This window comes from Lemur catta, chromosome 7 (assembly GCF_020740605.2).
Source record: "Lemur catta isolate mLemCat1 chromosome 7, mLemCat1.pri, whole genome shotgun sequence".
Taxonomy (NCBI): domain Eukaryota; kingdom Metazoa; phylum Chordata; class Mammalia; order Primates; family Lemuridae; genus Lemur; species Lemur catta.
The window spans coordinates 74119625-75273057 of NC_059134.1; the positions used below are offsets into that span (position 1 = coordinate 74119625).

At 38.6% G+C, this 1153433-nt stretch overlaps 3 protein-coding genes and 2 pseudogenes across 6 annotated transcripts; 2 read left to right on the plus strand and 3 right to left on the minus strand.

The window, feature by feature from the left end:
- Positions 1 to 22475: 22475 nt before the first annotated feature.
- LOC123641675 (periphilin-1-like) lies at positions 22476 to 23597 on the minus strand. Of its 2 annotated transcripts, XM_045556569.1 has the most exons (2): positions 23507 to 23597; positions 22476 to 23341 (listed from the first exon to the last, which is right to left on the minus strand). In XM_045556569.1, exons 1-2 carry the CDS (start codon positions 23595 to 23597, stop codon positions 22476 to 22478), a joined length of 957 nt encoding a protein of 318 aa, XP_045412525.1. The 2 variants fall into 2 exon arrangements, with proteins under 2 accessions (XP_045412525.1, XP_045412524.1); XM_045556568.1 differs by having other exon boundaries at positions 22476 to 23597.
- Positions 23598 to 49890: 26293 nt separating this feature from the next.
- On the plus strand, positions 49891 to 101188 carry SLC6A5 (solute carrier family 6 member 5). Its single transcript, XM_045556570.1, has 16 exons — positions 49891 to 50166; positions 51599 to 52132; positions 54790 to 54928; positions 57582 to 57713; positions 58045 to 58218; positions 64313 to 64454; positions 66149 to 66281; positions 74546 to 74680; positions 75836 to 75939; positions 78365 to 78489; positions 83530 to 83642; positions 84410 to 84541; positions 85489 to 85588; positions 94214 to 94314; positions 98550 to 98717; positions 100984 to 101188. Exons 1-16 carry the CDS (start codon positions 50164 to 50166, stop codon positions 101137 to 101139), a joined length of 2391 nt encoding a protein of 796 aa, XP_045412526.1. The 5' UTR covers positions 49891 to 50163; the 3' UTR covers positions 101140 to 101188.
- Positions 69226 to 71777, minus strand: LOC123641126 (annotated as a pseudogene).
- A 14736-nt stretch (positions 101189 to 115924) lies between the features above and the next one.
- On the plus strand, positions 115925 to 830893 carry NELL1 (neural EGFL like 1). Of its 3 annotated transcripts, XM_045557684.1 has the most exons (20): positions 115925 to 116127; positions 124193 to 124321; positions 188339 to 188489; positions 231038 to 231208; positions 269144 to 269240; positions 280630 to 280702; positions 281341 to 281423; positions 289390 to 289524; positions 290499 to 290601; positions 299712 to 299785; positions 308784 to 308883; positions 324829 to 324957; positions 465724 to 465849; positions 569682 to 569804; positions 677249 to 677344; positions 794924 to 795064; positions 816115 to 816308; positions 826256 to 826432; positions 828645 to 828869; positions 830420 to 830893. In XM_045557684.1, exons 1-20 carry the CDS (start codon positions 116073 to 116075, stop codon positions 830468 to 830470), a joined length of 2433 nt encoding a protein of 810 aa, XP_045413640.1. In that variant the 5' UTR covers positions 115925 to 116072; the 3' UTR covers positions 830471 to 830893. The 3 variants fall into 3 exon arrangements, with proteins under 3 accessions (XP_045413640.1, XP_045413642.1, XP_045413641.1); XM_045557686.1 differs by lacking the exon at positions 231038 to 231208 and having other exon boundaries at positions 115933 to 116127; positions 830420 to 830779; XM_045557685.1 differs by lacking the exon at positions 794924 to 795064 and having other exon boundaries at positions 116016 to 116127; positions 830420 to 830748.
- A 237565-nt stretch (positions 830894 to 1068458) lies between these two features.
- LOC123642084 lies at positions 1068459 to 1068804 on the minus strand (annotated as a pseudogene).
- Between the last annotated feature and the right edge of the window lie 84629 nt (positions 1068805 to 1153433).

Consider the following 1153433-nt stretch of genomic DNA (forward strand, 5'->3'; position numbering starts at 1 on the left):
CTAGTTGGAGGTCCTTGGACAAAATATTCTTCCGGTCTTCATTTCCTCTGAGCTATAAAACAGAAATAATAATACCTATTTCATATGGTCATTGCAAGGATTAAATGAGTTCATATATTTGTGTAAAGTGCAATGCCAGGCACTTAGTGCTATGTGAGTATAATCTATTATCACTGTTGTTATTCTCATACTATTCAGTCTCCCGCTCAATCGTGCCAGTCTCCCGGACTCTCAGTTTTCCTATCAAGCTGTACCAAAGAAGGCACAATGACGGAAAGGAAGGAGTGCTTGACATTCCTTCCTGAGTTGAAAGTGTTTCCAGCCACACTGGAAAGATTTAGAATTGCCATTTTCTTTCTGGAACCTACCAACTGGGACTGTAATTTTACATGTGAATACGTTTAAAGAAAGATCCCATTCACTAGAAATCATTTAGATGTCCCACAGCACTGGTTAGAGAGGAATTTATTCTTGGCATCAAGAAAATAATGGTGATTTTGTAGCAGGCCTCTCTTCCTTCTGAGTCAGCATCATTAGGGGCAGGAACTGACGTCCTTCACAGCAGTTGAGTCAGACTCCGACTGCCCAAGCCGTCTCACATCCATGGTTTTTCCCAGTCAAATGAAGGGCACGAACCCCTCCAATGCCTTGTCTTCTTGCCAACTCAGCTAATTGTATTCTGCCTTAGGAGAGGGGATGTTGGTGAGGCCACAGCATACGGAATTCCACAAGAGTTAAGAAGAAGAGCCAGCTGTGACTTCATCCTAGTTTTGTGAAAATCCGATTTTATTTGAAAAAGAGAAATTTTAGGTAGAAGACATGAAGAGGTCATTTACAAAAAGGAATATAAAAGGCCAACAAACATAAAATATTTCCTAACCTCATTTGTAATAAAAAAAATCATAAAAATCAAGATATCACATTTCTTCTATCAGGATGGGCAAAGATTTCTTTTTTTAATTGACAAAACCTAGCAATGGCAACAGATGAAAACAGCACTCTCTTACACAATTTCTAGAACTGTACAATCTTTTTGGAGCACTGCTAGACAACGTGCGTCAGTATGTGAAATGCATATGCCCTTTGATGTAGTAATTTGACTTTAGAAATTTATCCCAAGATAATTGGACAAGTAGACAAAGTATATGTTCAAAGAGGTTCAAAATGGTTCCTAACAATAAAATATTGGAAACAAAACTAAGTATCTGTGTGGTAGACTGAACTGTTGGTCTCAATTCTTCACCATAGTGTATACTCACATGTCCTTATCATAAGCAAAATCTGTTTCCCCATTCCTTGACTTTGGACTTGGCCATATGTTGTTCTTTGACCAACAATGTATGGACAGAAGTGACATTAAGCCTAGACCTTAAGCCTAGACCTTAAGAGACCTCAAGTGTTTCTGCTTTTCCTCTTGTGTTCATTCCTATATTCTTTTTTTTTTTTTTTTTTTTTTTTTTTTTGAGACAGAGTTTCACTCTGTTGCCCGGGCTAGAGTGAGTGCCGTGGCATCAGCCTAGCTCACAGCAACCTCAGACTCCTGGGCTCAAGCGATCCTACTGCCTCAGCCTCCCTAGTAGCTGGGACTACAGGCATGCGCCACCATGCCCGGCTAATTTTTTGTATATATATTTTTAGTTGGCCAGATAATTTCTTTCTATTTTTAGTAGAGACGGGGTCTCACTCTTGCTCAGGCTGGTCTCGAACTCCTGACCTCAAGCGATCCACCCGCCTCGGCCTCCCAGAGCTAGGATTACAGGCGTGAGCCACCGCGCCCGGCCCATTCCTATATTCTTCATAAGAAAAGCATGCCCCAGTCGGCCCCTTGGTCCCAGAAAGAGGATGAGAGACACAGGGAGGAGAGTCAGCCTTCTCAGCCTATACACAGAGCAGCTATGAGCTGAAGCTGAACTGCCCAGCTGAGGCTAGCCTAGGTCAGCCAAACTCCAGCCAATCTGAAGACATGTAATATATATAGATATATAGATCTGTATATATGTAAGTAACATTTTTAAAAATTGTCTTAAGCTACTAAGTTACTAACTCTGGGGGCAATTTGTTGTGCAGCAGTAGTTAACCAATAAAGTCCATCAGTATTATATGTAATACCATACTAAGCATATCAAATGATGATATGACCAATATTTACTGATATGGAAAGATGTCTATCTATTCAATATTGTTAAGTGAAAAAAATCAGGTTTCAGAATACCAACCTATCTAGGTACAACTACATATACAAACATATACACACAGAAATGAGGCTATATTATAGTGGTTATTTCTACATAGTGGGAATCAGCAGAATCAGCAAAAATATTATTTTCTTTTTTCTGTAGTTTATGTATTGTTTTGATTTCATTTTTCAAAGACCATCTTTTTTTATAATTGGAGGTATGGCAATGATTATGATATGTTTCGAGAAAATAAAGACTAGCCTTTTGGGAATAAAGAGAAATGCAGTTAGAAAAAGAGGAGCTCAGATTATAGGAAGCCTTAAAGGTGGATAGAGTTCAGATGTGATGTATACAGAAACAGAAATAGACATAATAGAAGTTAGTGGTGATTCATGCTTACTCTGAGCACTCTGGTGAGTCCACTGTCTCCTTTAGTCCTCATAGCAACCCTGTGAGGTCATAATTTCAACTGTCCTTATTTTGCAGAAAAAGAAACTGAGGTTCAGAGGGGATAAATAATTTGCAGTAGATCATATAGCTTGGATTTGAACCCAGGTCTGTCTGACACCAGAATCCATCTTCTTGTCAGTACACACGCTTATTCCCATTGCATGGCTTTGAGCAGAGAGTGTGACATGAAGGAGTGTCAGAGAGGCACGAGGTGTGGAATCCAAATACCTGAGCTCTTACAACATGAGAGGTTGTGGATGAAGGTCAGGTGGGGGCATTACAGCACAGAGGACAGGCCACAGAACCAGTCAGTATCAGAGGTCAAATCCTACCTTTGCCCTTAGTAGTTGAGTAATCACACACCAGTCACTTAGCCTTCTAACTCTGGCACATCCTTCCATGAAAACATAGAATAAATAATAAATACCTCCTTCACAGTTGTGAGAATCACTTCAGTGCCTGGAAAGTCAGCTACCAACAAATACTTATGAATATTTTAATATAAGTCAAGCACTTTGGAAACTGCAAAATGCTAATCAGATACTAATAATTGCGATCCAGGGCTTTAGTGAACACAGCATTTAGGGGAGATTGATCAAGTGGGCTGAGAAAAGATTGGTGTCAACTGAGATACTGCATGCCTTACCCAAGAGTGCCCTCAGGAGAGCCTTGGCTAGGGACTGGCTATGGGAATACCTGGTCAGGCAGGGCAGATGTTCCAATGGAAGAATCCACAGGACTTGGTGACTTGCTGGTACCTGGAGATGAATAAATATGACAAGTTCAAAGGTCACTAAGTTTTCAAATACTTCACTAGTGATTCATCAGAAATGTGTTGGAAAATCAGGGAAAAAACCCTATAAAGGATTTGTTCATTTATTAATTTAGCCACAAGTATTTATTGAGTGGCTACTATGTACCTTGCACTGGGATATATTCAAGCAGATTACAGTGTGTGGTAGTGGGGGGACAAATCTTAATGATCACACAAATAAATTTTAAATACACTTGTGATAAATGCAAAAATAAGAAGTATGTGGGATTATGGAAGCACAGAATAGGAAAATGTTTACCGAGAAAGTGATGTTTTAGCTGAAAGCTAAGGATGAATAAAAATGTAAACAGAGATTAGTATCAGGTTAATTTGCAGATGTATGGATCAGCCTTCTGAGAGGCAATTTATTTATTTATATTTTATTTATTTTATTTTTTGAGACAGAGTCTCACTCCATTGCCCTGAGTAGAGTGCCGTGGCGTTAGCCTAGCTCAAGCAACTTCAAATTCCTGGGCTCAAGTGATCCTCCTGCCTCAGCCTCCCAAGTAGCTGGGACTACAGGTGCACACCATGACACCAGCTAATTTTTCTATTTTTAGTAGAGACGGAGTCTCCCTGTTGCTCAGGCTGCTCTCGAACTCCTGAGCTCAAGCAATCCTCCCGCCTTGGCCTCCCAGAGTGCTAGGATTACAGGTGTGAGCCACCTCGCCTGGCCTGAGAGGCAATTTATATTTAGCCATGTAAATCAGAGGGTCTCAAACTTGAGTGTGCATCTGAATCATATGGAAGACTTGTTAGAACACTGATTGCTGGGCGTTCCCCCCAAATTTTCTGATTCAGCAGGTCTGGGGTGGGGCCCAAGAATGTGCATTGTAACAAGTTCCCAGATGACAACCGCTGCTGCCCTGGGGCCACACTTTGAGAACCACTGCTCTAAATGAATACCCTCAATACCTTTTGCCAACCAATAGAACTAAACATGAGCAACGTCCAACAAATGTTTCCTAGGTTGCTCACCACAAAAATCAATTTCCAAAGTCTTTTGGTTGAAATGTTTTTGCACTAGGTTGAATGTTAACATTACATGTTCGACCTTTCAATCCTTATTGAAAAAAACAAAAACAAAAACAAAAAAACACCACTGTAATTGTAGAATTGCCCTGCAGTTAGCTTTGGGTGAACGAATGTCAAAGCACTGTAAACAACACTAATGGGATCTTTGAAGGGAAAAGTGAGTGTCTGGCCTTCCAGCCTACAGCAGAACACAGAGTACTGTTTTGGCAGCAGCACTGACCCAGGATGTGCTGATCCTGTAATTTAAAGTATGAGAATTCTGTTCCTTGGATGTTGGGGAAAAGGGAACCTGCTAACCAGCAATTGCTAATATATTTTAACACTTTAAAAGCCCATTTTTAAAATGATCCCAGTAATGCATGAATATATTGCCCTTCTAAATAAATTAAAGTAGTATAGATAAGACTGAGCCTCCCAACACTAATTCTATCCCCTTCCGCAGAAATAATCTATGATGCCCACTTGGTGTTTATGTTTCCAGACACTCTTTTATGCAGTTTCTAGGAGAACAATCGGTTATTGTTTCATACAACGGTTATCATACTCTATGTATTGTTCCACAATTTACTTTTTTCCACTCATCAGTAAATCTTACCATGTCAGTACATAACTCCACCACAGTCTCCTTAATTTTTTTGCATATAATTGCATAACACAGAACAAGGTTTATTTACAGAAAGACATTTAAGCTATTTCCTCCTCTCCCACTTTATTTTTCAGTGATCACACGCAATGCTGGAGCAAACATTCTTGTCTGTGCTTTCCTGTAGGCAGGTGTGAGAGCTCTTCTAAGGCACACAGTAAGAAAAATAACCACTGAGTTTCTGGCATTTGAATATTTTACATCTTAACAGATAATGCCAAATTGTCCTACCCCCACTGACAAGGTTACTGCTTCCTATTTGCCAATAATTGGTATTACCAAATATCTGTTGCCAATCTAGAAGTAAAAAATAGCATTTCATTCACGTTTTAATCTTCATTTTCTTCATTACTAGTGAATTTAAACATGTTTTCATATTTTTATTGTTCATTTATATTTTCTTTGCTGTGAATTGCCTAGTCGTGATCTGCTGCTCATTCTTGTTTTTTATTTTTATTTATTTATTTTCTTAGAGACAAGGTCTCTCTCTGTCACCCAGGCTGGAGTGTAGTGGCACAATCATAGCTCACTGTAACCTTGAACACCCAGGCTCAAGCGATCTTCCTGCCTCAGCCTCCTGAGTAGCTGGGACTATAGGCGCATGCCTCCACTACACCTGGCTAATTTTTATTATTATTATTCTTTGTTGTAGAGACAGGGTCTTGCTATGTTGCCCAGGCTGGTCTCGAACTCCTGGCCTCAAGAGATCCTCCTGCCTCAGCCTCCTAAAGTTCTGGGATTATAGGTGTGAGCCTCCGCACCTGGCCTCATCCTTGTTCTTTGTGTAGACCAGACACTAATCTTTTCTTCTTTGTGTGTGGTGCAAATACTGTCCCCCAGGTGTTTTTATTTTAACTTTGTTTATGTTTTTATCATGGAAAACATTTTAAATTTGGAAATATTTCAACTTATCAATCTTTTCCATTTAAGGGTTTTACTATCTGTGTCTTAAGAGGACCGTTTACAACTTCAACTACTTTGGACCCACTTACGTGAATTCTGTTTAAAATCACTAAGTTTCCTAGGCAGATATGGTCTTACAGATGCTGTAGCCTAATCATTTCATTTTACAGATGGGGAAACTGAGGCAAAAACAGGGAATGTGGTAGGTAATGCTAATATAACTCCTGCCCACCCACTCCCCCACCCCCAGAGCTGAGTCACAGAGGAGCCAGCCCTCGAATCCAGGTTTTCAAATTCTGAAGAAGAGGACTCTGAATCCCTTCCTGATGCCTCCACTGTGACTTTGAACAAGACAACACAAGTGCATCTGATTTGGAGAAAGGTCTCCTAGGGTTGGCACTAGAGGCCAGAAAGTCAAAGGACTTGGGACGATGCACCCCCTTCCCCAGAGCCAGGCTGCCTATTCACTCCCCCATGAGGTGGCAGCATGACCGCTCTACACACAAGCTCTAGGACCGTAAGGCGGTAATGTGCTGCCTCAGTTTCCTCATCTGCCCTGTAGAGATCAATAATAACATAACACAAAGGGATGTCGTGAATTTAAATGAAAGGATTTCTTTATAAGGACTTAGCATATATGCCCAAAAGCATTTGCTATTATTTATTAGTAGCAATAACAAAAAAAAAATCATTGTTCTTGCTTCATTCTAAAAAATTCTGTAACTTGTGTTTCTGAGGCCTCACAAGCTCATGGGTTTTGGGCACCTCTTGCCGACCCCTCCAAATCCTCCCAGGCCACCTCATACTCCAGGCACTGTGTGGCAACCAGTTCGTCACAGGCATCAGCCAGCCTGGAGCAGGTGCACCTGTCAGTGTCTCCCCTGGACCACCCCTTGTACCTGTCACTTCCTGCCCAGGCCGCCTCTGACAGGCGGGGACACCTGAGACCCTACAGGAAGTGTGGGGTCATCACTGACGAACAGGAAACTAAAGCCAATGGATAAATGCTTCCCCTTTTCATCCTCTGCATGCCATTAGGCTCCCAGAAACTCCCAGGAATCGAGGGGTGGCCAATCCACACCACACCCTTGCAGAGATTCCTCATTCTATGTTTCACTGCCCCTTGTCTCCCCCTCCTCTCCCCAAGATCACATTCCCAAGTAAACTGCCCCCTGGAAGCTTTTATCTCAAGCTCTGCTCTCAGGGAACCCAGGTTAAGATCTAATGGCTTAGTAGCAACCCAGTTGTCACATGTCCATGTCTCCAACACAGGACCTCGGCCTCAACCCCCTAACTCAGCCTCCCTATTTCTAGAGATCTCACAGCCAGCTCACCTGTTCTTTGCTTTGGCACCCTCACCGATTGTCACTGCTTGAGAAGGCACTTAAGGTGCTGTCCTATCCCTTCAGATCCTGCCTGTGCCCTGCTAAGGACACATTCCTCCTCCAGGCACCCTCTTCCATGTTCCCAAACCTGCAGTCCTGTGGAATCCAGGCAGCATCACAATCCGGAGCACTCCCTGAGTGAAGCCACAGGACAACACTAGAGCATGCAGGAAGGAGGCATGGCCCCCTCTACCCTCTCTTGTCACCTGGTCCCTTAAGCAGGCTGCTCATGCCCCCAGGTCTCACATAGGCCTCCATGAAAACAACTCCTGCAGCCTCTGCCTGTCCTCCATAGGGTTGAGACACCAGTTTGTGAGACTAGGCTGGGGACCAAGAGCTGAGCTGACCCCCCCCTTCTATCCTCCCTGCCCTGCCTTTCCCCCTCAACTCCAGCCAAATGGAGCTTTTCAGTATGAGGCAACCCAGCTCATCCATTAGCCACACATACCCGAATCTCACTTTAGATTAGCTCAGTTTCCCAATGTACTTAAAGGGTACAGGGCCCCCATGAATTCTGCTGCTGATGTCTGTACTTCAGAAAGAAATCTTTCTCGCTTACCCTGAAACATAACCTGGCAATTTGCATTCACCCCTCAGAACTTAGCTCAGCTGTTGTGGCCCCCAAAGTCTTCCCTGCACCCCTCTCCAGGCAACGTTGGGAGCTCCTTTGAAATCCTCGGTACAGGATTGTAACTCCTATCTTACCACGTTGCAAACTCACAACACTGACACTTCCATTAGGCTGGCTGAGTCTTGCTTGTCTTTAAATGCCCAGTTTCCAGCCTGGCACGTCTAGGCACTCGAAACATGTTTGTCAAGTGAATAAATGAATCAAGGAGACATTGAAACTATCCTAACAGATGGGTTCAGCCTTAGATTGGCTTAAAAAGGCACGTTCACACAGATGCACCTAAACGCGTGCTTGTTGACTGTTGGTCCCCTCTGCTAGAATATATGTAACGTGACAACAAAGACACCGTCCTGTTTACTGCTGTTCCTCCCTGCCTAGAACATAGCTTAGCATAGACAGTCCCTCAATCAATATGCACTGAATAAATGAATGAAATACAGGTATATTTCTACCTCTCTTCTCTTTGGAGACACTGACTTGATATTCTGGGTGTTTTTCCCTTCCTGGGGAAGGGAAGAGCACGGATCTAAACTGTCTTCCCCTTCCCCAAAGAATGGCATGCTGTGGACGCATTTTGCAGATGCCAGCTGAGCCTCAGTGTCAGGCAGGCCAGAGAACCAGGGTGCGCAGTCCCCCAGAGTCACAGTGCTCTGGATGGGCTGAGGGCAGGCGAGAGCTCAGCCACTGAACTGAAACTGCAGGGCACAAGGTGGAGGGCATTATGACATTTTTCTTTTGATTTATTGCTTTTGTAAGAAGTGGCCCATGTAATCAGAGAATTATGAAGATAATGTACAAATCACTACAAATTCTGTAATCCTGAGGAATCACGGTTAACATCATGATAAATATTCTTGCAGACATTTCTCTGTGCACGTGCAGACACACACGTGTGTGGGTGTTAGGTTACATTCAGCTATGAGTGACAAAAACCCAAAATAACTGTGATGTCACCATGCCAGAAGCTCATTTCTCTCTCACAAGAAAGTCAGGGTGGAGAGTCGGGACTAGCAAGGCTCTACGTGGTATTAGTCACCCAGGGTCCATCTCGTTGCTAAATTGTAGTGTCCACCTCATGGTCCAAAGGACAGCATCTGCATTCTAGAAAACAGAGAGGAAGGAACAAGAGAAGACAGAGAGAGACAGAGGCAACAGGAATGCACATTGCTCTTAAAGAAGCTTCCACGTAATATTTCTGCTTATGTCCCATTGGCCTGAACTAAGTTACGTGGCCACACCAGCTGCAAGGGACTTGGGAAATGTAGTCCTAGTCCTGGCAGCCATGTGCCCAGCTAAAAATTATATTACCATGAGAGGAGGCGAAATGGATACCAGGCGGTGTCTGACAGTCTCTGTCACCGTGTTACACAATGTTACATAATAGGATCACAGAACAGTATAACATAGTGACAAAAACCACAAGCTCGGAAGATAATTACGGGTTGAAATCTGGTTTAGAGACTTACTCTTCAGTTTACTTTTCTGTAAATTAGGGATTACAGCAGAACAAACCTATTTCATAGGATTGTTTTGAAGACTGAATGAGCCAATGGATGTAAAAGGGTTTAGCATGGTGCCCGACAGTGAGACAGTAAGCTCTCAGTAAAATGAGCATTTATATTTGCTGCTTTTTTTTTTTAACACTCAGCAATACAGCATGGACAAGGTTCTATGTCATCATGTGTAGCTCTCCTTATACTACTATCCTTTTTAATGGCTACATAGCGTTCCATTGTGTGGACAGAACATAATTTATTAGTCCACCATTGATCACCATCATAGGTTGTTCTTACTTTTTTGCCATTAACATCAACATCATTTTGTACTTGCATGATTATCTCCTTAGAGGTAAACTCTTAGCTGTGGGATAGCTGGGCCAAACTTATGCATATTTTACATGCAGTGATATTTTGCAAACTTGGACAAACAGCTCGCTTCTGAGGACACTGGAGCATTCCATTTTAACTCACAGTTTTTGAGCACCCACTGTGTGCTGAGCCTTGTGCGAGTTGCTACAGAAGATCCAGAGATACACAAGACATGTCCTGCAATTGGGGAGGAAATAACCACCAGGGGGCTGTGAATACAAAGTTCAGGATGCTGTGAGTGCTGATGGCCAGGGGCTTGATCCAGGGTGGGAGTCTGGGAAGGTCTCCCTCAGGAAGTGCTATTTTACCTGGAAACTGAGGCCCAAAACATGTGCAGATGGGGTGAGGAGGGGAGGATTGGAGAAGAAAAGCGTATTCTAGGAAGAGGGAATGTGTACAGAGAAGTATGGTGTCATGGCTGAGAGCATGCGTTCTGGAGCCTGGGTGTCTAGGCCCAAATCGTGGCTCTGCCCCTGCCACTGCTACCTGAGAATGACTTCTCTGTGCCTCAGTTTCCTCACCTTTGCAATGGGATGATAGGAATAACAGGATCATTGTGAGGTCTGAATAAGTTAATGCACAGAAGCACTCAGACAAGATCCTGGCAGACAGAAAGCACACCGTGTCAGCTAAGGTCAATACTTTCCTCTTCCTGCCTCTGCTTCAAAGTCTTAACCCAAGACTGTGAGAGCTCAGCAGTCAGCATCAAAGTGTCCCCTCATTTCCCCTAAAGGATTCCTCATTCGCTCATTCAGTGAGTGTTACTGAACACCTCCCGGGCAGATGGTGGTGAGCAAACTAGTCCCAGGCTCAGGCTTCTAGGTCTAGTGGTGGGAAATATCTTAAATTAAAAATCCAACACAAAAAGGAGGCCAGTTACCTACAAAACAATCTGTGCCATGTAGAAAAGCGCAGGGTGAACTGTGCGAGTCTCTCAGGGGCATGTCCAAGCGGACATGACAAAGACAATGACAAAGAAGCCCTGACTTGGGGCATTAGGAGGTTTCACCCAAGTGAAGGGGGGTGAGGGTGGGGTGAGCCGGGCAGAGGAGCAGCTGTGGAGGGAACCCGAGCAGGGAAGGTTCAGAACTGGAGGAGATGAGAGACGGCTGCTGTGCAGGGAGGGCCATGGGGGCAGTGGGTGAGGGGCGAGGGCAGAGGTGAGGCGTGGAGGCCGGCAGGGGTATGGCCCATGGGATCAAGAGCTCTTAAACAGGATCCTGGACTCTAAAGCTGAGTACGGAGACCGAGGCCCATCACAAATACCTTCATGGCCCCTCCAAGGTCTTCGTTTTTGCTAACCAAAAGGTGTTTCTCTGCTAATCAGTCGTTCCTCAAAACTTTCCTTGGACTTGGCTCCCAAACAATCTTGTGACTCAGAAGAAAAGTCCTCCACGCCAGCCCTTGTTTCAGGAAAGAAACAGCATGTACTGAACACCTATTACGGGCCAAGGAATGTCCTGAGCCTCTCACCCTTCTTACCTCATTTACTGCCCACTAATCTATGAGGTAAGTAGTATTAACTTTCTTTTGGATAAGTAAGAAAACAGAGACTCAGAGAGCACAGACAACTTCCCCAAAGTCGCATGGCTATCAAATAGCGGAGTCAGGTCTCTGAGCTCAGAGTCCTGATCACTGTCTCCCTACGGGTCAGACCACAGGACGGTCGTGTTCTGTTTTACCTGGGCTTGTTAGAATCTCAGGAAGCCACCTCACGGTGCAGAGCGATACGGTCTCAGGCAGCAGCAAGCTGAACATCACAGAAAGCTCTCTTCAGCCGAGTGTGGAGTTCATTAAGCTGCAGGGAGCTCTTAGTATCTGCAGCATTTCAAGGCAGCTCTGTGCCGCCTGAATAAAGGAAAGAACTAACATGCAGCCCTAAAAAGGTGAATGAAAGTCTTTGCTAACTAAATACTGCAGAGAAGTATCTTCCCCATTTGGCTGCAATTACCTTGCTCCCAAGTTACATCATTGCTAGTGAAATGATCAACAAAATAATGGTAATGATACCGATGGTAAATTAAATGGAAATAAAAGGAGCTCGGCGTACTGTTCAATTTCCCACTTGGGGACCACTCCTAAGTCGTGTGCTTCAGCTTCCCACTGGGAATTTCCACATGTAAATAAATATGCCTGATTGAAACTGCAAACTTCAATGTCTTATACGTGGCAAATGCTAAAATCTGAGCTTGGGATGGCTCCCCTCCTATCCCACGTCGAGTTCCCAAGGCTAATGTCAGTGAAGATGGATGCCCGCCCCCCATGAAATGTTCTGATGAATTATGTAAATAGAGACAAACACCTTATAAGACTGACCTCTGCCACCGAATTTGACATCCTCTTGCCCTAGCCAAACCAAGTGGAAAATTGGATTTAAAGAAAAAGCATCAGGACTTCATTACAACCCAGATGCTTTGTGGTGTCTGGATTCTGACCACCGCAAATCAACACAACCCCACCGAGAGAAATTACCCGCAGATGTGACAAGGGATGGCCATGGCAAGTGGGGTCCAATTCATGTCATCAGCAGGTTCTTATCTTCCAGAAGCCCTTTATCAGGATTTCAGTGACAATTGTTCATTTTTCTCATAGGATGCCCTACAAAGAGAGTGAGAGCCCTGGGTTTAAAACTTAGCTTTGCCTCTTATTAGCTGTGTGATTTTGGATGTGTTACTTAAAAAGCTTTCCGAGCACCCAGTTCCTCATCCTAAAACAAGGTTAACAATAGTACCTATTTACTAGGTAGCTTTGAGAAACAGGCAGAGAGTGCATGGAAAAGTAGCATAGTGCCTTGCCCAGACTTACTGCTCAAGAAAGGGGAACTGTTCTTATCGCTATTAGCCTCAAATTAAAGGTTGATTCTATTTCACAATGAATATAAATTGGGTTTTAGACTCATTTTTTAATATGACTTGAGATCCTCTTTGGTCTCGAAATTATATTGATTTTAGGCTGTACAAAATGAAGTTGGGTTTTAAAAAATTACTGGTCTGCCACTTATTAGCAATGTAATTTGGAGCAAATCCTACCTTTTCTGGATCTTAGTGTCCTTGTTGGTTTAAATGAAATAGTCTGAGCTAAAACTATAAGACTCTCATAAGAAACACAGGAACAAATTTTCCTAATTATTAACTAGGCAATGATTTTCTTAGCTATGATAAATGTGCAAGTGATAAAAAGAGAAGATAGACAAGTTGGACTTTATCAGAATTAAAAACATATGCTTCAAAGGATACCATCAAGAAAATGAAAAGACAACTCACATGATGGCAGAAAATATTGCAAGTCATAGATCCTGATAAGGGACTTGAATCTAGAATACATAAAAAACACTTACAACTGAATAGCAAAAAGACAAGCAATCCAAGTTTTAACATGGGCAAAAGATTTGAATTGACATTCCTCCAAAGAGACACAAATGACCAATAAGCACATGGAAAGATTCTTGGTACCATTAACCACCAGGGAAATACAAATCAAAGCCATAATGAAATAGCACTGCATCATACCCACCAGAGTGACGATAATAAACAAGACAATAACTGTTGGTGAGAACATGGAAAAATTGGAACCCTCATGCTTTGCTCGTGTAAGTGTAAAATGGTGCAGCCACTTTGGAAAACAGTTTGGCAGTTCCTTCCAGGATGAACATAAAGTTACTACATGATCCAGAAATTCTACCCCTGATAACCTAGAGAAATGAAAATATGTTCACATGAAAACTTGTCCTTGAATGTTCACAGGAGCATTATGCATGATAGCCAAAAAGTGGAAATGCCAATAACTGAAGATGAACCTGGAAAATATTAGTCCAAGTGAAAGAAGCCAGTCACAAATGAACAAATGTGAGTCCATTTTTATGAAATGCTGAGAATCAGCAAATCTCTAGAGACAGAGAGTAGCTCAGTCATTGCCTAAGGCCAGGGAGAAGGGTGGAGAAGAAATGCGGAGTGACAGCTGATGAGTATCCGGTTTCTTTTTAGGGTGATGTAAATGATTTAAAATTAGATTATGGTGATGGTTGGCCAACTCTGCAAATATACTAAAAGACCATTGAATTGTATACTTACAAAAAAGGAAATGGTCTAGACAAGATGAAATCTATGTGGATCTTTCCCAAGTTAACACTATGAAATAGAAGCACATCTTGAAACGGGATGGGGCTGTGCAGAAGAATGGCTCTGTCCACATTAGAGCACAACGAAGGGAAAGGAATCGGGCAATTTAGCTGGTATACAGTTCTATTACAATACAAGATTTCTATTATTATAATTCTATTATAAAAACCAGCTATTTCATAAAGTAGCTGCTGCACATGCAAATTGGTAGCTGAGTACTTAGTAACCACGGCATTTGGTGGGATGCTGAGCTGTCCCTGGTCCTGTTCTGAGCACTTTCTATGGATCTCTTTTAATCCTCACAACAGCTCTCTGAAGCTTCAGATGAGAAACTGAGGCTGAGGGCCAGATGCAAACGCAGGCAGCTTGACTCCAAGGCCCGTGCTCACGACCGCCTGCTACACTGCCTTGCTTTCTCTATACACCTACCGGGGGCAAAGTGCGTGCTTAATCAGCAGTAGCAAATAACTAAGTTAAAAATAACTTCATCGTTTCTTGCTCTGTTTCTTAAGAGCAAGAGGTGTGATCATCTCATTTTTTTTTTTAAAGCCCTGAATTCAGCTTTTCTTCTGCACAGGCAGGCACTGCCATTTATTTGCGTGCAAGGCACACACTCCTGGCTTCCTGGGGCTAGATGTGCTCCTCTTATCTGAGCCAGGCTGACTGGCTGTTTTCTTTCTCTTTTGTAAATGTCTGTGATCCAGCAGCTTCCCAGCAGGCCCCTGGAGCTCTGGATTGCTCCATACCTGAGAAATTTGTTACAGAAGCCCAAAAGAAGGCAGATTTCAAAGTGTGCACTGTTTGTTTTTCTTCTCACCTCCCGCCATAATGCTTTGTTTGCAACACAGTAATTGTTCCACAGCCAGTGATTGCTCCATCATAAACACAAGAATATGACTCTGGGAGCGTAGTGAGCAGTACAAGACGACAGATTGTTCAGGCGCGGCCGTTCCAGCAGGCTGATACTAACGTCACAGCCCGTGCTGTTCCGTGCCCGCCTCTGCCCGCCCCTCCTCTTCCCGCCCACACTGGCTGACCAGCCCTTACTCTGCTGTCAAGCTGGGGCCCAGGCCGAGGCCCAAACCCAAAGGAAGCTGCACAGAAACATCCAGATGCTGCTTATAGCTGAGAAACCTCAGTCTAGCTTTGGAGCTTGCCATGGGGATAAGGAAGGTCAGTGTCCAGCCCTGGGCAAGAACTGCCAGGCTCTGTATGGGCACCTGGGCCCGCACCCCATGGTGCAGAATATACCTGTGTGGGATGCCTGTGGGCACCAAGTCTCTGTGAACACTCAGCCTGCCATGCAGGCCTCGTGAGTTGTCTGTGGCTACCTGGGCTCCGTGCAGGCCTTGGGGCCATATAGATGCCTGGGCCTCTCTGTGGGCACCTCGGCCTATGGCCATGCTGGATCTCCACGCGCCTACAGGTGATGCCTTGATAACGCCGTGGCCTGTGAGAGGACGCTGGGGCTGCAGTCTGGGCTCCAGCCTCCCAGAGGCCTTTAATCCCCTGCCGTTCTAGAAAAGAATGAAGAGATTCCTCCCAGCCCTGGGATCATCCAAAACCTTGGAAGGGAGGTTGGTCTGGCACGTGGTGGCAGGCGGATGGTGAAATCCATGCAGAGAAAGTCAGCTTTCCTTTCAAGAAAAGAGGCCTTCTCCCCCAAGGGCCAGGCCTCAGCAGAAATACCCCAAACCTTTTCTCTGTCCTCTTTCTCTTCCATGGCTCTTCTCCCTCCCGCCCAGCCCTGCCTCTCTCCTCTCTTGGTTGGAAACCCCTCTCCCATCTTGTCTTTCCTTTCTGCCTTAGTCCATTTGTGTTGCTAGAAAGGAGTACCTGAGACTGGGTAGTTTATGGAGAAAAGAGGTTTATTTGCTCACAGTTCTGCAGGCTGTATGAGAAGCATGGTGCTGGCATCTGCTCAGCTTCTGGTGGGGTCCTCAGGCTGCTTCCACTCCTGCAGATGGTGAAGGGGGGCAGGTGCGTGTGCAGAGATCGCGTGGTGAGAGAGGAGGAGGGAGGGGTGTGGGAGAGCACCAGGCTCTTTTTAACAGCCAGCTTTCAAGGGGACTAAGAAGAGTGAGAACTCACTCACCCCAACGGAGGGCGTTAACCTTTTCATTAGGGATCTGTCCCCATGACCCAAACACCTCCTATCAGGGCCCAAGTCCAACACTGGGGGCAAATTTCATCATGAGGTCTGGGGGAACAAATATCCAAATAGTAGTACTCTCCTTCCCTCTTTTCTCCTTTTTCTTCTCTTCCTTCCCTTCCTCACCCCATTGCCAGTCTGTCCCCATGTCTATGTCTTCTGCTATCTGTTTTCCCTCTCTTTCTCTGAGTCCACTTCCTCTCACGTCTGCCAAGGCTCCTCTCCAGGCTGCCCAGCAGGCCCAGGAGCACACACAGGACCACTGTCATGGCTGCCCCGGCAAGGTGAGGCCACTGCCCCGCACACATGGTGGTGTGACCGGTCGGCAGGGCCCAGTGCACTTTTGGACCTGTAGGCACCAGGGGCCCCTTTGGAAGCGCACTTCCTTTGCAGATAACTAGCACTTGCATGAAGGAATTGCCAAGCTCTGAGTTTGAAAAGAAGGGAAATCTTGAACCTAAAACTGGGGTGGTACGATGACCTCACCTTGGGTAGCAAAACACCAGCCTTGAACACTGATCCCACCTCATCCTCCAACACACGCTGCCCTCCTCCCAGGGTTGGCGGGGAGGGGATGCTGAGTGCAACCTCCAGGTTCCTGTCTACAAATGATTTACCCCAGAGGGCTGTAGGGCCACGCTCACTCAGCACACCACACCTCCCTACATCACTAGCTGGATCTCCAGGCTCAGATTTACCGCTCTCAGAAGTGTTCCTCTCTTCCTCATCTGGCCATGCATTCCGGAGAGTAGGAAGAGCCCAGCTTGCCATGCAGAGCCAGATCAAGGGGCAAATCAACTGTCTCCAATCCCTACAACAAGGGGCAAGAAAGCACCATGAAACTTGATGGGACAGAGATAATTTCCTTTTTCAGGACTCCACTGGGGGAGTAACATAGACATGCTTTGATAAACCACTTTAAGTGGGTGGAGGTGGTGAGAACTCCCAGGCACCTTTGCTGGAGTAACAGCAGGGGAGTGCTGCCCCCTCACCTGGGAAGCGGGGTCAGCTCCTTTGGAGGGGAGGCAGGTCTGGGCCAGAGCTGACCACTTGGGCAAAGAAGGTGAGACACTGAGCCCCTCCCTGTCCTCCTCCTCAGTCTTTGCCTTATGGGGTTCAGTCTGTAAATGACTACAGAATATCTGATTGAGGCGGCAACTAATTATCAGGCTCCCGGGATCCCCCAGACCTCAGTCCCCCGTCCCCATGCCCTCAGCCAGGCCTCCCTTTCTGCATTTGAAGAAAGTGGGGCTGGACTTCATGGGTCTGACCTGCAGTGTCAGTCTGAGTCTGTGCTGTGATTCACTCTGAAACCACAGCCGAGTGCTAGAATTGGAAGCTCTTCCTGTACATTTTTGTGATGGTTCTCTTGGGTTTGTTTATCCCTCCATCTCTCTGACTCTGGCCTAAAAGAACTAGGCCACGATCTAATGATCAAAGCAACTGGTGCAAGACAATTGGTTTGATTTGCTGTTGGCTTCAAATCTGGATTATCAGTTGCCTTTCTAATTAAGCCTCTCTGAGCACAGGATTTAAAAACTCACAGGTATCAGGGCCCTTAAAATCACCAGTCCTTCCTGGTCTGTCTCAAGACTCGTTTTCTACAAAAAATATTTTATAACACCCTCTTTACTGTCCTGAAATTCATAAATAATGTAAGCCACCTTATGCACATGATTTTTAAAAATTATTATAATGTTCTCATTATATAGGAGACATAAAAAGTAATTCATTGTAAAATAACACATTTTTAATATGGAAATGTTTGGGTGCAGCCCAACTAGAGACATAATAGTCAAAAGCCTGCATCTACATACAGAATCATGTATATTCCTATACATAGAATCATCCGCATGATGTAGATACCTATCCATAGAATCATATACAAGATTCTGTGACTATGCGAGCTCCAAATGCACATGGACACAGGAGTGTTGTGTTGGTGACTCAGATACCATGAGCAGTGTTGGTTTTTCAAAATGGGTTCCCAAAGAGTTTAAACAGCTCTTGGTCTAAAAAAAGAAAAAAGTAATCCATCAATTTCACCTCTACGTATATGCCCAAGAGAAATGAAAGTATATGCCCACACAAAGGCTTGTACAAGAATGTTCACAGGAGCATTATTCCTGAGAGCCAAAACCTGGAAGCAATCCAAATGGCCATCGCCTGGTAAATGGATAAGCACATGTGGCACACAGCTGTGGAACACTGTTCAGTGATAACAAGAAACCACCTAACAACACATGGTACGACATGGATGAACCTCAAAAACAGTCTGCCAAGTGAAAGAAGAGAGACACAAGAGACCATATATCAAATGATTCTATCCATGTAAAATTTCTAGAAAAGACAAATCCATAGACACAGCAAGCAGATCAGTGGTTGCCCGGTTGGGGGTGGGAGCGGGAACAGACTGCACACGGGCACAAGGAAGCTGCTGAGAGTCATGGGTGTGTCTGGAACTGGACTGTGCTGACAGTTACTGAATTGATTAAACACTGTATCGCTTAAAAACAAGTGAATTTTAGGGTATGTAAATCATACCTCAATAAAACTGAAAAGCTATGTGTCCCCCTTGATGTACATGGCAATTCCATTTTCAAAAGTTCCACGTACCTTGGTAATGTAAAAGACAACTCGTGTTCATATTTAAAGCAGAGCTAGTTCTTAGCTGACCAGAGACAGATAATTATTAGCAAGTTTTTTGCCCATGTGAGTGCCCAGTAGCACATGTGACAGTTGTGTAGGATGTGGGACGGTTCTTCACTGTGGGGAACTGTCCTGTGTATTGTAGGATTGTCTAGCAGCCCTGTCTCCTGCCCGCTGAATGCTAAAAGCAACCTCCAGTCATTGTGACACTGAAAAATGCCCCCACAGATTTCCCAATCACCCCTAGGAAGTGGTTTCTCCCCCACTGAGAATCCCCTGATATGGTCCAAGAGCACATGGGGAAACGGATGTCAGGTGAGGGGCAGAGGTGCTGGGGGTCACAGTGAGCCAGTGCTCACCTAGATTGAGCCCAGACGTCCTAAGTCACAGTTCAGAGCTCCCTGGCCCATTGCAGGCCTTTTCATCCCTGCTTTTCTTCCTCTCCAGACTTCTCCATCATTCTTGTACCAGACATGCAAACAGCTCAATATCATTCAGAGTTCTGGAAAAGGCAGGCAGGAGGCCAGAACTTGTTGGTGTTATGCTGACACACGAAAGCCACTCTCAGGGGATTCTGCGAGTCCCAAATATGAAGCTGTGGTGAGTGTATGGGCCCAGGGATGTCACATACCCACCATGCAGGCTGCAGTTCCAAGCTCTCCTCCCCTGGCAGACAGTGGTAGTTGACAATGGTGCACATCCCTTCTGAGATTAGATGCAGACTCTGCCTCCTTCTCCTCCCATGGCAGCCATTGTCAATTACCTGAAATTTGCAGAAGAGACAAAGTTACCATCCCGGGGTGCTAGGTCCAAAGAAAGGAAACAGGCTGGGTGCATGTCAGAGACAAAGGACCAACATTAGTCCAGAAAGTTCACCCAGGAGAGGAGGAGAAGGCCTCAGGGTGTGATAAACAAAGGAACAAAAATGAACGACCAGATGAGGACATTGGAAACAGAGTTCCAGGCGTTAGTTCAGACAGATGGGTCCTCCGAGAGCAGATGCTCAGAAGAATGACCACTGGTAGAAGGACAGGGACTGTCTCTCCTGGTTTTATTGCTACCTCTCATCAGAGCCCAAGCAGGTATGTGCTGCTCCCCAAAGAGAGGTTAGAATCCGCAGGCCTCTGAAGCTGAACTCACAGCAAGGGCTTTTTGGAGAATCCTTGACCCTCATTAAAGGAGTTTAACCTGGGCCCAAGGTGTTCCCCAGCACAGCTGGGAGTGGTCACAAGAACAGGTTTCTCTCAGAGGCAACCTGGAGAGACTTACATAATGTCTAGGATTTGAGACACTAGACTCTAGTGGCCAAGTGCACAGACTTTGGAGTGAGACAGACATGCATTTGGATCCCACCGTTACCAATTACTAGCTTTGTGATTTTGAGCAAGTTGCTTCTCTGAGGTCGTTTTTCCCATCTCTCCACGGGACTCACAGGGTGTTGTGAGGATTATACGAACGCAAATTCATTTGGGTCTTCATCATCCATTCACCTCTTCCCCCATTTGAAAGTAGCCGTGCAGTTTAGTCAGGACAGCCTGCATCCCGAGCTCCAGGGATAGGCCAGGGTTGATCTAACCAATCAGGATACTCCCGGCCCTGTTGCTACGTGGATTTGTGCGGGGATGAGTTACCTAGGCTGTGCCAGTCAACATGTGAATTTCTCCTGGTTAGTTCAATTTGGTTCAGTCCGAGTAAAGCTCAGAAATGTTTGACGTTAGAGTGTGCACTTCTCCCCTTTCTCTTTCTGTCCCCCTTCCCCTCCTCCGCTTCCTCTTAACTATGAATGAGGAATCATGTGGCCACTGGGTCTGCCAGCAGCTGTTTTGCATCCATGAGTAGCCAGCCCCAGAAATGCCAACACCTGGAATAGGGCAGCACCAATCACAGAGAAACCAAGTCAGAGCCCTCATCAAGCCTTACCCTGTCCGTAGATGTTTTAAGCAAACTCTGAGTTGGGCTTTGTCTTATTTAAAACATAAAGAGTTAGCACGCGTAAGTCTTTAATAAATGCAAGCAATCAAAACTGTTAGCATGATAACCAAGGGGATTAAGTGAAGCCCAAAAGAGGGTTCGACGTTTTCAACACACGATACAGCAACAACTTCCTAATGGTATTCATTTATTTCACCAATTCAAACAAATTAATTCAACAAATAATTACGGAGTTTCTACTACATGACAAGCCCTGTGCTAAGTGCAGGGTTATGGTGGTGAGTTGGACAGACATGGTGCTGCCCCCTCAGAGCTTATCATCTAGAAATTACCTAAGACATCAAAGTGTGGTGAGTATCAAGATAGGGGAACTCTAGCAGGAATGGCTAAATGTACTGACCCACTGGTTAAAAAGCCTCATTCCATCCCCACACTTGGGAGATCTCCTTGCTAAGCTGAAAAGGGAAGCCTGCATGCTCACAAATATGGGCATGTTTAAAAGGAAAACCTTGCAAAATGATAATGCATGCAGAAAATCCATATCAAAGTCATATGATTTTCAGCGTGACATCAGGATTTACTGTTATTTCTTTCTGCCTCACACCACTGCAGTCAGGTATACCTTCTTCACCTTCCTCTACCTCCTCACCTTCCTCTACCTCCTCACCTTCATCTGTCCCTCAAGGCCCTCGCAGAAACTCCGTAAGAGGCTCGCTGGCCAAGGGAGATGCTTACTTTCTTCCTCCTGGGACCCTGACTCTGTTTTCCTTGACATCTCACCCTTTGTTACTTGTTTAGTTACTCTGGTTCTCCCGGCTTCCAACTGCCCACTCTTCCAGCTGACCATCACCTTGTCTCGCCCTGCAGGGTGCGAGCTCTTTTAGTTTGTACTTATCTCTATGATTTTCAACCTATTACTCTATCCTAAAGGCTCTCTTTATACCTGCCTATATTCCCACTTGCCTACAGGTGGCAAGGATTTTGAAGATAATTCAGTTAATTCCTGGCCTTCAGCCTAGATGTGCCTGGTATCTAAATAAATTCCTATATTAACATAATGGGGATAGTGTCTTCTCCTGACTCAAAAGCTTTATTGCAAAACAGAAAAAAAAATGCTGCATTGCTATCTCATCTTCCCCAGGCTTGCCTTTTCTTTTATTACATATTTTTTTTCTCTCTGGTACCAAAGTATTCAGTTTATTATGACAGTACACTTTAACATATTAAAAGTCACAAAACCTAAGAAAAGCAAACAAGTCAATAAAATCACAACTCAGAATCCTAACAGTTTCACATGGTACCATTCACTATGAAATGCAAAAAGACTACTAATGTTTAAGTGGAATGATCTCTAGCCTGTAAATTACACTCCAGTGACCAAATGATTATATACTTGGAAGACTACAGAACATGAGTAGGCAAACAGAAAGCTGTTCTTCTGGACTGCTTTTTCAAAGCTTGAAAAATTAATTGACCCATCATTTTAGGGGGTGAAGTGGGGGGTGGGCGGGAAGATGTGTATGAATTAGGAGGCTTTACATGTAGGGAAAAAAATCTAAAATATTTTAAACAGACTATTTTAAATGTTTATTTGATATTGGAAGTGTGGTCAACTATCAAAGTATTTCTCTTCATCACAAAAATTCCATATATTAAGGATTTATGCAATCCAGGGGGATGGGGAATCTAGAAACTTTTTTTTTGCCTGAGCAAGAAATCTAAAAATGCTCTCCAAAATCTTGAGTGGAAGTATCATACTCTGCAATAAAATGCTGGAGTTCCTCAACACACCGCTCACCTATTTCATGTAAATTCTGCCTCAATGCAAACTGTATAGACTTTTCTAATGAAGGATCTTTTTCAATCAGCATTTTCACCACCATCCCGAAAGTTTCACAGTCTTGTCGGTAAACCTGTTCAATCTCTTTGGTTTTTGATGCTATTGCTTTAGAGCGACTGGTTAGCTGACTGTCTTCAAATAACTCTATGCCATCTGTTGCATTTGACTCAGGTTCTTCTGGCTGGTCAATGTATGATGGTGCCGTGGATCCCGCCTCATCCTCAGAAATTTCAGCCAAGTTACTTTCATCTGCCCTCTCTAGCTTTTCAGCAGCCCGCTTGCTTGCAGCCTCAGCAAGCTCTTTTTCAGTTAGCCTACTGGGTTTGTCTAACAACTTTGATGGTGGAACTGCTGAAGAACTTGAGGGTGAAGTATCTCTTGATGTTTTCAAAGACTGTACAGGCCTCTCTTTATCTGTTTTTGGCTTTCTGTTATTCTGCCATTTGTAGGAGGCACCAGCAGGCATGGACTTTCTATACTGAGACTGGTGGAAAGAGTATGGTTTGCTTCTTTCTGGAGAGTAGGTTCTACTACTGACATTGGAGCCAGATCTGCAGTGTGGAGAATTCTTTCGGCCTACAGGTGATTCTCTGAAAAGCCGATTATCCCTTTTATGAGGAGACCAGTATGTCACATAATGGGAGTAGAAGATTTTTCTTCTAAAGCCATCTCTCATGTCCCTGTATTCAGGCTGTCGGCTTGCAGAATGATCATCTCTTGCCCATCTATAACCAGATTCATCTCCTCTGTGAGGTGGACCACTTCTTCGATCATGAGAAAAACTGTGGCCCTTGTCATATTCTCGGTGATCAACGTGGCTATCATATCTATTGTAGCTTCCTTCCCCAGATCTGTCTAGCAGTGGTGGTTTCTGTGGCACAACATTAACTACTCTATGGTAGCCATCACTGGGGTGACTTCGAGCAGGCACTCGTTCTTTTGGAAGCCTTTCATAGTCATATCGTCCCTCAGACCACATTTCATCTCTTCTATAAACCATGCAAATCCTCCCTGTAGGGCGATGGGGAGAGCTGTTTTCCAGGAGTGGTCTCACTTGAGGCATTCTGCTACAATGCCACCCAGGAAAGGTACGGCTGCTGGCCATTGTGCACTGCAGGAACCTGGTGCCGGAGAAGGGACCTATTACATATTTTTAAAGCAAAAAATAACACACATGTAAGTGGACAATTCAAACAGTATAGCATTTGGTAAAGTAGAACATAAAAGCTTCCCATCCACTTTCCCCCAGGCCCTCTCCCCAGAGGCAACCATGCTTCCACTTGGATGTGCAGCCTTCACCCGAGGGGAGTCATGTGGGCTCTCAAGGCAGGACACCTGGATTCAAACCCCAGCTCTACCACTAATTAGCTGTAGACTTTGAGCAATCCAGCTAACCTCCTTATGCCTTAGTATATCTATCTATACAAGTAAAATAACAACAGGACCTACTCATAGGGTTACAGTGGGGAAACAACCAAAAATTATAAGTAAAGACTCAGAACAGTGATTGGCACTTGGTTAAATGCTTAATAAAAGTAAATTATTATTTACCTAATTTTTAGCAACAGCTGTATAAAGTTCCAGAGTGCAGATCTCTTTTACTTATAATCCATGTGGTTTATAGATTCACTGACCACCTACTCCAAATTTATGACCCAATACCAAGAATGAGTATTTGAAGTTGGGGCCACCTGGAAAATCCAAAATGTATGGTTTTGGTTTTCTTATTTGGAATCTAGTAACATTGCTCATTAAAGCTTCCTGGTGGCGTTCACATGCTGGCTAGAATGTTCTGTAAGAGACTATTTTCTGGCAAGGGCCACTTCATTCTTCAACACATACCAGGCACCATTTCTTTCCTCCCAATTTCTGAGTTTTGGGTAGCCGGTACCTTGGATGATGAACTCTGCCGTGAGCTAAGATTACTACCAATTAGAACAAGAGCAGTTTTTCTCTTTGCTTTTCAACGTGTTCAGCTGGCAACACTCTGACTTCCTAGCAGGTTAAAGTGACCACAAAGTGCAACTGTTTGAATAGTTCTCTTTCCCGCAGAAAAAGAAAAAGCAGCAACCCAGACCAGATGGAGCTAAATTGAACACACTTTTCTCGGCACTTAATTTCCCTTACACAGAGCACAAAAGGCCTTCTGGGAATACTTCCCAAGCAGCGCCTGGTGTTTTAACCATTCGACAGCCGTTAGCCACATTGAGCCCCACGGGGCTCAGCTCCCCACTCACCACCGAGGAGCCCAATCAGAACCACCACTTACCCTGGTAATATGTCCTGTAAAGTAGCATCAACCAATAAAAACAGACCACAAGCAATGCTCACCACTGTGCTCGGCAGAGCCTTGATTTGTAGATGCAGGTGAGGAAAAAAAAAAAAGAGAGAAAGCTCTAATATAGCCCGTTGGAAGCAAATTTTCCATCCGCCCCAGTTAAGATGTCCACTTCTTTGTTGTCCCCTCTTGTTAGTGGTGCTATCCATTAGCAATTGTGGGGTTAAGGGCAGATCAATGGGGGATGGAGTTCTCAGACATTCTTTTTCACCTCTTGTATTCAATCAACTGTCAGACCGAGTCTACTCTGTGATGGGTCTTTCATCCATCCTAACGTTAGCATCTCCTTGTCTATTTTCTAGTTCAACAAAGTGTATTGGGAATAGTGGGGACTTTGTTGACACTCAGGCAACAGCACAAATCCTAACAATGCTATTTCCTAATCATATGACCTTCAGCCTCACTGAGTCTTGTTGGTCTCATCTGTTAAAAGGGGAAACCGATGCCTAATGCATAGTACTATTGTACTATTGTAAAGATTAAATGAGAGCTGAATTGCAAGTGCCCAGCAATGTTGATAGCCTAGTAGGTGCTCAATATATATCTGTTGGACAGATGAGAGGGAAGTGAATGGAGACTTCCAGTTAAATGTGATGGAACTGACATGTACATTTACTTTTACTCAAGATCACACTAAAATAATAAAGGGATTAAAAAAACAAGTCTAAACCAACAAGGACACACAGATAAAAACAACACAGCCTTGCTCTGTGTGATTATGAATGCAAAGCAAACAAAAGAGAAAGCTTCGACATAACACCTCCATATCAGTTACCACTTGTTGCACAAAAACTACCTTAAAGTTTAATGTCTTAAAACAAAAATCATTTTATTTGCTTGCTATTGTGTGAGCCAGTAATTTGGGCTGGGCTCAGGCAGCTGGGCCTGCTATGTTATCAACTGAGCTCACTCACTTGCAGTCAGCCGGCCCTGGTAAGACTGGGGTCTGGGCTCTGCTGGGATGGTTTGGCTTCTCTCTCCACGTGGTCTCTCTGCATCCAGGAGGCTAGCCCTTGCTTCTTCACTTGGTGGTCTCAGGTTTCTATCAGTCAGAGAATCAATGCCAATGCAGAAGCCTCTGCCCACTTCACATTTAGTAATATCCCAACTCGCATGACCAAGCTCAACGTGGGAGGGAGACACACAAGTTCATAGATAACCTTGATTCATTGGGGGACATTTCTACTTACAATCTACCACGACCTCTGAAGTACACTTACTCATTTCACCGTCTTTCTCAATTAAGACAATCACATCTCTGTTGCCTCCTGTTGATTGAGCTTTCCAGCAGTGCTGAGTCAAAAATAAATCAAAAAAGATGAAAATAAGTGGGCAAGTGAAACTGACTTGGCAGACCAGAGAAAATGGAAACCAAAGCCTGAAGTGGGGAAAACCAAGAAAGCTGTTAGTTCATGCAATAGAACCGTAGAGATTCAGAAATTAAAGGCACCAAGTACATCTGAAATTCACAGTGCAGCTGGGGCTAATAACAGAGGAATCAGCTGAAAGGTTGTGTAAGAGGCACTATCTTGACCCTCCACATCTTCATTCCTGCCCCAAACAATTAAGTGAATATCCTTCTCATATCCCAGAGCCTGCAGGTGTTCTCTGTGGGGATGCCAAACAATGAGGACTCTTCTCTTGGGATACCAGGCACAGCTAACAGTGGGGGCACCACACTGAATAAGGGGGATTACACAATTGACAGTAAGAGAACAATGGTGAGAAAATTAGATGATTCCACAACTGGCTAATAGGAATTCCAGAAAGAAAGGACAGCAAAAAAAAAAAAAAAAAAAATAGTGAAGAAATTATCAAACACTTCAATCAATTCCAATAAAATTTCCCAGAACTGAAGGAAATTAGTTCTGGGAACTAATTCATTCTGAAAAATGAATGTTTTAAAAAAGAAAAAAAGGAGAAAACAGAACTAAGGGAAACTATTGTGAAATTCCAGGGTAACAGAGAAAATCCTAAAAGTAGCCAGAGAGAAAAGATCAAACAAACAAAAAACAACAAAAATAGGTCATATAAAAAGATTCAGAAACCCACATGCCATCAGACTTACTGGCCACACTGGGTGCTAGAAGACAACGGAGCAATGCCTTCAAAATGCTGAGGGAAATGATTTCCATACGGGAATGCCACACTCTGCCAAACTATATCGTGATGATAGGCTAAGGATATTTCAGATATTAAAGATATGGGCTGGGTGTGGTGGCTCACGCCTGTAATCCTAGCACTCTGGGAGGCCGAGGCTGGAGGATCACTTGAACTCAGGAGTTTGAGACCAGCCTGAGCAAGAGTGAGATCCCATCTCTACTGAAAGAAAAATTAGCCGGGCATGGTGGTGTGCCCCTGTAGTCCCAGCTACTCAGGAGGCCGAGGCAGGTGAATCGCTTCAGCCCAGGAGTTTGAGGTTGCTGTGAGCTAGGCTGATGCCACAGCACTCTAGCCCAGGTGACAGAGTGAGACTGTGTCTCAAAAAAAAAAAAAAAGTCTGAAAAGTTTTACCTTATATGCGTCCTTCCTTTGGAAGTTGTTACTGAGTGGCCAGAAAAATAGGAAGACATGAAAACCAAAAAACAGGGTATGCCCATTGTTATCTTACTGTCTTGCAGTTGCAAACGCACACGTCTATACTCTGCTGTGGGATGCTGGGGCTCAGACTCTGAAAATCTGTCTTCACCTTGGCTGGCTGGTTCCCTGTTAAGCTCTGCTAATGGAGAGGGCAGCTGCTTAAGGGAGATCGCAGAGCTGCAGAAGGGAGAAGGGACTTGCTCCTTCCGGTTTGCTCGCTGTCTACTTGCATTTCTGAGAGCATCACGTGGGCAACTCTTCTTCCGCCAACAGAAATGGTTCCTTCTTATAGAAACAGCTGAATCCAGTTTGCAGTTTTACCAACACTTCTAGAATCAACTTGCTGTGTTCTCCAGAGATACCAGCACCAACTAAGTCCCCCCGTCCCACTCTCTGGTCTGTTAAAATGCCTGGCATAGTTTCTGAAGCCTGACTGATATATAGGGATATTGTTTTATCCTGTAAAAACAAGAACTCTAAGGATGATGGTCGAGGGAGATCTGGTAGATTGCTTGAATTGATAGCCCCCGTTGGTGACCTTCCTGTATGTGTGTTCTTTTCAGATTCTTCCATTAAGACATGGAGTCTATTCTTGTACGCTTTGATTCTCAGCTGGCCTTGTGACTTGTTTGGCCAATAGGAAGTCACAGAAGTCACAGTGAGCCAGTTTCAAGCCTAGCCTCGAAAGGCCTTGGATGTTTACTTTCCTGGTCTTGGATCCTTGTCTACACCACAAAGTCTAGGCTGACCTACTGGAGCATAAGAAATCATGAGACGTGCCATCCAATAGCCAGCTCTCCCCATCCCCAAGCAGAGCTGCTTACCTGAGCTGCAGTTAACGTCAGATTTCTGAGGGAGTTCAGCCAAGACCAGGAGGACCATCTAGTTGTCCTCAGCCCAAATTGCCAACCTGCAGAATTGTAAGCTAAATAAATGATTGTTTTTAATTGCTAGATCTTAGGGTGGTTGGTTATGCAGAAAAGCTAACTGATACACGGGCCTAGAGAGCAACCAGTGCATACCTTGGAGCAGAGGGATTGAGAGCTCACAGATGGAGGTATTCAAGAAAAAAATGGTAGCATTAGATAAGCTGATGCGTTTGAATATATTGAAAGAATATTTACATTTTTAGTGAAGAGTTAAGTAATGGTTTACTTTAGAGTCACAGAAAGCTAGGCAATTTATTATCAAAAGCATTGCACAAGAATGAAAATGTAATCATAATGTTCTAAATGTCTCACCTGTGAATAGTATTCACATGGCCATAATGAAGCAAACACTGAATATTGTTTTAACCTCAAATTATGACATAATGATATTGGGAGGCTCAGAGGAGGGGATTTGTGTGTACATGCGTGATGGAAGGTGAGGTGGTGAAACTGGAGAAACCTAAATCCTATCTTCTGTAGTTAGAAGTCAAGAAATAGAACAATCATGTCAGTTAGAAACATGGAGATAAACATCAGAAGAAACAGCTCAGAGATTAAGTAGATGCCCCTGTGGAGTAGCAATTGTTAGTGGAGTGAATGAGGGCAAAGGCTAGTGGCTTCTTACTGTAAACCTTGTGGAATTTGATATGACCTATGTATATGTATAACAGACAGAAATAAAATTCAAATTAATAAAAAATTAATGGGCCCAGCATGGTGGCTCACATCTGTAATCCTAGTGCTTTCGGAGGCCAAGGTGGGAGGATCGTTTGAGGCCAGGAGTTCGAGACTAGCCTGGGCAACATAACAAGCCCTGTCTCTTAAAATAATTAGCCAGGTGTGGTGGCACGTGCCTGTAGTCCCACCACTGGGAGGCTGAGGCAGGAGGATCACTTGAGCTCAGGAGTTTGAGGTTACAGTGAATTATGATTGTGCCACTGCACTCCGGCCTGGGTGACAGAGCAAGACCCTGTCCACCCCCCCCAAAAAAAGAATGGACTCTATGGATTTCCTTCTGTAGTAATTGCCAACTTGCTACTGTGAACTTGAAACCCAAGGCTTGATTTCAGCAGTCATGTCTTTTCATGGTGCTGTTTTTACTAGTGCAAATGCAGGCAATATTCATCAGTAATTCTCATCAAGCCGCTCGGGCCCTCCCTCCCAAATGCAATCATCGGGTCTGATTCTACCTCCTAAAAATGGCGATCACTGCTCTCCATCACCATGCTCCTGTGAGAGCTCAACACACCGGCATCCTGCACCTGGACCACTACAGCATCTTCCCAACTAGTTTTCCTACCTCTCGTCTTTCTTATTCCCTCCAAACATTCCTCACAGAGCTGCCAGGATACCAGGATGACCTTTAAGTACAAGTCATCTCCAGGTCATTGCCCTATCTAAAATCCTTTTTGATTTCCCTTGGTCTTTAGGTCACAGTATAAACTTGGGACAGCAGGCACAGCCCTTCGTGCTCTGGGCTCCCTGTCCCTTTCCTGCCTCATTTCTTGCCATCTGTCAAGCTTGTCTCCAGCTATACTCAGCCTCTTCCCACTCCTCATTTTTTTCATGCTCTGGTTTTCTGCCAAGTTTTTGCACGTGTGATTCCCTCTGCCTGCAACATCATTCTCTGTTCTGGCAGACACTGTTGGTTGTCTACTCAAAATTCACTCTTTCTTTCCTTTTGCCAACTGAATCCTGGAAATCCCTTGGTCTCAAAGAAGGTGGGTGCAAGGCCTCGTCCAAAGGTGGGCGTATAACCCAGTTCTGGCTGATGATTTGTAAAAGGAAGTCATTATGGGACACCTGGGAAGATTTCCCCTTCCTGATAAGGAAGGTGTGCAAGCAAGAACTCTCAGCCCCATGCTCCTCTTGCTTTCTCCCCAAGAAACTGGTTGTGAGACCTGGACTTGCCATAAACCAATAGGAGAAAGGAAAGGGATGTTGAGCAGAACCTTGACTTCTTAGGTTCTCTGGACCAATGCTAGAAACTGCTTCCCACCAGACATTTTGTTTTGTAGAAGAATAACCCCTTCTTTGTTTATGCCACTGTTGGCTAGGTTTCTGTTACTTGCAGCTGAACGCAGTTATGCTGGATACACCCACCTTTCCCAGGCTAAATCCTGTTTGTCCTGCAGGACTCAGCAAAATTACCACCTGAACTGGAGTAGAGAACTCTGTTCCTCCAACGCATGCACCTGGAGCTTCCTTCGCTCTAGCTAGCTAAAGGCGCTAGCTTTGAAGCCAGACTGCCTAGGTTCACAGCCCAGCTCTACTACCTACTAATTGGTGACCTTGAGCAAGTTACATAGCCTCTCTCTGCCTCAGTTTCCTTATTTTTTAAATGGAGATGAGAATATTATCAACCTTATCTAATTGTCAGGGATTAAATAACTTAACGTATATAATGTACTTTATACCTGGCTCCTAATAATCATTCAATTAATGTTTACTGTTATTAACATGAGCTTCATCATACTCTTATCACAATAGCCTATTAGTCCTCCTCCATGGTAGATCATAAACTTAATGAGGGGAGAAGCTGCATCTGTCTAGTTTATTGCTATACACTCAGGAATACCTGGCCTAGAGATATGCCCAGTAAATGTTTATTGAATGAATAAAGATATTATCACATAATGTGAGCAGTACATGAAAAGTAAAACAAGTTAAACATTAACCCAATTGGAAAGGAGTTTTTTTTTTTCACATAAAGCCAATGAAGGGAGCTAATAATCAGCAACTTAGTGAGTTCTGTAAGGCTACTGCAGGAAAATTCCCATTGTTGGCTCAAAGAACAAAATACCCATGTGCTTATAAGGCCCCGGGCTAGACAGATTCACTCAATCAAGAAGAAAACCACCCAATCAGCCAAAAGATATTCCACAGTCAGTGCTGGGCCAAATGTCCATAAGCATTTTACCTTGGCCTTGTCCAAATCTGGCCTTCTAGAGATGGAGTCTGTAATCAAAGACAGGTTGTGGAAAACAGCAATGAATCAAAGCGTGCCCATTCGAGATAGCCATTCCTCTAGCATCTTCCTTGTTTCATTTGGATTGATGGTGCTTTTTCTTGCCACTCATGGTCAGCAGGGCAAGTTCCACTCTCTGGGCTGTCAACACATGCTTATGCCTCACTTAGTTGGAACCTCATGACAAAGTTAGCGTGTGTGTGTGTGTGTGTGTGTGTGTGTGTGCAAGGAAGGAAAATGTAGTCCAAGAATGATTGCATACCAGTGTTTTCTGGTGAGTGTGTAGTTTTATTCCCTCCTGTCTGACAGGTAAGACAGGGCAGAGTGCTTCCTGGGTCTTCAGAAAGCTTCTACCATCGATCTTCATGATAATTCACTTTCTTATCTCTTTCCTTTCCTTTCACCTTGAGCAATTATGGCATCTTTCTCTGCAGAAGCTCAGTAATTGGGAAACTGATTTACGAATCTGGTAACTTTTGATTCCCTAAAGATATTTTTTCCTTATCACACACAGAGAAAAAAGAAAGAGAAGAGAAAGAAAAAAAAACTATGTATTTTAGTGATATCTAGAAGGATGAAAATTGATTTTATTTAATATTCCCACTTTTACCTTTCAAGAACTTGAAGAAGGGCACAGAAATTTGATCATTTAGATAATTCAGGGCTAAAGCCATATCAATGACTTTTAAAATGTATTTTCAACAGACTTGTGGTCTCTGCATAGACTTTAAAGTACCTTTGCAAGAGGGTGTCAGCTTCAGGGATTACTCCATAATGAAGAGAAGTAATGATAATAACAATAACAACAACAATAATAATATTGGTAACAGCTCCCATTTACCAAGGATTGTACTAAGCACATTACTTCATTCACTGCCACCAAATCCATGAGGTAGGTTCTATTATTATCTCATTTTCAAAAAAGTAAACTAAAGCTTAGATCAAACACAATTTGCCAGAGATCATGGAGCTGGTAAGTAGAACTGGGACCCCAAACTAGTCTAACTCTAAAGCCCATGCTGTAAACCACTGTGCGAACTCACATAACATGGTGACCAGTGTAAGAACCACCTTTAGAGGTTATGTGGACCCATTTCAAAACTGCCCTCAGTTTTCTCAGGGCTTTGCCCATCTAAGTGCTCATGATTTGAGAAGCCTAGTTTTGATCAATGAGGTAGCCACAAATAAAGAGTATAGGCAGGGGTACAAAGTACAGTTGGTACATGTACTTTGTTTGCTCCAGAGGTATTCTTAAAGACAATGTAATTAGGCAGGTATTATATTTATCAGCACTTATTTTGGGGGCACCTCATACATTTATTTCACCCATCTGGCCACTGGAGGCATTCCAATTTGCAGTTCCTATTTCAGAGCTGGAAGGAGATTCAAGAGATTATTTAGTCTGATGCTTTCATTTCACTGGTTTTTGCTGGTTAGTTTATTTATATGTTATGCTATTGTTTCCTTGTGCATGTTATGTCTAAGCATCTATATATCAGCTAACTTTCCCCAAGTTATGTTTCAGTGACAAACAATCCATCAGTCTTAGCGGCTTACAACAATAAAGTTTTATTTCTTGCTTAGATTACATATCCTTTAGGGCTTGGCTGTGGCTCTGCTCTGTGTTCTCTTCACTTGGGAATATAAGGTGAAGGGGCAGCTCCTGTATGGGATATATATACTACTCTCAGGGCAGAAGGAAAAGAGAGACAGAAGAACCATTTGATGCCTTTAAGGATTCTGCTTGGAAGTAACAGGTCACTTCCTCTCACATTTTATTGGGCAAAGCATGTCCCATGGCAGAGCCTGATGTCAATGGTATATGAAGTATCATTCTCTGTAGGACAAAAAGCTTGCAGAGGGGCAGCTAATAGTTTGAGCAAAAAAACCAATTTCCTGAATCTACTTCCTCCCAGTCTTTTTGTTAAAAATTTTTTTTATCTGATCACCTAATTAATACATGCTCACTATAAAAACTTAAAAAATACAGAAAATGTGAAGAGGTGAAACAAAATTCAGCCCATCTCTCTTGTCTTCACAGTTACCCATTGTTAATATTCACACTATTGCCTTCCAGTCCTTGTCCTGAGTAAGTTTTCTCCTTGCATAATAAGATCATACTGTAGGTTTTTATTGCTTAACACTGAAACTTAAGTATTTTCCATATCATTAAAAATGGCTTTATAATACTTTATTCTATGGCTGTATACCTTAAATTACTTGATTTCCCCGTTTCTAAGTTTTGTTATAGATTATGTATCCTTGTGCATAAAATTATGTTTACATTTTGGTGCATCCTATTTATTAGAAGAGACACGTAGAAGATTAACCGCATTCATTTTTCACATGAAAACCCAGTAGTCAAGGAAGAAGTGTGCTGAAATATAATATGGTCAAAAGGCAAACAAATACCAAAAGAGATTTAGAAAGGAACTACTACAGAATTTAATTATGCCGCTCTTCTCCAGCCTTTGCCTGAGCCTTGCAAGGCAGGGTGATGTCAACACCAGCCATCAATATGAGAGCTTCCCTTTGTTTCTAACCTTCCATGATAATTAAATTCTAAAATCTTCATTAAACAAATATGCCCCCAAACCCTAGACTTAATTATACTCCCTAGTAACTGAGAATATAGGGTGGAAAAAAATGAATATCTGGTTTCTTACTATGTGTGGTGGGGAGTTTGGTATACAAAATATATATTTAAAGAAATTTCAAGATTTGCCTGAGGGGGTCAAGGCATTAGCTTATTTGAAATATTAAAGACATGATAAAACCTCTCAGGGTATATTAGGGTTCTGCAGAGAAGCAGAACCAATAAAATATATAGAAAGAGATTTATTATGAGGGATTGGATCATGTGATTATGGAGGCTAAGAAGTTCTACAACACGCCATCTACAAGTTGGAGGCCCAGAAAAGCCAATGGTGTAGTTCCTGTCCAAGTCGGAAGGCCTGAGAACCAGTAGCACTGATGTCCAAGGGCAGGAGAAGATGGATGGTCCAACTCAAGCAGAGAGAGTAAAGTCACCCTACCTCCCCACTTTTGTTCTATTCAGACCCTTAATGGATTGGATGGTACCCACCCAGAATGGTAAAGGCAGATCTTCACTCAGTCTACTGATTCAAATGCTAATCCCTACTAGAAACACACTCACAGAAATGATGTTTTACCAGCTATCTGGGCATTCCTTAGCCCAATCAAGTTGATGCATAAAATCAACCATTGTACAGGGCAAACAATGATAGTTGCAGTCTACTTCTTACCCCTGTCATGTGGAAGTAAGTGGTCATGTGCTAAGTTGGGAAGGGCATGACATGGGTGAGAAGGAACCTAAGAAGCTCTTGTACTTTGGGATTTGCAAAATCTTTGACTACCTCTTGGAGTCAGTCCTGGACTGGGATGTTATGGTGGTGCTAAGGATGCCATGTGGCCAATAAAATCTCCCAAGATCTTGCCAAACAGCTGAAGTTTTCTAACTTAAATTATATTGTCCTCCAGAGTCTAGAGCCCACAGCCTTAGTTGTTGGGGTGGGGTGAGGAATGGGTCTGGGACCTCAAAACAGAATGGCCTTCCTAAAGGCACAGAGCTAGTCAAATGGGTCAATTATCTCATTTCTTCTTCTATTTGCCTATATATCCCCCCCTTCCAAGTGGCTGTGTTGGATATTCCAGCCCATATAATTCCCTAGCTTCCTTAGACACTTGTTACTCAAAACTATTCCATGAAACCCTATTGCCATGAGATCTAGGCCAGTTTCCTTAAACGGGCAGAAAGAATACTCCCTCACCTGGCATCACCTGTGTTCCCAGGAAATCAGAATATAAATACAGGCTTGAGAAGGGGCTATGGTGAATTCTAGAATTATAAGGAGAACTAGATTAATAAACATAACAGAAGCTACTAATAAGATACTTACAGGTCACTGGGCACAGATGTCCCCACAGGTTGGTCAGGCGGTGCTTTGTCTTCGCTTTGGTGCTTTGGCACCAAACCACCATGTAGAACTCCAGTAAGCTTGACAGGGCCCCGTGGGGGGCTCCCCTGAGCTACAGAGGCCCCCTTGGCCTGCTGTGCCTTTTCCCCAGTGCCCAAACATCAATCTTCAATCCTTCAGTGGGACTTCATGACCCCAAATGACCAGGCCAAAGAAGAGAACATACATTTGTTGATTTATTTAGGCCACCAAATTCCACCCCTAAAAAAAGTGACCCTGTGATTGACGTGGAATCTAAACAATCCAGATCTGTATGCTTCTATTGGGATGGAGTAAAAAGGAAGAAAGTGGGCAGGACTTCCATTTTTAGACACCGATGCTTAGAAAACTGGGTGCTATAGAATCACAGGAACCCTGTGTATGGGGCTTCATGAGCTACCTCTCCTCTCGAAACCACTCTTGCTCTGTTGACAGCTATGGTTGCTGGGTACTCAGACACCACTCCTCTTCTTTTAGTAAAAACACCCCAATTTTCCCTTCAGAAACCACCACTTATTCCCTCTGGCAAGAAGTTGCTGAAGAAGAAATAGTGTCCTACGGGCCACATTCTCGCCATCCTTGATGCAATTCAACCTCACTTCACTCTATTTTATGGATGAGGAAACTAAAAAATAATAGACAACATTTATGGGAGGCAACATGTATAGGATAATTTTGAGATGGTGAGATTTTCCTGGATTACCTAGGGGGTCCCTAAATGCAATCACATATGTCCTTTTAAGAGGGTGGCAGACTGGGATTTTTCACACACAGAGGAGAGGTGTGTGAAAATAGAAGCAGAGATTGGAGTGATGCGGCCCCAAGCCAAGGAATGCTGGCTGCCAGAAGTTAGAAGAGGCAAGGAACGGCTCCACCCCTAGAGCCACTGGAGGGAGCACAGCCCTGTGAACACCTTGTTTTTTGATCCAGTGAGACCGATTTTGGACTTCAGGCATCCAGAACTGTGGGAGATTAAACTTCTGTCCATTTAAACCACCAAGTTTATGGGTAATGTGTTACAGCAGCACTCCACTTCCAGGAACCAAAATCTGTATGAGTTTCTCATGGGGTCGCTGGGAGAATTAGATGAGTTAAAACATGTGAAGTGCTTAGAACAGTGCTTGGAACAGTAGCCTCAGAGCATACTTGGAAGCAGGCGGTTGGTTTGAAGGCAGCACATGCAGTGAAGCAGTGCAAGCTGTGGGATGTCAGCCTGCTTTGGCGTCCCAGCTCTGTGTTGCCCCAGGTAACTCATTCAACCTCTCTGAGACTGTTTCTTGGTCTGAAAACACCACCTGCCTTGAGGCTATGGATCTAAAGTGCCAAACTTGGTATCTAGACCCTGGCAGGCATGCAAAGAGCCGGTCTCATTACAGGTGGGATATAGTTGATAAGCACATACTCTGCTCTGCCTCGGGGAGCCCAGCTAAACAGCTACCCAGTGTATTGGGGTAGTGGTGGTGACTCAAGCGCTGCCCTCAATCTGAGACAGATGCTTCTTTCTGCACGTGTGTGACCTTGGCAGGTCAGGCTGACAGAAAGTGGCTTTCAAGAAAAATGGGTCGTTAGTCTTCCAGTCAATCTGGGTGGCAGAGGATCCTTTAACTGGTTGCATGGACATTGCCTCAGTTTGACAAATGGCTTCTTGCTCCCCCCTGGGGCGGGGTCAGTTCGATGTGTTGCGGAAGGCCTGGTGTGTTAGATAGGGTAAAGTCTAAACTGCTGTAACAAAGAGACCCCAAGTGACAACAGCTTAGACTAGATAAGAGTTTATTTCTCTTTTATGTTGTAGTTAGGAGAGAAGAAGGAATGGGCTGGTGGGTGGGCAGCCCTGCCATTCTTAACACACACTCTGATGTGTAGGTCCAAAGCGGTGCTTCAGCATTCCTCGTCCCCCAGCCAACAGGAAGTGGGGGAAACACATGCTCACCAGGAAGCGGGGGTCGGGGGGGATGCGGGGGACATATGCTCAAGCTTTTTAAGGGCAAGACCCTGAGGACACACATCATTTTCGTTCATATCCTATTGGCCGGAACTCAGTGACAAGGTCTTGCCTACCTGTAAGGAAGGCTTAGACATGTCATCTTTAGCTGGATTGCCATGTGTCCAGCTAAACTCAGTTGTTATGGAGGAAGAAGAGAACAAATGATGGGGAATGCAGCTAGCAGACTGTCACACTGGTGCATGGGATCTTTTTCTCATTTTGGGCCCTATGAGTGGCCCTATCCTTAGCGAAGTGACCTTTTTGATTATGCTCTTTTTCAAGAAACACCCACCTCCCCCCTGCAACACACACACATACAAGGACATCTGAATAATTCAAAACAGATCTGTAGGGCTCAGGTCTATGAACAGTGGGGTAGTTGAGATCCAAGTTCTTAGGACTGCATGGTATTTCACAATTTACCCAGCTCTCTCCATTCCATTATCTTATTTCATCTTACCCTCTGCTCTGAAAGTTAGGCACGGCAAGATTTATGATCTCCATTTTACCCATGTGAAAACTGAATCTCAGAGAAGGTAGTAATTTGTCCAAGGTCACCTGATACCTCATTTAGGGCTATTTCCATTCAGAGCCAGGGAAAAAGACTAGAAATTGGAACTCAATTCAATTGGAACAAATTCATTCATTCCTATTAGCAATTCTAGGAACGTGGTGATTGAACGTAGTTGAAAACCAGGAGAGAAAGTGTGCTTTTCTCAGGCATCTTCCCACCTTCTAGCACCTCTCCTCTGACCCCTCTGAACTCCAGGTGTGTCGTGTTCTTGTCTGGCAGCCAATATTTCTCTACAGTTGAAGACTTCCACAAAAATGGCCTGTGGTACAAAACCATCTCTCCATTTCTCTCTTCACTAACTAAGGATTTTGTTCATGGATACTGCAAATGTCACCTAGGTGTAAAAAGAAAAGCAATGTAATAAAGTTTGCACCAGGATGAAAATGTGTAATTAGTTATTCTAGGAGTAGGTTAAATTATAAAAACACCGTGGTTGGGATAATAAAGAGATTTTGAATAGGTGGAAGTTCAGAGTGGGGATGGCAGAGTAAAAATTTTTGTGTTTGGAAAGGTCTTTTGGCACAAAGCACTCCATCCATTGCAGCTTTGCCTGGTGGGAAAGTGTGCCTTGAAATAAGCTTAAAGGATCATAGCTGCAAGATAACATTAGTTAATCACCCACTATGTCTCAGACTTTCTCCTGGGCACATTACCTGCATGACCTGATTGAAGACTCATAGCAGTGCTGTCAGTAAGGGGTGATGGTTCCCATCTTATAGAAAATAACAATAACAGCTACATTTCGTTTAACATATATTAGGCATAAGATAAGATATGAAATTTTACAAGATTAAATAAATTGACCAAGACCATATAGCTTGTAATAAGAAATGGAATTCAAACCCTAAGCTCTATGATTGATTCAAAGTTGGTGCTCTTTTTAACGTAGCTTCCTCTGATGCCTGAAGTTCTACCACTAAAACTTTTTTCTCTGGGCAGAGGCACTGCTGGGGATTTCATATATCCATCCTCCCAGTCCTCCTTTAATCAACCATCACTTAGTAGAAAAACAAAGATTAAAAAGGCTGAATGCGGTAGCTCATGCCTGTAATCCTAGCATTCTGGGAGGCCGAGGCTGGAGGATCACTTGAGATCAGGAGTTGAGACCAGCCTGAACAAGAGCAAGACCCAGTCTCTACTAAAAATAGAAAAAACTAGCCTGGTGTGATGATGCGTGCCTGTAGTCCCAGCTATTTGGGAGGCTGAGGCAGGAGAATTGTTTTAAGCCCAGGAGTTTGAGGTTGCTGTGAGCTGGGCTGATGCCACGGCACTCTAGCCCTGGTGACAGAGTGAGACTGTCTCAAAAAAATATGTATTGATTGATGTGTTTTATCCACTGTTGACCCCTTGAACAATGAGGGAATTAGGGGCATCAATCCTCTGTGCAGTTGAAAATTCCAGTATAACTTTTGACTTCCCCAAAACTTAACTACTAATAGCCTACTACTGACCAGAAGCCTTGCCAATAACATAAACAGTTTATTAACACATATTTTGTATGTCATATGTATTGTATACTGTATTCTTATAATAAAGTGAGATGGAGAAAAGAAAATGGTATTAAGAAAATCATAAGGAAGAAAAAATGTATTTATTCTTCATTAGGTGGAAGTAGATCATCATAAAGGTTTTCATCCTCATCATCTTCATGCTGAGTAGGCTGAGGAGGAGGAGGAAGGGTTGATCTTGCTGTCTCAGCAGTGGCAGAGGTGGAAGAGGTGGAGGAGGTAGAAGGGAGGCAAGAGAGGCAGGTGCACTCAGCATAACTTTTATGGAAAAAAAAATCTGCATACAAGTGGACCTGCACAGTTCAAACCAGTGTTGTTCAAGGGACAACTGTATTTTTATGATATATATATTCGTATAAAGTGTTCCCTACATATGAAAGTGTTTGCTAAATATTGTTAAGTAAAAAATGAAATTATAAAATATATGGATTCCAGTATGATCCCAGTTTATGATGAAAAATGTATAAATAGACATAATCTGGAAGGATAATTATCAGTGATTATAACCTTATAATAGGATTAAAGTTTGGAATTGAATGTCTTATTTATTTTTATTATTTATTGTTTTGTGTGTCCATTACCCCTTCCTACACGTACTCTGATAACTGATTTACTACTCTACCCTCGATTTGGGAAGCTGCTTCCATTTCTCCAAATGTTTTTATAAATTTAAATTTTATTTTATATTTTAGAGCCAGGGTCTCACACTGTCACCCAGGCTGGAGTTCAGTGGCATGACTATAGCTCACTGCAACCTCAAACTCCTGGGCTCAAGAGATCCTCCCACCTCAGCCTCTTGAGTAGCTGGGACTATGTATCACCACATTCCAGCTTGTGCGGTTTTGATGAAGCTTCCGTTCACAGCATGCGCCCCACAATGCCTAAGAAATGACATGTGGCCAGGCTTGGACTAATCAAGGCACTGTGTGATTGGTCTAAGGAGTGGGGAAGAAACAAAAGGTGAGTGTAGCGGCTGCTATCAGTGCCCCACCCCCAGTCTCTTGGGCCCACCTGAGTTCACCTGCGGTCATGTTGGACAATTTCTGGCATGCTGATATCTTCCCACCTCAAGCAACCACGTCTTTCTATTTCTCTACCTGAGACCTTTTCCCAGTGCCATGGAAACGTGCTCAGCCCAGCTGCAGAGTGCCCACAAGTGCTGAGGATCTAACACTCTCAGAGACAATCTTTGGCCAATCAGGGTTGGGATTTTGTGGACAAATTGCCCCCTAGCCTGCCTGTCCCCTGGAGGGAAAATTCTGACATGTGTTCCATATGGTACCTCAGAGGGACCCTAGTGGGCCCGAACTCCAGTTGTTCACTCATTAACACACTCTTTACTGACTCTCCTCACTTCCCTTGCTTTCTCACTGGTGCTTCCTGGGACTTCCTCCCAAATAATCTACCTGCATCAAAAGCCTTGACTCCTTTCCCAGAACTTCCCAACTGGAGTAGAGATGTACTATTTCCCCTTGGATTATGATCTATAAGCATGGAAAACCAGAGCTCGGGGTGGCATGATTATCTGCAGCATAAGAGTCTGAAAATGTGTGACATAAAACACCTGAGGCCAAGACTCAGAGAGAGGATCCTGCTGCTGTGGGCAGCCTACCCCTGAAGTCAGCTGCATTTTGACCTTGACCTATTCATTACTTAGCACCTTGACCTTCAGCTAGTTTTGAGTTGGGTTTCTTTGTGTCCCTTGCAAACAAAAGAGTCATGGGTTTATTTTTTTCTTTTTGCTTATTTTTTTCTATAATGTAATACAAAAGACATTGTAATGCCGAAAAATTACAGAATACAGTTCTAAGTAAAAAGAAACATTCTAGACATCGTCGACAGTGTCACCTTGAATTGCCTATGGGGGGAGGCATGGTCCACCTTTTTCTCTTAATATCAGTGAAACCAGGCCTTCGTGAAACAATGGGCTCATTGAACCATGCGTCGTCACAGGCAATCACACTCCCCAAATGCTCCCACCGTGGGGAATGACAGAGGGTCCTTCCTTTGTCAGCTCCACCAATCACCCAGACTCAAAGAATGGTTTGGATGTAGCTTCTCATTTGGCCCCAAAGCTGTGCCCAAGTTAATGACGTGGAAAAGCATGTCATCATCCCTATAATCTGCAGAAAACAGAGAGAGCCCCAAATCAGGCCTTTCCACTGCAGAGGAAGCGTTCACGAATCCTGCATGTGTTGACAATGTTTGTATTATTTCCCACAACTGTTTAATTAAATCTTGTATGAACAGATGGGCTTATTTGTTTGGTCCTAATAGTTGTAAGATTTGGATATTGTGCATACTGACAATTACTAATATTTGTATTTACCAAGTAATATTCTTTCCATAAAACTTCCTTGATGCTAAAGTGAAAACTGGTTTAATCTTTATGGAAACATACTATAGCTTTTTCCTTGGATCCTTAATATCTTTTTGTAGCCAGAGGTGTTCACAGATTGCTGGGCATCATTGGGAAGAGGAATGAAAACAAACCACAAAGCACTGTCACCCTCTGCTCAGAGCTTGGGTACATCTGAGTACACAGCTCCATGTCTGTGTTTTGAGGCAGACATCAGAAATACTAGGCCAGATAAGATGGCTCCAATTCTCAAAAATGTGCAGTTTTCCATGTGTAGGAATCTACATTAAGAATCCAAATTACAGATGTGCAAAGATATGTACAGAGAGAAAGATGTAGAATGCAGTACTATTTATTTAAAGAAATTGGAAAAATTCAAATGTATAATAGCTGATCATTACACAAATTGTGGTATATTCATACCATGAAAAGCTATGCAATTAAAAATGATCATGTAGATTTCATGGCAATGAAGCAGAGCTATATCAACAATATACAATTAGTGAAAACAGGCAGATTACAAAGACTGTGAATAGCATGATCTCAATTTTATAAAAAGAAAAACTATGTCTCTATACATAAAGTCTACAACACCTTATACCAAAATGTTAATAGGATACATTTTTGGGTAGGTAGAAATATATATATTTATGTTTTTCTTTGAGCTTTTCCAAATTTTCCATATTAAATGCATATTATCTTTATGATCAGAAAAAAAATCAAAATGAAAACTATTAAAAATAAAAAAATGTGGTTTAGCAAAGACAGTAAGGTGACATATAAGAAACTAAGAGGATATTCTATGATTTTTTTAAGTCCCTTGTCCAAAAATACTAAGTATCTACTGAATGTTGGTACAAGTTGGAAATACAGGGGCTTTTAAAAAAGTCATACTCTTCTGCCTTTGAAGGCTTCACAATTTAGAACAGCACTGTACAGTGGAATTTTCTGCAGTGACAGAAATGTTCTCCTCACTGTCCAATATAAGTAGCTGCTGGGCACTAAGAATCCAGTTAGCATGACTGAAGAATGCAATTTTGCATTTAATTTTATTTCAATTAATTTAAAGGTTAGTAGCCACGTGTGATTATTGGCTTCTGTAGTAGAAAAGAAACACATGGAAATAAATAATTTCAATCTAGGTGCTGGAGAAGCACAGAAAATTGAGATATTACCTCTCTTCCTAAAAATCCTCTGAGAGGAGACATATTTTGGGCAAAGAGTCTTAAGGTATAGGTAGGAATTCACTCTGGGGGAAAGAGCATTTCAGGCAGGTTCAAAGGTACAGGGTTATGCTTGGGCCTGGCATTTTCAGAGGGGGTAAAAAGACCAAAAAAAAAAAAAAATTGCACAAAAAGAAAAACCTGATGAAGTTCATGTCCCATCAAGAAAGATGGGCAGAATAATGTCCTTAAAATGGCCTATTAAGAAAAGTCAAATAAATAAATAAATAAATAAAATAAAAAGGAAGACGGGCAGATGAAATAAAGATTTGGCTGTCAAACCAGGAATATGAAGATGTATGGAAAGGAGTCATCTGGCTACATCTCCAAGGGTATGTGTCAGATTTCAGGTCATAATTTTCAAATCCGGTATCTCAAGATAGGAGGGGCTCTCACTCTGTGCCAAGCACTGTGGTCCAAGCCTTTATACACTTTTTATTATTTAATCACCAAGGAAGCTCCATTTTACTGAAAAGGAAGTGAGGCTCTGAAGACAAGGAACTGCCCAAGAACACACAGCTAACAAGTGCCTGAACTTGGTTCAAACTCATGACTCATGTCTAATTCTAAAGCCCTATTTTTACTGTGTCATGTTACCTTCCACCCAGGAAGATGTTTAGAATGAAATAGAAACACTCTGAAATAGAATGTAGACCCTAAGAGGTAATTTTAAAAGATTTATAGATCCTTTCCAAGCTCTAATGATGACATCCCAAAAGACAACTACCATAATGATTAACTAACTCTGGGTTGTCTGTCAAAGATGGTAGACTGAGCTGAACTCTTCCAGGCTGTTGTTTGATGTGGTCTCAGCCTGTATTGAATGCTGCAGATTATTAGAACCAACAGTCCCAAATTTGATGCCAATGTCCATGGCTCCAATTCCCAATTTACAAGGGTGCCAAGCCAGTGACAAAATCACGAGGTCCTGAATCTTATCAATGCTGTCCAGGAGTTCCCTACTGGTATAAAGTGTCTTCAATTTTTCAGGCCCTGCCTTGTTCCTCACCATTGTACCTTTCTGAATCTTCTTCACATTCTGTTCAACATCCTTGGTTAACTCCATAAACCACCTATAGAGTGAAACTTCCCAACATCTGTTTCGCTCTACTTGTGGGAATTCCTGCTAGGTTTGCCTGATGTTGAACTCAAATCCCTCCCCACCCTTAACTAGGACAGCAAGAGAAGACTGGGGGGGAAAGGAACATTTAAGAGAGGAAAAAGAGAGAATCTTATTTACCAACACTGCAGACACAAAATATCAATTCTCTTATACCCCATGTATTCAAAATTTCCTATTTCCAACAATAAATATATTTGAGACCTGACCTCTCTTACAAGGCTTAGTATTTTGGGATTTAGGAACTCTGAGTAGATGGATAAACACAGAAGACTTAGACTCAGAAGGGGATTACTAAGTAGTTAGACCAAACAAAGGCACCAAGTAAAGCAGGGCTACCAAAAGAATGAAAGGAAAAGGGAACAGAGGAAAGAGGTGAACATATCATGTATATCAGACAAGCAATCATGTTGTCATTATGGACACATTAGACATCAGAAATTTTCAGTTTAGTATCATTTTAATTTAAATTATTTTAGAGTTTAGTGTACATTACAAGATGGGGGAGGGGACAGCAAAGCAGCATCCTATTTTCCAAGACTGTGTCCTCTGAAGGTCTTAATTATGCCCTGGTTCCACCCCAGCAGAGCTAGGAGATAGATACACGAGGACTTCAGGAAGCAGGATTAGCCAAATATTGGTAGCTCGGATCCTTAATTAACTGAATTCATTTTTCAGAGCTCTACTCCTCTGAGAAAGACAGTAAATAGGTATAGGGATAATATTTCCTAATGAAAGGAGCCTGTCTGGTGACTATTCTCATTACCTACGGCAGTAGATTTTAGTGTTGCCTTTTTTTCTTTAAAAATTTTTTACATATTTTTTACATAAATTAATAAATAGGGATATTACAACCATTTTTTGAAAAAGTATAATATTTTTCACCTTTTTTCTCTTTTTGCTTGGCTCTTCCCCCATCTCCTCTCCACTCAGCTCTCATCAATGCCCTAGCAGTAATCTTAGTTGCTAGCTACTGTATGTGCTTCCACATTTTACTAGAATACACACACACACACACACACACACACACACACACACACACACACACACAGACACACACGCAGGGTTTTGGTTACTGTTTATTTTACAAAATTAGGATAGTATTATATACACTTTAATGTATCTGGCTTTTTTCAATACCACATAAAAATCTCTCCAATCTCTGTATGGCTCTAATTCATTCTTTTTAACAGCTAGAAATCATTCCATACGTAGATACACGAATGATCGAATGTGGATATTTCTTTTTTTTCCCCCTAGGCTTTCACTTTATCAACTATGCTATAATGGACACTCTTGCTCTGTGTTTTTCTTTTTTTTTTTTAAATTTCTTTGAGATAGATTCCTAAGATTGGGATTGCTGGATCAAAGGATAGCATAGTTTTTGTTTTTGTTTTGTTTTTTTAAGAAGAGGTGCTGCTAGACTTTGTTTCTAATTTGCCAGTGACCTTGAGCACTCACTTTTCCTTCCTGGACTTGGACCTTTGTTTTCTCACTGGTACAGCAGGCATGTGGCACTGCAGATGACCTTGAATGTCCTTTTCAGCTTGTCCTAAACTTCTCTGTTTCTGCACCAGCACCCATTGCCCTGTGTTTTGCTGCAGTCAAGTGAGAATTGTCACTACTGCTGACTCAGGAACAAGCGGCCTGCCTGTCTGAGTCTTGGAATTTTGCACCTACATTTGCACACAGACTAGTTACTTAGCTGCACCACTGATTTCCAAGTATGGACTCTTCTGAAATGCTATGGTGGAGGGAAGCTTGTCTTGATTAGTTCATGTCTCCCTGATACTCCAGGTCCAGATAAGAAGTGACAGTGAGGCTGATTACAAAACTCCAGGCTTCTGTCCTTTATGTTGACATCTACCTTGATCCAAACAAAAAGGTGCCTCAGGACAAACTTACAGCAGCTTCTGTGTTTGAGCACTTTTCCAGGATGCTCCTAATTTTCTTATTAAGTGAACAAACCAGTGGAGAAGGGGAAAATGTTGCACAATGCTTACCTACTTTTTAAGGTTTTCTATTCTGTGTATGTCTACCCATACTGAACCTTCTGGACTAGGGAGAGACAACTGTTTTATTTGCTAAGTCTGAGGGGCTTCAAACACATGATTCATCGATTGAATAATAACAATACCTTACTGAAAGCATACCAAGTAGCCAACCTAAATCTAGGCACTTTGCATGAATTTTTTTCATTTATTCCTCAAGCTACCCTTAAGGTAGGTTAATTCTTATTATCCTTATTTTACAGATCGGGAATTTTCCCCAAGGTCACAGAGCTAGGAGGTGGTGCAGTCTGTCTGCAGAACCCACATTCTTAGCACAGAACAATACTGCAATGGAACTGGGCAGTAGCAGACTAGTGGGACAAAATACTGCATGGCTTCCTGACTATCGCCAATGTCACCTGAAACCCACACTGAGCCCTCACATCCATCGCTATATAAGTTTTAGGCGTTAAAGGCTCCCATATTAACGGCTAAACACAGACACGGGCGCTCAGTATTTCTCCTGTGGTGGGGTAGACCGGGGCTCCAATCCTGGCTCTGCCCGCTCACCCTGGGCACATTTCTGTACCTTTTTGTCAAATCGAGCTAGCTGCTGTTTCTCCAATGCCGCCCTGAGGACCAGAGGAGGCTGGTGTCACAGGCGCCGGGCTAACACCAGGGCAGGAGCTCCTAAGACACGGGTTCCTTTCCCTCCTCTCTCCTTCCCTAGTGCGCAGGAGGGCAGCGACCTGAACGCGCGAGGCCGCCCTCTGGGCCCTCTCCTGTCTGGGTTGCAGTTTGCCTTTCGTGTCTTGGCACAAACACTGGCGTCATGGCTGTCACAGGATGGCCTCTTTTTCGGTAGGCTACCCCCATACAGCCGGGTGGACACGAGTTTTCAAAAACAGCTATTTATTTGCTTATCTGCAAGGAAGGAGTGTGTGGGGGGGACAAAGTGATCGAGGAGAAAATCAATTACTATTTTTCATCTTTGACAAAGTAATTAAGGCCGTAGTGACTGGCTAATTCCGACCGAATGGCTGCGCGGTGATGGATGCGGATTTACGGCCTCCTCGGCTGCGGCGCGCAGGGCCGATTATCACTCCCAACAGGCGGCGGCGGAGGGCGGGGGCGGAGGCCCGCGCGGAGAGGACGTGCCTTTTCTCTTCTTCTTCTTCTTTTTTTTTTTAAATACTGCGGCTCCATCCTCTGCACTTCGCAGGCGCTGACACACGCTCATACGCACGACGAGCCACCCCAGGGCCCGGCCTCCTGCCTCGCACGCCCGCTCTCGCCCTCGAACCCCAGCCCTCCCGGCCTGCTGTTGCTCTCGCTCCGCCCCGGAGTTGGCCTCACAGCGACCCTTCTAGGCCCCTCGGCCCCAGACCCTCCCTCCAATCTCCACGTGGCCCCTCCTCTGGAATCTTGCGACTGAAAGTGGGGTGAGGTGGAGAGCCCCCGGCAGAGTCTCCGCCGGCCCCCCGCCCAGCCTTCCCCGCGCGTCACCCGCCTCCGCAGAGCCTGACGCGCAGCGGGCCCCACGCGGGAACCCAAGTGCGCACTTGGTTGGGGAGGGCCAGCGGGCGAAACGTCAGGCCTGGGGACTGAGCGGGGGCACTGGGCGTCACTCATGCCCAGGGCCGCAGCTGGGGGAGGTGAGAGGGCCGGCAGGGCTCTGTCGCCCCTGCGCAGTCCTCCCCTCCCGCCCTGGCCGGGAACCTCTGTGCGCCCCGGAACGCCAGGGCGCGGGGTGAACCTCTCACTTGGCCCTGCGGGGCGGGAGGGGGCTGTGCAAATGCAAATTGGGAAACTAGCCAGAACCTTCCGTAGTCGTGACTATCTCTCGTGGAAGTCGGCTCAGGGAACCGCAGAGGGAGGCCTACACGGACCTATCGAAGCGCATCGTGTTTCCGCTTGGGTCCGACCGCTCGCTGAAGCCAGGGTCTGGCAGGCTTGCCCTCTACAGTTCTCGCATCTGAGTCTGGCTGCTTCTTGGAAATCGGGGTCTGTTTCGGAATAAGCATCTGACAGATTCCCTTCGGCCTCCCCCATAGCACCAAGAGCCTAAGAAGTGCTTCCCAGCGCCAGTCAGGGAGCAAGCGCTTTTGCGGGATTCTGAGCCTCATCCACTCACCCCACCCTCCTCCAACCAGAGTCCACCACAGCCTCACCCCGGCCCCCTTAGCCTCCTCCTCAACCTCGCTCGGTTTCCCTATGAGCGAGTCCCGGGGAGAGCGCGACTGACCCCAGCGACAGACAGCCTTGTGGGAGGTGGTTGGGATCTTCTCCAGGATTTGAAACCTACTTTCCGAGCCTCAGTTTCCCCAGAGGTTGTTGCCAAGGCTAGATGGGATAATTTATGGAAAGCCCTCGCACAATGGTTCAATACTGAGATCTCGCATAAAAAGTGGCCGGAAACCCGAAAGTCAGCTCGGAAGGAAGGTTTCCCCAGGGATCCTATCCATCCTGCCCCCACCCAAAATAATGCAAACCAGGTGTCCCCAGCCAGCTGCCCTCGGAGGGCCGGGCGGGAGAGCCAGCAAGCGGAGGCATCCGAGCACTCTCCGGCATCTCAGGAGCGGGCGGGAGCGGGCGGGAGGGGACGGGAGGGGGCTCTGCAGTGCCCCCGGCGCCCGCCGCAATCTGCCGCCGCAGCCTCCGCCTGAGGCCGCGGTGGCATTGTCCTCCCACCGCCGCGTGGGGACTGCCCAGCCGAGTGCGACGGCGCGGACCCCGAGGCAGTGCGCAGGGTTGCCGGCAGCAGGGAAGGGAAAAAGTGCTTTCCGTAGCTCCTTATCCCCGAGGCCAGGGGTTCCCCGCTAGACAGGCAAGATAGAAGGGAAACATTTTGCTGAGAATCCCCTTCTAGTTTCCAAAGTACATCTTTGTGAAGATGTTTTCCCTTTCTTGTGATTTATAGCCATTGCTTTGTACCAACGGAACAGTCATCTTTTTATCGCCACGGCCACCCCCAACCCCATCCCCGCCGCAGTAGGGTTGTACATCTTCCAGCGGCTTCTCCGATGGCCACCCCTGCCCCCTGGTTGCTGGGGATCTCGATTTAGAGGGTCTCAAACGTCCCACGTCTCCAAATCAGGCCTGGCTCTGCTGAGGTTTTATTCACTAGGCTATGATGGAAGAATGGGTTTCCTTTGACTTTGAAAGTGGCCTGAGAACCAGATCAGTTTTGAAAATAATTTCTTTTTTATTTCTCTAAAACATTTTCAGAAGAGCTTAAAAAAATACAACAAAAACAGTCAATTATAGTCGGGATTTTTTTCTTGATTTTGTTAACAGATAAAATAGGAACGCAAATACTAGATCGCAATTTTTAAGCGAAAAATCCAGGATCCCTCCCAGACTGGTTATCTGGGAGGGCAGGGATGTGGGAATCAAGTCCACAAGCACACAAAGGTGGGCACACCCTTGTAAAGGCAGGACCCGGTGCCTGCACCAGTCGTCACAGAGCTGGGGGGCTACGTGCAGACCCTCACTCGCTTTCAGGGTAATATTGCAGAATCCCTGAAGACTGGGGGAGACAGCAATGAAATCTAGTGGAAAAGAAAGATACTACAGTGATTTAAACACCCCTCCACTCCAGCCCAATCCACCCTGTTGGCGGCTGCGCCTTGCCTTGGGTGCAGTGGGACGTGTCCCTCCCATGTTTCCCTTAATTAGGGGGAGGCAAACTTCTGTCCTCCCCTCCCGCTGGTTTCGGTTTAGTAATCAGACCCACATGAGTCACGCCAAATACGCAGCCCCCTCCCGCCCGAGGGACAACTGGCCAGCGTACGCAAGGCTGTTGTCCCTTTAAAACTCGAATCCAAGGGGGTAATGATTTATCAAACTTGTATTATCAAGAAAATGTCAAACCAAGGGCACCTTGCTTTGCGCTGACGCAAACCTGGCCTTTCCCAAGGAGATATAGAAAGCGCCTCTCCTGCCGGAGCCAAACCCAGTCTTGTCAATAGCGGGTTTTACCCTCTACCGGTTCAATCTGTTGCCTGTGTTCGACATGGTGAGTGTTTGCTTTTGTTCTTTCAAGAGGAAAGGGGGCTGCGGGGATAGGGAGGGCAGATTCGTTTTGGATATTTCTTTTTGAAATGTCTGTGCATTGGGGGAGGCAGGCCGAGGAGGACAATTCTCGCAGCCATAGGTATCTGTACTTGTGACTGTTACCTGAGGTCAGAAAGAGGTTTCCTAAGCCATAGAGCTGAGAGGTTGGCTGGAGCTCCCAGAGATCCGATTCTGGGTACTGTCCTCGGTGCTGAAAAGCCAGGTGCCAGTGCAGAGGCGAGTTGCTCTGGGTCCCAGAGGCTATTGAGACAAGAATGCTGGCTGGTGCCGAGGTACCTAGATTTGTTACAAATTAAGGAGTTCTGTTCTGTGCATTTGTGAAAGGGGTTTAGACGAGAGGTGTGCAGTTGAGGTGAAAGTAATAGGATTATTCTTACAGTATAATAATAATTATTGGTGCTAATGTTTAGGAAGCCCTGAAAGATAACTTGAGGGGAGAAAGCGAATGGAAAAACCACCGCTGGCAGTTGTTTTCATTTGAAAGTCAATTGGGAGAAAGCAAATGAAAATTAGTTTTGAGTTTTTGTCTTCAAGCAAGAAGAGGGTTGTAGAGGATATTAGATTCCTGTTAATAGTTATGCTAAAAAAAAAAGGAAAGAAAGAAAGAAAAGAAAACCAACCAACCAACCAAACAAACAAAAAACTTTGCATGTTCTTCTACATGTCTGGGAATCAGGAAGTGATGAAGGTTGTGTAAGATAACAAACCCAGTTACTACCTTGTGTGTTAAGTGGTATATTACTGTTGTCATGGGTTTCTGTTGTTGTTGTTGTTGATGATATTTTGATCGTGATTCTTATCCTTGTCTTTGCTGCCTTGCGGGAGGAGGTGGGTTTTGGAGCGCTGAGACTCGCACAACCGATTTGGCCTCAAGCGCTGGCAGGTGCCAGGGCATCAGCTTTGTGGCCACAGCTTGTCTATGGGGGAAAGAAAGAAAAAAGGCAATGTGCATTGTTGAATGACAAAGGAAATGGGGCGGAAAATTAAAGAATCTTTCTACAATGGTGATGGGGACGCGGGCACCCCACAGCTGCGATGTGAAATCCAAAGAGGGAAGGGAGCTCATGACTCTGGGGCTATTTCCACCCTCCTCCTTTACCCCTCCAAAATACATTTCTGCCTCTTTTCTTAGTTCTTCCTCCACCAGGGAAGGACTATTAGCTTCTTTATGTCACCTGGTTATCGATGAGAAGGGCAAATTGAGAAACGCTAATTAGTCTTTATTGGGGAAAAAATTCAGATCCGTATTTGCTCCCCCAGATATTGTGTCTGGATCTGAGTCGTGAACGTCTCCGTATGTAGGTACAGGTATTTTTTTTTTCTTTAATGCTGCCGTGACTTTGTTTTGCACGGACTTGACATTGTGTTTGCAGGATTGCAGCGCTCCCAGGGAAATGAATAAACAACCAGCCAACAGCCTGGAGGCGGCGGCGGTGCCGGGCCACTCGGATGGTCCATGCGCTCCCAGGACGAGCCCGGAGCAGGAGCTTCCCGCCGCCGCCGCGCCGCCGCCACGTGTGCCCAGGTCCGCTTCCACCGGCGCCCAAACTTTCCAGTCCGCCGACGCGCGAGCCCGCGAGGCTGATCCGCCAGGAGTGGGGTCTTGCAAACTCAGTAGCCCGCGGGCGCAAGCGGTCTCGGCTGCTCTGCGGGACTTGAGCGAGGCACACGGCGCGCAGGCGGTCCCCTATTCTGGGGCCGCCGGGCCCGGCAACGCGCTGCACTGTAAGATCCCGGCTCTGCGCGGCCCGGAGGGGGATGCGAACGTGAGTGTGGGCAAGGGCACGCTGGAGCGGAACAATACCCCTGCCGTGGGCTGGGTGAACATGAGCCAGAGCACCGTGGTGCTGGGCACGGATGGAATCACCTCGGTGCTCCCGGGCAGCGTGGCCACCGCCACCACTCAGGTAAGCAGGTTGCATTCGGACCGCGCCGTGTCCTGCCCTTCAGCCGCGCGCAGGAGGCGAGCCGGGCCAGGCCGTGGCGGGTGCACGTGTGCTGATGGGGAAACCGGTTGGCAGTGCCAGGTGATGGATGCGGGAGGCAGCTTTGGGGCTTCAGAAGCTCGCACTGCGCTGGGGTCGCCAGTTCAGGGCGTGAGGGCTGCAGTGACCCTGCCAGGGGGGCCACCACCTGCCCCTTCCCAGCCTCCGTAGTAGCGAGAACCTGGGTGCAGATTCATTAAACAGCTGAGGCAGATAGATTCCGCTCCTTTATGCAGACAGACTCGCCTTGCTGCCCATGACTGAGCCTTTTCTCTTTTTAAAAAAGTCCTATTTTTTTTTTTTAGAAGGAAAATACAGAAAAAAGTCGGATGGTGGTGGTGGGTGGGGAGCAAGGATAAGCTGAAGTTCTATAGCCTTTCCACTGCCAGTTACCATTTATCGCATAACCCATTTGCTGAGAAGTGGGTTTACATGAGGCTACTGAAGCTTAAGCTTCAGGGCCTGTCGTTTGCCTGGGCCCTTCCAAAATCAGTATCTGATTTTGCCATCATAATTTTGTATTTTTTTCCCTAAAATGGACATCCCTCAATTGTATAAGCTTCAGGCCCTACCAACCTGGATCCACACTTGCATTCGATCCTTTACTACTCAACCAGAGGCAGGAAAAACCCACAGAGTAAATCTCAATCCCTGGGCTATGGATAAAGGCATGGATAAAGGCAACTTTGCCGGTGGCCCCTTCCCCTACATTGGCTTTTGTTTTCTTCCATTTCCCTCAAGTCTTTCTCCTTCCTTCTCTGATCTCTTCTTTCTTCCATCCTGTTCCATCTTCCCTGTAGCTCTCCCCCCCCCCCCATTTCCTGCCCTTCTACTACTTCCTTTCCTGCCCTGGGTTTGGGGGCTAGGTATGCATCCAGCAGTGGGGGCCTGAATCAGAATATGTGCCTGTGTGAGATTTAGGATTTATGCAGTCCTTCTGGCCTTAGTCACTCTAGTGTTTGTACACACACACACACACACACACACACACACACAAACACACATTCATGCTTATCCACAAGCCCACATAGCAGGGACTCAGCTGTCAGAATAACTAGAAATAAACATAAACTTAGACTTTCCCACTTGTCCTTGCTCTTGGGGTCCACTGCTGGAGCATTTGTCTGTGTGTATAAACTGCCTCTGACAGCATGTACCCAAGAATGTGATCCCAGCTGGAGTAGAAAATTTGTTTCACTTGTCCTGCTTCACCTCCGCACTGCGGCAAAAGGAGCTGGAATTCCCACCCTCTGCAGCCCTGGAAGGTGGGGTTAGGCATGGGGGTGGTATGTGTGTGGGAGGAGTGTAGGGAGGATGTAAAGATGTTCAGGTCCCTGAAAGTTCTTATTTTCAGCCCTGCTCATCTTTCTGATTGGGCTTTTCTGACATCCACCTTGGCCCTCTTCGTCTCTCCCCAAGACTTCTTTTCCCGACAGCTGCTGCTTTATCCTCTGTGGCCTGTAGAGAAGTGTGGAACGTAGCAGGTTGCTACAATAGGTGAAGGATGACTGAGGAGGTGGAAACTGAATAGTGGCCTAAGCCCCTGGAAGCTTTGTGCAGTGTCCAGGGGTCAAGAACCTTTTCAAAGTTCATCTGAGGTGGCCAAAGCCCCAGCTTTTTTTGCTTAGTAGTGAGGCATTCCAGCACCAGGCACTGCCCCAAGAAAGCATCTTAGTGTGAGCGTGGAGAAGCGAGTCCCAAAGATTCATAGACTGCTGGAGCTAGCAGGTGCCTCAGGGGACAGTTACCCTAAACCTCCCCTTTTACAGATGGGACATAGAGGCTCTGAGAGAGCAAGTGGCTTGCATGAGGTTATCCAGTAGTAAAGTTCAGGCCAGAAGTCAAGGTTTTAGATGGCCTGGCTCTAAACTATATTTACTTTTTTTGTTCTCTTTTTTGTTTCACCCCCAAATCTCCCTCCTGCCCATCTCCCTTGCCCCAGTGCTGAAGGATGCCCCCCTTAAATTAGCTGGTGAGGCAGGTTCTGCCTGTAGGCTTTGGTGGAGGAAGTGAGGCAGGGGCTCTGGCTGGCTTCGGCATTGCAGCTCTCTTTCTGGCCTTGGCACACACTCTGAAGCAAACAAGGGCTGATGAAGGGATGTGGTGGGGTTTTCCTTGGGGGGGGGGGGATCGATTGGTTAAGAACCTGCTTGCTGGGATCTCTGGGCATGACACTGGGGGCCTGCTTGCCAAATGAACTCTCGGTGAAGGGTTGGGGATGGAAGGACCTGCTTGCAATCAACTTACAGGTTCAAGGTTTGGGGAGAGCTGCTTGCTGGTGTACCCTGACTGTCAGATTTGGGAAAGAGGGGCTCCTGGGTCTGTTTAAGATGTGTCTTCAGGTCAGGATTGGGGGCCTGCTTGCTGAAAGATTCTCAGTGCAGGGTTGAGGGGTGAGAGCCCTGCTTGTAGATGCATCCTTTCTTTAGAATTGGGGTCCTGCTTGCCGATGCATCCTCGGTTGAAAAGTGGGGGCCTGCTTGCTGGGAAGGACCCTTAGCCGGGGAGAGGGGTGGAAGGGGCCTGCTTGTGGACCTACCCGGGGGCTGTTATCCGACAATGTGCTTTTCCGCCCCCAGGAGGACGAGCAAGGGGATGAGAATAAGGCCCGAGGGAACTGGTCCAGCAAACTGGACTTCATCCTGTCCATGGTGGGGTATGCAGTGGGGCTGGGCAATGTCTGGAGGTTTCCCTACCTGGCCTTCCAGAACGGGGGAGGTATGGCTTTTCCGCTCTTTCCGCCTGCGGCGCGGTGGGGCGGGCACTTGAGGGTTGGGGGGACCCGGAGCTCTCCGGCAGGGCAGCCTCCTCACACTCCGGCCCCAGACCCTTTAGGCGTAAAGCAAAGCCTGAGGGCAGGAGGGATCGTAGTAATCATTTGGTCTAGACCCAGGAGGCTCTTATCTAGAGACAGGGTTGCAGGTGAGGAGTGGGGCCCCATGATTCCCCCAGTGGCCCAGTTTAGGGGGCTGGGCCAAGTGAGCATTAACGCCGGGAAGTTCGGTCTCTAGTGGTCAGGTATTCAGAAAGCCGAGGCTCTCCACGCACCCACTCGACTTTAGAGCCAGTAGCAGTGCAGTCCTGAAGGCCTGAATTGAGAATTATAACCTGGAAATCCCAGCCTTCCTAGGAGACTGACAATGGGCGCTCAGGTGCTTCGGAAGGCAGGATGCAGGGGAGCTAGGAGGTGCAAGGAGGGAGGGGCTGAGGGTTGTGCTCCCAGAAAACTCTCAGAGGCACCGTTCCCCCAGCCTTCTTGGTCAGAAGCAGGGCATATTTTGATTTTAGTAAAATCATTTAGCAAAAAGAGTTTTCCGTTCATTTGTCCTACCTGCGTGGTAGGCGCTGCTTTTGAAGGAAAACAATTTCAGAGGTGGGAAGGACTCCAGTTAGGCATGCACCAGCTGCCGAGCCACTGGGATCCACTGCCCCTCTTGTGCACCCACCCAGGAGGGACCCCACACATTCAGGATCCCTTCTGCCCTTCCAGACAGACGTTGAGGTGCCCGCCATTGGCTAATTGACAAGTCATCCTCTAGGAATAGGGGTTTGCACCTAGAGCTCTCTCCTGCATCTTCTAAACTGGACCAAAAGGGCAAGCAATGCACCCCCTCGCTTCATAGGTCAGGCAGCTTCAGGGTTTTTGTTTTTTGTCTCTTGGGTCAGCTTCAGGAGGAATTTGGTGCCCTGGAACAGACAGGTGCTTCACCACCGACCTGTCCCCTCCTCCCATTTCCAAATTAGGACACGTTGACAAGTACTTATGAGGACTGCAGAGCGTTTGCAATTTGGGGTGTCCTGAAAACAGAAGAACATGTGCTGGCCAGGCGAATATACGCACCCCAGCTGGGTTTCCGTTTGGTTTTCCTTAGGGAGTTCTCAGACCAGGGTGCTATCGTGAGGCTTCCAGGGACTGGGAAGAGGGTGGGTACCCGGAATGTAGGGTGGGGGTGGGCCTGAAGCGGTTCCAGTGAAGCGGGGTTGGCCCGCGAAAGTGCCCGCGCTTTGCTTACGCGGGATCTGGGAAGAGCGGGGCTCAGTGAGCGACCAAGCAGTCCTGTCCGGTCAGGTCCCGGCTCTGGGCGGGTGGATCCAGGCGCGGGGAGGGGGAGGCAGCCTTTTCCGCACTGCGGCTCTGGGGCCCAGCAGCCCTCAGCCCTCAGCGCGGGGTAGAGCGCTCGCCCCCTCTTCCCAGGAGCGGAAGAGGAGGGTTGCACAATCCCCATCTTTCTCAAAACCCCCCTCACGACAGGATAAAGCAGAGTACCCGGTTTTGCTGCTGCTGGGCCTTCCTGGCTTGGAGAGGCCTAGGCGGGAAGGCCCTTCCCCCAAAACGGCAAGTGGGCAGAAGGGTGAGCTACAGGGCATTGGACAGAGGAAAAATCCGCTTCCTTTCTGCTGAGCCCCGCATTCTGGGGTTCTGGCATCTCTAGTCCCCAAATGGACTCTGATCCATGCAAGAGCACTTCCTGGTCAAACCGTTTTCATAGATCATGGTAATTCGCCAAGCTCCTCCCAAATAATCTCAAAGACTGTTGAAGGGAATGAACCCCAGAGAACCGGCAGCAAGTCTGTGGAGGCCTACCAGGTACTATTATCTGAACTGGGCATTCTGGGGGATAAAGAGATGAAGGGTACATTTTGTCAGGTACGCATAGACTAGAAAAGGCACCCACGTCGATATTACCAAGTCATCAGTACCTGGGGCCAGGTACCGTGGGAGGACAGAGAAGGCAGACTTCCTGGAGGAGGAAGCATTTGAGGAGACCTTGAAGGATGGAAGGGAGTGGGAAGCTGAGATGTGCGTGATGGGGTATGGGATGTGGGAGAGGGATGAGTTCCCCCCGCTGACTGTCTGGCAGCACAGGCCCAACCCTGGTTGGCAGAAGGTGTGCTGGTAACTTACTGTGGGTGGGGGGCTCTGCAGTCTAACTTAGAAGATTTTAGCTCCTTGGAGGGCCGAGGCTCTGATGAGATTTCACCACTCTGAATCCAGTAGTGAGTCAAAGGCATGGATTGATTGAGCCCTGGAAGGGCATAATTTTGGGAAATTGAAGTGCTATAATAAGAAAAGTAAAGAAGAGAAGAGAAAGAATAAAATTCCACCAGCACATAATCCCTAGTGACCCGTCCAGTGGAAAATCGAAACAAGGAGTGTATTTGCATGAGTACCCTTACATTTGTTGGAAGAGGGCTCCTAAATGTCCCGGGTGTCTGTTGTTGAGCCTGAATATCAAATGCTTCTTCAGAAAAGGAGCTAAATTGTCCCTGGTTCAATGAGAGGGAGCCTGGCCCCCAACCCAGAGGGTTAAGGGGGGCCAGAGCCCAGCTGTTGCCTCCCAGGGCTCTCACTTCCCACTCTCTTTCCAAGGTGCTTTCCTCATCCCTTACCTGATGATGCTGGCTCTGGCCGGATTGCCTATCTTCTTCTTAGAGGTGTCGCTGGGCCAGTTTGCCAGCCAGGGGCCAGTGTCTGTGTGGAAGGCCATTCCAGCTCTGCAAGGTGAGTCCAGCCTGCCTCCCAGCCTCCTCAGGCCCTTACCCAGCCCTCTCTGGCACCATGGGGCACCCAGGGAGGGAGACCCGCTTTTGTGTTCAGTAGAACTCACTCCTTCCTTTATTTGATCCTTCTGAAGAATGGCCTAAGGTCATCTCTGGCATTGTTGAGCTCCGGGGAGAATGCCTCAATATCCCCTGTAGACATAGACTCACTCCACTATTAGCACATCCATCAGTACAAGAGGTCCGAGACCTAGGTCCCCACACTGTGCCCATCTGTAAGAATTCCACAGGATCTGGGATGGAATGAATCCCCGGAATTTTTGCTTCCACAGGCTGTGGCATCGCGATGCTGATCATCTCTGTCCTAATAGCCATATACTACAATGTGATTATTTGCTACACACTTTTCTACCTATTTGCCTCCTTTGCATCTGTGCTGCCCTGGGGCTCCTGCAACAACCCTTGGAACACACCAGAATGCAAAGATAAAACCAAACTTTTATTAGGTAAGTTCAGAAATACCTGCTTTAGGTGTGTGTATTCTGAACCATTCATTCATTCATTCATTTGACAAAATTAATTGAGCACGTATCATGCATGCCAGGACCTATACTAGGTGCAAGGGGCACAGAGATTAAATCAAACACCAAACATACTTAATTTTAACATTTAAGGAGCTTATGGGCCAGAGGAGGGGTAATCACATTTTTGTTTGCTCATGAATAGATGGAATATTTGTTAAAATGCAGATTCATAGGTCCACCAGACAGTCTGATTTATTGATTTGAGAGGGACCAGAAAACTTGCATTTTAATAAAGCTCTCTAGAATCTTATCTTGTTTCACAGTGTGTTTCTTGGACTAGTAGCAGCATCACTTGGGAGGTGGTTAGAAGGTCCACCATAGCTTTCATTAATGAGAATTTGCATTTTAGCTAGATTTTCGGGTGACTTGTTTGCATGGTACAATTTGCAATGTGATGCTCTAGGTACTAGAGTCTAAGGAGAGTGATCCTGGGGCCAAACTGACAAATACTGCTCAGTGCACAAGGTGACTATGAGAGCAGACCCTTAGATGTGTACCTCTGACAGACATGTGCCTAATGTCATGCCTGCAAGAGAGCAAGTCTATTGGGGAGTCAGAGTGTCCCTGGAACATGTTTCAGATGTGAAGTAGATTGGGACTTGAGGACTTGGGGGAAAATGTCAGCTTCGTGGGTTAAGGGCAGGAGAGTGAATGTGAAAAAGAGTAGCACAGATATGTCACAAAGGCTTTCCTGGTCTATAAGATATCTTTCCCCCTGGCTGGATGTGTGTCGGGGTTAAGTAACTTCTTTCTGGGTCTCAGTTTTCCTCACCTGAAAATAGAAAGAATATTCTTCACCCTGTGGACCTTATGGGATTGCTGTAAGAAGAAAAGAAGTGAGGGGTACGATATAGTTGCAGGAGTAGAAAACTCTCCTACAAATAGAAGGTGCTAGTATCAGTCACTTTGGAAAGCTCTGGTCATTTTAATGGGGAAACAAGTAGTTTCTTCTTTCCCCAGTAGATCTGTTAATTCTTAAGCTGGGTCTGTGCTGAGGTCAGCTTTCCGTGGTCTGTCTATGATCAGCTCGTGGTGTTGCCCTGCAAAGCCAGCTTTCTCCCTGGCAGTCTGCACATTGCAGGACTAGCACGTGATTTAGCCCACTGAGCATGTTAAGGACAAAAGATGAATTCTTCCCTTCCACATCTCCAGGGAGATGCAATTCTTTTCTACATTTTCTATCATGTACACATATTTGTTTTATAGTCTATATGTACGTGTGTATTTGTTTTTAAAGCAAGCTGAGCATGTTGACTGGGCCAGGTGTGTGGGTGGAGGTTCAAGATGCAGAGAAGCCCCTGCCCTGGTTTCTAGCCCTGCTCATAACCACCTAGGAAACATGAAAGGCAGAGTAAAGACGTTACACAGCTAAGCTTCTGGTTGACTGGTGCACACCATAAAAACTATGCAAGCTCTGCGCACAAAGAGACAATGGACATTTTTCACTCTGATTATTCCCTGGGAGTGTATGGACAGGCTGGGAAGATCCTAGCTTTCATAGCCAGTGCTTTAATTTAATTTTTTTTTTTTTGGTAAAAAAATGAGGTGTCAGTCCCCACACTTTTTGTGCAGCCCCTCCATTTGTCATTCTCTGTGTTATCTGCACCTGAGCATGTCCTGCTTTGGGGTCCAGGCTATGTATTGTGGGAGTATTGGTTCTTTGGGGTTCTGGAGTGCCTTAGACAGAAAAGGTGATGATGGTGGCCTGACTTGTGGAGACACAGGCAGCTTTAGAGCCTCACTGCTCTGCTGGACAAATTGGGAGTCCAGACAATGGATATTCCCAAGCTGTCTCCCAAATGGATATTCTGAGTGAGCTTGCTTAGGAGGTGGACTTCCTCTCCCCAGCAGTGTTCCACCAGTGACCTCTCAGGCTCACCTGCTCCCTCCCAGCCCAAACCCTGTGACAGCTGGGCAAAAGGACTCATCCCAGGAGAGAGGGGATAAATGGCCCACCATTGCCACCTTCCGTCACAGCAGAGATGTTTATGTCATGCCCTTCTCAGGGGTGCCAGGGACATATAACTGGGAGCTCTACTTCACCAGGGAGATGTTAGGGCGCCGTACCCACTCCAGCCCCAGAGGGGAGCCCTGGGCCCCTCTGCAGGTAGGGTCCGTTTGCCACCTTTCTAAGGTGCATTTGTAGGAGAGACTGTCTTCTTTAGGGTGACTCAACCCTCATGGAGAACGACTAATTTATGCCCTGCCAAGTGAGACCAGCGCCTGTTTTGTGAAAGTAGGAGCTAGCTGGGTCTCATAAAATGGGAACAACATAAATACCATTTCTATTTCTGGAATGGCTTAATTTTCATTAGAACTTTAATTAAATGATTCCTTCTCTCCCTGGTCTTTCATGTGCTTTCATTTATTAATAATTGCCTGAGTAAAGAGAATCCCATTCCAACAGCTTCCAATTTAGCACGATCATTATCTCTGTTCTTTGTTCGGGGTTGCTGGGCCGGAGAGCGCTCCGATAAGGCCCATCGTGCCTTCGCTGGCAGAGCTGCAGGCGCCGAGCGCTGGGAAGCGTGCTCCTGCCGCCCCGTGGTGGGCAGCGATATTGCAGGAGGCCTGGGGATGCGAGGAGCCCGCCAGCGGCGCGCGGGGGAGCCCTGCCGCAGTGCCGCAGGGACGGTGACCTTGTGCCGCTGCCGCGGGCAGTGACCACAGACATCCAGAGACGCTCTCTAGGGAAGCTGCCCGCTTGCTTCACAGTGGCGATTTGGGAAGCAAGCTATTTGGCGTTTGCTCTTGTGTTCGTGATCTCTTCAGTCTTAGGGAGGTGGATGCACTTTTGGAAAGGGCGAGAAATTACTTCCGTGCTTCCGTACAGAAAAGGGCTACGCGTGGTTCTTTAATTGCCTTCATTCAGGTCGCTGCTGGGGGAAACAAAAGCTTCCTCCGTAAACGTTTGATAGCTACTGGGTGGGAATCCTCCTGAAACTCTCTTGCTTGATTAGACTAAAGAAGATACTATTTAATAGGAAGGTAGAGATTCTCAACCTGGGGAGATTTTACAGGGGACGTTTGGCAATGTTCAGAGACATTTTTGGTTTTTGCATTTTGGGGCGGGGGTGGGGCGGGAGTGTGGATGGTCTTGGCATTTAGCGGGTGGAGGTCAGGGATGCTGCTAAATATCCCGCAATGCACAGGACAGTCCCACAACAAAGAATTATCTGACCCCAAATGTCATTAGCACCCCTGTGGAAAAAAACAGGTCTAAAGTCCCAGCACTCTGGGAGGCTGAGGCTGGAGGGTAGCTTGAGCTCAGGAGTTTGAGACCAGCCTGAGCAAGAATAAGACACATCTCTACTAAAAATAGAAAATTAGCCAGGCGTGGTGGTGCGTGCCTGTAGTCCCGGCTACTCGGGAGGCTGAGGCAAGAGGATCGCTGAGCCCAGGAGTTTGAGGTTGCTGTGAGCTATGGTGACGCCACTGCACTCTACCTGGGGCGACAGAGTGCGACAAATAAAAACTAATTGAGGGGAAGAGATTCTTATGATTGTTGTTTTAATTTTTACCCAATATTCTGAGAAGTTCTGGGGGATGTGTGGGAGGCAGTAGGTAATTCACGGCAGGCAAGTGGGCTTGTGAGAGATGATGTTGAGGACTAGAGATGCTCACTCCCTAAAAAGGTACAACAATGATGATTGAGTTGTGGCTAAAATTTATTGAGTGCCAACCATGTGCTGGGCATCTTGTGAAGTTTTTTCATTAATGGTCTAATGTAATTTGATCCTTGCAATAACCTTGTGAACAACTCTTACCAGAAAATGGAGGCTTGGACAGATAAAGGAACTTGTTCAAGCTCTCAGGGCTGGGATCATTCCCGAACCCTGCAGTTCCACGGAAGGCATAAATTGGGAGTCTATGCACTGGATCTAGGCTGCATGTGCTTTTTTGTTGTTGTTCATGGTAGCTAAAAAAATTTAACTGATTTACAACATTTTAAAATGGAGAGATTTCATGTAAATATCCAGATTCTCTGCCTCTTTTGCCATGACATCTGGAAAAGCATGGTGCTGGTTGGCTGCAATGCTCTCTGGTTTGCTGTAGTCCCCCCTCTGCCTATTACCCTCCACTTTATGCCTTCCTTATTTTGTCACCAGCCCGGCCTCTGCAGGTGTTTGAGTTCATGATCTCTGCTCTCTATTTCGCAATAGAGTGATTAAGAGCATGGACTCCAAAGAGAGAGTGCTTGTTTGCATCCTGGGTTGATATATGACCTTGGCAAACAGTTGTATCTCCCTGTGCCACAGTTTCTTTATCTGCAACACAGAGATAATGACAGTAACAATCTCATAGGGGAGGTGTGAGGCTTAACTTAATCAATGCATATAAAGCACTTAAAACAGTGTCTTAGACATGGTAAGTACTGTGTGTTAGTTGTTGCTGTTATTATTATACTTTGCTCCTTTACAAAATAGTATCCTTTGGGATTAGTCCTGGTGGACTCTTTATTTAAAATATCTGCCAGTTTATATGTATTTGTAAGGTTGTTAGGGAGGCATTGTGATATAGTCAGAAAGACTTCAGATTCTTCGTATTTAAAATGCAGATAAGGCTGGGCGCGGTGGCTCACGCCTGTAATCCTAGCACTTGGGAGGCTGAGGCGGGCGGATTGTTTGAGCTCAGGAGTTCCAGACCAGCCTGAGCAAGAGTGAGACCCCGTCTCTACCAAAAATAGAAAGAAATTATATGGACAGCTAAAAATATATATAGAAAAATTAGCCGGGCATGGTGGCACATGCCTGTAGTCCCAGCTACTCGGGAAGGCAGAAGGATCGCTTGAGCCCAGGAGTTTGAGGTTGCTTTGAGCTAGGCTGATGCCACAGCACTCACTCTAGCTCAGGCAACAGAGTGAGACTCTGTCTCAAAATAAAATAAAATGCAGATAATAATATGTACCTCCTGGGTTTTATGAGGATTTCATGAGATGATAATTATTAAAGTGTCTAACACAGCACCTGACGTGCTAAGACTCAAGAGGTTAATTCCCTTTCCCCATCCTAGCCTAGGTCAGGCCTTCTCAACCTTGGTACTGTTGACATTTTGGTCCCCTAGATGCGATAACTGAAAATGTCTCCACACATCGCTGAATGTCTCCTGGGGAGAAAATTTGTCCCCAGTTGAGTACCACAGTGTTGAGTCCTGTCGTAGGCTCACCAGCACACAGTGTGGCTGCTGCCTCCGCTAACCCACATGAGAATGGAAGGCACGTGGCACATGTATGTTACTTACCGTATGTCGGCCATGGTGCCGGCCGTGGGTCCAAGGTGAACTTACTCGTAAGTCTTCTGTAGCAGTAACCCTGCAAGAGCTTTGTTTCTCTAATTAAATTCTCTAAACTCATTTCTGCAATTCATTTGTTTTCTGTAGAGTTGTAAAGATATGGGTTTGAATCCTGATTCTCTTTCTCGTTAGCTGCCTGACTTCAGTAGAATTACTTAACCTCGTTAAGCCTGTTTCTTTATTTTAAAAATGGAGGTAATAATACCTCATGCGTAGGCTGATATGAGGATTAAATAAGATAATACATTTGAAGAGCTACCCGCCATGTAGACAGTGCTCCATAAATCTGAGCCTTTGTTGTCTGTACAAGGTGCTGCTATGGGGACTGGGGGTTCTGTTGAAGGAAACATGATTCTGTGGCTCTTCTACATCTGGCTTTGCTCAGTTAATATTTTTTATATTTTTTAAAATTGATATATTACAGTTGTATGCATTTTTTTGGTACATGTGATATTTTGATACCTGTATATAATGTGTAATGATCAAATCAGGATAATTGGGACATCCATCATCTCACATATTTATCCTTTCTTTGTGTTGGGAACATTACAATTCTTTCTTCTTGCTGTTTGGAAATATGTAATAAATTATTGTTAATCAGTTGATACTTTCCCAAAGTTACTCTCCAACATTTTTTGCTTTTTGTTTTTAAACTGGCAGAGAGAGACCCGTGTATATTTTCTGCACAGATTTCACTGTTTCTGTACTATCCTCTCCTAAACAGATTCCTGTGTTATCAGTGACCATCCCAAAATACAGATCAAGAACTCAACTTTCTGCATGACTGCCTATCCCAACTTGACAATGGTTAATTTCACCAGCCAGGCCAATAAGACGTTTGTCAGTGGAAGTGAAGAGTATTTCAAGTAAGATGGCTTTTTCTTCTTTCTAAAAGAAATCCAGTGAATTAATAAACATTCCATTTGCAGAAGTGTGGGTGGCCCGAGGGATGGGATCAGGGAGGAAGATTTTTTTCCTGGGTTGGCTACCAAGAGCAGATTGTTGTGCCTTGTGGGCCCAGAAAGGAGAGTTAGCAGGCAGGAACAGAACCAGCGCCACTGTGATTCAAGATGCCAATGAAAAACATTTCAAAAGCTTGACCCAAGGTGATCTAAGCAGACCTCAGTTAACCAGAAGACTTTTTTTCCATCTACATGGGACTTCAAGGATGAAATCTGATCACAGAATTTGTGCAGTTAGGTATACTGGAAAATGATTTGCAAACCTGCTTTTGGTGGTCTTTACTAATGCTCTGGGGCCATTCTTAATTTCTAAGAAGAAACGTCATCAGGAGTTTCTTGGGACTTGTCTGAGGTCCCTCATTGAAGCATGGAACAGTGGAGATGGCCAGGGTATTGTGGAATTGTTGACTAAGTGGTTTACCCATTTGGGGGGTGGGACATGGGGAAGGTCCATTTCATTGCTTGGGAAATATGGTCCCCATGTTTTTTGCCTTGGAGCCAAGTTTTGCCTTAGAGCCAAGGTCAGTCCCAGCTTGGTCAGTCCTACTCAACTCTGAGGCCAAGTTGTGCCAGGGTTTGGGACTGAAGGAGGCTCTGTCCGCAGAGAGACAGCTCGGCCATCCTTGGTCTGAAAAGCATGGTTGTGTCTTGCCAGACAGTCTCTCAAGGTCACCGGCTAGACCAGGAGTGGGGCCGTTGCCTCCATTTACCTTTACAGGTCAGGACTTTCTGGGGTGTCATTTCTGCCATCCTTTGGAGTCTGGATTCTGTCTCACTCTTTGTTCAGGTCACAGAAAAATGCCAACCTGCAACTACAGCAGTTTCATACAGGATGCATGGCTAGATGGTTGCAGAGTTAAAGGGATTGTCTGAACCTGTTCCCAGGCACTGTCCCTGAAGCTGCCTCCTGTCCCCAGGGACGAGGCTGCCCTGTTAGCCATCCGGCCAGGCTCTATGACTCCTCATCATCTATACAAGTTGCCGACAGCGGCTGCAGATGATTCCGTTTGCAGCTGCTCACCTATCTTGGCAGGCATTCCTTGAACAAGGTGTAGGTGGCCCTACTTTTGCATTTTAGCTAGCCTCGGCCTCAGGATGTGCCCAACACAACTTGAAATAAAATCCAGAGCTGCATTTTTAGTCATTTAGCATATGCAGTTTCCACTATGTCCTAATTTTTTAAATTTACAATCATACAAATACTTTCAGAATACATTTTTGTAAAAGAATAGAGCAATACAGAAAACACACAAAAATTATCCTTGACAGTTTAGAGTTTCTGTTGCATTTCTCCTGGGGCAGCTCTAGGTGACAATGAAGCTGGCAGTCTTGTGCAGAAGCTTGCCTGGGGCCATGAGTGGCCTCCCAGCACATAATAAAAATCCAGGTGGTGTCTCTGCAGACAGCTGTGGGCGAGAGCTCGACCAGGAAATCCCCCATGGCCTAATCTGATCGGGTCCCTGATGGGGAGCGGGGGTGTTGCTGGGGATTTGTTCAAGCCTCCTGGTTCTGCTGGGGGATTCAAACCTGCAGGCTGTCATCTTCCTCTCTCCTTTCCCTCTCTCCTCCCTTCCTTCCCCTCTCTTTCTGATTCTCAGATACTTTGTGCTGAAGATTTCTGCAGGGATTGAATATCCAGGCGAGATCAGGTGGCCACTAGCCTTCTGCCTCTTCCTGGCTTGGGTAATTGTGTACGCGTCCTTGGCTAAAGGAATCAAGACTTCAGGAAAAGTAAGAACTGGATTTATCTAAGTAAAAGAAAGCTCAGGGGTGCTGAGGTGTGGTTGCATCATGGAGTAGGCAGAGCACTGGGAAGAGAGTCAGGAGCCGTGGGTCCTAACTCTGACTGCCCTGGGAGCAGTGGGGGGGATGTGGGCCAGTGACTTCACCGCCATCTGTAAAATGGGATAATAACAGCTTTCTTGCAGGGCTGTCTTAAGGGTTGAATGAAATAAATGTATACAGGGCTCCCAAGGGATGGTGAGGGTACAGTGATTAGTTTCCTTGCTTTCCTCTCGGGGGCTGTCACTCATTCAGCAGAAGGAACCTCCATGATGTCATTCAGTCACTCTCCCTAAACTCTAGAATTCGTGCTGTTGGCTTTTTGCCTCTTGGTCTGCCTGCCAGGTCAGTTATTGCTTCTGCTAAGAAGCTGGATAAACCTCAACGTGGTGGAGTAGATTCCTTCTCCTTGCTCCTGGCCACTGTGTTCTTGGTGTTCTCGTTTTTCTTTCCACCCCCATCCCGACACTCTTCCACCCAACGTGCTGCCAACACTAAAGAAGGACAGTCCTGCCCGTGGGATTTTGGCTGAGCAAATACTTGGCTGGGCCCTTTGGAGATGGTGAAACTCCCACCCAAGCTCAGTTCCGAGCCACAGGTGAAGCGTCCAGGGAACCTCAGGCCACACTGGGCATTGTTGTAAGAGTCACGGTAGCATTTCCCCATCTTCCTGCTGCCTTAGGAAAGCCCTGCTGAAGGGTTATCCAGTCACCCCGATGACAGCCAGTACTATTTCATCAACCCAAGAGGCATTTTCATGTTTCAGGGTGAAAATGAAAATGTCTTTAAGAACCAAGGAATGAGGATGTACTGGTGGACTTTGAGACCGTATGTTGTGGGGTTGAGATTTGGGCTAGTTGCCCAGGCCAGGGCTTACTGTGGTTACATTACAACGAACCAACCTCAGAAGGATCAGGCCTTATGCGGAGAGTGGTCCATGCCACCTTCCATGCTCAGGCTTGTCACACCCCCACCAGGCACCCAGACCTGGCGCCCATCAGCCGCTAGACTGATCTGTCTTCTCTCTGGGCCCATGGACATGCTCATGGGTGCCTTTTGATGACAGCTATTACTGGTGCTTTCTGGGTAATCTATTTAATAGTCCCACAGGCACTTGAGTGGTGGACTCTGGCAGGTGTATCAGGGTTACCTGACGCAGGTGGTACACCTTAAATCACATGCTGTGGGAGAATGAAGCCAGCTAGAGAGAACCAGACTGAGAGTGAGGAGCCCCGGGTTCCTGTCCTCAGGGACTTGCCAGGGTGTTTGCTGTGTAGGAACAGCTCCCCTTGGGCCATGAAACTTGGCTGAGCTTCCAATCTGCTCTTATCTTTAATTTGGTTTTGGTTCACCCATAAATAAAAAGCAAATTATCTTCTTTTAGTTATTTCAGGTGTCCTCAGTTTCCTCCTTTCTAAGGTGAAGGTGATTGGACTGGGTGATGTCTACGGCCCTCTAGTTCTAACGTTGTTCTGTTTGAACACTTGCTGGGTGAGTTGGGGGGGCCACTTTTATGCTCTGACCTCAGTTTCCCCCTCTGTAAAATGAGAGCTGGGATGAAGTGACCCCGAGGACCCTGATGACTCTGAGTGAGTACTATGAGGCTGGATTGATTGTATTTCTAAAGCTGCGGGGAGATGAGGAAATATTAACATGATCCTTATCGCCATGCCCAGTGTGGCCTGAGGTTCCCTGGACTCCTTGCTTTCTGTGGCTTGGAACTGAGCTTGGGTGGGAGTTTCAGCACCTCCAAAGGGCCCAGCCAAGCAATTGCTCAACAGGACTAGCCAGGTATTTGCTCAGCCAAAATCCCACTGGTAGGACTGTCACGTGTGGCTAGGGATGGAGACAAGGTGACCTCAGTCATAATCTAAGTGACCAGACAGGTATCTAGTGGGACAGGCTGGAAGGTGTGACTGGCAGGAGAAGAGATGATAGATAAAGAGGGTGAGAACGTGTCCTTCTTGGTGGCATGAGGAAGGATGGCCTGGTGGCTCTCGAGTCAGACCAATCTGAAATCCTGGCTTTATCATTTTCTGCTTGTGTAACTCTGGATGCATCTATGGAACCTTTGGAACCCATTTCCTACTTTGTAAATTAGGGATAATAGTACATAGCCCATAGGATGCTGTAAGGATTCCATGAGACATACCTATCATATGGTCAGCTCTTAATTCACCTTAGCTCCTTTCAATTTTATTCTTATGAATGACTGGCATATTGACTGGGTATCATGCCACTTTGACATCTTGAGAACCGTGGCTTTGATGGGGAAATGGGAAGAGAAGGGGAGCTTTGTTGAACACTTTATGTACCAGGCACTGTGCTAACTGCTTCACGTGCATTAGTTTATTCAATTTTCACAACAACCTGCCAGGTGAGTATATTTATTCCCACTTTATAGATAGAGAAACTGAGGCCCATCATTGCTGAGTAAATTGCCTGAAGTCACACAACCCTTAAGTGGCAGTGGTGGGATTTGAATCCAGGTGTTTTGCTTTAAAGCCTAGACAATTTCTACTGTGTGAAGTTCTCTCCCAGGGAGGGGCTGCTAGGAATAGGTAGGAAATGCAGAATCGTGCAGCCATCACTTGCATGTAATATAGTGGGGGTCATAGTCCCCCATGGGAATCAGGACCCCTGCATTCCTACCCAGTCTCTGTTGTCCTTTGCTGTGTGACTTTGGGCAAGTCACAGGATGCATCAGAGTCTCATTTTCTCCATTTGCAAAATCAAAGGTTAGAATTAACGTTTTTATTTCTTTTTTTTTTTCCCAATGAGTTTTTATTAGTAGTTAAGTCATGATTCAGGGTCCCAGCGTGGCGATCACTGTGTACTCAGGTCTCCCTTTGCTACCCTGGGAAAAGGGCAGAGAAGGTGGGGTGCAGCCAGTTCAGATCTTCCCAGGAAACATGCCTTCTGCCCGGTGGGTCGTCCCAGGCTGAGACCCAGGATATGGGGCAGAGGGACTTGTATACACGCCGGTACTGTTCACACACACAGATATCACCCCCTTTAGCCGTCATTGCCTTCTTGCAGTGGTGGAAGTCTAGGTAGTTCTGCCAGCAGTTCCTGCTCTGGTTCTGGTTTGGGAAGCGGCTGTCAAAAGGGTCAGTCTTGTAGTTCTTGATTTTGGTCTTGGTGTCTTCTCCACGGTGCTGACTCCTGAAGGCAAAAGGAGCGGTTGTGGGCAGGGCTTCCAGGAGGCCTACAGACACCCCTGAGGTATCTCGCAGCTCAATGTGACCCTCAGCAAAGACAAGAATTAATGTTTTCTAAGATTACTTTTAGCTCTATTAGTCTGTGCTTTTTTGGAATGGTGCTTTTCTTTCCGCTGATTTAGAATTTAATCCTTGGTGCCAGATTTTATAGGCATCCTGGAATAGGGAGTTTTGAACAGGTAAGTTTTTCTTTTAGATCTGCCCACTTATCTCTCTGCTTCATTGAGAAAGGTTTCCAACTAGAAATCAACGACTAGTTTTTTAAAATGAGGAATACCACCCAAAATAATGAATCACAATTTACTATCCTGCCCTGGGCCCTGCAGACATTAACCATGGAGCATTATTTAGGAGCCAAGGTGAATGCACTGCTGAAGCTGCTTATTATGACAAACTCCTTTGGGATTGAAATCACACGAACGTTGTCATTTCTATGCAAAAGAGATGTCTTCCTTCTCCTGCAGCAAGATAAGCTCAGTTCCTCTTGTTCAGGGTCTGAGGAGACAGGTAGGCTGGTTACTTCTCCTGAGACTGAAGCCTTTGGGCGGCTAGAATTCCAGAGGCAGGGTGACTAGCACGCAGCCAGAAGGTCACATGCAGCCCACCTGACTTCAGGGGCTCCTCTGCCTGCGAGTTATGGCAGCAAAGCAAAGCTAACCTAATTAGTTCGTGCTGCCTGGAGGGACCTAACCACCTGTCCAGAGCTCCCATGGTGAGGAGGATGCCTCGAGGTGTCAGGCCAACAGGCTTGGATCAGCAAGTCATTGTCACTCCTGCCAAGTGTAATTCTTTACTGTTCAAGTTTAACTCCTCTGACAGTACATGTTGAAACAGGTGCATTCTAAAGCCCCCCCCCCCCCCCACGACTCAAGGGAACTAGCTGGACATAAAGCCTCTGTGTACACCTGACACACATTCAAAGCCTCCTGAAGATTTGTGAGCCATACTATTGGCCCTCTCAGTTCGACCGTCTACAGGGTGAATGCGAACCAGTGCCTCGGGTGCAACATTTAGAGAGGCACTCACTCTCAGGTTCGTCGTGCAAGTGCAGGGGTGCACCCAAGAGTGGACAGCTCCTTAAATTCTGCACCCGAGGTGCCTCATTTGCCTTACCCATGTCCTGGCCCTGCCGTACACATTTCTGATGGCGTGGCCCATAGAATGACTTTACTGGAAAGTATGGCTTTGGAGTGGGAAAGCTTCAGGTCTGGAACTTGGCTCAGGCTGGGAGACCTTGACTTAATCCCTTGTGAGACGTTTAACTTGAGCTTCCGTTTCCTTCTCTTCAAAATGGCACTAGTATTTCTGGTCCATAGAGGGAGCTCCAGGCATGGTGGTGTCTAAACAGTCTCCACAGTCAGATGGGAACAGTTGTCTCAGCTGGTTAGACGGGGACCAGCCTTGGAGATTTCTCCTGCAGGTCACTGCCGTCTAGGTCATCTCCCCTCCCTCACCTCTTCCTGCCATCCTCACTTCCCTCCAGCCCAGGTGGTCAGGGGATGGAAAGGACACTCCTTAGTTGTCCCCCTCTGTGCTATCTTGGTGGGGGTAGGAAGTCAAACTGGTTAGGGCCATGTCTGCCCCTGTAGCATCTCCTGTCCCCCACCCCATTTGAGAGCTAGGAGGCCATCCCTGTGATGTCATCGGCCCTTGGGTTTCATAGTGCTGTGTGTGGAGGGGTCTCACTTCCCCTCAGACTTTAAGGGGAAGGAGAGAAGCACCTTTGGCAGAAATAGGAAGGAGCTGGCTGCAGCTCCCTCCCCTCAATCCCTAGCAATGCAAGTCCCTCAGGACAAGGCGGGAGGAGGGACTCCTGCCTGTGGGGCAGGGGAGGGGCATCCTGGTCCGTTGTGGAGCCATGGAGAGAAAAGGGGGCAGCCCGTGCCCGGGTCTCCATCCAGAAAGAGGGAGTGCGGCCTGGAGTCGTTTGGTTCAGAGACAGAAGTGACTTCCCCCTTTCAGTTAGGGTCCACGCCACCGTTTCAGTTGCTGAGGCTCCAGGCTTGGGAGTCGTCCCTTACTCCTCCCTTGTTCTCACACCCCACAGTAAGTCTGTCAGGAGATCCTGGTGGCTCTTCTTAAACATATATCTGGTAACTGACCGATTCTCACCGGCTGTGCCGACAACACCCTGGATGGAGCTGTCCCCATCCCTCGCCTGGTCGCTGCTGCGGCCTCCACACAGCTCCCCCTGCCTCTCCCTTGAGCCCTGTGGCGTACTCATGACGGAGCAATCGGATGATGCTGTTCAAATGTTAGATTGTGTTACTCCTCAGCCCAAATCCCTGCCGTAGCCCCCATTTCCCACAGGGTAGGCTCTGTGGGGTCTGCCCCTCCCTGCCCGCACCTCGCCGACCTCCTCTCCTGCCTGCGCCCCTCTCTGGCCGGGCCAGCCTCCTTGCTGTTCCTAGGAGTCAGGCACACTCCCTGCTTTCCCTTCTTAGGCCCATTATTCCAGCTGTTCCCTCCTCTGGAATGTTCTCCCAGATATTCAGTTGGCTCATGTTCACTTTCTTGGAGTGCTGGCCAACGTTTCAATGAGGCCTTTCCAGCCATCCTCCCCAGCACGCCCATTCCCTTTACCTGGCTGTAATTTTTCTTTTTTCTTTTTTTTTTATTCTTATTTCAGCATATTGTGGGGGTACAAAAGTTTAGGTTACGTATATTGCCCTTGCCCTCTCACCCCCCGAGTCAGAGCTTCAAACGTGTCCATCCCCTAGACATCGCACTCATTATGTATGTATACACCCCTCCCCTCCCCCACCCACATCTGCCCGACGATCAATGTTGTTCCTAAATGTGCTCTTAGGTGATGACCAGTGAAACCAATTTGATGGTGATAATTTTTCTTTTTTCTAATGCATCTATCACCTTCTAATATACCGCAAATAATATTATGATTATTGCTGGTTGTCTATATCCCTAGCTAGAATGTAAGTCACTATTCTGGGCAGGGGTCTTTATTTTGTTTACTAATATGTCCCAAATGCTTGACTGTACCTGGCACATATTAGGTGCTCTGAATATGTATGTAATTATGTATAGAAATAAGTATATTTATTTGAATAAATGAAGTGACCCCAAGAGTTATATCTAATCTCAACTCTAACCTTTCCCAGCTCATCCCTCCCCAACAAGCTCCTGAATCTGTCCTCATCCCCTGAACCCAGCGTCTGCCACTCCCTGCCAGGCTGGAGCCCCCTGCCAGGCACTTGAATCTGTGCAGCCAGCGTGTGGCGGGGGCTCTGTGTCCCTCTCAGTTGCCCAGGATGGAGGACTGCAGGTGGGAATGGAGGCGGCTCTGAACCAACAGTGCTCACCCCGTGGATCAGAGAGGGCTTTAGAGGGCCAGCTGGGAGCTTAACCCCGTCCGTCCAAATGTCTGTCAATGTGCTTTTGGGGATGTAGCCCCCTTGAGAGCTGGGAGTTGTCAGTGTTATTACATCGAGGACTGGCAAGTCCTAGGCCACACTGTGAAGTGGCACTTCTGTTTCCCGTGCTCCCAGGCCTGTGCCACTTTGCATGGACCGTAACATTGTTCTCTTCCAACAGCCTTGTTGGAATCTACTGTTGTTATTGCTGCTTTGCAGGTGTGAGACTCAGAGACTCAGAGAGGAAAAGTCACTTCCCAAGGTGACCCAGCTCATCGGTGCTGGAGTCAGGATTTGGATGCAGGCCCTGGGACTGCAGAGCCTGTGCTTTCACAGTCTGCTCTTCCCCCAAACCCTGGTCCCCAGCCCTTCCTTCACCCTGAGGCTTGATGGACAGGAAAGGGAGGAAAGGAGCTCCCAGCCATCCCCATCCGACCAGCCCCGAGTTCTGCTGATGTTACCTCCTAGACATTTCTGGACTCTGGTCCCTCCCTCTCTACCAGCTACCAGGAGCACCCTCTGGTTGGCACTCAAGGCCTCTTCTGACGTGGTCTCCTCTCATGGTCTCTAGCCTCCCCTCCCACCACACTTGGCCTTGACTTTATGCTGTTCTGATAGTGAGTGGTGCTCTGCTCTCACACACCTGCCCTGCCCACGTGCTTCCTTCACCTCCCACCTTGCCACACCTCCTTTAGGTTGCACTTGTTCTCCAAGATCCAGCTCAGGTGTCATCTCCACGAACCTTTTAGTAAGTTCCCAGGTTGGGCCTAGAGCCCTCTCCTGGACTTCTGAGGTGTCCTATGTGTAACCGCTTAGCCCATGATTCAGACATTGTCTCTGGGTCCTCTGGGTTAGGAGTCCCTTCATCTTTGTGCAGCTGATGCCTGGCACAACGCCCAGCTCATAGGAAGCCCTCCATGAATTCTTATTGAACTTGGCATTTAATGACCATCTGTTATAAATTAGGCACCATGCTAGGTGCTATCCATGCCTTAGGCCACTTAATCTTCATGATTATTTGTGAGAAAGGTATTATCCCCAGGTGCAGAAACTGAGATTCAGAGAGCTCAATGGCTCGTCTAAGGTCACACAGCTACTCAGTGCTGGAGGTGCAGTTTTATTTGAACATAAATGTGTCCAGTTCTAAGATCACAGTCTTTCACTTCACTGGCTGTCTCACTTAGGTGTGTGTATAAGCAGGGGTGGAAGGAGTAAGCTAAAAGGATTCATCTCTAATGATGGAATTTTGGGCCTCCACCAGGGCAGGGGCTGGATTTCTTGGGGAGAGAGGCAGTAACCCCCTCCCTGCCTCTGTGGTTCCTTAAGGGGCTGCGCACTGGTCGGTGGGGCAGGGTGACACCTTCCCCCCAGCCTTCTGGCTGTAGGCTGACTTGCTCCGTGGCCTCTCCCCAGAGGCTTTATTTCTGGCTCTCTTTGACTCACCTTTGGCCCCAGTGCCCTCCCAGCCCCGGCAGAGTTTGGGAGAGCTGCCCTCACGTCCTCATTGTTGGGCACTGGTGCCTGGGGGGTAGGTCCTGCTCTTGCCTCCAGTGCTGCTCCTTCTGCAAGGGCACATTCTGCAGGTCTGCTTCTTCCAGCCCCTCTGCCATGGCTTTTCTAGGTGGTATACTTCACGGCCACCTTCCCGTACGTCGTGCTCGTGATCCTCCTCATCCGAGGGGTCACCCTGCCTGGAGCTGGAGCCGGGATCTGGTACTTCATCACACCGAAGTGGGAGAAGCTCACGGATGCCACGGTGGGCTTCTGATTTTATTAATATTTACAACAGGCCCCGGGGTGGGGTGAGCGGCACTCAGGGACGGGGCGTGCTCTGCGATGCTGTTTGGCGGAAGGGGTCAGACGTCCTCCCCTGGGGAATCTCAGTGTGTGCTTTTACAAGGGCCTGATGATCTCGGTACATTCTGCACTCGGGAAATATTTAATGAGAAGTGGGCAGCCGAGGGTTTTCAGATTCCTGGAATAGTTGTCCTACATCTGGGGTTGCAGTGGAAGCTGAAAATGAAGAATGAAATCCTCTTAATAGCTTTGGGCCACTTCACACCACTTATCTGTTACTAATTATAGCGTGTTGGAAGTGGAGTCTTGCTGGTTGGAAAATAACAGCACACAGGTAAACCATAATCGGTGTTATTTTAAAGGGCTTAGACACATCTGAATGCTTCTTGGACTCCCACACAGGGCCGGCATACACTTGAACTTTCTCTTTGCATGTTCTATATGGCCACGTCTTACTCTAAAATTCCCAATCCCAAAACCTCTCAATGAGGGGGTGATTGTTGAACGAGAACTAAATTTTCTCACCTTAAAGGAAACTCTACTTTTCCAGAATATGTTAAGAACACATAGCTAGGATTGAATTTGATTGCACGTAACAGAAAATCTCCACTTCATGGCAGGTAGGATGTGGCACCATGAAGTCCACTCTACGGTGGCACAGAGATCATTTTACTAAGAATAGGGGCTACAGAAATTTCAGATTTTTAATAGCAGTTGTAATCTGTAGGAATGTCAGTTAAAAAGGGTTTTTGTTTTATATCCATGAATATATTTTGCTGTTATGCACTATTTTTTGAGAGCGTATTGACCTAAAGAAAGGGCTCTCCCGTCTGTTTAGCTTTACATGAGAGAAAACATAAGCATGAAATGTGTGTGTAGTTTATTGAGTTCCTCACCTTTGATTAGAGGGAGTTAAAATCTCCCAGGTAATTTACCGCCCCTTTGGCTTCCAGGACAAGTGAGTTATGTTTCTCATTTTCGTTGCTGTCCAAAGTCATCTCCTCCCTGATGCCTTTCCCTGGGAAGATGATGTGGTGTTAAGTGTGTGAGCCTCCCCTCCCCTGGGGCCAGTCTCCTTCAGTGACCTTGAATCTCCTCTCCTTTCGCCTCCCAGGTGTGGAAAGATGCTGCCACTCAGATTTTCTTCTCTTTATCTGCTGCATGGGGCGGCTTGATCACTCTCTCTTCTTACAACAAATTCCACAACAACTGTTACAGGTAAGTGGAGGCGCTTCCAAGATCCTAGGTAGCTGGTTAGCAGAACCAGGGTCGGAGACAGAACAGTGGACTAAGTTATCAAGCACCTGAGGCCACCTCCTCACGCTTCACCTCAGGTAAAGCCAACGATTTGCTTCTGGCCTGGGGGAAACCACCTGCTAGGGCATAGCCCTGTCTTCTGGAGGCCTGGACCCTAAATTATATTTATGCCTCTGACACATGGTGGGGACTCAGTGGCTATTTATAGGATGGAAGTGACCTCTCCATGGGATGGGGGTCGCTGTGCAGCAGCTGTGTGTGTCCTGTGATAGTCACATGTGAGCTACCTAGTCCATGGATACACCTGTATGGTAGTCACTTATAACATATGGTCATGTGGTCACTTGACAAAGATTTTTCAACACAGTGCAATAGAAAGAACACCTTGGATTCAGACAGACCTGCATTTGATATGACTTTACTACGTACTACAATTCCAAGACATGGGTGAGATACTTTGCTTCCCTGAGCCTCTGTTTTCTTGCCTATAAAATACAGATTATAATATTTTTTGAGGGGTAAGAGACGATGTATGCAAATTTCTCAGGGCAATATTTCATACATAGTAGGCACTCAGTAAGTGGCAGCTGCCATTATTATTTTAAAAATAATGTATGAGATATTTTGTGAACCAAGAGAGACACAGAAAGGTTCAAAATGTCCCTGTCCTCAAATAGTTTACTATCTAGGTGAAGAGGTGCAAAATCACTGGTGTGGTTCTGGGTTCAGATTGTTAGTCACACTCAAAAGACACAACAGGCTTATTGAAGAAAGTTCACTCAATTTTGAGAAAGGATATGGAAAAGGGGGCACAGCCTCATGCCTAGCAACAGGACCCTGGAGCCCTCAGGCACCCCGCCTCTGTTTCCAATGCCCTGAGCACTCCACACTGCCCATTTGGGAGTGAAGGATGGTGATGAGAGCTAGTCACATTAGAACAAGGGATGTCCTTTGGCTTAAATACCTCTGATCACCTGGCACCTGGCAGCCCAGCTCCCATGTTTAGGGCACCTGCAGCTCAGATATTTTAGCTTATGCATTGAGCAATCCTAGCAACCAGGATCAACAATTAGTCCATGGCAGCCACAAGAATCTGTTCATTAACCTGATACTGCAAGAACTGTGACTGAGAGTCAAACTTTCCTCAAGCATTTCTGAAATTAGAGGAAAAGATTACAGTCAAGCTGTGGCCTGGGATGCTTGTGATGGCCTCACAGAATGAGAGTTGTGCTGGGCTGAATTTCAGCAGGTGCAGGAGGGAGGCACGCATCTCCGGCAGCAGAGAGAGCCCGCGTTGCGGAGGAGCAGGATGAGTGTGATAGGTGTGTGTGGAGGGAGGCAGGTAAATGGGATTGCAGCAGCAGGTGTGTGCACGTGGGGCCAGAAGGAAATGGGGCCTGACAGTCAGCTGAGGCCAGACTGGAGAGAGCCTTCGTATTAGTTTGCTAGAGCTACTGTAACAAACACCACAGACTTGGTGGCTTACACGATAGAAATGTATTGTTTCACAGTTTTGAAGCAACTAAAAGATGCTGAAGTCCAAGATCAAAGTGTTGACAGGGATGGTTTCTTCTGAGGCCCCTCTCCTGGGCTTGTAGATGGCCGTCTTCTCTCTTTGTCTTCACGTGGTCTCCCTCTGTGTGTGGCCGTGTTCTCATCTCCTCTTCTTATAAAGGCACCAGCCGTCTTGGACTAGGACTCAATCTAATAACCTTATTTTAACTTAGTTAGCTCTTTAAAGACCCTGTCTCCAAATACGGTTACATTCAGAGGTCCTGGGGATTAGGACTTCAGTGTATGAATTCTGGGGAGGGCACAGCTCAGCCCATAATTCAGTGTCTGTGGGGGGCTCGCTCTCTGCTTCAGAGATGGTGCCTTGTTGCTGTGTCCTCACACGGCAGAGGAGGCAGACACGCCCCCTTCAGCCTCCTTTATGAGGGCACTACCCCCATTCCTGAGGACAGAGCCCTCATGACTTCCCCAAAGGCCCCCCTCTTAATACTATGGGATTAGTACATTGGGGATTAAATTTTAACACATGAATTTGGGGGGAACATGAACACTCAGGCCATAGCAGGTGAGTTGAGACCCAGTCCTACAGCATGCGGAGCCAGAGCTTTGGCCCAGAGGCCCTGGATCAGGGCAGTTAGGGGAAATCTTTTTGAGCCTTTTGATGGTTTTTAAATGAGCTCACAGAGGAGTCTGTGGTCAGGACTGCTTGTTTCTGTCCTTTGGTGGATACATTTTTAGAAATGGATGTGTACATGCATGCACACACATACACATGTGCACACAAACACATGGGAACATATTTGTGTGTCCTTCCCCTTGTCCCTTCCCACTCACAAAGCACACCTAATGGGGAACTCTGGTCTCTTCCTTCCAGGGACACTCTGATTGTAACCTGCACCAACAGTGCCACGAGCATTTTTGCTGGCTTCGTCATCTTCTCCGTCATCGGCTTCATGGCCAATGAACGCAAAGTCAACATTGAGAATGTGGCGGATCAAGGTACAGGACAGTTGTCACCCTGCTGTTGCAGGGCAGGTTCCAGGCACACCTCACAACCTCCTAATTTATGCTTCCCTGGGAAGGTGGCCTTCTGGAACAGGATGGAGAGTGGAGGAACCCAGGTCCCCCTTTGCAGGGGAACCGAGACAGGCTCAAGTAGGACACTGCAGGATTAGGGCTGGCGGGTCTCTCACCAGAGGGATTGCTTTAAAAGCCCCCCTTCCCCCTGCCCTCTCCTCTCCTTCCTCTTCCCTGGGCCCTCTCCAGCTCCAGCCTGAATAAGTAAGGTCTGTCCCTGTTACACCTTTTAGCTACGAGTAGTGGATTCGTTAGGATTCATTAGGCAAACCTCGCCCCTGGAGCAGGTGTGGGCACAGTCTGCCGCAGGATGACATTCCTAGCAGAGGGCCCTGTCGAAACCAAGGCTTAATAAGAGCACTGGCTTCAGAGGAGCCTTTTCCTTACGAAGCACTTTTCTGATTATTAGGTCAAATGTGCTTTCGGGGCCTTCTGCTTAGTTAGCATGCGGACCTGCAGTTTTTTCCGCAGTGGTTTGACGAGTTGGAGAGTGGTGGGTGGGTGCAGAGGCACGTGGAATAAACGTTTACTCTCTACCCAAGTGATCCTTTTATTAATGGCTAACATTTGTATAGTACTTTTGAGTTTACAAAGAGCTTTCATTTTTATCTCATTTAATCCATATTTCTAGGACAGCATTTTGCAGAGAGAGAATGTTTAAGATTTTTATTTAACTCTTCATTTCCACCCAGCCTGGTTCCACAGAGGGTTCAGGTATTTCGTAGTTTTCAGTGATCGAGGGACTTCCCCGTGGCTGTTGCTTACTGTTAGGATCTCATTCTCTGTGTGGGGACCGTGCCCCGTGCCGTGTGGCACTACTGGGGCCCTAGACAATCCAGAGGTGGACCTGTGAGAGGCTTGTCTGGGCAGTTTTCTTTCTTCAAGGAGCTCACTGCAATTCTCAGACAATGGCTTAGATGCAGGGAGAGAGTTAAGTCCTGGAAATGTCACCTTTTTGGTGGGCTGCTAAGATCTCTTCTGGCTCCCCAAGGATAATTAATTACTGCTTCAGCTCATGCTGATGGGGCACCAGGGGTCTCAAAGAGTTAAGGAGCCAGCATGTTCCAGGGGTGTAATTATCTCTCCCTGGAGAGAGTGTGAAACCCTGAGGGGTGTTTGGTTCTGCAGCGGTGCACTGAATTAGAGGGGCCCCAGGAGATGAGCGAATGCCCCTCCCTGGTTGAGAATTCTCCAACACCCTGGGAGGCAGGGAGGGACCAGAGAGGGTGAGAAGGCTCTGTCCTCGGGGGGGCCTGAACCACCCCCAGCTGTCCTGTAACCTCATTTCCTCCCAGCAGAGAGGCTGGAGCAGATAGGTTCTGCTCCACTTTCTAGCAGATCTGAGGCATTTTGTTATTTTTTGTGGCATTACCGAGCCCCTTGGGAACCAGTGGCCAAGCTGCTAGAGATAGTGATTCCTGAGATGTGGGCCAGGTTAGTCAACTATTCTGAACTCTTTTCTGCTGCAGGAAAGGGATTTGGGGGGAGATGTTGCTAAAACACAAACAGAACTTTTTTTATCCTGCATGTAAAAAACAGCCAAACATTTGCCTGTGTTTCCCTTTGAAATTTCTCCTTTCTGGCATTTTTTTTACTTCCTCTGATTTTAACAAGAAGAGCACTTCTAACAGGTTCTAAGCTGTCATGCTAATACCTGGTCTCCGGCACATGGACGGTGGGGCTCATTCCCCACGGGAGAGGGAGCTGTGGCCTGTGAGATCTTCTCCCAGAGCCCTTGGGAAACTATTCCGGCTCATCTGAACTCACGTATATTCTTACATGTGCTTTGCAGGCTTGTCTTATTTCCCCCAGTATAACGGGGGCTCTGCAGAGTACAGGACAGAGATTTGGGGTCAGGCCTGCATTAAATCCCAGCCCCACTCCCTCCTAGCTGGGCGACACTGGCAGATAGACATCCAGGACAGTTTTGCTGACCCAACATTGGTAACTAAGTTTTGGTCTTTAGTCAAAACCAGGTTTTCCTTAATGACCTATCACTGTTCTGTTTACTTTGCCACTCCCTTCTAAGGGAGGCATCTCTGTCAAAATTGTCACCCCAAATCTCAGCCTTATTAGAATTTTGGGGGGCTGAGGACAGGATTGGTGATGGGACCACGCTGTCCTCTGCTTTCATGGTAGGCATACAGAAGGGGCATGGTCTTTTCAGGGACCTACTCCAGAAAAGCAGCTTCCAGGGAATCCAGCCTTTCGGAGCCATCTTCCAGGCATCTGCCTTGCTGCCTGTGGAGCAGTGACTCGTGTTCAGAATCTAGCCTGAAACCACCAAAAGAGCCCAGAATGACTGGGCTAGACCAGAGTGGATAAACACAAATGTGCACGTTCTATTTAGCGTTCCCAAGTGCAGGTTGGTAGCTCTCAGTTAACCAGACAACTAGGAAGCACTGCCTTGGTTCTCTCACCTTCTTATAGTTCAGAGACTCTGCTGATCCACATGAGCACCCGGGCAGGACTGACGTGCCCTCCATCCAGCCGTCTGCCTATCGCCTGTAACCCCACCTTTCCGCCCAAAGGTGTAGAAGCCCCAGGTGGCGAGTGCTCAGAGAACCCCTCCATGTACCATAGTCATCATGGCAGTGGCCACCCAGGCTGCGCTGTGGGTCTTGATCTGTTGCATGGACCAGAGCCCCCTGCAGTGTCTTTAGCAGTGCTGTCGGATGAAGGAGGCTGTCACTGTGGCTCTCTGGGAGCGCTGTCCGAGTGGCTGACATGCAGAGCCCCTTTGATTCCCTCTCCTGAAAGAGCAATAATGCTCTTTGTTTTCTGAGTTCCTGCCATGTCCCAGCATTGTTCTAAGCCCTTTCTTTGTAGTAACACATTTAATTCTCACAGAGACTCTATGAAAGGCGGCACTATTATTATCTCCATTGTGTAGCTAAGGAAACTAAAGTTTGTCCAGAGAGAACAAGTGACTCACCTAAGGTCCACAGCTCGTAAGAGGCACAGCCTGCTTTTGAGTCCATGGGGAACGGGGCTGTAGTCCAGCCACGGGGCTGTACTGCCTCCAGAGGCAGAGGAGAGACTCAGGACTTGGCCTCCAGCAGATGGGCCATACATGCTTTTAAATATCCGACAATGTTATTCACTAGATGCCTCCACTCCCCATCCACCGTGGATAAGTGGCGTTAGCTGTAATGTAGCTTGAAAATGATGCCTTCACCTGGGTACTTTAGGGAGGCAGCTGAAATGGAAGCAGGCTGAATATTTTGAAATCACTTCCTCCCCCTAAAAAAGCCGTGAAGCCCAAAGGGTCAAATCCTGTTAAAGCGAGTGGCTGAGGTCCTCTGGTGGTAGCCATTCAAGACTTTGTAGGCTTTATGGGCCCGACTGTCGCCAGAGCATTGAACTGACTTCCTTGTTGTTCTGCATTCGAGACCTATTTTGAACTGTAGTTTAATGCAGACTTTTATGGTTCACATAGGGAGCCTTCAGAGGCTGGCTCTACGGTCTGTTCAATAAATGCATAAAGAGGGGGTATCTGAGGCATTGGAGGCTTTACATTTTAAATACCCTGAGGCCCTAGGCAGCATTAGGAACTAACAACCCGATAAATTCCAGTTGGGAAAAGTGCTGCTATGCTTGAGTTATAAAAACTGTAGGTGCTGCGGTTTCTGGTTTGCAGATGCGTGCTGGCTGTGGATCACCCAGTGCTCACGTTTACTCGTCTCTGCCCTTTTTCATTTAGTTTTCCACTTACAAGGAAATTCACAACTGCCCCATCTTTAGCCATCTTTGGTTACAGTAATCTTCCCAGTGAGGCCACGAGGCAGGTAGCAATGGCTGGCAGGGCTCCATGACAGCAGAGACAACTGCAGCTCAGACAACCCCCGCCAGGGCCACACGAAGTGTTCTAGAGAAAAGCTGAATCAGAATCGCTAGCTTCCACGTGCATAAACCACTCATAATACAAATTAATATTCTGTGAATGTTGATGATGGGGGAGGCACTGGGGCTTAGCGTTTTACTGTGTTTTCTCATCGATTCCTTATAACCACCTAGTGAGGCACTATTATAATCCCCATTTTACAGATGGACAAAATTGAGGCTTATAGACATTAAATAACTTGTTTAGGGCTGCACAGCTGGTAAGTCATGGAATCTGGATTGGGACCAGATCTGTCTGACCCTTAGAGACCAAACTCTCTTAACCCCTACACCATGCTTCACTGCCCCCTGCCCCCAACTCAGTACCTGTGTACTGTTGTGCCCCATCTTTACCACATAGGGCAAGATCCTGAAAGAGTTAGATTTATGTTTTGTGTGCATGGCTTCTCCTGGAGGGCTGAATAGGAGGAAGAGTAGTTAAAGGGAGAAACAATATCATTCTGGTCATGTTCTACCTTTTAGAACAGCGATTCTGAACCTTGAATCCTTATTCTATTGACATTGGGATGGGGAACTCTTTGTTGGCAGGAGCTGTTTTGTGCATCGCAGAAAGATAGCAGCATCCCTGGCCTCTACCCACTAGATGTCAGTAATCATCCCACCCCTACACCAGTTGTGAGAATAAAAAATATCTCCAGACATCGCCAAATATCCCCTGGGGGACAAAATCACCCCTGGTTGGGAACCACTGCTCTAGAGGGTAATTATTGTATTCTCCCTTAACTCAACCAAAACGTCAGTGATGGAGTTTCTCATGTCATGTGCGTGGGACACAGCCTGGCTGTAGAGACAAGTAGGGCTGGCTCTGAGTCTCTGCTTTGACACTATTTTTGAGCCTCTCCTGCGAATTTCTCCAGCTGTAGACCTAATTCTGATCCTTCTCTTGTAGGAGCCTAAGGTCTAATTGAGGAAATGATGATGATTTAAAAAATAACCAACAGTGGAGGCAGCATATAATAAGTGATATACCAGGATCTCCATGGGGAGCAGGCCCTGTGGGCTCTGGGAAGAGGGCCCTGGAGCTGGGCCTGCCTATAATCCCCTGTCTTGTTCTTTCAGGGCCAGGAATTGCATTTGTGGTTTACCCAGAAGCCTTAACCAGGCTGCCCCTCTCTCCGTTCTGGGCCATCATCTTTTTCCTGATGCTCCTCACTCTTGGACTTGACACTATGGTGAGCCCCTTGTTCCCCATCGATCCATGTCCCAGGCTCCTTCTGAGGACCCCCCTCTCCTGGGTCCTGGGTCCTGGGTCCTAGGTCTAGGCCTTGACAAAGGGATGGGCTTCGGGGGGCCCAAACCTTTCCTCTGAGCCATGTGAGGGGGTGAGGTGCCTGTGGAGGGCTCAGGGTAACCCTGTATTGCGGGTGCTCATGGGGTGCAGAGGAGCCAGCCTCTCTCCCTGTTTCCTCTCTCTGCTCTCTGTGCCAGGTTTGAGCCTGTGCTACTTCCTGCTTTGGCATCATTTTGCCAAAGCAAATTCTGTGGGGCTGGCAAAGGGAGAATAATATGTAGTCAATTTTAGGAAAATTGTTGTGGTGCTGAGACTACTACAAATCATGCTGACAGGTGCTCAGAGTTTAGTTGTTGGGTGCAAAGAGGGTTTTCCTCAAGTAGAAGATCAAATGCAAGGTAAATTGGAGGAGAGGAATTTACATCTCATGAATACAAAGTGAGGCTTAAAATGTCCTGATGGCTGAATATGAGTGCAATCTCTGGGGAAGTAGTTTCTAAAGCTCATATCCTGCTTGGGTCCTGGCAGGCCTGTGAGTTGAACCCCAATGAGGACTTTTAGACACATCAAGGGGATGCTGACCTAAAAAAACACCAAACCTAATATTAAATACAAATACACTTTCCTGGTTGGGAGATGCAAACGGCTTTTTGGAGCCTCTGGGTGGGACGGTTTGACTCAGGCACCCACTTCCTGACACCGTTGCAGTTTGCCACCATCGAGACCATTGTGACCTCCATCTCGGATGAGTTCCCCAAGCACCTGCGCACACACAAGCCGGTCTTCACTCTGGGCTGCTGCATTTGTTTCTTTATCATGGGCTTTCCAATGATCACCCAGGTAAGCTGCATGCTGGGACAGGCCCGGTGTGGGGGGCTGATGGCTACCTGTCTTTTCCCCGCTTGGCTCTGAGACCATGGCCAAATCATTGCCATTTCCATGTAGATGGCACCAGCTCATCAGGGACTCCGACTGCAGAGGGAAATATGTCATCCTGGCTACCAGTGGTGCTTCTAGCATCTTCGTAATTGAGATGTAGCCTTCTTGAGCCAACAAGGCAGGTGTGTCCTACTTTAAGAAAATAGGATACATGAAAATCCAAGTTTTCCAACCAGATAAATTTCCAGGTGATTACTCATTACGTATGAGTCTGCAGCCACTTGAGTTCCTTCTAGTCCTGAACGTTTTGTTAAATTGAGTGTTAGCTCACTCAGTGTATGTATTGCTTTTGCTGTCTCTGTGACCTTGAGCAAGTAACTATTCTGGGCCTTAGTTTCTTCATTTGTGAAATGATGGATTATAATGAGACAGTCTCTAAGCCTCATCTATTGTAGGGAGGCTTAAAGAGTAAGGTAGAGCTACATGGGGATGTGTGAAAAATGCCCAGAGACACCTCAAGGTCATATGAAGGTAAATTAAATACAGATTCATGGGTGAAAATGATCATCTATTGCTTAAAGCAAAAAAAATAAAGCAATCTGGCTGCTTTCACATACACATCGTCAGATGCTGGCCTTTGCCTTTGAAGAAGAAGATGTTAAATCACTTTTTAATGCTTGTTCTATTGATTAGCTCAGAGTCTGCTGGGGGACAACTTTGCTTAAATGGCAAGGCCTGTGGTTTACATCCTGACCCAGGTGTAGGTCACTGCCACCGAGAGGAGGGGCGATCCTTTGACCCCTGTGTGCACCTGACTCTTCCCAAGATGGGGCGGGTCGGCTGTCAGAATGAGAAGAGAGCCCAGCGGTCGGGCCCATTTGATGTTGGCTGTTTCTCTCTCCCCTTAGGGTGGCATTTACATGTTCCAGCTTGTGGACACATATGCTGCCTCCTATGCCCTCGTCATCATTGCCATTTTTGAGCTCGTGGGGATCTCCTATGTGTACGGTAAGGGAATCACCGTGTCTGCCGCTGAGGTAGAACTTCAGTGCTGGTAAGGCATTCGTGGCAGGCAGGTTTTCCATATCGAATAAGACAATGAAAGGATTCAATTGCAGCCATTCAGGGAACATAAGAGAGCTGCACCTTTGTTTCCAAGCTTGCCTCAGGACCACTGTGATCCAGATTTAATAGAGAAATAGAAGGTGGCTGATGGTGAAACTCCTAGGAGTTGGACAGCCCTTTGGCTATTGTCTGGCATGTGACAGTTAATGCCTTGGACGATGGCCAGATGAGGGAAGAAGAGGGCTACCTTGCAGGGGTGAGATTATTTCTTGGTCTTGGTAGCTGCAGTGTTCATGTGGCTTGAGGTGAGGGATAGCTTCCTTGCTAGCCCCGGGGACAATAGTAAGAACAGAGACCACTCGGCTCACAGATTTTTAGGAAACTTTATTATTAATAGCATTGTGGGAGACTGATACAATATCTCAATCTCAGATTTTCCTAGGAATAGACTTTCAGTTCTCTTACAGTTTATCCTTCCTATCATCATTAGAGCAGCCTGAATCACGTAATCAGTGGTGCCACTACCAGGAACAACAGGAATGGAGAGCTGGCAGATGCCATCCGTGCCCTTTGCACAGAGCTGTCTGTCCTTGGGCTTCCCCCAGGGTATCTCCCGGCCCCTTGTATGCACTGCCAGTCATCAGTACAAGGAAGTCCTGCTTGATTTAAGGCACTACCAACTTCTTTGTGCCTGGAAGTCTGCTCAGAACTGTCCCCAGGCCTCCCTAATATATACAAGGCCACCATAGCAAATGTCAGGAAGGTGAAAACTTCCAGGTCAGACTATCTAACTGTATTTCAAATCCCCAAAGAGATAGCAACATGCTCTAAACTAAAAGGAAATGCAGGGTTCCACTTGGAATGCAGGGTATGAGTGAGGAACAAATGTACCATCCAGAGCCCAAAGGGAGAGGTGTCCAGGCCAGAGAGGTCTGCAGAGCTCTGCTCTTTACCTGAGGGCCCAGCAAAGCTCACCCTAACCACCAGGTATCCTTGATAGTATCCTTGTTAGCCTCCCACCCAACAGGTGCTTCACAGTGTCTTACTGTCCTAGATAACTTATTAAAATGAATCAAGATGTAAAAAGGAAACCTCCTATGTAAACCTCCTGGTACACTAGAAGCAGGATGACACTGTAGTCAGTTTTCAGCATTAGCAGAAGGAGAATTTGTCCCAGACTGGAGATCATATCCCTACTGCAGGGAGAGTTTAGTTCCTGGCAAGAGAAGTGGGCAGGCATGCCAGCTTTCCTGATGAGACCAGAGACCAAGCTGCCAGCACATTTGGCTGAAAAGACAGCCTGGACCCTGCGTGATGCTGCATTGGAGACCTGCTGCCGGGGTTAGGGTGAGGCTTCGAAGTGCTGTCTACCTGAGCAGAGAGTGGCAGAAACCCAGTGAAATCCACCACAGTGAATCTTAACTTTGTGCCCAGATACAAAAATCCTTTCCAAGAGAGGCCTCCAAGGTCTTTCTTTGGCAGCTCGAGCCCTCGTGGGTCCACATGTGAGCTGATGTCGCCAGATGGTCTCTTGGCATAGTCAGGAAAGCACATTATTTGTAGCACTGGCCCATGTGCCAGTAGCCATCTCATTTACCTCTTCCCTTACCTGTATCCGAATTGCTAATTGCCACAAAAGGCACATTTGCATGGTTCTTTCCTGTAAAACAGGGCTGTTTAGTGTGGTTTAAAAGCAGCATTAAAACAGAAACCTTTTAATGTTAAATATTTCTGTTCTTAGAAGTTAAATAGCTTCTGCCACCCTTGGCCCCATATAAATCTAGTGGTAGATTTCTTAGTTCTGAAGAAAAAAATAAATCCTGAGTCCTTTCATCCCTGGGATAAGCTAATTTTCCTGAGGACCACCCAGGAAATCCTCTGCTCTCTAAGAGTAATGATGTTGGGCTGGGTTGACCCCGTGCTGGGCTCAGGTTGAACTTCTGCAGTGGGTGTGAATGTCTGATTTGGATCTGGATAGAATTTTAAGAAGTGAATCTCAGGAAGAAACAGTTGAAATAACCTAACATAATTGTTAGTGATGCAAAGAAAAGCCTGTACAAATATGGAAATCATACCACAGAGTACAGTGCATTCTTTATTGAGGTGATGAGACCCCAAACCAGTGCAAGGTTTGTTTAAGGTAGTTGAACATGAATCTGTGAAGGGTGAAAAGGAACCTGACTCCCCTGCTGCATTCCCTTCTTGGCCACAGAATTAAAAAAGTAAGAAAGTGAATTGCAGAGATTTGTGTTTTTCTTCTTGTTTCTAATAACCTCTAGATTCTAGAGGATATCATTTAAATATTTGAAATATGGTAGGTATAATTTTCAAGTTTTATCACTAGATTGAAATAGCTGATTGAAGTTCTTAAGTCAACATGCCTCCCTGGCCAGTAGCCAGGTTCAAGGTATCCAGGTTTAAAAGTGGAACTCCTTGAGTTTGGTGTAGAAGTGATGATCTCTTTAACAGACCTAAGTAGAGTCGCTTTGAAAGTGTTTGCATTTTCCTGGGAGACAATGTAGGGGCCTTCTGGCTGGGGGAACAATGTGATTGAATGGCCACCACCAAGACCTCCTGCCTGCTAACTGCTTGGTTTTCCATTGGACATTTTCCCCAATCTCGATATGTGAAATGGTCTTGATCTGTTGTCCACATCAGTCAGTTACTTGTTTCACATTCTACCTCCTAGACTGCCTCTCTCTCCACATGCTTGTGAGAGATGTTAGGCTCACATCAGGCAAGGCCTTTAGATGATGGAATATGTCTATCTTCAGTTCTTGTTGCTCATCCTGCTGGCTGAACTCAGCAGGTTTTTTTTTTTTTTTGATCCACCACAGCATTTGAATTTTTTTAGCAAGGTTTTTTAAGCACAAAAGAAAACAAAACAAAAATTAAAAAAAAACAACAACAACAGCAAAACAAAAATCCCTCCAGAGTGCAACATATGTAAGCTTAATTTTTTCTGCATGAGTCCCCTCCCTGAGCTCCATTTTCAATTACGTTGTTGGCTGAAATGTCACTGTATACACCTCCCACTTCAGGGTGCAGGCTTCCCCAGCTCCATTTGCTGGGACTCAGTAAATATAATATTATGAATGAGAGGCTTTAGTTCATGAACTCACAGGGTAAATGTATGTGAGTAAATGAACAGGTATTTATCAAGTGCTTACTGTATGCCCTGTGGGCTCCTAGGAAAGAGGAGAGGGGCAGGGGTAGTTTCCCTTATTCATAGAACTTGTCAACTGGCCACTAGGGAGGAGCAAATGCACTGAAAACACTAAGAAGGTCAGTGCTAAACTGTGCATCCGAAGGTGTGGCCCTGTTGCTGCCCAGAGATAAAGGAGGGCCAAGAATAGTCAGGAAAACCTTGAGATGGAGGCATATCAGAGATAAAAGAATATAAAAGAAATAAACACTGAGACTTAGTGAGTGTTAAGCTGAGTTTATTGCCAACCAAGGCAGGGAAAACCTAAGTCAACACAGAGGGTTTTGTTCTCAGAAACGGAGCCTTCACATGAACTGTCAAAGAATGATTTGAGGATTTACTTGTCTGTAGGTACACACAGAACTGGAGACATAATCTGTGGGATATAGGACCAAATGAAAATGTGGAGTCCCTTGTTAAAAAATTATTAAGAATTTCAAGATGGTGACTGGAGAGCACTAAAGAGGTGTGGCGCCCCTCTGAGCACGGGGCGCTGGCTGTGTGGCTGCACAGCTGTCACGCCAGGAAGCTGGCCCTGGCCACACCAGAGGGAGGTGTTTGGAGTTTGGCGTTTGTTGTGGGCTGATTTCTGAGCCTCCAATCTGTTGAGTCCAGACTAGTAGGACTAGTAGCCATGAGTTCACCACCTTTTTTCTTTTTTCCCTGCTGTTCTTCTGCTAATTCAGACTAGTCTTTAAGAAGGAACTGATCAGATCCCTTCTGGGTCCTGACTACTTGCTGTCTTAGCCCTCCAGGCTCAAGGTCATGCAGCAGGGAAGCTTCTTTCATGCACATTCTCCAGGTTCCAGGAACAATTCCTTTATCATGAGTTAGGCCTTGAAGGCAAGATGGATTTGGGTTGGTGGAAAGGTTGGAGCAGACCGGGGAAGCTGTATAAACAGAGGCCTAAGGTGAAAATAGTCATTGACTCAGAAAGGGAGTCAGGTGGGGAAATGGGTATGGGCCAGGGCATGGGAGGGCTGGGGCTGGATGGGAGCTGGGCTGAGGCTGGAGGGACTGGAGAGCTTCATGCAGCAGTGGGCACGGGGTAGCCAGGTTGCCTTGTGGCTCCCAGCTGGTGCCCCTGAGCTGTGTCTGCAGGGCCAGCCTCCAAGTTGGCTGAACAGACGGAACAACTGTAGGATCTGGAGCCGGTGAAGAGGCCAGGTGTCTAGAGCCCTAGTGTGAGGCCTGGGGCAGGGAAGTGACTTTCTGGGGTCTGAACTGGCCCTGGAACCCAAGCCTTTTCACTCTCAGGCCCAGAGCTACTCTGCATCAAGCTGCCTCTTGCTGAAGTCTGAGCACCCATCATACATCCCTGCTGACAGGTTGGGGTCCAGCTCTTTGTCCCCTCTGAGAAACTTGAGCACTTTTAATGCCATCCCCCTCCTCCCATAGGAGGCTGTCTGCATGTCTTCCCCAGGTCTAACCTTGAGCCCTGTCGTAGCCCTGTGCCCATCCAGCCACATGCCCCCACCTCTTGGGGATGGGTTAGTGGACAGGAACAACTTGGCAACAGGATTGATGCTGATAATAGAAATGTTTAGAATTTTTTTTTCCTAAAGAACTGAGGCCTACTTTTGGTGTTTCGTAAATGTTTTTGAGGGCCTTAGCTTTGATTTCTATTTATTTGGTTCTCTCCCCTCACATATGCCTGGAAGGCCTAGTATCCAGAGGCTACTCATTTGAAAGTGTTTGATAAAATCTACAGGAAACAAACAAGCAAGCAAATCCAGCAATCCCACTACTGGGTATCTAGCCAAAGGCAAAGAAGTCATTTTATAAAAAAGATGCCTGCACCCAAATGTTTATCACAGCATAATTCATAATAGCAAAGATATGGAATCAACCTAACTGCCTGTCAACTGATGAGTGGATAAAGAAAATGTGGTATTTATATACCATGGAATACTACTCAGCCATAAAATGGAAAGAAATAATGTCTTTTGCAGGAACTTGGATGGAAGTGGAGACCATTATCCTAAGTGAACTATCTCAGGAATGGAAAAACAGATACTGCATGTTCTCACTTATAAGTGGGAGATAAACAAAGGATATATATGGTCATAAAAAGCAGTAATAGAAGCCAGGCGTGGTGGCTCACACCTATAATCCTAGCACTCTGGGAGGCAGAGGCGGGCGGATTGTTTGAATTCAGGAGTTCGAGACCAGCCTGAGCAAGAGCGAGACCCCGTCTCAACTAAAAATAGAAAGAAATTATATGGACAGCTAAAAAAATATAAATAGAAAAAATTAGCTGGGCATGGTGGCACATGCCTGTAGTCCCAGCTACTCGGGAGGCTGGCAGTAGGATCCCTTAAGCCCAGGAGTTTGAGGTTGCTGTGAGCTAGGCTGACGCCATGGCACTCTAGCCAGGACAACAGAGTGAGACTCTGTCTCAAAAAAAAAAAGCAGTAATAGACATGGGAAACTAAGAATGGGGAGGGTAGGATGGGGGTGAGGGATAAAAATCTACCTATTTAATATAATGTACACTATTCTGGTGACGGGTGCACTGAAATCTCTGACTTTAGCATAATACGATTTACCCACATAACAGAAACACTTGTACCCCCTAAATTTTTTGAAAAACCAAAACAAAACAACTGGTCGGGTCCACTGCCCAAAGCATGCAGTTCTCATCTATAGACCCAAGAAAGCAACCTGGAGTCTCCCTGCATTGTGGAGTGACCTCTCCAAAAACGCCCTACGAGCTCATTTGGCCCAGTCCTCCCGATGAACCAGCAGAGGCTCAGAGAGGGAGAGCGCCTTACGTAAGGCCACACATGGAATTAGAGGCAGAGCTGGAGTTGGACGCTTGGACCCCGGCTCCCAGGCCGTGCCCTTTCTGCTGTACCACCCCTGTGGTCGGCCACTATCACGTTTAAAGTAGAGCAGGAAGCTCAGCTGCAGCCTGAGAAATTTTCGAGTGAGTTGAGAAAGGTTGCCTTTGGCAAATCCCAGTCACTGTTCCCAGCACAGCCTACCCTATAGTGACCTTGAGGCCTGGCTGTCGTCTGTGATGGCTACTGCCAGGGGGCCTCACAGTCGGGAGGGCTGGCTGGTTCTCTTCTGGGTTTGAGCTTGGCAGGAAGTAGGAGCTGAGGGCTGTGAAAACCATTATTTTGATCGTGGTGGCTAGAGTGGACTTTTTGGGGTAAACTTTAACGTTGAAGTATAACATACGTACATTATAAATTAGTTTTTATTCATTTATGTATTTATTTTTTGTTGGATAGTGACAAACGATAATTGTATATCTTAATATTTATGGGGTACAAAGTGATGCTATGATATATGTATACAGTGGGGAATGATTGACTCAAGCTAATTTACATATCCATGATCTCAAATACTTAGCATTTATTTCTCCTGAGATTTTGTTCCCTTTGACCAACATCTCCTCATTCCCCCAATTCTCCAGTCTCTGGTAACCACCGTTCTGTTCTCTGCTTCTATGTGTTTGATTTTTTTTTTTTAGAGTGCACATATAAGTGAGAGCATGTGGTATTTGTCGTTCTGTGCCTGGCTTTTTTGACTTACCGTAATGTCCTCCAGGTTCATCCATGTCACAAATGACATAATTTCTCTCTTTTTAAAGACTGAGTAGTATTCCACTGTGTACACACCATGTTTTACCCACTTATCTGCTGAGAGACACGTAGCTTCAGTCCATTGATGCTGCAGTGAACATGGTGGTGCAGATATGTTTTCAACATACTGATTTCAAATCCAGTCATGGGATAATTGGATCCCATTACTGGGTAACTCTATTTTTAGTTTGCTGCAGAAACTCTATACTGTTTTCCATAATGGCTGTATCAATTTACATTCCCCACCAATAGTGTACTAGGGTTCTCTTTTCTCCATAAAGAGCACTATCTTGAATGTACAGCTCTATGAATTTCCACCCCCATGTAATGAGCACCCAGATCAAAATATAGAACATTATCAGGGCCATTTTTTAAGGGGCTGAGTTGAACTATTCTGTTCCCGGGAAGGGACACCATAGTCTTTGCTTTCTGCCCCGGAAAGAGATTGTCTTCTTGAATCACATCCATCCCTCCCCACTTCCACGTAGCAGACAGCAGGTGCTGAGAACACAGGACCAGGAAGGATAAGTCTAGACCGGGGAGGGGGCAGTGTGTGTGGGGGGCACTGGTCAGGTAAAGGCAGCTGGTACAGATGGCAGGTGGGGAGGTGGTGGCAGAAGAGGATGAGGTGGCAAGTGAAGGCAGAAAGAGGAGCACCTGGAGACTGACTTCACCTGCTCTGTGTGGAGCTCAGGGCAAAGGACCCAGAAATCCAAGGGAGCTGAGAGCCTGAGAACAGGGGGAGAAAGTGGCCAAGGTCTAGAAGGAAGGCTGGAGGATGTGCAGGGGAGTATCCTCAATGGGAGGAGTTGGCAGTCAGCCCCTCTTGACCCGCAGGTACCCACTTTTCACATAATGACCCTGAGGATGAAGGAGTGATGAGTATTTAAGCTGAGACTATATTTAAGTCAGAACTGCTGACTACAAAGGAGCTTAAACTCGGGGACTTTTCAGGTCTCTTCAGTGTATTCAACCCCACAGTTCTGAGAAAGCCACACTTCTGATGAGCTCAGGAAAGAATGCAAGAAACCGCCCAATCCTAAAACATTCCTCAATGGCTTTTTCTTTCAAGGAGTGGTATAAAAAACCTTCCTAAACCAAGAAGGTGCAGGGGTGGTGGTTATGTAGGGCCATGAGGACAACCATCTTCTCTGCTTTTTACTTTAGTGAAGTTGATGAGTGATCTCGTAGACAGCAATCCTCTGAGTTACAACAAAGTGGGGGATGGCCACTTGGAATTTATGCTGGTTTTTACCTGCCATTATCATCTTGCACAGCACAAAGAAAGGACCCACTGGAAGAGAGATCTTGGGAGGGTAGGGGACAAAAACCAGTGTACAGTGACTCTCGCTCTAAATCCCAAATATAAATTTCAGAATACACTCCGCTATTGACTACAGTCTCCATTGGTTTTGCCAGAGTTGTCACTAAGCACATAAGGCTGTGCGTGTGAGGATGCCAGGTGGTGGCAGTGCTGAGACGCCTGGGCCAAACTGGAACTGAGCTTTGTAGATGTCACCGTGGGCTAACATTTTTGAACTTCACTGCAGAGAATATTTAATATCTATTTGAATGTTCACTTTGCCCTAATCTTCCCGGCAGCGAGTCATTTGCCTGATGGTTCCCTGCATAATAGGGGTCATGCTGATACCAGGCTGGGGCCATCCCTGGCCAATGGCACTTGAGTGAGGGGCTCTGGTGCCTGCCCTTGCTGTCACCTCACACCCTGCCTGTGTGCCTCATACTTGGTCTCTGCTTGTCTATTTGCAGGCTTGCAAAGGTTCTGTGAAGACATAGAGATGATGATTGGATTTCAGCCTAACATTTTCTGGAAAGTCTGCTGGGCATTTGTAACCCCAACCATTTTAACTGTAAGGATTGCATGCTTTATTGTGCAGATAGCACCTTGCATGGGTATGTGGTGTTTTACATTTGAACACAATGTGTGCCTACACGTGAGCCTGGGAGCTGGTGGGATAGGCATTATTCTTGTCTTTTAGATGAGGAAACTGAGGTTCAGAGAGGTGAAAAGACTTGCCTAAAGGTGCCTAGCTGGTCAGGTGCAGAGTTAAGAGTCATGCACAGGTCTTTGGAGCAACCCTATGGAACATTTCCCATTATATCAGTCTGTCTTATGTACTGATAGCAGATTACAAATACAGCCAACATTTCCCATGTGCTAACCACGTTCCAGGCTCTAATCATGGCACTTTATACATATTGTCTCATCTCTCCCTTACAGCAGCTCTGCAAGGTAGGCATTATAATTATCTCCATTTTACAGATGAGGAAACTGAGGCCCAGAGAGTATGTGACTTGCCTTACGTTGCACACCTAATAATTAGCAGTAGCCTGGATTCAAACCCAGGTAGTCTGGCTCCAGAACTCATGCTCTGAATTGCTACTTAATACAGCTGGTCTATAAGTAACATAGCAATTATTAGACTTTTATTGCTTTTGAGGATTATCTTATCATCCTCAAGTGTGATGATGACATTTTGGGATCATCTTACACTCATCTTCTTAAAGATCAGAGCCTTGCATGTGTCAGTAAATCTGCAGAGGGACTTCATGTTTTGTCACCTTTGTTATTGTGCCATAAGCTGCCAATGATGCACAGTCAAGCACAGCAATTGGTAAAGATCTTGCCTTTCCTCTCTTTTCTGACTTGTCACCTTGGCAAGGCTGGAGGAAGTTGGCTACAATTCTTGCTGGACCCAGTAGGTGGCACTAGAAACTAGATTAAGACCTCTGTTTTGCTACACGGGTAGCAGTTTTTCTAAAGGGAAACAAGATAGGATATAATTGCAAAGAAAAAATATATTTGCTTTCTTTTCTTTTCTTTTCTTTTCTTTTCTTTTCTTTTCTTTTCTTTTCTTTTCTTTTCTTTTCTTTTCTTTTCTTTTCTTTTCTTTTCTTTTCTTTTCTTTTCTTTCTTTCTTCCTTCCTTCCTTCCTTCCTTCCTTCCTTCCTTCCTTCTTTCCTTCTTTCCTTCCTTCTTTCCTTGCTTCCTCCCTCCCTTCCTCCCTTCCTTTTTCTTTCTTTTTTAATTTTGCTGTCATAGCATGAGTTTTAATCAAAACACCTCAATTTCTTCCTGAAAAGGTCGAGGAACTAGCTAAGCATTTAGCTCCCTCTGCATTGACATGCATATCATATCGACACCCACATCTGTACCCATATTTTAGAGACTGTAGTTTGTCTGAAAATACCCACCAGATTTGGGGCATGAGAGTTGAAAAGGATTAAGATAGGCTTTCAGTCTCTTGAACTCAGGACTGGAATGTGTATGAAGAACTCGAATGTATGTAATTGGTGGGAAGAAAACATCTGCCGAGCGCCTTCTGCTGACTCTCAGGCCTCTGTGTTCCCTGTGTCTGAGCTTTGCCACTTCCCTGGTTATGACTGCACATGATGTACACATGGTTTGGCTGACATCAAAGTTAACATCTGTTCTAGAGTCTATCTTCCTTTTCCTTCTGTTCTAGAAGATATTGAGCTTCAGGGAATTTTATTATATTTTGCAGAAACATATCACATAGTAATTAATCAGCACTACTATTTGCTGAGGTCTGTTATGAGACAGGCACTTTACAGATATTGTTTCTAAAGCTTACGGCCACTCTGCCTGCTGGAGGGGTCTTTCCGCAGTTTACAGATGTGTGCACTGAGGCTTGGAGAGGTTAAGGAACTTGCCCAAGGCCATGAAGTTTGCAGGTGGTGGAGCCAAGAATTGAATCTAGGGCTCTCTAGGCTTCAAGCCCATGCTTTAATATATTTTTAAAAACCCAGTGCTTGCACCTCCAAGTGGGAGTTTGGCCGGTTTTGGATTAAAATAGTCCTAATCTTCTTTATGAGCAGAATATCAGGGAAGAGGAATTCTAGGCACTTGCTGTGTTTTTCGAGAAATTCCTCAACTGCTATACTTTCCTTGGTTTCCATTATAAAACTTAGGTTAGAAAGTTGTGGAGAGGTCCCAGCAAATATCCGGACCTGGATTCCCTTCTTTGTTTTTTGGGAGCTAAGGACAATTAGAAGTGGTCAGTTCCATCATCATCATCATCATCATCAAATGATGAGTCTTTCTTCAGCACCTTCTTTGGCTACCACCAGCAAAAACTGTAGGTGGTCCTGACTCAGTAGCTAAATTATCATTTCTCATGGCCAGTCCATCTGAGAGCAGGGTTTTATCAAAGTTGACTTGGCAGAGGGAAATTTATGGCAAAGAACAAGTTTGGACAGATAAGTTTGATGTGATTTTTGTGCAACTGGAAATGGATGTCAAAGGATGAAGCCCAACACTTATTTTTTGCCATTTGCCCTTCTATAAAATGGATATTTTTGGTGTGCTGGAATAGGCTACGATTATGGGTTTAAATTACTTTGCAGCCCCTGAAATGAAATTGATCATTTTTATATGTGCCTTTGTGGATTTATAGAGCTATAAATATTCTCCATGCAATTACTGTGTACATAGTCAGATCACGTTACTGAGTTATGCATGCACAAAAGCAGATGTATTCCTGTTTATATAGTAAATGAAATGGAGCAGTTTACCATAATTACATTAGGTCATACTTCCAATAGACTGGTTAATAAAGCTTATAACTCTGGGGGCAAATGTTTAAAAAGGGGCCTAGAGTAGACGTCTCTTTCCGTAGAAGCCTCTTTTCAACAGTTGTCTTTGGGCTCATATTGCTTGGAATTGATATATTGAATTATTGTTGCATTGAAATTGTCACTTGCCCCAGCAGCCTGGGCTTTGCAGCAATAATATAGATGCTTTACATTCCTATGGTGCTTCATGCCTTTCCAAGACACTTTCATATATTATCTTTCCTGACATAATTCCTTCCAATCATTTTTTGGGCAGTTACTTTATGGCTTAAGATGGGAGGAGTGAGGTGGGGAGGGGGGAAGGACTTATGTGAGCAAATTGTTCTAGGCTGATGCTGCTATACGCAGGGTTAATACAGGGAGCCGCACAATTTTCAGGGAAATTCCCCCATCTCCCCACAAAGGCTCGACTAGACAGGTTAGAACCCTGGCTCCATCTTTTTAGCTGCCTCTGTTTTCAGCGCGTGCGTTCCCTCGCTCCTCTTCAGCCGCACTGGCCACGTCTTCAGAGGGGTCCTCACGGCTGGTGCCAGACCAAGTGTGCAGTGAGGGGAGATAACGGGCAGAAAATACATATGTCATGACCTCTCCTACAATTTAGGGGGGGACTCTTGAGTAAATACCAGACTATTGTTCCCAGAAAACCCCTGTGTTGTACACACGGAGTGAAATCTATCCATTTTATAGCAGAGAAGTCTGAGACATAGAGGTCCCTCAGCTAATTAGTGGCAGAGCCAAGATTAGCATGCCAGTCCCGGGCTCGCAGCTCACCAGTTGGTGACGACGCCTGTTCACCTCGAGTCATTCGAGAGGGAGCTGTGCATCCCTTCGCTTTGTCCCCCAGCTTATTATAGGACCAAGCGTCTGGCTCAGTCACTGCCTGGGGACGGCTCTGGGTCTCACTCCGCCAGCTTTAGAGGCAGCTCCTGGATGTGGGCTATGCCCCGTTCAAGGGGAAAGCAAAGTAGATTCAACTTTTTAAAAAATGAACATATATAAACTATATGGGCTTATATAGTTTAAATATATAAAATATATGGGTTTCTTTCTTAAACAAAAATATATAAAATATACGGATATCTTTCTTATAACAAAAGCTTGATTATCCATTATGTAAAGTAAAGAAAGACAACTGCTTAAAAACACCCACCATCCCCCCTTCTACCTCCACACATTGGTCCCCTTGGCGTAGATCGTTTAAGTGTGTCTCCTCCGCCCGTCTGTATGTATTCACGCGAATGCCTATGCAGTGCTCAGTTCCCATGGGACAGCAAGTGCAGGGTCAGCAGCTAAGTGTGTGTCATCTTCATCTCTTTGAAATTCAATTTCTTCATTTGAAAAATGGATTAATAATAATACTACCCTTTCATGGGCATAAAATGAGCTAATAGATACAAAAGCATCACATTCATAACGGGGTTTGATCTTGTGGAATCAATGAATAATTCATATCACCGCCCTAATATGTGCGTTTCTCTTTTCTTTCCAGTTTATCCTTTGCTTCAGCTTTTACCAGTGGGAGCCCATGACCTACGGCTCTTACCGCTACCCCAACTGGTCCATGGTGCTCGGATGGCTAATGCTGGCCTGTTCCGTTATCTGGATCCCAATTATGTTCGTGATAAAAATGCACCTGGCCCCTGGCAGATTTATTGAGGTAATTCCATCTACTCCTTTCCCCTGCCGTCTTCTCCCAAGGGAGAGCCCCTGAAAGCTCTGCACGTTAAAAAAACAAAAGATTCGGTAAACTTATTCAAGAGGGAGACTCGGTGATTAAGTGATTACAGTTGCCGCCGTTTCTATTAAACCCATTTTTATTATGTATTATTCCTCTAATGGAGGGGCTCAGCCAATCTGCAAGTGGAGCTGTGATTATGCTATGCCTTAGTGTGGTGACAGCTCTGGGGAATAAATGATCAGAGCGTCTCCTCTTTCCTGGCGTGCCCTCCTCCTCTCCCCTCATCCTCAGCTTAAATCTCAGTGTTTGATTTTTAACCACACATCACATTCCTCCTTTCCCGATGTTCTTCTCTGTCCAAGCCTCCTTTCTCCCAAATATCTATTACTATTACACCTAACATTACTATAACTTCCTGTTGTGCCTGTGTTGGAGATAGTTGAGGGATCCAAGCTTTTTAAAATGTCACTATTCCTGTAGAATATAAAGAGAGTTTCAGGTCATGGCTGGTGTGAGCTGAGACTTGTCTTTCTAGATCAGGTAAGCCCTTGCTGGACCCATTTCTTATTTCTAATGCAAAGAATCTCCACCCTCACTCCAGAGTGGATGGGAAGGGGACTGCCACTTGTGCTACCAGCGAAGTGTGGTCAGGCTTTTGTTATTTATGAGAAGTCACTTGCTCAGGGATGCCAGGAATCGCTCAGCCCTGCCTCTGTCTTGAAGATCCACGGATCTGGCATTTTGGACTGAACCAGTGCTCCTTAGGGGTTGGCCCAGGGCCAAGCAGCAGCACCCTCACCCGAGAGCTTGTTGGAAATGCAAACGATCAGACTCCAGGCAGCTCCACTGAACCAGGATTTTGGGGAAGTAGGACCTTGGCATCTGTAGTTTAACAAGCTCTCCAGGTGACTCTGATGCACGCTCAAGTTTGAGAAGCATCGGACTAGATCAAGGTGACAGAGGGCAGAGAAGAGAAGCTCTATGGGCTTTGCTCTTGGTCAGCCAGGCTGAAAAAGGAAGAGGCCTCTGGAACATCCCACTGAGGGCCCAGAAGGGAGGAGTGGGATGGGAACCTGGTGCCTGAGTATGTGCACGACACAGGTGTCCACGTGGCAAGGAGGTAGCTTTTGTTTTCACTGGACTAACGACAGAGACAGTGTAAAGGTGAGGTATAGCAGTCTTCTTACCGAAGCTGTATTCCAGTTTCCATCCTCAGGAAATTCTGTTTGTCATCCCCTTGAGGTAAGTGACTTTGGCCTGACCGAGCCCCAGGGACGGCTCGCTTCCGCCCCAGATACACCTCCCCTGCAACTGACCCAGAAATCTCTCTCCCTCGGAACAGATCCTGGGTTAGCCTCTGCTACTTTAGTTGTAGGATGAAATTTTCTAAACTGATGAGTCGGCCGTATAAATTTATTATGGTTGATGTGGGATACAAAGGTTGCAAATTGATGATTAAGGAGAGATTAAACCAACAGCTCAAGAACCGGCTTCCCTTTAATAGGTAATAAACATATAATTGTTCCCTCTTATGTAGTCGGAAATATGTTTTCTTTCCTTTTGCTGGAAAATGTTCCAGTCAAATTATGTTTTCCATAAAAATTTCATTTGAAGGATTAGAGATCCCATTATTTTGAGCTCACCTGCAGGAACCCACGTTACCGAACCATGTCAGAGGTATATGTTTTGTCAACAGATAATTAAAATCTTTGCTCACTCTTGGCAATGTACCTTGGGGTTACGTTCCCCTGCCCCCCCCCCCCCCCGTCATTTATATACTTTTGGGAAATATGCTAAACAAAATCCAATTATTTTGATGTAGCAACCCACTGTTGAGACGACAGACAAAAGTAATTGAGCCCATGTCTTTTGCAGACTGTGTTTGGCAGTGGAGAGAGAAGCTTGCAGATTCTCTTCATTTGAAGGGAAAAAAACATATAATTAAAATCTGGGCCCTTTATCCTCTATTAATCTTGTGCAAAGCGAACAGGGAGCCGTTGTAATATTGCTTGCAGAGTGATGTAAATAATTTCCAGTGAACCAAACTGAGTGTTCTCTTCACTGTCCCTGGCCTAATTAATTAATAGCGACTGATTTTCCTAACTGCCTCTCTTGGTAGGGGGCCTCTTGGCTCAAGTGGGGGCTCTGGCAAAAGTGGTCACCGGCAGTGTGGGGATGGGTGGGTCTCCTAGTGGAGGAAGGTGCATTGCGTCTGTGACCCTGTGTTTCTTTGGTTTCTTTGCAGAGGCTGAAGTTGGTGTGCTCGCCACAGCCGGACTGGGGCCCCTTCTTGGCGCAGCACCGCGGGGAGCGTTACAAGAACATGATCGACCCCTTGGGAACCTCTTCCTTGGGACTCAAACTGCCAGTGAAGGATTTGGAACTGGGCACCCAGTGCTAGTCCAGGGGTGTGGGATGGTCCAAACTCGATCCTGTTTGTCCTCTCTGCCTCCTCCTAACATTTTCCCCGGCTTTCCTCCCATTTTCTTCCTCTTTCTACCCACATCTCGGTTCACATCCATACATGAGAGTGGCTATGTAGAAAAGTAGGCCGTAGTGTCACATGTCATGGTGAAGAGCTAGACAGGCCCCTGGAGCGAGCGCTGTTTCCTGTGTCCATGGTGTCCTGGTGTCCGTGTTGGGTCGGGTTGGTCTCCTGAGCACGTTTCACCCTGCAGGGCGGATCAACTAGGTGAGTGCTGATAGGTAGGCGTGGTGTGGTCAGTAGAGAAGAGTCCACTGTGTGCTGTCATGGGGGTGCCAGCAAGGCATCCACAGAATGGCAGAGTTGCAAGACTAATTTGGGCTTGTCAGCATTTAGAACCGAGCTGAGCAATGTAGTGATTACATTCAGACACAAAAATTCAAGGCAAGGTATATTCAGAGGGTCAGCAGTGGTCAGAAAATGTTTTGGATGAAAGACAAGGCTGGTAGATTTGGACACCACTGAGGTGGTTAAGTTTCTATTTCTGGTCACAATTGGGCATCTGTTTCCTTCATTTGGAGCAACCGTCTCAAGTGTACCATGAACGCAGATGCTTCACTTTCTGCACACTCTGAGTCTGAGTGAAGTGTTAGCTCTCTTCCCTTTGCTTTTTTTTTTTTTTAATAACTACATTTGTGAGTTGTTTTGGTTATTTCTTCCACCCCTGCACGAGAAGCCATCATATAATTTGTGCCTAATTTTGTACATTCATAGTAGAGCTCTATTTTAGTTTCTACATGACATTTAGCACCATGGTTCAATGTTATGATCCTGCATTTCTTCTCCTCTAAATGTCTTTCTATAAGCTGTAGATATGTTGTCTTTCCACCTCTGGGAAAACAAAGCTTACCCCGATTCTGTCTATATATTATATATATGGGACACACACTCTTAAAGACAGAGAACTTCACAATTTTTACTCAACTTTTTCATTCACAGTAAATGCCAATTGTGGTCACAGAAATCAAAGAAATGGAGAGTTTAATAGAAAGCAACCACACTATCCACTGCACTGGTAGTACATTTTAGGTCATTGTATTTACAGGAATTTTCTGATAAATACAGCTTAGGTAAGTAGCAAGTGAGCCAATTAAGACTATAGCTTTTAAGACTACATTTAGCCAATTCAATTTTAAGAGTTCCCTATTCACAGTAGTCATTATAACTGCACTCTAATGAGAGCGAATCATACGTCTGCAGAGATTGGTGAAGCCGTAACCTTTATTATCTTGTATCCTGAACATGCATATGTGAAATTTTAAAAATGTGATATGTGTTCATGTAGTGTGTACTCGTAGTGGTGTTTTCTGTCCATGTAAATATCTTATGAATTACTATAGAGATGGTGAGTTTAGAATAGTGTAGCCTGTTTTGTTTTTTTCTTACAGTAATAGTATCTAAACCTAAAATTGTTTCCTTTAGGGGAGGCCATTTCAATCATTTTCTTATTCATTTGTCTTCATATTACAGGGTCTCAGGCAAAGTTTTCAGTTCAAATCTTGTACATTGACGTGATATTTTCATCCTGTTTAACAGCAATGAAACCCAACAACAGACCTTAATGTAACATTTGAGAAAATTACTTCATCTGTAAAAAAAAAACAAAAGTCTCTCCTCATTTTACTGAGCTCTCCCTTTTCCAAGGCAAAGATCATTGCCATTTGGCAACGCTGATGTGAACTTCCAGTTTTCAAGATTAGCTTGTGAAAGGTTTTAGAAAAGGAAACAAAGATGGGTTTTGAACTTTAGGTTTGCATGTCTTTTGTCTGCAGTGTATGGGTTGTTTGTCCTCCTCTTTGTTCTCCTATTTTCCCTGTCCCCCAAAGCTAGAACTTGCTAGAAACTATCCCAGAGACTAAACCCTGAGCTTCCCCTGAACTTAGCTTTAGGAAGTTGAGCTATAGTCTCACCTGTCCCAGTGTTTCCCACCATGATCTGTCTGCCATTAACACAGGTTTCCCCAAGAAAGCCATCCAGATGAGAAAAGCCCCCATTACTGTGGCAGATGTCACAAAAGGGTACTGAAAATTAGCCTCTCCAGTGGCTATGTGGTGGAGTGAGAGCGGTGGGGAGGAATAATTTAGGCCCGGAAATTATCCGCAGCCTTTCCAATTTGAAGGTTGAAGAAAAGAGCTTAAATCAATTAGCATTCTCTCACGGGACTGGTATGTTTGTGTCGGGATGAGTGGTTTTTGGCTTTCCTCTCGCCTCTTGGCTAAAAGTCGAGTCTGATGCTGGCCACCAACCCAATTTCTGCTAATTATTGCTGTTGTGATTAAAAGAAGTGGGAGGAGACCCCATGGTTGCTGCCAGGTTTGTTTTGTACAAACTTAATTGTAAGAATGGAGATCTTCTCACTAGCTGGCGTGTTTTGTATTTGGGGGGGGGGATCTACATTTGTGTTAATTAGGATTTGTCTGAGTAAGGCTTAGGAGGTGCTCCCTGAGCAGCTGTTTTTTTTTAAATTCCCTTTCCCTGCAATTTCCAAGTTTTATATAAAATTTACTTAAAGGGATACACTCAGGTGAAAGGTTTGAAACTTACCTGGAAATGGTTACCTTGTAGAATGAGACTTGTCCATTTCCACAGCCACGTTCAACTCTGAGGCTTTCCCTGGCAGGGGTACATTCATTCAGTGTCGAGCTGTTCCCAGTCATCGTGTATGCCATGCTACGCCTCCCGTGGGTTTAGCTGGGATGCTGAGAGCTGAGATGCATACGACCAGATGGATTGTTTCCATGCTATTAAAATGCACAGGCAATTGGAAGAAAAACAATGAATGAATAAAAGTAAAATGAATAGCATTGTCATAAACTGCCACCTGAGATTTTCCCTTCAAACTGGGGAAGAAACTGAGTTGCTGGTTCACTGTGCAGAATGGTGGGGCATTTTTTACTTGTGAGATTAGTTCATAACACCAACAAATGCCAGAAACTCATTCAGAGAAAAAAAAAAAAAGCCATATGTGAAAAACAGTAACCCTGTAATATCCTTAAAAGAGAAAAAAATGTATATTTCTTAACAATTGGTGTTGTGGCTTCTTATGCAAATGTTTGTCTTGCATAGTAGTAACTTTTATTCTCCTTAGGGCTGTGTTTGTCATGTACAAGTGTGTCTGATTCTGGTCTTTTGTTGTTGTTTCTTTTTCCTTTATATTTATTTATTGCATGAAGTCTGTGGTCAGTGCTAAATCTTGATGACCTCAATGTCTTTAAATTTCCAATGTGTTTTTAATACGTAAAAATTGTAATCAACTTGTATTTCAGTGAGCAGCACTTTAACAATAATGACCTTTAAATAGATAAGATTTGGGTTGTCTGTATGCTAATATTGCATTGGAGTTGAGTTTTCCTTTAATTAAGTTCTTATTGTCACCTACGTGTTACTCAGTGCTTCCTATCCTTTACCAACAGCATGGTTTTCCCATGCCTGAAAGTAAGATTTTCTTCCCTCTTTGTTCCTTTGGCTGCAGGTGATCGTCCTCTTCCTAGAGGCTGGCACAATGACTGTGATGGCAAGGTCAGACCGCTATTGTTGTGCCTGGATTTGGGTTTGCAACAGGTTTCTTTGAGACAGAGGACTCGAGAGAGGACATGCTGTGTGGCGTGCAGGTTGTCTTGTAGAGACAAAAGGCTAAGAGATGAACATGTCCTCCTCTGTCACAATGGGTGTCACACAGACAGCTAGGTTGGGGGCAAAAACCAAGTAATTTGGTCTGGATTCCTATTTTCCCACTAGAATTTGTAAAAGTGAAGCTTCCTGTCTTTTCCAGAGTTTGCATCAATTGTCCCGAAAGGCCAGGTAATTTTGAAATGTGGTCTTTGCTCAGGTCGCCTCTGAGCAGCCTGCAGCCAAAGAGAAAGTGTTTTCAGATTGGGTATTCGTCACCTCTGAAAAGCAAGCAGTGGTTTGAGCTGCCTGCCATGGATTAAATACATCTTCAGGTAACCATTTGCCTTATAGGTGTATTTTATTGTTAGGATGATACTTAGTAATTGACTACAAATTGTTTTGTCTCTCATTTGTTAGTCTTTTTTTGCACTTTATTATGGACCTATCAAGGAATAGGTTAATTCTTACATTGTGTACTTAGCTAATGTCCTAAATGCTGGCATCTTATGTGGGTATTGTTGCCCATGAATAAATATATGTTCCCTAATCAGGTCCTTATATTTTTTCATTAACTGTACATGAAGAAAATATGTTAAAATGATGCATCATATATATATCTTATAGAGTACATATTATATAATGTGTATTATTCATTTAAGAAGTCATTATTCTTGAGGCCCTACCTCAAATTTTGTATTTATGTGTACAAATGCAATTTATTGTATTATATATTTGCCTATTATATACTGATATAAATTAGAATTTATCCTAATAATGTATGAGTTCACAAAACCCTAAATAAACGTCGGTGTTTAAAACATAACCGTTACAGTATTGTGTCTGTTCCAAACCCGTTACCCACCAGCTTGCTTTCTTAACAAATGGCCCTCAGGTATCCCCAAGATTGATCTGTTTTATTGTGAGAAACCTGGAAGAGCCATGGAAAACTGCCCTCCTGGGAAAATGAGATACTGTGCTGCCGTAGAAACAAATATCAATTAAGTTGTTATTTTCTTAACCATCAGAATGCACTACTCTTTGCTGAATTATTAATTGCCCTCATGGGTTGGGAGACAGACAGATTGAGGCGGGGAGGAGAGAAGGAAGAGAGAGAGAAAGAGAGAATCTGAGGAGATCTGAGATCTGGACAGAGGGACTGGATGAGTTAAATCCTGTGTGTGCTTTAATGATCGTTTTGTCAGTCTTCAATTCAGTAAACAGTTATGTAGTTCCTACATTGTGCTAGGCCCCAGGCAAAACTGAATAAAACAGTCCCAGATATCAAGGAATTCAGAGCCTAGAAGAAGGACTACCCATATTAAACAAACAAACACATAATAAACAAATGCTATTCTTTTCATTTTGAGTGGGTAGAGCCCCCAGGTTCCCTGCCCAGAGATGGGGCCCCTGAGATCCTGCGTCATGGTCTCTCCTGTCTGATCATGTTAACCCAGAAGCTTGGACTTTGTTCTCCTTAAAAGAGCATAACACACTCATGCTCTGCCTCCGTCCTCAGCTTCAGTGTTGAAAGGCTACAGGGATGATCTGCCCCACCCCTCAGTGGGAAAAGAAATGCCTTCTTCTCAAGCTGATGCGGAAATGCACATGCCAAGAACACAGGTGTCCAGCCTGCAGTCATGCTCCAGCCTGGGAAAGGTATGGTAATGAGATCTACACATACACTCAGGACTAGCCATAAACCTGCACTTCAGCAGCTGCACAGAGCAGCAAACACCAAACTCGGTGTAATGTCTTGTCTTCCCAGCAATGATGCTCCTGCAAGGGCAGGAAGTGCACTCTGTGGGATCAGAGCTCCGTGCTGGCTCATCACCCTCTATCTCCTTCCTGTGATTCCTTTGCTCATTGTGTGTGTGTATTTTAACTTTTTATTTTGAAAATTCTAAGGCATACATAAAATTGGAGAGAATAGAATGATGAACTGCCATGTCCACATCTCACATTTCCAACTATTATGGACTCATGTCCAAGTTTATTTCATTTATTCCTGTCCCCATCCTGAAACTCTGCTTCCTTGGAGCATTTCAAAGCAGATCCCAGATACTGTGGAATTTCAGTTGCAAATGCTCTGTTGTGTTTTTATAACCCTTCTAAATAAATAGTCTTTCCCTAGATGGGGATAAGGACAAATGTGGGAAGCTTAGAGTTCACACATCTATAGTAAAACCAAGCTACTCTGGGCTGTTTGAAAGGAGAAGTGCAGGATCTGTCTGGAAGGAGCTTAATGTGTTCTCTGCTCTGAGAACTAGCCTGGCTTCCTCCAGCCAATCGTTCGTCTTGTTTGCAGTTGTTTGGCAACTATCCCTCCCCCTGGACTTTGCTGTTATTTTCATAGCCAGCTTACTCCTGCTTCCTTGGATTGTTCTCCTTTGTCCATGCTTCCTACCCCCTTTGCCTAGGTGTCTCTCCTGCAACCAGAAATTCAGAATCTCACAGCTACAAGACAGAACTCCAAGATCACTTATTTCAGTATATCAGCAACATGAATTCTTTCACGACAGTCTGTTTTGTGGGAATTGGCTTTATGAAGAGATGCATGTGGGAGGAGTTGTAGCTGTCTAAAGGATTCACTGTAAGGATCCTTTGCAATAGCAAACTTCTCGAGTGCCTTTAAAATGGCTCAACTTTACAAAAATCGGATTTAAATCTCTGATTTACATATTCTACTGTGTGATTTGGGCCACTTCTTTCTTGCCTTTTATTGTAATTTGTCATTTTATGATCATTTTGCTATCTAGTGGTCCCCAACGTTTTTGGCACCAGGGACTGTTTTCATGGAAGACAATTTTTTCCTGGGACTAGGGGCGGGAGGATAGTTTCAGGTGATTCAAGTGCATCACATTTATTGTGCACTTATTTCTGTTATTGTTACATTGTAATAAAAAATGAAATAATTATACAACTCACCATAGGTTGGGGACCCCTGAACCCATCCCCAGCCCCTTTTCCAGGAAACTTCTTCCTATAGAAAACTTGGAGGGTTAGGAGAAAATAATGGCTGAAGTATAGTGCAAATCAACATTGAAACAGAATCACATTTTCACCATTTATTGATTCATTCACTCATTTATTTTTATACAATGTCTTAATTATGTGTATGTTTCTAGAACCTAACAGTTTGTGGCATATAGCAGATACTCCATAAATGCATTTTTAAAAATTGAATGAATAAATGTTAAGTATTGGCTCTGTAGAAGGAACAGAGCTCAGTGTTATTATAGTGTGCAAGGAAAACACGAGTCAGACTAGGTCTCTTCCTCCAGGTCTCTCATTGCGGAGGGTACTTAAGGCATAACACACACGTTGCCATAACGTGGAAAGTACCAAGTGCCACCAAAGGGGAGCAGAAGAAGATATTCCTTCTGGATGAGAGCACTATGCAGCACTTCATAAAATAGGGCATTGGTACGTGGGAAGATTTTGACCATCAGGAAGGTATTAGGATGGGCTTTCCAGGTGGATGAATGTAAAGAAGTGACAACGGGGGTGGGGGGTAAGACAGGAAAGCATGGATGATGGAAAAACTTGGAAAGTGTAATATATGCTGATGTGAAGTGAGAATTGAGGCTGAAAGTGGTTAGGACTTGACGGTCAAGTCCTTTGGTGCCAAGAGGAGTTCAGACATGAAGTGACAGGCCACAGAGAGCCACTGAAGGTTATTGAATAGCGGAGAGGTATTTCCTGGCAGAGGCAGCTATGATGCCAGAGACTAAGTACCCTCCTTGGGTCAAGTGCCAGCTCTGTCCCTTATTAACACAATCTCATATATAAAATTGGAATAATTATACCCATCTCACATAGTTGCTATGAGGATTAAATTAAAATTTGTAGGTGAAATTGTTTTCTCAACAGTAATACCCCACTAAACGTTAGAGATTTACTGTTAGAGTCAGATCTGTATGTTTGGGAAACTAACCCAGTTGCATGTCGAGGATGGACTGGAGTGGAGGAGAGAGCTGAGGCTAGCACTGGTGTGACTGGGTGAGAAACCAGCTTTCTGAAACCATTTGGCGTGAATGTCAAGACATCAGGCCACACATGTAAGGGTCTTCTGGTGGTGAAACTCCTTTCTGATCCTGTGACTGGCACCATTGAGGTTTGTATTTAAAAATTTGAGCAATCAGCATGGACATGACACCAACCAACAGCAGAGGTTTGGCAGTGAGGCCGAGCAGAGCACCATCCTGGTGACTCTCGTCCACCAAGTGTTGTCATGTGAGTTTCCGGATCATGGCAAAGTCAGGGAGTCTAGGAGAGATGCTGGGGCTCGTGGGGTCTTTGAGGTGGGCTCTGGGGCCTCAGGATAGCCTGGATATTTTGGTCCCATAACTTGATTCTTTCTACCTTCTCCTTTCAATCAGGAAACAGTGGCTGAGGGATTCTGTGATTATGGGGGATACTCATTCGCACAATTTGTTTCAAGGCTTCCTGCCGTCTCTGTCACGTGGCCCTCACTGCTGGTATTCAGGAGAGATGTATAGAGAGAGGTTGGGGCCCTACCTACCAGGCTGTACAAATTTGATCTTTCTTGCTTAGGAGTTTGAGATAGACCATATTTAAAAAATGGCTCTGATTCACTAGCTGAAAAGAGGAGAGCATGGGTAAGCACAGGCCATGACAATCTTGAAGTGCAGCTCTTCTCTTTTCTTGCCTTCCTGTGAGTGCTTCTTATTTCTACAGACAGTGCCTTAGGGTGAGGGTAGGAATTAGGAATTACAGTGCACTTGTGCTAGGCCAGTACAGTTATTTTACAAAGTTGCTATGTTGTGAGGGAGTATGCTACTGAGTTTCTGTTCTTCCCTTCCTCAGTGACATCTCTGACTTTAGCCAGGCTTGGTGCCACCCAGCCCAAACATGGCATTTCCTGGTTCCCTTGCAGCTAGGTTTGGTAGATTGACCTGGCTCCATTCCTCTATCTCACCCTAAATCATACCCTTGCTCTATCTTTATCGTGGGTGGGTTGTACTTCTCACTGTGACTTTGGGCTTGGCCATGCATCCGTGCTTTGGGCCACTAGCATGTGAGCAGAAGTGGCAGTGTGCCTATTTTGAGTCTAGACCGTAAGAGGCCTCACCTATTTCCACTGGTTCTTTGGTGCCTCTTTGGGCCATGAGACGAACAGGTCTTGGCTAGCCCATAACCCAAGGAAGATGAAAGGGACATGTGACAGAGTCATTCAACTGAAACACAGACTTGTAATGAGAAGTAAAATCAGCCTAGTCACTACAGCTTAAAGCAAAATTGCCTGTCTGAGACCAGCCTGGATGAGCTGAACCACAGCCAACCTGCAGATATGTGCTTAGAGTTGTATGCCACTGAAATGTTGTTGTTTGTTATGCAGTAATAGGTAATAGATACATAAGGAGTGGCCATGTGACTAGGTTCTGCCTAAATATAAGTGGAAGTGATATGTGGGACTCCTAGGCATGCTCTTTCCTTTCTCTTCATTCTTTTCCACATTTTGCTGTCTGGAATGTGGATGTAATGGCTGGAGTACCAGCAGCTACACTGAACCATGAGGACAAGAACTACATTCTAGGGATGATAGAAAAGGGATCTGGAAAGAGCCTCTGGGTCCCTGAGGACTTTACAGAGCTACCAAATTAACCCTGGACTGTCCAACTTTAGAATTCTTGTACCTACAAGAGTATTAAACACCTCAGTTATTTAAGTTACTATCATTTGGGAGTTTTCCTGTTATATGAAGCCAGACAGAATCCTTACTAACACAGGAAGTAAAATGAACTGGGATGACTAGAAGGAGATCCAGGGAGCCACTGGAAAATGTGGGCGAATTTAATGTCGCTGGGCAAGGAGAATTATTTTTGGATTGTGACCCTGGAAAGTAGTCTAAAAGCACTGGAAATGACCATTTCTATTTCACATAAATGAGCAAGGCCAGTGAGTGTTGTGAATTAGTGTGATAGGTTTCTGCCTAAAGTAACTGGAGCAGATTCTCTCTGTTCAGAAAGATCTCTCTCATTCCACTGCATCATCCTGTGACCTATCATTCCTCCAACAGGCAAATATTCTTGGGTTGACAAGTCTGCTCATGGTAGCTATACTTTAATGAGGAATGTTCTATTTTTCCTAACTCAGTGTAAGTTGAAAAGGATGCTTTCCTCCTACTTTTCCTGCAGAGCGATGGTAACAGCACTGAGCACGTAGGACTTCTGATATGAATAAAGGATCATTTTAAGGCCTGGAAAAGAAAGCCTGGGTGAATGCTTTGTGGGCAGTCTAGAGTCCCTGGATGATAGAAGGAGTCTTTATGGAAGAAAGTTTGAAAGTTGGTCAAGGGGATTTTCTCCTCCCTACACTTTTGGTTCCCATGGTGAGGGATTTTTCTTAAATACTCCTGGACTTTTATCCCACTCTCTGCTCTCTCAATCTCTTGTGGAAGAGGTGCCAGCCATTGCTCCTCATTTCTCAGTGAGATCTCTCTTGCTATCTTTCTTCATCCAGATCAGCAGGGCAGGTGGCTGTGGCCCAACCTGCCCCAGGTGGAGGTCTATGCTAGAGCAAGGGCAGGTGGCCAGTCTATTTTGGCTTTCACATAAAGCTTTGCTCTTCCAGCATTAATAAAGGCGATGCTTTCACCTACTGCTGACTCACATGTCTTATTTCTCAATTGGTTTAGAACTCAGGCAGGGAATTAGGCTGCTATGTGTTGTTCTCCTACAAAACCTCAACAAGGAGACTGACTCTGCAGGCTTCATCCCAGGAGAAGCAGTATAGCTTAATAATTCAGTGCAGACACTCAGCAGTCACTCTGGTTTTGAAGCTTTACTCAGCCACTTACTTGGCCAATGGTTCAGTTTCCATATCTGTAAAATAGGTATAACAATGCCACCTACCTAATTGGGTTGTTTTGAAGAGTAAATGAGTTAATTCTTAGACAGCACTTAGAGTAGTAACCTGCACACAGTTATACTTAATAACATAGCCAACACCATTCTGGCCGGGCTGGAGTGAGGCTAGGTCTCCCTGAGGACAATGTGCCTGATTCTTTTCTTGCCTATTGGGATGGACAACATGTGCTGACGTTAACACTTAATAAAACCCGGATACTTGCACACCTTGGTTCTTGTCATCAGAAACTTGAAACTTGGCCAAGATTATTGATGCTATGGATTAGAATGGTTTCATTTATCTACATGTTCATAGATTCTTTTACCTATTTTTCTATAGATCTATATCCAGCTTTGTTCTAAAAAGCGTTCAAAGCTATAAGACAGAAGGATGATAGTTCATTTAGCAAAATGTAGGTCCCTCTAATTTGCATGCCACTGAAGTTGATCGTGGTAATTAGAATAGACAACATAGTTTTCATATAGAGTTTATATATTCATATAGAAACAGAAGTCATGCATCAATACGTTCATTCAACCTCTCCTTATAAATGGACATGCATTTCAGGAAATGAAAATATCCACCCAGTCAGGCTCGCACACTTGCAGAGAGTAGTGGAGCTGTTAGGAAACTGGGTGTTTTTGTACTTTTCTAGGCTCTGCCAGCAAATTGGCACTTGTGTTAGTTTCCTACGGCTGCCATAACAAAGCACTGCAAACTGGAAGAATTAAAGCAACACAAACATCACCATTCTGGAGATTAGAGGTCTGAACTCAAGGGTTGGCAGGGCCATGTTCCCTCTGAAGCTTCTAGGGGAGGGTCCTTCCTTGCCTCTCCCAGCTTCTGGTGGCCCCATTCACTCCTTGACTTGCAGCTTGTCTTAGTCCCTTTCTGTTGCTTATAACAGAATACTTGAAACTGAGTAATTTATGAAGAAAAGAAATTTATTTATTACAGTTATGGAGGCTGAAGAGTCTCAGGACAAGGGGCTGAATCTGGTAAGAGCCTTTTTGCTGGTGGGGACGCTGAAGGATCCCAAGTTGGTGCAGAGTATCATGTGGCCAGGTGGCTGAGCATGCTAACGTGCTCACTCAGGTCTCTCTTCCTCTTCTTATAAAGTCACCAGTTCCACTCCCATGATAACCCACTCATCCATTATCCTGTTAATCCATGAAGAGAGTAATCCATGCCTGAAGGCAGAGCCCTTATGAACCAATCATCTCTTAAGTGGCCCACATCTCAATTGTGCCACATTGTATATCTTCTGTGGAGAAATGTCTATTCAGATCCTTTGCCCATTTTTAAATTATCTTGTATTATTTATTTATGATTATATTATTTTTGTTGTCTTGTATTATTTAGTTACAATAGATTTTTTAGTAGATAGAAGTCCCAATCAGATGTGTCTTACAAAAATTGTTTCCCATTCTCTGGGTTGTCTTTTTACTTTTTTGATGATAGTCTTTAAAGCATAAATATTTTTAATTTCGATGGTGTGGCCATAGTACAGTAAAGATGCCTAATAGATAGTTGGGCATGTAAGTCTGCAGTTCAAAAGAGAAGCTGGGGCTGGAGATACATATTTGAGAGTCATCTATGTAATAGGTTGAGCATGAAAGGGAATAGGTGTTTCAGGAAAAGAAGAAGTCTTAGAACTGAACCTTGAGGCTCTCCAACATTCAGAGGTCAGGAAGAAAAGGCAGAGGGGTGACCAAAGGAAGCTACTGGCTCCTGGAGAACCCATGGATATAGGCCATCCTGAAGGGCAGGGTGGATTTGGGTATGGTGTTGGGTGAGCCAAGTCTTGTTGTTGCCTCCACTGTACATAGGTCTCACTGCCATGTCCCACCATCAAGCATGTACACAGCCATGTGTCCATTATCACTGCAGAAATTTGCTGGGCCTATTCTATGAAGATTACCTTAGCCTAACAGGCCCACACACTCAAAATCCCCACTCAAGGAATGCAGTTATAGGAGGAGATTGAAATACTTAGATATCTAGGAAAGATTTATGACCTTGTTGAGATTAACTCTTGTTACTGTTAATGGATGTTATGCTGCAAAGCTATGACAGAACATATGTCTTGCTTTATTTTTTAATGGAACAAGCTAAAAGCCCCATCCCACAGGACCAGCTAATTACACAGAGACTTTAAGGATAGAGAGCTCTAAAGACCTTACCCAGACCACCTTTTCCCCTTGCTGGGGTCACTGCGACTTTTAAGGATTCTGGGATTTCTGAGATCAATCAAAGGGCCTTGGAAACAATAGCCCAAAGCCACTCAAGGCTGCTGCTGCTGCTGCTGCTACTGAGGGGTCCTTAAAGACTGCAGAGGCTAGAGAGGATATGGCTCTCCTAACACAACATGGTGTACAGTGTCCTTCTCCGCTAGGCCCAACTGGACTTGGGAAATCCTATTTTCTGCCAGGTGTGTGAATTTAACGTTAGCTTTAAATGCAACATGCTCCAGGAGGAAGGAAAAAGCCCTGACTCTGTAATGAAAATACAGAGTCAAGGCAGGCAGATGCCCTTTGGGCCTGAGTTGAGGCATCAGTTGAGCCTTGCATCAGTTTACCTCTTAATCTTTCAGTTCAACTTCTGGGTTGCACAGTTCTCTTCTTGAGCTGGAATTTGCCTGCTTGTTCATTTCCTTTTTCATCCGCCAAAGGACAACAATGTAAAGGCCCAAGTGGGACAGTGGCTTGCATACAGAAATATCCAGAAAAATAGGGCAGAGACTGGAAGAGCTTGTAGGTAAAACCTTCTCTCTTAACAAGCTGTACTGCTACTTTGGTGACCTTCCCTGGAGCTCCTGGGGGTCAAAGCTGAGTAGGGGTTAAGGATATGGGAAGTGAGAGGGAGTGCAAGAAGTGAGAAGGGCAGGTCCTTATTAAGGTGAAGAGGGTGCTGAAACATTGGAATCGGTTTCCCGGAAGTGAGGGAGAGCTGTTTCCAGAAGTTCCCTTTATCTTTTCTGGGATCCCTGTTGTGAGTATCAAAGGGGCTTGGAGAGAGTGGACAGAGTGAGCAAGCTGGGGGGCTTTAAATTAGGTGGGGCTCGTTTGGTATAAATCAGAGGTTCTGTCATTTCTGATTCCGTGACTCTACATTTCAATTATAAATAACATTCTTGGATGTTAGTGGGACGAATAGGAAGTGGGACAGAGGTCTCAAACCTGGGAGATTTCCACAGGTAAGATCAGTCTGGAAAGTGTGACAGAGAGGGTGGAGGACCCCTCCTCTTCTTGCCCACTAGTGGAAAACAGAGCCCAGCTTTTCTCTCTAGAGAAGGTGCTGGGAGTTGCGGAGGGTGGGGGCTGCGGGTGGAGGTCCCCAGGAACTGCTGGAGAGCCTGGAATGTGACTATGAAAGAATAGTGTGCTTTTGACAAAACCATCAAGAAAGTCACCCAAAAAAAAGAAAAAAAGAAAAAAAAAAGATGTTTAGGAATTACCCCTAAGTGGCAGCATTTGCCCTGTAGAATGAGGTTTGCAAGTAGATTACCCAAACCCCAACTGTAGCTCGCTCCGGCGAGAACCTCTCTTCCTGCACCCAAAAAAAGAGTGTGCCCAGTCGTAGGGTTCAGCAGGAGAGGGGAGTAGAAGGTACAGGTGGTGAGCGGGGGCTCAGCCATCATGCCCCTGAGGCCCCTCTCCAGCCCTCCGCAGCCAGTTGCCAGAGCGAATCCCGAGTAATTGTTTTCCGAGGCGAGGCCGTGCGCGCTCGGCGGCGCCGCCTCGGTCTCGCTTTCCCAGAGGGGAAAACCCACCCGCGAGGGCTCGGCGGCTTTTCGACTCCGCGGGGACGAACTGTGGCAACTTGGGCAGCCCCCACCGCGGCGCCGAGGCAGCGACGGCAACGGCGGCAGAGGCGGCTCGGCAGGGCTGGGGCGCGTGAAGCCGTGGGGGCGCCTTGCGCCTCCGGCTCCTCCCTTTCGCCCGCGGGTCCCGGGACTCCGACTCCGGTGCTCCAGGTGGCAGCGGCTGCCGCACCTGCAGCCTCGGTGCTCGCAGCTCCGCGGGCGAGGGAGGCGAACTGAACCGGCCCCCAGCGCGGAGCAACCTGCCGGAGTGGCGGCGCCCCGCGATCTGGCCCCAGCTCCGAGTCGAGCGCAGCCGCAGCGGGGGCCGGGGCCCGAGTCGGGCGCTGCCGCCGCTCGCGGTGGGGGGCGGGCTGGGGGCGGGGCGGCCGGGGCTGCCTTCCCGGGCGCGATCCCCGAGCTCGGCACCCGGCGCAGCCGAGCCACCTCCCCCGCCGCCCGCTAGCAAGTTTGGCGGCTCTGAGCCCGGCGCGCCTCGGGATCCAGGCTTATTTGTTTCCACCTGGCTTCGGTGCACCCTGCTTGGCGGGGACCCTCGGGAGCGATGCCGATGGATGTGATTTTAGTTGTGTGGTTCTGTGTGTGCACCGCCAGGACAGGTAAGCACAGCTGGGAGGTTGGAGGGATCGGGGAAAGGGGGCAGCCTCGTTGCTTTGCTTAGAGCCCACACCGGCGTGGGGAGACCTGGAGCCGAGCTCTGCCCTGGTCTGGGGAAGGGCAGTATCGTGCATTGCTCATTTGGATCTCTCTGCCCTGCACGGTGAGAAGCGGGACTCACAGGCTAGATGTCCCCATGAGTGCCCCTTCCCGGGGGACGCGGCCTCAGGGACGCAGGAGTGAGGGGCGCGGCCGAGCGGGCGCACCCTCTTGCTGGCAATAACCAGCTTCCAGGTCCCAGGGAGTCGAAACCCGCAGCAGGGCGGGCGTGCAGCCCACGTCTCGGAACTTGAAAGGTGCGGTGGAAGCCGCCCTCCCCGACTCCCGCTGGGCCGGGAAGGGGTAGCCGCGGGAGTCGCATCGCGGAGGCAGCGCTTCCGGCCGGCGGGCGCGGCTCGGACTCGGGAGGGCGCGGCGCGGCGCGGCGCGGGGAGAGGGCTGCGGGGGAACCCCGGGATCCCGCGATCTCTTGTCCCTTCCTGACTCTCCCCAGGAGAACTCCAGGAGTATTCTCCCCCGCCCGCTCCCCGCCCCCAGGGGCTGGGAGAACAATTGTGGTGGGGGGGAGGATTGGAACAGTGGAGACAACCTGGGGAAATTTTCTTAAGCTCCAAATCAATTTTCCCTTGCTATAATCGCAGGCTTCGGGGTGAGAGGGGAAGCAAGGATAACGCATAATTGTCTGAAGTCTCCGCTTCGTTCTGCCTCCGGAGACGCAGTTGTGAGGACTCTAAGCGCATCTTCTTCCTTCTGCTTCCACCGGCTCCCCTGCCCCCCAGTCCCCTGCGGTTCGGACACTGCCTTGCAGCTGCCTTCTTCTAGGGGCTAGTAGTAGATGCAGGGAGACTGGGGTAAGGTGGGGTGGGGTAGGGTAGGAAATTGGCAAAAATAAGGCTTGCCGATTGCTATTGCCGGGGCTGTTGGAGATTTTCAATCCTTCGCCAGCCACCCTCGGTACGCGCTGCCGACTTTGCACCCCAGAATCTATGTGTGGTCATTCCCTCCGCCTTTAGCGGCTCCCCTTTACAATCCTCATTTCCCTTCTCTAGAGACATAGCCTCCACCCCAGACCAGGGAGCAAGTTTATCGGCAGAGGGCTGGGGAGGGGCGCCGGTCCTTGGTTGGCTCAAAAGTTCCCTCTGCTTGCGCCCAGACGCCCCTCTTTGGCAGTTAGCCCGCGTGAGGATCCAAGAGTTGGGCGACCAGGAGCTTGCAGCTGTCCCTTTCCATGTCCCCAGGACTGAGCGGGCAGCGGCTTTCCTCTGCTTAACCCCAGAGCGTAGCGTATGGATTTCTCCAGGGACAAAAGAAACCTCCATTCCATTCCTTATCTCCATCTGAGCTTCCCAGGCTGCGGAGACGCCAAGGCTCAGACTAGCCTAGAATACTTGCTTCTTGAGTTCAGGTTCATTGGGATGGGTTAGTCTTTTAAGACCGAGAACACGCTGGAAGGAATGCGCCCCAGGAAGATCAGATCAGGAGATTCTAGTGCAGAGTGGGCTACCCGCCCTGAGCGTGGAGAATCTGGTGCCGTTGGGCGTCTTACAAGGGAACAGAAGACAGGGAGAAACTAGACCGGGAGGAGGCAGCCCTTCGGTCAGTTCGCATCCTCAAGTGCATATCACTATCGAATATGCCTAAATCCTTTTTTTCTCATTACTCCATTGAAAAGTTGCCCAAAGTGCCTTTACCCAGAAATGGAACGTGTTTCCAGGGCTCCTTGCTTGTGGTGGGGATCTTCAAGAACACGGTCGTTTCCCCCTTTCCACCCCGAACCTCCATTAAATCTTGTAAAAATTGGTTGTGGGGGAAGATGCATTCGTATATTTATTCATTCAACAAACAGTTGAGGGTCTCGCTGGGTGCCAGGGTTACTCATGCAAGAAAATGACTTGGTCCTTGACTTCTAGGCACTTCCTGCTTAGCTGAGAATCTAGATAGAAACTGGAAAACATTCTTATTTTACAGATTGATGGGGGAGGAGAGGTAGGAGTGTACGTTGGCATGAAGGAAATACAGAGGAGGGAAGGTGTGAATTAATTCCGGGGAGGGGTGGTGGTCAGGGAAGGCTTTACTTAGGAGGTGACAGTTGAGAGTTGTGCATTGAAGGCTTTGTAGGAAGTTTTCCAGGTGGACAAAGTGGGAAAGCATTCCAGGCAGAGGGAACAGCTTGTGCAAAGGCAGGGAAGCATGGAAGGATCTGGCCCGTTGGTTGTGGCTGTTGCCTAGGGAGCTTGGCTTTTCAGTGCCACTTGGCACTACTTGAACGCTAGAGACACCATATTTCTTCTACTAAAATTATCAGAATAATCAGAGAGACAGGGGTGGAGGGGACATTATCTCCCAATTTGTACACTTAAAATTTCTGGTAGCTTGAGTGGGTATAAACTGTAGTTTTCTGGGGGCAGCGCCTTTGATTTTGCCCGGGAATCACCCTTTCCACGTCATACATTCATCCTCTTCTTAGGTAACAAAGGCTGGCTGGTTGTTTCCTTTATCAGGATCCAAACAAGCCACTTGGAAAGTTTCTCTTTGTCAAGTGGGACAATTGTTGTGTGGGCTGTTAACAGTCTTAGATGAAATAAACATGTGGTTCACTGAGTGAGCTGCTCAGATATCACTGCCTTGTAATGGAAATGAATAGATGATATCAGGCACATTTTAATTAAAGCAAGACTGCAGTGCAGAAACAGTTACATATGAAAAGATCGAATGATAAGTGTCATAAGGAAGCTGCTTAAATTGCTCCTTGTTCAGAGAATTTGTTTTAGAGTGCACAGCAGAGTCAAGATAGGAGGTGCTCTTCTCTAGTTCTTGTTATTTCTGGTTGCAAAATAATTCTGGGATTTCCAGGTATACACTAATAACGAAAACTTAGAAGGCTGCAATAATAGCAGCGATAAGACACTATCCTCATGAGTTTTCTCCAATGTCTTGGAAGTATGAATAATATAAAGCTTGGTGATTGTCATCCCTCCCATTGCTTTCCAGTTTGTTTTGGTCACCAGGGTAAGGGGTGAAGGCAGTAGCTGTAATTCCAAAGCCTTAAGGCACCCAGTGAATGCCTTTTGCTGCCACCTGCTGGAAAGGAGAGATTTTCTTTTTGAAGCAATTCCCAGGTGGTTTTTTAATTATGAATTGAATAATGGAGCTGTGGAGATGAGCCCCCAGCCTCCAGAGATCATGTAAAATGTCGAAAAGCTTAGAACAGGTATAGGGCATATTCTTCAAAAAAACTGCTTTTGGAGTATTAAGAAACTTTGTAGGAGCCCAGGGGCCCAAATCTGATTAAGTGGTTGTGAAATCTTGTGGTTGATGAGGTTTTGGAGCATCTTTCTAGCATCATTTTACTCTGCATGGACCAGAGGAAAACAGCTTCCACCGTGGACAATGAGCCAGATTAGATTTGAAGTGAGCCAGGCCCAGGAGCATTTGCTTGGGTGCCTCGGGCCAGACCTGGAAGGTGGAGCAGTAGGCTTTGGGCCCCAGCACTCCCTGGACGGGGCCAGCAGGGCCACCAGCAGTAGCAGCAGCAGCAGCAGCAGCAGGTATCCTGGTTAGGGTGGAAGTTCTGGATCTCAGAGTCAGGCCTCAAGTGCCTCTGTGACATTGATATGCTGCCTTCCAGGTTTTTAAAATATTTTCTTCCCAGGAACTTTTTATCTCGCTTAATTCTAATTCCTAGCTCCAGCCATTTGTAGAGCCATTATGTCCAAAGTAGAAAACTTTAATAGAGTTTCCTAGGAAAAGGGCAGGAGCTCCATGCTTGGACAAGAAGCAGAAACATTAAAATAAATTATTTTTTTTTTATGGAACCAATACTCTCACACTACATAGGGTTCAGGAGAGGCCATGTAAATGCTGCCTTATTAATAGATTTTCTGATTCCCTAGGCTGTGTGCAAAATGCTGTCCTTTACACATCCTGCTATTGGCACAAGGCATTTTCCTCCTGAAGGGGACCAATTAAAGGGAGAGAAGAAAACCGTATCCAGAAGCCTAATTGATTTCTTTTCTCTTGTTCAGTTTTTATGGGGTGTTTTCACAATAAGAGCAATACAGTTATTGTAAAGCCAGAGAAGCTCCTTCACTTGCAAGTTGTGGGCAGGGGGTAGAGGAGTGAATATAGATTTAATATACGGATTTCACAAACAAACCCAGGATGAGAGGCTCTTCAAGGTCAATTGGGCATGGAGAAGGAATGGGAGGGAGAGGGCTGTCACCTTTTGTATGATTCTAGTGGCATTGGGGACCAGGGAGCTGGAATGGCCTGGAGAACAGCCTTATCAAAGACAGATGGAGCAAACCCCAGCTGGGCACCAACTGTGTGCCAGACTGAGCTCTTGGAATGTTCATAGGGTTACCACTGACACCTCAAGTCTGGGAGGCAGGTATTATCATTCCCATTATATGAATGAGGAAACTGAGGCTCTGAGAAGCAAAGTGAATTTTCCAAGGGCCCAGAATTAGTAGGGGGAAGAGACAGATGAAACTGGCTCTTAATTTAGTGTCATTTCCACAATGCTTTCTGGATTGAGTGTGCTGTGTTCTGATTTAGGGGTGGGGATCCAAGGACACCGCTGGGGTGTTCTGCCAGTTCTACAGTCTGTTTGGGTGCTTTTTAGGCGTGTCCAGTTGCAGGGTCCCTGGTCTGGGAGATTTGAATATCTTCAGGATGACTATCATAGAAGGTCTTTAGTTCCTTCATCAGTTAATATTGCCACAATAATGTTGCATAATAAACAACCCAAAACTCAGTGGCTTGAAGCAATAATCATTTATTTTGGTCCACATGTCTGTAGGTTGGTCTGGCGGTTGGTTCATCTAGGCCAGCTTTAAGCTTGGTTCCAAAATCAGGTAGGGTGCCTGCTCCACATGTCTCAGTCTCCTAGGGCCAGTGGGTCAGCAGGGCCATATTCTTCTCATTGTGATGCAGAAGTGCAAGAGAACAAACCCTACCTTACAAGCACATTCAAGCCTCTGCTTGTGTAATGTCACTAACATCCCAATGGCCAAAACAAGTTACATGGATGAACTCAAAGTCAAGAGATGGGGAGGTTTACTCCGATTCAGGTGGAAGGAGCTGTAAAGCCACACAGCAAAGGCTGTAGATGTAGGAGGGATAAACATTTGAGGCCAATAATTCGGTTAACCACAGTCTTTAGAAAGTTTCCTTGGCCTTCATGCTATCCTGTCCTCTCATGGATACTGTTCTGAAATCATTGTACCCAAAGCAATAATCATGCACTCCATCATTAGGTAATTAATCAGTTCCTAAATTCAGAGCCTGCCATATGTCCACCTTGTGCGTGGCACTGATGCTACAGGGATGCTTCCTTCCTCTTGCGTCCAGCCAAAGGCACATTCCCCAGGCCACTTTCCAAATTTCTGGCCCAAGAAAGAGCAAGTTGGTGGTCCTCTGAGATTTAATTTCTGCCATATAGATGTAGAACACTATAGATCAAACTGAAATATTAGTTCCTTGCCTGTCTTTCCAAGGTGATCACAGAACTGCTAGCATCTGAGCTTACTTGGTGAAAAACATCACCAGTTTCAACAACAAGCTCATGGTGCTGGGTGGGGCTTGCTTGGGGTAATAGAAGCTCATCTAGCTCAGCTTTTCTTTGCACAGAGTTGGCACTTGATCAGTCTTTGTGAATTCAAGTTGGGTGTGGGATAAGCAGTATCAGGCCGGAAGGATGGAAACTTAAAGTTAGATCATATTTGAATTGTAAATCAAAGCTTATCTCATCCCCCTTTTCCCACCCAAAATACAAACCTGAAAACCCTCCATGATATCCCACTAGAATTAGAGTAACATCCTAGCTCCATGTGGTGGGTCACAGGTCTTATATTATCTAGTCCTTGCCCACCCCTTGGCCTCATGTTCTACTACTCTCCCCTGGCCCATTGTGTTCCAGCCACACCAGCCTTTTCTCTGTTCCTTGAATACTCTAAGCTTGTTTCTTGTTTGCATTCATGGTTCTCTGCATGTGGAAAGATCCTCTTCCTCCATTTTTCTCTTTCTAGTCATGCAGGGGTCAGCTCAAAAGAACCTTCCCTAACCCCCCTTTCAAAAGGAGGGCCCTAGAGTCAGGCATGATGGCGCAAGCCTGTGGTTCCAGCTACTGGGGGGGGCTGAGGTGGGAGGATCACTGGAGCCCAGGAGTTCAAGGCTGCAGTGAGCGTGATTGTGCCATTGCACTACAGGCTGGGTGACAGCAACAGAGTGAGACCCTGTCTGAAAGAAAGAAAGAAAGAAAGAAAGTATGGCCCCCATCCAAGTTGTTTTCTATCCCATAACTCTGTTTTAGTTTCCTCACAGCACTTATTGCCATTTCAAATTATCTTATTTATTTGTTTGTTTATTTTTTGTCCCCTCCCCACTTCCCCCTCCGCGGCCCAGCCAGGAATGCAAACCCCATGAGCACATCTCCGGTGCCTAGCAATGTGTATGTTACACAGTAAGCACTCACTGTTGCCTGTTGAAAAATGACTAAACGAATGAATGCAGAGTTAATGGAAGGAGGAGCTATGTTTGGGTAAACCAGTCCCATAACTGGCTGCATCAGAAAGGAGAAAACTTAGACCTTCAGGTCAGGGGACAAGGGGAAGCCTGAGAAAAACTAAGAAGGCAGTTATATGCACTGTGCCTTCAATTTAACCTTTTGTCTGCCTTGGCAATGACAGGTTTCTGCTCCAAAGAGAACTTCCTGACCAACCTTCTGTTAGCAGAAGCCTAGACTGTGGCAGCTGTTCCTGTTTCCTAATAGGGAAAGAGTGAGGAGAGGGTAGATTTCCTTCCCCAGGTCTGCGGGGCCAGGGTGAAGGTGGGAGGACAGGTGAGGTTGTGATAGCGCATGATGTCTGGCTGAACATTCACTTGGTGGGCGCAAGCTCTCCACATCTTGCCTTGGCGACCACATTACCATCAGGCGAAAGTTGGCTGCTGTTGCTGATTAAAACATTTCCAACTGCACAATCGGAATTGCGCCATTGAGATGCTAAGTGTAGATAGACAAAGCCTTTACAAATGGCTTAAGCACAGTCCTTTTAGAGTGATCTCTAGATTTATTAATACATATATGGTTGGAAATCACTTTGCAATCATGAATGAATCATTCCACAGAGCACCCCCTGGATAAGAGCCATCCTGAGGGATTTGCCTTTCTCAGACGAGAGTAGGAAGCTCAGGGCCTTGTTTCTCTGTACTAAGATTCTCTAACAAGGGTTGTCCCAGTATCTAACTTTCCATTCAGGAATCCCTGTGGATGGAAATATACATCCATTATTCCAGGGATTTTCTGTCCTGGCCAGTCCCTCTTCTACCTCTGTCCCTGTCATTTCCTTCCTCCTTATCACAGGTGGGCACTCTGTGAAGGTGTTTACTGGTGGTGTCAGATTTTGCTACTGCATCTGTCTTTGAGGCAGGTAGGTCAGGGCCACAATCCTGTATCCACAGTCCCCGAATTTGTAAAAGCTTTGAAACCCAAAGTTTCTTCATGACACTCAGCAAAACCTATCCTGAGGTGAACTCATGTGGTGGCAAAACTTGACCTAAACTGGTGTGAGCCTATGTAAGGTCTTTATGTATGCCAATTAGAGGAATATGTCATAGTTTTTGCTCCAGAAATATTGTATTTGATTATGGGGTGCCGATTTAGACTTTACTGAAGGTGTTCCATAAAATGTAGCATATAGGCTATAAACATTTCTAACATATGATGCATTTTGAATCCTGAAATATATTTAGCCCCAAGGGTTTTGGATGAGGAATTATCGGTCTATAATGGGAAGTGGGAATGGGAGAGGTACCAAGAAACTACAATATCAGTGGGGTGATGGAGCAAAGAGTTGCTCTTCCTTCCCTTCCAGGGAGAGAGACTCCCCGGGCACTCATCATTGGCTTCCTTGTATTCCCTGCCACTCTCTGCCTCCGTAATCCCGGCTCTGTGTTGCTACTAGCAGTCTTCATTTTAAGCCAAAACAGCTCTTTGTTCCTTTCCAGTGGTGGGCTTTGGGATGGATCCTGACCTTCAGATGGATATCATCACCGAGCTTGACCTGGTGAATACCACCCTTGGAGTCACTCAGGTGTCCGGGATGCACAATGCCAGCAAAGCATTTTTATTTCAAGGTAAAGTCACCTCCTCCGTTGCATGAGGGCAGAGGTTGGGGACAAGGGTCTGTCTGGGGAGGGTTCATCTGGTGTATGTTTGTCTGGGGATCAGTTTTGCTGTTTCTCTTGAGTTATCGTCCTACATGTTCAGATATGCAGTGGGTATGCTAAGAGTAGGAGGGAGGCATTAGAGGGCATGGTAGTAAAATATTTCCTTGACAGTTTTGGTGGGGATCTAAAGTGGAATGAATTTACAAAACCCTAGGAAGCCATTGGCTAGTCATATTATTTTTACAGGCTATTTCTCTAGCTATTATCTATATCTTTACCTGTGCCTATTCCTATGCCTATATCTATATTGCTTTTGTCTAAGGGGTAGGCCGTGAGCACAGAGAATGTCCATTATGGCTGCATTCTCTTCAGGGTACAGCTTACTTGGTTATGCCCAGTATACAATGGACTGTAATTCAGCAAATCATTCAGCAAGCATTTATAGAAGCAGTATGGTGGGGTTTTGTCCATTATCTGTTGCTTATTACAGAACATCTGAAACTGGGTGATTTATTTAAAGAACAGGAATTTATTTCTTGTAGGTATGGAGGCTGAGAAGTCCAAGGTCAAGGGGCTGCATCTGGTGAGGGCACTCTTGCTGGTGGGGGCTCTCTGCAGAGTGCCTGGGTAGTGCAGAACATTGCATGGTGAGGATGCTGAGTGTGCTCACTCAAGTCTCTCTTTGTCTTCTTATAAAGCCACCAGTCCCACTCCCATGACAATCCATTAACCCATTAATCCATGAATCCATGAATGGGTTTACTTTAGTCATGAGGGTAGAGCCTCATGACCCAGTTACTTCTTATTGCATTGGGGACTAAATCACCACCTTATTGCATTGGGGCTTGAATTTCAACATGAGTTTTGGAGAGGACAAATATTCAAACCATAGCACAAGGGCTCTGGAGCCCTACTGCCTGGGATCAAATTCCAGCCCTGCCACTTATTGATTTTGAGACTTTGGGCAATAACTTAGTCTGACTGTGCCTCAGTGTCCTCATCTAAAATAACATAACCTACCTCATGATATTATAAGGATCAGAGGAGCTAATCTATTAAACTGTTTAGAACAGTGCCTGGTACATAGTAAATGCTCAGTAAGTACTAGTTATCATTATGGAATTCCTACTGTATATCAGACAACATGCTAATAACAGGGTTACCACTAAGAGTAAATAAGATAGATGCAGCCCTTGATCTAAAATATAATGAAGGAAACAGTGATTACCCAAGTAATTATTGAGTAACAGTTGCTACATTTACAATGAAGGGATGTATACGCTGCCAAATAAGAGTAGTCTAGGGACATCTGATTTAATGAGAGCTGGAGATGGTGGTAGTCAGGGAAAGGCTACCTTGAAACAGTATATCTTAGCCTGTTTGTGCTGCAAATTATCACAGACTGGGTAATTTATAAACAATAAGAATTTATTTGTCACATTTCTGGAGGCTGGGAAGTCCAAGATCAAGGCATCAGCAGATTCCATGTCTGGTGAGCATTGGCTGTCTCTGTTTCCAAGGTGACACTTTGTTGCTGTACCCTCTGGAGGGGATGTGTGCTGTCTCCTCGCATGGTGGAAGGGATGGAAGGGCAAGAAAAGGACTGACTAGTTCCCTTGAGCCCCCTTTTAAGGGCACTAATCATCCATTCCTGAGGGCAGAGCCCCCATGACTTACTCACCTCCTAAAAGCCCCACCTCTGGATACTGTTGCACTGAGGATTAAATTTCAACATGAATTTTGAAGGGACACAAATATTCAAATCATAGCAAAGTGATATGTCAGCAGAGACTTGAAAAATGAGTAGAAAGCCTGGTGTAGGAAAGGGTAGGGCTCAGAGCATTCTGGGCTGAGGAAATAGTATGTATAAAGGTCTTAAGGCAAAAACCCACTAAAAGACATGTAGCATGGCTGAAGGGTGGTGAGTGGCTGACGAGGTAGACAGGAGCTAGTTACATCAGACCCTGTTGGCAGAGCTGATGCTCTGCTGATATGCATGGGTTTGAGGGTACTGATGATTTCTGACCTTTCTTATAGGTAAGAGACCATGTCCTTGTGGTTAACTGTTGTAAATACTACTCTTGCCTGTGGGCCATGGTAATGGCTTTGTATTTTACTCTCAGAGAAGTGGGAGCCTTTAAGCAGGGGAGTGTACTGATCAGATATGGTAGCAAGGCAGCCTAGACATTTCTCTAAGAAAATGCTTGGCAGGGTTCCTTTAACTCAGCCTTTTATGAAGATGACAAAAGAATTATTTTAGAAGGACTGAACCAACATTATAGAATGAGATTTACTGTGTAGATAACAAGCCTTGTTAATTATATGTAGCAAATCTATGGATATTACGTAATGATAGACAATAAGACTATGGATATGTTAATTTCCACTTCTTACTAAGGAATTGGTGAAGTATAGAAGTGTGGTATGGTTAAAAGAATACAGACTGGATCACTTTCCTTTTTGCATTGTGCAAAGTCTGCTCAGTCGCTGTTGAGAGTCCGTGCCATTCTTGACCTGAGCAAAGCTGCTGACACTTTGTCAACAGAGTTGCTGTGGAAACTTGTCTGATCGTAAGCTTCAGAAGGGCAGGAGTCCTGCAGATCTTGATACTTCTGGATCCCCAGGGCCAAATATTGTGCATGAAACATAGTAGATGGTTAATAAACATGTTGAATTGAATCAAAATTTCCTCTGTCCAATGTACCCTATAAAAGGCCTGCTGCTTGCTTTACTTGCTATTAATTAATTAACTAATTAATTAATTCCATAAGTGTGGGCCTGCTGGCTGGAACTCGGCTCTCTAATCTGTGTGCTCTCTGTTTTGGCAACTGCCTCTGGGATATGTGCCAGGCTGCAACCACTAGGAGGGATTTTCAGCTTCTTTGGTAGGAAGGGTAACTTCATTATGGGACTTGAGGAGGCCTTTCCCTTATGTCCTTACCCCCTGTGATTATATTTGGCCCACCTGGATAATCCAGGATAATCTCCCCATCTCAAGATCTGTAATTTAATCATATCTGCAAAGTCCCTTCTACCAGGTAATACAACATATTCATGGGTTCTGGTGATTAACACCTGTACATCTCTTAGGAGCCATTATTCTGCTCACCACAAAGTCTGCCCTCTGGCCCCCAAAAGATTCATGTCTATCCTGCCTACAAAATGCATTCACCCCATGTCAATATCTCCAAAAGTCTTAACTTATTATAGTGACAGATCAAAGTTTAAAATATCTTCTAATTTCAGCTGAAAAATTCTAAATCTCATTATCTAAAATAATCTAAATCAGGTATGGGTGAGACTCTAGGCATTATCTACTTTGGGAAAATTTTTCTCTGTATCTGTGGACCTGTGAAACTAGAAAACAAGTAATCTGCTTCCAAAATTCAATGGTAGGACAGGTATAGGATACCAGTGATAGACATTCTTGTTCAAAAGGAAGGAAATGGAAAGAAAAAAGAGGTCCCTGGTCCCAAACAACCTTGAAATCCAGCAATGTAAACTCCATTGGTTTTCAAGTCTTGGAAATAATGCTCTGTGGTCTTGGCTCTGCCTTCTGGGCTTGTGGCTCATTCCTCTGAGACATCCTTCCTTTCTCATGAGGATACCATGTGTTTCAAGTTGAGTAATTTTGTCAGCCTGTTTCTTGCCTGTAGAATTTTGGGGATTTGTCAGCCTGCTTTCATTTTGTGCTTTCCCAGTCTCCTTCCATCCAAATTGGCAGTGTTTCCATTGGTATAATATTTTCAAGAACCTTGAAGGCCTCCTGTCCATTAGACAAGAGGATCAGCCACAGATCTTAGATAATCCCGTGTGTATTCCTGACTACCACTGACGTGGCTGAGGGAATCCACGAGTCACACACCTGATCTCTACAAAGAGGCCTCTGGATGGTTGAATATTCTGATCTTCTGATCCTTTCATGGCACTAGCAAAAGGTTCAGCCACACATTGGCTCTAGAGCAGGCTTTCCTGACAATGAATCTCCTTTTATTGTCTTTTGCAATCTGGACAGGCTGAGAATTCCCTGAATCATCAAGCCCTGATTCCTTTTTGCTTAACAGCTTTTCTTTCCTCTCTCTTCTCTCAAATGTTACTGTAAGCAGCAAGAAGAAACCAGGCTACCCCTTCAACACTTTGCTTGGAAATCTTCTTACCTAAATAAATATCCAAGTTTATTGTTTGCAAGTTTTGTTTTCTGCATAACTACAGGAAAAATTCAACTCAGCTTTCTGCCACTGTATAACAAATTGGCTTTTTGTACCATGCTCCCCTCAATTTTTCCAGGCTCTACCTATTATCCAATTCCAGAGCCTCTTCCTCATTTTTAGGTTTTTGTTACAGCAGCACCCTACTTCCAGGTACATAAAATCTGTGTTAGTTTCCTATTGCTGCTGTAACAAATTACCATAAATTTAGTGCTTTCAAACAAATTTATCATTTTGCAGTTCTGGAGGTCGTAAGTTCAAAATGAGCTTTATGGGGCTAAAATCAAAGTGTTATTGGGACCACCCAGATAATCTAAGATAAGATTCTCATCTCAAGATCCATAATTTGATTACATCTACAAAATCTCTTTTGCCATGTAAGATAACATATTTGCACGTTCTGGTATTTAAAATATGCACATCCTTTGAAAGCCACTATTCTGTCTACCATAGGATGGCTAACCATTGTTGGGCAGAAATATGAACATAATTATGTTTTCTGAGTACTCCAATTAAATCCTCCTTTCTAGTGCAGTACTGTTCAATTGAAATATATTGTGAGCTGCATCTTTATTTTTCAATTTTGTAGAGGCCACATTAAAGAGTAAAAAGAAACAGCTAAAATTAATTATACATCTTATTTGACCCAATATATCAAAAATATTACCATTTCAACATGTGGTCAACACAAAAAATTATTATAAGATATTTACATTTTATTTTACAAAGTCTTCAAAATTAATTTGTATTTTATACTTAAAACACATCTCAATTGCTTGCTGAATTTTCATTTGTTGTAATTGACACATATTTAGATTTTATGAAATTTAAAGTTGAAAAAGTAGATTCACCAAATTATGGACCTAATTAATTATTAGATTAAAAAATTTAAGCAGGTTTATTGAGGCATAACTGAATTATAATAAACTGTGCATGTTCAGAGTGTACAGCTTGGTAATTTTGATAAATACACTGATGCGACCATCACCATAATCAAGAAAAATGAACATAGTTATCACCTCAAAAAGTTTACTTTCTTTCCTGTTATAATCCCTCTTACCTACCTCTACCAACCTCTGTCTCTAACTATGATTCTACTTTCTCTCACTATAGATTAATTCATATTTTCTAGAAGTTTATATAAATACAATCATATAACATGTCACTTTTTTGTCTGGATTCTTTTACTCATTATTGTTACTTTGAGATTTTTACATGTTGTAGCATGTAAAGTGCTTTACTTATAGGCAGTGTATAGTTGGGTCTTACTTTTTTTTTTCTTTTAACTAGTAAGATAATCTATGCCTTTTCATCAGTGTATTTAGACTATTTACATTTAATATGATTATTGACATGGTCATGTTTAAATTTATTTTCTTGCTATTTGTTTTCTACCTGTCCCACGTATGCTTTGTTCCCTGTTCCCTATTTCTCTTTTCTTTTGGATTAATTGAATTTTTTGAGTATTCCATTATATCTTTTCTGTTGGCTTATTAGCTATAACTCTTTGTTTTGTAATTTTAGTGGTTGCTTCAGAGTGTATAGCATACATCTTTAAATTATCACAATCTACCTTCAAGTGATATTATACTGCTTTATGTGTATTATAAAAACATTTCAAAGTATACTTTTCTCCTCTTGACCTTTGTACTACTGTTGACATAGATTTTTACTTTTACTTATGTTTTAAACTCTAGACTGCATTATTTTTATTTAATCAATTATCTTTTAAACAGATTTAGATGGTAAAATCAATTATATGTTTACACATGTGGTTTTTATTTTCTGTGCTCTTCATTCCCATGTGTAAATCTATATTTCTATCTGGTATCATTTTCATCCAGCCCTGATAGACTTTTTCTTAACATTTCTTATAGTGCAGATCTGCTGGTGATGAATTCCTTCAGGTTTTGTATGTCTGAAAAAGCCTTTATTTTGCTTTCATTTTTGAAATATATTTTTTGCTGAATATAAAATTCTGGGTTGACAGTTTCCTTTTTTGCATATTTTAATGATGTCTTTTCATTTGCATTGTTTCTGACAAGAAATCTGTTGTCATCTTATCTTTGTTCCTCTGTAGGTAATATAAGTATTTTTTCTTGCTCTTAAGACTTTCTCTTTATCACTGATTTTGAGCAATTCTATTATGATGTACCTTGGTGTAGTTTTTGTCTTGTTTTTTGTGTATAAGATTTATTGAGCTTCATCAAATTTGGAAAAATTTGGCCATTATGTCTTTAAATATTTTTTGTGTTCCTTCTTTCTTCTTCAGGGACTCCAACTACATGTATATTGGGTTGCTTAAAGTTGTTTTATGGCTCACTGATATTCTGTTCATTTAAAAAATTACTATTCCCTTTTCTTTCTGTGTATAATCTTTAATCATTTCTATTGCTATGCCTTCAAGATCACTAAATTTTCTTCTGTATTGTCTGTTGTTAGTATCACTCTGTGTATTTTTTATCTCATATATTATAGTTTTATTTCTGTAAGTTCAGTTTGGCTGTTAAAAATGTTCCATGTCTCCACCTAATTCTTTGAGTATATAGAATACACTTCTAATAACTGTTTTAATGTTGTTAACTGAAAATTCTAATAATTATATCAGTGCTGGGTCAATTTTGATTGATTTTTTTCCTCATTACCTCTTCTTTGCATACCTCTTAATTTTTGATTGAATGCCAGTCATTGTGAATTTTATCTTGTTTGGTACTGGGTTGTTTTTGTATTCTTACATTCTTGAGTTTTGTTCTAGGACATAGTTAAGTTGCTGGGAACCAATTCAATCCTTTTAAATCCTACTTTTAAGGTTTGTTAGATGGGCCCAGAGAAATGCTAGTGCTGATAGGTAGAGCAGAACTAACTATTCCCCATCACTGAGGCGACATCCTTCCGTGTACTCTACCCAATGTCCAATGAGTCATGGGGCTTTCCAGTTGACTGGTGGGATTAGGCACTATTTCTGGTTCTTGTGTACATTGGATGCTCTTGCCTTTTGGGTGGTTCTTTTTTGTCCTTGGATAATTTTCTCACATGCATGTATTGATCGGTACTCAGGTGAGTACTGATTTTGAGGTAGATCTATATTTCTCTCTTTGTGCTGCTGTCTTCTTACATGTATTCTGTCCTGTGAAATCTAGGTGCCTTGGTCTGCCCAGATTCTTGGCTTCCCTTCCTCAACTCAGGGAACTGCTGGACTCTGCCTGAGTTTCCCCTTCCTATGCCACAGCCTGGAAACTGTCTCAGAGCAATAAGCCGGGGTAATTGTAGGGCTCATCTCTTTTGTAGCTCACCTCCCAAGGATCAGTGCCCTTCATTGGCTGATGTCTAGTGTCTTGAAAATGGCTGTTCCTTCAAACACTCACTTTAAATCTACATTCAAATTGATTAAAATTATATGAAATTAAAAATTCATTTCCTCTGCCACACTAGCCATATTTCATGTGCTCATTCATATAGCATGTGTCTAGGGGTTGCCATATTGGCCAGTGCAAGTTGGAGAGGCTCAGAGATTTTACTATTTCACCAGAGGTCAGTTAATATGGGCAGGCTTCAAAATCCCATTTTTCAAGGTTAATGCATGATAGTAATGAACAAGCAACTTAAGTGCTCTACCTCAAAGTACCTCCATTTACTCATTGATAAAATGGGGTTAATAATAGTATCTACTATATGTGGTTGTATGTATATGAAATAAATTAATACATATAAAGTGCTAGAACTGTACTTGGTACATGGTGAGTTCTCATTAAACATGAGTCCATGCATTTTAAAGTAATAGGCTTTAGCTTTATCCCCCTTATGTGTGTCATCTACATTGTATGTTATTAATGTCAGATTGTAGCCTGCAGAGGTGGTTTAGGATAGTGGAAAAAGCAGATTGGGGAGGGGCAGAAGATGGGATTTATCACTTTGCATTCTAATTTATTTCATCCTCACTACAACCATATAAGGTAGGTATTATTATTACCCTCTTTTGTCAATGAGCAAATGGAAGCACTTTGAGACAGTACTAAGGATGCCAGTGGATATGTCTCTTAATGTCCAAAGCTTCAGTCTTCTTGCCTGGAAACAGGATGAATACAGATAATGATTGTTAAGAATTAAATGACAGTACATGGGAAAACACTTTCATAAGTGCAAAGTGTAAAAACCTGGTTCATTATTCTTTTCTTCATTTATTTTTATTTCTTCTAATATTTTACCATTCTATGTCCAGTTGTGAGGGGATGTGTGTTAAGGGAATGAAAATATTCATTTCAGTGCTAGACTGTTAATAATATTGATACATTTAAGTAGAAAGCTCATTTAACTGGAAGCACTCCTACAGTACCAACTCTAAAGCTTGCTAGAATTTATTTAGGAACTAGACAGCTTTTTAGTGTTATTTTTGTTATTGCTGTCCTTGTATAAGTGCAAAGAATAAGTAAGATTTTCATTTTCTTCTTGCCTGAAACAAATTATATTTTTTTTAGGGATTAGGGATGGTGTGGGAAGGAGAATGAGTGGCTATGTGTAAGGCTGGCATAGATCTTCTCTAAGCTGCAAAACATCCTAAATACCAGCATGAGATTTTCAAAAATCATTTTGGAATACCTCTGCTTTGCCTTGAGTGGGACTTGGAGAAGAGAGTTTGAAACTATACTTTTCCCTGACTGACAGTGTCTTAGTGTTAAGTAGTTGGGAGAATGTGTCACTGGTGTTTCATTTATACAAGTGAATTAGAATATGCATGAATGCAAATTCTTTAGTATGTTGCTTTTTTTGCCTGCCAGGAAAGTGCTACCTTTCAGGAGTTGTTTCAGAAGAGTTTCTAAAGAAAGAATAGATAGTATCTTTCAAGTAGCTTGTTTTATGTGACAAGACAGAACAAAAGCTAATGTAGGCTATTTTGAGGGGAAGATTCAGAAATTTAGCACCTATTTGCATCCTAGCCTTTGAGCTAGATGTTGTGGAAGACACAGACAATAAGGCAAAGATTGCAGCCTCAGCGAGGTTACAGTTTGGACGGGCAAATGCACCATGACCTCAGACGCTCTAATGCAGAGGAAAAGAGAATAGGTTTGCAGTCAAATGTGCATAAAGTCCTAAAAATGTTCAAGGAAGAAATTTCTTCTCACTGGATTATCTGGGAAAGGGATTTTAGGGGAGGTGGCATCTGAACCAAATCGTAAGAGATGTATAAGAATTAAATATGTGGTTTCTGTTTCATAGGAGCACTGCCCGTGCGTAATCATTTTCACAAAACGGTGCTTGAGGTTTGAGCTATAGCTCTTAATACTTAGAAAATTTGAGTAAGATGCAGTTACCCAAAGGGTTTGTTTAATGCTGATCTTCCAGATTTCCTGCCACCCACTATTGCCCAAGTCTGAATTGTTTTTTCTGTTGATTGGATGCGCCTAGTCACTAATTACCTCTGGGAGCATTTACGAGTCAGCCTCACTTTGAGTGGAGTGATTTAGTGTAACTTTGCATTCAATCAATTAGTAGAGTGATTCAATTCACATACCAGTATCTCCCAAATATATGCATTTTTGGTCTTGCCAAATAAAACCTCAAGCAAGCTGCAAGAGTGGGGTGGGTTTTCAAGTCCCTCTCTGGGGCAGATTAACACCTGCACTGGCTTATTCTGGAAAATCATTAAATGACTATGTGACTAAATGTATATCATTGAGCAAATAAACTCTGTATTTATCGCCCAAATCTGCAAACTTCTAACATCTGCACTAAAATCTATTCTCTCAGTCATACTTCTCCCATCAAATAGTACGTTAAGGAAAGCAACGATGGAGAGAGACGGCAGAGAATGCAAAATGATAAGAATTCTTTTAGAAACTATTAGGTAGATGAGCCAATTTCATATGAACAAGTTAACCTTGGGCAAATTGCTTTACCTCTTGCAATTTGTTTCCTCTTCAGACATTGAGTAATGATGGTACTGTCTACAGTACAAGATATTTTTCAGGATTAATTTAGATTATATAAATTGGTTGTGAGAAAAAGAAATTTAAATGTTAATTAATATCATTATTAAAATATATATTAGAAAATATACATTTTTCACTAAATAAATATTTAGCAAGTGTCTACTTTGTGCTAGGCACTCTTTAAAGCATGAGGGATATAGCAGTGAACAAATGAAAGACAATAAACTAATGAGTTAGCATATGTTTAGTTTACGTAACTTTTAAAAATTCATGTATTTACATTAGGAAAATATTTCTATTTTTTCTCTCAAGGAGTATGTATTTGAAATTATCCACTGTATTTAATTCCTAATGAGGATGGATAACTGTCATCTAAACTAGATTTTTTTTTTAAAAAAGAATGATCTCAAATACCTAAAATTTGTCATTTAATCCTTCCACTGGCTTTCCTGTATGTACTATTTTCATATTCATTATCCAGATGAGGAAACTGAGACCTGGGGAATTCCAGAAACTCATCTGTGATCACTGATTATCTGCTGGGGCAGACTTGGGATTTGAACTCAGGAGTCTGTACCTGCAGAGTCTGTGTCTTAGCCCCATTCCACTTCATGGCTGTTTCCACTACTTTATGAGCATGGGAATGAATAAGTGCAATGTGATAGAGATATAGCTTCTCTTAAGACACCAAAGGACATCTGCCAAAATACCTTTTGACAGGTATTTGAGATTAACCGGGACAGATGGTTGTCTTGTTAGTTGGTGAATTCCATTTAATGAAATTTTCATGATTCTTTCACTCAGAGGAGCCTACTGAATACCTGCAGATGAATACCTGGTAATCTGTTTTGGCTACTTAAGGAGAACCTGCAAGAACATCAGAATTAACCACGAGGCTACACTTTAATAGGTATCCATTTTAAAATGTAGTCTCTGTGGCCATTTGGCTAGGGTTTTCTTGAGAGAGCATTGTGGGAAAATAATTAGATCTGCATTGACTATGGTGCTCTCTGATAAATGCTTTGATTCTTAATTGGGATTTATTTTAACATATTGGGACTGAACTTTTTTTCTGTGGGAACACATCTCTAAAATTAGAATGTAAATCAGTGGAAAAATATGATTTGATATGCAAATATTTTATTTAAATACCACTTTTCATAGATGCAGCCAATGAATGAAGCGAAGCCAAGATGGAATGATAAGCTAGGCTGGCTCCATTCTCAGGCTTTATAGTCTGTTAAAAAAAATAAAGCACACACACCTCCTAGCAGCAGGGGGTTGCAGAGCAGGCGTGGGGGCCATGAGCCTGGAGACCCAGGACCTAGCCCTGGCTCTTTCACTGTTGACCCCTGGGTCTGTCACTTAACTTCTGTCCTCAGCTCTCAGTCATAGGATTTTTAGCTTGACAAGGAACTAGTTTACAAAACAAAAGAAAAATACACACAAGCACAAAGGATAATACAAGCAACAACCCTGTAGCTGTCCCCTAGAATCAACACATATTCACATTTTGTCATATTTGCTTTGAACTTTTAAAAAGTAATTACAAAATTGGCCGGGTGTGGTGGCTCACGCCTATAATCCTAGCACTATGGGAGGCCGAGGTGGGTGGATCCCTCGAGGTCAGGAGTTCAAGACCAGCCTGAGCAAGAGCAAGACCCCGTCTCTACTAAAAATAGAAAGAAATTATCTGGCCAACTGAAAATATATATAGAAAAAAATTAGCAGGGCATAGTGGCGCATGCCTGTAGTCCCAGCTACTCGGGAGGCTGAGGCAGTAGGATTCCTTAAAGCCTAGGAGTTTGAGGTTGCTGTGAGCTAGGCTGATGCCATGGCACTCACTCTAGCCCAGGCAACAGAGCGAGACTCTGTCTCAAAAAAAAAAAAAAAGTAATTACAAAATAAATGGAAGTCCCTATGTTCCCCTCCCAGTCCCTTTCCTCTGTCAGTCTCCCTAGAGGCCACCACTAATGTGGTAGGAGTATCTAGTCCATGTGATATGTATATGTGTGTGTATGCTTATATATTAGCACATTTATATACTTACATGTGTCCATGTACATGATAGATAATAGACAGGGCATATATGTTGTGGCAAAATGTAACGCCTTTGGAGCAAGACTGCCTAGGTTTAAATCCCAGCTATGACTCTCACTAGCTGTGTTATCTTGGGCAAGTTCTTTAACTTCTCTGCCTCATTTTTCCCACTTGTAATATGGGTAAGTAAAACCTCTATCTCAAATCATTGTTCTGTGGATTAAGCTAGTTGATTTATACAATATATTAGAACATCGTTGGGTATGTAGCAAACATTCAATGAATGTAAGCTATTGCTTTGTGTAGTTTACACAATTATATAAATGGTATAATACAGTATGGATCTTTCTGAAACTTATCATTTCACTCACCATTATTCTTTTGAAGACATTTAGATCTAGTTCATTAGTTTGAACTGCTGCATAATACTGCAATGTATTCATTCATTTGCCTGTTAATGGAAACTTGGCTTAGTTCAGATTTTTGACTAACACTACTGCAATGTACATCTTTGTTCATGCCTCCTTGTTCATGGTTCTGAGATTCTTAAGACACATACTTCATCATAGAGGGGACTCTTTAAGAGAGTACTTAATTGTTTAGCAAGTCATTAGTCCAGTCCTATGCCTGATCACCTCCATTGATGAAGACAGCACTACATCATGAGGTGGCAAATATTATTTTTGGATGACTCTGTTATAAATAATTTGAAGGAGGACTAATTTTGGTTTGATGTAATACCCTTCCATTGGTGCCACCTAAATCACTCCAGTCACACTGGCCACCTTTTGGCTCCTCGAATACTCCAAGATTTTCCCTGACCCATGTCATCATTCCTGTTTGCCTTTTGCCTAGAAGACGTCCTTGTTTCTGCACTTGCTATATCAGGTTATTATTCATCCTCTGGTTTTAGCTCACATGTCACTTTCTCAGGGACCATCTTATCTTTGAGGATCCCTCATTTTCTTATCAATCACTACTTCCTGTTGTTTAGTCCTTCAGAGTTCTTATCATAAATTGAAATTACATATTTCTTTTTTTCCTTTAATTGTTTTTTGTTCCCCAGTAAATTGAAAATACTCTGTAACTCAACTTGTATCATTTTCCACCATAAATTAGTACCCAGTACGACACCTGGCACTCAGTTCAAGTTCTAGTGTAGCCCTGTCACAATTTTAATTAGTAATAAACTTTTTGCAGACCAAGACCACAAAGAGGTTTGTTTGTTTGTTTTTCACTTGTTTCTGCTAAACTCCGACTTCTCTCCCTTTTGAGTTCATGCTCTTGGTTTCTTGGACCTGCATTTATGTCCTTCTGTTCATTACCATTAAATTTCATTACTACCTATAAAAGGAGAGGGTTGGATTAAATCACCAAGGTCACTTGCTGCTTTTAAAATTGAAATTTAAAATTTGAAAATTGAAAGTTCCAATAGAACTTTCTGTGATGATGGAAGTGCCAGTGTCCAGTCCTGTGGGCACAAGCCACTACTGAGCAATTAAAATGTGACTAGTGTAACTGCGGAGCTGGATTTTTAAATTTTATATAATTTTAATTATGTTAAGTTTAAATTTAAGTAGCCACATGTGTCTAGTGGCTGCTGTATTGAGCAGTACAGTTTCCGAATTTTAAAAGATGAAATGCATGTCTAGCACATGGGGAGAAACCACCATGTGGATAAGACAGCCTGTTCAGAGTCAAGATTCATTTATTCAGGGTTCTTTCATTTATTTATAAGATTTTTTTCTTTATTTTCTTTCACTGAGTATAAGCTGTGTGCTAGGCACAAAACTGGGTCCTGGGGACATAGCTTTGAAGAAGACAGTCATGGTCCTTGTTCTCATGGGGCTTCCTGTCTGGTGCGGTGATCCTCCGCCTTGGTTGCATATTCGAATCAATAGGGGAACTTTAAAAAATTCTGATGCTGAGGACTCACCTCAGAGATTGTGATTTATTTGATCTAATGTGGAGCTCAAGACTTGGATAGGCTTATAAAAACACCACTGGTGACTTTAAGTGGCAGCCAGGGTTTAGAGTCTCTGGTGTAGGGGAAAGTAGGTGCCTTTCTTGGTAAATAACTGGAGAGAGTCATGTTTAAAGTTCTACTTTGGTGGGGAGTTTCCTGCACATTCCCAAGTACTCTACTTGATACCCTGACATGGCTCAATCCTCCCTCCTCAAGAAGGAAAGACTTTAACTGCCTGAAACATGGTGGTCCATGAAATCAATTAGACGGTCTTACTTGTATAAGGGTGTCAAACCTGCAAACAAGTCATCAAAATAAACTGTGAGCTCTGTCTCCTGGCAAAATGTATTACTGGTCTTCAAGTTAGATTTCTGTGCCCAGTACTTTTCTCCTCTGTAGTCTTGGTCAGTCTAGATTCTGGAACTGGAGATGCTAGAACTCAGCCCCAGCGGGATGAGAAGCATGAGGAGACAGATGTTTATGAGGCAGAAGGAAAATTGACTTAGACCTTTCAAAGAGGAGGAATTTATGGTTGTGACATTCAATATAGGCTGGGTTGTACTGTGGCTGATAGCAGCAAGGGCTGATGTCTCTCTGCATGTTGATTACGGGACAGCTGGGGCTTCTTGAGCATGGTGACAGAGCATCCTTTATGTAGCACCTTGCTGGTGTTCTGACCGAGGGAAAAGGGAGCATGGTGAAGCATGAGCTGGCCTGTGACACTTCTGTCAGGAGTACATCCCTTTTGCTCTAAGCAAGTTCCATGGCCAAGAAAGGAAGTGGCCTCCCCAGGAAAAGGCAGCAGATATTTGTGAATGATAATACAGTTTACTGTAGTCTTCCCTTCTCATTGCAAATATTTGGTTCAATCTCCTTTTGACTCACAAAATACACTCTCCTCTTGTCTCTCTCTAGGGAGGGACACAGATGTCCCATCTAGTCATGGCAATAGAATCAAAGCTCAGGATACTGGGCTGGGTCTTGACATCGGGTATTTATCTGAATCCTCTTACTTCAGATACCCATGGACTAAAAAGGCAAATTATCTGCTTCTCATACACGCAGTATGAAATGTTAGAAGTGGGAGGGGCCGGATAAATCAAATAAATCCTTTTTTGTCTTTGGGAAAGGGGAACAGTGGAAGATATACAATGATTACTTCTAGAGCAATTTTGGGATTTGGTGGGACAGATGTGACAAGGACCCCTTACCTTAGGGGATTGGGCATGTTCTTTTGCTTCCTGGAAGTAGATCTCCAGTCTGTTGTTTTCTATGCCTCTTGGTTTCATGTTCTTGGGGGTCCTTCCTTTTCCATTATATTCTCTTGCAGCTAAAAAACTCTATCAATCCACTTTTTACCCATGGAAGGTTGGAAACCTGAGGGTTATTTTGTTTCCTAAATAGTCACAGTCTCTTTTAACTAAGATAGTGTAGTCCTTTGACTATAAAACAAGAATAAAATTTGGTCACTTTAATCATCTATTTAATTTCAGTCGGCTTTATGTACCAAGAGCCGCACTCATGGTTAACTTTGATTACCTTGAACCTATTAGGCTTTCATGCAAGAGTCAGAAGAAGCCCTTAGTCTCCTTCCTCATTTTGTTCAACGGAAAGGATTCCTTGGTACTACCTTAATTTGTTCAGATATTTTAGCAATGGGTGGGGTGTCTGACCCCTCCATGTCATCCTTGCCTCAAGGGCAAGTTTTAATTGGACTGTGCAAAGTCTTTCTTAGTTTTATCTTTTCTTGTCAGAGATGAGAAAAAGTTGTCGCTTTCAACCCTGCAAGTCCTGGACTTTCTGAACTCTTTATTTCATTTGCATTTACAAGGTGGCCAATTCTTTTCTGCTCTCATCTTTTATTAGTTTGCAGGGGCTACTGTAATAAAGTAGCATTGACTGGGTGGCTTAAACAATGGAAATTTATTCTCTCCAGTTCTGGATGCTAGAAATCCAAAGTCAAGGTGATGGCGAGGCTGGTTCCTTGTAAGAGCTGTGAGGGTGTCTATTCCAGGCATATCTCCTTGGCTGGTACATGGCTGTCTTCTCTCTTCAAATCATTTTCCGTCTATGTACATCTCTGTATCCAAATTTCCCCCTTTTATAAGGACACTAGTCATATTGGATTGGAGCTCATCCTAACAATCTCATTTTAGCTTCATTTCTTCTGTAAAGACCCTATCTCCAAATAAGGTCACATTGTGAGTTACCAGGGATTAGGGCTTCAGCATAAGAATTTTTTAGGTGAGGCACAATTCAATGCCCAACACATCTTTTTCTTCTAGTTCTTGCCAAATGCAGCCAATATTAATCAAGACACACTACTAACTTTCTGTTTTCTGAGTTCATCAGGTACATTTTTCTCTTCCAATTTATTTCAGATGACAGCTTTACTAAATGTTTCATCCCTGTAAAATGTGAATCAACATCAGTCTAGGCTCCAATAATACCATTTCCTTTCTGCCCACTGCCTGGCCCCAGAAGCCAATGCAACATATATTTAGTTTATTTGCTGTTGTGTTGTGGTGGCAGCATCCTGCTTCCTGTTCCAATTTCTGTATCAACAGGAAGCTGGATGTTGCTGCAATAACCCTCAAATATCAGTGACTTAGAATATCAAGAGTTTATTTCTTGCTGATGACACAGGTTCATCATGAATTGACTACCTTTCTCCTTTGCATTTTTCTCCCTCTGGGACCCAGTGCAACTGCTATTCTGGCTCTCCAAGCTACTGCTCGTACGTGATATGTATCACTCTGCTTGAATCTCATTGGCCAAAGTAAGTGTTATGGTCAAGCCTTAAGTTAAAGGAGATAGAAAGTAAAATTCTCTTCCTGGTAGGGGCAGCAAATATTTGTGAGCACTGTTAGTTATAGTCTAGCACAATAGACTAATATGTTTAGAAAAGTTCAAGGAGATAGTAGAATTTGACAGCTTGGGACTAGGTGGTTGGGTAGACTAGAGCAAGGGGTAAAGAGAAGGACTTTGGCTTTGGTACTGAGATATAACTGTAGTTAACACCAGAAGAATCTATTCTTTATCAAAAGCCTAACAGGTTAATATATTAGGGCTGGAAGAGTCCTCAGAGCAGGGCATTGTTGGTGCTGGCTTTGTATTCCAGGACTTCAAGTTGCAGCTCTGCCACTTAGTAGCTGTGTGATTTTTGTCAAGTTACTTGACCTCTCTGAATCTCTGTTTCCCTTCTGTCAAATGGGATAGTGGTTTTATTCACCTTATCTCTCCATACAGTAATTGTATAACCTTGGGCAAGTTACTTATATATACTTCAGTTTCCTCATCTCTCATGCTGAGATAATACTAGTGCCTATTTTATAGGGTTGTTACAAGGATTTAGTGATTTAAAACATTTAAGCCAGTGCTTGTGGTAAATGCTCAATAAATGGTAATTGTTCTTGTTGTAGTTAGCTGAGGTAAAGCTTTTAGCACAGTGCCCGAGACACAGAGCACACAATAAATATGAGATCGTCACTTTCTGCACTAACACTTTCTTGAGGGCTGCAAGTCTAAGCAGTCAGAGACAGGGAAATAAAGCAGAGAAGGAGAATTCAGTACCAAGCAGGCCACAGGTTCCTGGCAGGCTGATTGCTCAGTTTCCTGGGATGTTTTCATACATGCCATATATATAACTGCATCTCCAAACAGTCCATGGCAGTAAGGGAGAAAAATTTATCTGTTGACTCCCAATTCTCATTGGTCCAAATTCCTTCCAGGAAGCATCCACTTTCCCAGACTTCTGGGTTGTGTGTGCATGAATGTCATGTGTATCCTGAGATATCTCCTGTCTCAGTGACATCGGGAAAGCCTCAGAGCCTGAGATGAAGGTAGATGGCATGGTGGTTGGTGAGGAACTGTTGGAGCACACATATGAGCAATAAGAGTATCTGGAAAGTCTCTAAGGCAGACTATAAGTCCGTGTTGGTGTTGGTGGCAGCAGCAATTTGGCTGTTTCACTGTGGGAATTGTGATGCTAGGACCCTCTCTGGCCTGAAAGCATAGCAAATGCTTGTATATATAAACATAGTCACCTTTTGGCCCAATTTTCTCACTTTACAGGTGAGGAAACTGATGCCAAAGTGGGAAAAGATTTATTTAGGGTTATAGAGCTAAACCCTTTTATTCTGTTAATTGCAGAATAAAAATTAGAATCCAGGCCTCATGAAGAGTTAGTTTTGAAGTTTCCTGATCTTTAGACTGCTAGTTCAGTTCTATCTCATCTCACTTCCTCTCTCCATCCATCCATCCATCCATCCATCCATCCATCCATCCATCCATCCATCCATCCATCCATCCATCTCTATGCTTGAGGACCTCCCTTATATATGGTGCTGCGCCGGGCTGGCATTTCCCACAAAAGAATGAGGCACTAGGAGAGAAGAAGAACTGCGAGGTACTCCTTTTGCCTAACTTTATGGCCTCTTCTGCTGTGGCGGTTGGGAAGACAAGCTGTCTGTGGAGCCAAGCCAATGGGGAGGAAATTGGATGCACTCAGGATGTCTGATAGGTAGAATGACTGAGGTTGTCTGGGCCAAAGGAAAGGGAAAGCAGCTGTTCTGTCTCTGGCTTGAGCTCCAGTATGTTGGCAGCAGCTCTGAAATGCAGGGAGAAGATGGATATCCACAGAGGACTCCTGGCTCCTCGAATCCCATAGGATCTCAGACACAGCTTCCCCACTGAAACAAATCATCAAAGAGGCCGATGGCTCACTAACTGCAAAGCGGCATGTAGGACTTGTGAATTACAGGCAGGTCCAAGTTATGATTCCTGTCCTTTAGGAAATGAAAGTTTAGTTGGAAGATAAGCAAATATGTAAAAGATTATTAGTACTATACTATTAAGTTAATAGCTAACAGTATTGTGCTTGGCTAAGAGACACCTGTTTTATCTCAGAGATCTTTTCTTAGAGTCCACGGAAAAGCATCAGTGAACCTGTAGACCCCCTGAAATTGCATGCAAACTTTGCATGTGTATGCATTTTACTGGGGAAGGGGTCGATTCTTGCATCGTATTCTCAAAGACGTGTGCAGTCTTTTACAAATTGAAGCACTCTATTGTGTTTCATCCTCCCAGCAGCCTCATTTTTCTCATGAGAAAAGCCAAGACCCAGAGAGGTTAAGTGGCAGAATCATACTTGAACCCAGAACTCTTAGAGCCCGAACCCTGGGCTTGACCCATCTTGCTATGGTGCACTTCCACAGTATTAGTAAGGGGAGACTGAGGCAAGCAGTGGTTGGCCCCTTCCCCCAGCTTTGATTTGTGCCCAGGAATGGGGAATGAGTGCTTCAGGGGGAAGGCCAGTGACAGTGAGACTTGGGGTCATTCAGCCTTGAGAGCAGCAGACTGAAGGTGGCAATGCTTCCTGGCAGGGCAAGGCCCGGACGATGGCAGGAGGTTGGCCTTGACTTCATAGAGGCAATGGCGCATGCGTAGCTGCATGGGGAGTGTAGCTGACACCTAAGGAAGATCTTCTTGGCTTCAGAGTGGCTCACTGAGGGGGCAGTTAAGTCTCCTGAGCAGTCACACTTGGATCAGTCATGAATAGGTCCATCTAAAATCAGGGGAAGGATACATACACCACTGAAGGCTTCCTTTAGTCATAGTTTTTCTCTGTGGTTTTAAATGCACTTTATTCTCCTGATATCCAGAGACCAGCGGAGAGTTAATTGGTGTGTGTAAGTCTGAATTCTCTGATATCCTCAGCCACAGCCCCGCCAGGGGCGATTGACACCTACACCACTTAACTTTGCTCTTCACCTTGAGAAACACAGCTCTGCAGACACCTGAGGAGGTCTGCACCTCCACGAGGCACCCAGGGCTTCAGATGCTCTGTGAGTGCCTTTACACCTTGACAAGCTGCAAGGCTTTAATAGGCTTAAAGCACTTTGGAAATGACCTGTTGAGGTTCTGTTGCACAAATTAAGACCACATGGGAAATCATTATGTTGGGTTTACTTGGCTGATGGCTGTGGTGGAATGAAAGGAGAGGGAGCAGGAGCCTCTGCTTGTAGCAAGAGAGAACTGGCATTAGGTTAGGGTAGAGGGGGCCTCGCTGTGAGTGTGCATGTAGTAGGTGTGAGTGCACATCTGTGGCTCTGTGTGTGTGAACATAGGCATGGGTGTGCGTGTGGGGATGTGCCCACGTATGGGGCTTTTGGGGCTGTGTGTGAATAGTAATTAAGACCTGGGTTTAAATGCCAGACTCACCATTTACAAGCCGGGTAGGTTAGTTAATTGACCTCTCTGCATGCATTTTCTCATCTGTCAAGTAAGAATAACAATAACCACCTCACAAAGTTACCATAAGGAGCAAAAGAAAAACCATGTCTGAGAAATGCTAAGCATGTGCCTGGGATTAGCAGGTGTTGAGTAAAGGTCTGCAGTTACTGTCGTTTGTCATGGGAGCAGGTGTGGCCCTGTGCCCGTGGTAAGGGTGTGCATATGTGTGTGCACACGCCTTAGCTGTCTTAGACTCTCTAACAGGATTCCCTTCCTGCAAAATCTCTGGTGTGCTCTCCACACCAGCTTTTCTAGAGAAGCACTTCACAGTGAGGGCTCTCTGATGCAGTCCTGGGGGGCTTGCTCGGGGATCTCACGCTGCCTTTTGGAGTCTTTGTTCTCACCAGCCATTACTCTCCAAGTCCTTCCCCTGTGTCTTTGGTGGAGGGAGGAAGTGTCCCAGAGGAATGGGGGATCTGATGTACACTGGGCCCACCTGCTACCACCTGAGACCTGGACCCAAGTTTGCCCTTTCCTCCTGCCTATTCCCTCTTCATTCCTGTGCTTAGTGGGTCTGAATAAATGGGAGAGGGTATTTGAGTTCCTCTTGTGTTAAGTTCCACCTTTCATCCTCTCTTCAGCTTTTCATGGTAGGTTTTGCCATGTTTTCTCTATTTGGAGATGCATATTTTGCCTTTTAAGATGACGTATCTTACAGTCATTGTATACATGTAATCACTGAAGGTTGCATTTCTTATCCCTAAGGCTTTTACCAAAATAATGGTACATGTTAGAATGGATGGCTTCTTAGACCTCCTTCTCGGTACTCATAAGCTTATATTTCGAAGATTTGTTTCTAGGACTGTTTCCCCAACTAAATTGGGAGCAGCTCCAGGTGGGAGGGCCTGGGCCTGGCTGAGCAGTGGCAGGTGCATGGTAGGTGCTCTATGCCAGCTGGTGTGAATGAGCGTGTTGATGAGGCACAGCTCCTCATTGGGGGAGACCACAGGCCTCAGGTGCCTCTTTTAGCACGTGGCTTTGTCCTTTTATTCTGCATTCACAGTTTGGGGTCTTGCTATAGCTGCGCTGCTAAGATTACTACCAAAAGAGTGTAGCTGGGGAGGAAATGCAGGTATGTGTGTAAGAATGAGCCCTGTGGCGCATTACTCGTATTCCCAAATGACTTTCAGGTGGTGAGTGCTGTTGGGGGGATGAGGATTCCGGAGTCATTTGTGGCTGGCAGGACCTGGGAGGATCTGCAGCAAGAGTGGAAGAATGAGTAGAGCTGGGTTAGGCTGAGAGGTGGGGGCAGGTGTATGAGGTGTGGGGTGGGGGGATATACAGATATACTGTCAAGGGACAGTGTAGTTGCCAGTTTGGCTTGAGTAATGAGCTCATGTCAGAGGACAGAAAAGCCTGGGAAGGGAGGTTGGGGCTTAGCTGTGCACAGCTTTGGATACAAAGCTCAGGGGCTTATCCTGGGGAAAGCATGGGCTTTGGTATCATTTGGACCTGAGCTCATTCATGAACATTCATTAATTCTTTCAATAAGGCATTTGTTGAAGTGCCAGGTACCATTCCAAGTGCCAGGGATACAGTGGGGAACACAAAGACCAGCCTCTACACTGGTAGGACTTATAATACATTCTAGCAGATTCAAACCCTAGCTTTGTTATTTGCTAGCTGAGTAAATGTAAACAAGTTACTTAACCTTCCTAGGTCTCAGTTTCTTCATCTATAGACTAGGGATAGTCATAGGTAAATGAACTAATGTAATCAAAGTGCTTGATAGACAGCTGGTATCCAACAGTGTCAGCTCTTGCTTTCCTCTTCCTCCTTGCTATCTCCCTTCCCCCACCTTCCTTCCATAGGGAGGTGTCTCATTGGCTCTGCTGTACACCTGCTACTCCAAGAGAAGAGCACAGCAGCTACAGTTTAGCCATCTCCAGAGGCACTTGCCTGGTGTATTTGCCTTTTGGAAGTGACTGCATATTGAGACAGATCAAGGAAGTTCCTCAGTAACAGAAATTAACCTGTAGGTGCTTGGAAGCGTCTCCCGGATAACTGCAAATTCAGAGTATGGTCTCAGCTCAAGCTGGATCATGCCTAGAGAGACCCTAGATTAGGAGCTCAGGCTGGGAGGGGCAGGAACAGGTGGAGATAGGAAGCAGAATCAAAGGAGGGGAGATGGGAGACAAGAAGAGATAAAGGGAGCCCCAGGTCCAGTGGGGGACTCTGATGGGTAGGGCTGCACCCTATGCGGAAGTTTACTTTTGTGTCTTGTATTTGTTGAGTGCCTACCCCACGCCTGCCACTGTCCAGTTGTTGAGGCTATGGCTGTGAACCAGAGAACAGATTCCCTGATGGAGCTTGTATAGAGTCAGAGCAGATAGATGATAAACACAGAAACAAATAAACTGCAAGATAATTTTGAATAGAGACAAGGAACATTCACTTATTTCTTCAATTAACAAAATTTGTCTACTCTTGACTAATTATTCTTCTAGATGACAGAGGGCCAGGAAGAAAGTTTATTTGAAGGGAGGCTAAGAGAGAAAGGAAGGTAATGAAACAGAGACAGCAAGTATAGCTGTTTGTGGGCTTTTTTTTTTTTTTTTTTTAATAAAGAGGCAGGTGCTGGAACATGACTTGGGGTCTAGGGAGTTTTTTTTTAAGGTCAGACATATTGTAACATTTGGTGGGACTGTAAAGAATGGTGCAGGAGAGAGGGGGCTGGTAGCAGGAGGCAGTCCTTGAGTAGGAGCGAGGGGCGGGGATCCCATGCGTGAGTGGAGGGACTCATTCATCTAGGAGCAGGGTGAGCTGATCCTTGGCACCAGGAGGGAAGGCAGAGAATGATGAATACAGGCCCCTGAGCTTGGCAGATCTGAAGGTGCAAAGACGCGCTAGTTCTCTGTTTTCTCAGTGCAATAAGAAGTCATCAACTGAGGGCAAACAGGGGTGGAGGTCTGAGGTGAGAGAAGAAGGTGTGAAATAGAAGAAAATAAATGTGGCGATGTGATGGAGTGTGCCTTCTCTCGAGCTGTCTGTGCCCTCACTGGGGGCAGTGAGAGGGCAGGGCAAGGGTCATGGCTGCTTCCACGTGGTCTCCTCATCTTGCCCGAGCAGCCGCAGAAACCCCTGGCTGAGGACAGCCTGTCCACACCAGATGTGGCACTGCATGGAAGAGAGTCAGGCACCCCTCACCGTGGTCTGGGATGATCTTTAAGCTCCAGAACCAGCCTGGCTTTTCCTCTTACCCAGAAAGGACAGTGGTCTGCTCGGTACCATGGGATTTCTCAGGTCTCCTCTCTATGGCCCTTTGTCTAACATACAGCATTAATTTATATATTTTATAGAACATTCTGTATTTATTTTTCAGATTACAAAGTTCTTTATTTTTACCATAGCCAGAGAAACATTTCTAAAATGTTTAAAGAAAAAGTTACTAATTCCTGGACCCCTTTCCCCTACCTTACACCTCCCCTCCCCAGTGGGGTATCACCTTCTCCCCTACTATTACTTTTTATTTTCCTACTCTTATTTTTATTATCTGCCCCCCCCCCCCCCCCCCCCGCCCCCAGTTCCAGAGCCCATGCAGGCTCTGGAGTCTGATAGCCTGGTTTGAGTCTCAGCAGCCCCAATTTGTTATTTTGGCTCTAATGTTCTCCTTTAAAGAGGAACTGGGCTGGGCACAGTGGCTCATACCTATAATCCCAACACTTTAGGAGGCTGATGGGGGAGGATCTCTTGAGGCCAGGAGTTTGAGACCAACCTAGGCAACATAGTGAGATGCTATCTCTACAGCAAAAATGTAAAGAGTTAGCTGAGTTTGGTAGCACATGCCTGTAGTCCCAGGTACTCAGGAGGCTGAGGCAAGAGGATCTGTAGCTTAGTAACGGTTAATAAATGAAGTAATGAAAAGCATCCAGAATTGTCTGTGATGCAGTGTGAGAAAATGTAATATAGAGGATTGTAAGATCACAGCAAATATTTCTGCTGAGGGCTGGAGGAGGGGTGTGTGTATGCTTTTCTGGGAAACATTCCGGAAGAGGATGCTCCAGGCCTTGGCGAGGGGGGCTTTTCCTCAGGTTGAGGGGAGGCAGGAGGCATTCCAGGCAGAGGGGCAGTGCTTCGCAGGGGGCCTGGCACACGAAGAGCTGAGGGACTTAGCGAGTGAGTGGGAAGGGCCTTGAGGTGCTGTCAGGTTGCTGGGTTTTCTGGGGCGTGGGGAGTGCAGATGATGGAGAACCACTGCTGTTAAAACCAGGAGCGCTGCAGCTTAGACACAGGTGTCCTGGGAGAGACGGGTATGAGCTGCTGTGAAACCAAAATCTGGGTCACTTGGCTGCTTATATTCATCCTAGAAAATTTGATGTTTTCAAAGAGGCATTTTCTTTTTTTCCTTTTGTTCTTTTCTGATGAAATTGAATAACAGTCTGGGCTCTGGACTTGGACCAAGATTCAAGTGCCAGCTTGGCCATCACTAGCTTCATGACCTTAGACCATGTCCCCGTTTGTAAAGTGGGGGAAATACCCTATTTCCCAGGGTAGTGTGCATCCCTAATGAGGTAGTGTCTGGAGAAGACCTTTGCAAACTTGTTAAGATTAGAAGCATAGGGCTTATTTGTTTATTCCTTGGAGGTGGCGGTGCACTTGATCTTTAACCCCAGGAAATGGAGCCAGACTTTGCTTAAATAAAGTGTATTCCCTGAAAGTAGATTCCTGCTGGAGGAGCAAGTCACTGAGATAAAAGACCTGGGAGCAGAGGTGCAAATAGGGCTCTTTTAGCACCTTAGAGTTGAGCTGTCCAAGATAATTGCCACAAACTATGTGTGGCTATTTAAATTTAAATTAATTAAAATGAAATAAAGTTAAAAATTCAGCTCCAGTTGCACTAGCAACATTTCCAGTGCTGGTAGTCATGCTGTATTGGCTACTGTGTTGGACAGCACAGCTGTCATTGTAGAAAGTGCCGCTGGACCCACTGTCTGACAAGGAGCGGGGAACGAGGCCGCACGGATCAGCAGAGCCCTAATAAGATCATAGTGGCTTGGCAACACCTTCCAGGGCCCCTGACATTGCATAGCAATGCCTGCAGAGGAGAGTGCCCTTGGGTAAAAATGAACTTACGAACTGTCAGTGTCACTACGTCCGCTGTGCCGTATTTGGGCGTGGGCAGGACACACACTATGTTGCCAGGTTGCTTCTTGGGAGCCAAATGCTCAGTGTAAATGGATGCTGTCTCTTGGCTTCCTGCTGTGCTTTGTAGCTCTTAACCACTCCCAGCAGACAATAACTCAGTTGCTTGCCTGCCTGTATTTACATTTTCTGTCAAGGCAGAGAGAGTGGGAGCTGCGGCATGGTAAAAGCACTTCACCATTTCTGTCACTCCCTTGACAGTGTCTTCTCAGAAACCTTGGAAAGTGAAAGTGATGTGGGCCCTTGCTCACAAGCTCAACTGATGCGCAGTGGGATGCGGGTGGGATTCAGCTGGGTAATTGCCAGTCATGTTAATGGACATGTTCCCCCACCCCCTTGCCATTTCCCGGGCACACAGAGAGAAAGTGACCTCTCCCCACTTTCTGCGAGGCTCCCAAGAAGGTGTGCTCGATGTACAACAGGGAATGCAATGAGAAAGGAAGTTGGGAAATGGCCCAGAAAACTCCAGTGGTTCTGGAGGGGAGGTTTTTAAAGGATTCACCCAGAGACAGGTAACAGAATAAAGAGACAGCAACCCATATATACCACCCACAAGCACCAACATTATACTAGGAGGAAGATTCAGAGAATGAACTATTCATTCCCTCAAACAATATTTATTGAGCAACTACTGTTTGCCATGTACTATTCTAGGTGCCAAAGCTACAGCAGTGACCAATACTCCCCTGTCTCTGTGGAATTAGTATTTCAGTGAGGGAAGAAGAGCTAACACTTACTCAATGCTAACTACATGCCAGGGCACTATTCTAGCCCACCCAGTCCTCATAACAACCCTATGAGATGCACACTGACCATCCAACTTGTCCAAGGTCACTCACATGGAAATGGCAGAACTGGTCCTGGCTGTCTGGCTTCCCAGTCCATACTCGCGATCTCACCCTGCACTTGACCCTCACTCCCCACACTGGGAAGGGAGAAGGTCTTCCTGGATGAAGAAAGACTGAGCAGTCCCTGCCAGCTCGGGGAGCAGGAAACCCATGTTATGACAGGCGACTCTGTAGTTGGCCTTGCATTTCCCTGGTCCTAGGCTCTTGCTCTTCTCCTTGGGCCATTTTCCAAACCTGCAGAATCTTGAAGCTCTCTTAGCCTTGTGATAGCATTTAGGGCACAGCAACTTCCATGGCTACCCCTGGCCATGCAACCCCTTAGATCTAGGAATCCTTCCTCCTTGGTTTTCAATGGAAAATCCTTTTGACAGATCCCCACTGTTGCTGGTGTCCGAGGTTGTAGCATTTGATTGTTTTGGGCTCAAGTCATTTTTCTGTTTCAGTGATATTAGGAGTATTCTTTTTCTAGCATGTTCTTGCTTGCAGAAAAGGCATCTGAATATACTTTTTCTAATATTTTATTTTCAATTCCCTCTGACGGTCCCTTCCTGCTTTTTTGGTAAGTTTAACTTATTTTTTAAACGGCTTCAACCTGCTCTGTTGATTCCTTCTCTGCCACTGTTAGGCCTGACACTATTTACTGGTCCTGAGTTCCCCCCTCCTTTTCTTCTTTCTCTTTCCCCTTTTCTTGTTATGACTTGAAGACAAACACCAATTTTTAAGCTGATTCCAATCCTCCCTTGGTTTCTGATGTTCTCATTCCAAAGCCCAAATAGTAGCTTTCTGTGCACTTATGAATTCCTGAAGCCTCCTTGCCTCCTCATGTTGTTTTTCCCTCTGCCTTGAAGCAAGTCTGATTCCTAGTTCATGTTCCAGAAACAGACCTTTTATCTTTCCCTCATAGATCCTGGGCTTCTGCTACTGCCATTTGGTGTTTCTTCTATTGCAACTTAAGGAAGTGTCACATTGCATCACCTGGCAGAAGGGCTTCCGTTCCCCTCTCATTGCTCACAGATGATGCCATCTTCCCACTGTGATTGAATTGACTCCAGATCTCTCAAGTCCACAAGCATAATTAGGACTTATTTAATATCTCTGATTAGGATAAAAAGGGCAGAGGCATCTTGAATCCTCCCTGTGAAGCCACCAAGAACATCAGAGTCCTTCTTGTCATCTCTGTTAATATTCCTAAGAACTTGGGGCTTCCTTCCTTAGAGAGTGACTGTTGGCAGTGGTGGGTACTTCAGAGAAAATGTGAACGAGCCACCCAAACCCACCAAGGTTAGTTCTGCCATGGAACACTCCAAGTCTTGTATAAACCTCTTTTGATTGTTCAGAATTCTGGTACTGTGTTCATGGAGATTACATGGGGTATTTGTCCAGGGAACTGACAAACACACAATTCTGTGCTCAATCAGCCACCCCTTCCTGCAAAGTCCCAAGGGAAATATATGCTGTAGTAATGCTGCTCAAACTTCAATGTGCATATGAACCTTCTGGGAATCTTGTTAACATGTGGATCTAATTCAGTAGATCAGGCATTGCGCATTGCTAACAAGTTTGCAAAAGACACTATTCTGCAGGTCAATGGACCACACTTTGACCAAAAGGGCTAGAGGACAAGGAGCCCATAAAGAAGCATTTTTATTATTAGTTGGGACTTTGTTCCTAAGCTCTGGTGCATTCCTCTACTGAGGCAGACTTTGCAGTAGGAAGGACTTCTTTTTCCCAGGGGAGACTGTTGTTTCCATCTAGGCACCAGCTGGGCTCTTGCTTGGGTCTGTTGGGGATGAAGAGCCATGGAGAACACACTGTAGCAAGCTGGAGAAGGTGCTGGCCATATCTTACCTTAATGGTCATAGGCAAGGAAGGAAGTTCAAAGAGGGAGTAATGGGAAACCAAGAGGGAAATGACTTTAAATCCTTCCAAGCAAAAGTAAACACCCCCAGTGCCTTTCCTCTAGACTCAAGGATCTCGGCTCCCGCAGGCTTAGCTATTACTTTGTCTTATGGCACATTGCAAACTCTGCTCCTTGGTATCTCCAATCCATAGCTGTGCTGGTTTTTGGAGGTGGAAGAGGTATGGGGATAAAAGAGCTCTTTGTACGCTGTTCTTTCTACCTAGATTATCTCTGCATCTACATCTCCATTAGATATGTACATTGGGTGATCTACACTGAACTAATGTAGATTCCTAACCAGTCTGTAGTCAAAGAGCTTGAAAAGCTTGTAGAAACCATTAAATCCAGTGACTCTGAAACTTTTCTCACTAAAACCTACTTATACAGGGCACAATACCCATGGCTCACGTGCCAAACCTATTCCTACTTTCTAGAGGTGAGTTGTTATAACAGTGAAATATTACTGTTCAAAGTTTTCCTTGTCCTTTTTTTATTTGCTTTTGTAATTAGTTGTGTATCTTCTTTAGCAATCACTCAAAGCTATGAATGAATCACACTGGAGCCACGATTCTTCTCTTGATTTCCTGCTATCATCCTTGCTTACTTTTCCTCTTGCCTCACAGACCCGTATTTCCCTGTAACCTTGGCTGGCTTGTCCTCAGCTGCTGTACCTCCAAATGTCGGACTGAGCTCTGAGATATCTTTTCCACCTCTCAGATGATCTTGGGTCTCATGGCTTCAAATATCATCTGAACACTGAGTATACTCACATTTATATTTCTGGCTCACAGCACTTCCCTGAAAGGCAGAATTGAATATCTAACCACCTAGTTAGCATCTCAAACATAAGATGCCAGAACTGCCCATTCTCCCCATCTCCCCACTCTGGGCATCTTTTGCCCTAATCCCAAGCATTCCCATCTCAGTAAATAGCTCTATTTTCTACCCAGATGTTTAGGCTCCAAACTTAGGGAACCATCCTTAAACACTCTTATCTTTATATCTCTAATCCAGTCCATTTAATTAGTACCATCTCCTCTACCTCCAAAATATATCTTCAATTAGATAATGTCTCACCATTTCCATAGCCACAACCTTACTCCTGGCTACTGTCATTTCTTGTTCAGAATATCATGATAGCTTCCTGTAGCTGGTATCCTATCATCCACTTACACACCTCTGCAGTCCATCCTACATACAACAGTCAGTGTTACTGTTATGCTTAGAACTCTTCCATAACTTACCAATATGCTTAAATTAAAATCCAAACTAAAGAACTTTCTTGTAAAGCTTTACCTTATGTGACTCCTTCCTATCTCATCCATATTACTACTCATCTTCCTTACTCACGATAATCGCACCAATCTTCTCTCTGTCTGAACATGCTATATCAGTCAGCTATTGCTGTATAATAAACTACTCCAAAACTCAGGAGCATGCAGTGACAAGCATTTATTCTCCCTTTTATAGGACTGCAAGTTGACTGAATCAGCTAATCTAGGCTGAGTTCAACTGGGAAGTTCTGCTTCAAGCTGAAAATACAGTTGGGCTTAGCTCTTTATAGTAGCATAGGCTCCAGTCTGCTCCATGCATGGTCATTATGGAACCCAGAATGAAGGGGCAGCAGCTACTCAGGGCAGGCTCTTCCACTTGCAAGGCAGTAGCCCAAGAGGACATGCTTATTGCACAGGTACATTTTAAGCCTTTGCTCCTGTCACCTCTGCTATACTCCATTGCCCAAAGCAAAGTCACGTGGCCAAAGTCAACATCGGGGGCAAGGTAGTGTATCCTGCCCACAGGGGGAGGAGAATGAGAATGGGATGACAATCCAGACCATGACACATTCCAAGCTTGTGCCTGCCTCAGAACCTGTTTTCCTTGCTGGTCTCTCTGCCTGCCATGGAGTCACCCAGATCTTCACCAGCCTGCTCCTCATTACTGAGACTTACATGTCACTTCCCCAGAGAAGTCTTTGAAGATCCTTTGCCTTGGCAAAGAAACCTCCTCATTCACTCTCTACCACATTACCCTATTTTATATTTTCTATCACACATTTTTGAATCTAATTCTTTTTTTTTGTTAGAGTTTGAAGGTTTTTTTTATTCTAAAACATTGAGATATAATTGACATACCATAAAATTCTTACATGCTTGAAAGCCCAGCTACTGAAAATTATAGGTCTTAAATACTGTGGATCCAAGTAAGTACCACCACATATGGTAGGGTTCACCAAATGACACACTGCAATCTAAATTGATGATTATGGAGCTTATTAGCATTAATTTATAAGCAGTCATAACAGTAACTGAAAGCTACAATCAACTGAAGATAGCAATGATATTGATATCAGTGTATTCTTCCTAAAAATGTGGGCCTTATAACCCTCTGCACGTGTTCATGCAAAGTAGGAGCTTTGAATATTCCCAAGTAGTTGAGTCCTGAATAAACTAGAAACACACTAATTTTAGTTGACTGTTAATAAATTATAGTAACCTACTTTTTTACTAATAAGTAACCTTTAATTGTACACAAAAAATAAAACTTAGGAATGAGATGCCATTTACTCATACAATTAATAAAAAGACCTTTATTTTTCAGTCAACTTTGAGACCCATCAAGAGAAAGTTTATGGTCTGCTACTGGTCAGTGGGCCATATTTTTGAAGAATTAATAATCTGATGCAATGGCATTATCTTCTAGATGAGGAAGACATTGAGGCTCAAAGCAGGGAAATGACCTGTCTAAGAACACATGGTGTGTCAGTCCATTTTGCATTGCTATAAAGGAATACCTGAGCCTGGGTAATTTATAAAGAAAAGAGGTTTATTTGGTTCATGATTCTTCAGGCTGACCAAGAAGCATGGCGCCAGCATCTGCTTCTTGTGGGGGCTTCAGAGAGCTTCCAATCAAAGTAGCAGGTGAAGGAGGAGCAGGCATGTCACATGGTGAGAGGAGGAGCAAGAGAGGGAGGAGGAGGTGTCAGGCTCTTTTAAACGACCAGCTCTCATGTGAGCTAATAAAGCGAGAACTCACTCATTATTGCGGGGAGGACACCAAGCCATTCTTGAGGGATCCACCCCCATGACCAAAACACCTCCCACCAGGCCCCACATTCAACACTGGAGATCAAATTTCAACATGAGATTTGGAGGGGCCAAAGACCCAAACCACATTCCATGGGAAGTAGTGGCTGAACTATGAACTTTTATTCTGGTCCTCTGACTCTGAGCTCAGCGTTCCTTCTGCTCTTCCATGCTGGACTTCTGTGCAAAGTGAGAATGTCTTCACAAGCAAGAAGAATTTCTTACTTGTCTAAAAGTCTGTTAACTCTTAATTATTTTACTAATAATGAGACTGTGAGCAGCTAAGGACAGATATTATCCTGTGTAGCAGGAGAGGAAACAGATATTGAGTTTCAGAGTGCTAGTCAGAGACAGAGCGGCACTAGTATCCATGCCTTTTGGGTTAGGGAAGGCTTTTCTGGTCATTTGGATGGTGGCCACAGGTAGTGGGTGTCTTTCGGCAGTGTCGGTTGGTACAGGGAGAAGCACAAAGTGTGTAGGACCTTTGATCTTACTCCTTACAATAGTTCACAGAATGATGTTCTTTGGGAGTCAAACGAAGGTCTCCAAGTTTTTCAAGAACTTTAAGGCAGCATGAACAAGTGGAAAGATATAGTTTGGAGTTAGATTTAGGTTCAAATCCTTCTGCTTACTTAATAGGTCAGTAATATTAGGCAAATGGCTTAACCACTGTAACCTCAGACTTCCAATCTGTACAATGGAGATATTAATACCCAACCCCCTTCAGGTATGTAGGAAGCAATTGAAATACGTGGCATGTAGTAGGCATTAATAGTGTTATTATTATTTAACATGGTATTGAACATTACCCTTTTCTGATTATATCATGTTTGCAAAGTGTGGTTTTCAGATAAAGGACACCAAAGGTGAAATTTTATTTACATGGTATATTCTAGATCATTTTTAGACCTGTTTTATTAGTGCACTCACCATTGTTTACATTATTTATTTCTCTTAAGTGGTTTTGGTAAGTTGAAATCCAGGAAGTGTAACATATACATCTTCCAGGGTGGTTTGTTCCTGGTTCTATACCATTGTACTCTGAAGGATGGAAAGAACCTTGAAAAATCTTTGGCCCATCCCCATGACTGAAGCTAACACCTTGCTCACACCTTTCCAGGCAGATTAAAAAAACTTCTCATGTTCTTTGCTCTCTAAAGGAGAAGTCTTCAGTGGTGACTCCTCAGTCGACTGTTGGTCTGCTTTCCTTTGAAAAGACAGATGTGTCTTATTTACAATACATGTCTGACTTCCTCCTTACACAACACCTGGCACCTTTATAACAATAATTTTGTGGAACAATTGAATATTGCCTCAGAGTGATGGGTTGTGCTGACCAGGAGGGCAATTGAATGTGTTTAAATAGTAAGAAAATGTTAAGTAGTCTTGGTGAGCAATGTACTGGCTTTGAGGTTCTGTGTATAAAAAGCTATCAGTATGTGGTCATGTATGTTTGGGGATATTTTAATGATATGTTAGTAAAAACAGAACATGCTGAATCTTTTGCAGTAAGCATCTAAACATTATTTCTTCAGCAAGAAGAACATGTCTTGGTCAGCAAGGTCCTATGTAGCCCAAGCATGATGAAAAGGAAGAACTGTTGAATGTGGCATCCTTTCATTCAAAAGAGAGAGAAGGAACTGAGATGGAATTTGGAAGGTGTCTTAGTCTATTTTCTGTTGCTTATAACAGAATATCCAAAATTGGGTAATTTATAAAGAAAGGAGTTTATTTCTTATAGTTAAGGAGGCTGAGCACTCCGTGACATAGGGGCTGCATCTGTTGAGCACCTCGTTGCTGGTGGGGACTCTGCAGGGTCCTGAGGGAGCACAGGGCATCGCATGACAAGGGGGCTGAGCATGCTAGCTCAGATCTCTCTTCCTCTTCTTATAAAGCCACCAGTCCTACTCCCTTGACAGCCCATTGATCCATTAACCCATTAATCCATTAATCCCTGAATGGATTAATCTATTCATGAGGGCAGAACCCCCATTGCCCAGTTCCCTCTTTAGGCCCCACCTCTCAATACTGCCACATTGGGGATTAAATTTCAATATGAGTTTTGGAGGGGACAAATATTCGAATCACAGCAGAACGCATTTACACAGAGAACAATACCTGAGGTTATATGATCGTATGGAGAGAAAAGTGATCTGGATGTTAGAGGAAAACCTGAGTCTGTGAGCTCTAGACCTTCTTGAGCATGGCAGCTGTGTGTGGTTTCCCTTGCTTGTGTAGTTGGGACCCACATGTCAGTAACTCTATGCCTTCATCTGTCCTGTCTATTGACATCACTGCATAAAGGAAAGGCTGGCCTTGGAGGTGGTGGAATTTATGCTCTTAGTGGCTTTGTGATTGGTTAGATAGCTAAGCCCACTTGCTCTCCTTTATCCTTGCCATAGCCAAAAAGGGTTGAGCTTCTACTGAGGGTTGCTTGCATGTATTATGGTTCATTTTTTTGTCAAGTAGTATTCCATGGTATGAATATATTGTTTTGGGTAAATATCTAGGAGTGCAATTGCTGGGCCCAAAGGGTAGGTAAAACTTTATAAGAAGCCATGAAAGATTTCTCCAAAGTGGTTGTTCATTTTACAAGCCCATCAGGAATGTGTGAGAATTCTAATTGCTATACACCCTCACCAACATTTAGTTTTGTCAGTTCCTTTGATTTTAGCATTCTAATGTGTCCTTAGCAGTATCTCATTGTGGTTTTAATTTGCATTTCCCTGATAAGTAATGATGTTTAGCATCTTTTCATGTATGTTTTGTTTACATTCCTATATCTTTGTGAAGAGTGTGTTTAAGTCTTTTACTCATTATTATTATTTAAAAAAATCATTTACTTGTAGAAGTTCTTTATATATTCTGGCTACAAGTTCTTTGTCAGATTTATGAATTGAGAGTATTTTTCTACCAGTTTCTGGCTTATCTATTCATATTCTTGCTTGTGTTTTTCATGAGCATAAATTTTAAATTTTGATGAGGTCCAGTGTATAATTATTTTTTTTCTTTTGTGGTTGGCGTTTTGTATTTTGTCTAAGAAATCTTTGCCTACTCTAAAGTTATGAAGAAATTTTATCTTCTAGAAATTTATGGTCCCAGCTTTTATGATTAGTTTATGATGCATCTAGAATTAATTTTTGTGTGTTGTGTGAGACAAAGGTTGAGGTTCATTTTTTTATTATTATTATTATTTTTTTTTATTTCAGCTCATCATGGGGGTACATAAGTTTAGGTCATATACATTGTCCATGTCCTGCCCATCCCCCCCATTTTTTAAAATACAAGTCTCCACATGTTCTGGTACGTTGTGCTTCAGATACTTTTGTTTTCCTATCTTTTTGACTTGGTGACTTTGTCAAAAATCATTTGACTGTGTTTATGTGTCTATTTCTGTATTTTCCATTCTGTTCCACAGATCTATGGCTTTATCCTTATGGTAATACCATATTGTTGGTTATTGCAGTTTTATGGTGAGTCTTGAAATCAGGCAGTATAAGAATTTCTTTTTTTATGACTGCTTGGCTATTCTAGATCCTTTTCCATTTAAATTTACATTTTAGAATCAATTGTCAATTTCTTCAAAAAATCCTACTGGGATTTTGATTTGTATTAAATCTCTGTAAGAATCTGAGATAATGCATATTTTAAAAATATTTAGTTTCACATGACTCAGTCCATGAACATTGTATATAACTTTATGAATTTAGATTTCCTTAATATTTCTCAGCAGTATTTTGTAGTTTTTATTATAGAGGTTTGCATATCCTTTGTTGGATTTATTCTTTGATTTTAGACTTTTAATGCTAATTTAAATGGTATTACATTTAACTTTCATTTTTAATTGTTTGTTACTATTCTATATAATTGTAATTAATTTTTATGTGTTGGCCATTTATTTTGAGACCATGCTAAATCCACTTGTTCTGGTAGGTTTTTTTGTTTTTTTTTGCAGTTCTATGAGGTTTTCTTCATTTAGAATCATGTCATCTGTGAATAATGGCAGTTTTACTTCTTTCTAATCTTTTGTATTTTATTTATTTCTTGCTATATTGCACTGTTTAGAACTTTCAGTACAATGCTGAATAGAAATTATGCTGAATGTTTTTGTTCCAATCTTTGTTGAAAATATTCAATATTTTATCATTAAGTCTGATGTTACCTGTAGGTTTTTTTTTTGTAGACGTCCAGTATCAGAATAAAGAGTTGTCATGTAATCCTAGTTTTGCTGAGAGTTTTTTTTTCTTTTAAAACATTATGAATGGTGCATTTTTTCAAATGTCTTTTCTGCATCTATTGAGAATACCTGGCACCAACTCCAGCTTTAGTCAGCTTTGGGAGCAGCCAATTCAACAGCAGCAACTGTGGGAGGGTAAAATTTTTAAACATCTTTTGTAAAGATGATGAAGAAATACTGGTTTTTCTTTGAGAATTTTCTCTATTAAATAAAATTATAACTAGTAAGAACACAAAATTATTATTCACCCAAATTATTGTCCTTTAAGCAGAAAATTTCAGAGATATGTCAGATATGTCCTATGTACCAGAAATTACCATGAATTTAAGATCTTATCATTAACTATGTTTGGGGGAAGTAGAAGAAAAAGGAAAAAAAGTGGGCACCAGGTTTTAAAGAGAAGGTATAAGGTTAACAGATGACACAGAGACACTTTTTCTCATTTGATTCAATTGTTCTTCCTAGAAGAATGATCTTAATATAGGACAGTGTGGAGCAAATAGGAGAAAGAGAAAATTAAAGTCCAATTTGGTTATAACATAGAAGGAGAGCTTCAAAGTGCTTTAAACTAGCCCTGAGTCCAGATGAATCTCATCCAAAGAAATAGAACAAACTTAGTTTTGATCATCAGACTTCTGTCCTATAATCTTAGGAAAATCATGGAGAATGAGGGAGGTGCTGAGGGTTTCTACATTATCCATCCTTATTATTATATTTTTAATGGAGAAATTTGTATTCCAAAAAGCGTAGCCTAGGCTAGTGATCTTTTTGGCAAAATTGTGAATTTTTAAAAAATTAAACAGATGGGAACATTAGAAGAGAAATGATTGACTCCCCTGGAGCTAGTTCAAGAACATAGTCAAATATCATTTTTTTTCTCATGGCTTCTTGGACCCTGAAAGGTAGAATCAGTGCAGTTTGGTCTTTGTGCTCCTACATTAATCATACTTGACTAGCTGTGACCACACATCTTCTTGTAATTTGTGTCCTTAGAAGTCTGTGTCCTTCACTAGACTACCTCTTCAAAGGCCAGGGCCAAGTCTATTCTCTGTTGTGTCTCTGAGTTTAGTACAGTGGCTGGCACTGTGAAGGTGTGTAATAAATGTTTGTGTGGCGAATGAAATGACAGAACTCACCAAACTCACATTCTTAAATGAATCTTATGTAGCAGCCAAACCTTTTTGCTTGCAAAAGATCAATAGCCAAGTCAAAGTGGCTTAAGTAAAAAGGAGAAATTTAATTGGCTCATGTAACCAAAGTTAGTGGTAGAAGTAACCTGAGTCCTCCTGGATTAAGGTGCTCCAATGATATCATCATGGCATTAATCTCACTTTCTCTCCATTTCTTCACTCTGTTGTTTTGGGCTGGCTGTATTTAGGGAGCAAAGTGACTCCAGGCTTGTATCATATTCTCTCAGGAATTGCAATGGGAAGATGCCTCTTTTTATCAATAAGTAGAACAAAACTTCTGGAACTGTGTCTCATTGGTTTGTCATGGGGCATATACCCATCCTTAAGCCAAAACTGTGATCAGGAGGATGGATGGTGCTGATTGATCAGACCTGGGCCCCATGCCTATCCCTGCAGCTGTGGGGAGGAGTCAATACCTGCACCATATGGACTCAAAGAGGCTGAGTGGTGGTTCTCTAAAGGAAAACCAGGGTGCAGTTACCAAGAGAAGGGGGGGAGTACATGACTAACAGGAAAAATAAAATGCAAGTACCTCCAAGTTTTGGGCTAGTTCATCCATTGTCTCACAGACAAGTTCACTTTGATTTCAACAGGGCCTTTGACAGTTTCTCAGGACAATCTTTGGGTAAGATGGTTCAATGTGAACTTGTTGATAATATAGTTAGGCAGATTTATAGTTTGCTGAGCAAACACAGCCTAAAAGCGTTCATTTATGAATTGATGTTGACCTGAAGGATGATCCCCAGGGCCATGCTTTGTAGTTTTGTATATAATCCTTTCCAGGATGGTATTTCCCATCAGACATTTGCATGAAAACATCACAGGTATATTTATCAAATCTTTAGGTCAACTGTTCCTAGAATATTGATAAAGTTGTAGAAAAAATTTAGGAAATGAGGCAGGGTTTCCAACTTTTGATTTTTTTCAAGTAAGGATGTAAATATATTAATTATCATCTGTTAATGTCACCAATACTTTACTAAGACAAGACATTTTAATCCTAAGAAAAGGATAGGTATTATGTCATAGGAAAAGACAACTCTTCTTCAAGAAGGATAATTGGCTGACTTATACTGACATTAAAATAAAATAAAGTAATGGATGTGACACAAACGATTACAACATAAAAATTCAATTTTTGAAATTACAATGAATCTAATTTCTGTAATTTTCTTTCTATAGATTTGTCATTTTGGAGATTTATATTTGACAGTGCATTGTAGCATGGCACTTTAATGTCAGCCTGCGAACTCATTGTTTTTTAGACTTAGTGGAAAGTTCAGGTTCACATAGCTCTGCTGACAAAATAGAAGAAACACACTCTAAATGTCGTTGCATTCAATTCAAATATTTTACATTATAGTGAGAGTGGTTGGGAAACAACTCTCCTACCCCCAAGCCATATACACGTACATCTCTGGCCTGACACATCTCAGCTGTTTCTGCTGCCTTCTTTTCCTCACTGGGCAGGGGAGAAGCTGTGGCATCTGGCAGTGAGGTGTGCAGGAGAGATGATGGGGGGTGCTCTCATCTAGCGGGCTGATCTCACCTGGGGAGCTTAGGTAAAGACCTGGATCATCTTGGTTGAAGCAGGCGGGAGACTAGCTGCAAACCGGCAGCTACTCCTATCAGCCCAGAACCTGTTTGCAGTCCCCTATTTGGGAGCTGCTGCTGGAAGTGATGAAAAGCTGGGACAAAACTTCCTTTACTGAATGTTAGAAACAAGCCTTTCAGTATCTCCGTGGGTTGTAACCAGGAACTGAGACTGACAGGATGGAATTTCATAGGGATTAATATAAAGTCCTTCCCAGTGGCCCAGAGCCTCAGCTGCACAAGAACAAGCCTATCTTGAGAGCAATTCATGTGAAAAAGGCCTGGGGTTTTTAATTGACTCAAGTTTAATACTATCCAGAAGAGCCTATGCCATCTATCTTAGGCCACCTTAATAGGGACACAATGTCCAGGTCAGGGTATATAGTGCAACTGTTATACCCCAGGGAGATAATAGTTGCACTACAGCAGGGTAATTGACATTTTGGACCAGATATTTCTTTTTTGAGGGAGGTTTCTTGTACTTTCTGTAATAGCAGCACCCTTGGCCTCTACCCGCTAACTGTCAGTAGCACTCCCTGCCCCTAGCTGTGGCAATCAAAAATACTTCCAGACATTGCCAAATGGCCCCTGTGCGAGGGGGACAAAATGCTCCCAGTTAAGAACCATTTTACTGGATTCTACTCTGCATATGCCATGGTGGAGCTTGTATTCAGTTCTGGGCTTTCCATTTTGTCAGGACATTCACAAACTGGATTAAGTCCAGAGGAATTGGGTAGACGAAGGCGAGGTGTATAAACACCATATGATTAATATATGGGGCTGTTTAGACTGGAAGAGTCTAAACTCTGGTGGTGGTGGTGGTGGTAGAGCTGTATGTTGGGGAAGGATAGCCCAGCTTTAAATCCATCCCTCTCTTTCTCCTCCTTTCTCTTGCAACATTTTTTTTTCTCTGTAACTCGGTCTCTTTTTCCTTTTCCTGCTTTCTCTCTTCTTGGGCTTCATTTTCCTTTCCACTCAGTTTTTTTTTCCCGTGATTTTTTTATTGTGATAAAATATATATAACATAAAATCTTCCATTTTAACCATTTTAAGGGTACAATTCAGTGACATTAATTACATCCACAGTATTATGCAACCATTGCCACCATTTTCAAAGTTTTTCATCACCTCAAACAGAATCCCCACTCAGTTTTGTCTCCCCGTCCCATCACTGGGCACAGAGGGACCACTCTTAGCTGCTATAATCCCCCACCCTGGATAAATCCTACTATCCATGCTCAGCAGGGATGGCGAGACTTGGCTGAGTACAGCTCTTCACATTTCTATCAGCCAGTCTCAGCTGGGCTCTTACTGTTTCCCTTTGGCAGTAATATACTCTGAATGCCTTCCGACCCTATGCTCAAGCACAGCTGGTCCAAACCATTCCATTTTTCTTATTTGTCCCACCCTATTATCTTCCTCTTATACTACCTATAACCTTGTCTTTATCTCACTAAAAATTTAGGTTATCTAAAATGAACTTGCTAAGCTCTAAGCTCTTCTTTCCTCTACAATTTCACCCTATCATCACCTGCCCTTTCCTCCTTCAGGCTCAGCCTCTGTGCGCCCTGTGATCTTCTTCCTTTCCAACACTAACATTCCACCTGAGCCTGTAGAACCTGGCTTGAGAGCTGTGCTCTCCCTTTCTTGCACTTTTGGTATATTCCTTCTGTTTCCTCTTAATGTGCTGCGTTAGTCAGCTCAGGCTGCCATAGCAAAATACCACAGACTGGGTGGCTTAAACAACAGAAATTTATTTTCTCATAGTTCTGGAGGCTGGGAAGTCCAAGATCAGGGTAGGTTCTGCTGAGGGCCTTCTTCCTGGCTTGCAGATGGCCTCCTCCTTGCTGTATCCTCACGTGGCAGAGAGAGAGGGGGGCAAGCTCTCTGGTCCCTTCTTATTAGGGTGCTAATCCCATTATGAGGATCCAACCCTCATGACCTTACCTAAACCTAACTGCCTCCCAAAGGCCTCATCTCTAAATACCATCACGTTGAATGGGGCTTCAACATATGAATTTTTTTGGGGGAGGGACACACAATTCATTCCATAGTACATGACCATCTCTCTCTCTCTCTCCTAAAATACAAAAAAACCCTTCAGCTTGATACCCCTCATACCATACTAATCTCCCTCTTTTCCAGCCATCCCCCAAGCTGCTGCAGCCAGCATTGTCCTCCCACAGGACCCATCATGGTGTTGCCCTACTCGGGATGTGGCCTGATGAATCCAAATTCTTTAGCATGACATTTGAGACCTTGCATGAATCTGGCTCCAACCCATCTTTCTCTTCTCATCTTCCACTGCATAACTTTCCTTATTCTAAGCTCTGCCTCGCCTACTGCTGACCCTTGAGTGTTTGTTGCACTTTTGGTGTATTGTCATCCGGAGACGTCCTTGTCTCCATTTCAGTTCCTTTAACTTTCTTAATATGTGTCATTTTTTCTTGACCCATCCTAGATGACCTCAGTTAGAAATACATGGGTTCTTTCTCCTGGAGGATGCAGCATATTCTTTAAAATTCTATTTAATCTACATTTATTCCACCTTCTTTTGCAGTTTTTCATCGCTCTGGTCATCTCTGTTAGGGTATAAACTTCCTGAGAGCGGGAACTCTATCCGTTCAAACTTGGTTCTCCCCCAGGGCTTTGCACACTTGAGATCAGCTTGAGAGTTAGAGCTGCTCAACAATGGAGGTTTAACAGAGATAGTGAGTCCCTGTCCCTGAAAGTATTCAAAGAAAAGTTGAGAAGAACATCTCTCAGAAGTATTATAATGAGAATTCCTGAATTAGTGGGAGTTTAGGTTAGAGGTCCTTTAAGGTGGGGTTTCTCTTTCTCAGCACTATTGACATTTGGGACTGGGTAATTTTTTGTTGTGGGGGGCTGTCCTGCACATTGTAGGATGTTTAGCAGCGTCCTGAACCTCCACCCACTAGATGCCAGTATCACCTCTAAGTTGCAGCAATCAAAAATGTCTCCAGACATTGCCAGATGTTACTGGGGGCAAGATTGCCCCAGTTGAAAAGGACTGTTTTAGGGTCCCTTCTATCAGTGAGAATCTGTAATATTTTGTTCTATTTTTTTTTTTAGGTAACAAGGACCTCATATTTGATAGAAGTTCCTTAGGTTGGGAGAATGGAGGGAGGGATGAGAAGGAAGTGATCTTTATTGAGCCTACCATATGCCATGACAATCTGTGAGGTGGGGAGTCTCACCTGGATTTTGCAGATGAGGAACTTGAGGCTCAGAGAAGTTATACCGTTGGTAAGTAGCACAGCTGGGCCTCAAATGTGGACCTGCCTGACAAGCTTTGTCTTCCTCCACCTGCTTCCCTCTTGCTCTTATCTAAGTGTGGCTCACATGGCCTTTACCTTAATTCTTACATCCCCTACCTCCCTCTCTGAGCCTCACATTCACAATTTAAGAGTGTTTCAATATTTGCTTCCTGTGACTTTCCATAGAACTTTGGCTCAGTGATCCCCTGTAGGGCTGACCTAGAGTCTCAGATATTCAGAGCATCCATGGTCTTCATGGAAGAAAACCACATAAAAATGCCTTGACACCTGTACATTCCTATTTAATGCTGTTAATAATGGCCTGTTTTAAGTGAGACACAATCTCACCCGGATTCACAAACCTGTAAATGCCAAAGGAACCACAGTATTGCTCATAACCACAAAACATCTATTCTTGTTCCATTCTGTCCAAGCAGAACCAGTAGTTTTCTGTGAAGCATCTTAGGAACCCAAGTCTTTTTTTTTTAGGTTCCCTCTAGGGCATCTGATCACTCATTCTGATAGCTTCATCCACCACTGGGCAGGTGGATCTTTTCTTCTCTACCCTGGCCAGTTCAAGAAGCTGCTGGAAGGAGATTTGTCACTGCCAGGGCTGATAGAACCCCGTATGAATCACCACTTCTGTCCAGGGGGCTGTGCCTGCTGATCCCCCAGAGATGCAGGTCTTTAGGGAGACTGTAGGGACTTGCTCTAGTTGGAGACAGAGATGTTCTCCCTGCTTTGGCCAGAGCCCTTTGGAGGAGCAGAGTGTTCCTGGGTCCAAGGGGGAGACGGACTCTTATTCCAATTACTCCACCCTTTGTTTCCTGGCTCCTCATTATCCCTGCTTTGCCCAGAATCCAGAAAATCTCTTAAGGAAATATCCTTTCTCCTGTGTGTTCTTGTTCCTCCAAACATAGAAGCTCAAATCCTGCCCAAGGGCCTGGGGAGGAGAGAGCAGACATCATTCTCTCCCTACAAGCTGTCATCATAACAAAAAAGGAAACACTCCTTTCCCTCTTCCCAGTTGCCAGACAAAAGTCCCAGGATATACAACGGCTGTGTGGGATGGGGAGAAAGGTTGCCTATACCTGTAGCATCTGTGCCTCAACTCAGCCAGCCAGCATGCCCTTTTACACATATAAAAAGAGGAGATTCAATACTTGAATTGAGAAATGCCATTTTCTGTACCATCCGTGCAAGCTGTAGACTGGAGTGTATGTAGCTATAATGTTGTTCTCAGGTGTGTTTGACTTATCCTTTTGGTTGACTTGACAAGTGTGGTGGGTTCAGTTCTCTGCTGTTCAGCCTATATGTGATCAGCCACACCTACAGTTGTGATTGGAGAGCTCCAGAATTATTTGAGTACATACTAGTACTTGCACAAATGCAGATTAGTTTCATGTCTCAGACGATGAGTCCCTAGACTTTTGCTGGGAAAAGTGGATCTAAAGAGTGTTGTAGTTTCTTTGCCCTCAAATTCGTGGGTAGAAGAAGGTGGCAAATGGAGTGTGGAAGGTAATGCCCAGCCAGTGGAGGAGAGAGGGAATGGTTGATTGATTAGGGCTCACAATGATAGAAGTCAGCTCCCAGATCTATGAGGCAAGACCTAGAGATTTGACATTTGGAACCCTGTGACCTAAAAACAAGACTGCTCAGGATTTCAAGCATCATTGGCATAGGTGTACATGCAGCTGGTTTGCAAATCTTTTTATCTTCTTTGTTTCTTTTTACCACTAAACCTGAAGTATGGTACCTAATCCCACTTGGCAGTGTCTATTACAGATTTGAATGCCACTGCCAAATTCTCCAGTGTCATATAGCTCCTTTGAAAACTGGGATCTGATATAAGGAAGGCTCTGCCCCACACCTCCAAATGGACAGCTAGATCTTCAGAGTGCCAAAAACTATTGTGTTCTGTGCTGTGGGAATAAAAATTAGCTCTTTTTCCTGAGTGTTCAAGCTGCTGCCTTATTTATCTGCCAAAAATTCAGGCTCCTCTTGCTGTCCAAACTGTGTGTGTGAGGGTGTGTGTGAGGGTGTGAAGAGGTGGTAGAGGAAGAATTTTATTTTGCATCTGCACATAAGTATTGTTGGATTGCCCGGTGTCATGAAATGTCAGTCAGTGGCAAGGTACGGTTTAATGCAACATGTCATTAGGTTGGCAAGGTGACTAAATTCTCCCCCTGAGGAACTGCAGCCTCAATATAGTAGCCATTCACTCGGGCTTCGGGCTTTGTCCTAGTGGGTTGAAGGAGTCACAGTTCAAGACCATCCTGGTGTCTTGGAGTACCTGGGTGAAGATTAAAAAAATATGCAGTGTTGGATATTTCCAAAAATAGTTATCACTGTGCATCTGCACAGTAAACACAAGAAAACAACAACATATGCTTAAGCTTTTCCCGACGATACTATGGTTTATTTTCTTGAGGAGTGTCAGAAATGTTTTGTAGTCTCAGCTTAATCTTAGATTTGTTTGTAAAGCTCCATAGACAAACCCACAACTCTGGAAGTTTGGCAAATTGCTCAGTCCAGGGGATCTAAATCTCGACTCTTCATTCTTCAAGTTCTAAGCAAGGAATGACTTTAAAATGCCTTTCTGCTTTTACATATTTTGAAACAAACTCTAGGAAAAAAAATTGTATTTGGAAGGAAACTTGGATGCCAGTTGGTTTTGTGTGTGGTAGAACAAGATGCTTGTCAGTTTGCTTTAAAAAAATGAAACCTCAAACCTTGAAGTCTGACATCCCTGGGGCCATTTGATAAATGCTGATGGTTTTGCAGAGCCACACGTTACTTTCCTCTCCTTTTCACATTTATTTCTTTGAAAGACATACTAGAGCCTGGACTTTGAAGGGACCAGGCAGCCTTTGCTGAGGAAAGAAAACTTCTTGAAAGAGAATCTTGTGAGTGCTTTAAGTATCTTGCTAGGTAGGCGCAATCATGTGAATGATTTTTCCGATGTAAAGTTGCTTACTTTGTGGGTTAGTTTGTGGTCTGATTGTGTCTCTGAGTCAATCGTTTGATATGTTGTTTCCAGCCAGTTTCATATTGAGCAAAGTGCCCTTTGGTTTTCTGATTTGTTCCATAATTGTTTAGAAATGTGCTCATTAAAAGACAAAGTAAACACGGTTCAGGTGTTGTGCTGAAGGCAGGCATTGCCGGGTGGCGGGAGGGGGACGTTGGAGGTGGGAGAACACACGTGGTCCTTCTTTTAGATGAAAGCCCATCCCAGAAACAAAGGCTGTTGCAATATAAAAGCTCTTTGTACACCAAGCACGTCTGCTGTTACGGATGAACCCTCTCCAATGGCTGCTATCAAACTTGTCATATTTTATTCATGAGTTGTGGTGTGCCTGGATGAAATAAGAAAAGCAAAGCTCGAAATCATAATTATGGCATAAAAAAGATAAAATAGTTATTATTGTGACATTTTTGAAGAATTTTTAAATCTCCCCGATAATTCATTTGAAAAAGTTGCACGGAGCGACTGGGTGTGTGGCACGTATTCATGCTGGTTGGAGGCTCCTGGGCTCCACGACGCCCAGAGCCACGGTGACAGACTCCAGGCGCACAGTGAATAAGAGCATAATTAAGGCGAGGGCTACAGCAGTACTTACACATAAATAGGGACGCTGACAGGCGTCTGTGCATTTATCAAGCTCACATTACTCTGTGGTTGATCATAATATTGCACTCTTGTTTATTTTTGTCTTTTTTATAGAACGTGGGGTCTGGATCATTTGGTATCATTTGCTATGGGCGTTTCTGGGAAATAGTGGCAGGAAAAGCCCACTTAAAAGTATACCTACACCTACAGATGTTATGGGCCAGCAACAAAAGGTTGAAAGAAACTCATCCTGTTGGTTTATATCATGAATCTGAAAAAGTAAGCTGAAACACTTTTTAAAAAAGATATATCTCCCAGCGCTCTGGAAGGCCGAGGCGGGAGGACCATTTGAGGTCAGGAGTTCTGAGACCAGCCTGAGCAAGAGCGAGACCCTGTCTCTAATAAAAAAAGTAGAAAGAAATTACCCGGACAACTAAAAATATGTAGAAAAAGCCGGGCATGGTGGCATGTGCCTGTAATCCCAGCTACTCGGGAGGCTGAGGCAGGAGGATCGCTTGAGCCCAGGAGTTTGAGGTTGCTGCGAGCTGGGCTGACGCCACGGCACTCACTCTAGCCCGGGCAACAGAGTGAGACTCTGTCTCAAAAAAAAAAAAAAAAAAAAAGCTGATTGTTGTTCCATAGCTTCCTCTGCTGACACAGGGCTTAGTGGCTTCTCGTTTATTAACAAATTTATCTGGAGACACCTGTCAAACCACACCAGCCTTATGCTGGCGGCCTTCCCCATCTCTGGGGATTTGGTGTGAGTTTGTTTTTGGCATACTGGTGTCTGTCCACCTGTTCTCACTGCTAAACCATAAGCCACTTGAGAAGGCTGGGGGGCAAGCCCTGTCATTGTAGCTGCCGCCTGTGTCCAGTCTGCATGGGGTCATCCTACCTGGCACTCAGGCCTGGGGGAAAGTGAAGGTGGCATTTTTAATCCTGGTCATGTACATCAGTGGTCCCCAACCTTTTTGGCACCAGGGGCCGGTTTCATGGAAGATAAGTTTTCCATGGACAGGGGTCGGGGGGTGGGTATCACCACCTTAGCTCCACCTCAGATCATCAGGCGTTAGATTCTCATACGGAGCTGCGCAACCTAGATTCCTCACACGCGCAGTTTACAGTAGGGGTCGGGCTTCTGTGAGCATCTAATGATGCCACTGATCTGACGGGAGGCGGAGCTCGGGCCGCGACATGAGCGATGGGGAGCAGCTGTAAATGCAGGTGAGGTTTCGCTCACTCATCTCCTGCCGTGGGCCCAGTTCCTAACAGGCCACAGACAGGTATAGGTCTGTGGCTCGGGGGTTGGGGACTGCAGATGTACATGGTCATGTGCATTTGTTGTGTGGATTCCGTGGCAGAAGGATCGTTGTTCTCATTAGTCACTGTTCTAGGGAGGAAATACCAATGTTCAGAGGGATTAACTGATGACCCAGATATTATCGTTAGGATGTTAAATGTCGCTCAGAGATGCTAAGTGTCAGGATTCATGGTGGATGCTAGGTCTTCTGATCCCAAATTCTACTTCCACACGGGGTAGTGTTTCCCAACCCTTTTCAAATCATGGCGCATAAGGAAAATGGCTATATTTGTACATTACATTGGGGAAAAGAGAAGTGACTTTGTGCCAAAAGCACTCTGCCTGGCCATCCTAAGGGCTGAGAGGATTCATATGTCAGTGATTACCAGGGCCCTGGCACATCTGCTGAGAAGCACCAGGCTGAGCCTGGAGAACCTGGGAGGTCCGGGGAACACAGGCATGGGCTGGGAAGCCCTGGGGGAGGCCAGGAAGGACCTGGGAGGGCAGGGAGCGGAGGGGGTTTGTGTAGGGCCTGGGTGTGTGCAGTATTAGCACAAGCGAGACATGTGTTAGGGGGGATGTGGTGCGATGTGCTATGTTTCCTCAACCTCAGCATTCACTGCCTTGTTGCCTGTGGGAACATGGGCCCTGTGTTGCCCCGTCACCTAATTTTTTACTGGAGATTTGAATTTTTATAAGAAATCTTTCAACTTTTATACTGTATTCTATTGATCCTAACACACTTATTCACGTTGGTATAATTATGTAATAAATTATATAAGTTATAATTAATGGTGTCTTTTATAATGGGCAGCTTTTGTTTCTTTCTTAGGGTGTGTAGAATCATGTTGTGTCTTATAATCTATGGCACCTTGAACTTGACACAGTGTGGTCTGCTGCTTGGGAAGGTGGTGCATAGCACAGGGCCTACACCGAGTGCTGAGGCTGCTTCTGGCCCAAGGCTGGTCACTGTGCCACTCTGATGTGGAGCCAGGACACCAAGCAAGACCCAATGTCTGCCTGTGGCTGCACATCATATTCATTTGGAACATTTAAATGCTGACACCTGGGCTCCAACCCAGACTCTCTTTTTCTGAGTCTCTGTGGATGAGGAATACAAATCATATTTTTAAAAAGTTTACCTATGTGATTCTGATGCAAAATGAGTGCTGAGAATCACGCAGCTGAAGGAAGCTGTGAGGAAGAAAAGGTGAAATGTTGAGTCTGGTTCCACAAAAGACTGAGAGAGGAAAGAAAAGTCCCAACTCCTGGAGGAGCTAGAGATGAGAATCAGGTACCTGTTGATTTTGTTGATCAAAGTCTCCCAGTCAAGGAATGTGGATTGGGAGCTTCTGTTTAAACTGAAATGAGGCAGATATAGGACAAATTACAATGCTACTACTGTATACTTCAGGCATTGTACTTGCATGGTAAATTCAGGCAGAACCTACAGACAGTTTCAAAAGGCTTCCATTTCTGGGTTTGTACAGGTTCAGAATGGGTGACTAAGGGAAACTTACAATCATCCATCCATTTCTCCAGTATCCTGCAATACCTGCTCTCTGTGTTGTGTGTGTGGCACTGGGCACCAGAGCACAGTGGGGAGCTTCCATGCAACCCCACACCAGGACGAGCTCAAAGAAGGAAAAGCCCTGGGAATGTGGGCCAGGAGATCCACTGTAGCTGGATATTGGGGTCTTAGGAAATGACATTTCAGCTGAAGCCTGAGTGATGAATGGGAGGTAGCCAGGTATGGAGTGGGCATGAGGGTGTTCCAGGCAGAGCAATGCCCTGACCAGAGGCCTTAAGGTAAGAAGGACATTGTGTGTTAGTTGATGGAATGAACCTAAGGAAGGCCAGAGTATCTGGAGAGCCATAAAGGAGGGAGGGAGGCAGGGAGGGAGGAGGTAGGAGATGGGCCTGGTGAGAGCTACAGGATCTCATTGTACAGGGTTTTCTTGGTCACATTAGTGGGACTGAATTTTCTTTTTTTCTATTTTGGGTGGGACAGTAGCTGAACCTGCAGCAACTTTGGCTTTCACTGTTTCCTCTTTAGCTTTTTAAACTTATATACCAGGTATGTGTTTGGCTCCATGAGGAAGGATACCAGATTTTCTGTAAGCTCCCATATAGCATTAAAGTTTGAGGCCTGGAAGTAGTGAGACATAAACATGGGTTCCCAGAGGGGATTGAATTTTTATTAAATTAATTTTTATTTTTAATTGTGGGTAGAAAACGTAAAATTTGCCACCTCAACCATGTCTAAGTGCAGTTCAGTAGTGTTAAGTATATTCATGTTGTATCACAGCTCTCCGGAAGTTTTTTATCTTGCAACACTGAAAGTCTATACCGATTAAATAACTCCCTATTTTAGAGGGATTCAATTTTGTCTTATGGGCAATTGGGGGCCAATGAAGGGTTTTGAGCAAGGCAGTGACGTATGTGACCATGTGCGACACAAGTATGTACCAGGTGCTGCAGGAACAGGGAGAGCTGCATCTAACCCATTCCAGGGAGTAAGGAAGGTGCAGGCAGTCATCTCTGTACTTCAGGATTGAGGTTGAAGAAGATCCTGCCCTGGGTCCCCTGTCAAAGCCCAAATGCTGGGGTGGATGGCAGTGATAGTACAGCATTTTATGGGAGTGAGAAGAGAAAACATTACCATGTGAAGTCAGGTCATGTCCACTCTGAACTGTAGCCAACGTGGCAGCAGGGAATGCAGCCAGGAGGTGCCTCAGAGGGGAAGGTCCCCACCCTACTAGACAGGAGCCGCATGTTTTATTGGAAAGGTGAGACACAGAGAGGTTGGTATTCAGGGCTTGGCAGAGTTTTCCCCAGCAACTGGTTTTTAGTTGCATACTTTATGCATAAGCTAGCCACAGCATCCTTTTTGGCATTTCATTTAAATAGAAGATCTCACCATAATTAAAGAACTATCCAAAGCCTCTAGTGTGTGCTGGGGACAGGGCAAGGTTGGGAGGGCAGCTTCCTGGACTCCTGCTTTGAGTTTCTCTTTTTTCAACATATGCCTTTGAAATCTTTTCTTTCTCAATCTTTGCATGATTGGATGGAGGAAAATCATTTCTTTTTTTGAGCTCTTACATTTAAAGGAGGCTTTAAAGCTCATTGATGTATTGATCAATCAGGAGAGTTTAATATGCTATTAATATCTATCTTGTGCTGGCAACTGTTGTGGGTCTTGATTGTGAAAGAATGATATGACAGACACTCTGCCCTTGAGGGGTCCTTGGTTTAAGTACAGCAAGGAGAGAACCAGGAATATATTATATTCATTTGTTCATTTATTCATTCTTTCATGCACTCAACAAATATTTGTTGCACACCCATGTGACAGGCACTGTTCTGAGTATTAATCACGCAGAACAGAAAGCACAGTGTCTGTCCACAGGAAGCCTGCATTCCAGCAGAGGTGGCCAATCACGATAAACAAGTATATTAATACATAACTTTAGATAGTGCTATATACTATGAAGGGAATACAAGAGCAGTACTGTAGAAATAAAGAGACGGAGAGACTTAGGGAGAGGGTTGACTTTACATAGGATTGTTGGGGAAGGCTTCCCTGCAGAGGTGATATTTCAGCGGATCCCCAAATCAGGAGTCAGCCATGCAAGGATGATATTATTAATGATCACTTACATTATTAATGATGAACACTTTTCATATGCTAGGCACTATTCTAAATTCCTTGTATTCATTAACTCATTTAATTTTTATAACAAGCTTGCGACAGAGGTGGGTATTAGGAGCCCCATTATACAGAAAGGTCTCCAGAGGCACAGAAAGGGAAATGGAGGTTAAATCGCTTGGCTAAGGTTAAAGGTCCAGTAAGTGGCAAAGCTGAGAGTTGAATCCAGGCTGTTTTGCTCCAGAGCCCACATTCTTGATGCAGCTGGCCAAAAGGCCTTTAGGATCAAACAAGTTTAAGGGGAACAAGGTTGGCCAGTGTGGGTACCAGGTACCAGAGAAGGCCAGGCAGCATCACCAGGGCCAAATCCTATGGGATCTTTCAGGGCATGGCAAGGGGTTGGGGTTTTATTCGTATTGCAGCGGGTGGTGTGGTAGGCTGTGTACACTGCCACCCCCCAGATGTCCATATCCTAATCTCCATAACCTGTGACGATGTTACTGTAAATGGTGAACAGGATTCCCAGATGTGATTAAGCTCTGGATCTCGAGGTGGGAAGATTATCCTGGATTACCCAGGTGGGCCAGTGCAAGTACAAAGGTCCTTGTAGGAGGGAAGCAGGGAAGTGAGGTAGAGAAGTGATGTGATGATGGAAGCAGAGATGGTAAGGTGCTTCAGGTGTTGACAATGGAGGAAGGAGAAAGAGCCAAGGAAAGCTGAAAAGGTGAGGAAAGAGATTGTCCCCTAGAGCTTCCCAAGAGTATGGGCCTGTCCACATGTTGCGTTTTGTCCAATGAAACCTACTTCATCTTTCTGACCTCCAGAACTGTAAAATAATAAAATTGTGTTGCCTTAAGCCACTAAGTTTGCAGCAATTTGTTACAGCAGCCATAGGAAACTCATACAGGCAGCTTTTTGAGGATTTTAAGTAAGGGATTGAGATATTGTGATTTAAGTTTGAAAAAGATCTCCCTGATTTTCTGATTGCTATGTGGGATAGAGAGAGAAAATGAGAAGGAGGGGAGAGGGAAAGGGAGGGCAGGGGAGGAGAGGGGAGGAGAGATGAGTGGAAGCAAGTTGACAGTTGGCAGCTGGTGCATTATTATAGTCAGAGAGAACTGAGGGTCATGGTGGTGATGGACGTGGAGCTAGGGGCTTGCTGATGGACGGATGTTCTTCGAGGTACTCTGACAAATTAGACAGTGGGCCAGAGGAGGGCACAATGAAGGAGCCTCAAGATGGCCTGAGAGGTAGGAGGAAGACTGGAAGAATGCAGTGTCAAAAGGGCAGAGTCCTTCAAAAAGAGGGAGAAGTCACCCTCTGGCCATTGGATTTGGCACAATGTAGAGTATAAGATTTGTCAGAGTGCAGGTATTGCTCAGTACAGCTAAAAATCCTGGCTAGATATCTCTTTCCAGACTGAGCCTGTCTCATTCACCATGGTACAGAGCCTGCTGCAGAGAACGTACTCCACAGATATGTGTTTGAATGGGGGGGGGGGTGATTGAATTTTGGAGTCGAGAGGGAAAATCACCCTCAGCTCTGGTGCTAGAGCTTTGTGGAGTTAGAGGAATCGGATTGAGCCTTGATAGCTGGGCAGGACTCGGACAAGTATGGAGAAGGCGGCTGGAACTCCGGGAAGGAGAAGAGTTGAGATTACATCTTCCTGGAGCCTCTCACTTGTGCCGGGCTGGGCTCTGCTCCAGCCCCTTCTCATGCCTTGCACTCAGAGAGCTCACGTATAGCCTCACTGGTGATGCACAAGGATGAACTTGGTGTGGATGGGTCCGGGAGCTGAAAAGCATATCTGTTGTCTGAGTTAGATCATACTCAAGTAGAAAAGACTGCTTGGGAACCTACCGGGCATCCTTTGAAATGAATAATCATGAAGACCCAATTTAATGCACTGAAGGAGTAATTCACTGAAAACTGACTCAGCGTTGTTACCCTAGGACATGCAAGGGCCAAATTATTTGCAACGATGATCAAAGACCAATTTTCCCCTCAACAATTTCATTTATTTACAAAAAGCTTCTGTAAATGGGGATTGAAATTTTAGCCTTTGGTTGTGGCTCTTGTTTGAAAGGGCTGAGGTGGGAGACTGAGAAAGATCCTGCTGCCAGATCGCAACTGGCTCTGAGCTCAAGGAGCAAGCAGCATTTCCAGTGATTCATTTTAAGGGTGACTTTAATGTTTAATACATTCAAAATAAAATCCCTAAAGAGGAGGTTAGTTTTCAAAGAAGAACAGCAAATCTGCAAAAAAAAAAAAAAAAAAAAAAAAAACCCACACTCACAGCCTCCTTTCTGAGCAGATGCACACATTTCTTGGAGCTTCGGTCGAAAGCCTGGAGTTTCAGTGACCTGTTCCCTGTCCAGAAAGCTTCACTGTCCCTCCTTAGCACAAGGCTGAAGAGCCAATAACTGCACAGTTTCCCCGGGAACCTGAAAGCACCACACCCCGTGGCCATTGCAGATAGATAAATAGTGAGGGAGACCACTCCAGCAGTGACTCCAGAACTAATTAGCTAACAAGGCGTGTAATTAGATTAATGCACGTGATCTAAGAGCGGATGATGTGCTTTTTAGGACAGTGAAAATAAAGGAACTGAAAGGAAAGCATTACATTGGGGAGTTCCAAATTATTATTCCTGTCAGAAATAGCAGGCAGGGGGATGGGGCGGTGGTGAACAATGAGGGTGCCTATTCATCACTTAGTTCCTGCTGGTTTACCTGGGACTAATGGTGCTTTATGACTCCTCTCTCTTGTAAGATTTCTTTTTTTCCTCCTTCCTGTAGCAAGGTGAGAGGCTCCTGCACTGTTTACTTGGCATACATAATAGCCAGGCCTGCCCTTATCTAATAGGCTGGTTATTTCTGGAAGGATCCCTCTAGCTTCCCTCTCTCTCTCTTTTAGCCCATTTGGAGAGAAAGAAATGACACGTTTGAAGCTCGCTAAGCTCCAAGTCCGCAGGCACAGGCATCTGCCTTGCAGAGTCCCCGCCACCTGCAGTATTGAGTCATGTCCCTCACCTCTGACCACTGGGACCCCAATAAGGCAGACTTTACCTCTCACCCTCCACTCACTCCCTACTTCTCATTCATTCCTTCACCTCTGTCTGAGCTCATGCTGCCCTGTTGGTCCCCAAGTGTCAAATTTGTGCAGTTTCTGGGGTGAAATATTGCTGAGGCCACCAAAGTCATTTCTCACTGAGCCTCTGACAGTTGGCTAATTAATATGATTTTGGTTATTGCAGCCTATGTTGAAGTTGGACCAATTTCCCTGGGGTGGGAAGTCAGACATTAATCCACTAAACCAACTAAATTACTTGTGTGCGTGAGAGAAGACAATTTCATCAGGAGTATTTTCCTGTGGTTTGACATATCGCTTTGCAGGCTGTGGACTTTTAAGAGCACTTTCTCGTCTGATGACAGGGGAGCCTGGATTCCTGATAGAAAAGTTATGTGATTAAGATACCCCAAGATACCTCTAAGCTCTAAACACACGCTTACAGCTGTTTGCATATCACAGGGAGGGCAGGAAGCTCGGAAAAAAAATTAGCCAGTGCTGTCTTCTGTCAGGCTGAATACAAGCTTATCCAGAAGAGTGTGGCTTTCTGCCTCTCTATGCCACAACTGTCTTTTTGCCCACAGAGCCATGGGAGCTTACTTTTGAAACATTAGCTGTTCATCCTAGTAATTGCTCCATCCTCTAATTTAATGAAAACCCATTAAACCGAAACAATAATTAAAATGAGACATCATCTCCGTAGGAGGTTTGCATATTAAAATCACTGTGCATTTCAATGCAGGCAGATTTTTATTCTTGAAAAACAGCATTTGAAGCAACATGTAAAAGTGATTTATAATGAATAATCATAAATTAGAGAGCTTGGCAGTTGAACATAATGCCCTACTGTTTACTATTGAATCTGAGTAGATGTGGTAAGGTCGAGGCCAACACAGCATTTCAAATGTCTCTTTCATGCCTGAGAATTAGGACTGCACAAAAGGGAGCTAATTATAATTAGGTCAGCCCACCGCTCCAAACTTTTTCAGCAGGTTAGAGATTGTACCCCCAATATATGGAGCAGTTTAGGCTCTTGGAGGGGGGTATTCCTTAGTTAGGGGAGACCGGGCATTGGAGTGGATTGGAGAAGTTTAATGATTCTCTAATGGGGATTAGAGAAGCCCGGCAGAAATATACAGAAAGAGCTGCAAAGTTGAAGTCAGAAGATACATCCTTGCTACTTGCTAAAGGTGGGATCATGGGTACGTCACTTACCTTCTACGAACCAGAGATTCCTTAGCTTTAAAGTGAGGCCATTAACACCTATCAATGGGTTTTTATGAATATGAAATGTGATCATGCATATGAACATGCTTGGAAAATCTTAAAGCTCAGACTTTAGTGTGTAGATTTCTGGGCTTTCTTTTCAAAGCTTCTCAGAATTGTCCTAAGGAGTGCACTAGCTATATATTAATACCAGGCACTTTCCATTATTCTTTTATTCATTTCTTACTGAACTCTGAAAAGTGGGTGTTACAGATGAGGCAACTCAAGAATAAAGAAAGGAAACTGAATTATCCAAGGTCTCACAGCAGAGTGCTTGGCAGAGCTGGGATTCAGACACTGGTTTGTGTGAGACAATAGATGGTGCTGAGGGGCACTGGGGCCTTGTGGTTGGACTTAGACAGACCTGAGTTTGGATTCCAGCTAGAATACTCAGTAAAATACTTCTTGATTCTTTGTACCTCATCTATAAAGTGGAGATAGCAACACTGACATCACTAGCCTGTTGTGAGGATTAAATTAGCACAATTAAAGTCCTTAGTGTGACATCTAGCAGAAATTAGAGGCTGGACCTAGATTGGAGTGGCTGGAAGCCCCATGGGCTCTGCCCAGTTTTCAACTTTTAAACAGAAGAGAGTTTATAGAACTGACCAATAACCATGTCTCCCCTGCTCACCTGCCCGATGCCTTCCTGCTGGGCCACAGTTATAACTAACCATACATTTGGCCTTTACTTCAGCCCCAGCTACAGCGCCAAAGCTCCCATGGCATGCTGGTTGCTGGCACAGCTTGGTCCCCTACCCACTCTACAGGGCCTAGTGCTTGCCCCGATTGTATTCCAAATAAACTAATTATTGTCATGTGCTTCTTACGTGGCAGACACTGTTTTGATAGTTTAATATGTACTAATTGTTTTAACCTTCATACTATCCCCATGGAGCAGATGCAATTTTATTCCCATTTTACAGATGAGGAAGCTGAGGCACAGAGAGATTAACTTGCCCAGGGTCACGCATCTGAAGAGAGGTGAAGCTGGAATATGAACCGAGTAGTCAGGCTTCAGAGTCTGAGCTCTTAACCACTACTCTACACTGCCCTCTTGCCAGAAGATCAAGTCCCTACGGAGACTCTCTGGTCCTGCTCCAGGTTATTCCAGACTGTGATGCCTTCTAAGCACACCCATTTTTCTGTCTCTGAGCTGAACACCTGTTCACTTATGTTCGTGTCTTTATTGCTAGACTCTGAGCCCCTTGTGGGTAGAAGATGTGTCATGGTCAGTTTTGTGTCCACAGTGCCTGGTTCAGAGGGGTGCTCAGTAAAGGTTTTTAAAGTAAAGAATGAATGAATGGATGGATGAGTTGGAAGAGAGCAGGGACAAGGCCTGCCCTCATGTCTTTAGAAGAACCTGGAGAGCATCCGTTGCTGGCCACAATGTTCTTGCTTGCACCCAGCAATATTTTGTACATGGAGTTTTGTACACAATGTGCCAAGAACACCTTTAGGGTTCTGACCATCAGTGTGGATTAAAATGACACCTGAGGGGGCTTGGCTGCCAGTTATTGTCAAAAGACACCTGCTGTCCCCGCTGACTTAAGAACATATACTTAGGTGACTGAAAGCCAGGTGACTGGTGCTTATTTTCTTGTTTGGTAGGATGCCCTTCTTGTTTCTCTCCTGTTTATAGAGCGTACTCTTATATTTTACCCTAAAAATTGTTGTTTCCTTATAACTCTTAGAGAAGATTTGGAAAATTCAGACATGTGGAAAGAAGAAAAGTTTCGCCCATGTTAGTTCCCAACTGCTAATGTTTTGATCAAAACATCAAAGGCCGTTCCTATCTGTCTGTTATGCGTCACTAAAGAAATTTTATATCTACTTGATATAATGCTGCACATACAATCGTGTACCTATTTGATAGTATTGCCTAGACATTGCCTGTGTTACTTTAATACCTTTGGTATCATTGTGTTATCACACATAATTTTCCATTGCGTGTATATATCCTAATTTACTTAACCACTCTCTGTTGGATAGCTTCCTTGCTGTATGATGCTGTCTTAATCATACTAGAAAAATCTTTTCACCAGCCTTTTGCTTTTTGCTCTCCTGTCTTGTGATTCAGATGGAGCTGGCATTCATACTGTACCTCTGTCTCTATGCCTGTGTTTCTAATTGAGGCGGGGGTGGAGGGACGGGGATGAGAGGTGTCCTTGAGCGTTGGTGGGTTCGCAGTGGCAGTGTGGGGCGGCAGCCTAAAGAGAAGGAGTGGCTACACTGTTAATTTCTTAGCGACAGAGGGCATGTATTGATTTTCCTTACTGGTTACTGTCAAACATTTATAAGAACTCAGCTGCCTTACAGTGCCTACCTAATTAGTAAAATTATGGGGGTGCCGGAATCTCTTTTGATTGAGTCACATAGTAATTACAAAAAATTGATTAATACCATGTGTCGCAGGATTCCTTAGGTGTAGTCCCTTAACAGAGGAGTTGGGGGTGCTCAGCTGGCTTTATTATTCCGTAGGCAGCTCATTTTTTAAATGTACTTTTTCTCAACAGGTTTGAGTTATATATGAGTGTCTTTGGTAAACCTCCTTTCTTATATTGTGTTCCAGATTTTGGAGTCAAGGTGTCATTTATTAACAGTAATGCAACAAACATTTGAGGCTCTACCATGGTTGGTACCCAAAAAAGAGGGAAAGAAGACAGAGGTCTCTGCAGATGGGAATGTACCAAGTGGGGGAGGAACATGCCCCCTGGGAAGAAGGGAACTGAGGCCCATGGTGCTGGGAGGCAGGAGTGAGGTCAGTGGGAGAGAGGACAGTGTGGAGCATGAAAAACAAGCGGAGGTACCAGGTGAAGGCTGTGGAATGTCATGATTGACTTTGCTGAGGCAAGAGTCAATTTCATCTCACTCACTTGGCATGTGACCTTGGGCAAGCCATGAAACTTCTTTGTGCCTCAGTATTGTTACCTGTAAAATGGGGGGATGTTGGTATTTATATGGGATTTATATTCATATGGGATATACAAATAGATTGTTCATTCATTTATTCAACAAATACTTTCTATTTGAATACAAAGTACCAGATCCTGGTTATATGACAGCGATTTGTCCCCTTTTCACATGCATCAAGCACTGAGATTACACATATTGTCAAGTGGCGGTTGTAGCTCAGTTAGGAGTGTGGCTCCTAGAACTACCTTGCAGAGTTGGAATCTGAGCACTGTGGCTTCCTAGCCCCGTGTCCTTTAGAGCATTATTTAAATTCTGTAAGCCTTAGTTTTCTCATCTGTGAAGCAGGAATTACAATAATGCCTCCCCCTAAAGTTATCATGAGATATATGTGCAAAGCATTAACTCTGAACTTGGCACTGAAATAAGATGTAGCTGTTTGCTTTTTGCCGTTCTGGCTTCTGGAGCCAATGGAGGTGTAATGGAATGTTATTATGAACTTGTTAGTGGAGATGGAAATTCTTTGCACCTTAACTGGAAGTCTCCTGGTGTCCCCACTACTTTCTGCTTGTGATTTCTGCTTTTCTGAAAGCTGCCAGGATCAATAACATCTGGCATTCTCAAGGAAGGGCCGTAAGACCTAACAGTGGAATACATGCCTCTCTCCCTTCTTCCTACACCAGGAATTGCCCCATGGATGATGGTTCTCAATTAAAAAATTTCCTCTGCACTTAGATATGAAAAGCCAACTGCTATTTCAAATAACCAGGTGTTGCTTTACCTTTTGGGGCCATTCTTACCATGAGCTCAAGTGGGACTCAGGCTAGAAGGATGTGCCATCTGTATGAGGAATTTGCCATGTTTTGAGGTTCTCAGTGTATTTATTAAAATGTTGCCTGAATTCTCCATCCATCAAGGCTGAGGCAGGCTGCCATGGCGTGTTTGTTTTTACATATTTCTGCCTGCTACTGCTTTTGCTACCTCAATCCACCGATCCCTAGCCGGTGCACTGGTGGGATTTTGCTTTGTGCTCATCTGGTACCCCTGGGCTAGTTGGGGGCCTGAGAATTCCCTCCAATATTAGGGTAAGTAGATGCTTTCCCTGTTAAACTTTTAGTGGGAGATATGCTTGCAGAGAAAGAAAAATGCCAGGGTAATGTAAAGCACGTGAGTGTTCACATCTGAACAGTGATCTTTCAATGAATGCCCTCTTCTCCCTCTCTCCTGCCAGGTAAATGCTTATTCATCTTTTTAGAGTCAGGTTCAATGACACATCCTCCAAGATGTCATTCCTCATCTCCATGGGCCTCCTCTGTTTTTTGTGACCTGCCCCATTCTGTACCCGTTGTCACAAGGAAGCTGTCTTGCTTCTGTATCTATCTTCCAGGGCAGAAACTATATTTTTACTTTCATTTTCCCAATGCCAAGCACAGTGCCTGGCACAAAGGAAGCACAGGTATATGCTTGTTGACAATGAAATTCACCCAACACCCTCACCCTGTATGTCAGGGAAGAGGGAAATGAAGTTGCTTTTACTTGAGGCAGAGAAGAGTGTGTGAATACTGTCATGTAATTTCTTCCCTTTTCCACTTTCCCATCTCCTGCCTTCACCCAACACTTTTTCTGCTGATGTTTAATCATCACATTAGCATTTTTAGTCTTTCTTTAAAAATGACTAGGTAGAGCCATTATATCCTAGGAAAGGAAAAGCACTTAACCCTTGCTGCTGAGTTAGCACTTCTTAACTAGATCATGCAAAACCTCTGAGTATTTGCAACGACATTCTTTTTTCCCCCTTTTAAAAATGTAAAATGTTCACCTTAAGTGGTTGTTGTGTGGGAAATTACCTTGATGCAATGGTAGCCTCCAAGTCCATTTCCATAGGTCATGAAATGGAAAGTCTCACAGACAGATCAAATTCAGATTTATCACCCACCTGGCTCATTCAATCAATCTAAAACACCCAGGAGGAAGTAGGAGAAAGAGATGCAGTAGGTTAACATGTGTAGGATTGGGTGCAAGCAGGCAGAAGGGCTAACTCACCCGATTCTTGAGTTATGCATTGCTCATATGTTCAGTTTTTCTCTCTCTGCTGCATCAGCTTCCCTGATGATGGTGTAGTTATGAGGGCTGGAGCTGAGGTTAACAAAAGGGGGCAGGGAGGGTTCAGCAGATGAGCGGTTCCTGGAGCCCACGTGCTTTCTCTATTGGAAATACTCAGGGGCAAGTAATCCTGGCCACAGCTGTAATTCACCAGTTAATTTGGTGAGCAGTGATGGGCTTTATTAGCCTTTCTTGGGGAGAGTACACGTGGGGCCAGAACGGGAATGAAATGGACGCCAGCAATGGGTGTTGGTTTTAGTGATGGCATAGCTGTCAGTCTGAAGGTGGTATGATTTGTACATTGTGACGTGGTCCTCCCACCCCATTCTATTTGTAAGTAACAGTCCTATTCAATACATTTTGTCTGTGTTCAACACACTTATGTGCCATTTATTCGGTCTATGTTTAACACGTTTCACTGGTTTCTAACTTGCTATCTGTATTTAACACTTCTTATGAGCTTTATCCATCCCATTTGTTTTTCTTGTTCTCTCTAGCAGAATTGAATATCCTTAATATAGCAAACACAGTTTATAGTGGTTGAATATGGAAGTATGGTACTCACTATAGGTTCTCATAATTGGTTTTCATTGGGTGCTCTTTTAATGCCAGGAAAAAAGCAGGCTGCTGCAAAGTAGGTGACATATCACTATTTTCAGTAATTGACAACTTTATGTTTTATGTTGGTTTGGAAAACCAGCAGAGGACAAAAATCTTAGAATCTGGATGTTTTATAGATGGAAATTACCCTCAGTGCCCTCTTTTGCTATGCGGCTAGGAGCAGGATCAAGTGATTAACAGAAATGAAATGTCGGGGCTAGGAAAGAACTTGGAGATCATGGAATTCATTCCTCTCAATATTCAGATGTGGAGTGTGAGGTTCAGAGAGGTAAGGTGTCTTATCCAAGGTCACACAGCTAGTTATCTGCAAAACTTAGGGTAGTCTTAGTCCTTTGAAACCTGGTCCAGTGTTCTTGCCTGTATATTGTAAGAAGTGGAATTACTTTCTTGTGTTTTTTTAGCGCTGAATTTTGGTAAACATTTACTTGAAAACAGGGCTTTTCTGAAAATGAGAATGTACATAAAGTTTCCATGTATCAAAACAGCTGTTTCTTGCATTTCACTCTGGTAAGTACTTCAATGTGCCAATCATTTGTGAAGAGAAATGAGAAAAGGCAGCATGAGAAATGTTCAGTTTTCTGGAAGGGCTGAGTGAGCAGAAGCGTGGTAGGACTGGATCAGACTGTTAGGTGGGGTATTTTGCAAAGAGGAGGAGCTTATTTAGCACCAAACATCATTTAAAAAAAAAATTTGTTAGCCACTGGCATTTGAGAAGGACCCATTTATCCTCCTGGTCTTTCAAATGGTATCATACTATATTCTGACTGTCACATATGTGGTTACTTGAAATAACAACATAAATGAGAAAAATAAATGGAAGATACATTAATTAATTTAATGCATCTGTATTGGATGCCTGTTTTGTGCCAGACGTAACTGGGGTTACAGCAATGAATATAGACGTATGTCTGCCTGCCTGGAACTTACGGGCTAGTGGGGAAAGAAAGGAAATAACACGAAGCAAGATTGTGATAAGTGATATAAGGAAATAATAAACTGATCATGATACATATGTTAGGATACGTTATAGGGAGAAGATAACCAGGGTGGTGTGTTAGAGAGACATTAATGGAAAGCCTGCTTTGGAGAGAGTGGCCAGGAGGTTGCCTTTGCAGCGAGAGCCGGAGGAGGAGAAGTCAGGCACATTAAGGGGTAGGAGAGAGAAGCGCCCTGTGGGAAGAGGGATCTTGGTGTGCTCCTCTGGTCACCAAGGAGAAGAGTGTGAAAGGGGGTGGGAGAAGGCAAGAATCAGTTTGTGTGTGACTTTGCAGTTCATGCTAAAGGGACTGGATTTTATCCTATGAGCAATGGGAAGCCATTGGAGCCTTTTAATCAGGAGGCTGAAATGATTCGGTCTAATGCTTTAAAAAGAGCATTTTGGCTGCTGCGTGGAGAATGGGGAAGAAAAGGCAGTGGAGAAGCAGGGAAACCAGTTAGGAAACCACTGGAGATGTCTTAGGCAGCAATGAAGTGGTTTGGGCAAGAGTTGTAAGAGTGGGGTTGGGAAGAAATGGACAGATTCTAGATATGGGAACCTGCATGACTTGCTCTTAGATTGGATATGGAGAATGGAAAAATGGGAAGACTCAAGGGCAGGTTCTAGTTTTTTTGGCTTGAGGAACTGAGTGCTGCCATTTACTAAGACTGGGAACTCTGCACATACACTTTGAAATGTGTATTAGGCATTCACATGGAGATATTAAATAGGAAATTGAATATATGAAGCTACTGCTTAAGAGAGAGTTTGGGAGGGTGCAGATATAAATTTGGAGATCATTGGCCATGGGGCTGGATGATATCACCCAGGGAGAGCTGAGTGAGAGATGAGGATATCTGCTACAATATTCATACCCATTTCCTCCTGCAGGCATTGATGATCGATCATGGCCCTCTGTTTTTTGGGACCAAACTTCAGAATCTTGAAATAAGCTCTCCAGGCAGCCACTACCCATCAGTTGATTCCTAATTGTTCAGTAAAGAAGGAAAAAGGAAAAAGAAATAAACATATAATCTCAACTGTATTTTGCTGGCACTAAATTTCAGGTGGAATTTATTAGGAGGATTTTTGTCTAGCAGTAATGATGGTAAAAATAATATTAACAAACATTTGCTAATACTCTCTTGTTTACAGAGTGGTATGCTCATACATTTAATACAGTTTGAATACCATCCTGGAAAGCGTTTGGCTGGGATTTTGAGGAAGGTATAGAAGCATTCTTTAAGTGGCTGTCTCTTGTCTCAGCCCTTGATGAAAGCTGACAACATGCCACTTAACAGTAAAGTAGGGAAGGCCTTTGGGCAGAAAAGCAAGCATGTGCAGGTAGGTTTTATGGTGGTAGAGTGGTCTGCCTGGGTTGGGTGGCTCCTTGGTGGCTCCTTGGTGGCTCCATGGTGGACAAAGCCAGCTTTGCTTTCTGCCATCCATAGCCTGGCCTCTTACAGCTGGGAAAAGACTCTGGTGGTCTTTTCTGTGCTACAAACCTGAAGCTGTTATTCAAAGAATTATAGAAGGCTAAGGTGGGAAGGCTCTAGACCACCTAGTCCACTCCCTCATTATGTAGATGAGAAGACTGAGCCCGAAGGTCAAGAATTCAAGGATTTGTTTTTCAGAAGTCACTCTTTAGGATGAGATTCTTCAATGTCCGTGAACAAAATCTGTGATGTTGTTTGGGCAGTGCAGCCTTTGACATTACGTTTTTCAAAGGCTTCTCATGCAGTCCTGAAGAAATAACCTAGTGCTTATCAGACAGTCAGGGGAGGTCGTCAGGATGTGAGAGGGGACCACCAAACACACCTTTGGTGTTCATTTATCATCCTCTGAATAATCTTCTCTAACTTTGCTCCCTCAGTGCCCTTTTCTGATGCCAGGAAATGTAGTGCAAAATAATGAGATAACACCCAGTTTATCATGACAAAAGTGAGTCTGAGTATGGAATGATGAATGTCTCTCATTATGCTGATGTTGGAGAAAGAAACATTCCTATCCAGGGGCAGGATTAGCTGGACTCACACACCTCTAGGCCTGCCAAAGCGGCCTCGACTTTAATAAATATTTCATGAGCAAAGTCATCCGTTGCATGTTTACAGAGAAATTCCAGGCACGCTTATGGATCACAAACATGCCTTGTATTTATTCTTTAAGCAAAGGCAGAGTTGTCTGCCATTATTAACGCTAGTAAATCTCTGCTAGGTACAAGGCAAGGACAGGTTTCCTATATGCATTGTGGGGAGAAGGAAGCCGGGTCTATGGGGAAAGTGAAATTGGAGGCTGCTGACTGGCATTTGGGTCCTGTTAGACCCGGGACTCTCTGAATTTAGGACCCCATTTATCCGACTGCCTCTCACCTTATTTACAGCAACTTAATCTGTTTGCAGCAAACTGAATTGCTCCAGTGTCCTGTCAAATTTCCTGTCAGAAAGTCACTGTCTGGCCAATTGTAAACTTGTCAAAGTGACAAGTGGGCACGGTGACATGGGTAGCATTTCTGGGATTTGCATTGAATGAATGCAGCTGTAGGGAGTGGTGAGTGGTGCCTGAAATGAAAACTACTGACGGGAGGGGAAAATGAAAAGTGCAGTCTGGATGCTTCTGACAGGACATTTTTAACTGGATCTTTCCTCCTTTTCCTTCTCGTGTTCCTTTTCCTCTTTTTCCCTTCTGCATTTCTTCTCTATTCTTCTCCTTGCTTTTCTCTTCTCCTTTTTCTCTTCTTACTGTTTTTCCTGCTCTTCGTTCTTGACTCCTAGATATAGACAGAGAGATCCATGCAGCCCCTCATGTGAGTGAGAAATTAATTCAGCTGTTCCGGAACAAGAGCGAATTCACCCTTTTGGCCACGGTACAGCAGAAGCCATCGACTTCAGGAGTAATACTGTCCATTCGAGAGCTGGAACACAGGTAAGGAAGCTCTTTCTGTTTTTGAAAATCTCCTCAGAGTTAATGGACTATACAGAATGCCTTGGAGTTTAGAGGTTGTAGCCCCATGAAAACATTCAGCTAGCTGAGGTCTTGTTTCTGTTGAACACATTAGTGAATTTACTTTGCATTAAGAATTTACTTTGGGCAAAGTAGCTTTCCTGTTTGCTCTCCAAGGACCACTCTTGAGTATCTTTCTTGCTTTCTTGCCTGTCTTCTGTTAGACTTTTTTTGTATCAGGCTATGTTCTATCCATCATATTTAGGTCATCAAGCAAGTTAATGGCTTATATTTAACAGCCTTCAATAAGCATTTATTATGTATTTATGTGGGAATTGTACCTGACACTGGAAATATTAAGGTAAAGAGTACGGACTTTTTTTAAAATAATTTTTTTAAAATTTCAGATTATTACGGGGGTACAAATGCTTTGGATACATAAATTGCTTTTGCACTGCCTGAGTCCGAGCTACAAGTGTGCCCATCCCCCAGGCAGCGCCTACCACATCTGTTAGGTGTGAATTTACCCATCCCCACCTATCCCCTCCCACCTGCCTGACACCCTGTGAATGTTCCTTCCCATATGTGCACATTAGTGTCAATCAATTAGTACCAATTTAATGGTGAGTACATGTGGTGTTTGTTTTTCCATTCTTGTGATACTTCACTTAGAAGAATGGGCTCCAGCTCCATCTAGTATAATACAATAGGTAGTTCATAATTTTTTTTTTTATGGTTGAGTAGTATACCACGGTATACATATACCACATTTTGTTAATCCACTCAAATATTGATGGGTACAAATATTGATGTTGTTTTCACATCTTTGCAATTGTGGATTGTGCTGCTATAAACATTCGAGTGTAGACATCTTTTTACTGAATGTCTTTTTTTTCTTTGGGTAGATACCCAGTAATGGGATTGCTGGATCAAATGGTAGTTCTACTTTTAGTTCTTTGAAGTATCTCCATGCTATTTTCTGTAGAGGTTGTACTAGTTTGCAGTCCCACCAGCAGTGTATGAATGTTCCTATCTCTCTGCATCCATGCTAACATTTGTTGTTTTGGGACTTTTTGGTACAAGCCATTATCACTAGAGTTAAGTGATATCTCTTTGTGGTTTTGATTTGCATTTCCCTGATGATTAGAGATGTTGAGCATTTTTTCATATGTTTCTTCGAACATTAGTCTATCTTGTTTTGAAAAGTTTCTGTTCATGTTGTTTGCCCACTTTTTAATGGGGTTGTTTGATTTTTTTTTCTTGCTGATTTTCCTGAGTTCTATATAGACTCTAGTTATCAGCCGTTTATCAGATGTATAGCATGTAAATATTTTCCCCCATTCTATAGGTTGTCTATTCACTCTAGTGATAGTTTCTTTGGCTGTGCAGAAGCTTTTTAATGTGATCAGGTCACATTTATTTATATTTGTTGTTGCTGTGATTGTCTTAGGGGTCTTCTTCATAAATTCTTTGCCTAGGCTGATATCTATAAGAGTTTTTCCAACATTTTCTTCTAGAATTCTTACAGTTTCATGCCTTAGGTTTAAGTTTGTTATCCGTCGTGAGTTGATTTTTGTGAGTGGTAAGAGGTGCAGATCCTGTTTCAGTCTTCTACATGTGGGTATCCAATTTTCCCAGCACCATTTATTGAATAGGGGTTCTTTTCCCCAGTGTATGTTTTTGTTTGCTTTGTCAAAGATCCCAGAGGAGCAAGATGGTGGACCAAAGACACCACCAGCCAGAGTACAGAATTTTTATTCCAAGGATTACCTAAGCTGATAGGGAAGATAGACAAATAAATATCATAAAGTATTATAGATGCAATGCTAGAGATTGTATTCATGGATTAAAGGTAAGAGGGGTCAATTCTACTAAGGGTTGTGATAGCAAGAAAAGGCTTCAGAAAGGATAGTGGCTGTTTAAGGAAAAAAAAAAGTGAGTAGATATTGATAGGCTGAATGGAAAGGAGAAAAAGTGAGTAGATATTTGACAGGTTGAATGGTAAGGAGTAAGGGGTGGAAAGAACAACATTCTAAAAAGAGTTTGCTGAGATTTTAAGAAGGAACAGTTGGGTGGGTAAGTGGTTGAAACATAAAAGTATATGTGGGGAAAGGATGAGAGCTCGGTGCGGGCAGCAAGGGGTGGTCTTATAGAGTTAGGTAGAAGCCAGATCATTGTGAAGCTTCAAGGCAATGTTGGAAACTTGGACTAAAGTCCCCATAGGTAGTGAGGTTTTAAATTTAAGAAAGCTCACTTTATTATTGAGTTCAACACTGTTTATGTAGGGTTCTAAGTTTGAGGAAGATCACTCTATTATGGAATTCAAATTAATCATTACTAGGTAACTGAAACAATTTTAATTTTTAATACCAGCTTCCTCTATATTTGTCCACTGAAAATATTTATGAAGCACCTACTCTGTTCTAGGTGGTAGGCCAAGTTTTGTGGGAAAATCAAAGAAACAAAATCATCTCAGGACTCACAGCAGAGTTTGGCAATGTGGGAAGCAAGACCACATAAAAAGCTAAAGAATAAAAAAATAGCTAGCAATAAATAATATAAGAGTGTTATGAGGAAGTGTGTAAGTAATTTCAAAATTATGTAAGGATGTGAAATTCACTGAATTCAGTACATTAGGTCAGCAGTTAAGGAAGACCACATAGAGAGAATGAATATTCTTAAAGAGTGGGCAGAATTTCAGCAGGTAAGGGAAGAAGGGAGTATCAAGCAGGAACAACAATGTGTGCAGTCATAGAGGTGAGGAAATATGGGGAAATGCAACTCTGGGGGCAGGGGGAAGGGAAGAGCGACAGTGAACAGACCAATGTTGCTGGAGCAGAGGATCTTTCCAGGCAGACTTTTGGCAGTTGTGAGGATCAACAGCTGTCTCTTTTTTAATGGTTAGGTTTGCTCTTAGCTTCAAAGGGATGTGATGGACCCTTATCCTTTTGGGGGATGTTGTCAGCATTATAAGCTATAAGCTGGCTGTTTGTGGGTCTGTGAGAGATATGGGTTAGTTTAAAGATATTCTATATGCCAAGCAAAGGTACAGGCCCTTGTTTTCCAGTGGTTGGGTGTCAAGCCAAGTCTCAGCTTCGCAATTGTGGAAAGGCTGTGTCCTTGCCTCATTGGCCTTGTGGGGTTGGGTGTGAGAGCCTCCTTAGTATGAGAGCCACACAAATTCCCAAGAGTATAATGTAGATCTTCAGGTACTTCTCAATAAAGGCAGAGGAGAGCTTTCCAAAGCAGGTGAGAAGCATGTGGAATGGCTGCTATTATAGTAGAAAGAATATAGGCTTTAGAGCTGGACTAATGGAGGTTAGAGTTCCAGTTCTAGCTTTGTGACACCAGCTATTTAATGTCTTCGAACCTCAATTTCCTTGTCTGTAAAATGTGGGTAATAACCTATTTTTCAGGGTTGCTGTAAGGATGAAAAAAGATAGTACATGGTGAGTGGTCATCACTTAACATGCATACATTTCTTCTCTTAGCCTAAGTATGTCTTGAAACTGTCTTTGATGGGTCTCTCTTTTGGATTTTTTAAAAAAATCTTAGTTTAGGAAAGATTTTAAAAAACCTTTAGTATTGCCACATAGAGTCATGCAAGGCTGCCTTCTTTTACATCCCTTGTAGGTTTCTAATAGAACCTGAGGATGATTGAACAGAGAGTCATCTGGTCATTTTTCATTGTAATAGAAAAACCTCAGGTCTTCACTCATTAACGAAATAAATATGAAGAAATAGAAACTAGATACCTTCCGCCTCTGGATTTTATGGTGCCTTGATCCATGTTTGTGTAGTCTAAGCAAGGAGGTCTGAAAGACTGAATCTGTAATGCATTGATTCTGGGTAACACAGGAGACCTGGAACCATTTCTACTCTTAAGGACATAAAATCTGGTTAAGGAGACCAAGAATGCAAGAAAATAGAGAGGAATATATGATAGTATATATTTAGGAATTAGGCTATTTACATTACTCCCCCCCCAAAGTGTTTCCATTTGTAATAAGTGAGAATCTTTCATCATTTTCAGGTTGCTCTCATTATTTATCATGATAAATGTCTAGAGGAGCAAATTGTCCTGTAGACATTTGGCATGGACATTTTACCAGGTATATAAGATGACCAAGGATTTAGGGCTCTTCTTTATTCAATAGCAGAGGATCCAGTTATCTATCTGGTGGATAGACTGTTGGCGGCAACATCAGACACCTAGCTTATTTTTGTGAGTCTCTCTTATGTGATTCTGATTGTATCACTTATGACAAAGATGAATTAAATATGTATTTACCCAAATTGGGATATGATGGGCATTTTAGATTCCTAGACAGTTTTTAATTTTTCTAGTTCAGTAGTTTTCAGTATATTCACAGAGTTGTGCTACCACAATCAATTTTAGAAATTTTCATTACCTCCAAAATAAATCCCACACCTTTTATCTGTTAACTCCAATTTCCCTATAATCCCCCTAGCCTTAGGCAACCACTAATCTAGTTTCTGTCAATATAGATTTGCCTATTCTGGTCACTGCATATAAGTGAAATCATATGTTATGTGGTCCTTTGTGACTGGCTTCTCTCACTTAGAATAATGTTTCAAGGTTCATTCATGTTGTAGCTCAGTAGTTTATTTTTATTGTAGAATAATATTATATTGTTTGAATATGACACATTATATTCATCCATTCATCAGTTGGTGGAGATTTGAATTATTTCCACTTTTTGGCTATTATGAATAATGATGCTATGAACCTCATGTACAAGTTTGTGTGAACATATGTTTTCATTCTCTTAGGTATATGTCTAGGACTGGAATTACTAGATTGCGTGGGAAGTCTATATTTAACTGAGGAACTGCCAGACGGTTTTCCAAAGTGACTGCACAATTTTACATTCCCACTAGCAGTGTACGACAGTTTTAATTTCTCCACATCTTTGTCAACACTAGTTATTATCTTTCTTTTTGATTATAGGCATCCTAATGAGTATGAAGTGACATCCCATTGTGGTTTTGAATTGCATTTGCCTGATGGCAAAAGACGTTGATTATCTTTTCATGTGCTTATTGGCCATTTGTATATCTTCTTTGGGGAAATGTCTGTTCAGATCATTTGCCTAGTTTTCATTGGGTTATTTGTCTTTTTATAATTGATTTGTAATAATTCTTTATAGTATAGATACATGTCCCTTATCAGATATATGATTTACAATTTTTCCCCATTCTGTGGGTGGTCTTTTCGTTTTCCTGGTGGTATCCTTTAAGCATAAAAGTTTTAAAATTTGATGATATTCAGTTTGTTTTTTTCATTTGTTGTTTGTGCTTTTGGTGTCATATCTAAGAAACCATTGCCTAATCCAAGGCTATGAAGATTTACTCCTACAATTTCTTCTAAAAGTTTTATAGATTTAGCCCTTACATTTAGCTCTTAGGTATATTTTGGGTTAATTTTTATATATGGTGTGAGATAGGGGTCCAACTTGATTCTTTTGCAAATGGATATCCAGTTGTACCATTACTATTTGTTGAAGACTGTTTTTCCCTCAGTGAATTGTCTTGGTATCCTTGTTGGAGCTCAATTGACCATAAAGTGTGAAGATTTATTGCTGGACTCTCATTTCTATTTCAGTGATCTATATGTCTATCCATATGGCAGTGCTGTTTTGATTATTGCAGCTTTGTATTAATTTTTGGAAATTGGAAAATATGAGTCCCTCTGCTTTGTTCTTCTTTTCAAGATTGTTTTGGCTAGTCCTGTTGAATTTCTATGTGAATTTTAGGACCAATTTGTCAATTTCTGCCAAGAAGTCGGTTTGGATTTTGATAGGGATTGCATTGAATTTGGCAACCAATTTGGGGGAGTATTGCCATCATCACAGTATCAAATTGTCTAATCCATGAACATGGAGTATCTTTCTATTTATTTAGGCTTTCTTTAATTTCTTTCAAAATTTTTTATTTTTTTGGTGTTCAGAGTGTAAGTTTCTCATGGCTCTTGTTGATTTATTCCCAAGTATTTTATTTTTTTTTGATGCTATTGTAAATTGAATTATTTTCTTAATTTCATTTTCTGGTTGTTCATTGCTACTGCATATAAATACTACTGATTTTTGCATATTTATCTTATATCCTGTAACTTTGTTAACCTAAATTATTTGTCCTAATTGTTTTCTAGTGAATTCCTTAGGATTTTTCCATTCAAGATAATGTTATCTGCAAATAGAGATAACTTTATTTCTTCCTGTCCTACCTGGATGCCTTTTATTTATTTCTTTGTCTTGCCTAATTGCCATGTCTGGAACGTCAGTACAATGTTGAACAGAAGTGGTGACAGCAGACATCCTTGTATCGTTCCTGATCTTAAAGGGAAAGCTTTCAGTTTGACCATGAAGTATGTTAGCTGTGAGTTTTTATAGATATTGGAGAAGTTCTCTTCTTTTTCAGTTTAGGAAGTTCATTTCTATCCGTAGTTTGTTCAGTGTTTGTATTATGAAGGGGTATTAAATTTCTTCACATGCTATTCTGCATCTATTGAGGTGATAATGTGATTTTTATCCTTTATTCTATTGCTGTGGTATATTACACTAATTTATTTTTGGCTTGCATTCCTGGGATAAATTTTACTTGGTTATATTGTATAATCCTTTTTCTATGTTATGGATTTGATTTGATAGTATAACATTGAGGATTTTTGTATCTATATTCATAGGAGAGATATTGATCTGTAGGTTTTTTTCCTTTGATGGTTTATTCTGGTTTTGGTATCAGAGATTTAGCTGATTTTTAAGCTATGTGGAATAACTTTTTAAAAGCCAACATTTGCTGATTGCATACCATGTACCAAAAATTAATTTTTTAAGCATGATCCCCTTTGTGTCAGGTATAAAATTTTATAATTTGAAAATATTGAAGATTTTTCCATTATCAATTTTTAATATTTATATCAGCTATTTCTTTTTCATGTTTTATGATATTGGCTAGAATATCCACAACAGTGGTGAATAACATGTAAGCAGATTAAAGGTCTTTATTAAAATAAAGAAGAAGATAGCAAACAAATCTTTTTTATTTCTGACTTTAATATATTCCTTTTATCTGTTTAATATAATGTCTGGTAATAGTTTCTAATCTCTATCTCTATCTATTCATCTAGTCGTCATGTAAAGGAAATTCCTCTTATTCCTGACTTACTGAAAGATGAAAAAATCAGGAGTAGCTGTTAAATTTTATTAAATATCTCTTCAGTATGCATTTTGTGATAATTTTGTGTTTTTCCCCTTTTATCTATTAACATAAGTAATTACGTTAATGGAATCCATAATGTTGAACTATTTCTGAAATTCTTGAATAAACTTACATTAACTGATGTTTTATTTAGAATTTTTGCATCATTAAATAGTAGTAGCAATAGCCATATTAATAAAAATAGTGGTAGCATCTAACATTAGTTTTGAATAAATGTTAGGCATTGTTTTAAATACTGTACACTAAACTCATTAAACACTTATATGTTTTAACTCATTAGTGAGATACAATAGATTTTTCTGTGTATGTAAGTTAATGTGAGGCTTTTTGAAATTTTTTAATGTTCTGGACTGGTTTAAAAATATAGGCCATACCTTTTCTATAAATGTTTCTGATAGAATGAGCCTGAAAATAATTAGATATAAATGTAATTAGATATAAATAATTAGATGTACATGTAATTAGAAAAGTACAGAAAATATTTTGTTGAGCGAAAAGTACAGAAAATATTTGGGCTGATAATTTGTTTTGGGGGAAGCTGGTAAATTTTTTATTATTGAGAATGTTCGTTTTCTGTTTTTATTATGGAATGGTTCTATCTAATTAATTTTAAACTCGCCTTAGGATCAATTTATGTTTCTTAGAGAATCATATTTCATTGAGGGTGTCATTTTTGGGCAAATAGTTGGCCATTATGGTCTCTTTCGCTTAATAAAATTTTTATATTTGTGGTTTTATCTTCTTTCATTTCTAACATGAGATATATGTGTTTTATTCTTCTTTTCTTGGCCAGGCTCATCATGGGATTGTGTAATTTATTGGTCTTTTTAATGAAACAGTTCTTAGTTTTATTGATCAAGTCTACTGTTATTCATTTCAAATTTATTGATTTCTGCTTCTTACCTTCTTTTGGATCATCTTTATTGGTATTTTTGCTAACTTCTTCAATGTTTAGTTCATTTGTTTTCAGTATTTTCTGTTTACTAGTAAAATCACTGAAGGCTTTATATTTCCTTGTGGGTATTGCTTTGACCATAGCCTACTGATCTTGCTATATACTGTGTTTGTTTTTTGTGCTTCTCTACAGTTCTTAATTTCAGTTTAACTTCCTCTTTAACCCTAGTTAAAGGAGTGTTTAAAAATTCTAAAGAGATTAAATTAAAAATATATAATGGATAATTTCTGCTTTTATTAATTGAGATCATAAAATATGTGTTGTAAGATTTTTGAGTTTGCAGAAATTTTTTTCTGCTCATCTTTTTCATGCTCAGTATTTTTAATTTTATGGGGTACATTTTAAATTCATGGGTAGTTTTTGAATGTGTATACTTATATATAGGCACACCACTTTATATTTAACACCTTTCAGTTGTGTTATTTAACTTCTATGTGTATTTATTCATTGCTCCATCTATGACACTCTGAGAAAGATAGGTTCATAGCTTCTGTTGTAATTATAATTTTGTCATAGTCTCCTTGGATAGGATTAAAGGTCAGGCCTGGAAATGTCATGCATTAACCTGTATCCCATTTTATTAACTAGTACTGGGAAATTCAGTCTAGCATCATGTCCCAAATGGGAGAACATAGGTATTAGAATAACTTGGAAGTCTCTGTCTTGATTGGTTGGGATGTTTCCTATTTAGTCTACACACAAATACATGAAAGTAGCATAGGTAAGATACTGCCTCATGTGAGAGTTTCTCCAAGTAATACTCTTAGGCACATAGTATGCACTCAATAAATAAGTGTTAAATGAATAAATGATTCATTTTCTCTGTCTCTGGTTGGAGCTGCTCAGCATTTTCATGGCTAGTTTCAAAGATTCACATGGAATATATTGTACCAGGTACAGGTGTTGCCTTGGGTGTGCTATATGTAGGAGGCTGCACAGGATAGTGAAAAGGGCAAAGGTTTTAGTATCTGGAGACTGAACTGAATAATACTTTGTGATTTGGGGGAGGATTAGAAGTACTTATAAAACACCTAGCATAGTGCTTGGCACACAAAGGAAACTCCAGTTTAAAAAGCCGTGATGATGATGATGATGATGATGATGATAATGATGAAGAAGAAGAAGAAGAAGAAGAAGAAGAAATTTGATGCTGAGGGGAGAATGAGTGCTGAGGAGTGGACAGATGAAAGAAGTCATTTTTCCCTAGTTCAGTGGTTAAAGGAAAAATGACTGTCACCCCAATCTTCTGGTAATGTTCAATTTCACCTTTGCTGATAAAGCACTTTGGTGGAAACAGCATTCTGGATCTGAGGTGTACACCCTCCCCAGCCATCACATGCACCACAGGAAGTAATCGTCTACTGCCTTTTCCAAAGCTTGTCAGCCAGAGAAACTTCATTTACTGCTTTGCAAATCATTGTTTCTAATTTCTGCTGGGCTTCCGCCTACTTTCAGGCAAGGCCATTATTGAATTAATGGCAGAAGAGTTCACGCAGTGGCTGAGTTCCCTTCTGGCCAAAGGCAGGCATCTCTCTCACCTGATGGGAACCCAGTAGCCAGAGGTAGAACTTTTGGGAGATTGTGATTCTTTAAACCCCAAGTGAACTTCTTGGCAAAGCAATATCTGGAAACTCCCTAGGTAACTGAGCCAATTGAGTTCCCATGGATATCTTAAGTGGATAGATAAAATGAAATGGAAAACTTAAATATAAAGACTATTGAAAATGTACCTGGAGGTAGTAATTGAAATAGGCTCTTTTATGTAATGGAATGGGTACTCTGTTATTAATTCTAATCTATATTTCTAATGTGATAAATTCTTTTTACAGTGCCAACAGAGCACATTGGAAGAGCAACAAAGATGAATCTGTCTTGCTGAACTATCTTAATGGCATTTCAGATTTAATGTTTATTTTTTCTGATTCAAATGTGTTAATATAGAGCTTTGTTAAAGTGGAAAGCTTAATTAATGCAGATTAAATCTAATTGAATGTTCTGCCAGTATTTGCAACTCTGTAAGATATAATGGTAAATCTTCTGTTTTTCAGTTTTTTCCCTAAATTATAGATAAAATTAAATCTAAGCATAATTAGATGGAAAGCTGAAAGCTAGGGGTCTCAGAAAAAGCTTCCTGCAGAATAGTTCTATGAGGAGTTGAAGAGGACACGTTTGGCTTTCTAAGAAGCCATCTCCTTTTTTTAAACAAAAATTTTGTATTTAAAATGATACTTTTCAGGTTTCTGAGTTCTCATAGTGAAAAGAACTTTTCACTGTGATGCCAGATAGACCCGGGTTCAGTTTCTGGCTCTATCAGTTATTAGATGTGTGAACTTTTGCAGTTGTCCTTAATTTGCCTCAGCCTCCGTGTCTCTTCATGAAGGTATTGATTACTGCAACATGGAGTTATTGGGAGAATTCTCATATATCAAGGTACTCAGTAGATGTCATTTCCCTCCCTCTCCTTGTGGCTTCTTTAGATATTTCTAACTCTTCCCACCATTTGAAATTGTCACTAGATTTTCACATCAAGAGATTGTTACAGATTATCCAAAACAACGAGTTGTCCAAATAGAATGTATTCTGTAATTTCTAAGCAACAAGTTTAGCTTCCTAATTATGGATAATTTAAGCTAATATTTAAATTATTTTGTACTTTCATGTAATTTATTGAAGAACGGTGGGTCAGAGGAAAGGGGAGAAAATTCCAGAAGTGTGTTACATTGTTTGGTGAAGCCAGACCAAGAGAAAGCTTTTTCCTTGGGCGATTAACAGTGCATTTCCAGGAATTCAACCTCTTATATAAAATGAACAGTTTATTTTTTTCCTCCATGAGATATAACATAAGGCCTATGTTATAAAAGAAGTAGATATTTTCAATTGTTAAATTACTTTCATTTGGGAAGGAATAGAGCAAACTGGAGTCTTGCCCTAAAACCAGTCTATGCATACTGCTTTTGAAGTATGCAAACAAGTCTCTACATTTCAAATAAATATAGGGAGCCTATAATTAGAGAAACTTTAGACTTAGAACTATGCTCCTGATGGACTGTAAGCTCCCTTTTCAACAATATTCAGGGAATATTAATGCAAACCTACCAAATGCTGTGTGGTGACAGATGCTGGGCTGCAATTTTGAGGCATACGGGAGTGAAGACAAACATCACCGAGTATGGTTAGTGCACTGGTAGGAGGAATGTAAAGAGCAGGGCACCTTACCTCAACCACAAGGAGGTTCAAAGTCTTCCCACTGAGAGTTATACTTACTAGGCTAAGTAGAAACCAGCCAAGAAAAGAGTAATGGAAGAGGGTTCTGGATGCAGGATGAGTGAAGGGGTGAGAGATGTGAGAGATCATGGTGCATTAAAAGAACTGAAGAAAAATATAATGGTGTTGATGAGTAGGGAGAGCATAGGTATGGAAGCATACCTGTGGTTGACAAGAAGTCAACCTGGCGAGGCAGGCAGGAAGCCAGATTATAAATGGCTTTGTAAGCAATGCACAGGGATTTAACTTTTATACCAAGGGTGGTGGAATCCATGGAGGGGATTTAAGTGCAGGTGTGGTGGCATGATTATATTTATGTTTTAGAAAGATCACACTGGCTGCTTAGTGAAAAATGGCAGGGAGAGGGAAAAACTGGAGACAGAAAGCCAGTGAGGAGGTTGCTCCAGTTTTCTAGAATCTAGATCCTAGATAAGAGGACAGAGTGCTGGACTAGGTCAGATAACAGTGGGTGCAGATGGAGAGAAGTTGGTTAATTCAGGAGTGGACTCTATGCAGTTCTATATGGGATACTGGGAGGTGGAGAGGGAGGAATCAACAGTGATGCCCAGGGTTCTGGCTTGAGCTACTGGGAGTTACTATTCCCTGGGCAGGTAGGGTGGGGTGCAGAATATCTTTTTCAAAAAAATCATTGTGTTGTGCATGCCATATGGCACAATTCCTTGTATTTATTTTGTCCAAGTTTTTAGTTGAATAAATTAGTAAAAAATATAGAAATGCAGAAAATGGTAATAATGGATGAGAAATATTCCCCAGCAAATGAGATTACTTACCTCTTGATGGAGGCTTCTTCTTGAAGAAGGCAAATGGTTAAAGCTGAAAATGTGTGCCATCTAGAGATGCTTCCAAGTGCTAAGAGACAAGACACCTGGATCCTGAGGTTCTACCATTTTTATCTTTACCCCAGCAGAGGGTAGACATAGCTTCTAATGGATATATATTTGAAGAGCAAGACGATGGCTAGTTAGGTGTTTACTGGAAAGTAGTAATGTTAGGCAGAAGTGAAAATGAATGGAAGGATCTGATGTCAAGAACATGCTAATTAAGTAAAATTTAAATCTCTGTCAGAAGAAATGAAGCTGTTCAGATGACATTTGACCTTAATTGAAGACAAGAAGATCACAGAAATAGAGTATAATGCTTTGGGCAAATTGCTCATGCTTGTATATATGCATATTAGGTTTTGGATTGCCTCTGTTTGAGAAATGAGAAAACAGCTAATGTAGCCATTAACCTTTACTTTTTTAGTATAAAAGTCACAATTTCATTAATATTTATGCATAAAATCATTTAAGTCCAATGGAATTCTCCTAGAGAATTTTAAAAAACAGTCTTCTTTGACATCCTTTGGAATTAGTTGTGAAACACTTGCATTTTGGGGTAACACGCATGCACTCCTTTGGTTCTGAGTGAGAACTGTGGACAGATGTGCCCTGTCATTGGTGAAAGATTGATTTAATCCCCTGATGAACTGAGTTCTGGTGAAAGGCACCCCAGACAATCAGAACACTGATGAGGGCAGTGCAGGGACAGTGATGTTGGGCCAGGAGTCAGAAGACATGGGCTCAAGGCTCGGCTCTGTCAGTGAATACCCATGAGACTGGGCAGGCTCCTCACTGCACCTTGGTTTACTTATCTGTCAAATTAGAATCCATTCATTATTCATCAGATACTAGTCTGTTTCAGACACTTATCTGTGGGCTAAGAACATTGGTGAATTCTTCAGTGCTCAAGAGGGTGTGCAAGGGGCCCGTCCTCAGGAACTTGCATTCCTAGAGGGGCAAGTTAGATGATAAATATGGACAAAATTAAACCTAATGATAAGCGTCAAGGAAGAAAATAAAACAGAGGGGTGAGTGATAGGTCAGTAGAGAATAGAGGCCAGAAAGGGTGGGGCATAAGAACTGAATCTAAGAAAGAGCCACCCATGAGGAAATCAGAAAAATGAGTGCTCCAAATAGATGAGACAGTACATACAAAGGCCCTGTGGCAGGATCTAGTGTGTTGTGTTTAGGGGACGAACCAAGAGCTAGTGCATTTGGAACTTTGTAAATTGAGGGTGATGAGTAGGAGTGGGTCTAGATGAGGAGATGCTGACAATAATAGCTGCCTTGATGATTTCACAGTGTGAGAGAGAGTGTATCATAAATGACAAAGTATTTATACAAAGTCATGTTATCTCAGGACAAAAATCACTTGTCCAATGCAGGCTATAGTGCATAGAAAGCTTATTCATCCATGTAAACTTTTCCTTGGAAATCAAAATAATTTTATAATTTATAAAACTCCAGCAATTGCATAATTTTCTGATAGAGCAAATGAAACTCAGTTTTTTTAAAGAAAACTTTATGGTTTCCCCTTCCCTCTTTTAATTGATTGCATTGGTTGCAAATAATAGCTTGGCAGTACACTATTATGTCCCCATAATAATTAAAAATAAAAAATTTAAAAAATGAAAAAAAAACCTACCATGAGATATCATCTCATCCTAGTTAAAATGGCTCTTATCAAAAAGACAGACAATAACAAATGCTGGTGAGGATGTGGAGAAAGGGGAACCCTCACACACTGTTGGTGGGAATGTAAATTAGTGCCACCACTATGGAGGTTCCCTAGAAAGCTAAAAATATGATTACCATATGACCCAGCAATCCCACTGATAGGTATATATACAAAAGAAGGGAATTTAGTATATCAAAAAGATACCTACATTTCCATATTATTGCAGTACTATTCACAATAACCAAGATTTGGAATCAACCTAAGTGTTCATCAACAGATGAATGAATAGAGAAATTGTGGTATATATACACAATAGAATATTATATAATCACAAAGAGAATGAAATCCTGCCATTTGCAACAACATGGATGGACCTGGGGAACATTATGTTAAGTGAAATAAGCCAAGCACAGAAAGACAAATCTCTCATGTTCTCATTCTTATGTGGGAGCCAAATATTAAAAACAATTCATCTCCTGGCGACAGAGAATAGAGTGATGGTTACCAGAGGCTGGGAAGGATAGTGGGGGGACAAGGGGATAAATTTGGAATGGTTAATAGGTGCAAAAATATAGTTGGGTAGATAGAATGAACAATATTTGATAGCACAACAAAGTGACTGCAATCAACAATAAGTTAGGGAATACTTTAAAATCACTAAAAGAGTGGAATTGGAATGTTCCTAACTAACACAAAGACATGATGAATGCCTGATGTGGTGGATACCCCAGTTACCCTGATGTGATTAATTCACATTGTATGACTATATCAAAACATCACATGTGCCCTATAAATATGTACAACTATTATGTACCCATAATAATTAAAAATTATAATAATAGCTTGGTAGGAGTGAATTGGCAATTCACCATCCTAAGTATTATCAGTTCACCTGGAGATCACCAGAATTAGTCTAGCCAATAATAGCCTTTCCTGAAAGGTGAGTTTCTCATCTCTAAGAAGATGGGTGTGGCATGGAAGTGGGGAAGTATGTGGTGTGTGAGAGTGAGAGACCATGAGAGGTTCATGTGGCTGGAATGCAGCCTGAAGGGCAGGAAATACAAAGAGATGGGGCTGGTGCTGTTGGCAGGTTCCCAGTGATTAGCAGCCTTGCAGGATTTAGTGAGCAGCAACTTTAGCTTTTAGGATAAAGTGCTTTATTTGGCTGTAATGGCTTCCACAGTATCCTTCCACAATTTTTTAAAGTCATGAATTAGTTGCCAACATTTAAAAATTGAGTAATTTGGCCTAAAAATCCAGCTTTCCAGCTTGTCATGAGAAACAGGCATGCATTCTTCAGATTGTCACAGTCCCTGGCTTTCTCAGTTGTGTTTCTAGGAATTGCTGTCCTTTCCCGCTGTGTGCTACCACTGTGAGGCCATGTGTTGGATGCTGGTTTTTTATTATTATTATTTTTAATTAATGTAAAGTGAGGAGACAGTGAAATTCTTATACCTGTATCTTTATTAAAAGAAGAAAGCTAAAGAGACTTAAAGGGATGCTTGTTTCAAGAAAAATACTTTAGACTTTCTGCCTACTTTAGTCATGTAAGATAGCTAACTGGCTCCTGTAGCCACTGAGTTTTTGACTCCCTCTTAAGGTTATATGGACAGAAAATGGCAAAGCCTGAATGGAAAGCCAAGTCTAATGACTTTGAAATAAGATTGGAAGAGCACTTAAGGATTTTGACCAATGAATAGAGGTTGGGGTATTGGTAAAGTATTTTTTAAAAAATAGGTTGATTATTGTTATAATTATATGTGAATAAATGTTATTTAAATTAAGTTATGATTTACATGTAATAATTGTACATGTTTATGGGATAAAAATGTTAGGATTGTTTTTTCTATTTCTGTGAAGAATGTAATTGGTATTTTGGTAGGGATTGCATTGAATATGTAGATCACTTTGAGTAATATGGACATTTTAATAATAATTTTTCTAATTCATGCGCATGGGATATCTTTCCATTTTTTTGTGCTCTCTTCAATTTCTTTCATCAATGTTTTATAGTTTTCATTATAGAGATCTTTCATCTCCTTGGTTAACCTTATTCCTAGGTATTTTTTTTGTAGCTATTGTAAATGGGATTGTTTTTTTGATTTCTTTTTCAAATAATTTGCTATTGGGGTATAGAAATGCTACTGATTTTTTCCTGTTGGTTTTGTATCTTGCAACATTACTGAACTTGTTTATTAGTTCTAATAGTTTTTTGGTGGAGTCTTTGGGGTTTTCTATATTTAAGATCATGTCTGCAAATGGGCAATTTGACTTCTTCATTTCTTTTCTTTTTTTTGGAATATTTAGTTTATTTTTTAAAATCTGAGATAAAAATTAAAAGCAAAAGTGTCTAGGGGAAGGTTATCAGAAGAGAAGCACCAAAATAACTTGGTGAATTTCTATTTTGGATGCCCTTTATATCTTTCTCTTGTCTTATTGTTTTGGCTAGGACTTCTAGGACTATGTTGAATAAAAGTAGTAAAAGTGGGCATCTCTGCCTTTTTCCATACCTTAGAGAGAAAGCTTCCAGCTTTTCCTCATTTGGTATGATGTTAGCTGTGGGTTTGTTATATATGACCTTTATTATGTTGAGTATGTTACCCAATTTGTTGAGACTTTCTATCATGAAGGATTGTTGAATTTTATCAAATGTTCCTTCTTCATATATTAAGATGATCATATGGTTTTGGTCCTTCATTCTGTTCATAAGATGTATCAAGTTTTTTGATTGGCATATGTTGAACCATCCTTGCACCCCTGGTTCTCTTGATTATGATTAATTATCTTTTTGATGTGCTGTTGGATTCAGTTTGCTAGTATTCTACTGAGGATTTTTGCATCTATGTTCCTCAGGGATAGTGGCTTATAGTTTTCTTTTTTGTTGTGTCCATGTCTGACTTTGGTATTGTGGTAATGCTGGCCTTGTAGAATGAGTTTGGAAGAATTCCTTCTCATTCAATTTTTTGGAATAATTTGAAATGAATTCTCATTAGTTTTTCTTTAAACAGTAGAGTGACATGGTAAGGTGGATGCTTTTAGAAAGCATTTTTAGGTGGTGGTTTCAGGGATGCATTTACTATGCTGGCATTTTTGTTGCCAATTAAAGGGGTAGGCCAGTTTAGAAATCGTAGTTTGAATTAGGTGCTCTTCAAATTTAGAAAGGATTAAAGACATACAAGAGCAAAGAGATGGAACTAGCTAAAAGTTTCATGGATTCCATACCTCATACCTTCCAAACAGGGCTTATTTTTGAACTTTCATTAGATTGTTTTCCTCAAGTTACCCCAAGCGCATTTCATTTTTCCTATGGCCATAGTGGCAATATTTTTGGGGAACAGATAGTCTGATAAGGGATTTTAGTCTGACTTCAGAGGTAATTCTTAGTCCAGAAGGTAGGGTTTAGTCCCTGAAACCGTGGAATCCTTGAGATGTGTTGATGACTGACTGGGTAACAGGACAATAAATCATCCTAGGATAACTGTCCTTGAAAATCTGTGTAGTCATTGTTGGTTTAGCAGAATTGCCTCTGTAGAAATAGTTAGTAGATATACATGATGAGTTTGAAGAGAATGTGAAAATAACCATTGCTGGCTCCTTTGTCTCCTTTAGTTTTGCCCTGATTTAATTCTGGATACTCAGCTCTCAGCTTTGGGAATGTGGAATAATTTTTCTCTTCTTGAGTGTTTTATGTATACACACACACACACACACACACACACACACACACACACACACACACACACGCAAGTGCGTGCATGCGCACAGACACACACACACATATATATATCTCCATTGTCTCGAGTTTATCTTGATTCAAACCAGTAAGAAGTAGGAATGCCCCATAGCTGTTTCTAGAATTCAAAACATGATTATGTACTTTTTTAAAAGAGCAAATTAATTCATTTTGTACTTTTTGACTTTAGCATTGTTTACAGATGAATTTGGGCTACAAACTAGGGCTGTTGGTCAGGCTACCCGCTTTCAGGATGAATTTGCATGGCTCTTGAAACACTGAAAAGGGAGGCAAATTTGATTGATAGGTAGGATATGCCAGCTATTTTACCTTCATTGTCTTATTTTGTCCTTATCAAAACCAAGATATGATAGGTAATTTCTTTTTCTCTTTGGAATCAGGAAACTGCTGTTCAGAGAAGTTGAACAATTTGTCAAGTGTTATGCAGATAGAAAATGGCAGAGCCACAATGCAAAGCTAAGTCTGAAGAATTTGAAATCAGGTTGAAAGAGTGCTCAAGGATTTTGACCAATGAGCTATCTTTAAATATCATTTTCCATCTCTTACCTCTAGTATCCTTTATGGGAGTATTTACAGTTTTGCTGAGTTAGACATGTAGAGATTGGCATAATTCCAGCCTGACTCAGGCCACCTATCATTGGCTTGTGGGAAGGTTTCTCCAAGGACCACTGGACATGTAAGATACCCTTGGAAAATAAGAGTTATAAGCTTACATGAACTTGGGAAACATGATACTATCTCTCTTTCTTGGAAAATTGCAATAAATCTTAGCATATTAAAGACTCTTTAAAATCATGTAATGAAGCACTAGGCACTGTGCTTGGCACTTCATATGCATGGTTGGATTTAATTCTTACGAAGTGAGGAGGTATTGTCCCCACTTTATGGGCGGGAAAATTGAAGCATAGATTACTGGTTGCTTTGTTGAGAGTCATCCAGCTAGTAAAATGATGGGACTCAGAGTCAAACCCAGGTGTCTGGTTCCTCAGCACATTTTCTTTTTTAAAAAAATTCTTAAAAATTTTAACATATTATGGGGGTACAAATGTTTAGGTTACATATATTGCCTTTGCCCCACCTGAGTCAGAGCTTCAAGCATGTCCATCCCCTACATGGTGCACACCGTACCCATTAGGTGTGAATATACCCATCTTCTTCTCCCCCCTCCCATCTGGCCGAACCCAATGAATGTTAATACTGTATGTGCACTTAAGTGTTGATCACTTAATACCAGTTTGATGGTGAGTACATGCGGTGCTTGTTTTTGCATTCTTGCCTCAGCACATTTTCTTAACCAGTGTATTGTATTGGATCTTTAAACTTACTTACCCAGCATTTTCCAAACTTATTTTTGTCATGCCATGCATTGGGGGGCATTTTAAAATACCATTTGGTTAAATTAGTCTGCTGACAAACACTGGGAAATGCTGCATGTACAGAATTGATTCAAGGCCATGCTGTGCTTCCAGTCTAGAAAAAAGCAGCCTCAAAGAGTCTTATAGCCCTGAACATAGTGAAATAGGTGAGGTTGTCAGAGAACAGGCAGTGAGAGCCACGCAAGGCTTGGGGGTAGGGGTGGGGGGTTGAACCCAGCTAAAATGTTTCGTTTGTGATTGGCATTTGTACTTTGCCTTTTTGAGGTCATTGATGAGACATATGCTGAAAGAGGCTGTTGTTTAAATGCTTCAGAGGTGTCCAGTGTCTGCCTAGGCCCTGTGGTACAGTGAGGGCAATGCCTGGGAGTGCTCTACCTGTCAAAGTTCAGACGCAGAAAGAGGAGCTCTAGCTGCAATGCAACTCTAGTTGTAATGTCTGCTTCTGAATTGTTAGATGAGACTTTTTAAATTGCAGAAAAGTTTCAGATGAGGGTAAGATAAATCACTCCTGAGCTGTCTAGTCAATGAAAAATATTAATACAACGTGCAGCCTTTATTGATGTTAAGTTTCCCTCCCTTAAGCCAGTGTGGATTCCACATGTGAGTGGGTTGGCTAGTTAAAATTCAGACACCTTAAACTTGAAGAAAACCATGAGAATTTATAGGAATCTTTTCCCACTTCTTTTTGCAAAGGATCTGAAATATGGTAAGTACAGCATCTCTGGGTGTTGAAAATAATGTCATTTTTCATCTTTCAGAGTATCTTGGGGACACTTAGGGTTATTTACTATGTCTGTATGGTGCCCAAGGGACAAAGAGGTAATCCACCTGATCTCTGGAGCTCCTTTCAGGCAAACTGTTTAGGAAGATGTGTAGTGGGTTTTATTGGAGGGTGAGATGAAGTTCTCAATCTAGACTGTAGTGGCAACAGAACTTGGACCCTATGTCAGTTTTGAAGCCTGTTTTGATTGCCCCAAAATTGTGGCTACAGGAATTTTAGGAACCTTTTTCAATGCTGACTCTTGGCACTTTGTTTTTGCACTAGAATTGTTTTTGGACTAGAATTGTTGCTTATTCTTGTGCTTGGAGAACAGTGATGTTTCTGATTAAAGCCTGATATAAGGTATATACCACAGGCATATACAGAATTTATGAGGTCAAACCTTCCCTGAGAAAGATTAGTAGAAGGTAGATAGTCCTGTATGCCTGTGGCCAGTTTAGGGTCTTCTATTTTTTCTGTTCTGTTCTCCTCTTATTAAATACCTTTTAGAAACCAGGTGTTGTGCTAGGAGCTGGGGAGATTGATATGTGTCCTTGGAGAAGACAGATCACTCAACAGTTACAGAACACCATGAAATGTGTTATGAAAGGGGTGAAGCATATCATGTTGCACCTTTGCTCAGCACCCTTCAATTGCTTCCTCACCAATTCAGGGTAGAATCAAAGGCCTAACCATGGCTACAAGTCTATGTGATCTGGCCCCTGCCTGCCCCTGTGACTTCATCTCCTGTGCCTCCTACATTGTCACTCAGCTCAGCCACACTGTCCTCTCTGTTGTTTCACAAATACGTCCAGCTCCCTATTGCCTCTGCTCCAAGGCCTTTCCATTTATTTCCCTTATCCAAGAATATAGACTCATGCCTTACTTCATTCAGATATCCTTTCACATATTCACACCATATTAGAGAAGCCTTTCCTGATAGCCCTCTCTAGGACAGCCTCCTCTCTACCCCTTCCCTATTTGATCCCCATTACCCTGCTATATGTTTCATAAACTTGTCATCTAATGCAACATATATTTATTTGGTTTACCCTGCTTTTCTGTTAGATAAGCAGCTCAAGCACAAAATCTTCATTTGTTTTGTTCATTGTTTTATCCCAAGTATTTAAACAATGCCTGGCACCTCATAGTTGCCCAATCAATATTTATCCTATTGAAATACGGAAAAGCAAGCCACTAACTCTTCCATAAAGTCAAGGGAGGCTTTATAGAGAAGATGGCATTTAAACTGGGGCTTGAAGCATGAGTAAGAGTTTGCCAGGTGGAGGATGTGTGGTTTGGAGAGGTAGGGGGAAGGAGAGAAGGATGAAGGGTATTTCTGGGCATGACAACATAAGCAAAGGCGTGGTGCATTACTCCTCCCCTCCCTCTATCCCTACCACTCCTCCAGCTGTCTCTAGATTACAAATTACTAGCTAGCATCATTTCTGGGAGAGTTTACCAGTGAGCCTCTTGTTCTCAGGCTCCCACACTGCAGTAAGATGTGTCAAGTGCCTGATTAAGCTTAAGTATGATTATGATGAGGTTGGGGAAGGTGTGGATGTATTCATTCTTCTGAAATGAGTATTATCAGCTCATAACCAGCTCCTTCGATGAAGCACACGGGGGTTTCATGTGCTGGCAGAGGGACTGTAAAACATCTTGAATTGATTGTAGGGTAATAATGTCCATCTCCAAAAGGACCTGTTATTATTGTAAAATGTCCAACTGTTTTCATACATTTAAAACCCAGGATGAAGTTAGATCTCCACTTGGGGCTTTTTCTCACTCTGACACTTTAGAATTTTAATTGAGCCTCAGCAGCTAGATCTTTAAAATGAGATAATGTTCAAACACTGTAATTAAATTTTTAAGAAGGGCAGCAATAACTTATATACCAACAGGCTCAGCTTGGGTTCTGTAGCGATTCACGTGTTGCTTAATCTCAATATCAGGGCTGCTCTCTTGTTTGTTCATTTGTGTGGTACTGAGGAACATTTTCTTAGCAAATGCATATGAGCCATCAGAAAGCTCTTATTTAATACCCGCAAAGAGACGAGTTGAGGGTCTCTCTAGCTCCCCTGGGTAGGCAGTAGTAATAGGTCCAGTTGTTTTCTATTTTCCTCTTCTCTTTTAAGAGGCTTCTACCAAGGATATTAAAGTGCTTAATCAGGCCACTGTGTTTAGTCAGGTTCATACTGAGACCATGGGTGGCTCCAAGTCAGAACTTAGAGAGCCTTGCCAGGCTAGGGGTGGCCAGGAATGAGCTGGCGGTGCAGACGGGCTGGCGTTGGGGAGCACACACAGGATGGATAAGCAGGCAAGGCTGTGGCTTGGCAGCCAGGCAGAGCGACTCCAGGAGATACACAGAAGTTGAAGAGGTAAGCTCAAGCCAGTGGCTTGGTAAACTGGTGTAATCAGGATGCAGGGAGCACTTGGGTGATAAACATTAAGTCCTCACAGAAAGAAATCAGACTGTAAGACTATGGCAGACAAGCCATTAGCAACCAGCTGATTTAATCTTTTATCCTCAGGCTCTAGCAGGGCATGACATGGCATAAATGCCTAATATATGTTGGTTGAATTAATGAGATACACTTTTCTTTTTTTCTGAGATAGGAAACCTTTTTGCTAGAGCAGGAGTTACCCTCAGGGCAGGTCTGTCCAGGCTCTGCAGGTGTGGACAGGTGAAACATTTCAGAGAGAGATTAATGGACTTATCTGTTTAAAATGAGAAGTGTCAAGCTGGATTTTCAGGCCGATTTGGACAGTTCCCCGGTGTCAGAGGTGGCAAGGTTGTTCTTGCCGTCCTTCGTGTGGATGCTGGAGCTGACTCTGGAAGGGTGGGTGTGAGTTGCCAGGCACCCAGGAGTGGAAGAGCATTCTAGGCACAGGGCACAGTGGTTACAAACGCAGGGTGGGAAGATGAAGGTTGGAGATGAGGCTGGAAGGTTAGAGGTGGTCAGATCATGAGGAGTTTTATGTGACTGGCTTTCCTTAAAGACCTTGCACTTGCAGTAATATATGTTGAATGAATGAATGACATCTTCATGTAGGCAGTAGGGAGTAGAGAGGCTTAATGCAGGTCTAGTTTGCGGTGTGGAGGATGCCACCTGGGGGTGCATCCGAGGGCTTGACCTGGAAAGCTGGAGAGGACCGTTTTGCCAGGGACATGGGCTGTAAGAGATCTGTGAAGGAACAGACTAAACAGAAGAGAACACAAGGTCTGGGAGGGATAGTGGCTACAGCAGGACTGTAGGGAGGGTCCCACAGAGACATTGAGGCCTTTTCCACACATGCATCCACATCGCCCTCAACTTTTGGCTGCAGAAGATATGGTTGAATATTTTAATTGCTTGGGGAGCTTTTAAAATAAACAGATTCAAGTAGACCTACCATTTGATCCAGCAATCCCATTATTGGGCATATACCCAGAAGAACAAAAGTCATTCTTTAACAAAGACACCTGTACCCGAATGTTTATAGCAGCACAATTCACAATCGCAAAGATGTGGAAACAACCCAAGTGCCCATCAATCCACGAATGGATTAGTAAACTGTGGTATATGTATACCGTGGAGTACTACTCAGCTATAAGAAATAACGATGATACGACATCTCTTTGGTTCTCCTGGAGAGAGCTGGAACCCATTATATTAAGTGAAGTATCCAAAGAATGGAAAACCAAGCATCACATGTACTCACCAGAAAACTGGTTTCCCTGATCATCACCTAAATGCACATCGGGGAAGGGTACCAACTGGATATCAGACTGAGACGGGGGGTGGGGGGGGATGGGTGTATGCCTACATGATGAGTGCGTTGCGCACCCTCTGGGGAATGGTCATGCTTGAAGGTGCTGACTCGGGGAGGTGGGGGGGGAGGGGATGGAGGTATGACTACATGGTGAGTGCCAGGCGCACTGTCTGGAGAATGGACACGCTTGAGGGTCTGACTCGGGGGGATGGGCGGGACATGGACAATGTATATAACCTGAACTTATGTACCCCCATGATGAGCTGAAATAAAAAAAAATATGATTTTGGAAATTGTCATAAATCTTGTGAATCTGAAGCCTTGGGAATTTGGCCCAGAAATGCCAGTTTTAAATAAGTTTCCAGGTGATTCTAATGCATTCTGCAGACAAGTATGTGGGGATCCCTGCAAGGCAACTATGCCATATGCTGTCTCTCGAAAACGCTATGGAGAAGAAACAGCCACCCCGCCATAGCTGGAAGGCATGCCAGGGCTCATGTAAATCCTTCAGAAATATCCCTGCACCTTCCCATAAGGGAATACCAAGGAATCTGTATTGATTAGGACGTAGGATTGACTGCTGAAACAAAGACTAAAATAACAGTGGCTTAAATGTGATGAAAGGGTAATTCTCTTTCATGCGGCAGTTTGAATGTACGTAGTCCAGAGTTTACGTGACAACTTCCCAGGGTTGAGAAACTGGGCTGTCCTATATTATGGCCCTGCAGTTTCTAAGGTGTTGCCCTCTGCCCACGGCCCATGATGGTTCACTCCCATGCCCATGCTAAGCCAGCATGAAGGAGCACAAGGAGCAGTAGAGAGCATGCTCCTTGCACACATAACTTTCACTCACATCCTGCTGGCCAGAGCTTGATCACATGGCCACACCTAGCTATAAGGGAGGTGGGTAATGCGGCCTTTATTCTGGATGGCTATGTGCTTCACTAAGATTCCATTACTAAAGGAAGGAGGGGAGAGTGCACGTTGTGGGGACAGCCAGCATTCTCTGTCTCCAACAGTCCTTCAGATTTTTTCTGAGAGTGTCCTGGACTCCTCTCTGGGCACATGTGTGTGAATCCCAGGAGAATTAATTTTTATTGCACAATTCTGGATGAGGAGTTGGTTGGGGGATTGATATCCCTCCAGGAAAATCACCCAAAGGCTGACTGTAGAAGCTGGATTTCTCTGAAGTTCTTACCATAAAATTCCTGCAAGCAAGAAAGTATTTGACTAATACAGCTTAAATTTGTGCATGTGCACATGACTTTTGCACAGGGGAAAGGGACAGAAGGGGGGATCAGTAGAGAGATTATATGTAGCTGAGTAGAGGGGAAGGAAATCAGCAGTTGCTGAGGGTATGCTTTTGTGTGTTAAATGCTTTCCATATGGGATAGCACATTATCCACTGGAAGATCTGAATTTCAGACCGGGCTATATTGCTTACTGGCAGTTAATTGAATGATAATAATGCTGAGAGATTTGTGCTGGAATTGTCAAGAAACAGCCCTGGTTTGGGGGTGGGAGTGCAGAAAGAAGGAACCATGGCTTGGTTTATCTGAGTCTCAATGTTTCCATGTGCAAGATGGGGATTCTAGTGGTGCCTGTGAAGATGTGAACATTAACATATAATTTCTAATTCCATGGACCCCCATGGCCTATGATATGAAGAGCCTAGGTGACCAATGTCAAAATAAAATTATGTTTTCATTCATGTGATGACTTAAATTCAAATGAGACAACTTTAAAACCGTAGACACTGTAAGTGCTCATTATTGTGTTATCAAATGAAGTGGCAGGAAGCAAGGGCTTTCTCTGTGGTTTGGAGGGATTCTTGGGGCTTATAATAGGGGGCTGTTTTCTCATTGACAGTTTTAGCTAGTGATGTACCATATTTGTTGATTGCTCACATAAAAGACCAGTGCAGATATTTCTGGCTAGGCATTTGTCCCAGGTAGCTCTTCTAGTGGAAAGACAGAGACTCAGGCTCTGTCCACTTTATCATTCTTCCATCTTCAACATGTGGTGCTCAAGGTTTCTCTGGAGATTGTCTCCATTCCAGCAACCAGAAAGAGAAGGATTTCATGTTGGAGGTTTAGGGCTAGCCTTGGCAGCAGCACACATATACCAAGTACTTCGGCTTCCATTCCAATGCTGGAGCTCCAGCACGTGGCCACACCTGATAGCAACAGAGGCTGAGAAATGAGTCCTAGCTTTGTGCCAGGGAGAAAGTGAATGGGTTTGGTGAGGAGCTGGCATTCTCTTCCATGCTGACTTAATATGTGCCGTCTTTCTTACTTTGGAAAACACATGTTTTCTGTGGGGAGAGTGATAAAGTTGTGAGAGATTCTGTTTAAGTGACTTCCATCTGTTGTGATGGGTCCATACATTAAGAACATCTAAGTCCCAGAGGGAGCTTTGCCAACAGCTCTTGCCTCTATGCCACACAGTGCCAACAGTTTCAGTATCTCTTTTTTGGTGCCAGAAACTTCATGTCCTCTACAACATCCTAGATGCAGTATCATGGAACAGAAAGAACATCGTTAGGTTTATATAAACTTGTGTTCAAATCTTGGATCCGCCACTTACAGGCTGTGTTCTCTTAGTCAGATCACTTTATATCTTTGAACTTCAGTTTCTTCACCTGTAAACAAGGTATAATAATACCTGCCTAATGGGCATATTCTGAGATTTTTAAGACAATGTCTGGCACATAGTAGGCACTAATAATTGGTAACTATTTTTATTATTATTTAGATTCTGTGCTTTCTATTCTCAGTCCAAAGGTCATGGTTTAAAATTTTCTGAATATCTTGTTTACCTTGCATGTTCTACTCTTAGAATAGCTATTAAAATCAGTCATATTTGAAACCTAGTCTCTACATCTAACTTGCAAACACTAGAGACCCAGACAAGAATTAGTGATGGAACCCCTCCCCCCCAAGTTTGTCATTACCTTAATGACTGATACAAGGAGCCATTTTCTGGGCACTTTACTAAGGTTAAAATTAGGGAACTTGTACATACTCAATTCTTGCTGGGGGTGGCTGGAGGTGAGGGCTTTATGGAACTGTCTTGGGGTTCCTCTTCCCCAGTAATTGGTGATCTACTATATTCTGCCCTCTGTGTGCCTTCAGGCCTTCTTGTTCTCAGATACCCACGCAATCTCATGCAGGATGGGAGAACTCTTAATTTCTTTTTTGTGCTCCCTGATCTCTTTGTCATCATTTTTTTCTTTCCAGAAAGTTTCCTCTAGTCAGTTTTAGTGTCTCACTTTCTAACTATTCTTAAGGTTTCACTTTTCTGCAACTGTATGACAGATGGAAGGTGGATTTCACAATTGGAACCAGGGTGAGTTGATGGCTTCCCTTGATTTATTGTAAGAATGATCCAATGCCTGGGGGGCATGAGAAGGAGAAGCCTTGAGCCAAGGCTTGGTTGCAGAAATCTGATTCAAGAGAGTATGTCCAGAGGATCCAGTCTTTGCTTTTCTGCAAGTATAAAAAAATATCCTAGACTTTTCCATGGGGACATCAACCACTAGTGTGGCTTCCTTGGCTTGACTTCTTAGGGGAGGAAACTAATTTGCTTTTTAACTTTTACTTTGGAACAAATTTTAAACTTGGAAGGAAGTTGCAAATATGATGTGACTATCAAATATGATAGTCTTGTATATCCTTCACCCAGCTTCTTCTAATGTTAACATCTTACATTACCTTGATAAATTTATCAACACAAGGAAATTAGCATTGCTACAGGGCCATTGACCAAATTACACACCTAATTTGAATTTTCCCAGTTTTTCCACTGATACTGTTTTTTGTTTTTCTGCTTCAGAATCTTGTCTGGGATCCTGCGTTGCATTTAGTTATTATTTCTTCTTAATCTCCAAAATGTGACGATTTCTCAGACTTTCCTTGTCTTTCATGACTTTGACACTTTTGAAGAGTATGGCCCGTTATTTTGTAGAATGTTCCTCAGTTTGAGTTTCTGACATCTTCTCATGATTGAGTCATGCGTTTTTGGCAAGGATATCATCAAAGCCATGTTGTCTTTTTGTCATGCATCATGTCAAAGGATTTCTGATGTCAATATATATTATTACTGGTGATGCTAACCATGATCACTTGGTTAAGGTGGAGCCTACCAGGTTTCTTCACTGTAAAGTTTCCATATTTCCTTTTATAATTAAAGGAAGCAATACTTTATAATAAGGTCTTTTCCAGGCTTCAAATGAGAAACTGCTTTTGAACCACTGGAGTGCGAAGATGTGCTCCTGTGGGCCTGTTTGTGGAAGAAGGAGGGGGGATGGAGAGCCACAGCTCAGTGACATCTGGTCCTACTCCACCCATTGCTCACATTCTTTCTTCATCTCACTCATCTAACTTCTTTGTGGTTTAAGTAGGCCAGCAGAAGTTGTTTTGATATTTCATTGTAAGGTCTTCTGTTAAAGGAAGACCTTAGCATGAAATAGTTTTTCTGGGCCTCCTAGTGAGATAGAAAGGGAGGAACTCTTTTCTTAAGAATGCATTTCCAATAGGCAGGGATGTACTTTATGTGATCGTAAAATTTTTGATATTGAAAACAATTATTTCATCATTGTCTTCATCTGTTTTGTGTTGCTGTAACAGAATATTGAGGCTCAGTAATTTATAAAAGCAAAGATTTATTTGGCTTTTGGTGAGGGTTTTCCTGCCGCATCATACCATGGCAGAAGGTCAAAGGGCAAGCAGATATGAGTGAAGAGGTATCAAACAGGGGGAGGAAACTTATTTTGTAACACCTGCTCTCATGGGAACTAATGCATCCATCTGGGACCTACCTAATCCATTCCTGTGGGAACTTATGCAGTCTCTGGATAGCAAGATCTCACTACTGTGAGAACAGCACGAACTCATTCATGAGGGATCTGCCCACATGACCCAAACACTTCCCACTTCCCAACATCACTACATTGGGGATCAAATATTAACAACATGAGTTTTGGTGGGTACAAACCATAGCAATCATCTTATTAAAAGACTTGACTTTTGATGTTTTCTTAGTATTTGAAAACCATTGCCCAGCAAACTGTAACAGTTTCAAACTCTAAGAACATAGGAGTAACAAGTTTCTGATATTTTCGTGCATCTTCTTATCTAAGACTAGAAAATACCTTCTAATATCCAGTAAATTTCAACTCCATTCCAACCCGCACATCTTAACAGCTGTACTCATCTTGTAAGCCCTTGCAGCTGGTAGTGTGGCCTGCAGATCAGCAGCAACAGTAGCACCTGGGGCCAATTAGAAGTGCAGTAGCTGAGACCGCAGCCCAGACTTTCTGAATCAGAGCCTCCATTTTAACAAGATGACTCACATGCCCCCTAAACTTTGAAGCACGCTTTAAAAGAACACTGCATTCAGCGTAGCTCTGCCTCCTAGATACCTGGATGTCCTGAGATGATCAGAGATTAGACAAAGGCAGCTTCATGACGACGGTAGCCAGGAAGCTTCTTTAGCCCTTACCAGGTATGGTGGAGATGGGGAATATAACAAGATTTCTAGCAGGGCAGGATAAATTGATTAATTTTGAAGCCCACAAGTTCTTTTGGAAGGTGGGAGGGACTCTGGGTATACCAGCTTCCTAAGGTTCCATTGACTGTGAGAGAAAGCCCTGCAGCCTAGAGCCTTCTCACCTACCTTGTGAACTGCTAGAGACTGGGCTTAGGGCCTGAAAGTTTGCCCAAAATACATTATTCTAAAATCAATTTACCCAATGGCCAGTTTATGTAATGGTAATCTCCCCTTATAGTACCACTCACATAAAATTCATGTTTGTGAAATTTATAAGAATTTGCATGTGAGAGGAAGGTAAATTGGTTTTAGTCAAATTTGGTTTTAGATAAAGCTGCTTTAGGCAAATGTTAACTTACATATATTAGCCCTAGGCAAATTGATTTTAGATGAATTCACCTGATCCAGGTGTCCTCTCCTGAGGCAGGAACAGGGCGAGTGGCAATAACTTGTTTTTTGGGACTGTTTGGTCATTATTTCCACTAGCAGTGATACTGACTGCAGAGGAGGCTCTGTAATGGCAAATGGGTTGGGTGGGAGTTTGTTACACTTGCCTTATTAGTGGCCTCCTGAGAGATTTGCCATATAGCCCTCACCTGTTTTAGGATTTTACTATGAAGAAATGTTAACACTTAGGTCTACCTGGGCCCCATCTTATAGGCTCATTCCTAATCACGGTTCTTCTCACTGACCCTGCACTCTCATGAGAGATTATTTGCAATGCTCATGTTTAGCCTGTGCTTATCATCCTGGGTGGCTTTATCCCAGTAGGACTTAAACTGATCCAGGCTTTATCACAGAACTGTGTTCCTTTCCTATACAGTATTTACCTGTTTTCAATTTTACATTTATTAGTGTGATTATTTTGTTAACACCTGTCTTTCTCACTGGGTTGTAAGCTCTGTGAACACATGGACCATGTCTGTTTTTGCTCATCATTGTATCTTCAGAGCCCAGCATAGGGCCTCCCATATTGTAGAGACAATAAATATGTTTGGAATAAGTGAATGAATACATTAATGAACCTCTGGTTTTTATTAACAGTAATAAATTACATATGGAACACCTCACAGATGGCTGTGATACATCAAACTGCTTTGACATTGAGGTTGATAATTATTGTTGTAGAAAATAAAAGTTTCTCATCAAGGAGGAGATTCAGTAAAACTAACATTTAAATAATGATATTAATAATAATAACTGACATATGCTGGGTTCTTACAGCATGCCAGTTATAAGTACTTTACAATAGAGTATATCTCACAGAGCTCAAGTCTTCCTAACGGAAGCAGTCGGGGGTCACTAGACCAGAGCACACCCTCTTAAGTCTCCAGTACTGTGGAGCCATCAGCACCATGGACAGAGGAGGGGTTGACCCTACTTCTGTTTATTTTTTTTTTTTTTATTTTATTTTTTTTTATATATATATATTTTTTATTTCAGCTCATCATGGGGGTACATAAGTTTAGGTTATATACATTTTCCATGTCCCACCCATCCCCCCGAGTCAGAGTCCCAAGCGCGTCCATTCTCATTCTCCCGACAGTGCACCTGGCACTCATCATGTTTAAAGTGTCTGTTTCTTTTCCAGCTCTCGGTGGTTGGTCTCACACCCAGTTGAGCTCTCTGCCATGGTGTCAGGCTTCACAGTGACTCTTACAGATCGGTGGTAGTTTCAGTTACAGGGCAGAAAAGTCTGTGTGGATTCTCATGGTTTTCTCATCCAAGAGACTCTGGCTTAGGCATCATTGTCCTAGTTTTGTGTCTTTAGTCACCATTTAACTTCTCTCTGCTTTCCCTTCTTCACTAGTTAAATGAAGATAATGATAGTTCCTCCCTGGGTTTGCTACAAGAATTCACTGAAATATTGTATATAAAGTATTTACCAAGCTGGCATGTGGCAAGACTTGATAAATGTTAACAATTATTATAATCATTATTTAAAGGGTGCTTTTACTGAATTACCTCCTTGATGAGAAACTTTTATTTTCTATCACAGTGATTCTGAGCTTCAGTGTCACAACCCTTTGTTCTATCACAATCAGCTTTAAGGTGTACCACATGTGATTTGTTACTGTTACTAAAAACCAGAGATGTGTTATTGTATTTATTTATTTATTCCAAAAATGTTTATTGTCTCTACAATACATTTGGTGCTATACTAGGCTCTGAACATATAATGATGAGCAAAAACGGATATGGTGCACATGTCATAGAGCTTACAATTCATTGTGAGAGAGATGTTGACAAAATAATTAGAAAAATATTTAAGTAGAAACAGAGGTAACTGTGAAGGAAATGAACATAGTCTCATGAAAAAACCTAGGTTGTCGTGGGGAGTGCCTAGCAGTGTGGCCTTCCTGGGGAGGTGACATTTAAGGTGAGAACTGAATGATGAGTTATTTAGGTAAAGAAGGGGGTAAGAGTGTTCCAGATTGTGGGGGAAAGTATGCTGTGGTGGGAGAAAGCACAGCATGTGTAAAAACTTGAAAGAAGGTTTGTGTGTAGAGAGCAAGGTGAAGAGTAAACAAGTTGAAGCTGGAAAGATAGGCAGGGGCCAGTGCATGTGGGTTTTTGGAGGCCAGGTCTCAGGATTCTAGGCATAGGCTCAATAGCAGTGAGAAGCCATTGATGGATTTTAAGCTTGGGAGTGGCAGTGCTTGGAAGAGGTTGATAATATGATTGGATTTTTGTTTTGAAAAGATGACTTTGGCTGTAGAATGGATTGGAAAGGGCCAGAGTGGATTTAGTGAGACCTGGTGGGGGGCTGTGCAGTTGCCAGTAAGAGATGATGGTGGCTAAGAGGAGGGTGATCGCAGTGAAGGAGATGAGGAGTGGATGCACATGGTAGATACTTAGGAATAGAAGCCAAAGACCTTGCTGATGGTTTGCACCTCAGGTGCTGGGGAAAGAAAGATGTCAAAGACAATGTGTAGGGTTTTTTGCTCTTACTCTAATTTAGGCTAATATAGATGGGGACCAGGTTTTAGGAGAAAGATCAGGAGTTGTATCTTGGGATTATTGAGTTTGGGGTATTCTAGTAGTAGTTGTTGAGTAGACAGTTGGCTTTACAAGTATATAGCTCAGAACTATTTCCAGGTCTGAGACTGGAAATATAAATTTTTGATTCACTATGTAAAAAAGCACCCCAACATATTATAGTGGAATCAGGGTACATAGAGCTACTGATTTGATGTGCTTTCTGAGAGGAGGAGAAAGGACTGGAGTTAGAGGTAAGTTTGCATAACTAGTGACATCAGTGGGAGTGTTTTATGACCATGATCGTCACCCGTCTGTTTGTCATGGCACAAAATGGTTGAGAACCACTAGGCTGTAGGATAAGGGCCAAAATATCAGAGCTTGGCTTTATTAAAAGTCCCAGTTTACCTTTCTGGCTGCTTCACAACTCCTCTGCTCTCTTCACACACATCTTCAGTGCTGTTCATACCTATTCTTTCTCTGTTGCCTGAGCATGCCACGTGTACTCTTCCTCCATGTTTTTACTTTCTTTTCCCTGTCCTGAAGCAGCTTTCTCACCCCTGTCCCTCCAATCTAGATAATTCTTCTACATCTAGCTTCTTTTTGAAACTTTCCCAGATCACCATTCAAGAGTGGATTCCCCACCCCCTTAAAGGTCAGGCTTGTATTGTTTTCTATTTTTCCATAAATTTTTCTTCTACTGTATCAAGTGGCATGCAGATTCCTTTAGGGCTTGCTACTTACTTAACACTTAGTACCATCCCTTGCATATGATTTTCAATCTTGCTTTCACAGTATATAAGCCTGGCTTAGGCTTGAGAAAATGGGCCTTTACCTAGTTGTAATTTGGATTTGTGTTATGAGGAAATGAGTGGTTTTAATTTTGAGAGGGAGAATATGTATCAAATCGAAAACTGTAGGGATAGAGAGGAAGCTCTGTGTATAAGAAAGATCTCTTGTTACGATAAATGAAAAAAGTATAGAACAGTGAGAATAGCATGCTACCATTTGAGTTAAAGAAGTGGGACAAAATAATGTTAATGTATTCCTACTTGCTTTCAGAGCATTAAAAAACCTTGGAAGAAAGGCCAGTCTTTTTAACAAATGATGCTTGAACAATTGAACATTTGTATGCAAAAAAAAAAATGAATTTAACACAGACTTCACACCTTTTCTAAAAGTTAACTCAAAATGGATTATATACTTTAATGTAAAATGCAAATCTATAAAACTTCTAGAAGAAGATGAAGGAGAAAATCGATATAACCTTGGATTTGGTGATGAGCTTTTAGATACAACATGAAGGGCATGATCCATGAAAGAAAAAATTGTTAAGTTAGATTTTATTAAAACTAAAACCTTCTGTTCTGCCAAAAACACTATTAAGAGAATAAAAAAAGCAAGTCACAGACAGGGAGAAATATTTGAAAAACACATATTTGATAAAGTATTTGTGTCCAACATATACAAAGAACACTTAAAACTCAACAAAATGTAGACAACCCAATTTTTAGAATGGGCAAAAGATCTAAACAGACAACTGTGTAATCTGAATAAATTTATGTATTAATATATTTGTTCATTAATTATGACAGGTGCATCATATTAAATATTAATTTTTGGACAACGGAAGTAAAAAATTCAAGAAAATTTTAAAAACTGAAGACTTTATTTCTTGTTTGAGAACAATATTCTTTCTCTTTAAGTCTTCAGTAAAACTTAGATGTATAGAAAGTGCTATATATGTGTTGGTCATTAGTACAATTACAACTACAACTACTTCTGTTATTATTCTAGTTCCTATTTCTCAAATTTTGAGATTCATAAACATATTAATTTTGAGTTCCTGGAGGTCCAGAGCTTTACCTTAGGCTTAAGATAAGATGCATTATACAATTTTAAGCTCCATGCCTGGTTGCTTAATAAATATTTGATTTGATTTGATTTGCATGTTTTGGCAATCAAAAGCAAATGATTTCTTCTCCTTTTGTACCAGTAAATTAGCTGAATGGCTGCTTTTATTTTAAATTTCTTCTCCCAGTTAAAAATTTGTCTATCTTCACTTTCCTAAGTTTCCATGTTTTTTCTCCTGCTTTTCAGTATCTGGGGAAGTTAGAAGCCAACCTTTTCTTCAGTAAGTATAGCACAGCTAATACCATGTGGATTTTTAAGACTATAATAGAACTGTTTTGAATTGGTATAAAGATCCTTATTTTTACATTTCATGTAACAGTGACTGCTTTGTTTTCACTAACAGAAGCAGTTTGTAATTGCTGTCACTATTAATCTCTTGCTAGACGTTTGCTTAGAGGATTGAGTACAGAACTAATACATAACTTTACAGCTACAAGTAAAATCGCCAGGTCAAGAATAAACAAGAGAAAGGGGAAGGCAGACGAAGACTTCTTTCTGAGAAAAGGCAGGACGTGTACACTTCCAGCAGCATTACACCTCTCTGAGTCTGTTTCCGTGCATACAGAAAGAGATAAGGAAGGGAAATCATGATCAATATTGGACACTAGGCACTTTGTAAGGTGACTTACAAATGTTATGTCACTTTATTCTCAGAAGACACCCGTGAAGTAGATGTTTTATTTTCTGCTAGTTGAACAAAAGGAGGCTTAGGAAAATGATGTGTCTTGCCCACATTCACAGATGGATTAAATGGCAGAAGGAAGGACTTAATACAAACAGGGTGGACTGGGCTCTGAAGCCCCTTTATAACTGGCATATTTTTTTCCTGGTGTATATTTTTTTTCTCTACTATACCATATTGCTCTGAATAAAGGAAATGGAAGTTGGGAGTACCAGAAGTTTGTCCAGGTAAGGTAGGACTTTCCTTTTATGTAGTCAAATAGCTCTGTAGACTGGGAGGGCACTTGGGGCTGGAACCCAAAGATACCTGATTCATGAAAGGACCACTGAGGTGGCCACTTCCATTTGTGTAGGTGAGAAGCTTGTGGCCAAAATGTTGGGGCTTGATACAAGAAAAATAATGGATTAAAGAGAAAGATACCAAAGTATTCTGTAGGTATTTTTTTCTTTAAATAGCTACTGAAAATCATGTATTTTAAAAGATATAATAGTTTGTTAGTATGAAGTTACATTTTTGGTAGAATTCCATCTTTTATGAGGTAAAAGAAAATGCATAGTTTTAAATCTGTCGGCTATGTATAAGCAGAAAATTGACACTTTGGAATTGGTCATCTGGCCAACAAATGACCCAGGCATTCAGTAGAGACATGCCTAAATTAAAGTTTCAATATTTAAAGGTAAAAATCTGTATATATGAAATTAGAGTTTTCCAATTTCTATTGATGTGTACAAAACCGTCCCCAAACTTATCATGCTCACAGATTCTGTGAGTCAGGAATTTGGACAGAGCCTGGAAGGGGATGGCTTATCTCTGTTCTACAATGTTTGTGGCTGCAGTTGGGAAGAGTGGACAGCTGGGGAAACTGGCTGGAGGTGTTTTCACTCGCAGAGCTGGTGTTTATAATGGCTGTTGGCTGGGATCCCAGTTGGGGTTGTCAACTAGAACACCTACACGCTGCATTCCCAATGTGGTCTGGGCTTCTCCTTGGTTACTTCTCAGGTTTTCTTTTTTTTTCAGCTTTCTTCAGTTTCGTGTACCTCTCTTTACTGAGTCAAGGTAGTCTGATAACCTCTAAATCTCGTTTGATTATTATCAGTAAAAGTTATATTGTTTACATCCCAGTTCAATGTTAATTTTAATCTGTGTGAGGAATGGTTCCCTGCTCCATGCAGTCATTTAGAGACCCAGGCTTTTTCTACCTCATGGTGCTGCCACCCACAAAGGCCTCAGAATCCTCCGCTGACCTGTGCAACTGGCATGGAGAAGGCATGACCTCTGTTAACTGCTTTGGCCTGCTTTTATCTTTGTTTCTTTGGTGACAACCACTCATGTGGTCTCTCCTAGATTCAAGAGGACTGGGAAATGAAGATTATTGTGTGCCCAGGGAGAAGGCGGGGTGTGGGTATTAGCTATGTTTGCTATATCCGCTGTCTCCTATCCTGTCTCCTGCAGGCTGCTAAGGAGCCTGGAGCCTGAATGTTGACAGGAAAGTCCGGGTGGAATGAAACTAACTGATCAGCCAATTATTCACTTTCTTTTCAAGTTTATTAGTTTGCAAAGCATATATGAATTACAGGAATTTAGACCTGAGCTGGACCTTAAGGAGTATTTAGTTCAATGACTTAAAACTATTTTTGGAGATAGATCTCTTTTATCCAAATGAAATCTTAGGGAAAACTCCAGTTTATGTTACAGATGAAAGTAAAGCTGCTCTGGTTAAAAGGGGTTGTAGCCTTGTCTTTTCCCTCTGCCAACAGACTCTAAGGCTCTCTCAAGGAATCCTATGGCTCTGTTGATCAGAGCCAGTTACTCTATTTCACAGCCAGGAGAAACCGAGGCACAGAGAGGCAGGGACAAGGTTTGCCAAAAATTACATGGTTTGTCTATAGCAGGTTTAAGGTTACAATTCAAGCCTCTGTATTCCCAGGCCAGTGCTCTTTGCACTACTATTTACTTAAAAATTGTGCCATTGTCTTTTTTTCAGTGCCCATAGTCCTCAGGTAGGACACAGTACACCTGCCTGGTGCTGTTGGCTTCTTCTCATCATGATCCCAGCAGTGGCCAAAGGGCCAGGGAAGAGAAAAGGGCTTCAGCATGAACAATGGTAGCATCTCTCCAGGGTGATGAGATGATAATGAGAAATGAGGGCCAGCATCTGGGTCTGGGAGGGGATGCCTTGGCAACATGGGGCCTCATGAGGACCATGGGTGAGGCCACCTTAGTTGGCCTGAACTCTCCTGCCCTCTGACCCTGATATGAACTTGCCACTATACCCAGAGAGGAGCTCAGTGTGGTGGAATTGAGCAGACTTGGATTTGAATCTTGGAAGTTATGTGGCTTTAGGTAAGACCCTTTATCATTTTGAGTCTCATTTTTCACACTTATAATATGAATATAGTAACAACTACTATTTAAGATTGTTGGCAGAATTAAAGGGAATATATTAAACACCTGACACAACAGAAAATAATGAGGTGTTGCCATTGGGTACACCCACTTTAGTGTCTGCCAGAGTGAGGCTCAAGCCATAGTTCTGTGACCTATAGCTGTATGAGCTTCAAATCTTTAATTTCTTATCTGTAAAATGAGGTAGTGTTTCAAAGTATGGACTCGTGTTGCTGCACAGATTCGGGTTCCTGCTCTAGTTTGAATCCTAGTTCTGTTCTTTTCTACACGTGTAGTCTTGGGCAAGTTAATCTCTCTGTGCCTCCATTCCAACTTTTACAAAGTAAAGATGATAATAGTTGGTAATTTTTAAGGTTGTTATGAGATTAAATGAGTAAACATTTGTAGAATAGTGCCTGGCCCATAATCAGTGCTAAGAAGTGTTTGTTAAAGCCAATAACAAATATCTCACAGGTCTGTGGTAGGGATTATTTTGATGTGAAATATAAAGACTTACAGGCAGTTCTCCTGGTAATGACAAGTACTCAATAAGTATTAGCTATTATTATGTAACTAATGTTAGCTATATTGTTTTTGTTATCATTGTTATTATTCATAAAGCTAGAGTTGACCATTACTGAGGCACTATGGTGGGAAACTCATGTTTTTCATCATCTTCAGGATTTTTCAAGATTTGGGGACATCTTCTCTATATACATGTGGTGACTTGTCTCCTTTTATAGAAAGTAGCTGGAGGCCTGACTGGTTTTTTCCCTGCCCCAAGAATCTTGCCAGGAGTACACGCTGGGTTGGAGAGTGGCCTTGTTTCTCAAACCCATTTTGCCTTGACCTTCCCACCCAGACCCAGGAAGCCATTGTTTGTTCAGGGCCACGGAGAGGCCTGTTGGAATGTAAGCAGGCACTGCACTAACTCTAGAGCCCTGTGGGGTGTGAAGTATTTCTCTAAATAGCCAATATATATTCTTATGGAATAGCTGGGAAAGAAATGTTTTATGGAATAGCTGGATAAGAAATGTTTTGCCTTTACTAATAAATTATAATAGTATTGGATACTATCTAAAATTAACTTTTACCGTTTTTTTCACCCTTGTATACAGAAGACACACATTCATCCAGCAATAAACATTTTAACATTTTAAGTATATCTAGCCTTCTAGTCTAGTATATATATATATAAAATCTCAAAATGGGATACCTGGGTATCAGTTTTGGGGAAAATGATAAACATTTTAGTAAAAATAACTTAGTTGATGTTTATATACCTATATGATTTGGAATTGTTATTCCTGAAATTTGTTTCCAAATATACTTTGGAATTCAGATAGTCCTATGAAGTGTGATTTCAGTTCATGGTAATACTGATTGTGCCTAATACCCAAGGGTGGGCTTTGGGGAATTACTCATGCATGTTCTGGGTAAGGTCTGTCTAGCACTTAAGCAAAGGCTTGTGTTTAAAAAATTCAGCTATGTAAATGCATGGTGGGAAAGATTTGCCTTTATAGTACTTTGTGTAAGAAGACTTGGGGTGTTAGTTGATGGGAAAGTCAGTGCAAGCATTAGGATGCTGTCATAGTTGTGCACAGCCCAGAGCAAAGCAGATGATCGTGTCCCTGTACTTTGCATTAGACCACATCTGCACAAGTGCCTTTATTCCTGGATGCTGTATTTAAGTGGAAAATTGATTCATTTGACTATACCTAGAGCATGGTGACCAACAAAGGGACAGATCTGGAAGGAGGAAGAAGGAGGAATCCTTGTCTAGGAGGGGCTCATAGTCTATGTAGGGGATGAGAGTATAAAGGAAGGAGCTGCCAGATGCTTGTCCTGAAAAAGAAAAACATACTTAGGAGGGAATACCACTGCTGTTTTCAAATATTCATAGGATAAGCAGGCTTTTCTGGAAACCAAGGCAGTTTGTTAGAACAACACACTTGGCTGATGTCCAGGGCTAAAGGAAGAAAGTCTGCTTACAAAATCTGGCTTGTAGTTTTATCACCCTTACAGCTGCCCTTCCCTCCCCTCCAAACTCCCAGGAAGACCCCAGTGCACTTGAGGCCTGAAGAGTAAGGGGTGGTCAGGGGTAGATTGCTTGCTAGACACCAGCTTACAATCACTTCCAATGTCCTTCCTCTGCCTGCCAGCACCACATGCCTTCTGTTCACTTGCTCGTAGCATCAAACTTCTGCTTCCCTCACCATGACCAGCTGGCCGGGAAGTAAAGCAACACCTGGCGAACTCTCCTAGAGTGCTTCTTCCTTGATATGCACATGAATCATCGGGGGGTCTTGTTGAAATATGCTTCAGTAGCTCTTGGGTGGGGCCCAGGAATCTGAATTTCCACAGGTGATGCTGATGCTGTTGCTCCATACACTTTGAGAAACAAGAGTCTACTGCAAAGCATGCGTCTTCCCTCCAGGCCACAGCCAAATCCCATCAGGCCAAATGACTGCCTCCTCCAAGTCGCTATCAGGACTGAGCTTCACATCTCTATTAGCAGAGGGTTACTGCCTGGAAATATTGCCTTATTTCCCTCCCAGCCCTCATGAAACAATGTTATCCAGATGTCACTTAGCCATCTCATGTCTTTATCATCCCTAGGGCCACTTCAGCAGTTATCTAACAAATTTTTTCACAAACACATCATCTTGACTTTCATCTAAGTTGTTTGAGATGCAGCACTTTTTGAATGTGTGCATGATGCCGTCAGAAACTTTATTCCAAGACACAAGTATCCATTTGCCTAACATTAGGGCAGATTTCTTTGCTCATAGCTATATGTTTGTAATTACCCCAAAGTAACCACTTAACTCCAATGCTTTATAAAGTAATCTTTAAACGATCTGCTTATAATACATTGATCACTTGCTCAATGAGGCCATAACCCCAAGAATAGTGGTTTAATCTGGTTAAATGTATTTGCTTCCTTTTTTTATGCGTCCATCAGGTGTTCTCTAGGGAAATTTCTAATTGTCATTCATATCCTTTCGAGGTTGTGTTCCTTCCCCCAGCAGTTGCTGTTGGTTAAAATAAAGTAATTGAGAAATTTCTCATGATGTGTGAATCTTGGTATGATCTCAAATATTAATATATTTAATAAAATCATGCTACTTTTCTATACAGATGCTGTGTGGTCTTAGGCAAGGTACTTAATATCTCTGATCATATGTGAACGCATTTGTAAAATAGGGATAATAAACTTGACATATTCCTGACATACGGCAGTCAATCATGAAATGACAGCTTTTCTTCACTCCTCATTTGTTTCTCTTCGGCAACTCGCTACCGTTTTTGTGGGGGAGGACACATTTCCTTCTTCACTAGTGTTAGAGCATCTTGGGAGTGGGATAGACATATTAAATCCTTTTTTAGTTCTTTACTATGTGTTCAGTAAAGGCATGTTGAATGACTTAATGAGTGACTTGATAATCTCTAAGGTCTTCCTGACTTTTAAGTTTTCTGATTGATTCTTCTAGTATTCTAGCTGCTTAGAAGAAATTGAATAATTCCCTTAAAATAAATGTCTTCCTCCTTTGCAGTCTTATAAAATGTTTTATATTAATTTATGAATAAGTATGTATCTGGGCCCAGAAGCTGGCTGCTATGGTATCAATAACCTTTTTAGCTTATGACCTTGGGCCTGATTCTTTGTACTGGCACAAATTAAGTGGGTCAGAGGCTGGTCCTGACTCTCTGCTCCCCCTGTGCTGTTCTCTTTGGGGAGATATCCCCTGTGAAAGATGAGCAAGAAATATGCATTTGTTCTCTGACATGAGATTTGGGAGGCAGCCATCATAGAGGCTGAGTTTTACGGTATATTCATTTTAGTTCTCATAGAAGATGCATTTTGTTTTTTAAATTAAATACAGTCTGGCTAGTGGAGTCAGCCAACTCAGTGGATTAGTGGAAAAGCAGCAGAATCTCCCAAATCTAGTGATCAAGCCTGGTTACCTGTTTAGGCAAATAGCTCTTGAGTTGTCTGTATGAATGAGTTGCTGGAAGTTAGTGCCAGTTGGGGCCATCCTCACGATTTTGTGGTCATGCCTCTGAGATGAGCAACAAACTGGTAGAAAGTTCACAGAATGTCAGATCTCATCTAAGTTTAAATCCAGGTTTAGGTATGTTGCTTAATCCTGAGTCTCAGTTTATTTTTAAAAAGGGATAATGGGCCTGGCGCGGTGGCTCACACCTGTAATCCTAGCACTCTGGGAGGTCGAGGCGGGTGGATTGTTAGAGCTCAGGAGTTCGAGACCAGCCTGAGCAAGAGCGAGACACCGTCTCTGCTAAAAATAGAAAAAAATTATATGGACAGCTAAAATATATATAGAAAAATTAGCCGGGCATGGTGGCAAATACCTGTAGTCCCAGCTACTTGGGAGGCTGAGGCAGAAGGATCACTTGAGCCTAGGAGTTTGAGGTTGCTGTGAGCTAGGCTGACGCCAGGGCACTCTAGCCCAGGCACCAGAGTGAGACTCTGTCTCAAAAAAAAAAAGGGATAATGATATCAATCTTGTAGGTTTTTGTGAGTGATAAATTAGATCGCATATGTGGAGTACTTAGTGCAATGCCTGGCAGTGGGATCAGGCCCAATATTAAGGACGATCACGCATTTCAGAAAAGAGGCAGAGGGCATGAAATAGTTCTTCCATGTACGAAAGTACAAACCCTGGTGTGTGTCTGAGGAGTGTCCAAAAGTTGCTTGCTGCATTTTATGACTAAAGTGCTGAGTACAGTGGTGGCACTAAGAATTTCTCATGGGTCTGGAAAACATGATAATAATCTTGGAAAAGGAAAAACTCAATTGCACATTTCATTCCGTGATAACTTGAAATACTGCTTCACGTGTGACTAGCTTCAGTCTTTCTCCCCTACTCAATATCTAGGAATTGTCCAGTTACAGCTTTTTGTTTGGGGGGAAGAAAAAAAAGGATTAATCGCATCACTCTGACAATTTTTGTCAATCCCTGATGTCCCACATGGCTTCTATTTCCCTTTAATTCTTAGAAAAGTAAAGACAGCAATTCTAAAAATAGCCATCAATAAATCCATCCCACACAGATGGCCTTTTTTAGACAATAGAAAGAGGGTTCTGAACTGCACTTTTAAATACTGAGTTTTGCTAATTAGCTTGTGGCTTGTTACCGCACAGTGGATCAATTGATCTCCATGTCAGAGGCCCAAGGTGTCACCATGAGGGCTCTCAGACAATAGGTGAATCGGGTTCCATACAGTGCAATTGATTTCAGGTCGTGGCTCTTTGTGTCATTTTAGCTAATTTTAGATTCTGAGAAACCTGGCAGCAAGGGAGTGGAGGTTGATGATGGATGTGATATCCGGAACTAAAATAAAACAATTTTTTGTTCCTTTACACACAGCTATTTTGAACTGGAGAGCAGCGGCCTGAGGGATGAGATCCGCTATCACTATATACACAAGGGGAAGCCCAGGACAGAGGCGCTTCCGTACCGGATGGCAGACGGACGGTGGCACAAGGTTGCACTGTCCGTTAGCGCCTCTCATCTCCTGCTTCACGTCGACTGCAACAGGTATGTCTTTGTCTTTGATCTTTGGTGATTCTGACCTTGAAATCGAGCGGTGGGAAGGGGAAAAAAAATGAAATCCTCCAAGACGCGCTGAGAAACAAAAACCAAGGGACCCTAATTGTAATTTAACCTAGCAAATGGGCCATTAGGCGTGCTGAAATGACCAACTGTAATACGATAAGAAAACAGTTCATTAAGATGAAACTGTATCCTGTGATTAGGAACAAATGTACAAAAGGTTGATTACAGATTGGGGAATATTAAGTGCACCTCAGTGCGCTCCAGGCACTGGCTGAAATTCCATGGAGCTGTGATCACAGTTAACTGTGATATATTGTTGTTGAGTTCGTTCCACTTGGAAGCGAATAAGCTAGTCTACCTTAGAATGAATCTGAGAAGCCTGTGCTACTGAAGCGGCTAATTCTATTTCACTTCATCAAGTGCACTCTTTGTTTAAATATCTTTTCCAAATGGAGACTTCTTAAAGAGGCTGTTCTTTGAGTCTTTTGGAATTGATGGCATCCGATCTCTGCGGAGGAACGAGCCTCCCAGCTTGTCAGAGAATGGCAGGACTATTTGTGAGTTCCGGGGGGTTTCACAGGAGGTTGTGCATTGGAGTGGGAAGATGTTGTGCCCTCTGTCTGTCGCTGGAGGCAGGTTTCCTGACAACTGAAGGAGGAAGGAGACTGTTGGTCTCTATAGGATCATTTGTGGCCAGACAACTGGAGAATAGTGGTCAAGGGGAATGTTTTGGTCTCTCCAGAACCCACTGAAAGTCCTTATGGAGAGTGATCCGAGTCCAATTAGAGAATTTTTTGCATTCTGAGCAGTGCCCATGCTTTGTTGATTCTCATTAATGATGCCATTAAAGTTAAAATGACTTTTCAGCCATAGGGCTTGCTCCCTTGAGCCCAGGATAAAGAACAGGCATATTGGGGACAGCCCTCCTTCCAGAACCCATCAAGAGGGAGGGGTATTGCAAGGTCAGTAAGCTACAGACTGCATTTCAGACAAGGCAATACTTGAATGTGCTTGACATTCTGGCTCTGCAGACTCTTTTAGAAGAACACCTGGAGAGGCAAGGAACTAATGTCAAGCTCAAGGGGTAGGTCTGTCATCTTGAAGTAAATCTTAATGCATTTTGATGTGACCTATTTAAGGTGCTTTCTAGACTTCTGAAGAATTGTGGTTTAACCAGGTGTAATATGTATGTCTGGACAGAGTTTCCATAGAAACCACTGGCTCCTTTTCACCCTGCACATCTGGGCTGCGCTGCCTGGATAAAACCAGCCTTTAGCTGCTGTCTTCAGTTCCACCACCAAGAGCTCATTGGCTCCTTCAGTTCTCTGGAACTAAAGAATTCTCTAGATCTAAATAGCACTCCTGTTCCCTATGACCTGCCACCCTTATGCTGCCCAAATGGGATTGCAGAGAAAGAGCACTGCTTTTTCTCCTAAACCATGGCCCTAGAGAGGCTTCAAAGCCCTAGTTTAATAATTCTAAACTGAATAGTCCTGGAGACACTGCTGTTTTCTTGCCATGCAATTTTTTTTAATCTTTTTAAAATTTCAGAATATTACAGGGGTATAAACGTTTTGGTTACATGATTTGCTTTTGTACAGTTTGAGTTGAAGTTATGAGTGTGTCCATCACCCAGATAGTGTGCATTGTACCTGTTAGATGTGATTTTTGTTTCTTCCTTCCAAAAGTTTTACCCTCTGTTTCCTGACATTCTTCTCTTTGGAGAAGAGAAAGGGGAGAGGATCTTTCTTTGCTAAACTAGGGTTTCATGCCTTCACAAATTCTCTAATCCCTGTGAAGTACTCTCTTCTGCCATCCTCAGCCACTTGTTAGCTGTGTGATTTGGACAAGTTAATATCTCTGCATCTCATATTTCTCATTTATGAAATGGTGGCAGTGCTAATACATATTTATAAATGGGAATATTAAATGAGATAATCCATGTAAAGTGCTTAGGGTGGTGCTTGGCCTTTAGTACTCAATAAATGTTTGTAGTTGTTATTATTTACTCTGCACGTCAATGGTGTCTCTTGGACCCTACCTCCAAGCTTTCATCACTGTGTGTCCCCGTAAGAGAGCAGGAAGAGGACTGGAGCTCGGCAGCCACAGCATTCTTTAGAGTCAGTGCCATTTATAGACTGAGAGGATTCTAAATGTTCCTTCCCTTTTCTTAATATTTTTCACACTTTAGCTTATGGCATAACATGTCTTTTACATAAGATCTTGGAGGGAAATCTTATGAAGTTGTTGCCAGTTAATTATTCATGGACTCAAAACACAAGTAAGTTTTTCAGATAGGTCAGGGGGAAAAAGGGCCTGAAAGACTGGATCATAGCAAAGGTAAAATGTGGTTTTCATGTAGGAATAGTCTAGAAGCATGGTTCCCAGATCTGACAACACATAAGAATTGTCTGGGGAACTTATTAAAAATATGGATAACCTGGCCTCATCTCTGACCTACTGGATCGGATTCCCTGTATTTTAAACAAGCTCTTCATATAGATTCTATGCAGGTGGTCTAGGCTTGGTGCATGGACTGGCATTTTAAAACCACTGGTTTAGAAAGAGGGGAAGGAAGCTGGTGGAGAGGCTGAAATGCAACAAATGAATTAGAACTTGGAAGACCAATTATGTGGAGCAGGGCCTTGGTAAGGAGGAGAACAGACTAAGGAGAGGGTAGCGTCTAGTGCACAAAGCAAACTCATCTTCTTCACAAGTTTCTTCCCAGCCAGAACTAACCAACTCTAGAGTAGCAGAAGCTCTGTTCCATATATCAAGATGCTGGTCTACCTCTTCTTACCTAGGCCACCCTTACAGTGAATTTCACAAAAGCTGGCTTTTACCAGCCTTTGCATTTCATACCAACTTCAGATTTGTATTTTTTGATACTTCTTACCCTTAGAGTTATGCTGCTTTATTTTTTTCAACCCCTCACCCACCGGAATTCTGCTGATTCAATGATGAATGGAGATGATGATAGATAATGTTTGAGTGTTGACTGTGTTAGGCGCAGTGCTTAGTACTTTACATAGATTCACTCAGTCCATACTCACGCTGTTATTTTTCTTTTTTTAAGATGAGGGAACTGAGGTTTCATATTTGTCTGCAATTCTGCTGCTAATAAGCGGCAGCTCTAGGATTTATACCCAAGTCTGACTCATGAATACCTAGTTCTAACCATGAGGCCATTCAGCCCCACAGTGGAGACCACTGGCATTGGATTTGGGACATGAGGGAAGCCACAATTCATTGTGATCGGTTTGCTTCTTTCTAGTATTTCTCCCTTACGTGTCTTGTATCGTTGATCCTTGGAGTTGTTTGGAAAGATGTGGAATCTAATTAATGGAAGCCTGCACGCTGGCATGGGAGCACCTATGGCAGGCCAGGTAATGTGCTAGCCATAGTGTTCCTTAGGGCAACCATGTGGGGATAGTTTTGTTAGACCCATTTTACAGATTTGGAAATAGAAAGGCTCAGAGAAGATAAATAACTAGGTCTCAGTCATGTAATATAATAAGCCCAGAATCAAAACTTTGAGCTGGGATCTACCTCCCAAACCTCCTCCTCCTCCCACCTGCATAGTGTGCTAATGGCATGTGCTGCCCAAGACAACATCATAGCCACACCAGAGAGTCTTCCCAGGGGAGAGATACTCTAGATGGTTCAGAGACCATGAAAACATCTAAAATCAGGAAAAGAAGATTTCCCAGGCAATTCCATTGCTGTGAGGAACTTTAGTGTGGCAGGATTTTCCACTTTTGTTTTGTTTTTCAGGTCAGAATTGGGAAACAGAGCTTTTTCAGACCTAATTGCACAAATTGTCACAAGAAAAGCAACTGCTATTTTAGTCGGTGGTTTAACACTTTCTGCTTGCTACTGAGACTCACACTTTTCTCCCTGCTTCAGCTGTTTAGTTGGGCCGAGTTAGAAGCTCCCAATGTGGGGGCAGCAGATTACTTCCAGCTAGAAACATAAAAGGAACCATTCAGTTGGGAGGCCAGGCTGATTATCTCCATTGCCTTGGGTTTTTCTCTAGCTGCCTTTATATTAATAGTTGCCAACAAAGCCTGGAATGTGACTGAACTAACCTTCCTCAGAGTCTCCCTCTCCCTTCTCAGCTCACTTTGCAGCCCAGCCCAAGGACTCAAAGGACAGAATCCACCCATATCTGGGATTTGGTGCCTAAGCCATCTTTCCCATTCACCACCAAATGCATTTTATTTCCTCCTTTTTATTTGGTAACTTTTAATTCTCAATCAGCCCATCAAATTAAATTTATTGGGCACACTGTCTTTGCCAGGCTATGCAGGATGCAGGGACATAAAAGGGTCCTTGCCATCAGGAAGTTCATAGCTTATTCATTTAGTCATTTTAAATTCATTCTGAAACCACCAGGGCCCCCTGCAATGATTGGCCCTGGTCCCTGGATATCAGAGAAAGCCTGTACTCAGACAGGAGCCCTGTAAGCAGGCTGATTTGATAACTCATAATGGCAGCTGAACAGTGGAGAGAACTGAGAACAGTCCCTCCCTGCATCTTGGTCTGGAAGTGAGTGGAGCTGAGTTCCTTAGCAGCTAAGAGGTGGACCCAACAGTATTTTCCATTCAAATGGTACATTCATCCAGCCTTTGGCCAGCACTGTTTGCAATATGCAAGTATCCCCACCCTAAACCAATCTCCTTATGCCTCATTGCTGGACGAATTTAGCTCTTAGGCACAGTCTATCATATTTCACCAGAGCTCTGAACTCTCATCTTATTTGTTCAGACTGGGACAAGTGTGCATGGCACATACCCACACATCTGCAGCCTGATTGTTACCTTGACAGGGAGTTAACTCAGTGATTATAGTCTAAATAATAATCGTATGTAGATTTTACTATTTAACATGTGCTATTAGCCACAGAGCACATCCAATTTTAGTATACAACTGATCTCGAAAAGCATGCAGAATCAGAAACTAAACTTGCTATAAATCACTGAAGGAGTCAGTCAAGGTTTCTGTCTAATATTTCAGAGCAATTTCAGGATATGAGCATCTGTTTATATATGTAGATTTTTCATAATGAAATATGTTGATATGATATCTTCCTTCCAGAGAGCTCCTAAAATATTTACAAACATCATCTTATTAAACTTCACATTCTTTAAGGTAGTTAAGCCACATGTATAATCTACTACATTGGTTTTATACAAACATTTTTGCTACAGTATTCAGGGGGAAATTAAGAGATGACTATCAAAGGTCACAGCTTCCAAGAAAGGCTGAGACTTTCAATCTTCCGGTTCCCCACCTGATAGACTCTTCACTTCAGAAACAGATATGCATGCACACAACTCCTCATCAAAATTAAAATTGGAAGCTGGCACATGCTTCACGTCCAACTAACAAAGCAGCTCCAAATCCTCTGCCTAAAATGAGATGACAAGCAAATTAGGAAGATAGGACTTACCCATGTGTAAATTTAAGCAACAGCACAAGGCAAGAGTGCAAGAGTGGCTGTAAGGCAGTGGATGATGGATTGATTGCTGGATTCCTGGGAGAGACCATCAGATCTGGGAGATCCCAGGAGGAACAGCTCCTGGGGACTTGGAGAAGCCACTCAATTTCTTACCATCCTAGGCAAAAATGCACAACAGTTTCTGCAGCTTTCCAGTGTTGTCCCTATGTGATTTGATTCTGAACCAGTCATGTGAGTCGGGCTTGGAACAGTTTATCTTGTAGGCATCACAAAGCCAGTCATCGTCTGGTGAGAGAGGAGTGTGTATGGGTGAGTAGTATCAAGTTGGTAGTAGGGGAAGGCCTGCAGGGAGAAAGAAGGAAGTATGGAAAACGGAAGGAAAAGGAAGGAAGATCTTTCTTTCATGTTTCATATTCCAGGTATGTGAAGTCTGTGGTTTAACCTAGACCAAAATGAATTCTGGACCCTTGGCTTGGTTTTGCCATTCATAAAATGTGATTTTCATGTAAAGATACAGGAGTGTGAAATTGGGCAATTTGTATCTTAATTTTCTCATCCATTCATTCATTCATATGCCAGGAACTATGCTTGCATCTGTAAAATGGGAGTAATAATAACTATTCTACCATAAGGTTGTTTGTAGGAATGTAGCTAGAGGGTATATACCAAATCCTCTGAAAATTCCAAGCTACTGTATGAACATACAGCATCATTAAGTACTCCAGACATGTACCATCATATAAAGAAGATTTTAATGGATCATACTAGAAATGAGTAAAATTTAGTCACATTTTCACCTTTGTAAAAACAGTGGCTTATGTCCTCTGGATTCAGGACCTAGTGTGTAATGTGGATTTGTGGTACAACATAGGGTTTGAGGCCAATTGGCCCCCTCAAATTATTCTGATTTCCAGGTCCCGGGCAAGGTTCTCCAGTAGTTTGTCTTTTGGTTCTCTGGTCTGTAGTGCAGCACAGTGCTGTGTGATTTTTACACCAACAGAATCAGTTGAAAGTATGTAACTGAGGCAGAGTGGGGAAAGAAACACCCCCTCTAATAGGATAAGATTTTTCATTGATCCTGGCAGGGCCTCGAGAACATGGCATGACCTCTTTCCCTTTTTGTTCCTGTGAGAAGGGGGTTGTAGAAATTTACGCCCATGAACAAACTCATGAGAGAAAATTATTGCAACTTTTATGAAGGAATGCAGTTTTACTTTTACAAATGAGGTAACTCATTTGTTATAATTTTCTGGATCTTGTAAAGCCTACATGGAAGACCAAAATATTAATATATACTATTTGCTTTCTCTACTTTAAAAATCTGACTTTCTAGCACAAAAATGCTTTGGACTGAAAACTTGAGCTGAAAGCAATTGTTTAATTTGTATGAGCCTGGGCAAGTCTTTTACTGTCCCTGGGCTTTAGCTCCCTAAGCATATAATGAGGGGCTAGGGCTAGATGGCTTTTAAGTTTCCTCTCAACTCTGGACTTCTAGGCATTTCTTTCTGATTCTATCTCATCACAATGGTTATTTCAGGGTTTGCCTTTTTCCCTCCTTCAGCACCCTGAAGCAACACAGCTTGTCCTTGTTACAGTGTCACTTCTGTAGAGGACCATCAGGGGCTTGCAGTCATCTGAATTCACATGTGGGTTGACAGTGCAGCATGTTGCTGATGAGCAAAGACCAGAGGCTACTTCCCCGGGATACCAATCCTTTATTTTTTTTATCACTTGCCTCCTTTCTTGCTGGAGTATATGCTGAATATGCATTTTTGGATGCTAAATGATGTTGTTTTTTTGCTCTGTCCACGCTTTCTCTCTTCCAGAGTGTTCTGTCCCAGGTATGTGACAGTGGACATCCTGTATGGGGTGCAGGATGCCGTGGTCATGGAGGCCTTGAGGGCCTGGTGACATACAAGACAGAGCAGTGTACTGTAGCAAGCAGATGATGGGTAGTTGTGTGGTTGAAAACATAACACATCCTTTGAAGACTGAAGGAAAAAAGCCTTTGATGCTGCTAATTTAAGTAAGTGGAGAGAGATCAAATGTAAAGATTTAGGTGCTCAATGTAATGCATTCAAAGTTGTAGAGTCTTTGGCAAAAAGAGAGTGGCTGCTTAATTGCTAAGGCAGACTGGACATTACAGTGTTGGATATCTCATTCTGACTGAGCCCCCCCACCACCACTTCTATACACGCTGTGTACCCTGTGGGTTATTCATTTCAACCTTATTAGGTAGATTCCAAGTTTAACTTTGCCCTGTGTTCTATTGACATCAGTAGCAGACCTATTTCTAATTTTGTCTTTTCAAGAACCTTCAACTTTTCCTTTTTTCCCCTGGTGGGTTTAAATATGCCTTTGGTTAACCATAGCCTCAATGGCAGAAAGAGATAAGAGGTGAAAGGATTAATTGAAGTGGATGATGAGAGAGTGGCTTGCATTTTTCCCCATCAACCGGTACTCCTGGGCTTTCAAGTTTGCAAATAGAAAGGACTAAAAAAAATACAATAGAGTCTTTCCTTTATCTGGTGGTTTTTTGGCTACCAGAGGCCATCAGAAGGTTAACAAGAAGGCATTATTTTTTTTTTTTTGCATATATGAGGCCTGAGATGTATTAGAAAAGAGAGGACAATAAGACTTCATTTCCAACTCACAGTGGTTTCCTCAGATTTCATTTGCCTGCAGTCACATCTCATGCTGTCATTGTATTGCATGGACATGGGTCTATGTAGATTGAATGTGGGGAAAATAGGTTGCAAGGGAAATAAATATTTTCTTATAGGAAAAAATACTGGTGCTTACATCTTTGTTGTAATTTTCCTCTGTGCTTTTCATGGCTATGCATGGTTATTTTTTTAAAAACGCAAGCAAGGAGAGAAAATAAAAAGTTAAACCAGAACAGCACACATGATGGAACCCTATTTAAACAAATACAGAATTATATATTAATTGTCTGTGTTGCTTTTATGCTTCACTTGTTGCAAAGGAGCATTGAGGAATAAAAAGTGCATAAGCCATGAACACTATTTAATTGGAAAAAAATAAAGAATTCTAAACACTGCATTAGTTTTCCAGGTAGACCAGGGGTGCTGATGTTGTCATTGAAAAGAACTGATTTTCTGCATTACTGTTAACAAAATTCATCTATCTCCCTGGAAACTTTAATTAAACTAATGTTATAAATAATGGCAGCCAGAGCTGTTGGATGCACAAAGATGGATTTATAGCTGCACCTGTTCAGCTGTTCTTCTTTTAGGAGGTATGTTAGGGGTGAGGTGTGAGGATGAAGAGACTTGGAAGGAAAAGGTTTGTGTGCCCTCTTTTCCCTACGGTAACCCCCAAATTCAGTTGACTTTTGTCTCCCAGCTCATTCTTTTTAACTTCTTGCGTTTCTCCCAGCAGGGGTTCTAGAGCGCAGAGCCAGCTAGTTCATATGTCTGGACCCTCACCTGAGGGTTTTCTTGGCAATCAGAGTAGAGATAACTTCTCTTCTTTGTAAAGGACCTGTGCGATGCTGTCTCTAACTCTTCCTTAGGAATGTCATGTCACATCCCTACTCATTAGAGTCTATTAGTCTGAGGGAATCACTTTCCTGACAGCAAATTTCACACACATGAACTTACAGGATTCAAGTTGGGGCCCTCAGCTGGCTTCTTCGGCACACTTGGAATGCCTGTATTCCCCAGAATGGAATTTTATTTCCGCTGGAGGTAGATAGCCCCAGGCTGTGATTGACCCTGGTATATGAGGAAAGCAAAGCACTTGACTGACTTACTCTGCGCTTTTCCTAATACCTGCTTTCCAGTTCTGATACTGTCTTTGGCTGAAGTATAAGCAAGAGAGGGGCTGGGAGAATGCGGACTGGAGTTTCTTGAATTTGACATTTTAGCCTCAGAGGCCCAACACCTTGCTGGGGCAAACTCAGACTTTTTGCTCCATCATTACTGAGTTGAGGTTAGTGTTCTGTATTTCTCTAGAGATGACTCACACATGCACTTGATCTTCACTATAGCCCTGTGAGGAGGATGTTCTTGCATCTTATAGATGGGAGCTTTTGAGATGCTGAGAAAAGAAGTAACTTGGCCACAGGTACCCAGTAAATCAGTGGCAGGCAAGAGCCAGAGCCCAGCGGTCCTTCCTTGTTCCTTTTTTCAGGGATCTTATTCTCTGCAACTCTGTCCAACCCACTGCTCTACCTGTAGCCACTCAAAGCAGTCAAATAGCTTCCTCTAGGCTAGCACTCAAGGCTTGAATCATCATCATCATCATCTCCTCCTTTCTGTCCCCCTCCTCCTCTTCCGCTTTCTCATCGTAATGTGGCAAGACAGTATTTCTAACTTCTTATGGAAGAAGTACAAGGTATCCAATTTATAAACTGCAAAAAAAAACAACCAAATGCCAAGTTTTATGTATTACTTTCTGAGAGTAGGCATGCTGGCCACCTCACAAGGCCACTTCCCTGTTGGGCAGAAAAAATCTACCTTGTTATAGATTCTAACTGAGATTGCTGCTCAGTTGGTCTTTAGAAGGCTTATGTGCTGTTGGCTTTAGATTTAAAGACTGCCTCCTTCCTGGAATTTGAAGCGTTGATAGGTTCATGACTTCAATACCACAGAGAGAGTGGCCCATCATCCTTGCATGATTTGTATGCCTTGCATGTGCCTTGGTACTGATGTGTAATGGCCAAGGACATAATCTTACATCATGACTGACTGCAAATGAGCCATTTGGCCATTTCTTCAAATGTGGAATGGATGCGTTACACTGGTCTCCAGTGTTATGTATGTGGTTTTACACTGTTCCAATATAAATTTCCATATTCACTCTTTCAAGGTGACAGACTCTCTGTATTCTTTAAGGTGACTTTGCAATTGCAAGGTCTCATGAAAAACTACTGGCAGTGAAATAAAGGGGTGGGCAGCGGGGGACCCCCATTCAGAAGGGCATTTGTCGTTATTGCTTCTTTTATTGGTACCTAATTAGATATGTACTAGAGCCTGCAGGAACTAATAAGAGAGCACAGGAGGTAGGTGAGCACACTGAATTCTGAGTAATTTTCAGAGACAGCAATTTTTCATGGACATTAGGTTGATCCATAAGGACTTCACACTGCAAATCTGATCAACATATTCCCTACCCACTCCAACACACAATTAGCCTTGTTTAATGGCCCCTTAAAAGTTTTAGAATAAAGGTCACAATCCTTAATTTTGTATAGCGTAGTCCATGTTTCCTTCTTTAGTTTCATCGTGCACTGCTTTTTCCCTTTGTCTGACCTCAAGTTCTTTTAGTTCTTTAAAGGTATCATGTTCACTTAAGCCACAGGACCTCTGTACATGCTATTTCTAGAATGTCAAGTTCACTCCTACTACTCCTCAGTTTTCAGGGTAAAAGAAAAGAGGCCTCTTGTGTTTTACATTTTTACCATAAAATAGTGTTTGTTTTGCAGCTGGGTAGTTTTTGATCATTTGATTGATGTCTTCCTTTTTCATGGGCTGTAAGTACCCTATGAGCCTACCATTGTTTTACCAGTGCCTGTCAAGGATGCCACCTAATAGGCAGTGAGCAAATATTTGCAAATACCTGAATGAATCAATAAATGCTCTAGAAGTCTGGAGTTCTAGCTCCTGGCCTCTGATGCTAGCCTTCTAGATGGTTCCATCAATTAAGTCTTGTTCCTTGGCCTCAGTCTCCTTATCTGTGTAGATTAGGCATTACCTCTACCCAGTCTGCTTTCACAGGGTTATTGTGTGGATCAAATGAGAACCTGCATGTGAACATGTGTTTTGTAAATTCCAGTGTGCCTGGTACATATCAGGCACAAGGAAAGGCAAAGATGAAGTAATCCTAGCATTTCTGCTTTGAACTTTTGAGGACTGTTTTCTTCTTGAGGAAGGCAGTTAATTTATATAAGGCTTTTGGTGATTTACTGGTCTGATTCACAGCCCAAGGTGGACTGTGCCTTGCTCTCAAGTTGAATTTACATGTGCCCTGTGTTAGCGGGAGCACTGGCAGACATGCAGGAGAAGTTGATTTACAGGTAGAGTATGAACATAAACTGATCACAGGTGGGATTAAGGGACACGTGTCACCCCTGCTGGAGAGCAAACACAGTTGGGTACATGTGCTTTTCCTGTATGGTGGACATATCACCATCATAAAATTCTGTGGATCTGTTTCTTAAAACTGCATTTGAGGCCCACAGGAAGGGTCTCTCTCAAGCCTATTACAGTAAGCCCTTTGGGCAGGGTTTCATGAGCATCCCATGCTATTTTGGTACAGCCTTAGTGTGAAGCTTGATGGATGTGATTTCCTTTAATATTTTGAAATTATGAAAGGCACGTGCTATCTGAAACTACAATACTCATTGCCCTGCCCTTAATTGCATTTGCACAGAATGATCATTATTAACAGTTCTATTTCTGTTCTCCAGATTTTTTTGCATATGCGTACTTTTATTTTCAATAATTAGGTAGCATTTTATATATTGATATTGTTCTTCAACTTGTGTTTTCATTTAACAGAATATAAGCCTGGTATACTATTGATCTACGGAAGGAACATATTCAGGATGAATGAGGACCACTTTGTTTCTTGCAGAGTGTTCTGGGCAGCTCTGTCCCTGGGCAGCGTGTGGGGTGGTACTCACCCGCAAGCCTCTAGCCGCCTGCTTTGGCAGCTCTTGTCTGCCACGCACAGCAGTGACTAGAGAAACAGGGCAGGGAGCCAAGATCCCCTGCCCTTAGACCAGCATGTCCTGTCTCAGCTGTGTAGCTAGGTGAGATCATGGCAATTAGCCTGCAGTGAGATGGGAGTAACAAGATTGAAATGGGTATGTGATGAGGGTCAGGTGCTCTGAGCATGGGCATAACGCTAGATCTTATTTTGTGTAGCCGAAGTGGAGCTGGTGTTGTCCAGGCACAGGCTTCAGGTCAGCACAGTGAAAGACAGTGTAGTTTAGTGGTTAAGAGCATGAGCTATTGGAGCTGGACAGAACTGGGTTTCAGCCCTGGCTCTGCCACTAGTTGTGCACCCCTTGGCGAGTTACTTAACTTTTATAAGCCTCAATCATAAGATAGGGATAATATAATCTCTCTCATGAGATTGTGAGAATTAAATGCAACAATGCACATGGAGCAGATGGACACTCTTGGTTGCAAAGAACAGTGGCTTAAACTGTAAGGGTATATAGTATTCACTTAAACAGGAAGTTTAGATGAGGCAGTTCCTGGGATGAGTTGGTGGCTCCAAAATGACATCCAAGATAGAGGCTGTTTGCATCCTTCAGCCTCACCATCCTCAGCGTTCTCTAGACGCTTTCCCTTGGCAGATTAGCACCATCTCCGTTAAGTACATATTCAGTATAAGTCATCATGATGATGTGATGCCGGATCTGATTGTGATGATGATTCTTTCACATCTGAGTAGAGCACAAATGAACAGAAGGAAATATCCCATGAGATAATGCTAGTATCTGGTTAATCAGGAGTCATTTAAAGATTCTTTTAAATTAAAAAACTGACAGATAAAATTATATGTATTTATCATGTACAACATGATTGAAGTATATATACATTGTGGAATGGTTAAATCTAGCTGATTAATAAATGCATTACCTCGCAAATGTAGTGAGAACCCTTAACATGCACTCTCTCTCTAGTTTTGAAGAACACAGTGTATCTTCATTAATTACAGTCACCATGCTGTACTATAGATCCCTTGAACATATTCCTCCTATCTAACTTTAATTATATATCCTTTGACCAATATCCAACATATTCCTGTTACTTTTATACATGGCTGTTCCTGACATCAGGGCATCTTCAAAAGGCCCAAGGCTATGATCCAACAGGAGAAAGAATATAAATGGGTCTGAGAGGCCAGATTGGCTTGTGCCTCCAGAGGCCATCATCCCAATCAGCGGCAATCACTCTCATTAGGCCTTCACTTTGGGAAACCTGGCCTCTACCTGCTGCCAGTTGCTGCTGCCGTCTCCTGGGTCCCTGCCACACAGATGCCCCTTCCATGAAAAGGGCCGTGGCAGGCCCATCTGAGCCAGTGCCTGATTGCAGCTTTTATCCAGGTCTGACTTCCCACTTACTTTCATCTGCCAATGCTCCCAGCTCTTGCCTTCTTGGTTTGTCAACCCTGGCTTTTGATACCTACTTCTTTACCTGCTCAGCTTGACAACTTATTTGGATTCCTTCTCTGTTTACTGACCTCAGAACTTCACAGCTCCTACCAGCCCCACTCCACAGCATCCTCATGGGCAGCTAATCTTCCTGATCTTGACTCTTTGACCCACATTGATGTTATAATCTTCCTGCCATGCTTTAACTGCAAGTTGGATCCTGGACAGTTTTGGTGGGAATGCTGCTTCCCCTCCCTGGAGTTAGAGCCATGCTGCAGTGGAAATTGGTATTTGCAGATGAGTTTAAAACTTTGCTTCGGGTAATTCTGAAATCCAGATTCCAGAATCTGGAGAAGAAAATGAATACAATCTTTACAGAATCTGTGAAGCTGCTAAACACACAAATTATGTGGCTGAATCTTACTCTGAAGCTCATCCTTGCTAAGTGCTACATGAAAAGATGACAATATCTGCAAGATGAACAATCACTGGGATTAACCAAAATGTCATCTCCTTCAAAAGATAGGGTGTGGTTAGGTATCAGCTGCCGTCATCCCTCAAGCAGGAGGTGGGAAAAGCCTTGTAGTCTGAGCTGGGCATCTTCTATTTCCCTCCCTTCCCTCTGCTCTGTGTCCTTGCAGGCTGACCTGCATGGACTGCATCTGCTTCTTTGCTATCTGGATTCCTTTTGAATTTCATTAGCAGGAAGAACAGGCAGGAGGTTGGAGGATTGGAGGAAGGGTATCTATTCCCCATCTCCTTCTCTCTCTGGTCACCTCGGGTTGGCTGTATCCTTTGACTAAAGACCACAGACCCTATCACGTGGTTCTTTTTGGGTTCCTTTTATGTCCAGGAAGGTAAGAGCCCCCCCAGTATCCTTAGCTTTTTTCACAAATTGTGGGGTACCACACCATCCCTGGCAGTTTATGTACTCCCTGTCTATCCTGCTGTAAGCAGTTCCTTTAATGTATTATTCTCTTTCCAAATGAACAAATCTCAGTATACTGATGATTTCCCACCTGGACCCTGACTGTTACAGATCTGAAGTCAGAATCTCTGGATCACTCTCTGGCTTCACCACTTCCTATCTGTGTGTCCTTGGGTATGTTTCTTAACCCCTTCCAGTCCTGGGTTTCTCATCCGTAAAATAGGGGTGGCAATAATCCTTGCTTCTATGGGCCTCCCCAGGAAGAAACAAAGAGTGTGCAAATGTTATGCAAATGGCAACATACCCTATGCAAGGGGGAGCAGTTTTGCTTCTGTGACATGCAAGGAGTTTGAAGTGGGCGTTGGGGGAAGTGGAGGGCTTCGAGCTGGAGCATGCAGGTCTCCAGAGAAGGATATATCCTCACTCACCCCTTCAGTACAGTTAATGAGAAGCATATCTGACAGGAGGACGGGACCCGGCAGATTATCCTTCAAAGCCGGGCCCACAGGACCTCCTCACCCATTCACCTTAGCCTCCGGGTCCAACTCCTCTGGAATACAGATGAGAGCTCCTCCAATTACAGACAAATTATTTAGTGATCACATTAGCTTCTGCTAAGATAGATTCTGTGATAAGACCTTTGGAAAATACAGTTAGTGTTCAAAAAAAAAAAAAAAAAAAAAAAAAAGGAAATTGTTAAAATGGTGCTGAGAAACATAGATGAAAAGGTCCATCCTTGGGCTTTTGTTTTTCAGTATTCAAAGAGTGCAGTATTGGTAAGAGTAAATCCTGTTACTTGTGTCTGATGATCTGACACTTGTTGCTAAAAAGGAATGGCAGTGGTGTTTATATTGGAAACTGTTTTGGAAGGCCGTGTGCCTGCGTTTCGGGAGGGTATGGTCCCCGCTCTAGCAGATCAGTCTTTGTCACATCAGTCACCTCATCCTCTTTCATTGTCTTTGAAGGACTTATCACTGTGTGAAATTATCTTCATCATATACCTGTTTCCAATTTTATGATGCGTCTCCTTCTCCCCCACCTGTACCCCTCACCTCTGGTAAAGAAAGCCAGCTCCTTGAACTTGTTTTGTTTTAACGCTGTGTCCCTGGTACCTGGCCAAATGCCTGGCACAGAGTAGATACTCAACAATAGTTGGTGAATGAACAAGTGAATGAATTAATAAATGAGGGAAAGATTACTATGCATTGGTGGCTCTGTTGGGCACAAGAGAGAATTCTGGGCCTTTAAGGAGCTAACATGTCATATTCTTTCCATAACTTTGAAGCAATGGGCATAAACCCACAATTCCTGGACGTGCAACGCTCAGGGCCCTACCAGAAGCAAAGGCACAGGTTAACTGTTACAGGATTTGAAAATGGGAGAATCAGTTTCCAGTGGAAATGAGGGGAAGGTAGAATGAACGGTAGTTTAAGAGAAAGGCTGGGTGCATATTCAGATTCTCCACTTTTCAGTGGTTTCCTTTTGCCTTGAGTTACTTGGGCCATAGTTTTCTCATTTCTTAAAAAAAAAAAAGATAATATTTGCCCCTTTATCATAGGTTTAATTGAAGTAATACATTGAAAGCACATAGATTTATGTTTGGCACATAGTAAGCATTCAGTAAATGTTAGTAAATTATTGTTACCAGTAGTAGCAGTAGAAGAAAGAGGAGGAGAAGGAGGAGGAAAAGTTTATGCAACAAAATTCAGTGACTACTGATCAATGGATGAGAACACTTGGGTTCCAGCTTTCACTGTACTGCTCAATTCTGTGTGACCTTGGGCAAGAACTTCCCTTTTCTAGGCATCACTTGCAAAATGAGGAATTTGCACCTGATAGTCTCTGGGTACCCTCAAACTATGATGAGTTTGCATACAGTTGGGCTTGCAGGATGCAGAGTATTTGTGTATGAGACAGCATGGATAATACTGCATGTGGGTAATAACTTACCTCCTTATTTTCATTTTTTCCTGCTTATGCCATAGGTTATTTAATTAAGAGAAAATAATAGCACATCCCTTGTGATACTTCTACCCTAGTATCCACACACTTCGGATACAGAGGAAGTTCTCAAATGCCCATTGGTTACTTGGCTGACTGATTTGCTTGAGTGTTAGGGTTGGAAAGAGTCTTTCTCTTCTTCAGAAGAGAAGAAAAGGAAAAGGTGAAGGATAATTCCATTTTAACAATTTTGAAATTGTCAATGAGACATTTATTTTACCCTTACCTGTAATAAACATTAGGTAAAAAGAGGGAAATAGAGGGAAGGTGGAAGATAAAGTTGGAAAGGAATGAATGATATTTGTCAGGTTTCTACTGTATGTCAGGGGTTTACATGGAACATCCCATTTAACCTTCAGAACAACCCTGTGAGTTGTGACAGTGGATGTTTTTAAGGCAAATTCATTTCCATTTTGACCATGAAGTGCTAGGATTAGGATCAGGAAGGATTAACCTGTTTAAGGTCCCAGAAGCAGGAGGCTGGTTAGAGGTGGGATGGATCCCAGCCCTGCATGACATTCCCCTCCTCTGTGAGGGGACTGTCCCATACTGCCTCCTTGCTCCTCACACCCTCAACACCTCCCCTCTCCTCACACTCAGTTGATAACCTTGCCTCCTCCCTCACTCAGAAAAAAGAAACAATCAGAAAGAGTACCTTTCTGGCTTCCATCACCCCCTCCACTGCCCACCAGCTTCTGCATCATGGACTCTGCATCTCTCATTACTACAGATACTACCCATGCTCCTATTCAGGGCCACCCCCTTCCCTTGTCAGAGACTCTCCTGTGCAGAACATCCCTTCAACCACTTTCCCTCTCTCTCGCATTATCGGTTTTCCCCTGTGACAGAACCATCTCAAGCAGCGTATGTACATTCTACAAACCCATCAGATGTAAGTAAAAGCCTTCCCTCAATCCCATATTCTTCTCCAGCTAACACCCCCATTTCTCTGCTTATCTTTATAGTAAAGGTCCCCAGAAGATCTGGCAAACACTCTGCCTTCACTTCTTGCCTTCCCATTTTCTCTTGAATTCATCCTAGTCAGGTTTTGGTCCCTGTCATTGTACCCAAAGCAACTCTCATGAAGGTCACCAAAGACCTCATAATGTCCATTCCAAGGGTTAGTTTTCCAGCTTCATCTCAGTTGCATTTGACATAATTGGTCACTCCCCCCTTGAAAATTATTCTTCACTAGGTTACTGGCCCACCAGAAACTTGGAGTAATCTTTCACTCCTTACTTTTTTTTCACATGCTAAATATAATTACCAGTAAATTCTATTAATTTTATCTTTGTAATATATCAAGAATCTGACCACTTTTCATCACCTCTGTAGCTACCAGCCTGGTCCAGGCCATCACCATCTCTCACCTGTACTGTTGGAGTAGTCTGTGATAGCTTCCCTGATTCCACCTTTGCTATGCTCCTATTCTCAGTCTATTCTTAACCCTTCAGCCAGAGTAATATATTTAAATTGCTTAAAACTCCCCGAAGCTTCCTACCTCACTTAAAGTAAAATATTGAGCCACAGGATGGCCCCTGAATCTAAGGTAATCTAGCCCCCTTTGGTGTTCTCTCAATTTCATCTCTCGCCACTCTCTTTCCTGCTGCTTCTGCTCCAGCCACACCTGGTTCCTTGAACCTGATGTTCCTTGAACATTCCCCACACACTCTTGCCTTAGGTCCTTGCATTTGCTGTTTGTTCTGCCTGTGATCCTTTTCTCTTAGATATTCTCATGACTTGCTTCCTTTCTTCCATGAAATCTCCATTCAAATGCCATCTTGTCCGTGAAACTAAGGTAGAGACTCTCCTACTACATGGCTCTCCAACCCCCTTACTCTGCTTTATTTTTTTCTTTGCATCTTCTACTTCCTGTATTTATTTGCTTATTATGTATTTTTGCATCCCATAGTTTCTACCTCCCATCAAGAGGGCAGAGATTCTTCAGAATTTAGGAGAGTGCCTAAACCATAGTAGATAATCAATGAATAAATATCTGTTGAAGGAAAGAACAAATGACTGTGCTACATTGCTTCTTTTGTATCTTATATTACTCATAATTGAGCACTTTGAATTATATGCGCTGTTGGTACCAAACCAAACCAGACCAAATCAAAACAAAAAATGAAGCAGACGGCCTTGATTTTCTGAGAGTTACCAAAGGTCTAAGCAGTGGGGTCTCTTGTGCAGCTGGCTTGCAGGGCCGGAAGAATAACGTGTGAAGTTGTTTCATAGTAGGCATTTGACAGGGATATCTGCTGGCCTGGGTGGAAGTGCTGCTGGCCTTCCTCCTTGTTTGGGACTTGGCCAGCGATATAGATTTTGTCAGGTGAAGCAAGTGGGTTGGAGTCAAAGGTATAGTTGAAGAAGAATCATCCTTTGAGCAGCTACTACAAGCCAGGCCTCATGATTTACAAATATTATTTTATTTCAATATCACATAAAACCTAGGAGGGCATCTATCACTTCCTCATTTTACAAAGAAGTTAATGACCATGTCAACCTCTCTTTGCTCAGAGGAGTTAGAACTGGACATTGTTGCACTGAAATCTCATTGATGGGGAGGAACGGGTGAGGCATAAGAAAGTAGCTATAGGTTTCTCTTCACATCTTATGTCCTAACACACAGAGACATGCCCAGAATATTTAAGTGAGGATCTAGATATTTACTAAGTCTTTCAAAACATTTGCAAAGCCTTTTTTTTTTTTTGAGCCAGCATAATGCTATGAGGGATAAGGAAGTAAATATACATTATATCTTCTAAGAAGCTCCTGGTCTTATTTGGAACATAAAATCAACATGCTGACTAGTAGACTGTAATACACAATACTGTCTGCCATACGTCACCTGTATTTTAAGTGCTATTGCAATTGAGAAGGTAGAGAAATCTATTCCATTTTTTAGTTCATCATTTATTTGAGTGTATTTTATGTGTATTTTAAGAGATGATGATGATATTAAGTACTATACAATGAGTACTGCTCTATGCGCTTTAAGTGTGTCCTCTCTCAAGTCTCACAAGAACCATATAAGGTAGGTCCTGTTATTATCCACAGTTTACAGATGAGAAACTAGAAAAAATGGTGAAATAACTTCATTTGCTCAGGGTTATTATTGCTAGTAGGTGACAGAGCCATGATATAAAGCCAGCCAATCTGGTTAAGAGTAAAGTCCTAATCACCTATACTAAAGAAAAGGTCCAAGTACTTAAGGAGCCCAGGATATTGTTGGGAGACAGGAAGGCAAATAAATGATTCCTGTACCAGTGTGGTAGGTGCTACCGTAGTGTGGTAAGGATGCTATAAAAATACAGAGGTTGTGCTATCAACCTAGCTTGGGGATTCATCAGGGAGGATAAAGGAAAGTTTCCCTCATGTCTGGATTGCTCTAGCAAAATGTATACATTTTTCAGACGTAAACATTTTTCAGATGTTTGCCTACATCTGAATCTTTCCACATTATTTCCAAAACACTTACAGATCAACAAGAAGAACAAATAAAAGTCTACATACCCACATTTTCAGCATAACTGGAGGCAGAGAGTACTGTAAACTTTAATGTACCTGAAAATGAAATTTTATGAAATGAATATAAAAGAGCAGAAACATGTATACAAAACTACTATAAAAAGAAAATGAGAAAATATTTTAGCTGATACAAATTCTTTAAAAAAATAAAATCCAAAGTAGAAAAAACTGTGAAACAATACTCCAACCTGAATTAAATACCATTTAACAAAACTTTAGAGATAGGAAAACCTATGCTTAATTGGAAATTAAGAAACTCAAAGCAGGAGTGTACAAAAAACAGGAATATGTAAAGCACAAGTTGATTGAATACGGAAAAGAAATTAAAAATAAAGATAAAATCATTTTAGGAATGAAGAATAAATTACTAAAACCTCAAAGGAGAACACATTCAACTGAAAGAATTGTAGTGCACTGAAAAAAGGCATTAAAATAGACAAGAGAATGAATACAAAATGAAGACAAAAAGAATCAGAAAGAAAATGATCAATAAAGAAAATAGGTAAAGATGGTCCAAAATCCATATAATGGAAGTCCCTGAGGAAGAAAAATGAAATAATTGAGCAGAACTGATATTTAAAATTATAGTGCAAGAGAGCCAAAACAATCTGAAAAAGAAAAACAAATTTGGAGGGCTCATACTTCCCAATTTCAAAATTTATTACAAAGTTATAATAATCAAAACAATATGATACTGGTATAAGGATAGACATATAGAACAACAGAATAGAATAGAGAACCCAGAAACAAACCTTTACATATATAGTCCATTTACTGTATTGTCTTTTTATATATATATTTTTTATTTCAGCATATTGTGAGGGTACAAATGTTTATGTTACATATATTGCCTTTGTCTCACCTGAGTCAGAGCTTCAAGAGTGTCCATCCTCCAGATGGTGCGCACTGCACCCATTAGGTGTGAATATACCTATCCCCTCCTTCCCCGCCACCTGCCCGACACCTGATGAATGTTATTACTATATGTACACATAAGTGTTGATCAGTTAATACCAATTTGATGGTGAGTACATGTGGTGCTTGTTTTTCCATTCTTTTGATGCAGCACAATTCACAATTGCAAAGATACGGAAACAACCCAAATGCTCATCAATACTTGAGTGGATTAATAAAATGTGGTATATGTATACCATAGAGTTCTACTCAGCCACAAAAACAATAGTGACCTATCACCTATTGTATTATCCTGGATAGAGCTGGAGCCCATTCTACTAAGTGAAGTATAAAAAGAATGGAAAAACATTGACTGTATTTTCAAGAAGGATGTCAATACTGTTTGATGGGCAAAGGACAGTCTTTTCAACAGAGGGTGCTGGCAAACTGGATATCCACTTGCAAAAGAATAAAGTTGGACTTTTATCTTATACCATATACAAGAATTAACTCAAAACAAATCAACATATGAGCCAAAAGCTCTTCAATGTGACACCAAAAGCACAGGGAATAAAAGAAAAAATAGATAAATTGGGCTTCATAAAAATTAAACACTTTTATGAATTAAAAAGACACTATCCAAGAGGATAAAAAGACAACTCACAAAATGAGAGAAAATATTTGCAAACTATATAAGGGATTAATATCTAAAATGTATAAAGAACTCATACAACTCAATAACAAACAACCCAATTCAAAAATAGGCAAAGGACTTGCATAGATATTTCTCCAAACAATAAATACAAGTGGCCAATAAGAACCTGAAAAGATGCTGAACATCTTTAGTCAAAAAGAAAATGCTAATCAAAATCACAATGAGATACCTGTTCACACCCACTAGGATGTTTATAATTAAAAAAAATGGAGAAATAATGATTTCTTTTGTGAAGATGTGGAAAAAATTAGATTCCTGTATTACTAGTGGGAATGTAAATGGTACAACTACTGTGAAAAACAGTTTATTGGTTCTTCAAAAAGCTAAACATAAATTACCACATGACCCAGAAATTCTACTACCAGGTATATACTGAAAGAAATTGAAAGCAGACACTTGGACAGATACTTGCATGCCAGTGTTCATTGCAGCACTGTTCACAGCAGCCAAAAGTGGAATCAACTCAAATGTACATCCATGATGCATAGATAAACAATATGTGTTATATGCATACAATGGAACATTATTCAGCAATAAAGAGGAATGAAGTTCTGATACATGTTACAACATGGATGAGCCTGGAAAACATTATGCTAAGTGAAAAAAGCCAGCACAAAAGGACGAATATTGTATGATTTTACTCACATGAAGTATCTAGAGTAGGCAAATTCATAGAGACAGAAAGTAAATTAGAGGTTATCAGAGGCTGAGGAGAGAGGGAACAGGGATTTATTGCTCAGTGGTTACAAAGTTTCTGTTTAAGGTGATGAAAAATGTTTGGACATAGGTAGTGGTGACAATTGCACAACATTGTGAATATAATTAATGTGACTGAATTAATAATGGTTAAAATGGTAATTTTTTATAATATATATTTTACCACAATTAAAAAATTAACCATGTTAATGTATCAAAACTATTGAAGAATATACTTTAAATGGGTGAATTGTATCATATGTGAATTATATGAATAGATGAATAAATGAGAGAAAACTATAAATAAAGCTATTGAAAAATTACAATGCAAGAAAATAAAACTCAAATCTACATGCTGAGTGAGCTCATCATAAATCTGGGAAAATTGACCTGTAAAGTCAACTCTGAGATATATCCTAGTAAAAGTATTAAATTTTAAATAAAAAAGAAAAAGTATCATGAACTGAAGGCAAAAAGACCATATCACTTTCAAAGGAAAGTAATTCAGGGTGGCATCAGACATCTTGTGACCCCAGCATACAAAATAAGACTAAAGTAGCTTTTTCAATAAAGCTCAAGGAAAGATAGAGTGAGAAAAGCTTCCCAGTTTGACAGCTGCGTTGAGTTTTGGTGTATTATATAGCCAGTGAAGTGCTGGGAAGGTGTCTTGAACCAAGGGACCAGAATGTACAAAGGATAGAAGTAAGAGACACATGAAACTTCTAGGAATTGCAAATAGTTCAGTTGGCTGGAGTCTCTGTAAAATCAAGTGGAGAGACTTCCAAGGCCCTAGATTTCATCAAATGGTTCATGTATTCATTCATTCACTTAACTGATATTTCTTGAGTGTTAGTATTAAGTGGCTGGTAATGCCCAGTCAGTTATGTGTTATTGCGAGAGAGAGTTGTTTATGAGATCTATATAAAGGGATGAGGGGAGGTTCAAAGGACTAGGGGAAGGTGTGTACAAATTTTCATTTACACATGGAAGTGTAGCATGGCATTTACTTGAGTAATTCTTCAGTTATTCCAAACATCTTTCAAATGAAAATTTGCATTTCAACCTTTCCATCAACCTAGTATTGGAAGTGCTGGTAGACAATTAATCTTGGTAAGAGACAGAGGGAGCCAAGCCAGTCTACCCATTGGGTAATCATTATACAGTCATAGGGAGATGGCTGTGTACAGGAACTGATAAGACTGACATGATTTGCATGTATAAGTGCAAAAGTAACTGAAATGAAAGCTGCTATTTTTGAGCATATATTCTCTGTCATGAACTAGTTTAGGTACTGAGGTTGCCAAGGTGGTTTCTGCTTTCAAGTTGCCCACAAATTCATAAATTGCTGATGATATCACAAGGTGTGAGTGAGGTAGGCAACAGGTGTGGTGAGAAGACAAGAATATGTATCTTCATATGCACTGGTGAGTGGTTATGCCAAGACTTATTGCAGTATGACACTTTATTTGAGTTTAGAATTGCTTGACTTGCAGGGTATCTTCCTACACACTTTTGTGTTAGTTAAGACACTTTGGTTGTAAATAACAGAAATCAAGCTGAATAACTTGAGCAAAAAAGGGCAAGATTATTAAGGTTACCAGATTATCTCATGGAATGAACATAAGGAAAGCGGTGTAGCTGATTGACTAGAAGCATGTGGAAAACCAACAAGCATCCAGGCTGCTCAACATCACTTTACTTAGGCCACTTCCAACATTAGCATGAGATGACACTTTTCAAAGCATTTACTGTGCATTATCTCATCGAGCCTCAAAATAAGTAGGTAAGTAGGGCAGGCATCATTTTCTTTATATAAGAGTTGAGGAAATAATCCCAGGAAGATGAATTGATTTTTTTCAAGGCCACAGCCCACATTTAGTGGTTAAGCTCAGAATTTAGAATAGAGGCCTTCTGACCCTTGGATTTATTCTTTTCCTATTCATCTTCAAAACCTTCTCTTACTACTATGCAATTTTTTCCTTCTTATAATTCCTTTACCACCTTAATTTTTCTTTTATCATTCATTTGATCTTTGAAATTAAAGGAGTCACTTGTGTGTCCTATTTAATAATAGGCTTATTTGAGACATTTCTGAAAACTATCTTTAATTTAAACCCTGTAACCTGAACATATGAAGGGGCAACTAAGAAAGGGGATAATTAAAGAGATGAGTAGGAGATCTCAGTCGTTTCAGTGATTTTTCTTATTATCCTCCATGAAATGCTTTATCAGAAATGGGCCATTATAGTTTAAATGATGAGACAGAGTTTGAAAAGGATTTGAAACTTCCTCAGACACTTTCCTAGCTTGTAGCCCATTGTTTTCCAAACTCCAATTTTTTCTCCACAATGAACAATAACTTTTTGATTAAACAGCTGGCAGTTACTATTGAATGCCTCACATTTAATAACGAAAGTCTTCCTTCAGAACAGGAAATTTTATCTAAATTGCTTTGCTCTTCTTTGGTGATTCTGAACTTCTAAAGTCTGACAGGACTGATAGCATGAAAAAATAAAAATTTCTTTCAAGAATATGATGATTACTTTTTGAAAGAAAGAGCCCCAAACTAAATGAATAATTCAGTATACTTGCTACAAAGCAGAAGTCAAGGCACACAAGTTGTCCTTTCTGTAAACATTATTAAAAAACAATCAAGTTTGTGTTGGCACATTTATATTGGGAAGACTGTAGACAGCAGGAGAGAGAGAAATTAAAGCAACACTTAGTAGTTAAGGACCTGCATCACTAATTTTGCTCTTATTAGGAGCAGTTATCACTATTCAACTAGTATTGTGTGCCAAACACTGTGCTAAGCCCTTTACATGCTAATTGATTAGTACTGCAACTTCAATCCTTTCCTGCCCTCCAGGGGGTACTTCCCTTTGACTGAAACCAGCTGGAACCAAAAGGAGAGGGAACTTGATACAAACCTAAAGGATAGTCCTTTGGGGCACAAAGCAAGGCAAAGAGGAGCAAAGAGTGTATCTGGAGGGGACAAATGGATAATACCCAACTCACCTTAATTTATGCTTCTTCATAGCATTTACCACTATTGGAAATTAAATTATAAAGTTATTTGTTTATTGCTGCTCATCTACATTATAATGCAGGCTCTAGGAGGCCAGGGATGTAATATTGTTCTTGTCAAAATAAAGTTATAAGTGCCAGCCTATATGTTATCTATCAATTGACCCATCATCACCAACACAGCTATTATTAATGGAGCATGGTCAGGAGAACTCTTTCATTTCTTTATATGCTTCACAAAATAGTGGGGTGCTGAAAGAATTTTTTCTTTTCTCTGTACTGCTTTCCTGTTTTTGTTCATACAGAAAAATGTTTAGAAATGGCCCTACAGAGGAGAATGCTCTCTCTGTATCTCTCACTCTGCCTTGGAGATGCCGTAAGCAGAGCCCCAGCTACTTCCATTACAGACTTGCTTGGCTGTTGTGGAGTTATATCCTGTGGTTGGGGAAGGAGCTCCCAGTCAAGTCTGGCTCTGAAGCTCAAGGGCAGAAAATGCCTCCATCAGAAATTCTTGTGTACCATGGGGCCAGGCTGGCACCTATAAGTCTGATTTTGTGAGGGGACTAGGAATTTGTATTTTTGAAAAACTTATGAGGCTATCCTACTGCCTAGCCAAGTTTGAGAATAGCCAAGGGACCCTATTGGTGCTGTCCAAAGTCCTGAAAAAGCCCCAAAGGTAAAAGAATATTAATCCTTGGTTGAATCTTGGAGATGCCAATGTCTGAATGTGTGTGTGTGTGTGTGCGCACGCCTGTGTAAGGACTTCATGGAGAAAGAACAAAATATTTTCCTAGTTACTTAGCATAGCTGCTAGACCCTGATATATTTTGCAAGGGTTGTTTGCAAATGGCCAATCGTCAGGTCTTTGGGGAGACATCCATTTGCTCTGAGAAGTTTTAAACTGTTACATGAGGGTGTCAGACATGCTCATTTCATGACAGATGGCTTTTGGATGCTCGTATATTAATATAACAAGTAGCAGATGGAGGTTGGATCAGAAGACCTTCAATGTCCTTTTCAACCCTGACAGTCCTGGTTACCAATGTGTGTTTCATATGAGCAGCAGGCTTTTGATTTATCATCATTAGGGCCTAACATTTAAATTTTCATCTAGGTGAATAATAAAATGGGTTTGCACTAAATTATCACCCACTTGTGAGTACCAGCAAATATTTTGGAGGTAGCATATTTTATCTGAACCCCTGGAAAAGAAAGGAGCAGTGACTATGGCCTCAGTATCAGTGGTACCATCTAGGGAGTGATTTCAGAGTTTCATACTCTTGTCTCTTTCCTGTCAGATTGCTGCCATTAAGATCCTCTTTTATAGAAACTGTGAAGCTGATGCTGAAATCTATGCTCTAACCAGTTGAGCCAAGTGGCTTAGATGAGGTTTCTGGGTTTTATCTGAAAATATTTCAAACTAAAGTATCTTTTAGATTATTCTGTGAAGAATGGAGCATCATTCTCACCTAATAACAATAATATTCCATTTGTAAAAAGCCTTTTAGAATTTACAAAGCACTTTTAGAGTAGATGATCTGTTTTATGTTCTTGGAACACCTGTGTGATGGTTATTGCCATTAAAGTTTTATGGATGAAGGAACTGAAGACCCAGAGAGGTTCAGTAATTTGTACCAAGTCACAAAGTATAAACAGTGAAGGTAGGACACAAATGGGGGTCTTCTGGCTTTAGTCCAGTGGTCTTTCTCCATCTCACATGGTTTATTCACACTGGTTGAATATTTAACTTTTTAAGAGTGGAATCAATTGAGGATTATGAGACAATATGGCATGGCAGAAGTTTATACCTGGATTTGGTTTGAGGCCTCACCATTTACTGAATGGTACTAGCCAAGTCATGTCATCTCTGTGGATATCTATCAGTTGAGTATAGCAATGTCTGTCTTTTAGAGTTATTGCAAGGATTGTTAAGTATGTTAACTTCCAGCATATGGTAGGTACTCAATCAAAGGCAGCTTTTATAACTTTTGAGGTTGTGTCCCTCCATCTCTCTGAGTTTGAGGTTTGTTGTACTTGTGAAGTCTCCATCACCTGCTGGAACACCTTTCAGAGACTGGAAATTCACTACCTTCCATGGCTGCCTCTCCCCTCTGTACACTACTCTGACTGCTAGAAAATTCTTCTTATCTTGAGCCAAAATGCTTCCTGATAGCTTCTACCTGTTGATATACACTTTACCTCTTTCAGCCATACAGAACAAGTCCAATCCCTCTTCTACATGATAGTCCTCCAAATATTTGAAGACTTTATTGTGGCCTCCTTTAATCTTTATTTCTTCAGATTGAACATCTTTGTTCCATCATTCTTTCATCATTTGATTTTGCTCACAAGGTCCACCCAGTCTTGCTTGATTCCTTCTGAAGTGTGGGTCTGTTTGTCATATGAGAAGTTCCTAGAACTCAATGTGATTATCTCTGAGCAGGTTGACCCACCTTGGAATGAGATAATTACCTTCTTTTCATGGTGCAGTTTAAGATTACATTTTTTTTGGACAGCTTTATCTTAGCTGTTGACCAAAAAAGCTAAGTTTTTTTTTTTCCAATATGTATTTCTGTTCACCCTTAGATCTCACATTCTGTCTTTGAGAAGCATATTTACCCCAAGAATGGAGTCTTTCATTTTTCCATGTAAAATTTCATCTTACTCGATTTGGCCCTAATTCCTACCTATGAATATCTTTTTTATCCTGATGGTGTTATATTAACTCTGTTATGATTGAAACCATCACATGAGCTTCATATTTTCCTACAGATTTAAGAAACACATCTTTTATTATACTGTCAAGTCACACATACAAATGCTAAATTGGACAGACTTATATGAGCTGGTTATAATCTTAAGATGATATTGGGATCATGAACTCTAAAGCAGAGAGAGGGGTTGGTAAGAAGTAGGGAGAGAAAGATATTAGGGACATAAAATGTGCTTAGGAAGGGAAAGCATGCTTAGTATAGTTAGAGATCCAGATGAGGAGAGAAAAAGAAAACAGTAAAATTTATAATAGTTGCTAGGCAAGAAAAAGCATAGGGTTGACAAGTGTTTTCTAAGTAGATGAAGCAGGTCACATGTAGGCTTGATCTTCTCTTAGAAGACCTTTTTCCTCTCTTGGGAGGATGTTTGCACCCTGCTTTGAGTTTGCTAATCTCACTGGAACACTGCTGCCTTCTCATTTATCACAACAAAGGCATCTCATTCCAGATTTCAATTTTGCCTCCTCTTTTTTGTTTGCATTTGTATTTACTCTACAGCCAGCTGCTAAGGAACAGTTTGGAAACCTGCTGAGCTTTGCTACAGTCCTCTCTCCAGTGCTCTGCAAGGATTTAGCTTGGAATTCAATTCTCACTTATTGAAGGCATGCTGTATTCATCCCCATCCTCCCTCTCCCCGTTACTGTCTGCTTTTTCATGTATAATGCCTGAGGTGCATGTTTTATTCTTATCATTTGCTGAGTGTCATCTGGATTTGTCAAACAGATTGGCAGGAGGAGACTGCAGAGTTACTCTTTGGGCCATTCCTTACATGTGTTTCTGGTACCATCCTCGTGTGCTGTGTATTCCATGTGAGGAGGTAATTAACAAGAGCCAGGCAACCTGACATGGAAATTCAACTAGGAGCTCATCAGTGTACACAGTTGGCAAAACACTCTGTCACAGTGAGTGAGCTTTGAGAAACTGTTTCGTGGAATACAATGACCTACGGACTGAAAGCTCAACATTTGTTTGTGCCAAGAATAATGCTAATGACATCATGTGGATGTCTTTTTTTTTTTTTTCTTTTGAGACAGAGTCTCACTCTGTTGCTCGGGCTGGAGTGAGAGTGCCGTGGCGTCAGCCTTGCTCACAGCAACCTCAAACTTCTGGGCTCAAGTGATCCTCCTGCCTCAGCCTCCCGAGTAGCTGGGACTACAAGCATGAGCCACCATGCCCAGCTAATTTTTTCTATATACATTTTTAGCTGTCCAAATCATTCATTTCTATTTTTAGTAGAGACGGGGTCTCACTCTTGCTCAGGCTGGTCTCGAACTCCTGAGCTCAAATGATCCGCCCACCTCGGCCTCCCATAGTGCTGGGATTACAGGCGTGAGCCACCGCGCCCGGCCCTGTGGATGTCTTTTGTTTTTCCAGTGGAGCTCAAGAACTTTGTTTTTCTCCCATTTGCCCAATGAGACTGAGAGGAGAAGGGATATGTTATACTCTCTTAGCATAAGGCTGAAAGAGAGGCTTAGCCTCCCATGCAAGGCCACTCATTACTACGTTAGGGAGGGGAAATTGGGTGGGAATTATCTTGTGTTCTGTGTAGGAAACTTTCAGGGGCACCTTGATATTCACTCATGCCAGCTAAAAGGCAGTGAGGATGAGACACCAAGTAGCAAAGGAAGGTCATTGCAACTTTCCTCTATAGGCAGAGCATGAGAGCTTTTCTTCAATTCTAGGCAAAGCCTAAGATAAACCTCTTCATTTAGCGTCCTCATTTAGGCTTCATATTGTCTTATTGAACAGAGGCATAATGCATGTCAATTCACATGATTTACATTGGAAATTCATTCTTCTTTATAATTGGGAAAGGTACTGTGGAGTCCCTTCAGAGGCCTTTCTTCGTCCAGGTAAATAAAAATCCAATATTTCTTCATAAGTAGTGTTGTTGAACCACCACATTGCTTTGTGTTGAGCTCTGAGGGCTTTATCTGTTAGCAAGAAAATTGAGTTCTTCATAGAATATTGACTAGTCTTTTAAGCACATGGGACACTTGTTAGTGAGGGTGTTTTTAACCAAAGTCAGGAATGAGGAGAGGTTGCACCCTGTGAAGAAAATTCCTAATGTGAGCCCTTGATTCAGTGACTGACTTTGACAAGGAGTATGTCCGTTACACTTTGCCTTGTTCATTCCTCTCTGGCAGGCTTTATGTTTGACTGGATGTTTAATTTTGTGTGGTATTATATTAGAAATGAGATACTTACACTTTAAAATATTGATAGATACTAATGGCATGCAAAATTCCTATAATTCTCCCAGTACAGCTTCATAGGCAGCACCTTGTCTAATGGCTCAAGTGAATTCAAAGACTCAGGAACATGTCTAAGTGGGAATTAGGTTTTCTCCAGCTAAAAGAAAGGGTAGGTTTTAGATGGCTAGAGAATAAACGCATTATTTGCATCAGATAGCCTATGGAAATGTGATAAATTTGGCATGATTATAATGTAATCAACTTAAGTAGTAAATCATGCACTTATCAAAAAGGATTGCACTTGATCTAATTAATTTTCAAGTTGCTGACTATTTTTCCTGCACTTTCTGAAATATGTCTATCTGGCTTTACTGTGAGTAAGTTGTCTGCCTGACAGATTCAAATTTGCTATCCCTCTTTTCTGGGTGAAAAATGGCAAGAGGGCTTCATCTTGCTCTTTCTTTTGGGCTTCTTATATAAATCTCATGAGGTGGGAATGGTGGAGGAGGACAATTGAAAGAGGTTATCACATTTTACTCATCTTCATTGACTTCATGTTCCTCAGGATTATCTACCTAACAGGAAGTGTCAAGTTTGACTACCTGCTTTCTCAGTCTAGATTATTCAGTTTTGCAAATTGCTCATTATAGAGTTTTTGCCGTAGTAGGACTTTTATAGCTGTCTGACTATAGTCCTCCTATTCTGAAGATAGTGTCAGGGAGCTTTCATTCATTCATTCATTCATGCATTCCGTATATGTAGTAGGCACCTACTTTGGCTAATTATTCTTCCAGACACCAGCAATGCTGACTCAAAAAAGACAGACTAGGTCCCTGCTTTCAAAGTGCTTATGGAAGGAGATAGTCAATCAACAAAGAGCTAATTTTGGAGAGTCATTTGTTTTGATAAGGGTAAAACAAGCTAAGTGGTGGAGAGTGACCAGGTAGTCAAGAGCTACTTTCTATAGGGCCGTCAAGGGGAATCTGTCAGTGCAGCAAACATCTGAGCAGATGCAGGCATGCGGCAGCAAGTTCCATTTCCTCCAGACCCAGCAGATAATTGGTGGCAGAAGTGCAGGCAGAACTTGAGGGTGAAAGTGCTTGGCCCAGGGGTACCAGGAAAGCCAATTCTTCCTTCTTTTGGCAGGGAGGTCTGGGAAGGCAGGCCAAGCTAGAACCAGAATCTTAGAGACCTCTGTGGGTCGTGGGAGTTACCATGTCATATAGTGAAGGGCTGGAGAATGTGCGGAAATGGGGAGAGTCTCAGAGATCAGTAAAGAACCAACATATAGGGAAGTTAGGATGTATAAGAAATAATATAAAAAAAAGAATGTGTAAGTGTAGTGTGAGATAAAAACTTAAAATGCTGGCCTGTGCTCACTGTTGTCATTTTCATCTTCCCAGAAACCTTTCCTATAAATTGGCTAAATCCAGGAAAAGGTCTCAAATGGACTAGGAAAGTGCCTCATACTGGACTGGGTGAAAGTGGTAGAAATAGTGCCCCGTTGTATTTTACTCATAGAAAGGATAATTGATACAGCAATGTTTTGTTTTGTTTGGATTTTTTGGTTAGGTGACTATATGTCCAAACACACAATTAATAAACTATAAAATGTTTCTTCCATCTCTTCCTTTTTCCTGAGCCTATCTCCAATCCTGTACGAGTTTATGATGAACTTTCCATAAAAATCAAAGTTTTGTAAATATCAACTACATTTTTGGAAGAATGTAAAAGAAATTAAATAAGAAGTTTGCTTAGAATTTTGAGTAATTTACATGTAAAAATTTGTGATTTATGGCTGAAAAATTAAAAGAAGCAACAGAATGATACTTTAAAACTAAAATAATAGAAATAAAATAAAAAACTGCAACTTCAGAGTGCCATAGAAAATTCAGTTTGTCTAAAAATTTTACTTTTAATGCAAAGTTTAGTATAAATAGATCATCAATTTGCTCTATAACATTGGGTTAAACAGCAAAAGAAATTAATGTTGTTAACTCCTTTGTTTTTTTCCCTATTACATGTTCACTTGTTGTAGCTTTTAAATTTATAAAAGGTAAAAAGAAACTTAAGACTGAAAATTTTAAAATTGTAGAAACTTATGGCCAAATAGGTACTAAGTTCTTATATTTTAACATTGAAATCTCATGTCCTAAAATATACTGTTTGACCGTGATGTCATTTCTTAAACTGTATTCCAAAGCACAAGCAAGCCTCTAAGATATTAATCATCCTATCTCAATGGATTCATTCGGTGGGAGCCATAGCAACTGGGCTGAAATGGATCATGTGACCTGTGTGAGTCTGCATTCTTAGGCACCCATGAGTTTTATAGAATGTCAGCACCTACAATGTGCTGGGGCATTAAATATATTTTGTTTAATCCTCACCACAACCCATACAGTCAACAGTAATATATCCCCATTTTTTTAAGTGAAGAAACTGAGACATAGAGAAACTAAATAACTTGATTAAAGTCATACAGCTAGTAGAATGCAGAACTGGAATATGAACCCAAATCTATTTACTTCTAAGTTCACGTTTTCTCTGCTATATCACACTATCTCAGATACCTCTTGGCTTTGTGGGCATGAAAAACACAACAGGTACCTTTTTATTTTTCAGTGGAGTGTATTTGTTAGGGTAAATAATATTAGCCACAATTACAGGAAATCCTCTCTACCTCAGTAGCTTAACATAACAGAATTTTATTTCTTGTTTATGTGGAGTCCAGTTGGGTGTGTCTAGTTGACAAGTGGCCTTCCATGTCATCATTTAGGGATTCAGGATTCTCTGTCTTGTGGCTTTGTCAGCCTCTTAGCCTTCAGAGTGTTCTCTAGTCAGCTGAAAGGGAGGAAGAGAAAAGACAGAAAGAGAAACAGAAAGAGACTGTGGAAGATGCTTGAGAGAGATTTTTTGCAGGGGGGTGGACAGAGCAGGCCTAGAAGTGGGCACATCCCTTCCACTCCCATTCCATGGCCACCAGCCAGCTTCAAGGGAGGCTGGGGAATGTAGGTTAGCTGTGAATCCAGGAGGAAAGCTAGGTGGGTTTGCGGGGAGGGCTAACCCATCTTGGCCCTATGCTTTGGCAGATGACTTTGTTTCCCCTTTTCCTTGCTGATGAGCAAGTCAAATTAGGAATTTTAATTTATTTGAACAAGTTAGGTTTTTCACATTGCTCTGTTAAGAAAAAAAAAAGATACCTGTCTGTCACCTGAAGACATATCAAAACATATAAATCACTTCCTCTCTTCTTCCGAGCACATTTAAAAACTCTACCATATCTTGAAGTGCTTTCTGAATTATCCAAGGAAGATTACAATCTTTGTTTTATTATTAAATATTCTCTCTGCAAGCATTTACTGTTTCTATTTTCCTGCAATTTAACTCTTTGAGAAATAATAGCTTAGATGGGGTGTTTGGTGATAGAACTGTCCTTCCTTGCTTGAATAGAGAGGAGATAGAGAAAGGCGGTCGATAGCACAGATTGTGGGGGTCTGGGTTCGAACTCCAGCCCTGTCACTCACAAGCTGCTTAACTATGAACAAGTTACTTAACCTTGTTGAGCCAAGAACACCCACCTGATGGTGGTGTTATGAGGACTAAGTGAGTTAATACAGTGCAAGCCCTCAGTGTAATGCTTGGCACACGGTATGTGCTGTGTAAGTGCTGGCTATTAGGTCGGACACGTCAGTTCCACTATATTCTTCATTCAAAACTCAGCTATAGTGTCTCCTTTGGAAAGTCTTCTCTGGATAAGGCAGGCAGAATTCCGTTTTTTCCCCCTCTGATTCCATGAAGCATTGCATTTAATGCATGGAATTACAAGGTGTGTGCATGTCTGTTGTCTATCTCAGGCATTGGACTGGAGGACAAGGATTTGCCATTTTAAATTAGCCTGTGTGTATCCCATAGCCAGCACCGTGTCACACTCGTTGTAGGCTGATCTGAAGGAAATCTCAGTAACCAGAATACTGTATGTATCAGAAGGTTCCATTTCCTCACCACACTGGAGAGCAAGGAGTTCACTGTATTAGCTTTGACTTTTCAATTCTCTTGACTTGGGTGATACTAGATTTAACAGACAGATCACTGTGCCCTCCTGTCTGATGACATGGTCCAATCCACCCAAACTGTATACCTCAGAGATCAGCAGACTTTTTGCCAAGATTTGACTGTATTTGTCTGGCATATATAACTCTCCTTGTAGAGGAGCATGTACAGGAATGTGACAATCCTATTTCTTGGTTTGTGATATATTATTGGCATTAGTCTGTGCAATACCCCTTTCTTATCTCATTTATTTACTCATTCATTCATTTTCTTTTTTTTATCTGCCTCTCCATTTCCACCAGGCATGTAATAGGAAAACACTATCTGTATCCTTAGCTCATACATAACATTCTTTGTATGTGTGTGTTTTTAACTCATCTACATTACAGACCTTTTTTCTATTTTTTTGACTTTTTAAGATTTTAATATTAAAATAATTTTTTTTTTTTTTAATTTCAGCTCATCATGGGGGTACATCAGTTTAGGTCATATACATTGTCCATGTCCTGCCCATCGCCCCGAGTCATCTCACAGAAAAGTTATGGGTGGTATGAAGGACAATTGTATACTCTTCAGATTCTGCTTTCTTTTGCTATCTAGGTAATATGTATGAATTTATATATGTTTGTACTTACATATACACACACATTATTTTGAAGCCTTTGAGAGTCAGTTGCAAACATCATGACCCTCTCCAAATATTTCAATACCTATTTCCTAAGAATAAGACATTCACTTAAATATACACTGCCCAATTATCAAAATCAGGAAATTGATACTGGCACAATACTATTACATAACCTACAGATCTTATTCAAATTCCACCAATTTTCCCAATAATATCCCTTATGGGATATTTTTTCCTGTTCCTCAGGATCTAGGATCCCATTTTGCACATAGCTTTTATGTCTCTTTGATCTCTTTTAATATGGAACTGTTCCTCGGCCTGCCTTTATATTTCATGACACTGACATTTTAAAGGCAAGTTATTTTGTGGAATGTCCTTCAATTTGAGTTTGTCTGATGTTTCCTCATGATTAGATTTCCTCCTCTAGGTACCTTTCTGTTTTTTTTTTTTTTTTAATACTATGTTTCTAAACTCTCTTCACATTGTTACATCTGTATCCAGCTTGTTGATTCTGCCTGCTGCATGGAATTCCCTGATGAGGACTGCTTCTTGGACCGAATTGGCAGGGCTGCCAGGAAGGCAGCATCCAACAGACTTTCCTTGGCATCAGGAGAGAGTCCTGGCAGGGGCTGTATGACAGGAAATCTGAATGCCACTTTGACACATGTGCCATGGAGTCACCTGCTTTCACTGTGGGGGGGAGGGGGAGTGGGTCTCAGATGTTTTCTTCCTCAACTATTTCTAAGGCAGAAGGAGCTATTATGCTCTGGAAGATAAGGTAGGGTAGGAAGTTGATACTTTTGATTGTTCATTCATTCATGCACTTAATAAACATTGATCAAGGATCTATTCTGCTCATTGGAGCTCATCTTCTAGCATATTGAACACCAAAAAGAAGCTTTTGAATTGAAAACTGCTTTTACTCTGACTGAGGCAAATGTTTTCAAATGAAGGTTAAGGTAAATGGTTTGACATTTTCAATTTATTAGTAGAACAACCTTATAGAAAATTATGCTTCTGCCTCTTCACCTAAATACAGTGATTTACGTTTCTCTCTCTGGCCTCTTCTGATATTTACCAACACTGAACCTAATTTTTGCCTCATTATCTTTATAATGAATAAATAATTTCGTATTTCCCTTTCTTCAGCAAAAATTATTTTGTATATACTTTCCCATGTTTCATAATTTGCATATTTATCACTCTTAATGGCTGTAGTAAATTCTTTCAAGCTGATTTACTATAACTTATGCATTTCCTTCTGTTGCAAATTTGGTTTGTTTCTAGTTTTCCACTAACATGAGGGAAAAAAAAAAACCCTTTCTAAAAGGAAGTATATAGCAAGTTCTTGTGTTAAAGCAGTTTTGACAAACTGTTTCATCTAAAATGGTTCATTCTAACATACAAAAGAGGTTAGATTCCTGCGAAGAAAACATCTCCTGTGCGTTTTAGGGAAATTAATTTTTTCCTTGATTATACTTTGAGCCTCCATTTATAACAGAAAGATAATTAGTAGAGAAAGCCGTGATACATTTGGAGCTCTGCCAGCGGAATACCTTGTACGTATTGCTGGGAAAGAGCAGGTTTCCCGTGGGGAATAGTGGAGTAGTGGACTATGCAGCTAAGATATAAGGCCGCAGCGTGACAGCTCCCAGCGGCAGCAGCCTCACAATCATTCACTGTCCTTGACACGACTGGACAGGCTTTCGGTTCTTCCACACTTTCCTTGTGAGAAGCACCGGAGAAATACATCACCCTCTGGCAGCAGGCAGTCAACTCCATCACAGCAGGGAGGACTGATTAGGTGTCCAGACCTCTGGACACACCTGAGGGGTGCAGCTGCTCTGAGTGAGGACTGAGGAAAGCAGGAAGGAGCAGGGTCCTCATTTACAGGTAACTCTCTTTCACCCCACCCAGGATCTTCTGAGCATCAGGCACTGAGAGGTACTTGCCAGGGGTGAGGTGGAGGCTTGCGATGTGCTGGTGGTGGCAGGGACTATTTCTAAAGAGGGCACAAATAAAAAGATTCGTGACTGACTACCTGAACCTTGGTGGGGCTGAATTATTGAGACATTCAGTTGTTCTGTAGGCTCCGTAGGAACCTTCAAAGATCCTGGGACTGTGACCTCTTCTGTATTAATTATATGCCCATATGTATCAGATGAAGATCTTCATGCACAGAATTTTATCTTACTTTTGCTCCAGGAGAGTCGGACCTTGTGGATGTGGTTTATCACTTGATTTCCTATTGCCTAGTGTGGAGCTTGGAGCATGGAAAGTGCTCAGTTATTTGTTGATTGGGCAATGACTTCAGTTACTTGATTTTGCAGACTAAGCACATTATCATCTGGGTAGCTGCTATCCGCTTGTTTAAAGGGTTCTCTCTGGTTGTTGTAGGAATGAGTAGCAGCTAAATAAACCAAAGCCAGAGAGTAGCAGCATGCAAAGGAAAGTACATGGACTTTGGAGTCATGCAGATAAGGGCTCTTATCCCAACTCCAGCGTTCCCTGCTGTCTTTATTTGGTTGGTCCAATTTATGCTCTCTGAACGTCAGCTTCTCACCTGTAACGTGGATAAAATCACTTTCCTCACACAGTTTGTGTAAAATTCATTTCTTAGAGTAGATGCTCAAAAATGTCACCCTCTTCCTCCCTCCCCTGCCAAAAGGGAGATATGATAGAAAGGTAGAAGGGCCCCAGAGAATGTGTTCAAGTGTTGTCAAGAAACAGATCTCTACATTCATATTATCTTTCATTTAAAGTGCGCCACATGCCAGCCTCTTCTCTCCATACCAACAGCTAGTGCCATGAGCACTTCCAAAAGCATATGTTCCATTTTGGTTCTGCTTTGAGCCTTTCTCTTAGTAACTGCATTCTCTGCCCCTACAGGATTTATGAGCGTGTGATAGACCCTCCAGAGACCAACCTTCCCCTAGGCATCAATGTGTGGCTTGGCCAGCGCAACCAAAAGCATGGCTTATTCAAAGTAAGCACTAACTTTCTTTTAATGCTCAATTTTCTGTGTTGTTGGAGATGTGTATCTATTAGTGGGAAGGGGATGGCATCATGACAACTAATGCTTATTGAACTTCACTTACTGTGTGACACACACACGCTTTTTTGTTTGCTTGCCATGAATTAACTGATTTAATTGTCACGACAATTTTATGAAGTAGGTGGTTTGAAACTGGGCAGAAAGTTAAGTGACTCACTCAAGGTAATGCAGCTCACGCTGCTGCCAGGTATGGATGATCCAGGATGTAAGTGATCCTTAAAATGTGTCTCATCGACCTCCTAATTCTGGAGGATTTAGGATAATCTTCAAACTGGTTTCCATTCTCAGATTGTAAGTTAATTCAGTTTGGAGTAGATATGTAGATACAGGACATAAATCTCAGCTTCCTTGAGCTTTGGATTTCTTGTCTATAAAGAGAGAAATACAATAACTGCATTATTGTACTTCATAACAACATGAGAATACAGTGATTAAATGAATGGAAAAACTTAAAAATACCATGAAATTTTAAGATAGTCTTGTGCTTTGAAAGAATGGCAGACTTTTGCTTCTGGCAATATGACAGACTAGATATTCTAAAAATCCTTCTGCTTCAAAATGCCTATAATGCCAGATAAAATACAACAAAAGTCTTTTAAAACTCATCATGGCAATTACAAGAAGAGGAATCCTTAGGGACCAAATATACGGAGGGGACAGAAAGCCAGAGAGGTGTCTGCCAATACTAGGCACTTAGAGCCTTAAGTTTTTTCTTTTTCCTTTAAAAAAAATAAGGCATAATTTATATACATGAAAATTCACCTTTTCAAATGTGCAGTTTTACAAGTTTTAGAAAAGCTATATTATCTTATAACCATCATTATAATCAGATAAAGAACCATTTCTTCACCTCCAAAAATTCCCCTGTGCCCCTTTGTATTCAACCTGTTTCCTCGCCCTGAGCCTTTAGCAACCACTGGTCTGTTTTCTGACCCTGTTGTCCTGCATCTTCCAGACTGTGATGTAAATGGAATCGTTTGTGTATGTGTGTGTGAGTATGTATGTTGGTTTTCACCCATGTTACTGTGTGTATCAGTAATTCCTTATTTTCTATTGCCGAGTAGTACTCCAGTTCTGTTGTATGAATAGACCACAGTTTACCCCTCAGGTAATGACTGTTAGCCAGCAGTGGGTAACATGTGCTTTTATTTCATTGTGCTTTCTATAATGAGAATTGAGTTCTTTTATGAATTTAAAAAAATTCTTACCCATTATACTTCTAACAGTGCCCATAACCTCTTTATTATATGAAATTTTCAAATATATGTGTTATATTAATGTATTTCCTCTCTTATCTTCCTGAATTTTTAAATATATGTATATATAGTATACATATACACATGCACACACACGTATTAAGCATATATATAAAATTTTTTCATATACCTGTATATATTCTACATTTTAACATCTTTATTATTTTCTTCTCTTTATCTCAGAGGCAGTACTATCAGGGTAATTACTTTGAAAATATTTTCCATTTCACAAATGCTCTTCCCACCTGTGCCTATTCTATTGTTAAGCAGGTTCACTGAAGTTTTTTTCACCCCGACAACTGTATTTTTTATTTCTGAAAGTGCTTTTTGGTTCAAATATCCCAGGGATATTTACCATCTCTAGTCATCACACATTCTTTAATTTACTCTTTTGATTCTTTAAATATATTAAATGCAAGGATTTTTTGAAAAAAATTCTTTATCTGCTCATTCCAATTTCTACAGCCTTTTAAAGGCTGATTGAGTAGTTTGTTGTTTCTTCCCACCATTGCTCATGATGTCTTAAAAACTCATATTTTCATGGACCTAATCTGTGAGCATCCTCTGAGGTCTACATTGAAAGTGGCTTTCTCCAAAGATAATTTGCATTTTCTTCATCACTTTCAAGGTACCTAACCCCAGACTGCTTTAAGGTAGTTTATTGAACTTCATGGGTAAAGTAAATCTAGGTTTCAAGCCTGCATGATGACAGGGCTGTGGTTACAAATTCTCTGGGAAATACTATTTTTTCTTATCTGGAGATGAGAGGGAGACAAGATAGTTTCTGGATTTCCTCCCTCTGCTAAATAGTAGGCTTTTTCTGCCCAGTGTAGTCTTTTGGGTCCTGGCTTTACTTCAGAAATTTCCATTCCCACTCCCACTCATGCATGAGATCTAAGTCATTCCTCCCATCCCACACAGAGTGTTGAAATTTAAGCCTCTAACTGAAACTTTTGTAGATTGCAATAATGGTACAGCCACTTTTAAAAACAATTTAGCAATTTAAAACAGTCTGGAAATTAAACATAAACTTCATATACAATCCAGCAGTCCTGCACCTATGAATTTACTTACATGAAATAAAAACCTTTGTTCACACAAAAACCTGTATGCCAATGTTTATAACGCCTTTATTCATAATTGCCACAAACTGGAAACAACACTTCTCCCATGTTTTACTGGTCAAAGCAAGTAACAAGACCAGTCCCAGAGTTAAGGGGTGGGGAAACAGACTCTTCCTCTTGATATGAGGGTCTACAAAGTGACAGTTTAAGGTGTGTGGATACAGGGAGGGGAATCAGTTTGCGATAGTTCTGCCACATACTTTCTCCTGAAACATCTATCTGTGTTTCCTTCATCACACTCACTACAGTTTGCAGGGGTGGCCGGGGCTGGCTTGGGGGCAGTCAGCCCGTGCAGTCCCCCAGAGTGCTGTGCTCAGAAAGGCCCCATGATTAGTTTAATGCCCTGCTGTTGCTGTCTTCAGGTTTTGAGTAATTTTGAACAAAGGACTCTGCAAATCATGTTGCTGGTCCTGAGTGTAATTTATGTGGGTGTTTACTTATTTATTATTGATCTGTCTGTCTACATTGTAAGCTTCACCAGGGTCAGACTATCTTTATTTTATTCAGCAAGTTCTTAGAATGGTACAAAGTATATAATTGGCAGACAGTATACTCTTAAAATGAATGAATGCACAAGCTAGGAATCTGTCTTTTCATTTAAAGTACCAAAGATGTCTTGCATGAAGGTAATGCAGATTATATAAGAATATGTGTTAAAAGAACCTTGAACATAGTGGCTTTACAACACATCCCCATTCCTTCCTTTTAAGTGTATGTAATGTTCCCTATATGCTTAACACTGTACTGTAGAAATAATAGGCACTTTTCCTGCCTGTTAGGGACTTCCATTTTAGTTGGGAGGATGTGATTAAGAGAGAGAGAGAGAACAGTTAGTCCTGTCATCTATTCCAGCTCGATGAGCATATGATTCTCTATAGATATTAATACAAGAAACCTTGTGCTTAAGACCCTCCAAACCTGATACAGACAGAAAACACAAAGAGGTTCAGAGACTTGATAGTCATTTTGCTGCAGAGGTGGGTTATGGGGATATAGAAGAGAGAACCTACAATTACTGAATGCTTGCTGTGTTTCAGACCTTATCTGGCCTTACTTATATTATCTCAGTTAATTACATTTCACCTTCAGAGAATCCTAGTGAGGTAACTATTATTATCTCCATTGTATAGATCAGGCAGTGGGACAACTTGCCAACCTCACATAGCCCATACGTGATGAAAATGGGATTTAAGCCTAGGCCTTTCTGATTTTGAAGTCTTTGCTCATTCATTGAACAAATATTTATTAAGGGATTACCATGTGTTACCACAGTTGCCACTGCATTGACTGGGGAGACATTTCACTTAACCACATGATGTCCCAACCGAGGAGACAGGACTTGTCTTTTTCTGGGTCTCCAGCCCAAAGGAATAGGTGGTGCCAGTGGGAAACACCAGAAGGGGCTGGCAATCCTACACAGCCCGTCTCCCTGGGAGCAATGTGATTCTTCTTGCTCTTGGTAGGAGTGGCCCCATTGAAAGGCTCTTTGGAAAGGCACTTTCCATGGGGAAACTTTCAAAACTCATCTCCTCATTAGAATTGTGGATGCCAAACAGTACTTCTTAGTCATCCTTTTGTGAGGTGAGATGGCTGGAGCAGGGGAAATATGTCAGTGTCTCATTACAGAATTTACCTCTTGATCAATTCAACACTGCAAATATCTCCCTGAAAAAGAGGCAGCCACTTGTTAGGTGAGAGTCAGAACATGTTCAGCTTTTAATATTTACCCCGGAGAAGCTGCCTCCTGGGTCCAAGAACCACATCTGCTTTATTGCTCCCGAACTGAAAATGCTTATGATGTGTTTTCCGGTTAAAATGACGTTATTCTCTACATCAGTTATTACTATGTTGCTTCATAGGCAAAGTAAAAGCAAAGGCTCCTCACTGGTCAAACCAAATTTCTGGGCCCTCGTGGATCCTTACGGACAGTGCAAAGGGCTGCTGATTAAAGAGCAGAGGATAGAATCGCTTGCTTGGTGCCGCTACATAAGCCTCTAGCATTAGGGAATTCCTGTCTGAGACACAGAACATGAGCTGGGGATTTCTTCACTTCAAGACAGCATTCATTTGAGAAAAACTGGCCAGTAGTGATGGGCTTATCTGAATCTTCTGATTGCCGTAGATTTTCATTATCGAGATGGTTGACTACCCACTTAATTTCTGTTTGACACATTCTAAGCTGATTATGCTGTTACTATTTCAGAGTATAAAAAATAAAGAACAAGCCTAGGTGAACCACAGTAAGTTGTAGGATGCTTCAGGGGTGAGTGTTCTTACAGTTTTTAAATAGTTGAGGTCGCAGAAAGAATTCCCATCCCAAAGCTTTTTGCACAGTCCAATGTACACTCGAGCTCTCTCTCTCTCTCTTTCTCTCTCTCTCTCTGGTGAACTTGGGTCTGAAACCTTTCCCTTACCTGGACATCACTGTCTCCTCTAACAGCTGAGCTGTCACTGGGAAGTGAAATTGATTACAACATTTTTTTTTTTTTTATTTCACAGCTGTTGTTTTTACCTCAGCTGCTTCCCATAATTCCACAGATGGTAAACATATGTTTATAGGCACATAGAAAAAGAAGCGATATTGGATTTCTCCCATCTTTAATTCTTATTTTTCCTTTCATGCAGAAAGTCAAATTCACAGAACTGGGGGATCTTTTACATTTGTAGATTAATATTTCTGTGCATTAAGACTTTGGAAACAGCAGGACAGCTAATGATATGCTAATGAGCTGACAGTTGTTATTGATCATAATGAAAGTCTACAAGTGTCTTTCTTGGCTTCTATGCAAGCTGGAATATTTTATTAACTGTCTTCAGGGCAGAAATGCATGGTTGGTTGCATTTTGAAAATTATTCTTGTGAATTTCTCAAGTCTTACTTTTTGTTAGCCTCTTGCCAAAGCTTGGGTCCCTGCCAGTTTATAAACAGAACACATCTTCATCCATATATTTACATGCCTGGCAGGAAACTCTCCCACCCCTTTCTCCTTCCCTTTCAAAGCAATTTGTTTCAGTGTTTTAGCATACAAAAAAATAGAACCATTTTCTTCAATGTAAACAGAGATCTGCAGGGAAATAAGAGCGTTAAAAAAGAATTAGCATTTGTCTGGTAGTAAAGCTGCTTTCATTTGTATAAGAAAGCTCAGAGTGTTTAGGAGAGCTTGCCTAATCTTAGTTACTCTGTACATAAGAAAGTCCTAATGGCATAATTTTCTAATTTTTTTATTGCATCTTTCTATATTGCTTACTGCAAAGTGAGAAACGTTCTAGGAACAATGAAAATAATGGGCATTAGTTCCCCAAACATTAAAAACCCATAATATACAATCTACTTGGTACAAATTTATTTTTCAGTGCATGGTGAGCTGACTCCAGGAGATAGAGGGTGGCAACAGGTGGATTAAACAAAAGGAAAAAAATATCCATTTTTCTCCCTTTCATCAGTTCTCATAGTAAAAACTTATTAATGTGTGCTCTGTGCCTTAGGGATTTATTTAGAGCCTTAGATCAGCTGAGCTTTAGCATTACACTAACAATGAGAAAATGGATTGATTAGCAAATTAACAATGTAAATAAGATTACAGGGGAGACTATTCGGCTACCTAAAAAGACCTGTTTTCTAGCACTGAAAAAATGTTTTAGCAAACTGTTAGCTAAATGCAAATCTTTGTTATACATGTTTGATTAGCATCTATCTATTAAGGCAATTAAGACAAAACTTCATTTTGATAACAGGACCTCTCTGTAGCAACATCCTATTTGTTCATGTAACTAAGGGGCTCCCTCAATACAGCATATTGTAGTGACCCAGCACTGGTTTTGGAAGTTAGTAGACCTGCATAGTGTATGGCCTAGGATTAAGGTATCCTTTAGGAATGCTACTTAAAGTATTAGAGCCTTAAGTTTCTGACAGGTCAAATGACCAGTTGATGTTGTCCTAGATCAGTAGTTCCTATTGGGGGTATCAAAGTCACCCCAGAAGCTTTTCCAAAATATGCATGACTGTTTTCCTCCAACCTCTTCCAAAATTCTGACATATATACCCCTAGGTTAAAAAGCTAATATCCTACATGATCTTCACAGAATCTAGCAGTGCTCAAAATTATGTGGTTCAATATTGTGTAATTCATAGTTTTTGGGAATTTGATGCTCTTAAAATATTTATTGTTCTTACTATGAGAAATCTACAATAGAAACTTCAGGGGATATTGAATTGAAAATATATAATTTTTGCCTTCATAGTGTTTATAGTCTAGTAATTCTGTTGGTTTTCATTCAGGTATTAATACAAATCAGTGAGATTTTGCTCTGTTTATATATAGGAGTTGGATGCTATTTTAACTACTGTGAACTTTTAATGAATAAACCCTCTTGCCCTAAAAGAAGCAAATTATTGACAATAGAGAAGGATTTTTCAAAGTGAGGTCCTTCTGCCTTTGATCAGAATAATTTGGCACAGCTTTTAACAATGGACATTTCTGGGCCCACCCCAATTCTACTGAAACACAATCTTTTGGTTTTGACCCTAGCATCTGAATATTTAACACATACTCAAGGTGATTCTTAAGACCTCAAAATTTGAGAAATGCTGCCAAGATGAATATGAAATAGAGCATGAGTCTGAAAAAATGAGATCAAATGAGGTCAGCTAATATAGGCCCAGCTATAGTTGCATTTTTCAGCTAAGTGTAGATACATTTAAAGTTAAGTGAAGAGAAATAATAGAAATTCTGTCTTCTTATACCCTATCTCCTTTGGGAGAAGTTGCAGTGCTTGAAGGCATATTTTCATCTATGAAAATCTTCATAGATGATTTTTTTTTTGGTGAGAGGAATAAGGTTGATGGAACTGCTTTGTAGTTTCATATGTTATAAAACTCCTTTTTGTAGTTTTGTAAAGAAAACTACATGCTTAGCAAATGCTCCTTTTACTGACAAATGTCCAGTCACTAAATTGTCCATATGGCAACTTAATGCCAGCCCTTCTGGTTCTTGTTCTGGGGAAGGTGCTGGGAAGCAAACACATGTATGTAGTCATATGCACACACACATACACACTTAGACTTCTTTGGATTGAAGTTGGTATTTGTAGGGCATTGCCACCTTTCTTTTAATCCAGCATTGAATTACGTCCACTCAAATAAATTAACATTCCCATCTTGATTCATCTGGCAAGAACAAATTTTCATGCCAGTATGTCGGCTGACCCCTGTGACCTTTCCTCAGAAAAAATATCTAGTGCTTTGGGTTTTTGTGTTAATGAGCATTGGGAAGCTGTCAGCTCTTATTTCTGCTTTTGTTCAAGTCAACATTGTTGACCTTCACCTAATGATCTGTGTAACACACACACACACACACACACACACACACACACACACACACACACACGCTAGAGATTACAAGAGGGAAGACAGAGAAATGAGGAGGGATACAACGGTGTGGGGAGGCAATTTGTAATTTGGAATGAAACTAAAATTAGTAGAATCACTTAAAAAGGAAAAGGAAAAAAAAAAGAAAAAAAAAAGGAAAAGGAACACTGCTATATACCATATTACTTTGCTATAGGATCAATGGGACAGGATATCCCTTTTAAATGAATTTTCAATTTGTTTTTGCGAAGGTATTTACTAGGATGACGAATAAGCTCCAGGTTTCTGAGTGCCCTTTCCGTGGATGATAAAACTATGAAAATTTAGGATTTTCTGACAGATAAGTAGACCTGTCTGTTTCCTTCCACATCAGCTAGGGTGACCAGCAGTCCTGGTTTGCCTCTTCTGTTTTGGCACTGAAATTTCCCATGTCCTAGGAAATCCCTAAGATGGAAATCTATAATTTTGTCTGTCCAGATTGATTTTGATTTTATTTTTTTAAACTTGAAAGGTAATGAAAACACAGAGAACTAAATGTGACAATTTCAGTTTGGATGCCTGCTTAAGTGACCTCGAATTTGGGTGCTGGAGGAGGATCTTTAGCTTTTTATCCAGCACTTTTTTTTTTCAGATGAAGCAACTGAGGCTCAGGAAAGGTAGTTGACGTATAGCCTAAATTCACTCAGTTAGCTAGAGATGGGTCCAGAACTTGAACCCAAGCCCCCTGACTTGTAATTCCATATTTTTCTCAAATTACCACATGTGCTCAGAAGGTGCTCTTATCTCTTGAAGGAGTTAATTTGCTTTGAAAAACTGAGCAGCTTTGTCCCAGAGAGAAGCTAATTCACTTAGATTGTGCTCCATTAATTGCTCCCTGGTATCCCCCTGCAAGAGATTATGAATTAATATTGAGGAACAGTGGCAGGAACTTTCTTCCCCATGGTCAGGCTGTCTTTTCTTGTAACCGCAAACACTGTATCAGCCTCGAAGAGGAAAAGGTTTATAAACCTATATAATTCTGTGGAAGAGGTGCCATGATCCTGTTATTTCTATTAATATTTCCAATTAATATTTTATCTTGAAATAATAAGCAGAAAATAGCATTTGCTGATTGCCTTCTGCTGTTTAGAAGATGAGCACATAAATGTTAAATGTTACTCCCTCTGAAAGACTTGCAGCACTATCTTAAGCCTATATTTTATTTATAGATTAAGCTCAATATTCTGAACCAGCTTCCACATCTTCCATCTGTTCTGTAATATCTCTTCCATCAAATCAGGGGAAAAAAAAACCCCACCAAACCTAAAAACAGAATCTTAAAATTCAACTTGAAAAATTCAAAAGCCAAGTCAATATTTTCATTGAGAGATGGCAGTCCTGATGACTTTCTTAAATTTGAGCTTTTCTTCCAGAATAAATTATAGAAGTAAAAGATCACCTTTGACTCCCAGGTATTGAGCAAGTCTTAAGACTCACCAACAAAGTCTCACGTTACTCAATTAGTTGAATACCAAAGATTGTTTTGTGGAATTTTCCTGGTGTCTAATTTTATTTCCTTGACTAAATGAATCGATAGAAACATTGTTAGTCTAATATGTTTCTATTATTTCTTTCTTCTCACTTAAAAAATTCTGTCAATCAGTAACATTTAACGTTCTAGGATGATTAGGGCACTGAAGAGAATTTTTATTGAACCAATGCTTTTGTAATTTGATAGTTTAAGAACATTTACTGAGGGATCCTTGATGCTCTATTATTGGCATTAACCAGTGGCAACTTACTGCAGCTTTCTCAAGATGAATGTACATTTCAAGATTTCTAAAAGAGGATGGTTTGGGCTGGGGGATGAATTTTCCCATTGGCTATTAAACTAGTTCAGTGTATACTTCACCTTATGAATGAATTAGTCTTGTTTTTTTTTTTTTAGCTATTATTATTATTTTTTTTATTTCAGCTTATCATGGGGGTACAAAAGCTCAGGTTATATATATTGCCCATGTCCCGCCCATCCCCCTGAGTCAGAGCCTCAAGCCTGTCCATTCCCCAGACAGTGCGCCTGGCACTCACCATGTAGTCATACCTCCATCCCCTCCCCCCACCTCCCACCTCCCCAGTCAGCACCTTCAAACATGGCCATTCCCCAGATGGTGCGCAACGCACTCATCATGTAGGCATACACCCATCCCCTCCCCCCACCCCCTGCCTCAGTCTGATATCCAGTTGGTATCATTCTCCAATGTGCATTTAGGAGATGATCAGGGAAACCAATTTTCTGGTGAGTACATTTGATGCTTGTTTTTCCATTCTTGGGATACTTCACTTAATATAATGGGTTCCAACTCTCTCCAGGAGAACCAAAGAGATGTCGTATCACCGTTATTTCTTATAGCTGAGTAATACTCCATGGTATACATATACCACTATTTACTAATCCATTCGTGAATTGATGGGCATTTGGGTTGTTTCCACATCTTTGCAATTGTGAATTGTGCTGCTATAAACATTCGGGTGAAGGTGTCTTTTTTATAGAATGACTTTTGTTCTTCTGGGTATATGCCCAATAATGGGATTGCTGGATCAAATGGTAGGTCTACTTGAATCTGTTTAAGGTATCTCCATATTGTTTTCCATAGGGGTTGCACTAGTTTACAGTCCCACCAGCAGTGTATGAGTGTTCCTGTCTCTCCGCATCCACGCCAACATGTATTGTTTTGAGACTTTTGATAAAGGCCATTCTCACTGGCGTTAAGTGGTATCTCATTTTGATTTGCATTTCCCTGATGGTTAGAGATGTTGGACATTTTTTCATATGTCTGTTAGCCATTTTTATATCTTCTTTTGAAAAATTTCTATTCGTGTCCTTTGCCCACTTTTTGATAGGTTTGTTCAATTTTTTCTTTCTAATTTTCTTGAGTTCTAAATATATTCTTGTTATCAGTCCTTTATCTGATGTGTAGTATGCGAAAATTTTTTCCCATTCTGTAGGTTGTCTGTTTACTCTCATAACTGTTTCCTTGGCTGTGCAGAAGCTTTTTAATTTGATCAGGTCCCATTTATTTATTTTTGTTGTTGCTGTGATTGCCTTAGGGGTCTTCTTCATAAATTCTTTGCCTAGGCCAATGTCTGTAAGAGTCTTTCCTACATTTTCTTCTAGGATTCTAATAGTTTTCCACCTAATGTTTAAGTCTGTTATCCACCGTGATTTGATTTTTGTGAGAGGTGAAAGCTGTGGGTCCTGTTTTAGTCTTCTACATGTGGCTATCCAGTTTTCCCAGCACCATTTGTTAAATAAGGAATCTTTTCCCCAGAGTATGTTTTTGTCTGCTTTGTCAAAGATTAGATGGCTATATGAGGATGGTTTTATATTTGGATTTTCTGTTCTGTTCCACTGGTCTGTGTCCCTGCACTTGTGCCAATACCAAGCAGTTGTAATAATCACAGCTTTGTAGTATACTTTGAAGTCTGGCAAATTAATCTTGTTAAAAAATAATCTGCAGAGACTATGTGACTACACAGGGACCATTTGACCTAGTGACAGTAATCTTGATTGCACCTGTCTCTTCTGTTATCAAGGGGATCATCCAAGATGGGAAAATCATCTTTATGCCAAATGGATATATAACCCAGTGTCCGAACTTAAATCGCAGTAAGTAGCAACTAAAAACATTTGCAAATTTTAAATATTATATAACTTGATTATATCAGATAAACACATCTGGAAGGATATACACAATCTATTTACAGTATTGACTTCTGAGATAGGATAATGAAAGAGAACTTACTATCTCTATTACATAATTCTGTATCTGAAATTTTAAGAAGACTGTATTATTTATAAAATTATTGTTTGAAGGTAAGAAAAGGGTTACTCTAGCAGGTTCCAAAGATTGATACACAAAGATATGTTTAATATAATTATATATATTTAAAAAAACTGGTTTTAAACTTTTTGACCTGGAGGTGAGTTTATATTTTCTTCTTCAGTGATACTTAACATATTTTTCAGTCACCTTTCAATAAAAATGAAAGTTTCATTATAATTTTAAAGTGTCTTGTTGCCTTTCTTTTCAATTAATAGGACTTTTTTCCTGTTCCTTTCTTTGTGCTTATTAAAATAGGAAAAGATCAAGACCTGAAATCATCTGTGATTTCACTCAAACTTCAGAGCAATACTTTAACCAAAAAAGCAAAAACCCTTTTTCATAGTCGAACAACTACTGTTTAAAAAATTTCTTTCTTATATTAGCATAATATCAATTTCTATTTTCTGTTTTCTTTTTTGAGCTTGCCCAACCTGCAGTGATTTCTTAAGCCTGGTGCAAGGAATAATGGATTTACAAGAGCTTTTGGCCAAGATGACTGCAAAAGTAGGTATCTAAATTTCACTTGTGATGTTTCATTTCTTTCTCTGTCCTATCTGGAATTTAGAGTGATATGCTGTAATGGAAACATTTTTAGCCTTGGCATCTGTTCTATGTTACTACAAAAATGGTTTATTCTTATTGGAAATAGAACTACCTATAGTAAACATAACCATTCATGTTTTTGATACTATTAGGCTGTATCAGAATGTTTCCTTGAAAAATGTTTGGAAGCCAGAGGCAACATGTATCACCATAGATTCCCCAGGGAAATAGAAAAGGAATTTGCCCATTGGCTATGAAACTAGTAACACTGTAAGATGATATACGGTCAGAGCCACTGCTGCTTATAAGCTAATGCATTTTGGATGTAAGAATAATTGCCAATAATCAGAAAGGGCAAAATAGCTATTGTTAGGAACAGATTACTGTCACAGGAAGGCATTATATCACATTTTCAATGTGTGATTCATTTCAGAGCTTGTCCTGAGTTAAATGGTGAAGGGGGTAAAGTTTGCCTTTCAACATCTTCAGTTTTCTATAGTTCTGCATTTTTTCCTCCTTTCCATCAGTCACTTAACAAGCATCTTCTGAGGACCTGCTATTCGCTGGACAGTGTTAGGCACAAAGAGGCAACGGTGAACAAGACATGATTTCTCTCCTAGAAATGTTCCTACTAAGTGGCGGAGCCAAAAATGTAAACAATTAGGGGCTTTAATATATATTCATAAAGTGTAGCTTCATAATGAAAAGCTCTGAGCCTCATGGAAAAAGACACTGAAAAAATAGAAAATGTGGCTAATGCCATTGTTATGATACCAATCAGTCGTGGATGTGAGTTCCCGCCTAGGGCAAAGAAAGAATTAGGTTGGGCCTAAGAGACATTATATTCTGCAAAAGGGAAAATTTTAATAACAGTGAAAATGATACATTAATCCTATTCCACCTGCGGCTAAGACTGCTCCCTACCATCAGCCAAGACGTGGAAAAAAATTGGTGGGTGGGTGAGTGAGTGGGAGGTAAGGCTGTGGTTTGGACCCGTAGATTGTGCCACTGAAGACAACGTTTCCTTTTCAAACTAGGTTTTTGGCCAAGCTAAGTCTCTTCTTGTCTGGAAAGGAGAGATGGAACACTTTTGTAAGAGGATTGAGACTGAGGTTAGAGATCTGAAAAGCATTAGCTTTTCACTTCAGAGTATAGTGGAAATGTAAAACACAGGCAATTATTTGCCTTCCCAGCTTGTGGCATATAAAGGCTTTTATTTCATATTGTCTGGAGCAGCTTGATCTCAATACTGTTAATTATATTTTAGCATGCTACCAAATTTTTGGAACAAGAAACATGCCGCTCAGTCTCTGGTGATTGCGATTCTCCCTTCTCCAGCTTTCAGGATGCCCTTTTCTTTCTCATTTTTTCCCATTGCAGGGAGTATCATTTTTCTCTTTTTAGTTATGCATTACCTAGGAGCCACATGGAGCTCTATTCTCAAAACATTATTATGTAAAAATGGGCATTTGTGAGGCGGAAGATACTTAATTGTGGGCAATTGCAAGTGGAAAATGGTTTAATCCAGCAGTCCCCAATGTTTTTGGCACCAGGGACTGGTTTCATAGAAGACGATTTTTCCATGGATGGTGACATGGCGAGCAGTGGGGAGCTCACCAGCCGCTCACCTCCTGCTGTGCGGCCCAGTTCCTAACAGGCCACTGACTGGTCCAATCCACAGCCTGGGGGTTGGTGACCACAGATTTAATCCACCTTCTAAACCCCACCTCTGGTAATTTAGCAGATCTGTAAGTCTGTTCCTTACAAACTGTGTATATAATTACCGTTTGAAAACTGACTACTTCCATTTTCACTGCATAATTTGAAATCTATCTATGATAATCTAGAATAGGAATTGGCCAACTTTTTCTGTAAAGGACCAGCTAGTAAATTTGGGGCTTTGCAGGCCAAGATGTGAAATTGAGGATATTATGTATTAACATATGCTTATTTCATTTAACTGTAATCATTTATAATCATTTAAAATACAACTATTGAAAACTGTAAAAACCATTCTTAGCTCACAGGCCTTACAAAAATAAGCGGTGTGCCAGATTTGGCCCACTGGTCTCAGTTTGTCAACCCTTGATCTAGAGGAAGCTGGAAAGTCACTCACACTAGGTAACATCTGTTGAGCATTTCCTATGTATTAATTATGATGCTTAAACTCTTTATATTCACTGTCACTTAAATCCTTACAACAATCTTGTGAGTCAGGTTTAATTTATTAGCCTACTTTACAATTGGGAACAATGAGGTCCAGGAAGCTCTGATAAGTTTTCCTTAAGATAGCGGATGGCAGAGTCAGGACCTGAACTCAGGTAGTTAGACCCTGAAAGTGGAATCATGACTGAGAAAGTTTATGGTTCAAGACGAGAGGGTTGGAGCAAGAGACAAAACATAGAGAGGGAGTGACTGCTGGAGAGGAGGAGGTAGGTGTTACTGGCAGGAGGATGGAGATATCAGCAAGAAGAATGAGCACATAAAAAGACAGGAAAAGAGAAATGTGTGTTGGATCATTTCATTGAGCTGTGCTAAAGTTTTCAGATGATATCTGTTGAGAGTGAAATATGGGAACGTGAGCTTGTAACAACTTTTCAAGGAGGAGCTTAGGGCAGGAACAAGGCCTCTTCCCACAGCACCTAGTGGTCAAAAAACAAATAAATAAGTGAAAAAAAGAGCAAAGCCTCTTAATGTACCTTGAGCTTCTTGTTTTCCTTGGAAATATGTGGGAATTCCTTGAATTCTGTGTTGAAATTCTGTGTGCTTTTCTGTCAGGACCACTCTGTACCACCTTATCTTACACCGTCTGCTTAAGAATTTTCAGGCCACACAGACTACTCAGACTCTGCCTGCTAAACCTAGGATGGGCCAGCTGAAGTCTCAGGAAAAGATTCCTTAAGTATTCTCAAGGAAGATTTTTTTTCCCCTTTAGCTAGTGCCAAGGTCTGAACAGGACGGTTTTCTTTCTGTGCCTTACACAAGCTTCATTTTCATTTTGTTCACTCTAAAACTGAAGGTACAGCACAGTAGTGCCCCATCTTTATGTAGGAGTTTCCTTTAAGACAACCATCTGGGAAGACCCTGTCCCCTAACTCTTCCCTGCCCCCTACCCTGTGCTGCTGTCAGAATAGGAGCTTAAGGGCTCCATGTTTCTGAGACCATAAGGACGTTGTCAGTTTTGGTGCTCACTTATTTCCTGGGAGCCCTGCTGTCTCTTTGTTTAGGCCTCTGTGGCTTTCTTTTGTGTCAGCTCTGTGATGATTTTCAAAAGTTTTTGGTTCTATACTGAATGCAGCATTGTAGTTGGCTCGCTCGGTGAAGTCCCATAGGGTGTCTAGTCTGCCATCTTGGTGGGAGCAGAAGTGTAATTCACCCTTTTGGCAGATTGATGGAGATAGAGTCTGAAGATGTGAAACAAGCTGGAAGTTGAGGATGGTTCCCTGATGCAAAAAGAGAATTCTATGACACCAGATTCATGTGGACTCAGTCTTTGCTTTTAGTTAAATAAAGGTATTGTGGCAAGATTTAGTTAATGGGGTTGGAGCTGAGCTTTGTAGGTTTGGTTTGAGTTGTCCAGCAGTTATGGTTAAGATAGGCATATAGCGACATAGATCACAGCAGAGACAGAGAATGAGCTTTGGAGTCAGACTGATCAGATTCCGAGTCTCCATTTTATTACTTCCTTTGTAGCCTTGAACAAGTCATGGGACTTGCTCCTACTGCCATTTCCCCATATAGAAAATGATGACAATTATTCCTGGTTTTGCAAAGATTCCATGAGACCAGGAAAGTGAGGTGTGCTGCATGGCGCACAATGGGCATTCAATACATGGTAGCTATTGTTATTTATACTGTTAAACCTAGAAAAAATAGACAACCATGAGGGGAAGATGATCTCTAAGACAATGTATATCTTCCTCAGTGGTTTGGAATTACAGTCAGGCAGAGGCTGTGAGTTGCTCTCAGGTCCCTAGTCTAAAGTGTGGTTCTAGGAGGTCCTGGAAGGCAGCAGGAAGTCCTCATACTTGGGTCAACATGGAAGCCCTGGAGCCCTCTTAGAGAGCAAGTGCAATGTACAAGCTGGACAGGAAGTGGTAGCCAAAGTCAGGTCAAACTAACATATACAGAAACCAGATCAGCCCAGTGGTCTGTCTAGGAGAGTTCACTGTTTCTTTTCTCTTCTTGGGGTTGGGGATGCTGGCAAATGACTGTGCCCTTGCTTGATACAGGATAGATTAAGGGAGCAGCTTGCATTCACATTCAGGAGACAGAGGTCAGGGTAGATAAGAGTTCTCTTGAGGAATCCTGGCATTTTGGCAAAGCCACACTTTTTTTTAAGGCAGAGAAGGTATGAGGCCATTACCTAAAGTATGCTTCTTTGGTCACCTGAAACATTCCTTAGTGGTTCACAAGTATCCATAACTCCCCTGGCTTATCCTGGAAGTTCTCCCAGCTAGTCTTGACATTGTGGGAATAACCCACCAGCTCGGGCAGGTACATTGTGATAGGGTCAGGCTCTGTCCTGCTCTCGAATCCCACCTGTGCTGTAATCCCATTCTGCCTTCAGACTCAGAAAGAAGAGACACTAGAGACTGGGAATTTCTTGATTACTTCTGTTTAAATCTTTGACAAATCTATGTATGCAAATCAAGCAGCCCTTGGAGTGGCATTTCAGCTTGTAACATATTTAGTTTTGAGACTTTCATTGTTTCAAGGAGCTCAGTAATGATTTTTCAATTAAGCTTAAAGGTTTAACAATAGAGAATTTCTTTTTTCCCTTCCATATAGCAAATGGCAAATAAATAGTATTTCAAAGGAAAAAAAAAAAGCAATCCATCCCATGACTAGTGTAGTTAGATCTGTTCATTGACCTGTTATGAAAAAGGCCTCTGCTGTCTATCTTTGAATGTGTGGAATTAAGGATAAATGATTCGGTCCATGGTTGCTCAGATAAACACATGAACAAAAGGAAGACAGAATAGAGACGTGGATTTGATACCGTGTCTATTTTGGGTCTGCAGATATTCTTGGAGAAAATGGCAGGTAGTGTAGAAACAGCTTTTGAAAATGAATTTGTATAAATTCAGCACGCTAATGCCGGTGACAGAAAGTGTAATTCATTTTTTGATTCAGAGTTGTTTGTTCCCTTTATTGCTGTTGTAGGATTTAGCAGGGGAAAGGGAAGGCAAGACTGCATATTAAGTGCCTTTGAAAAATTAGCCCTTTGTCTTTGTGTCCATCTGATGCATTCTTACTATTAGAGAGATTAGAGCTTTTCAGTGTTGTCAGAAAAGGCTATGTCTATTAAAAATAAAAACGACATTCAGAAAGGAAACAAAATCAGCCTTCAGAATGACTTCATTATATTAAAACTGACATTTTCCTCAGAGTAGAGTTTTGTGGTGAGCGTAGCTCAGCTTTGTGGGACAGTACTGGAAATTGCCAATATCACCCTTAGGCAAGCCTCTGGATTTTCAGAAAACTTGGATGGATACAGAATTTCCTTTTGGATCATTTAGTCTTTAAGAAGCTCTCTTCTTGGAGTGATACAGACTTTCAGGGTAAGGCAGGCACTGCTCCTCTCACAAAGGTATCCAATTCTGAGCCTTCTTTAGGAGGGATGCAAACCTAATTCAACCATTTGCTGTTCAATCCAAGGTCAGACATCAGTCACTACCTTATGTGGAAACTATTGGGGCTACAGAAATGAAGTAAGGATACTAAGTGATAAATTGTCACTTCCTTTTTATAATCTCTGACCTATACAGTCAGTCTTCTCTATCTGTAGGTTCTACATCCATGGATTCAACCAACCTTGGATCAAAAATATTCAGAAAAAAAAATACACAGAGTTACAGAAAGCAAAACTTGAATTTTCTGAGCACTAAGTACTATACTAAATCTGTGCAAATGGAGTGACATGTAGGCGTTATGTTAGGTATTACAAATAATCTAGAGATGATTTCAAGTATATGGGAGAATAAGTGTAGGTTATATGCAAATACTATACCATTTTATAGAAGGGAATTGAGAATTAGTGGATTTTGGTATCTGCAGAGGATTCTAGAACCAACCCTCAGAGGTTACTGAGGGACAACTATATAAATTTGGTCACTTGACTTCACCAAACTCTTGGAAATGTATTTTATCTGTGTCTCCTAAAGAATTCCCAAAGAACTTAATTATCTAGAAACTCTGTAATTAGGCTGGAGTTGTAAATGAAACATGAATTTTTGGAAGATCATGCATATTAGAAGGAGTCATAGGAAGGTAATATTTCAGGCAGAGTCAACTCAGTTCTTTCTGGGCTGATCATAGTGCATGCATTTTTGTCCAGGATCCTAGTTGTTATTTTCTCTGCTCTTTGCTACACCTACAAAAGGTGGACAAGGGACATGTTTTCTTGAGAAATTCCAAAATCTTGGAGGAAAAGGATGAAATAAATGACAGAAACAAGGGTGAGAATTACAAGTGGATTCCATTTCCAGTGAGCTGAGCTGTTATGAGTAATTGAGAAGAGAATGAAGCCACAGTTAACATAGAAAGATGATGGAAGTCATCATTCTTCAGGTTCAATCCCCTTATACCTAAAATACTGACTCAAAGTAGTCCTAATTGGATCAAAGATTGATCTCCTATGTGGGAAAAGTACTCAAGACATAGACACATACATATGATTGAGAAGGAAAAGAAACTATTAGGTAAGATTTTAGGAAATGGAATTTGTTTTTTAATCATGGTGGTCTCTATGTAAAGAGACTGCATTGAGTTACTTTTTGTCTGGATGTGACAATAGACAGACCATACCACAGTGCTATGTTTAGGGTTTTTTGCACCATATTTTTGAAGGCAGACTGGAGTAGGGCTATATGAAAAATGATTAGAAGAGAGAAACGGAACCATATTATGAGGGGCTGTTAAGGGGACTTGGTGGTACCGAATGTGGTCAAGAGAGACATGAGGACAGATTAGCCTGAAATGTTCGATTAGGCTTGCTCAGGATGGGTTACAAAGAAAACCTAGAACTAGCAGGAAAAAAAGGAGAGATTCCATAGCCTAAACCAGGAAAGATGTTTCAAATATCCAGAGTGCACCAAAAAAAAGTGGCTTTCCTTGGAAGATAATAAGTGTCCCTCCACTGGAGATGTGCAGACAGAGGCTAGATAAGCACTTGGGGTTTCTTGTGAAGATATTCAAATTTTATAATCCCTTTGAAATGGGTGATTCGAAGACTCTGTGAGTAATAGTAATGATTGGGTGGCCTAGAAAAATGACAAAGGTTATTTTACAAAACGCTGATCTTAACTGGGGGTTTGGTTACCTCTCCGGACCTTCATCTGACCACCAAAGTGAGTTCCCGGGGCATCTGTTTGAGGGATGCTGATCTGAGGAGAAACTAGATCCTCTTAAGACTTTCTTTTTTCTGGCCCTAACTCTCCAGAATTTTTCATCAGAGAGGAATCAGTGACTTCCTAGTTTGCAAACCATGACATTCTGGTTAGTGTGTGAAGAACATGGATAGTGGGAGATAAATGTAAGCGCATCGGAGTTCCTGATTAGATCTCCTGTAAACATTGTAATGAGTCCTTGAGACCACATTCATTATGAGCGTTTCTGTGTGGGCTCGAGCTGAAAGTACACACGTTTATGAACACCCATGAGGTTCCTGAGATACAGTTTAATGTCTCGTTTGGTATTCATTAGACCGTGGGAGCCAATATGTCTTCGATTTAGAGCGATTCTACCTTGTTTAAAAAACCAAAGAAACAAAAAACAGATCCTGCTAAAACTCAGTGAAATACTCTGAGCATTTTTTTTTTTTCTTTTCTTGTTTAAACGAGGACTATTTTTCTTTTGGCTGATAGCCTTGTTAGGACAATGCCATTCAATTATAGGAATTATATGTAGTAATTCTTGTTTGCAGCTAAATTATGCAGAGACAAGACTTAGTCAGTTGGAAAACTGTCATTGTGAGAAGACCTGCCAAGTGAGTGGACTGCTCTATCGAGACCAAGACTCTTGGGTTGAAGGTGACCACTGCAGGAACTGCACGTGCAAAGTAAGCCTTTTGTAAATAAGCAAGATATAAACAGGTTTAAGGGGAGAGGTTCACTAATTATAGTGTGATCTGGTGCTTTAATATATAATGTTAACTCTAAGAAGTGTTACCTTTTTACATAGCACCCACTAGCAGTCTGAGCCACTGTGAAGTGATGCTGGAAAAGTGTCATTTCTTATGTAAATACTCAGAAATTCAAATCTGCTTTCTGTTGCCAACACATTCTCATCTGATTTAGTATTATAATTAAGTAACATACCGTTTGGAGGTTGGAGGTCGGAATATGGAGGAAGGAAGGGACTCCTGTAATTTTCAAATAACCTAATAGTTAGCTTTATTCACAAATAGAATAAATTTAAAAAGGGGGCTTCATTAGTCTCTAGGTGTTTTTGTTGGTTTTTGCAAGGTATATCCATCTCCTGTTTCAGAGAATTTCAAGGCATTCCCTCTCCCCAAACCCAACTTTCAGGGTATCCATCATTTGTATGCTCCTTTGTCTGTTTCAGGGAATTATAACAGCCCTCTCTAAAAATTAGTATGTAAACCCTGTCCAGCTGAAATTACTTGATAAATATCTGAAGAATGCCATTGTTTGTCCAGGAAAATACAAAACAGATTGTTAGAGCCTCAGAAATGATTGACAGACTCTGGAAATATGTTATTTATGTTCTTATAAAAATAGACATTTTATTTACTGCATAATCTACTTAGCCCATGTGGGCAGGTGGGATGAAGCCAGTGATGTCTATCAGAAAAGGAATTGAGGTGGCACAGGTTCATTCGGGCTGGAGAAAATACTTTATCTGTGGTCCTGCAGTGGACTGGGAATTCCTCATACTGCTTATGTTTCCCTGATGAGGTTTCTGGGAGATTTGAACTTTCTCAACAATAGGATCTTTCAAAGGATACTTCTGAGATTTTTTTCCCTTTGTCTTTCCTTCTTTCCTTTCTTCCTTCCTTCCTTCCTTCCTCAGAGTGGTACTGTGGAATGCCGAAGGATGTCCTGCCCCCCTCTCAATTGTTCCCCAGACTCCCTCCCTGTGCACATCGCTGGCCAGTGCTGTAAAGTCTGCCGACGTAAGTACTGACAGAGGGTCAGAGTGGCCCTCTGTGCTTTGAGATTTATTTATTTTCCTGTTTTTCTGGACACAACTCATTGACATTGATGAAATGAAGCATTAGCAGTTGGTGTAATATTAACCATATGATAAAAAGACCCACAATATTTTAATCACTTGCTGTGTGGCAGACACTTAACGTGGGCTTTTTTTCCTTTTAAATTTTCATGTCAACTCTAATTACTGTAAAAAAAAAAGCCACAGTATTTTAATCACTTGCTATGTGGCAGACACTTACCACAGGCTATTTTTTTCTTTTAAATTTTCACAACTCTAATTACTGTTCTTCTCCCATTCTATACGGAAGGAACTTGTGTTCACGGGGATTCAGTCACTTGTCCAGGGTGAAACAACTGGATGGGGTTGATGTGTAAGCTTATAATTCCTAACCTCCATGGCCTTCAGGCCCCTCATTCTGAATGATCAAGTTAAGGGACAAATTCTGTGTTTTGGCTTTCTGAGGTTTTAGCTAGATTTTCCTGTCATAAAGGGGTTTTTGTTAGGAATTTCAGGATGAAATTCAGCTAAAACACTGAAACAATTTCCTTCAGTGTTGGCTTGTCCATGTTATATGACGATTTAAAAATCCCTTTTAATTTGTATTGCAAAGGGCACTATTTCAAATGAAATACTGAAATGAACACCGAGCCAAGCTGTAAGAATAAAAGCTGTCACTTAGAATGCTTGGTATGTGACATACGCCGTGCTGGGCACTTTTATTCTATTAGCTTGGTGAATTCTCACAGCAGCCTTTTAGGTAGGTACTGTTAGCCCTGTTTTACAGAAAGCTTAGGCTTAGGGAAGTTAACTTACCAAGGTCACAAGGCTGGTGAGTGGCAAAATTGAGATTTAAAACTAGTTCTGTGGACTGCAAAACCTGTAGTCTTTTCATCAAACCACATGGTCTTCTACAGAAAAGAAGAGTTCTGGTTAGAAATGTTGTGTCGCATCCTATGGATAATATTCAAGATCATTTCATTACCATTTCATTACCTAAAGGGACACATCAAGGTCATTTGGCCCTCAAAGCACAGTGGTCTGTCTTTTTTCCAAAAAAAGCTTTTTATCTAGCAGAAGTGAAGATCTGGTCACAGCAGACCAAATATTTGTTGGACTCTTTCAAAAGGAACTTTGGAATCTTTCTTCTTTTCATGGTTGGCACAGAATACTCATTGCTCTGGAGGGTATACTTGGAGTTGGTCTAAAGAGAGACATTTCTGTCCTGGAAATGTGTTTGGCAATCAATGCAGGTAGCTCAAGTGTCCAGATGTCGAATAATAGTTTGATTTCATGATTGAAAGATAGTTGTTAGTAGGTACAAATTATTTTTTCCAATCTTAATATTCTATGTAACAGTCAGCAGAGGAAGAAATTGAAGAAAATTGAAGAACTATTATGGATTTGTTAAAAAGTATGAGATTTTTTTTTTTTTTTTAGTTCATCTTTTTGAGTTCCTGAACAGATCCGTGAATGCTATCTTTTAAAAATTGTTGTTTGGACATGTGAGTAATGCGTCCTCAGGCTGTTTTGTATTTTAACCTTTTGATGTTTTTAAAAAAGTTATAAAAGCACTGTCCTTATTGCATAACATTAGAAAACACAGAGAAAGAGAAAGATGAAAAATTCACCCAGAATACCACCACTTGGAAACAAATCACTTTTGAACTTTTAGTGGATTTCATTTGTCTTTTTTTATTTTTTATTTAATTTTTTATTTTTTATTTTTTTACACACGCGCGCACACACACACACACACACACACACACACACACACACACACTCCTCAAATCCTATCCTTTTCTCCTGTCTTTTTTTAAAAAAACATTATTTTGTGTATAGTTGAGGTCATACCATGCATACAATTTTATGTTCTGCTTTGTTGACCTACCATTGTCACTTAAACATATTACTATGTTTTAAAAAATTCTGTGTAAGCCTCAATTTAACAAGCTTCATAGTTTTCCATTGTTTGGCTGTCATATAACTTTTTGTTTTTTTAACCATTCCCAAAGTATTAGATATCTAGGTTGTTTCCCACTTTTCAATATTATAAATTACCCATCAATAACATGTTTTACATAGAAAACACATTTTTGTATATTTTTGTATTTTATATTTCCTTAAGATAGAATTCTCCAGAGTAGAATGACTGGGGCTAAGACTGACATTTTTAAGGCCCTTGATGCATGTCATTAAATTGTCCTCTCACTGGGTGTGTGGGGGGCAGTCATTTCTCTTTATTCTAATGTGTTTGATAGCTTTGGGTTTTAAAAATTATTTCAGAAAGTTACCCAATTTTACCAAGATGTTGATAACTAAATTAAACACTAACTAAAACATTAGCGGTGGTTTTTTGTTTTTTTTTTTTGCCTTTGTGTGGAATTCATAGCAATTTAGTTAGGTAGCACTAATTTTTTCAGCAGTTCCAATTGGTAGTTTTGTGTGTTCAGAGTTTAATTAAGTGGGAATATGAATAAATTATTAAGAACACTATTCAGGAAAAACTTAAAAAATGATACAAGGCACCTCTGGTAATTAAAAGGTTGAGAACCTCTGGGCTAGAGGGCTTTTGTTTCCCACTAAATTTAATAGAAATATGCATTAGGAAGTTACTGCATGCTGGTTCCTGGTTGGAATAAAGATGAAGGAGCCCTCCCTGCTTTGGAGGAGCTCACTTTCGAGTTAGAGACGTGGGTTACAGTGTTCAGAACTGTGAGTGCCCTAACATCAGGGGCACTGGGTCTGGGGCACCACGGAGCACAGAGGAACAGCCGGGGAGGGGCGTGGAGGACACTGGTGGCAGGCCTGGGGTGCTTCCCAGAGGAAGTGGAGCCAAGGTAAATATCTTTAGTCTCCTAGAAGATGATTTTGGTAGTTGAGCAGTGTGGTGGAGGAGAGGAAAATGAGGGCTGCTAGAGTAGAGTCTAACACCAGTGGGTGGAATTTCTAGAAGTTTTCAAGTGTTTTCACATCAGAAAAATGGTAGAGAGTACTTACTTTGGTTGTCCCTTTCAAATATGAAAAGTATGTGAGGTAATGCAGGTGTTAGCTCGATGTAGCTATTCCATACAGTATATATATTTCAAAACATCAAGTTGTACACCATAAATGTGTACAATTTATATTTGTCAATTAAAAAATAATGAAATCTAGAAAAAAAGACAAAAATAAAGTGTATCTTGTATGAATAACATATAATTGAATCTTGTTTTTTTATCTAGTTTGACAGTCTGGATTATTTTGTTTTGATTGCATCATTTAAGCCATTCACATTTAAGGTTTTTATAAATAGAGTTGAAACCACTATTTCTTTAATACCATGTTTTTCCTTGGTTCAGTCCCTTATTTTGATTTTTTTTTCATTTTTTTTTTTTTTCTGGAGAGCTGCCCCAAGTAAATTTTCTTACATGAGAATTTAAAAACATTTCTTAAGCTTTTCTCTGGATTTAGGTGGGGCAGTGTTCTGGGAACACTGAGGAAAGGTATTGATCTAACTCAGAAAAAAGGAGCCCGTATATAAAAGCAAATTGTTTTGTCTGCTCACTTATTAAGTGTTCTTGCACTTGTCGTGGCCTCAGGAACTGCAGTACTCCTGTGTCTGTTTGGAAATAGGAAGGAACTTTGTCTAAGCATCCATGGTGGTACAGGAAGTAGGGCAGGAATTTCATTCCTCAAACATTTGTTGGATGTCTGCTCTATTCAAGGCATATTTGACATACCTAGCTGCACATTAAAATCTTCTGGTGGGCTTCTTAAACTGGAAGTTCCCAGGCTCCCCCACCCAACCCCAGCCCTACTAAATCAGAATGCCCAGGCAGTGCTATCCTGAAATCTATATTCTTTAGGTAGACAGACTGGAGAACTACGAGAGATGGGAGGGAGAAAGGCAGATGGAGAAGAAATCTTTCAGCTCTGCAAGACAGCATTTGCAAGGGAATATAGATGGCAGAGGGAAAGGGAGATAGTGTGTTTGATAACAACTCAAGATTTTTGTAGGTGAGAATTAGAAATAAAGTTGTAAGAGTGGGTTGGGGATGGATGTTGAAGATTGTATTCCACTGAAGTTGTTCACTAATCCTTGCTGAGGTCTTTCTCCCAAACACTGTCTTCAACTCTGGGTACAACAGTGGATGCATATGGATCATTTACTCTGTGTTAGGCACTGTGCTGGGTCATTTTATGTCCATTAATTCATTGAATTCTTCCAACAACCCAAAGTAGTAGGTTCCAGTATTATCCCCATTTTACAGAAGAGGAAGGGAAGCATAGAGAGAAGTAATTTGTCCACGGTCTCTCAGCTTTGGTGGAGCCAAAATAAAGTCTAGGCAGTCTGGCTCCAGAGCTGATACTCTTAACCTGACTACTCTACCCATAGCTCTCCAGAGAGATGCACACATTACCTCTTGACAATAAAGAGTATTATTTAACATGGACACTATATAAGACACAGAGGTAGCACAGAGAAGGAAGGATTAATTCTGTCCAAAATGTGTGTGTGTGTGCGAGAGAGAGAGAGAGAAAGAGAGAGAGAGAAACTTCACAGGTAACAGCTAAGCAGGGCATTGACAAATGAACAGGGGTTTACAAGATAAGCAGGGACATACCTGCCAGAGGGAATTGCACATGCAAAATCATGGAAACAATACAGCATTGGTTTTGGTACTCAAACACAAGGTTTTCAAGCAAGGTTGTGGCATAATCGAAGATGTGCTTTTAGAATGGCCACTGCATCGGGAGAGCTGGTGGCAGTGTGACTGGGGATGGGATTTGGGCACATTCCAGGTGGAGGTGATGAAACTGGCAAGCAGGCACTGCCTGGGGAGATGCAGAGGAAGGGATGGACATGAGTGACAGCCAAAGGACCTGGTGCATGATAGATTCTCCATACACATTATTTTGCATGAGACTAATGAATTGGGGACAGAGCGTCTGTGAGGGAGACGTTGCCAGGTTTTGAACCAGAGCCTGTGGAAGATTCATAGTGTGATTAACAGAAGTAAGACAGGTGGGGGAAGTAGTTTGGGGAGTGATACACTCCATTTGGCATGTTTGAGTTAGAGATGCCTGAGGGAAAACCAGTTTGATGTGGGTGTCTTGCTCATAGAGGTGGTATCTGATGCCAGGGCCATGTGTTCGCTCTTGGACGGAAGAAGCATCCTTGGGTGTTCAGCCTCTCTGATCTGCCACTCTCTTTTAAAGTGTAAAACAGCGTGCTGATTTTGACATTCTCAGCTGCTGAGTGCCAAGGGATGGCTGGAGTGTGTGTGGAGTACAAATACCTAAATAAAGACAGAGAAGCCTCACATCCACACCTGACAGAGGCGTCCAGCCATACCTGTCAATTGTTTGTTCAGTGTGCACCCAAATGGCAAAAGTGTCCAATCATAGCACTAGAGAAATCAAGGTCAAATTTGAAGGGCCAGATGTCTGTGGGTGCAAAAAGATACAGCTGCATAACTCTTTCTTTATAATCCCAGTACATTTGTTTCTGACATAATGGAGAAGTGTGGGTTGGTGCCAGGTTTCAATTTAGTGGTCGGGCACTGTGAAATATTCTAGTTTGCATGTCACCAGTGTGATATGAAGTGCTTTAGGTATCCATTTACATTTCTACCCACACCGAAAGCTGTTGGAACGGAGTCCCAGATGCCCTAGCCAAAGGCACCAGAGCCTGACTCACCTTATGTTTAAATTTCCTCAGACATCAAAAATAAGCCTTTTGGCCATAGATCGAGAGGTCGGATAATGAGGACTGATGTTAGGCATACGGGGAAGTCACAGGGAAGGAGGGGTATTGTCAGAGAAGTGGGGGTAAGCATGAGAAAGCCGGAGAAATTTTTGTGACCTCCAGTGGTGATCCTGGAAGTTGTCCTAAGATAATTTCGTAGACATGTACATTCTACACCAGTGCCAGAGCTGCAAATGGCTGAGACATGCTGGAATGTGTTGCCATCATTCATCAGCCCCCAAAACCCTCCTGCTCTGTGAGGACATAAAGTTTATACCAGACTGGTGGATGTGAGGGATGGATGTGTCTTCATGTGTGGTGTGAATGTAAACAATGAGACATTCTTATCTCCAGATAGGAGTTCTGGGATGAGTCTGTCAAGGAGGAAGAAAGGAATTGGGCAAATGTTTTAAGACAGAGTAACAAGTGTATTAGTACCTTTAGGGGACTGGCAAGGGGCAACGGAGGAAGAAAAGTCTATTTCTTTGCTTCCCAGCCTGGGCCTAGAAGCAGATGGCAGATTTGACAACAGTGCACTTAGCAGAACTGTCACTCTGGAGCGAGCCACCTTGCCAAGTTGGCAGCAGCTGTGTTTGGGAGTGTGGGAATTTATTAGACAGGAATTCCAGGAGCTGGAGGTGTGGTCTCCTCGTGCAAGTAAATTGGGGACTCCAGATCGTCATTAGGACCAATGAGTCATACTGATTTATCTAGAAGACTGAAGCATAGAAGATGATTAGGGATAGATTTTTATTTAATGAAGGAAGGAAAGGGCCTATCTAGAAAACTGTATTGATTTTCCACTTTCTTTTCACATCTACTTTCAATGTTTACAGTTGCATTGAATAGCAAAACTAACTCTTACTTGGGGCTCAAGAAATTTCATTGGTTTTTGCTACCAACTGGAGGCTCATTAATTCTAAAACTATCTATTTTTACTAACAATAAGCCCAGAGAGGCCCTGGATATGGGGCTGGAGATAAAATTATGAATAGACATAGTCCCTACCTTCATGGAAGTTGTAGTTGGCAGGTGGGATATATAATTAAGTGGGCAAATAGGATACAATGTGATATATGTTTGTTAGTGCTAGGTCCAAAGTACACTAGAAGCACAAAGTGAGGGCAACTAACTAGTGTTAGAGGTCAGTAGCAACTTCTTGAGGGAAGTCAGGTATAAGCTGAAAGTGATGGGTGTGTAGGTTGGGAGGTTGCCAGTGCAAGGTGGACAGGGTGTTCTGCAGGTGTTCCCGTGGACGAGAACGGTGTATGCAGAGCCTGGAAGTGAGAGAGAAGGCGTGGCTGGAGCCTATGTGGTGTGAATGTTTGGGAGGGTGAGTGAAAGCACAGGGATTGGTGTGCTGTGAAGGTCGAGAGATAAGGAGGAACAACATGAATGGCCTTATGAGCTCAATTAAGGAAGTTGGACTTTATTCTGGGGCAATTAGGGACCCATAATGATTTTGAGCAGGGCACTTAAAAAAAATATGCCTGACTGTGGTATAGGACTAGAAAAACCAGAGACTAGGACATGGGAGAGTTAGGAGGCTCTGGTAGTACCAAAGAAGAGGGGGTGATGCTAGCCTGAATGAAGACAGTGTCCGGGGGCAGAGGGTGGAGAAAAGTAGGCTAAATTGATAAACTCAAGAAGGGAGCATTGCTAGGATTTGACACTGATTGGACATGGGGTTGAGGAAGAGGGGGAGGTTAGAAGGACCCCAGGCACTAGCGTATGGGTGCTGGGACGGATGCCCGTGCCATTCACTGAGGGAAGGACACTAGGATGGAACATATTTGAGTGGGGTTGCTGCAGGTCAGATTCTGAGGAGAGACAGACTCTTAAATGGAGATTTGCACATGCTGTATTAGGAAGTGCTCTCAGGATCAATTTGGGAGTAGGAGTGAGGTGGTGAAGGAAGCAGAATTGGGCAGGAGAAGTTGAGCTGCGATGGTAACAAGAAATGCCTCAGTCATTCCTACATGGCTGCTGGTGCTGGACTGGCCTTTCAGAGTTGTCCTGGCCAGGACTTTGTACCATCTTCATCAACCACTCACGGGGTGCCCCTGAAAGGGGACTTCACCTCGGGCAAGGAGTCCCTCTGCAGCCCAGGACTAGTCCTAGGTCAATTTTCAGTGGAGAGCTGTTGGTTGCCAACTGTCCCAGCAGCTATAGGAATGTGTCCTTTGGTCATGGAGGGGGATCTGGGTAGCATACCACAGCATCCACTACAGGGCTGTGATGTTAATTAAAACAATGTCTCTGGGCTTTTCTCTCCTGGTGGCTAAAAGGAAGGGGTTGGACCAGCCAACCACTAAGTTCCCTATACACATGAACTTTCCATGAGAACCAGAAGATTGTGTAACTAGGAAACTGCCAAATTTAATCAACTGTTTTTAACAGATATGGAAACGGGGGTCTGAAAGGTGGGGTGGCCTAAGACCAACAGCGAGTCAGTGGGAGAGATCTCATAGAGCACTCTGTCCCTCCTGACAGCTGGGGCTAGGAGGGGCCTCACCAGGGCAGGAGACGGAGGCATCAGGCCTTTGCTCGCTTGTTCTGCTGCAGTGGCTGGAGAATTTGGTGGGGTCACATTAGAGTCACATCAAATTGACATATGCTGCACTTGCTTAAAAGGGAGCCAGCAAGTTAAGTCAAGGATTGAGTCTTAGTGGAATCTAAATTGAGTAGCAGGAGCTCCATTTATGCTTCCCTTTGACATGTCCTGCAAGGCCTACTTCCACCCTCTGCCCTCCCTGTTAGCCTGTTAAACTCACCTTTCCGAGGGCAGTCTCTCGAGTGCATTGATCTAGCGCTCTACTGGCTCGGCTTGTATTTCTCACTTGTCTCTTAGTGTCTTGGGAACAGATAGGCTAAGGACACCCACTTCCTGTCATCACAAGGAAAAAGAAATGGCTCCCTCTCCACCGTGGCTGAGGTTCCGATGAATGGAACACATACGAGTCCCCTTTCACCCAGGCATTTGTTTTGCAGCTGGAGTGTCCGAATCAAAGCTGCTGCTGCTCCGTGGTGATAACAACCAGTTCTTCCTTAACTTCTTACAACATTGGTCCATTCTCTAGTTCCTTTGGCAACTGTGACTTTGAAATAATTGTATGTCCTTGCTATACAAGCAGGACAAGCACAATCAAGTGAGGCCTGCCTGGGGGAGCGAAGGGTTAACCTGCTCTCGATTCCCATGTCTTACGTTAGACAAAGAGATTCATACTGCTCAGAAGCAGAGCGTCGGGGTTTCTGTGGAATCTGTTGGAGTTGGAAGGCACCTCTGAGATCATTTTGTTACACAGCATGACTGTCTGACCCAGTTTTCTATTTTATTACAGCAAAATGTATCTATGGAGGAAAAGTTCTTGCAGAAGGCCAGCGGATTTTAACCAAGAGCTGTCGGGAATGCCGCGTAAGTTTTAATCTTAGGATCCCTATCACTTCTGAAAAATGAATAGATAGATGTTTGGGCTTCCAGTAGGGTTCTTGAATGGGACGTGGTGGCCTGGATGGGTCCCTGAGGGGCAGAACCCTCTGTGGTGGGCTAGGGTACAGGATGGGGAGGACCTGGCCATTGTCATTGTTGAGGTTAGCTTGTGAGCAACTGTGGTTCAGGTAGCCTTGGAAGAAGCTATTAAGGGAAGAGTGTGAGAGAGAAAAGAGCTGGCAGGTGCTATGAGTCAGGGAGGTTGGTGGGTGTCCCTGGGAAAGGGGTTTGGATTGGTGTTAGTGGAATCAGTCTGTGATACTAGTGGTGGCAGTGCCAACTCTATTCCCAAATGGCTCCATATGATGCTAGAAAATGCCTGTTTCCTGCCTGCCCCCTTTCATGTACTACTTGAAATAAGATGTATAGAACCATAGATCTCATTCAATAATCACTCTACAAACATGCATTAAGCAAATTCTACATATCAGCATTGTACTAGGTTCTGGGTATACAACAGTGAACAAAACCAAGTCTCTATCTGTATTGAACTCTAGTCTAGTGAGGGAGACAGACAGTAAGAAAATAAATCCATATACGATGTAATGCCAAATTCTATAAAAAATATGAAGTAGGCTGAAGGAATAGAGAGTTTTGGAGTGGGCATGAGTGGTCTGGGAAGGCCTGGCTGAGGACATAATTTTAGAACAAAGCCTTGGATAAGGTGCTGGAGCCAGACGTGAAGGTATTTGGGTGAGTAATTACTTGATCAGTAATTGTTTCCTAGGTAGACAAGGGTGAAGGCACATTCTAAGCAACAAAATAAAACAAAACCCATTTACAAATGCCTAGAGCCATAAAGAGAACAGATCTTATTTAGGGAATTCCAAAGAATTTGACTTGGGTGAAGTTTTAGAGTGCATGTTGGAGAGTGATGAGAGATGAAACTGGAAAGAGACAAGGTGGGAAAGGACCAGTTTTGACTTGATCTTCATGGAGGTGAGGATTTGTTGAAGGTGTCTGCTTGCGTGTGTCATGAGTAGCTTTGCATTTTCAAAGGTCACTGTGATTATAGTGGGGGGTGGCTATTGGAGGAGAACTAGGTTAATCTGAATAATTATAAATACTAAATGATAAGGTCTTGACCTAAGGCAGTGGCAGTGAAGATGGAGAGGAAAAAGATGTGAGAGCGATTTAGAAAATAGAATTGAAAGGACTTGGTGAGTTATTGGGTTTAGGGAGAGGCTGTTGCAAGGGGGAGAAAGAACCCAAATGATGTCCAGGTTTCTGGTGTGGTCACAGCGAATACCAGTTTCTATTTTTGGTTGTCAGTAGCAGAAACCTACTCTGGCTAATGTGGTGATTTTATTGGAAGGATATTGGGGGGCTCACAGAATCTCTGAAAGGCGAGAAGACCAGGCTTAGGACTAGGCAGGGACCCAGGAGTCCCAGAAGTTAGGAAGCGGAACCACAGCCATGGTCTAGCAGGGAGGAGTCTGGCAGGCATATCTCTGCTGTGATGAATGACTTCCAATCATTTCTACTGTCCTTTAGTCACTTTAACAGTATTTAAAATCTGGGGAGCAGCATACTGTTAGCAAAGCTTAAGTCATATGTCCAAGCCCTGATTGTTCAGGGTGGAGAAGCATTTGGCCCCTTCAGCCTGCGTGAGGAGCCAGCCACTTGGAATTGCCATCCCATTAAGACTGCAAGCAATGGAGAAACCATTCCCCAAGGGGAAACTTTGGTACCTATAGGAAGGGAGACTGGATCGTGAGAAACCAAAATATGATAAATGCTCTCTTCATTAGGTGGTGATATTGTGCTTCACTGAGGCAGAAGGAGAAACATGTTTTGTGGGTGAGGAGTGAGTGGAAAGCAAATGGAGCCAGTTTTAGCATGTTAGATAGTATTTTGGCTACCCACTGCTATGAGGCAAACTCCCCACTGGGCACAGTGCTCATGTCTGTAATCCTAGCATTTTGGGAGGCCGAGGTGGGAGGATTGCTTGAGGCCAGGAGTTTAAGACCAGCCTGAGGAAGATGTCTCTATAAAAAAAAAAAAAAATAGAAAAATTAGCTGGACATGGTAGCACATGTCTGAGCTACTTGGGAGGCTGAGGCTGGAGGATTGTTTGAGCCCAGAAGTTTGAGGTTGCTGTGAGCCATGATGACACCACTGCACTCTAGCCCAGGCGAGAGAGCTAGACACTGTCTACAAAACAAAATAAAAGACAACAACAAAAAACCCAAACCCCTAAAACTTGGTGGCTAAAAAAATTAATATTATTATCTGTCATGGTTGTGTGGCTTGAATGGGCTCAGCTGGGTGGTTCTCAGTTGGAGTCTCACAAGCAATTGCAATCTGATGGCTGCTGAATCTAGAATCCTACGAAGGCTTGATATGGCTGGCTGTCCAAGAAAGCTTCTTTGCATACATGTCTAGCACCTCCACTAAGATGGATAGAACAGATTTCTCTCCATGTCTCTGGCTATGTTTGTCTCTGTTTATCTCTTTTTCTTTCTCCTTCCCTTTTCTCTGCAGCCTGTAGACCTGGCTACCCTGGGCCTCCTTACTGCATGGTCATCTCAGGGATTTCTCACATGGTAGCTGGCTTCTCCCAGAACAAACCCTTCAAAAGACAAAGGTGGAAACACCAACATTTATAACCTAATCTCAGAAGCCATGCAATGTCACTTCCTCTGCATTCTATTGGTTAGACAGAATCAGCCCAGATTTATGGTAGAGAAGGATATTGCAAGGGCATGAATTCCAGGAGGCATGATTCATTAGGGAGACAGGCATCTTTCAAGATCAGCTACCATAAGAGTTTGTGATATAATTTCCTATTTAAAACACCCCTGTTCCCATGTACATACCATGATGGGAATTTACCAACCCACAACATTAGTGGGTTTACATGGCTGGAAAATGTTAAGAGATCAGAGCATTACTTTAATTGGGTGAAAGTCTACCTCTAGTACCTTCTATCCAGTGGTCTTCTGAAGGATAAGAGCATGAGTCTACTTATTCTTACAATATAGCATTTTGATTGAAAAGTCAAAGTTTGCGATCAGATGGACCTGGGTTTAAATCCTGAAATTTTACCTCATTGTTAGTGAAGTTCAGAATTCCCTTCTCTCATGGGGTTCTAGTAAAAGCTGAGTTGGAGAATATTACTTTAGATTAGAAAGCCAAAGTGAGGCTTCCTAATGTGTGATGTTTTCCCTCTTCCCATTTTAATCACTGCAATATAAGGAAAGACAATAACAGGCATAACACTGGCCCTAGAGGAATATAGAGGAGGCCGACTGCAGTAAGAACATGTTTGCCCAGGGCCTCGTGCTGAGCTGCCTAGCCAAACACTCCTTTCCTGCCCAGTGCTAGCTGAAACCTGTATAATCCAGGTTCCTAGATGACAACCTGAGGCATGGGCTTTATTTATTTATCCTTCGGTGGGGATGGGGGTGTAGAGGAGGGGGAGAGGTATAGTCCTAGACATGCAAGAGCGAGGCACAGACAGAGGGAAGTAAGGAAGGAAAAGCAGGAGAGCAAACACAAGGGGGTGTGTTGCAGAGCACCGATAGCCCCACACAAAGCACAGCAGGTTTTGTGAGGCATCTCCATAGAGCGTCACTGGAACCACTGTGTCTCAGACCATCATTTTTTTTTTTTTGAGACAGGGTCTTGCTCTGTCACCCCAGCTAGAGTGCAGTGGCATCATCATAGCTCAATGCAACCTCAAACTCCTGGGCTCAAGTGATCTTCCTGCTTTGGCCTCTGAGTAGCTGGGAATACAGGTGTGCACCACCACTCCTGGCTAATTTTTTCTATTTTTTGTAGGAACAGGATCTCACTGTGTTGCCCAGGCTGGTCTGGAACTCATGGCCTCAAGAGAGCCTCCTGCCTTGGCCTCCCAAAGTGCTGGTATTATAGGTGTGAGTCACCACACCCGGCCATAGGCCATCTTTGCAAGCATTTTTACCTACATTATTTCATTTTCTTTTTATCACATCATAGGGGAAAAGAAAGGAATGCATTTTAAAGATTGAAAAGAAGGAGGCATTTAGAGACCCGCAGAAGTTCTTAAGGAGATACAATTAAAGGAAGATCTTAAATTTAGTTCTTTATGCGGGGCCAGGGAGGAAAGGCTCTTTCCTTTATTCTGTCTCTTGTTGGCCAGAATCTACCTCAGAGATTAACTTCCTCGAACTTCCCTGTTGTGTCTACCATTCTTTCCGTCTTGGCTGCCACTGGGAATGCCAGAGGTTCCATGCATCCACGCAATCTGATGGGTACACAGGAGTGGTGGGCTCTCTGCTCAGTGGGTGCTGTGTGTGCTTAGTCTGTGGCAGGGGCAACAATGGTGTCTCGCGAGGGCTTGATGATCTCTTGATCAACAAGGAAGCTTCCAGGCCGAGGAGTGGGGGAGCCGTTGGGGTGGTCCATGACCTGGGGCTGGCACATGACCACACGGGGATGTTGGGCAGATTAAATGAGATAAAGCACGCGAGGAACTTAGTACAGTGCTTGGCACAAAGTCAGTCCTCCGTAAGTGTGAACAATTCTTATTCCACATGACCACACATGTCCTCCTTGAACATAACACAGATGTCATGTTCTCTGTAAATTGTTTCATTTCTAGGGGAGGAAAGATGATTTGGATTCTTACACCCTTGCTTTTCTCTTCCGCCTCAGGGAAAGTTGGCATGATTAAAGGCAATTTTGTCCACTCTGCTGATGAGCCCAGTACCAGCTGTGTATATGTCACTTAGCACTAGCGCCTGCTTTTGCATTCTGAGTGGAAGCAGTGGGTCACTCTAGCAAGGGTCACCACCATGACTCGATCTCCATCATCATCAGAGAGGATCGGGACAGACACCACTTGAGCATGGCTTTGAGTGCCAGCCTATTTAAATAGTACTCACCACTGTTATTGGCACATTGTAGTTGCTCTACACACTTGGGTTCATCTTTTATCGTTTTTGTTTTGTTTTTACAACTTAGAAAGGAATTGGGGCCGACAGGTTATTTCCTTTGCACAGGTGATATGTGCTTACATGTGTGTGTGCATGTGTGTGTGAATGATTTCATCCTCTATTAAAAAAATCATTATTTTTTTCACTTATTGTCTTTCTACAGTTATTTATAGAACAGTTACTTTGTGTACAGAGGGAAGGGTCATTGATAATAATATTTAACATTTCTTGAGTACTTATTATTTTTTAGGTACTCTTTAAAGCATTTTCAACATATTACAGAATTTAAGCCTCATAGTAACCCTGTAAGGATCTAGATGTGGAAATTGAGGCACAGAAGAACAAGGCCCTATAGCCAGTGAGTGAGTGGGGACTGGAATCCAGGTGGTCTGGCTCCATGGCCTCTTCTTAGCCTCTCCACTGCCACTCCTGATGCTGTGAGACTTATTCATAAATAATTTTCATTTCTGGATTGTAAAGGGGTAGATGCAGAAGGATAGAATTACCATTTTTCAGTCTATCTGAGAATGCCAAATTGGTCAGCTTATGGCCCCGCCAATTCCTTGTTAAGGGCTACATTTATAAAAGGCCATAGGAGAGCTTTGGGACATAGTTGATGGATGTTGTCAGTAGGGAGAGAGGGTGACAGGGGTAGGATGAAAGGGCCTCTACTTTCTTCCAGGCAGCCTTGCTCAGATTGAAGCCCTAATGCTCTATGGAATCTGTTCCATATAATAAATTAACCTTTTCTCTTAGGCATCTAAAATGATACTATGTAAGTGCTGTCTTTGGGAGAATAGAGGAAATAATTGTTCAGATAATTTTTTGTATTCTATGATTCAAATGGAGATTCTCAGTAGACAAAAGGCTGCCTGGAGATCCATCCATTTCCATTTCCCTGGGATCATTTGAAAGCTTCAGCAACATCAATTAGACAAGAAACAAACTCTGATATCAAATACTTTCACCAAGTGTTTCCAGAAGTTAACATATGTTTTTTTTAAAAAATCAAGATAAATAAACTCTCCTAGCAGTCTTGTTTAATTTTGCCCAATTATTGCCTGTTTTGCAACATGTCTTTAGCCCAACAACAATTTCTTACTTGAAGATGGGAGTTTTACATATTATTAGAAATTCAGGTTGGTGCACAGTGATTAGTACAGAACCTGAAAGTGTTTATTTTTGACCAATGACACAGAGACAGTTGCTCTAAATGAAAAAGAATGGAAGTATTGTATTTTCCACCAACACAGAGCTCCAGGGGTCCTAAAATGACACACCACAATCAGGAGGATTTAAAAATGTTAATCATCAGATACTTCTTACTAGAGATAGTTTTGAAAATAAAGTAAAAAAGGTTGGTGCCTGATTCTGTAGCTGGTCTAAATGGATTTGGTGGCATTTATGCAAGGATAATCACAATTCACATTATTTCCAAATTCATGCAAAAGTGTCTGTCTCTATTTAAAAGTTTGGAATTATGATCTTACTCATTAAATATGTTAAAGGTTGGTTAGCATTGTTAACTGACTTAATCAGCAGTCAAAGCAAGCCCTTTCTATAAGATGAGAACCTTTTGTGAGTTACTATTTAACAAAATCTTCTGTAGTATTTTTAATATTGTTTTTGTTACAAAAGCAAATATTAATATATACTCACCATATAAAATTTAGACTGTAAAGGAAAAAGTGTAAGGGAGAAATTGGAAAGCACTCCAGAATCTTACCACCTAAGGATAATCCCTTTTAACAGTTTGATTTTTGAGAGCAAGAGTGAAATTTATCTTAATCATCTTAGTTTGGGCTCTCCTGGAAGCAGACCCTGAGCTAAGGATTTCAGTACAAGTGATTTATTAAGGTAGTGCTCATGGGAGAAGCCAGGAAGAGTGGAGGGGTGCGAGACGGAGAAGGGGAAGAAATTGAGCAAAAGTGCAATTTTAGATGAAAGGTCAGACATACCTGGATCCCACCAGGGGTTCTGGAGCATAAATTGCACTCTAGAGATTGTTCCTCCTTGAGGTAAAGAGCATCCACACCATTCAGCCATTGGCTCTGGGCCATGGGCACCAGCATTGCAGAACTTGAACTTCTCTCTGCATGGGCAAAACAGCTCCTGTGCCCAAAGGCAGCCCTCTGAAGGTGACAGAGGTGAGCCATTAGGAGCAAAGCATTCAGAAAGTTGGGGGTGGGCACATAGAAGTGATGAAAGGGCTTGAACAGTGTTAGCCACTCTTATGTATGCCAGAAGGCAGTCAATCATGAATAAATATATTAATACTGAAGGATAGACTTGGAGGCAATAATGGTAATTGAGCATTGTGTTTTCCTTTACATTTAGCTGCTGAGAGTAAAGTTACTCATGTCCATTGATTTGTAATAATTGGTTTGATTCCCTGTTGTAGAAACTAAGGCACATCAGGTGGGGGCACTAGCCTTAGGACTGGTGCTAACTCTTGAGGCTAGATGCTACCCCGCCTGGCCTGGACTGAGGAGTGAGAATGGGATATAGCAGCAAAGGGAGGGCTGGGAGTGAGTAGAGGAATCAATTTTCAGATTATAGGGCCAGTTCTAAGTCAGGAGAATAGAAAGAGGTAACTTGGGCAAGATTGGAAATAAAAGGCAAAGGAGAAGAAAAGGCAAGGTGCGGAATGCCAGAGGCTTGACTGTCTGGGCTGGAAATTCTGAGAAAGGAAGTCATGGTGCAAATAATCTAAAAGATGCGTGGTTGGGAATTTATATGTGACATTTAAAGTTATGTTTCTGTTCATACTTAAGAATGGCTGTGCCTGATATAATGGGAGTTCTTGCCAAACCAGAGAACTGTGGGACACTGGGACAACAGTCTTTTGGAGATGGACAACTCACTATCTCCTGCACCCTTCTTGGTTGTGCAGCCCCACTCCACCCTCTTCCACCTATGTGGGGAACTACCTTTTGGCCTTAAATGAGACTCCCCTTCTTAAGCTCGCTTCTTTGGTTGCATTAAACATCTCCTTAAGAATGGGAGAGAAAAACTAAATGTTTTAGATAAAATAGGGGACTCTCAAACCTTTTTTAAAAATGGTAATTAATGGACTGATTTTTAAAAATCAGCATAAAACTAAACACAGATGCTAGTAATATCAACAAAGAGGACCTTAGATGAAGTAAGGTCATAGAGATTCACCTTATGAATATATAAGATTTTATTGTAAGTGACTTATATCTAGGGAAAATGTAGTGCTCATCTAACTGACCATCTTTCAGTTCACTCATACCTACATACCTTGGCACTTGGCTGTTGCCTCTGCCATGAAAGTCTCTTCTTCCTTTATTCCGTTATTCAAGTTCCCTCAAATGTGGCATCTTCATAATTTCACCCCACCTGGGCAGAATTAGTTATTCTCCCATGACACATTATAATCCCTTTATTATAGCACATTTTTAGGACTTACTATACTATATTATGGTAGTTTAAGAGGTTCCCCCCGCCCTTGCCCTCCATCCAAACTATGAGCTCATCAAGAGCACAGAAGATGTTGTCTTTATCTTTGGGTTCACAATGTCTGTTATCAGGGGAGGGCTGGAACTGGCTCACGTAAGCTCACTGTACAGAACTTCTCAGCTTTGCTTTCAGTGAGATCATATTGGTAGCTCAAATTCAGCTATCACTAAAGTATTTACAGCACAGAAATTAGTAAATGTTACAAATTAGGCCTTTTCCACCCATGAGACAATTGTTAAACATATATTAGTATATCAATGACAACATCCTTCTGCTCCATAGAAGATACTTAAAAACTGTTGAAATTGTGGCTCTTTTGCTGTAAGAAAGGGAAATTTATCTTCTTTTCTGGGAGTCTCATCTATTTAATTTGTGATGTTACCATTTTTAGTAGAATTCCTGGGAATGTTAATTATTGTACCTTGTTAATCACTGCAGGCTATTAACGAAGAGCTTTATAAGTTTGTATCATTGACTTAAAATATGAACATCTTTTTCTTTCCTCAATATTTGGCTTCCAGGGTGGAGTTTTAGTAAAAATTACAGAAATGTGCCCTCCTTTGAACTGCTCAGAAAAGGATCACATTCTTCCAGAGAATCAGTGCTGCAGTGTCTGTAGAGGTAAGTGAGCTTGGCGGTGGGTGGTGCTTGGGGTGGGGCTTGGGAGTGGCCTTGCAGGGTGTGAGGGTTTAATGAACAGTGGGTCTAAAACTCTATTAGAAACTTGCATATCCTATTTACCTCTCTCAGTCATAGTCTTCTCAATTGTAAATTGAGTGTAATAATAGCATCTACTTCATAACACTGCTGTGAAGATTAAATGGGATAATGTATAAGCACCTAGCATGTGATAAACGTGCAATAAATGATAGTTCCTATAATAATGCTAATGATAGTTCCTATAATAATAGCCATTATCATCCTTATTACATTTTTCTCCGAGTGGGATCAGGAAACATTCTTTTTAGCCCTGTACATGGGCCAATTCCCATCTCTGATAGAGAATGATGTGGTGAATCCTTACTCATAGGTTGGATTCATATGCAACTTTTTTACTTCCTGTAAGGAATTATGCTTCAAATAAGTAACATCTTATTGCTAATTGTTTCTTGGGCAGAAATTGGTCTACATCCTCTTCTTGGAATTCCCTTCATCTCTATGTTTATTCTTTTTAAAAATTTTTATTTGTATGTTTAAAATTCATGTATAATAGTTGTACACATTTTGGGGTTACATATATGTAATATTTCCATACTTATATACAATGTGTACTGATCAAATAGGGTCATATCACCTCAAACATTTATCTTTATGTTAAGAACATTATAATTGTTCTCTTTTAGCTATTTTGAAATATACAATAAACTATTATTAAACATAATTTTTCCTATTATATCATCGAATACTAGATCTTATTCCTTCTATCTAACTGTATTTTTTTGACCCATTAGCCAAACTCTCTTCATCCCCCCTTCCCTTCCCACCTTCCTAAATATATTCTTATTTCTTCAAACTCTAGCTCGATCATCACTTCCTGTCTGAAACTTCTCACCCAGGCAGAATTACATGGATTAGGAGAACCTGGAATTTGTTCAGAATCTTAAAAAACAAAGCTTATAGCTATTATTTTGAAACTATACCTGCCACAAATATTCTCAAATACCCACTAAGTTATATCCTTTTTGGCTAAGCGTTGAAGCTTCTAGAGGTAAGGAGGACCCAGCAGCCTAGCAGTTTAGCTCAGGTAACCTCATATTTAACTTTTTTCTATCTTTTCTCTAGCACACGGATTGGAAAACATTTTTTCATAAAGGGCCACAGAGTAAATACTTCAGGCTTTGCGGACCAGAGGGTTTCTGTTACAACTACTCAACTCTGCTTTTAGCATGAAAGCAGCATAGATCATAGGTATATAAATGGATGTGGCTATGTTCCAATAAAACTTTATTTACAAGGACAGATGGCAGCCTGGAATTTGTTTACCCCTTTCCCTAGTGCCTTCTGATACATAAAAATACTTTATATTTCATCATGGTGTGTTTTCAGCTTAGGCTTTCTGTAGTTGGTCATGAGAGAGAGATGCTTTGGTAAAATTCTTAGAAAAATTTATGTTGATAACCAAGAATGGCTCTGAGAATCAGTGACATGTTAACCGTGCAATCAGAATATCTACCTTGACTTATCTGCTTTCATGACTATAAGCCTCTTTGCAGCTGGGATGCTTTAGAAATAGTTGAAGATTGAGTAGAATTTTCAGAGGGATGCATTTATTGGTAACCGATAGGGTGGTTAGGTAGGTCTTATAATTTAACGCAAAATCTATCACTTGCTATTTGTTGAAGTGCCAAATGGGACCTAGTTTATGTAAATCCTTTCTGATTTATGGTTTCATTAGAGCAGAATCATTGATTAGGCCACAGAAATTCGAGAGGGATTTCATTGCTCTGACCCAATTTACAATAGAACTGGTGCCACTGCCTCTTGTCAGCACTTGTCTAGGATGCATGTCCTTTGCCAGTGAAGATGCTGAGAGAGGTGACATCTCATTGAAAAGCAGACTCATACAGGATTTCCACTGCTAGAAATCTGGTGGCTTTTACCAAACCTGACTCAGCTTAGAGGGAACAGTAGGAGGCAGGAGTGAGACTTCATAGGTTTGATCTTAGCCCTCATCCATCAGTGAAATGGGGGGCTTTCTTCTTCTTCATACCTGTTTCCTTCTCAGCCAGGAAGCTGCCAACTCTTTTATTCGGAAGCTGATGGTTTTCTTTGGAGGTGTGTGAAAGTTGTTTTATGCTGTTTGACAACTTTACATTTTGACATGAACTAGAACCTGTCTTCAGAAAACAGATGGTGCGGAAGGACTTTTTGTAGGAGGTGGTGGGGTGAATTAAACCGTTTGAATTTCTTCGATGTGACTCTCGCCTCGAAATTCAGACCCTGGAATGAAGGAAGCATTATTACAGACTAAGGCCCTTTGCAGTCCCATCTACTGTCATTACCTCCTTCCTCCTTGTTGACACATAGCAGAGGGAATCCTAGAACAACCAGCCCCCTTGTCCCCATGCTTGGGCCTGCTCTGCACATCAGGCAGTCAGAAAACGAAAGGCATATTCGTCTGGGCAGTGGGGTATCTCTTCTTCATGCAACCCTATGATTTAAGTGACAATTAACAAAAAATTAATTCATTCAAGCTCAGAGCTCAATGGTCTTGATCTATATGCTCTCCCTGCATTTTCCTGCATATCTCTTAATTCCAATTTATTTCTCAAGAGCATCATTAGAAGTAACAATGGTTTCTTACAATTTTGTAAGAAATACTTTCCCTCTTTAACTTCTCTTTGTTTTTTACCTTTTCCTCTGCATTCGTGTTTTCTGAGTGGAGTGTTGCAAGAGGAGGAGGGGGTTGGACAATTACTATTCTGACAAGACATGGAAAGCCCAGTGGGCTTCTTCTACGGCAAATTATTCAGTCCTTCTCACCCCCTTCTCCTTCCTCCACTCTAAAATAGAAAGTAATGAAAAGGTGAGAAACACTCAATTTCTATGTAAAGTAATTTGTTTCCTGCATGTAGAAAGGCTGCACCGTTTGTTTTGTGGACCGAGATTGTCCACAAACTTCCAGGCAGCAAGTGAGCAGAGAGGTGGGACTCAGATGAGCAGAAATGCATATTTCAGGACAAGTACTGTGGTACGATACAGCTGTATGGCTTCTGCCACCCTGATGTTATTGATTACAGAAACCAAAGTGGCTGTTGCCTTTCAATACTTGCATGGAAGGCCCTTCAATTAGCATATTTATCATCTTTCTCTTACTGTGATGTCAGGTCATTAGTCTGAGGAAAATCACCCCATGAGAGCATCATTCCTCAGAGTCCAAGTCAAAACCTTTCTCATGCCTACCTGGAGAATTTGAAGTTTTCCAAGGTTTGTTTTCATTCAGACTCTGATGAGCTGCCCTACCTGGGGAGGCTTCAACTGGGAATTTGAGAAAACTGCCAAAAAGTGGTTTTTGCTTTCTCACCCCAATTGGCTAATTATATAATATCCATATGGATGTTATATAATTATACAAAATATAAAATAAAAGGCTTTCTAATCTTTTTTTATAGAACATCTGTTTTAATGATCACATTTTATGAATTAATTCTTTAAATGTAGGAGACAAGATGGGGTGAAGATATAGTTCTTACCACATAGAATGTTTCTGTCATTGTCATGTCAGTGGCTCTGAATGACATTATTTTCAGTAACAGCTGATAAGCTATATTTACTCTGTATGTGAAATAAGGTTAAAACCCATTTTGCTGAGTTATAACTTGTTTCCTCAAGTTCTAACTTGTTAGCTTGATTATGAAATTATTTTTTTTTTTTTTACTAAGTCTTACCATTTTCTTATATGGTCACCCTCCCACCCCCTTCATTGACTAATTGAGATGAAAGATGCAGACTATAGCTTTACATTGAGTTTTCCTCTTTGTGGGAATTAAACCTAGGATCTTACAGTTAAGGAAAACAGGCCCTGCCTGACTTACGGTGTTTTTTGTATCAACAGAACTGGTATTCAAACTAGGGCCCTAGACACATTGCCTCTTCAAATCTTGGGTCATGCCGAATGCTGTAACTAATTCCTCTGACCTTTAGAGAAAGAACGAAGGTAGCCAGCAGAACAGGTGGTTAAATCCTAAGGGCTATGGGTGCAGCCGAGTCCCCCTAGGAAAAGAACTACAGAACAGTCAGGGAGGAGACATGCGAAAGGGATCCAGGTGGTGGACGCTGGTGGGCAGAAGCTGCTGTGCCGTTGCTGGGGCTCAAGGTCTCAGTTACTGGCAGCACCACCCAGAACTGCCCTAGTCACAGCCTCAGCTTTTCTCTGATGCCTCGGGACAGTCTGTGCTGGCAGCATGAAACTTCCCCTCCTCGCTGCGTTGCAGTAATGGCTGTAGCAGGAGCCTGCCCGCTTGAAGTGTGAGACCGTTAGGTGGAGAAGGGGAGTGGGCACTGGAGTGACATCTATGCCCCCGCCAGGGGAGAAGTAATAAAAGTGTGAATGTAGGCCTGGCAGGAACGGATTGCTCATGGATTTCTGGTGCTCTCAGAGAGTGAGAAAAGAAAAGTCAACAATCTTGCCCACGTGTTTTCAGGACCACTCCAGGAAAACACCCCCATCATTTGGCCCATCCCAAAATTCTTGACACATTCCTCAGGGTTTTATTCCTCTCATAATCAGCTTTAATTGTATCTTCAATATCACCAATGACTTTGGAGGATTTTGCTGCATGTTTATGACTTTCAGTGTTGGGAAAAAAGTTCTTCCCAACATCTGTTCCAAATGTGTTTATCTGTAATTTTAATTCATGCTCACTTGCCTTGTCATCTGGCCTGGACTGAAATCAGTTGAAATTATTTGTACTATTTAAGATTTTATGCCCTTCAACTCAACCCTCCCAAAGAGTCTGGGTGAAGTGATTTTTTTTCTCTTCCAGTCTTCCTCATCATTTTATGTGAATTTATAATTGAAATGATTTTGGAGAGAGGATTTCAGGGTATCTGAGGTGAAGAGAGACCTGTAAAGCAGGCATTTAATGAGAATGTAAGATGGAGGAACTGGCAGTTTGCAGATGGGCCAGGTCCTCTGCATATTGACAGATAGGATCTGATCAAAATCCCTGTAACTGCAGGCTAAAGTGGACTAGAGAGACAGAGCTGTAAGTTCAACTGTTGAGGCTGGGAACAGAGGATGTGTGAAGGAGCATCTTAGGGAGTACATGAATTCTATGGCCCTGAAGGTGCTACAACGGATTGGGGTCTAGGAAGCCTCCAGAGGGAGGCACATTGCACCAGAAAGAAGACCTAAAACTAAGGCTAGGCCCTGAAGCGACAGGAAGACCCTTAAATGTTGACTCTTGTAGAAGAAACCAATTGCTTTCTAAAATAAAACCTGTAAGAGTCTGGAGCTCAGTTTCTTAACAGGCCAGTCCCGATGGCTTAACCTTCTGTGCACAAAAAGCTAAAGGGACATTCTCACCCTCAAAGGCCCAGGCTTCCCCTGTGGTGGGTATGTTGGTTGTAGAGTACATAAGGGCATTCAGTTCTCGTAAAGGATCTTTGGGCTATATCCCTCTTAATCAGTCCATGGGTAGAGCTGAGGCATATGGAATATGCTGTCCTCAGCCAACCATTACTCCTTATATGAATTTAAAGGTTAGGCAGGCAGTAGTGGATGTGAGAGGCATTGACTTTCTGAGATTTGGGTTAAGGCAGAGGAATCTGGAGTGCATTTTTAGATTGTCCAGGTACATGATTTCAAATGTAACCCACCTGACCTGCTGGGGGATACATTAGGGACAGGAGAATTGAGGGCAAGCAATGGTATTCTATATGGGGTCCAACTTGAACTATTTTAGAGATGCTAAGTCCTGCCCAGGTGTTGTGGCCTATTCATTCCTTGTTGTAGAAGGAGTCATTAAGACGCATATCCATCATTGGCTGCTAAGGCTAGAGATAAAGCAAAATGAATAGATGGTTTCACCATAATTCTACATTATATTATAATTATAATTATAATTATAAAGAGTACTGGCAACAGAACTCTAGATCCAGACCACTAGGAGGAGTCCAAATTTTAGAGTGCCCCAACCAGAGAAGAAAGTGTGACCTCAACATTTATGATACATCATTAATTTTTGTGTACATGTCACAGACACGTGCTGCTCCATGCCTTTGGAACTCTTGCTCTTTGTCCTGCCAGCACCACTCATCCTTCATATCTTCTTGTGTTAGGTCCCTGCTGTGCGATACATTCCTGGGGCACCTTGACCCCCTCTCTGTCATATGATCCCCTTCTAATCCAATGCTCAAAGTCAGTCATCTCTGCTAGAGCATAAGATGAATGAGGACATGTTTATGGTATTCTTTGCTCTGGCCCTATTGCCTGGCACAGTGCCCAGGCACATGCTAGGTGCTTATTTGTTGAGCCAATGAATGGCATCTCTACTGGGAACTAAAATTAAAGAGGGGGTCTGAGTGAAACCTGAAGCCTCATTTCAGTGGATTATGTTTGATTTTTCTGAGCGTTTTCTCATTTTAACTACTTAAGTGTGAGCCCCAAGTGGGTCTTACTCATCTTGGTATTTCATCCATGGGTGGTATTCTCTTGTATGTCAAATTATTTTTCCTCTGACATTGAGTTCCCAAGCAATGAGTAATAATGGAGTGTTTCCTGGAGAAAGAAACAAATTTGTTTCTTTCGAAAGCCTCCAGTCATTTCATGGACTAGATCAGTGGTCTCCAACCTTTTTGGCACCAGGGACCAGTTTCATGGAAGACAATTTTTCCATGAACCAGTGGGAGAGGATGGTTTTGGGATGATTCAAGTGCATTACATTTATCATGCAGTCAAACCTCTCTGCTAATGATAATCTGTATTTGCAGCCTCTCCCCAGCACTAGCATCACTGCTTCAGCTCCACCTCAGATCATCAGGCATTAGATTCTCATGAGGAGTGCACAACCTAGATCCTTCATGTGTACAGTTTACAGTAGGGTTTGTGCTCCTATGAGAATCTAATGCCATGCTGATCTGACTTGAGGTGGAGCTTATGTGGTGATGCTAATGATGGGGAGTGGCTGTAAATACAGATGAAGCTTCGCTGGCTCGTCACTCACCTCCTGCTCTGTAGCCTCATTTCTAACAGGCTACGGACTGGTACCGGTCCATGGCCCAGGGGTTAGGGACTGCAGGACTAGGTGATGCTAATGGCTGGTGGTCTTCTCAGGCCAGGGTCAGCATTCCTTGAATTTCCCTTGATGATTAAAATCACGGCAGTCATGTTAGGTGGTAGAGAGAGATTGGGAATCCTATTTGAGTTTTTAATATCTATTTCATTCATCACCTACTAGCTGTGTAACTGTTGGGAAAGTAGTTAACCTCTTTGAGACTGAGTTTATTAATTTTTAAAACACTCTTTTAATTCTAATTTTGAAGAATTCTGAGGATTGATTCATTAACTCAATGATTATTGAATGCCTATAATGTGCTAGATATTATCTTAGGTACAATGTGAATAGACTTTCCTGGTCCTTTCCCTTCTAGTGGGTAGATAGACATTCACCAAATAAACACAGAGATAAGCTCAAAATAAGTAGTTGTGATAACTGCCATGAATAAAAAGATTAGGATGGTACGTGAGAGAATAATGGGGCTTAATTTAGACTTGGAGGACAAGGAAGGCTTCTCTGAATAGATTTATATATGTATATGTGTGTGTGTGTATGTATGTGTGTGTGTGTGTACGTGTATATGTATTCTTTATTTTTTTTTTATTTCAGCATATTACAGGGCTACAAATGTTTAGGTTGCATATATTGCCTTTGCCCTACCCGAGTCAGAGCTTCAAGCATGTCCATCCCCCAGATGGTGTGCACCGTACCCATTAGGTGTGAATGTATCCATCCCCTCCTTCCCTGCCCACCTGCCCGACACCCGATGAATGTTACTACTCTATGTGCACTTAAGTGTTGATCAGTTAGTAACAATTTGATGGTGAGTACATGTGGTGCTTGTTTTTCCATGCCTCTGATACTTCACTTAGTAGAATGGGCTCCAGCTCTATCCAGGATAATACAAGAGGTGCTAGATCACCGTTGTTTTTTGTGGCTGAGTGGAACTCCATGGTATACATATACCACATTTTATTAATCCACTCATGTATTGATGTATTCCTTTAAAAATTTTTACCCAACTTTATTAAAGTATAACTGACACATAAAATTGTATTTATAGACTAAATTATACCTCAATAAAATGTTTAGTGAAAGAAATATGGGGACTGGTAAGGGAGTCAAATTCATCTTCCAGTTGATTAAGAGGGGATATCACATGCCCCTATAGATTCATTCACCTCTTAATTTACTCCTTAATTTCTCCATCCATTCTGTTTCCTGTTCATTTGTCCATCCATCCATCTACAAGCCATACATCTATACAACCATCCCTGTATGGGAAATTTCTGGTTAAGATAAATGAATCAGACATAAACCCTGACTTAAAGAAGTTGGAGTGATTAAAGTTAGGCTGTTTTTGTTGAGAGGATTTAGAATTACCTGGCAGAAAATAAATGTATTTTGAGAATGAGAAGAAAGCTAAATTTTGCTCTGTTTGAATACACACATGCAAAAAGGATACCCTCTTTATCCTTTGTACTGTAGAAAGCTTAGAAATTTGTTGCTCTTAAGAGGACAGTGGAATAATTATTGATTAAGAATTCTGGCTTCAGTCAGACCTGGGTTATGGCTCTGTGTACCTTCCGCAAGTGCATTAACTTCTCTGAGCTGCAATTGCCACATCTGTAAAATGAGGAAAATAATTCAGTTTAATAGAATTATTAACAGAATTAAATGAGATAGTTCATGTAAAACACTTAGCCTAGTGCCTAGAACATAGTATGTGTTTAAGAAATGTTAATTATTATTGTTATTACACCTGTGTCAGATGATTTAAGGTTCTCCAAACTTACCCTTCTTCTTCAAGGGTTGGTGTCCCATTTTTCTTGCTAGAATCTGTGTCCTGCCCCTTTCCAAGTTTCTACCTGTCATAGTTTTTCATTATCTAGAAGTAATTTCTCCCTCTCTGAGACACTGTGACAATTATCCTGCTCACGTTACGTCTCCCTTGACACAGATTGCCTTGTATTGACTCCATATGTGGCTCATCTCTCCTTAGAGTTTGTAATTTCCCTGTGGATAGAGAATGTAAACACATTTGCATTGTCCCCAGATGCTTGCATGGTACAGCAGCCCACAGAGTTTGTGCCCCATGAGTACTAAGTGAATGATTACTCACTCACTTGTGCAGAAAGGTAAATGGGCACTGAGTAAATATTGCTTGAATGGAGGCCTACCTTAATTTTAAACAGACATGTTTTTGGCATAATCGTCAGGCACAATCAAAGTGGATTTGACATTAAGGTCGGTTGTCCCAGGGGGCCTTCATTGTCCTTTAAATAAAATTTACCCAACTCCCTGCATTGTGATTTGAGATGGCACATGCTGGATAGAGATAGGCATTGGAAATCCACGGTGTTTGAGGAACTTTGTTCCACGCTTTCAAATGAATGTGGAAAAAAAGGACAGTTAAGAGAACAGAAACATAGGCAAAGAATACTTGTGATAAAGGATGTACACATGATGTTGAGTATATTCCTTCGTAATGAAGGAAAATATGACAATTTAATCATTGATCAATTATGACATGGGAAGTGAAGTTCAGGTACTTCCTTTGGCTAAGAGAGCTGTCATGCCTAAAATTACCCCTTTGGTAGCAAAACCATCAAGTACTTTCCCTAGTGATGATTACCATAAACCTTTCAAGCCCTTATAAAAGTCTTCTCAACTGTCAGAGGTTTCAGATTTCCAGCAAGTTACACTCTTGCTCTGATCTTGATTGGGGCAGTCGCCAGTTAACAGGTCCAAGTAGTGAGGCTGGATGGAATACCGTGCGCACCTGGGACTATGCATCTGTTTCTAATGTTCCAATGACTACTACATCTTTCACTTACTGCTGTATGAGAGGATATATGACAGAGTGAGAATTCGTGGGCATAGGCATTAGCCAGACCTCATTGAGGGGAGCCCTGGCATCACCACTTATTAGCTAGGTGTTGGTGAGTTTGGGTTTCTCTTCTCTGTCTTGAAGTTGAGGGTAACAGCATTATTAAGTTATTCTGAACTGTAGTCATTATTGTCAACAATATCATCATCAAAATCATCATCATCATCATAGTGGGCACTATTTATTGACCTCTCAGTATGTATTCGGGACTGTTTCATGTACTTTACATGGATTAGCCTAACTTTCTCAACAGCATATTAATAAGGCATATAGTATTATCCCTATTTAAAACATCTAATATAATGCCAGGCATATTATAGGTGTATGGATTTTATTATTTTTATTTAATAACAATTATCACCTTTTAGAATAAGTATAGCCTGAATATTGTTGATTTAAAATTGTTTCAAAGAAAACTAGTTCTCTTAATAGAATGTCAGCACTGAAAGGAATTAAATTGGGAGTTTATTTAGTAGAGTGATTTACATATTTTTGAGCCAGAAACTGTCATTCACATAATCCGTATGTCAAAAATATAAAAGCATAACTATTCTATTTGAATCAGGGGCAGGGGACTTGAACTCTATGTAACAACCCATGTGTGCCTAGGGCTTGGAGGAACACAGTTTGAAAATCACTGATTTCATCCATTCCCAGTATACATACTTAGATAGGCAAAGTGATTTATGCTATTATTTTAGCTGCAGATCCTGAATGATTAATTAGATCTCTTGACTTCTAGGCCCACTGTTTTCTATAAGACCACAATATGTGATACAGCATAGTTATTTTTATTCACTCAAATGTACTGATTTAAAGATGATAAAGCACCTTTATACACTTTACCATATGTGATATCATATATCACAACTTTTGTGGTAGGTACAACCTATTCATCCTAGTTCACCTAAAAATGCTGTACAATATATAATAACTTTTGAATATTTGATAGAGAGTAAGGGCACAAAATAAAGGAGTCAGGGATCAGAAATATTGAAAAGGGGTGATTCCATTGAGATAAGCAAGTACACTCTAGTTGGCGTTTTCCCTGAGTGCAATTTCTGGTTTCTGGTGGTTTAGATTCTGGCTGCTAGAGGACACTGTGTGAGCAGACAGGAGACAGCCTGGGGCTCGTGCAAAATGCATAAATCAAGAACACTGAAGGGTGAATCCCTCAGTGTGCGGACTAGGAAAAATTCACTCTCTGAAATGAGACTTTCCTGTCAGTCCTGACTCTGGATGGAGGTCTAGAGGAGAAAAGTTTGCATTCCTGAAAGCTCAAGGCTAGAATTACTCTACCTGTGTGGCTCAATTCTCATGAACCAAGATAAAAACGTAGTTTAAAGTGATCTTGGGTTGATAGTTCCCTCAGGCACCTGACAAAAGCAAACACAAATCCTCTCTGAAAAAAATACAGCTTTAAAACCAAAACCTCAGATAACTCTCACAGATTAAATTTCAAAAAATATGAGCTCACAAATAAAAGAATCACTCAAAACCCAAGAAAATAAGCCGTGGTTCATGATACTGAACATAAACAATAGACTATAAAATCAGATGCACAAAGACTGAAGATATTAGAATCATCAGTATAAAATATGCATATGTAATATGTTTAAAGAAATTTTTATAAAAGCAAATTAGAAAAATGAAAGAATAAGAGACTATAAAATTTGACCAAGAAGATTAAAAAAGAATCAAATAGAATTCTAGAAAATGAAAATATAAAATATAATAAGTGACATTAAAAATGGTAGGGGTGACTTAATGAGAGAATATGACACAGCTCAAGAGAGAATTAATAAACTGAAATATACATCTGGAAGTTACAAAGAATTCATATAAAGAAATAGAAATGGCAGATATGAAAGCAAGTCTAAGTAACACAGAGGAGAGCTTAAGAAGAAAGAATATTTACCTAATTAGAATTCAGAAAGAGAAAATAAAGAAAATGGTGAAGAGAGAATGTCTGATGAGACAGTACCTGAGAATTTTCCAAAGTGATGGAAAACTTTATCAATCTTCTGATTCAGGAATCCCAGAAAATTCTAAATAAAAATAAATTTGCACCTAGATACTTTAGAGCAATGGTCCTCAGCGTTTTTGGCACTAGAGATTGGTTTCATGGAAAACAATTTTTCCATGGACCAGGGGCCTACAGGGGGGTGGGGAATCACTGCCTCAGCTCCACCTCAGATCATCAGGCATTAGATTCTCATAAGGAGCCTGCAACCTGGATCCCTCGCACTCCCAGTTTATGGTAGGGTTCACACTCCTATGAGAATCTAATGCTGCAGCTGATCTGACAAGAGGCAGAGTTCAGGTGGTGATGTGAGTGATGGGGAGTGGCTATAAATACAGATGAAGCTTTACTAGCTCACCCACTGCTCACCTCCTGCTGGGCGCCCTGGTTCCTAACAGGCCACGGACTGGTACTGGTCCATGGTCTGGGGGTTGGGACTGCAGCCTTAGAGTAAAACTCAAAAATACAAAACAAAACCAACCAACCAAAAAACAAACAAATAAAAAAGATCTTAAAAGCAGCCACAGAGAAGGGATTGCCAAATACAAAGAAATGACTATTAGATTAATAACTGACTTCTCAGCAGCAATAATGGAAGCCAGAAAACAATGAATAATACTTTCAAAATGTTGAGATAAAATAACTGTATAACCAGTAAAACTATTTTTCAAGTATGAGGATATGCTAAAGATATTTAGACAAATTAATATTGAGCATACTCACTATCAAAAGATATTAACGGGATTTCTAAAGGATACATTAGGAAGAAAAATAATTATCCTGAAAAAAATGGCAGGGATTCAAGAAGGAATGTTGAATAAAGAAAATGTTAAATGTAGTGGCTAAAAAAATACTCCTCAGGAAACATATTTAAGAGTGTTTCTAGCAGGTTTTGTTCCAGACCATGGCAACAAAGTAAATATTGCAATAAGGTGAGTCATGCAAATTTTTTGATTTCTCAGTGCACATAAAAGTTACATTTCTGCTATCCTGTAGTTTATTAAGTGCACAATGGCATTATGTCTGAAAAAGTAACTATTTTAATTAAAAATACTTTTTTGCTAAAAATGCTAACAATCACCTGAGCAAGTCACAGTCTTTTTGCTGGTGGAGAATCTTGCCTCAGTATTGCTGGCTGCTAACTGATCAGGGTGGTGGTTGTTAAGCTGGGGTGGCTGTGGCAATTTCTTAAAATACGACAACCATGGAGTTAGCTGTATCAATTGACTCTCTCATAAAAGATTCCACTCAAGCATTTGATGCTGTTTGATAGCATTTGGACTTCTTTCAAAAAATAGTCAATCCTGTTAAACCCTGTTGCTGTTTTATCAACTAAGTTTATATAATATTTTAAAGCCTTTATTGTAATTTCCAGTATGTTCACAGCATCTTCACCAGGAGTAGATTCCATCTCAGTAAATCACTTCCTTTTGTCATCCATAAGAAGCAACTCCTCATTCACTCATATTTTATCACAAGATTATAGCAATTCAGTGCTAGCTTCAGGCTCCACTTCTAATTCTAGTTCTGCTGTTTTCACCACATCTGCAGTTACTTCCTCCATTGAAGTCTTGCACCTCTCCACATCATACGTGAGAGTTGGAATAAACTTCTTCCAAACTCCTGCTAATGTTGATATTTTGATCTCCTCCCATGAATCACAATTTTTTAAATGCATCTAGAATGGTAAATCATTTCCAGAAGGTTTTTAATTTACTTTGCTGAGATCCATCAGAGCCACTATCTATGGCAGCTATAGCTTTGTGAAACATATTTCTTAAATAATAAGACTTGAAAGTCAAAATTACTCCTTAATCCAAGGACTGCAGAACAGATGTTGTGTCAGCAGGCATGGAAACAACAACAATCTCCTTGTGCATCTCCATCAGAGCTCTTGGGTGACCAGGTGCATTGTCAGTGAGCAGTAATATTTTGAAAAGAATCTTTTTTTATGAGCAGTTGGTTCCAAAAATGGGCTTAAAATATACAGTAAACCATACTTAAACAGATGTGCCGTCATCCAGGCTTTGTTGATCTATTTCTAGAGTGCAGGCAGTGTAGACTTTGCATAATTCTTAAGGGCTCTAGGATTTTCAGAATGGTAAATGAGCATTGGCTTCAACTTAAAGTCACTAGCTGCATTCATTAGCCCCTCACAAGAGAGTCAGCCTGTCCTTCGAAGATTTGAGGCCAGGTATTGACTTCTCCTCTCTAGCTATGAAAGTCCTAGATGGCATCTTCTTCCAATAGAAGACTGTTTTGTCTACACTGGAAATCTGTTTATCGTAGACACTGTCATCAATGATCTTAGCTACGTATTCTAGATAACTTGTTGTGGCTTCTCCATCAGCACTTGCTATTTCACCTTGCACTTTTATGTTATCGAGATAGCTTTTTTCCTTAAACCTAATGAACCAACTTCTGCTAGCTTCCAACTTTTCTTCTGTAGCTTCCTAACCTCTCTCAGCCTTCATAGAATTGAAATGCATTAGGGCCTTGCTCTGGATTAGCCTTTGGCTTCAGAGAATGTTTTGTCTGGTTTGGTCTTCTATTCAAACACTAAAACTTTCTCCATATCAGCAATAAAGCTGTTTTGCTCTCATCATTCATGTGTTCACTGTAGTATCACTCTTAATTTCCTTCAAGAAATTTTTCTTCCTGGTTATAGCTTGGCTGTTTGGTACAAGAGGCCTACCTAGCTTTCAGCCTATCTTGGGTTTCAACATGCCTTCCTCACTAAGCTTAATCTTTTGTAGCTTTTGATTTAAAGTGAGAGATGTATGACTCTTCCTTTCACTTGAACACTTAGAGGCAATTGTAGGGTTATTAATTGGCCTCATTTCAATATTGTCGTGTCTCAGGGAACAGGGAGGCCCGAGGAGAGGGAGAGAGACAGGGAAATGGCTGGTTGGTAGAGCAGCCAGAACACACATACGTTTATTGATTTAAGTTTGCTGTCTTATATGGGTGTAGTGTGTGATGCCCTGAAATAATTAGAATGGTAACATCAAAGATCAGTGGTCACAGATCACCACAACAGATATAATAGTAATGAAAAAGTTTGAAACATTGCAAGAATTACCAAAGTGTGACACAGGGACATGAAGTGACCACATGCTGTTGGAAAAATGGTGCTGATGTACTTACCCAATGCAAGTATTACAAAACTTCAATTTGCAAAAAATGTGTTTTCTGTGAACCACAATAAAGCAAATAACAATAAAATGAGGTATGGCTATATACGGAATAAAGTGTGAAATATTCATACTGTGGAATATTATACAACATTGACAAATGAACTATAGCTACAGGCATTAATATGGATGAGTAGAAAAAAAAGCACACCATAGAAGATATGTAAAGTATGATTTCATTTATGCAAAGTTAAAAATGGGCAAAAGTAAATGATATATTGTTTAGGAATAAGCACAAATATATAGTAAACCCATATAATATGCAATAGAGTGATTAACCCAACATTCAGGACATTTATCTTTAGTGGCTAGGAGGAGGAATTCATTGGGAAGGTATAATCAAGGAGTGCTTATAATCTGCTTATATCTATTTTATTTTATATGTTCATATATTTTATATGCTCTTTTCTATGTATTATGAATTCTACAATAAAACAATTATAAAAAGTGTGGTCATGTAAGAAAGTAGTAAGGAGAAGATTCAGGATCAGCATGGATAAAAACCTTCTCAGGGGAACAACCTTAGCAAATTTGAGTATGGTGCAAAAACAACTCTTAAGCATGGCACCAAGTTTCCTATTCTTTTTCCTCCCACCTCTTACCCTGCTCATCCTTGCATATTGCTAAAGGCTATTTTTCTGTAGAGTGACATATAATAAAAAAATGTTTCATGCTTTATTATTTTGAGGTCTTTTAGTTCCTCCTCTTCTGATATAAAATTTTATTTCCTTCTTCTAGGTCATAACTTTTGTGCAGAAGGACCTAAGTGTGGTGAAAATTCAGAGTGCAAAAACTGGAATACAAAAGCTACTTGTGAGTGCAAGAGTGGTTACATCTCTGTCCAGGGAGACTCCGCCTACTGTGAAGGTAAGGAAGCTGTTTACTGAAGTCTTTTGTGAGAAAATGGCTGAGAAATGTGTCCCTGGTAGATGTGGGTAAAGAGTGAAAGCCATCACTTGGCTCTGGTCCTATAGGATCCTACAAGAAATCATGTCAACTACCGGGGGTACTCTGTTCTCCTGGTTTATCCAGGCTGCTTAGTAGCATAAGAAAGCAAGACCTTCAAAGGTAGTTATGAAACAGTAAAGAAATAGGAGCAGCAGGAGTGTATCAGATTTATTGTTCTATTGTTAGTGTACATAGCAATCACTGGAACAACCAACTGTAAATGCATCATATTCTGTTTTCTTATTTGAGGAGACTGTCATCTCCATGTTCAATTAGATGTTATGTGGGGGATTCCCTTTTCCAGTGACACTTTGCCATTAGCTTATATCCAGCTGGCACCTCCTTCACTTGCCCTGGTCAGAGTATTTTTTCTTTTTTTTCCAGTTGGGCCTATTAATGACTGATTCATGAATTTCCAATTCCCAATCTCTACTGAAAGTCACAGTTACAAGATACACAGTTATGAGAAAGACAGACTCATAACTTTGGCACGTGGGCTGATGCTGTTACAGTGGGTTGGTGGCCTCAAGCATCAATGACCCATATTTCTACTCTAGAAAGAACAACTCCTCTGTCTTATGTGAACCTCTCTTTCCAAGCTCAGTACTCCAGCCTGCTGGTGGCGAGCCTTGCACAACCCTATTATTTTAACATGCCAGAGGAGATCAATTGGCTCTGACCCTGGACTATGTGTATAGTGCCGTAATGTCTGAGCCCATCCATTTCCAAGGTGCTCACCGGCTCCCTTCCACCGATCTGTAGAAGCTCTAATAGGCAGAATGATGTCCAGGCTGTTTTTCTGTTTGTCCCAGTTCTTGTCATTCCTATTATTCCTGTCATCTTCACTGACAATACATTGCACCATGGTGATTTGTTAATTAGGAAGGTAGCTTTCTTGAATTGAATGAATGCTGCAAAATCCTGGTCACTCTCCTCTAAGTGATTTGTTTCTCAAATGGGTCAGGTGTTCTCAAAGGTAGAAACAATATTAATTGATGACCATAATGGTAAAGTTCTTTCCATTCTTCTGTCTTACAATTGACCCTTGAACAACATGGGTTTGAACTGTGTAGGTCCACTTATACTCAGATTTTTTTTCAAGCAAACACAGATTGAAAATAACCAACCTAAGTGCCCATGAATTCATGAGTGGATAAAGAAAATATGGCATATATTATATATATATACACATACATACATACCATGGAGTACTACTCAGCCATAAAAAGGAATGAAATAATGTTTGTAGCAATTTGTATGGAACTGGAGACCATTATCCTAAGTGAGGTATCTCAGGAATGGAAAACCAAACACCATATATTCTCACAAATAAGTGGGAACTAAATGATGGGTACACATGGGCACAAAAAGATATAAAGGACATTGGAAACCAAGAAGAGGGGATGGGAGGGAAGGTGTGGAATAATAACTTACCTGTTGGGTACAATGAACACTATTCTGGTGATGGACACACCAAAAGCCATCATGACTGAAGCATTGTACAAGGTATCCATGTAACAGAAATATTTATACCCCCTTAATATTTTGCATTAGAAAAAAGAAAGTATAGTATTTGTGGGATGCAAAACCCACATATATAGAGGGCCAACTTTTCCTATAAGTTGTAGGCAGATTTCCACAGGGCCTACAGTGGACTTCAGTATGTGTGGATTTGGCTATGCCCGGGTGTCCTGGAACTGATACCTGGATATACTGAGGGAGGACTGTGTATTGTTAACCCCTGGTTAACATTTTGACTTTGACTAAAGACCTCTTTAGTTATCAAGGGAATGCACCTAATTTTACCACTTGTGATCAGTAGCTTGTAGGTATCCTGTTTTTTCATTTCTTTTGGAAGACTTTCTTCATTACTACCTTGGTTCTCATTAGCAATATATTCTAAACTAATGTTTTTTTTCCTTCTCCTTTTTTACCTCTTTTTTTTTTTTTACTTGCTTTATAGATCTGAACTTGGTTAGGGGGACATGCCATTTGGGAGAATGAAGCTGCTCCTTTGGCTATGAATCTTTTAATCCATCCTTTAATATTATCTTAGTTATTTGTTAATTTGGGAGAAGGAGACTATTAATTTCAATGCTTCATGTTAATATCTATTTTTAGATCTTACCTTATGTTATTATCTATCAGGAAATTAATTTACAAAATTAAAAATGTGAATTTTCTCCCTGTTCACTACAGAAGAATCCGACAAGCCAGGTAATGGTCTAAATAATTTACTGTCTTACGTTTTCCTATATGTGGAGATAGATTCTGAACGATTATAAAAATGATAGAAGGAACCTCAAAAATGATTTGAATCCTGATATCCCCTCTGGCAGACATTTTGGTTGCCCAGTGGAATCAGGAGAGCCACTATTCCTGGCCACACTTGTCTATTGAGACCTGGAAGAATATGGGAGAAATCTGCTCGTGCTAATGCTGTTAGAAACTCTTTGATTCCATCCTCATTGACACCATTTTTATTGCATAGAATCGGCTCCATGAGGAACTATCTGTGACATCAACTTTCTCTTTCTGTGTGAGGCCTTATTTTATTGGTTATGTTGAGTGATTTAGGTCTGAATCACTACTTTCTTGGACAGGCTCCTGCTTAGCTCAGTGTATGAGCCTGGCCTTGGGCCAGATCACATTGCGGTGTTGCCTTGGGTAATTGTGATGTGCTTGGTCTTCAGTTATTTCTGTTATCATGAAGACTTTACAACAAGACTTTCCAGGGGACTTGTTCATGGAGAGAAGGATAGCACTTAATGAGAAATGGCTAAACACTGGAGCCCTCCCTGTGTGGAAGAATAGAGCCCAGGGGTTAAAGCAGAAGTCATATACTGAGCAAATGGGTTGGAGGCACTGAGAACCAGCCAGAGTGAATACCGACATTGAGAGCAGATGCCTTACTCTCCTTCCATTAAGCCATCATCAGCATTTGAACTTGGGTCTTTGGGCTTATGTTCCTGTGATTACATGGTGACTGCCATAGCTCTAGGCACGGTGTCCTGACACCAACATCCCAAACAAGGAAGGGAGGAAAAGGCAGGGGTTAAAAGCCTTCTCTGTGTGAGGTTCCATCTTTTTATGCTCAAAGAAAGTTCTTCCTGGAAGGTTTTCTCCCCACCCCAACCCAGCTCCCATCATTGCCACATGCAGAAGACTTCCCCTGTCTTATTTCTCAGACCTGGGTTGTATCCCTCTGCCACACATATACCCTTAGACCAATGTTTGGGAAAAGCGAATGTTATACCTGTCGCTGGTTTGGGCTAATTGTGTCCATTCTCCAGAGCTGGAGGAGAGGTTTGCCTTCCTTGAAACCAATTGATCTTTGCCCTTTACCTGAACCAAATAGGGTTGTAGCAACAGGAAGAAGGTGGGGGTGGTTTTGGGGTGTGCAAAAAATCATGTCTACCCCATTATTTTATGGTTAAATTTAGTTTGTGGCCATTTCCCCAGCTCTCTCCTAGGAATTGCTCCCAGGGGGGATCTAATAGACAAGCTTAGAGGTGGCCAAGCATGCACCTGGGTACCAGAGTCGCTCAGAGGGTGGGTTCATTGTCTCAGCACAGCCTAGAAAGAACTAGATAGTTATGAACTGCCTCAGGCAAGTTATTTTCACCCTGAGTAAATGGAATGAAGAATGAAAATGACCCATATTATAAAAGCCACGATGAACAAGACTGGCTTGCAAATTAAAACAAAATATTACATACATTGTTCAGGCTACCTTGAAAAGCCTATTCAGGCCCTCAGTGGAAAAAGAAGCACAAAAAGCTTTCAATTTTAACTTCCTAGGGTAGTAGCAGAGATAGGGTGTATTAAGGACTCCTGCTCTGTAGAGATTGTCGTAGAAACTTCCATAGAGAAGCTATCGGAACTCCTAACCAATCAATAGAACATAATAAGACCTTTTGTCAGCTATGATACAATTCACAGGAGGTTGTTTCGTTTCACCTCATCTGACTCAAGCAAGAGCACTCCCCATTTTGAAAACTGCTGTAGTTGGATTTTAGTGTTTTATGAATCTGGTTGGCTGAGGCTTTTTCTCTGTGTGTTAACATTTTCAATGGGTAGGTCTTAAGTAGTTTCTGATGTATTAGTTTAAATTAGTAGTATCTGAGGACAGTATTTCTTGAATTTGTAGTCTACATAGAGTCTTATAAACTTTTTCTTCCTGTAGTAAAAAGTTATTTAGAAGAATAAAGAACAATGTGATATCATATGCAACATGCATCATGCCAACTGTCAGGTATGAGAAGTAATACAATTAGCATTAAATGGTAGTACTTGTGACTTGCAGAGTGTTCGGAATTCTTCAAACTTTTTTTATATATGGTATGCTTTTTTTTTTTTTTTTTTTTGAGATGGAGTCTTTCTCTGTTGCCCAGGCTAGAGTGTAATGGCATGATCATAGCTCACTGTAACTTTGAACTCCTGGGCTCAAGCGATCTTCCTGCCTCAGCCTCCTGAGTAGCTGAGGAGTATAGGTGCTCACCACCATGCCTGGCTAAATTTTAAAAAAATGCTTGTGGAGATGGGGTCTCAGTATGTTGCCAAGGCTGGCTGGGCCCAGTATGTTGCCCAAGCAATCTTCCCACTTCAGCCTCCCAAAGTGCTGGGATCACAGGCATGAACCACTGTGCCTGGCCTATATATGTTAAACTCTCTGAGCCTGACAATAAATCTGTGTGGAAAGTGGCAGTATTGGCCACATTAACTCCATTTTATAAGTTCGGACCCTGAGACTCAGAGCAATGAAGCAAAGATGATACTCGGGTCATTTCTGCTCCAAGGCTTTATGCCTGACTTATGTCTCTCCCTCCCCCTACCTCCCACACTGTTATGATGTTGTGTTGTTCAAAATACTTGATTCCTTGTTGGTCCTGCTGACATCAGGTTTAGGTAATGAAATGTGAGTGAACATGACATGTGCCGTTTCAGAATAGAAGCTCTAAAAGGTTTTGCAGGATTCTGCCTCATTCTCTTTTCTCCCTGATGTAACAACTGGCAGTGTTCCAGATCAGGGCATCTCCATTAGCCTGGGTCCCAGAATGAAGATGGCATGGAGTAGTGGGACAACTGACAGATGATGGATACATGGCACAAGTGAGACATAATCTCGTATCCCACTGGAATTTGTGAGACTTGTGGGTGGTGAAGTTACCTATTACCTTTGCATAATGGCATAAGCCTACTGATATATCTGCCTGAATTAATTGATCCAAATTTCATGGCTTCAGAAGGATACCTCCAACTCACTGCTCACAACTGAGAGCAATTTTTAATGCAGCAAGCATTGAGAGTTACAATTTCTTTTTTTTTTTTTTGGGTCATCAGTAGTTTGCTCTGGCCCTGCTGCCAGGGAATAGATTTTTTTGCAGGCCACAAGTTATAAATTAGTGTTTTGTTATGCCAAATCCAACATGGTGAATTAAGTTTCCTAATTAAGATGATAATGAGACAATGCATGTCAGAAATTTAGCAAATTACAAATTTAGCAAATGAGTCTGGTATTCAATAAACATTTACTAGATCACAACAGTTATAATTATCATCATTATTGTTAACTTATATCATTAATGTTTTGAGGATCTTTCTTGGAATTGGAGGAGTGTGTGCTCATTGAGACCAAGACTGAGAAGAGACCATGCTTTTTTGGAATTGGCAGGTAGCAGAAGGGAATATTTTTAGAGGGAAGAACCAGGTTCAATCAGTTCTGCCAGGGCATATTGTCAGCATTGGGGCACCAAGCATAATATCCCTCCCTTGGAAAAACACAAGTGGAGCCATATTCAAGGAAATACTTTGGAAAAAATTACCTGTATTGGCATGAATTTAATAATTCCATGTAACAAAACTGCTGAAATGTCTGAAGCACAGCAGCTGATTAGCAAGGTGATTTATAACTTCTTTCATGTGACTGGGGGTGATGATGAAGGGTCTGCCCCTTTGAGTGCTAAGAGACTTGGAAAGTAGTAGAGAGATCAGAGTTCCCACAGAAAGCAGCCCTTGGAATAGCAGAGGCTGGCGTGAATGCACTTCCATAGAAACAAGACCCTGTAAATTCTTGATTAAGAGAATGCGTGGGAATGTGATCTAGTGTGCTTAATTATACTTCTGATTATCCAAGAATTAATCAGGTAACTTTTTGTTTTTCACATTTTTTTTTTGCATTTAAATGTTTTGCATCTTACAAAATACATGAGCATCATGATCCACGTAGCCCTATTTGTTCTTAAATTTGGGCTTTAGTCTCTTAAAATCCCGCTTTGGACAGCAAGGGATTGTCCAACTCTAACAGCAGTTGTGCTGCTATAACAGAATACCCGAGCCTAGGTAATTTATAAATAATGGAAGTTTTTTCTCTCACAGTTCTAGGGAAGTCGAAAATCAAGGTGCCGGCATCTGGTGAGGGCCTTTTCAATTCATCGTCATAGGCGGAAGGTGGAAGGGCAAAAGGTGGGCAAAGAGGCACCAAATTGGCCTTCTTATATAAGGGCAGAGCCCTCCCGGCCTAATTACTTCTTCAACGTCCCACCTCTTAATACTGTTACAAGGGAATTTAAGTCTCATTATGAACTTTGGAGGGGACGAACATTCAAACCATAGCAGGAATAGAAAGCCTCTTCTGGTTATTCGTTGTTAGTAAACCCTTAACTTGTAGTTCCTTCTTTCATTTATTTCCAGGGATTCAGAATGCTTGAGATAAGCATTCTGTTTTATTTTTATTTTATTTTCATTGCAGCATTTATAAGACTACTTTGAGGTGTCCCTTTTTCCTGTTTGTGATTATCCTGCCTGATTAATGGGGAGACCTTCTGGTACCCAGTTATCTGTCAAACTCCATCTTCCCTGTTATGAGACACAGAGATTTCTAGCTTTTGCTTTTGCATTGTTCAAAATAACCCACATGTCATCTTCTTCCCAGAAGTGGATGCAGATGAGCCTTCTTCCTGGTCCTGGCTTTCCTCTGCCCCTGCTTTTTATTCTCTAGGCTACTTGGCAAAAGCATCTATTTCTGCTCTCCCACCCACTGAAACTCTTCTTAACCACTCTCTGACATCCTGCCATACATACACATACACATACCTTTCTTCTTGGAATTATAACAATAGAAAAATAAAGCCCAAATCCAAATCCTGGCTACTGCACTTGGGTTAAACCAAGGGGTTACTGTTAAGCTCGGTGCTTAGGAAAGAGCCCCAGTCTAACCACCTGGGCCTATGGTCAGGATTGGAGATTAAGATAGCATGGGTTCTTATTTTTTTAACCAGGCTTCAAAAGTTCATTGGAAAGGCATTGTGTGAAATTTTTAGTTATTTCTTTGTGATAAAAATGTAAGTATTGATTAAGTTTCAAGGCCAAGCTCATAGAAGCCCACTGAACCCATGGTGTAGCTGAACTATCATATTACAAAGCTCTCCCGAGTTCCATGGTCTTGAAAACAGAGGACCATGTGCTTTTCTCCCAATCTCAGCTATGGGTACATCCATTCATCTAGTTGCTCAGGTCATAAGACAGTAGAGGTTTTCTTCAGTGCCACTCTTTCCCTCATCCCTTCCATCTGTGACATCAGGAAGTCTTGTTTGCTTTACCTTCACAGTGAAGCACAAATTCACCTGTGTTATGCTGTCTTCACTGCTACCACCCCAGCCCAAGCTTCTTCTATCTTCTGGGCAGTGATCATAGCATCCACTCTTGCCCACTTACGGTGCATCTCCAAACATCTATCAGAGTGAGCTTTTTAAAGTGTAAGTCAGATTATGTCACTCTCCTGTTGAAAATTGTCTCATGGCTCCCATGCCCCTTAGAATACTATCCACACTTGGTCCTGTGTAATGCTCTAAGTAAACTGGAACCTGCCCACTTCTCCAAATTCATCTTGTTCCACTCTGTGCTCACTCTTCTCACACCACACTGGAATTCTTTTTGTCCTTCCAATAGGCCCATGGGATAGTTCTTTCCTTAAGCTGAGAGGCCCTTCACCCAGATCTATTCAAATCTTCCTTCTTGTCATTGTTCAAATTGTAGCCCAAATGTCACTTCTTTAGAAAGATCTCCCCTAACCAACCTCACTAAATTACCTCTGCTACTACCCTGTTACTCTGTATACCATTTTAATTTAATTTGCTTTATTAATATTTTCATTGTATCTTCTAAAATGGTGTTGTTTACTTGTTTGTGTTTTTCTACTTAAAGGTTTATTATTGGACTTTACCCCTTTAGAGTATAAGCTGCACGAGGGGTAGCAATTTTATTTTATTTACTATATCTCTAGCACCTAGAATAGTGCATGGTACATTATAGATACACAAATATATTTGCTTGAAGAAAGCAATGAAAGGAGAAAAAAAGAAAGAAAAAGAAATCAGTCAGTCTCAAGCTGATTTATGCCTTTCTGTATGTGACACTGCTCCCTTGTATCACATTTGTTCCTATTAGTGTTGCTCAGGTGCTACTTTTTAAATTGCAGAGTCAGTAGGTCAGGGGCTGCTTCTGCTCATTTTTGCTAATACTCCGCTCATGTAATGCTGCAATGTTGCCCGTTAACTTTATTCCATATAAATTGCAGTGCCTCTATTTGCTACAGAATGCCTTTCCTTCACCACATGGCAAGAGGGAGCTCTGCCTTCATGCTGGTAAGAAGAGAATCATTTTTCAAGAAATCGTTTTGATCAGCTTCTTATAGTAAACAAACAAACAAATTCCCTGTGGCCTAAGACAATAGAAGCTTTTGTTTCCATTCACATAGATTTTCAAATGGATGTTCTGGTCAACAGGTGGCTCCCCTCAAAAGCTATGATTCAGGGAGCCAGGCTCCTTTCCTCTTGTGTTTCCACCACGTGCAATATGTGGCTTCCAAGGTCACCATGGAAGGGGAAAAAGAATGGAGGGTTCTCAGTGGGAGGTTTCGATGGGCCAGTGCTGGCCCACATTTCACGCTGGCTAGAACTCAGATGCTGTATCTAACTGCCAGAGAGGTCGGTGGATGTTCTTTAGCTGTGTGCCCAGGAGGAAAACAAATTTGTTTTGGTGAATAGCTTTCTGGTATCGCTAGATTTCCCAGTTATTAAATTTTTAAAAATATGCTTCATTAGTTTTAAGCCTTCTACTTTTGTTTATTTCCTATGTCCCACCAAATGGGCCTCTGGCTTCAGTTGACCGTATTGAAACTTGTTCACTTGGAGGCTAGATAGGATTTAACTACTTGACCACCCTCCCTTTTACTTTCTTGTTTGCATTATCCCCAGGCTTCCCTGTGGCCACCACCGTAGCACCTCTTCTGGATTTGTTCAATCCGCAGTATACCCCTTGTCCCAAAGTGACCCATCTCTTCTTTCCAAACAAAATCTACAGTTTCTCCTGTGCTATAGTTCTGAGTTTTATGCTAGGAAGAAAGCAGCTCAGGAAACAAGCTTGCACGCTTTGGTAAATGATTGATATCCACGTCACATTATCAGAGGTAAATGTATTCTTTAAGGAGGATGCTTGTTAATTAAGAAAATACCCAAACCATTAAATTTCAAACAGCATAGCAAAAGAAAGTAAAAAATTAAAGTGATGTGAATATAGGAGAGAGAGTTCTCAGGCAAGAGGACTAAGCACACGGTCCCTGCCTGGGAGTTTGTCTGGTGGTTGATCAGCTGTCCTTGGATAGTCCTGCTTTCTCACATTTTCACTTCTTACGTTTGTTTCTTTTCTTGAGTACTCCAAGGGCAGTGATGTAGTACAAAAAAAAAAAAAGAAAAAAAGGAAGAAAAGAAAACCTTTGAGCTAGGGATAAGGATATCTTGATTGGTCCTGACTCCACCATTTACCAGCTGAGTAACCTTGGGAAGTCACCTGATTATTCTGTATCTTGATTTTTCTCATGGTCTAAATAGGATTTTTCAACAAGGCCTGAATAAAGCCTACTTTATCAATTGGTCATGAAAACTAAATATGATATTGAATGTGAAGGCATTTTGCAAAGGCTAAACCAGTACAGCTATGTGCCATAACATTATTTATGATTATAATTATAATAACAAATATTATTTTCATCATTGTCAGTGCTTGGACTAGAACACTAGAACTCAGGTCTTCAGATCTTCATGATATATCTGTCTGTCTATTTATATAAACACACTCTGGATATATATATCTACCAATATAGAGAGCCACTACTTTGTGTTGAGCCATTGTGGGCTTTATAAAAGTGAGGCTTCTGTATCGTACAACTCTAGGGGGCAAAGTTCAGGTGGCAATACAGGTGAATGGCACCTGCTGAAATTATGCAGTATAAAGTCTGCAAGGTTGTACACAGCAGCACTACCACAGGCCCAGAGTCTTGTCTCATTCTTTCAGTAAGCATTAATTGAGCACCTACTGTGGCTGGGTCTTGTGTTGGCTTCCAGGAATCCGATGACAATTAATTAAACCATAGATTCTATCCTCAAGGAGCTCACAGTCTAAAGGAGAAGAGAGCCTTGTAATCAGATAATAAAAAGTCAACAGGATTTGTTTCATCCTAGGATTTTAAATAGCCTTATAGGAGTATGAAGGTGGGAGCAATCCATTCTGCCAATGGGAGCCTGCACAGCCTGCCCAGAGGAAGTGACATTTGAACTAAGTCCTTAAGAATGAGATGGTCAGCTAGAGGAAGTATGAGGGAAGGCTGTTCTTGGTAGAGGGATAAGCATATACAAAAGCACAAAGTTAAAAGTTTGGCATGGCTGGAACATAAGGAGTTTGGTAGGAGATGAGAACAGAGATACGGCTGGTAGTCAGATGGTGAAGAGCATTGTAGGTATGCTAAGGAGTGTCAGTTTATCTTAAAGGCCAGTATGTACACATGCAGGGTACAGGCATCACAGTGGGTGCAAAGCTGGATCTGTTGGGGTATGGAAACAATATTAGAACTCATTTACAATTATTTTCATCTCATCCTTTTAGTTTTCATTTTGGTGTTTTATGATGTGCATGATATATTGGTATAATAGTACATGCATATATTTTATTAAATAGATACATATTTACATATAAGAGGTGCATGCTCAAACATTTTTATCATTAAGAATGGATAATCAAAAACAGAGACCATTGCTGTAGGTTGCAGAGTATCTAAGGGGGAGTCTGATGTAGGGAGAACATAATTGGATTGGTATGTTAGGAAAACCATGTTCAAGGCCACATGGAGGCAACATTGGCTAGAGAGGTGCTGGAGGCAGGGAGCCAGGTTAGGCAACACCACTTAAATCCTTGATGTTTTCACGGGTTTTCAAACTTGGCATGGTGGTGAGGAGACCTTGAGGTCATCAGGGTCTTGTCTGGCCTCACTTGGTGCCTCTCCCCAAAACCTTGCAGTCATGCTACATCTGATTTTTGACCATGACTTTCCTTTGAGAGCTCAGATGCTTGGCTTTTTCCAGGTGAATCTGTCTTGCTCAGCTCAGGGCTAGATGGTATCCAGAGGCCAAGCATGTGAGAATGGCCTTACATCATTTTCTAATGATATACCTTCACCTTAAGAAATCACTCTGAGACATCTTTTGGCTCACTGTACAGTATTTTAGGGCTTTAGGGTGTCTCCTTGAAAGAAATTATGCATATATTATGTTATTTATAATAATTAGCATTTTCATGCAGCAAAACGAAGGAAGAGCGGGAAAAAACGAAGGGAAAAAAGTCCCTGCTTACTTTTCAGGGACAAGTACAAGTTTTAGAGCTTAAAACAGAAACAGAGCTTTAGTAGCTTTAAACTTTTTTGGTCATTTAAAAAATAAATACCTTATGCCTATCTTCAAGATGCCTAATGTCTAGACAGGAATGGGAAGAATTGAACTCACTAAGTTTTTATCGTGCTCTTGCTATTGTAGCTGGTGTTAGTGCCTGCTGTGACTTTGGCTTCTTGGTGAAGCTTGCCTGGGTAGACAACAATTGTACACCCAAAACAATTAAAGAAGAGTAGTAGAGGTCTGGTGGAAAGATTAGATTTAGTTTTGGGCTCCTTGCATTAGAAATGCTGGCTATACCATTATTTTGTGAACTTAAGCAGGGAACTTCATCTCTCTGCATTTCCCCTTTACAAAATGAGGGTGCTATGCTTAGCTCAGTAGTCTTTTTAAAAAGAATTGCTATAAGAACTAAGGTGAGCAAAAAGGTGTAAGGCAGAATCTAGAACAAAATAGGATTATAATAAATGTTACATTTGAATATAATAATTGCTCAATTAGATATAACTAAGTCCTCAAATATATGGTTCACGATTTGTGTCAGTGAGTAGTGAGGAAGGGAAATTAGCAGGAAAGACATTATAAAAAGGAGGTTCTTGAAAGATCAGGACTACAATGACTATGAAGGATGCTGAATGTTTGATGGGAAAATGTGGGGGGCTATGGGAAATATTCAAGCTGAGACTGTAGGATGAGATGGAATTAGAAATTTGAGGGAGGGTGTGCAAGAGTTGGGAGCAGCATCCCTGAAATCCTGGAGCTACAAAAGAGCAAAGGAGCATTTAGTGTGTTTGGAGCCCAGTATGGGAGACTGAGAGCAGTGAATACAGAGAGAGGTAGAACAGGGAGGCTCTGTAGGCTTTATGAAATTTGGATTCGACTCTAAAGGCAAGGGGAAGTTGTTGATGGGTTTTTAAAAGAGGTGATAAGATCTGATTTGTATTTCTGAAAAATCATTCTGGCTGCAGCGGAGGACAGAATTTAGCCATAAGTCAGCAACACCACTTGTCAGTCTGCGGCAGTAATCGAGGCAAGATGTAGTGGTGGACATGGGAAAGTGGGCAGGAGATGAAATCAGCAGAATTGGTTGATTGGTTGTGAGACAGATTGGGTATTGTGTGGAAAGTGAATCTGGAATCAATTCTCTGGCTATTTCATCTGTAGCACATCAGACTCTAGGGGCTGACTTTGTGACTCCCTCCTCTGGGCTCTGATGACACTTGGTTCAGACCTTGGTAGAGTGCCCATCACACAGGATTGCCAATGCTTTTTTTTTTTTTTTTTTTTTAACCTAGTTTCTAGGTTAGGAGCTATTCAAAGGCCAGAGCTGTTTCTGATTCATCCTCGTATTGTCAGGGCCCAGCCTAGGCCTGGAATATACTGTTAATAGTTACTTTCTGAGTGAAGCCATGAGTAAATGAAGGAGTGAAGGTGTGAGTCTGTGGAGACACCCTAGTGCTTCTGTGGATTCTTTCCACTAAGACGTTTAGCGTCACACAGAGAGATCTTGTTAATTTCTTTCCAATTTTAAGGTGGAAAAAGCCACCTTGAAACATGTTCCAGTTATGGGGCTTGTACATCTTTCCATCTCCTCCTTTTAGTATTGAGAGGATTTACAGAAAGCCCAGTGCTAGCTGACAGCTTCTAAGGAGCTGCTGTAACAGATTCAGGGACTTCTTCCCATTCATTTCTGGGTATTTATCACTTCTCCTGCTGCTGCTGAATGCTGAATTTTATCTTTTGATGCTGACACCTGGCTGCTCAAAACTCTAATGGGAACTTTTCTGAGCCAAGCTAAAGAAACTTGGTTTGTCAGATAGATTATAGTTCACATGTAGATGCTTCCAGCATTGTGCAAACTTTCGTTTTGTATTTGACTGCCAAGGTAATAGTTTATTTGTTTAGGGTTAGGAGGAAAGAATGGAAAAGAGATAAGTGAAGTATCCAAAGAATGGAAAAACAAGCATCACATGTACTCACCAGAAAACTGGTTTCCCTGATCATCACCTAAATGTACATCAGGGAAGGATACCAATTGGATATCAGACTGGGGTGGGGGGAGGGGATGGGTGTATGCCTACATGACGAGTGCATTGCACACCCTCTGGGGAATGGTCATGCTTGAAGGTGCAGACCCGGGGAGGTGGGGGGGGGGGAGGGGATGGAGGTATGACTACATGATGAATGCCAGGTGCACTGTCTGGAGAATGAGAACGGATGCACTTGGGACTCTGACTCGGGATGGGCGGGACATGGACAATGTATATGACCTGAACTTATGTACCCCCATGATGAGCTGAAATAAAAAAAAAAAAAAAAAGGAATTCTCTTTCTAAGCACCAGAATGTAAGCTTTATGAGTTCTGGGACTCTTGCCTGTTTTGTTCATTATGTTATCCCTAGTATCTTGTACGTAGCGCCTAGAACAGAGTGAGTGCTCAGTAAGTATCTATTGAATAATAAACATCTATTGGTGGTAGGACATGGAATGCTCCCAGGTCTTTGATAAGTTTTGCAGGATGAAAAAGTAATAATTGTGCCAGGCAGTGTGCTAATACTTGTTTATACCTGTTATCTTATTCAATCCTGACTATCTCTAATTGGTCAATAAAGAAACCAAGGCTCATCACACAGCTAGTGTATGACAGAGCCAGGATTCAATCTCAGGTCCTTCTGACACCAAAAATAATCCATGGTCCTGTAGAATGATCCAGAGGAAAAATAATTACAGTTTATTCCTGTTTTACTTTTTTTATTTGCCAGAATGCATTTAGTTAGGTGTTCATTTTCTATAGTTCTACAGTTGAGCAAATTTCTTACACAGAAGTAATATTTTCTCTGAATGTGTATTTGTCTATCTGACACACCAGCTCAGCATTTCTTTGGTGGGCAGGGTAAACACAGCATCCTTTCTCAATTATAGACAAGCCGTGATGAATAGCAGTTCCCAGGATCCTTGAGAATCTTTAGTTAGCTCTCTCCTCCTGGACTGCTCTTCTGGGAATCTGTAGCAGACTGGGTGATTTCTCTCACACCGAGGCATCAGTTCCTCCATGGGTCTGGGGTATAGGCAGTCAAAAGGAATCTGGTTAATGTAAAGTTTGAAATGCTTAAATTTAAAAAAAGATAAGTGGTTTTAGTACTCTCTACCTACCCAGTGTCTTAATCTACTTCCAAAAAGTGGATTTTTTTTTCTAAGTTCACTCTGATGAATTGTAACTCATTTGTAGTGAATGATTATTCACTGTTATTCATTAATGCTATTCCCATAAGTGATAAAAATCAGGAGCTTCCTTTTAGTGTTCTTGAACACGTCTAAGTGCATTACCATCCTTCTTTCCTGATTCAGAGGTAACAGCTTGGCCTTTACCTGGAATGCAGTTGAAATCTACTGCTTATTATGTGATTAGTTCTGGTACGGCTCCAGAAACAGGCATTTCTTGTTCATGGAAATTTTGTATATGTATGTGTATATATGTGTGTGTGTGTGTGTGTATATGTATATATGTATATAAATTTCAGATTGGATCTTTTTGCTTATACTTTTGAACATAATTTATAATAAATTTAGTATAGACAAGAATGGCTGTGACATGTAGTAATTGGCCAAAGCACAACTGGAATTTAACTGGCTGCAGAGTGACAAGCAGACCATTTGATATCTATATCCCAACTCAGCTTTGAACTTTGTGGTTCTCCACTGGTCACTGAGTACTGAATGGCTCTTGTTGAAAATCCAAAGGGATAACTTACATATTTCAGCTGTGTTTACTTAAATTTCTTAGTTTGTCCTAAGAAGAGAAGGAAAAATGTTTCCTTATTCAAATATGTTTAGAACATGTCATATGCCAGATATGGTTTGAAAAGCTCATGGGGAAACTATGTTTAACCAAGCGTCTATTTAACTTATTTGCACCTGGAATCATCTTCATTAACACATGACAACTATTATCATTCCAAACTAGAATTCTGCGAAGCACATTTTCAAAACTGGTCCTTAGTGTGTCTTACTACATAATTATAAGCTCTAGTCATATTTACAAATCTAGGGATTCCTAGGAATCTCTGTATATTTATATTACAAATGCCAGGGTTTTCTATGATAACTGTAGTGAGTTGTGAAAGTTTTATTTTCTTTAATGTCAACTCCTACAAAAGCTGTTGTTTCTCCTCTGTAATTTGCCCCACCTATGCATTACAAATTTAATTTCTTTGAGTAATAATTAAGAAGAGAATTGTTTATGATTTTGATTTCCCTCATGTAGTAAAATTTGGGTGTGAGGTTGCTTAATATGTGGCCATTAAGCTTAGCTATAGGCAGAATAAATATGAAAATAATGCATATTTGTATAATACATTATAAAGAACTTTAATATATATTGTTTCCTTAATCTTTTATCAACTCCAATAATGTATGGATTTTTTGTCTTAGAATATTTTATAGATAAGGAAACCAGGCCCAGAGAGGTGAAGTGAAATGCCCAATATTCAGAGCCAGGAGGTCTTAAGCCTAGGGAAATTAAATCTTTATCCAGGTTTAGGGTTCTTTTCATGTTGTCCTCTCTTAAAACATACTCGGATTATTTAATGAATACTTAGCAGTGCACAAGGCACTCTTATTAGTATGGAGAGTAGCCCCTGAGATGTCAGGGACTTTTGTCTGCTTCATTCACTGCTGACTCTCTAACATCAAGCCTTGCCTGGCACATAGCAGCTGCTTGATAAATAATTGTTGAGTGCATAAATGAATGCATGAATCCTCATTATTATTGCTGCTAATATTTATTAGTACATTTTGTATATTTATATTCTAAATACCTTGCATGGTTTTTCTTATTATACTCTAATAAAAATGTTGTTATTCTCATTTTACAGATGAGGAAACAGGCTAGGAATAGCCGAGAGACTTGCCTGAGGTTACCCAGCTAGTTAAGTAGTGGAGTTAGATTTCTGATTCTACAAGCCTAGTTGTCACCTCCGCAAGAGGGAATGGAGGTTTACATGTTGTACTTAAACTTGTATCTTTTTTTTTTTTTTTTAACCGAATCCATCTCTTTCCATACCAAACCACATCATTTCTCAAGATCTAATTCAGTCCTCTTGTAGATAAATGATGACAATGTTGCTGTGTTGTTGACAACTAATATTTCCTCAGCAGGTATTCAATGATAGTCACTATGAAGCTTGGTTATTACTATTATCCCCATAAAACCAAGGCTCCAAGACGATGAATGATTTACCCAAGGTTACACTGTTAATAGATGGTATGCCTGCAATCCTAATTCAAGGTTGTATTTGTCTCCCGTGAACAAAACAAACCAAAAATGAAGACCAGCTATCAAAGAGTCTTAATGAAGTGTTTTATCTATTTACACTTACTTTTCTTGTTATGGGTCCCGAGGGAGTGTAAGTTGTATACCTTAGATAGGAAACAGTTTGGGCAACTCTTATTTTATGCTCTTAGGTCAGCACAAATGAGGAATAATTCTCCCATAGATTCAGGTGTGTTTCTTTGATTCCCTTCCCAATTTCTCTGCTCTGGACAACTTCATGGGAGATCCTGGCAGAATACTCAGCCTGGCCCATCTATAATCAACCTGGCCTGATCGACCTCCTTCTCTCCTCTCCTTCCCCCTCCCTCCAAGACACAGGAGTTCCCTGTCTCAGCCTCTTTTCTTTCTTCCCAGGTGACCCTGTCAAAGCAGCTTCTCCTGCTTCACTGTCTGCTCTATTCCCCTTCGCCTTTTAATCTCCCAATTCGCTCATTTTCTAATTATTGTCAACATTATTGATGCTTAGTGCTCAGTGTGATGGGACATGCTGTTTGTAGTGGCCACAGGTAGTTACACTTCAAAAGGAATGACTGGGATTCAGCAGGCCCCCAGAATACTTACCAGGGAGACAAAGGATTTAAATTAAAGGATTAATTGGAAACCTCTTAGGTGCACTTAGCTTTTGCTAGACTGAACCAAGTTCTTCTCTTGAAAGGTCAATGAGTTTTTCCATAATTTTTAGCTGCTGTGGGAAAGAAACCGTAAATCTGTTTATTTGCTTTATAAATCTCCCTTCAGCTCATTTAGTAAGGAGCTGAGCATAATAAATCTGTGGCTTTCTTTTAGAAACAGAAAAACAAAGCAGGTTACCATAAAAGGAAACCTGAACTGCTAAAACTTTAAAAGACTACAAATGTCAACTCTTCCTGACTGTAAGATGTATGTGTGTGTGTGTGTGTGTGTGTGTGTGTGTGTGTGTGTGTGTGTATACACATGTGTGTTTTATGTTAGAGTAAATCACACCACTGGGCCTGCCTGTATTATCTTCTATGTAAATAGCATGTTTTACGATGTTTCCAAAGGAATGAAATAACCTTTGCTCTGCAATAATACCTTAAAATTGGAAATAATGGGAAACATGGTCAAACTGATCAATGACGTGCTCAGAGAACAACAGCTTATTCTGGTTAATTAGAATTTTTGATTATCCAAGGAGAAAATCTTCAAACTCTTTCATGCCCATTTGTTGTTGAAATCTTTAAATTCTTGAATCTCCTTTCTGGCCCTAGAGTGACAGGTCATGTTCCTTGCTGAGTTCCTGCTTGGTGGCTAAGAACACTCATGAGGTCACCAGGCTAACGGCAGGCCTTGCTTCTCTGGGTCTTTTATCTGCAGCGTCAGATGCACACAGCCCTGTTGGGGCTTCCTGCCTGTACTTGTGTGTACACTCGAGGGTACAGCTTTGGAGGTTATTTTTGTGCACTATTTATCATTTTTTTCCCCCTTGAAGTGGCACATAGCAAAGAAAGAATGGGACTTTCTTAAGGTCAGAGACAATGTCTTATTCACTGTTGCATCTCCAGCACTTAGTCCTGTCATGGTACATAGGTTAGAATGTGTTTTTCTAACTGTCTGATGATTCAAAGCAGACATATTTGAATCACTGAAGGTTTAAATATTGTGGATAGTTGATTTCTCTCCCTCTTTCCCTTTCATTCTCTGAGTTCATTGAGCACCTCTTGTTCTCGGATGCTCTGCCAGGTGCTCAGACTGCAAAGGTGGAAGGAGATTAACATTTCATCAATCTCTCTCACACAGCAGACACTGCGTTGGGGGCTTTGACATATATCGTTTTATCTAACGGTCACAGGACACTATACAGGAGATTTTACAAGCTTCATTTTTAAAGATGAGGATATAAATCCCAGAAGGATTAGGATTGACATTTAGGTCAGCCCGTTATTCTTTTGTCCCTGTGGTTCCTGAATGTGACTGAGCATCAGAGTCTCCTGAGAAGTTCTGTGAAGATTCAGTTCCCTGGGACATCTCGCAGACCCAGAGTCAGGGTGGACTCTAACCGCTGACAGATTCGGGATGTATCCCTCCCATAGGTAATTCAATATTTTTGAAAACAAAATGTCAAAATAACCCGATAGAAGCCCTATAAAGTTCTGACTGAATGTTTTTTAGGATAACGACTTTAGTACTTTAAAAATATTGCATCTCAGTGTATCTACAAAATTTTCTCTTCCTCTTTCTCTTTCTCCCTCTCTGATTTTCTGATGCCCTGTGCCATAGTTTGACTATTGAATAACCCAGCAATTCCCAGACCTTGGGATTCTGATGCACAGCTATTGAGCAGTTCACCAAATATTTCTGGTCCTACCTTCTATAGGCATTAATGTGTTTGCCATAGGATTTGTAGTTCTGACAATTATGGATAGAAGTGATATGTGTTGTTTTCAAACAAGAGCATCTAATTTGTGGGTTAAGAACCTCCCAAACTCCTTCCAGCCAGTAATCTGAGATAAGGGCTGCTTTGTCAGCCTAATCCTAAGGCTCACAGTGATCTGGGCCCCCTGCTGACCTGCAGTGTAAGTTAAATTGACTTCTGTTGTTTTAAGCTACTGAGATATTGGGATTGTTTGTTATCATAGCAAAACCTGTGGTAGCTGTATGTGGAATCCACCATGCTGTATTATAGAAGGCACTTGAAACTGAATTGTAAAAGCTGAGTAGTATTTTGCCAGGCAGAGAGGGAGGAAAAAAGAATGCCAGACAGAAGGAAAGGCATATGTATTTTGACTCCTTTATTTACCAAATTCTTAAGTTTTTCATTTCAGAAGTGCTTTTAGAGGACTGTTGAAGTTGAGAAAAGAATTTTAGTAGGGATCATGAATCTGTGGGTGTCTCAGGGACCATCAAAGGCACGTAGGTATGACAGAAAATAGGCTGGAGAGTAGAGCGAAATACAGTCGAATGGTTGATTACATCCGAAATGTAAATTATATGTAGGAGAGTGGTAGGAGATGAAGCGATGTGAAGTTCTTATTTTAACCATGATTATTAACAGTGCCTAGTAGGCATTCTTTGTCTTCTGAGTAGAGCAGAGCATATTAGGGCTATTGTCTTAATTTTGTGAATAGTTTGCAAAAATCATCGGATGCTTGACCAGCTCAATTACACCTAAAATGTTTGCCTTGGCCCTGTTCCTATTTCTCACCTTCTGGCTTCCCTTGTATCAATAAGCTAAGAAAATGTAGATGTACAGTAGCTTCAGAGTTGCTAGCCAGAAAATCTTTCTCTGAAAAAAACCAGTGATACAAGGAACTAGTGGTGGTGGATCTGTGTATCCCTAGCACTAATCAAGTGCATATAATAGGTGAGTAATACATATTTGAATCTCTTATTTTAGTGAAAATGGATAATCTCTGAAGCCAGACAGATCTGGGTTCATATCTTGGCTTTGCTTATTTGCTACCTGACTTTGAGTCAATTACTTGAGTTCCCTGGATTCTCAGTTCTCTCATCTGCAAAATGGGCTAGTAATTCTACTGCACAGGTTGGAATCAATGAGATGATGTGGTTAACCACCTAGTATGGACCTGCCTGATGCTCAGTAGGAACTCAAGTATATTCATTCCCTTTCTCTTCCCCTCCCATGCTTTCCACCCCTACATAGAATAGGTTATATTTCACAAATGTTGGGAAACTCTTTCCTAACATTTTTACACTTTTTATAGTCATCTCCTCCTTTAGCCTGGCAGGGCATCTGCATGATTCCTACTGGATGTTGTTTAGTTCATTAGTGATGAATCATCACCATCCCGCATCCTCTTGGCAGTCTGTGCAGAATCACATGGCACCTTAATCGCCAGCGTTTATGATGATGGACCATTTGGAGGGAGAAGGGAGTAATTTGCTTAGTTTTGAAGGTACATTAATTCGTTTTGGTCACTAAGACTTGATGATTAAATATCATCTCAAAGTCCCCAAATAGCACCTCTGCTTGGACCCTCTTTCATTTAAAGAATCATTCAAGTTCCAATGAATTAAAAAAAAAATCCACGTTAGACTGACCAAGTTAGTGCTTTCCTCTCAGTTAGGCTGATCTCCTAAATGTTTTAAGTTGATTAGATCAACTGTAGCTGCTAAAAAATATTAGTCAAATAATTTTTGCACTTGATTTACCTGGTCAGCTTACCAGAATAATGAAAACTGGATCAAGTAAAGTTACCAGCTGTTAGATATATCTTGCCTCATTCCATAAAGAGTTTGAAGTGTTTACAAGAGTATAAAAGTTCAGTGAAATAGAAATGAAGTTTAAACTAAAATTCCATTAATCAGGGAAATTGTAGCTAAACTTGAAAGATAAGAGAGGAGGAAATTTTATATCTGAATTTGTTGGCCATAAGCCTTATATAATTAGTGAAATTGAGCTGCACATTTTTTACTGAGCAAAAGATGAACTTTAATTAGTTGCAAAATTCACATTGTCTATGTACAAAAATTATGGCATTTCCTTGGAAGAAGAGGCTTTTGGATTCAGATCCAGGGTACTGCTGTCACTGTCTTGTGAGTCTTTACTTAGGGACTTTACCTCATTCACCTCTGTTTCTTTCTTTGTAATGAGGAAATTAGAATTAGAAGCCACAAGTTGGCATCCTATGGGCCATACTTGCTCTGAAGATATTTCCCTCTGGCTTACTGGCACTTTGGAAAGACTTTAATTTGATGCCTCTTGGCAGAGTCTGCGGGCCTCCAGTTTGCCACCTTCCCCCCACTCCTCTTTGTGATAAACCTGACCCTCCTCTCTGCAAGCCAGGGAGTCCCCAGGAAAGCAGACCGGGTGACAACCTCAAACTAGTCTCAAAAGACGATATGTTTGATCAAGACTTTTCAAGGTTCCAGGACCCTCCTTTCACATTCAGGTCATGTTGCAGTCTAGATCTCTCCCACGACATATCTCCTCGCACTCCAGACAGGGGATGAAGGGCAGATTATCAGGAAAGATGGCAGTTGTCAACTGGCCACTCTCACCTTCATCCCTAATTTGGAGGTGCTTGTCTTGTTGGTCTTCTCCTATCTTTTCCCTGTGTGCCCTTGGCAACTGAAACATTCAGCACCTGCTAAAGGGTCCTAAGGGATCAGTTTTACCAAGTGCTAGTGGTTCACAAACTTCGGTGTGCATCTGAATCACCGGGAACCAGGTGTCTAGGCCCCATCCTCAGAGTTCCTGATTCATTAGGTCTGGGGCAGGGCTTGATCACTTGGCATTTCTAACACATTTCCAGGTGATGTAGCATCCTTCCCTCATTCCTGATGTTAGGACCTTGCTATGAGAACTACTGTTCTAGATATTTGGGCACCTCTTTTTGACCCTTACATTTCTCAAGCCCACATTGATAGAACAAATGACTGTAGGCATCATACATGTATTAAACTGCAATGGTGGGGAGATATAGCCCTCTCTAAGAGAATCAGAGCATGCAGGTATTGCCAGGTAGCTCTCTTATTCTTTTTCCAATTTTATAATCTTCACTTACAAAGTATGTAAAAAACATTTTCTGTATAAAATGAACTTCAAAAATCACAAAATTATTTATTGCTATTTAACTGGATAGAGGAGTTAAATATTTTAAGGCATTAAAATTGCAGAACATACAATATTTGCCTAGTACAATCTCTGGCATATGGTAGGCAATAATCAAAATGGCTTTTTTAATAGATAAGAAAGAAACCCCATAGGGCTGAAATATTGCCTAATTCTAATGAAAGAGGCCAAAGCCATTTTAGCATTGGCGGATTTTACTCTAGACTCATCCTAATTTTTTTTTCTCCCTTTGTAACTCTCCTCATGTAACTTGACCTTGGTTATATTTATTCTTATCTAATCAAAATCTATGAAGTATGAGCTCTGGAGACAGACTGCTCAGGTTAAAATCCCTTCTCTATAAGTTACTAGCTATGGATGTTGGGCAACTTACTTAACCTTTGTGCCTCATGTTTTTTCATCTGCATAATGGGGATAATAATACTTAACATCATACCATTGTTCTGCGGATGAATGAGTTAATACACGCAAAGGGATTGGAGATGCTTAGCACATATTTTAATATCATAATGGAATTCTTGCCTTCTCCAGGTCACAGAGTATTTTGTGGAAATAACTTCTTGGTTCTGAAAACCATGATGTGTTGATTCCCAGTTAATAGGAAACTGAAGCCCCCAAAAGATTGGGACTTGCCTGTGCTTACAAAGACTAGACCATCCCTGAGCTCAGCCTTCTGAGTTGTGCTGTGCTTACAACTTCCATTTGCGAACATAAATATGATATGGTATCTTCTCTCAGCTATTTGGTAGTTGGAATTCCCTGTTGTTTAAAGAAATAATATTTCCTTAATTTAGTAAATTTCCCTTGCTTCTCCTGCCATTTTATCACATAGGCATGGACCGCACTTCAGACATTAAGATCCATTCTTCTGGGTAGACGTTAGTCTTCTAGTGAGAAATGAATGACATATCACTGTGAATAATAGCTTTTGAATTTAATCCCACAAGCCCTATTATCATCTGCTTGTAGATAATAAAGGCAGCATCTTATGCTCATAATGCTTATCTCTATCTATATTTTTTCCAAAGCGTTTTCTTACTGTGCTGTCAGGACACCTTGGGGGGAGGGTCGGAGTTGGACATTCTTGAGTTCTCCTCTTGACTCCCTCACTAGTTAACTACTTGGTACTAATTCTGGCAAGGTGCTTAACCTCTCTGAGCCTCAATTTCCCTATATGTGACAGTAGTACCCCTTCATGGTGTTGGTGAGGGACAGAGAGGTCGAGCCACTTTTGTACACTCATACAACCAGCAAGAGGCAGAGTTAGGTATAAATCCAAGTCTGTGTAATGCAGAATCCTCTCTCTTATTTATTGTTTTCTTCAGCTTCTGAAAAGAAAGAGTGTGTGGTCTCTGGTGCTAGACCTCTGTGGAATGAATGAGGCCTGGGGTTCTCTGAGTAGGAGCTTCCATTCCTGGAGTTAGGTTGCAGCAGAGAAGCCACGTGGGCTCCATCCTTGGGAAAGGACGTCCTCCCAACTCTGCTGGGAGATCCAGCCTGCCCACGCACTCTTCACAAAAACAGCGATCGATACTGGGTATTGAAACTATGTTTAATTGTCTTGGTCTTTCCACCTTGCTCTCAGTGCCCTCTCTGTTCTACTGCCTTGTCTTCTTGTCTTTGACCTTCTTTCTAGGTCTTGAACTTAGCTAGTGCTTGACAGCAGAATTTGATGTAACTGGTAAGTTGAACAGTCTGAAATCAGTTGTGGCATAAAGCAAGAAGTAGTTTTTTTCCTTTAATCAGTGCCTTCAATTATTCCCTTGCAACATCCCGGGCAGATTCCATAGCTTTCTTGTGACTTTTGTGTATAAAAAGTCCAGTCTAGTTTGAGACTTCGGTCTCATATTCAATTTAATGCTCTTCTTTTCCCTCCCTTTTAGCACTACCTAAGCTTTGGCTGGCAGTGGGGACAGAGTAACGTCTGGTGTTTCAGTTATGCCTCCCTTTAGATATCCATATGTGGGCCCTTCCGTGGGTCAGTGTGTAAGGTCTGTGGCAGGACCTGTAGGATTGTGCCATTGTACATGTCCCTAACTGGGAGGTTCATTCTGGCCTGGCCTCTTATATCTAACCACTCCTCCCTTTTTTCTCCTTTTCTCAGCAGCACACTCCTATAGCCTCTCTTGCTGTTGAGGTCTCCTTACCCATCTGGCAACGCTTTGGGATGTGGTCCTGGAAGAATGGCTCAAGGCTGGTTACCTTTCACAGTGTCTACTTGACACATAGGAAGCATGCATTCTTGACATGTCAATACCAGGAGGTTGTTCTGCTGCTGAGCTCTTTTTCTGCCACTCGTTTCTTTCCAGTGCTGTTCTCCCCCTGCTCAGATGCAGAGAGGATCAGTAGTTTCATTGCATAAACAGATATCTGGCTGATGAACAGCATCCTAGTCTCTCCTTTTTGTTGGCACCCCCAAATTGTTGGAGCCATCCTTCAGTGGCCAAAGCATTCCTCCTAAGCTAATGACTCATACGACATCATCCTTTCTCCCTAATCTCTGATTCTTTCTTTAATAGCCAGGAGAGGGGAATGGAGTTGCAAGGATTTGGATCGCCAACCCTGAAGAGGGTGTCTGACACCTAAATGTTCTAAACTTTCTTTAGAATTTGAGCACTTGGCTCTATTTTATCCTCAGCTTTGATACTAATTATGGCTATGAGGAAAAGTACTGCTCAACATCCTATTACATTGGCTTCTCTGGCTCTGGACCCCTGGTACTTTCTTAGCCATGCTCTGTGGCTCTCTTCTGGTACTTTCCACTCTTGGATTCCTCAGCTCACTATTCTTCTGATGCAGCCTTGATTTTTTTTTTTTTTTTTTTAGCCTTGCCATGGGAAAGATTCATGTAGCCTTGATCTTGAAAACCAACTGTAATGTTTGCCCAGCAGGTCGTGGGCAGATGTGTTCCAACTCCTAGGAGAGGGGATTATCCTAAGGAACTACTTGGAGAGGCTCAGGGTGGCTGGCTTGGTGAGAGAGCCTAGCGCCATGTGCCATCATGAGGGCAGGGAAGTCTTGCCTACTAAGGGAACACAGGCCCCTGAATGCATTTCCCTGTCTCATTATTTCTGCCTCTGACGCCAACATTTCTGGCAACTAAGATGTTTTTTGTAACACATGGTCTTTGTTTCTGCAGATAAGGGCTGGGCTGACATGTACAAATCCACTATTTAACTGCCACTGAGATTTCCAGGATGAATTTTCAACAAGGGAAAGACAACGTAAATTAACCTTTATTGAGTGCCTTCCAGACTTCATACATATGCTGTCATTTGATTTTCCCAACAACTTTTGCGTGGTTTTCCCATTTTAAAGAGGAATAAATGGAGGCCTGTAGATATGTATAATAAATCATATTCCCAATCCAGCTAGAATTAAAATCCAAATTGGTCTGATTCCAAAATCCTTAGTTCTTTTCCCTACACAACAATAAAACAATAGTGGAGGAGGCATTCCGGGCCAGGCCAGCACATTGACATGTGCCTTGGGTTAGTTATTTATTTGCATGAACTGGCACAGGCCTCGGTCAACGGTTCCTCCGCCAGCTCTGAGGAGTGGCTGCTCTTGAACTGGAACCTGCCCTGGGAATAGTGCTCACTAGTCCACACCGGCTTCCCATTCTCCACGCTGATCATTATGCATGTTACTCGAAGCAGCAGAGGAAGTTAATTTGGCAGAAGGAAATTAAACTCGTCTCTTATTCTCCATTCCCCCAGAAGTGTTGTACTTGAGGAGAACACATTCCCAAGGTGACAGGTATTGTGCAGAAAGGACTTAGCAGCCCCTCTTCCTCCTTTGTTCCTTTAAAACCTGTGTAGGATGCAGAAAAAAATGCTGAAAATATTTTTATTTAACACAGTAACATTTTTATGAAGATAAAGATATTTACATGTAGGGCCATTAATTCAGAGTTACAGGCTGCTGAATATGTAAGTGAGAACGATTCCTGGGGCAGCTCTGTAAACAGGGCTTTGTAGATGGGGAGGCCGGGCCAAGAGAGTGCTTCCATTAAAATGTGATCTCAATTACTGCATGCATACCTAACGAACAGGACTGGGTTTCTGGATTTCTTGCTTAGACCATGATTTTAATTTCTGGCCGGTCCTTTAAATTGGATTCTTTACATATTTCATCACTCTCCAGGAAGCTGAATGCTAGAATTTGCAGTCTGCCAGAGGGTTGGATGCTTTGGGGGTTTTGTTGTTGTTGGTTCTGTTTTTAATTTTAGCTTTTGGAAATTTAGCCTGCAAGGACCTTTGGAAATTATTTCAAACCTGCTCATTTTGTAGATTAGGAAAGGAGATCCAGAGAAATTAAGAACCTGGGTTCTAGTTCTAGTTTTTATCACTCACACATTCATATCCGTGGGGGATTCTCTTCTCCTCTCTGGCCTTGCATGGGGCAAGGCCATGTGAACAGTAATTGGGACAGCCTAGAGCATGGCCTTTGTCTTCTGAACAGTGTCTGGGGCTCTTGCCACTAGATTGGAATGACTGGTAGTCTCCCAGCCCAATGTGGCATTTTTGACCACTTCCTGGAAGCTTTGTGTTAGAGGCATTGTGCTGCCTTGTTCTTCTTTCTGCTTTTAGTGAAGTGAGTTTCCATCTGTCTAAATGCCCTCCTCTTGCTTTGTGTGCCCAGTAAACTCTTACATGATATCCCTAGCTCAATCCCAAAGCTGCCTCAAAAGAAGCTTTCCTTGACTCCTGCAGGCAGACTTACATTTTCTCTACCGAGTTTCTATTTTATGTCTTCTCATTTAATTTCACCTCTAGTAATCACAATGTCATGATTGTTAAGTGACACATCATTTACTACAGTAGACTGTGAGTTCCTTGAGGTCAGGGGCTACTGTACTTAGCTTAGGTTTGGTGCTCAATACTTGTTTGTTGACTGACTAAATGAATACACAGAACCTGCTAAGCTGTGGCAAGTTGATTGGTAAGACTTTTACTGTAGCAAGCAAGGGAGTTTCTCATCACTTCCTACTTAGACATGCAGCAGTGGACTGATTTGGGCTAGTATCCATTAGCTTGGCCAGTAAACAGAGTCTTAATGAATATATTAATAGTTAAATGTACAGTCATCCCATGGTATCTGTGCAAGATTCGCATGATCCCCTGCGAATACCAAAATCCATGGATGCTCAAGTCCCTCACATAAAATGATGTAATATTTGCATATAAGCCATACACACCCTCTTGTATATATTAAATAATCTCTAGGTTACTTATAATACCTAATACAATGTAAATGCTATGTAAATATTAATAGTTGTTATGTTGTGTTTAGGGAATAGTGACAAGAAAAAAAGTCTGTATGTGTTCAGTACAGATGCAACCATCCTTTTTTTTTCTGAATATTTTCAATCTGTGGTTGGTTAAACTCACAGATGCTGAACCCTAAGAGAGAGCCAACTGTATTGTTTTAAGGCAAAAAAAAAAAAAAAAAAGAAATCAATATGGGCCAGGCTTCATCATTTTCTGCATCCTCAAACAAAATAAATGTGATAACAAAATAAATGTGATTTCAATATTCCCTCGTATCTTCAAAGATAAAAATGCAAAGATAAACTGTGGTAATCATATAATCCCTATGTAGCTTAGAAATAATATTCTGGCTAATTAAAGCAACTTTTAAGGAATCTAATTTACTGTTGTTTATTTTTGCAGCATTTATAGGTTTGGGGCCTTATATTTCATAGCTCTTGAGTTGTTACTATTTAGGGTTTGAATGCTGGGTTTTAGGACACATATACCTATTTCCCCCTTACCCAGCACACTATCAAAACCAATCAGGATACACACTCAGCAGGCCGATTTTGAAAATAAGCACTGAGTATTGTCATGAAAAAACATGAAGATTCTCTGAGCAGCCAACTGCTGCAATAAAAGAAATCTGATGAAACCTAAGTGAGATCTAACAGTCAGAAATATCTATAGTGCATCAGTGTCTGCACGGGCTCACAATACCGTGCCTATTTTTATAATCTGATGTATTGTTCACTGTGGTTAAAAGAGTGGGAAGTCAGTCAGCTAAAAGCCATGCTTTACCATCCACAATTAAAACTAAGAAAGAACAACAAGTGCATCACTAATGAATAGAAAGTTTTTTCAAGCTGAAGAATATAAACCCAAGCAGCTGGAAATTTGTAGGGAAAAGGTAATTTATACATGTCCCCAAAGTGCTAAATAAATAATATTTACACTCATGCTTATAGGAGATAGATTGCTTACATTTTTCAAATCTGCCACTGTACTTACAAGTGAATTAGTTTAAATTTTATATTATAAGTGCCAGGCCTTAGAAGAGCTAAACTAGAATTATTTGTTGTCCCCTGGAGTTACTCTAGTTATTTTAGTGTAATATCCTGCTGAGATTTATATGAAAATGAATTTTAATTTCTAATAAGGTAACCATATGCTTTGGAGGGTGTTGCAATAAAATGTCATAAATAATTATTGTTTCTAACAAATTCCACCTTGAGACAATCAGATCTTATTTTAACAACCCATGTTTGATGTGGATTTTAGCCATTTTTATATTTCTGCCACTCTCACCTTAGAATCTTCATGTAACAACAGGAGAGATACCCTGGTGGAATCTCTTTTTTTTATCTTTTTACTCCTCACTTACATAATGTTATTTTATTTTAGAATTGCGAGCTCCACAAAGAAGGCAGATATCCAGTGGACTTAATATTATTTTTTCACTCCTAATTGCTGCAATGAAAATTGATCGCATTAGGGCATCAGAGGAATTAACTTGACTCATCCATTTCCTGTGATTAATAGTTATTAATTTCAGTAACTGTAAATAACTAAGAGTCAGAGGAAACAAACAAACAAAAAAAATCAACTTCCATAAATAGTTTCACGTTTCTCTATCCCAGAAGCGTAGAGTGGCTGCGATTCTTAACTCAGTTCTTCCCCTTTGCTATGACCCTTCAACCAGCTGTCTTTGCCTCACTGTGTATCAATCGATAAGTCAATCAGCCCATGTTTATGTCCACCCTGTTTCATGCTGGGCAGTGTGGGATGTCACAAAAGAGTGAGACATGATCTCTACCTTCTGTAAACCACCTCCTTAGAGCTAATAGGGCTCACTGGAATGCTGTACAGTTTAAGAGGAGGAGAAATTCAGAAAAAAGTTAGGCCACTGGGCTAGATAGTTTTTTTCATGAAGATGAGAGTTGAAGCATGAACAAGATTTGGACTGAAGAGCAAAAAGGAAACACATTTTTATGTTCATCCTACAAAGCTTTATTTTTTACTTAATATATTAGTCTTCAGGCATAAGGGTTGAAATGAATACCCTACCATTGAGTGTATAAGAATTTATTTTCAGCAGTCTGATCTCATTCCCATGCCTTATTCTTGATAAAAGAAGGAGGCAGTTCTGGTTATAGATCCTTAGGTCTCTTAGTTTAAAATTAGTATTTGGATGAACTTGGTCTCATTTAGGTAATTTAAGTGTTCAGCTTATTCAAAGTTTAAAGCTTCCTCATAGCTTTTGGAGGCCTTTTCTTTCCCTTCTTCTCAAGATGATACTTATATGTTCTGGCAGAGGGACTGGGATGCCTGATCTGAGCACTATTTTTCCCTGTTGCTTTGCTCTGGCCTCCCCGTGGATGAGATGTAATTAATCTTACATAGTCTTTGGGTGGAGGTCTCTGTCCTCGCTGCATCCTGGTGTGGGTTTCCATGCATGAGGAGTGCTCCCAGGGAGGCTTTCCACCCTGAAGACGATGCTCCCACCTCTGCTGTTGCTGGGGCTGCTGATTTTTCAAGACCTAATTGCAGCTTCCATTTGCTCATCTGCCTGGCAGTCCACCTTGGGATCACTCTGTATCTCATTTCTGTGGCCCCTCTCTGGGGACCTCATTAGCTAGTATGCTCAGTAAACTTCTCATGGTGGGGACCTAGAAAACTCTGGATCCCTTCCTTCCCATATCTGGGAATCGGGGAACCACTGGTTGTCTTTATGTAAAAATATGCCATGCCACCATTTCTGTTCAACTGCAACCTTCTTCTTTGGGCATGGGAGCACATTTTTAGAGGATTTCCTTCCAGACTTTCAAACAGCAAATTGAGTAGCAAATCCTTTGTTCTTCAATCTTTCTCTACTCTCTCTGTGGCTTTTATCTCCCTAATGCCCCCACCTCCATAAAGCTAAAGAGCTGGAGGTCTTCTGTCCTTAACACCTGTGTTCTGCTTACAACCTCTCTGAATCTTCCCTACCTCCATATCCCCCACTGGAAAGGCTTCAGTTTTCTCTTTCTATCTTTTAGAAACTTCCTCTACATCATGTTTCTCATTTTCCCTTGCCCCATGAGCATTTAGCTTTGGCAAAATATCTTTATCCTTAATGATGAGAGATGCTATAGGGTAAGAAAAACTACCACCATAACAACTAGATGATCAAGAAGAAAAATACATCAAGAAGTAGTTCACAAAATTTACCTACTAATAGATATGATGTGTGACCAAAGGGTTCCAACAATATTTTCTGGTTTACAATTTGATGAAATATTGAAAGGTGGTGACTGCTTCAGATTTAAAATTTCAAGTTCCCTGTCACCAAGCCAGTAGTATGGGTAGGACACGACAAGACTAAATGTCAAACATCATCAAAAAGCTAAAAGATGAGACACGATGACTCAGTGGTTCCTCTGTATATTATAACCAACCCAGAGCACTAGGCTGAAACAGAGAATGATGCTAGCCTGAAACAGAGAATGATGCTAAATGCAACATGTACCCTTGATGGGGTCCTGGAACAGAAAAAGGGCATTTGTGAAAAAGTCAGCAGAATGTGAAAAAAAATCTAGAGTTCAGTTAACAGTAATGTACCAATCAATGGTGGTTTATTAGTTTTGACAAATGCACCATGGTGTATAAGATGTTAACATAAAGGGAAATGAGATAGGGGTGTTCTGGAACTCTCTGTACTATCTCTGTGCATCTAAAATTATTCCAAAACAGAAAGTTTACTTAAAATAAATTACTTTTACCTGTGGACAAAGCCCAAGTGCAACAAGCAAAACAGAAAATGTTGTATTTGTTAGAATCATTTCTTTTCTTTTAAACTTTTTCTGTCCTCTAAAATTTTTAGAATATTTAAAAAAATTAATTTTATTATATTAAGCAGTTAAAAATCCTTATATTTCTTTCTTTGGATATATATGTATATTTTCACTGTTTTATTTTACCCTCACTATTTTCTACAAATAATCCATTTAGATACAAAAATAAAAAGAGAGACGTCCCTCTTCCAACATTCTTGATAGACTGATCTTTCATGAGAATGGAGGCTATTCTTCATTTACTTCAGATAACATAAGCTTTTTTTCCCCATTTTGTTTTAGCCACAGCTGAATTTTGTTTGTTACTGCTTCTGAAGTTTCTTTTGATAAGGATGTATTTTTGTACTCTGTTTACAATCCTTTTTTCATGATGATGATGGTGACAATTTTCATTAAACACCTCATGAATTGCCTTCTACCATCTCTATGTACCTCCAGTTCTCTTATTACCAAAATTAATCTTCTCTCCTAGGTATGTGAGCACCTTGACATAAAATGCATCTTGTGAGCTATTGAGCTGAAGCAGCGGCTAATTTAACAGCTTTGGCTTGGTCAATAATGTTGACCAGTAGGAAAACTTCAGCTGTCTTCCATCCTCCTGCTGGTCAGCATTATTAACTTGGCAGTCTAATGAGGAAGCTTGAGAATTGCCATCCGGGTATGCTTTTGTATGAGAGGAGATTGGATTAAATTCAATCATATAATGCCAATGATGATGAAAATTGCATGTCTTCTTACTCTTCTTGTAAAAGCCACTTTTATGGAGCTCTTCCTCCTTTCTCTAAACTCAGCTTTTCTTAAAATGAAACATATTTTCGGTAGGAATCAGACAAAGGGTGACATCTTCCATCACTTGGCAGACAACAAATAAATGCAATTTGATGGATAAAATTAAATGAGAGTTCTATCATACATTAGGCTAGATTTAGGTTTTCAAAAAAACTCAAGTTTGGTATATGTGGTGGTTTGCAATATTTTGCATTATATACCATGTCCCCATTCTAATTCAATGATGGATGTCACATGCTAGGGTTAGGGTGCCATGGCTGTAACATTGTCAGAAACCCTGTTGTGGCAGAATTCTATACATAAAAAAAGGTACTGCAACCTGTTGCTTAGTTTCTTTTTGCTTTTGTGTTTTCCTACCTTGCCCATCACTATTGGCTCTTTTGGGTCCCCATCGGGCTTTAGCGTGATGCTATTTTCTCATCCTGACCTCATTCCGTCCACAGCTTTTTTTGTTCTAGTTCTTGGGATCCGAGCTACCCCTCTGTCTCGTGTCTGACGTTTTTGGTAGTGACAACACATGTGACCTAAGAGGGTCAACTGATTCCTTATACTTTCCATACTAAAACTTCATGACTCAGTTTGAATTTCCTTTGATTATTTGCCATTTTTATTTCCAAGGCATGAGGGTGAGCCTTTAAGGGAAGCTGAGGAGCATTCATTGAATTTACAGTCAAAATTAGTACCCTCTCCCCTGGTGGCTAAATTGGTACTAAAACTGTAAGTCAAACAATAATGGTGGTATTGAGGACTTTTTAAATATGCATTTTTTGAAAAAAAGTCATTAATAAAAACTTTGAAACCATTGCAAAAAGCCCCAACTTCACTTGAATCTTTTGTGAGTCCCAACTTTAAAGGGCATGGACTTTTCTTGATTTGAGTTTTAAGCTGTTTTAACTGGAAAATACTGTCGGCTTCAAATAAGGTGGCTTCTATTGTTCTTTTGTTCATTATGGTATGAAAATTTTAGTTCTAATCTGCCACCTGCTCTGTAAAGGACATTGATACTCCAGAGCGTGTTTGCTAATTATATTTGATTACTTGAAAGGTCATATGAAGGTTTTGTGTGTGTGTGTTTGGGTGGGGGTGTTTAAATTAGAGCATTGATGGATGATGTTCCTTAGATCCCCCAAGGGCAAATAAATGGAGTTGAACAAAAGGTGTTGGCAGTGATTGACTAAATCACAGTGAAAGATGTGGATCTGGCCTTGGGAAACTTTTCTAATCAGCTGACATTCGTAATTATTATTTGCCCTTGAATGAAAACCTTAATCCAGTTTCCGATGTCACTGAGCGGGGTGAGATTCAGGATCATTATAAAATGTTTGTGCATAACCTACTGAAGAAGGCTGGAGCTGTCCAGTCATCCAAATCATCTTTTTGGGGCCCAGAATTAGAATCCCAGAGTTGTCGTTGGCTGTTAGTCTTTAGCCAGAATCTTCTGAAGGTGATAGATTCCCAATTCCCTTTTCCTAGTACCTGTGGACATATACACTTAAAAAAAAAAAAAAAAAGCAAAACAAAACCTAGGAAAAACAAAGCCAGCTCTCAGTGACTTTCACAATCTTATTATTTTCTTGAAGTGAAGAGACTCCATGGAAGAGAGCAATATAATGCCTCCAACTCATCCCAATGGAGTACATTTGACCAGGGTTTATTATAGATCAGATAAATTGCTTTTCTGCCAGCTATAGCAGAAGGTGAGGCTTTTGATAGCCTTTATTTCTGAAGTTAAATGTTCTTTATGTAGCAGGATGTTAAAATAGGACTCTTTCTGCCCCATGGGTGGAAACCCACATGCATAGAACAGAACAAAAGGTGGCCATGTCTGCCTATTCCAAAGTCAGATGCTGGGCCACTTAAGCAGGACTTACAAAGGGGTGCCTGAGAACTGTCTTTTTTGAAAACTAAGGTATGATTGCAATTTAAAAAGCTGTCCATATTTTGGGGATAAGTATACACCCATGAAGCCAGTACCACCATGAAGGCCGTAGACCTGTCCATCACCTCCCAAAGTTTCCTCCCACCCCTATTATTGTTGTTATTATTTTGTGGTAAGAACTCTCAACTACCCACTTCGTCCTATTAAGAAGTTGGAGAGGTAAGAGAGAAATCCAGGATTAGAGAAAATATTTCTCTGGACAGAATCGTTAAACTCTTCCTATGTTGAAAAGGGGAGAGTGGGATTCCTTCCTCCTCTTAGCCTAGTGAGAGGAGCTTCAGAGATGCTCCTGGAGAAGCTGCGTGTTTCCTGGAGCTAGGGGAAGACAGTGCACTGGTGTCTGGCTCACCTCTTGCTGATCTGAAGAGTGAGAGGTCATGGAAGCAGCCCTGGGCAGCAGGTAAGGGACTCGAGTATAAAGCACCTGCACCTCACTGGAGTTACACTCCACATCTGCATCAAATGAAGCAGGATTGGGCAAGGAGAGCCTCTACCACGTGTGGATCTGCTAAAGTCTTGGCCAATCAATAGGGAGCTCCGCGATAAAGAGTGTGTGTTAGAGGAGTCCCACATTGGACGCAAATGGCCCAGCCTTAGAACTCCTTGAGGACTCTGTCACTGGCTGAAGAAGAGTGTGGCTTCAGCTCTAATGTGACTGTAGTGGAGTCCAAGGATGACGAAGATGGAGACCATTAGCTGATTGTACTTTTCACAGCTGAGCGGCAAGGTCTTTCTTGAAGGGAGATCCAAGTAGTGCAGCTTCATGGGTATCAGGAACAGCAAACTGCTTCTCCGTACGTTTCCTAACCATTTCAGCACCTCTGCAGCTACCATTTCAGAGGAGAATCTATGTCTCTATCAGGGCCATAAAAGGCTTTAGACTAGAACAATATGGAGGCTGAGAAAGATTAGACTATTACAATTACCTACATCAATGAATGAATGAAAGGAAAGTCTGTGCAGCTATTTGGGCATTCTGACCATTCTGTTTTTGATAAATGTTATGATTATAACAGGGTGGATGTATTGGAAGTCTTCCTGCTTGTCTGGATAGTTTGTTACATTCTATTTTATTAGAAAGCCTCAGTATTAATAAGTAAAGCATACTAGAGTACTAGGATGCTACAGAGCAAGTGATAACTACACTTCGGGACTGTCTCAGCCAAAAAAGCCTCCATGGACCTATTGTAAACCTGCCTGTACATTCTCCGCAACGACACTCTCCCCTGCTTCATCCAAAAAGTATGGCAGAAGAAGATGCTATTGCCTAGGGACTGCTGCACAGAGAGAGTTGCCTGATATTGTGACACTCAGCCAGTGGAAAAAACTTCTCCTCTAACAAGTCACCTTGATGAGGCACAGTGTCCTTAAACTTGCTCTTCTGCCAATCCTATTTCTACCTGAAGTTGTCACACGCTGTCTCCTGCCAATTCCACTTGCAATAGATTCTCCTCAGCAACCTTCCGCTATACTAGGAGTATTACCTGATGCTAAGAATTTCTCCTGATTCCCAAAATTCCTCTGCCTCTAAGGTGCTGCACTGAATCCTTAAAAGCATGATTATAATTTTTAACCACTAATAGAATTAATATTAAGTTAATATTTCATTCATTAGTAGAATTAATATTTTTGATATTTTTAAATGTGCCATCTATTCTCATTAATTAACTAATTGATAATTAACTGAACAAGCATTTTCTGTTGTATAAACATTTTCTGAGCATCTCCTATGTTCTAGGCTCTGTGCTGGAATAAATTTGGGAATAAAGTAATAGTATTCAACTTCAGGAGGTTCACAGTCTTTACATTTTCCTATTAATCATAAACATATTAATGTAACTGCCTTTTTTTTGAAAAGTGTGCATTTTTTCCCCATTTAGCTTTATTGATAGATCTCTGGTTCTCTGACAGACTTGGGACATATGTAGAGAGCCAGTTACCCCTGCATCAACGTATGCTATGCAAAGAACAAGCCCAAAGAGCTTCAATGTTGACATGGTTACTAAAATGACATTTTTCTGTTAGGTCACATTGATATTGTGCATTGGACATCCTGAAAAGTTGAGGCTGGTGGGAACACCAGAGATCATGTAGCTCAAACTCTTTATTTTATCTCTTGGAGACCAAAGCTTGAAGAGGGGAAATGACTTGCTCAAGGTCATGAGGCTGATAAATGAGAGAGGTGGGACTCTGGCCTCTTTCTCCATACTCTTTGTTTTGTTCTTCCTTGTGTTGGTACAGAGACCAATGAACCTTGTGCCAGGGAAGCTGGAAGAGATTTTGTCACTAGGTAAGCTGCAGGATGGGTTGGATCCAGGATCCTCAGCTCTGAAAGTCTCTGACTCCAGCAAACAAGCTGCTAGGATTAATGCCAGATTTCCTTTTGCATTTTACATAAATTATTAAAGTTAGTTCTCTCTAAACTTTGTAGGCTGAAGAAGTGTTAAATATAATATGCAGATGACTATTCTGGGTATTTGTGGAGTGATGAATGTGGGAAAAAATAGAGGACCCATGCATATTTTCTTGCTATTATTTTCTTTTCTTTTGAATCCCTTCCTCAACATCTCTGCCCAGAAAAGCTTTGTTCATTCATTTACCATTCGTGCTCTTCGACCGCACCTACAGAATGGATTTTCTTCCCCTCTGTGTTCCCACTGTACATTATGATGCCTATTATGGCACTTATGATACTGAAGTTCAGTTATTCCTTTCTGTGTCTTTCTCTCTGGCTGTGCTGTGAATATGAGTGTAGGGAATAGCCATATTCACCTCTGTTTCCCTAAGACCTGTGACATGTACTGGCACGTATTAGGTGTTCAATACATATTGAACTGTCCTTTTGTTTTTCGAAAAGTGTGTGTTTTTCCATTTAGCTCTATTGATAGATCCCTGGTTCTTTGACAGAGTAGGGACATATTTGGTGAGCCAGCTAATGAAATAATGATTAATAAAATCTAATTAATCAGAACCAGTTAGTCTAAGTTTACATAATATTTTATGTAGTAGTAGACATTATTACAAGTTTTTTTAAATTACAAAGTATTTTTGTTTATTGTCTTACTTGATTCTAATATCAACCCTTGAAGGGGGTATTATTATCTTCATTTTTATAGGAAGGCATAGAATCAGAGAAATCATTGTTTTATAGTGTTACTTAATGAGAAATTGAGATTCCAACCCAGGAATCCTGGTTTTAAACCACATGCCCTAGCCCCTACATGGAGGTTTTCAAATATCAGGTATGGACAGGTATCCATTTGATAATTTTCATATGTCCATGATTAAATGAGAAAAATAAGAGTACTACATGATTTTTATGCTAAGATATGTTAACATACAATGCTAAGATAATGTTAAAATAAAGGACAATCCTTTGTGTGTGCATGTGTTATCTTTTTAAAAATAAAATGATAGCGGCAGAATATGGTATATTAAAAAATCTTTACTGTCCACAGGAACATTGGCTACAATTTGTAAGACGTATATTACTAAAATTTTTCTTTGAAGTGTTACCAGTCTGCTAAACCTGAAAGCCTAGGAATCACAGCTTCTTTTGTGGAACACCTCAACTAGTTAATTTTTTTTTTTTGCACCTACCTTTTAGAAGCAAATGATGAGAAAACAAGCTCATATGAGAAATTTAATTAAGACATCATCCATCCAAAAACCATCTAGGGTGTGTCCTGAATCAGAATATACCAAATTTAATTTCTCATATTAGCTTCAGCTATAGTCCTGAAAAGGGAGGGCTCATATTCAGGATAATAACTCTGTAGGCATGTTATTCTCATGAATGTGTATTTCATTATTACGATATTTACTGACACTTAGCGGTGGTTAAAAACGTCTATGTGATGATTTTTCGCAGTAAGATTTAAAATGAAGCTTACTGCTACTTCTCATTTAAGCCATTTAAAATTAATATTAGATTATAGCCAGATCATTCTAGACAATTCCATTTTTTCCCTGTGTTTACGAGTTAGGTAACATCACAGATTTTCCCACTTTGGACCCAGAGGCTGATGCTGGCAGCTAAAGGTCTCAGAACAGAGTGGGCGTGGTTTTATCCCAGCTGCATTTCCACTGTGTGGCTATTGAATTGGACTCTTGACAGGGTCTTTGCTGGGAAGGAATGTTGATGGGTCATCAGACTGGTGGCATTTGGAGCCCATCTCATAGTACAGGGGTGCTGCTGCTTGATTGCTGGCATTTTGCTACCTCTTGGTCCTTGTCTTTATAAATGGGTAGTGTGTATTTCCAATCTCTTCTCTTCTTGATAAAGACAGTGTTTATGAGCGTCGGCATTAACAGCACAGTTTTGCAGCCTGAGGTTAAAAGCTTTCCAATGTCTCATTAACTCACAATGGCATTTCATTTTTAATATTGTCTACGCACCCTTGCTTGAATCATCACAGTTCAAATGGCTTTAATTTGCAGAGGCAAACTTAACTGTGATGAATGCTTTAGAAATACAAACCAAAGTGGTAGGTGCCACTGTGGTGGCCTTATTCTTGGCTAACAATTTTTCATAATGTTAGGGATGTCTCTTCTGTCACTGGTATAACAAAGTGGCAATAAGGTAAGCTTTGGACTTAGACCAACTGGGGTTTGAATCTCACCTGTGTCAGTTACTAGGGGCATTAGGCAATTCACTTGACTGCCTTGACTCACAGTTTCTTATTGGTGAAATAGATATTATTGTACAATTTCATAGATTTTTGAGGGGAACATTAAATGAGAAAAAATATCTATTTAGCATCCAGCAAAATACCAGGATGGAGTTGGCTATGGTTCGAATGTGTCCCCCAAATTTTATGTGTTGGAAACTTAATCCTCAATTCATATGTTGATGGTATTTGAAGGTAGGGCCTTTGGGAGGTAATTATGATTAGATAAAGTCAGCAGGGTGGGGCTCCCATGGTGGGATCCGTGGCTTTACGAGAAGAAGAAGAGACACCTGAGCTGACATGCTCTTGCCCTCTCAGCATGTGACGTCCTCTGCCATGATGTGATGCAGTAAGGTGGCCCTCCCCACATTCCACCCCTTGGCCTTGGACTTCCTAGCCTCCAGAACTGTACAAAATAAATTTCTTTTCTTTATAAATTACTCAGTCTGTGATATTCTGTTATAGCAACAGAAAAAGAACTAAGACAGGGTCTGTCATGTATGGTATATTCCTGGTGGCACTCAAAGAACTCCTTTTATCAAATGCTTTGCCTGGGATCTCTGACACCCAGAGTGGCAGCACACATGGCCAATCTGAAGCTTTCCTGCTTCCTCACGGTCTCTCAAGGAAGCATCTCCATTCTCTGTGAGGGATGAATGGTGTAGAGAAGGTCTTGACTCCTCTCTCCAAATCCCTTCTTGTCCTTTCTTCTCTCATTGGTGCTTATAAGTTCTTGGTGACACGGTCTCTTTCTATAGGTGGCTGAAGTGGGATAAGATCCTGACTCCTCTCAAGGTTGAAGCTTCCAACTACATACAACCCATTCCTCTGAGAGCTTTGCATTAGAATTTTGGCCTGTGTGGTACATTACTTCCCATTTGTCATTGCCCCTTACGTGACTATTTCTCTCTGACAGCTTCATAGGGAGGTAGGCAGGCTGGGTCAAAGTAAATTCATTGGCTACTGAGTGAAGTAAACATCATTTCTAGAAACCTCTAACACTGCAAATCACTGGGAAAGCAAAGCACAAAATTAAGATCTGAGTTAACTTTTATGGTTATATACCTGCCAGTGGGTAGCAGGTGATTTATTTACCTATAACAATGCTAGGCAAATGTAAGCTAGGCTACTTTATTCTTGAAACCAGAACCAAGGTTCATAGGCTTAGTATCTTGAACAAGGGAGGGTTCTATTCTAGATCTAATCCTCTGTCTTGTCCCATAACTAGGAAAACAAGAGAAAGTGGTCAACTGTACCTAGCATCTTTCTCTTATCCTCTTATTGTCTGGTTATACGTTTTGTTTTCAAAGTTGGGGTGGGGACAGGCATTTCTGGAATTACTAGAACCTTTAAACTTGTTATAAATGTCAGTTCTTAGTGACATATCTTCCCCAGAAGACATAATAACATGTGACATATTGATAGGATTGGGGCATTCACAACAGTGTGTATGGGGTGAGAAACTGCAGAAATGATTGGGATGAAAGTTATTGCTAGCCTGGGGCTGCTGTCTGCTGTAACTGCTGCAGCCCTTGTTTGGAGTTTTTGCATACATATTTTACACCTCTGTTAGCCTTCCTCACTGGCATTCTTTTCCCCCTCTTGGATATTTTTCTGTTTTGTTAGAAACAAGGCTGCCAGATTCTATCCTTTTGGTGCTGGGTTTGTGTGGGAGGAACACATTCATGCACATTTGCAGTTGTAGGTGCTGTGCAATTATGATTTAACAGTGAGTAATGCTATCACATCCTTCAATTCTCAAATTAAAGAACAATAATAATAGGATATAGACACCCACTTAAAAACAAACACTTTTTAAATTAAGGTGTGATCTACTGTATAAGATGATTTCTGTAACACTTCATAGACATAGCTAAAGATGTAAATATGAATGGAAATATTCAAATTTGTTTATTTGCAAAGGCTCAGATGAAGTTAGTGCCTCAACATGAAGCCTTCTGTGGCTTGTCCTAGAGACATATCAAGGAGTGCAGAGCTGGAAGTGACATTATAAATCACTTAAGCCAGCCTTCTCATTTTTATGGTAGGGGAAATAGATGCCCAGATAAGTTAAGTAACTTGCCTAAGGCTCCTTGGTAGAAGAAGTTGAACTCGCCAGCTCTCACCAAACCGTCCGGCTCTCAACTCCTACAGTAATTAAACTCTGAATCCCCAAATAATTAGAGACTGGGTCACACATTTGGGAACTTCTTACACTGCTTGTTTATTGTTTCGTGTGTGCAGACTTATCACCTACTGCACTGAAAGTATGTTGAGGATACGAGCTACATCTTAAATCCTTTCTATCATGAAGGCTAGTAAGAGTCAGTTAATATTTATGTATTGACTGAAATATCTAGGTATTTTATGGACATGATTCTAAATAAAAGGATACTAGGAAAATTTTTCTTAACATCTGAATGTTTTAGATTTCTTTCTTATATGTGGGATTTAGACTGGGGCAGGGGGCGTATTATAGTAATTTTTAGATTCATAGAGCCTATTTCATAGTAGGTCCTGAAGAAATGTTTGTTGAATAAATAAATGAATAGGTACATGAATGAAAAATGTATGTAAAGGACTCATAAGGAGAAAATCTATGGACAGAAGTGTGGGGGAGAAGGAAAGGTTAAGCTTGTGAGGTTGCCCATACTCATCCTCATACCTGTCCTAGGCCAGAATGAGAGGCAGACAGACTCCAGAGGTCTCTCTCTCTGGGGCCTGTGGCAGTGTTGACTTTCTTTCATGTTATAGTGCTAGCTCTTTTAATAACTCACTCACCTTGGGCTAACATGAGACAAAAAGATGAAATATTGTTGCTCTCAGGGTTCCATCAACTGAGACATTCAATACGCCAGGTAAGGTAGAGTCTCCAACAGGCTCCGGTCAGGTTCATCACAGAGAGGGCAGATGTGTCAATTTGGCTAGCAGGGGGTGAGTGTGTACATGGTCAGTTGTAGAACACATAGACCCAAAAGGCAGAGGCAGCAGCTATGGCTCCTTCCAGCCTCTGACAAGGTTGTGTCAAAGGAGGCCTTATGAAACTCTTACCCTAAAACAGACACCTTGGCCATGTGGACTTCCAACACTTTGATGTCCCTGGGCCCGTTTATTTGATGTGTTATCAAACCGTCATGCTTCAGTTTACTGTGTAATCATCACACCCACTTACGATGGGTCACTAGGATGGTCATCTCTGACTCACTGCTGCCAGCAAAATACCTGGAACACCAGTTCACTTGACTGGGCATTCTCCTTGACCTTGGTCCCCACCGTGGTTTCACATCTACTTCTAAGTAGCTTCATGGTATTTACCATCATTCATTCATTCATTCATTCAACTAACATTTATTGAAGGTCTTCTATTTATTAGATTGCGTGCCAAGACACATTGCCTGTGTTCATGATGTGTGGTGAGAAGAGTAAAACAAGACCCCAAGTCCTAATCCGACCTGATAATACCTCACATGACATATCTGTGGTTCACAGTGAAGCAGAGGGTGTCACAGGCAGAAGGGTGCATGATTGGTTATCCAGAAATTACATGCAAGGTGGCGTTTCCTCCGGTGAAAATCACCACTGTGCAGGGTCTGTGTCTTGCTGCCTCAGAAATCTGATTTTGCCAGTTTGCTGAGAAGAGCTCCATCTCTTTGGGACAGGCTTATGTTTGACATGCTGGTAGAACTTGATTATATATAATATCTCAGAATGTCAATTGAATAATTTACAGTAACTGTCAGGCGGGTCAGACATTTATCTCAGACAGACTAGGATATTCTCACCTTGAAGGGAAGGAAAAATGATCAGAGGTTTCCTTAATGAGCATGAGTTTAAAGGAAGGTTTAATAGTAGTGGGCACTGGTAGGCTGGCTAGTCCATCTCCACGATACACAGACCCTGTCAACAGGTGGCTGTTCTTGAGCTGCCACCAGAGCACCACCCTCCCCAGAATGAGCCGCTGCCTGTGCCCTGGAATGTGGCTGTTCATTGTTCTGGCTTAATCCAGGAATGGAGGTATATTTGCAGGAATGGACTGACTATGTGTCTTTCAGACTACACTACGCAAATATTTTTTTCTCTTCATAGAGCATTGCTTTTCAAACTAATTTTATTTTTACCAAGATAAAGCATTTATACATTTAAAGGTGATACAGCATTACAGGGCTTATGATGAAAAACAGCAGTCTACTGCTCGCTCCTTCCTACTCCTTACCTAAGGAAGTTTCTTTTGAAGTTTTTTCTATTTACTTCCATTATTCTCTCATGATGTGCTTGTATTGTTATCCTTTACACAATTATTCATTATCTATTGCCTTTCTGTTATAGTAAATGAGGATTCAGCTTGCTACCTACCCTCCCCTCCGCCCTGCCTGCCCCCTGCTCTTCCTACCATTCCAGTACAGCAGAGCTAGAATTGACTGGAAGCCTCAGGAGAGGTTTGAAAGGGATGAGTTCACAGCTGTATTCCCCAGTGCCTGGGGCACAGTAGACTGGGGTGCCAATCTCCATGCTCTGATTTAACAGCTAAGATTGCACACAAGTCATTTAAAATTTAGGACGTTCGGTTTTTCCCTCCTCAATATCAAGGTGGTAATACTTGCTGTCTAGAAAGTGAGGGTGAACAATAAAATACATATATGTCAAGTGTCTAGAACTGTATGCCTTAAAAATAGCCTAAAAGGGGGGTAAACTTGAGGGACTCTTTTGAAAACTGAGGTGCCATAAAGCTTGACTAAGAATATTTTTTACAATGTTTAAAGCAGGCAAAAATATTCCACTCTCCCTGTCCCAGGTGATTAAAAAAGAAACTCAGCAAACTGCCCTTAGTTCCCCCTGCCTTGAGCCACATCCCATTGTGAAGTGCTGTTCTACCTTCACTGCCCAGCCCCCTTTCTGTTTCGTCTGTGTATATATAAACAGAGTACAATGCCATTGATTAGGCTTCCTTCTGCTTAGTAAATTACAATCACACTGCAGTTCTCATTCCTTGAAATTACTTCCAAATCACCTTGGTTGGGGATTTCAGTGTTCCTGAATTCCTCAGTCACACGTTTACAGACATTTTCTAGGTTTATTTACCCAGATGGCTAATCTCACCTATTATATGTGGATTTTACGTGTTTAATTCCCAGGTGGCAACCTTATTTCCCTATCATTGCTTCTTTAAGATCTAATCAACTTGCAGAACTCAAGAATGTCCTCTATAGCTGCGGTCCCCAACCTCTGGGACGGGTTTGTGGCCTGTTAGGAACTGGGCCACACATCACAGCCTGAGCTCCCCCTCCCTCTCCCACCCACCCCTGTCCGTAGAACAATTGTCTTCCATGAAACCCGTCCCTGCTGCCAAAAAGGCTGGGGACCACTGCTCTATAGGGAAATCTTTCTGGACCGCCCGTTCTAACCAAGATTTATGTGCTATACATTTCAACTGACCGGTCTCTTTCTTCCTGTTACAAGTTGTGTTCTTTGGAAGCAGATGCTGCTGAGATGGAGTGAGGGGTGCAAGATATTTATTAGAGATCAACACCTAGGAAAGGAAAGGGGAGGAAGTAGGTTGGGCAGAGTGAGAAGAAGAAGTTACAATCCTGACATGACAGATACCGGAACAGATACTGTATCTGAGTTGTCCCAAGTTGGACTAAAATGATTAGGCTTTTTTATACCTCCGCCTGGCTCCTGTCACCAGAGGCAGACTGCCCTGGGAAGAGTGTGACCTCATTTCTGTGCAGCTAAGGTGGCCCCCGACAGAGCTGACACCTGGAGGAGGTCTGCTGATCGTACTGTCTGCAGCTGGGCAGCAAGTGCTCCCTTGCAAGACCTCAGGCGTCCATCTTTGTGTCCACCGCACATTCAGAGTGCTTATTTCCGTGTCTTGGTGAACACACGCATGCGTACTTAATTGATTGTTGTCCCCCTTCCCCACAGGACTGTGAGCTCCCTCTCACTGTTTTTGTTCCTCTTCTCCACCACTTAGCACACAATGGGCATTCAGTAAATAGTTCAGAAAGCATTCCATACATAGTCATGAACCAGTGTTTGTCTTCACGTTCCACTTCTAAAGTTATTTCTACCACTGTATTCATCACTGTAACCAGAAGGGTAGAAAACTATTTCCTGAGCCCCTCTTGAGTACCAACCACTGTGTTAAGAGCTTTACGAACTAATTTAATCTTCACAATCACTTTGTGAGGTAAAGGTTATTTCTCTCACTTTACTGTTGAAGAGATGCAGCTCAGAGAAATTGAGCAACTTGCTCTGACTCTAGAGCCTTATAGTTTTCTTGTGCACCAGGTTTCCAGGCAGCATGCTGAGAATGCTTCTGGGGGGGTTCAGGATCTGTGTCTCCTGGGTCTTCCCCATGAAGAGTCTAACCCAGTGTTCAAGAACACAGGCTGCCCTCAAGCTGAGCACCACGGCAGCCCCTCTGGTTTTCAGTTGCTGCCACAGTAAGAAGAGTGTCTGCTCCGCCCAGAATGCACCGTTTCTTACAGCATCCTGGGGCTGCAAATCTTTACATGCTTTGCTCCATTTATTCCAACCTTGAGAGCATATTTCAGATTTTGCCTGTGTGCTACATTCAGAGCTGTTCTCGCTGCCAGCCTTCCATGCCAGACCACGACATTTTCCCCTTGGGTGAGCTTCCTTTCTCCTCCATCCAGGCCAGTGTCTTGAAGTTAGGGGCATCACCTCCTCATCCTGCGTGGGAGTCTTGGCTTGCATCTATTAGGACTCACCTACCATTCTTGGTCTCTCTCATGGCCCTCTTGGTACCCTCATACACGCAGATCCCTGGCCACACCCTGGGACCTGCTGGCTTGTGTCATGTGTTAAAGTGGATACTTCACTAAGGTCCTTACTCTGGCCACAGGATATAGGAAGCAGTACTGAGGATATTAGCCACAGAAAGACTAGGGATACCTGGAGTTGGTCAGGAAGGGTTCCTGATCTTGAGGCAAGAGGTGGAAACAGATAGCTAGAGGATGGGGCTGTGGAAATGGCATCAAGGAAGGCAACCAGTCAAAAGAAAATATCAGGGTCTGGGATGGGGGGAGTCCTACCCATGGATGGGGTGAGCCTGAACAAAGTGCCTGTAGATCAAAGGCACTTTTTGTGGGGCATGGGATATCAGCATGGGGTGATGACTAAAAGCATGATCTCCGCAGTCAGACTGCTTGGATCTGAATCCTGACTGCCCCAGTCATGTGGCCTTGAGTCAGTTCCTTAACTAATCTCTGTCTCAGCTTTCTCCTCTGAAATGGGGATAATTATGACTGCTACCTAAATGGGTTGCTGTGAGACACAAATGGATCTTACATTATCTGCCAAGGATGTATTTCTTTGCCATTAACATTTCACATTAGCTTGGAACATTTCTTACAATTAATGAACCAGTATTGATACCTTGTGTTTAACTGAAGTCCATACCTTTATTCAGATTTTCTTAGTTTTCACCTAAAGCCCTTTATCTGCTACAGTATCCCTCTCAGGCTAATATTTAGATGTAGTCGTTATGCCTCCTAAGGCTCCCTCCCCTTGGCTGTGATAGTTTTCTTGCTTTTGATGACATTGACAATTTCTAAGAGTACTGGTCAGATGTTTTTTAGAATATCCCTCAGTTTGGATTCGTCTGATGCTTTTCTCATTATTTGGTTGAGGTTTATGTGTATTGGTGAAGAAGACTCAGATATCTATTTTATATTTTGGGTTATAATCCTATACTTCTTTGTTTTCTTGCTCTAATTGTTCCAGCTTTGGCAGATGGGAGCTGTTTCAGTTGATTCCTCTGCCAGGGATTTTAAGTTTGACTCAACTGAGTCAACTCAATGATTCAGTTGGATTTGATGCAACAGGCAACTGGGATTTTAGCAGGGGGTGACCTGTGCTCTCACTGCCTGTGACTGCGATTAGATGTTTCCATTTGGAAGATTGTGTCAAGCCTCTAAAATGGAAATTCTTGTTGGGGGGAGCCAAGCTTGGTCACTTTGTTTCTATCCTTTTTCTCCCTGTTCACACTGTGAATTCTGCTTGAACAACTGTGACAGATTCTTTCTAGGACAGATTAATGAAGAAATGTAGTTTAATGTACCGCTTCCTCAGTCCTGTAATGCTGACATTCCTCCGAGAGTCTGAACTTTTTCTAGCCAAGCATCAGATAGGCTTATTTCACAGGTAGGTTTTACCTTCATGAGGCTGATGGACCCATAACTCAATGCATGCTTAACTCCTGGTTTGAGCACTTATATTCTGTAATTATTTGCTTGAAGATTGCTCAAATCTCAGGGCACTGTGAACTCCTGGAGGGCAGATGATATATTTCATACATATTTGTGAAGCCAGTAACGAGCACGGTGCTGTGTTAGCTGCTCAATAATTTTGATCGAATAAATGAAGAACATAGGACTGGAAAGTTAATTAATTTGTTTATCTAACTTGATTAACTTGAAATCTTATAATCAACTTATATAATAAAATTAATACTCAAGGAAAGTCTTAGTCTCCCCACCTTGTAGTTGTTTTAAGATCAATCTCTTAAAGTACTTTTGAAAAAAAAGAGTCTTGATTTTGGCTCTTGTTTTCCTTAGCTGAACTTCCCCATTGCATTTGTCAATATTTTTCTCTCAGCTTGCACTGATGACGGAACATATGTGTTCACTGACTTGAACTTTGTCCATTTTTTCTGATCTCTGTACCTTTTCTTATAAGGTCAATTCTGTTTTTCTTAAGGTAACCGTCTTTTAACAAATTTTCTTTCTGTTCACCAGTTTCCTTTTTTTTTTTTTAAATTCTGGGAGTGTATTGCTCAATTTTCTTTAAGCTCTAACATAGGAGTTTGATGAGTATGTTAGTTTTATGTATTGCTGGGATGCCTGTAAAAGGAATGATCGAGCCTCTTGAGACCCCAGTACGAATGACGCATGATTGTCAGTGAAAGACCCAGAAGTTGGAGGAAGAGAAGAGAAGAGATTCATTCTTGCTGTTGAAATTACTTCTGTGGCTACTTGATATGAACACATTGTGGGTGCAGGACTCTCTCTGTGGTAATAGCGGTTCCTCCCCGGGAATGACCTTGGTGATAAATGCCTGTCCAGGTTGTGTTGGCCTGATGATATATTGGCCTTTCAAGGTCATGTTCATTCTTCTTTTCACAATTTGCTTTAACCTATTATCCTGAGGTGACTTTTTTTTTGCTTTGCAGTTGTTTTTTTTTTTTTTTTGTCCTGTGGCTAAATCAATGCCATTGTGAAAAGGTCAGCAGTTTCTGAAATGCTTTTGGTTTGTAAGGGTAAGGCCCATTTTCAAGATTTCTTCCCCCTCTGGCCCTTTCTCCTTCCCCTCTCACCAAGAATCAATTCCAGAGTCCCATCTGTGCTTTGCCTCTAACTGGTTTTTCTTTACAGGTGTTAACATTGAATTTAAGTAAAATATGACATTGCTCTCTTGTAAGCCAGGCATGTCCTGTTGGCAACACAGTGTGTTCTCCATTCCCACTAACCTTCTGTAATTATCCTTGCACTGTCACCATTTCTGGGGTACTGTTTTGCTACATAAATGGCCATTTAGCCCTGGTTTATGTGAATGCCATGTGTAGAGCTTTTGTGTCTGAACACTAAACTGTAGGATCTTGTATTATAACATTTGCCTTTTGTGCTTCTGGTATTGGCAGAAAGTAACTGTGTCTGCAGGTTCTGCAGTGGAAAGTGACTGCCATTGTGGTGCTCGTTGGCATTACTGGACGCTAATGGATGGATACCAGATAACGAGTGTATCAGAAGCCTAACCTTTCTACTGTTCTTGTATGTTAGGACAGACAGGACATTCAGGGCAAGGTGAGTGTAATAACATGTTTTATTTTAAATGACAGATCAGTTTCAGCTTAATTCCTCCACTTTCTTCCTTTCAGTAGGTGAAAGTAAACAAATTAACTAGAGAAGCCTGGGATAAATCAGATAAGTGAACATATTACTTATTCTTTCTAAGGCCTTGGAAGCATTTGATTGGGTGATCTTTACAAATGTGAACTGATCATGCTCTAAACAGCCAGTAGCTCCCCAAGCGCCTAAGAAAGACACCTGAAGTCTGCCATGATTGGGTTCCACCATCTTTCTCAGCTCTTTTCTCCATTCTTACCCACACATACCCTTTGTTCTAGCCATAGTGAAGAAACCACAGTTCTTGTAACAAATCTTGCCCAATCATCTCTTGGTGCCTTTGCACATGATGGGATCCTACCTCAAGTCACCTCTCCCTACTATAGTCTCTCACTGTGCAGTGTCAGCGGGTGAACTCCTATGCTACATCCAAGACACTGCCACATGTCCCATCCTTGTGAAAACTTCATAATCCCTTTCCCCACTCATAAAATTGACCATCCCACCTTCCTGCCACATCTGTACTTGGGACGTTATTGTACCCATCATGATACCTGGAGATTTTTGGTTGGTATGTCTGTCTGTCTACATCAGTGCTTTCTGCCATGAAGGGAATATTCTAGGTCTACACTTTGCAATATGATAGCCAGAAGCCATATGTGGCTATTGAACATGGGAGTGCCTAGTGCAAGTGAGGAACTGAGACTTTAATTTAATTTAAATTAATGTTATAGTTATTGTTACCATACTGAACAGTCCAGGTGTAGACCAATGACTCAGGAACTTTAATGTATATCAGCATTACCTGGAGAACTTATTAAAACACAGGCTACTGGGTCCCACCCCCATAGTTTCTGATTTGGTGGATCTATTCTAGGATAAGGCCTGAGAATTTGCATCTCTAACAAGTGCCCAGGTGATGCTGATACTTCTGGATCAGGGCTTACATTTTGAAAACTGGCGGACTAGATCAGTGTCAGCAAATTACAGCCTGTGGGCCAAATGTAGCCAGCCACTTATTTTTGACAACGTTTATTGGAAACAGCCTGCTCATTCATTTGCATATCACCTATGACTGTTTTCACACCACAGTGGCAGAGTTGAGCAATTGTACCAGAAACCATCTGACTTGTAAAGCCAAAAATATTTGCTATCTGACCCTCAATAGAAAAAGTTTGGTGACCCTTGGTCTCTAGTCTATGAATGTATCAATGCTTAGTTGTCTTTGGAGCCTTAGCCCCCACAGCAGTGTCTGAGATGGAGCAGTCACTGGAGGAAGAAATGAGCAAATGAAGGAGTGAATGGAGCATTATATAAGATCCTCATTGAGGATAAATATTGGCTTTATTTGTGATAGATTGTTGTATGCTTTTTACAAATTTTGAAACAATTTATTTGAGTCATTTTTATTGGAACCTTGAGGCATTTAAAATTCATGTTCCTTAGCAATTTGATCAAGGTGAAAGATTTGAGTAAAGGACTATGAGATGGAAAAACCACATTGTTCAGAAAGGTAGGAATATTGTCTGTTCAATTTATTATTAATAGTAGCAGTGGTAATATTTTACAGAAATCTTATTGGAGAGCCATTTTATCCTGGAATTAATAGGGTGACCTTCGGTAGAAATTGGGAAGAGCAGGATCAAGGACTTGATCCCCACACCTGCTCTGTTTCCTTCAAGGGCAGGGATCAGGGAACTTTCTGATGGCTTTGTCTTGGCACTCCCTCCAGGCCACTAAAGCCACATGTGTTGAACAATTTCGAGGTTCAGAGACCAAATAGCTAAGAGCTCTTTAGAATCCCATTAAAGTGAAGATTGTAGCCTTTGAACATTTTTTTCTTCTCCTTTCTTGTTTCATATGGCTTATTTGGGCAAAAGAACTGGTTGGAATAGTCTTAATTTAGCAGCACCAAAAGTCATTAACCAACCTGAAACCCGCCAGTAACTCTTTATCTCTTCTTTTCCCTTATTTCCCATATCAACATGGTGATTAAATTGGTAAGCCTTGTAATATGACTGCATAGGTCCAAAATCCTAGCCTTACTTGTTATGAGCTATGTGACCCTGGGCAAATTATTTAATTTCCCTGGTCCTAATTCCTGGGTGTTCTTGGGAAAGTTACCTAAACTTTCTGTGTCTCAGTTTCTATGCTGGATTCTCTGTTATCAACTTGGCATCACTGCCATTCCATTCTTAAGGTCCCCTTTCTGTCATATTACAGAGAAATGGAAAAACTTTTCCTAGCATTTCCTTCCCTGTATGATTTCATGTTAGAGGCAGCCAATGACAGGCACTTGCACAAGTGTTGGGAGGCAGGAGAGGAGGAGCTGTTGCTGCTGGATGCCTGGGCAGCTCTGAGAGCCACAGCGGTTTCCCAGTGAGCTCCTGAGAATGATCTGTTTGCTGCTGTTCCTCCAGAGAGCAGTGGAAGCTTCCTGGAGATTCTTTAAACTTTTAGTGGTTTCCTGGTACAGTCTTAAAATTAGTGACTCCATTGCAACAACCTGAGATCACTGGGGTCTGCTTCTCAGCTTTTACTCTCCTAGTCCTTCCCAATCCGATGAACATCTCTAATTCTCTTTTTTCCATACCTGAAATATAGAGAGTGGCTTCTGTTTTTCTAGTCACACCCTGACTGGTACACTGTTTTCATCAATTAAATGCAAGTAATGATAGTACCTGCCTCATAGGATTAAATGAAAAAAAAAATGTACTTGAAGCTCTTTGAACATCTTATATACTTCTTTCTTAATGTTTTTTTTTTTGTGTGTCAACTGCTAGAATATGAGCTCCATTCTATACATCCTTATTGGAAGCCTCCTCTGCATTCAGTCTTGCTTGCATGATGTATCTGTTCCTTACATCACTAGAAGAAGAATACTTCCAAAGGCAAATGTGATCATGTCTCTCCTCCTTACCATGGAGAGCTCCCCTTCCCCCCACCCCATGCTAATATCTATAAGGTGAATTGGAAATCAGCTTGTTGGAGTAGAAGGCAAAGTCTACCATGATTGACCACTTACCTACTCATAGCTGGTGCTGTAGCCCTACTGAATTTGAGGATCCCACAACTTGCTTTGGTATTCCATACTTCCGTGCCTTTGCTCATGCTGTTCTATCTGCTGGGAAGATCTTTCCATCTTTTATCCATCTGGTTAACGTCTCTGTGCTTAATACTTTGCTTAAACATCACTCTCCCTGAGATCCCAGGCTTAATTGGTCACAATTGGTTATTTCTCCCTGATCTTATTACATTTTCAACTTATTTATCCGACTTAACCCACAGTATTCAAATTATACATTTGTATGTTTGTATTTTCGTTAATTCCATAAGATGTTTGGGTCAACAACTTTTTCTTATTTCTCTTGGTATCTCTAGCCCAGGGTCTGGGATAAAATAGGTTTGGATAATACATGTTCAATGAATGAATGATCAAAAACTTTAATACTAACATAGGCCTTATAACATCCAACACTTGGCCATGGGGATTAGAGGCCATGATGTTGTAGATTCTGTCATCCTATCAAAGCTATGCTGGAGTACATATGGAACAACAGGAAATGTTTTGGCCAGTGGGCACAAAGCCTAATCTGTTAAACTGATAGTGACTGTGAACAAACTGTTGTTGCTGTTGTGGCCACAGCAGTGTCAGATGTTTGAGTTTGATCTTCCTGATTAGGAGAATATCTAATTCTTCAGAGAATGTGTTTTTCCTCTTTGTCAGTCTGGCTGTCGTCCCTGGGTATTTCAGTGCCACAGGCACATTAGATCACAACTGCCTGTTAGCAAAAGAGGTCTTGGGTGCTGATGTAAAGTTGAGGCCAGTGTGTAATATGCTGTCGTTTCCCCACAAGCTGGTGCAAGAGAAGACACACATTTTGAGTGACTCTTGAGCAGCACTTGGAAATTTTTAGCGAGTGGGTTTACTGCAAGAATGCTTAGATCTATTATTTACCAGATGGTGCGAGTTAGAGATGGATGCGATGTGGCAGGATCCTTATTCATTTCTCATCTGCAGAGGCTGCTTCCCATTCAGTTCTGTGTTCGGCTTCATTTTAAGTATTCCTAATGTTTGGACATCTCCCACTCTACTCAAGATGATTTAGTCATCAGAGTGTAGTTGGGAAGTTTTCACTTTCCTTTCTGCTTTAATTGGTCTTTTGAAAGCTTTTCTCCCCTGCGGGTGGCAAAGAGCTATAATAAAGTTTGAGATAAAAGGTCTGGGTTTGAGCCTTGGCTCTAACATGAACTAGCTTTGTGATTTTGGACAAATCACTTAACCTTTCTGAGCCTCCTGTTCATGCTCTTTTAAATGGAAATGATTATAATTGCTCTTCCTACCTCCTAGGGTGTATGAGTCTGATTAAGGGCTTTCTTAGTTCTAGGGCAAAACTAGAAACAGTAATTCTTTTTCTCTAAATGAGTGAGCCCTTACACAGAAACATAGACATGGCTGAGCTTTAATATCCCCTCCTGTCCTGCTAACATCCAGTGGAGAGGGGACGGGCAAGTATATGTGGCCCAAGAGGGGATTTGAGCGTTAGGGTTTCCCACCATTCCAGGCAGAGCATGTTGTACTCTGATGGCAGAAAAGAGAGTAGAGTCATTCTGCACTCTGTGAGGCATTCTTGTACAATCAGGGGCCACACATGTCTTAGTGGTTCTCAACTGGGGGCAATTTTGCCTCCCAGGGGACATTTGGCAATGTCTGAAGACATTTTTGGTTGTCACAACTGCAGTGGAAGGAGGGAGTGTTCCTGTCACTTGGTGGGTGGAGGACATGGATGCTACTAAACATTCTACACGCACAGGACAAACTCCCCACAGCAAAGAATTATCTGATCTCAAATGTCAATAGTGTTGCAGTTGAGAAACACTGATGTATCCTATTAGCCCTGTCCTAGAGTTCCAGGACTAAGCAAGATGAGCTGCATCAGGAGCAGAGAACTCATAGGAGGTGATGAGAGCTCTAACTGGCTTGCCAGCAGATGGTTTCTTAGCCTAGACCTGGATCTACATGGATTCTGTCTAGGTTTCCAGCCTAATAAGGCCAGTGCTTGCTTATGACATTACCTTGCATTAGACTCTTCTCTGACCATTTTTCTCCTTGAAAGTCTTGCATCAGTATTTCCTGATGGCTAAGAATTTGGACTTTGCAGCTAGAATGCCTACTTTGAATCCTTACCTGCCATTTCCTGCCATATGACCATAGGCAATTCTCTGTGCCTTAGCTAACTCAACTACAGAGTGGAGATATTAATACCCATCTTATATGGTTGTAAGTCAATTAATATCCGCAAATAAAAATATTACATGCCAATTAATAAGCACCTGGAATGGTTCTTGGCACTTAATAAGTGCTTGATAGATGTTGACCATTGTGTGACTGGTAACTATACTGTCGAATCAGAGCATACCAATTCAACAGCATCATGTGATTCTCATGTCATTTTAATTTAGCTGGTCAAAGCTTTATTTCATGTCTTACTTTGTGCCAGACACAGTGCTGAGCAGTGGGAAATCAAAAATGCTATAAATGAACTCATAGGAATCTAAGTCAATTTATTACTATAAAGTCCAGTGAATACAATAGAACTAAGTATGTTCAACTACAGTGGCTCCAAATTAGGATGGTTAATTCTATTTGAAATCATCTGAGAAGAAAGTTTGTTTTTTTTTTACATTTTGGAAGGTTAGTTTTTAAAAGATGATGAAGTGGATAAGGAAAAGGGTGTTCCAGGTTGAAAGCAGAAAATTCTCATTATTGTCCAGATAAACCAAGATGGTATATCTTTCGAAGCTTCTCCATGTCTAAGCTACTCTGTCTCCCTGTGCAGCTTGGCTCAAGAGACCAACTGTAAGATTGGATAAACTCACATTTATCTCAACTCTAAAGGCAAATAGAGCTCATTAATATACAGTTACAAGCAAAACATAATCCCTGTTTCTCCACATAAAGGGCACCTAGTAGTTTGGGTACCATTCTGAAAGTCTAAAAACTCCGAGAGAGAGATTACTTTGGTTACTGGTAGTACTTTGAATCCATCTCCCTGGTCTGGAGTTGCAGGAAAACATCACTCCTTCTTGCTTCTCTTCACTTTTACTGCCTTGATGAGTAGACTTACTTATGTCAGAAAAGACATCTTTGTCCGGGAGGGCCTCCGAACAGTCTCCTTTTGTTCCCTTTCCTGCTTGGAAGAGACACGACTGTAGGAAGCTCATAAACAAGCACTAGTCTTTGGAGCTCATGAAGTGGACCAGCTGGACATTGTACCAGCCAGCAGCGATCTGTGAAACTGTTTGACCTGTTCACTCTCACGATGATCAGGCAAAAATCCTTCCTAGTAAGGATCAGCCAGTTGATAGTGCAGAAACTTAGGACTTCCAAATAAAAAAAAAAAAGAATTAAAATTAAAATCTCTTTCCTGGGGTTTTTAGACTTTCAGAACAGATGATACCCAAACTACTAGGTGTCCTTTCTACGAAGAAACAGGGATTATGTTTTGCTTGCAACTGTATGTAAATGAGCTCTGTTTGCCTTATAGTTGAGATAAATGTGAGTTTACCCAATCTTACAGCCTGTCTCTTGAGCCAAGCTGCACACCCTGAATGCAACATTGAATACTGAAGCTTGACTTGATGGGGCTGGGGGTAGGGTGTGAATCTGAAGAGAGCTTTTAAAACTTTAATACCTCTTTCATGTATATCTGGGAGTGTGAAAATGTCAGTGAATGATCAATTAATTATGGCCCATACAGTTGTGGATAATTGCTCATTCTCTTTCAAAGAACTTTGGTTCCCCAAATAGTTGCTTCATTTTAGGCACGGGGCTTAAAAAATTAAACTTATTTTCATCATCAGAGCACGTCCTAGGGAAGGCAAGTCAGATGAAAGCTTTATTATTGCTAATTATAATTTCATACCTTTAGAGAAGCACCTGTGTTGATTGCACATGAACTGCTGTTCTTTGAATGTATGCAGATTGCATTATGTACATGGTACTTGGGCTCTTGTTTTCTGGCATAGAAAGTTGTCTCTAAGATGTGACATGGTATTTTCAGAGTTGTGGTAGGCCCATTTGCAAATGTGTTTATGATAATTAGACTATCAAAAGAATGCAACATTTTCCTTGAATTCTAAGGGGGTGGATTTTATTAGCTCCATATTTGCGCTGACCCTTGATAAAACTATGAGAAACAAAGTAAACTTCTGTCCTTGGCACCAGACTTTCTCTATCCTCTCTTCCACTGTGGTTTTTAAGAGTACAAATTTAGCATTTCTCAACCTTGGCACTATTACCATTTGGGGCTGAATAATTCCTTGTTGTGAGTGCCTGTCCTGCGTATGTAGGATGCTTAGCCAGCATTCCTGATCTTTACCCACCATGTGCCATTGGCATCCCTGGCCCCAGTTGTGACAACCAAAAATGTGTCCAGACATTGCCAAATCTTCCCCAGGAAGCAAAATTGCCCTGGTTGGCAAAATCATTCCTGGGTGAAAACCACTATGCTATTTGATGCTTCATGTATACAGAAAAGAAAGGAATCTAAAATGTTGTGACCCTCAATTATGTGCAGGGCCATGTGCTAGGTTTTTTGATGTAGTTATCTTTAGAGGACCAGATGTACTGATTTGTCCGGGAAAGTCCTGTTTCACACCTGTTGTCCCACTAGAATTATTATTGGCATTCCCTTTCACTTTCAAAAGTATACTGGTTCCAGTAATAAATTATATAGGCACCCTGGTTTTGGGGAAGACACTCAAATACTCATAATTGCAGAAAAGGAAATTAGGCTCAGAAATTCAAGCAAATTTGCCAAAGGTCAGATCGCACAGCTACTAAATTGAGTTGCTAAACCTTGAAATCAGGACTAAGTCCAAAGTCCTTTTGATTGCTTTGATTTTTATCTGATTTCCCCATAGTGATTTACAATAAAACCCTCAACACTGAAAGGATTTTAAGAACAGCCAGGATGGCAAGACCTTGGAAGAGTTCATCTTGCTCAGTATCCAATGGGGAGACGAGAGAGTTGAGAGTTGGACGATACTAGCTTGAAGTCTGAGTTTCAGCATTTACTTTTCCATGATGTTGGGAATGTGCTTTCTATATTTCTGTCTTGATAAAGTAGAGATAAGGAACTGAACAGAAGGGTATCCTAAGGGTTAAATTAGATTATGTGTGTATAGGGTGGCAACTGCCATATACTCAATAGATTGTTGATATGATTATTATTAACCCCAAAAGAAGAGGGGATGGTGATAGAGTTCAAGATATAAAGGAAGATCCTAGGGGCTGTGTTAGGAAAGAAAGGCAGGCTGGGGAGTGGTCCTGAGCTGAGGGGTAGGGGGATGGCTTGCTCATGAGGGTTCTGTGGCTCCCTTGAGGGGTCTGCATCTGGAACGAATATTCATTGAAATTTTGTAATCTAAAGCTTAAGCTCTTTCTCCATTCCTAGAGTATTTTGAATTTATAGGGAAATGCTGAAAAGCAAAGCACAACAAAGACCCAAAGGCATAGATACAGAATGGTGGGGTTTCACCTTGGACATTTTAGTATAGAGAGTGCTAAACTGGGAGTTAAAAAACCAGCAGTCTAATTCTGTCCAGAGCCAAGCAGCTGTGTGCTCTTCAGCCAGTCATGCTCCTCCTTTGAACCTTAGTTTTCTTACCGTAAAATGAAGAATTGGGACTAAACCCTAATATCTTCTCTCTCATCAAAAAAAAAAAAAGACTTGCAAAATGATTCTATAATAATGTTAAAAGAGCACCAAAAGAAACAATATAGCCACCGTACTCTATCATCCCTCCAAACGGCTTATAGTTTGATTTTAATTAAAATTCTGTGAATCTAAGGGGTTATCCCTGGGTAGTGGCAATATGGGTGACTTTTATTTTATTTTTTGTGTTTATTTGTATTTCCAAATGTCCTATCAAGCACATTTTTCCATTTTTTACATGTATTAGTAATCACTAAGCATTGCTCTAAGGCGATGACAGCATTGCATAGAAGCTGTTCTACCAAAACAGATGCAAATGTTTCTTAGAAATCCTTCACAGAAAGAAGATGAGTATTTACTTCTCCCAAAAGTAATAACAATTCCCATCCTTTATAGAGAAGAAAAAAGACCTAGATATGCTTTGCTGTTCCAGAATGTGGGAACAGGCACATCCAACTTCATTTAGAGGCTAAGTTTTAGGAATGTGCTAGTTTCATTCATTTATTTATCCATTCATTCACAAATGTCTGAGCTACAAACCGACTTAGAAAAGACCTTCTAAATGGGTTTGGTTAAAATCAGGGAAGCCAGAAAAGTAATACTGATTTTCATTTTTATTGTTAATTTGACTAAATTCTTCGTTTTGTGGCTTTCTTTACCCAGAAAGTTCTTTGGACATCTGTCAGTATTTTGGCCCCTGGACTCACTGTAATAGTTAAGGCTCAGTTCTGGAGTCAGAAGTACAAGTCCCAGTTTTACCACTTAATAGTGTTTGTTAAAATTGTATTGTTCAAACTTTCTCATCTATCAAGTGGGAATAATAGTATCTATCTTACAGGATTGTTTTGAGGAGTAACTGGATATAAATTGCTCACGGAGTGCCTGGCACAGTAAGATCTCAATGACACTTTTTATTTGTATTATCCTTCATAAAAGGTCTTGCATTCTACGGGTGACAAACATGAAACAAAACAAACTTCTCTAAAACAAGACTTAGCAAGAAGACAGGATCCTCTCTCTATCTGTTTAGGTCCCAAGGTTTAGTCAATAATGTCCAATGCAATAGTTTTTTATAATCCAGACTATTTTTCCATCTTTCCTGTTTATGTAAATTGTATTTCATTGAATGGAAAAAAATCAACTAAAACTTTTCTTCCCGTCTCATTAATGAAGGGCTGTCTATCCATTTCAACTCTTGGTAATGACTCTTTGCCACAGACTCCAAGTGTTTCTTCATCTCAGTCTCTCATTCATTCATTCATGAAACACTTGCATGCCAGCTCCGTGCCATGTCCTACTGGCCAAGGAAACTGTATAAACCATACAGAAAAGGTCACTGTCCTCCAGGAGCTTGTCTCGGGGACTGTGGTCTGTGTCATGTTTTTGAAATTTTTACCTGTCATCTTTTATTCTCTGCTAGATTGTTACCCTCCTGAGCTACAGTACTCTGCCCTGTACCTGATATAGTGCTTTGTACACCCATTAGAGGTGCTCAAAAAGTACTTGACAAGTAATATTATAATAATTATAGAAACTCTAGCCATTCTTTATTGATCTTTTCGTATACCAAGCCCTGTGCTTTATAGACTAAATCTCATTTAATTCTCACAATCCTGTGAGGTTTGTTTTATTCCCCTTATTTCACAGTCAAGAAAACAGAGACTCAGTAAGCTTAAATGACTTCCCAGAGTCTCAGAGTTGGAAAGTGAAGAATCTGGATTTGAATCTGGGTTAATCTCATTCTAGAGCTTATGTTTGAACTGTTTTACTACACTAGATTGAAGAGATGCACAGGTACATGAATAAGGAGGTGAATGATTTCAATCTATAGGAAGTTTAGATTTATGTATGTATCCTCTGGTTTTCCTCATTGGCTAATTCTTCTCAGTCTCCTTTGCTGGTTCCTGCTCACCTATAACCCTCTTCACAGACTTTTCTTCTGTTTATACTCACTCCCTTAGTGATCTCATCCTGTTCCATGGTTTTAAGTAGCATGTATGTACAAGTGATGCCCACACTTACATCTGAGTCCAGACCTGACCCCGGTACCCTAGATTCAAATATTTTACTGATGTTTTTATATCTCCACTTGAGGCTGGAAAAGCTTATCATATTTACCATGTCCCAACTGAGCTTCAGATGTTCCCCATAACCTGTCCTTCTCAAACCTGCGTCTCCCTCAGTCTCTCCGATCAATTAAGGGCAATTATTCCAGTTTCTCAGGCTAAAACCTCTGGAGTTATCCTTAATTCCTGTTTCTCACATTGCACATTGAATTCATTAGCAAATCCTGGTGACTCAACCTTCAAAGTATATCCAGAATCTATCTGACCACATCTCACCAGTTTGATTGCCATTGTCTGGGTTAAGCCACCCTCAGCTCTCACCTCTATTATTGCATTAGTCTCTTAACTCCTGTCTTTCTGCCCAATCTCTTCTGCTCAGCGCTGCTAATGTGATCCTGCAAAATTGTACATCAGATCATGTCACTCCTCTTCCCAGACCTCCTCAGCAGCTTGCCAGTTCACTCAGTGCGAAAGCAAAGCTCCAAGGCCTCACCTAGTGAGCTGTGCCCTCGCCTCCCTGATCCCATCTCCTCCTAATCGTCCCCATTCTTAGCCTTTCCCTGTCACACTGGCCTCCTCACTGATCTGCCAACACACCAGGCGTGCTTCTCCCTCAGGGCCTGTGCAGTTTCTCTGCATGGCTCACTCCTGGCCTCTCCAGGTTTTTACTCACGTGCCGCCAAATCAGTATGGTCTTTGCTGGCCGCTCTATTTAAACTGTGTATCATTCCCACTGCCTGACCCCTTCTCTGCTTATGTAGTCTTCATAGCAATCATCACTGATACTATCTTACTGTCTGCTTAACAGTAGATGGTAAGTAATATGAAAGCAGGGATTTTTTTTTGCCTGTTGTGTTTATTGTTTCAGTCTCTATAGAACATTGCCTGAAACAATCTATACACTCATTAAATATTTGTTGAATGAATTGTGTATTTGCTTTGTGTGAGACACTGTGCTGAGCATTCTGCATTCATTATTAAATTGTAAAATATTCACCATGATCCTTTGAGTTAAGTAATCTTATTGTACAAACTTTACAGATGGGAAACCTGAGCTTGGAGAAATTATCTTGTTCAAGGTCACAGCTAAGTGTGAACATCGGTCTGCAGAACCTTAACAACTCCTGTTCTAAAACAGTCACATTGTCCTGGCTTTTGGTATGCCAGCTCAGATTCTCTGCCCCACCCCTTCGCAGAAACATAGGAAATTTTAGCCCTTTGGGGACTTTTTCTTCCGGTGGATTGTAACATGGTCTCTCCCAGTGTCCTGTGAAAGAATAGCAAGCATTTTTGGGGGAGAAGGGAGGAGATTCGATGCTAGCATTTATTTTTCTCTCACTGAGGATTAAAGGAGGAGAGGAGGGGAAGGTTTAAGACCAAAATTTATTTTAAACGGAATTTGTAGGGAAAATGCTAAACACATTGCTCTAGTTCTCACAAGACAGTAACCCACCATGTGTGAGAGTGTCAGCAAATTTTACAGGGTACCTCCTCTTGGAGCCTCAACAGGGAGCTGCTGGGGTTACTTTGGGGAAAGTCTGACTTAGCGGTTTCATCTCTATTTCTATTTTTCAACCTAGTTCCCAAACTCCTGCAGGGCAGAGACCATGTTTTCTGTTAGCAGCTAGTGATACTCTAGTGACTATTAACAAAGGTAACCAAAACAAAATTCCAAGCTGACAGAATAAAGAAATACAGGATTGCATGCATGAAGTCCACTCCTAAAGATCCTCTTTGTAAATCTTCACACCGGGAGTTGATACTGATCTTTCATGCTTGTTATTTCTTCACTGTAGGTAGCTCTCAACGATGTTGACGGGATTATGTACAAATAATGCTTTGGTTTTCTTGGAGTTGGGTCATTTTAGCAATAACCACCTCTCAGGTTTTGGGTTTCTTCAGATGGCACCAGAGGACAGAGACTCTTTTAAAGAGAATTTTCTTACTGTTTACAGTTCTAAAGGACTTTTTTTTTTTCTGTTTTGTTTTGATTTTTAGCAAGATGCAGTTTAGTTTCCCTGAAACCATAACACTCTGGAACGGTTCATTTATTGGACAAAAATATTCAGCTAAAAGGCACTAGAAGGAGTTGTACTGCTGGGTGGGCCTGGCAGTGAAGGGAGAGTGAAGCTGAGCTATGCTTCAGGTGCTATGCAATGCAGACTCGCTGCTGCTGCAGTCTGTCTTTTTAGGAGTCTAGCTCTTGCACACGTGTTATATAAAGTTAGGTGGATTCAAATCTGTGGCAAGAACATGTCTCCAAACTTGGTTCTTAGAAATTCATTTGTTCCCTCCAGAACCCAGCTGAAAATAGAGAAAAACCAAATGAAATTAGAAGATAATTTTATGTATCCACACTCTAGAAGCCATTCTACATTTTTGTGGAGACATAAGAATGTTTTTCACCCAGCACATAAGATGTCCCTGTTTGAGGCTATTCCTTGGAGATTCTAAATTAATTGGTCCAGGGTAGATAGGGCACAAGTATTTTATTTTATTTTATTTTATTATTTTTATTTATTTATTTTTTGAGACAGAGTCTTGCTCTGTTGCCCAGGCCAGAGTGCAGTGGCATTGTCATAGCTCACTGCAACCTCAAACTCCTAGGCTCAAGTGATCTTCCTGCCTAACCCTCCCAAGTAGCTGGGACTACAGGTGCACACCACTATGCCTGACTAATTTTTTAAAAATTTTTTGTGGAGACAGGGTCTCACTATGTTGCTCAGGCTGGTCTCGAACTCCTCAATTGATCCTCCCACCTCAGCCTCTCAAAGTGATAGGATTACATGCAGGTGTAAGCCATCAGTATTTTATTTTAAAACTCTCCCTGTGATACTGACAGGCAGCAAGGATTGAGAACCTCTGCTTTAAGCCATCTCTGGTCTTGGTGCTAAGAGAATCATTTCCTCCTACATGCTTAATGTGCTTTGGCCAGAGAAAATTCGACCCATTTGTAGCTAAGAAGACATTTAGGGGGCTTTAAATTAATGACTCCATGCTGAAGACCTAATTGGCATTTCAAAGGGCAGAGATAACAGGTAATGCTCGTTGACATGGATGAAATGAAAAGCTGGGATTGCCAAACCAGTTTAATTAATTAATATATTTCACCAAGAATCTACTGAAACTGCCTCAGTTTGATTTTATTCTAGCTGTCTTTCTTCTGCACTTCTCTCTGTTTTCCCCCTCTTGTTTGTATCCACATTTTCTCTGCCTTTCTTTTTTCCTTTATGTCTCTTCTTTTGTTTATATTTCTCCACATTTTTCCCTTTCCTTTTCTTCCTTCTCTATTTGGCCACAGTTAAGAGATAAGGTATATTTTGTGCTGTTTGCAATGGTTTTTGAGAAATTGTATGTCCCCAATGATTTATTTTAAAAGCTAATTACCTGGAAAGTTTATGTTTCTCTTAATTTAAAAAGCCCTCAAGTTATTATTCTTTTATTTATATGTGGTCCTGAAAAGTTCACAACACCAGATTTTGCTCTCCTCCTCTTGTGGGTTGTTGGCATCTAATAGAAATAGGTTCCCTCCCTGGGTTATTACAACAGTTAAATTGGAATCACTGGTGCCGGTTAATGCTGTCCCATTCTCCAGATTCTGGATTTGTCAGTGTTGACTTTAATGTTTCTGAAACCAAGCAGGGAAGAACACAGGTTTTTCTACTTCTATGTGGGACTACCAAGATTAAGTGAATCACAGAACTTTTTGCTTTCTTGTAAACATTTTGTTTGGATGGCGAGGATGTGCTTGTTTTGCTATACCCTACTGGTATTCATTGAAGATAGAAGAGACAGGGGTTTTGTCCTCAACAAATGGCAAAGTTAAACTCAATTTAGACTTCACATCATAAGGTTAAATGTATGAAGTTGATTTAAACTTCATGTCACAAAGTCTGTGTCGTCTTCTTTCATTTATATTTTTTTATCGATTTGGTGTTTGTATAACAAAATTGTTTTGTTTTGTGTCATAGGCTTATGTTTGCTGAGTTTCCCAGCTCTCATATTACTTCTTCCTCAACATCTTTCTCCTCTCCCTCACCATCCCCTCATCAGCGTAATGAGCACTGTCACCCCCACCCCACTATCCCCACCACTGTGATCATGCAAAGGCACTATGAAGACCTAATTGACATCTGAGTTCTTGTGCCAGAGCCTGACCTGTTATGGTTGTCTGTGAAAACTCCATTTCAATGACTTCAGCTAGATTAATCTGATTTTCTGAATTCCAAACTCATTTTTTCCCAAACTGCTTTGCTGCCATAAGTCTTGGATTTGAGCTCACAGTCCCAAGAGGAAGCCTGAGAAGAAGGGAGCAGGAGAGGGGTTGAATAAAGGGCATGGAAGAACATTTGATTTAAAAAAAGGCAAGAATCACCTACTGTATTAGCCTCCAGCTTTCCATCTGCTCTCCGTTCATCCATTTCTCTAATGGAAAAGAAATGGAAAAACTATTAACCGCTGTTATTTTGATGGCAGGTATATTATACGTAAAAACAAGATTGAAGATCTTAAAATTTCTCCATCCTCAGCAAGACCTCTAGAGCGACCTGCTGAATAGGTACTTGAGAGATTGCCAGTACAGAAGTAAATGAAGTGATCGGAGGCTCATCACAATGTATTAGATGATAGGTACGCACAAGTTTGGGAAAGTGACAGCCTGTAGTATTGGATGTTAGCTTGTGAATTGAACTTTAAAATTACATTAGATGTTTCTTTGGGGGTCAGCGGAAAAGACTCAGTAGAACAGGTCTCTTCTATAAGAAAAGTGTTACTGCCCTTCCGTGTCGGATTCAGGAACTATGGATGGCCAGGAAGGGTCCCCAGTTTTTCCTGGTTCAGGTTAAAGCCTTCTCATGATGAGAAGATATGATGTATTTCTGTGGTTGGGTGGTTTGCACTTTTTGAGAGCCATTTGACCTTTTTGTCGCACAGACCACTGTTCTAGATGAAATGTCTTGGCTGGAGTGCTTTCTTTGGGCAGCCTTTTTGATATTCAGCTAATGCTGTTGTTAAACCAGAAACTTGGGGAATTGGTCTTTCTGTATTTGGTTTTCAGTTATACTTCTGAGGCCAGTTATAGCTCATTTGATTAGTACCGAGTGATAATGAGAACTAGGCCATAGCCTCGTGTAATTCAGTTGCAGAGATGTTTTATTTTCGTCTTTGATTTATTTTCTTTTGATGTTATTTTCTTCTAGTGTGTTACTTTTTACTTAGTAAGGGAGGGAGATAGTTAAAGTTGCCAATGCTTTTGCAACAAAGAAGTCCTAAAAATCTATTCACTTTCTTTTGTTCGGATTACAGTGGCAATATGTGTTTATTTAGAGAATGAAGATAAGAATCAACAATAATTTCAACCCTTCCACCCCAGATATTATTACTATTAATATTTTGGTATATTTCTTTCCTTTTAGGTTTTTACTATGCACATATCTGTCATCATTATTAATTTTTACATCAACATCTCTACTGGAATAAAATGAGTATCATACTTTCAGTGTTCTCCCTTAATATTATTAACATTCTCCTAAGCTATTTCATATTCTTTTAGAATTATTTATAATGACTGTATAACACTGCATGGCACAGCTAGGCCATTCTGTGCACTTTCCTACTGTTAGGTATTTAGGACATTTTCAATTTCATCCTTATAAATAATGCTTCAGTGAACATCCTTGTATATAAATCTTGTTTAAATCCCTTTGACTATATTCTTACATTAAAGTTCAGAATTCTTTTCAGGTAAAATGCCATTTCTATGGTGCTTGCTAATTCTGTAATGTATTCTTTAAATTTGTTGACAGATGCAAGGTAGCATAGTGTTCTAGAAGAAATTGAATTCAAGTTTAAAAGGCTTAGAGTGAGGACAAACTCTGATCTTGGCTGTATGATTTTAAGGATGGTGTTCACCACTCTGGCCATTGCCCCTTCCTCATTTGCAAAATGGGGAATATGAAACTTGTCTTGCCTTCTTTTTCCAGTTGTTGTGAGGATCAAACGAGGCAATGAAAAGAATAGCATTCTGTAAACTTTAAAGCACTTTAATCTCATAAGATTTTTGTTAATATTTCTTTGTGCAGCAGATACTTTTTGTTTTACTGTATTATGACGTATTTTAGACAAAAGGAAAGATACAAAAAATAAAATTAACAAAATCTGTGTGGCTACCATCAATTTAAAATATATCTTTTGTTTTGTTCTTTTGAGACAAGGTCTCACTCACTCTGTCACCCAGGCTGGAGTGCAGTGGCATGATCATAGCTCACTGAAGCCTTGAACTCCTGGGCTCAAGTGATCCTCCTGCTTCAGCCTCCTGAGTAGCTTGGCCTACAGGGATGAGCCACCACACCCAGCTAATGTTTTAATTTTTTGTATAAACAGGGTCTCACTATATTTCCCAGTCTGGCCTTGAAATCCTGGGCTCAAGCAATCCTCTTGCCTTGGCCCCCCAAAATACGGGGATCACAGGCGTGAGCCATTGCGTCTGGCAAGAAACATCTGTTTATGTACTGATTATTAATCTAGGTGTGGCATCGTACCCTGCTCTGATCCCACTGCCCCCACTTTCCGTTCCCCGCAGGAAATCACTCTCCAGAATTGGGTCTCTGTCATTCCCAGCGTGTCTTTATATCTTCACTGGCTTTGAAGTTGTACATTCTATTTCTCTATTTTTGGTTGTTACCCTTAGAGTTTTAACATCCAGATTTAGCTTCTCAAAATCTAAAGTTAATATTTTTGTCCTCTTTCTAAACAGGCTTGACTTAGAATGCTTTAAGTCCAAACACCTCTTTTTCTTTTAGGTTGCTTTTTCCAGAATCTTAGTTCTATTTTGTTTTGTTACTTCCCAAATCAGTTCCTGTTTTTATTATTATCTTGCATAGTTATGTTGGTGTGATTTATCCACATGGCCCTTGCCTCCCATCCCTTCCTACCTCCCTGTCTTTCCTTTTGGCTTACTGGCCTTTGGTCTCATTGTATCTGTGGGAAGTTTCTTCAATGAGAACTATTAGTGGTAAGCACATTAGTTTTTTTGTTTGTCTGAAGATGCGTATTTCACTTTTATTCTTAAGTAATCATCTTAGTATTTAATTCTAGATTGGCGATTATTTTCACTCTGCATTTGAAAGGCATTATCCCATGGTCTTCTGGTTTTCTTTTGTGGATGTGGAAAAGTCTGCTATTGTGGACGTTGATATTCCTTTGTGGATGATACTTTTTACTCTGACCACTTGTATGATATGTTTCTTCTTTGATCTGCAGCTTTATTATGATTTATTCAGGTGTGGATTTCTTTTTTTAATTTTTAAATTTTTAAATTTTTTTATTTCAGCATATTACAGAGGTACAAATGTTTAGGTTATGTATAGTGCCCTTGCCCCACCGAGTCAGAGCTTCAAGTGTGTCCATCCCCAAGATGGTGTGCACCATACCAGTTAGGTGTGAATATACCCATCCCCTCCTCCACCCTCCCATCTGCCTCACACCTGATGAATGTTATTACTATATGTGCACTTAAGTGTTGATCAGTTAATACTAATTTGATGATGAGTACATGTGATGCTTAGTTTTCCATTCTTGTGATACTTCACTTAGTAGAATGGGCTCCAGCTCTATCCAGGATAACACAAGAGGTGCTAGATCACCGTTGTTTTTTGTGACTGAGTAGAACTCCGTGGTATATACATACCACATTTTATTAATCCACTCATGTATTGATGGGCACTTGGGTTGTTTCCACATCTTTGCAATTGTGAATTGTGCTGGTACAAACATTCTTTATATTTATTTTACTTGGCATTAATTTCTTGAATTTTAGGATTCATGACTTTTATAAAATCTGGAAAATTTTCAGCTGTCCTTTTTAAGTATTATCTTTTCCCCATGTTCTCTATTTTCTCTGCCTTGAAACTTCAATAAGACTTTTGCATTTTGCCTTCCATGTCTCTTCACCTTATTTCCATACTTTCCATCTCCCTGTGCTGCATTCTTGGTAATTTATTTGGATATATCTGCCAGTTAATGAATTCCTCCTTTAGTCACTGAATTTGTAATTTCAACGATTACACACACACACACACAAACACACATACATACACACATATTTCTAGAAGTTCAGTAAGTTCTTTGTTCAAGGTTGTCTGATCCTTTTTGATACTATTTCCTGGGTTGTATTTTTTCGTTCATCTTAAATTTTTAAAAACATTTATTTTATAATATGTCTTGATAATACTATTATCTAATGTTGTTATTGGCCTTATTTCATTGTTTGCTCATTTTTTGCTTACTCACCTTCTGTTATCTTTTTTCCTCATTTGTTTGGTAATTTCGAATCATGAACTTACTTCCACCAGCAATTAGCTATAGGGATCCTGCGAAGCCTGGATTAAAGGTGCGTGTTTATGAGGACCAGTGTTGTTCAATAGAAATTTCCACAATGATGAAAATGTTTAATATCTGTGCTGTCCAGTAATAGTAGGCACTAGCCACATGTGACTGTTTAGCACTTGAAATGTGGCTAATGTGAGGAAATGAATTTTTAACTTAATTAGAATGTAAATTTATTCACATATGGCTAGTGGCTTACTTATTGGACAGAGCAGGTCTAGAGAGAGCTTTTCTTTGGCTTCTTCTAAGTGCATTTGGGAATTACTGATCTTGGGACAATTTATGTTAATTTGTTAAGCCTGAGCTATCTCACCTGCAGAAATAAATAGGTTTGGTCCTGAAACTGTCAGTATAGGCCTGTGGTTATGTAATTCAGGGGGATATATTTATATATACAAGAGAGATACATTGCTCCTTACCCATCTCCCTTTTCTTGTGGGCAGATAAGTTTTTAGTCCATACTTTCCCCAAGTCCTGGAAGGATTTCATTTCCCATTTTTGGAAAATCTAAATGCCGCTCTCCTTTCCAAAACAGTCACTGAAACCTGGTTATGGAGATTGATAAACAGCTCCAGGAGGACATGCATTTGAGCAGCAACCACTTACATCCCTGTTTTTTGACTCCCCCCACCCCCAACCTTTTTTGGCTCCTGAAAATTTCTGCTCACCTAAAGATTATTCTTGCAAGCCCAGAGAGTCATTTGCAGAAGGATTTGCTATATTTTTATCTAACATTACTGTTTTTTAATAGGCAGTTATAAGACATTTATTCTGCCTTATTGCTGGAAATGGAAGGTGTCCTCACTTATTTTTGACTGATTAATTTCTTTGTAGTGGACAGAAATTAGAAGACTTTCTTGCTGGGCATAGAGAGAGTGTTTGTTGGTAGTTAAATAACAGAACAGGAATGTAAATAAGTTCCTTTCATGGGCCATTAAATTCAGGAATAAAACAGATGAAACATGATACTTTGTATTGGCAACTGAATACTGTTTACTCATTTCTAGTTAAGGTTTAACACACCTGGCTTATGAGCAAACTGCAAGCATCCTATTCTCTCAGCTGCATGAGGGCACATGGGTTTATTGATATGTAAGCCACGAGTCCATGTTGCAACAGTACAAAAATCCTGGCAAATAATAATGAGATTTGATCAGTGAGGCGATAGGTTATAAATGCTTTTGTTGGTTTATTTGCTTTTGGTTATTTTTGAAAATGTAATCTTGGTTTGATGAGTCTATTGTTGATAACTAGTCAATATAGTTTCTGTCCCTCTCCATTTTAAAACTTATACATAAATTAGATGCTAACACAGGAAAACAACTATGTAATACAAAAAGAAAAGGCTAAGGGTACCTTGTACTAGAAAGAGAAGCATAGAACTACACTTGGGCTAAGAAAAACAGGGAAGGGTTATGTGAGCAGCTATGGCTCACATTCTGAATCTTTTAATTTTATTCTATTAGCACCATCATTATATTATAATTGCCAACACTCACTGAGCACTTTACCACATTCAAGTACTATTCTAAAACCATATTAGCTTTTTTTTTTTTTTTAAACTCTTCTACTACCATAGTAGAAGTACACTCTATGGTAGTTGAATGACTACATTCCATTCCATTATAATTCTCATTTTCAGTTGAAGACATAAGCACAGAGAGATTGGAAAACTTCCTCAAGTTTGTACAACTAATAAACAATAAGGCTAAGATTTGAACACAGACTCCAGTGCCTGCCTCTTAACCACTATACATCATTTTAGAAATACTCTCTAATGTTGCACATATTGATGATGATGTAAGTGAGTGTTTTAGGTTTGCTTTCTGCTACAATAATGTTTCCTTTTTTTTTTTTTTTCCACATAGCAAGACATCTGGATGTTGTTTCAATGATGCTGTCAAGTTTCTAGGGCGTTTTATTTTTCTTCCTATCATGCTTAGCATGTTTGTTTTCATTGTCAAGTTTGTCTCAGGGTTGCAAGATGGCTTCTGTAGCTCCAGGCATCATGTTAATGTTCAAGGAAAAGAAATAGCACCTGTGTCTGTCTCTCTAATCAGGAGAGAAAAAGCTATTCCTAAAACCCCCATGGAGACAACCTCTTCTGTCCCATTGGATTGCATTGTGTCATATGCCCATCTTTGGCTGCAAAAGATGTTTAGAAATTGGGTGTCTCTCTTTTTTTAAGATTCTATAGTAGAAGATAGTCAAGGAAGAAGTGAGTGGAGAATGGGTATTGGGGTAATTAATTAACCACTAGTGTTTGCCATAGGGGGGTGCTCGAAACTTAGATTAGATGGACTGTATTTGGTGAGGTGAATCTTCTGAGACTCAGCTGCATGCAAATGTTACACAGTGGATGGAAGCCAGGAAGGCCCACTTACATCAACTCCGCCTTCTCCATGCTTGTATTAATGCAGACCCTGAAAACTTTCACCTGCAGACTTCAGCCCCATTCAATCCCAGAGCCAACTCTGTGTACCAGCTGATGGCTGGTATCTGGTATGAATCTTTCTGTGCTAACACCAGGCGTCTGGGATATCTGGCTGAGACCTTAGCTTCTGCCTGTTTGCTGAACATTCTAGCTCCTCTTTAAGTGCTACAGGCTTTCTGCAGTTCCTAAGGCTGGTCTTCAGCTTTGATTTCGTGATTATATTCCAAGCCTTACTTGTCACCCCAGCATACTGGGCTGAGGCTAGGACACTTGGATTGGTTTTGCCATTCACTGAATCCTGACACCGTCACCTTTGTACCAGCTGTTTCCTCCACCTGGAAATTCCTTCTCCAGATCTTTGCTTGGCTGGCTTTTTCTTACCAACTCAAATGTCACCTTCCAACATGAGTCTCTCTTGACCATCCTAGTCTCTTACTACTTTCTGTTCTGTGGCCCTATTCTATTTTATCCATTGCCTTCATCACCGTCTGAACATGCTGAAATAAAATTTTGGAGAGAGTGGGAAGGAGTAGAGAAGTTCAACTGAAAGTGTGGTCAGTCTGTGGACTAATGCTTGCCTGCACATGTGCGTCACTAGTCTATGACAAGAAAAGGAGCTTACTCCAGAACATGAATCAACTATATCATTAAGTATACTGTTTATTTCAGATGACTTTTTTGTTAATTTGTCTGTTTTCATTGTGTTTTTTGCAGCAAGTCTTTCTCTATGAAGGAAGTTAGTGTGCTGATTTACATTCCAGTAGGAACTCCCTATCTTGTGGACTGTAACAAAAAGTACTCAGACTAACCGCTTTGAGTAACACTGAATTAGAGGATGAGAAAATGTCTAAGGCTTAGGGAGATAAGAAGGAGTTGAAGTAAGACTAGATGGGAGATAGATGGCAAGTTAGAGGTAAATGGAAGGGGCTATATTTCTGGATGAGAGAGACCTTAGGAGTTTCTCTTTTTTACTTTGCTTTACTTTACTTATTTACTTTACTTTGAGAGAAGTTTTATATCATATCCCTAAAGAAAAAAATTACCACTGCTCAATGATTTTCTGAAAGGAGCAAAATTTGGTATTCTGGAAAAGATCTATACCAAGATGTCTGGTAAAAATCTCCAACATCATTATTGCCAACTGGTTCAGTTTTCATTGTGTAAAACAAAAAAGGTGCAATAATATAGCAGGGTTGGCTTTATTGAGTCCCCATGCATGAGCTAACAGGAGAATCCTTATCTAAAATGCATAAAATTGGAGGGTGGGAATGTCCAAAGGTAGCCTGAGGTCATTTTGGAGCTGACATAGATCTCCAATGTCCTTATTCCATTGACCCACACCTTTCTTTGGCTTTTGGTGCAGCAAAGTCCTCTTTTGAAAGAGCTCAACCTCATTGCAGTAAATGCAAAAAATATTAATAGCTTTGTAGAAATTGTATCATTTAACATTTTTACTGATGTAAAAGTAACATGATTGCTTCAAACATGATGGAAAATACAGAAAAAATATAAATTAAAAAAAGATATTTCCTCCTAATCTTGCCGGCCTAAAATTTTCACTAATATTTTTATATATTTCATGTATTTCCTTCCAGCTTTTTTTCTGTGCCCTCATATACTTGTATCATAATAAGTTGAAATCACATCATGATTTTTAAAAAACATATTGTTAATATTAGGCATCATGTCAAGAAACTTCCCTGTGTGTTAGACTTCTTTGTAAATATCAGTTTAATGATCACAAAGATAGAATAAATGTATAAATAGTCCACTTTTTTGAATATGTATTTGGCTTTAATTTTTTTCCTATTAGATATGTGAGTGGATAAACATCTTTTGACTCATTTTTGTATACATTTTGAGGAAATTAAATTATATTAATTAAATGTATGTATGTAAATGTGTCATCATGTATCAAATCCTTGTATGTTGCTACTATTTATACCTGCACCTACATTCTTGCCTCAGTCACCTCTGTGCTTTTGAAGCCTTGGATGGATTTGTTGGTAGTGCTGGCTTGGACCCTTTCTGACATGAGCACAGGAAAAGATCTGGTGAACTCTTAATAAGGAGGTTTTAGGTCTTCTTGGACACTGAAATTTCTCTATCAGTAGTGTTAGCCAGTCTTTGACTTCTTTGGCCCTCATAGCTAATCTTGGATAAAAAGACAAAAGTGAGCGGTTCTCCCAATTTCGATGGAAATTCAACTTTACCTATATTTTTCATGGCAAGAGCTTAAACTACTTATTACTCATATTATCTTGGGTCATTAGAAAAAAAATAACTATTCTCTGACCTAATATAATTTATAAAGCCATTACACATCCTCTTTGTAGCATGAATTGGTAATAGACTTTAAAATTCTAAAAGGATACAATTGTAAGAGGAATGATTAAGGGAGAGCCAGGGGGAAAAATGAAATTGTTAAGGTCAGTAATCAGTGTCCTTGCTTTAAAACCAATGTCACCTGCTACAGCTTTCCAGCTTTTTCAACTTTCTCTTGTTTTATAAATATGTACATTATTTATGAAATAAACCCTTTCTTGTGTCTATAAGCAAGCTACAATGTAACGTTACATTGAAAGAATTTAATGAATGACTACTTTGATCAAAATTTGAACATAGTACAGTAAAGAGAACAGTGGCCCTTCAGTAAAAAGACAGTGAAGCTGAATATGAGCTACACCATTGATCATGTGTCACTAGGTGATTCTTCCAAGTCTCCACTGCTTTAAGATGAATTTTCCACATCAACAAGATTAGGTTAATGATGCCTTAATTTCTTACCTTGCATAGTTGTTTTGAGTTAACACAACACAGTTAAGTGTTACCAAATAGAAAGGGTTAATATGAATATAATATCATAGCATTGATGGATGAATATTCAAGGGATACTAAGTTCAATTTTTTGCCTATTTTTACATAACAGCAGGTCAGGGAGTCAGATGACAGAAAACCAAACTTTATTTCTCACCGTCTGTAGGCTGAATGGCTAGCATATATCACCTTATCACCTTTTATAATGCTCACAACCATTCTGGAGAAAATGTGCTTCAAAGAGAATGTGTAAATTACTCTGTAAGACCATAGTTTTAGTCACTTGCAGAGGTTGGATTTGAGCTCAGGTTGGTCTGATTCTGAACTCCATGCTTTTTATTACTGGATCAGTAAGTATTTTCAAACTTTTAAAGGAGAAATGAACAAGAAAACATAGACCTTGGTTTAATTATGTTTATTATAATAGTTCTTAAATATGTACAAACATAAAATCAGGTGTATATTCCTAATAATTATAGCCCTTATACAACAACAAAGGCAATTTACTAGGTAAGTATAAACAAAACTACAGCCCAATAAAGTTAAAATTAATTACATTCATTTAACATGGCCAAGGATGGTATTTTGCTGAAATTAAATCAGCACTGGCAACGTGTATGAAGCATTAATTGTAAGGTACAGGCTCTTCAGAGTTGGCATGTATATTGCCACCAAATGTGGTGTGATGACTCATTTGTCTCTTCTTGCTATATTTGAGCCATTGCTAAGTCTTCTTTTGAAAAGCCGGCTGTAAATATCATTTTGCCTTCATTTGACTCGAACATATCATTTATGAATCAAGTCCACTTTTTTCTCATCTGCTAAAAATACTTAAAATATAACTTCTTAGCACAATGTATTGTAAATAAGAAACAAAAATGGGCACAAAAATTGCATGGCAGTATTTAGTTATAAAGAGTTCATCAAAACAATCCAAAATATGCTTAAATGAAAATGTTACACAGCAGTCCCCAGCCTTTTTGGCACCAGGGACTGGTTTAATGGAAGACAATTTTTCCACAGTTTGGGGGTGAGGGCTGGGGTGTCATGTGTTGGGGGAGGGTGGTGCAGAGCTCAGAGGATGATGTATACCCAGTTTCCTAAACAGACCACAAACTGGTACTGGGCCATGGCCTGGAGGTTGGGGACTGCAGTTGTATAGGACTCAGATCCTGGAAATTTCCATGTATTCCTTATGCCCCATGGAACCACTTTCAGGGTATTGGCCATATGCTTTGCTCATGAGCCAGGAGCCCACAGGGAAGACAGGGTTTGCTGGGCACTGGGACAGGGGGTAAGAAAGTGAATATTCACATGTATTATGCAGCATAGTATTACTGTGGAGCAATATCCATTGAAAAAGTCAATAATGGTGCTAGTCCAAACAGTCTATAACCTAAGCCAAAAGCTAGGTTCCTCCGACACAGATAAGTCAGAAGTTTTGGCACCAGGTGCCTGAAATGGAAACCCCCTCTGAGGGGTTTCGCTCACTGCAGCTGCCTTTCTTGTCATCTCTTGTTGGTGAGAGCCAGGCCTTTGCCTACTGGGCTGGGGACTTGCAGGTGATGATGCTTGAAAACAGTTGATGAGAGGTGACTGGGAGGTCAGGGAGCTGGTCCTGACACACATTCTAAGCCATGTGTCCAGCACCATTGGAAATGGAATTTTACAATATTTGGATTGTAATGATGGCAGTAGCTGCATGATACGGGATATGCTTTGTGAGATTTCATTTTATTGCAATGCTTATTTTTTTCTCATTTTTAGTGAATCAACCTGTCTTTTGGTAAATTGAGGACATACAATGAATAGTAATTGCAGGTCAGTACATTGAAGCAGCTTTTGGAATTGTAATAAGCACACGGACAGTTGCTTATGGTGCTATTAATAAATTGCAGTGGTGGCGAGGGGTATGGCTGTGTAAAAAATATTTCTTCAGAACAACTTAAGATGGATGCAAGAAAATTTGGGAGCTCCATTCGGGGTGAACAGGCTGTGTGGACAAGGGGAATACTTCTATTCATTTACTCACGGAAAAAGTATTTATTGTGAACTTACCATGCCAAGCATCCCTGCTTATTGCAGGGGACATAACAGCAAAGGGACTGAAAAGATCTGGTCTTGAACTTGTGAAAGTTGTATTCTGGTGTGGGAGGTGGCTATTAAATGAGACACTAAACAAATAAAATGGCCACAGATTTTAATAGATTCTAGAAGTAAAGGCCTTAAGGTTGGAGAGAACATGGTGTGCTCTAGGTAGTATAGCTTTGGCTTAAGGAGATAAGGACAAAGAGGCACATTGTGAAATCAAGGAGGCTGGCAGGGTCCATCTTGTGAAGGGTAGGGGGGAATGTTAATGAATTTCACATTTTTTTCTAATTCTAAGGAGTTACTCTGAAAGGTTCTAAGCAGAGGTGTAACACGTGATTTAGATTTTTATGTGCCCCAACGACTGTTTTATGAAGAATGTGTTAGAGGAGGCAACAGTGGAAGCAGGGACTCCAGAGAGGCTTCCCCGGGGAGAGAGGATGGAGACTGTGGTGGCAGGGAAGGAGGAGGAAAGTGAATGGACTTGAGACATAGTTCTTGAAGTCAAATGGATAATACTTATTGAAGGGTTGAAAATAATGGTGTAAAGGAAAGGGAGGAGTCAAGGGTGACTCCAGAGTTTCTGGCTTCAGTAATTGTATAGATGATGGTGTTACTTTGAGAGGGGAAAATGCAAGAATTCTATTTGAGGCATGTTCTTTTTGAGATATCTGTGAAATATATAAGTGGAGATACATAATAGGAGGTTGGACATATAAGTCTTGGGTTCAAAGGAGACATCTGCATTGGCGATATAAATTTGGGAGTTATCAGGATATAAGTGGCATTTAAAACCATAAAAGTGGTTGAGATTATCAAGGGAGAATGATATGGGCTCAGACCAAATCCTGAGGACTCTTAAAGTTTGCAGTTTGGGTGCAGATGGTGCAGGCAACAAAGAGGACTGACAGATTGTGCCCAATGAGATAGAAGGTGCCATCAGTGAGGAGGGAGAAGCCTAGGAGGGGGTTCTAGGAGGAGGAGCTAATTTTGTCAAATGCTGCTGGGAAACACTAGGAGATCAGAAAGCTATCTATGGTATTTGATTTGGCAAGAGATAGGTTATTGGTGACCTTGACAGAGCAGTTTCTGTGGGAGTGGAGGAGGCAGAGGGCTGCCAGACGGGAGCAGGTAGAGAAGTGAATTAAAAGTAGGAATGTGGAAAAAGCATGTTAGGCAATTCATTTGAGAAGTTTGGAATGGTAGCAGAAAAGTGGATCAGCAGTAGAGGGCAGATTGGGGGAATGTTAGAATTGGTTTTGGTTATTTTTTGGTGGTTGTACGTATGTATGTTCATTTTTTAAGATGAGAGATATCAGCGTACATACAGGTGGATGGAAAGGATCCAGTAGAGAAGAGATTTGTGATGTAAAGGAGAGAGAGGGATTCTTTTAGGGAGCTAGTGGTCTGAGATCTGAGGACAAGTGGTGAAATTGCCCATTGATGAGGGGATGAACATTCCTTTATTTTAACAAGAAGTAAAAGATGGGTGCAGAGAGGGGATTTTGATTTGGTGGTAGAGAGATGAGAGTGTCTCTATATTAGACAGTTTTGTTAGTGGCCTCTGAGTGGAAGTTTTTCCAAGTTTTCGGTGATTGTTGGGAAAAGAATTTCAGGACACACCACATAAGCCAAAGCAAGAAGCTTTCATTGAAAGGAAAAGCACACTGTCTCAAGAGTAAGAGAGCAGACATGCTCCAAAAGAGCAGCTGCACAGGGAGGATGTGGTTTTTGGTCTTTTGAAGTCTCATTGATTGAGAGGAGGAATATTCAAAGCTAAGGGATTGGCTCTTACTAAGAATTTGGGTAGTAATTCCTAGAATTGGATTCCCTTCCATTTTTATACTTTACGTGGTTGTTTCAGAACTGTCATGGTGATATCAAGGGCAGAGAAATTTTCAAACCGCAATGCAAATGATATTGTAATTAGCTAAAGTTCATGTAAGGTAACAGAGATAGCTGGAAAGCTGGTTGAAGCCAGTTCTTGCCTGTGGTTATTAATCCCCCTTAGAGTTTAACACCTGCACCCACTCTGCAAACCCCTGCATCTGGCTCCTAGCCTAGTTGCCTAGTTAGTTTGTGCCTGAGGGGTGTTTAACACCTGCACCCAATCTGAAAGCCCCTGCATCCGGGTCTCAGCCCTATTCCTAGTCTCCTACTCTAACAGTGTGTTTCTCTGTGGAGTAGGAAAGGGCTCATCGCATGAGAGCTGGGGAGTATACATTAGTGGGAGTCTGGAGGTAAGAGGAGAAAGTTTTCCTGGTCTTCTCAGAGATGAGGAAGAGAGGCTAAAAGAAATATGTAATAATGTCTCTCTGACACTCCATAAAGCTGGTTGTGTGACCATATTTTTCTGAAACTTTCAACTGATTGCATGAAGGCACAGAAAAGTGGAAAGTTGAGTTCAACAGAGTTAAGGGTTTTTCCTTGGACAAGTGTGTTAGGGAACAGATAGCCAGGAGAGTTGAGGTTAGAGGAATGATTAAAAAGCAAGACTATACAGGGCAAGTAAAGACAGGAGAGAAGACTGATGGATTGTGAGAATGTAAATAGTAGATTAATGGATTGGCAGCCTCCATGAGGTAAATGAATTGTGGCAGAGGCTAATCAAGGCAGATGAAGCAAAAGCATAAGAGAGAGTGGTTTGAATGTAAAAAGTTTGAGATGATATTGTTGGAGCCAGTACAGTGTCTAATGATGTCTAGGCTGTGAACAGCTGAAGTGGATTGAGGGAAGAGAGTGTTGAAGGTGAGGAGGTCAAGAAAGTGAATCCAGGGAGACTCTTTCATTTGTAGTATGTTGAGCGTTTCTCAAACTGTGTTCTGTGGCATACAGGAGATATATATAGGAACTGTTTCATAGAGAAGAGGTTCATGTTCAAATACAGTTGGTAACTACTGAATACTTTTCTGTCATCCTTCTTCCTCAGTCATAGTTCATATTAGCATATGGAAAGATCCAAGAAGTTCTGCTAGAAAGATAACTGTTTAATTTACTTAATTATTTATGTGAATTTTATCGTATAATTTTTTTCTACCTACCTCCTTATTTTTTTCTTTATTCTAAATTTTCTTGGTTATTTTCACCATTTTATTCTTCCTGACTAACATGGTCATGTTTCAATAATAATCCTATGTGGACTTTAATTGTAATTAAATTAAACATATAATTAAATTTCAGAATAATTGCCTTTTCAACATTATTTAGTTTTATCATGAATGCCTTTCCAGTAATTGAAGTACTCTTGAGTCTTTAGATAAAGTTTTGTATTAAGTAATTCCTCCCAACACACACACGTCTTCCCTGAATATTTCTTATTAATGTTATTTCTGGTTATTGTTTGTTGTGCTGCTAATATGGTGATTATCTTTTTCCGTTATATTTTGTGCCTTTTTATTGCTGGTGTTTAAGGATGCTATCGATTTTTGTGTATTTACTTTGTATCTGTCTTTATTACTGAACTCTTCTATTACTGTTAATAGCATTTTAATTGATTCTCTAAGGCAGTGTTCCTTAAGTCTCAGTAAGGTATAGACCAATTTTTAAAGGGGAAAAAATATTTTGAACAATCTGCGACAATTTAAATTATTTTTGAAGATAATTAGAATAATGTTCCTAAAATATAAAATTTATAACTAAGTATTCACTTCTTATTCTGGTAGCTCTTAATTATAAACTACACAACTAATAAGCATCCAATTAAGAGCATTCATTCTGTGTGGTTAATAACATTATTTTGCTGAATTCAAACCAGAGTTTTCCTTGTGACCCTGTACTGATTACATCAGCCTAGTATCACTGGGTTTAGCATGCTGCAGCTATCCCCTGCTCTGTGAAGGCTGAATTCCCTCCCTGCTTCTCTCTCCCCATCGCTGCAAAACCTTCATTCATGTCATCGCTTGATAAAAATGCAAAATTTATATGTTATGTCTGACTTTGTTCTTTTCTTACTAGCACTCAATGATTAAAACAGTCATACTTAGGGGCAATTGTGACCAAATCACAAGATCATTCACATTTATAATCATCTGTGACCTGCAGGGCAAATCCAGCTTTGCCCATTTATTTACTCAAGATTTTTTGAAGGCTAGTACTTGTTTTCAGATAATCAGGGGAATAAAAATATACATGTAAAATTCATTGTTGGGAACTGAAGGATTCCTGCTAAAATACCCATGGACTTTTAGGGTTCCATGAATTCAAGTTTAAGAAATGTTGCTCTTGGGAGATCTAGGTAAAACAAAACAAAACAAACCACCTGTTTTCTGTAAAAAATTATCAATTATATCTTTTTATATTTAGTTACTCTATATATTTGTCAAAACTTCCTGATGGTAACTAATGTTTGAAAAAATGACAGTAGGCATCCCTCTCCTTTTCTTGTTCATGATTTAATTGAAATTTCTGTTCTGTTTCAGTATAATTTGTGTCAAATTATATCACATTCATTTTAGTTTGGTTGTTAATAGATGACTTCTTGATGTCATGTAGTATGTTAATAAGTTTTCTAATATTAAGCCATTTTTGTATTACTGAACAAACACCTACTTAGTGGTGTTATATAACTTATTTACTATTTCAGATGTAAAATTTCTAGAGTTTCTAAATTTCCTAAATACTATTTCCTAGTATTTTACAACTTTATGCCTTAATAAAACCAGCTTTTATCTTAGAACTATATTTCTGATTATTTTGTGTTATTGTATTAGGTTTTATTATCACAGTTACACTAATGTATAAAATAGGTTAGGAAGAAAATTTAACCAGACAGCTGAGGGCTAGTTTAGGTTCAAGAATATTAACTCACACTCAGTTCAAGGTTGCTTTTTTCTGGTTTGTCTAGTGAACTGGCTAATGTGCAGTGTAAAGGTTATGCAACAGTTGAGATTGCAGGTGAATTTATAAGCTCCTCAGTACCTCTCAAGTTCCTCAGGGAAGCATGCCGAAAGTCGGCCGATCAACACAACCCATGTAGAAGGTGGATCCTCCAAGTCAGAGAAGCCCAGAGCTGAGGGATCCTTTGTCTTTATACCCTTAGGCTGAGGGAGGGCTCATATCTGCATTGAAGGGTTTGTCCATTACCATGTAAGCAATTCTTGCACAATTAGGTACTTCTGTTTCTTACTATTTCATCAGCCCTAGAGTAGGCCTGGCTATGGTTTATTAGGGAATATCCATTTTTTTTTCTTTAACTCAGGACACTGTGTAGCATAGAGGTTATTGGTAGTTTTTAAGTTTGGAACAACCTTCTGGTAAAAAGAGATCTGGAGCTCTTCTGAAAATAATTATTGGATGTCTTTTCATTTACTATATATGCTTTTTGATCTAATCAAGTTTTATCCTTCTTCTGAATCAATCTGTGGTTATGTTTCTTAGAAAGTGGTCTATTTCTCCAACATTTTCATATTCAAGAAAAGTGAAAATAGTTCTGTAATTTTCGTACCTTTTGTCAGATCCTCTTTTGTATTCCTAATTATGATGATCTGTGTCTTTGCCTCATTGGATCTATTGACGTTTTCCTGCCTCTGACAATTCTCTCTTGAGTAAGATCACCACATTCCCCTGCTTCTTGTCCCTTCTCTTATAGGAAAAGAGTTTTTAACCTACTTGGGTCCTTTTCATTTTCTGGCACCTGTGACTTAGGGTTGGCCTTTTTCATGTTGTCTACAAACATGATTCTTGCTTTCCCTGGGCTGTACAAACCATGTGGAGACAGTCCTGAGGATATTTAGCACTGTTTACCAACTACTTTTTTGTCCTTGGGATTCTTAGGCCCTCACTTCCTTCCATTCCTTTTGATGCATATGGAATGTTCAAGCTTCTGTTGGTTGCTCTCATTTTCCTTCATTGGCGTTATGCTGTTATGTGACGACTTCCTTCTGTGCTTGTGGTCCTTAATTATTCCCACTGGGCAGAGTTTGGTGCTTCTAAGAGTGTCTTAGATCCAGTTCCTCAGAAAACGCAATCTGACCTGGAGACTAGCATGCAGGAATTTTGTTGGGGAGTGCTCTCATGATCCATAGCTGTGAAGAAATGAAGGAGGCAGGATAGGAAAAGAGAGAAGTTGAACTGCCATGTGGTCACAATAAAAGCCCCAGCCCGTTCTGACACTGGTATGACTCAGCATTGAAATCAAAGGATCACACCAACCTGGGAGAGACCAGCCACTGGATGTGCCCTTAGGAAGGAGACAGAGCCCTGGGAGGGCAGCTCTCCTCCAGAGAGAGAAATTCCCAGAAAGCGACTCACCTGAGAGCTCTCAGCTGCCGACACTCCCAGCGTCTGAGGGAGTAAGTGCTTCAAGTTCTGGAAAGAGGGCTGCGCAAAATAGCCCCTGCAGTTATAGCAAGAAGCCTCACTGTTGTCCTTTTCAACATTTCCTTTTGTTGTTGCAACTTCTCCTGATCAGCCACCTCTGTGGCAAGAGTTTTCAAATTTTTCTCTTTCCCGAAGTAATTATATTTCTTTTAGCCAGCTTTAGTTGATTTGGCTTCTAGGTGATGCCAGAAATGGTAGTAACTTGAAAAGTCTGTGTTTCAAGGAACGTAGAGCAAAGTCCTTCCGAGATCAGAGCAAGATAGCATTTGATTAAATATCTAGAATTGCATATAAACACATTCTTTTTAACCAAAGCTACCGTCACAGGATGTACCTTTGAGTTTCTGCTGCTTCAGTGTGAGGTACTGACTTAGTAACTTTGGCTGAGTAACAAACCACCCCACAACTTACTATTATATGACAAAAACGTGTATAATTTCTTAAGCTTTTTTAGGTCCGCTAGGGCTGGATGGCCTGGAGAGGGCCCACTCGCATGACTGGAAGTTGGCTTGATGTCAGGTGGGCCGTGTGGGGTGAATTGGCCACATACATGTCGTCTTCCTATAGGCTAACTTGGGCCCAGTCACCTGGCGGTGTTTTCATAGTTCCTAAGAGTAGAAAGAGAAGGTAAGCTCCAACACACACGCAATTTTTATGTCTGTTTCTGTGCTATCGTCCTGTTAGCAACAGTTAGACACGTGTCCAAGCCCAGGGTTAGAGTCATAGAGGACTGACTACCTAAGGGCATGAACATAGGGAGAGGAAATTTTCTAAGAATTTTTGCCAACAATCTACCAGATCTTCAGAGGATGGGGCAGACTTCTTCCACCTTTGTTCAAGAGTCTCAAATTGCAGTATCCTGGAGCCAACTTATAAGACCCTGAGTCCACTTCATCCTGTGTTTCCTGTATGCCAGTGAGAAACCCTGTAGTCCACCCTCTCACTCCTTGGTGTCTGAGGTGCTCCTGCATCTTAGGTATGGTTTCTTTGTCCTTATATAGAACTCTGACTCAACTTTATTCTCTGTTCCCAATGCCTAGCAAATGTAAGCTGTCAGCGAATGTAGAATGGATTACTGAATGAGGAAACAAAGGGCATTACTGATGGTAGAATTTTTTTTAATAGTAAAGCACAAAGCCCTTAGTCTTTCCCCCTAGGCACGACCCCATGGATTTGAAAATGTCAGTGTCTTGATAAAGGGAATCAGTAGAAAATGGAAAAGGTTTACTGGGAGAAGGGAAAGGTTACTGGGTAATTCCAGGGAGCACTGTTCATATAGAATATAGTGTCAACAGCTCCCTGTGGAGTTGTACAAGGTGAGGGCCCAGAATGACACTGTAGATCCATTTCTAAGGTCCTCTTCTTGCCTCTTGGTTTATAATAATATAACCTCCTTCACTCAAGTGAACTGTGTTTAAGTTTTCTGAGCTGCATTTTTAGGACATAGTGTACGTATAATACTACTGAGGTGTTTTCCTGCTAAGCCATGGGGGAAGAGGGGAATCCCTTTAAGGCTGGATTCCCACTCACAGACGTGTCTTTAAGGTCTTTCCCACAGCTTGGTGGCTCTCAGAACACACACATCCATCCCCACCCAAGATCCCAGCTTTATGTTGCTGCATACAAGCTAAATCTTTTGAAGACCCACACAGCCCAGTAATTCATGGCAACTCCCCAGTGCAGGCATGGATTCAATATTTTAAAAGTTAAATTGAAAAAGAAATATATGTTAATGAAATGTTAGTTTGACAACTGATGCCACGAGCAAACACAGATGTAGGTATCAAACACTGGTGATGGCTATGCTGCATCTCAAATGCTTTCAGAGACCAATGAATAAAATAAAAGATATAATTGTTCGCCTTTGTTAGCAGTATTACTAACTTGGCTTGCTCTACCTCTTCTCATCATATAAGGTAATATATATGATTTTATTCAAGATTGCAATATCAGGGGTAGGGGAAGAAACTAAAAAAAAAAAAAGAAAACCTGCAAAGCTTTTTTTTTTTTTTTTCAATCTTTCTTCTGTAAGCTAATAATTTAAATCAGATTCTTGGAAGTGACAATCTGAATAGAGGTTACTTAAAACTCATAAATTATATAACTGTAATTTTTGAGGCAGTCTATTTTAAATGGGTTTTTTTTTAGGAAGTTGATTTAATAAGGTGTCACGTGCGTGTTAGATAGCACAGGATCTGAAACGACAGGCAGAATTAAAACATGCAGCGTTATCTGACTCAGACAAGAGAAATTATTTCTAAATCTTCTGTGACACATAAATATGCAGACCCATATCCTGGATCAGCCTACAAGGCTTGGGTTAGGGTTAGCGAGAGCTTCCTCCTGAATTAAATGATTTTTTAAAAGCTTTCTCCTTTAACGTTTGTCTTCTTCTCTAACCAGGATTAGGAAATACCTGGGTGACCTCACAATCACTTCAACTCTCTGGGACTTAGTTTTCTCATGTGAAAAGTGAGGGGCTTGGACTGTTGGACCACAAAGACTACATCTGATTCTGACACTCTGTGATTCTAAGATGTAGGCAGCCAAGTAGGCGGCTGTGCCTCTGTAGATCTGGGGTTCAGAAGGCTACTTTTAACAATTCCTCACCATCCTGCTGGCCCACCGAGGTTGTGCTAGCTGCTGAGGTCAAAATCCTGTTAATGGAAAGGGATCCCAAGGACAGGAGTCCCATAGATGAGAGCTTCTCATTTCCTGGACTCTGTACCCAATAAAATCCAGTGGTTGGATTTTATTAGCATCCGTTTAACCATGGGCTTCCTTCTATGGTACATGACACTTTTCATTTGTAGATTTCAGGGCCAAGAGTGGCAGGGGATAAGGGAGTGATCAGCATCACATGTTTGGCACAAATGTTGCCAAATAAGTACTTGTTGTCTTCTCTCGTCTCTTGGCTCAATTCTTCCGTTCATTCAACAAATATTTATTGAGAGCCTACAATGCAACAAGCATTATTCTAGGGGGTGGTGGCGGGGATATAACAGTGAAAAAACCCTAACAAAAAATCCCTGTTTTTGTGGGGCTTACATCCTAGGAAATAGAAAAGAAACATAATAAATAAGTACACTGCATAGTAAATTAGAAGATGACAGGTGTTGTAGAGAAAAATGCAGCAGAGTCAGGCAGATGGGGAATGCTGGCCGGGGGAAGGGTGCAGTTTTTCAAGGGGTGGTCAGGGTGGTCTTCGCTGAGAAGATGCAAAGCAAGTGGATTCAAAGAGAGTGAGTGAACCATGTGGGTATCTGGGGAAGAGAGTTTCAGGCTGCAGAAACAGCAAGCATAAATGCCTCAAGGCTAGAATGTTCCTGGAGTGGACAAGGGGTAGCCAGGAGGCCAGTGTGGCTGGAGTGCAGTAGGAGAGGGGAGAAGTGGAAGTGAGGGAGAGAGCTGGGTGTGCAGGGTCTCCAAGACCGCATACATCAGTGTAAGAACTTTTGCTTTTGCTCTGGGTGACATTGGGACAACAAAAGAGTCTGAACCCAACAGTCACATGATCTGACTTACATTTAAACAGGATCACTGTGATAAGGAGACAGGCAGGCAGACCACTTAGGAGGCTACTGGAAAAATCGGGGAAGAGATGATGGTATCTTGGACCACAATGGTAGTGGCAGAGATAGTGAGAACGGTAACATTCTGCATAGATTTTGAGAGTATAGCCAACAATTTATTAATTCAGTGAATCAGTAAACATTTATTAAGTCACATTCTCTATGCCAGCTACAGTTCCAGGTTTGAAGTGGAGCAGTGATGTGAAGAAGACAAAAGTGGGTTATATCTTGGACTCCTGAGAGTGAATGGGTGAGAGGACTGGTCACCAAAGAGGTAGCTGAGGTCTGAAAGAGGAGAAGCCACCGCATCAAACTTTGCAGAGGAGATAGCAGATGCAAAGGCTGCAAAGCAGGTGCAAGCTTGGCCTGGTTAGAGAAACAAGAAGTCCAGTGTGGGTGGGTGAGTTGGAGGACTGGGAGGTGGAGATGGAAGATGAAGTTGGCATGATAGGCAGAGCCAGATCCACGGGGCGTTGTAGAGCAGGGAGGGAATTCGGGTCATTGAGCCTTGTTGCGGTGGAGACACCAGACAGCTCAAAGGGAGAGAACAGGCACTCTGTGTTTGATATTAGACCCACCCCACTGAGGTGGAATGCTACCTGGCTGGAGCCCATATTCAAGAGGGCTCTCATGCCAACCTGGCCAGTAGATGAAGCTGGAACTGTTGATTAGTTATAGCTGCGTTAGGATGACCCATTCTGAAGTTAGGTGTGCTTTCACGGCTTTGAGCTTTCTTCAAGAGGCTTCAAGAGTTCAGGGCAGGAGCTCTCCTCGGGTTTCTCAGAGGGGTACACCTAGCGCTACATCCTCAGTGTTAGCTGGTAAGCAGCAGATGGTGCTAGGAAAGCCATCTTGAGTCCCATATAGCTAAGGGAAAGAGCCCATCAGCCTTTGGCTCTGTCTTTTCTGTCTCTTTCAAGAGCCTCCTGCCTGCCACAGGCTCCATAAGTCAAAAGCAGAGGGTGTTGGAGAAATTGTCAGGCCCAGAAAGCTTTTCCTAAAACATAATTGTTTGGCAAAATTGCTTTTCTTTGTATATGTGTCCATGTTTACAATAGGTCTCCTGCGGGCTGCTGGGTGCCTTACTTGAGCGAATGTGTCTTTCTGATAAACCAGATTCTTGGTCAAAATCAATTTCTGTTTATATGGAATCTAGACAATAGGAATAACAACAGCAACAAAAAAACTTGATGTATTTTTTTTCCATTAACTGTTTGTAGTTTCTTCCTATGTATCTTTCAAAATGTGATTGTTTTTCCTGATTTCAAAAGTAATACATTTTCATTGCAGAAAAGTTGAAATGTAGAAAAATCTCAAAACCAAAATAAAACCATGCATAATTCTATCACCTAGAGATAAACTACAGTTAACATTTTGATATGGACTCTTTCAGTTTCTACATGTCTATCTTCCTCTTTCTTTTTCTGTCTTCCCCCTTCTCTGAAATACAAATACTTTCCTGTTTGTAAATTAGGACCATCGTGGACTTACTATTTGTTAACATCCTTTTTCATATAGTATATTCTTCAGCCTTAAGTATTCCAGACCATAATTTTTCATGACTTCTTGTATTGTAGCTTCCATGTACTATAATTCTCTAAAGTTTAATATTTTTTAAACACAGTGTTGTGATGACCTCATATATACATTTTGTGAATAAGTGTACTTTTTTTCTTAGAACATATAGAATGGCTAAGGAAAATGGATTCTGTGATTTTAGGGTTCCTGTTAAACCTACCTTGTCCTCAAAAATGTATGTAACCATTTATACCCCACAGTGTAGATAAGTGCTTTTACCCCCACCACTGATATTCTAGTTTTGAGTCTTTGGTAATTTGGTAGGCAACCAGGTGACAACCCATTTTTTTTGTTTTAATTTACATTATTCTTTTACTGATATGTTAAACATTTTCATATGCGCATTACACATTTCATTTCTTTCCTGAATTACAGATTTATGCCCTTTGCTCATTTTTCTACTGGTGTATTCATCTTTCTCTTTTTGATTTTTATGGCTTAAAAATACATTCAGTTATTTTTTAAGTGTGTAATTTGCCTTTTAATTTTGTTTATGGTATTTGTGTATTGACAGAGGTTTTTGATTTAACTCAGACCCTTAAAATCTTACTCACCATTGCTTCTTTCTTTGCTTTTATGATTTGAAAGGTATTCCTGAATGGTGGACTGTTACCATTTCTACATTATTTTATAGTTTAATTTTAAGCAATTGATTATTTGTGATTTGCCTTGCCTTGTGGTATAAGGTAGGTGTCTAGTATTCTTATTTTTCCCCCCAAATAGTTGACCAACTGTACCAGAACTATTCATTAAATAACTCTCATTTTATGACTAATTTAAAATGGCTTTTATCACATGAAAAAAATTACATAGATCTATGTCAGTATTTTAGTTTTTGTAGCTTTACCCTATGTTTTTAATATCAGACTATATAAATTTTCAGCTCAATTTATTTTCTTTCTTTTCTTCTTTCTTTTTTTCCTTAAGACTTCTATTACTCTTCTTCTTTAATGGTTTTCCCAGATGGTGCTTCTAATAATTGTATTAAATTTTAAAAACATATTTTCATTGGAACCATGTTCTAATGAATGCATATAAAATTTACATTTATAAATTATGAATTTTGAGAGCATTGATATCTCAACACAATATCTCTTTTGCAAGTCAACTTCCATATCCTTCAATAAAATTTTAAAGTGTATTTTCTTCTTACAGGGCTTGGATATTTCTTTATAAATTTATTAGTGTGTGTTTAAGCATATGGTTCACTAATACAAACAAATATTTTCTTCTGTTATCTTTTCTAACTGATTGTTGGTCCTGTTTGGGAAGGATGATCTGTGGGTTTATTTTTTAACTGATCTCATATTGAATGGAGGCAATGCTGAGGAGAGATTGGTTAAACGTGGGCAAGATGGGACAGTTGGGTCAGGGTTGTCACTTATGAGGTCACACACCTGTGTGTATTGTTTCTCTTTTATCTTCTGTTCCGCATACAGTTCAGCATTGTGCTGAGCATACCACAGAATCTCAGTAAAAATCCTTTTAAAAAATACTTTTGGGTTATTCAAATAATTCGTTTTTACTTCTGCTAACAGGGAAGGAGGGCAGGGGGGAAATATAGATTTCTGCTCTGTATACTTTGGAATATTGTAATATCTAAGGCAATGTATTACTACCAACTGTTAACAGTTACTGAGCACCATCACCAGTCTAGGCGCTGGGCCAAACACTAAACATGGATTAATGCATTTAAACTTCATAACATGCTTATGAGGTAGGTATTTTATTTACCTCCATTTTGAGGATAGAAAAGTTGAAGTGAGAATTTTCCAGAAATTTGCCCAGGTCCAGAAACAGGAGGGGTAGAGCCAGACTTTGAGGCAAGACAGTGCAGTTTGGTAGCCTTTGTTCCTGTGTGCCGAGCTAGTAATACACTGCTTCCTGGGCAAACCCCTCATGAAAGTCCCTTCTAAGGAATAATATGACATCATAGTGGCTATGGCAGTGTGACATGATACTGGCAGATAATGCTACCTTATTTGCTACTTTCCAAAAGCCAAACTTTTTATAGCTGGGATCCAATGCTAAAGGGATCCTACTGTAGCAGAAAAATTACTCTTCAGAAGTGAGGAGGTTTTTCCCTATTTGACTCTTCATCTACCTCCTGTGTGACTTATTGGTCGCCTTCTCTTTCTGGCCTCCGTACCATCATATGAAAAATGAGGGTGGATGATGTAAACTTCTGGAAACTTTTCAGAAACTCTAGCAACCTGTAGTCCCCAACAATCTTTTTTGGGCACCTACCTTTTGAATAAACATTTCTTTGAGACAGACTACATGTTCATGCAAAGCAGAAAGGTCGTTCTTTTAATAAAAGTCAATTGCTTTACCAAGCTCCTCTATTCATTCCATTCCATTCATTTTTTATTAAAGTTTAAAATAAATATTCCTCTAAACGTCAGTGTACACCAAATGAAACCCTCCATATTTGCCAGTTGATAGAATCACTGAGGTTTAGAACTAGAAAGTATATTAGAGATTATCTAGCAAAGACAAGGAAACTGAAGCTCTAGGATACTGAATTACTTCCTGAAATCACACAGTGAGTAGGTGACAGAAATGTGATTGAAAACCACGTTTGGCTTCTGGCTACATACATTATGGCAATGGTTTCCATTGTAAAAATATTTTGGTAGCAAAGACCTAAAAAATTGAAGAAATTTCTAGGAGTAAAGGGTAAGAAAAGGGGCTTAATGGTCTCAGAGTTTGAAAGCTTTAAAAATAAAGGACAAATATGAACTTGATATACATATGATTCAGTGTATCCTTAATATATTAATAATTTTGTCCAATAAAACAATAATGCAGGAAATATGCAATGAAAGACAAATGAATATTTGGTATATTGTATATTGTTCTGTATACAAAAAGCAAGCTGGCGGATGAATGTTTAATGAAATCCTTTTTAAAAAATTATATCAATATTTGGAAATATATCCCTAAAATATTAAAACTGGCTATAGATTATGAATAATTTTTAAATTTTTTTACCTATCTATGTTTCTTTATTTTTCTATAATGATCATACATTATTTTCATACCAGGAAAAAATTAATACTTGAATTACTTCCAAAGACATTTAAATGGTTTAAAGAAATTACTATTTTTTCTTATACTTCCTCTTATATACAGAGAGTTTCTCGATTAAAACCCTCTGTATCAATTGTTTGCCATCTTTCAGCAAGCAAGTTGAGTTTGAGCTCAAAATTTAGGCTATAGAAGGCCCCAGAGTATAAACAATGTCATTGTATACAAGGCCAAGTCCTTTCTCTACAGAGTTTTTAATACTCACCAGTGAGTATGGCTCTCATAATATGCAATTGATAGACACATGGATACAGGGACAAATATATGGATATGGGCCCACGGATACCATATGAAGCAAATTTGTATGAAATTGCTGCCTAGTTTAGGCATAGAGATTCGTAAGATCATTATGAATTTTTTAAAAACTCATTTTGAGTTACTTAGTCTAAAAATGTATTATCTTTATGCATTTCTATTTTCAATTATAATAAGATAGTTTGGGTCTGACAGTCATCTTCTGAAATGAAAACATGATTTAATAAAATGACATTTTCCAAGCTGTAAGTGAAGCAAATGTTTGGATTAGCTTGTTTAAATTAAATTGTTGTTTTCTTTTGCTTTTATTACTAAGCACACTTCATGTCATTTCTTGTTTCACTGCACTGTGCATTGAGATTTGTTTGGGAAGTGGGCTGGGAGACTGCTGAGCATTTTACCCTGTTTTCATAGTGACACACCTCTGATAGCTGAAACCCTAATGATGATGATATTTGTGTTTATCTTCTATCAGTAGAGCAAGGTGATCTCCCAGATCTACTATGGACTTTATTTTTTCTTTCTGAACAGTACCAAGTGCATTTTTGTTGGTTTTGGGGGGTATGTAATTAATTGAGATGTAGCAATGGATTGTTTGTATTAATATAAAAAGGGTAGAGCTCCAGGATATCTTATGGAAATGTTGACATCTAGTTTTGCTGAAGGTGCTTGGTCTCGCATTGTAGCATCAGAGAGACTAGCTATGGGGCTTCCAAAGATTTGTAGGACATAATTCCTTTCCTCTCATTCTTTCATTGTTGTGTTATCTCTTTGGTTTTGCGTCAAGTTTCAGAGTAAGATTCATGATTTCTCTGCAAGGGGAAAATTAAATTCTATGGAATATGGACCCAGATCCAGCTTTGGTAGCCAGGTAGTCATCATGTTATCTGGTCTCCTGGTTGAGTACTGTTGGCCTTTGCATTCTCAGTATTTAATGCTATACTGGACACACGATGAATTGTGAAATCCTGCTTATCCTTCAGGGCTCAGCACAAATGATACCCTTCTGCAATGTAGAACAGAGGTTTACATACTCACCTCGTGTGGCACTTAGTTTTCCTTAACTCTCCATATACTGTGAATTTCCAAGTTTCCTGAAGGCACAGACCAAGTTCTATTCTAATTTTTATCGGCAGATAAAAAAATATGTCTAACTCATAGTCAATACTCAATGAATATTTGCTACTTTTGCTGAGTGGAAACTTGGGATTGTCCCAGCTGCTTTTTGTACTGCATTCTGAACCTAAGAGAGCCTTTCTCAAATGTTCCTCTCACCCTTACTGCTTAAAAAGGGTCTTGCTTGTTCTCTTCTGGCTTTAGTACTGATGACACCAAACAGTATCCCAGGAAGAAATTCTTAATTACCCTGGTGTAATATTTTGTTTCACCAAGTCAAAGAAAAATTGATATTTTACCAACTCAGAGAAATTAAGAGTTTCCTCCTTTCTGATCTATACTGAGGTCTGAAAGTGATTAACATATATGGCTGGATTCCCATCCTCTGCAGGACAGTTGTCATCTCTTCTCTGCCCTGCAAGACACTGGGGATGACAGTGCATGGGGACAAATAAATAGGGCTGCTTTTCACTAGTGCTTCTTCCATTGCTGCCACTGGAATTAAGGGGAATGGAACAGGCTATTGTTGGGTCAAAGGGTGGGGCTATGTCCTTAAATTTTAAAAATCAGTTCATCTTATGATATTTTCAAGAGCCCATCTGCCTGGGCCCAACACACCAGCCACAGTGAAGAGTGCTTTATGCTAATGAACCACATGGGATTAGGCACATTAATTAGGTAAATAGGACCTTAGTGTCACTCTGCTTCTGCTTAGACCAGGTTGTCACCATTCATTTCCTCAAGCCATTTCAGTGGCTCCAGCCTCACTTAGCACAGCTGTGGCTCTGGACTTGCACAGCCTGAATTTGAATCTTGACTGTGCTACTTATTAGCTTTGGGACACTGAGCAAGTGCTTAACCTCTATGAGTTTCAATTTCCCCTTCTGTATTATGGAAATGATATCATTTACTTCGTAGGATTATTGTGAGGATTAAATTAAATTATATAATACATGTTAAAAACTTGGTAATTATAGGCACTTAAAAATGTTAGCTATCATTGTTAACTAATAAGTTATATAATTTGCTTCCTGTGAATATGTAGTTTAGCTATGCCATCATTTTTGTGGGGGATGGTCTTTGCATGTGTATGTGTTTTTATAAAACGTTTCAACCTAGTTTTTGTATACTTGCCGACATCTGGTAAAATGTTATATGATTGATTTCAGAATCCCATTATATAGCAAATAATGAACCAGAGTGTAGTAAAAAGTAAAATACAAAAGAAGAAAATACTTAAATTGTCTAAGACTAGCTCCATTATCTCTATTAAAAGCCGTTGTGTTTGTGGATGTCCTCTCTTATTTATGCCTAAAGGGACTTCAATATCACAAAGTCTAATAACCAGCCTGAAGCTGCTAGCAGATTTGTTAGTTTTTTTCTACTGTATGCACTAACCATGGATTTACACTCTGGGATATAACAGTAAACAGGACAGATAAGGTCTTAGCTCTCCTAGAGCTTATATCTAGTGGAAACAGACAGTAATGCATGCATGTGTGTGTGTAATGATTTTAAGTCATGATAAAACACTAAGAAAACCAACCAGAGTAATGAGAGAGATTTGACTGGGGTGGAGTGACGGTAGGATTGACTTTAGCAAGGAGATCAGGGAAGGCTTCACTGAGGAAGTGATACTTCATTGGAGCTTTGGAGTATGCACCAGTGTTGGGCAGGTAAATAGAAGGGGGGAAGCTCTTCCACTGTCAACTATTAGTTAACAAATTAGACTTTCAGGTCAAGGATTTTGTTTTCAAGTCCAAATCCACTTTTGAATAGCTGGCCTTGGACAAGGTATTTAACCTCACTATACCTTTGTTTACTCATCTGAAAAAAAGGCCTGGAGTAAGGGTTACATAAAATAGATGTCTTACATTGTTTGTTGTGGTGCCTTCTACAAGAAGAATGGGCTGTCATTAACATTTGCAAAGGCCTTGTAGTGAGAGAAAGGGCTTAGGCTATGGATGAGAGAAAAGCAAAGTTCCCTTTTACTTCCCCTTTGGAGAACTAGAAGCCCTGGGACTTCTGTCCTTTCCTACTCACTTCTCCAATTTGATTGGTCAGAGACTGAGACGTTCACTGAGCCATGTTTCGCTAGGTGAGGTGAATCTTCTCTGTAGGAATGGTGTTTGTTCTCCTGAACTGGCAAAACCCCTGCTCTCCCCCAACATTTAGCCTCTAGCTTTATATTCTCTCTCCTTAAAGGAAGTCAGCCAGGCAGGACCTGCCTCAGGCTAGCTATTCTCCAGACTGTTTACTTGTAACTAGTTCTATTCTTCCCCAGGGCAGTTTCAAATGTCTAGAACTATGCTGTCCAAATAGGGTAGCCACTGGCCACCTGTGGCTCTTGCTAGCACTTGAAGTGTGTTTAGTCCAATTTGAGATGTTATAAATGTTGATAAATTAATTTTGATTTTGATAAATTAATGTGAAAAAAGTAAAATATATCATTAATAATTTTATTATAATTTGGGGTGATATTTTAGACATGAGTAAAATAAAATATGTAACATTGATTTCACCCTTTTTACTTTGTGAAAGATAGTTACTACAAAAATTAAGATTATATAAGTGGCTCAGATTTGAGACTTACATTATATTTCTTTTGGATAGTGCTGATCTAGAAGTATGAGAAGATTAGAAGGCTCCATTCTCCCTTAGATCTAAGCTATAGTTGTCAATTCTATTATCAATAAATATATTAATTAGATACCTTTTGGCTAAAGCTCCTTTTTGGTTTCATAAACTAGTTACAAACCAAAGGATGGAAGGAGTAAACTTTGGTCCTCTTGTCTCCAATGTATTAGGACTGTATTTCCACATCAGTTGCTATACTGCAATTCAATTCTGGCACTAACCACTGGGGTTAGCAGTCACTCTTCAAGTTAAGGGGCACAGTCCACAGCAAGACTTCCCTCACTGCCGATCACTTGACTACAGTGTGGGGGGTTCTCATGGCCTTGTTCAGGCTTGATAATTTCCTGGAACAAATCATAGAACTCAGGAAAGTTTTATATCATGATTATGATCATAGTTTTATTATAAAGAATACAAATCGGAAGCAGTAAAGTGGCAAGACACATAAGCTGAGGTCTGTGGGGATGCTAAACACAGAGCTTCTGTAGCTTCTCCCCATGGAATAAAGGTGCCTCACCCTCCTGGCTCTTCAAGGTGTTCACCAGCAAGGAGGCTCCACTGAGCTTCAGTGTTCAGAGTTGTTGTTGTTGTTTTTTTTTTTTTTTTTTTTTTTTGGTTTCATTACATAGGCATGGTTGATTGATGCATCAGCCATTTGATTGAACTCACTCTCCAACTCCTCCCTCCCTGGAGGTCAGGCTGGCTCAAAGTCCAACCCTCTAATCATGTACTTGTCTCTCTGGTGACTGGTCCCCATCTTGAAGTTATCTAGGGTCCAGCATGAGTTATGTCATTAGCATAAACACCTGTGAGATCCAGGGGGCTCATGAATAACAAAGACACTTCTATTAGTTGGGAAATTTTAAGGGTTTTAGAAGCTCTGTGCCAGGAACTCAGGACAGAGACCAACAAAATCTTTGTTATACAACAGGCTGAAAAGTCCAGTGTGGAAAAAGCAGGGAGACTGATTCACCATTTAACTAATGTTCATTGAGCTTCCAGGTATTGTTCTAGACACTTGAAATATGTTAGTGGATATTAAACATTCCTGTCTTTATGGAACTTATATTTTAGTGGGTGAGACAGATAATAAACAAACAAACTAATAAATGCATCCATTGTAGAGGATATTAGAAGGTGGTACCATAGGGAAAAGCAAAAGTAGAACAGGGATTGCCAGTGCTGATGTGGTGAGAGCGGCAAACAGTGGGTTGTAATTTATAATATGATGGTCAGAGTAGGTCTTATAAGACAGTGACCTGGAAGCAAAGACTTGGAGAAGGTGATGTAGTAAACCCTGCAGAAATCTTGGGGAAGAATGTTCTAGGACAAAGCAATAGCCAGTGCAAAGGCCTGAAGGCAGATATGTTTGTGGCATGGTCAGGAATCAGCCAGACCAGGGAAGACAGTGAGTGGGAGAGGAGAGAAAGAGAAGCAGCAAGGGTCAGATTGTGTAAACTTCCGATTTGATTCCCTTTGGAGAATTTTAAGCTGAGGAACTGAATTCCTCTTTAATAGATTCACTCAGGCTGCTATAGTAAAAATTGTCTATAATGACTAGAAGGGAGACCTGCTTTGCTTTGAGGCAGTTGTCATTATCCAGGCACAAGATGACAGTAGCTCAGAACAGGGTGATGTAAGACAGGAGGTGGTGAGAAGTGGTCAGATTCTGGATGTATTTTGAACATGGAGCCAACAGAATTTCCTCTGAAATTGAAAAGCGAGGGATTGAGTGGTCCAAGGTTAGACTGGGTGCTGGGTGTCTTCTAGGCTGTGGTAAGGAGTTCAGATTTTATCCTAAGTGCACTGGGAAGCCACTCAAGAATGCAAGCAGTAGAGTGGCCTGATTATATTAGCATTTTGCAAAAGTCATTCTGGAGGTTCTGTGGAGGAAGTGTGGGAAAGGGGGAGTAAGAGGATGGTGGGGGTTGGCATTTAAACTCCTTGTGGGTGTTGGGCACTCTTTCATTACAGGACTTTACCCACTTCATATTAAACATATTAAAATGTACCCACATTCCCTATTAAATAGCAATTTTGCTGTAAAAATTTTAAATGAGTTTAATAATTTTGTTTTTAGATATTTTGGCCTGGCTTACCCATTTAATTCATGAATGACCTTGATTTCTCAGCAATCATTCTGCATGCTCAAGATAAGTGACAAAATCTAACTTACAAATTCTTTTCAGATATAAAGATATTTTTGACAATTTATAAATTTGACAACATAGAATTTAATGATATAATGGTATATTTTGGAGATAAAACAACACATCAATATTGATTGTATAGCTTTCTTTTTGTATTTTTGAGCACATACTGTTTTTTTTTTCTTTTTCTTTCTTTTCTTTCTTTTTTTTTTTTTTTTTTTACAGGTCTCAAAGGTTTTTATAGGCTCCTAAAAAGCTTATAGGCTCATAAGCCTAATGGATTAAACGACTCTGGATATCAGGAGAACAGTTAGATAGCTGTTTTATTTGAGAGGGACTTTTAAGCTGGTTTACCCTAGCTTCATGAAGGCAGGATTTTAGGGAAACCCAAATGTATACAGTTTCCTAGCATTTGTTATATAGTTTCTATATTTATTTTTCAGAAATCATCATGTATCTCTTAGACATGCTGATCTTGAATTTGCTAGACTGAATGGAGATTTTACTCCTTGACTCAGTTGGCTGTAATATGGTCTGTTTGTGTCACTGTGGAAGTATTTTCCACCCTGATTCAGTGAGGATGGCTACAGAATTATCAAGTCGCTGGGAAAAAAAAGATACAAAACATTGATTTTGTTTTTACCACCCTTGATAATGGATTCCCTTTTTATTTTCCTGGTAACCTGACATTGGATTGCATGTATTGAATTTAAAGAGAAATCTAGTCCCAGCTATCACATAGGGCTAGATGTTAGCTGTAGAGTAAATAACTCTAAGGAGACCCTGCTCATTGTAACTCAGAATTCACTTTCAGTTATTATAAACCTAGGCAAAAGATTTTTCAGTGAATCTGGGAAGAAATGTCTTTTCCTGATTCAACTGAGTAAGTACTTTTGTGATGAAATATTCTGATATCCTCTGTGCTACAGAAGAATGAGAAAATATCAGTTAAAAAAATTAAACCAGCAATCTTTAAAGATCAAGTGTTTTTCCCTTATTGTTCAGAATGCTGTTGATGGGACCATTTATAAACACTTCTTCCTTTTTAGGGGAACTCATCTATGTCTGCCCTACATGCCCCTAATTCATTTGCAATTTTGAAAATTACAATTTATCTGATTTGTAGCCTTTTGCTGAGTGGGGTTCCTAGTTTCGCTTTTAAATGAATATAGTTCATCAAATTTGATTGTTCTCTTGTGCTTATTTGCTCTGGAGTCCTTGCTAGTAATGGAACAAAAGGCTTTCAGGCTGAATATTTGAGTGACAAATGATGACACCCTTTTCACCTTTACCTTACTTTAAGCTGCCAATCTGCTCACAAAGACATTGTGTCTCCCAGGTCTTGTAGTACACCACTTTCTTTCCTATGATAGAAAACCTTGACAGTCAGCACTGGAATTGTGTTCATCATCTGATCATCTCATGTTTTGCATTTGACAGTTGTTCAAAACAAGCATTTTACTTTTTTCTTCTCTTACTGTATTAGTGGATTTGGTAGCAGGATGTTTCCTGCTTTTGTTTTTGTTTTGTTTTTAATATACCATGAAAAAGCACAAAATGAAATAGTGAAAAAATAATGGGCCATAGATTTGGACTTTTCAATCTATAGCTTTTCCCTCCTCTGGGTATTTTGGGAAAGTTAATTGATTTCTCTTTTTGTTCATCAGGTTGTTCATCTGTAAAAGAAAGATTGCTATCATTCATTCAATGGCATTTATTGAGGACTCCTATGTTCCAGGCAGTGTTCTAGGCACTGGACATATATGTAAAACATTGATTAAAAGAATTCCTGCCCTCTTGGAGCTTGCCTTTTATTAAGGCTTGAATGAGATAGGGCATGAGGCCATCTGACACATATTGTTCATAAATATTAATATAACACTATATCCATTGACCTTTTCTCCCTTTACAGTAAAGAATTAGCTTAGTGAAGGTATATTTATCATTGTTATTAGTAGTAGTAGGATTATTTTATCTCTGTTGGTTTGCTTTTAAGTCTGAAAGGGGCATTTGTGGTGAAGTTGTTGTTTTTAAAATGAGAATCCCTAACAAATACAAGGAAAGCAAATGATCAAGAGAGATTTTTGGACAGTACATTAAGTCAGATGTCCTAGATTCTGACTGCTTGGGAGAGTTGAAACCTTCTAAATTTTGCAGACATGACATTTTCTGAAAGTCTTGCATTTGAAAGTAGTGTTCAAAATCTCACTGGCCCAGTCTGGGATGAAACACTCTCTCTAATTGGAGTACAGCTTGGTCTGCTGAGACCATAGTTCTATATATTGGAAGGAAGCCTGGTCACAATGCTCAGAGGAACATCTTTAGGAATGTTTTTGACCAATGAAAAAACTGATGACGATACTTTACACAGAAGAGGTTCTTTCTACTTTGAGGAGAAAGGCATTAACAAAGGAGTCTAGAAACTAATAGGCAGCAAATATGAAATGCTTTGGAGAGTATTGGCTTGGTAATATACCATGAATAAGAAATGTTTCTAAAACTCTATATTCTTTTACAGACTTGTCGCTGTCTTTGTTTTAAGTAAGTCCTTCTCCTAGAGGGAGGTGTGTTCATTCTGGTGTCTGGTGGACTTCAGGTGTGTCCTAGGCTCTTTGCCAGGATGGACACGTGGGTCTGTGCAGGAAGGGAAAGGCCCTGCTTATAGAACAGAGTAATGATGCAGACAATGGCTAACATTCCTGGAGTGCTTTCCACTTGGTATGTTCCGTTTTATACCTTTGACATATATTAGTTCATCTAATCTTCACAACAAATATTCTCCCCATTTTAGATATAGACATAGAAAACTAATTTGCCCAAGGCCATCGAGTTAATAAGGATTTAAGGCTGGACTATCTCAGTCAAGTCTACTCTTTCCACTTCGTTAGATACAGTGGATAATTCTGTGAGGATTAGAATATACTGACTGGCCTAGAATAAATATAGAAATTGAATAGTAACTCTCTATGTGGGACTGACCCTCATTCTCTTCTTACTTCTTTTTGCCCTTCAACACACACGTACACAGAAACACACATACATGCAAACACACATATATGCAAGATATATGGGTACAGCCAGTGGGTGCAGGTGCTAAGAGTGTAACAATTAGCTCAACTTTGCAGAGTCAAAGGAAGGGGAAAAAAAAGGCCAATGTGCTCACAATGCAGGCTCTCTGCTATTGACCAATAGATTCAGGAGTCTTAAGTGCCTCCGATAGCTGTGTGGTGTGACTGGAGGCTGAATTGAATAAATACTTGGGGCTCAATTGATTGACCAGGACTGGGTTTTGAATACCTTAAGTTTGCCTGAAGGTAAATCCCCAAGGCCTCATAATGTGCTTAATGTTTATTAAATAAATGAGGCTTTTGAGGGCCCCACGAGGCCCTGAACTAAGGCAGTGGCAGAGGAGATGGATAAGCTCTGAACAAATGTTTACACGTATATACACACATTCCTTTGGAGTCCTGAGGGACCGTGTTCCTACAGAACACAGCCAAACAAGGATTTTCATTCAGAATTTTCTTTCCTGTGGAAACGCTCCATTCGGCTTCTGCAATCTGGAGTTGAAAGCAGTGAATGTCCCTGTCCACTTGGCAAGAACAGAAGGCCTTAGAATTTGGAAACAGATGTGTTTGTTCCTCAAGTGTTTTGAATAGTTTATTGCATGGAAAATCGTTACACAGAGTACCTTCCATTTGTGGTGAGGGCTTCTTTAAGTTGTCACCACCATTAAAGGATCTCTCAACAAGTAGAATCTCCCAGTATTCCTGCTGGCTGGCACCTGGCTTAATGGTGTTACTCTGGTGGAGGGGGGAGGGGGGGAAGCAACACGGAGAGTAAAATCTGTACATTTAGTCCAGTAAGTTCCAAACGTCTGTGAAGTTGTATGACATGATATTATTTAATGAAGGCTGTTCTTCACACAAAGTGTTGTGTGGTCTATGCTTATTATTAATGTTTAGAAAACTAACTTGATTTTTGGTTTGAAGTGTTGTTTGGAGAACTTTAGTATTTTTCTTGAGATGATTATGATACTGTAGGCTAGGAATCACCAGTTAAGGGCCAGAGGAGTATACTGGAGAAGTGCGGCTTTTGGAGGCAGATGTTTAGGTTGTCATTTGAATTCACTACTTACTGTCTGTGTGACCCTGTTTGAGAAAGTCAGTTAACCTCTCTGAGCTGCTTTCTGGTCATTGTAAGTTTTATAAAAGCTGAAGTGTGTGGGCACAATGGCTAACATAGTAGGTGCTCTATAATCTTCATTTTCTTCATTTCTTTTCTTCTTTCAGGTATAGAGGCACTCATAGACAATAGTAACGCTGTCAGGGACCACGTGGTTGGTTAACCGGAAGGGAAAAAAAATAGTTTCCCTGCCTGAAATAACAGGTTTGTTCATCTCACACCCCGAGCAGCCTACTTACTGGGTCACTCTGAGGCTGTTTTATTGAAGTAGTCTGATGCCAAGCTTACACTGACAGTCCAATGTGGAGCATTATACTATGACATAAGAAAACTCAAAGGAAGCTGGATATACACAATATCTATACATATGACTTCTCCTTTGGGACTTTCTCATTTAATATAGAAAGAAAATTTCAGGAGTTAAAATGTCCTTATGAGTAAAGGAAGGTTTTGGAGTTGGTAGACTTGGAGTTTGAGGATCCTGGGTGAACTTTCAGCTAGAGTTCTTTATCCTCTCCAAAGGGTGTTTTAAGATTGGCTTCTCAGAGGCTGAAGTTAGAGCTAAAAAGAATTAGAAAACCAGACAGTGGTGCTGATCCACTAGCAGTGAGTCAGCAATTGCTGCTTCAGGGGCTCCATAGAGGGTTCTCCCACTAAAATTGAATAATATTTTTTTCCTAATTTGCAAAAAAGTACATTTATACACACAATGTGCTTTTTTAAAAGGTTTGCTTCCATGCTTTTTCTTAATTTTGTCACCTGCTATTTCTTGCCTTTTATGGAGCCTGGTATGGGCTGAACATACACAATTCAGCACTATGTTATTGGCGTATAATATTTCAGTAGTTCATGATGAATTGCAAAGAGCCCCATGACATTAAAATTAGCGTCTTCAAAAATCTGAGAGTTGTTTTCCAAGGTCTGAGCCTGAGGATGCCTGAAAAAGCATCTCCAAGTAGGAGAAATCTTAGCCAGGTCAACTATTCCTCTTGCCACACAGAAAATATCAGAAAATTTTTTTCTTTCCCTTATTCTGACAACTGGAGACGCTACTTATAATGCTTGGGGAAAAACTGACAAATACGTTTCACATTGTAAATACACCAAGTATTCTAAGAGCTACACTTGTTTTTAGTTCTCCTGCTTCCTGCAGTCCAGGTTTGCCTCAGAGTCTCAGAACATCAGCATAGGTAGGAGGTTAAGGGCATGGTTTTAGAGTCAGGGTATCTTGGTTTTAAATTCTGTCCCATTCACTGTTTAATCTTGGGCAGGTTTTGAACTTCAGTTTTACTATTTGCAAAATATAAATAATAGTTCCTACCTAGTAAGTTTGTTGTGAAGATTAAGTAAATAAATTAATAAATCAGAATCGTATGCTCTCTTTGGGGAAGGAATCATGTCTGGTTTGAACACTGCTATTACCCCTGTGCCCATTGCAGACACTTAGTAGGTATGACTTAAGGGAATTAAAGGGTAATGTATGTTAAACATTTAGCAATATGTCTGGCATGTATTGTCATCTCAATAAATGATAAGAATGGCAATAATAATAATAGTAGTTGTATCATTAGCATTAAGTTACTGCATCTACTGAAATAAAAAACTACAATGGACATTTTGTAGCTAGAAGTAAGACTAGATACTGTTAAAGTGACGTTTGCAAAGGCAGCCTCCTAGCATTCAAAAGCCCCATTCATATTATTGTTGTAGCTTTGGACAAGTCTCTGGCCAACTCATTTTATAAGGCCAAACCTTGAGGATGAGCTGACTTCTAGTCTCTCTTTACTGCTGTGTTTCCAGACTATTGAGAGTGACTCAGAAGCAGCAGGTGGTTCATAGATGCAAACATCTGGAATCAAAGCTTGGCTCTAAGAGGCGAGAAGATGGAAAGCTCTTTCAGTCTTCTTGCTTAGTTAGGTGACTTAAAGAGATGATCACTTTAGAAAGCATCTTCACTTTCCTTCTCTTAAAGAATGCGTATCTCTAAGTAAATATATTTAGCCTTCCTTTAGGCTTGGTGCCTTTGATGTCTGTGTAGGGCTTCTTTTATCTGTGATGACTGAGTTTGTCTTACAGTGATGATCAGGTCTTCATTATGCTGCCCAATTTCATAGCAAAAGCCCATGAGAAGAAAGAAAAAAAAAAAAAAAAGGAAGCCACAATCTTTTCATTATCAGGGGAATAGGATTGCCTTGTCACCAATATATGCAGAAGAGAATAAATTTAAACGAGCAACTATAGCAACTAAGGTATCTTTATCAAGGCCTGGTCTATTAACTTTAGCTTTGTAGTAGAAACCATTAGCGTCTCTAATGTGGCAGGTAAACTTTTCGATAGCTGATGCTGCTAATAGCCAAATGGCATACAATAATCAAGTCAATAAATGTGGGAATTATTAAACACAAGTGCAATGGCCTGAAATAGAAATGCTGAGTGCTTTATAAATGACTCCATTATTATTTGAAGGAAAGAACAATCCAAGTTGAAATACTGAAACTACAGGCAACACAGTTCTCTCACTGTTATTGTCCTGTATGAGGTGATCTCCGGATTTTATTTATAATTCTCAGGCAAGTTGCTTTTTCTCCCCAGCTGCAGAACTCTGACTTGAATTCTATTTTCATTTTAAACATCAATAGTTCATTGTGTAAGAGCATTCTTCAACCTGAAAGTTCTTGGCGTTTCTATGAGGAATATAGCACTGTAACAATTCTTTATAGGGATGGGAGAAATAAAAAATGACAGACTAAAGATAGGTGGTTAAGTTGTAACAAAACCCAGCATATAGAGCTTGGCAAAGATTTATACGGAGAAACAAAACTACCGTTCATGCCAGAGAAATCGGTAAAGAGGAACTGTGAAGAACGTATGCTTCAAAGCTATAATGAGACGTGGCTGCCTCAGGCAACGTCAGTAAGGAATAACATGCCCTAATTTTGTTGTCTCAGAAGCAAAACATTTCTTTTTCTGTTGATTATTCAGAATATGTGCCATTAGCCATATGTGTACATTTTAGGCAGCAATACAGCTGTAGCCGCTGTTTCATTAACATGTGTTCTACTTCCTGCTCAAATTCACAGCACCCAGAAATGTGTTCTGACCTTTTAATCTAGCTTGCTCTTTCTTCCTCCACTTCCCTATCATTTATAAAACCAAGCTTCCTGAATCCTCTCTTCTTAGGCAATCTCCCTCCCTTTTTGTCTCTGCTGCTGTAAGCCAATTTGGTAGAAGATGTCTTGGAGCAGAGCCTCTCACCACCTGGAAATTATATTGAGTCTAGTCTCATCACCTTGGAGGCAGATAACAAACCTTAATCAGCTCTAGAATTTTGTAAATAATCTTTGGTGATCATCATGGGTCATCTTTGACTAGATTGCTTGGGGTTCATCTACAGTCTCTGTGCCTAGAGATTTTAAGGGAAGAATCAGAGGATATGATTTCAAGGATGATTTGGGTGTGTTTCCTGAATGGAAGAGGGAAAAATAAAGATATGCACCAAATTTTTGGTCTTTTACAGTCTGACAGTTTTGGGAATATATGGTTAGGTATACATGGATGTAAGCAAATATAATTTATCTACCAAACTAGTTGACGATTTTCAAGTTGAGTCCTATGTAATGGCTTAGTGTTGAGAGAAAGAGATGCCAGTCCTTTGGATCTGCAGATCTTAGTGGATGGGTCAAGACTTTGATGCACAGAGCTCATGCATGCATGGCATCCCAGCTGTATGTAATGAGAGGCTATCTGGTGGGGTCTGAAGGTAATACAAGCTCACAGAAGCAAAGGTTATTATAAGCAAGTGTAGTCAGGGAAGGCTTCCTGAAGGAAGTGGCATTTGCAATGAGATTTGAAGGAAGTAAAGTGATAGTTCAGTTGTTTTATGACTTCACATTTAGTAATATATTTCTAAAACTTATTTTCATAGCTAGGTTTAACCAATGAATTCAAGTGTTATAAATAGAAAATGAGTAACTTTTTTCTATTATCTGTTGAAAAGTATACAAAGAGTGTGGAGGTAATTTTAAAGAGGCTTCTTTTAGGTGAAACAAAGAGAATGTTTAACTTAGAGAGAAACGGGAAACTATCTTCTTATGATAACTGTTGAATATACAGTAGTCAGGGCATAAAAAATTTTTGGAATCATGTACTGGAGAACTAGAGGGAGGCTGAGAAAGCCAGAGCCTTGAAGTCTCATTAGTTCAGGATGAGTTTCTGTGTTAAATTGCATTTCTAAGAGATCACGAATCTTGTTACTCAAAGTGTGGTTCTGGGACCAGTAGCAGCAGCATCATCTGGGATCTTATTATAAATGCATAAAATGAAGACCCTTCTAGACCTACTGAATGAGATTTTGCATATTAACAAGACTCTCAGGTCATTTGTAGGCACTTTACCATTTGAGAAGCATTATATCAGGAAGCAGCGGCATTCTTAGGTGGCTGGCCTGTTGCAATACAGTGGTACCCAGCTGACGATCAGCAGAATCATCTGGGCAGCATTATTTTTTTTAATTTAACTTTTTACTTTTTTTTTTAACAGTAACTCAGATCTAATGAGTCAGAAGCTAAAGGCTGGAGTAAGAGGAGATGGTAGAAATTGTATATAGGTTTCTACATTTCAAAAAGCTCCCCAGATAACTCTGATAATCCAGGTTTGGAGGCTACTATTGTATAAGACTGGAGCTGTGACTCTTAACACTACTCACTGGAATCACTTGTGATGTTTTTAAAAATTCCAATGCTAGAGCCAGACCTCCAGAGATGCTGATTTAATTAGTCTGGGGTGGAGTTTATGCGTGTTTTTTTTTATTTCAGTATATTATGGGGTACACACATTTTGGTTACATAATTTGCTTTTGTACAGTTTGTGTCAAAGTTATAAGGGTGCCTTTCACCCAGTTAGTGTGCACTGTATCCATTAGGTATGAATTTACCCATTCTTTCCTCCCCCGACCCCCACCTACTTATTTCCCTTGAGTTTTCTATGCAAAGCAGTATCGAGATACCCCAGAGAACTAAAAGTAGACCTACCATTGGATCCAGCAATCCCACTAGTAGGTATTTACCCAAAGGAAAATGGCATTTTATAAACAAGACACTTGTGCTCGAATGTTTATAGCAGCACAATTCACGATTGCAAAGATGTAGAAACAACCCAAGTGCCCATCAATACACGAGTGGATGTGGTATATGTATATATGGTGGTATATGGGTAATGTGGTAAATGTTGTAGATGTATATCATGGAGCACTACTCAGCCATTTAAAACAAAATTGTGATCTAGTATCTTTTGTGACAACCTGGATGGAACTGGAGACCATCCTTCTAAGTGAAGTATCACAAGAATGGAGAAACAAATGCCATATGTACTCAATACTAAATTGGAACGATGATCAATACTTATGTGCACATGTATTTTTTTTAAAGCAGCCTTAGTGAGATATAATTTATATACCACAAAGTTTACCCATACATGAATATTTTTTAAAGCTTTCCAGATGATTCTAATGTGCACTCAAGCTTGAGAACCCCTGGAAGAAGACCAGCAGGAGGCTATTATGTTCTCCCAGTAGGAGACAGACAGGATTGGATTTTGGGCACTGTCAATGAATGAAGTTTGTGTGGATGTGTAAGGCTGTGATATAGGGAGAAATTCAGAGGTTGACTTAACAGGATTTAATGATCAGTTTTGCATGGGGGTGGATAAGTAATTTTGGAGTCTAGGATTAGGTCAATTTCATTTGATGAACTGGATGGATAGTGACACCTGTGGGCTCACCTACCACTTTCCTATGTGGGTTTCCTTTTTGTACAGAGATTAGGGTGATAGCATGACATATGAAATATTTATTCAGATTGTTCAGAAATATTATTCAGATTGTTTACCAAATTCAGCATGACCAAATTCAGCAGGAGCAACATCAGGTATGCCATACCTAAGAAACTCCTGAACACATAAACCCTGGTATCTTTTAAATCTGCAATTAAGGATAACCTCTTTGGGGACCTATCCATTGTCTGCTGTACAGACTCTTCTAAGTACCTCTTTGTACCTTCCCTAAAGGTAGTTTAACGTAACTAGTACATGCATGGTTCCACTTTGAATACTCCTTATTTATATGTGCCTGTTTTCCTTATAATACTATGAGCAAGAGGAGGGAGCTTCATGCTTGAGGTAACCATGAGTGGTTCATTCCTAGATCAGTTGATGCCAAGATCTCGGCTTGACAGTGTTTTTGACTCACTTTATGCTTGAACTCATAGAATGTAAATTTCCAGCAATGCTCTCCTTATCTTTCTATTTTTCCCTGATGGGTCATGGGGTACAGAATTCATAAGAACTATGATTATTGAGAATGGTAAGGAGATAAGTCTAGTCCTAGAACAATAGGAATCATTGTTGGGATCCATTAAAATCTCTGATTATGTTTCTCTTGGGTTCTTACTGATCCTGGACAAATTTTTATAAACATACACACAACTGAACTCTTAAACTGTTAACTAAGAATGAATAAACAGTTTTCCAGAGTCTAGGGGAAGTTTTATTGACTCTGATGCTTGTGGGTTGGATTGACAAACACAGTTGTGGAAATGGGCTTTTATTTTCTGTATGTGAATAGCACAAATAATAAGAAAATGATTGGAAGGAGCCTCAAGCCATCCCCATAGTTGGTGTCTAGCATGGATGTAGATTCTGCATCATCTACAAATGGAGCTGAACCTGTATATCATGGATGTTGTGTTCTAAGGTAGACAGACTTAGGTTTTTCCCTCAGCTGCCCCCTCATTGGCCCCTCACTTTACTCCCCTGGAGACTGTCACTATAAGCAAGGTATGGGACCTTGTTGGGATGTGTGGTTATTTCACACGCAGTGGTATAGGCAGGGACTAATGCAGAAAATGCCCAGGAAATAGTACATGTGCTAGGAATTTTCACAGGCTGAATTTGGTTAAAGAAGGACTTCAAACTCTCTCAGTTTCCTAGGGCAAAAATCCTTCTCAGAGTCACAGAACCAGGCAGGAGGGAGGTAAGAGAAGGTACCATCTTTGGCTGGGATGACTATTAGCAGAAGTTGGGCTAAGGTTGATCCATGTCAACACATCTTTGAATTTTAATTATGGAAAGGGCAAATAACAAAACCCAGGAGAAGAAAAGTGGTGTTGGAAAATGTCATTCACACCCAGTAATCACTAGTTCTGACTTGCTCTTAGCTCCTTTAAAGATATATAAAAAGGAAAATAAATGAGCTTACTTAAAAAGTCACCTGAATAACATGACAATATTATTCTAAAGACTTACAGGAAATGTATACTCTTGTAAATGATGCTTTACAGGAAACAAAAGGAAATTTTAGATGCTATCTCATTAAGATAGGAAATAAAGATGTATGATCACAGGGAGATATCAGAGTGCTATATGAAGCCAATAAGCTATAAAGAGTCAGTAATCTGAGATGATAGTCATATTGACTGAGAGAAAGAAGCCACTGCAAGAATATTGAAAATTCAAGAGCAGAATTAAATTTCCCATGCTGTAACTGTAACATAAATAAATAACGTGTTAGAAAATAGAATTAATGGTAGATAATTTAAAATTGAGGAGTTGTCTTGGAAAGCAGAGGAAAAGAACATAAAAAGAAAAAAAGATGAGTTTAAAGGAAGTAGATAGGTTGCAATCATAATAGTTCTTCTCAAATGAAAAATGGGAAAATAGATTAGTGAATTATATAATAAAAATGTAAAAACCTGAGACACATATTTATCTATAGGACAAAAACCTCCAGGTAACAATAATAGAAAGAGTCTTATATTTAAATATATCCTTATGATTTTTTTAAGGGCAAACTATTTAAAAATTCTACAAAATTCTGTAAAGGAGGAAATAAGAATGAAAATAAAAATATAGCCTTAAAAAACAAAAATCAGGTTGTTCCCAGATTTTTCTATGCAAAACAAGATATAAATAGATAAAAGATAAATTGTACTGAGTTTGAGTTTTGATGGAGAAAATTATGTGATTCAAGAAAGATTTATCCAGCCAAATTGCTCTTTATATTTGATGACAACAGAAAGTTTAAGGGTTCAAAAAACCTATATTGGAAGAGGCATTCCAATATACTGGGAGGTAATTTAAAATAAAGACCTCAAGAATGGAGTAATCATTTTATTAAAAACCCAGAAAAGAATAACAAAGCCAGTTGCTCTTAGAAGGAAACTTAAATCATTATTTTACATAAATTAACTGCTTAGGCAAAAGTTATTAAAAAGAAAATGTAAATCTAAAGAAAACAATGTCTCCTAGGAAATAGGGGGTCATGGTACAAGAACATAGGAAAGTGAAAGCCTATTAAATTTCGTATTTCATGTGTGAGTGTAAAGCAATATATTGCTCTACATCTATCTATTTAGCTGTCGATCTATCTGTATCTATCCGTACATACCAACATACATATAGACAAACACACAGCTACACACACACACATTATATTATATATAATCTCATATATATCACATATATATGAGAGAGAGGAGGGGGAAACGATCAGATTCTGGTTTTGAAAATCTTACAGATAAATACTAGTAGAGTTAAAGATAAAAGGGTAGTGTTCCAAATCCTCACAGCAGGTATGAGCAAACTAATCACAGTTCTCTTGATAAAATAAATAAATAGACCCAAAAATTGGCAAGGGAGCCTAAAATCTAGTCAAATATAAAACAACAAAAGATTGACTATATGGTATAAATTAAACAATTATTAAGCAAGGTCTTTGCATTTGCATTTTAAAAATCAACAATATTCAAGATATAAGGCCTATGACTAAAAAAAAAAAAATGCCAGAATTGGTCAAAGGTATAACAAGCAATTCTGAACAGAAAGAATGTAGGGGAGATATTAACATATATAAAAATAGAATTCAAGGCAAAATGCATTAAAAGAATTGAAAATAGCCACTTAATATTGATGAAAGGTAAAATCCATAAAAAAGTCATCATAGATATGAATCTGTGTTTACTATAAAACATCAAAACACAACAGGCAAAATCTCTTAGACAAGCAAGCAAGGAGGATTGGCAGAAACATAATTGCAGTGGCGTATTTTAATGCATCATTCTCAGTCTATAACAAACAACATGGAAAATAAATAAGAGCATAAGGATTAAATAATTCATAAAGGTGAATTAATAAACATGTTTCAAAATTTGATCAACACTTATGTACACATATAGTAGTAACATTCATCTGGTGTTGGGCAGGTGGAAGGGGGGAGGAGGGGATGGGTATATTCACACCTAATGGGTGTGGTGTGCACCATCTGGGAGATGGACACACTTGAAGCTCTGACTCGGCTGGGCAAAGGCAATATATGTAACCTAAACATTTGTACCCCTGTAATATGCTGAAATAAAAAAAATGAAAAAAAAATTTGTACCCTAGAGAGAATATGCCTCTTTTTCAAATGTTGATGGAACATTACCAACAATGATAATAGAAAACACCAGTCATGTCCCTAAACCAGAAATTATTCAGGCTATGCTTTTTGACTTCTGGCATAGTAAAACTCTTAAAGAATGATAAAAGTTTTAACCACAAAACCTCAACTACTCAGAGATATATATTAAAGTTAATCTCACAAGTAACTATTTTTTCAAAGAATAGATAAAACATAATTAACAAGTTATTTAGAATTATTAAAATATATAGGAATAAACATGCATTATTTGCAAAGTATCAAAGGTGTGTGCATTTCAAACTTTGGTAGATACTGCCAACTTGCCTTCCAAAGAATGTGTAACAATTTACACTTCTAATGGCAACATATGATAGTGCATCTTTCTTCTGAGGGACTATTTGATCTTTGCCAATCTGATACATGTTACACACACACACACACACACACACACACATACAGGCACATATGAGATAAAATGGTATCTTATTGTTTTAACTTGTTCTTTTTGAGTGTCTTTTTGTTTCTGAATAGCCTTTTGTATTTCTTTTTCTGTGAAATGTGTTTTTAACTATCCATTTTTTGGTTCAGGTTTTTGGATTTTTTTGTTGATTTATATGAATTTTTAATATATTTTTTAAAATTAGTCTTTTTTTCTTCCATATGGTTTGTATATTTTTCATTTTTTTAATTTTTTTTGGGCTTTGTTGATTCTTTTTTTTCTTGGCAAAAAGGTTGGTACCATTGTTATTGTTACCGTTTTGAAAATGAGAAACCAAACTCAGTGGCATCCAGTAAGTCAATCAAAGCCAAATTTGTGTAATTCCAATGCTTACATTCCTAACTGCTGTACAATTCTGCCTCTTAATGTTTGAGCTCTTGAACATTTCTTCTTGTTTTGAGAGAAGGCTGGCTGTCCCATGTGGAACCTGTGTCCTCTGCAGCTCTTTCAAGGTGGGGGTGTTTCTGTCACACATGCCATATACCTCACAACCCTGAGGACAGGTGTTCTGCTTGATTTCCATTGTCAGTTTCAGCCCCTCTAACTTCTCTCCCTTGCAAAAATCTCTCTCATCATTGAGGTCCACACCATCTCACTACATCACCCTCTTCCCGCTCTTGCTGCTGTCATCTGATATCATTCCCTTTCATCCATGCAGTTTCTGGTTCACTGTATTTCTCTTCATGCCAATTCCTGTCATTATCCTTGATTACTTCAACATCTACTTGGATGAGTCTGTCCAATATGTTGATATCTCCATTTTGTAAACATCTTGTATCCACTTGACCATAGCCATCCAACTACCCTTTCTCATGGTTTAAACAATATTTTTTATGCTGATGACATACCTAATGATGTCATCAGAACTGCCAACATTTATGAACTCTTAAACATTTCATTCTTCAGGCAGAAAATTCTATCCCTTCATTTTCCTTGCTCAACTATTCCCATAACAAAACAAAATTATTTTACCCCAATTGAAACCTTGAAACCATTGTTTCCACATCTTTCTCATGATTTTTAGCTCCTCTCCTGTCTTTCCTTTGCTTCTTGGTACAGGTTAAATTCCTTGGCCATCATTATAATCATTTTCTGGAAAATATTTTGTAATCTCCTCATCCTTCTCTTCCACATTATACTTACCCCAATCTTGGATGAACCCAGTTATCTACCTTCTCCACATTTTTCACAAGTAACTGAACATTGCCTGAGAGAAGTAATGCTACCAGGTGGACTGATGGCATTTTACATTTATGATCACAAAATTTCACATAGAAATTCAACACCACTCAGCAATAATCTAATGTTTTGCTGGTATGCGTGCTTGTTTTTTCTTAGTTCTCAAACTTCGAACCTCCTCCCCTTATGATGTCACTCCCACCCTATGTTATGACCCAACTGAGGTCATATGTCACTGAGAAAAATAGAGATCTTTAGAAGAGAACCAACTCATCATCCAATTCCCAGATCCACCCATATCAGTGCCCAACTGCCCCTGTTTCCTCCTGGAACAAGTGCCTCATAGCTCACCGAAGGTCAGCGCATTCCTGTGGTCTATATCCCATCTGCTCTCAGTTCTCCAGAGACCTCACACCTTTGCTTGTCACCTCCTCTTCTCCATCATCGGTTTTATCCTCTCTCCCAGTTATTTACATCAGCATACTATCATTATTATCTTTCATCTTACAAAAAATTCCTTTTTTGTCCATGTCACCTTCCAGCCCCTGCTCCTCTTCATATGCCCTTTTCAAGGTCATTTCTAGGACCTTGATTGTTTAGACTATAGATTCTTAGACTATAGATTGTTTTCAGTTCTTTACTCACATCTACTCCATAACCCATTCACTCTTATTTCCAGCCCCACCACTCTGCTCTGACTTATGTGTTGCCAGTTCCCAGAGACAGATCTCTGTCATTGCCTTATGTTAGCTGCTCACCAACCCTCTTCTTAGGATGCTTTCTTCTCTGTTCTGTGATAACACATTTTCCTGTTTCCCTTGTTACCTTTCTAGTCACCCTTTCTTAATTATCTTTGCAGACTCATCTTCTATCCAAACAAAAAATGTTGAAGTTTTCCAGGCTTCAGACCTGAAATCTCTCCTTTTTTTTTCCCTAAAAGGTGATCTCATAGTAGTATCTCCAGCTGAGTTCTTTTCTGTGAGATCTGAGTTTGTATCCAAATGCCCAATTACTATTTTGACTCATAATATAATGTGTCCTAAACTGAACTTCTACCTTTGTACTCTAGGTGTGTCTCCTGCAGTCTTTACCAACAGTCTTTACTGTTCATCCAATTTTAATACTAGAAGCATGAAAGTCATTTTTTACTTCATCAAGCAAGTCCTGTCCAGTTTACTTGAAAAATGCATCTCAAATCCATCTACTTCTCTCCATGTTCAAGCTGCCGTGGTCTCTTTTGCAAACTAGTGAAATAGCCTCCTTACTGCTCTCTGCATTTGTCCTTTCTGTCCATCCTATATAGTTTACACCTAGAAGCCAGAGTGATTTTTGTAAAAAACATAAATCATATGAGTGCTATGTGTTAAGTGATTTGCATAGATTATCTCATTTATTCTTCAAATGATCTTATGAGGTAGGTGTGACTATTACCCTTAGAGAGGTTAATTTATTTACTCAAGGTCACACAGATAGCACATGGGGGAGCTGAGATTTAAACCAAGGCTGCTTGACTTTAGAGCCCAATTCTGAAGCACTAGGCGATACTCTGTTGCTAAAATGTACCATTTTCCTCCTAACAGCAACTTGAACTCTTGTAGCTTAATACTTCATCTGTATTGCCTCTGGGGACCTTGAAAATTACAGCTGAATTCTTTACAATGGCGATCATTTGTTTTCCTGGCACTCAGCGTCAAAGGGAGTCTTGTTTTAGGCAGCTGAATTAGGACAAGCTTATTGGGGCTTCATCCTGAACTCCTAGAGGGCTCCATTGCAGTAAACGGGATTTTATACACACTGTTTTATGATGCTGTGGATGTGGACTCAGTATGGCAAAAAAATCTTTTTCTCTGAAAGTGCAGATTAATTTAGAAAAGCACCAAGGTGATTCTACGGAAATAACGTATTTACATACTCTTCTCTGCAACTGCAGAGTACCCACTGGTCTCTGATCAGTTAATCATAGTAATCAAAGATGCAGAGAGAGATTGCTGTCATTATATGACAATTTTCCCATGAAGGTCTGCATAAAAACAAGCACCTTTAGTTTTTTTTTTCCCTCCTATCCATCCTCCTTATGCTACTAGATTCATTGTTTAAAATACAGCCCGGATCCAGGAAGTTCATGGTTTAAACTTCAGTGTCTTCTCTGCCCAAAAAGGCCAAATAGTGCTATTTTTTTTAGACCTATGTCTGTCTCTTCCATTTATTATCATGCCCTCAACAACAAACCAGTTACTTTTCCTTACACAAGCTCCTATTTTCTCACTCTGTGTCTCTGTCGTCTTTGTTCTTTTAGCTTCTTCAAATGCTTCATCTTCCCCAATGTCCACATTTAGAAGTCCTTATTTAATGTGTGAAAACATAGCATAGTGCTGGGTAGATATTAGATTATTGTTACTATTTGCTACTCTCTATTTTTCTTAGAGCATGACTTTTAGTAGAAGAGTGGCTCAGAAAGTGAAGAGCAAGAAGTGGATAGAGACTTTAGAGGTCCTTGGTATAGTTTGTCAGTGGGATGCAGAGAGCAGGGGCTGGGCTGTGTTGGTCAGCTAGGGCCTCGGGTTGATGAATGGATATTCAGGTAGAGGTCACCAAATTGCAAGGCTAGCCAACAACAGTGGGCATCTGGCCAGCTCCTAGGTGAAGTAGAAAGGAACAAGTTCATAGGTAAGAATTAAGTCAGTATGTGTTTTAATGGGACCATTGGTAGGGTCAAAAATACCAAAGGTGAGAACCATGGAGATGTTGGAGGAAAATGGTCAGGAGTGTGGTGGACACATGGTAGCTGATTGCAGATAACTGAGAAAGTGTTACTGTGTAAGACATCAATCAGATGGCTTGAGGCTGTAAGGGGATTTGGCCCAGGGAATGACTGCTCTCCTCAAACTTTACTGCTAAATTTCCTTTTACAAAAGCCTTCTGGAAGAGAAAGAGGCTTGGAGAAAAAAGTTACTTGTTTGAGGTCACACTATTAGTTGTACCCCTTATGGTGCCAGTGTTACCAGGTTATATACTACTCCTCAGACCACCTCTTGTTGATGGTTATGTTGTGGGTTGTGATAGGATTTAGGGCCTATCACAGGGAGAGTGGAAGGCTCATTCCTACAGGTCTTGAATGCTGACATAAGACTTGGTCTTTATTTGTCAGGAAGTGGGAAGACAATGAAGTTTAAACCATAAACATGCTGGATCTGGGTTGTATTTTAGTTTAGACTGGAAACATCTTTTTGTGAGCTTATACCTGTAGTAGAGAGACATTCTGACACTGTTGAAATGAAAACATCTATCATTTCAGTTTAAACTTGGGTCCTATTATTGAACCTCACTGCCTGTAGTATACTACAAGTTAAAATACATTAAAATTTTTGTATTATTGGCTTTCCAATGACACAATGAAAATGCGCTGTTATGCTAAATGTGTTATTTTATATAAGGTGAAAATTATTACCATTTTTATAGTCCCATTTTTGAATTTCATTTTTTAAAAATATACAAAGGGCGTTAAATAATAGAAATGGATTGGCAGGAACATGATCATGACAATGCAGGTTGCACTTTGCACAACTCTAGGAAGCTCCTGGAGAACACTACAATGAAAATTCTATTGTTACTGTTGATTTATTATTATTATTATGGTGACTTACACAGGCAACAGCATTGAAATGTCTTGAGTAAGAGGTGTTTTATTTCCCTTTTTGCCCACGTTTGCAGTTGCAGTTAGCAATGGGCTATGTCCTGGGTTTTTCTTGGACCCTGAAGTCCTGGGTATATGTGTGTCAAGGCTAGAGTTAAGGATAATTATTTATCTATCACCTCCATTTTCTAGTCCTTCTGGCTGTTTCATTGGTATATAATAGACCAATGTGCCATTCAACAGGCAATTTACTTATCTAATAAAAACGATTATAATAGCACCTATTGCTTACGATTGTTGGGAGGATAGAACAAGACAATGAACACATTCTGAACATGATATTTTGCTCAACAGATGTTAACTGTTATATTAATTGCTTGATTTATTTCTGTATGAAGTGGCCTCTGGGCTGGGTAGGTCAGGGATGAGAGTCTGGCTGTCCACATTAGGGTCAAGTATTCCTCTGGCCCTGGATGGAATGGTGGTTTGCTGGGCTAACTCTGGTGCGATATTAGTGAATATAGGCACCATGGTCATTTTCAGATGAGTGCCATTTTTTAGTCTGTGGTTTATAAGTAGAGGACAATGCCTATCATCTTACTGTGTTTGATTCCCTATGTCTTGATGGAACAACCACAGTGCATTTATGTCTTATGCCTCTACTCCCTCTCACAGTACTACAGGTGGGAGGGCTTGAAGGTAAGACCCAGAGGCATTAACAACACACTATCCAGGATTTTTTTCTCAGTGTGGCAGTGGTTAAGAGCACATGGTCCAGAGTTAGATTACCTTGTATTGAATCCTAGTTTTGCTATTTATAAGCTGGGTGACATTCGGGATTTGGCCACATAATATGTCAGTTTCCTCAGCTGTACAGTGGGTTTAAGAAGGCCTTATCTTGGGGTGAGGGAGGGATGAACGGACAGATCACAGAGGATTTTTCAACTCCTGATTTTTTTACTGTCCCCATAGTTTTGTCTTTTCTAGCATGTCACATAGGTGCAATCATATAGCATGTAGCCTTTTCAGATTGGCTTCTTTCACTTAACGTGCGTTTAAGGTTCCTCCATGTTATTATCATGGGTAGATAGCTCATTTCTTTTTAGTGCTGAGTAACAGTCCATTTTCTGAATGTACTACAGGTTATTTAATCCATTTACCTATAGAATGACACTTTGGTCACTTCCAAGTGTTGGCAATTATGAATAAAGTTGCTATAAAGCAAACAAACAAACAAAAAAGTTCTTATCTTTTATGGTGTGGGAATTAAAGGTGTTAATTTATATAATATACTAATAACAGTGTCTGGAACCTAAAATTAAATAAATGTTAACCGTTATTCCTACGTGTGTTTATACATTCAGTTATTCATTAAAAATATTGAGTGGCTGTCATATGTTTGATATTATTCTAAGTATTGGGTGCAATACAGTCATGGAACAAGAGCCATACTCTGATGAAACCTGCATGCTAGTGGAGGAGACAGATGACAAAGAAAACAGATAAATGAACAGATAAATTGACCTCATAGTTTCATAATGATGTAAAGGTTAGAAAGTGACTGGGGAAAAGGCTAGTTCATCAGAGAGGGCATGTCTGAAGAGATGACTTTTGAGTTGAGACCTGAAGGATGGGAAGGGACCAGCTTTGGTCAGAGATTATTCTGGTCAGGGGCAACAATAAATGCCCGATGCAGGAATGAGCTTGATACGTTCAAAGATCCGATAGAAATTTGGTGTTGTTAGAGTAGAATGGGGGACAGGGAGGGTGTTAGGAAAAACACATGGGGGACAGGTCATGTGAGGACCAAAGGGGGAAAAATGCATATTATTCTTAATATAATGGGAAAGCAAAAGAGAGTTTCAAGTAAGAGAAGGATATGCCCTGATTTACATTTTTATATATAAAAAAAAGCTCAGGCTGCTGCAGGGGGAGTGGATTTGAGGAACAGGAGTTGAAGCTGGAGCACCACGAAGCTGTTGCAGTTTATGTTTGCACACCCGTGGGTTCCTGAAGGGCAGATACTCATCTCTCTACCCTCCATTTTGTGAAATGTAGTAGGCACTTAGGAAATGCCTGTTGGATGAAGGAATAAATTGAATGAACCAGGGAACTCTGTAAATTCTCTGTATGGCAGGTACCTTGTCCCTCATCCCTTATAGGCTGGGGCTGTCTGTGTCATACCCTAGCCCCTGACCAAATCTAGCTGTTTTGTTCTCAATAATTTGAATAAATATTCCTAAGGTCATAAAAGTGGCAAAGGATTTAGGAAGAAGGAAGAGAGTGCTCTATGTCCTTTTTTCAGCCTCTACATTTTTCAAGTATTAAATTTAGTGACATTAAAGAGAGTTTTACTTTCTATCTGGGCACATGAACTGTTTTAGAAGAAAAAGATTTTTCTGTTTCAGTTCACTAAAAGCACTAGTGTTTTCATTTAACTAAATGTTATATTTGAGTAGTGAGTAGGTAGAATTGGGAGACTTTTCAAGTCATCACTGCAGTACCTAAAAGATGAAATTTGAGCTGAATCTTCCCCACAACAGCTATCACCTGTTGACTTCTGTTGTTTGGATAAACTTAAACCGAGAGCTTGATGTTCCTAATTGCATGTGGGGAATTCTTCCCTTATTATCATCAATCCTAGAACCTTTCATTTAATTTCATAATAATTCATTAATATTTTATCAGCCTTTTCCCTAAAATAGGCTGTAACTCAGGATAAAACTCAGCACGACTTTCAGATGGAAAGCTCTGTTTTAAAGGTAGATAGAAAAAAATCTTGAAGAGAAGAAAGAATGGGTAACAAGTGGACTACTGAACCTTAATGGAATGGTTTTTAACTAAAGATAAAGCTTGGCTTTGACATTGGAGGCAGAAGAATGGAAGTGCTCTTTTTTATTTCATAGCCAAGAGCAAAACAATTAGAATCAAAATTTTCCCTTAACTTTAATTGTGGAATGGGATATGAAGAGGAAATTTTATGCTAATATCCTGGAACTTGAAAAATAAATCTTTTTGTTTAAGTCACCGTAGGTTATGCCTAAGGAATTTAGTGCCTGTGTAATCTGGAAAGACGAAAAAAGAATGAAAATAATTCATTAGTTACTAGTGTTATAAATTATAACAGGTTGCCAAAATTCATGGAAAGAGAAATTCTCTATTTTTTCATTACCATACTGACAAATGTTGTCATTACGTGTGAGAGAGAAATGATTTTTTTAAGGCCAATGAGAACTTGTCTGTCTTGCCCTAATATTATTTCTGTGTATTCCAAACCTGATGTCCTATGAAATTGTTTAGATGTAAGGTACTTTAAATACCAGGGTCAGCTGGAATGTAGCAGGAAGGAAAGAGTATAAAAAGATACTGATTCTAGGTACTGCTTCCCCTTAGATCAGAGGTCAGCAAATTATCGCTGTTGTGCCAGATCTGGCTTGCTGCTTTTTTTTAAATTGACATTTATTAGTTGTATAGCTGACTGTTCTTGCAAATAAAGTTTTATTAGACCATAGCCACACTCATTTGTTTATACATTGCCTGTGTCCATTTTCATGCTATAGTGTCAGAGTTGGGTAGTTGTGACAGAGATGTGCTCCACAAAGGCTAGTACGATCTGGCCCTTTATAAGAAAAGTTTGCCAATCCCTGCTTCAGGTGCAAGTTTTATAATTTGCCATGTTTAATTCCCAAAATGGAGAGTAGAGAAATGAGTGGCTGCCCTTCAGGGGCTCACAGATGTGAGCACATAAACTGCAACAGCCTTATGGTGCTCCGGCTTCAACTCGTGCTCCTCAAATCCACTCCTCCCTCGCAGTAGCCTGAGCTATTGTTTAAAAAAAAAAAAGACCATAAATCAAGGAATTAAGGCAAATTGCCTATCAGTCTTCAGTGATGACAGCTTATTTTCTGTGTGTCTATCACTGAATAATTTTGGTTGTTCCAATAAAGCCAACTGTTCTAGATTTTATATACCTGGCCGTAGGCGTTTATAGATGACCATGACCATACCCCAAGGCACACGACTCAGAGTATGTGCTTCAAAAGATATATCCACAGTCTGGGCAAAATAATAATCTTGACAGAAGGAAGCTAATGTTGACAGAGTCCTGTCTATCGCTGGATGTGTGTTGAACAATGATTTTTTTTCTCATTAATTACCACAATTACCCTGCATGGTAGAGTTAGGGTGTCACGTAAGGAAACTGAGGCTCAGAGAAGTTATTTGCTTAATGCAAAACACATCTAGCAAGTCCAGACCTAAACCTGCCTTTGATCCCAAAACCCATATATGTATGTACTTTCTACCACCACCTTTGGCCTCCTCCTGGGTAAGCTGTATACTTAAGGCACACAAATGCAACAGATTTGTACTGAGAGCAACAAGTCATTTTTCCTTCACATCATCTTATGCTGAATGTATAGGTCAAATAAATATAATTTTTTTTCCAAGCTGCAAAGTGAGGGAGTATTAGTTTCTTCCCACAGACTGCTATTTATAGCTCATGTCTAAAGTTTTAAAAGTATATCTTCAAAATGGTTATAGAAGGCAATGTTCACTCTTCTTGGGAGATTTGAAACATTTTTTAGGTAGAGTGAGACATCCCCCCCATCAGAATTTTCATCAGCATTTAATTCTTCAAAGAAGTACAAAGTCCTTCAAAATGCCACAGCTAAAGGTTGTTGGGGGCATGGGGAATTTGAGATCAATTATATGGGTAGCCTGCTACGATTTATCATTTGAAGATAGCATCTATGTGAATTTAAAGAGAGGCTAGTCAATATCACAGCACAGAGATAGGACACAGCCAGTGTACGGGTATTAGAGATAAAAAAGGGAGAAATGAAGCCTCCCCACCAGGCCCCCCATGAATGGGGGCTGAGAAGGAGATAAAAATGCCGAGAGTGCCAGCTATGTCAACATAATTGCTCGGACTATAGCAATGCTAAGGCAAGAATTGGTCATTTTTGAGTACAATAGTCCAGTGTTCATCCTGGGCCAGTAGCAGAACCAGGTGTAATGGCTCACCCAAGTAAAATATGTAGTAGAGCCAAATGGAAATTGGTTTAATAACATCAGTCAGTCTCATTTTTCATTCTCCAAGGTGAGTGGAATGCGTGTATAAAAATAACCAAAGTGGTAATCCCTTAAAATTCATTTAAAAATTTAAATAGTATTCAATAAAATTATTACTTAGATTAGAATCAAAAATAATTGTGAATGAATCTCTTCCCATATTTGAAACATGTCATCCCTCTTTTAATGGTTTCTTCTCCTGGACAGAAGGATTGGGTTAGAAATAATGCAACAGATCCCTCATTAGGATGCGTATTTGTACAGTTAACTATATAAATTTTGTCAGAAACAAAATCAAGTTTGAGACAAAATTTAACAAAGGCTATTTATTCATAAACTTGTGGCAAGGGAATCAGTCTACCATCACTTTTGTTTCTGCAGGGTTTGAAGGTATCAGAAAAGAAAATAAGTTTTATAGAATTAAAAGAGGAAAAAGGCTGAGGCAGTCTCTGAATGGCAAGCATTCTGTATGGTGTGATTTTTGGAAGCAGGGGAGACTTTCTAATTGGTCTTTAGGAACATTTGTAGTCCTCGGTTGACTGCAATAGAGCAAGCTGGCCACTTAGGGATATTTCTAAAGAGGAAGAATTGCTCAGTATTAGGGGGTCAATGGTTTTCTGTGGTTGGCCACTTTCTGGAACAAATATGAGTTGTAGAGGTGCTTCCTCATGGTCGGACTGTCATGATGGTCCTTATTTGGGAGGGGGGGCTGCCATGGCAGGCAATTTCTCTGTGCTCACTTTTTTCTAGCTATAGTGGAGAGGAACGGGGTCAGGGCTTCCCAGGGACCATGGTGTATTTGTGAACCAACAATTTTCATCTCTCATTTGAGTTCAGCCTCCACTTTGCCACTTTCTATAGTCTGAGACGTACAATAACACAGAAGATAAAACGAGTTCACAAAGAAGAGAAATGGCTGGAGAGTGGGTGTTAAATGGGCTAGAAACATTGGTCCCAGCTGGGTTTATAAAGCCTAGTTCATCTTCCCAGCATTCAATGACATCGTTTGTTGTGGCTGGTGGGTGTGGGTGTTAGCCACAAAATTATGGTTAACACCCCTCTCTAGGAGGGTAAGCAAAATACAATACAGCCACAATGTGGATCATAAATAATGGAAAAAGACATTGGGGTCCTCCCTATTTGCTTGTTCAGTGTTTATTTTTCCAGGTCTAACAGAGGTATTTTGGCTTTCTTAAAAAGAACATTTATGTTCATGGTGTTGCAACGTATTTCTGACAAACAGCAGTGGACTTGGGGTCAGGTAATCTGAGATTTGGGGCTCAGCTCTGTTGCTTTTCAGCTGTGTGACCTTGAGCTCATGGAGAGACCTGGCATCTTGAGTAGTACAAATTAGGAGGGATGAGAACAATCCCCTAAGTGCAGAGAGGTATGCTCAAACTTTGGCTTTCTTGACCTGCTTACTTTCAACAGAAATATATTTATTTTCATGTGGATCTTAATAAATATCTTTATGAGTGTGTCTGATGGGGGATCTTTTCTCTTAGATGGGATCTGAGTGTGAGGCAAAACCTCTAGCTCCTTGGGAGACAAAGGACAGAGTTCCACCCAGATATAGGATGCATGTTTTCTCCTAACCAACTGTCCTATTATTAGGTACCATCTCTTTATGAGTATCATATAATTGAAAGAGCCTGGAGCTTCAAAAGAAAATAGGTTTGCATGTTAACCCTGGCTCTGCCACTTGCTAAAGATCATATCATTCACTAACTTTTCAGACCTTGGTTTCCTCTTCTGTGAAATGAAAAATGCCTTACAGAATTATGTAGATCAAAGACAATCAATGCACATTTCCTGGCACATAATAGGTGTTCAGTAAATGGTAGCTATTTTTATATGACCTCCAGGCAACGTCAGGAGGTCCATTTGTGGATAAATACCCCTTTCCCTGAAGACCTCTTCTGGAGCTGGAAAATACCTCCCATTACTCAATAGTTTTTACCACACTATTTAAACAGCTTAGATAAAGCCCTGAAAAACTTTCTTAGCGTTATAAAGTATACCTAGAGGAATTTGCAGCTAGTTGAAAACTGACCTTTATGTAACTCTGGTTTAAATAACTTGGTTATGTGAGAAAAGGGACTTAGTGAATAAATGAGGTTATTTCTAAAGCTGAGAGCAAATGCACAGAAGCGTGGATAGAAGAGGGTGATAATCCATGCAAGTGCGTTTTCAATTTCGAGGGCAAATGTTTTCTTAATTTTTTAATGAGTTTCCTACTAAGGGACTAGGTGGTAGAGAAAATGCTCATTATAGGGACAACTCTTATGTGATCATGCTTCTGATTTTGATTTTAACATATAAGATATTCATCATAAGTCTGATTCATTGCTATGTTTATCAGCTATCCATCCGGTTATCCATGCATCCAATTATTCATCCGCAGTCACTTGTTTTGAAATGTTATTCAGCTTATATTTGATACTAGATTCTGTGTGTGCTGGAGGTTAAAGACACAGAAATGTAAGACGGCCCCTGGGTTTGAAAAAATCAGGCTAGTGGGGGAGTAGATACATGAACAAGCAGTGACAGTATAATTTAACTTTACAGAATTAATTAGCTGGGCACAGCAGCTCATGTCTATAATCCCAGTACTTTGGAAGTCTCAGATGAGAGGATCACTTGAGGCCAGGAGTTTGAGACCAGAATTTAACTATTAATAGAAACTGAGAAGAAGAGATGGCAGTTCTTTTATTAGAGTAGGTCCTAAGTCAAGGGAGCGTACAGGGTGCCATGGGGAACCCAGTGGAAGGGTGGAGGATGGGAAGGCAGGACTTTTTTTCTGGAGTGAAGCTCACAATGTGCTCAGAAGGAGAGAATACATGTCCTAAAAGGACAGGTGAGCAGAACACCCCAGGTCGAAGGAAAAGCATGCGTAACGGCACTGAGTATTCTAAGATGATGTAATTTTTTCCCCTAAGTATAATATTTATTGAGTAGCTTTCTCATTCTCTTGGTTCAAGGTTGTTACTAGGAATCAGTAAGAAGTTTAGGATTTGGGTCAATAATGACTTGGATTAGTTTGGGAAGTTAAGCAGACTAGAAATATCCACAGGGAATAGAAGGAAAGAGAGTGGGGAACAGGGACTCCTGGGAAGAAAGCTCCATGGTGAAGAGGGAGAGCTCTGAGCTATCTGACCAGCATTAGGCCTGGCTCTAATAGATATTAGCTGTACAATCTTAGGCAAGTTACTTTACTATTCTGTGCCTTTGTTTTCCCCATCTGTGAAATGGGATAAATAAAGGTACCACCATATAAGGTTCTAGTGAGAATTACATGAGCCAATATATGTAAAGAGCTTAGAAGAGTATCTGGCACATGGGAAGGGGGTACATTTCCTAAAATAATCATAACAATAATAATAATTATAAGATAATGATAATGATAAAATAATGGTAATATCTGCCTCCTAGTGAAAAATTGAGGCCCCTTTGCATTTCAGGCACAACTCTAGAAACTTTCCACACTTAATCAATTAATTCTCAGAAATATCCATTGAGGGTATTTCTACAATATTGTACAAGCTGATTCTTCTTTTGGCCTGTTCTTTTCCCTCCCACTGCAGTGTTCTCTGGAACCCTTAAGGCACTGTAAGCCAAAGTCCCCTACATCCTCAGACTCTCTTCAGCCTTTTTGAATGCCCCTGGGGACAGAGCTCTCCTGCAGCTCTCTGAGTGGAGGCCGTATTTTCTTCAACACCTAATGGAGCCTGGAGGCAGCATCAGGTTCTCCAAAGACAATTTTGCTGCAGAGTAATTTCTTCCTTCTTCATACAAAACCTTTTCTTTTTTGAAGTCCTAGCCATCTGCTCATAACACCTGTTATCACTTCTAGTTGCTGCCAGTGACAAATCTCGTGGCCACTCCCCCTCGTTCGTTAAGGTCTTTGGCACCTCGCTGCTCAGGCTTCCTCTGATGATACACTGTACCATCATTCTGGGCAAGAGACCAGCCTTGGAGATTTTTACCTTTAGGCCTATAATCATCTTCACTCTCATACTATTTCCTTATGCTCTTGACCTTGCCATCGCTTAACTGCTCTACTCCTAAAATCACAAACTCAGACAGACTCATCTCTCTCTCGGTGGAATCTTCCAGCCCCACACTCTCGCACACTCTTACTCCACTCACTGACTCACCGCAGCCGGACTTTGATCCTCATTCTGCTGGAGCGGTTCTTAACATAGTCCCCAACACTCTCCTGACTGTCAGATCCACCCTCGTACTGCTTTCAGAATGATGTTTTAAACATGTGTCTGTGATTGTGTCATTCTCTAGCTTAACACACTTTAATAATTCTATATTAGTTCATGTATTCCTTTACAAATATACAACAATGTACTGAGCAGTCAAGATCCCTGCTCTCAACAGATGTACACATTTCCTTTGTGTTTAAGAATGAAATAAAAATATTTTTAAATCCCCCTCCAACGTGCTACTGTGAACTAAAAATAAAATCCTAAATCCTCTGCTAGCTGAATGACCCCTTTCAGCCAAGGGGAACCCAGAAACACCTTAAAACTGAGTTCCCCACCATGGCAGGATGGGAGAGATAAAGCACAATTACATCTGTATAATTTCTCTTCATAAATATTCATGACTCTTCCTATAGCTTGTTGAATATGTATATTTGACCAGCCCACTCAGTAAGTGTAAAATTCTGTTCCTTGTTGTCTCTTCTTTGAAGCAAGTGTGCCTGGCTTCTGGCTGGGGCTCTGCTTCCCAACCTATTAGAATGGCTGCCCAATAAGTTGCTACCTTTTAGGAGAAACAAAGCTCTCCTTTTTCCAAAGTAGAAACCCTGTTAATTTTTTTTTAGTTAACACTACCCTCAAGCAGCTCATATTTTCACGTAGAGCATAGATCCCCATTGTCCTCAGGATGAAGTCGACACTCCTTAGCATGACGTGCAAGGCCTGCCCTGCCCTGGCCTGTGTTCACCTTCCTCGTGCTCCCCAACCCTCTGGTTCCTAACACCTTTTTTCAGTTCTGTGAAATCACATTCGCAGATGGGACTCCCTCATGCTCTGTGTCAATCTTTCTTCCAGGGATTCCTTGCTTTCCCATTCCTTACCTTCTCTCTTATCCATCCCGTATGACAGCTCATGTCCTGCCCTTTCCTAGATAGAATTGCTCATTACCTCCTTGTACAGTTCCAAGCATATTTCCTCCAAAGTGTCTCCAACGTGTCAGTGTCCTGCTTTATTTATATTAATACCTCTGTCTCCCCTTTTTAACTATGAAAGGCATGGCCAAGCCTGCCTCATCTCTGTGACCTCATCACCCAGCTGAGTTCCTGAGAGCAGAGTGAGCACCCAAGGGCCTGGCTGGGGCCCAGGTAAGCACTCTCAACCTCAGAAGCTCATAGTGGAAGCATCTACCTAGCCCTGCCCCACCTAACCCGAAATAGTAGAGCAACACTTGGAAAGACCAATGGGAACTTCATGTAGGCCTTTTTAGAGAGGCCATGATGGTACCACTTGGTTAAAGGTTGTTCACTTTGAAGCAGGTGCTACCTGGGCATAGATGTGTGAGTAGGAGGAGGCTGTCATTGATTGAACTCTGGGTCTATTTTCTTCCTCCATATTTTTCCCCCCAGTAAAATTTTTTAGATCAGCATTTAATGATAAATATCTCCAAGTTTGATCTCCACTCCTCCTCTTCTTTCTTTCTTTTCTGTGTGTGTGTGTATAGGAGGGGATGTATTCTAAAATTCTAAAATGTGTTTGCAACTATCAAGTATGTCTCTGAATTAGACCTCAACAAATACCTAAAAAAAAGGAATCTCAGCATTTTTTAAAACTTCAAGAAATGTTAGCATAATATTACTTATTGTTATATCATGAATATTATACATTTATTTTTCCCCAAATTTGGTTCATTTACCTAAGGTAGGAAGATCAATTCATCTTTTGTTATCAGACTTTTATTTATTCAAGACTCTTTTATTTTGCCACTCCTAAAGAAGGTTTCCACTCAAAAGGCATAAATTCTGAGTACTTTTTAACTTAGGACTTTGGATTTCTTTTACAATTTATCAGGCAAAAACATCACACAACATACATGCACCAAATAGACTGCCATACCATCGTATAGTCCAAGCAGCTGGTCTCAGGCAGGGGAAAAGAAAAACCAGTTTCCCTGAGCAGGAGGTGGCAGCCCTGCTGTCAGGGGGTGTATCTGTGGCAGGGAGAAGCTGCAGGGTGGGGAGGGAGAGAATGACTTTCCAGTCTCTTCTTGTGAAAGGACAAGCCCAGGGGCATCGACTGGCTTAGTTGGTTGAGTTGGGATATTCACTTTAGGAAACTGGCTTTTGCTTAGGTCCCCAAGACTGGCTAGCAGTCCTGGAAACCTGTCAAGAATGGTTGCCTTTGAACTAAAAATCATGAGAAGCAGCAGCTCAAGACTTTTATTGAGGCCTAAGACACTGTGTGTCAGCTCCAAATCTTCATGACAACCCTGTATTCCTCAGATCTAGATACCTAAGTTCAGAAATATTAGTTAACTTTCCCAGAATAACACTAATAGGTAGCAAAGCTGGGATCTGAACTGAAATCTGTCATTTTTATTTTTTTATTTTTTGTATGTATATGACATTTGGTTACTTAGGGGCATACTTGTTTTCTTCTTTCCTGAGAAAGAAAAAATGCAGGCCTGGGATTGGTCCCCTTTCTATTTTCAAACAGCTTTACTGAGATACAATTCATATACTATACAATGCATCCGTTTAAGGAGTACAAATCAATGGTTTTTAGTATGTTACATTATTTTACAAATTGTAAAATGTATACAACATAAAATTTGCTGTTTTAGCCATTTTTAAGTGTACAATTCAGTGGCACTAATTACATTCACAATGTTGTGTAACCACCACTATTTCTAAATTTTTTCATCACCTCAAACAGAAACACTATGCCCATTGAGCAACAACTCATTCCTTCCTCCCTCCAGCCCCTGGAAACCTCTAATCTACAGTGGAACCACCGTGGAAAACAGTTTGGTGGTTTCTCAAAAACCAAAACATAGAATGACCATATTATCCAACAATTCCATTTGCAAACATATATGCAAAGAGATCTAAAGCAGAGACTTGAACAGATACTTACATACCAGCAATCATTGCAGCAGCATTCCCGATAACCACAGTGTGGATTATTCTTGTTCCTCTTCATCCTAACCACACCTGGAGGGCCCTGCCATAGCACTCTGCTTAATTCTGTCTTATGTATTGTTCTTCCAAGTTAAATGTTATGTCAAATGGAAACAGTTCAGTATAGTGCTATGTTTCTTAATTTTTTTTTCATTATTACTGCCCTGAGGAGTCTCTTAAACATTTTTTCCCTTAGCCCTCTCCCACGAAATTTTAATGCTGCAGATACACTATCTGTCCACACTCTGCGGCCATTTGGAGAACCACAGACCTTTATAATATATAAAATCTTCACCACCACCAACACCTCCTCCATCACTACCTCCTCCAGACCCAATTTTTCACCCCCTTGCAGGTGATACCACTCTAGTTGAGAGTGCCTGGTGTAAAGGTTAAAAGCACCACTTTAGGGGGCAGGTCTACCTGGATTTTTGTTCAGCTCTGCCCCTTACCTGCTGTGTGATCTTGGACAAGTTGCTTAGACTGTCCGTGTCTCAGTTTCCTTATCTGTAGACTTGGGAGGCTAAAAAAACAGTACCTACTTCAAAAGGTTATTACGAGGATTCAATGAGTAAATAACATAAGATAGTAACTGGCACTTACAAAGTACTATACAAATGTTAGCTATTATTATATTTAAAAGGATTTTATATTTAAAAAATAGTTAAAAATCCACTGGACAGTACAACCACCAAATTCTCTTCGATTTCCTACTTTTTGGATGATGTTTTCCATTCCATCTTTGGATTATGTTTTCAGAGGAAAGTGAGCTATGAATCATTATTCTATGTTATACTTTATCTTTTCTCTCCATTCATTTTTGAATTTTCTCAACAATCACATTGCATAGGAGTCTGGACTTAATAATTTTTTAAGGACCAGCTTGAACACTTTATGGTTTTCATAATAGGGTTCATGGATTCAGTGAGATGTATAAGGATTTGGAATTGGGAATAATGTTGATTTCAGTTCAAGAAGTTTATTTCATCTACGGAATCTCTCCACATGGGGAAATACGTGAAGTAGCTTGCCTTCCTGAGTACATTCAGCTGATCATCATTCATCATACAGGTGGTAGAAGATGGAATGGTTTTATCGAACCTAGGTTGTGTTCATTAACTACCTGCTCATAGGTCCACAGGCCCCTGTTTGTTTGTATAATTCAGAATCTGGCATTTAATCACTGGTTAATTTGATGCTGTGGTGAATAAGATCTAAACCTCTGGCACCAAATCATTTATTTTTAAAAGACTAAAGCCTGTCCACTTATTTTAACTGCTTGAGGAAAATAGTGAATGAATAATTTGACTAAGTTACTATTAATATAGGAAATTGCTATCTAATTAACTGAGAAAGGTGGATATTCATATTCAGAAAGCGGAAAGCTAAGCTGCCTTGTAGACAGGCAGAATAGAGTGGATGCCGGGGGTTGAAATTTATTGAGGTCCCCTTCCACCTGATTAATCTCTTATGCCTCCATAAAATAAAAATTTTAATAATACCTACCTATATGGTAGTTGTAAGTATGAAATGAATTATTACATGAAAAATGCTTAAAACTATGCTTGGCACAGAGTAGCGATCAACAAGTAGTACCTATTATTATAAAGAATAATTGCAATCATAGATAAACAGAATATTATTAGTAGATAGTTCCACTGGTGGTGTTGCACTCTTCTATCTCATTCGCTCTTTTCTTTTTTTGAAGTTATATTAAAGGAACTGTTTTATTGTTGCTTGTCTTCAGTCTCCTAACTATTTTATAGATTTTATGTTTTTCATACCAGTGAGTACAGGAACAGAGCAGATAATCTGTGCAGAATTGTCTAGGACCAGGAACACATTTCAGGGTAAGCTCTTGTGTATAGTCTTATTTGTGAGGTGTGGCATGCTGGGGCCAAGGGATGAGAGCAGGATTTGATCTCAAACAGTGCTAGGAGAGTTTGGTAGTGCCTCTCAGGACCACTGGATGGGTAAATAAAACATTCATACTATGAATTTTCAACTCAAGTTTAGAATAATATGATGGCATTTATACAGATAATAGCACTGCCATTATATTAATAATTGTTACTCCCCAAATGATGCATGTTTTGAGAAGTCTATGAAGTATTTCTTATGCTATATCAATTTTTAATGCTAAGCACAGTGTTATCAATGTAATTGCATAGTATGAAAAACATGTTCCTAGATAACTAATTGGAAACTTAAATTTGTCAATCCAACCCTAAGATGAAAATTACACAAATTACTTGGTTTTTCTCTTTAGCAATAGGCAGCCTATTGAAAACATTAATCTGATAAATGACAAGGTAAATTAGGTAAAGCAAAGTTGCTACTTTGTATTTTTATATTTTAAATATAGTCAAGTGTTTGCTAGAGAATTAATTCCTATATAGTAACTTATTTCAGCATTTATTTTTATTATTTTTAATTTAAAAATATTATAGGGGTATAAATGTTTTTGGTTATATGGATTGCTTTTGTAATGCTTGAGTCAGGGCTGTAAGTGTGCCCATCACTCAAGGTAGTGTTCACTGTACCCACCATGTAGCTTTTCACTCATCCTCTCCTTGTCCTTCCTACTTGCTTGATTTCCATTGAGTTTTACTTCCCTCTGTGTACATGTGTTCATCAGTGAAAAAATGCTCAATGTCACTGATCATCAGTGAGATGCAAATGAAAACCACAATGAGATATCACCTTACTCCAGTTAGAATGGCTTTTATTAAGAAGTCCAAAAACAATAGATGCTGGTGTGGATACAGAGAGGAGGAACACTTATATACTGTTGGTAGGACTGCAGATTAGTACAACCTCTATGGAAAACAGTATGGAGATTCCACAAAGAACTAAAAGTAGACCTATCATTTGATCCAGCAATCCCACTACTGGGTATTTACCCAAAGAAAAATAAGTCATTTTATCAAAAAGATACCTGTACCCGAGTGTTTATTACAGCAAAAATCACAATTGCAAAGCTGTGGAATCAACCAAAGTGCCCATCAATTCATGAGTGGATTAACAAAACATGGTACGTGTATACCATAGAATACTACTCAGCCATGAATAAGGATGAATTAATGCCTGTTGCAACAGTTTGAATGGAACTGGAAACCATTATCCTAAGTGAAATATCCAAAGAATGAAAAACAAACACCAAATATACTCACCATGTCATTCACTGTTGACTGAATTTTCATTGTAAAGCAAAAGAGTAGCTTCATAACGGAATCAGAGTGATTAAGAAGGGCCATGAATAAATGGTGCTGGGAAAATTGGATAGGCACACATAGAAGACTGAAATAGGATCTGCACCTCTTACCACTCAGAAAAATCAACTCACGGTGGATAACAGACTTAAACCTAAGGCATGAAACCATAAGAATTCTAGAATAAAATGTTGGAAAAACTCTTACAAACATCGGCCTAGGCAAAGAATTTACGAAGAAGACCCCAAAAACAATCATGGCAACAATAAAAATAAATAAATGGGACCTAATCAAATTAAAAAGCTTCTGCATAGTCAAGAAAACAATCATTAGAGTGAATAGAAAACCTATAGAATGGGAGAAAATATTTGCATGCTGTACATCTAATAAAGGACTGATAACTAGAATCTATAAAGAACTCAAGCAAATCAGCAAAAAAAACGTCAAACAACCCCATTAAAAAGTGAGCAAAGGACATGAACAGAAACTTTTCAAAAGAAGACAGACTAATGCCAACAAATGTGAAAAAATGCTCAGCATCTCTAATCATCAGGGAAATGCAAATCAAAACCACAATGAGATATTACTTAACTCCAGTGAGAATGGCTTTTATCAAAAAGTCCCAAAACAACAAATGTTGGTGTGGATGCCGAGAGATAGGAACACTCTTACACTGCTGGTGGGACTGCAAACTAGCATAAACTCTATGGAAAATAATATTGAGATACCTCAAAGAACTAAAAGTAGAACTACCATTTGATCTGGCAATCCCACTACTGGGTATTTACCCAAAGGAAAAAAAGACATTTTATAAAAAAGACATCTGCACTCAGACATTCATAGCAGCACAAATTCACAATTGCAAAGATGTGGAAACAACCCAAGTGCCCATCAATACATAAGTAGATTAATAAAATGTGGTATATGTATACCATGGAGTACTACTCAGCCTTAAAAAAGGGTAAACTAATACCTCTTTTATTATCCTGAATGGAGCTGGAGACCATTCTCCTAAGTGAAGTATCTGAAGAATGGAAAAACAAACACCACATGTACTCACCATTAAATTGGAACTAATCAATCAACACCTATGTGCATGTATGGAAATAACATTCATTGGAAATCAAGCAGATGGGAGGGGAGAGGAGTAGATGGGTAAAATCACACCTACTGGGTACAACACACACTATCCAGGTGATGAGCATGGTACAAAAGCAATTTATGTAACCAAATTGTTTTTACCCCTGTAATATTCTGAAATTTTTTTTTAAAAAAGGCCATCACATTTTACGAAGACGTCTTTCTTGCCTGCTCAATACTCAAAACAAAGATCATTTTCTGAGTGATTCCTTCCCCAATTCCCTTCATTGGAATTGGCCTCTTCTTTCTCTAGTAGAACTTGGATTGTACTTACTGGGTTTATGTGACTCTCTCCTGGACTAGTATGGGTTTTGTGAAAGCAGAGACCACATCCTATTGACGTTTGTAACCATTACTGGATTTCATGGTCTCTCAATATTTCATGGGTTTCCTTTCCCAAATATGGGGAAGGCAAAAGACCATTGTAGCGTTTACATTTCCAGAGTGTTCTTTGATTAGTACAACTGACACACATGTTGTGAGGAAACCTTGGACCTCCTTGGAAGCACTTGCTGGTTTTGTTGGTACCAACAGCTGAAGTAGAGTTCTGATACTGATGGATTCAGATAGGCTGGGGCACAGCCTCAGGTCAAGACTGAATTAATAACCCTTCATTCAGTGGTTGCTTTCCTTGCAGACTCTTAGCATCCGTTTATGGACACTCTCCAAAGTCAGAAATACCAGGTTGGGAAGAAAGTTTATGGAGTGGTGTCTTATGATGCTTTTCTAGCATCAACTAGAAATTGATATGCTGTGATTCCAAGTGGCACAACGAGATATGTTACTTTATGTGACAGTGTTTGATCCTGAAATTAAGCCCAGCAAGGAAAAATCATCTAAGCATGAATTTCCAAATATATGACATAGCTGTATATGGAAAATACTTTAGAAATGTCAGCAATCCAGCAATCTAACTTGTACCCTATGGTCTATTTAACATTGTGTAAGAAGACTTCTTTACCATACATAGGGTCACCAAAAGGTCATTTGAATTTTTAGTTTAAGAATATTTGATCTGGTTGGCAACACATTTGCCTAACACATATTTTAGAAGATAATGTGAAAATTCAGTGTCATCATATTAGTCAGCTCAGGCTGCCTCGCTGACTAGGGGGTAGGGCTTCAATGTATAAATTTTGGTGGGACAAAATTCAGTCCATAGTAGTTATATAGGCATCTCCCTAGGTTGTTTTATTTATCATTATCTCTTCACTTTGCTCTACTTCTTTCCTTATAAGAGAAAGCCATTTCTTTGCTCTTGGAATAGGCAAATGAGATAGATGAAGGGGGTTGGGGCATGAAGAGAGCACTAGGTTTATGTTTTAAGAAAAATTAAAAAAAAAACTTATTTTTGTGGAAGGGATGTATTTTGCATACATATATATATTTTCCTGGCTTCTGTAGGCATTTGGTTTATATTCCTAGATTCTATAGGCATTTGATTTTTCTCCCCTTTCTTTAGGAAGAAAACTGTAATTGTAGAAACACATAGAACATTAGATAAAGCACTAATTTCAGAATTAGAAGACCTTGGTTGTGTTCCCAGTGTGATGATTTGCTGTTTACTTTTGGGCAAGTCAGAATTTTTCTTTGGGCCTTTATTTTCTCATCTAAAAAAGGAAATAATCATCCATATCTTGTTTGCCGCACTATTTAAATTTTTTTTTTTTTTTTTTTTTTTTGAGACAGAGTCTTGCTCTGCTGCCCGGGCTAGAGTGAGTGCTGTGGCGTCAGCCTAGCTCACAGCAACCTCAAAGTCCTGGGCTCAAGCAATCCTTCTGCCTCAGCCTCCCAAGCAGCTGGGACTACAGGCATGTTATCACCATGCCCGGCTAATTTTTATATTTTTAGCTGTCCATATAATTTCTTTCTATTTTTAGTAGAGACGGGGTCTCGCTCTTGCTCAGGCTGGTCTCGGACTCCTGAGCTCAAACGATCCGCCCACTTCGGCCTCCCAGAGTGCTAAGATTACAGGCGTGAGCCACTGCGCCCGGCCTAAAATTTTTTAAAGCCTTTATTTCTCAGAGCAATTCTAGTTTCACAGCAAAATTTAAAGCACAGAGATTGCCCATATACCTCCTGCCCCTATACATGCATTAGCCATTATAAACATCCCTCATCAGGGTGATACATTTGTTACAATTGATGAACCTACATTGCTGTATCATTGGCATCCAAAGTCCATAGTTTACCGTAGGGAATCACTCTAGGTGTTGTACATTCTGTGAGTTTGAACAAATGAATGATGACATGTATTCATCATTATAGCATCACACAGAGTATTTTCACTGCCCTAAAACACCACTGACTTTTTATAAGTTCAAATCGAAGATCATATAGGCCCAAACTTTAAAAAGTATCCAGTATGACACAGATAAAAGTATTGATAGTTCTAATATACTAAACAACTGGCTACCACTGCTCTGCTTTTATAGTTGATGATCTCCCCTGTAGATTAAAGTCTGGAAAAAATGCTCTGCCACTTATCTCACCATTCCATGGAGAAGTTTCCCAGAGCATTGCTTTTGTGTGGGTGTCTGTTTGCTCATCCTAGCTGCTCTTAGTTTTCAGGGGAGATGCCAACTCAGTTGACATAGGTATCCAGGAACAGTGTGAGGGCTCAGGTCGTCGTAATAATAATTTCCAGAACCTGTGTCTTGGGAAAGGCAGCTGGGTCATGTGCACCCCAAGTCCACTGTCCCTGAGCTAGCATAGCCACAGAAATTTCCCAGGGACTGTAGCTTTAGGATCTGACTGCCTCATGAATTTAGTCAAGGCCCCAGGCTGCTTTTTGTCCACTGGTGGTGGGGCTAGCTGGAACTCAGGTTTCGGAGCAGAGGATTTCCCTCTGGCCAGGCTATTCTAAATGCTCCCTCTATGGGCACTGACACTGTGTTGTGTTCCCCTGTGCCAGGGTGGCCCTGAGTTCCAATGCAAAGCACCACAATCACCTCACTTTCCTTCCCCTGGGCACACAGATTCTCTCCACGTGGTGTGCTGGGGGGTTGCTGCTGGGGATGAAGGAGAGGTGGTGTAGGCAATGCAAGATTGTCTTTTCTGCCCTCTTGGATGCCTCTTCCCTTGATACGATGTCAAAACCAGGTAGTATCATTGCTCACATGATTTTTGGTTCTTCTGAAGGTGCTTGCTTGTGTGGATAGTTGTTGCATTTGGTGTTCATGTGGAAGGACTATTGCTGGAGGTTTCTATTCAGCCATCTTGCTCTGCCCCCTCTCTGAATTCCCTCATTTTATAAAGAGGAAAACCAAGGTCAAGAGAAAAAAAGTGACTTTTCCAGTACCACAGTTAGCTAATAGAAAAAGCTAGAATAGACCTTGAATCTTAGCTGTCAATCCATGTTCTTGGTCCAACAGTCAGAGTGGAACGGGTATGCTCTTTAGAGTCACACAAACCTTGATTGAAACTCTGCCTGCTGTGTCTGCTGTCCTTGGATGGTTAGGAGTGATGAGATGAGAGGTGCAAAGTACTTGGCACAGAGTATGAGCTCCACAGATACCAGGTTTTTTCCCCCATTCTGTTTTTTTTTTTTTTTAAATTTACACAGGGAGTAGGACATGATTTTTCTTGTCTCCCACCTACATTTAAAACTCCCCAAGTTGTCTTTTTCTAGGAAATTTTTATTTAACAAGGATTAGTAGATCACATCATTTTATTAAGAGACGTCTTTGGCTCTGCTTCTGCCTGCTACCCAGATCCTGCCCTATGCTTTAATGACAGTGATGCCCGAATCAGGTCTGTGTTTGTTGTGAACTCTTATGCAGATGGAGGCTGGTGATATGTGAAGAATCATTACACCACATCAAGTTTCATTTTAAAGTCCATAAGTATACCTTTTAAAACAAAAACAAACTACTTCACAATCCTGGGGAGGGATATAAATCATGTGTTTTTATTACCTCGAAAGACCACAGGAAGATGAGCTCTAATATTTCAAAGGCGACAAGCAATTTATATGAATGAATCGCAATTTAAGCCCCATTATACTTGGGCTGATATATACAATGAGGTTTATAGATGTTTTTCTAACAATATTTAACAACAACAAAAAAAAAAAACTGTAGGCCTTTTTGGTACTACTTTTTAATTCTACAGGAGGCAGTCGATAGTCTTAAGCAATCTGAGTAGTGGCTGTATCAGTCTGTGGGTTCCAGCTGGGAACTGCCTGTTTTGGGGCCTTGGGTCACTGGAGCCTAAGGTGTGAAAGTGTTAGGGTTTGATTTAACAGTGCCAAGGAAGCAGTGATGCATGGGGCAGCATTGCCATTTCAACAGAGAGTGTAATGCCAGGACAAATGTCATGAGTGGCTTTGCACATGGACACTGAATACACATTGTGAGATATCTACCATGATCATAATCGTAAACATAAGATATAGCTACATAATTATTGCATCAAAATATTATTGAGTGTTAGAACTGTCATAGTGAAAACAGTGCCAACTTTGTCTTGAGTCATACTGTTTGGATTCAAACCCAGGTTTTTAGGCTTGCTGATTTTGTGCTTGGACAAGTTACATAATAATCTCTGAGCCTCAGTTTCCTCACCATGACATGGAGATACCTACTTCCTAGGGTAGTCAAGAAGAATAAGTGGAATGACGAGATGCTCCATGTAGAGTACTAGCATAGTGTCTGCCATATAAAAACAAAAGACATTTATTGGGATTTATCAGGTGCCAGGGGCTGTTCCTCGTTTTCCATTATGAGATAGGTACTATTAAGCCTCTTACACATCTTGGTATCAGCCTGGCCTAACGATGTGCTTTTAAGAAATCCATTAATCCCTCCAGGAGATGTCAAGCTAACTGTGATCCTTCCTAGAAAAGCTTTCTGGAGTGGTTCAGATTTTTAGCTGGAGCCTGGATTTGTGTGTGTTCAGCTTCCACCTTGAGGTTCAGCCTCAGGCTTAGCTCTTGTAGTCACCTGGCATTTGTGAATGTCACCATTGCTCAAGAGCCTGGCTTTTGTGAATGCCACTATTGCTCAAGACTGCTCAGGCAGAGCACCATCACCACCTGGGCAAAGGTCAGACACATTTCAGGCCTGTTGTTAGAATCCTCCTTGCTTTGGGCCCACTCAATTTCTCTCTTTGAATGTCAGTTCATTCTTTCATTAGGGAGTTATGTTTTGTGTTTCATAATTATTCATCACCTTCCAGAGCCTTTTGTTTGTGAACAAAAAGCAGCATTTGTCCTAGGCTCATTTTAAAAATCTCAGTTGTTTGCTATTTCTCAAGATTGTTTTCTTTGGATACTCCAGCTCTCTGAAGATGTTAATTGTGTTCTGATTCTCTTTATAATCAGATTTGCTTTTGAAAGACTTTCAAGTCCTCTTGACTGCTGGGTTGTGTCTTTCCTTGACGACTGAGAGGCAATCTTTCTTTTGGCAAATACATTGCCATCGGCCTTCCCCATCCCCTTCCTGAAACATGGAAGTTGCCAATTCCTTACTTTCTTCCATCATCTTGTCTCAAGACAAGCTGGGTAATTCCATTTTGCTTTCTTTCTCCCCTCCCCACCATTTATACCACAAGGTAGTTTTTATATCTGGTGGTTGTACGATGAAGGATAAGCAATAAAGATAAGATTGTGACAATTTAATTTTCTGGTACATTTGTTAACTTTTCACCTTTATTTTGGTGCTATCTTTTTCTGGACTGATACCAGGAAATTATTAGATGTGCAAGAGCTGAAATTACCAATGGTATGAACTGAAAACAACACTTACTCAAAAACATGTCAGCAGAGCAGCAGGAATATATGGCCATGGAGTCCCAGCAACTTGTAGAAAGCAAGGGTTGGGTTAAATCTATGTGAGAAATTATTACCGGGGTTTTCTAACCATCCCCTTGTCTGATTTTTGAAAGTATTTTTATTCAGAGCCTTAGAAGCCTATGGAACAAGGAGCTAGCTTGGCTGGTTTGAATTCAAATAAGCTTGTTATAGCCAAGTAACTCCTTCAAATCTAGATAAGGCATAGGCCTCTCAGCAGTTATACGATGGCCTAAGGGAAATGAGCCGGGAGTTTTCTCTGGGAGGAGATGACAAGGGCCCGTGACAGGAAAACATTCATTGCAGTCAGCAGCCTGGTTGGCAGCTGTGGCCTGTGGACTGGAGATTGAATTACCTCTAAGGCAAGTCCTGACTAGTTTCTCATCTTAAAGAATGTCTGGGCATCCCAGCAGAGTGAGATGGAGTTCAGTGTGGCTGCATCTCTGTGAGTAAAATACCGACATGATTTAGCCTTCAGCGTACCCTGCTCCAATCCATTCTCTTCCCTACAGCCAGAGTGATATTTTAAAAACAGAAATTGGATTGTGCTACTACCCTGATTAAAGTCCAAGCTCCCTCATGTGGCCTACAAGGCCCAGCAGGCTCTGGCCTGAACTTATCTTCCTGGTGTCATTTCAAATAGGCAAAGCTCCTTCCTGTTAACTGGGTCTTCTCAAACACTCTTTTCTGTGTGGCAGGTCATTCCTCTTCCCTTTTCCTGTTTCCCTTCTATTTCATGTCTCCGGTGAAACATCACTTATGTAGAGAGTCCTTCTCTGAGCCTCTCAGAGTAGGTCAAATCCCCTTGGTAAAAGATCTCACATCCTTGGTAGAATTTATGACACATTTCGCCCAATGTCTTACCAGTCTGTGAGGTCCCTGTGTCATTTTGCTCATCCCTCTAGCTCAGGGATTAGTAGAGAGCTAAGTGACAGTCTTAGAATGTACATGACTAAATGATTCTCTTCCTTTCTAACTCTACAGAGACAAAAACTTTGGCCTGTCTAGTCTCCCTTCTGTTTCCCCACCTTCCTTCTCTACCTGATGAATTGCTGTTCATCTTTCAAGATGCAGCTTACTAACATCCTTCTTGGAGATGCCCTTCATAGGCTGTCTCTGCACCAGTCAGGGGAGACTCGATGGCTTAAATCAACAAAGACATATTTCTAACTCAGGCAACACATTCATCGTGCTTGTCTGGTGGTTTGCTCGTCACTCAGGGACCCAGGCTGAAAGAGTCTCCAACTCTATGCTTCCATGATCTCCAAGTTAGGAACAAGAAGATGCAGTAAGCCAGATGTGGGCTCTCAATCGTTCCACCTGGATGTGATGTGCTTCCACTCAGATTTCATGCTCAGCTTTAAACTTCAGCCATACTTAAATTCAAAGAGGATAGGGAAATACTACTGTGCCATGTTCCCCAAAGGAGGAAAACCGGTAATATTTTATGAACAACAGTAATGGTAGCCACCCCCTCTAATACCTGGCTTCCTTTGGTGTTCCCAGCTTCTCACTCGCAGTGGTCTATTTTTCTACCTTCTCATAGTCATGCCAAAGAGTACACATAATCAATAATAACTAAATTACTTCCACAATCTTACTGTCAAGCACACTACTTTTTAATTCCTCCTCTGACTTTTCCAGCTCACGTGTTCTAGTGTCCTCATTGTAATATTTTCTTGCCTCCTTCATGATTCTTGCTGTGGATTGGGTTCCCCACGAGGCAACCTCTGAGATGGAGACTGGCACGCAGAAAGTTGTTGATTGCCTGAGTTATTTCGCTAACCTTTGGTGTTTTGCTCCTGTTTTGTAGTTACAAAAGTCTTACTGTCTGCAGATCTCCTCGTAAGACATCAATTACCCCATAATAACATTTATTTATAGGCTGTTAGATCTTTGGCACTGGAAAGAATCTGATGTTATTTCAGGGTATGTTATTAGGAATTAAATCAATATGCTTTTCTTTTAAAAATAAATAGTTTCTGTACATTATGAATATTAGGACTTCAGTGATTATCTTACTAGAAATACTGTATTTGACAAATTGTCATTTTCAAGGTGCTTTCATGAAGTAACTCATAGTGAATAAGAGATGGACTTCTGAGTTCAAGTCCCAGGCATGACTTCGAGCCAGATATTTAACTTCTCTAAGCCTCAATTTTCGAGACTATAAAATGGGAGTAGTGTTTGTATTTTGCCCATGGAATTGCATGTGGATTAAAATAGTTAATGCCTTTAAGATAGAAAGCATTACGTTCAGAACTGACCCTTAGGAAAAACTGATGCAGATACTGGGACCCACAGTCGTTAAAAGCAAGTCAGAGGCCATGAACTAGCAGAACCAGAACTAGAGCTCACATTTTGGATGTAGGATTCCAATGCTGTACTCATGTCTCTCTCTCCATAACCATCACATGTAAGCAGTCTGAGTAAAAAGACCTACAAATCCATTTTTGTACATAATCTCCAGAAAAGACCAAACTCTGTATTTATGGTTATAGATTATTTTAATCCCTATCACAAACTTTTATGAGAAAGCAGGCGATACTCTGACCTCCATCCCAAAGAGAATAATAGCTCTTGTTGAATTAGCTCATTATTCTATCACATGGGATAAATCCCCAGGTCAAGGGTTGAAAAACGTTAATTTGCATCAGATGACAGCTGCTGTTTGTATTCACAGTACAGCATGGGAGAAACTGGTTATACCATCATTTTGTAACAGATGGATTAAAGCATGTCTTAGTAAGACACACAAGCAGAGAGGGGCTGATTCCCTTGATATCTGTGATAAAAGCTGTACTATGTACAGTGGACACCTAATAAATATTAATTGGTATCAATTCAGTGGACACAGAACTCTTTGATTTTGGACATTTAAATAGAGTATCCACCTCAGTAAGAAATTAATAGTAGTAGATTCAGTCTTCATACTTCTTGGATTCTTAACTGTTGTGTCTCACCATGCATGTTTCTAGAAATGTTTTCAGCTCAGGATGGGGGATATAAAGCACCAGCTGAATTTGCACTTAAGCTTTTGTGTTCAATGCATCTTGCTTTTCCTCTTGACTTCGATGGGCATTCACTTTTTGTAGTTTCACTGAAAGATGATTACACTCTGGTTCCATTTTTTGACTAACCTTGACATTTTTTTTTCCTCCTTCAGATATTGATGAGTGTGCCGCTAAGATGCATTACTGTCATGCCAATACTGTGTGTGTCAACCTGCCTGGGTTATATCGCTGTGACTGTGTCCCAGGATACATTCGCGTGGATGACTTCTCTTGTACAGGTGAGCATTAAGAAGCAACATTCATGTCATTTGACCACTTTTTAATGGAATTGTTTGATTTTTTTCTTATTGATTTGCTTGAGTTCTTTGTAGACTTGGTTATTAGCTCTTTATCAGATGTATAGCATGTGAATATTTTCTCCCATTCTGTAGGTTGTCTGTTCACTCTGTTGATTGTTTCCTTGGCTGTGCAGAAGCTTTTTAAATTTAATCAAGTCCCATTTATTTATTTGTGTTGTTGCTGTGATTGCTGTTGGGATCTTCTTCATAAATTCTTCGCGTAGGCTGGTATCTACAAGAGTTTTTTCCAAACATTTTCTTCTAGAATTCTTATGGTTTCATGTCTTAGGTTTAAGTCTGTTATCCATCTTGAATTAATTTTAGTGAGTGGTTTAGTGAGTTTGGAAAGATATCCCAAGTGCCCATCAATTCATGAGTGGATTAATACAATGATATGCATATCATGAAGTAATACGCAGCCATTAATAAAATGAATTAATACCTGTAACAATCTAGATGGAACTGGAGACCATTCTCCTAAGTGAAGTATCACAAGAATGGAAAAACAAACACCACATGTACTCACTAACTGAACAGTGCTCATGTACACTGATGGAAGTAAAACAATGGCAATCAAGCAAGTGGGAGAGAGGAGGTGGGGATCGGTGATTTCACAGGTATCATGTACACTATCTGGGTGATGCGTACCCTTATAACTTTGTCTCAAGCAGTACAGAAGCAATCCATGTAGCCAAAACATTTGTACCCCCGTAATATTCTGAAATAAAAAAGAAGCAGTGTTGTTTTTCTGATTCATGCATTCTGTGTACCATATCTGTGCCATTACATTTAGCTCCTAGTGTGCAAAGTACTATTTCTACCTAAATTGTTGTCTTTCATTATTTCATTCTCACCTTTTAAGAAAAAAGCAATAATTAAAAAATGTATCTGCATAATTATATTTTTTTCTCCTAGTATTTCTGCCTGTGTGTGCACATTCATACATGGGGTGTGTGGTTTGAAATTGAAGACCCAGTTGCCTATAGTAACACTGAGGGACTTGGATATATCAGTTCTAAAAATAGAAAGTATCAAACTATTTTCTTTCCATCAGGATGAAATGTTTTTGTAGTTAAGAAAATGTATTTTGTTTCCATTGGGAGAGACAAAGATTAGATTTAAAGGAGGGACAGAGTAGTTGGTGGTCAAGGGTTGAGCATATGGGAGCCAATCAAGAATATTTTGATTAATATATGCTTATTGTAAATTTTCCACCCCCTCTCTCTATATCACTAGGCTCGGCACTAAAGTGGTCCCTGCCTCTGTGTGAGCGGTGCTGGTTTTGCAGGGCATTTGTTTTGGGGTTCCAATATATTTCCAATCATGTACATAGGGACCTGAACAGTAAATTGGCTAAGGGTGGGAAAAGATTCTAGGTCTTTCTTCTGTTGGATCAAACGTAGTTAAATGCCCAGTCTGCAACCTATAATAAAAAGGCCATTGGGACCCAAGATTTCAGTCATGTTATGCCTTTCCCTGACTCTTACATCGTTCTTTGTCCTAATGACATTGGCATACAAAAACTGCATTCTTCATTCAGAATATAATGCCACTCTTTTCTTAATGTATTTTTTCCGAATGACTTTTTCAGAAGTGCAAAAAGTTGCAGAAGTTAAGGAGACGTGTTAGTATGTCCAAATTTCTTTGCCATTGATTGTTGGATATTTTTAAGTCACCATTCTTCAGCTGAGTGGCTGGAGAGATCAGATTGGTGCAGGTTTCTGAGGGTCACACGAGGCCAAACGTCATGTATCCATCTTTCACATATATAAGTAAAATTCCTAGGAAAACAGGAGACAGATTGCATAAAACATGGCATGCTGGGATCTAAATATTTTAAAGGGTCAAAACTATTTTAGGCCTATAAACAAACACAATCTAAAAAGCTGTGAAGTTATAGGTGATTGTCACACTGTTCTTAATAGTAAATTCAAGTCTTAACTTATTTTAACCCTAAGATTGAAACCAGTGAATATCCTCCCAGCACTAGGACCCCACATTATGAAAGTCAATAAACCTTAATTAAGGCCCTGCTGTGTGGAAGACCTTGTTGAAAATCTATCAGAATGCTTGCCTCTGCTCTGATGTCCTCACTGAGGAAGGAAGGTAAGAGCTGGTGCCCGTGGAATGCCTATTAAGGACAGGTGGTCTGCCTGGTGGTGTATACATGGAACAAGATGAAAAATGTGTTGTCTTAAGAACTGGCTCCAGAATTACTTTTAGAAAAGGGAGTTGTGTTGTTTGGAACAAAAGGCAAGGAAGGGTATGGGGTTATCAGTGGGAACCCAAGCACCCCTCCCCCACACGAGAAAGAGTAAATAACTCTTCAGGAAAAAAAATCTATATAACACACACATAGTTTTGGTTTCATGTATTTTGCCTCAGAGGGAACATAAAAGACAGAAAGAACAAAAGAGGGAAAAATAAAAAGGAAGGGAGAGGAACCAGCCAGAGAGTAGAAGGCTGGGTGCTGTGGAGGAATGAGGACTGGTGAAAACCACCTAGTGGGAGGATAGCTAAAAGGATTTGTAAGAGAAGGAATATTTAATGTGAGGCTTTTCCATTGTTTTGCTATGCACTAAGTAATATGAGTTTTCCTCATGACCCTCAAATCTTTGGTAAAGTCTCCCCATCCTGAATGCCTAGTGAGAACCATCCCCCCCACCCCACATAGAATGTAAGTTACCATGGTGAACAGCAGAAATGGTACGTGTGTGGGATGTTGGGACCACAGAGGTAGAAGGAACCGTTACAGAGGAACCATTCCTATGCCTTCTCCTGTCCTCCCCACAGCACACACTTACACACACACACACACACACACACACACACACACACACACACACACACACACACACACACACACACACACACACACACACACACACCCACCCCTATCACCACTGCCTCCTCTCAGGAATTTCAGAAATCTTGATGAGGACTTTGGACTTCCATAGGTCACACAACAGGTAAGATCTTTTTCTTTAACAAGCCTTCCTTTGATCCCAATTCCTCCCAGCCTACTGCCCCATTTTCTGCTTCTCTTCACAGCAAAACATCATTTATCTGTGGTTCTTGTCTTCATTTATACTTACTCGCCTCACATACCCTCCTCATCTCCTGCCCGTTCCACAGAGACTACATTTATTAAGGTTACCCGTGAACTCTGTTTTGCTAAATGCAGTGTTCTTATCTCAGCAGCATTTAGCAGAGCTGACCACACCTTCCTCTTTGAAACACATTCTTTTCTTGGCTTTGGTGACCTTTGGTTTTCTTTCTTTCTTTTTTTTTTTTTTCCATTATTTTTTTATTCTTATTTCAGCATATTGTGGGGGTATGAAAGTTTAGGTTATGTGTATTGCCGTTGCTCCCCCCACCCCCAGTCAGAGCTTCAAACGTGTCCATCCCCTAGGGTTTTCTTTCTATGTCACTGGCCACCGCTGCCCAGTATCCTTAGCGGTTCTCCTGCTGCTGGCATTTTAAAGGTTAGAATGCCCTAGGGCTCTGCTCTGGACCCCCTTCCTGTTTACCTATAGATTCTTTTTAGATGCCTTCATCAATCTTAGGACTTTAACAGCATCTCTATGCCTGTAACTAAATTTCTATGTCCAATTATAGTCTTTCTCCTGAGCTTCTGAATCATATATTCAACATGACATCTACATGTAGATGTTTCATAGGCATTTCAGACTTAACATGTAGAACACAGAACCCTTGATTTCCTGCCACTTCTGCAAACCTCCTCCTCTTTCACTTTTCCCCATCCCAGCTAATGAAAGCACCATCTACCCAGTTTTCCAAGCCAAAAATCTAGGGATAATTCCTTTCTCTCCCTAGGGGTTATACTTGACCACCCGTCCACACTCAGTCCATCCACCTGTCTTGTTGATGCCACTCTCCATACCCTGTCCTGAGTCTGTCCCCTTCTGTCCACATCCTCCATTACCATCCTAGCAGACTCAGCCATGGCCACCACGCTGGACTGTCTGCTCCAGTCTTGTTCCACTATAACCCTTTCTTCACATAGCAGCCAAGCATTTTTTTTTTTTAAACAGAAATCATTATGACTTTTGACTGAGTCCAAATTTTACAGAACAAATCCTTTTAATAAAGGTGTTCTGTGAAGTTTGGATTTGGTTGAGGGAACACATTTGGGGATCTGGAGGGCCCCATGTGGCCTTGAGGCCACAGGTTCCCCACCCACTACTCCCTCTTGTCCATTATGAGATGACCACCTGACTTTTGTCTTTTATCCCATTTAACAAGCTTTTTTCTGCATTAAGACCTTTTCACGAGCTGTTGCCCTTCTTGGAAGTCTTTTCCTCTTGATATCTGTATAGTGGGCTCTTTATTGTCATTAAGACTTCAGCCTAAAAATGATCAACTCAGAGAGGCTTTTCCTGATCAATATGAATAGCCACCCATTGTTTTTTTCTGTCATACCACCTGATTTTAATTCTGTGAATATTACTTATCATGATCTAGAATTTTTCTGAATATATTAACATAATCATAATCACTTAAAACTATAATAATAGTGATGTTTTTCCTCTGTCACTTTCCACTAGAATGTAAACTCCTAGAGCAAGGACCTATTTCTTTTTGTTCTCTACAACATCTTGACTGCTTAGAACATTGCCTGGCACAGAGCAGTGCTCGATAAATACTTGTTGAATGAAAGAATGCATAAATCTACTTGACCTTTGGAAAATTATTTTTCAAAACCTGACTTATAAAAAACTGCTCATATCTGTCATAACTACAGGTTATAATGAACATCAACTAATGTAATATATGTGAAAACATTTAGCTTGGCATTGTTATCCATGAGCTTAGGATGTTCTGCAGTAACAAACAACTCTAAATATGAGTGACTTGAAATAACAGTTTTATTTCTTGCCTCTGCTGTTTGTCTACCACTGATTACGGGTGCTCTGCTTGTCATAATTCCTTTGGGGAACAAGCTGATGGAATAGTCACTATGGTAAACACTGTCAGTCACCAAGATGGGGAAAAGAGACCCTGGAGCGTCCTCCATCAGCCACTAAATGTTCTGATCAGACAGTGTCACGTATCACTTCCAGTCACAACCCATTTACTAGAACCAGTCACTAGTCCCATCCAACCACAGAGGGACTAGGAAAGGTAGTCCCACCACGTGCCTGGAGGGGTAGAGAACCAGATATATTTAGTAAATCATGACAGTGAGTAATGTAATGACTGATACTTCTCAGACCAACAAATATAGTTTCTTCTGACGTGAGGAGGTGTTGATTAAGATAACCTTGTTTCAAAGGCAGTTCACAATGTAGGTAGGTAGTCTCAAAAATAATGATAATATTGAGCACATTGTATTGTGTGCTATGATGGAAATACAAACAAAATACAATTTTAAAAAGGCCCTTGATTGCAAATATGGAGCTTTTGGAATGTTTTTTGTGAGCCAGGGGAGCTATTGGAATTTACTGAGGCATGTTAGCATACAATGGCTGGATTAGGTTAGAGGTTTTATAGTGGAGAGCTAAGAGACAAGCTTTCTCCTGGGCAATCATTTCTTCTCCAGGCCAGATTCAAGGATCTTCATTAAATGCTTCATTGTAAGCTTCAGTCTCTGAACTATGAAATTGTTGTCCTGAAAATAAGCCTGTTAGGCCAAATGTGCTGTGTTTTCCACAATAAATCATATTCCTACCTCTAATCTCAGCCATTTCTTTATTAGCAAAGATGACTTCTTCCGCCAAATGGTTATTTTCTTATGTGATAAATGAGGTATATATAATAGATATCTGCCACTATAAGGCATCTTTTCAAATGTTTTATTTCCAGATGACAATTTACCAGGAGAAATTGTCAGGCCTAATTGCATCCTTTGTTTGCCCTGAGATCCTGATACAGCATTTCCATCATTGACATTCACTTATTTCCAAAGATCATTCTCGACTCTGTCTCAATTAAATTAGTACCTGCTGCCACTGTTCAGTTGGTTTTCCAACAATGTCAAGGCCATATCTTTTTTACCTTTATTTTGCTGGTGTATGTCATATCACTTTGACACTAACTGTTAGAGGTCAGTAGTCATACTAAAAAATTCTTTTCAACCAAAAATCAATAAGCCTAGAGTTAAAGAAGATATAACAGCTTTGATGATACATTGATTTAGTGATCAATCGATTACTTCATTCATTCATTGTTTCATTGATGTATCCAATATACCATTAGTGTCTGTCATGAGTGTTAGGAAATATAGCCACCAAGATTAGTGAAAAATGACCTCTATGCCCAGGGAGTTCTTGGTTAATGAGTAAACATCTTCAAATGAGAAAACTCAAATGTTTATTCACCATCAAAAATAGTTTGCCCAATCAATCCCTCTTCAAGATCTTAGCAGAGTTTAGATAATTATTGACTGTTTAACCCTGCATAGTTGTTACTCCTTGACAAGTTTCAAAGAAAGAACCAGAAAATAGCCTTTCTCAATTCTGTGCTGCCAGCAAGGGTCCTTTCAGAAGACTGCACCTAAGACAGCAGATGCTAAGCATGATGCTAGAGGAGAAAGGCAATGCATTAAACAGAAAAAAACTTTAGCTTTTACACAATTTCTTCTCTTGCTAAAAATTGAAAAAATATATTAATATCTCATGGGATAATAAAGCTCCAAGTTCAACATTGAGAATAATTATCTAGAACTTAAAAAAGTGTGCTTCAACTTAATCAATACCCCTGGGGGCTGAGGGTTCTATGACTTGACTGTGTGTTATATATGAAGCTCTTACTTTTTTCTAGGAGTTTCCCTTGCCTTTAAAAGGGTGAAATCTGAAGCGTTTGGCCTTGGCCTTTGACACTGGGGGAGAGAGATTTTGTCTTGGAATTTGTGTGTGAGTCAAAATCACTTTGTCTCCTGCAAGAGATCGCTGAGTTGCTCTTGCTCTTTTATGAATTTTGAAATGGGAGGAGTATCTGAAATTGAGATTCGGGGGGTGGCTTTTCTCTCCCCATACTGTTTTGGAATAGTCAACCCACTTGATTTATTGGCCTCTGACTTTCATTTATCCCCAGTTCAACTCCCCATGGTTTGGCTGCTTGATAAGTCATTATCATTAGATACGCAGGCAGTTTTAAAGGAGGGTACTTGTGATTTACAACAAAAGCATGCAGCAATAAGACAGATACTTGACAGTAATGGGTAAGCATTCATTTTTATGCCAAAAACTTCCCATGAAGGTAAGAAATAAAGGGAACAAGTGAGGTAACAAATATCCCATGTGATTTCTATTACCTTGCTAAAAGGGTTTTTATTTTCTTGATATTGGCATGGAAGAAACCTTGAGAAGAAAGTATATGTTTGAAATACTCAGAGCAAGCTTAGTTAAAGAGTTAGGTATAGTCTATTAATTTAATGGTTTGAATTAAGTACTCCATAATGAAAAGAGGTTAGGCAACAGTTTAAATGCTTTAGGAATAAAAGTTAGCTTTTAGAAATTTTAGGCTAATTCTTTGGAATATGCTTTCTTCCCAAGGTTGAAGAAATACAGAACATTTTTAAATATGAGATAACTCAAATTTTCTCATTGAAAAGATTTATATGAAATCATGCTAAACTAGAACATTCTTCAACCTGATTGAGCAAGGTAGTAAGTAATCCACTGATTATCTTTATCTTTTGGGCACATACCATGTGCTAGTGTTGGAATGCTTGTCTTTGTTTACTTTTGGCCGTCTGGCAGCCTTAAGGAACAAGGAACAATTGTTACAGGACAATTCGTTGGCTATCTGTCTCAGAAGAGGTGATAGTGTTATAAGAATGAAACAGGGGCCAGGGGTGGTAGCTGATGCCTGTAATCCTAACACTGTGGGAGGTAGAGACAAGAGGATCACTTGATGCCAGGAATTCTCAAAAAAAAAAAAAATTAGCCGGGCGTGGTGGCACTTGCCTGTAAGTCCCAGCTACTTGGGAGGCTGTACCAGGAGGATCACTTGAGCCCAGGAGCTTAGGAGCTTGAGGTTGCAGTGAGCTATGATCATGCCATTGTACTCTAGTCTGGGTGACAGAGTGAGACCCTGTCTGAATAAAAAAAAAAATAAAAAAAAATGAATGAAATAGGTCTCAGGCCTCTAGATCATTACTTTAGTAAAATGATGTTATGTCACATTCTTTATAAAATGCAAAACTATTTTTTGTTTATTAAAAATATCAGAAACCATCTATTGATAATTGCTATATTGGACAAGAGTCAAAATATGACATTTACTTTTGGATATTCAAAACCCACCTAGAAGGTCTGATTATAGTTATGAGATATTTGCCTTGAGTTTCTTTTTGCTTGGATGGAATTTCCCTCTTTTTATTTCTTCCCTTCATTTAAGTAGATAGTTGGCTCTATTACCCTCCTTCCTCCCCTATCTCACAGAGGAAGAATATGATTGTACCAAAGGCAGGATTCCCAAATCCTAATTGTTTAGGGTAGAGATTCTCAATCCTCACCTCAGGGTAGAATCACTTGGGGTGTTAAAAAAAAAAAAGTTGATGCCTAGGATTTACCCCTATAAACTTTTATTTTTGTTTGGTCTAGGATTGGAAACTGGCTTCCTAGTTTTGTTCGAATGTAATTTTAATATACAGTTAAGGTCGTGAGCCACTGCTTTAGTATAGAACAGAGAGGGTTGGAGAATATTAGAGGGGAATGCAGAGGGGGAGGAATTGCCCTCTGTATTGGGGACTAGAAAAAAGATTCTCTTGAACTGGTGGTGAGAGACATGGAGTTGGGGAGGTCATGAAAGCAGAGACTTGGATGGTTCCTGGGGGAATAGCCTTGCCTCCAAAGTTGCACTGTGAGATATGTAAGACTCTGGATGGAGAAAGGCTGCAAGGTGTCTCTGCAGGGGGGGCCTCATAGGGACATCCTGAATCTTTAACTATGACATGGCTGCTGCAGTGCCCGGAAGAGCCCTAAAGACAAATGGGGCATCTCCATGGTGACCTGTGTGTTCCATGCACTGAGGACCAGCTAGTTTCTTCTCTGCCAATGCCTTGATCATTTGGAGTCTCCTAGAGCCATGACACAATCTGATAGCAATGGGGAACACTCAAAATGGCCGAGACTTTTCAGCTATCCCACTATGCTGCAAAATAGGAGTTCAGAATCATTCGTCAGATTGTATTGAAGGAATTATAGTACATTTCATTACTTGTACAGCTGTCTTTGTGGCTATGCTTCTCTACCCATCACATGTAAATAAAGTGAAGTCAATAAAAGGAGAAAGCAGGGTAAAATTAAGAGTTCCTTCTAAAGGGGATTATGGGATGAAAATTTATGGAAAGTTTGTTTTTCCAGGCCAATTTTGGCTTCCATATGTCCTATTAGAAAAGCCAAAGACCAAATATTTATTGAATTTATTAATAGTAGTGTTAAAATAATGCTAAGGTTTATTAAACCCAGCAAATATATCTTAAGGAAAATAACAAAGGGCATTTACATTGAAATTTCATGATGAAAATAAGTCTGAAGGACATGTCCACTGTTTGGCTCTGTTGGGTTTAAGTGGGGAGTTTCTTTTTGTTTCAGTATGTATTGTGAAGTATCTGAACCATGTTGGCTGCTGCAGAATAAGCAGGATAAATGATGGAGCTTGTCCCTAGGGTGTTTGTGCACAAACCTATTAAATACTGTGTTGTCCTTGACCCAAATTCTTCATAAAAGGCTTGTGAATATTTCTGTACACTCTCTTGTTGGAGTTGTGCATTCAGAATCACAATTAAGCTTTCACATAAAGAAAGAGTGTGATTAAGGGTACTTTGGCACTTACAAAACTGTTGAGGCTAGTCTTGCAGCCTCCCTATATCCACATTCAAGTCACACAATGACTGGACATTTCTAACAACATAGTGTCATATATTATTTTCTTTATTTCCATCTTAAAGACACAGTACCTGCATATAAATAAATAAATAGCCATACTTTTCTACAGTATAGTGAGGTGTCTTAAAATTTGGTTTACTTTCTCTAAGATAATTAAGAATATCTACTACCCATTCTTTGACCAGAATGAAAGCTCTGAATTCTCATGGCTCAATTCTAGTGTATAAATTCTACTGGTTGCCAGATTTGACTAACGTCACTCCTTTTCTCCGTGAATTGGAAAGCCATTTGACTTCTCTGCTTCTTCATCAGTATCCACCATATATTCTCACAAAGTTGTTACAGGATGAAGTGGAACAATGTGTGTATATCAGTTTGGGTGATTTTAGCTTAAAGAATGAAAACCAAACTAAAAACAACAAATGATTCAAGTGGCTTAAATGACAAATTCTGATATAACACAAAGTCTGGAGGGACACTTTTTTTTCAGAATTAATTCAGCTGCTCCATGACATCTTCAGTGACACAGATTCTTTCCAACTTTTCTGTATTTCCTGCATGATAGTTTTGGAACTTGATCTAGCTCTGCTAGGCCACGAAATGGCTGAAATAACTCTAAGCATTGGGTCCTGACTTGACCATGCCCCACAGTCAGAAGGGAAAAAAGAATTCCCTTCTTATAGTCCCTTTTTTAAGACAGGATAACTTCATTAGAGGCTGCATCCCAGCAGATTTGTTTTCATGTACCATTGAAATAAATAGTTTGATCTGTCTATTCATAAAATGTATCTTGGAAAGATAAATGGAATTACTTTGAATCAAGATTGGTCTCCTGGTGTTAGGGCAGGTCCCAGCTTCTTTTGTAGTACTTGGCTAACTTACCTCTAAATAAAATGTGGGCTCTTTTGTCAAGGAAGATGTGTGCCTGTGTGTGTGTGTGTGTGTGTGTGTGTGTGTGTGTATAGATCCACAATTGTATAGGCAACTGACAGCATCTATTAGAGTATATTAAGAGCTTTGAAAACAGTTTTTAAAGCTTAGGAGTAATCAAAAGAAATGCAAATTAAAATGACAATTAGTAATTATATTAAATTTATGTACGTGACTATCTCTGTGTAGCTATATAGATAGACATTATGTATTTACATATATGTCAATCACCCATTTCTGGAAATGGTTCAGGAGACAGTCACTTTCATACGGTGCTGATGGGAATGTAAACTGATACAGCCTTTCTTGAGGGTAATTTGATAGTATCAAAAGACCTAGAAATGTTTATTTATAGTAACTTATGCCAAGAAAATAATCAGTCAACAATTATTTATGTAAGAAGATTTTCATTGTGACCATTTATTCTGTCTATTATTTATAAGAAAAAACAGAAAGCAGCCTAAATATGAACTAATGGAGATTTTATTAAACAAATTATAATATATATATATATAGTGGAACAAAATACAAATTAAAATCATGCTTAAAAGACTACTCAGTATCAATGGCAAATTCTCATCATATAGTATGGTATGATTTAAGCCAGTATGTATGTTATTTTACAATTAAAATAATAAATGAATAGAAATTATGTTTGGATATACACACACTCACACACAAATGTAAATATAGACACACAGAAACACAGATAAGGTATATTCCTCCCACCCACTTTCCAAATAAATAGGAGCAGAAGATATCTCTGAGTGAATGATTATACATGATACTTTTCTTCGCATTTTTATGTATTTTCCAAATTTTCTATGGAAAGGAATACAATGTAAAACCTGCATTATATTTTATCATCAGAAAAGGTTATTAAAATATAAGAAAGCAGAAAATGTTAGAGAAAGGTGACATTGAGTTTTTTCTCCAAAGTCTCCTAAGCATTATCCCACTGAATTAAACAAAAATTAAATGTTTATGACTTGGTAGTGCTAATGCCTTTCATCTTTAGTGACACAGATTATAGGTCTGAACTAAAGAGATTAAAAGCAGTGGCTCTGCTTCATAATGTTCCTGGAGAATTTCAATGGCCAGCATGGCAATTGAAGAACACTTGCAATTATGATGCCGTCTTAGTCCATTCAGGCTGCTATAGCAAGGTAACTTAGGCTGGATAGATTATAAACAACAGAAATTTATTCCTCACAGTGCTGGAGGCTGGTAAGTTTAAGATCAAGGTGATGGCAGATCTGGCGTCTGGTGAAGGTCTGTTCCTCGTAGATGATGTCTTCTTGCTGTGTGCTTACGCTGTGGAAGGGGTGAGGGATCTCTCTGGGGTCTCCTTTATAAGAGCACTAATGACCTAATCATCTCCCAAAGGCCGCATCTCCTAATACCATCACTTTAGGGGTTAGGATTTCAACATATGAATTTTTAGGGAACAGAATGTTCAGACCATTGTAGTTGCTGTTTTCCTCTTTTGAGCAGGTCCTACTGCTTTGTCTCTCATAAGCACATTATACAGATTTCCAGAATCAAGGAAATTGGTCCAGATTTTTCTGGATTGGGGCCAAGACAAAGAGGGGATACTAAGGGGAGACAGAAAAGACCCAGTATTTCCTTAGTAAGGCAACCACTGAATAAAAATAAGGCAACATAGATTCTAGTCCTGCCTCTGCCACCAGCTCACTGAATAAATGTCACTGGGTCAACATTTTTCCTGGACTTAAAAAGATTAAGGTTTAGCTCAATGATTTTTAGTCAGAGGAGCTGGGATTCTAAATAATGTTTCTTTAGAAAAGAGTTCAGCTTCTTAAAAAAAAAGATAATTTTACAAACTATTACTGTTCTAACTCTGTGATTCTATAAGATATGGTTCTTGACCTCTAGGATATTATGGTCTCTTTGGGAGACATAAAATTTACATTTAAGGAGAATAATTTTATAGAGCACATAACTGACTGCTAAATTGTGAGGTACGAGCAATACTTAGAAAAGAGCATTGGTACTGGGAGAAAGGACACTAATTACCAACTGGTAGAGAGAATGCATTGTCCACCCTTCCACAGGGCATCTGAAATGGGGTTGAGTTTGATGTTAGGTGGGAGTTGACGTAAGAGTGCATTGAGAAGTAATGGGGTACACGGTACTTGAGAAATAGATCCATCTCCCTGTTCATTGATCTACAATACGACCTGCAGGTGGCCTGTGTAGAAATGGAAAGAGCAAAGGGCTCTGGATCAGGCAGTCCTGAGTTTCTGCCCCAACTCGGGCATTTTATTAGCAACATCAACTAGAATCAACTTCAGGGAAATGGACACATCTTCCTCCCAGAATCTTATGAGAGGTAAACAAGAGAATATTTGTAAAGTGTTTGGAAAAGGGCTCAGCACAAAGTAAACGCTCAATAAATGTTAGCCATTACTATCTCTGCTTTGCAGTCTGAGGAGTCTAACTTGAGGTGCCGGGAGGTTAAGGAACTTATGCCTAGCCATAGGCTAGAACGTGACGGAGCAGAGATGGGAAAGCAGGCCTTCTAAACAGAGACTTAAACACAACCTCTATCAGAGCTCTTTCGAGGATATCTTTAAAGTGCTAACGGAATGTACTTAGCGAACAACAGCCTTTCTTAAAAGGAAAGAAATAGGCTGGGGCTTGGGACCAAGAGCATCGTATTAAATGCACAGCTCTGCCACCTGCAAGCTTTGGGATCCTGGGCAGATTTCTTAAGTGCTCCATGTCTCAGTTTATAATACCAAGGGAGAAGGTTGGGTTTTAAGGTTTAAACATAAGAAAGAGCACAAGCTGATGACTGATTCGGCACTCAGTATTCAAGCCCTAAGACCTGTTTACCAAATTTCCTCCTTCTCCATCTCCTTACTGAGTAGCTCTTAAAGTACTCAAAAGGACAAGGCATTTTAAAATACATTTAGAAAGCTACTTGTCTCGAGAGTCTATGGGTACAGTGTTCAGATTCTCTGGGAACATGAGCCTGCAGTCAGACACTTTAGGCTAATGGGTTAACAAAAAGACTACTTAATGTGAGGTGGACTTCACAACAGAGTTTATAACTAGCAAGGAATACATTTCTTTAAGTAAAGAAAAACATCGCCTTCTGGAGTCATTAGTCTGTGAGTTGCTGTAGAACAGAGCTTCGGAATATGCCCTGTAAACTCCCTTTAAAAAGTTAAGTTTGTTCCCTGAGAAGGGAAGCCCCTTAAACTGTGAACACCTTTTGTATTTATCAGGTCTTCTGGCTGGCATCTAGCTAGTCCTTAAGGGTGGTCATAGGACAAATTGTTTTCAAGAGATGGATGGAAGGTCAGAAGTTTGGTCTATGTTGGACACTAGGATGGGGTCTTTGACGCTCAGGAAATGTCCTTAGAGGACATTTGAAGCGCACAGAGAGGCATGTAAAGAAAACAGCAAGTTTAATAAAATTATAAAAAGATTTTTCCTAATCATAAAAGTAGTATATGAATGCTACAGTAAGATTAAGATAGTTAGAAGAATAAGAAGAAAATAAAAAACATCCATAGTTTAACCCTGTGAAGATAACCTCCATTAACATTTTAGAGTATTTATTCTTAGTTGGTTTTCCATGCCTACATTCTCCATTGTGGAAATCACGCTGCCAGTTAATATTCTAATTTTTTTAAATTTTATTTCATGAGTGTTGCCCAAATTAGTAAACTTTCTTCAAAAATATAATTTTCTGTGGTTGAAAATATTCTCTCATATGGATACATCATCATAGCTTTAATATTAGAGAAGGATTAACATCCAGTTACCTTTCTGTCTTCATTTGGTTTTATTAGATACGTGCATTTTTTTTCTTCCTCTATTACGATGATGATCAGTTGGATAAAGAATGAGTCACAGTATAGGGCTCAGACCAGCCCCACAGGGAATGTACACCCTTAGGGACCCATAGTGGGGGAAGCATCATAGTTTCTCTGATGTTTTCCATTTAGGAACATTGTAGGGAAAAATAGGCTAAAGAGCTGTGTAATGTTAACAAATAACTTTGTGTTGTAAGGACCTCACATAATTACTTTACATAAAAGCACTTTGTAACTAGATCCTGGCACTCCATTGAGACCCTGCCTGTTTTGGAGATATGATTTTTAAATTTGTATTTTCTTATTGGATTATTCGTTCTTTGAAATTTAAAGAGTATTTCCTCAATCAGCTAGCACCGCCCCCTCCCTGCCCTTTGGCATTACTTTTCCCATTCTGATTGATAAGTTGAATGTAGGGAAAGCATTTAAAGTCTCAGGAGTTTCAAATAGCTGGGATGATAGAAACATATAAGGCATCAGAGAATATCTTCAAATTAAAGTCATTTGATTTTGAATGTTGATGAACTGTTGAAGAAATATGCCTGGAGCCATCTTGCTTGTGAATTATCAAAAACTTTAGGGTATTTTCTCATTAAGAGAGCTATGCCCCCCACAAGCAGGTATTTATTTGATTTGGTTTTAATGAAAATGTGACATTGATCACAAGAGGCAGACATTATCCTGCCTATCAGCATGAAAGAGGGTGAGGGACAATTGTTATCTCAGCTAGAGAGTGTGTGGCACTTAAATGACTGTTAGGTCACAGCCAGCCAGGCTGAGTGGCACACAGTGCAGCAGAGAGAATTAAGTGATGATACACGCTGTAATGCTTTCCTTGGCCTCAAACTGTTTATCTTTTAGGGGCAGGTTGGAGCTGCTCGCAGCATTGGAGCCAAGCCCATGAGGGAGATCAGAGAGTAATGCTCTTTATCGAGTCTTAGGATTTAGAAAACTGACAAATCACAATGTAGCACTCACATGGTGTCATGCTTACCTCTCAAACATTTACTCCATCACTATCTGGACAAGATATATTTTATTTCATCTTTTCTCCTAGCTCTCTTTTCATCTTGACTCTCTACTCTTTGGTGCATTATTACAGCTTTTCTCTTTGAATCTTGTTTCCTTCACCATTCATATTTGATTCATTAATGTGTATATGTGTGTTATCATGCATGACTGAAGCTGACTAATGATGGTCTAAATGAGAGATTAAAAATGCTATGAAACGGAAAACAACAAATGTTGGTGAGGATGTGGAGAAATTGGAACCCGTGTGCGCTGTTGGTGAGAATGTAAAATGGTACAGCCATTGTGGAAAATAGTTTGGTGGTTCTTCAAAGAATTCAAGATAGGAAAAAAAATTAAAAATAGAATTATCATATGACCTGCCAATTTTGCCCCAAAGAATTGAAAACAAGATCTTGAAGAGCTATTTGCACACCCATATTTATAGCAGAATTATTCGCAATAGATAAAATGTAGAAGTAACCCAAGTATCCATCAATGTGTAAATGGATATGCAAAGTGTAACATAGACATACAATGGAATATTATTCAGTTTTAAAGAGGGGAATTCTGACACATGCTATAATATGGATGAAACTGGAGAACATTATGGCAACTGAAACAAGCCAGGAACAAAAAGAACAAATAGTATATAATTCCACTTGTATGAAGTATCTAGAGTATTCAAATTCCTAGAGACAGAAAATACAATGGTGATTGCCTCAGGCTGGAGGGGAGGGGATCGTGAGAAGTTATTGTTCATGGGTACAGAGTTTTAGTTTTATAAGATGAAAAGAGTTGTGAAGATGGATAGTGGTGGTGATTGTGCAACAACATAAATGTAATTAACACAACTGAAGTATACCCTTAAAATGGATGAGATGGTACATTTTATGTGTTATGTATTTTTCCTCAGTAAAAATTGAAAAAAGATGCCATCGGGGAAAGATCACTTTCTATTAGTAAGTCAACTCTAGAAATAACACCTACCATAGTTTTCCTTGCTTCCCTAATACATGCTGGGCATAAACTTCTATTGTAGCTTAGATTGCAACTTCTTTATTATTTTATTAATTTATTCATTAAACAAATATCTATTGAGAAGCTAATAAGTATCAGGTGTTATTCTAGATGTCAGGAGTGTATCATTGATGAAAACAGACAAAACTTTGCTATCATTGGTGCTTATGTTCTAGTTGCAAGTAGTCAAACGATAATCAGGTGAGTGTGTAGTATACAGGAGATGATAAGCACTGTGGGGAAAACTAAAGTCAGGGAAGAGAGATGGCTGTGCAGGGATGGGTGCTGGTGCAATTTTATATAGGGTGGTCTAGAGAGGTCTCACTGATAAGGAGATGCATAAGCAAAGACATGAGAGAAGCAAGGGAACAGGACATGCTGATAGCTGGAATGACAGTATGCCAGGCTGTGGGAACAGCAAATGGACAGAATTTTGAATCGGGAGGTCTGATTTGAACCTAACTCATGTGAGCCACTTGGCCTATCTGAGCCTTGATTCTTTCATTCATAAACTATAGATAGTACTTGGTTTGCAACGATATTGGATAAGATTGATGAGAAAACATATTTTGTAAGTCGAAAAGTGACATACAACTATTTGTCTTAAGTATTTGCAATAGGTCTAATTTCTCTAGCATCAAAGGTATGTGAAAGGATCTATATAAGAAGAATTTCCAAGATAACTTCAAGAATCCACCTTTTTATTTTAGTTTGTCATTTTTTAAGTTGATGGAACAAAATTTCAAATAGTCATCTACTCGGCCAGGCACGGTAGCTCATGCCTGTAATCCCAGCAATCTGGGAGGCTGAGACAGGAGGATCATTTGAGGTCAGGAGTTTGAGACCAGCCTGAGCAAGAGAGAGACCCTGTCTCTACTAAAAATAGAAAACTTAGCTGGATGTTGTGGTGCATGTCTGTAGTCCCAGCTACTAGGGAGGCTGAGGCAGGAGGATCACTTGAGACCAGGAGTTTGAGGTTGCTGTGAGCTAGGGTGATGGCACTCTAGCTAGGGCAACAGAGTGAGACTCTGTCTCACAAACAAACAAACAAAAAAACCTACCACCACCAACAAAAAAACAAATAATCATCTACTCCATGATTGAGGATGAGGTAAGGAGGCTTGATACGTCAGTAAACTCCAATCAGCCCTTCTCTATCCTATGAATGTCTCTAGTAGTGTCTGGTGGACATGGGTTTCATGGCTTCAGAGACTCCTTTAACAGATTCTGGGTCATGGCTGTCTTCCTAAGGAATGAGGATAACAGAAGTCAGGCCACTGAATAATGGGGGATTAGCGCATTTTTTCTTTAAATGGAAAGCAGGCTTTAATGGTCCCAGACATTACTGGGAAAATATTCCCTTTGGAAGAGGAACAGAGTTCAGATAGGAACACCTCACATACAGCATGCAGGAAATCAGTACGCATGTCCTGTTACTGATAATAAGGCCTCCGCTTTTAATTGTGCAGGGTGAATGTAGCACCTCTAGAGTCAAGGACAGAAAGTATCTCTAAGCAACCAGGGTGCTGAAAGAGCCTTGCTATTTTTCTTTATTTTTACATCAGTGGTTTTCCTTTTCCCTGCTGTTGATAAATAATTCAGAAAAGAAAAGAATGTTAGATCCTCAACTTTTTAGAGGACAAGTACATTATGCAGTTGGTCCCCAAACACCCACAGGCTCTTGTACGAAGGTCAGTTTTGTACTTGTTAGTTGGCAGTATGTTTTTTGGGCCTTGGCAATGAATTGGCTTTGGTTTTGTAGCTAGAAGAGCAGTGAGGACTGTGTGTATGAAAGGCACACACCTAATGCTGTCATCCTGTCGTGGTTCCTAAGTGCGCTACTCAGCAACAGGTGACAGTTAGACTGCTGGGCATTGGTGGGCTGTGCAGCTTGACTTAGAAGGAAAGATTTATCTGAGGACATCTTATGACATCAGGCAATTGCCTTGGAACCCAAGTGGACGTGGACCATAGTATCACACTGAGCATCTGGGAATGTGCGTGCTGGCTGGGGGAGGGATGTCAGGATGCCTTATGCTGGAACTTTTTCCTCCTGCAACTAGCATGTGTATGCTTACCTAACAATGGTACCTGTCCCTTTATTCACTTCTGAAAATCGTCTCTAATGTGAAGAGAGTAATAGCAATGTCATAAAATTTGTAATATATATAATGTAATAATTAAATCAGAAGCTGGCCTCTGGATATAATTGTTTGGATGATTTATGTTTAGAGACAATGTTACTGTCCATAGATTTAAGCAAATAATTTAGGCCAACATTCATTCACCATGAATACTGAATGTATGACAAAAGGAATGGGGTAATGAGGAAAGAATTTAGTATTGGTTATTAGAGAGGTTTATTTTAATCCAGACTAACACACTACATAGCCTTGGGCAAGTCATTTTGCCACTTTGGGTCTCAGTTTCATCATCTGCAACAGGAGAGTTTTAGATTATAGACTTTTAGAAGTCCCACTAAGTTCTGACCTCTTTGGTATTTTTTTTTTTAATTTTTTATTTATTTTTGTTATTTCAGACTATTACGTGGCTAAAAATATTTAGGTGACATATATTGCCAAGTTCTGACCTCTTTAAAGCCAAGAGTCATGGCCTTTGATCTCTACATCCACAGTGCCTGCTACAATAACAGGCACTTAATTTTTCCTTTTTGATTTTTGTTTGTTACTGTCATGTGTTTAAATATACATCCATAATCATTTGGAACATTGCAATTTTGTTTGATTTGTAAAATTTTATTTTTAAAGGTCCCTTTTAGTTTTACATTTAAAACTTTTTAAGAGATGTTTTAAAAGACTGTGCGAACATCAGTCTGACATACTCTTTCTTTTCTTTGGTGGTGTTTGCTTTGCTGAATAGTCCATGTAACTTTTGCATACTGACTCAGGCCATACTGATGTTTTATTAACCACTATTGACTTGTTATTTGGAATTATCATACAAGTGATCAAAGAACCTCCCTTTGCACATCAGGAGATTTCTGTGAAGGAGAACTGGAGACACAGGTTCAGGATGGACAGCTGGTCTTCCCTTTGAAGCGCTTGTCATGCTGAGTTTTGTAGATGCTTTGGAACACTTGTTGGCAAATGTCACACCTCTGGCATTGACTCTGCTCTTTGTTTAAACTGATGCCTGCAGAGCCAAAGCCACAACACAACTGCTGCTCATGGGGCAATGATAACAGGTTCCAGTTGCGCCTTTCCTCAAAAATTAGCTTGCATTTTGGGGGTTGGGGGAAGGTAATTTGGGATCGTGAAAAGTGTAGGAACTAAATGTCAGAAAACCTGCATTCAAATCTCAGCTTTGATATTACTAGTTTCATGACTTTGGACAAGATGCTTTATATAACTATTCCCCTCTTCTTTGGTAAAAGAAAAGTGGAGACCTCTGGTTTAAGGCTTCTGAAAGTCTATGATTCTAAGTGCTGTGAATGAACAAGGAGGTCAGAGGAAAGGCATAACTTCAAGCTGGGGTGACCAAAGAAAACTTCTTTGAATTAGGATCTTTGGAACAGTGAAATAGGCTTTTGCTGTTGTTGGAACTGTGAGGAGAGTCAAGTCTTCTCTGAAAGGAGACAAAGCATGGAGAAAAAAGGTCCAAGGGTTGTTTAGGCATCTTCTATTGGGTGTGATGGCCTTTTACCTTCACTGTGGATGAGACCTCTTGAAAGGATGCCATACCCTTAAGCAAATGTATCTGTGCTCTTCTGGCTTCTTTGCTTTCAAATCCCTGATTTTGACAATTCTGATACTCACTTATTTAAGAGCAAATATTTTTGATTGTCCACTGTGTTCCAGATCCTCTTTTGTGTACTGAGGATAAATGATGGAAGAGACAAGATCCCTGCTCTCATGTAAGAAACGTCGTAAAGATTTCTACTACCTTTGTGGTCAGTTAGGACATCTGATCTATAGAATTTACGTGTGTAGAGGGAGCATTTTAGCACACTTTTATGTATCATTTATGTATACATCATGAAAGGTGTATTGCAAGCCGCAATAACCTGTTTAATAGAGCGTGGTTTATAATACAAAGTCCAAATGTGTGAGTATTGAAGATATGACGGAATCACATTTTGGAGACAGCATAACTAGATTTACTAGTTTACGGTACTGGTACAAATTACTTAACTTCCCTAAAGTTTGATTGCTCATCTGTATAATGTACATAATGTTAATGTTTACATCATAGGGTTTTGAGTATTAAAAAAAATAATCAATGTAAAAGACCTATTGTCTGGCATATGACATGTGTATAATACATGCTAGGTGTCACTGTCATTGTAATTCTATTATTTTTGTTTTCCACTTAATACTGAACATAGAATCACAGTACTTCTTTAAAAAAGGGGAAAAAATGCTGTTTCATTTATTCCTGTCACCTTTATTGCTTTCTAGTAAACTCAGAAAGTTCCTTAGTTCTTGGGAGAATGTAGATCAGATGAGCAATCTCTTTGTAACTTTTGCAAAAGCATCCCTTTGTAGCTTCCTTGAGTGGTAGGAAGGAAAGAAAATTAGCTTCTCTTAGGTGTGATGGTGACTGTATTTATTAGGAATGGGTAGACATGTCCTGTGAGTGTTAACTTGTGAAGAACAGGAGCAGAGAGGTGTGTAACTGTTTGGTGCAGCGCAGATATCCAGAAAGCTGATGAACATGATTCAGGAGGCATTTTGTTAATATGACCAGATTTATCAATGGAGTAGAGGATACTTGGTACAGAGTTGAGCCCAGACTTTGAAGCCAAAAGACCTGAATTTACATCTTAATTCCACAACTGATGTGATCTGCAGCAAGTCACTTTTTAACACATCTGAGACTGTTTCCTTACTTGCAAAATGGAAATAATAACAATAGCAGTTCCTTTATCATATCTTGATATGAGGGATTAGCGAACTAATAGATGTAAAACCTTTAGTGGAAGGTTTTATATAGAACCAGCAGAAAAAAACCATATAACTAGGTATCTTGAAATACCTACAATATGGTAGTTGGTCCACAAATATTAAATTCCTCCTCTTTCCTCTCAATTACTTTGTATACTTTACTATGGTTATATAGTAAAATATTTGAATACTGGCATCTACCTTTTGAGAATGTTTATCAGTTTTTGATCCCTAAAGTTGGTATTTTAAGTTTCATTTTTGAAACTGTTTACAGATTTTAATACCTGAGCCCCTCCCCCCTGCCATGGCTAGAATGTAGGTTGTCTTTTACTCACATGACCTTAAAAAAAGATGTTTAATGCCTCATTATCAGACAGATGAACTTAAGGTATTGTAAAACAGATCTTAATTATCTTTATATCAATTATTTATGCAAAAAATATTTATTGAGTATCTGCTATATGCTGGGCTTTGTTCTAGGTGTTGGATAATCAACAGGCCATAGGGTAGAACACATCCCTGCCATCATGGAGTTTATATTCTAGATAGGGAAGGAGCTAATTAAAAAAAAAAACACTTATTATTTTGTTATTAATGCTGCAAAGAAAAACAAGACAGGGTAAATGATTAGGAAATGATTGGTGTGACCCAGGGGGCTAATTTATATAGGATAGTTTAGGGGAAGATCTATTGAGACACCAGTATATTTGAACCAAAACATGAATAAAGAGACAGTATGAGTGATGAAAAGTTATGTGAGAACATTCCAGGCAGAAGGAACACTAAATGCTATGTTTCCAAAGAAGGACTGAACTTGGTGTGTTTGAAGGAAAAAGAGAAGGCTGGTGGATGCCTTGTGTGAAAAAGGTAGGTGGTGAGGTTAGAGCAATAAGAAGAGACCAGGACATGTAGGACCATGTGGACCCTGGTAAAGGCTTTAGATTTAATGCTGAATGTTTTGCGAAGCCATTGAAAGCTTATCTAAGTATAGCAATGATAAGATAGCCGTCATACCCTGTTGGTCAATCAATAGGTATTTAGGTAGCATTTCCTATATTTCTAGCAGCATTGAGGGTGGAGGGTGAGGTAGGCCCACTGGAGTGTTGTTGGGTTCAGAGAGGTAGTACAGGAAATGACTCTGTCCATAAGGAACTTAATATTTAAGTGGGGAGATGAATCTATTACACAGGGAATAATTTTCAAATAATGTGCTAAACTGTAGTGAGAAAGAAGAGGCTCCTGTGATTTGAAGCAATTTAAAAAGAATATCTGTTATTGTTACTATTATTATTATTGTCATTGTCATCATTTGGGTTAGTGTCCATTTTTTCCAGCAAAATGTGCAAAAGGTGACTATTGTGCAAAATGTTCAGCAGCAGGCAGTTTAATCAAAAGTTTAATGGACATCTTCTTCACCAGTCAAATCCAAATTGTATCACCAACTTTCCTTTAAGGACCAAGATGCCCAGTGCTCACTGGTAAAGAAGTGAAGAGAAGAAGTTGAGTTGCCTGGGTCTCTCCTTAGATGCAGTAATTCTACCTGCAATTAGCGTAGCCCAATTAGTGTTTCGAAATCTGACTCACTATGACTGGAGTGCCCTTCTCTCACGGAGGAGAGAAGAATGAGGCATAAAGAAATCAGTGGAGATTTTCTCCTCCCACCTGCAACTTCAGAGTTAATTCGTTTTATACGTGGATGGAAATACTGGACTGGATTACGTGTGAGGGTTAGATATTGGAGGTAGAGATGTGAGTCATCCTGATACAGATTTAAGAATCAGGATGAGAAAGTGTATGGAGAAAAGTACATGAGGCCAGTGTCCTAGAAGAGAATCCCATATAGAGACTGAGGGGGAAGCAGCAGCAGTAAAAACGTCAATAAAATTAAAGAGATTATAAATGGAAATAAAAGGCAGAGTTGGTGGTTGGCAGTATTGCTAGAGGATCATACAGAGACCCAGGAGGGTGATGGCATTGAAAATACCATTGTATTTGGCAAGAAGAGAGTCACTGGCAATATTCCAAAGAGCAGAATCATTGCTGACTCCAATAACAGGATTTAAAAAGAGTTATTTTGATAGAAAGATGGACAGTGGGTAGAATTTGGAGGGTTTTGCCAGTCAAAGGATTAGAGAGAATTAGAGAGAAACCTGAAGGAGACAGAAAGGTTAAGTGAAAGATATGTTGTCCTTCTCAAAACAACTTTTAAGATGAAGAGTACTTGGAGGGAGAAGTGGATTGAAGATGTTTAAGAGGGAGGCATCACCGCAGGCAGGCAGTGTAGGTGGAGGAGCTGGCCTTGTGGAGGAGGATGGACACCTTTTCTTCTAAGGTTGGCAGGAAGGGTTAGAGCTTAGATGAAGGGAGAGGGAACTGTTGCAAAAGCCAAGTGTATTTGCAGAGATCCACGCCTGGCAAAACAGTGGCTCCATCTTTTCATTCAGTACATTTTTCTGCAACATATTTTCCTTTCCATCTTTCAGAAACCATGAAAACCCGTTCTACTCTACGTATATAGAAATATAAGCTTTTGTCCTGGAGGGCCCTTTGAAATACAGTGTATACTCTATTGCTCTGACACCTTCTCAGCACTTTGTTTCACGAAGGTGTTTTGCTATCTGAGGATGGGGAGAACCTGATGGCATTATTGTACAGCTAAATCTGGATTTGAGAGCTCTGCATGAGTGGCATTTAATTCTTATTCTCTCAGCGCTCTTGGGGAAATCTCATAATTGCTCTCTCAGTCTCCCCATCTGCAAAACTGGTCTAACCTCCCCCCCCTTCTTTTCCCTAGGGTATGGGGGGATTACTAAGTTAATGTTTTATAAATCACTGGGAAGATTCTAAATGTGAACTGCTATCATTACCCACCTACTAGATATGATAGCACTCATAATGATATATTTATTACCTCATGTTCATTTCCATGGCAATAGCCTGTGCATTCGTAAAGAGATTATGCTTGCTCTGCCAGGGCAAAAACAGGCAGACCATCTATCACCCAGAGATGCATCAGCAAGAAAACACAAAATGAATATATGGTTGTTTTGACCTAAATATTGTATTGGGTGCAGGGCCTGTTGTGAATATTTCTCTTAAAAACAAAATCTGCCCCCTACCTTGCTGCAGAAATATTTAAAATAAAATGAGACATGAAGGCTTCTTGGATCATGCTGGGTTTGAGATGTCAACATATGAAATTTGAAATCCAACTGTGACTAGGTGTGATTTATCAATGAGTGCTCAGAAACTTTTAAAATTGCATTCCCAAAACGGCAAGTTCAAGAATGTCTGATTTTTAATTAGGAAGGTATGATAGTTTCTGTTTGCAAAGATGGCCAATGCAGGGGTCCTTCCTCTTTGCTAGGTGTTAGTGCAAGGAGTTTGTGTGTGGTCTTGCATCAAAGCAAGATTGCTATGGATCCTAGAGTGCAGCTCATCATATTCAGGGAAATATTTGACTCTATTTCAGTTAATTCAACTAATGAAGATGGAGTTTGTCATGCACTGTCCTCATTGGAGTACTTTTGTAAGAATAATACAAGTGGGCAGTATTGAGGCTTGTGCCTCCAGCCGGTATGTGACAGCCTCTAGATAATGAAGAGACAGTGAGTGTAGAATCAGAACAGAATGGGTCCACCCTACCTCTGCCACCTAAAAGACTACCTTAAGGCAGGTGAGAGGATCTTCTTCATAAAGTGACAGTATGATCTTTTTTTTTTCCTCCACCAATTTTCTCAGTTGCCTTTGCTGTTTTCTAAAAGTGTTGTCCATGATTAGTGAAGCCTGAAATAGTACCATCAATTCGGTCCCCACTTTTCAGTTATCCCTCCTAACTCAGGGCCATTGCACTTGCTTTCCCCTGTGCCCAGAGTGCATTTCCCCTTGACATTTGCATGGCTGGCTCCTTCACTTCCTTCAGGCCTCTGACGAAGGTCTCCATCTCGGTGAGGCTTCCCTGGCTACCTTTCCAAAATGCCAGTCCCTACTGACACTTTCCTTCTCCCCTCTCTGTTGTATTTCCCCCTTTTCCCCACCCTTAGAACTTACCACTATGAACTGCACTATATATTTTACCTTATTCATTGCCCGGCTCTTCCACTAGAATGAAAGGGCAGGAATTTTGTCAGTTTTCTTCAGTATCATATCCTAGTACCTAGAGTAGTACCTGGTATATAGTTGGTACTTGATAAATATTTGTTCACATTTTAGGTGATCAATAAATATGACCAATAAATATTCTATGTACTGAGTACTGTAGTAGATGTTAAAGATACAGTCAGTTGCAAGTAACAGAAAATCCTACTTAAATTAGAATTAATTGTAAGGGGGCTTTATTGGCTCATGTACACAAAAGCCCAGAGGTCAAGTAGTTTTGAAGGCTGGTTTGACACAGGAACGCAAGGATGCTACCAAGGATCTGGAGTCTTTCCTTTGTTTCTGTCTCTCTGCTCTGACTTCCATAGTTTCAACTTCATTCTCAGCTTCCTGGGATCTCATTGTAGTTTCCAGATGGGTACCAGCAGCAATACTATCTTTCATATCACATAGGTAAACAGAGAGAAGACTGTCTCCGAGAAACTCAATCAGAATTGCTAGAAGGATCCTTTCCCAGGGTCCCCCAGCTCACATGCCCACTCCTGAACCAAACACTGTGACCAGCAGCAATTACACTGATTAGCTTAAGCTAAACTAAGTCACAGGCTTCATCTGAAGAACCTGGGTTGAACTTGGAGTCTCCCAAAGCACTAGAGCTGTGTGTGTGGGTACACTAATGAAAATCAGGCTATTTATAAAAAGAAAAGCAAATGAATAATAAGCAGAGCACTACAAAGCCCTTTAACAAGATCACTTGTTTCACAAAGCCTAAGGTCTACTGAAGAAAATTAAGTATGTAAATTAGAATCATGTACTGTGAGCTAAGAGATGGGAATACAGATGTGAGAATTTAATGAGATCACATATGTAAAGTGCTTGGAACTGTTGAATGCATTAGAGTTTAATAACTGCTGCTAAAATTGATTTTATTGTGATTTTATTGTTATTATCACAATACACAGAAGCCTTGCAAGGGTATTCTGATGGTCATCTCTCTTGATCATCACCAGTTTTGAACCAGGATTTATCCATAGCGCTGAAAGTCTGCAGTTAATTAACACGAAGGCATCTGCTTAATCTCGTAAAGGTCTCACATGGTAAAATTTATCCAATTATTTATTTTTTGCATAGGCCGTTATTATAAAAAAGAAATGAAAATTAAAATTGTTTAGATTCAGATTTTTAATATATTGCCAGCACTTAATGAAACCATTTCTTCCATAGTTATGTAAGTATTGAATGGGAGACTTCAAAGTTAGAAAGAGATTAGTGGTCATCTAGCTGTCATCCTCATTTTATGAATGAAAAACTGAGGCCCAGAGTGTTAACTTGCTCCAAGGTTACATACGTAGGTCATCACTGGTTGAGTTTTTTCCAGATAATGTGTCAGAATGTTCTCTGTTATTGACATTGGAGAAAATACATGAATGACTACTTTTATAGACCCTGTGAAGTAGTCTATCTGTGTCCCAAGACAGCAAGAAACTAAGTGCTTTGGAAGATTTAGTTTTGCAGATGAAAAATGGTCAATTTTATCATTTTGAGAAATTGGAGACTCAATTTTATTCCAGCTTATACCCATATACACATCCATTATACACATAATGTATTTGCAGAGAAAAATCTTGCTTGATTAACCTAACTGGTCTCAAAAATCAAATTTGAGATCTCCGTGCTCAAACGAAATAAAACATAAAAAAAAAAGACTCTTACTAGAAAACTTTTAGTCCTTGATATTCAGTTAATTGTTCCTTCAGGACACAATCTGAAGCAAGCTGCCTTCCCTCACCTCTGTAGGTTTTCTCTAAGCATTTAGAACTGAGGGATTTCTTGGGCAATCACACACCATAGGTTGGCATTTCCTGTCGGTGTTTTATCCTTCTGTCTCATTGTATGACCTTGGGTGAGCCAGTTAACCTCTCTGTGCCTCGGATAATAAAAACCAGTCCCTCCCTACCACATCGAGATGTGGTAAAGATAAATTAGACTTCAGTGAATTTTAAATAAGAAATCTGTGAAGATAAATGGATGGTGGTATTTGAGCCTTATAAATCCAAAGAGGAGTGATAAAAGAAGATGATTAAGGAAACAGCAGTAGCTTAGAGCAGAGGGCAAACTTCAAGCACCTAGCAATGCAGAGAGCATTAGTATTATTTTCTGCCCCCTTTCTCTTTCCTCTTTTTTTGTATATCTCTCCTATCTCTCTGGAATAGAGCCATGACTCAAAGGTTGCATGCTCTGAAACAAAATTTCAGTTCTGTGTCTCTTTTCTATTCTGATCAAATTCTACCAGCTGAGAATATCTACTGGTCAGCAGAAGATGTACTGTTAGGATGAGGCTTTCTGGTCCTCTCAAGAATTTGCATTGAGTGGTAATGGAATATACATGGCATTATTCTGGGATGGCAGGCAGTGTGGATTGGCTCACTCAACACCCCTTCTTACCTCTGCAGGTATGCCTTCCATTCTATAGAGGCTGGGATGCTAAATCTACATTTGCTATCCGGGTCCCAAGTATAACTTAGGGTCTGCCACATAGATAAATTCTTGGTGGCTTTGAGCAGGAACTGAGTTATATGGAAAGATAGGAAGTGACATTGTTCGTCTCTGCATAACATGTCTTTTTTCCTCTGGCTAAATTTAGGATTTTTCTCTTTACCACTGGTGTGAGCTATTTTATTATGGTGTGACTTGATGTAGTTTTTTTTAAAATGAAATGTTTGAAATAGGAAAAGCCATACAGACAGAAGTAGGTTAGTGGTTTCTTAGAGATAGGGGAGTGGGGCAAGAGTAGGGTGGTAAATAAAGGGAGGAGGATTTCTTTTTGAGGTGCTGAAAATGTTATAAAACTGTGAACGATGATTGCACAATTACATGAGTAAACTTAAAACCATTGAATTGTACACTTTAAACAAATAAACAGAAAAAGATAGGAAGTGACAGAGGTTTCCATTTTGTTGGCTTAAATCATTGCAGAGGCATCGTGTCAGCTCTGTGCTTTATTGGCAGGCTTTCTGACTTGACAACTTCCAGATCATAGCAGAGCTGGGCTGGTTCTGAAGTGTCAGAAAGCTTCCTGATTCTGCAGCCTCCTGGTCACAGCAGAAGCAAAGTCCTCCTTGGCTTCCCAAGTCTGTGGTGTGGTTTGGTGAATTATTCCTGGAAGGTCAGCCTGGAACTTCTGTTTCTTCAGCCTTTCCTTCTTGCTTTTTTCTTCTCACCTGCGATAGGACACATTGACCAAAGCTCCAACAGCAACCTTGGATCATGGGATAACTAAGAGGATGGAATCTACCGATAAAGATGATGGGACAGGCTAGCAGGAGCTTGGATCTTGCTGACCATAGAGCCAGCATACCATTTGTGGACTGCCTGCCTTCTGAATCATTTTATATGTGAGAGAAATAAACTTCAGTATTTAAACCCTAGTAATTAAATCACTATTTCTTATTGCTGAATCTAATCCTAATGGATACACAGGCTCTATGGAGAAGGAGCACAGTATGGCACAAGAAAAACTATTCCGAGGCAGCTGGGAGCTGAGGGAAGCTCCTTCTGGGTCCCAGGTTATATGTAAGTAAAATAAGGTTGAAATATATACCAATGAACGAATATTCGCAAAAGGGCAGCCGAATGAGAGGTAGAGAGGAGAAGGTTATCAGGGCAAGAATTTATGAAATGACTGTATGCATGTGAGTTTCCAGGCCAAACTCCCTCCTTACGCCTTCACCAGTTGCCTTCTTGAGTTTGTGTTCGCCATTAAGGGCAAGAGTCAAAGATTACTTTGCTGTAACTTACTGGAGTTCAAGAACAGTTTTGGCTAAACTGTGTAGCAGGATGAAATTTTTATTATCTTTATAGCTGGCAAGAGAATTCCTCTTAGAGAGGGATTTTTGCTTAGGAAAATAATTTAATAAGCTCAGTAGGAGGAACTGAAGAGGTGGAAGGGATTGTTTGAGTATTCTGCCATAGAAATAAATAGGAGTTTGTTTATAGCTGATGGAGAAGGAGAAACAAGAGGGGGAAAGGAGAGAATAGTCAAGGAGATGGTGTGAAGTTGGGGCATCATGTAGGGTGAAAGAGCTAGTGAAAGATCCTCAGGGGAATGGCCAAAGGACTTATAAGAGCAAGGATATCTCATGGTCAATGTATTAACTTTGCATAGCTGGGATGTAGGGCTCTCCTTTTCAAAAATAAATAAATACATTCACCTATACAAATACCTGTTATAAGGGTGCTTTTCTTCCTTTTCTTTTTTATTTCATTCCTTCTGGAATTAAGGAAAGGGCTGGGTTTCACATCTAAATTTATTTCATGGGAAACAAAAACAGTACACCTCAAATAATGGAACTATCTGTAGGCTGGATGAATTCATTCAAATTATACACCCTAGCTCTAATAACCCATTTGAATTTATGTAAATCTTACATAGGGCACTGGCCTTCTATGGTAGTGCAATAGGGGTGTAGACCAATCTGAAAGGTCTGAGAATCCCAAACTGACAATCGGGTTATTTTTCTTTCCAAGGAGCTCTCTGTGGACAGGTTCTCCATTTTATAGTCCCAATAAGACAAAATATTCATCAGTGTTTCAACATAGAGCAGAAAGCAAGACTTGGTAAAAAATTGTTGCTATATAGCCCAGGTGAAAGACGTCTGTGTCAAGACAAGTGTAAGAACAGGGAACAAGGAGATGGACCAGAGGAGGAGGTGGAGGAACAGGAGGTGGGGGAAAGGAAGGTAACATAAGGAATAGACACAGAAAACCAAAAAATGTTAGGTATAAAGTCTGGTTTGGAAGGAAGAACACGTATAACATCTCAAAATGATATCTCAAAACAGGTGAGCAAAGGCAGAACAGTGGAGCATTAGATGCTGGGGAGCTTTAAGGGGAGAATGTGTAGGTTTAAGGAATGGGGACTCTAGGAAAACAGCAAGGAGAGTGCACTGTGGTGTTATTGCTTGCAGGAAACCTCAGGTGGGCTGGCCCTGTGATGGGCTGAGGGAACGATGCTATGGAAGATGAAGGGAACACCTTGGGACAAGTTCCTGAAAAATGGAAACTAGAAGTAAACCACTGTTTTCTTGCACATTTATGTCTAGGGAGAGTTGTATTATGACTGAATCAAATAATTTAAGATATGTGAAATATGCATGCGTGCTCCCATCCCTGCCTCCGTTTTTGTATCGGAGACTACAACTGCTTTAATAAGCTATTACAACACAAGGCATGTGAAGCTTCAGGGTTTCAAAGACCGACCTCTCTATTTATCTATCTATTGTTAGAGAAAGCGCAAGATGGAGGATAAAGGTTCTGTTAGCAGGAATGCCCTATCTCTTATGCTGTGGTTTTCCTTCCCACTCTGTCACTGGGGCTGTGTCCCCAAGGAAAGGCTCCTGAGTACGAGGATGAGTGGGTATTTGTGCCACACAGTCTGCTGCTTTTAGTGTGACTGGCTCAGGAGCATGATGGGAAATGAAGGTAGCAGTCACAGCAGGTGGAAGACCCTAATGTCCATTTTGAGAACTGAACTTTCTTCAGAGGCTGAGAGAGAATCACGAAAGAACTGGCCTGGATAGAGTGCCAAGCATGAAGAGCAGTTTCAGTAGCTGGCTATGCTATAATCGGAGGACAAGGAAGAGAAAGGCTGACAGGCTCGAAACCCAGAGATGCGGTAGGATTTCTCATGTCAAGGAAGTCCCCAAAATGCTGTTCAATAGCACTCTTGATCTCAGGCTCTGGAATCAGGCAGACCTGATAGGAACGCTAGCTCCGTCACATATTAGCATGTACCTTGGGGCAAATCATCTCAACCTCTCTGTGCGTAGGTTTCCTCAGTCACAAAGCTTAAATAATAATAATAATAATGATAATATCTACCACATACGGTTGTTATGATGATTAAATGAGTTAGTACATGTGAAACACTTGGAACAGTGCCAGGTGCAAAGTAGTGCTTTATAGCTATGTGTTTATTAATATTATTATTTTTATTTATTTGTATTTTTTTATTTCAGCTTATTATGGGGGTACAAAAGTTTAGGTTATGTATATTGCCCATGCCCCCCCATCCCCCCGAGTCAGAGCTTCAAGCGTGTCCATTGCCTAGACAGTGCATGTCGCACTCATTAAGTAGGTATACACCCATCCCCTCCCCCCACCCCCCACCTCTGTCTGACCCCCAGTTGATGTTATTCCCAAATGTGTACTTAGGTTATGATCAGGGAAACCAATTTGCTGGTGAGTACATGTGGTGCTTATTTTTCCATTCTTGGGATACTTCACTTAGTAGAATGGGTTCCAACTCTCTTCAGGAGAACAAAAGAGATTCTATATCACCGTTATTTCTTATAGCTGAGAAAAACTCCATGGTTATTATTTTTATTATCACTTCTTATGTGCCAAGCACAGAGGCCAGTGCTTTATATGGAGTATCTAATTGAATTTTTGTAACAAGTCTATGAATAGGTATTATTATTGCCCTCATTTTATAAATGGAGAAACTGAAACTTAGACAAGTTAAATAATTTGTCCAAATAGTAAATGGTAGAATCAGGTTGTAAACCTAGACAGGCCAAATCTAGAGCCCAGTTTCTTAACTCTGTAACTGGTGAGGTGCATGGCACATACTAATGGCTTGGCAAATAATAGCTACTATTATACTATAATCATTTAAAATGAAATTGGTGTGAGGTAGAGGAAAAGCATTAATCCAAGCAATTGAGATAGAAAGATGAGATCCACTAAATGTCAGATGCAGAAAGGAAATGTCAAAATTAATGTCTGGGACTTAGGATACATAGGTTGATGGTGCTGCTGCTGTCTCTTAGTGTATCCTATTATGTGAGAGATACACTCCAGGAGTCAGTAAGCTTGATCTTGGCCACATGTCTTAGATATGCTTGAGTAGACATATTCCGGAAAAGGGTGGCCATGGGGGCCCCTCCTTAACCTGGGTGGTGGACCCTGCCCTCTGTGATGTATAATGGACTCCTTGGAAGCAAAGTCAGGATCCTGGTGGTGGGTCAGATGTACCAGGAGTCTAATGTGTGTCAATTCTTATATGCCAACTTTAAATGTCAAGGTTGAAGGAATTCCCTTTTACATCAGGAGTCTCCCTCTGTTTCTTCTCTACATCTTCTAGGTCTCTACCTTCAGGGTTTAGCACAAAGTAGGGTCACAGAAAATACTTGTTGACAGACTGTGTGTCCTCAGAGTGAATCTGCTCTGCTCCTCTTGGGCAATATAAACTAAAGCAAAGCTATTTTAGGCTTCTCAGTTTCATCTAACTCATTTTTGAAATGAGAATAATCCTACTTATTATCAAAGGCTGTTGTAAGGGTGAAATTACATAATAGGTATAAAATCCTCTGTGTAGTGTCTGTTGCACGGAAAACACTAATAAATAGCAGTTCCTTTCCATGCTTTACCAGTCAGGATCTGACAGAGGAAAAAAATAAATAAAGAATTCATCCCCAAAATGGTTCAGATAAAGAGATTAATGATGTGGCTACTTACAGAGGCATGGGTGGGATTAGGATATATAAAAGGAAGATGTGACAAATGATGGCTTTGCCATCCTTAGGTCTGAAGGGATCAGAGGTGAGAGAGCTGAAATTGTGGAGCTGATGCTGCCCTTATAGCTTCATAGCTGCTGCCAGAGGAAGTGGCACCAAAACAGGAAGGAAAGAACTAGGAAGAAGAAACTCCCTTCTTCTCTCTCCTCCTGCCCTGTAGCCAGAAGCCAGCCAGCAGGAAGCCTGCGAGGAGGCAGTGCAGAGCAGAGAAGGATGAGAATAGATGTGAGAGTGAGACAGGTAGATGGCAAATGGAGAATCACCAGCACGCGTACCGAACAGTAAAGAAAGATAACAATCAAAGAAAATACAACTCACTTTTCATGGTCTAGAAAACCTTCGTTTCCCGCTTCGTGGCCCTGAGAGATCACTAGGCATTGGGCTTCTAAAAGTGGCACTGAAGGAATTTCCTTAGAACATCTTTCAGTTAGAGAAACGGTAGTTCTGTGGGGCTTTAATAGCTGTTATTTGAAAAAATGGTTTTTATGCTTAAATGAATGTGAGAAATGCTGAGCTGAAAAAAATTAAATAGATTTATTTGCAGAAATTTTTCGCAGAGTCTTTGCTAACTAAGGAGCATTTTGAATCTCTCTGTGGGAGATGTAATGTGTAGCATTCCCCCAAATTTGTTTCCTTGGAGCGTCTTATGGATAAATAACTCCTGGGAATATAGAGAAGGAAATTCTGGTTTAGGGGTTACAGCATAGGGGGAATGGATGGCCATTCTACCTCTGCTTTTAAGATGCAAGCTGGGCCCAGATTTCCTGAGCCAGGACCCTCTGTTTTCATAAGTGGCTCAGCTCTTACCACAAAGGTGGTAAATGCCTTTGTGAAAGGTATCCTTCCACTTCTCTGATCCCTTAGTAAAGCAGTTGCAGAGGATTAGTTTGGCGTAAGCGGTGGTACCCTAATGGAGAGTTAAGCCACACAAATAGTGGTCTTCAAGCTAGGGTCTCTACTGACAAGGATTTATCCCTATTGGGCCCCCTCAGTGCAGGCCAGTTACGTCAACATTCCTGGCACAATTTGATAAGTACGTTAAGCATCTATGACATGGAGGAATAAAGAAAGAGCATGACAGCATCTCTGTCATCAAGAAACTTGAAATGTTGTTGTAAAGGGATATAAACACATTAAACCATTCAGAAAAAAATTTCCAGATAGCCCTTGATCAAGTGCCAAAACCCATTATGGAACCAAGGGATATTCAATAATTGTTTGTGTTTATGCATATGAATGAAGAAGGCTTCTCAGAAATTGAATAGCCTCACCTGGGCCTTGCAGGTAATGGGATTTTAATAGAGTCATGGGAGCTGGGGAGAGATGTATTCAGAGAGATTGGCACTTCAGGCAGAAGAATGGGAGTAGCAAAAATGGGAATAGCAAGGTTTTAAGAGGTAAATCATGTGTTTCTTCAGTTGATGGATTCATGGAAGGAAAGGACCAAGCTCTGACTATTTTACTTCTGAAGCCAAACTGACTCTGCTCTTGGTGGATTTCACTTAACAGGAGTTTATGATCCTTGCTTCAATCAGTTCCTTGAGTTGCTGATGAATAGTGTGGGCTCAACTTCTCCCTGTGGGCTATTAGTGTACTTTTCACCCACTGAAAGTTAATTAGAGGAAACAATCCCCTGCACACCTTTCACACTGATTCATCTGTAAGGAGCTAGTAAATTGGATTGGGGACTAGGGTGAATTTCACTTGAGATATTTTCTTTCTGCAGAGAAGTTGACAAAATAGAAAGCCTGTGAGTTTCTGAACTGCAGTAGAAAGTTTTTCCTTTTAAAATTTGTATGCATGATAGAACCCTATAATAACATTATTCATTATATTATATTGCCTTAGGGGCTACATTGTGGTCCTGGAACATAAATTCTGCATATGGCAAAATAAAGGCTCATTGATACTTGATTTATCTATTTGGTTTTGCTAATTTTCCTGCCTTTTCTTTTTCTAATAACAGTCACAGCATAGAGAAAAGAGCACCAGGGAAGATCACAAGACTTTTGTTGCAGTTTTACTCTGTGACTCTGGTTCTGTTTATGAAGGGAGACCATGTAATATAACCACAGAGTGGTTAAGAGAACAAGCTTTGCCATCCTAGGGAATTTTAAGTCTACATCTTAGTATCTTGGACACATTCCTTCTCACTGTAGCATGTAGGTTTGTATTTCTTGTTTTGCATTTCCTAAAACATAAAGGAAGAGTCTCCCTCTTCATTTATTCATTCATTTTTCATTTAGTAAAGTACCTATGTGCTAGGTGCTGTCTCTGGGGAGATAGACATGAACAAGATGCACAGAATTCCTGTTCTCATGGAACTGATATTCTAGGCACTGAAAGGAGGCATGTAAACAGGTTTACTTATTTATTGTATATATGATGATTTCAGGTAGATATAATAACAGTAATAAGTTAAAAACAGCTAATGATAAATGCTATGAAGAAAACAAAACAGGGTAAGGCTAGCAAGTAATTAGGGGTACGAAGAGGGCCACATGAGATTATTTGGCTAGGGAAGGCATGTGTTTGTATGTGGTCTGTGTGTGGTGTGTGTGCATGGTGTGGGTGATGTGTATGTTTATGCATGCATGTTGTATGTTGATGATGCATGTGGTGATGTGTGTGAATTTGAGGTGTATCTTGCAGACTGCTTCGGCCATTTAACATATTTAATGACCTTGTTTAAATTACTTTTCTTCTCTAAGCCCTGATTTCCAAATCTGAAATTTGAAATGTCAATAGCATCTCTGCCTTATGTGCTTGCTTTAAGGATTAAATGGGCTAAAGCGTATAAAATATCTTAGCATAGTCCCTAGCACAGAGTAAGTCCTCAACAAAAGTCATTGGATGGAGATGAAATCTCAATGAATTTTCTTAACCTTTCTGAGGCTTGCTCTTTGTATCAGTTGAATGGGAATTATTATTAACACACGATTTTGACAAAAATCAAATGAGTGTCCCCAAACATCCATTCCAGGTTAAAGTGCTACACAACGTGAGGTATGTCTGCAGGTCTCACTTTATTGAAACATCTTTTTCCACCCATTAGAACTGTCTGATTTCTTTGTTTCAAACAAATAGAGGTCTGTTATCTCTTCCCAATCTTGACTGTAATCCTCGCTGACAAAGTAGAAGTTGATAGGGACACCAATGCTCCCTGAAGGTGAAATACTTGATTTAATGGTCCTGGAATATCAGAGTGTTTAGACTACTCCTGAAAGACAAGGGTAAATCAATTTCTAATGTCCTGCTGTACCTTGTCACAGGTCAGTATGTTTTCCAGCAATGGAAGGCAGGTGCAGGGGTGGTAGTTGATGGCATTTTGTTTGCACAAAGCATTTGTTGTCCAGCAATGGTAGCATCAGCGTGATTGAGTGTGAAAAGTGTGTACTTTTAATCTATTTCCTGAACCCAATTCTCCCTTTGCCACCCGTCATCTCTGCAAACTTCTCCCAGGGTAGTCTTTTGACAGGTGGTATGTTTTTGCTTGACATTGATTAAAGTTCTAACTCCATTGCTCAAAATGAAGTGCATACTAAATGCTAAACCAGCAAAGATGACTATACTTTTTGCCAAGGGACATCATTTCAAATATGTTTTTGAAAAATTCAGTCTGCATTTGTTGTCAAAAAGATTCTGGAGATTTTGGGGGTTGGAGAAAGGAAAAGACAAAGCTGGAATTTGCAATAATAACAACCTTGATGAGTAGTGATAATACTGCAGACTCTTAGATGTAAAGTTATAAGTATTTTCATCTTATAAAACTCAGCTTTTACCTGTGCAATTGACAATTGTGGAAGTGGTCCTTAAAATTAGCATTCCCTCAAATAAGTTTATTTTTAATTAAATAAAAATATGCAAATAGGAAATTTTAGGGATTTTTTTTCATCCCAAGAATGAGCATGAGAATTAAATATTTCAGGCACAAGGTACTTCATATCTTTGTATTCTTTTTTTAAGCTATCTATTCCCAGAGGCTTTTACCTAATTATATCCTGAGTGATTTCAGAGATTTGGCCTCAACTGCATCCCTGTTTCTCTGCATCTACATAGACTTTCTCACAGAAAAGTCTGATCTTATTCCAGGTTTGTTTTCTGTAATTTTTATTTATGTCACCTCTTAGCACCTTAGAATGACCTTTCTAAATTATTTTCCTGAAATTCATGAGATGCCTCCTTCCTGTTGATGCAGATGGCACATAGACGGTTGGGTCTTTTTATGTTCCTCTTAACTTCTTAGAGTAGGTGGATTTTAGCCCAGGCATTTAAAATGCAATTGTGTTTTTATCACGTATTTTATAAATCATAAAATTGCTAGTGTGTTAAATAGACATTTTTGATTTAACCAGATGGACCATTCATTAAGCCTATCTGAAGTCGGCAAACAGGCTTTCAGAAATGAGAAAGCTCAGTTTGGGGCTTTATGTGTGAGTTAATGGGGTGTATGTGCGTGTATGCGTGCCTCTGTATGTATGTATGTGAGACAGTATTAATGTGGTTGGGAATAAAACACTATTTGTTTTGTAAAAGTGGCTAGAACAGACTTGCAAGAAAATTTATTTATTCATTTCATTAAATAAATAGTTACTGAGTGCCTGCTACGTGCCAGGTACTGTACCAGGCACTGGGGATACGCAGTGAACAGGACAGATGCAGTCTGTTTGCCCTCATGGAGCTCATCATCAATGGGGCTTAGGGGAGATGGAACTAAAGAAAAATTTAGTGCCTTTCCTAAATAATTTAACACATTATATCACCTTATTTATCAAAGTTGTAAATAACAAGTCAGTGATGTAAATGTTATCCACATTTTGTCAGTGAGGGAAATTGAGGCTCAGAGATTAATGTCAATTGCCGAAGGTTATACCACCAATCAGAAGTGGATCTAGGATTGTCTGACTCCAAAGTCTATACCCTTTCTAGAACACTGTACTTTTATTTCTCTTTAGAAGTTGAGAATAGGTTCTTACCCATGAGTGATTCTATTCCCAACCCCTGGAGGCAGCCATTGACTTATCAAGACTTTTTACTAAAATTAAGAACCATGCTCTGGGCAGCATTAAAGAGAGCTCATGTTTGCCCAAACTCATGGCTTTTTCTATGTTCCCATTTAATGGGTGAGATGAAGAAAAGATGTGAAAATGGGATTAGACTTTCCAAGTAACAGGCTGTAAGGCTGTGTGGCTTGTGCTGAAAGGTTTGATTGAGCTGAGACCTGTTGTGGCTAAAATGTTGATTTTTGTGAAGGTTGTTTAAAGAGCTGCCACCTCTCCTAATGATAGGGGGGTGTGGATTATTTTCAAGACAGCATTTCTGGGTATACTTAAAATCTTTGATGATCTAAAACAAATGCATGCATCTTAGAAAATATTTTCTTACTCTGCAGGATGGTGACACTGAATCTGGGTTGAAAGATGATTGGTCTGGGACTTGACATGGCAGAGGAAATCTATCTTTGCAGCCATCTATGAAAAGCAAAACTGAAGTGTGAAATGCTATTCCATTCAATCTATCAAACATTTATGGAGTGATTATTATGTGCCAGACTTTATGCTAAGTTCTGAGAATTCAAAGATGAATAAACCACAGTTTTTTTCCCTTAAGGAACACAAGTCCAATGGATAAGGCCTGGTAAAATATATCACTTCTTTCATGGTGATCAGGGCAAAATATAAAAATATATGGATTTCTTAAGTAGTCATGAGGTTGGAGAGATTGATATAGGAAGAGAGAAGGAACTGAACAAAGACTTCCTGAAGGGAGGAGACATTCTGGGTTTTGTAGGATGACAGGAAATAAACCAGGCAATCACGAGACAGGTATTCCAAGTAGTGTAGACAGAATTTTCAATGGGGGCCTTTAGAAGATGATTTTGGGACATACGAAGTATGTAGAGTTCCATGTTTTTATTGCAAAAATGTGAAAGAGGGAAGTAATGAGGGTAGAAGATGAGAGTTAACATAAACCATATCATAAAGAATCTTGTATTGCACTGTATGGAACATATATGACTAAGTTGGTCAAGGGTGCTTTATGGGTGAAATTAGGGGCAGAAAACTCACATGACAGCTGAATATGTTACTTCAGGTAAGAGATAGTGGTCTGAATTAAGATAATGAGGAAAGAGAGGACAGATTTGGCCTCAGGCAGAGGTTATAGATCCTGGAGATTGTTGGATTTGGGCGCGTATGAGTGAAAAGTCATTCTCTGGGTTGGGTAAATGGATGTGTCTGAGGCACTGGGTGTAGAGATGTGTGCTTGGGTATTGTCAAGACAAGAGCAGCCTTTAAAAATATTGAAATATGTAAATTTACCATTGAAGAGAACAGAGAACAAAACTCCAGGTGAATCAACATTTAAGGAATTTAGGGAAGAAAAAGAGTGTATAGTCAAGGCAATTGAGGAGTAGTTAAGAGGTTGGACAAACAGCAGGGAATTATTTTTCTTGAAATGTTGGAGGCAAGATTTTCAAAGAGGAAAGAACAGGAAACTGAGAGGTCAAGTAACATTGTTGTAAAACATCCCTTGGTTTAGGTTTAGGAGTATATTGTGGCCCTTGCCAGGGAAGTGCTGGGGAGAGGGGACAGAGTCAGAGGGCTATAATATATTAAAGGGTGAATGAGTGATAAGGAAGTGAAGACAGCAAATGTAAACCAGTTATTCAAAGAGCGTGGGTGGAAGGAATTGAGGGAAGGGATGGTACCAAAAGAGGGATATGGAGTGAGGGAGAGGGAGGAGAGGTTTAGATGGATTAGAAGGAATGAGACTTGAATATACCTTTAGATGAAGACAAGATTTTCATAATAATCCAGGGACTGAAGACCAAGGAAATATTTAAATAGCATATGGATGTCTTAGCCCATGTAGAGAGTGCAGGTCTTGAATAAAACAGGGCTTTTTCGCTCTACGAGTCATGGTGAAGTAGGAAATGATGGGAATCCCAAAGAGATGGAAGTTTGCAGTTGGAATAGGAGGCAGGATGCAGAGGGAGCTCATGCTACTGGCCACTTTTTAATGGGTCACGTTAGAAGTTGAGGGTATCCGTTAAAAATAAAGGAGAGTGAAGATTTGAGAATGCAGCTAACGATATGGGAAAAGAAGTTTCCCCAGAAATAAGTAAAAAAAAAATTAATTTGAAGTGTCAAAGATAAGAAAGCACACATTTTCAGCAGAGTCATTCTGCCTGAGGGAGCAGTCTTGCTCCAGCAGTGCACGGTTGCCTCTGCCGGAGTAGAGAAGGTTGCCCAGAGAATGGAGCCTTGGCTGGGGACAGGGATGTATGTCAGTTGGAGAGACAAGAGTTTAAGTCATAAACTGTGGAGCTCATCTAGGCTAGTCAGAAAATAAGGAAAAAAGAGGTGAGGAGGGGTCGTGTATAGTTTGAAGAGAAGGTGTAGTTTGAGTAAGGGAGGTGGAGACCTGGAAGCAGAGAAGATTGTAGTCAGAGACCATAGGAACCAGGGTACTGAATTTAAGATTCCTGATGTGGATCACTTCAAGGTGACAGCAGTACCCTGCAGTTGATTATGAGAGGAAGACACTGAAGCAGGAAAGAGGTAAATATTATTAGATTTGAAAAGGTAAAAAATTCGAAAATATGGTGGTCAGTGGGTCATCCATAGGGTCATTGAAATAATCACTTGGGATAATGTTGAAGTTGGGTTAAAATCGTGAGAGCGGCCATTAATATATAACAAATTAAAAATAAAAAATTTCAACCTCTTTTAAATATTTGCCTTAGATATTATTCTTGTCCTTACTGACTCATTCCATCTGATTATCTCTACAGCATTTCGTTTTTCTCATCACATATATAGAACATGTAGTATTAGATATATTTATTTGTAATGGAAAATTATACAAGCCTATTACAAGCAGCATTATGTATGAAAGCAAGTATTCAATATTTGTTGAATGAATTAAAATGTGTACCATCAACTTCTATGCATTTGTGAGAATTACTCATGGAAGATTGACACAGTACATGCACTTATCTTTATACTTCTTGGTGTAGCAGTTCTTGCTGAGACATGAAAAAGCAAATTGTCTCTGCCTCAAATGAAAACTGCAGTCTTAAATTGATTATATATGTTGGTTGTTCAATTTTGTATTCATGTTTCTGACATCTTTTCTCTTCAGTAACATTTTTTTTCTTTCAGAAACAATATGACCTAGTAGTTTAGAACATAAACTCTGGAGCCTGGCTACCAGGGCCCTACCTGCAGCCCTTTACCCTGGACAATTATTTTAACCTCTCTATGGCTCAGTTTTCTCATCTTTAAAATGAGTATATAACCCTAGTTCAACCACATAGCATAGTTGTAAGTCTTTTTTTTTTTTTTTTTTTGAGACAGAGTCTTGCTCTGTTGCCCAGGCTAGAGTGAGTGCCATGGCGTTAGTCTAGCTCACAGCAACCTCAAACTCCTGGGCTTAAGCGATCTTACTGCCTCAGCCTCCCGAGTAACTGGGACTACAGGCATGTGCCACCATGCCCGGCTAATTTTTTCTATATATATTTTTAGTTGGCCAGATAATTTCTTTCTATTTTTAGTAGAGACGGGGTCTCACTCTTGCTCAGGCTAGTCTCGAACTCCTGACTTCGAGCGATCCACCTACCTCGGCCTCCCAGAGTGCTAGGATTACAGGCATGAGCCATCGCACCCGGCCTCATAGTTGTAAGTCTTGAATAAGGCTTAAATAAGTTTTGAGTATTAAATGAAAGTATTAAAATAGTACCTGGCTATTACATATGATTATTACCTATTATAATTTTCCAACTACACTTTACATAAATGCATAATCACTTGAATGCTAGTTGTGATCCTGCCATACTTTCACCATTTGACTCTTAGTCTGACCATGTGAAGTCTTAGAGTCTCTGACTTGTGAACACATCCTACTATGCCATAGTTTTCCTCTGTATTTGGAAAATAATGTTTTGGCTTTCATATCATCTCTGAATTTCATTCAAACTTCCTATAAGTAGGAGAGGACTGTGTGGGCAAGCAGTTTTTTGTTCAACTGCCTTTATTAAATTCATACTTATTAATTTGTTATAGAGTAATAAAATCTTTTCTATTATTTTCTCAAGAAGCTCTGTTTTCATGTATATGATCTTCTTTGTTTTCTGAATTCAGGCATATTGTAACAACATTTTTGAAAGATTAAGAAATGGAGTAATTGAGAGGTTGCTTGACTTATCTAAGTCACAATATGATTGGTCTGTTTTTTTGTACTCACCATCACATGCATAATGCTTGCAGATCTGTCTTTGATCTTGTCTCAGTTCTAATGACTTTCTTATTCTTGAGAACAAGATCCTAGCTCCATCCCAGCTGTGTTGGAACTTAATCCTGATTTCTCTGCCAGAGTCTCTGTATGGATAACTTATCCATTGCTCAGTGTCCTCTAGCTCCATGTCCTCTAGCTCCTCCTTTATTCTAACCAATTAAAGGACTTATGTTCTTATACTTTGACTTAGGTCTTGGACCCCTGAGCCTGTTGACCAAATTCCATGAAGCTGCCTACTTAGATCTCCAAATCATACATCCTCTTCTGTTCTCCAGTGGGGTTTATTTAATATACCTGACCATGATTAATTTAAGCAGAAAATTAATATATTGGAATGATATGGAGGTAGGTATGATGGGAGGTATGAACCAAGGAAGGAAATGCACATCCAAGATCCTGCTTTAAGAATGGTCTGATTAGGATTCCATGGATGGTAACATTGTACTTGAGTACTTGCCACGGTGCATCTAATTTTGCCAACCCTAGACAGTCAGCATCATGCCACTAAAGTCTCAAATCTAAATTTCTGTTGCAGTGGATAGTGTCTGATTGACCAATGCCCTTGCACCACTTCCCAAGAGTTAAAGGCTCTGGGAGAGGATATCTGATTGTGCTGAAGTCGCACATTCATGCTTTAGCTATCTGGGTGTAGGGAGGGGAAATATTTGCCTTGTTTGGCATCTATATAGTGCAAGGTGGGGCTCTACCTCCAACTAATCTTGAGATAGTTGTCAAGTAATGAAGATGCTTAGTTGCTGGGTAGTTGAAACACAAAAGTCAAGCACATCACCAACTATCTGTTCTCCTATTGCTTTTTTTTTTTTTTTTTTTTTTTTTTGAGACAGAGTCTCACTTTGTTGCCCGGGCTAGAGTGAGTGCCGTGGCGTCAGCCTAGCTCACAGCAACCTCAGACTCCTGGGCTTAAGCGATCCTACTGCCTCAGCCTCCCGAGTAGCTGGGACTACAGGCATGAGCCACCATGCCCGGCTAATTTTTTCTATATATATTTTTAGTTGGCCAGATAATTTCTTTCTATTTTTAGTAGAGACGGGGTCTCACTCTTGCTCAGGCTGGTCTCGAACTCCTGACCTCGAGCGATCCACCCGCCTCAGCCTCCCAGAGCTAGGATTACAGGCGTGAGCCACCGCGCCCGGCTTCCTATTGCTTTTAATAGTGTCTATATTCCTCCTACCTGAGCCATACACCTCCTCCGGTGCCCAGTTTTAGGACTCAGTCCTTCGTCATCTGTTCTATTCAGCTGTAGCCAACTCTCAGGACCAGATGGTGTACCAAGACCTAACAACCAGAATGACGGTTAAGGATCTCGAAGGATTTTAGCCGTTTCCCCAGGCACCTCATGTCTCACTAGCTAAACTGCATGTAATCCAAAGAACAACCACGTTTCTTTCTTTTTTCCCAAACAAAATAGCATTTGGATTTTGTTAAGGATAAGCACATTTATCTATTCAAAGCATACAAAAAAAGCATATGTAGGTCTGCCTCCCTGCCTTTTTAAAATTGAGGACAAGTGAAAGCTTCAGGGGGTAATTTAAAGAATCAGAAACTGCAGTATTGTACCATGTGGGAAACACTGAGGTGTCCACCCCTGGGGACTATTTTCTGTTCCTTGTTTGAAGGCATTTTTCGTCAGCTAATATTTTTTTAGACCTTGTCAAAAATGCCTGGATATTGTTTGAAATGTCTGCTGTTTGTAAAGATATCATCTGACATGGTGTTCTCTAGGTTAATTATTCAGAATGGAAAGGAGTTTTTATTTTAAATCCCTGTTCAGTGTGTGTTATATTTTAATTTCATTGTGTGCCCTTTTGTTCCTGCATAATAGTTAAAAGGGGATAAGATTTTCCTAGCTATGCTAGACTCTGGAATCCATTAGCAATTTGTATTTTTCTGATATTCTATGACTGGCTTCTATATCTGTGTGTGTGTAATCACAACATTGGAAATATCCTATTATTTTGTTTAAAGGAAACAAATGAATTTTCAGGGAAAATTATTTGTTTATGAATATTTTAGCAAGTTTTGAGCAAAGGATGGATATTTTATTTAAAGGCACAAGAAACTAGACTAATAGTGTGTTTTCACTGAAACAAAGGAAACTTATGTATTACTAATTCTATAGTATTTGTTACCTAATTCGTGTTCTGTTTTAGCTCTGCTACAAATGGGAAGGTCATCTTCCTTTTCCTGTATGTATTACTTGCAATCTCTTCGGGACATAGGTTCTTCTGGCCTTAACATGCTGGTTTTAAATAATTTATTCAATTTAAACATGTGAAGTTTTCATGGATTTGCGATTTTAACTATGTTTTTACCTCTTGCTAGCCTTCACATGCACATTAATATTTATTAGTGAATTTTTCATTTAAAATTTATTTAGAAATATTTAAAATAAACTAAAAGGCATTAGGACCAATAGCATCAACAGCTCATCTCAGAGAACCTTCCACCCTGCTCCCTGACCCTTTGTGATCAAAGGTCCTCTTCCTTTCCATCTGGGCTATTATTTATTTCTCCTGATCATCCTCTCTCTATCATTTAGAACTACAGCACTATCTCCTCTTTCCTCTGTCCTAGGTTCCATAGGACAGTACCGTCCAAACATAATGAGAGACATACATTTATATGTAATTTAAAATTTTCATTAACCAAATTTTGAAAAGTAAAAAAAAGTGTAAAAAAAGATGTAATTAATTTCATCATCCATTTATTTAATCCACTATATCCAAAATATTATTTCAACATTTAATTAATATAAAATTATTGAGATATTTGCCTTATTTTTTTTCATGAAGTCTTTGAATTCCAGGATGTATTTTATACTTGCAGCACATCTCAATTTGGATTAGCTGCATTTCCCACGACTACTTTGGCATGTGGCTAATGGCTGCCCTGTTGGATAGCATAGTAAAAGCTCTCTCTCCAAGCTTGCTTCTAGGAAGACAATCTTTATGCTGACACTTAGGTTGCATTTTGTTTGTTTTTGTTTGGTTGTTTTGCTTTACTGCGTTGCGAGCTGGGTGAAGAGCAGATGTAACCGGACAGATCAAGGATTGTGGGAGAGATGCCTCTCAGTATAAGAGAGAAATGAGGAGGCAGAAAATCTCCTGCAGATGGCTAGATTAGAGTACTTGGAGATGGAACCCTGCCAAATGGATTTCATTAGTCAGTTGGTTTGTCTTAGAATGGGATAATGTGTTGAACATTTATCCTGTTCTCGATGTGACCAAGTTTTAAGATTCTGTGTAGTTTCTATGCCACAGGAAAAAGGATGCAGCTATGCCCCCAAGAATGCACAGGGCTGGGAATTAGTTCCTAAATGAAATTGGTAGAGTGTGACCTCTAAGATCTTCAACCTATTTGATGTTACGGAATCATTGGTGGGAATGGGGGTGGGTGATGTCTCATACAGAAACTAAACAGGGCCAAAGACTGTTTATGTATTTGCCACTTTTTGAATTGTGTGAACAACAGTCACTAGTTTAGGAATTTTTGCACATTATGTACTCTTCATTTGTATAATTGTATGTTTTCAATAATTCAATATAATAATTTAATTGAGACATGAAGTGTGGAAAAATGTAGTCTAAGAAGGAATACTTGTGATACTGTGAAAGTACAATAATAGAAATCATTATAATTCAAAATGATTGCACAGAGTAGGGGGGATTAAATCTGTCTATGAGACTGTGAGACTTTACTGAGTTAATGATGCTGGTGCCTGAGTTTTGAATAAAGACCAGGTACTTGAGAGGTTGGGAAGTATCAGTGATCCAAGCAGAGGAATCAGGTAGGGAATGTGAGGGCAGTTTCAAGTAATTTGGTACCAAAGGGAGTGGCAAGAAATGAATGTGGGAAGACATAAGGACTTGGGACTTACCTGTTGGGCTAGGAGCTTGAACCTCATCCTGTAGAATTTACTTTAAAATACAGTGCTTTGGCAATCTTGTTGGGATGAATGGAGTATGGTGGGAAGGCAATTTAACTAAAGATCATTTTAAAATCTTTTGGGATAGTCTGGATGAAGGATGAGGATGGCCAGAAGTAAATCGATCATAATGAAGATGAGTTTGGTAGCTACTACTTAAAAGCTAGAAAGTTAGGACTTGATGGCTATTGCAGGTTGAACTATGTACCCCCAAAAGCCATAGGTTGAAACCCTAACCCCCAGTGAAACTATGTTTAGAGAGAGGGCCTTTAGGGAGGTATTTAAGTTTAAATGAGGTGTATTCATCAGTGTGGGATGCCATAACAAAATATAGACTGAGTGGCTGAAACAATATGAATTTATTTCTCACAGTTCTGGAGGTTGGGACGTCCAAGATCAAAGTGCCAGCAGATTTAGTTCCTGGTGAGGCTCTCTTCCTGGCCTTCACATGGTAGCCTTTTTACTGTGTCCTCACATGGTGGCTAGAGGAAGTTCCGGTGTCTCTTATTCTTCTTCTAAGGGCACTAATCCCATCATGAAAGTTCCACCTTGATGCCCTCACCTAAATCTAATTACCTCCCAAACGTTCCATTGCCAAATACTACCACATCGAAGGTTAGGGCTTCAACATATCAATTTTAGTGGTGGGCAGGGGCGACATTCAGTCTATAACAGAGGTCATAAGAGTGAATCCCTAATACAATGATACAGTGCGCTTATAAGAAAAGGAAGAGACACCAGCATCATACACCCATAGACAAAAAGGCCATGTAAGGACACAGAGAGAAGGCAGCTGTCTGCAAGTCAAGGAGAGAGGCCACAGGAGAAACCAAACCTGGGGGCACCTTGATCTTGGACTTCTAGCTTCCACAACTGTGAGAAAACAAATTTCTGTTGTTTGTCTGTGGTATTTTATTTTGGAAACTCTAGCAGACTAAAACAGTGGCTGATTTCAAATACATGTAAATTGTAAATAGTTTTCATTTATAGGCTTTTTCATTGTTTTCACTTTACTCTCTTTACTTTGTGAGAAGCCTGAGAAGCAAAGTTGCTTAATTACCTCCTGAAATTTAAGAGGATAAAATGGCTAAAGTAGAAGAATTAATTGCATACCAGGCAACTGTGTGAGTCTCAGAATTCTATACATAACATTTCTACTCAGCCTCAACAAGCTAATCTCAGGCTTTGAATGCCCACTTAAAGTACCTAGATAACTGTGGCATGTTTGCTCCTTCTTCGACCTAATTAGCCAAAGTGATCATTTTTGGCCAAGTCCTGTTTTCTTATCCCATTATGCTTTATACTTTAGATACTACATTTTACCTCTTAGCCAAAGTGCTCCACCTGTCCCACTTCTAAAAGAAATTGTACTATTACAAAAAAGCATTGTCTGTTTTGGATTTTAAAAATAAAGAAAGTGCAGTTTTTCCTAAGAGCGCTCAGATTCTTCTGCTATGAGGTAGGTATTCTTGTCAAGAAGATGGAAGGATAACTAAATTCCTCTGTGCCTCATTTTAAAGAGTTCAACTCTATTTTCTTTATGAAGGCAGTTCATGTGATATCATAGACGTGGAATCATACCTAGGTCTTATCACTTGGTTCTTCCCTAGATGATTTCATTTTTAATAAACATTCCTCACCAGGAGCTTTTTTATTTTCTTCTTATTTCTATTCAACTCAATTACTTTCTCACTGACTTTTCTTCTCATAGCGCTTTATTTCAAGTGATTTACCATCAAATTCTTTTGATTTACAGCATTCCATAGATAAAGCAAATCTAGCTATTCCTGTTGAGTTGGTGTTATTAGTCTTTAAAGGCTGACTTCAGAAAGCATTACAGTATTTTACAGCTAATGGCCTCTTGGTGCCATCATCCAAGGGGGCAGTGATCTTCGCCTGAGGTGATCTTCACCCTGACTACCTATGGTAGGTCTTATGGTTTTTCTTCTCTATTCCAAACTGCTGAGGTCTATGGCCTGGAATATATCCATTTCTTAGATTAATAGCAGAAACATTTGTCCCTATTGATCTCATGTAGTCCTACATCTTTCAATATTTTATATGCTGATGGTTTCAAAATTTGTATATCCCATCTTGAACTTCCCTTTAGGATTCAGTCTTCTAAATCCAAAGCCAACTTGACAATTCTGCGTGATCATCTAATAAACATTTCAGACTTGTCTATAAATGAAGTCTTGACCTGCCCCCAAACCTATCTATGCTTTAATATTTCCTACTTCTATAAATAGCACCATAATCCATCCAAGACCTTAATCCAAAACTTTTGATCAAATGAAAGAAAATGAAGGGAAAAACAGGATAATGGCAATCTAAAACAATAAATGTACAGATGAAGGAATAAGTAAAATACACCAGTTGACCACTGAATGTTAAAAGATGGAATTCTGTTATTAGAAGACAATGACATTCAGAGTAGTTTAGAAAACAAAAGTGTCAATAAGATCACTTCTGTCCCAAGCTTGTAAGCCCTCAATAGCTTCCTTTGTTCATGAGATAAAGTTGAAACACTTTACACGGCCCTATTAATTAGGGCCATTTATATACTGAGTTTTAGGAAACAACTCAAACTTGCTTAAACAACAAAGGAAATTTATTGATTCAAGCAACTGAAAAGTCAAGACATGAGGCTGATTTTGATAGAGGCTTGACTCAGTGAATCAATGATATTATCATGACCAGTTTTCTTTTTCTCAGTTTCTGAGAAAATTGTATTATATAGTATTGCTCCAGTACAAGGCATAACCTTGCTTTGTGGTCTGAGAATGTCTTTTAGCAGCCACATGCTTTTCACTTAATTCCTTAGAGACTAGAGCAAATCTCCTGGAACAATTCAAATAAAAGTGTCAGTATTGTGTTGTTGGCCTGGATTGGCCTCACTGGGGTCCTGTGCTTTTCAACAATAACTGAAGACAATGGGATGGAGCACTATGAGATGTCTGCATAAGCCAGTTAAGACCCAGCCTGGTGGATCAGTTCTTCCCAAACACCAAGGGTGCAAAATTTGGGCTATTGTTAGGAAGGAGGGAATGGAGTAATTGTGAGGTTGGCAATTGATAGACACCTATTATAGATGCCCTCAAAAATATTATTTCCCTTCCTGCCTCTGACCTTTTCTCTTGCTGAGCATTCTCCAGTTATGTTGGTCATCTTTTTATTCCTTGGACGGCTGAGCCCTTTTTTGATTCAGGGCATTTGCACTAGCTGTTCCTTCTGCTTGGAAATCTTTTTTCTCAGTGTTTCACAGGCTGGCTCCCTCTCATCCTTTAGATCACAGCTTAAAATCACCTTCATGGCCGGGTGCGGTGGCTCACACCTGTAATCCTAGCACTCTGGGAGGCCGAGGCAGGTGGATTGCTCGAGGTCAGGAGTTCGAGAACAGTCTGAGCAAGAGCAAGACCCTGTCTCTAATAAAAACAGAAAGAAATTATCTGGCCAACTAAAATATATATATAGAAAAAATTAGCCGGGCATGGTGGTGCATGCCTGTAGTCCCAGCTACTGGGGAGGCTGAGGCAGTAGGATCGCTTAAGCCCAGGAGTTTGAGGTTGCTGTGAGCTAGGCTGACGCCACGGCACTCACTCTAGCCTGGGCAACACAGTGAGACTCTGTCTCAAAAAAAAAAAAAAAAAAAAATCACCTTCATAATGGGCTGTTCTTTTGACCACTTACTTAGAGAAGACCAAATGGTGCCCCCCATGTACCTCTTACTCTACCTTAGTTACTATAAATTATTCTATTTATTTCCTTTATAGTGCTTACCAGAATCTGTAATAGTTTGGTCATTTACTGGCTTATTGTCTATTGCTTCATTATATTTTAAGCTCTATGAGTGGAAGATTATATCAGTCTTTTTTTTTTATTTCAGCTCATTATAGGGGCACAAAAATTCAGGTTATACACGTTGCCCATGCCTCCCCATCCCCCCGAGTCTGAGCTTCAAGCGTGTCCATTCCCTAGACAGTGTGCATCGCACTCACCACGTAGGTATGCACCCATCCCCTCCCCCATCCCCCTCAGTTAGAACTTCAAGCGTGTCCATTCCCCAGACAGTGCGCATTGCACTCATCAATTAGGTATACACCTGTCCCTTCCCCCCAGCCCCCACCTCATGCTAGATCCTTAGCTTGTAGAAAAATGTCTGGAGCACAACTGGTATTTAATAAGTATTTGTAAAAGTAATAAATGAATGGTCTCCCAAAGCCATAAAAAATCTCTGTATTGGAAGGAGATTAAAAGGTCATCTCTGACAAATGGTCATCCAATCTCTGCCTTAACAACCCTGGTGACATGGAATTTACTGTCTCCCCAGGCATCCCATTCCACCTTTGGATATCTGTGACCATTATAATGCTCTTCCTTTTTTCATTGAGTTAAAAAATATTATGTCACTGTAATCCAGATATGCTGATGCTAGTTCTGTTCCTTGGAGTTCAATTTGTATGTGACACTCTTTCAAGTTATTGAAGACAGCTATCACATCCTCTTCCCTTCCTATGTCTTTCTTTCTTTAAATTTGGATTTCCCTCATTTCCTCATCTATGTTTTTTTCTAACAAGGTATTTACTTTCCTCACCATCCTAGTGACTCATCCATTAACAGGCTTCAGTTTGTCTGTGTTCAGTTGTGCTCATTGATACACACAGTATTATTCATTGTCCATTGAGTGGGCCTTTCTCTGACTTGTTTCAGATACTGTAGGTCTCTTAAGCTTCCTAAAGTCTCTGAGCTACTGATTTATACTAAATCTACATCCAGTTAAAGCTCCTAAGTATTTTTCCCAAGTGCTGCTTTCAAGCCTCATGGCCATCAACTTGTAAAATTATGTATGTTTTCCAGTGGCTAATCTTTCTCTTTGCTGAAACAGATGCAGAATTGTTTTTCTGATGAAGGTTTTCTGAGGTCAGGTGACCATTCAGGCATTTATGTTGGTTAGATTCCTTTAGTCCTGCCAGAGGACTTTATTATTACCTTCGTCCCAGATATTTGTCAGTGCATATGACTCAGTTCTCTTTTGGTGATGCGGTATACCCACTCTCTGAATTCTGAGGAGAGGTAAAACCTTGACACTACTATTATATAGTTCTTATCAAAAACTCAGAATTGCCTGAAGGATTTTCAGTCCATTCGTCATTCCAAATGCTCTAAATTATACCTTTTAATCTTGCCAGGACACTGGAGTGATGGCTATTGGGACCTTGGTGGTTATTGTTTCCTTCAATAGAACTACTTTTTTCAAGTGGCACTTTGGGCTTAAATCAGTAACCAATACCAAGGGATATAATAGGAAACAACCAAGTGAAATTTGTTGTTCTAGCTATTGTAGGGATATTATTAAAGATGTTGTTTAGGGTACCACACAGAGTACTCTCCTTTTTTATTTTAAAGACATAAAGAAATATTTTTCTCATATTTCAGTATCAAAATGAAAATATGAAGCTCTCTTAAAAGAGTGGCTTATTTTTATTTTATGATGTGTATCTGGTAACCATATGTTTCTCCGTTTTTATAAATTTCACAGTGTTAAGGGGGAACAAATGTTTTGGTTGCATATATTGATTTTGTAATGCTTGAGTCATAGCTGTAAGTATGCTGATCACCCACATAGTGTTCATTGTACCCATTAGGTAGGTTTTTGTCCCTCCCCTCCTCCTCCTCTTTCCCTCGCTTGATTTCCACTGAATTTTACATTCCTTTGTGCACATGAGTGCTCATTGGTTAGTTCCACTTTAATAGCAAGTACATGTGGTGTTTGTTTTTCCATTCTTTTGAGACTTCACTTAGGATAATGGTCTCCAGTTCCATAAATGTTGCAAAAGGCATTAATTCATCCTTCTTTGTGGATAAGTAGTAATCCATGGTATACATATACCACATTTTGTTAATCCACTCATGAATTGATGGGCACTTGGTTTGATTCCACATCTTTGCAATTGTGAATTGTGCTGCAATAAACATTCAAGTGCAGGTGTATTTTTGATAAAATGACTTTTTTTCCTTTAGGTGGATACCTAGTAGTGGGATTGCTGGATTTAATGGTGGGTCTACTTTTAGTTCTTTGAGGAATCTCCATACTGTTTTCCATATAGGTTGTACTAATTTGCAGTCCCACCAACAGTGTATAAGTGTTCCTTTTTCTCTGCATCCATGCCAACATCTGTAGTTTTTGGATGTTTTAATAAAAGCCATTCTGACTGGGGTAAGGTGATATCTCATTGTGGTTATAATTTGCATTTCCCTGATGATTAGTGACATTGAGCATTTTTTCATGTTTATTGACCATTTGTCTATCTTCTTTTGAAAAGCTTGTGTTCATGTCTTTTGCCCACTTTTTAATAGGGTTGTTTGTTTTTTTCTTGCTGATTTGCTTGAGTCTTTTGTAGATTCTGGATATTTGTCCTTTATCAGATACATAGCTTGTAAATATTTTCTTCCATTCTGTAGGTTGTCTGTTTCCTTTGTTGATTATCAGTGTTTCCTTAGCTTTGCAGAAGCTTTTCAGTTTAAGCAAATTCCATTTATTTATTTTTGTTGTTACTGTGATTGCCATTGGGGTCTTAGTAATAAATTCCTTGCCTAGGTCTAGACCAATATCTACAAGAGTTTTTTTTACATTTTCCTCTAGAATACTTATGGTTTCATGCCTTATATTTAATTACTGAATATACATTCTTCTGAGCAGCACATGGGACATTCTACAAGATTGATCATAACTTAGGCCACAAAGCATGTCTCAACAAATTCAAAAAAATAGAAATCATACCATGTATCTTCTTAGGCCACAGTGGAATAAAACTAAAGATCAATCACAAGAGAAACACTCAAACTTACACAAAGTCATAGAAATTAAATAACCTACTGTTGAATGATTATCGTGTCAAGAATGAAAGTAAGATGGAAATCAAAAGTTTCTTTGAACTGAATGACAAAGGAGACATAAGCAATCAAAATCTGTGGGACTGAGTAAAAGCATTCCTCAACGGAAAATTCAAAGCCTTAAATGCCTACATCAAAAAGACAGAAAGATCACAAATTAACAACCTAATGTCACATCTCAAGGAACTAGAAGAGAAAGAAGAAACCAAACCCAATCCAGCAGAAGAAAAGAAATAACAAAGGTCAGAGAAGAACTAAATGAAATGGAAAAAAAATACAAAAGATCAATGAAACAAAAAGTTGGTTCTTTGAAAAGATAAACAAAATTGGCAGATAGCTTGCTAGATTAACCAGGAATAGAAGAGAAAGGACCCAAATCAGCTGAATCAGAAATGAAAATGGAGACAGTACAACTGATACCACAGAAGTACAAAACATCATCCATGAATGCTATGAAAATCTCTATACACATAAATTAGAAAATGTAGAGGAAATGGACAAATTCCTGAAACACACAACTCAATCAGAAAGAAATAGAACTCCTGAACAGACCAATAGCAAGCAACAATATAGAAGCTGTCAGAAAAAAATATTCCAACAAAACAAAGCCCTGGACCAGAAGGATTCACAGTCAAATTCTACCAGACCTACAAACCCAAGAGCTCGTACCCATACTACAGAAATTAATCCATAACATAGAGAAAGAGGGAATTCTCCCTAACTTCTTCTATGAAGCCAGTATCACCTTGATACAAAAGCCAGGAAACTACAAAGTAAAAAAGAAAACTACAGATCAATGTTTCTTATGAGTATACATGCAAAAAATCCTCAATAAAATACTACCAAACCAAATTCATCAGCACAACAAAAAAATATAATCCACTATGTCCGTGTGGGCTTCATCCCAGGGATGCAAGGATGATTCAACATATGTAAATCAATAAATGTGATTCACCACATAAACAGAAGGAAAAACAAAGACCATGTGATCATCTCAATAGATGCAGGAAAAGCATTTGACAAAATCCAATACCTTTTCATTATAAAAATCTCAACAAATTAGGCATAGAAGGAACATATCTCCAAATTATAAAAAGCCATATATTACAAACCCACAACCAACATCATGCTGAATGGGGAAAAGTTGAAAACATTATCCCAGGAACTGAAACAAGGCAAGTGTGCCCACCATCAGTCACCACTTCTATTCAACATAGTGCTGAAAGTCCTAGCCAAAGCAATCAGGCAAGAAAATGAAAAAAAAAATGGTATCTAAATCTGGAAAGAGGAGGTCAAACTACCACTTTTTGCTGATGATATGATCTTGTATCTAGAAAACTACAAAGACTCCACCAGGAGACTCCTGAAATTGAATAAATTCAGCAAAGTCTCAGGTTACAAAATCAATGTACATAAATCAGTAACATTTCTATATACCAATAACATTCAAGCTGAAAGTCAAATCAAATACTCAATACCATTCACAATAGCTACAAAGAAAATAAAATACCTACAGATATACTTAATCAAAGAGGTGAAAGATCTCTACAAGGAGAACTATGAAACACTGAGGAAAGAAATTGCAGAAGACACAAGCAAGTAGTAAAACATATCTTACTCATGGATCAGTAGAATCAACATTGTTAAAATGTCTATACCACTTGAAGTGATTTGCAGATTCAATGCAATCCTCATCAAAATACCAATGTCATATGTCACACATGTAGAAAAATTAATTCCATGCTTTGTTTAGAACCAGAAAAGAGCCCAAATAGCCAAAGCAATCCAAAGCAAAAAGAACAAATCTGCAGGCATCACACTATCAGACTTCAAACTATACTATAAGGATATAGCAAACTAAACAGCATGGTATTGGGAAAAAAAAAAAAAGACATAGGCCAGTAGAATAGAATAGAGTGCCCAGATATAAAACCATCAACTACAGCCAACTGATCTTCAACAAAGCAGACAACAATGCATGCTGGGGAAATGAAGCCCTATTCAACAATTGGTGCTGGGAAAACTGGATAGCCACATGCAGAAGACTGAAACAGGACCTCTGTCTCTCACCACTCACAAAAATTAATTCAAGATGTTTCTCCTTTTCATTTGACTGTTAGGAGGCATAGTGCTTCATTTGGTCCACACATAATAGCTGTGCAGAGCTATTAATACATAGTATGCATTTCTGTTGCTGATATTGCTGTTGGCTTGACTATTCTCCTACCCATATTTTCCTTTTAACATTGAAATATAAGATTTGATTTATAATTCTTCATTATGTGATGAGCTATGCTGATTGAAGTTTTATTCTGCATGTGCTATTTTCCATATCCTTTCTTCTAGTATCTTTGGGAAAACCCTCCCTACCTTCATGTGTGCCTAATGGAACTGTCAATCATAATTTCTTGGTCACCTTTTAGAACAGAAGTGGTCATGTGACCAGTCTGATGTCTTTGACACATGGCTGGGCATGTGATCCAAACAAGCCACTTAGAATAATTCTAGGACTTCTCTGTTAGAGATGTTGGGAAAATTCTTGTCCTTTTGGTTTATAACTACAAGGGTATGGGCCTTGGAGTGCTGGTGGTCATATTTCCTTCCATCTTTCTCTATCCTGTGTTACTTGTCTATGGCACTATGATGAGAGAATTAGGCTGATATGCAAATAGAAGCAGAAATAAAAATAAACAAGAAAAAAAGATAGAGATAGAAATAGATTTTCTCTATTTTTGGATATTTATATAAGCTGCTTACAACTCATATACAAACAATTTTCATATTCTAACTTTTATCTTATACTATAAAGCCACTGAGGCTTGGTCTCTTTTGCATTTCTGAGTTAGGATATAGATACTTGCTGTAACTTTGCCTTCAAGAAACCTACCTTATTACTGTAAGGTATTTTCTAGGGTCCAAAATGGAATTTTCCTATATTAAATTGAATACTACAGTGCTCTTCTGGGGCTGTAGAATGTGAATTTGGATTGCTGATGCTTTTCCCTTAGTCTCCTCTACCAATTTTTCTGTAAATTAGATCAATCTCCCTTAATACTTTGTTATCACATTTGCACTGATCTTTTTTAATAAGATATTTTTATTACAATGAAAATAAAGAATTTTTCTTATGACATTTGCAATTGAACTTATATTTGCATATTTCTGAACTTTTTTTGAACCTGGTGAAATCTATTTTATACTGGTTTTCAGAGGCCCAAATAATTGTATTTCAAATTTGTTTTCACCCATCAGCTGCTGTTAAAGTCCAAGAAGGGTGTTTTAAAACTATACCTCAAAGGCTATTTTTTAGACATTATTGAACACCACAGGATTATTAATGTCTAATCTGGCTTATATATCTCCTTAGCTCCTTCCAAATCTAAAATTCTAGACTCTTTGTTATTAGATTTTAACTAGTATTAATTCTTCGGGACAACATTACATCAGTGGACTAAGAGATTGCTCAGTTTTATCCCAAGGTTGTTAGTTCACAGTGGTTTTCTCTATGGTTTCTGGTTTCCTTTATCAGTCTTGGACTAGTGAGGGCAAAGCTACATTTAACCAGTCAAGCCCAAGCTGTGGTGTAGAGTGATTTTGCAGTCCTGGTTTTCCATTTGTAACATCCTCTGTCTCCATGATCATGCAGTTTATCCCAACTTTAAATCCACTTTCTTCTTCTCTCCTGAATTTGAGAAAATAGTCCATGTATCATTTTCCAAATAGTTTTTCTTACATATCCTATCCTGACTGGGTACTGTTATCTTTCCTGAGGGATTATTCTTAGGGTCTATTTTTTTCATCCCTTTTTTATATTGTCTTTATTTAATGATGCTTCTATGAAGAAGGCAATTTATGGAGTATTTACTAAAAGTCACACAGTGCCAAATACTGTATGTACATATTCAAGGCTGAGGCTATTTCCACACATTTTCTGAAATGTAACTTGTACATAATCTATTTTCAAAGGCAGCTTGAAGCTTAACCTAATTTTCTGGGTAACAAGTAAAAAGCATGGGGTAAACTGGGTGTTTTTTTAATGTTGGCAATTCTTGGAGCTTATAAGACTTCACTTATTGACAGGTATGTATGTGTGTGTGTGTGTGTACTTGTGTGTATGATGCTACATTGCCCTGATTTTATAGAACTTTCTCTCTGAAAACCCAGGTTTAGAAACAATAGGGATGAAAGAGTATGAGTTGTTCTATTAATATATTTAATTCACTTTATAATAGAACTCACTATGGGATATCCCTAAATAGCTACCTCCCCCTGTGCATTTAAAATTTGATTGGACTTGCAAAAATTTGATTTACCTGCAAATTCTCAGAAATACATGTGCAAAACAAGTGTGTGCTTTGAGACACACACTGCTCCAGGCATCCTCATTTAAATGAGTTATTTGACAATAGGAGGCAAATGGGGTAAATTTCAAGCTTGACTGTAGAGGCCAGTGAGGGAAAAGGCAAATTATAGACTCTTTGGCAGATTTTCTAGAAATATCAATCTAACTCCCATTTCTCTGCTTTGCTTATAATTAGGAATGTACTGTGCTCTCAGATTTATGCTGTTTTTTTCTAATTTAACAGGTTATATACTTTCTCACATGGAGAATGATACTTTTTCTCTGTCTTCTACCTATCAAAGCCGTCTCACACTTTACTACTCACTTTCTTCATGAAATCTTTTCTCGCTATTCCAGGGAAAGGCATTGATACCTTTCTTCATTTCACTTCAAGATCCTTGAGAGCAAATGATGTACTAGGCAAAATGGATAGGACACATTTTCTGTCTTCAAGAAGAGACAAGCACATAAACAGATGGAGACAGTGCTTGGCACCATGTCTGACATATAGTGGGTAGCATTCAATAAGTATGAATTGACTTAATTATTGCCTGATATATAGAGGGGTGTGTGTACGCACATGTTGCTATAGGAATGCAATGAAAGACTTGAGTCAGTGTGGAGGTGTGTGTTTGGGTTGGGGACAGATTCAAGGAGGTTTCTTAACATAGGTAATACATGATCTATGTCTTAAATGATAATAATTCTGTTTATTGCTACATGGCAGACATACTTCTGAATGCTTTAAATGCATTAATTTATTTAATCCTCACAACAATTCCACAGAATCAACTGAGAACTATTATTCTCCTTACTTTAGAGACATAAAAACTGAAGCTCTGGGAAGCCAAGGAACTTTTCCAGGGTCATCTGGTCAAAAGGAGCTAGAGCCAAGATTTGAATCCAAGAGACACACCTTCGCCACTGCATAGAGTGGCCATATATTTCTTATCCGAACTGAGTCACTCCTGAGAGTGAAAGAGGGTGCTATTAAATAACTATTAATAGTATACTAATAACTAATAACTGACCCTGTCCTGGACAAACTGGGATGTATGGTCACCCCACCAAACACTGCTTACTAAATTCTATGGTTTCCACAAAATATATATGGTAGCTTGCAAAAACTATGTCTTACAACATTCAAAGTCATTCTTCTTCATTCTCCATAGCACTTAGTTACCACTGTGAGTGGTGAGTGGAGTGCACAGTAAAGAACTGAAAAGTAGCTATTGAGTTTGATATCAAGTTGACATAATCAGATGGCCTAGACCACTGTTTATCATCACAAATTATAATGTAGTTGGTTAAATGTACCCTCTATCTCAAACAATTAAAGTAAGGGACAGTGAGCATGGAGGGAAGGATACAAATTGCTACTGTTGTGGCAGAGCAGGTGGGAGTGTGGGGAAGTTTGGAGGAGGGAAGAAGGAGGTAGAAACAGTGATAACTCACCCTATCCATTTAGGGACAGTGCTTTTAAGACTGCTTTAGAGTTATTCTTATTCTTTTTGTGCCACAGTTCATATGATGCATAAATTCCCTAGATGTGCTCAAATTAGTTACAGCCCCACATCATTTATAATTTCTCAATATGAGCTGCAGAATAGATAAGAGAGGCAGCAGGTTGAGTGTAATTAATCCCCACAGTCTAACTCTACTTCTTTTTCCCCATCTCCGGAATGAAAATACAAGTGAATGAAGGGGACCTTATGATTGGACTAACCTTGAGTTTATTCATATTGACATGCAAGAAGTAAATCATTCTAAATGTCTGTATCTCAATTATGAATAGTTGTAAATCACTTGTTGCTCATCTCCCATACAAATAGAGCAGACCTGGACAAATGTGTCCTGAAACAATGTTTGAAAACCTATTCCAGTAGAAATAGTCTACTCCAGGCTGAAATAGAATATCTTGCATGAGGATTCAAGTTTATTGCATTGCTCTTTAAAGTTGGAAGCAGTATAACCCTGGCCTTCTTTGATTTCCAAAAGAAATATCCCATTTACTTAGCTCTTTCCCATCAATTCTCCATTCTGGGTGGCTTTGTGAGCCAGTAGCCCCATTAGCACCTATAGATGATATTTTCTCATTTGTTTGGTTTCTGGGCCTTTCTGCATGGCTGGGCTTTCAATTCTAACCATTCCTCAATTTCATGTTAGCTCACTCTCTCTCTTTTTCTCTACTTGAGAGTCAGTGTTAGAGCTCCATTTCATTGTGAATGCACATATGTTATATCCTGATACAAAGTCATAGGAGAAGGTATTCTTGCCAAAGCATACTTAATCACTGTAAATATTTCCTGTTGTTATTCGAATTCATGATGAATTTTAATCAGGTGGAAAATATCCTTAATTGGTGCAATTTAGAATTCAGAAGCAATCTACTGAAATGTGTGAAGTACTGGGTTTAAATCTGTGCATTTCTCATCTTTAAGGTGAAAAATAGGTTGCTAGATAGATATCAATCTTTCTCTGTTTTGTGTCTCCACAGAATGATTAAATGATTCTTGGCAGCTCCCATGGGACAGTGCAAAAGCTTCAGATCATCATGACAATGGGGCTGTCACTTTTTCTCCAAACAATTATGTTTTGTCTTTGAGCACATTTAAATTTTGGAGCCTAGTTTTAAAATCCTCCTCTCTGGGATGACTGCTGTTGTAGTAAATGAAAAAGCTCAGGCTTTGTGCAGTCTAATTCTCAGCTTACAAGGTGAGCATTCAGGATCTTTAGTTAACTGATCCTCCGTGCTTGTCTAACCTAGACATCCATGTTTTCCTATATGGCAAACAATCTTTACCACTTTTTTTTGCCTTTAATGATTTTATTTAAGTTATCTTATTACCAGAGATATAATTAGCAATAGTGGTATGAGGGCAAGCAGCAGAAAGTTCACCCTCTGTTTAGACCACCCCAAAACTTAGTGGCTTAAAAGAGGAAGAATCATTTATTTTGCAATCTGGGCAGGGCTCCATGGAGATGGCCTGTCCTGCTTCACACAGTGTCAGCTGTCTTGCCTTCACCTCCATCACCTGGGGCTAGAGGACCTGCTTCCAAGGTGGCTCATTCACTGGGCTGGGAAGCTGGCTCTGGCCATTGACTAGGGGCTTTGTCATGGCTGGGCTGAGGATCTCTTTTTTTTTTTAATTCCAGCATATTAGGGGGGGTACAAATATTTAGGTTATGTATATTGCCCTTAGACCACCCAAGTCAGAGCTTCAAGTGTGTCCATCCCCCAGACAGTGCGCACCAATCTTTACCTTATCATTGGTATTTACTCCAGCTTCAGGGCTTTACTCCCCCAGTAGAATACCCTACCATTTCCTTGCTGGTAACTCTGTGCCTGCACAGTTACGTCCAAAGGGAGTGGATTGTAGCGGTGAGAGTATAGATTCTGGATTTCTTTTTTTTTCTTTTTTTTCTTTTTTTTTTTTTAATTTCAGCTCATCACGGGGGTACAAAAGCTCAGGTTATATACGTAGTCCATGTCCCGCCCATCCCCCTGAGTCAGAGCCTCAAGCATGTCCATTCTCCAGACAGTGCACCTGGCACTCACCCTGTAGTCATACCTCCATCTCCTCCCCCCACCCCCCACCTCCCCGAGTCAGCACCTTCAAGCATGACCATTCCCCAGACAGTGCGCAACGCACTCATCATGTAGACATACACCCATCCCCTCCCCCCCACTCCCCATCCCAGTCTGATATCCAGTTGGTATCCTTCCCCGATGTGCATTTAGGTGATGATCAGGGAAACCAATTTTCTGGTGAGTACATGGGATGCTTGTTTTTCCATTCTTGGGATACTTCACTTAATATAATGGGTTCCAGCTCTCTCCAGGAGAACCAAAGAAATGTCATAGATTCTGGATTTCTGCATCTTCTTTGTGGGGTTGCTGTGAGGATTAAATGAGCTAATGCATATGAAGCACTTAGTACAGTGCCTGTCACATAGAAAGTGCTACCTAAGCAGAGGTGTCATGAAGCATTCCGTCTCCATCAACTTTCTGAGCCATCCTGCTCAGAATTCTATTACCCTCACTTTGTTTTGAATTCTCCCTTAGTAGTTTCATTGAAGTAAACTTTGGTTCCCCAGTGAGGAGAGGTGAAATTGTTCCCAAGGTTATGAGAGTGTGATGGCTGAGAAGATGCTTATCTCCAGAGTACCCTTTTCTTCCTCACATGGGATTCTGGAAAGGTGACAATAATTACATTTCTAAGTCACAGGGGACAACAAAATTCTGCCTGTGAGCCAAACCTGCCCCCGCTGAGGTTTTGAGCACACGGTGTTGCTGTGTGGCAGCATCCTGCCAAGTGTCATCCTAGTAGGCTTGAACCAGCTGGTAATTGCTCTGGAATTGGAATAGTCAGCATAGCATTTTTAGGCCTTAACATTTGATTCCACTGAAAATATCTCATAACATTGAGGAAAAAGCTGAAGGATTCTTTACAAAAGAAAAAGAAGTGAGCCAAGTGTCCTTATGCACTTTGCCAGCATTTGTGTCATGTCCAACAGGTGTAGAGTGTGCATGGGCTCTCCACTCTCTGTTGTCATCAGTCAGAAGTCTACGTGGTGGCACAAATGTGAATTTTTGATAATGTGGATTCTTTCTGAAACTTCTTAGACTTGTGTGCTACTGTCTGTTCTTAGAAACTCCAATAGGGAGTGGCGGTAGGGATGAGGAGTTCCCAGGATTGAGAAGCGTTGAGTGTTTTTTCATCTATCTGTTGGCCATTTGTATGTTGTCTTTTGAGAAATTTCTATTCTGGTCCTCTGCCTAATTTTAAATCTTGTTTATTGTTTTCTTATTATTCAGTACTTTCGGTTCCTTATATGTTTTGGGTATTAGCCCATTATCCAATGTATGAATTGCAAATATTTTCTCACAATCTGTGTGTTGCCTCTTTACTCTGTTAGTGGTTCCCTTTGCTGTGTCGAGTTTGTTCGTTCTCTTTTAGGCACTAAGATGAATAACCTAAAATTAGTTAATGATCTAGTAAGGGAAGTACTACTAGTTTTTTTATGATCCTATTTCCCTAATAAGGATTTCTCGTTTTTCCCCAGTGTTTCTCTATTTTCTTGGCCTTGCCTGAGGCCACTAATCACTAAATATTTAATGAAACTTGATCCTCATCTTCAAGGAATTTGTATTCTAGTTGAACAGATGGAATTAACTACAGAATCACCCAGAGAACTCCCCACTCCCTCTAAAAGGGCAAGTGATATGCCAGATTCTTTTAAGGGCACTTTGCTGAAGAATTAATAGTTGTGCTGTAAGTGATATAGTGAGGAATTCATTTCTTTTTTAATTCTAAAGTTTTCCCATTAGGTGCATTTAGTTAAGTAGAAGGAAACAAATAATTTATAGGAAAATATTAAGTAAATGATATTAGTGGTTTTTATGTCTGTAGGGCAAAAATTAGAGGGTAGATTTCAGAGATGGGAAAGAATGGCTGTGATATGACGGATGGCGGAGGTTTGCGAATGCTGGGGAGCTGTAGTCTGACTGAGGAATAAGCAAAGGGCATAGTATTACAGGTACCTGGAGAACTTGTTCAAACTTCCCAGTTTCTCCCAAACTGGCAACCACTGATTTACAGAATGATTCATTTATTGTCCATGAGTTCTAGCCTTCAGATAACACAGGAGTTCAATAATATCTTGCTCACTATCAGGTAAACAGCTGGCAGCTTCTTCATGGAAAAGTTGGGTGGGATCTAGGTCCTGAAAACATAAAATATTTGGAGTATGAAGTGGTAAAGAGAGGATATTTTAGGCCACAGTGTAGCAGAAAATTAGTATAGAGGAAATAATGTATTTGGAAGGCTTTGAAATATGATGAGAGAGTGGTTTGATTATGTACTAGTTAGCTACTGCCACAATAATTATGTGTAAGCAAAACTCAGTGGCTTAAAATAAGTCATTTATTCTCAAGGACTTAAGAGTTGGCTGCAGTGGTTCTGCGTCATGATATGAGTTGGCTAATGTCTGTCTTTCTTTGTCCTTGGGACAGCAGGTAAGCAAAGCCATTTTTTTTTTTTTTGTATGGCAAAGGAAAGTGTAAGACAACACCAAAATATATGTACATAAATTTTAAGCCTTAGTTTATGTCAAATCTATTAACATCCATTGGCCAAAGCAGGTCACTTGGCTGAAAACAAAATCAAAGGGCAAGAGTATATACTCCATCCAAATTCCTAGACACAATGAGAGTCTACTGGAACTTGACTTAAAGAGAAGGCTGAAAGTAAATAGTCTTTTATTTGCTTCCAGGAGCCACACTTTGCAAACAGTTTGAGTTAGGAGTGGTCTTGTCTGATCTATCTTTGCATCTGAAATATAGGAAAGTATTTGTGTGACAGCTTAGGACAGAAGTCAACAAACATTTTTTGCAAAGGGTCAGATAGTCAATATTTTAGGTTTTATAGGCCATACTGTCTGGGTGGAAACTACTCAAGTCTGGCATTGTAGCAGGAAAGCAGCCACAGACTGTATGTAAACAAATGGGTGTAGCTGTGTTCCAATAAAACTTTATTTACACACAGATAGCTGACTGGAGGGCTGGTTTTAGTTCCAGGGTTAGATTTGGCCCCCCGTCTATTTTTGCAAACAAGTGATTTAGGAGACACTTCTGTGTACCTGTGTATTGGACAACATCATTTTGATATCCTTATAGAATTAAAATAACCATATTGTATAATCTCTGATTTATATCCTGTCATCTGGAAGAGAAACAAAATCTGTGTTGTTTCCAAAACTGAGATTATGGTAGATGCTTTCTTTTTGTTGTGCAAATCAGCGAGTGTTAATTGGAAAACAAATTTTTAGATGACTGAAATCTGTTCTGATGTGGTATTACTAATTTGTGCCTGATTCTGTCTGGCATGCTGCTGCTCACGATTTTTATCAGAGGATTTACATAGAGATTCTCTTTTGGCCTCTGACATGATTTCCTAGCAATCAGAAAATACTTTAAGATCGAGAGTAGACAGTTTTCCTTTCTGTGGAAGAGAAATGAGTTGGCAAATAATGTAGAAATAAATCATCCATTTCTATTATTTACAGCTGGAAGCTGTTTAGGGTTCAATTTAGAAGGGAGAATTTTCTTCCTTCTCTAGCTGAGCAGCAAAAACATTGGCCTAGTACTTTCCTTAAATTTTGTCTCAGAAGCTTGTTGGCTGTGAATTCTGCACTGCCTTCTGTTTGTCTCTGGTGTGTTTCCCTGTCCCTTTTCTGGGCCAAGGTTAGGGCATCTCTGCCTTGGTCACATCATCTGGAAGAAGCTTTGCAAACCTTTTGTCTAAATTTCCATCTCTTTAAAATAAACCTTTCTCCATGAATTTACTTAGTAATTGACTATCTTCTCTCAGAAAATATTCTCTGCTTAGAAACCTGCACTTTCTAGGTGAGTGCTGAATTCCAGCCCCTTTCTGCCCACCTCCCCACTGATGTACTTACCAGGTAAAGTAAATGCCATGTCAAAGAAGCTTCTTTAAAAGGTAAGGATGCACCTAAGTGCCTGCGCTTCGCTATTAAAGTTCACATTTCTTTGGTGAGATGAATACACTCTCTCTCCAAGGTAACAGAGCAGGAGCTGGAACAAATTTAGACCTTTTAACCTAATGTATTAGTCATCATTGAGATTCTGCTGGCTTTCATTTGACTGATATATGAGGATGAGTAATACTTTTATATTGTATTTATGGGGGAAAAGCAGAAGAAATAGCACAAGGTAAAATTAGTGAATTTACTCAGAGAATATTTGCAGAAAGGAGAAAAAACATTGCTGTTTATTGAATGCCTGCTAAGTGAGGACTATGTAACTCTGAGGAGTCAGTAACTTGTCACAGTCTCAGAGAGAGGAAGTGGTAGAGCTGGAGTCGGAACCCAACCCTGGCTCCAAAGCTGATTTTCTTTTCCGTACATCATCATTGTTTCACATTAGCAGTATATACTGAATTAAGGAAACATCCAGGAAATTATACCAGTTATTTACTGTCTCTGAACTATGTACTCGGTAAGAAGTTTGAATTTTTATGATATCAGAGATAGGAAATGTCTACACTTAATTTTGTTAACATTTATTTCTTTGTTTTCTCTCTACTATGGCAGGCTAAATTCTCCCACTTCCTTAGCTGGACCATAGCAATATTGCAGAAACCTTAAATCTTCATTTAAGAAATAGGAAAATGCAACACCTTAATTATCATCATTATTTCTTCCCACTAGTGCACATGCGTCTTATGGTGTGTGGTTTGCTCTGTGAGAGCAGTAGCCACATTTTTAATAGTGCTTTGATTGATTTGGCATTATTCTAAACTTTACATTGACTTACTACTACACATTGTCAATGTAACATATGACATATATACATGTAACAATTGACATATGTGCATATGGCCATTTACATATTGACATTCAATTCTCACAACTTGATGAAGTAGATACTATTATCTCAATGATCCTAATGTAACAGGTGAGCTTTATTAAATTAACTTTATTAAAGCTACTAAATAGTGGAGCTGAGATTCAAACTCTGTTAGTCACACTCCAGCCAGGGCCTGTGCTGTCAAGGAAATGGGCTCCAATGAACATTGTCATCTGTCCATTCAGGATACGGAAACTATACCAGTTATTTTAAGAGAAGATTTAGTATAATGAATTGTAACTACATATTAAAGAACTAAAAATACTAAAAGAGAAACTTAAGGTATCATAGAAGTAGCATCGTCAGGAAACAGCTAACTTGGTCTGGGGAAACAAAAGGGAGAGGTTAGAATTATTAACATTTAGAAGCTTGGAGAAGAGGCTTCATAAAGCTGAAAATTAGACATCTGTGGACAGGGCATTTCTTAGCTGGTGCTAGTGTCTCTGAGCATGGAATAATGGTATCATAGGACTGGCACTTGGATGTCTACGAGCAGGGAGGGTTCTGGCCAGCTGGTGTTGTTATCAGGGAGTGCCATAAGGATTGTTCTTCAAATGTTGGAAAAACTGCACACTGCAAGTGCTGAAACTTAAAAATAAATAAATAAATAAATAAGTAAATAAATAAGTAAGTAAGTAAATAAAACGTTGGTATTGAATTGAAGAATCATTGAAGGATGATGCTGACAGGACAAAGCAAAAAGGGCATAAGCAAGAAGGGTGAAGTCCCTTCTTCATTCTGAAGCCTTTCAATTCTCCTCTTGCACAAGAGGGAACAGTTGGCAACATAGAGATGTGGTTTTCCCAGTTCTAGTACCAGCACCACAAAGCAGAGTTGAGTTTGACTTATGCACAATTTCCAAATAGATAATCTGTTCCAGATTTAGGAGAAAAAAGTGTCCTGTTGGGGAATTTTACTGTCCCAGCACACTGAAATCGTACACGCTTTTTGTGAATATGATCTGTCTCTGCCATTAAATTATGATTTTCTCAAACAGAGCCAGACCTTTTCCAAGGGCCAGCTCAGTGCAAGGCACATAGTAGGTGCATAATAAATGATTGCTGCTGAAGTGATGGTAGAAAGATTTGACTCTATAAATTTCCCTTTTAAAATTCTTTTTACAGATCTCAGAACAGCTATTCCTAGGGTCAGCTGAACAAATACAGCTTGAGAGTGAGTATATTATTCAGGACAAGGGCTTGTTATATCCCTGTGAATGCTCAAGAGAGCTCCAGTGTTTGCAGAAAAGTTTTACAAAGATTAAAACAGTATCCACTCCCTCTCCCCTGGTGCGATGATCATTAATTAAGGAAATGCAGACTTCGATCTGTTTGATGACATTCCATCAGCAGAGCCATGGCCTGTGAGAAGCAGGTTGAGATTCTCATTTGTATTTCTGGGACGTTTCCCAGTTGGATGGCAGCATTCCGATCCCCCATGTTACCTGTCAAAAGGATAAAGGGTGAAACTAGTGGGAACTCTGCTGACCCAAGAGGTATTCTTTTATTTTAATAATGTGATTGGAATCAGGTTTGCAGTGCTGAGGTGAACAGGGTTAGAAAATAAGTCACGTCTCTAAACAAGGACAGGAAGTAGGAGTGGGGGAAGGTAAAGGGAAATAATTCCACTAGTCTGAAATAAAGAAGAAAAAGCATCTGCATTTCTGTTACTATGATTTTATTTTGGACTCACAGGTGGAAAGAATATATTTACATTTTCTTGTTTTCTTACATGTCGGCTCACAGTATGTTTTCTAGGTCTAGTGAAAGGTAATGTGATACAGAGGCGGTAGCACCATTCCTGAATCAGGAGTGCGTGAGTGTGAACCCCAAGTTGGCTAGCAACTGCTGTGTGAGCTTGGAGAAGTCACTTGACTTCACTGGCCTTCATTTTTCTTTTAAAAAATTAAGTGTTTGGTTGTAATCAGCGTCCCATATTCCTCCCACCCCACCTCATTCTATGACCTCTTTCCTTTTCTTATTTCCTTGGCACGCTAACGTGTGTTGTTTCAAATGAGTCAGTTGAGAAGAGATTCTCATCTTTTCAAGATGTATGTTAATGTAGCCAAGAAAAAAAGCACATACCATCCCCCAAAAGAATCCCAGTTTTTCTGCAAAATGATTTAATTTATGACATGTTTTACTAAAATGAAAGTCTGCAGACAGTCCTATTAGTGAGCAAGTTTTGACTGAAGTGAAATCGTGTTTTTTAAGAGATGTACATTTTTGCTTTAGGTTCTAATGTTGAGATAGAAAGTTTGAAGCCATCTAGTAGTGAAGCAATTTGTGAATTTCCCTCATTCCTCTAAATATAATATTAAAAATCTCTACATGCAATATAAAGTAAATATGTATTACATCTTCAAATGGCAACTTCAGATGCAGCATTTTATTCTATTTTGTTGTTAGCACCAATTGTTAATAGTGCTTTAAGAACTCACATAAGAATTGCTTTCCCTAGAACTCCACCAAATGTGTATCGCCTTTTAGTCTGCCTGCCCACCCCTCTGTCCATCTGTCCATCCATACATCCATTCATCTGTACATCCATTTATCTATCCATATCCTTATGACATGTATCTGACAGGATCATTCAAACATGTTGTGAAAGAATGTTTTCTCTCTTTATGTCTGCTACCTAAGATTATAAATAAACAGTTCAAATATTGAGTGTTTCTATTTTGAATTCTTTATAATTTGACTGGGGATGCATCTGTATTCTATTGCAGACTCTTTCATTTCTTACTACTTACGCTGGGCAAACTACTTAACTGTCCTTAGCCTTAGTTTCAGTCTGTGAAATTGAGATTCTATTTCCCTCCTCATAGGGTTATTGTGAGACTTAAATGTGATAATAGGTATAAAGCTCTTCGTACAGTGTCTGGCAGGCATCACTTCCCTCTCCTCTAGTTTTTAACCTGCACCTTGCTTATTATTTATTGTTCCAGTAAAAGGGGTTGCCTTTTAGTGCCTTATCTGGGCTTTGATGAATATTTTTGTTCTAGGAAAGAGATATCTGAAACTGACTCTAATTATTTTTATTTCTGTTAAAATGACTCACTTTGCTCCATTATATTATCTTTACTTCTATGTTTCTATTTATTGTTGACTGATTTATTTCAAAAAATTTAGAGGGTACAAGTGATTCCTGTTACATGGATGAATTATATCATGCTGAAGTCAGGGTTTTCAGCATACCATCACCGGAATATTGTACATTGTACTGGATAGATAGATTTTTATCCCTCAACCCCCTCCCACCCTCCACCTTTCTTGTTTTCTAATGTCTTTTACATCACTTTGTGCTCATGTGAGCCCATAATTTTACTCCCACTAATTAGTGAGAAAATGTGGTATCTGTTTTTCCATTCCTGAGATACTTCACTTAGGATAATGGTCTCCATTTCTATCCAAGCTGCTACAATATACATATTTCATTCTTTTTTATGGCTGAGTAGTACTCCATGGTGTGTGTGTATGTATATATATGTATACATACACACACCACATTATATTTATCAATTTATCTCTTGATGGGAATTTAGGTTGATTCCATATTTTTGCAATTGTGAATTATGTTGCAATAAACATTCTGCTGCAGGTGTCTTTTTGAAAAATGACTTATATTCCTTTGGGCAGATACCTTTAGTAAAATTTTGGATCAAATGGTAGGTCTACTTTTAGTTCTTTGAAGAATATCCATACCGTTTTCCATAGCAGTTGTACAAGTTTACATTCCCATCAAGAACATATAAGCATTCCCTTTTCACTGCACCTGCACCAACATATTAATATATTATTTTTTTGACTTTTTGATTAATGGTCATTCTGACAGGGGTAAGGTGTCTATTTTATCCAATATGAGAATAGCTCCTCTCAGTCACTTTTGGTTTTCATTCACGTGGAATATTTCCTTCCATCCCTTTATGTTGAGTTATGAGAATCTGTACAAGTTAGATGGGTCTCTTGGAGACAGCATGTATTTGGGTTCTGGTTTTTCATCCATTCAGTCAGTCTATATCTTTTAAATGGAGCAATAAGACCATTTACGTTCAATGTTAGTATTGATATGTGGGATACTGTTCTGTTCATTGTGTTGAATGATACCTAATTGCTTTGTTTTCCCCCTTGTGTTACTGTTTTTCAAGAATTGTGAGCTTTGGGGTATTTTTATGCTGTTGGGTATTGATCTGTTTCTTTATAAAGCACTTTTAAGCATTTCCTATAGGGCAGGTCTAGTTGTGACTAATTCTCTTAAAGTTTGCTTCTCTGGGAAAGGTGTTATTTCTCCTTCATTTATAAAACTTATTTTTGCAAAATACAAAATTCTTGGTTGAAAGTTATTCTGTTTAATAAGACTAAAAATGGGACCCAATCCCTTCTGGCTTGAAAAGTCTGTGCTTAGAGGTCTGCTGCTAGTCTAATGTGTTTTCCAATGTGAGTAACTTGTTGCTTTTGTGTTGCAGCTTGTAGGATTTTCTCCTTAACTTTGACTTTGGTCAGGCTAATGACTACATGTCTTGTTGATGTCCTGTTTGCTATGAATCTTCTAGGAGTTCAGTGACCAACTTGAATATGAATATCTCAACCTTTAGCAACACCAGGGAAGTTTTCCTCTATTATTCACTTAAATAGGTTTTCCATCTTTATTGATTTTTCTTCTTCTCCCCCAGAGATATCTATAACTCTTATATTAGCTTGCTTTGCATAATCTCATATTTATCACATTGATCATTTCTCTTTGTTCTTTTTTTTTGTTTTACATATTTTTACTGATCAAGTTACTTCAAAATCCTTGTCTTCAAGCTCTGAAATTTTTCTTCTGCTTGGTCTAGTATGTTGTTAAATCTTTATGCTGTATTTTGAAATTCCCTAACTGACCCTTTCATTTCTTTAAGTTCTGTTATCTCTTTTCTAAAGTTATCTATCTCTCTAGTGAAGTTTTTGTTCATGTCCTGAATTGTTTTTTTTTTTTTAAGTTTCTTTGAGCTGGTTTTCTACCATCTCCTCAATTCCATTCATCGTAGTTGTCATCCATAATCTGAATTCCATATTTGTCATTTCAACAATTTCCTTTTGGTAGAAGTTTATTTCTGGAGAGCTATTGCTATACTTTGGTGATTTTGAGACAGCCTGTTTTTTCATGCTGCCAGAGTTTTTATGCTGGTTCCTTTTTATCCAGGGCCTCTTTTCTCAGTTCAGAAGAGCTAAGAGATATGGTACATCTGTTCGCCTCTTCTGGGACCTCTGTTGCTTGGTGAAGAGAGAGATGGGTCCCTGGATGGCATGCTTGGGTCCTACTCCAGAAGCCTGACCAGGCAGAAGAGGGCAGATGCACTGTGAGCCTTTAATGTTGCTGCTTTGCTACATCTCCCCTGTTCTGTAGTTGTCACCAGGCTGCTGTGGCAGGGCTGGCCCGTGGTGTGAGGTGCACATGCCAGGTGGGTCTAGCTTGCAGGATGGGACATGTGCATGGGATGGAGGAGGTTACTGGATGTGGTGCACATACACACAGGCTTGAGTAGATGAGGTGCCAGGCACATGGGCAGGATGAGGTGCGTGCAGGGTGTGGTGCACATGCAGGGTTCATTGCACACACAGGGTGTAGTGGGTCTGTGGAGTGAAGCAAGCCCTTGGGGTAGAACAGGCTCATGGGACAAAATTGGCCCCTGGTGTGGAGTTGGCCCAGAGGCTGTGGCACATGCATGGGTAGAATGGGCCTATGTCATGGAGTGGGCCCTTGGCATGGAGCAGGCCTTTGGCATGGAGTGGGCCCAGTGGTCACAGTTCATGCATATGGTGGAGTGGGACCCCAGGACAGAGTGGGCCTGCAGGGAAGTGTTCGTGCAGGAACACAGAGTCTGTGAGGCGTGGTGCTCATGTGCATTGATCCGGGTGGTTGAGGTAGGGTGCCGTGTAGGATGGTGTGTGTCTTCAGTGTGCAGTCTACCCAGATGAAAGGCAGCAGCTATGCTGGCACTTGCCCATTCTGGCCCTCCCAGGCAGCAGCAGTGGCACTGGCCCAGCTGACCTGACAATGGGTGGTGGGCACTGAGGGCTATAGGCCCATGGGAGGTGTGGTTGAGTAGGATCATCCAGGCCACAGTAGTGGGTGCCAGGCCTGTAGTCTCCTGATCTGCCCAGGTTCCCCTGGCAGCTGTGGTGGATGTGTACATCACCTGCCCACAGGGCATGAGTGAGCACTGGGATTTCCCATTCCCTACTCACCCAGTAGGGGTTAAAGAAAGGCAGCAGTCACAGATCTGACACCTTGGAAGAAATAGTATTCCAGGGTGGTTGGGATGTTGCAGTGGTGCCAACTCAGTGCCCTGTGCTTACAAACCAGCCATCCCTTCTCTCCAGAGCAATGCAGCTGCACAGCCTGCAGTGTATCAGTCTGTGCATCATTCTGGAGGCCTGCTGCAGTGGAGGGGCCCTCCCACTGCTCCAGCTGTGATATTCTCAGGGGAAGTCTGGAGCCAGATTTCCTCCTTTGTCCGTTTCACACATGTGGGAACTTTCCCTAATTACCTCCGGTCCTACTGAGCAGGTCATCCCACTTCTTTCTTCTTCATTTCACTCCTGCCTCCTCTCCATCAATTCCCAGTGCTCTCACTCAGTCGATCCAAAGGTGGATATCTATTCACCACTTTTGATCCTCTCCATAAGAGAGGTGTTGTGCTGGCTGCTTCTAGTCTACATTTTGGCCCTCCCAGGTCTGACTCTGACTGATTTAAACAAAAAGGTACTTATTGCTAGGCTATCAGGATCTCATAGAATTGATTGGCAGGATGAAGAAATCTGTGTAGAGAGAGACTGGAGCCAAGGAGGCTCCTAATGGCCAGGATACAGGAAGTCAGGAATGATCTCGTATCAGCAGTGGTTGGATGGATAAACCTAACCACTACATCCTCTGGCTTCTGATTTCTCCATCTCTCAAGATTCAAAGTTGAAGAAGAGAGGGAGTCTGATTGGCTGAGTGTAGGTCACATGACTTCTCCATGGCTTTACGGGGCATGTTCAAAGGAGAGCCCCATTTGCTGAGACCCTGTGGTAGGAGGGAGGTTCTGGATTTACACTTCCACCATAATACACACACTGGTGAAGGATATGCAGTTCCCATGAGGAACTACAGATACACGTAGGAAGGAGACATGGATGCTGGATGGCTAAAAAAGAGCAAATGTTGGTGACAGTGAGCATATATACTCGTACTATCTATCCCAGCATGTTTTTACAGACTCTGAATCCATCAGTTCTCAGACATGGTAAATTTAAAGATCTTGATTGATTTTAGTTTGTTCTTCTAAGACAGGCTTTTCTGTCTCTTAGGATGTTTTAATTGCTCTTCCCTGGACCCTCTCCAAGTCTTGTTAAGTCTTTATTGAGCTGTGGCAACCAGAGCTGCACAGTTTTGTGTGCTGACATGGCATGGTTGGTTTCAAGGAGAGGGTAATGTGTTTGGTTTTATGTCCAATATACTTGGTCAGCATTAATGTTATTTATTGGAGGAAAATATGTTTCATTTTTATATCAATTGGGTATTCAGTAATACAAGCCTTGCTCACACTGGGGAAGTCTAGTATTTTGGAAATAGAGGAATATGAATGAGCATTGAAGTTATTTGACACTCTTTAGGAGAAGGGGAAAAATAAACAAAGATCTGAATTTTTATATACACTCAATCTGTTCTCTGAGTGCAGAAAGCCTTTAGTTTGGCATTTAGATCCAGCTTGATTTGGTTGTCAGTTCTGGTTTTCCAAATGTATGACTGTGGACAGTCACTTTAATATTCCTGAGGCTCAGTTTTGTCATCGGTGAAATAGGAATAATGATACCTAGCTTGACAGGATTAAGTGTGATTGCTATGATTTTATTTATTAAGGCTTTGGCAGAATATCTGGCACATGGTAGAAACAGAATTTAAAAATCCAATTTATTCTGCTCTTTTCACCAAAGAGATGAGAAATCTGAAATAATTAAAGTCACTAGACCCTATAGAGGTTAGTCAAGGGAAGACTTTAAGAAAAGGCAAGCCTGCAGTTTGTCTTTGACGTAGTGAAGCAGCATTACTTCAGGGAAAGAAGGCATGAGAACATGAACAGAAAAAAGACAAGATGTCTGTAAGTTTGAAGTGAGAAAGATCAACTAGTTTTCCTTTTGGTTATTAGAGGTGCTCAGAAAAGGATGGAAGATAGTAGTGATGCAGTGAGGTAACTGCTAAGGAGATGAGATATTTGATTTGGGAGGTTTTTGAGCTCAGAAGGCATAAAAATCAAAGTGACACTAAAATGATAAATTCAGCCAAGATGACCTGGCCAATCTCAAAGCATAGATTGACTCGTTTATTGATTAATGAACACTTCCTATTTAGATTTTTGCCTTTTTATTTTTAAAAATCACGCAGTATCTCTGGTCAAGGGTGCTGGCTGTCTTATTTGTCACAGGCTCTATTCTGAGCTCTTCTTTCCAAGTTGTCCTTGTGAATAGACACTCTGAGTTTGCCCATCCAGAATTAGTTTGTTCAGAGAGTCACATAATGTTGAAGATAGGCTATTCCAATCTACCCAATTTTCAGATGGAAAAAACTGAGGACCTGAGAAAGGACACAAAGTGACAGATTATAGACTTTTGGAAGCATTGTGTGGTTTAAAAAAAATGACCAAACATGGACTTTAAGTAGATATCTTGCACTTTAGTAGATGTATGAATTTGAATATCTTATCTTACCTTTGGAACCCCAATTTCCTCTCTGTATAATAGGCAGGTAATTGACGATAACTGCCTCAAAAGGTGGTTGTAAGGTTGCAATAAGGAAACACCTGTAGAACACCTGACAGAAGAGCTCAGTGGGTGTTACTTCCCTTCCCCTTTTGAAACTGATCTATGTTCTGGAATTGAAGGAAAGCGTTGCTCTGTCCCTTACGGGAGGAACACCAAGGGGAAAGGTAAAATCACAGAAGAAATCTAAGGGTAAATGAATATGTTTTTTGCTTCTGTTCTTTTTCCACAGTCAGCATCACTTTGAAAAAGGAGGTGAACAGCATTTTCTCCTTAGTCACTGTGCCTGGGGCCAGGACACTTCTCATGATTTTGGTTGAAATTTAGGCTGACATTTGAGGGGTGAGACAGATGGCTGTCATCTCCATTAAGAATAACTGCACCCCAGCCCTTTATCCACAACTCTGCAAATGTGTTTGGCTCCCATAGCAGGTTTATTTGTTGGCAATTTCAATGAAATGATTTCTTCCAGCTTGGACATGGAAAGACTTTCAGATGGCCCTGCGGCTTTTTTCTCTCACCTTTACTTGTTCTCACAGTCTTGAGATTTACAATTCTTAAGGCTACAGAGGCTGTTATCCAGAAATGAAGGAAACCATTGAACTGGAAGTTTTTCTAATTAAAATTAAAAAAAAAATTCATTTAACTAAAAAGAACCAAACATAAAAACAATGCATCTTATACTGTAAGTCACAGTGGATAGGGAACAGATGTGCAAATTAGAGAAACTGGATTTTAGTTTCAGAGTTTCCATTGACCTGCTTTGGGGTGTCTGGCTGTGTAATCTAGGACACCTGATTTTGAATATTTTTAGAATATTTTCCAGCACAAACTTTTTGTGACACTATAAACATATTCCTTTTAATAATAATTTAACAAATGATCATAAATACATAGAAAAATTTAGAGTATAATGTAACAGACAGTCTTATACCCATCATTGAATCCTATCAAATCTTAACATGTTGCCATATATACCGTCTTTAAGGAAAGTTATATATAGCACTGAAATGCTTGTATACCCCTCTTGGATCTCATTCCTCTTCTTTCCTTAGAAATAATCATTTTCTTGCATTTGATACTTACCATTTCCATGCATGGTTTTATACTACTACTACATATCCATATCTCTATAAACAACATATAGTTTGGAATGCTTTTAACTTTATAAAAATTATATATGACTACATGGTGAGTGCCAGGCGCACTGTCTGGAGAATGAGAACGGACGCGCTTGGGACTCTGACTTGGGGGGATGGGCAGGACATGGACAATGTATATGACCTGAACTTATGTACCCCCATGATGAGCTGAAATAAAAAAATAAATAAATAAAAAAAAATAAAAAATAAAAAATTGAACCAAAAAAAAAATTATATCATAATGTATATATTCAACTGCCATTTGCCTCAGTCACTCAATGTTTTTGGGATTTATCCATGTTCACATACATAGCTCTAGTTCATTCTTTTTTTTTTTTTTTGGAGAAAGAGTCTCATTCTGTTGCCCGGGCTAGAGTGCCATGGCGTCAGCCTAGCTCACAGCAACCTCAAACTCCTGGGTTCAAGCAATCCTCCTGCCTCAGCCTCCCAAGTAGCTGGGACTATAGGCATGTACCATCATGCCTGGCTAATTTTATATATATATATATATATATATATATATATATATATATATATATATATATATATATATATGTTTTTAGCTGTCCATATAATTTCTTTTCTATTTTTAGTAGAGACAGGGTCTCACTCTTGTTCAGGCTGGTCTCGAACTCCTGAGCTCAAACGATCCACCTGCCTCGGCCTCCCAGAGTGCTAGGATTACAGACGTGAGCCACCGTGCCCGGCCTAATTCTTTTTAATTTCTATATAGTAATCCATTTTATGAATAGTTCACTATTTCCTTATGCTTTTTCCTGTTGACTAATTTTTACAATTACAAATAATGCTGGAATTAATATACTGGTAGAATTCTCCTTCTGCTATTTGCATCTTTAATTTGATTTGTTATTGTCAAATTGCTTCTAAAGTTTGGAACACCATTGTTCCAATTGTTTATTCCTAGGTTTATTTATTTTATAATTACCCAGAAACTTTGGCAACTATTAATGCTCCTACATTTACATATCTTTGCTCATTTGACACACATTGTATATTCTCCTTGGCAATGTAGTGAACTAAATATAAAAATCAAAAAGACATGATAACCTGCTCTCAAAGAATGTTATCCTGCAGACAAAACTATGTGCATATATAATTATTATCTATAATAGTAAAAACATCTACTCGATTTGTGGGGCTATAGTAATTTACTTGTACCATCTTTCTTAAGACTAATATATGCAAATTACCTTGAAGTCTTTTGGTCTTCTATCATTCCTTCACAGGCAAGGAAACTAGTTATCTGCTAGAACCCCTCAAAAGATTATTGACCTGCGAACACCTTGACTGTAGCCCAGTGAGGCACACTTTGGTCTTTGGATCTCCAAAAGTGAAAGATAATAAATTCCTATTTTTTTAAGCCACTAAGTTTTTGGTAGTTTATTACAGTAGCAATAAGAAACTAAAACAATGGCCCTTATGTGTCTATGCTTCAGTTTTCTCATTTTACAAAATGAGCGATATATTATAGCAGCACTTTCTTCCTATGGAGATTGTTGTAAGACGTATGTGCTTGTGCAGTACACTGTTTACTGTTAGTAAGACTCAATCTTTGGACTAGACATCTAGATATTTAGAAGTCAGGAGACTTGGGTTATGGTCTCAGACAGAATAAGGACAGTAATAACTTCCTACCTTTCTTATAGATTGATGTGAGAAGCAAATGAAATTATGTTTTCACTTTTATATTTTAAGTAAAGTATTATTCAAATGTAACTTCTTGTTATAATTTAGCTTACACATTTCAAGTAGACTTGTTATATTGTCAAAGATCTATACAAAAGTTAAAATATAACACTTGAAACATCATTTGACTGTAGAAGATAGTGTTGGGGTAATATATAGTGTTAATTTCAATAATTGATACTGAGTAATAACTTCTCCCTTTTAAGATATTCTATTTTTATGGCATTTTCATTTCTCATTTATTTGGTAATGATTATGGTTCTTTATTACAAATTCCAGAGATGTGTGTTATCTTTTAATTGCAACTTTTGCTTAGAATGTCTGAATATAAGCACAATGATATTTATTTAATTTAACTGAAGATGAAGTGGAAGAATCACATATTTGGCCAGGATATAATAAGTATATTAACACCTTCTCTAAAACACATTTTGAGTGTTTTCAAAGATATATTAATTTTCAGTAAGTGTGAGGGCAAAGTTCTCATTATATTCTGTGCTAATGATTAAATACTTCACAAATATTTATTATGAATTTTGATTGAATACATTTAAGTAGGTAAATGTGGGCAATAAAATTAAAACTTATTTGTCTTGCTTACTTTTCAAAGCATTCCTTTATTGAGGTTAGTGCGTGTGTGTGTGTGTATATGGAATGAAAAGCAAACATTAGGCTATTATAATTGCTTATCACTATTTTCATTTCTAAAAACATGGTAATACACACTGTTATAGATATATTACATTTATATTCTTTTCAGTTGACTCACAGGCACAGTTAAAGGGCACACTTTGTAGTGACAGATTTTTCAAATTGATGTTTCCTGTGGAATTTTATGAAGTAGAGGTTTGTTTAAATTCTGTATCGAGCATAGCAGGAAGTTAAATTAAACAGAATGCCAAAGGAGGGGGTGTGACCACATTTTTCTGGGCAAACAATTAGTCTAGTCAATAGAGGTTGCGCCAGAGCAAGCATTTGAGATGTTTCATCTCCTCGTTGGGGAAAACTTACCACAAAATATATTCATCCATTTTCTAGTGTTAAGAGAAAGAGGGACATCTTGGAGTCTGTAATGACTGAAGCTTTCACAGAACTTTCAGTAATTGTTTTAAAATCATTTATCATTTTAACTATAATATTTAAATGGTTAAAATGAATGCAACCCTAGTGCATACTCTGTTTATTTTTTTGTCATTTCTTCTCTTCTTTTAAACATGAAGTATAGAAAGCAGACATCTGGTTATTTGACTACTAATATGTGAAAATCCAAAAATTCAGATTGTACAGATGAATGGGGTAAATTTTACTCTTGCAAATAGTTGATCTACCTTGTTCAAGAATAGGGTTCCTTTCAAAAAGTTTGTAATGGGACATAAAAATGTAAATTTGAAATGTTTGGCAATTTTGATCATCTCAGTTCAATCAGAAATAAAGAATGAAACTCTCTCTTGATATCATATAGCAAATTTGTAGAAATTGGATAATTTTTCAAGAATTAGGTAAGGATTGTGTCTGGATGCAGACCATGCAGAAAGAACAGCATAAATACAAGCCGTTTTGTTATAGGAATCTTGAAAAATAAAATCAAGAAATATCTGAAGATTTATTTGCATTTTAGAGCCAGTCAGCATCTTTCACAGCCATCATGCAATAAGTAAGCATTGAAAAAAAGGAAAAGGTATATTTATAGAGAAAAAAAGTCATTCTGTAAGTAAATCTAAAGTGGAAGTGTTTGGAGGAACTTTGTGACCAGCAGTTGCTGGGAAGTTTTGAGATGTGCTTCTACAAAGTTACCAAACACCAGAAAATTTCACAGATAAGAAGTCAATTTCATTTGATGTTCTTGATTTTTTTTTTTTTTGAGTGATAGGGATAAAAGGAAGGTTTTAGAGATTGTCTGCTGGTTTTACTTTTGGCCCTGCAAAGGGAGAAGTCAATATCAGATTTTTAGATTCCTAGGATTTGTCTTTCTTTTATGGAAAAAATATTTCATGATGTTTATACTTGAAATTCTTAGCTTTGTAGATTTTATGGGATTAGATGCTAACTGCAGTGGGTTTCCTCTTTGAGAGCCTCACAGATGTGGATCATTTTCCTTCCATCAAATTTTATTCCTGTTGAGCCAGATGATGGTTATAATGTCAATATCCTTCATGTTGGAAGATTCTCTAGCTATGAAGCAAATGACAGTGACTGAACACATGATGACCTTTAGTCACTATTAAAATATCTCTAAAGGACAAACTCATGGATTCTCATAACGTAGGTTCCTGGATAGCATTTCTAGGGACTCTGTCTCCCCAGCTATGCCTGCCTTGTGTCCTCCAGACTCTCCACCTCCCACCATGACACCCTCCTATCACCCCCAGGCTATAATTCAGCCCTGATGTTGGCATCTGTCCACAATGAATCCATCAAGGCTTGGCTCCTTGACTGGAGTGGGCTTGGTTATTTTTTTTTCATAATTTTATCTTTTGGAACAGCTAGAAAGGAGGGTTAAACAGACAGATTGTTCAGTGGTTCTCAACCTTCACTTCCATCCTGCGATTTTAAAAATGCATGTGTCTGGAACCCACGATAGAGGTTCTGATGCAGTTGGTCTGGTCTGGTCTAGGGCTGGGCATTGGTTCATCTTAAAAATTTTCTAGATGATTTAACATGTGAGCAAAAAGATCAGGGAGCTGGTCTAGACTAGTGATTCTCAAAGTGTGGTTCCCAGATCAGCAATATCAGTACTACTTGGGAACTTATTAAAAAGCCAAATCCTCAGGCCCTAACCAATACTAGCTGAACCAGAAACTTTTTAGGTATAGGGCCCATATTCTGTGTTTTAATAAGCCTTCCATATGATTCTGATACTTGCCAAAGTTTGAGAACCAGGGATTTAGACTAATCTCCTATGGTGGGGTAAAGGGTTGAGGGTGTACACCACTAGTACCAGTCTATCATATCCAAAATGTGCTCAGCACAGACCCAACTCTAGGAATAGGTAAGCCACCAAGCACTGGGTACCAAGCAGATTGTACAGGTCCATGCTGGCAACCAGCACCCCAGGGAGCAAGTTCTGTTATCTAGAGGTAATGCCTATTCACAGCAGGTCATGATTAGAGCATGAGCATTGGCAAGATATACTGGGCTCAATTCTTGGACTTTTCTTATTACTTTAGAAAAGCAATGTCTCTGAAGTTCATTGTTCACGTAGTAATTACTACCTTTCAAAGTTGCTGTGAAAAATAAAACTGTGAATGGGAAGTCAGTAAGAGTAAATGTTCAGCAAGTTCCCAGTAAAAAATGCATGTTTAAGAAATTATTGCTATTATTATTATTATTCCCATACAAAAATAATGATATATGGGCTATCATGACCTTGTCTGGTGTCCAGTGGCAAATATGGTACATTAACCCCAGTGGTCTTCCCACTGAGCTAGAGTTTGGTCTCAAGTCCTTTATATAATAATATAGTACTCTAGACAAACAGTGTTAGACAATCTGACTTGACTTTCACGATAAGCCCCATTTGCCGTCCGGGTCAAGAATGCTAAGATCTTCTTAGAGCTGAGTGAGGAGACAGAGAGTGATGAAGTTCCTATTTCCATTCTTCCATTTCCTTCCTGCCCACATTTACTTTGTACCTGCTCTGAGTTCAACAGGTATATAATGCAAGCTACATATTTAATTTTAAATTTCCTAGTAGTCACATTAAGAAAAGTAATAAAAAAGGTGAAATAAATCTTTATTGTTTGCTTAATTCAGTGGCTCAGTTATAAGCAAATAATAATATTTTTCTGCACAAAGTGTTATTACCTCCCACTTTGGATTTTCATGAAGAACAGAGTCATGTAGCCATGTGTGAGAGCAGAATGGCTGCCATTTCTTTAGGCTTCATTTGGTTTTCTTGTTTGCACATTTTGTGTGTATGACCTGAAAGATCAGCCCCACTTGGAGCTTGCAGGTCCTACAGTCTCTGATCTTATCACTTGCTCTGTGAGTGAAGATTGGAGTCAGCGTTGCTTGTGAGGAATATGTTCCCACTGCCTTGACACAAGTCCAAAATAATGTGATAACCCAGCCACTTGCTGAGCATGTGCTCTGATATGTCAGGCACTGTGCTAAGCAATTCGCAGAGAGGGTCATGGGAAACTGACCAATGGTTTCCCACCATGCTTAGAATACAAGCCACGTGGCTTAAAGGGACCTGCCTGATCTCACCTATGGCTACCTTGGAGATGTGATTTCCAATCATAATCCCATTTCATCACTCCCCTCTTGCTTCCCAGGCCTCCTTTCTCTTCTTTTTCCCACTTCAAGCCTTTGTCTTGATGTTCCTCTAGCTAGAATGCTGTTCCCTTGGACAATTGTATTGTTTACTCCTTCATTTCATCCAGGTCTTTGTTTAGGTGTCCTTAGAGAACCTTTCTCAGACTCCTCTAGATAGAGGCAACTTCATCACTTTGGCAACTTCATTACTCTCTATCTCCTCACTTGGCTTTATTTTTCTTCATATTAATTGTCACTACCCTAAATTACATATTACATGTTATTTTTGCTTATTTATTATTTGTCTCCCGCCAGAATGTGAGCTCCATCATGGCAGAGGATTTACCTCATTTGTTCACTGTTTTGTTTTCTGGACTTAGAACACTGCAGGCATTTAGTACATGACAAATATTTGAATAACTTCACGTACCCTTTATTTCACTTAATCCTTATGCCAGCCTTTTGTTACTAAAGGAGAAACAGTGTGAGAGGTAACATATAGCAGGGGTAAGTTCACAGAGTCATTAAATAACAGCTGAGATTTTAACTCAAGATTTTGTATCCAGAGCTCGGATTTCTAATCAGTGCACTTTCCCACCTCTAGGGAGGACAAAACCTTATCTCCTATGCTCCTGAGCTCCTATAAATTCTCCAGAAAAAAAACAAAACAAAACACTTTGGCTTTCTTGGCATGATTTTCTACTTCCTCCTATATCAATAGATTGTTAGACAGCATCAGCCAGAGGAACTGGATGTAGAATTTTGTGACCGATTTCAGCAGCACTATTAACATATGCACTGAAGTTCCCAGGGCAATCACTGAGTTGTGATGTTGAAGAAAATATATTTTGATTGCCACAAAATATATTTGGGTATATTTTAGGGTCTATTTATGGTAGGTGATAACTGAAGACTGCTGAGTATAAGCAGTGTGAGGCAGCTGACAAATAATGAGTCATCCTTTAATGCACTTCACCCTGAAGATGGGAGACTGTCTCAGAGGAACAAACATAGAGTCTGTCCAGGTGCTGTGATTTTCATTTCAACCCAGTTTCACAAAACCTCATTGAGCTCCTGTTTCATATCATACTTTGGGCTCAGAGCCAGTGACATTGTCCTGGTTGTATCAGTTACATCCATTGCTATGTAATGGCCACCTCAGACATAGTGGTGTAAAAACAACCACCATTTTACTATGCTCATAAATTCTGTGAGTCGGTAATCCAGATAGGATGCAGCAGGGTTGGAGTGTATCTCCTTGGTATCTGGGCCTCAGCTGGGAAAGTTTCAAGGACTGAGGGAACTCTAACAGATGGAAAATGTAACCAAGTGAAAGCTTGCTTCCGCACATGTCTGGTGCCTTGGTTGATGTTCCTTGGAGGTGGAACTCAGCTGGGACTATTGACTGGAACATGCACATATGCCTCTCCATGTGTCCTTGGCAGGGAAGCTGGGTTCTGAGAAGTAACATCCTGAGATGAAGCATCCGGGGAACGGGCATTCCAGAAGCCGCCAGACTTCTCACCTAGCTTTGGAAGTGACATGGCCTCATTCTGTTGGTTACAAACATGTTCCTAAGCCCAGTCCAGATTCAAAGGGAGGGTAACTAGATTGGACTTCTTCATGGGGGAAGGTGAGGTTACATTGCAAAACAGCATGTGGGATGGGGGATACTGTTGTGGCCATTTTTGGAAAATCTGCCACAGACACAGAGAAGAAAATGATATTTGTTACTACCTGTGAACACCAGGAGTTCAATCACTGGTGGAGAGACAGGTGCATCAGACTTCTATCAGGCAGCTTAATTTCCCTTTGGAAAGAAACATTGGCTCACAGTGTGCACATTATGTGTATAGACAGGGGGCTATTTGCTCTGCCTTGCATTTCTATCCCAGGGTTCACTGGGGCAGTTTTCATAGATTTATCACCATGTTATAATGACTCACTGTGTGAGGTCTGGTGTTGCTTTGGAGTTTGGACTCAGCATTTATTTTCAAAGGTTATTCCCTGCCTCCTTTTCCTTGGCTGACTCCTATTCAATCCATTCATTAAATGTCATTTCCTCCAGAAAGTCTTTTCTGACCTTTTCCCTGGATTATGTTCCTGTGCTGTGTATGAATATGGCACCCTGCCTACCTCTTGTAGGATCTATGAGGGCAGGGCCAGTGTCTGCATTTCCTGTGCCTTGTACATTGTTAAATTTAGGTTTTTATCCATTCTTTTTAAATGTCTTGTCTGGAAAAAAAAATGCAACCCAAGGGTAGGGAGAGGGCCACAAAGTTATGATGATCTATTTCTCATCTTTTTACTCTTTCTCCTCTTCCTTTTCCTCCATTTCTTCTTCTTCTTCATGCATGGAGGGAATCAATCACAGAAACTTCCCAGCAACTTGCTTTATATCCACTGGACCCCCAACCAGCTTTATAGGTGGACTCTCTTAGCAACAAAGAAGGAAAAGGGCAACAACTTATGGGTAGTCAACCAAGAAAGAATACCCCCCAGCCATAAAGCCGAGAAAGCCTAATGTCTTCCTAAGCTCCAGGGACTTTCTTTTTAATACATATTCCCGGGAAAACTCATCAGAGGGCTGATGCAGCAGAGATGGATTCTTTTTAAGCCTCTTTCAATCTCAATAAATATATACTTTTATATTTCCAGGGTGGCATTTACTTTAGTGGTTGGCTTGGCATATCTTTTCTAGTTTGTGCCTAGCTAGTTAAAAAAAAAAACCAAACCTAATGGTTATTAAGTATCTAGTATACATTGTGTACTGTGCTAACCCTGCAAACTATATTTTTATTAATATAATTCCTCAGCAAGGTAAATAGTTGTCTCTCTGTTTAAAGATGAGGAAATTGAGCTCAAAGGTAAGAGATTTACAGATATCTTACAGGTGCTTCGTGTTAGGGCTATGGTTCAAATATAGTATATCTGTCTCTGAAACTGTATTCTTTCCCCTTACCCCCTAACCACAGTCAAATGATTTCATTATGGATGTGTATCTCCAGGTCCCTTCTCTCTGTCTTCTAGAGTCTCTTTTCTAGGAAACAGTGAAGGTCACTGGGACTTGGCCCTTCACTGCCCTCTCAGCACTTTATGATGTGAAAAATTATATATAACCTTGATTGTATTGGTCTCCTAGGGCTGCCATAATAAATTGCCACACAGAGTGCTTAAATCAACAGAATTTTTTTTTCTCATAATTTTGGAGATCAGAATCAAAAATCAAGGAGTCAGCAAGCAACACTTTCTCTAAAGGCTTTAAAGGAGAACCAATCCTTGCCTCTTCTAGATTTTGGTGGCTCCTGGTGTACCTTGACTTGTGGTTTCATAACTCTAATCTCTGCCTCTGTCTTGACATGGTCTTCTTCCCTCTGTGTATCACCATGTGTCTTCTCCTCTTCTTGGATTTAGGGTCCATGCTAATCCAGTATTGTCTCATCTTAACAGTTACATAGGCAGAGACTTTATTTCCAAATAAGGTCACATTCTGAGGTTCCTGGTGGACATGAATTTGGTGGAAGGCCACTATTCAACCAAATACTATTGGGTACAGAAGAAAGATTCAGTAAGAATGAAAAGATATGTTGAAAAGTAAGGTAATAGGAATAGCACATTTTCAGAGTCTTTTGCTGCCCTTTGATTCTGTCCTCTTTTTTTTTGAAATCTCATAAGTTGACTGAGCCCTAGAGAACTTGGACAAGGAGTCACAATCACTGATGAGAGGGGATGAAAAGAGACTTTTCCCCTTTGCCAGTGTTTTTCTCAAGTTCCTTTTGGTTTTTTTGTACCATCACCTTGTTTCAGAATGGGAAGAGCAACATGTTTGTACTGCGAGTCCTGAAGGAGAAGGCAAACTTTTGTGATAAAGAAAAATATTAGCTCAGTATTATTTTTTTTTGCCATGTTTCATATGTAGACATTTTTCTTCAGAACTTTTCTAGGTAGTTGTGAAACCAAAAGAATCACAAGGCAGTCTCTTCACAGTATAGCGATAAAAGTCCTCAGAAAAAGGACCACTTTGGGGATGCTTATGTGACCGTTGCATAAAACCAAAGTTAAACAGCTTTGGTTCTTTCTTTTATTCTAGTTGTGGATATTCCTTTTGGACTAGGTGTTTTAAAGGAAACTCCAAAACACTGGACCACAGTTTAGCTCTTAAGTGATTCTGTAGTTTAATTATGCATTTCTAAATTATCCCTATGAAACAAAGTTAACATTTGCTGAATCCGTATTACTTGCCTGGTGTGCTACCAGACACTTTTTGCATAGTCTCTTGGTTAATCTTCCCAGCGGCTCTGTGTGATGGATCCGATTGCTCACGTTTTCAGGTGATGACACTGAGCCTCAGAGACATGAAGTATCCTTGCTAAGGACACAGAGTGAGCAAGTGCTAAAGCTGGATGTGGACCCAGGTTCTTTCTCTTTCCAGGATGTCATGTGGTCTAAAGCCCAGGGGATATAAAGGAGAATAACAAATCCCCTAGTAATAATAAAATCTTCCTGGAATTATTGGGGAAGGCATCATGAAAAACACAGGCCAGCACCCATAGTGATGACATTGATGATGATGGTGGTGGCAGTGGTGACAGCCTCTTCCATTTTTGGAGCACCTACTACTGTAAGTGTCAATAATGAAACAAAATGTTCTACAAAGTTTATTCCCATCCACATTCATTATGTAAATGTTCCTTGAACATCTCCTCTGCAGCAGAATCTGTTCAGATCTAAGGGAAAAAAAGATTAAGTGAAGTGTTCTACTCTGTAATCATGGTATCACTGTTTGCATATTATTCACACAGACCCTGGAACACAGAGAGTTTGCCAAACCTCTCATAAGTGGTAGTGCTGGGATTTGCATACAGGTCTGTCAGCCTCCAAAAAAAAATTTGTCTGTTTTCAGACAATTTTGGATACATCTGGAATCCATTTTCTTTCTTGTTTTAAAAAAAAATTATTGTGTATATTTAAGGTATACAACATAATGTTATTGGATACATATGGACAGTAAAAAGGTTTCTGTCGTGAAGGAAATTAACATGTCCATTATCTCACATAGTGATTCATTTTTTTTATTTGTTTTTGTGGCAAGAGCAGCTAAAGTCTATTCATTTAGCAGGAATCCCAAATACAGTACAAAACTGTATTATTAATTAACTGTAGTCCTCATGTTATATATTAGATCTCTGGATTCATTCATCCTACATAACTGCTTCTTTGTATCCTCTGACCTATATATCCACATTTATTTTCTTTCTCCTTAAAACAAAACACAACGAAAAAAAAAACCTCTGTTGTTTAATAATGATAGGTACATATTAGTTGTAAAAAAATTCAAAGGTACAAAATGAATAAGATACATAGTATAAGCACCTCCCATTTGTCTTCTATCTAACCCTCTGATATAAATCACTGTCACTGATTTAACATACATTTTTATAGCCTTTTTCTACGTATACACAATTATCATATATATATATGACTGATACATATTATATATAATCTGCCATATTTTGTATATAATATTATGTATCCAAATGGAAAAGCACTTGATTGAATTACTACTTTGTGCTTTCTGACTACTGTAAAGGTATCAGAAAGAACAGGAGATACTTCCCTTCCACTCCTCCTTCCCACCTTCCCTTGTAACCATACTACCATATCCATTCTTTTCACAACCTTTTCATGGCTTTCAATTAAGAGCAGATGCCAGTCTTGAGACCCAAGGCCTCTGTCACTAGCTCAGAGTTAATACACACTTTCAAAGAGACCGAATCATCCAGAGGGAGCTGGGATTACAGGGGATGATGTTTGGGGAGGTAGAAGTGGCCTAAATTGAAGTAGCTATACTTAGTAGAAGGAAAATTTAAGAATCCATTGGCTCTTAAAGTGGGGTACCCGAGAGTGGGGGTAGTTCCACCAAGCAGAATTGAATTTTTGCTGCATTCAAAGACTCAGGGCCCCATTTCTAAGGCACCTGCTCTTGGCAAATATTTTAGCATCTGAGCTTAGCAGGGAATCAGCAGGACTTTCAGCCTCCAGGAACTTTTTTTGGCTAGTTAATAACCAGTGTGAAGATCAGACAGCCCTCCCAAAAGCTTTTATCTAAGACCACTCACACCATAGTGGGATCCTACTGTGTGCAGAGGAGCCCTGTAATGAATGGGATTTAGTTGTGCATTCTGGCACATGGACGGCTTACAATTATATTTATTTTGACTTAGAAAAATGCTGCTTGAACTCAAGCACTGTGTTATATTATAAATAACATGTGTCCTTGAGCTTATGCATAGATTTTCAGATTTCACATTTAACAAAATGGGAAACATCTTGTAATGGATGGATATATTTTATACATAATTACTCCCCCACTAATGTTACTATTAGATAAATGGCGTTTTTCACTTAAGAAAATATGGCATATACTTAGGATATTAGTAAAATAACTAACATTTCTAATCCCCATTCTTGGAAGAACAATTTCATCCACGAGTAACCTTTGGTGAGTCTTTACCTCCCCTTCTTAAAACAGAAACAAATATATTAACTTATTTCAGAACTTTCTCCTTAATGATTTTTAACAGCTTTATTAAGATATAATTTGCACAGCATGAGGTTTAGCCCATTAAAGTGTACAATTTAATGGTTTTCAGTATATTCTTAGAGTTGTACAACCATTATTGTAATCTAATTTTAGAACATTTCTATCATCTCAAAGAAAAAACTGGTACTCAGTAGTCATTCTCCATTTTGCTGAGCTGAGCCCTAGGTAACCACTCATCTACTTTTTGTTTATATACATTTGCCTGTTGTAGACATTTTCTATAAATTGAATCATATAATTATATCTTTTGTGACTGGCTTATTCCATTTAGCATAACGATTTTGAAGTTCACCTATGATACATGTTATAGCATCTATCAGTACTTCATTCTGTTTTATTGCTGAATAATAGTCCATTGTATAGCTATACCACATTTTCTTCTGCATTTGTCAGTTGATGGACATTTGAGTTGTTTTAACCTTTGGGCTATTATGAATAATGCTGCTATTAACATCTGTGTGAAAGTCTTTGTGTGGACATGTTTTCATTTCTCATAGGTATATACCTAGAAGTGGAATTGCTAGATCATATTTAAAAATTGAGGAACTGCCAAACTAATTTCTATTGAGACTGAAATATTTTATGTTTCCACTAGCAATGTCCAAAGGCTCTAATTTCTCCACATTCTTGCCAACTTATTATATCTACCTTTTTGATTTTACCCATTCTAGTGCACATGAAATGGTATCTCACCATGCTCTTGTTTTGGATTTCCCTAATTGCTAATGATGTTGAGCATCTTTTCATGTGCTTATTATCCATTTGTATATCTTCTTTGGAGAACTGTCTATTTAAATACTTTCATCTTTTTCCAATTGGGTTATATTTTTATTATTGAATTGTAAAAGTTCCTTATGTATTCTGGATTCAAATCTTTTATCAGATATATGATTTACAAATATCTTCTCCCAGCCTATGGGTTGTGTCCTCAGCAATTCTTTGTGAAAGAAATGACCTGCCTCAAAGAGAACTCCTAAAACCATATCCATTTCCCTTCTTCCTACAAAGTCACTGTGATAAATAAATATTACAACATGTCATTGCCCAGTTGTATTTAATTTTTAAGTTCTACTCTTCTGAGTTTCCCCAACTGACTAATTCACTTACTTCTTCTTTGTCTTAATTGTCCTTAACCTGTCTGTAGCTTGTAATGCCAAAGACAATCATACTTTTTCAAATCTCTGTCCTTCCTTCTTTCCTTGCCCTCTCCCTCCCTTTGTTTTTCCTTCCTTTTATAAATAGGTATTTGTGTTAGACACTTACTAAATTTCAGAAGCTCTAATATGGCCTGGGGATAAAGGAAAGAAAAAAAATAGTTTCTATCCTCAAGAGATTTGTGCTCTAGTAGAGAAGAAAGACATTCATAATATATTAATAAATACAAATTATAACTATGAGTTGTCTTATGAAGGAGACATATTGAGTATTATATGAGAGTGTTACAGGGGAAATGGCCCCAGTCAAGGAAATCAGAAACTCTTTCTCTGAGGAGGTAAGGACATAGTTGAATTCTCAAGGATAATCATATATTACTTAAGACAAAGATGAAAGAGCATGTGAAAATTCCTGTGAAGAGAGGAAACGATGACACTTTACATGTAACCTAAACTTTTACACCCCCACAATATGCTGAAATAAGAATAAAAAAAAAAAAGAAAGCAGACAAAGCCAATGTGGTTGCAGCAGAGCTGGTGCGAACAGGATTGAAGCAAAATCATGTTGGGCAGTTAGGTGGAGGCCAGGCTATGCTGGGCCTTTGAGGTCATGTTGAAAATGTTTGTCTGCATTTTAAAACCAATGGGAACTATCCAAAGAGTTTTTTACCAGGTATGGAAAAAGATAAGATTTGTATTCTTAAAATGTTGCTCTAAATGGAAGGTGGGCAACAGTGATTTGAGGAGATACATGGGGAAGCTATAACAGTGGCCTATGCAAGAAATAAGGGTGGTGGCACTGGAAATGGAAATATGGAAATGAATTTGAGAGATACTTAGGAAGAAAACTCAACAAGACTTTATGATGGATTACTTATAAAGGGTTAAGGGAGAAGAAGGTATCAAAAATGAATAATAATTGCATGGCTCTGTTTCTTCTGCCATGGTTTGACAGTGACTACCTTGGATGAATCTACCATCCTATAAAGTTAGGCTACTTACAACCTCTGTGTTCCCATTTCTTCATTTAGAAAATAAGGATGATAATAATACTCATATGGATGATGTAATATACTTCTGCAGTATCTAATATTACTTATGTTAAAATCCCAATTATTAGTGCTGTTTAGAAAAGGAAGAGAAAAAAATTGACTAGTTTCTTAAAAATTAAATACATTAGAAACATTTATTTTTAGCCACGATGGAGTAGTCCCATTCCTCCTAGGTCCTTCCTCTTACAACTAAAAAACCCCTGGAAGATGCAGGAGACCAGCAGTGTTAAAGGTTTACAATGCACCTTCCCATTTCCTTTCTGGTAAATCTTCCAAAGTGGGCCTGAAGCATGCCATCCAGGGCCCTCCTTTTCCTCTTTTCACTGAGCAACAGAGTTCTTAGCAGAGGAGAACAGGTATACTAAACGGCTGTCTTAAACTGAGAGAAGAGGTTTCAGATGAGGAAGAGTCATCACAAGAACTCTGGTAACATGAAAAAACAAGCTGTTTTGACATTCTCAATGGATCACAAAGGTTCTCCAGCAGTAGACTCTAGCCAAAAGGAAATTGTTGAAATGTCAGAGTACGGATGTCAAGTAAGATAATGGGAATGATGATAAAGTTGAAAAGCAACACAAGGAAACCAAGAAAATAATTCAGGACATGAATGAAAAATTCACTAAAAAGATAGATAGTATAAGAAAAAAATATAACAGGGCTTCTAGAAATTAAAGAGTCATTTAGGGAATTTCAAAAATCAGTAGAAAGTTTTAACATCAGAGTAGACAGAAGAAAGCAGAAGAAAGAATTTCAGAGCTTCAAGACAAGGCTTTAGAATTAACTCAATCAGTCAAAAATGTAGAAGAAAGAGTCAAGAAAAATGAACAACCTCTCCAAGAAATATCAGACTGTGTAAAGTGAACTAATAGAAGAATCATTGGTATCCTTGAAGGAGAAGAAGAAAAAAGCAAAAAGCCTGGGGAACCTATTTTTGAGGTTATAACTGAGGAAAACTTCCATGGTATAGCTAGAGATTTAGACATTCAGATACAAGAAGGTCATCAAATACCTGGAAGGTTCACAGAAAATAAGACATCAGCAAGGCATATGGTTATCAGTCTGGTTAAAGTTAAAGTGAAGGAGAAAATTCTATAAACTGTGAAATGAAAGTATCAAGTAATTTACAAAGGAAAACAGAATAAAAGCATATGTCTCATCAGAAACCTTACAAGCCAGAAAGGATTGGAGTCTCATTTTTAGTCTTCTTAAACAGAATGACAGTCAGCCAAGAACTCTGTATCCTGTAAAACAAAGTTTCATAAAGGAAGTAGAAATAAAGTTTTTCCCAGACAAGCACATATTAAAGGAATTTGTTACCAGTAGACCTGCTGTACAAGAAATGCTTAAAAGTGTTCTCTACGTGGAACAGGACAATCAATATCCATCACTGTAAAAATACCTGAAAGTTAAAACAGCTCTTATAAAACAGTAACACAAAAGAGAAAATAAATCAATGAGGTAACAACCAACATTATGAACAGAACAAAATCTCACATATCAACACTATCATTGAATGTAAATGGTTTTAATGCTCCATTTAAAATATATAAATTGGCTGAATGGATAAAAGCAAATAACGCAAATATATACTGTTTCCAGAAAACACATTAAACTTGCAAAGATTCTCATGGACTCAAGGTAAATGGGTGGAAAAAATATTCCAGGAAATGGAAACCAAAAACCAAAAGGACTAGCTAATCTCATATCAGATAAAATAGACTTTAAATCAACAACGATTAAAAAAGACAAAAGCCATCATTATGTAATTATAAAGGGAGCAATTCAACAAGAAGATACAACAACCCTAATACATATATACCTAATGTAGGAGTTCCCAGACCCATAAAACAAATTCCACTAGATATAAGCAAGGAAATAAACAGCAGCATCATAATAGCTGGGGTATTCAACAATCCACCCATAGAACTGGACATATTATCAAAGCAGAATATTAACAAAGAAATACTGGAATTAAATGGAATTCTAGAACAAATGGACCTAACAGACACTTACAAAACAATGTACCTCAAAATTGCAGAATGTACATTTTTCTCATCAGCACATGGGACATTTTGCAATATAGATCATATGTTAGGCCACAAAACAAGTCTCAGAGAATTCAGGAAAATCACAGTCATACCCTATATCTTCTCAGACCATAATGGAATAAAACTAGAAATCAATTCCTGAGAGGAACTCTCAGATCTCCACAAAGTCATGGAAATTAAACAATGTACTGCTGAACATCCTTGAGTCAATGATAAAATCAAGATGGAAATAAAAATTTTTCAGGTTGAATGACAAAAACAACACAAGGTTCCAAAATGTCTTGAATATAGAAAAAAGCAGTGCTAGGAGGGAGCTAATAGCCTTAAATGGTTACATCAAAAAGACAGAGAGATCACAAATTAACAACTTAATCTCACACCTCAAGGAATGAGAAAAAGAACAAACCAAACTCAAAGTTAGCAGAAGAAAAGAATTAACAAAGCTCAGAACAGAACGAAACAACATGGCAACCAAAAAAAAAGAAAAAAAAAAATACAAAGGATCAACAGAACAAAGATGTTTATTTGAAAAGATAAACAAAATTAATAGAACATTAGCTAGACTAATCAGAAATAGAAGAAAAGGGACTCAAATGAGCTCTGTTAGAAATGCAAAAGGAGACTTTACAATTGATACCACAGAAATACAAAATATTATCCTTGACTAGTATGAAAACGTCTACTAAAAAATCTACAGGAAATGGCTAAATTTTTAGAAACTCACAACCTCCCAACTTTGAATCAGGAAGAAATAGAAATCCTGAACAGATCAATGTTGAGTAGAAACATTGAGATGGTAATAAAAAATCTCCCAATAAAAAAGAGCGCCAGACCAGACAGATTCACAGCTGAATGCTATCAGACCTACAAAGAACTTGCACCTATGCTACTGAAACTGTTCCATAATATCAAAAAGCAAGGAATCATCCCTAACTCATGCTATGAATTCAGTGTCACTCTGACACCAAAGGCAGGAAAAGAAACAACAAAAGAGAAGAGTATAGACCAATATCCCTCATGAACATAGGTGCAAAAACCCTCAAGAAAATACTAGCATACCAAATCCAACAGCACATCAAAAGATAGTTCACTATGATCAAGTGAGTTTCATCCCAAGGATGCAAGAATGGTTCAACATATGCAAATCAATGAATGTGATTCACCACATAAAAAGAATTATTAATAAAAACAAGAACCATATGATCATCCTAGTAGATACAGAAAAACCATTTATTAAAATTCAGTACCCCTTCCTGATAAAAACCCTCAAATAACTAGGCATAGAAGGAACATATCTCAAAATAATAAAAGTCATATATGACAAACCCACAGCCAACATCTTACTGCATGGGGAAAAGTTGAAAGCATTCCTCCTAAGAACCAGAACAAAACAAGGATTACCTCTGGCTTCACTATGTTTAACATAGTACTGAAAGTCCTAGCCATAGCAATCAGGCAAGCAAAACAAACAAAGGAACTCTAAATCAGGAAGGAGGAATCAAACTATTCCTATTTGTTGATGATATGACCCCAAACCCCAAAGACTCCACCAAAAGACTCCTAGAATTAATAAATAAGTAATATCTCGGGTGACAAAATTAATGTACACAAATCAGTAGCATTTCTATGTACTAATTAGTCAAGTGAGAGTCAAATCAAGAACTCAATACATTTTACAGTAGTTGTAAAAAATATCTAGGCATATGCTTCATTAAGGAGGTACAAGATCTCTACAAGAACTGCAAAACACTGATGATAGAAATCATAGCAAACAAATGGAAAAACATCCCATCTCATGGATTGGAAGAATCAACATTGTTAAAATGTCCATATTGACCAAAGTGATTTACAGATTCAACACAATTACCATCAAAATACCAATGTCATTTTCCACATATCTAGAAAAAATAACTGTAAAGTGCATATGGAACCAAAAAGCCCGAATAGCCGAAGCCATCACGAGCAACAAGAACAAATCTGGAGGTATCAAATTACCTGCCTTCAAATTGTACTACACTGCTATAGTAACCAAAACAGCATGGTACTGCTATAAAGGTAAACACATAGACAAATGGAAAAGAATAGAGAACTCAGAAATATAACCCAATAACTATGACCAACTGAATTTTGACAAAGCAGACAAAAACATACACCGGGGAAAGGATGCCCTATTCAATAAATGCTGCTGGGAAAACTGGATAGCCACATGTAGAAGAATGACAGAGGATCCCTATCTCTCACCATATGCAACAATTAACTCAAGATGGGTTAAGGACTTGCATTTTAGGACCTGAAACTAAAAATTCTAGAAGAAAACATAGGGAAAACTATTCTGGACATTGGCCTAGGCAAAGAATTTATGACTAAGACCTCAAAAGAAAACACAGCAACAACAAAAATAAATTAATTAAAAAGTTTCTGCACAGAAAAAAAGAAAAAAATCACCACAGTAAACAGATAATCTAAAGAATGGGAGAAAATATTCATGAACTATACATCTGACAAGGGGCTAACCTCCAGAATCTACAAAGAACCCAAACAAATCAGCAAGAAAAGAACAACCCCATCAAAAAGTGGGCAAAAGACCTGAACGTATTATTTTCAAAAGAAGATAGACAAATGGCCTACAAACAAATGAAAAAATACTCAATACTAGTAATCATTCAGAAACGCAAATTAAAACCTCAATGAGATACCACCTTACCCCTGTCAGAATGACCATCATCAAAAAGTCAAAAAACTGTATATGTTGGCACAGATGCAGTGAAAAGGGAATGCTTATATATTCTTGGTGGGAATGTAAATTTGTACAATGAATGTGGAAAGCAGTATGGACACTCCTCAAAGAACTAAAAGTATACCTACCATTTAATCTAGCAATCCCACTACAGTGTATCTGCTATCTACTGAAAGGAAAATGTCACTTTTTCAAAAAGACACCTGCACTAGAATGTTTATCACAGCACAATTCACAATGACAAAGGTATGGAATCAACCTATGTGCCCATCCACTGATGAGTTAATAAAATATGGGAGGTGTGTGTGTGTATGTGTATGTGTGTGTGTGTGTGTGTGTGTGTGTGTACCATACAGTACTACTCGGCTATAAAAAGGAATGAAATGTCTTTTGTGGCACCTTGGATGGAACTGGAGGCCATTATCCTAAGTGAAGTATCTTAGGAATGAGAAAACAAAAACCAAATGTTCTCACTTGTAGGTGGGAGCTAAACGAATGGTATGTATGGCCATAAAGTGGTATAATGGACATTGAAAACTTAGAAAGGGGATGGTGGGATGGGGCTGAGGAATAAAAATTTGCCTGTCAGGTACAATATACACTATTCTGGTGCTAGGTGCACTGAAAGCCCTGACTTCAGCATTATACAATTCATCTGTGTAATAAACAACTATTGTACTCCTTAAATATATTGAGATAAATAAATCATAGCTCACTGCAACCTCAAACTCCTGGGCTCAAGTGATCCTCCTGCCTCAGCCTCCTGAGTAGCTGGGACTGCAGGTACATGCCATGACACCCATCTAGTTTTTCTATTTTTAGTAGAAATGGGGTCTCACTCCTGCTCAGGCTGGTTTCAAACTCCTGAGCTCAAGCAGTCCTCCAGCCTTGGCCTCCCAGAGTGATAGAATTACAGTCATGAGCCACCACACTTGGCCATTTCTGCTTTTTTGATGTAGGCATTGATTGCTATAAACTTGCCTCTTAATACTGCTTTTTCTGTATCCCATAGGTTTTAATATGTTGCATTTCAGTTAAGAAGGGCCAAAGACAGGGGAGAGGAACAGATGTTTTGTTTATGATAGGAACTGACCAACCAAAAAGAGGTAGAGAAACCACAAACTGGAGATATGGTTAGGTTCCTGGGTGGGGTGAACTAGAACAAACTAGAACAGGCACAGTGGGACATTTCAAGTGTCCTTAACTGCCCCAGGGTTCATTACCATCTAATTTGCATTGCAGTTTTGACCCCCCAATGGACTTTCATGAAGGATTCTGGGACAATACATGTGCATAGACTAAGAGAGTTGTATAAGGAAACCTGTCCATCACCCAAGAGCGGGAAAAGGGAAACTCCACCTACAGGGAGAGTGGCAGTCCAGTTATAAGTGTGTGCTAAAAACCCAGGGTCATCTCCACTCAAAGAGATAGACCTGTTCTCTCTCTGGAACATACTGTGCTTAACAAATCTTGGTGCTTGGCTCGCTTGTATCTATCTGTTTGGCCTGCTCATTTATTCTGTGGACTCAGACTCAGTAACCATTCTTTGATACTGAGATAAGAACCAGGAAACACATGAACCTGACATTTCTATTTTTATTTGCTTCAAGAATTTTTAAAATTTTACTCTTAATTTCTTTATTGACTCATTTGTCATTCAGGGGCATGTTATTTAATTTCCATGTATCTGTACAGCTTCTGAAGTTCCTCTTGATATTGATTTCTAGTTTTAGTCCATTGTTGGTCCAAAAAATACTTGAGATGATTTTGATTTTTAAAAATGTGTTGAGACTTATTTTGTGGTTTGACATATGGTCTAGCCTAGAGAATATTCCATGTGCTGATAAGAAGAATGTGTATTCTGCTTAAGTAGAATGAAATGTTCTTTAAATGTCTGGTATGTCCATATTGTCCATAGTTCAGCTTAAGTTCAATGTTTCCTTGTGGATTTTTGTCTAGATTATCTGTCCAATGCTGAGAATGGAGCGTTTAAGTCCTTGACTATTACTGCATTGCAATCTGTTTCTTCCTTTAGCTGTAATAATATTTATAATAAATGTATAATTGTTATATCCCAACCTTCTTTGTCTCTTTTTTTTTTTAAGTTTAAAGTCTATTTTATCTTATATAAGTATAACTGCTCCTGCTCACTTTTGTCCCTGTGTGTAGAGCATGTTTTTCCATCTCTTTACTTTTAGTTGGTGCATATTTTTACCAACAAAATGAGTTTCTTATAGGTAGCATGTAGTTGCATCTTGTTTTTTTTTTTTTTTTTTAATTCATTCAGCCAGTCTGTACCTTTTAGTTGGGGAATTTAAACCATTTAAATTCAGGGTTGTTATTGATAGGTGAGAATACTCCTGTCATTTTGTTAATTGCCTTCTGATTATTTTGTATATCCTTTTTTATTTCTTTCTCTCTTGTTTATGTTTGTCATTTGGTGGTTTTCTGTAATGGTAACATTTTCTTCCTTTCTCTGTCTCATTTTTGTATCTGCTCTACCAGTGAATTTTATACTTTCATGTGTTTTCATGAAGGCATATATTGTCTTTTCACTTACAGATGTAAGATTCCCTATAGCATTTCTTGTAAGGCAGGTCTAGTGGTGATAAATTCACTCAGTTTTTGCTTGTCTGGGAAAAAGTTTATTTCTCATTTATGTCTGAAAGATAGATTTGTTCAGTATAGTATTCTTGACTGCCAGTTTTTGTTTTTTTTTTCTTTCACTATTTTGAATATATCATCCTATTCTCTTCTGGCCTGTAAGTTTTCTCCTGGGAAATCTGCTGTTGGTCTGATAGGGTTTTCCTTAGATGTGATTTGATGCTTTATTTCTTGCTATTTTTAGAATTCTCTCTTTGACTTTTGAAAATTTGATTTTAATATGCTTTGTAGAGGACCTTTTTGGGTTGAATTTGTTTGAGGGATCTTTGAGCTTCCTTATGTGAATGTCCATATCTCTCCCAAGAATTGGGAAATTTTCTGCCATTATTTTATTAAATATATTTTCTATGCCTTTTCCCATCTCTCCTTCTGGAACTCCTAAAATTCAAATACATATTTGCTTAATGGTTTTCCATGTGTCCCATAAGCTTAATTCATTCTTTATTTTTTATTTTTATTTTTTGTCTTCCTGGGGTTTGCAAAAGACCTGTCTTCAAGTTTAGAAATTATTTCTTCTGCTTAATTTAGTCTATTATTGAAGCTTTCAGTTGTATTATTTTATTCATTTAATTGTTGAGTTCCATAATTTCTCTCTCTCTCTCTTTTTTTTTTTTTGGTGATATCTATCTCTGTTGAATTTCTTACCCAGATCCTACATTATTTTCCTGATTTAGCTGAATTGACTGTGGTCTTTTGTATTTTGCTCAGTTTTCTTAACATCATTATTTTAAATTCCTTTTTACCCCTTTAATAGACTTTATTTTCTTTGGAGTTTGTTACTGGAAAATTATTGTGTTCATTTGGAGTTGTCATATTTTCTTGCTTTTTCATGTTTCCTGTGTCACTATATTGTTATCTGTGTATCTGGCATAACAGATACACCAATTCCAATTTTTTGGAGTTGCTTTTGTAGGGAAAGACTTTTTTCTTAGATGTGTTCTATAGTGTTGATTGGGTGTGGTACTTTGGCTTTGGGTCTGGGTGGATACAGTATTGTAGTCTTTGTGTGATTTCTTCAGGTGTAATCAATTTTTATGGTGTCTACGAGTGCCTCAGTTGCCTAGGCTGCAGTTTTAGAGGTCATGGCATAGCTTCGCTGGGGGTAGAAACATAAAGAGGCTAGTCTTAATGCCCTAGGGTGAAGAGTGCATGTATATACACAGAGTAGCTCTGCTGTTGGAGAGAGTGGAGACACTGGGCACTGGTGGGCCATGAGTGAACAAGTCCTCAGGCCTCTGTGTTGCACATTCAGGCCCATGGCAGTTCTGCCTTTGGAGAAGGTGGGGATGCCAGCATTGATGGCAGGCTGTTCCCCAGGGTATATTGTGCTACATGGGCTCAGATGCCATGGCTGTGACTACACCACTATGTCCAGCTGGTGTCACAATGCTCCAGCTTTCTGGGTGGATGTGGTGTCAGCAGGGCCCCAGGACATGCAGGCACTATTGGGCCCCAGGATACCATGCATTCTGGTGGTAACTCCACCCTTAAAATGACATTGTATTTCAATGGTCTGGATCTGGGGGAGTGGAGGTGACCCGGTGTGAATACCCTCTCTGGAAATATGCAGTTGCTTACATCCTAAGCAACTGCTTGTACTGGGCTCAGGTCCTTTGAAGGCTGTGGAGTCTTCTATAGCTAGGATTGCAGATGTCTGTGGTGGGAATATAGACTGCTGGGGCTCTCCCACTTTCCTTTTTCTCACAATGAGGAGTCCCTCTTGGCTTCAAGCTAATAAATGCTGGGTGATTTTTACCCTCTCTATGCTGCCATCCTGAGTTTCTCTGCCTTAGAGGATCTTTATCACTTTTCTGCTGAATTACAGTGTTCTCCTTTAGATCTCTGTTTGATGTATGGTTATCTATTTGTTGTTTGTATCCTTCTTTGTGCAAGAGATGAGTGCTGGGCACCTCTAATCAGTCATCTTGGTGACATCTCTCTGAACTAGTTTTAACTACCATCCATTGATTAAGTCTGCCCACAAGTAATTGTAGCAGCAGCAGTATTAATAGTAGTGGTAATAACAACAATGATAATAATATAACTTAATCTTGTAGATTACTTACTAGTTGCAATGTGCTATAACAAGTGTTCTGCCTATATTAACTGGTTTAATTCTCACAACAATCCCAGGTGATAGGTTCTGTTATTATCCACATATGACAATTATGAAACTAAGACACAGCAAGGTTGAGTAACTCACTCAAGTTTGTATAGCTGGTTATTACCAAGCCTAATATCTTCTAACCCAGGATGTGTGGTTCTGAAGTCTGTGCTTTAAACTTCTATGCCAGTCCATCTCTGCCTTTTGCAGCATCTCCAGCAGCTGGAAAGGAATACGATATTTTTAAAAGGAAACTGTGTTTTCTTTGGCTCTCCCTGTCAAATACAGTTTTGAAGGTGTTAGTCACTTTGAAAGCTTGGGCATGACTATACAAAATGAAATGTGGAGATTTTATAGCCTTGGTCCTTTTGGAATAGGTTATATCTTCTCAGAAAGTATGTAGGATCTCTCAATGGGAATTTGGGGCTAGAAGAGGACAGTCTTCATCTTCGGTGTTATGGAATAACTTCCATATGTCTTGGTTTCGTTTTAGCCACATCTAAATTAAGTTCCAACTGCTCAGTGATGTGTTTGTTCATCCAGTGTTTGTACTCACAAATCTGAGTTCCCCTACTGCCCAGTCCTGTGATCATAGGTGGGTTATTTGATGTCTTTTTATTTCAGCTCCTTCATTGTAAAATCAGCAAACTTACTTCATCTGATTGTTGGGTGAATTAAATGATATATGTAGAATATTTTGTTCAGTACTTGGCGCTTTCTAGGTTCAATACCATTATGTGAAGTACTGATAGTTACAGTGAGGATTGTAGAAAATAGGTTACAATTCCTCTCTTCAAGTCAATTAGTTAATTAAGGCATAAATGATAAAGCTTGCAAATATCATCATAATGCATTATGATATGATTACCTCCAAAGAGGTAAATACATTAAATTTTATGAAAGTTCCAAGATGGGTGAAATTCATGGTCTAGAGAGAAAGGTGTGGAAGGCTTCACAAGTGTAGCCAGAGTATGGGTTTGAAGTATTGTTTGAAGGCTGGCAGGGTCACAGGTATACCATCTATACTGGGAGAGTATTTGGGGTTAGGGAAACAACATGAAAAACAGAGAAGTAGGAACAAACTCATATATTTACAGGACAGTGTTGAGGCTACCTCATCAGAGAAAAGGGTTTATTTCAAGCCTGTTGAGAGAAAAGACCAGGTAGGTAAGGACGGGCCAGACTTTTGGAATGTTGCACAAAACCATACCTTTCTCTACCCTGTTCTTTTGCCTGAAGTGCCCTTCATGGGCAACTCTAATTGAGAAAACCATGACCATTCTTGAAAGACCAGTTCAAATATTACCTCTTGCAAGAAGACTTTTCTCTTCTCTCCATTAGAAGGAATTTCATCTCTCCAATGAACTCTTAGCCTAGTTTATCTTTATTCCACTTATTTAGCATGACCACACATTCTGGCTTGCCAAGGTCATTCTGAGTTATGCATGTTATCCCAATGTAATTATTAGTGGAGCACCCTTTCATTCTAAAGTATGTTCTGTTTTTATGATAAAATATAAGGTCAACTACTTATAACTCTTATCACTTCTCTCTTGTGTTCCAGTTAGTTACCCCTATTAAAATGGTCATGTCAGCAGAGACTGTAACTACTCATCTTTGATATTCCCAATAAAGACCATAATAATTATTTATTAAATGAATTTAAATTAGGAGACTGAAAACACTGGGAGTCTAAGTCTGTATTCTTAGGCTTTTTTGTGTGCCTAATATCATCTGGTATTACACTGGCACATAACTAGGTGCTTGATAGGTTTGCAAATTTGATTAGACATCCACAGGGTTACACCATTTCTGGAGTGTGCTGGAGATGACTTTAGCACAAATTAGAATTGTGTCCTCATAAATCTTCTCTTTTTTTCTCACTGCTCGCATGTTTCTCACTGACAGTTTGGGTTGGTTTTAAGGCCTAAAGAAAAATTTTCTTTGGAAAATCCGAGGTGTTAAATCAAGAGTCAAATGTATATGTCTTTACTCCAGTTGTGCATATATGACTAAAACAGTTGCAGTTTACAGTATTTAAACTTTTTAATTACTAAGTCCATGTAAGGAAATTTAAAATAAAAATTAAGAAGATGGAAGAAATTTCAATTGATTGGAACATTGATTTAATAGTTCACTTAACAAATTATATTGAATTTTTAGTTTTGTTCCAATTAGTATTATTTCTTTGGGGTTTCTAGCTTGTATTTCTACTCTTGTTTTTATAACTTTTTATGATTTAAATGGCCCTACTGGATTTTTTTTCTTAAAATGTCTAAGAAGTTATACTAGCAGATGTTAAAAGGAATAAAGGGTTTAAACTTGTCATAATGCTTATTTGCAGAGTGGTCATTTGGATAACTTTATATGCTGATTATGAAGTGTCCTAACTATGAGGGGAAATTGTAGTTAGTTGTGAATTCTTGGTTTCTAACTTGGAATCTTTCCATCTGTTTTGTAGGGTTAGAGCCATTTCCCTCCATGTTTTGTGGATTAAGGATGCCATAGTTATTTGAACTTATATAACCATATCACTAAACATTAGGCAACAACCCTGAGGTTAGATTCTGAACCCTATAGAGTGGAGTATATGGGAAATTAGAGTTAAACTGCTGAGGGCCCTGAAACGGAGTCTCTAGAGTAAATAAATTCCTTTCCTAAATGCAGCACAACCCTGTGCTCACCAGCATTCCCATGACCAGAGCTACTCCTTTGAAATACTTGTTGGTAAACATTCCTTTGTTAGGCTATATTCATGGGCTTTCCTCTTCAGATTTATTCTCTTTGATTTAAAGAAACCATGGAATCTCTATTGGTTTGTTTCTTTTTCTTCTTAACCTTAGAGAAAATTTTCTCAACCTTGGCACTGCCAACATTTCAGGCAAGTTAATTCTTTGTTGTTGGGTTTTTTGCCCATTTTAAGTTGCTTAGTAGCATCCCTAACCTCTATCCACTAGGTTCTAGTGGCACTTCCTGTCCCCAACTATGGCAACTCAAAATACCCTCAGACACGTCAAATGTTTCCAAGGGAAGGGGGTGCAAAATTGCCCCTGGTTGAGACCCATTGCCTTGGAACCTCTGTGGAAAACTTTTTAGGAGGTAGAAGAAACAACGACCTTAGAGCAGCGGTTACCAATCATTTGACTTACATAAGTTGTTTGGCTCCTCTGCCACTATTTCTTTACCTGCAAAGTGGGGATGATAACATCTTGCAGGGTTTAGATTTCAACAGAAACTACCAGGCACATAGTAAGGTCCTGACACATGATAGTCACTGTCATTCTTATTTGATGAGTTTCAGCTAACTTTTCCAAACCAGTGATTCCAACCTAAGAAAGGGTGTCTCTCTTTCTCTTTCACCCTACAAACAGAACACGATGAATGTGGCAGCGGGCAGCACAACTGTGATGAGAATGCCATCTGCACCAACACTGTCCAGGGACATAGCTGCACCTGCAAACCAGGCTACGTGGGAAATGGGACCATCTGCAGAGGTAGGCTTGCTGCCTTAGGGGTGAGCTGTGAGCTGCTGCCCTGCCTGGGCTGTTGGTGCTGATGTGGCAGACCCTTTTGGCCACTCTAGTGGCTGAACACGGCCAGAGTTCCTGCTCCTGGTTTATCAACTGGCAAGGGTTACTGTGCATCAAAGAAAAAGAAAAATGCTTCAGGTTTAGCATTTGAGTTGAAAGAAAATGGTGAGGGCGTGGGTCAGGGGCTTGGTTCCACAACTGGATGGCGCTGTTCAGCTTTGCCTCTTGGCCTGAGTCTGTGAGGGAAGCTCTGACTGCTGATGTGAGCTTTCCTTTTCTGTGAGCTTTGCTCAGGGGATAAGTAGACATTGTTCCTGTCCACACTTGAAGTATCTGTTTGGATAGGAAACATAACATTTTAGCCCTTCTCTGTGTTTGGGAGCAGTTTAGCCATTCAGAAGCCAGTGCTCTGGCTTCCCTCTACATTTTGAATAAAGTTAAAATTCCTCCTTCTGGTTTATGATCGTTTCGTTTGGAATCAGAAAAGGGCCCAAGTAGCCAAAGCAACCTTAAGCAAACCAAACAAATCTGGAGGTATCACATTACCAGACTTCAAACCATACTACCAGGCTTTTGTAATCAAAACAGCATGGTATTGGAACAAAAATAGAGACATAGACCAATATGCATTGGATTGGGGCAGACTTTTAATAAAAAACTGATTTTATTCCATGTTGGTGAGAGTGGGGTAAATGGATAGCCTCATACATGACCGTGACTGTAAATTGATGAAACTCTTTTTGGACAACAATTTGACAACATCTATCAATATTCAAAATAGATATTCTCTTGATTCCATCCATTTGGTCATGAGGAGGGAAACATGTATATATAGTAAATGTTTTTACAGCATTGTTTGTATTCACTGAAAACTGGAAACAACAAAAATATCCATTGGCGATGGAATGATTACATTTATTCTGGCATATTCATTTTATGGAATAGAATGCAGTGGTTTGAAACTCTAAGCTTGTGTATGTACACATGTGAACACATACAAACACATACATATACACTGAAAGATCGTCAAGACATATTTTTGAGAAAAAAAGAAAGAAAAATAAAGTCAAGTTACAAGACAATACAGTTTATAGTATTACTGCATATCTAAGTTCATATAATATTTAAAAATAACTGTATACATACGTAATGTGTAAAGACTGAAAATATGCAAACTGTTCACTTTATTACCCATGGGTATGTGAAAAAAAGAACATCCACTTATTGCTATAAATTCTATATTATTTGCATTTCTTCCAATAGGAATTTATACATGAATATTTGGGTGGTTTTTTTTTTCTTAAAGTTCCATGGGGTACATAAACTAGTGCTCAGTGTTTACAAAAAAGCTCAAGATATTTCCAAAACAAAACAACAAACAAAAACATTAATATAGTTCTATGGATTATCAAGCCTACTGCTGGTACCTGCATGCTAATGTTATAAATCTGAGGAGCAGCATAGGAATTTGATTTTAATGCATATTTTTCAGAATTATCTTACCTCATAAAATAATATTAATTTCCCTCTTTCAGTGAGTTTGTGTTTGCCAAGTCCTCTCTTGCCATTGTGATAAGTAGTGGCTTTGTGGCACGTTGAAAGTCCTACTGTGAAAAATATGAGTTCAAATAATGTTCCTGGTGTCCACAGACTCTGAGGGGAAACATATCTTCCCTTGAAAGTTATGAATTAGGGAAAATGATTGTCTTAAAGGGATCCTCACGACCAATTGTGTTGACCTGAATAAGTTAGGGAGAATCCTGTTTTTATAAATGTTTCATGTAAAGATAATGTGGTGTAGTTGAAGAATTGGACAAAGAGCCCAGAAAGCTGGAGCTTAGACTTGCTTTCATTACTGGTGTGTTGTAACTTCTATACTTTTACATGTTAAAATTTGGTTAGTATCACTTTCCCTGTTTATCCAACAGTGTTTTTGCAAAGAATTACTAAGAGAACATATATTGATGTGTTTTAAACTATAAAATCCTATACCAAGTGACAGCAGTATTATCAGTGTTATAACAAAGAAGAAGGAAGAGGAAGAAGATGAGAGTTCATGGCTTGGCCTGAACCTGGGCCTTTGCCCTGAGAAACCCAAATTTGTGACTCAGTTTCAGGGGATATGTTTTATAGTTAACTTTATCACCTATTATTGAGACATTTAGAGTGAGAATTGGGCAAGGATAACCAGACAACCTGAACTAATTCTTTTTTTAAGTGTTAAATATATAAAAGCTTTTATAGACAAATGGTGGTGGTCATAAACTTGACTAAATCTGGGTAGAAATAAACAGTTACTGCTTCCATTGTGTGTTAACACAAGGCAGTTGTTCCTGAAACAATACTAATTGGTGTGAATTCTCTCCAACGGCTTTCCTGGCAGCTAATATCCATGTAAGGAGTTTTTTCTTCACTTGGATGGAAAATACCCATTTGCTTCAATAATTGTCATCAAGTATATGCAAGACAGCTTATTGGGTGTGTTCACATATGTTATGTCTTTTAGTTCCCCCCATAACCTTGGGAGATTGATGGTGTTATCATATTTCACAGATAAATCTTGCATAAGACATAGTTGGATCTGATTTAACCCAAAGAGTGGAATGCTTTCAGTTTTTTTCTCCTGTGTACTTTCCTCTCTTCCCTTCCTTTTTCCTTTCTTTTTTCCTTCCTTCTTCTTCTGCCTCTTATTCCCTGGATGTTCATCATTTAACTATTTAACTCTCTCCCTCTCCTCTGTCTGTATTGTAACTAGAAATCTGAAAAAAAGGGAACAGAGAGTATAATGATATATAAATTAATTTATTCACATATTTGATAAACAGACTAAAGTACTTTTGAAATCACACAACGTATGTTGTAAATGTTTGGCATTTGAAGTTAAATGGACAAAATGCCTGCAAACGGTTTCAAATCAGATTTGCATAACCTGACATGAGGGTTAGGCTTATCTGGAGAAGAGTGTTTATCTGCTTTCCCAGTCTTGCATTAATGCTGCAGTGGAAGGCGGGCTTTAACTAGGCAGTTGTCAATACATAACTGATAGACTAAGCCTTCTTTCTTATCTGTCATTAGCTCTGGATAAGATGTGGTGATCCTTGAAAGCATTCTTGTCTTAATGACTGATCATATTGACATTTATTTTATAAACATACTGTGAATGTGAATTCTGTGTCTGGAACATAGTTCTGGGCACCAAAAGGCATGCTAGACAAGGCCCCTGGGGATTTCACCATTTACTGTTGTAGAAAGATTTGAGCAAATGCTTACAGCCCAGTAAAATAATTTACAAAGTGGTATTATCTCATGTGAAAGAGACTTATAAAGAATTACTCCAAATATAGAGCTATGTGAAAAGCGTATGTATTAAGTTAGGATTCTTTTGTTGCAAGTAATAGAGATCTACTGGCAAAACTGGCTATGTGATTTGCAGAGCCCAGGGAAAAATGCAAATGTGGGCTACTTGTTCATGGGTGGGAAAGACCTGCCCTATAAAGGTACTAAAATATAAGGCATTTCCTTTTTTTTTTTTTATTGTCTCTCTCCCTTTCTCTTGTTAAGATGTTTTGCATTTGCTATTTAATGTTGCTCCCTTGAGCGTGGGATAATCTTGAAGTGAATGCTGACCCTCATAGGTGCTTCAGTCCCATCCCACCACTTGGCACACTCATGTGTCCCACCAACTTTAGGGTTCCCTGCTTCCCTGACCAATGCACCATGACTTGGTCTGGGGCAGGGAAGTTGAGTCAAGTATCTCCCCTTCTCTCCAGCCTTCCATCCCAACCCACAGCAGATGAGAGACTCCCACGGGTATTGCAGTCTCTGCACCAGTTCCCTGTATCACCTGTGGAGTGTACCAGGGTGCTGCCAGCTCAGTGCAGGTATGGCACCACCATGCTGTGCCTGAGGACACCAGAGCATGTGTGCCCAGCCCCAGCTCCTCATGTTGTGTCTATGCACAGGACCCTGCTGGGGCACTGTCAGCTGGGTGGGGATGAAGAGTCAGGAAGGAAAGCCTGGGGCTGGTAGAAGACAGCTGAGAACCCAAGCTAGAGAGACAGGAAGGCACTGGGAGGTGGGACCACACATGAGCTAAGGCTCCAAACACCCAGAGCATGCTCCATTGTCTCGCTGGACTTCACTTACAAAACACATTCAAATATGAAATTATTACAAACTTCAAGACAGTGACCACAGATATTAAACCAAGGGCAGAGGGCCCTTCTGAGGAGCCCTGTGCAACTGCCCTGGTCACGTGCTTGTGAAGTTGGACATGTCTACTGCCCATTAGAATTAGTTAAAGAAAAAAAAATTATTATCAGCTTCCCAGGTGTGTCATAGAACCTAAGGGTAAAAAGGTGTCTTGCACTTAGGAACAGATTGCCCCAGGAGCTGGGATGCTAATAGTATTCTCTCCTCCTGTCTCTTTTCTGTTTCTGTGTGTTGTCTACATACTTCTCTCTCATTGCAGACTGGAATTTGTTTGTCCCTGTGGTTCAGGGTCAGCTTCATGTATTGCAGTCTCAGAAACTTGATCTTAGCAGAGTACCTGAGATGAGCTATCTCTTGAGAATTAATTCACACTGAACAAACTCACAGATGACAGACTTATTATGGAAAAAGCCAATTTATTAATACATTATGAGAACTATTGTGGTTTAAAGAGTGCCTAGGAATAGCACCCTTGTTTTTCTCACCTACGTTTGGAACCAACTGAGAGTCAGATGAGGAAATCAAGCCCTTGGAGACCAAAATGTCAACACGAAAACTTATAAAGATTATGCTGGAGAACATGGCATGTGTGTGGGACAACAGTAGTATTTATAATATTGAACCCCCAAATTAGGCTTGTGCAGCCAATCACAGGTGAACCAAGGTAATCCATAGACCATCTCCATGTGAGTGAAGCTTCCTCTTCTACTCTAAGGCAAGTGGAAAAGCCCAGAATGGGTGTTTCCTGCAGGCATGTTGATCCCTAGTGCATAAGTGAGGAAAGGGCTGGACTACACACGCCTAACATGTCCAGTTTTTCTCTCCCACTCGCCAACAATCAGAAAAAGATGAGAGTGGGGCCAAGAGGCCAAGGGGAAATTGCTCTTAGGGAAATAAGATAAATGGAAAAAAAGCATCTCCTCCCATGCCCCCCACCTACCTCTATTTAGAAGTGGCAAAATGTTTGTATCTATAATCTCATCTTCACAATTAAATGAAAGATGCAGGGAACCTTTAAAAAATTTTAAAATTCAGAATTATTTAAATGAGAAATCATAGTGAAGGAGTTAGCTAGGGGTTTTATAGGCTCATGACCTCAATATCCGTTCACTACATGCAACCATATCTACCATAGGCGTGGTCATTTTGGAGAATATTCTAAAGCTAGTGCAAGGCACTTGCTCAAATTCCTCCTGCATTTCAGGAGATATTGGGTGGCATCAAACTCCTAGTGTCCCCTCAATGTCCTTCCGTTGTTTAAAGAAGTAGCTTAATAATCTTTCCTTTCCCAGTGTTTATTTTCAAACCATTCAGGGGGACTCCTGAATGACTTTTTAGTCTGTGACAGTGTAAGCTCCCTTCTGCTAGCCTTTCAAGCCCTGGAAGCACCCACCCTGATGTCTCAGGCTGCATGAGCATCCCTTCTCTGTGCTCCCAAGATACCCTCCCAACACTCAGCCCTTACCATCTCAAGCTACAGTTGTCTGTTTACGTGTCTGTTTCCTGTAGGCCCTGGCTTACGTATCTCTGTAATCAACATTTATCACAGACCAGAACATAGTGTAGTGCTCATAAGTTTCTTGATGAGCAAACACATGAAGATCCCTTTCTAATAGAATATGCACTTTTGTATTTAGAAGATTTTACAAAAAAACCAAAAGTCTGGCTGGGACATAAGTGTACAAAGATCACCCAAGCTTTATCCCCAGCCCAGAAAACCACTGTTCCCAGAGGTAGACAGGCAAAGCAATTTTAATGTCGACTGGCTAATGATGACTGGCTTGCAAAGAAAATCATTACAATAAAGTTTAGTTCACTGTAGAAATTCCAGGAACATAGGTAAATCTTTATTTTAAAACACTTTAGAATCCTGTAGTGCTCTGAAGATATTGATTATGAGCATGTTTGCATTGAGCACATGTATAGAAGAGCTGCTTAGAAATTTCTGTTTGATGAGATGCTAGATAAACTATGTACAAAGAAAAATACAGAAATCCAGAAACAGAAGGCCGGAGAAGGCTTGATATAGACAGAAAGATTAATGTGACAGCTCATGATAAAAATGCAAACAAAACCCTGAATTAAATAAGTGGAATAGATATCTTACATGTACAAAGATGTTTCTCAGAGGCTCACAGGCAATATGAGAGGAACAGAGAGGGAGAATAGGAAGGTAAGTTGCTGTAGTAAGGTATCACCAGAGATAATAAAATTTATAAACTACGGGGCTGTGAATCAGAGAAGATGAAATTTGGGGATTTTGAAGCATATAGCAAGGGAAATAGGAAGCCTTTGGCAAAAGTACTTACAACACTCTAGACATAGTTTTGAAATGTGGTTATTGTAATGAGGAAGAATTCAGGAAGATACCAATCTAAAATTCTGCCTTCAGGTATACAGACAAAATGTTGGAAAGAATGATGATGGGCAAGATTGACTGACATTATAGAACGGTTTGACTCAATTATAGCCAAGTCTGTTTGTAATAATACATTCATATTGAAAAACAGGGAAGGATTGTGAGTATATTTCTAAGAGTGCACTTCTGGTTATAGAGCAATTTCCTAACAGTTCAAGAAAGGATTTGAAGCTGCATCTCACATCTGATTGATTTATAAAGTCAGAAAGTAGGTAGATTAGAGATGGCTCAGGATCAGACTTGGTCAATAGAAAGAATCTTTGCAGCAAATGTAGACTATTCTTGTAATAATTAAGGGCCACTTTGGAGATATCTAAAGAATTAAAAGTAGAACTACCATTTGATCTAGCAATCCCACTTCTGGGTATTTACCCAAAGGACAAAAAGACATTCTATAAAAAAGACACCTCCACTTGAATGTTTATAACAGCACAATTCACAATTGTAAAGATGTGGAAACAGCCCAAATACCCATGATTAAATGAGTGGATTAATAAAATTGATATATATATATATACATATATACCATGGAGTACTACTCAGCCATAAAAAATAGTGAACTAATACCTGTTGTATTAATCTGGATGGAACAGGAGACCATTCTTCTATGTAAAGTATCACAAGAATGGGAAAACAAACACCACATGTATTCACCATTAAATTGGAAGTAATCAGTCAACACTTGTGTGCACATATGGAAATAACATTCATCAGAAATGAAGCAGGTGGTGGGGGTAGGAGGGTATGAGTAAATTCATACCTAACGGGTACAATGCCCACTATCTGGGGGATAAACACACTTACAACTTTGACTAAAATGGTACAAAAGCAATTTATGTAACCAAACCATTTGTATCCCTGTAATATTATGATTTTTTTTTTTTTTTTTAAAGAGCCACTTAAAATTTTCCATCTGTAGAGACTAATGCGAAGGGGTGTGCCATTGGCAGTGTTTAAGATTCTCTTCAGGGTCATATTGAAAATATTGTAAAAAATATGACTTTTAAATTTCCTTAGGTCTATTGGAAGATATGACCACAAATCATAAACATAAACACAAGACTGATGTAAATGTGGATGGCAAAAGTCCCTTCCAGTTAAGTCCAACCAGTTATCACAAGTGCTCTTAACACAGGGATACAAATGTTAACACACAGTGGTAAGAAATAGTTTGTGTCAAGAGTATGCAGAAACATGATGCTACGATTAAATATGTGTAGACCTAAGGGATGGGCTACAGACTGTCAGTGTTTTGGATTTTGGACATTCTAATACATGTTTAATGGTGTCACATTGTTTTAATTTACAATTAGCTAATTCCATATGATATGGAATATTTTTTCATATGTTTATTTGCCATCTTGATATCTTCTTTGGTGAGGTATCTATTCACCAAAGAAAAAACATTATGTAATTTTTCTTCTAAAAAGCTATTTAATTTTGAATAAAGTCTAAACTCAATTAGCAAGGCACTCAGGCCCTGTGACATGTGGCCCCATCTGGATATTTTGAGCCTCATCTCTTGTGATATCATCTCCCCTCTTTACCTTACCAGTCCCACTTGAGAGTTAAGTAATCATTTCTCACAGCAGGGCTGGCCCCTTCCCACTCCTGTGGATCATTTATTATACTGGAGTGCTTTCTTCTATACTCCTCTTTTTCCAGTTGAAATCCAATTCATCCCTCACAGACCAGCTCAAATCCCATTTTTCCTTGATCTTCTGAGTCAGAATAAATTGTTTCTCCTTTCCATTGTGCTTGTAGTAGTCAATGTATTATATCTTGCAAAGCTTAGCTGTTTACATATCAGCCTTTGCTACTGACATAAGACCTTGTGGATCATGAGTGCTCTATAAATATGTACTGATGCAAAATGAGAATTGGCCAGTTGATTTGACACAAATCAACTCTGCTCTTGCAGCTTGATGTATTAATTACTACCAAATCTAGACTATCATTCTGAAAAATCAAAGATAAATTAAAATTATGAAGTAAATTCTTATGTCATGTGTATTTTAATGTTTTGGAAAATCATCAGTGGACCTGTTATTTCAAACCTTGTCTGTTGCACATGCAAAATTCTGTAGACAATGAATATAATTATGCACCAAATGATCAAATTCTTTGGCTTAATTTGAGAGGCAATAAGCAGCCCCCAAGTGTGGCTTCCTTTTTGCATAGCATATGTTGTAATATCTTTTTAAAACTCATTCACTTATTTAGGAATCCTAATACGGACTAAGTTTAGAGCTGGGAGACACTTAACAAGCTGGGCAGTCAAGGCGACAGGGAAAACATGACAAGTTACTAAATACACATTATTAAATAAAAGAAGGGCTGTCAGCTCCTTGGGAGAAACATGCTTTTGCCCATAGATCACCTTTTGAAGAAAGGCTAGTGTAAATGAAGTTTTACTCCATGACTTATGGGCTACAGATTGGCAGTTGACATCATCCAAATTTATAAAAAGTCTATGGGCCTCTTTTTACTGATATGTTGGCCAAATAACCCATGTTAGTTTCTTTATCCCTTTTCTTGAGATCTGTCATGATCCAGCACTCAGCTATGTTTCTTGCCCATAAGAATCTAGAATCAGTGCCCCGGAGGGAAAAGCACAAGACCATAGCTGACCCACCCTGTACATTCTCCAGAATATTCAAATTGGGCAACTGTGTATACTTTGAGACTATAGGATTTGAAATAATATCTAGGTAGAAAGAAACAAGTATAAGTTTTCTATAATTCTCTATGTTACTTTAGTTGTACAGTTGTATAAAATACTTTGGGCACTCAATTTTCTGATTAAGTCTCTTTGAGGTAATCAACATTCCAAAGATATTCAAAACTCTTTAGAATAGGATCCTAAAACATGGTTCTAGAGTTATTTACACGTAGTCCCTTTCTACCAAACTGAATGATTCTTTCTTCCCCATACTTACTTTGTTCTCGTTAGTTTTATAATTCAAGATTTTCCTCTTCTTAGAATGCCCATCCATAATCCTGTTTTAAAATTTTTTCTTTTGCCTGATGGAATCAGTTTATAAATCAAGGCCATCAGCATAGATTATAAATACTACTCAAAATATATTCATTATGCACCTGCCATGAACCAGGTACTCTGATAGGCTCTGGTTGGTTGATTGGGAAAAGACAAAGGTAGTCCCACAGTCAGACTTTAGTCCAAATGTAACTCAGCCTCTCAGCAGCATTTGAAATCATCCATCATTCCTTTATTCTTGAAACATTTTGCTTTAGAGATCCTCGTACTCTCTTGGGTTTCCTCCTATCTTAGGCAACTCTTCTGATTATTTGATAGATTCTTCTCTTGTAGTCACTAAATGTTGTGGTGGCTCAACATTTCCTCTCTCCTCTTCCTAGGTAATCATGTCCAAATATAATGGCTTTAAACATCATCTATATGTTAATGACCATGACATTTGTATTTTCAGCCCCAACCTTTACTTGATTTCTCCAGAATCACATAAACAATAATCTACTTGAAATATCCACTTGGATCACTAACACGTGTCTCAAATGTAGCACAACCAAACAGAACCCTTGACTCCTTTTCCACTCTTCCTCCTAAGGGCAAAAGCTATTACTTGGGTAGAGAAACAAAAAAACTTAAAGCAATCATTCCACTACCATTCCCTCCTGAGGGCTGGAGAAGATAAATGATACATACTTTCTCCCACCCCCACTATTCCACCTCCAGAAATGCACTATTTTAGATGCACTATTAATGTTATTTGAAATGGGTAGTAATGTTAACATGAGTATTAATTGCAGTGTTAAGCAGTATTAAAATAACTTAAAAGTGTTTTGCAAACTCTGTCTTACAATTGCTTACCAACAAGCACTGGCACTAAATTTAGATGTGGGGGTATTTGTTACAGTCCTAAAGAGGAGGGAACTTTATAATGCTGATTTAATTCTAAGAAAAGGAGGAGTCTCTAGGTCGAGGAAAGTTTATTATACTTAAAGTTTCAATAATGCTTCCTTTGAGAAATGTGTCTGAAGCTAGAAAATGAAACTGATTGTCCAGTCTAAGTTATCAAGAGACATTTATTTTCTTCAGCTTGATAAAGAACTGCAGGTAGACATGGAAGCTGTATTGCAGTCTTGGAAACCAGCAACAGTGCGTTAACAATATTGGGGCAAGGGAAGGGGACTTATGTGGCACAAGGTACAATATATTGGTTATGTTTTTTTAGCTTAGCAAGGTAGACCTTGATGTAGTCCTGGTCTGGCATTCAATATTCTTTTCCTTCAAGTACATTTCTAGTGGGCAAAAGAGCCTGTTGGATGAACTTAAAGCATTTTCCATCACTGACCAAAGTTAGCACTTACTTTTTAAAGTTGCAGCCCAGTAGACAGTAACTACATCCCTAAGGGCTTAAGAGAAACATGTTAAACCAGCCTGCATCTCAGAGTAAGTAGAAATCTGACACTTAGACTGGTGCTGATTCTTTTGAGTGCATTTTGAGGTTGCGCTTTGGTGAGTTACATAGATATTTGTTATTGGTGATTGTCACATTGGAAATGACTCATGAGATTAGCAGAGCCATATAAATATATATGTCAGTCAGTTTTACTTTAAAACAGGCTACCAAATATTGACTTAGAAATCAGAATAAGGTCTTCCTTTCCTAGGTAACAATTCTCAATAGATTAAGACACTATCTTTAGACAATATTATTGAAAGATATTATAGTCAATCTATAGGCTATCTGTTGGATTATGCTGTATTTTGGGTAGCAGTTATTTGCAAAATATTCAAAGTGTTTAATAACTGGTGTTATTATATATAGATTGGCAGCCAACCATCATGATATGCTCATATCAGCTCAGGTTATATGCACAGTCTTTACCTTAAGTAGAACCAAAGAACTGTAGTACCTGGTTGGGTGCCATATTTTCAGCAAGGTTAGCATGAATAGATCTGTTACCCTTTAATGGCTATTGTGCTGTGAAAACTAGCCTCGGTCTAGGCCAAATACTGTTGTTGGATCCACCTGGTCAAGATACTTTTTAATATTATTTTAGAGCCTTCTCTTGACTCAGGTCTTTATTAAGGCAATGAAGGATAAGTTGAAAAATATGTACAAATAGTGTGCAATGTCAACATAATTCGGAGGTAGTGCTAACAGCAGTCCTTCCTCTGTCAGATATTGGAGGAATGCTTAACCAGGACTGGCCCATAGAATGTGTTGTGGTTCGTACTTGCCTTTCACTTTTCTGCCTAATCCTATCCCAAACACAATTATTTATTTTTTTCCATTTTGGCCCTATTCATGCCATTCTGTTTTCTTTCTGGAATAAAGTTAGATATGTTCATGGCAGAGTTCTCTGTTGACAATTGCTCAAAGCTTAATCCTTAAAACATAGCCATCTTCCAACTCAATCACACTGAATTCAGTGTCTGTTTCTATTGCCTTTGCCTAATCTTTCCATTTACAGCTAGATGTTTACTTGCCAGGTCGTGGGCATTACACCTTGAAAATGAGCCAGTCAAATGACTCCTTGTTCCCATTTCCTTATTTGTTAGTAGACATTATGGCATTTTCAAATTTCTTCTCATCCTCAGCTCCTAAATGAGAAAACTGTTAAAATAACTAACGTATGTGGAACTGCTTGTGTAAGGTTAAGCTCCAAAATTTTAGTGAGTCCAACACAATACATTGTCATTCATTTTTCATTAAGAAGAGTTGGTGGTGAGTAGGATTATGCTCCACATGGTAATTCAGGAATGCAGATGCTTTCTATCTTGAGGCTCTGACCTCTTCTTGGTTTTGAGAATTCTCATCACTTCATCAGCAAATGGGGGGGGGGGAGGTCACACGTGGGAGCTTTATACGGGCCAAACATGAAAGTGGCACCTATCACTTTGGCTCACATTGAATTTGCCATACTCAATCCATGGCCACACCTAACAATAGAGCAGAATATCTGTGTGCCCAACAAGACTTGGTGGACACAGCTATTGGTGAACACCAGCACTCTCTGCTACACTGATGCTATAAATAAAATTCTACATTAATTAAATGAGCTTCATTATTATTTGTAGAAAATAAGCATTTGCATGTATTTCTGAAATGGATTCTGGCTGATGCATTGTGAAGATCATTTGTAGGCCTACAAGTAAGAAAGACTGGGAGTATCCAGTGTTTAAAGATGTCTCTAGTTGAGTGAACTCATTTCTTCTGACCATGTCATCACCACTTCTCTCTGGCTTCAATCAAATTAAAGACAGTTCACTTTATATCTACGCTTCAGATTCTGGTAGTTTTAAGGAAAATTGAGAAACTGCTTTATGGGTCACCTCAAAGTAGTATGAAGAACTCAGCATCCTTAAATATCTCTTGAGTAGAAATGCTAAGACACAGTAGAGTAACACTCCACCTGAGCCCTGAACCTTTCAAAATTCTATTACTTACATAACTGATTCCCACTTGTTAGTATGACAGCTCCCTTCCTATTGTTAGTGATCATTTCTTCCAAAGTTGATGTGTTTTCCATTTTTAAACTTGCAACAGAGAAATTATATGTTGATTCTCTTGCATTGTATTCTTGTATCACCCTACTCATTTGGAGGTGACACAATTTTTTCCAATGTGGCATGTTCTAAAAGGTACTAGGCAGGGATAAGGCAAAAGTTTCAAGCATATTCAAATCTAGTTTAACTATACTTTTAGGTTTGTGTTAGGAAAAATGAACTAATTTAATATATATTTTCTTGTGGGTAGAATATTAAAATTTCATAAAATGAATGTTGGCTTAAATAAGTAGATGTATAGATGAGGGAGGAATTCTTATAGCCTATTAAAACAGGCTGTTTTTGCAGACATGACTAGATAAGATTGGAAAATGCTTTGGACTCAGCCTCCTAGACTGCGTAAAGCTAGGAGATAATTTTTGGAGACTAGAAGGTAAACTCTTGTTTTACAGATAAGGAAACTGGACCTTGGTATCTTTATTTACAGTATCTCTTTGAAGACTTTATTTGTAGGAAAAAGGCAAATTGTAATGAACTTCTTAGATGACGGTTAATTATGTTTAACAAAACAAAGCAAAACACATGCACATATACCATACGCAGGCGCATACTTTCAAATTAGTGGTTCTGGAACAACACTGTCCAGTTAAAATATAATGTGAACCACATATGTGATTTTAAATGTTTTAGAAGATGAGAAGAAACAGGTTTATCACATTGCAGTTCAGACTAGCCACATTTCAAGTGTTCAACAGCCAGTTGAGGCTAGTGGCTATCACAGCAGCTCTAAAACCTTCAGGATAGGTTCAAATTAATAATATAATAACATGGCACACTCTTTAATCTGCACCCCTAAGTGCAAAGTGGAGATCTCCGGAGAGGTGGCAGGGCACCCTTACAATAGAAAATGGTGATTCCCGTGATTTTCTTTGTTACATTAAGCATCCCAGGTCTGGCTTTAAGTGAAATGCAATATTATAGCATTTATTAAGCAGACAGGTGGCTGGGATCCATGCACTAGAGGTTGAGAATATCTAATTCATTCTACAGTATAATATTTCCTGTCTCAGGATGGAATTTCCCCATAAAGTTAGATATTGAATAGAAATGAGTTGCATTCATCAAACCTCAAATTATACTAAGATAAGAGGGAATGGAAGGAAAAAGAAAACAAGTCTATAGCATTTACTTTTGTTGCATTTCAAGATCAATTTCATATTAAAAGCAATTCATAAGCGAGCAGACATAATGATTTTCATAATGATCTGCTCACTGTGATGATGCTTATCAGCTTTAAATAGTGACATGCTCTGCACTTGTTACAGCCCATAGACAGAGGAGAGCCCATGGATTCTTGAGCACAGGGAAACATGGCAATTTGTGGATCGTTTTCTGACATACTTAAGCACATCACTTAGTGGGATCATACCTGAATGCTGAATTTGCAGAGAATAAAACCTCATTATTGTAGACTCATATAATTTAGAACTTATAATAGTTTTCTAGAAATTGAATTAGCAAGATGTAGCTTCAAACATTGTAAATATAAAGGCTTTTATTTCTGACACTCTTGGAATCAAAATCCAACCCTGACACATAGTATATTATCTAGGGCAAAATCTCTTCACTTCTCTGAGTTTGTTTTTTTGCCTAAAGAATATAGAAGAAATAATATTGACTTCATAGCAGACATTATCATCCCTGTCTTTTCTAGGCTGGCTTCTCTCCAATCTATCCAGCACATATCCAAAGCCAGAGTGATTCTCCGTGGCCTACCTGCAAGCAAGATGACAGAGGAGGAAGGTTATGGCATCTGGAGCTAGACTGCTTTGTTAAAGTCCTGGCTTTTCTACTCAGCAAGCTGTGCCATCTTGGCCTAGTCACTTAACCTCTCTGGGCCTCACTTTTACAACTGAGCATAATAATTGTGTCTATCTCCATGGATTTTCAGACTTAAATGGAGTGTAAATGCTTAGGACACAGCCTTGCATATAAGTTGCTGTTTTCATGAAGTATCTATCTACCTACCTTGTGACTCGATGCCTAAGATCCCTCCAGTGCTTTACTTTCAGGACGGAATTAGTATCTTAGCATGAGATACAAGACCTTTCCCTATCTAGTTCTCACCTACCTCGCTAGCCTCGTTTCCTTTTCCCCACACAAAATCTGTACTTTAGACAGACTAAGCTACTTATGTGTTCTATGTCTTCCCAGCTGTGAAATAGCTCAGTGGTTAAATGAATGGAGTTTTAGAGTCAGTCTACCTGGATTCAAAGCTGGGCTTTAGCATCTAGGAGTTCTGTGTCCTCGGAAGTTACTTAAACTTCTCTGAGCCTGTTTCCTCATAGGTCATAGAAATGAGATGAGGATTAAATAAACTGCTTGGCGCTGTGCTTGTACATAGCTAATTCTTGGTTATGTCCTCACTTTGAACAAAATACCTTTCTGTTCATTTTTATTTGGCTTTTGCTTGTCCTTCAAAATAAAGTTCAAGTTTTACCCCCTCAAAGCAATCTATTAATATTTTCAACCTACTGTGTTTCCTGCATGTAACTCTCTGTCTTGGCATTGATCACACTACACTGTAATTGTTACTTTGCTTAATCTATTTTCCTACCTGGCCTGGGAAGCCAAGCAACCTGTCCTTGTCATCTTTATGTATTAAAGCTTAACACATATTTATTATTTAATAAATATTTTTGAGGAAAATAAACAGTAAAACAGTTTTAAGGATTAATGGAAATAACCTATATTGACTATTTAGCACATGGTAAGAACTCAGTGATTACTAATTTTCTTTCCCTTAGAATTTACCTTTAGGTATCTATGTCATGTGGAGAAGGATTTTAAGCTTTAATGAGATTAATAAGAGTCAATAAATAAGGATCCTGCTCAGAGCATGGGTACTCTATATCTGGTATCTATTTGGATATGTGTTTGGGTACCAGAAGAGTGACTGCAATGATTTGGCCAGATTAAAATTATTCTATTTAATATAAAGTTTGTTTTTATCCAAAGAATATTGAAACAATATGAATGTAATGTAAAGAGTATAGATATTTACCTGTAAACCCACCCATATGAAAATAGTAATAGCTAATATATATTGCTCACCTGTACATCAGGCACTGTGCTAAGAACTTTATAGCACGTATCTCATTTAAGCCGTACCACTTCTCTATGAAGAAGGCAGAATTATTGTACCCATTCTATATATGAGCAAACTGAGGCTTAGAAAGGATAATTGAGGCAGTCAGCTGTATAATCTAGGCCATGGAGGGTGTTTGATTTTGAGAAAGGGTTTTGTGTAACATTGGAGTTGTCATGTGTGCGGATACCAACATTAGCAAGCTTGGAGGATGCCAAAGCTTTCCTTGGAGCATAGGTCATGTGGGGGTAAACACCTCTCTCTTGAGAGGATTATAAGGGAAACTGACATTTTGGGCATGAAGAAGGACCTAATTACAGTCACATGTCACTTAATGATGGGGATACATTCTGAAAAGTTTGTTAGGTAATTTGATTGTTATGTGAACACCTCAGAGTATACCAATAACAACCTAGATGTTATAAACCTACTACACCTGTAGGCTATATGGTATAGCCTGTTGCTCCTAGGCTATAAACCTGTACAGCATGTTACTGTACTGAGTACTGCAAGCAGTTGTAACACAGTGGGACTTGTGTATCCAGACGTATCAAAACACAGAAAAGGTACAATAAAAATACAGTGTAAGAGATAAAAAATGGTGCACCTCTATGGGGCACCTACCATGAATGGAGCTTGCAGCACTGGAAGTTGCTCTGGGTGAGTCAGTGAGTGAGTGGCAGAGAATAGGACATCTGTTAGTTTTTGCTACCCAGCATTCTTTCACTGAGTCAGTGACCATTTCTTGATTTCCTTCTGGAAATCACCCCTCCCTACTTTTAGTCTATATGGCCGTAGCATTGGAGCTCATAACTTTTTTCTAAGACCATTAGAAAAGTGCATTATCCTGGCCACAGGACTGGTACAAGATTTGACCTGTTACCTAAGCAAATTAAATTAGGTTTTGTTCTCTGTTTTTTTCCTGGTAATATTGAACAAGGGGTCTCACTTTTCTACTGTGGAACAGAATCTGGAAGAATATGACAAGGAATAGCTGTGCCCATTTCGTGATCACAGGGGAAAAGCTATCTGAGAATGAAGCCAGCACAGAAAACTGCATAGAGAGACCAGGTTGAACTGGATCCTGCTAATATTATTGGAGATTATATATTCAGCCCTTCCTGAAGTCAGGGCCACCCCTAGTTTTGCTTAATCTCATTTATTCAGTTTTCATCATTTTCCAACAAAGTGCTAACTGCTTTTATGGTAACTCAGCTATGTGTGTGTGTGTGTGTGTGAAGAAGAGCAGTAAGAACCTTTTAACAGCCTAATGGGAAAATTCTTGTATTTTTATGAGAACGAAATATATTTGGTGTAAAGACTATATGAATCAGGTGATCAAGATTCTTATTATTAAGACAAAGGTAAGACAGTGTTTTAGAAAGAAGAATTAGCAGATTTGACTACAAATTTACATTTTTTCTCAGGCATGGCCAGATTATTATGAATTTCAACAGTTGTATTCTTGAAGGAGGATTTTTTTCTTATTCACTAAAAATGTTACTTATTGTATAAATGCATATGTGGGATTTTTAGATGCTTTCATCCTCTCTACTATATTCAGGAGCCTTTTAGTTCAGGGCTATGAAACAGCCACCACTTTTCATCATTTATTCCATCCTCAAAACCTGCAGGGCTCTTCCTTGCTCCTGGCTGTTAAAATATCATTTCCCTCTTCTTTAGAATAGTGCTGTTTTGATTCCTTATCGGCTGCCAGCTGGATTTGAAGGCCCATAGTCTAATCACCCAGATAGGCAGGGAAAGTTGTCATATTTTGTCTCTGGCTGATAGGAATTAGAATACAAACAAACTCAAAAGAGTTACCCTTTGGGTATGATTAAACCAGTGACTCTAATTCAGATCATTCCCTAAGTTGTATTATCTTGAGCAAAACACTCTATCCCTTGGCATTGCAGGTTATAAGTATTGGAGAATAAAGAGAAAAAACAGTGGCTCCCAAATCTTTGTATATCATGACACACATAGAAATGATAATATTTGATAGGCACATGGGAATAAATGATGAGGCTTCTCAGTGCTGAAGGTGACCTGGCTGAGCTGAGGGGATCAGCAACTCAGCACACCTTATTCTACTCCTAGCGCTTTGGGTGGGAAGCTCCTAAATTTGCAAAGCAATGGGCTGGCTTTTATTTCTTGCTCAGTCACTAAACCCCACTATGTTCTTGGGGCATTCTCCTTTCCTTTTTGTTGCTCAGTTCTGTATCCTTAAATGATGAGGAATCTGAGGTCTAGTATAAATATAAATTTCACTTATAAGACATTTATAATGAAGCATTATCAGATATAATAAATGGAGGTTTATGAGATATACTGAGGCTTTAAGCATGAAGGCATGAACAAGTGCTCATTACTTAGATGTGTTTAATTAGTGCCGAGAGTACTCACTTTTTTAAAAAAGCACACCTACATTATTTAAGATACCTGCATGACAGTATATGATGAACATTGGCAGGATCTGAGTTAACTACTCAGAGATTAGTCACAGAATTTCTGAACTAAAAGGAAGAATTCATATCCTGCATTTCCCAAGTAGAAAAGATTCTCTTAAAATCATCAGAGTATATTTATACAGAGCATCATGCAAATGCACAATTGGGGATGATTAGAGCCAACTCAGGCATATAAATCCATAATCTATACATTATTAACTAGGCTAACACTCCTTAGTGAAGTCCGTTATTACACAGAATTAGAGAAAATTTGGTCCCAATGATGAGCACCCTGCCACCGCTGCATCAAGAGCATGTGCTGACCACTCAGGGGATGGAGTGGCCCTAGATCTAACAGGTTGGGATTTGGGGAGAAATGATTCAGGGAGTAAGGAAGTTGAAGTCAACATTGGGGGATGTTCATTCTTGTGGGAAAACCTGAAGTCCAAGGGAATCAACAATCAGTAATCATAGTCCAGGTAAACTTTTGACAATGATATGAGGGAGGTTCAAGGTGATGGAATGGATCACAGTGCAGAGGATTTTGGAGTTGGAAATAGCAAACCAAACAGCGTTCTGGTTTTAAGATGGTATATCTGCGGTAACTGGGTTTCAGATACTAGGATGAAGTTCTGGAACAAATTCAAGTACAGACAGCTTCAGACTAACAGAGGAGCAAGAGCTAGAAGAGGATTAGTGTTCAGGAGAGAACAGGACTGTGTTTATTGAATGCACAAAGACACAGGGAGAAATTGATGAACATGTATGGACTGTTTAAGTGTAAACCTCTGTGCCAGATGTTTACACACACTATTCCATTTAATTCTTGCCAAATCCCTCAAAGACATGCATTATTCTTTTTATAGATGAGGCAACAGAGGCTTAATAGCCACCTATAATCACACAGTTAGTAAATGGTAGAAACAAGATTTGAACTCAGGTCTGCCCGACTTTTCACTGGTATGTAAGAGAGTTTAGGTACCTAGGACCTTGGTCACAGGGACCCAGGGTGAAACACTGAATAAAATAGGTGGAATCCAGTCAGTTTTACTATGCTGATACTGGCTTATTGGGCAGGTTTGTCTTATGCTGTGGGCCAGGGTTGATCCATGAAATAAAGGGTTGAGCTAGATCTGGGATCCAGAGGCACAGCTCAGGGGCTTGAGACCAAGTTAGGCCTGATACTCCCTGTATCTGAATTTATTTCAGATCTGATGGAACTGAAGGAAGGTGTTTCCATCCGAAAACTTTATGGCATGTTATACATTTTAGGACAGCAGATTAAACCTCAAAATGAGCCTGTATATATGTTGATATTCCTTACTAAATTTAGTTAAAAGCAATCAACTCCTAAAATAAATTGATAATTGGGATTAGAACATAGCTAAAATGGAAGCTTCTCATTCCCTGAGCAAACGTGTATAGTTTGAGGTTTTACTTTCTTTTATGTTTAGCCTTTTAGTAGAGATATCAAAAGAGGGGAAACACTGCAAATAAATCAGAATGTAGTAAGAATGGCATAAAAGGCTTGAATATTAGATTCTAATCTCTTTGAAGGAAGCTATCAATCACTTAAACATGGTTTTTCATCCTATGTCCTCTCCATACCTACCTCTGATTAATAACTTCACAACTGAGTAATTCTAGATCTTGGAGCATACAACGGATAAAGGTGAAAGTAGCCTAGTCTATACTTTACTTAAAAGTAGTTAGACTAGAGTAAATTTATAAAAATTTGTATTGTTTCAAGTAAATACAAATGTCTCTGTGGATAAGTATTAATGTAGAAATGGTATGAAACACCACATTTATAGATAACCAGGGCATTTTAGAACTAGAAGGACCCTTGGGGATCACCTCTCCTATTTAAGGGTCAGGATGCTGTTGGGAAAGGGCATACCTATAACCTCTTAATTACAGAACGAGGCTGAGAACTCAAGTTTCTAATTCTTAGAAATTTTTCATTGCTCCATGATGTCTTCCTAGATTATTTGGTTTGTTTCACAGCTATTTCTATTTCTCTATATACTACTATATATACTAATAATACAGTGATAGAGTGGTAACTATGATTTACATAACAATTTTTTCATTTTCCAAGTAATTTTCACTGTTGTTTTCCAATGTTTCTTAGAGTAACCCTTTAGGGGGAGATATTATTTTCAACCTTGTTTTGTAGATGATAAAATTGGGGTGTAACTTGCTCATGGTCACACAACAAAGACTACTAGAGCTCAGATTCAAATGCAGATTCTTTGCATACATAATGTATTATTTTTCCAATTTATCAATCATAAAGACAAACCACAATTGATCAAATTTGTGATGCTTTTGAGTGTGAATGAGGGAGCTATTAATCATTTCATTGGTAAAACAGGTCTGAACCATTTCCATGTTAAGCAATCTGGGAGAGAACATGGGATCATCTGATAATTTACTCTAAAATATGTGGTCAACCAAGAATATGTCAGGTGTCTAAAAGCAAGGATGTGATGATTAAAACAAAACAGAAAACACAGTCTCTGCCATTGAAAGGATTAATATTTTGTTAGGGCTCCATACAAGCAAATAGAGGCAATTACAATGTCGTGTGGATATACACTAACGGAGAAGTTCTATGGGAACGTAGGGTAGGAACCTCGACATCTGTCTTAGTCTGGTGATGGAGGATTGGGAAGGTTCGAACAAGTTATTTTTAAGGTGATAATTTAGGGTGAGTAGACAGATGAACAAGGTCAGAGGTTTGCAGAAGAGGAGGATGTGGGGAAAAAGAGAAAGGCAATCCATGTAGAAGGAACAATGTGGACCAGTCACAGGAAAGAGCGTGCATAACCTGTTTATGGAACTGCTCTCTCTCCATATGCCTGGTCATTCAACTATCAAAATTGCCTAAGAATTATAGGCCACTGATCTGCACTGAGAATTTCTTTTTATAGCATTAGGCAATGAAAATAATAAATGTGCCTCTGTGAAGTCAGCATATGTTTAGTATAAGACTAATTGTAAGACTAAATAGAACATTCATAATGGTACCTGAAGAAAATGTAATGATAGAAAAAAGCCATTTCCTTTCTACCAAAGAAATTACATTATGGAAATTGCGCCATCAGAATGAATTAATAGATGGCTTAAAAAAATTCAATGCCCAGCAAACAAATGCATAAATTAAGGATCATGAGTAAGGTTAATGTTAAAGTAACATTTGCTCAGTTTATAGAAGAAAGGACTTTGCATGGAGGGAAGGGGGTGGGTAAAAAGGGAGCTTTGAAATCGGACAGCAGGAGAGCACACACATGCCCAAGGGAGCTGAGGTCTGTTGAACTGCCCGGAAATTCATCTTCACCCACCAGCCATTTTCAGCAATCTCTGGCCAGGCTTGTCTTTATTGCTAACTCCTTGACTGTACAGGTGGTAAAAACGCCATGGCCATCATTGACAAAAAGGCCAACAAGCTGAACTGAGCTATCTGGTTGGTGAGCTTCCCCTTTGCTATTAAGTAGAGATTTGTCATGGCTGGTTTTCACAGTACATTTCACAGCCATTTCCGAAAGAGCCCAGCTGTGCTGAGATGGCCACTGGAGGGATGCAGGGTGGTTGTGTGGAGCTCATAGACATCTGAAAGCAGCTGAGCAAGCCCCACAGCCTTCAAATCCTCATTGAATTGCTTTCCAGAAGCACATTGTTTCACCTTTGTCTGACATGGAAGGGAGCAGAGGGAATGGTAATGATCTGAAATGACAGACATGCTAGGCGGGGTGAGCTTATTTACAGTCTTCAACTTAAGTATGAAGAGACTAAATGTCCCATGGACTGTCCCGAGACCTTTAATAGCGCCAAGTGAGAGGATCCTTAACAGCGGGTAGAAGGATCTTAAAAGAACTGTTTGGGGTGCCAACATTTTTCCCCACTGAGGTCAGCACAGGTTAACATCTATCTTGTCTGTCCATAGAAACTGAGCTTCTGCATCCAGCACCTCAGCTTTCTTAAGTTTCTTGGTAACCTGTGCTCTTCATGTTTCTGTTTCCTAGGAAAGTAATTGCCTTGCTCTTTTAGTGGTTGAAAAACAAAGAAGCTCTCCTTAGGAAACCCCCAGGATATATTGTAAGGCAAATAGGCTTTTCTGCTTGGATCATCTAGTACAGAGCTAACCACTAAAATCAGAAATTGCTTAGCAAAAATACCTTTTCTGAACTAGCTTTGGAGGGAGAATTGTAAAGTAATTTGACAAGATTATATGCAGGCAAACATCTGGGGGAGAAAAATACAACGTCATTTTAGCTGGAAAACTGGAAATGAACATGTGCTGCTAAAGAAGTTGCTTCTTATACATTTGTACAGTAACTAATTTGTGTTTCCTTTTCCCTCCCATTTTCTAAAACAATCTGATTGTGTTTCATGATTGCAGATTATATTTCTTCCATTTTTATATTTGTTTACAGAAATATGCTAGCAAAACTAAAATTTAAAACATACTCAGTTCATTCTAAAATGGTCTTATTAGTTTGTGCCTGTCTGTCCAGATATATTTTTGACTCTTGTCACCTCCATTTCTGATGGGGAACACCACTTTCATGCTTTGGTACTTGTTAGTATTTCTGCTTATAATTTTCTTTAGATTATTTTTTTTAATTTAAGCATATTATGAGGATATGAAACTTTAGGTTACATATATTGCCCTTGCCCCCTCCCCCCGAATCAGAGTTTCAAGCATGTCCATCCCCTAGATGGTGCTCATCACACTCATTATGTATGTATACACCCATCCCCCCCCACCCCCTGACATCTGCCCAACACCCGATTAATATTATTCCTAAATGTGCTCTTAGGTGATGATCAGTGGAACCAATTTGATGGTGAGTACATGTGGTGCTTATTTTTCCATTCTTGGAATACCTCACTTAGCAGAATGAGTTCCAGCTCTATCCAGGAAAATATAAGAGGTGCTATATCCCCATTATTTCTTATAGCTGAATAGTACTCCATGGTATACATATACCACATTTTATTAATCCACCCATGTGTTGATGGGCACTTGGGTTGTTTCCACATCTTTGCAATTGTGAATTGTGCTGCTATAAACATTTGAGTGCAGATCTCTTTTTTATAGAATGTCTTTTGTTCTTTGGGATAGATGCCCAATGGGATTGCTGGATCTAATGGTAGGTCTACTTGTATCTGTTTAAGGTATCTCCATATTGCTTTCCACAGAAGTTGCACTAGTTTGCAGTCCCGCCAGCAGTGTATGAGTGTTCCTGTCTCTCCACATCCACGCCAACATTTATTGTTTTGGGACTTTTTGATAAAGGCCATTCTCACTGGAGATAAGTGATATCTCATTGTGGTTTTGATTTGCATTTCCCTGATGATTAGAGATGTTAAGCATTTTTTCATATGTTTGTTGGCCATACTTGTGTCTTCTTTTGAAAAATTCCTATTCATGTCCTTTGCTCACTTTTAGATTTTAATTTATGAGGAAAACATCCCTCTTCCTTAAAGAATCAACTTAAGCTTTGCTGTATTGCTGAGGATGTTCCCAATTCCCTCAGGGCTCAAACTTGCTCCTTCCTCTCTGTTCCCATTGCAAGCAATTCTTATCTCCATACCAACACTTAACATATATTTCATATCTCCTCTTTATATGGCTTCTCCAGGCTAGGATTACCTTAAAGACAGAGCTAATATCTTTCTTATCTTTGTTGCCTAGCACAGTGTCTGGTACCTAAAGAGCACTCAGTGAATGCATGTATAAGACTATCATTCATGTTTATAGTATTTATTTTTCCAAGGTTCCTTCACTTCATAGCCATATGATATGTAATTTTTACCTCTACTGAACAATCTTTATGTGATCTATATTTGCTCTTGCTGAGAACTAAAGATAGATGTAAAGATTGGTGAGATTTGACTTGAGCACATAAATGCTACATTTAGTGGATTTATTTCTGTACTTTGTAGTTAACAGTCAGAATTGAAGAACTGCTGATCTGAGTCTGGAGCCAGGTAGAAAACAAATCCCACTGGGTTGCCCTAAGTGGCTACAATTAAGATCTGGAGGGCAGATCTGCTGTTGGATCTACTATCACTAGAATTTTTCTTTAAAGACAACAGCACTCTTCACTTTAGGTCATCACTAGATTAAAGCCATCACCATGCTTTCACTGCTTGGTTACCCTGAAATATGTAGCAGGTCTCAGCCTGACTCCGTGGGATCAGGTGTACTCGTGTCATCAAACTGTCAGTGACCTGAAAGTGCTCATTTTGTTAAGCTGTGGAGGCTGCCTGCATCACAGTGGGTATCTGGCTGCTCTCCTAAGTGACTGCCTTTCAAAAGCTCTTGCCCCAGGCTACGGTTGCCACTATGGAGGCAAGGACCCTTGTGTCAAAATAGGGGAAATGCAGCAGAATGTTTAGGAGCATGAGGGCATCTGGCTTTCCCAGAAGCTGATTGTGAGAAAAGGATTAGGGTTCATAGATTTTATTTTGAGGGTGAGCACAGGAAACACTGGTAAGGAATAGGGCAAGTGACACAGGAAAGATAGGATGGGCAGTATTGGGTGCTTTGCTTAAGCAACTCTGGGCACCAGGAGCTCAATCCTAGTGGGAAACTGGGAAACTGTGTCCCAGGGTTATCTTGCCCAGGGGGGTGAGTGATTGGCATATATCTGCTTCCAGGGAAACTTCCTGCCACCTGTTCCTGCCAGCTTCTACTCAGGCTCAGAGATGCAGATGCTGGCACTGGGAAGTCAGGGACGTATGTGTCAAAAATGTAAAGCCCAAGGAGATGTGAGGGAAGGACCAACAGTGTTCACTATAAGAAGATGTTAGAATAGGATTCTTTGTGTTCCAGTGTGGTCCTAAGATAAAGCCAATGGACAAAGGGAGCTGCTACACCACTAAATGGGTACTTCTAGATATTTTAGAGCCAATTTCATGATTTCAAACTCCTCACCCACTTCAAGGATATAGAAAATTCAAGGGAATATAGTTAGGATTTTAAGAGGATAATTTATCTAGAGGAATCTGTCCTGGGATCCTCACTCTTTCACCTGCAGGGGTGCCTGCACCCTTCCTCCTATCAGACCTGGAAGCTCTTCAATCAGATCACTTGGAGAGCCTGATCTGTGTCCTGTGAAGTTTGGTGACATAATGAACTGGCATTTGAGTCCTACTTGAGAAAACCTGGAGTGTCAGAGAGACACACTGGTAAAATTCTTTGGAGGGGAAGTAAAGGTAGACTGCTGCACCCCTGGAAAAGCCATCAGAGGAGGCATGAATGTTTCCCCATGGCCAATATTCTGGACTGGGACCATTTTAAGTTTTGCCAAAAATGTTTCCTGGAAGTGGCAATAGTACAGGGAGAGTGTGAAAGGATTGAAAGAGAACCCGGAGTTGTAGCTATAGAAGCTACTGGAAGTCATTGCCCATGTCAGTGTTGTGGTAGGAAAGGAGTGTTCACAACTGTACATCTGCCACCACAGCTGCCTACCCTAAGTGACAAATGCACCTACCAGCTAAGATATGTCCCTTTCTACGAGTCTCTTCTCCCCAATCTGATCCTGGAGAAAGGGGGAAAAAAGGTAGAAACCTAGGAAAAGGGAGATACGTAAGATGGGAGAGAGTAAGGACCATGACTTTCTCCTATTGTAAGTGACCCAACCCCAGAAGTAGGGAAGGATGAATAATCAGATGTTGATGCAAGTGTAGAGTTTGCTTAATATCTGGGGCTGGACAGTTGTCCACAGGACTTTCTGTTATGTGAGAGTGAGGAAAAAAGTTACCAGATTTGCTTCAGACCAAGATTTTATCCAGGAGCAAGGGAAAATCTTTTTCTCCAGAGTTGGGGCCAAAAGGAAAATTGTTACTTGATTATATCCTATGGGTGGTGTTAGCTGAAGCACTGAAGGACTGTGGAAACAGACCTTGATCAAAATTCTGGTTCTATAGCTTATTGGCTATATGGTCTTGGCAAAATATTAGCGTTCTCTAGAGAAACTAACCAGTAGTATAAACATATACACGTGTAATTCTCTGTGTGTATGTGTGGGTATGAATGATATATATGGACTTATTATAAGAAATTGGCTCATGCAGTTATGGAGGCTAGCAAGTCCCAAATCTGCAGAGCTGATGTCTCAGTTTGAAGGTGGCCAGACAAGAGAATTCTCTCTTATTTGGGGGAAAGTCAGCAATTTTTCTATTCAGGCCTTAACTGATTAGCTGAGGCCCACATAGGTAATGGAGGGCAATATGCTTTACTCATTCTACTGATTCAAAATGTTAATCTTACCCAGGACACCCTCACAGAAACACCTAGAATAATGTTTGACCAAATATCTGGTCAACCTCGTGACATAGACAAGTGGACACATAAACATCACAGTCATGTTCTCTGAATCCATTTTTAAATCTCAAGGGTTGTCTGGAGATTAAATGAGTAAGTTTGTGAAGCATGGGCATAATTAGAGGCTCTGAAAATGGTATCCATAATTATTACTAATGGGAGTATTCAGAGTTGCAAGAGTTTGATCCAAGCTTAGGAAATACAGATCCAGGAGCAGCATAGTCATAAGGTCAAATGTAGGCCAGCAGACAGGTGAGCAAAAACAATGTCCCTAAGACAGGACAAATATGAACCTAAGGTAAATCTGGTATTGAACAAAGAACCCTTTATATTGTGCCTGTTGAAGTGGTGAGATGGAGGGAAATGGGTGATTTAACATGCACAAATATTTATTGAGCACCTATTGTATACCAAATACTGTACTAGATTTTTAAGATTCAGGGATGCATAAGACATTATCCTTTTCTTTGAGGATGTTATAATCCATGATGGAGAAATGTTTGATAACTTTACCATCCTGTTTTGCTTTAAGGGAGGCATCATTATAAGGAAAAATAAGAGTGAGTTGCTATAATAAGGGGGTCAGGATAGGCTTTAGAGAAATGGTCTCATTTTCTTTAAATTTCAAGGGACAGGTAGGAGTTTGCCAAATGGATATGAAGGTAGACATTTTGGGAGGAGGAATAGCATCAGTAAAGTCTGGAGGTACAATTTTTCATGGTGTTTTTGAGAACAGGATATCATGTGATGGTGCTGAGTTGTGCAAGGTGAATGGACAGCAGATGAAAAGAGTTCCAGGAAAGGGCCAATGGATAAGCTGGGCCAGGACCCAGGAAGTCTTGAATGGTCTGAAAAGAATTTTGGATGTCAGTCCCTATAGAGCAGAAAAGTAGCATGATTTCACTGGTGTTTTACAGAGAAAAGAAGATACAAAATACCAGATAGGAGTTTCTCTAGACCACTATAGCTAATAGACCACTATTTTTCTGTGTTCTCAGAAATGATTTCTTTCCAAGGATTTAGCTGGCCTAGCTGTTGCAAACCCACTCTATACCAATGAAACAACTTACTCCGTTTAGCAGATTCATATTTAAGTTGAATTTAAATAGAGCTGTCCTGATTACATGTTTTAGAGTTGAGTCATATGGGGACTGTAAATTCTGAGATGCAACTTATGTGTACTAAAAATTACCATCATTAAATCTCCTATGAAGTACTACTCAGCATAGTTTCTCTGTTCACTTTGTGAACAGGTATTTATTGAGCACCAGACACTGTAGTAGACATGGTGAGCATAGCAGGAAACCAAACAGCAAACCTGGCACATTGTATTTGCCTCTGAAAATAGTTAGTCTTATGTCATAATATTTTTTCTGACACTGAGACCTTGATCCCATAAACCATGAAGCTTAGGTTTTTTTTCCCCCCCACAAATGACACCATTATTGTGTTCATTTCATATTGGCTCATTATGGATATGTTAACAAGGTAATAGGCAAGTGATAGGTTTCAGTTCTTCTGCTGGTAATTATATTTGACAGGCAGTATTGCAGGCTGCCTCAGGAAACTGAAAGATTACTGTCCATGAGACTGCTTTAGTATCAAGAGAATATCGTTATTAGGTGCCCCTTTATGCAGCCAGAGGAGCCCAAGATGACATGGCTGGCAGTGTGAATACTCAGATATGGCTCATCAGCAGCTTAGAGCATCCTGGTGTATTTAGTTTTTAACACAATCTTTGGCAGTTTGGGGCAAAAACCATGCAGAAAATTCATCTTCAGTTGGCCACTTACGTATGCACATTCTCGTTCTTTGGCATCCCATACCAAACTGCTCAGAGAAGAAAAGTATTTCAAGTTGCTGGAGAATAGTCTGTCTTCTAGCTGGTAACCCAGCAGACAGAGAGCCCTCATTTACATGAGGGAAAATGATATTCTGTCTTGAGGGTTATTGAGGAGCCTCTCCCTTTCTCTCAGTATACTTTAGATGAATGAATTTTAACTCATGCTCATATTGGCTCTACAAATATTAAAAAATTAGTCAGTGCTCACAATATATGAAGACAGATTTTTAAATAATTTTTTTGGTAAGGGGAGAATTATAAGTGGAAGTTAATTCATTTTCCTCTAGAAGACATATTAATACTTGCCATCAATTTCTCAAATTGTTAAGTGCAGGGAGGTTAGAATATTAAGAGTTGTAAATATTCTTTAAGTGGAGGTAATGTGAAAGAATCCTCTATACCTCACTGAATAGCCATTCAATAAGTGATCATAGTATGCAATTGTATTTAGTTATCAAAAGTTTTCTTCATAAATTGTTACTATTTAGAATGTTAATATGCTGGTTCTTAGAATTTTTTAAGTTATAATCTTAGACCACTATATGTGATTTGGGTTGAAATAAAATTGAAATGGCATGTTGTTTTAGTTTTATTTCTTTTATTGCTTAGATTGATCTAAAACACTCTCAAATATTACATTTGTGCTAATAATAATGATAAACTTGCACTGAACTAGGCATAGTTCACATTTCATGTATTTAATGCTCAAAAAACTCTGTGAGGAAGATATTTTTACCCCCATTTATGCAAGAGGAAACTAAGGCAGAAAGTGATTAAGCAATGTGACCAAGGTTAAATAGCCATAAATGAAAGAGCTAGGATTAGAACCCAAGCAATCTGCTGAATTTTAACCCTTGTGTGTTACTGTCTCAAAGGTAAAATATATTTATGACCACTAAAGTTTAGTTTGCATTTCTATCAAATCTATTACATACATGTAGTTCAAAGAGCTAAATGGTTCTAGAAAGCTTTATAAAGAAGATTAATCCCCTGGAAGCAGTTTCCCATTTCCTATCCCTAGAGGCAACCACTTTCAATGCTTTTAGCAGATTCTCTTGGTGTTTCCATCCACATCTTTAAATAGCATGTTTCTTTGCTACTTTGTCATATTTCCAATTTTTGGCAGTTTAAAAAATTAACTTCCACCATATAAGATGGGGATTTGGCTATCTTTTATACACCCTCCACATATCTTCTCATTAGAAGAATATTTTGTGTTTATATTATTGTAACTATGAATGTCCTATTGATAACTGAATTGTAGAATATACATGATTTTCTTCCTTGGACAACTATTTGTTCTTGTCATTAACAATCATCCAGTTTATTCATCTTATTGTGTTATATACTATGGATTTATCATAATTTATCCTTCATCTCTTACCAGTTGTATGAATACCTCTAAGACATTAATTCTTTTATGTTCTTGAATGAGTATCCCCATGGTTTGGTTGATTTCTATGCTTGTTGTGTAGCTCATGTCCTGGGAATATCTTGATTGATATTTGCCATGATTCTGGGGAACACCCTTACCTCTCCCTGGGGTGGGCACCCCATTTCCATATTCCATGCTTATTCTTTCTTGGTTTATTGCTCTGCTTGGTGGAGCACAGTCTCCATTAGTTACATGAGAAAGAGTACATAGGGGAAAAGGTTTTGAGACCTTTCTTCTCTAAAAACCTGTCTTACTAAATGCATTAATATTTACAAATTTCTTAGAAAACTATGTAGCACATAGTAAAATATATATTAATACGTGTTTTAAAAAACAATCTTACCTGTACTCTTGACTGATAATTTGAAAAGATATTGTATTTTAGTTTGTAAATCATTGGTTTTCCCTCAGGATTTTGTCTTTTAGGTTCCATTATGGAATTTAAGAAGTCCAAGGCCTTTCTGACTTTTGATCCTTGGTTTTAAAACCCACAGTTTTAAATTTCATGACGAGATGACTATAATTTTCCTTCATTTTGCTGGGAACTCAGTGGACTTTTTCAATCTAGATATTTATAAATTTAAATTCCGTAAATGTTCTTACATTATGTCTTTGATGACTTGTCCCATATTCTCTTAGCCCTAGCTCTTCTGTCTTCCTTTTCTCTTTCTGGCTTTCCTGTTATTTTGATGCTGGGCTTCTTGGCCCTCCTGTTTGGAGCCCACTCAGTTGTTCATGGTGGTTCCACAGTGCAGAGAATAATATTTTGTTTCCTATTTTCCATGTAGATTTGTCATTTTCATCTAATATCTGGAGATTGCTTTCACTTTGTCTTCTAATCTTTTCACTGAGCTTTTCATTTCTCTTGTCCTCTTTTCTATTTCAAGACTACTTTTTCTATGTTTTTGTCTTAGCATACTGTTTTTGTTTCATGAATGTGGTGTCCTTTCATTCTTAAGACCTTAAATGATAGTGAATAATGAAGTGATAGTGATAATGAAGTTTTCCTTTAATGGAGTTCCTGTATCTTCCTTGTTTATCTGTCAAGTTGCTTTGACATCTTTTATATTAGAAGCTTCCCTCAGATGTTTGAACCTGGCTTTTCACTCATACTTAAGGGCTGGACAATAAAACACTAATCAAGAGCTCTGTGCAAAAGGAGATATGATTGTTGACTGTGGAATTCCATATAGGGTAATCTGGGCCACTGTCCTGGGAAATATCTGATTGTCAGTAACTTTCTTTTATTTTTCATTTGTTGGTTCCCTTAGAAAATGTTCTTCTAAACTCCTGCTTGGGCAATATAAGCCCATCTTTCAGCATTCTGATTGCTATGTAAACTTTCACTTATTTCTCCTGTATTCAATGTGGAACACACACTCAGTTGTCCCATAGCACAGAGAGTAGATCTCCCATCTTCTCCTTGGCTGGTGAAGGAGCAGTCACCTGCCTAGGCAGAATGGGAAGAAGAACTGGATGTGTATCCAATTCTTAATGAGACTTTCACTCAAGTTTGGCTGCCACTCTCAGAAGTATCTGGTATTGTCAATTCCTGAGCTTTTTACATTCTGTGGTGCAAAACAAATTGCTTTTTGGCTTTTCTCACTGATTGTTTGGGATTCAGCTTTTTCAGTGCTGATAAAAGAATCATCACTCTTTCATCTTCTTTTTGGTTTCCACAATTTTGTTGTCTCCTCTGTAATTCTCACTGACCTTAAAAAAAAAAAGGAAAAAATAAAACCTTACAATATAACTATAATGGGATTTCAAGGAGGAACAGACGCAAGTGCATGCATTTAGCCAACCATCTTTACTTGGAAATTTGTTTGTAGATATTTTTTAGTTTTGCATAATTATAAGATTGTGTTGGAGGCCTGTAAGTCTACCATGGTGATGTGTGTGTGTGTGTGTGTGTGTGTGTGTGTGTGTGTGTGTGTGTGTGTGTGTGTTTGTGAATGCATGAGTGTGACTCTTCCTTCTCATCTCAGGCATGAAGTGAGACAGGGAGGGTAGCACATGGGGACAAATAAAAGCACAGAAGAAGAAAAGCAACATGATATAGGGAAAAGAGCACAAGCTTATGGGGAAGAGTCCTGAGATTGAATCTTCTGCAGACTTAGAAAAAGTTATTAATCCTCTTGGCATCTCAGTTTCCTTATTTGTGAAGTGATTAGAATAATAGCTGTCATGTAGTTGCATTTTTCAGATTAAGATGAAGTGTCACTAAACACGAGCCTTTCGATATGGTGCCCAGTGGAGGCCATTTTCCATCTTGAATGAAGGGAGAACATTTGCAGGCAGGGGATGGGGAGGCCAGAGGGAATCCATTTGAGAATATTTTCAGATATGTATAATTTGTATAATTACACCTACTTTGTATTATTGGCCAGGGCTAAAAGAGTTGGCTAATATAACTAGCTTCTGACAGCCCCTTCTAATTTCCAGATTTTGTAGTTGTTATAATAATCCTGTTGTCAGAATTGAGTTGCACGGGTTTAACAAGTATGGAGTATACTTTATAGGGACTATGAATTTGAATTGAAATTGAGACTTTTTGAGAAAACTCACAGTGTATGGTTGGCTGAGCTGGTGACGACAGTTGTGGAATGCTTGTATGTCTGTGTGTGTGTGTGTGTGTGTGTATTGAACTAAAAACTGAGATAAGAGAGGACTTCATTGACCGTGTATCCATTCATTATTAGCACAAAGAAATCCTCTTGCCTTATCCTGTTTGAAAGAAAAGCCTCCAAAATAGAGAGCAAGTGAAGAAAAATAATAATCACTCCTATAAATAGTTCTGGGAAGGCCACAATCCTACTAGATAGGGTGAGGGAATTTAGAGTGGCATAGTAAAGGCCTTAGGTAATAGAAAAGTATTTAATAGAGTTGTTCATGTGGCTGTAACGTTTAGTTAGAAGAAGGTAAGATAAAAGATAAGCTGTTTTCAATTTACCTGTAATCTTGAGTCTTCACCTGTCTTCTTTTCAAGAAAGGCTAACTTTGCTGCTTAAACATCACTTTCGTGACTAGACTATGAACTCCTCTGTTTCAACCAAAAACCAAAAAAGAAAAAAAAAAAAGACTAATGTGAATTCATCACCACTCACCCCCACCTTAATGCCTTTTTTTGCAGGGAAGGATTTTTTTCTTTTACTAAGTGAAAGCTATATCGAGGAAACTCTTCTTAGTGTAAAAATAGAGGTGGCTCTTCCTCAAACAAGGGATTCTACAGTGAGTTGGGTATTGTATAATGTGTATTCTCTTTTTGAAAGCAAGGAGGACATTTCTAGATTGCTTTAAATACTGTCCGGCATAGTTCTCTGCTATCTGTCAGCTCTTCTGTGATCATTAAATGGTTGAGAAATTGCATTAATTGTGCACTAGGGAAAATGGAACAAAGTCTCTATGTATTGATTCTTTTTAGAAAAAAGTATGTAAAATAATGTTTATAATCATTTTGTTCTCTAAGACAACAACAAATGAATTTCAAGAGCTTTCTGAAAACGTTTGTATGTCTGTGTGTGTTTTAAAATTTCTACTTGTATTAAGGCAAACCTTTGGTATAAAGTGGTCTTGGGTCTTGAAACTTTACTGTCTCTCTTTTTTAAGTTTATGTTTTCCTTTGTAAAGTAGTATCTTTCAAATCCCTGTATTTTTATTTCTGAAGTTGTTTAATGTCTCTCTTCTGCCCTCAGAGTGTCCTGTAAATCCTTAGTTAATCATTAAAGGCCCTCTACTCTCTGACTTCAGTTTCCTTTCCCATTGGTCTGTCACTATTTTCCTACATAAACCCTTCCTTTCTGCCAAATAGGAGTGCTTAGTGTACCCCACAGACCTTTCTATTTTGCCTGTATCTCAGAAATACTCTGCTAGCCCTTCTTTAATATTGGATGGAAGTCTCTTTGCTGACCCTACTAGCCCACTACACATCCAGTCCATCCTCTGCACTTCTATATCCCCCCTGCGTCACTTAGGAACCCTGTAGCACCAGCTGACAGTTCTCATCTGACCTAGACACATTCCTTTCACTCTGCCTAGAATGTAAGTTCTTTGAAGGCAGCAGCTTTTATATTTGTTTCATAGCATTTCTTTTTTCTGACATTAAAGGATCCATTTATATGGTGATTTTTTGCTTATCTGTTATATCTATCTATCTGTCTAACTATCATCTATCTATTTTTATTTTCTGTTGTCTCCTCCCACTGGAATGCAAGATCCAAAAGAGGTCATGAAATTTACAAAAGTGACAGAGGTTGCACATAGCACGCAGCTGGGCTCCAGAGCCCGTGCTTTTAACCACTAATCTACACAGTCTCATGGAGGTTGTCAGTGACCCAATCATTGCCACTTCTAACTTTACTAACCTATCAACAGGATGTGGACACTGTGGACCATTCATTCTCTGAATATTTTGCTTCTCTTAGTTTCTGTGACACATTTCTTTCTCTTGTCTCCAATATTTTGGCTCATTTCTTTTATTTATTCATGTATTTATTAATATTTAATGTATTTCAAAATATTAAGGAGGTACAGATATTTTTGATACATGGCTTGACTCAGGGCTGCAAGTGTGCCCATCCCCCAAATAGTGTTCATTGTACCCATTAGGTGGAATTTTGCCATTCCCCTTCTGCACCCTCTCCACTGCCTAATTTCCGATGACTTTTACTTTCCTCTCTGTACTTGTGTGTCCATCAGTTATTTCAAATTCATTAGACAATACATGTGATGTTTGTTTTTCCATTATTGAGATACTTCACTTAGGGTAACGGTCTCTAGTTCCTTCCAAATTGCTGCAAAGGCATTAATTCATACTTTCTTATGGCTGAATAGTATTCCATGGTGTGTTTTTGTGTGTATGTGTGTGTATACACACACCACGTTTTGTTAATCTATTCATGAACTTAGGGGCACTTGGGTTGATTGCACATTTTTGCAGTTGTCAATTGTGCTACAATAAGGAAATAAGCAACAGAGTAAATAGACAACCTACAGAATGGGAGAAAATATTTGTAATCTACACTTCCAATAAAAGGCTAATAATTAGAATTTACAAATAACTCAAACAAATCGGCAAGAAAAAAGTTAAAAACCCCATTTAAAAGTAGGCAAAAGACACGAACAGAAGTTTCTCAAAAGAAGATAGAAAAATGGCCAACAAACATATGAAAATACACTCAACATCACTACTCATCAGGTAAATGCAAATTAAAACTGGCTCATTTCTTCTCTAGTCATCTTCCTTTAACAATTCAAATATTGATGACCCCCAGGTTAGTTGCCATCATTTTTCTCTTTCTCTGTAATCCTCTGTCTAGCTTAGTCCTTCTTAACCTTAGTGGCATGACACATTACAGTGTCACTAAAAGTCATGACCTGTCAAAATTATTCACCTATTTATAAGCATTGTTATAAGGTCTTATGAATGATTTACTTTTTTAATTAATTAGACTCACCTCAAAGAATCATAAGAATGTCACATTTACTCATTGCATTTCAATAGTGTGTGAAAAGGTGGAATTAGAGTTAGCTGTAAGTAAATTGCTCATAATTCATAGCCTCTTTTATACTTGCTGAAAATATCCATGAACTATGACTATTGATATATAATTAATAGTTATGGTAACTTTGAAATAGTCTGTAAACTGGATATATAGTTGTATTTGTTTCCTTGATTTACTCACAGATACATTGTTAATAAAGAAGAGAGGTGAAGAAAATGTGTATGCATCTACATCTTCATAGCATAGAATGATGAGGCCTGTAGTTACAATTTCCAAATCAAAGGCAAAGTGATCATCCAAATGACATGTGCAATACTAGAATTTATATTAACATCATGAGTAAATATAAATACTAATTGCTATCCTTTTCAATGAAATTATTTTAAATCTTTATAGGTACATGCTTATTTTCTTATATAACCTGTAGGGGTTTGAATTTGATATTTAAAATATAGTCCAAAATAGTTTTTATATTAGATTCGACATAGATACATTTTTTCTAAAAAAAAAATGACATGTTTTAATATTATTAAGTGTATGATTTTACTTGTCCTTTGGTAGTAAAATGCTTTTGTGAGTACTACCTATAAAAACAATTTGGGAGCCCTTTGCTTTATTTGGCCAACTACTTTTGTTTGTAAGTATATGTGTTTGGTTTTTATTAGAATCTGAGTATGTTCCTGGGAGTTTGTCTCCTATGAATGTCATTTATCATGAGTCACAGCAGAAGAAAGGTTGAAAACCTCTGCTCTAGGCTGTTTCATATACTCCTGTGTGTTTAACTCTCTCCCATATGTTGATTATTTTTGAATATATATCATTGCCCATGATTCTTTCTCTAGAGTGCAGACTCATGCATTAAGCCACCCGCTGGGCATCTTTATGTGAATGTCCTACAGGCTCCAAAAACATATCATGTCTGAAACTGAACTCACTTTCAATCCTATTCCTTTATCCAACCTGCTTTTCTTCCAGCGTTGTGAATTTTTATTGATTGCATCATCATTCACCAAACCTGTTAAATACATCAAGAATAATGATAAATGTCTCCTAGGTCAGTAGCCTAGTCCTATTTGTCTCCTAAGTATCCTGAAAGTGTTTCTCCTGTCCTTCACTGTCTTCACCTTAACATAACAGCTCATCATTTCCTACTGGGACCATTTCATAGCCCAGGGGTTCTCAAATTTCAGAATGCATCAGAATCATTAAAACATAGATTGTCAGGTCCCAATTCTAGACTTTCTGATTCAGTAAATCCAGGGATAGTTCCAAGAATTTGGATTTTTTATTAGTTTATGGTGGTCCTGATGCTGCTAGACAGGGGACCACTCTGAGAACAACAGTGATGGCCCATTAACTGGCCTCCCTAACCCCAGGCCAGCCACTTTACCATTTATGCTCCAAATTTCTTCCTAAAGGATCATTTTAAAAATGTGGGTCAAATTATATCTCTCCCTTACTTAAACCCTTTAACAGTCTCAGCATCATTCTTATAATAAATTTGGTTGAACTCCTACCACTCAAACGTGAAAACATTACACTCTTGTTATTCGTATACCTACACAGCATTTATCTTATTTTTTTTTCCCACTGTGATTAAAAACTTATTCCATTATCCAGGGAACCTCACCAGTTGCCATTCTCTGTGCATGTACAATGATGTGACTTTGTAGGATTACTGTAGCCTCTGTTTCTTCATCTGTAAAAGGGGTACTATATATCCTACGTTGTTGTATTATGATGATGTATGTAAAATATGCAGCACATTACCTTAGACATGGTGAGTGTTCTATAATGGTAGCCTTTATTACATTTGCATCTTTATCTTGGATTTTAACAGCCCTTTGTAAATATTTATAAATAAGTCACCTATCTCCCCAAGTAACAATTAACATGTATCAGGGGCATTGATGCCTGAAAATTTAATAATAACAGGATCTTGGTCAATTTATATTTACTATTTTAATTAAACAGTATAGCTGGGATGCTTTGGGAAGCAAGAGGTTGCTGCTTTCAGGCTTTACTGGTGGATTTTTATAAATATCAGATATCAGTGCTTATAGCTGCTAATCTGGGAGAACACATTAGAATATGCTCAGTATCATAGTTAAAAGGGAAATGCAAATCAAAACCTGAATGTGATATCACCACAGCCCATTAGAATGGCTGAAATTAGAAATATAACAATATCAAGTATTGGTGAGGATATAAAATAGCTATAATTCTCTTACATTGCTAGAGGAGATGTAAAATGATCAACCATTTTGGAAAACCATTTGGCAGTTCTTATAAGGTTAATAACAGTGAAAAGGAAGAAACTACTAATAAGTGTAACAACATGGATGATTCTCAAAAATGTGTTGAGCAGAAATAGCCAAGTACAAAAGAGTATATACAAAAATGATTCCATGAATATGAAACTCTAGAAAATCCTTAGAAACAGAAAGGAGTTCAAGTGTTGGTTGGGGCTGAGGATATGAGAGAGGCACTGATGAGGAAGGGGTACAAGGGAAATTTTGGAGGTGATGGAAAAGTTATATATATTGTTTATGTTAGTAAATACATGAGGTATAAACTTAATTGAATTTTGTTGAATGCTTTTTCTGCATCTGTTGAGATGATCATAGAACCTTTGTTTTTACTTTTGTTTATGTGCTGAATGACATTTATTGATTTATTTATGTTGAGCCATCCTTGCATCCCTTGGATGAAGCCCACTTGGTCCTGGTGGATTATTTTTTTAATGTGCTGTTGAATTTGGTTTGCTAGTATTTTATTGAAAATTTTTGTATCTATATTCATAAGATATTGGTCTGTATCTTTCTTTCTCTGTTGTGTCCTAGGGAAATTTAGAATGTAATTGATGAGATGCTTTAGGCTTAGAGTGGACAAGTCTGAAAGTTGAAAACTTTAAGGGGAAATACTTGTGTGAGCTTTACCTCCAGGAGCTCAACCAGGTTCTCAGAGTGAAAAATTCCATCATTCTTGTGGCAATAAGAGGGGAGAAGAAGTTATTCTGAAATACACCAAAGCATTCTGTTTGTAACAAGGCCTGCCTTCAAGAGAAGCTCTTTTACTACAGCCTAAACTACAGAAATTTTATCAGAGCCTAACCAATCTAGAGGAAGGGAAATACTCAACTCCAGTGTCCTCCTTACCTTCCACATGGGGGAAGGAAAATACATGTCAGCCTACTCTAGTCATCGTGCTCTACTTAGGCTGTGTGTGTGTGTGTGTGTGTGTGTGTGTGTGTGTGTGTGTGTCGGGGGTACTTAGAAACACTTGTGAAGTTTATAATTCTCAGACACAGTCTCAGTAAAAAACTGAGACCTAGTCACAAGACTGTAGAATGGTTGCCATCCCTCCATCTTTCCATCACATCCCTAAAGCCCTATTTACCATAGTTCCTCTTACCTAGTATATTATGTCATATTTAGTCACCTAGAAAATATGACAGGGTATATTAAAAGTAAAATGCACAGTTTGAAAAAAAAAAGAGCAGGTATTAAAACCAGCCTCAGATATGGCAGGGATATTGGAAGTATACCTGGAATTTACAAAAACTATATAATGGATAAAGTAGACAGCATGTAAGAACAGATGGGCAATGTAATCCAAGAGATGGAAATTCTAAGAAAGAATCAGAAACAAATGCTAAAGAAGAAAAACACTAACAGAAACGAAGAACGCCTTTGATGTGTTCATTACTAAAATGTACATGGCTGAGGAAGATATCATTGAGCTTGAAAATATGTTAATAGAAACTTCAAAAATGGAAGAGCAAAAAGAAAGGAAACTGGAAAAACGAAACAAAACAAAATAGAATGTTCAAGAACTGTGGGAAAACAACAGAAAGTGTAAATATATATAGTGGGAATGTCAGAAAAAGAGAAAGTAACAAAAGAAATATTTGAAGCAATAATGCTTGAGGATTTTCTCAAAGTAATGTCAGACACCAAACCACAGATCCAGGAAGCTCAGAGAAGACCAAGAAAGATAAATGTCAAAAATGAATAAACAGATAGAAGCAAGCATATCATATTCCAACTACAGAAAATTAAAGATAAAGAAAAAATTTTGAAAAATGCCAGAAGAAGAAAAAAAAAAACAAAACATTTTACCTATAGAGGAGCAAAGAGAAGAATTACATTTGACTTTTCCTCAGAAATGATGCAAACAAGAAGAGAGTGAAATATGAAAGTGTGAAGGGAAAAAAAGCAAACAGCAACCTAAAAATTTGTACCTTTTGAAATTATCCTTCAAAAGTAGAGGAAAAATAAAGACTTTCTCAGACAAACAACAACTGAGGGACCCTGTACCCAGTAGACCTGCTTTGCAAGAAATGTTGAAGTTCTTCAGGGAAGAGGAAAATGACATAGGTCAAAAACTTGAATCTACATAAAGAAAGGAAGAACACCAAAGAAGGAATTAATGAAGGTAAAATAGAAACTTTTATTTTTCTTATTTTTGATTTATCTAACAGATAACAGTTTGTTTAAAATAATAGCAACAATGTATTTGATTATGTATGCGTATGTGCAAGTGAAATGCATGACAGCAATGATACAGGGATGGGAGGAAGAAATTAGGATTATTTTGCTATTATAAGATGTTTTCACTCCCTCTGAAGTGGTATAGTATTATTTGAGAATATACTTGGGTTAGTTGCAAATACATTTTGCAAACTCTAAGGCAATCACTTTTAAAAAAAGAAGTATACTGATATACTATGAAAGAAGAATAATGGAGTCATATAAAATGATTACTTAAAACCACAAAAAGAAGAAGAAAAGTGGAAGACAAAAATAGGAACAAGGACAAGGGCAATGAAAAGAAAACAGTAACAAATATGATAGATACTAACCCACTTATGTCAATAATCTAAATATACTAATTAATCAATAGTCTAAATACACTAATTAAAAGATAGGGACTGTCAAAATGGATCAAAAAAAAACAAAACAAAACCTTTTGGATATAACATCAAAGGCACAGTTCATGAAAGAAATAATTGATAAGCTGGAATTCATTAAAATTAAAAACTTCTGTCCTGCCAAAGACACTGTTCAGAGAGTGATAAGACAAACTGTAGATTGGGAGAAAATACTTTCAAAAGTATAAAAGTATCTGATAAAGGACGGTTATCAGATATATCAGATATGTCAAAATATACAAGGAACTCTTTAAACTCAATAATAAGAAAATGAACAACCTGATGAAACAAATGGGCAGAGACACGAACAGATACCTCACCAAAGGAGATAAAGAGATAGCTAATAAGCATATGAGAACATCTTCCACTTTGTATGTTAGTAGGGGATCACCAATTAAAACAACAATGAGATAAAACTACACACCTATTAGAATGGTCAGAACACTAATAATACCAAATCCTGGCAAGGATGTGGAGCAACAGGAACTCTCATTCATTGCTGGTGGGAATGCAAAATAGTAAAGCCACTTTGAAAGACAGTTTGGCAGTTTCTCACAGATTAAACATAGTTTTACCATGGGATCTGGCAATTGTGCTCATTGGCATTTACTCAAATGAGTTGAAAACTTACATTCACATCAAAACCTGCATACAGATGTTGAGCAGCACAGAAACAATCAAAGTGTCTTCCAGTGGGTAAAAGAATTGATAAACTCTGGTACATCCAGGCAATGGAATACTATTCAGCACTATAAAGAAATGAAATATCAAGTCATGAAAAGATATGGAAGGAGCTTAAATGCCCAATACTAAGTGAAAGAAGCCAATCTGAAAATGTCACGTATCATATGGTTTCCATTAAATGACATGTTGAAAAAGACAAAACTATGGAGACAATAAAAGTATCAGCAGTTTCCAGAGGTTAGTGGGAAGGGAGAGATAAAAAGTATTCCTACAGAGGATTTTTAGGGCAGTAAAACTACTCTGTAATGATACTATATTGATGGAAACATGTCATTATACATTTGTCCAAACCCATGGAATGTACAACACCTAGAGTGAAAGCTAATGTAAACTATGCTTCATCAATGGTAATAAATATACCACTCTTGTGTGGGACTTTGATAGTGGAGAAGAGTGTTCCTATTTGGGGGCAGGCATATATGGGGAATATTACTACCCTCCACTCAATTTTGCTGTGACTCCAAAACTGCTCTAAAAAATAAAGTCTACATAATTTAAAGCATAACATGTAGAGCATAGTGCATTGAATTTTCCTAATGAATTATTATCTAACTCCAAAATGTTTGTATTTTTTACGATATAACACATGACATCTCCCCTTATCTAGATATCTCTCTTATGACAGTAGAATACAAGAAAGGAGAGAGAGTTGTGACCTATTCAAGAATTAAAAATCCACAATTCCAACAAAGGAAGACACAAGAGGAAGAACAGATATTAATATTTATAAATAAATTGAATAAATCTCAACTTAATGATTATGGCACTGAAGATGCTGATAGCAGCCTGTTGTTCTGTGAAGGCAATTTTCCAACCTGCCATTCTTGGGAGATTTTACCTGGCCGTGAGATCCCCTGAGGAGCTCCTTTTTCTTTCACTCAGATCCTCCATCTGCCAAGTATGGTGGGTGGTACACAGTGACTGGGATTCCTGGATATGGCATTGAGCCTGAACTTACATGCATGTTAAGGCTGTGTTCAGACATGCGTGTATGCCTGTGGACTTTGAGGAAGTATGTGTGACCTCTACTTCATGTGAAGAGAAACTTCACAATGCCAGCATGGCAGTCCATTGAAACTGCATGGCTTTGAAGGGTAACATTGAAACTGACCACACCCTGCCACCATCTCACAAATCTCGCAACAGCATGTTTTTCACCACCCTAGATCTCTATGCTAATGTCATTCATTTTAAAAGTCTGCCCAGTGTGGAGACCCAGCACAAGGACATAGACATCTTAGTTGTTTGGGAAACCACAGAGGGTGAATACAGTAACCTGGAGCATGTGAGTGTGAAAGGAGTGATAGAGTCTAAAGATCATTCCTAAGGCCAAGTCTCTGCACATTGCTGAATATGCCTTCTGGTTGGCCCAGAAAATGGGACACAAAAAAGTAGTGGCTGTGCACAAGGCCAACATCATGAAACTGGGTGATGGTCTCTTCCTCCAGTGCTGTAGGCAAGTGGCATCCTGCTATCCTCAGCTCATCTTAGAAGGCATGATTGTGGACAGTGCCACAATGCAGTGGTATGCTGACCCCAGCAGTTTGATGTCATGATGATGCCCAGTCCTTATGGCAATACTGTCAAGTGTCTGTACAGGGTCGGCTGGGGGTGCAGACCTTGTACCTGGAGCCAACTATAGCCACACATATACAGTGCTTGAGACAGCTTCAAGGCAATCAGGCAAGAATTTAGCCAATAAGAATGTGGCAGACCCTATTGCCATGCTGCTGGCAAGTTGGATTATGCTGGATTACCTCAAACTCTACTCCTATGCCACCCACATTGATAGCAGTCTTGGCATCCATGAACAACAAAAATATCCATACTCCCAACATGGAAGCCAGGTTACCACATTGGACATCATTCAAAACATCATGGACCACACCCAAAATATCAATGACTTGGAGACTAAACTGTTCCCCAAAGTCCCACTTTTTAGCCAATAATCCACCCTCAAAAACCCCAGCCAGCTTGGCTAGTGTGAACTCTGCAATAAACCAGCTTCAGCTCTAATTCAGAGGGGATGGGGGTAAATCAAGACTGACCTTTTTTCCATTCAATTAAAGTGACATAAACCTTGCTTATTTAAATTAGCCAAACCTATTGTGTTGTAATTGAATTGAGGACATTCTTCTCTGTTTTAATCCTCAGTTCTTACTTCTTTATGATATGATACTCTGAATAAATCGGAGCTGTTTTTGGAGTCCTGGGGCTTTCCTAGAACCTGGAACACTGATTTTTCTCTTTATCTGGGTCATTAAAATTCAGCAAACCAGCCCACAGGGAAGTCTGGCTTCTCTCTAGAGGTTGTTATTGAGTTAATTAGTGCAATAAACTTTGCCTACAAAATATACGTTGTAACTTTAATAATAAATAAGGTAACATAAAGCTGAGCTAGCACAGAATGCTTCTACTCCCTCCTAAATATCCTATCTTTTTCCATAGTCTTGTTTATGACCTTTATGTTGGGAATTTTCTCTAGTGTTTTTTTTAAACATGTACTTTTGTGGGCGCTGCACCTCTCTCTAAAAGGGGATTCTTGAATTTCTTCCAGTTGAGCTCAAAAATGTATAGGTCAAAACACCAGTTAACAGGCACCAGGCCCACAGTTTTCTGCTATACAAATAGAACCACGAATTGTAAACCCCATGCTCAGTGCTTCACAGTCTTTTACGGTTTACTTTCAATCTTTCTTTCAAAGAAAGAGTGTACATAAGAAAACAAAAAGCACTGAGCTAATTGAAGTATTTATTGTCTTTTTATTATAATACATTTTATTTATAGCATGTTTTAAGGTCACAGTTGGGGGACATGCAAATAAAAATAATAATTTTATTAGTGCTTAGAAATTATTACTCAAGAAATTAAAAACATAGTGATTTTCTGGGCATGGTCGCACATGTATATAGTTCCAGTTATTTGGGAGACTGAAGGAGGATTACTTGAGCCCCAGAGTTTGAGACCAGCCTGGGCAACATAGCAAGACCCAATCCCCAAAAGGAAAAAAAAAAAAGAAAAAGAAAAACCCCACACAATGATTATAAAAATTTACAGTAGGTTTATCAGCAGGAATGGCTTGCAGATAGAAGTGGAGATTGAGAAAAATACTGAATTGTGCATTTTGGAAATGGTTATGCCTCACCTATAACCTTTGTATCTCAGCATGGTTCATCAGCCACAAGTTAAAGACATTTATCTTAGGTTGTGAAAAGTTCCCTACAGTTTCCAGGAAGCTCTGACTTAATCTTCTCACCTTGTTCTCACCTTTCCTAATTATATGTAAAGTCAAGGCCAGGGTTTGGAAAACTGAAAGCTAGTTTGAGGAGATTTAGTTTGAGGAGGAAATAACTACCTTCAACCCTATCTAGAAGTCCTTCTTAAAGAATAGGACAAATAGAAAACAGTCATACATAAATTAACCATTATAGTCCCTTTATTGGACATTAGGCATGTCACTGGCCAGGGCTGCCACTACCCCAAATGGTACCCACCTTGGGGCTGACTTAGACCTGCACCAGAGGTGTGATTTGGCAAGTGGAGCAAGGGGTGGATTTGAGCCTGAAGTCCCCCCATCCACCTCCAATGCCATGCTAATCCATGCTACCTTAACCCACACTACACATACTGTACCCCATTTTCTCATGACTAGGGGAATTTATTCATAGCACAAACAGCCGAATCATAGACAGTGGCCCAGCTGTTGGTTTCCATTTAGCAATGGGGGTTCATGGTACATTTGAGCTAAAGTTTCCTTCTCTGTTAGAGATGGTCATCTCTAGAATCCTTCCACAGTTCCTGGACCAGACTACTATGATGACATCTAGTATACTTTTACTAGAATTTTCCATTTCCATTGTTAGATTTTTCCACTTAGCTATAAGCATCTCTAGGGAAAATACCATGCATTTTTTTCCTTGTCCTTTGTGGTCCCTAACATAATAACTGGTACATACAAGGTAAGTAATACATGTTTGTTGAATTACCAAAAAATGAATGTTTTGGTTGATATTGTCTAACTTTTTTATTTGTAAAGTGAGATAATAACTATACCTATCTTATAGGGTTGTTGGGAAGATTGAGAGTATACACATAAAACATAAAGCATTGTGCCCGTAACATGATAGGTGCTTTGTATATTTTAGAAATTATTATATTCATTATTCATTATACACAATTCTAAAAGATAATTCTGAAGATAACTGCATGGATTATACTAACCTATTATAGATCATTGGTTTGTAACCAACCTTCAAGTAGGGAAGCAAATCATATCTGCATATTCATCATGTTCCCTTATTCTCTCTCCTTTTTATTCCTTGAATTTAGCTATTTCTCTTTTTTTCACCAGTGTCTCTTTTCTCATCATTGGTAACTTCCCAATTTATTTTACTGCAAGTATAGCCTTCTAACTTGTATCCTGCCTGTAGCAGTCCCCTTTAATATATTTACTGCAATGCATCCAGCATGGTCTTTCTGAAAGGCAAAAGATTATGTCATTTCCCTACTTAAAACCCCTCGTAAAATGGCTTCCCTTTGTCCTTAAGAAAAAGTCACCTGAGCATGGCATGAAAAGCCTCCCATGTTTTGGCCTCCTCTTCTCTTTCTCAAGTTTATCATTTTTATCCACCTCACACCACCCTAATATCAACACAATGTGGCACTTCAAAATGAGTGCAAACAGAGTTTATTATTAAAGAACCATCTGGTCTCTAGTTCATGCCTTTTCACATAGTTCCTCTCTCCTTCAGTAGATGAACTCCTCTTCTCCTAAAGGACTCAACTAAATTATTACCATTTGTGGGAAGCCTTCCCTAACTTACCCTCTTCCCATCCCCTGCTGAGATGGAGGGTGATAACTCTCTGGTATCCCCAGAGCTCTCTGTACATCCTATTTAGTGTTGATCTCTCTGGTTGTGATTACATGCCCCTCCTCCCATGAACCTTACTATACAATGCTTGCCTTGGCATGGAAATAATGGTCATTCATCACTATAGCGTCAGAACCTAGGATAGGGACAGGCTTTTAGTTTATGCTTACACTAAATATTTATAGAAGAAAAGATGGGGAAAAGAGGAAGGGAGGCAAAGAGGGAGGGAGGGCTGGCTTACTCATGATGGCTTAGGAGTAGGGGACTGGAAGAGCTAATCTATAACAAAATGCTCTTATCTGGATTTAGTCTATGAACAGTTCTTTACAAGATTAATCCTTTCTGAAGAACACTAAAGTCCTCAAGGTGCTAAAACAGGTGGTTGGTAGGCTACCTCCCTTTTCTGAGAATATTCCTGCATTTATTGGATAATTTCATCTCAGGCTTTATAAGTTTACCCTGCTTTGTTTATAATTCTGTTCTCTTATTATAAATAATAGCAATAACAAGTTGTCTGATGTCTCTATAAATTAACTCCTTCTCATTGCAGATCTGTTTTGGTTCATGGTCTTAGAAATCACTCAGTCCCTCAGGTTTCATAGCTGACATTCATCCCAGCTCTGCCACTTAGGAGCTGTGTGACATTGGATAAATTGCTTAACCTCTCTGATATCTAGTTTATTTACCTGTAAAATAAAGGTAAATGCCTACCTTCATGGGATTGTTGTAAAAATTAAGCAAGATTGCTTTGGTTGTCTATTCCTGCATAATAAACCACCCTAAAACTTGGTGGCTTAGAACAACCAGTGATTGTTTGTCATGATTCTGTAGAATAACCAGGTGGTTCTTCTCTTCAGTGATAGCACTGAGACGGCTGGAAGGTCCAAAATGGCCCAATTCACATGGCTAGCAGTTGGTACTGATGACTGTCAGTCAGGAGGCTCAACATTTTTCCACATGGTTGTCTGATGTGGCTATTTTGGCCTCCTCACAGTATGGCCCCTGGCTTCCAAGAAGAAGTGTTCTAAGAAGTGAAAACCAAGGCTGCTCTCTTAAGCTCAGCCTTGGAAATGGCTCAATACCATTTCTCCTATAGCCTATTGGTTTAAATAGGCATAGAGGTAGAACAGATTTAAGAATAATGAGAATAAACTCTATCTCTGGATGGGAGAATGACAAGTTAACGTTACAAAGGGGCACATGAAATGACAAGTACTATTGATTCGGCAATTTTTGGAAGCATATTCTACCACCACGATAATGTATTAATACTTAAAACCCTTACCACAGTGCTTACCACATAGACATTGCTTAATATATGGCAACTGTTATTATCCTTGACTCTTTCCCTTGTACGTCTTATCTGTCTCTGGGCCCATAGTGGACGCTTGAGGATTCCCTTCATTCCATCTCATTTCTTCTGTGCTTAACTTCTCAAAGACTATTTAAAAGACTTGTCTAACTAGTCTCAAATTTGAACTCCTTCATTTCACATTATCTTGTATTAATTTTTCATCTAATTGATTTTAGCCTTAATAAATCATATGCTCTTTAGAATAGGGAACATAGTTTGACCAGTGACCAGTGTTCTTGACCTTGTATTACCTATCACAGTAGATTGCATATAGTATAGGTACAATTTGGTAATTAAATGCAAACCAAATTGGATTGAAGGCAATAGTGATTGTAGTTATTATGATTTATTGAGTTTATTGCGTGTCCTACATTGTTTTACATGCTTTGCATTTATTTACTTATTCTCATATTGACCCTATTCAATGATTATTATTGTAATCCTCATTTTACAGCTGAGAAATCTGAGAGACAAAGATGTTAAGAAATTTGCCCAAGGTCACACAACTAACAGGAGGTGAAGCTACATTTCAAACTCAAACAGTTTGGCTTTAGAACCTAAGTATTTAAATGGGCATGAGCATTTGTACATTGTGAATTTCTCATATTTTATGGGGTGGATTGGGATTCAGTCATAGATCAGTGTTTCCTCATGAAAATAATCCTGTAGGCTCACAGAATTAAAGAAATGCCAAGAGATCTTAGTTTTGCTCAAGCTGTAGCCCAGGAATGCAAAATGAGTTGCCTCAATCTTACAACTAGTACATCACTGAGCCAGGATGAGGGTCTAAGTCTTCTGATTTCAAATGGAGTTCTCTTTTCATTCTTCCACAGCTATCTCCTAATGTAACCTATAAGAAAATTAATTGATAGCATTTTTTAAATACCGACTGTGTGTCAGGTACTGTTCTAAATGGTTTACATATATTAATAGAATTAATCCCCACATTAACCATTGACAAACTGAAGTTTATTAACTTTCTCAAGTTCAAAGATAGTAAGTAGAGAGCCAGGAGTAAGACCCAGCCAGTGGCACCAGTGTCTATACGTTTCTCAAAATGTTGGATTACCTAGATATTCCAGAATGAAAAAGGCAGACTATCCAGATAAATGAGACTATTTGGTGCCTGAACCAAGCATCAAATATTGAAAAGGGATGACATTTCAAAAATGGTAAACCAAATAGTCAAATTATTTCTTTGGAATAATGGCAGATAAGAAGAGAGAAAACTTAGACATGATGTGCTATTAAAACCAAAGAATTACTAAAATAATAATATAGGGTGGACACAAAGAAATACTGAATTTTGCAAATAAGAAGAGGATTTTGAAGAAATGTATCCAGTTGTGGATCATTACAGCAGTTGCAAAAAACTGACAGTATTACTAAAGGCTCAGTTGGGAATATGCATAATTTCTGCAGGAAGCTGATTAAAGAGCTAGAAATTTTTTGAAGGGAGGCAGTTGGTCCTTGGAGTTTCCCTGACAACTTGCATAACATTGGAACTCAATGTGGTAAATTGTTCTTCATATCAAAATGAATTTGCTTATACTAATATGGCAAGCTATATATATTACATTTGTGATAGCTCCAGGAAATGCAAAGAAAAGAGAAAGGAGACATATTTGAAGTGCAAAAAAATGACTCAACTTCACAAAGGCAATTAAAAAAAATTGGAATGTCTTGCTACCAATTTTGCAAATGCTTAAAAACCAACACAGGCTGAGTAAAAACAGCGTCTACTGATGAAGACTGTAGTCTGTGCTCTGATCAGCTTAAACATCTGGTTTGCTACAGTTACTGCCAAATTTAGTTCATGCAAAATAGATGTAAATGAATAAATGTTGCCACAAAAGAGAGAAAATGTCATATATGTCTAAATACATGGGTTAGTATTTTTCCTTTTTTCCATCCCTCAGAAAAAAAAGGAAATACCTTAAATTCAAATCCTTATAAATAGAAAAAAATGATATTAGTTATGCTGGATTGAGATTTTTATTGAAATTATCTGGAAAATAATATGTTAAAAGAGTCTAAAAATTCCCCAACAAAGAATTATTAATTATTACTAGGAGTATAGTCTCACAGTTGCAAATACTGAATTTCATTATTTACTTTCATTGTGGTGATTATTTTGCAATGTATATGTTTATCACATCATCAAGTTGTATACCTTAAACATATAGAATTTTAAATTGCCAATTATACCTCAATAAAACTGGGAAATATAAATACAGAAAAATGTAAAAAAAAATCACTTAATGAAATTTAGTTTTTGTTCACATTGTAGAGATCACAAATATATACCTATTTAGGTAAATGGGGAATAAGAAGTCCTAATATTTGATTCTTGCTTATGAAGGCATCAAATACAGACTTAAAAAGTGCTTTATCTCAGACAACTTGGAATGGAATGATGATGAATTTAGACCACTTTAGAGAACGTGAAATGTGGCCTTGGGTTGGGAAAGATCTTGAGGTCAACATTCATGGGAAGATATTAAATGAAAATATTTAGTGACTTTATAGTAAAGGAAAAATCAGTATTTCTACATTAAAATATTATTTAATAGACTATATTTAATACAAGTATGCATAATAGCTTAACCCATAAATATAGATTGATATCTATATAATCCATTCCTTAAGGTTATTTAACTTTGCCCAGAATATTTTTTCTTTCTTTATATCTTGTCATTGATAAAAAGGGAATCACTTTACTTATATTTGGGATTGCTTTTCATTTAGGCATTTACATTACCTCCTAAATGCAACATTCTGTGGGAAAAGGAAAGAAGGAGATTTTGGAATTATTGTGCAGAAATCTATAATAGCAAAGGAAGAAACAGAGATTTCTGAATATATAGATAATATCATGGAAAGAAATGCAAAGGAATTTCAAATGAAATTATATTTAACTACTGAAGGCTGGTGCTAGAGTGCACCTTGGGGATTTCATCTAGTTTTGATCTTTCAAATTTATAAAAGATGTAATTTCTATGAAAAGGTGTACAGTGTCAAAAATCAACTTTATGTCAAGCTACAGAAAAAGATGTTGGAAACCCTGATTTATAAATAACCTGTTTTCCCCAAGGTAAGAAAATTCTCTGGATTGATCCTTTTTGAGGTATTCAAGTTGTGATGGAATTAAGTTATTTTGATCCCAGTTTTATTCTTGCCAGCAGCAACATCCTGGTTGACACAGTAACCTCATGCATTTATTCTTTCATTCATCCACTTGTTCCTTGATGTTGTTTGGTCCTCCATTGAGGACTTGCTTTGAGCCGTAAACTGTGTAAGCAATGTGGACACAGCTTTGAGAATTGTTCTGCTGAGAGAATCAACAATGAGCAGGCAATTATAATGGGGTGTAATAAGTATCGTAGAGGTATAAGCAGGGTGCTATGAGAGAACTGGAGATGGGGGAAAGCAAATCAGAGAAACCCCCCCAGAGTAAGTTATGCCTCAGGTGAGCCTTGAAACATGTCTGGAGGGGGAGGGAGGAAAGTGAGGGAGGAGGAGAGACAGAGAAAGAGACACAGAGAGAGAGACAGCATGAGCACATTCAGGGCTAGGAATGCTGCCATTGTCTGCCCTTTACCTAATCTGCAAAGCTTTTCCTTTTTTCCCCCCTCATCATTTCTTATTTTGTACTCTATAATTATTGTTGAGTTCATTTTACCTACAAAAGTTTGCGCTGATTATGTTTTTTTTAATCTATGTAACAAGATTTTTAAGATTTAAAGTAAATCTCTGATTTGTTTTCAGTGGTGAACTTTTTACATTGATGAATCAACGTGATTAGATATCTCACTGTAGTTGTCTCTAATTCTTGTGATTAGAAAGATTTATTATTTTCCTTAAGCTAGTTTTCAGCACCGTCACTGCCTCTTCAAAGCCTTCCTATTCGTTTTCATGTTTCTTTCCCAATGTCAGTTTCTCTGAGAGCATGTTTTATCATTTTGTTCTTTTCAGCACACTTCTTTTTTTCCTTAATCTCTTCTGAGACATTTCCTTGATAGTGAATGGTTCTCACCTTCCTTTTTTTGATGCTCAGCTCCAGAGTGAACTCCCTTCTCTGATACTGTCTTGATCTCTTCTTCTGGAAATGGCCTTGGAGTTTCTGTTGAAATCTTACCCATTAGCCTCCTGCTACTGGTGGCACAGCCTCCTCCTGCTGATAGCTCTGAGACGCCACTGACAGGCCAATTCCTGCCCAGGATCTATAATCGTTCCAGTTACCACTTTTCTGTGGTAGCAGTAGGACATGTACGATCTTGACCACTGGGTACCACTGGGAAATGGCCAAAGCATTCACCACGCTCCTGAAGTTCAAGTAAATATAAAGAGCAGCAGCAGCAGCATTTCTAATGTGAATGACCCTATCACTCTTTCACCTGATACTTTCCTCTTTTTTCCCAAGAGGGTACCTTTCTCCAAAAAGGATCATCAAACTCTCCATCTTCTGTCTCCTATGAGGCTATTTTGTATCTGTTTAGAGCACTCCAGATGCGGGCAGCTGAGGGTGTTAGCATTACTTGGCCATGGTTATAGTTTTTATCCAGATTGGCAGATGCATTTTACAGTCTCTGGCTGGATTTCATCAGAAAAGAGCTTAACGTGCACAGGAGGAGGAAAGTATTCCTCCCCCAGGATCCCCGCTGAGCTGATAACAGTCTGTGGGAAGTCATCTATTTAAACAGAAATAAACACGCCTTGGGATGCCAGGAGACTATTTTCAGCTTTATTAAGCTATTTTCAGCTTTATTAAGAAATCTGTGTTTAATTTTTCCAGCATCTCCAGTCATGTTCATTTAGCTTTTCTCTGTGTGTGGATCAATTAGAACACTTGATGAGAATGCAGACGTTGCATTCTGCTCCTTACAGAAAGACAGCGAGCGCATTTGGAGGAGAGTAAAGAACCTGGAAAACCTTCCAAGCACCAAGTCAGAAACTTGTACTTAACTGGCTTTTCATGAGGAAAAGTAGGCCTGGTCAGATGCTGACTATGCCTGGGTCCTAGGAAATTTCACTGTTTGATATTTTTTTCTTTCTAAAAATTTTCATGGACCCATATAGGTTGGTCACCTATAAAAATTTAGACACTGTTTTACATCAGGGTCTAAACCTGAGGGCGTTCATGAGGGCAGAGGCCTCTAAATTATGAAGTTTTACATGAGAACCTACTGTCCATCATTGTAGTACAGGTAGGTGTTAGGTATTCTAATGAGATTAAAAACAAACTAACAAGAAAAACCCTGCAAAACTACTATACCATTTAATTTGAACTTACATTTAATAATATATTCTACACACTATCTAAATGCCTCCTATATATCATTTCCTTTGATTTATGTAGATGGCTTTGTACATGTATTGTAATTATCTTCATTTTCTAGATAAGAAAGGTTTAGGTGATGGAGCTGGGTCTTAAACCCTGGTCCTTTTGACTACCAAGTTTATTCCTTTTACCACTGTGTGACACAGAAGTGGTGCAGTGGGAAAATCCGAATGACTTTCAGGGGACTCGAGTTCCAGTCCTTTGGGCTGAATGAACTGGTTATGTGATTTTGGACAAATCAGCTTCTCTTGCCTGAAAATTTTTTAAACTCCCCCTTTTTTTTTTTTTTTGAGGCAGAATCTCACTCTGTTGCCCGGGCTAGAGTGAGTGCCGTGGCGTCAGCCTAGCTCACAGCAACCTCAAACTCCTGGGCTCGAGCAATCCTCCTGCCTTAGCCTCCCGAGTAGCTGGGACTACAGGCATGTACCACCATGCCCGGCTAATTTTTTCTATATATATGTGTTTTCAGCTGTCCGTATAATTTCTTTTCTATTTTTAGTAGAGACGGGGTCTCGCTCTTGCTCAGGCTGGTCTCCAACTCCTGAGCTCAAACAATCCGCCCGCCTCGGCCTCCCAGAGGGCTAGGATTACAGGCGTGAGCCACCGCGCCCGGCCTAAACTCCCCTTTAAAGCAAAGAAGTCTACAGCCCATATTTCTACGTTAATTTAGAACTTACATTTTCTTCCTAGCTCACTTTGGATCTTCTGCATTCCTATTCTCCCTTGCCCTACTTTTTGTTTGTAAAAGAGCACGTAGCACCTTCTAATATCCTATATCATCTGCTCAGTCATTCTTTATTGTTTATTCTATTTCCCCTGCTAGATGATGAAAATTCTAGTGAAGGCAGGAAACTTCGTTTTGTTTAATGATGTATCCAAGTGCCATCAAATCTTCCTGGCACATGGGAGGTCCCTAATAAATAATGGTGTACATTTTTCTAAGGAAGATTAAGGTGGGAGGAGAAGATAAGAAGTGATATTCCAAGGTGGAGAATATAGGGTAAACAGGAACAAGAAGGCATTGAGTGTGTTCGTCTTATAAAGAAACAATGTGAGGAAACAGTGAAGAAGACAGGGCTGTGAGTAGGATGCACAATGCAGAGGACTTCTGTGTCACAGAAAAAGAGTCCAGATTTTGTTTCTTAGGTGAGAAAGCCAGTTGTATCTCCAAGACTTGTTAGTGGACCAAAATTCCAGATGTATTATGATTGGCTCTAAGATACAACTCTTGAGGCTTAATTGTTTTTGGAAGTAAGGAACATTTAATTTTATGCTCAAATGTGGGGTCAATCTTCCTTCAGAAATGACAAGAGCCATTAAAGAAATAAGAAATGATATCATACCCACAGCTCAGTGAGAAAAATGTACAGATGCAGATGGGTTATTCTTTATTTATGGTAATTGAATTTTAGATTTAATTTAGCAGTAAAAATCTGCTATTTAGAGGATTGTTACACTGTAAAAGACTTGAGAAGCACATAGATTCTAAGGGTACTTAGAACATCATTTGATGCTTGATGGGTGACAAGTGTAAATGCATCCAAATTAATCATAATTGCCATTCTAGCAAGTAAAATGCAGCAGTGTATTTATCAAAAGGACACTTCCAAAACATGAAAAGAATATGATAAATGGCAGGGCAAAAGACTGATGCTACAAAGCTAAGTGGGGAACAGAGGCTGCCAAACTGTACACACTGTATGGTCTAGAAAATATGGATTTTATGTATGTATATATTACATTTATTACAGACATTTCATAAGCATCCTTTTAAAAATAGCTGCATATTATTCTATTTTGCATAATGATAAAAACCTACATATAAAAAGTATATAAATGTTTTATATACTTTTGGACATTTAAGATTCCAAATTTTCATAATCATAATTAACACTGTAATGACTTTACTATCTTAGTGCACTGTGTTTTTTTCCTCCATATTAAAGATTGTTCTCCAAAGAGAACATGCTTTCAGTAAAATTACTGGATCAAAGGATATGAATTATTTTTGCATCAATTCTGTATGCCAATTTGGTGAAAATTGGCATTTGTTAGTTTTCTTAAAATTATTATTGCTGAGGTTAAGATTATGTTTATTAGCCAGTGTTTTTCTCTTCTCTGAAATGCCTGCTCATGCCTTTAGATCCTTTGTCTATCGGAGGCTAGTTTTTTTTTTTTCTTTTGGATATCACACTCAGAATTCTGCATATGCAAAAGCTTCCTGTTTCAGTCAAGCCAAATTATTAGTATAATGAAACAATCAATTCATTGGAACAGTTGGTCAGTCTACTGACATGATGGGCCATTTCATCTATGAGGGTGGATCAATTAAGTGAAACATCTGGTGGAATAAAGGTATATCCAATAAATCATGTCAGGACACAGAGCTGAAAATCAAAGTATAAACTGCATAAACTAGTTCACGACTTGCTCTTGACTTCACAAGCACCTCCTTTCTGATTCTTCCTGAGGTATAATAATTATGATGGAAAGTTCAGGAAACATCTGTTTCTCCATATACACTAGGAGCCTCTGCACTAATTGCAGTATGTTGATGTTTTTATTTTCTTTCTCATCGGGTGTTTTGAGAGCAATCTTCCCCTTAAAATTGACAGCCTCAATTCTCTCCTTCCAGTGACCCTTAGTCAGATGAAACTCTCATCAACTTAACCTAATAAATGAGGAAGCTCATTCCCTCATTTATCATAGGTTATACTCTGCAATTGGATTCATGCCAGATCCAAAGACAGGGAAACTATCGAAAAATATGAGCACAAGGTTACTAAACCGTAGGTAAAAGAAAAGAGTCTGTGGAAGTTTTTCTCTAGCAGTGATTATATCTCCCCACTTTGCCATCATACCCCTAGAACATAATAACGTTTAAGAGGCAATAGGAGCTTAGGTCCACAAGCATAAAAGGAGTATGAATTCTTTCAATCTTATCTGATGCCACAAATGGGAATTAGATTTAATTATAGATCTGTTCTATGAAGAATTAGGGTGTTAAGTTGACAGTGTACCTTTTCCCATGATTTCCCATTCATTTATGTAATTTATTTATATGTTTAGATATTTGCTCTAAAAATAGGTACTGTTAATTCTGGCCTGTATTACTGCTCTGCTGGAATGAGCCTTGGTGACCCTGCATTAGGGGACACCATTCTCTTCTGGAAGGTGTTACGGCTGTCAACATCAACAGCTTTCACTAACTAAAATTTGGAAGGTGCTAATATTCACGTAGCTGTAATAAGATTATGTCTGATCTACTATGAATAAAATGTTCTAATAGTTTAACACATTTGCAACTAGCCCTAAATGTGTGTGCATGTGTGTGTATATGTGTGTGTGTGTCTGTGTGTGTCTGTGTGTTGATAAAGCAAAAGTAAATTCAGATAACGGGAAAAAAAGGGACAATTTCTTTCTTCTTTCTTAAAGTTATTCTATATCTATTTCCAAACACACACGCATATTTACAGGTACACACACACACACAAGAAAGTACCTCTCAAAAGAGCAGTGTCTCACAATAAATGTATTATTGTTTTAAACTCAGCCAAGCATAGTTTCTTTCTAAACTCTCTGCTCTGAATATCTAGCAACAGTGATGGGGCAGAAATCTAACCGCATCCTTACAAACTGACCCGGCTTACAAACTGAGTCTGTGATCTATACCATGATAAAGTATAGTGACATGTCTCCCTAGCTTTATTAAAAGCCAAAAGCCATTTATACTCTTTCAAAAGAGAGGCCTGTGTGAACCTCTACTTTAAGCAAGCAGATTGAATCACAATTTAATAGTGAACTCAAGGTCAAATTTTATTTGGTGAGTTATAGAAACAAGTAAACCTTGTATTCAGAATTCAACTTAAAAAATATTAAGTGAGTATGGTTCTCTATTTTTATTTCACCTCCAAAGGTTCATGGCTGTTTGTCATGGCCAGGAGCCAAACTAAATAGAAAGGTCATGTGAAATCAAATGCTAACATGATTAAGTAGATGCAGAAAATAGCCTGGGTTGTGTGGAGCCAGGCAGCTCTAGTTTGGAACTTTGACTCTCCCACTTACCACTGGGTGACCTCACTCAACTGTTCTGAGTCTCAGTGTCTTTATCAATAGAATAGGGAAAATAATAGTAAACAACTCCTGGAGGGGTTGTTGTGACACTTAAGGGAGATAATATATGCAAAGGAGGTTATGGTGTGTCATGGTAGAAAGTTATTAAAGATAACAATGTTGGTAAATGTCAAAGCTACCTTAAAGAAAACCAACCAGATTTGAAAATCTGATTTCTGACATTAAAACAGCAAGCTCCTGAGAATGAGAGTAGATTAAGTCCCCAAACTCTCTCTTGGAGGAGGAGGAATAATAGTCATGGGGAGGAGGAGAGGAATGTGACCTGTAGGATTCCACATTTCTTTCTCAGTTTTTAAAGAAATATGTCTAAAGAGTATATAGGTATGAAAATGTGATGGAAGTGGTGTAAATGATCTCTATAAGGAGTAATCAATAAGTGTTTTATTCTCCTATCACAGAGCTTATAGTTCAATTTCTAAGATTACTCTATGTTCTAGGAAGAAAGATGTTTTCGAAGGGTCTCATTTATTTTTCTTTTATTCCTCCAAAATACTACTTTCATCCTCTGCCTGCCCCCTCCCCTAATTCTCTGCAGTTCTTCAACTTTACTTTGAAGTTTTTCTAGCAGTGGGAAACCATTTTCTTATGACATTATCTTGTGATAGCATCATAAGCTGCTGACATTATTTCTAATTATACACACAGTAAAGGGTTTAATTTCCTCCTTGAACCACTTACGCACAGTATGTCAGACATGTTCCTTTTGATCATCCCATGGGGTTGATATCACATTGTAGGAATTTCATCAAAAGGAAAAGAGTTTAGGAGCAAGGAGGCTGTAAAATGCCTTGAAAAAAGCAAAGTTCCTGGGTGGTGTTAATTTTCAGGTAAACCCAAGTAGTTATTTTTTGGAACATTTTAAACATTTTATTTGAGCTAGACACCATTTTAGGCACTTAGCATGTGCTTGTTTTGAGTTTGGTCTCAGTTCTGTGGGTAAGGGTGTTATTTCTATTTTGCTGAAGCAATTTGATTCCATGTCAAATTTCAAAGCTGTCTTCATTACCTTGTGGTGCTTCTGAAAGCTTAAAAACAACCCTTTATGTATATATGTGTGTGTGTATAATAATATATGTGTATATATATATTTGCTGCATGTTAATAAAGCTTTCTGTCATTTCTTACGATGGTTTTTATATTGTTTGTCCTTCCTGCTCTTCATTATTCAAACTCTACCTTAGTGAAAGAGCAAGAAATGACGTGAAAACAAATAGTTTTTCAGGAAGAGTTGGCCTTTAGCTCTTCCTAATTGAATGAGTAGATAGGAACTTTTAGAAATTGTAAGTTATTTTTAACCTTTCACTGTAAAAAAAAGCAACTTGCTCTTCATTTCAATCATTATTCTAATGCCATTTATGATCTGAATGATGTAGTTTATTTTAGTAAGGACAGGGGTAGGAGCCACAACTTGTTACTTTTAAAATAAAGGCATTTCTACTTAATAATAGATAGGGAGTTGTAATAAGTACGTTATATGCATTTTTTTAACATCAAAAGAACTGTGTGAGAAAACTGGCATTAAATCTAATTAATAAATAAGAAAAGTGAGATTCAAATGAACTATTACTTGTTAAGACTCTATGAAACTTGTACATGGCAGAGCTGAGATTTGAAATGTGGTCCCTAAGTATTCACTCTTCCTTTTACACCTATCTAATAAATAATATTAGTATTAACACTCACTGTGAATTAGCGTCAAGACAAGCTGATAATTATAGTATTACCTTGACATTTAGTGCTGTTCCAGAAGTAATATAAACTTCACTCAGTAAATATTTGCTGAGAGGCTACTATGTGTCAAGAATTATGGTAGGAAATGAATCCAAAGCAAAGCAGAAACAAACACAGTTTCTGTCCTTCTGATTTTTATAATCTAGTGGGAAAACATATATCACTCCAAATAATGAGTTAATGGGAATTGTGATGCATACTGTGAAGCAATACAGGATATCACAGGTATGTATGACTGTAAACTCGACCTGGGTCAAGAAAGGTTATCATGGGGAAATAATCATTGGTTGAACCAAGAAGGTATCAGAATTAGCTGACTTTCCTTTTGATTCATCCCGTGAAGTTGATGTTGCATTATAGGACTTTAATATAAGTTGTTGGTTTGGAAGGATGATGGCCAAGCAGACAATGGTGTACAGTTTGTATGTAGGTTCAGAGGTAGGAAAGGACTTTGCAAGCTGGGGTGGAAGAGGAACTGGCTAATGAAGTAACGGGAGCTGGATTCTGCAGAGCCCTGAGTGCATGTTAGACATTTTCATCTGTATCTGATGGGTGCTGAGAATCAATTGAAAGTTTTTAATTTAATATAATCTGTCATTCAAATTGACTGAGCTTTGCTTTCAAATTTCAGTGTATGGGTAGCAGACACTGAACAAATAACCCATGTGGTGGCTTTATGAGCTGAAAGTTAATCTGTGTGTTTCAGTAACAAAATCTGTAGCTTTGCGGGCTGTTCACATAGTATTTAATGACTTTGAAGCAGCTTATTGATGCTATCAGGAAACTGATACATTTGTAAAAAGAAATACATTACCCATGCTATAAAATTAAATGTTGCATTGCAAAGCAATATACTAAATATCTCTGTAGTCAATTTTTGTAAACTAAATGTTATAAAAGTATATTGGAGCAATGAGACAGCATAAATCCATGTGGAATATATTTCTTTAAGAAGATTATTTTGCTAGCCTGAACTGATAGGCAGGTTTTAATTACCTTTTTTAAAAAAGTGTACATTTTGCATGCCTGGGATAAGAAGTACATTCTTTTGCCCAAATTGCCCTTTAGGTTTACATATGTATATTTGGGGCTTTGAGAGTTTATACATTTTGGGAACTGCTTTTTTGTGTCATATTTGTATAAAATCAAATACATAATCTTTATTTCTTTTTTACACAAATATTAGCATGTCACTGTGTAGCCAGGATGCTGTTTTAAAACCTCTAGAACAGATTATGACTGTATATGTCTCAATTAACTTTTAATGCAAAAATTGGAGCTACCCCAAAGCATTCTGATCATATCCTTTATAACGTATAATCCTAAAATTTTACATAAAACGAGGTTGAATAATTTCTTCTAACACCCAGGAAAATAACAGCTAGCGTTTACTAAGCACTTACTATGTGCCAGGAACTTTACATACTGTCTCATTTAATCCTCACACACTAAGAGGAAAGTACAATTATTATCCCATTTTATAGGTGAGTGCTATTGTCTGAATGTTTGTGTCCCCTCAAAATTCATATATTGAAACCTAATCATCATTTTATAATTTATCACCAATATAATGGTATTAGAAGGTGGGATCTTTGGGAGGTGACTGCGTCATAAGCATGGTGCCCTGGGATAAAAGAGATCCCAGAAAGTTAAGTAGGCTCTTCCACCATGCAAGGATGCAGTGAGAAGGTGCTATTTATGAAGCAAAAAAGTGGGCCCTCATCAGACAGTAAGTCTGTTGATGCCTTGATATTGGATTTCCCAGCCTCCAGAATTGAGTTTTTTCTGTTAGGAAATTTGTCAGCCAGTTCTCAATAACTTGCTAGTTTCTTTGGTTTTATTTTTAAAATTCAAATTCTCAAAATATTCTCCAGTAATTGAGCCTGACAATCTGACTACTTGTACCTGGATATTCACCACGGACAGGTCTCGTGTCAGCTGTCATTCAAGTTTCACAGAGGTGGTGCAGGGCATCACATGCTGAAGGGTTCCCGAGAAAGAGCCAGCTTGGCTTTTTATAACATATCCTCTCCCCTGACAGCTGATCTACTCTCATGATAACTCATTAATCCATTCACCCATTAATGGATTAATCCATTTATAAGGGCAAAGTCTCCATGAGCCAATCAGTCTTAAAGACCCCACCTCTGGTGCTGTCACATTGGGGATTATGTTTCAACATGAGTTTTGGAGGGGACAAACATTCAAATCATAGCACCTATTAACTCTGCGATGTTATGCAAGTTTCTTGGCCTTGTTAGACTTTAGTTCACTGTTTGTGAAGTGTGCATACTAATAGCATTGATGCCATACAATTGTGGTGAGAGTTTAATGAGATAGTATAAATAAAGCCCCTTAGCATCATAGCCAAGGCACAGTAAAGGCTTAATAAATTTTATCTGTTAACATCCGTAGCTGCACTATCCAGATACTCCATGGGGTGCTGCACATAAAATAATGAGCAAACCCAGGCATGGCTCCTGCCCTCATGAAGCCAGTATTTGAAGAACAGAAAGAATGGAAGAATAGGCTCCACATGTACTCCCCATCAAATTGGCACTAACTGATCAACACTATGGTGCTCATACGGTAGAAATATTCTTCAGGGATTGGGGGGTTGGGAGTTGGTAAACTCACAACAAATGGTTCCGGTGAGCATTGTAGGGGTGGAAAAGGCATGCCTCCGATCATGGTTTGGGTGTGGCAAAGTCATAACATGTAACCAAAATGTTTGTGCTCCCATAATGTCCTGAAATAAATAAATAAATAAATAATAAAAAAGAAAACTCAGCACGACTGGAGCGCAGCAGAGGAGGTGATAGCAGATGAAAGTGGGGAAGGGGACAGGAATTTTGTATATGTGAAGTTTAGCCTTAAGAGAAATGAAAAGCCATTAAAGTAGTTAAGAAGGAGAGTTAACATTTTAGATTTATTTGAAAGATTACCTGCTGATGACTGCCTGGACTGGAGGAGGATGCAATAGATACAGCAGGAGGGCTCTTAACCAGTGGATGAAATTGCCTTAACTTTAAATACTTCTGCATACAGTGCAAATACGAACAGGTATAAAAGCCAGAAGTGGATAAGAGGAGCATTTTATTTATTAAAATGTGAGTTTCTCAGTGTCACACAACTGTACATGGTGAGGCTGAGATTAGAACCAGCATCCATGCTCTTAACCACATGATCTTGCTTCATTCCCTGATCTAGGCAAGATACAGTGTCGATTAGAACAGCATAGCAGCAATGGGCATGAAGAGCAGTGCATGGACTGAAGAAGTGTTTAGGTCAAACAATGGACAGACCTGGTGACTGAATATGACAAACAAGCAAGGTGTTGTCTATGCAACTCTGTGTAATGCAGTGCTTAGTGAGGGTCCAGTGGAGGTCACTGAAATTTCTCAGATGTCACTGCATTAGGTGAGCACAATTACATTTTTTTAAAAAGTATTTATAAATCTTAAAGATTTGCAAAGGTCTTAGGACATCCTCTCTGAGTGGTTGCCACATTTTAGGAGAATATTTAGAACCTTGTGAATGTTTCTCCAGAGTTAGTCACTCTCATATTAGGTTGGAATAAATAGCATTTTCCCCAATGTATTTGGTGGTGGAAATTTTTTTTTTCTTTAAGCATATTGCAGAGCTTTAAAACTGGTGACCAGTGGGCCAGCTGAAGGAATTACTTCATATGGGATTTTTTTTTCTTATTTTTTGGCAATAGGGTGTTTTAAAAGGCAAAGTTTAGTTACAAATGTGACATTTCACCCATTATCTTATACTCTTTCCACATGGATTCCTTAAGTTTCCTTCTCATTCTAGAGAGTCTACTATTTCTTAGAACATATTGGGACAGTTTGTGAACATCAGTTTGTCAAAAATATGTTGGCTTTTAGTAATATTTTCAGTATGCCAGCTTTCCCTCCCCTGTGTGTCATCTGCAGCTCTAATCCTCTTTGTTCCCACAGCTAAATCCCGGATTTTTAAAGCTGCTAATACCCAGGGGACTTCTTTTAGAAAGTTTATCACATGAAAAAAATGTCAAGTTATGACTTTTATTTGACATCACACCATCTAAGCTGTTTTCAAACACTTGAAGAAGGCTTGTATTTTACACATTTAAAAAGTTAATTTTCCCCCATTATTAAAATTTAAATATGGTCTGTTGAACAATCTCTGAAAACAATGAAAAATAACAGGAAGGAGCAAAAACATAGTATCATGGCTTACATGTCAGTCTATTTCCTTCGAATCTTTTTTTGTGTGTTTAGTATCACAATTATGGTGGACTTCCAGCCACAGGGGTGGCATGCTCTATCTTGGTAAGAGATCTTGAACTGGTTTCATCTAGTCTCAATATCATCAGGTGTCCCCACCCGCTGTTCTACCCCTGTGGTGTCCAGAGCATCCCTCTCTAATCCGGGGGACTAAAGAGTATCCTAGATTAATGAATGGAGAATTGTGCCCATAAAAGATGGGTCAGATCTGAGCTGGGGAAAGTTTCAGGACACTGGTGAGTGCCATTCTTGTTGGATCATTCTCGGGAAAAGTGCTGGTCCTCACTGGGCAGCAAAGAGAATGAGGCCTGAGTGTCTACTTCTATAGCTCAAAGTCTCTGGTTATGGGTACAACTTCCTCCTGGTAGTAGAGCCGGAGTAGGGGCAAGGAAAGGGGTGGACCGTAAGGCTATAATAAAAGCATTTCATAAGGCTGGGGTGGGAACACATATATTATTATCTTGATATAATGTAGTTATAATGTAGTCCTAATTTTATATAGTTATGATCATGATCATAATATAAATATTTTTTGCCTGTATAGTGCTTTATTCTAGTTAATACATTCCAACTAATATGAAACATTTTGTTGTACTAGGTAAGCAAAGATAATGATATAGAGGAGAGTAATTAATATATATATAGTGTTTATTATAACTTGCCCCCTGAAATGACATAGCTAGTAAGTGGTAAAGCTGAGACTAAAACTGGAATTCATGCTCTTAGCCACTACATGATATTGCCAAAACTCTTTGTAAGCATAATTGTAATAGCTACATAATATTCTATTGATTTTTTACATTGAAAGTTAGTTAACCTTTCTCCTACTGAAGTAAAGAACTGTTACTAGGGTTTATTTTTCCTTCCAACTGTAAATGATGCCGCCACGGTCATCCTGATACATAAAGCTTCATCATTGTTTTAGATTTTTTTTCCTTAGGATATATTCATTAAGGTGGGATTACTGCCTCAAACTTATAAATGAGTGTGTGCCCTTTGGCATATATTGTGGAAATGCTTTTAACTTTTCAGGTTGGTGAAATTCACACTGCCACTAAAGATTTGTGAGAGTTTCTGCCTTAAATATTTTGTCTTTCTCTCTGTAGCACCCACACTAAGTGTTCCAGGTGAGAGGCACTCTTCTGGCTGTCAGTGAGTGTATTTTGTATTTTCCTCAGGGGACTAGACATTTCCCTGTGGCATTTGACAGCATATAACTACATATGGCCATGGGAAGTGAGAGGTATACAAGAAAAGAAATTTCTGGCAGGGGAAAACACTAGCAAAAACAGATGTCGAAAAGTAATGGCCTTGATTTTTCAACACAGGGTTTACTTTGACTAAATGTGGTTTGGGTGACTTTACCAAGGGGTTCTGACCCTGGGCAAGTCACTTAGGCTCTCTGGGTATCTGCTTCATTGATCACAAAGCCAAAAGATTAGATTATTTGATTGCAAACCTCAGCATTCTGTTATTCTCTAACCATGCATTAAATAACATAAAAATTCTCTGTATCTTGAAAGAAAAATTCTGTATGGTACTTGAATTCTAAAATATGTATTTCTTATGAGATAAGAGGTAGGTGCTCTATTTGCTTTCAAACGAAGACTATTATTTTCAGAAGATAGATATTAATCCTGGAAAGATTCATGGGAGTATATGTCAATTGTGAACAGTTTAAAACTCCAAAGTTCTTGTTACCCTCTGAAGCCTATAAGGACATTATTTTGTTTCTTTGACCTTGACTAGAATCTATAGCATAGCATGTTCTTTCTCTTGTACTACAGGGAGAGTTTCTTATAAAATTAGGAGAAACATAAGTCAAACATGGCATTGTTACACAGAGATAGGGCTGTGTGAAATTCATGTTCTTAACTTAGTAGACACTATCTGTTTTTGTGAAATTCATGTTCTTAACTTAGTAGACACTATCTGTTTTTTGAGGTCAGGAAAGCAATTCTTTAAGACAAGGCCATGGGCAGCTCCTTCCAGAAGTTGTGTATTTGAAGGGCACAGGATACTTCTCCTCTTCCAAGAAAATCATTTCTAGGGATTTGTCTATTTTTCCAAAGTTATTACCTTTGTACCTGCTTTTAAACAAGGCCATTATGGCCCTATCAGGCCATAAGTGTCCTATCCATCCTTCCAGGCCCCACACGAGTACACCTTCTTTCAGGAAGGAAAATATCCTCTCTTTTTAATAATATCATCAGCTTTTCATTTAATTATTCTTTTCCCTAACTAGTGTATAAACTCCAAAGTAGAATGCATCTAATTTATCTTAGCATCCCCAACATCAAACAGATAATAAGTAATAAATAAATGTTTATTGAATGGATACAGGAATAAGTAATAATTTCCACAATAACACTTATTCCTTCTTCCTTTTGCGCTCCTACCTTACTTTGTTTCTGCTAGGAGCGAAATATAGTAGTTAGGAATATTTACCTTAGAACCAGACCAGGTGGGTTAAAATCCTGGTTCTAGCTCTGCTGAGCCATGTGACTGACCATGGCAAATGGCACCCTCTTTGTGCCTCAGTTTATTCACCTGTAAAATGGAATGATTTGATGAGGCTGTTCTTTAGATGAAATGAGATAATATAATACTTGTAATGAGCTTAGAACATTGTGTTTTTGTTTTTCATCATTATTTGTATGTATGTTAATACGATTCATTAACTTATAAGCTTCTTTAAAGTAGGGGCTCACTTAACTTTGAATCTTTTTCTCTACTAATAGTGAGGTCTCAGCAATATTTACTGAACATAATTGATGTAGGTGATTTGGAAGGTTCAGCTCATCACAGCACTAATAACTATTAGATTTGTCAGCCTATGACCTGCTTTAGATTGCAAACTCCATGATAGTTGGGATTGTGTCTTTTTATTTGAACTGGTTTATGAGATTCAGCAGGTGGCAGAGAGAATAGAATCCAGGAGTTTGAAGGCGGATGGGGGAAGAGGGTAGAGGAGCCCCACAAAACATGCTGTCCAGTAAGCCACTGTTCATCATATCTCCTGTATCACCACAGGCTCCTCTACTTCTGCCAAAGCCCCACTGCCAAGCCTTAGCGGGATGATTCACCCCTTGTTTTCTCTCTTTCTGCTGCTAACAGTCATATGTTTGTAGCGGTCATATGTTTACTCAAAACACTGGCTCAGGTCCCGTTTAAGATATATTTGAATATGAGCCTGTGTCATTGGCATTATTTATAATAATTATTTTTGTTTATCCTCTGGAAAACTGTTCTAGAGATCATGGAAAGAGGTGAAAGCCTTCATCCTTCATTAAAATACTTAAAACTTAACATTGTGCATTTACATCACCCTGATAGTCTGAGAGGCACGAACAGCTTCACTGAGATAGTGATGAAGTGTCAGAATAAATATTGAAAATACTTGGTGTGAATACAGTGCTGTGTTGGCAAGGAATTCAGTGTACTATCTCATACATTATCCTGTTCTCACAATGTCCCTGAGAAGTAGAAGATGTGATTCCCATTTGACAGATGGAGAAACCAGAAAAACAGTACCTAAGCCATTGGCTCCAATTGCCATTTATCCTAGCAGGGCTAAGACTCTTAATTGTTCTCTTAGAATCTCTGACTGTTCTGGATAAAGTGAGAAGCCCCCATGTTTGGTTCCATTGGCCAAAGCTGGCTAGAGAGCAGCTTTACTAGCCTTCCTTTCTTACCTGACAGGCAAAACTCTCCATTCTACTTGCTCTTCTCTGGGACAACCCCTGAAATATGCTTTCCATGCATACTTAAATATTTTATGTTAATAGTGATTGAAGTCAGATTTCAAGTAATACTTCCTGCGGTTTATTGGCCCAGTTAATTTAACATTAAGAAAGAAACGAGAATGAATAAAAAGCATTGCACATTTCCATATGCAAATGTGCGCCTGGAGGAAGCTGTTAGATGTAGAGCAATCAATAAATTCCAGAAATTTAGTAGAATTGCACATGACTCTGACATTAGTTTCCGCAGGTTCTAGGGTTTCTTTTAGAACTCTTTCCTCATGCATTGTCTGTCTTCACAGGACATGGTGTTTTCTGCAAGTCAGAAATTCCCTGGCTCTGAAAATGCACCTTCAGTGTTGTACATGAGCAATGGGAGGCTGTCTCCCGGGAGATTTGTAATCACTTGGCTCTGACAGGTGCTCATTGCAGGGGTTTCATTTCCTACCTGGCATCAGCAATCTATCTCAGCCTCAGCAGTAATCCAGCCAGGAAGTGAGAAAGGTCATGGTTCAGAGGAGCAATTTTCATGCAGAATTCTGATCAACTCTGGGATTCCTCAAAGGGGATGGCGGGAGGGCATTGCTGGAGACAGGGTAGAGGTCAACTAGCAGCACTCCAGACAAGTTTTTCTTTTGATCTCATTTGTATATATGTTACCTTAAAAAAATAACAGAGTTCTACTGAATTAAAAGTCTAAAATCACTGACGTAGAATAGGAGAGAGTTAATAGTAATAGCAAGCTCCTACTGATGTTTTCTGTGTGCTGGGAACCATGCTAAATTCTAGATCTGTATTCTCTCACGTGATCCTCTAAATAACACTATGAGTATTTGCATTATTTCCGTTTTAACGAGAAAGCTGAGGCTCACGAATGTGAAGTCACTTGTCCAGGCCACATAGCTGACAAATAGCAGACCTTGGTCTCCTATCCTTTTGCTTCTTTCTTTCAGCCCACATGCACTGGGCACCTGCACAGTCCCAAACATGGCGTTATGGTATTGAGGATCCAGCAATAATCAAGATGGACATGGCTATGCTATTGTAGGGCTCACAGTCAATCAGGATTTGAATCCAGATCTGCATGACTGTGGCATCTGAGCTATTGGCACATGTACCATATTGTTTCTAAACACCAAACCCTGGAGACTCATTTTGAGTTAGTCTCTGGGGAAAATGGGAGAGATTGAAAGAAACTGACAGGTTCCAAATAAGTCAGACTGCACTCGTTGTCTGGGGGATGTGTGGGCAAGGATGACCTCAAGGAATGACGGATTCTGTGTTCATAGAGTCTAAGACAACCCTCTTCTCTCTTGGCAGTGACAGGAAATTGCATGGACAACTCAGAATAAGCCCTTTCTAATTTTAAGCTATGACTTTCAGTATAATGTATAATGGTATAGAGCACTAAGCTATGAGTTAAGAGAATTTAATTCATGTCTTGGTCCCCTTGTCATTTTGGGAAAGTAATTTCATTTCTTTAGATCATTTCCCCATCTGTAAAATGGCAAGATTAGATGGCAGATGGTGTTCATGGTCCCTTCTAGCTCAGATGTTCTTGATTCTGAGCTTGTGCGTTCAGTTGGTACATGCCCATTTGTCCTCGTCAAGATGGGATGTCCCCTATAAGAATAGATTTTAAAAGTTTTTGACTATAGCCAATAATAAGAAATAAATTTTACATTCTGACTTAGTACAAAAGCATACACACACATATCAGAAAAAAAGTATCATAAAAATGTTGTTACTTTTGTTATATATTCTGAAATACTCAACGGTATTCCATTCTATTCTAGTCAAAGCTATTATGTCTCATTTTTATAGAAGTGTTGACTGATCCAATAAATAGACTTAATATTAATTTTATAACCTACTAGCTGGACTGCCAGGGAGAGTTTCTCAAGGTCAAGTTACTTCTGCCTCCTGCTTGCTTTGGAAGATTAACAAAAATATACTTATTTATTCCTCAGACTGCTGAGCAAATGCCCCGTTGCCCTCTGGGTTGGTCGTTCCTTCCTCTTTGACTAGACAGGCAATTTCTCCCAATTTCCTGCTTTGCCTCCATGATGCCATTAGACCTTCTGCTATCCTTTAAGTGAATTGAAAGTGCCCCCTTAGGATAGAAGCGCAAGCTCTTGTTGTATAAAGAAGTGATTGGCCAATTCAGCCTGGAATAAAACTGCTTCGCTCAGTCATCAAAGGGCTCTTTAAAATTCTCTAATGCACAGAGCCTTAACGGGAGAGAAAAAATAATCACCCATATTCGTCAGTACACAACAATGAAATAGGGCACTTGCAGCTTCTGAAGTGGCATTATTATTACCAGGTCGATTTCCCTTTTGCTTAATGGAGAAATTATCGTGGGAACTTAACAAATTTATAAACTGAGGCTGAAAGCCCTAAAGACTAGAGGATCTCAAACAGTGACTACATCTCATGGTGAGGCAAAACTATGTGTTTAAAATTCACTGACTTCTCTTCATGAAGTACTTTCTCACAGGATCCATATTTTGTTTCTTGTGAAGCTAATAGCAAGGTCAGGGGAGGAGGGAGTGGTCATTTATAGTCAAATCTACTAGATTACTTAACTTCTGGTTTTCTCCTCTGTTTTGTTAGTCATGGGCATTATTTTATTTTTGTCTCACTTCTTAGTGACCTATGAAGCACCTATATGTTTAGCAAGATGTTTAGCTCTGTTGGGTTTTCTGCTTTATCCATGTAACTTCTGACATGTCTCCAAGATGGCTCTCCTCCTCATTCAAATCTTAACTAAAATGTCGCCTCAAAAAAGGCGTTTTCTGAACACTTCGCCGGACTAGCTTCTAGTCTCTGTGTCATATAACCCTTTTATTTTACAACATTTTTTACCATCTGAAATTTTTTATTTATTTGTATATCTGTTTATTACCACACCTTCCAGTAATGTGTAGCTTCTACTGAAGGTAAGGACTCTATTTGCTCCCCATTATATCCCAAAAGCCAGAACATTGCCTAGCAGAGTCAGGGATTAGTAAAAATATGTTGAATGATATTAGGTGTTTAGTGTTCACCCCCTAACTCTAAGCTAACAATAATCTCTCCTTTCTTAAAGTTTCAAAGAATTACTCTTGTCAGTGTCAGTCAAGGTGTTGGACACTTTGCTAGCATTATTTTATTTATCCTTCACTACAATCCCATGAGACAGTCATTATTACTACAGTTTTGCAGATGAGGATCTCAGACTTAAAAGCTTAAGAGATCTGTCCACTTTATTTAGCTAGTAAATGACAGAGTTAGGGTTCAGACAAAAGAGCATTTGGCTCTAATTTATTTTCTCTGATTTTTGTATTGCTTTGGGCCCTGCATAGAGAATTGTGTTTCAAAAATTAATGAATAAAAATTTAAAATAAATTAAGTAGCTTCAATCTTATTTCTCAAGAGTGGTACTATTGATTCCCTGCAAGAGATTTTATGTTCTCTTCTGCTATGTTTTCTACATTTTCTTGGGATACTGTGATGCTGGTACAAGTACCAGGTACATTTCTCTGCTTACTGGAGAAATCTTAGTGATAATTGCCTCGAAACAGATTAAAGTTTCTTAGACAACACCGATGTAAGTGCCTGTAGGTTCCAGGCTGTGGTGTGAATCTTATGAAAAAGAATTTAGCAGACTCAGAATCTGCTCTCAAGCAACTTATAGTTCAGTGGAGACATTTTGTTAATTGGAATTTCTGAGAAATCCACGTGAGTGCTGATGGCTGATCTGTCAATTGGTACCTTTTTGCTAAGGTGATAGAAAACAGTGATCGCTCAGAATGACATGGTTGTTCTGCCTTCATTCCACAAGTAACAAAAGAGAGAAGAGAGAATAGGATAGAACTATAAGGAAGAAGAAGCAGGAAGACATATTTTAGAGTAAGGTCCTGGAAGCATTTAATCTCCACTGGGACATGCGTTTTCTTTCTCCTTTTTGTTAAAAAGAGTAATGTATTATGTTTCTCCTTTCTTCCCTGTCTCCTAAGCATTTCAGAATCATCCTTGGTTTTCTTTTCTGTCTTTTTTTTTTTAATAGCATATTTGCATTCTATTTTTGCATGCTGACTCTGACTTTCTCTTTATTAGACTTTCTGTGTGTCTTTTTAAATAGGTGTTTCTTTTTCTTCTTGGAGAAAAAAAGTCTTGGAGAAACTTTAGAAAATAGGAAAAAGTGCAAATACATCTATAATACCATCTTTCACAGAAAATACTATTGTTAATTCGTTTCTACTTTGACTACATTTTTCTTTCTTACCTTTTGTCAGAATGAATATATAATTCTGTTTTCTGACTTGTTTCCCTTAAAATTTATTAAGCATTTAGGTTGTTTCCCATGTTACCTGATTATAAATAATGCCTTAGAGAATTTATTTCACATTAATCTTTATCTGCAACTCTGATTTATTTCCTTTGAATAGATACTTGGAAGTATAAATATTAGACCAAAGGCTTTCCACAAAGGCTAAACCAATTTAGTCTCATCACTATGGCATGAGAATGCTTGTTTTGCCACTCCTTGACAGTGTTGAATATTGTTTTCTAAATTTGTGTGCGTATTTTGGCGTAAGAAAAAAAAAATTCTTTGTTTTAAAGTGAATCATTACTAATAAGGTTGATTTTTTTTCCATTTTTGTATTGGTCCATTGCATGTATTCTTACGTTAACTTGCATAAAGTGAAATATATAAATCATAAGTACACTTTTTGAGAGGCTATGAAAAATGCATATACTTATTTAATCACATCACTATAAAGATATAAACTATTACCATCATCCCAGAAAATTCCTTTGTGCCCCTTTTCAGTCAATTCCTGTCCACAGATTCCCAGCCAGAGGCAACCACTGATCTGATTTCTTTCACAGTAGTTTTTCCTGTTTCAGAACTTCATGTAAATGGAAAAATGCAGTGTGTAACTCTTTTGTGACAAGCTTCCTTAGTGCAAGATAATGTTTTTGAGGTTCATCTACGTGGTTGGGTTTATTAATAGTTTATCCCATTTTATTACTGAATGGTGTTTATTCATATGAATATAACATAATTTGTTTATCCATTCTGGACATCTGAGGGTTTTTTTTGTTTTTTTGGCTATTCTGTGTAAAGCTGAAATGAACACTCTTATACTAAGTACCTTTTTGGGTTTAAATCTGCCATTTTGCTATTTGGTTTCTATTTGTTCCACTTGTTTGTTCCTTTCTAAACTAATTTCCTATCTTCTTTTTAGATGAATATTTTCTTCTATTTCATTTTATCTGTACCATTGGCTTATTAGCTATTTCTCTTCTTTTTTTCCAGTGGTTGCTCTATGGTTTGCAACATGTATCTTAAACTTACCACAAACTTCATATACTATTATTTGAGTTTATATTTCAAGTAAAATATTTAAAAGAGTAAATTTCAATTTCCATGGTCCAATATCTATATTATTATTATACATTGTACATCTATACCTGTTATAAACCCTGAAATACATCAATTAAAAAAATTGAAATATCTTCTATTTTTGTGCACATATTTACTATCCATGGCAGTCTCTTTTCCTTTGTTTAGCACCCAGTTTCCATCTTATACCATTTTCCTTCTACCTAAAGAACTTCCTTTAATCAGGTGCAAACTTGGTGGTAAAGTCTCTTAGCTTTTGTCTGTCTGAAAAAGTCTTTATTTTGAATGCTATTTTCACTGGATATGGAATTATAGACTAATTTTCCCCTTAGTGCTTAAAAGATGTCATTTATTGTCCACTGGCTTTTTAAAAAAAAGTCCAGTCTGAAAATTTCTGTCTTATGATTGGACAATTAATCTATTCATATTTAATGTTATCTGTAGAGTTGAGTTGGATTTATAGCTGGCATTTTACTTTTTGTGTTCTATGTCTTGTGTACTTTAGTTTTTAAATGTTTTATTGTACCTTGTATATTTAAGGTATACAGTATGATGTTATGGGATATTTATAGATAAAATAGTTACTGTAGTGAAACAAATTAACACATAGCTACTACTTTTTAAAATTTATGTTGTAAGAGCAGCTAAAAATCTACTTATTTAACATGAATCCCGTAAAAACTATGAATTGTTCTTTTTCATTTAACTCTACTTCTTGTGAGTGCTTTCGTTTCATTGAGAATTCACTTAATACTACTTTCTAGTGTAATATTTTAGTTACTTTAATGATTATTTCACTAGATATTTTTGGTTACATTTTTTAATGGTTGCTCTGGGCTTACCATATACATCTGATAAGAATCTATGTCACATTTATACTAATTTAATACCATTGAGATATGGAAATGTTACTCTCACATAGTTCTATTCCCTCTTCTTCCTTTTTGTATTATTATTTTTATACTGTACATATTAAATCTATATATGTAATGAAACCTGCAATATATTGAAATAATTATTCCTATATATAATTTTATGTTTTTAATTTAAAGCTGAGAGAAGATAGGAGAGTAATTATATGTTGGTAAATTTTGTTGTAGTGACCTTCTTATTTACCATCATTGATTATCTTCTTTTGTTCCTGTGGATTTCAGTAGCCATCTAATGTAATCTCCCTACTCCAATATAGCTTTGCTCCCCACCACCTTATTTGTGTGGGTATTGTCACAAATTATATTTACGTATGTTATAGGCTTAACGACACAACTAGATACACATTGTATTACACAATTCCATATGAAATCTTTCAAGAAGAAAAATGAAGAAATATGCATTGGTACTGTCTTTTACAGTTGTTTGATTACCTTTACTGGTGCTTCCTTCCCCCCCAAGTGGATTAGAATTCAATTTGTGGTCACTTGGTTTTAGACTGAAGAATTTCCTTTAACAGTTACTATAAATGAGTTTGCTAGCAACAAATTCTCTCAGTTTTGTTTTATAAAAATGTCCTTATTTTTCCTTCATTTTTGAAAGATAGCATTACTGAAAATAAGATTTTTGTCAATTTTCTTTCAGCACTTTAAATACATATGTCATCTCACTATTTTCTAGCCTCCATTGTTTCTGATGAGATGTCAGCTGATAGTCTTATTGATAGTCTTTTATATGTGATAAAAGATGAGACATCATCATAATACCTTCTCTTCTTTAAGCATATTTTTCTTAGTTCTATGAACATATTTATTGTAGCTGCTTTGGAGTCGTTGTTAAGTTCAATATCCAGGCTTTCTCATAAGCAGCTTGTATTACCTGCTTTTAAGTTTTTCTGCATGTGAGTCACATTTTCGTATTTTTACTTTGCTACTTTCCAGATTTTCTCTTTGTCTTCCAGTTTCAATATTTTACTATGGTGTATCTGGGTGTAGATCTCTTTGTGTCCATTCTACTTGGAGTTTTTTGAGCTTCTTGAAAGTGTCAGTATTTCCATCAAATTTGGAAAATATCAACCATTATTTCTATAAACATATTTTTGTTCTTTACTCTTTCCTCCTCCTTCTGGCAATTCAGTTAAGTATATGTTGGTATTCTTAATGATGTCCCTATACGAAACTTTATTTATTTTTCTTCATTGTTTTTCTTTTGCTCAGATTACATAATCCCTTTTGATCTGTCTTCAATTTTGTAGACTCTTCTACCTGCTCAAATCAAATTTTGAGACTTCCTAATGAATTATTCATTTCAGCTGTTATAGTTATTATTATATTTTTCACTCCAGAATTTCTACTTGATTATTATTTTAAAAATTTTTATCTTTTTATTGATATTCTTTATTTGATGAGACATTGTCATCATACCTTCCTTTACTTCTTTAAGCATGTTTTTCTTTAGTTCTATGAACATATTTATTGTAGCTACTTTGGAGTATTTGTTAAATTCAATATCCAGGCTTTTTTACCAGCAACTTTGTTGCCTGCTTTTAAATTTTTTTCTGTGTATGAGTCATACTTTCTTATTTCTTTGCATGTCTCATAATTTTTTTTTTTTTGTAGAAAAGTGGACATTTTAAATAACGTAGCAACCCTCTCATTCCAAAGTTTCTTCTTATTATTTTTTGTGACTTGGCTGGACAATTTTAGTGAACCCAGTTTCCCTTGCAGTGCAAAGTCTCTGGTATTACTCTTCAGAGGATGCAGTCTTTGGCATCCTCACGGTCATCCTGAGAGACAGTGGTTTTCTCAGGGCTCTCTTTGAGGTAGTCTCTCTCTCTTTCTGTCTGTCTGTCTGTCTCTCTATCTCTCTCATATCTTTCTGGCAATCTTTCTGCTACTGTTGTTAACACACTCAGCTATTGGTCTTTGCTAATTTCCAGCTGATTGTCATATTATTTTGGACAATGCCAATAGTGCCTTATTAGTTATTCTTTGGTTTGCTTCTCTGTGTATTGTTCCAAAGATGCACTGCTTTGTGTTCAAAGATTCAAAGGGGCTCCTATGGAGATTTCTAAAACTTTCTGTCTTCAGTTTTCCTCCTCTTGGGTCCCTCCTTTTGGGTACTCCTCAAATTCCAATTACCTCTGCTTGTTCAAACTCTGATCTTTGTTCCCTAATCTTAGCAAGGATACTGTGCCCTGTTTGTTTGCTCATCATATACCATTTTCTAGAACATGCCTCCAGGCAGAAAGCTGAGGCAATCTTAGGGATCACCTTATTTGCTTCTCTTGTATGTGTCATCATATTCCATGCTGCTTCTTGTTTGATGTCTGAAAACAGTTGTTTTGAATATTTTATACAGCTGTAGATGTTTGTGGTAGAAGATATAGTCATACCAACTAAACTGTCATGGGAAAAAAGTCAATGTTTTCTCTTTTTTCTTTGTGGCTCTGTGTTTTTCTTATTTATTTGAGCAAGCTCCTTAAAAATCCAAAATTTTGATCTTTGATCTGTTATATTAGCTGATGATATTTTTTAAATGTATTTTACTGTTAAATAATTTTATGTTGTTTTATGATCTCCATATTTTAATTTTTATGTAACCAAAATTATTGGTGTTTTATTTATAATTTTTTTTCAACTAGAGATCGAGCATTTTCCTAGAGTTTCTTTCATGGGTTTTCTGGGGGGGTGTCTTGTTTTGTATTTAATTCTCATTCTATTGATACTATTTTTGATATATGTTATACGATGATTTTTTGTGTTTTTCTTCTAAGTTTCTTCATTTGTAGAGAAAGGTGTTCTGTAAATAAACAATAAATGCATATGTCTGGAAAGTGGTTAAAGACTATTATCAATATTTTAGATTTCATGTGTATCAATCCTGTATCAGTATCATGGATTTAAGGTCATTCTTGGATGATATAAGATTAAGACAGATAATACTGTATCCTTCCTTTTTAAAGGTAAAATTTGCTCAAAATTAGTAAAAATGAAAATGAAGACATACAAACTAGGACAAGCACTACAGGCAAAGCAGCAGGCAGTGTGGGTAGTTCTAATTTAAGACAGTGGTTACAATGACCAGACTTGCAGTCAGAAAGACATAGTTTTGAATTCTGGCTCTATCCCTTACCCCCTTTATTTCTAAGTTATGGTTGGGCGAAATCAGAGAACATAGGTAAACCAGTTTCTGACATATTACCATCATGGCTACCATCATTGTTGTGATTATAGTAATGAAAGTAGAAAGACAAAAAGATGGAGATACAGTTTGAGTGATGTGAGTGGACAAGGATGAAGGAATATGGTCTGGCCTTTGGTTTCTTTATCACAAAGTAAGTAGAATAGTGTGGGATATGTGCTTTCCAACCTGCTTCCATAGGTATATTTGCACCTACATATGTATATATGTACTTAGCTTCTTCAGGTGGTTACCACAGATCCATCTGTTTTTATTCACTTATCCTTAGTTGAAGCATTAGATGGGAGAGGAAAGATAAGGAGAAAAGGGAGAGCTGGAAGTGAGTACATCACTTTTTCTGTCCCAGTGAGTGAGTGTTCTTCCTGGCTTATCTATTCTCCACAGACACATGTTTAAATCAGTTCAGACAAAACTGGCTCTCTTTCCTTTGCTCAAGGGAAGTTTGTAGGGTAATTTTACTGAAATAGGAGTCAAGATCACAGAATTGAAATTCCTTTTCTCCACTGTTGAGTTGTGTGATTTGGGTAAGATCCTTTCTTCTCTTTGGTTTCTACTTTGGTGTTGGGACATATAATTACTTAAGGGCCAGAGAAAGTTCTGCATGTGCATCAGAGTTCATTCATTTATTACCTTTTAAATCAAATCATTACTGAGTGAGTGATTTCTATGTTTTAGGCACCATGTTTGATACTGGGGAACAAGTAAAAACCACAGAGCTTGTCCTTACCCTCAGGAAACTTGTGTAAATGAACAGACAGATGTTAGAGCACAGAAAGAGCAGAGATAGAATGAATGCTACAAAGGATAAGTGCAAGATAACATGGGTGATGGATGTAGCATAGGCCAGGAGCCTATAGACTATTCCTATAAAGGTAAAGATAGCAAATATTTTAGGCTTTGTGAGCCAAAGGCAAAATAGTTCTTACGAAAATGCCTTTTTTATATTTTATATTTAAAAATGAAAAACCATTCTCAGGTCCCATAGACCTTACAAAAATAGGTGGCAGACTGAGGTCTGCTGACCTCTAATTAGGGCAAAGGCATATTTATAAAACAGTCTAGTAGGTATTATACCACTATCCAGGGAATTTTAGTGGTTACTGTCTCCTAAAGGACTTGCATGAGATATTTCTCCCTGTCTCTCTGTTTGCACCTATCACTAACTCTCTCTTTTTCTTTTGTTACATCATATCCTTGTAGAATTCAAAAATATGTATGCAGTACATTCATTCATGCCTAGCATTTTCTGATATTTTAAATCAACTTCCTATTTGTTTCCTCTGAGAAAAGATTTAACCATTTTATTAGTTTTCATACAACATTCCAGTGACTGTTGGTGAGTAACTGCAATTGTGTAGATGCTATATAGGAGCTGGGTTGATCCATCAATATGTTGTACATCAATATGCTGTATGTGGTGAGGCAGCTGGAGAAGGATATTGAGAGCAGGTACTGAGGGAAAAGACAGAGAAAAGAAAAGAGAAAATACCTAGTTGTCCCAGTGCAGGCTTAGTAAACATGCTATTTTGGCTATCCATTGTTTCACAAGTTTAAAAGAAATCTTGTTAATAGAATCAGAGGCCTGGTGTCCTCTATGAACACACTAAGCCATCTGAATAGGCTCCAAAAGTGGAATCAAATTCAATTGGAGAAAAAAAAAGAACATTTATTGCTTTTTTAAATCTCATAATATAAAATATATTATAAAATACAAAATTGAAATTTTAAAAAATGACATTTTAAAATGCCTGAAACCCTTAAAAGTGTTCTGAATTTTATTCATTCTATTATAAGTCTATCCTAAGGTAGCAATTTAAACATTCCATAGATACTTCTAAATATTTTTTTGCAGTACATCAAGAACTAGAAAAGGACAAAAATTCTATATGCAGTCAATTTAACTTTGTCAACTATTAATATGTTTCTTTTATTTCTCTCTCTCTCCCTCTTGTGCACTCTCTTTATTTTTCTCTCTTTCCCCTTAATTGTCTCAGTACCTAACTTTTTCTGATCTTCTTTTATTGAGGCTAGGAAAAAGCTATGGCTGGGAAAAATGCCAAAGATCTAATAAAGGAATTGTCAATAATAACCATGTGGCTCAAGCTATAAATCACTTTGGTTTAAGCATCACCCTTCATCTGGATATGAAATTTCCAATGCTATTTATTTGCTATCTGCCAATGGAGATTAAAACATTCCCTTCCCAGGAGATCTTTCAGAAGCAGATACATCCTCCCTTTCAGGGCAGCTGGGAAGTTGTCTGCCTGAAGACAGTCAAATATAGACAATGACATTGCTGGGTCCCTAAAATCTTGAATCCATTTGTACCCAACATCCAGTTAGGAAGTAAAAATCTAGCTCAAACCATTGTTTTGTATATGTTGCTAAGTGGGTCTTAACAGATTAGAGGGCCAATTGACTGATGGCCTAATGTATGTATCATCTCTGTGTGTGTTGAATATAAATCAGACACTGTTGTCACCATGCATTAGCTCATTTAATATTTACACAAACCCTATGAAACATACCATTATTATCTCAATTTTTACATATAGGCACAGATACAAAGGAAGTTTAAATAATATGTCAATGATTTGCCATTTGAATGTATTCGTTTAACAAAATGAACAAAGAGCCTTTCTATGAAACTCCTGCAATTAAAATAATAATAACTAATATTTACTGAGCATTTGCTGTGTTCTAGGTACTAATTCCTTTACTTACATGTGCTGATTTCATTTTCTCAACTGCCTATGAAGTAAGTAATTTAATACCCCTATTTACAAAAGAGTTCCTAAAAGCATGAAGAGGGTTATAAGTAGGAGGGCCAGGGTTGAGTGCAGTCTCCAAACCTTCTGCTCCTAAACACTGTACCATTAGACCTTGTTTCCTTTCTTCATAGCATTGTTCATAACTTGCAGTTATATGTTTTATTGCATATAATAATGTCCATCTCCCTCCTAGACTGTATGTTCTATGAGTGAAATATTGCATTATTTTCTTCACTCCTGCTTCCCCAGAGCTTAGGATAATGTCTGGCACACAGTGGGAAATAAATAAATGAACATTTGTCAGAAAAAATGAACAAGCCATATACTACAAGCATGATGTTGTATAGCGAAAGTACTAAAGATAATATCCACATCCTGCTTTGTAGATTACAAAGCATTTTTCTCACAGTTACCAAGAACTACTCCTTTTGCAGCTCTAGGGAGTGGCCCGTACAACCTTAGAGCATTTCATTGACCTAATGGTGCCAGCTGCCACCGTACCAGCTTTACACCATCTATTGCTTAATTATAGAGGTTTTCCAGATGAGCCTCATACCCTCAGCTTCCAATTTGACTGTCTCCATGGAACTCCTCATTCTGTAATGAGAAATAGAAGCCAAAGCTTTTACTCATTTTTTTCCCTTTTGAGGATTATTATTTAAAGTCCTTTTCTTTTTCTTCTTTTTAAAAATATTTTAACCTGTTCTAATAATCATAATAGTCAAGACATTGGTTATGGTCCATAAATCAGACACTGTTCTCAATGTGTATTAGCTCACTTAATTTTCACATGAGCCTTATGAAGCACATACTATAAAGATCCCCAGTTTTTAGATATTGACACAGGTAAAAAGAAACTTCAAGCAATATGTCAGGATTGAGTAGTCTGGCTCCAGAGTAGTCTTGACCCCCACACTACCACAATGATAATTTCTGTGATTTCTGACCAATATTTATTTTGTTGGATCTATCCTCTGAGAAGTACTTGGTATTTTTTCCTAGAGATATTCTCCACACAGTGTCAACAAAGTGAGTACTATTATTTTCCACATTTTGCATAGGAGGAAAACTAAGACTTATAGACATTAAAACAGTATTCCAAGTTCACATAACTAATTAGATCAGTTCCCATGACTAATCAGAATCAAGCCCAAAGACAGAGGGGATGGACTCCAAACACTTCCATTGTTAAGCAAAGTTTGCTTCAGTTCTGTACAAATATTAGGCCTTACCATAGTTTATTGCAAGTAAGTTTTATTGTTAATCTCACACAAAATCAACAACCAACATTTATGTAGCACTAGTTAATGCACATTATTCAATACATACAAAATTTTTCAATGTTCTTTAGGATATGACCTTATTGTACTATCAACACTGTAATTGAGCTGTCAAAGCCTCAGATTTTTTATAAACTTCCTCAGGTTATGATGTACACTTGCACTTGAACATTAACTAGAACTTTTTATGCACATATAAATAACAAGAACAACACCCCATGTCTGTATGGCTATTACCGAAACACATATATTTAACATGTATTCCCAGCCAGGCACTGTGCCAATCCTTTACATATAGAATCTTATTGAACCTTACAACTGTATATGTAAGCTTATCCCCATTTTTATAACTGAATCACTTGAGGTTTGTAGAGGTCAATGACTTGCCCAAGCCAGAGCCAATAAATGGACTAATTAGATTTTGTACCTAGGAATTTTCTATTCAGAATCTCAGTCCCTTCTACTCTGCTTTCCACTCTTACTTGGTTGTCTCAAAATTCTGTCCCCTCCTTCAAATAAAAAAGGACCAAAGAGTTTGTTTGCTCAAAATCACAAGTTAATAACAGATGGAGGCAGCATCAGAATTCGGGTCTTTTTTTTTTTTAGTTTTACTATTTTTTTTTTTTCTTTTTTAGTTTTACTGTCTGTTTTTCATTGCTATACTCAGGTGGCTCTTTAAAAATTCTAATTGCTGAAGTTATTACATTAAAGGATTATTGCAAGAACAACAAGTTAAATTCCAGAAATCACAGGAAATGAAAAGTATTCCCTTTGAAGGCCTTATTGAGATGCTAAGAGGATAAGGCTTAAATAAAGAGATAACTGGGTTGAAATTTGAGACCAATTTTGCATGTGAAAACTCAGCAAATATTATGCTCAGTTAAACAATATGTGATCATTTGAATAGATGATGTTATAAGAAAGAACTTTCCTATAAATTGTTGAAATGAAAAAAATTTTTTCATGCAAATAGGAACAGGCAGCTAGTTAGGGTCTTCTCAATGAACTGACAATTTTCAAGGTACTTGGGAGCACAAAGTACAATATTTCCTAAAAGTGGGCCTGAAATGGAGGGGGCCAAGGCATACTAGTCAGTCTATATAATTTGCTATCATAATAAACTGGATTCTTTTTGTTTTTCTTCTATGATCAAAAATAACATAAAAATCTGTATAACTCCTTCCATCACATTTGATATTAATACATACTTGGATTAATTAGGTAGAAAAACTATGTTGTCCTAATGACAAACAACACAATCTCAGTAGCTTATAGTATAAAAGTTTATTTCTTGCTCACATAAAGTTGCATGTGGTTTGAGTCATGGTCTTCTATCTTATAGTTGTGCCATGTGGAACATGTCTTCCAAGATCGCTGTGACAGCAGAAAGGAATGAGAGTTAAGACACACCAGCTCTTATATGGCACATGTCCCTTTTGCTCATAGCCCATTGCCTAGAATTAATCACATGGCCCCGGCCAGCTGCAAGGCAGGCTGAGAAATATAGAAGAGCAAATGGTTGTTTGGTGAACAATGTCTCTGATCTACTAATTCTTCCTTCATTCCTTCCTGTCTGTCACCCTGCTTTTCCCTTTCACACTCTTCATTCTTCTCATCCTATCTTTCTTTTGGTGCTGGTCTTCATCTTCTCTTGTTTCCTCTTCATTCATCACTGTTTAACAAATTATGTATGTATTATGTAGGACCCTCACTTGCATGATCCTAAGAGTGAGTGTCTTCTAAATTGTGTGCCATAGGTGCGTCTCTTGCCTCATCTTTGTCCTGGTCCTGCTGTTCTGTGACAGGTGGTTTCTAAGTTGATGAGTATACAAAGATCAAACATGATTTATAACCTCAAGTTGCTTACAGTCCTGTGAGAGGAATGTGATGTGCAGACATCATGACAATGCATGCAGTTTCAAAAAAGTGTATGCGGCATGCAATTTTGACAGGTAATGTGCTGTGGGGATTGGTTTAATATTGTTCTGCACTCCACAGTGTTTGCTAAATGCTAACCAGAGCACTTTGCTTGACCACATGTTAAATAAAGCAAATGTAATCTTCATAATCTTCCTGCTTTAGAAAGGACATTGGAGAAAACATAATATATAAAAGGTTTCCCATCATGCATACTTTAAATAGGTATGTGCACTGTGCCAGAGGTTCTCAGACTTTGCTGGCTGGACTTGGTGTTCTATGTGCAGCCTAAAAGGTGTGACATTATCTAGTCTAGGGGTGGCCCAAGGGCCAGATCTACAAGAGCTCCTGAAAAGATTATTTATCCTAGCATTTCTGAGGTGGCTACAGATGATGGGTACTCTTTTGTTTCATGAGATTTTACTCCAGCCTTATGGGAACAAAGGCACTCTGACTCAGAAAGGAGCCAACATTCTTCATCCCTTGAAACTACTGGCATGGATTGTCTTGCAAGGAGAATAGAAGCATTTCCTTTTTCTTTTCCATGTCTGAAGAGAGCTATCTCTGCCACAGGACATGGCAAAGCTTGTAAAATTGAGCAAAATATTTCTAAAACATGGAAGTAAATGATAAAATGTAACTTAGCAACATTTGAAGCAGTTTTGGTCAACTGGGAGAGACATTGATCTCTAGGATCCAGAGATGGGCTTCAGGAGGTCCTGAAACATTTGTGCATATTTGGTTATATGCATTTTTATGGAGTAGGGTCCACCTTTAAAAGGTTAAGGGCCACTAATTTCACTTTAAAGAGGTAGAATCTTCAGTCTGAAGAGATGTAAATACATACCTAAAATCAAGCAGTTAATCAGGGATAAATCCAGCTCTGGAATTCTATTCTTCTAAGCCCTACTGTTATGGGTTGAATTGTATCTTGAAAAATATCACTGAAGTTTCAACCCTTGCTACCTGCATATGTGACCTTATTTGGAATAGGATCTTTGCAGGTGTAATTAAGTTCAGACCATATCATGAGGGGGGTCCCTCATCCAATATGTCTGGTGTCCTTCTAAGAAGAGGAATGCTCTGTGTGAAGATAGGGACATATAGCAAGACAGCCATGTGTAGGTGGAGGCAGAGACTGGAGTGGAGTGATGCAGCTAGAAGCCGTGGAATGGCAAGGGTTGCTGGCTACTACTACCAAAAGGTAGAAAGGCAAGGAAAGATTATTTCTTAGAGCCTCCAGAGGGAACCTAACCCTACCAACACCTTTATTTCAGACTTCTAGCCTACAGAACTATGAGAGAATGAATTCCTATTCTTTAAGCCACTAACTTTGTTATGGAAATCCTAGGAAACTAATACACTCACCCACTGCCAACTCTGTATCGGTATATTTCTTTTCATCATATTAATGCCAATGCTGATAATTATGTTTTGCTGATTTTTTTAAATACATGTTTGCCAGACCTAGTTTATGCACCTCCCCAGGCAATCTGGGCCCTCTGGGCCTTGGCTACTTGTGCTGCTTCCTAGCTAGAACTGAACAATTGCTCCTGCCATTCTCACAATTATAAAATTCCAGCCTCCAATCAGAATTTGCTAATTCTATCGCCTTTCTTAGGCTTGAGTATCAGGCTTTGGGGCTACTTTTATCACGCTGGCTCTGGCAGGAACTGCAGCATCTCCAGTGTCCAAATCCAAACTAACCAGACTTAGAGAGGCTCCAGTTTCCCAGTGGCTCCAGAGGGGCTGGGTAAACACAACCAGAGTTGCACAGCAGCTAATGCTCCTTAGGGCAGACTTTGACTAAGAGAAGATAGGAATTATAAGGAGATGGCCCATGAATTGTTTTCTTTTCTCCCCATCTGAGATGTTCTGAGATGCAGAGGTCCTATGATGGCTTTCCTGAGAGATCCCTTTTAACCAAGACACCATTAGTAATTTCTTGGGAAGATATTGCCAGCTCATGCGCAATGTTATTTTTGTTTTATTTACTTTTATGAGTTGAATTACATTCATATGTTGAAGTCCTAACCCCCAGTATCTCAGAATGTGAACTTCCTTGTAAATAGGATCAGTGCAGATAAAATTAGTTAAGATTAGGTCTTAGTGGAGTAGAGTGGGTGCCTAATCCCATATGACTGATTTCATACATACACACGCACACACACACACACACACACACACACACACACACACCCCTCCATGGGAAGATGAAGGCAAATATTGAGATTATGTTTCTACAAGCCAAGGAATGCCAGAGATTGCCAGCAAACCGCCAGAAGCTTGGAGAGAGGTGTGGAACAGATTCTCCTTCATAGTCCTCAGAAGAACTGCTGACACCTTGCCCTTGGACTTCTAGCCTCCGAAACTGTGAGAAAATAAATTTATGTTGTTTAAATCATGTCCCAGTTTGTGCTAGTTTGTTATGGCAGCGCGAGCAATCGAATGAATACACCTATTTCTTTGTTGTGCTTCTCGTATTCTCTTATTCTTGTTGTCACTGGGTTGTGCCAGCTCCCCCTCTACCCCACGGTAATGTGTAAGCATTGAAACGTGTCCCAGGCTCTGTCTCTCCAGAAACTTAAACTAATGTAACTTTTATTCCCATTTTGTTTTTAATATGTGTGTGGCTAGTCCTGGGTTTGGCACTGACTGATAAAGAATAAATATCATCTGTCATTTTCTTGGAAAAGCTTACGATTTTCACCAAGACTAGTCTAATTTGTAAAACCACTAGGAATCAGCTAAAGCAGAATGTTGCAGATTATGCATCTATATTGTGACAGGATTCAGGAAAGGGAGGGTCACACCACAAGCTTCTAGAGCTGCAAAATAAACTCTCGACTATGGGGAATCCTATTTTGTATCTGTGGTTTCCTCATATCACCAGAAAGGAAGAGTTCATATGTAGTGTGTTATGTACATTTTTTTTTTTTTGAACTCTTACAAATGGGTGTGTGGCAGGCAATGGAAAGTCTGATTCCAAATAGGAAACTCAGGCATTTGCGAACAAGAGCCTGTGTTGGTAATTCAGACAAAGTAATTAATGTTCGTGACTGTGAGTGTCTGGAGTATATGTGATGATATGTTAATCGGGACTGAGTTGATGCTGGGGGTTAAGGAAAGGTAATTTCTCCAGCTAAGTATATATGGCCGATAGCTGAAAGTATTCCTGAAACAAAACCATTACACCCATCAAAAGACATTTATTAAGTGCTTATTTCTACATTACTCTGTGCTAAATGTGTAATCAACTAAGTCTTAAAACCCACTCTCTTGTATCATCTATGCAGGATTTGAAGAAAGAGTAAGCAGACTTCACCTGGAGTTTAGAGCTTCCAATAAAGCAACTTTCATATTTAATACCTTTTTTGAGGAGAAATCAATTGATATCTCATTTTCCTTGTTCAGATTTTCTAAATATCTTCATAGTTAGTGGTTCATGTAAGCTTGTTTATATACATAAATGATTAAAATATGGAATTTACTCAAACTCTCTAAATGATGTTTGTTTTTAAACTATAGCCTCACTACCCTCAGTGAGTTGTTTATAGCAGCACCAGAGACTGTAATTGCTGTGATGCCAGGGGCCAAGTCTGCGCTGTCGCCCCTGTATCCTGAGTGCCTGCAAAAAGCCTAGGTGAGAAGAAGTATGCAAAAACACATCTGTTGGATGAGAAAGCCCTCACTCTGGTTGGATGCAGTAAGGATACTTTCTCTGAGCCATTCTATAAGGCACAGCATCCTCACTTTGTTAGGCACCTGTCATATCCCAGACTCCCAGCTAAGCGCTTTATATAATCTCAAGGGAGACCCCTTCCTTCACTTTGAAATGGGCACACTAGCATGTATGTATGTGTGCATATATTTATTTATTTATGGCAGTGGAGAGAATTAAATCGTAGTATGCATGTGCAGAACTTAGCACCGTGTCTGGCACTGACCATACAGGGATTTTTCTATGTCCCTGCTTAGTTCACATGCAGAAAAAAAAAAAAAGCCCAAACTTGTCAGAGATGTTGACTATGTTTTTGGTTAGTGTAATTTATAAGGAAATTCCGTAAGGAGGCATATCTTCCTATTATTTCATCTTTTTTTATTAATATTATTCTGTGAAAATTTTCCCACAACCACAGCCTACACCCCTGATATTTGTCACTTGGACTATTAAATTGCCTCCTCAGTCTAATAGCTTTTGTGTTGTCTCTTGTAATACATACTACTCTTTGCTTCAAGAGAGATCTATTTAAAACACAAATTTCACTATGCACTCCTTTGTGTAATCTCTTTAACAGCCTAGGATTCCCTAAGCCCAGACTTCCTGGCACAATACGTGAGACTCTCCATGACCAGGCCCTTACCTTCCTCTTGGGACTCTTGCGTGCTTTTGCCTGTTCAGGTCCTTCTGCTTTGCAGTCTTCCTCTCTTTCCAATCTTTCTTCACCCAGCCCACTCTGCTCATTCTCCTAGAAACAGCTCATGCCTCACTTCCTTTTGGAAGCCCCAGGAAAGCTTAGGTACCCCCTTCCTGAATGGTTTCTTATCACTTTGTGTTCTGATCATCAGGAATTTAGGACATGGCATTCAAACCATCCATTAGTCCCTGTTGCTCCCACAACAGTGGAAGCCACAGTGGATAAATGTTTTCTGTAAAGAGCCAGGTAGAGGATGTTTGAGCTTTGTGGGGCATATGGTCTCTGTCACAAGTACTGAGTTCTGTCCTTATAGCATGAAAGCAGCCAAGGACATATGTAAATTAATGAGCTTGGCTATGTGCCAATAAAAGTTTATTTACCAAAAAAAAAAGAAAAATAGATGGCAGGCTGGGTTTGTCCCTTGAGTTGCATTTTGTCAGACCCTGATCTGGGCCTCCCGATGATGGCGGAATCATCTTATCTTTCTTAGTGTCTCTAGTACTCAGTGTGTGAGTTAAAGGGGTGGCTTAATAACTGTTAATTGAACTGGGAGTGTCTTAGCCCCCTCCAAATCATCATGTATCAGGAGCTTATCCGTTTTTTGTTTGGAGTACAATCACGTTGCTGTTGAACATTTCTAATTTTGTATCCAGCAGGTGTGGTTCATTTTGAGGAACAGCAGCGAGTCAGTACATACCAAATTGCTAGGTCACATTCCAACACAGAGATCCGTGCATTCTGCCCGAGCATCTAAGGCTTCTGTCTAATTTTCTCCGATATCCCATTGCCCTCAGGTCTTGTGGCTCTCCTTGAAACCAGCCACAGTGCTGTCTGTGACCTGTTTATTGAAAGCTGTGTAACTAAGTACAGTAATAGAATTTTTCAATCAATACCCAATTGTAGCAGGAGCTAGTGGAGAGATTTCAGGGCAGCCGTAACATGCTGAGATAACTTGGTGTCACTAAGAAATCAGGCAGCAGAAAGCAGTATTAATTGAGTTCTATCAATCATACATGTGGGCATTGGGCCTGAAATTTGGTGTAGAAGCTGTAATATTGCTTGATGTGTATTTAGCTTGTGTAAACCCAGACAGCAAACTCATCTGAACTCAGCTGAATGACACTGAGCTGGTCTAGGCTTCTCATAACAATTTTATATTTTTTCCCTGTTCAAAAATTCAATAGTATCCTCTATGTACATAACATAAGAGAAAGAGCAGTGGTATTTAATGGTGATAGTTGATACAAAGAGGGAATATAGCTGGACAGAAAGATAATTGGAAGTCAAACGATCCAAAATTCAAATTCCAGCTGTTCTACCTACTAACTCTGTGTTTTAGGTGTGAATCAAGTAACATCCAGAACATCAGTTTTCCTAACTTTACAATGTGGATTATGCTTGCCTGCCTCATCCTAGTATTTTGGTGAACTTCAAAGCAATTTTTGGCTGTGAAAATGCTGTGCAATGATACTTTTTCATTTATGAACATCATAATTATTCTGTTTCTCCAGGGAATGATGTGCCAACTGTAAGTGAATATTTCTTGTAATTTAATCCTTTAAGGGCCAGACTTTAAATTTAACAATTCTTATGGAAGTCTTTCCCAAAGAATGCACAATGAACTAACTGCTTTATTAAACTGAATATTCCATGCAAATTTAACCCATCTGTAGCTCAGGGTTAACATTGGGAATTCTGTTTCTGTTACCAGTGTTGCAGCTGTAGGTGCTGCTGGCTATGGGACTTACCTATGATTGGACTCTGGCCTCAGAAGTAACTTGGCTTTGGCCTTCTGGAAAAATTTCACTTAGTCACTTCATTAATTTGGGTGATTTGCCTTGTCCACAAAGAATGATTTAGGGACTGACTGAAATAATATTATATTGGAAGGGACACTCAACACCATTGAGTCTAACCTCTCCTTAGAAGGAAGTGAAATGAGATACCGAGGGTTTAATGACTTGCTCAATATCATACAGAAAATGAATGTCAGAGTTCACACTCAGCCCCCACCTTTTGATAACATTAACATTAATGGACAGTTGCACAGAGATTTACTGTTTCCAAAGCACTTGTACATCCATATCTTATTTGGACCTCTCCAAAACCATGAAGTTGACAGAGTAGGCGTCATTTCCTCCATTTCACTAGTGTTTAGTGACTTTTCCACACTCTCTTAGTTGGCATATGGTTTGGCAGAGGTTCTGAGACATGAACACATGTCTTCTGATCATAGGTCTTCATTTCATTCCCAGCCATCAGGCTTCACTCTGCTGAACTGTGCCTTGTCTACTACAGCATGTGGCATCAATGCTGTATGACCTCTGGGAGCTGCAGCTTTGCTGACTGCTCTAAAATAAATTATCTTGCTAAAGTAGAAGAAGTCTTCTCCCAAATGAGTTCTTCATGTTGCAGAGCAGTTTCTTCAATATGGGTATTGGTGTGCTTTGAATTTTCCAGACCACTTAAAACCTTGTGGGTGAGGTTTGTATCACCAGCAACAGAAATGCTTGGCACCTTCATACCAGCTTTCACCCACTTGTACTCACAGACTGCTCCTATCTGCAGTTTCATATCCTGAATTTTTTTTTATTAGCACTTTAGGTTTCACCAGTCTGAATTAGTTGCAGCTCCCAATACATGACAGCCTGTTTTATGCAATATTAATAAAAAGTTTCTGTTGGAACTGCTGCCAACCCAACTCAAACTGGCTAAGATACCAGGGAATATTTTGACTCCTGAAACTAAAAGTCAAGGAATATTTTGGGCATGGCTGGAGTCAAGATTTCCAAATTAGTATAAAGAAAGCATCTCTCTTTATCTGTTTCTTGCTCCCTCACTCTCTCTCTCTACCTCCATTCCTTCAATCTGAATTTTTCTATGTTAGATTTTATTCTCAGGCAGGTTCTTTCAAGTAGAAAGAAAGATGGCCATTGCCCGTTCAGAATTATATTAGCTAATCAAGTCTATTGAAATGAGAGTGCTTCCCACCACTCCAACCTCATAATAGTATCAAGAAAAATTTCTCTTTGAATTGGCTTAGTTATATACATCCATTCTTAGAACTGGGGCATGTGATCAATATATATATTGTGTTACTGTTAATGAGGAATGAATACTGAACAGGCAAAAATGTAAAATATTCACTACACACCCTAAAATGCCTCTACCCATGTTCACTCTGCTAAAATGCCTTGCCCTCTTATTTACCTGAAAAACTCCTACTTAACCTTCTAACCCTACTCACAAGACATTTACTATGTGGTTGATCTTGCAGGTAAGTTATTTAACCTCTATGTTTCATTTTCCTTGTCTTTGTCATGATATATAATAAGAGTAATCAACCCTTAAGCTAGTTGTGGAGATTATATGCCCAGTTCATGTAAAGTGCTTAGTGTAGGCTTTGGTAAAAATTAAGTGCTCTGTAAATGTTAACCATGCTTCTGTTGCTGACACCATGATATCATGGAGAAACAAGTGCTGTGAAGAAAGACAAAGTAGAGTAAAGGCATAGAGAGTGGCGGTGATGCTATTTAAAAAAATTATAGGTCATGGAAGGCATTTCTGGGGAGATAGCATTTGAGTGAGATTAGAATGAAGTCAGGCTGTGAGCTATATGAACAACTTGGGGATGAATATTCTAGGCAAAGGGAACATCAAGTGTAAAGGACCTACAATGGAGAAGAGCTTGGCTTATTTGAGGAATAAAATAATATAGAAAAGACATTTAACAGAGGTGTCATTTTCTCTAAGATCTTCAATTTAAAATTTTAACAGAATTATAGACACATGTAATATTACACTTTAAGTCATTATTATTAACAAGACATTTATATCCACTTAATCTCCCTTCTTGAAAGTTTGGAGCTGAACCAAACACAGCTGTTTCTGGGCACAGTCCTGGGAGCCAAAGTGGAAAGTAATAAGCAAGTGCTTGATATTGTCAGTGGTGTGATGTGGAACCAATGGATCAAACTGTGTCTGCAAGAAGTGCTCACATTTGACTTAAAATCGTGGATTCAAAAGAAGGTTGCCAACCTTAGAAGCTGGAGAGAGAGTGGACAGTGGGCCTTGTAACCTGAAAGGGCTGAACTGACAAGGATGTGGCTGAACAAGGAGTATCATAATGACCTGATATAGCTGAGAGCTCTGAGACAGCATGAATTATTGTTGTGCAACTTAGGTTGAAATGTCTTCTGGAATAATTTGTTCATTCTATTTAAAATAAGATCTTGTTCCTTAGATGGAATCATTGAGATAACATTAGGTGGCAGAATCATAGTCAAGCTATTTTCTAAACCTGAGTTCTGTTTTCTCAGTAAGATGCACAATTTGGGTATAAGATGCAATACAAAAATATGATATTAATAGAATATGTTAGAGCAAAGAATGTTCTTTGTATTAGTCATCCTTTCATTTAGTCATTAAAACATGCTATCACTTACCTAGTGTTTACCAGGCCCCATGCTGAGCACTGGGAGAGATAAAGCAATGAGGATTTCAGGGCTCTGAATCTTTTATAAGCTGAGATAGTAATAAATTACATGTAAACCGGTAATTTCAATAAAATGTGACAGGTGCTCCATCACTCAAGTGCTATGTAAATTTGAGAAGGTATTTAAGGATCTATTTTCTTATTTATAAAGTTGGGATAATAGCACCTACGTTATAGAATTTTTGGGTAGGATTAAAAGAGAAATACTGTTAAAGTGATTAATGCACTGTCTGGCACATAATGAGTGCTACATGCTTTTTTAAGGGCTATGATAATGGCAAAGGATTTGGGGTAGCAAGGAAGAAGAAATGACTTATTTCATCTGAGCCTAGAAAAATCCCTAAGGAAGTACTAAGTCTTGAAGGATGAACCGATAAATAGAGAAGGAATTACAGAGTACAGAATCATGTGAAATACTATAAAGTGTTCTGGGGGAAAATTTTATTTATGGTACCATCAGGTAAGACATACTGAGAAATATTGAGAGAAATTTTAGGAAAGTTGGGCTGGGGTCACATTACAAATGGCTTCATGTATCATGCCAAGGAAGAGTTCTTTAGATGATGATGGAGAGCTTTCACAGGTCTTTAGGCAGAGGAGTGAGATATATGTCTGAACATGCAGCAATGAGATGGAGATCAGAGGACTAAAGGGTATTTGGCAACCATAAGCATGGATAGAATGATGGAGGTTGGTTCTGTATTAGAACTACAGAATCAGTAGAATGGTAACAGAATATCCCAAGAGGAGCAAATTCTTGCTTTGAAAACTGCTGATATATATGTGATGCCTTAGATAACTTTAGGAGATCAAATTTACTACCCACCAGTGATGTTATCTAATGGATTCTGGCAGCATTAACATGTGTGAGAATAGTTAACCTATCCATGGTTTGACAGTTGCAGGGAAATGTAATTCACGCACCTGCCTGAGCAAAGTTCTTAGTTTTTTCAACACGAAAAACTGCACAGTGAATGTACTGCATTCAAAAAAGACTATGCTGAAAACCCCAGAAAATGATTTTGAAGTTTTATGGTGTTCTTGTTCTTGTTTTTTTTTTCTTTTAATTTAATCTGCCATGCTTTTTCTCACTCTCAAATATTATTTTGAAAAAAAAAAAACCACAGAAATAAGTTTATTGTATTTGCTTAGTAAAATATTGCCCTTTTTATTTATAGTGAACCAGAGGTAGAGACTGATTTTGATCATTTGAGTTTTGGAGTATGTATGTTAGATTATCTTTTATGATAGAGGAAGCTTTTTGTGTTTGCTGCTTGTGCAAATGCTACAGAGTAGGTTACAATACATCACTACAATTACTAAACTATAATATTAATAGTAGTTTAGCTTGGTGCTCTACTGTAGTGAACATCAATCTGAGGTCCTAGATTGGTCATTATGTCCCCTGTATTGCCATATCTGATTACAGTAATGCCCTATGAAGTGAATAGAATGAACATGAATTGATTTTGTCTTTTATTAAATGTTTCACAATCTACTAGATTGTAAACATTGCCATTTACTATGCAGCTCTTAAAATAAGTAAGACTTAGGCCTTTCACTTACTGTCCTGACATAGCCAGCAGATTTTATGAATCTGATAGACAATGAGACATCTTGGCAATTATGCCCATGAAGCTGCTATGAGCTCAGGAGATTCCTGATCTGAGAGACTGTATCTACCTTTATCCTCTCCCTCTATTTTCTCTTTTCATCTTTATATTCAGGAAATGATCCTCAATTTCCTGCATCTAATCTTTAAAATTGTTTCTGTTGCTGTCTGCCAATCTCTATTTTTCTTCCTTCTCTTTCCTTTCTGTGACCTACTTCTCAAGTTTTTAGCTTTTATATCCAGTGATCATCAATTCCTTTTTTCCTAATTTGAGACACAATCAAAACACACCTTTGGTTGATATTTTCATTGACTTTATTTGATTACCTAGATGTTTTCTCTTATGCTCACTGCTTTGATATTGGTTCTTTGTGCCAATAATTTTTTGGGTATAATTTTTGGACAGAGAAGTTGGAAGTTTCTGAGCCCACTTTTGAGAAACCGCAAATGGAAACTGGCAGCACCATTAATGGCTAATGAAGGAATAAGAGAACGCCTGAGTGTTTAAATGAGAACACCTGAGTATCTCTTCTGGTGATAATTGGATGTTTAAACTGCCTGGTGAGAAAGTCTACTCTGTGATTTGTAATTACTTTATTCAATAAGGAGTGATTGATTATGTATTATTTGTAGGAACTGTGCTTGGAACTGGTGAGAGAGAGATGAGAGACATGATATATATGCTTCAGAAGCTCAAATCTTTTAGGCAAAACAGATCAGTAAAAAGACAATTATAGGACAGTTTGATAAATGCTATATGAAGTACACAAAAGGTTCTCTGGGGGAATAAAGGAGGGCCTCTGTAGTGGATTGAATAGTGGACCTAAAAAAGATACATCCAAGTCCTAACCCCCATCTCTTATCATTGTGACCTTATTTGGAAATAGGAACTTTGCAGATGTAGTTTTCAGGATCTTGAGATGATATCATTCTGGATTTTGCATGGGTCTTGAATTTAATAACCAGTATCATTATAAGAAAAATGAGAGGGTGATTCAACACAGAGACACCTAGAGGAAGGCCATATGAAGATGAAGGCAGAGTTTGGAGTTAGAAAGCTACAGGCCAAGGAATACAAGGAATTGCTGGCAGCTGCCAGAAGCTAGGACAGAGGGCATGGAAGAGATTCTCCCTCAGAGCCTCTAGGAGGAATCAATCCAACCAACACCTTGATTCAAGGTGTGAAAGAATAAAGTTTTGTTGTTTTAATCACAGAATCTGTAGTAATTTGTTATGGCAGGAATGGAAAGCTAATAAAGGTCTTTAGACTAGAGGCCTGGGATTGGAGATAGTCATCAGTGGTACAATGTTTCTTGGCTCAGCAGACATTTAAATTGAGATTGGAGGTCAATTAGGAGTTACAAAATTAGCAACAGGAAAAAGAATTCCAGGTAGAGAAAATATATGTAAATGCAGTCCATGCTATTGCCAAGAAAAAACCTCTTTCAATTCCTAATTCTGTAGGAGGAAGGCAAGAGACATGTTGCTCACTCAGTTTCATCTACTCTGGAGAAAGATCTTGCTTCTACTACATGGGCTACCTGGCCCGTGTATCTGTCTATAATGGATTAGTGGAGGAATCCTTGACTTCTCTCATACTTCCAGTTCTATCGCACTGGTTGAGGGCACTACCAGTTTCTCACCTGAATTGTTGTCATAGCTTCTAACTGGTCTATCTATCTGCTTTCACCATTGCTTGTCCCACCCCCAGGGTCTATTTTTCTTGACATAAAAGTCAGAGAGATCCTAGTAAAACCTAAGTGACATTGTATCGCTCTTTAGCATGAAAACTTCCAAGGGTTCTTCATTTCATTCGGAGCAAAAACCAAAGTATTTAGATGTCCTAAAGACCCTAGGAGAACGGACACTCCATGAGCTTTCTGTTGCAATCTCCTATGACTCAAACAGTGACTCAGTTGACCTACTTGGCAATTCCTGGATATATTAGCTATGGTCCCACATCAGGGCTTTTGCATTATGCTATTCCCTTTGCCCAGAACACTCACCGCCATAATATTTGCCTGGACTGCTCCTTCTCTTCCTTTATGTAGCTACTCCATGACCACCCTAAATAAATAGTAACCCTCTTCCAACACTTCTTATCCCCTTTAGCCTGCTTTAGTTTTCCCTGTACCACTTACTATTATATGGGTTTTTGTATTTTTATTTGTTTAGTTTATATTTTCTCTCCACTAAAAGATAAGCAGTATAAAATCAGGGATATTATCTGCGCTGATCATTGTTACATGTTAAGTGCTTAGGAGAGTACTTGGTACATAATAGAATTTCGACTGACAGTTTTTGAATGAACGGATGAACAATACTTATAATATTTTTTTAAACTGAGAAATTCATAAAATAAAAATTTGATGAGAAGTTCTGGATCCATGCTTTGTTAAACACACTAAATAAAGTGGAATATTATAGAAAACAGATTACTACGGTCTACAATGGATTATGATATTAATTCTACATTTCTTCTCACAAAAAACAATAAATAAATAAACTGAGGATGGCCCTTAATCAGTGTGGCTTTAATAATAGGTTTGATCAATTTTGGATCCAGTTCAGTGATGTTCTTATCCCTCATTGGCTAGTTTCTATTGAAAACTACTTTTCTTACCCAAGCTTTCTTATCCCTAATTCTTATTTATTACTCTTACACGAGAAAAGGATATAGTCCTTGAGGCCCAAATGTTATCAAATTATTTCTACGGAAGGCTTGCTTCTCTCCTGTGTACTCTACAAATGCTGGATGAAGCTAGAAGATGCTTCCTCCTTTTGTTCCTTTAACCTGAGTACTCTGTGCTTATCCTTTCTTTGCTGAAATCATAGTGCACTGATCAGACTCAAAATTTATTGCACACTGTGGATATGGGAGAGACATTTTAAACTCTACATCAGTAGATTCCCTTCCAGCTGAGAGTCTGAGTTGGAAACAGCTCCCTAGTTGGGCAGAAAGATGAACATGATGAAAATTTCTTTATGGCACCCTCAGGAAATAGCCAAGGCATCTTGCTGAATCCCTTTATGGTCAGTATCATGTGGGCTAAACAGATGGATAAAATAGAGAGCTGGGCATGTTTGGGGAACTGCACCTGGTTGGGTAAGGCTAAAGAACCAGCTGCTGGTGAAAAGTGGCAAGGTACAAATCTGGGGAGGAAGGTGATGTATCAGGCACTGTGCTACTTTCCTTTAATATTTATCTTGTCATTTAACCTGCACCCGAACTTGAAGAAGAGGTGTTAATGTCTTCATTTCACAATTGGGGGAACTGAGGCTCAGAGAATGGCAGTAACTTGCTGAAGGTCACACAGCTGGTGATTAAGCTAGGTTTGTTTCCATGTACTGCCCTTTTTTACCTCCAACGTGCTGCCTATAAATTAGAAATACATTTTGAGAGATTTGAGCCTAAACCTTTCAAAAATAACATTAGCACAAGAATGAGGGCAGTGCATGTTGTAGATGAGATATAGCTAAACATCTAGAAAGGCAGATCACTGGGGCAGTGGTGACGGCTCGAGGCCCGGCAGCTGCGTGCCGCATGAAAGCAGCTATTAATCACACGTGCTCACTTAAGAGGACCCTGGGTTTTGACTTTGAAGGCAGCGAAAGAAAGGTCAAATATATGTTTTTGAATCCTACAGCAAGCAGAGCTCTTTAGAATTCTTTGTGTGCTACAACATGATAATTAATAATTCTAATGCTGAATTCGTCGGTTGGGACCTTCAAACATGGAATTGAAAAATAGTACATTTTCAACAAATAGCAACCTGATAACCCTGCAAGTTGGGGTTTCATTTACTTTTAGTTCCTCATATTAGTGTATTTTTACCCTGATGGATTTCCCCACGTGAATGTGTCTAACTTATAATACTAATGATGTCCATAATAATTAATATCTTTTAGCAGCTGGAACTAAACACTCGACCTGGAGTTACATTATTCCTAGATGATACCCATGTAGAGAAGGTGCTGTTTTTACTTTCCATCTTGTCATGAGAAAAATAAGGCTCACGGAAGTTTCTAGAGGAGCTCTAAATCATATAGCTATAAAATGGCAGACCTGAGATTTGCTCCGAGGCTGCCCAAGTTCTGGAGTCCATCATCTGAAAGTCTGAGTCTCTGTACGTGTCAGGTATTTGAAAGAGTGGGGATGGGGGTAGTGTTTGCTGCAGGATGTGATGGCCAAGGTGCAGGGTATGATGGCTTTTTCATTCCTCTATTCTTCTTCTCTTTTCCTCTTTCCCTCCCTCCTTACTTCTATACTTCTGGCCTTCCCTCCCCACTTTTAAAACTCAAACAAGTTTTCTCCCATTGAGTGAAGTTGGCATTTCTTCTCAGGCACCTGATCCCATGAGCCGAATCCTGGGCATGACCACAATCCCAGAGCCTGGGATTCTTAGTCTCAGCCTCACGATTAATTTTCTCTTGGGCAAGCCATCTAACCTCTGTCCTCTCAGCTTCTTCATCTCCAGAGTGAAGATACCATTACATATTACCTTTTAAGATGGTTGTGAAGTGCTTTTTAAACAAAAGCAGAAAATGCTTTACAAATCTGAGGAGGTGTTCAAGTTTCAAGGTGGAGGTGGGAAATGGAAAAAGCCCTCTCGAGAACTCTGGTCCACCCAAATTACCCAGCTACTATCACTGCAGCTTGGATTCATATTTCATTCAAGATTTAACATCTAATTCCATGTGGTTATATAAAGTTGCAGAATGCTTTTACCTGGGAGAATGTGCTGGAATTTATTTCTCTAGACTGTGACCTGTAGGGGTAATATAAGCATTGGTTCTGATGTGGCAGCGCAATAGGAAACCTTCTGACCTTCTCACCCAGGACTTTCTCAACTACTTTTCACAGATAGCATTTTCAGGCTTCCATTTCTTATTGCTCCTGTAAATGCTAAACATCAAATTTTGAATTGCTTTCAGAGTTTTTATTGCAAAAATATAAAATGATGTTGCCTTAGTTTGCCTTAGTTGCCTTAGTTCTATAAGGAATCCTGAATTAATTTCCTGAACTTTTCTTTTTAAAATGTGAACACCATCTTTTTTTTCTATTTCTCTTCTTAGATGTTTGTCTTAATTCCTCATCATTTTCTTTGCTATTGATTCTAGTGCTCAACAAGCTTTCAAACCTTGGCATTGATTTGTGCACTGGCTAGTGAGAGGCAGGCTGCAAAGAGTTTTGATATTTGGGAAGAAAATGCTGCATTGTGTTAATCGGCCTAGAGAAAGAGGGACTGATGGATTTGGGATAGGCTAACCTTTATGGAGCACTTACTATGTTTGGGCACTATGCCAAGTGTTTACATACACTCTCTCATTTAATGCCAGTATTACCAGTAGAGCATAGGTTCTGTTATTGACTTGGTTATACAAATAAGGAATGTGATATTTATAAGATTAAGCAATGGGCCGGGCGTGGTGGCTCACGCCTGTAATCCTAGCACTCTGGGAGGCCGAGGTGGGCTGATTGTTTGAGCTCAGGAGTTCGAGACCAGCCTGAGCAAGAGCGAGACCCCGTCTCTACTAAAAATAGAAAGAAATTATATGGACAGCTAAAAATATGTATAGAAAAATTAGCCGGGCATGGTGGCGCATGCCTGTAGTCCCAGCTACTTGGGAGGCTGAGGCAGGAGGATCGCTTGAGCCCAGGAGTTTGAGGTTGCTGTGAGTTAGGCAGATGCCATGGCACTCTAGCCTGGGCAACAGAGTGAGACTCTGTCTCAAAAAAAAAAAAAAATTAAGCAATGTATCAAAAATGAGTAGACTAATAAGGGTGGAACCAGGACTAGAAGGTAGATCAATCTGTTACCAGGATCATACTCTTACTAAGCCAAAGCCTATATGGAGGAAGTACTTAGGTATCTGAGTGGTTTGGGAAATGCATCCATGTTTGACCACAAGGTTAGGTTTGAATATTCCTTACTCTCAAGTTCTTGGTAATTTCCCATTGAATTGTTCTTTCTTTTATATGATTCTTCCATTTCTACACTCCAGAGATTTTAAACTTATAAAAACTGTTTTCAAATTCAGCATCAATACTGTGAAACTATTCCTTACCTTCAGCACAATTCTCTATCTTTGCGCTTCCTCTTGACCTTGTACAGGGTGTGCTGCTAGGATCTCGAAGGCACTACGTGATCTGCACACTTCACTCCTCAGGGCCTTTGCACTTGACGTGCACCCTTTGCCTGGAACATTCTTTTGTTCAATAATTGCATGTCTCACTCTTTCTCTCCTGTAGGTCTTTTCTTAAATGTTCCCTTCTCACTGATCACCTTTCCATGTCACCCTATTTAATTGCAATCTTCTCCATTGACACACTTCCCATAACCCTGCTCTGCTTTATCTTTCTTCATATCACTTGTCATCCTCTAACATACCATGTCACACATTTATTTTGTTTACTCTGTATTGTCTCCCACTAGAAAACAAGCTCAGAAGTTGAAATACTTTTATCTGTTCTGTTTCTATTGGAGCCCTGGTTCTCAGAATAATCCCTCGTGCAGACAGGGTGCTGTTTATTATTATTGAATGATTAAAAAAAAGGACTGTCTGCCTTTATTCAGCTTTAACATTGTTGTCATTGTAGGCTAGATGATCCTTTGTTGTGGGGCTGTCCTGTGCATTGTAGGGTGTTTAGCAGCATCCCTGGTCTCTACTCATGAGTAGACTCACCAGTAGTAGTTGTGACACCCAGTTGTGACAACTAAAAACGTCTGTAGACATTGCTGAATGTCTCCTGGGAAGCATTGCCCTCAGTGAGAACACTGTATTAGACTCTAGAGATTCTGGAGAACAGAGATCCTATATTACTAGGGTGTATAATGTCTAGCACAGAGTAGACGCTTGATACATTTTTAAGCTGGATTGATCTGGCTTCATTATATGTTTATCTCAAATATTATGATATAGTTAGCTTATACACAAGACTTCTCAAAATTTTTATTTTATCTTATATAATGAATTTACTCTTTTCAACAAATGTGGGTTCAGTATTACTGTAGCTCAAGATGATGTGGAGGAATGCAAAGTTGTAGAAAACATGACCCTGGTCCCTCAGAATCTCACAATCTGGTTAGAGAAACATATATACTCACCAAAAATAAAATGAAAAAGATTGCATTTCTCCCCCTGCAGTCTGTGCCTCTCCCTTTTAGTTCATCTTCTGTAGCTGAGATATTTCTCTGTAAAGGCCTAGATAGTAAATATTTCAACTTTGGAGTTCATGTTGTCTCTGTTGCAACTATATCTATGGAGAATAGCACCTGTAGACATTTTCTTATCATGTCAGTCTTTCTAGAACTAAGACCAACATCTCAATCTGAAGATTTCAGGATTAATCTAAAAGTGACCCCATGCCCCCATCCTATCACATAATGTTATGGGCTAGAAGGACAGGGGTGATTACCAAAAATGTATGGAACTAATGATTTTTAAACTGCAGATTTAGTAGTTTGTGAAAACAAGTGATTGGATTGTAGCTGCATTTTATAAATGATAGAATAGAATGGGAAATATCAGAATGCCTTATACATGCTGAGAGTAAATTTTATGTTTCTGGTTGTTTATATGTTTATATAAGGGTCTCTGATAAAAAGCTTATTTCTTACTATTTTATTGTTGTAGAACAAGTTGACAACACAGTCTTAAACCAACTAACTCAAATAATAGAAGAGAAGAAAAGTCTGTATGCAGATGTCCAGGCAGTAAATTATTGTGCCTTAAGGAAGGTAACTAACAAATGCTCGAGGTAGGGGGAGATGGGGAGGTGAAGGGGGTGGTTCACAGATCCTAAAATGCCCCTTCTTCCCTGCATAGTTTACCACACTCTCTTTTAATATTCAGCTTCTCACCTTGGTATGAGTTATAAACACCTGTTCATTTTCTTCTTCGATTCAGTACCTTTCCTCAGGACAAAACCTTGACCTGAAATGTCCCTTGTCCTGTGCTTCTCCACCTGGCAAAAGCCCATTCATTCTATTCCAGCTCTATTGTGAAGCTTTGCCCCAGTCCACCCGACACAGTTAATCACCTTCTCTGTGTTCTCGCATTGCTTTGTTTGTGCTGTTGCAGAAGCATTTATCAGATTTTATTATGCTTGGTTTTATACATGCCACTCTCTGCTACTCGACTATGAGCTTCTGGAGGATGGGGACAATTTTATGACTAGTTGTAGACTTCTCAGCAACCAGCACATTACTGCATATGGTAGGTAGCAGAGCCCTAAATGGAAACAGCTCAGTGATGTGATTAAGATACTGAGCTCGAAACCCAGGATGCCACTGAGTATCAGCACAACCTTCAATAACTTACTTCTCTAAGCCAGCTTTCTCATCCAGCGATGAGTAAAATATGACTAGCGCACAGCATTGCTGTATGGACGAAATGGAATTATGATGGTAAGACCCTTACAGTGCCTGGCATTTAATAAGTTTTCAACAAACAGAATTTACTATGAGTATTGCTGTTGTTATTGTCATCATTACTATTAGAAAGGAGAGTGGAAAAGGCTATAGGAACTGCTGATAAGAACATATGCAGTAAGTGATAGTGTTGAAAGTGATTTTTGAAGTAAATAATTAAATAGTAAATTATGGCATGTACTGTGTGCTGGAGACCAGAATGATGACATGAAAAGTAAGAATTACAGACATCTGGATGTTTGGTATCATATTTAAACTAGCCATCTGATTGATTTTTACTTTTATCTTTTCCCTATGTTTTAAACTGTTTTGTGGGAGAATTTGAGAAAGAGAAAATGCAAAAAAAAAAAATAAAAACAAAAACAAAAAAAGTGATTACAATAACAGAGTTTGCTCCTGGAAACACTCAATAAACTTAATTTTGTAAAGTTGGAGCAGAGTTTCTCAGCCTCACCACTGCTGACATTTTGAGCTAGGTAATACTTTGTTGTCTAGGACAGTCCTGTGTATTGCACGAGGTTTGGCAATATTCCCGGTTTCTACCCATCAAGTGATAGTAGTACACTGTCCCTCCTCCCACCTTGTGATCGCCAAACATATTTGAGGGGGCATTTGATAAATATCATGCTCTGAACAAGGTGGGGAACAAACCAAAAAGCAAACCTGGAGGTGATGATACCACCTTAATTATTGACAGAGCTGGGCTGGGAACACGACTTTAAGTCTGTAAACCAAGCTGGCTTGCTAAATAATGAACACAGAATATGGCTAATTTACCCACTGAGTCCCAGACAGGGAAGTGTCAAGGAAGTAAGGAAAACTGTGACATAGTCTGAAGAAGGAGGGAGGACCTGATGCTTTGCTGAACATAACCAGATTTTAATGATTTTCTCCCTGTTTTGGATTTTAGGTGCACATAATTGAATTAATTGTAATCCTTGGATCATGATACCTTATAACCATTGTTGATAGTGGGAAGCTTTTTTATTTAAATAAATTGATAGTTATTTTAATAATGTTATTCACACCTAGTAAATACTACCCAGAATAAAGCTAGAAATGCAGCAATTGTCTACTTCTAATCATATGGTGCTTCCTAGCCCATCCTCCTGCTTCTCCTACCTGAGAAACATCATCCTGAGATATATATCTTTCCCAAATTTACCAATAAAATAAATCCCTCTACCTCCCTAAGGAGGAATGAGTAAAGTTGGCAGTGAGAGGTCAGAAATTAGCTTAAGAAAAATGCTTCCTCAAGGAAACTAGGAGGGAGGAAAAGGTTTCCTTCTAACAGATGGGTTTTGAAATTTGTATGTTTACTTATTTTGTAAGGATTTCGGGGTGTCCCTAGGAACTAAATATATGCCAACAAACTTTAAGAGGATCATGAGAAGTGTTTAGAATGTAAAGGGCTATTACTTTTTATTAGTGTAAAACTGTTTTTTTCAAATTGAGCACATAGTGATGATACTGGGCATCTATAAACCTGGCAGCTGCAAACCCACCTTCCCATTTTGTTTCCCTTAACGTCCAAATTTTATTTCACATGCTGAGAATTTTTTAATATAAAAAGTACTCTTTCTGTGGATTAAATCTTCCTTGGCTTTGAGTTTTGTGATTTTATTTTCTTGCACAATGGAGTTTTTTTTTTCTTTAAAATAGAAGCATATCATTTTAGATTTGATCCAATCCAACACCTCCTCCATGGCAATAAGTTAATAAAAATGGCACTATAATGACAGGTTCAGGTTTGTTATGTTACTGTATATCTGCAACCTATTTATGCCATGCTTCAGAATCTGGATAGTGGTTGACAAAGGAGCAACATATGTCACATACCCATGGTGCCTGAGTTTCTCTCAGTTTGCGAAGGAGCTATGCTTCCAAGTTCCATTGCAAACCACATGATACTATGGAAGTCATTAAGTCAAGGAAGGAGTGACAAAGAGTCTTCACTAAAGAACAAGCTCCATAGCACAGGGACCTTTGCTTTCCTACTCACTACTGCATCTTCAGAATCTTGAATGGAAACCGGATCATCATAATAATATTGTTAACTGGAAAAGCAGAGTCCTGGTGATAACACCACACACATCTAGTTCTTGAGCACACTCCATTTGTTGTGCTTTGTGTTGGGTGGTTTATGTTGGTAGTTGAATTTAGCTCTCACAGCATGGGTGTTATTATCATTACTGGTTTACTCTTGAGAAAACTGAGGCACAGAGTGGTAGGATGATTTGCTGTAAATACAGAGCCAGAATTTGGACCATATAATTTCTATCAGTCCCTCTCTTCATGAACTAGAAAGAGAACGTAGTGTTGACCCTGCTGTTTGTTTTGGTTCTACCATCAACTAATTAATATTGTGCAAATTACAGGTCTTCTGTCTATGAGTCCTTTTCTTTGAAGTGCAAGGTTCATGGTTGATCAAGAAGAGCCTATCTGATATAAATAATCCATCCACAGTCTTTTGAATAAGATATATCAATGTATTTTTATATTTTATGAGATATTTAAAAAAAGTTGAAATGATCTTAATTTCTCCAAAGTAGTTTACATTTTAGATGACACATCTCTTTATTGCCGTTCGTGATTTTTGAAATTACTTTGTCATATCATCTAAGGTGTAAATAGGCAATGAATTTCTTGGTTATTCCAGTTGAAATTTATTTAAAATAATATATGCCTACATTGGGAGAAATGTGACCAGTCTCAGACAAAAATAGAGATTAGATCATAGGTACATGAACTTGAACAGCTCCCTATCTTCACTTTTTAATGCAACATGTGAAATTTGTGCATATTTTTTTCCTTTTAATTTTTAGCCAATTCCCTTAGCCCTCATGAAATTATTCAAAAATAAATAAATAAACCTGCCCTTGTGAATACCTGATCAAAGATAAACCTGAGCTGTAACAAATAAGAAAGAGGTAAGAATTTTAAAGGCAAAGATGTCCTTACTTGATTCTTGTCTCTGCCACTTACTAGCTATGCAGGCTTAGACAGGGCACTTGATGGCTGAGCCTCAGTTTCATCATTTTTGTAATGGAAACAGTAATACGTATCAGATACTTTCATGATAAGGGCTAATACCACCGTTATTAGAAACTAAATCCAGCATAAATAAAAAGGGATGCCTTAAACCCATCTTGGTGAAACTGAACACCTTGCATGGTGGGTTCATTTATTTTATTACTATTATTTTTTTATTTCAGAATCTTATAGGGGTACAAATGCTTTGGTTACATAAATTGCCTTTGCACCACCTGAGTCACAGCTACAAGCGTGCCGATCCCACAGACAGTGTGCACCACACCCCTTAGGTGTGAATTTACCCATCCCCTCCTTCATGCTCCCATCTGGCCAACACGTGATGAATGTTACTTCCATATGTACACATAAGTGTTGGTCTATTAGTACCAATTTAATGGTGAGTACATGTGGGGTTTGTTTTTCCTGTTCTGTGATACTTCACTTAGAATAATGGGCTCCACCTCCATCCAGAATAATACGAAAGGTAGTTCACCATTTTTTATGGCTGAGTAGTACTCCATGTTATACATATACCATATTTTATTAATCCACTCATGTATTGATGGGCACTGGGGTTGTTTCCACATCTTTGCAATTGTGAATTGTGCTGCTATAAACATTCAAATACAGATGTCTTTTTTATAGAATGTCTTTTTTTTCTTTTGGGTAAATACCTGTGGTGGGATTGCTGGATCAAATGGTAGTTCTACTCCTAGCTCTTTGAGGTATCTCCTTACTACTTTCTATAGAGGTTGTACTAGTTTGCAGTCCCACCAGCAGTATATGAGTGTTCCTATCTCTCCGCATCCACACCAGCATTTGTTGTTCTGGCACTTTGGGTTTATATTGTCTGGGTATTATACAATGTGTTCCTGGTCCATGCTTCATAGTTATAATGATACTGGCATAAATTAATTTTATGTAACAGGACACATGTAGCACTAACTATGTGCCAAACACCATTTTAAGTTCTTTACATATGTTAACTCATTTCATCCTCATCATACTCTATTTATTATGACATCTGCACATTCTTAGGACATTAAAAACATCTCATGCTCTCTTCATAAAACCTTCTACTGTATCATTATTTCTACTTAAGGATTGAGTAAATCCAGCATGCATACCTACTATGAAATAGCATCAAGTCTCCTAATCAGGTCTGCAGGATTTAGATGAAGTCCTGTTTCAAATGTGCACTAAAGAAACCCAAGCTAAGCCTCCTGTTTCCAAGCCCCTGCCTTCTTTTGGTGGTACTTGAAACTTTTGGTTGCCAGCTTTGCATCTGTTATTTTTAGCTTGCAAAAACACTTCAGTGTTCTGTTATTATCATTGCAGAGCTAAACTTTAAATATCTTATTTGAAATGTCAGTCACTAGAGTCCACAAAGTGGGATTTTGGGGACAAGACATTTCACATATATTTGTATGCATATATTTTATATATTTTGGTTTTTGTGATGAACATACCAAAGCAGATATTGTCTAAATCTTTTTTTATAGGCTAAGTGTACTAAGATGCTAGAAATAGGAAATGGTATTTAAATTCCAGGGTGCACACTGTTCTCTGGCAGAAGCAAAGGAACTCAAATTAATTGCTGAAGCTAAAGAATGTTAAATCATCCAAGGGATTTTAAATGATGTGGAAAACAACAATATGTGAGAAGTTTCATCTTGTTCTGGTGTTAAACTATCTAAATACAACATGGGGCTTTTTAAAATTAGATTTATATTAATTATGTGATGTTGGCAAAATACAGCAATGACATTTTTCCAGGGTCGCATTTTCTAACTACAATTAAAATTTAAAACATTTGCTCATCTAGCTCTCATGTGAATAAAATAAACTCAGGGTTAACAGTTGCAATCATCTTATTTAATCAGAAATTTTGCAGGCTTAGTATACTAAGTTATTGGTTATCTAGCAAGGTTTGATAATAAATTATTCTGGATGGAAGTGTCACAGAATTTTTAGAGCAAGAGTTTTTCTATCAGAACAACCTGAAAGATGTAGATTAATTCATTCAGCACGTATTTTTTGAGCATCTATTACGTGACCAGTTATGGAGGCTAGGATACAGTGATGAGTAAAAAAAAATATCCTATTATTACTATGCATCTTATAGTCAATGGATGAGGCAGGAGATGGCAATCAATTACATGAAAATTTACAATTGTATTAATATTTAATACTGCAATGAAGAGGTGTGTGGAGCTATGCTAGTCAAGTGTGTATAAGGGGAACTAACCTAGTCTGGGATGCTAGCAGGATAGCACTGGGAAGAGTTAAGATAACTTTGTAATGCTTATCAAAAAACTTAAAGTCTGCAGCCTTTCAACCAGGATTTCCACATTGAGGCATTTTCCCTAAAGGAATAATTTGACATGTGTTAAGGATTTTTGCTATAAGAAAAAGGCATTGTTTTTATTACCAAGATATTGGAAACGGCTTATGTATTCAAAAGCAAGAGGTTAGTCAAATCTATTATGTTATCAAAAGTTACATCAATTACCAAAGCCTTTTTTTTTAAAAGTAGATTTTTATTGCCATAAAAGATGTTTTACTGAAAAAGAGTAGGTTACATACTAGTGAGCATTGAAAAAACCTTTGCCTTTACTGTGACCCTACATTTTCTAGTTACTCAGTTTATCCTATTGGATTTTAAATATATCAGTATTAGCAACAATAATAACTCTTATTACTAGCTACTGTTTAGCATATGCCAGACTTATGCTGAACACTTCACATTCATTATTTGAATTGATTTCATATAAATCAGTGAAGTAGATATTATTAATTTCTTTTTGTGTATGGAAATTTAAAAATATATCAACACAGACATGTATTCTGTATGCAACAAAGAATTGTTTGAATGCTCATTCTGTTTACAATGAATTCCTTTATTGCATTTTATCTAAGAGAAATCCATCTTTCTTTTGCAACAGCATTCTGTGAAGAGGGCTGCAGATATGGTGGAACTTGTGTGGCTCCTAACAAATGCGTCTGTCCAGCTGGATTCACAGGAAGCCACTGTGAGAAAGGTAATCTAGCCTGGTTTGGGGGGAATAGGGAGAAAGATGGGTGGAAGAATTGATTCAGAAAGAATGGAAGCTCTTTCTGTAACAATATAGCATTGTGGGTTGACTTGATACATAGTTTTTGATGTTGATGCGACTCTCACAAAGTGGGTACCTTTCAATAACTGCACAATAGGCTTTCTCTCTCTGACAACAGAGCTTCATTTGCCTTCACTCCAAAGTGTCTAATTTAGCAAGGTCAAGTCTTTTCTCTGCTATAGTTTGCAGTGCGTGTTTTTAGTGCTAATTAGAGATAAAGCTTGATGAACTGGCCTGCCCCACTTATCATCTATTGGGTAGCATCACACGCAGCTATTGGAATTATAACAGTCTGCTGTGTCAATGGAATCTAAATTAGCAGCACATGCTCCTTGTGTAAAAGCTCATTAAATAACTCCAGCAGCAGGTTTATTGGTGTGCTTGGGATTTTATTCTAATATTGGTTTATTAGGAACATTATCATTCATAGACCAGATAATATAAACCAATTAGTATAAGATTCCATTATGTGCACCTTTCCATTTGCAATAAATGTTTGTTTACACTTGGAACTATCTAGCTCTATTATTGATTACAGAAGTCCTCCTGTCTGTGTACAGATGAAATTTAATGTTCAATGCCAATATATGTGTCATTTCAAGCAAGCGGTTTATGCCATGTAAAAGTGAATATTTCAGTTTATTTTCTCATGTGTTTTATTAGGCTAAGATCACTGCATTGTGTTTTCCCAAGTCTGGAATTCACACACTTTCTTCTTCTCAGATCGTAGCATAGAAAAATAGAAATAGGATGTTGTCATTATCCCTATTATTAGATGCGGGGGAGGTATCTCCATCTGATGCTAAAGATAAAAAGCGAAGGTCTGGAGTTTTTTCCTACATGTTTAAAATCTGCATTTAGAAAATATATTTTTAAAAAAGAGCTCATTTATTATATCCCACCCTGACCAATGTATTGCATTGCACTGCATATTTATAAGGCAGCCTAATCTTTTTAAAAACATGTCAAAAGTTAACTACCTAAATTATTCAACAAGGAAATCAATAAGCTATTTTTATCATTGTTTCCATATTTTGTGATGTTACCAACAAATCAAATCACATGTTAGATAATAATTAATTGGTTTATTCTTTAAAAAGACAAGTCAAAGAGCCAGGTACTGCCTCTGAGCAGCATGAATTACCACACGGAGCTGAAGAATTCTTGCCCAAAGCAAACAAACTTAGTGATAACTTAGCACACATACCCTTATTGCAATACATTTTATGTTAAGTAGGTTTTCTAAAATGGAAAATCTATATAGCCAAAGGATTCTCATTACTTCCTCTAGTACTGCTGTATTTCCCTAAAATGAATATACAAGAATTAATGGGAACAGAATGGTGATGACAATAATGTCAATGATGATGGAAACTACTACTAATTACATGCCATTTATTATGTACTAATTATGTGTCAGGCTTTTTAAATGAACATTTTAATATTAAGAACAAAGGAGATAGATATTATTAATATTATTACTCCCAATGTATAGATGGCAAACAAAAGCTTAGCTACGGCAAGTAACTTCTGCAATTACTAGAACTGAAAATAAAACTCAACTTGCATATCACAAAGACTGTGCTAAGAAACCTTGCATGGGTTTTTCAAGGATAATACAAGGACTTCTTGTTAAAATACAAATTCCTGGGCCACCTCCCCAGAGTAAGTGAATTAGAATATCAGGGGGTGGGCTCACAAATCTGCATTTTCACCAAGCAGCACAGGATATTTAACCATAGTATCTACTGTAAACTTCTTCTTCTTCTTCTTCTTTTTTACGTTATAAATAATTGGGGAAAAACATTACTTTAGATGAAGGCCTGTGGTCAGTGGCAGCCCAGGAAAAATTGATTATGGTTTCTTATGCCTTGTTGATTTGTCCTTTGTCCTTTTCTTTGCTTAATAAGTGAGTGAATGAACAAGTACTGACACTCTGGTCCATAATGTGGAGCAGGAAAAATATAGAAAAGAAACAAATCAAAACCAGAGGCAAAAGGAAAACAGGCAGGCCATGGGTTGCTATATAAATAATAAAGTTGCGATTGAGAATTTCATATTCTTGAAGTCTTACACAATCATTCCAAGGAAAATGCAATCAAATAAAACAAGATTTCTCTGTAGCAAAGTCATGCTATTTAATCTTTGTCAATATTCTAATTGTATGAGGTTTTTCATGGAAAGAATAAAGCAAATATTTCTCAATCAATTGTATGTGAGGGATCTAGGTTAATTGTAGGATAAACACCCAAAATCTGTGCCATATCTTGTCTGAATTATTTTGTCATGTTGATCATTAGCAATAAACATTAAGTCAGTCTATTTGCCGTTAAATAGTGGTACTAGATGCCTTGAGACTCAAAGTGCCAAAGGAAAAATGCAAATACATTGTAAATGTCTTGTGGCATGATTATACTAAATCTTTGATTTGATTTGTTTTTATTTCAGAACTAACTAAATGGTCCCATTTGAGCTATAGGGAATGCACTTATATTTAGTCTTAAACATGTTCCCTTGGCCCTCCTTGTTACTGGTTTTATTCATTGCTTATGATATTCAGCCTTTCAAAATTCAAGTACACTTAGTTAAAATTGAAATCATTTGCTAAAGTAAACTCCTACCTGGAATATAATGACATTAACAATCACACTCCTGTTTGTATTTAACACAAAGATGAACAACTCTGTATTTACTTTCCATTGATGAGATTTTAGTAAACTCTAACCTTTTGTAACTCCACTCAAGATGAGCAAACATTTTACCTCCTTTGGTTTCGGACAACATGTTATCTTAAGTTCTTATCTTCCCCTTTGAGTGTTCCTTCTCTGTGTGCTTAGCTTTGATTTGGTTTTACAATTAACATGGACATGTGTAAAGAGAGAGCTGACTGAAGAATCAGTAAGAAGAGTAGTTTCATCAGGCAGGTGGGAGGGGGGAGGAGGGGATGGGCATATTCATACCTAATGAGTGCAGTGTGCACCATCTGGGGGATGGACACACTTGAAGCTCTGACTCGGGTGGGGCAAAGGCAATATATGTAACCTAAACATTTGTACCCCTGTAATATGCTGAAATTAAAAAAAAGTTTTGAGGTGGAAAAAAAGAAGAGTAGTTTCGCTACTCTTAAGATATTAATAAAAGGGCTGCTGGTGAAAACTCCTTTCTGAACCTTGGTAAGAGTTAAAAGGCAAGGATGCCACATTGCCGTAATGTAGCCAACCACAAAACAAAATGAACAACATAAAGTCCTCCTAGAGACTCTTCACTTTTAAAATTAAAGAGCTACACTATATCCAGAAATATGTTACCTACCATAAAGCAGCAGAACATCATCTTCTAAGAAGAGAGATTAAGTTTTCTACTTAATATTTCTGCTTGCAAATTTGCAAGCAGCACAAGTATGGATTAAATATTAGATATGGGGCTAGGTCTAGATTAGGGTTTCTTAATCTGGACACTGTTGACATTTTAGACCAGATAATGCTTTGTTGTAGAGGGCTATTTTGTGTATTATAGGATATTTAGTAGCACCATTGGACTTTATCCACTAAATGCTATTAGCACCTCTACCCCCAGTTGTGACAATCAAAAATGTCGACATATCTGTCATCTTAAGCATTTGTCATTTTCTTTGTAGTGAGAACATTCAGAATTAAATAAAACTTAAAAAAAAAAAATCCCTACTAAAGTTAAAAAAAAAAAAAGAAATCTCCTGACATTGCCAAATATCCCCTGCAAGGCAAAATCTCATCCCATTGAGAACTCCTGGCCTGCATGTAACATTTTTAAAAGTCTTTTTTAAAAGGATATAATTTTTTTAGGTAGACATGTCTCAGTATTACTTGATAATAATATAAACATTATAAGCATTTTTTTAGACAATGGAAGCATTTTTAAGCATTGCTTGAGCATTTTGAGAAAGGTATATGGTTTACTGTAATTAGAAAATTCTTGAGCACTCAAGATACAGTTACTGGCTGATGTCCATCATGTGCTCTGAGTGTGTGTGGGGTTGGGGGCGGACATCTTTTTCTAGTTTTAGGAACTAGATTGCTGTGGAAACTTGGCCTACTCTATGTCTACCCTGTCTCATTGATGGAATAAACATGTGGATTCTCCAACCCCACCCAACAAATACATGACTCCCACCCTTGTGTTCTCCTGAAACAAGAGAAAATACTTTATCCTTTTTTTAGGAGAAAATTTTAAATGTGTGTGATAAGAAGGTAATTTCTCTTATAATATAAAACTTAGAAACATCTTAAGGGGACCTGCGCTAAAATGCTTTCTGTATGAAAAGACTACTTGATCAATCACTTTTTAGTAGGAATTTGGGCAGGGATACAAATCAAGATGGTTATTTGCGGTGGTACAGAGAAGCCAGCCAATTATACAACATTTCTTCCCTTACATATATTATGTGAATTATAAGTTGTATAAATACAAGGGGATATTAGGTGTCCACAAACAGTGTCTTGTGAATCAAACTTTGACAGCTGAACAGGGCTATCCAAACTATAGGGTAGAGCACAGTCTAGTGTAAAATAATTGGAAAAAAACAAACTGTTGGTAAAAATAGCAGACCTTAACTTTTTCCCACAGTTGCTTCAGAAATAGGTTCATTTATGTAGCTATTATTTAATAAATTCATATGGACATTGAACCTCTCATAGTTTCCAAGCCTTTTTAAAGTATAGTAAGTACCTGATCAAGAATATTCAGGGATATCAGTCAGTAAATAGCAAAAAAGTTTAACAGCATTATCCGTTCACAATACAATTTTCAGTAGTCATTATTTTCCTATTTTGCTTATCTGATATTCTATTTTTTAAATTTTTCTATAATAAATTTAAATTGTGTGTAATAAATGATTTCTTTTAAGTTTAAAATAAAGAGAACATAAAAGTCAAAAACAAAAGGGCTTCATTTTTCTCAGTTACTGGAGATCTTTTAACCTTCCCTAAAGGGAAATTTTTTGCAGAATAATTTATTCTATTATATTTTCTCTCCCCAGGGACTTACAAATATGTAGACAGAGGGTAATAGTTTGCCTAGAGTATATTGTCCATTCACCAGGTAAAAAGAATGGCCAGAAAGAAAAACTTCCATGTTCTTCCAAATTTTAAATCTTATCCCTAATTTGAGAGATCTCTATCAGCATTCATCTATTTGAGATTGCTCTGCCCATCCCTGTCTCTGGGGGTAGATTTTAAGAATCTTTCAGAAGGTAAACAAATTTCCATTCTCATAACAGAGAAGAAAATTTTTCTTCTGTTTTCTCTCCGATTATCACAGAAATGTGGGGAGGGCATCTGGGAGGAAAATGAATGTAAAAGTACCTCCTCAAGTTCATAGCAGACAGAAACGTTATTTAACTTCTCTCAACTTGAGCTTTCTCAGGTTGTCTGGCACATGGTGCATGCTCAGTAAATATGACAACCTCAACTATTAAGTTGGCACTTTGTTGTGCAGCTGCCCATAAAATAGTAAGCAGGGCTTTTATGGCATCATTTTAAAAAAGGAAATATGAGGATTTGGCGTTACTCTGAGTTGTTCATCCAGTTAAACCCACCTGTAAAAGGATGGATGCAGATGCTCTTTTAAAATTCCATTAAGGTAGATGAATGTGAGTTTGGTAGAAAAACTTTCTGCAGCAATTAAGAATGACAGAAGAAGAGGCATTGAACTGGGAGATGAGAGGAACTTAAACCCATTAAGACTGAGGTCATTCATGTTTAGAGCAGCTGAGAAGTCTTGTCGTTGTTCAGTACCCCCTTCCTCTCTTCAGTTCCACCCACTCTTCTTTAGCTGTGATAGCGAAATTGGGCTAAAGATTCAACACACCTCTTCTTGGATACAAAATGGAGTTGCCACTCAATTTTCAGAGCCACTTGGAGTTATGTCACAACCCTGTCCTTGATTCTGTGAGGATAATCATTTTGCCTGGTTTCAGACATATGGGAAAATACCTCAAGTCATTTTTAGTCTCATCTCATGGACAAAGAACAAGTTTTCAAGTCATTTCAATGAACTGTAGAGATCAATGAATTTTGTTCACAGAGTTTGAACTAGAAACTAAAGATGTAGCCTGCAATAGTGAAAGAGTACTGGATTGGAAAGCAGACGTCTGAGTTCTAATACTGGATCTGCCTCTGTGAAGTGAAACTTGCATTAAGCTACTACAGATCTATCATGAACCCCAAACTTTTATATTTGTTATTTTTTGTGGGGCAGCTAGTTTCATCCTTCTGGACATATTTGAGGACATCTCTAAGTGTCATCCTGCCAGTCAATAATGGAGCTGGGATTCTAACCCATATGTGACTGAATCCAGATTTCATACACTTTGCATTATAATCTGCTGCCTCTTGATCACTTTGTGCCCAAGGGTAATTAAGCCCAACAGATCATATGGGAGCCCAAGTAAATTATGCTCTCCTGAGAATAATGAGGCATAATATTTTATTTGATGATGTACATTGTTGTATATATTCCTTTCAACATTTATTGTTCCTAAGGCAGGATTAGAGTAAACGAAATAGGGGAAAAGAACACAATCTGTGAAGTCATACTAGCTCAGTTTAAGTCGAGGTGCTGCTATTGACCCAGATCTATGACATTGGATCAGATAGACTTAATGTTTCTAAGCTTCAACTTTCCATTAAAAAGGGGATAGCAGTATTACCTATCTCATAATATTATTGTGAGATTAAATGAGAGAGTCTATTTAAATCACTTACTAGAGTGCCTGGCACGTGGTTGGCATCTAGAAATTATAGGTGCTCCTAATTTTATCCTCAGTTAACCAGGGGGTAAAAGTGAGACTCAGAAATAATAGGCTGCTTCCCCAAGGATACTCAGCAGGTAAATGGGAAAGCCGTGCTTTACATTGATCTTCTGCTTCCGAGGTCTCTCTGGTCCTTCTACCAGCTCTTACAGCCTTTCCCTATACCATTTGAATGTAAAGTGTTATTATTCAAGTCCTTTCCAGCTCATCTTCTCTCTGCTCTCATAAACATTTAATGTAATTTCTTTAACAAGCTAACATACATTAATATGTAGGAGTTCTGCTCTGGGGAAAGAATGAGTTAATTCAGCACCTGAAATAGTGACATGTTTAACGTAGCTATGATCCCTGGAAAGGGTTTCTTCGGTATTGTTTCTCCCCCCATTTCTTGGAGTTGAAAGGGAAGATTTAACACCAAGTTCTCATTGTATTATTGATAGCATAGGAGACTTTGTACATAGGAAGATTTGAAATCTCATTCAAAAGGCGACCCCACTTATACTTCTGCAAATATTTTCTTAGCTCTTTGTTGATTCCCCAAATTCAGTCAAGAAAGACAAATATTCTCATTCTCAATTTGGCATCAGGAAAACTGGATTCTGTTTCTAGATTCCACTACCTAGCTACGTGACTAGGGTAACCCCAGCTTTTTCATGTAAAATAGGAGTAATTGTCCAAGCACGTGGAAGGTGGTTAATGGATAATGCAGGCACAGCTGATTTTTACAAGTGTTGTAAAGGTATTTTAGTACCCAGCTTTGGGATGTGGGAGTCCTTAACAACTTTCATATTATTACCTATCAAAACTCTGACAGGAGAAAAATCTAATTTTAATATCCTATTACATTTGAATTAAATAAATATTTGATAAATGAGTAAATGAATGAATATAGACAAGGACCTTAAGTTTCATATGTCCAGTCTTTTCATTTTACAATCACATGTTGTAATAACTCCAATTCAAATCTTATATAAAAGACATCTAAGTGTCTTTTAAAATTTTAAAGATATCTTAAGGATTGGGGGGTGCCATTAACAAATTTGCACAGAAATTTTTGTGTATTCCCAATAGCTTTGTCATTTTGCCTTTCCGTAAAGCTGTTTGCACCTTTGCCATAAGTGAATGGAGCTAATCTTTTTACTAGATTGTCATTCTCCATCAAATAAATAAAAGCTATTAAGGATTATCTTGTCTAGTTAGGAATGCAGAGAGTAATTCCTGACTATTTAGATGACAAGCATCTATTTCGTCCCACCAGGCAAGCCTGCACTACTAAACTGTGAATGTCAAGAGTATGGGTCATATATTCGTTTTTAATCTTATGCCCCGGGAAATAGAAACACCATTATAACTTGAAGCACAATGGCTAAATATAGAGGAAATCCAGCTTTCTATAAAACTATGACCAACTAGGCTCAGAAATTACAGACTTCCCATAGTAGCTAGCCATAAATCTTTATATCTAAGAATATGTACTACACTATAGATCATGTGGAAAAAGGCTAATTGAAGCCAGTAGCCTGACTTAGAGGGAATATAATTCTTAATGATTTGCATCAGTCTCTCCTAGTAGGAATCACTGATTAGAAAAGGTAGTTGCCTGAAAATGCTCACTTAGGTCCAAAATATGATGAATCAAACAGGCAGATCTATGCGTTTATTATGGTAGTGCTTGAAAAGACAGGCAGTTTCTGGCTTGGTGGGCTAATGTGCTTTTAAAGCATTTTCCAGTTTAACAGAGACCTTGAAGTTATCTATGGGTGGCAGCAATTTTAGCCAAATAGATTGAGTCTGTGAGGGGAGATCCTGGAAGATTATTTTATTAAAGAATATCTAGCTAAGAAAAACCCTTCAGTATCTCCTCAGTGCTTAAAAGATAAAGTCCAAATTCAATAGCATAAAATATAACAACTCCCATGATTGGACCTCTGCCTACCTCTCCAGCTTTATCTCCTAATTCTCCTTAACATAAATTTTAAACTCCAGCCCATTCTAAGCTATTTCCAGTCACCGAAATGTACTTTATTTTTATAAATCTCTGAGCTTTTGTTTGGAGTGGTCTCTGTGCCTATAAAACACATACAGATTTATATATCGATCATAAATTTATGGTATTAATATAATTAATATTATTAAATTTATAACTTAATATAAATATTAAATTAATATAAAATAATAGAAAAGATTGGTTATTGGTTATTTCTATTCTCCAATAATCCAGAATAGTCCAGATTTTCTCACCCCTCGAACTGCTTCTAACAGTCTTCCAGTATCACAGTTGATGGCAAAGACTATCCTTTCACTTCCTCTGGATTGAGATCTAGAAATCATCCTTGAGTTCTTTCTTTTGCACTGCCCACCCAAATCCTTTGGCTCAGCCTTCAAAATATATTTGAAATCCACACTTCATGTGATATCCACTATTGCCACCCTTGTGTATGACATGGTCATCATCTCTAATCTAGATTGTGGTAATCCTAGCTCATCTCCCTTCCACAGTTATTCACCTCTAGTCTCTTTTTAACATAGTAGCCAAGGAGACATAGTTAAAACACAATTTAGATCCTGGCGTTCCTCTGTTCTAAATTCTCTATAGCTCCCATTTTCACTCAGTAAAAGTCAAAATCGTTACGATGGCCTACAAGACTCTACATGCTCTGGCCTGCTTCCTTATTACTTCTCTGTCCTTACCATTCAGTGTGTACTCTCTCACTGTTTATCCTCTTTTTCCAGCCTTCCAGCCATAATTTTCTTCTTGGTTTTCCTAGAATGTGTCAGTTATGTTTTCCTTACTGTTTGGTCTGCTTGGAATGTTCTTCTCCCAGGTATTTTCGCAGTCAGCTCCCTTGTGTCCTAAAGGTTTCTGCTCACATGTTACTTCCTCCGACAGGCCCTGCCCACTAACTAACACGTCTCCGCCTCCCTGTCACTGTGTTATTGTTCTTTAGAACCTTTTATCACTCTCCAATACCATAGTACTACCTTGTTTGATTCTACTACCCAGCCAGAATATGAACTCCACGAGGGCACAAAGGGGTGGGGAACTTGTGGTCTTGGGAACACATGTGGCCTTCCGGATCCTTGAGTGCAGCCTTTTGACTGAATCCAAATTTTACAGAGCAAATCATAAAAGGGATTCTTTCTGTGTTGGGTCTGGTCAAGGGGCCCCACTTGGGGATCTGGAGGGATCTTGAGGCTGCAGGTTACTCACCACTGTGGGAGGGTTCAAAACATTTGTTGAATAAATACGTAATTTAATAAGAAGAGTCCCTTTTAGTTTTTGTATTAGTCTTCAAAGCCATAATGGTGTCTTGGGAAGTGATATGCCTTGGGAAGAATGAAAAAATTATTGTTGTCAATCACACACCTTCATCCCTGATATTTTCGGATCATAAGTAGTTAGTGTTATAGGGTTATCCTTGATTTCTCCTTCTTCCTCACTTTTCCATTCAGTCAGTCACCACGATGCATCTGTTTTTCTCTTGATCCTACTGCCTAGTCTAAACCACAGCGACTATTTGTTTTTTGCTTGAAATAATATCAGAAAACAAGTCTCCAGACTCCAAGTCTTACTCTTCTCTCACAAAAATGTTCTTCCTGTATTGCAGCTAGTATAATCCTTTATAAAATATAATTAAATTATTCCCATGCTGAGAAACCTAAAATAGTTTCCAGTGCCTTCGGTATAAACTCCAACCTCCTTGCAGTAGTATTGATGACTCTATCTGAGCACCTTCCCCATTCCAACTTATAATCAATACTCTTCATGCACTGAATATTGTCAGATTTTCTGAAAGCAATAATCTTCCTGCTTCAGGCCTCTGCCCATTTGCTCTGTCTGGAATCTTGAGCTTCTCTTTCTCTACCTTCCTTCTTCTCCCCAAAGTATCTACTTCTCATCTTCCTCTGCTCTCTCACATAGATCTTAACATAAGCTTTTATTCAGAAATAGTTTTCAGACTCCTTAGTCAAGATAAGGTTCCCTCCAATGCACTCCATATTGACTTGGTTTGACTTTCAGAAAATATGAATATATCACATTTAATTGCCTGTTTACTTGTTTTCTGTTTCTCCCTACCACCCATCCCTGTAGCATAACCAACATATGTTTACCTTCTCTTCCTCCCCTAAAAAGAGTGCTTAAAAATATTGTTAAACTGTTGTAGTAATTATTAACCCATAATGTCTTCAAACCAGAATGATGGCATATATCCTAACCATTTTTCTTCTATCCTTTTCCTGCTGGTTCCATCCTTCCCACACTAAGGTGTTAATTACAGAAACTATAAATGAGAACATATGAGATTTGCGTAGCATATTCTAAACAACAGACATGCTAACATCTATGGAAAAATCTTTCTTATATGTAAACTATATGGTTGGTTTCAGAAAGGTAAGCAAGTCCTCTCTTCCTCCCAAGACAAGCCCTGGTCTTTCATGGCAGCACATCCCTGATCCACGCAAGCCTGGCCAGATATGGTGCTTCCCTGGTTCTTAAGTGGCCCAGCAGTCCCTTTTGGAGTGGACCATTTGACTGGAACTTCTAAAGAACTGTGGACTGCACTTTTAAGTACGTTTTAACTTAGTGTCAGCAAATTATTATGGCACTCTCTTTCAGTAAAATGGCAAGCACTGAATGGCAAGCCTGAAATTTTTCCAGATCCTTGTTCTCCAGATCAGTGGAAATACCACAGTCACTTGTCTCTCAAGCCTTGAAATAATCCTAAGAGTATAGAAAGATGGGAAAGCAGGAAGTCGGGAAAACTCACAAAATGTTAGAAAACTTTTATTGAAATATTTACATAAAGAAGCACACATAGCTCTGACTCAGGCAGTGCAAAGGCAATATACATAGCCTAAACGCTTGTACTCCCATAATATTCTGAAATAAAAAAAAATAGAAATATGAGAAGCACGTAAAACATAAGTGTGCAACTCAGTGAATTTCTGTGAAGTGAAAACACCTTTGAAAACAGAGCCAAGATTAAAAAATAGAACATTATCTGCATCTCCAAGTCCCCTTTTATATCCTCTTCCAAGACCCCACCAAGAGGAACCACTATCCTGACGTCTAACACTGTAGACCAGATTTGTCTGTTTTTTGAATATCATACAAATAAAATCAAACCATATGGCCTCTTTTGTGTCCAACTCCTTTTGCTCAACATTAGGTTTGTGAGTCATTCATGATGTTGCTTTTATAATAGTTGTCATTTGTATTTTTCACTGTGGAAGACTATTTTATTTTGTGAATATACCGAAATGTATTTATCTATTCCATTGTAGGACATTTGGGTTGTTTCCAGTTTTGGTTATTTCGTTACAATAAATATTGTTGTACATGTCTTTGGGTGACCATATGTATGTATTTCTATATATCTAAATACCTAGGAATGTAGTTGCTGGGTATGCTTAATTAGAATTTTAATGATACTGCCAACAGCTTCCCAAAGTGGTTATAGCTATTTATATTCCCAGTAGCAATAAATGAGAATTCCAATTGCATCATAAATTTATCAGTACTTATTTATTATCTGTCTTTTTAATTTTAGCCATACTAGTAGTCTGGTATTATATTATGATTTTATTTTGTACTTATCTGATGACTGATATAGTTGAACATATATTATATGCTTATTATCCACTTGGATTTACTGTCTTGTAAAGTACTTATGTAAGTCTTTTGCCTTCCTATCGACTGAACTACCTGTTCTTTGTTAAAGCACATAGTTTGAAAAATCAAATAGTTCTATAAGACTAGTTATAACCAATAGCAATTCCTTGCCCTTATTCTACTCTATTACTTCTTGCTGGAGTCAATCATTTTATTACCTATATGTATAATAATCATACATTTATATTACTATTTTTTACTTTTTCACTTTTAGGTATTCTATATTGACTTCCAGCCATGAAAGATGAGGATTTAGCTCTTTTCAACCTCTCACCAATAATGCACATACACACACATACACACACACAAACTTACATACCCAAACACCTCCCATTTCCCTCTTCTAAAATATTGTTTAGATCAATATTCAGTGTTCATCTTATTATGTCTATGTAAATAATATTTATAGGCGAACTATGAACTTAGCTATCATTACTCCTCTTTTATTACACAAATGTTTTTCTTCCCTGAATTTAATGATTATCTAATATTTTTTGTTCAGTTTTTCATTCATTCAATATTGTGTCAGCCTTAGATTCTCCTCAAATAATCATATCCTTCTAATACATTCAAAGGTATTTGATATTTTATAACGTTAAAGTAAATTTTTCCAGAGCCTTCTGACCTGCTCCATTCTATACTGAAAGCTCTTTGGGTCTACAGCACAACTGTTTTCATCTGATATCCTTTCAACACTATCCTTTTTGTTGTTGTTAGAGCTCCTGTTCCTGAATCCTTTGTATTTCTCTTTTTTTTTTATTATAACCTCATTCATATATTTAATTAGTTTCTTGAAAAACAGTTCATGGGAGGTAAGTTCAAATGTTGCATAACTGAATAGGTTTTTATTCTTTCTTTGTACTTAGTTGATAGTTTGGGTGGGTATAGTATTCTAGGTTATAGAGCATTTTTCTTTAGAATATTGTAGGAATAAGTCCATTGTCACATTTTTCCAGTGCAACTTTTGAGAACTATAGTACCATTCTATTTTTGATCATTTATATGAAATCTGTGTTTCTCTCCCTGTTAAATTATGGCCTCCTTTTTCATCCTCAGTGTTATAAAATTTGATGATAATGTAATTTTTGAGTCTATTATTGAATCAGTGGGCTGGGCACTTTGAAGAACCTTTCAATTTAGAAATTCCTCAGTTCATTTCTGGGATTAAAAAAAATTTTGATGGCTCTTTAAGTTTTCTTTCTTTTTTATTTCTGAAACTCCTATTATTTGGTTTTCAAACCTTTTAGATTGGTTATCTAATTGTCACCTTGCTTCTGCCTTATTTTTCATCTTTCGTTTTATTTTATTTTTGTACCTTTTTGGGAGGTGGTTTCATCAACGTTATCTTCCAAATTAAATTATTTACTTCTGCTATCCTGTTTTATTATTGTTTTCTGAATGTTCTTTTTAAAATTGATTCCAGTTTCTGTAAGTAGTATCTTTTCAATGTTTCTGAGGATAATAACAAGAATTATTGTTTTTCACAATTTTTTAGTACATAATAGAGTCTGTTTTCTCTAAGCTATTTTTAATTTTTTTCTGCTAGGATTTTTTTTTTTTTTCTTTTTGTCTTTGCCTGTTCTCAGACATCCAGTAGTCCTTGGCTATTTGCTCACTTTTAATAGTGAAACATTTTAAAAGTTGATTTAAAACTCAGTTATGTGTATGGGATGTCGACGTCAATGATACTAGGTTCATTCTTTTGAACATTTTAGATCTTGCAGGGAATATTCTTCCAGTCTCCTGAAGGAATGAATTAAATTCCTGGAGGAATTGAACTTGATTGTTAGCACTCTGAGAGCCAAGTAGGGAGGATAAGGCAAAGGGTTGCAAAATTCAGTATGTGAATTTTTACTTAATACTCCCGTTTTATGATATTTCTCTTCTCATCTGTGTTTCCATTTTTGTTGTACCTTCTGATGAGAATAAACCTCTAGTGTTTGCTGGGACAGGAGAAAGGCAGGAGCCTGGCTGGGGGCAGGGAGGAGCTCTGAGGAATCTAACTGCTTCTTAATCTAATTTCTAACCAGTTTTCCTCTTTCAGCCTCTCTATTCCCCCTTAGTTGCAGAGAGAGCTGATGACACCAAATACTAGGTTCCATAGAATAAATCAAGTCACTTCTTCGTTCTCTCCATTCCGGGCTATGAGACATTTTCTCCTGCCTTCCAAGTGAGCTATCATTTATCCCTCTCTTTTCTAGCTTCATAAATTATGATGCCCTTGTCCCCTCTCCTATGTGCTTTGCCCATGAGGGTTTATGTCCTTTATAATTTGTCTTTAATATTATTTTATTAGAGTTTAAGGGAGAAATCAGAGGTAAATGTGGATATTTAATCCAGCATCTGTAATCAAAAACTAGCCCCTCAGTTCTAAAATTGTTTCTGACCCACAGATAAAAAATCACAAGGAACCCTGGCTGACATGATAATTTATATACATTAATAGTAGTATAATTAACTGTGAAAGTAGTCAGATAATATAAAATGTCTTCCTCTTTCAGAAGGAAAAAAGTTAAGGGAAGCGATACAATTTTATTTTATAAGTATTCTATGACAATGACTCTTTATATAAAAATTATTAAGAGAGTCCCTGAAAAGGTAGACGTTTTCCCTTTGGAAGTAGAGTATCTATCTAATTTCAAAGACCAATAGAGCATTATTTAAGATATTAAATGTTGGAATTATTTCTTTAAATTTGCAGAGTGTTATGGGAAATTGGGGCTATAAATTGCTGTTCCACTAAGGATAGTTAAGTCAGGTTTTAAGAAAAAAAAAAAAAAAAAAAAAAACCAAGAGCTATTTCACGTTAAATTTTATTTGAAATATAATTTCAAATGATTTGGAAGTGAGCCTTTCAATGGTTTGGGAAATGACCGAGGGAATGTAAATAAGGGAAAATGGTAAAAGGAAATGTAGTGCATAATTGGGGTTGAAGGACCATCAAGATACCACAGAGATAAGCTCTGGGATCAGACTTATTTAACAACTTCATTAATGATCTGGAGGGAGGATTCAACAAGTTAATTAAATCTGCAGATGGCCCTTTGTGGAAGTTACAAATACCAGGGAGAACTGAGAAATAATATAGAAAGACCAGGGGGTCAAATGCTTTGATAGCTGTGGGCACAGAAGAGCAAAATTAAATTTGGGAAGGGTAATTACAATTGAATACACTTTGTTCAATGAATAAAGGAGTTAAACTGCAAGCAATTAATGCTGAATAGAAAACATCAAACCTAAAAAAAATTCTCTGGCTGATGATCAAGTTATTTAAACAAGAACAAAGCTTTGCAATTATAGAAATAAAGTCATTTTTAAAGGAAAATGCACTTTTTAATGTATTTGATGTGTGCTTAATATCCTCAAAACAAAGATTCAGTGACCAACAGTTGACTAATTTACAAAGATTAGGTAAGCATTGATCTAATCTTCAGATGTACTTATATTCTAGTAGGGTAAACTCATGAATATACTGTAACAGAGTCATGAGGTTAAGACAGGAGAGTGATAAAAAGAATGGTACAACATGGTGGAACTATTGAGAGAGGACTGACTATGAAGTAGTTGACTTTTAAATATGAACTATTGTTAGTGTTAATGTGCTGGTAGGTTGAGAAGATTGGCAGGTATTTTTATGCCCTGTTCTAGTAGTACCATCACCATAGGAAGTCTTCTCAGATCTGGGTGTTAAAAGAACTTCTTTGATTTCAAGGACATGGTCAGTACAATAGATTGCTACCAAGGCCTGGGGGCAGTAGGGTAGACTAGGGTGGTGACCACTAAAAACGGAAATCATCTATATGAAAAGGCACATATAGGCAAGAAGTCAATTGTTTATTAAGTACATTACCTGGGCCAGAACAGTTCCAAGTACTTTATTTAACTCTTTTGATTCTTACACTCACATTATAGCATAAGAATTAAATCCTATAGAGGATTAGACATTATTCTCATCCCCAATTTGCAATTAAAAAAATTGAAACCTAGAAAATGTAAGAAAATCACCTAAAGTTAAATGCTAAGAAGCTCAGGGACACTGGGATTCAAACCCAGGGCTGCCTGCTTCTAAGATCTATATATTTTTTCCCTACCATGATATACTACCTCTCATAGAATATTAGCATAAATAATTTATATGGAACTCATGTGTATGTATATTTTGTCTATTCTTTAAAGTTCTAGGGGCTTGTCCTAGACAAAGAAACATTTTTCTTCTGGGACTCTTACTGGCAGAGCTCTCCGTGTATACAAAAGTATGTGAGCAGAATTCACTGTCTGCAGTTTAAAACAGAAAAAAAAAAGCATCTTAAAGGAGGTGTTTATTGTACCTGAGTTAATTGATTGTCGGTCTTGAGAAGGAAGATACATTCCTAACTAATACATAGCAGAAATTACATAACTTTGTAGTCTCCTAATATTATTATCACTAAGAGTAGAATCCTAAGAGTCCCCATATTTTAAATTTAAATATTAATTAATATCTTCAAGAAGAATGCTTATAACCTGTTAGAATATCCAGATATCCTACAAGTTTAGTTAAAGATATACATTGAAAGTCTTTCTGTTTGTCCACCGGCTACAAAGTCTCCTACCAAGAAAGAACCAGAATTAACTAATTTCTTAAATACAGGGTAACAAGCCCCCAAATATAGCAGGACTCCGGTAGTATAGGCTTGTTTAGAGCTACTGAGGACATCTTGGGGAGTATGGCAAGAGATATTTTACGGGTTGGATTTAATAAAAATAAACTTCACAGTTTTATTTGGCAGTAGCTAGAGGGGAAAAATTACCCATGAAAAGTGTGCTGAAAATGATTAAGAAATAGAAAAATGGGAGGATACAAGGTGAACAGCTGTACTGGAAGGTGAGCAAGGTATGAGGGGGAATCTGGAAGATTAATAGTGAGAAGAGATATGTGGGGCCAGTGATTGCTTTAGCCTCGACATATCTGCCTTCTTTTTGAAACTGGTCAGAATTCCTCAAGCTTCTTCTGAAGAATGAGATTCCCGAGGTAAGAAGAATTCTGCGTTCGAAATAAAAGTGAGATGGTTTGAACTGAAACTTAATCACATTTAGGAAAGTCAAGTATCCCTTCTGGGAGAGATCAAGCAGATTATGAAATGATTTTAGAAAATTGGTAACAAGCTCATTCCTTCTAACTTTTGAACCTATATTTGGCCAAATAAAACACACGGAAAGAAAATTCTACTTTGGTCCTCGGGGCAAGAAACCTAAGAAATATTTCTTTCTGACTTCTATTTAAGTGACTCATTGAGTTTCTAGGGCTCTCTTCACCCAATAAAATGGCATTGGCAATCATGGAGAAATTTCTTCATGATAGAGTGGAATCCCTTCTATTCTTCTAGTAATAGTAATTTCTCCATTATTTACCACTATGTGGGAAATATCACAGGTTATGCCACACAGTGTAGAACCTTGAAAAGCATGAAATATTAAGTTATAATTCTGCTTTTTGACATCAGTGGAAATTACATTGGCCTCCCTGAAAATAACACCTGAATTGAGTCTCAAAGATGAAGGAGCCTGAATGAAATAATAAAAAGCAACATCAATCCTCAAAATCAACCAAGTATGAGAATTTATTGATTAGGGCAAAACAAAAAAACATCAACACTAGCAGAGATGATATCTAACCTAGGGAGACCAAGTCAGTTCATGCAGACTTTAAATGTCTTTAATACCTGTTCAACACCTTCATCAATTCCAGTAGCAAGTAGTTGCACGTTTTGGCTGGAGCAGTTTTCGCTTGTACATACCTGGTAATGAAACTTCCTTCATCATACGAATGAAGCTTCGCCCCAGTGCCTTGTTATCAAAGTGTCAGCAATTGAGTAAGCCATACCCCATGAACTTGCTTATCACCTGCAGTGTTAACTTTTTTCCTAAGGTCAAAAATCTATAGGGAACTAAGCTTGTAGGAGGAGCGCTTTGGAGGCAGATACTTTCTAAAGCAATTTTCCAATGCCAGCAACTGAACTCACCCACATTTGTAGAATTTTTTTAAAAATATGCTTTGTGTTTAATTTAGTAAATCACAATTGGTTTCAGAATGCTAGACACAACGGCAGAAACAGGTTTTATTACAGCAAGACAGGATTTTTGAAGGAAGAACTAAAGAAGTATAAAGACCTGGCCACAAGGGCCATTTATGAATTGCAGAATCCGCCTATATTCGTCTGTCCCATAAATGGTTTCTGTGTTCTTGCTATATACAAAAATGTTTTAAAAACAAATCCAGATTATGAGCTACCAAGAGAGATAAGAGAGGCACATAAATAATTACTTAAAAGTGATAAATTCTATACGAGAGGCATAAAGAGCTTTGGTAACATTTTAGAGGAGGGATATTAATTCTGTTTCCAGGGACGAGAGGAAGGATCGAGAAGATGGTCTGAATGAAAGGCATTTGTATAGAAGCTTAAGGAATGATTCAGACACTTCAACTCAAACTGGAGAAGTGACATTCCAGGAGGATAGAATGGTGTGAACAAAATTTTACAACTAGAGATGACAGGTAACACCTTGGGATAGCTAATGATGTCGTTTGAAGGGTAGATTGAGATTGTACTTCTTTGTACTAACCTCAGACCTAGGAGGATGAGTTAATCATACCCCTCAGTTATTGCTTACCATAATACTGTTATCCTGAATTCTCTCTCTTGCTTATTTCATCTATTCTATCTCTCACTGTTCCCTACTTTCATTCTGCCCTGCACCACACGGACAACTATTTAATATATCCAATATATTTCTTTATACTTATTTGGGTTCCTTTAAATGTGAATTTCTGGGGTTCTTGTGTGTTGATTTGCAATTTATTTAAGTGATACAATGCTATATATTTTACTTGATTCTTCCCTCTTAAAAACACAGCATCTTTGTTTAAATGTGTAAATTAGGTGGATTTCCCTGTTTATTTAAAGTCCACTTACTCTGACTGCTGTATGGTACAATAGCCTAAGCATGCTTCTATCATGTCTTCTCATATATTTCCTCTCCGAAATAAAAAGTGGAAAGCCATAATTCCCCTCTACGGCAACTGATATTACTATGAACAGCCTCTTAACTGTCCCTTTATGGACTTGTGTGAGAGTTTTTATGGTACAGGGACCAAAAGAAGTCTTGATGGTTACAATGCATATATAAACTTTATTTGACTAAGTACTGACAGATTGTTTCCCGAGTGGTCACATTAGGTCACAATCGTACTGGCAGTGCGTGAGGGCTATTACGTAAGTACAAGCCTGCAAATATGTAGCACTGCTTCCCAAGTTTGGCAATCTTATATGTGTAAATGATAGATCTTTATTTAATTTTAATGTTTCTAAGTCCTAATGAGTTTGAGTATATTTTGCTATGCTCCGTAACCTTTTAGATTTCCTCTTTAAATTGTCTGTTGATTTCTTTTGCCCAGCTTTCTATTAGGGTTCCTGTCTTTTCCTTGATTATTTGAATGAGTATACATGAGAACGTTGTTAAATAATAGAAGAGTTGGGGATACTCTTATCTTGTTCACTATCATAATATAATGTGTCAAAATTTTTCCATTAATGATGTTTTCAGTCATTTTTTGTTATATTACTTCCTGTATAAAAAATCCCTTCTATTCCAGGGCCATAGCATTTTATAAGACATACTAGGAATTATACAGCTGTAAAGACCACACTAAATATTGGATTTGTATTGCTGTACAAAGTACATAAATGATTTATGGTTCTTTTAAAAATTAATATGTCATTGTAAAACATGTGAGGACTGGGCATCAGGCATGAATGGATTCACCATCTTTTGGTATGTCTTAAAGATTCCATTGATTTTTGTCATTAAAAATACTGATTTAAAAAGTGCTATGTTTTCATTTAAAAATGGAAAATATGGAAAAGCTAGAAGAAGAAAATTTTTAAAAACTCAATCTTTACACAGAAATAGAAAATACTTATGTTACTCTATTTACTTCTATGTAGCATGCCTATGAATGTGTTCTTTTTTAAAAATTTCAATGAAAAGTATGCATATTGCATCATATTATCATGTAAAACTCATAGATTGTATGTATAATTATACATACACTAAATGTCATATAATTATATAAATAGGCTTTATAGCCACATGTGCTCTAGAACCATATTTTAAATTAGAATAAAATTATATATTGCTGTGCTTTCAATCTTGATGTCTTCCTGAAATTCATGTGCTAAACCCTTAACCCCAAGGTGATCACATTAAAAGGTAGGGCGTTGGGGAGATGAATTAGTCACTTTGGAATGGACTAGTTCCTTCATAAAAGGTCTGGGAGAGACTTCTTCCCTTTCCACCATGTGAGGTTAGAGTGAGAATATGATACCAGATACCAAATCTGTTTGCACTTTGATCTTTTACTCCCCAGTCTCCAGGACTGTGAGGAATAAAGTCCTGTTTATAAGCCACCCCATCTGTAGTATTTTGTTATAGCAGCCTGAATGGACTAAGACCTACATATTAAAAGTAAATATTATGTTTTTGTAATAAATATAAAATTTTATGTAAAATTTTAAATATATTTTTTAATTAGCAGTTAGCCCATACTATAGATATCAGACTGTATTTTTTAATTTTAATAAAGAATCAGAAACCATTCCTTATTTATGGAAAAGATTTATGATAATGTTAATAAAGGATTTTTTGGCTTATTCATCTGAGGCCTATGTCCTCCTCTGGAATACGTCTGGGTGGCTTCGTAGATGTGTAATATGGTCCCAAGCATCATTCTCTGAACATGGCTGAAAACTGTGTCCCCCTGAGGCTCTCTGTCTCTTTAAATTTTCATTAAAAAATATGATATGTATGGTTCTTCCTGTTCAAGCAATCTGAAAACCTTGTGTGATTCACTCTCCATCTCTCCTCTTGTGTTGGATGATTTATAAATGTGCATGAGTTCAGCTTTACAGAACGATTGTGGAGCCATGGGACTAGATGTATTTACCTTGGTGAGACAAAGGATCTAAGAGGGACCGCCACATAGTGCTGGAAAGGACTAAAATCAGATCAGCAGGTGGATCAAAGGAGACTCTTCCCAGGCAAAAACCAACAGTCTAGGTGAAGCCCAGAGAGGTTGAATGTGAGGCGGGGCAGATGGGGGAAGCACTAGATTTCATTAGGACAGAGATTAGATCTGTTTTACCAATGATCAGCTGATGCTTACAGCGTTTGGTACACAGTAAATTCTCAGTAAATGGCCACTGAACTGAATTGAATTTTAAGTTCCTTTATATCGTGCTTAAAAATCTACTTTTGTTTTTACTCTGTATTAATATTTGCCTGGTTAAGAAGGTTATTTCTATTCCATCCTTGTTCATGTGCTCATTTCTCTATTTCTCTTTTCTTCCAAGTCCTTAAATTTTAAGTGAACTTATCAGTCAGTGATTTTCATAGTGCTAATTGGAAATAACAATTCCCAAGGGATCTAGTTATTCATTAGTAGTTAGCAGCGTGACTCAGAGTGGTCATTACAATATTCTGATGTATCTGTTGCTAGTGGTAAAAGTCATTTCTCTTCTGAAAGAAAAAAAACTTAGATGACTTCAGTAGGTATAACCCACTGTATCTCCAAAGGCTTGTCTTGATTTTAGCTGTCAAGCTGCAAGAAAAATAAAGCACTAGAAAGATGGTAATGCAATATGAAACCTACTAATTTCAAGTCAGCTGTATGTCTACAAGTGGACAAAACTTTATGACTGATGGGTAGCTAAGAAGCAACAAATTGGGTGTTTGCCTTAATTATTAGTAAGTAGGCATTTTGTCAAGTTGTGTTTGTGGCTGACAATCTCATTTGTATGTAATTTAGGTATTGCCATTTTTTAGAACTTAAGTAGCTGAGAATAGCATGAGTTTTAGGATCAGACATAGACATGCTTTTGCATTCTGGTTTCAACACTTATCATGTGTATCATGGGCAACTTTCATAACTTCTTTGGGTCTTAGTTTTCTTACCTGTCAAGTTAGGAGATAATTTCTAAGTGAACTTTTAATATAAGCAAAAGTAAGAATAGCCAAAATTAGAATCTGATTATGTATCAGATTCAGATGTATGTGTTTTTTACATGTGTTTGCTGATTTAAAAGTCACAGTGCATATCACCGATTTCGCCTTTTACATACGAGGGAACTGAAACAGAGAGAGATTAAGTAGTTTAACCCAAGGTTATGTGGGTGGAATATGGCAGATCCAGGGCTTGAATCTAGGCAACCTAACTACTGAGCCTGCACTGTGCTGTCTGTTACTGTGCAATAATGTCTCTCATTTGTGAAAACTGTGACGCTGATGATGGAAAATGATGGTGATGCTGCTGATGAAAGGTAATAATGATGTTGATAATGGAGGTTGATAAGAATTCTGATGTTAACTCAGGGAAAGAGCATTATAGGCACCTTCCCTGAACCAATTTTTCTCATGGCTACTTCAATGTAGCGTTGCTAACTAGTTTAGAATTTACAAATGGGATGTCTACACAAATAGAAAAGATTATTTTTGTACACTGTACATTGTTGGTGAAATACTTTATGAATGGATACTATTTTAAAATAACGTTTAGTTCTATATTGCTTTTTCCTTTAATTTTCACACTTCTTCAAGAAAGTCAACCTTCATAAAATTATAGTTTGGGTCACAGAATCCTTCCTAGAATCTCAGGATTGGAGATGATCATGAGATCTTCTCTTATTCAATACTTACCCCATTTACTCTCCACCAAAGCTTGTTTTTTTTATCAAGTCATTATAGTCTGTTTCTTATTGTTGTTTATTTCCCGTGAAAGGAATTCACTCCCATTGAAGCAGCCCATTTCATCAAGTGTTTACAATCATTTCTTATTTTTAGGTAAAACTTGCCTCCTTATAATTCAACTATTGGTCCTGATTCTCCATCTTAGAACCAGTTAGGATGCTCTATTCTTCCATGTGACAGCTTCTTAGTAAGTGATGAACATTGAATTTGTCCCTCAGTCAACTTCCCACTTTGAATTTGACCCACAACTTCAGACCACTAAGGTCATAATTGTGTCATCCTGTGTATTCACAGTCTTCCTACCTGTTCCATATTATCTCTAAAGTTGATAAATGTGCAATGCCCTGTGTTTTTATCCATTTCTTGAGTTGAAAGAAACTTTAATTCCACTCTGTCAAAATCACACTGCCTTTGAGAGATAAATCAGCATCCACTTATGACTTGTCTGTGCCACAAATAAAAGAAAAAAAATCAGGCATTCAGTTTCCTTAATATGTCACTTTTTGGCATCAGTCATCCTATGTGAGAGTGTACTGATTTCAGCTCTTCTCTCCCTGATGCCCACTTGTTTCATCGTTAATGATCCCCGTCCACATCTCACTGCCAGAATGCTATGGTAGAGCTCTAAACTTGGAAGGCACAGAAGGACAGGGAATGTAAGAGGGGAACGTGGCAGGGAGGGCGGGAGGCTTTGAAAGGGCCCATGTCAGTTAAACAGAAAATAACACATTTCAGACATCAGTGATGGCAGCAATGACAAATTTCACAGTGTGTCTTTGAATGTCACAGAGCTATAGACCGAATATGGCAAAGAAAAGCACCCCATTTAGTCTCTATTCCTTCCTTTCTACTTTAAATTATACAACCCTTTCTGTAACATTAGCTGTTAAAGTTGAAATACCACTTGCTGTAAAGCAGTCTTAATAGAACATACAAAGTGTCTTTTCCATGAAAACGTAAAAAAAAGCTTTTATTGAATTGATGATCTAAGATCTTCAGCTTGAGCTCCTTGGGAAGAGAAAATATATATTTTCATTGTAAGTCACCTGGAAACTATAAAACCATCCAGGGTACAGTGTAAAAAACATACAATTAAAAGGGGCAATTGGGAAGACATTATTTGTTACTTTGCAAATGCGAAATGGCATATTTTCTCCAAATTCTTAAATGAAAATTCCTTACCCGGCAAATAAAAGCCCAGGGAAGAACTGTGAAGGGCTGTCACACTCAGGCATTTGGTATTGGTATTTGTCCTGCATCCTGCTAACATCAGCAATTTAGTAAGTTGTACTATGTTCCCTATAGTGACAGTAGCCAAGAAATGCAAACTGACATAAAAAAGTTAGGAAGGTTTGGTTTATAACCTCAGAACTGTTCAAGGTTCAGTTAGACTGTATCTTACAGGTGGAAACTTGCATCATGGAAACTTAAGGCAAGGGGTTATAGTGTGTTGGAATGGCTAGAGAAAGCAAGGCAGACTCCTTAGCATTTCTGGCTTAAGCCATCCATAGATTATAAAAGCCTATTTGACCTTGATACAGGAAATATAATGGAGCAGAAGGAATGTGAGTTTTTAAGCCAGATATCTTGGGTTAACATCCTGTCTCCACCTGTCAATAGCTGTGATACTTGTAAATTTATATGATTTCTCTGAGCCTAAAGTATGAAATGGGATAATGACCTGTACTTCACAAATTTGTAGTAAGGAATAAATGCAACAATGTAGGTGTAGCACTGTGCCTTAAACATAGCATATTTTTAAATACATTTTCCATATCTCTCCTTTGATTTAATTTTTTAAAACAGCAAAAGAGTGAGCTTGCCACTTAAATCTTAGAAAAGATCTTCAAATCTGATATCAGCATTAAATATTTATATCTAGAGTCTTGAAAAACAGATGCGGGCTTAGATAATTCAACTTGCTTTCCTGTCAGTCCCTCCAGTAGTCAAGAAGAGGCCATTGTGATGCTTGGTCTCTCATCTAACATTCCTGGTGTCGACCTAATCTAAAATTTTTATTCAGATGAAATTTGACAACCATAGTCTCGAACAAGTCTTTTCTGGCCTGCTTCCACACTTTGAGCGCCCTCCTTTTATGACCCTTTTCCCATTTGGGGAAGAGAGTAACCTTATAGTATCATCTATAGGAAAGTATTGAATATTTAAGGCAGGAAACTCACCCAAAATATTTGCATTTTACAGAGAAAATTTAGAGATGACAATTTAGGTATGAAATACTGGTTGCTAATGGTGAAATATCAGGCAGTCACACAAATTTATGCTGTGTCTGCTGTGGCCCAGGCATCCAGATTTTCCTATAATATGGCGCCCCATCTTCAGTCCATCATCAGGTTGTCAAGTGTGCTCATGAGGAGAGAAAGGAAGAATTGAGAAGGAAAAATAGAACTGTGGAGTATTTTAACTAATCCTTGGTGGAAATCTCCATTCTTTTCTTCTTCTTCTTTTTTTTTTTTTAAGATGAATTTACCTTTCAGTCAAGAAGATATCCTTGGTACCTTGGTCTCTACCACTCTACTAGAATAAATGGGCCTTATTTCCCATGATGTGAAGGGTAGTTTGAAATACAATTTCTTAACCTAAGAGGCCATCTGAAGGAAAGATCTTTCTTAGTCTTCAATCATGTGAAGCCTCTAAAGTATCTCAACATCTCCCATTTGCTTCTAAGGTCACCCTGAAACAGAGCTGAGCATTGCAACTCTTAATCGGATAACCATGCAAAGGTGAAGCAGCTAAGAGTTAGCTGACTCCATTGATATTGGCTGATACCTGTAGAATTGAACAGCGACTCAGTTGTCAATAACTGTAGGGAAGCCACTGACAGGGTTGAGTAAAAGCTGACCTCCTGCAGAAGGAATTATTTGCTACTGAAATGGATGTTAAATTTGTACAACATTGATTTAGGTGTATAGGAAAAGCCACATAATCTATTTTTATTATTTTAATTTATAACTTTATTCAGACTTATTCAGTCACACACTTGTGGGAATTCAGTCTTTACCATATTGAAGAGGGTTTCTCCCCAGCATCCTATGAATATCTTGGGGTCTCATGAGACACACACCATTTGAGCATGTTGTATAGTCTACATTGGTTGGTGCTGGGATCCTCACAGACAAACCTGCCTGGACACTTAAATCAGGAGGCTTTACAAGTGACAGAAAGACAACCCAACTTCCCTTAAAAAGAGGAACTGTTTTTTACATTATGAAAAGTCCAGGGGAGCACCCTAAGCTCAGGGCACAGCTAGATAAAAGTGCTCAATGTTATGAAGCTATTTTTCATATCTGTATTAATCTACACTAGTTTCATTATCGGCAGGCTCTTGCCCTGTGGTGAAATGTTGGCTGCCTGGGCATCCTCACATGCTGGTTATCCTATTGGATATAAAACAGCTCTGCAGCTCTTCTAAAAATATGTGACCTTAATTGGTTCTCACTGCATTAATTGGATTTAATAGCAGTGGTAGATGATACTGTGTGAACTACAAGGACTGGGGAAGAGGTCCCCATTGAAAGGTTAAGAATGTAACCAAAAGAATGAAGAATGGATGTTGGGTGTGTAAAAACAACCAGTATCTACCTGGCCACAGAAAGTGGGAGTCTTTCCAAAGCTAAGAGCCCCATTTTTAAGAGTCCTGTCTCCCTGGGCACACTATTTAGCAATCTTCTTCAATTCCAGCTTTGTCCTTTTTATCGGGTGCTAAGAATGAGAGCTACAGGGTTCCACTACCTGTGGAATGCATCCTCCTCTATGCCTTCACCCAGTTTGCTGAAAGAATCTCTCTCATTCCTGATCCCACCTCTGCAATCAAAAGCACTGGGATTCTGGGCTTCTCCCTCCACAGATTCATTAGTTCAGTCTCATAATTGAACTTCAATCTCACAAAAGACACGTGACCCTCAAGCAACTTTGCATCTCAGGTCTGCACTATATAAAGAGTCTGGCTGCTCTTGGAAGAAGCGAAGGGGAAAATATAAGGAAGATTGCAAATGCTATCTCAATACATTTTCCTAGCACATTTGCTTTATACTTATATTTTTCTTTTATTTGACCCACAGTAGGTCACACACTCAGAATGATCTGGCGGAACGATTTTATTCTTGCTGTTCTTCAGTCAGTTGCTTTTATATGGAATTTAGGGGGCAGAATTGTATAGTTCAATGGCTTCATCAAGAACTTTTGAGTATGTGGCCCATAAAAGAGCAATTAAAGTAAGATTGGATTTTCTGATTTACCTTCTCCAGTTCTGCTTCATAGATCCCTGGAAATTTTGATTGGGGTTCACCTCGTCCTAATTTCTCATTGTAGAAGCAAGTTGAAGCCCAAAGATGTGACCTGTTCAAGAAGTGAGAAGATTTATAACTAACTACCTTTTCCTAAGGGCTTGCAGTAATGCCAGGCACTGTAAAATGATAGTTTTTACTATTAAGTCCTCACAGTAATCCCATGTAAAATAGAAATAACAACAATTAGGATCAGAAGTTTTGGACACTCACCATGTAACTGATGTGGTCCAGATCTGGGACTACAGTTTTTTTGTTTTTCCTTTTAATTCCAAAGTTCATTACCCAAAGCTCAGCATTACTGCTAGGATCTGGGTCCCCAGAATCTCAGCCCAAGGGATGTTCCTCAGTGGCCCTGGGGGGACCAGCCTCTGTCAGTGTTTTTTCAAATTCTGATTTTCTGAGGAGTCCCCTTACAATTCACTTGGGGTGGGATGAGGGAAATAACCTACTCTGGGCACTCCCACTCCTGCAGAGCTGCTGTGCTTTTCCATCTCCTAAACAATGGGAAGGCAAGTGAGTTTGTGTCTGAAGACTGATTTTGAGGTAACAATCTGTAAAGAACCGCTGGCTTCATGATCTCTAAGGGCACTTACAGTTATGGTTTCTGATGGGTATGTGGTTCTACCTGTGGACCACCTGGGCCCACCAAGCTCTTCTTTAATCACACGAGTCTCTTTGGTGCATCAGGCTTTGCTGCTCTTTGGTTTCACTCCTTCCTTTTCACATTGGCACTACACATTTTAATCATGGCTTGTTCAGCATCCCAGTAACAACTAAAATGCATGGTCCAACTCATTTTGTAAAGACTATAGGAATATCCTGGCTTTGGTTAGTCTATTTTGCAGTTTTGTTTTTACTGTTGTAAAAAGAAACAATACTATAATTTTTTTTTGTATTGTATTATTTCACATTTGTCACTGTGTTATGTGCTAAGAAAACAAAAAGCCCTATGCCCTGAAGTAACTGAGGTCAATGGAAATATTTCCAGCGAAGAGAATACAAGAAATCAGATTCTGGGCCATAAGAAAGTTGGCCGAAACAAACAGTTCTTTCTCTTCACCTACCATTTTCTTCTGTGGGATTTTCATTAGCTCCTCTGCAGCATCAATTATCACTTCCTAAGCAGATGACTCACCAATCTGTATTCCTGGAGCTAATCCTTTCCAAACTGTAGATCCACATGCTGTGTTGAAATTGATTTCTCAATGTGTTGAAAGACCCTTGCCCTGATCACAAATGGACATATCATCTTTTCTCATCCTAAATTAATTCCTCCTGCTAAAAATTATCATTGTTTTTCCCTCCCACCTACTCTGTTTCCAAGTCTGAACCTTGCTGCAGCCAAACATGGTGAACTTTTATCCAAATTAATCTTGACACCTAGGAAGATGCTTACTGGGCCAGGATAAACACTGGACACATGTTGGGGACTGGACTGTGACTTCCAGGGATTTCAAACCAGGAGTAGAGACTGAGTCAGTAAGGTTGCGCTAGTCCCTGGATTTGTAAGGTCATACACAGATAGGAACCGAGTAGTTACCAGGCAAACAAAATTTATAGAAAAGCACAAATAAAAGCTTTCTAAAGGAAGCTAATCTCCAACAAGAAAAGTGAGGAAACAATGAGAGAGAGAAATGGAAAGAGTAAATGTTTTAATGACTGTCTAGTTCCTGGGAAGATCACCAACATTTGTTGTCATCAGGTTTATTGAAAGTTCTCTATATGTTTTTAATGAATCATAGTGTTCCTTGAATTTTAAGTGGTATTTTGTCTTTTGCAACTAAATTATATCCAGCTGAGGCATTCCTTTTCCTGAATTTCCTAATAATAATAATAATTACCAGAAGAAGCAGATTACCACGTGATTATTCTCGCCTAGTTATGGTACTACTCAGGGCTTTTCCTTAATTAACTTTCCAATCTCAAAATACCATTATGCAATAAGGTATATCCTTCATACAGATGAGATGATGAGACTAAGAGAAACCAAACTCCCTGTCCAAGGTCATTATAGAATTATATCTGACTCGAGAATTAGGCATTTAGCTATTTCACTAAAGTATCTCCTTATTTCTGTTAATGCTACTTGTTATCTCAAGGCTCAAAAGTCCAATCTCTATTTTTATTTATTTGTTCATTTTTATTTATACATAATAATTGTACATATTTATGGAGTACATGCAATATTTCAATACATGCATATAATGTGTAATGCTCAAATCAGGGTATTTAGAATATCTAGCACCTCAAACATGTATCCTTTGTGTTGGGACTATTTCAAATCTTCTCTTTCAGCTATTTTGAAATATACAATAAATTGTTGTTAACTGTCATCACCCTACTGTGCTGTCAAACACTAGAACTTATTCCTTCTGCCCAACTGAATGTTTGTCCCCATCAACCAACCTCTCTTTACCTTCCCCACCTTCTCAGCCTTTGGTAACTATCGTTATCTGACTCCATGAGACCAATTTTTTTAGCTTCTACATATGAATGAGAACATGGGTGAATCTCTGTTTTAAATTACTTATTTTGCATTTTTAATATCCAATAAATTCTCTCTTGAAATATTCTCTTTCTGTCTTCAGCTCAGGCTCTCAATACCTCTAGTTTACAGTGTTGTTGTGGCAGGTCTTTCTAATACCTATAAACATCTTCAAATTTATTCTATGAATTGTTGACCAGATTAGTTGTTCTAAAGCCCGATTCTGGTTATGACTCTACTTGTCAGAATTCTTCAGTTGATCTCCATTATCTACCAAGGCCAATGACGTGCTTTTATACCACAAGTTACCTTTTCTACCTCACATCTCATCTCTCCCGTGCATTTACCTTGCCCTCCAGCTAAACAAAGTTACTGATTATTTCTCCAAGTAGTCCTTGAACATTTATGCTTCTGTGCTTTTATTTCTATAGTTTCCTCCACTCAGAAAGGCCTTTCCTCTTCTTTGACAATTAAGATCCTATTAACTTTCTATGGTCCGTTCCAAATACTCCCGTACTCCATAAAGTAATTCCTGATTTTTCCAATTGAATATAATCGCTCTCTCCTTGGAGCCCCTAGAATATGCTTCTTGTGTTTCTAATGAAACTTCCCTTTCTCTTCTTGTAATACAGAGAGTTATTAATTGCACTTAATAAGGGTGGCAAATACTTGGCATGCCTGTGATGACTGTGCTCATGGTAGGCAGCATGAGTGGATCCCAGCTGTCTTTCCTTAGATCCCAGATACTACCCCAGAATGCTTTTAGAACACTCAAGGAAGCTACTACCAGCTGATGAGAGTCATAGTGCAAAATCAAACTTGACTGGCATCCTCTTGCTGTTCTTGCTGCTCTTCCTGCCTGATACCTGGTGTAGGACTCAGCATAACCTTTCCATTCCAGCTGTAGGGAGAGTTCCAGAGTTTTTGTTGAGGGATGCCTATCTCCTGGTTCTCCATTCTCTTAGGCCACGGCAGTGTTTTAGGCTGAAAAGGAAAGGACACCAAATGCTTCAGGGCTTTGAGGTCTTTCGTTGGCATCTTCTCAGTAGCTCTGCTTATAGAGATATAGATGCTGGATTTTTTTTCCTTTTTTTTTTTTTTTTCAAAGGGAACAACCCTGTTAAAGAAGCTAACAAACATTTAGAATATTACACATGTTTTAATGTGAGCATTGATTTTTCAACCTGCAGATTATAAGGTTGTTATTTTGACATGACATTTATTTCCAATACAACTGGTCAGATGAGCAGATGCCAGCCTAGATGCAATCTGTCACCTTCTTACAGGTTATAGCTTGACATTTGAAGGAACATGTTATGTGTCACTCTCTCATATACACACATACACACAAGACAATGAGCAAACAGAAAATGAATGGATGTAAGAAATAAACGAAAGGCAGGGAAAAAGAAATAACACTACCAAATGAAGTTTGAATTTTTAAATTTAGGACATAAACTCATTCCATTAAGACTTTATCTATGTTAAAAGTAATTTTATAATAATTGTGCATTTCAAATGAGTATTTTGAAAACATAGCAATCTTGCTTTACCACTGTTCTTAACTACTTTCTACATTGCAATATTTTCCCTCTTCTTTTTCAACTGGGACATTTTTTTTTTTTCCTGACACAGTGGAAATGTCAATTGCTTTTCCTTTTTCATTGTTCCATCATGTAGACACAAGAAAGCAAACCTGTTTGAGAGAACAAGATGATTAATATCTACGGTGCATCGAGTATTCACTACTGTGTCATTCATTTCATTTCCATTCTACTGTAAACTGAGAAGCCTTTAGTTATTTTGAAAGTGCATTGCCAACTGAGGGAAGACATTCTGAGTAAATTTCAAGTTCCATCAGGTTTTGCTTTAAAACTCTCTGGGGTGGGGGCTGCAGGTAGTTAGAGGAGAAGAGAGGAGAAGGTTGTTTTCCCCCATCTTTTTCTCCCTTTTTTTTTTTTTGCTTCCTTTTTACATTTTCTGGTCTGGGCTCCATTCCAACACCATATTCACACAATTCAATAATTTATAACCTAACATAAATCAGATCCCAGCCACAGTTAAGTGTGATTTGTTATATGTGTGGATTTCTGTTTATGGTATCTTTATTGAGATTTTCAGCAATAAGATGTAATATGTAATCTCTACCTATTTAAAAGCTTCATGCTGTTTGATCACAAAAATGATTTGCGTCTTTTTTATCTCAGTGGAGAGAATATTTGCTACAAGGTTGCCTACCATGAAGTCCCCATGGTGTTGTGTGCTTGGCAAGCTGCCCACCCTGCACTGGAGCATACGGTGTGTGCTGTTTCTCTGGGATTAGAGATGCCAGGGCTGGTGGCTGATAAACAGCAATTTAGTTGTGGAGGGAATTAACTTAATATAAACGCAGAAATTCTTTCCTCTACCTCCAACAGATGGTTCATATGGTGAAATCTTCTGAAGAGAACGTAGCCCGGCCAGTTTGTTTCTCTTAATATACCAGATGTGATAGAAGTAGCACCAATTTGGGAGGCAGATTACCCAAGTTCAAACACTGGTTCCCATACAAATTGGCATCATAACCTCAAGGGAGGTATAGAACTTTCTGCTCCTCATTTTCCTCATCTGGAAGTGAAGAAATAATATCTAATTTACAAGGTTGAGAGAATTAAATGAGACGCTTATAAAGTGCTCTAGCATAATGTCTGTCATGTAGTAGGCATTTGTGAAAAAGAAAGTGTTGGAAACCTGCCAGATATGGAGAGAGAGAGAGAGAGAGAGAGAGAGATAGAGAGAGAGAAACACAAATCTCTGTGGTTTCACTGAGGTTGTGTAAACCTGACTATGGGCTTTGCTCTGTTGTATGGTTCTCAGTTGAAACTATAATGTGAAGGTGTGTTTGTTTCCATGCAATGGCTTAAATGGTCACACCTTTACATTAATTAATATGTGCCTATCAACAATGAGAAAAACAATAATAAATAATAAACAATAGTAAACCCTAGTTAGGGGTAAAGGGAGTAAGAATACTTAGTGGAGGTTTGTGTTAAAAAATTATTTGGGGTCTACAGCAGCACTGCAATTAGGGTGAAATGAGTGAGGACTTCACCCCATGATACAAAATAAAGGGATTGCCAAAAAACTTAGAGATTAAGATAAATAATATGCCAATGCAATATTTTTCAAAAGTGAAAATGAATGTAAAAATATCTACCATAAACAAAATATTATTGTTTTAAAAAAAGACAGGATCCAATAGAGGTGGGATTCAGGTGAGGTGAGTGAGGTAGGTCAGATGGTGGAATGAACAGGCGTGAAGTTCAATGGGCATATGGGCACATCAGTGAGTGCCTTGTTGGATTTTAAACACTAGTTGTGAGATTTTTACTGAGAAGCGGTTTGAAAGACCTAACTCAATGATTTTGAGGCTTACATTGATGATCTTTTTCATCCCATTGCTTTTTCAATAATGAGGATATGCGGCATCCTAGATTTTCTTGTGTGAGATCTGTTAACCCAAGGCCAGGGTGGGAGAGGTAAACTTACACTGACAGATTTTCAAGTACAGTGTTGGCAAGTTTGCAATAAAGTTTCAAATGTTCAGGCATTCTCACATTCAAGGAAAATAATACTCTTTATTTTCAAAATAGGTTAACTGATAGAAAAATAATAGGATATTATCTTCTCTACCTAGTCATTAATATTTTCTCTGAATTTGTGTTATAAAAATTTTGTTAAAAAGAATTTTTCCTTTTTTAACTCAGTCTCTGAATTAGAAATCTAATAATGATTTTGTTTGGAGTGAATTAGTAAATTTATAGACAAGAAGATAGAAATAATTTTATTATTAAATAATAAAAGATATAACTTTTAAGTGCCTACCCTGTGCCAGGCACTGAACCAAGTGTTTTCATCCTTATCTGCCTTAACGTTCAGATGAGATTCACAGGATGGGTCATTTTATAGGTAAAGAAACTAAAGTCCAGAGAAATTGAACGAGATATTCAAAATCACCCAGTCAGTAAGTGGCAGAGCCAGGATTTGAACTGAAGTCTTTCTAATGTTGATGTCCATGCTTAGTGCATTATGGACACAGTTGGGGATAGAACATCTGCCTTTTTTGTTTGGAGGGAAATGAGTTCATAGAAAGTGAAATATCAGGAAGAAAAATTATATCAACCTCATAAAAGTTTAACTCCTTTGAGGTTTTGGCCATGAAAGCTCCAGAAACAGAAAAAAACAAGACTAACCTTCAAGAAACTCTACATGTGGAATCTGATCCCCTTACCTATGACTCCTGACCTGGGGAGGGGAGTGCCGTGGTGGGGTAGGGTGAAGTAGGGCCAAACCAGAGGCCTGAGAGAGCTCTCCAGCTTTGGTTTTGCTTCAGGACATCTCCTGAGTGTCACCTGCCATGTCTATGTGAGCCCGGCTGTTGCTCCTGGATCACTTTGCAACCCTTAGCTAAACAGGGTATTAGAATATCACAGGGTATTCGAAGAAAGCCTCTAGTTCTACAGACATGCTGAGCAGTGATTTTGACCCCTGATCACGGCATACTCTTTGGCCTTAACCACATGCATAGAATATAATGTTCTGGGCAATCCAATACTTTGGCTAACAAAAAAGCATACCGTAGCAAGGCACGTGGGAAACTTTATTAAACCAATAAAACTCTTGATTGCCAATTCAGAGGGTCCTCAGACCCTTGGGGTGGCTCGCTGCCACTGTTAGAACTATGAGACAGATGTTCAGGACTGCTGAGTCATCCAGAATTCTGAGAGCTATGATGTGAGATAAACCATAACCCAAGATGTCAAATCTAGATAAATGATCTATTGTGGTAGATTTGAAACTATATTATGGAAAAATGACATTCAAGGGCTAGTGGGGGTGGGGATGGGTTTTTGACACCTATCCTATTATCAGTCTTAGAAGCTTCACTTTTATGGTTCTAGATGCAGATTTGACTGCTGAGAAAGTTGAGCTTAAATAAATCTCTAATCAAATCATATTCCGTTATTTTACTTCTGTGAAACTTGAATCCTAGAGAGGTTAAGTGCCTTGCCTAAGGCCTCACACTTGGTTAGTAACAATATTAAAATAGGAACCCAAACTTTCTGAATCTGGCTTCATGTTCCATCCTGCTTGTGGCCTGAATTTGTTTGCATTCCTGTTCCAAGGCGCCTCAACTGCCTGGTCACTCATCCTCTTCAAATCTTAACTTGTTTGTCATCAGTATGGAATGGCAAAGCAGTTCCTCTGATGAAGAAAAATATTTTTGGAGGGTTTGGCAAGATGGCAACATTTATTTTGCCCCATGACCTGTCACAATTTGAATCAATCCTTCAGAGGTAAAATGCAGGACATGTTTCATCAGCTGTCACGAGGTGGGGGCCTCAGTGGGGGCATGTAAAACAGCATTTTGGTTTATATTCCTCCTATAGAGGCAATAATTATATGATCAAGGTTTTTGTTGCTCACAATAGTAGTAAAATCTTTACAGCCCTCCACTTAATGACAGGCTGGTCTTTCTGAAGCTTCACAACACAAACCCACCCAGAATTAAAAATTAGGGAGAAAGAAATTCGTGAACTTGAGCAACTGTGCTTATTGTCCAGAGAGGCTAATTTTGTGCTTACTGATCTGGACACAGGTGAAAGATTCTGGGAAGTTCTGTGCTGCTGGGCTTGGTGACAGCTCTCTAGAAATAAAGTTAATTTGAATAGTTTTATGAAAGAAGAGTAGGGAAGAGCATGGGTCAAGGGAGAAAACTGCTGGAAATAAGGCTGTGCAGGGTGTTTGGGTTTCTGTTTTTGATTTGAACACACACTCCTCCCAGTTTTGGAAGTTGATGGAAGCTAGGAATAATCTCTCCCAAAATATTTGCATATATGCTTTAAACATTTTTGAGAATGAGAAAGGGATTGAAGTGACTCTTTAAAGCCTATCCAGTGACTTGTAGGTATCCATGGATTACAACCTAAGAATCACTGATGCTACAGAAGACAAACACAGGTGTGATATGGAGACCAGATCTCAAGTGTGCTGACCTGTATTCATGCAATGACTTATTATGCCCAGAATTGTGTCTCTTCTCCTAAGTTGTTCTTGTTTTAATTAAAAAATCTTCACATCCCTCATAAATATACAACTCTTTTCTTCTGATACATTATAATTTTCACTGCATCCTTTGGATTTTAAAGGGCATTTTAGGAAATGGAAATGGAGCTATTTTAAAATTGGCTTTTGATGAGCAAATCTTGTCGTATAGGTTTCTTTGGGGCAGGGGAACCCACAGATAATTCTGGAGTAGTTTCAACCTGTGCCAATGCAAGTCTTCCCTTCTAGTATGTCCCCTGTCCTGAGCTTCTAATAGACAACTACATTTACTGGAGCAATTTCCATCTCCTCCTTTCACTTGCTCAACCTTAGAATGAGGCATTAAAGAATAAAGAGATGCCCAAAAGAAAGGCATCAGCAGGAAATGAAGACAACCAGAGGGCCAACATAATCCCCAAAGCACCTCTTGAATTACTCAGTTAACTGTACCAAGTGAATGTTATTCACTCCTTCAGGGCTGTTAAACTATCTGAAACTAGAGTGAGTTGGAACTTTGAGTGAGGAAGCTGAATTTGTCTGAGAAACTCTTATCTCTGAAAGCACAAATTGAGCATCATTTCCTCCACCTTGCCTTGCCCTTGCTCTCAGCAACTTATGGAAGGAAGGCCAGGGCCATTAGAGAAAGCCGAGTAAATGTGCCTTTGCTCATCGGCTGTGTTCAGAGGAGCACACAGTCTGCAACTGCCTTGAAGCCAGTTGCTTGGAGAAAAACCCAGTGATTTAGGCTGGGTGGGGTACGTGCCTCTTTCCCAGACTTAAAGGGGATTGAATTTCTCAGTATGAGGTTAATAACACCAGGCCATCTCATTTTTTTAGCGGTTTGACTGATGATTTTCTCTTTTTGTTGAATCTGTGTGCAATCAGATTAAAAATGTAACGATGATGCCAGGTTATAGATCTCTGTTTCTTGTGTTTGTTTGTTTGGCTTATCATTCCTTTTATTTTTTCCCCATCTTTTCTATGTTTACATGAATTCCCCGGAGTAGTAACTGTGTCACTGTGGTGACACAGCTACCCACTTCTTATGACAACTAAGTACCCAGGCTGGGGATTTTAATCACTTACATTGTAAGAGAGGATTACCCCACCTTTGCCTTCCCTTTGCCTAACTGAAAGAAGGTTAAGCAAAAGGAGAGGGCCTGGGGATTTTCCATTCTGTGTCACTGACACTTGAAAACTGAAGTAGGAGCCATGTGTTTGAGACTCAGAGATCTATGCCAAGTGACACTTTAGTTGTCACTAATTAGGTTCCACTCACCAGGGACTGGTATTTCCATAGTCCTTAAAATTCAGTATATTCTCCATCTTTGGAAGCAGGTGGAAGATGATGGAGGGAAGCCTCTTCATAAATCAACTTCTGATGCTGTGTGCTCGCAAAGAAATTATGCCTCTTGCAACAATTGAGCTAAGCATTGTTTTGGTCTCCCAGAGCCCCTGCTGCTACCACTCTCCAGGAAGCAAATATCTTTCTTCAGATAAAAAACAGAACTCTTACATAAGGTGTTTCTGAGTGCTTGCTGATTCTGTGCTAAGAACAAAGATTATTGTCTGTTTTTCTGCCTACCTCTTGACTGTAGTTGATCTAGCTTGCTCAGACTTTGGAATAACTTAAGACAGAGTTTAAAAATCGTAGTCACAGCAGGGTGATGTGCTAAAATGAACATTACCTTGAATGGGATGATTTAGTGCTCTAACCTTGGGGTAAGGGGGCCTCCCTTATAATGAGTGAGGAGGCTGGCTTCATAAATGGTGGCCTGCAAAGGAGTTCATTTCCCCTTCAAAAGTCTTTCAGCTCCTGTGCCTGTGATCCCTACATTAAATAGTCATTGACTAAGGAAAATGAGGAGAAAAAGGGGGTGAAATTGGCCTTTGATTGCAAATATATTTTCCAAATTTCATTTTATGAGCACAAAATTCTTTGAAGGAAGTTGAGATGACAGAAAGATAAATGGATTCTCTATCTCCCCTACTTCCCCTTTACCTTTAAACTGGAAGATGCTAACATGGTAATTTTTATGTACAGGATCTCCTATCACTACTTAAACACAAAAAAAGCACATAATTGGAATTGAGTCTTCAGAATCTTATGTCTGATACGATGGAGTTGGTGACAAGTGATCCTAACAGGCAATGGCATTGGAAGCAGCTTATGGGCAGCGGGACCCATTTTCATTTGCTGGGATAGTTGTGGAATAAATTCCAGGTTCTTTGTTTTCTGTCAATGTTTAGTTGAGTCAGAGCAACAGTTGTGTGAAGTTCATTTTATTTAATTGATATCCTGCCTCATATTTTATGCTTACGACTTATCTAACCCACGTCATCCTCACAAAAATTATATGAGTTTATCTCTTTTCATGGATGAAGAAACTAAGACAGTAAGAAATTACATCATTTACACAAAGTTCATGACTGGTCAGTGTCAGAGTGGGAACCCAAACCAAGTAAGGATGGCCCCAAGTTCATACAGCTAAATGGTATAATATCCTGTCTCTCATTATTAAATGTGTGGACATGTATAAAAGGCTTAGAACAGGGTCTAGAGAGGGTTTGCTGCTGCTGCTTTCTTGTTTGTTTGTCTATTTTGCCTTCTTCTCTCCCTATTTATTTTTACTTCGCTTTATAATTATTATATTTATTTTGATAGCACAGTATGCAATATCTTAGTGTCTAGTAATGAGTTCCTACGTTTCTTACTTTTTTGGTGACATTTACTCACAAGTTACTAAAAAAAATATTTCCATTCATTATTCAAAGCTTTATATGTTTCTCATGTATTTGGTGATTTTTGTATCAGAGATGTTTAGGATTTTTTAAAAGTTCAGATTCTTTGCTTAAGGAGTTTCTAAACTCAAAAAAGGATAATGTTCTTGTCTCCTAAATATGACTCTATCAGTTGTTTTCATTTTTACTAGTAAATCATCTATGATCATTTTTACTATAATCATCTAATAGTGATGTTATGTATCAGAATGGTTTTACCACATAAAGTTCATAGGGTCAGTATTTAAAAATGGAACAAAAGAGTTGATAGACCAGAAAAGCTTGATTAGTTATCTCCAGGATTAGATGATTGTCAAGGGCCACTTCCTTCTTGTCCCCACCATCTGACCTTATTCTACCTCTTATCTTTGATTTTTTACTGGATTCAGGGCTTCCTGTTAGTTCCACCCTCAGGGTGGTTTCTGCTTCATTCCCTGTTAGTCCCACCTCACATCCTATACTCATGTTGTTTTCTCTGAAACAGCAAGACAACAAAGCATGTCTATTCGCTCCAAATCCTACCCAGTTCAACTACATCTGCTCCTAGGGACTCTCCTTCTTCTTTTTAGTCACTTAATTTAGTGGCTTACCACATCCCAAGCACTAAGCACTAAGCATATTCTTTACATACTGAATTCTCACAGTTGTCCTATGAGCTAGGCATTATTATTTTCATATAGACGAGGAACTGTTGTCTTCTTCAGCTCTAATCAGGTGATCTTTCATTGATTCTACAGGCATTTATTGAACACCTGCTTATGTGAGACTCTGTTGGGTGGGGTGCTAGAAATACAATAGTGAGAAAAATAGTTAGGGTTTCTGTTCCTGGAGAGGGAGGTAAAGACATGAGGCTATCATGCAAATGAATATGTTATTAACATTTGGTAAGTGATATGGATAGAAGCTATGGGGAACTGTAGATGAATGGCTTTTAAACCAGGTAGCCAATGTTTCAGATTCTAGTAGCTAACTGTGTGACCTTGGCTCATTTATCTACTACTTTGAACTGCTGTTATACTGTAGTCTCTACAATAATTGAGGAACCAATAGAAATAAGTAAATCAAAATAGAATGTATAGATGTGAATGAATTTTAGGGTAGCAGTATCCCATTCATTCAACACATGTCTTGAGTACATATAAACATACTACTAATTCCTATTCACAGTTTTGCCTTCCTTTTTTTATAGGTACTTTTATTCCAGGTCTCTAAGCCATTCCTTATTAAAGTTTTTTCCTTATGGAAGAATTATACTTGCCACCCTGATTATATCAAGCTTGTCTGATGACTTGTTTTGGCCAATGAAATATAAGTGAAAGCAACTTCTGTGACTTCTGATTAGAAGCTTTAAAAGCTGTTGCATGGTTCAACTATTTCTTTTTATAATCTGTGTCATGAAGATGACATGTCCAAAATATAGGCCATCCTTCTGTCTGGATTTCAGAGTGAAGAGGATTAGAGTAGATCTGCAGCCAGCCTGCACAAACATACAAAGCAAATGATAATTAAACCATTACTGTTGTAAAAACAGAGACATGGGGGTTGTTTATTGCTGCAGCATAACTAGCCTAATTGATGCATATCCCAACAGCAGAGATGAAGAATCTCTACCCACCCTTTTCCTTAATGACCCTTGTTCACATTTGCCTGTTTCAGGAAATCTGGATGAGTAAAGAAGAGAATTGGGGGTCTGTGTTTCTTTGTTTACACTGCACTGTAATGCACCATCTTTGACCAAGTCCCTTGGCCTTGAGAGCTGGCATTCCACCCCAAAATATAAAATAGCAGCAGCAAATCCTGGTAAAGATAAAAATCAGTGAGAGAAAGGGGTCTTCATGATAGCAAAGCCCAAAATGGTCTTTTATTCTTTAAGAAAACTTCAGGTGTTCTGAAATTGCCGTGTTAAATTTAAAAAATAATCCTATCAACTAAGTTTCCCCATCAGTTGTCATGGAAACCATCACATTTTTGTATAATAGTGAGACAATTAAGTGGTATCCTGAGCATTAGGAGAGAGAAACTGCTAAGTTGTAGATAGAGGCGCTTGTGGTAGATCACAGAAATAGAGTCCAATCAATCATGAATTGAGCTTTTCTCATCCACCACTGTCATCAAAGGCATGTACTGAAATGCTCTGAGGAACCTGACGCTTTCTCTGAATATTCCTTATTACAGGTCCCAAGGAAGAACAGTTTTCACTGCTGCTGTTAGCTTAATACACATAATTATAATATGACTCCAAAATATCATCTTTCCCAACCTCTTTGGAAAAAAAAACCCTAGTTGTCCCTTTAATGAAGAGAAAAGTGACATATATAAGTAAAAGTACAGATAGGATGTATCAAATATATATTTTGGAAGATAATAAAAAGATTAATTCATGTAGTCTGTGTGAAATTTAGCTTTCATCAAGTACAGGTCACATCATGATTATAAAAATATCTCTTATTCCTGATGTTTTTACAGAACTCTTTCACTGCCATGCCTTTGCCATGCTATTCCTATTAGTAATAATTCCTGGCCACTTCTTGAGAATTTGTTATACTCCCACCTTTCTGTCACTTGCTAAGTTAATCTTCTCTGTCTCTGTGTTTCCATATTAGATCGGTCACATTATTACAATATTTAGGGCAGAATGTTAAGAGTGTGTGTGTGTGTGTGATGCCTACAAGAACATAGTGCAGACCTGGTACATTGAAGTGGATGTTGAATAAATGAATGAAATGCATATAGTTTAAAGTGCTTAGGCTTATCTCAACTTTGTATATTGAGTAACAAGTCTTTGATATTCATACTCTTTCATAAATTAAGGTATATGTGCAATATTGACCTACTAATTTAATAATAAATGAGAGAGAATTTAGTTTAAACATGGTAGATTAAACAGATATGTTTATTTTTGCTCTCTCCCAATATCCCCAGGAAAGGGACAAAAAGGATATAAATGACAGTAAAGGAATTTTTAAAAAAAGATATAAATATACAAGTATGAGAAGAAATCAAAAGAGATGCTAGTGGCTGAAAATGGAAAATGCAAAACATATGAGTAAATGGAAATTGACAGCTCATCAAAAAAAAAAAACGCATATGTACAGAGTTACTTAGAAAGAAACTTGGAAAGTCTTTGGCATTGGCACAGCAAAGGGCAAAGTGATAGAATGTAAGAGAAATCAGGGGAAGTAAGTGTAAGGCAACCTTCAAAATGGGAGTATCCCCAATTCCCTTCCTTTACTTGGCAGTCTGGCATTTACTTCTCAAGAGAGGATGATTGGAAGATTTGATTACTCTCTCAGAAGACTGACCATCCCCAAATTAAAGACCCTTAGGTTCTAGGATTTGAATATTCTTCAACAAAGTAGTCAGAAAAGCCTGCAAGATAAAAGACAGAGACAAAACAATCAAAATGGATAAAAAGAACTCACATAAAAAGAGAAACAAGGTACACAGAAGAAAATGCCAAGGGAAGGGATCTAATACTGGCAGAAAAATGAAAAGACATTGCACTTAAGAAACAATGTAATTTTTAAAAAAGCATTCAAAGAATAAGAAAGAAGTTCTGAAAATTACATAAACATGACAATGTGGGGTAATTGAAATCCTTGTGTACTATTGATGGGAATGTAAAATGATATAGCTGACATAGAAAACAGTACAGCAGTTATTCAAAAAATTAAAAAATGATTTACCATATGATCTGGCGATTTCACTTCTGAGTACATTCCCAAAGAATCTTGAAGAGACATTTGCATACTCAAATTCATAACAGCGTTATTCACAATAGCTAAAAGGTCAAAGTGACCCTGTTGTCCCTAGACAGATGAATAAATACTCAAAATGTGCTATATACCTACACAATAGACTATTAGCAGCCTTAAAAAAGAAGACAATTCTGTTATAAGATGCAACATAAATGAATCTTGAGGACTTTATGTTCAGTGAAACAAGGCAGCCATATTAATAAAAAAACAAATACTGTATGATTCCACTAATGTGAGGTATCTAGAGGAGTCAAAATCATACAGACAGAAAGTAGAACGGTGGTTCCCAGGGGCAGTGGTGGAGGGGGCACAGGAGCAGCACACCGGTCCTGGAGCGGTGTGCTCCTCCAAAATGAAGAGATAAACCATAGAAGACATGGAATTCAGTAAAGCAGGCATGCACACAGAAGAGAGATTTTAAAGAATGGATACATAATCATAATATGCAGCTTAGGCCAACCATAAATAATGTTTACATAGTCATAATTATGTAAGCACTAAATACAATAAAAATTTCTGATAAAATGTGTTGAAACATGCTAATAGTAGAGAACAAACAAGGTGTCTTCATTTTCCAAACAGGGAAGACAATAGAAAATGTTAAAAAATTTTAAAGGTCAAGAAACGAGCAGTATAACAAGCTATTTATAAATGTGGAGATAAATACCAGAGGACATAGCTAAAACAATGACATGTGCAGCCCTTTAGGGGTTAGAAGTTAGAAATGGAAGAATGTGAAACTTTCAAATTCTGTTAAAATATTACGTAGGATTAGAAATACACAGAAATCAATAAGTTGGAGAGGAGAAAATTTTTTGTTCACTGGTGGAATCCATTCTTCCTTTTTTGATGATGCTGTTTTTTTCTTGAAAATAAGTTTTCCATTGGACTTCTCAAATGATAATGTTAAATATCTGTTGGTAGTAGTATTTGCTGCACTAGTCGATGAGCTTAGCATTCACGGTTCGAGCACAGTGGCATGCAGTTGGCATGTAATCTGCTTGGGCTGAGACCTGTGTCTCATTCATCATTTTATCCCAGCATCTAGTACAATCCTTGGCACACAATATATAGTGGTTGAATAAATGAAATTCTGGCTGAAAAATGAATGAATGCATAATGATTATTATGATTTTTATGAGCATCATAAATCATAGATTAATATGAGAAAGAAGATGCTTTTAAAGATTTTCATGAAAAGTGGGTGTTTAAAATATTCTTGAAGAGATAAGCTGGGACAAATTGCATATCTCTACACAGGCACGTGCTTTATGTCACCTTCAGAGCTTCAAAGTTTATTATATAATTTTGCACACTTTTAACAAATCCCCTTCCTATTGCATTAAGTAGGTTCTTTCTACAGCTGAGTCACTGAATTGGTTATCTCAGTCACAAACACAGGTGGTCAAGCCAAATATCATGGGATATGTGTCAGTCAGGGTGCAGTTAGAAAAAAACATGAGCTAGTGTAAGTATTATTAATAATAAGGGTTTATTGTGTTACAGGGAATTGATCTTATATGAGTGTGTGAGGTGCATGGTCAATGATGGTCTGGAAGCGGGGGGTCAGAAGATCCCAGAGAGTCATGACATAGTCCATCTGGAGGACTGGAATGAGGTGAACAAGTTGGAGCTTATGAAAAGACGAGATTCCAAATGCAGGAGGCTTCAAAAGTGGAACTGTGAAAAGGAAGCCTCTAGAGATTTCCAGTGGAGGCTGTTGCCTCCATATAGTTAGGTCTTCAGTGGGTCCACAGCCAAGCACCTGGTGGTAGGTGGGCCTGGTGCTGCCGTTGGTCAAACAGCCAGCAGTTAGAAAACAAGGTGAACATGGAACAAAGGAGGGTGAGGACGAGCTGCTAGGTATCTCTGCATTTTTTTTTTCTATCACCATGTCTCATTATGATAGCCTTCCAAGAATAAGGGTTCTGCATTTCTTCCACCTCCCAAATCTTGCAAAACTTTTTTTTTTTATTATTTTGCTAACTTTAACCTAAAACCAAACAGTGAAGGGGACTCTGAACTGTGTAACTCTTAGCCTTCATCACTTTGACATAACAAAATCTGGCACAGGTAAGGAAATAACCTGGGAATGGGGAAATATTGGTTGTATATTTACTGAATAATAATCCAGACTCTGATAGTGAATTTCAACTTCGAAAGCTTGGGAATATTGCTATCTCCCTCACAAACTTCAATTATGAAAACCTCAGTGCTGCTATTTCACTGTAAGTGAATGTGAAAATTAAACATATATAAAGATATTCAGCTTTACCTGATATATAGTAAGTGCTCAAAAAACATTGGTTTCTTTCTCTAGTAAGTGACTTAATTCTATAGGTAAAAGAGACCCAACAAGTAATCTAGGCCAGTCTCTGACCAGTGATCTCAGCAGTTCCCTGACCCACATATATTCTTATTCATACCCATAAACTAATGCTTTAAAGAAACTTGGAAGCCACTGTAACTTCCCATAATTTTCTGAACACCTAGTTTGTGCAAGTCTCTGCATGAGGCACTTTGTGAGGGGAAAGCAGTTTGCACTGATGAATTTGTGCTTCCAAGCAGCTGACGCTGAAGCTGGGTAGGAAAGGCTGATGTACTTGTGCCTATTATCAAAGATAGAAATCATTGTCCTGTTTGTAAAAAAGACATCTGCACTCAAATATTTATAGCAGCACAATTCACCATTGCAAAGATGTGGAAATAACCCAAGTGCCCATGATTACATGAGTGGATTAATAAAATGTGGTATGGGTATACCCTGGAGTACTACTCAGCCATAAAAAAATGGTGATCAAGTATCTTTGATAAAAATCTGGATAGAACCGGAGACCATTCTTCTAAGTGAAGTATCACAAGAATGGAAAGATAAACACCACATATGCTCAATATTAAATTGAAACTAATCAGTGAATGCTTATGTGCACATATGGAAATAAAACTCAATGGAAATCAAGTAGGTGGAAAGGGGGAGGTGGGAATGGGTAAATTCACACCTAATGGATACAATGCACACTGGGTAAAGGGCATACTTAAAACTTTGACTCAAGCTGCACAAAAGCAAATTATGTAACCAAAACTTGTATACCTCCATAATATTCTAAAATAAAAAAAAAATCTGTTGTCCTGAAGACAAAATAATATATAATATAGATTTCAGAAAACAGTCAGGGTGTTTCAATCAATCAGTTGACTGTGGACAAATTTTCTGATTTAAACTTACTTGGGAAGGAAGGAAGGAAGGGTTAATAAAGCACTAGTAACTATATTCTGAGGTCAGGGGAACACACCGAGGCAACGTCTGACAACCTTCATTTTCTTAGTGCCCTTAGTAAAGTGGAGTAGAATTATTCATGGAAAGCAAAATTAATCAACACTAGTACAAATAATTTTCTGGAAAAGGAATAAAACAAAAGAGTTTTCTAGTAGCATTTGTGACTCTGAAATCATGAATCCCTTTGAGATAGTATTGATGAAATTATTACTATTATTTATTTGGGCAAGAGGTTTAGATTCAGTTTTTGACTAATACACATTCTGGAGAATACTCATTCCTTTCACTTCCTTCCAACTTTCTTATCTATTTATATTTTTGACAGAAAGTTTCAGATTAATTTGCAATAATTGTCAAGAAAAACCTCGAAACGGCTTTCATTTTTGTAGAGTTTATGACTTAGAAGACTTTTGCTTTCTTAAAGGAACCATAATGATCGCTTTTCGTAGGTGGCTTGTCACTGTTTAGGTGATATTCACAGGAAAAGAACTAAAGAAAGAAGGAAGAGAATAAAATGTGTCTAATTCACAAATGATAAAATATGATCCAAAAGCTGTTAAAGCACATCTGTTGTTAGCTGACCTAGGAGTTCTTGAAAGTGTGAAAGGAAGCAACATCAAGTGACTTTCTTGGAGGTGATGATCTATGGATGATCTAGAGACTATCACATCCAGCTGTGTAGGATCTGCTTAGCACTGCCAGTGGCATTTTGTATGTGGGTAGTGATAGCCTGATATCCACTTCTTTTATAAGCCTTCATATTGCAATATCTGATTCATCACCAATACTTTAAGCTTTTTATCACAGACCCATTCATTTTGATTCTCTGATTTTATAAATCCTAATGACATATCATTTTTAAGGCACTTGTGTGAGTTCCACACTTAAATTCACAGGAAGTATTTTTAACTTGTTCCTGTAAAAAGAAAAAAAAAGTTTAATAATTTGATTGCTTTGTTCACTAAAATAGTAATTTTAAAACGCTTAAAATTAAACTGAAAAGTCGAGAATGTTTTAAAACATCTTAAGACAATTATATAAAGCTCATGGGCTTAGATGTTAAAGTAACACTGACAAGTTGGGAGGAATGAATGATTATTCAAATGTCTTAACTGATTTTCAATCAAAGAACTGAATCTGAGTTTCCTATTTTAGCTTTTAAACTGATTAGGGAGGAATTTTTGACTTTATTAAAATCAGTATATGATTTTGGAAGCTAGTCAATTATAGACATGGAAGCCAGTTTGAGCAAAGGGGCTTCAGTCTTGTCTTGGCTGTAAACATCCCAACTTTAATGCAGCGCACGGCAAAAATATGCCTTGGTTTTTCAAGCAGGTTTGTTATTCTAAACCCACACATTCTGAGCTGCATCAGCTTTGAAATTCAAATACCAGATGATTTGGAAATCACTTTTGAGGAGGAAAATATATTATGATACATTCTTCCTTGCTCGACTGGATTGATGACAAAACCTTTGCATATTTACCAGTTAGAAGAGGCAGTGAACCAGAAAGTCCTTTGTAAGATAAATTGACCAGCTGCTTCTCTTTGGGTTGTGGGTTTACAAAGTTCAAGGGGCAATTTTTTTTTTTTTTTTTTTGCCAATAACCCTAAAACCTCAGAGGGACACCATCTCTTGATATGCAAGAGAAGACCCTAGCACTTATCTACCTTAGTCTTTTGTTTTGTTGATATATAAAATGATGTAAGAATAGCCTCAAAGAGGTTTGTGATGAGGATTAAATGAAAAAACAGACACAATTTTTACACAGAGCTTGGAACATCTTAGCCATTTGTTATATGTTTACTTCTTTCATGCATTTCCATAGATATTAGCATTCCTTTGTAGTTACTGGCAAATAACATGAATCCATAAACAAAGCATAGAAGGCAAAAGATATCAAGCCATTGGTATTGTAACTAAACATAACACCTGTGTAGTTACTGTGCCTGTTAAAGTCATCTACAGACTACACTTGACCTGTCTTTCTAATAAAAAAGTTATTTAAAATCTAAGCTTTTTGATTATTTTTGTATCCCTTTGGTTATCATATTTTGACATTTTGAATACATTTTAAGGTTTTATTTATTGTGGCTAAAGTTTTTCTGCAAGATTTTATTTTATTTACATATATATCTATATAAATAAAACATTTGTAGCATCTTATGAATAATAAGAATGTTTTGAAATCTTGTATGTTTCTTCTAATATAAGTAAATTGGAAAACTGAGGATTTTAGCCATTTTATCTAAAAATCTCTACAACATAAATTAATGTTAGTTAATTTTAATTTGTAAGGCAAGTTGAGCATTAAGAAAACTGGCTTTAGGGGAACTATTTTTTGTCTTTTTGTTTGACAAAATGCTCTCTGACAACCTCAAATATGCATTTAATTCCCTTAAATAAAATCTGGGCTTTCTAAGACACAGGGCAGGGCCCCTTAGATCATATTAAATGATTTGTGGGGTGAGATGGGGTCAGCACTCAAGTTTCAAGCACTTCAGATGAAAAGAAATGGTAAAATAGAAAACACCTTAACCTGCAGCACAATGCAACAGGAGCGTTGTGTTTATTCCACCTTCCTTTATTCCCCTGAAGTTTGTCTTTTCCTGGTTGTTTCGCTGTGTTTTGATGATTAGCCTTCCATGACCAATCTGAGCAACTTTAGTATAGCTATAAAGTCCTGTTCACCTTTTACAAATATGGTTTAGAATATAGTGGAACTCTAATAAATTCAGAGACAAGAAGCAAATTATTAGGAAGAAAACTTTGTACAAATGAAAGGAAAATATTTGGGTGATTTCCCAGCTGAAAACACATCCAACCTAATTCTTTCACCTATGGTACAAACTACATCATAACTTAATGATGCTATTGATTCAGAAGGATGTTTTTGATACCTGCTTTATTTCTGCCAATATCTCCTTGGCTGACTTCCTCTTTTCCTTCGTTCCCTCATTTCACTTACGCTCTTGTCTCAGCTTCTGGAAGAGACCTTCTCTGATCACCTTATTTAATACATGTCCTTCAACCTCACCCTTGGCACCTGCAGTCTCCATTACCTGGTCTCTATTTTCCTTCCCTTAAAAATCCTTTTACCTTCCAAATTCCTGTATCATCTGATTATTTATCATGATTATCATACATCAATCTTCTCTTGCTGGTGGAATATAAGTTCCACTAGGGAAGATCTGTTGATTTTTTTTTTGTTATTTACTAATATTTCCCAAATGCCATGAATAATGTTTAGCATATATAACAGTGGGAGTTCAATCAATATTTATTGAATATACAAATAAAATTTTAGTTCTAATCCTTATAATAACATAAATTTAGCTCTAATTCTTACGTTTCTAAGATAGGAGTTGAACTTGTGTTACTTCTTTAAAAGTGTGGTAGAATTTAGCAGTAAAGCCATTCGGTCCTAGGCTTTTCTGTGTTGGGAGACTTGTTACTGATTCAATCTCATTACTCATTATTGGTCTATTCAGGTTTTCTATATATTCCTGGTTCAATCTTGGTAGGTTATATTTTTCCAGGAATTCATCCATGTTCTCTAAGTTTTCTAATTCGTTGGGGTGTGTGTGTGTGTGTATATATATATATATATATATATATATATACACACACACACACATATATGTATATTTTCATGATAGTCTCTACTGATCATTTGTTTTTCTGTAGTGTCAGTTGTAATGCCTCCTGTTTATTTATTTGGTCTTCTCTCTATTTTAGTCTAGATAATAGTTTATAAAATTTTTTCATCTTTTCAAAACCCCAATTTTTGTTTTGTTTATTCTCTGTATTCTTTTTTTTTTTTAAGTCCTTATATAGTTTAGTTTTGCTCTGATCTTTATTATTTCTTCTACTAATTTTGGGTTTGGTTTGTTCTTGCCTTTCTCCTTCCTTGAGGTACATTATTAAGTTGTTTATTTGAAATCTTTCAACTTTTTTGAAGTAGGCATTTATTGCTACAAACATCACTCTTAGAACTGCTTTTGTTGTATCCCATAGGTTTTGGTTTGATGCGTTTCCATTTTTGTCTCAAGAAATTTTAAAATTTCCTTCTTAATTTCTTCCTTGACCCATTGGTCATTCAGGAGCATATTATTTAATTTCCATTTATTTGTACAAGTTCCAGTGTTCTTCTTGTTATTAATTTGTAGTTTTATTCCACTGTCATCTGAAAAGATACTTGATATGATTTTTGTCAGGGCTGCTATTTATTTCTACAACTTACTGTGGCTTTTGCCATCTTTTCTACTTAATTCCTCAAACTCCTAAGAATTAATTTGAGTCTTGTTCTGATATTCTAATCATCCACAATCGTAGACCTATTACCCTGCTTAGGTTATCTGCTCTCTAGACTTCCTGATTTTTTTAGGGCTTACCCACCAAATGCCTTTGTGTTCTATTATTAGATTAGCCTTAAATGAAGGTTAAGTTGTCTCATCTCTTTGACCATCTGGATCAGTTTAGTGACTTCCTCCAAGCTTGGAGGCTCATAAGTCTTCCATATTCTGTCCATTATCAGCTTCTCCCTCCTTCCCAACAGATGATGCTACCAAGACTTTAGTACACTTTGTGAGAGTATCTGCTCAACCCTTGAGTTCATATATACTCTTGTGGGTATTTTTAGGTCACTTTAGACATATCTTTTCCTCAACTGAAATAGATGGTGCTTCTCAAAGGCAAGAACTAAGTCTGTTTTCATTTCTGACAACATGTGTTACAGTGGTGAGTATACCAGAAACAGTCAAGAAATGTCTTACAGAATGATTGGCTAGAATTTCTGGAAAGTTTATAGTGACTATGAGAATGAGACAGCGTCCCTATGGTACTTTTTCCCAGATAATAACTCGTATATGTTCTGGTTAAATCTGGAAAGGTAAAACATAAACTGGCTTAACTAATTCTGATTTCATTACTTCTTTTGGTAATTGAGAAGACATCTTAGTTCATGTTTTAAAATTTCTCTTCTTATTTTCCATTCCTTATAGCCTGAACTTCCTGTAAGCTTCTGTATTTCTCATTAATTTGTGATAAATAATTGCAGAGAACCTATATGTTTGCGGGCAATATGTGCCATTTTTTGGCATTAGAAAACTTTAAAACCATCACCAAGGGTTTATTTCAGATACTTCTGAGGGTGTTCTCCTATCATACCCTCTCCACATCTTGCATTGGCAGAATCTCCATTTTTCCCTTTTTTAAAAGACTCAAGTAATAGTACTCAGTAAAAAGTATGCTTTGTTTTGAGAACTTTGCACTTGTGGTCAAGAATCACATACTTAAGAATGTACATATTTGTATTCATAGTCCTATTGCTTAATTTTGCCCTATTCTTGGTATTTTGTATTTATTTACAAAGAAAACAAATGAAAAGGAAATAATTAAATGGAAGCCTTTTGAAAGGAGAAAATACCTTATTCTCTGTATTGTTTGCACATGAAAGAACATCTCTTATCCACTATAAGAAAAAAGCCCTCCATTTTTATTTAAGCTCCAAATGTGTAACTTTTCATAATTCACTGGATTCACAACACTAATAGCATTAAAAATGGAAACCACTTCAGCAACATATAATTATTGTTATTGGATTAAAAACATAATTTCTTCTTCTTATCCCTTTTACCTGTTTCTTGTCTAATTAGACATAATGAGAAATACATCTTTTAAAACACATCAGTTTCTCCCCTTGAAACTAAACAGCACAACCATCCTCTGTACTTCACTAAGGTTGTGTGAGGTGCTTATGAATTGCTAATATTCCTTTTTACTTGTTCCACTAAACTTCATGTTGGTGGCGTCAATGATAATACCTGGTTCCAAAGAAAATCAAACAAACATTTCCAGTCTTAATGTAGTATAGACTTGTGAGGTTGGTTCACGGGAGGCACGTCATGATGGGAGAGACTGAAAGGTAGAGGCAGTCCTATCAGGTGAAGCTTAGGGTTGACGTGGGACACAGACCCAGCTGCAGGCAATGGAAGGAGGCATGGCTTGCATGGTGAAGGTGGGCATTTGGGAGCAGGAGAACAAACCATAAGTGGCAATCTAGGCTATAGGCAAATCCACTAAGAAATAATTAGACCTAAGAGTCAGGGAAACACTATGGCAGGGAAGAAGAAAGTCAGTGGATATATGGACAGGTAGTAAGATGCTAACCAAACTTGAAATCTTAAATTTTTGAGACAAAAATTCCAATCCTGGATGTTATAAAGTACAAGGGAAGGAGTAGGCCACAAGAACAGGACAGATTTTAATCTAGCCCATACCCAGAGGACAAGGAAAATACAGGGCCAAGAGCTGTGTGAGTTGGTTCTATGCATGTAAAAAGCATTTACTATCTCCTGATTATGGAGAAGCAGACTAATCTCAGATCACTGACTGGAACCATCTATAGATGGGAGTCAGATGGTGACAGCAAAGGCAGGCAGAAGTGGTTTAGAGGGATAAGAGGCCAGGCTATTGCAATGGCCATTTGATCAATGTTAACTGAATTAATGCATAACAAATTAATTGATGACTTTGGAGCAAAATTTCCCGCTTGGGGAAACTTTTTTTTTTTTTTCTAAATGGGACCTTCCTGGATCTAGGCAAATAAAGGAGCATTCCAATGCCATGCCATGCTTCATGTTCAAGGTTTTAGGCATTGAGTGTGATCTCTTCATAGTTTTCATCCATTCCATTCTTCAACAAAGTAAAAAATTTTACTAGATCTTCCTTTTTCTTCTGGAAATTTTCTAAGACCACTCATCCGTGACCATTTCTAGCACCACATGTGACTCATTTTTTCAATCTCTTACATTACATCGCTTAGTTGCTTCACAACATGTTGAGAGGCAACTCTAATATTGTCAAAATATATTTAGAATATAAAGGAAGATATTCTTGGGGATAAAGAAAAATGAGATAAATTATCTGCCTTAGGGAGGTTTTAATCTACCAAGCAGAGGCATGACTAGAAAAAAAAAAGAGAGAGGGAATAAAAAGCATATAAAGAACATCGTTAATGTCTGGAATATAATAGGTGTGAAAATGTTTGCTAATTCACTGGTGAAGTGTCTTAAAAGCTGAATAATTTGTGTGTCAAGAAGGAGGCAGTGACAAGCAGCACCTATTGCCACACAATGAAGGAGAATGAGGAGAAGAAAGTGCCCAGGATTTGGTAAGAGCACAGGTATTAGTGCTGTTTGTGAGAGTATTTCCCACAGAGTGATGGGGTGTCATGAGTACAAGCCTTCCAGAGAAGTCAGTAACTTTCATTTATTGCCTATGGACCAGAATTATGTTAAATTCTTTTACCTCTGACAACCACACTTACCTGAGTGTATCACTGAAAATCTGTAAAATGTATGAAAAAATAGGAATTGTAGGTGTGATCTATACTTCGTTCAAAGTTCTACAGAGCCTGCTGTGTTTTTGCAAACGTTTGAAACTCCTTTATTATTAAATCTCTTTCATCTTACCTCCCACGTCTCATCTATTAGAATCGTTTCTGACACCAACACTGAGCTGGTTCAGTTCTCCAGAAAACATTTTTGTTTTCCCATGCCAGACGTTGATACCCCTTAATTTTTCTAACTCAAACATCATCTTTGTTCTGCTTTTTTAAAAAGTATCTATCTTTGACACCACTCCTACTTGTGATGTTTTTCAGGACCACCCTGAACCACCATATCTTCTCTCTGGGCTTTGAATGTGTGTATGTGTTTTGCCACTCATTTGTCACTTGACACAGTGTTACATTCTGAACTGTCTTTTAATATGTTTTATCCTCCCACCTATATTCCAAAGTTCTCCTGAGTAAGGCTTGTACTTCTTTGTACAATATTTTCACAACATTCTGTGCTAATATATGCACAGTCATTACAGGCTGTATGATATTGGAGCAGCTTTTTCATTAGATCAAGATGCTCTTTTGATTAATTGACCTCTTTGATTATTATCTAATATCCCCTCCCATTTCCTTGTTCTAAAATCTACTTTGTCTGATATTACCATAGTTGCTCTAGCTTTCTTTTAATTACTGTATTCATGGTCTATCTTTCCATATCTGTGTCTTTGTACTTTATATGGCTTACTTAGACAGCATATAATTAGGTCTTGGTTTTTTATCCAATCTCTTTTAATTGGAATGGGTAGGCTATTTGCATTTAATGAAATTATTTATATGGTTGGGCTTAAATCTACCTAATTGCTATTTGTATTTTATTAATACCATCTGTTCTTCATTCCCTTTTTCCCTCTCTGCTCACCTTCTTTAGGATTGTATTTTGTGATTCCATTTTATCTTCACTATTAGCTTGTTAACTATAATTCTTTTTGATTTTTAGATCTTGCTCCAAGGTTTACAATCCACATCTTTAACTTCCCACAATCTACCTTCAAATAATATTAAATTGTTTCACCTATAGTTGTAAGAACCTTATCATAGGTTCTTTGAACTTTATAAAACAGTAAACTACTATTTTCCCCTTTTCAGCCTTTGTGCTATTTTTGTCATACATTTTATTTCTACATGTATTATAAATGTCAAAATATATTATTAGTTTTGTTTTAAATGTAAAATTATCTTTTGAAAATTAAAAATAAAAAAAAGTCAGCCTAGGGCTGCCATAATAAAATACCAGAGATGGGGTGGCTTAAACAACAGACATATTTCTTATAGTTCTAGAGGCTGGGATATCTAAGATCAAGTTTCAGGCAGATTTGATTTCTGTGAGGCTCCTCTTCCTTGCTTGCAGAGGGTCACTTTTTTGCTGTGTTATCATTTGGTGGAGAGAGAAAGAATTCTGGTCTTTTTTCCCCTTCTTGGAAGGACCCCACCCTTATAACCTCATCTAAACCTAATTACTTCCCAAGGCTCCATCTCCTAATACCATCACAGTGGACAGGTATAGTGGCTCACGCCACTGTACGTGTAAACCCAGTGCTTTGGGAGGCTGAGACAAGAGGATAGCTTGAGGATAGTTGGAGACACCATAACATTGGGAGTTAGGGCTTCAATATATAAATTTGGGAAGACACAGATATTCAGTCCATAACAGTGTCTTTTACTATTACTCATGCATTTACTGTTTCCAGAGCTCCTTAATTTTTTTTCTTAGATCCATATTTATTCTGTGTGAAGAACTTCCTTAAATATTCAGTGTTATTTAAATTTGTTGGCAATTTATTTTCTCAGTTTGCCAGAAAATGTCTTTTTTATACTTTCATCATTAAAAGATATTTTCACTGGATAAAGCATTACAGGTTGACAGTTTTTATATCCAGTATTTTAAAATTTTCTCTCTTGTCTTTCTGGTTTAAATTTTTTTTTAAGTTTTTTCAGCTTTACTGATGTATAGTTGACAAATAAAAGTGTGTATATTTAAAATGTACAACATAACATTTTCATATGCATTGTGAAGTAATCACTGCAATGAAGCTAATTAACATATTCATCACTTTACATAGTTACCACTTTTTTCTTTTCTTTGTTTTTTTCTTTTTTTATTGTGTGGTAAGAACACTTAAGATCTCTTGTGTTAGTAAATTTAATTTTTTTATGATTTTTTATTTTTTTTTAATTTCAGGGTATTATGAGGGGACAAATATTTTGGTTACATTTTATATCTTTGCCTCACCTAAGCAAAGATTAGAGGCATGCCCATCCCCTCTACGATGCTCACCACATCCATTGTTTGTGAGTTTACTTGCCCCGACACCCCCCTAATCCCTGGAGAATATTACTACGGTGTGAGCACCATAGTGTTGATCAGTTAGTGCCAATTTGACTGCAAGTACATGTGGAGCCTATTCTTCTGATCTTGTGATACCTCACTTCGGATAATGGGCTCAAGCTCAATCGAGGAAAATATAAGAGGTGCTAGATCACTGTTGTTTCTTATAATTAAGTAATATTCCATTGTATCCATATACCAAATTTTAATAGTCCACTCATGAATTGACAGGCACTTGGGTTGTTTCCACATCCTTGCAGTAGTGAATTGTGCTGCTATAAACATTCGGGTGCAGACATCTGGTTTAAATGTTTTTTGAAGAGATCTGTGATAATTCTCATCACATTTTATATAATGTGTCATTTTTATTTGGTGGCTTTTTGAGATTATTTTGCTATTCCCTGGTTTTCATCCATTTGATTAAGATATGCTTTGGTAGGGTTTTCTTTATGTCTGTCTGGAGTTTGTTGAGTTTCTTAGATATGTAATGTTATGGTTTTCTTTAATTTTGGAAAGATTCTAGCTATAACTTAGCCATTATTTCTTCAAATAAGTTGTTTTTCACCCCCTCTTTTATTCTTTTGTTTTGTCTGGGACTCAAATTGTTTGTGTATTTTACTACTTGATACTGTTGTATATGTTATTGAGACTCTGTTCATTTTTCTCTTTGTTTCCTTCGTTGTGAGTAGATTCTATTGCTGTGTATTTACTTTCACTGATTGATCATCTGAAATGTATAATTTGCTGTTTTGGGTTCTCTCTCTTGGCACTGTGGTGTGGATACTGGCGACATGCTAGGTATAGTTATATGACCTCTTCTCTTAGGGATCACTGTCTTACACTGCTTGTTTTCTATGGACTGAAACAGTTACTTTATGAATTGATTTTTTAAGTTTTTTTGTGTGTTGTTTAGTTCAAGAGAGCATTTCTTTTTTGATTAGAGTGAGAGTATTCCCTCAGTAGATTTTGATAATATTTTCTTCATATTGATCCTGTTATAATTCCTAACATTCACTTTATCAACAAATATTTACTGGGAATCTATTAAGCTGAGCTTCAAAGAAATGTAGAATCTGGACCTGTCCTCAAGGAGTCAAAGACGACTATGACAACCAAAAAATGCTGTGAAATAAGTCAGGGTTTGGGGCAGAAATATTTAAAAGGTGTAGTCAAGGACACAAAAGAAATATCCTGGGGATTTCAATAGAAATATGTATGTGATGCACAGGAAGATGGACAACTATTTTCTATGAGATAGAGAAACCAGACCAAAAACAGGTTTTTAAAGAAGGTGATTTTTTTCTAAGATAGAAATTCTTTTAACTTAATATATTGATTTCATAAGGCCAAGGGAAATTTTTTATTCCCCTGAGAAATTCCCTAAACTAAGGATATAAAGAAAAGCAGAAGTGGTACTTTCATTAGGGGCTGGCAATATGGCAGAGGAAAGATGTAAAATAAATAAATTTAAAGAAATATTCTTGGACTAAGTAGGAAGAGAAATGTAAGTGTTGGATTTCACATGCAAGAGAAGAAATGGCCAATTGTAGCTGAGTGAGTGTGATGTCTTTATTAGAAAATTCTCTATTTGCTGATTCTGAAAATGTAATAGTTCTTGGCTGGGTAGGTTGGTGCAATGTGTGTTGTGTGAGTGGAAAATTATGGGAAAACAAAATGGAAAGTCATAGAGACATGAATTGGGTTGCTTTGCTCTGTAATCTAGAAGAAATGTGAACTAAAAATAACCTGGAGAGTCATTGAGATGAGTGGTGTGTTAGAGATACGACTGAAAGTTGGTGAGAATCATTTGTGTAGAAATGAACGTTATTTTTTGAGATTTTATCGAATATTAGTTAAGAACAGTGAAGTAAGTTCATTACTTCCCGATTTCTTTCTTAAACACAAGCGTATAGAGTGGTGCTCTTTATCAAAATAGTCAATACTAGAGTCAGAGGTTTGGAGAGAGGGAATAAATGTAATTTAATATTTTTAGGCTTTAAATTTTCAAGGTTATCCACTTAGGGAAATCCAGTGGACATTTGAACATAATATTCTTGCTGTAGTTTATGGAGGAAGTTAGACTAAACAGAAAGCTTTGGGATTTATCAGCCATAGCTTGTTGCCAAAGTCATTAAGGCAGGTTAAATAATCCAGAAGAAATGTGGGGAAGAATAGGAGATGACATACAAAATAGCCTTGGGAAAGAATGGTTAAGAAAGAATGAGGAAAAACAGAAAAACGTGTCTCAGAAGCTAAGTGAGAATTTCTAGTAAAATTTAACAGTGCTACATGCTTAAATTTGATGTATAATAAATGACATAAAGAATCTGCTGGACTTTGTAGTACAGATGTCAGTGGTAACATTTGGTGAGTGGAGAGATGAAGGCCTAGCTGAGATGACAGCAGGAAGATTTGGTGGTAGAGACCAAGGCTGAAGACTAATCACTCCCCAGGGAACCTGTGAAGGAAAGAACAATAAGATGGTATCCAAAGAGAGACACTACATAGAAAATTATTGTTTTTAGGAGATGAAACACTTAAATATATTTTTAGCCTCTGTTGTGAGAACCAGTAGAGAGGGAAAAGTTGAAAATTTAGCAGGAAATATTCTTAATGACAGTGTAGATATGGTGAGACCATCTCTTTCATCCACAGCTGGTGGGTGTATAAATTGGTATAATCTTTCTGAAAAGCACTTTAATAATGTGTGTATAGAGCCTTAAAAATATAGATTTTGACCCTGAAAGTCTACTTATAGAATTCTACCCTGTGGATAGAATCAGAGATGCAGATAAAGATCTATATACAAGGATAATAATCATAACATCATTTAGAATAATGAAAAATGAAAACAATCTTTCTGCTCAACAAAGAAGGCATAGTTAAATGAATTATGGTGTATTCACAGAGTATTCACAACCATTGAAAATCTTATTTTCAAAGACTTTTAAATTATTGGGGAAAATGTTTTTGCAGTGTATTGTTGAGAGAAAATTGAAAAATAAAAAAGCTGAAAATAGAGAGTAATCCAAATGTTGAAACTAGCAACATAAAAATTCAAAGGGAAAATAGAGAAATTAGTAGGCAAATCTGGAAAATTGAGCAGTGTCTCAGCATATAGATTTAAGGGGACTAGATCACAACAGTGACCTAAGAGTGAGTTTTAGGTATAGGACCACCTCTATCTAAATGGGAGAAGTAGAAGGATAGTTTTGTGTCAGATTTTTCATTACATGCTTTTCATATTCCCAATATTAAAGATAACCACACCAAGGTACAACAAAGAAGAAACATGCTCAAAGTTACACAGAGTAGGAATTGTTAGATCCAAGATTCATATCTAGTTTAAAGTTCAGTCCTGAGCCTTCTGTTGAAAGAGGAGGGGGGCAACATTGGGAAGGAAGGGCTTAAGACTTACATAATTTAAATCCCTGTGAGGAAATTGAAAGGAGTTAGCAAGAAACACCTAGGAAAAAAAAAGATTGAATGGTTCTGAGGGTCTTTTTAAAATTACTTATTTGGAGGGCAAATAGTTCACAAAATTATAAGCTATTTTCTACAAATGAAGTAACCTGCCTTGGTGTAGAAGAAGAAAACACAGAGGGTTAGATTGATCAGAAGTTATAGTTTGTTTACTAAGAAATGAAAAAAAGGAGGATTTGAAAACTTTGAAGTGTTGGCAATGAATGAAGCTGAGTGGGATCAAAGTTTAGTATGGAATACAGGGTTTTTATAAGCAGTTAGGGTAACAGGATAAAAAAAGCACTACAGTGCTTGAGGGGGTCAGGGGTGTAGGGGGAAATATTAGAGTAGAAAGTTGATGCAATTTGCTGTCCTCAAGGAAACTGAGGACTTTGAAGTTATATGGTTAGAGAGTTAGATGAGCTGTCCAAAATTGTACGAATGAAACTAGTCATTAAATCATCCATATGATGGTAGAAATCAAAGTGCAGAAAAAGACTGTGAGGCAGGTTTCAAAGTGCCTCCTAGACAGTATGGAAGGACCAGAGAGCTCTACATGGTAGAAACGTGAGGGAGAGTAGAGGCGGGAAAGTGAAATGACCTGAGCCTCAAAGGATGAAAGGGCTTTGCATGAGGACCAATGAACTAAAGATTTACAGTAAACAAAGGGCAGGAGGAGAATGGCCTTGGACTTTATGACACTGGGGTCTAGGGAGAAGGATTTTCTTAGAGAAGAAGCAGGTTATGGTTTCATGGTTAGAAAATTGCCAGATGCACAATTCATGCTGAATGCCAACTCATTCTCGCTTTATAGACAAATAAAGGAATATAAAATTAATGATTCCATACCAGGACGTAGAAAGATTCTGTGAAGAGGTAGAGGATGTGATGGGATGGGGCTGCTTACCTTGGAACAGCAGTTACAGAGAGTATAATGGAAAGTATTCATAAAGAAGACCAGAAATGGACAAAAGAACATGATGGGAAAATGCACAGAAAAATAGATGGATCAGAAGCATGCAGATGTTTGTTAATTGGAAGGACTAGTGTTCTGGCCAGTGAGTGAGAATGACAGAAATGCAGGATATGACTCACAGTGACTGTGCTCAGGTCCCCGAGACTGGGTCAGCTGAGGCCCATGTAATGTGAGAGGCCCAGCAATATTAGCAGTCTGTAGTTTTTGCTCAGCATTCAAATTGCAAGATGCAGAGAAGCCTCTATGATGCTTTTGGAACTTCATCCTGCCCTGGGGATTGGAAAGGATTAGCTGGCCACTTGCAGAGGAATCACTGGCTTGAAGCAGGTATGGAGCAAATTTTTTTTTTTTTTCCTGACATAAATTAAGTATAATAGAGCAGCTGGGGTGGCGGAAGTAGCTTTAAGTAAACCTCCTTTTACATGCTGGGGATAAATTAGGCTATTTTCTTTAAAACTTAGCCCTCAGTGGTGTAGAGGTAGACCTCTGATTGCTAGAATCCTAAAGCCTTAAGTTCTATCACTAGCCTAGCTCTATTTTCTGCTACAATTTGGTAAGGGCCTCTGGCGTGGTACAATCTCTCTTCTGTAGCTTACACGTCAGTGAGATGCTCATAGCAATCTGAAAATATATACTAGTTCTGGGGCAAATAGGTGAACTGAATGAATCACCAAGGAAGGGAAACACCCACAGCTCCGTACCATTGTCATTGGGGTAATATAATTTTCTAAAAGAAGAATTATTGACATAAGTGAAATGTGAAATCAATATCTGTATTATTTACTGAGTAAATTTATTTTATTAGAATCATCAGTAAACATCTTCAGTAATAAATTTCCCAAATTCTTGGATGGATTTGTGTTTTAATTAACATTCTTAGCTGGAAACTAGAGGCAGATGGGAAGCGTTGTTAATAATTCCATAATTGATAACAATCACTTCTGAAAGAGAGAGGCAACTCATAGTTCACTAATTATTTGAGACAGCAAAACACTCCAAATTGTTTGAAGTACTCAATGACACAAGAAGTCAGAGAGTTTGGTGAATGAGGACTGGGTTAGAGGCAGTAGCCCTGGGTTTGAGTTTGACCCACCACTTATTTGCCATTTCTACCTTGTTTCTACCTTGAAGAACAAGGACAACCTATTTTATAAAAAAGGTTCTGGGTAGTTTTGAATTTAATAAATTGGTTTGACTGAATTTAAGCTAGCATTTCCTAACATGTTTTATGCCAGATCTTCCTCTCCCATGAAAACTATTAATCTCTTCAGGAATTAGACTTCTTTGCAACTCTTTAGGAAACTCATGTAAGGTTTGCAAATCCCCTCCCATTGTTGATCAGTTGGAGTTAGCAATAACAGCTAACTTTTATTAAGTGCGGACTGTGAGCTAGGTTCTGTCTTATAGACTCAACTATAAAATCTCACCTAATTCTTACAGCAGTACTATTACCAGTGCCATTTTGAAGTTAAGGAAACTGAGGCACAGAAGGTTTAAGCATCTCGCCTAAGGTCACAAAACTAAGATGCGATGGAAGATGTTTTGAAGACAGGCAGTCTCACTTCACAGCCATTGCCTGTAACCACAGCACTAACAATTCTAGGATTTAATTGGCTAGTGTGGTTTAATGAATACCAAGGAGAAAATGAAGACCAAGAAACTACAAAGAGAGCCCCTCAGAGTGGCATATTCCAAAGGCCAGGAGCAAATGTGGAAGCCAGGGAATAGAGTTAGGAGACCAGAAAAGCAGAGTCAAAAGCAAGAGCAGTGACCTGAGAATAAAACAGGAGAAGTCTGAGGCATTTTTCTTGACTGCTGGATGCTATCTGTGGCTTGCTTTTATCTGTCACTCACGGTCTTGTGTGAGGTAAACCTGCTGAGTTTAAAAGATGGATAATAGGATGGACCCTCTTGGTTCAAATGGGAAAATTTCATTAAATCAGGCCATGGAATGCTATTCAATGTGTAGATTCATACAATTAGAATTAAATAAAAGAGGAGCATACCCGGTCAGATAAATATAATTAGGAAGGCGGCAGGCATTGCTACCAAAGTTTATGGTTTCATGAGTTTAAGAGAAGATGATTAAAATGGGTAGTTTTTTTCCTCTAAAACCTGGCATTCTCTCTGGGGTTAAAGGCTCCCTACTGGAATATGGGAACCATATAATAGTGAAACAATGGGTTTATATTTTATTTATTGAACAGAGGAAATTGTATACCAGAACAATTACATATGGCATCTTCATGTGACTTGGGCTTCCTCCCAGGCATGGTCTCAGGGAAGTTGAATCCCTTACCTTGTTTCAACAGGACACCAAATTCAAGTATCTGGTGAACAAAGTGGAAGCTGCGTGGTCCTTATGACCCAGCCTTGGAAATCACATTTACTTACTTATACCCATACTCAAAAGGTTGAAGTAGTTACAGCCTGCCCAAACTCAAGAGTAGGTAAAATATACTCCCATCTCTTTCTGGAAAGTGTCAAAGAAATTGTGGCTATGTTTTTAAATTGCCACATTTGGTAAAACTTATCACAAAAGAATGAGGCTACCTTTCAACAGACCCTAATATATTTCCAAATAGATATTATTTTTTTGGCACATCCTACTTTTAACTTAGACATCTATTCTATGAATATTTCCGTGGCTCAAAAAAATTCCCAGAGTGATAGCAGAGAGCCAGTTGAAGAGACTCAGGAAGATACCAGTCTGTAGTCATTCTTCTCTTTGGACACCAAGTGACATTCCTGAGCTTCCTTATATTGATCACTGAAATTTACGGGATGTATTTTAGCTGTTATCAAATTAGTCAGGGGATTTTCTGCCTCTGAAAATGTTCACCACAAAATATTGGGGACTACTGGGCCACATTATAAAAGACGATTATGAAATATGGCTGTTGAGGCTGGGTGCAAGGGGACCTTACAAAGTCCCATTTTAGGCTAGTTAAGTCCCTTTAACTACTGTGGTGGTTTCAGCGTGATGTAAGGTCTTCCCCAGAGACTTGCAGAATTTGAAATTTATCATTAGTTACCGTACTCTCTTAGTGATGAGATCACACAAAGCTAGTTTCAGGAGACTAATGCATAAACCGGATACCAGTTTAATAATTTATATAGAGAACTATGACCATCTAGGAATATTTCCATTCATTGGCCTTCACAGTGTTTTCCTAGAAGCACCTGCATGAAAAAAAAAGTAGTCATTAGAAAGCTACTTACTATGTATTGGACAAAACTCTGAAAGGCAGGGATGATGTCCTGTTTATCTTACATACCCAATGCCTAGTAGAGTGTCTGGTACAGATGAGGCTTGCAGTAAATGTTTATTGAATACATAAAAGAATACTTTGGGAAGAGACCATTGGGAAAATATAATCTGATGGTTTTCAAACGTCCCTAAGGTTCTTGAAGAGGTGATTTAGGGGCCATCATAGGTTACAGTGGGAGAAAGGGCAGGGGCCCTAGAATAGCTCCCCCCCTTTTTTTTAAATCTATTTCAGATACTAGACTCTTACTAATATTTAAATTGGTAAAGGAATTCTGTTATAAACTATCAGCAACTAATAATAGAAAATATTGGCAATAATAATGTTTGTCAATGAGGAATCCAGACCCAAATAATTATGTGATTTGACTAAAGTCACTCAATTAGTAAGAGACTAAGCTAGAACTCAGATTGGAAGCTTCTCACTCCCATCCCTGGGCTGTTTCTAGTATGCAACATGCTAATGATTCACTAGAAGCTCGGGCCTAATTTGCTGTGAAGTTCTCCTGTCCATCTCCTGACAATAGCATTTGGCATCTGTCCAGAATTTATGACAGCATTTTCATTTTCTTTCTGAGAAGCAACACTTGACATATCAATCATCACCTTATAAAATTCCCTTCTGCCCCAGTTTTTTCCTCTTTGTCTCTGAGCCTCGTTCACTCAGCCTTGGGCAGCCTCACAGACGAGTTATTTTCTGAAGAGGAAAGGAGCAAGGAGGATGTAGTGGATGAGTACACAATAAAACCCAGGCAAAAGCTCATTCTAAAACACATTTTCCTTAAAGCATTGTTCTCCCTGCTATTGTTCATACCATTCCATCCATTCCCTTGAGCTGCCATCTCCTGCCGATGGTTTAAAGAGGTCAAAATAACCCTGGTAGCTTACTTGAACATGAAAAAAAATGCAAGCCATTGCCCCAGAAAAGTATTTCTTGTCCATCTTTAGTTGACTGTGCAATTGACCTTACCTTAGAGCTGTACACACTACCTTCCTAACCACAGTCAACTTGTAGAGATCAGAGAAACGGAGGAGGTCAGAGATGCAAAGGGCTCTTACAATCTTGAAATCCAGTCTTCTCATTTTGCACATGAAGAAACCTAGAGGAGGGAAATAACTTGCTGAAGGCCACACAGCTAATTAGTGGCAGAGAACTATGTCTCTTGACTTCTAGTCCAGGACTCTATTAGCAATAGCAGGCTTATTTTTGCTTCCAGCACAATGCTTTGCCCTCCGTCTGAAACCCTGGTGGCAGAGCAGTCTCAGTATCATAGAGGATCAATGAAGCCCAGTAAACCAGATGTGGCACCCAACTAGCTGAATTCATAAGGGACAGACAGGTCTGGAGAAACACACAGGGCCAGAGGGCATCAGTCAGGACAAAGAAACAGCAGCATAGGAATCTGAGTTCTCCGGCTGAGCCAGCAGCCTGTCACTCCAGCTCTTCATTGTGACAGATTAGCAGGGCATTAGCAGTGTGCTTACCTAGAGAGAAAGAAGGTGGGAGCAGACAGTAGGGACTGCACAAAGATAAGAGCAATGAGGCCTACTCTGGAGCAGTTTTAAAACTTTTTTTTTTTTTTTTTTTTTAAGTAGTAAAAAGATTTTTTTGCAGCAAAATCTTGTCTGGGATCCCAGTGCATAAAATGGATAAAATCAGAGCTGCTCTGACTGAATGTGGGCATAGAATCAAATGTGCTATGAGGCTCTAAGCAACAGGATTTGGACACTAATGACAGCAGGAGAACCTCCCACTAGGAGGAGTTTTGGAAATCTATGGTGGTAGTTTTGGTTTTCCTGGTGATTACAGGGGTACTATTTTCACATAATTGGCAGGGGCCAGGGATGTCAGATGTCCTGCCATGTGAGGGACAGTCCCCGACCTTGAAGATTTGTCCTGTATCCCATGTAATGGATATGACTATCTACCCAGACGTTCATGTAGGTGTAAAAGCAATTTGTAAGAATCTGAGCCTAGAATCCAACTCTATTTTACATATGACATGGAATATTTATTTCAGAGTTTTAATATACAGTGTACTTTCCAGAAATGCAACAACTAGGATAATTGGGGGAAGAGCAGACTCTTGTTTTTTTTTTTTTTTAGGAGATTTACCAGGAGGTATTTACCAAGAGACAGAATGGAAAGGTTAAAATCAAGGATTCTGGAGCCAGCCAGCCTAGCTTTGAATTACAGATACTATAGTTACTAGCTGTATGTGACTTTGGACAAGGCCCCTAACCACTCTATGTGTCAGTTTCCTTAGCTGTAAATTGAAGATAGTAATGGTACCTGTCTCAAAATGTGGTGGGGATTAAATGAGTCAATAATGTAATGTGCTTAGAGTAGTAGCTGGCACAAAATAAGTGCTCTAACTTTGCCTTCAAAATTCATATACTGCTGACAATGCTCCTCATGTTATTTGTGGCTCTAATATAATTATACTCGTGCAGTTCTGCAGTTGCAGTTGTTGCATTCCTGGCCATTATGATATGGATATACATATTTATGTCTTTAAAAAAACTGACTGTAAGAAAAAAACTGACTGAAAATATATCAATTTAATGTTCTATTTCACTTAAACCTAAACTTGCCAGGGGTAAGCATGTAGCTATTATGTTTTTAAGGGTAACCATGCCCAGCCTTTTACCTATCAAGTATGTATTATGGTATTATAATTTCTTTCCTTTTATATCTTAAATTTAGGGATTTATATTGATTTTTCAAGATTATGTGTGTAGATAGTTTATATTGTTTTAAAATTTCATTTCAGGGTGGTAAAGAAGGCATTACAAAATGCTTGTTAGTAACAGGGATATTGGGTATGATTAGATGGAGAACCACTTCAATAGATGAGTCAGAATCACCTAGAACTGCTAAATTTATATCTGATGAAAGTATTGTTTCTCTGGGTAAAGCTAAGAAGAAAAAAGAGGTTTCAACAACCCATTCTGTTTTGCTCTAAGGCCCCTTGCAACTTTTAATGCTCCCGTAAACACGGTTTGAAAATATGGCTCTAGGACTGAGATTCTCAAAATGTGTCTGAAGCCCTACAGGTGAGCTTCTGTCTTACTCTATTTTGTGTTTGTATAAAGGAATACCTGAGGCTGGGTAATTTGTAAAGAAAAGAGGCTTATTTGGCTTAGGGTTCTGCAGACTGTACAAGGAGCATGGCGCTGGCATCTGCATCTGGTGAGGGCATCAGGCTGCTTCCACTCATGGCAGAACCCATGGGGACAGATGTGTGCAGAGATCACATGGTGAGAAAGGGAGCAAGAGGGTGAGGAGGGAGGTACCAGGCTCTTTAACAACCAGCTCTCACAGTAACTAATGGAGTCAGAACTTCATCACTCACAACTGGAAGAAGAACAAGCCACTCATGAGGGATCAGCCCCCATAACCCAAACATCTCCCACTAGGCTTCTCCTGATACCACCACACTGTGGATTAAATTCATACATGAAGTTTGAAGGGGACAAGCATCCACACTACAGCAGCTTCTTAGTAGACTAAGAATAAAATGTCCAAACAATGGATATAGTCTCCATTGTATAGACTAAAGGCTATTTGCAATTAACATACTAAAATATTTATTAAGGATTTCTAATATCTGGCATATTTATTATAAAATTACACATTTCTCAAGTTGATTAAAGTTTGATGCCTTATTCCACTAAGATATTTGGCTACCACCAAAATTCTAGTCATGCGGAAAAACTCAACTGACACAGAACTCTTAGAATTGGAGGGACATATGCCTTATGTACTGAACGTTACGAGTGTTTTACATTGGTCATGGCTTTTAATCATTGATATCCTTGGTTCTTAAATATAAATCTCTATTAATTTAGTTATATTTATATCATTTTTGTTTCTTGTAAGTTTTTTGGGGGGGTTGCCTAACTTTATGTAGTGATGCTTATTTTTAATAGTATTTTGGGCAGTAATTTGTCAATAAGAAGACTTTAATATTATTGCATTTTCATTAAAATGTACATCATTTATACTCCTATTGTTAAAAAAGGTATAGGCATGACTCACCCGATCTCCAATTTGTTTCCATAGTGGCAAATTTCTATTTGCCATTTTAATAATGAGTTACTACCTGACTGGAAAGTGAAAAAACATGAAGTACATTGGGTGAAACCTATCTCCATACCTAAAAGGATCAAGATTGATAAAATTTGAGAGCCCTCTCCAGCCCAGAAGTTATACCTGGGGACGGGGTAGGATGAAGAGGACCCAGGAGCCATGATGCCCTATAGGTAAGGTAGAGAAAGCATATGTCCACTTGGGCACAGGTTCTGTTAAGGGTAGTGATTGTTTATCTGAAAGTAAGTTTGTAGAACACAGCAGACAGGTTAAACTTACAGATGAGCCAAGGTTCTCTTGAGGAACTCTACCTAGTAAGACAGTGAAGAGGCACTTCTCTGCTTTCAGACACGAGATATTTTTTTGTGCTGGAAATTCTGGGAGTTTTTTCAAAAGCTAGATTCCATTCATACATGAGCAAGGAGAGGCAGACATTTCTAGGACTTCTCAGGAATGCCAAGGATCCCTATCCTAATGGAGATGGGAATACAGATAAATCAGATTATGGATAAAACCGTCTATAGAACTTTCAGGGGCCTGCCTGCTTTCTATCAAAACATGTACATTTGTTTTTCAAAGGACTAACATAGCATGAAAGTAGGATGACTAGAAGACCAAATCCTATGTAACTACAGGACCACTGTGGGGAATATTTGGTATAGTTTTCATGAGCATTAAAAGTAAAAATGACTGGGTTGATCACCATCTGTAATGAAAGGTCTTGCAGAAGTACCCACTTCCACTTAAACAGAAAGTCCTACAACCTCCGTAGAAAATTGCTTTTGGTTTTCCTTCCTGCCCCAGAATTCCATAATTTCAGGGGCAGCAGCGAGACTTTTACTAACCTCATTCTGCTCTCCGTAATCTTCTCTGCCATAGCTCTTTGCAGTTTCAGACAGAACCTAGCAAAATGGACTTTCTTTCCCTTCCCCTTCACGTGCATGTAATTAAACTCATTCAATTGACAGAATTGAAGAGTGTTTATATCCCACACATTCTTCTAGGCTTAGGGAGAGAAAGAGAGGGAAGCTGAATTCAAGTTGCTCAAAGTCCAGAGAAAGGTACGAGCCAATGAAACAATGATGGTAATTCATGAAAGCAGCATTGTGACTGGAATAAGTAAAGGATGCTATGGAGTGGAGAGTGTTGGGTTGCAGCATCTTGAATCCAAGGCATTATAAAAGTGTAAGTAGCACTGTATGTTTAGAAAGAGATTAAATATATATTCGTGCATTTCCAGATTGCTAGATCTTTCCACTTGTCAAATTAGACTGGGACATGCCAAATGCAAAGGTTACCATTGATAGTAACCTTCTTTGGGTTCTTTCTCTGAAGGGTATAATGACAAGTTGAACTTGACTAATGTCTTCCAAACTTCATCCACAAAAAGTAAATAATATCTAATAGCTATGGAGGATTACTCTATGTCAGGTACTCATATTTGTGGTTTTCTTCATAAGCTTATTTAATTGTCACCACTACTTTATGAGGTAGGTACTCTGCAATTCCCGCTTTACAGATGGTGAATTGAGGTATAGATATATGCAGCAACCTGATCGAGGTCACAGAGTTGGTAAAAAGTAGTCATACTGTGATCTCAAACTGTCTTCAGAAAAAACATCTAAAATTCAAATATAAGCATATCCTTTTCCTACTTAAAAGCCTCAATTGCTCCCTTTGCTTAGACTCAAGAAGGTAAAGTCAATGCCCCTTAGTGTAATATCTTGGGTTCTCTGTGATCCGGTCCTATCACTTCTCCAGTCTCATCTCTTGCCTTCTCTTACCTTAAAATTTAGATTTCACCATGTATACATGGCTGCCAGTACATCTCTTTTCACATTTTTGTCTCCATCATTTTAAATTTCTTGATTACACACTTGTTCCTTTGCTCTTTGCAGACTTAGCTCCAACATCACCCATTCTAGGGCATTCCCCTGCTAGCTCTAGGCCTTGGCAATGAGTGCCCTTCCTGTACATTTACCTGGTAGTCTGTGCATCTTCATGACCAGAGCTTAGCACATTGCACTGAGATTCATTTAAGTGTTTGTCTCCTGTGTGAGGCTCTGAGCTCCTCAAGGACAGAAGCCATGCTTTACTCATCCTGCTATTTCCAGGATCTACCATAGCATAGCAGAATAAATCTTCAGGACACATTGGCTGAAAGTTCCTGATCCACAGGTTTCACTCTGCAGTGATTAGGAACTCCAGCTCTAGAGCTCAGGCCCTGCAGTAGCACTTAGCCCTGCAGCATCCGGACGAATGATTTAAACTCTCTGAGCGTCGACTTTCTCATTTGTAGAATGATAAAAATAGTAGACTCTTCACCATGACTGTTGTGAAAATTAAACACAACAATCAACATAAATTATTTAGCATGTTGTTTTGTGCATAATAGTCACTTATAAATATTAATTGTCATCATTCCTTATTATCATATTTTGGAAGAATTATACCCAAACCTTCTAAGACCAGAGTATGTCTGTTTAAGGCTACAAAAGTCTGGAGAGAAATTCTTCCCAGATTTACCTCCTTGCCATTTGCTAGGGTCAGAAAATTGCAAGGAGAAATGGCCTCATACATGGAACATATTGTTTTTCACTCACTTTTTTTTTTTTTGCCCTCTTTTCAATGGTCTTTCTCTCTATTTGAGAAAAGATTATAGGCTTAGAAATGAATTCAGAAAGTTAAAGGAAAATAGCCTGGGGACATGAATAAAACTGAGCCCAAGATAAAATTATTAGGCTTGCCACCTTTTCATCTTGACCACTGGAATATACCTTAATAAAGCCATTTAGGTCTGTGTCCCTTTCTGATTTATCTTTGGGTTTTCATGATCTAAAGAGCCATCCTTTCTAGCTGTTGCTAGAAATGTTGGTAAATAAATGTTGTCAGCAAGATATTTCCTTTAAATGGTAGAGATTTTAAAGAACTGAAAATAATTTCACAGATTAAGTGAATGTGATATAACAATGTAATTATAACAGCTAACACTTATGAGTTGTTTCCTGTGATAAGCAATTTACATTTCTTATCACATTCAGTAATTACAATTTAGTGAGGAAGGTGTCATTTCTATTCCCGTTATAGAAATGAAAAAAGTGAGGCTTGGAGAGTTTAGGACTTGTTCAAAGTCAACAGCTCTACAGAGGCAAATGTGAGATCCTAAATTAGTTCTGTGTGATTCCTAAGTTCGTGATTTCCATCAATTCACTGAACAAACACAAACAGATATGCTCATATGCATACATGCATGCACACATATGTAAAAAGCCAGGAGATTTGGATTTCTAATTGAGACTTGAAACTGCAATTGTTGTATAAAGATTAAATTATTTGCTTCATATTACAAGTCCATGTTGACTCTGGTCAGCAAATAAAAAAGAAACAAGGTTTAAAACATTTGTTTTAGTCTGTTTCTGGAGACCATGAAGTTCAAATGACTTCAATTTCAGGAGAGACTTTAACATGAGCATCAATGATGAGCAAAACTGACATTTTTTTTCCTGATGGCCTTTGAGCTGTCTAGGATCCCAGAAGCAAGACACAAGGTTCGCTATGTGTGTATGTGTTTTTTAAACTTCTCTGCCCAGCTGTGGCTCACTGTTCAGCAAACATCTCCAATCTCTGGAAAAATTCAATTCACTCTTCTTTTGTAATCAACAAACCTTTTTCTGCTTACAGCTCAGTTCATCATTAGTTTGATTGTACTTCCAGATGCCTAAGATGCTGTCTGCTTATCAAGTACAACTTGCTTTCCCTTAACCTGAATTGTTGAACTTTAAAGATTTCTAGCATTACAACATTATTTTAACTCATGTCACTAAGCACCTTACTCTCTCGATTGTTATTGAGTCATAAATCACTCCCTGGCCTTTACCCACAGCCAGGTTTGCAGTTAACTGTTGAGAGCGTGATCTGAGATGCCTCTTGAAAAATAAGACCTTCGTCTACTTGTTACATGTCTTGTTATCTCATTATACTGAAAGAGGAAGAGGGATCAGTGTAATATTTGAATTAAGTGGGTTGGTATGAAAAATCAGGGAGCAGCTCCTAGAAAAAATTACATAGGTTTTTTTTTTTTTTCTCTTGTACAATCTGGGGAATCTATGTTGTTGATGTATGCTGAGATGATAGGAGTGTCCAGGAAGAAACAATCAAATAGAAAATGTTCCCAATAATTGACCCATCCCTCCATGCTTTCCTTCCTTCCTTCCTTCCTTCCTTCCTTCCTTCCTTCCTTCCTTCCTTCCTTCCTTCCTTCCTTCTTTCCTTCCTTCCTTCCTTCCTTCCTTCCTTCCTTCCTTCCTTCCTTCCTTCCTTCCTTCCTTCCTTCCTTCCTTCCATCTAAGTCCTTAATGTGATTACCAGTTATTGGATGCCTACTATGGGTAAGGCACTATGCAAAGCTCCCAGATTTAGAGAATGGAGACATAATGATTAATAAGACCTAGTCTCTGCTTCAGGCTATTTTTATAATTCTAGGGGAGGCAAGGCATCAGGTGAAAAGGTGGGGAGTAGTTGGTGCCCTAAAAGAGGCACATATTAACCTATAGAAATTCAGATGAGCGATTTTTCCAGCTGAAGAATCATGGAAGCTTCTTGACTGTGGCAGCATTTGAGCTGGACCCTTAAAAAAGATAGGAGTATTAGAGTGGCGGGGTCAACATTCCAGGTAGAAGAATGCAGAGTCATATGAAGATAAGAAATTTTGTGTTTCTGTCCGTTCCCTCATTCCCTCTACAAGCCTCTGGAACTCTAGGCCACCAGTGCTTGCATCCTAACGTACCTCCTCAGACCTTTTTTTCCATTTATTTTTCCAAATAAAACTCTTTCATTCTGTGTTGAATGGATCTTCAGGGCCATCTATGTGAACAATTGGTTGAGATGATGATTTTTCTGCACAAAAATATCATTGGTACATTATATCATTCATTTAAAATTATCTGTTCATATTTTAAACAAGGAATTTCTGAGATGTGACCTTAATTGTATATATATATGATTATATTATTGGGGTACCTGTTTTTGTTTTAGGGAAAGAAGGGATACTGTCAACATTCCCTCAGATTAGAGAGATAACTGTCCCTGTAGCTAATTTGGCATTCCCTTAGTCAAATGTTATTGAGCACAATGAAACCTGAACAGCATCTGGTTATTGTGTGCAAGATAATTTGCATGCATCCAATGCAGTTTTTGGCAGACTGAATTTAGGAGGAAATTTAGGGGCAATTTAGGGGGAAATTATAAAGTTTACTTGGAACACCATATAGTATATTGAAGACACATCAGGAAATCAAATAACTGTTTCTACTACCTCTCTATATTAAAGAGAACAAAATAGCCATTAAAATTTCCACAAGTCTCTGTGTGCCAAAAGCCTCATGCTTCAAAGTGACTGTTCAGATATTCTGAAAGAATTTTCTTCTTTGCCATGGGAGGGATAAAGAAAGGAAAATTTAATATTTCCTAAGTAACGTTACATACCAGGTGCTATTTCTAAGATATTAATATTTCTCCTGCATGAAACTCCGAAACTCCTCACACTAAAATGTAATCTCTACCTGGGCCTATGAGATTCCGCACAATCTGGCCTCTGCTTGCTTTCCTCTTTCTCCTCATCTCCTGACACTATCCCCATTCCTTAAATTGCTTTACGCACATTAACTTTTCTTCATCGAACATAACAACATCATGTCTTCCTAGAGGTTTTTGCGTTTCCTCTATCTTCTGCCTGGAGAGTTTATCCCCCAGGGAGCCCTGTGGTTTTTCACTATCCGTTCATCCAGTCTCTGCTCAGAGAGGCCTTCCCTGACCACCTGGCCTGACATACATCTCCCACCACTGATCTTGGTTGCTCTCCCTCCAATTTGTTTTTCTTCATCCCACTTAATACCATCTGATATTCTTGTAGGTATTAATTTGTGAATGTATTGTCTGTGTTCCTCTCTAGAAGGTAAAAATCAAGAGAACAGAGACTTTCATCTTGCTTGGTTCTGAATTCCCAAAACCTAGAATAATGTCTAGCACATAGTATGCATTTAATCAATGTTTATTAGAACAGAGGAGCATATTATGGTGAATAGAGATTGGAAACATATGCAGGGCTGCCAGCCTAGTCACTGAAGCAGCTGGGAATTAAAGCACCTGTCCCTTTCACTACACCAAAGCCCCTGTCCCTTTAAAGCCCCTGTCCCTTTCACTACATATTTAATGCACTTTAAAGAGAATACTGTAGTAAATATTTCCCTTGTGTTGTAAAGACTTTGAACAGAAGTGATAGCTTTCTTCTAGAATGCCTCTGTCATAATTAGGTATTTGTTTTTCTCCCTTCCCATTTCAATAAAACCTAATCTGGGTTGTCATCTTCTGTAGAATAATTGCAGAGAGTCTACTACACACAGTAATCATTAATTAATGCACAAAGTATATTAACTTTAGCTGGTACAAATAATACTGGCAATGGTTCTCTGTCTCTCTTGCTCTCCCCAGTTATTTAACAAAGCCTTTGTTGTATCTCTTATCTCAGTTCAATGCATATTAGAACTGGAAGACATCTTAAGAGACCCAGAGTGGAAAGGGATTCTTTCAATGTCACTTATATCCCTTTAGTGGGTCTCTATGCTCTTTCTGATATTTCCAGCAGCCTTATGCTCTGCATATGAAAAAAAAAGGGAAAAAAAGCTAAAAGCAAAATCTATCTTAATGCCCTAAATTTTTCCTTTGCCTCATGTTAACACTTGTCATAACACAACTTCCTTAAAAGCACTTCTATTTATTTTATCTATGCTTTTTTAATTATGTGGAGACATGACAGAGCCATAGCTCAGTGTCCTTTTAATTGGAAGTATTAATGTCTGAAGTTGTACTCTGCTAGGAAAATTTTAATTGTGAACCACATGTCCCAGCCTGAATAGTTCTGTGGTAAATGATAATGTTGTTCACAGCTTTCTTTTTCCTTTCCACTCCTATAAAAGGCTTGTACATCATATCCTTTGTCACATGACTTACAGCACCTCCCATAGGCACCATTGGTAGGACTGGCCATGTGACTTGCTGTGGCCAATAGCTTGTGTGAGAACAAGATGTAGGTTCCATCCAAGTCCAAGCTTTGAATTTGATTCCTCCCTGCTGCAAGAAGCAGCCTACCTCACAAAGGGGCTATTCTCTCATCATGAGGTAGAGAATGGGTTATGTGGACCAGATTCACAGTGGATCTGGGGCAGAGTTTGAGCTTATTTGCAGCTTTCATGAAATATGTGCAAAAACAAATTATTTTGTTGTTACTGTTGTAATCCATTGAAAAATGTGTTGTTTGTTTTTAGCAAAGCAAAAGCTAAGTAATAGAGATACAAAGAAAGTAAAGCAAGGGATCATAACATCTCAAGGTTGAAGATCCGTAAGAGATGATTACGTTCTGGTCTCTGTCTAGTGTAGAAGATACTCTGCAAAATCATACCAAGCAGCTACAAACCACAACTTGGGAAGCTCCACTCACAAGAAGCTATCTTGTCATCTACCCAAACATTTTTGGAACTTAACTTATTCAAATAATACCTTAAAATGTTGCTACATTCATGACATCATCTAAGTTATACCTGTATAATTAATTATAATTCCTCTTCAATGAAACTCTATCTTTTCATTTCAATTCATGTACTTAATTAACAAGGATACTTGTTATCATTACCATAAATGGAAAACCATTATCACTTGCCTTAAACAGAAGGCCATTTTAGAAAAATACATACTATAGAAACTAAATGATATTAATTTTAGCTGTGCTCTATTGATTGCTATAGACATGGTCCTTTCTGACTCTCTTTATTAACACTAAGTATTAAGGAGTGTTAGAAAATTGGGACCTTATCCCTGTTATCAGAAAGATGAAAAGAGAAATCAATAACAGGTAACTTACTCACTGTGTAATTTAGGGCTGTTCAATCTGTGCCTGTCCTTTTTGTGGATCACTGCCAAGAAACATCAGAAAATAGACTGGATGGAGCTTGAGGAACATCATTGCTCTCAGGGACAGTTAGCAGAAGTAAAGCCTTTTCAATGACTTTTTATAATACATTGATATTGTGAGTATTGACTTTCATAAAAAATGATTAACTTCTAATCCTCCTCCCACTTTACACCATCACCACACCCCACAGTCTTAAGTCTTCTTTTCTCTAGGTAAACATTTCTAAGTCATTCAACTTTTCTTTGTCTGCTATGATTTCCATGACTCTCCCCTGATTTCCCTTCCCCAGTTGATCTTCTCCTTATCGAGCTCCTTTCCTCTTGTGCAGAAGTAAAAAGAACTCATGTTTGAATAATATAATTGGTCTGAAGAATTTTTATTTAAAATCATCCTCTGTCATTCTTTTCTGTTTTCTAAATTTAAGTAGGACATTATAGTAGACTTTGGAATACAACAAATGTCTAATTATTGCCTCTCTCATAATACTGGACAAATTTTCCCTTTCCAAAGTATGATAAGTGTTCTTGATGCTTTTACTAGTAGGTTTGGAATCAGCAAAGCTTTAAATTATCATGAGCCTAGGGGCTAGTTTTGTTTTAACCATTCCATTACCAAAATGGGGGTCAGAGCTGCTATTTCCACAAACTGCTTCCCTGTTCTTATTTAGGTAGAAATGCAAATCAGTCAAGTGAGAAATTATAGCAATAGGGTCTGGTCAAACAGGGTGGGGAAGAAGGACAGTTTCTTTGTCTGGGAAGAACCTAACTGTCATACAGCCTGGCAGGTCCTTTTGTAACTGGAGCTATTAGGCTGTCCATTTGTCTTGACAATAACTGCCACAGACATGCTAAATTGTCACACTTCTCTAACAAAAAATTCCTGGGCAATAATTTCTTCTTTGAGCTAAAATAGCTTTCAGACCTCTCTGGCTTCTAGAAACTAACTGGACTTCATTGCAATGAGTGCTTGATTTAAGCTCCTCTGTGTGTGCAACAGGAAAGAGATGGCTCTTCTCACCACCATGAATTGCTCATTAGTATTATAAATGTGCCTAACCAATGGTACCAGAGAGGAGGAAAGAAGCATTTCAGGCAGTTATAATGTTACAGAATTCTGTTCTCCTCAGAAGGCTTCATGTAATTTTTTTTCCTTAATATTTCCCTCCCAAACCAAGTATGGTGTCTGAATGGTTGGGGACATATCCCTTGAACTAGTTTTTACTGTTTTGCCTCTACCTCTTTCTCATAGCGTCTTTTCTGGTTTATGACTATATTTAAATGGCTTGACCAAATCACTAGCCACTTAAGCAAATCACTAGTCACTTAACCTCAGTTTATTCCTCAACAAAAGTAGGAATTTATAATGCCTTCCTCCAAAGACCATTTTAACTATTCAGTGAGATAACATGTGAATGTTCCTAAAATACTGTGTAGTACATAGTAAGTGCTCAATGAATGAATGGTGTTAAATAAGAACCAGACTATGTGAAACATTAAGTCATGTTTCTATAATGTGAATGACCCACAGGTAAAGTCTGTCCTGATTCACAAAGCTTATAGGGCAAGCCCACAACGACAGCTTCATGAAGGGGTTATACACATTATTCATCATTTCTATTCATACAAAACTTAATGACAGTTGAAGAGTGCTCAGAAAAGAGCAGTGAAAATGATGGAAGGTCCATGAGGTCATTCCTTTGAGAAAAAGGCTATAGGAGATGGATTCTTTAATCTGGGCAGGTGAAGATTGCAGCATGACTTAATTATGGTCTTCAAGCATGATTGATGTTAGTAACTGAAAGAGTAATGGCAGGGTTGCATTAAAGGGGAAACATATTCTTATCATTCTCCCAACACCTGCTAGATATTCCCTAGGAGCACAAGCAGATGAAACAGATTTCTGTTGCTAATGACAATAGGTATTAAAGCTGGAGTCAAGGAGATAAACCCCCTGCATATGTACCTGTCAGAAGCAGCATCTCAATGGCTGGTGGCTGGACATTTTTGATACTGCTCTGCCTTGTGGACTTTAGGCAATTTTGTGGCATCTGCTACAGACTGTGATCTTGCCTCTTAATCTGGGCTAGCCTTCCAATGCCCAAAACAGTATCTGACTCCCACTGAATGTGTGACAAGTGTCTGATAAAGACTGTATCTATATATAGAGCATGCAATAACTCACATGGTAGAGTTGATGTTTGTAAGAATATTGCCTTAGTTATCCAGGTTGGAGGCAAGATAGGACTTGATTATGCGTTCTTAACAGGAATCAGATATAATTGGGTTTGAATTCAATCTCTACCACTTACTAGCTAGATGACCTGGAGACAGTTAATTATCCTCCCTCTGCTTTGTATGCTAGTTAGAGTTTATTTTAATGAATAATAGAAACCCACTTTGGTTAAATGTAAGCTAAAAGGAAATATCAAATGGGAATTGAGTAGTTCATAGAATTAGAAATATGAAGAACAAAGCTTTGGCAGAAACCAGAAAAAGCAAGGCAAAGGAATGGTTTGCATATGACATCACCTAGTCTTGCTGCTATTAAACATTTGTTGCTCTAATTGACAATAGACTCCACTGTAGCATTGCATAATCTCCAACAGACCCCATGCTTGTAAGCCATTACTTGCAAGTTCCTGGGTCGGAGCATCTGATTAGCTGTCCTTAAGTCATGCCAACAATCTAGGTGCCAACGTACTGGGAGAGAGAATATCTGTCCCAACAGGCTGCTAGGACACCTTACCTCCCACTTATCATAAGATTTTCTCTAAATATGAAGGGTAATTAGATATTCATCAGCCAGAATGACAAGTGTCCGCTGCATTTCACTCTTACCTTTTGCAAAATGGAGAAAATATTCTACCACTAGAGTTGATGTACATGACATTTACTAAAATGTTACAAATGCTAGCTATGTGAAAACAAATTACAGTAGTGGTGATAGTAGCTGGAGAAATTGTACAGTAGGAACTGGATAACTTCTGTTTCTTTTAGTAGATGGTGAACTCTTTGAGGGCAGATTTCTTACTCTCTAATGGTCAAACTCAGTAGCCCTCAACCATGGCTGTACATTAGAATTTCCTGGGGAGCTTTAAAAAAACTCAGTGAAGCCAGGGACTCAAACCAGATTATTTGAATCTAAATCTCTGGGTATGGTACATGGGCACAGCCATATTTCTAAGGTGTAGTCTGGTTTGTGAATCATTATTCTTGCTGAATACAAAAGTAGAACTAGAAAAATAGAAAAGAGTGAATATCTAGTATATATTATGATCCTTATCCCAACCATTATGATGAGCTCTTTAAAGTTCCAGAGTAATCCTGAAAAGAACAAAAGTATAGTCCATTTACAGTACTCTGGAGTTTTTTCTTACCCTTGCTGGTCTTTAATTTTTTGACACTAACACTTTGACTTACCTATCATAAAATGATAGAAACTGCTTCTTCCATATCTGTACAAGGAAGGCAGGCAAATTTTTATATGTTTTTTGACCTGTATGCCAAACATCACCAAAAGAAATGTGTGAGCATCAAATATGTTCTAGATCCAGAACAGCATTTCCCACTGAAGGTTTCACGTTATTTAAAATTACGTGCTGGAGGGGTATTTGAATTTTTACTAGAGACACAAATGTCTACAGGCCATAATTATATAAACATTTGGCAAACAGATAATGAATTCCATACTGAATGTTCAAAATAATTATCTAGAATAATATAAGAAAAAAGAATGAGAAGTCTTAAGTGTATATGGTGCATCAAGTTATCCTGTCTTAAAAGTAATTATCAAAATCCTAGCTGTGAAAAAAAAATGAAAAGGTATTCTTTACACTTTAGTCTCATGGTTAGAATGTGGCCAAGCTTCCCCACAAACATCTAAACTTACTAATTTGAAGAACAGTTTCTTAAGAATCTAATGTTTATTCCATGAGAAATATTGCTTAGTTGCAATTTATCACTGCAAGACAGTGCAGTGTCTTTTTCCCTGAGGAACATGGTATTTTAAAGGATTATTATTAAAATGAAGAAAACAAAACAAAATTGTCATAGAACTTTTAAACACCTGAAAATTTATTTCATGGGTTTATGGAGCCCATTTGATGAACAGTGTTCCACTCTGTTATGATTAGTATTAGGCTTCTATAAACTTAATAGAGAGTACAAGAGTGCCCAGCACTGCCTTTCCCACATTAGCTATGCTAGGCAATTCCAACAGGTATAATACAACTGTTCTGTATTGATAATCTAAGTAAAAGCCAGATTCTTTAAATGCATGAAAGTAAGAAAAAATTATCCTTCGTTAAGGTTTAAGAACTTTAGTTATTTAAGTACCTGGAGAACAAATACTTTACCATGAGTGTAGTCAGCAGGGCTGCTTCCAGGTCAAACCAATGTGTTCTGTACACACACGCCATACCCCCCACAAAAGGATAGAAAATGTTCTTGTTTGAAGCGTATGTCCATATGTGCTTCCTGCAAAGTACACTGACATGCTAACTACATGAACTGTTAGGGTTATTTATGGTTACTCAATTGTAGGTCTAGATCCTCCAAGTCCAATGATTTGAATATTGTTGTTATCTGAGGCAGGGATGGTGCTTTTTTCAGTAATTAGCTTGCCAGTTTAGCTATTGTATAAAACTGCTAGTAAATCAATTCTGCAGTATGTGTCAAGATTTTAAAAATCTTCACGCCTCTCGAGTCAGTAAGTCCATTTTAAAATGGATTCCTAGGACATAGTGTAAAATATAAATAAATATTTATATATAAAATGTGCATTGTGATGCTAATGTTTAATCAAAAGAGTGAGCAAATGGAAGTAATCAAGTGTTTAGCATGGGGTATAATTAAGTAAATTAGAATACCAAAATAATGGAATATTTTATGGTCATAGTATTTTGATATAATGTTAATTAAGAAAATGGAAAATAAGATTATGTGTGTGTGTATATATTAATAGCATATACCCTCATTGTTTAAAAATATATACAAATGTTAATAGTGGTTGTCTTGGGTAATGGATATAATGGTGATTTTTTTCCCCTGCTTTATTTTTTTTATATCAATTTCCAAGCTTTCCATAGTTTTTCTTTTTTTATTTCATGATGAAATAGCCCTATTGATTTTTTTCCTAAAACAAACAAACACACACTTGCCAATACAATGCATACACCTAAGGAAGAAAGTAAAATTTGTCTCCCCACATTCTGAGAAACTTCTATCATTTGGTGACTATTCTCACATGTATCACCTTTTATTTTTCATATAGACACATACTATATTCACTTTTATAATAAAGACATTTAGAATGTTGCTTTATGATAGGCAGCTTTTTTCAATTAGGTTTTTTTTTCCTCCTTACCTCACCTCTTTATATTTCTTCCACATCTTCATGTTTGCTCCTTGTTCTGCTCCAAAACTTCCTCCCATAAAATTTCCAGGTAGGTTCTGGTCTGGCACTTTTCCCTCAGTGTTACACCAGGGCTATGTTTTTTCATCTAAAACGTTTCCTTCTTTCTGAGACAATCTGATGACTGAAGTCTCTAGTCAGCCATGATAGATCAATTTTTTCTATTTAAATTTTATAAATGAATAATCATGTGCTGTTACCTACAATTGGTTTCTCACTCCCTATTATGTTTTTTAGATATGTACATATTGATACATATATAATTCTAATAATGTTTTAGGTGCTATATATTATTCTAGTTCAAGAAGACAAGATTGATTTAGTCTCTGTTCTAGTGATCAAAATTTAGTTTTCCATTTTTAATATTATAAACAACATTGCAATTAATATCCTTATACAACTTATAAGTGTTTTCAGGACTCTCTTTAGAGTATATACCAGTAGGTGGAATTATTTTATTACAGGATAGGACTATATTCAATTTTATTAAATATCAACAAATTACTCTCCAAAGATATTTACCCATTTATACCATTTCATGAGAGTTACTTTTTCACACATTCATTAATACTTGTTGTAGGCTAACTTTTACACTTTTCCTATCTGACATACGTGAATTGGTTTATCGTTTTTATTTGCATTTACCAGATTACATTTATTTATGTATGTATTTATTTAAGACAGAGTCTCACTCTGTTGTTCTGTTACATGTTTTGTCCTATTGTCAATACTGTTTTGTTTTTTCTCTTTTGGTTAAGTTTTGTGTCCGCATTATATTTCAGAAATCCTCTTTTACATGGCTTCAAAAAGTATTATCTCAGCTTTTTGTTCCTGAATTTTACATAATTTTGCATGTTATTAAAATATTGAATGCATGTATAGTTTATTTTATATATGATGTGAAATAGGGATCTATTTTTTGTTGTTTTGTGAGAAGAGCCAATTTTCTTATTTAGTTCATCTTTGCTGATAACACTGATAACTACTCCATTGAGTCATATTCATATATATGCCTAAGTCTGTTTATAGATTTTCCATATTGCATCATTGGTATATTTGTACCAATGCACCAATAACACATTATTTTATTTACTATATTTTTGTAGAACATTATGTTATCTGGTAGTGTACTTTGTCCATCTTATTTTTCCTTGAAAATTTCTTCTTGGATTTTTCATAGAATTAAAACCAAGCTACCAGGATGCCCAGCTGTCTCTGGCCCTGTGGCCAGAGATGTGAGTTGTGGCAAATTGTAAGTTTCCTGTTGAGGCACCAGGAGGAAGACTATTTGCATCAGTAAACTCTACTATAAAGATGAGACTTCTCTTAGTCTTGAGGTGAGAGGACTCAATGCAATTCAGCTCTTTCATGACTCTCAGGAACAATTAATATTAAGTGCTTCCAGGGCCATTTGCACAGGTTTAGTAAAGTCCCTCCTATGAGTCCAACGATCCTTGAGTGCCAAGGTTTCCAGAACAACTGTATTGGCATCCTTACCCCAGGGCTAGCTAACCCCAATTAATTGCATTCCAAACCCAGAATAGGAGTGTACATGTCAGCAATTTAAATCTGGACTCTAGATCCTGGCATAGCTTGCTCACGTCTACTAAGACCTATCAGGTTGCCATAACTTGCCTTACTTTCTTCAACAGCTAGTTAAAATTCTGTAGATAGTGGGATTTAGAGTTGAAAGATATGGGCAAAATGATGTGTTTAGGTTATGTCCTTCTGAAATCTTCTATTCCAAATTTTCTATAATTTATTACTTTTATCATCTGGAAAAAATTAAGCACATCAGTAAAAAAAAAAAAAAACACAGTGTCAGTGTGACATAAAAAATTTATCTTTCTTTTTATAGTATCTACTTCACCAATAATTACACTAGCCTGATTAGCTATAACTGCTTAGTAAGAACATAGCACTTTCAATGCCTTATAGAATTTGAAATTTCATCTGTCGTGAGAGTTCTTATTTATGCCACAATAGATTTTACTGTTTGGCCCCCAAAATAATTCCTGTAATGATGAATTTTATAAATAGACTTAGATTATTTCTAAATTCTCTTAAAGTGCTAAATCAGTGTATGGCATCTAATAATATGCACTCCCAGCCTGTTTGTTCTTCATGCAAGATTTTAGCTTGTTTATGAACATCTGATTTATGATTTATCTGTTGTAGCTTTATTATTTTTTTTTCTGCACAATATTTATAACCAGTTGGACCTACAATTCCCGACAGTTCAATTTGCTTGTCTTTGAAAGCAGTATACATTTGGGTCACACTTGCTAATACATTCTTTTTATTTCTAGCACCCAGAGCTCTATACCTGAGTTTTTATCCAGGTTATCTCTGTTATAATTTGTCCTTATTATTACCAGTAACTTAATACTATGCTTCTAACAGTTTTGATGGAAGGCTTAGTTGAAATACTATATTTACAAACTCTTTGTAAAGTTTGTTTATAATGTTTTCAGATATGTTATATCTCATTTGAACTTTATTCCTACTCTGCAAAGAAGTCATTGTTTTCTCCATTGGAAGAGGAAGGAAACTGAGGTCCAACATGATCCTTACAGTTGGTAGATATGATAGGACTCCAACTCATATTTTCTGACTTTTATTTCAGAATTGTTTTTTACCCTATGTCATGATCTTGTGTCCAGAGTATTTAAGTATTTTACTCATTATAGGGGGCTACTATTGCCAGCAACTGTCCTGATGGTTGTAGAAAGTGTGTTTTACATAAGTGTTTATGGTCTGTGAATCTTGTCATGTAATAATATCCAGATGTAAATAGCCCCTGAAAGTATGTCTTTGCCAACACACATAATTTATTGGTTTTTAAGTGTCTGTGTGTGCATGTTCATGTGTGTAACTCCAGGAAGCTTTGTTATTTCTACAGATGTTTCAAAAACTTTACCATGGGATGGAAATATTTTGTCTTTTCTGGATTTTTCAATTTAATGGAGACTTGTTCTATTCCCCTATCATTGTTTGTTCTTATTCAGTCTGAAAAGCAGTTGAAACTGTGTGAGTTTATACTGGCAAATTGCTGTGGTAGGTGTTTCATATGTAACCTGGTGTTTGTTATTTGAAGTTTAGCGCACACTCATTGGATACTGTGTTTAAGAGCTTACGTTAGCATATTACATTGCAGAGATTATTTTTGCTTGGTATTTATTAACACGGAAAAATTGTGACAACTGTTATTCTATCTCATCTGCATGTCTCATCATATTATGCTTTGAGGCAAAGTAGCAGGAAACCCCATTATTGGAGTCATCAACAATGAACTGGACAAAGGAATGTATAATCAACTGTGGGCAATAATACATGCATTACTGGGATTTAAACTGGTTTATGCCATCTGTTCTAATTACTACAAATCTGTCATGAATGACAAAAAAGGATTTGCCGATTATTACTTTCCAGCTGATGGTGTGATGGAATGGGTCAGGGTTTTACTGTGTGGCCTTGGTTCACCATTCACAGGAGTGATGATCTGTTTGTGATGGGATAAATAAAGTAACTAGAATAAGCCTTATTTACAGTGTCTGGGAGCCTATGTGTTTGTTTACATTTTATAGCTCTTCTTGCTGTACTTGCCCCTTCTCTGACATTTTGTTCTTTTCTCCCAAGTCCCAAAAGTTTAATCTGTTCTACCACCAGCCCTGGAAAAAGCTCATCAATAGTCCTGTTTCTTTCTTTGTCAAGTAGCTATCATAGCTTTGAAATTCTGTGTCCTTGCTCATAAGTGTTGTCAGCTCTCTCCCAGGAACAGAACTTGTTGAAGGTTTAAAAGGCAGCTGTTAGTGGCCTCTGATGATTTATGGTTTACTGATTTCCTATTGGTGCCACTCTGTTGATAGTATTATCAATAATGGAGGTGGGAGATTATGTGATTAAAATTTACAGAGAATGGAGAAAATGAATAGGAATGATCAGTGTAGGGTAGGAGTATGTTACTCCAGATAGCGGACTAACTTGTCTTGATCGAGAAACTTTTATTGATTGTCTGTCACTGGTTTAGATGGGAAAACTGAGGAAAGAGAGGCCACGTGACAAAGTAGTGACAGGTTTCATGTAAGATGTTCTGGCTCCAAAGCATATGACCTTTTCATTCCAAAATGCTGCAGAAAGTACACGTTTGCTTTAAAAATTGGTTATTGCATTTATTTTAACCCTGAGTGTTTGAAACATTCTCTCCCTGACTCAGATAACTCATTATCATCAACATTTACACGTGGCTCCCAAGAGGCTAAGCACTCTTGGGGTTTCTGCAACCTGATTCATCTGACTCTTTTTCAACTTTATTTTGAAGAAAGTTGTGACAAAGATGGATCTATTGCCTTTTTGTATCTTGTTCTTCAGAGTCTTTCGTTGTGGTTTTCCTACTACCTGCCTTTCAGACAATTTTGAGCTTTAGGGTTCTTTTGGCAAGTAGATAGATGTATCACAGTGGCCCATTCTGGTTGTGCATGCATATCGTGACTACTCAAGGAAGCAATGAAACAATTAGAGCAAATGTGCATGGTTTTCATCCACAAGCAGGCCCTTAGAAAGCTGACTGTTATTTATAAAATTTATAGCATTTGTAATTTTTTGTCTATGCTTTTTTCCAAAAAGAGAATGTGCACAGTACATCTTGAATGGCAAGTAGGAAATTGACGAGATAGGCACAGGTATGAAGAGAAGCTCAGCGTTATGCCATCTTGTCATAGAGTAAATTAAAACTTCATATATCAATTAGTCCAGATGTAGGATCTAAGATGTAGGATTTTGTCCAAATTAGGACAAAATCAAATAAGCTAAGTGTGCTTCTCAGTAACAGAAAAAATTAGTAATTCTGGGTTTGAGTCTTGTTATGTCACACTTTCCCCTCAATTTCCTCATCTGTGAAACGGAAATAATAATCCTCCTTAGGGTTATTATTAATGATATATCATGTACCACGTACAGAGCACAATATCTGGTGCAATTTCTTTGTCCCTCATCATATGCATACATAAACCAAGGAGACTGAATCTGATAATCTTTAAGTCATGATGTTTCCAGTATCTCCTTAAGAAATGTTTTATTTTGATCACATGTTGAAATGACATTATTTTAGATAAATTCAGTTAAATAAAATATATTATTGAAATTTAGCCCCTTTATTTTTACATTTTTAATGTGGCTTATAAAAAATTAGAAATTAGACACATGGCTGATATTATATTTCTATTGGACAGCACTGCTGTGAGAGGCACAGAAGGATGCCTTGACACCTTCGTTGACATTTGTAGCCAAGAGCATAGCTCTACATCTGTCTGGGGAGTTAGCGAAAGATCTGGCCCAACAAACTAGGGTGAACTTATCATAAGTCTGGCTTAGTCCCCTACTGTGCCCAGTACCTTTCTAGGGGGGAGAGGCTCTCAGGTAACCAGTAACATGTACATTGCTTCTCAGCTTCAGTAGTTGAGTGTCAGTGCAGTCATTTAGAGGTTATTTGCAGTCAGCTAGACCCTGCAAATAATGTCTACAACAGACTGTGCCTCTGTCTCCATATATTGCCCTTTTGTAACCTAATCCTTAATTTTGGACTCTGTTTCATGGGTGTGACACTTGGGTTTTTTTTTTTAAAGCCCAGTGATTGTTAACTTTGTTCACCCACACAGTTGTCCTTGATTCTAACCCTGATCCAATGCTTGCTGTGGCATCACTGAAAGACACCTATTGCATCCCCTGCCTGCTGCTGGATCCAAAAACTACTGAGCTGATTCTCAACAGGAATGTTTCTCTTGACAAAGCCACACTGAATTAGGGAATAATTTGTGACTTTTTTCTGTCTTATCCTCATTGTGAGAATGCTGGCTCCATGAGAACTCCATGAGAGCAGGGACCTTGTTTGGCCTCCAGGGCTTAGAGCAGCAGACTGGCACGTAAGAGTCCAATAAATATTTTGACAGAATAATTGGAAGCTAGGGTGCTTTTTCCTGAGTGCATTTAACTTTTACTGTGATAATACCATCATGATAATAACTTACTTTGTCAAGGGCTTTGCAGTTTACATGTGCATGCCCATCCATTATCACATTTGATCCTCACATTAGCACCATGCAGAGATTAGTATTTTTTTGTTCTTGGACATAGAGGCAGAGCTCAGAGAGATTAGTAAACAGTAGAGCAGGAGCTGGAACTTGGGTCTTTTGATCACAAGGAATATTTACTTCCCTGTACTTACACAGCTTCTCCTACGATCTGACTCCAATTTTTGTGCATAATTGAATAAACTCACAGGGTGCCTTTGTAATTCTCATCTTAATTAACTTGATGCTTACCACGAGGTACCTGTAATACATAGTCTTTGGAAAACTTGGTTTTCAAAATTTCTGTCTCTCTCAGTTCTTATCTTTCTCCTAATTATGTGGATTTGGTCATTTTCCTTCTTTTCCTTTGGCTTCCAGAGACGATGGATACTGCTCCAACTTCAATTGCTATGAGTTTTTATTTTAAACTCATCCACTGTCTTGAAGCAGAGATCACAATGTCATGCTGAGCTTTTCACTTTTGTCTCCTCTTTGGGCTGTCACCAGATCCTCTTGATTCCACTCTTTAACCTCTCTCCTGCACTCTATGGTTGTCACCCTCGATGTCTCTTGCTTTGATTATTTCAATATGCTGGGATGCAGAATTAAGGATATTCTAGCCAAGTCATATATAAAGCCCAAAGCAACACATTTTACACATTAAATACTCCAAACACTTTTTCGCCATTTTTATTGTTTAGAATTTGAATGAGAAGCCAGACACAGTGCCACATGCCCAATAGTCCCAGCTACTTGAGAGGCTCAGACTAGTAGTTTGAGGCTACAGTGCTAGGATTGGACCTGTGAATAGCCAGTGCACTCCACCCTGGGCAACACAGCAAGACCAGCTTTTAAAAAAGAGAGAGAGCTATGAGAAAGAGAGAGAGAGAGAATTTGAATGAGGAGTAATGCCTGTTTTACATCATCCCTTAGGAAAATTTACTTCTCCATTGCCTAGGATATTGCATGAAGCCAAGAATGGCATAGGCCTCACATGAGCCCTGATGCTGCAAGAAATAATGAACCCAGTTTGGCATTTATATTCTGTTAATTCCTGACTAGGCCTAAGAATGTTCCCCAGATAGTACCTCAGAAAGCCAATATTCACCTCTCCAGTATTCTTACCTGTAAGACTGGAGCTAAATATAACAAACCACGAATCTAGAAATTCATCAGGAATAAAGGGAATAGAAGAACACACTGTGATCTTCAGAGTGATCTTTTCAAAATAGAAATGTGATTATGCCATGCTCTTGCTGAAATACCTTTGGTGCCAGTTCTTTGTAGGTCTGATAGAATTCAGCTGTGAATCTATCTGGTCCTGGGCTTTTTTTTCTTTTAATTTCCTATACCTATAATCCTCTTTATCTCCATCTGATAAAATTCTACTTGCCTTTCAAGGCTCAACTAAGATATCTTGCCTATGTAATTTCTCTAATTCTCTAATAGTAGCTCCCCTTCTTCTCTTCTAAAACAACTTTAATAATCCCCTCTACTTTAACATTTAGTATATTGTTGTAAATATTTGTCTATTTCTTCTCCACTAGACTATGAAATAACAGGTGTAAGCCCATGCCTTCTCTTTATGTATCTGCTATGCCTCATTCTTGCTCATAATAGCCTCTCAGTAAATGATTGATGGATGAGGGGAAGTTGGACTTCTGAGTTTTCTCCTGGGTGCATACAACAAAATCCCAAAACCATCTGGTTAGTTCAGAGCCACCAGCATGTCTGAGTCTCATAATATGAATATCCTAATATGATAAGACAGGCTGAAAACTAATAAAAAATTATACTGATGCATTTGTTAAAAATACATCTTCACAAATTAAGTGTACTATCTTAAAATAATGATATTTTTAAAAGGTCAGGATCTGATATGGGTTTGATTATTATCCCTTAAATAATTGTAAATTTGATACTATTTGCTGAATTTATGAGTTTATTCCAACATTCTCAAAATACTTAAAGCAGTCTGATAATGGTGATTCAGAACTGCAGAGTCACAGTTCTGCTGCTGTTCAGCACAATATTTTAGATCTACCAACAATTCACAGGTCCCCCATTGCCCCAAGGCATGGTGCTCAGTCAGGGTTGTAATGATGTGTTTATGATTTTCTGGTCTAAAAAGATACCAAAGGCACTTAAGAAAATAATACAGTATGACTCTGTGCTTTTTAGTGGGAGCCACATTTTAAGAATATCAAAGTAGGATCTAGAATAAAATGGTTTTTATTCAGCTTTGATGTGTTCTCACCAGGTGATTTGGGACTTCAGTTTTGTCTGGAAAATGGGGCAAGCATTTTATGTGGTTTATGGGGGGATTAAAGAAAATGATATATGCAAAGCACATGAAATAGTGTTATTATCTCAAAATACCTACCAACCTAAATCTAGTGAATTCTCAACCCCTAGCGATAGGTGTTAGACCCTCTTTAACGTTTCCGAGGATGTGAGCCTGTGTTTCACTGCCTAGCATGGAGAAGATAGTCAATAAGTACTTGTTAAATATATGCCATGGTCTTAGGATTATAGCCAGAGAGGCAGTAGACCTTCTGGTCCTTTCATCCTAGAACTAGGAGTTCTTTCCTTTGCCGGGCTGTCATTCTGTCTTGCCCAAGGAAGAAAATGAAGAATAAAGGACAGGACTTATTACATCATACACTGAGCATACATCATTTCTAGGCACTCTGTTATGTGGTTTCATGTATGTTTATTTAATCATCACTCTATACATGTAATGGATTCTCCAAACAGGCTCAAACTGTAACAAGTATTAGATACTTGCTCAAAATCACACTTTGGAAGATGTCGTGCCAGGATTCAAACTCAATACTGCTGAACTCTTTCCATCAAATCATGATGCCTGAGACATCCTGAACAAAATGCACCTTTTAGTGTTTTTGAATATTGTTTTCTTCATTGAATATCTTCTCTTCATAATAAAAACCATATTAAAACCAAAATAAAACAAAACTTTTATATGACTTCTGTGATCTGGGAGACCAAATATGAAAAGTCAATTTTAAGTGTAATGTTTTAGCCTTCTGGGAGAGAAACAAAAGCTCATTCTTTTTTTTTTTTTTTAATTTTATTATATATATATATTTTTTTATTTCAGCTCTTCATGGGGGTACAAAAGCTCAGGTTATATACATTGTCCGTGTCCCAACTCGGGTCTTACTGGGTTCCTACAGACATAGTCCCATTGAACACAATCTCCCATTCAAAAATAAGTATCCAAAGAATGGAAAAACAAGCATCACATGTACTCACCAGAAAACTGGTTTCCCTGATCATCACCTAAATGTACATCAGGGAAGGATACCAATTGGATATCAGACTGGGATGGGGGGTGGGGGGAGGGGATGGGTGTATGCCTACATGACGAGTGCGTTGCACACCCTCTGGGGTATGGTCATGCTTGAAGGTGCAGACTCGGGGAGGTGGGGGGGGGGAGGGGATGGAGGTATGACTACATGATGAGTGCCAGGCGCACTGTCTGGAGAATGAGAACGGACGCGCTTGGGACTCTGACTCAGGGGGATGGACGGGACATGGACAATGTATATGACCTAAACTTATGTACCCCCATGATGAGCTGAAATAAAAAAAAAAAAAAAATCTCTAAATAATATCAATGAGTCAGAAAAATAATAAACAATAATGTGTCCAAGAGTTTTAGAAAATGGAATTGTTGGATCCCAAAAGATATTTCAGAAACTAAAATATAGAATTTAAATTTGTTAAATACAGCTTAAGTGATTTTTTGAAGTACCCTTAATATTTTGTGAGCATAGAAGAAAGGCTAAAATTAATGAGTAAAGCGTACAACTTATGAACTTAGGAAAATAACCACAGAATAAAACAAAGAAAGTGAATCAAAGAGAAAAAATAAAGATAACAAAATAAATAAGATGAGAAACAAAAATATACTAGAGAATCATCAAAAGTAAAATTTTATTTCTTTGAAAAGATTCATAATATATATTTAAAAAAAACTGGCACCAATCAAGGAGAAATAGATCAGCAGAGATAATCATTATTGGAAGTAAAGAAGGAGACTAAAGTCCTAATACAACAAATATTTCTTAAAATAAGAAAATAACCAATTTTATATTAAGTTTTAAAAATTTAGATGAGATAGGCAAATTAAATTATTAGAAAAATATAAATTATCAAAATTGAGTCAAAAAGAAATTTAAAAATTGAGTAGATATATGACAATTAAAATTTTTAGTTAGTTAAAAATGTGTGCTCACCTAGCCACATACAAAGATACCCAAAACCCAAGCACAGAAAGGTATGATCGAGGTCAGTGGAGCATCCGGGAAATGTACAATACTAATCTTTACAAAATACTCCAAAAACTGCAAAAAGGGAAATACTTCTCAATTTCACTCGATAGAGTTCATATAAACTGCTACCAAACTAGTCAAAGTCAATAGGAAAACTGCAGTTTAATCAGTTATATATGAAAAATTCCTCTGAACAAATATTAGCAAAATAACCTAAAATTATTATATATTTAAAATATCATGAACAAGTTGCTTTATCCCAGAAATTCAAAACTGGCTTAATGGTAACTAATGTATCAGTGTAGTTCTTTATGTTTAATGATACAAGAGGGAAAATAGATGGAATCATGTGAACTAGAAAACAGTTTCAAAATAATTCAATTCTCTGTGTTAAAGAACAAAATCTTAGCAACTGAGATGCAAGACTTTTACAAAAGCCTATAGCAAGCATCATATTTAATTAAATAAAGATTTAATTCATAAAACTTTGGAAAATACAATGGAAAATATTGAAAATATTTTATATTAGTATAAATTCCTTCTGTTCTTCAAGGAAACCCTCTGCTTCCCAACAAAAGTGAAAATATAAGCTACATAACTAGAGAATATGTAAATAACTTTAAAAAATCTGTATGAAAAGGAAAACAAAGTGGGCAAAACTATAAACATAATTTACAGAAACAACAAGAAAAAAATCAGTACATATATGGAAAGACGTCTCACTAATAATCAGGGAAATTTAAATAAAACCACATGGAGATACTATTTCACACCCACTGTGGTGATGAAAATTAAAACTTCTGACAATGCCAACTATTGACAAAGACATGGAACAACAGAAAAAGCTGCCTGCTTTTAGCTGGAGCATAAATTCGTAGGCACTCTGTAGAATTGTTTTCTATTTTGGTAAAGTTGGCTGTGCACGTAATCTCTGACCCAACAATAGCACTTCTGGGAATATACCTGAGAAATTCTAGCACATGTATACAAGAACACATGAGAGCAGGATATTTTTCGTAGCCTTGTTGATTGTGATTGCAATATCAGAGAACTAAATTTCCATCAAAGCTAGTATAACATAATAAACAACATGTGGATTGAACAAATTATGCTTACTTCTTTCAAAGTGTGAAAATGTCAACACAATGTTGAGTGATAAAGGAAGTTACAAAATTTTATATGCAGACTGATGCCATTTATACCATCTAAATTCAACTTGGACCCCCTAAATCTATTGAAATTTTAAAAAAATGTGAAACTACACTGTATATTGTTTAGAGATTCATACACAAAGAATTACATGGAAATATTAAAACTGAAGTCAAAATACTGGTTAATTCTAAGAAGATATGATCAGGTAAATATTCAGAGTTTTAGTAATGATTTATATATTTAACTGGACGGTAGATATTTGTGCCTATATTGTATTATCTTTTACACTCTTTTGGATTATTGTAAAATTTCGTAAAATTGACAGATACGTATAGGTGAGCAATAAATAATTATTAGTATTATCATTGTCCTCATAATGATAAAATTGATTCCCTAACTGCTGAATATTCCAAAACTATTATCAATTTTATTGATAATCCATGTGTTGTATCTATTAGGAGAGGCAGAGAATGCATGTACACACTGATAACCCATGAAGTGAAAGTCTCATTAATAAATCTGGAGACTAAGGCCTAATTAACATCTTTGGCACTTTGGTTGAATGACCAGACCTCCTCAGCCCTCTGGGGCAGGCCTGGAGCACTTTACATGATTCTGTAATGCTGGTGAATGCATGACTGGCCACATCTTGTTTCCAAGTATAGATCATAAGCCATAATGGATGCCTTTTAGAAATCATATTTATGAATGTGCAGAGAGGCAGAGAATAGTGGCTGTATTCAATAAACATCATAAATAACCATGCTGGAGTGAAGCACAGAATCCAAATGCAATTTAGATGTGCTCCGTGGAATTTGTAAAGCATTTTCTTAAAGCGGAACTGGGCAAATTCCCATTTCTGCCTGTTACTTGAATTGTGTGGAAGAAAAGCTCAATCTAGTCTTTTTTCTTGTTAATAATCTTTGCCTTTTCATACATTCTCTGGTTGGGCTGAAATATAAGCATTTGCTGAGAGCTGAACCTAGATACAATTTGGAGGGACAAACTGGAATGTATTTGCTCCTGCCCAAATCTTCCACAATGTAATGATCCAGCCTGGCAGAGTCTGTTTATGCTGTGGTATGGATATCTGTAACATGAAAAGACACACCTGTCGCTAAGAGCCATTTTTTTTATTTCCCAAACTGAGCTTTTGAATTAAGAGTTAAGGAACTCTCCTAAGAGATCCTTATCCACCACCTGTCCCTTTTGACACTACGTGTGTGATCTTCCTCTTTATTATGTGACCTGACTTCTTATTGAGTGTTCACTTGTACCCCCATCTCTCCTAGCTAAGACCACCTTGGATAGTCTTTCTCTTTCTTTTATCTTTTATGTGTGGTTGTTATTTTCATAATTTGATTTGATTTAGTAGTTTCAGTTAAGAGAATGGAGACAGGCTACCATGGTCTATATCTTAGCTCCTTCCATTTCTAGCTATGTGACCTTGGTTGGACAAGTCACATACTTCTCTGAGCCTCTATCTCCTCATCTGTAAAACAGGGATAATGATAGTATATACATCATCAGATTTTTCAAAGGATTAAGTAAGCTAACACCTGTACTTAGAAAAGTGCTTGGCTGAGTAACACTGAAATGTGTTTAGTTGTTGTTATCACTATTATTGAGATGTTATCTCTAATATATTACAGCAAATGTATTCACTGTAATAATCTCTTATGTACTTGCTCTAACCCATCCTAGTTTCCTACAATTTTCCTATTTGTACTTTTTCTCTAGGTAGGGTTACTACTTGCCTTACTTCATTTGCTTCAGCAAGGGCCAGGCAGTGACCCAAAGAAGCTCTCCACTGAGCCTGCCATCCTTGCCAATATTGATCTAGAATGTTGTGGATACATGACATTGGACAAGACAGACAAGGTCCCTGGCCTCCTGGGCTTACATTCTAGTGGAGGAAGAGAGACAAAAAAAACAAACATATATACCAGATCATGTCACATACTGATTAATGCTAGGAATAACAGAGTAGGAAGACTGGAAAGATGAAGCTAAAATGGTGGTCAAGGGAGGAATATTTGAGAATTTGGTATTTGAACTGAGAACGAAATGAAAGAAGGAGCTGATTGCATATAGTAAGAGCACAACACAGGAAGAGGGACCAGCCAGTGCAAGGCAGAAGGTTGGTTTGAGAAGGCCAGTGTGTCTGGAGAGCTCAAGGGAGAGTGGCGTGGGATGAGAAAAAGGGTAAGGAGGGCCCAGATTGTATAGGGAGTTGTAATATAGTGCAAAGCTCCTACTGAAATCTAAGTATAATAGAACCCATGTATGGGAGAATGTGGGCATAAAATATTACATTGTGTGAAATGCAAGGTTATGTCATAACAAGGTTGAGGAAATAACTGGAATGAGTCTGTCCCAGTAAGCCAGATCCCGGATCCAGATCTACCCAGACCTTGCTGCCTATTTGGTGCCACCTGGTGGTGACTGTCCTCCAGTCTCACTGCCTCTAGTTCCTGTGTCTTGGCTGGAAAGTGTCAGCTGTTTCAGAAATGTCCTAGTGAGTTTGTATCTATTTAGTTGAAATGATCCTAGATGATTGAGCTAAGAGAATATTGAGCACCTGGGGTCCCGTATCATTTTTGGAGCAGGCCAGCCTCCTGTTTAATGCTGACCTTGCCTTTTCTTTTCTTTTCTTTCTATCTCCCCAAAAGATAAGCACTTTATTCCACCTCTGATTGAGAATAAGGGCTAGATGGAGAATGAGAGCTAACTGCCACTCAGAAATCATATTATTGAAATTATTAATCAAATTATTGACATTATATTGAAATCATGTTATCAGGGAGTATATCATCCAAGGATTTTACTGTACATTTTGTTATTAGAGAGCATGACATTGTAGCTTTCATTTTATACTTACTGCATTTAATATACAATTATATATATTATCTTATATTTTAATTATATATGTGCTTTTCTCCCTCAAGGAATATAAACCACTCCAAAATTGGAGAAGGTCTAGTTCAACTTTGTACCCCTGGTAACAAAGAGGGAAAAAAGCTCAAGTTTTATGTTCACCTACTATAGACAGTGGTAGTACAAGTCTTAGTTAATAGTCACAAAGAGTCTACAAGGAAAGATTTATTATCTCTATTTTAAAGATGAGGAAGACAAGGTTGGACTGTCCAAAGCCATGGGGCTAATAAAGAACAGATCTATGAATTTAATTTCAGAATGTCTGAAAATAAAAGCTATATGACGAGAAAAAAGAAATTTGCAACAGATTTAAACCATCAAAGCCCATTTACATTCCACTTTACCAAACCCACTGCCTCTATACTCTGGTTTCTCTTCAGATCATATAAATCTTTTGCCTTTTACCAAAACCACTGCCTCCAACTCTTGAGCCTATTACCTGGCATATTGCTAATGCTCAACAGATGATTGATAGGTTATAAATGAAAACATATTTGACCATTTTGGAGTTAAAATGCGGGGTTAATGGCACCTATTTGCCTAATCAAAGCAAGCATTCAAGGTGATTGGACACCACATTTATTCTCAAGCAGCAAGGCCACAGTCAGCTACAGTTTGGGACCCCAGGCAGCCCCGCTGAAGTTGCACAGAAGAGGTACTTGTCAATGCCAATCAGGCTATCCCTGCTGTTCAATTAGGTTCTGATTTGTAATTTTCTACCCTTCAGCACCATTTTACTCAGTGAATTGTAGTCAACACCACAGGAAAAACTAAGGCCCGTGAAATAATACTTGAGTAATGGGAAGAAAACCCAAATGCAAACTGTTCTCCTCTAATATGGGTATTCAATTTTTTTTTTCCTGAAAATAATGAGAAACTGCTCTTTTGCAAAGACGTCATTTTTTGGTGAATGTGTATGTGTACACGTGTCTGTGTATGCTTGTGCATGTGTGAGATACATCGATGGCTTGATATCTGAAAAAAATATTATTTACTATTCTATTGACAGAAAGGCATCTTTTTAAATTTAAAAAAAATATACATATATATATATATATATATATATATATATATATATACTGAAAAGGAGGAAATTTTAAAAATGGGCTAAAAAAGGGCTTTCTCAAAGCCATGCCTGAGAGACCCTGAGTCAGTCAGAAATAATCATATTGTTAAATAAATTTAAAAAGGTTGAAAGTAATAAGATTTCAGATAATAAAAGTTACTTCCTATTAAGTATAGACTATGAAATATGAGATCAATAATCAATTTCCAGGCATTAACACGTTTAGATATCATAAAGATATAAAGATATAGAAATCATCTCCCCCATTTTACTGATGAAGCAACTGGGACTGAAATATATAATACCTGGTTCCATAGTCGGTAAGGGACAGAGCCAGAGTCTGAGCTTGGTTCAAGTTGACTCTAACACATGTGTCTTATGCCCTAAGCCACCCTGGTGAGTATGTAAGTGATGACGGAACACCCACCCCTGCCTGGAGCTCCAGACATTGTGTCTACAGTTGGTCACACTGATTCTTATATTGAGATATTAGAATTTCTACTTATATTAGTTATTATTTTATCAAAAATAATGACATAAAACTTTAATAGTCTTTCATTTTAAATGATTTTATTGCAAACAATTGACCTGGCAACATCATTTAGTTAGCATACAAGATTATTTGGGTGAAAGGTACACTAAAAACCCAGACATTACTGCTATATAATTCATCCATATAACCAAAAACTCTTTGTACCCTAAATCTATCAAAATAAAAACAGAAAAAATGGTACAAGATTAAAAGCAAGATTTTCAGAACCAATTAAACATAGTCTGTCATTTGATATATATTAAAAATACTACATTAGAGAAACCTAATAAGTTTGTAAAATTAATTAGTAACAGTTTACTTAACATTGCCAATTTAAATCAATTTAAATTATTGATTAAAATATTTGGTTATGATTTTTAATAGCTTTTGTGTATATGTGGTATATTAAAATGCCTGTATTGGAATTGCATGCTAAAAATATTTATAATATCAGAGATTTACCATCCAAAACATTTAGAGGTTGTGTTGCCCTTGTCAACATGAGGGCAGGTGTCACAAATTCAGACGTCTAAATCAGTCCAGAGTGAGTTCAGTGAGCTCGGTGTGGGCTGCTCTGTAACGGAAGGTCCACGCGCTGTCTAAAGGCAGAAGCCACTCCTCACCTCTGGCCAGTTGTTTCCATGTGGCCACAGCAATTGAGAGTAGCCCAATTAATCTCTTTTGTTCGAGATGACAGGAATCCATAATTGTACACAAAGTCTCTAGATTCTTAACATTGGCATCTTATTCAATTTTTAAATATAGCTTTGACAAAGCCAAACAAAGCCACACACCATGTGGGGGTTGTTTCTGGCAGAAGGCAGACTGGGTTATCTACGCGAAGGCCACAGGAATAGATCTGACACATGAGCTTGAGCAGTTTTCTTTGTGACAGGAAAGCCCTGCCTTAGGAATTGGGAAACTATTCTTTTTACAGAGTTCAGTCTTGTCCTGCTGGGTTTTCAATTTTTTGTTCTTTGCCGATGCTGTTGTTGGGAAGCCAGGAGTTCGGTGGCGTAGGTGGTACTAAGGGTCAAGGGGATGGCAGTGGGTGGTAGAGAGAATCCTCCTTAGGAGGGTTTCTTATAGCTTGAAGGTAGGGTAGGGCTTGAGGGCAAAGCATTGAAAAAATGGTGAAAGTCTCTGAAGTATGCCTTCACTTTTCCTTGGCAATCTTGTGTTGACACAAATCATTTAATAGTTCCTCTTTACTGTTTGCTTTTAATTATACTTTAGACATTTGCATAATTTTAAAAGTACTGACCTTCATGTGGCTCTCAATGCAAACAATCTGTGGATTTCTTTGGGTGTTATATTTCTGGTTTCTGAAAATCTCAGTCTTTGGCACAAGCTGGGGGAAAGGATGGGAAAGACAGGAGGAGCTTACTGAAAATTACTGAAAGAGAAGACACTGGAAAAGGGAAAGCTCAGTGGATGATGAGGGAACTTATTGAAACATCACCAAAAGGAATCAAATCCCACTGCAACATGTAGCTAACTCTCTGGGGGGGATCTCCCTCTTGCTTCCTGACACTAACTAATCTTTCCTCTCCATCTGCAAATGCCTAAATAGTTAACATATTAGGTTGCAAAGAGCGTAGAGCTCAGAGGCAGAAGACCTCATCTGGGCTTCTCCACTTTGAGCAATTTTCTCTGTGGGCCTCAGTTTCATCCATTTGAAGGGAAAATTTGAACCTTAAATTGCACAATTCACTATGAGATGTGAGGATCAAAAAAGATACTCTATGTGACAGCACAGTATTTATTGCTCTGTGCTACACCTGCCTTAAAGGACCATTATTATTGCCAAGCCTCCAAGGCACAGCGTTTCACATCAAAAAGATTCTCGTAAGGACTCCACCTGACTTTGATTTGGAACTGAGAGCCTTGTCTAGAGATTGCAAGGAGCAAGTTGGCACCTGAACTATGTTCACTACAGGTTGAGGAGGGAGAGCAAGTGAAGCTCTAATGAGCTGCATGAGTAGCTTTCTGCAGAGAGCTGGCTCTGGATGTCTTCCTGGCAATGCTGTAATTTCTCAGTGTCATTGACACTGCATTTCCCCCAGAGAGGTGTTTGTTTCTGTCTGCCTCCATCAAAAGACTCTGAGATCCTCAAGGGAAGAAGCCACATGTGGTTACTTATGATTTCACAAAAGAAGGTGGAAGAAAGAGGCAACGTTGCATAGTAGAGAGACAGAGTGTTTGGCATTAGACAGACCTGGACTTGGACCCCAGTTTTATCATGTACTAACCTGTGCCCTTGGAAAGGTGACATATACGCTTAGTTTTCTAATCTATAAAGTGAGAAAAGGGTTCCCATGGGGACTAAAATAGTGCCTGCGTACTTGAAAAAATGTTCATTCTCTTCCTTATTTATAATTTTAGTGTATAGCAAAGTCTTTGGGTACATGTTAAGTGATAGATGCCTATATGTATAAAAGATAAATATACAAATATGTATTTACACATACACATATATAGTCATGCATTGCTTAATGACAGGGATACATTCTGAGCAATGCATCATTCGGTGATATTGTGATTATGTGAACATCATGAGTGTACTTACACAAACCTAGATGGTATAGCCTACTATTGTACCTATTGCTCCTAGGCTACAAACCTGTACAGCATGTTACTGTGCTGAATACTGTAGGCAATTATAAAACAGTGGTATTTGTATATCTAAATATATCTAAATATAGAAAGGATACAATAAAAATATGGTATTATAATCTTATGGGACCACTGTCATATATGTGGTCTCTTGTTAACCAAGACATTGTTATGTGGCACATGTTTCTGTGTGTGTGTGTGTGTGTATATATATATATGCACATACATATGCTTCTTTTAAATATGTCTAGCAATTTCACATCCTGTTCTTTAATCTTCACTCACAAAAATTAATTTATGAGGATAACGGACTTAAACCTAAGGCCTGAAACTATAAGAATTCTGGAAGAAGAGGTTGGAAAAACTCTTAAAGATATCAGCATAGGCAAAGAATTTATGAGGAAGACCCCCAAAGGCAATCATAGCAATAACAAAAATAAATAAATAGGACATGATTAAATTAAAAAGCTTCTGCATAGCCGAGGAAACAATTGATAGAGCGAATAGACAGTCTACAGAATGGGAGAAAATATTTGCATGCTATACATCTGATAAAGGGCTAATAACAAGAATCTAAGAAGCAATCAAGCAAATCAGCAAGAAAACATCAAACAGCCCCATTAAAAAGTGGTCAAAAGACATGAACACAAGCTTTTCAAAAGAAGATAAGCATATGAAAAAATGCTCAGCATCTCTACTCTGGGAAATGCAAATTAAAACCACAATGAAATATCACCTAACTTCAGTGAGAATGGCTTTTATCAAAAAGTCCCAAATGACAGATGCTGGCATAGATGCAGAGAGAAAGGAACACTTACACTGTGTTGGTGGAATGCAAACTAGTACAGCCTCTATGGAAAGTACTATGGAGATACCTCAAAGAACTAAAAGCATATCTACCATTTGATCCAGCAATCCCACTACTGGGTATTTAACCAAAGGAAAAAAAGACATTTTATAAAAACGATACTTGCACTTGAATGTTTATAGCAGCACAATTCACAATCACAGAGATGTGGAAATAACCCAAGTGTCCATCAATACATGAGTGGATCAAGAAAATGTGGTATATGTATACTCAGCCATAAATAAAATTGTGAACTAATACCTTTTGTAGTGACCTGGATAAAACTAGAGACTATCCTTTTAAGGAAGTATCACTAGAATGGAAGAATAAAAACCACATGTACTCACTACTAAACTGAAGCTTAAAGATCAACACTCATGTGCACATATGGTAGTAAAATTCAATGGAAATCAAGCAGGTGGGAAGGGGAGTAGGGGATGGGTAAAAATTCACACCCAACGGGTACAGTGCACACTATATGGGTGATAGACACACTTATAACTTTGACTCAAGCTGTGTAAAAACAATTCATGGAACCAAAACATTCATACCCCATAATATTCTGAAATTTTAAAAAAGTCCTTCAAAAAATCAATCAATCAATCAATCCACCCATCCATCCACACAGTGAAGAACAATGGGGAAAAAAAAGCTGCTGAATTGATTCATGGTATATGCTGTTAGGTATTTTTCCCACCAGCTAGGAAACATTAGGCAAATCACTCCTTTCATTGGACCTCAATTATTTTCCTACATGTAAAAGAATAGTTTTGGACTCAGAATTTGCAACTGAGAGCTCAAGTTCAATTAAGACATGTTTTATGTGTCCTGCACAGTGTTGGTCTAAATGGTGTTTTCAAAAAATTAAATAAAACCAACCTTATAGCCAGATAGACAGACAGCCAGTGAACCTTCAACTGAGTGAGGGAGTGGTCTTTTCTGGGATTCCAACAAGGCATGGAAACATTTTTTTAGGAGTTATGTAATGGCTGCTCCCCTTGGGCACAACATGTACTCGCTCTAGTTTACCAGCACCTGGGCTACATCACTCATTTAGATTGCCTGCCTGGATCCTATAATCTTTGGAGTGTATGGCCTTGAATATGGTAGCACATAGACATTCCATCCCTCTATTCTTCTATAATTCAATGATTTCTATCATGTACAATTTAGACATTCTGTCATCACCAGTGTTACGATGACTAACACACACAATTGAAAAGAGCTATTGTTTCTCCACAGACCTGAAATGAAACATATGGTGAATGGCCATGGGCAATGACATTATCCTTTAATTCATTTTTGAATGATCCCCACTCCATATAATCTACCCTATCTGTAGTCTGTCCTCTCTAGATATCTAAGTGGATTCTCAAGATGTATGGTTAAGTTTATTCAATGAGAAATGATTCAATCCCTTTGTTTCTACTTCCTGGCTCCAACCTTTCCAAGTCATACATCCTCCTGCATGGGGCCAGCTCCAGCTCTGGAGCCCTTGTGAGCTGCATCAGTCCTGCAAATACATTTTCAGTCCAAATGCATCCAGAATACCATGGATCTATAACCAGACAAAGCAGCATAAATGCTCTTTGGGAATCATAAACCCTGGTGCTGCTATCTGTTAAGAGTGTGCTTGAATTTTCTCTTCTGACTTTCTTCTCCAACTAATAGAAGAGAGAAAAAAAAAAAGCACTTTTATTCCCCCTTTTAAAAACACAATTATAAAACATTTGTGTATTTGACAAATAAAGGGTTTTTTCCGCAAAACAACTTTTTTATTATGATTGTTGCTTATCTGCCATTGCATAACATAAAAGAATTTTTCTCTGTGTATAATCAGATGGTGACAGAAATATGGTGAAGCTTCCTAAAGGACTGATTGACTTAAATTCTTCATTTTTCATTGGGGGCTAAAGCCTCCCTATTTTATTTGGAGGTAAATTAACTTATTGATCATGTCTGCATAAATATCTCCACTATGAATAATGCAAGCTATTGGAATACTCAAAATAAAAAATGTGGACCTGTCCTTAAAGGGATAGGTTTTAATATCTTGCAAGAATAAATTAAAAACCAATTTGTGTTCTTCCTTTTAAACAGGAAAATAAGCCATCATTCAGAATGGCTCTACTACCATCTTAACCAGGAATTCTTAAGTCCATAAAGAAACTCAGGATTAGATAGAATGGCATAAGGACGAAAAGGCAAACACAGCCACTCTGGTTCCCTATCATCAGGCCTATAGTTTGGTGGGAGTAACAGTGTGACCTGTGGAGAGGTAGAGTAGTCTGATGAAGTTTTAGATTCAGAGGAAAACAAATTCAAAACTTATCATATACTAGATATGCTGACTTATAGAAATCATTTGATCTCTTTAAAGCTTTGCTTCTTTATCTGTAAAGTAGGGATAAGAGTATTCTATTCATTGAATTTATTTTGGTTGAAAGTAACATAAAACTCAAGGAATTGTGACTTAATTATAAAAGTCCTTAATTATCTATAGTGACATAAAACCTGGTAATATGTAGCTCCAGGGTTAGTTCAGCAGCTAAATGATATCAAAGGACTAGTTTGGTGTGTCTATGATTTAATTGTATTTTTTCCTGAGGTCCCAAGTTGGCTGCACCACCGATCCTCGGGTCATTCATCCATCTGGCTAAATAGAATGGACATGTTAGGAAATCTGTCATCTTACCAGGAATGGCAGCCACACTGCCACTCTATCCCCAGCAGACTTCCCCTTCTCATTAGCCAGAACTTGGTCACATGCCCTTACCTAATATTGCTCGATTGCATGGATCTCACAGACTCAGTTTTGTGAGCCAGTATGTTTCCTTTGGGGAGAGGGGAGGTAAGCAAGACTAAGATGTCACTTGTAACTGAGGGCCCAGCATCCAAAGGTGCTTCAGCACTTGCTTACCTGAGCCTCTCCCCACGTACTTGCTCCTTACCCCATCCATGCTGAGGTGCTTTCCATCCTCCCAGATCTATATTCCCTGATGACTTTGCCCATCTTTGTCCTTGACTCTTTCCTTTGATGTGTAGCATATCATATTTTGGTATTTCCTTTGGTTGTTACTATTTTAAAAAATTGCCTCTGGATCTTTTGCCTCAGGTTATGTTCAGTGGAGTCCTAGAGGCCCTCTTATGTTGGCATTAATCCTATCTCACATACCTTAGCCTTTTAGGCAGGGCCAGATGTAGGTCATGTCTTTTACTTTATTTTATTTTTTTACAGTGGGAACATAGATCATTGGCTTTAAACTTTTCTCCCATTCAAATATAAGTATTATGCAATACATTTGTTTCTAGGCACTGTTTCAGCTGATTCCCACAGATTTTAACCTGTTGCATTTTTATCATCATTCAGTTCAAAATATTTCATATTTTCCTTCTTTAATCCATGGGCTTTTTTGGAAGTGGTATAATTTCCAAATATTTGTACCTTTTCTAAATATCTTTTTATTTTATTATTATTTGATTTCTAATTAAATTCTATTATGGTCAGAAAACACACTCTGTAAGTTTTCAAGCTTTTGAATTTTTTTGGAGATTGTTTTATGAAACAGTATTTGTTCTATCTTGGTCCACATTCCATATTCACTTCCAAAAAACTTGTATGCTGTAGTGATTGGGTATAATGTTTAAGAAATGCCAATTAGTATTGTTCAGATCTTCTGTATTCTTGATTTTTTTTCTATCAAACACTGCCTATCAATGCTATCAATTACTGAAATAAGGATTAAAATCTCCAGGTTTTGTATATTCTCCCCACTGAGTTATTTTAGTTTGTTGCATGCATTTTGAAGTTTTGCCATTAAACCTATATATTTAAGATTGTTGTATCTTCCTGGTGAATTGACTCTTTTTATGAAATGCCTTTATTTTTGCAGATTTTCCTTATCTTGAAGCCTATTTTTTTCCAAAATAAATATAGTTATTCTAGCTTTCTCATTCATGTCTACATGGCGTATATCTTTTCCCTTACTTTTATTTTAACCTATTTGTGTTTTTGTATTTAAAGTACATCCCTTGTAGACAGCAAACAACTGGGTCTTGCTTTTTTCTCTGTCTAAACTGATAATTTTTGCCTTTGCCTAAGTGTTTAATCAATATATATTTATTGTAAATACTGATATGCTTGGATTTGGGTCTACCAGTGTAGTTTTTTTTTAATTAGTTTTATATTCTTCTGTTTCTCTTATTTATGCCTTTTTGGGGTTAATAAAATGCATTTATTCTATTATATTTTTAGCTATTCCTCTGTTGTTATTTTTAGTAGTTGCTCTAGGGATTACAATATGCATCTTTAATTGATCAATCTAGTTAGAGTTCTTGTGCTAGATCATTATAGTCCATTTTCACAGTATACTTACCACCCACCTATCCTTTTTGCTATTGTTGCCATTTGTTACATCTATATGCATTATGGGTACTAAAATAGTAGTATAGCTTTTGATTTAAAATCATTTTAAAGAAGTTAATAGAAGAAAAATATCCATATAACTTTTATATTTTTTCATATATTTATAATTGGCAATATGCTTCATTTCTTCCAGTGGATTTGAGATATCATCTGGTGCCTTTCCCTTTCAGCCTTAAAAACTTCCCTCAATATTTCTTGTAGTATCAATCAGTTTGCTGTGATTTTCTATTTTAGGTTATTTGAAAATATCTTCATTTTATCTTCATTTATTTTGTTTTTGTTTTATTATTATTTCAGCATATTATGGGGGTACATAAATTTAGGTTATGTATATTGCCCTTGCCCCTCCTTCCCCTGAGTCAGAGCTTCAAGTGTGTCCATCCCCTAGACAGTGCGCATCGCACTCATTATGTATGTATACACCCATCCCCTCCCCCCCCATCTGCCCGACACCCGATCAATGTTATTCCTAAATATGTTCTTAGGTGACAATCAGTGAAACCAATTTGATGGTGAGTACATGTGGTGCTTATTTTTCCATTCTTGGGATACTTCACTTAGTAGAATGGGTTCCAACTCTATCCAGGAGAACAAAAGAGATTCTGTATCACCGTTATTTCTTATAGCTGAGTAATACTCCATGGTATACATATACCACATTTTATTAATCCACTCATGTATTGATGGGCACTTGGGTTGTTTCCACATCTTTGCAATTGTGAATTGTGCTGCTGTAAACATTTGGGTGCAGATATCTTTGTTATGGAATGTCTTTTGTTCTTTTGGGTAGATGCACAATAATGGGATTGCTGGATCAAATGGTAGATCTACTTGTATCTGTTTAAGGTATCTCCATATTGCTTTCCACAGAGGTTGCACTAGTTTGCAGTCCCACCAGCAGTGTATGAGTGTTCCTGTCTCTCCGCATCCATGCCAACATTTATTGTTATGGGCCTTTTTGATAAAGGCCATTCTCACTGGAGTTAAGTGATATCTCATTGTGGTTTTGAATTGCATTTCCCTGATGATTAGAGATGTTGAGCATTTTTTCATGTGTTTGTTGGCCATTCTTCTATCTTCTTTTGAAAAATTTCTATTTATGTCCTTTGCCCACTTTTTGATAGGGTTGTTTGATTTTTTTCTTGCTGATTTTCCTGAGTTCTAAATAGATTCTAGTTATCAGTCCTTTATCGGATGTGTAGCATGTGAAAATTTTTTCCTATTCTGTAGGTTTATCTTCATTTTTGAAAAAATAGTTTTAATGCATATAGTATTTGGGTTATATATATACCATTTATACTTACTGTGATTATTGATATGATTAGGTTTAACCCTGTCATCTTGCTATTTGTTTTCTGTTTATCTCATTTGTTGTTTCCTTTCTACTATTTTTATGTCATTTTTTGAATGAGTAATTTTTAGGATTTCATTTTTTCTCTATTGTTTCCTTATTAGTTATGGATCATTATTTTGTTTTTTTTGGTTACTTTTGTTTTTTTACTATGCATCTCTAATTTATTATAGTATATCTTCAAATTATATAACTTCATATATAATATAAAAACCTTATAGTAGTATATTTCCATTTCTTCCCTGTTGGGCTTTACACTATCATTGTCATACACTTATTTTCACATATATTTTAAACCCAAAATTGCAGTTTTATTTTTTTATAAACAGTCAAAAATCTTTTTAAAAGATTTAAATAATAAGAAAATAATTTTCTAAGTTTATCATGAGGATGTCATTTCCAGTTTTCTTAATTCCTTTGTATACATTTGTATTTCCATCTGTTATTATTTTCCTTCTACCTGAAGTACTCCCTTTAATACTTCATATAGTACAGAAAATCTAGTGATGATTTCTTTCAGCTTTTATATGTCCAAAAGGTCTTTATTGTAGTTTATTTTTGAGATTTACTTTTGCTAGGTACAGAATCCTAAACTGACATTTTTTCTTTTAATGCTTTAACGATGTTACTTCACTGTCTTCTCTGTTGCATTGTTTCACAAAAGTAATCTGCTGACATTCTCATCTTTGTTCCTCTGCATGGACCATATCTTTTTTGTTGCTCTGACTGCTTTTAAGATTTTTTGCTTTATCACTTGTTTGGGAAGTTTAATGATAATGTGTCTTGGTGTTCTTCATGTGTTTTTCTCTTGGGATTTATTGAGCTTCTTGGGTTTGTTTGCTTATAGTCTTCAACACATTTGGAATATTTGGCTGTTATTTCTTCAATTTTTTGTTTTTTTATTTCTTCTTCAGGGACTCCAATTACACAAAGATTAGGCTAAATGATTTTCTTCTGTATAAGCTAATTGATGATCTTTTCATTTTTAAAAGTCTTTTTATTTTCCTTTGTGTCTCATTTTGGATACTTTCTATTGCTATGTTTTTAAATTTTAAACTCGTCTTTTGCAAAATCTAATCTGCCAATTGGCCCATCCAGTATATTTTTCATCCAGCGCAAAGTAGCTTGTATTTCTATTAGTTTCATTTGGAGATAGATAGAGATGGATCAATTGATCAATCTATTTTTAACTTTTCCCATCTCTGTTTAACTTTTCAACATATTAATAGTCACAGTAACTATTTTAATGTCCTTATTGTCTAATTCTAACATTTGTGTTAATTTTGTGTTGGTGTCAAATGATCTACTTTCCCCTTCATTTGATTCAGATTTTTCTGTTTCTATTTAGCCTGATAATCCTTTATTATAATCAGTGAATGTGAACTTCACCTTGTTGGATGATGCATATTTTTATATTCCTATAAATATTCCTGAGCTTTGTTCCGAGACACAGGTAAGATGTTAAACACAACTTGATCCTTTTGGGTCTTACTTTTAAGATTTTTAGTTGGGACCAGAGCAGGGTTTAATGTAAGGCTAATTACTCTCCACTACTGATGCAAGACACTTTCCTGTCCTCTATCCAGTATTATCCAATGATTTATGAGATTTTCCAGTCTGGCTTATGGAAGCATACACTATTACCCTCCCTGTCTAAGAACCAAGCTATGTTACCTCTAATCCATTTTGATGGTCTTTCTTCAGCTTTGAATAGTTTTGTCACACTCATTTTCTGATTAACACTCTGCTGCACACTTGACTGGTATTCTCTGCAGACTTCAGAATTTTGTCTTGTGTAGTTCTCTCCTTTCCAATATGCAGTCTTGCCTCTATCTGTCCTGGTCATCTCATGTTCTCATCTTCATAACTTCGACCAGGTAGTCCACTGGGCTCCTCTTGGGTTCCTCTCTTGCACCATGGCTTGGACCTCTCTTAAGGTAGTAAACTAGGGCAATTGCAGCACTCTTATCATTTGGTTTATATCTCTCAGGGATCACTTTCCCTAGTTGCCTGATTTCCAGTACCTTGAAAACTAGTTTTTCATATTTCAAATTGGTTGATTTGTTTCTGTTTGTTTCAGGTAAGTTGGTAACTGCAGTCTCTGTTACTCCATCTTAGTTGATAGTAGAAGTCTGCTCATTATTCATCTGAGTCTGTTTTTTTCTTTCAGTCTTTGAACATGTTTTTTACAGTTTTTTCAAAGTCCTCTGTACTAAATCCAATGCCTGAGTGAGAGTGGTGATGGTTTCTATTATCTGCTTTTTTTCTTTAGTATGGATCATATTTTCCTATTTCTTTAGATATCTAGTAAATTTTTATTGTATATTGGGTATTATGTTCCTACTTTATGAAGGTAGAATTTTCCTCGGGAGTGTTTATTTAGTTTACAGTCAGCAGTTAATTTGTCTAGATTCAAACTCTAAATTCTGCCTCCTCTGTGGTAGCACTGGCTGAAATCTCCATTCAACTCCTTCGTCTAGAAACCTGTTGATAACAATGAGTTAAGTCAGCTTTCGGCCTGAAATGGAGCTTTCCTGTGGATGATAATAAAAGAAAGAAAAGCTTCTTCTTTCCCCCAGATGTGCAGAAGGCTGTATAGTATAATGTTTAATAGTATGGATTAATATTTGGAAGTCAAATAGACCTTGGCTTAAATCCCCATTCTGCCACTTTCCAGATGTTTTACCATGGGCATATTATTTAAACATCTAAGCTTCCACTTTTCTGTAAAATTAGGGTAATTCAAATTATCTCAGAGGCATTCTGAAGATCAAATGAAGTAGTGAATATAAAGCACTTGTCAGAGAACCTGACACACATAGTAAATTAGTAATGGGTGGAAGTTCAAAAATTCTTTATATTTGACAGAGAGAGATACTGTAGCAAGAAACACAGAATTTTCTAAACCAAAATCTATGTCAGAGTTAAATGAGGTGGGAGAATTGTTAAATACTATAGGAATTCAGAGGAAAGAAAGAGAATTTCTTGGTGGAATTAAACTTGTGCTTGGTTTTTAATTTAAAAACAATCATTTTCAGGGTGGGAAGCTTGAAATGGAGTATGGAATATGGGGGTACTTAAGGCAATCACCCCAGAGAGTACAAAGGTTTTGTGCTAAAGAGTTTTGGGAAATAAAGGCAAATTAGTAGTCAAAGCAAGGTCAATTATTTATGATTTGAGTTCCTGGTAGGAGATTTTTATAATAAGGATCATTTGTAATTACTAGAGGATCAGGATAGTAAAAATAATCACAGAATTGTAGGATTTTCAGGCTTGGAGTGAATATGATCTAGTTCAATGTTTTCAAAATTGTCAATGTTCATAGCAGTGAAACTTTAATAGATCTGTGTTTCAGAAATGTCATGGTCACTCAAGCTGAGTCCAGCTGAGAGTCACCTTGTATGCCTAAGAGAACCTCCATAGAAATTTAGGGTTCTGTAGAGTACTAGGTGAAAAATACTTATTCAGTTTAATCTTTGCGTATTATACAAATAAAAGAATTAACGTATTGAGTTGAAAAGTGACTTACCCAGGCTGAATTAGCTATTGAGTGCCAGAATAGTTATTATTTTACTTACATTTTGCTTAGTGATTAGCTTTGGGAAGATTAGCCTGATAGTGCTATGGATTGGAGAGCACAGTGACTAAAATATCAGCCAGGAGCTACCTAACTCATTCCAGTCTCAGAAAATAAGGAACTGGGGCATGGTGTTGGCATCAGATCTAGAGAATTAATACAAGGCAGATTTTTAAACGACATTGTCAAAGGAAGAATTTCCAGTGTATTTTCCTTCCCTACCTCTGCCTTTTCCTCACTCTTTTTCTTCATCCAGCAAATATTCATTTAGTGCTCACTAAGTTCCAGGTCCTGTTCTGTCCTTTTGCCACCTCATAGAGTTTAAAAACCATTAAGGGGAAAAAGGATAAAAACCAAGGTATGCATGTAAAATATAAAGTTTGTCATATGGCAATAAGTACAAAGGAAAAAATATAGCAAGAGAGGGTAGGGAATACTTGGGCTGAAGTGAGTAGATGATGGTCTTAATTTTAGATACGGCGGTGAAGAAAAAACTCACGGGGCAGATGAAGCTTTGAGTAGAGTTGAGGTGTTTGAGAGATTAAGCCCTAGAAATATCTGGCAGAACATTCTAGGCAGAAGGAACAGCATGTGCAAAGGCTTGTATGCTTGAAGAATAGCTAGGAGGCCAGTGTGGCTGTCCTGGGTAAGAAAAAGGAAGAGTGGTTAATGAATTCAAAGAGGTAAGAGAAGGAAATTGCATAAGGCTTTGCAAACCATTATAAGAATTGGACCTTTTATTCATTGATTATGGGAGATGAGAGTGAGGAAAGAGTGCTGGGGTAGAAATTAAGTTTGATACATAGAAAGATGTACATGTTAAGCTTTTGGCAGAATGAGTCTGAGAGGAAGAGACCTCTGAGATTAGCTAATCCAGAGGCAATAGTAAGGTTTGTCTGGACTTGCATTAGAGGTCAGTTTAGAGATGTATATCAGAGAGCCTCCAGTCTAAAGGGGAGAGTTGAAATGTGAATAGATTCTTTATGGAAGAATTTGGGTGCAATTTGTTAGAGGATAGACAAAAAGAAAGTCTTCAGAGATAAAATTAGGTGGGCACAACCAAGAAGGGACTGTTCTCTTGTGCAAAGGCAGTAAAGAAAGAGATTTACAAAAGGCAGAGAGCCATATCACCAATACAATTTTAATAGCAGGTATCTTTTAATTTAATGGACCAAAACTAGTTACTAATCAGGACATACACAGAAGAAACAGTAATAATAATGTCACCATATATTTTATGTAGCAATTAATTGACTTTCCAGAGCTTGTTCACACCTTATTGGAGCTTTTTGGGTGAGGCAGACAAACATGCATATTTTTAAATTGCAATTTGGCTGATGAAAAAACTGAGGTGTGAAGAGGTTGCTTAAACCTTCTCACAGTCATTTAGCTGGTTAGCAGCAGATGAAAACATGAGCCCAAAGCCCAGATCTCCCATCTTCTAGGATATACAAGCTAGAGGAGGCCTTAAGTGCACAATCCTTTCGTTTTTTCCTGTAAGGAATTGAAGCTTGAAGACTTGGTCTGTCTTCGCATGGACATATAGCACCTCAGTGGCCAAGTGGGGATTATAAATTAGAGAATGATAATGATTGCAGTCCTAATAAATGTCTGCCTGACTTTGTGGAGTAGGTTTTACAATGATCTCATTCAATCCTGAAAGCAAAATTATGAACTAAGTACTAATAATTGCTATGATTTTTATGTGGTTTTTTTCCCCACCAAAATTACATTGAAATTTGACCCCCAATGTGGCAGTGTTGGGAGGCATTTGGGTCTTGGGGGCAGATCCCTCATGAATAGATTAGTGCCTTTCCATGAGGGTGAATGAGTTCTTGCTCTTGCAGAAATAGGTTAGTAACCATGAGAATGAGGCGTTAAAAAGATTCTGGCTTCCTTGGTTTCTGTCCCTTGCTTCCTATCTCACTATGTGATCTCTTTGCTCACACCTGCCCCCCCACCTCCATTTTTCTGCCATAACTTGAAGCAGCCTGAGGCTCCCACCAGATCCAGCTGCCCAATCTTGGACTTTTCAGCCACCAGGAGTATGAGCCAAATAAACATCTTTTCTTTATAAATTACCCAGTCTCAGATATTTTGTTATAGCAACACAAAACAGAGTAAGGCAGTAATGTTATCCTTAAGAGCCAAGGAAATTGAAGTTTAAAAAAGATAAATAACTTGCTCAGAGTCATAGAGCTGGGAAGTAACAGAACCAGGTTCAAACTTAAGTGTATCTAACTACAAGGCTTTGTCTGGTTTACACATCATCTTGACTCTTGACTGTCAGTACAAAACCTCTTCCATTCCTTTAGATGGTTATATTGTCTGGGATTGGTCCTGTTTTTTTTTTTTCTTATTTGCTTGTTTTTAGATATTATATCAGCATGAGTTCTGACATGAGCACAGTCTTTCCACTTGATATGGAAAAGGGACTATCATAATAGGTAGGAAATGCTGGCTAGCAATTAAAAGCAGCTACAAACTGGCTCAATACCATAGAAATGTATTTCTTACTTGTATAAATAGTCCGTGATAGTTTTAGGTCTGTGAAAGGGCTACGTAGTCATACAGGGAACCAGGCAAAAAATGGTTCTGCCATTTTCAATATGGGGCTTCCTAGGTTTCCATGGACATTTGCCTGTAGTGAGCAGGTGGAAATATCATGGGAACTCATATAAGGCACGTTTATGGGCCATACTGAAATGACATTACTTCTAGCTCTATAGCTAGAGTGGTCACTTGGCCTCATCTACCTACAGAGGAAGCATGCTCAAGACACACCCCTAGGGACCCGAGAAGGAAAGGAGATGGAAAAAAAAAAAATACTCTGTTTCTACCACATGGTATCTACATGCTATATTCAGCACAATTCTGGCATTCAGCAAATATCAGATAATAATCATTTTTTTGTTTTCTATACTTATAGCAATTTATGTTACTGATTCTACTTCCTTAAATTTATGTAAACTTTTTTGGGTAGTGAGAATCTAATTTTTATGGGGTGTATATTATAGATGTATAAATTTGCTTCATGAATGCTTTACAGTGTTATACTTATCTCGAAATACAAATGAATATTTCTAAAGATCCAGATATAGTCTCTCATTCCTAACCAGTTTCCTGATAGCAAGCTGATATTAGCATTTTTTTGGGGGGGGGCGGATTTTCTGAATCCACTTATTCTGTCTTCTGTTTTTTTAGTGGTAATATTTAATACAAAGTTAATATTTTATAAAAGAAACATGATAAATTTTGCTTAAGATTCTTTTTTGTTTAACAATCCTATGAAGTTTGATTTTATTATCCTTAACCTACAGATGAGGAAACAAAGACTTGTAAAAGCTAAACAATGTACTAGTGTGCTGGTGGGTAGGAATTTGAAGTCATGTTTGCCTCCAAAGCCCATGTTGTTTTTCTTTCTTTCTTTCTTTGTTTTATATTCCGGTTGCCTCATAAACTCTATGTTTCTAGAGACCCTATCTTTTCATGTCTGCATCACAGGGTATGCTACAATGATTACTACATGGTGGGTGCTCAATAAACTTGTTGAATGAATGAAAATATTGGAAGTTTTTCTTTATGACTCAATATCACTATATAAATTATTAGAAAAGATGTAATGTAACCATAATTTGAGCCACTACTTCACTATGAGCTTCAACCAATTAATATGAAATACAAAAGTATCTCTTAGAAAATAAGCTTTGAGAAAAACTTTATTGATTTTATAAATTTTCAAATAGCAAATTCAACAGGGGATAGATTAGATGGAAGAAAAGATTCATCCAACTCAAGAGACTAGGATTTTACAAGAAGCCGAACATTTGCTTGCCAATAGCTTTCTACAGCAAATTCAAAGTATGTCCCAAATGGGATTAAATGTATTGCTTAGGATATATCCTGTGGGGGAGGTGGGGACCTTGAGTATTCATTTGTGTCTCATTGTGAATAACAAATTTCTGGTATGTATAGGACTTTTTATTGTTATAATTATAATTAATCATTATAAGATCATAGCATTTATACCTTTTTGTTTCCTATTGGACCTCCTTAAAATCTCTAAAAATTAGGAGAAGCAGCAAAGTATTAAGTAGAAAGTACTTTTAGAGGAAAGTAACATAAATATTGAATCAACCTTATTGTATTCAGTTTTGTGAATTTACATTGCACGTTTGTGATTTGCAAATGTCAAGAAATCTTGTGATATTTTGAATCTTTATAATAGCATTTATTCATTGTTCCTTTCATTCAGTTCATTAGTCATTTTTCATTCATTCATTCCCACAGACTCATATTGGGCACTTTCACACTCTTGACAGTCACATTTCTAACTATTACTAGGAATAATAATACTAGAAAGGTAAGCCTGAATAAGTTGTCCATATTCTTGGGAAATTTGCATTTGAGTGATGGACACAAAAGGAAACTGTGATATGACAAGAGAGGTGCTAAAACCGATGTTTTTACGGTACTGAGTAACTAGGGAATAGAGGACCTGTTTGTCTGGAGGAGTTGGAGAAGGTATTGGTTAGGGTTTGAAAGATGAGTATATATCATTCCTCCCTGGACTGTGAGCTCCTGGATTTCAGGAATTTGTATCTTATTCACCTTTACATTCACCACAACACAAAAATAATCCTTTCACATATTTTTAGCTGAACAAATATTTAGAAAATTGACTACCTGCATTGTGTTTGTCTAAATCATCCTTTCTTGACTCGTCAACAAGATATGATACACAGTAGGGACAAATACAGGTTCTAGCTGGTTTTGAACTAGATTTCACCATTTGTTAGCTGTGTGGCATGGACAATAATCTTAGTTATTGTGTGGTGGACACTTGGCAATGAGGATACAGAAATGAATACAGTAGGTTTCACTCTCAAGAATACCCCAGCTTCTCTTGTTTGTCTGTCACATTTTTAGGCCTTTGCTGGATTAAACTGAGATTTAATCAAAGTCCTTGGACTTTCTAAGGGAAGGAAGGTGACTTTTTGGTTGTTCATTTCCTTTGAGTTGGCTGGCACACTGTGAGGTGCAGCCAGGCTCACTGTGATTTATCAGAATTCCTTGGGTGAGAGAGTCAGATTCCGTAGTGAACTCAGGGACCCCGTTCCCAGAACATCTGTCTTATTTGTTTGCCTGTAGCTAGCACTGACTGAGAAAAACAAATCTCAGAGGACAAAGGCAGCTACAACCCAGCTTGGGGAGAAAGCATCCTTTATAATTTGTAAAGTCTCCAAAGTATTGCCCGAAAGCCTCCAAGTGTTTTCTGCATTTGCATCTATGGTGGTTGCTTTTTATACTACCCTGACGACCTACACAGAAGAAAACAGCCAGCTTTATGAACATGGTGAAAATGTGAGCACCTCTCAAGTACAGTATGGTTGCATATAAAATTAATTTTCTGGCTTTAATTATAGACCTTGCACAGAGAACAGAAATGTGCAGCCTTGTTACCAGGTGCCAGTGTGTTCGATGAGCCCTGATTATTCCCAATGAGTCCATAGAATCTGCTGTGGGAAGCACAGCTTCCAGGCAACAGGCATATCCATTACTTTTCTCATTTCCAGTGCAAGCCAGGGATTCCCTAGTGTCTCTGGGGAAGTTGTAGATGTGTTGCTGTCTGATTGTCTTCACAGCCTATGAGAGTCTCCTGTGCTGTACAGATAACTTCTGCCCTGCTGGATCACGGAAACTCTTTCTAGTCTCTCTCCTCATTTCATTTTGGGAATAGAAATATCTGTGAGTTGAAAAAGCATTTGAACATCATTCAGCACTCCTGCTCTTCCTAGAAATATCCTATTGAATTTAGGGCTGGAGGAGTTACTATATTTATAAGATTATCAGATAATTTGTCCTCCAACTGGGATGGTTTTGAGAGTGAAAGGGACAGTAGGTAGAGACCAGGATTGTTTCAGGCAAACCAGAACATACAATAGGTTTGGTTAATTGAGATGCTTTTACTTTTGTGTTTCCTGGTTTCCCAAAACACCAACCATGGCTATTACCTGAAGTATTGTCAGCAGCCTACAGGTAATGGGGTGTATGGTGATCATGACTGCTTCTCTGCAAGTTTTGGAAATAAGTATCAGAGATAGAATTTGTTGCTGCTTTGTTACGGAGTTGCCTTTCAGCCTAACATAGAGAAGTCATCTCTGGAAGTCAGTTCTCTGGTTATGTGTCTTTTGTTGCCCTGTATTACAAAAGCACCGAGCTGGCTCTGTTACTTGGGATAAGACCATTCTGTGAGCCACTGTCTCCAGTCATTTCTCTATGCCAAGGTTTGAAATTTTTAGTGATCCAACATATGTTCCAGAGAGCCCACTCTTGTAAAATTTGAGGAATGACAATCTACATAGTTGTTAGAAATTTATTTTCTGGGATTTATAAAAAACACACACATAGCCTGACTGTAATAACTGAAGGTTCAATAAGAGCAACAGGTCCTGACACTGATGGCATAGAAGCCTAAGGGATACTGTGTGTGAAAGGACTTTATGGGCTGAACAACACCTGTTGTAGAGCAAGAAGGTGGCAGTTGGCAGGAAAAGGCAAAGCTGGAATTGCTCACTATAAGGAGCTACACATTTTCTTTCCTTACTTGGCCAGAGTGTCATGAGATGAAACTGTCAGGTTTCAAACTAAATTCAGAGTTCAATGCACAATTCAGGACTAGTCAAGATAATAGAACCACTAGTAGCTGATTGCCCCTGAGCTGGTGCCTACAACAGGGCCCTGTTGAAAAAGATCCCAAAGTGTGGTTTATACCCATTATGTGTTATATTCCAATGTTAATTAAATTTACATTCATATAAGAGTGCCATAGTTCAGATATTTTCAAGAGAAGTAGGAGAAGATTCCCAGCCAGCAATGGCTATATTCCAAAAACTAATTACATGGAGAAATTCTGTAAGAATGAGCTGACCCTGGTTTAATAATTAGCAACTCTTCTTTCTGCAATTATGTCAACCTCCTTTAGTTCAGAGGCAAGCGTTTGGGTTAAACAAATCTATGCCTGATCCAGGTATTTTCTTGATTCTAAAGATTCAGAGCCTAGAGAAAAACAAAGCCCAAGAGAGTTCTTTTCATCAGAAATGAGTAAAGAATGAAAATCTCTGATTGATTGGCATAATCAATCAGCAGTTTTAAAAGAGTTAGAACATTAGTTCCCAAACTGTGTTCCCAAGAACGTTAGTTTTGCAAGATGTTATTGGTATCCCAAGAAAAAGCATTTACCAGCCAAATAAATTTGGGGAACAGTGCATATTATCATTCCTCTTTCAAAGCTTTGAGGGGCATATTAATATAACAAGTCTCTGGGACGGTAACTTTACAAAATCAGGTTAACACTATTTAACCCAGAGTTTCTTAAACTTCTTTGTTCATAAGTATTTTCAAAGAACACAAAATAATATCTGGAATTAGCAACTTAGAAACATTGAATCTGAGAAAAGTCCTATATACCAAATACCAAAACTGTGCCAGACATCTTCAATTTAGTTTTTGTTTATTCAGAAGTTACCACATCATTTGAGTTAGGAATGTCTTTATGACCATCAGCTTTCATTCATTATTAAATACATAAGAAAGCGCCCAAGAATGAAGCTTGCAATTTGCTTGGACTCTGGAAAAAATTGGGATTTGTTTCTTCCTATAACTTTCATTTTAGGTGACTAACCAGTTTTAATTGATATGTTGACATGAGCATGTTTGAGGTGTCTACTGAAAGGTTAGTGTCAAAAGAAATTAATGTCCTGGTGGGCTTGTGTTTTTCTCTGAGGCAGATATTGATGAATGTACAGAGGGAATCATTGAGTGCCACAACCATTCCCGCTGCGTTAACCTGCCAGGGTGGTACCACTGTGAGTGCAGAAGCGGTTTCCATGACGATGGGACCTATTCACTGTCCGGGGAGTCCTGTATTGGTAAGCAGCTTTCAGCCATGCCCTCCGTCCACCTAACATTTGCAGGAGGGGCAGCCTGTTCTGCTACTCTGTTCAGCTCCCAGTGTTAAAATGTGACAGCACATTGGTTAAAATCATCAATTTTCAATTTTTTCCCCTCTACAATTCAGGGATTAGGCCAGGGATTATACTCTGTGGGGTGTTAGAATTGTTATATAGAAACTGGGGCAGTCAGAGGAACAAAGCTTCGGTCTATATGGTATGGAATTTAGTTATTTCTAAGGAAAACCATGATGACTTGCTGAAATTTTTGACAGTTTGAGTGAGAGGCAACCGTGGAGAGGAGAAAATAGTACAAGATTTATAATTTAAAAGTTTAATTTAAATCTTAGCTCTTATACTGCAAAACTCACTGTACTCTCTGATCCTTCATCTATATATATGTAAAAGTGAGGATAATAATACATATTATTAGGATTAAGTAAGATACCATATATTTTTTAATTGCAAGCTTTGAATTGATACACATGTGACATAGTTGCATTAACCTTGTTATTGTTGCTATTGCCACCACCATCATCTCTTGCAAAGTCTCCTTTAATTGCAGTTCTGCTTGTGGTTCTGTTAAATGCCGAACATAGGAAGTTAACAGATGGAGTTGTTCACCTTTGAGACCTTACAATATTCATGAAATCCAAACAGCTGATCAAAAATGTAACTGTTTCCATGAGAACCTTGGCCAATCCAGTTCTTTCATGTCATGTGGACTCAGCTGAATTCTTAATGCTGATTTGGACCACCCCAGGGGACAAGCATTCTGATCCTGGGTTCCCAACATTTAAGTTACTGAATTAGAAAGTGGGAAATTGATTTGGAAAATTTGTTGTCTTTGCTTAGTACATATTGTTTTTTTCCCCCCCTGAGGCTGCTGCTGAGATCCAGTCAGTGTTTTTCCAACTTCTCCACCAATGTTGCTCTAAAGCAAAGATGAATTACAGAACACTTGCCACATATCATGAACTATCCCCCACAGTCTTGACATTACTGTTGAAAAGCATATAGTATGGTAATTAAAAGCATAGATTCTTAGGCCAGCTGTCTGCAGTCAAATTCCAGCTCTGTCACTTCTAAGTAGTTTACCTGGGCAAGATTTATCTAGTCTGTACCTCATCTATTTCATCTATAAAATAGAAATATTGTTCATATCTAATTGATATGAGTGTTGTGATACTTAATTGGATGAATATCTGTTAAATGTTCAATAAAAGTTAGCTATTATCTTAAAAGTTTCTGCATATTTAGCAATCTGCCCCAGACTCTGTTTCTTTTATTGTTAATGTAATGGATTGCAATTTCATGGAGAGTTTTGTATTCATCCTGGGTCTTCACATTTTCCTTTGTGTATTGCCAGGTACTTCTGTACATGTGCAGCTCATTGTAAATCAATGTTATGTGAATAGTGATAGCTCAAATGGCTGTAGTTGATAGAATTTTTAATTTAATATATTAAATTGGGGGCTAAAATAAAATTTTAATTTTTACTAATTATATTTCACATTAAAAGGGGAGACTCAGAGTTTTGGTGCATAAAGGTTCTTAGAGATCAGCTAATTAAACCAATTTTTATCAGCCAGGGCTTGCTATGGTGTTGCATACTTCTGTGCCTTTGTACATGCTCTCCCCTCTGGCTGGAATGGAACATGATGATTCACATGAATTTCTGTTCATTTTCCTAAATTTAGCTCGTATTTTACCAGGTCCCCATGAAGTATTCTTTGATGTCTTCTTAGGAGTTATCAGTCCTCTCTTCTGCTAACTCAAGACCTTTTTCCTTGGTTTATGTCTTAATAGCTTCACCTGTGCTACAGTGCAGTGGGTTTTTTTGTTGTTGTTGTTTGTTTTATTTTTATTTTGTTTTCTCTCTGAGTAGACTGCAAGCAGGGAATGTGCATTTTTTTTTTTTTTTTTTTTGAGACAGAGTCTTGCTCTGTTGCCCGGGCTAGAGTGAGTGCCATGGCGTCAGCCTAGCTCACAGCAACCTCAAACTCCTGGGCTTAAGCGATCCTACTGCCTCAGCCTCCTGGGTAGCTGGGACTACAGGCATGCACCACCATGCCCGGCTAATTTTTTTTTATATATGTTTTAGTTGGCCAGATAATTTTTTTCTATTTTTAGTAGAGACAGGGTCTCGCTCTTGCTCAGGCTGGTCTCGAACTCCTGACCTTGAGTGATCCACCCACCTTGGCCTCTCAGAGTGCTAGGATTACAGGTGTGAGCCACCGTGCCCGGCCAAGGAATGTGCATTGTTATTCTGTCTCTCCAATGAGACCCTTTGGTAGTTGGTGTTCAATAAATGTGAAAATGCAACCACATCATGTGCCTAATAAACTCAGAAAGGGTGATGCCTTGCCACCAGCCACATAGCTGGTTTGGATACCAGTTGAGAATCAAGCCTAGGCCAAGGGATGATCTAGGGACAGTCCACGTTTTTGCCTGTTGTTCTGATGTAAATTTGAATGGTGCCCTGTCACTCCTATAAGTGTCCCTGTTAGGATGACAGGTGTTATAGGCACCTCACTTAGCAGCTGTCCTGGGGCTGATTTCTTTCTATAGTGCTGAAGGGCTTACCTAAAGGAGAGGGTGAAATCCCTCCTCTGAGGGGAGGCCTTTGCTTTACTTAGGAACCCATCCCTGGTATGTCTGGTATGCACAGGAAATCCTCAGCAGGCTGGACTCCTTGCGAAAACATTGAGTCATTTTGATTATTAATATTTTTAATTTGGATGATTGTTAATCTGACACTTTTGGAAAAAATCTTTGTAAATGAGCTTTGTAAATGAGCTCTACCTAAGGGTAGAGATCTAACCACCATTTAGTGTTTCTTTGGTAGTTAAGAACAGTTTGTTGGTTCAGAATATTTCTTGGACAAACAGATGTGTAAATCAGACCATGTCACTTTCTTGTTATGACCTTCTAATGCCTTCCCATGAATGTAAAATAGCTTTCTAGCTCCCCGTGGCCTTCAAGGTCTCAGGTGATATTGTCCCTGCCTACTTCTTGGATTCATCTCCTAGATATGTCAGCCTCTTTGATCTTTTCATGCCTTGAACACAAGCTCAGCCCAGTTTCAGGGCCTTTGCCTTTACTGTTCTGTTTGGAGCCCCTCACCACCTGTCTTGTTGAATGGCTGTCATGTTATGTAGGTCTCAGATTACATGTCACTTCTTTATGGAAACCCTCCTTATTATATCTGAAGTAACCTTTCCTCAGTCACTTCACTACAATACTCGATATCTTTTTTAGCATTTTTTTATTTCCAAATTTACTATGCATGTACATGGGTATAATTGTCTCTTGCCACAAGTATACAAGTGTTGGGGGGAAGATACCTTGTCTGTCTTTTACCACTGTGCCCCCAGCCCCTTGAATAACGTAGGCAAATAGTAGACATTCGTTGCATATGTGTCAAATGATTGAAGGAGTAGACATTTAAAACTGTATCAGGCAAGATTTATTTTCTGTTTGGATTGATATAACTAGCTATGTAGATTGCGGTATATAAGAAGTTAAATATCACAAACTATATAAGTCTTTAACGCAGAAAAAATAATTTATTGAGAATAACCATCATACCAACACTGTTTTAGGTCTTCTGGAAATACGGTTATGAACAAGTTAAGATGTCTGTTCTTGAGGGATTTATGACCTGACATATTCTGAATCATAATAAAATAGCTTAATAGCACTGAAAATTAGCACATCAGAATGAGCCCTAAATAACATCAACCACTAATGCTCACATCTAAAAGAAATAAAACAGCATCTAAAACAATCTTAAAATTTAAAAAAAAAGTAGTTTTTCAACGTGTATTCAGCTATTTTTTTTTCCTTAGACAACGGTGAGAATGGCGTATGTTAGACTCTAAAATGTAGCACTTTAGGCTTTTTGAAGAATAGTGTCCTGTCACTCCATGCCTTTTTTTGTCAGGCAAGGATAATAGGACCTGCTCTATTGGTCTTATTAGTTACTGTAAGCATCAAATACCATTGACATCATAAAAATACTACCCATGCAAGAGTTGTTATTTTTTGAGCAAAAAACACTTAAGATTTTCCTCTTTCTCCTAAAGTAGATCATCTGGTTGAAGAAATGAGCAGTCCTCCGTATAGTAGAGGCTAACAGAATCACCATTCTTGAGCTTATAAGTTAGTTTCTCTCTGTCTTATTTGCACGCATATCTTTATAATGCCATGAGAAAAAGAGGAGCACACAAAAATTTGCAAATTGGTATTCGCAGAAGAAGATGATGGCAGTGAGTGATCTATATGTAGTTACTGTGGGGTACAATGCACTCTGCGTTTTGACGCAGTGGTGGGAGTCAGTTATTCTGTTTTAATATAAAAGTTGTGAACAATTGCTTTTTTGTCTAGGCATAGTTATCTAGGTCATTTAGAAATGAAAACTAATATATAATTAACAATGGCATGCATAAGGAGCCATATTTTACATATTTTGAAAATGAGATTCAGACTCCCCCAAATGTCAATCTGTCTTCATGGTCTTGCTCCTACAAATGAAACTTTTTTCTCTGTTCCCTCTTATACTTCACAGGGATACTCAAGCCCATTCAAATCCTTAATCTGCTCTTTCCAAACTCTGCACTCTTTCCTCTTCTTTTCTCTTTGTATGCTTTTCCCTGAGTGTCCCTATCACTAGTCAAAATCCTGATGAAGTCCTACTCTCTGAACAGTGATTCTCAAACCTGTTTCATAGAATATCCATCTGGGTAGCTTTTTAAAGATGCCTATCATCAGACATCACATCCTGGAGATCCATATAGAGTTGGACTGCTGTGGGGCCTAGACTGAGGTCATTTTTAAAAAATGTATTTACTAATTTATTTTTATTGATACACAATATTTATACATATTTATGGGGTGTGTGTAATATTTTGTTACATACATAGAATATGTAATGATCAAGTCAGGGTGGTTGAGGTATCCATAACCTCATGTATTCACCATTTCTATGTGTTGAGGACATTTCAGGTTTTCTTTTAGCTATTTTGAAATACGCAATAGATTGTTATTAACTATCCTCTCCTTACCCTGCTATAGAACATCAGAACTTCTTCCTTCTCTCTCTAACTGTAGGTTTATACCCACTAACCAATCTCTCTGTATCCCCTCCCACCAACAAAGCCTTCCCAGTCTCTGGTATCTATCATTCTACTCTCTACCTCCATGAGATCAACTTTTTTAGCTCCCACATAGGAGTGAGAACATGCAGTATTTGTCTGTCTGTGCATGGCTTATTTCATGAGGTAATTTTTTCCCCAAGTGATTAGAAAGACTATTCGACCAATGTAGAAAACCACTGTCATATATTTTCTCTAATAATAACAGTAAAACTTCTTCCCTCTTATGTGTCCCTACAGCCATTTATTTGCCCTTCTTTTATAGAACTTCCCAGATTAGGCTTGTGTTCTTAATCACATTTTTATCACCTATAGGACAGTTGAGGCTTTTGATATCTTTTATAGACTTGTGTTGAATTAAATTGTATTGGTCATGTGTTATTTTTTTAGTTATCAAACAAAATTTTCAAATTCCAATAAACCCATTTTGTGGATCTAGGCACACTTGAGGGTTAAATATAACCATTCCCATGGGACAGGGCACCTCTCAGCCTCTCATTGTTGCCTGTTATACGGGACTTAGTTGGGTGAAGCAGGCTCCTAGACTCTGTAGGCTGCTCTCTGGTCACTGTGATGGCACCATGGGGATTTACTTGTGAGAGTAGCTGCTGCAATGGTTGTCACCAAGTGAAGCAACATAAAAAAAACCTGGAAAGGTTCTGCTGGAATCTCTTGTGGAAGAGATTTTCCATTTTAACTGGTTGATGTGTCTAGAATAATTGAAATGGCTTAAGAATGATTTGGGTTCGGCTTCCTTTGCCCAGTGGCTTTTTCTCATAGGAGTGGAGATGAAAAGGGGTAGAACCTGGAGATATTCTGTCTGTAAAAATGTTCTGTGTGACAAACCTCGCTGAGAGGGTGTGGAGTTATGAAGGCTTAGTGTGATATAATGAAGAGGCAGGTTTTAAGGACACAGAGGCCTAGATTCAATAAGCAGCTTGGCTACTTTCTAGCTGAGTGGCATTTGGCAATATATTTAACCTTTCTAAGGCTTAGTTTTCCTAGCATACAATGATTAAAATACTTGCAATGGAATTTTTTAATATAAGTGTCCTTATATGCAAATATCCTGACAAGTAGTACATAATAGCCAATATTTAACCTCCCTCCACCTAAAGTCCCTCCCCTGTCAAATGAAGACAATAATAGTAATGCTAACATGACTACATGATGAATGCCAGGCGCACTGTCTGGAGAATGGACACGCTTGGGACTCTGACTCAGGGGGATGGGCGGGACATGGACAATGTATATGACCTGAACTTATGTACCCCCATGATGAGCTGAAATAAAAAAAAAGAGAGATGCATTTATTGAGAGCTTACTTTGTGCCAGTCACTGCTCTTAGCAATTTATAAAAATGTCAACCTCATAGGTTGCTATGGAGTAATTGTGAGAATTAAATAACTAACATCGGAAAAAAGCATTCAGTACTTACATTTTAAGTGCTCAATAAATGTTAGCCATTTTTGTTAACTGGACACCCACACTATGTGTCAGACACTGGGCCAGGAAATTTTGTGTATTATCTCATTTAGTTTCACAATGACCATAGGAGGGAAGCCCGTATTTTACCGTCACTATTTTAAAGGTGAAGAAAATAAGAGCCCCAGGATTAAGAGAACTTGTCCCACATTCCGCAGGTGATGAATGGCACACGGAAGGCATAATCCAGGTGTGTTTGATCCCAAAGTTTCTGCTCTTAGTACGTTAATACTGAAATGCTTTCTGGAAGGGAGGAGACCAGCGTGGACCCAAAAGCAGAGGAGATATTAGGCAGAGAAGCTAGAGATCAGTGAGACAAAGCAAAGGGAAAATGAGTGGAAACAAGTGAGACCCAGATGGAGAGTTACTGATTCTGTCTGTGTCCTGAGCACCGAGGAGTTATTTTATCCATTGGACTCAAGAGGTGGGTTTGGGGCCATCCTGCTGGGCTATGGGCAGGATGACCAGGTGGCACATTCTTGATAGTTATTCTGAGAGCACCTCAGCCTTGATGATAATACCACCTGGATATCAGTGATGCCATTACTTTCTCTGCATCTCTGGGGATGTGAAGCCAGAGAAGAAAAACAAAAGAAGGTATTGGTGGGGGGTGAGGAAGAGAATTAGAAAATGGTGATAGGTAGATTTTTAACTAATTATATTTATTTTTTCATCTGTTGCCTCTTAAAAACAATTAGCATAGTATATACACAGAAGACATATTCAAGAGTTATCAAAATAAAAATATTTTAAAAATAAGGAAAATGCATTAACCAATAAGAATTAACAAAGATGTTTATGAATATCCTGGCAGAGCAAAAAGGGAAGTATGAGTTATATACTTTAATCTGAAAGGAAGTTGCAGATAAAATCCTCAAGGAGAGACTCAAATATGCTTTCTTCTCTATTCCAGGGAAGAGACATGCCAGGGTAGAAAAAGCATCTTTGTGGATCAGGGTATTTCAAACCAAGAGAGTTTAAGAGGCAAGGAACAGATATCAATCCCAGGACACTCATGGATTTTCTCTCTATGCCAAGCAATAAGACACACCCACGTATAAAGTATATTTGGTTAAACAGCAACCCGCCACACACCTTTCTTGATAATATTTAGTGTGGTCTCATAACCTTCAAAGTTGATATTTGTTTCCAAAGAGCTTTAGATACAGTTTTCATCCAAATAAATTCTGTATTATTGAGGATCCTTCACATGGGCAGATAATACCTGGCCATCGAACTGTTTTTATTTTTATTTATTTATTATTTCAGAATATTATGGGGGTACAAATGTTTTGGTTACATAAATTACTTTTGTACTCTTTGAGTCAAAGTTATAAGTGTGCCCAACCCCCAGACACTGTGCATTGTACCTGATAGGTGTGAATTTACCCATGCCCTCCTCTCCCATGCCTCTTCCCACCTGCTTTATTTCTGATGAGTGTTATTTCCATATGTGCTAATAAGTGTTGATCAATTAGTTACAATTTAATGGTGAGTACATGTGGTGTTTGTTTTTCCATTCTTGTAATACTTCACTTAGAAGAATGTGCTCCAGCTCCATCCAGGTTAATATAAGAGGTATTAGGTTCACCATTTTTTATGGCTGAGTAGAACTCCATGGTATGCATATACCACATTTCCTTAATCCACTCATGTATTGATGGGCACTTAGGTTGTTTCCACATCTTTGCAATTGTAAATTGTGCTGCTATAAACATTTGAGTGGAGGTGTCTTTTTTATAAAATGTCTTTTTTTCCTTTGGGTAAATACCCAGTAATGGGATTGCTGGATCAAATGGTAGGTCTACTTTTCCAATACAGGTCTATTTATTACTTTTTTTAATGTGGTCATTAAAAGTATAAGTCACTAAACACAACTGTCCTGTACTGAGTAATGTTCTAGTGCCCTAATGGGATGCAGCTGATTTGTAACTAAGCAAAATGGTCCCAGTCATAATGTTTTTGACAAACATTTCTTTTTTACATAGATATTTTTTGTCTTCTTCTCATATTGTCAGACTAATCTCCACTTTTTAAAAAGATATTTAAAAGGTTGCTCTCCTTTCTACTGTGCTAAACTGTGTTGGTAATATGATGTCTCAGACCACAGCAACACAGAAGCAGTATATAGAAGCCAGGTGCTATTTTAGACTCTGGGGATACAAAAAGAAATGTGATGCAGGATTTCAGAGGCCCCGGAAGACAATTTTGTATTGTGTGAATAGGCTCGGTGGGAGTTCTGAGAAAAGGAAGACATGGGCGTGGAGACTTTGAGGAAGGCTTTATTGGGGAGGTGGATCTTGCACTGGCTAGTGCAGGAAGAGTATGAGTTGGGTAATACACATGGAAAATACTGATATTGTTCCCTAAAAAGGTGCTTTGCAGTGTAGTTATGGTTATCTTTGGGGCCTTTTTCTCACTGCGAACTAGGCATTTTTGGAAAACAAGCTATAATAGACACACTTTGGTTTTCTGCACAAGATCTTGAAGCTTATATCATGCAAGTTCTTTGTTGTTCTTTTTTTTGCTTTCTTCCTGAATAGTTGGCAGTCCCAACTGAGTGACAACAGAACGAGGTCATTCCTAAAAACCAGGTTTTTCTCAAATGATGTTACTTCCTGTGAAATTAGTGTTCCATGTAGCTTAAGGCAGTGGTTCTAGAAGTGTGATTCTCAGACCAGCAGCATCCAAATCACCTGGGAACTTGTTAGAAATGCAAATTCCCCACCACACTCTAGACCTACTGAATCAGCAACCCTGGGGGAAAGGACTACTGATCGGTATTTTAATGAGGCCCCTTTGGTTGATTCTGTTGCCCACTCAAGTTTGAAAACTACTGCCTTGGGGTTTTCACTGAAAGTCTTTAGATGAGCATATGAATCCCCTGAAGCTGTGTGCAAATTTGTGCATATGTGTGTGCCTACATCTTTTGGAGGAGATGAAACAATCGATTTTCCTGGGATCTCAGAGTGACTCTGACCCCCAACAATATCCAACCTCAATGTTTCCAGTCACCACTCTCATTTAACTTTTCAGTGTTTTCTGCCTGGGGATTTATAACTCAGTATCAGTGGAGATTTGCCAGACTTCCTTTCTCAGTTTCAGAGCACTCCTTGGTAATGAATTCCATGTAGTTTCAGGTTCCTGCCCTTTGAGGCTCAGTGTGAGCTATTGTTTCATGACAAAACTTCTGGCTTTAGCCAAAGATCATGTCTAGGCAGCAATTCAGAGATTGTCATCTACAACTTTTTTGAAATGAATGAATTTTTTTTTTTTTTTTTTGCTATGATGTTACTTACGCTGCTATGAAATATTTCTGTGGGTTTGTGAACAGGGAATTGTAAGCTACAGTACTCTGACAAAATAACACATTGTTAGCATACAATCACCACTCATTTGTTTAATGAGCATTTATTGAGAAGGTCTGGTGGGTGATAGATCCTGTACTAAGTTTTAGTCTCACTGAGAGGAGTAAGACACAGTCCTTCCAGTCTAGGGTAGGGAGAAAGGATAGTGGCAGGAATTGGGAGAGGTTTTGGTGTTAACCAGCTAGATACTAAGTCAATACAAATAAGATATACACCAAGAAAAAAGTGACTAACTGCTCTTGGGGTTGGGGCATGTGAGGATGTCAATATATACGGGAATCTGTCACAGAAAATATATTTTCTCTGAGTCTACTAGGTGAGAAAATTTGTTTCAGGCAAAATACCTGTTAAAGGAAGTATTCCAGGTAGCAAAAGCAGTCTGATTGTAGACAGAATCATGACAGGGATCTAATTGTGTTCTAGGAATGGTGAGATCTCCAGTGTGGTTGAAGCACCTGATATATGAGTACTATGTAGGTGGGGAATGATGAGACAGATACCTGGAAATAATGGAGATGGAGATCAGATTATGAAAGGTAGTGTGTTCTAAGCTGAGGAGCTACAAGTTTTGAATCCTATTTCATAATATCAGTGTCTCTCAATGTTGAAATATTTTGATGTGAAAAGTGTAAATTTTTAAAGTAAAAATTTTAATATGAAACATAACTATACCAATTTAGTAGTACTTCTCACAAAATTTTAGATCCTTTATCAGTGTGGTTTTCTGCACCTGTGCAATTTTGCTCCTGTTTTTCCTTATGTTTGGGATGACTTTCTTCTGAAAAAAGTGATGGCCTCAGAATTAGAGAGCTATTGAACGTGGTAATTATCAAGCAACTACTAAGTGTTAAGTGTTTGTCCTAAATTTCTCACAACAAACCTTCAAGTTGGGAACAATTTCCCATTTTATAGACAAACAGAACAGAGGTCTGAATTTTCCTGTTGCCACACAACGAGTAACAATTTCTCAGCTGAGAAGTTGTGAAAATAAACATTTTATTGGGGGATACATATACAAGAGATGGATTACAAGTTTCTATCAATTCCTAAATAAGTAATCTTAGAGTAATTCAAACTGGGTCATTTTCCTGCTACAAAAAAATCCTTAAGAAAATGGGAATGGCATGATCAGACTGTTATATTAGATTCTCTTTGAAGAAGGGAAACAGTGAGATGCTACTGCAATAGTCCAGGCAGTAGAAATGGAAAAGAGTGACAGTATAGAATAAATGGTAAGGATTTTATCTACTCCAATTAATTGTAACACTTTTTATATAGGGACCTTGACTTTATTATTTTTATTGCCTTTTACATATATTGAGTATCATTTAACATTTAGAGAATCTGCGGATTGGTTGGCATGTTGGAGATTTACCATTTGGGCTTTGCACAATGTCATTGTATTTATTTTCTTTAGAATTGGGAGCCAGCCATGGTGTGATGATGTGGGACAAGCCTGACTCGAAGTCAGGAGTTCTGCATTTGTGTCCTGACTCAGGGACTTGCTAGCTGAATGGCTTTCACCAAGTTACTTGACACTGTATGGCCTGTTCCTATACCTCTTAAACTGGGGTACAGCTATTGCTGAGAGCATGTTGCTGCAGGCAAGGGATCACAAAACTGGGTGGAGAACTCTATTCCATGGTTTCAGGGGAAAAATCATTTCCATCAAAACAATCCTGACTAAATTATGAATTAGAAAAATGATTTTGAAAACATGAAACTTCAAATACATAAAGGCAACATCATGAGTACAAAATGTATGCCCAAAATTACCAGAAATGAGTGCTTATTCTTTTCTGCCATGAAGATAACTTTGTTAGGTATGTTTGAGAAGCAGTGATCGTGTAAGTGACTCTCAGTTCAGTTATGCATTAAGTAGAGATGATGGTGCTGATAGCATTCTAAGTTTTTTGGAAGGACAAATTAGATCATGAATTTGAAAGGATTTTGAAAACTACGATGAGTATAGTAAATTAGTGTTGTTGTAGATAATAAGATAAATCTCTGTTCCATAAAGATGTGTTAATCCTAACTCAGCCAGGATACCAAACCACCTGCAGGTTCTTGGGGAAGATGCGTGAAAGGGATTATATCTGCTGCTCTTCCCCCCTGTTAAAACTTAATCTTCCAAGAGCAGGAATTGTGTCTGTTTTACTTGCTATTGTATCCACAATTTCTAAAATCATGTCTGTCCTATCATATGTGCTCAATATTTGTTGGAAAATGAATTAATAAGGGAACTTGCAGAGCAATCATTTCTATTACTAATGAGGACATTGGTTCCTATCTGCAACTTACCCTAATAAACTGGGCTCAACTGCAAGAATTCATTTTCTTTATACTCTAGCAGCCTGAGTGGTATTAAAGATACTATCAGTATTAAAGATGAACAAAGTGATATTAAGAATAGACAAAGCTGGAAACTAGTTAAAGTGGCAAGAACAGATTTTAATAAATAATAAACTATTGCAATGGGGAAGAGGGTTCAACATAAACTGAACTCAGCTTCAATTTGTGCACGAGTGAATGGGTGTTTTAGAGTGAGAGAGTAGGAAGGGGGAAAGGCAGGAGTTGGAAAGAGTCAGGAAAGTGGAATTTATGAAAATCTGGAAGGGGAAGTTGGTCCATGTGAAACCCATCTAGGATTGTTAACTGATACTTATGGAAATTAGACACTAACTCGCCCATAGAGACTAGGAGACAGGGGCCCTATTTTCAGGTGTTGGCTGAACAAACTAAATTCTTTTGGTAGCCTTGAACTTTTTCAGGCAGAAACTTGAGGGGTTTGGAGTTGTCATCCTAGTGACATGGCCTTGAGTGGTTAGAAACTGAGCTAGTGTTTGTCCAAGTCTTTTAATGGGGTTGGCTGGTGGGGTAGGCAAAATCATTTGTCTGGTTAAGGACAGAATCTTTGTCAGGGCCTCCTTTGCTTTTCCCTGGAAACCAACTTAGTTTTAGCCCATATGATTTTACCTCCCTTGGGGTAAGAAACACAGAAAGAAATTCAAAATAAAGAGAACTTGTCTCCAAAAAATCCAGAGCAGTATGGACCCAAGTTTCCTACTTTGTGCTTCCTTTTCCCTTATCCTCACAAAAGCCTTCTAGATCTTTTCAAAAGAATATCACTTTCAAAATAGGAGGCAACCCCAGGCCTGTTTTACCAAATCAGTTGATTAGAGTTCTACATGAGAACATGGAGAGAGGAAGAAGATCCAAGGAGATGAAATCCTCCAAGAACAGACACAGTGAGATCAAGTCAAGATTTCTTTACTAGCTTGTTTAACTTCTCTGCAGATACTGCACTTCTTGGCATGATGGTCCAGATTATTGTCCTTGATCAATGTGTTATTACTGGGGCAGAGTTTTTGGAAAAGTCTTGCATACCCATAGAAGTTAGGGACTAAGGATGCTCAAAGAAAATAGTAAATAATAGGTATGAATGGTTTTGGGATTCTTAGCTCCTGTAATCTGACCCTCTTGTCATTTAGATTGAGACCTGGTTTTAGAATTATACCCTTGACAATGTTTCCTGACCTTTGACTGCTGTGTGAATTGCAGGATGCTTCTTGTAGGAAGTGAAATTACTTTGTAATCTCTCTTTGTTCCTAAGACCTTTCCTTGGAATAGAAGAGAGAAGAAATCATTTCTCATCTGACAACTTTCTTGAGAGAATGATCTGTCAAAACAGAGAGTTAGTTTTGGTTTTCACCCTGGCTGGTTCTCCATGCATATTTGTCACCAAGGATTACATTGCCAAGGCTTCAATGTAGACAGGAAAACCATACTTTTCCCTTTGTTGCTTCCTCTCTCTGGCACTTGCTTGCAAATACTCATTAAGGGAGACAAGTTGTTTCAATACATACGGAATGCCCAAGAACACTGTTTAATCCTAAGAAATCCATTTGTTGCCCTGAGGTTGGTTCTTCCCTTCACCTCTGCCCATCTGTCATTATTCACATTCTAACACTTGTATTACAAAGCTTAGTCCTACAGAGGTGAAAAGTAATCATGTAAAATCAGCAATGGATAAGATCTTAAAAAACGTTTTATATAACTCCTGTATTTTACCAAAGAGAAAACTAGGGCCACCAAAGGCGAAGGGTTCTTTTTTCAATTGCAACTCAACCACATTCAAGATTAACAAGTGTCTTTGCATGCGTAGTGTGTGAAAGACACAATGATAAATTAGACCAGAATTTTACAAATCTGAAGGGGTAAGGAAGATAGAAAGGAATGTTCACAGCTAAGCATATAAGGTAACATAAAGCAGGTACAGGCAGCATAAAATCAAAGCACAAGCATGGTAATTCTTTTCAGCAAAGGGTGAAATTTTGTTAAAGATGTTAAATAATACAATGACTGTAACAAGAGATGTGTATGGCCAGTATGGCAGGCATTTAGTAGACTGCAGCTATAGTACAACCCACTGTCCCACCCATAAGCAGATAGATATATAAAAACATATAAATCTAGGGTTGCTGGCATCAATACTGTAGCTTCTGTGCAATAAAATTCTCTGTCAACAGCAAGTATTTCAATATTTATAGATTTTTAATTTATTCTCTCCTCTGGTCACAATTGTATTGATTTTAAACAGAGTTAATCACTAGTTATAGAAGTATGACTTGTTAACACCAGAACAAGTAAACCGACTTGGTTAATTTGGAAGGAACTGTTTTCCCCATGTGCAATAAAACATCTAAATTTGTACATCAGATAAACAAAATGTAATTAGTGACCAAAACAAGTTCATAGAGTGTCAGAAAATTATGTGTTTTTTCCTAACATTATTCACTTAATCTTAGCATCAGATTTACGGATTAGGGCTAGGAGAGAGCTTAGGGTGTTAATATCTCTGGGTTTGGTTAGCCAGTGTACTGATGAAAATCATGTGAATTTTTGTGAGAATTCAAGTGAAAATCCTCAGTAAATAGATGGAAGTATGGGCTGACTGCATTAAAAGAGATCAAGTGCAGATTTCAGTATATCCTTGAAGAGATGGGAAAGTGGAATTCATGAGATTAGAGAAAAATTATAGGAACAAGTACAAAAATAACAGCAGCTAATCATTTGTGAGCAGTTATTATATGACAAGCATTTTATTATGTGTTTACTCAAATTACCAAATTATTCCCTGATGTATATTTTTATCCGCATTTTTCAAATGAAGTAATTGAAGCTCAGAGATGGTAGGTAAATTTTCTGGAGTCATAACAACTAGTAAATTACAGGGATGGGATTGGGATGCAGTTGACTGAGTTGTCCCCATGTGCCTGGAACTTTCTCGTTTTCAGCACTGAAAGTCAACTATCTCAGAAATTCCTCAGTCCCAAGCAAACTGGAACAATAGATCCCATTTAACTGGTACCCATAGCGTCTGGATTCCAAAGCTTAAGATTTTAATTGGCATGCTCTACTGCCTCCACTGAGGAGACAGGGAAATGAGGACCAGAGATGGAAGGTTAGGAAATATTAAGAAGTTAAACAATGAGAGATGGCTGTAAGGTCCATACTTACAGGAACACATCTGGCTTCTTTGTCCATCATATCTCTAGCCCTTAGCAATATGTCTGCCACAGACTAGATGCGCAAAAAATACATGGGGAATTAGTTAATTGATTAATAATTATTAGTGACTAGATGAAGAGGTAAGAAGGAAAACAGAACAGGGCAGTGTTGTATCCAGAAGGGTTGAGGAGAGAGCTCTTAGACTGTGATAATCAATAACAATACTTGTTATAGTATTTGTTAAGTGAGAGTGATGATTTTGCAGACTAGTGGTCATGAGAAACTTCAGGGTTTAGGCTTGAAGAGCGGGTCCTAGGGAAGCTTGCACACATCAAAGGAGAATGAAGATGAGTAAATAAATGGAGGTAGCTGCTCATTGTAGATGCTGGGAAATAAGATCTGGATCTAGGAAAGAGTGAGCCCAAAGCCTTTACTTTTTCCTTTGTTGAAAACAGAGTCTTCTCAAAAGGAAAGAAGATTCATTGCAGAGTAACAATATGATACACCAAACAGTGAGAGGAATGTTATAGGAAAGTGTTTCATCCTGACTCAGGAAAGGTTAGGGGCTGGAAAAGAGACTGAGGAGTTAACATTGCAGGGGCATTAAAAACTCTTCCTAAGAAATACATAACAGCATTTCAAATAAATGAAGATACCTCACTTATCTCGTCCTTTTATCCTTTATACAAGGATAAAAGTCTCGTAAAAATACCTCATGAGATAAGTGAGGTATTTTTATTTTATAAAAATAAAAAAAAAATTTATGTTTTGTTAAAGTGAGATGAGTGTGAGCCCCTCATCATACTGATGGATGCTTTCTGATGTGTCCCAAGTATGTCAATTTCATTCTTAATACTCTGTACTCTAAAGCTGTGGTCCCCAACTCCCAAGGCTGCAGAGCTCCACTGCCCTCCCCACCCCCCTCCTCCCACCTGTGTTCATGGAAAAATCATCTTCCATGAAACTCAAGAACCTGGGGGCTAACACCAGGTGGTGAGTGGCAGGTGAGCAAGCCACTGAAGCTTCATCTGTATTTACAGCTGCTCCCCATCATTCACATCACTGCCCAAGCTCCCTGTCCGTGGAAAAATTGTCTTCCATGAAACCAGTTCCCTGTTGTCAAAAAAGTTGGGGACTGCTGATCTAAAGGGAACAACGTCCAAGTGTGGTACAACGAGCCCATGTGATAGAGTGTGATTATCACTTCTTATTCTGGACTTAAAACTTAGTGTACAGCTTAAAATTTCATTAGCCCTATGGTTTGTAAGTCACGTCAGACCTCAGGTTTCTCTAGTTCTTTTACTTATTTTGCTGATAGGCAGAGTGTATATTCTTAATTTTCTCTCTGCCACTGTAAAAGAAGCAATACTGCTTTAGCCATTGGAGAGGCATCTGTGCTCTATCTTGTCTATCATTAATAAACCCCCAAGCTCTGTCCTAATTTCTGAGCCACTAATGTCTGGTAATGATTTCCAAGTCGGAACACACACAGCTGGATATTCAACCCCCGGCTTCAAATTTGTTTTCTGACACATCACCTGTTTTGAATTTGAAAGTAAGACTAGATGTGCTGTGAAAGTTATTTAAGAAAATAAAATATGGGCTAATGAAAACGTTTACTCCTTTGACCTAACTGCTATCAAACTCTTGGGAATAAAAATATTTCCTTGGATCTCTGAAATCAACCTGTAGAAGTTTTAGCTCCTGAGGCAGGTCTCATTACAGTTGTCATGCTATCAGGACTTTGGCAGAGCCATTTTTCTGGAAGGGTCAGAAAATAGGGGCTAGGCTGGGATTGGCTTCACTGCTGCTCATATAAACATCTCTGAATTCTATTATCTTACTTGCCCAAGTAACCTAAGAACCTCAAGTCAAAGAAGAAAACAGATTGACTAGGCACAACTAGACTTTGTTTTTTAAGCAAAATTGAGTACAATAACAGCTTTCAGAAATTGTGAAAATGTCAATGCCAGAAAGTTAGTGCTAATGCTAGCTTAGCTGTGGAAGTTTATAGAAAAAAACCTCATTTGAGCACGAAGCATTTAAATAATGAATTTATAAGGAGAAAAACAAGGAAATCACAGAGAGCCATTATTTACAATAAGAGAAAGCAAGTACACTCTAATGATTACAGATTTCAGTACTGAATACTTAGCCTGATTTTTGTTTCATTGCCTTTTTGTCATTGGGAGGCCTGTCTGATGATTTGGGTAAGTCTCATGGGTGAATATCTTTGTGTTTGCTCAGCAGAGAACAACAGTTGCAATATGTAAATGGGTGCCTCTTCCCTTTGGATGCCTTGGGATATATATAATAGATTAAGTTGGCTTTGTGCAGAGCAAACAGGTCTGTATTACGAAGAATATGAATAATGTTGGTTTCCATAATTGCTAACATCTGGCTTTCCATAAATCTGTTAAATTGCATGGAAGCAGAATTAGATTTCTGTGTCATAAGTAAAGCAATTACATAGAACTCTGTAGGCAATATGGTCCTACATTCAACTGTGAAATTCTTTCATTCTGGAGAATTGAAAGCAAATCCTGGTTTTGCATCCTGTTTTTATTGTGCACACTAGGTGTGTTCGTCTTTATGCTCAGGTTTCTTAATTTATGGAAGGGAACATTGGCAATATGTTTGCAAGTTTGCAAATGCAAAACAACCAAATATTAAAAAATACATTACATTTGGGCATTAATTGTCAATTTAGAGATTAATTTAGAGAATACCATAAATTACACCACTTGTAGTACATCACTTGAAATTACACTTCCAGATAATTTCTGGAGTGCTTTGTTAATGCGTCTTCCTTTGCCTTTGTCCTCAAGCATTTGACAGCAAAATCAAATGCTTTTCTTGGGTGGGTGGATTGGGGACATTTCTATCCTATTTCCATGTGGTTACTAATTTACTGTATTTATTCTACTTTAAATTAGATCCAAGGGCTTTCACAGATGAGAATGCAACTAAAAAATGTGTTCCCTGAGGGGCAGGGTTGTGTTTATGCCTTATATTTATTGAACATTACAGAGAGCAAATTTTGGCTAAGTAAGCTTTATAATAGTATTGTTCTGTGAGTTTCTTTAAGTAAGTTAAATTGAATAAATACATGAAACATCCACATTGTATTCTGTTATACTTGGTACTAGGAAGAGAAAGAAATAAAATTTAACGTCTGCCCTCAGTAAGCTCACTGTCTGTGGAGGTAGACACATTAAGCATGTAACTCCTGAGAGGTGAATCCCAGGATAGAGTTGAGTATAAGGGGCACAGAGAAAGCAAAAAGCCAGTAGTGACTATCTTGCCAAATAAGAGATCATGATGCTTGATCTGTATTTTCAGAGCTGCTTATGAGTGTGAAAGTAGCACAGCAAGAGTAGTTCTTATCAATTAATCAATTTACACTCCTGCCTCACCCCATATGGGCTAAGAAAAAGTAGAAATAGAAAGCAAGAGAATGCTCCCATTATAAGAAAAGGCATTTTCTAAGGCATAGACATAGGAAACAGCATGGCCTCTTTGTGGATCTCCCATTGCTTTTTTTCTTTGAAGTATTTTTTAATTGACAATTTAAGATTTTATATATTTATGGTATAAAGCATGTTTTGAAATATATATACATTATAGAATGGCCAAATCAAGCTGTTTAACATCTGCATTACCTAATACATTTATCATTTGTGTGTCAAGAACATTAAAATCTACTCTCTTAGCAGTTTTCAAGAATACAGTGAGTGCATTGTTGACTATAGTCATCATGCTGCAGGGTAGATCTCTTAAACTTATTCCTCCTATCTGACCAAAATTTTGTATCCATTGCTTCTGAATGAAAAAAAGGAAGTGGCAGAAGATAACAACTGAAGTTAGATAGAGGCTTATTTTCAGAAGACCATAGATTGAATGGATTAGTTTATACAGAAGATAAATGAGAGTAAGAAAAGGCAAAATGATGTGTCCAAGGGCATACAGTTGTGCTATGGAAAATGACTGGTACATGATAAGCACCTAATTAAAATAAAGAGCTTGCGTCCAAACCTGGGTCACCTGACTCCCACACATTCAGTGCTAGAATTAGAGTAGGGAAAATGATTGGAGAGATAAGAGAGGTTTCTAGAAAGCACCATATGGTCAAATGCACTGAGAATGACATGGGCCTGACCAGTAAGAGTGAGAAAATATAGTGAAGCCCGATTGCAGTTGACTTGGAATATAGGCACCATAATTTGTGATCATTTTCATAGTTATCAAAGGAGCAGTAATTGTTCATTAATTAATTAATTGTTTTGACTGAGGCTGCAATTAGTGGAATAAAGGCAAAAAGTAGACCTTGGAAGGAATTAGCTCTAGAAATATTATCTCAATATTTTTGACTTTGTATCACTGCTGTCCGCAAAAAACCTTATGCATAGTGACTTTTGGTAAAAATTATTTTTATCAATGTTTTCATCTGAAAGATATTTGCAGGCCATGGCAGTAGATTAAGCAGGAGTAGAAGTGTCTGATAGACAAATGATAGGTGTCTTTAAATAGTTTAAGGATTATCATAAACAAGAAAGACCTAACACACCAGTAACCATTTCTTGAGTGGCCTCAGAAGTATTAACAATGAGTAGCGTACTTCTACCAATCTCAATTTAAGGGAGACATTTTTAAAAGTCATTCAAAGGTGGAATTGGCTACCTTGTGAGGTAATGGATTGCTTTTGGGAAAAAGGCTTAAGCTGGGGCTAGACAGGTATGTGTCTGAGATGTTGTTAAGGTCACTCAAGATTTAAATGTCAAAATGGGCTGACTAGATTTATGCTTTTCTTCCATTTTTGGCTTCCAGTAAAACATGGCATAATATATTTATGTCTTTCATCAGCATCCCTGTCATACCCTACTGTAGCTCTGATTTATTTTTTTAACATATGGACAAAAGTGCTGCTGGACGTTAGGGTGGTAAGACTTCGATTAGACAAGACACCTACCAAGAATTGTTCCCGTTTCTTTCAACCTTGGTTCCAGGATCTAGGGGAAGCCTAATTGTCTCAGGGTTGCCAGAATTGCTCATTTGTTCCTATTCAGTGGCTAATATATTGACAACCTTTTCTAAAAGGCCCAGATCTCCATAGGGGGGAATGTACACCATTAATGAATTAATAGTGTTTATGGCCTCTGGATGGAATAGTTCTTAAGAATATCCTAAAACTCGTTCTTAACTGCTACTGGATATTTTAGCAATTGCAATCAGGCAGCTACAGGTTTAGGTCTCGGACCAGTCACTTACTGGTTATATGTCACTGGCCTTGTTATTTATAAACCTCAGCTCCATTATTTTCAGAATAAGAACGGATCCTCCCACACAAAGCTACCTTGCAGAATTAATGAGATAGTGCATATGAACAGTTAGGCACAGTACCTGGCACAAGACAAATGCTCAATAATGTTAGCAGATGCTATTTTAGATGACTGTTGTTTTCCAAGTTCCCTTGGCTAGATTCTAAGCTTCTGTACTTTCTTTATTGCAGATATTGATGAATGTGCCTTAAGAACTCACACCTGTTGGAATGATTCTGCCTGCATCAACCTGGCTGGGGGCTTCGACTGCCTCTGTCCCTCTGGGCCCTCCTGCTCTGGTGACTGCCCCCATGAAGGAGGACTGAAGCGCAATGGCCAGGTGTGGACCTTGAAAGACGACAGATGTTCTGTCTGTTCCTGCAAGGTGAGGCTGATGTGATACAACTGAAATTCAAACTGTTCTTTTTTTTCCTCCCCTCACCTCTTTCCCCCTGGCTGTTGACTCATGAGTCTCCTGTAGTTCCTGAGAAGGCTTCTCCTGTTCAGATCTGTACTACAGCTAATCATGCTGCTGAGGCAGGCAAGCCTGCTTTGAATTGATCGTGCTCTTAGTCAATAGTGAGGTGTGGGGTTGAGAAGAGACTGCAGAGAAGGGGATGCAGGACTGAGAAGCCGATGACAGTCCTCCCCCTAGGAGTTTATAGTGCCTTTAAGGTTATCGGTGAGCTGTAATAAGCCCTCAATCCCACACTTACACAAACTAGCTAATTAAAACTACTCTTTTCCTAAAATGAGCATTTGCCTCAACTTTCTCACTTTTGTGGTGACATCATCCAGAAAAGCAAGGCTCAGACTTGCTTCCAGTGTCAGAGACAGGTGGACTTTCATTCTCAACAATGATAATGAGGGTATGAGGCCTGTTAGTAGTTGGTGTTTTCTTTGTCATTTGTAGTGCTGGGCTATTCCTTACATTAAGTTGTTTGGAAGTGAGTTTACGGCTTATAAAAATAAAATTCTGTCATCATCTGGTTTTGCTTTATGCTTTGCAAAATGGGCCTATTAAAGTGTTTGATTTCTTTGTGCTTTATTTCTTCTTTTGGTGATCTTGCCTATTTATTTTCCTTTGTTATTGCTGTACTGTAGCTCTTGCCTTGTATTTCTATGTCTGTTGGAATGGGACTATTTAATCTTGGGCTTTACGAGCATGGGAACCAAGAGAAATTACTTGCTTAGTATCCTCTTAGAGAATCGGGTCTCTTAATACATTCCCAGTGTGTCCCCTAAAAACAGAGCTGAAAAGAGCCTTAAGAAATTCATCCAGCTGCCTTCAAGTTGGCCACACCTCAGCAGACCTTCTGCACTGATTTAGGAAAGCTACCTTAAGCCTAGTTCTCCACACTCAAATTCAGGTCCTTTTTTCCCATTTATTATGCACCTGCTATGTTTCAAGCACCCTGAAATTTTTTTTATAGAAAGCATGTTTAATTCTTACAGTACTACTTTGAAAGATGATGAAACTGAGTTTCAAAGGGATCAAGTAACTTGCCCTAAATATTAAAGATACAATTGTCTAAGCTAAGTCTTGAAGTCCACTTGCTTGCCCCAAAGCTGATAGTTTTCCCCTCCTGCCGGATGTCCTGTTACATGCTACAGATGATATCTATTGATATATTTAAAACCAATTAGGCAATCTGTCAATCAACTTGTCTGAGCTCAAACTCTCAACTCAGTACTACGTAAGTGACGGGTGGGACATTCCCTCGGGAAGTTTTGAAGTTATTAAGTATGATATTTAACCATGTGGTGCTAACTCAAAGGGCAAATTTTTTTAAGAGAAGGAAAAGCTCATCATGGGTTAGAATATTTGAAAAGGGTTTATGGCAGAGAGGTTGGCAATTAGGTTCTCTGTTCAGTTAGTACAAGGGGGATGAATTCTTTGCTAGTTCTTTTCAAGAAAATATTGTTTCTCCAGACTTTTGGGAATGATCACAACATAACCCCAAATCCTTTTTAGGCTTTGTAGGTCCCCAGTCCCTGTGGTAGATAAAGGACAAGGGACTTTAGTTGAGGCCTGACTAGTGTGAGACCAGAATTCCTGTTTCAATTTTTGTTTTGTGTAAGCCCATGATAAATCAGGGAACTTGTCATTAAATTTTTTCCACAGCTTCTTTAATTAACTGTGTTAATAATCCAAGCAGTCTGAATTGATTTATTTTGTTTTGAATCCTAAAGTGTCTCCAACGTCTTACAAGAATTAGGCTGAAATTGCCACAGGAGATGAGCAATTCTTGTAACCTTACTTTGTTAATACAATGCACCTCTACCACCAACCCTCCCCTTTCTGAATAAAGTACTAGGCAGATTTCTTTATGCTATAAATGCATAATGAGTATAATTGGAAAACAAACAAAAAGATTTATATAGTTTCCCAGAGGTTGTAGAGGGGAAAGAGAGCCTAGTTTTAGGAGTTGAATTAAGATCCCTAAATTAGATTCTGTAAGTGATCCACATAGAATGATCTATTTTTGATCATCCTTGTTTGTGTCCATTACTTGCAGTTGAAAGTGTTCTGCTCCAATTTGATAAGACATATCTCCAGTACTTAAACATTCAAATGGATGCTTATAATGGCATCATCTTGGAGATTAAGAAATAAAATCAAGGTTGAGGTATAAAGTACTGCCTTTTCAATCATATCCTTGTTTCAAATTCAGATAAAACCAAATCACACAGTAGCAGGATCACACAAGCCACCAAAGTGTCAAAGCATATTATTGAAAGAAGCAAAGTTCTCTTAAAAGACCACTTTCCCTCATGAGAGTCAGTACACCAGGTTAGCCGCTCGTGTTTCATGACAATTGAAAAAAAGGCCTTGAAACATGTCCATAGATGAATGGAGTTCAAATGTAAAGCTGGGCCAGCACAAATGGATTGGGGCTTTTGTTTAGATTCAGTGTATTTCCTTGGCAGTGACAATGTTTTTATGCATGTTTAGACCACCTAGCTGATTAGGCAGAAAGATTGCTGAACTGCTTGGAATCCATATTTCTCCAGCATTATCCAGACCACAGAAACCCAAATGGAAAATGGTTCTCTCTTTGGGCTTGATCCCTAAATCTTGGTTACAAGCCCAACTTCTTTCCATAGATATCTATCTGTGGCTCTTCTATTTGTAAGTTTGCCCAGGGCCTTATACCTGTGCTGTAGGGGAAGGTAGAGAGGTCCCAGGGTTATTAGCTTCTAGGAAATGTGGCATTTTAGTATGAGTAGTTGTGTTTATTTTGGAGATCATGGAGAAAAGGGAAATGGATGCAGAACTAATTAACCACCTGTCATACTGTGGTAGAGCCATGAACAATTTCTGCAGGAATCTAGAGGGGGAAGTGCAGTTGGCACTCTGGATCCATGGGTTCCACATCCATGGATTCAACCAACCCATCTGAAAATATTTTAAAAAGATACAAATTGAAAAACAATACAACTATTTACATAGCAATGTAGAGATGATTTAAAGTATACAAGATGACGTGTGTAGGTTATATGCAAATACTATGCTGTTTTCTATCAGGGACTTGAGTATCCACAGATTTTGGTATCCATGGGGATCCTAGAACCACTTGCCTGGAGATACCAAGGGGTGACTGTTCTTTTCTGGAAGGATCCAGAAGGGAATAAGGAAAGACTTCTTAGAAGAGGTGATCTTTGAATGAGACCTTAAAGGATGAGAAATGTAGCCAAGTAGATTTTTGAAGGAAGGTAAATCCCAAAGAGAGGTAACCTCAAGTGCAAAGTGTAAAAATATATGTTGTATTAGAAATATGAAGTGAATAATGGGCTCAGAATATCAGGAGCAAGAAGAGTATAGGAAGGGTGTAGTTGGTGATAAGCCTGGAGATGATGGTTGGAAATGGAGTTAGGCCATGGGATTTAGACTTCATCCTGTGGGTAGCAAAGGAGCATGAGAAATTTTACCTTTGGGATTGACATGGTCCAATCAAGATCTGATTTGACAGCATGATAGATGGCCTGAGGAGATTGAACCTAACTAGAGAGAAATCACTTAGCCTGAGATAAAAGTTCAGGACAGTGAAGATGAAAACCTGAAAGAGGGATAGAGAGGTAAGATCACATAGGAGGAAATGTAGAAGTGAAATGATGGGTCCTGATGACTTATGATGCTACACACTGAGCCTCTGTGGCAATTTCTTCCCTATTCTCTGGGCAAAGATGAAGCTCTAGAGTGGCCTGTTTGAGACTTAGCTGCCGATTTTCCTGGGTGAACAGGTTCAGGTACCACTGAAAAGAGAAAGGGCTAGGGTTTGCAAGTGGCACTTGTATACACTCAATAGCTGCTACTATACCTACACCTACTTGTTTACCTACACCTAAGCCTCCTACTATAATTAGTAGTAACTGGAAAATTGACTGGGAGAAAAGGAACAAACTATGAAGGCCAGATTTCATTTCTATGCTTCATGCAGTTAAAAAAAAAAGTGAGTATCATTTATCCTGAAACTAAAGTAATGCTGAAGACTTGAGCAGTGCCAGGTCTTGAGTTTTTCTGGGGATTACAGAGAAGAGAAGGGAAAAGGTTACCACAAATAGCCAGTCAACTACCATGTTATAATAAATTCAGGACAAATTGCTGTGACAATACAGAGAAGGCAAGGTGGAAAAGACCTTTGCCATAAGATTTCTTGTAATCATGGTCATTTGACCATCTGATGGGTTCATTTGAACTTCTGCTCAGAAACTGAGGAGGATAACCATGCTAGAGACACCTAAAGGACTCATATGTCTCTTTCTGGCAAGAAGAGAAGAACCTGATCTGCAAGGAACAGCCAGGAGACTGGCCTTGCCATCCTAAGTAGGGCAACTCACTCACAGGTTGAAGACCAGGGATGAGTTGGTCTGTGCCTGGGGCCAGGGTAGGAGTTAGCTTTCTGGATTCTGACAGTCAACTCATAAAAATGCTTTCCTTTGCTCTTTGAAGCCAACCAGCAGCACTATCAATACCTTCCTGTGCATGGCATTTTTGATCACAGAAGTTGGCTGTGAAGCCCTGAGACTGTTGTTTCTTTTTCTTTAAAAGTAGAATATGTTGGTAGTTTTAGTTCAGCCCTCAAAACGCTAGGGGTCCTGTCAAGGCGCAGGGTCTCTATTTCCATTCCCCTGATTCTCTCTATTGTTGTAAATGTTCCAAACCTGCCTTTTCATCCTAGTAGCTTGAACATGATGCCATGCTAATTTGCCATTTGACTGGGTGATTGTTTCTCCATCAGTGGTTTCAAAACTTTCCCTTGCACCAGAATCACCTAGAGGGCTTATGAAACTTTGATCACTGGCTCCACCCTTAGAGTTTCTGGTCCAGTAGGTCTGAGGGTGGGGAGGGGGGCACAAGAATTTGCATTTCTAACTGATTCCCAAGAGTTGCTAATACTGCTGGTTTGAGGACTACGTTTTGAGAACCATTGCCCCAAGAATCCTTCTGGATTTCATCTAAAAAACATTTTTTTCCTACCCTCCAGCCTCCTCATCATGCAAGGATGCATCATAGGGGAGATCATTGTTATGAAAGTCCAGACTGGGGTCTAGTTTTCATTTTGTTGTTAATTTTCTACATGGAAAGGTCATTTCCCCTCTCTAAGCCTTATTTCCTTTTCATTAAAATAAGACAGTTGGATAAAATGACTGCTAAATGTGTTTCCACCTCCAGTGCTAATTAGAGAAGACTAAGGGACTAGTTTGTGGGCAGTGACTTGAAGGCAAAATTAATACTTTGTAAAAAGATTGGATATCACAGTCCCATAAATTTGTGTGTGAGAAGGTAGAATAGATGGGTCTGGAGTACAACTCCTAATTTTATAGTTTATGTTCGAGGTCTGCAGACTTTTTCTGTAAAGGATCAGATAGTAAATATTTTTAAAGTTTTGCAGACCATAAAGCCTCTGCCCAAATATTCACCTCTGCCACTGTAATGTGAAAGCAGCCATAGACAATATATATATGAGGGAACCTGTGTTCCCATAAAACTTCATTTACAAAAACAGCAATAAGCCAAGTTTGGATCATGGGCATCAGTGTGGCAACTTCAAGCTTATATTATTCAATTTGTATAAATAAGCTTACCTAAGTTCACCTTCTTGATTTAAAAGTTTCGAAACTCTAAGGAAAAAAATTAGTGGTATTATGCAATCTGGAGTAAAATATATCAGTGTGTTGACTGTTTAGTAATAGAATTTGTAATTTATAGTAAAAACACTAACTTTTTGTAGTATAATAAGAATTGATTTTTATTTGATGGAAAAGTACATGTCCCTGCTTTTTAAAATTCAGAAGCAATTTAATTACTTATAGTTGAACTTTTACTATAAAACTACATAAAAACAGTTTCTGTGGCAGAAGAGGGGGAATTATATATCTTTGCCATTTAAGGGGGGATTGTTTGAATCACCCTAGTTGGGATAGTGGTCAAGCTCTGGGGATAGCCCCAAAGATCTATGACAAAAAGGACTACTCATTATCAGTGAGCTGTATTCTCTCTCCAAATTTGGGTTCTAGTGTGGTTGTACTCTGTGAGCTGAGTTTTTACAATGCATTCTCATTGAGTTTGTAGAGCTACCTATGACGTTTTCATTATTAAAAATGATTCTCTTGACAGTTACCCTGTAAATTCAAAGCCAAAGTGAACATAGTCATTGTTCTGAAACATGTTAGAAACTAAGAGGGATCTATCTGGCATTTTCACATAATTGATGAGATGTGAAATTGCTTTATTTTGCACTCACCCTGGAGGCTATCCATTTATTTTTATTCATTCTCTTATTCAGCATGTGGGAAGAAAACTGACATTCTGATTGGGTCTCATTGCCAGTTGTAACCTCTTCTAAAATAATTTATCTGTTTGTTTGATGTGACCACAGACATGGCCATGTTGGCTGCTGAGCCCTGGCCGTTCTATACTTGAGGAGATAACATTGTGCCATTGGAAGCTGAGCTGATCAAATGGTTTCATGTTGTAGCTATTACTTTTCTTAGCTTCTGGTGGTTAAAATAAATCCCCAGGGAGTCATTTTGGGCCATGCATACACAAGAAAAATACATTGATGAGTTAAAGTAACAGTATATGAGCTGTAAGCCAAAGGCCTATTGTTATATGATAACTAGGATCTGGAGACCTTTTTCCAGACTTGCTAAATTCTCTGACTCAATTCACCTGCTTAACTCTAGAGCCTCTCTCTATACACACACACTCGTGTATGTGTTTAACTTTGTCTTTTGATATTTTTGGAGAACTATGATTCCTTGTCATTTTTTATAGTAATGGAGCCAACAAACACAATGCATTTTTCAACTTGTTATTATATAGATTGCCCACCTGTCTCCTTTCCATTCTCCATAAAGAATGTAAAGCTTTTAAAGGTTTCCTCTTTACCTGACGCTAAATATCTCAGTAAGCCCTGTCTGATTATTCATTGTTGTTATGGATGAAGTAGATGAAATCCCTGAGGGCAGGTCCATCAAGTTTGCACATGTCACTAAGCTGTGAAAGAGGGTGGTCTATGGTAGATGACAGAAATGGCAGTTAGGAAACATTGTGACAGGCAGGGGAGATGAAATGGATCTAACAAGGTGAAATGCGAAAGAAATAAACATCAAGTTGTATACTTGCTGCCCCTAAACAACCAACTGCACAAGATGGGATAGGGCTTAATGAGATTTTAGTCTTCATTAAGCTCAATGTAAGTCAACACTATTATATAACCAGAGTAAGGAAGTAAATACAGTCATGCATTGCTTAACGACGGGGATACATTCTGAGAAGTAAGTTGCTCGGCGATTTCATCGTTGAGCAAACATCATGAGAGTATGGTTACATAAACCTAAATAGTATAGCCTACTGCACACCTGGGCTCTATGGTATAGCCTATTACTATCTACACATGGTAAGTACATAGGCACTTAAACCATGAATGGATCTTGCAGGACTGGAAGTTGCTCTGCAGTGAGTGAGTGATGAGTGAATGTGAAGGCCTAGGATGTTACTGTACACTTAATAAATACCATACATTTAGGCTACACTAAATTTATAAAAAATTCTTTAATAATAAGTTTACTGTAGCTTACTGTAACTGTTTCACTTTATTTTTTTAACTTTTGACTTTTTTGGTAATAACACAGCTTAAAATACAAATATAGATGTACAAAATATTTGTGTTTTTATTCTATAAGCTTTTGTCTATACTTTTTTATGTTTTACTCTTTATGCTTCATTTTTAACAAAGACAGTTTAAACACACTTTAGCCTCGGCCTACACAGGGTCAGGATTATCAATATCACTGTCTTCCACCTCCACATCTTGTCCCACTGGAAGGTCCAGGGGCAATAACATGCATGAAGATGTCATTCCTAATAAAAGAATGCTTTCTTCTGGAATGCTTACTGAAGGACCTGCCTGAGGCTGTTTTACAGTTGACTTTTTTTTTTTTTTAAATATAAGTAGAAGGAATATACTCTAAAATAAGGATTAAGAATATAGTGTACTAAATACATAAGCCAATAACTATTATCAAATATCATGTACTGTACATAATTGTGTGCTCTATACTTTCATACAACTGGTGTCACAGTTTTGTTTACACCAGCGTCATCACAAACATGCAACGCCTTGAACTACACTGTGGCTACAATGTCTCCAGGTGATAGGGATTTTTAAGCTACATTATGATCTTATGGGACCACCATCATATATGTAGTCTGTCATTGACCAAACTGCTGTCATGTGGCACATGACTATTGAAATAAGTCTGCATGAAATAAAGCACGACACTTAAAACATGGTGACCATGAGACTCAATTCACTCTGTGTCAGAAGAGCATTACTGAAGGATATTTAGTTCTCTAACTCTCAGCTACCTAAAGAATGGAGATGTAAATTTGTATTTCACAAATTATCAGGATCAAGTGTGACAATGCAAAGGACTTTTCACAATGAATACAAGGTAAGTATTTATGATAGATGATGGGGAAAATGATGATAGGGAATACTCAAAACTGTTGAAAGAGAAGTCAACAATGGCAGTGAAAAGATTAAGTAGTATGAGGCTGGCTGATTGAGAAATTAGATATGTTTAACACAAAGATGAGACAACTCAGTGAATACCTAAGACCTATTGTCTAAGAACTAAACAGTTGAAATGTGACAGAAGGTGTTGGGAGTTCTGTGATGACCAAAGGTATGAGTTAAGATCAATGGATAGAGGTAAGAAGCAGTATACTTTTCAACATTAAAGACATGCACAGAGATGCACACTTTGAATGTTATCCATATTGATGAGTTCAAGACTGGAGAACTTCAAGCATACGCTTGATGACTTTTGAATATGGTTGCTAGAAAGAGGATTCGAGTATAGTTCAAGAGGTTTGGGTATGTGTCCTTTCAGGTACCTTCCAGCCTCAAGATTCTTGTAATCTTTGTAAATATTGGGCAAAGCAGTTATACCCATAAATGGTGATGACAGATCTTGTCTTACATTTCTAGCTTTATCATTGTCTGAGGCAGGAAGTTATTGTGAGCCACAGACATAAATAAGACATGTTGCAAAGTGTCTAATGCTTAAGTACCTTTGACCTTCAATTCTTCATAACTCTGAATCCTTGGGGCAATATTCCAGAAATTGTACTGTGCCTACAATTTGGGGAACACTTCAAGGTGGAAGGTGGCACCTGACTGTAACCCCCTGTAATAGAGAGCCTAAAGGCTGTCTTGAAGAACAATTGTTTTGAAATCAGAAGACCTGGTGGTGCTGCTTAGAGAACTGCTAACCTGTGTGATCTTAAATAACTCATTTATCCTCCATGGGCCTCAGTTAATTTTTCTGTAACAAGGGTATAATCAGACTTTCTTCCCGAGCCAGGACAGGGATAGAATTAGGTGAATGCATTTGAACATGTTAGGTGGTATCATTATGAACTAGAAAAATACAGTACTGTGCTTTTCCACTCAAATATGTTTTCAATAATATATGCATTTTAGCTGCTTAGTTTAGTTATTTTTACTGAGAAGTATGATTTTTAAGGACATATTTAGAAAAAAAATTTCCAAGAACCTATTGACTTCTTTGTTAAACTTAGAAATGTCTGCATTTTTACCTGGGCTGCATTTCAGGAACGGTTAGGGAAAGAAAGTGTTTGCATGAATGCACAAGCATGCTTATTTTTAATAAAATGGTAGGTGGCCAGGAGACAACGAAGACTCTAAGAAATCTTTCCTCTGTGCTCTGTAAAGTGTTTATGAGGTTGAGTTTTCATAGCATGGCTATCCATCATTTCCCTAATGACAAAACCTCCTTAACCTCATTTCTAAACAGGATGGGAAGATATTCTGCCGACGGACGGCCTGTGATTGCCAGAATCCAAGTGCTGACCTTTTCTGTTGCCCAGAGTGTGACACTAGGGTCACCAGTCAATGTTTAGATCAAAATGGACACAAGCTCTACCGAAGTGGAGACAACTGGACCCATAGCTGCCAGCAGTGTCGGTGTCTGGTATGTTGGCTTCCTTTCGAAAGTGTTGTCCCTTCACTCTGCAAGGGGTTATAATCTCAGCTGCTTGTGGGCTCTAGTACTATGCAGGGAGCTGAGGGGCCTGTGGCTAACTAAGGGGCATATGCTCTGGCTAAAGACATTCAGATTGTATTTAAAACACTGTGCAGGACAAAAACAAAAAAACATTTATGGGACAAATTTGACCCAAGTGATGATTATTTACAGCTGCTACTTTTTAGGAACTCCAGACCAAGAAAAATGCCTGCAAGACAGAAAACTTTCAAAATTTTGACTGGTACTTATAGTCCCATAGAGTCAAATCTTTTATTTCTTGTAACATAAACCTTAAAGGTTTCAATATGAGAGGTAAAAAATATAGTAGAAATATCATAGATTTAATAAAGGAGACCTAGAATCCCATCCTGGTCCTCCTACATGCTAGCTCTGTATGAGTAACTTGGGCAAGTCCTAGCATTTCACTGATCATTCTTTCCCTCACATATACCCAGGTGTATGAGTACCTATTTCATAGGGCTGTCATGAAGATTACAGAATATATGTGAAGGGCAAATGCAGTTCTTGGCACATAGAAGGTACTTAGTACATGGAAGCTACAATTGTTAATATTTCCTACTTTCAAAAATCTGTTCAGATGCTAAATGTTCATACAGAAAAAATGAAGATTATAGATATTAATATAGGAATACTAATGGTATAATCATATTTGAGATAGTCCAGAGAAAAGGCTTAATATCTGGTCCTGGTTCTTTTTGTTTCAAATTATACCACAAAGATTTCAAAGGTTGCAAAGACTTTTAAGACACATTGTCCTAGAGAGTGTGATGTTCCATTTGTAAGGTCACAACTATGGCACATAGTACCTGAGTTGACTTCTAATGGAAACTATTAGTCATGTGTCCATAGTTTAACATTTGCTGAAATGAATGATTCAGTCTATGGGTAGCATATAAAAACAATAATTCAGAGAAATTGTACTCTAAATTTCCATCAGATCTTCTAAAATCTCAAGGTGAATGTGCAGATAATCTTAACAGAATACATCTTTCTTAATCATTCCTACCACTGAGAAGTATAACTGAGATAAATTAAAATTATAGCCAGTTTTTCAAACTCCTATCCAAAAACAAATAAATCTAACATAACTATAGAATTAGTTTCCATGTCAGTCTGGAAAATTGCATTTCTTTCTCAAGAAGCCAATCATCAGGCAGTCAGAAGAATTTGTATTAATTTTATGCATGAAATTTTCACAGATTTTCAAAAGTATATCCTCTTCCATCCCCAGCCCCTAAGGTGAGTATTTCCCAGGAAAACTGAAGCTCTTGAATGCATAAGAATTACTTGAGAATTATGTGGGTCATATTTAATGAATATTTATCAAGAGTTTGCATGTGCCAAATTCTGGATGATATATGGTGAGCAAGATAGACATGATCTATCCCTGCAGAAAGCTCATAGTCTTGTGAAGCTGAACAATTAGACAACAGTTACCATGAATTATGAGTGTCATGATAGGAGAAGAAAAGGCTGCATAGGGAATCGGTTCTATGATGGGCAGCTTAATGAAGCCACAGGTGCCAGATGCCGAGATACAGAGGCTCCATTTGAGCTGTAATATATAAAGTTCGTTAGCCACCTGTTACACTCAAACCATTTTGAAATGGTTCTCCTGATATTGCCCAACCTCAACTTTACATTTGATTGAAATGTTATAGTGCTCCAGGTTCTGCTATTGACCTTGAGAGAAATTATTTTATATAGTAGCCAGTATTGTTACCATTTATTTATTAATTTTATTAGCCTTAATTGACCAAAAATGTGCTATGCATCAAGGAGAGAAAGAAACAAGCCCATAGCCTGAAAGCTCAAAACTTAATTCAGAATTGTAACCAATACTTATATCATAAGTATCATGATAAAAATAATTATAAGCTCTACTTGGCACACAAAGAAGCAGACCTAACTCTTTCTGTGAGCTGCAGTATAGAAGAACAGCAAAAGCATCCTGAAGGAAGTGATACCGGTAGTAGGCCTTCAGGGAGGAAGTGTATTGTACCCACAATGGTGTTAACTAAAAATATTCAATGAGGAGAATGATGAGAATTACTGTGCTCTCTTTGCCCTCCCTGTGACTTTGGGAATAAAATTCACAGAAACAATGATGAGGCATTTTTGGGCTTTCTCTCCACAGGAAGGAGAGGTAGACTGCTGGCCACTCACTTGCCCCAACTTGAGCTGTGAGTACACAGCCATCTCAGAAGGGGAGTGTTGTCCCCGCTGTGTCAGTGACCCCTGCCTGGCTGATAACATCACCTATGACATCAGAAAAACTTGCCTGGACAGCTATGGTGTTTCAAGGCTTAGTGGCTCAGTGTGGACGATGGCCGGATCTCCCTGCACAACCTGTAAATGCAAGGTAATTGGATGTCCTGGGGATAGTGAGGCCTCGAACAATTGCCAGAGAACACTTGTAGGCGGTGCACTCCTGATGTTTCTGAATGCAGAGTTGCCATGTGGCATGGTGGAAAAGAGGCAGGCATGTACTTCTCCTAGGAGGTTAATATGTCTGATTGGAGCATAGCTGCACCTTGTATGAAGGCAAATCCCTAAGGAACATGTGATAAAATAATCTCTCTTGCCTTTAAACTACAGAATTTTAACAATTGACTCTAGGCCCAATTTTAGCTGATTTAAGCTATTTTGAATGGCATATTTTAAAAAAAAAAGGAAAGAAAGAGGAGAAGGAAGAAGGGAGGAGGAAAGAAGGCAGGCAGGCAGGCAAATTATCTACCTCCTTTCAAGCTAAAACTTTTGCTAAGTTCTTTTATAAGACTATCAATGTTAGGGGGAAAAGTGCTCTGTGAAGTTGTTTGCTTTGTTTAATTATCAGAGTGCCTAAGGTAGTGGCCTGCAACTCTTGGTACAGCATTTCATTAATTGTGATTATTTCCTTGTCTTTTTGGAGGAGTGCCCATGAGACATCCTCATATGTTTTTAAGATTAAAAACTGACCCCTCCCTCCTTTCAAAGCTCATGACTATAGCCTATTTGGAGCAACGGTTAGTCAGTGTCAAATTCTCTGCCAAAACATCTGTTTAAGATTCTCATGATTAAGCACATTAAAAATACGAGTCTACTTGGTCCCATTAAACCCTGGCTCAGCTTCAGGCATCAGTGGAAGGTTCCCAACTTGCCTCTTTATGCTATTATAAATGTGGATTTTTTTTGTTTTTCCTGGAAAGCAACATCTTAAGATGCAGCCCCAATACAGAAAGGATCATATCAGACTTTATACAGTGAAAGAGCCATGGTAGCATCTGATCCTTCAGCTATAGAAAACTAAATAACCAGGAGATATGGAGACCTGAGTTATTTAATATTATTTCTTTGATGTCATGTTTGAGAGTCATTAAAGAGAATTATAAAAATATATTTACTTCAATATATGAAATTTATTTTTAATGAATTTCTGAGAATTTACACATCTAAACATACACTATGCCCTTCATAGTCACCATGAGAGACTTTAATATGCAAACCTTTCTAGAACCCATCTTGGTTTTGCCTTCAGATTCTTGGAGTACTTTTGATTCGTTTTTAAAATGGCAACTTATCATCTTTCAGGCATTTATTTTTGGAAAGAATCTCACTGGGAATAAGTCCAGCAAGTAAGTTATATGAAAACTTGGAAATCCCAGGGAGGTTTCCCAAGCATGGATGGAATACAGGCAGAGCAGGAAATTGCACTAGTAGTGGAACCCCAGCCAGAGGGACCCTGAAGGGTCTACCATTCCTTTCCTATCCTTCTACTCTTTCTCTAGCACTTTTCTAGTCTTTTTTTTTTCTATAGCATTCTTAGAGTTTATTTCAAACGCTGAAGATCATTTTGAATATGAAGATTGCAGACTGCTAATTGATTTATCTTCCGTGTTTCAATTGCCTAACACTTGTGTCTTTGATGTACAGAATGGGAGAGTCTGCTGTTCTGTTGATTTGGAGTGTCTTCAAAATAATTGAAGCATTTAAAATGGACTCATCGGGGGAGAAAAATGGACAAAATGACCATCCAACATGATGAAGAATAGAAGTTGGTGGTTTTGTTCTTTTTGTTTTTTTAACCACAGACAATTACCAAAGTCTCCATCTAAGGAAGGTGTTTGGGGGTTGCCTTTTGGACCTACCACTTTGCTCATTCTTCCTAACCTAGTCTAGGTGACCTACAGTGCAGTGCATTAAGTCTATGGTTGTTAAAGATGTTCCCCGTGTTGTAAATCACATGTTTCCCTTATCAGATCATTTGCAAATACATTTAAATGATCCCATGGTAAACGTTGATGTTTTTGGTTTATTTTGTGTACTAATAGAGACTGGGCTCCTTTTATTTAATTTTTCTTGATTTTTGGATCAAATTCTAAAAATAAAGTTGCCTGTTGTGATTTTGTCCCATCCACTGCATACTTAGTATTGGGATCCCTATGAAATGTATTGATAAAAATATGTATGTAGAATCCAAATGCATCATACTTATATTTCAAACTTTTGAACATACTTAGATGCCCACTCGTTCAATCTAAACAGCTGAAGACAAACATAATTAAAAAATTCTTTTAGAAAGGATTCTTCCTCTTGCAAAAAAAAAAAAAAAATCTTAACCCACAATTTAGAAATGGTAATGATTAAGCCTGTCTTGGCTTTAAAAGCAAAATTCTCCTTACATTAGTTTTATATAATATTTAATAAGTTACAAAGCACTTCCATGGTAATTCATGCAACTTATCATGGTACAGGTGAATAGTATTATCTTTACATTACAGAAGTGTGAATTAAGGAGTTCTAGTCAATGAATTTGTTCAAAGCTACTTGATTTATAGTATGTTGGGACTGGTAACCAAGTCCCCCAATTCCTCTTTAGTGCTATTTTCCGCTAAGCCATGTTGCCTCGCATATAGATGAAGGAGACACCTTTAAGAAAACCTATTTGTATGCTCAGTAGTTATTTTAGAAGAGTGAATATTTCCACTTGAGCCACTACCATATTTAAGAGTTGGCAGTTAGTAAGTTATGCAAATTGAATAAAATGTCCAAATGACATTTTATCTGAGCTGAAAACTCAAGCTTAGGTTGTAGTTTTAGGTAAATCACATCTTAGTGGTTTGCGATACCTAAAGCTCATGAATTTATCATCATATTCTGAATCAAGTTGGTTCATGGATTCTCATTTACTCCCCAAGACCTAAGAAGACCTAACTTATTAAATCAGTCATGATAAAGACATTATTTAAATCTCAAATATTAGAATCATTAATTCAAAATTACAAGTTCAGATCAATATTATTCATTGGTATTTGTCCAATGGAGATAATATTCGATAGTTTTTGTGAGGATGAGTTCACCACATGAAATTAATTTCATGCATTGAATTATGATAACAGCAGTTTAAATACTATGTTTGACAAAGAATGATATAATGTGGTAAATTAGAAATATTTCTATTATTTTATTTTAATTTCTTAAATGAAACCTTGGAGTAGAATATTTGAAAATTATTTTTCAAAAATATTTATGACAGTTCCATTAAAAATAAAACACTTCAATTTTCACTGAATAAACAAAGATATTTACAAGCATCATTTATGACTGTATATGTTAGGGACTGGCAAACTATGATCCCACGTGTCAAATCCCATCACTAATACTGTGAAAGCATTGTGGTTAAAGAGTAGACTATGAAGGAAGATAAAAGTTCTATACATAAACTAGGTACATATTTATTAAGCACAGCTTTGCCTCATTCGTTCCTTCTAAGTTGCATATGAATATATATAAAATAGTATTTATTATAAGTTGTACATGAATATTCATATGAATCCTAAAGTTCATGTATATATTTTATATATTCATCTGTCACGTGCATATATATTCTTAGACCTTCCCTCCTTTGAACTTTATAGGTCTGTGCTTATGTCACTGTTACAGACTTTTAAGATACATTTTCTTTGTATTACGGTTACAATAAGCTATAGGTTATAGGTTAGGTTGTAAACTATGTACAGTCTTAATTTTTTAGCATCTAGCATAGTATCTTCCAGAGTGGGTGTTCAATTAAATCTTTCAAATATTGAAAGACCTTCAATATTTGAAGTGGTTTGCCATTTCTACAGATTCCACATTTAGGTATAAAATGCTAGACAGACATTTGGTGATACTGTCCAAGAAACACCTTGAGACTAAAATTGAAGCTGAATATGGAAAAAGCACCTTTCTTTTGCCTGTGTATCAAAGTCATTCCTACGCTAGCACTGGTAAAAGATGGAAAAATACAAGATTATGTTATTGAACTCACTAATCGAGGAAACACAAATGACTCCACTGAAGAAACTTCGGAACAGAGACTCAGTTGTTCTGATATTCTTAATTACAGTGGAAATTTAATGGAACCACCATTTCAGAGCCAAAAGCAATTTGGAACAAACTTTACAAAGCTGAAAAAACTATCTGAGGAGAGAAATATAATTCAGACTCTAATGATGAGTAGAGCTCAGTTATAATTCTTTATAAATCATCTTTTTATTTCTGCTTCACATTTATTTGTTTTCTAAATTCTATTTGGATACATTGGTCATCTAATATTCATCATTTTGTTTCACAGTATCAAAAATTTGTCATAGGATATTAGAAATAATATCCACTCTAGTGACTTTCAAACTTTCTTAAGCATAAGAGCTGCTTTAAAAAAATCAAAATTTATTCAATGCTTCAGTATAAAGTTTGCATAAAAGCAGAGCTTCTCTGACTAAAATGGGGGTTGGAGAACTGGAATCCCTTCACGTACACTACCACAACTCACAGCTTTCAGCAGAGCACTGCTGCAAAGCCACTGACCTAACTTCTCACCTTCACTTCTACCAGTAAGGAAGCCAGGACTCAGTGGGTAAGGGACTTGCCCAGAGTTCACAACTAATTAGTCATAGACCTGTGACCACACAAGCACACTATTTTCCACTATACCATCCAGCTAAAAATTCCAAATGTGTTTTGCATGTTTCAATTTCAAGTGGGTTTTTCTTACTCCTTCTAAATGGATGACAATAAAAGATCATCATGGATGAGGTGTAGCATTTATTATTTTCTCTGCGTTCCATGTCCCTCCTGGTGATATGTATTTATGAAAATTTTGATAATGGATTCTGTGGAACATTCAAATTAGAAGACCAAATAGCATTATCTAAGCCCACAATAGCAATAAGTCATTTAACCAATTACCCAATCTCATGCTTCCTAGAAAAGTAACTGTGGAAAAGTAAAATCAATTTACAAATGCAACTACCTCTTAAGATTAAAACACTCACACACACACATACACCCCTTACAATACAATGAAATCTGGCATTGAGATATAATCCTATATACATATATGTACATACATATACATATGTAGCGAAGAGATATCCTGTTTCAAACTTTATTATTTCATTAATTCACTGGCAATGTGGCAGGCTCTGCAAACACAGAGATGAATAAGACAAAATTGGTCTATCTTTATGGCATTTATATAGCCTCGTGTAAAAGACTGACAATAAGCTAGAAAATAATTAACTACAATACAGTAATGTAACTACAGACTATATAGTAGTAGGAAAGAATTGCATAGTAATAAATGGAGAGGAACTGGAGAAGCCTGCTTGATATACAGTGAGGTGATCAAGGAAGACCTCTCTAAGGGGCTGATGGACAAGCTGAGACCTAGAGAATGAGAAAGAACCATATGTGTAAAGTGCTACAGGAATACCTTTCCAGGTAACATAAATAATTGCAAAAGCTTCAGAGTAGAAAGAGGCTTGGTGAATTGAAGGTCATGAGTGGAGCCAGAGGCCAATAAGTGAAAGGGAAAATTAGATGAGGTTGGAAAGGTAGGCTGGAGCCAGATGTTGCAGGCCACAGTCATGAGAAGACCATAGTCACGTTTTTATTCTAAGATCAATGGAAAGTTATTAAAGGATTAAGCATTTATTTACCTACATTTTTATACACTCACATTATGCAATTTTAAGTTATTAATTCATATTTAATTACTTTTTAATGAATGTTATGTACCCAGGGAGAACATAAGAAAATAACATTGTCTTTTCCATTAGAACTTAAATTTCTAATTGGGTTATCACAAAGCAATAAAGAGGATGTGGCATGTCCAGAAATTCAAGGAATACTTATGAAAATTGAATCTTTACATCTGTTTGTTGCCTCTGCAGTACCCTCGTTTGATTTCTCTGTTCTTGCCCATTAGAATCATAACCAGTTGTGTAGTTCAAAACTATGATGTCATCTTGTAATATAGTTTCAAACGGGTAATGGAGCACTAAGAAGAGAATCTGTTTGGTTAATCTGGAAATAGTAGCAGGAGCCAGTGCTACAACAATACTAGAATGCAGTATTCAACTCTTTGAGATTGTGTCCACCAGACAATGCAAACCTTTTGGATAGAATTGATTTAGGTTACCAGAAAAAATGATATTTACCTGATTTGTAGCAACTTTTCAATACCTAGATTTGTTGACTTATTTTTAAAAAGGAAATTTTATGGAGGCAATTTGTCATAGACTTCTGATTTATAGTAGCCAAAAACTCTAGAAGTTATCAAATACTCCTTCAAATGTTATGTTAGTAAATCAATTGCTTTTCTCCCTACCTTAACTGAATCCCTTCCCTCTTTTTTTCATTCACTTTAATCATATGGCATTTATTGGTACCTAAACCCGAGAATTTCCTCAGTGTGTTCTGTGTCTGCTTTTGTAAAGTATAAATGTTGATGTTTTACTGATTAGTTCAATTCTGCAAGAACAAGAACAGTTGCTTAACTGAGTGGAACATCAGCATCCTATAAGAAGACATCATCAGTCACCATAAATATTTCTACTTCTGAAAAAAAAATGGTGTGTTTGTAGGACACACTCATTCAAAAGGTTTAAGATTGAAATGATTTAGTCTTTATCAAAACTATTCATTGCCCAAATATGGATTAATTCACACAGGTGCTCCATGATGATTAAATTTCATGGCAGCTTGGCAGAAGAACAAGACAGTTGGACCTACATCTTTCTTGTTCTAACCTCCCTTTGATGCACAAACAGACAAAACAAAGCAGGCAGGGGAATCCCAGGCAGGATAAGACGACAGAAAGCATGTGACCTACTGGCAGACTCAGAGTCCTCAGCAGAGGTGAAGAAAGGAAAACATAGAATAATTTCTTACTAACAGTAACAGAGCATGTTGGTCACTGCAGTCCATCTGAGAAAGGAGTACTTGTCATTCCTGTTTTTAGTCATAAGAAAAAAAATGCAGAGAATACATATAGGTAAAGCAGACCTAAAACATTTTGTAATTGAAGTGAATGAGAAGGGACCCGTATGTGATGTAAAGAATATCAGAATTAAAATTAGCCTCCGTTTCCTGTATTTGTTTCCTGCGGCTGCTGTAACATTATCATATACCTGCTGTCTTAAAACAACAAATTTACTCTCTTACAGTTCGGGAGTCCAGAGGTCTGAAATCAAGGTGTCAGAAGGGCCAAGCTCCCTCCAGAGGCTCTAGGGGAAAATCCTTCCTTGCTTCTTCCAGCTTCCAATGGCTCCAGTTAGACCCTGGCTTGTGGCCACATCTGGCAATCTCTGCCACCGTGGTCATACTGTCTCCTTGTCTGTGTGTCTCTTATGAGGGTAATTGTCATTGGATTTAGGGACCACTCAATAATTCAAGACTATCTCCTCATTTCAAGATCCTTAACTTAATTACATCTGCAAAGATCCCTTTTCCAAATAAGGTAACATTCACAGGTTCTGGGGATTAGGACTTGGGCATAATTTTTAGGGGGCCCACCATTTAGCTGACTATACCTTGATTGATTATGAAAGTTAAAAATCACTTAATCCCATTCTATATTAAAGTTATGATCATTCCTTTCTATATAAGACTCATTTACACACTGGAGTAGATACATGTCTGTATAAGTCTCACTCCCATACAGGTAAGATGCCCTTCTATCCAATGGGTACAAAAGGCATATATGCTAGAACTTCTCCATTACAGAATTTGTTATTTTCTAGAGAAAACTGAATTTAAGGTCTTTAAGGATCAAAGCCCTGGATGGAGTTAATGAGGGAATAATAAAAATTAAGAAGTGAATGATGAGGTTATTGCCATTTTATACATTTTAGTCAGTATGTGATATCCATTCACAGTCTAGCACAGAGTGCAAAAATTCAGAAGTAGAAAGTTGAGCTAAGTATTCCTTTCTCTTTCTAAAAAAATACTTTCTGACCATATTACAAAATATAATCAATCAGTTATTTATCTAGAATTTCAATCGGATCCATAAAGCTTTATGAATTCTTTCAAAGTCAATTTCAGGTTTTCCTTACCCTGACAGCATTCCAGAGAAAGCTTTCGACCTATACTCTTTTAGCCTTTGTGTGAGTGTCTGTTGCAAATATCTCCCTTTGTCCGCCAAGATAAGAACAACTCTCTGTAGCACACCTGATGGCACCATGCCATAGCAATGGTCATCTCCTGATCATGCAATTAATTTCACTAACTTACAATCTGGATAGTTTATCATTTATATTTACTCATTACTCCATTTCATTCAAAAATAGTTTCAAATATGTCATCTTTGGGCATTTTTGAAGAAATGTAGTCATTTTGTATTCAGGAAGTAGGTGCTAAGCTAACAACTAAACTTCAATTGATAATCAAAACACTGTTTAATGGGCAACTCACACAGGTTCTGTGTTCTTGGAGCTAAAGGAAGAGGACTAATATAGAACTACTCTATTGCCCGATAGAAACTGTACTAAGCATTACACCAGTGTCCCATTTCATACTTAAAATATTGCTAAAAGTCAGAAATAATCCACATTTTGCTGATGAGAGAATGAGCAAATGACTTTGCTTTATAACACAGAGCTGTGAGCAGAGGTTCAGTATTCTAAAGCTTAAGCTATATAGAGTTGCCAGGGAAAATGTAAAAAGAAAAGACTTGACATTGCCTAGAAATATTATTAAAACAGGGCAGCTTTCCCAGGAATAAGAAGGTAAAGAACTGGAAGAAGTAGGCTGGAAAAGAGAAGGTACACTTGAGGGATGAATGAAGATCAGAGCAGATCTTCTTAGGTCAGGGTGAGTGGTTTGGACTGGGTTGCAGAAAATCTGAGACACATTCTGGTTCTTGTAGCACCACCGTTTTTACTGTAATTCTCAGTAGGACTTTGCCGTGTTGCATTCGACAAAATATTATGTGCCTGGCACATGCATGGCTGGAAAGGCCCTCTCGCCCCATGATTCAACAGCTGTTAATTTTCACTTTCACATCGTGGATGAGGTGGGTAATTACGTTCAGCTGTCTGCAACCATCATGCTGCTGCTTTCACAGACCTGTGACTCTTCATCTGTTCTCAGGAGTAGGGTTGCATTGTGAGCTGTGAAATGCATCCAGCTGTCCAGTGCCTGGCAGAAGCTTGTTCATCATCTACCTCTCTACTCTGGATCTAGATGGTTCAATCACACTGCTTTTCAGTGGAGATATTTATCTTTCTAGTCACTTTACATAGCTATCTTAGAAAATATGAGAAATCACTTTCACTCTGCAATGGACAAAGCTACTAAAAATGTCCACTGTTTGGAGCATGAAAAATGATATATTGTGAAAAAGACAAAATTTAAGAGTGAAGCTGAGGATCTAAGACCAAGAAAAAAGGCCCAGCTGGTTTTTGTGGAGCAGCCCAAGTGATGCACACTAGCAAAAGTGAGAAACAGACAGTATGAAGTGGCTCAGAGCTAATAAAACAGGTCAGTGTATTTGGCTCACACTTTGGGGCACAAAAACAAAAGATGGTGGGATTTGTGATGGGTGTCCTGAGAATCTCCTCCACTAAGCACCTGCACGCATCTTGTTCAAAGAACTTTCCTCAGTGTAAGGAAACCAATCACCTATGGTTCATGCTTATGCTTTAAATATCTTAGGAACTTATATTTATGCTAGACATTGAATGTTTATTTACTGGAAGCATTTTAGACAATGGTATGTGGGAATACTGGAGTGAACACAGCAAGGCACAGAAAACAATGTTACAAGCATTTGGAGGAAATACACATCACTTCCAGAAGAAGGGATATAGTACACAGCATTACACTAATAAAAATACACTACAAAAAAGAAAAAAAAAAAAGCAACTCCAAAGGCCAAGTACTCATTTTGATAATGTTTAGGGCAAAGACTCTGAGCTATTTTTAAAGATCTCTAGGAATCAGAGTACAAGCAGTGATTGGTGTGGTGTCAGAGAATAGTTGAGTGAGACTAGACTAGCCCTACATTCCTGAAGATCTGGCAGCACAGTCAGGGGACAGTCAGCAGGATTGTAGGACGTGAGGGAGCAGCAACCACAGAAATAAATAAATGGCATTGGTTGAGATTTGACTATTTTCTGGTGCTGAGTGAGAAGCCTTATACAATTTAATGTCAGAGGTGTGCAGTAGAGTTTAGAGCATGGGAATGAAGTCACAGGGCATGATTTTGGTGCCACAGTAAAGCGTATGAATAAAGCCACCTGTACTACAGAGACTGAAGAATAAAGTGACAAGTGGAAGACGAATGAGAACTGTATCTGGAAAACACATGATAAAGTGGAAAGAGCACAAGTCTTAGAGCCAGAGAAAGCTGGGTTTGAATCCCAGTTCCATTACCTCTCAATTGGGTCAATTGTGAGTAAGTTACTAATTTGTGTAAGTGTCAATATCCTTATTTATTAAATGAAAAAAGAAGTACACATACCTTGAGTGCTTTTATATTAATAAGATTGAGATACTTTACAAAATATATAAACCTCATAGATGGTTAATGAACAATAATTAGAATTCTTCTAACGATAGAAGAATTTTTAAAATTTTTTTTCCTCATATTGACACCTTATGATCCCCTGCTCCACTCTTGCCTTGTTCTATAAGGCAACTACATAAATCACTGGCTAGGGATTGGGCCAGGCTCTTCTTTAGAGTTCAAAATATCTTAGCCTTATTGGTGAGACATCAAGCAAATCCACAGCTTATTCCTTTTTTTCCCTCCAAGATGAATGAGCAAGTTCAAGATAGGAAGGTGCTTTGAGCAGGGCGGGCAGTTCTAAAAGGATAAAGAACTGCTAACAAGCTGGGTAAATCTTAAAATCCTTTAGCACTTGAATTCTGCTGTCAGGCTGTATGAACAAATGGAATGATGATAAAGGGGTATATTATAGACCTGCAGTTTCGAGCAAGTAGGTAATGACTGGAAATGATTACATACTGGTCGAAAGACCGAAATCCAGTGGTAAAGATCAGCTGGGTAATTTGAAGTCATTTGATCTGATAAATATTAGGCTGCCGAAAAGGCTGGGTATTGTTTCCCTTGGAAAACTTGCAGGAGAAGAAACATTTTACTTTGAAATACACATGCAGAGTACCTTATTCCTCTGTGGAGTTAGGAAATGGAGGGAATTTCTGAACAAACAATATACTTGGCAGCATTTTTAAAATATAAAGAGACAACAATCTAATTAAAATATGAGGAAAGGACTTAGACATTTTTCCAAAGACATAAAAATGGATAACAGATATATGCAAAGGTGATCAACATCCTTAATCACCAGGGAAATGTAAATGAACCACTATGAGATATCACCTCACACCCATTAAGATGGCTATTACCAAAAGGACAAGATATAAAAAATGTTAGCAAGAGAAAAGGGAACCTCAGTACATTGTTGGTGGGGAAGTAGATTGGTGTAGTCATTATGGAAAACAGTATGGAGTTTCCTAAACATTTAAAAATAGAACTATAAATACTATATACAACAATTCCACTTCTGGACACATAATCAAAGGAGATGAAATCATCACCTCATAAAGATATCTGCACTCCCATGAGTTCATTGCAACATTATTTATAATAGCCAAGACACTGAAACAACCTAAGTGTCCAGCTATGGATAAATGAATGAAATGTAAGATACACATACATACACACACACACACACACACACACACGTAATGGAATACTATTCATCCTTAAAAAGTTAGGAGATCCTGCCATTTGCTGCAACATGAATGGACTGGGAGGACACTATACTAAGTAAAATAAGCCAGATACAGAAAGAAAGATATTGACCTCACTTATATGTGGAGTTTTAAAAAAAGGTCAAATATCCAAAGGTAGAGAATAAAGGAATAAACCACTGGTTACAGGCAGGCAGGGTGGGGCATGGGGGCCAGGAAATAGGAGGATGTAAGACAAAGAATACAGAGTAGCAGACAGGTAAGGATGAACAAGTCTAGAGATCTAATGTACAACACGAGGACTATAATAACTCTGCATTGTAGTAGAGATTTTTGTTACACAAGCAGATTTTAGCTTCTCTTGTCACCAAAAACAGTGTGTGAGATAATGTCAATCAGCTTCACTATAATAACCATTTTTCTATCGATATGTATTCCATATCATGTTGTAAATCTTGAATATACACAATAAAATGTACTGATTAAAAAGAGAGAAAACAGAACTTTGAGTCATAGAGAAGACTTTCAGAAAATGGGCTTAAATTTCCCCTACTAGGGTCATGTGACCAAACCCACTCCTGGTTCCCACCATGTGTTCTTGTTCATGAAGGCTGTCAGGTGGTCTTTTGTGGAGTTGTCCAATCAAGCCAAGTATTCACTGAGTGCCCCAAACTGAACTATATTTCACACAGAGGTTAAAAATCAAAACCCAGGTGTTCAGAATGAAGGTGGTCTATGAGTGATGGAAACACGTGAGTCATTTCCTACTCCACTCAGATTCTAATACTCGTTGTCTTAAGGCGAAGAATAAACAAATGATTATTCTTTTCATTCCCAGGGGAGGGCATCGTCAAAGATGCAATTAGATAAAGTGTAGACATTATAATATTGTTTGGGGGAGAGGAAGGAACTCACATGGTATTAAAACAGCAGGCATGAGATGCTGCAATTATCCTTTCCAAATGCAATTATCTAGATAATTTAGAACAAAACCAATTTAGAACAACATTTATTTAAATTATTCATACCAAAGGGGAAAGACTGTAGATTGAATCTCTGGGGCTAAGTTCTTTGGCACACATATTGACCTGGTTTAAACCCCAAAATATTTATTGTGCACCCACTGTGTGTCAGTTAGGGAAGGAAAAGAATAAAGTACTGGCCCTTGTTTTCAAGGAGCATAAAATTTATGAAGAGTCATAATGAATATAAAAATGATGTGCTAAGAGTTGCGATAGAGGTCACCATAAGATGCTAAGGGAGAAAAAGAAGCACCTAATCCCTACTTTGGAGGGAAAATTTAAGGGAAGCCCTGGGGCCTGACTTGAAATGAAAATATTTAAGGGAAGACTAAAGAGTATTCCAGGAGATGGGAACAGCATATGAATCTTTATGGAGGAGTGATATGGTGTAGCACCTGTAGGCAACTTCATATTGATATCGTGAAATGGGAGATAGGGGAAAATGGTAAGAAATAGTTTGAAGAGTGAGGCAGGGACCAATATGCCAAAATACCAAACATTTAAATAATCAATAGGAGATAGTATTTTGCTAACCCAGTTTTGAAGTTGATAGGAAAAATATTTCCGTTTTCATAACTTCATGACCCATTAGCATCTGCCATAAAGGTGTTAAGAACTCCGGAATTTTGTATTAAATCTTTAGTAATAAAGGAGCCAGGAAATCCACAGATTGGTAAGTCAAACTCACTTGGAGAAATAGCAACATTATTGCAGGGGAAGGGGACAGAGAACAGGTGATCCCAGGACAAACATAGACCAAGAACCTTTACAATATGTTCTTCCTACCTTGGCCTCTGTCCTCTTATCCTTGCTACTTTGGGTTTCTAAGGCTGTGAAGGCTCTAATAGGATTGTATCGGTGAAATTAGAGGATGTGTCTTTGAGTAAGTGGAAGCACTGGAGAAAAAGTAGAGCAAAAGTTTAAATATTCAAGAAGGTGTGAGCAGACTGGGTGCATATCATCTCTCCAGTCTCTTCTGAGTATAAAGAAAAAAGAGGGTACTTGAAGAACTAATTGTATTCCTAAGATTGTCTCTGAACAGGGAATGCATTCATTTATTCTGCCTTTAATGAGTCAGTTTAGGTGTTCATTTGTTCATTCTTTCATGCATTTTTCTATTCATTCACATCATTATTCATTTGCTTATCCATCTCTCCATCTTTCCATTCAGTACAGCTTTCTTAAAAAGATAACTGTTTATTGCTTAAACATTAAAATGGTCAAGAAAATCCTAAGTATTATCAAGACACTAAAGAAGTAGAGGACAATTATAATTAACATTAATGATTTGCTACACTTTGCTGATAATTTCCTTCATGTTCACAATAACCTATGACAATGTTACTATTTTTAACATCATGTTTTCTATTGAGGACACTGAAGCAGAGAAAGGTTAAATGATTTGCCTATAGAGGTAGAGTTCCTAGAGCTGGGATTTGAATTTGCTAGAGGAGTTAACCTCTTACTCACCAACTCAGCTGGTCATACATTTCCTTCTCTCGTGCTAGAAAAATCGTTGTAAAATTATGTTTCTTCTGTTCATGTGGATTATTTTCCACTAAATTACCCAACCTCACTTCCTGCCTTTTATTTTGATCACTGAATGTTTCAGTGAGAGTTCAGGGAGAAAAAAAAGAGAAAAGGGGAAAAAAAAACCCCAGAAACAAGGTTAGATATTTCAATATTTCAAGCAGAGGGAATTTAATACAGGGGGTAGTAACACATGAAGCTTAGCCCTGAAGCTAATTAAGCAGGGAGAGCAAACCAGAGATGAGCAGCAGTTGGAAACCTTGAGAGAGAAAACAAGGAGGTAGTATTACCAAAGCACAGAAACCAGAGTAAGGGCCAAGGTAGAAGCAAGGTGGAAATGCCCCAGCTGGAATAGGTACCACAAAGAACAAGTATCCTGGTGAGAGCTGGAGTCACAGGGAAAGCACAGCCACTATCCAAGACATTGCTCAAGGCAGATGAACAAGAATTTCTACTTTTCAGTCTTCTACCGATTCCTCCCTTTAATCCATCCTACCCAGAAGCCAGAAGGACAAGGGAGCTCAGAAAATAGAAAGGGGGAGAACTGAAAAGGAATATGAGAACAAACCATCAAAAGGATGGTTCTACAAATGGCCCATCAGCCTGTTTGTCACTATTGTTTGATTGATCTGTAATTCCATTTTTCTATTCTTTGATTTGTAATCACACTACAGATGTTGCCCATGTATGGTAAAAATCAAGCATCTATTTTTTGAGAGACGGTTGGTGAAAAAGAATACAGATACGTACACTCTTGAAGAGACAGGATCGCCTTTCCCTTGGATGGCAGCCAGTAACTGGTGCGGCTACATTTTCCGCTCCTGAGCTCGGTAGCAAAAGAATGAATGATTACTCAAAACACAGTGTTCTGAGAGAAGGGGAAAGCCCAAAATCTACAGGAGAAAATGGCCTCCTCAGCTAAGTTCCTCCCCGTATTTATTTCCAAGGACACGTGCAAAGGGTCAGGCTGTTAATTTAACAACTTCCACAGCTGACCTTTGCACGCAGGAAACAAGCTGCTTCGGGAAGGCGTTTTCGCCTGACCCTTCATTCACCTTGCTCACGTTCTTTCCATCCATCCTTCTAGGCCCAGCCCCTACATGTCCCTCTTTTTGTATAAAATTAGGGATGGGGTGTGAGAAGGAGAAAGAGGTGTAAGCTTCAGCCAGTGTCTCTTCATAAAGGCATTGGGAGGTCATCAATTGGTGGATCCAGCAGTATATGTTTGTACATGAGCAAACAACAATAATTCTGCCTGAGCAAGAGCTGCTAATACATCATCCATATAGTGATAGGTGATAGCATATGGGACTGGCACCGAGAAGGGAGTAGGGCTGGATGAACATAATATTGATCAAGAGTGAGACTATTTAACATCCCTTGCAGAAGGGCTTTCCAGTGATACCTGTCGACTGGATGGGCATTATAAGTGGGAACAGACAATGCAAATCTTTCCCGTTCTTGATTCGCTAGAGGAATTGTGAAAAAACAACCTTTTAAATCAATTACAATCAAAGGCCAATCTGTTGGAATAAAGGACAGCTGAGGAAGACCAGTTGTAGAAGTCTCATCGGGACGGTAGTAGCATTAAGAGCTCTTAGGTCCTGTAGTAAACGCCACTAATTGTTTTTTTTTTCAGGTATGACAAATACAGGAGTGTTCCATGGGCTCATGGAAGGTTCTGTATGTCCCGCTTTAAGTTGGTCCTGGACGAGAGATTTTAAATGTTTTAATTTATCCTGCTTAATGGGCCACTGCTCTATCCAGATAGACAAATTAGCAGTCCACTGTAAAGGAAGGTATGGGTTGTACTGGATTTACCCAAGCAGTGGGCCCTCACCTAAGCAACGTTAAAAAGCAGATGGTTTACCAGGGGAGGAACAGAGATCACCTTTGGGGGCAGGGGAGGAGGAGGAGGGGGAGGAGGAGGAAGGGGGGGAGGAGGAGGAAGGGGGGAGGAGGAGGAAGGGGGGGAGGAGGAGGAGGAAGGGGGGGGAGGAGGAGGTAGCTGCTCCTGTTGAGCCGCAGAAGATGATGGTGGAGAGAATGGCTCAGGATTTAGGAATTTTACAGCAGGGGCTGCTTGCTCCTTCTGGGTAGGGGACACTGCTCCTCCAGCGGAGCCCACAGCAGAGGAAGAGAAGGAGTGGGTTCCAACGGATTAGAAGCCACAGGAATATGCAAGGGAGTCAGTGCTGTTTGCACCAGATTCCATGTAGTTAACACGGCAAGGGACACTAGAACCCCCAGCCTAAGAGTCTTCTTAAAAATCTTCCCTACTTGTTTCCAGAGCTCTACATCTAACGTGCCCTTATCTGGGAGCCAGGGGCGATGTTGTCTTACTGTGCATAAGCTTTTGGTTCCACAGAACACTGGGCAGCTTTTAACAGTTATTGCAAAGCGCGCAGATACATTTGCTGATCTTTTGTCAGGTGCTGCCCCACATTAGAAATCCCCTTCTGAAACTACACGCGTCGGTCCCTTTCCCAAAGCGGCGGGCGGGACTGTCCCTTACCGGCATGATTCCTCCTTGTAAGCCAGATGACAAAACGCTCACTAGACGGCGAATTCCTGAATCACGTCGGGGGTCACCACTTTTGGCGGCTATTTTTCCACTCCTGAGCTTGGTAGCGAAGGAATGAACGAGTACTGGAAACACAGTGTTCCAAGAGAAGAGGAAAGACCAAAATCTAAAGGAGAAAATGGCCTCTTCAGCTAAGGGACTCCTGGTATTTATTTCCAAGGACAGGTGCAAAGGATCAGGGCTGTTTGTTAATTTTTTTTAACAACTTCCATACAGGTCAGCTGTTTTCAGGGACCTTAGCACTCAGCAAATAAGCTGCTTTGGGAAGGTGTTTTCGTCTGACCCTTCATTCACCTTGCTCAGGTTCTTTCCATCCATCCATCCTTCTAGGCCCAGTCTCTACAAGTAACATGTAGCATTGATGTAAGTTATGTAATGGTAATGATGTGTCCCCCTAATATTCATATGTTGAAATTCTAACCCCAAGGTGATGGTATTAGAAGGTGAGTCCTTTTGAGAGGTCATTAGGTCATGAGGACAGAGCCCCCCTAAATTGGATTAGTGTCCTTATAAAGTAGGCCCGAGGGAGCTCATCTGCCCCTTTCACCGCGTGAGAACACAGCAAGGAGGTGTCATCTATGAACCAGGAAATAGGCTGTCATCAGACACGGACTCTGACAGTGCCTCCATCTTGGACTTTCCAACCTCCAGAACTATAAGAAATAAATTTCTGTTGTTTATAAGCCACACTTATGTTGTTTATGGTATTTTGTTATAACAGCCCAAATGGACTAAAATAGTACCTTTGTTAGAAATTAACAACTTTAGGAATTTAGGTCTCACTTTCAATGCCACAGTTAGGTATTTTGTGTCTGTAACTTCTTTATGTGTTTTCTTCCAATAACTTCTAAAATAGACTCCCAAAGAACATCATTATTTACTGTAGAACTGATTAATGTTTTAACATATTGAAAAAAGTGACAATTTATGCCACATTTCAGATAAACATATACTTGATAAGAAAAATATGGCACAAGAGTGAGAGTTAGAAGCAGCTGCTATTGAAGTATTGATAATTTATGGAAATGTTTAAACATAAGGTAGCTACCACTTCAACAGTTTCTGCAGTATTTAAAAGAAACCAGGATGCCTGAGATAAGATTCAATAAAGGGAATCCCTTTTCATCCTGTAAAAATAAATTAATATTTGGCTACTTTAACACTTTTGATTGTCACTGGTGGTGCTGCTGTCACTAATTGTCTTATTCACAAATTCTGCATGAGATAGCCTTCCTACCAAACTTCCTCATTAGCACTGTATTACCCTGGATCATAACCCGATGTTGTCCTTTCTCGTTTTACTTTCAGGACCTTTCAGTTCTAGCTGTGTTCATCTAAACTGTCGTAGATGACCATGTCTTTAATGGCTCTGAGTTCACTAGGATCTTCTCCAATACAGCTGGTCAGAAGTTTCTATAAAGAATATCATACTTACTTAAGAATATAAGCTATTTCTGAAGAGAACTTAGAGCTCAAACCTTAGCAGTAATTTGTTCCAGTAAATCCCTGTTATGGCCTTAGCATGGCATCTTTTTCCCTTTCAGTCAAAATTTGCTGAGCAATTGCTGCATCTCTATGTTTCCTTTTGCCTGTCTAGACAGCTTGAGGACATTTGACATAATTGAATAATGGAATGAGAAAAAGCTTACATAGCAAAGTGGATGAATTTCTGAAACAGGAATCTATTTTTCTTTTTCTCTCTTGGCTTTCTTGGCTTGATTTTCTTTCTATGGAAACCCATGGTCTCTGTCATTGTGAAAGTCTTGCTTGAAAGAAATACTTTAGTACTGATAATGCATATTAATGAAACTATACTATAGGTAGCCCTAATAAATGGACACACCTATTCTCTGCCTGATTTTAGAAGCAATTGAGATATAGTAAAGAAACCAAGCAGATAGAGATTAAAAAGTTACATTATTATAGATAGAGCTATTTGGGGAATGAAACTTGAGTGTGCAGCAACATTGGACTTCATAAAATTCATCTTCGGAATTAAATAGATTCACCCACCTACTGTTGGACAATAACAAGTCTCCCACAGATGTAGAGCCTGCCACTGTGAAGTTGAATGCATAGAGAAACACGGTAAAATGTACATTGTCTGCAGGGAGACCAATGCCAAAATGCAAGGAGGAAGGAATGGGCTTAGCTGTGCATGCATCCGGCTTCTTTACTCAATCAGCTAATAATATAAGTAATTTCTTCTTTCTTGGGAGGCAGCACATAAATGGGCAGAAGGAAGCCAAGTGCTTCCAACCACCCCCCCATAAAAATCAGGTGTAGAGATACATGTCCTCTGTCAGTGTCATCTCTTGTTCCATTTCCAACTTAGTCTCTTCTCCTTACTTTCTTTCCCTTTCTTTTCATTCTTCTTTTTTCCCCCAATTTTATTTAATTCAGACAACAAATATTTATTGAGTACCTGTTTGCACAGGTTCTTCTTGTTCTCCATTTCTTACCCATGCTTTAGGACTACCAGCTGCCTACAGTAGGGCATTACTGAATGTATTGGAGGAAAACAATGGGACTAAAGCTCCTACATATATTTGCAGAGTTCTCTCTTGAGCATTATTTTAAATTAATTTCCTCAATCGTTCAATCCACATTTATTAAGCTCTTAGTAACTGTGTAATACTCTTCTAAGTTCTAAAAATAGCACAGTAAACAAGACAGGAAAAGTCCTTGCCTCACAATGTTTACATTATAGTTAGGGAGATAGATAAAATAAGCAAATACACATAAAATGTAATATCAGGTAGAAATAAGTACTTTAAGGAAAATAACACAGGGTAAAGGGAGATGAGACATGAGGCCTCTTTTTGGAAAGGATGGTGAGGGAAGTTCTCTCTGAGGTCTTTCAGCAGAGACCAGAATGAAGTGAAATAGTTAGCCATGCAAATGTACGAGGGAAGAACCTTTAAAGCAGATGCAAGCATAAAAGATTTGAGGTAGAAAATATTGGCCTAAAGGATTTATACAGAACATTGTCCCCCAAGACATCAGAACACAAATTCTTTTCAAGCACATGCAGAACATTTACAAAAGTTGACCATATGCTGGTCTATAAATAAAGTCAACAGATTTTTAAAAGACTGGCAGGTGGGACAAAGGCAATATATGTAACCTGAACATTTGTACCCCCATAATATGCTGAAATAAAAAAAAATTGGGTTTATACAAAGTATATTGTCTATCCACCATGTTAAACTAAAAATGAGTTTTAAAAATAACACTCCTATGTGTTGGTAAATTAAGAAGTGTTTCTAAATAGCATATGGATTAAAATATGAAATCATAGTGAATAACAGAAAATACTTAATAGAGAAAACTGTACCTTAATATTTGTGGGATGTAGCAGTCATAGTAGAGAGAAAATTATTACCACATATGTATACATTAGAAAGGAGAAAGACTGAACTTTACAAGATAAGACCCCCATCTCAAGAAGTTAGAAAAAGAATAGCAAAGTAAGCTTGCAAAAATTAGAAGGAAGGAAATAATTTTTAAAATCAGCAAAGAAACAAACAAAAAGAAAGCAAACATTTAATTGAAAGGATCAACATAGCCAATAGTTCTTTGAAAAGGCTAATGAAACTGCTAAATCTCTGATGAGGTTTACTGTGGTGGTGATGAGGAAGAGTCGAGAAGGCGTACATATTTATCAGCAGAAAAGAAAAAGAAGTAACCTTAAAAGTTATGCTAGTCAAAAAAGCGTATTACAAATACCTGTAAACTAATAAAGTAAAACTTTAAGATTAAATGGACAAATTTTTTAAAATATTACTTATCAAAACTGAAAAAAAAGCAGATAACCTACATACTTTATATGTTTTTAAAATTTTAAATTCATGTTGAAAATCTTTTAAAAAATTAACTCTGTGCTTACTTGGTTTCTCTAGGAAATTCTCCCAAGCATTCAAGGAAGAAATAATTTCAATCACATATAAATATTAAAAAAACAAAATATGAATCTAGCATAATCTGGATCTTAAAACTCAAAAAGACACTATAAAAAATAAAGGGACATGCTCATAAACATAAACAATTGTAAACATAACATTAACAAATTGAATCCAGATATGTGTAAATGATAATATATATTATCTAAGAGTAATATCTCAGGAATGAAAAACCGATATAACTGTGCCAGATAGATTGGTATAAATCATTATATTTACAGATTAAAGGAGAAAAGGCATATCTTATAGAGACAGAAAAATTGCTTAAAAACACTCAATATTTATTCATATTCAAAGAAAGTGCCAAGCTAAGAATAAAAGAATTTCATTAATTCTGGTAAATCTTATTGGCAAATGAAGTACAGCAAACATAGTATTAAAAAACATTAAAATTTATTTCCTTTGGGACCAGAAACATGGCAATGATGTGGACCATTACCACTGCTATTCACCTTTATATCTCAAGTCTGAGCCACAAACTAGGGAGAAAATGATATTAAAGATATAAGAATTAGAAATGAATACATATATAGAATTATTATCATAATTTTAGTTGCTATGATTGTGTTCATAGAAGATCCACAAGAATTTATAGGTGAATTAAAGAGATAAATCATTACATAAATTATTATAATCATTAGAATATCACTTAAATTATTGAATAGGTCATTCAATGTTGTTGAATATAAAACCATGATAGAGAAAAATAAATTCTAATTCTACATTCTAGCCATAAATAAGGAAACAAATTAAATACAGCCTACTCTACCATCAAAAATTATAAATTATCTAGTAGTAAGTCCAACAAAAATTGTGAATTCCTCTAAGAGGCAGTAATACAATTTTACTGAAAAAGAGACCCAAAGTGAGAAAAATACTATGTTCAGAGATATGAAGAGTCAATATTTTAACGTTATTGTTTCTGCCCAAACTGGTGTAAGGAGTTAATGTTATCTCATTCAAAATGCTCACATGGTGGTAATATTCTCCTGGGATTAGGGGGTTGGGTGGGGGGGGGGGCTAAACTCACAACTAATGGACACGGTGAGCATTGTAGAGGGGAAGGGCATGCCTCTAAACCTCGCTTAGGTGAGGCAAAGACATAGAATGTAACCAGAAGATATTTGCACTTCCATGTTTATTGCAGCATTATTCAAAATGGCTAAAATGTAGAATCAGCTTAAGTGTTTATTAAGGGATGAATGGATAAAGAAGATGTGGTATATGTACACAATGGAATATTATTTAGCCATGAAAAAGAAGCAAATTTTGTCATTTGCAGAAACATGGCTGGAACTGGAGGGCATTATTTTAAGTGAAATAAACCAGGCACAGAAAGACAAATATTGCATTTTCACACTCATATATGGGACCTAACAAAAATTGATCTCATGGAGGTAGTAAATAGAATGGTGGCTACTGGAGGTTGGTAAGGGTGGTAAGAAGGGGTAATGAAGAGGTATTGATTAATGGGTAATACTGTTAAATAGAAGGAAAAAGTTCTAGTGTTCAATAGTGCAATAGGGCAACTATAGTTAACAATAATTTATTATATTTCAAAATAGCTAGAAGTTTTCAAATGTTCCCAACATAAAGCAATGATAAATGTTTCAGGTGAATCATGTCCCAGTTACCCTGATTTGATCATTATATGTTATATACTTGTATCAAAATATAACATGTACTCCATGAATATGTACAATTATTATGTATCAATAAAAAAAACCCAATAAGTATTTTGGTATATTGGTAAAATAACTCTAAAATTTTTATGAATATTTATGACCAATAATAATTAAGATACACCTAAAGAAAATAATAACAAAGTGAAAGACTTGCTCTATGAGATGCCATTGCTTATTATAAAGCAATAGTAATTAAACTGTGATGCTGACAAATAATTGAATAGAATAAAATGGCAACTCCAGAAATAAACACACACATATAGATTCAAATTTTCATAAAGGTGACATTGCAAATCAATGACAAAGAGATAGACTTTCAATACATAGTGGTGAAGGAATTGGTATTTGTACAAGAAAAAATTGAAATTGATCAACTGCTCAACACCATACACACACAAAAAAAATTCCTAATAGATCAAGTGAGGGTATGAGAATATCCTCATAATCTTAGGAGGCAAGCTACAAAAAGCACTAAACATAGAAAAGAAAATGAATACACTTGGTCATATTATAATTAAAATTTCCTCTCATAAGACACTATATATGAAAATCCAAATAAGATTTGAAATATGTGTAATTGACAAAAGAGCCTATATTCAAAATGTATAGACATTTTATAACTCATTAAGAAAGACAAAAACCCAAGAGAAAAAGAACAACAAATTTGAATAAGGATTTTTACCTAAGATTAAAGTCAGCGGCCAATACACATATAAAAAGGGACTCAGACTCATCTGTAATCAGAAAATTGCAAATTGAAGCCAAATTAAAGTAACCATACCCTTGCCAGATTGGCAAAAATTTAAAATCTGACAAATACCTGCAGATGTTTGGGTTGGGGTTATGAACACAATTATACACTGCTGTTGGGAGTCCAAATTTTAACAAATTCATAAAAATTCATTTGACATTATTTTGTAGTGTTAGCACTCTATATATTCTATGACCAATAAATTTTGGTACTAGATATTTACCCTAGAGAAATGTGTGTTTATGTGGACCAGGGTACCAGTATAGAAATGTTAATAGCAGCATTGCTCAAAATATCCTCAAACTGGAAATGCAATGAAAGTCAATCAAGACCAGAGTGGATTAAAAAAAATGCAGTATGTTCATATAATGTAAAATTCTATACATCAGCAAAAATGATTGAATGCAGCTGCACACAACATAGTTGATCTTAAGAACATAAATTCGAACAAAAAAAGGAAGACACAAAATAAAACATACAGAATAATTTCATCTACATAAAGTATAAAATGCAAAACTATAATTACTATGTGTATGAATTTAAATGAAATTATCTGAAAAATCAAAATATATGTCTATAGAGTAGGAGAGGTCAGGAAGGGGATCCACAGGGACATTAGGGTCTTTGGCATGCTTGCTTCATTCTAATCTAGACTGATGTTAATTCTACAATCATTCAACTACACATTTTTATGTATGATCTCACTATAAACATTTTATTTTAAATAAAGATTATATCACATCCCCCCAGAAAATAAATAAGGACTTTGCCCTTGAAATGGTTACAATCTGATAAGGGATAAAATTGAAAGAACAATTACTTGGTTCTGGCTGAGTATAATAAACACTGTAAGATAAGACTATCCATTGTTCTGCTATGTCACACAGAAGTGACCAATTAAATCTAAGACTAAGTACTAAATGGCTTACTCTTTGTCACTCTCCCTATATTCCCAGTGTCCCTCTGACCCTTTCACACAACAAGATAGGGGGGAGGGGATGGGTGCATACCTATATGATGAGTGCGATGCTCACTATCTGGGGAATGGACACGCTTGAAGCTCTGACTCGGGGGGGTTGGGGGGGCATGGGCAATATATATAACCTGAACTTTTGTACCCCCATAATAAGCTGAAATAAAAAATAAAGAAAATATATTGTTAGTATAGGAATAAATATTCCAACTCCTTGACTTCCAAGATTAAAAGTCTTGAGTCAGTTATAAATCAGGAAATATTAAAAAGGATACATGATCACAAAAATCTAGTTTTTGCCCTTTTGTATGTTTCATTTCTATCTAGGGATAGATTCTATTATCTACAAGTAGAAATGCAATTGGATAAGAATCACGTGCTCGTTGTTGGTCTGTCTCTGTATTCCAAAGTTAGCTTGTTTATCTCAGTACCAGGAGTACCTGTCCCTCCCCAGTCATTTCTGGAACTCTGGCAGTCACAAGTTTTACCAGTGTTCTTTGTGTAACGCTAATGTGAAAACAATAGAGCACGGATGTCTGCACGGGATGGTAGAGACAGTGTGAATGTTTACTTTGCTCTGGATCCACCTGCAGTCCCAAAGTGACCCAAAATAGCAACCAATTCTTTCCTTGTCTATGTAGGGGGACACAGAATTTGGCCGAAAGAGGGACTCTGAAGACCAGAAGAGGAGCTTGAAACAGAACCTGGCACTTTAGAAGAAATAACAAAGTTTGGCCCATTCTATCCCTCTGTATCTTCATCTTTGTGCATTGCTTGTTTAAAGGGGACATATTTGAGATAAGATGGTGCAAATAGAAATCTCAAAAGATACCAGTATAAGACAGAAATAGATAAGATTAGAAAAGACACCCTCCTCTAACGTTTATGTTAGCCTCTTCACAACTTAGTATAGAACCCCGGAAAAAGAAAGGGAAAGACTGGGTTAGGGGAGAGAGAGTGACAGAATTTAAAATGTGAATTAGTTAATAAAACAGAAACTTAGAAAATCTACTTGGAAATTAATCGCTGAAATGTTCTATGTCAGATGCAATAGAGGTTTGGAATCAGCAATTAAACCAATTTATATAAAACTAAGAAAGTTACACTGCATACACTTGAGCTTGGAGCCATTACGTTTTTAACTTGCAATGCATCCAACAATTTCAATCTCAGTTTTCAGCATTTTTTTGTTGATCCCAATGGTTGCTCTGGAAACAATGTTTTGCAGGCTGTGATGAAATGTCTGTCTGAGGCTTCCCATATAGAGCCAATGTTTACTTGTGCGATCTTAATTCAGAAAAAGCTGTGCAAGACGGACTCTGTAATTTGTCCATTTAGACAAAGTCTTTCTTTTTCTTGATACATTTATAATAGCTTGTAATTTTGGCTTCTTCCATTGCAAAGAAATTCCCCAGCACTTAACCATTTAAATTTTGGGGAAAGGTAATTAAGGAATAATTTTCTTATGGTGATACTTGTGGTCTTGTCAAATGAATCAGCTACTAGCGTGGCAGTAAAGGTTGCATCCAAACTGAGAGTGCTTTACAATGATGGAAGCAGATGGTTTACCGAGTTAGGGAATGAGAACTGATTATTGATTTGCTATCCTTGTAACGACATCAGTGGAGAGTGATAATGGACTGTACCACTTAGAACAGAGTAAATAGCCATTTTTATATTACTTGCTTTCTTGCAAATTGGCTACTAGCGGTGAGAGTAAAATATATGGCTGTCTCATATCTTGAAGCACTAAACAAATTGCACTAGAGGAATGCAATGAAGCACAGTAGAACATTTGCTGATATTTATAACTTGAGCTCAGGCTAAAATCTCCACATTAAAAAGTTCACAATTCTCTCCGTTTATTTTTCACAGTCATTTGGGTATTACTTCCTCAATTTTTAGCTGTTGCAGTTATTTTGGAATAATGCATAATTGTTTTTTACCTCACAACACTAAAGAAGTACTCTGGGGCTCTTATCAATTTGTCATCTCGATGACAAAATATAAGCTATTTTCTGGGCTTGTATTTCTTGAAAAAGAAAAAGTATCCATAGCAAAATAATAGAAAGAAGTATCAAGATACAGGGATATAACTTTAAAATTGAAAATTCAAGAATAAAGACAGTGCTGATTTTGGAATGAAACTTGGGTTTTCACTTTGTCTTTCTTCTTTAATTATAGCTTTTCTCCCACCCTACCCTTTCATGCAGTTGGCATTCTGTCAGGAGAAGCTACCTAGCTGTACTTATCTCTGAGTCACTCTTCCAACAATATTTTTCTTTCTTCCTGTTGGAGGTGTTCGGAGTATGCATACATTTTGCTGTTAATTATATTTGTAAATTAGATTATTTTGTGTCATACTGGGCTACACAGTACACTTGTGCCAAGATAAAAAGTGCTTCTGTGATTGGCATTCACCACGGAAATAGCCAGAAAGGTTATTTTTGGATTTTGGAAATATTTTGGCCTCTAAACAGGAGAGTAGATTTCTGTCCAGAAATTAGTTTACTCCTCAGTTGAGTAGTGATATCACTGCTCAGAATAGGGTTCTCTATCCCAGTCATACCAACCTGGAGGTCCGCTTTGTATCCTCATACAGAGAAGCCAGGTAGTTGGAGAGAGTAAGCACATGCCCTTTTCCCATTATTTGCCTCAAACGTCATTGAATAAATGAGTGGACATGCATGTGAATAGGAGAATCTAAAGGCCATATGCAAGGATCCATGAACAGTAAGTGTTTTCTTACTCTGATCCCTTGGTAGTAGCTTACTGAACTCTTCTACAGAGAAAGATTCTGAGGATATACCTAAGGTCAGCAAAAGCGCAGTGTTATAATAGTGATATCTGCCTACACAGAGAATATGGAATAGTGTGTATCACTAGTGACACATAAGAACATATGTGTCAATGACATATGACACATAAGAATGTCTTGAATTTATTTGAAGTGTCATAGCTGTTGGAACATTTTCAAATGTTGCATATAATCCAATCATCATTTTGAAGACAAATCATATGCTTCATTTCTTAACACAGGACCTCAAGAAGGAGGCTTAGAACATATTACCAGGGTGATACAGATACTGTGTAGTAGTTTAGAGATTGCTTATGTTTCCTGTAACTCAACATATGCTAGTATGATCAGGCTTTTACTTTGTTTATAACCTTACCATGAGTGCTTTACTTAGAGAGAACCAAATCCCTCAGGCAAACTTGAAGTGGAGAAATACACTCACTGCATTTTCAGGTTTATTCCAATGTTGGTTTCCACAAAGTCCTCTCTTTCTCTCTCTCTGGGGTCTTATTTTATAGCATTTACTTTTATTTGGAAATCAATGGCGATTCCTCTGAAACTTTTTACTTTACCTTGAATTCTAGAGCTTGTTTACGATAGAAAAAATGTTCTCATTGAAAGTTCATTTCAATTTGTTTATTACTTTTCCCTGTCATGCAACTATTATTGTTCTTGTCTCAGCCAAAAATAGTAACTATCACTGGTCATTCAGCTATGCTTTCACAACAAAACCCAAACCTTTTTATAATAAAAATATATGTATATAAAAAAGATTCTGCACAGCCAAGGAAACTATCACCAGAGCAAACAGACAACCTACAGAATGGGGGAAAATATTTGCATGCTACACATCTGATAAAGGGCTGATAACTGGAATCTGTATAAAACTCAGGAAAATCAGCAAGAAAAACTCAAATGACCCCATTAAAAAGCGGGCAAAAGAAATGAACAGAAACTTTTCAAAAGAAGACAGACTAATGGCCAACAAACTTATGAAAAAATGTTCAACATCTCTAATCATCAGGAAAATTCAACTCGAAACCAAATTGAGATATCACTTAACTCCAGTGAGAATAGCCTTTATCAAAAAGTCCCAAAACAATAAGTTTTGGCATGGATGTGGAGAGACAGAAACACTCATACACTGCTGGTGGGACTGCAAATTAGTACAGCCTCTGTGGAAAGCAATATGGAGATACTTCAAAAAGCTACAAGTAGAACTACCATTTGATCCAGCAATCCCATTACTGGGCATCTACCCAAAGGAAAAAAAGACATTCTCTAAATAAAAAAGACATATGCACTCGAATGTTTATAGCAGCACAATTCACAGTTGTAAAGATGTGGAAACAACCCAAGTGCCCATCAATACATGAGTGGATTAAGAAAATGTGGAATATGTATACCATGGAGCTCTACTCAGCCACAAAAAACAGTGGTGATCCAGCACCTGTTGTATTATTCTGAATAGAGCTGGAGCCCATTCTACTAAGTGAAGCATCACAAGCATGGAAAAATAAGCACCACATGCAATCCCCATCAAATTGGTTTTCACTGATCAACACGTATTTGCACATATACTAGTAACATTAATTGGGTGGTGGACAGGCAGGAGTGGGGAGGAGGAGATGGGTATATTCACACCTAATGGGTGCAGTGTGCACCATCTGGGGGATAGACAAGCTTGAAGCTCTGACTCAGTTGGGGCAAAGGCAATATATGTAACCTAAACATTTGTACCCCCATAATAGGCTAACATAAAAAAATTAAATTATAGAATGTTTTCTGATCATAGTGGAATTAAACTAGAAATAAATACCAGAAAGATAAAATGAAAACCTCCAAAAGTTTAAAATTAAAGCAAAAATACTTTTAAATTGCCAAGGGATGAAAGAGGAAATGACAAAGAAACTTATAAAATATTTCAAAATGAACAATAATGAAAATATGACATATCAGTATAAAGAAGAACCTATGGGAAATTTATATATTTAAATGCACAGTTTAGAAAAGAAGAACAAATGAAAAAAATCAATGAGCATTCACCTCAAGAAGTTAAAACATAAACATTAAATCCTAAATAAAATATTACAAATGAAATCCTAGGATATATAAAAAAGTTAATACATAATGACTAAGAGGGGTTTATTCTAAAAATGAAAGATTAGTTTAACATTTGAAAATAGTATAATTCACTATGTTAACAGAAAAAATGGGGAAAAAGCATATGGTTATCTCAACGTACACAGAAGAAACTTTGAACATAAAATTTAATAATGCTCATGATCAAAAAAAAAAACAAAACTCAGTAAACCAAATCAGATGAGAGGTTCTGTAATCCAGTAAAGAATTTGAAAAAACCTCCAGCTAATATCACACTTAATGGAGAATGGTGTATACTTTCCTCTTGAATTTGGAAACAACTTAGTGCTGTCCATTGTTATAACTTAATCACTGCTGATGCACTAGAGTTCATGGGGCAATAGTTCTTGTTTTGTTTCTTTGTTTATTGGAGTGATGCTTTCTCACTCTTTCTCTCTCTCTAAAAATGATTTTTAACTATTGCTCAGATAGGCTGTGTGAAGTAAAAAAATGACTCATAAACACATCATTTCTTTCCAAACGCCATGAGTTCTAAAAGAAAAAAAATACAAAAAGGTTTCATAAATGGCTTGTATGTGAATATTTTCCTTCTCTGAAGCATTACAAAATTTTTCTTTCCCTCTCTTTATCCTAGTACTGGGAACAAAAGGAGATATATATGCTAGCTTACAAAAAAAAAAAAAAAAAAAAAAAAGCTTATTTCAGATTCCTAAAGCTGTATGAATGCATTTCTGGGAAGTCTTTTTAATTAAAGACACTCAATATTTCTTGGTGCAATGCACCAGCTCAGAAAATAGAAAAACATTGAAGAATTAATTTGCAAGCACATGCAGGAGAAGTAGCAAAATACCTTGGCAGGGGTAAGACAGCAGGATTGTCCCATCATTTCTATCAGTCCAGCCATTGACCTGGGAAGGCTCAAAATAAGGAAAAAAGTCTTTTGGTTAAGAACCATTGATAATTTCATTCCTCATGTTGGGATCTTTCCCTTATTTCATCTAATTTTTTTGAGACATGTGAGACACTTGGTAATAATATTGCCTCACAGGGGTGGAAACAAAGACTCTGAAAGTTTATGGAAATTGTTGGACTCTCACAGGCAATGAGAATTGAGAAATGCCATACAGCCTAGGTGTCAGGAATATAGATTTAGGGAACTATCCAAATTTTTACAAAGGTTTTCAGAAAATAAAGATTGAGAGAACATTTTTAAATTCATTTTATTTGGCCAGCATAACGCAAATTTGACAAAACTTCTTAGCCATTTATGATTTTAAAAATATCAGCAAGATCCTCAAACCGATCAAGAACATCTCTGAACAATCTTTAAGTAACATCATACTCTACAGTGAAAAACAATGTATTCCCTTAAAGATCAGCAACAAGGGAAAATTGTCCATGCTCACCACTTCTATTCAATATTATACTGAATAAAATTAATTGAATGTCCTAGCCAGCACAATAACACAAGAAAAAAAATAATAAAGTAATTCAGACTGGAAAGGAAGAAACAAAACTGATTTTTTTATAGACAATATATCATTTATGTAGAAAATGCTAATTTATCTACCAAAAAATTCTACTTTCTCTCTTGAAGGAGATAGGGCTGGCTTTATAGGCATGCAACCTGTGTCGTTGCACAGGGTCTCATGCTCATAAGTAACTTGCACTTGGTTTAATCCTTTGTTGTCACTATCTTGAAATTCGAACAAATGGCTGCAAATGTTTGTTTTGAACTGGACCCTGTAAAATATGTTACAAGTCCTGGCAGGAGACAAGGTTAATATATAAAATCCATTACATTCTTATAAACCAAAATGAAAACAATTAAAAGATTAAAAACTGTAGTAGATTCAAAATACACAAATGATCTAAGAATAAGATTTGTAAAATATGTGTGAGACACCAAAAGATATAAAACTTCGCAAATTAAATAAGACCTAAACAAATGGAGTGATATATCATTTTTATGAGTTGTGAGTGTCAGTATTTTTAAGATGTCAGATATCCTCAAATTGACCTATAGATTCAGCATAATCTAAATCAAAATCCCTGTAAGCTTTATTGTAAAAACTGGCAGGCTTATTCTAAAATTTATGTGGAATGCAAAAATTCTGGCATAACCAAAATAATATTAAACAAAATGACCAAACTTGAACAATTTACACTATCTTATTTCTAGACATAATATAAAGCTATGATAATTAAGGTCATGTGGTAGTTGCATAAAAATTGACAAATAGAGCAAAGGGGCAAATAGAGAGCCCAGAAATAGACCCACATGTATGTGGTCAATTGATTTTTAACCAAGGTCACAAAGCTTATCATAGGGAAAGGAAAGGAAAGTCTTTTCACCGAATGATGCTGGAACAACTACATTTTATTAAAAGGGAACTTAACTCATACCTCTCATTATGCACAAATATGAATTGAAAAGGAATATAGACATAAACATAAGTTAAAAATATAAAGCTTTCAGAAGAAAACATAGGACAAAATCAGTGTGACCTTGGGGATAGGCAAATATTTTATAAGCAAGACTCAGCTTTATATATAAGGATGACTTGTAAAAAAAAGGATGATAAAACTAATTTCATCAAAATCAAAGATCTATGGTCTTTAAAAAACAATTTTCAGTTAATAAATAACCAAGCCACGGACTGGGAAAAAATATATACGATACATCTATATGACAAATTGTCTATATTAAGAATAAATAAACTCCTGTAATTCAATAATAAAAAGATAAAGGAACCAATAAAAATGGGAAGTATACTTAAACAGTTACTTTACAAAGGAAGATATATGAATGGCCATTGAGAAAACAAAAATGTGCTATAAGAATCATTACTCATCAGGGAAATGAAAATTAAAACCACAGTGAAATACCATTACACACTAAGCAAATGACTAAAATAAAAAAGGAAGATAACAACAGATATTGGCAAGGATGTGAGCAACTGGAAATTTTATGTATTCCCAGTGACAATGTAAAATTACCCATCGTCTTTAGCAATCAATGTGGCAGTTTTTCATGAAGATAAGCATATACCTGTCCTACGACCCAGTAAGTATTAATAGTTTATCTAGATATGTTCCCATGAGAAATAAAAACATATGCCCACAAAAAGAGTTAGATAAGAATGTTAATAGCAGTTCTACTTGTAATAGATAAAACCAGAAGAAAGCCAAGTATCTAGCAATAAGAGGTGGGTAAAATTATTTTCTGGGTGCATTCATAAAGAATGAAATGCTACATAACAATAGAAATAAAGGTACTACTGTTACATGAACCTCAAAAACCCTATATTGTGAAAAATAAGGCAGACACAAAAAGGTACTATTATTCCATTAATATGAAGTTCTAAAACAGGCAAAACTAATATAAAGGAATAAAATCATCATGTTAATTGAGTTTGGGGGTCTGGAGTCGAGAGGTAAGGGGAAAAAGAATCTTCTGGTGTGAAGATATTGCTTTATACTTTGATAGGCTCTGGGTTTTACAGTGGTTTGTAACATTTGTAGGGTTTTTTGTTTGTTTGTTTGTTGTAAATATTCTTACTATGTCTAGTTTTAAACTGCCAATGGTTTAACAGCTGGCTTGCAAAATGTTTGAATAGTAATTGGTCCTTATAAGCTGGTTCCAGGAAACCACTGAATACTGGTGTGCACAATTACCAAAGCTCATCAAACTGCACCCTGAAGATCTGTACATTTCATTGCAGGCAAATTATACTTTAATAAAAAGTATAAGAAAATAAGAATTTATCTACTCTGCAAGATAGTCTAAACACAATCATCTCTAAAAACCACACATACAATTTAGATTATGTTTGCATTGTTTTGCATAGAATCTCCTAGAGGATAGTTACTTTATTGTTTACCTACTCTCTAAGAAAATAATTTTTTATTAATATTATACACTAGACTTGGATCCAAGTGTATTAGATCCAAACACCAGGTTCTGCCTACTTTCATGCCAGCTCAGAGGACCATATACCTAGGCAGGTAATTCACCATTCTTTTTGAGACAGTCTAGTTGCTTGACCAGTCAAATGCCTTTCTTAGGGATTTGGAATGGGCTACATTCAGATACCAAGACACCTTTTGTTTGCTAGAGCTAAATTTTTCCTAAAGTAGATTTTGATCAAGGCATCCACTATAGACCATGTCCTAGCTGAAGTTATGAAGACAGTTACAGATTGAACATGATAGAGCAGAAGCATGAAGAGAGAAACATTGTAAGTTGAAATTCATACAACATTAAGATGATGATAATCATAGGTACCATGTATTGTGCTATTATTTTATGCTTTAATAAAAAAGGTTTTGTTATATACAAACTTATTCAATCATTACTAGATTACAAACATAGAGAAAGTTTGGTTAGTCAAAGTTGAGACAGGAAAATAGAGTCATTATACATGTTAAGGAATTAAAGCATTTATTATGTGAATTAAACTTTACAAAAATATGGGAGGAGGTGGAAGTGAAAGTGAAAGTCTGGAAGGAGAGAGTGAGAGGGGATCAGAGAAATCATCTCTAAGCAGTCAGCCCGAAGCACTGGTACCGATGGACAAAGCAGAGCTTGCAAACAAATGCAGGAAGCCGAGCACATCTGTACACTGAAACAAGGCTGCAAAGGGGTAGCTGTATACCACACGGGAGACTGTTGCCTGTGTGCAGCTATTGCTTTCGGGAGTCCATAGCCATTGTTGGTTATCAGGTCCAGCAGCGAGTAAAATGAATGAGATGCAGAATGGAAGATAGAGAGGAGAAGTTAAAACCTGCCAGGCATCTCCACACTCATCCATCACCATGTCTGATAATGGTGATCTTCTGAAAGAGGTGACTTACACTTCACTTGACCTTCTTAATTCTGATTAAGTTCATTTTTTGGCTAACTGTAACCTGGAACCATATAGTGATACCAATGTAGAGAAACATAAATCTTTACTTTAGCCAAGTGTAGTATATTACTACATAAAACAAAGCAACATAATATAATTTCCTAATTTTACAGATAAGGAAAGAAAAGCTCAGACTGGTTAAAGCATTTGTGCCACGTTGTTACATAGCTAGTAAGTGTCTGAGCTGTAGCTCAAACCCAGGTTCATCTGACGCCAAACTCTGTTCCGTACCACCATTTCGTGATTAGGATAAGTCTATGTACTTCAAGGGTTTTCTTGTTCCAGTTCTACATTATCATATTCAACCAGTTTTCTTGAGGGGTATGTACCTTGTAACCAAATAACCCTATGTATAATTGTTGTGAAGATTCACTAAGGCCCTATTGGGTACAACGCACACTATTAGGGCGACAGAAACACTAAAAGCCCAGACTTCATTACAATTCATTCATGTAACAAAAAACCATTTGCACCCCTAAATCTATTGAAATGAAAAAAATAATAAAAATAAATAAATATCAAAAAAAGAGAGAGAGAGAAAGTGTTTTTAATGACACTTTGCCAGCGAGCTCTGGGCACTTTGTAGCTATTGACGTAATAATGTTTTTGATGATGATAAATGCTTTTCACCTTTAGGAAGCTTAATACAGGGAAAAAAGCATGGGTCAGGGATTCTGGACCCAAGTTTAGCTTTGCCACTTAATATATCTGCTCTAGTCACAAGCTGTGAATTTCATTTTCTTTTTAGTCTACAAGTAAGAATGATACTCTCTTCTTTGACTACCTCCAGGACTTTTGTGAATATCAAATGAAATGAAATATCTAAAGGTTTCATTTTTAAAACAATTAAGCTATTCACAAAACACAAGAAGCCACATCTCTTGATCCCTGGGCTTGAGCGTTTTCAATTACCCTGTGCTGCCTTTGAGAGCAGTTTGGGCTCTTTTTTCTACTGAAAGCCTCTAACTGTAATAATCTTTAATAGCCAGGGAGGTTTTGAAGAAGGCACAAGAAAAATGTGTGAACAATACAATATACAAACAAAAATGAAGCTTTGCTATTATCATACCACTTTTTTTAGTTGTTTCCTTTTGAAACCATCAAAAAAGTTTCAAAAGGAAATGCTCGTTGTTATGTCCACCTACTCCCACCCTGTCTACCTCCACACCCATCCTGATGAAAGCTTTGGGTCAGGGTACGTCTACAAATCCTGTGAAACATGCCGCTGTCTTGGTTCTGTGCCTCGGCACCTTGTGCAGAGAGGGAGATCTCAGGGTGCTTATTTTTTGAGTTGCCCAATCCTTTAAAGAAGCTGTATTTCTAATCTGTGGCAGGAAGACCTTTTGCTTATCCTGTTAGATTAAATCACAGGCCTCCTTATCAGAGCAGAGCTGAGAGAAGCCTTGCAAATTGAATATAGACTTTACCTGTGAGCAGCATGAAAAAATCAACTGAAACTAGTGCATCACTGCAAGTAACACTCACTGTTGGTCCAGGTGTTTCTCGGACCACAACTCACACCGGCATTCAGGATGCAGTTATGTCTCCTTCAAATTAAGAATTTAGCAACATCTCAGCTTTAAAGAACTCATAGAGGAAAGTCATGTATACTGAAATTTTTCTTGTGGTTAAAAAAAATATTAAACAAGGAAACAGGTGCCTTATTGAGTCATCATACACAGCCCAAGACTTTTATCTGGCCTGGGCTGTTTTTCTTCTAAAAAGTTGATGAGTTCTGTAGAAAAATAAGACCTAAGACAAGTATCCACACTGTGTGTGGTATCTCATAACAATTTGTACTCCCATACTTACCATACCATGCGAAGTAGGTGGCATGACCAGGTAAAAAGCATGTGGACTTTTTTTGGCCAGTTAGACTTAAATGCTTGGTCCACACTTCTTTTCTGGGTAACCCTAAGGATGATCTAGCTTATGCTTTTCTTTTGAGAGGCATTGACTACCTCACAGTTTCTCTGTTTCTGTTTTTTATAAATGTATATGAAATAACTAGCTTATATTCTGACAAACAGCAAGGGCCGAGTATATCTTTGCCTCTTCTCTTTACTTTCCTTCCTCCTGGAAAGCTGTGTATGGAGAGAGACCAACTTTGTGAACCAGTAATTGGCTTGTGCATGATAATGTCATAGGAACCTCTGAGAAGTTTCTTAAGGACACTTTCGTACCTGAGCCTCTGGGCCCCTCAAGACAAACTCAATCTAGGCATAGAAAAGTGAGGGCTCCTATTGCTATATTCATGTGTGATGGTATTGAATACAGACCAAAGACAGAACAGATTGTGTTAATCACAACATATGCACCCATAAGCATGCTAATTGGCATTGGTCAGAACTGAAGTTCCCAGTAGCTCCCAGGCCTCCTGAAAGGAAATGTGGATTATCAAATTTTCTCCAAAGATAAAGAGGAGTCAGGTGTTAGGTATCTGAACTAATTATATAGAAATATTTTCTGATGCTAAATTTCTGATTAGCAGTCAGTGCAACAGCTCTAACCTAATAAACTGGCTATCCGGGGAAAAGGGAGCTGTCAGAAAGAGGGAAAGGCTCCTCTTTTGGTCCTAGGGCCATTCTGAGGTCTGCCAGTGCATGGGCCTCCTTTGTCTGGGTGGCCTGGTTTCCATAGCACTGAGAGAAAGCTCAGCATATCCAGAAAGGCCTTTTAGGATCATATGAACTGTAGGGGTTGGTCAAACTATAACTCATCTATAACTCATGGACATCTCTCCTCTGCTGCACTGATTTGTCCTGCATGGCATTCCTGGGGCAGTTAATGTGTTTCTGTCCTTCTGTGCTCTGGTTTAGGATTGTGGAACTTGGAGGGACACTGCAAGGCTGGAGGAAGAAAAATAGACTTGCTCCTGTCTCTTTCTTTTGTATGGGGTTCTTTTCTGCTTCCTGTTCTTGTAATCATCACCCCATCAGTTCTTGCACACCCTTACAGAAGCAGCTGCTCCTTATAGGAGCTGTTGGGTCTGGTCTGCAGTTTTTCCAACACTCATAGAATTGGTCTGACCAAGCCCCCTCAAACACATCCACACCACCTATCTGGACGTCCATCCTCAGAGGTCTGGGTTTCAGGCCCACAGAACCCCTGCTGGTAGCCAGAGCTTCCAGCACCAGCCATGCACTAGTCCATCCTCAGATTTCTGCGTTTCAGCTCCAAGCATCCCCTCGTCCAGGTTTTAATATGTGCAACCTCTTGCCCTTGTTCCCCAACCCAATCACGATAGCTGCTTCCTGTAGCTTTTACTTTAAAAATCTCTTTTTACCCTTTTGGTCACCAATTTAACTTTATATCTAGTTAATAATCTTTACAGTAAATTATCATTAAAATTGCTAATGTGATTTCTATCTCCCCTCACAGCTACAGAAATTGGTACTAAAATACAGATCATCCAAGACCAGACTCGCAGATTGGTATGGCAGTATTTTTGAGTTTGAATGAAGAGCTTAGCTCCTTGCCAATGGGAAATGGGATGCTAGTAACACATGGCATATAGTGGCATCACAGTCAACCAAAGTGTCACCTGAGCTAAATAGTGATGCTATGCCTACTTCATGTCTGCATTCTGATGGGATTCTAATGAGAGAGTTCACTTTTGGGGTCTCTTGGGTAGAAAATTCTAACTGCCTATGACTTTCCTTGGCTATCAGAATAAAATCCAAAGTTCTTCCCATGGCCTTTAGCTCTCCATAGTGTCTGGTCCCTTTCCAACGTCATCTACCCATCTCCCCCCTTGCTTACGAAGCTCCAGCCTTCCTTCTGACCCTCACAGGAGGAAACGCTGCCCTATCTAAGGGCCTTTGCCAGGTGGTTCCCTCCAGTTGGAATGCTCCTCACCCAGATCTTTGTATGGCTGGCTGCTTCCTCTCATTATTCATGATGTAGCTCAAATGCCACTTTACTGAAAAGTCCTTCTCTGGCCAGAAAAATGTTGTGTCTATCTGGGAAAGGTGGTCATCACCTTGACACTTGAATGTCACTCAAATTAACTGAGAAAAAAATAGAAAAAAGTTAATCTTATTTCAAAGGGATATTCAAGGGAATATACAATTGTATAACATTCTTCAGGTAGTCAAAACGTTGCTAACTAGTTTCAGATGTGTTCTTCATACACACACACACACACACACACACACACACACACACATATATAAATGTGTGTGTAAATCAACCACACCTGTAAGATCTTTATCAACTTAACATGTTTGTACCAATTTTTGCCCTGGGAATTCTTCTAAAACACAATTGTACCTATTGGGAATAATGCTCATTGCATATACAAATGTGTAGAATTAGCGCTGGTTGTAACTCAATAAGAATTGTGCAATTTTAAAGTAAATTGAAAAATTATAAGTAAATAACACATAAGAAAGTATGGAAAAATTAGATATTTGGATAGGCAAAGTTGTGGAAAGGGGTCTTTAAAATGATAGATCGTTAACAAAAACACATGAAATTTACCACCCCTGTTTATAACAACAAAAATATGGAAAATAGATTAATTTGTGGATGCTCTTTTTTTTTTTTTTTTAAAAGATGGGGTCTCACTCTGTTGCCCAGGCTGGAGTACAGTGGTACAAACAGAACTCATTGCAGCCTGGAACTCCTGGATTCCAGTGATCCTCCTGCTTCAGCTTCCAAAAGTGTTACAGGCATGAGCCACCACACCTGGTTTCGTGGATGCCCTTTTAATATTAGTATAAGAATAAATTTGCCCACTACTGGACAACAGAGAAGTTGACATTTTAAGTTAGAGTATCTCCTTGCCTCTTGCTTCTGGCAGCTTCTGACATGCTCTGGAAGCCCTCGGCACTCCCCAGAAGTACTCGGCAGCCCTTATAGATGTTCATCGCATGCCAGATATCACCACGGTTGAGAGCACTTGGAATCCTGCAACTGACACAGCTGGGGAAAGCTGGGAGCAACAAAAGCAGGGGGAAACCAGGAAAGGTTGGCAATTAGAAAAGGAAAACACAGCTTTCTTGGCAGGTACTAGTCAGATGATACATGGGAAGAGATTCCCTGCTCATTCACTAAGTTCAATTGCTCAGCCAGGCAGCCTTCTATTCTGCCAAAAAGCCAGAGTGAAATTCAGGGTAAGAAATTTTTTTTCCTCCATTCTGGAAGAGTTCTAGGCATAAGACTGGTTTACTTTTCCTGCAACTCCTAATATTCATCTCAGCATACCTCAGAGACATGTTACATAAACACAGGTGTTAAAAACTACTGGAATACAATGTCATTTTGTTGACATTGAAAGTGTAGATCATTTCAATGATGTGTATTAAAATGCCAACAGAACATTGAAAACTCTGGCTTAACCGCTTCCCCAGCCACTCCCCACCACCACATAATACGCACTTACTATGCTTTATATTAATAATTAAATTATCCAAGAACAACTCAGTGTTTTCCATATTGGCTACTTTGCTTGGAAACTTGATAATAATCCAGTTATTTGACCACATTAATTTGGAACAGATTTAAACCAAAGTCTTCATTCCAGATAGTCTGATTAAATTGGATTAAGATCAGATTAAAAAATTCACTTCTCAGAGAAAAATCCCCTGAGCAAAAAGAGATAGCAAATATATTAAGTGTTCATAAAGTAGGAAAAATTTAGATCTCTATTGTACTTATTTCTTGCTTATAATATCCTATCTTATTATAGATGTAAAAAAATATTCTCTAAAGTGGAAACATCCATGGGAATGGTACAGATGAAAGATAGGGGCAAGAAAGATTTTGCTGGTCATTAGTAGATTATCTTTGAGTTGTGGGGCTTCTCTTCGTTCTACAATGCTGGTATCATTGAGCTTTCGAAGTGACTAGACACTTGAAAATTTAGAAATGCTTAAGTCATCCACATTTGTTTCTGAGTTTGGATGATGGAACTTCTTATTCACATGAAAAGAAGAATGTCAAATCAGACAGTTTAACTCATAATTTATACAATAGAATCTTCTATTTAGATTAATATATCTTAAGCTTGTTTATCAATTTGTTTGAATTGTAATCAAGCAATAACTCACCTTCTTCAAAAAATTTAAGATAGTTAAAATAATGCATAAACTTAGTAGATGCAGGGACTTTCAAACAGAGAAGAAAAATGAAACAGAAGGAAATGGAGGGTAGAAAATTAAGGTAGGATCAAAAAATTAATTTAATGCAGTAATGGTTTGCTTATTCACTTACATGAGGTGGATAGCATATAGCATAGTTGGCTTCAGGTTTTCTAGCAAGATATGAGCATGAAGAAATATTATTGTTCACATGGTTCACAGTGGCCAAAAATGAAATATGAACCAGCGAGTCCAGTAAAGCAACTTTTATCTGATTATCAAAAGAAGACAAAATGTCTCTGGTAGGATTTTTAAAAGAAAGAACACCCTGTAACATAATGAGCAACATCTATTCTAAGTCAGGATACATTTCAAAGAATTGTTTCACATAATGCCCCTCAACGTAGGTTATGAGCCCTTGTGCAGTTATAAACACGTTAAATCACTTATAATTAACCTAAGAGAATTTGGGGTCAAATGATATCATGTAGTAAGAAAAAAAATGGGATTCTGAGGCTCCAGCTCAGAACAGAGGCCAAAAATACATGATTTAGACCAGCAGTCTTATTCTGACTGCACATTAGAAACATTTGAGGTGCTTAAAAATATACTGATGAGCACACACCCTCCCAGGTAAAGTAAATCATAACCTTTGTGGGTGAAACCCTCAGAAAGGTATTTTTTAAAGTTTTTCAGATGAGTCTTATATGTTTCCAACAATTATTGAGAAGAACAGGGGAAACTGCCTAGCATGTGGTCAGTGCTCCATAAATAGTGTTTTGCCACATTTTGGAAATTGAGCCATACTGAGTCTGAAATTTAATTATGAAAAGTACTGAAAGCTCACCTAGTTGTATTGCAAGATACATACAGAGCCATGTGCTACACCAGTTAACACTACTCAGGGTACAGTTAATGTTCTCATCTAAAACTTGTTGATCATGGCAAGGACAGACCTGCACAGACAGGCACAGCACTGCTGAAGAGTGGGAGCAGGGAGCACCTATGGACAAAACCAAATTGTCTCTTTGGAAATTAATAGTAAAAACTAATGGATGAATAGTTGCTTGTCCCCTCATGTTGGAAGAGGTCTTTTCTGTTCATAGAGCACTTTCATGTACATAATATCAATTGAGCCTTATAAGAGCATTTTGAAGTAATTACATTCTTATTTTCATTTTATCAAACTTTTAATTGAGTTCGAAGAAGTGAAACAATTTGCCTAAGACCGTGTAGCTAGAGACAAACCAAGAACTTGAACCCACCTCTGCTGACAGCTAATCCAGTGCTCTCTGAAACATCTATTCACCCCCTCCCACTTAGAACCTAAAAAATTTGTCTGCTGGATAAATACTACTGAGGACACTAAAGAAAGTGAAAACAGATGAGATCGGGTACGTTCAGGAACCCATTCTTCCAAGTGAAGTATCACAAGAATGGAAAAACAAGCACCACAGGTACTCACCATTAAATTGGTACTAATTGATCAACACTTATATGCACATATGGAAATATCATTCCTAGGGTGTCAGGCAGGTTGGAGGGGGGAGGAGGGCATGGGTAAATTCACACCTAATGGGTATGGTGCGTGATGCCTGGGGGTTGGGCATGCTCATAGCTCCGACCTGGGCGGTGCAAAAGCAATATATGTAACCAAAGTGTTTGTAATATTCTGAAATTTAAAAAAAGAAAATGAAAGCAAATCTCATTTGATTCCAAATCCTCTTGCAGCTGCTGTCCCATTATTCTACTCTCCTGTTCTGCAGAACTTAATAAGAAATATATCTATTTTATTTGTCTCTACTTCTTCACATCTCATTCTCTGTCTATCATAACCTAGTTAGGTTTTAGTCCCCAGTATTGCACTGAACAGGTATGAAAAAGTCACTGTGGCAGCCAACCTCCAAAATGACTCCTCGCAATCCCTACATTCCACTATTGTGTATTTCCATGTCCTCTTCTGCATTGCACCAAGGTTGGTCTGGGTGACTGACAGCATATGGTAGAAGTGATGGCATATTGATTCTCAGATTGGATTATAAAGACTGTGGCTTTCATGTTAGGCATGTGTGTTATCTCTTTTTCTCTTGGATTTTCTCATTCTAAACAAAGCCAGCTGCCACACTGAGAGAACACTCAGGTAGACTATGGAAAGCTATTCACATGGTGAGGAACTGAAGATTCAGGTCAACAGGTAGCAAAGATCTAAGGCCTGCCAATGGTCATATAAGTAAGCATGACATCAGACCCTGCTGAGAGAACTTCAACTGAGTGCAGTCCCAGCCAATACCTAAATTAGACCCTGAGCCAGAACAAGCCATCTTAATGGCTGCCAGATTCTTGACCCTTGGAAACTGTGTAAAATAATAAATGCTTGTTATTTTAAACTACTAGGTTTAAGGAACTTTGTTATGCTGCAATATATAACTAATGCAATCATCGACATCTTCAATTTTGCCAAATGCAATGGTCATTTGTCTTCAGCAGTATCTGAGACAGCCTGTCACTGCTTACTTGAAATGCTTTCATTCTCTTGGATTTCAGGACACTACAATCATTCTTCTAGTCTTCCTTCTATTGCATTTATCCATCCTATCCTTCATTACTGCTACCTCCTCTTCTCCTCATCCTATAAAGGTCAGAGTACCTAGGCTGTTAAATTTTCAAGCCTCTTCTTGACCCTCTATTCATACATGATAGCATTCAGCACTGTGCTTCAATAGCATCTCAATGCCATTCACTTGAATTCATACATCCAGTTCTGGTCTCACTGAGTTGTATAACTAACCACAACCACAAGATCTACCATAGGTATCTAATGCTCAAACTCAATATGCTTAAAGTAAAACTATATTTCTCCCCTCATGCCTATTTCTCATTCTGGGTTTTCCATCTCAGTAAACAGCACCAATACTGGCCTTATTGTTCAGGTCAAAAACTTGGGAGAGATCCCTGATTCTCTTTCCCACCTCTCAGGTTCTCCGGAAGATTAACTGACTTCTTGAGCATAACAGTATTTGCATCACTGGGGGGCTTGTTAGACATGGAGAATCTTGGGTCTCCTGCCATATCTTCTTAACCAGAATCTGCATTTTAACAAAACCCCTAATTGATTCATATGCACAATTTTGCATGGGAATCACTAATCTAGAGGACCAACCTTCAGCAATGTAAGCAGTTGTGCTGTAGATCTGTATCCCTTTAGCTGCTTTTTAAAATAAAGTTTGTTTGATTAATAAGTTTTTGAAATACTGTATAAAGAATAATTTAGGTTTTAAAAATTTCCTACAGTTAAAAAAATGTGTTGAACTCTGTTTAATCCAGCTTTTTGCTCCCTAAACTTATAGTCTCCAATCCCTGGGCTGTGGACCTGTATTGGTTGGTGGCCTGTTAGGAACCGGGCTGCACAGCAGAAGGTGAGTGGCGGGCTAGCAAGTGAAGCTTCATCTGTATTTACAGCTGCTCCCCATCACTGGCATCACTGCTTGTGCTCCACCTCCTGTCAGATCAGCAGTGGCATTAGATTCTCATAGGAGCTTGAACCCTACTATAAACTGCATGTGAAGGATCTAGGTTGCATGCTCCTTATGAGAATCTAATGCCTGATGATCCAAGGTGGAGCTGAGGTGGTGATGCTAGCACTGGGGAGTGGCTGAAAATACAGATTATCATTAGTAGAGAGGTTTGACTGCACAGAGAGCATGATAAATCAATTGCTTGCAGACTCATATCAAAACCCTATCAGTGACTGGCAAGTGACAATGTAATAATATAAATAAAGTGCACAATAAATGTAATGCATTTGAATCATCCCATAACAAGTCCCCCAACCTCTCCTGGTCCATGGAAAAATTGTCTCATGCACCCTCTTTCCTGAGGTCTGAAGAATCATCAGCAATGGAAAATGTGATGATAAGCCCTGTTTCACATGGCTGAGGATGACTCCACAAGATCATGATCATGCTAGACACTATGCAGCCATGAGAGGGAAAGTTCCCCAAGAGGAAGAACTTTGACTTACATTCCTTTAGCTCCAACACATATAAGGGAGTCTTGCCTAGGTTGAGTTCTATGTAGAGTAGTAAACATTTGTTAAATAAATGGATGAGTGAACAAATGAATTAAAAATCTGAGATCAAACAATAATGATAGAGAAATTATCAGGGACAATGTTTCTCAGTGGAAAGGAAGAGTAGTTCCAACGGATTTGAATGTATGCTGGCCAAGAGACAAGCGGGTGGAGGATGCTAAGAAAAAAACTCAGTTCCGTGGTTCCATGGTTTAGGGCAGCGGTCCCCAGCCTTTTTGGCACCAGGGACCAGCATGATTCTGTAGACCTCAGGAAAGAGTGGGCAGAAAATAACGTGGGTGGCATCAGTAACTAATGCCAACATCTCACTTCTACGGGGAAAAGTCCGGCTCTGTGATGACAACACCCCACCCTCCTTCTCACATAACCTGGTCAGGCACATTGTGGCTGTCTGTATCCTCTTTTCCTTCTGAGCTTCTGGGGCTGATCCTCATACTTCACATCCAACTGGAATAAAACATTAATGGGTCAAGAGTCTCACAAAGTTTAGTTTTCTTTCCCTTAAACCACATGGTTTGGGATCCCTGTCTTGGGATGGTTATTTATGTTGAGTAACATATTTTGAAGGTCTTATTGTTGCAAAATATTTTCCTATTCATTTTACTTGTTTATTTCTGATCATGCAAGATTTAACTTCAGCATCTTCTCCTCTAGGAAGCCTATTTTGAATCCCTACCCTGGACTTGTGCTGTGTGTACGGAGCATCTTGTCTCCCCTGATTACATTCACTTATCACAGTAAATTGAAATCACCTATATGTCTTCATATCTCTTTGATTAGACCTTAAGTCTCTCGAAGGTAGAGGTCCTCATTTATTCATCATTGTAGCAACACCCTCTAGTTCATTTCCTATCACGTTATAGGCATTCTTTAAGTATTTAATGAACTGAGCCAAACAGCATTTTTGTAAACTGCAATAATAAATGCCTCTTGTGGTCTTATACCTCAGGTTTTTAATAGCATAATTCCAGGTTTCTTAGATATCAGAGTAGTTATTGAAGATCAGTGGGGATCATGACCTTAGGTGCCAGACAAGTCAGGTAAAGGAGCTGATTTAAGTCAGTAAAGAGTCATACGGAATGTGGTTAGAGAGATACAACATTGCCATACCTCATGTCTTAAAAAAAATACTTTCACGGTGTATACATGTATCAAAACATCATGTTGTATGCTGTAAATACATACAATTTTTATCTGTCAATGATACCTCAATGAAGCTGGGAGGAAAAATCCATAAATATATTTACAATGTAAAGTCAATCCATTCATCAGTGCTTCCTAAAATGCTATGTAGAACAAATAAATTGGCAAAAGCTTTCAGTGGATTGTTTTTGAAGGTACCCTTTCTTTTAAAAATGCAGTTTTTCTTTATATCAAATATAAACATTCATTGTAGAAAATCCAAAAACTCTGCAGTATAAAGTTATAAAAACTAACCATATTCCTACTACTTATATACACCTGCATATTACATTATATACATATACATTATACCATATGTAATATAAAATAAATTCCAGTTTTAGAAAATTCTGTTTTCCTATAAAAATTCAGACATAAACAGAAAATTTTTCATGTCTTTAAATATTTATATATTTACTCAATGAATATTTACTGATCATCTTGAATATACCAGGAACAGAATAAAACATCTCATTATTTAATTAATCCCTTATTGTTGGACATATAAATTATTCCAGTGCTTTGCCACTATAAATGCTGATGTGATGAATATTTATTTGAATAAAATTTTGTAAAAGTCTTAATTTTCACAAACTTCATCACTTTTTGTTTAGAGCTATACAGTTTTTAAAAAGGGAAAAAACATACTTGATTGGGTTATTTTTAAGTTACGAAATTTTGCCACCTACCTCTATAAAACAATTTGGCAATTGCTTTAGAAAAATGCCACAGTATCACTTTATATAAAATTCACATTGAAGCACACTCTGTCATGCTTTTTTACTACAAGGAATAATGACCCATGAAAAAGTCTCCTTCTAGTGGAGACCCCGGGCACTTCCTGATATAAATGCAACACTGAGCATGAAGTTGAGAAATCTGCCACCTGATATACCACCACACAGGGTCTTTGAGCCATAGGATGCTTTAATATCTCACATCCCTGCTGCAATGGAAGAAGGTTGCAGCAAAGAAAAAGAGGAGAGAAACTTTATTAGCTCACTACAATTTGACAGGCTCTGTGCTAGGTGATTTAAAAAATGCAGTGACTGATATATAATAGGTATTCAATAAATATTTTATGAATAAATAACTGTTGTCTTACTAGCTCTCTAATTTTGGAAAACTAATTAACCTCTCAGTTATCTCAGTTCCCTTGTCTGTAATAATTACTACCTGTAAATTCCCACAAAAGCCCTGTGGAGTTTTGACATAGCTTGTTTTACATATGAGAAAACTGAATCTGAAATTTGCTAAGACTTGTTCAGGCTTGCCAACTAAATACTGAAGTGGCTGAGCTTGCTCTTGAATTACAAAATCAAGTCGAAGAATAGTTCACATCTCTTAGCATTGCCTCATGGGTCAGGGTCATTCCTACACCAGTGGAGCTGTCCAACACTCAGCGAGGTAAGACGCCTCAGAATACTACGGTGTTTCCATCAAATCGCACTAATGGTTGAGGATCCTGGTGGATCTTGGGCTGGTACAGTAATCGCTGACTTGCTGGTATCTTCAGACTCTGTAGTCCAAATCCACCCTCATCTAATGCTTAAATTCCCAATAAAACAGCCTCATCATGTGGCTGACAAGCTGTTGGGGCAGATCCTGAGGTATCCCTTTCTATCTTTAGCCTTGTCTAATCTTAGAATTCCCTGTTAGATTTAATCAAATCAAGACTATATCAACTAAAGGCAATAAACAAAATAACATCCACTCCCATTTTGGAGAATTAGCATAGTTGGGGTTTTTTACTAGGTTTTTAAACTTTATTACTTTGTTTAATTATTCTAATAAATCTCTGGGATAAATACTCATAAAATTTGTGGCTTAACGTGACTTTCTTAAGGTCATAGAATTATAACATAGTCAAATTGGTAGTGTACATGAGATCTGTACTATTCTGAAGCCAGAGTTCCTAAATGTGAATCCAGAATTTTACAAACTTCAGGTGCCCATCCATTTGTGTCAGAATCATTGCACTGCACAACTCCAGGGGGCACTATCCACTTCTATGCATTGTACAGGGGACCTGAGTGTTTATAAAATTAAATCTGTGAGTCTCAACTTGCATTAAAACATGCAAAGTAGAAAATATCCCAGTTTATCACACATAGCAAAGCTGTGTAAGTTGTTTTCTATAAACTTGTGTTTATGTATATATGTGTATGTAACAACATCACGTAAGGGCTGGGAACACAAACTTTGAAGCCAGATTACTTGGTTTTCAATCCTGAATCTGCCATTAGTCAACTTCAAGAGCTTGTGTAACTTACTTTACTTCTGTGTGCCTTGGGTTTGTTATCCGTAAATTAGAATTAATCATAGTGATCAACTGCATAAGGTTATTAAGAAAATTCAAGGAGTTAATGTATACGATGTACTTAATGTCGTGCTTGCCACTATATAGTATAGCTTACCACATTTGAGTTACCATCATCATTACTATTTTTAATTTTTTACTACTACTGTTACAACTAATAGTATTATTATGTGTGTATACTGGATGTGTTTTAAGATATTTTTCTTATTATAGATCATGGTCAAAAAAATTGAAGGCCACTGACCTTGACTATCTGCCTCCTTTATAAGTAGGAAATACTGAATTTGCAAATAACTGATGACCCTCTGATAGTACATTTCTAATTTTTACTCTACTCTTGTGGGCACAGAGAGATTAAGTAATTGCACTCTGGTAACTCAGCCACTGGGGAAGAGGAGGTGGAAGCAGTATTCGGGTAATTAAGTCTAATCGGTGTTAGGCTAACATTCCTAATAGTCCAATGGGAACTATTGAGGTAAAGAAGACCAATGCAGAATGTAACCAAAAGTGACAATGGAAATGAGATGAGACAACTGAGCCTTTGAGTTTAAGTCTGTCTTCATCTTCATCTGAGCAGAATCCATACTTTTTTTTTAAATTTTATTTTAGAGACTATGTTGCCCAAGCTGGACTTGAACTCCTAGCCTTAAGTAATTCTTCCACTTCAGCCTCCCGAAGTGCTGCGATTACAGGCATGAGCCATCATGCCTGGCCCATAATTTTAATATAGTGTTATGTGGTTGTTTTTTGGGAATTAAGGACATGTAAGAAATTTAACAAATTTGCCCTTTTCTATGCCCTGAAAGACATAGGATCTCTCCAGACCAGTGTTAGATTTGGGGGATTTAATCTAATGTGGGGTAATAGATAAATACTGATTTTGAATTATGGTGTCTTGGACTGAATTCCCAGCTCTAATATATATTAGTTGTGTTACTGTGGGTAGGACATGTGCTTACACATTTTCTTGGATTCATAATTTTTTGTCTGTTACAATATGTTATACTATTCCCTATACTATCGTTCTTAAAGGGAAGTTGTGAGGATTAAATGAGATAATATATTCTAAAATATCTAATTTCTTTAATTCTGAGGCTTTTTCTGTTACAGTATGGATTGCGATGTCACACTGAAATCTGGATCACAGCATGTTTCCTGATATGCACCCCTATCTCTCCATATTCATTTGTCTCTGCTTTCATTGCTTTCTTTCTTGCACTTTATGTTCCTTAAAGACACATATATATGAAAGAGAACATGACATTTTATAAAAAAATAAATATCAACAAGTGTATAAAACATATATCTTAGGTCTATAAAATGTCATATTCTCTTTCATGTCTCACTTTTCACATTCACTTTTTTATCTGCACACAGCATATCTACGTTGCCTTCATGCCACCCTAACTCCATCTCTCTCAGCTCTAATCAGATATTACTTTACCCTGGAAGCATTTTTATCCCCTGAGTCCATTTTTGTATTTCACTCAGAGTCCTTGTTTTTCTTTTCTGGATGCTATTATATTGGTTTCTGGTTATAATCAAAATAAATTGGTTATATAACCAGAGTATATAAACTCTTTCCTCATTTATATTACTTTGGTAACATCTAATTTGTCACTGATAAATTCCCAGTATTCGTCAGTGTCTGGAACATAATAGTTGCTCAATAAATGCATGTTGATTCAAAAATTATTATTTATGTGTGCTTCTTCAAATAAAATATGTCCTTATTTTGATTGATGCGGGTTGTAAACTGGGAGCAAATTATAGTGCGGTCAGGTATTGTGGTGGTAAATTAGAATAAAAAGCCAAACTGAAAGTAACAATTGTGCCTTTGCTCACTTACAGCGACAGTGCAGGCAAGAGGCCAAAGGAAATGGCACTGGTTCCCCACCGTTCCATCTTTCCCCCACAGAACAGCACTGGGGGGGTTTCAGATGACGTGAAGCACAGACTGGTGTGGAAGGGGGTCCTGTCACTACTGAGGAGCACCAAACAAAGCTCTTGTCTTTCTATGGACCTGGGAAGCAAGGGGCATGAGAAGGGAGATGGGGAGAGGCTAGGAGTGTTAATGTACTGAGTCAGAGTGGAGAAGTGCCTCTGCGAGTATGCACATGAACACAGCTGGCCTGGGGAGCTGGGTCCTTAACCACAACTTCCTTCAGAAAGCCACAATGCACTGTACCAAATCTGCTGTGGAGGGCAGCTTCCTCCCATGAGGCTTTCCAGGCAAAGCTTTGTTATTGATGTTGGTGAGGACTGAAGGATCGCACCAAGAATTCTGGCCTGGAGCTGGTCCCTCAAATCCACACCTTGGTACTTTAGAGATGGCCCAGGTAAGAAGCATGGGCTACCCCATCAAAGACTCAAATGAGTTGAACATTTAGGGTACTGGACTGTTGACTCAAGGGATCTGTCCATGGGCAGTAATTTTAGCCTTGCTCAGGGTCTGGGAGATGGGCCAGCCTTTCCACGCCATTTTGGCATCTTCTGATGACAGTTGTGGCCTGTACATGTTGGCCCAGTCTACAATAGTGTCTGTATTTCCACAGACCACCCTCTCCTGGATCTAGCAGGCAATTGATGGCACATCTCCTTGCTTTATGGTGAAAACAATTCAGTCTCCAGGTTTTGCTGATATAAGTACATTGCTTAGTGGTTATAGTCCCTTTATGTTAGTGTGGGGACCTTTATGTTGAACATCCACATATGTAACAAAAAGCCTATTAGGAGTAGAGTTGATTTTTATCCAAATGTCCCATCCCCACAGAGGGACTTGTTTTATACCCCAACTCATTAGACACAGACTATGAGTCAGTAGGTTCAGTTTTCCATGTGCTCCATGGAGATGGCCCCAGCTGTAGCAACTTCCAGTAAGGCTTAGGGAGGAGAGCAAGCAAGAACTCACATAGAGAGAATATCTACACCAATAATACCTTGAGTAGAGGGGGTCGTAACAATGGAGGTTTGTAGGGGCCCAAAGGAACCCATACATAGCTGGCCCTGGGCAAGGGCCCCAGTGGTGCTGACCTCAGACCCAACACCTGAGAACATTGTCCTTCTCCCTCCCCCCAGAGGATGTGGGGATTACAATCACCTAGGCACCAGCATCCCAAAGCCTCAAAAACCACATTGTTCTTCACCTCTCCACTGAACCCTGACCTTGGCATAGACTTCTGGTCCTCACTGGAAACAGCAGGACCTCAGCCTAACCCCTAGTCTTGTTTATTTGTGAAGGCTAAGAGGTTCAAGTAAAGGTTGGCAGGTCTCTCTGACTCATCCTTAGGCTCACTGGATGGGACAAAGTCACTAGAACTTGTGTCAATCACAGATGCCATCATCATGCAGACTCTAGCTAGCAAGGCTACCCACTGGATGCTGCTCCCATGGCCTGGTTTCTGGCCATGAATTTTCTGGAATAAGAGGAATGAAGAGCTGAGTGGACCAGCAGGCTCAAGAGGAGGCAGCTATTCCCTGCCTGGGGCTCCCAAGGTGGTTCAAGAGGGCTAGTTTGGGTTCAGCCCCAGATTCCATGGGGGGTGATGGCACCCAGAAGCCTATGGCTGGATGGTGCAGATTCCATACCTAAAAACAGCATTGCTGGAACTATGGTGGAGTTTGGGTGGGGTGAGCCCAGTTGCCATTCTTATATCGTTCTCTCTCTGCCGGTCAATCTTTAAGGAGAAGGGCAGTGGGAGCTTCAAGAAGATCCTGCTCTCCATGGAACCTAAGTCGGTGCCGCTACTGCTGCTGCGTGAGTTCAGTTCTCCTGGTGGTAGCTGCAATCAGAGCAGTCTGAGGAGGGGCTCTGTGGTAACACCACTCACAAAGTGCCACACTCTCTAACTTTAACAGGATTATTATCTCCCTTATTTATGTAGCTGAACAAACAGCATTTCTAAAGTCTCTTTGGGCCACTGAGCAAAGCAATTGAGGCTCTACATTCTTTTTCTCTGAAGGTGTGAGTCTCTGAGCCCAGGGCATTGTTATCAGGGCCACGCACAGGATTAGAGCTAACAACAGTGACTCGGCACAACTCAGCTCAGGGGGACTCAAACAGCCTCTGGACTCATTGTCGGAGGAGCACACTTGGACTGATTAGAGAACTGCTTCCCTGGTTTTCTCAGAGCCCCTTTGCTGGATTTCTAATTTGACCCACCAAAGAACTAGTGGTCCCTCTCTGCACTGAAAAGTGCCTGTGAACAATCTGCTAGCACTCCCCAAGACCCGCTGGTGTGGCTGGCAAGGTGTCCATGGAATCCCCTAGCACTCCCAAGACATTGTTGAAATACTCTGTGGAACTCTCTAAGCATTTTGCTCTTTCAAAATGACCTGGTATTCAATTACTGCCCTGCTTACTGTACCAATTTGTCAAGGTGAGGAAATAGTCAATTAGGACAAGGGACCAACTGAAAGCAACAATTAAGCCTTTATTCACTTAGTGTGACAATACAGACAAAAGACAAAGTCACTGGCTCCTCAGTGTTCCATTTTTCCCCACGGAAAGGCAGGGGGCAACGGGCAGATGACACGCAGTGTGTGTGGAAGGGGGGAGGCGTTCATCTCATTGCCAAGGGCACCAATAAAAGGCCTCTGTTTCTCTAGAGACTCGGGAGGCCAGGACAGGGTAAAGGGCTAGAAGTGAAATGAGTCAGAGTAAGGGAAAATGCCAAGGTCAAGGCCCCTGACGAGGAGGTCTTGGTGGAGGTACCTGGGAAGGAGTCCCCTGAAGGAAGGTAGCTGGGTTGGGGATGCAGATATTCTTATGCGCAGAGGTGGCCTGGGGGCCTGAGATCTCCAGAACACTGCAGTACCCCGGCTGTGTGGTCTAAGTCTGATGTGGGGAGGCCAGATTCCCCCCATGAGGCCTGCCAGGCAAAGCCTTTGTAATTGCCCGTGGTCAGGCCTGAAGGATCACACATAGTCTTTGGCCTGGAGCCAGAATCCTCACAAATAACGTGAATAGGTCCAGATGGATGCAGAGGCAAAGGTGGGCTCAATCCCTACTCTGCAACTCATTTCCTCCGTTCAACACCAATTTCAATGCATAATTCCCGTAATTCCATTTTTGTCCTCTCACTACTGTGAAAGGAAAGCTCCTGCTTTCTCTCTCTTATTCTACTTTATTTTTTTTAAGAATCTTTATGACCATATGTGACTCCTGAGTAGCAATTATAGGAAAGCAAACTAGAGGACAATGGCTGGTTTTATATAAACTATGACTATCCATTTGCAGAATTCAGGCCCAGTGGTTTCAATCCAATGGCGAGTGAGACAAACCTGTGTATTGGGAAGTCCAGGAGAGGTATTGCAGTTGTCTCCTATAGACCTCTTAGGTCATTCACATCACTGGCTCCTAAGGAGTGAGGCTCCTGATGCCTAACCTACTTCAATCTTCTGCTGGAGAAATAAAAGTATGCATTTGAAGGATGTCATGCCAAGTAGCATCGAGAAGCTGACAGTCTTCCTTTTTCTTCTCATTGTGATGCCCAGAGCCTTTACCAGACTCTCCAGGCAAAGAACATGCACAAGTGATTGCAAATTCATCAGAGGATGGGGCATGGCCAGGGAAGACAGGAAGAGTGAAAGAAATATTTTATAATTTACTGAGATATGAGCCCTGGCATCTATGTTTTTAATTTTAAAAGCACTGTTTAATGTACTGTATAGAAGCAAGTTGTTTTTCCTTTCTTACATTTCTCCAAACTCATTTGTCACTGGTCTCAGCACCCCAAGAGAGTAGAAATAACTTTATTTCTGCTGCCTCAGGTTTTCTTCCTATAGATAGTTGGAGAAAAATGGGAAAAATAGTGTTTTCTTTATGATGCTATCATAGAATCTGTGGCCATATAACCAAAGAACTAAGTGACAAGGAGTTGGGAAATACAAAACATCTGCAACCAAATGAAAATTCTCAGGGGGGATTTGAAAATGAGTGCAACTGAGAAGATAAGAGTTGACAGAAAGAATATCAGCTTTTGACTGGGTACCGCTCTGATCATCTTTCTCATCAATTATTTACAGAAGGAAGATCTACATTAAAATTAATCCTGAAATTCTGAATTGCTCCTTTACATTAATAATGCAACAACTACACCAAATGCAAACAGACGCTGATAATAGAATATGAAATAATGCTTAACACCAAAGAGAAAAGGCCTATTTAAGTGGAACGCAAAGAGGCTAATTATTGTACTATTGTGAGAGCTATGGTCTATGACCCACATGGTGGCTTCTACCTGCTGAAAAAGGAAGGTGCTGTTTCGTATGCAGTTGTCACATTTAGAGCCACGTGCACAGCTGCCCCAATCTTTGAGGACCAAGGAGTTTCAGGGTGATTTGAACCATCATGAATGGTCCAGTTACAATTTTAAGAGGATACGTGTGTAAGACATCTGTTTGGAAACTCAGCATGGCAAAAGCAAGCACCCAGATGGAATGCTTCCCCTTCTACCTCTTTTTGCACGCAGGCTGAGCATTACATCCCATTCCATATCCCCCACGTGAAGTCATCACTGGTCATCTGTGCTCACAAGGACCTTCCCTTTTAAAAATTTCTACAGCATTTTTTTTATTTTCCCTGTCACATCACAGCATTTGGTTATATGATATCTTGATGTCCTTGCTGCTAGTAGAGCTAGATTTTTCTATCTCATTTTAGGATGTATTTGATATGATCTCTAGCCTCAAGCTGTTTCTCCACATTGAGGCAAGTTTCCAATCATCTTTCTTGGCTGCGCATTAAAGAATGTCTGTTGTCCTGGAAAAGAGCTTGAGGGTATCAGAGTCCATAGTAATGCCAACCCTATGTTTGACAAGAATTTAAGAACTTGGAAGATTATTTTTTTTAAAAAAGAGGCAGAATGACATGCCAAGAAATTAATAGAATTCCACACAGGACACCAATTTTGGTGGTAAACACTTATTACTTAGGTAAACTGAGGCTAGTTATTAAATTACATTGATCTTTGCTTTCCTCCTACATAAAATGGGGAGGATAGCACCCTTGTCCAATCTCATGAGATTATATGAATTGCTTAACATCAAGTGTTTTATATGTTGTAAGAAGCCACTCCCAGCTACCAGAGAGTTGGTTTGTCATAGTGGGAGAAGACATAGGCTCTGGGTCACAGCACTTGGGTTTGAATCCTGGCTCTGCAACATCCATTAATTTTTTGACGGATTAGTTTTCTAATCTGCAAAATAGGGATAATTATGGCATCTCATGAGACTATCACTGGAAGTAAATGAGTTCTCCTGTGTATAGTACTTTGGACAATTCCAGAAAACATACACCGAGTAAATGTTGGTCATTATTGCTTTTGGAAATAAATAAGAACATACTTATAAAGCTTGTATGTCAGTGCCTGGCATAGAGTAAGGTCTTAGCAGTTGTAATTACCCCTGCTGCTGCTACTGTTCTAGCCAAGTTAAGAGACAGGCTAAGGGTACAGGTTGATACCCTCAGAGTTCTTTCTATCTCCTCCTGTCTGGTGAGCAGAGCCTTAAGAATATTTCTGGGTTTTTTTTTTTCCATTGAATGCTTTATTTATATCAATTATTTGGAAACATTCCGTGATGAAACCTGTTATTAGATGCTCTCTTCCCCATGCTATTAATCATGTACATTTCATCATGCTGTACTCAGAAAACTTAAAATGTCCTTAAAAGCTATTCCTGGTCCAAAATGTGTGCCTTCTGGAGAACTGAGGAAGAATATTTAATGTCATCCAAACCCAGAGGTACAGAAAATTACATATCTACTTCCAATCAGCAACCAAATGTTTAGTGATGGAATTCCATAAAGGTGAGAAGGGAGTCGTTGTGATGGAATAATTCAGAAATGCTTCCCCAAAGGTGAGTGGTTTTTCTACAAGTCATGGCTCTTGTGGAAAATGTTGATGGCCACCAAGCTAGTCCATGGTCTAGCAGGAAGGCATCTCCTATGTTCTTTGTGGCTGAAAATCCTCTGTGTTCACATTTCTGTGTTGCAAGTAGGAGCTGCAGATTGTCAACCAGGGTAGGTGGGACTGTGAAAAAATGATCCATACCTGGATGTTAACCAGGAACAAGGCCAAAGGTGCTATAAAACCATTTTATGGGAGCTCGCATGTACACCACATCCTAATCCATCTATTTGTAGTGGTTGGAGTAAAGGTACAGAACTCTTGAAATAAGCAGACAGAATCCCTGCTCTTACCCAGATATTTCACTACTGCTCCCTAAATGATGACCACAACCACAGCAACTATCAGTTAGAAAGAAGCATGCAGTTTATTATTATATTACTAAGTCTGCACTGTATCCACATGTAGCTGAATTAACTGCACACAGAATGTAAAGTTTCCAAGGTTTCTATATTTCTGGATTGTTTTAACTATAACTTAAGAGACATATATTGGTGAGCAATGTGGTTTTTGGTTTTGTTTTTGAAGACAGAACTACATAGAATGACAGCTCTTATTTTTGCTCATCCTTATGATGCAAGTAAAAGATAATTGTTTATGATGAGGAGAAAAAAAAAGAAAAAAAAAGAAGCATGCAAATCAGGTCTAAAAATTTGTCTTTGCACCCCCAGGCAATATTTCCTTGAAGTGCCTTGCTTCAGTGGAGAATTTGCAAGATTCACAACTGCAGTGTCTGAGGCCAGCCCGTGTTCTGCTGCCGACCTCACTCTCCTGCAGATCTGCTGTTGGGCAGACAGGGACAAGGAGAGTCCAGGACCCAGGGATGAGCTGAAGGCTCCAGACTACTCACCTCACATAGCTAGGCTGTGACTTTTGAGAGTAATTTAGAGCAAAATTTTCCAAAATCTGTGCTCCTGGGTAGTATTAGATGCCATGTGAGAAAAAATGCTTTCCAAAGTCCAGTGGTCCTAGAAGTTTGGAAAATTCCGGGTAATATGAGGTTAAATAGGTCTTACAATGGTGGAATTCCTCAGAGCCTGTCATGGATTGACATGTACTGTATTTTAGTACTCTAAGAAAATCAGCTGGTCCCTTGGCCAATGCATCCATCCAAGTCATTTGGAATGATTTCTGGAGTGTTATGCTGAGAAACTGTGTTTTCAGAACAGATCATTCAAGGAAGAAGGAGAGAGAGAATGTACCTCTCTGGCTTCCTTCTATCTCCTATCTCCCATTGGTCAAAATTCTCCTCCCAGGGATTTATTTGCCCTGCATTTCAGGGTTGCATCATCTACCCAGGCAGTAAGTGGCAGCCAGATCCTACCCCTGTGATATTGCATGAAGGGAGCCAGTGGAGAGGCTGGTCTGCAGCTGGTTGGCCTGGGATGACTGAACAGCATGGCCAGTGTACAGCCCCCATGACTGAGCACAGAGGCAGTGACTAACCAAGCCAAGGCCTGAGAGGGAGAAGCATGAGTCCAGGCAAGGGGATCTGAGAAAGGTCTGTCCTGTTTTACTCCCTTTTCATTTGTGACACATGCTAGAGGCCTGGTGTAAAGCAAAACCAGTGGCAAGGGGACCCCAAGCAGGTGGAAAAGATACTGAATACATGCACTGGCTCTCAAGAAGCGTAGGTCAGAAGGAGCAATATCGGGTGCAAGAAACCATCAATGAAGACTCTAAGAAAATAAATACTAGCAAAGAAGATTTAAATCAATTTCTGATTGTTTGTTCTAGGAGTACAAAGTGAAGGGCAATTCTGCAGGAATTCAGAGAAAGAGAAGATATAGGATAGCTTTATGCAGAAAACCTTTAATGAAATATAGAAGTCAGATTGGTTAGGAGGTGCGGTACCAAAAACCAAAGAGTATGTTTGATGAAATGTAAAACTAAGAGTCAGCTTCATTCACAATGACTTTCATTAGGACAACTGCTTCACTAAAGTTTGCTTTTTCTGACATAGAAACAATTTGCTTTTTTGCATTCTAAAACATCAAATACAAACCACTGTAATTTTTCTTTAACATTAGCTAGTTAACATGTTGAAAACTGCACTCCTGAGAGTCCCTTTCTTTGTTTTACCCATTTTTCCTGTAGTCTTCCTCATTTTAATGAATGACAACCCTGTGTTTAAAGTTGTTTAGACCAAAACATTCAGAGTCTTCCTTGACTCTTTTTTCACTCCCCACATTTGTTTCCTCCGGGCCTGACTTGCAAAATGCCTCCTAAATCTGACCACAATCCCCCATCTCATCATAGGGACTCTTTTAAGCCATCACCAGAATTATTGCAACAGCCTCCTAACTGGTCTGACAGCTTTTATCCTGGTTTATTTACAGTCTGCCACACGACAGCCAGAATGAGGCTGTTAAAACCTAACTCAGACATTTTTCTGCTGAAAATCCTTCAATGGGTCACCACTTCAGTCAGGGTAACAGCCGAACACCCGAGAGTGGTCTTTAAGGCTGTACATCATCGGGGTCCTATTTATCTCTGAGTATCCTCTCCTGTTATTCCTCCCCTCTAACCTCTCTTTACTCTGTTTCAGCCACACTGAACTCCTGCTATTCCTAGGACACTTCAGGCACATTTCTACTCAAGGTCCTCGCATAGGCCGATCCATTTGGGTGGAACATTCATTTTCAAATGTGGGCATGACCTGTGTCCTCGCCTCCTTTAAGTCTTTGCTCACTTGTCAACACCTCAAGGTGGCCTTCCTCGACTACTTCAAAGTCCCACCCCTGTTGCCCTTCCCTGCTTCATCTCTCTCCCTAGCAATTGTCACCTTTAGTATATGATAAGATTTACATATTTATTTTATGTTTTGCCTGTTCCCATGCCAGAATGTAAACTCCGTGAAGGCAGGGACTAGGGGCTGTTTGCTCACTGCTCAATCTTTAGTGTTTAGAAAAATGACTGATACATACTAGTGACTCTATAAATACTTACTTGCTGAATGATGAATTAAATAAAATTTGGTCTACTATTACACAAACTTCTAAAAACATGGAATATTCTATTTATTTTATTTTTTAATCACTAGCACTGAGCAGAGGATTTGGCTCTCAGTAGTCTTTAATAATATTTTGGGCATGAATGAAGGAGAGAATGCTGAGTTAACCTAAAGATGTTGCCGTATAGAAACATTTTATTTGGGGAAGACTGGTCTCAAAGGAGGAGGGTTAGACAAGAAGAAAGGAGCAAATATTGAAGATTTGCTATCTGAATTGTATATGTTTTAAAAATAACAACTTGAGATAAGAATTATTCATACCCAGGTAACAGATGAGACAATTCAATATCAGGGAGTTCAAATAGCTTGTGTGCAGTCACATAGCTAGGGGCAGCAAAGCCCTTACACGTTCCAGTCTGTCGCCTGATGCCATCCTGAACTGATACACACTCTAAGCCAACTATCGCTCTGAACAAAATGTTTCCAAAGATAAAATATCTTTAAGTTTGCTTTAATGCTTGGATCAATCATTTCTTACCCTTTCTTTGTGAATTTTATCTCTCCAGGGAAGGAAGTCAATTGTGTATTCAGTCAAATTTTAAATTTCACTAGATAAAGGTTCAATTCTTTTAAAATACTTGGTTGTTACTCAGTCTTTCCTGCTTCTTGGGTGATTTTACTTCAGTCACCATCAGGACTCCTTCCTCAACTATTTGCATATTTAGTTACTTATGATTAAACTAAATCATCATCTTTATTTAATTTGCAAAGGCTTATGGGATCCGGTAGCCAACCAGATGTGTGCAATTCAGTTGATACCACATGGTATCGCAATCAGTAGCATGGGGGCTTCAGGCTTGTTCATTAATGTTTCTCTTTGCTTTCTACAAGTTTACGTCTGGCAGTCACATTGTGGGAAACCTGACCTGGCAAAATGAAGGTCTTTTTTTTCTTTTTTCAATTCCAGCTGATCTTTCAAGTTTTCTGCATCAGTCCACCAAGTCAGAAAGGAAACAGTCATTGGTTCTGAATTAGAGATCACGTTCCTTGGGTTTTACTTTTAAATAATGTATAAAAATTAAGTTCCTCCTCCAGCACACACTCCCCAGCTTCAAAAACTGCAGCCAAAAAGGGAAGCCTTGAGCAATCAAGTCTATCTGCCTGAAAATTGCTGACATCACCCCCTAATGCAATGCAGGTAGAGAAGCATTAGACTGAGTGACTCTAGATCATGATCAAGGCAGTTATGCAGAAGAGAGGCATGAAGAAAGGGAGAGGTGCTTTAATTACACAGGAAACATCTGAGATCTAACCAGAATGTCTTCCTGGGGAAAAAAAAATAATTGGAATTAAATAGACCATCTGTACTATCACTGATTGGAGAAAAGCAATAAAATTCAATTTAATTTTATAAGCTGACCATGGAAGTAATAGCATTGTGAAGAAGCACCTCATTAATAACACGAATAGAGACCACCCAACTTTATAATAATCTCTATTTTGGTAGACTTAGTGGAGGACAAAAAAAGTGCTTGATTTAGTGATTGGTGTCTTACTTTCTCCATGACGTTGTCATTTTTCTACAAGGGGCAGGGAGTGCTTAGTCAAAGCATTAGTCAGTGGGTCACCTCAGGGAGTGAACTGTCTCAGGGAAGTCAGAAGACGAACCAGAATGAAGACAGCTGAAGAACTGAAGCTGCCCCAAAGATTTTAAGGAAAGCTGAGAAATTGAGACAGGACATTGATAGCAAGCACTGAGTCTAAAAGGCAGATGGGGAATTATAAAAAGAGGACCGTGAAACAAAACAAAAAAAAACAAAAAGCATAAAGATAGATCAAAAATAGTAAATCTAGGGAGAGGTTAAAAATAGCAAGAGCAACAAAAACCAAAAGCAATTTTTCCACGTTAGTCATTATGTTAAATACATACACACATTAGCATATGTTAATCCTCTCTGGAAATTTATGACAAATGTATATGTTAGGGTTGACCAATTCATAGCTAAGGAAATCAGGAATTAGAGAAATTAATAATCTGCCTAAATATTATGCAGCTGTTAAGTAGCAAAACCCAACTTCCTCTCTAGATTTGTTTCATATAAAAGCACATGTTCTCCTACTATCTGTAGGAGCTCCTGAGCAATTTCATGAATGCTACTTAGGTGATTATGATTTGTCTTAATTTGTGAATAAGTATATTGAGGTTAGGTATGTTTGATTTAAAGATAAATGATTAGAGATCACAAATATAAGGGTGTTAATAAATGGGGGAACTCAAAGGTCAAAAACTTATTTTTTTCATAGTTCTGTGATAAACTTGTATTATTTGGGACATGTCATTTCCTGTTTTTAGGCTTCAGTTTCCACATGTTAATTATAATGAAATTGAATTTGCTTGTCTATAAGGATTCTTTCTGAATAAATTTTCTATGATTCTTTCACATATACTCTTAAGTCTCCCAGATCTAGGTCTCAGATTATTAAAATTAAAGGATCACAGGTGTTCCAGGTGGTTTGGCTTGTGTCATAATAGTCACTAACATTTATTGAATACTTTATGTATATTTATTAAATTCTATATGTATTAAATTATTTATGTAACATATATATAATATATGGCATTGTTTTAAAAACTTTAATCTTTTCAACAAAACTATGACTTGAGTTTTTTTTTAATTTCAAAATATGGGGGTACAAATGTTTTTGTTACATGGATACCTTTTATAATGCTTAAGTCAGGACTTTTGGTGTGCCCATCACCCAAATAGGGTTCTTTGTACCAGATAGTTAAGTTTTTACCCCTCTCCTTCTCTCTCCTCCCTCCTTCTTGATGTCCAATGACCTTTCCATCCCTTTGTGCCTGTGTGTGTCCATCAATTAGCCCCCAATTATTAGAGAGTACATGAGTTTTATCATGTACTCTCATAGGCGAGGGAACTGAACATTTAAAGGTTGAGAAATTTCTCAATGTTAGATAGCTACTAGTTGTAAGGTCCAAGATTCAAATCTAGATGTTTTAGTGTGAAAGTTTTGCTCTTAATTATTCTTCTTCTCTACCTCTGACATCACCAGATGGCTATAGCCCGTATCTCTCTGCCGGGCAGTCACCATTATAATGAAGCCTAAAACACAGGTCATGGGGCTGGGGAAAATTTAGATTATCTTGGAAAAAGCCTTTTCTAAAACTTTTTGAGTACCAGCTTTAAGAATTAATTTGAATTCCGTTTGTATAAACTGTTCAGCTTAGACCATATGCCAAAGATTTTAAAATGGTGATTCTCTACTTTGATTTTCTTCAAGTCAAAATGTGTAATTATAAGCCTACTTTTATGAATATAGATGCAAAAACCCTCAATACAGAACTAGAGAATTGAACTCAGCAATATATAAAAAGGACTATACACCATGACCATGTGGAATCTATCTTAGGAATGCAAGGTTGGTATAATATCTGAAAAATTAATGTAATATACTACATCAGTACAACAAAGAACAAAAATCACAGGATCATCTCAAAAGATACAGAAAAAGTATTTGACAAAGTTTAGCACCTGTTCATGATAAAAAAAACTCAACAATCTATGGACAGAAGAAAGTTTCCTCAACCTGATATGGCATCTAAAACAAAGCCAGAGCTACCAGTACACTTAACAGTGAAAGACTGAATGTTTCCTCCCTAAGATCAGGAACAAGACAAGGATGTCTATTCTTGCCATTGCTGTTAAATATTGTATTGGAGATTCTAGCCATGGCAATTAGGCAAGAAAATGGAGTAAAAGGCATCCAGATTGAAAAGGAGTTAATAAAACCCTCTGCATTTTCAGAAGACATGATCTTATATATAGAAAATCCAAAAGAATTCATTAAAAAAAGCTAGTAGAACCAATAAATGAATTCAGCAAGGTTGCGGGATACAAGAAAAATATGAAAAGTCAATTGCATTTTATACATTAGCAAAGAGAAAATCAAAAATGAAATTAAGAAAATAACTATTCACTTATAATAGTATCAAAAAAATAAAATACTTAAGAATAAGATTAACAAAAGAAGTGTAAAACTTTACCCTGAAAACTACAAAACATTGCTGAAAGAAATGAAAGAAGACCTAAAAAAATGGAAAGGTACCCCATGTTCATGGATCAGAAGACTTAATATTGTTAAGATGGCAATAGTCCCCAAATTGATCTATGGATTGAATTCAATCCCTATCAAAATCCAAGATGACTGATTTACAAAAATTGGTAAATTAATCCTAAAATTAATATGGAAATTCAAGAGATACAGAATAGCCAAAACAATCTTGAAAAAGAAGAACAAAGTTCCAGTACTCACACTTTCTGTTTTCAAAACTTACCACAAAGCAATATGTTACACATCTCATAAAGGGCTGATAACTAGAATCTATGTAGAACTCAGAAAAATCAGCAAGAAAAAAATCAAACAACCGTATCAAAAAGTGGGCAAAGGACATGAACAGAAATTTTTCAAAACAAGATAGACTAATGGCTAACAAACATGAAAAAATGCTCAACATCTCTAATCATCAGGGAAACGCAAACCAAAATCACAATGAGATATCATTTAACTCCAGTGAGAATGGCCTTTATCAAAAACTCCCAAAACAATAAATGTTGGTGTGGATGCAGAGAGATAGAAACATTCATACACTGCTGGTGGGACTGCAAACTAGTACAACCTCTGTGGCAAGTAGTATGGAGACACCTCAAAGAGCTACAAGTACCATTTGATCCAGCAATCCCATTACTGGACATCTACCCAAAATAACAAAAGACATTCTCTAAAAAAGACATCTGCACTAGAATGTTTATAGCAGCACAATTCACAATTGCAAAGATGTGGAAACAACCCAAGTGCCCATCAATACATGAGTGGATTAAGAAAATGTGATATATATATACCGTGGAAGAAAATGTGGTATAGGCATACCATAGAGCTCTACTCAGCCACAATAAACAATGGTGATCTAGCACCTCTTATACTGGATGGAGCTGGAGCCCATTCTACTAAGTGAAGTATCACAAGAATGGAAAAGCAAGCAGCACATGTACTCACCATCAAATTGGTATTAACTGATCAACACTTATGTGCATATATAGTAATAACATTCATTGGGTGTCAGGTAGGTGGGAGGTGGGAGGAGGCGATGGGTATATACACACCTAATGGGTGAGGTGTGCACCATCTGGGGGATGGACAGGCTTGAAGCTCTGCCTTGGGTGGGGCAAAGGGAATTATATAATCTAAATATTTGTACCCCTGTAATATGATGAAATAAAAAAAAAATACTTACCGCAAAGCTACAGTAATGTAGCAGTGGCATAAAGGAAGAACACTGAAAGCCAAAATAAACTTTTACAGTGGCAGTCAATTGATTTTCAACAAATATGCCAAGATAATTTAATGGGAAAAGAAGATTCTTTTCAACAAATGATGCTGGGACAAATGAATGCCTATATGCAAAAGAATGAATTTGAACCTAAGTATCACACGCCATACGAAAATTAACTCGAAATGGATCAAACACCTAAGTTTAATATCTAAAATTATAAAACTCTTAGAAACAAAACATACACTTAAATCTTTGTGACTCTGGAGTAGGCAATGATTCCTTAGACATGACCAAAAGCACAAGCAACAAAAGAATTAGATAAACTTGAAGTTCTTAAAATTAAATCTTCTCTGCCTCAAAAGACATCATTAATAAAGGAAAAAGACAATTCACACAATGGATGAAATTGTTTATTTCAAATCACATATTTCACAAGGGACTTGGATCTAGAATATATAAAGAACAATTATAATTTAATAATCAAAAGACAATCCCATTAAAAATGAGCAAATGATTTGAATAAACATTTCTCCAAAGAAGATAGGCAAGTGGCCAACATACATAAAAATATGCTCCATATAATCAGCCATAAGGGAAAGACAAAATCAAACCACAAGGAGATGCCACTTCACACACACTCGGATAGTAATAACCAAAAAGACAGATGATAATTAGTTTTGGTGAGAATATGGAGAAATTGGAACTCTCATACACGGCTGAAGGAATGTAAAATGAAGCAGTTTCTCTGAAAAACATTCTGGGAGTTTCTCAAGTGGTTAAACACAGAGTTACCATATGAACAAGAAAACTCACTCTTAGAAATCCACCCAAAACAGATGAAAGTTCGTAACTACACCAAAACTTGGGCACAAATGTTTATAGCAGCATTACTCATAACAGCCAAAAAGAAGAAACAACCCAAATGTCTGTCAATTGATGAATAGATAAATAACATTTATTATTTGATTATTTGTTATTTGGAATACTATTCAGCAATTTAAAAAAAGAGGTACTGTTATATGCTACAACATGGATAAACCATAAAAATATTATGTTAAATGAAACAAGCCAGTCACAAAGGGCCACATATTTTATGATTTCATTTCTATGAAATGTCCAGAATAGGCAAAGCTATAGAGATAGAAAGGAAACTAAGGGTTGCCTAGGATTTCTATAGGATAGTTCTTCCCTATATTGAGCAGAAATCTCTTTTTCAATAAGTTGAAACTTGAGTGCTTCTATTTTTATACTCTAAGGCTAATTGAAAAGTCACATTTCTCCTTTCTCATTACCCCCCTTCATTGATTTGAAAGTGTATATCATGTCCAAAAGCAGGGAGGTAAGATGCAATAAACAAAAATTTGGTCCAGATAGACTGTCTTTGGGACCTTAGGCAAATTACTTAACATCTCTGAGTTTCACTTTCACATCTGTAAAAATGACAAAAATAAAACCTACCTTTCAGAATTCTTAATGAAATTTGTTGGGTAGCTTTTTCTTTTTAAGTGCCTAGCAAAAGGTCAGTGTTCTAAACCATTAATTCCCTTCTCTTCCCTGTTACCTTCTTCTACATTTCTCCAGTCAGCTTTTCAGCTATTCTAATGATCTGTCATATAAAATGATTTATAAGTAAAATGTGTAAAACTATGCTTGACCTACAAGCACAGGTCCAAATAGGAAGTAAGCAGAAGGGATTCCTCTGACCTCATAGAGATATAAGAAGCCTCTTTTATAGGGAATTCATAACATTTTGTCTGCCACATAGGCTAGACATGTACCCTTCCTTCCTCTTAACCATCCCTTAGAAATTCTTGTTTTGCAAGTAAACTAAAACTCCCTCATTTGGCTCAGGAACAGAGATACTTCTCTCTGAATTCCTTTCAACCCTGCTAAAAGCTTGTATTTTGAACTTTATGTCGTTCAGAGGTTTTTGCCTTCCTGGTGGTTCTTGCCTCTATTCTTTTACAGGCAACAATTTATTCTAGAAACAAAATTTCACTAAAGAGTTTGGCTATAGAATTCAGAATATTCAAGCAAGATAGTATGAAATTTGGGGGGACAGGATAAAATTAACCTTTTCAAGCACATTCAGTGAATGTGACCCTTGTGCTCAGTATTTTTTCTCACAAGAATCCTAAGCATTCACTATTATTATCTACATCTTACATATGAAAAAACAGGCTCGGGGAAGTGGAGAGGCTTGCTGAAGGTCTGATAAACTCTGCCGTTCTATCTCCAAAGCATCTGCCTCTGTTACGTGCTGCAGGAGCAGTTTTGGGTAGCAGTTATCCCAATTTTATGTAACAATTAAGGTTGGACCCAGCAAAACTCCTGACTCTGATTGTTGTGATTTGATTGCCTTCACAGAAAAGAAAATGAAATAAGTGAATGAGCACTTGGTGACTCAATCAGGAAATCTAAGTTCTCATTCTGGCTATGTCATTAAATGGCACTTTTAATTTGCACGTTTCCACTCACCTGTTTTTCAGAACCTTTCATTGAGTTTTATGTTTGCATGCGTATTTGTTTAACAGAAATTTTAAATCAATGATGCTGAGTGAATATGTGTGAGTGAGCAGGGAGTAAACCAACTCTGCATAGAAACGGTTTATTGGTAAAAAACTCAGTAATACAAGAGTAGTAGAAGATAAAGAGTTTATTTTGCTAGTCATTGCATTTTGGGGCAACATATACCCATATAGTGAATCTGGAATAAAGTCCAACCCTTTATTTGGCATGAGCAAGAGCTGGGATCCCGGGCAAAGTCACTACCTTTGAAAGTTAATATTAATAATGATATGGAGATTATTTTTAAATATAATTTTAAATACATTTCTTTTTAAAACCTTCACATCTTCCACATCCTCCCACCTCTATCTCTGCTTGTATTCTTTAGGGATGGGTGACATTGAAAAGCCATACATCTTCATAATGTCTATCCTTTCTTCTATTCAGAATTAAATTGTCCAAGACTATTCCCAGAAGTCCTCCTGCCCAAATGGAAGTTGGCCTTCTTCAGAGTTCCTTGGAAACATGCCACAGCCCTAAAGTGTGCAACGTGTGGTCCTGAACTCCTGAGTGTCAAAAACCCCTCTCAGGGTGTCTGCACCATCAACATTATTTCCATATTAATACTCAGGTATTATTTGTCTTTTTGATTCTCTCACAAGCGTAGAGTGGAATTTTCTAGAGACTGTAGGACATGTGATATTACAACAGATTGAACGTAGAAGCAGATATTAGAATCCAGATATCTTCTAATAATTCAGACATTAAAGATATTTGCAAAAATGTAAAACAATATCACTAATTTTTCTTTTTGCTATTTTTTTGCTTGTGAAAACATATTTTTATTCAAAATATGATATCTTAACATGTAACATTTATTTTTATTATTAATCAACATTTTTAAAATGTATACTATCTTGTATAGCAAATATCAATATATATAACTCATAAAAACATATTTTATAGTTTTTGATAATTTATATATATTTCAAGTAGTCCAGATACCAAAATGTTTGAAAACCACTGGTCTAAGGCAATCAGTCCTGATATAGTACTGAAATGGTCTAGCAGGGGTGGGACCCAGTGGGTTACTATCTCCTCTTAAAAACAAAAGCTTTGGACTAAAGCTCTTGCTCATGCCAAATAAAGGGTTGGACCTTATTCCAGATTCACTATATGGGTATATGTTGCCCCCAAATGCAATGACTAGCAAAATAAACTCTATCTTCTACTACTCTTGTATTACTGAGTTTTTTACCAATAAACCGCTTCTATGCAGAGTTGGTTTACTCGCTGCTCACTCACACATATTCACTCAGCATCATTGATTTAAAATTTCTGTTAAATAAATACGCATGCAAACATAAAACTCAATGAAAGGTTCTGAAAAACAGGTGAGTGGAAAAGTGCAAAGAACAGATATCTTCTCTTATATTCTAGAATTTTAGATTTTTCTGGTTTTATATATGGAGGCAAGGGGGAAGAATCATTGGGTATATGAAAGTATAAGAATGCAAACCCCCTTAGATAATGTTATCCCTACCCCATGTCCCAGGGATGGTTACTATGTTATGTTGTTAAGAGCAAGAATGGGAGGATTGCTTGGGAAACATGCTACTTTGTTGTATTATAATAGCAACATGTAATTTGTTAATGTTTGCTAATAACCAGACCTGACAACATCCACAAATAGACTAGCTCTGGTTTGGCTATGTGACTTGGTTAAGCCAGTGAAACAACAGCAAATAGGAGTCAAACAGAGGTTTGAAGTTTATATACTCACGCTTTTCCTCTTTTGCTGCTCTTTGATCTTCAAGTCCCTGTGTAGGCACGTGTGGGCTAGCTGACTAGATGATGAGAAACACCTGGCGTGTGATCCAGTTACACCCATCACCCCAGCTGAGAGCAAGTCAACTGAGTGTGAGTGAGGACATTTGGGACCAGCCAGCTCCTAGCCATCCCACAAGCTGACCACAGATGCATGACCAAGACCAGATGCAGTCCTCAGCCACACCAGACCTGCATAGCGGAAATGAAAGCCAAATAATTGGCTGTAGTTTTAGCTTCTAAGTTTTGGGTTGGCTGATTATGCAGCTGTAGATATTTCATACTTAAATTTACTATAATTTTAATACTTACAATAATCGTTATGAAAACTTCAATACAGGTTTCATCTGTCACATTAGCTGACTTCTATCAAAGAAGCAAAGGAGTCAATTAAATCTTTCTCAAGCTTTCTCTCTTAAACTGTGTTGCCCCAGAACCTTAGAAGCTGGTGGTGTCAATGCGTTAGTGGGGAAAGCTGTGGGAAGGCTGGGTGCGTAATGACAGAGTTTGGAGCATGTGAGTTTAGTTGATTTTAATAACGTTCTCATTCCGAGCTTCAGTTTTCTTCAACAAATTGGTTGAAGGACTGAAATTTTCATTTTGTTTTCCTCAGAAAGTTTGAAAGAAACTCTCTGCTACAGTAGAATAAATAATAATGAATTAAGCAAATGAACTTTCTCTTTGTTGTGAGTGGATTGCCTTCACACAAAATACAGAGATAAATGGCTTATTGTGGACATCAATCTGGTAGCAGAACCCAAAGTATTAAAAGGCAGAATGCAGATGTTAGGAGTGAGTTGGGAGCAGAGATTCAGGCTAAAGATTCAGCTGGAGTAGCCACAGAAGCCCTTGATTAAGTCCTCCTTAGGAACATTCGACAAGGGTCAGGTGCAGCTGGCAGCTGTATGTGGATGTCCAGAGTGATGCACATAATTAGTGTCAGTTACTTTATCCCAGGCAGGCCTGACAAAAGCCTCTTTAGATCAGGAACAGAAGTACGCCCTCTACAATTATGTACTTGGGCTTAGTTGGAGGGAATCGGAACCAAATCTTAGCTTCACCACGTACTAGATGGGTGACCCTGTGCAAGACACGATTTATAAAATGTGATAATAAAAATACTAACTTGGAAAAATTGTGAGAATGACATGAGCCATTTATCTCCTCCCCTCATTTTTTGTTACACTACAACCTATTTCTGTAAAAAAAAAAAAAAAAAATTGTAACTTCTTCCAGGGCCATGTTATGACTTTTTTGAACCCTAGGAGATTTTGCCTTTGTGGCCCCCTTCTTCCATAAACACATACTAAAAATTATATTTTGTGACTTCATTGATATAAAGACAAATGTAATCTTTGACTCTAAAGGTTAATTTTTCTTATGATTTTAAAAGAGATTAAAACATTTTTGTGAGACTCAACGTATGCTGGGTCCAAGGCACTATTCCTATGATACCTAAAGGACACATTACATCAGCCCTGACGTTGTTGTTTTCTACAGCTGATCTAATCTTCCTTACATTAGCTCTCCCCGACCTGCACACACACATGCATGCACTGCTGAATAGCAGTGGATAGACTTCAACTTTAAAACTACCAATTATCTTCTTCTTTTACAGGTGTCTTCTTTTTCATAAAAATACTCTGTCAATGAAAAAATTCATCTTCTTAAACAGGCTTTTCCTCACCCTTACTCTCATTCAACATCTTGACATATGTTCCTAGAAATTCTACTGAAAGTGCTCACTACTTGGATGTTCCATCGTTTCTCCTTGATGACCCTTCTCTCCTCAGCATCCCCTGGCAAATCTCACCTCTGAAGTTTGGTGGTGACTTCCATTTGGTCCCTAACCTAAAAGGGCACAACGGGTAGCCCTTAGCCTTGGGTCATTCTGTTCTCACTGTGGCTGTCTCACTCCAATCCTCGGCCATCTTTGACTTCCATCATGGGACATACAAGAATGTTGAAATCTCCTCTATGCCTGCTATGGTTTAAATGTTTGTATCCCCTCCCAATTTCATGTTCAAACTTAATCCCCAATATTAAGAAGTGGACGTTTAGGAGGTGATTAGGCCATGAAGGCTCCATCTTCACGGATGAGATTAGTGCCTTATGAAAGGCCTGGAAGGAAATGGCCCAGCCTCTTTTTGTCCTTTCCCCTCTTTTGCCACATGAGGATGCGGCACCACTCAAGTTTATATTTTGGAAATGAAAACCAGGCCTTCACTAGGCACTGAACCTGCTAATGCCTTGATCTTGGACTTCCCAGGCTCTACAAGTGTTAGAAATAATTTCAATTATTTATAAATTACCTACTCTCAGGTATTTTTATAGCAGCATAAACAGACTAAGACAATGCCCTTGCTACTCAAAAAGTGTGGTTCTGGATCCATTTGCATCATGTAGGAACTTGTTTGAAACAGATGAATTGAAGCTCTCCCCTAGAACAACTGATTCAGTATCTGCATTTTAACAGAAGACCAAAGCAATTTGTATTCACATTAAAGTTTAAGAACTCACACATTAAAGTTAATGCCACATGGCAGTGGAGAGCAAACGGAGAGTATTAAAACAGTTTCGCTCTGTGTTCGATCATTTTGTGTTTTACTCTGCAGCAGTTGCTCCCAGATTTCTAAAAAAACTCCTCTACCTTCTAAATCCTGAAAAGGAAATAGGGTAGAAGCCTCTGTACTCCAAATGCCTCCACATAGCACCACATTACAGTTTGGTCCTGCAGACAAGACTTCAGGACATCCATTGTGCCACCTGTTTCTTTAGCCTTATGCCGTAAGTTTCCCCAGATTCTGCATGCACCTCTAGAACTGGCACCTCTTTCCAGGTGCTGGTTTATGTTTTCCAAATTCCACTTGCTATCTTGGTTTTCTGCTTCAGCTTCATTCTCTTACAAATACTAGTTTGACACAAATCTGCTTAAGCCCACTATCCACATGAGCTTGGTCTCATTTGCCAATATCCGGTGAGAAAGACAAAAGCAGAAATACATACACTAGAAAACAAACCACTAAAATAGCTGAAATGTTAAATATGTGTTTGTGATCTAGCTTTTTCAGAAAAAATCATTAGAATACTTACATTTATGGAAAATCTAAAAAAGAAAAAAAATTACACAAATAAAAAGAGAAATTGTTGGGGGAAGATAAAGAATGCAAAAAGGAGGGAAAATTATATGCTCTGTGTACTATAAAAGTAAAAATCCCTACCAAATGAAGTTTTTTCTTCATTAATCTACTAATGTAAATTAATAAAATAAGGTCAAGTTGAAAAACTGAATATTTGAATACTTATGCAAAATATTTTGAAGGCTATCAAAGAATTATTTCTAAAAGTATTTTGGGGTCAGGTATTTTTATTGTGGAGTCTTTCAAAGTTGTAAGTGATAGCCAATTTCCATGCTATATTAATCTATTTTGCCAGAAAATATGGGAGATATAAAGCCACTCAATTCACTTCATGAAGCAAGTATAAATGATTTCAAAACATTATAAAAATGGCACATAAAAGAAAACTGTGGATCAAAGAGACTTAGGAGTATTCAAAATAAAATGCTAGTTAATCAAATCCAACAGTACGTCAAGAGAATAATTTACCAAAAAAGTAGGATTAACCACAGAATTGCAAATATAATTCATTATTTTAGAGCCTAAATAATGTAAATAGGTCAAAAATAAACATCTCAATTGATTATTAAAAATAATTTTATAAGTTTCAACTCTTGTTCTGATAAAAAGTCTTAGAAATATTAAAATTACTCTGAAATATTTTATTTATAACACCTATCTGAAAACAACTCATATCAAAGCTTAAGATGTACTCAAGATATAACCACTAAAAAACAAGGAAAAAATATGCACCATTATTTTATAATAAAATATTATATATATATAATTATTCACAACGTACACATAAAGTACAGAGAATAATAAACACCTCATACGCCCAGTACAGATAAGAAAAAGAAAGTAACCATTTATATTACGAACATCCTTTTCTGATCCACACCTCTCACCTCTCACAAAAATTAATTCACGATGGATAACAGACTTAAACCTAAGACATGAAACTATAAGAATTCTAGAGGAAAATATTGGAAAAACTCTTATAAATATCAGCCTAGGCAAAGAATTTCTGAAGAAGACCCCAAAAGCAATCACAGCAACAACACAAATAAATAAATGGGGCCCAATCAAATTAAAAATCTTCAGCACAGCCAATGACACAATCACAAGCTACAGAATGGAAGAAAATATATGTATGCTATACATCTGATAAAGGCCTGATGACCAGAATCTACAAGGAACTCCAGCAAATCAGAAAGAAAAAAATCAAACTGCCCCTTTAAAAAGTGGGCAAAAGACATCAACAGAAACTTTTCAAAAGAAGATATACTAACGGTCAACAAACACATGAAAAAATGCCCAAAGTCTCTAATAATCAAGGAAATACAAATCAAAATCACAATGAGATATCATCTAATTCCAGTAAGAATGGCTTTATCAAAAAGTTCCAAAACAATAAATGCTGGCATGGATGTGGAGAGAAAGGAACACTTACACAGTGTTGGTTGGACTGCAAAATATTATAGCTTCTATGGAAAGTAGATGGAGGTACCTCAAAGAACTAAAAGTAAACCCCCCATTTGATCCAGCAATCCCACTACCAGGTATTTACCCAAAGGAAAAAAAAAGACATTTTATTAAAAAGACACTTGCATTTGAATGTTTATTCATTGTAAAATTCACAGTTGCAAAGATGTGGAATCAACTCAAGTGCCCATCAATACATGAGTGGATTAATAAAGTGTGGTATAGCTATACCATGGAGCACTACTCAGCCATAAAAAAAAAAAACAAAAAACTGGTGATCTAGTATCTTTTGTAACAACCTGGATAGAACTGGAAGCCATTCTTCTTAGTGAAGTATCTCAACAATGGAAAAACAAACACCACATGTACTCAATACTAAATTGGAACTAATCAATCAACACTTATGTGCACATATGGAAGTAAAATCCAAGGGAAATTAAGCAGGTGGGAGGGGGTGGAGGGGATGGGTAAATTCACACCTAACGGATGCAGTGCACACTAACTGACAGAAAGGCACACTTATAACTTTGACTCAAACTATACAAAAGCAAATTATGTAACCAAAATGTGTATACCCCTGTAAAATTCAGAAAGAAAAAATAAAAAAGAACATCCTTTTCTGATTTGATTTCCCTTTTTGATCACCCTTTTCTTACCAGGGATAGAAGCTATGCTGAATTTTGTATTTATTATTTCCTTGTCATATGACTAAACAATGCTCTGGTTAGTTTTGTATGTGTTCTAGCTTTATATAAAATGTATCATATGGTATAAGTTATTTGCAATGTACTTTTTAACTCAATATTATCTTGAGAGTCTGTCATACTGAGAGCTGCAGCTGATCATCTTTCATTTTCAATATTATTTACTATTATATTGTTTGAATCAGCCACAATGTATGTTCCCTTCTACAAATAGATATTTGAGGTTATTTGGTTCTGGTGCTTGTTTGATAGCTTTGCTATAAACATTCTTTTGTAAACCTGTTGGTGTACATCATGCAAATATGTCTGACTAGACAGGTTGCTGTCCAATAGAATATTCTGACATGATGAAACGTTCTATAAATCTTCACTGAGAAAAGTTAGAGCAATTATATGTATCATCATTCTACATAGATCTGGATTTTTTCTGTTGTTTTTTTTTTTTAATTCTGAGACTATGATTGGGTTTGGGTTAAGACTTTTCATTTGAACCCACATATGTCTTGACCTCTAATTCATAGTTTTCATTCTGACCTTATTTTTTGCCTTGCCTTTTCTATGGTTATTTTTCCCCTTTCTTTCTTGCTGTCTCTTGGATTAATAGGATTTTTCTTGTCTTCATTTGTTTTTTTCCCTCTCTCTTTCTATCATCTATTTTTGTTTTTTACTCAGTTATCCTTAAAATTTTATCTCTATTTAATTTTACAAAGTCTAAAATTAATCATTATATTTTCTAAACTTCTAAGCAATAATTGTTTTGAGAATGCTTTAACTCTGATTATTCTATCTTCATTCATTCTTTCATATTTTAGTATTCAATTTAGTATTTTAGTATAACTTTACACATAGGCATTAATTTTGAAGAATTGAATTAAACTAATGAAAAGTATAATTGTATTATTTTTGCATATGGTTGGTATTGTAAGAATCTGTTACATGATGGGTGGTAGGGAAAACCCTTTCTCATTCATCCTATCTTTAAACCTTAATATAGGTAAAATATATTTGTGCAAACTAAAATGAAATTCTTTCAAAACTATTTCAACTGATCTCTAAGAATTTGGGAAAATGTTTTATTAGAAATTATAATGCATATTATAACTAATGAATCATTAAAAGTACTTCAGAATGATGATTCTGTAGAAAATAAAGGCACATTTTGATTACCCCTACTTGCAAAACTATCTTGCCCTTTATTAAATCCCTTGCCCTTCCATGATAATGTAGTTATTTTCAAAGCTTTTTTGAGACTCTGTTTTCATTTTCACCAAGATCTAATTGGATAAACCAAATTTACAACCATGACCATGCCAGAAATGTCACATTTGCTAGCAAATTGCATTTACTTAGATAGGATAATCCTACTATTCAGGATCAAGGACTCACTTTGCTTCTTATGTGGAAAGGCTGCTTACACAGACCACCCAGGAAATTGGTCCAGTGCCTATTCTATGCTTTGGGGCTATACTGAGTACAGAATGTCAGTTCTTGGGAGATTAGAAATTTTAGTAATCCTGGGGAACCTCAAAAAAAGAGTGTATCTATTCTGTTAGAGATTCTGTAGTTGAAAGTTGGTAGAGGCAAATTGAACAGTTCTTGCTCTTAGCCTCGAAATAGATAAACAGACAAAGGCACTTTTATTCTAGTCAGATAAAAATGATCAAACATAAGACCCTAAGGGTTTTACCAAGCCTTCAGACAGAAGTTAACTCTCTTTCTTAGTTCTGTTAAATATGCTACAAGGGGTCCTTACTCATGGCTTCTTGTTGTCTCTTAGTAAATAAAATGCATCAAGTAGAAGAGAGCATGAAATTAATGATAATCCGGATATTGTGAGACAAACTTATTTGGTCAAACCTGCACCTTAGTTGTGGCGATTAACCATGGTGAGGTGGGGGATGAGTGGAAATGGCGGGAAGCATGGAGTGAAAAGTTTAACTAGTATTTTTCCATGAGCACAACCTCGCTTAGTTTGAGCAAGGCACAATATTTTCCTTGGCCTTCGCACCAAATACTATAACCACAGTGGGAAACGGGAGAACCTTCAGCAATTGTACTCGCCCTGGGATGTTCTTGAATCCTTTCTTATCCTTGTGAGCACTAGTTTATTTATGTCTTCAATATCCGACCTTACTCAGTACTGTCTCGGGCTTAACTATACATTTTAGTACTCCATGATAATCTGAAATGTATAAGATAGGCAAGGAAAAATACAATGATTTACTCTTTTCTAATTAAAGTTTTTTGTGGAATGGAGGCTTTTGATATATGTCTGTGGAACTGAGATAGAAATAATAGCAAATATGTATATAGTGATCACCATGCCCAGCACTGTTCCAAACATTTTATGTAAACCCTGTCATTTGCAACAACATGGATGAACCTGGAGGGCATTATACTAAGTGAAATAAGCCAGGCACAGAAAGACAGGTGTGGTACGATCTCACATTTATGTGGAATCCAGACAGTCTATCTCATAGAAGCGGTGAGTATCACGGTGGTGGCTGGGGCTGAAGGGAGGGGAGGGGTGGAATGTGTTGGTCAAAGGGTACAAAGTTTCAGTCAGGATGAATAAATTCTGGCGATTTATTGTACAGCTCATTGACTACAGTTAATAATGTACTATATATTTGAAATTTGCTAAAAAGAATAGATCTTAAATGTTCTCTCAGACACACATACACATACACACACACACAAAGGATGTCTATGTGAAGCTATGCCTATGTTAAATTGCTTGATTGTGGTAGTCACTTCACAATGTATGTGTACATATACAAATGTGTGTGCATGTATATCAAAATATCACTTTGTATACAACAACTATGTACTGTTTTTCCTTGTCAATTTTATACCTCAACAAAGTTAGGGGAAAAAAGAATAAACATTAACACCTCTTTTAAAGCAAAAATTAAAAAAAAAAATTCCATTTAATTGATTTCCCAATAACTCTGTAAAATTTCAGAGGCAAATTTACCCTAAGTTATTGATACTTAAATTTTAGAACCGGGGACCTAATTTCATATTTGCAATTTTTTATTCATTTTCTTAAAGAGTACTTTCAAAATTTTATAAGCCTTAGGTCGCCAGCACCTACATGTGCCCTTGAGGAGACCAACAAAGAGTTTGGTAACTTGCTCAAGTTCATGTAAATGTGGCAGAGGTGGGTTCAATCCCAAACAGTTTGAATCCAGAGATCACGCCTTTTAACTTCTACTCTGTGTGGTCTAGGAAAGTTTTGAAGGAAAGCCTACATGTCCATGCCTGAGCCTTCAAAGTCATTCAGCTTCAAGTCATTTACCTAATTTATGAATGAAGTAAGACTTAAATTTAAAAATTCCTATGTCATTTGAATTTACTACCAATTCAATTTTAGTACTAAACATCTATATGATTATTATTAATATAATAAATCAACAAACACTATAATTACCCCATATTTCAGTTGAGATGTCTTTATGATGTTAAATAACTGTCTGAAATGATATAAATTATATATTTAGGTAACGGAGAATCTGTAATTTAAATTCAGGTGAACCTGACTTCAAAGTTCCTGCACTTAACTGCTGCTTAATAGTGCCTAAATTTAAGACCTCAGAATTAGATTTGCTGTTAATGTTCTTATTTTACTTTTATTTGCCATTTATTGAATACTGTTATGTGTTACAAGCCATATTTTTTAAAAATTGTCACAACAACATTGTAAGGTAGCCATGATTATCCTTATTTCAGGGAAGTTCAGATTTAGAAGAGTTCACTAACTTGTCTGTTGTTCTGGAGTTTGTAAGTGGCAGAGCCAGGATTCACAAGGTGACCTGAACCTAGATTTTCTACCTGTCTTGGAAAATTGGAATCTGTGATGCTTTATGAACGATCCAGACAGACAAGACTGATTTTTCCCCAAAGCTGTTTCTTGTGTATGAGCCAAATCTGGACTTCCTGCCCTTGAAAATTCATTCCCTAAAATTTGGATCAAAAAAACTTTTGGCATTTTCTAAAAACCAAAGAAATCCACCCCTAAACTGTAAAATTGTATTTGAGGCTTTGAGGATGTATTTCTAAATAGGAGTTCCAAAGACATTTTGAGCACTCTCAGCGTTGCTGGAGTAAATGTGGAGGTTCAGCGTGTACAAGTATTAAGTCATGATACATGTGTTAACAATCACATTGCTGCCTGAATTTACCTTGTATAAGTATTTGCATCTCCATCAGGCTATTCTGTTGAGTAAGATATGTCACCAGAAAGAACAGAAGGATTTTTCTTTGTCTTTAAGTGTGGCTTGAATTGATTTTTCTAACCGGCTCCAAAGTGTATGCTTTTATTCCATAATCCATCCTAAGTGTTTTAAAATAAAAGAACTATCAAATCATTTGGCAGAATGAGGCCTATTGATGCCAATTTATATTCAGTTGGTGCCCTGGCAAGTGGCATGATTGATATCATTCAGATTTGAGACCTGGAGTGATAAAGTTACACATGGCCAAGCGCCACACTTCAGGGCTCATGGCCCCCTGGTGAGTTATTGTTTTGTTTTGCCCCTGGTTCTTGTACGTTGAAAACTTGGTTTTCATAAATTAATCAGTGATGGCATTTTGCTTTTCTGATTTGTTTCCTTTCTCAGAAGGCCGTTACTTGCAGTTTATAATGCTGAGTGGCACAGATTCAAGCTGCCCAAAGAGATATGAAACAATTGGCTAATCAAAAGGCTTTTGTTGTTATCGTGGCAAATAAATATAGAATTCTCTAAAAGCTTCATTGCAAAGATTTTTTAAAATATTTTTGTTACATGTTGAGGTTGATATGAAGGACTATTTATGAAAAATGTAAGTAAATTTTAGAAACTAACAACAAATACCCCATATTCCAGCCACTCAATTTAAGGAAAAAAAGATCCACAAAAACATTTCCTTTAAAAGCCAGATTTTGTACTACTTTCTTCCCCATCAAAAGTAACCACTCTACTCAGTTTTGAGTTTAAGCAATGTATTTTTTACTTTAAATGTTTTTGTGTCATGTGTAAATGGTATCATACTGTGTGAATTTTTGTGATGTATTTAATTTCCTCTATAGCATATTTGCAGTATTTATCCATATCAACACTTAACAGCTATGATTTATTTATTTTCATTACTGTATTTGATTCCATTATATGAACATGCCACAATTTATCATTTCCAGTCAATGGACATTTCTTCTCTTATCTCCAGTGCCACCTCTGCCATTCATTATTCAGCCAGTATTTACTGAGTGACTACTTTGTGCCTGGCACCATAATAGGGGATAGGGATCCAGAGGAAAGAAACTAGATTAAAAGTCCTACTCTAGTGGAGCATCCATTCATCTTATTAATAGTTGGGGGAGAAAGATTAAAAACAGATAAATAAACATACAAACAAAAGCAAAACTTACAACATATCTAATGGTGATCATAAAATAAAAAGGGAAGGAGAATAAGAAATGTGGGGCTGGGTTTGCATTTAAAAAAGTAAGATTATCAGCAAAGGCCTTACCAAGAAGATATAGTCTTAGAGCCAAGGCTTAAAGCAAGTGAAAGACCTCATTTTGTGAATAACTGGGGGTAAAGTAGTCCAGCTAGAAGGAAGAGTAAGTGCAAAATTCCTGAGGAAGAAGTGTGCTTGGTATGCTCAGAAGATCAGTCTATCTGGAGAGTGTGAACAAGCAGCAGATAGAAAACAAGTTTACAAAGGGAATATGGGGCCAAATCTATTGTACAGAAAGCCTTTGAAGTATGACATAACCTGAATTACATTTTCAAAGGATCACTGTATCATTCAAGCCATATCAATCAGGTGTATGTAGTATCATAGCAGTAGATAATCACAATGTCTCAGTAGCCTGAAACCATGGAAGTTTAATTCTTTTCCATGTTGCACATTCATTGCAAGTCAGCTTGGGACTCTGCTCCACATTCTCCTCACTCCAGGACCCAGAGTGCCAGAGTAGACACCATTAGAAATGCTACTGGTTCCCAGGACAGCCAGTAAAAAGAAAGACTGGTCAAACATATGCCAGCACTTAGAACTCCCATTCCTCTAGAAGTGATCACATTTCTTCCATTCATGTTCCACTTGCCACCATAAACACCATGTCCATTTATGCTTCTGGGATGGGGAAGAACAACCCTACTATGTGCTGGAGGGAAAACTGGAAGTATCTGGTATGCAGCACAATCTCTCTGGCTACTGCGTTGAGAACAGACTGCAGGTGGGAGGGGTATAGGCAGAGAGTGCAGTCAGTGAGAAGACCAAAGCTTAAATCAGGGAGGGAGAAATAGAAAACAGAAAGTAAGATGAAAAAACAAATTTATCTATTATATTAAATTATATTATAATAAATGTTAATGAACTAATTATGTTACTTTTAGAACTCTAACTACATATTTTACAAAAAACACAACTAAAACATAATAAAAAGTGGTGAAATACAAATAGCAATTTCATTTCCTTGTGAGGCAACAGAGAGAAAAATATACTTTCCAAAAAAGATACAATTTATATGAATAATAAAAAATATGAGGTTCTTGGGAATAAGCCTAATGAAATATGTGCAAAATATATTTAGTGAGACTTTAAAGAAGACCAAAATAATTGGAGAGCTTTATGGTGTTTTTAAAATGACAGTCTCAATATTGTAAAGGTACAATTCTCCCAAATTGATTTTTAAATTCAATTCTGTATTTGAACCCAGCAAGCTTGGTTCTGAAGCTTTATACTATTGAGTAGAGCCAGAAAAATACTCAGAGTAGGCTTCAAGTGGAAAACTCCATCCCTACAGATCAACACCATCCTTCTAATGACAGAGAGATGTCACTGAGGTCCTCATGATTTACTTCTCAGAAAACTGTGCTGCAAAAAGCTCACTCCTATAGATCAATTCAGTTCACCTTTCTTTTTTACATTGTAAACTATAATTCAGCATGTATGTTTTAAAACTTTAAATTTTGAATAATTATAGATTCACAGAAAGTTTTAAAAAATGTAAAAGCAGTCCATATGTATGCTTTAGTCAATTTCCTCCAGTGGTACCACCTTGTTTAGCTATAGTACAATATCAAACCAGAAAATTAACATTGGTATAGTCAACTGACCCTATTCAGATTTTACCAGTTTTATGTGCACCCATTTGTGTGTGTGTGTGTGTGTGTGTGTGTGTGTGTGTATGTGTGTGTGTTTAGTTCTATGCAATTTCATCACAGGTGAAACCATTACCACCACAATCAGGGCACAAAACTGTTTCATCACTACAAGGCTCCCTCATCCAACCCCTTTATAATCACACCTACCATCCTTATTCTCATCTCATCCTTATTCTCATATTTAACAATAAACATTGATGATGCCTATGCACTTATCCCTAGTGGTTGCCCAAATAAAAGCTTAAAGAAATAAAGAAAGTACAAAAATGGCAGGTAAGCTTATGCAGAAACACTAGCTAATCTTGAAATTTCTTGATTTGGGCACAATTTATAGTTGTGTTTACATATAGAGTGGCCAAAGTTTTTGTTTGGAAAGACTCAATTCTAAGCCCAAAAAGGAGCAAAGTTAGGGGAAAAATTCTTTTTCGTCACTGGAAGGGAAGGCAATGAGCAATTCATAGTTCTTTTCTCAATTGGATTGAAGAAGATATGGGAAAGAGTCCTAACTCTACCATTTCTGATCTTATGACCGTGCATTTAAGCCCTGAGGCTTCAATTTCCTTTTTTTATTGAATGGCGATAATGGTTATGAGATCACTTTAAAAGGGTTACAAGACAATGCTAGTATAATAGATTGTCCAAGGGATTGAATCTTCCTCATCTATATACTCCACTTAGCAGTACCGATCCACTCTCCTTTTAGGAAACGTCTACATTACTGCTGACTTGAAAACAAAGTGCCCTGCTGGGAGACTCTTGAGGGATGACAGAATTTGGATTCCCGAGACACAAGTCTGTGAAATGCTTGACAGATAAGAATAGTTAGTGTCAGATATGCTTGATTTGTCAGAGAAAACTGAAGGACACTTCCCCTGACTCAGATATTCATCAGTAAACGGAGGTCACAGAGATAGCAAACGACTTTAGTTTCTTCCAGCTGGTCACACATAAGCAAAGCTCCAAAACCATGGGTTTTAAGTTCTCAATTCCGAGGAAAACCCACATACAATATAAAGTACAGTAGACCACAGCATGGGGATGTCTCATTAATTCTCTAATAACATAAATGCAGAAGCACCTCTGGTGAAATAGAAAGAACTCTGAATTGAGGAAGCAGAATACATATATTCTAGACAAAGCCCTGTCATATTACTATGAAGCCTTGACCTTTTTGAATCTTAGTTTGCTTTTCTGGAAGATAGTATAATGCTCATCTACTTACCTATCTTGTATCTTGTTGAGATAAGTAAAATGAAAAAAGAAATGTAAAAATGCTTTGTGGGTTGTCAAGTTTTATATGGGGTGTGTGTATATGATATGCATATATGATAGACATACACGTGAATTGCCAAGTGGTATATATGAGATAAATATATATGCACAAAACACACCATATACTTATATGAGATATTAATGTGATATTAATATGAGATAAATATATGGTATGTTTTGTGCATATATATTTATCTTATATATACCACTTGGCAATTCACGTGTGTGTGTGTCATATATACACATCATATGCACATCTCATATAAATATATGGTGTGTATTTGTGCATATGTATTTATCTCTGTCTATATGTCTATATCTATATCTATGTGCACTTGTGTATATATGTGAATCAAGTGACAGGTATGTGCATGCATATTTACATATATATTAGATACTATCACAAATATTATTGTTATTTTTCAAGAAAAGGAAGATATATATGTGGAATTGTTCTACTCCTGACAATTCAGAAACCACAAAGCAATTATCAGCTGAAAATCGGTGTGTTGCAACAACTCAAGATACATGGTGATGACAGCTGCTTTTCCTAGGAGAGTCTGCAGGATATAAGAATCAGCAATGTCGAGCTAGAAGAGACCTAGAGTCTTGCAACTTCATGTCTCAAACCCCTTGTTTAACAGATGATTAAATCACAGCCTAGGGAAAGTGATCTACCCAAATTAGTGATGGGTACCAGAATGTGATAAATGAGGGACAAAAGAAAGATTTATGGGAGCACCAAATATGGTAAGATCAATCTTGATAGGGAAATAAGTTCCATTTATACCAGACTTTAAAAGATGGATATCGACCTGTGGAGGTTGGAAGAACCATCCATTAAGAAGAAGCAATCAGATTTGAGGCCCAAAGGTAAGCACCTGCATAGTGTGCCCACAAAGTCTCATTTTAGTGATATATAAGGTATATACTGTGTGTATGTTCTGCTTTCCAGGAGAAGTAGGAGATTGGCTTCTATTTGTCAGAAGCAATATTTGAGAAGAAACCTAAATTAAGTGAAAAAGTAGGCCAGAAGATTATATAGAGAAAAATCCTTTCAGGAAGATAGACTATTAAAAACAATCACTTTGAGAAGAGGACCATGCTCAATGTGTTCCAAACAGCAAATAGGCCAGCATGCTGGACCCAGTGATGAGAGTTAGCTGATGAGTAACGTAGGGTATTATGAGCTCCTTCCCTCCCTCCCTTCCTTCCATCCTTCCTTTTCTTCCTTCTCTCCTCTCTCCTTCTCTCTCTTTCTCTCTAACCAGTATAGCAGGAAAAACTGATGATCCAGGAGAGAAGAAAATTTCAGGAGCACATGATTCCATTCTGCTCTGTGTTTTCTATAGTCCAAAAGTAGTTTCACATTCATGATCACTTCACATTGAAAATGGTTTTATCCTGCTCATTTATCAGATGAGGAAACTCACACTCAGACTTGAAACAACTTTCAAAAGAACCTAAGTGGTCTAGCTATGAACTGAATTATGTCTTCTGACTTAACATCCAGCTCTTTTTTTTTCTTTCTAGACATCATTCACAGCATAAAATAGATAAAATACAAAGATTATCCCCAAATTGAAAGGTTTTCTCTACCTTCCTTTCTACATTTTCCTCTATCTAATATGGAGACACCTGATACCAAACCCTCTACAGTGAAGTTAAGTGTTGTTTTTAGGAAAATCATGAGGTTCTTTACCGCATGAATCTTATACAATGACCCATGTGAGGAGTTTCTGAGCTAAGATTTTGAATAGATTTTTATTTCTTATCAGTATAATAATAAAAACATTTTCTACATAACAGAATATGCTCGGGAAATCAAGCACGAGTGTTAAGGGAAAATAGCATCTCTTGATGGGAACACTGTCATGCGTATTCATTTATGAGGTGTCTGTCACTGCTTTTCTGCTCCAATATCATAGTAGAGTAGCTGCAACACAGACTTTCTGGCCCACAAACCCTAAAATATTTGATATCTAGCCTTTTCAGAAAATCTTAAACTTGGGGTCACAAAGACTTGATTTCAAATTCTTCCTACTTATCAATGAGATCTATAATCATAGGCAATTAACCCCACCTAAAGTCTTACAGGATTCTCTACAAGTAATGAGCTAGTGTAGCTAAGGAACTTGTTAAATAATAGAAACTCAGGAATGTCATGCGACCACTACTACTGATGTCTTACTACTACTGATATATACTGATTGTAATTGCTTACTAGTAACTAGGATTGGTCTAAGTGCTTTAAATGCATAATCTTGTTTAATTTACTCCAAGGCATTTGTGGTGATAGACACTTTTTTCGTTTTTTCCCACGTATATTAGAAAAGCACAATAACTTGTCTGTGGTCACAAAATGAGTGAAAGAGCAAGGATTCAATAGCAGGTAGTCTAGGAGGCAAGATGGCAGTTGTGGCAGGAGCATTGGTTTTTAATATCCCCAAATCTCACAAAAACAGAGCTACTAGGGTAGTCAAAGATAAAATGAATGGACAATATTGTTGGCAATACAAAATATCACAGGTCGAGTTCTCCAGAATTGTACGTTGAGATGGAGTTGGGTATAAGATGTTCACTAGGGTCTACACTTGTGAAAGGAAGTTGGGGTGGATTATAGGATCATAACTGAGCAAAGGTAGAAAGTGAACTGTAGTACAGGCCAGACAAAGCCTCGGTCACCCCAGTGTGGAGTTCTGAAATGAATCCTGCCTAACGGAGTTGACTCATGGTGGGCAACTATAGCAGTCCCTAGATATGTGCTGCTCCAGGAAGGGTGGTCTGAGTCCCTAGTCATGTCTTTCTCAGGCTGGGGTTCCTTTGCCATGCACTTATAATCAAAATTGGGCAAGGGAGAACCAAGTCGCAACCAAACAGACCACCTGAGTTCCTCACGTGTTCACCCTTTCCTCCATTACATGAGGGCATCCCAAACTTTCCCGATGATCAAGGCCAATCACCCCTGCCAAAACAGTGACTGCTCTTCTTGTTTCCTTATCCCTGATCACAAGGGGCCCCAAGTGTCTAGGCAGAAGCCCTAGCTTATAATCCAACAAGACTCTCATGCCCCATGCCTCCTTTGGAAATCAGGACCTCTAAACCTTGAGATTATACAGTTGCAGCGATGAATTCATAATGTTACTGATAAACAAAGTAAAGCAAATAAATATATATGAAAAAAATCAAATAAAAATATCATGATTACTTTTTGAGAAGTTACTATTATATATACTCGTATCACTATGTCATTCCACTACCTATACCTACTGTTTCTGTTTAATTTGACATGAATTTTAAAATAGGAAATCAGACTACTAGTTATCTATTGCTCTATATATACATAGAAATATAGGAAATTATAGGTATACATGTAAATGTATGTATAAGAAATTTTAATAACATAGGAAAGGTAGATGTTTTAAATACAAAAAGCCAAATATGAAGATCTGGACACGTGGAATTTTTTTCTATTGTCCCTGTTCCAGTCATATTTCCAATGAATTAATCCACAATGTATATACTTAGAAGAAATATTGTACCAAGACTGCTTAGAGTCAGAGATGAACTCATTCCATATACAAGAAATTACTAGGCCAGGCATGGTGGCTCACGCCTGTAATGCTAGCACTCTGGGAGATCCAGGCAGGAGGATCATTTGAGATCACGAGTTCCAGACCACCCTGAGCAAGAGTGAGATCCCATCTCTACTAAAAGAAAATAGAAAAATTAAGTGGATGTGGAGGTCAGTGGAGGAGCTGGGTGTCCTCCTGTGGGTCGGATCACATTGTGCTGGCTGGCCAGGCCGGGCACGGCCATCCCATGCTCTATTCCCTATTGTATATCTCACACTCTCTGGTCTTTGCAATCAGGAAATGCAAATCAAAACCACAATTAGATATCACCTAGCTCCAGTGAGAATGGACTTTATCAAAAAGTCCCCAAACAACAAATGCTGGTGTGAATGTGGAGAGATTGGAACACTCTTACACTGCTGGTGGGACTGCAAATTAGTACAACCCCTGTGGAAAGCAATTTGGAGATATCTCAAAGAGCTAAAAATAGAAATATCATTTGATCCAGCAATCCCAGTACTAGGTATCTAACCAAAGGAAAAAAAGGCATTCTATACTAAAGACATCTGCACTTGAATGTTTACGGCAGCACAATTCACAATTGCAAAGATGTGGAAACAACCCAAGTGTCCATCAGTACATAAGTAGATTAATAAAATGTGGTATATGTATACCATGGAATACTACTCAGCCACAAAAAAACAATGGTGAACTAGCACCTCTTATATTATCCTGGATAGAGCTTGAGCCCATCCTTTGAAGTGAGGTATCACAAGAATGGAAAAGCAAGCACCACATGTACTCACCATCAAATTGGTGCTAAGTGATCAACACTAAGATGCTCACATGGTAGTAAGATTCCTTGGTTGCCAGTCAGGTGGGAGGGGGGTGGTGGGCGTGGGTAAACTCCCAACTAATGGATGCAGATTGCACTGTATGGGGGAAGGGCATGCTTGTAGCCCTGGCTTGGGTGAAGCAAAGGCATTACATGTAATCAAAATGTTTACACCTCCACAATATTCTGAAATTAAAAAAATATTTAATTAAAAAAATAGAAAAATTAGCTAGGTGCCCAGCTACTTGGGAACCTGAGGCAGGAGAATTGCTTGAGCCCAGGAGTTTGAGGTTGCTGTGAGCTATGATGACGCACTGTACTCTAGGCCCGGTGACAAGACCAAGGCTCTGTCTCAAAAAAAAAACAAAGACATTACTAAATGTTGTATCAATAGAAACATTGAAGAAACGTACTAGGGGCTAATCTGTGATTTTCCCTCCCAATATAGGAATGTGTCTCAGAAGTATGTGGTAGAAGGCTATAGCACATCTCCAATGACATCACCTAAATAGAAAGAGGTGCAGACTCAAGTTGAAAGCAAACTTTGGTACTGCTGTAACTCATCCATCTCTTGGATTTCACCTCGTTTGGTGTATCATGTCACTGGGATGTTGTCAACTGCATGGGATAGCTGCTGAGTTTTGCTTTTGGTACAAATAGCCACACTAAGCCAGTAGGGATCAGCCTTCTTTGAGAATTGCTCATACTATTTTACTCCTGCAACTCCTGGTTCTCCGCGTTAATAATTGACTAAATGTCCCCTTTTGATCTGAATCAGATGAAAGATATTTTTATTTTTTTATTTTTTATTTCAGCTCTTCATGGGGGTACAAAACCTCAGGTTACATACATTGTCCGTGTCCCGCCCATCCCCCTGAGTCAGAGCCCCAGGCGCATCCACTCTCGAGACAGTGTGCCTGGCACAAACCATGCAGTCATACCTCCATCCCCTCCCCCCCCACCTCCCCTAGTTAGCACCTTCAAGCATGACCATTCCCCAGACGGTGCACAAGGCACTCGTCATGTAGGCATGCATCCATCCCCCCCACACCCCGTCTCAGTCTGATATCCAGTTGGTTTCCTTCCCCGATGTGCATTTAGGTGATGATCAGGGAAACCAATTTTCTGGTGAGTACATGTGATGCTTGTTTTTCCATTCTTTGGATACTTCACTTAATATAATGGGTTCCAACTCTCTCCAGGAGAACCAAAGAGATGTCAGATGAAAGATTTTAGCAGACGCCTATACAAGAAATAAATTCAGCTTCTAGTTTGCTATCAGTGACTACAAGGCAAACAGAAATCTGTACGGGGAAAATTCCAGAAACATGACAAAAGTCTGTGGTTCACAGAATCTTCTCTGAACTTTCAAAGAAGTAGTGTTACACTGAAATAGACTTATTTCATAAAATTAAAAAGTTAAGACAAATTTAGAAAGAAGATATTTAGAAAATATCTGATGCATTTTAGAAGGGCATTGCTAACTGCATAAACAGCCGTTTAGCTAGCTATAGAATCGTGGAGTCACACACGTTTTTCCTTCACAGCTCTGTAAATGGAGCTCCTTTGTCTTCAGATTGTGTTGCATGGGAAAAATCTGAGTTCTATCTAACATTAATCTAATTAATTTTCAGGGATTTTTAAAAAAAATTCAAAGTAATGAAGATTCAACCAGACTATATCAAGAAACATACTCTATTGTCTTTTTGTTATTTGTTAACATAATATAAATCTCTACTTTTAGACTGGAGATAATTCCACAGTGGAATAAAGTGGGTATTTTTCCCTGAAACTATCAATCTCATAGTTAATAATGAAACTCTTGGAACTCTCCCGGTAAAATCACAAAGAATAACCATTTTACTTAAAACTTAGAGGTTTTAAAAAGTAAAGTAAAATATGAAACAAGAAGACAAAGTTATCTTTTTTTCTATAATAACTTTTCTAAAATAACACAAATATCATTACTTGTAGGTTTAATTGTCTTCTTATAAAATTCAATAAAACCAACAGGGGGAAAATAATGATATTTTCAATGCTGCGAGTGAAATAGCACCTACATTTAAAAACAGAAAAAAAACCAAAATGACTTTACTATTCACAAGCAGTAGAGAATTAAAAGATATAATATTAATAATCCTGACAACAGGACAGAGAAATCCAAATAATGGTAATATGAAACATATAAGAATTGTATTTTGAAAACTACAGCTACTTATTAAAAGGCATAATGATAGACTCGTATAATAGGAAAGCAATCATCTCAGGAAAGAACCAACTATTATAAACTTTTAAATTATTTTCAAGTTAACTTTTAGATGTATTTACACTTAATAAGTTAATAAAAAACTGTGCTTCTGGCAAATTGTATGGGTTAAATATTTTCTTACATAAAAGTCAATTTCATTCAAGTATAATTGAAATTATTATTTTTTTTGTTTTGTGGGCATGAAAAAACTTTTAATTTCTCCTGGATGATTAAGCACACAAAACCACTTTTGACATTTTTAAAAAGAAGAATTATAATTGGATTCTTGCCTCACCAGATTTTAAAACATGAGAAGTAATCAAAAGTGCAATACTGATAGAAAAATAGTAAGCAAATCAATTAATAGCAAAGAAAAAGACTCTTTCTTTCCCTTTTTCTCTCTCTATATTTAATAAATTACTTGTAATTTATACAAATCACTTGGGAAAGCTAGAAAAATTGATAACGTATTCAGAAAATAAAAAGAAAAATACAGTCTTCCTATAAAGTAATACAACAAAAGTTGCAAATAGTTTAAAGCAGCAGTTCTCAAATTGTGATTACTTGAACCCTGGAGCTCTCTGAGACTCTTTCAGGGATCCGTGAGATTTTTTTCAAAATTATAATGATAAATGTCGTTTGTAAACTTTTTCACCAAGTTGACATTTGTACTGATGGTATAAAAGCAATAGTAGGCACAATTGCTAGTGTGCTAACTGTACTAGTATTCACTGTATTCTTCACTGCCATGTGACAGCAGGTAAAAAAAAAAAAAAGCCAGTCTCACCTAAAAATGTCCTTGATGAAAGCCATAAAAGTTATTAATTTTATCTGATCTTGACCTTTTAATAAGACTTTTTAATATCCTGTGTGACAAAATGGGAAAAAAAAAAGCATAAAACATTCTTTCCAGTGTGGAAGTATAATGTAGATTTTGAAAAAAAATTATACCTGTGATTGAATTAGGAGTGGAACTAGCTGCTTTTTCCACGAAACATCATTTTTACTTGTAAGAAAAGCTGGTAGACAAACTGTGGCTAATGAATAAAGTGGACCTGTCACGTCAAGGAAAACAACTGCTGTGTGTTTTACCCATGATAATATTTTAACTTTCGAGCAAAAATTAGAATTTTGGAAAACTTGTATCCACCACCATGAACTTGACAGTGCTCAACTACCTAAGGATTTTTCTGATGAGATCAATGATAATAATAGTGAATGCGACTTTTTTGATATTGTATAATTAAATGTGTCAAAACTTGTAAGATCTACATAGTTCAGTGACTAATATTTTCCAAGCAAGTAATCCATTATGTTCTAAAATCACGCATGAGTAAAGCCTCCATTCAAAGTACAAGAAAGACTAATGTAACAGCATATGAAAAGTTAACTGATATGGTTTCAGGTTCCACATTGCATTGACATCTAAGAAACTAACTTGCCAATTTTTTCTTTAGCACAAAAGAAAAATATCCAACAATTTTGGAAAGGGCCATGAAAATATTCCACCCTTTTCCAACTACGTATCTTTGTGAGACCAGATATTTTCCACTTACTTTGATTGAATGCAGAAGTAGGGTGTGAAATCTAGCTATCATCTATTAAGTTAGATATTGAAGAGATTTGCAAAAATGTAAAGCAATACTACTCTTCTCAATAATTTGTTTTAAAAATGTACTCATTTTTTAAAAAATGTATCAATTATTTTAAACAAGTAGTAAATTATAACTGTTCTAATAATATTTTTAAAATAATTTAAGAACAAATATTTTTAAATGTCTAACCTTTAATTTCTAATACAACATATATAGCAAGACATAACTCAAACAAAGGCTCTCTGAAGTCCTTGATAATTCTTGAAGTATAAAATGATTTTAATAACAAAATACTTGAGAATTATTGGTTCAAAGTATTCAATTTTAAAAACAAAATAATGAAACACTTGAAAAAATCAATAATTATTTACCTTCTCTTTGTATGGAGAATTCTGCATGCAGATAAGCAATAAAATAACTACCAAAGAAAAAATTCAGTTTGTCTTACAACAATAAAAATGAAACATCTGTGCATGAGAAAGTATCTTTAAAAGTTTAGGGTCAAAATAAAAAACAAATGATAAGATGTGCTATTTGCCAAAAGTTTAGTTAAGATTAATATTTAACAGATAAAGAACCTATATATATAAATTAAACCAAATGAGGAAGTATTATCACAGTATGAAAATAAGTAAAGGACAGCTAAGAGAAATAAAAATAAAATAATATGAATACACACACAGTGGTATTCTCACGCTTTCACAGTCTTGCTTGTAATCCAATGAATTCCATATGGATTATATATTTGCTGTTTGCCTAACAGATTAGCTATTTTTTTAAAAAGACAGCATTCACTTTCAGTAAAGAAATATAGCTTAAACAGGCTGTCAGATGTTATTTGCGAGAGTGTAGAACTATGCAATGTTTATGAAAGGCAATTTGGCAAACTTATGAAAAATTATAATAAGGCTGTTACTCTTTGATCTAGAAATTCCACATGCAAATAATTATCATCAAATATTCCAAAATTAGGAAAATATTTATTGACAAACATCTAGCAAGACTGACAAAGAGAAAAAAAGACACAAATTACCAATATCAGGATTGAAATAGGTGATATCACTTCAGGCCCTGCAGATATCTAAATGATAAGAAGGATCAAAATAAATAATAAATAAATTTGACAACTTAGATGAAACTGATCAAACCTTGAAAAACACAAACTACCATAACTGAAACAAAATAAAGATAATTTAAATGGCCCTACAACTAGTAGGTAAATTATATTCGTAACTTTTAAAAATCTGAAAAAAAGAAAAGAAATTTCTAGGCCCAGATGGTTACATTGGAGAATTCTAACAAACTTTTATAAAAGAAATAATATAAATTCTTCACAGTCTCTTCCAGTTTCTAGGAGAAAAAAGAATACCACTTTGTGTTTTATTTTATGAAGCTATTGTTTCTCTGAAGCCAAAACAAAGACAGTACAACAGAACAAAACAAAACAAAAATACAGAACAATATCCCTCATATATATAGTTGCAAAAATTACAAAAATTTAGCAAATAGAATTCAGCAATATATAAAGGAAATGTATACTATTACTCAGTGGAGTTTATTACAGAGATGTAAGGCTGGTTACATATTTGAATATCAATCAATGTAATCTATCATGCTAATAGGATATTAACAAGCTAAAAAAGAAAGATCACATGATCATATCAGTCAAGGCAGGAAAAGCATTAGATAAAACTCAACGCTGATTCATGATTGAAAAAAAGAAAAACTTTCTGAAAACTAGGAATAGAGAAACTTCCTCAACCTGATAATGAGCATCTATAGTTAACATTGCACTAAATGGCAAAAGAGTGAATGATTTCTCTGTAATATCTGGAGAGGGCATGGATGTCCACTCAAATCACTGTTTTTCTGCAAAGGGCTGAATGTTCTAGGCAAAAGGCAATAGGCAAAAAGGCAATAAGAGGGGCAAAGAAAGCATTAATTTCAAAGAAGACAAAATAAACTTTCCCTATTTGCAGATGACAAGAGAGTTTACATATAAAATCCCAAGGAATCTCCAAAAAACCTCCTAGAACTAATAAGTAAATTCTGCAATGTCCATGTATAATACAAGGTAAACAGTTAAAAATCAATTGCCTTTCTACATACTGGCAATGAACATTTGGACACAAACATTAAAAATATAATTGCTCGAAAAAGAAAAGAATGTAAAACTAACCAAGCATTTATAGGACTTGGATGCTGAAAACTACAAAATACTAATAAGACAAATCAAGTTAGGTCTAAATAATTTGAGAGATAGACCATGTTTATGGATTGAAAGACTCAACCTAGTAAAGATGTCAAATCACCCCAAATTGACATACAGGTGTAGTCCAATTCCTATCAAGATCCCAGAAAGATGGTTATAAAAATATAGATAATATTATTTTAAGTGTATGTGAAAATCAGATGAAATGGAAAAGCTAAAAATAATTTTCAAAAAGAAGAATAAATTGCAAGAAATCAGCCTATGTGATTTCAAGAATTATTATATAGCTATAATAGTCAAGACTGTGTGGTATTGATTGAAGGTTAAATACACAGGTCAGTGGAATAGAATAGGAAATCCAAAATTAGACTCACACATACATACCCAGCATTTTTGGCAAGGATGCTAAGCAATTCAATGGAAGGAGGATTGTTTTTTCAACAAATCGTGGTGGAGCAATTGAGCATGCATAGGGATAAAGACCTCACCCTAAGTCATACACCATATACTTTAAAACTTTTAGGAAAAAGAAAAATACAGAAGAAAACTATCAGGAATTAAGGCTATGCAAAATGTTCTCAGATTTGACACCAAAATCTCAATCTATAAACGAAATAATTAGTAAGTTTGACTTTAAAAATATTAAAAAGATTTGCTATATGAAATTTGCTATAATGAAAGATCTTATTAAAATTAAAATACAAGCTACAGTCTGTGAGAAAATATTTCTAAACCACATGCCTAACAAAGAACTAGAATCTCGAATGTGTATGTGTGTATATACACGCACACACACACTCTACTCAAAATTCAACAGTAAAAATGCAAACAAATCAGGTAGACAATGGGCAAATAACTTGAAAGAACATTTCACAGAAGATAGAAAGATGGAAAACACACACATATACACACACAGACAAAACAATACCCAACTTCATTCGCCATTAGAAAAATGTTTAAGTTAAAACAATACTATCACCACATACATATCACAATGATTAAAAATTTTAAAAAACAGTGATAATACCAAATGCTGGTGAAGATTCAGAGAAACTGGATTACTCATATATTGCTGATGGGAATGTAAAAATGGTACAACCACTCTGAAAACAATTTGGTGATTTCTTAAAAAACTAAACGTATAAATACCATACAACCCAGGGATTATGATTCTGGCCATTTATCCAGAGGAATGTACTCTTATGTTCAAACAAAACTTGTTACACAAATGTTCATAGATTTAGTCATCATAGTCCCAGACTAGAAACAAGCCAGATGTCCTTTACGGGTGAATAGTTAAAAAAACTTTTATTGTCTATATCATACACAGAATTTTAGAGCAGTGAAACCACTCTGTAGAGCACTGTAATGGTGGATACATGTCATATGGCATTTCTTAAGACACATAGAATGTACAACACCAAGAGTGAAGCTTAGTGTAAACTATGGACTTTGGGTGATAATGATAAGTCAATGTAAGTTCAGAGATTGTAAGAAATGTACCAATCTGGTGTGGGAGTTGATAGTCGGGGAGGCTATGCCTACATGAGGGAAAAGGGTATATGGGAAATGTCTCTACTTTCTTTCAATTTTTCCATAAACTTAAAACTGCTTTAAAAATAAAGTCCATCAAAAATTAGCTAAAATTAAAAATAAATGAAAAGTAAACATCAAAAGCATGATAAAATGCACAAAACTTAGAATACTTTTAACAATAAAGGTAAAAGATGAAGAAATATGCCTAAATATGAACAATAGTTTCTTCGGAATTTATGGGAATATGGATTTTTTTTGTCCTCCTTTACAACTGTATGTACTTTCTAAATTTTCAGTCTGTGCAATCAGAATCAGAATATAAGATGCTATTTATTAAGCATATAATTTATGTCATGCACTATTGTAAGTGCTTTATATGAAGTGTCAAGATTAAATGAGTTCATATTTGTAAAGTGCGCAGAACACTGTTTAGTGCCTAATAAACACTATAGGCTGGGCACGGTGGCTCATGCCTGTAATCCTAGCACTCTGGGAGGCCGAGGTGGATGTATCGCTGGAGGTCAGGAGTTTGAGACCAGCCTCAGCAAGAGGGAGACCCCATCTCTACTAAAAATAGAAAGAAATGATCTGGACAGCTAAAAATATATAGAAAAAATTAGCCGGGCATGGTGACGCATGCCTGTAGTCCCAGCTACTCAGGAGGCTGAGGCAGGAGGATCACTTGAGCCCAGGAGTTTGAGGTTGCTGTGAGCTAGGCTGACACCACGGCACTCTAGCCCGGGCAACAGAGCGAGACTCTGTCTCAAAAAATAAATAAATAAATAAATAAACACTATATGAGCATGATTACCATATAATAATAAATCATATAATTTTCACAAAACATTTATAAGGTAGAAAATATTATTAGTATCATTTTATAAATGAGAAAAGTAAGGCATGAAAGATAAATAACTTTTCAAAGCTTACACTGCTAATATGTGCTAGCATCAGGATTCAGATCTAGGCAGTTATCTTTAATTCTGTATTCTTCACCACTAAAAATTTGATTGATCCAAATGGTGCCCTCCAATTCATTCCTGACAGTTATATATCTGATCTGATCATCTGATCCCACAGCTTTTTTGTTTGTTTGCTTTAGAATAATTTATTCTTTTTCTTAGAGGAATGGGATTAAAGACATTTGCATTTTTCTCACTAGTATAGGCACATATGATGGAACCAAGAGTCAACAAAAAGTTAACATGCTTAAGTCAGCAAAAAATAAACTTTCGTTTCTCCACGATCAAGCTGCTGCCTTCTTCAGAGTAACAGGAGAGTGAAATAGAGACTAAAAAAGTTGAACTTCTCTGTTTTACAAATTTATGTTGATACAAGTGTCCTTGCTTTTGGAATTTTATCTCATCACATTTCCCAATTTACATTGGTAACCAAGAACTTTTCTATTTATCAGAAAGAACTAACTGCCACATGCTATTCTTTAAAAACTCCAAATAGTTGCTGTCTAAATGCTGTTAGCTTAAGATCTTTTACTTACTGCTATGGTTTGAATGTGTTCCCCAAAATTTATGTGTTGGAAACTTAATCCCCAATCCACCAGTGTTGGAAGGTGGAGCTTTAATGGGAGGTGTTTACATATGAATTAATGCCACTAAAAAAAAAGGGCTTGCAGGAGTGGGTTCTCTCTGTTCTGTTCTTCCACCTCGTAAGAACACAGAATCTGACCTTTCTGGCTTTTCTGCCTTCCACCATCTAAGGCTGTAGCAAGAACACTTTCATAAAATGCTGGCGATTTAATCTTGGATTTACAGTCTCCAGAACTGTGAGAGAACAAATTTTTGTTCTTTATAAATTAGTCTGTGGTATTCTGTTATAGCAGCACAAAATGGACTGAGACACTTACTCCTCTTAATTATGATAGGCAAATGAAGCTATACCTCTATTAGGGCAAAGTCAATTAGAACTTATTTTACAACCTAGAAGATATTAATACTTATTAGCATATTGACTCAGATTCCATTTCCCTTGAATACATTATAGATAATCATATTTAAGATTATAATCAAAGATATTTCAACATTTCTGTGCTGGTATATCAAGACAAACTAATCAGAAATATTGTAAAAATTTTACAAGTATAGAGCCACCATTTCAGTCAATAAGAAATTATAATTGCAAGATAATTACAGTAGCAATAGAAATAATTGCCAATATTCACCGAGGTACTACATGCTCCGACAATCAAAGCAGCATGCAAATTGAACAAGTACTAGTTTTGAATATCAGATAGATGATGGTTCAAACCTTTATTCTATCACTAAAGAACAGTAGTACATTATAGACTTATTACCTAACATATGTTTTTCCCTTTGATTTGTTTCCTATTAATTTTATTTTCTATCAGCTTCAGTGAGGTATAACAGAGTGTCCAAGTTGATATTTGATATATATTTGTGCATGTGTATATATGTCTCCACGAAAGATAATGAACATATTCATCATGCCCCAAAATTTCTTCCTGCCCATTTTAATCCATCCGTCTGACTCTTCCTTTCTCCTTCCTCATACCCAAATGAATGCTGATCTATCACTGTAAACTACTTTGCATTTTTTAGAGCTTTATATAAATAAAATTGTACAGTAGGTATTTTTTATGTTGAGCTTTTTTCACTCAGCATAATTATTTTAGATCTGAGTTGTGTGTATCAACAGTCCATTTTTATCACTCCATATATAGTTCTTTATATGAATTTATCACAATTTGTTTACTCATTCAACTGTTAGTAGACACTTGTTTCCAGTGTTTGCCTATTACAAATAAAGTTGCTATGGATATTTATGTACACTTTTCTGTCTTATAGGTAGCTACCTAAGAGTGGAATGGCTAGGTCATATGGCAGGTGACTTTTAAGAAATTATCAAATCATTTTTCAAAGTTTTATGAGATACCACATTTTCACCAAGAATGTGTAAGAATTCTAGTTGTTTCACATCCTAGTCAATGCTTCGTATGTTCAGTCTTCTTAATTTCAGACAATCTAGTAAGTGTGTAATAGTATTTCATTGTGTTTTATTTTGCATTTCCATAATAACTAAATGGATGATGAACATCTTTTCATGTGCTTGCTTGCTATCCATGTCTTCTTTGAAGATATGTCTATTCATATTTTGGCCATTTTTAATGGGGTCACTTTTTTATTACTGAATTTTAGAAGTTCTTTATGTTTTCTCAATACAGATTTTTTTTTTTTAATCAGGTAAGTGATTTTCAAATATCTTCTCTGAGCACTAGCTGATTTTATCATTTTCTTAAGAGAGTATCTTGAAGAGCAGAAGTTCTTAATTAGTGAATTGCACTGGGTATAACTAATGCCTTAGTAGACAAAAGGGAAGTGAATTGATTTAAAGGATATACAAAAATAAAACATTGTAGAAATAAAAGCAGTCATCTTTTACTTTTGTCCTATTTTGCCTTCTTCCCCATGTCCTTGTTCAAATACTTGGTCTGCTATCTTATTCGTAGTGTCAGTCACAGGCATTGTCTCACCCACTCTCTCCTTCTTTTTGAGGATGGAATTTATCTCTCATTATCCTTGACAGACCCTGAAGAGATTCTTCCTTAATCTTAATGGCCATGCTCTGCAACCAAATCACAATGTTGTTGACTGCCTTTCTATCTATTTCTGCAGAGATCTACTCATTTTGCCTCTTGAAAACCCACTGATTTCTGGAACTTTCTGAGCTGACTCCAGACCTAGATACATTCGGGATTCTCCCCTAGCCTCCTTTTCCCCCTCCGTCCCTCCCTTCTTTCCTTCTGCCTCTTCTTTCTTCAGTAATTATCTGAGTGTCTATTATGGGCAAGGAATTCAGATAAGCACTAGGAATACAAGGTCAGAGTACTGTATATGTAATCCCTACCTTCATTCGAGGGAGATGAGAAAAAAATTTTTAAATGACAAAATAATCTGAGTTATATGGGAATTACAGTTTGCTAAATTGGTACCCTAGCAAGAGAACATTGCTTAGTTCAGGACAGGCAGGGAAATTGCCTCTGGGAGAATTACCATATTTTGTCACCTGTGGCAAGAGTTAGGCTTGTTGACACTATTTTCATCATTATGTGAAGCTGCATTTGTCCTCATGTTCCCACCTCACCCTGAGGATGGATCCCTTTATCATATTCTAGACCATGATCTTTACCACCTTAACTTGTCCCACCAATTTCTGCAGGCTGAACTGCCTACTAGTTCCCCCATATGACAAAAAAGTCTTTCTGGGTCAGCCTGTCTTGCTAGTACTTAACTTCATACAACACATAGTTCCCGATATAAGGGCCCTAAATTAAGTCCACAGTTTTTACTCTTCTACCAGCAGTTTTAATTTTGTATAAAAGGTAGCTAGAGGTGAGAGGACACTTTTAATTAAATATTGTATGCAGCTGATGAATGTATACAAAAGCATCCCCCAAGGGGTATAGATTTTTATAATGAGCTTCTTTCTTTGACTTTCTTTGACTTCCAACCCTTTTTGAACTTCCTTTCTAAAAGGCTAGAATGATTTTCTCTTGTACTTTCAATTTTACAATAGGCTTTCTTGGAAGAGCTGAGTTGGTCCCGCTTGCTGTTAGCACAGCAGGGTCCATCCTCATGATGCTTCAAATCTCACTGTTATCCTGAACTGCCAGAACAATTCTTGACTATCTTAATGAGACTTAGCAATCCCCTGTCCTGATGTCAAAGTGAAGCTTTTTTAAAGAGTTCATGCAGCGCCTTAGTAAATAACTTATTCTGTGCCATATTGTCAGTAAAAAAAAAAAAAATATTTTCTATAACCTAAGCAATGACCTTGATTTTACTAAGGGAGTTTACGAAAATGCAGTAGACTTGGCTATGTTTACATTGACTACTAGGGACAAATGAGAGATTGCATGAAAGATGGTTTCATGATACCATTCATTTCTGTAGGGGACACATACTCTCTCTTTATCCATATCTCAATGAATGTATTTTTACAAATTAGTCTGTGATAGTAAATATTAAAACTTCCTCACATACACAGTATTTTCCTAGAATATAGATGAGTTAAATGTGGACAGCTTGAGCATATTTCCTTCATCTCTGTTTTCTTTTACCTACACCATCAGGCCCTCTATGTGCATGTGTGGCTTATCAAAGTGCTGTATTTTGAGGCTTTCCTGTGCTATTTCATAGTTTATACTGTCCTGGGCTTGCTCCAGCAAGGTAGGCTGGCTGTACTTTTTACTGAGATGCTTTAGCATTGTAACTTAGTCTTCATTACAGGGCTCAAAGCAGTGCAGTCTCAAATATGTGTTTCAAAATATGAGAGACTATAAATTCAATATCAACTTTTGTACCCCCATAATATGCTGAAATTAAAAAAAAAGAAACTTTTTTTGAAAAAAAAAAAGAAACTTTGATGGGAATATCATGCCTATCCTACAGAATTAAGATTCTTGAAAATGGGGATCAATAAAGAGCCATTTTAACTAAGTCTATTTCCTGGTGGAGTTTTAAACAAAGTGTCCTGAAACTCCCCATATATGCAAATTCCCAATGGGAAGACAGCTGCTAATGCAATAGTTGCTAAAAATTAACTGTTTCTAACTATAGCTGAATTAGATCAGAGACCCTCCTTTTGCTACCTTTTGAATAACAACTTTTATTTACTAGTTTCAAATTACATACTTACATCATAATTCTAGCCAACTTAAGCGGAGAAGGTACGGGGTAACACAAACAACACATGGGAAGACTAAAGAATGAGGCTGGGAAATGGATCGGCAGCTGAGAAACACAGCAAAAATCATTTTACTGAATCCGTGGGTAGAACTCTCTACTGGAGTCAACACCACTGTTCTCACTGTCGTACCTACTAAATGTCTAACTCTCCCTACATTTGTTTTCATTAGCAGTTTCAGGCAGAAACACCTGTGGCTTAGGGCACATGACCTCGCCCATAGGACTACTTGAACTTCCATCAGATTCCATAGTAGGGAGAGGCCCTGGATTCCACCTCTCTGTTTCACCCAAAGGCAAAAGGTGTTTCGGTAATATATATGCAGAAAAAAAAAAAAAAAAAGCAGAGTGAGAGACAAATAAATGCAGCTACAATGGCAAGGCCAGGATTGGGAACCACGCAATCTGGCTCAGAACCAACTTTCATAAATACAAGACCATATTACTTTTTTGGTAGTGAGTTCCCTCTTTCTAAGACTATTCAAATGGAAACTGGAAAACTGTTTGGAGGAGTTCAAGCATTAAGTAAGCAGGAATAGCCAGACTAGTGATTTCCAAATATGAGTCCATTGTATCAAAGCTCAAAAACAAAACTCAGATTCTAAAATCCCAATTTCATAGGCTATGATTCAGTAAATTTAGAGTGTTACCTAGGAATCTGTTTTTTTAAATAATAAAGCTCTTTTCAGTTCATTCTGGTAATATATTTATGGAATGATAGGACTAAAAGACTCATAGTGTCTATGTTCTCAGAACCTGTGTTCTTGGCTTCCATGCATTGTGGTTCTCCTTTCTCAAGAGCAGGACACTGAGGGAAGTCAGTACTGAAAAAGAAAATTGGGATGATTTCTTCCATTTTTTTTGTATCATCCATGTGGTCCACGATTTCAGAGTTGTTCTTTGTCTTTATGGTTTTTTTATGAGACAATAAAAGGTTTAAATTACTATCTGAATACATTTACTGGTTTACTACTTTGGTATTTTGAAACAAAATAAAACAAAATCTGTCCCAAAAGTAAGAACAGAGAAGACAGAAAGTGCTTTGTGGGTCTACTGATAAGAAGCCTAATAATTACAGATGGAATTCCACTATAAATAGTCCGGAAAGAGATAAGCCAAGGTACCAACATTTAACTGCTCTGGAGTCTTGAGAGTTTTCCAGAAGACATGAGAGGGTAAAGTTTCTTTTTTAAGAGAGATTCTTTTCATGCAAGTATGAACTGCAATTGAATTGGGCTCTTAGCAGGCAACAGTTGAACGTTTTAATTGACAGATTTATTATCTAAAAGTAAGGAAAATAGAGGAGGAAAGATTGGGAGGAGGGGCCAAATTGAAAGGGGCAATTCATATTTAGTCTTCCAGTGTGAGGTATGTCACAGCTGACCTCAGGTTTACCCCATCCAATTTGACCAAGTTCACATAGCTACTGAGTTATTGAGCTGGGATTTGAATCTCTTTCAAAGTCCATGCTCTTTCTGCTATGCCAGTGATTTAGAGGTTGAGCAAGCATCAGAATTCTCTGGAGGGCTTATTAAAACATAGATTACAGGGTTCCACCCCCAGAGTTTCTGATTAAGTAGGTCTAGAGTGAGGCCCAAGAATTTGCATTTCTAACAAGCTCTTAGGTAATGCTGATGCTGCCTGTTCAAAAACCACAGGTTAAGAACCAATGTCTATGCCATTTGGAAAGGATTTCAAAACTGTAAGCAAAGTGTTTCTGTAGCTAAAAGGATTCCCCCCACTACAAATTTTGATAAGTCATTGCAAACTGATGACACCTGACATAATTGTTCAACACCAGTTTAACATTTTGATTTAGCTGTCAGTATTGTCAACCCAAATATTTCAGACAAAAATCTTTTTCTAGAAAAGATCAGAAGATCTGGCATGGCAAATATCTGTTAAAGCTGAGTATTAGCTCCCCCTTTTAGAGAGCATGTAAACCTTCCTGCCATTTGAAATAATTACTCTACCTGCTTTGCCCTGCATGTAGTAATAATATAATGGGTGGTATCTATGAAGTTATTCAGCTCAGTTATTTTTTTATTTCAAAATATTAAGGGGGTACAAATGTTTTGTTACATGGATCCACATTACAATTTTGGTACTTTCCAATATTCTAAGTGCTTTACATATATTAACTATTTAACCTTCATATGAGGAGTGTATTAATCAGAGTAAGTTAGGTTAGGGAACAAACATCAAATTATCATGGCTCACACACAATAGAAGTTTGTTTCCATAGCCATGTTTATAAGCTATAAGCTTGTAAACCATACTACCTGCCAATGACAAAAACAACACTAGCTGGGCATTGTACTGAGAACTTCACATATATTATCTTTGACCACATTCATTTATCTTTCACAACAACACTATGAGGTAATATAAATATTTCCATTTTATAGAAGTGGAAACTAAGGTGGAAAGAAATTACATACCTTGACTGAGTTCATATAGGTAGTCACTAGGTAACAATGCAGGTAGGTACTTGAATCCAGAGCACCTGACTCCACAGACCATATTCTTTTATATTCTGCTGTCGTTGCACAGTGTGTAGACATTTATGTTTGTGAATCTGATCTAGACCAACACCTCCTATTTACAGACAAGGAAAGTGAATATCTCCTAGGTAAAATACCTTCCCCAAAGTTGCAGAATGAGTTAACAATAAAGGTTCATGTTAGTACTCACCAGTTCTGACTCCAACAATGACCCTCCAGTGGGATTTTTGATTTACCATCATTGTAATACAAATGCCAAAAAGTTTAAATAAATATTAATAAGATTCTGCTCATTGTTTTTATGTAACGGTGATCCCAACTAGCTACCCCAGTTATTCTCCCCAGCTGCATATTAAAGGGTCCCATTAAGAGCTTTTAGAAAACATGGTGCTCAAGCCCCACCTTAGGCCAATTAAGTCAGAATCTTTGAGGGGTGAGGCCATGTTTTTTTATTTAATGTATGCCAGGTGATTTTAATGTGCAGTAAGAATTGAGAAATGCTGGATCACACCGGCAGGATATGCAGATTGGATGCAATGGCTGGTAATTAGACAGTGATGTTATCTTCTTCTGGAGGTTGTAGAGGTTCCTGTAAAGACATCTGGTTCCATGTTCAATGCCAACTGCAACCCTATAACCAAATGCAGTAATTGCTTGTTACTGATGTGTGTCCATGAATAATTGAAGAGTCTTGCTTAGCTCTCACTCCCAATTAACTTCTGTGACTGAAGGGACCTGGGCTCCTCCTCTATGAAATAAACAGACTTAATGGGTTGAATGGTACAGGCTTTTTTGGTTAATTTCCATGTTCATTACTCTTGGCATTTGTCACTATCTAATCTGACATTCTTTCTGCTGCTTACATGTGATTAACTTGTGTAGCAACACTGCAGAAAGTGTCATTGGGAAAGCTCTCCAGTCTCCAAACCAGCTCTTCTCCTCAAGACAATGACTGTGTGATTGGTCATTGTTAGTTCAGTAGGGGAAAAAAATTAGGAAATCTGGCACACTCAAATTCAGCTAGACTAATAATTTCAAGTCCTATTTCAAGTCATATCCTTACAGAGGTAAAATAATTAGAATCATCCAAGCAATGCTTTGGCAGCAAAACAACATTAATTTGAATAAGCAAATAGAGCACTTTCTTCCTCTCCTGTAATATTTATCACTTTATCATAGTTATCCTTATAAGGTCTGCCTTTCCTGTGAGAATTTAGGCTCTGTAAGTACAAGAACACTGTCTGTCTTCCTCATTATTGTGTCCCCAAGACCTATGCGCTAAATAAACCTTTTCTTAACTTATAAATACTGAAATGAATGAATATCGGGGCTATGCATTGAGGACAGAAAGAAAAATAGGCATGATTTCTGTTATTTAAGAACTTTAAAGAAATAGAAACATATTCTATTGTAATCAATAATTACAGTTCAGTGTGATATGGGCTATAATAAATGTAGGTACAAAGAAGGAAAGAATTTTTCTATGTTAGCAATGTACAAATCAAATCTGCCCCCAGAGTAGGAATAGCCAGAAAAGTTACAATTCCTTGGATGTACTTTGTTTTATTGGTTTGAATTTGGGACAATGTACATAATTTGCATAATGCTGAAGCAAAATTATAAAAAAAATTTATACCTAAAATTAAAAAGAAAAATGAACAAATGAACCTGTGTGTCAAATTGATGGCATTGACCAACACAGAGGACCTAGGTTGGATTAGGGGGCCTCCCTTCTCCAGGATGACTGCGTCGTAACTAATTATATATGCAATGATTCAGCAGTTTGAATATACATACTTAGTTGTATACACTGAAGATAGTCTCCTATTGGTTTACCTCTTTACTCTATGTGATTTATTATTGTGGATCAGTCCCCAATTTGCTTATGCTTTCCTGTATCCATGCCTTTAGGTAGTCCACTTCCGTACTGACTTGAGCTTAGTATGTGACTTGCTGTATTAGTTTTCTAGGGATGCTTTACCACAAACTAGGTGATTTAAACAACAGAAATTTATTGTCTCACCATCCTGGAGACTAGCAGTTCGAGATCAAGGTGTCAGCAGGGCCATGCTCTCTCATGCACTAAAGGAAGGATTTGTTCCAGGCTTCTCTCCAGCTTTGGCAATTCCTTGGCTTATGGCAGCGTAACTCTAATCTTAACATGGTATTCTCCCTGTGTGTGTGTATGTTCAAATTTCTCCTTTCTGTGAGAACACGAGTGATATTGGATTAGGGAGCTACCCTACTCCAGTATGACTGCATCTTAATTAATTATATATACAATGACCTTCATTCCAAATAAAGTCACATTCTGAGGTATTGGAAGGTTAGGACTTCAACATATGAATTTTGAGGAGGGGGCATAATTCCACCCATAAAACTTTCTTTAACCAATGAGATAATAGCAAATCTAGTGAAACAGAGGCTTAAAAAACGCTTCTACTTTGGGACTTGTGTTCTCTTGCTGCCCTTAGAAATCTGTCACCACCACCAGGGGAACTAGTTTGGACTAGCCTGCTGGATAATGAGAGACAAATGGCTCATTGCCCCCATGACAAGTTGACAGTCAGCCAACCTTCATAAGCAGAGAAACTTAGCTGATTGGCAGCTGACCTTAGTGAGAAAGTCTAATGGACACTAGCTAAGCCCAATTCAAATTATACTGTGAACTAAATAAGCCTATTGTTTTAAGCCATGAAGTTTTGAGTTTTTGTTGTTGCTGTTATACAACAATTGATAACTTTTTGTGTGACAGCAAAGGCAACAGAGGGGGGTTAGTTTCCAACTCTAAAATTTCTTCTAAAATTTTTTGTGTGAATAACTGGCTGTTACCAACATGAAATCTTGGTCTGGTAAATTCAGCGACTGTACAGACTTGTCTTCTTTCTTTTCAGTGCTTACAAGGGAACTTCCTGGAGTGAACAAAGGGATTTAAAAATTAAAAAAATAAAAGAAAAAAACACTTTCTCAATACATTGTCTACATCCATCGCTTAGAAAAAGGATGGAAAAGAAAGTAATCTCTTTCAAAACAATTATTTCTTTCTATATTCTCAAAAGCTATCATTTAAGAAATTACCAATTGTTCCCTTATTCATTAATGAGCAAATCCTTAATTCAGCAACTTTGCTTACCATCTATCCAACAGATCTTGGAAATGCTAGTTATATAGCAGCAGTAGATGTCTTTTTACTATAAATAGACTCATAATCTCAGAGGAGAAAGGGCCCCAAATATCTTTTATTCTAATCTCTTACCAGCATAGGAATTCCCTCTGCATCACTCCCCACAAGCAATCTTTCCTCCTCTGAGTGCATGTGTCTTATGATGACAGGCTCATCACCTCATGAGGAAGCTCATTTTATTTTAGATTAGTACATCTTGTCAGAAGTACTAAAGTATTAAATATTAGTACTTTCTTCTCTTGACCTCAAGTCTGCCTCTTCATAACATACTCTGACTGCCGGACTCTCCTCAAGATTCTACCCTTTCACTTGTTTTGCTTTGTTTAAGAAGAGTGTATCTCTTTCCTCTTCATGTGACAGACTTCTGAATATTGGAAGGCAGAAATCACATCCCTCTTTGGTCTTTTCTTTACTGTAATGATAAAAATTCTAACCATCATAATACTGTGATAATATGCCTGCTTTAAGAAGAAAAATTATCCAGAGAGTTTACCATCATTCTTAATAATTTTCTAGACCAAATGGAGAGAGCATTAAAAAGAATGGCTTGGGAAAAAACAAAATTAACTACAGACAGAAATATAATGAAATAACGTGGAACATTACTGCTAGTTTTGCTCTTTTTGGGAAAATATTAGTGAGGTGCTTAAGAAAAATGATGATTACATTCCACTAAATGTCTTTAAAAAGAATCATGCCTTACAAATTATCAGCAAATCTAGAGATTTTTTTTTCCACCCATAAAAGTTTAGTAAGTTTTCAAAGGTGAGCCTGTATTGAGAAGCTGTTGGAAATGGTTGGTGACATGACCTTTATTCCCTGTAGGCTTTTCCTGGCCAGTCAGTAACATGTTCTTCCAGCCGTATCTCTCTAGAGAGTAGATTGGTAAGAAGATACCAATTGCATCAACCAATGAAGAGCATATTAATCATTGTTTTCCTTAGTCTCTCACATCACCTAAATTTTGTCTAGCTGATGAGTGCTTCTATCTTGGACATTGCTGGGAAAATGTGGCCACTTTTTAAGAGAATCTCATCTCCAGTGCCCAATTCAAACTTTGAAAAATGGTAAATTAGAAAATAATCCCACATGAAATGAGATCACATTGCTTCAAACAGGCCAAGGGGTTCAAATCCTGGTTTCTCTACTTACTGGTAATGTACCTTTAAAGCAAGTTATTTAATTGTTTTAAGTCTCTGATTTTTCTTACATAAAGTGTCAATCATGCTTATCACAGAGGCTCTCCTGAGACCCATATGAAAGAACCATTCATTTTTTGAGTGTGCACACCTATTATCTATTATAGGTTATTAAATAATAAAACAAAAATACTCAATATTGAAAGTACAGAACCACTTCCTTAGGCCATCAGAAAAGCAGTTATCCTTAACTGAGACAATGAAGTTGTATTGAAGATATACATTATTTTGCTCAAAAATGGGGAGGACAGAAAAAACTTGGTAATGATTATAGTTCAAATCTTTCCCAAAGAATTCTTGATCATGAATCATCTGACCAGAATTTTATTTTTGGTCCTCCTTCTAATAGCTGCAGGTTTAGATAAATCTAGATCTCAGTCTCTTCATCCACAGAATGAAGAAAAAAAGGCTTTACCTGGATACTATGAAATAGTTCTTTTAATATTTTATGAAAATTAAATCTTCTTAGTCCCTTAGACTTTTTTTGATTATTTCCAAACAAGTATCCAGGTATATATGTCTTCATTGTCATGAGGGTATGAATTTTGTCCCACACTGTCCTTGGTGGCAACGATTCTGCTCTGTTTTATATTATGTCTCTCTCCCACTGCATACAGAGTCAGGATAAGAGCTAAAAACTTGAAGTGTTTTGTGAGCCAATGTAGAACCAAATGGATTATGCTGAGGGAAAAGACTTAAGCATACATTAAATTCTTCATCTCTCAAACTCTTACTTGTCCCTAAAGGTATAACATAAGGGGTATATCTGCACTGTAGATTTTCTCTACCCCTGCACCTGTCACTGTAATAGCCTCCACAGAAGAATCAATTGATCAATTTTCTGCATGCCAATAGATGTTTTAACTTTACTCAAGTGTGGTTTGCCACTCAATAATTTATTTACATGTCTGTCTCTTCTTCTAGGTTTTGAGATCTTTGAAAGAAGCATACAACAACCTGGGGCTCAGAAAATGCTTATTAAATGAATGAATGAATAACAAGAATGATGATGACAGTGATTATGATGATAATGGTGATGATAGCAGCTAATTTTTCTTGAGCATTTCTCTGTATTAGGCATTTCTCTATGTTGTTTACATGTATTCATTTTATGAACACAATAACTCTATGAGATAGATGCTATTATTATCCCCATTTTATAGATGAGAAAACTGAGGCACAAAGTTGTTATTATATAACTTGCTAGGCACTAAGATTCATTGTCAGGAATCTAAACAGACATTCTGTTCTCAGTGAATACTTAATTAAACACTATTATATGGTGTCTCTCCTGAATTAGTAAATGAGGAATTAATGAAAGAAAAAATTGGGCCCAAAATACCCACTCAACACACAAATGCATACTTGATTATTAACACACTAATCCTATTTTGGACCTGAAATCTCCATCTCTATGGAGTCATTGTTTGCCTCATTTAGTTCAACTCTAGTGTGGTAGACAGGATAATAGCCCCCCAAAGATGTCCACATCCTAACCCCTGGAACCTGAGAATATATTGTTTTATATGGCAAAAGGGACATCTAAGATCTTGAGCTGAGAGATTATCCTGGACTATCTAGGTAGGTCCAATATAATTGTAAGGGTCCTTATAAGTGAAAAAAGGCAGGAAAGTGAGATTTGAAGTTGCCACAGAGCTGCCTTAGATAATGAAGTAAGGGACGATGAACCAAAGAATGTAGGACTCTCCATAGCTGAGAAAGGAAAGGAAAGGATTCCTTCCTAGATCTCAAAGGAAAACAGCTTTTCTCAACACCTTGATTTTAGCCCAGTGAAACCCAGTTCAGATTTTTGACTTCCAGAACTCTAAGATAATCCATTTGTTTTGTTTTAGGTCACTAAGTTTGTGGTTTGGGGAAACTTGTTGCAACAGCAATAGGAAACTAATATGCCAGGTATAGTGGCCTCTGATAGCATATGTAGTATCAGCCTTGAAGGAGTTTGGTTTGATGGATTAACTGCTACTTGGGTAAGTAAAGAGTCTAGTCTTGCCCTAAGGGAATGGAAAATCATTACTAATTTTGATGGAAGAAGAAAATAAATAGCCTTAGGTTTCTTCTGTGGGAGTGCGGGGGAGAAGAGGCAGTCTATATTGTGTGTTTCTAAGTCTCTGAGTCCTTGTGTTGGTTTGGGGGGCTCATTTGGAAGGTGTGCTGCCACTTCAAAGGCAAGCATTATTGAGAATTTAGGGGAGGGGCCGGGCGCGGTGGCCCACGCCTGTAATCCTAGCACTCTGGCTGGGAGGATTGCTTGAGCTCAGGAGTTAGAGACCTCAGCAAGAGTGAGACCCTTCTCTACTAAAAATAGAAAATTAGACTGTAGTCCCAGTTATTCAGGAGATTGAGGGAAGAGGATCACTTGAGCCCAGGAGTTTGAGGTGGCAGTGAGCTATGATGACGCCATGGCACTCCACCCAGGCCAATAGAGTGAGACTCTGTCAAAAAAAAGCAAAAACAAAAACAAAAAAAACCACGGGCGATAGCTGAGAACAGATATGGCATGGCAAAGTTTAAGGAACTAAGTGGGTTAGGTAGTGAGCAGGTCTAATATGCAGGGCCCAAGGGGAAGTGAAGAACTATGATAAAATTTACTGATAAAAGTGTTAAGGGAACAGAAATAAATTACCTGTATGATGCATGTGCGTATGTGTGCATGTTTTGTGTGTGTGTTGTGTGTGTGTGTGTGTATTATTTATTGAGGCATTCCCAGTCAATGACAAACAAAAAGATGATTCAGTAACTGATGGAACAGTTGATTAACATTTGCAGAAAAATTAATCAATTTTGGTTGCCACAGCTTATTACAGAACATAAACTTTGAATGGATTAAAGGGTTAAATGCATGAAAAGATTCCGTATAATCTTTCTTTAAACCATTGAGTTTCTGAATATAGGTGCTAGTAAAGACTTTCTAAGCTTCAGGAGCCACAGAATAAATGACAAAAGACTAACATTTATCTACATACAATTAAAAACTTCTTCCAGAAAGAATAGCCAAAATTAAAAAGAAGGCAAGTCAGGAATTAAAAGTACATCAAGTATGACAGTACATTTACACTGTAGAGAACATTCATACAAAGAATTGAAAGCCTGTTAACATGTAAATATACAAAAGACATCGACAATTCATGAAAGAGAAAATAAAATTAGGTTACAAATAAATGGAAAAATACTCAACTTCATAGTAATCAAAGAAACGTAAATTAAAATGAGATACCATCTTTGCTCATCATATAAGCAAACATTAAAAGAAACCCTTATAGGCCAGGCGCGGTGGCTCATGCCTGTAATCCTAGCACTCTGGGAGGCTGAGGCGGGTGGATCGCTCGAGGTCAGGAGTTTGAGACCAACCTGAGCAAGAGCGAGACCCCCGTCTCTACTAAAAAATAGAAACAAATTATCTGGCCAACTAAAAATACATATAGAAAAAATTAGCCAGGCATGCTGGTGCATGCCTGTAGTCCCAGCTACTCGGGAGGCTGAGGCAGTAGGATCGCTTAAGCCCAGGAGTTTGAGGTTGCTGTGAGCTAGGCTGACGCCACGGCACTCACTCTAGCCCGGGCGACAGAGCGAGACTCTGTCTCAAAAAAAAAAAAAAAAAAAAGAAACCCTTATAATATCCATAATCGCTTTCATAAACTGGAGTGTAAAATGGCACCACTGTTGTAAATATAAAGGCTGAATTTGATATTTTTTCTAAATATATCCTTGTAATATAAAAAGGTCCTATGCACAAATTCTCCAATCAGAGTATTATTTATAACATCAAAACATTTAGAAACAACCTGAATGTTTAAAATTATAACGAACTTTAAAAATTTTTGATAATATCTAATCACCAGACTTTTATTCAACAATTTAAACATTCATTCACAAAGTGTATGTTACCAAGTAATTACAAAATAAAACATTCAGAATTGTCTCTATAATGATTTTTTTAATTTCAAAATATCAACAGCAATTTTTAAATATTTTTCAAAATCTTGCATTAAAAAAACAGAAAATATATCAAAATATTAACATGGGTAGATGTCTGCAAATTCTTGCTTTTCTGTGTTTTCTTTTTCTTCGTGGTCTCATTTTTACTTAATAAGCATGTACTATTTACATAATAAGAAAATAAAAATTAAATAAATATGTGTTTGGTTCTATTTAAAAGGCAAACTTCTGATAAGGTTGGATGTATGATGGAAAAAAATATGATTCCCTTGAGAAAAGACAGGCTAAAAAAGCTGCTGAGAATCACAGCTTACATTTAATGGGAACATGTAAGCAGTACAAATAAGTTTCAAACAGATATTTAATGGGGAGCAGAGAAGATTTTGTTGTTGCTGTTGTTTTTAGAAGTAGAACAGTTATGTTCTTAAAAGATAGTGTTTGTTTTACACACACCAGCAGAATTCTGTTTCCACCTCTCTTTACTTATTCCAATCATGTGCAAAACACACAGAAGGACATAAACAGATTTTTGATTGCTTGGCTTGCAAATTCAAACCTATAAATTGATGACGAATGCCACATTACCAAATAGAACTGGAGTGCTTAATTATGTCTCTATAAGACTTCGAACAAATTGGAAAATGTACAGAGGCATAGTATTTGCATGCACCTGATTTTCATTCACCTGTAGCATTTTATGTATTATATCAATTTCATTTTAAGTTATGGCATTTGCTAAAATAATTGGAGAGAATTTTTTGCAATGAGACAGTATATGTAGAAAGCTGTAGATGTTAGTTACTTCAACAACTACCTGTTGCCTGATCTCATTATTCAGAAGAAAGCCACTTCCACTGATATTTTGTATAGATGTTGTATGTTGTTGAACTTGCTTCTTATAGCCTTTCAAGATATGAGGTAACCATTTAGTTTGGAGTTGGTCTTCTTGGGCCTCAGATGAGAACAGAAATAGGGCACTATTTTGGGAGAGGTTAGGCTCATTGGGGTACTGTCTGGGAGCTTTTCTAAACTAGAGTTGGTGCTAATAATCTAGGCAAATCCAGCTGCCCACTTTTATGCTCCATTTTCCTCCTTTGTGGTTTGCAACAGGTGTCACACATTTTACAAAACAGCTGCATCTAAGGGCCATAAACTGCCCACTCTACCCCCTGCACAATCATCTATCCCACTGAGCTCATCATTAGTTTTTGAAAGCCACAATCCCTTCTAATGCATCTTTTGCTAGTGAAGAATTGCTTCGCAGAATGGGCTGTTATAATGGGCACAACATATTCAATGAGATTGTCACCATCTGTTCTGCCTTCCAATTACCAAAGTAAATGGAAATCAAAAGGCAATGGCATCAGAAACCCCAGATAATATTTTCTGTTCATTATGTCTTTTGCCTGATATGGGTTTTAAAAATTCCCTTTGGAACACATTGTAGGAAGAAGCACACTTTCTTTCTATCAGTGAGGCCCAATTAGAAGACTGGGATCCAGTACTGAGAGAAAATTACTCTCTGCAAGATGCACATCGGCAAATTCAGCATCCTGACCTCTACTGTGTAGCGAAGATTTCTGCTCAGCCTTGCAAAACTCACATAATGTTAGGCATGAAGTGACTAAGTAGAAACTCCCTGAGCTACTATTGCCTAGGGAACAGTAAGTGGAGTAGTATTAGCAGGTATTGTGGCATTGATATTTTCATGTTTCTGCCCAATAGGCAATAAGATTGCAGCAAGAATTGAAGCAAAAAGTGGTAATTCGGTCTGAAGTGATGTATGTATGTGTGTGTGTGTGTGTGTGTGTGTGTGTGCATATGCAGATGAGCATTGAAGGAGACTGAGATCAGAGGTCATGGGATGCAAAATTAATTCTGATTTTAAAAGAGAATTAAGATGCCAAAGACAGCATAGGTTTAAAGTACTCAAGTTGAAGAAACAGTGCTCTAGCAGCACACAGCCATTCTGTGAGTAAACAGGAAATGACTAAGAACAAATTACTGTACTAGAGGTCTTATGGCAAAAAGGAGACATCATAAAAGGGACTAAGTCCAGGGTATCCATGTGAATGAGACACAAAACATTTTTAAAATGGGTCAGATCTATATTCTTTGCTAAGTGTGTTAATAACTCACTTTTCCAGATGATGAGGAACTGGAGGTTGGGGTAGGAACACATAGAGTACGGTTTAAAGCTTGTTGTCTAGGACTCTGTCCCATAAACAATGATTCTAAGGATGTGATTAAACATGATTCTAAGTACAGTATCTTAGAATCACTCAATAAATGTTTTTGTGTTTTTTCCAAAGTCTCATGCAAAGAAAGCACCCTAGTTATCTATATAATCTGTATAATTGATCATTGTATTCAAGACTCTATGACTTAGAATGGACAAAACCAGACAATTTTAGGCTCATGTTTAGTGTTAATTTGTTTTGTTGATCACTTTCCTGTCATCATACATATAAATGGATTATGCATTTCCAACCTGCTCATCCTGTCCATAAAGAATGGGCATTAGCTGAGGTTGTCAATACCCACACTTGAATTAGCCAGATGTGTGATATATTTAGCTTCCCAATAACAGCATAACAATAGGACTGTTGACTGTTTTCAGCTTGGGTATGCTTGCTAGCTTTAATCTGTTTGTGACATTAAAATAGATCCATTTGTCTTGCCACATCTTTTTTTATATCCTCATACAGGAATGTAGTGGATGCATATTTTCAGTATTGTCATGGCTAACATTTGAGGGTCTAAATATAGGCTCTTAGTCATTACCAGATGACCCTATCAGTAGGTTATGTATAACTGAAATTGTTTCCTTCAGCATAGCCAATAGGACAAAGCCATGGTGCTTAGTATTAAAAATACAAAATTCTAGCCATCCCATCCCCTTTTATTGCTGATAGTAATAATTTATTATATGTTTTATGTTGATAAAGGCCATTAGCAGGCATAAAGTTGGGACCTGCACTTATTTATTTATGTATCTAGTTACCTATTTTAAAAATAGCTTTATTGAGGTATAATTGAGATATGATAAACTGCACATAATTAAAATATACAATTTTATAAATTTTGACACACGTAAACTCCTGTGAAGCTATTACCACAATCAGGATAGAAAATATAAACATCACTCCCAAAAGTTTTCTTGTTCCTCTTAGCAATCTCTCTCCCTTGCTTCCTCTTGCCCCCTCACTAAACAATGATTGATCTGCTTTGTGTTACTATAAATTAGTCTGTATTTGCTAGAGTATTAGATAAATGGAATCATATAGTATGTACTTCTTACCTGACTTCTTTTATTCAGCATATTTATATTAGTCTCCATCCATGCTGTTGCATGTCTGAATAGCTTGGTCCTTCTTATTGCTGAGTAGTATATTATATGGATATACCATAGTATGTTCACCCATTCACCTGTTGATGGACACTTGGGTTGTTTCTACATATTTTATATTTCACAGGAAGAACTCAGACTAAATCAGTACTTTTCTGGCATCTAAAATTGACATGTAAGGCATTCCTAGAATTAATGAAACCCTGTGATAGGTGACAAGTAAGTAAAAAACTATCTCATTTACTTGCTAACTCTTCCATAATGATTTTTAAATGAAAAGATACACACTGTTGTTTAACCAATAAAACTAAAACTTATTGGAAGAGCCACCAAATCCAGTCTCTGATTCAATCCTGTAAAATAATATACAGAATAACACAGCTCAAATAGACTATTTCAGTAAGTGACCCCACTTCTTCAATTTGGGGATGCATGTTTTTCCATATTTTAGTCTTTTGAAGAAGTGAATCCATCTTTTAGTTGATATATAAATTTAATGTATAGTTTCTATTTTTATCTCTTAAATATCCATCAACTGAAGAATGGATAAACAAAAGTGGGATATCCATAAAATGAAATATTATACACCATTGAAAAGGAATGAAATACTTATACTTGCTACAACATGGATGAAGCTTGAAAACATTATACCAAGCGAAAGAAATTAGTCATAAAAGACCATATTTAATATGATTCAATTTCTATAAATTATCCAGAATAGGCAAATCCATAGAAAGAGAAAGTAGATTACTGGTTTCCAGAGTCTGAGGAGAGGGAGAAATGGGGAGTGACTACGTAATGAGTGCGAGGTTGCTGTTTGGGGCAATGAAGAAGTTCTGGAACCAGAAAATGGTGATAGTTGCACAATATTGTAAATGTACTTAATGCCATTGAATTGTACAGTTTAAGTGGTTAAAATGATAAATTTTATGTTATGTGTACTTTATCACAATAAAAAGAGGTGGAAATGATTTTAAAAGGTATATTATATTAGTGTTATGGCATATAAGTGATGTGCATTTAAAAACAAGGGAATTGTGTGACTTAACATCGAATGAGTGGTAGGCTGGTGTCTCTGTATCCCTAAAACAAGTTAATGTGTGTATGTGCACATATGCATTGTGTAATCTACCTAACACCTGAGCACATTATATTAATAGTTAAACTCATGTCTTTCAAAGACTAAGGAAAACTAGGTTCTATTGCACTTGTTCCAAGATTTTTATTTAAAAAAATAAACCACACAGATACAAATCTAAGAGTAACAGAGTTATTTTGGTTCAGTGAAAGGAGCCAGTCTAACTAGTTTAAAACTCAGGATAACCAACTTCTTGCTCTGTGTAACATTTAGGCTAATATTACTTATTTCACAGGATCAAAGGAGTCTATATTTTTAAAGTACCCAGCATAATAATTTGGGCATTGTGGCTGCTTAACAAATATAATATTTTGCCTCCTTACCAAGCCACCCACCCTCTTGAAATACATAATCTTTAATTACACATGGCAACATAAAATATAAATATCTCTCTTATGTTGAGGAAACCCTCACATAACTTACGGTGGTGATGTCCTGCTGGATTCCAGAATGGCGATTTATCAGGTATATTGCACATTCACCATTTGCGGCCATCTGCAATAATTAAGCCCTATAATGAGGAAACTCTGAAGACCTATTACAAATAAATGAAGAAGGAATAGTGCTTTGATTAAAATGTCTATTGTAAAATAGAGACTCCTAAGAAATCTAATTAAAATCTAAACCACAGTGAAAACTTGGCAAGCGAATAGGATCTAGATGTCCCACCTTACAACAAATATTAAATTTCAATGGGGAGTTAACTACTATGTAACTTAAGTAATAAAGAGTACAAGTGCAGAGTCATTTGGAGACTGTCATTCTCCTCTGTCTTAAGTAGAATACTCAGACCAATATAATTCCATTTATTAGCTGTGGTTAATAACCCCAGGTGAGTGAAGAACTTTATGTTTTCAGTAAAAGATTTGTAATAGAAAATCCATTAGTGTCCAGTCTCCCCATACAGTGAGCACACAGGGCATATGTTCCAGATTTCATATAAGCAAACTTCATTTACTCTGTTTTTGTGTATAGGTTGTACTTTTTTTCAAAGGAAAATTAAGGCATAAGTTAGCATAAATTAGTGTAAGATGGTGGTCATAACAAAACTAGTCTCCCATGGGATGGCCTTCTATTTTAAAACAAAGCTTAAACTCAGGAATGCAAATATGTGTGCAAAGGATACACTAATGCATGGCTTATAAGAAGGGCTCAGCTTTTGGCTTCCTTCTCTTGAGTTCATGCTGTGAAATGTCAGGCTCTTAGGTCTGGGATGATAGTCACAATATGCTTTTTCTGCAGGAGCATTAACCTGGCTTTCAATTGCCGATCCTTTGCTGAGAAGTCAAAGATAGTTCATTCCTTTTCATTTATGTGCAAAGGAAAGTAATATCCTCATGCACAAGAGACTGGGCTTTAAGTGATAAGCTCCAGATACCCAAAGAAAACACACCATGCTGAGCATCTTACACAGGGTGATGACTATCTTAGGTATGACCAGTTAGAAAGCATTTAGTGACTACTGAAAAAAATCACTTTACATGAAGTATCTTATTTAATCCTCTTAGCGACTCCACATTGTGGATGTTATCATCTCCATATATGAATGCAAGAACCGAAGTTCAAACACTTGGCCATGGCCTCATACTAGTAAAGTTCTAAAGCTATAACTCAAATTCAGGTTTAATTCCAAACTACTGTAGCAGGGAGACAGATATCCTTGCTTTATCAAATTTTAGCTAAACTTAATAATTAATTGGCACATTTATTATTTACTGTACAGTAATTTGAAAGAAAAAAGAAGTATAAATGTTTAAAAATGTATCTTGATGACAGTACTTTTTTTTCAGGATTGGTATATATATTCTTTTTTTTTCCACCCAGATTTACTGAGGTATAATTGACAAATATTGTATTAATATATATTCCAGATGTACAATGTAGTGATTTGATATAAGTATACATTGTGAAATGTTTACCACAATCAAGTTAATTAACACGTCCATCACCTCACATAGTTACCATTGTGTGTGTGTGTGTGTGTGTGTGTGTGTGTGGTGAGGACACTTAAGATCTATTACTTTAGCAAATTTCAAGTATGCAATACAGTGTTAACTATAGTTACCATGTTGTACATTAGATCTCCAGAACTTATTCATCTTATAACTGAAAATTTATACCCTTTGACCAACATCTCCCCATTTCCCTCACCCCCCAGCTTCTGGCAACCACCATTCTATTCTCTGCTTCTATTTTGATATTTTTAGATTCCACAAGTATGTGAGATCATGTAATATTTGTCTTTCTGTGTCTGGCTTATTTCACTTAGCCAGTTCCATCCATATTGTCACAAATTACAGGATTTCCTTTTTTTATGGCTGTATAAATATTATATATTATATATATGGGTGTGTCACATTTTCTTTATCAATTCATCCATTGATGGACATGTAGGTTGTTTCCATGTCTTGCCTATTAAGACTAATGCTGCAATGAACATAGGAGAGCAGTTACCTCTCTGAGATACTGATTTAATTTCCTTTGGATACAGACTCAGAAGTGGGATTGCCTAATTGTGTGGTAGTTCTATTATATTTTTAATCTTTGGTGGAATTTTCACACTGTTTTCCATAATGGTGGTACAAATTTACATTCCCACCATAATATTCAAGTGTTTCCTTTTCTTCATACTCTTACCAACACTTACTATCTCTTGTGTTTTTGATCAGAGCCATCCTAATAGGTGTAGGGTTATATTACACAGTGGTTTTGATCTGCATTTCCCTGATGATTAATGATGTTGATCACCTTTTCATGTACCTGTTGACCATTTATATATCTTCCTTGGAAAAATATCTATTCAAACCTTTGCTCAATTTTTAATTATTTATATTTTTATATTCAGTTGTGTGAGTTCCTTATATATTTTGGATATTAACCCCTTATCAGATATATGGTTTGAAAATATTTTCTACCAATCTGTAGGTTGCCTTTGTATTTTATTATTTCCTTTACTATGTAGAAGTTTGTTAATTTTATATTGTCCCATTGTTTATTTTTGCTTTTTTTTGCCTGTGTTTTTAGCATCATATCCAAAAAATCATTGCCAATACTAATGTCAAGGAATTTTTCCCTGTGTTTTCTTCTAAGAGTGTTACAATTTCAGGTGTTACATTTAAGTCTTTAATCCATTTCTGTTAATATTTTATTTATGGTGCAAAATAGGGTCTGCTATAGTTTGGATATTTGCTCCTCCAAATCTCATGTTGAAATCTGATCTCCAATGTTGAGGTGGGTTTAACAGGAGATATTTGGGACATAGGGAGGGATCCTTCATGAATAGACTAATGTCCTTCCTGTGGGTGGGATAGAAATTCAGTTCCTGCCAGAGTTGTTCTGAGATCTGGTTGTTAAAAACAGTCTGGAAACTCCCCTCTTTCTCTCAATTGCCATGTGATTTCTGCACAAGCGATTCCCCTTCACCTTCCATCAAGAGTGCAAACAAGACTGATGCCCTCACCAGAAGAGCAAATGGTGGCAAAATGCTTCTTGTACATCCTGCAGACCTGTTAGCTAAATAAACCTCTTGTCTTTATGAATTACCCAGCCTCAGAAATTTATTTTAGCCATAAAAAATTCATTATTTTTCATGTCCATATTCAGTTTTTCCAATAGTATTTACTGAAGAGGTTATTCTTTCCCCATTGTGTGTTCTTGGTATTCTTATCAACTATTACTTTATTGTATATGCATGAGTTTATTTCTAGGCTCTCTTTTATGTTCTATTGGTCTATGTGTCTGTTTTTATGCCAGTATCATGCTGTTATGATTAGTATGCTTTGTAGTAAAGTTTGAAATCAGGAAATGTGATACCTCTAGCTTTGTTTTTCTTCCTCAGGATTTCTTTGGCTATTCAGAGTCCTTTGTGGTTATATATGGATTTTAGGAATTTTTTTTTTCTTTTTCTGTCAGAAATGTCACTGGGATTTCTATATGGATTACATTAAATCTGTAGGTAGCTTTGGGTAGTATGGACATTTTAACAATATTAATTCTTCCAATCCATGAACACAAGATTTCTTTCCATTTATTTGTGTCTACTTCAGTGTCTGTCACTAGTATCTTATATTTTGTCGAATACGGATCTTATATATTTGATGAAAAATGTTCTGTATAACACCAGTCACAAGATAATCCATTCATATATGATGTTTTTCATCATTATTATGATGATAGAGTTTGTGTTGATAACATGTGGTAAGGGTACTGAATAAATAGAACCTGAAATCTTACCCATCTTTTTTATTGAAAGTAAAATAATTGGTTGGAAATTTGGGAAATCAATAAAGCATTATGGCTTGTACATCTTTCGGAAAATCTTGCATGGGTATGCTATCAAATTTCTTTTTTATAAAAAATGGTTATGTGGCTCCAAAAACACCTAAGATTCTTCCATATATATTTTTGAAGTTGCTCAGGGATGCTGATAGAAACAAGGGACTCAGTAAAGGAGGATAGGGCCTTTAAGCTAAATCCTGAGAGAAAGTAGAAGTATCTCAGCTACCAAAGAACTCATAGTAAGGGAAACAAGAAGACAAGCTTAATACCAAAGAAAACGCCTGAGATAGCTCTGAAGTATTCTTGTGTTGCTTGATGAGGTTCTGACCTAAGAACTTTTCACTTTTCTCCTGGACTGTTCTGAATTCTACCTTTTCAAATTTCAATATCATATTTGAAAATCATATTTGATTATATGTTCTCAATCTTGCTAGTTCTATAGTTTTTTTAGATATTAAATCCCTTACATATAACCTCATTTTTAAATTATTTATTCCCTTACATTTTCAAGATGTAATATTCTAAAAAATGAACAATAATTTCAACCTTGGCAAGAATTTAGTCCACCGAGCACTACCTTTGCTGCCAATAAACTAGTTCCCTTATCTTTTCAGGTAAAGTATCTAGTTGGGTTCATGTTCTTATTTCCTCATTACTAAAACTAACTTATTAGTACCTCATGAAGATAGCACAGATGTGTAGAAGAGAGATAATACTTTTTAGTTTCACTTTTATAATGTAATTTTCTCCTTCCTACTGCACCCTCGTGTGCATTGCATCCATGCATGGATGCGCGCGTGCGCGCGCGCACACACACACACACACACACACACACACACACACACACACACACACACACTTATTAGGATCTTTAGAGAATATTTATAAAGCAACAACCATGCCATGATTGTTGAGATAATAAACAAGAAAGAAATCATTCTTGCAAAAAGTAGTAATCTTGGAAGGAAAAGAAAAAATCTTTTTTAAAAGAAACACTATCTATTGTAACCTTAATTGAAAGATTTGGCAAAGCTGAAATCTGTTTTATTATATGAACTTGGATGATGCATTTGACCTCTTTGTGACTCTGGCTGTAGAAAGGTAATAAAAACCTTGGCTCCTTTATTTGAAGATATGTTACAGATTTAATGAGGTAAAATGTATAATATATTTGAACTAATCAAAAGACTCTAGATGAATAGAAAACTGTTACTACTATATTCTTATTATATCTACGTAATAATTTGCTGGAGAAAACTTAGTGACACTTGTTTAAAATTTTTGCAAGATATATAGGTGACTACATAGATAAATAGGTTTTTCTATTTAGGAAAATATGCCTGAAAATAAAGAATATTTAATCCAATAACAAGGAGATTATTAAATTGCTTTGAGGAAAGATATCTCTTTCTTTGCGATAATGGATTAAAAATAAATTGTACTCATACCAAAGTCCGATTAGTTTCCACTTATCTTCTGCAGCCTTGTTTCTCCTTTCAGCTGAACCACCTTTTCCTAACTATACAGTTGAGTTAGTCTCTGCCAGCTTCAGCAGTATATCCTGTGTACTCACTATTATGCTTGAGTTAGACCATTCTTGACAAGTATGCCACTGTGTCACTTGGACTTCTGGGGTTTTCTTTCCTGAAACCCATAAAGAGTGCCTTAATTCAGATGATTATGTTTTGTTTTGCCTTAGCCTCTCCTCTGAGATTCTCTTCCAGGGGTCTTATTTGAATCCCATATTTTATACTGAACACTAAGTGGCTCCAAAAAAATTAAAAAAAAAAAGTCAACTGAGTTTCTTCTGTCATTTCTGAAGTTCCCCCATGAAGCTGAGAGAGCCAAAGAAACTTAGAAAAAAAGATGGGTCCTTTAAATATTCTGTACCCAGAAATGTGGGAAAATATAAGCAAGGACTTGATGCTTAAAGAGTCTAAAGACCTGCCTTGCTCTTCATCAGCCACCATTTAGGGACTTCAGCTACACCACTAAACCATAAGTCTATAGCTGAGACCTATGACACAACAACCTGTCTTCATGATCTTTGAAATAATGCTTATACCTTATTGCTTAGTACCTCTGCCCGCCTTTTGAGCCCTCACATCATCTCTTATTCCCACTGTTTGACTGTTAAGTAAGTTAAGATTGTTACAGCCCTTGGACACTATCATTTGCCAATGAGCCTTTCTAGTTAGTGTCAACATCTTATTGAGTATTGCCAGTAGCTGGCCTGTCCTACTGATGGGACTGAGCAGGGACCCCTCTTAGGGGCCTGCTGGGACCCATAAACACAGAAATAAAGGAAAATTTTGAGTCCCTTCAGAAGAAGTTTCAGGCACCTGGCTTTCCTTGAAAAGTAAACAGGTGACCTGATGAGAACAATGTTCCTTCAAGAAAGCCAGAGTCACATGAGGTGTTTGGGTTCCCTGTGGAAACTAAGGGGGAACTGAGGAATCGAACACTCTGACCACCATTTCTTGTTCTAAATTTCACCCTGAGGGACCCGTCACACCCATCTTAACACTTCTTTCTAAATCCACCCATGCCCACCCTTCTTCAGGGTATCCTGCCTTTTAAACCAGGCCTGCCTGAAATGTACTCCTGCTTTTAAAACTCTGGCTTGTAAGCCATCGGGGAATCTGGGTACTTAAGCATTAGCTGCCAGTACTTCTTGCATGGTGCCCTGCAAATAAACCCTCTTTCATCTGCTGCAACTCCCAGCTCCAGTGTGTGGCTTTTCTGCACAGGGTGAGCAAACCCCAATTTGGTTCTATAACACTGAGCACCAAGCCAGGCCCTATATAATCTTGAATTAGTACAAAGGTGACATTTAGAAGTTCCTCAGCCAGGACTGAAGAGATAGGCATGACTGAGTGCCAGGTAGAACTTAAGGAAAACTGGAGAGTCAGTAATTTTTGTTTTTCCTATCTACCATCACCTTTCCAAGTCTTACTCATTAAATCCCCAGTGTATTTCTGGGGTCCTCTCCCAACAAGCCACTTCTTAGGGCAAGTATTCTTCAATATGCCTTGCATGTATTTTATCCTCATAAAATTCCAATAATTTAGGTATTACATTATCATCCTTTTACTAATAAGAAAACTAGAGTGCATATTGCTTAAGAAACAATGCTTAAGCTTTCAGAGTTAGAACATGGGCTGGTCAGAGATATGGATCAATTCTGAGTCCAGAATTAAAAGGCAACCAAATCTTAAAGGAGTGAAGAGAATGGGCTCCGTTGCAAATGAAGTTACTCTGTTTGTTCTCATAGGGAAGATTCTTGGCATCCTCCATTTAAATAATTAAGCTATCATCTTACTTGAAAGCAAAAAAACAGGCTTCTTTTTTTTTTTTTACCCATTTTGTTAAAGTTCTCTCTTTCATTTAATTTATTTTGAATGACTCTTCTCTCCTGGATCTTGAGTTTGAACAGTGCAGGATTTATAACACTGCTTCTATATGCTCTTTTTGCTATTAGCACTATGAATCTGACATTTTTTCCTAAAACTCAGTATCTTTTTAATCATAATGAGCATCTTCTGCACTCTAAATTAAAAAAAAAAAAACAACACAACATAATGGAGAGTCCTTATCTCAAGGAGAGGGTGTGAATACATTCTTGCTTAAGGATAGCTATAACCCATTTTGATAAGTACTATAGATAAGAGAAAGGCAAATAATGCATATGTACCACCACCGGCATTTTAAATGTTTAATTCTTGGACTCTGGGAACATACACATGAATACATAATTGCTCGTATAAGAGTTACTGGGAATTCTGGAACGGTTTAGGCCACAAAACCTCAGAAAGAAAGAAATTCATTAAGGGACAAATTCCTAAAACCTTTTATCTTCTCTTCACTGAAGGATATGGTAAGTCAATTCTCTGCTCTCATCTTCGTAACCTGTCATTTGTAACACAGTTTATTGTGTTTCTCTCCTTTTTGATGAAAGTTCAAGTTATTCCTTGGGATTTAATACAAAACACTCCCTTGATTATTATTCTACAACACTGACAACCAGTCTTTAGTCTTCTTTGTTTATTCTTCATTGTCTCCCCATTTACAAGACATTGAATGATACAGCGCTTGGGCTTAGGACCTCTTCTTTGTACCCACATCCTTGGTGATCTCAGTTACAAAGTTGATGGCTCCCAAATTCTTATCTCCAACATGAGTTTTTTATTTTTTTTATTTTTTTTTATTTTTTTTTATTTTTTTTTTAATTTTTATATATATATATTTTTTATTTCAGCTCATCATGGGGGTACATAAGTTTAGGTTATATACATTTTCCATGTCCCACCCATCCCCCCGAGTCAGAGTCCCAAGCGCGTCCGTTCTCATTCTCCAGACAGTGCACCTGGCACTCATCATGTAGTCATACCTCCATCCCCTCCCCCCCCCACCTCCCCGGGTCTGCACCTTCAAGCATGACCATTCCCCAGAGGGTGTGCAACGCACTCATCATGTAGGCATACACCCATCCCCTCCCCCCACCCCCCATCCCAGTCTGATATCCAATTGGTATCCTTCCCTGATGTACATTTAGGTGATGATCAGGGAAACCAGTTTTCTGGTGAGTACATGTGATGCTTGTTTTTCCATTCTTTGGATACTTCACTTAGTATAATGGGTTCCAGCTCTCTCCAGGAGAACCAAAGAGATGTCGTATCATTGTTATTTCTTATAGCTGAGTAGTACTCCATGGTATACATATACCACAGTTTACTAATCCATTCGTGGATTGATGGGCACTTGGGTTGTTTCCACATCCTTGCGATTGTAAATTGTGCTGCTATAAACATTCGGGTACAGGTGTCTTTGTTAAAGAATGACTTTTGTTCTTCTGGGTATATGCCCAATAATGGGATTGCTGGATCAAATGGTAGGTCTACTTGAATCTGATGAAGGTATCTCCATATTGCTTTCCATAGGGGTTGCACTAGTTTGCATTCCCACCAGCAGTGTATGAGTGTTCCTGTCTCTCCGCATCCACGCCAACATGTGTTGTTTTGGGATTTTTTGATAAAGGCCATTCTCACCGGAGTTAAGTGGTATCTCATTGTGGTTTTGATTTGCATTTCCCTGATGATTAGGGATGTTGAGCATTTTTTGATATGTTTTTTGGCCATTCTTATGTCTTCTTTTGAAAAATTTCTATTCATGTCCTTTGCCCATTTTTTGATAGGATTGTTTGATTTTTTCCTGCTGATTTTCCTGAGTTCTAAATAGATTCTTGTTATCAGTCTTTTATCTGATGTGTAATACACACAAATCAGAGGCATTCATATATGCCAATACCATTCAATCGGAGAACCAAATTAAGGACTCAATACCTTTCAAAATAGCAACAAAGAAAATAAAATATCTAGGAATATATTTAACTAAAGAGGTAAAGGACCTCTATAAAGAGAACTATGAAACGCTAAGGAAGGAAATTGCAGAACACGTAAATAAGTGGAAATCCATACCATGCTCATGGTTTGGAAGAATTAACATCGTTAAAATGTCTATACTACCCAAAGTAATCTATAGATTCAATGCAATTCCTATTAAAATACCAACATCATTTTTCACAGATTTAGAAAAAATAATTATACACTTTGTATGGAATCAGAGAAGACCCCGTATAGCAAAAGCAATCTTAAGCAATAAAAACAAAATGGGAGGTATTGATTTGCCAGACTTCAAACTATACTACAAAGCTGTGGTTCTTAAAACTGCTTGGTATTGGCACAAGGGCAGGGACACAGACCAGTGGAACAGAACAGAAAACCCAAATATAAAATCATCCTCATATAACTATCTAATCTTTGACAAAATAGACAAAAACATACTCTGGGGACAAGAGTCCCTATTCAATAAATGGTGCTGGGAAAACTGGATAGCCACATGTAGAAGACTGAAACAGGACCCACAGATTTCACCTCTCACAAAAATCAAATCACGGTGGATAACAGATTTAAACCTTAAATGGGAAACAATTAGAATTCTAGAAGAAAATGTAGGAAAGACTCTTACAGACATTGGTCTAGGCAAAGAATTTATGAAGAAAACCCCTAAGGCAATCGCAGCAACAACAAAAATAAACGACTGGGACCTGATTAAATTAAAAAGCTTCTGCACAGCCAAAGAAATAGTCAACATGAGTTTTTTCCCTGAAGTTCAGACTCATATATCCAATAGCTTGACCGCCATTTTGATGTCTAATAGACCACACAGACTTAATATGTCCCAAACCAATTTATAGCTCTTTCTTGTAGAATCTGTTATTTTTTAAATCATATTCTCTGTTTCTATATAGAAGCTACATTTTTCTAGTTGCTAAGATCAAAAATCTTAGAATTTATGTTTTTTAAATCTCAACTCTCATATCTAATTTATCAGCAAATTCTTTTGGCTCTGCCAGCAAAATATATCTAATATCTGAATATTCTAGTTCCTTCCATTGCTCCCACTCTGATTTAAGCAACCATTTTCTCTTACCTGAATTATGGAATCAGCTTTTAACTAATTGCCCTTATTCCATTATTTGTTTTATCAAACAACCAGAGTAATTGTTATAAAATTCTGATCTTGACATTAGACCTCTACTCAGAAATAATCCATAGGTTTGTATATAAAGTTATAAAAGCTAAAACCCCCCAAATGGTCTCCAAGATAGTGCACAGTCTAGTCCCTATCGCACTTTGCCTCTCTGATCTCATCTTCTACATTGTAAGTTTCGCTGCCTCTGTTCCAGTCAGACTGGCCTCCTTGCTGTTCCTTTCACATCCTCCCAACCGAGTGCCTTTCTATTTGTTGTTTCTTTTCCTTAAAACACACACTCTCAAGATAATCCTCCTCTAGGTCTTTGCTTAAATATAATCTTCTCAGTAAGCTTTCTCTTACAGTGTACTTCTCTATTTTTATTCATAGCACTAATCATAATCTCAAAGATTTATAATCTGAAATTCAACATATTTTCTTTGTTTATTGTCTCCTTACTCTCATGAAAAGATGAGCTCATTGAAGGAAGAAATATTTTGTCTCTTACTTACAAATAAATTATCATCACCAAGAACATTGTGCATATAATAAATTCTCAGTATGCATATGCTGAATGAATGAATGAATTGTAGTTCTGGCAGTACAGAGTTAAAATTGTAGAGCTATTGGTGAAAGTATTATGGCATTGGGATCTGCTCTGGAGAAAATTTGAGGATAATCCTGCCAAATATCAAGTTAATAGAAGAGTTAGTAAACTATGACAATATTTATTTTCCTTATCGTACCAGGGTTATGAGAGGCCCTAATGATAGAGAAGGATTTTGACACTGGCAATGTGTTCATCTACATGTTACAATACTATTACTTCAAAGGTCAAATATAGGAATAGTTGGAGCTATCCCCTTGAGTGATATAATTATACATGCCAATTTGTTCATCCCTTCACAGCAATTTTGGACTTTGCAAAATACAAATTTGATTATATACCCATCAAGGTAAGCCTTTGGTGGTGTATTAATCTGCTTGGGCTTCTATAACAAAATACCTTAATCTGCAGACATTTATTTCTCACAGTTCTGGAGACTGGAAAGTCCAAGATCAAGGTGCCAACCAGTTCAGTTCCTGGTGAGGGTCTTCTTCCTGGTTTGCAGATAGCCACCTTCTCACCATGTCCTCATGGTACAGAGAGAGAGAGTAATATCTCTCTTTCCACTAATCTCATTATTAGGGTCTCATGCTCATGACCTCCTCTAACTCTACCTCCCAAAGGCCCCATTTTCAAATACCATTACATTAAGAGTTAGGGATTCAGGATATAAATTTTAGGGGACCCAGTTCAGTCCTAACAAAACCAAATATTTGACAAGAAGCTCATGATTTTACACTCTGGATCCTTCCAGCTGCCTTACTTTCTCTGCTTCTTTTCATGTCATGCTGCCCTCTGCTTTCTTGCTCTAGTTATGTTTTCCTTTTGCTAGAGACACAGTGCTCCCTTCCACTGCTTGCTTCTCTCAACTTGGAATGCCCAACTCTGCAACTCTCTCCACACGAACAATTCCCATTCCTTTCCCAGAATTTGGTATCTCAGTCATCACTTCTCATGGGAAAATTCCTTCATCTGTTGGCCAAATCCTTCTTGCTTTTCTCAACATACCTTTTCTTGGAGCCCAGTTATGATTTGAGTGTAACCACTTGGCTGATAAATTTCTCCTCCACTAGACTGTCAGCTCCATGGAGATAGAGACTATGTCTGTTTTTGCTGTGTTCCCACCACCAACAGAGTGCCTGACTCATGCTAGTGTCCAAGAATTTATTGAAGGGGCAAAGAGAATAACATTCACATGCCTATACTACCTGTAACCACACACAAAACTCTGATTTTCTAGAGTCCAAAGGTTGATTTAGCCAAACTGATTTTTGCATTTTAATAATTTTGAGGGTGTCAATTCTTTCTAAACTCAATATTTTCCTTTTATATTCTTACATCTTAGGGATTTTTAGAAAAAGGAAATCTATATGATCTTGAAAAAGTAGCTTATCTTCTATGAGTCTAATTCTAGATATATATTAACATTTTAATCTCATAATTTGTAGTAAATTTTTAGTGTGTGGTTTAAAATAAGAGCAATACTAATCTAAAATATCAGAACTCGTATTTGAGAGCTTTGTATGTACCAAACACTATATTAAGAACTTTATATAAATTACCTTATTTCATGCTTCTGAAAAATCTATTAACTAATATAATAATAACTGTAATTTATTGAGTTTTTCTATGTTCCAGGGTTTGCCTAAGTTATTTCCTTTGGTCTTTTTATCTTTGAGAAGTAGATATTAGTATTCTTACTTTGCTAATGAGAGATGTGAGGATTTTGAAGGTTAGAAAAGTTTGTAAGGTCACACAGCTTATCAGTTGTGAAACTGCTGGTGAAAGAAACTTATGGATTTCTATATTACTTTGCAAAAAAAAAAGAAAAAGAAACTAATTTTAATAAGTGATATTCAAGATTATGCACCTTGAATACTGATGATGTAAAGCTCAGAGTGACACTTGGGATCATGCAATCTAAAGTCATAGTCCCATTTTACAAATCTTAGAAATGAGATTAATTGATTTGCTCTACTAGATCATAAATACTTTGAAGGCAGGAGACATTTCTTTTTGATTCATAGTGCCACACATATTTTTCTACATAATGTAGATGCTCAATAACATTTATGGAATTGAATTGTTCAAGTCATCAATCAAGGCAGAGCCAAGATTAAATCAAATTTTCTGACCTATAATACAAGACTCATTTCATTAAATATGCTGCTAATTAGTGACTAAGCTCAGTTAGGAGCTTGCTTTATTAAATGGCAACATTATTAATAATGGGATTAGAACAATTCTAGTTGATATTACCATTACCACCATTATTGTAAGGAAATCCACAGATCTCCTTTTGGGCTTTATTGCCAGAAATTTCTTTTTGTCATTGTTTTTCTGACAGATGCATCCTAGCACCAGGGATCCAGGTTTTCTCTTCGGGTTTAAAAGGCAGCAAAGAGGAGATGTAGTTATTAAATAGTTCAGATAATGGTTCTGTTTCCTTGGTGGTAGCAGGTTACTATCCTTCATGAAATTCCCAAAGTGAAATACCACTGCAGTCAGCAAAATAAATGGATATGGGTAAGTGTGGAGGGGAGTGTTGATAAATCCCCACCATGTAATTAGTTGCAAAAGACTGAAATGTTTATACAGAGGGATACCAGAAAATAAGTTTTCTGTGGCAGAGTTAAAGGGATTGAATTTGTTCAAACATGGAAAGGGAAGGTGGGGGGCAGCTTAATTAACAATCTTTAAGAGATGGCTTTGCCTTACAACCATGGATGGCAGTGTCCAGTCCTTCTCAATTCTGTCAATGGCAGAAGAATATTTAATATAGACTACAACAGGAGAGACTAAGGTATGATAGAAATAATAGATTTCTAAAGATAAAAGCTTACTCCCTGAACTTGAACAAGAAGAGCTGTTAGATATCTTCCTCTGGACAACTTTAAAGAAAGACACCCTCCTATGTCTTTGATGATAAAAGAACAGTCCTATTCAAAGGAAGATTTCAACTCAACTCACCTCAATAACCTGGCAACATCCCTTCTAGATCTAAGATTAGGCCTTTTATTTGTTTAAATCCTTGATGTCATTTGCATTATATCAGTTCAATGAAAGCAATAATCTATCTATTAAAATGCTTCACTTAGGGAATCCCAGAGAGATCATAAGAAATATTGAATTTGGCTTAGTATATATTCAGTTTAGGTTTTATATCAGAAGAAAAACTGGATGACTTGACTGTCATATGACAATGACATTAGGATTTATGGATTCGGGACCTGAACTATGCATTGATAACCAGGTGGTTCTTGTAATTTTCAGATTACTGAGAAATTCTATCAGCCTAAAATATTTACCCACTGTTCTGCCATGGTCCCTGAAATTTCTGTCACCAGCCATCCATTAACTATAATAAAGAAATTATTCTTATGAATGTGTTAAGCCTATAAATATCTGGTATAATTAATCTATTCAAACTTATCTATCACTCTGGACAGTGAAAGAGTAGGACATTGCACAGGTCAATTTTAATGGGACTCAAGGCAGACAGATAGGTCAATAGCGTGTAGCAGTGATTTGGACAGACTAAGAGGAAATGAACCCAGAGAAGCCAAGAGTGTAATGAAGGTATCAGAGTGTGGTGTTGGAGCTGTTTCATGCCAACTTGTGAAAGCCAGTTGTTACATTTTCATGAGTTTTGAGAGCCAATTTTTAAGCATGGGCATTATTTTTTATAATTTGATAAAAATCACATTAAAAATAAAGTTAATAAATACTCAAAAATCATCACCTTCTAATTATTTTACTAATTTTATTAATATTTTTAATTTAAAATTAAATCTTTTAATTCTTTAATTTAAATCTTTTAATTATTACTTGGAAATACTATACAATGATTAGCTATGAAGGCTCTCTTTCTAACCCCATGTTTAGTAATAACAGGCTGATACCTTGAAATTAGCTACAGTGGGAGTATTTACACCATGGAAATAGATAAGTTACATAAAACAAGATGCTCTTTTTTCCCACAGAGCCTATTATTAGGTATTCACCATTACACCACTGACTATAATGGTTCCTGAAAGTTATAACCTTCCCACAGGACTAAAAATGTCTAGCTGGTGGACACAAAGAAAGTTAAGTCTCCCAGGCTGAGGCAGTTAATTCCAAAACATTCTCAATTGTCCTAATGCCAAAGTTATGGATTTTATGGATGATAAATAGAAAGCAGTTTAGACTTTTTGCTGTTCAACAAGTCCTTGCCATATTGTTAACAACTTATCTTTAGTCTTCCACAACAATATTGCCTTGCCAGCTAAACAGAAAAACATCTTTTTTGCAAGTTTTCTCCATATTTTCAGTAATTCTTTCAAATGAGGTTCACTATGGGTTTCACAGATCCATTTACTTGAGATGATGTTTTCTTTAGAGAGAAAGAAACTGTTCAGCATCAACTGTTCAGCACAGAGACATGGGAAGTCGGAACATTTCAGAGGCACTCACAGATGGATGTGAATTTTGGGTTTGTCACTAAACAAGATGAGTTAACCAGAGATGAGTAACTTTGACTCTCAATCACTTAAGGTTACTCCATTTTAAACTAGAGCTAGTACAACCTACCTGGCAGTGTAAGCCTAAAGATTTCATGAGATGATAGAGTTAAAGGTGAAAGCACAAAACTGCCTGGACTGCAAAGTGTGTTCATGAAATACTGATCCTTTTCACTATCTCTTTCTTTTTTATGTTCTCCACTAAGATACAGAATCTTCTCAGGGCCAGGACTATCCTAAGGGCAAGAAAACTATAAACTTCCCCAAACCAACCCATTGGAAAAAGACACGTGAATTTCAAATGCCTGTGTGCCCACTCATGAGCTAAAAGTTCGCTTTGATTTTGCAAAGCCTCAGAGACAGCTGGAAGAAATATTTTGAGAGGAGAAGATACTGTGGGGTATTCTTTTTATAGTTGAAAGAGACTCTTGAATATGAGCTAGTCTTTCTACAATAGCTTCGGGCCTTGGACAGGGAGAAAGGAAGGGAAAATTGAGTTGAAGTTTCTATGACTTGCTCTTTCAGAATTAGCAGTTTTTAAATATTTTAAACATTTTCCTTACAGCCATGAGGAAGGATGATTTAATGCCTTTTGCAACAATTTCGATAAAACTAGAGACCATTACCATAAGTGAAGTATCTAAAGAATGGAAAAACAAACACCACATGTATTCACTATTAAATTGGAACCAACTGATGAGCACATATGTGTGTAGATGGAAGTAAAATTCAATGGCAATCAAGCAGTGGGGAGTGGGGAGGAGGGGAGGGACAAAAACTTACCAAACAGGTACAGTGAACACTATCTGGGTGACAGGAACACTTCTAAGTCTGACTTAAGCATTACAAAAGCAATCCATGTAACCAAAATCATTTATACCCTGGGAATACTTTGAAATGAAAAAAAATTATGTCAGTCAGGTACAGTGATTTCTTTGACTGCTATCATGATCTAGCCTCAGGGTTTAAATTGGGAAGATGGGAACTATCTTGAAAGATACTGGTAAAATAGGAGACTCATTTGCATTTAGCTCAGAATTCGAATATGTCTCTTCTCTCTTCTTTCCTCTGCCATTCACTGGAGTGTTGTTGCCTTCTCAACATAAGACATGAGAGGAAAGGAGATCACATTGACACATCTAAGAGTTTTCCATGAAGTTCCAATAACCTTTGGAGTTTACAAAGGTTATTCTTTCTCCCAAATTATTAAAATCAGCTATTGTTTTGAACTGTGGATAATGTGAAGAGTGAACTGTGGATAATGTGAAGAGTGAATGGTACCTACAGAAGGGAAAGGAAAAAAAAACTAAGGATGTAAGGGTGAATAAAAATTTCAAAAGAATTAAAGAAAAACAGAGAGAAGGGGAAACAATGGGAGGAAGGAAAGAAGAGCATGGTTAATAATCTGCCCTTTAATATTTTTAAATGATAAACTAATTACACATTATCTAAAATGTACTTATACTGTACTCCAGAGTTCTGCTTTCTTTCATGAAAGAAAGAGAGCAGAGATAGAGAGAGACAGAGATAGAGAGAGACAGAGAGAGAACGAGACAGAAAAAGAGAAAAAGAGACATGCCAGCATCTGCCCAGTCATCCAAGTCAGAACTCTGGGAGGCATGGCAGATTCCATCCTCCTTCTTTTCCACTACTAATAGTAAATCACTAAGTCTTGTCCATTCCATTCCCTAAAAACTCAAATCTACCCTCCCGCACACACACAACTGCTACCTCTCATTATTGTTTTATTTTAGGCAGTAGATTCACTGAAATAATCAGATTCCCTGCACCAAATTCCTTCCTCCTTAAAAACTCTCTCATTCCCTACCTGAGTGATCCTGTTGTATGCAACTCATACATCTCCTATTGAAAATCCTTCTCCTAAAGAACAGATCCCGAACTTATCATGGTATACAAAGCAGCATGTGATCTGGCTTTGTGCTTCCACTCCAGGATTCTTTACTCTTTCCCAAGATAAGTTGTTGAATGAATAAATCAATGGGTATTTTCATTCTAATATATCAAACAATTTTTAGTTTCCAAACTCTTCTATGTTCTCTCACGCTTCTAAGAGTTTGAAAGCACTGTTGTCCCTCCTTGGATGATGCTTTCGTACCCTTTCCTTACTGGCTGTGCTTTTTTCATTTCTATAGGCAGCTGAAGCATTACTTTTTCCATCATTCTTTTCTTAGCCAAGCCTACATTGTATGCTTACTTGCCTGTCTCTATCACTAGAGCATCTGCTGTCTTAACACAGGAACAATTCTTATATGTGACTGTCTAATTTTTAACAAAAATTATATGCTTGACAAAGAATATATAACCAAAAATGTATATAAAGTGAATAAATAAATAAAATATAGAATAATGTTATCATTGGCATTTCAATTTATTTTTCTACATTATCCTTCATTACTATGCAATCTATCTGCACTTGACCAATGTTTCTATTTTTATATTCAAAATAAAAAATACAACAAAACTTTCTATCCTATGAATACTCTCTGTATTGATATAGCTGCTAGGAGTGCCGATTTCTTGAAATAGAGAAACCACCAGAGCAAAATGCAATACAAGTTGGAGGAGAAAAAGAAACAAAAGGACATGGACAATAACTGTTCCTTAATCTAGTAGCAGCTAAAGTTTTCAGATCTGACCATTATTCTCTAGGAAGACCCAACAAAAGAGGCAGAACATCAATTATAAAGACCTGAAGTGGGAAAGAACTAGGAACTGAACTGAATTGAAAGGCTATTTGACAAGGAACTGAAAGGCTAGTTTGGCTGAAATCTGTTCAGTTTTTCACTGTCGTTTAAATATATTTGAATGATAAAACCCAAGAGCAACATATTCTAATATTGAAGTGCTTGTTAAAGAAAGCCAGATTTCAACTTCTCCCAAAATAATGTCTTTTTTCTCAAATTCCAAAATATTTCAAAACATTCTTAGTTTGAATACATAAGATTTCACTAATTCTCGATGTCTGTAATTTTCACATTCTGTTTGCTATGCACAGGTAAGTGCATGGGCCTGCACAAGCAGTCCTGCATGCTAGATCATAAACAGTTTCTGATACTGGCACTTCTGAACCACACTGGAAGTGGTGCCGTGGGGGATAGCTGGTGAGTGAAAACTGATCCTTTCATGATAGAAATATTACTTGTAAGACTCAAAACTTTATTCAAACTACCTTAGTCAAAAAAGGAAGTTTATTGGATACAGGGGCATTTCATGGAAAGCAACAGTAGAAAATACATAGTCTGGATTCAGGATGAAGGGAATCAAGAAAATAGTAAGTTGCAAACTGGGGCTATTCTATCCATCTCTCTGTGGCCATGTGGTCTCTCATTTCTGCACCTCTGTAGTCTGTGTCATTCTTCTCTCTGTCTCTGCACATCATAGTTCTCTATTTCTGATTACACAGAATGATCTGTGGGATTTACCAATCTCAGCACCCATTGTGGACTAAGTAGAGTTTTATATCCCAATTCCCTATCCTAGGGAAGAAAATCTGATTGGCCCATTTTGGGTTAGGTCAAGCTTGCCAAGTGTAGCAAATAAGTGAAAGTATGTCTGATGCAAGACTCAGGACATACTTATACTAAAAAATTACACATTGCCTAACTTCAATTCAAATTTTAATGGGTCCCCTATAGTTTATCTGTTCACCCCATGTAAGGTGTTCTCTATTGGTCCAATCAGTTGTTGTAAGCATGGGATATAGCAGATGGAGCAAAGAATGGGCTTACACTTCTAGGCAACTAGGTGATGTACGAAAATTCTCAGGAAAGGTAGAGCTTAATGTATGTAAAGTAACCTACTGCATGTAGGATAAAGTAAACAAGAGAGAGAACTTTGGTTCTTATGGAAAGGAAGAGGCCAGAATGTATTACCATTCAGATAATATGTAAAAGATATGCCAGTTGACTAAGAGAGAACAAAAATAATTTCAACCAACTGAATTTTTAAAGTGATATATATTTTTAATAATTGATAAGATGGATTGAAGGAGGCAATGTCATCAATATAGTTGATTTAAATTTCATTCTGAAAACACTACCTGTGTACTAGCATTTTAAAAAGTATATATTATTTTATTTTAATTTAGATAAACCACCTAAGAGATGACATTGTTATTATTGCTTTGTAGTTGAAGATATTGAAACTCAAGAAGGCCAATTATCTACCTAGGTTAACACAGCTAGAAAGCAACAGAGGCAGAATTTAAAGTCGGGGCTGCTTGAAGCCAGAACCTTTCTGCTGTACTGTGTTGCTGTTAAATGTTGCTGTTTTATATCCCTAACATCAGCATTATCCCAAGCTGCCACTGATGAGTGCTATAGCTCTGCTGTTAGTATCTTAAATCAACAGTCTCAATTTATATGATGAAAGGCCTAGGGACCACTTCCATATGGAACACAAGAAAGAGTGCTTGGCTCCTGCCCAATATTTTCCCCAGAATTGCTTTCCTTATCCCTGTCTGTTGTCTAATCCTAAATGAGTGTAACACTGGTTGGGGTACCTTCCACGCTGTTGAGAATAACAAATAATGCATAACTTATGCATATTCATGAGTGGAATTATAGCTATGCATGAATGCTCTACATTAGTGCCTAATAATCAACATGTACTTCCTCTTTTTCTGTTGTCTAAAATAAAGGGCGGGCATGGGGAGGTGTTAGTTAGCTCAGTTACTAATCAAAGATAATTACACCATTGCCATTCCAAATGTTTATCTAGGCTTCTGTGAGGCAAAGGTGGAGTGAACATTTAATGTACTGGTTTAAGGCAGGCCATATGAAAAGTGTAACAAGGATGATGGTGGAATCTCTTTGCAAAAGCAAAGAATCAGAGATGCTCAACCTGAAAGCACAGTTAAATTTAATTAGGTGCTTGGTAAAATGTTTTGCAGTTATTAATAGTAAGTGCTAAATCAATATGTTTCAAATGGATACATAAATTAATTAATTGTTCTCAACAAAAGCCAGATTTCAATAAAAATGGAATATTTGAATGGAATGTAGGCAAGACTGAAATCTTTCCCATGAACCTTGAAACCTATATTGCTGTCCAGTAGCCTAACTCTTTTCCATATACAGTGGACATTCAAACTATGCTGTCAATAGGCAAACCAAATTATGGCTCTTCATTGTAGGATGAAAAGAAGTCAGTGTTGGTCCTAAGATTAGTCATAACTTTTCAACAACTTTTAATACCTCTCTATATGTTAGGCACTGTTCTACGCATTGATGATACAAATGGTGAACAAATACAACCATAGTTCTAGTCCACATGAAGCTTAGGTTTAGTGTGGGGAGACAGACCTTAACAGAAAATCTAAATAAATATATGTTTATCCAACATTTTCTTTTAGAATTCTTATGGTTTAATGCTTTAGGTTTAAGTCTGTTATCCATCATGAGTTAATTTTTATGAGAGGTGAGAGGTGCAGATCCTGTTTCAGTCTTCTACCCGTGGCTATCCAATTTTCCCAGAACCATGTATTGAATAAAGATTCTTTTCCCAAGTGTATGTTTTTGTCTGCTTTGTCAAAGATCAGATGGCAATATGAAGATGGTTTTACATCTGGGTTCTCAGTCCTGTTCCATTAGTCAATATCTCTGTTCTTGTACCAGTACCATACTGTTTTAGTTACTATAGCCTTGTAGTATAGCTTGAAGTCTGGTAGATTGATGCCTCCTAATTTGTTCTTTTTGCTTAAGGTTGCTTTGGCTATATGGGGAATTCTCTGATTCCATACAAAGAGTAGAATTATATTTTCTAGTTGTGCAAAAAATGATGTTGGCTTTTTAATAGAGATTGCATTGAATCTGAAGATTATTTTGAGTAGTATAGACATTTTAACAATATTGATTCTGCAAATCCATGAGTATGGTATGGCTTTCCATCTGTTTACATCCTCTGCAATTTCTTTCCTCAGTGTTTCGTAGTTCTCCCTATATAGGTCATTCACCTCCTTAGTTAAATATATTTCTAAGTATTTTATTTTCTTTGATGTCATTGTGAAAGGTATTGAATCTTTGATTTGATTCTCAGGAAAAACTCTTATAGACATCACCCTAGGCAAAGAATTTGTGAAGACCCCAAAAGCAATCACAGCAGCAATCAAATAAATAAATGGGACCTGATCAAATTAAAAAGCTTCTGCACAGCCAAGAAAATTACAATCAGAGCTAACAACCTAGAGAATGGGAGAAAATATTTGCATGCTCCATATCTGATAAATAACTGATAACTAGCATCTATATAGAACTCAGGAAAAATAGCAAGAAAAAATCAAACAACCCTATCAAAAAGTGGGCAAAGGACATGAACAGAAACTTTTCAAAAGAAGACAGACTGATGACCAAGAAACATATGAAAAAAATGCTCAACATCTCTAATTATCAGGGAAATAAAGTCAAAACCACAATGAGATATCACTTATCTGAAGTGAGAATGGCCTTTACAAAAAGTCCCCAAACTATAAATGTTGGCATAGATATGAAGAAATAGGAACACTCATATACTGCTGGTGGGACTGCAAACTAGTACAACTTCTGTGGAAAGCAATATGGAGATACCTCAAAGAGATACAAGTAGACCTACCATTTGATCCAGCAATCCCATTACTGGGCATCTACCCAAAAGAACAAAAGACATTCTATAAAAGAAACATCTGCACTAGAATGGTTATAGCAGCACAATTCAAAATTGAAAAGATGCGGAAACAACCCAAGTGCCCATCAATACATGAGTGGATTAATAAAATGTGATATATGTATACCACAGAGTTCTACTCAGCCACACACAAAAAAAACAAAAAAGCAATGGTGATCTAGCACCTCTTGTATTATCCTGAATAGAGCTGGAGCCCATTCCAGTAAGTGAAGTATCCCAAGAATAGAAAAACGAGCACCACATGTACTCACCATAAAACTGGTATTAACTGATCAGCACTTAAGTACACATACAGTAATAACATTCATTAGGTGTTGAGCAGATGGGATGTGGGCAGAGGGAATGGGTATATACACACTGAATGTGTGAAGTGTGCACAGTCTGGGGGATGGACATGCTTGAAGCTCTCACTGGCTTGGGGAAAAGGCAATAAATATAACCTAAACATTTGTTACCCCATAATATGATGAAATAAAAAAAATTTTTGAAATAAAAAAAGGTAAAAGAGTTATATCTTTATATATCCTAATAATGTGTCAATACATTTGAGTATTTAAAAGATCAGTGTGTATGTTCACAATTTTGAAAGTAAAGAAAAGAAGAAATGGTTGAGAAGAGAATTTCCAAACAACACAAGTAGGGGAGTAAAGAGAACAGCTATATTTGTTATAAGCTTTTGTGTATTATTTAACATTTTTAACTATCTGCATAAATTACTTTAACAAAAATAAAAGTTGATTTAAAATGGATAAAAATAAAAGTTTATAGAATTTATCTTATAAACTTGATTTGTTAATATATATTCATGAAATAAATCTACTAACTAGTGAAAACAAAATAAATCTCACCCTGAAGTTATATATTGATTTACATTTGTGTACAATTTTGTGATGAGAAATTAATAGCATGAAATTAAAATTGGAGCCTTGGGCTTCAATATAGGAATGCAAATTAAATATACATTTAAATATAAATATAAAGTAAATATAAAGTAAAAACAAAGTTGGACTAAAGTACTAGACAACCATAAAATGAAAGATGAGGGTTAGAAGCAAAGCCATGCTTATATTTTCTGGGGAGGAGGAAAAAATATTGATAAACTTTATACTCTTTAAATATAACATGGCAAATTTGTATATAGCAAGCAGAAAATTTATTAGACATACATATTTTTAAAGCCTTCTGTATATAAGGCACTATTATTGTGAATAAATCTTTTGCCCTTGTGGACATTATCATTTACACAAACAGTTTTTAGGTACACATGGAATATTTGCAAAATTTACCACGTATTAGAGCCAAATGGTTAGTCTAAAAGGAAGTCTCAAGAATAAAAAAAAAAAGTTAATCCAATTCTTAACCAGGTGCTGTGACAAAAATGCTATTTAAGGAAAAATTAATTTGAAAAGATAGAAAAATAATCTTATTTGAAAATGAAAAAGAAAAATGTTGCAATACATTTCTACATAAGTCATAGTCTCCAAAACATAATAAAATTATTTTTGAAAATATCATTAAAACAATAAATGCATTCTATACAAAAACTTTAGAATATGACCAAATCAATATTTATAAAAAGGTATATAATCCTAAATTTATATATTAGAAAACAAGAAAGTTGCTGATCTTTAAAATTAAAGAAGTACAAGAATAGCACAGTAAGTTCAAAGAGGTAAAAAAAAAAAAACAAAAAAGTAGAATTTAACAAAACAAAAAGCAAAGAAACTTTGCAGAAGATGATAAATCAAATATTATATTATTTCTTTAGAAAAATACTAGATGTAATAGGTGAAATTGATCAAAATTTAAAGTGAATGTATTAACTAACAAAATTAAGAATGAAAAAAAGATGTAACTCTAGATACAGTTGAATTTTTTGAAATCTTAAAAAGAATAATATGCAAGATGATGCAAAAATTAAAATTATGATACAATGGTTATTCTTTAGAAAAATATAAATTACCAGAACTGACTTAAGATGAATAAAGAACTAAATGCATCAATAATCACACCAGACTGGCTAAGTTAAAAGCTCACAATATATTTTTATTCAGTCTTCATTTCAATCTAACTTTATATTTAGAAATGTTTCTATTTATATTTCAAAACATGGATCAACTATCTTCTCTCCAAGAAGTCTTCCATAATTCCAGCAGATAGAATTATTTTTATAACAAATGCTGGTTCCAACAAACACTAGTATTTTGACTTTAAGTTACTTAACCTTGCCAAATTTACTTAATTTCTGTAGCTAAATCCACAGATTTTGTACAGATTACGTGTGATTAATTCAAATAGAGCATTTAGCTTTGACTTACAGTAAAAATGCATTGAATCATAATAATTATTGTATCTAGTAGTAAATTAATTGACAACTATTAATATTTCCTCCTCTGTGCTCATGTTGCACGTTGTCCACTTTGTATTGAACACAGCTAACTATATTTTATCTCTTTCTACATCTACCTTTTCCACTTTTAGGGAGCTGTGTAAAGGCATGGCAAAGACAATCATTTTTACCTTATCTGAATCTAGAAATGGACATTCAATATTTGTTGTATTAATTACTAAATGAATTAAGCAAACAATCAGTCATTCAATCCATCCATCCATTTATTTACCTATCAAGTGAATAATCTTGGTTTATTTGACCTTGCTATGCAGAATAATAGAAACATAAGACAGGAATATTTTTGAGGTTTGAAGTGAAAATTTATTTGATGAAAACTTCTAATATTTTGCAAAATCAGCCTTGTGAAGAGGCTTTAAGCTTTCTTTTATATTTAAGCCAAATTTCATTAATGTGAATTATCTGTTTTAGAGAATACATACATATATACACATACATATTTATATAGTTTAAAATCTATAGAGATAATTATATATGGAACTATCTATATAATTATATATATATACATACATACATATATATATATATGTATATGTATAGGGGTCCCTTAGTAGCTGTGAGGGATTGGTTCCAGGATTCCCCGCAGATACAAAAATCTGTGGATGCTCAAGTTCTTTATATAAAATGTCATAGTATTTGCATGTAATGTATGCATATCCTCCTATACACGTTAAAGCATTTCTAGATTGCTTATAATACATAATACAATGTAAATGCTATGTAAATACTTGTTATACTGTATTGTTTTTATTTGTATTATTTTTATTATTGTTTAATTGGTTTTTCTTAATATTTTTTATCCATGAATCAGCTGATGGCAAACCAGCGGATACAGAGGGCTGACTATACATTTATATAATGTATATATAAAACTATATAACACATATAAATATATGTTTAGAGAATATACAAATTTTTTTCAATGTTATGCCTTGCCTACATCAAAAGATTTCAAAAAAGATGACTAGTCAAGAAGTCCTGCTTTAAAGACTAGACTAGAAAGATGCACAATTTAGCACATCAATTTGTAATAAATAAACTTCTAAAATGTTTGAAATCTTTGTAGAATAATTTGATAATCTTTCCACATTATCTTTAAAATTGTAACCCAGGTTTTCTAGGTTACTAGCAAAGCTCCCTTTGAACACATTCCATACAAAATAGCCCTCCCTTCCATTCCCAGCCTGAATCACGTATACCTCTTCTATGCCCCTAAATCTCTCGTAGCTCCTGTCATTGGGGGCCTAAGCGATTTGGGCACATAATTCTCTTCCTCGTCATTGAGGACTCCTTATGACAGGAAACATATCTTAGCCATATTTATGTTCTCAACACGCAGCAGAGTTGGTCTTCAGCAGGTGGTGTGTGTGAAAATGGATGGAACTATGAATGAATGAATGAGCTGACTTCTTGACCTTTTCTTCACAGTTAAAAAAACTTGATTGTTGCCTCCTCCAAATCATAGAATACTTCCGAATGAATTGTTGTTACTTTACTTTTTTTTCTTAGCATGAAAATTTCAGCTCGTTATGTTAAATGGAAACCCCAATAGGATTGGTAACTCACTCTCATTAAATGTGCACTCAGGATTGTTAGCCCTCTCTCTGTGTTCACCGTGGCAAGGGAGGTTAGGAAGACTACTTTGCTAAGGCATGGGAAAGCAGCACCAAATTGTAGAGTAATAACCATAAATTACTGCAACTTCAGGATTTGGAAAATAATCAGGGTGGGGGGAGGAGGTTAAATATGCATTGCTTCCATTAGTGCAATGTAGGCTTATTGCCATTTTCTACCCTTTTGAGAATGCCTATCATTCATGCGGATGATAATTAGAGCCCACTGAAAGTGAGGAGAATAAAAAAGGAGCTTCAGAAATGGAGCAGCATTTTATGCACATGTCTGCTTATGTCATTTAGTTATTTCTCTATGGGCAGCGCTTTTTCACTACTATTTACATAAATTTTTCTATGATATCAGATTCTGTTGCATTTGGGCTCTTGATGAAAGCCAAAAGGGTTGGGGAAAATACCTACTAATCTTGACATTTCAAACCAATAATAAATTTACTGGATAAAATCTAAAAACTTGGAACAAAGATGTGCTTTTTCTAAATTGAAATGTGGTATAAGTGATTTCTGCTGAAATCAAGATAAAGGCCAGAAGAGGAGCCTCTAATAGCCCCAGTGTCTCTGGAATAGGACTTTAAAACCTCTCTTTTATACTCTAAATCCAATGTTTTAAATAGGAGCTGGGAAAATAGAACTCTGTATCTTCAGCATACATGTAGCTCTTTTTCTTGTCCTATCTTCATTATCCATTCCCTGTATTTTTAAATTTATAAACGTCTGTACTATTCACTACCATGTTAGCTTCTTTGAGGGCACAAGCTAAGCCTGTCTCACATTTATGCACATTTTGAGGCCTTTGTTTATTAACCACATAAGAGATTCTTCATGTTCTAATTAAAAATGTACAATGTGCATAAAAATGCTCAGTTATGGTACATTTACACTATTCAGGTCTTTAAACATGAAGTTCAAGGCAGCACATCTGCAGTTAATTGTCTTAGGCTTTGTATTAATTTTCTATTACTGCATAAAATAGTACCACAAATTTCATGGCTTAAAACAACACAAAATTATTATCTCACAGCTTCTGTGGATCGGGAGTCTAGCAGGGTAGCAATAGGGTCTCTGCTCAGAACCTGCAAGGCTGAAATCAGGTGCTAGCTGGGGATGCTATTTCATCTGAGGCTCAGGGTCCTCTTTCAACTTTATCCAAGTTCTTGGCAGAATTCAGTGGCTTGCCACTGTAGGGGGTCTCTATTTAATTCTTGGCTCTGATCAGGGATTATTCTTAATGCCCAGAGGCTGCCTCCCATGGCGTGCCATGTGGCCCTCTCCACACCATGGCAGTTGCTCCTTCAAGGCCAGCAGGAGAATGTCTCTGCTGCTTTGAATCTCTGATCTTCTCTGTTTCTGACCCTAGACCATGTGATTAAGTCTGACCCACCCAGATGATCTTCCTTTCAATTAACTCAACTGATTTGGAAACTTAAATTACATCTAAAAAATTCCTTTTGCCATATAAAGTGACATAATCGTGGGAGGGCTATTTAATCATAGTCACGGGTTCCACCCGCACTCACTGGGAGGGGATAATACAAGGGTGAGGATCATTGTGGGTCATCTTAGAATTCTGCCTACCACAAGTTTACAAACCAAATGGTTGGGTAATTTAATATTTGAGATATATGTATACATATACACACACACACATACGTGCATATATATTTATATATATGAGGATGTGTGTATGTATTTGTGCAATAAATATATTTCTAGATGGAATTTTCTGGGTCAATCAAAATGTACCCCAAAAGTAAAAAATGCAATATGAACACATATTAAAAAGCCCCAACCTTTCACATACCAGCCTGGGTCTTGGAATAGCATGAGGAAATCATTCAATTGTGACACTTGCCAACCATATTCCTCTCTATCTAGCCTCACAAACACTAAGTACTAAATTGGCTTATACCTTTTATCCTGTTGTCTCTTTGAAGAAAGCAGGTAAAAGGTCTGGCAATCTGAGAGCAAATATAGGCTCTTTCTTCAGCAGCTTCAGCCCTTCCTGAAGCCTGGCAGTATTATTCCCTGAAAAGCCTGTGCTCCCCTCACTGCTGGACGTTCTTGGGTGTTATTATTAGCTTTTACAGTGGCCATGAGTTATTCATACCACTTTCATAGTGATGTAAAATATAGTGTGCAACTTAACTGCAACTTCTCTCCTATGTGGATTCTTCCTCAACTACTTACACTGGAAATTTCATGAAGGAATACTTTTTAGCAACTAATCCAAGTTTTCTGTATCGATCCATTACTGACCTGACCTCCTGAACATATTGGACTCAGGAATTTCTTTGGACTGATGCTTTTCATGGTCAGAAATGGAAGCCATGTCTCAATTCAACTCATACTTTTAAAAATAGCTAAAAGAATAATCTCCATTTTTTGAGCATTTCACTCTTCCAAATTCTGTGCTAAGTATTATATCTATATTATTCCCTTTTATTAAGACAAAGAAACTCAAGAAAAAAGAGGGTTTGATATTTGCTTAAGTCATGCAATTAAAAATAATTAGAGTCTAAATTCAAGTTTGATACTGTCTGAAACCAAACCTCAGCTCTAGTGCCATTCTTTATCTCCTCTTATGAGTTTTCCCTCTTGGTAAATATCAAGAGACTCATCCTGTTTTTTTCCACAGTCATTCCTCAGACTCTCAGATATGCAATAAGATTAACTCCTGGTTAATTTAGTAAATTAAAGTTGGATGCATTGATTTACACCAGCGAGATTTTTCACTCATGAATAGTGTTATTTGGCAACTTAAAAATATCGAGGCTTATCATTAATAGTTTTATGCATAAGTACATTTAAATACTCAGAACCTAAAATTAGCTTTTAGTTTGACATTGCCATTGAAAATGCATAGTATTCATTTTTTTCTTTCTGTGTATATATATGTGTGTATAACGTTTTTTGATATTGTGCTGGCATTTATAATATGTAAATTACCTCATTTAAGCCTCATAAAATTGTCAAAATAAATATTATGAGCCTCACTTTATTGATTAAGAAACTAAGACTAGAAAGTTTAAACAAGTTGCTGAAAGTCATGTCGCTAGTATTACATACAGCTGGAATTCTAACTTTTTCTACTTCTTTTAAATATGTCATGTGATTCTTTCCAGGCCTACATTACTGATCTGGAGGGAAGGGGCAATGTTGTATACTTTTTCGGTATTTTTCCCAGTGCTTATCATGGTGTTCTATAAATCATAGGTGACCAAGAAATATTTTTTGATTGAAGCTTAGAGGCTAACACTATGTCTCTTCATAGAAATTAACCTTATGGAAAAATAAAACTAGAGAAGACAGCAGAATATTCACATCACTAATTTTCACAAAGTGTACCTTAAAGTTGGAGAATTCATCCTAGCAAAGATAATCAATATTATCTGCTGAACAATATCAACTCTCAGTGTTGTCTTTGAGAAATGATAAAAACTTGCATTTGGAAAACCTTCTAAAGTTTATGACACACTTTTACAACTGTCTTCAGTCAAGGAACGGTGTTCATTAATAAAGCCACAAATGCACTCCCCATGATATTATACTAATGAACAGGAAGGAATGGTTACCTCAAACTGAAAAACTTTACCATAAATGCACTAATTTAGAAAAAAATCAGCCAGCAACAGGATATACTTCATCTGGTTTCTGTTAGCATTTTGTAAAGAATGGACTTGGAAGTCTTCCTACTTAGCTAAGCAGGCTTTTCTGGGTTTAGTGAGCTGTTTCAAGCAAGCCATTTCAATAATGCAAGAGTATAAACTACTTTAGAATTACATTGTAAACAACATTTTCAATCTCGTATTGCAATTATACATTAAATGCAGAATCCACTCAGAATATAGAAATCCTGAAAACTGTTGATGGGAATTGAAAAAAAAAAAGGAAACTGATTCTTCAAACAAGGGCCCAATTTCCCAGCAGCTGGCTTGGGTTGCCCAGCAGCCACTTAAGTTCTCACCACACAGGCAAATTCCACAGACATCATTTGGGGACAACCCACTCATGGAAAAACCTGGGCACTGAATATGTATTATACATTAGTCACGTTTTTTCGCTCTCATTCTTAGAATTACCTCTTAATGCATAGTAGTAGAATGTGGGATGCAGGCATGATGATGTGGTCAAAATCACAGATATTCAAATCAATCAGTCTGAGTTTAAATCAGAGGCCTCGTACCTAAAGAAACTCGGGCAAATGACCGAACATCTCTGGGTTTAGCCTGTTCATCCACACAGTGCGGATAGTATGCCCACCTACTTTGTGGTATTATTGTAAAGATGAAAAAATATAATAGAAATATTTTATCTCAGTGCTTAGTAGCATAATTCCTCAATAAATATATATATATATTTTCTAATATTTTTAGTTGCCACATAATAATTGAATATTATGGGAGATAGAATAATATTTCTATACATGTACATAATGCATAATGATCAAAGCAGGGTGATTAGCATAATTCTCACCTCAAATATTTATCATTTCTTTCTGTTGTAAACACTCAAAATCCCCTCTTCTAGCTTTTTGAGAATATTTAATAAATTATTATTAATCATATTTACCCTACAGTGCCATAGAACACTAGAACTTATTCCTCCTCTCTAGCTATAATTTTGTATCCAGGAACCAGTCTTTCCCTATCCTCACTTCCCACTACCTTTTCCAGCCTCCAATAACCCCAATTCTACTCTCTACCCATCTGAGCTCATTTTTCTTAGCTTCCACATCTCAGTGAGAATGTGTGGTATTTATCTTTCTGTGATGGATTTCACTTAGTATCATGTCTACCAGACTTTCCCATGTTGTAAGTGACAGGATTTCATTCTTTTTTTATGGCTCAAGAGTATCCCATTAAGTACATATCATATTTTGTATTTCCATTCATCTGTTTATGAACATTTAGTTGATTCCATAGCTTGGCTATTGTGAATAGTGCTGTAGTAAACATGGGGGTACAGGTATCTCTTAACATACTGATTTTCTTTCCTTTGGACCAGTAGCCAGTAGTGAGATGGCTGGATCATATGGTAGTTCTATTTTTGTTTTCTGAGAGGTCTCCATACTGATTTCCAAAATGGCTGTACTAATTTACATTCTCACCAACACTACATGAGTTTTCTTTTCTCCACATAGTTGCTGGCATTTGCTACTTTTTTGTCTTTTTGGTAATAGGCATTCCAACTGGGGTAAGATGATATCTCATTGTGATTTTGATTTTGATTTCTCCTATCATTAGTGATGACAAACATTTTTTATTCATATACTTGTTGATCATTTATATGTCCTCTTTTGAGAAATGTCTATTTATATCCTTTGCCCACTTTTTAATCAGGTCATTTGCTTTTTAATGTTGAGTTCTTTGACTTTCTTGTATATTCTGGATATTTGTCTCTTGTCAGATGAATAGTTTGAAAATGTTTTCTCCCATTCTACAGGCTGTCTCTGCACTCTGTTGATTATTTCCTTTGCTGGTCAGAAACTTTTTAGTTTGATATATTCCCATTTGTCTATTTTTGTTTTTGTTGCCTGTGCTTTTGAAGTCTTATCCATCAAATCTTTGCCTGGACAGATATACAGAAGCATTTCTCGTTATGTTTTCTTCTACTTTTTATCATATCAGGTCTTATATTAAGTCCTCAATCCATTTTGAGTTGATTTTTGTATATGGTGAGAGATAGGGGTCTAGTTTTATTCTTCTGCTTATCGATATTTTATTGTCTCAGACCACTTATTGAAGAGACCATTCTTTACCCAATGTGTCTTCTTGGTTCCTTTGTTGAAAATCAGTTGACTGTAAACACAGGGATTTATCTCTGGGTTCTATATTTTGTTCCATTGGTCTATGTTCCTCTTGGTATAAATGCTGTTTTGGTTACTATAGCTTGCATCATAGTAGATTTTGAAGTCAAGTAGTGTGATGTCTCCAGCTCTGTTCTTTTTGCTCAGTAGAGCTTTTACTATTTATGGTCTTTTGTGGTTGCATACAAATTTTAGGTTTGTTTTTTCTATTTCTGTGAAATATGCCATTGGTATTTTGATTCTGTAGATCATTTGAGTAGTTTGGTCATTTTAACTATATTAATTTTTCCAATCTGTGAGCATAGGATGTCTTCCTATTTTATGTGCTCTCTATAATTTTTTCATAAGTGTTTTGTAGTTTTCATTGTAGAGATCTTTCACCTCCTTGATAAATTTATTCCTAGGTATTTTTTGGTAGCTATCATAAATGGGATTACTTTCTTGATTTCTTTTTCAGCTTGTTCATTATTGGTATATAGAAATGCTACTGATATTGGTATGTTGATGTTGTATCCTGCAACTTTACTGAATGAGTTAATCAGCTCTAAGAGTGTTTTGGAGAAGTTTTTATATTTTCTACATATAAGATAATGTCACCTACAAAGAGGGACAATATTACTTTTTCTTTTTTCAATTTTAACGCTCTTTATTTCTTTCTCTTGCCTAATTCCTCTTGTCAGGACTTCCAGTAATATGTTTTATAAGAGTGGTGAAAGTGGGCATCTTTGTCTTGTTTCAGTTCTTAGACAAAAGGTTTTCAGGTTTTTTTCCTGTTCAGTATGGTGTTAGCTGTGGATTTGTCAGATATGGCCTTCACGGTGTTGAGGTATATTCCTTCTATACTTATTTTGTGAAGAGTTTTATCATGAAAGGATGTTAAATTTTATTGAATGCTTTTTCAATATGTATTGAAATGATCATATGGTGTTTGTTTTTCATGCTGTTGTATGACACGTCACATTTATTAATTTGTGTATGCCAAATCATCCTTGTGTCCCTGGGATAAATCCCATTTGGTCCCAGTATATTATTATTATTATTACTGTTATTCTTTGATGTGCTGTTGAACTCAGTTTGCTAGTATTTTGTTGAGGATTTTTGTATCTAAGTTCATGAGAAATATTAGACTGTAGCTTTTTCTTGTTGTGTTCTTCTCTGGTTTTGGTATCAGGGTAATGCCGGTCTCATAGAATGAGTTATGACAAATCTCCTCTTTCCAAAATTTTTTGGAATAGTTTGAGAAAAATTGGTGTTAGATCTTTTTTAAAAGTTTGGTAGAATTCAACAGTGAAGCTGTTGGTCCTGGACTTTTCTTTGTCTGGAGAACTTTTATTACTGATTCAATCTCGGACTTGTAATTGGTTGTTCAGGTTTTCTATTTCTCCCTGGTTCAATCTTGGTAGGTTACATGTGTTCAGGAATTTACACAATTCTTCTAGGTTTTCCACTTTGTTGGTATATAGTTGTTCAACAAGTCTCTAATTATCTTTTGTATCTCTGTAGTATCAGTTGTAATTTCTTCTTTTGTGTTTCTAATTTTATTTACTTTTCTCTTTTTTCTTTGTTCATCTAGATGAGGGATGGGGAAGCTGCGGCCTTCTAGGTCCTTAAGTGCAGCCTTTTGCTGAACCCAACTTTTACAGAACAAGTCTTTTTATTTTTATTAATACATTTTTGTTCATCTTTTATATTTTTATTTTGTTTTTAAAATGAATGTATTTCAAATACCAAAGAATAAAGTAAGTTTCAATGAAATAATCTTCCCAGATTGACCAGCACAATTCAAATATTAGTAAGCCATAAGGGCTAAATTGGTGGCTACTACATTCATGATTTATTTCTAACTTTCCCTGCTTGACCACTACCGCACAAGGCAGGCTGGTTGGTGAGAGTTTATGGGGCTGGAATACACCAGTCTGTTATCAGCTTTTGACAATGGTGCACTGTGTTTCTGTTTGAAGTAGAATTTGTGAATAGTTGCACAGCTTGACAGTATTTTTTAATTCTGTCTGCTTAACAGCCCATCATGTCAAAAACTAACAGAACTCTGAAGGAAGAAAACAGATTTTTTAATGAGGATTGGGAATTGCAATATTATCTGTTTTCTGTTAAAGGTCAGATGATTTGTTTGCTTTGTGATATTGCAATATCAACATTAAAGAAATTCAATGCTCATCAGCATTATAACACTCATAAGGACCATAAATATTTTAAATTAGAGAGAGAGGCACAAAAGGTTGTATTGCAGAAATTAAAAGATGACCCCAATAACATTTCTAATTAGTTAATTCGAGCTGATAGGCAGCAGGATTTAGCCTGCAACTTAACAGAACAATTTCATGCAATACTCCAAAAGAAACATATATATTATTCAATCACTTTGGATGAATCAACTGATACTACTGACTTGGTGCAGCTTTTATATTTCATTTGGGTCATAACAGAAGATTTTCTTTGCTACAAAGAGTTACTCGCTTTGGGCACTCTTGCAAACAACACAGGGAATAGATATCTTCAACAACTTTTAAGATTAATGTTGTGAAGCTGGACTGAATTTGGTAAATTTAGTGAATATATGTATAGACAGTGCACTTTCCATGACAGGAAGACCTTAAGGGTTTATTGAACAGATTAAAAAACTATTAACAGATCCAGATGCTCTCATTTCTTTTCATTGTATCTTGCATCAGCAAAATCTCTGTACTAAAGCTATTTTAAGTGACATTTTGCAACAAGTTATAAGTATTGTTAACTATATTCATGTAAATGCAACAGGGCATCATCAGTTTGACAACATGCTAAAGTTGAACATGAAGTATTCAGTGTGGATTTGCCACATCATTCTAAAGTGCATTGGCTATTTCAGGGACAGGTGTTAGCGAAAATTTTATCTCTGTGAGAACAGATAGTTAAATTTTATGAAGAACAGAATCAGTAATGTGAATTATTGAAAGAAGATAACTTTCCCCAGTTTGTTTATAGCACAGAGAATCCACATCTCAGGAATAATCCTAGAAGACCAGAAACTACTGCTTCACCCAAGGTTTAAGAAACTAAAGAGAGATTCTGCTATAGTTAGAATGTGTCCCCTAAAGGTTATGTGTTGGAAACTTGATCCCCAATGCAACAATGTTGACAGGTGGGGCCTAATAATTGGCGATTGGGTCACAAAGGCTCTGCCCTCATGAATGGATTAATGCTATTGTCACAGGAGTGGGTTAGTTGTTTCCAGGGTGGGCTTGTAACAGTGAGTTTGGCACCTTCTTGCTCTCCTATGTGCTCTTGCCTTTCTGCCTTCCACCATGGGATGATGAGCAAGAAGGCCCTTATCAGAGGCTGGCACCTTGATATTGAACTCCTTAGTTTCCAGAACTGTAAAAAATAAATTTATTTTCTTTATGAATTTCCCAGTCTGTGCTATTCTATTACAGTAAGACCAAATGTATTAAGAGCCCAAGATTCTTTTAAAGAAGGAATCATGGAAAGATGATTAGATCTCTTGATCCTGCTTTTCCCTAGAGACATAAATCAATTTTGTGCACACAGAAAGAGGATGAAAAGCTACTCCTTGCCCAAAGAGTTTTGTGGGTCTCAACTGCCAGAGGAACAAAATTGGAGACTAAAGGGGCCTTAGCCAGCTTTCTTTTAAAAATATTTTCCAAGTTTGAAGGTGTATCATATCGAGGTCTGAAAATCCAAGCTGAAACCCTTTAAAAAATAAAGCTTAAACTTGTACCATTGAGAAGAAAATAACGACTTCATTATGTGCCACCATTAAAGGCACTATTGAACACACAGAGCTCTCAGTTAACATCAATGGTTTAGGAAGGGGTTAAACCAGAGTAACTGAACCACATCAGTACCTGATTAAAATGAGATTATTATCTTTCACAATGCGCGCCTAGCAGAGAAGAGGGTGAACCTCTTATGAAAGAATAACATCATGTGGAGTATCTTTAAAATTTATACAAAATATTGAGCATTTGATCAAAACTCATTAAACACAGAGAAAAAGCGAAAATAATTGAAAATAGCACCAGAGACATAAGGGACACAGTTAATACATCTAATATGTATGTGTTTGAGATCCCAGACACATAGGAGAGAGATAATGGGACAGAATTCATATTAGAGGAGCTGATAATGAAGAATTTTCAATTAAGGACATCAAACCACAGATTTAGAAAGCTCTTTGAACTACAAACAAAGAAACTAAATCTAATCACATTATAAAAATACTACTGAAATGTAAAGAGAAAAAAGAAATAAATACACAACATAGAGAAAGAATTATAAAGGCACTCAGAGAAAACAGACACATTGCTTTCAAAGGGGTGACAGTAAGATTGATGGCAACAGAAACAATGAAAACTACAAGGCAATGATATATTTTTAAAGAAATGATCCTTATCCAGTTACTGTGAAAAAGCCCACTGTTACGGCTTAACACTACAGTTTCACAGATTCTTCCAAATTTCCTTATGATTAAGGATTTGTGCTCCAAATCACATGTGAAAGCAATGTAATGTAGGATAAAATAAGTCTACAAGTGTGATTTATTTATTAGGTTCTTTCAAAAAATGAGTTTTTTTAATGTATTTTTCCTGTTGCCTTTCTTTTTCTTTCTTATATTACACAGACAAATGAATGAAAATGCCATTTACCTTAATAAATAAGAAAATAATGCCAGTGTAATTGGTCAGTTGGATGTACAAACTTGAAGATTTTCTTTGTTTTCTATATCTGATATCCCCCCCTCCAATAGGTGAGGAAAGGGGGTATAGGGGCAATAAATGTGTCAATTTCTTCTGCCTTTAAAACTGTGACTTTCCAATGAACTCAATCTCTTCAGAAAATTTAAACTTCAAATGCATTGCCAAAGTTATTTCTCTATTCTCTCAAGGTTTTTTCTTTTCACTTGCCTCTTTTCCAAGGTGGTGTCTGCATAAAAGTTACCTCTCCAGTATATGTTCATGACCACAGGGGGAGGCATATCTGGGAATGCCCCGGTGAATGCTAATATGGAAATGTGTAGTTTTGTCCCTGGATACCCTCTGTTGATGTTTACCAAAGTATGGCTAATTCCACATTATCTTTCAGAGTTGACAGCCACTGCTGAAATTCCTGCCCTAGACCCTGCTCTGTGGCCAACTCATGCCACTCCCATTCCTTTGATGAGTTCCAGCCCAGCCCTCTCAGCAGCTCTGTATCCTCCTGTCAGGGCACACAGGACTGCGGAGGCTACTATTTATGGCATGTTGGCCATGGCCAAACCAGAAGCAATCCCAAGCACTTCTATCTACACCCCTCTCTCTGCCCTTGCTTCTCTCCTGCTCCTAAGCCTTGTATATGTCAGGAGCAATAGACTAGATATACTTCGACTTCCCCTTCCCTTTGAAAAAGTTTTATCACCCCATTGCCCACTTTAGTCAAGACCTAGAATTTTGGAAGTTGGATTCCTTTTAGTAACTCACGGAGTATTCTCTCCATGGCTTCATCCCCTGTGGTTCATCCTTCTCCATCAGCAGTGAAGAGTGTTCTACTTGCTTTTCCTATCTGAAAGGAACTCTCTTTGGTTAATATGCTCTGCCACCACTACACAATGGTTTGGTAATATATAGATAGATAGATAGATAGATAGATAGATAGATAGATAGATAGATAGATATGGTTCAAATTATCCAGAACTGGATTTATATTTTAAAGAGATGCTTTGGAAATTAATAAAATTCTTATGACTAAAAAAATGAGCCGTTTAATACTAAACGCTTCATTATAAACTTTTTTGAGCATCCAAAACACCCATATTTACACTCCTTTTAGCATTTATAACATTGTTTTATAATTGTATACTTTTTCCATCTCCCTTTCCAAACTATCTGTTCTTAGAGGCATGGACAGAATTATGAATAAATGAGCAAATGAACTTGAACATGGTAAAAGGGACCCGGCTAGGCAACTTGATCAATATAGTTATAAAGACAACGACATTTTTGAGTAAGTAAAACATGTATGAGCCAACAAGATGGTTTCCATTTTGTTCCCAAAAATGTTTACTATGCTTATGCCCACAGAAACCTAAGAAAATTCTAGACTTTAGAAATAAATGTTTACTACCCTCTATAACACTTTGTTTTTCGTGTGTCTCAGGGGCCAAAGAAAGAAACCAATATACTTAAATATATTAGAAAAATATTTGTATCATTAAAATACTTGTTTTATGTATCATTGGGGAAAGGTAGCACGGTATAATAGAGAAGATTCTTGAACAGGAGGCATATGTTCTTACTTCTAGTGGTGCCGTAGCTCCTCAATAGCTACATGATACTGGGCAAGTCAGGTAAGCTTAGTGCTCAGTTCCATGATCTGCACACATTAAAACACTATTAAGTTGCTACTACATCTAATTTCTTTGAGCTTCACATTCAAAGTCTGTAAAGTATGTTGAGAAAAATACTGCTTCATAAGACTGTTATCAGAACTAAATAGGAATATATTCAGGAAAATACACAATATAGTGTAAAGAATATGATTGTAAAATGTAATATTTATTAAGCATTTATTATGAGCCAGGCACTGTTACAAGAATTTCACATGTATTAACTTACTTAATTCTAACAACCCTCATAACAATCCAAATATTAGTAGATCTTATTATACTATCCTGCCCCTCTATTGGAAGTATCAGATATAGCTTTTCAGGTTCTCTCTGCCTCTAGGCTGTGTCTTAAACCATCAGCTCTTTGCTGCATCTCACCTGCCACCATGGCTAACTCTGCCCAGGCTCACATGGTTCTGCTACCTGAAGCTGATCAGCTATTATACATGCCCTGCCAGACTCTGGGTTCTGACCAAGGGCATACCACAAGACGTTGGATCCCAAAGTGGTTGCCAATGGGGTCAGGTGATGTAAACCAGAAGTGCACAGTATTTAACTTCCCCGGGGGGGGGGGTAAACTTTGATCACTGTGTGTCAGAAGATGGGAAAAAGTCAATAGTCAAAACCTCTTTTTTCCTCCCTCCAGTAATTGTTCTGTCTATGCCACCTGTCTGGAAACATCTTGGGAGCTTAAGCCAGTGCACCGACTGTATGAACTGTCTTGCCCCAGCTCCAACCATAATGGAGTAACCAGTATAGCAATGCATTGCTTCTCATCTTTCTCTGCGTTATTCCCCTTTTCTTCCCTCTTAATATCTTGGGATGGTAGCTCCTAAATCAGCATTAGCATCTACACCTTGAAACAGGCTCTGTTTTCTTGGAAACCTTCGTTAAGATGAATTTTTCCCTGACCCTGATACTGATGGCAAAAATAATAATGGCAGCCTTTGCATGTATGGAATGCAATGTCCTTGCAGAAATCCTCATCATTTTATTTTTCACATCAGTATCATTCTACTCCAGTGAACAAAAACTATTGTAAAGAAAAGATTGTCATCTCAAGTTTTACACAGCATTTCTTTTTAAAAAATATCTTTCTGCATTGAAGTATAATTTCTGCACTGTAAAACAGATGCTCAAATTTTATATGTACTATTTGCTGAGCTTTAACGAATGAGAAATTTCCTGAATTGTCATCACCCAAATCAAGATACAGAATACATTTTCACCCCAGAAAGTTTCCTCATGACCCTTTCTAGTCAGTTCTTCCCCTCACAGAGGCAACCACTCTTCTGATTGCTATAATCATATATTAATTCTGTCAGCTCCTGAATCTTATATAAATAAATCATAGTGTTTTATATCTAGCTTCTTTTTCTTGGAATATTTTGAAAATTCATCCTTGCTCTTTAGAGTTTTTGAGTTTCAAAAGTCCATTCCTTTTTAATGCTGAATGGTATTCCACTATATGAATGTAGAACAATTTGTTTACCCAGCCATTTGTTTAATTTGAATAATATTTCTTTTTCACATCATTTTTTTTATTAACAACCAACCTACTGATAGACCAACTTTCTTCTCTATTGATTGGATCAAAAGTGGTGTCTAGACTTTAGAAAATAAACTTCTTACAACTGAATTTGCAAATGTGTGCTCTATAGAAAACAAAGTCCTACAAACTGATTTTTTTATAAAGAAGTTTTCATAATCTTTCATAATCAAATAAAGTTCAGAAATTCTGTGACTATATCTCTCTCACAAATACACCAGGTTATAACAAGCTCTCAGATATTCTGCAGTTAAAGAACACTGTTTATCTGTTTTTTTTTTTTTTTTTTTTTGAGACAGGGTCTCACTTTGTCACCCAGGCTAGAGTCCAGTGGTGTGATCATAGCTCACTGCAACCTCAAACTTCTGAGCTTCAGCAATTCTCCTGCCTCAGCCTCCCCAGTAGCTGGAACCACAGGCATGCACCACCATGCCCAGCTAAAGAATACTGTTTATCATTTTGAACCCAGATTTCCAAAGTTTATTAACCTTAGCATTCCTTCTCCTTTCAGGTTATTTATTCATTTTTGGAAATGTTGGTCTACATACAATTTTTATATTTATATCTATAAGAGATATACACATATGTGAACACATCAACATGTAACATTATTCTAAACACTAACTTAAATGCATATATGCATCTTTACAGCTATACATATAAATGGATTATTGAGGCAATTATCAGATTAAATTAATAGAACGACATCTTGACTCAAGTTTAATGTTCTATGGGAAGGAATTTCCCTGGACTTAAGGAATGAAAACTCATAAAATATATAAATCATGTTATAACCCCAATTTTTGGTATGAGGCAGAGACTGGCAGAAAGTTTTTTCAAAGCCACATAAAAGTTAATGACAGAATGTTAGAATTTTTTCCAATGATTCATTCTATTCTGCCTCTTTAATTTTAAATCATTTGACAATAAATATACATGTAGAGATGGGGGTTCATTCTAATTGGGACAGGCTGCACACCCTTGGGTGTATAATGTAGTATGTGCGTGAGGTCTGGGATGGTGAGAAAGGTGTATGGAGAAAGGAGAGAAAAGAGAGCGGCTGCAAAGCCCCAAGGAAGATTACACAAGTGGTACAGCAGTGGCATACTGAAGGCCAATGTCATATCATCTCCATAGAGCATGTCTTCACGTGCTCCGACTGTTGATTCCTAGTAGAGGTATCTTAGAATTTTCAACACAATTACATAACTGAGACTCTCATGAGAATATTCCTTTTAGATTTTTATATGAAAACATTTAACAGGGGTCAATACTAAGACTCTCCTACAAGAACTTGTGAAAAATTGTGGCCTCTGATAATTAAAATCTAGAATTAATGTATAATGCCAAAGATCCAAGATATACAAAGATATCTTAAAGGAATGGAAAGACTCTAAGGACTTGACCCAAGGGATTAACTTCCCTGTGGAGGAAAGTGCCCATTAGGAAGCAGCTCATGAGCAAGGAAGTGCAGAGGGGGGGCGCTAGAGAGACAGGTGCAGGCAGTACCTATCCTGCTCCCATCCGCTGTGAAGGGCACTCCTGATAAAAACTCTCAACATCCCAGTCCCTGTGGCAAACTGATTTATACTGTGGAGATGATTTCATCAAGACATCAGAGATTATGTCTGGTGCTACTGAACACACTCACAACTCACTGACCTGACCTTTTTCCATGTTCAGCCAGCAAACTCAGGTTGTAATTTGGCTTCCCATGAAGATTTGCTTAGCGGGAGAATGAACTGGTTATATTGATGCAAATGTACTCAGCCTCTCGTGACAGTGATTTACAATTTCTCATTGTAAATCAGTAAGAGAGCCTTTGCTTTTTACATCACTCATTCTCAGCTTGATTTGTGAGAATTCATTTCTTTCTTTTTTTAATTTTTTATTTTTAATTATTATGAGTATATAATAGTTGTATACCTTTATAGGGTACATGTGATGTTTTGATACAGGCATACAATGTGAATTAATCAAATAAGGGTAATAGGGGTATACATCACCTCAGGCATTTAACAGTTTTAAGAGACTGATTTATTCTCAATATGCTAACACAATATTTTCTTTGAGCTGGCAAGGCTGAATGAAGGCCAGCCTTTGGACCATGGTGAAATCTTCAAGACAGGACAACCTAAGAAACCCTTCGCAGCCAGCTAGCTTTTTTTTTTTTTTAAAACGCTTGACCCTTTTGTGTTCTTGGCTTCAAACCTTTACTATTTCCTATCTAGAAATAAAACATATGCTTAAAGCAATCTAAAAATTTTGTTCACCTTCCCAAACAAAAAGTCTCTTAGTAGGTGAGTTTTTCCCAAACCCAAGAAGATGCTTAATAAAAATGATTTTTGATTTAATAATTAAATAGGAGCACTATGGAAAAACAAATGTTTCCTTTCTTTAAACTTTTGTTTAAGGTGTCAAGTCAGCTTTTTGTTACTGTGATATTTATGTAGAAGGGCATTTAGATGCAATAATTTATATCTCCAATGATGTGCACTAATGATTTTGGTAAATGGCCATATTGTTATTGCTCTGTAAAAGGTATCCTCTGTGTTTTAATGCAGATAAAATAAACTCATTTATGCTAATACCTATCTTCTTGACACTCAGTAAATTCTTCCTAATGCTTTAATTATGACTCCAGATAGACCAATGATTATTTCATATATGCTAATTAGGAATCACTTTATTCAGTCAGCCATACGCATCAGTAAACAAGTGGAATGAATTCACCAGGGAGATGATAAAAAGACAATAATTTCCTTTCCACTACAGGTTGGAGAATGTACCCCACAATCAAGGAGTAATTAGAGAAGAAGATGAAGAGTTAGAAAACATATTAATGGTTGCAGGTATGAACACTTAGCAAAACATCTTTCTTTGCAAAGATGAAATTAAAATGGACATCTTCATTACTAATCATATATGAAGAAATACAGTAGCTAGGATGCTCTCCTTTCAGAAGCAAAAAAAAAAAAAATCAAATTAGTTGCATTTGTAGGAAAATAAATTGGAATGTAATCATCTCATTTAAATGCTATATTCCCAGAAGAGAGAAAGATGAAATTAGCACAGCACATTTCTAATTATTTATTCTTTTATTATAGAGACTTAACCTTTCCATATCAAGCTTATTGATATTAATTCTTGATATCACCATTTGCAGTAAGAGCTCTTATTCCAACTTTTGGTCCATAGTTCAGTGATTAAATTAAGAACAGAGGTGATGGTAAGGAGAAGCAGAGTCATTAAACCGACTGATTTAACTGCTATCTGTATTGGACTTCCCATTTATCATCCAATTTTTTGCTGCCAAAAATATTTTCAAATATTATTTAGAGGGAAGAGGTATGGCTTTAAAATATATATACTTGTGTTATATATACATATATATATGTATATATATATTCTTATCAAGTCAGGTGACACAATCCAATACAGCATTCTTCCAATACAGCTTTTAGAATTGCTTTGCCCCAAGTTAATTTGCTCACTTGCCATCTATTGTTACATAGCACCAGTAAAAACAAACTTATAACTAACAGGGATCCACATTAGTTATGGTAAAATTCTCAGAGGTCCTTTAGTTCACATTAGAAGCTTGGAAGAAGAACATTTTAATTATCTAGAAAGCAGTCAAACAGCAAATCAAACATTAAAAGACCAAAAGCTTCTTTATAAAATCACAATTCAGCATCTGGGCTTCCATAATAACTTATTTTTCTGACCATGGAAAGGCTTTAGGAAAAGTAAGCAAGCCATTCTATTAGTCATAATGAAGAAATAAAGTCTTGAACTGCTTGAAATAAGAGAGCGAGAGGTCCCAGCTTATTAAAATTAGTGTCAATCAGTTTAGACAGGTAATCGATAACTGTCCACTTACATTGTTCATCCTACCATAGTACCCAGAAATAAGCCTCATATCTATTTTAGTTCCACTGACACTTGGGGAATTAATTGTGGGTGAGGAAGTTCAGTCATTTTGGAAAACAACTCAGAAAAAAATTACAAGAGTCATAACCTCATGCATTTAGCTGTGGTTCTTTTGTTAGACTAACTTGGACTGATCATGAGAGAACACCATAAAAAGCAAATCTGAAAGAAGAATGCACAAGGCCATACACTTTGGCAATATCTTTTGAAGCCTTATTAGCATCTTTTTCATTTACGTATTTGCTAATGGATTATGTGTTTTTGAGACCATAAGAAAATGTGTTTCAAAGGCAGAGATTATTTCTAAAGTATCATAATTATAGCTCTAAAAAAGATGCATATTTAGGCATAAGCCAATCATTTAATATTTAATTCTATAAACTTATGAAGATAAAAGTTATGGTAGCTCATGGATGATGTATTGAATGGTTATGACAAATGATGGGTTCCATATGGAGGTGAGACTATAGTATGGTTCACTTCCTTTTCAATATTAAGTCCTAATTTTCAGATATATGTTCCTCAAAAACCATTAGAGGAAACCATCTGGAAACTAAAATTCTCATTTACTCCTGAAAGGTTTACAGACATATTAGATTTTTTTAAAAAAGGAAGAGAGTGAGAGAGCAACAGATATATTTATGGTGCATTGAATATCAGTGAAAAGGAAATATTAAAATAGGTATTGGAAAAGACAGTGGAGCATCTAGCTAAACATTTTAATTTATAAAAGAAAAGATATTTCACCAAGAACAACATTAGCTACTTATAGGCAAAGCAGGTATTTGGAGAAATACTCTGGGGTTTCTATTTAAGTGTTCATTCCATTGTATTTAGAAGCTTTATTTTTTATCCCAAAATAAATATTTTAATTTTCCTTTAAACACTTTGAAATGAAATAAATGAAATAGGGAAGCATTTAAGCCTGAAATTAGGTTATCTAATATTTTGAATCACTTTGAAACAATTGTTCATTGAGATATTTCTTCTCTCAGATTACTTATGTCATGATAACAAATATCATAACATAGCTCCACAAGACAAGATTCTGCCAATATTCAATGATACTTCATCATGATCACACTTAAGAAATTAACCCAACAAGCTTTTATTAGTTTGGTGCAAAAGTAACTGCGGTTTCAGACTGTGAATTTTAAATCATTATAACGAGGCTCAAACACATCTTTATTAATCAAAATAGGAACCATTACAATCAACACAATTTTGCCAAGGAGAAAGAGGTTTGTTTATTCCTGTAGCATAAATATTCTTGCTTTGAGATTTGGCAAACTCTTGGAAAGCATTTTCTGCATCCTACTGGTTGTGGAAGCGTTTTCCCTGCAAAAAGTTGTAAAGATGCTTGAAGAAGTGGTAGTCGATTGGTGAGAAGTCAGGTGAATATGGCAGATAAGGCAAAATTTTGTAGCCCAATTTGTTCAACTTTTGAAGTGTTGGTTATGTGATGTGGGGTCGGGCATGGTCGTGGAGAAGAATTGGGCCCTTTCTGTTGACCAATGCCAGGTATTGCAGTTTTTGGTGCATCCTATCAATTTGCTGAGCATACTTCTCAGATGTAACGGTTTCACAAGGAGTCACAGAGCTGTAGTGGATCAGACAGGCAGCAGACCACCAAACAGTTACCATGACCTTTTTCTGGTGCAAGTTTGGCTTTGGGAAGTGCTTTGGAGCTTCTTCTCGGTTGAACTACTGAACTGGCCATCACTGGTTGTCATATAAAATCCACTTTTCATCACATATCACAATTTGATCGTTGTTGCATACAAGAAGAGAAGACAGCACTTCAAAACAACGATTTTCTTTTGATATTGGGTCAGCTCATGAGGCACCCACGTATCAAGCTTTTTCACTCTTCTAATTTGCTTCAAATGCTGAAAGACCATACAATGGATGATGTTCAGGTCTTCATCAACTTCTTGTGTAGTTGTAAAAGGATCAGCTCCTATGATTGCTCTCAATTGGTAGTTGTCAACTTCCTATGGCCAGTCATTGTGCTCCTCATCTTCAAGGCGCTGGTCTCCTTTGCAAAACTTCTTGAACCACCACTGCACTGTAAGTTTGTTAGCAGTTCCTGCGCCGAATGTGTTGTTGATGTTGCCAGTTGTCTCTGCTGCTTTGAACTCAAATAAGAAAATCGCTTGAATTTGCTTTTTGTCTAACATCATTCCAGTCTAAAATAAATATAAAATAAACAGCAAGTAATAAGTCATTAGCAAAAAAACATAAAGTGAGAAATGTGTATTAAAATGATATATAGCACAACTGCATTTATTTAAGAATGTATTCTAATATCAAACAGCAAATTTCAATGCTAAAACCGCAATTACTTTTGCACCAACGTAATAGTTTTAATCATTCAACAACCTGACCAGAAAGGAATAATTAGCCACCCTTTTAGAGGGTAAAGACACTGTCAGAGATGCGAGTTCTGCTTCATTGCTTTTTTATTTGATTAGACAAGAGACAGCATTCTGCTTTACTGGCACATTAAATATCTCCTTGGAAGTAAAATAAACCCATGATAAAAATAAACACTTTCATGTATGTCCAAGGCCTTTTTAAGATCAAGACATCAGAGATGCTAAATACTGAAAGACAGTTATCACCTGAAAACAGGGTGGAGGCCCTTTCTACATCAGAAATGCAGTAGTGGATAGGTCAGTGTACTCAGGTGGTGATTGAAAATGTGGCCACTTGAATCACACTACTTGAGTTTGAATCTTGGCCCCCTACTTACTACCTAGGTCACTCTGCACAGGTGACATAATCTTTCTCTACTTAAGTTTTCTGATCTATATAACGAGACTAATAATGCCACCAATCACTATTAGGGCTTCTGTGAGAGCTAAATGTGCTAAAAAATAAATTTGTAAATAGCACACAGTAAACACTCAATAAGTATATGCTGCAATGACAATTATTAGTATTAACTCCCTTTCATCTCTGAACTGTTCCAACTTAGATGACCTAGAGAGGCCTGATCTTAGCAACAGATGATTGGGACATTGCCCAAAATTAATCTTCATATTTCAAAAGGCAATTATGGATTGTCTTATGGCAAAATATAGCAAGGCACTTTATTCAGTTGAAAGTGGAGATTTTAATCCATTTTCAAGTCAGATTTGCACCCTTAAATTACATATTTCTGTGCCCTTTACTGTAAATCATTAACAAATTAAAACTATGGCACAAAACAATTCTGAGTCCCAAAATAAAATTCACTGGATAGCATATCTATTCCAGAATTAAAACTATAGGTACGTTTTGGGCTTAAATAGAAAAACCACAATTTATGATGCATCTTGTATTAAACAGGATATAGTTCAAATTTGGTGACAATTTAGTTCTAGTACTTCATTCATCTACAGACTCCCAAACCATTTGCAAACATATACTGTATCATTATCTTCATTTTACAGAAACTCCAAAGCATAGGTAGAGATTAGTGTTTTCAGGCAACCAACCAAAAGCATTTCTTGACCTGCTGGGTACTAATGAGTGTCTTAGGAACTAAGGTATATCTTTAAATTTCTCATTTACTTCCATCTTCTAAAACATACTGATTGAAATAGAAAATTAGTGAATCATATAAATCCAATTTAGCAAACATTTATAATGCCTAACATTATGTGTAGGGGGATGTGTAGGGGGATATTAAGATGATTGAAATAAGATGCTTTTCCTTTAGAGTACAATTTTGCAAGGGAGATCTTTATAATGATAATAATTAATGTAATTTGAGTGCTTACCATTTGTTATGAGTTATAGTAAGTACTTTATATGTGTTGTCTCAATTTATTTTCACAGCCACCCCATAGCCATGTACAAACCTACCCAACTCAGTAAAAAAACAACCAAACAAACAAAGAAACAAACAAAAAAAAAAACTGTGGTTGCAAGGGGTGGGGAAACTTACCCAAGGTTTCAAGGTGGAGAATGAGGGAGGTTAGTCACTTATTTGCATCGCCATAGGTGGGCCCTTATGGTTTTCCCTGTGGGTGGGGCTCTGAAATGTCAACAAAATAGCCCTGACCCTCTGCAAGTAGACAAGATATTCCTTCTAGAGCTTTGCATTTAAAACCTTACATCCTCCTCTTTTTTCTCTCCTTCCTTAAAAATTTTAGCATATATAGCTGGGCAATGTGGCTACTCAGGAGCCTAAGATGGGAGGATCATCTGAGCCTAGGGCTTCAAAGCCAGCCTGGGCAATATAGCAAGACCCCTCTCTAAAAAAATTACTTTTTAAAGTTCCTTTAGATTGGTATCTTAGTTCTTAATAATTTCAGTAACTTCCTTTCCTCCAATGATTTCATCTTCCATCCTGTAATGGTATCTATGAACAAATTTCAATGATCCCTCCCTCCTTTTTTAAATAATCTTCTCCTTTAACTAACTACTTGATCTTTATTTTCTGCAAGACAAAGGACCTGAGATTCTGAAAGCCTCTGGGCAGACTTCCTGACACTTATATTTAATTCCTTAATTCATTTTGAGTTGATTTTTGTATGTGGCATGAGATAAGAGACTATTTTCATTCTTTTGTATCTGGATATCCAGTTTTCCCAACTCCATTTATGGAAGAGACTAACCTTTCCTCATTTTGGTTTCTTTAATCCTTTGTCAAAAACCAGTTGGTTGTAAATGTGTGGATTTATTCCTGGGTTATCTATTCTGTTCCATTGGTCTATGTTTCTGTTTTTATACCAGTACCATGCTATTCTGTTTATGATAGCATTGTAGTATATTTTGAAGTCAATGAGTGTGATGCTGCCAGCTTTGTTCTTTTTTTGCTCAATATTACTTTAACCATTCAAGGTCTTTTGTGGTTCCACAAAAATTTTAGGATTTTTTTCTATTTCTGTGAAGAATGTCATTGATAGTTTGATTGGGATTGCCTTGAATCTGTATATCACTTTGGGTAGTATGGATATTTTAATAATATTAATTCTTCCAATCTCTGAACATGGGATATCTTTCCATTTATTTGTGCCTTCTTAAGTTTCTTTCATCAATGCTTTATAGTTTTCAGTGTGGACACTTTTCAACACCTGAAGTAAATCTACTCCTAAGTATTAACATTTTATTTTTTTAGCTAATAACAATAGAATAATTGTTAACGATTGAGAATGATGTTAGCTATGCGTTTGTTAAATATGTCCTTTGTTGTATTGAGATGCATTCCCTCTATACCTAATCTGTTGGGGCCTTTTATGACAGAAAGGTTGAATTTTGTCAAATACTTCTGAGTTTGTTGAAATGATGATATAGTTTTTGTCTTTCATTCTGTTAATGCGACGTATTACATTTATTAATTTGTCTATGTTGAACTATCACTTCTGGTATGGATCCCATTTGATTCTGGTGAATTAATATCTTAATGTGTTACTGAATTCAGTTTGCTAGTATGTTTTTTTTTTTAATTTTCATCTATATTCATCAGGAATTTTGGCCTATACTTTACTTATAATGTCATTGTCTGGCTTTAGTATCAGGGTAAGACTGGCCTTGTAAAATGACTTTGGAAGTATTCCCTCCTGTTAAATTATTTTGTAAGCATTTGAAAAGAATTGGTATTAGTTATTCTTTAAATGTTTTGTGGAATTCAGCAGGGAAGCCATCAGACCGCGGGCTTTGTTTTGATAGGATACATTTTATTACTGATTCAATGTCCTTCTTCATTGTTCTATGCAGATTTTCTCTTTCATCATAATTTAATCTTGGTAGTTTATATGTGTTCAAGAAATTTATCCATTTCTTCTAGGTTACCCAATTTGTTGGCATATAATTTTTCATAATAGCTCTTATGATCCTTTGTATTTCTATTGTATCAATTGTAAATTCTTTTTTTTAATTTCTGACTTCTTATGAGCCTTCTCTTTTTTTCTTATTTACTCCAGCAGGTAGCTTAAGGTTTTTTGATTTTGTTTATCTTTTCAAAAACCCAACTCGTAGTTTCATTAATATTTTCTATTGTTTTTCCATTTTCTATTTCATTTGTTTCTGCTCTGATCTTTATTATTTCCTTCCTTTCACTAAGTTTGGTCTTAGTTTATTCTTGCTCTTTTAGTTCTCTGACGTGCAATATCAGGTTGTTTATTTGAGATCTTTCTTGTTTTTTGATGTAGGCATTTATTGCTATAAAGTTCCCTCTAAGGTTTTGCTTTATCCCATAAGTTTGGTATGTTATGTTTCCAGTTTTATTTGCCTTAATAAATTTTTAATTTCCCTTTTAATATCTTCATTTACCCATTGGTTGTTTAACAACATATTTTTTAATTTCCATGTATTTATAAATTTCTCAAAGTTTCTCCTGTTATTGATTTCTAGTTTTATACCAGAAAAGATACTTGATATGATTTCAACTTTCTTAAATTTGTTAATACTTGTTTTGTGGCCTAAAAATTGATCTATCCTGGAGAATGTTTCATGGGCAGTTGAAAAGTATGTGTATTCTGCAGCTGTTGGATGGAGTGTTTTGTATATGTCTGTTAGATCCATTTGGTCTAAAGTGTAGTTTAAGTCCAATGTTTCCTTGTTGATTTTCTGTCTGGATAATGTATCCATTAATGAAAGTGGGGTGTTGAATTTTCCTACTATTATTACATTGCAGTTTATCTCTCCTTTCAGTTCTATTAATATTTTATTTATATATTCAGGTGCTCTGCTGTTGGCTGCATGTATATTTATAGTTGTTATATCCTCTTGCTGAATTTATCCCTTTGTCATTACATAATGACCTTTATTGTCTCTTCACAGTTTTTGACTTAAATTCTATTTTGTCTGATACAAGCATAAATACACATACTCTCTTTTGGTTTCCATTTTCATGGAATATCTTTTTCCACTTCTTCATTTTCAATCTATGTATGTTCTTAGAATTGAAGTGAGTCACTAACTAGATAGCATAAAGTTTGGTCTTGTTTTTTAACCCATTTAGCAACTCTGTGTCTTTTGATTGAAGAATTTAATTCATTTAAATTCAAGGTAATTACTGATATGTAACTGTCATTTAAAACATTTTCTAGTTATTTGTAGCTCCGTTCTTCCTTCTTGCTCTCTTGCTGTCTTCTTTTGTGGTTAAGTGATATTCTTCTGTAGTAGCATGTTTTGAGTTCTTGCTATTTATTTATTTTTGTATCTGCTATAGGTATTTGCTTTGTCGTTGTCATGATGTTTACAAAAAATATTATACTTATAGCAAGTTATTTTAAGCTGATAACAACTTAAATTTAATCACACAATAAAACTTCACCCTCTTACCCCCAACATAAACTTCTGAAGTCTCAATTACATCTTTTTATACTGACTGGAGACAGTGGGTAATATTAAGGTGGATTGTGTGTCTACTTCCCCAGGCCATGGAGCTGCTGCAGTCCCTTCCCTCCTGTCACTGCTCTCCAAACAGAGATCTTGACACATTTCAACACAAGCTCCCTCCACCACCCTTGTTCAGGGCTGGTACTTTTGCTCATCATTGGGGTGTACAAGGGTGAACTTAAGTGTCCAGCTCTGCCCAGCTTTGTCTCTCCCTCCAGGGCTGAACAGGGCATGCAGGACATCACATAGAGAATTCCACACACCACACCCCACCGCTTGAGCAAATTGAGATCAAGTACATAGCCTTTGGCTCCTGCTGCAGCCGGCCCTTACACATAAGCACCACCTACTGGCACAGAGCTTGAACTGCAGCCCAGTATCTCCCTACTACAATTAGCATCACAGAAAGCCGCCACACAAATGCTACTATTAATATAATCAAGGAATATATGCATAGCCTTAGACCCCTGAAGGTACCCAGAATGGAAGCCAAGCAAACAAACAAAACATACACACAAGCACACCCTCAAAGGGAGTAAAAAAGAAATTTTAAAAAAAAGCTCCATATAAATGAAAGCAAATTTAAAAATAAGAGAGCTTCTCCAGATTAGAAGGAACCAATGTAAGAACTCTGGTAATGTGAATAAAAAGACTGTTTTAACAACCCTAAAAGATTTCACTAGATCTATAACAGTGGATCCCAACCAAAAGGAAAATTATGAAATGATAGATGAAGCATTCAAAATATGGATTGAAAGGAAGTTCAGTAAGATCCAAGAGACAGTTGAAAACCAACACAAAGAACCAAACAAATAAAAAACTCAGGACATGAATGAAAAATTTACTAAAGAGGCACACACTTAAAAAAACAAACAGAACTTCTGGAAATGAAAGACACACTAATGGAATTGCAAAATGCAGTTGAAAGTTTAAATAATAAAATAGAGACCAAAGCAAAGAAAGAATTTTAGAGTTTGAAGACAGCTCTTTTGAATCTAACCAGTTGGATAAAAACAAAGAAAAAAGTATTATAAGAAATTATAACAAAGTCTTTGAGCAATATGAGATTTTGTAAAATGCCCAAAGCTAAGAATCAAGATTTGGGGGAATAATTGAGAAGAACTTACCTGGTCTTGCTAACAATTTAGGCATCCATGTAGCGGAGCATCAGTGAACATTAGGGAGGTGCACTGCAGAAAGGTCTACACCAAGGCATGTAGTCAACATGAAGAAAAAAATTAACATCTAATTACCCACAAAGGAAAGTCCATCAGACTAACAACAGACTTCTTGGCAAAAAGCTTACAACTACAACCAACTTATCGTCAACAAAACAGACAACAACATACACTGGGGAAAGGACACCCTATTCAATAAATGGTGCTGGAAAAATTCAATAGCCATATGTGGAAGAATGAAACTGGATCGTTGTCTCTCACCATACACAAATATTAGCTCAAGATGGATTAAAGACCCAAATGTAGCACCTGAAACCATAAAAATTCTGGAAGAAAACCCAGGAAAATCTCTTCTGAACACTGGCCTATATGCTAGGCATATTGGAACCCCTTTATATATGTTGTTTTCTTCTTTTCTCTTGCTGTTTTCAGGATCCTCTTTTTGTCTTTGATTTTTGATAGTTTGATCATAATATGTCTCAGGGTAGTGCTATTGATATTAAATCTGACTGGAGAGCTTTGACCTTCTTGGACCTTCATATTCACAATGTTTTCCAGATTTGGAAAGTTTTTTGGTATAATTTTTTAAATAAACTTTCTACCCCTTTATCTTTTTCTCCTTCTTCTTTTACTCCTATGACTTAAAAATCTACTATTTGATGCTGTCCTGAAAGTACCATAAAGTTTTCTTCATTCCTTTGTATTTTTCCCGCTCTTACCATATATTTTCAAATAATCTGCCTTTGAGTTCACAGATTTTCTTCTACTTGATCAATTCTGTTCATGTTTTCTATTGGATTTTTCATTGTGTTCATTGGACTTTTCAGCTCTAGAATTTCCATTTGTTATTTTTTATTATTTCAATCTCTATTAAATTTCTCATTCTAATCATTGTTTTCCTCATTTCATTGAGTTGTTTCTCTGTATTGATGTTTAATGAAGTTCCTTAAAATAGTTATTTTTAATTCCTTGCCAAGCATTTTATATATGTTCATTTCTTTAGGGCCAGTCACTGGCATTTTATTTGTCCCTTTGGTTATATCATCTTTCCCTGATTGTTTTTCATCTTTGTGGTCATGTGTGAATATCTGTATACTTGAAGAAGTAACTATTCTATTCTTTGCAGATTGGCTTTGTCTGGGAAAGACCTTCAGCTGTCAGCCCATCCAGAGATTCTGGGTAACCCTCCTGGCATGGTTCTGAAGCTGGGGCTGTTGGGGATGGCATGGCACTGGGTCAGGCTGGAAGCTCAGGGCTTCTGTAGTCAGTGCGGTTCTAGGGAAGGCCAAAAACCTTGGATGCTGAGTCCTATCTGCTGCTACGAGCTTTCTGGATACTGGAGCTACTGATGACCGAAGATTGGATCCAACTCACAGGCCTAAAGCCTGTGTTTATGGGGTCCTGCCTGGTACTTGAGTGGGTCCAGAGGTATCATCCTGGAGACTGGGGCCATGGGGGCCTACCCATGCTGCATTTGACTGTGGAGGGCCTGGTGTTGGGGTCCAAGGCAAATTCCTGTGCTCACTTCCCTTTCTTTCTCCAAAGCAGACAGTATCCCTTTCTGTGCTGTTTCTTCCTGGTGCTAGGCACGGGGTGGTGCAAGTAATGTAAAAATATCCTTCCTACTTGCTTCATTGCAATGCATCTTTACTTATTATTCAGCTACAATCAGGTATTGTGATCTCTCACCTTATTTCCTTAGGTCTTATGAAGGTATTTTTGTGCATAGATAATAGTTCTAATTTATGTTTCTGTGTGGGGACACTTGTTGGAGAGTCCTATTCTACTATCTTTCTCTGCCTCTCCTATGGCTACATCATTTGCTAAACATCATCCGAATTTACATCTAAGCTTATAAACAAATTTGCACCCTGATTTACATCTCCAGCTCAGTCCTCTTTCCAGAACTCTATACACTTATGGTCTACATAGCGTCTCCACTTGGATAGCTAATATGCCTTTCAAACCTTAAAATTGGACTCCTGATTTCCTACCCAAATTTGTTTCTTCCCAGTGTTTCCTGCCTTTGTAAGTGCCAATTATTCTTTCATGTTGATCTGACTCAATAAAATCTGGAGGCTTCCAAACATAAGTCGGCTTTTGTCACTTCTCTCTTCAAATCCCTTCATTGGCTTATCCCACTTAGGAAAAGCTAACATCCTTTCATTAGCCTACAAAACCTCACACAACCTGATCCTGCACTGACTCTCTGGCCTTGTCTTCTACTCTTTCCCTTATTCATCCTGCTTCATCCACACTGGACTTGTTTCCAGCCCTTGAATGCCATGCTATGTGCCAAGGAGTCTGGACATATTTTATGCACAATGGGAAGTCATTGCAAAATTTTTGCTTTACACTATTTCTTCAAACAGGGCAGTTCTTGATCTCTTGGAGTCTGTTCAATCTTGGTAAATTGAGGTAGCATTTAAATGTGACACAGTGGGTCCCAATGATCTAAAATTTCCTATTACCTTCAAAGAACATGTTTATCTTTCCATGGATTTCAATACCAATTAGAGTCATGGAGCTGAGTTTTGGGTGATCAAATTTACAATGAGAGAATTTGATTGACTACTGTGCAGTAAAAATATGTAAGTGTTTGATCAGCAGTATAGACAATGAAGGCTGTAGAAATTAATTTTAAAAAGAGAAGTGAATGTGTGTTTGACAGGTCAGAAAAGGTTCCATGGAGAAGATAGCTCTTGAGCTGTGTCTTGAAGAGTGGGTAACATCTGAGTGAGTGAAAATAGTCAGAAGGATAGTTCAGGATGCAGGATTTCTGAACAGCGGAAGGAGGCAAGATTTATCATGAAGGATCAAACAGCTGTAAAATGAACTTACGCTAGAAGGTAAAGTGCATGAGATGTTTATTCTAGGCTCTTCTACATTTAATAAGCTTAATCCTTCTACATTCAGAAGGGTCGGTAAATTCAAATCCACAAAAATCCATGAGAAGATTGTGGTGATTTGTATGTATTTACAACATTTTGGCTTGATTGTATTTTTTAGAATAAAATATATTTATTCTCAAAATACACAAACTTTGAATTCAATAGCTTTTTTATCCCCTCTGTGCATGATACAACATTCACAGTCATGCTGTTTAGTTTAAAAATCAGACAAGTCTTCCGGTAGTACTTTTCCTGCAAGATATCTGATTAGATTTTCAAGCATAAATCAGATCATATCTGATTACCATTTGATTTGTGGGCAGTGCTATTGTAGTATAAGGAGTCAGCAGAGAAATACATACAAAAACTCAGCCTCTTCCTTAATGCCATCAAAATATTCACTTTTCAATTCATTCTCCAAGATTAAAAAACAAACAGACAAGCAAGCATTCATGCTCAGAATCATTATGTCATTGACTCAGTTTCAGCACCTTTCTCCACTTCTTGGTAATATGCCAAACACTGTTTCTATAATAAATCTTTTGCTCTTTGTGATGGAGAATAAGCACCTTTTGTGCTTCCAAGATGTTGGAAGTGAGTATAAAGCAGAGAGAGAATAGATTATCCAGATACACATTTTTTTTTGTGCTCTGAAACTAGTATCCTTGCCTTAATTTTTTTTCCATGCATAGTCTTATTTCTCAATATCTACTCAAAAGATAAAATCTCACTATCTCAGGTTTTCAACAGCACACTGAAAATTGGTTTTCAAGAAGCAAATTTGGCCCATTTTTCCTAAATTATTTAATTTTAAGCCACATTGGATAAAATGAAAAGAAAGATTTCACTTCAGAGCCATTTAAAGTGTATAGATTTGCTTTTTCTCTTTTCTTTTTTAAGCATGAAAACAGAAGTTTAATTTCAGACTTAGAGACAATAGTTTTTTTTTTTCTTTTGAGATAAAAATTTTACTCTCTGGACAAGGACGATATCAATTAACAGAGACTTTTTTTAAAAAAAATTCTACCTAATAGATGATAGTTTAATTATTTTCCTACATAATTTCAAAGCTCCTAATCCCAGACATAATTGCGTTTCTGTAACTATACCAGACATTTAAAAAATTGAACATTTGAAGATAATTGGTTATGTTTAGTATATTACATTATATTTGAAAAATTATCTTGTATATTATCTGATTTTTTAAGTAACAAAGTTTATTTTTATATATTAACCCTTAATGGTTTTTTTAGAAAACTAACTTTTATCCTAACTCTCATTCCAAATCCATTTCACTTAGTTTTCATGAAGGCATTTTTTTTCCAAACTATTAATGAGATTTTTCAGTTTTGATGCCTTCTTTCAGGGTTTGAGTACTTCCTAACAGTAAAACTTTGGGTGAATAATTTTAAAGGAGGAAATTGATGTTGCAAAGAGAAGACCTGAAAAGCAGAGTTTAATAGGTAATTTTTATGGTTCACTCTTGGAAAAAAATTAAAGGAAACTGAAGGATAGTATCCTTGATCTTGGAACCCCCTGCCTTCCCTGATGAATGAGAGGAATCTCAGACTGTGCAAGAGAGCAGCTGACAGAACAAGATCATAGAGTTTTCCTATATTCTGTAAGTTTTTGGGAAAAAGTAGATTGAGGTAAATCTAAGGTCATATAATCCAGTATGTTGGGAAAGAGCTTTCAAAAAGAATCCTGAGATACTAGGTCAGATAAATGTAATCAAACCTGACACCTTGTTGCTTCAGAGGAATCAGGAGTCAGCAAAATCATTTACAAATTTAATAAACATATATTTGATTGCTTGGTCTTTGTCATCAGTAAAGAGACACTGGGTTATATAACTCTGTGATAAGCCATCTCTCCAAACAAACACAAAAACACAAACAATAGTCAATATTTCTTTGAAGATGATCTTTAAGCTAGTTTACACAATGACAAAATTGCATTTCTCATAACATACCCCCATCATTACGTGACACATGACTGTATATATATTTCCTCTATATAAAGTCTATACACACACACAAAACTAATCAATCTAGGCTAGCATTGTGCAAGGGTTATTTGCATAGTAGAGATTTTCAAGATAAGGCTTTTCAGCTTTAAGCCTCTATAGTTTATCTTTTTGACTTAGGTCACATATTATAAAAGCAGCTTAAGTTCCCTTCTAATGACGAGATGAAGATCTATGAAAATTAATGACATACTGATGCTAAAATCCAATAAAACAAAACAAACATACATCAGTGAAAAGAAAGTACTAATATTCTTTTTAAAAAATCCTCATATCCCCCGAAAGAATAACTACTACTTATTGAGGCCTTACTACATACATAAACAATGTGCTAAGTAATTTATAAGCAATGTCATTTGTAATCTTTGTAACAACCCTATGATGAAGCTATCATTATTATTCATATTTGACAATCAAGTGCTTGACTAAGTTTACATAAATAATAAGTTGTGGGTCTGGTCTTCAAATTTAGGTTTGACTAAAAGTGGTTGAGCCTTTTTGACGTAGTCTGGCTATAATTTTCACATAAGAAAAAATATTCTTTAAGTAGAAAACACATAGTGTACATAGCTAGAATCATCCTAGGCATTGTAAATACCAAGATGAAATTTTTCTTTAATATTAAAACTAAAGTAGGATTTTACTAATTTTAAAACATCTTCAAGCTGTCATCAAGCAAAAATAACAACAAAGAAAAAATGCTTTTATCTATATTCCCTCCCCTGGCTCAGCCACATTAGCAACACAGACAATGGAATCCCATTGTCAACGGGATTCCAACATTATACAACTTGACTCCTCTATATTCACCAGACTGACTACAGAGGCATATCAATTACCCAGCAACTTCACTAGAACATGGGGAAATAAGAGACGTTCCATAAAAGATTTTTGGTAAGTAACATAGGTGTGCCTGGCTTCGTTCGTCCACTAAAATTTTCACCTCTAAGAAGGTTCCTCTCACTTTTACTGGCAAAAGAATTGGCAACAGTGACAAAGAGCCCACTCAAAAACTCGAGTATAAATGAAAGAGAGTAAAAATGGCTTAGGTTAAAGAAACCTTAGAAAGCCTCAGTGTCACAACTCTCAGCAAGGCATGGGTGTGGCAAAACAAAAACGGGGCTTATGGTAGCCACCCAGAAATGAGAGACAGCCTCTCTCTTGAGAGAGAACAATTTTATTACCCACCCCCCCCAAAAAAAAAACCTTGTACCTAGTGCGATCATTCCTCATTCCTATTCACGGTCAGCCTTTGGCAACCACTACTTTCTTTCTCTGAATTTTCCTGTCTGGACATTTCATACACATAAATTCCTACAATGCATACCATATGTAGCCCTTTGTGTCTATCTTCTTTCACTTAGCATGTTTTCAAGGTTTATCATGTAGTTTGTATCAGTACTTCATTCCTCTTTATGGTTGAATAATATTCAGTTATATGCTTATACTACATTTTGTTCACCCACTTACCCATTGACGGACATTTGAATTGTTTCCGCTTTGGGGCTATTATGATTGATGCTATTGTGAACAGTCATGTACAAGTTTTTGTAGGAATATATGATTTCAACATCTTGTGTATATACTATGACTGGAATCTCTGGCTTGTGTGGTAACCCTGTGTTTAACTTTAGGTTCAGCATGTAAGATAATAAAAGTTCTCTGAGATAGCCTTGAAATAGAGTCAACCTCATTCTTTTCCATCCAGTGGTTTTCAGGCTGCTGGTTTTCCCTATGCTCCTAGGTTGTTGGTTTCCTATATTGCTGTACAGCTCAGAAGAGAGTAACTGAAACAGGGGAAGTTAAAACACCCTAAATACCACCTATTCTTACCAAGATTGAGATGTTTTTCCTGAATAAACACTTCCTAGATGTCTAAAAACGCTTGGTTACTATCCAGAGTTCTGAAAGTTGATCATGACAATTTCTGCCAGTGTTCTCATTGTTTTTATGAAGGGTATAGTTTTTGGAAGTTCTTCCTCTGTCATTTATTACTGACATCACTCTCCCCCTAGTTTTTTGTTTTTGTTTTTGTTTTGGGGTCTTTTTTGCAATGATTGATTTTGTCAAGGCATATGACTTAAGCTATTCCATAAAAAAATAATTTTATTATTATACATGCTGATGGCTTGGGGTTTCAGTGTAGAAGTTATTTTAGGTGCACTGTCCACATCCTCTGGGATGTCTGACTTCACTGCATGCCTGGAAACTTCCAGTTGTAGATATTTGCATATGGTCACTTCCTAAGGACTTTCTCTAAAGTCGTATGTCTGCTCTAACCTCAGGCATATCAGCCTATCGTATGCTTCCCATAAACAATGACCAATGGAAGTTGGTGTACAAGTATCCAATCTTCCCAGGTTTTTAGGTGGTACAACTTTGAAGTATCTGTTGCTCAAAGTCTGCCTGCAAAGTTAAGCTTTAGTTGTACAGTGGCACTTAATTTTGTAACACACTTTATTGGGTTCATTACCTTCCCTGTCTTAATTTCCACCTTCCTACTGACATTTCCTGTACCTCTTAAATACATTACTTGGACTTGAAACTTTTTCTCAAAGTCTGCTTCTGGAACCCAGATGTAGGGAGGATATAAGCCTCAAACCAAATGCAAACATGTTCTACAATAAGTAAGCTTACCTGAGAAGAAGACACCTGGAAGTAAACTTTGGGAGAATAGAGCTGAATTCTGGTGACAACATTTAAACCTCTTTATAAGCCCTGACCCTAGCCTTTCTGTGGATGCTCAGTTATATGAGCCCCAAAATTCCCTTTTCTGTTTTAAGTGAGTTGCAGTTGGGTTTTCTATAGCTTGCTTCTGAAAAGAATTGTGCATAATAAAATACATTGTTGACTATAGGCAAACAAACAAACAACAACAAAAAAAACTTATCATCACAGTCTTAAATAAAGCAAGTGTGTGAAACCAAGTAAAGTAACATACAGCACCTTGACAAAGCCTTGGTGGTCTCTCACAAAGAGAGATCAGTCTAAGATATTTATAAAATTTGGAATCTAATCTCCAGTGGGTTAAATCAAATCTTTCAAGGCAGTTAACTAACATTCCTCGGGCATCGGGCAGATGAGAAGAAGGAGGAGGGGAGGGGTATATACATACATAATGAGTGTGATGCGCACTGTCTGGGGGATGGACACCTTTGAACCTCTGACTCAGGAGGGAGGGAGGAGGCAAGGGCAATATACATAACCTAAACATTTGTACCCCCATAATATGCTGAAATTAAAAAAAGAAAAAAAATGATATGATTGCATAGCATTGGTGGATATAGCATGGTGAAGGTCTTGAAGCAAGTCTTAATAAGTAAACTGTTTTTTTGACAAGCAAGCTATTTTCCCAGTTGAGGGACCATTGTCCTATGAGAACTAGTTGCCCAGATGAGCAAATTTTGTCTCAGGATATTTCTGCATATCAACTTATTTGAAAATCAGTGAAGTTATTTATTGGCTTAAAATCTTCTTGGAAGAAACAAACCTTGTTGGCACAGGTATACTCAGTTTTCAATCCTGAGAGTTAAGCCATGTGATACAGGTGGTATTAGTTCCCAGTAAAGATGAGTTGAATTTGTTTTTTGGAGGGAAAGTTCAGTGACATAGAAGGCATTCAAGGCAAGAGAAAAGAATCATAAAGGTAATAAAGAATGGATAAATACAAGGAGTATTTAGATTTTGCTGAATTAGAGTGAATAGAGAATTAGCCAAGAAAGGGGGTTTAGGTTAGATGGTAGAGAACCAGAAATCAGAACTTTGTCCTCCCAAATGGGAGACTTTTTAAAGGTTTTAGATATCTCACCTTTGGGAAATGTTTGTGGGTTTTGTGGGAGGTTTTTTAATGTTAGTATGTTATGTATGTATGTTGTGTATAATTTTTTTGGCTTTATTTTGTTTTCCTAGAAAATCTTGGTTTTTAAGTGATCACACAATGTATTATCAACTAAGAAATATGTCACTTCAAATTCAAATTTAAATTTGGATTTAAATATTTTTGGTATTTTAATACCAGGCCCCATGCTTTGAAAGTTGATTGGAAAATGGAAGTTAAATTATTATCTGCAAAGAATGATTGTGCAAAGGTGAGACTGAGCATCTTGCCTTCCATCTCTGCATATATTATGGGGCAGAGAAAGAAATTATTTATTCATTTTGGAGCTGACAAAGGGACAAGTCCAAAGTTTGACTTAATATTAGTCAAACAATACTGCTAAGATTCATGACAAAGAGCTCTCATAGTGACCAATATCCTATTTTTTTCAGCTCCTGAGAAAACCCAGAAAGAACATAATAGCAATTTAATATTCTTAGACTAATCATGAGTTTCATATTTAGACCAATCTAGATTCTAATCCTCACTTAGATACTTAATAAAATATGTCTTGGGCAAGATATTTAACCCCTTGTCCCTCAGTTCCCTTAACATGATACTACCTCATAATGTGTTGTGAAAGAAAAAAACACGGGTTCTGCTGCTTCTTGTAGACATTTAGCCATCCCACAACTTCTTGCTCAACGACTTTATCTATGAAGGGGAGACTTTACAAGGCCATCATGAGAGTTTCCTGAGACAATGCTGAAGACTTTAAAATTTCTAAAAAGATCACTGAATTTCAATAAATTTTTACATTACTTCCTTCTAGGTACTCACAAAGATGTACGATAAAAGCAATTAAAATATGAGACAGTAGCAGCCAGGTTGAAGCTGAACTGAGATAAGGTTATTGCAGTGTCCTTCCTACCATGGGCAGTAGGAAACTAACCAAACACTAGCGATGGTGTCGCTGAAATCCTTCTGGAAATGTGTAAGTGCTCAATGCTTGAGACTAAAGCAATGGAAAGCACCAAATGAAGAAAAGGGGCTCTTGATGCTTTTTTTCTCATATTCTGTATAATGTGAATAAAACAAATTTGGAAATTTACTCTAAATCACGGTTTCTTTGGAAAGATATTCTATCATTAACTGACTTTTCATTGAGTGCCTACTGTGTGCTAGAATGTTAATTGTCATTTATGGAGCGCTATTTACATGTCAAGGATCATGTTAAGTACTTAATATCTTTAATAATTATCTTATTTAATTTTTATAACGATTTATAAGATTGGTGTTGACGTACCCTTTTTAATGTATCAGAAAACAGAAAGACAATGTCACTAACATAAGGTGTATATTAGGCAGCTTTTAGCAGAATTGAGGTTCAAATACACAGATCTACACCATTCCAGGGGCTGTGCATGCAGACACAGTGCTCTACTGACACTCAGTTAAGTCTTTTCTCTTATTCAAAAAATTTAATTAAATTCTATAAAGTTTTGTAAATCAGACACAAAAAGAAATTTAATTCACTTCTATTTTTAATTCTTATTTTTTTTTTTACTTGTACAAATTTATGGGGTATAACTATTGTTATATGTGTAGATTGCATCACAGTCAAGTCAGGACTTTTAGGGTATCCATCACTTGAATAGCATGCATTGTACCCATTAAGTAATTCAATTTTCAGAATAAACTTTCTTCCTCCAGCAATGTATGGACCAGAATGGAATGGAAAAGAGTATAAACAAACAAGGCAATATTCTCATCCAGGAGGTCTATAGGCATCTTTACTTCAAGTCTTGAACAATAGGAATTTAAACACTCTGCCTTATATCCCAAAACTTTGGAGTCAGTCATAAGTTGTTCACAATATTCTCTTTGCACTTCAAGATAGGAAACCAGAGAGTCTTTACTTTTTAGTATAGTCCAGCCTATTCCATTGAAGTACTGCAAACATATCCATCATTTAGAGTTACTAAAAATTGTCACTTCTGTTATTCCAATTCACATGGGATGGCATGCCTGAGAATGCCAGAGGGTTCTTGCAAGTATGAGAGTAAAAGAGAAAGAGATAAAAAGAAGTAAATGGGAAAACAGAGGTTCCTATTTTCAAAACTTTCTCACCAATAATATTGACATGCTCAGATGTAGAAATGAAAATTCTTTAAACTAAAAATATTCAAGTCCAGAAACTGTAACATGCAATGTCATCAAAAGACTTTATCATGTGTTCAGCTCCACAGAGAAAGAAAACCTACAAGTCAAAATATGAATAACTATATATTCATAAAATTGATTCTTACAATTCTTCTTCAAGATGAGTATTACGTGGGAAAAGATTTTGTATCTTGGACCAAAAGATAGTTTCAGAGGCTTACAAATGTTTCCCACTGGTATCAACATATCACACAGGCAGGTAGCCAAACCGCAATCTGGCCTTTCCATTTATCTGACAACATTTCTGTCACAGCAGAGGATCTGAGATGGTGTAGAAGTGTTTGTATCTCAGCAGCAGGTGAAAGCCAGGGGATGTCTACCAAAGTTGTAAATGCATGTATTCTGTGGGATAGCTGAGAGTTGCCTCAAGAAGTATGTCATGGAAAATTTTAAGGATGATGAGGTCAGACTCCACTCTGCATGGATCCACAGCAGGTAAGCACTGGAATGAATGTGACTGGCTGCCACTATTAAGAGATATTTACATTTGGAACTAAACTTTTTACTATTAAGAGTATGGAAGATGAAGAGTATGACTACAGATGTTTAGACATCATATCCATAGCAAGAGAGAAACATAATTCAATAAATTTAATTGGCATGACCAGTCTTCACTAGCTTGTGACAGTAAACACCAGGAACCATTTTTAATTCATCAAATTAGCTAGTTGTAGGATTTTCAGGCAACAGAGCTGATGCACCCATTCTAGAGGATAATTTAGCAATACATATCAAAAGCCTTAAATCATGCATATTTTCTCTTGACAATTTCAATACTAAAGATTAATTTTAAGAAGGATGTATTCAAAGATCTAGATAAAGAATAGTTGCTAATGACATTAGTCATAAGAGTAAAAGTTAGGACCAACCTAGTTCCTGTATAAAGAAATGATTAAATAAATTACCACATGTCAATAAAGCAAATACTATTCAGTTATTTTAATGACCACTGTACATTATGATTTTAGACATTTGAGAGTCACATACCATTTTTAAAATAGAATGAATTTTACAGACATCCTCTTATTCTAAAATGTACATGGGCTTATCTAAATTCATACCCAGAGTTTGGCATAAAATATGAAGACATACGGGGATTTTTCAAAAGTGTATTTAGGAAAACTAAGTTAAAAATTCAACATCAATGACAATAAATTATGAAACATTCACAACGTATTAACTGAAAAATCAGAATATGTAACACATATGTGGCAGTATTTCTTATTAAATATATGTGTTCATACATGAATGTTATATTTTGATGACCCCTAAGAGTTATACTTACCATGACAGGCCTCCTAACCACCATTGAAGGACATCTTAATATTTGACTTACTTCCTCAGTAGTTCACTTTTTCCTTTTAAAAAGTTTGATAAAACAGACAAAAAAATACTCGCTAATTAACAAACAAGCAAAAGGAACTTTGTTACTTTTAACTGAAGGCCATATATGTCAACAAAAATATTAATACCTTATACATAAGGCAATATAGGTCTCAGTTTGGTAGTTTTCTGTGTTTGTGTGTGTTTTTGGAGGAAGGCATGGTGTAAAGTAGTTAGCTACAGTAAATAGAAACCAATTCTAGCTAGATTAAGCAGAATGAGCATTCATTAAAAGTACATGAGATGGATGACAACTTCTAGAACAGCGACGAGCACATGGAACTTCTCTGCAATGAAACAATATAACTTGTAAAAAATGTGTATATATATATATATATATATATATATATATATATATATAATACTAACTAGTTAATCTTTGGAAATTGATTGTCCTAAGGATGTACAACAAATGGATAAAAATTTATTCAAGGAAATCTACTAAATCTCATAAGAATAGTGACTCTGTGGCACTTGAGTCATCATTCACTCCCCCACCCCAATTCATCATGATGGAATTTCCAATTCAGGTAGGTGAGGTGGAAGAAACAGGGCTTTCTCTCCCCTTTGATTCCATTTAAGGACTATAGTACCTCCCTGGGAGAGCAAGTTGCCATAATTTCTTATTTCCCTAAGCTCTATGTTTCAAAGGTTAAAATCAAGGTTTATGTAGCTGAGACGTCAGGGACTCCTTTTCTCCACATAACCCTCATCCATAGGGCACGGGCTCTAAGCCAGGTGTGACAGGCAGAGAATACTGAGTCCCTAATTGCATTGACCCCATCTCCCATGTAGGGTGGATGTTTCATGTAAGGGAAGGCAAGATGAGAAAACCAGAAACTACCAACTTGCCCAGGTCCTGCTTATAAAGCAGGAGCATCATTGAAAGAAGGTGTCAACTATCTTCATACCAGTTCTGGAAAAGTGGTGCAGACATATTGCCCAGTGGAGAGACATAGGTTATAAGAATAGAAGGCTCCATTTCCCCAGAGGAAATGACTATATTTGGAAGAGGATGTGGGAAAAGTTTGAGCCTAAAGACATTGCCAAAAACAATTCTTTTGGTAGTAAGCAATTAACAGGATGCTAGAAGTACAATTAGAGCAATGAGCTAACCCATAGGCCAATTAGTTTACCAGAAACAATGATGGAAGGAGCCAACTATTCATAAGAAGAACATTCCTGAGGTCAGAATAAACCTCAAATATTGGCCTCAAAAACTACCACTACAAAGGGGTCTAAAATTAATTGATTCAGACTATGGAGCAATTTATGTACCTGGGCATTATTGAAAAAGCCAGAGCAATAGGCCAGTAATTACTTGAGCCAAATAGCTGAGTGTGATACCATCAGAAGCAGACAGATTTACAGAGAGATTAGAAATAGAGTCAAAGAAAGCACTGCTAACACCACTGTAATCCCAGGAAGACTGTGCACATGCCCCAACTCCACTCTCTGAGGAGTGAAGATAAAGGCTACACACTGTCAGGGATATAGGCTTTATTAAAATAGTCCAACAAGTAAACAAGCAACCAACAGCAACAAAAACAAACCCTGAGTGTGGTCAGTATTAAGTCAGAAAAATATATTATCTAAATAGGCATATTCAGAAAAATTATGAGAAAAGAATGGGCAGTAGAAACTTCCTGTGAGAGGGGCCAGATGTCAAACTTAGCCAAAAAAAAAAAAAAATTCAAAGAAGTCATTATTAATATGTTCAAAGAAAAAAGGTATAGAGGTAAACCATGACTACATAAGTAAAGATTAAAAATTCCCAACACATACAAAATAGAAAGTGATAAATATCATGAAAGGACTAAATGAAAATTCAATATTTAAAAAGTAAAATTACTGAAATAAAAAATTCACTGGGGGGGGGGTCCCAACAGTAGATTTAATATGTCAGAAAAATCAGAAAACTTGAATGTAGTTTAATAGAGATTATGTTATTCAAAACCAGAGGGGTAAAAAGGTTTAAGAAAAATAAATATAGTTGAAAAGAAATATGGGCAAATATTAAGCACAAAAACATATACACAATGGAAATACTAGAAAGAAATAAAGGAGAAAAAAAAAACAAGATAAATATTCAAAGAAATAAAGCCTGAAATGTCCTAAATTTGATGAAGTCATAAAGCTAACATCAAGGAACTTCAAGTAAAATAAACCAGAAGAGATTCATATCCAGATGCTTCATAGTAAAAATGTTGAACAAAAGAGAAAAAAATCTTGAGAGTATCAAGAGGAAGATGAGTGAGGTACAAAGAAAGCCCAATGATATTAATAGCTGATTTCTCATCAGAAATACTAGAGGACAGGAGGCACTAGTGTGACATATTCAAAGTACTGAAAAATACACTATTAAGCAAGAATTTTATACCAAGCAAAAGAAAAATAATATTTCAAAAGTTAAGGCAAATAAAGACATTCCCAGATAAGCAAACACTGAGAGAAGTTGTTGCTCAAAGATGCACTTTACAAGAAACATTAAAGAAAGTTCTTCAGAAAGCAAATGATTTTAAAGAATATTTTGAATCCATACATGTATATACATATGCACTAAAGAGTTCTGGTAAAGGTAATTACGTAGACAATTATAAAAGGCTGTACAATTGCATTTCTTCCCCTTTCTTCTCTTAATTTATTCAATCAACAATTACATAAAACATTGCATATAAAATTGTATTATTGGGCCTATCCCATATAGAACTATAATATGTTTAGTGATAAAAGCAAAAGGAAGTGAGAGTAAAGTTGTATTGGAAAAAGTAAATGACACCAGATGGTAACTAAAATTCACAGGAAGAAATGAAGAAAACCAGAAATGGTAAATAAGAAGGTTATTATTACAAATTCTCTCTATATATGCTTGATATTATTTCTTCTCTCAACTTTAAAAAAAATTAAAAATTATACAAAGTAATAATTATTGCAATATAGTGTTGAGTTTGTAATATGTATAACAATAATAGTACATAAAGGAGGAAGAGGGAATAGAGCTACATAGGAGCAATGATTTTGTATCTCGTTTGAGTTAAATTAGTATACATTTGATGAGGATGAGGATAAGCTAAGATAGATATAGTAAATCCTGAAGCAAACACTAAAAATATTTTTTAAGTAGGGAAATAATCATTAATGGAATAAAAATACTGAACTAGAAAATATTCACTTATCGTAAAAGAAATCAGTAAAGAAGGAATAGAGGAAAAAATAAGATGTGAACAATATAGAAAACAAAACTAAAAGGGAAGTGTAAATTCTACCTTATCAGAAATTTACTATATGGGGATGAATTAAGCACTCCAATCAAAAAGGAGAGATTGGCACAACAGATTTAAAAAATGTCCTAACATACTTAGAAATATATTTAATAAAGCCAGTTTAAAAATTATATGCTGAAAACTACAAAACATTGTTGAAAGAAATCAAACAAAAGCTATATAAATGGAAACAAATTTATGGTCCTGGATTGGAAGACATAATTATTATTAAGTTGACAATACTCTTCAAATTGATCTATAGATTCAACAGAAACATGATCAAAATTTCAGCTGATTTTTTTTGCAGAAATTGACAAGTTAATCCTAAAATTCATATGGAAGTATAAGCAATCAAGAACAGACAAAGCAATGGTGAAAAGAAAAACAAGGTTGGAGGACTTACATATTCTGATTTAAAAATACCACAGCTTGAATTTTCACCATTTTTATCAGTGGAAAACAGAAGGAACTGCTTTCTTTACTGCTGTTGCAAGAAAGAATGGCCTCTTATGTCAGTAATTCCAGATAAACTATGGTAACTAGCCGAGCTTAGGTACCAGTCTATAAACTTGCTGGCAAAGAATCTGGAAAAGTGAGGAAGTATCTCAGCCTCATAACAAAAGACAAGTTAATTCTTCACCAGTGCTTAAAAGGTAAGGAATTTCTCACATGTACAAAAAATGTGCTGATATTAGAGTCAAAACATGAAAAATGTCCACCGTGATTTGGATATGGATGTGGGTATTCTCATTTAAAACAAGCTATGAAGACCAATACATATATATTCATTAAAACATTCTAGAAGTTTATTTTTATTTTTTTTTTATTTCAGCTCATCATGGGGGTACATAAGTTCAGGTCATATACATTGTCCATGTCCTGCCCATCCCCCCGAGTCAGAGTCCCAAGCGCGTCCGTTCTCATTCTCCAGACAGTGCGCCTGGCACTCATCATGTAGTCATACCTCCATCCCCTCCCCCCCCCCTCCCCGGGTCTGCACCTTCAAGCATGACCATTCCCCAGAGGGTGCACAACGCACTCGTCATGTAGGCATACACCCATCCCCTGCCCCCACCCCCCCCATCCCAGTCTGATATCCAATTGGTATCCTTCCCCGATGTACATTTAGGTGATGATCAGCGAAACCAGTTTTCTGGTGAGTACATGTGATGCTTGTTTTTCCATTCTTTGGATACTTCACTTAGTATAATGGGTTCCAGCTCTCTCCAGGAGAACCAAAGAGATGTCGTATCATCGTTATTTCTTATAGCTGAGTAGTACTCCATGGTATACATATACCACAGTTTACTAATCCATTTGTGGATTGATGGGCACTTGGGTTGTTTCCACATCTTTGCGATTATGAATTGTGCTGCTATAAACATTTGGGTACAGGTGTCTTTGTTAAAGAATGACTTTTGTTCTTCTGGGTATATGTCCAATAATGGGATTGCTGGATCAAATGGTAGGTCTACTTGAATCTGTTTAAGGTATCTCCATATTGCTTTCCATAGGGGTTGCACTAGTTTGCATTCCCACCAGCAGTGTATGAGTGTTCCTATCTCTCCGCATCCACGCCAACATGTGTTGTTTTGGGATTTTTTGATAAAGGCCATTCTCACCGGAGTTAAGTGGTATCTCATTGTGGTTTTGATTTGCATTTCCCTGATGATTAGGGATGTTGAGCATTTTTTGATACGTTGTTTGGCCATTCTTATGTCTTCTTTTGAAAAATTTCTATTCATGTCCTTTGCCCATTTTTTGATAGGATTGTTTGATTAAAACATTCTAGAAGTTTATAATACCAAAATCTTATCAGCTACGGCATTTTTCCTGTTTTTCTACCAATCAGTATTTATTTATTTATTTATTTTGAGGCAGATTCCTGCTCTGTCACCTGGGCTAGAGTGCCGTGGCATCAGCCTAGCTCACAGCAACCTCAAACTCCTGGGCTCAAGCAATCCTTCTGCCTCAGCCTCCCGAGTAGCTGGGACTACAGGCATGTGCCACCACACCCCGGTTAATTTTTTCTATATATTTTTAGTTGTCCAGCTAATTTCTTTTTTTTTTTTTATTTTTTAGTAGAGATGGGGTCTCACTCTTGCTCAGGCTAGTTTCGAACTCCTGAGCTCAAACAATCCGCCCACCTCGGCCTCCCAGAGTGCTAGGATTACAGGCATGAGCTACCGCGCCCAGCCTACCAATCAGTATTTTGTTAATATTTTAAACAATGTATTTATTTGTAATAGCACAACGATTTTAATTATTTTTTAAATGATAACTAAAGTAATTTTCAATCAATGCTTTTTAAAATAACTTTCAATGTCTCCAACTATTGGTAGGAACACCAAACCTGAATACTATAGACATTATACCAATAGCTTGTTTTTTATTTTAATTAAATTGAAAATATCATTCATGGCACTTTGAAAATGTTCTTTTCACCCACGCATTTGTGAAAGCTTCACATATTATCATATCTGTCATTCCTGGTTCAATCATATACTCATAAATCTTCCATGGACAGTGTAGTCTATTTCTAATGCAAGCCTTCAGCTTAGAATAAGAAGCATTCAACTGAGGCACTCTCAAAGTCTTCTTTCATTCAAATTGCTGAGAAAGCTTTAAGTACCCTGCTGTCCAAATGACTTAGTGAAATTAATGATCCAAAATAAAAGTTAAAACCCCTATAGTCCTTTCTGGAAACAAAATTAGCACGCCAAAAGCAGGGGAGAAAGCATGCCAGGGAGTTGCACTAGCAAGCTAGTGATAACAATGCTTTTCTAAGGAGCCAATAAATCAACCATATTTCAAATTTCCAGGGTTCATTATAAAGAGCAATTATGTTTGTCAAAATAAAAATAGTAAGGTTGGGGCTGGGATCTGAATTACATGCCAAGTGTGACGGAAATGTATATATTGAGGATCCAGGGCAACAGTATAAATGTTTTTCAAATGAGATATGATTTTGGGCTACGGTTAAAAGCACAGGTAATGAAGTTTAACAAACTTAGGTTCATAGCTGGATAGTTACTAGGTGTTTGACCTTAGAAACTGTTACTGAACAGAAACCATTACCTGAAAACAGGATGCATTAAAACAATTAGACTAACTTCTGCCTAAACCAGAAAGATAAATTACTTGTATATGTTTATAAATTCACTCCACAGGCAATTGGAACAATGAATTAACATAATTTAATAAATATAGTTAATATTTAAGAGGCTCCTTCCTCTGAGCTATTCATGTATTAATTAATTCAGCAAATATTTACTGACCACCTACCATTTGCCTGACACTCTGTATGCATGTGGCAGCCGAATGAGGAATAGTAAGGAGGTTGTACATAAAGCCAAGTAACTCATATACTTGAGGGGGGTGTGTGTGTGGAGACAGCAGCTCAAAAGATACATATGAAAATATACACACACAGGCACACAGAGACACAAACAGACTCACACACAGATACACACACAGACACCTGCCAAGCTATAAGGGGTTCCATCATCCTAATTTAGGCTTTTGGGGAGTTTAGAATAGAGTCTGATTAGTATATGGATTTATTGTAATTTAACATATTAAAATTTCTAGTAGGTATTTAACTTATAGGACCAGTAATGTCTTTTTTAACTTGAAGATTTAATAAAATATGATAATATGTCAGTTATATCTGTAAATTTAAGTAGGCTTAAGTCACCTGGTAAAAGGAAAAATTATTTTCAAATTTGTCTAGCAAAGAAAGACCCAACTATAATCTGTATACAGGAGATGCACGAAGAATAATTCAGAAAGGTTGAAAAAGAAAAAGATAGACAAACATATACTAGGAAAGTGGAAACATTAAATGGACATTGCTTTGTTGATTTCAAAGTAGAATTTACATTAAAAAATATCAAATTCAACAAAGAACGATGCTTTTACTAATACTAAAACCTATAATTTGAAATCATTATGTAACAGTTATAAGGATCTATACATAAAATGACAGTAACTATTTTTATAAAACAAAAATTACAGGAAATATAAGGATACATAGGTAAAAATACACTAATATGAGAATAATTTAAAACCCCAATCTCTGTACAAAACAGATCAAATGGTTAAAAAAAGTAAGCAAGAATATAGAGGACCTGAACAACATAATCAATCAGGATAATCTTATGGCTACATACCGAACTGTACATCCTGATAAAAGAGAACATACTTTTATCTCACTTGGAACAATCACAAAACAGGATCAGATGTGGGAGACAAAAAAGTATTAGTAAGTTCTACAAAGTAAAAATATTATAACAACACACATTAATCATGATATAACAAAAGTGGAAACTTTTAAAGCAAAATTAAAATGGAGACCTAGCCTAAAAAATTCCTGAGCAAATAAAAGTACCAACTAGTCCTTAAAAGTAGTAGCCTTAACTTTTCCTAAACTACGAATACAAATTAAACTAAACTTGGTCATTTCTGAAAAATGTTTATATTACACAGAAACAAAGCTTAAACTTCAGCCAATCATAAGCAGCCAACTAACATATGGTTAGGTGACTAGGAATTTTCCAGCAAGGTGCTATGGTTTGAATGACCCCTCCAAGACTCATGTTTAAATTTAATTATCAACGTGGAGTTGTTAGAGGTTGGGCCTTTGAGATGTGATTAGATCATGAGGGCTCCACCACTGACTAATACTATTATTGTGAGAGCAGGTTAGTCATTGAGAGAGTGGTTTCCTGATAAAAGGATAAAGTTCAGCCTCCATTTGCTCTCTGTCTTGCATACCCGTTCAACATGTGATGCCTTCTGCCGTGGGATGAGACCCTCACCAGATGCCAACACCACACTCTTGCACTTGGCAGCTTCCAGAACCATGAGCAAAATAAATCTCCTTTCTTTATAAATTACCCAGTCTATGGCATTCTGTTATAGAAGGAGAAAATGGACTGAAACACAAGGTAAACCAAAAAAAGAATTTTGTAACTTCAGCCAATGTCTTTATTTTGCTTCCATATTTACCCTAATCCATAAATACTTCCCTCTGAGGTTTTGTCATTGGAGCCCTAAACTTCATTCTGTTTGGTGTTTCCCAATTCATGAATTACTTCTTGCTCAAATAAACTCTAAAATTTTATTGTGTTCAGATTTTTCTTTTACAGAACTAATAGCAATATAAAGAAATGCAGGCCCTTTGACCTGAAATTCAAAAGGCATATAATAAACAACTCATGGGTAAAAGAGAAAATGAACATAAAAATTACAGAATTTCTTAAAACTAATAATAAGAAAATAACATACATCAGAATCAATGGAACATATTTAAATAATGACCAAAGGAAAATATTAACAAAAATAAACACAAATTCAATAACCATAAAAGAATAAAAACAAGTGAATTAAGTTCCCATATAAAATTCTAGAAAATAGAGAATAGTGTATTCCAAAATAATTATTAAATTAAAAGCATAATTTAAGGAAGTAGAACATGAAAAAAATAATATATAAACTACTAGTTACCTTAATCAAGGGAAAAAGTAAACACAAATATACAAACTAACATATGAAAAGAAGAAAATAACCATTGAAACAGAATACATTTTTAAAATCCATGAGAGACTACTTTATAGATTTCTGTGACCCCAGTGGAAATTGAAAGCTTAACTATGTCAATATTCATTGAAACAGGAGAGAATGGTATTAGAGAAAAACAAAGAAACATGAGGCCTAGATGGTGTCACAGGGGAGTCCTACCAAATCACCAAAGACAAAAGATTGGATAGCCCCAATGGTACATAAATTTCTTCAGAGCCTAGAAAATGAAAGAACTTTTCAAATTTCTTTTTAATATGAATTCTAAGCAGGATAAGGTTGCAGAAAGAAAGGAAGTTACAGACTGATATCATTTATGCAAAAATACCAAATAAAACATTTTTCACAGAAGCCAACATCACAAGAAGAAAATAATACCCCATGATCAAGTGAGATTTATTAGAAGAAAGCAATATTTGTTCACTATTAGGAAATTTATTAATACTATATGCCATATTATTAAACTTAAGCAGAAAATAGACATGATTATCTCCATAAATGCTAAAAAATTGTTTGACAAATACAACACTGATATGTAATTAAAGAATATCCAGCATATTGGAATTGGGTATTTTATGGATGTTGGACGCTATTCCTAATACAATGATAAGCCAATGAAGAATATTTAAGCAAGGCAGTAATGCAAGCTCATTTATGTTTTCAAAAATATCACTCTGGTTCCTGTGCAGCAAGTAGAATACAGGAGGGTCAAGAGCACAGGCGGGGAGGCCAGGAGTAGCTACTTCAGTAAATTCCTGAACTCCTGACCTGAGAGAATCCACATTCTAAGGAAGGAGAAGAAACAGATGCTTTAGGTAACAGCCTTGGAAAGGTCCTAAACTATTTTCAAGTCACAGGTTGCAATGGAAAGCCACCACAAATCTTCTGGAAGTTAGTTAAACATTGTGAATTATTTTATACATTATTTCTTTTATACAAAACTGATTATTGCATGAGTCTTTTACCGTCCATTTCAACTCAATGTACGAATTATTATAGCTTTTCTAGGAGAAAACCCTAACGATTGTGTTAAATTTTTAAAAAATAGTTCTTTTCATACAATTGCTATCAAATTGTTTTTCAAAGTGTTAGTGTAGCCAGCCACAACTACATTTTATTGATTTACATTTATAATTATATATTCCATGACTGAAAGTTAATCTGATGATGACTATCCATTGAGTAAAATATTGAGGGGTAATTAGTGGTAGTTAGGGAAAAGCAATCATTCTCTCTATTATAACTAGTATAATTGCTATATAAGACTAAGAAAAGTGTTTAGAATTTGTCAGTGAATGTATCAGGCCTCGTCTGTGTTTCCATCAGAAATCCTAAGCTTAAGCCTGGGATTGAACAGACAATTGAATCTGAAAGAAAAGATCTGACTGACTGGGTATGGACATTGGGTTAGGTAAACCTAAAAAAAAAAAAAAATTGGCTCCTTACTTTGCCTTTAAATCAGAAAATATTCTTTTATTATTAAAGATGTCATTTTCCTTATGCTTTTTACTGGTAATTATTATGTCATGTAGAGTTGCTTTTTGGCTCATGTTTTTAAGCTCATTGTGTATATGTTCTCACACATGTGCGCATACACACACACATACACACACACAAATAGTGCAACTGGCTCTTAATGATGCTTCAAAAGGACATTTTTTCCCATGATTGAAATTCGGCTCCCCTTCCCTCAGAAGTGGAGAGACCCATTCTCTTGTACTTTTAGCTGTTACACAAGCAAATTCTATTTTATCCAAAGATCTAATCATGTTGCTTCCTCACTTAAAATCCTTCAAAAATCCTCAGCAGTTACTGAATGAAGTCCACACTTTTTAGCATTGCTGCCAAAATCCTGAAGCCACATTACCCCCCAAAACTCTTCCCTGTGATCTTTCTCTAATCTATATGTTGAGTCACAGTTTTCCCCTTTACCTGGACTATTATTCTCTTATTTCCCTGCTTGTTGTTCTTCTACCCATTCATCAAAACCTAGCTCAAAATTAGTGCCTTTGCCCAGAATTACCTGGCATAGACATTTCCTCTTTTGTGTATGCATAGCACTTAGTCTCACATCTTTAGTAGAGGATTTAAAATAGTATTATTGTTTATAGCTTTGTCTCTACCCAATATAGTGAGATCTTGGTGTTAGAGATTGATTCTTCATTTTTAAATTGATTTGTGTTTTTGTTTATTCAAGAAATATTTATTGAGGGTCTACTGTGTGGCAAGTCATGAAGTGATATAAAGTGAGGGAGAGAGAAAGAAGCAACTTTAATGGGGTGAACAGGAAGATGATACTTGAAACAAAATCTGGAAGATGAGGAGGGGCCAACCAGTGAGGCTCTGCCAGAGGAAAAAAAGTGACTGGAGATAGATACAGAAATAAGATTAGTGTGTTTGGGAACAGAAAGAGACCCTTGAGACTGGATCAGGGTGAAGGGTGCAAAAACAGTGAAATGAACAAAATTCACGTCTGTTTTTGCAGATCTCATACTGAGCCTGGGAAACAGAAGGATTTTTAGGAAGTAATTTCCTGAGCAAATATTGTATTAAAAAGATAAATTTTAATTAATCCACAAGTTATTTAAAATTACATAATTTAAGAACTTACGGGAAACCTAGAATCCATCGAATCTTACCTTTTATCACAAATGGGAAAAATAAGGCTAGGCAGGCCCTAAGACCTATTTTCTAAGAGAAATTTATCACATAAAATGTTTTCAGGAAAAATAGGCAAGAAATAAACAAGGTTTTTAATCGCAATTCTACTGAAAATAAAGAAATTTTCTCATAGGTGCTTCTCATGTTGATCTGTGATTAGAACTTGGGGCATACTAAATTTTTATTCAGTGATACACTGAGAATCAATTTAATGAAGTCTAAAAATGTAACTTTCTGGTTATCTGACTTGAGATAAGGACACACCTTAGAAGGTCTAGAAGGGTAGTTTTCAAACCATGCAAACTCTAATATTTGGGAAAATTGCCCAGGGGATCCCAAAGGGCTGAGGGCCCAGACGGCTGGCCAGTGGTACAATTCTGAATTCTACCTCCATCTAAATAAGATCAATTCTATTTTTTATCCATTTATATATTGAATTTCTGTACAAGAATTATTTTAAAAGAGGCTTATGCTACTCAGAAAAAAATAAAACTATTCATATAAAGAAATATTTAGTTGCTGCCTGAAACACAACATTTTTTGAAGTCACTTTAACATCTTCTACATGCTTTCCCTGGGCACAGTATTAAAAGGCCAGGGCAGGCACAAACCTCAACAGCCAGATTTCTGAACTTATCCCTTCAGTCTTCTTCACGTGGAATTTCAACCTGTTACTGGCTTTCTTGATACAACCTTAATATTCAGTGACTCATTTTTGTCTTGTCTTGCCCTTTGGACTTTATATCCTTCACCATTTTCCTGGTTATAACCTTAGACCTTGACTCCTCTCCACAGCTATTCTGGTTTTATCCAACACAAATATACTTTTTGGTTCACCTTTTCTAAACACTTCTATTGTCTCAGTTTAGCAGTGCAAGCCTCATAACCCTGGCATGACTCCCTGAGATGGTGCTTTCACCAAACCCAGCCCAAATCCTCAGAGAATGTCCACGAAGAGATACTCTGCAGCCAGCAGGATATTCTGAAATACCACTTTTATATTTAACCCTCTCTAGAACCTACGCTTTACTTGAGTCTCTCCTTTCTCTTTGTTCTTTTCTCATTTCTTATATGAGATGAGTGATCACTCACTGCAGTAGTGGAAAGAACATGGTAATTTAGTGATAGAAGTCATGCGTTCGCATCTTATGCGACCAACAGTAGGATCTTGAACAGTTACCAAATACATCACAGATGCTTTGTACTTATCCCTATATTATGTTTCTGGAAAAAATTACATGGCATCATGTATGTAAAAGCAACTTACAAAATACAAATCACCACATAGACGATAATATGATTGTGTTTTCAGCTACAGATTCTCATATAATTTCCCTTTATAGATGCATCGTATTTTCAGCCCTTTTTCTCTCTGAAGACAGGGGTCAAATGTCTAATTTCATCTTCTTTTTGAATTGCAGAACAAACTCTCTGTGTACTTATCCCATTCTTCAACCACCACTTTTACCCATTGGAATTAAGTAGAAGGTTCACCAAGCCAATTTATGTGTTTGTGTGAACAGTTGAAGTGTTTTAACAGCATTAACGAGATAAATTCAGTCAACATGCCTATACTCAGTGTGTATATAGCACTGCCTAGTAGGAGAGCCACGTTAGGAAAAAAATATTGGAGATACTAATTATAATCCATGTTTAGACTCAAATCATTCTTATCAGTTTCTTTTATCTGGAAGTTTGACTCCTTCAGAAAATGACTCATTTTGCTTTCGTTTGCTAGTCCATTTTTTAAAAGAAAGTACTTGGATAAATTACTCCAACTATAACTAAAAGCCTTTATTTAAAATGCTATCATTTATGAGAATGATAATGATAACAGCAATAGTGATACAAACAATGAAAGTTACATTTATCTGGAGACTGTGATGTGAAACATTCAACTGGATGCCAATATCACAAAAAGGCAAATTGAGACTCAAAGAAGTTAAGCCACAGCAAAGTTTAGAGAGCTGGTTGGTGTAAGTGTATATGAAGACAAACTTTCCATGTCAATATAAAATAAATAATCATCATAAAATAGCACAGGACATTAAAGAGTTGTTACAACCTGCTATAAAAGTTATTCTTTGGGACAACAAAGTGAAAGAGCTAAGGATAAATCCAGCTGTAGTCTTATAAGAATCTAGGAGGTCCTGTTTAAGAAAAACAGTATAAAATTATGAACACAAAATTAAGAATGAAAGTAAAAATTTATTTAGAATGAGAAAAAAATTATTCTTTAAAAATTTGACAAATAACACAAAGACCACAGAAGTATAAAAATCACAATATTTTATATTATTTAACTGCTTAACACATGTCTATAATGCTTTTTTTCATTTATTATTCAATTGTCCACTCATTGACTTTCTATAGCAGTGGTTTTATAATATCATTTCTACAGAGAGAATACAAAGATAGTTTAGACTTTAAGCACTGTTTATAAAAAATTTTAATGATAGTTTACAATTTCATTTTAGTCTCATGAATTGTTTTTTATTGTGTTATGTAAATGGGAATTTTGTCAATTTTGGGAATTAACAGTCAGATTTCTTTTATATATGAGCTGACATTTCAAAACATGTCAAGTTTTCTTTTACTGTGATTTATTTTAAATATTTTTTTACTTTTGACCTTTATTAACAAGTTTATTGTCAGTCTTTATGTCATATCCCTAGGTAAGTTAGCAGAAGGAGTGGTAACCATATACCCAGAAGCTATTGCTACACTGGGATGATTTGTAATAACTATGCCCAGACATGACGGTGCACCACATAATTTCATCCTGAAACCCAAGTAAATGGATCCTCAATTCAACTTCTACTTCACTGTATCGAAAAAATACTCAGAGCTGTTCCAATGCTACCCAACTCTAGGGAAAGTATAATAGAGGGGGAGTTGGAGAGAAAAGAGAAAAGCCTTAACCTAGTATATAAAAATGTTTTATTTTGAATATTTTATGAAAATATATAACTTGCATTAACATAGCACAAAAGCCCCTAGGGCCTTGAAAGAGACCTGTGAGAGGCCCTGATATTTGCACTTCAGAGCAAATATACTTCTGGGGAGAAGAATGAAAGCTAGGGTAATATGAAGTAGCCATGGACTGCTGACCTTTGAACCCTAAGAGGAGTGTATTGCTTACCTAGAGCTAGAATACTTCCAGTTAAGTATTGCTCTATCCTCTTCACTATTCTGACTCATTTATTTAAAAAATTACATGATGAGCAATTGTGTGTTTGAATCGCAGCCAAATGAGAGCTTATCCTTTAAGCAAATCTGTCTGCCCAATTTCATAGCCTGAGATGATGCAAAAATGTCAATCCATGATCTATATCCCATTTTCTTATGATTGTCTCTAGAGCTTGTAAAAATCTCTGTACTTTTTCCAGTTTAATTCTATCTAGGTTCTATTACACATTGATTTAGTTGAACAAAATCTATTACATAATAATGCTTGGTGATTACTGCTTTTACAAACCCAATTTTAACCTATTTTATTCAGTTCAGTGCCATCATGAATGCACTGTTACATGAAATGAATTAAATTTTATCATCTTTCTTTCACTTTGCCCTCTATTAAAGTAAAAATAAGATGGTGTTGAAAACATAACTGACTCTGTCTAGTGAACAGAATTCTAAAATGGCTCCCAAGACTTTCCTGGTATACAGGCAATGTAGAATCCCCTCCCCTTGAATGTAGGCAGAACCTGTTAATATCATGGGATATCACTCCCCTAAATGGGCTGTGCTATGTGGCAAAGGTGAAGGGATTTTGTAGACATCTTTTAAGGCTACCATTCTGTTAATTTTAAACTAAACAAAAGAAAAATTATACTTGGCGGGCCTAACTTACTCAAGGGGTATTCTTAAAGGATCCTTTTTTTTTTTTTCCAAAATATTAAGGGGATATACAGAGGGTATAAATGTTCTTGTTACATGGATATCTTCTACAATGCTTACATTTGGGCTTTTAGTGTGCTCATCACCAGAATAATGTTGATTGTACCTGATAGGTAAAGCTTTAGGTATAAAGCTACCTCATCCCCTACCAGCCTCCCCCCTTCTTGGTTCTAACATCCTTTGTATCACTTTGTGCCTGTGCGTGCCCATCATTTATCTCTCAATTATTAGAGAGTAGATGTAGTGTTTGTTTTTCCATTCCTGAGATATTTATTTAGGATAATGGTCTCAAGTTCCATCCAAGTTGCAACAAAAGACATTATTTCATGCCTTTTTATGGTGGAGTAGTACTCCCTGGTGTGTGTATATACATAGATACACACACACACACACACACACACACACACACAAACACACACAAACACACACATTTTCTTTATCCACTCATAAATTGATGGGCACTTATGTTGATTTCACATCACTGTAATTGTGAATTGTGCTGCAATAAACATTCAAGTGCAGGTGTCTTTTTCATAAAATGACTTCTTTTCCTTTGGGTAGATACCCAGTAGGGGGATTGCTAAGTCAAATGGTATGTCTACATTTATTTATTTGAGGAATCTCCATACTGTTTTCCATAGAGGTTGTAGTAATTTGCAGTCCCATCAACATTGTATAAGCATTCCTTTCTCTCTGTATCAATACCAGCAGCTACGTTTTTATGACTTTTTAACAATGGCCATTTTGACATGGGGTAAGGTGGTAGCTCATCATGATTTTAATTTCTATTCCCTTGATGATTCATAATGTTGAACATTTTTTTCATATGTTTCTTGGCCATTTGTGTATCTTCTTTTGAAAAACTTCTGTTCATGCCTTTTGTCCACTTTTTATTAGGGTTGTTTGTTTTCTTCTTGCTGATTTGTTTCAGTCCTTCGTAGATTCTGGATATTAGCCCTTTGTCGGATGTATAGTTTGGGAATATTTTCTCCCATTCGGTAGGTTGTCTATTTATTCTGCTGATTATTTTCTTTGTTCTGTAGAAGATTTTAATATAATTAAGTTCCATTTATTTTTTTTGTTATTGCTGTATTTGAGTTTGGGGACTTAGTCATGAATTCTTTGCCTAACATGATGTCTAGAAGAGTTTTTCCCACATTTACTTCTAGAATTGCTATGGTTTCATGCTTTATGTTTAAGCCTTCCATCCATCTTAAATTAATTTTGGTATATGGTGAGAGACAGGAGTCCTGTTTCATTCTTCTCCACGTGGCTATCTATTTCCCAGCATCATTTATTGCATAAGATTTCCTTTCCCCACTGTATGTTGTTGTCTGCTTTGTTGAAGATCAGTTGGTTATAGATAGATTGTTTTATTTTTGGGTTCTCTGTTCTGTTCCATTGGTCTATGTCTCTGTTTATACTAGTACCATGCTGTTCTGGTTACTATAGACTTCTAGTATAATTTGAAGTTGGGTAATGTGATGCTCTTCCAGATTTCTTCTTTTTCTTTAAGATTGCATTGTCCATTTAGGCTCTTTTTTGGTTCCAAATGAAGTATAGAATTATTTTTTCTAGGTCTGTGAAATCCATGAGCATGGAATGTTTTTCCATTCGTGTGTGTCATCTATGATTTCTTTCATCAGTGTTTTGTAGTTCCCCTTGTAGAGATATCTCACCTCCTTGGTTAAGTATTAATACATTCCTAGCTATTTTATTTTCTTTGTAGCTATTGTAAATGGTATTGAGTCCTTGATTTGACTCTCAGCTTGACTGTTATTAGAATATAGAAACGCTACTGATTTGTGTATGGTAATTTTATAATCTGAGACTTTGCTTAATTTACGTGTCAATTCTAGGAGTCTTTTGGTGTAGTCTTTAGGGTTTTCTAGATACAAGGTCATATTGCCAGTGAACAGGGATAGTTTGACCTCCTCTTTCCCAATTTGCATACACTATATTTCTTTCACTTGCCTGATTGCTGTGGCTAGTATTTACAGTATTAGGATGAGTAGAAGTGGTGACAGTAGGCACCCTTGTCTTGTTTCAGTTCTTCGGGGGAATGCTTTCAACTTTTCCCCATTCATTATGCTGTTGGCTGTGCCAGGTGTGCACAGAAGATGGAGCTGGCTGGCAGGACAGGGCGTGTGTGCAGGATAGACGAGGTACTCTGGGCATGGCATGCATGAATGCAGGCCCAGGCAGCTGAGGTACCAGGTGGATGGGCTGGGGAGGTCTGTACAGGGTGGAGCACAGGGTATAGCAGGTGCTCAGGGAATAGTGGCCCTGCAGGCCCACAGGGCATGGGGCAGAACGGCCCCTGGCACGCAGCAGGCCAGCAGGTCAGAGCTCACATAGGAGATGGAGTGGGACCACCACACAGAGTAGACCCACAGGGCAAGGTGCCTACTTGGGATCGAGCAGGTCCGTGGGGTGGGGCACTCAGGAGTGCAGGCCAGGACAGCTGCAGGGCAGGGTGCATGGGCAGGGCAGGGTACAGTGGGCAGGGTGCCTGTACAAGCTGATGCAGGTCTGTGACACACAGACCATCCAGATCCAAAGACCGTGGCTGCATTGGCTTTTGTCCCACTCAGGTCTGTGGCAGTGGTCCAGCTGCCATGGCAGTTGACAGTTCACAGAGGGTGCTATGGACTGCGGGCACGTGGGTCTCAAGGAAAATGCAGTTGAGGAGGATCATCTAAACCACAGCAGCAGGTGTCAGGCCCTTGGTCTTCTGCTCTGCCCAGGGTCCTTGGTGGTGGTGGTAGGGGTACAAATCACCTGCCTACGGGGCACATGTGAGTGTTGGAATCCCCTGCTCCCTCCTCACCTGTCCCGGTCAAGGGGGAGGCTACAGTCACATATCTGACTCCTGGATAAATGTAGCGTTCCAGGTGTGGGATGTTACAATGGCAACAACCACAACGCCCAGAGCTCACAAGCCAGCCATCCCTTCTCCCTGTAGCAATGCAGCTGCACAGCCTCCAGTCAGGTCTCTGTATCAGTCTGGAGGCCTGCTGCAGTGGAGAGGCCTCCTGCCCCTGGAGTCTGGGATTCTCTCCTCTTTCCCTTTCCCACATGTGGGTGCCTTCCCTAATTACCTCTGGTCCTGCTGAGCAATTAGTCCCATTTCTGTCTTCACTTCCCTCTCTACATGGATTCCCAGTGCTCTCACTCTGATGATCAATCCAAAGGTGAGTATCTATGCACTTTTTTCAATCCTCTCTGTGAGAGTGGTGTTGTGCAGGCTGCTTATAGTCTGCCATCTTGGCCTCTCTAAAGGATGCTTTACAGGTCAGAAGTAGAAGAAGTCAGAATGATCCAAACTATCAAAGACTGTCTCTCTCTCTTGCTGGCCTTCAAGAATCAATCTGACTTGTGGAGAAAGCCAGCTCTCAGGGAATGATGGGCAGCATTAGAAGCCAAAGACCTCAGTCCTACAACCACAGTGAATTAAATTCCACTAAAAACAAGTGAATACACCAGAGAACTCTGCAATCCAAATGATACCTAATTTCAGCCAGGTGAGGCCCTGAGCAGAGGATCTGAGTCCCAACTCCTGAAACTTTGAGTTAATAAACTTTGTCATAATTTGCTATGAAACAATAGAAAGATAATACAGTATAACTTAACCTAACAGGTGATAAGGTAAGCCAACACATGAGAAAATTAAACTCAACAAAACTGAGGAATATATACCACCCATAGTTTTTTAATAAAGCATCTCTCTGGCCCTCAGTATCTTCCCATTTGTGAAATGGGAATGTGGGGAAGTATAATATGTTTCAGCAGTGCCTTCTAGACTGTTAGCTTTCACGGGCAGGTAAAAATTTCAGAAAATTAGTTTGAGACCAATTGAAAATTTTCAACTTTTTAATTTTACTAAAAGAAGACGTAAGTATCCATTATTACTAAACTAGTATAGAAAATGAAGAATGTTGTCACATAAATTGTGACGATCAATTTTATGTGTCAACTGGGACAGGCACCACACCCAGTTATTCAATCAAATACTAGTCTAGCTGTTATTTTGTAAATGTGATTAAAGTTCATAACTAGTTGACTGTAAGTAAGGGGGATTATCCCAGATAATCTGGGTGGGCCTGATTCAATCAATGGAAAGGCCTTGAGAGCACAGCTGAGGTTTCCTTGAGCAAGAAGAAATTCCACTTGTGATAGCAACTTCAGCTCATCCCAGAGCATATCAGCCTGCTCTGCATGTTTCACACTTGCTTTGACAGTCCCCACAATTCTGTAAATCATTGCCTTGCAATAAATCTTTTTATATACACCTCCCTCCTATCAGTTCCATATGTCTGGTCAAACCTTGACTGATACACAAATATAAAACAATAAAATAGTGATAAATTTAAACTTAGGATGACTCACTATACTGCAATTATTTTTATTCATTGCTTCAGGAATTGACAGTGGGATGAGGTTAGCCTCAGCATTCGATTTCATAACATTGCATTGTACTTTATTCTTATCAATTCAAGTATCCATAAGCTCCAGGAAAAAAAGAAACAAACAACAAAAACAAACACCTAATATTCTCTGCTTTCTCTAGCAGGCAAATAGATTAACTGGCTATGAAAAGTTATTTGATTACCCTAAGGTTCTATATTCTAAAGAAAAGAAAAGGAAGGATAAAGGAGACAGAAAAAGAAAGAAGAAAGTCAAAATCCAGCTGCCTGATTCCTCTATCGTCTGAATTAATTTTACCAACACTTGCAAGGCTACATCAAGTATATATTCTTGTGAATCACAGTCATATAAAACTCTATTCCTGGTTTAAACATAGAAGAGGCAAATTCATAATGATTGGAATAATCTTTTTCTATGGCAAAGTTCTGCAGAATCACTATTAGAATTGCAATAAGCAATACCATTCTCCATTTTGGGGAAGTGTCTGTCCTGCTGATTGCTTAAATTGCACACATTACTTTTAAAAGCTAGGGTTAACTTTTGCAGAATCTGCATCACAAAAATAGTGTTATTCAGAGGAAATGCAGCGTTTTCTTAATGATTGCATTAGTTCATGATAAGTACTTTATAGAGTACTTGAGAAAGGAACATCTTAGTTAAAAGCATAACGTTTTATTGACACCTCTATATTCCTGGAACACTTTTGTTGAAGACTTGGTAAGCTTGATTTCCTGGTCAGTACTTTGGCAATGGTTTTAGAGCAACATGGGAGTTCTAAAACTGCACTAAAATCCTTCAGGCCATGCAAGCTCAGTTCTGCTCAAATAACATTTATTGGCCATCTTACAGTCCAGAGAGGCAACTTGTAAACAAATAATTGCAATAAGGGTACCATTATACAGGACCTGGAAGTTGTAAACTCCTGAGAATCCTGAGGGGTAACAATAACAAGAACAAAAAATCCAAGTCATTGTTCAATCATTGAATCTTAGAAATTGTTTTTACATGTCTGAAGTCAAGAGAAACTAAAGGAGACTTTATCAAGCTCTTTTGAAAATTGTTCTTTTTGATCTACTTTAACATAGACCACAGATATCCTGAATCATGAATTTGCAGTAAGAGGAAAGGATCTTAATATGTATTCTTTCCAAAACTGTATCTTTTTTTTTTTTTTTTACTAAAACAATAGAAAGTCATTCTGTCATAGTTCTAGAGGTTAGAATTTCTAAATTAAGATATTGGTAAAGTCATGCTCTCTGTGAAGGCTCTAAGGGACAATCTGTTCCAGTCCTTTCTCTTAGCTTTTGGTATTTCCACAGATACATTCACTCCAGTCTCTGCCTCTGTGATCACAGTGTGTTCTTTCTCTCTGTCTGTCTCTGTGTCTTTTATATATTTTTTTCTAAATCATTAAGAAACCTACCCTATTCTAGTACATTAAGAACCTACCCTATTCTAGTATGACTTGAACTTAACTTATTTTAATTACAACCAAATAACGTCACATTCACAAGTACTGGAGTCTAGGACTTCACCATATTATGGAGGAGGGGTACACAATTCAACCAATAACACAACATAGGCAATGCATGGCATCATACTATTTATTATATTTGTGGTTAATAGCATCCTCAGACATTTTATCACCATCTTGATTTTCGAAGCCCAAACCAGCACTCAACTTTTGTAGCTCCGAATTTGTCAAAATACTGACATTTTAAAAGTAAAATGGGTCATATAAAAATTTTAAATGGGGTATAGACCCCTATCCAGGCCCATAAGAAACTCTAGCCAAGCAGGATGCAGAAAATCAGCTACAGTTCCATAAACCATTTATCTATAGCAATGGGAGGAACAAAAGGAAAATCTCTAAGTAGGTGTCCTTCCATCAAAAACAACTTTAAAAAATGGAAAAAAATGCATAAAGTAACAGTTTTAAGGGATGCACAGGGATGTTTGAGAGAAAGAAAACTTTTAAAGTTAGAGCTACTTTTGAAGAAAAGTAGCCCAAAGAGATAGTATGTTTCTCTCATTTGATCATGGAAACAGAGATCATAATTTAGAGATCCACATGGTCAGGCAGCCAGAATTTTCAAGATTTGGCACCACAGAAGAGAATTCTGTACATAAAAGAAGTTGTAGAAATCTACATGGTGGTGACCTTGAGGCACTGGTCAGATAATAAGTTGTGTGTGCATAAAGTGAAACACTGCATGGTATCGCAGGGAACAGCTACTGGGAGGCTAGGAGCTGAACAGAGATTATAGGAGTGACACAGCACTAGGATCAGCCAGAGTAGAATGAGTGGAGAGACCTAATTTAATAACCTAGGCAAAAGTCAGTTGATATCCTAGAAAATTCACACCTTAGTAGCGGTAGTATACTAGTATTAGAATAAGGGCTATCCTAGACCTATCCTAACAAAGACTAAAACCTGGCATCAAAAGTATAAAGTCCCAAAACAACACATGTTGGCGTGGATGCGGAGAGACAGGAACACTCATACACTGCTGGTGGGACTGCAAACTAGTGCAACCCCTATGGAAAGCATTATGGAGATACCTTAAACAGATTCAAGTAGACCTACCATTCGATCCAGAAATCCCATTATTGGGCATCTACCCAAAGGAACAAAAGTCATTCTATAAAAGAGACACCTGTACCCGAATGTTTATAGCAGCACAATTCACAATCGCAAAGATGTGGAAACAACCCAAATGCCCATCAATTCATGATTGGATTAGTAAATTGTGGTATATGTATACCATGGAGTATTACTCAGCTATAAGAAATAACAATGATATGGAGTTCCTTTTGTTCTCCTGGATAGAGTTGGAACCCATTCTATTAAGTGAAGTATCCCAAGAATGGAAAAACAAGCACCACAGGTACTCACCAGCAAATTGGTTTCGCTGATCATCACCTAAGTGCACATTTGGGAATAACACCAACTGGGTATTGGACTGAGGTGGGGGGTGGGGAGAGGGGATGGGTGCATAACTACATGATGAGTGGGTTGCACACCGTCTGGGGAATGGTCACGTTTGAATGTTCTGACTCGGGGGGATGGGGGGTGGGGGGAGGGGATGGGGGTATAACTACATGATGAGTGTAATGCGCACTATCTGGGGAATGGACACGCTTGAAGTTCTCACTCAAGTGGATGGGCCGGACATGGGCAGTGTATGTGGCCTAAACTTTTGTACCCCCCATGATGATAAGCTAAAATAAAAATATATATATATAAAGCTTTCAGTAAATTAACAGGTTGCCAGAGCAAAATTCAACATTCTGTAATGGAAAAAAATGCAATCTCCCCTTAATGTAGTGCTCATTATGTCCAGTACAAATTTTAAAATTACCAGTTATGTTAAGAAACAGGAAAATGTGACCCATAACCAGGAGAATAAACAGTCAACAGAAATAGATATTAAGATAACAGAGATAATGGAATTAGCAGACAACAAGGATATTAAAGTATCTATCATATACATTCAAATACTTAAATATAAATACACTCATAATGAAAGAAGAAGCTGAGAAATAAAAACTGTGAGACAGAAACAAATGGAAATTCCAGAACTGAAAAATAGAATAAGTAAAATGAAAAATCTACTGAGCTTTTTAGCAAATTGAACACTTCAAAAGGAAAGATCTGTGAATACGAATACATATCAATACAAACCATGCAAATCATAGCACAGAAAGTTTAAAAGACTAAGAAAAATTAAAACAATCCTTTGAGGAAGATATATTAATAACTAAACATTGACATTTTTGAAGTTTACTGAATCGTTATTTTGTAGAATATTTCTAAATTTTAATTTATCTGATATTATTTCATGATCAGATGTAGATTATCTAATTGTGGTAAGAATCCTACACAGGGGAGCTGTGTCCATCTTAGAGCTTCACATCAAGAGGCACATGGCATTGGTTTGTCACATGATTTGCTATTATTAACTTTGATTACTTGGGTAAAACATTATCTTCACAGTTTTTCCATTTTAAGGTTATTATTTTCCCTTTGTAATTAACAAATAAATATTAGGGAATATAGTTTGAGACTATGTAAGTATCATGTTCAACATCAAACTTTTACCCATTAGTTATAGTACCCATTGATTATTCCCATCTGAGTGTTTTACTATAATTGCTAAATAATGATATTCCAACTCCATTATTCTTTCTCCATTTATTAGCAGAAATTCTACCATAAAGAAGAGTCTTCCCTTCTCCCCTATTTATTTTTTTAGTTAATAGATTCATGGATTTTTACTTTTTGATGGCATATAGTCTATTCCTGTCTTGACTTTTTGATGCTTAAATTATCCTTTCTTTGGACACTGGGGTCCCCCTTCAAGCTAGCTCCTCTATTTTTCTGATATGCACCCAACATTTTTTAGCACTCAACTTCTGGCACAATAAGATATTCTAGTCTAATTTTGTACTTTCCTGTTCCAACCCTGGAATTAGCTATTTCTCCAGAGTCTTAGCTACTTTTTTGGAAATGGTATCTAGAATCCAAGATCTAAGAGCCTGGTATGCCTACTGCTACTGAAATATCCTTTTCTAGATGTTTTTTCTAGGACTTTTCAGTTGAGAGAACTAGGAAAATGTATTTTTTTTAATTTATCTTTTTAAATCTTATCTCTCCAAGTATGTGTGTATGTATGTGTGTGTACATACATGTAATATTGAAAACCATGGGCTTATGCATATTGCAATCTCAAATCCCAACCCAAAATTACAGGGTTCTTTCTACCCTCCCACCTCTCTACATTTGTATTTCATTTTTCCAAAAGTGTGAAATCTGGTTCCCAACATCATTAGTATTTTATTAACTCATTTGCTCCATCCTATAATAGACAGAAAGTAGCTACATCCTTGTTTACAGAAAGCAAACCTACCAAGTAAAGTTCAAGATTTGTTCGATATTCCATGTGCCTTTAAGCTGAGTGTATGTAGTCAAAGTGATGTGTGTAAAAGTTACTTGAGAGTTGGTTTCCCCTTTTTCCCTTGATTATGGTTGTTTTTAATCTAAAATGTAGTTGAATCGTGTTTACATTAAATTTTATGGTTTTGCCTATCATTATAGTTTTACCTGTATTTTCCTGAATATACCTATTTACATTGTTACAAAAGACAAAGCTATATGAAAAGATAGGCTCTGAGAAACAGCACTCTCTCCCCTGTGCCTTCCGCTTCTTCCTCAAAGATTTTCAATATTTTACCAATTTCATTCTATTTTGATTTGTTTTTCCTATTTTTTTAAAAAAACTATATATAAATAAATAATATGAAGTTTCCCTTATTTTCTTGCATGAAAGGTACCTACTACATATGTATTCTTTTACACTTTTCACTTTTACTCAATATATTTTCCATATCAGTTTATATAGATTTTATTCATTCTTTTTTATAGCTATAGAAGAATCTTTTATGAATAAACTATAGTTTATTCAATCAATCTTATATGTTTGGGTAATTAGCTAATTTCTAATATTTTATAATTACAAACAATGCTACAATAGGTAACTTTGTTTAAACATATTTTTCATCAGAGAAGGTATATCTTCAGGGAAAATTCCTAGAAATGGGATTATTTATTCAAATGTATATATATATATAATAATATGTGTGTATAGTGCATATTATACATAGCTCTGTTATACATAGCTCTGTTATAATGCTTATTATATGTAGCTCTGTTAGATATTGCTGAATTCCCCTGTGTAAGTATCGTATCATTTTCTATGTCCACCAGCAATGTGTGAAAGAGCCTCTTTCCCTACTGCCTTCCCAGTTTTAAAACTTGGTGGTAACTTCCAATAGGTAAGAAATTACATTTCAGTTTTATTTTTCATTTCTCTTGTCTGGGTGAAAGTGAACATCTCCTAAAATGTTTAAGGGCCATGTGCTTCCCCCTATGAATTATCTTTTCCTGTCTTCTGTCCATTTTTCCATTAGGTATTTGGTCATTTCCCTCAATTTTTAGAAGTTTATTATGAAGAGATATAGGGATACGGACCCTTTAATTGTGATATATGTTGCCAATGTTTTCTTCCAGTTGTCATCTGTGTGATTTTTTTATTACTTTGTAGAACTTGTATTATGCAATTTTTAAATGTAGTTGAACTTAATTCATCTTTTTTTTCTGTTTCATCTGGAGTTTGAGTCACAGTTGGAAAGTCTTTCACTACACACAGGTTATAGAAAAGTATATCCATGTTTTTTTTCTAGTACCTGTGTTGTTTTATTTTTTTACATTTAGCTCTCTAATGTATTTGAAGTTTATTCTTGTATATAGTATGAGGTATGGTTTTAGTTTTATCTGTTTCCAGATGACTACCCAGTTCCCCAAACATTATTGTTAAAAAGTCTATGTTTAACCCCAGTAATTTCATACACATCTTCATCATGTACAAAATGTCCACATTTATTTGTATGGATTATGAACTTTCTATTTGATTTCATTGACCAGCATGTCTTTTCATGTGCCACTAGCACACAGTTTTAATTACATGCTTTAGTTTACAGTGTGTTTTAATTCTAGAAGTGTTGGTCCTTCTCATAGTGGTTCTCTTTCAGTATTTTACAATATACTCTTACATCTTCTAATTTTTTTTCACAGAAACTTTAGAATCAATATTTCTAGCTCTAGGAGAAAGCTTGTTGGAATTGTATTGCAATTGCATTAAATTTATAAGTAAAACTAAACTATCTTTTTAAAATGTTTAATGAGTATATCCAAGAACAGGTGATATTTTCCCATTTTTTCATGCCTTATTTTGTGTTTTTAAGAAGTTTTAATTTTTGTTCTCTTTCTAGGTTTTATGCATTTCTAGGTAGTCATTTTCTAAATATTTAAAATTTTTTGTTGCCATTTAACTCTAACTAGTTATTTGTGTCCATGAAGAATATTGACTTTTGCGTGTTAATTTTAAATCCCAGCACCTTACTGAAATTTGTTGTAATTTAAGGTAATATGCACATTAGTAAGTTGAATGCAGTATTACAGGGATTGGAAGACACTCACAAACACTTAAACAGAGTAACTTCTAGCTGTGCCACGAGGGCATGACTAGGAGGAATTGATGATAGTGACATAATTTTTTTTCTTTTTTTAAAATTTTTTTCATTCCAGCATATTACAGGGGTACAAATGTTTAGGTTATGTATATTGCCCTTGTCCCACCCGAGTCAGAGCTTCAAGTGTGTCCATCCCCCAGATGATGCACACTACACACATTAAGTATGTATATACCCATCCCCTCAGAAAATAGCAGGGTTGGTTTGGACAGATCTTAAAAATAAAATAAAAAAGGAGAGAGAGACTCAAATGGTCATGAATTCAAAGCACTGATGTGGAAGGCCAGGAAAAACACTTTCTAGAGAATTAAGTATAAATTTTGTAAATTGGCAATCAAGGATTCATTACTTGAGTTTTGAAAAAGCTTCCCAGTTTTGGAAGAAGAGTATTTTAGGATTAAGTTTTGTGGCAGACATTCATCAAGTTCACTCCCAAAGGCAAGAGTCCAAAGAAGAGAAAGGTCAACTGCTGGCAGTCACTATGGACAATGGAAAGATTTCAGTAGAGTGGTCACTAGGGTCTGAGTCAGAGGCGGGGACTAAAATGAGGCCCAGCAGAAGCAATCAATTAATAAGAAGAAATAAATCTGGAAGAGAAAAAGATGGTGCCTTATTTTTTGCAGATATTGTCTTGGACTAAAGGGGCTACTTTTAAGTTATTGGACATGTTGGCCTCCATATATGTCTTAAAATCATAAAATATATTCCTGGTCTTTGATAGTGGTAAGCCAAGAGAAGCTAAATGCAGAGCCTTGGTCTTAGCCAACGACTAGAAGAGCAAAAACAATGGAAATTGATAAAACAGACCCTAAGTTACCTGAAGTCCTGAGAACAAAACCAGAGTTAGATTATTTTATTAGAATCACACACAAAATAGTGGCAAATGAGATTCAGAGTCTGGGTAGAAAAGTTAAGATGAGTTTTCAGAACTCAAAGCCAAGTACAAATTCTAGCACAAGAGCCATCCAAGTACTGACCAGAGATCCAGGCCATAGCGAGCTGACAAGCTTGAGTGTATGGACAAGGATCTAGGTTGAGGCTCTATTTGGATACATACAGAAATAAGGAATAAAGCTTGAAATAGAACAGTGATTTTTCATTCCTTTTTATAAGCACTGAAACCTTTTTATTTAAATGAAATCTAACATGAAGTCTCAATATAAGAAAGAAATGAGGCTTCTGACTAAAGTGAGGGCCATGTTCTGGGAGAGACATAAGCTCTGTCCTCTCACCTTCCATTATACCTTTTGCAACAAAACTTTAGTCGTTTCCACAGATGCCTAGTGCTTCAAGCAACACAGTTTCTAAATAGCCTGGACCAGCAGACTGAAGGAACCATCTCAGAACTTGCAACTTACAAACAGATTAAGTCAACAACTGTAGGGTAGCTTCCAGAAAGAGCAAGGGTTTGGGAAAGTCTCATAGACGTTTTTGAAATCCAGTTCTCAAACTGTGTGATGTTGGGGGATGTTGCTTTATATTTTTGAGCCTCATTTTCCTTGTATGTAAATAATCCCCAGGTTGCTGAATTATCCTGAAAATTTAAATATAAAAGGTACATAAAGTACACAATAGGGGATTGATTTATGTGAGTATATTTTATACATTTTGGACATAACTTTTGCTATCAGATGGGAGCTGCCTCTCCCGTCCCTGGTTTCAAGTAAAACTCATGGTTTAGCCTGATCAGGAGCTGTGGGTAAAAGCTGCTTCCCAGTCTGTAGGTTTTTGCACTTGGGTCTGTGGTAAAGGGTGGGGAAATGTACTCTTAAGTACTCTCCTAGACATAAGGAAGTCTTCATCAAATCTCTCCCAGCTGCCTTTTCCAATTTTATTCCCTTCTGTTTTCTAATACTTGGGACTGATACTCAGCCTGTACAAGGTGTGAGAGTCCCAGTTGTTTAAGGTTGGCTCTAATACTGATTGAAATGTGCCTGTCATACTGATTTTAAGTATTTTCAATATCAGTCCTATCAACAGTGAACTAATCACTATCATATACTTAGTACATACCCTACATTAGTCATTGTGTTAATACTATATGCACATGAACTAGATTATCTTCACATTCATCTTCTGAGGGAGGCACAGACATTATTGACATTATCACCATTTTATAGAGGAAGAAACTCTAGTTAGGTTCTTCCCCAAAGTCTCATAGCTAATAAGTGCCAGTGTCAGTATTTAAACCTAAATATTTTATACTCCAAATTCTGTGCTCTTTCCCCTATATAATATTCTCTTCCTTAGTACAGATATCCCATTATGGAAAAGCCCCCAAATTAATTAAAATAAAATCAGGTGGCCTATTATACAGTTTTCAGGAAAAAGTAGTTGCTAAATCCACTGATGGTGAATTTCAAGAGATTTTTAGGCTGGTATACAAATAACTTGGAGAAAGATAAGCAAAAACTGGTTGTAGAAGCATAGAAAGATTTTCTGCATTATTGCAAATAGGCTTAAAATATAAACAGTGTCAAACCCTTAACTAGAACAGGAAGAAAAGGGTCTTGATAATTTGTTGATTTAACTAGCTTTTACAACATTAAGTTGGATAAAAACACAGACCTTATCTAAAATGGCAAGAGAAGCTAAAAGAGATATATTAATATTAATAGTTTTAAATATTGGCTTAGTGACTAGAAAATAATTATTTTTTGTGTCTATGGGTTCATAGAGCATTGTTTTATGGCTAGTTGCTTATCTGCCTTTGAGTCAAAGAGACTATATTTTTTAATTGTGTGTCCAAATACATTTTATGGTGAAATTATCTCCTATCAGAATGTCTGCAAGTTATTTTCTTGCCCCTGATGGAGAGCAGAGAGGAACATTAACTATTACAGATTCCCTGCATGGCTAAAGGAAGAGATGATCTCTAAGTTTCTTTTCTTTCCTTTTTTTTTTTATTTTAATTGAAAGAATTACAACTGTCCTCTAACTAGAGATTTGAGAAGAGACTCATTCCTTGACTACCTCCTCTAATTCCTTCACACTTAAATGGGCATTTTAAAGGACTAAAAGTATTTGGCTTGGAGATATGAGATAATCTGTTTCCATTTAATTGAATCTCTGATTTTTTTGGTACACAGAAGAGAAGCCTAGCAGCATTTTATAGGATTAGCATATTCACTCAAATGAACTGAACTTGGTTTGATAAACCAAATTAAGTTTCTTTATAATTGACAAAGGCCCTGTTGAGTCAGCACAATCTCACATATAAATGGTTTCTTTTCCTGAATTAGAATCTTCCCACCTCCTGACTTGCAAAATTCTATGACAGTTTTCCTCTCAACTGAAATCTTACCTCCAGACCCATAAAGAAAATTGCTCTGGATTCTGGTGGTCTCAAAGATGGCAGCAGATGTAATCCTCTTAGCTCTCACATGACCTTAATTCCTCATGCTTATCCAGTTTATTTTGTGCCCCATCTCAAGATTCTTTTTTGTGTTTCTGCAGCATTCAGAAAGAGAAAAAAATGAAAAGCCTCTTTGGAAAAATGTGTGAGTTTCTATATTATGGCAGGGATAAACACTTGTTATCACACAGAGTAGCAAGACATCTTAGGGAACTGGAGTTCAAAGAGCTTTCTCATCCCACCCATTGAGCTATTCAAAGGAATCCTGCTATGTTATCATGAGTTGGCATGTTTCAGCACAGACTTAGGCAAAATCTACAAGCAATGTGTCCTTCTTTATCCAGGATGACAAGAATGGCTTTCCTATTTATTTCTGACTATCTCTGGTTCTTAAATCCTTTGTTCAGATCTTTTAGTTCAGGCAAATAACTAATATAGGAAAATGCTAACACAGTTAACTTTTCAAACTAGAGTGTTCTAGGAGCAACCTTTATTTTGTTATGCTGATTGATTTTTTATGTGTATAATTTTAAAAATCTGGTATGCCCTTGATGAATCTCTATTCTTAAACAAATTAAAATTGGCATTCTCATAATAAGAGGTCTCTATTAGTGAACTTCTGCTTGTCAATCTTACAGAAATAATTAATGCTTATAATGATAACTTAGAGGCTTTCAAAGATTCCCAAGTGCCATCTGAATTATCAAAAAAATTAAATTGTGTGCAATAGAGATTTACTTAACTGTCAATTATTAAACCTTTAATCTGTTATCACTTTATATGATTGTACTTTATTAAATTTTAAATTTAATTTATTAGAAAACTCTCTTCCACAATCATCCCATACAACAGCAACTGTACTGAATTGAATTTAGGCTATGTATGATATGGTTAATATGGTAAAGGGGAACTAATATTTTTTGAAAACTCACTACATGCCAGGTATTTTTAATAACCTTTGTAATTTGGAATAGTTTTAGATTTATAGAAAAGTTATAAAGATAGTACAGAGAGTTCTACACTGAGTTTTTCCTGTTATTAACATGTTAGTATGATACATTTGTCACAATTAATGAGCTAAGAGCAATACATAATTAACTAAAATCTATAGTTTATATTCATATTCACTCTTTCTGTCATATAGTTCTATGGGTTTTGGCAAATGTATGATGTCATGCATCCATCATTACACTATAATACAGAATAGTCTAACTGTCCCAAAAATCTTTTGAGTTTCACCTCTTCATCCCTCCCTCCTTTATCCTATACCTCTGGCAACCACTGATCTTTTTATTGTGTGTGTGTAGTTTTGCCTTTTCCTGAATGTCATATAGAGAGAATCATATAGTGTGTAGCCTTTTCAAACTGGCTTTTCACCTAGCAATATGCATCTAAAGTTCCTCCCTATCTTATTGTGGATTGATAATGCATTTATTTTTATTGCTGAATAACATTTCATTGTATGTAGGTGCCACTGTTGTTTTTCCAGTCACCTATTAAAGAATATATTGGTTGCCACCAAGATTTAGCAATTATGAATAAAGCTGCTTTAGAAATTTTGTCAATATCCACAAAAAAACTGTCTGGGAGTTTCATTGGGATTGTGTTGAATCTACAGATCAAGTTGGCAAGAAGTGACACCTTAACAATATTGAGTCTTTCAATCTATATACATGGAATATCTCTCCATTTATTTTTATCTTCTTGATTTTAGTCAGAGTTTTATAGCTTTCCTCATATAGATCCTGTAAATATGTATTATCAGATTTATACCTAAGTATAATTTTGGTTGTAATGTAAATGATGTGTTTTTAATGTCAAATTTCAATTGTTCATTGCTGGTATATTGACGTTTATTGACTTTCATCTATATTAACCTTGTAAGAAACTGTACTATAATCACTTATTCTAAGAGGTTTTTTGTTGATTCTTTAGGATTTTTTTACATAAACAATCAGGTCTTCCACAAAATAAAAAAATAGAGTTTTATTTATTTCTTCCCAATCTGAGTATCTTTTACTTCCTTTTCTTGTCATACTACATTAACTAGGACTTCCAGTATGATGTTGAATAGGAAGGGTAAAACAAGATATTTGCACTTTTTTCCTGATCACTGGGGGGAAGCTTCAAGTTCCTTACCATGAAATATATTAGCTGTAGACTCTTTTATAGATGTTCGTCATCAAGTTGAGGAAGTTACCCTCTATTTCTAGTTTGCTGAGAATTATTTATAATAAATGTGTTGAAGTTTATCTAGTGCTTTTTCTGCACCTGCCAATATGATCATATGATTTTTCTTCTTTTAGCCTGGTGAGTTGATGGATTACTTTAATCAATTTTTGAAGATTGAAGAAAGCTTGCATACTTGGGATAAATCCCACTCTTTGTGGTAAATAGAATAGTCCCTCCTTATCTGCAGGGGATATGTTCCAAGACCCTCAGTAGAGGCCTGAAACCATGGGTAGTACTTAACCCTATATGTACTGTTTTTTCCTATAAATACATGGTGATGATAAAGTTTAATTTATAAATTACACACAGAGATTAACAACAAAAAATAATAAAATAGAACAATTATGAAAATATACTGTAATAAGAGTTATATAAATCTCTCTCTGTATCTCTCTCTCAGAATATCTCATTGTATTGTACTGCAGGTAACTGAAACTGTGGAAAGTGAAACCGTGGATAAAGGAAGACTACATCATTTCACTTTATATGTTGTTGGATTTGATTCACTAATATGTTGTTGAAGATTTTTGCACTTACGTTTATGAAAGATATTGGTCAAGAACTTAATATTTTTTGCAGGTTACATCTACTGGTGAAGAATTCCCTCAGCTTTTCTCTGATAAAGTCTTTTAACTTTTGGAGTATAATTTCACTGGATTATAGAATTCTAGTTTGACTGCTGATTTTTTGCTTTCAATACTTAAAATATTTCTCTCCCCTTAATATTTGTTTACATGGTTTCTGATGAGAAGTCCACTGCAATTCTTACTTTTTTTCTTTTATAGATAAGACCACCACCACTTTCTAAATTTTCCCTTTTTTGTTAGTATTCTGTCATTTTAATATGATATGCCATGTCATTGATAGGATATGTGTGTGTGTGTTGGTATTTATCTTGTTTGATTATCTCAATTGGTTATTCCAATTATGTGTATGATCCACATTTTGATATTGTCTCATGTTCTCAGATGTTCTGTTTTCATTTTTATTTCATTCTCTTTGTATTTTAGTTTGGAAAGTTCCCATTGACTTATCTTCAAGCTCAATGATTCTCTCTAGGCTTTTTCTAGTCTACTGATGAGCCCAACAAAAGTATTCTTCATTTAATTACAGTGTTTTTGATTTCTAAATTTTTCTACTAATTCTTTCTTAGAGTTTTTATCTCTTTGCTTGCATTACTCATTTATTCTTACATGTTGACTACTTTTTCCATTTGAGCTTTTATGATAACGGTGATAGTTATTTAAAATTTACTGTCTGATATTCTCAGCATCTGTGTCATATCTGAGTTTGGTTCTAGTGATTGCTTTGTCTCTTCAGACTGCTGTTTATTCATTGTTTTTGGTATGCCTTGTAATTTTTCACAACAAATCAGGTATATCGTATTGGGTAATAGGAACTGAGGTAAATAGGTTTTCAGTGTCAAGATTTATGTTAACCCAGCTAGATGTTAGGCTGTGTTTAATGTTTCCTGTAGCTATAGGTATAAGAGAGTTTAAAGTCCTCCAGTGCCCTTGTTTTTGTCTCCCTTCCTGACTTTGTGCTTCCCTAAATATTCCTCCTCAGTGACATTCTATTCTATGCAGCTTTTTCAGCTATAATACACTATTAATGCACTGGAGATTTCTTGGTATAGGGCTAAGGTATAGGGGAAAGGGAAATTTCTATAATCTTCCAATTAAATCTCAGTCTTTTAGTGGTCCTGTGTCTTGACAATGTGACCATCGCAAGTGTTCTTCTAGTGGTATAATTTTTTTCTCCCTGCTCCCTTCTCCCTTCCCTGGCTGCAGTATTACCAAGCTATTTCCATGAAGCTCTGACCTCTTTGAGATGTGTTTTACCCCTCTTAGCTGAAAGAGAAAGTCTGAAGAGAGTGGAGTTGGGGGAAATTTTATTCCCCAAGCTGGGATAAGGCTCCAGCAAAATTCCTTCTGCTGGAAAACCAGTCTTTGCTGTTGAAAAGGCTCTGAATATATTTTTCTGAATATAATTTCTATGATTACTCTTCTCCCTGACAAAACCACATGGGGATCTCTCTTGCTTTTTTAAAATCTTCCTTCTGAGAGCCTGAAGAATTTCATGGTGGTAAAGCCTACCTCCTCATCAATACATGAGTAGATTAACACAATGTGGTATACGTATACCATGGAGTACTACTCAGCCATAAAAAATGGTGACCTACCTATTGTATTATGCTGGATGGAGCTGAAGCCTATTCATTCTTCTAAGTGAAGTATCATAGGAATGGACAAGCAAACACCACATGTACTCACTATTAAATTGGTACTAATTGATACTAAACACTAATGTGCACATATGGGAAGCAACATTCATAGGGTGTCAGGAAGATGGGGGGATGGGTAAATTCACTCCTAATGGATGTGGTGCATGCTTTTTGGGAGATGGGCACACTTTAAGCTCTGACTCAGGTGGTCAAAAGCAATTTATGTAACCAAAGCGATTGCATCCCTGTAATACTCTGAAATTTAAAAAAAAGATGTAAAAAATTTTACATGGGGAAAAGAAAAGTATGGGGGCTTCCCTAAGACTGTAGCCACCAGGATATTCATTCTCAGTCTCAGGCTAGTTCACATTCAACCTCCAGTAATTCATCAAAATTACCATTTCAGTATCCCTACCTGTTATGGTCTCAGCAGGCTCTACTCCAGATAAGTATATCTCAGCTGTGTCCCTTTGGATGTGCCTATCTTTCCAGATGTTGGGCTAGAAATTTTGCCAGCAACCTCAACTCTCTGATGGGTCCAAGGAAAGTCACTGATTTTTTAGTTTATTGAACTCTTCCTTATTGCAAAGATCTGGAGTGATGACTTCCAAGCTCTTTACATGTTGAAACTGAGCTGAAACTGAGCAACAATATTTTTAAAATATATTATTTTGTTTAAACTTCACATCAGTACTAAAATATAGGGAAGTAATTTAACAAAGACCATACAATTAATAAGACAGAAAATGAACCAGGATTTAAGTTTAGATCATCTGAATCTAAAACCTTCTGTCATCCCATTACTGCATGCTACTTCTGCAGATTCCATGTGATTCTCCTTAGGATCACCAGTGGTAGCAACAAGAACATGAAGGATTGGTGTGAATTCAGGAGGCAGCAGGTTAAATGGGCATCTGAGATTTGTAATTATTTTCAAGCTGAAAAACAATTTGATCCAGTAACTACTATTCAAAGAAAGGTCAAATTATTTCCTACTGTACCTAGTGATGGATAATACAGTTCAATAGCTTTCACATGGGGAGTTTGTAATGTGATCATTGACCTTGTGCATTGGCACCTGCATTATAAAGGAATAAATTTACTCTGTAACTGAAAACTTGCAAACATTGCAATAGGCCAAGACCATATACTGCACATCCATTCAAAGGCCAGTAACAGCAAATGCTATAGTATTTGAGGGCTGGAAAGGAGAACAAACAACAATGAAAATGAAATACTGATTCTCCAGGTAATTTTTTTAAACATTCCAATAGTTCTCATATATACAAAAACCATATACTACTATCTTTACTTTTGTTTACTGATTTTAGGGATTCTTATCTGTATTATTTGTAAATCTCAAATGCATGCAAAACAGATATTATCATCCACACTTTGAAAATAAGAAATATAGAGAGGTAAAATAATTTTCCCAAGTCATAAATTTTAAGTTGCTAAGCCCCAAGAATTGACCCCAGATTTATTATTAAGAAAGCTCATCTTCTTTTACCAAACTAAGCTGTGGAGAAATTGATTTTCATGTGTTTTATGTGTGAGAGCAGCACAAGTAGAGTTTAGTGGAGAGGGAAGAAGGTGGCCAACCTTGATAAAGTGGTGATCTGTACACTTTATAACCCCTTTTACTAGCACTCTTCAGCTAGATTTTCTCTGAAGATGTTGTGTGGGCAATGACAAAAGTCAGCTCCTGGCTTTGGTAACAATACGTGCACAGATACCTACTCTGCAACAAAGACAAGTTCACCACTCACTAGTATTAAGAATATCCTGAGAGTATACTTTTGTCATTTGTCAGAATGGATATTCCATTTCCTCATGCATATGCGATCTTATAGAACAAAATGTGGTCTTTAATTAGTTTTGAAAATTCTTTTTATTCACATGATAAACCATGGTCTCTTTTGTGCACTCTTTTGCATTTTAAATGCTTCTGATTCATACATTTTGGTTTACATTAAAACTTCCCTCACACAAATCATAATAATTGGAAGAAGATACTAAGATATATGATGATATGGTCTCAGGATCATGTATCCATAAGGAAAGGAGAAAGGAATTCTATCTGGGAAGACTGGGATTGAATGATTTCTGAAAGAAATGAGATTTCAGTTGGACTTTGATGGGAAGATAGTGGGAGGCATAGTAAAAACTATGTTTAAATGGAGTAAGAATTCAGGAGATTTGGTTTATTCCTACCACAACTAGGCATATTACTTCAGCTCTCTGAGGTTTAGTTTTCTTATTTATATAAAGGGTGAATTCAGGTAAAATGGGAATAAAAATAGATAGGTGTTTGCTACAACTGCCGCCTTAGGATTCCCTGACAAATATCACTAATGAGGCATATCACTCTACCAATACGCCTAGATACAGCATCAAAATCCTTTCCAAAATAGCAGGCAGATATAGATAACTTTATGGAATCTACAAAAAAAGCTACAAATTATACCTTTAGCAAACCTACAGGAATACTAGATCAATACACAAAAATCAATTGTATTTTGTCTTTAATTTTAACCATTCTTTTTTTTTTAATTTCAGCATATTATGGGAGTACAAATGTTTAGGTTACATATATTGCCTCTGTACCACCTGAGTCAGAGCTTCAAGCATATCCATCTCCCAAACAGTGCACACTGCACCCATTAGGTGTAAATATATCCATCCCCTCTTCCCCCCTACACCTGCCTGACACCTGATGAATATTATTACTATATGTGCACATAAGTGTTGATCAGTTAATACCAATTTGGTGGTGAGTACATGTGGAGCCTGCTTTTCCATTCTTGTGATACTTCACTTAGTAGAATGGACTCCAGCTCTATCCAGGATAATACAAGAGGTGCTGGATCACCATTGTTTTTTGTGGCTGAGTAGAACTCCATGGTATACATATATCATATTTTATTAATCCACTCATGTATTAATAGGCACTTGGGTTGTTTCCACATCTTTGTGATTGTGAACTGTGCTGTCATAAACATTCAGGTGCAGATGTCTTTTTTTAATAGAATATCTGTTTAATAGAATATCTGTTCCTTTGTGTAGATGCCCAGTAATGGGATTGCTGGATCTGCTGGATCAAAAAATGGTAGCTGTACTTTAAGCCCTTTGAGGTATCTCCATATAATAATATCTTATTGTGGCTTTAATTTGTATTTTCCTAATGATTGATAGAGTTTATTATCTCTTTCTATGTTCATCCATACATCTTCTTCGATGACATGTCTATTCAGACCTTTTGTCCATTTTTTAATGAGTTTTTATATTACTGGATTTTGAAATTTTTATATATTCTGGATACAAGCCATTTATCAAATATATAATTATAAATATTTTCTCCTGATATGTGGCTTACCTTTTCATTTTCTTAAGGCTGTTTTTTTGAAGAGAAGTAATTAATTTTTTAGAATTTAATTTATCAATTTATTAGTTTATATGTCATGCTTTTGGTGTCATATCTAAGAAAATTGTGCCTAACCAATGTTACAAAGATTTTCTCTTATGTTTTCTTCTAGAAGTATTAGTTTTATGTTTTACATTTAGGTTTATGGTCTGTCTTTTGCTAATTTGTGCATATGGTATGAGGCATAGAAAGTCATATTTTTGTGCATATGGTATCCAAATTTACCAGTACTATTTGTTGAAAACATTATCTTTTTCTACAGAATTACCTTTATAACTTTATCAAAATCCAATTGACCATGGATGTATGGGTCTGTTTCTGGATGCTATTCTGTTCCATTGATTAAGGTATCTTAATGCTAACATTAAACTATCTTGATTACAGTAACTTTATAGATTTTAAAGTCTGGTAGTATAAGCTCTTTAACTTTGTTCTTCTTTTAAAATTTTATCTATTCTATATATTTTGCATTTCCATATGAATTTTAGAATTAGCTTATCAATTTCTATAAAGAACCTACTAAGATTTTGACTGGAATTACACAGAATCTATTGGTTAAGCAGGAGAGAATTTGCATCCTAACAATACTGAGTCTTACTATCCATGAACAATGTGCCTTTTTATTTAAATAATTTAATTTCTCTCAACAAATTTTTGCAATCATGCACACCTTTTGTTAGATTTATCCTAAGTTTTTCACATTCATGGTGACATTATCAATGGCATTTTAAAATTTCAATTTCCAATTGTTCTTTGATAGTTTATAGACATACAAATATTTTTTACATAATTATCTCATGTCCTGCAACCTTGCTAAGTTCACTTATTTGTTCTAGTAGCCTTTTTTTAGATTAAGTCAATTTTTCTCTATAGATGATCATGTCATCTGCAAAGAAAGGCAATTTTACTTCTTCCTTTCTTATATGGATATGTGTCACTTCTTTTTCTTAACCGATAGTGCTGACTAGGACCTTCCGTACATGCTAAATGCAAGTGTTGACAACAGACTTCTTTTCCTTGTTCCTGACTTAAATAAGTCGGTTAACTATGTCTTCACTTGCATTTTTTCCAATTAAAAATATGCCATTCATATTTCTTTCTTCCTTTATATATACTGTTTTATTTTCCTTTGGCTGCTTTTAAGATTTTATCTTTATCTTTAGCTTTAAGAAATATGATTATGATGCCCCTTGGTATAGTTATCTTCATGTTTCTTTTGCCTAGGGTTTATTGAGCTTCTTAGGTCCATAAGTTCATAGCTTTCATCAAATTTGGGAAATTTTTAGCCATTATGCTTTAAAATATATATTTTTATGTTTATCCATCTCCCTCTACTCCTTCAGGGACTCCATTTAAAGGTATATTATGCTGTTTTTAGTCATCCAAATCCTAATGGCTCTTCTGTTTATCTATGTTTTTCCCAGTCTTCTTTCTTTGTGTGTTTTATTGCCAGATCTTCAAATTCACTATTTTTTCTGCAATGTCTAATCTGCTATTAACCCCATTCAGTGTTCTTTTTATCTCAGATATTGTAATTTTCATCACTAGAAGTTTGAGTTGTTTTTTAATGTCTTTTCTATGATTCTGATCATGTCATGTGTCTTTTCTCTAGCTTAAGCACACATATGATGCAGTTATTTGTTTTAATATCATTGTCTACTAATTCTATCATATGTATCATTTCTAGTTTCATTTCCAATGATATTTATTCTCATTGTGGGTCATAATTTCCTGATTCTCTGTGTTCCTAGTATTTTTTTTTATTGGATGCAAGACATTGTGAGTTTTACCTGTTGGGTGCTGAATATTTTTGTATTCCTAAAAATATTCTTGAACTTTCTTCTAGTATATGATTAAGCTACTTGGAAACAGTTTGATTTTCCTGAGTTTTGCTTTTAAGCTTCGGTAGGAGTAATCAGAGTAGCATTTAGTCCAGGTTTGAGGTTTCCCACTACTAAGGCAAGAATTCCATTAGTAGTCTAACTAATTTCTTAAGAATTATGAGGTTTTCTACTCTGATTGTTACAAAACAGATTCTATTCCTACCTTGCGAGACCTGGTCATTGTTCCTTCCAATCTTTTCAGATGGTTCTTTCTCTGAACTAGGGAAGTTTCTTTATATATGTGCTGATCAGTACTTAATTAAGTACTTGAAGGGGATTCTGTAGAGATCTCTGGAGTTCTTTTCTGTAGTTCTCTTCCCTCTGGCACTCTGTTCTATTAGCTCTTGTCACGTTGGTTTCCACAGACCCCTGGCTCCATCTTCTCAGCTTACTGAGTATTATGGACTCTTTCTAAATTCTCCTCCCTGCACTACAACCTATAAGCTAAGTCCAGGCATTAAGCCATGGAAATCATCATGTTCCCTTCATTTTTATCTAATATCTCACAAATCACTATCCTTTGTTGCCTGATATCCAATAACTGGAAGGGCAGTTTTTTACATATTATGTCCAGTATTTAGGTTATTTCAGGTGAGAGGTAAGTCCAGTTTCTGTTATTCCCCCTTAGACAGAAGTGGAAGTTTCACACAATTGATTATTGCTGTTTTAAGTGACTGCAGTAACATGAAGGCTTTTATTAAGATAAAGTAGAGACATGAATAAATTGAGGAAAGAGGAGAACCTTACAGTCAGAGAGAGTAGAAAGGGCAAAGACCCTGGACTAGGAAGGAGCTTTTAGATTTAAGGATTGGCAATAAGGCTGATGTTGCTGAACCAGAGCAAATGAGGGGAGAGAGTGGTGAGAGATATTTCCATAGAGACTAGAAGGAGTTAGGTGATATAGGGCCCTCTCAGAACTTGGGGTAGTTTTCTAATCATCCTGTCATATTATGGTTCTGATCAAGCAAATGATATGATTGTATATATATTTTTAAAACATCACCTTAAATTTTGTTTGGAGAACTGACTCCAGGAAACAAGAGTAGAAAGTGATTTGTGAATTATAATAATCCAGGTGAGAAATGTTGGCAAATTAATGTGCTAACAGTAGAAGTGGTGAGTAGTGGTCAGATTCACAACATATTTTAAAGATAGAGATCACAAGAAATTTTAATCTGTTGGAAGTCATGTATGACAAAAATAGAGCAAAGCAACTCCTAGGTTTTGGGCTGTAGACACAGTGCTTCATTCATTCAAATAATGTTTAGGGGAGAAGCCATTTTGAAGCTAAGTAAATCAAGAGGTTACTTTGGGGCATGCTCAGTTTGAAATGACTAATAGACATCCAAGTAGAAATTCGAGTAGCCTCTGGGAAAGGATAGTTTTCTGCAAATTAATGTTATACTGTAGGTAGCAGAAAAAACTCACCTCATCCAGTAGGCTGTTTATGATTTCCTCCTTCCTCCATTTGCCATGTCTCTTCAGAAGTTTTCACTGGGATTTAGTCTCCTGCAGCAGGAAATGCTGTAATTCTCCACCACACTCCTTTTTGCTGTTCATTGTGCAGCTCTTTTACCCTGTAAGAGAAGTCCCTTTTTGTTCATATCACCTCCTTGAGAAGGAAGTTCTTTTAAAGGATTATATAGTCAGCACAATTCTTTTTCAGATAATAAAACCTCACAGCCATTTCCACCAAAGCCTCAAGATCTGAAATGAGGCTTTACAAGAAGAAGGAAAACTTGATTTTCTTAAGTAAATCCTTAGAATACCAGGAACAAAGGAAAAAACAACCAGCATGTGCTCAGTGCTATGTACAAGATTTCTTCCATATTGTTTGGCTCTTATTCCTTTGTAATTCTGAAATTGGGTAAAAATTATATTTATCCTGACAAGCTGAATGAGTCAAAGGTGGAGTTTTGCCCTGTCATCTTTTCTTTTTCCCACCGTACTAGATAGTTTACAAGTTGGAAATAAGAGCTTAATAATTAAGGAATACATGAGAAGATTCTAGAAAATAATAAGAATGAAGAATTTGTTACTGCCCAGTACTAATGACAGCCTTGATGGCCAAATATTAACAAGAGCAATAATAATTACATTCCACATGCCTTTCTATCGTATTCATACCAATGATCACATGCTATCACTCTGGAGCAGATGCTCTCTCTTAAGCTCTCCATTATAATGTACTAAAATAACAATGACTATTGCAAACCACTTGATACATTTAAACTGAGAAAAAGGGAGACATTCACCCCAAAGTAGTGTAACTCTAAGAATGTGCAGCTGAATTTAGATTAGAGGCCATAACTCTAGGCTAAGTGTAAATAAGTTGTTAAGGAGTTAAAAATACATACCATGAGATGAATTACTTTGACATGATTTGGTGTCATGATGTGGGCATCCAGATGGCCCATTAAAAATTTTCGTTATTTATGTGGCCACCATTACTCAGCAGTTAGTTTGTTGTCTGAAGTGTCAGTGTCCCCCTCAACTCAGGCATTATTTTCCATGATTATATTTTCCCCTACATCTGCACCCACTAATCTTCTCAGCAGCTTTCCAAACCCCAATTCAACCCATGCTTGACTAGAGAGTATGAGCAGCTTCAATTATTTTTGTATTTCATTTCATATTTGTGATGTGTTGGGTTGGGAGACTAATTATTAAATTCCTCTGTCTGTTTGACTCAAAAGGAGCTTCTGTCTATATTAGTCTGATTTAAGATCCATCTTCTTATTCCACAGATGAACTAAGGATGCTTTGCTGCTTCTTCTAAATGAGTGAGACTTACAAAAAGCACAGATAAGAATCAAAGAAAAGGAACTTTAACTTTGGTATTCATCCCCTGTAGATCCAATGGTTTGAAAGGAGTAAATCCCTCACCCAAAAGAAAGTACAGGATTTATTATCATAGTTTCTCATGCTCTAGGAGAACAAAATGGCCTTACATGCTGCTGCTAACAAAGGGATATTCTTCAGGAAACCAATGCCCACGGACAAGCTGGACTGCTAAGCTTTACCCACGTGGACCTTTAGAAAACACCGCAGTATCATTGTGAGTCTAGCCACACTTTTGGTGGCCATACCCTATGTTATACCTGCTCTATCTTCAGGTTTAGTCTAGGCCTGCTTCCTCCTTAATTTGCTCCATCTTCCTGCAAGTACAGAGTTGTGCTACTCTGATTCAGAGAAAGGCTCTTAGATACAGCATGTGATGGATATTGTGATTAATTTTCAGCACTCATTACACCCTTGCAAGTGATTGTCCTATAAAGAAGGATGTTCATGTGACACACTTTGACCAATGAGGTATGAAGGGATGTCACTGGGGTGGAGATTATTCTGGAAAAAAATCTCCTCACCTTCCAGAGAGATGCAGAAAGAGACCATTCCGCTCCCTCATATGGATGTTGTCCTCTCTGAATGCAATCTTACAAGAGCTGTAGCCATCTTACAACACAGACTGGAAGAAGCAACCTCCCAAAGATGGGAGGATAAAACTATCAAAAGAATTAAGATCTTTAATGACCCTCCTTTTGGGGCCACTCATTACACTGTTTTGGAGCTCACGCTCTCTCTGGTATTCCCAGTTATGTAAGACTATACCTTTCTTTATTGTTTTCTACCATTTTAAAATAGGATTTTGATTGATTAAGGCAAGAGAATACTAACAGACCTATGATATAAAGGGTAAATTTAAGTAATGTCCCTGCCCACAATAACACTCTCATGATAAAGTCTAGAGTTAATAGAAAAGCATCAGTATGAATTTCTTTGTTCCAATTTATAATGTGTTATCAATTCCTAAAATTAATTCCTTATGTGCCTGGGGCCATGTAGCTTTTCCCTGTAATAACAATAGCTATATTCTTCTGAAAGTGAAAGTCTGAATCTTTAGATTCAAACAAATGAAATGTTATCAAATGGAATATTTATCATACACTCTAAAGAATTATACCTGATCTCACTTGTTTCTGATTTTGAAAGTACCAGTCAGAATAAATAAAATGAAATCATACATTTTATTAATGGATTAGGTCTCCAAAAGTTGAATAAACTGAAGATGGCTGTGAAAAAAGGGATTTAGATCAATTCCTTGGTATCTAACACTTTCCTGGATGCAGCTGCTGTTGTATCTGTCTGAGCTTGCTGGGCCTCAGGGGAGCCCTGCTGAAAACCTACTTACCAAAATAGAAATTAGGACATTGTAATCATCCTCGGATCAAAATGTGAAAGAGGCAATAGTTGGAGATTGAAGGTTTATAAGCCTTTCTTATTTTAGCTTCTAACTAACAGATCAGTTTGGTGTTTTCTTTTTAATGGATATAATTGTCCATAAAAATTTAAGTATGACTTCTTATTGAATAGTTTATTACATTTCTTAATTGAGATTTAATACCCTGTATATAACATTTATTATATGAGCCCTCTATTAATATGAGACATTATTTGGTATACCATAAGATTTACATCTTGAGATATTATACGTTATATCAGAAAATGTTATATGATATGTCATATATATGGTACATCATTGGGGTGAGAAAACTGAGTTCACATTATTTTTCTGTATGATATAGGGTAAGCTTTTCTGTGAATCTTATTTGTCTCATCTCTAAAGGTAGGATAATGTTTGACTTGCCTACTGTATAGAGCCGTTGTAAGCATAACATGTGGTACTATCAGAGTAAAGATACTTAGTAAATTACATAAATAAAAGATAAGTTGTATCTCTAGCACAATGCTAGGTTTGGCTGAAACACAAATATTTTATTATTTAATGCATGCTGTCTATTTTATAAATAAAGCATTCTATGTGAAATAAGCACAATATAGTAATCAGAAGTGATACAAAAGAGAGAGTAATTAACTTAGCCTCAGGGGATGGTAAAGAATTCATCAAGATCTTAATGCCTGAACTGAATTTGGAAGGCTGCTTTCAAAACAGTAAACGTTTTCTTCATGGAGAGAACAGGATGCCATGCATAAAAGCATGGAGGTAGCAAAGCACATGCTATCTAAAGAGAACCACATTTGAGTCACAGTAGCCAAAATCTAGCAATCCTGGGGGCTGGGTGGTGTGGTGAGGGTGGGGGTCAGGTTTGGTATAGATTGTGATGAAATGCAAATCCAGATGGGGCCACAGCACGGGCCTATACATGTTCTGGTAAGGGACTGGGCATACCCTGTGGGCCTGGTTGTTCATTGGAGTGACCCAGGAGACACGAAATTATTCTTGGCCTTACCTTAGATCTTTTGAATTAGAATCTTGGCTTAGGCATGGAGTGGGTGGTGAGATTTGGAACTGCATCTATGCAAGCTAGGTATCAGTCAGGCTTCAGAACCACTGATCTGGATGAAAGGAAGCCACTGGGGATTCGGAGCAGGAAAATGACATGGTCAGATTTGCATTTTAAAAAATCACTCAAGCAGCTGTGTGGGTATCGATGGAAGGGAGGGTACAACCTAGGACATAGAATTCAGGGCAGGGCAGAAGCGCGGGAGACAGACAATAAGCTTCGGAGGAGCAAAGAAGCCAGCAGGCAGAGCTGAGGCAGCTGCGGAGGTGAGGGAGGGAGTGAAGAGAGAGTAGTAGAGAAAGAGATTGGGGGTACAACAGCATTCCAAACAAGGCGGGGTTTTAGGCCAAGAAAAAGAATGTGGCTTTTCCCTGGAAAGAGATGGAGAGCAATTGAAGATCTTAAGATGGATAGTGATGTGATCCATTGCTTGGAAATTGATTTTGACTTGATTATAGGCAGTTTCATTAATGAGTGGCACCTTGGGAAACAATTCTTGGCTCAAGGGAAATGTTTCCTTAGCACTTGGAAACCTCAGGTGAGAGTTGGCGTACTTGTCCCGGACATCTCACTTAGGACTCCAGTTTCTAAAGCATGTTAATCAGTTCAAATTAGTAAAGACAGGGACAAAAGAGGCAGGAAAGTCTGATTTACAACAAAATATTTTTTAAAAACTAAATACGAAGAGCCTGGTATAAAGAAAAGAAGAAATGATCTCAAAGCCAAAAAATCAGCCAGTTTTTCACTTAGGGAAAATAATGTCCTATGATCATTGAATGTAGCCAGATTAACACAAAAACCTATCCTCTGTGAGACAGTGAACTTTGGTTCCAGCAACTACACACCTTGGATTTCTTATAAAACTTCCAGTTTTAAGGATTCAGCATTGTAGCCATGTGCCCAGCTATGTGTCCTATGTTTTTTGGATAAGTATGGTTACTAATACCAGCTCTGTTTCTGGTTTCACGTGGCCCCATTATACTGAACAGAATTGGATTTGAAAATAGGTAAATCCATATTTTTATCCCAGGTTTTCCACTTGACACTTAAGCATGTTGCTTAAACGCTTAGAACCCCTTGTTTTCACTTCTGACATCTATTTCTAAGGTTGTAACGAGAATCAAAGAAGCTAAGTTAGGTAATACACCAGAACAGTACACTCAGCCCCCTATAAAAGCTAGTTATATTAGGGGAGAAGAGTCCAGCTTGTGGCCCCTGAGCTGAGCTGCCATCTTCTCTTCTGGCCTTCATGGAAAACATTCTAATTGATCCCAGAATCTTTGTTTTGAAACGAGGAGCCTCAAAATCTTTCCGAACATTGAACCTTGAGCTGCTTCTACCAGCAGCATGGATGTGACATTTGAGATGAAAGCTATTTGTCATCTCCAAACTCGATACTCTTTAAGGTTGCAGCTGTGACAATCTGAGCCCATGACAAATGAGCCCCAATTTCCAAACTCACATAATTAATGAAAGGCAAATTTTTCAAAGCTAAGAATTTATAAACAAAAATATGTAGAATGGAAGAGCCTGGCAATTGAGCCTTTTGGGAAAGCCTGAGGGTGAAGATGACATTGGGACTGGTCTTTAGAGTAATCAGAATTATGGCTCCACAAAGATGCCCATGTCCTAATACCTGGAACCTGTGAATATATTACTTTACTTGGCAAAAAGGATTTGGCAGTGTTATCAAAGATCTTAAGATGAGAAGATTATCCTTGATTCTACAGGTGGGCTCGATATATTAAGAAGGTCCTTATAAAGAGAGAGGAAGGCAGGAGAGTGAGAGTCAAGAGATGTGAGGATGGAAGCAGAGGTCAGAGTGATGCCACGTGCCAAGGAATGCAGGAAGCGAGATGCTGGGAAAAGCAAGGAACTGATTCTCCACTAAAGCCTCCAGAAGGAATGAAGTTCTGATGACACTTAGTTTTGTCCTCATAAGCCCATTTTTGGACTTCTGACTTCTATAACTGTAAAGTAATAAATGTGTGTTGTTTTAAGCTTCTAAGCTTGCAGTAATTTGCTACAGCAGCAATAGGAAACTAATACAGAACTTGAAAGAAGGATTTTGATGGACAAAAAAGGGGGAAAATTTGAGATCTGGGTGAATGGCAAATGGTGAGTAGAGGCTTAAACATGAGAACAAGCAAAGTATATGGTGGGGAAGTGTGGATCCTGACAACGCTGAAGCCATGAGACAGGCTGACGACAAGGAGGATCACAGCTCAGGAGTTAAGCCACTAGACTAGTCTGACAAACCTGCTAAGGAACCTTGGGCCAGTTACTGAACTTCTCTAGCACTGCAGTGTTTCTTATGTATAAAAATAAGAATAACAACACTGCCTATTTTATAGGGTTAAATGAGATAGAGATACAGAGTTTCTATTACTGAGTGAGTGTTCCATAATGGAGCTTCTATTTTTATGAAATGGAAGATAAAGTTGAATTGCCAGTTCACTAGATGATAGGAAACTCTGAATATTAGAATGAAATTAGTAAACTTTACTCTCTGGATGCTGGATAGACATTAGAAGGTACTGAACAGAAAGGTAACTTAAAAACACAAAAATACTCCTGTGGTAAATTAATATGGCATAGACAAAACACAGAAAAAACATCTACTTAAGGGAAAAGTTGAAGGAAGGAGGCTGATCTTTACGTTAATATAGGAGAAGGTAGACACGTATTACCCAAGCACCCCGACTGACTTTAATGGCTTATTAAAGGAGCAGAATGTTGTAGCAGAAACATCACTAGCCTGGCAGTTAGGACATAAAGGTTCTTACTCTGGATGTGTTAGCCACTCATTACCACTTTGAGCAAACCCTTTAACATGTATGATCTTGAGTCTTCCACTGGTGAACTCAAATAGCCTTTGTGACTTATTTGCTGAGGCTGTGCTATTTCAGAATCATACTTCTCTTCGACTAATCTTCTTTGTGAGCCTAAGGTCAGATGATTTATCTTTAGAGAACTGCAAGGATGAAAGAGCACTCCTGAAAAGCAAATTAGTTATAATTGCTATGAATCTCAGTGACTATTTAAGCCTGGAACTAGCCAAATAATTAGATCTTTTACAAGGATGTGAAGACTAGCTACAGGACATTAAAAAGGTATAAATCAACATCTAAATATTGTGTTTTGTGTGCAATGAGATCCTTTCTATCTATGCTAAGCATCTCCTATGTGGCATCTTTTTGTCAGGGCCTGTTGCTTAAAGCAAGCCAGGGAACGGGAACATCTTTTCTCCTGTGCTCTGCTATTGAAACGGATTTTATAGCAATGTATCCAAACCATAGATATGTCTCCTGCTCATGAAAATGGCACATTTGTTAGGGCTATAGAATCTTCCTCATCAATGTACACTATCCAGGCGATGGGTACACTAAAAGCCCTGACGTCACCACTATACAATAAATCCATGTAACAGAACTCCACTTGTACCCCTTAAATCTATTAAAACAAAAAATAAAATAAAATATTTTTTAAAAAAGAAAATCTACTATAAAAATTGTCCAAATATCATGTGAAAATCAACAAAAGATAAAGACTTGGAATAGTTTTTGGTCAGAAAAACTTTCACTAATAAGCGGAAACAGAATGCCCTCTGCCTTTAGCTAGTAACCCAGGGCCTACCCTGCTCTTTAGTACAGAGGGAGGTGCTGATGATAATTTGAAGGAGAAAAGTGCTCCCATCAATAGTCAGGAGTCAACTGTTAGGACACTTTTGACACTAATGGACACTATTTAAATCCCTGTTTCCAGAAGAGAGACTGAATAATACAACAATGGGCAGGGAAGACTGTAGACACTCACCAGTGTCATTTACATTGCCCGAATATCACTGAATCCTCCAATATTCCAAGACTGCCTCGCTTTAGAATCTAAGTAAAAGAACTCCAGACCTCAATTGTATAAAATGTGAGAAGTCCAGTACCTTTTCAGAATTCCTGTGGTGGTGGAGGGTGCAGTTTCTTTACTGCGCCAAGGATTGTTCCAGTGTCTACCTCAGGTCTCAGCCTCTCTCAGGCTGACCCTGCCACATTGCCATGACTGAGAATTCCCAGAAACAACATTTCTGTTTTATTTGCCCATAAAAGATAAACTTAAAATTCCTAGCACTTCACTATATAGTGCCATTTAAGTCCTCTAACCAAGATTTCAAGAACTGTCATTCCCCCAATAAACATGTCCAAGTAATGACTTTTCTCAAACCAAAGTGTCACCTAACCTGAGGTTCCACCCTTCATGCAAAACAACTAGCAGCATGAGGTTCAGGTGTTTAGGTACGGATTTGCTGTACCTGCGTGTGTGTGTATGTGGGGCCGCAGGTAGTGGGTAGGAGTGGGGAGGGTATAGTATGTCCATTCTTGATCAGAACAAACCTCACGTAGGGTAAGTCTTGTTTTGTTTTTGTTGCTGTTGTCATTATCATTGTTGCTTTCATCCTTCTCCTCCATCGTCCTCTTCCCCTTCCTTTTCTTCTTCCTTTCCTTATGCTTCTTCTTCTTCCCCCTCATCCTTCTATCTTCTTTTTCTAATTCCTCCTCTTCCTCGTAGATTAATTTTTAGAAAATTTACTCTAAAATAGTTTCATAATTTATCCCACCAAAGAAAATGCACAATCCCTAACTTCTCATTCAAACCTCTCTGCAATAAGCCCAGCCTGCCTTCTTCCCAAGTAACTTCTTTAATCAGCCTGTATCTCAGCAAAATTCAATCATTTGCAGACCCCTGGCTGCTTCCCACAGTTGAGGCCCTGCTCCTTCCATTTATACCAAACTCATGTTTCCAAACCCAGCCCACTCTCGAAGGTCCAGTTCAGCATCTCATCTCTTTTTACTCAAGTGTAGATAATAGTCTTACCTTAACTACCTTTCAGGCTCCCATGAGGCTCTGTATCATAGATACAGATGGTGCATACCCTCAATCTACTTTCCAATTTTGCTGTTATGAGTCAGATTACAGAGTCAGAAAGACCTGTAATTCAATTCCAGCCCTACTACTTCTTAGTGTGTGCTTGTTTATTTGTTTGTTTTTACCTTGAACAGATTATTGGACTTTTGTGTGCCCGTTTTCCTCATCTGTAAATGAAGATTAAGATAATACCTACTTCGAGGCTCATTGGGAGGATAAAATGAAGGAATGTACGTGTTTTCTTTGACACAGTGCCTGACACGTAGAGCTCCATAAACATTAGCTATGTAGTACTATTTTCTAACATTTGAATAAGACTCTATGTTTAAAAAACATGCTTCCAGGTTACTAGCTCAAAATATCCCTATGAAATGTGTAGAACAGATTTTTAGTGCCTATTTTACAGATGAGGAAACAGAGTCTTAGAGACAATGAACAGCTTTACCTGGATGCTAGCAAAGATTAAAATCCAAGCTAACTGCCACCCTTGTTTGGTTTTCACCCTGCATGTAGTTAAGGATAAATTACATTCACCTGAGCAAGACCTTTGGTCTTTAAAATATCCCTTTTACAGGAATGTTCTAGAAATAGAAAGTAGTGTGGGCTGCCTGTTCAGGAGACTGAAATAGAAGTGGAAGGAAGAAAGAAAGGTTTTATCTCTGGTTGTAAATTCCCCAGGGGGAAAAAAAATAATTGAAGAACTGTTTATGATAGAAAACTATAATGAGGAGTAATGGAATGAAATTAAGGAAAGGGAAATAACAACTTTATAATAAGGTTCCAGTATGAGGTATTCAAATTTAATTGTGTTTTTTAAGTAATGTCTGACTCCCAGATGCTGTAGCGATGAAGACTGTATACAAATGGGTGCATAAATAAATGACTTTATAATCCACACAATCACACTGGTGTGCCTTATAAGCCAAGATGCCATTTTGCAACTGCACATTTAGAATTGGCATTGCAAATGCAAAAAAAAAAAAAAAATCTCCTATTGGGCTGAGAATGTGATTGTTTCCTATTTCTCATAACTTACTAAGAGGAATGGAAAAATCTTTTCTCCTCCACCAAAAGAAAAAAATAATAAATGCCCAGCCTCTTCAGCTTATTAGATTTCCATATGGTGTGATCCATTTCTGAGTTGAAGCATCACACACTAGGAGGTTAATTTATCCAACAGAATGTTATAATCAACCATTTCAAATGCATTGTTCGGATCCTCAGAGACCTCAGGGGTGAAGGGGGAAAAGATATTCATACCAATTTTTATGTCTCTCACACTGTTACAGAGACACAGCTAATAATGACATTCAGAACTAGTGCTGCAGGAAAAGTGGGAGCTTGGCGAGGATCCCCTGCTTTTCTGCTATTGGCTTCCCTGTGGAATCAAATTATTTAGAGTTCTTTGTTTTAAAATCATTATTTTTCATTAGACAAGCTACTACTGTTACCGAAAAGTTAATAGTGGGAATATGTCTGGCTGACACAACAAATACAGCCACAGTTTCACAGTTATTAATGCCAGTAACAATTTGAGATACAATAAATGACTGTGCACTGTGGCATTTACCACTCACACAATAGCAGGAAACTGTGCTGCTGATCTGTCTTCTGAAAGAAGCACACACACATGCATATGTGCATGAGCTCACTGGACCCTTAATATTCTCCTGCTGATGGCTACCAGCAACATCATGGCAACTGAACGGAATTTTATAAGTGTAGGGTATCAAAAGCCTGATTTATGATGCAAGAAGAGAAATTTCAATACAAAGCATTTTTCTGGGAATTTGGAGGGCTTAAGGCAACATTGACAATCACGTAGTACTTCTCCAGATAGTAAAGACATACTCAAATAACTCCCTAAAATGTTCACATGATTCTTTCAGCTTTTTCATTTCTACTGGTAATTGTGCCACAGGTCACTGGTCCCAATGGAAACTGGGTCAACTCTAGGCTAGCCCTGGTCCCAGGCATCACTTTTTACCTTTTCTTAGAGATTTATAAGGTACACTGGCATATTAAAATCCCCATAGAGCTCTGCAGTACATGAATATAACATTTTCCAACATATTTGTGCATTGAAACTTTTCTTTTTGACTTACTAATTAACACTCGGCATAACAGCATTCTATGAGTAGCGTTTGGAAACATGGTCTTAATCCCCCTCCCTCCCTCATACATACAAACACACACAGGGAAGTTTTATCATTCAATAGAAATGAATTTATATCCATATCCTTTCAACTGATGACACTCAGATGCTCAAATTATTGGAGAACTGTGGCCACCTGAGAACACTTCTGCTGTGCATTCTCCCACTGAACCACCAGCCTGGAGAGGACTAGACTCTCGTGGGTCTTTTGGACTTCTGTTCTTGTTCTGGCCCAGTAGTCTTCTACTATCCAATTAATTTCCAAGCTCTACCATTGTTGGGTCTTTTTCTCTCCTTCCCATAAGAGCCCTCATACATCATCACAATAAAGGCAACTGATGTGACAAATACAAAGCTTTTTAAGAGCAGCAGTTATTGCTCTATCACCAGCGCCTAGCCCAGGCCTGTCACAAACTCAAGGCTTACCAATAATTGTGGCTAAATGAAATTAAAAACACCAGAGTTTTTCACAAATCCGTTAAGTCTGCTAGAATTGTGGCCAAAGGTTTTTGGACCAGTGTTTTGAAGGCTTATCACTATTCTTCCAATTCCTAATTGCTTCATGCTCATCATCAATAAGCGTTCGTTCAGCAGCCTCATGAACAGATGACTGCTTCACAGGGCAAGTTTAACTGACTTATTCGCTGCCCTTTCAGAGCTGACAGTCTCAATTTCTTTTTCTGATAAGAGTACATAATTTAATTCAGTTAATAGAATGTGACAAATTGCTATCTTAACTCTTATACGCCTTTTAATATTCAGCAGCTCGTCTCCTTTCCTACTGTACCAGGTTCCCAGGTAGATCCGCACATATTCAGTGTAGACTAAAAACATTTATAAGCCAGATTGTTCAAAGCATGGCCTAGCTGCTTTCATTTTCTGGTTAAGTAAAGGTCACTCTCCAGTCTGCTAGCCTGCTTTCTTTGGGACTGAATGGTTCCCTGAGTCATCATCCTATGCACTGGTTTTATGTGTGTTAGAGATGGAGAATCACAGACTTTTAGGATGTCAGGAGTAAAAGTATCTTAGAAATTAGCTAGTAGTTGTTGTAGTATTGATGGTAACACTTTCACTACTTTACTTCTGTATAAGCTTTTTAATTCAGGAAATATCTTCTCATATCATTTGATCCTTAGAACCACCTATGAGGTTGGCAGAAAATAGATACAAGGAGATGTTGATTTGGTCAAAGTCACATAACACCAAGACTTGGCATAGGTCTTTTGACTCTGAGTTCTAGCATTCTTTCTCTCTTGTCTGAAAAAAAAGGAGAACGAAGAAGAAGAGAAAAAGGAAGAGGGGAAGATGAAAGGTGAGAGGGAGAGGGGGAGGAGTTAAATAAGAAAAAAAGTAAAAAGAGAGAAATACTTGGCTCAAAGTATGTGCTTAACAATATTTCTGAATGAATAATAATAATTCTTGCATGCATATAAACTTTGTGCTTTTGTTTCCTCACATTGAAAATGGATAATATTCTCTACCTCATGTTATTGTGAAGATTAAATGACTTATTAATGATATATTCAAAATAATGTGCATGTAGATATATACATAATGCTGAGAACAGCTCTGTACCTAGTAAATCTCAACTAGTATTAAATACATAGTAATTTAAAGGTTATAAAAGTTTTGAAAATATTATCATAATTAATCTTCAAAATAACCCTTTGAAATCAGTGATTATATCCTTATGATCAAACTGGAGTATTAAGAGTTTAAGTGACAGCATCCAGGTAGCAGTACCTGGATATCTGCCCACCACACAGCTGTCTCCTTCAACTAACCCACAAGTGGGAGTGGAGACTTAACAGCCATAAATGGACGTGTCCGTGATCTCACAGTTAATTTAGGTGCAGGATGTCTGGCTACGTGCACACCAACCTCAGGAAACAGCCTGGGTACTGGGAACATCTTATTTTAACTGTCCTAATAGTCAGCTTGTTGTCTTGAGATTTGTCTCTTTTTCTTGATAAGAACGGTTCTGAAAGAAAAATAATAGCTAAACAATTGGGCTCTAGCTGACTAAGATTTTACTTTAGAACATTTTATAAACACTAACTGTAAGGCACAGACCCACTGGAAAGGAGCAGGTAAACCAGTCTGAGTTTTCATCGCGTTTGTAACTCAAGCACTGGGTAAAGCAGGGAGCTCCCCAACCCCCAATCTGAAGCTTTGCCTCTTTTCTTTTTCTTTTTCGATTTTATTATTTGAAAAGAATACCAAAATACCTTCTCAAGCCAGTTGGATCAGAACCCAAGCTAATCCTCACCAAGAAGGAACAAAAAGAGCCACAGCTCCCAGTGTCCCCTTTAGTGCAAGCTTAAATTGGCCCACGGCAGACAACACGTCTCCTGTGCACTGTCTTTGATGGATCGATGACATGTGTCATGATGAGAGTTGTCTCTTTTTCTTTAGTTAGTAAGCACTTCTCAAAGTATCAACTGGTAACTTGCTCATTGGTTAGGGTTGTCATTAAATTAGATGTTAGGTGATCATGGTGTCATTACAGGAAATTTGAAATTAGAAGGGTTGTGTTAAATTTTGACCTACAGTTTACTTATTACATCTGTAGCACATTTTTTGTACTTATCACATCTTATATTACATCTTTAGCTCCTGAAAAGTTCACTTAAAGCTTTTGAGGTCTCAGTTTCCCCAGCCAAAACCTGGGATAGTAATATTTACCTATGGGATGGTTGGAGAATGAAGCAAGTTCATGCATGAATGTTACTAAATATTTTGTCACTATTTAATAAATAAATAACATCATTAAGTAAAATGATGTTATTTAGTTAAATTAAATGAGTAGTTTTGAATGTTGAATAGCTATCTTGACAGTACAATGTTTGTCATGAGTTAATTCTAGTCCCTTGCTTTCAAAATCCTCAGAGCTTGGATGTCCCATAGGAAAATTTGCCACTGAAGGCTAGAAACTTCAGTTGCAGGGTCTCAAAGGGGCAATGCTTTAAAGGATTTAGGGCAACTTCATTTAACCTGGCAATAAGATTAAGACCAAGCTCTCCCAAGTTGGTCCTCAGTCCTGCCAACATCTCTGCCTTTGTCTCTCTGTTAATTTTGTCCTACTGGCCTGGGCTAATACTACAAGGCATTTAGCTGTGTTAATTAAAAATACCAGCCAAGCAAGATGCTTAAGAATGTTGCTGCCAAAGGCAGTCTCCAGTTTTAAACAGCCAGATTGATTTAAGGGCTTTCAACCAACTGCTCTATAAATTTCAGGGCCAACAGCCTGGTGCTGTGGAGCAGCAAGTGGAGGTTGAAAGCCCAGTGGCTTGCAGGCTCCCTGACATATGAAGCAGCCACAGGAAGGGGAAGGAGAATGAAGCTGAACATCCACAGGTCAGTGAGAGAGTGTCTGAGAGGAGACTGTTTAACAAGAAAGAGAAATCAAGAGTATTACCTTGGAGTTAGATGTAGAAGGGTTAGCTGCTATAACTTACACAGTGGTCAGAGGAAACTTCTGGAAGGTGCTGGAGCAATTGTAGGTAGATTGCAAAATTTCAGTGGCCCAGGCTAGTTGTTGGAGACATAGAAATAAGGGCACTGCCTGGCAGCAAGTGTGTTTATTCATAGAAGTTTGGCTAACCTCTTCTCTAGAGCAGCATTTTCCAAACTCTAATATGCGTGTAAATCATCTGGAGGTCTCTAAATGCCAGTACTTATTCAGCAGATCTGGGAGTCGGCCTGAGACTCTGCATTTTTAACAAACTACTAGGTGATGCTCATGCTGCTTGTGTAGGTACCAATGATGCTGATGCTATTTGCTCATGTTAGGTAGCCAGGTTGGATATTCAGGTTGAATTGGTGGGGTTAGGTCCTGGGCTTTTTTTGTATTTGTAAAGCTTACCTACCAGCTGATTATAGTGTGCAGCGGGGTCTGAGTGGCACCGAACCACTTTTGAGCACCTAAGCAGAATTAGGCTGATCGTCTTGCATCTTAGAAAATGGAATCGAGTCTTTAGGAATGTTATTCAAAACAGGTGAGTTCTCCTAATAGGAATGAAAGGAATGGTAGTTAAAGGGAAGAGATCTGACTGTTAATGGGCTATGCATAAAATGCAGCTGTTTAGTTCCTAAATTTTTATGGCCCGAAACATTTGTCTGGGTCCTTATCTGTTCCTTATGTTATCAGCCTTGGTTCTTCACTTGTTTTAATTCAGTTATTTATTTATTTATTTATTTATTGACCTCTTTCTGGATTTGTCCCCTTGCTTTCCTGGACCTGTGGTCCTGCATGTATTCTTTGCATTGTCTGACCCCATGGAACTTGATTTCGGGTTCACCTGAATTGAATAGTTGGACTTAACTGATGGCCCTGACTCCAGACTGAAAATATAGAATGATGGAATCTTCAGTTTAAGAGCTGGAAAAGAATTCAAAAGATTGCACTGTAATAAACACTTTCTGCTTCCATTTCTGTCTTGCCCTCCCACTCTCCCTTTGCTATAGCTATATGACATCATGACATAAAACAAGCTAATATAATTAGCATTTAAGAGAATGGACTGAAGCATCTAATATCCTGCTAATATCAATCAGATGAATGAAAATACTAGCAATGAAGATAAAATTTCACCTTCTGATTTAGTACCCAAGGGAAAAGCAATAAGGTCATCTCTGATACTTCACAAATCTATACATTTACAAAGATTTTTCAGATTTTTCAGGTATAACTTGGCATTAGTAAGTGAAAGCCATTTAGATAAGGTCTTCAGAACTTCCGGCAGTTTTACAGAATTGCAACTATTCTGGGATTTTATGATTTTAGGCATCTACTTTTTTGTCCCTTTGATTGACCAAGTTAAGGTTGACAAGAAGCATAAGGTCCAGCCTGAAGAAGTTGGAAAGAGTGACAAAGATCAGGCAAACAGAGCCATAAGCTTTCACTGTCGTGGCTGGGAAGAAAGACAATATAATAGAAGTGACTCTTGGGCAGTGTAAAGGGAGATGCCAGAGGGGTAGCAGTAAGAAAAAACAATTCAATTTGAGCTACAAACTTCAGGGTCATGTTTCACACAACCACTGTCAGCTCCAGCAGCAACCACTGCAGAGCCCCAACCAATGCTGCTGTGAAGCAAATATATCAGTGGCCCAGGCCTCCCAAAGCTAGCCTTTTCTTTTCTTTTCTTTTCTTTCTTTCTTTTTTTTTTTTTTTTGACTCATGCTGTTTTATTCCTATATATTTTTAAAAAGAAAGTATGCCTACATTTGCCTTTCTTTCTTTTCCCTCCTTCCTTTTAGTGCCCATCACCCATATAGTGTTCATTGTACCCAATAGGTAATTTTTCATCCTTTGCCACCTTCCCACCTCCCCCCTTTTTGAGTCTCCAATGTCCATTATGTCACTCTGTATAATGATGTGTACCCACAGCTTAGCTCCCACTTATAAGTGAGAATATGTGGTATTTGTTTTTCTGTTCCTGAGTTATTCCACTTAGGATAATGGCTTCAAGTTTCATCCAAGTTGCTGTAAAAGATATTATTTCATCTTTTTATGGCTGAGTAGTATTCCATGGTATAAATATACCACATTTTCTTTATTTACTCATCAGTTGATGAACACTTCGGTTAATTCTATATCTTTGTGATTGTGCAATGTGCAGCAATAAACATACAAGTACATATGTCTTTTTTGATGTAATATGTTCTTTTCCTTGGAGCAGATACTCAGTAGTAGGATTATTGAATCAAAGGGTAGACGTACTTTTAGTTTTTTTAGGAATTTCCATATTGTTTTCCATAAAGGTTGTACTAATTTACATTCTCACCAATAGTGTATAAGCATTCCCTATTCACCACATCTGTATCGACATCTACTGTTTTTTAACTTTTTAATAATGGCCATTCTGACAGGTAGTATCTGGTATAAGGTGGTATCTCATTGTGGATTTAATTTGCATTTTCCTGATGCTTAGTGATGTTGAGCACTTTTTCATGTTTTTTTGCCATTTATATTTCTTTTGAAAAATGTTTGTTCATGGCACTTGCCCACTTCTTAATGGAGTTATGTGTTTTTTTCTTGCTGAGTTGTTTGGGTTTCTTGTAGATTCTTGACATCAGCCCTTCGTCAGATGCATAGTTTGCAAATATTTTCTCCCACTCTATAGGCTGTTTCTTTACTCAGTTGATTATTTCTCTTGCTGTGCACAATCTTTTTAGTTTACTTAACTCTTATTTGTTTATTTTTGGTTTTGTTGCATTTGTTTTCAGAGTCTTAGTTGTAAATTCTTTGCATAGGCCAATATCCAGAATAATTTTTCTTAGGTTTTCTTCTAGCATTTTTACAGTTTCTGGTCTTACATTTAAGTCTTTAATCCATCTTGAATTAATTTTTATATATGGTGAGAGACAGGGATACAGTTTCATTCTTCTACATATGACTATCCATTTTACAAGCAGCATTTATTGAATAGGATGTCCCTTCCCCAGTGAATGTTTTTTTCTGATTTGTCAAATATCAGTTGATTTTAGGCATATGGTTTATTTCTGGGTTCTCTGTTCTGTTCCATTGATCTATGTATCTGTTTTCGTAACAGTACATTGTGCTGTTTCGGTTGTTATTGTTTTATAGTATAATTTGAAGTCAGGTAATGTAATGCCTCCAGTTTTATTCTTTTTGCTTAAAACTGCTTGGTCTATTTGGGCTCTTTTTTGTTCCATATGAATTTTAGGATGTTTTTCTCTAATTCTGTGAAAAATGACATGAGTATTTTGATAGCAATTGCATTGAATCTGTAGATTGCTTTGGGCAGTATGGTCATTTTAACAATATTGATTCTTCCAAACCATGAGCATAGAATGTTTTTTCCATTTGTTCGTATCATCTAGGATTTCTTAAAATTATTTTTCCTTTTTTTAAGTAAAATTTTTAAGTGGTAAAACAAATCCAACACTCCTCATTGCAATGTAGACTGAGTTCTAAAATGTTTTGAGTCAAGAATCTCTTTGGTTCTTCCCCAATGTAACGATACATAATGTCTCCCTCTATATTTAGGAAGTCTAACCATCTTCAGTATTTTGTCTTAAAAGTTGCTCTCCCAGATAAGAGGTGGACACGCTGATGAAATTCAAAATTCTTCCTGCTGTCCACTTTACACCTGATGTAACTGTACAGGTTGGCACCTTGTACGGCACTCATGATAAACACATCCAATCACTTTCCTCTAAAGGAGAAGATAGCATTAAAGGCAAATATCACCCATAGCACTGGAGCGGCAGTAAGTCCTAACCAAAAGATTCTTGATTCAGCCTCTGAAGCAGTTTTATTCTCTTGAGGCGCTGCCTTCCTGGACTCAAACGGCCAATGGCTCTTTCCAGTATGATTCCACCAATGTAGGCCACTCATTAGACTATCTGTGACATTCTTTACTGCCCAAAATTGGTCAGCTAACACATTTTTATTTTATTTCTTTGAGCTCTCCTCTATAATATCCATTAAGTTACATATACCACAAACCAAGTTGAAACATCAGCAAAAGGTATCATTTGTCATAGATTGTCCTTTGCCATGATTAGATAAAGATGATAGTCTCTACCCACTGAGTGAGAGTTATTTTCTATAAATAGACCACTGCTTCCAGCCCAGGTACAGTGTGCTCAAAGGCCATTCCAAAGTAACCTTGAAATGTTAGAATGCTTTAGAATGGGTCTACTGTCAACACAAGCATGATGTGATATATTGTTTACACAAATGTGATGCATTCCTAATAACTAAAAAAGGAAAAATAAAGAAAACAGTGAATCCATCAAAAATGATGTTTGAGATATTTGGGCTTCAAGAAATTAACTTATAGTTTAGAAAAGAAAAAAGATCACAATGAATTTGGGAAAGCTCTAGTGTTTTGGTGGTTATTTTTGCTTTTTGTGTGTAATACCAATAAGCTGTATTTGGCAAAACTTCTTTTTAGTAGTCCTGAAGTGTAGCTTTACAGTTGTGCCCATTCACTGATAATTTTGCAATTAAGTATGTGCATGTTTTGGAAAAATTAGAAAACACATGTGTATGTGTGTGTTTGTGTCTAAAGTTAAGGTTTTCCTTTAATGGATCATAAAAGATCAAGAAGTCATGCATCCTGTCAAAGGCACAGTAAGTAGGATTAACACCATGACTAAGAAAAAAGATCCTCCTGTTATGAAAATCACAGGGTACTAAGAATGCACACTTTTCTCCTCACATAAGGTTTTTCATAATCTTTGTGAATCAATACAAGAGCGTAATATGTACCTCACTGCACTATATTGATACTTAGAATGGAATTTCATGTTTCCTGGCCTCAAGAACATATCCCATTTTAAATAACTTTCATTACATCTAGTACATACACTTATTGGGCACAGCCTGGCTCTGTCCAGAGTAGAATTTGTGGAAATCAGTGGGGCCTGGTCAGCATCCATGCAGGACCTCTTCTACATTCAGAAAGTCCACTGGCCCATCAGCCCACTGACCAGAGTGCTTCTCCCATCAGCAGGTAGGGGCAGGGAAAGAGACAATTTCAGCTGCCCCAAGGTAGAGCTGGAAGAGGAGCAGGTTGAGAGCACAGTGTTTTTTATATTTGATCCAGCTAAGGAAAAACAATGTGCCTGTTATGCCAGCAAACATGATTTTTGTCAAAATCTCCATGTGCCTTAATTTCCTCATATATAAAATAGGAATAACGATAATGTCTTCCTCATAGGTGTATGACAATGAAATGGGTTAATATATGCCAAGTTAGTAGAGCAGAGCATGGGACACAGTAAAAGCTACATAAATGGAGTGATTACTATTAAAGTACTTGACGAACACAAAATGAATTCTTGATAAGGGATAGTTATCACCTTCTCTTCTACAGTTACTTTTTTGTCTAGGATGAAATAAAACAAAAACAACTTAAGCCGGACACTAATCCTTCTATTGCCATGGACCCAACTGTAATATGTACTAAGTCACATAATTAGTAAGTGATTAGAACAAGAATTTGAAACTGGATCTATCAAACTCCATAGCCCAAGACACTGCTCTTTCAAATTCTTGTCTTTCTGCACTTTGGTGTTTTGTTAGAACTATAAATTAATGAAAAGTGGTAGCTCCTTTGTTTGCAACAAGATCTATCAGTAGACAAGCCATTTACAAGGAGAGTCAGAACAGCACAAAAGCCCAGTTCAGTACACACGCACTGAAGTTACTGGCAGCTTCAGTAGTCTTGGGAAGAAGCCTGTCCCAACCATCCCAGTCAGTGAAAACATTTTGAAAAGGGAGGAGCTAAACTCACAGTAACATGGCACCTTCAAAGAGGGCATCAAATGAAGCATCTCAATAGAAATGTTTAGAAAGCCTTAATCTTGTCTAAATTGAGACCAATCTGTTCATTGTGGGGATCAAACATAATGAGGCAGTCATAGGTGACTAATCCAATGCAGAAGTCTTCCCTTGCCCCTCCAGCTGTGGTGAGGCCAACACCACTGTTCTACAAAAGTCTGTTTCTGACAGCAGGTGTGACATGGCTGAGATACCTGCTGAACACACCTGTGCCAGCTCAGCAGGATGCGTATGTGATGTATCTGTTAAAAGATTGTAACATAGGGGTGAACAGAGAGATCCCTGGAGGGGTGACACTCTAGCTAAGGGAAAAAAAATATCCACATGGAAAAAAAATGGTGACCAATAGATTGAAGTCCACGGTTTTCCTCCCACAATAATATTGAGTTGTTATGACTCTTTTGTTTCTAAATCTGGACTTTTTCCTAGAAGAGAGTTGACAAGACAATGGACATAACTGTGAGAACATCTTTTACAGGTGCTGGTGAGGATGATCCAGCCATGCCAGGTAGTGTTACTGTACACTAGAGAAGTGCGTTTACATTAAAGTGACATCCTGCTTCTGTCTATTCTTCAGGGCAAATGCTACTTATGCACTTCTAAGCCTCCAATACTCCTTCAGTAAAGGGACCGTTATTACATGGGTTTCTTTTTTTTGTTCCCCTAAGATTAGGTTCGTGGGTGAGGTTAACAAGGTTTTCAGAATAAAGCTGCCCAGAAATTTGTCTGGAACTAATCAACTATCTTAACATTTAGAGTGGGTGTTTTTAAATGCAGTTTCATGCAAATTAAGTATGTTAACATTGTTTGGTGGCACGAATATTTGTCCTGCGTTTCAGATATTCCCAAGAGCGCTGAGAAAGGAAAATTTGCTGCTGCTTGGCAGTATTCCAGAAAGCTAATTACCCAAGAGAGGATTTATGAAAGACTGCACAGATTGTTGTTCTTCACATGCTTTTGTGAAGGTGAGATTTTTGCTGGTGTTTTTTCTTAAATCTCTGTGCCTTCCTAAGTTCTGTTCCCTGGGCTGAGAGGATATGTCCTGCCATTGTTCACAGTTTTTCTTGCAAATGTCTACTTATTTTTTAAGACTCAGCTCAATTGTCACCTTTTCTATGAAGCCTTTTATGACTTTCCTCTGTGAAAGAGACCAATGCTTTTATGCCACTAATGTACACAATCATGGCATTGTTAATACTCAATTACATTTATTATTTAAATATCTGGTTCTCCCTGGTAGATTAGTCATTTCGCTCTGGTGCAGAACAATGTCTTATTTTCTTTGCATCTGCAGTACCCAGGAGAATTCCTGGAATATAGATCTTGTTAATTGTATGTGTGAAGAAAGAAAGAAAGGAAGGAAGGAAATGAGGAATTGAGGGAAAGAAGGAGGGAGGGAGAGTGGAAGGAAACATTATTACCCAACAAGATAGGGGAATTTCATAATCTTGGAGAATAAGTCCAAAAGTATGGGCTTAAATTCCAGTTTTTCCACTCACTATCTATGACCTTGGGCAAAAGGACAAAGCTCAGGTTTTTTAGTAAAATTACAAGAGTGTTAAGATTAAGTGAAATAATATATATGAAAGCACAGGACACATAGTAGTTCCTCAAAGATTTAAGTATTAAACATTGATTGAATAAACTATAGACTAGTTACCTTTTAAAATTCAAAACAAAATAAAATAAAGCACATTTGGCAAAGACTGAGACTTCAGAATTTCTGTGTATCAAGATAATTTTCTTGTAAACATCAATTTATTTTTGTACTGCTAAAGCAATAACAACAGCAAATTTCTCGTTGATGGAATGCCTCCCAAACAGATTACTTTTTACACCAACTTTTCCTGCCAGAATTAATTTTAGGTGGTGAGACATTTTTTTACGTCTCTTTAGTCTGTGAAAATGCATTGTCTACATAAAAATCCCTGAGCTCGTAAGTAAAGCAGAAGCCCATATTTAAGTAATTAACCATAAAAATAGAAAACTGATCAGAAGCACAATGAATTGGATTGGCAGACTTCCCTTTCCACACTACAGAAACCCATTTTGTCTTTAGCTCTAATATGCATCTCCAGAAGGGTCTCATTTTTATCAAACTACTCTTAGTGTATATTCCTTAAGATTCCTGCTGTCAATCCACTGTGCTTACAAGAGGAGACAGCTTTCCCTTCAACCTCTTTCTTTTTATATGCAGCCTCCAGCACCCATGCCAAGATGCCAGTAGAAAAAGAGAACAGAAAGAGGAAATGTGCATTTTATAGCCATAATCTGGTTCTACCTGTGTGAACTGCCCCTTATGAACCACATTCTTAGTTCTAATCTAGTGAACCCCTCTCCTCTCCTTCATGCTACAAACTCAATTTCTTGCAGCTTTTCTCTATACCTTTATGAATACAACACTATTCTCTCTCCCCCCCCCCCCGATGTTCTCTGTTCTTCTTGTTCTTACCCATCCTTCAAGACCCTACCCAAGCACTACGGCCTCGATCAAGCTCTTCCTCCTTAACCTCTGTTCTGAATTTAAGTTTACATGCATACCTAACAGTCAAGAGCATGCTCAAATCAATCTTATTCTTTAACAATTTCTTATTACACCCTACCATTTTATATACTAAACACGTTGTGGCTTATCCTGTCCTCTATACTATTTATGTATTCTTAGAAAAATGAACTCAATTCAGCACATGGACAGGCACTCAGAAAATGATTGAATTTTCACTAATTGAAGGATCTTCCATCACAATGTGAGGCAGGCCCCACATGTAATTTATCATTGGAAAAGCAAAACATAGAATATTTAGGTTCAAATCTAAGTTTTGTCATTTGCTAGATTTGTGACCTTGAAAAAAATTACTTTTAATGTTGGTTTTCCAATCTTATTAAGAAAATAATACCTGTCAAGAAGCTATTTCCTTAACTGTAAAATGAAGATAATAATAGCACCTGCCTCATAAGTTTAATTGTGAGGACTTAACAAGAAAAATATAATAAAATTAAGTATTTCAGAGTTGTACTTGGCACATAGTAGGTGTTCAATAAATTTGGCTATTATAATTATTACTATAGTTAATAAGCACGTAAAGCAACTAAAGCACCTAAAATACTGTTTAGCACATGGTAGAGCCCCAGCAAAAGACAATTCCCTGACTTGTGCTTTCTTCCTTAGGTGCTCGTTTCTCTTCTAAAATTTGAGAACCCCAGCAAATTTTCACAATCAGTATTGTGCATGAACTTACAGTGAATTTTTCCAACTCATTTTCTCAGCAGGAAAATGGCTGATGCACTATTGACCTTTCTTAATAAGCTAAAAACTGATACCACAATGCTGGGGAAAGACGATGCACGAAATAAGGTTCATCCATTTGTTCTATAATATTGATGGGATAACTATTGTATACCAGACATCGTTCCAGGACTGGAAGCATAGCAGTGGTTAAGGCAAACAATCATCCTGTGTGTACTGAGTTTACATTTTAGTAGAAGTGTATGACAGTAAATGAATAATCAGAAAAATAATTTCAGATATTGAAAAATGTAATGAAGAAGAGAAATACGGCAACGTGCTCTAGTGTTACTAGTGAAGGTAGGGCAAACTAGACATGGTGGTTATGGAATCTCTTCCTGGGAAGGTGACATTTGAATCGAGACCCAAATGATGAGAAGGATACATATACGCAGCAATCTAAGAAATAGTTGTCCAGAAGGAGGGAACAACAGTGCAAACACCCAGAGGCAAAAAAAAAAAGTGTCTAGCTCATGTTATTGGTATAATGACAAATTGATAAGAAACAAGTCAAAGATGATACTGATTATACTCCTTGGGTTTATGGCACTGGGAGATTATTTTTTATCAAGCCTTGAGTTCTGGCTATAAACCTGCACCTGGCAAGGGAATACTGTGTTTTAGTTCACACTGTGCATTTTGCAAACTCACCATTCATGGCATAGTGCCAAATGATTTCTATTAGAGAGATGAACATCAAGCTCTTCTTTTTATAGCCAATCTCTCTCCTTTGGGATAGAATGAGATAAGCCCACATTTTCTTATTCAGCAAGATTCCCTATCCAAGACCTTATTTTCAGAATTACATCAATAATACTTCTCCTGTGATGGCCCATCATATTTGGGATCAAATTCATTGGTGTTTTTTACAGCTGATTAAACTTTTCACTCTGCTGGATCTTAGCTATAATGTGTCAACAGTTTTGTCTACATTGATAACCTCCCAATGCAGAGGTGCCCTAATTAAGCATCTTGTTGTGACACAATTGTTACAGTATTGGCATTTAGAAGGAGAGAAAAAAAGTAAGGAGTAAAAAAGCAATTTATTCTCCTAATGCTTAGTGCTTATGTGTGAACTTGACACTAAATACCTGTATCCCTGACGCTCTGCAAAATAAGTGGATTGGAATTACCTACTGGAATAGTTCATGTTATCAGTATAAAGTGGCACTTATAACGTTATGATACAATTAATTTTCCATCTGAAAAAAATAAAGAGCCTTTTTAAAGACAAGGACTAAAACAATTGGTGAAAATTGGTGTTGTTTTAACATTTACTGATTTGTTTCTACCTGGATAGAGAATTAAGTGAAAACGAAAGTTATTGATAACACGTGATGGCAGATACCATACTGCATCAAATATTTTAAGGAAAAGAATTAGCTATAGATCCTTCTTGCTTTGAGAAGTCATAGTTGGAAAAAGACAAGACATAAAATACAAACTTGAAGGACTATAAAATATTGACCAGAAAGAGATTTTTTAAAGAGATGTTCAAATACAATGTTTTGGTGGTCTAGAGTCAGGATTGATTAGTTTTTATAGGAAAGATGACATTTGAACAGAACATTAATTTAAGAAAATTTGGCTCATGATCACAAGTATAGAGGCAAGAAAATATAAAGATGAACGGAGAACCTAAAGTAATTCTGCAGGACTACACTAAGAATTCACTAGAGAAATGTGTGGAAAAGAAGGTGGCATTTTTAAACCTACTAGGTGAACAAAGTAGAAAATACACAAGGAGCCCCTTGGTTGACATCCCCCAAACCTCCCCAGGTGGTGACATTATTCTGACAAATTTACCTTTCTCCCTCCTCCTTTCCCTCTCTCCCTCCTTCCCTCCCTCCCTTCCTTCCTTCCTGTCTTTCTTTCCTTTCATTTTTATATTTGTTCCTTTGATATAAACGTATTGTTCCAGTTAGGTGCTGAGGTTCATTAATATGTAATATAAGCATCATCCTTTGCTCTCATGGGCTTATTATTATTTATATTGTAGCGAGAGAGACAGACAAAAAAAAACTAACACAAAATAAGTAAATTATAGCTTTATAAATTATGATAAGCAAAATTGAAAAAGAGCAAAATTAAGAAGTATTACCTTCTTCAGAAAGGATAGTAGAGAAATATTTTTCTGAAGATATGGCATTTAAGCAGGTCGTTTTAAAAATAATAAGAAAGTAGCGTTTTAAAGAGGAGTGAAGGAGAATTTTAAGAAGAGGGAATACTATTTGCATAGACCCTGAGCGAGGTAATAGTTTGGCCTGTTCAGACTACTGGAAGAAAACAGTAATGGCTGGAGAGAAGTCAACAATGGGGAAAGAGCTAGGCAGGGACCAGAATTATGTGGTGCTTTAAACTGCATTTTTAACTGTGATAGGAAATCAGTCACTAATGAATTACAATATTGAATATTCTTGCTGCTGTGAGAATAGATCAGTGCAAGTAGGAGTAAGAATGAAATTAGGGAGACCAGCTAAAAGGCCATATCCCAAACAAGGGATGAGAATGCACTATGTTCTCATTAGTGTATGATCTTCAACGGTGCTATCAAAACTGACTGCAGGTAAGACCAGGAATTAAAATCTCCCATTATTTTTCTATGCCTTGAAACCTGGATAGAAGACACTTTGAATCCCTCTTGGCAGCAATTAGCAAACTACCAACCTGGTGAGGGGGTGGGGGCACAACACTGACCCCCCTTGTCACGTTCCTATCATACAATGTATAGTAGTGACACTGCTGAGTCAATGCATTCACACTTTTCTATGACTAGTGATTTTATATGATGAGACATATCATTTAGAGTGAAATCTTTATCAAGGCCATTAAGGATGTGATATTAATGAGAGAGAGAGAGAGAGAGGGAGAGAGGGAGAGAAAGAGAGAGAGAGAGAGAGAGAGCAAGAGAGAGCGCAATCATCGCAGAGAAAGATACACCATCCAACCTGGCTCAACCATGGGACAACTGAGGCTTCAGGGTCTGGGATAAAACTATGAACTCTGGTCCGACTCCAACTTTCTTACACTTTATATAGCAATGTGTATTTTGTACCCTTACTTTCTTCTTTGCAAGTGTCCCAATGGGCATCTTTCTAATAAGTTAATTTATTGCTAATCTTTCTACTCACCAGCATGCCATTCCCAGTGACAGAGCAACTAAAGACTTGAGATGTCTGTATGACTTGCCTTTATAGGTAATCATCCTAAAACTTAGAAGCCTTTGTCCTTTCATCCAGGCTCAAAAAACTCCCTTCTCATCAGACTTCAGATAATTTCAGCCACAAATTCTCAACCTGTGAGATTATGTTCACAACATAAGCTCATACCATTGTCTCTAGAAAGCAAGCAACTGAATAAAAAGGATTCTAGGATCCAATAAGATTGAAAAATGCTACGTGCTATAGTTACCACCTCCCACTTTGGAGATCTATCATAATGCATTTTAGCACATTGAAGTTATGTGAAAGCCTACAGTAGATGATCTTGAATTTTAAGTACCCCAATTGTCAAATTTGTTTAACTAAGGAAACTTTTTATTCTGAAAATACCTACCAGGATCCTTCTGGGTAGAATTCTGCATAATATGCTTTGGAAAATGCACGTATACCATTTATTGCTGTTTTTATCCATCTTTTAATTAATTTTTAAGTCACTATAGTATACATGAGGGCTGCTCACCAATACTTCTTGTTCTCCTCCTTTTAGGTCCACATAGAGATTTTACTTTCCCCTCCCCTTTAAATTAGGCATGGCTATATGACTGTTAAAGTTAGTAAGATGTGAATAGAAGTGTGCCTTTTTCAGAAAGAAGAGTTTAATTCCTGGTACAACTCTATCCAGAGTGATCCCAATCACGCCATGAAGAAGTCATTATCATTCTTTTATTGTGAATGACAAAACTAATTTTCAGAGAAGGCTAGAGCAGGATTCTAATTTACGTGTTTCAAAGTCCGTGCTTTTTCTACCACACCTTATTGCTTGAAGTTGATATTCTTATCACACTAAGAAGAGGGTAAATTTCATATGCACTTATCATCTTCTAAAACAAAATGTTATTCCTTTAATGGATTTATTTTTGCATCCATTACTCACATGACATTCAGGATGCTACTCCACCTAAAGTTGTGGTTTCATTAGTGTAAGTGGCTTGAGTGAAAGCCAACATTACTTGTTTCCCAGCAAAAAATAGGTATCTATGCATTTCTTCCTATAAGTTGTTAGAAAGATGATGAAATCTAATATTTTCCTGTATTGTTAAATTGCTCAAACCATAATAATTAAATTGAACTAACTGGGGACAGCAAGATGTATCCTGTGTTTCTCTCTTAGAAACTTCGACAAATTTTCAGATTGGATTTCTATTCTGCTTTTTTTCTCTAATTTCCTTTTGTGTTTGGGAAAGTCATTAAACTCTTTAAGTTGTAATTTTCTTATTTGTAAGATAAGAATAGTAACATCTGCTTTGCAGGCTTCACTGGTTATTTTTATTTATACAATCATTAAAACTAAGATTACATAAATTACAACCATAATGTAGGTATTACACAACCACTTGATTACACTTTAATTACATAAATTACACAACCACTTTGAACCTAAAGACACCGTAAATGTGTATTTCTATTATTGTCTTCTAACTCCTTTTTATTATTTTCATCCAAACTACTTATCCTAACTACATTCATTCTCTTCTATATAATAACCAAGAAAAGTTAAAATGTCCACCATTTTAATAACACGTTTACCAATATCTTAAACTCTCAACATTAGATAAACTACTAGTATTTTCCTCTTGCCTGAACCTAGTAACTGAGTACTGCTGGAGAAAGTCATGCAACAAAACAGTTTTAGATCATAAAATTAATGATAACCATTCTCAAATGGGTCCTGAACATCATAGCCAAACCTTAGCATTTCTCTCACATTCTCCCCGACCATTTTAAACATTACCAATTCTCCTAAAACTCTGATATTCCCCACTTGAACCCTTCAACCATACACATGTATATTCCTGCTCCTGGCAGATATAATCTCATCTTTCACTTCCCAGAGAAAATTTTTTCAGCATAAGTTGCATTAAGTGCCTATTAAATATCAGGTATTGTTCTAGGTACTGAGAATAAAGTGATTCAACAAACATACAATATCCCTGATTTTCTAGTCTTTTGATTCAAAGGAAAAAAAAACAACAGACAATAAACATGAACACATTTCAGATAGATAAATAGATGGATGACTAGATAGATGAAATTCTAGAAGAATAGACAGACAGGGATTGATTGGTATGATAAGTTCAGATAGTGATGTGTTGCGAGGATCTTAAAACAAAGTAGTAAGAGACTGATAAGGGTCCCTTATATACAGTGACCAATAAAGGCCCTTCTGAAGAGAAGTCACTGAGCAATGAGGCAGAGGCTACTGATTACCTATCCCAATATCGGTAATCCTTTCTTGATAACAAAGCTCTAATTTTTAGTGGACATATGGCCACCAAGAAAAAGTAAAACATTTCCTATATCCTCCTATAGCTGGGTGTTGCTATATGACTAAGTTTCAGCCAGTAAGATATAAGAAATGCCTTGTAGTACTATGGAAAGTATTCTTAAAAGAGAGGGGGTAAGCCATTTTTTTTTCTGTTTTCTCCATCCCACTGTCTAGATTATGTTGTAATTGCAATGGGAAGATGTTAGCAGGGGTGGAAAAGCCTGTGGAATAAGCCCAACTTTGCATTTGAGAAAGAACACTGGCTGCTCTCTAGGGAAGGGGCCATGAGAAGCAAAATTGAAACAAGGTAACTGGTTAGTGGGCTATTGCAGTCATTTTAGGGTAGCATGATGGTAGTTTAGAGAAGCTGCAGAAGATGTAATAAAAGGGGTCATATTTTGAACATATTTTGGAAGAGAAGCCAATCAGACTTGTTAAGAGCTGAGTATGGAGAGGGGCAAGTGAGAACTCCTAAATTGTTGGCCAGGTCAACCGAGTGAATTGTGGTGCCATTTACTGGAATGATAAAGACTGGGGAAGACACAGATCTGAGGGAAAGTAAGTAGTGAAGAATCTTCAGTTTTATTTCAGATGTGCGTGTTGAGCCTGGCATGTCTATTATACATCCAAGTGGAGAGATGAGAAGACATTTTAACGTATGAATCTAGAGGCTTGGGAGTAAAATGAGACTAGAGATATAAGTCAGGGAGTTATCAACGTAACAGTGGAATTCAAACTATGAGGCTAGATGAAATCCACTAAGAAGAGAGTACAGATGTAAGAGGGGATTACTGGCCATGTGTCACCACAACTTTTAGAGTCCAGGGATAGGGAAGTCAGCAAAGAAAACAGAGAAGGAGCAATCTGAGGGGTATATGAAGGAAACCAGGAGCATATTGAATTACAGAGCTAGGTAAGAATGTGCTGCTAGAAAGGGTATCAGATGCTGTTGAGAGATTGAAGAGGAGTCACAGGTTTGGTAAGATGGAGATCACAACCTTGATGGAAGCAGTTCTAGGGGAATGGTGTGAACAAAAGCCTTCTTGGAATGAAGAGGTAAGGGAGCAAGTAGATAGGTTTTCTGTAGCAAGGAGCAAGGAAATTTCATAGTAGAAGAAGTCTGATGAAGGAAGAATCCTCATTTTGTTTATTTGGTTGGTTGACTCTATATTTTTTATTTTTAAATAATAAGAGGTATTTAAAAATGTTGTAGGCCAATTACAATAATCCAGTCAAGAGAGAAATGAATAATGCAAGTAAAGGTAGGTTAGAATATGCTAGAGGATTGGATCTAAAAGTACAAACAATAAGTTTGATTTAAATCCATGACAACAGGGATCATGTCTGCTATTGCTAAGCAGTAAGTCCTCAGTGCCTAGCATAGTGCTTAAGGCATAGTGGATGCTTATTAATTATGTGTTAAGCAAATGAATGAATTAATGAATGATATGCTCAATAGTGTTAGCCAGCATATTTTACCACAAAATCTTTAAATCTGATTATTGCATTTCCTATTTAAAATATTTTAGAACTCCCCATAGCCTGCTCTAATAAGGATTATAAAAACAATCTTTAAATGGGCACAAGGACACATAATGGGTGGTTTCTGCCTGTCTCTCTAGTCTCAGTTCTCTATACACATACTTGCATCCTACGTTCACACCTCAGTGAACAACCAGTTCTACAAGTACATCATGCTGTTTCCTGCTTTGGTGCCAGGTATGTTCTCTGTTCTTGCAAAAACTCCCCCTCATGAGCACTCTTTTTCCTCAGCCAATTCACCCTTTAGGACTCAGCTCAAACACTATTCTCTTTGGGAAGATTTCTCTGATCCTCCTTTCTGATCTAGACCTTCTCAGTTTTCCCAAGCGAACTATACAAACTTCTTACAAATAATTATCATATAATATGAAATCTGTTTATTAACTTGTTTCCATAATTAAAATTAAGCTCTAAAGTAAATATGCTTTTTATCTCCGAATACCCAGAACTTAACTCAAGACATTTAGTTAATGACATTAAGTGTCCTGAAGATGGCCATGTTATTTACTTGACCAAAAATACTTACTCTCTAAAAATCTTCAACAAATGGGAATGTCTATATTTAAATTCTCCCGTATTTTCTTGATGCTATCTGATTACAAATTCAGATACTGGGCCCCTAATCTTTTTTTTTTTTTTTTTTTTTTGAGACAGAGTCCCACTTTGTTCCCCGGGCTAGAGTGAGTGCCGTGGCATCAGCCTAGCTCACAGCAACCTCAAACTCCTGGGCTTAATCGATCCTACTGCCTCAGCCTCCCGAGTAGCTGGGACTACAGGCATGCGCCACCATGCCCGGCTAATTTTTTTGTATATATATTTTTAGTTGTCCAGATAATTTCTTTCTATTTTTAGTAGAGACGAGGTCTCACTCTTGCTCAGGCTGGTCTCGAACTCCTGACCTCGAGCGATCCACCCGCCTCGGCCTCCCAGAGTGCTAGGATTACAGGCATGAGGCATCGCGCCCGGCCCTAATCTTAAAAGAGCTTATAATACAAGTGAGCAAGGTTATATAAAACATCACAGCATCATGATGAGTTAGTGTATGGACTGAAGATAACAGGACTTCACGTGACATTCCTTCATTCTTTGGCAAACTTCCCTAATTAATCACAGTAGTCCTTCTGAGACTGGATATGGCCTTAGACGCTTTTGAAGCATAGTTTTGTTCAGTCACACAGTATCAGAGCTCACATAGGAAATGAAATATATGTTCTATCCTTGAGTTAGTGTAGCAAGTTAGATGAGAGTGATGTCCTGGGTATATGAATTAAAGTTTAAGTCAATCTTGATGGGAGGAGGAAGATTAACAAAGGAAGGTTTACAGCATGATATGTGCTTTGGGATAAGAGCAGGTAGCCTCATGGCAAGTAGACGCCAAAAGTAAGGAGCATGGCAAAAGGAAGGGAGAGAAACCAAGGATGAATTTGAGATATTTTAAAATCTAGTATGGTCCAATAGTTTCTTAAAAAGACAGTGAATTTTCTCTAGGCCTGACATCAATCTCCATGTATGTTAGGGCAGCCCTTACTCATCTGGTGGGCTGTGGGCTGGGCCAGATACAAAGGAGTGGATTGATCTTAAAGGGTCTGAAATCTGGTGTTCAGACATATAGGTAATAAGTTATCTGAAAAAGGGAACACCTTAGCAGAACTTTGAAACTCCTAGTGCAAGATAACACTGTAGTATATATAATAAAGGCTATCAAATTCTTGTAGGCAAGAACCTCAGTTTAAATATCTCTGAATCACTTGACACACTTGGCACCTAATAAATGCCTATTCTAGGACTTCCAGCAGCATATCACAGCAATAGTGTAGTTTCTTAATCTTTTCCAGATTTCTCCTGACCACTTAGGGGATACTGGTCCCATGAAGCCTCCATAAGAAATACATTAGAGAATAGTGTTCAGCCACCCAAGAATGACTAGACAAGCTCTGGTATAAAGCTGAGGAATAAGCTTTGAAGTGAGAATAAATACAGACCATAAAGGTGACAAAACAGTTGGCAAATGTCGTATACTCTTGACAATATAGACATAACTAACACGGGAGAAGATGAGAGTAGTGGATAATGGAATATGCTGGCTGATGACCTCATTGGTATTAACTTATAAGACACTTGAAGTAGCAACAGTTTAAGCAATCGTTAAGAGTCAAAGATAACTTTAAGGTAATATTTACCATTAAAATTGAGTAATGGAGGAGAGGCAGGGGAGGAGAGGAGAAAAATTGGTGCTAGCTATCTTCATTATTGTTCATAGTACGTAGCTAATAGACATTATCCTAAAAAGACAGCCCTAAATATATTATATAAAGAAAGATAATGGTATGATGGAAACCATAAGAATAAAAAGATAAAATAAATACCAATAAGAACTTTTTTAAAATGACAATGTAGTGGAAAAATTTAGTGTGTGTGTGTATATATAAATATAATATAAAATCATATGACAGAAATTGGAATTTCTAGTAGTTTATTAACAAATAGAAATGTACTTAACTTTATTAAAAGAAAAAAAGGTGTTTAGACTGGCTAACAAATCCATTATCTAACTGCTGCTGAATACAAGAGACATACTTAATAAAAAATGATTCAGAAAAGTTAAAAATAAAAGGATTAGAAAATGCAAATAAAAAGAAAGAAGTTGCAATTCTGATATCAGACAAGGTAGAATTTAACCCAACAAGAAAATTTTATAAACTAAAGGCTACAACTAAAAATAAAGGTAAAATAGTTAATTATGTCCTTTAAAAAACACAGAGGCAGCTTTGAATTAGACATATTAGACTAGATTCATTATTATTTTTTCTAAAACACATATTTCCTAAGTCTCACAAAAGGAAATGTTTGAAAATAAAGAAAGTTCAGGAACAATGAGCTCAATGAGCTCATCTAGTGCCTAGATTGTGCAGCCCAGAGCTCCAGGGGTCTGAGTAATGGTTGATTCCAGATGTGGGGAAAGATAGATAATCGAAAAGTCTGGAGCATCTTTTTGCCCGAAATAAAGGAGATTCTCAAACATTTATGGGTCATGTCAGAAGATTATGAGATTATATCTCAAAGATTTATGGGTCACTGTCCAACATGGAGGGACTTCTACCGGCCAAAGATGCAAAGATGACAGACACAATTTAGGCCTCAAAAAATTGAAATTGATTCAAACTCATTGTGTATATAAATAATATGTAAAATTATGATGATATGTGAAAGAAAAAGAGACTGAGAGAGATACAGCCACACCTCTCCCAATTATTTGGTTTTATTAGAAGACTCAGATCCTTTCTGTAAATATTTAACAATGCTTTTCTTATTGGAATTGTATTTCAGGTTACCCAAATCGCCCTATTATATGAAAAAGGTTCTTCTTCATTAAGAAATTATAACTAGTAAATGTAGAAGAAGAGATAGAATTAGAAAGTATTTCACAACTTCTAATTCAATCATTGAGTCTGGCAATGATCAGTAGAGGCAAGAGACATGTGAAACCCTGATGGGAAGAAGAGCAACAAAAGGATGAGGCTTGGTGGATCAAATGGGAGGGCTACTTTCAGTTCTTCAAGGAATCTGCATACTGTTTTCCATAGAGGTCATACAAATTGCAGTCCCACCTACAGTGTATATGTGTTCCTTTTTCCCTGCATCCACTCCAAGTTCTAGTGGTTTTTGATTTTTTAATAATGGCCATTCTGATAGGGGTATGGTGATATCTCATTGTGGTTTTAATTTGCATTTCCCTGATGATTAGTGATATTGAACATTTTTTCATAGGTATGTTGGCCATTTGTCTATCTTCTTTTGAAAAAACTCTATTCATGTCTTTTGCCCACTTTTTAATGAGGTTATTTGTTTTTTCCTTGATTATTTGTTTGATTTCTTTGTAGATTCTGTATATTAGTCCTTTGTCAGATGTATAGTTTGCAACTATTTTCTCCCACTACTGACTTTATGCCCAAAGGAAAAGAAGTCACTACATCAAAAAGACACCTACACCCAAATGTTTATGGAAGCACAATTCAAATCGCAAAGATACGTAATCAACCTAAATGCCCATCAATTTCACAAGTGGATAAAGAAAATGTTGTTTATATATGTGGAGCACTACTCAGCCATAAAAAGGAATGAAATAATGTCATTTTCAGGAACTTGGATGGAACTGGAGAACATTATGCTAAATGAAGTATTTCAGGAATGTAAAAAACAAATACCACATGTTCTCACTAATTAGTGGAAGCTAAACAATAGGTACACACAGTCATAAAGTGGTGTAAAGGATATTGGAGACTAACAAGGGGGGAACATGAGGGGGGACTGAGGGATAAAAACTTACCTATAGGGTAAAATGTACACTATCCTGGTGATGGGCACACAAAAAGCCCTGACTTTAGCATTATACAATTCATTCATGTAACAAAAATACTTGTACCTCTCAAAATTTTGAAATAAAAATTGAAAAAAAAAAAAAAGAGGACGAGGCTGTCACAGCCTGAATCCACTGGTGGTCAACCTCAGCATCACCAGAGGAGATAGTCAAGTATTTTGTGGCTCCTGATGTGATGAATATAAAGTATTTAGCACCATGTATGAAATCCTCAGGGTTGAACCCAATTCTAGTGGAGTGTCAGTCAAGTCACTAGAGCTCATTTCAGTTTACAGGAAATAAGGACAGAGGAAGCAAAGGGATAGGTCTTTAATGTGGAACATTCTTCAGATCAATTGGTCTTGTTTTGTTTTTTAATGAATACATAGCATGAATAAACAAAATAAAATAATAAAATAAGACAAAAAGGAAATGTTCTACCCCAGTGTTAAAAAGGCTCAGATTCCTAATAATCATATGAAATGGTGGACCTGAACTGAATCCTAATTTAAGCAATCCACCAGTAAGAAAACAACTGAAGAAGTATGACATGGACTAGGTATTAGACAGTACCAAGGATTAGTGTTAATTTTGTTAGGTATGATAATTGCACCATGGTTATGTAATAAAATTCCCATAGTTTTTAAAGATACATATAGAAGTCTATAGACTGAGAAAGCATGATGTCTGGAATTTGTTTTGAAATGCTTCAAAAAGAAAAAAGAATAGAAAGAAACAGATGAAGCAAGTGGGGCAAAACCTAGATAATTGTTGGGTCTGGGAGATTTGTTTGTGGGGTTTGTCATACTTTGTCTTTATTTTGTTAATGTTTGAAAACTTTTAGAATAGTTCTTATTAAATGAAAAGAGTGAAAAGGAAAAAAGTTCTTATCTAACAAAATTTGAGAATAAGAAAAGGAACAATTCTTCTATGGAAACACAAAGCTCCAATTAGGAGCACAATATGATGGCTAATTTGTTTTTAAAAATAAAACAAGTATGCAGCACACAAAGCCATTTTTTATGAACCTTACTCAAACTGTAATGCAACTGCTAACCTCTGAAAATAGGATTTTTTTAAAATAAAAATGTGTCCTGAGGCAATTTATATTTATTATCATGTCTATGGCTAACACTAGGAAACCAAATTCTAGTTAAAAATAGATTGCATTTCCTTTCTTCCTAAGCCTAGCATAAGGGAGATTGGTAGCTTTCCATTTCCTTGTGTTTTTGCTTTTGTAATAAAGCATTCAAGTTTGTTTGTTAGCAAGACTTGTTCTATGGTCAGAAAAGCCCTAGGGAGGATTTGAGCTTTAATGCCAGCAAATGGAATCATGGATGGCGATGTTGATCTAGCATTTGGCTTGTAAGAAATGCTGAGGCGAATAATCCTGCAGTATTCTAGAGAGGTCTGCTGGTATAGTGTGTCTTTCTGTCTATGTGCAATCAAAAATAAATCACAGGATTAGCTTAACTAGCAACAAGAAATGGCGTGTAGGGTTTTAGAGAAATCAGAAAGACCTGTTCTATGCTATTGAATGTCAGTCACTTTCACAATTGTATTATAACTCATTAGGATGAGCATGGAGGACTTGTACTAAGTGAAGATCCAAAGTCAGTGAAATTTATCTTTTAGCATCCACTAACCTCTTTGGTTCCCCACTTTCCTCTTGATGTTGCCCTCTTCCTTTTGGCCAAATATAAGCTTTCCTGCCCCCTTTGTTTTATGACAATGACAAAGTAAAGAACATATTCACTAAAAGTTTCCCCTGAATTCATAGACGAGCTTTCCCAGAACTACTGACATTTTAAGAGCATTAATGATTTGATAGATAGCAATTTATTAGAGAAATTTCAGTCCCTAGTATATTATATATGGAAAAGGGGAAACAAAGAAAAACCCACACCTTAATGATGATAATAGCTAATATTAGTTGACCATAGACTAAGTATCAGTTCTTTTCATGCACAAGTCGTTTAATCCTCACAACAACCCTTTGATATCAGTGCTATCATTATCACTGAAGTACAGGAAACGAAGGCACAGAGGAGTAAAGCAGCTTGCCCACGTCAGAACAATGTTAGGATCCACTCAGTTTGACTCTAAACCGGAGATGAACACGAGCCAGACAATGTGCTAGGCACTTTGAATTATTAATATATACTGAGTCCCCTGCCTCTGTGTCTTTTGCTGTTTTGTTTCTTTGTTTTGGTCATTTGTTTATTTAATATTTGGCTGAATCAATTTTGTGATGTTGATTTTCCCTGCAGAGTGCAGCCTCTGATGTCCCTGCTTGCTGTTTTTCTTGTTGTGTCTTTTAGGCTGGCTTCTAGAGGTTTGCTCCTGAGTCCATAGAAGCCACTTATTGATCAAAGGTTGTGCTTAAAAGCCCTGTTGGTTATTTAAATTTTCACTCATTACCTTTAATGTGTGGCTTGAAGATTGCTTTCACAATTCAGGAAGTTTATAATTTTGTCTCACGTTCAACCAGGGACTAATAGCTCAGAACTTTCCTCTCCAGTCCTCACGAGAGAGCTCAGCTCTGGTCATGCACAGAGTCTTCCAGACCTCCAGGGATGAGGGTGATTATTTTTAAGCCTGGCTTCTGAGGCATTGCCCCTGGGTCAAAGCATTACATTGTTCAGCTAGTGTTTACTTAGACGCTGTGCTTAAGCCCCTTGAACCGTTAAGGCTTCTCCCTTCTGCAGATGGATCTATGTGTTGCTTAGGGAATCCGTATGCACACTCCCTTTCAAATCCCCAGGGATGAGTGAGATCCCAGGGGCTCTTCTTGGCTGTCTCTTTTTCTCTGTTATTACTTCTGGCTGGTCTTCCATTTTTAATTGTAATAAAATTGTAGAATTACCAACAACTTCTTAATTGCTGCTTGCCAACAAAATCTGCATTGTTTTCAACAATATCTTTAGGCACGAGGCCCCTCACGTTTTGACCTGAATAAAGTCAGTTCCTTTCATCAGAGCTGTGGAGCCCAAAGCTGGGGTGGAAATAGCAGCCCTCTTTTCATGGAGCAGCACCCTTTCTTTACCAGCACGGGGGGACAGTAGCCCCTAATGATCTCAGCTTGTCCTTCCGGAACATCATGAAGCCTCCATGCTCTAAGCAAGTTTGGCCCCAAGATTCTTGATCTGTCTTGTCTGGGTCAGGCCTTTTGTCCTATGAGTGGAAAATTGGATTGAGAGGAGGGAGCCTCAGTCCTCTTGATACTTCCCACCTGAAATAAGACTTTTGTAACATGGAGTTTGGAGGACAGATATAAGTAAGCCCTGCCCCTCTCAGTGTGAACTGTTGGTTGCTCTACACTAGGAACTTCAGGGACTGAAGGCCTGTCTACTTGGCTGTAACCAACCAAATTGTAGAGCACCTGGCTCAGAGCTTCTAAAACTCAGAGCTGAGGGGAAGGGGTCCTGGGATAAGAGTGGGTCCTGGCCCATCCTGGCCTAACTGCCACAGATTGTCACCCATGTATAAATGCTTCTCCATTTGCTGCATGCTGTTAGGACAACTTGCAGAGATTTCAAGTGGTTGCTTTTGTTTTGTAATTTAACCATTTAAATTGATTTTTCTTTTTTTCCAGGAAGATGATCTATCAACCTCTTCACAGAGCCATTCTGGAAGTCACGCCTCCAGAGCCAAAATTAAACTTGTTCATCTCTTGCTCACTTCTCTTGGAGCCCTGTTATGTGCCAGGCTGACTAATCATCTAACTGAATTTCTATCTCCCCCTAGTCATATTTGAAATGAAGTGTGGAAAAGAGACTATAAGGAAGAGAGGAGGTAGTCAGAGGTGAAGGGAAGGAGGTGAGAAGCCAGGGAGAGAAATGGGGAGAGAAACAACAGGTGTGAGTATGAGCATCTTTAACAGTTATTAAGGCATCTTGCCATCAATAATCTTATTTTTGTCTAACAATAATGTCACAGAGGGAGGCGAGGTGGGTAATTCACAGAGAGGCTATCAAGGTCAATAAAGGTTGGCTTAAAGCCTCACGGTAAGTGGCAGACCACAACCAGACCCCAGGTCTTCTGGCCCCTGGTGTTGTGTCCCTTCCACTATACACTGGGGCTCAGGTTACGTATGGGTCCTCGACTGATATCTGAGGTCCCAGGGAGGAGTAATGTGAGGCTATCTGGGACTGTGGCAGGACCATTTAGGGAGATAATCAGAGGCAAAACAGCTTTCCATTTTCTCTTATTTACTTTATCACTGAGGTAGCTGGTATGTGCCTGTCAAGTCACTCTTCTTTTTAAATATCTTTTCTCTTAGAGTTTTGAGTGACTGTTTGCTTTAAATGAAAGCACCCCCTTAGATGCCACTCTAAGGAGTCATCAAAATGCATTGCTTTCAGATACTTGAAGAAACACATTTACATTTACAAAACATCAGTCAGTTGCTGACCCTCTCTTAGTCTTCTGTGAGGACAAGTGATACACAAGTCACAGAGATGTCATTCCCCCTCTCTAGATCCTCTTTAATACCTGAGAATTGAATAGATTTTTTCTGACTGCTCTAAATGACAGTAGGCCTTGCAACTCCTCAATTCTCTTTTTTCTCTTTTCATTTTTAATCAGAAACCAAGATGCTACCCTGACCACCAGGCCAGAGAGTCCTCTCTCAGGACAGATATCAAACATCAGGCAGAATGAGAGCATGCCACGTATCAGTTTGGCTCTTAGAGGGGAAAAGTTCCCATCTCTCTCAAGTGGTCTTGTTATGCATCTTCTGGGTAAGATACATTGACAAGCAAGAGGGAGATAATGAAAAAGATAGCTAATAGAAAGAATCTATATTTGTTCAGTTTCATAGATTATGAATGGGAAGTAATTCATATACCTGCTTGGATCATTTGAGATTGTATATTTTAAACTACAAAAAATTGTTTGATATTTAATTCACTATTTGAAATGATGGTAGTTATACTATATTTTATAGGGAAGAAATTTACAATAAATACATAGGTAACTCATGTAGTAAAAATCTTGGTGGAAGCCCCAAGGTCAAAAGTCACATCAAACCTTGATTCTAGGACATCTATAAATGAGGCCAAGATAATTAATTCACAGATAATTTGAGCTAGTTTTGAAGGATAAGCAGGAAAATATTAGTCAAAAAAAAAAAAAAAGCAAGAAGATGAGTATGCCTGGAAGAGAAAAAGGCATGGAATATTTTCTCCTCAAAAATAGGGACAATGTATATTTACTAATATATTCACAACACATAGCACAAGGCTAGTATAAGAAGGTACTTGAAAATATTTTTAGACAGATGAATTAAAAGCTTAAAGACATGGAAGTAGATGATATGTTGAGTAAGAGTAATTACTAAGGTATAAGAACACAAGATGTGCAATTAAAGACAGGAGTTCACATCATTGAACACTTGCTGGAGGTTCATGTTATGTGCTCATAGGAAATAAATTGCTCCAAAGTTCATATTGCTAGACTATAGCTCACAGCCTGCCTAGTGATTCCATCGATCAGAGAGGGGAGGATGAGGGATCAAAAATTACATATCAGGTACAATGTACACTATTCAGTTGATGGATACACTGAAAGCCCCGATGTCACCACTATACAATTCATCTATGTAACAAAAAAAAAAAACCCACTTGTACCCCCAAATCTACTGAAATAAAGTCTCTAATGACGTTCCCCAACATAAGTTTATGCAAGAAGTGGTGCAGGCTGAGTTAGCTCAAACAAAAATAAGATGCTCTAAGTCATCCAGAGCTGGATTTTACAGAGCAGAGACTCTAGAAAGTTTTAAAAAATACAAATGAATTATGAAATTCTATCTTCCTCATGTACATAGATTGAAACTGCTATCTAATATATATGATTGATATTGTGGTTTTTCAATGAAAAGTACCATATTTTGAGAGAAAATAAGATGTAGTATAAGGCACACATTGGAGCCAAGAGTCAGAAGATGCAAATTCTAAATTCACCTCACCTCTTTGAGTCACTGAGTTTTTCAATATCTTCCTGTGCAACAAGACAAGATCATGTAACCCAGGGTGATTAATAGGGTTTGTTTGTATATCTACTTTGAAGAAAAATGAAATAACAAAACCGGGTTATGGAGTTTGTTTGCTTCCTGTTTAGTGTCATAGTGCCCTTGAGTCACTCCTCCTACACCACAAGAAAAGAACTCCTGTCCTGTTATATGGCACAGCAAAAGAGAATTGAAGAGGGAGCCACAAGCCTAATGCGAGGGTAACGTGAATTGGCTTTCCTAGAGTAGCTCTAGCAGAATCTGCAGATGTCATGTGAAGAGCGTTCCACTGCTCTGTACCTGACAGACTAACTTCACAAGTCCCCTAAGGAGTAATTTTGAGGCAATATAATTTGTGCTACCCTAGAAGTCAAAAGCAGAGCTGCACAGACTCTTTGTAGGAGGCATCATTAGTGGCATTAGGCAGTCTGCTAGATAATATTTGTCAGAGGTTTCCATTGCAATCTAAATGGGAGAGGGTGAAAGGTAAACATTTTGACCTTCTCTGTATTTTCCTCAATAAGAAAAAATGAAGGAAAAAAAAAAATCCAGCAGAGTCCCAGAAAGCCTAGTTAGGGCCTTAACATGATAATATTAATAGATGCCTTGAATTGAAAACTGGCTGTCAAATAGAATCTTAATAAAAGGAGCAAAAACAAAAAGTCGGTTGTTTCCATTTTCACTATTATTTTGTAGCTCAAATAAAATCATTGAGAGACTAAATGTATAAATAGAAAATGACTAGACTATATATAAAAATAGAACTTTAACCTATAACCTGCAGCAATTGGCCCAAGAAGCCAACCTACTATCTACATAATCAGTCTGGAAAGTCATACTGTTATCTCTAATAACAAGTCCATGAGGACAATAATAATCCCTGTAAAAATATACACCACAAATGGCCAGGACTTGATCAATAACTGACAACCTCTCTAATTTTTCTCCCAACTCCAACTTAGGACAAACTAGAGAGAGGCAAACATACACCCTTAATCAATCACCCAGGACGCCCTGCTTCTGGTTAGCCTGCCAATAGCTTTCCCATGCCAACATACCTGAAGCTTTTCCATTTTTCCACTATGAAGCTTTCTCACTCTTTTACCTGCCTCGGAATCTCTGCCAGACATAAGGGATGGTGGCTGACTCCCTTGCTAGAGCAAATGCTGAATCAACAGCCATTTTTTGTTCTCTTTTGGTGGGCTTCATTTATTTTCTACACCATGGATTCAAAGTGCTCTATAAACTATGAAGCAATATTAACAAAATATTATTGTGGCTATCATTGTGGTGCTTACTTCCCAAATTTGTGGATTAAAGAACTGGAAACAACGTTAAAAATTTCCTAGTGTTGCTTTTTTTTTTCTTCAACTGAAAGCCTAATGGATGTTGAAAAGCCCAAACCACCTGGCCCTTACTTGTCTTTTAATTCAGACCTTGAGATGGTCACTCAAAAACTACTGATCTAGTCTAATTTCCCTCATTATTCAAATGAGAAAAGTGATGTCCAGAGAGAAGTAACTTGCCCAGAGTCACAGAGGCAGTTAACAGTCAGAACCCTTCTTATCTTCTAATTCCCTCTCAAAGATGATCTCTTACGCATACCACATCAGTGCATTCCATGTGTGTCTGGGGAGCTAAACAGGGCTGCAGAGGTTCACAAGTGAAATCACAGGGAAGAGCAAAGGAAAGGAACAAAACCATGACATCCTGGCAAATAAAGAGCACATACCCACTCATCACTCGATCAATTATTAACATTAAAGTAGGTAGGTAGAGCTCATCTATTTCTTTCTTGTTATTTCCATAACAGTGTGCACCTCCCCTTTTTGCCATTGAAAAGAGAAAAAAGAAAGGGAAGGGAAAAATAGACCAAAGAATGGGCAGGGAGTACAAGTGCCGTGGAGAAAGGTTATCACAGGTAGCCTTGTTGGGTGATGGTGGACGTGTGGATGTGATGATGTGCATGGTGCTTCAGAGACTAAAAAGAAAATGCTGGAAGAGCCTGAACAGCAGTGCACGTTAAGCGGTGTTGATGCATTTGAACATAAATTGGCTGATGCAAAGTGGTTGTAATAGATAACTCAAGCAGGGGCTCTGAATGGATTTCTAATTGGACTAAAGGGATATGACTGGGCAACCCACATTGTGCTGGTCATCATTCTCCTTATCCCAGTCCATGTTTCCCCAGAGGGAAGAAGAAATCAGGTGGGAAATCGAGAAGAATGAAAGTCAAAGCAGAACATTTTCTTGCCTGGTTATGCTCCTGGCTCCCTCTGTGCCACTTTGTGTAGATTTAAGGCACAATTACAATTTTGATGAGAGTCATTTTGTTGGACTATGGAGTTCATATTTTATGTTTATCCTTTAAATGATGTATCTTTTTAAAATGATGGGTTATGAATAGGAACCAGACTCATTCAAGCCATGCCAGGCTGAGTTTTCTAAGGCAATTACCCATTATTGTTGAGATGCTTCCTAGTTAATAACTCTCAAAGAGTAGCTTCTAATTGAGCCTCTGGATAACAATAAATCACATACATCTTTTCAGTGAGATTTATAATTTTTTTCATTCTCATTTTAATAAAGCCATAAAGCTTAATCTTTTCCTTCCTACTCCGTCGATGGGATAGGTATGGTTTCATTTTATAGATTCGGTTTATTCTATATTCCTCCTGCCCCTAATGTTAGGGGAACTCATAAAATCCTATTGGATTAAACTGGAAGAAACTTAAAAACCATTTATTCTGATGTCTTATTTCATTTCATGAGAAAATTTATATTCGAAGATGTTAAGCAACTAGGTCAAAGCCAGAGAAATAGTCTGTGGCACTACATGAACCAGATTTTAGGTAGCCTCATAACCCCATTCTATTTGACTAAAAGGTCTGTCTATCCCTCTTAAGGGAAAATGACATTTTAAATTAACTTGCAAAAAAAATACGTTTGTTGGGCCTAGAAATTTCATTCAGCATCAGTTTGGCATATAGGCATATATATTGTGGAAATTGCTGTGACAAAATTAAAACAAACACTTAGAAATCAAGCCCTATAAGAAGAAAAAAAAATGGGTTTTCTAATCAAGTAGGCATATATAATTTAGGTGGTAATTGACCAACAAATGGCATGCATTATGTTTTTATAGCAATTATAGAAGTCATTTGTAAAGTAGGAAAATAACTGAATCTTTTCCTTGCAAAGATGAGCCATAAATCTATTTATGTCTGCCTGCAGCATTGTCACCTTAAGTTATGAACATATAATATTCTCCCAGAAAAAAGTGTGTGTGTATGTATGTGTGCATGCACATGCATGTGTGTGTATGTGTCTCCCCTCCTAAATTTACTTAGAAATCAAATAATAAATGTGAATTTGTTTCTGGCCAAATATGTTTACTAAATCATATGTTTGTAACTTGGCTGAGAATATTTATTGAGCACGTAAAATATATAAAATAGCACCATATTAGTCATAGAACAACTTGTATTGAGAAAAAAATGTAGTCAGAGTTATATAGCTTCCAAAAGGAGGATTTGGCTACCATTAAATTAAGGGAGCTCTCTCTACAAAAAGCCAATGTTCCAAAATGGGGCTGCATATTAGAATTCCTTAAGGAGATACAAATAAAAACTGAGATTCCCAGGCTCATCTTTTAGAGATTTTAACTCAGTAGTTTTGAAATAAACCCCAAGAATCTATATTTTTCCAAGTTCTGGCAACGTCTATGCAGTCAATCCACATATCAAGTTTCAGGAATCACTACATAAAATAATATTCTACTTCTTTATAGCATTTAGTATGAGAACAAGAACTTTAAAATATTATTTAATTTTCCCCGAAAGTCCTGAGAGGTGGGTATTGCTATTTGAATTTTCTCAATGAAGGAACTGAGCCTTAAAGACCTTAAGTATACGGCCCAAGATCCCAAACCTAAGATTCTAAGTTCTCTAGTTTTTTTATTTATAATACACCAGACTGCTTCCTCATTGCTACAAGTACCTTTGAGGTCACCTCGTGACCTACTTATTCAACTGATATTTACTGAGCAACTATTAAGGGGTAAGCAGTATAACTTTATTATATGTGTTGACTCTTTGGGACTTTTTTGCTTGGATAAAAATAAAAAGTCAATTACTCATTTTAAATTTTCATTTAATGAATATCCCAATGAAAAGCTAGACCTGTCTGCAAGCAAAGATGGCTGGTACCCACTAATAACTGTTAGTGTTAAGGGCACTTAGCACCAAAACATCTTCTCAATTATATTTAATCTCTCTTGCATTCAATTTAGCATTAACAATTAGATTATCTATGTGAGGCAATGTGAAATTTTGTATAAATAACCAATGGCAAAGGAACATGAAACAAACCATAGGGTAGGAATATCTACTTTATTCCCTAGTTCTGCAACTAACTGGCTAACATTTGAATTCTGTATATTATATCCTTCCTCATATATAACATAAAGAAATGGGGTAAATGTTGCAGCTCTAATAATCTATGAATAGCCTGTCCTAGAAAATATTTTTAAGAGGGAGACCTTTCTAACACTGCTCAATCACCCTTTTTTCCTTACACAAACAAGTACAGACATATACTCACACTCAAGAAAAGGGGTGTCAGCTACCTTAAAACTGAGCTACCTCGTTTCTCCATATCTGCTACCATGTGATCTGGCTAATTTTATAGGTGAGATATTCAGTAACCTTATGCTTTCATTCCAGAAGCAACTGCATTTCAGCAACATGACAGCTCCTGGCAGGATGTAGGCCCTTTGGAACAAATAAATCTTAAAAAGTTATCAGTTGGAGTCTCTGATGGGAGATGGTTAGGGGCTGGTCAACCTAAACCCTTGGTAGTTTTTAGAAAGCTGCACTTGCACAGTTAGTTGCTGAATCTGTCCTCTTCAGTTAAGGCCTTAGTGACCACGTGATTCATGAACATGAAGCTATGTAGATAGCGGAGTGAGTTTTAGGGAAGGATGGCCCACACTGTGGAACTTACTCAGGTAAAAAGACAAAGCATTTGTATCTCAGTCGTTGGCAACACCCATAAGTGCTATTGCCTAACAGCTATTGGCAGCCACTTTAAGAATTCCAGAGTCACAGATGCTAGAATTAACTCTGGTACAAATAATATGCATAACCTGGAGCAAGTCACTTACCCTTTCTTAGCCTCTGTTTCACCACTGGTTGATTATGTATCAGGAGCCAGGGCTGGGGCCATGTTAACCTTGCTCACCATTAAATTCTTAGCATTTAGCTCATAGTAAAAATTAAATTAGTTTTTGCTGACTTAATAAAAGGAGCCTACCATTCCCTCTTGATTTCTCATTGTTAGACCTGTGACCATTAAATTTCCGTATCAACCCACATCCTTTAAAGCCTGACCCGTGTACACTCAAGCATCTTTCACATCTGTGTATTGTCTGTATCTTTATTGCCATTCTCCTGTTGCTTTCTCTTTATACAGATCACTACAGAGTGAATTTGAACTTACTTAAAAATTCAATAATAAGCCTGGCACCAGAGAAAAATAATGTTGCTTCCATATGTGTTATAGCTACTGAGAAGAGAGAAATTAATAGCAAACAATAAACTACTTCTAAAAATTTGGAGGAGAACTTGAACATACAGATACACAAAATTAAATAGTAATTTATTCCTGAAGTATGAGGTGAGGTGAGGTAACTACACTTTGATAAAAGTTTTATATTCAGCATAGTGAGAGATGTCACCAACTCTTAAAATCACAACTTTCACTTCTGGGAAAAAAGTCTCAGTGATTTTGCTGAACCCCTGCACTTCACTGGTGAGACACTGATTCAAATTATTTTCCTTTCCTACCTTCAGGTAATGTAGGCGGTGCCAGGTTATTGATTTATTTATTTTTCTGTGGCCTAATTCTCTGAGCTCAGGACATTCTTCTCAGGACTTTTGTTTCATCGGAATATAAGATTTTTTTAAAGATGTCCCCCAATGCCCTTTGAAGAACTGGAGTAACACAGATAACGTAATTGCTTTGGGGGACTGACAACTAATTATCCCAAAGCAAAAAGAAGGCTAGGCATTTAGATAATGAAATGTCAAGCAGTGTAATAGAAGTGTCATTTACTTAATACTTGTCTGTGTTTGAAAGGATTGGATGTTATTTGAAGACACATCTGTGTATCATTGCAGCCAAAAACATTGTGGGTGTACACATGCAATACTGGGGCTCTCCTTGTATACGTCAAGATACTGCACCAATAACAGAGCTACAACTACTGGTATGTAGAATATTGTGTTATATGTGTGTGTGTGTGTCTGTGTGTCTGTCTGTTCGCCAACTGTCAGAATTCTGTGAAATGCTGGCATTCTTGATCTAAGACTGCAAAGCCTGCATCAACAGCTGCGTTTCTGCAGATAGCCAGGATGTTTTGTTCAGAGGAAGCTGCAGTGCCCTTGACATTGAGGAGTGCCAGAAATCTAACACTAGACCATCAAGCAAGGATTTTGAATGTGTAAAACGGAAATTTTTTCCATGAATATTTATAGGAAACACTGCTCTGCATCAGTGAAAATGATAAGGATGTGCAGTTGATAATCAAGTTGGGTTGTTATTTGTATGTAATAATTTAGAAATGGAGGAGAGAGGGAGGAGGCCCTATGATTTATTAAATAATCCAGACATTGCATCAAATATTATTTTTTCTGTGCCTCGGCTCCTTGCATTTTCCCTTATGCTGGGATCAGATTTTAACTTCCTTATAACCTCATATATGATCAGTTTCAATCTCCAGAGCAAAGAGAAACTTTCTTTTTTGGATGCAAATGACGTTTCAGAAGCAATTTCTTAAAATTGAGGGTCACAATCTAGTGCCACATAATTTCAATCTAGCCTCCTAAGGTCTCCTTTGTGTTACTCAGGTGATAATGACCAATGGGCAGTTGTGATTATGATAAAATACACATGAGAATGTATGTTAGTTTCCTGAGGCTGCTATATTAATAACAAATTACCGCAAACAGGTGGCTTGAAACAACAGAAATTTTCTGTCTTACAATTCTGGAGGCCTTAAGTCTGAAATCAGGGTGTTGGCAGGGCCACAATGCCTCTGCAGGCTCTAGGGGAGAATCCTTCCTTCCCTCTTCCTCCTCCGTTGGCTCCAGGCCTTCCTTGGCTGTGGCTGCAGAATTCCAGTCTCTGGGTCTGCCTTCAGGAAGGTTTCTTCTCTGGGACTGTGTCTTTTCCTCATTTGTCTTTTATAAGGACAGTTGTCACTGGATTTAGACCAGCGACACCCAGATAAACTAGGATGATCTCATCTCGAGATTCTCATGGAACTATATATTCAAAAACCCCTTTTCAAAATAGAGTCACATTAACAGTTTCAGGGAGTTAGAACGTGATTAGTATTATTTGATTGCCATTATGGGGAGGAAAAAACAGTAAATGGGCACCAAAGATAAACTGGCAAAATAATGCAACAAAAGTTTAGCAGTAGTATGTGTATTTTGGTTAATATTTGTTCAGTACAGATTGTGTACTGCACAATTAACTAATGATACACTTTTATTTTTCTACTTTTCTATATATCCTACTTTTTAAAAATAATGTGTTCTAATCATACGCATTTTTTTAAAAGGGAAAAGGCATACAAATATCACAGAAACATGGAACTTTACAGTGAATCAGGACAAATCTGAGGTAATCTAGCTCAGCTTCTCTCCTTTATATAACAACCTTGGTAGGAGAACAATCTGCATCTACCTCTACTTGGAAATTTCTGGTGATCAGGATCTTATTCCTTTACAGTCAAACTCATGCTGTTGTTGATCAGCACTAAAAGTCAGGAACTTCTGCCCAGAATGAACTATAATGTGGCTGCATGTCATATCTAGTGCTGTTATATATAGAAATAGAGATTGTGTACTGTATAAATCCATAAAAAAAAACAACATGCATGACACCCTCTGAAGTTGTGCAGTGTCACAGTATCAAGATTCTTATATTGGCCCATGACAATGCCCAAGTTGGATAAATCCTTTCTTGTCTTCCTTTTTCTCTTCCTCTTCCTACTTTTTTTCCTTTCTCCTAACATTACTTGGCCTCTTCAGAGGGTATAGCCTCAAATATTGCATGTGCTTACTATCTTTTCCTGGGGGGAAGAAAAACCTCAGCAGATTTTTACCTTGAATTTCCATATTTTTGAGGTTTGCTTTTAGACTCTAGAAAAACTGACAGCACTGTTTCAGATGACTTTTACTGACTCATGATCAAGGGAATCCTCAATACAGCCAAAAAAAATTGAGCATGAATTTGTCAGAACAACTGACTTAAAGCTAAAAAGGGTATGGGTGGTATGGAGGTAAACAAGTCAAAAATTACCCAATTTATATCACTCAAGGTTTAAGTACTTGAGGTTTTTTTTTTTTATAATAAAAAATTGCTTGTTTAATTCTCACAAGAAACTTGTGTAATAATTGTTTTTAGCCACAGATCTATCATGGAGTCACACAAAATAATTCCCTCATCTAGCCAAACTCCTTTATCACTGGCTCTTGCACATGTCCTTCTCTTTGCTGAAACACTCACCCTTAACCTCCCAATTCCCTCCTCTGTTTATTTTCTCTTTTGCCTGGCCAACTTCAATTTATTATTCAGGTTCCAGAAGAGCTGTGCCTGCTTCTTTGATCCTCCATGACTGGGTTAAGTGCTCCTCCCTATTTGCTCCCAAATACTTTGCATGCCCCACATTTTATAACATAAATTTGTATTATAATCACCTATGCACTAGTCTGTCTCCTGTGTTAGATCTGACCACTGTGAGATAAAGGACCATAGGAAGGAGAGAGTAGCTTAGTGTATTAGAGTGTAGTAAGGACATGGGACTTACACCTGTGCTTCCTGGATTTAAACCTGGCTGGACCATTTACTAACTGAGGGGCTTCAGACAAGTTACTTAAATGTGTGGGTTTGTTTATTTGCAAAATGAGAATAAAATAGTGAGCATTTTATACAATTATCGTGAGAGAGAACACAGGGAAAGTGAGTAAGTAACACTCAGTTTTAGGTGTATTCACGAGTATGTTCTGAAGCTGGCACAAAGCAGATGCTCAAACTTTTCTGTAGACAGAGGATCAGCTCAAATGTCATCTCACCTATAATGCCTTCTCAGATGCCGTATTTAGTGTCTTCCTCTCAACCCGGATGACACCTGACCACCTACAGTTTAATAGCACTTCTTTCTTACTGCATTATAGTTATTGAAGGTTTCCTTGCATGTCTTTTTTCCCCTACTAAGCCAAAGCCTCTAGATAGCAGGCTCTGTATTTGTCTCTCTGTCCACCACAACACCTACAGGGAGACCAGTTGTTAAACAAATGAATGACTTAACAAATAAATAAATGAATCAAAAGTCAAAGCGAGTCCTTGGAGACAGGTTGAGAAGGGAGGCTGCAACTCAAAAGAGGGCTTAAATTTGGATGTTAGACTAAGAATTTTAAATGGAACCTGAAAAAAGAGGACCCCCTATACACCAAAACTCAGTAAAACTTTGACAGTTTAGTGTTTGCTGCTGCTGGATGATCTATCAAACTTTCTCACAATCAGGGAGTGCTCCATGTCACAAACCAGAGACCAGATTGGTGCTACCTTTGTACTGGAAGCCATAAAGGAAAAGTCTTGTGTTCCTGAATCAGCTACTGAAGTAGAAAGACCATCGTTCCAAATATGAGACATCACTAGATTATTAATATAAATATTCAGAGCTGATAATTTCTAGTCCAGAATATTAAACTAGAAATGCTAAGAGGCAGGGATGATGTTCATGCTTATCAACTTGTTGGAAAGATGACCATATGCCATGTGGAAAATCTATGTCCAGAAGAAAAAAACAGGACAATAAGTTTATAACAAATTATTTTTTAAATGAAGTAAAAGTGATATTTCTCAGATAGTTTGCTGAAGCATATGCTGAGAATAAAATGTCCAACAGGTTGATTTTTCTCAAAAGAGTTCCCCTGATCAAATAAGTTGTGACAAATGTGCATGCCATAGGTCTCTCTTAGAGATTTATAATGTGCATGGCAATATTAAAGGTTCTGACAAGTCTAGGAGTAATAAAACTTAAAGTTCACTTGAACCCTGAAAGGTAATGACTTACCCAAAATTATCCTTGCTGGTAAATGGAGGACTAGCATTCACTCCAATTTTAAATCTTCAATAAAATTGTTGAGACTCTTCTTGTTGGCTATAAAATAGTTTGGTGAAACAGGATTCTGAAAAAATAAAAATAAAGAAGCTGAGAGAGATACCCCTATATCTGCTTTCCTACTGATAACTACCATGTAAGAACCAATCTATTAATACTATTAAGGTCTAAATTCTGGCACATAGGCAGCAAACAACACTTGGTGGCAAATCTTGCTAACCTCATGTCTAAATTTCAAGATCGTTCTGGTTTATATACACATATATTCAGAAGGGAGTCTAGTTTCCATACCTACTCTCCTCCCCTTCACAACTGCCAAGCTTCATTTCTGAAACCTTCACCTGGCTTCCTCCTAGTGAGCTTGCAAATGTCCTCTGTGAATTCTCAAAACACTCCAGTGCTTTCTCCCGTTCTTCTTTTGCCTTGACCTTTCTGCAACATTATCTGTGTCTCTTCTTTTCTCCTTTTAGCTCAACCTTTCCTTATTTACTCTCCATACTCAGGACAGAAGGTTGAAATAAAGTGAGATTTGATCTAAATTACAGAACAACTGTCAGGGTCATTCTTTTGCTGAACTGATAATTACAATGGGAAGTCTTTCCCCCAACTTTTCCATTTTGTTCTAGATGAAAAAATTATAGGGTTAAGACCCAGAAAAACCTGGAACTTAAGTCTAAGATTAGCTGACTAAGCAGTAACATGATGTTGAATGCAAACCAACCACCTGCCCTCTGTTTTATCATTTATGAAATGAAGACGTTAGACTTAATGATATCTATAAGTCCTTCTTTTTCTGACATTTCGAATGTTCCTGAATGCTCAGAAATGATTCTGCCAGTCTATTTATGTGACTTTGATCAAATTATTTAACCATTATGAATCTGGCTCAGAGCCCCACTTATATAACAACATTATATCAAGAAAAAGAAATCTTTATTTTTTTTTTTTGAGACAGTCTCACTTTGTTGCCCAGGCTAGAGTGAGTGCCGTGGCATCAGCCTAGCTCACAGCAACCTCAAACTCCTGGGCTTAAGCGATCCTACTGCCTCAGCCTCCCGAGTAGCTGGGACTACAGGCATGCGCCACCATACCCGGCTAATTTTTTCTATATATATTTTTAGTTGGCCAGATAATTTTTATTTCTATTTTTAGTAGAGATAAGGTCTCGCTCAGGGTGGTCTCGAACTCCTGACCTCGAGCAATCCACCCGCCTCGGCTTCCCAGAGGGCTAGGATTACAGGCGTGAGCCACCGTGCGGGGCTAGAAATGTTAATATGGCTAAATGGTGTTGAACTGCACAAACCTTAACCCCAGACTGCCTGAGTTCAAATTTCAGTTCTACCACCAGTTAGTGATTGTATAATACTGGGAAAATCATTTAACTTCTCTGTGCTTCAGTTTCCTCATACCAAAAAAAAAAAAAAAAAAAAAAAAAGATATAGCAGCAGTCCTTCCTTTATAAAGTTTTGAAAATTAAATTAGTTAATATACAGAAAACACTTAGAAGAGTGCTTGGTACATAACACTGCTATGTAAATTTGGCCATTATTATTAATGGGTCCTGACACTGGTTGAAAGTAAGGCATTTAAATATAGTTTTTCCTTTTTCTAATTATGTGGCATTGGTAATTTGTTCACTGTTTGTCAAAGTTTGATTCATTGTAGAGAAAACAAAATATGTCATTGATAATTTTAATTATGAACACTTATTCTGCCCATAATATTTTATCAGTTTAAACATTTTCTCACTTTTCTTACATTGATAGAAAATATGAAAAAAAAACCTTTTGATTGACAAAATCATCATACATTCAACATATCAGATATTTTTATTGTGCAGTTTTTCTTGTTTTGAGATATAGAGCAAGAATTGCAAACATTTCTAAAATTTACATAGTTGAATTTATATCTGCCATGTCATCTTTTGTTTTTTATGTCTCATGTTGCTTTTGTTTCTCTACTCCTTTTTTACTGCTTTCTTTTATGCTAAGTGAATATTTTCTTGGGTAACATTTAAATTCCGTTAGTGACTTTTTACTTTTTTTTTAAAACTTATTTCTTAGTGGTTACTCTAGGGCTTACTATATATATGTTATCACAGTCTACTTTAGATTTATGCTAAATTAATTCCAGTAAGATATAGAAACATTACACCTATATAGGCTATTCCCTCTTGCCTGTTTGTGCTATTATTATCATACATACGGCAAATATATATGTTCTATACTCAACAATCCATTGTTATAATTATTACTTTATATAAATATGGTACCTTTCAGTAAACTGAAAGTAGAAAGGAAAACATGCTCATAATTTGGAGTATTTGTTATATTACCCTTTTTATTTACTAACTCTGGTTCTCATAATTCGTTTTTGTGAATTTGAATTACTATTTAGTGTGATTTCCCTAATGCAGTATAGCATTGTTCCTACTTAACTCCTTTGTGTTGTAGATCATACCTTGATTTAATTATTTCACATGGTTTCCTTTAGTTATGTAAACATACTTATAATGGCTGCTCAAAGCCAAACTCTTTGTTTAATCCAACATCTGGACCTTATCTCAGGCATTTTCTGCGGCCCACTGCAGGCATACCTCATTTAACTGCATTTTACTTTATTGCATTTCACAGACATTGTCTCTTAGAAATTGAAGGCTTGTGGCAACCTTGCACTGAGCAAGTCTATCAGAGCAATTTTTCCAAAACATGTGCTCAACTCTTGTTTCTGTATCACATTTTGGTAACTCTTACAATATTACAAACTTTTTCAGTACTATTATATCTGTTACAGTGATCTCTGATAAGTGATCTTTGATGTTACTATTTTAATTGTTTTGGAGCACCATGAACCACGCCAATGTAGGCCAGTGAATTCAATAGATAAATGTGTTCTGACTACTCTAGTGACGGGCTGTTCCCCCATCTCCCTCCTTCTCCTAGGGACTCTCTATTCCTGAGACACAACAATATTTAAATTAGGCCAACTAATAACCCTACAATGGCCTCTGAGCGTTCACATGAAAGGAGGACTCATTCATCTGCTTAGAAAAAAAAGATTCCCTTTGAAATATTACTACACATTGAAATGCAGCTAGTCACCCAAAATCTCTGATGGAGAAATAAATTGATGCAGCAAATTTCATTGTTGTCCTATTTTAAGAAATTATCACAGCCACCCCAACCTTCAGCAACCACCACCCTGACCAGTCAGCAGCCACCAACAGCAAGTTTTGGAGGCCACTGTTGGAGGTTTGCTTTGTTCCTGGGAGAGCATGTTTTAGCAATCTCTTTTCCTGGTTCTCTGTGGTAAACTATCTAGTCTATGGTTTAGCTATTGTTCTCATGGTACTGCTGGCCTTAATTTCTCAACACCAAACTCTTGAGATTGCCTTGAGGCTTGAATTTCCTTTGTGAAAATATTTGGAGCTCTCCATTTCTCAGGCCTTCCTATACTCTTAGGCAAATTCTCTGAGCTATGGATCAGGAGGTAGGGGTAGGGACAGTGGCCCGTTTCTGTCTTAAAGACATCCCTGCCTTAGCAGCAGAGTTATGGGCAGGAGCCTTAGGCTCCAGTCTTCTCAGTTTCTCTTGGTGTGGCAACTCTGTGCTAGAATGAGCTGGGGTGAGGGTGATGTGGGCCCTCACCTGAACCCAAGCCCCCATCTTTTGAGTGTGGGCTGGATGGAAGAAAGCAGCTATGACCTCTTGGCCAAACCTGCTGGAAATTTATTCACTGGAACACAGAGCTGTGGGGTGTTTGAAATCCTCGTGGCCTGTCCTTTCTGAGAAGATACCATATCTGCTGAATGGTAGCTAGGAAGAGAAGGCTCATTGAGTTCTTAGCTGTACCTACCTGGAGCGGAGTTTCCATCATATTGAGATGGGAACAGGGAGGGAAAATGTGGGTTTGAATGTCACAGACTTTCACCATCCACATCAAGTTTTAGCAGATTTTCTTAAATAAATGTTTTGCTCTTTGCTGAATGTCCTTAGGACAATATACAGAGACTTTTATTATTGCTTTTTTTTTGAGAGTCTTCCTTTGTCACCTGGGCTAGAATGCAGTGGCATCATCGTAGCTCACTGCAACCTCAAACTCCTGGCCTCAACTGATCCTTCTCTCTCAGCCTCCCAAGTAGTTGAGACTACAGGTGCATGCCACTGTTCCCAGCTAATTTTTCTATTTTTTGTAAAGACGGGGTCTCGCTGTTGTTCAGGCTGGTCTGGAACTCCTGATCTCAATTGATTCTCCTACCTCCACCTCCCAGAGTGCTAGGATTATAGGTATGAGCACCTGGCCTGTTTTTTGGTTTTATCTTAAATTTTCTCCAGTTACACTTGCTCTTTGGGGGGCAGAGTTATGGCCCTCTCGCACTGCCATTCCGGAGGTAAAACCACCATTCACTCCTCTGCATGCATTATAGATGTATGCTCTGTTGTGCCATTTCCTATTTACACTAATCTCACATGCATCATTGTACATTTTAAAAACTCTTTAAGATCCATTAACTTTTGTTTGCTTATAAAGGACAGTGTTACACCTAGTTAAAGAATATTCCTCTAGCTATGCCTGTTCTTCACATCTGGAAGCATGTTCAATAGGATTACTGGATTTACTTGTTGAATTTTCTCTTTTCCCTTCCTACTTCCAGTAATCAATTGCTTAAAGGAAATGCTGCCTTTTTTTTCAAATTAAATTTCTTATACTGAGATAATTATGGATCCACATTCAATTGCAAGAAATAACAAAGAAATCCCATATATCCTTTATCTAGTTTCTCCCAATGGCAATATCTTGCAAAACTTTAGTACAATGTCACAATCAGAATATTGATTGATACAGCCAAGACAGAATATTTCTATCAACACAATGATCCCTCATGTTGTTTTTTTAATAGCCACACACACTTCCCTCCAGGCCCCAACCCTTCCTTGGTCCCTTGCAACCATTAACATCTCCCCCATTTCTATAATTTTGTTATTTAAAAAATGTTATACAAATGGAATCATAGAGTATATAACTTTTGGAATTGACATTGTTTTTACTTGGCAAAATCCTCTGGAGAGTCATTCAGGTTTTACATGTATCAATAGTTTGTTCCTTATAATTCCATGGTTTGAATATATGGTGGTTTGTTTAACCATTCACCTATTAAAGGATATCTGGTTTGTTCCTAGTTTGGGACCATTATGATGAAAAAAAAGGCTGCTATGAAAATTGCTATGTAGGTTTTTGTGTGAACATAGGTTTTCATATCTCTACCGTATATGCCTAAGAGTACAATCATGGAGTCCAATCACTGGTAGTTGCATTTTTAGTTTATAAGAAACCGATAAACTGTTTTCCACAGTGGCTATATAATTTTACATTCCCACCAGCAATCTGTGAGTGCCCTGGTGTTATTGAATTGTGTCCCTCCAAAATTTTGTCCCTACAAAATGTATATGTTGAAGCCCTAACACACAATGTGACTTTATTTAGAGCTGGGGCCTTTAGAAATGTAATTGAGTTTAAATAAAGACATGAGGGTAGGGCCTTAATCCCATAGGAATGGTGTCCTTATTAGAAGAGGAATAGATACTAGAGATCTTTCTCTCTCCCTCTGTGCACACCCAGAGGAAATGCCCTGTACAGTCACAGTGAGAAGGCAGCTGTCTGCAAGTCAGGAAAAGAGGCCTCTCCAGGAACCAAATGGGATAGCACCTTAATCTTGAGTTTCTAGCTTCCAGACCTGTGAGAAAATATATTTCTGTTGTTTAACCCACCCAGTCTGTAGTATTTTGTTATGTTAACCCTAGCTGGCTAATATACCATTTCTCCACATCCTCTTCAGCTTTTGATATTGTCACTCTTTTTTGCTTTAGCCACTCTAATGGCTGTGTAGTGATATTGTATTGTGCTTTCAATTTGCATTTCCCTAATGAAAATGATGCTGAGCATCTTTTCATATGTTTATCTGCATTCTATATTTCTTCTTTGGTGAAGACATCTCTTCATCTTTTGCCCATTTTATGACTGGATTTTCTTTTAATGGTTGAGTTTTGAGGGTTCCTCACATATTCCTGATAGGTCAGATATGTGGTTTACAAATACCTTTCTCTTACTCTGTTGCTTGCATTTTCATCCTCTTAACAGGGTCTTTCACACAGCAAAATTTTTTTATTTTTATGAAATGCAACTTACCAAATTTTTCTTTTATGGATCATCTTTTTAGTGTCAAATCAACTGAAGAACTCTTTGCTTACCTCTAGATTCCAAAGAGTTTCTTCTATGTTGTTTTTTTCAAAAGTTTTATAGTTTTATGTTTTCCACATAAGCCTGTGATTCATTGTAAATTAGTGTTTGCATAAGGCATGAGATTTAGATTAAAGTTCATTTTGTTGCCTGTGAATAGGTGGTGTAATAAAGACCATATCTGGTCTTTCCTCCTGGTTCCTGGCATGTGATAAGCTAACATGGATGTTCTGGCCTCTACATGGTCTCTACTGACACCACAAGAGGGGATGGCCTGTTACCAGTGGGTAATGGTAAAAACCCTCACTCTCCACTGGGCCTCCTCTGACAGGAGGAAGGACATCTCATCACTGCTGGGTGGATGTGGAAGTCAAGGCTCTTCCCATGATCTTCCTGATGTCTGTTTCTTGGACCTTTGGCTAGACAGAGCAGGCTTTTAGGGGGGCTTGTTCAATCCCACTGGCATTTCTGGATTGCTGGTCTCTTCAGCTCCACATGTGAGATAGGAAAAACACAAAGAATTCCCAGGGATCTCACTACTCTGTTGTTCCTCCAGTCCTGAGGTCTTTAGCCATCTTCCTTCTTGTCTTCACTTTTCAGAGGTTTACATTGCTTTATATATAATATTTTTAGTTTTAGTTGTGCTTAGCAGGAATAATAACAAAAAGCAAGTCAATTCCACCTTTCCAGAAGTTGCAGTTTTTTCAAATACTGCTTTAAGCAGAATGTGATGTACCTTCCATTGGCTTTGCCACATCTGAATGTACAGATGTGGCAAAGCCAATGAAATAATATTCTGGCTGCACATGGAGACTGCCTATGTGCTCCAAACCCAAACCCCAAGTGTGAAAAGTAAATATGTAAATGTCACTGGAAGCCCAGGACATATGATAGATTCAGAACATAAAACACTGGGAATCTGCCATTTTTAGAGTTTTGGTGGGAGGCAAAGACCCCAATGACACACACACACTTAGAAGAAGCAGAAAGCTAGTGCCTGGGCATATAGCTTACTCTTGCTCTGTTGGATGCCAACCTGCAAACTTTGATTCTGCAGTAAATGGCATATAGATGAACAGACAGTTGAGAATGTTTTTCCCTGCTAGAGGTACTGTCCAGGGTCTAGTGGTTGCTGTGCCAGCTCTGGCACTCAATGTCTAATGGCAACAGCAGTGGTACCCTAACTAGGCTGTTTTAATAATGATGATTTAGGTGATGTTCTAAGCATTTACTTAGTTTTTTGCCACTTTATTGATATTTGTCTTTCATCATGCCCTGAGATTTTTTTAATCTCCAAAATTGTATTATAATCAGAGACGAATGTACTCCCCTCTTGAGAGACAGGAGATGGGGAAAGAGTAAATAAAAAGAGAGATACAGCTCAGATGGAGAGAGAAGCAAAACTTTCAGTGCTGGAAAACCCCTTTAATTTAACTTTTGCTCCTTTCTAGCACAAACAATATATATTCTGCTCAGAGAAATCTCTCTTGTTACCATTAGCTACCATTTTAAAACATGAAAAATGGTACAAACATTGATTCAAGAATAAATTTTCCTGCTCAAAATGTGTATAATTGCAAAAGGCAAATACACAAGGAAATATTGTCATGGTGATTTTTACAAGCCACTCACCTGCAGCAGTAATTCCTAAATGACCCTAAAATATTCAACAGAGGGTAAAAATCCAACACTCTGGCTGCACATCAAAACTGCTTATGTGCTATAAGCCCAACCCCCAAGTATGAAAAGTAAACACGTAAATATCACTTGGATCCCAGGACACATGATGGATTTGGAACATAAAACAAAATCCCATGGCAAAGCCAGAAATCAAACATTTCCTTTACAGGCAAATTCCTTTTGATAAAAAGTCTAGGCCTGATTAAAGTGTTTCCCAAGTTCAAAGACAGGCAAGATAGATGGGGCTGCACACTGTAGATACGGACAACTCATCAGAACTATTACCATATTTGCTTGGAAGCAATAGACCAATACAGAAAAACTCAACCTCATCTCTCACTGTGATTTGCTATATTTATCTGGTAGGCAAATGTTCTTCGGATTAAAGTTGCTTCACAACCAGAAGATTTTTCTCAAATGCCATTTCAGGGAAGGAAATTTTTAACATTCCCATGTTTCAGATAAATAAAAACGATTCCTAATTCTTGCAAAATGCATTTCAGCTCTTTGACATGTCTTCATATCTATTATATTATTCCAACCTCAAAACAACCTGTGAGGTAGTCATGGAAAGGAAGAAAACGATAATGTATTTCCTGGGTGCTACTATATATATATTATGCTAGGTAACGTATATTTTATGTCATATCATCCTCACTCCAACCTTTTGATTTAATATCTTTAATTGATGAAGATGGAGAGAGATTAACTGGTTGTTCCAGGTCAGTCAGATCCGGGTCTAGATCTTGGGTCACCTGGCTCTCAAGTCTATGCACGTTTCCTCAGACTCTGTTGTGGCACTTCTTAGTCCACCTGATGGAAAGATAAAGTCATGTGCTAAAGAGTAAAGAGACTAAAGCCATGTTTTTCTGTGCCTCCATTTGAAGCAGGATTTTGCCTCTGAGTGGATATCTGTAGGAAATAGTTCCTATATTATCAACAGAACAAGTAGCTGGACTGAAGAAACAAAAAGACAAAGTCTGCTATAGTGATAATGGCAGCGTAGACATTACACAGAGGACACCAGAAGGCCAGTCAGGCCATGTGGGCTTGTGCTAGGACCCCTAAGGGAGACAAGTCTCCAGAACCACTTTTACAAATGGCCCTGCTTAGTGACCTTGGGCAAGTCTCTTAGCCTTTTTAGGTGTCAATTTCTTTGTCTACAAAGCCTTCTAGTTAACTCACTATTTTGCCATCTGTGGTAAAAGATGAGTTGAGAAACTTAGGAATTAAGTAAGACTGATAATTAAGAAGTGTGGGTGGGCACAGGAGCTGACAAGAATGTGAAATCTCAGAAGTTCTCCTACCTCTCCCTTTGGATCTTATTTCTTTCCATCTGATATTCCTTTTCCTTTCTATTCTAGGCATCCATCCTGTTCCCATTCTTTTAACTCTCAGTCCCAAGACAAAGACCTAATCGAAGCTCTCATGTCTGAGGTCAAGAGAAGATAGATGTCCTAACTCCAGGAATGAGAGCGAATTCCTTCATCTTCTGCCATTTTGTTCTATCAAGGGCCTCATGGGATTGGATGATGCCCACCCACGTTGATGAGGATGTATCTTCTTTACTTTGTCTACTCATTCAAATGTTAACTGTATCCAGAAGCACCCTCACAGACACATCCAGAAGTAATGTTTTACCAGCTATCTGGTACCCCTTAATCCAGTCAAGTTGACACATAAAATTACCCATTATACTACTATAATATACACAAGATATTAGAAAATCTAGGCAATTTGGGAAATTTTTTATCTATGTGAGTTTGAGGTATGAATCTTCTCAATGCTATCTAGATTTTATCAGGGCTCTTCTGGTGAACAAGAAGATTAGAATAAAATGGATTTGTTTATGATTATTATTTTCTTCTTTTTCACCCCCCAACCAATTTCCCAAAGGAGGACTAAACATTTGGCCCTCTGTTGTGATTTCTATTTAAAGCCATGGAAGATACCCGAGGAACCCAGAGATAGAATGAGATATAGACTTTAAATATTATATTTAATTTTTAATCCAAGTTCATTGGATAATACCTAGAATTTACCAAAAGTGAGAAAAGCTTACCAAAAGATTTGATACAAGTAGAAGATTAATTAGGCATGTAAGTGTGTGCATGCGTATGTGAATGCATGTGTGTGGGTATGTTTGTATGTATAGCTCCACATAGTATACCAAAACCTAAAAAGGCCCCCCATACCAAATAACTTTTTGAGATTAATAAATCATTATATACATATGCACACTTATACATCCACACCCTATGTTGCTACAAAACATCCAAACATACAGATTCATTCCAGCTCTGTGACTAGTTTACTTTGTAACCTTGGGAAAATCATCTTATCTTTACAGGTGTCAATTTCCTCATCTACAAAATGAAAAGCTTGAACTAAATTATTTCTGAATTAGCTGATAGCTCCTCAAATCCAAAGATAACTTGCTCTCCATTACTTAATGTTCTGATATTTCTTTCAAGTGAGAAATCAACAGCTGCTTTTTTCTCCCACTAGTAAACAAATAAATGATCTTTGCTATCCACTAAGTTAAAGGAGGACATCAGAAATACATAAATTTGGGATTGTGTGTGTTTTAATTAACCAGACATTTCTCAAGTTATATTGATTGGAATCCACTAGTGGTGAAAATAATTTGGAAATATATATATATATATATATATATATATATATATATATGTGTGTGTGTATATATGTGAGTATATATGTGTGTATATATATTATATATTTATATATTACAAATATATAAAATATGTATTCTGTAAGGCAAATATCTTCATCTCAGAAATTCATTCTCTACAGGTTTCCCCGGTCACAGGATATGAAAATTGAACAAAGTGGACACTCAAGGACAGTTCTATACATGGAAGTTTTGATTTCAGGCAATCGAGGCTTGAACTCTTAGGCTTCGATCTTCCTATCTGTTCCAAAAGAGTGGCTCCTGGGGATTATAGCACTTTAGGCTGTCAGATTTGATTCTGAATAAAAGAACACATAGTAATATTTCACTATGAAATGTAGCCCTGAAAAAATATATATATTCACTGTTGTCCTTATTTAACTCATTCTTTATATAAAATTTTACATAGGCATTTCAAAAATATCCCACAAGTGTTCAATTTTTCATTATATTTTATAAGAATTATATTTAAGGCCCGAGCAAGAGACCACACTGGCCCTTTCAATAACACAATTGTGTTAGCCTTATAGGAAGTCAGTAAGGATAAGTTTATTAGGAGCAGGAGAGGACAAAGGGTTTCTCCCATACCCCTTCCCTGGTCCAGCTGTGTGTTCTTCACTTGAGAAGAGTGGAAAATCTCTCTTCAATCTAATATAATCCATCTGTTCATGGTGGGACCTCAGGGACATTAGAAGTTGTACCCTTTTCTGCATTAAATACTTCCAGTACTTGAATCATCTCCATTTTAAGCAATGTACTAAGAATATTTCATACTATTTGGATAATTGTATAGACTGTTTAAGAGGACTACCTAAAAATATGTGAGTCAGATCAATGTATTAACTTTGACATATTTGTTTATTAAAAAATCATGTTGCTTTATCATTATATACTGTTTACTATTGATAAAAGGAAGAAGCAATCCTTGCTTGTTTGTAAATCTATTATGACAATATAAAATTCAGGAAAATGAGCCTTAACACAAGTTTATTGTGCAGACTAAGGATCAAACTCAGAAAAATACAAGAATTGGAAAATTGAGTTCAACCATTTGCTTTGCAACTAATGCATTAGGTTCCCATTCACCAAGTCATTTGGTTCCTTTAGGATGGTATTACCTCATCCATAAAAAGAAAAGGATTTGGGAATTCTAAGTACCCTTCAGTTCAGACACACTAGAAATTTTTATTTCATCTATTGCCTTATTAATGTGACAAGTTAGGTCTCCTAGACAGTTTCCAAAGGCAAAATAAGTAGATTGAAAGATTATTTCCAATATAAGGGAATAATAAAACTGTACACAGACACTACAAAATGATATCAAAGGAGGTAGAGGCAATTTACTCACTTGAGGAAAATAGCAAGATAAGATGTGAAATGCAATGCTGCAGGGGGATGACTGTAGATGTTAAAACTGAGCAAAAAGATTCCGAATAAAAGGTGGGCAACACATTCTGAGACAAATGGCATTATTGAGGGAAATAGTCTAACAATATAAGCTCTAGAGATGGTAAATTGAGGATCTTGAACCAATGAACAAAATGTGCAAATGTGATGTTGTAGAAGCAGGGTGTTTCTGTATTTATCTAAGCATGCACTTCAAAGCCTCCTCTCTCCTTTCCTACCACACTCAGCTTTGAGAGTTTAGCATTCTTTGTTAAAAAATTATAATTCCTTTGACCCACTGTTGGTATCTTAAGTCCCAGGAAACTTATCATGAAGTATCTCTAGCCTTGACAAAACTCACTTGGATTCAAGTGTTTATTTCCAGGTAAGCTGGCCAATGAGTCAAAGTGGAAAAATCCAGAAGTTAAGTTTTTTCCCCTTAAGGGTCCACATAATTATGGCTCCAATTACAGCAGAAACTCTGAGCTCTGGTGGAGTTTTTTCTGTGAAGCAGCTTGTGCACTACCTTTCTTGGTTTTCCAGATGGGCTTGTAACTTCCAAACAAGGTTTAATAGCTGAATCCCAACTGCTCTTAATGGAGAGTGATCCCAACAGCAGTATTGTGGAATGAGTCAAGCATAGAAGGGGTTCCAAAATGCAGGGCTTTGTATGGAGTTTTAATTCACATTTGGCAGTGGGGAGCCCTGTGCTCACAAATAAGCCCATATTTAACTGCAGGTTTCCTCCCAATCACTTTATCTCCACTACGTGCAACTTTTTAAGTGAAGGCCTAACCCACTCTCTAAGGAAACTTTCTGCTAGGACACATTAGAAAGAAAAATGACATCATAAGGATTTAAATATGGAACAGACATTTTAAAGCTTTATGCTATTAGACTAACCAGCTATCATCATCAGTTACAGTGGTGATAACTGTATCATGGTCTAGCGGATAAGAAATAGAATGAGGCAAGTAGAAGCCGTTGTTCCAATTCCACCTCTATCATTAGCTCACTGAGTTCTTTTCCGTAGTGAAAATAATTCAGCCCCCATTTCTAATGCTTGATTGCTAAAAGAATTAGTTATTTTCTGGCTTCACAGAGGATATATGTGGAACAAGTAGAGTTAGGAAAAAAGGAATTGAAATTATATGCCCTTATTTTAAAAGTTATTGGCAGGTAATGCACTTCAACCTGAAAAATTTAATCCTTACAATCACTTCCTATGGAGGATTAAAATACTCCTTTCTGTCAGGAAGGTAGAATTGAAATATAATTCATGTTCTTGTGTGATGTGGTTAAGTGTACTTTGGTTTTGTTGTTGTTTAAGCAACTCCTATCCATACTCAGGTTCGAAAATTCATAATCCATAGAAAAAAAATTCCAGTAGAAAAAGTAGGATTTTATTTCAAAAGCAGGAAAAGACAAACAGCAACCCCAAATCTTCCATGAAATCACATGATTTCAAAAAACTACTCCATCTTACAAAATTCCTGGGTAGTAATCAAAGGTAATCTTGTTCTCTAGTAATATCTACCTGTATCATATGGCAAAAAAAATGAAGGCTATGGAGTTATAACATTACAGTAATTGAGCTGCTGACCCCCAGACCTGTTGGACCAGAGAAAATATTTTTTATTCTGCCACTTCTGCATGGAAGTGCATACCTCCAAAAGACCATCCGTCCATTGCTCCAACTTCCCAATTAAGGAAAACAGCCATGCGTTCATGCAGGACACAATAATGTATATTACAAAATATATTTAGGAAAGAGTTTTATTCAATACCTCAAGATCTCCAGATATGAATAAAATGTTCCTTGCTTGGATTAATCTACCTCTCTATTCTAGAACTTAAGCCATAAAGACCACTTTTATCACTGCATGCCATCATAAGCTTAGCTCATATTACTGTTGATAAATAAAGCATGTGTCAATAAATAGGGAAACAGAAGGCTAGAGAGAATAATTATTTTTCCTAGGAAATTATTGAGTGGTATCTGACTCCCTAAAATGTCAATGGGGAACAACTAACTTATTTTCCACCCTTCCTGATATGTTTATATTCATTCACTCTTTTATTCAATATATGTTTATTGAGATCCTACAATGTGTCAGACACTATGCTAGGCTTTAGAGGTACAATGTTGGCTAAAACGGTTTCTGCTCTCAGAGTGTTCATGGTCTAGTTTGACAGAAAGATAATGAAATATTGGTATACTTTGGAGACATTGTGAATTCAGTTCCAAACCACCACAATAAAGTAAATATCCCAATAAAGCAAGTCACCTGAAATCTTCGGTTTCTGGGTGTATATAAATGTTATGTTTACATGATACTATAGTCTGTTAAGTACTAACAAGAGAGTCTGCCTGTCATTTGAAGCTTTCAACCAAGGCATTGACTTCTCTCTAGCTATTAAGTCCTAGACAGTATATGCTTTTAATATATGGCTGTTTTGTCTACATTGGAAACCTGTTGTTTAGTGTAGCAACTTTCATTAATTATCTTAGCTAGATCTGCTAAATAACTTTTGCAGCTTCAATATCAGCACTTGCTGCTTCACCTTGGATTTTACATTATGGAGATGGCTTCATTCCTCAACCCTAATGAAACAACCTCTGATAGCTTCAGACTTTTCTTCTGCAACTTCCTCATATTTCTCAGCCTTTGTAGAAATGAAGAGAATTTGGGTCTTGTTCTGGACTGGCTTTGTCCTAAGGGAATGTTGTGGCTGGTTTGATTTATCAAGACCTCGAAAACTTTCTTTATTATCAGCAGTAAGGCTGTTTTCCTTTCTAAGTATTCATTTGCTCACTGAAGTGGCACTTCTAATGTCCTTTAAAAATGTTTTACTTTGCATTCACAACTTGGCTAACTGTTTGGCAGAAGAGGTCTAGCTTTTGGGCTACCTGATCTTTTGGCGTGCCTTCTTCACTAAACTCATTCATGAGCTTCCTCACTAATGAATCAAAAGTTCATCTCTAACTTTTAATTTAAAGTAAGAGGCAGGAAATTCTTCCTTTAACTTGAGCACTTAGAGACCATTGTTGCATTATTAATTGGCTTAATCTCAGTGTTGCTGTGTTTCAGGGAATAGAGAGCCCCTGGGAGAGGGAGAGAGATGGGGGAGCTGCTGATCAGCAGAGTAGTTAGAACACACACATTTATCCATTAAGTTCACTGTCTTAATGAACTTGTGTGATTTGTGGCACCTCAAAACAGTTACAATGGTAACATCAAAGATCACTGGTCACAGATCACCATAACAGAGACTATAATGATATAATGATAATAAAAAAAGTTGAAAATGTAGCGAGAATTACCAATGTGACACAAAGACCCAAAGTGAGCATATGTCATTGTAAAAATGCTACTGATAGCCTTGCTAGACATAGGGTTCCCAAAAGTCTTCAATTTGTAAAAATCACAATATCTGAGAGGCACAATAAAATGAGGTATGCCTGTTGCTTAATAGCAATTCATTGTGATAAGTGCTATATTATATCAGGTACATGATGCTGAGTGTAGGAAGGAGGTCAAGAAAGGCCGTTTGAAAAATGTTTCAAAGTTGAGTCATTATCTAGCAATGAGTCATTATCTAACAATGAGAGTGAAGAAGGTTTCTGGGGTCCTGAAAGTAGTTTAGAATATCTCATGAGATGAAGAGCAGAGAATGAAACAGTAGAGGTAAATAGGATATATCTTTCAAAGGAGCTCTGAGATCCACTTATGAAATAACAGTAAGCTTTCTGTGTATATGTACGTAATTTTTTAAAAGGCATGGCTTTGCCCGGGCATGGGGGCGCATGCCTGTAATCTTAGCACTCTGGGAGGCTGAGGTGGGAGGATTACTTGAGGTCAGGAGTTCAAGACCAGGCTAAGCAAGAGTGAGAACCCATCTCCACTAAAAATAAAAAAACTAGCCAGGTGTGGTTGCACATGCCTGTGGTCCCAGCTACTAGGGAGGATAAGGCAGGAGGATCACTTGAGCCCAGGAATTTGAGGTTGCTGTGAGCTAGGCTGATGCCATGGTAGGAACAGAGTGAGACTCTGTCTCAAAGAAAAAAAAAAAAAAAAGCAAAAAGCATGGCCTTAATTTTTAAGGATAGTGTAGGAAATGTTAAGTTTGGGTCAACTATAAAGATGCTATCTAACTATCTGGAGAATGGACACGCTTGAGGCTCTGACTCAGGGGGATGGGCGGGACATGGTCAATGTATATAACCTGAACTTATGTACTCCCATGAGGAGCTGAAATAAAAAAAAAAAAAAAAAAGATGCTGTCTACATTTTTCTGAATGTCATTTTCACAATGGAAGATCAATGCAAAAGCATGTTTATTAAAGGAAAACATAAGCTACAATTCCTTTTTCACAGAGTAGATATTGAGGTGGGAGAAATTCCTTAAGCAATTGAGAAATAATAATCCCATTTCATAGATGAGGAAATTGAAAGATAAAGTTCAACTAGGTTAATCTCTGTATGAGTACATATGCCAAAACCAGAATTAAAATTTACTAATACTAGACAAGCATAACTAGACAATAAATGACCCACTAGCTTTAGAAATAGTAGTTACCTACTAGCTTTAGAAAAGTGCAAATGATAGAATAATCTAGTATGTTTAACTGAAAATATGACAGCCTAGTGTATAGGTCAACCTGAGATTTTTCTCTTTAAGCATTAATATTTCAAATGGCTCTATGGTACTGAAGGTTCATCGATAAGAAGTCCTGAAAGGTACAGAGCTGCTGCCTGACAAATGCCTAGCCAGCTGCTATGGGGGAGCTTCTCTATGTCCCCTATGTCTATTCTCTATTTGCTTCCATCTCAGTATTTACCTGTGGGTGCTATCGGTCTAAATGGAAAGTGCTAGAAAGCCTAGATACAAGAGTACCCTGAATTCTCAGTAGACATCATTTGATCTGGGGAAAATTTACATGAATATTAAATCATTGCATAATTCAAGGTTTTTATGGCAATTTTTCTACTCTATGCACAAATTTGTTTCTTATAAAAGTGACCTTAGGAGTTGGATGCTTATGTTTATTGAGCACTTACTGTGGGCCTTTTATCTTTCCAAGTACTTTCCATATATTAACAAATTTGATTCTTATATTAGCCCTATAATTATTATTATTATATTTCTATTATCTGTCTAACAAATAGAAAAAAAACCACCAACTAGTGGGGGCATATAGACATCGATTAACTTGCCCACAATTGCACACATAGTAAACTATCTAGTCAGAATTCCCATCTAAACTGTCTGATTCAGGAAAATGGCTTCAGTTTCCTTATTTTAAAGACGCTTCACTCTTCTTTACTTAGAACTGGATGACATTGTCTGAATTTTGTGGATTTTTTTTTCTTTCTCTTTTTAATTATTATGGGTACATAATAGTTGTCTACCTTGTACACGTCATGAAGTCATTTTGTATTTACAAAACATTCTCATTATTAACCTTCTCTAGAACTGATACAAACTATCTTAGGTTATCAGGATAGCTATTTAGATTTTCAATTTAGAAAAATAGCTGAGTCTCAGGGGGGATGACTTACCTAAGCTCTGGACCAAGGTCACTCTAGGCCAATGGACTTATTTACTATTTCTAATAAGAGTTGCTTCCCTTACTACACAGTTTGCTTTTACTGCATAAGTAAAATTGGAATGGAAACATCAGGGACCATTCCAAACTATTTCTCTTAGTTTTTTAGGCCCTATTATTTAGTTAAGAAGATGACTGGATGACGGCATTTTGGTGTTAAAAAATGCAACACATGGATGAGCACTGTGGCTCACGCCTGTAATCCTAGCACTCTGGGAGGCCAAGGCGGGAGGATAGCTTGAGGTCAGGAGTTCAAAAAATGGAACACATACTCATAGCTGAAAAGAAATATTGAGAGTTCAGGAGAACAAATACTTTCAATGGCAAATGTGGAAGCCAAACTTGTGTTAATCTTACCATATACCCCTAAGAGATAAATCATGCTCATAAAATCAAGGAGTTGACACTATAGCAAATCAGGATTTAAAACAGCATAAACAAGAGGCAATATGATGTGTGCAGAATATATTAAATGCCTACAAACCCAGGCTGAGTTACTCAAAGTCATATAATTGCAAATGTTTGTCAGAAATGGAATCAGTGGGCTTGAACTACCCTACGTAGGATCTCCTGTGTAAACAAATCAAAATCATAAACCTGTTAAAGTAAACTTGTTCAGGTATCTGAATGAGGAAAATGCTATTTTCTGGAACATCTGAATATTTCAAAGAAGTAAGTTGGTACAGTGTGGGAGAAAACACCTAAGATTAGCAACTAGGAGACTTGGATTTCAGTGCTTGCTTTAGGATCCATTTGTGATGATCTTGTACACAAGCCTTTTGACCTCTTCAGGATTACTTGATCACCTGGGAATTATATATTTGTCCTGCTTGCTTTCCTAGCTTAGTGTGAAGTTCATGTGAGAATGCAGGTATTAAAAAGCAAAAACTTGAGCTATGTGGGGTGGGGAAGCTGCAGCCTTCTGATTTCAAGATTGTTCTTTTTTAAGCACCAAAGGAGGCAAGAAAAGCTTCATCTTTCTCTGCTGCACCCCTTTTAATGAAAGGATTTGTTCTGCAAAATTTGGATTCACCCAAAAGGCCACACTTAAGGACATAGAAGATCACATTTCACCTTAAGGCCACAGGTTCCCCACCCCAAAGGCCATTAGCCCAGGGTTTTTTCTGTAATCAGAATTCCTGCCTAAGCAAACCAATACCCAATTCAATGTAAGCAGTAAAACAATACTTAAGCTTAATGAATTAGCAACTGCTAGCTAGCCTCTAACTAGGGACTTTTTACCAGATCGTATTCAAATAAGGCAAAGGTCTAGTTGTAGCCAACAAAATATTTTCTCTACTTTGCTTCTGTGTTTGATCTTTAAAGTCCTACTGCTCATGCTGCAGAGCACAACTCTCTGAACCTCCTCTGGTTCTAAGTGCTGCCTAATATATATGCATGTACATTGTGTGTGTGTGTGTGTGTGAGAGAGAGAGAGAGAGAGAGTGTGTGTGTGTGTATGTGGTTCTTTGTTACATAAACTCTATCAAATTTAATTTGTCTAAAGCTTTTCTTTAAATAGGACAGGCATTGTGCTAGGTACTTCTCACAGTTTCCCTGATAGTGTATCATTATCATTTTACTGATAAGAAAATTCAGTCTCCAAGAGGTTAAAGATATTTTTCAAGTTCACACACTTAGTAATCTGTAGCACAGGAATTCAAAATTAGGTGTATTTTCCAAAAAAGGCAGTGAAAGAGACAGATGAAAGAGTCAGAGAAACAGGAGAACAACTGGAAAAGTCTAGTATCATGATGGACAAAGGGTGAGAAGCCTTCAAAGGGCAAACAATTTGATGTTTGAGGCCTGGGGAGGTCACTTCAGACCTTTTAAGACACAACTTCTGTGAGTGTTATGTTGACATAGAATTCATGTGTCAAGGCAGCTGAAGCCGGCTGTTTACTCCCTAATTAAACTAATTTGCTTTTGTTCTTTCACAGTGAGAAGCTATGCTCCTCTCCCTGTAGCCCATCTTCTTTATTATAATAGGTACCCTGTGAAAAGAACAGATCTTAATGGTACACAGTGGCCTTTAAGAGAAAGCCCCACTGTTTCAGAGAAACTACTCAGGGAATTCTTACTATTTAAAACAGTATGAAAAGAGGATGAGATATGCCAAGTGCATTTTCTCCTCCTCTTCTTCCTCTTCCTCCTCCTCTTCCAGCTTCTCTTCCTCCTTCTCCTTCTTCATCACCATCATCATAGTTTTACTGGTATGAAAGCTAGAAAGCCCCCTCTGCCCTTGAGCAAGTCAGTTAGCCTTTCTCAGGATAGTTCCCTCATATTTAGAATAATTATTTAGAATATTAATGTAGAATAAGATAGTTGGATCAGGCTATCTCTGGGTTCCTTCCCAGCTTTAAAATTTGAGAACTGTCAAATTAATCATAATGAGCTCACTCTGCATAAGACCAAGGGAAAAGAATATGACATAAAATATAATCCTGTACTCTAGGGCCTTAGAAACTAGAAGGTATCTGAAAAAGCTGGGATTCATGTAAGCACATTCCAAGGGCCATTCAGACTATAATGCTAGGCTAGCTAAAGGGAAGCCGTTTTACTTCCAGTACACTTTTGGGTTGTTGGGCCTTGAAAGTGCAGAAATAAGTCCTTGCTTACACAGCTGCCAGGCACAAAATTAGAAAATGACTTTGGAAAAAAACAGACAACTTATTGGTTGCTGATAACCATCAAGCAAGTCATAATGGTTTGCACAAAGCTTGCTTTCTGCCACTAACCCCCTTTACCCCTTTCCTTTATAAGTTGCTCAGTAAGCAGAGGAGATGAGATGGTCTTTGAGACAATAGCCCACCACCTCCCCAGGCTGCTGGTACTTGAATAAACCACCTTTCCTTCCCCAACATTGCCCTCTCCTGTCTGGTTCTTGGGTGGTGGGCAGCTGAACCTGCATTGGCAACATTCACAACAAAACTTACCTGAAAATATATCATTAGGAAATACTGAAATATTATTATCTCATATAATATTCAATAATATTTATCTTTGAAAGTTAAATTGGGTTATTTGCCTCTTTCCTTTATCTGATTTTACTCCATTACCCCCACCCTATTACTCTTTAATTTCACTTTTCAAAATGATATTTATGATTCAAAGCCCAAGCCTCTAATACCTGGTACCCTAAAAGGCCTCTTTGCTCAACAAGAAATGATCTCATCATCCTTTAAATTCAAATTCTACAACATCATAGCTTGGGGGCACCTGGGAAGCACTCTATTTTGAGAGGGGCCTGATTCTGAAGTCTGGCTCAACTACTGATTAGCCGGCAAACTTTCCTAAACCTTCATTTCCTCTCCAGTAAGGTAGGTCTGATAATAATATCTTCCTCACAGGGCTGTTATGCAGATTAAATGAGGTAACATGAATGTGCTGAGCACAGATTCAATGAATGTATCTGAATCCTCCCCTGGCAATTTACTCAGCTGTCGATTCCAGTCAAGTGTGTATCTGTCTTATCCTCCGTGGAAGAGAATGAAATCTGAGGACAGGAAACTCCTCTCTTACTCATCTCTGCCTTTTCCTCACTGCCCCCACCACTGTGCTGCCCAGTACCTAGCACAGATTCTTTGTTTATACGTAAATTTCATTATATTGGTGTCAGTCTGTGCAAATCATCTCCTGAAGCTTGTTAAGAATGTTCAGTAACATACACTTCAACAGTAACAGGGACAGAGTGGAAAACTCTCTCTTGTCTTCTTCCTACTCTCTAATCCTTATGCCTCCCTCCACTGCTTTGGAGAGGAGGCTGTAGTCAGTCATTTCACCATAAGAAAATCATTCATTTTCTAAAGAAAATCCCTGTTGTTAAATGTTCAGCACTGTCACAAGCCCTAAGGGAGAGAATGCATTGATGTGATGCACTCGGTCAACGTGTGAGCCCAGCCTTGGTGAGAACAGACTCTCCCCCGACTCCAGGAGACAATCGGTGGGAGGTTGGAATAATGCAGCTTGAATGCTCACCAGTGCACTGTCTCTAGCTGAACACCAGCTCCTACCTAACCCTTTTCCCTTTTCATTCATCCCCTTTACAACTTCCTAAGGATTTGGCAGTTTTCTACTATGTCCAACCTACCAAGCTGTAAATACTCAACAGAGAAATACAAAATGTGTTTATAGGACTTCTGATGGCTCCTCATCTAAACCATAAATATGAAATGCATTTCGACATTTCTCGGGAAACATTCCATCTTCCAGATTCAATTGGCAGCACAAATTTACTCCCCACGAGACAACACCAAAATCTCAACTTTGCGGTTTTCAATCAAGTACATGCATGTGCTGCATTGTGCTAACAAAAGTGGAAGATTATTATGCCATAACCCCTAAGTGGCCATGTCTTAAAATGATTATTTCCAAGCTGTGAGAAATTTAGTTCGGTAGTATTTGAGCATCACAAACAGTTAGTCTGAGACTTTGATGTTAAAGACTTTCTATGGCTGCAGCCACAGTAAAAGGAGATGGAATACAGTGTGCATAAGATCACAGATTTAGAAATCAGACATTTCTGTTCTACCACCTACATAATGTGCCACTTGGGAAGTTACTTAATATTTCCAAGCCTCAGTTTCCTCATAAAAATAAAATAGCAAGAAATATGAAAACTACCTAATAGAATATTTGTAACACTAATGTGAAATGTATATAAATCACCTAGCTTTGTACTGGCATTTATTAAACACTCAACTAAAGGTGCCAATTAAAAAATAAACTCTTATATCCATTACAAGGTAGAAATCTTAAGACCAAAATGCTTACTTGAGCCCTCACAGATATTGCCGCCTTGAGGCTGAGCTACCTGGACCTGTAATCAAATCTAGAAAGACTCAATTTCAGCCCAAGATTCTTGATCTTGTCTTCATTTTTTTTTCCCTCCATCTACTGGGAGCTGTGATCAGGCCAGGATTAAGTACTGGTTTCTATAGGATTGAAGCTTGAGGCATCTAGGAATGATTGTGTAAGGTAATTGTTTATGTCTCTATCTCTCCTGCTGGAATGTACACTCTCAAGGGCAGGACTTATGTTCTTTATCACGCCTCTTAGTGATCAACAAGGGAAGCCCACTGCCTAATTACTAGTGTCAGGCCAGCTCCCAGTTGATACTTCCCAGAGACTGTTTTGTTTTGTCTTGTTTTTTCTTTCTGAAGGTGTTAACTGGTTTGTCTTATACATGAAAGGGACTTTGAGGCTCGTAGCACCACGCTGGGTGCTTTATTTACATGATTCATCTCATTGAATCTTCATAATGATCTATGAAATAGACACTCCTGTTATTCCTCTAGTACGAATGAAAGAACTGATGATTACAAAGGTTAAGTAAACTTGCCTAAGGTCTTCCAGCAAGTGACTGAGCCTGGATCCCAAACCCGAACTTACTGAGTATAGAGCCCACTGACTAATTACATGCCCATTTACAGGAAGTATGGACAAATGTAATGAGTCTGGACAATTATTATGAAAGATTATTGATGGATTTCGTTATTGTGTTTCCAGTTTTTGTAGGCATCTCATCCCAGATCACAGCAACTGACCTCCCTTGAAAGTTGGACAGCTCAAAACTGTTCACATTTACTCATACAGCCATCTCACATGACCAGAGATTGACAGAGTCAAACCTGATTCTCTTCTTCTAGAGTCCAGCTTTCAGCACTGAAGTGTGTAGTATCAGGGTAACCCACCCTGTATGGAGCCTCCCAACATGCGACAGGAAGGGCATGCTCCTCACCCCAAATATCTGTACTGGCCATGGGATTCTAGAGCAGGAGACCCTATATACAATGTTGGTCCACTGTTTCTCCATTTTTATGTGACTCAGCTAAAAGAAGATATTGAAGCTTGGGACATGGGCATGTCAGCTTAGAGATGGAACAGAGAAGTCTCAGAGAATAGGAACATAAGATCTTACCTGGGAAGTAAATGCGAGCTCTTACCTAGAATAATCATTCTACAAAAACAAAAATCCCCTTTAACACTTTCTACAAAAATCCCTTCCAACTTTGAGACTAAGAGATCCCTAGAAATGGGTCTGAGACCTCTGTACTGGGTCTCACCACAGGCCAAGTTTATACTGATGCCCAGGTGAAAACACACGAAGCAGGTTTAACCTATTTCTAGATTGCCCAGAAATCAGAATCAGTATGGAGCCAAGAGAAGCTTTGAGGATGCTAGAGTCATTTACTTTGTATTAACAGAAGTTAAGAGGATCTTTTCTGGAATCTTTATCTGGAAGTCCACAATGCCTCCCTGGCCAAAATAAACCCTGCTCCCCCTTCCCCTTTTCTGCACAAGCCCCCAGTCAGTGCACAGCAACCTCCATCCTCAAATAAGCCTGGCTAATTGATTCTCTTAACATTGGGGGTGACTGTCTTAGATGGTTTCTTCGTAACCTTTTTGGCTGCTTCTAATCCTATTAGCAACCTCCCATCATAGAACATTAATATGGTTGTATCTGATTTCGGTTTTTTTGCCAATACCCTACAAAATGCAGCAGCTTATTAGTGACTTTTATGTCATGTGGTTTTAGCAAAATTGAATGCTAATGAGATGTGATTGGGTGGAAAATTATAGCAATAGGGTGCTTGCCGTCTGTAATCGCAGCATAGGCTTTAGTTAGGAATGGAGCTATCAGGATTTCTTTTACTTAATAGTAATTTCTGAAGCACAGAAAGGCACAGTGTATTTACAATTTATACAGCAGATGATTAAGTGGCTTTCACTGGTGGATGGTGGGACAGCCTTGCAAATCATAAAAACGATCAGGGAAAGCAGAGGGAAGGTAACAGTTGCATTGTCTCATCTGAAGCCTCATTTATTACCCTGCACCCCAAAAGGAGTAGACAGGGATATAGGATCATGGCAATAATTGTGGTCTTATCTAAAATAAACTTATTAAATGAGACAGATTCTTTATTAACTAGTCAGGAGTCAAATGATTAAACAGCTTTTCTTGCCATTGAATTTCTAGCAGAAATCAATGTACATTATACAGTTGCAGCAGCTGAGATTGCAAAAGACCCAAGGACAGCGTACAGGCTGTGATTTACTGAAATATTTCATCAGTGTAATGGTCAAGAGATGGAGTACAGTTTGTCCATGGAGTATAGCTTATATCTTATTTATTTTTGTATGCGTTAGAAAAGCTACTTGCATAAACTCCCCAATTGTAGTATTCCTGTTGCAAAACCATAACTGTCCAACTGAAAAGAATTGTCTCTCCATTCAGGGCATTTTTAAAAATAAAAAGCTGCTTTGTGGAGACTTAGATATTGTCATTCAACTGTAGACGGTGCTACCCAATGAGTTTGGCATGGTTTACGACAAATACCGTGACAGGGAGTTGTTAGATGCAGTGCCAGGTGCTCCCTGTGCCAGCACAGGTCACTAAAGAGGCACAGAAGAGACTGCAGTTTATGTTCTTGCATAATTCAAACTGGCTTGACCTTTCATGCAAACTTTCTTTAACACCTACAGCTTTTGGGTGTTTGTACAAATAACCATCTTTCCAATTGAAACTTTAGAGAAACGTACAATTTTAAAAGGAGGAAAAATATAAATTTCAACTACAATGCTCAGTAGCCGAAAGAATCCCGTCTCCTTGATTAACAGTAAACATGATACTATTTCATTATTTGTGAAATGTATACTTTTGAAAAGGATTTGAAGTGGCTTATAATAAAACCCATGTATAATCAAATTTCTAATTATCTACTACTGTGTATCAAACTACCGTAAGTCTTAAAGGTGTAAAATAACCACCATTTTATTCTGCTCACAATTCTGTGCATCAGCATTTGGGGAATGAAACAGCAAGATGTCTCGTCCCCATTCCACAATTATTGGGGTGATTTGAACAACCATAAATTTCTCGGATCATATATCAAGGATGTTTGGGGGGCCCTTGGGTCTTCATGCCACCCCTGCTAGGGATGAATGCCCAAGGTGGTTTCTTCACTCATATGTCTGGCCCTACTAAAATGACTGGAACACCTGGGGCTGGCCAGGCCCTTCATGAACTCTGCCCAGGCAGCTTCTTCACAGCTTGTCAGTCTCTGGGCTTCTATTACATGGCAGAGAGCTTTCCCTTGCGATCTAGGAGGCCTGAGCAGAAGCTGGGAAACTTCCGATGAATGATGTAAGCTTGGAAGTCCCCAAATCCTCCATGTGTGGCCTCTATCACTTTCCAGTGGTCAGACAAGTCCCTAAGGCCAGCCTTGATTCAAGAGCAGAGGAATCAGACAGTATTTCTCAGGGGAAAGAATAGACCAGATTATGCAGCCACTATAGGCATGAGATAACTAGAATGATGATATGTTTAAAGTAAGAGAAGCTGTACAACTGAGAGAACAATTATACCAGAAAAGGAGGATCATGACACATCCTACTATGAGTATAGAATTTAACCCTGAGTTTCTCAGTGATCAAGGCAAAAAGAAAAGAAAGGAGCAGAAACTTAACGTTCATTAACCGTTTCAAAAGATTATGCTAGGTTTGTAGTCAGGACAAGGTTTTTTCAACTATTTTCCAACGGATAGAATAATAATCAACAAAGATAGGACATGACGTGTATTTTATACAGCAACTTTCTTCCAAACCATTTCCTTTTTGTCTCAATAGCCCAATTCACCCACGTGGTGGTAATCATTCTGGATAGGAAATTAACGGCTTAGAATGGAGGCCGAGATTAGGAGGGGTGGAAGAAAGAAAGAAGAGAAATGAGAGTAAGCTGGGAAAAACATCAAGAAAAAGAAAAACAAAGAAGAAGAGGACTAAGGGGTTGGGGGTTGAGAGAGAGAGAGAGAGAGACAGAGAGAGACAGAGAAACTAGATAGACAGACTTTGGCCTGCTCAGCCTCATAAACAGTATCACGTCACAAACTCAAATGTGTCTAAGGGTCTGGCAGTTACCTAAAATATCAGCAACATATGAAGCCTACAATGATAGAAAGAGGTGAAGCCTCTGTCAAGTAGAACAGTGCATGTCCTATCTAAAAGCATCAAATTATTTTTGATTAAGTTGATTTAATGCCAAACACACCCATTTTTATAGCTGACTTCAGGCTGCTGCTGACTGTCAGGTTGTATCCCTTGAACTTGATTCTGTGGAGAAATTCTGAGCTCTTAGGCTGAAAAATCACATTGCTAGATTTGCTAAGTCCCTCCTAGTAGAGAGACCCTTCAGGATGGCACTGAGGGTTGATCACAGAAATGACCTGTCCCTGTTCTCAGTTCCTAAGAGTTAGGACCCATCACTTCCTGAAGTAGTCACTGTGGAAGAAATAAGAGGAGGAATTTTCATTGCTCATAAGGGATAAAATAATGAACTAAGTGAGGCTAGTGCCAAATATGACTCTTGCTGAAATCCAGAGTCTTAGAGCTGAGAAATGCATCAGTGTATTCTGTAAGGCAAGCTACTGTGTCAATTACTTCTGATTGCTACCTTTTAGGCATCTAATGTGCTAAAAGTAACAAAGAAAGGACTATAATGTGTTCTTTACCCTTTGGCCTATTTTCTCCATTTTCTCCCCTCTCCCACCCCTGGTAACCACCATTGTACTTTATATTTTTATGCATTTAACATATTTCTTTTAGATTCAACATATAAGTGATATTACACAGTATTTTTTTTTCCTTTTGGCTGATTTCATTTAGCATAATATCCCCAAGATTCATCTATGTTGTTGTGAATGGCAGCATCTCCTTTTTTTAAGGCTCAATGGTATTCCATTATATATATTCCAATTTCTTTATACATTCTTCTATTGATGGACACTTAGGTTGTTTCTATATCTTCATGATTGTGAATAACACTGCAATAAACATGGGAGTGATGATATCTTTTTCAATATACTTATTTAATATCCTTTGGATATATACCTAGTAGTGGTCTTGCTGGATTATATGGTGGTTCTATTTTTAAGTTTTTGAGGGACCTCTGTGCTGTTTTCTATAATAGTTGCACCAATTTATAGTCTCACAAATGGTTGTATAAATTTATAGTATACAAGGGTTCCTTTTTCTCCACGCCCTCACCCACACCTATCTCTTTTCTTTTTGATAATGGTCATTCTATTATCAAAATAATAGGTGTGAGGTAGTTTTGATTTTCATTTCCTTGGTTATTAGTGATGTTGAACACCTACATCATAATCAATGGGAGAAAATTGAAAGCCTTTTCTTTAAATTCTGGTATAAGGCGAGGATGCCCACTCTCAACACTTCTACTTATCATAGTACTGAAAGTACCAACATGAGCACTTGGAAAAAAAAAAAAAAGAAATAAAAGGCATCCAAATCAGAAAGGAAAAAGCAAATTTATCTCAGTTGGCTGATACATAATACAATATATAGAAAACCCTAAACACTCCACAAAAAAGCTGTTAGAACTAATAAGTGAATCCAATAAAGTAGCAGGATACAAAATTAACTACAAAACTCAGTTGCTTTTCTTTATAATAAGAACCTTTCTGAAAAAGAAATTTTAAAAAATCTTATTTATGATAGTATCAAAAAGAATAAAATACTTAGGAATAAATTTAACCAGGGAAATGAAAGATCTACACACATACACACACACACACACACAAAAAAAAAAAACACTATAAAATATTGATGAAAAAAATGGAGACACAAATAAATGGAAAGATATTCTGTGTTCATGGATTAGAAGAATTAATATTGTTAAAATGTCCATATAAAAAACAAGCATCACATGTACTCACCAGAAAATTGGTTTCCCTGATCATCACCTAAATGCACATCGGGGAAGGATACCAATTGGATATCAGACTGGGACGGGGTGGGGGGAGGTGATGGGTGTATGCCTACATGATGAGTGCATTGTGCACCGTCTGGGGAATGGTCATGCTTGAGGGTGCTGACTCGGGGAGGTGGGGGGGTGGGGGGAGGGGATGGAGGTATGACTACATGGTGAGTGCCAGGCAAACTGTCTGGTGAATGGACACGCTTGAGGCTCTGACTCGGGGGGATGGGCAGGACATGGGCATTGTATATAACTTGAACTTATGTACCCCCATGATGAGCTGAAATAAAAAAAAATGTCCATATAACCAAAGTGATATACAGATTCAACACAATCCTTATCAAAATTCCAGTGTCATTTCTTATAGAAATAGAAAAAACAATTCTAAAATTCATATGGAACCACAAAAGACCCCGAATAGCCAAAACAATCTTGAGAAAGAAAAAGCAAAGTTGATGGCATCACACTTCATGATTTAAAATTATACTACAAAGTTACAGTAATCAAAACAGTACAGTACTGGCATATAAACAGACACATAGGCCAATGAAGCAGACGGGAGAGCCCAGAAATAAACCAAGCATATACAATCAACTGATTTTTAATAAGGCCACCAAGAAGACAATGAGGAAAGGGTAGTCTCTTCAATAAATGGTTCTAGCACTCTTTCTTTTTAATCAAAAAACCATTTTTCTCTCCAAAAAGTAGAATTTTTAATAAAAAATAAAACACACTGCTTTCTATCATTGTGATTTTTCTCTTTCTTTGTAAAATGATGTAGCACAGACTGACAGTGTTTCAAATTTTCTGAACTCTCCCAAACTAATACAGTTTTTGTTGTTTAGCAGAGCATGTGACAACCCAATTTCTCTTTTGCTAGTCTCTTCAAATTTAATTGTTCTATCTTTGCCACTTGCAGGAAGTTAAACGTGTGTACTCTTTATATCTCTGCCCCATGGCTCTCCCTTCAGTGTGCCATGTGACAGTGGGCTCTTTCCATTAGAATGTGTCACATCTATTTAGACATATCTTACTTTGTGTCCAACGATAATTTTTTTTCAAAGATAGATGAATAGTAATAGACAAAAATACAAGAATATTATGTCTCCCAAAAGTAAAGCTATAGTTCCTTCGATGCCTAAACCCAATGTTAATTAATGGTGGATCTTTTAGATTTCACTCGGGCCAAATGGGTTGGGATAGAGTTCATATACCTAGTGGTTCATTTTGAGACACCTAACTCAAACGTCACTAGATGTTAGTTGCTGAGAGATGAAATCTCAGCAGAGTTCCTCAAATGATGTAGATTCTCAGGAGTTTGGATCTTTAATGTTTTCTTTGATAGTCAGTTTTTTCTGACTCATTGATTGGAGAAAATTAGGTGAGATATATAAGAAATAGGAATTGTTACTCCCTTTAGATTGAGGTTGATTATCATGAATAATGAGGTGAACTCTCTAGTAAAATGTCTGTGATGGTCTCCATTCATCTATTTGCTGTCCATTAGCTACCCATATTCCACGGGAAAAAAATGTCACAGCTCCTTCCTATTAACACATTTAATCATTCAGTCTTAATTGCAGACACAGACTTTAGCAGTCTAATGTAACAGAACAAAAGACATCGTGAAAAAAAATGAGTTCTGTGGGAAAGAGAGGAATTCATTTTACCTTAGACAAAGGAAATGTATTACAGGTAGGGGTATTCAAAGTCCTTTAGTTTCAGAAATATTCCATCTTCATGATAATGGACAGTTGTGCTCTTATGAACTTCTCAGAGTCAGCTAACTTTGGTTCAGAGCTGGAGTTATTAAAGACTGAGGACAGAGAAAACAGACTCTCTCCTAAGTGGGCATTTTCAGTGTGGAATTACAGTAAGCTCCCTCATCAACCCTTAGACTGACATTCACAGTAATGGAATTTATAATCATTCACTCCCTGCCACAAAGAGCCCAGAATTAAAAGGTCTTGTCCTTCATTGTTAAGTACTGCACAATTTTTCCTCTTTAGGATCTTTTGCGAAGATCCCGCTGGTCCAATTGATATTATTTTTCTTCTAATAGAAAATTTCTTTCCTCTGTAATTCATTTTAAAGTCACACTAGCATGTACTCGAATATGCAACACCTATGAGTGACCAGGCAGAGACAGTGGACCTGATTAGAGGCCCTTTTTAATGAGGTTTCAAGTATGGATAAATGCTGGAGCCCAAAAGCAACTGTGTGTCTCAGGAAAGCACAGGATTATATGTTCACTGAGAGATGAAGCTTAATAGCGTCTCACAAGAATTGCCAAAGCCATCCTTTTCTTGTAGGTGAAAGATAGAAGCCAAAGTATGCCTTCAGACAGCAAGGACAAAGAGACAAAAGGCTGCCGGGTCTGGGGTTACACTTAAGAAAGGGGATGGAAACTGCAGCCCTAGCATCATGATTATAATACCTTGGTAGAATTTTGGAAAGCCTTGTAACTTCCCCCCTTTTGTTATTTTTATTACTGAGCTGTCTATATACCTGAATCAGGAAACTTATTAAAGGAGAAGAACTTGGATACCCTGCATCTTCCTACAGCTAGATTTGAGGGGATTAAATCTCCAAAGAACAGAGTGATGGTAGCCACGGAAAGGAGAATGAGAACATAAACAAGCCAAATTGTTTGGGCTCACAAAGAAGAGGGCGGTGGGTGTGGACTGAGCAACAGACCAAGAGGTTTGGCAGTCACAAAGTCCTTGTGGTTCTTCTACACTCACAGCTCCCTAATGTAACTGCATGCACCGTGTCAATTTTAATGAAAAAATTAGGACCATTAGAAGAATAACAGCTTAGCAGAATTAATATTTTACATGATTAATTAAATATTATTTTATCTTTAAGCCCAAGGTCTCACAGCATTGGTCTCATAAGAAAAGAGTAAATGAGGTGTCACTCGTATCTATTATTTTTGAAATGTCTATTCTTTAAAATTTTAAGAATGAGTCATGATTTTCAGAAGGGAACATGTTTTCTCTAATGGCATAGATTTATGACTATACTTATAAACAAGAATGATTTGAGAGTTGCCAGTACATAGTGGTTAATTTTTTTAAAAGAGCTTTATTTTAAAGAATAAATTGGTTAATGCTATGGGTTCCTCTTTGCATATAACCCAAAGATAACAGGGCTCTGAAAACCACTTGAAATGAATATAGCCAAACTATCAAAGAATATTCACTGATTAAAGAGAGAGAGCAAGAGAAGATGTTGAAAAAAACATTGAAGCTCAAGCACAGATTTACTAAGTATCAGATGAACCAATATTATGATAAGGTTTAACATAAGATCAAAAAATACTCCCCTAATAGTTCTTTTGATACTTAATCTTCTATTATTAAAAATAATTTTAGGGCACTCTCTTGATTTGCTGTCATAGTATAAGTTTGTAAAACCATTTTGGAGGGCAGTTGGCAAAATATAATAAAAGCCTTAAAAGCCAACAAATTTTATTCATTCTAGGAATTTTTTTCCTGAAGAAACATGCATACCACATAAGCATGTTTTATAATACGAATAAATGGAAATAACCTAAAGTTCTGATAATAAAAAATTAGCTAAATAATCTATAATATAGTAACAGGATTGAATACTCTGTAGCCATTTGATATAGGTTATAAAAGATTATTTATTCATATGGGAAAATAGTCACATTAAAGTAAATAAACGGTGTGGCTATTCCATGGAATTCCATGAAATCATGAAGAGTCTAGAAGTCGTATATAATGCACTAGAAGGAAGAAATATAACTGTGCTGAAGGAATTGATTTCCAACAGGTCACAGGACAACTACTAGCTCAAAAGGAGACCAGAGAAAGAAAATGTATTAGATTTTGATTTGTTCATTCATTATTCATTTACGTATTCATCTATTCATTCAGCCATCATTTTTTAAATGCCTATCACATGCTGAGGACTGGCTTAGGTATCGACGTGTAACTGAAGAGTAGGAAGAGGTGAATGAAACTGGACAAGTACATAGAAAATGACTTAAGAAGAGCCTCTACCTGCCTTGTACAAGATTTGGTGCAATCTTGTGGGCAATGGGGAGTCACTTATGACTTTTGAGCAGAGAAATGACAAAGTTAGATTTTCATGCTACACCATTTTGGCAGTAGTGGGGATTGTGAACCTCAGAAAGAGAGGACAAAGCAGGGATATGGTGAGTGGGCTTTTGGGGCAGTGCAGTGAGAACCAAGGAGGACCTGAGCCACAGCAGTTGCTCAGGAAATGGAGCCAAGGGGACAAATGCAAAAGTTATTTGGGAATTAAAATAGAACATGAAGACCGTATATACAAGGGGCAGAAGAATGGACATAATTTTGAATAAGTCTCATGTTTTTGTCTCGGCTAGAGATAGTGCAGTTTAGCAAAATAGTTTGGATAACACTGTATGGCATTTCATATTTTTGTCAGTATACATATATGTATGTTTGTGTGTATATATATGTATTTTATATATATACACACACATTTGTGTATATATATGTATTTTATATATAAGCTTTGTTATAGGAGCTTTGTCAATACTGATAAGCTGGTTTTATTTTTTTTTAACTGATAAGCTGGTTTTAATCCTCTACCATGGACATTTTTGGCATTAATTACATTGTCTATGGTTTCCTTCGGTAAAGTGAGTCATTTACCATTGAAGTTTAAAATTCTAAATTTTCTGATGGAATTGTAAAACATGATAATAAAAAAGAACATTTATGGAGCACTGATAATGTGCCAAGGTCAGGGTTGAGTATTTTGCACATATTATACCACTTATCACAGCAACTGTATTAGGTAGGCATACTCACTTTATAGATGGAAAAGTGAAGCTCTGAGAGGTTGTCACTTGCCCAAAATTATAAAAGTAGTAAGTGGTACAGCCAGAATTCAAAGCAATGTTTTCATTATTTTAACTTATATACTCTAAACCACATCAATTACTTTCCAAAAATTCAGACATTCTTAGAAATGACACCTTTCTGAAGACATTATGTGTGGATGAACTTTGGAGATCTGAATGGCAACATGATCTGAAAGAAAGATCATTAGATTGAGGGTTGAAAATCTAAACTGCTATTTTGAGCTAGATCACAAACTTTCTACGTGACCTTGACCAAGTCACTTAACAGCTCTGGGTTTTATTTCATTTATTTTAAAATAAGCAGATGAATTAGGTGTCATTTCCAAGAAGTTATTTATATTTGTAACTTGAAGAAATTTGAAATTTCTTCCTTCATCCATATGAGCAGGATTTCAAAGCATGATATGGTCCTACGTGCAAATGGAATTTGCTGATTTCAGACATGCAAATGCTATGTTCTTTGGGCATAGGAAGTAAAGAGAATGGCCTCTGCTCTGCATCTTCATGAATGAGTCAACTCATCTTAAATACTTAGATTTATCCTCATCCTTTCCAGAGCCTTTTGTTTGGCCCCTTATTTCATCATCATAAAGCTAGACCTTAGGTTAAAATGAGGCAGGAGATATAACAAACTCTTTCAGGGTCAGAGCAAGATGATTTACAGTGATATGATGAATTAGATATGACCTGAATTTATTAATCATCTCTGGTTAGTAATTTCAAAAAAAAAAAAAGGTGTACAAAGCATTACTAGAGTGTTCACAATGAAGCATATTTGCCTCTAATAATTTGTACTAGTGCCACCATTAGAAGAAAGAAAGAGATATTGGCTTACTGCATAGTTTAGTATTTCAAAATCTCAGTGTTGAAATGATTTGTAAAAGTCATCTACTCCAATGATAGTCTACAGATAGGTATTATGCATTACAAAGCTGTCATTGGTCCAAAGCAATATTAGTAGAGGAAGAACATTGTGGTAAAATTTTAATAAAGCTATATTTATTTAATTTAAGGGAATGTGTTTTTATAATATTATATACTTTAGATTAAATATGAATAATTATATTAAATGATAATTATAGATTAAATTGATCTTATTGTTTTGTTTCTATATATAGTTAATAAAGTAATACATGGACATTACATTTTTAAAAATATACTATTTTGTGAACTTAAAATTTCTGGAACTGATGATCTACTCTAATCCACAGTCTCCTCTATTCACTGTCTGAAACCCTCTTAGTCTTCCCATCAGTTCCTAACCTAACTTGAACCCCATAAGGGATAAAGAAGTCAATACCTTGAGAGCAACTCCACTCCATTTTTGGATGGCCCCAGGTGTTTGGTAGGTCTTTGTTATATTGTGCTAAAATATGTTTTTGGGTAGTTCCACCTAATAATAACACTTTCATAATGTACATTTTATAAATAAAAAAATGAGAAATCTCAGTTTTGTTAGCTAGTAACAAAGCCAGTACTAACTTTAGCCCATTACATTTCAAAACTCACACTTCTAACACAATATACTGCTAAGTCTTCCCTAGTGACATTGTAGAGACCAAGTCCAGTCACTCTTCCATGTGATTATCTTTTATAAATTTAGGGCCAGCCTGTATGTTTCTGAGTTTTCTCTCAGCTCGAATCAATATGGCTAGTTTCTGTAGTTGTTGCTAACGTGACAGGATTACTTCATGTCCTTTTCCCATCACAGTCTCTTAATGGATTGCTCATTTTTCATTCTTTGCAGCTTGTGTGGAGATCAATGTAGGGTTGTAAAATGAAGATGGGCTTTGAAGATGGACCCACCTGAGTTTGAGTTCTAGTCCTGGTTCTGACTAGTTACGTGACCTATTGACAGCTATTTACTTATCAGATTTGTGTATCAGTTTCCTCATCTGAAAAATGGGAATAATACATAGTAGTGTTTCTGTGAAGATGACATACAAAATCATAATCCTAATTATAATTCACTAATTCAGTCAACAGAGCAATAAAACAATGAATAAAAATGTATGTGTGTGTTTATATGTATTTGGGCTACATAGATATTAATAGATTAAAATGAAGTAAGAATTAACTTGATAAAATTGATTATTCCCCTAGAGCTCTAAGACATCAAATAATGAGGGAAGACAACAAAGTTCAAATCTGCCTATTGTTCTCACTTACATCAGGATTCAAGGATTATTTACAATTAACTTTCTGTACTTGTCCCTCATTGATCACTTGATGCATATGCTTTCCTGGAATTGGATTGTTATCCAAGCATGGCAAATTAAACTTCCGATTTAACAATTAAAACCATCAGGCTGACGAATGAGACTGTGAGGCTGATTTATTCTGGGTTAGATTCTGGCTCCCAGGCATAAATGAGACTCTCTTTGTTTTCAAGAGTAGCCTGGAAGGCTGACTCAGGTGGCATCTGCCTATGACAGATCTCATTCTATCACGATCTCCAGGCATCTCCACTCTCAAGTGATGATGACCCTTAAGGTATTTAGGCATGAGTCACTTATGATGACGTCAATGTCATTCTCCCTTCATGACCATTCAAGACTGGTTTACTACACAGAGAAAGTAACGCTCCCGAAGAAGCTTTTAATTGGCCTCTCGTTCTGCTTTAAAATAAATAGGGAAATGATAGACAGAGATAGATAGATATATTAGATAGATTTTATAAAATTGGCCTTTAGATTTTCTCCTTAGACTAATCACACCAAGTGAAACTTTCTATTAAAGTGAAATACAATACTCTAATTACATGAAAACATTACGCCACAATGCATACACCTTTGGAATTAGATGTGGGATCAAATTCTGGCTGCAACATTTACTAGTAGATATATACCTTGGTTATATAATTTATATCTTAGGTACATAACTTAACCACTCTGAGCATCAGTTTTATAATCCTAGAATTAAAAAATGTGACACTTACCCTATAGGATTTTTTTAAAGATTAGGGGTAATGAATGAAGTAGTCCTTTGGTACCTATTAAGCACACAGTAAATGGTAGCTTCCATGGAAACCAGACTACTATGGCATGAATATTTTTGTCCTCTCCAAAATTTATGTGTTGAAAACTTAATCCCCAATGCAACAGTGTTGAGAGGTGTCACCTTTGAGGAGGTGTTTAGGTCATGAGGACTCAGCTCTCATGAATATATTAATACCGCTATAAAAAGTGCTTGCAGGAAGTGGGGGGGGGAGTCACTCTCTTTCACTCTTCTTGTCATGTGAGGACACCTGCTGGTGCCTTAATCTTGGACTTCCCAGCCTCCACTCTGAGGAAATTGATTTCTGTTCTTTATTAATTATTTAGTCTGTGGTATTCTTTTACAACAGCACAAAATGGACTGAGACAGGTACTAATCTCTTTTATGGTCCAGGTCTCTTCCTTCAGCAGTCATAGCTTCTGAGGATATCTAGATGACACAAAGATAGTCACACCATAGTCACTTGGGACATTTTATTAATGTTATGAAGTCTGATGACTATACGAGGGAGAGAATTATGACACCTCAAGCTCTTCTAGAATTTCAGTCTTTATAATCTCAAAAATTCCTATCCTCATTGAAGGTGTCATGCTTGAATCTAACTTTTCTGGAATCATGCATTTTTTTACAATGTCCATGAAAAACTCAAACAGCATATGTGGATAATTCCCGACCATCTCAGATTTCTGAAACAAGACTGACATCTCATTTAAAAATCACAACTTGTTTAATTCATAAACGAGGAAAACAGAGAATAAGAAGATAGTCCAAAGAATTAAATGAGCTTAATAGAAGGAGCATATTAAAAGAAAGTCTGTATGACAATGTCAGAGCATTCAAGCCATTCTCCTTGTAGCTAACTGCTAAATTCCCAGAGGTAGATGAATTGCTAAATGTTCCCACTTGTCTGCATGATCTGGTTCATTGTTTTAATAATAAGCCTCATGACCTTAAAGCAAGTTACAAAAATCTCCCTCCCATTCCTCATTATGTCCTCACTAGTCACCAGACAAGATTCAATCATTAATATGCAACAGCATGCTGACAGCAAGGCAGAATTATAAATAAACATACATACAAAAAGATTTCATAATTCATTTCCAATAACTTGAGTGCCTTCTATCTCCAAGATTCCTTGTTCATTTGCTCCAGAATTATATTCCTCTATTTACCAGGAGGTCTTAAGTACCTACCATGACAATGGGCACTGCTCTGATGTGTGGAGATACTGCTATTAAGGGAGGAGAGTGGGGAGTGAGCAAAGAGACTGTTATTCTCAAATTATTAAACCTCCTTTCTTTCTTTATCTTTTTTAATTGCAAATGTTTTCACTTCCACTAGAGAACTCCATGTGTATTTCCCACCAACGTACAAAAGGGAATTTTCTGAGACCTTTCCTAGAGGATAAATAAAACTGTCAAAGAGATTCCTAATGCTAAAAGATTAATATTATGATAATTACTTTGTAAAAAATAAATTAAGAAAGTGCCAAAACAGCCTCATGCTGACTTTACATCTCTGTAAAATGCAGCCAAGCTGACATCTATGGCCTGTCCGTGGGGTAATCTGACTTACTTTGCTCCCGGGGCTGCTGGAGGTGTGTGTCAGCAATTTCTTTATTAGCTCTTACCTTCCAGAGATTACTAACTCTTCACAGTGCAATCATGAATATTCACTGGAGGCTGAAATTGGACTAATCCAGCCCCAGCAGAGTACTGTACTACTGGATACGGCTAATACTTTGAAATCAAGACTCGCTAAAATGTCTGAGTGGGGTTTTGGCAAAAGAAACTAAACAGTTTAGCAAAAGTTAAACAACAGAACCCTAACCAATATAGTCACTCTTGATGAACAGATAAAAGAGCATTGGTCAGTATGTTGGAGGATCTGAATTAAGGCACTACCTCCTCTATTTATTAGGTTTCATACTTCCTGTTGAGTAAGTCAATTAACCTCTCTAAGCTCTGTTTACTCCTGTCTAAAATGGGAATAAGACCGCTTAGATTTTAAATATTGGATTGGTGATGTAACCATTCAAAAATTTGGTTTCTTAATCTATAAAATGGAAATCATGATTCTTGCCTTACTTAACACCTCACAGAATTTGGGGAGAGTAGTATATCTGGTCTACTCACTTTTGGCTAAGGGTTCTTATGAGAAAGATACATCGGTTACACCTGTACTCAGGTAGTTTGCCTTAACACCTGAGAGGTTTCGTCACTTGGTTTTCTACTGAAGCGACAAAAGGACTAACTCCACATCAAGAACTAAACTCTAGCCATTTACTAATCGCTAACATAAGTGCAAAGATACCTGGAAGAGCGCAGCTGTAGCTACGGCAGGGCTAAATAACTATCCAGGGTATTAGATCTGAAGGTGTTTCTGCCTCTTCCATAAACTGTGTATTTATACAGACATGAACTCTTGAAAAAAAAATTATCTTTTAGGGAAATAATGTGTAGTTTATTAAAAGTTATTCTAGAGTAGTATGGTTTTAACTATCAGTCTCTCTATGTTTTAGGGTATAACCAGGAGTTGTGAAGTCAATGTGGCTAAAAATTAGGTCTCAATCTAGACCATCTTCTCTTTTTACTTCTGCTTTGTCCTGTCCGTCTCCCCATATTCCAATTCTGGTTGGTGAGTTTTAGTATCAATTCTGATTTACCTCAGTATAGCACTCTTAGTCTCTAAAAATACCTCAATTGTCCAAAATTCGGCTATCTAGGCTGCGGACTTTCCCTTGGCTACAACAGAACTTACAAACAAAGTTCCTATTAGCTATTGCAGAAATTCAAAAACTGAAGAACTGTAAAAAAGGGTTATTGCCCTGTGAGATATTTATGGGGACTCACTTTGCCTGCTTTGGTGAGATTGCTTTTATAAGTACCTCTGGTTTTAGAAATGGGAAAGAACTATATTTCAAGTAAACACTCCCTGGAAGCATCTTCCCCATTACTCAAATATCTTGTGCCCAAGGCTACACAGGCTAAGATAAAAGCTCTCTATTTGGGAACAAAAGGTTTTCCCTGACCCAGGGTTACAAATGGGTTTTTTAAACAACTAAGTAGTGCACAAAATTGTTAGAAAAAAAAAAAATCCCAAATGTAGGAGCTCTGTCTCTGACCTAAGAAAGAAGAGACTAGAGCCACTCTTGCAGAACCCTAGAATTTCTCCCTCCTCTTAGCTCCCACCAGCACTCAGCACATGCTCTCCATTTCTATTCTTCCCACATCATATCTTGATTGCTTGTTGGCTGTTTCCTCTACCCTGAACTGCTTGAGGAAGCGACAGTGTTTTATTTGTCCAATATGTTTGGTGTTTAGCATAGTGAGTAGCACACAGTGGGCACTCACTGAATGTTTATTGATTCATTAAAAGCATTGATTCTGATACCTGCAGAAGGTATGAATGAGCACCAACTTTGTTCATTCTTTTTAGAAATGCAATTCTTGACATATAGTTCTGCCTTATGATTTGATTCTGACTTCCTCTCTCCAAAATGCAGTCAGAATTAAATATTCTGCTAGAGATTTTACTGTATATGATTTTCAAACATACCACAATAGTAAATGTACTCTGGAATGCAAATCCAGTAATTAAGCTGGGCATGCTGCAAAGCTGGCAATGTCTTTGAAAACATATTTTCTAGAAAGTAGGCCTAGCTTAGATTTTTCCTCCTAATTTCCATTCTGTCCAGACAGCCTTCATGAGCTGTAACTTTGTCTTCATTGTGAGTGCTTTATTTATTTTTTCTTATTCTTCCCATAGACAGGTCATTACTAACCATCTAATGAGCTATTCTTTACATAGGATTTATATGGGAGCAGCAGAAAGTATGCCCTATTAAGATTCACTGCAGAATATATCCCCCTAAAAAAGATGGCCTGATATAAAGGTGGAAACAATCTTGGGAAGGAATATTACCTAACATATAGTGGAAGTTTTCATAGAGAAGCCCTGGTTTGTGATGTTAAGAACTGATCTCTCCTTTGGACCTGTTCCGTTGAGCCCAGCCCTGGCTCCACAGTACAGATGCGCTGTGTGTGCAGAATAAGTGCATGTGGTTTTGGAGTTGCCATCCACCATATGAATGAGAAGGCTGAGAGTATCCCTAAATAATTAACTGCTGTATTAGATCTGCAGATGTTACAGTCAAACACATGCAGTGCATCCTTGCATGGCACACAGCAGTGGCGTCTGGAGGAAACTGTTCATCTACTAGGAAAGTATTATATAATTGATTAAAATAATCTTAGGGTGCTGGCACAGCATTCCCCTCTGCTTTTGAAAATGGCTGAGCTAGAGATTGAGATGCATATTGATAACACAGAAATCTGGTTTTGTTTAAACTAATTATCAAATTAATTCAAGAGCATAAGAAACCTGACAACTAGCACACAGAGTAAGTAACAAAACCCAAGACAGGCTGATTGTCATCCCATGGTCTTAACCACAGTTTCCTACTAGACAGTAGCTTCCCAGCGTGACACCAAGTCTAGCCCTCATTCTCCTTGCAGGCCCTCCCATGATGCTTGTTTCCAGCTTTGTTTGCCTCCAGACTACCTCCAAAGATACAGAGCTTCCCAGTTAATCAAGCTGCTAAGCTGTATAGGCTTGGGCCCAGAACTCCTGCTTACCAGAGCACACAAGAAGCATACAACGTGACCCTGCTGGTAAGGAACTTACAGTCTGCTTACGGAGATCAGCCTATGGCTGAAACAGTAAGAAACACAGGAAATAGTAGATGATTAAATATAAAATTGGTGATCCTGAGGTTTCAGAAGTTTAAGATAGAAATTCAGTGGGGACTAAAGACCCTATGGAAGAGGGAATTCAGATTGAACTTCGAACAATACATGGAATAAACAAGAACAGGTTAAGGAATAAGAGGTGAAGGCCTATGTCTTCTTGGTCCCAGAGCCTGCACTCCCTTCAACATGATTCCCCACATGACTGCTGTATAGATAGCCATCAAGCCTCTTGCTTATACATGTTCAATAAGAAGAAATTCACACCCTTCTGTGGCTTTCAGCTTTACTCTTAGACACTGTTCATATAGCTGTCATTTTGGGAAAATTCTTCTGGTTTTCCTGTTACTTCCCCTCATCGTCCCTAGTTTTTCCCTCTGGAATAGCACAGAACCTATCCGTTGCATGAGGAAAAACATAGAACCAGAAATGAGCGCTGTGCTCTCTTGGGACATTGAATAAATAGCCCAACTCCAGTGGAAAATTAACTTGAAAGACTTAATTGTAGAAGTCCACAGAATCTGAGAAGGGAGTTGCGGGGAGGAGAATTGAATAAAGAGGAGGAGAATGAAGTCAGCAGCTACCATGTTTCAAATACTATTTCATTCACTCAGTAAATATTTATGAAATGACCACTGATATTTCAGACAGATTACTAGGAATGTGATGATGTGGGGAATGTGACGATGATGAAGGTGGATGTTGTAGCAACCAGGATAGACTACATTATGCAACCCCAAATCTCTGTAGGTTAGCACACACAAAATTTATTTCTCACAGATACTACAGGTCCAGTGTAGGACAGCAGGGGATTCTACTTCATATAGTAACTCAGAGGCCTAACTGATAGAGGTTCCATCTCAAACTACATTGTCATGATTCTTATACCAAAGCAAAGAGAATTGGGCAAGGGCATCAGCTATTGATGATTGTACCCAAAATGGCCATATCACATGTGTTCATTGCTTATGGCCCAAAGCAAGAACTGTAACCAAACTGTCTTCCCAGTTGAAAGGAAATTCAATCTTCCTGCACACTTGGAAGGACAACTGGGATAATTAACAGATAATATTGATGACTGCCGTGTCTGACTTCATGGAACTTGTAGGTAATTAGGTGAAGTCAGGCAAGTAAATAGAAAGTTATGATCAGTACAGTCAATGCTGTGAGATGGAAGAAGACCTGTGGGAGGAACACCTAGCCCGTACTTAGAATAGTCAAAAAAAGAATTCTAAGAAGAATTGGTAAAACCAGAGGATGAGTACAAATGTAGTTGGATACAGAAAGAATTAGAACAGGGACTGGCATGAGGTTAGACTTGAAAACACCTAAAGACAAAGCATATTTAAGGATCTAGTTATCTATTAAAAGTTCAAAATAGCCAGGTAACAGTGTTGAGCGGAGGAGTGACTGGTAAAGCTGGAGGAGCAAGCATTATTCAAGCCATGCAGGACCTTGTCAGCCTCACTGATGAGTTCCTACTTAATCATGAGAACAGACTGCTAGACTTGAATCAGACCCCTGGTTGAAGAGTGAAAGGACAGTATTCTATTTGCAAGATAAGTTCCATACTTAACATATCAACAGTGTAGTCATTATAATCAGCACTTCATAGATGGAGAAAGTTTTAGAAAGGGAAGAAACTTTTAGAAAGGGTAACTACCTTTGCAAAGACCAAAGTCCATGCTCTATCCACTTATAATGTTGCCCCCCAATCATTCTCGAATATAATCATAGCACAGGAAGTGCTTCCTTAATGATGAACTTATGACCTAAACTCTTAACCAAAGAATGTTTTAATTCTGAAGGAAAGTTGGCATAGAAGTGTTTATACTCTATACCTCACCTCATTTGCCTGGGGGAATGGGTCAGCATTTGAAGAGGAGGAGGCGACCACCCCATGGCCTCCTCGGTTTCTGTAGGTCACAGGGTAAGGATAGCTGTGCTCTCTTCTGAGAGAAGCTCTGAGGAGAAGATGAGGCTATAATGGGCACTGTTTCAAGTGAACAGGGAGATTTTTCTCCTTTTCAGAAGTGTCTGCTCAATATAGGAACTAAAGACCAGCCTGTGTTGCTCTTGCCTTTCACAGCTCAAAATAGCAAAAAGCCTGGATGAATAAACACAGTAAGATCTGACAAGCCAGTAAAGAGGACAGCTCACTTTCCATGCCTCCCCTGCTTCCACAATGCCAGGGTGAGATAGAACTCGGGGCTGTTTCCATATATCACATTGCAATCCTGTCTAAGAGTGATTTTCAAAATTGTTGCTCAAGGGGGTGTCACTTGTTCAAATATATAGTCCAAGATTGTCCTTCATTCAAGACTCCAGTTGTTCTCGGAAGCTGCTTTTGAATCAAAGTGCTAGTTTTCAATTTTTGCAATTGCCTTTGTACTTTCCCTGGTGCTGACCATGGGCCCAGGTTAATAATGTTGGCAGCTGCTAGTGTTTGATCAGTTATTTATGACATCTTAAAATAACTACTGAGTGTGCATGTCTTTGGTATACTCTTGATAAGATTTGTTTTGGGCTATAACAGCAATTAAAATCTACAACATAATTCATTAACGGTTGCTGAAATTTTTCCATGCATTTTAAACTTTGAATTTAAAAGAGGTTGCTATGAATGGGGTTTGTATTTTTGTAGATGAGAAGGAATTTTGAGGATGTTAACATATAATAATATTCATATAATTCACTTCTTTGGGGCAGGAATTATTCACTATTCACAAGAAGGAGATACTCAGTGGGTATTAGTTGAACAAATGAATGACTGAGTTGTTAGTAGGAGTAAAAATCATCCCTTTAGATTTCTATACACTTAATGAACTATTTACTGAATTGGATAATCTCATTTTTAATCTCATTTAAATATTTCCAATATCCTATGAGGTATATGGGCTTTGTTTCATTATCCCTATTAGGGAAGACTCTGAGCCTGATAAATACATGAAAGGGAATTTGAATATGTGTCATTTCATAGCTGCTGCACTGCACCAGGTATGATCTTCATCCTTGCTTTAAGTGCAGTGACGAAATTTAAGGAAAATTGTGAAATAGACGCAGGTCCTCTTTTCCCCCTGAACTCTCCCATTCACACACCCTTTCTGACCTCTATAGTCCCCACTGAAGCCTGTGTGAAGCCCTCAGAGCCTTCTTGCCTCTCACCTAAAAACTCTTCTCAGGATGGAGCTAAGAAAAGCTGTCCTACCAAATCATAGCTTAATAGTGACCCCTTTTGGGAGGTTTTGTCTTTAACACAGTGTATTATATAATCTGCAGCTGTTCATTGTTTTCCTGGCCCTTAAAATGCAGGTAATATGTCACATGTCATAATGCAAGAAGCCCAGAAGAGCCAGCCAGTGATGGTCAATAACCTTGGACAAGCTACCTGCCCAGATTCCCTCCTGCTTTTCTCCTGGACCTGCTCTTACGAAGCTTCCATCCCACGGCATCATAATGTGGATCCTGCTGTGTGACTATGTTTCCTATTTTTGTCAAGAGTTTGGACATTCTTCTGCAGCTTATCTACATCCTCTAGCCAGGTTAGTCCCACAGTCAGAGGACAGCTATCAGATATGTACTGAACCCCTTAACAGTAGGATTTCTGTCATCAGCAAACAATAGCAGGATTTGGGGGGAAATAAAGGGATATTCTATGAGCCTCTGATATCACATTTGTTCTGCCTCTGATTAAGATTTAAGGCTACCACCTATTTATCATAGCTGATTTCTTCAGTGAGGGGGAGGATGTTAAAAGTATGTTTGAAATATTGATAATAAGTCTTTCTCAAGCTCTTGTTAATGTGCCTTCTGTCCCCCACTAAACTCTGCTCCAACTTCCAAGTCCCGAACTCCAAATACCACAGTGTTTGCACAGTATGCAAGTGGCAACACCATGTGGTATCTGACCTAAACTCAGGATTTGGGCAGCCCAGTCTAAGGCTATTGCCCTAAGCCCCAATTTTTCCAGGAAACAGAGATCAGAAAACACTTACTGTATCTTTCTGGCATTTTCTTTTAAACTTTGAACCCCCAACTCTCAAGAATTAGATATCTACCTAAAACTGTTTTCCATGACAAAATTTCTGTATCCAATTGCCAGCTTTACCTGATTATTTTCATTCCTCTCTCACATATGCCCTTGTATGACAATGCTAATTCATATACTGATGATGACTGTAACAGGCAATTAAATAAAACTTTGAGATGGCATTTTATAGAATATTTAAAGTTTAAAAGAAAAACTTAAAAATATGCCATTTTCTATCACAAGGAACCATTGAGATGCAAAAGCAGTTTACAAAAATTATATGTTTGGGGAAAAGTGATTGAACAATGAGTGATGATAAGAATTTACAAAATATGTATACAGTCACACATAAAACTAAGGAAAAATTGCTGTTGTTATTGGAACTGAGAGATGTGACCTAAAGACATATGTGATGAGGACAGAATAACAATCACTCCAGTGGAACTATCTATTTATGGTACCAGAGCAGCATCTATCACAATCACATTTTAGTGTAGAAACTATATCTTCCCCTTCAGTCTTTTTAGATTAGATTTGTTTTTCCTCTGGTAGGTTTTCTATAAGCCAATGAAACAGTCCCAACTACTTGTCAATTAAGCAGAGGAGAGTCATTATTATAACAAAAAACACTTCTGGTGCACTTAGAATACTATATCATATGCAAGGACAAAAACTGATATGCCTTAGTTCATTTTGAGTTGCTATATAATAGAATACCTGAGGCTGGGTAATTTATAAAGAAAAGAGGTTTATTTGGCTCACAAATATGGTGGCTGGAAAGTCCAGAATTGAGCAGCTACATCTGGTGATGTAGCTTCTACTCATGGTGGAAGATGAAGCGGGGGTGCAGGCAAAGAGATGACAGGTAGGAGAGGAAGCAAAAGAGAAAAACTAGTAACTCCTTTTTTAGGGTGGGAACTAATCCATTCCTGTAAAACTGAGAACTCAACTCCACAGGAGGACATAAATTTACTCATGAGGGATCCCTCCTTATAACCCAAACACCTCCCACTGTGCCCCACCTCCAAACACTGCCTTATTGAGAATTAAATTTTAGCACCAATTTTGCCAGAGACAAACTACATCCAAGCCATAGCAAGGCCCTAGCTTATTGTGGCTTCATTCAATTGTTGATATTTCCCTTCGCTCTAGCTACTGTTTTCTTTTTGCTGGCCAGTCTTCTATGGTGCATGAAATGCAGCCAAGAATAAGAATTCAGGCAAGTGAGAAAATAAAGCTATAGTTCTTGACTCCAACAACTTAGTTACTTTGTTTGGGACAGTTTCAGCTGAGCTGAGGTGCTGTCACTCAGTATAATCTATTTGTCATGTACTCCTTGGCTAATTTAAGTAGGAGATAGGATCTCTTCATCAAATTGCTATTGTAGGGGGCACAGATCTTGGTCCCTTAAAAATATAGCTTTCTTTATTTTACTATGTTAAATCAAAGTTCCAGACTTAGTTACCTGACATGTTAGTTTGCAGAATTTTGTCTTATAAAGATGCAACTAATTTCTTTCTGTGCAAAAGGTGCAATCAAAGGTTACTTTTTGTCCTGTAGGACATGAGTTTTGCATCTAATCCAACAATCTTACTTTAAAAATTCTTTTGCTGAATTGTCAATAAATGTACTTTTTAAAAAAAATAGTGAAAAGGAGATTTATTCAGAAACTATAGAAAGTTAGAAAGTCTACTCCACAGAGAGAGTAGAGGCTGGCCCTCCCTGCAGAAGAGAACCAGCCCCTTGCAGACGAGGACCAGCTGGTCTTAGCATCTTACTGATTTTCTAGTGAACTGAATAAAATCTTTGGCATGTGTTCATTTGGTATTCATATGAGGGTCTTGTTTTTTAACTTTTTGAAAATTATGTTAGCAGTTTTGGAGGTTGTTCCACCTAGATACTTAAGTGGACTAACCTGACAGAAGGAAGTTAACTGAATGACTTGAGAAGAGCACCTCATGGATGTTTAATCTTAGGCACATCTATTCTTGGCTCCCAGAGCATACCTTAAGCAACAACGCAACTTTAACGTTGCTTACTCTCTGTTTCTCTAAGTTTATTTTGTACTCTTTTCTGATTTTAAGTATTTGTTTTGGTTTCTGGTTTACACATGGCCTTCGAGTTATTCTCTATTGGTAGCAACAATGATGAAATATTTGGCTTTATGATGCGACCATTTGGGATCTCTGTTGAATGATGGTAGAGATTTATTTTCTGTTCAATGACAGTAGAGAATCAGATTTGGTACTCTTTGTCTCTGTATCAATTGTGATTTCAAATCAATTAAGAATTGTGTGCCTACTGGGAAGAAGAATACATCTTTATGATGTGGACTGGTGAGTTTATGTATTGCTCTGTTTATTTTTAACCTTAGAACTGAAACTATAAGAGCTCTATATGTTTGTGTATCTGTAATTGATAAAACCCTTTATCTTTCATTGTTTAAAATGTTTTCTTACCCCTAGTGCATAGTAATAAATTACATAATAACATTTTTAAATTAAAGAATCTATTCTCTCATGGTTTAGAGAGATAGATAAGTGTTTTTAGAAATCTAATACTTCCCAAATTCAAGGAAAATAAGAAAACTGAAGTAATAATTTAAATATTCTAGACTTAAAAAATCTCTAGAAACTGCTAACTCAAAAACACTTTTTATATAATAATACAAGATCACATAACTAAGGTGAATCTTTAGACATGTTAAATTGGCTGAATCATTTTGATTTTTAAAAAATGAATACTAGGTATAAGCTTTTTTCCTAAGTTTATCAGTATAAAGTACAAGTGTATATTTTTAAATAAGATTTGAGTTTGTTTTCTCATGAAAACCTTAGTTATTCTGATCTTTCTAAACTTCTTATGTTGTTTACTCACACATCAAGTAAGCCAACATTACTCCTACAAAATGTAGAAATATAGAGAATTGGCCTTCTTAGGAGATAACTAAATCTGTGTGTGTGTGTGTGTGTGTGTGTGTGTGTGTGTGTGTGTGTGAGCTAAACACTTAAAATAAGACTCAGGAACTACCAAGGATATGATGCTTTACAATTTACAAAGTGTTTTCCTTCAATTATCACACATGAAATATAATATTTAGAGGGTACAGACTTTAGAGAGCTTACTACTGTTACAGAAAATAAAATTATTTTATTTGATCTCAATCTCATAAATAGGCATTTCAAATATTATATCCATTTTATTGAGAAGACTAAGAGTGAGAAAAGTTAAGTAAAATGACTTAGAAGATCACACATGTAATAACTGGTGAATCTAGAAAATAGTAGATCTGAAACCTGTGCTCCCAGCCAAGTGTTTTCTCCAATATGCTACTGGACTCTGTATTTTGAGGACTACAAACTCTTAATAGCCACATTTTGAGTATGCATCCAAAATATGTAAATACTGGGTCACTTATTTTATATATAATATTCATCTATTATATACATTATAAAAGAAGAAAAAAAAAACTTCAAGTTAAGAAATATACAAATATAAAGAGAAGGTCTACTACTTTCTTCTCACTCCAAGTGAACCATCCTACATACCCTCAAGGGAATGTGCTAGACATTAATTTGTCTTCTATAATTTGTGTTAGCACTTATCTGGGACCCTTCATTTCAGCATATGATCAGCTTGGGTCCCTAAAGATCAAAGGATATATGAAGAACTTAGAGAAAAATGAATGATTTCTTCTTGGCCCTACCTCCTCTGCAATTACCATTTCAGAAATACAGTCCTTATTTTTGCCCAGGGGTCTAGGGTCCAACACAATTATCACCCTGTCCCATGGTTAACGTGCCCAAAAGGAAACATATCATCAAATTTCCATGCTCAATGCCTTTGAGCTCCACAATGTGCTCTGAGCTGTGTGATGACAACCAGTGCTCACATAATCAGATAGGACCTTGAATATGGAAATGAATCACTCCTTCTTGTGAACTGAATATATTTATTTCTTATGTTTATCTTCAAACCATTTCTGTGATGTATGCAAGTCAGATATTATTTTCTATTTAACATACAAGAAAGCTGAGTCTGAATACTAAGTATTATTTGCTTGGTACATTTTACATAGTAGTCTATTAACAAAACTGAGTTGAATGCATGAATGAATAAGTCTAAGTGCATGAGTAGAACTATTTCTAAACTCTAAGTCTTCCAACTCCTAGTTGTGCTGCAGTATTTTTCTTAAAACACAGTTGCCCCAGGCAAGGGAGTGATGGGGAGGAAAGGCAAGACTAGAGTTGGCATAAAAAGACCTGAATCAGGTTCCAAGCCATTTCCTAGCTATCTAACTTAAACAGGTCACTTAATACCTGAGCCTTAGTTTCCTTAGATTCTATAAAATAGTGTGTTTAATACCTGCTTAGCTCATTTCAGAAAGTTGTTAACAGGGTCAAACAAGATAATCCATCTGGAATTGTCTAAGAATGTTTTTATCAACTAAATCCCCTAGATGATTGAAAGGTAGGACTTTTTTCAAAATACTCAGATCAACAAAGCCACAAGTGTAAAATACATTTATCAGCTATTCTGATAAACATATTTATCAGAACTGACTGTTTCATTCTCCATACAGTCACAAGATTTTATTATAATAAAAATATTTATTCAAAATGTAATATAAACTGGGCCCCAGATGAAGAAGTACAAAGCATTCGGAAGCCCTCTGGTGGAAACTGTAATCTATCTCTGAAGGAATACGTATTAGCTTGCTAGGGCGACCATAACAAACTACCACAGAATGAGTGGCTTAAACAACAGAAATTTATTTCGTATAATTCTGGAGGCTCAAGGTTTGGTATCTCCTGAGACCTCTCTCTGTGGCTTACGGATGACACCTTCTCACTGTGTCCTCACGTGGTCTTTTCTCTGTGAGTGTGCATCCCTCGTATCTCTTTTTTGTGTCCAAGTTTTCTCTTTTTATAAGGATTCCAGCTAGATTGGATTAGAACCCGTCCTAAAAGCTCCATTTTAACTTAATCCCCTCTTTAAAGGTCCTATCTCTAAATACAGTGGCTTTCTGAGGTACTTGGGTTTAGGGCTCCAACATGTGAATTTTGAGGGAATAAAATTTAGCCCCTAACAGAGAGGTAATCTAAAAGTGCATATGACAACGAGGAGGCAGAAAACTGTACCGTGTAAATTCTGATAAGGGAAGATCACCAAGGGCTGGGGAGATCTAGAAAAACTTTTTGGAGGAAGTTAAATTTGTGGTGGGTTTTGAAGTAGAGAAGAATAAAGAAGTGGGTGCTTCCCGTAGGAAGAACAATGTGGACATTTGATAGAAACAAGGAGATAGGTAATCTGCTTGCATCACATGGCTTATCTGCCTCTAGTCACTGCTACAGGCAACACTTCAGTCTGTAAAATATTTTTATTTGTATTCCTTTTATCACAGTATTAACCTCCTAATAATCTATATTACATAAGTATTATAACCTAGGTGTACTGACTCCAAAACAAGATCTTGCCACCACGTGGCCTTACCCTAGCATTATGACTTTTAAAATAACCCTTGAACACTCATTCTCCCCCACTTTGTTTTTTTTTTTTGCTCTTGAATAATTTACAGCAGAAGTGATCTGGATTTTAGATGTCAAGAAAGAAAGAAACCAGGACAAGCAAAACAGTATGAGAGTAGGAGACCAGATCAACACTATGCTTTTCAGATAAACCCTACACACAATAGGCCTCCAAATTATTATTATTATTGTATGTGCTAAGCTGTAATTAAGGAATTTTTTTATGTTTTTCCTTTATATATTTGAATCTAGAGAATCCAAATCATTCTAAAAGAACTCATTCATATCAGCTGCCAGCTGTTCTAGATAGTGTTTAATCAACTGATTGAGTTGGGTGCTTATCTTAAGATATAAAGTCATTTTGTCTGATTTGAAGTTCCATATATTATCTATGTGCTATGTACTGTATTTGTATTCTGTGCCAGGAATGCATTTATAAATTCTTTCCTAAGCGACAGCTATGATTCTTCACAAGCTCAACACTTAAAATATTTAACTAGCATAAAAAAAAATGGGGCATGATCAGATAGCTAGAATAAAATGTTACTTAAGACATTATTAAAAATGTCAGAATGCCAGAATGTCACATGGGTCCGTAGGCAGGAAGAGCTACAAAGATGGAATTATGCAGAATAACATCATCAAAGAGTTCATTTGAAAATTCTTGCTGATCTGGGAATATATGCTAAAATGCATTCTAAAACATATACCTTTGAAAAACAAATTGTAATTTTAGTAATATATGCAAAAATAAATAAATAACCAGAGCATAGGTATTTAGGTACAAGAACGTTCCTTAGACTGATATTTATAACAGCTGAAAAGTGGGCACATTTCCAATAATATAGAATTTATTAAATGAATTATAGTACACTCATAGGATAAACTATTAAGCCACCAGTAAATGTTAGAGGTTTGCACAAATTCTCATATTTAAACTGGATGTTTCTTCACCCTATAGCTCTAGAGCCTTGCTACTGAAAGTGGGATCTGTGGGCCACTTAGCATCAGCTGGAAGCTTATTGAAAATGCAGAATCTCAGGTCCTACCCCAAAGCTACCTAATTAGAATCTACATTTTAACGAGATCCCAGGTGTTATCTATGCACATTAAAGTTTGACAAATCATGCCCTAGAAGATATATGAGTGCTACATATAATTGTTTTGCAGATAAAGACACTAAGGCACAAAGATATCTTGCATGAGACAGAAGCCTAGGTGGGGCTACATTAAA

Excerpts from the sequence above, each read along its gene's own strand:
- LOC123641675 (XM_045556568.1), bottom strand. The coding sequence starts at position 23,597 with ATGGTTTATAGAAGAGATGAAATGTGGTCTGAGGGACGATATGACTAT.
- SLC6A5 (XM_045556570.1), top strand. Across the intron at positions 78,490-83,529 it reads TGAGAATGTGGCGGATCAAG|GGCCAGGAATTGCATTTGTG; the intron begins GTACAGGACAGT and ends TTGTTCTTTCAG. Across the intron at positions 85,589-94,213 it reads GGGGATCTCCTATGTGTACG|GCTTGCAAAGGTTCTGTGAA; the intron begins GTAAGGGAATCA and ends GTCTATTTGCAG.
- NELL1 (XM_045557684.1), top strand. The coding sequence starts at position 116,073 with ATGCCGATGGATGTGATTTTAGTTGTGTGGTTCTGTGTGTGCACCGCC. Across the intron at positions 269,241-280,629 it reads AAAAGCATGGCTTATTCAAA|GGGATCATCCAAGATGGGAA; the intron begins GTAAGCACTAAC and ends TCTGTTATCAAG. Across the intron at positions 826,433-828,644 it reads GCCAGCAGTGTCGGTGTCTG|GAAGGAGAGGTAGACTGCTG; the intron begins GTATGTTGGCTT and ends TTCTCTCCACAG.